The sequence below is a fragment of the Mesoplodon bidens genome, assembly GCF_964165515.1.
Source record: "Mesoplodon bidens genome assembly, chromosome: 2".
Lineage (NCBI taxonomy): Eukaryota > Metazoa > Chordata > Mammalia > Artiodactyla > Ziphiidae > Mesoplodon > Mesoplodon bidens.
Window position 1 is genome coordinate 123873515 of NC_138177.1, and position 1153433 is coordinate 125026947.

At 35.5% G+C, this 1153433-nt stretch overlaps 1 protein-coding gene across 1 annotated transcript; it reads left to right on the top strand.

The window, feature by feature from the left end:
- Positions 1-15738: 15738 nt before the first annotated feature.
- Positions 15739-933156, top strand: NEGR1 (neuronal growth regulator 1). Its single transcript, XM_081225773.1, has 7 exons — positions 15739-16343; positions 397689-397921; positions 546279-546404; positions 628886-629017; positions 737261-737381; positions 754150-754301; positions 932896-933156. The coding sequence occupies exons 1-7, from the start codon at positions 16168-16170 to the stop codon at positions 933018-933020; spliced, it is 1065 nt and encodes a 354-aa protein (XP_081081899.1). The 5' UTR covers positions 15739-16167; the 3' UTR covers positions 933021-933156.
- Positions 933157-1153433: the final 220277 nt, after the last annotated feature.

A 1153433-nucleotide genomic window follows, 5' to 3' on the forward strand; every position in this document is an offset into this window, starting at 1 on the left:
CAAGATTTTTTTTTAATTGAAGTATAGTTGATTTAAAATGTGTTAATTTCTGCTGTACAGCAAAGTGATTCAGTTATATACATATATATATATATATATATATATATATATATATATATATATATATGTATTCTTTTTGTTATGAAAAGTATATTAGTAGTACAAATTCATCAAAATACAAAAATACAAATTCCAGTAAAGATGGCTTCATAGACCCAGGAGGAAGATGGCGGAAGAGTAAGACGCGGAGATCACCTTCCTCCCCACAGATACATCAGAAATTCATCTACACGTGGAACAACTCCTACAGAACACCTACTGAACTCTGACAGAAGACATCAGACCCCCCAAAAGGCAAGAAACTCCCCACATACCTGGGTAGGGCAAAAGAAAAAAGAATAAACAGAGACAAAAGGATAGGGACGGGACCTGCACCAGTGGAAGGGAGCCGTGAAGGAGGAAAGGTTTCCACACACTAGGAGCCCCTTCGCGGGCGGAGACTGCAGGTGGCGGAGGGGGAAAGCTTCGGAGTAGCGGAGGAGAGCACAGCAACAGGGGTGTGGAGGGCAAAGTGGAGAGATTCCGGCACAGAGGATCGGTGCCCTCAGGCACACACCAGCCCGAGAGGCTTGTCTGCTCGGCCGCGGGGCGGGCGGGGCTGGGAGCTGAGGCTCGGGTATCGGGTTTCAGTTGGAGCGCAGGGAGAGGACTGGGGCTGGCGGCAGGAAGAGAGCCTGAAGGGGTTAGTGCACCACGGCTAGCCCGGAGGGAGTCCGGGGAAAGGGTCTGGAGCTGCCGAAGAGGCAAGAGACTTTTTTCCCTTTTGTTTCCTGGTGCGAGAGGAGAGGGCATTAAGAGGGCTGCTTTGGGAAGCGCCGGAGACAGGCGCGAGCCGTGGCTAAAGGAACGGACCCCGGAGACGGGCGTGGGACGCTGGGGCGGCTGCTGCCACTGCCCCGCGGGGCCTGTGTGCGAGCGCGGGTCACTGTCCGCCCCGCCTTCCGGGGGGCCTGTGCACCCCGCGACTGCCAGGGTCCCGGGACCCGGGGACGGCTATGCCGGGAAAGCGCACGGAGCGCCTCGGGCTGCTGCAACGTCACGCCGGCCTCTGCCGCCGCAGGCCCGCCCCACACTGCGCGCCCCTCCCTCCCCTCTGCCTGAGTGAGCCAGAGCCCCCGAATCAGTGGCTCCTTTAAACCCGTCCTGTCTGAGCGAAGAACGGACGCCCTCCGGCGACCTACGCGCAGAGGCGGGGCCAGGTCCAAGGCTGAGACCCGGGAGCTGTGAGAGCAGAGAAGAGACAGGGAAATCTCTCTGTGCAGCCTCGGAGGCAGCGGATTAAAGCTCCACGGTCCACTTGATGTGCCCTGCGTCTGTGGAGTGCATGAATGGACAGCGAATCATCCCAAATTGAGGAAGTGGACTTTGAGGACAAGATTTAAGACTTTCCCCCCTTTTCCTCTTTTTACAACGAATTATCCCAAATTAAGGAGGTGGACTTAGCAAGATTTCAGACTTCTCGCCCTTTTCCTCTTTTTTACAACGAATTATCCCAAATTGAGGAGGTGGACTTGGAGAGCAAGATTTTTGATTTTTCCCCCTGCTCTCTTTTTGTGAATGTGTATGTGTAATCTTCTGTGTAAGATTCTCTCTGTATAGCTTTGCTTCCACCATATGTCCCAGGGTTCTATCTGTCAGTTTTTTTTTCAATAATTACTTTTTAATTTTAATAACGCTACTATATTTCATACTTTATTCTATTTTACTTTACCTGCTCTTTCTTTTTTTCCTATCTTCCCTTCCTCCCTCCACTCCACCTTTCCTTCTTTCTCTCTTTCTTTCCTTCCTCCCTCCCTCCCACCCTTCTTCCTGTCACTCTTTCTTTTTCTTTCCTTCCTCCTTCCCTCCCTCCTGTCTTTCTTTCTTTCTTTCCTTCCTTCCTCCCTCTCTCGCTCCCTTCTTCCATTCACTCTTCCTTTTTCTTTCATTCCTCCCTCCCTGCCTCCTTTCTTTCTTTCCATCCTTCCTCCCTCCCTCCCTCCTTTCTTTCTTTCTTCCTTCCTTCCTTTCTTCCCTTCTTCCTTTCTTTCTTCTACTAATTCTTTCTACTTTTTCTCCCTTTTATTCTGAGCCGGGTAGATGAAAGGCTCTTGGTGCTACAGCCAGGAGTCAGTGCTGTGCCTCTGAAATGGGAGAGCCAACTTCAGGACATGGGTCCACAAGAGACCTCCCAGCTCCACATAATATCAAGCAGTGAAAATCTCCCAGAGATCTCCATCTCAACACCAGCACCCAGCTTCAGTCAACGACCAGCAAGCTACAGTGCTGGTCAGCCTATGCCAAGCAACTAGCAAGGCAGGAACATAACCCCACCCATTAGCAGAGAGGCTGCCTAAAAACATAATAAGGCCACAGGCACCCGAAAACACACCACCATACGTGGACCTGTCCACCAGAAAGACAAGATCGAGCCTCAACCACCAGAACACAGGCATTAGTCCCCCCCACCAGGAAGCCTACACAACCTACTGAAACAACATTAGCCACTGGGGACAGACACCAAAAACAACGGGAACTACGAATCTGCAGCCTGCAAAAAGGAGACCCCAAACACAGTAACATAAGCAAAATGAGAAGACAGAAAAACACACAGCAGGTGAAGGAGAAAGATAAAAACCTACCAGACCTAACAAATGAAGAGGTAATAGGCAGTCTACCTGAAAAAGAATTCAGAATAATGATAGTAAAGATGATCCAAGATTCTATTTCCAAGATCCAAAATCTTGGAAACAGAATAGACAAAATGCAAGAAACAGTTAACAAGGACCTAGAAGAACTAAAGATGAATCAAGCATTAGATAAAAACACAATATATGAAATGAAAAATACTCTAGATGGGATCAATAGCAGAATAATTGAGGCAGAAGAACGGATAAGTGAGGTGGAAGATAAACTAGTGGAAATAACTGATGCAGAGCAAAATAAAGAAAAAAGAATGAAAAGAACAGAGGACAGTCTCAGAGACCTCTGAGACAACATTAAATGCACCAACATTCGAATTATAGGAGTTCCAGAAGAAGAAGAGAAAAAGAAAGGGACTGAGAAAATATTTGAAGAGATTATAGTTGAAAACTTCCCTAATATGGGAAAGGAAATAGTTAGTCAAGTCCAGGAGGCACAGAGAGTCCCATACAGAAGATATCCAAGGAGAAATACGCCAAGACACATATTAATCAAACTGTCAAAAATTAAACACAAAGAAAGCATATTAAAAGCAGCAAGGCAAAAACAACAAATAACACACAAGGGAATCCCCATCAGGTTAACAGCTGATTTCTCAGCAGGAACTCTACAAGCCAGAAGGGAGTGCCAGGACATAATTAAAGTGATGAAGGAGAGAAACCTGCAACCAAGATTACTCTACCCAGCAAGGATCTCATTCAGATTTGATGGAGAAATTAAAACCTTTACAGACAAGCAAAAGCTGAGAAAGTTCAGCACCACCAAACCAGCTTTACAACAAATGCTAAAGGAACTTCTCTAAGCAAGAAACACAACAGAAGGAATATACCTACAATAACGAACCCAAAGCAATTAAGGAAATGGGAATAGGAACATACATATCAATAATTACCTTAAATGTAAATGGACTAAATGCTCCCACCAAAAGACACAGATTGGCTGAATGGATACAAAAACAAGACCCATATATATGCTGTCTACAAGAGACCCACTTCAGACCTAGAGACACATACAGATTGAAGGTAAGGGGATGGAAAAATATATTCCATGCAAATGGAAATCAAAAGAAAGCTGGAGTAGCAATTCTCATATCAGACAAAATAGACTTTAAAATAAAGACTATTAGAAGAGACAAAGAAGGACACTACATAATGATAAAGGGATCGATCCAAGAAAATATAACAATTGTAAATATTTATGCACCTAACATAGGAGCATCTCAATACAAAAGGCAAATACTAACAGCCATAAAAGGGGAAATCGACAGTAACACAATCATAGTAGGGAACTTTAACACCCCACTTTCACCAATGGACAGATCATCCAAAATGAAAATAAATAAGGAAACACAAGCTTTAAATGATACATTAAACAAGATGGACTTAATTGATATTTATAGAACATTCCATCCAAAAACAACAGAATACACATTTTTCTCATGTGCTCATGGAACATTCTCCAGGATAGATCATATCTTGGGTCACAAATCAAGCCTTGGTAAATTTAAGAAAATTGAAATTGTATCAAGTATCTTTTCCGACCACAATGCTATGAGACTAGACATCAATTACAGGAAAAGATCTGTAAAAAATACAAACACATGGAGGCTAAACTATACAGTACTCAATAACGAAGTGATCACTGAAGAAATCAAAGAGGAAATAAAAAAATACCTAGAAACAAATGACAATGGAGACACGATGACCCAAAACTTATGGGATGCAGCAAAAGCAGTTCTAAGGGGGAAGTTTATAGCAATACAATCCCACCTTAAGAAACAGGAAACATCTCGAGTAAACAACCTGACCCTGCACCTAAAGCAATTAGAGAAAGAAGAACAAAATACCCCAAAGTTAGCAGAAGGAAAGAAATCATAAAGATCAGATCAGAAATAAATGAAAAAGAAATGAAGGAAATGATAGCAAAGATCAAACTAAAAGCTGGTTCTTTGAGAAGATAAAAAAAATTGACAAACCATTAGCCAGACTCATCAAGAAAAAAAGGGAGAAGACTCAAATCAATAGAATTAGAAATGAAAAAGTAGAAGTAACAACTGACACTGCAGAAATACAAAAGATCATGAGATTTTACTACAAGCAACTCTATGCCAGTAAAATGGACAACCTGGAAGAAATGGACAAATTCTTAGAAATGCACAACCTGAAAAGACTGAATCAGGAAGAAATAGAAAATATGAATAGACCAATCACAAGCAATCAGATTGAAACTGTGATTAAAAATCTTCCAACAAACAAAAGCCCAGGACCAGATGGCTTCACAGGCAAATTCTATCAAACATTTAGAGAAGAGCTAACACCCATCCTTCTCAAACTCTTCCAAACAATTTCAGAGGAAGGAACACTCCCAAACTCATTCTACGAGGCCACCATCACCTTGATACCAAAACCAGTTAAGGATGTCACAAAGAAAGAAAACTACAGGCCAATATCACTGATGAACATAGATGCAAAAATCCTTAACAAAATACTAGCAAACAGAATCCAACAGCACATTAAAAGGATCATACACCATGATCAAGTGGGGTTTATTCCAGGAATGCAAGGATTCTTCAATATACGCAAATCAATCAATGTGATACACCATATTAACAAGTTGAAGGAGAAAAACATATGATCATCTCAATAGATGCAGAGAAAGCTTTCGACAAAATTCAACACCCATTTATGATAAAAACCCTGCAGAAAGTAGGCATAGAGGGAACTTTCCTCAACATAATAAAGGCCATATATGATAAACCCACAGCCAACATGGTCCTCAATGGTGAAAAACTGAAACCATTTCCACTAAGATCAGGAACAAGACAAGGCTGCCCACTCTCACCACTCCTATTCAACCTAGTTTTGGAAGTTTTAGCCACAGCAATCAGAGAAGAAAAGGAAATAAAAGGAATCCAAATTGGAAAAGAAGAATTAAAGCTGTCACTGTTTTTAGATGACATGATACTATACATAGAGAATCCTAAAGATGCTACCAGAAAACTACTAGAGCTAATCAATGAATTTGGTAAAGTAGCAGGATACAAAATTAATTCACAGAAATCTCTGGCATTCCTGTACACTAATGATGAAAAATCTGAAAATGAAATCAAGAAAACACTCCCATTTACCACTGAAACAAAAAGAATAAAATATCTAGGAATAAACCTACCTAAGGAGACAAAAGACCTGTATGCAGAAAATTATAAGACACTGATGAAAGAAATTAAAGATGATACAAATAGATGGAGAGATATACCATGTTCCTGGTTTGGAAGAATCAATATTGTGAAAATGACTCTACTACCCAAAGCAATCTACAGATTCAATGCAATCCCTATCAAACTGCCACTGGCATTTTTCACAGAACTAGAACAAATAATTTCAAAATTTGTTTGGAAAAACAGAAGACCCAACATAGCCAAAGCAATCTTGAGAATGAAAAACGGAGCTGGAGGAATCAGGCTCCCTGACTTCAGACTATACTACAAAGCTACAGTAATCAAGACAGTGTGGTACTGGCACAGAAACAGAAAGATAGATCAATGGAACAGGATAGAAAGCCCAGAGATAAACCCACGGACATATGGTCACCTTATCTTTGATAAAGGAGGCAGGAACGTACAGTGGAGAAAGGACACCCTCTTCAATAAGTGGTGCTGGGAAAACTGGACAGGGACATGTAAAAGTATGAGATTAGATCACTCCCTAACACCATACACAAAAGTAAGCTCAAAATGGATTAAAGACCTAAATGTAAGGCCAGAAACTATCAAACTCTTAGAGGAAAACATAGGCAGAACACTCTATGACATAAATCACAGCAAGATCCTTTTGGACTCACCTCCTAGAGAAATGGAAATAAAAACAAAGATAAACAAATGGGACCTAATTAAACTTCAAAGCTTTTGCACAGCAAAGGAAACCATAAAGAAGACCAAAAGACAACCCTCAGAATGGGAGAAACTATTTGCAAATGAAGCAAGTCACAAAGGATTAATCTCCAAAATTTATAAACAGCTCATGCAGCTCAATAGCAAAAAAACAAACAACCCAATCCAAAAATGGGCAGAAGACTTAAATAGGCATTTCTCCAGAGAAGATATACAGACTGCAAACAAACACATGAAAGAATGCTCAACATCATTAATCATTAGAGAAATGCAAATCAAAACTACAATGAGATATCATCTCACACCAGTCAGAATGGCCATCATCAAGAAATCTAGAAACAATAAATGCTGGAGAGGGTGTGGAGAAAAGGGAACACTCTTGCACTGCTGGTGGGAATGTGAATTGGTACAGCCACTATGGAGAACAGTATGGAGGTTCCTTAAAAAACTACAAATAGAACTACCATATGACCCAGCAATCCCACTACTAGGCATATACCCTGAGAAAACCATAATTCAAAAAGAGACATGTACCAAAATATTCATTGCAGCTCTATTCACAATAGCCCGGAGCTGGAAACAACCTAAGTGTCCATCATTGGATGAATGGATAAAGAAGATATGGCACATATATACAATGGAATATTACTCAGCAATAAAAAGAAACAAAACTGAGCTATTTGTAATGAGGTGGATAGACCTAGAGTCTGTCATACAGAGTGAAGTAAGTCAGAAAGAGAAAGACAAATACCCTATGCTAACACATATATATGGAATTTAAAAAAAAATGTCATGAAGAAACTAGGGGTAAAACGGGAATAAAGACACAGACCTGCTAGAGAATGGACTTGAGGATATGGGGAGGGGGAAGGGTAAGCTGTGACAAAGCGAAAGAGAGGCATAGACATATATACACTACCAAACGTAAGGTAGATAGATAGTGAGAAGCAGCCACAGAGCACAGGGAGATCAGCTCGGTGCTTTGTGACCGCCTGGAGGGGTGGGATGGGTAGGGTGGAAGGGAGGGAGATGCATGAGGGAAGGGATGTGAGAACAGATGTATATGTATGACTGATTCACTTTGTTATAAAGCAGAAACTAATAAAAAAATAAAAATAAATAAAAAATAAAGATGGCTTCATAAATTAATACAATGAGGTACCTCCCCTGCTATTTTTATATTATAGGACAGATAATATCTACACATTATCAATTCTAGGAAAATATGGTAAAAGGGTAAATTTCACAAGTCTTATAGAGTTTCAAAACACATCAGATAACTATACATTTTACAACCATTAACTCAAAAAAAGGTCATAGACCCAAGTGCTACACTATAAAACTCCTCAAAGATAACACAGGAGAAAACCTAGATGAACTTGGGTATTATGATGTCTTTTTAGACACAACACAAAAGACAATCCATGAAAGAAATAATTGATAAGCTGTACTTAATTAAAATTAAAAACTTCAACTCTGCAAAAGACAATGTCAAGACAATGAGAAGACAAGCCACAAACTGGGATAAAATATTTTCAAAAGACACACCTGATAGGGCTTCCCTGGTTGCGCAGTGGTTAAGAGTCCGCCGGCCAATGCAGGGGACACGGGTTTGTGCCCTGGTCCAGGAAGAACCCTCATGCTGCTGAGCGGCTAGGCCCGTGAGGCATGGCCGCTGAGCCTGCGCGTCCGGAGCCTGTGCTCCTCAACGGGAGAGGCCACAACAGTGAGAGGCCCGCGTACCATATATAAAAAAAAAAAAAAAAAGACACACCTGATAAAGCACCATTACCCAAAACATACAAAGAACTCAACAATAAAAAAGAAAACTGATTAAAAATGATCGAAAGACCTTAACAGACACTTCATCAAAGAAGAAATACAGATGGCAAATAAGCATATGAAAAGATACAGCACATCATATAACATCAGGGAAATGCAAATTAAAGCAGTAATGAGACACTATCACACACATACAAGAGTGGCCAAAATCTGGAACTCTGCAATACCAAATGCTTGTGAGGTTATGTGGCAACAAGACCTCTTGTTCATTTACTGGTGGGAATGTATACACAATGGTACAGTCACTTTGGAGGAAATATGGGGGTTTTCTTACAAACCAAACATACTCTTACCATATGGTGCAGCAAGCATGCTCCTTGGTATTCACCGAAAGAGCTGAAAACTTATGTCCACACAAAAACCTGCATATGGATATTTATAGCAGCTTTATTTATAATGCCAAAACTTGGAAACAACCAAGATGTCCCCCAGTTGGGAGAATAAATAGACTGTGTATATCCAAACAATGGAATATTATTCAGCACTGAAAAGAAATGAGCAATCAAGTCATGACAAGGCATGAAGGAATCTTAAATGTGTTACTAGGTTAAAAAAACCAATCTGAAAAAAGGCTACATTCTGTATTATTCCAAGCATATGACATTCTGGGAAATGCAAAACTACGGAGACAATAAAAAAAAAATTAGAGTTTGCTAGGGGAGAACTGAATAGTCAGAGCACAGAGGATTTTTACCATACGATAAAATGATAGCTACATGTCATTATATATTTGTCTAAACTCATAAAATGTACAACACCAAGAGTGAGCCATAAGGAAAACTATGGACTTGGGGTGATTATGATGTGCCAATGTAGGTTTATCCTTGCTGGAAAAAAAAATGTGTCATTCTGGTTAGTGATGTAGTTACTGGGGGAGGCTATACATGTTAGGACAGGGTATATACGGGAAATCTTTATACCCTCATCTAAATTTTGTTGTAATCCTACAACTGCTCTAAAAAAAGTAAAGTCTTTAAAAATATATACAGTTTGCCCTTGAATAATGTGGTGGGTAAAGGGCACTGACCCCTGCGTTGTGGAAAATCCATTTACAGCTTTATAGTCAGTCCTCTGTTTCTGAGGTTCCATATCCAGGAACTCAGCCACTACACTATAGTGTGGTACTATAGCAGTTATTGAAAAAAATCTGCATACATGTGGATCCACATGTTCCAACCCGTGTTGTTGAAGGGTCAAATGTATACAAGGTAAAAATCTCTGCAATCAGAATCAGAAACTTTTAGGAAATAAAATGAAATAACATAAAAAATAAAAAATGAATACTAGTTTCAGAGTGTAATATTTTACATTTCTGATAGTCAAATAGAAAATATTAAATTTGACATTTACTTTTACATACATGCACTTGAGGTTCCTAAAGTCCTTTTGGAAGTAAAACTCTTTAAATAAATCTTAAATGAATAAGGATAGAGGTATTTATTAGTTTCCCCAGAACCCATGCAAATATATAAGGGTATGTAGTTGATATGTACTCACTACCTTACAAGTGAAAAGAAAAAAAAAACACTCAGTACTCTAAAAATAATTTCCATCCACACTTATCCTAAGACTTCTCATTCTGGTTTAAGCACTTAGGTGAAATTTTCACGGCCAGACTATGGGAATAGTTTGAAGAGCTTTGAAAGTATCCTTGAAACATCCCTCCAGCCCACAGTTCTTACCTCTTTACTTATCATCAAGGCTGGTATTCTAATAGATAAGATAATAAAAATAGTAAATGGGTGAATATATGATTTTTGCATAGAGTTATTCAAAAGGGAAATTACTTTGTTTTTCCTCTCCTTTATTCAATAGTCATTTCCTGACTACATACCCTGTAGCTGTCACTATGTAAAGAATACAAAGATTTAAGTTAGCTCTTGCCCAAAAGAAGCTCACCATTGACTCATACTCTTATTTAAACCACCACAAAATGACAATTTCTTTTAAAAATTAGAAATATACATTCAGCTCTGACTTAAATAAAAGAGCTCCAATGGGAACATCATGAAAAGATATTTATGTTCAGCCATTCAATTAATTACACCCCCACTAAGCTGGGCTACTCAATCACATAGTAGGTAAATGCAGATACCGAAAAGATGAGGAGGAGGAGCTACTTTGCAGCTATAGAATTTAAATAAAATACTTTTGTTTTGACCACAATCTGCTTTATTATTTTGTTTGAAAAGCACAAGATGGTAGATATTTTAAAAAATTTAACCTATAATGGAGGGTTTCTCAACCTAGGGTAATTTTTGCCACCCCTCTACACTGGTCCACACAGCATTTAGCAATGTCTGAAGAAATTTTGGTTATCACAGCTACTAGCATCTACTGGTGCTACTGGCATCTAGTAACTAGAGACCTGGGATACTGCTAAACATTTTCCTATGCACAGGGCAGTCTCCACAACAAAGAATTACCTGGCCCAAATTATTAAAAATGCCTAGGTTAAAGAAGACATACAGATGACCAAGAGGCACATGAAAAGCTGCTCAATGTCACTAATTATTAGACAAATGCAAATCAAAACTACAATGAGGTATCACCTCACTCTGGTTAGAATGGGCATCATCAGAAAATCTACCAACAGCAAATGCTGGAGAGGGTATAGAGAAAAGGGAACCCTCTTGCACTGTTGGTGGGAATGTAAATTGATACAGCCACAATGGAGAACAGTATGGATGTTCCTTAAAAAACTAAAAGTAGAACTACCGTATGATCCAGCAATCCCACCACTGGGCATATACCCTGGGAAAACCATGATTCAAAAAGACACACGCACCCCCAATGTTCACTGCAGCACTATTTACAATAGCCAGGTCATGGAAGCAACCTAAATACCCATCAAGAGATGAATGGGTAAAGAAGATGTGGTACATATATACAATGGAATATTACTCAGCCATAAAGATGAATGAAATTGGGTAATTTATAGAGAAGTGGATGGATCTAGGGACTGTCATACAGAGTGAAGTAAGTCAGAAAGAGAAAAACAAATATTATATATTAATGCATATATGTGGAATCTAGAAAAATGGTATATGTGAACCGGTTTGCAAGGCAGAAATAGAGACACAGATGTAGAGAACAAATGTATGGACACCAAGGGAGGAAAGTGTGTGGGGGGGTGAACTGGGAGATTGGGATTGACATGTATACACTAATATGTATAAAATAGGCAACTAATAAGAACCTGCTGTATAATAACTAACTAACTAACTAACTAACTAAATAAATAAATAAATAAAATTTAGGAAGTAAAAAAAAACTAACCACCCTGTACCCTGGGGTCTCCTGACTTCTGAGATGGCCCACACTCTGCCTGTGGAATGTGTTCTAGGCCCACACTCTGCCTGTGGAATGTGTTCTAGGTGGTTGAATATGTATGTGTATATATATATATGTATATATATATATATATATATATATATATACACACATATATATATATCTGAATCACTTTGTTGCACACCTGATATTTAATACAATAATGTAAATCAACTATAATTCCATAAAAAAGTGCCTAGGTTGAGAAACCTTTCTATAAATATCCCCCCCCAACAAATATCCCAAGCTTTGTAGTTCTCATACCAACCTGCAAATTACCACTATAGGCCAGTTTAAGTTGGCAAGGTTCTCCAAGCCTAAACCAGCTTAATTCAAATAGAGACTCAATTATGGCCCAAGTTAAAGAGCTATTATTCATATGTTCTGTTTAAAAGGGCTTCCTGACGGACTCTTTCAGGGATTACAAAGTACTCTCATTAGCTCTGATTAGGTCCTGGGACCTGTCTTGCCTAAAATTTCTCATGCCTACACAGTAATAGAATGAAAGATATATCTGGGTTTACTTGCTATCAGAAAATAAACGTGAATTTATATTCAATTTTTTTTCCAAAATAACAATCTCATTTACACTGTCAATTAAAAATCAAGTTTATTAAACAAAAGAAGCATAAGCATCTTCCTTAAACATTACACTTCCAACCCCCCTGAGGTCAGAGGACATGAAAAACAGGGGTGTAAACTAGTCTAGTTAAAGGCATAATCAATTATTAAAGTCAGGCTCCACCTTTCTCCTTCAATATTGGTCACCACATTTCTTCAAATATTTGAAGTTGAGCTTTGAAAACAAAGTAAGAGCACATGATTCAAGAGGAAGTAGTAGTTGTAGTAATTCATTCCAATATCAATTCCTAAAAACTCTGACCAAGAGAGTATCATACTACAACCACTCCAACCCTCATTATCTAAAATGTTCCAACAATGCTGTTGCCTATTCTCAATACTTATTAAAAAACAGACAAACAAACAAAAATTCTACTAAGGAACAATGTGCTATCTGAGCTGGGAGGTGTTCTTTCTTTCATTTCATTGTTCTTTGTTTTTGTTCTGGTTTTCTCTCAGGAGCCAAGACTTATAGGATTTGTCTCTGCTTGAAAGAAATCTAGGACCTCAAAAGCAAATACTAGAAATCCTGTAAAATCCTCTCAGATATATGTCCATAGAAAGGTTGAGGAGAAAAGAAAGTAATAAAAGCTTTGAAAATCATTTCCCTTCCCAGTCAGAAGGACAGTGAAAGTACATGCAGTAATAAGGCTACCCCACTCAGCATTCTTGCACTCACTTTAAATAATAGTGATGCACATGTAAATAAGCTTTCCAATTGTCCATGCATCTATAAACTAGGTTCAATTATTGCTTCCTCTGGATGGGTTTTGTGAGATTTAAGTGTTTTGTGATCAGTGAATGGAAGTTGAGATAAAAACTAGAAATAAAGAAAATAAACTCTTTGCCTTTAAAGAGAAGTGGTCCCAGTTTCCTTTCACAAGCCTGAAGGGTTGTTGTACCTATTAAAACTACTGCAGAGCTCCAGCCCTGGTCACAGATTCCCCCATCCTCCCCACCCCCCTACTGAAGATGTCAGATCTCTGAGAAACAGCGGTTACAAAAGGATGCTTTTCACAGCTTGTACTAGAAAATGCTGGCACCCCATCCCTGCATAAAATAGCACTAAACTGAGTCACAATGCTGGAAGCTGTGCCTTCTGCTTCTCTTCAATGTAATCTAGATAATTTCTAGTGAAAATACTGAATAATACTGCGAAGTTTTGCCTATGTATACGACATGTCGATTCTTCTAATCCCCCGTTTGCCCTAGATAATTTTAAGCTTTATCCATTAGTGTACCACGCAAGAGAGAAAAACGCAGTTAACAAGACAACAGTGTTACCTAGGTATCTGGCTTCAGTATTAGCAAGAGTCTGTCATTTGACAATTATTTCCCTAGCATACCAGACGGTAAAGAAAATGTTTTCATTCATCCGCAAATGACTAACATTTTATTGATGTTTCAAAACGCGGTTGAATACTGTTGCACTCTCAATTTCCGAGCCGGATTTGAGAGTTAAGCTTGAATACTAGTAACATCAGTAACTCCTGCTGCAAACGGCTCGGGCCTTGGAGTGTCACTTGTCACTTCATCAGGGAGGTGATGCTAGTTAGGGGCTCTTCGATCAGTCAGTCTGGGTGGTCACAGGTGATAGGAACCTTTCCCTTTCCCCATATATCCTCATGCACTGCGATAAAAATCACTCTGAGCACCGCTACCGCCAAGCAAAACGACTCCCTGCCTGCCTCGTAAAGAGCTCAGTCTGGGGAGGCAGCCGGATGCTGACCCCTGCAGAGATTATTGCTTCTGTGCGCTTTGCCAAAGGACCCTGCTAGCATTATGGAAAACAAGTTAGGGATGTGCGAGGTTTTGCTGTATTTATTTCCTCCAAGGGATGAAGGACTGGGGTCAGCCGAAGAAAATCTTCCAAGACTGCTTAAGGGGGATAGGGTTGGAGGAAGGGGAGGGGTGAGCATATTTTTTAATTACTTGTTTCTCTCCTTCACCTCCCCGCTCTGCTTCCCAAACTCCTCACTAAACAAGATTGATCGGCGTAACTGCTATCGACTCTAGCCTCGGTTCTCGCATTGATCTGCGAATGGACCGGAATAGCTAAAGGATCCTGAATCTGGAAAAGAGTTCAAGAAGGGAAGAAGTAAAAAAGGGTAGGCGGCGGCCCCATGCCCAGCACCTCACTCTGCCTTGGGCCAGGACAGCCGCTTGCAGCGGCGGGGCGAGCTGCTACGTGGATGCGGCGGCGTAAGAAGAGAGGGTAGCCGCTCTGCGCCGCGGAGTGGGAAGCTTATCCAAACGGGTTTGGAGGCTGTTAAAAAATATAAACCTGTGACTCGTTAAACACGGTAACTTTGCCCTGCCTAGATTCGAACGCGCTGATCATTCCGCCTGATAGGCTCAAACGGGTTAAACTGCCTCTTACATAACAGGACTGCCTGGCTGCACACAATTAAAACGCTTGATTGCAGTCTCTTCCCGACTCCATCCCTTCACGACCCGCCCTGCCCCTCCCAGCGCGCCTGCGTGCCGCGCGCGTACAGGCCCCGCGAGCTCGACTCGCGCGCATACACGGGCGCGCGCTTACTACACACTCACACACACGTCCACGCGCTCTCCACTTTGACTATACTTCTCTCTCACACACACACAATTTAGTGTCAACATGCACGAGGTGCGGGGTGTAGGGGGACCGCCGTCCAATCCTTAGCGACTGACCCATTAGACGCGCCAGCTGCTCTACCGCCAGGCCTTGCAAGCACCCCCCTCTTGTCCCCTCAAAAAGCAGCCCCTCCCCCCCGTCACCGTCCCTACCTATATCCGAAAAGAGGTAAAGTGTGAACTAGTTGGTCGCTTGTCAACTGTAGCGCGGCCGCCCGGGCGAGATTGGAAAGAAAAGAAACAACACCTCACAGTCCCCGGCGTCATGATGGCGCCCACCACAACTTGGAGGACTTAAAAGTTACGGTGCCTCAAGAGGTAAAATGCACCGAAGAGGGAAAGCAAAGAGCCCCTCTGCTCTGTTCACCTCAGCCCCGACAAGGAGACTTTTCTAGCAAAGCATCACTCTAGTGCGTATGACAGGAAGGGAAGCATTCTGTCTCCGATGCATCTCTTTTTTCCTCTCAGTTTGCATAATTGTGATATACCTCTTCCTGATATTTTTTTCGTTTTCTTTCTTTTCTTCCCGCACCCCCCCCCGCCCCAATTCGTTTTCCCCCTCCCTGCTGCATCCCCAGTCCCCGGGCGGGGTTGCTAAGGAAACGGCCGCTTGGCAACGCGCGCGAGCCCGGGGCCGCCGGCCGCCGCTGCGCCCCGCGCTGCTTCTGCTGAGGGTGCAGCCGCGATTACAGCCGCCGCCGCTGCCGCCGCCGCTCGCCCAGCCTCCGCCGCCGCCGCTCCTCCTCCCTCACTCGCCGGCGCGCTCGCCTTCTCGCTAGATAGTGCGCGAGCTGCCCGAGATTTAGCCACACTCCGGACTCGGCCAAAAGCAACCGAGAGGAGGTGTAGTGTGGTGCCAGGGGGTGGGAGGGGAGGGAGGGAGGGAAAGCAAAGACGAGGAGGAGGGGAGGCAAAAAAGAGAGAAACAACACCCAACAACTAGAGGGGGGTGGGGGGGAAGAAAGAAAAGAAACCCACCCATCCACCAAATTAAAAAAAAAAAAAAATAGAAAGAAAAAAAAAATCCTGTGGCGCGCTGCCTGGTTCCCGGGAAGACTAGCCAGCACCAGGGGGTGGGGGAGTGCGAGCTGAAAGCTGCTGGAGAGTGAGCAGCCCTAGCAGGGATGGACATGATGCTGTTGGTGCAGGGTGCTTGTTGCTCGAACCAGTGGCTGGCGGCGGTGCTCCTCAGCTTGTGCTGCCTGCTACCCTCCTGCCTCCCGGCTGGACAGAGTGTGGACTTCCCCTGGGCTGCTGTGGACAACATGATGGTCAGAAAGGGGGACACGGCGGTGCTTAGGTAGGAAGAACGTCGTGCTTTTTCGTACTTGTCTCAGTCTGTCTTTCTGTCTTTCCACCTTTCTTGCCTTCTTTTTAAACCAAGTAATGATGCTGGTGGTGATCATTATCAAAAGACTACATCTCAGGAAATTCAGTTTCTGATTCTGCCTGGAGCCATGGCCCCTTTACCCCGGGGCAGGTAGCAAGCCGACTGGTGATTCTAAAGCACTTTGCCGGAACGACAGGTAGCCCGGGGATGAGTGAAGTGTGAGGTTTAAGAGGGGCAGGTGCCACTTGGAAACTAAATTCACAAGGTCTGTGTTTTATTGTCATGGGGTACTCTTGGAGAGTCTGACAAGTTTATCAGGTTGTTTCTATTTTACTGCAGCCTAAGCGACTTTTTCAAACTGATGGCTGGCTCCCTGCTCCTATATATTTTCCCTCTCACTTGGACACTTAGGCTCAATTTTCTCCCTTTTCAGTTTTCTTTCTTTTCTCTTACCGCTTTCTCCCTTTTCTTTTCCTCCCTTCCTTTTCTTTTCTTTTTTCCATTTCCCCCCTTCTTCCTTTGCCTCTTTTCATTTCTTTTGTATTTTTCCTCCCTTTTTTTCTCCTCATATTTTCTTTTTTATCTCCACCACTCTAATTTCTCACCTCTTATTTAACCCACTTTTCTCCACTCTTTACCTTTCTCCATTCCTCATTTTTCTTCATTAATATCCCTGTTCTGTGATCCCTCTCTCTCTCTCTTTCTCTCTCTCTCTCTCTTTGACTCACATTCCCATCTCTTTCCCCATATCGGTTCCCATCCCTGTCAGACACACGTATGTTCCCTCTAACCCCTTCCAGTACCATTTTCTCGCCCTCACAAATCTCTCTTTCTTAACCACACTCCCTCACATACTCTGCTTCACATTCTCACACATTCTGGCACTTCCATACTCTCCCTAACAACCACTTTCACATTCAGATTCTCTTCTACTGTCTAAAAGGCACACGCTACTTCACTGTTCCACACACTGTCACTCACACATGTATACACACAGTCTCTCTCTTTCCTCTCTCTATCCCCTCATCTTTCCCTTTTCCTCCCTTTTCCCATTTTAAGTTTTGCTTTTGCTCACTCTCCCTTCTTCCCTTCTTTTCCCCAAGCTTGAGCATCGAAATGTTTTGTCATTAATGAACATCCATAGACTAATTTTATCTCTAAACAACACTGCAGATAAGCTTCTAGAAACATTTTTTCTCCTGTGAAAATATAAATTGATAATCAGCGGTGCTTAGATCTAAACAAGGCTAAATGCCCTTATTCCTTCATTTCCCATCGCCCTCCCCATGACACCTCCACCTGACATATATCTCAAATCTCCCTGAAAGATCTTCTTTCTCTCCACTGTGTGGTAGTTGGCTTGTAAGTTCAGATTGCACAAAATCAGTATATGTGGCATGTCTAAGGTGAAACAGAGTGGGCTATGTTTTATTTGAGTCATGCAGTATATTTTAAATTTAATGATCTGGGATCTGGGTGTGGTAAATGATTTACACCTTCTAAAACATGCTTATGAGTCCAAATTCATCTGGAATACTCTTGTAGTTTCTAATATACATTAATAACGTGCTTTTATAATATAAATAATGCTATCTCTACTGTAAACGCAAAATGCAACTGGATGTATACAAAAGTAACAAATGTTTTGTTATAACTTAGTAAAATACCTTTCATTGTTGGCAAAAGAGATGAACTTTTGGTCACACACAGGATATAAATTAAACCTTTGTTTATGTTCTTTATATTAAGTTTGTTTTGGAAGTTTAAACAACAGTAAGGTTGAAGTGCTATCTTTAGAGGTTACAAACACTTATCATTGGAGCGACAATCTATACGTTTGTAGTAGCATATTGCCTATTTATAATGAGCATTAACACTTTCAATCTAAAGGATTTGATAGACTGCTTGTCTTTTAATGGTATATCTTAGGTGTTTTGTTTCTATTAAAATAACTGAACCCATGTTCTGCCTCTAGGAGCACTCATTGCTTCCAATAGTGAAGCTTCTCTGACTAGTGACACCAATATCCTTCCTGGTTTGTTGGTTTGGTGCAGTCCTTGTTTACTTGTGTGCACTGTACCTCATCCATTTATATACCATATCCTGAGTTTTGTCATATCTTAGTTTAGGGAACTTTTGACTTTTAAACTTTTAAAAGAGAATACAACCTCTGTCTCTCCTGAATAATGTTTCTAACCAATTACAATGTTTTTTAAAAATAAACAGAATCTTTTTTTTTTTTTGTCATATGAAACAAATCCAATCTGCATTACTTTTTACTCAGAGTAATTTGCTTACAGTAATTCTAGAATTCTCTAGGGAGTATCCTATTTTTTATCTTTTTATATTGCCCACAGGTTTTAAACATTTTTAACATGTATATTTATAAGAAATCCTATTTCTCTTAAAAAAATGTTAAATTGTGTCAGTTATTTTTCTTGACTCATCTGCAACTGGTATTTACTCTGTTCATAGACCAGTACAGAAGAGCTTAAGGACTAATTGAGTGTAAGTCAGGTGACATACTTTTCATCAAAAGTAATGACACAGAGTTATAGTTTATGTTTTCACTTTGGATACTTGGAATTGTCTTTGATCTAATTATCTAATTCATTAGAAAACAAAACAAACAAAACAAAATCTTCCCTAATACATACACACCCTCACGTCAAAGCACAGAAAGCTAGTACTCAAGAGAACACTTTACTGAATCACATGAGATCATTTATTAAGCTTTACACAATATACTCTATTTTTAATGTAACACATTCCTCAAAGTATCTCTAATAAAAAGCAAATAGTGGCATAAAAGTTATCAAATAACTAAGTGCTAAAGGCCTGAAAGTGCAAACGTGTCAGTCAGTGACTCTGTTGCTTGTGGTTACGTTAATGAAACAGAAGTTTAAAGGTCAAATCATACATTTTTATCTCCTAAATGCCAGTATGTCTGTTTTAGAGAAAAGAATCAAGAAAAGCAAAACTTCCCTTAAGTGGTGTTATCATACAAAAGGGAATTCATTCTGTGATCCACAAACTGTATCTATCTATCATTTTGTAAATCACCTTCTCTATTTGGCTTAAATAGAGAACTTATAATGAAGTTCCATTTATTTCCATTCCATATAATGAAGTTCCATTTATTTCAACATTCTTATCATTTTAACTTTGCCTCTTAAGGTTAGTGAAGCAATATATTAAATGTCAAAATATCCATTATTTCTAATAATGATATTCACTTATAAATCTCTGAAGGATTCACTTAAGGTATTTGGACATTCTTGATAAAGTATTAATGATGCATCTATTCAATACAATAACTTTGGTACTTCCCTTACCTAAACTTTAAATGAATGCATGGATGTCTAGAGTACATTGTAATTTGCTACCAATACAAATTAATATTTTCATTAACTTAATGAGATACTAGATATTAGATTGCTACCACATTTAATACTTATTGCTATTTTATGCTCAACAGAACTTGTTAATTTGTGTATGGAGAAATTAACTTCTTCTCTAGTCTTCAAATTGCATTTTAAAGTACATGGAAGATCTGAGTTAATGCTTCATGCGGTGACATAGCAAAGAACAGAAGATATACTAGAACCACATTGGTCATGCTTCAGGACACAATGTTTCTAGACCTAGAAAATCAAGGGGAAGATAATTCTGCTCTGGCTCAATACATTAATTTTGGATGCCTTTTTTTTTTTTTGTAGTTTTGCATCTACTGTAATGTGAATCAGCCACTTTATTCTTACCTTATTAACAAATACAGTTATGTTAACATGTCCAAAAACGTTTAATATTCTTTGGAAATAATACAAGGAATAGCCTCATTTATATCATCCCAGTTTTTAAAAAGACGTCATTTTAAAGCTAGTTCTTTCATCTGTTTCTACTTCAACTCATCTACGAATTTTGTACATTTTAAGCTGCCATCCTGATATGAATTCAAAATATCCTATTCTCTGTTTGTCATGCTTTAATCAAAGGAAGGAAGGAGGGTTCTTTTCTTAAATGTGATATCTTCTTTAGCAAGGTTGAACACAACTTTGTCATTTTAATGCAATAGATTTGAATAGAAGTTATATGAGGTCCTAATAATAATATTGTAATAAGACCGAAGACTTTTGCTTCAAGCATAGAGCATAGAGCACATTTATGCAGAAGATATTTCCATTGGAAATCACAAAACTTTTACAAGTGGATTTATAAATGGATATGACAAGCATTTATTACTTCTCAGCCTATTTGTCCAATACATTTGCCTTTTGATTATGTTAATTAGTTTTGGTTTTAAATGTATGCTATTGGATACAAGAAAGTAAATGATTTATGTATGAGAATGCAGAATTACCAATAACAATAGAGTCGATTATACTGAACTTTTGGAATATCATTGAAGAGTCTCTTCAGTGAGTCTCTTCAAACTCACCTGTTAAGTCATCCCTACACATTGATGCATCACATATTCCAAATGTACTGTTCAACTATATAGACATTTTCAGGTTAAAACATTAAGGCACTATTTAAATATCTACATCCTTATTAAATAGTGTCATTGAACAAATATTTTTAAAATTCTGAGTTTTTTTTTTTCTTCTTTAAAGGAGAAGTGGTAATAGATGGTCATGCTGAGTCATTTTGGAAAAATGCACTCAAAAATATTGAATAAAATGCTACAGTGTTACCTGTAGTGATTTGCAGAGCTCTTCTATTAGCATGACGCATTACATGATACATTAATACACAATCATTCATTATATTAAAGAACAACATAGTATTTTTAAATTTTCTAGATAAATTTATTTTTGTCCAATTTTTTAGTTTAGAAGATCTGATAAGCCCATGTGGTTGTATGTCTTTGAGCACAAGCATGTTTTTGCGTTGCGCGGGCCTCTCACTGTTGTGGCCTCTCCCGTTGCGGAGCACAGGCTCCGGACGTGCAGGCTCAGCGGCCATGGCTCACGGGCCCAGCCGCTCCGCGGCATGTGGGATCCTCCCAGACCGGGGCACGAACCCGCGTCCCCTGCATCGGCAGGCGGACTCTCAACCACTGCGCCACCAGGGAGGCCCTGAGCACAAGCATGTTAATGAGCTACTTATTTTAAATAGATTGGATTTATAATTAAATGGCTCCATGAGATAAGTTAATTCTGAAATACCTGACTTTTGGAATGTTTGGAGAAATGTTCACATCCTGTATGTGACAGTTCTGGGCCTGATTAACCAGATCCAACCTTCATCCTTCTCCTATGCTGTGCTATTGGAGATAGATGATGAAGCTAATTCCCAGGCTGCATTTCCCAGTTGTCCACATCAGCTGTCTTCAGGCTGTGGTTGTCCAATGGAAGGTAGTTTTAGGAGAAGGGAGGATATGATGAGTGAGAGGCCAAGGTGTTTCTCCCCTCCTTCATTGCTTTGGGCAGTGTTCAGCAGTGTCTTCATCTCCCACTGGATAAGCGGCTCTTGGGCTTGTGTATACTGCCTCACCCATTTGTTCTTCCATCCTAAGAGTAGCAGTGGCTTCCTGCTGTTCTAACTTTCGGGCTGTCTTATCATCATGTGTTCTTCTTCTCAACTTTTCCATCCTCTCTGCAATCAATTCCCTGCATTAAATTCTCTCTGTTTTAAATATTCCAAATTGTTTACATTTTGCTGGTAGAACCCTGATTGATACATGGTGAAAAGTAATAGTTTCAGTGATTTTAAATATATTGGGTTGAATTATTGTTTTGCTCATGGTAACATAAATGTTGCTCCCTAGAACTGGATATAGTAGTTGTTTAAGGAGGTAGGCATAGAACCATAACAACACTGGGGCATATTACAAAGAAGAAAAATGGATATTTGGGGTATTGTCCACACCCAGATTATGGTAAGCACAATAAACCAATTGTATAAATATTTAATTAAATATATGATTGAATAATTAATTTCAGAAGAAAAAATATAAAGATGCTATGCATGGGAAAATAAAGTAGTTGAAGAATATAATGTGGCAAGAATCAATAATACCGTTTTTTTTTTTTTTTTTTTTTCTCCCCCACTGAGCAAAAGAGAACCAGGGCTAAACTCTGTTTGTGGATATGTGGTCAAAATGCTGAACTAATTCCTACAGTGTTGACTATTGAAATCAATAGGAATTAAAGGCCTTTCTTTTATGTAGCTTAATACCTGAAGAGCAAATCAAAGTTTCCGGTTTCTTATGAAGTATATGATCATAATAGTATACATAACCACTGTAGAAATTAGTCTCTCAAGCCATTTGAAACTTTTTATTAGAAATCAGATCACTTTTCTACCATATCCTATTCAAAATGTCATACACTAAGACATTATAGGGCTTCCCTGGTGGCGCAGTGGTTGAGAGTCCGCCTGCCGATGCAGGGGACGCGGGTATGTGCCCTGGTCCGGGAAGATCCCACGTGCCACGGAGCGGCTGGGCCCGTGAGCCATGGCCGCTGGGCCTGCGTGTCTGGAGCCTGTGCTCTGCAACGGGAGAGGCCACAATGGTGAGAGGCCCGCGTACCGCAAAAAAAAAAAAAAAAAAGACATTATAGACATCACATCACTAACATGGAAGAGCTAAGGGAAGCTTTATTAGTCGGTATTGTTTGTTTTTACTCTCCCGCTTAATTGAGTATTAGATGATGTGGTGACCTTCCCCTTACATTCTTCAAAATACTTTCTAAAAGATATTTTGTAGATGTCTGGCTCCAATATAAACAAACAGTCACCATAAAGTCCTATTTTTGGTGACTTTCTCCACATTTTTGCAGGAAAGATGATAATTTAAAACCATAATTAATGCAATGACCATCTCTAAAGAATGCTCAAGAGAGGATTCCTGAGTTGGGAAGGAAGTCATACTTAACTGATTCTTCTCAAGTTTTGCTGATCCATTATAGATTATCATGGACATTTTCTGTGTATAAGAGAAAATAAAATGTATTGCTCCGTTTTTCCTTGGAACATCATATTACCTGCCTTCTGGCTTTTGTAGAGGAAACTTTAAATTGGACCACAGGCTATTTTGTCAGGCATTTTACGCGTTGCAAGTTCACCAATGGAAACAAACTTCCCAAACTACTAGAGAGTAAAATCTACGATTTTTCTACGCGGGCATAATCATTATCAAATTGGATTTTAATTAGTCCACTGTATCTAAAAGTATGACGATTTACAGATGTTGGAGAAATTTAATAGTAGTAAGAAGTTTTTTGACGTTTTGTTAAAGTACTTTCTGTTAAAGTTCTGTGACTGTTGTTCATCTATTTCTAGGGCTTTAATGTTGAACCTTGCATATATCAGGTCAACATCCACTATATTTTAAATTAATGAATTTTTTGGAAGGATAAGCAAAGGATTAAATGTATTTGTTCCTTGGTTTATTAATTGTTTCAAATTTAATAATATTGTAATATCTTTAATACTATGATAGATCTGTGTTTTTATAGTGATTAAGTATTTTTTATCGAATCCATTTATCAGTGGTCTCTGCCTTAAGTAATTCCTGCAGAAGTCCTACTGGGTTGAGACACACACATTGGAATCATTCAGTGTCTTTAAATTCAGGACACAATCTACTAGTGGGTCTTGAAGAAAATGTACTGGATACTAAAGCTATTTTTTTAAAAACAAAATATACTAAAATAGGGTAGAAAACATTTTACATAATAAAGGTAAGTATCATTTAATTAAACTTTTATTTTGTGTGTTTCTGTGTGTGTACTGTGTCAAGATTTTAGATGTATATATATATATATATATATATTACTGTGGGTTTCAGCAGAAAATATTTGGAATGCAATGATACAGTTGTAAGATTATTGAGATGTACTTATAGTTTTAAGAAGATCTAAGATTTTAAATTATATAGGTAGGCTTTTGCTCTTTGCAATTATAATCGACAGATAACAGGAATAGTTCGAAATTGCAAAAATGTCTGTTGTAACCTTCTGATATTTTTTCTGTTTCTACCTCAACTCATGGAGCCTCCTCTTCCTTTCTTCTAAGGCTTCAATTAAATAAAATCAATAAAGATACAGAGGTAGAGAGAATTGGCTATTTGCTTTGAATGAATAACTCTCAATTGTGAAAAGTAGTTACACTCCCCAAGCTAGAGCATACCTTTTGTATCATTCTGTCTCTCAGAGGTAGGTCAACATTACTTTATAAACCACAGGGTATTGATGCTAGCTGATAGAATTTTAATGTGGTCATGTGGCTTTGATTTATAATGTTGAGGAGGTTATCTATTAGCATTGCAGTTTCTAAGCCATATCAAGTTCTGAATCCTGACAGAGGACCTTTGATGCTCTTAAGCACCCAGCTGGCATGGAATTTGGTCCTTTAATCACTTTCTTTAGGAAAAGGGGAATATAGGAAAAGAGGAATTCGGCAGTGTTGCCAGCATTAAGTGTTGCTCTTTTGAACAGAAGCCAATACATTATACTTTCCAGATAGCTGGTAATTTGTTCAATTTAAGGAAGATGTTTATAACGCTTTTTGGTCCAGAAGTAAATTGCTCTTCACTGAATTTCACTAAGTTGTTTGGACACAGGTCCAGTACCCGTGCTGAAGCTATAAGATAGGGCTGATTTAAAACTATAACTACTGCCATAAAGTATTGAAAGATTTTGGACGATTTAAAGGGCAATGGGAAAAAATGTGTTCTGCTGTCTTCGGAAACCACTTTACTCTCATGCAACTAAAGTAAATTTAGAGATATTAAAAGGATTTAAGAGATATTATGAACATAAGAGCTATAATCAGAAGGCAGAGAGTATTGTTTGTATATTCTCTCCAATAACATCACATACTCTTGTATCAGAATATTAAATGAATAAATCAAAGGGATCATAAAGTTTCCCTAATGTTATAGATATAATATTTCTTATAGAAGATCATACTTAGATATATCTGCTTTGTAAATAACCTATTTTCAAATTAATGTCTTGGTACTTGATCAGCTAAATATGGTATCTCTACTACTTAACATATTGCTGGCACATTGTTAGTGCTCAAAATCTGTTTTTATTCCTGTCCTACCCCTAGGGGATATATGTATATGTATAGCTGATTCACTTTGTTATAAAGCAGAAACTAACGCACCATTGTAAAGCATTTATACTCCAATAAAACTGTTAAAAAAATCTGAATGTTGAATGAAGGAATTGAAGGAAAGAGAGAGGAAAGGAGAGAGGAAGAAAGGGCGGGAAGAAAGTATGTTGCAATATGTGAGTGACTTCTAATCAAAATCTAAAACTTTGGATCACTGGGATACATAAAATTCAGCCCATATTGTACTACATGGAATAATTATAATAAAAAGGAATAAATCTTATTTCATATAATTCATTAAATAATTGGAATAATCTTAAGCCTACATCCTTCCCACGAGGAAGTGATATACATCGTACACACTGAAGTTCTGAAAATGTATTTTACACTCAAGTATATGTCTTCCTTCCATGTTACTAGTCCATTTGTGTTTATTTTAAAAGATAGAAAGTAGCATTTTACCTTGCCCTGTAGTTGGATCAGGGGCGAATTTGGGGGAATATGTTCACAAAAAGAAATTATATATAAGTCTTTGTGTAACTGCTCCCCTGTCTTCTTGAGCATATATTATTGATCATTTTTCTGCTCACACACCACTTATATGAAATAATAGGTATAAAGAGTTACTTTTACTTACGCACAGAGTTTATCTTCTATTGTAATTGTTTAGTTGCACTGAAACCTGTGATGCTTTGAGGTGGCTAGGATGGGAGTGAAGAGAGTTTGAATATCTACTGCTCTACTTACTGGCTATGTGTCCTTGAACGAATGCCTTACCTTCTTCACTTCGTACCTCCCTGGCAGAATGACATGGATTATGTGAGATAATGCATGTAAAGTGCTAACATATCATCTGCCATTTAGTAAGCACTACATTTATAGTAGCTAATAATTTTATCTGCTTTTCTTCTGCTAGTCTCAGTCTGAAATTCATTACTTACTGATATGGATATATTTCTCCCCATGTAAATCATTTTACCAATCATTTGTGAAACCACTGTATAATATTCATTGAACATATATTTTTGTTGTGATGTTGTTAAAATAACACTAAGTAAAACCTTGTGATATCAAATGGTGAGCTGAGCCTTGGTTCAACAGAAGACTGCAGGGAAAATTGAGTTTCTCACAGGGCTTAGAGGAAGTACACGGCATACCTCCAGGGGCTGCACGGAGAGGTCAAGGCAGGATGCCTGCAGAGAGAGTGGCAGGACCTGGGGCACATGACTTTATTAGGGTTCCTGGGTGGGGTGCTTTTGGGTGCCCTGACTAAGGTCAGACTGGCCCATTCAAACCAAAAAGTGTCGGGATCTAAGGGATGCACAAGGGGAAGGCACACGTGGTAGACAGAGGAGAATGTTCCTCACAGGGGCTGCTGGGGAAATGATGTTGGGAGCTTACATTTGCTTGTTAGTCTTCTCACCTTATCTAGGACATGCACTGATCGGAGGGACTAGTGTCAGTTCAAGGTCCCTTTGGCCCACTTGGTGCCCACTTGGTCACACAAAGTGGATGCCCAGGAAGGAATAGAACAGAGTAGTTTAGCTAAATTTTGACATTTTATATTTTATATTTTAAAGATTCTATTTAATGGGCATACTTGTATTTGTTGTTGTTGTTGTTGAGCCCAACAAGCAAGTGAGAGGACTCCAAATCTGGAAGTAGAAACACACCAAAAGGGGTTTTATCTAATAGGGTGCAGACCCAGAGAACTCAGTAGCAGTGAAACCTCAAATTTTATTCTTAACAAACTGATGGTGATTTGATTCACTTACCAGAAGTAAGAGATCATTGTAATTGGATGTTCACATGAAACATCAAAGACAGAAGAAAAAAAATGAAAAGAGACAGAAGAGAAGAAATAAGAGAGATTAGAAAGTACAATGAGATGGCAGTGGAGGAGTTAGATTAACATTTGTGACAGAGTTTAGAATGGCAGAGGTGATAACTGGTGACGACATTGGACTTGTCGATAAGAGGGTTAAAATTTTAAAAAACGGCTATATATTCTGGATAAGGTAGCAAATAATTATTCAGGGTTAGAGATGCCCTTATGGTTTCTTAAGGCATCTATATGTTATGCTGAAGGTAGTGCAGTTCAGAAGTTGTCTGTATGGGCAAGAACTTTCTGTCTATATTGCTATTTTTATCTACAGACAATATATTCAATAGAAGATCAGAAAATATGAATGCTTGCTCTAATACTGAACATTTGCCAAATGCACAGCAGAATGATTTAAGTTTATAATCATGACAGAGCCATCAACATCATGATTCAGATTCAACTAACACATATTAAGTACCAACTATATATGACATACTTTCACAACAATATGCAATGAGGTATTGCTTTTCCAGTTTTATAGTCAAGTAAATTCAAGCTTGAAAAAGTAATGTAACTTGCCCCATGTGGAATAGGTAGTGGCTGAGCTAGAATTCAAATCTAGGTACTTTTACTCCAAGCTCTGTGACTTTATTATCTTGCATTTCTCCCTAAGAAAAGATCAAAATAATTGATAAATTTATTGCTTACTACACTATTAAACATTATTAAGCACAAGCTGCATTTTAGTTACTAAGTTGATAATGATTAAAAAAGTCAAGAAGATATGTCATGGAGTTGATGAAAAATGTGAAATTATTTTAAATGAGAGTAAGTACTTAGAATACATTACATAGTCATAAGTATTTACTAGTTGTAAAATAATGAATTCTTAAAACTATAAATATTCTAGAAAAAAAAGAAACCCTCTCATCTCAAAATGATTTTATCCCTAATGATTACAAGCTACTGATAATACGAGAAAAGAAAATGAACAGCTTTTGAATGTCCTTTATAGTTAGGCATTATACATTGGTTACTTCCTCAAAACCTTGAAACAGCCTACAGTTTTTCTCCTTTGTAAGCGGAGAAACAAACTCAGAGAAGATGAAGATGAATATCTTTCTGAGCCTTAATACAGCTTGTTAATGGCATAACCAGGGGTTGATTCTAGGCCTATGAGTCTCCAAAGCCCTTGCTCATTTTTTTTTAAGCCATAATATTTCTTGGAGCTTTTTGTATACTGTAGTCCTTAACAGAAAGGAAAAGAAGCCATTACTTGCTATTGTATTCCAAGTCCCCAAGTTAATCTTTTGAATGCTAATTCTGGTGTAACTGAACAGCTGAATCAAGTTGAATTAGAACCACCCTTTGAAAAGGGTTAGGCAACCTAGAGTGTTGAACACTGTTATTTCCCAAAATATATGGGAAGATCAAAAAAAAAAATCAGGGACCTATAAAAGATGCTTTTATTCCAATTTCATTAAACATGTCAGTAATATGTTGAGTCTTATGTTTAATTTCATTTAATCAATAAAATGAAACATTAGAATTAGACAGTTTTCCTTTTTCTGATAGCTGGTAGCAGTATGCAGATTTTAGAGCATAATTGAACAAAAACTTGTTTTTATCTGATCCTGTATAATTTAAGAATTTTCTTAAATGCGTTACATATCCACTTTCTGTAGATTTTATGTGTGCACCCAAGAGGAGAGTATACTTCATGACGACTTGTCATTTGGTTACCCAAGGCTTTCCCAATATAAAGTCCTGTTTTTGTCTCATATCATTCAAGAACATTTTCAGCCCTCTATAACCCAATTCTAACTCTTCCCTCTCTGAATTCCTACACCTTTCCATTTTATTTTGTTTATTTTATCAATTTCACATTACAGTATATTGTTATCTATTTTGACTTTGCAAAAGACTGTAACAGCCATTGTCTTATATAATAGTCACTCACTATTGTTGCAAATTCTTCAAGAACTTTGTATTTTGCTATTTGTATAGAATATGTTTACTAAATTGTGAGATACTTGAATTGATTTTTTATTTTCCTTTCGTCTTTCAGGAATTTGTTTTGTATTTTACCTATTCATTTTGTAGTTTTTTTTCTGTAGAAACATGTTCTTCCAGGCATTCATTCACCAATTTTTCAACATGTACTTATTTATTTATTTAAAAATTTATTTAATTTTATTTATTTTTGGCTGCATTGGGTCTTCGTTGCTGCACGCAGGCTTTTCTCTAGCTGTGGCTTTTCTCTAGAGTGGAGGCTATTCTTCGTTATGGTGCATGGGCTTATTGCTGTGGCTTTTGTTGCAGAGCATGGGCTCTAGGCACACAGGGTTCAGTAATTGTGGCTCGTGGGCTCTAGAGCACGGGCTCAGTAGTTGTGTTGCACAGGCTTAGTTGCTCAGCAGCACGTGGGATCTCCCCAGACCAGGGCTCAAACCCGTGTCCCCTGTGTTAGCAGGCAGATTCTTAACCACTGAGCCACCAGGGAAGCCCAACATATGTTTATTCAGTGCCTGTCATATACTAGACACTTTCTATGAGTTTGAGATACAGTGATATAAGAGATAAGGTCTCATCTATTGAATTTATGTTCTAGTTCAACCTGTGTCTTTAAACAGTGTTGTGTAGAAAACTTATATTTGACTTTTTATTTCACCAGCTATTAGCTCTGTGGTCACAGGCAAGTTATGTGGGTTTTATGAGACTCAGTTTTCTTGTCTGTAAAATAGAAATACTTATAGCTATTCCTATACTTTTCTAAATCCTACTAATAATGCATGTGAATGTATTCACAGTATTCAGTATTTCAGCACATAGTTCGTGCTCAATGTCAGTGTCTTTTCTTTCTCTCTTTCCCACCCTTGCTTTAATATTATAGATGTAATTTACAGCCAGGACTATGTAGTTAAAGGAATTGTTACATGTTATATTGTGCTTCCTGTGTTTCTGTTTGTTACCTAATATCATCTAAGGCTCACCTACTTTTAGTTCAAGGCAGCTCTGTGGTACCTTGAAAAAGTAGAGTTAATCTGAACATATGATGACATCATTCATCTTATTTCTATTTCTTGGAATCATTTTTTTCTTCATCTGAGTTGCTTTGCCTTTGTACTGTCCTCTCTTTTCTACTTTTGTACATGGATTTTCCCCTAAATTTATTGTTAGTTTTTGATGTATTCTGAATTTCCATGAAGAATGTATTTTCTTCCTGATAGTTGCTTCTGTTTGCATCTAAACCTTCTTGTCATCATTATATGTTTCTTCTAAAATCCCACACTTTTCTCAATGTACTTACATTATCATTTTTCTTGGTTGGAAGGGTAATTTATAAGGAACAGTTTGTAATTATCACCTGTTCCTCTATTTGATCAACAGAGCAAACAATATTTGAAATTATTCTGCCAATAATTCTTCATTGAAATAGTACTTCCATGCTTTAGTCACTTCATTTTATGAATTAATTTGACCTTCTACTCCCAATAGAAAGTATAACACTTCTCTCTAATTTCAATAATTGATGAGCTGATTTTCTGACTTCCTGGGCATTCTAAAAAAATCTCATCATATTTGACATGTATAATCCTTGATTTCTGGCAGACAATATTTAAACTTTTCTATATCACCTAGCTTCAAGTAGCATACAATTTGCATGGTTTTATATGGGGAAATCACTGAAATGTAAATTATTGTTAATTTTCTTCATTTACATTAAAATCTCTATTCACCTCTCTTCTCCTATACAAGAATACTGTGCTTTTTCAAATTCCTTCTAAATCTTTCAATATCTTCATCATTTTTCTACTTCCAGCTACCTATACATAGGCTTTTAGGTTGGGCTCTTTTTAAGAAAGCATCATATTTCTTTGAATCATTAAAAAAACTTGGATCAGAAAACTGATTAAGATTAGTTACCTCTCTATAAAGTGGGTTAATGATAGTATCCAACCTATAGGTTATGAGAATTAAATGAGATAAGGTTTGCATATGGTATAAAATAAACAATAAATTTTAGCTATAATGATTTTTATAAATATCATTAACAGTAGACCGTCATTAATAATTTAGGGGATTAGCTGACAGCAGCCAAAATCAAGATCCTCCGGTAATATGTTTACTTCTATACACTGTAGGATAATTTAGCGACTTATTTCATTAATTATTCTTTATTTCAGATAGGTCTTCTTGATATTGCCCCATCTTTTGTGGGACTTTCTTCTACTCAACAGGTGATTTTCCAAAATGGCTTTTCAGTAATTTCCAAGTTCTATTCATTTTCTAAATGTAGCTCAATGATAATTTTTTTCATGGACTCTTTATTAATTGCTCAGAATTTAAGAGGTAAACAAAAAATTTAAACACATGGGGGTATATATATCCCCAAATTTATATACACAAATATATAAATACATGTACATATTTAAAAATTTATTTATTTCACACTTCTGTAAACCCAAATAATTACCTTGCATTATTGCTGGACTGAACAAAATATGTTTGGTAAACATAAGCAGCTCCTTCCTTGTAGTTTAGTTATTTATATACATGTTTTATAAGATACCTCTACCCGACTCTAGGCTTTGAGAAGGAAGAATTGTTACCTTAATTGCCCTTATATCGCCTGGGACCTTTAACGTCTTGGTGATTAGAAAAATATTTGTGGAAATAAGTAAGTGAATCTACAAAAGACTAGTTTCTCACAATAGAGTCTTTTGCATTGTGAAGTATCTATTTATGAGATACAGATATATTTTTAATTTGTGAATTTATTATAGTTTGCTGTTAATTAACATTTTATACACAAGTCCCTCTTGGAGTAGAGGTTGAGGTGAATATGTATCCACATCTCTATTCCTTAGTGTTCATTTTAGTGTTATACAGATCACTTGCCAGAAATTTTATGAGACAGGGGGGCATGTTTGCCTTGTAAATATTACTGTCATACTCCCGAAAATATTAATATCAATAACATTATAATGATACATTAACATGGATGGAAAATAGTCACACCAAAGATCATTTCAGGAATTAATCAGTGTGTTGTTATTATTTTTATAAGTAACACTACTTAAAAATAAGAATTTTTGGTATTTGGTTAAACAGGATCACTTGAATTTTAGAGTGAATGGTGCTGTAGTGTTTTTCCCCCTAATTTTTTGAGTAGAGGATGATAAATAGGATATCACAAGTTAGGAGGAAGAATTAAGTTACAACTTAAAGGTGCCAGTCAAATACATTTCAGAGTGGTAGCAATGTGATGAATATTGTGTTATGATAATGAAGATAATATCTATGATTTCTGTAGCCTAATAAGAAAATAATTTTTAAATTCATAAAATTAGTCAGGCAGCTCATTGGAGGCTTTTCAAATGTCTAATAAGTTCCTAATAGGTATACTTAATATTTCATTCCTTAGGGATTTAAGAAATAGAGCCCTTAGGGGTTTTTTTTTCTTTTTAATCTTTATTGGAGTATAATTGCTTCACAGTACCACATTAGTTTCTGTTGTACATCAAAGTGAATCAGCCATATGCATACATAAGTCCCCATATCCCCTCCCTCTTGAGCCTCCCTCCCATCCTCCCTCTTCCACCCCTCTAGGTCATCCCAAAGTGCCAAGCAGATCTCCCTGTGCTATGCTGCTGCTTCCCACTAGCTAAATATTTTACATTCGGTGGAATATAAATGTTGATGCTACTCTTACAGTGCCCCAGTTTCTCCCTCCCACCCCATGTCCTCAGGTCCATTCTCTATGTCTACATCTTTATTACTGCCCTGCAACTGGGTTCATCAGTACAATTTTTTTTTATTCCATGTATATGTGTTAGCACATGGTATTTGTTTTTCTCTTTCTGACTTACTTCACTCTGTACGACAGACTCTAGGTCCATCCACCTCAATACAAATAACTCAATTTTGTTTCCTTTTATGGCTGAGTAATATTCCATTGTACATATGTGCCACATCTTCTTTATCCATTCATCTGTTGATTGACATTTAGGTTGGTTCCATGTCCTGGCAATTGTAAATAGTGCTGCAGTGAACATTGTGGTACATGTCTGTTTTTGAATTATGGTTTTCTCAGGGTATATGCCCAGTATTGGGATTGCTGGGTCATATGGTAGTTCTATTTTAGTTTTTTAAGGAGCCTCCATACTGTTTTCCATAGTGGTTGTATCAGTTTACATTCCCACCAACAGTGTAGGAGGGTTCCCTTTTCACCACACCCTTTCCAGCATTTGCTCTTTCTAGATTTTTTGAGGATGGCCATTCTGACCTGTGTGAGGTGATACCTCATTGTAGTTTTGACTTGCATTTCTCTAATAATTAATGATGTTGAGCATCTTTTCATGTGCCTCTTGGCCATCTATATAGTTTCCTTGGTGAAATGTCTATTTAGGTCTTCTGCCCATTTTTTAACTGGATTGTTTTTTTTGTTTTTTGTTTTTTTTTTTTGATATTGAGTTCCATTAGCTGTTTGTATATTTTGGAGATTAATCATTTGTCTGTTGTTTCATTTGCAAATATTTTATCCCATTCTGAGGGTTGTCTTTTTGTCTTGTTTATGTTTTCCTTTGCTGTGTTAAAGGTTTTAAGTTTAATTGGGTCCCATTTGTTTATTTTTTTTATTATTTTCATTACCCTAAGAAACAGGTCAACAAAGATCTTTGTGTGATTTATGTCCAAGAGTGTTATGCCTAATTTTTCCTCTAAGAGTTTTATAGTGTCTGGCCTTACATTTAGGTCTTTAATCCATTTTGAGTTTATTTTTGTATATGGTGTTAGGGAGTGTTCTAATTTTATTCTTTCACATGTAGCTGTCCAGTTTTTCCAGCACCACTTATTGAAGAGGCTGTCTTTTCTCCATTGTATGTTCTTGCCTCCTTTGTTGTAAATTAGGGGACCATAGGTGCTTAGGTTTATCTCTGGGCATTCTATCCTGTACCATTGATCTATATTTCTGTTTTTGTGCCACTACCATACTGCCTTGATTACTGTAGGTTTGTGGGATAGTTTAAAGTCAGGAAGCCTGATTCTTCCAACTCCATTTTTCTTTCTCAAGATTGCTTTGGCTATTCGGGGTCTTTTGTGTTTCCATACGAACTGTAAATATTTTTCTTCTAATTCTGTGAAGAATGCCATAGTTTGAAAGGGATTGCATTGAATCTGTAGATTGCTTTGGGTAGTATAGTCATTTTCACAATATTGATTCTTTCAATCCAATAACATGGTATATTTCTCCATCTGTTTATGTCATCTTTGATTTCTTTCATCAGTATTTTATAGTTTTCTGAGTACAAGTCTTTTGCTTCCTTAGGCAGGTTTATTCCTAGGTATTTTATTCTTTTTTTTGCGATGGTAAATGGGATTGTTTCCTTAATTTCTCTTTCTGATTTTTCGTTGTTGATGTATAGGATTGTCAGACATTTCTATGCATTAATTTTGTATCCTGCAACCTCACCAAATTCATTGATTTGTTCTAGTGGTTTTCAGATGGCATCTTTAGGACTTTCTATGTATAGTATCATGTCATCTGCAAACAGTGACAGCTTTACTTCTTCTTTTCCAATTTGTATTCCTTTTATTTATTTTTCTTCTCTGATTGCCATGGCTAAGAATTTGTTTATTTCTACGTGGTTGTCCATTTTACTGGCATATAGTTGTTTGTAGTAGTCTCTTATAATCCTTTGTATTTCTGTGGTGTCAGTTGTGGTTTCTCCTTTTTCATTTCTAACTTTATTGATTTATGTCCTCTCCCCCCCCTTTTTTTGATGAGTCTAGCTAAGCATTTATCAATTGTGTTTATCTTCTCAAAGAACCAGCAGTTAGTTTTATTGATCTTTGCTGTTGTTTTCTTCATTTCTATTTCATTTATTTCTGCTCTGATTTTTATGATTTCTTTCCTTCTACTGACTTTGGGTATTCTTTATTCTTCTTTCTCTAGTTGTTTTAAGTGTAGGGTTAGATTATTTATTTGAGATTTTTCTTGTTTCTTCAGGTGAGATTGAATTGCTATAAAATTCCCTCTTAGAACTGCTTTTGCTGTGTCCCATAGGTTTTCAGTCGTCCTGTTTTTGTTGTCATTTGTTTCTATGTATTTTTTGATTTCTTCAATGATCTCTTGGTTATTTAGTAGTGCACTGTTTAGCCTCCATGTATTTGTGTTTTTTACAGTTTTTTCCCCATAATTGCTTTCCAATCTTATAGCATTGTGGTCAGAAAAGATACTTGATATGATTTCAATTTTCTTAAATTTTCCAAGGCTTGATTTGTGACCCATGATGTTATCTCTTCTGGAGAATGTTCCATGTACACTTGAGAAGAAAGTGTATTCTGCCACTTCTGAGTGGAATGTTCTATAAATATCAATTAAATCTATCTGGTTTATTGTGTTGTTTAAAGCTTGTGTTTCCTTATTTATTTTCCATTTGGATGATCTATCCTTTGGTGTAAGTGGGGTGTTAAAGTCCTCTACTTTTATTGTGTTACTATCAATTTCTTCTTTCATGGTTGTTAGCATTTGCCTTATGTATTGAGGTGCTCCTATGTTGAGTGTGTGAACAATTATAATTGTTATATCTTTTTCTTGGATTGATACCTTGAACATTATGTAATGTCCTTCCTTATCTCTTATAACAGTGTTTATTTTAAAGTCTATTTTATCTGATACAAGTATTGCCACTGCAGCTTTCTTTTAATTTCCATTTGCATGGAATATCTTTTTCCACCCCTTCATTTTCAGTCTGTATGTGTCCTTAGGTCTGAAGTAGGTCTCTTATAGACAGCATATAAGTGAGTATTGTTTTTGTATCCATTCAGCCAGTCTGTGCCTTTTGGTTGGAGCATTTAATCCATTTACATTCAAGGTTATTATCTATATGTATGTTCTATTACCATTTTCTTTACTGTTTTGGGTTTGTTTTTGTGGGTCTTTTTCTTCTCTTGTGTCTCCCACCTTGAGAAGTTTCTTTAGCATTTGTTGTAAAGCTGATTTGGTGGTGCTGAATTCTCTTAGCTTTTGCTTGTCTCTAAAGGTTTTAATTTTTCGGTCGAATCTGAATGAGATTCTTGCTGGGCAGAGTAATCTTGGTTGTAGGTTTTTCCCTTTCATCACTTTAGATATATCTTGCCACTCTCTTCTGGCCTGAAGAGTTTCTGCTGAAAAATCAGCTGATAACCTTATGGGGATTCCTTTGTATGTTTTTTTTTTTTTTCTCTCTTTCTGCTTTTAATATTTTTTCTTTGGATTTAATTTTTGTTAGTTTGATTAATGTTTGTCTTGGTGTGTTTTTCCTAGGGTTTATCTGGTGTGGGACTCTCTGTGCTTCCAGGACTTGGATGACTATTTCCTTTCCCATGTTAGGGAAGTTTTTGACTATAATCTCTTCAAATATTTTCTCAGACCCTTTCTTTTTCTCTTCTTCTTCTGGGACCCCTATAATTCGAATGTTGGTGCATTTAATGTTGTCCCAGAGGTCACTGAAATTGTCTTCAATTCTTTTCATTCTTTTTTTCTTTATTCTGCTCCTCAGCAGTTATTTCCACCATTTTTTTCTTCCAGCTTACTTATCCGTTCTTCTGCCTCAGTTATTCTGTTATTGATTTCTTCTAGTGTATTTTTCATTTCAGTTATTGTGTTGTTCATCTCTGTTTGTTTGTTCTTTAGTTCTCCTAGATCTTTGTTAAACATTTCTTATATCTTCTTAATCCATGCCTGTTTTCTTTTTCTGAGATTTTGGATCATCTTTACTATCATTACTCTGAATTCTTTTTCAGGTAGTTTGCCTATTTCCTGTTCATTTATATTGTCTTGTAGGTTTTTACCTTGCTCCTTCATCTGTGACATATATTTTTGCACTCTCTTTTTTTTTTTTTTTCTTTTAAATGAGTGGGATTGTGTTCCTGTCTTACTGGTTGTTTGGCCTGAAGCTTCCAACACTGGAGTTTGTAGGCTGTTGGGTAGAGCTGGGTATTGGTGCTGAGATGAGTACCTCTCTGAGACCTCACTCAGATGAATATTCTTTGGGGTCTGATGTTCTTTGTTAGTCCAGTGGTTTGGACTCAGAGCTCCCACCACAGGAGCTTTGACACAACCCCAGGCTTGTGAACCAGGATCCCACAAGCCATGTGGAGTGGCAAAAAAGAAAAGGGGAGAACAATAACAAAGTAAAAAATAAAATTAGACTAGGAAAATAATAGATATGTTAGAAAGAATATAAAAATTAAAATATAGATGAATCAACAACCACTGGAAGGTACAACGGTACCATGATAGTAAAAAAGAGGAGGAAGGAAAAGAAAAAAAAAAAAGAAAAGAAAATAAAAAAAGGGGGGGAAGGTCTTAGCTGTGGAGGGCAAGGCCTAAGCAAGCACGAGGTTTGAGTGGTGAGTGAGGCCTATGCTTAGGACCCAGACAGCTGGAAAAGGTCCTGGGGGCTGTGTGGGGTGGGGCTTAGGCTCAATGGAACAGAAGGGGCCCTGGCATGCCCCCTACCCCTGGTCTCAGAGGACGGGAGACCTCACCTGGTAGCCCAGCAGGCTTCCTGGGCTCAAATGGGCAGAGCAAACACCCTCCTCTCCTCTCCTGCTCCTCTGGTTCTGGGGAGCCCCTCCTGCCTGTCTCTCCTGATCTTACTGGCCTCTGGGGTGCTGATCCTGTCTGGCCTCCACTTCTACTCCCACCCTCAGTCCCCCCACGTCCTACTGGTTCACTTGGGGGTTCCTCCTGTCTCTTTGGGCATCAGGGTTCCCCACCAGCTGCCAACAGGTGCCCTAGTTGTGGGGAGACACTAACTCGCTGTTGTCCCACACTGCCATCTTGACTTCACCCCCAATCCCTTAGTTTGGTTTTAAAGGTAAAGAACTTTTGGTTTTTGATGCCTTTTTCATTTAGTAATTAAGTGTTACCAAACACTTAGTGAAACATTCAATAAATAGTTTATCAATTGAGTGTTTTACATTTCTTTGAACTACTCTTAAACACTGACTGTTATTCCTAGTAAATTAGGAATACTTTAATTTAAAAATTAATTCTTAATAGTTTAATTAAATTGTGGCATTTTCATCTCAGTTATTTTTCTTAGAGAAAATTCAAAAGAGGAGGTTTGATATACTCTAAGATTAAATGGAAATATTGAAATTGATTGACTTTAGAACCACAAAGCTAATAAAATTAAAGACTAACAAAAACTATCTTCTCAGTAGAAGTCAATTTATTATCTATTTTAAATTATTTTCATTTAGTGTTAGCAGATAGGTTGGTAGTCAGAAAGGCAGACAGTTGTCATTAGTCATGCATAATTAAAGCAAAATTTTGTCCAGGAGTTTAGAGTTAATGTAGCGTAGAGAAAAAAAATCTGACATATAATGTATACATAAATTAGTACTAATGGCATAGTTATACAAATTTGATTAAAAATAGAATAGTATATTATGTAGAGTTATTGAACTCTTCTATGAAGAAATGAAAATTGAATACTTAAAATTTACTTGGCATAGTAGTTTTTATAATGAACTATAAATGTATTAATTTAATGTAAACATTCTTAAAAGAAATATATAAAATAAATTCTTGCTAATGTTTTACATATATAGAAAAAACTAGACCTTGGTACAGTTTTTCAATTTTTTTTTATGTTCAAGAAGAGAGTTTTCTAAGAAGAAATAAAATAGTGGCATTTTGAATGATGAATTTTTCCAATAACAAAAATCTATATATTATTAAACATTTTATGGGTCTCAGTAGGGGCTATATTTTCTTTTATTAAAAATAATTTCTCAATTTAAATATAAAATATAATTTATATTATAAAAAACTTAAAGTTTGAGGAATTTTAAATATTACTATAAAATTATTTAGTATCTGTATATTATTTAATTTGAATAATAAACAGTAAAAGAAAAGACATTCTAAGATAATGGATTTCTAAAAACAAAAATGTCATTATTGTTAAAATGTATTTAATTATTCTTAGTATTAGTTTCTCTACATTCAAAAGCCTTCAATTTAGAGTCTCTAGTTATTTAGAAATAAACTAAATAATTCCATTAAAGTAGAAATCAAATATGATTATAAATATATATTATAAATTTTGAATTAAGATTTAAACGTATTTATTTCATACTTGCAAAATAATAATTGTGTATTAAAATGTTGCTTATATGTTTTCTTATTTAAATATCATAACATACTTATGAGGGAAGCAGGACAAGTTTTAAAATTTCAATTTTACAAATGAATAAACTCAGGCTTAGATGCTTAAAGACTTCTTATTGGTTATGAATAATAATTATGTCTTGATAATATTAAAGCTTGGACAGGAACTCAGTCTGAATTCTTGTTTAATATACTTTCTTCATATTACTGATTATATAGACAGTCTATTCAGTGGTATAGAGTTTAATTTAAAGGGACTCTAGAACATTTCATTTTGGCCTCCATATTGAATATACCTGTCATAACTAAGTGATACCTCTAACTTCCAGGGACCACTTTTTCCTATTTTGATCTATTCTCCATCACATTTTACCCAATCCCACTGAAAAAATACATATTGAGTAAATAATGGAAACTTCTAAGAAGAAATTAAATCACATGAAGAAAAGAAAATTAGGGGAAAATAATGAAGTGAACATGACAATCTTTTCCTCCTATTACACTATTGCCATTTTCTTTTGTCATTGTCATTTTTTTTTCTTTTTTGATGCCTTCTTCCCTTCACTCTGCACCCCAAAAGAAGAAAGTACCTGGAGATGATGAATAATTCTAAATGCTGGTTCTTTAGCCAGTTGCACAATGGAGAAATAATCTTAACCACCTCACTTAATTTGGGGTTCGGAGGTCAGAGGGAGAAAATTCTTTACAGAAAGTAGTGCCTACATAGCAGTAGTTTGAGAGAGAGAGAACAGACTATTCAAGCAAAGAGAACTTTAAATTCTACAGGATCTGTTTTTCGTCTTCTTATTTTGTTTTGTTTTGACTAGATATTTTACATTCATCACAAGTTTAAAAATATATATTATTTAAGGTGGTTTTTATTAAGCATATATTTAACTTTAACAACAGATTTTCCTTACCTTATTAGTTAAAAAATCAAAAACAAGCTACTTAAACATTTTTAAAAAATGAAACATTCCTTTTGGAGAAATAAAACATCCAATTTGTATAGGTAATTTCCAATAATAAAATAAAGAACTTTGATTACTCTTTATCAGCACTTCCTCCAATGATGTTATGGGGAAAGCTAATCTATACAATATTACTACAAAATAAGCTTTTTCAGGTGACCTGAAATCAACACTATTTCTTCTAACTGGTGCCCTCAGCAGGCAGTAAACTTTAATATGTACATGGAAGTTTCTTCTTGTGAGTTGAATTCTGAGGTTAGCAGAGTCAGTTAAAATATGAAATATATTTTGACAGTACTTGATAAAGAGTATTGTTAAAAATAATTATGTTTGAATAGATGTAGGTGGAGTAACTAACATATTTGTAGTAAAATAATTAAAATCTAGATGCATTCTGCATTTAGAATGCTTCACAAATGTCTTTAAATTTTCATTCCACTTTGAAGAACAAGAAACTGAAAGTCTGATCATCTTAATTTGAGCACTGTGGGGTACAAGAAAGACAGTGTGGAACTTTAATTAGAAGTGATATTTGCTGTTTTGTTGACAGAAAAATTAATTTTTAGGAGATTTTTTTAAATTGCAGGACTTCTCAATATTTAACATGATGATGTTAAATATTCATTTTACCATATATGTAGCTTTATAAAAACCATTTTTTCTTGGATTCCTTTTTTCTAAGAAGTACCTTCAAATCAGTGTTTTGTGTAACTTACACATACATTAGAAGGTTTGCCTATTAAATTTTATTATAAAAAGTGATCAGACTTAGAATATCTTTAACACATCATGTTAGGTGCCCAAATCACAAAACTAGTCTCCACACTGGTTATGAACTGACAACAAATTGTAAAATGGTAGTAAAAATGTTACATGTTTCCATAGCCATTTATTTACGTCCTAGTTGTGGTGTATTCAGGCAGTTCACTTAACATTTCAAAGCCATGTTATCTATAAAGTGGGGATTAATCTATATTTCACAGAATTTCTATGAGGATAAAAGAGGGAATTTACATAAAGCACTTCATGGCAGTGAAGGATAGTAAGCCATTGATAAGTTTTTGTTACTATTGCTATTATTATTATTGTTTTAACTTTACAGTTAGCTAATTATTTCAGAAAATAGTCTTAAATGAAAACTGAAACAAATCTAAAAACACAAAAGACACAAGGTAAAAATCCAAAGAATTACTATGAAGAACTGAAGAGTAAGAGCAGTGAAAGAGATGAGCTCTGAGAAAACATAAACGTTACCTGCTTTGCAATTTTGCCTAGGGTGGAACTACATTCAAGAATAATTTTATTTGTATCTTATTATTGTCAGTGAACATTTATTAGGCTTACCTATGTTCATGCTCTTGTAAGGGTTCATTAAATAGACACAATACTTACCCTTTAGAAGAATGTAATGAGATATATTCTTTCTATGTATAACCTTCCTTTCTATACTAAGTTTGTATGTTGGAAAACTGTTCTGTGTTGCTGTGGAATATTATAAAATAGTAAAAATTTCAACTCTCATTACAGATGAGATAAAACTCTCCCTCTGGTTTTGAGAAATAGCCTTTAAGTGCTAGAATCCTCTACCATGATTTAGTTGATTCCTTGTTGAGCCATAAAGCATATCTTCAGTTACACAAGCAGTCACAATTTGACTCAGTGTGTAAAGGGAAAAATGGATTTGAGGAACTAATAATAAATATATGTCAATGTACAAAAAAAAAAAAGAGGAGAGAAAATAGTAGTATGGAGAGAACTCTTAGGTGCTATCTAAACGCATACCTACTTTATTCTCAGCTGTTAACGATCTCTTCAGGAAGCTGGCTGTTTCCCTACTGTATTCTCAGCACCTAGCACAATGCCTTAGTTAAGTTTACCGCATTGAATTAAATTGAATTGAACTGATTACTATCCATTGCTTTTTGTCTTTAATATAATTTTCCAATGCTGATCTTACGTACTTGGTAAATGTTGACATATCCTACACTGCAAACTTTGGCTTGCTTAGGCCTAGTTATAAACCATTTACATATGTGGTCTTGTCATGGTTTGGATCACATGATTTAAAACAGGGAAACACAAACAATTTTAAAAAGTATGACAGTAAAGAGCTTGGAAATCAGCAGAAAAACATTTTCATATTTTATATTGAGATACACTTTTTAAAGAACTTGCTTAATTTATTCTTTCTTGTGATCTTCATAAAGGCTGTATGTGGGGAGAATTGTAAAATAAATAAAATAACCAAGGTCATGTAGCTATAAAGTAAACAACCTATAATGGAGATATCCTGTCTCCTAATCTATTGTTTTTATTAAACTAAAAAAGTGAAGGGTTTATTTTAATGCACAAAAATATGTTGGTACTTTTAGAATTTAATATGTTAGATTATTTTCCAGTTATAGGCTATTTTCTCAGTACTCATCATTCTCTATTTTTTTCCTTAAGGTAGAGTTCCAAAATAACTAAGTACTTACATTCTATATATTTGTATCACATTCATTACAAACTTATAGTACATATACTAATTTTGTCATAATACCTTGTGGGCTTCAGGGTAATAACTAATTTTATTTCATAAATGCCTACATCTTATTTATGTATAATTATCTCTTTTTTCTTTTGGGACTATACTTCTTCCTGATAATCTTCATGAAAACAAAGGTCCTGGGGTGGGGGTCAGCAAATGTTCAAACATACCCACATGGCCATCATATACCTCTGAAAGCCCACTTGAATTGTGCAGTCTTAGCACTGTTGATGTTTTGGGCTGGTTAATTCTTTGTAGTGGGAGCTGTACTGCATGTTGAAGATGTTTAGCAGTATCCTAGACCTCTATCCACTTGATACCAGTAGCACCCAACCCCCTGAGTTATAACAACCAAAAAGGTCCCCACATACTGTCAAATGTCCCTGGTGAGAAAAATAACTCTAGAATGTATTTAGTTAACTGCTTCATCACATAGATTTTTTATGCATGTTCCAGTTTTGTTTAATTTATCCTTTAATATAGATTCAAATTTCATAGTTAAGCTGTATTATTTCTCTAATCAAATAAATAAAATTTGATTAAAACAGTAAATAAAACTAAAACTTTTGTTTACACACAGAATATATATTCTAGTTTTTACATGCATTTTAGCTCACTGAATTTCTTTTCTTTCTGTGAACTGAAATAATGAAATGGATGTTAGGAAACAAATTATGTTTGATATGTATGAAGTATTGAAGTTACATCATTAGAGAAATTATAATTCATAATTCAGTTTTAGCTTTAAATGTGCACTTTCTATCTCCTCATCCATTTAAACTAGACACATTACATAAATAAACAAAAGGCACATTCTTGTTCTCCACTGTAGAGGGTGGGGTAAAGGAAAAGTGTCTGGCCAGCTGGTGCAGAGTTAAAATTTACAGTAAACGGCAGTAAAAACAGATGTGTTTGGAATCTTCAGCTCGATGAGCATTGTGTCAACACTTTTCTGATATTTCTTGATGATATCATGTTAGTCTGAAGAGCCCTTAGCAGGTACTAATTATCATCTGGTGAACACTCTTCAGTGGGAAAGGTGAAAATCTATACAGTATGTGCAATGCATGCTCAATTGTTAACCTAAACTACAAGCTACTAAGCCTTACTGTTTTGGTGATAGTTTAGGTGTAAACAAGACAGATGCTGTACATTGTTTTATAAAATTTATGTTTCCCAGTGATAGCATTCCAATTTCTATTATTTGTTTAAGAGTGGGTCAAATAGTTTAACTGTTTATTGCAGTTTATGTTATTGTGCAATTACCATATAAAATTCAACATACAGAGTTCCAGATTGCTCTCCATATAATTTTAAGCTATTATTTAATTTTCAAAAAAAAATAATAGTCACTAGATTTCCATGAAAGTTTAATGTTTTAAAATTAATGTGTATTTTTGATAGAGTAGACATTCTTAAATGAGCAAATTTTAAGCACCTTATGTGAAATAGTGTACACTAATACCCAGAGTAAGCTAAGTTAGTGTCCTGATTTTTTAATTGTATTCTGGACATCTGTTCATTTATTTATTCATTCAATAAATAAATGTTTCTTCAACATCTAATATATGCCAGCTGTTTATCATTTTATTTTGCTGCAAATGAATAAAATAATTGGTTTTCATTTATTTGATCTGAATTACACTCATGCTATCTATTATTTTATTCAAATCATGTAAGTGATTTACTTACTTACTTACTCCAAGAGTAAATGAAATTATATTAATAATGGTGTGCATGTTAAACTTGTACACAAGGGGAGTATTTAACTTATCTAGTAAAAAAATGGACCTGATCATAGGTTTATTTTTCATAAGTCTTCAGCTTCATTTCAGGGCATACTAACTGTGATGAACTGTAAGTAGAATTGACAGACTGCCATAATGAAAGTTTGCCTGAGCATTTGAGAAAACCAAAAACCTAAAGTAGATAATGAGGGGAAAAAACGTGAAAGACATAAAAATATATTAAAATGTAAATAAGAAGAAATATATGCATTTGAACTACACTTACAGACTTAGATATATAAGTCTTCTAAGGGATTACCTGAAAAAATAGGAATGGCTATGAAGTTTCTGGGAAAATTCACTAGAAGTAAAATGAGAGAGTTAAGTTTTTAAAGAAAGAGAAAATATAGTTTAATATAAAGAAAAAGATAAAGTATATAATACGTATCAGCATTTTACTGGCTATTGTAACATGTTTAACCGTATGTTGCATAAAATGCTGTTTCTTGGTGTATACCTGAGTGGAGGCCGAAGTATCATTTTTTTTCGAAATATCATTTTTGAAAACACAGAAGCTGTCAGGACTTTAACTTGATGGCTTGAAAGGCAGCAGTGTTCCTCCTTCGTTCATTTCATCCAGGCTGCAAGCATTCTTTGAGTGCCTCCTAAATACATACAATTCTACTAGGTATTGAGCGAAAGTTGTAAAGATGTTGTCCAGTAGAATAGTATCTGATTTGTAGCAGTAAGAAATACACCCATAGAAGAGTTATCAGTGCAGTACATATCAAGTGCATAATAAAGACAATACAGATACTTACATTGAGAGGAGAGGGAGTACATGTGATATAGAAACTTAGAAGCAAAGTAAAATTTGAGGTGGATCCTGGGGTATGTGTAGAATTTGGGTAAGGACAGAATATAGATTAGTCTTGGTTCTGTTAGATAATGTTATCTAACTTTGCCTTGGGAAATTCATTTCTTTGGCCTAGGGAAAAGCATTTATAATGACTTCAGGTTTCAATTTTTCATCTTTAAAATGATGGAATTTAAAAAATTCTATGTTTCAAGGTTTTCATGTTGAATTAATCTTACATTTCAGCTTCAGCTAAGTTTCTCTTTGCTGATTACTGTTTCTTCCAACCACATATTCAAGACAAGTCCTAATTTTGTGAAATTTCCATTTCAATATCATGGACTTGGTACACATTCATTATGCTTTTTTAGGGATTATTATTGACTCTGTTGACAATATCCTGATATCCAAATAATATTTCTATAGATTTCAATTAAAGACATATGTATTGGCTTAAACTTTTCCTGTACCTTTTCCTTATCTCTATTTAATTGGGAATGACTTTGAAATCTGTTATGGTTCCTCATTTTCATTACTGGCAACACAGTGTTCTAGTATTTATCTCCTCCTATATGAACACTTACTTATTCCTGTATGAGCACTTCCTATATACACCTATTCTTGGCATTTTTCTATATCTCCATGCTCTCTTCTTAGTTGAAGAGAAAAGTAGTTGATTGGAAATGATTCATACTTGGCTGTGTCCCAAGATATGGCAGAAAGAATTATGTATGGAAGTGAAGATGAGTGTTGATTTATTATTTAATCCCTCTTCAGGCTTATTGTCAGTCCATAAAAGTATTCTGATTCTGTGACTTGATCTGAAATTCATTGTATTACTTCATGCTTAAACTTCTGGGCACCTAGCCTAATGAGATGGAAGCACTTCCTAGAGAGTACCCTAAGCATCCTAACATGAACTTTTCAATTCTTCAAGAATTTTCAAAAGAGAGAGAATGACATGTTACTATTAGAGATGCTTTGTCAACAATAAGAGATGATGGATGAATTATAGCCCCATATCATAAACAAAAAACACTGTCCAATGAATTCAGGCAACTACATCATCAGATAATTTGAAAAATCTTCACATCTTTGGACCTATATGAACCAATGCACCCAACTACATAAAACCTCTATAGTAAATATTTATACTTGTCAAACTATTGCTTGAGGTAAAAAGTGTTCTTTAATTAAAACAAACAAACACAACAATGACAATAAAACAACCTGCAAATGTGTATCCCTTTTCAGTAGGCATCACCAATTCATTGTCCCTTAGCAGTTTAATTACATTCTAATCTTAGAAAATGCCACCTTGCCTTAAATATGACCATTTATAATCAGTGGTCTGAACTGGATGGTGTGAGGTTATAGCATATACTGTTAGATCTATAAATCTGTATACTGTATAGTATAGATCATATACTACTTTTAGGGAGCTGTATCTGTAGACCCTCAAATGAGCACTCATCCTGATTAATTTGGAGCACCTAAAGAAACACTGTATTAATACTGTCCCCTCTCTCTCTGTCTCTCTCTCTGTCTCTCTGTCTCTCTCTCTCTCTCTGTCTCTCTCTCTCTCACACACACACACACACAAACATGCCTCCTCTCTGAAAAAAAATTTTACAGATAAATTAATGTATAAACTATAGAGTCCACTCTACACTCTACCACTCTACATAGGAATTGTAAAGTAACAGAACTTAGTTATGGAAGAAAAGAAATCAACAAATGTGTTACAGACATAAGCATTCTAGAATTGCTAAGTGAGAGAGGAGTTTATCAAATCCAAGTCATGGTGGTAGGGCTTGGTACACTAATGTTGGAAGTGGTGTTTGAGCCCTGAGACGACTTTGACATAAGACCACAGTGGTAACAGAATTTTTTAATAAATTCACTGGCAAACCCCTAAGAGGTTAGATTGTATGCATTTTTATGTAAAAATTCAGAAATGGACGCTATGGGAAGATTCAAATAAAATATGGCTAATGTGAGAATGTGCTTTTATATAGTCAAATGTTTGTAGCCAAAATATCATGATATCTGCAAAAATACAAAATAATGTGTAAAATTTTTCTAAACAAAACTCTCTTTTCTGATCAATCATCTTTTTGATGAAGAAATTTACTAAGTTTGCCTGGACTGTATCCTTTAGCACAAAGGAAAATTGTTTTGAAGAAATATTATTAGAAAAATATTTCATTGTAAGACTATAATTAAATCACTCAAACAAAATAGTGTGTGTTTTTGTTTGTCTTTAATTTTGTGTTGTTTTTGAAAATATATTTTTGTAAAGTAAGTATTTTGCAATTATTATCTATTAACAGATTGCTAATCTAATTTCTATGACATGTAATTCATAGGAAGAATAAAATCTGAATAATGCATAAAGTCTCTTTTGTTTAAGATAATCCCTTGCTTAAAAAATCAATATGAAACCGATAAACAAAAGATATAGTGGTCAGCAATACATAATATGCCCCTTTTAAGATACAGTATGACCTTGCAAGGTATAATATAGTCCTAGGCTACTCTTTCTTGTATACATTCACAAGAGAATTTCTAGTAAATAGGAGTCAACTTTAATGTCTCATTACTCTTTCCACACTTTTTGTGTTTTGCTAAAGGTTCTTCACATAGGCATAAGAAATTCTCTGGTGAATTCTGCTGGGGTTCCCTACAAGAAAATAATTCATGAATTCATCAGTCTTTCAGTCCCTTAAATTTATCTGGAGAGTTATGGATAGCATGCTGGGTAGCAGTACATGGAACAGATCATCTTGAAAAATAATGCCATCTCCATAATGGGGAGGTTGCTATTTCCCAGTGGGAGTGACCAGTTTAGTCTGTATAGATACGGCCCTATTTGGGATTGCTGCTGACAGAGAAAAATCACATTCTTCTTGTTTTCCATATTACCTTAAATGCATTTCAGTGGCTGAGACTTTAATTATGTCAAAAAGAGTACATATAATCACTATAAAAGTTCTAATAAAAATGGACAAAAGAAAGGAATTTCACAGTTAAATGTATCACTCTCTTATTAAAGCTCTCTAATGTATGAAGGTATTACAGGTTTCCAAGATTATTAAATAATATTTTATGCTGTATATGCTGTGTCTTTAGGCATAATGGCAAATAAGAAAGTAGATAGTCTTCATTGGCTTGTTTTGCATATTATTTATTACCTGAAAGTAGGGATTTGTATTTCATTGTCCCAAATTAAACAAAATAACAGTTAAATTACCAAACAATTATTTATTTTAACAACTATCATTTCTCTTTTTCTGAATGTCAAAATATGCATGTATATGTTAAGGCTTAAAATCATTTTCTTCTTACTAATTAGAGAGAAAAGTAATTAGTTACAATTCAAGGATAGTGTATTAGTCTGAGTTCTCTGGAGAAATGGAATCAATGGGATATATGTATATATCCTGTATATGTGTGTATATTCTGTGTGAATGTATCTTTCTATTTATCTATTGATCTATCTACCCACCAATGTTGCAGTCTTGAAGGAGAATTCTTTATTTGGGAAACCTCAGACTTTGTTCTGAATGCTTTCAACTGATTGGATGAGGCCCACCCACTTTATAGAGGGTAATCTGCTTTACTCAGTCTACTCTTTTAAGTGTTAATTACACTTGAAAAGTACTTTCGCAGCAAAATCTAGACTGGCTTTGACCAAACAACTGGGTGCCATAGCCCAGCCAAGTTGACACATAAGATTAACAGACTCAAGTAGTAAAAAGCAAGTTTTGTCATCTCTTATATCAATACACATCTCCCAAGTATTGAATGGAATATTTGGGACATTCGTAAGAAAAAGAATCAGATATCAAAAGGAATCTAACTTCTTTCTAGGAAACATGATGTATTATTTCTTTCTTTTTCTTTTTTTTCCCTTCTTTTTTTTTAACCTATGCTTCTTTTCCTGACTTACATTTCTCCTCTATCTTTTTCCCTATTTAAACTCAATCCAATTTAAACTTCAGTATAAATATTAAGTATTATTTACTATTCCATGCTCACATTCATCTCTCAATAATGTTCAAAGGTAACTATTTAGTAATCTATAAAATAAATATGTTAACACAAAAATGCATTAAATATATACTAAATAGAAATTACATTGTGGTTCTTTTTGTCCTAATATTATTTATTTGTTAAGACAAAAATTAGCATATTCTTGGGGCTTCCCTGGTGGTGCACTGGTTGAGAATCTGCCTGCTAATGCAGGGGACATGGGTTCGAGCCCTGGTCTGGGAGGATCCCACATGCTGCGGAGCAACTAAGCCCGTGAGCCACAACTACTGAGCCTGCGCATCTGGAGCCTGTGCTCCACAGCAAGAGAGGCCGCGATAGTGAGAGGCCCGTGCACTGCAATGAAGAGTGGACCCCGCTTGCCACAACTAGAGAAAGCCCTCACACAGAAACGAAGACCCAACACAGCCAAAATAAATAAATAAATCAAATACTTTGCAACAACTTTCAGATTGTTACCTTATTAAAAAAAAACAACATATTCTTTAAAGAGAAAAATAAGAATTCCTTCCTGTGAGATTATTTGCCATGTTCATACATTTATCCCTTCAATAAATGGCCAAAAGAATAAAATTACAACACATTAAGGGAGTTGTTATATGTTTGGTAAGTATATGTGTTTAAAATATGATTCTATTCTATCAAATTCACTAATCTATGAATTTTTATTACCCTATGAGTTTAAATACTAGACCAATCATTAATTTATGTAACAGATATTTATTTTTTGTCCTTAGAAGTTTTAACAGAAATTATCAGGAATATTTTTAGAAAAGCTCATTAAATGTTTTATGAATGCATAGATACCTTAAAAATTATTTAAAGTCACTAAATTTTCATATTGCTATATAAACAAACGTATGTTTTCCTTGGGGAGATGAACATTTCTGAGATACTTATCAGGAACTTTTATTTATTCAGTTTGTGTGTGTGTGTGTTAGAACAGTTTCAGAATGATAGAACATCTCCAGTTATAGCAAGCTCTTTGATCTTCTTTGATCATTATTTAAAATACTTCATTCCATCCATGAAACACTAAAGTTATAGACTAGTACTCTGTAAAGTATTCCGTGTGTGTTACTTATATTATCATTAATTGTATTTCCTTGTTTTCTTCTCACAAGACATTCTGTGTGTTTTCAATTATATTTATGAAATTTTAAATTATACAGTTATTTGTGTGAATATTTATCTAATGCCAGTGTCACTCATTAGACTTCTACAGAACAAGGGCCAGAGTTTACCCATATCCACTCAACACCTATCACAGGGCCTAGCACATAATAAGCTTTCAATTAAATTTATTTTAATTAAATTTAAGAATGGATTATACATGTTTTATAGTTTTAGAGAGCAAAGACAAGAGGAGTACATTAATTTATTGACATCATAGAACTAGGAATTGGAAGAGATTGGTTTTCTGCATGTTTGACTGCAGAGTTTATAATTTTTTGCACCATGTGTTGCTGACTCTCTTTTTGTCAGTCCATAGCCAAATATTTTATTAATAAATAAATACATGGGATGGAAAGTTTTATCCTTTATCATAGGACAAAGTATTCTGAATATATACCTTATTTGGAAGAGCAACAAAAGACTTATGCTTGTTAATTAAATAGAACAAGAGAAAAGCATTTATTGCTATTTTTGTGTAGAATGTATGTGACAAAAGCTTTCAGCAGTTGTCTACATTTGCCTAAAACCTGAAATATCTGCTACCTAACTGCTCTCCCTGGTAAGCTCTTCTACCCGGACCCTCCAACAATCATTTCTCAACACGGTAGCAAAATGTTGAACAATCCTTTCTTAATGCGTAAGTCAGAAAATGTCAATCCTCTGCTCAGACTCTTCTAATTACTTTCCCTCTCATCAGATGTAAGATCCAAAGACCTTAAAATGCCTAAGAAGGCCCTGTATAATCTTCTGGCAATTTATTTGATTTCATCTCCTACTGCACTGCCTCTGATTTTTGCCATCCTAGCTAACCATGCTCTTGCCTCAAGACCTTTTCACATGTTACTCTTGAAACATTGTTTCCCTAATCATCTCCATGGCTTGCTTCCTTCCTTCTGGTTTCTAATCAAGGGTCACTTTGTCAAATTACACTTTTCTGACCAGTGCTTATCACCACTTGACATATTATATTTGTATATATTTATTTGTTTACTTTTGGATGTAGTATATAACCTCATAAGGGGAGGGATTTTGTTTGATTTGTTTGCTGCTGTATCCCTGGCAGTTAAAAAAGCATCTGATACGAAGTGTGCAGTAAACATTTGTTGAATGAACGAATGGATATTTGAGAGAAGGTTTAATAGATGTGCTCTCTATTCATAGCTCTAGATACGTTAAACTTATTCCTCACAGTAAGTTATATCATCAGAACTAAAGAATTTGGGTAATTTTAGCTTAATTACCTACAGAAATAAAAATACTTACTGAAACTCAGTTTAATGTGTAAATTTTATACTCAATAAGTCATCATGTCTTGGAAGCATCTAAATTTCCACCCTGGCAAAATCGTTTACTGTTTAACAATGAGCAAATTACCTAAATTTGCTCTCTTTTCTCAAAAATAAAATACTAAAACTATGTTAAAACCCTCTCTTTTATTCATTTAGTCAACAAATAGTATTGATTAAAATAATACTACGTGTCTGTGTACTAAAATACTGTTTTACAGAATTGTTTTATAGAATAATATGTAAAGTATTTGGTTCAGAATAAGATCTCAATAATCAAAAATTATTTGTATTTGCAATGATTCAAAGAAATTGTAGACTGTAATTTAATGGCCAAGTCTAACTGTCCTTTTATAGCAAGGGTCTAGTGACATCTACTGCATCTTTCTTTCACCTGAACCAGAGAGAGTATCAGGTAGTGATTAAGAGCATGAGCTCTGGAGTGGAAGTACTGAATTTGATTCTGGCTGTTGCACACACTGGCTGTGTAATTTGGGGCAAGTGTTTTGTTTTATTTATTTTTAACTTATCTGTCTTCATTTTAATTTGTCTGTAGTGAGGATAGAGAAACTAGCACCTATATAACTTCGTGTCATGAAGATTAAATGAATCAATATAACTAAAGTACTTAGAAGAGTGCCCAGCTGATAAAAGCATTCTTTGTTAGCTGTTATGTGCCCTATATTTTCTTGCTTTTAATTTCTACTCTTACACAATACTTCAAGGATTTTGAAAGTAGATGGTATTTAAATCTGAGACAAAAATAAAGCTAGTCTTTTAGTGATATTTATGAACTTCCCATCAAGTGCTTAATATTTTTAATCCTTTTAATGTGGCTTTTGCTAATATGTATAATGAAAATATTTCCCAATATTCTGTTATTACTGATGAATATTGAGTGGAGAATTATCACACTACTGTTGTGTTTTGTATTAAAACAAATTGACAGTGAATGTGGAGTGGACAAAGGGTCTTTTTAATTTCATTTTGTCATTCAGTACACATTTATTGATCACCTACATTGTGATGAACACTGTGCTAATGTTTGGGTTACAAAATAAATAACACAAAATAAAGAATATTAATAAATAATGACACTCTAAGGCTTTTGGAAGCTTACTCCTATTTGATAAAGGCAACAAAAAATGGATATAAAAAGTTCTAAAGTGAAAAATGATCAACCTGTTTCTCAAAGCAAACAGGCAAAGCTTCATGGAGAAGGCAATGATGGAGCTGATTTTTAAATAAGTAAGAGTTCTTTACGCAGGCAAAAGGGAAAGAGATTCTAAGATAGAGATGTAAGGAATGGAGATACAAAACAATAGCATGATTTGGGGTCGAAGTTATTATATTAATATTAAGGTGTAATGTGTGGAGGAGGCATGGCAAGAAGTGAGGCTTGAAAACTACACAAGGACACTATCATAGAGGGATCTTTAAGACTGGTGATTATTTGGGTTTTAATTTGCTATCTGTGAATTGTTCCAAGCATCAGAATGATCTGGTTAGGATTATATTTTAGAAGAGTAACTGATGGAAAGAAACAGCAAAAGACTGGAAGTTGGATTGTTAGTTTAAGTTATTGCAAACAGTCAATGGGCAGACAAAATCAATTTTTTTTTGTTGAATGGGGTAAAATGCTTTCTATGATAACTGTAATTCATCTCATTGTAAAAATGGAATTTAAATATGTTATGGACACAAGCACTTTATGACAAATACTGAGAAGAATTTTAGTAGGGTAGAAAATAATCAATGTTTTGATTTCTTACTTTAAAACTTATATTTCATTTGCATAACCTATTAATTTACTTTTATTTGTGATTTTGTTTTTTATAATGTATAGTTTTTTGTCAATAACTTGTTGAAACATAGTTTAGAGAATGTTGGGTTATAAAACTTAGTCTAGAAACATATTAGAAGTCTAGAATTTAGAGTTTCTTTTGATTAATGGAATATTTACTTAGAAATTTTGTTAAAATGAAATGTTACTATCATATTTCATCACTGGATATGAAGAAAATTGTTGGCCAAAATAAAATATTTCTCTCATCTAAATATATTTCTCCTATATTTAAAATTAATGTTTGGATCTTCTAAATGAATAGCAATTGTATTTTCTTATAGCCAATAGAATTCTTCTACATTACTTTGAAATAATATGATTTAGTTGTTGATGCATATTTGAATACTGTATTTGCACAATCTAATTTATTAAAACATAAATTGATGCCACATTGCATTAAAATGTGCTGCCATCTTTTAGGAATTATTAGTGGTGGCCTGACCATACCATTAACTCAGAAGCTTAGTAGAACTTGTGATGTGGAAGAATCTTCTTTTATGCAGTAGCTCATACTGTTCCAGTAGAAATAGCATCATAAGCCTTTTACTCCTATACTTTTCTTTAACAAATTTTAGGTCATTTACTAAATACATTATTTAAAATCTAATCACTTCTCAACCAATTAGAAAGCTTTATTGGGCTGAATGACCAGCATGGAAATTCAGACAATATACAGTTGATCCTTATTATTTTATCTACAAATAGTATCCCATATTTGAAAATTCTCTTTATTTGTACCCCCCAAATCAATACTCAGGGCACTTAAAAGTCATTTGTAGACAAATGTAGAGCAGTGAAACTTTGAGTCAGTCAATGTGCATGTTCCTAGGTGAGGTCAAACAAGGTGATTCTCTGTCTTATTTCAGCTCTCATACTGTAAACAAGTGTCCTTTTTGCAGTCTGTTTACAGTCTCATTTTTTTCATCATTTTTGTTCATGATCTCACTGTTTAAAATGCCCCCAAGCATAGTGCTGAAGTGCTGTAAAGAGTTCCTCAGTGCAAAACGCTGTGATGTATCTTATGCTGAAAATACATGTCTTAGGTAAGTTTCATTCAGGCACGAATTATAGTGCTGTTCACCGTGAGATCAATGAGTTAATGAGGCCTCAACTCATGTTAAGGCTGTGAGTTTTAATGCCTTAAAATCTTAAGGGTTCTTTAGACAAAAACTGACACACAAACATTATATGTTGATCAGGTGGTGAAAATATTGGGACCAGAGGACCCCAGGACCCTAACTTTTTATTTCCCCCTCGAGCAGTGGTTCACTATTTGCTAACTCATTGGTTGCAGCAACTTAATAAAACATAAACCACCATGAATAATGATAATTAACTGTATTTACAATTTCCAGCTAGTAACTTTGGCTGTGTGAGGTAGAAGACACATAAGAGATGTTTTGCTTTCACACATAATATATTAAGCAAAGTTGAAAATGTGTATGAATTCATACTGTGGGGTAGAAAATTCCTGAATAATATATAGTATATCATCCTATGTAAAGTAGAAAAAACAGGTTCACAAAACCTAACAGATCTAAAATTTCTTACTCTCTTATCTTAAAGTAAGATAGATGATGTCAGAGATTGAAAGTTATAAAAAAAGTTTTTTCTACCACGTTTGTTACCAAAACAAAACAAAACAAGAATACTGAATAAAATAAATTATTAATGAGACACAGAGATTTAACTTGGGATCAGGGACTAAATGTGGTGTACTGCTAAATCAGATTAAGATGCTATACTTAGGTAAGTCTGAAAGGATAAATCTAGCTTTCCCTATAAATCTCCTATTAGCCAAAAACAAAGATAATTTAATGTCCAATTCAAATTTAAATTAAAAACCTCGATCAAGTATATACTAATAACAAAACTGTATTTTAACCAGGTATCACATAATACAAAAATTAACATACTTCGCTTTTAGAAATAATGTGAAGTGGCATAAAGTAGTACTATAAGTGACGTAATATTTGAGATTTTTAATACATATAATTAGATAAGGAGAATTAATAATTATAGTAGGTATAGAGAGGACCTTCAAGATGGTGGAGGAGTAAGATGTGGAGATCACCTTCCTCCCCAAAAATACATCAAAAAAACATCTACATGTGGAACAACTCCAACAGAACACCTATTGAACACTGGCAGAAGACCTCAGACTTTCCAAAAGGGTCTTGGTGCTCCGGTCTGGTGTCAGGCCTGAGCCTCTGAGGTGGGAGAGCCGAGTTCAGGACACTGGACCAGCAGAGACCTCCTAATTCCATGTAATATCAATCAGCAAGAGCTCTCCCAGAGGTCTCCATCTCAACACTGAGACCCAGCTCCACTCAATGACCAGCAAGCTCCAGTGCTAGATACCCCATGCCAAACAACTAACAAGACAGGAACACAACCACACCTATTAGCAGATAGGCTGCTAAAATCATAATAACTTCACAGAAACCACAAAACATACCACTGGACATGGTCCTTCCCACCAGAAAGACAAGATCCAGGCTCATCCACCAGAACACAGGCACCAGTCCCTTCCACCAGGAAGCCTACACAGCCCACTGAACTAACCTTGCCCACTGGGAGCAGACACCAAAAACAACCGGAACTATGAACATGCAGCCTGCAAAATGGAGACCCCAAACACAGTAAGTTAAGCAAAATGAGAAGACAGAGAAATACACAGCAGATGAAGGAGAAAAGGAAAAACCCACCAGACCAAACAAATGAAGAGGAAATAGGCAGTCTACCAGAAAAAATAATTCAGAGAAATGACAATAAAGTTGATCCAAAATCTTGGAAATAGATTGGCAAAAATAAAAAAAAAAAACACGTTTAACAAGGACCTAGAAGAACTAAAGAGCAAACGAACAATGATGAACAACATAATAAATGAAATTAAAATTCTCTAGAGGGAATCATCAGCAGAATAACTGAGGCAGAAGAATGGATAAGTGACCTGGAAGATAAAATAGTGGAAATAACTACCATAGAGCAGAATAATGAAAAAAAACGAATGAAAAGAAGTGAGGACAGTCTCAGAGACCTCTGGGACAACATTAAACGCACCAACATTGGAATTATAGGGGTCCCAGAAGAAGAAGAGAAAAAGAAAGGGACTGAGAAAATATTTAAAGAGATTACAGTTGAAAACTTCCCTAATATGGGAAAGGAAAAAAGTCCAGGAAGTGCAGAGAGTCCCATACAGGATAAATCCAAGAAGAAACACACCAAGACACATATTAATAAAACTGTCAAAAATTAAATACAAAGAAAAAATATTGAAAGCAGCAAGGGAAAAGCAACAAATAACATACAAGGGAATCCCCATAAGGTTAACAGCTGATCTTTCAGCAGAACCTCTGCAAGCCAGAAGGGAGTGGAAGGACATATTTAAAGTGATGAAAGAGAGAAACCTACAATTAAGATTACTCTACCCAGCAAGGATCTCATTCAGATTCAACAGAGAAGTTAAAACATTTACAGATAAGCAAAAGGTAAGAGAATTCAGCACCACCAAACCAGCTTTACAACAAATGCTAAAGGAACTTCTCTAGGCAGGAATCACAAGAGAACGAAAAGACCTACAATAACAAACCCAAAACAATTAAGAAAATGGTAATAGGAACATACATATTGATAACTACCTTAAATGTAAATGGATTAAATGCTCCAACCAAAAGACATAGACTGGCTGAATGGATACAAAAACAAGACCTGTATATATGCTGTCTACAAGAGACCCACTTCAGACCTAGGAACACGTACAGACTGAAAGTGAGGAGATGGAGAAAGATAATGCATGCAAATGGAAATCAAAAGAAAGCTGGAGTACCAATTCTCATATCAGACAAAATATACGTTAAAATAAAGACTATTACAAGAGACAAAGAAGGACACTACATAATGATCAAGGACTTAATCCAAGAAGAAGACATAACAGTTGTAAATATTTATGCACCCAACATAGGAGCACCTCAATACATAAAGAAAATGCTAACAGTCATATAAGGGGAAATCGACAGTAACACAGTAATAGTAGGCGACTTTAACACCAGACTATCACCAATAGACAGATCATCCAAAATGAAAATAAATAAGGAAACACAAGCTTTAAATGACACATTCAATGAGATGGACTTAATTGATATTTATGGAACAAAAACAACAGAATACACTTTCTTCTCAAGTGCTCATATGGAATATTGTCCAGTATAGATCATATCTTGGATCACAAATCAAGCCTTGGTTAATTTAAGAAAATTGAAATCGTATCAGGTATCTTTTCCAACCACAGTGCTATGAGACTAGACATCAGTTACAGGAACAAAACTGTAAAAAATACAAACACATTGGGGCTAAACTTTATGCTAGTAAAAAACCAGGAGAACACTGAAGTAGTCAAAGAGGAAATCAAAAAATACCTAGAAACAAATGACAATGAAAACACGAGGACCCAAAACCTATGGGAGGCACCAAAAGCAGTGCTAAGAGGGAAGTTTACAGCAATAACATCCTACCTCAAGAAACAAAAAACATCTCAGATAAACAACCTAGCCTTACACCTAAAGCAATTGGAGTAAGAAGGACAAAAAGACCCAAAGTTAGCAGAAGGAAAGAAATCATAAAGATCAGATCAGAAATAAATGAAAAAGAAATGAAAGAAATAATAGCAAAGATCAATGAAACTAAAAGCTAGTTCTTTGAGAAGATAAAAAAAAATGATAAACCATTAGCAAGACTCATCAAGAAAAAAAGGGAGAAGAATCAAATAAACAGAATTAGAAATGAAAAAGGTGAAGTAACAACTGACACTTCAGAAGTACAAAGGAACATTAGAGGTTACTACAAGCAACAGTATGCCAATAAAATGGACAACCTGAAAGAAATGGACAAATTCTTAGAAAAGCACAACCTTCCAAGACTGAACCAGGAAGAAGTAGAAAATATAAATAGACCAATCACAAGCACTGAAATTGAAACTGTGATTAAAATCTTCCAAGAAACAAAAACCCAGGACCAGGTGGCTTCACAGGCGAATTCTATCAAACATTTAGAGAAGAGCTAACACCTATCCTTCTCAAACTCTTCCAAAATATAGCAGAGGGAGGTACACTCCCAAACTCTTTCTACGAGGCCACCATCACCCTGATACCAAAACCAGACAAAGCTGTCACAAAAAAAGAAAACTACAGGCCAATATCAGTGATGAACATAGATGCAAAAATCCTCAACAAAATCCTAGCAGACAGAGTCCGACAGCACATTAAAAGGATCATACACCATGATCAAGTGGGGTTTATCCCAAGAATGCAAGGATTCCTTAATATATGCAAATCAATCAATGTGATACACCATATTAACAAATTGAAGGATAAAAACCATATTATTATTTTTTTAACATCTTTACTGGAGTACAGCTGCTTTACAATGGTGCATTAGTTTCTGCTTTACATCAAAGTGAATCAGTTATACATATACATATGTTCCCATAACTCATCCCTCTTACATCTCCTTCCCTCCCACCCTCACTATCACACCCCTCTAAGTGGTCTCAAACCACCTAGCTGATCACCCTGTACCATGCAGATGCTTCCCACCAGCTATCCACTCTATGTTTGGTAGTGTATATATGTCCAAAAAAAACATATGATTATCTCAATAGATGCAGAAAAACCTTTTGACAAAATTCAACACCCATTTATGATAAAAACTCTCCAGAAAGTAGGCCTAGAGGGAAATTATCTCAACATAATAAAGGCCATATATGACAAACCCACAGCCAACATCCTTCTCAATGGTGAAAAACTGAAACCATTTCCACTCAGAACAGGAACAAGACAAGGTTGCTGACTCTCACCACTGTTATTCAACATGGGTTTGGAAGTTTTAGCCACAGAAATCAGAGACAAAAAATAAATAAAAGGAATCCAAATCAGAAAAGAACAAGTAAAACTCTCACTGTTTGCAGATGACATGATACTATACACAGAGAATCCTAAAGATGCTACCAGAAAACTACTAGAGTTAATCAATGAATTTGGTTAAGTAGCAGGATACAAAATAAATGCACAGAAATCTCTTGCATTCCTATATTACTAATGATGAAAAATCTGAAAGAGAAATTAAGGAAACACTCCCATTTACCATTGCAACAAAAAGAATACAATACTTAGTAATAAACCTACCTAAGAAGACAAAAGACCTGTATGCAGAAAATTATAAGACACTGATGAAAGAAATTAAAGATGATACAAACAGATGGAGAGATATACTATGTTCTTGGATTGGAAGAATCAACATTGTGAAAATAACTATACTACCCAATGCAATCTACAGATTCAGTGCAATCCCTCTCAAACTACCACTGGCATTTTCCACAGAACTAGAACAAAAATTTTCACAATTTGTATGGAAACACAAAAGACCCCGAATAGCCAAAGCAATCTTGAGAAAAAAAATGGAGCTGGAGGAATCAGGCTCCCTGACTTCAGACTTAACTGCAAAGCTACAGTAATCAAGACAGTATGGTGCTTACACAAAAACAGAAATATAGATCAATGGAACAGTGTAGAAACCCCAGAGATATATCCACACACATATGGTCACCTTATCTTTGATAAAGGAGGCAAGAATATACAATGGAGAGCTTCCCTGGTGGCACAGTGGTTGAGAGTCCGCCTGCCGATGCAGGGGACATGGGTTCCTGCCCCAGTCTGGGAAGATCACACATGCCATGGAGTGGCTGGGCCCGTGAGCCATGGCCACTGAGCCTGCGCTTCCAGAGCCTGTGCTCCGCAAAAAAAAAAAAAAAAAAAAAGAATATACAATGGAGAAAAGATGGCCTCTTCTATAAATGGTGTTGGGAAAACTGGACAGCTATATGTGATGGAATGAAATTAGAACACTCCCTAACACCATACACAAAAGTAAACTCAAAATGGATTAAAGACCTAAATGTAAGGCCAGACACTCTAAAACTCTTAGTGGAAAACATAGGCAGAAGAACACTCTATGACATAAATCACAGCAAGATCCTTTTTGACCCACGTCCTAGAGAAATGGAAATAAAACCAAAAATGAACAAATGGGACCTAATGAAACTTAAAAGCTTTCACATAGAAAAGGAAACCATAAACAAGACGAAAAGACAGCTCTCAGAGTTACAGAAAATATTTGCAAATGATGCAACTGACAAAGGATTAATCTCCAAAATATAGAAGCAGCTCATGCAGCTCAATATCAAAAAAACAAACAACCCAATCCAAAACTGGGCAAAGAACTAAATAGATATTTCTCCAAAGAAGATATACAGGTTGCCAACAAACACATGAAAAGATGCTCAACACCACTAATCATTAGAGAAAAGCAAATCAAAATTACAGTGTGATATCACCTCACACTGATCAGAATGGCCATCATCAAAAAATCTACAAACAATAAATGCTGGAGAGGGTGTGGAGAAAAGGGAACCCTCTTGCACTGTTGGTGGTAATGTAAATTGATACAGTCACTATGGAGAACAGTATAGATGTTCCTTAAAAAACTAAAACTAGAATTACTGTATGACTCAGTAGTCCCAGTACTGGGCATATACCCTGAGAAAACCATAATTCAAAAAAGAGTCATATACCACAATGTTCATTGCAGCACTATTTACAACAGCCAGGACATGGAAGCAACCTAAGTGTCCATTGTCAGATGAATGGATAAAGAAGATGTGGCACATATATGCACTGAAATATTAGCCATAAAAAGAAAGGAAATTGAGTTATTTGTAGTGAGGTGGATGAACCTAGAGTCTGTCATACAGAGTGAAGTAAGTCAGAAAGAGAAAAACAAATACCGTATGCTAACACATATATATGGAATCTTAAAAAAAAATTGTTCTCAAGAATCTAGGGGCTGGACAGGAATAAAGATGCAGACATAGAGAATGGACTTGAGGACACGGGGAGGGGGAAGGGTAAGCTGGGACGAAGTGAGAGAGTGGCATTGACATGTATACACTACCAAATGTAAAATAGATAGCAACCGGGAAGCAGCCACATAGCACAGGGAGATCAGCTAGGTGCTTTTTGACCACCTAGAGGGGTGGGATAGGGAGGTTGAGAGGGAGATGCAATAGGGAGGGGATATGGGGATATATGTATATGTATAGCTGATTCACTTTGTTATACAGCAGAAACTAACACACCATTGTAAAGCAATTATACTCCAATAAAGATGTTAAAAAATTATATTAGGTATAATCCAGTAAATTTATACACATAACAGATTCCATTTTTCTACACGGTTATAATTGTTGTTATGCTTTTTTTTGGTATTATTTATTGGAAAAATAAATTAGTAGTAGCATTGGGTTTCCCTGGTGGGGCAGTGGTTGAGAGTCCGCTTGCCGATGAAGGTGACACGGGTTCGTACCCCGGTCCGGGAGGATCCCACGTGCCGTGGAGTGGCTGGGCCCATGAGCCATGGCCTCTGGGCCTGCGCATCCGGAGCCTGTGCTCCACAACGGGAGAGGCTGCAGCAGTGAGAGGCCCGCATACCACCAAAAAAATAAATAAATAAATAAATAAATAAATTTAGTAATATCACCAAAAGTGCTTGGATAGTAAGACAGAAATGTGACTATGACAGACTGTCCCAAAGTCTGATAGTGAAAACAGACACATAAACCATTCTTAAAATTCCAGATTATTTCATATTTAACCCTCAAAATAACAATATGAGATAAATACTATTTTTCCCCCAGTAAATTAAAACTATTCATCCACTTATCTCAGACTTATTCCTTTAAAGAATCGTAGTAACCCTTGTAAGTTTAGTGTTTGTAAGGACATGTTCAGTAGATTTAATTGAGGCAAGAATTATACCTTTATGTTGTGCAAATAATTTGATACAATTTATATGACCTATCTTCATTAAAGCAACTAAATAACTCTATGTCATTCTAAATATTATGAGTCATACTTAAAGAGATATAGCACATGTTATTGAAAATTACTTTAAGATACATAAGTAATGAAAAAATAAGGGCACATTTTATTTATTATTCATTTTTAATCTTAGTTTATAGTTCAATACATTTATCTGTTATAATAGCATGATGAATATGAGTATAATTAACATTAGTTTCACTAAGCATATTACATTATGGTTTTCAAATACCATATTAATACAAAGCAACTTTTTGTCTTTCTATAAATATATTATCTTACTTTTTAGAAGCATAACTTTATACCCTGGGGACTTAATAACAATATGCTATAGGAATATTTACAGTTAAAGATTTTGATTTGCCTCCAAGCAGAGCTAGTGCCCTCTTTCTCTGTAGCTCTAACTCTTTGCAGTTGTGTAAGGCAGACCCGGAATGGTAGTTTGAATCTTAGTTGTATAGTAACTTTGGGCAATACAATTAACTTATTTGTGCTTTGATTTTTCTCATCAGACAAATGGAAATAAAGTATTTCATAGCTTTGTGGTAGGGATTAAATTAAAGAATATGTTTGATCTAGTAAAACAGTCCAGCATATATGTTCCTGGTAAGTGTTAGCAATTATTATTACCATAAGCATATTTTATATAAAATATCATGAGTAAATTACTAGCTCAAGGTATTAGAGATTAGTGAACCCATCAGAGATCCAATAAAGAGCTACTGAATGAATGAATGAAAGCTCTTACTAATCATACGGACCTAAAATAAGTTGAGAGATATTTATTGAATAACTGTGTGCCACTGAGCCCTGGAGATAACATAAAGAACAAGACAGATCTGATCTTTGACATCATGGTATTTAAAATCTAATAGTGAAAATAAAATGAAATATATGCGTATGTGTATATATTTATATATAATATATTACATTTTTGGTGTATGACTATTTACCAGTGCTTTGCAGCTTAATATTTTTCCACCACAAATTATATTTTTAGCACCTTAATTCATTTTATTGCAACTAGAAATGTAGAAATTGCTTATTTTTAAATAAATGATATCAAGAGGATAATTATTCAATTTGTATTTTACTTTGAATAATAAATGTGTGACATATCAAGAATAATAACTTATATAGAATCAAGTATATTCCACAATGATGACAACATGATAAGTTGACCATTATTTTATTTCTCGTATACATTATAAACATTATACATTGTATACATTATAAACCACATCATTATCCCTCCCATCCACCTTTAACTTTTTGAAGGAAGTAAAAAATAAAAATAATAAAAATAAAAAGAAGCCAAGAGCTCACTGCAGACAAAAATGTTTTCTTCTTTAAGTAATAATTAATGTATCAACACTAATGCTTAGTATATCCTGAGTGTTGTTTTTAGGGTTTTCCAGATATCATATCATCTTAAATCCTCACAATAACTCTCTTAAGTAGGTATTATAATCACACACATTAATGGATAAAGAAATGGAAATAAAACAAAGCTAAGTAATGTGTCCTCATTCACAATCTGGTGATAGAGGTAGAACTCAAATCTAGCTCCAGAATTTGTATTGTTACCACCTCTATGCCACACTGTCTCTATAATGGAGTTGTTTTATTTTGGTTAATCTGAATGTAGAGGATATTAGGATTCACTAAGTTTGGATTTAACTCTCCTTTGTTATCTTTTTAATTATTTTATTTAAAGGCCTAAAAATATGTAGAAGAGTAACATGTAATTAACATGTAATGACAACATATTTCCAACTGTAAATATGGTAAAGACCCATTTAAAATATGTTTAATAATATGCATTAGATGGATTTATCTTGCAAGTTTAAGGCTTATTATACTTATTAGTCATTAGTTGTTCAATAGCTCTATACAAGTATTAAAGTAAAATCTATAGTAAAATTAGATCTGTGCTGTCATTTTATAAATTTCATTTTATGATGAAGGCGATTTTTAGTTTGAATGGTTTCTGGGTAAAGTAACAGCTCAAGAAAAAAATAGTTCAAGATTTAAACTATCTAGAACACATAATATCACTCTAATGCATGTGATTGTGCAGATACTGCCTACTGATTATAACTAAGGCACAACTTCAGACTCTTAACGCATCTTGGCAGCCTCTAAACACTGGTCAGAGTTAGTGTGCAAGAGGAAAAGCATTTGTGGGCTCTGTTTCATGAATTTTGTAGAAGACGAGAAGTTGTTCCACATTCTCAGGGTTGGAAAGAAAAAAAACTATATTCATTCTAAAGTTCTCACATAGAATTAATTAATTAATGCTGAATTAGCCTACTCATAACTGTGGTGGAGAGGGAAAATGGGTATCTGGTGACCTGGGTTCTGGGCCTATTTGTTACTTGAATTTAAGTAATTCACTTAATCTCTAGGACTCAGTATTTTCTTCTGTTAAAACAAACAAGGGAAGTCCTCATTTCTAGAGTTATATGATGATATGTTCATCATGATATGATGATATAGTTCATGATGATTCTACAAGTATAGCAACAAATACTATTTAATTTCCAAATCAAAATACCATGTTTTAGAATTTTTCTTGTACTAAAAAAGCAAATGTTTTTTTATAAAATTACCATGGTTCTGTTTCCATTTCCATTCTTTCCATTGAGGCATTTATGTAGATTATGGAGGGAAGGAGTCAGACTTTTCTTATTAGATTTTTTTTTTTTTTTTTACTGAATACAGTAAGAAAAAGTCAGTCAGTTTAAAGTCAGTTCTAACTATTTTTTTATTATTATTGTTTAGATAATCCCTTCTTGCACAAAATGATGGAAGACTGTAGGAGTATTTTTAGGTACATTCTATTCCTAATTTTAATATTTCCTCCTTTAATATATTTTTGTTATTATATTTGAGGAACTTTGCAGTTCTGTTGGATGAAATTTTATAGCTTCAGTTCAGATTGCCTTTTCAGATTTTAACTTCAGAATAGTATTTGGCTGCTCAAAACAATAGAAATATATGTGAACAACAAAATTAAGTAGCATAAAAAGAAAATAATCAATAAATCACTGTGTTGAAATACTTAAAAGGTTTATCTCTAAAGCTTTTTCTAAATTCAAACAAAAAAACCAAAAGTACAAACAAAATAAACACATAAAAATATTCTGTCTTATTTTCCTGAATGCAGAGAGTTGACTGCTTTCATTTGCAGTTTGATATATTTTGGGATAAAACTTTTTTTGATCCTGGCAATGGAACAAAGACTAGGAGTATATTCTCCTTATGTCAGAATTAAGTTTCCATACCGAAGAATGCTTGGCTGACGTTGCCATCTTTCAATTTGTTCTTTGCCTTTTTTCTTAGTTGAGAAAATAAGATTTCTCCTAGTGGTTTGGAAGACTTTATAATGTGGAGGTGAGGCTCATGAACAATATTTGGAAGGAGAATGCAGTGCAAACCTTTTAGGAAAAGTATCTTACTGCGAAGTGTCTTTTTTTTCTATAACTCAATGTGAAGTGCTTACTAGGCTCTGTGATATGAAGTACACTGAATAGTTCTTCTGCTCCACAGGTTTTATTCTGTCCAATTTCAGTACTTTATATTCCTCTTATTCACTCTTTACATTTTGCGTAAGTTTGGGGAAGACAGGTACCTTGCTGGTTTGTACCAGCATGAGGCTCTTTATGAAGAGGGGAAGGAAGGAACACTGAAGCCCATGAATGATTATTACAGATGAAATGCAGTAGGATTGCATCATCAAAGAAGTGAGGACTGTAGGATACAAAAGTCTCTATCCTAAATCACACTGCTACATCTCCAGTGACAGATGGAAGGTGACATCAGTGTCTCAGGATCACTGTACTGACATAACTGAGTCATGTACTTCTCGACTTTCATTATGGTCCCTGAAGCTTCATGTCCTTGTAGAGACTGTATTTTTTTATTTTCTTTTTTTTTAAATTTCATCAGCCTAGCACATAGCAAGGTAATAAGTAAATATTTGATTTATCAATTTGATATGGATATTTTACATGGCTTATAGAGTACACTGTAAAACTGAGGGATGGTTTAAACTTTGCGTGTATTTAAATGATCATTTATTCAATTATATTTTAATTGTTTGTTTGCATGTCTGTCTCTTTTACTAGAGGCTGAGGTTCTTAAGGGCAGGGACCATATGCTATCCTTCTTAGTGTTGTTAACATTTACCACAGTGCCAAGGAAATGGCTGTTGTATGATGAAGGAGGAAAGAGGAAGTTATGAGGGATTCCTTATAGGGCCCTTACTGAATGGGTTGTATAAAAGTGATAATCTGACATCTGTGAGAGCAATTGATGGAAATTAACCAGCTGTAGAGTTTTAGACATTTAAATCACAAATAATAACTAATTTTAGGTGGGAAACAAAAATGAAATATGGTCTTCAAGGTGGGAAAGAGAAGGAAATAAGGAAAACAATTATTGAGCACCTACTGTGTACTGGAACTTTATCTCATTTAATGCTTACAGCAACCCCACATAAGGAAGTTATTAACTCCTCTGCACATATGTATTATTTGTATGCAACTTGACTACGGGCATGTGACTAGTATACATCAAAACCAAAAAGAGAACACACATCTCTAGGCCTTCCAAATTTCTCTACACCACGAGTTTCCCTAATAAAGTACTCTGGAAAGAAGGGGTTTAGTATAAGAAAGTTGCAGACATTTCTCTTTCACACTTTTAATAATTGGAAACTGAGTAACAATGCCTCTCATTTTATAATATTCTGAATATGTACAAATCAAAAATTTTAGTCTGATTTATATCTAATTGGCATTGATTTTAAATTCTCTGGTTTAAGAATCCTCATCAGGTCACTGCTAACCTGTAAACAAATCTTCTCATGTAATAGAGTAGCTCCCTATTTAGAGGAAGCTTGAATCCCATAGTAAACTATAGAATCACGCTTGCTTTTAACGATTTGTAATTCTGGAATTTACTTTGCTTTTTCATATGCAAGTCTTAATCTTTGGAAAATTAAGATGTATGTTATAACTTTTTAAAAACATTCACGTATGTCTCACATTCAAAAATACTTAACGCTACTAGTGTGGCGTAGGACTCAGAAAGATCTATATGTTGATATGACCATTGCCAATATTAACCTTCATAATTTGTGAAAACACTTAGAAAAATTCATGTAAGGTGATACATTAAATAAGAAATAAAATGTGAAGAGTAAAGGTTGGAATTTTACATTTTTTTTTTTTTTTTTTTTTTTTTTTTTTTTTTTTTTTCTTTTTGCGGTATGCGGGCCTCTCACTGTTGTGGCCTCTCCCGTTGCGGAGCACAGGCTCCGGACGCGCAGGCCCAGAGGCCATGGCTCACGGGCCCAGCCGCTCCGCGGCATATGGGATCCTCCCAGACCGGGGCACGAACCCGTATCCCCTGCATCGGCAGGCGGACTCTCAACCACTGCGCCACCAGGGAGGCCCTACATTTTTTAATTGAAGCCAGAAATGTATGTTTTATTAGGAAAATCGGTATAGTATAGAAAACATTTTTTTACTGTACTGAGCAAACAGAAACTAGAATTAGAACAATAGAATTTAACCTTAGGTTAGAATCCTCAGCTGCATAGCACACACTATCACTTGAATCTTAATAGCTCTTTTTTCATAACAGAAATCTCTGTAGATTATTTTGTACATCTAAACAAAAATTGTACTCTGAAATATTAGAAAATTGAATCTTATCACATTAGAAAGGGCTTAGGCAAACAGAAAGTGACTTGTTCAGACTTTCAAGGATCTCAGTGGAAAGAGAACCCAAAGATAAACTTGTTAATACCCTTTTTTCTTCTCATTCCTCTGTTATAGCATAGAGAGCACTTTTTCATAGAGAAATGGCCCATAATCAAAGTTAATATTGAAATGATAAAATCATAATTTATATGTATGACCCAATACACAAAAGAGAACCAATTATTGATTATTTCCAGTTTGGGACTAGATATTAGCATAGGTATGTTAAAATTGTGTTTGTTCAAAGCCTTCACATTTGGTTTTTAAATCTCTATGATCTCACTTTAAAAGGTTCACCTTCATAAATATGTTTTGCTTAAGATTATTCCCGGTTCTTAGTTGTCTCAACACACAATTAATCATGTAACTTTGTGCACAGGACCTAGAGTGGCTTCCTCTTACCAATGAAATTAGTAGGGGACTCCTCAGAACTCACCTTATTCACCTCTCTCATTATTGTTTATTTTCTATGCTCAATAAGTAATTCTCTTTACTATTTAAGGTACCATACTTCCTGCCTCCAGGCCTTACTCATTTTCTGTTCCTTCTTCCTGAAAAATAATAATTCTATTTTACTCATGTTTTCTATTACATAATTTTAAAAACTGCTTTTACAAATATGATTGTATTTTTGTATCTTCTTGCTACCCTCCCATTCTTTCTTTCAAGATAGACCAGCTTTCACAGACACTCATATTCTACCACACTATATGTTGATATACTCCAAGAACGGTTATGCTTTCCCATTTCTGTGCCTTAGCTCACAGTTTTCTGCTGAAATGTACAATGATATCTTTCTCCTTTTATCTTCTCCCTATTCTCTTCATATTCAGTGCATTTTCTAGGCCAGAAAGAAACACAACTTCCTGTGTTTTAATTCACTTTCATTTTCCTGCCTTTCAGATGTCTCATGTCTGTCTGTTGTTTTCGTTAGAGGACAGAAAAAAGAGGCGCTGAACAGGTTAGGTAACTTCATACTTGTGTGGTAACAGGATGAAATTAGTGGAAATATAAGCATGAGTAATCCTCTATAGTGTTTTAGTCATCAATTTTTCCCTTGCTTCTGTCCTGTCCAGCTCTACAGAGTGGAGTGTATATTATTTATCCTTAGAGATATACACAAAAAATTTGATACAAGTTAAAACACCACCACCAAAAAAGAGAAAAGGGAAAAACAGGGCCTTATGACACAATTGAAACTATTTGCTATTATGCTAAGGGAAAGTATAACTTAAAAGTATATCCCAGTGCACGGTTTTATAGACATTGTTTTTCAAGGCCAGGCTATAACACAGTTATGACCATGGTAATGGTTGGTAACACAGCTCATTCAGTTACCTAAGAAGATTTTTCTGTCTCACCTTCTCTCAAAGGAAGCTGAATGTCCTTACCTGAATGGATTAAAATGTAGCATAGGTATGGTTTATGAGCTTGACTGTGCATTAGAATTACCTTGAAAGCTTGTTAAAATATAGACTCTAAGGCCACTCTAAGAGAGCCTGTGAGCATGTCCTGTTTGTAGTTTTTAAAATACCCATCTGCCATATGATCCAGATGCAGGCAATTTATGAACCAGCGTTAAGTACTAGATTCCTTCTGAATCTGTATGAGGGAGATTGTGTATTAGTGAATCATCTGAGGACCTTGCCAAATTTATGCTACAAAGCAAGACCAAAACATTACTTCCTTCACAAAGCTCTATTTATTCCTTCATTCCTTTTATTTCCCATTCTTCCTAAAAGTAAATTTAATTAAATAAGGACCATCTATGTTCAGAAGATCATGTGATTAATGTAACATGGCTCCTGCTGTCTAGTTGTTCACAGTATACAGGAACCATACAAATTAAAAAATCAAAATTATTACAAAGTCATATGTTCTGGAATAGATAGGTACAAAGTCATTTGGAAGAAACATGATAAAGTAATAAATTCATGGTGAAAAAGCTCTCACATAACATCAATATTATAAAAAGAATAATAATAGCAAACACTCAAGTAGTACTATAGTTGTAAGTTCTTTTTATATAATAACTCATTTAATCTTCAGAACAATCCTGAGATAGGTACTACCATTATCCCCATGTTAAATGTGAGGAATGAGATGCAAAATGAGGTCATTTACTTGTTGCAGATCTCAGTCTTGAATGGGGGAGCAAGGACCCTTATCCAATCAATCTTGATTCAGAACTTGTTCTCTTAATCAAAAAGTATTTACAAAGGAGGCACTATTTTAGCAGATAGTAAAGGGAAGGAAAAATCATTTCACAAAAAGAAAAGAAAGAAAGGGAAATGTGAAAAGAAGCTATGGAAATTGTTGGCAGGGCAGTCTTTAAGAATTTGTCTGAAGGAATGGATATAAATACAGTGACAGTCTATCTCTTTTGTCCCTGCTCTCCTTTCTTGGTTCTCTAACCAACAAGATGCATGCATTTGTTCGTCATGAGCTCACTTCGGGTTTTTTGTGTTTGTTTTTTAAATTTATTTATTTTAATTAATTTATTATTTTTAGTTGTGTTGGGTCTTCATTGTGGTGCACGGGCTTCTCATTCTGGTGGCTTCTCTTGCTGTGGAGCACGGGCTCTAGAGCACCGATGCTTCAGTGATGGTGGCGCATGGGCTCAGTAGTTGTGGCTTGTGGGCTCTAGAGCACAGGGTCAGTAACTGTGGCACACGGGCTTAGTTGCTCCGCGGCATGTGGGATCTTCTTGGACCAGGGCTTGAACCCTTGTCCCCTCCATTGGCAGGCGGATTCTTAACCACTGCATCACCAGGGAAGCCCGAACTCACTTTGTTATTCTGAACAAGGTATGAATCACTGATGTAGACCCTCCTGGACACCTTTGGAATTCTACCATGAATGTTAGAGATTACAACAAAAACTTTTAGAAATACTAATGATTAGCAAAGTGAACATCTTATTAGGATAGTTTAATAATGTATATTTGTGAACAACTTAATGTTGGCCCAAAAGGCTATATTGAATCTTAGATGGCAGGATGTAGTTCCAGGATCAGTATTATTTCATAAAATTCACTATTTGGGAGGCTAAAACAAGAGTCTGCTTATTACGTTTTGGATGACAGGAAGTTGAATACAGTTGACGGAATCTTGGATACCATGAGATTAGAATTCAAATGATTTTGACAAGTTAAAGAAATAATGAATAGGACCAATTCAGTAGTTTGGATTTATAAAATAAATAAAAATATGGAGAGTAACTAGTTAAGAGAAATATTTTAGAAAGAAATCTGAGATTCAAGGACTAGCTAAAGGCCATTTTTGCTTTGTTTATATTAATTCAACAGGTTTATATTTTTGTTTGTAATGAAGAATACCATAATTTGATTATCTATTTGATGACTTGTGAAATACATTTGAAATGTGTCTGGGATTACCTTATATCAGCAAGTCAGTTTCTAGAAATAAAGTTATACAGATAACTTCATAAGTGCCATTTGTAGCAATGAACACTACATTTTTTTTCTTAATGTTAGGTATTAGGTATAAATAATTTTTGAAATCAATTATATCATTATGCTAAAGAGAATTTGTGAGAGATATAGGTAATTCCATTCTTAAAGAGCAGATTTTAACTTATTTTGAACTTTGGACTTCTTGCTTTGCTAGAATTAGTTTGCTTCATATGCTATCAAATGATTCATGTGATATTTCCAGCAGTGAAATCTGCAACATATCCTACCCAATGTGGTTACTTAAATAGTTAAGTCCTCTGCAATCAAAGAACTCCCACTGAACTAGTGATTATCAGTACGATATATTCTAATGTACTGAGCAAATGTGTAAAGATCATGTGGATTGATTGTTCATTTTACTTACTTCTTAAAGGGAATGAGTAGAAAAATTACATAGTGTACAATTCATTGTATAAAATCTGCTTTTTGATAAAAACAGAATGTCTTAGAAGATTGTGGAATTTAGAAATGTAATTTGGATTACATTTTGGAACAGATTTTCTTATTTGGGAAAACATCTTTGAAATCAGAGGCTGAATCTAATTCTCTAAACAAATTTTCATTTACAGGCATTTTAGAATACATTAAAAACTGTGATCATTACGTCTCTTTAAAAATCAACTGAAAAGAAAGGAATAAAACAGTATATTGATTAACATGAATGTAACGCTAAATGACTTAACAGTTAGTTTAAGTATATCTTCCAGATCGTAATTTTACTTGTCTCAGACTTGAGCACTGCTTTTGTAATAAAGATTACAAACTCTCAATAGATAAATGTTACCTTTGTGGAAATTTAGATCATTTATTTTGGAAAAATATGAAATTTATTAAATAATTCTGGCCTATTTAAAAATATTAGGTGATAGAGTTGACTCATGATAACTAAACTGTCATTTACAATCAAGATATTGATTCATATATGTTCATATCTCTCTGTGTAGTTATCGGACTATAAAAATATCAATGAGAGCTAATACTATAGATTTCAGGATCACCTTGCTTAAACATTACTGTAGCATGGGTGATACTGTTCATGTCAAGACTCTATGGGGTTTTCTACTAGTGGAGTTGAGAAAACAATTTTGGTAATGGTTTTAAAAAATATAAAATTGATGATTTAATGACCTTCATATATGGAAGTGTAAACCTCAACATTTATTCTTTGAGAAGAGAGAGGTGGAACAGGATAGATTAAAGCTGAATACTACTCAGATCCTTCTTTGATTTTTTTTTTGGAATAGACATTTAAACAATATGGTGACAACAGTATAGTCAGCAATGTGAATTTTGGTGAAAATTCCCTTTTTCTGTTTTCTGTCCCCCTAATTATAACCTCCATCTTAAGAAGCTAAATAGTAAGAAGCAAAACTTTATTGAAATGCCACAGGATTAGACTATTTGAGTTTCATTTTCTTCAAAGAAATACAGCTAAATGAAGACATGGGAACTTTACTATTCAAATGTCTCTGAACACCTTCGGTGTTCAGTCTCAAGACTTCCTTTTTGAGACCTTTAAGATTTTTATGCCACTCACTATATTTTACATCACAATAATACCTACTGATAGAAGGTCAGCTGGATTTTTCCCAATAATAGCAGTAAGTCTATATTTAAAGTTCTTTGTATGTGTCAGGCATTGTTTTAAAAACATTACATATATTAACTCTTGTAACGCCTACATTATTATCAGTCAGGTACTGTTAGAATTACAATGAAGAAAATGAGACACAGAGAGATTAAGTAACTTGCCCGAGGACATACAGTAATAGGAGAAGCCAGTATTCTAAGTCGGAAAGTATGACTCCTTTGTCTGGAATCTTACTCACTGTGCTCTCTGGCCAAAATTATGGGTACACATCCTATGAAACCAGAGCTTTCTCCAATACTTCGTGAATTCACAGTAATTATTTTTAATGCTCACTTCTGCTTATTTGCAAATATGCAATTGCTTATCCATACCACATCAACCAGTGTCTCTTACTTGATTTCCATAAGGGAAAAGACCCTGTTTATAACAAAATATTTGTTATGGTAAAGGAAGAGTCTAAACTTAACAAAGCCAAACACTACAAATGTAACATAAACATTCACATTCTCAGAATTTTTTTTTTTAGCTCCTTCACTCCAAGACAATGTCCAGTGCCTGTTTCCTTCTACAGTCTCCAGCTTTGTATTATCAATCTTCGTTTTCTTGATCCTTCCCTCTTGGTAGCAAAATGATCCTTCTTGTCTCATGCAAATCACTCTCTTCCCAAGCTTTTTCCTTCATAGACTCTGTTGTTGCCTCACCATCAGATGGCATCTTCTACCTCAACCTATCTAACTTGTTGGTATTTTCCCAGCAAGCACTTCACACCTTTAGAGAACTCTGGGAATAGCAATCAGGATGATTCAGTTTAAACAACTTTCTCTACCACTTATTAGGGGCTCATTATTTATGAGGCACTGTGTTTTATAATATTGCTTCTCACTCTCCTATTTTTCCCACGAGGTAGGCTTTTATCATTCTTATTTTAGAGATGGAAATTAAGTTCCAAGAAGATTAATTCACTTTTCCAAGGTTTCAAAGAAATCAAGTGCAATAGTTCATGTCCCAGCTCTGATTCCAAAGTTCAGACACTTTCCAACGGTGTCTTCTCATTTAGGTCATGATTATTTTTTTAATTTGTTATTCAACCATAGTATTTTGTAATCAAATGTTTTGCATGCATACAGGTCCTCTTTTTTTTCTGAGGGAGACCAACTTGGTAGCTGTTCTTTGAAAATGGAATGGATGGCCAATTTGCCTGCTAAATTATAATTATAATTGAGCCCTTATAGTACTTAGTACCATTTTTAAAGTTATAGAAGTGTAACAGAAAGGATGTTTTGTTTTGTTTTGTTAGAAATATAGAGCTCAGAAATATAAAAATAAATATAAATGAAAAAGATAATTTAGTTTCTGAATCACTTCCTTTTCTGAATTTCAAAAGACATTATGAATGGGAATATCATCATTTTACTAAGAAATAAACATTGGAACAATATATTGTGAACATAAATATTTATTTTTAATAGCTATATGTAAGTGATAAATATAGTTGGTTGTGACCAAAGGTCAAATCAATCTAATGTAACTGGAGAATTTCTGAATATATGAACTTATGGTTGGAGTCAAATGTAAACTCTCCCTAGATAATTAGGAATTGAAGGTTGTAATATTTGCCATTGAGAAAATCATTATTATCTAGATAGTCAATAAAGTCTGTGCCTGTGATACTGATGATTCAGAAGCCAGGTATATGTCCACTGTGAAGTATTGATTTTGAACACAAAGAGGGCACATGTGTCATTTGTAAAATGTAATTTTTCGATACTTACATTTTGCTTGATCTCTCATTTTTATAGGCATTTATTCCTGATGTTCTTATTTTTTAAAAAAGAGTCATGATAGTAAAATAACGTTTGTAATATGTCTATAATTTTCTATATAACAATAAGGCTCCCTTTTGAATAATTAAAAAATCCATAATTTGTAGTTATATTTTAGTGATACATTAACAGAGATACCCATTTCCATAAAAGTTTAGATCCTGTTTAAGCCAGTAGATATTCTAAATATTTGTTATTCTTGTCTTCCACTCTAACAATATTTATGGCTATTTAATTTACAGTACCTTTAATCCATAAATTATTTTTTATTCCTAGACTTTGTCTTCCTAGGTCTTTTATTCTACAATATATTTTCCTTGCTAAGTCAGTTCCTTTCTAATTGAGTTCATCTTAATGTAATTCTATAAATCCTCAAAAACATACTCTCTTTCAAAATTATCAAACACCAATCATTTTAAGTCAAAATTGGGAGTTATCTGGGTTAAATTTGATACTAACTATTGGGAAGAGTAACTGTCCTGCCCAAGATCTGATTTTCTTCTGTCTTACAATAAATAACTACATGAAATGACCCGTTCTAAAGAAATAAAAATTACTAATCAAGATAGACTATTAAAATTTAGATAGAGCCCCTTAGTAAAAAAAAAAGAAAAAAGAAAATACTAGATGCCTATTAATGATATTGAACATATACCTAATATGTAAATTTATAAATGGCAAATATTTAGGAATAGTCTTAATTTCTTAACTATATATTTTCCTTATTTTTTAGCCTTCTGTTTCTGTTCAGAGAAATAATCTGCAAAGCACAGGATATGATGCTAGGGGAATTTTGGTGAATGATTTCTTTTATAAAGTCAATATTTCATAGGATGAGAAGTAATTTTAAATATATTCAAATTGATTTTTATTTTTTAAAATATAAATACTAACAAGATACTCCAAATATAGTACTAGTGAAAAACTCATATTTAAATAAAATAGTTTGATTTACATTTTAGATGTGACATCATAAGCTAACTTTATTATGAAAAATACACTATGAAATTATTTAATCCAGCTCTGATGAGACATGGACAATGTGATGTGAATTACGATTTACAGTCACTTGCATCAGGCATTCCTGAATTCACATAAGGTTCTGTCATTTACTCTTGAGGAGATCTTTACTAAGTTACTTCTCTGTTCCTCAGTTCACTTATCTGTAAATAATAATAGATATTTCCACAAGGCCATTGTGGGAATTATATGAGGAAGTATATACATGGCACATGGCAATTATAATAATACTGAATCTGTAATTTTAACATAATTTTTAAAGATATTTTAAGATTGTCTTAATCAAAGCCCAGATATTTTCTTTTTAAATCGTTTTTATGAATACTTTCTAACATGTATTACCAATTTGTTTACTTGGTAAGCAAAATATGTTAAAATGTTAAAACTTTTTCTTGACAGAATCATTACCAAGAATATTGATTCTTATTTTTTGTGCTCATATGCAGTAACAGAATAGAGAATTCTTAAAAAGAATGGATAATGCCCTTTTTGTTTAAATTATAAGCAGTGCTTTTTTTTTTTTTTTTTGACTATATGATATAGATTCTAGTCTGAAAGCCTCAGCTAATACACTCAGCATGTGTTTAAAAGCATGGACATTCACTTACTCAATGCACATTTTTTAGATTTCTGCTGTCTGTTGGAGAAACACAGGGTGATAAGATTCAGCTTTGTAATCAGGTCTTTCCTTGATGTTCAGATGTCTTCATTCACTCCCTTATAGAAAACTATTAGGAAAACTACTGGAAAACATTCCAAAATAAATTGAAATGCATAGTTTTTAAAGCCATTGGGAAAATTATAGTCTGTAATATAAATCATGGTGTTAATTATAATTAATAGTTATAATAATCATTAATGCCTTTGCATAATGTTGTTTACTTAACTCATCTTGGATATATTATGTTAAACCTAGAAATAAACTGTCTTTAGATGAAAGTTAATTAACGAGTATAGTTCAGATGTACTCTAGTTTTTATCTCTCTCTCTCTGTATTTCTCTGTATCTCTGTCTCTGTCTCTTTCTCTGCCTCTTTCAAGTATTAGAGGAAGCATCATTTTGCAGTTGATAGAATGAGCTCTGTAAAAAGAAACACCTTTTACTTAAGATTGTAATACACTATATAACCTCAGTGAGGTTGCAAGTTATTTAGTTGTGTAAGCTTGGATTAATTCATACAGGAATAAGAATACTCTTAATAGGACCTACCTCGTGGGGAAGTTATGAGAATTATATAAAATATTACATCTAAAGAGCACATAATTCAATGTATTTGTTTTTCTGTATCCCCTGCATGGAACTCTTCTTGCAGATACTCAAGGCACTTTATCAGAGAGAATTTTCTTAACCCCGTTTTAAATAGCATCCTCCACTTTCCAGCCTACCTTCATTACCTCTCAAATAACCTGGCTATACATTAGGAAAAGAGGTCAATGAATTTGACATCTTTCCTAACCAATTTTCTTTACAAGGTCATTCCTACTGACATAGTTCTCAAGATAAATGTTATTAAAGAGGAACCTCCTTTTCAAAACTTAGACAGAAATGTTGAATGCATACATCAGTGAAACCCTCAGTTCCTGGGAACAGAAACTTCAGTAGTCAATTTGGTATACTTAAGCATGCAATAGTCCTCTAATCTTTGTAAAAAATATTTTTAATTAAAGCAATTGTCATGCCATAATATTGTCATTTATCAGCATAATGAATTTAAACTGAAAGCCACTCTTACTGTGAGAATGAACTGATTAACTAGAGGGTCTGCACTGATAATAATTAGTCAGAAAAGTGCAGAAGTGCAAATCAATATCTTGTTGCTGAGCCATTCCTTGGGGAATTTAAACCATAACAAGGCTGTCAAGCTGCTGATAGATGGGGATGTTTGCTGATTTGTGTTGCTAATTTACTCTCTGGTACTTTTAACTAATATACTGAATATATAAGAAATGAAAAAAGATATTTCACTTACTAAACTGTATTGAAGCCTTAATTGGTAAACTAATCACAACATTATTTGAGGAGTGGTAGAGGAGTGTCAGAATTATTGTAATTTTTTTGTTGTTAATGTTTAACAAATAAGCATCCCTTGCTACTTAGTGTTATAATTTCTTTGGAAGTAGTTTTATTTCAATTATTTGCATTTTAAGGGAAGATAATATTATAAAATAGGCAGGACATGTGTTTGACTAACAGAATTATAGTCATTCATATGGACACTCATACACCATGTTTCAGGAATAAATTATGTAGAAGAGAACTATCACTTATTGTAATCCTTCCAAGTTTGATAACTTATTATTAAAAGAGTCCATTGCTGGTAGAATTTTCAGAACTCTCTTTCCTGAATTATATTCTAAGTTTTTCAGGAAACCAGTCACAGAACTTTGTGCAAAGCACAATTTTTGGACCTCAGTTTGTTTATCTGTAATACTTAAGAGGTTTCAGTTATCTATTGCTCATGACAAATTACTCCAAACCTTGTGGAGAGGATAGAAATGCTTATAGGATATGTAGGTCATGAGTTTGGAAAAGATAAAGCAGGATGACTTGTCTTTGCTCCATGATCTCTGGGGAGTCAGAAGAGGGTGATTGCAAATGGCTGGGGGCTAGAATTATCTGCTCACTGTCCAATAGAGTAGCCACTATTTGTATTTAAATTTACATTAACTAAGTATAATTAATAATTTAGTGCTTCAGTCACACTAGCCATATTTCAAATGTTCAATAGCCACATGTGGCTAGTGATGACCCTGTTGGCCAGTGCATACATATAAAACATTTCCATCATCACAGAATGTTCTCTTGTACAGGACTAATGTAGAAGCATCTTCACTCATATGTCTAACATGTAGCCTGGGATGACTCAAAGGTTGGGAACAACTGAGATTATTGACCAAAGTGTAGAGATGCAAATTTTCTATTTAGGGTTCTTAGAGCATGGAAGCTGAGATCTGAGAGGGAGCATCTCAAGTGCATGCATTTGTGCCAGACTGAAGCTGCATGGCCTTTTGGGACTTAACATCATAAGTCACATAGGTCATCATGCCTTACTTTACTGGACAAATAATAAGCCCACCAGTAACAAGCCACTAGACTCAAGGTATGGGAAGTCTTCTAAAAGGGAGATGTGTCAGATACTCTGAGGTCATGGTTTAGAACCACCACAGACTAAATCTTTGAATCACAAATGGTGCTTTGGAAAACTAGATATTTATAGACATGATGGGAAAGGTCTCAGTGATCAAATAAAGAAGACTTCATTTAAACAAAATTCAACACTTAGGATTTTTATGGTATTTAGTGTGCTAGTGTTCAAGGTTAATTTCTAAGATGGCATTGTATACTGTGGTTACCAGCTGTATTTTATCAAGGCATATATTTTTTAATATAAATTTATTTTATTTTTGGCTGCGTTGGGTCTTCATTGCTTCACTCAAGCTTTCTCTAGTTGTGAGTTGTGACGAGCAGGGGCTACTCTTCATTGCGGTGCACAGGCTTCTCATTGCGGTGGCCTCTCGTTGTGGAGCAAGAGCTCTAGGTGTGCAGGCTTCAGTAGTTGCGGCTTGTGGGCTCTAGGGTGCGGGCTCAGTAGTTGTGGCACACAGTCTTAGTTGCTCCACGGGGATGTGAGATCTTCCCAGACTAGGGCTCAAACCTGTGTCCCCTGCATTGGCAGACGGATTCTAAACCACTGCACCACCAGGGAAGCTCAAAGCGTATTTTAGTAAATCAGTATTTATTCACATCTGGTGACAAAGTTCTACAAAGGAAAATCTGTAAAATGCTGGGCTGAGTTTTCTTCAATTTTTTAAATCCTGTGATTTTATTATATTACCCTTATTTCCTGAAAAAGCTTATCTTGTGCATAAACTTTTGTTATTTGAATCCTATTTTATTAGACTGGATAGAGTAGTGAATTTCTTCTTTTCTTAAGAAAATTATTTTTGCCAAAAGTAAAATTATTTTATTCATTTTTTTTCTGAGATCTAATAGGGAATTACAAGTAACTATTGAGAGCTGTTACATGTTTTAAAACTGTGAGTTTATTAGTAAAATCACACTGTAGACAGTTAAAATGACAATATTAACATGGGAACTGTACTAAATATAAAGCTATGTAGACAGAATGGCTTCAGTAAGAATATAGTCAAAGGAATTTTAGGCTTAAAGCAATAGGTAAGTAGATATTGCATGAAGAAATCATAAAAGCAGTTTGTCTTTAGAGCAAGGGAATGTAGGTAACTATCATCAATGTCATTTCTATTTGTACAACCAAAAGAAATAATTTGTTACAAATTAAAGACACGATAGACTGATGATGAACTCTTCACTATCACAAAAATTATTGTTCCGCTAGTTTTTAAACTTTAAAATTGAAGATCATTTGTTAGGTTCATGCACTATTTGTCAGCATTACTATAATTATAACAAAGTCAAGTTTGGGGTTGATAGTATCATAGCCATATGCAAGATCCTTTTCATATAAACATGTCTATTCTTATATAACTATGTTGTCCAGAGGTAAGAGTGACATGTAATAAGTCATGTATTAGATATAAACAGATAACTCTCTTTTTTTTTCACACACACACACACATTGTATTTTATATTTACAAGAGATAAACTGACACCAAGCATTGTAAATGGATGACCACAACAAAAGCAAGAATGATTGCAATTACCAAACACAAAACACACTCATACTATGTCATAATATTGACATTCAGTCCAGTAATCCTCCACTGTAACAGCTCCTTTACCTTGCAGTGAAAATTGATTTGTATATCTTTTGCCTCTGAGTCCTTCCGGGATTTTTTTTTTTATTTAAACAGAAAGTCACAAAAATTATAATCATCCTCATCAGTTCACTCAGTCCCATCTAATTTTTTTATCTTGATCTTTTATTAGCACTTTTATGAATTCATCAGTTTTCCATTAGAGTTCTGAAAATGCTTATTCATTCAGTTCAGCAGTATAGTCAGTTACCAGAAACCTGTACTTGTCAGAGTCTTTTCCATGAAATCCTTGAAGATGAAACCTTTTATAGGAACATTTTTGCAAAAGCATCAAACTACATCCAGAACTGTCTGTAAATGACAGACTTAAAAATGACCATGGTTAAACATTTGATGAAAGTTCATAATAATGCAATTGACAGGGAAATTTAGTTATTTCTGAGATATGCATTATAAAGTAATAATTAGAACTATGACTTATAACATTATAAAAGAACATATAAGAGTTTTAGAAATTTCATGTAATGTCTGAAGCATTTATTTTAACATATTTCCATACAAATAACCCAAAGAAAGTATAGTATTGGTTGTTTTTTGTTGATTGTTTGTTTGTTTATACTACATTTTCTTATTAGTCATAAATTTTATACTCATCAGTGTATACATGTCAATCCCAATCACCCAATTCAGCACACCACCACCCCACCACCCCGCAGCTTTCCCCCCTTGGTGTCCATATGTTTGTTCTCTACATCTGTGTCTCAATTTCTGCCCTGCAAACCGGTTCATCTGTACCATTTTGCTACGTTCCACATACATGCATTAATATACGATATTGGTTTTTCTCTTTCTGACATACTTCATTCTGTATGACAGTCTTTAGATCCATCCACGTCTCAACAAATGACTCAATTTCATTCCTCTTTATGGCGGAGTAATATACCATTGTATATATGTGCCACATCTTCTTTATCCATTCATCTGTTTATGGACACTTAGGTTGCTTCCATGTCCTGGCTATTGTAAATAGAGCTGCAATGGACATTTTGGTAAATGACTCTTTTTGAATTATGGTTTTCTCTGGGAATATGCCCAGCAGTGGGATTGCTGGATCATATGGTAATTCTATTTCTAGTTTCTTAAGGAACGTCCATACTGTTCTCCATAGTGGCTATATCAATTTACATCCCCACCAACAGTGCAAGAGGGTGCCCTTTTCTCCACACCCTCTCCAGCATTTCTGGTTTGTAGATTTTCTGATGATTCCCATTCTAACTGGAGTAAGGTGATACCTCATTGTAGAATTGGTTTGCATTTCTCTAATAGTTAGTGATGTTGAGCATTCTTTCATGCGTTTGTTGGCAATCTGTATATCTTCTTTGGAGAAATGTCTATTTAGGTCTTCTGCCCATTTTTGGATAGGGTTGTTTGTTTTTTTGATATTGAGCTGCATGAGCCGCTTGTAAATTTTGGAGATTAATCCTTTGTCTGTTGCTTCATTTGCAAATATTTTCTCCCATTCTGAGGGTCGTCTTTTGGTCTTTTTTATGGTTTCCTTTGCTATGCAAAAGCTTTTAAGTTTCAGTAGGTCCCATTTGTTTTCTGTTTGCTTGTTTGTTTTTATTTTCATTTCCCTAGGAGGTGGGTCAAAAAGGATCTTGCTGTGAATTATGTCATAGAGTGTTCTGCCTATGTTTTCCTCTAAGACTTTGATAGTGTCTGGCCTTACATTTAGGTCTTTAATCCATTTTGAGTTTATTTTTGTGTATGTTGTTACGGAGTGTTCTAATTTCATACTTTTAAATGTACCTGCCCAGTTTTCTCAGCACCACTTATTGAAGAGTCTGTCTTTTCTCCACTGTATATTCTTGCCTCCTTTATCAAAGATAAGGTGACCTTATGTGTGTGGGTTTATCTCTGGGCTTTCTATCCTGTTCCATTGATCTATATTTCTGTTTCTGTGCCAGTACCATACTGTCTTGATTATTGTAGCTTTGTAGTATAGACTGAAGTCAAGGAGCCTGAGTCCTCCAGCTCCATTTTTCGTTCTCAAGACTGCTTTGGCTATTCAAGGTCTTTTGTGTTTCCATACAGACTGTGAAATTTTTGGTTCTAGTTCTGTGAAAAATGCCATGGGTACTTTGATAAGGATTGCACTGAATCTGTAGATTGCTTTGGGTAGTAGAGTCATTTTCACAGTTTTGATTCTTCCAGTCCAAGAAAATAGTATATCTCTCCATCTATTTGTATCATCTTTAATTTCTTTCAACAGTGTCTTATAGTTTTCTGAGTACAGGTCTTTAGACACCTTAGGTAGGTTTATTCCTAGATATTTTATTCTTTTTTGTTGCAATTGTAAATGGGAGTGTTTTTTTAAATTTCACTTTCAGATTTTTCATCATTAGTGAATAAGAATGCCAGATATTTCTGTGCATTAATTTTGTATCCTGCTACTTTACCAAATTCATTGCTTAGCTCTAGTAGTTTTCTGGTAACATCATTAGGATTCTCTGTGTATAATATCATGTCATCTGCAATGTCTTGTTGGATTCTGTTTGCTAGTATTTTGCTGAGGATTTTTGCATCTATATTCATCAGTGATATTGGTCTGTAATTTTCTTTTTTTGTAGTACCTTTGTCTGGTTTTGGTATCAGCATGATGATGAACTCGTAGAATGAATTTGGGAGTGTTCCTTCCTCTGCAATTTTTTGGAAGAGTTTGAGAAGGATGGGTGTTAGCTCTTCTCTAAATGTTTGATAGAATTCACCTGTGAAACCATCTGGTCCTGGACTTTTGTTTGTTGGAAGATTTTTAATCACAGTTGCAATTTCATTACCTGTGATTGGTCTGTTCATATTTTCTGTTTCTTCCTGGTTCAGTCTTGGAAGCCTATACCTTTATAAGAATTTGTCCATTTCTTCCAGGTTGTCCATTTTATTGACATAGAGTTGCTTGGAGTAGTCTCTTAGGATACTTTGTATTTCTGCAGTGTCTGCTGTAACTTCTCCTTTTTCATTTCTAGTTTTATTGATTTGAGTCCTCTCCCTCTTTTCTTGATGAGTCTGGCTAATGGTTTATCAATTTTGTTTATCTTCTCAAAGAACCAGCTTTTAATTTATTGATCTCTGCTATTGTTTTCTTTGTTTCTATTTCATTTATTTCTGCTCTTATCTTTATGGTTTCTTTCCTTCTGCTAACTTTGGGTTTTGTTTGTTCTTCTTTCTCTAGTTCCTTTAGGTGTAAAGTTAGATTGTTTATTTGAGATTTTTCTTGTTTCTTGAGGTAGGCTTCTATAGCTATAAACTTCCCTCTCAGAACTGCTTTTGCTGCATCCCATAGGTTTTGGATCGTCGTGTTTTCATTGTCATTTGTCTCTAGGTATTTTTTGATTTCCTCTTTGATCTCTTCAGTGATCTCTTGGTTATTTAGTAACATATTGTTTAACCTCCATGTGTTTGTGTTTTTTACATTTTTTTCCCTGTAATTCATTTCTAATCTCATAGTGTTGTGGTCAGAAAAGATGTTTGATATGATTTCAATTTTCTTAAATTTACTGAGGCTTGATTTGTGACCCAAGATATGATCTATCCTGGAGAATGTTCCTTGGGTGCTTGAGAAGAAAATGTAATCTGCTGTTTTGAGATGGAATGTCCTATAAATATCAATTAAATCTATCTGGTCTGTTGTGTCACTTAAAGCTTCTGTTTCCTTATTTATTTTCATCTTGGATTATCTGTCCATTGGTGTAAGTGAGGTGTTAAAGTCACCCGCTGTTATTGTGTTATTGTTGATTTCATCTTTTATAGCTGTTAGCAGTTGCCTTATGTATTGAGGTGCTCCTATGTTGGGTTCATATATAATTATAATTGTTATATCTTCTTCTTGGATTGATCCCTTGACCATTATGTAGTGTCCTTCCTTGTCTCTTGTAACATTCTTTATTTTAAAGTTTATTTTATCTCATATGAGTATAGCTACTCCAGCTTTCTTTTGATTTCCATTTGCATGGAATATCTCTTTCCATCCCCTAACTTTCCATCTGTATGTGTCCCTAGGTCTTAAGTGGGTCTCTTTTAGACAGCATATATATTTGTCTTGTTTTTTTTAATCCATTCAGCAAGTCTGTGTCTTTTGGTTGGAGCATTTAATCCATTCACGTTTAAGGTAATTTTTGATATGTATGTTGCTGTGACCATTTTATTAATTGTTTTGTGTTTGTTTTTGTAGGTCCTTTTCTTCTCTTGTGTTTCCCACTTAGAGAAGTTCCTTTAGCATTTGTTGTAGAGCTGGTTTGGTGGTGCTCAATTTTCTTAGCTTTTGCTTGTCTGTAAACCTTTTGATTTCTCCATCAAATCTGAATGAGATCCTTGCCAGTAGAGTAGTCTTGGTTGTAGGTTCTTCCCTTTCATCACTTTAAGTATATCATGCCACTCCCTTCTAGCTTGTAGAGTGTCTGCTGAGAAATCAGCTGTTTACCTTATGGGAGTTCCCTTGTATGTTATTTGTCATTTTTCCCTTGCTGTTTTCAATAATTTTTCTTTGTCTTTAATTTTTGCCAATTTGATTTCTATTTGTCACTGCATGTTCCTCCTTGGGTTTATCCTGTATGGGACTTGCTGCACTTCTTGGAGTTAGGTTGCTATTTTCTTTCCCATGTTAGGGAGGTTTTCAACTATAATCTCTTCAAATATTTTCTCTGGTCCTTTCTCTCTCTCTTCTCCTTCTGGAACCCCTATAATGCGTATGTTGTTGCCTTTAATGTTGCCCCAGAGGTCTCTTAGGCTGTCTTCATTTCTTTTCATTCTTTTTTCTTTATTCTGTTCCACAGCAGTGAATTCCACCATATTGTCTTCCAGGTCACTTATCTGTTCTTCTGCTATTGATTCCTTCTAATGTAGTTTTCATTTCAGTTATTGTATTGTTCATTTCTGTTAGTTTTTCTTTAAGTTTTCTAGGTCTTTGTTAAACATTTCTTACATCTTCTTGATCTTTGCCTCCATTCTTTTACCTGGTCCCAGATCATCTTCACTATCATTATTCTGAATTCTTTTTCTGGAAGGTTGCCTATCTCCACTTCATTTAGTTGTTTTTCTGGAGTTTTGTCTTGTTCCTTCATCTGGTACATAGCCCTCTGCCTTTCCATCTTGTCTGTCTTTCTGTGAATGTGGATTTTGTCCCACAGGCTGCAGGACTGTAGTTCTTTTTGCTTCTGCTCATAAGTTTCTAAATAGTTAAATTTACCTGAATATAAAGTATCAACTAGTATTTTCTTCCCAGAGAATCCATATATAACTCAGAATAGGATTGCTTAAATTAATTTCAATTTATAAAAAAAAGTATTTACAAAATGCCAAGATTGTCTTGGTACTATAAGTAAATTCAGTATATAACACTATTGTTATCAATGAGAAATTAGATATAAAACATTGTATAATGTGGCAATTATAATTAATATCTATTTTTAAGAGCATAGAAAATATTAAAAACATGCCCATATGTTTATTATCTATGTCAAGAAGTCCAAGCTGTACAAATTCGGTTTGCTTGGAGATGTTTTGTAATTATTTTATGGCCCTGGCAACAGTGTTTACTCATCCATTCAATGAAAAGTTGTTGAAAACCTACTGTCAAGTGCAGATCTGAATGCCATCCTCATAGTATGATAAAATACATAGTTGGGCAACTTTGATCCAGTGTGATGAGTGCTGTATTAGAGGTAAGCAGGAGTGCTGTGTAAGTATGAGGAAGGAGGACCTCATGTGTGGAGAAGACAAGGCCTTGCTGAAGAGAGAGTGTCATCTCCAGTCCTGAGATTTGTGTTTATGTGCATTTGTGAATTCAGGTGGTCATTATGACTGGATTCCTTCTCTGTAATGACAGGCATAGTTTCTTTATGTGGTAGATTTGTGGAACTAAAAGTTATTTGCAATTATGTATTATTAGCAAATAATTATCTATTGAAAAGATTCATAATATAAGATTAAAACATATTTTAAAAAATGTCACCAAATTATGCCATTATATGAGCAACATACTTAATTTCCGAATTAACCACATTTATTGGTGTTTGGAATATTTCATTTTCAATCTACCCTTGCTCCCTGTAATATAATATACCTGGATTCTTTCTCATAGGAAAGTGATTTAATAGTTCATACTAACTAGAGATGTGATTATGAGTAGAAGTATTATTTTGTGAATTAAGTCCATGAGCGTCTTCATAATTCCTAACATAAAACTTTTTGTTAAAGACTTTTGTACACTGCCTAATTTATCACCATGTTGCATTCATGTGTATTTTTTGTTGGAAGAACAAAAACAACAACAAAATGATCTAATCATATGGAAAGAATGAGTCAGTTTTGCAAACGTTTTATAAAAATCAACAGGACAAAAATATATCTGGCTCCATAAATACTGAATTTGTCTTCATTCATTCTTGTGAATTATACCTTGGTTCTACAATATGCACACCCTGTCTTCTGCTCCCCAATTAAATTACCAGAAAAGAATCTGAACATCTGACTGCAATTAATAGCTTTAGAATCTTTATACATCATTGACTTTTTCCAGTGTGATCAGAAAGATGCAAGGTTTATTCCTCTCCATCAGAATTATTCTTATTTCCATGCCTTAGGCTATGCCTATTCACCAGGAATTCCCTCCCACCCTTCCTTCTACCCACCACTCCACTGCCTTCCTGATTGACTACCTCAATTAGCTTGTCTTATATAGTCTTCTCTGTCTGTTCCATGATAGTACTTAGTCTCTATCATACACTTGACATACAGCATGGCCTCTCTTTTAAAGGCTCTTTCCTTTGTACTTTTTTTTTTTAATGGTGACTTCATAAGTGTTATATTAAAATGTTTTAAGTTTCAGGGAGTGGGGATATTTTATGTTTCTTTTTATTTAAGTCATGGCCAGTCATCTTTCTCTATCTTATATTCATTGATTTGTTGTGTGAATGGAAAGATTTTAAAATTCTTATTTGATCTTGCCTAATTTTATATTTATCACTTTCCATACAGTTTTCATGTGAACACTGACTATTTTGATTATCACCTTCTTTTTTTTTCTATTTGCTTAGATAGAAAAGTTTATGAACAATTAAATGCTCATACTTTAAGTGATAATGAAAGCTGAATGCTAAGTAGTGATCTGGATTATAAGAATCTCTTCAGAAATTGAACATTTGTATCTTTAGAGCTTAATCTTGGCTTCAACTGTTGTTAGATTTTTGATAAATTTGGTGTCCAGCTACCCACCACTAAGCTTGGCTTCCTGAGATAAGTTCCAGCCAAATGTGTTAATTTGGTCTTGTCCGTTTTAGGCACCTAACCTATGAGCCATCTGCCACCCTGGGTATAAGTACTGAGAAGATTATTTCAAAGCACAACATGGCAAAAGGCGAATATGGCTTAGGAATTATTTGGGCAAAAAAAATGTTAATTTAATAAAGTTAAAAATATTTTTTGAAAAAAAAAATACTCTGTGACCCTGCTGCAAAAGTCAAACATGAAGTTATTGTTTGTCATATACAGTTTTTTCAGAAAATTAACTGTTTATTATAAAAGCTAGTTTTGGAGTTTTCATTATAACATGACTTTTATTAAATCTAAGATAAAATGAAATCACTTTCATAAAAAAGTACTTAGGACACCAAAGATATTATGTTTATTTGGGCTATGTCTGTTTAAGTTTATCATATTAGCAATTAAAATTGATACATTTAAAAATATTATCATGAATTAATTTATAAATGAAAGCCAAACCCACTACATATTAATACTGTATAAAAGCATATTATTATAATGTTATATATATATATATACATATATATTGTTTTAATGAGATGAGTGGCTCTTTCTTACACTTTTAATGCTTTTAATAACTCTTTAATGTCTGCCTTAGTAGAAGACAGCTGGATTCTCATTTTGATTCTGCATTTAGTCTGTAACAATATTATATTTGGTTGAATATAGAAAGAAAATCTTGCCTGATCAAATATGAGTTAAAAAAGAATGAGTACATTAATAGTGTTTTCAGAAAATTTTGATATTCTTCTTTTATATTCCATCAAAACTCAACAAGTGGTATTTTTGAAATGATTAATTACAATATGAAATCTCAAACCATATCAATGAACTTTTTCTGCTCTATTACATGAAAATTAATTGGTTTATCCTGCACTTTGAATATATCTTTACCCTTGCTTGAATTTGTAAGGTCATGTATTGGTCAATTAGAAAATATTGGTTCACTGAGTTATGCACTTATTCCACAATTACATTAGAAAATATCAGAAAAAGAATTATATTTGTGACTATTGCCACTAATATCATCTGAACACTACTATATGAACTAGAAAGCTCTCAAGATTATGATAGCAGAATCAAGATGTCAGATATTTTAATTTTTGCTGGTTTTCACCTTTATAACAAAAACTGTTGTAAAAGACAGTGCTTTATCTCCAACCGAATGCCTGCCAAAAACCTAACTCTGTATAACCATGATTTGTCCATCAGTTATTCCTTTAAGTAAAAATGATGCTTCGTGAAAAATGTGACTAATTCAGCTTGATTCTCAAACAATCACCCAAGTACTTATTTTTGAGACAATCAATGTAATTTGAAATTCAACAAAAGTATAATATTTTATGCATACCTCCCATTTCATCTTCTAGAATATTAAAAACGTTTACTTAAGGTTTTAATATACTTTTCAACCCAGTGGCACATACCATGCCTCTGAGTTGATTATTAAAAAAATTGCAGGGTTTTTACCCACTATTGCTTTTGCAAGATATTTGCAAATGTCAACATAGTGAAAAAGGCAAACGATGTCTCATTATTATTATGAAACTACTTTTTACTGATGGAATAATTGAGACTTGGGGGCTCCCAGGCGTCTGTAGACTACAGTCTGAGAACTGCTGTACTAAAGAATAAAAATTAAACTTTTCTCTTACTGTTGGAATGTATTCCACAGTCTAGTTCATTCCTTCATCACCTAAACTTTATTATATAAAAGTGAACCATGGGCCTAAGAGATCAAATGCAATTCAGTGAGTATTATATTTCCATGGTTTGATTAGTACAAGGAAATGTGCTAACATAATAATTTTTATTATTATATTCATAACTACCATTTACTGAGTACACAGTATGTGTCTGACACATAGATCTTGGTACTATAAAGTACATTGATTCCTAACAATAATCTATCAAGTCAGTACTACCATTGTCCTTCTTTTATAGATAAGGAAACTGAGACAAAAGATTAAGACTTTGCCTTTAACTTCAATCTATACTTTCAATATTTACTTAGAAAAGTGATAGGAAAAAAGGAGTCAAATAAGAAGAAAAAGATTCCTAAATCTCTGTTGGTATTGAAGAGGTATATCTCTTCAAACTAGCCAGAAAATAAAAATGCCCAGTTACTCTGGAATAAAAGGATCTTTTTTTTTCCCCATTTGATTTTATATCTTCACAAAATAAATGGAAAGGTAAAGTTTTCAAAAACTTTAGAAATGACTGTATCAATAACTGTGTTGTGGAGGAAGAGGTGATAAGCACTTAACTATTTTTTGGGGGGGGGTTCTTTTTGCTAATGGATATTTTTAACTGGTGAATTACCCATTGTTTTTAAAATTCTGGCAATATACTTTATCAAAGTAAGACAGAACTTGACTGCTTAATTTTGTGTCTTGTAATCATACATATCAAATTATTTTCTAGTGGCATTGAATATAAAATAGCTAGCACTTTGTTAGAATAGAACATATAAACATTTAAAATAGCCTAACTAAAGAAACACTTTAAATCATTCCATAATTGACAAAAGAAAATAATGATACATTTCTCTTTGAAACTAGGTTGCCTGAGGAGACTGGTATAGACTGTAATGAAAAAAAGTTTTCTCATTACTTAATTAAGCCATGCTTTTATAGGTGATGCTCTTTAACTAATTATAATCTACTTTATTGTAATATTCCTATCATTGAAAAGATACCAATAGTATCTTTCTAAAAGAGCCTTATTAGGAATTCTGTTCTAGATATTCAAGTCCTTCTACATAAAAATTATATAGGATGAAAAAAATATTTGCAGATTTCTATGGAGAGCTGAAAACATGTAACTCTAGTTCATTATTTGAGTGAATAAATTTAATGTTAAATAAAACAAAATTCCATTTGTATTCAGAGTTAATAACAAAATCTTATCACAACGTAACAGAAATATGTTGACATAAAACTAAAGGTAGGGACTTCCCTGGTGGCGCAGTGATTAAGAATCTGCCTGCCAATGCAGGAGACAATAGTTTGAGCTCTGGTCTGGGAAGATCCCACATGCCTCAGAGCAGCTAAGCCCCTGTGCCACAACAACTGAGCCTGTGCTGTAGAGTCTGTGAGCCACAACTACTGAGCCCGCACGCCTAGAGCCCATGCTCTGCAACAAGAGAAGCCACTGCAATGAGAAGCGGTGGTAGAATAGCCCCCGCAACTAAAGAAAGCCTGCGCGCAGCAACGGAGACACAAGGCATCCAAAAATAAACAAAACAAAACAAAAACCCTAAAGGTATACTTGTTCTGGTTTATCTGTATTTTTACATCTAAAATTACATGAACTAATATTTGACATTTATATCAGTATTTCATAGTTTGCCAAGTTCTCTGTGTATATAATTATCTCCATTCCATTCTACTACTGCTAAATATGCTACATTCTTTAGTGTAGAATATATTCCCAGGTGACAGGATCTCTACTTTACAGATGAAAAACAGTAGAGATATAAACTTTTCCCCAGATCATGCAAAATTAGTCTTACAATCAAATGGAATTATGTCCAGTTCCTTATAGTTCTCTTTTTTGACTGTATTGAATATCCACATTTATTCAACAGTATCAATAAAATTATTGAAAAGTATTTTTATAAGGGTGATTGTTCAATTTGCTCCCTTAAGTATATTAAATCATTAGGATAAATATTTTTCTGAAATATATGCATATGTAAATTATTGGTTAAAAAGTTATTAGCTATGTTTTCCAATAAATTGTTTTTTTAATCCAAGAGATTTAATTGACAGTCATTCAATAAATATTTTTTAAGAGATACCCATAGACAGACACTGAGCAGGACAGAATATCCAATCCATTATATATCAACATTTTCTGAACAATCAACTTTCCCAAAGTATAAAATTAATATTTTGTTGAACTTGGACTCCAAATATTTGGAAAATATTGTTAAAGTGTTATACATAATATATCAGTTTAATATAAATGGATTCTTAATAAGCATAGTTTACCAATAATTTGGTTTTATGAAAATGTGTTTACTGTTTCTGATTGTTTTATCCACAAAAGTTCTTCTAAATCTTAAATCACTAGCTTATCTGTTTTCAATATTTTCTGTCTCACAAAATGACTTCAGGGCTTCCCTGGTGGCGCAGTGGGTGAGAATTCGCCTGCCGATTCAGGGGACACGGTTCGTGCCCCGGTCTGGGAAGATCCCACATGCCACGGAGTATCTGGGCCCGTGAGCCATGGCTGCTGAGCCTACGCGTCCGGAGCCTGTGCTCCGCAACGGGAGAGGCCACAACAGTGAGAGGCCTGCGTACTGCAAAAAAAAAAAAAAAAGACTTCAATTTTTGTTTTAATTAGAAGATCAAAGACTCCCTGTGACAGCACGTACAATACCCTCAGCCTCTTTACTATATGTTCTATCTCTGTCCTAGCCCCCACTTTTTTTGAATGATCTCATTCCAAATAGTTCATAGGCACAGTATACGTCCATTTTTCCACCTATCCAATTCGTATCTCCTTAAGTACTTTGAAATGGCTGAGAGCATCATACATGATCAGGAAAAAGGGCTAATAAGATACATCTTTTTGAGATCTTGAAGCAATTAAATGCAGACAAACTCAGAACCATTTTTTAAAATTCTTTGCACTGACAACAAAATAAAGATAAGTTAAAGATAATTTAAAGATAAGTCACTTTAAAACACCAGCTATAGTATTATGCCCTCGTGAATGAAAATGAAAATGAGATATAATGTTATAAAATGTAACATGAATGATTCTCCTCTTCTTTTTAATGATAGTCTCAACTGCGAGGATCCAGCCTCTTTGGTCTCTAACTCATTGCTCATATCCGTTTACTAAAAAAAAAAAAAAAAAAAAAAAAAATCAGCTTGTAGAGTGAGAACAAAATAAAATGTTAAGGTTAGTTCATTGGAAGACATGGTCATTAAATAAGGTCAAGATTGTAAATGTAGAAAGATAGCAAGTCATATAAATAGCAGCATCAAATTATGAGGCACTTTAACACCCCATACAAAATTAGTATCATGGGATACTTGTGTGCAATGAAGTTTAGGACACTACTATTTCTTGAATAGTCAGTGTTCCTATTGGTTCAAATAGAAACCAACATTTCATAAATGTTGAAATTATTTGTGTTTTCTTCTTACATTATGCCACATTTTTCAGAAATAGGTTTGTGCCAAAACTCAAGTATAATCATCTGGTAACAATGTGTATCTGATGTTTTTAAAAATAGCATTTCCCATACACACTCACAAAATTGCCTGACCTTCCTCCTCCACAGAATTAATCATGCCATCTGTGCTCACATTGTATTTAATCATACTTCTGGTCTAACATTTCTCACATCACATTGCATTAGAGTTAGCTGTATGTCTCTTTGTTTTTCCCATTAAACCATGTGCCCATGAGAATAGAGATATCTCATTTGTCTCTGTATCTCCACCAGCTCTGGCATCATGTCTAGCACATAGTAGACATTCAGTAGGATAATACCTGCATTTTTTTTGAAAAGCAATCCAGTAAATGAATGGAACTATTTTTTTTTTAATTAACAAAATTCACCTGTTGCATATCACTCCTGAGGATGAAATTTTGTTTAAAAAATAACAAAGGATTGTAAGTGTACAGAAGATTAGAAGATTAACAAAATTCAAGTTCTGATTTCAGTTTAATAGAAATATAACTAGGCTTGAACCTGCACTTCTAATATTTGTCCAGTGTTATCTTCAAGGCAACCTTTAAGTAGATGAAGGTCAGAAAGTCAGTCCCTCATGCTTCTGGCTCTTAGAGTCTTGCTGTGTCAACCCAATCGGGTTTTCTGATACCTGGAAATTCAAGTATGTAGTGACTTAGAGCGAGGAGACCTTCCAATATCAATATGTGCATTGGGAGAGAATGAAGAAGACATGGAAAATTAGAAGAACCTGGTCACTGCAAATTGAGCCTCAGTATTTTAATGAAAAATCACTTTCAAATTACATATTAGCAGTGAAATTTTGTGACTTTGTTTTCCTAAAGAAAATTGTTTATGTTTGTTGTCTTTCCAATTCTGATCCTGTGTCAGAAAAATTCTGCATTTGCAATATAATAAAGTAATTCATACTTCAAGCACTTAACTTTGATTGTCATCAATACAGTTTCATATTTGCTTATTGTTTTATATTGTATTCTACGAGGGCATATAATTTTATTTTTAAACATTGTTATATGTCCCAGCAGTTCTGACAACTTGATTTAAATCTGCCATGACAGGTTGTAAAAGGGAGACTGAAAATATTTTGAGTGTTTCTCATAAATCAGAGTTGATGGCTATAACCTAGTAACATCTTTAGTTCCATAACATTTTATTCTCATTTTTAAAGTAAATGTAAGACTCTTAATTGTTATGTATAATAGCTTTGGAGTAGAGTGAGAATCAATGTGTATATATATGTACATCATATAGCTCATTTACACTACTTTGATTATTTTTACACAGATTTTTTTTTTTTGTCTTTTTAACACAAACTGGAACAATACTGGAAAGAAGTCAGCATGTAATTAGTCTGGATATATGAAAAACAGATTGTACTGTTTCACATGCTGTGAACTGTGAGTGAGCCACAGTGCTGTAAAAGATAGCAAGAATCAACAGTTTTTTCCCCTTAAAATCTCAACATTCTTGACTTTTCACACATCACTGCTTAAGGAACTGAAAAACGCAAAGGTTCTACTGATATGATGACTATTGACTGAAATGGCTGGATTGGTTAGCATTTATTGGCTTATGGTTTATCTCTCTAAAGATTCTTTTATTCTTAAAATCAATTTTCATATTTGGAGCTGTGTACTGAAGACGAAAAAAAAAAAGAAAATGGTGAGGAAGGAGGAAATGATGAATTTTTTCCTCATTAAATGGAGAGTTTAGAAAATCTAAAGACCTTTACAAGGAACCTACTGAATGATCTTTGTGATTATAGTCGAGAAAAACATTTTGCAGTCATTTACATAATTCAAGTTGTCATAAAGTCATCACCGTATAACTTTGTTATATGCAGTTTTAGCCTTCTAGCATTTTATTCTTATCCTGACATTTTACTGTGTGGCTCTTTGGTAAAATTAAGCCAGTCATATTAAGGTTGGGGGATTTGGTGAACATGACCATTCCAGTTTTAATTTCTCATTCATACTTTTCTATTAAAATTTGATGTTTCATTAAGGTGAATTTACTCAACTTTTAAGCACAAAATAACTACTTAGAAAATACATACACTGCATTTAACTGATTTTTAGATACTCCCCCCACCCATCCCACATTTTAACATCTTTAAAATAATGATATGTCTTAAGATCCATGAATCTTATGCTTGTGGTCAGTCAGGCAGTAGTCCTTGCATGTGCATGTACAAACTTCATCCAAGCTATGCTTATTTTTGTCACTTCATTCGAGTTATGTTCATTGTTAAGAGTACAAGCGTGAAGTTTAGTTACCATTTAAAATGTTTTCAAATATTGCACTAATGATGTTAAAGTAAACTTATGAGTATTCTGTTCCCAGAAGACATTTAAAAAGAACAAAAAGGTATAAATTTGATATTAGTGGAAGAAATATTCAATATTAGAGAAATTAATATACTTTTAAAGCTATAAGCAAGTACTTTATAAGATCTAACAAAGGAAGATACAATTAATTGAAGATGTGTCATTGTTACTGAAATATTTGTAATATAATTGTATGACATTTCCACACAAATTAATGAAGGCAGTAGACATTGGCAGATCCTTTGGACTAAATGAAAAAAATTCAGTTTATAGAGCTGATATTAACTATTCGTATATCAAGTATAACTTGTTAAGTCATTTTATAATAGCATATAGGGAGAATTTTCATCACTGGTAGTACATAAAGGCAGGGTCCATGCTGCAATTACAGGAAACTAAGAATTACTGGAATAGGTAAAGGCTAAAATAAAATACACTCTATCTAAATGAATTCTTTATTGAAAAATTAAGTTGAAAGATTATAACTCAAAATAATCTATCTTACATTATAGTAAAAATCCTCAGTTGCCTTAATTTCCAAATATTTGGGGTGCTTTTTAATTTTGTATATATTGTATTCCTATTTAAGTATAAGGTAACAATGTCATTCATCACCTTTTCTACATTTGCTGGCCAGCAATTTCTCCAAATTTATCAAATTGTTTTCTAAGCTGGTATGATCTACTTAAACTTTTCTAATTGTTCTTCTAGTCAAAGACAGCATAAAGTAGAAAAAAATAAAAGAAAATGATAAACCAGAAAACAATATTTTTAAGAAAAAACATATTGAGTATTCACTTCTATATCAGGAGTAGATTTGGCTACAAGTGATAGAAAACATTAAATGACAGTTGTTAAAACAAGATAGAAACTGATTTCTGTCACATATTAATTTTCAGAGGTAGGTGGTTCAGGGCTAGTGTGGTATTCCTGACTGTCACAGAACCAGGCTCCTTCCACGTTGTTGTTAGGGTTTACATCTTCTTTATCCCCAAAGTGACCTCATGGCTTTCAGTCTCTCCAGTGCCAATATCACAGTATCATTACAACCACCAGGAAAGAGGACAGGAAAGGAGAAAGCCGTACATTCTCCCATTTTGCCAGACAAATTGTGTTTTCCCTTTCCTCCACCTCCAATGCTTAGGCCAGAACTTATTCACATGTGTGCCCCTGCCTGTGCAGAAGGCTGAGAAATGTGATCTTTATTATGGGTAGCCAACTAAAAAGTAGAGGTGCTTTTTCAGCTTAAGAAGTAGAGAACTGATTGGGAAGGCCTCTAGCTCATCTTCCCGCCAATCATAGGAGATCTTTTGGCAACCAAGAGAGCAATGCAACATTATGGTTTCCATCGAGAGCAGAATTTTTGTCTTATTTTGCTTAAAATGTTTGAGATAAATATAATATTAATTTGCCATCAGGGCTTATGTTATTCCTTAAGTGTCTTAATGCTCATTTCATTTAATAAATATTTATTCATTAATAATTCTGTGCTTGGTACTTAAGTTACCACTTTTTTGAATAGTTCCAGGATTACCATTCAAATTGAATATCATATGAATGGTCCTCACGGAGCTGTGCAATACGGTGGTCCTGACACTTTAAAACAAAAATTGCAAATCTAAATACTGAGCTGAATTTTAACTAGTTTCATCAAAATCTGCTTTGGATATGAATCATCTAAATTGACCCTTAATCTGTAGCAATGGAAAAGTCTTATTTTGTTTTTAGATCATAAACTCTTACCAAATGTAGAAGTGTCTTTTTCCACTGTTAAGCAAAACATTTTAATTTACTCCTTTGCTGTGGTCTTGTATTCTTAGATCTGTAAGTTGGGAATTTAAATGCTTTTCCTTGTTGGAATATCATGTAGAAGATGATTTTTCTTATAGATGAAAGTAGAAAAAGTTTCAGCATTTAGAAGCTTACGTTGCCAAGTGTTGGGGTGTGGGCTGACACTGTGCTAGTGAATTAAGTGGCAGATTTATAACTATATATTGTTAATCAGTATATGAATAATTGTTTTTAAAAAGCTCATTTTAAAATATATAATCTTCAGTCTATAAGAATCTACTTCTTTTGTCAAAGAGATGGCTGAGTTAAGTGATTGATTAAAATAGTTATTTTTGTAAAGTTCAATATGTAAAATATACTGTTTGGAAGCCTAAAAGTAAAATGGTGAAAGTAGAACTTCTGTTGATTAAGGTTTTATTTTCAACCATGCCACTATGCAAAACAAGACTGTATAAATTAAGGTGTTTTATACAATCTTCTGCTCTTGTTTTTTTTAATACTAAAAAATAAGATTTTCTAATCTTTGGCTAATATTTTTAGTACTATAATGACTAAAATTAATTTGAGCACTTATTGCCTTTTATCTTGCCACCATATTTTGAGAGAAGGAGCAATAAAATATTGACTGTTGGTAGAACATAAAAGACCTGTATTATACAGCTTTTTGCACTTCCCTCAAATTCTGTGACCCAGGTAATATCATTAAGATATTAAGATACTTTTAACTACATAGTCTAAGAAATGTCTTGTAATATTCTACTGAGATTGAAGTTTGATGCTATATTCTCTAATTAATTATCCCAAATTACACATTAAGTTGTCTCAAATCTACTTACCACTGTTACATGGAACACAGGGAAAGGAGAAAAAGTTATTAAATTTTAAATTTTAATCTCAATTATTAAAATGACTTCTTGTGAGACTATATCTTATTATCTCAATTTGCTAGAAATCCTTTTATTATAGTTAAATGTATGTCATTTTCTCTCCTTCAGTGATTATTTTGCAAGTATAAAATTGTATCTTCCCTGTAATTTTCACATAGGTGCATATTGTAGTTAGTATTTCAGCATGTATTAAGGCAAAAATAAATAAATGTGAAAATAAAGTTCAAATTGAAACAAATAAAACATTATTAAGAATTTCCTGTGGTACTATTAACCCCTTCCCCAAATGCTTCCTTCACTGGCATGACACAAATTTTTTAGATTGTATATTGCTCCTAGTAATACCTGTCTTAACTCATTTGGAGGGAGGAGAATGCAGGGAGTGGGTGAACCTGAGGGAGGAAGAAGACACTAATTTCCTGAAAGCTGATACTGGAAATACCTTTGGGTTATGTCGGCATAACTGCTCTCGGTTTTCCTCCAACCTGAATTGCCACCATCACAACAACAATAAGAAAAATTACCCTTGGTTTTGATTTTTAGGACACAGTGCATACCACCTTATAATTATTACCCACATAAGATATGCATTGTTTCTCAATCTGTAGATGAAAGGCTTTAGTCATTCCTAATTCTCTTTGTATTTCTAGGAATTTCACATTGGATATGATCCCTGAGTATCATGATACAGTGTGAAAAAGCCTCGCCCCACCAAAAAAAAACAAAAAAAAATGTATACTGACTATATCTTGTAGGGCTTTTCAGAAATATACAATGAAATATTTGGATTTATTTTCATGTTTTTATAAAAATACCTCATTTTTATCTCCAAGATTTAAATCTTGCTTTTTTTTTTGGGGGGGGGGGTCAGGTTGCTAGTTTTAAAATTAACATATTTCATTGCATAACAAAAAAAATCTAAGTTATTACATTTTAGAAGAATAATTTTGGTTAAAATTAACATAGGTGTTTAAAAGAATTTATGCTTGGCAACTATAAATGTAGAAGCAGTTTAGATCTACCACCCTCTAGGAAAATAATTTATCTGAACTCTGTACTGGAAATTAGGAATGGGTCACTAGAATTACAGTAGTAAAATTTTTAGTTATTAGGAAATATTGAGTAAACACCAGGAGCCGTAACTCTTCACCCTCAAAACGATGTACTCACTTTTCTAAAGTACTTTGGTGGTGTTTCTGTAATTATGTCATGATCATGAGACTCCTTCAATTAGGCCGTTAGCTTATTGCAGTGGGTAAGTGTGGGTATTGAATAAAGTGCTACGTGACTATCCTTGATATATCTCTGTGTCTCATTGTCATGATGGGACTGTGATATGATTGATGGAAAGATGCCAACAGACATGTGTATGAGAGAGGTGTCCTTCTAATTTTCAAGATACAATGTACTGTGTGTGCATAGTGTGCCTATGGAAATCAAGCCATATAGCAGATCATGTAGCAAGCATTTTCCTTATTTGGGACCCATCTGCCTGGTCTTCCAGGACATGGGAAGGAGCTGGGACCAATTACAACATCTGTAAAACATGAAGATCAAATTAGAAACTTTGAGAACCTCTTTTTTGACATTCATATGACATGTAGTCACAATACCAGGATCTTCAGAAAAACAGGGAGAAACAAGAGAAATTTAAAAATTCCCTGTATGAAAGACACAGTGAGCTTCCCCAAATCCTGACCAGATCTTCATGTTTATCGGAAGCTTTCATGATACCAGAACCCTCCTGTGTGCAGAAGAAAACAGTCTTTACTGTGAGGTGGTGGAGATTCATGGTTAATTTCCCTGTTTACTATCCCTTTGGAAAGCCAAATGTATAAGTCTGCTTGCAGACTAGTTCAAAGTCATATAATTGATTTTCATGTTTTTGAGAGAATCAGCTTGGGAATCTTGGCAACTTCCCAGAACATGTTTGCTCTGTACTTTGACTCTAACAGGGATTACTTCCTGATAAAAATTTCCTTACTTTTGAGTCTCAAACTTAGATGTCACATAAGATATTTATTTATAACAGCATGCTACCACAAAGAATAAAAACTTCTCATTTGTTTCATCCTGTAGTTTAGTACTTTATACAAAATAAACGTATGAAAATATTAGCTCTCTTCCCTTTATCATTCTGATTTATGTATATATAAAGGAGAGCAAGACATTGTGGCCCTGTAACATTTATCTTCTAGGAAAGCAATAGGCCCCAGTTTTCATACATACAGGAAAGTTGTGAGAGAGATAAACATTTGGACAGATATCAATGCCATTTATTGTGTTCAAATATTTTCTTCTGTAATTTCAAGTGATGGATTGAATTTCCTGGTGATTTTAATGGATTTTCCAGTCTTATACTCTTTTCAAATTTTCATAGTAGTATTAAATTATTTACTTTGTGTATTATTTTCTTTATGTTGCTTCTCACTGAATTAAAGTAATGAAATAATACCTTTGATCAATATCATCAGTACATTTTATATCATCCCTAGATTTTGTATTCCCTAAGAAGGACTTTATATTATGATGGTAAACCCTTGGAGTTGATGTATAGAACTTAGTCCCAAAGAATTAAAATGGTATATTGTAGATATGTTTTCAGGGTTATAATTTGACATGAGATACATCTATAGGTGATTAAAAATGAACTGTTTTAACAAAATATGCATATAAGTTCCTATAATAAAGAATATCATACAATCTAGTAATAAAGGAATATATTACATGAAAAATGCATGTCCCTGATACTGTTAGAAAGATAATTAAATGACATCTCTGGCCTTAAAATATATTTTTACTTTTTAAGGATTCTGTGTGTGCAATTCTTTCATGCCAATAATCTCAGCAATATGAGTGTTTAGAAGGAGTAACAAGATAATGTAGTTCCTAGATTTTCCATTTTGAGTAACAAAGATACCAACACTAAAATGATATTAAAGAGTGTATACCTGTTTGACTGATATTTTCTATTACATTATGTTTGGATTGATTATCAGATTTTTTTTATGTACTGGAACTTTCTTGATTATTCTGTATGAAATTATTACAAAGGTAGACAAAATGCCTTCTGTTTTTTAATTATAAAGCATCCTATTACTAGTGTTACCTTGGTGACACAGACAAAACAAAAACTATACGTATTCAATTACTGAAAAATCAGGCAAAAATGAAAGTTCTGTTGTCTGATGGAGGTATTCGCTCCTTTTATTTTAGGCACAGAGAGGTTAAATATATACTTAGTGAGTGGTTCCATCACATACTAGTTCTATTACTTTAGAAAAAGTATTTGTCTCCTTCTTCATCGAGTTTAAAAACCATAGCCTTGAAATTAATGTTTTTTTACTTTAAAAATGTGTTAAATATTACTCATGTACTGTAAAAGAAATAATAAACAAGAGAGACATAATCAAGTCATCAATAACCTTATACATGGAAAAAAAATAAATATCAGGAATTTAAACTGAGTGGAAACTATCCTACCATCCAATGATGGAATCCCCAACATTTATAATAAATATGGTTGTGATAAACCCTATAATTCATAAACTATAACCTGGTGAGTCAAAGTAATAGCTAAAAAAATCCCCACCATTCTAATATGGCATTGTCTAATTTGATTTAATAGTGGTAATACATAGACTATTTGAAACTTAATTAGTATTTTAGTTGCATAAGTGAAATATTATTCTTCTTACTGAATCATTGCTAAGAATGTCTCATAAAGACATATGCATATGCCCTCCTAGACTGTAATTTACATATTTAACATTTATAATTTGCAATTAACACTATCATTTTCTTTTATTTAGGAAAGTATACTGAATCAGTGCTCTTAAAATTTTAAGAAAAAATCCATATTTTCTAATGTTCTTCCTAGAGTATATTATACTGTGATGCATTTTACTATCTGCCAAAACTGTTCTCTTTTACAGCAGAAGAAAAATTGTTCTTTATCTCTGAGCAGTGCCTTTTTACCGTAGCCAGTGGGATTCAATACCACTGATTCTTTTTACAATCTTGGTTTAGAAAATTAAAGAAACTCAAGTAGCACTGCTGCAATCCATTTATGGCTAATACATCTTGTCTCACATGAGTGAGGACAAGTGCCCTCTAGATTAAATTTTGCTGCTCAGCACCCTGCATTTTCATAAAATATAGTCCTTACATAGCTCCATGAATATCCCAAGCATGTGGTTTAATTTAAACCAACATGCTTGAGTCACCCATTTAAATAAAATATTTGTAATGTTCCAAAACTATTTTATAAATGAATCTTCTTAAAATAAAATAAGCAAACACTATAATTTCAAATGAGGTAAAACAATAACTATATTCAGTGATAAACAGAAAGATCTCCAGGGAGGATTACCTGTGTTACTTAAGGGACTAGGCATTTGTTTCTGAATATTGATTTGTGGAAGAGGAAAGTGGCACTGCCAGCTGGTGCTGCAAGTCATTGTAAGTGCTGGACTGGCCCACTCTGCTTCCCTATGCCCCATGGTCAAAGCAATGGAAATACAGTTGAGATGAATGGCCTAGAAAAAGTTATCCTTTCCTGCAGTCCTCTACTTAGGCTACATGCTGCCGCATTTTCAATCATATTTTAAAGGTGGTCTTTGATATGTACTTTGAATAAAATGATAATATGTGTGTGAGTTTGGTAAGGGTAAATAAGAGAAAAAGGGATTCAAGAATGTGTAAAAACTTATTGTGATGTGCACATATGCTAAATGGATGGTTTTTGCTGTAAGAAATATATGTCCTGAAGGCTAAGCATGCATGTTAGATTTTTATGTGCTTATTCAAAGAAACCAATTGAAATAAGCCTTGATGCTACAAGTTTTTCTTCTGTGTGTATGTATGTGTGTGTGTGTATTTCTGGTTTTATGTTAACATAATCAATCAGATAATGCCTCATAATCATAAAAATTAACTTCACTTTAGAAATTATTCATGGGACTTTTGACCATATAGAAACAATGACAGGATCAAAATGAAGCTATCATTTTAAAGAGAGAGGATCAGTTCACACTCTCATCATCATATGTGTACACATGTACCAATGTTCTGTAAATCAGTTGGAGGGACAGATTATTATTATTAGGAGAATGTTAGTAGAAAATTATGGATATAGAACCCTGTGTGTATGTTTGAAGTTTTAGGGAATTGATAAATTATCAATTCACTGAAACAGATCAAATGATCTGTTTGTATAGGGATTGATAGTTACCGAGTCATCATGTAAAATTTTACTCTAAATAAACCTTTTACTAACATGGAAAAATATAAAATTAATTGAGCCACTATTTATACATAGTTGACAGTATCAAAATTCAGCAAAAAGACAACAAGATAGGTAGCAGAATCTGCATAACAAAAACTAAATGGTAAATGCAGACTAATTTAATGGAGGAATGCTTTAATCATTGTCTATCATATGTAGTATCATATATCAATATTTTAAATGAATTCTTATAAAATTTTAAAAATGATTAAGTAGTTATATTCCATCTAATGGGATTGCAGGTAATTTATTTCCAAAGAACCATTTAGTGACTCTGTTTTTATCATGCATCATTATTAATTATTCAGTTATATTAGCAGATGTATACTTTCTTGCTTTGATGAAAAGTTTAACCAAAATGTTAATTTTATAGAGGTAACACTTGATTTTTGTTATATTGACATAATAGAACACAATCTGAAATTAATGTTTAGGAACACCATTTTTTGTTGGTAAGAAGTCAAAATATGTGATTATATCTCTGAGTTATGGATTAAAAATCTATTTTTACAATTTCAATGGAAAAAATAATATTTGAATAAATATTCAAAGCCATATTTCTATTTATGTCTCTCAGATTAGTAATTACCAGCAAGCATTTTTCATATCTTTAGCGTGTATCAAGTCATTTCATGTAAATTGTATCCTATACTTTCACAAAACCTGTATAAAGTTGTTACATTAACTATTTTCTTTAGAAATACACACACACACACACACACACACACATAGCTGAGGATTAGAGGGTTTAAGTTAATATTCCCAAGAAAATATACGTGGTATTTCGTGTAGTTACAACATGTATCCATTTATTCCGACTCTACTTCTCATTAATAATATTTAATATAGCTGTAATTGACCAATGGGATTCAAAATTTCCATTCATGTGTAATTTATATTGGCTAGAGTACTAATATTTCTCTTTATTAATAATATATTTAAACATTTTATTATACTATACTGAGACAAAAATTCTAAGGCAGTGACTTCTTAATGCTATGTATTAAAGAAATAAATAAATGAGGATTGGGGAAAGAAGAGAGGAAAAGGAGAGAAGAAATGAACAGACATGCATTTTACACTTCACCATCTCACACAAAAGACCAAGATAAGATGGTTAGATCAGATAGTCCTGCCTTTGAACCCTTTCTCTACCTCTTAAAACTTATGTTCTTCAGCAAATGACGTGAGGAATACAAACTTGTATCATGAGCAACATAATGTCAATTGTTCTTATTATATGAGTCCCATTACTATATTTATCTTCTTTGTAAAAAGAAAATGTGTAAAACATGGAAATACATATCTTTCAAACAGTGTAACCTTTACCTTCTTAGGCAGGTTATAATTTATGTCTTCACTAATCCAATCATTGAACAAACACCATTTCATCAGAGCTTTGGACCTCCATAATACTAGTTGCTCTGGATATAGAGTTGAATAAAATGCATTCAAGCACTTAAGAGCTCATTGCAAGAGTGAAAGACGTATATAGAGTGAGGGGAAATATAAAACGACATAATTCTGAGAGCCCAGAACAGAGGTACATACCATAGCATGAGGAACTTAAGAAGACTTTAAAAAATCATATCCTTGAGCTGAATTTTAAAAGATAAATTGAAATTTTCTGGATGCTGGGGGAAGGAGTATAAGATTAGTATGAGTAAACCTGAGGAGGTGAGAAATAGTCTGAAATTTCAAGCACATCAGTTGTACTTTATAGAAAATGAAGTGTAAGAGAAAGATAAGGGGAATTGCTACATTCTACTGCTTTTGGGGGAGAACTTTCTGAGAATTAGTACATAGCTCAAAAACATAATTATATGTTTAAAGAGAAGATACAGTAATAGATTTTTATAATGTGACAAAAAGTACAATTTATCATTTGAATAAAGACACTGTTTACCTGGAGCTAAAAAAAAAAAAAAAAAAAAAAAATGAGATAGTGTGCCTCAAGCTGGCTGTTGGCAAACTATTGAAAATGAACTCGAAAGTGTGTTATATTTATATTATATTTATAAAATATCATGTTTTCATGTTCGAGTTTGAGGAAAAGACTCAATGGCTAATGAACATATATTTATGGATCTAGGAACAGATATATATACATATATATATATATATATATATATATTTTTTTTTTTTTTTTTTTGCGGTACACGGGCCTCTCCCTGCTGTGGCCTCTCCCATGGTGGAGCACAGGCTCCAGATGCGCAGGCTCAGCTGCCATGGCTCATGGGCCCAGCCACTCCGCGGCATGTGGGATCTTCGCGGACCGGGGCACGAACCCATATCCCCTGCATCGGCAAGCGGACTCTCAACAACTGCACCACCAGGGAAGCCCTAGGAACAGATATTGAAGACAGAATATATGTTAAGAATAAACTCGTTTATTGTTTTGCTTTTAACTGCTGTCCAGAGCTGGCACTAAACCATTCAAAAATTAAATGCCAATTCCGACTTGATGGCCTGACTATTGTTTAAGTAAAATCAAAATAATCATTTAATTCTTATTAGAATAGTAGAAATGTAGAGCTCAGAAAATATCCAAATTTAATATCACTCTGAATCAGAAGGGTGATAGCTAAGTTTCATATGAAAACAATTCTTTGAGATTTTTGTGAATCATGCAAATAATGTAAATTTTGCAAACATTTCCCATGAGAAGTAGTAATAACATATAGGACACAGAAGGCTATGGACAGTATCTCAGATATTCAGGAGAAATAGGCACCATTGACTTTAAATAAAAGTCACTAAAGAAACTCAGTTTTTAGAAGTATAGGCACTAAAAGGAAGAATATGATTCATTTTCCTCCAATTAACAAACTTGCCAAGAATTAAACAATGTCAATTCTATAGGAGGTGTAACCTGCAGGCTGCTAAAGTATTAAATATAGAGCATGTGAAGATTTAAAAGGAGATGTGACATTGGTGGTCACACTGAAAGATAAGTTTATGCCCATAGTTATTGAGAAAAATCCCAACCTTCCTGATCTCTATAAGTTCATAATTTACTGATAAAACTGAACCTTTTGAAAGGTTCATCTTTCTGAAATCGCTTGGCTTTGAAACTTAATTATGCCATTTTCAAGCAAAGACACAGCTAGAGAATGTCATAGGTAGCTAGTGTGAGTCTCTTCATATTCATCTCATGAGAGTAAAGAGATAAGTATTTAACTTCAATTTAACATTTTTTTGGCTCAAGGAACCAAAACTGTCCTAAGTCTTAGAATGATTTAAATATTCTTGATAGTATTAAACTCTCCCTTATGCATTGATTAAATTGACCAGAGTGGAGTGGTCAGAAGGAACATTGCATGAAGCATTTATGTAAGTAAGGAAGTGTATCATAGTAATTAAGACTTTTTTACTACAGCCATATATGCTTAAATTTGAATAGTGGCTCTACCGCCACTCAATTTCTTTAAGTCTCAGTTACCTGTTCTTTACAGTAGGAGTAGAGTGGTCAGAAGGAACATTGCATGAAGCATTTATGTAAGGAAGTGTATTATAGTAATTCACACTTTTTTACTACAGCCATACATGCCTGAATTTGAATAGTGGCTCTACTACCACTCAATTTCTTTGTCTCAGTTACCTATTCTTCAAAATAGGAGTTAAAAAAGTACCTAACCCAACAGGATTTTGGTGAAGATTAAATAAGATTATGCATGTGGAAAGCTCTTACCACTCTACCTGGCCTGTGGTTCAGTAAATATTTGTTGCCATTATTACACTCCTTTAAAATATACTAACTTTGATTGGGTCTTACATAGCATGTTTATAAATTTGTAATTTTTTTCTCCTGGGCATTTAATACGAATAAAAAGTAAAAGAAGCTCAAAATGTTACAGCCTGAACCCAGGAAAACATAGCAAAACCCAGACTAGGTTGTATTATCAGTTGTAAGCTGTTGTGTGCAGCATTTAAGAAATTCCTAAAGCTAACTCTTTCATTTAACTGATCAAATCAAATAAGTTGAGAATTAAGATTCAGCAAATGATCATTGCATACTTGACAGGATTGAATACTGTTTTAGGATCTCATCTATGTTATTTCAATAAGTATTTTCTAGAAAAATTGTCTAATACAAATTAAACATATATGTGTCCCTCAGGTGACAAAAAATGGTAGAGCTTGCTGATAAACTTTTGAAGGTTAAGAAATGTTATTATTAAAAGCTGAGTTCTATAGAACTCTCAACTGGCAAATTGCGATGGGTGAGGATAAACCTCAAATAAAGAAATCCCTACCTAGCTAAAAAGAATGACAATGGGAACAAGAATACCATCTCTCTAGTAAAAGCAGAAAATATATTTTCAGTGCATTGAAATTGGCCACCTAAAATGACAGCATCCTAAGCCCAGAGCATTAGACCACAACAGTGGTTAACTTTGAAGCAGCAAAAGAAGAGAAAATTGACCCAGATTTTTTTTCCTGTTTACGAGGAAAATTGGCAAGCATTTTACTTGAGAGAGAGAAAGAAAGAAACAACAAAAACAATAACAACAATAACTGATATGGGTATCACTTCCCTCTAGTGGCGAGTGAAGATCCCATAAAGTACACCAAGGAGTAGGCTATCAGAAGACTGATGACAGTCTTTTGCAGAACATTTATTTTATAAACATTTTCAAAGGTTTTCTAAATGTTTTATCTCATTGAGTTCTCAAAAGATCCTATGAGGTTTTATCTCTAAAGATGAGGAAGCAGGTTCTTAAGACAGAATAGAGTGCAATTCTAAGAGTAATATATGGAGAGTTGGGAAGCCTCAAATTAAGACCATTTTGTTCACATTAATTGGCTTTTTGAGTTTCTTGAGCTTATATAAATGAAGTGGAATAGCCTCAGTAGTACCTTAAAGCCCATTATAATGATAACATTATCTCAGCTTGTGTCAGTTCTGTCTAATAAGTAGCGAAACTGAGACTTCAGCATTGGAAGAGTATCATCTGGCCCAGTCCCTTTTTATCGTGTTGCTGTCTCTCTGGAATGGTTTAGGATATATGTTACCTTAGTCAGGAATTAATGTGATATCCAAGATGAACCATTCTTGTGTGTGTGTGTGTGTGTGTGTGTTTTATTAATTTATATTTATTTATTTATTTATTGGAGTATAGTTGCTTTAAAATGTTGTGTTAGTTTCTACTGTACAGAAAAGTGAATCAGCTATGTGTATACGTATATCCCCTCTTTTTTGGATTTCCTTCCCATTTAGGTCACCACAGAGCACTGAGTAGAGTTCCCTGTGCTATATGGTAGGTTCTCATTAGTTATCTATTTTATACATAGTATCAGTAGTGTATATATGTCAATCCCAATCTCCCAGTTCATCCCACAACTCCCTTTCCCCTTGGTATCCATGTTTGTTCTCTGTGTTGACATCTCTATTTCTGCTTTGCAAATAAGATCATAAGATGAACCATTCTTAATGATACAAACTGCCCAATAAAAGCTACTTAGCTTGAGTAAGGAGGAGAACAGAATGAGTGGAAAACAGATGATGGATATTCAGGAATTACATGTTTTTGTGAGAAGCACCTAACACACACATTTCTATGAATAGGGAAAAATTTGTGATAGAACTTGATTTTAGTTAACTTTTTGAAAATCATGTAGGAAGATGGCAAAATGGCATGTTGAACTTTAGCTTGCTTGGGGCAACTCAAAGGTAGCAGAATGATCTAAACTGTTAGATGAGGTGCTCCAAGTTAGAAGTGGAAAGAGCAGCTCCTACCAGAGATATGTTTTTTCACTGGGTGGATATAGATCTGTTCTGTCTCCTAAGACAGATTTCTGGGTTGACAAGTTACAGAATGGGTAATAATTAATCACTTCTGATGATCCTGAAGGTTGCAACTAATGTTTAGTAAACTTTTAAATCTAAAGCCTCACTCTATATGATCTTTTGTATTTCACATTACATCAGATCTAAAGAATGAAAACATAACAGTGCCAATATAGAGCATTTATTTTTCCCCTATTTGGGTGAATATAGTTCATGTGTGTGTAGCATTTAAGTTAACCAGTGATAGAAGGGTTTTATGAATCATCTCCATTGCTTTGGGTGCAGGAGGATTTATTATAAATATGGGTCTTTAGCACGTCTGCATTTATTAAACAGCTGAGTGCAATATATTAAGAAACATCCAAATAGTAATATAAGAATAATTCCCACCAGATACTGCTTTTCATTTCAGGTTTGACCTAATAAAATATTAGGTAAGATTTTAATATTTTTTTCATCTAGTCTCCCCTCCTGTTGGTGACCTCATGTAGGAAACACCATGGTAATGTTGGAAAGCCCTCTTTAACACATAGAAACATCTCAATGAATTTCATTTCCATTTGCGTAGTCTTTCTCCTACTTATCTCTCAGCCATCCTACAGCTCTCCTGGGAAGAGGCAGCTCTTATTGTTTCTAAGTTCTCAGACCCTGCTCAAGAAATTGCTAAGTTTATTAGTCAGTCACAAAAGGTATATTCATATTTGATTGATTACTTTGGAAAGTTCAGCTCTTGGCTTATACCATATTTTGTTGAACTATTATTCAGTCTTCCTGTGCTCATAGTTCTTTAAGACAAAGGGAAATACAACTGCAAAACTGCATGATGTAATTGTTTTTATTCTGAACATTCAAATTATCATTTCCTTTAATAATTGGATAGGTATCCAGGTTTATCTAATCAGTGGCAAAATAAGAACGAAAATATTAGTGATAGTTGAGGGAGAGAATGAAGATTAAAAGAGAAGCAAAAGGAGGCAAGAGAAGTATGAATTAAAAGCCTGCCATGTGCCAGGAACCATGGGAATTGCTTTGTACTTGTTGTCTTTAATCCTTACAACATTAAAAACTGGTGTTGTTATCCTCACTTTAAAAATAAGGTATTTGAGGTTCAGAAAGGTTAAGTGACTTGTCAAAGGCAATTAAACTAGTAATAAAAGCTTTTGTTGAGAATATCCTATATATTATGACTGAGCTAAGCCCTTTTTCATGTGTTACCTCATTTAATTCTCAGAATAGCCCTGTGAAGTAAGTATTGTTTTTTATCCACTTGTACAGGTGAAGAAACTAGAGAAGTCAAATAATTGACTGAATTGACAAACTAAGTAGAATTGCTTAGCAGGGATTCAGAGCATAGTAACTAGTACAAGGACCACGTGGTTCAGAAAGATTAATCAGACATTGAGGATCCTTGCTGGAGTTTGTTCGATACAAGTTTATAAAAGTAAGATATAATTAATATGAGTGAATTTTGTACAGCTAATATGAGGATTTAGCTTAAATCACATGAAGAGAAAATCAAAACTCTTAGCCAGGAAATACAGTGCTGCTGGTCCAAGCCTGTTATCTGGTATCTCTAATGTTCTTTCCATCTTCTCCTTCTGTCATTTTTAGTGCATTGCATGAGGATCACTTACTCCTCAATTATTCAGGACCCAACCATTGTTCTTTCTCTCATGTGTGATTTCCTTTCCAAAGCTTTGATTTGCCATGCTCTCTCTTTCAGTTCATAAAATTTATCCTTTCTTTAAATCTTTTTTCCTGTACTCTTTCCTCAGTTCTCTTGAACATTGTCTCTTTGATTGGGCCAGCTTTCTCTCCAGCTCTCTTACTTGGTATGTCCTTTGCTAAATGTCTTTTTGCTGACTTCTTGCAGATATCTTCTGTGTCCTGCAGTCTAAACAGCCTGTCTGTTGTCAGTGGTGTTGCTGCTACTGACCCAACTGAGCACAGAGATAAATCTTCATACTGAATGCACTCTCTTATAGCTTCTTTCATTCTTGCTCACAGCATGTGAAACTCTGACTTTCCCTCAAAGCTCCTTCCAATATTGGCACAAAAACTGCCCTCTGCATAAAGCCTGAAGTTCTTTTCTGAAGTTCTTTTCTTAACCAGTTCGATAGAGAGAAGGAACATTTGTCTGCTAAGACAACTAAGAAAAAAAGTTAAAAGAAAGTAAATCAATAAAAATTTGCCCTTGGAAACACCTTATACATGGTTTTTCATTATAGCTAAACTAAAAGTTAAAGTTGTTGGATATCCCTTTAAACATGTCATGTACTTTCACATGGCTTTATCTATATTCATGCTTCTCTTGCTACTTGGAATACCATCTTCCAACTTCTTTCCCCATCACTATTTTCCATTTAAGAAATAATATTATTCATACTTGAAGGTCAGTCTCAAATGTCAGCTCATTTGTGAAATCTTTTATATCTTCTCTTCTGGCAGAAGAAATAACATCTCCTCAAGTTTTTATGCATTTTGTAGACCTTTGGGTTACAGGATTTAGCAAATTGTACTGAAGGTGATACAAATAACTGCCACTGATACTAAACTTTAAGACCCGTAAGTTAAGACAGTTTTTCTTACTTATTGACCTGATATTCAGCATCTGGTATTAGACAGACAGAGTTGGTGATCAGCAGGTGTTTGATTTCTTTATTTATAGTGTATCACTTTAGGTCCTCTGAGAAGCAGTCATCAACCCAGGATTGGATGTGCAGTACCTATAAGAGGGAACACTTGAGAAGGGTAAAGGGGATGAGGTAGAAGTAGATAGAAGGAGCCTTCTGACACTGACACGGGCCTGACACCTGTGGAAGGGGAGATGGATGGAAGAAGGACTGAGGAAGTAGAGTCTTAGAATGCAGTGCGGTTCTGAGAGTTCTTGGCCTTACTGGTGTTAAGTCCCTAAGCAAAGGTCAGAGGAGACCCCCAACAGTGAGAAATGACTTAGTTCTAGTATCCCTGTGATTTGTCATTAACTGGAAGAAGCTCAGAAAGCTTGGCCTTGGCATAAATACCATGGTGGATGTGAAGGTGCATAGCTGGGAATTGTCAATCAAGCATACTCTCTGAAGCGGAATCTCTTAAAGGAAGTTTTGAGGTGCCCATCTCTCCACCACCATGCAGTATTAATATAATATTCCTCTTTGCATTCTCACTAACTTAATGTATTGGTGGAGGGAGCAGTTACCTTTAAAATCATTATGCCAGTAATACCAAATTAGGAGGAGGAGACCTAGATTTTGATCTTGTTTTTAATACGTAGTAGTATGAATTCTGCATGTCACTATCCTTTGTGTGCTTGAGTTTTCTTCTATATAATATTATTTAAAATGCTTTGCTTCCATTTTAAGGGAAATATAAAGTGCCACAAGCAGGACTATTCTTCCAGGCTGCAAAACAAGCCTTCCTGTTGGCCCTTTCCCTTTTTTAACTGTATATGGTTAATTAACTATATATATATATATATATATATATATATTCATAATAATGTACAATTTGTATTTTCAAAATCATTCCAGTTCAGACCTCACGGAACCAGATTTTAGTTTTAAGGAATGTTTGTGCATTTGCACAGTTGGGTATATATTCTTCCTTGGCAAGTTGCTTCATTAGGGGTGCATTCTTCATTAGAAGATTCAAAATGGAAATAGAAATTACATCCTTACCTTTGACTGGAAAATAGAATAAAGTATCTAGCCCTTTATGCTAAACTAATTTTCAGAATTTTTTTATCAATTTACTTTTATAAAATTTATTGCAGTTTCCTTGTAAACACTGTTCTTGGTATTCTGGAAAAACCAATACAAATAGCTAAATAATGCTTTAATAGCTATTGAGCACATAATAGCACTGTTCTGAGCATTTCACTTCTAACTATCCTGTATTGGTTAGTTATTGTCATAAAAAAATACAGTGTAGAAAATAAATACAGGAACTCAGTCGTATTCAAGAATAAGTATATATTGAGGTTACAAATCTACAGAACAGTTTTTAATTTGTGACCGAGGAGTTCATTGATCTATTCAGAACCTTTGTTCTAGTTTGTTTGGCTCTTTCACAGAATTGTGGTTTTCTATGTGATGCCTCTGATTCACGTTCCTCTCACCTTACTTCTGGGACCAGGAGAGTAGCCCAGACGTGATCTCTTTTTTTTGTTGTTGTTATGTCAAAAGTGCTAATGAGTAAATAAAAACACTGAAGACATTTTGAAGTCTAGAACTAGCCCACTGTCAACCTCATTTTATTGGTTAACACAAGCCCAAGTAGTCAAGACACAAAGAAGTAAGGCATGTCCACAGTAGAAATGTCCTACAAAGTTCCATGGCAAAGTGTATGACTGTAGGGAGAGATGAGTTATTGAGACCAATAATGCAATATAACACACACACTAAAAGGCAAGTAATTTTTTCTCATTCTCATTTTATAGATGAGGAACATAAGGCATCCAAAAAAAGTTAAAAACCTTCCCCAACTTTCAGGAAGCTTATGTCTTGTTGAAAATATGACAAAGATATAACTTTAACATAAACAGAGCATGCAAGTAGTGTATGATTTAGGAAAATAATAGAATTTTCAATAATTGCTATGGAAGCATAGAAAAATAGTCAATATTGTAGGATGGGGAACTTGAAGTAGACTGTGAAATATGGCTAGAATTTAAATAATCAGATAGAAGGAAAAATAGCATTTTACATAAGAAAATAAAGGAATACAATCAGATATGGACATATGTTTGGGGGACAATGGGTAAACCAGAACCGACGTAATGTTCAAAAAAAGACAGGGTATCTGGATGTAGAAACTGGGATTAGTGATAAGTCTGACCACTTGGAGATAATTGACTGTTGTGGGCTGTACGTAATGTTGAGAAACCAGCTGGATGATTATTGTTTTGCATTGATATAATATTAAAAAGCCCAACTTAGGTGGTATAAATAACGAAACAACTGTTGTAGGGACACATTGGGAATGAAAAATAGACTTGTTGACATATCCCATACTGGAGAAAATTCCTGGTAATAAATGAATTTAACCACGGGTTAACCAAGGGTTTGAGCTTGCGCATAAGAAAACTATGTGTTGAAACAGGAATACTAAGAAATGGGTCTGGGTTCCTAGGATAAAGATGCTGATTTTGGTTTTGGATATATTGAGTTTTAGTTAATAATAGAGTTATATCAGAGAATTAGAAATTAGGAGCTAGAGTTCATAAAGAGAGAAGGATGGAAGGTTTAAGCATCATTTACTGTGGGGTTTGAGTTAAAGCTATGAGATAAATATTGGAGGATTGATATGTAGGAAAGAGCTGAGGATCAGGAATGAAACAAATCCTGCATTTGGAGAATGAGAACAATGAAAGGGGTGATCCTAAAATGAGTGGAAATGTCATTATCAGGACAGCAGAAGCAGGATGTATAGGGAGCAGACACTAAGAGAAGGTAAAATATTAAAATGTGTAATTGCCTCCAATACTACAAACACATCTACAAAAAATTATTGGGTTTGATTTTTTAAGGGTATTTTTGACCTAAAAGGGTGCTGTTTCCAATAAATTCTAGATGTTTGACTTGAAAGAAAAGAATGAGTAGCTGGAGAGGATAGAAATGGAAATAAAATAGATCATTGAAAAGTTTAGAAGTGAATAAAGGTAGCACAGTGGTTACCAGCATGGAGAATAGGGTCAGCAAGCAGTTGATAATGATAATAATAATAATACAATGCTAGAGCATTCCAGTCTATATCTAATGCATTTTGACAACATTCTTTGGTCTATTTCATCAGGTGGCTGAGTAAATTCTATGCAGAATCTCAATATATCATGTACCTGGCAGGATGATAAAAAAATGTAACTAACACATCTAATGAGGGGATAATTGTTAGAGCTAGGGATTCTAACACATGGGAGAAAAAGAAGTGTTACAACATTGCTAGACACAGTGTAAGGAAGAAGAGCTGTATGGGACCTCAAGCCTCTGTGAGTCATCGGTGTCCTGATTTAGCCTACTTGTTCATGCCAGCTGTCAAGCAAAATCAGTAGAGGGCAAGGGAAGTGCTGTGACTAGGTGCCACTGAGAAGAGAACTAATTGAGATTCTCCAAGCCAATGGATATGTGAGGTTCAGAGGAGTGGAAGAGAAAATGGAATACACTGTCTTTAGGGACTGACCATAAAATCCATGAAATACAATTGGCTATTGATCACACATTCAACATTCTGTGATTTTTTAATAAAACTAATGACAGAGGATAAAAGAGTAGAGAAAAAAGTGGTCATTATTTTGATTAAACTTGACAAATTGTTTCCTTGAGTCTAAACCCCTCCCACTAAAAAATGAACAAAAGCAAAATAGAAAAAAGAAAATATTTGTGCAATATACTTGACTTCCAGTTGCACTGTATTAAATAAATTCTGTGTATGTCTTTGAAAAAACTCTCCTTTTATAGACTTCTGAGAAATTGGTTAATACTGCTCTTTTTAATTTTTAAGATCCTGAACTTCTAGAAAAGTGTGCCTTTTTCAAAGGCCATAGTTAGAATCTAAAAAGCAGCAAGCTAAACTTCTTCTCATTGTCATCATGCACTTCTCAACAATAGACCTTACTGGCCCTCCTTGCACTGTATATGTTGTAGGTGTCCTCTAGTGATTGTAAAAATAATCTGTGAATGTACTGACATTTTTAGGAGGCTTGGAGAAATAAAAGAAAAATAAGGCTGTTTTCCACATTTAAATAGTGTTGTTGTTGTGTTGGGAAGAGGGGTTGTTTTTTATCCAGAATGTCAGACTATTAATGCTTTAGGAAGAAAAAAATATCCAATATGAGTAAGCTTTTTGAAGAAATTATTACTTTCATAAGCTGTTGGTATAAAGATTAAAAATACAAGCATTGATTTCTATAAGAAGAAAATAATTCAAAACATAGAATTATATATGTATACTGTTATCCAATGCAATATTACTTATAATAAAATATTGGAAATAAATAAATGCCCAATAATAGAAAAATGGTTAAACTGTGATATACACTAAAATGAGTTTCTCTCATTATCTCTTAACCTCAGTTGGAGGCACTGCATTCTAGTAAATTTAACTAGAAACTAGGCATTATCCTTGACCTGTTTTCTTACTCATCACATCACATCACATGTGCCTGGTTTTGAATCTTGACTCTGCCAATTGCTAACCATGCACCATAAGTAAAGAGCCATACCTTCTCCATGACTGTTTCTTCATTTGTGAAATAAGAATAACAGTAGTACCCAACTCATTAGGTTAAACAAGATCTTATAGCTACAGCACTTCAGTCAGTGTCTGACAGATGATAGTTTCTCAATGAAATATTACTTTTCACTATTATGAAGATGATGGTGTAATCATTTCTATAGTCATTCCACTTTATATGCAGAAAGTTCATTGAATTCATCTTGAAACTGACTTTTGACTGTTTCCAGACTTTGACTTTTTGTCCACTTAAATCTAGCTCCTATTTTGTAGCCAGTATATGAACTATATAGGTTTGACCATTTTATTTTCCTGCTTTAAACTTCTTGGCAATACTCCCTGACTTACATGTAAGGACATGTAGTCTTCCCACGATTGTCCCTGCTTACAACCTTAAGCCATTTCTCACCACTCTGTATCCTATTTCATGCTCGAGCCATCCGAAAGTGTTTATCCTTTCTTTCATGGAATACCAGGCTGTTTTCTTTAAGCCAAATGTATTTATCTATGTCTCCTTTGCCTGGGAATACTCATCCACACTTAACATTGACTGATTAACTTCTACTCACCCACCAACAGTTAGCTCTATGAGTTTGACATCCTCCTGGAGCTTGGCTTAGTTAGGTGTCCCTTCTCTGGATTCTCATGATTCTGTGTAGCACTATCATCACATCTACTACATTGTATTTTAATTATCTGGTGTCCTTCTTCCCAGTAGAGTTTGAGTACAGTGATATTAAATTCTTAGGATTATGTGTCCCTTGTGCCTGGCACAGTGCTTAGAGCATAGTAGCTTTTCTAGAAATGCTTTGAACAAATGAATGTTGTTTGGATATAATTGTTATGAATATTGTAAAGATAGTTATGAAAAGTTATATAGTTGTAGGAAATGTTTGTGACGTCTTATGAGGAGAAAGAAAGCAAGGAATGAAATTCTATGTAGCATTCTACGTTCCATTGTTAGAACTGTGTAAAAAATCAGAGGTGAAAAATTGTTGATTTATGAATATCTTTATAATAATTTTCCAATTAATTTCTAAGACAAATTATTTAATATATTTCAGTACCAATGCAATGTATGTATCTTTCTTAGAAAATCTTCAAAAAGATTTAGTCATGTCCTGATTTCTAACTATCTTCTAAAGGCCTACAAAATATCTTACAGTGTTCATAAATCTTCTCTTCTTTGCTGTTATATGCATAAGGGCTACGTAGATACATTCAAAGCAATGGCATACAATAGTTGTATTCACAGTACAGTGCCTCAATGCAAGGTTAGTGTAAGATGTGAAGTGTATGGAATCTCAATTTAAAAAGAATAAAAAATACATTTTGGAGAAAAATAGCTATAATCTCAAATTTGATTCTGTAATATTTCTATAATATTTGCTTCTGTAATATTTCTAAAAATTGTAATCAATAATTTTCTTATAAATAGAGAATATCAGCACTTGTATTCACATATGACTCTTAAGTTTACCCCCAGTTTAAACACTTATTTGAAACTAACTCATAGTTTTAATCTCCAATATATTTTATCTCAGCACTTTTGAGTAATGGACTATTTCCTAGAGAACTCCAATCAATCACGATGCTATCACATTAGTAGCAATTTTAGACAGTTACAAAGAGGGAAAGTGAACATTTTGCCTTTTAGGTGGCTTTTAGAAACCACATCTGAAAGCTCAATTAGACTATTAAACTTATTGTCATAAATAGAGGAAAGAGCAGGATGGGACAGAACATTGATTGGAATCAGGAGACCAGTGGTATCTTCTAGATACTATTTCTCTTTTCTATTGGTTAATTTTGGACAGTGACTAGCTTCTGATCATTTTTTTGTGATCATTGAACTTATAAGCATTGCCTGAATCAACTCAGACTGTATTCATTCTTTATTGATGGGTAGTTGCATAAGCACATCTAATAATTATAGTGATCCATTATACTTAAAAGAACTTTGTAATTTACAACGTGATTTCAGATGTACCACGTCTAGACCTAATCTACACAGTACTTAGTGATAGAAATATTTTCCACACATTGCAGATCAAGTCTCAGAAAGTTGGAAGAATCTGCAAAAGCTTAGTGAACTCTTGCCTTCTAATTCTGTGCTTTTTTCCCCAATACCCCACACTGCATTCCTTGCATCATAGTAGTGCAATAAAATAGAGGGTTAAAGTTGTGTAAAGATTTTTCTTTTCATTTTTTTTAAGTTTTACGTAAAATAACATCCTGGCCTTTTGATACATAAATATTTGGATGCAAACTTATAACATTATATGGAAAGAGTAACGTGGTTTAAAATAAAGGCATTGGGCTTCCCTGGTGGCGGAGTGGTTGAGAATCCACCTGCCGATGCAGGGGTCACGGGTTCGTGCCCCGGTCCAGGAAGATCCCACCTGCCGTGGAGCAGCTAGGCCCATGAGCCATGGCCGCTGAGCCTGAATGTCCGGAGCGCTCCGCAATGGGAGAGGTCACAACAGTGAGAGGCCCGCATACCACAAAAATAATAATAACAATAAATAAATAAATAAATAAATAAATAAATAAATAAATAAAAATAAAGGCACTTAAATTAGTAGGATCAAAATATCTTTGTATTAATTGAGATCCAGACACTTGACTAGCTAGGTGGCTTGAGGAATAGCAGTGAACCTCTCAGGTCTCAGTAACTCACCTGTAATGTAGGATTCTAAAAAAAGCCTAGTGTAGCAAAACTATGGAGACAGTAAAAAGATCAGAGGGTGTCAGGGGTAAGCAGAGATGGAGGGATGAATAGGCAGAGCACAGAGGGTTTTTAGAGCAGTGAAACTACTCTGTATAATACTATAACAGTCGTTGTAGGCCATTATACATTTGTCAAAACTCATAGAATGTACAACTTCTAGATTGAACCCTAATGTAAATTATATACTTTGGGTGATAATGATGGGTCAGTATAGGCTCATCAGTTTCATCAAAGATACCACCTAAATCATTGACTTTCTGTAATCCTGGTGACTTCTCCATTCTGCCATCCAGTACCAATGAGCATTTCACAATATCAAAATTCTTTGTTTCAGTCCACCAGTTTTTCCCTTCAGTTTCCTGTTAAGACAACTTTACTTTAAAATTAATGACTTGACAACTTGGTCTCCAGTCATCTTTCTAGGACATTTTGACATTACAAAAGTTTAACTATAAAAAATACTGGGTTTACAAGCAGATCAACTCTGAATGACTGATATTTAGTTGTTGAAAGAAAAGTTTGATATTTTAATATGCATTTCACATATTTTTTGATATTTTCCTATAAAACTTCAGAAAACATATTAATATTCCTATAACAGTTCTTGGAAATTTATTGATTTGTCTCTTTTTTAATTTGGAGTTCTGAAGTTGATTCTAAATAAAAGTTTGCCCACAGGGCTTCCCTGGTGGCACAGTGGTTAAGAATCTACCTGCCAATGCAGGGACGGTGGTTCAAGCCCTGGTCCAGGAAGATCCCACATGTCGCAGAGCCACTAGGCCCACACACCACAACTACTGAAGCCGGCACGCCTAGAGCCCACGTTCCGCAACAAGAGAAGCCGCTGCAATGAGAAGCCCGTGCACTGCAACAAAGAGTAGCCCTGCTAGCCGCAACTAGAGAAAGCCCATGTGCAGCAGCAAAGACACAACGCAGCCAAAAATAAAATAAATTAAAAAAAAAATAAATTTAAAAAGCACAACAGTTTGCCAACATTCAAGTATCGATGTTTTCATAAATAACTTACTTTTATCCTGTATAAGTAGGATATCAGTAGTACTTGTCAAGAGTAAATTACAACAATATCTATGGCAAAAAACCCCAAAAACAAAAAACAGTCCTTGGAGAGGAATCAGAAATTATTTAAAATAACAGCAGATAAAGAATTGGCAGCAAAAACTGACTTCATTAAACTTCAGAAACTTAAGTTTAAGAATCACAGTCTGTTTCTCGTAGGTAAACATTTAACTAACAATGCTAATTTTACTTGTCAGCAGCTTCTGAACTTGACCTTATTCAGTGTTTCTTTGATAGAATCTCCAATAGATACCAGTAAGGACAAAGGGATACTTTTGTGTGTTCTTGTACCCATGAACCACATGAGGATTTTTAATCCTCAGTATATACACCCAGATTTAGAGAAATAGAGCATACTAATATCTTTATACTGAAATTCTTGTAAACAAAGTAATATATGTAAAAACTATTAGATTCTATCTCTTGAATGGGCACTTTTTCTTTAATTTATTTTTCTACATTAAATTAGTTTGGAGAAATATCCCCTCCTGCTTCTCACAGGAAGAGGGGGAAAGAAGCCATTTTTGAGACTCTGTTCTCCTTAACAAGGCCTTCCCTCAATGGAAAGTATTTTACCAGAGGCTACCTAACTTGGAGAAATGGAAATACCCAACTCTGGTCCCCTGTAGTCTTCCTATTTCATGTAAGGGTGGGTTGGGGGAACAGGGGAATTAGAAGTACTTGTTTAGGTCACAGCCAAGGGGCACAGTCTCATTAAAAGACTGAGACTTAATGACAGGAATACAAAATGCTTCCTTACCCACCACAACTCACCACCACATCAATAGGGTTCCTGTACAATATATAACAGATGAATAGAACTGAAAGAACTGTGTACCTCAGATTTTATTCAATAAGAAGTCTCAGTGGAAACTCAAAGACCACAGGGGGTACATAAACCAAGACACAGAGGAAATGTTAGCTTCTGATACCTACAACTATGTCAAGCAGTAAATATGGCAAATTAGCAAACTTGGGTACTTAGATGTAAAATTGTAAACAAATGCATTTTTTCCATTGCTCATTGAAAATAAACATTAGGCTTGTAAAGATGCATATTTAAAAAATTAAGTATTTTCCTGGCTCTGCAACCCCTAAAAGTTTTTGAGTTTTAAGAGTGATAAAATTTGCATTTATCTGTTCATTCCACATTTCATTTTGAACACCTACCATGGGCTAGGCACTCGTGTTACTGTAGAGATCACAACAGCCCAATACCTTGTCCTCATGGAGCTTATATTCTAGCTGTGGGGAGACAGACAGTGGAGAAATAAATGAGTTAAAACATATAGTGTTTTAGAATGTAATAAGTTCTATGAAATAAATCGGGGTAAAAATGAGTTTGAAATTTCAAATAGCACGGTCAAGAAAAATCTTGAAAAGGTTATATTTAAGGACAGGTCTGGAGTATAGATTCATGTCATTTAAAAAGTAGCAAAGACGTAGATGAAACATTCATTCCTTAATTCCAAAAAATATTTGAGTGCTAGGAAGTGTGAGACTCTGAATGCTTTGGAGTAGCACAGAACTACCTAAGGCAGCAGAAAGATTTCTAATCCCTGGAGGGCTTATATCCTATCAGGACATAGAATTTCACAAAAGAAGTTTTAAAAGAGGTACAAATGAGGGAATTTTGTATGTGTCTAAATAAAACAATTTACATTATAGAAAATATAAGGAAATGTAGATTGGAATTCTCTGATTAATTATAAACTCCTGAAACCAGTATTAATGATCCTACACTTTTTTTTATTTTCTAATATAGTGGTCTCAAGAGATACCTCTTATTCCTCTTCTATTGAACATTTTTGTGTTAAATATTTCATTTGTCTTTCTATTCACCTCTAATTTGTCAGTGAACCTTTAACTGACATTTATTAAAGTTCACTAAATTTGGAAAAGATTCTCAAGGATTAAGAAGTGTCAGAAATAATTCTGTGTTAAAAACAAAGGGTCAGAAGTAAAACCTCATTGGTATAGATCCATTTAATGGAGAGCTTGGCATAAATTTTGCATCACATAAAAAAACTTGCATAAATAAAGAACTATTTGCATAAAGATAACCATTGGAAGTTTATACTTCATTAACCTGTTGAATCTTGTAAAAGGTCAGAAGCAGAAATAATATTTAAAACCATAAAGAAGAACTCAGTAGAGGTAATATACTTAATTCCTAAGTTATAAGATTACACACTCAGTTCAGGCCTGAGGCAAAATGCCTTAGAATAGATTATTTAGTTAAAAATAGGAATTAATCTGCTATACAGCAATATATCTATTATGAAATTAATATATAAAATAATAAATTGTTTATCAAGGACAGTTGAAGTCATTTTAAAGTCCAGTAGGACAATATTTAATAGAATGTCCTGAAAGTTGCACCTTGCTGATGTTCAGGGAAAAAGTTGTTTAAAGCTGATTCAAAAATATGAGTATTATTTTTAAAGGTCTAATTTACATTTAACACTTTCCTAATATAGGCATTATAAGAATTTTGTTCAACAACACTTAATAAATTTTCTTCATAATAACTGCTGAATATGTATAAATATCTGACTCCTTTAAACTTCCTACTAATTACCCTGATATATTATTGTGGAAAATAAGTTTAATGTATTTTTCTTACCCCAGATTTTTTAAAAATTCAAAAACCATTGTTATATCCTCTTCTTTCTCTTTTGCATCTCCCATTATTCTCAGTTTCACCCTAATTATCTCAGCTACTATGCATTAGATAAAGTTTCCAAACCCACCAAATATGTAGTCACTTTCCCTACCTCACAGTTTCTGAAGACTGAGGTCACCCCCATGGCTACTCCCTAGTAGAGCAGGATGCTTTCCTGAAAAGAGAATCCCACTAATTCTACATAAATCCGTGTTACTTTCTTTTTCCCAGCCACGCTATTCAGGGTCAAAAGAAAATATTTTCATTTTCTTCTCTTCAAAATAGTTCATGTTTGTATACTTGTGTGTGTATTTAGACAGAGAGAAAAGGAAAAGAGAAAGCGGGCAAGAAAGAAAAGAAGAGACTGATTTTTCTTTCACTTCATCAATTCTCTCCAAGATTTAACGTAAATACCTTCTAAATAATGGCCATGATTTTCTCTTCCTGGAATACGAGTTACTGCAAAATTTGTGAAAAGCCTCAGTTGTAAATTTGGAATAATTAATGCGATGAATTTATATAAACCAATCAATACAGAGTGTTGCATTCGTTTGAAGGAAAGCACTTGATTCTAAAGTGAGAATACTATGTAATTCTTAAAATTTCATAGAAGGATATTAAGTGAAACTCTTTCAAGGTTAATTTAAATTTCACTTTATAGACAGAGCTCAATTAAAATAAACTGTCTTGAGCAAACAAAAGATTTTGTTGAAAAGATGTAAGAAACCTGAAATTAGAGGGTAGTTTTACGGTGCCAATAAGAAGCACTAGAAAGAGAAATATCATTTACATTTTCCCCTTTTGCTTTAGATATATTGATTTGATCATTTTAATTTGTACAAATTCTCATATTGTATACCACTCTATGTTGCATTTAACAATTATTTATTTTATTTGGTTTACTAAAAATTATTATTTACTTTGAAAATACTGTAATATTTTGTGAAATTATTCAATTCTCAAGTACTTATTTACCCACAATTCAATAAATTAAAAATTATATTTCCTGATTTTTTTCTTTAACTTCTCTGTATTTTAATATAGCTGTGATTTTTTAAAAATTTCTCTTTATTTTATGATATTTTCATATCACTTTATACTTTAAAGCGTGAAGCCTAAGGGAAACGTAGTCAAAGAAAAGACTAGGAGGCTTTGTTTGTGATACAGCTAATGTGGTAGGACATTGTAGTTTGGCCAGACAGAACTCCTTTCTCATTGCTGGGATAGCATCTCCTTGTTTTGAGGAATTGCTTCCCACCTCAAACTAGCAATATTGTCTGAGTGGTAATGGCCATGAGTTCATAAATCTGATCCCTGTACCCCCAGGAGGTTTCTAAGACATTAGTGTCTAAGCTAAGGTTGGTCAATCATAGCACTTGATCATTTTTGACTATGAAAATTAATTCAGGAGACAGTCATTTGAACAAAACTTTTTTTTTAATCTGGGATTTTATCTTTTCAACCTGATTCTTGGCAGTAAAAATCCCTTTACTTTTTAGTGATAAAATGAAAGATGAGAGCCCAAAGCTTCACTGGCTCCAAATTTGAAGAAATATCACTATTTTGAGCTTTCTTGTTGAAGAGAACAAGGCATACAATGAAAAGGAGAGAAGGTAGAGAGAAAGCACCTGGTCTCTAATTTAGTCAACTGTGTACCATTTCCTTTCCTAATTATAACAACTCTTTCTTTCTAAAGTAGTTCAATTTGTATTCCTGATACTGGAAATTGAAAATGTTCTTAATAAGACAGTTAGCCAAGCAAAAATATCACTTATTCATTCATATCTAATCAAAAGCTGATGTGCTAGTTGATATCAGTGAGACACACATTTAGAAATTATCCATAGTCTTCCTTTCCCTCTTGCTACCTATCTCCCAAGGTAGCAGCACCTAAAGACTGCAAATAGTGGGGAGGATACTTCCAAAATCAAGGGATATATTTTATTCAACAAACATAGTACTATTGCCAATTTTATAAATATTTAGATGCTGAAGATGGACATCATGCCTTGCTACAAAATCTATTTCAAGTTTTCAAGAAGTCAGACTTGGTAAAGAGGAGGCAATTGCTTAAAAAATATGAAAGAGGTAGAAGGAAGGAGAGTTGCCTGGAGAAGAGTATGGCAGTGAAAGAAGACAGAGTAGGAAGCTCTTTTTGTCCTGTTGCAGGTACACGAAAGATGGCACCTAAAGGAAATTTGCAATGCTCCATCCTCTCCAGAATTCCCTGGGTGTGCTGTTGGATTAATAACCTGGGAAACCTGGTATTGTAGCTACAGTAGGATCATTGGTTCTAAAAATGCTGATGGAAATCTGTATATACAGATATTCTCACTTTCTCACTTGTTTTCATGAATTCATATTTTATTAATTAATATATTTAATATTTTGTTTGACCCACTGTTTTCCTCTATGTAAACAATATATCTTCTGTATATCAAAATATGCTTCACCACAAAACTCTTTTCTCTACAAGAGCAACCTTGCTAATTAAAATTTCTAATGCTACATTCCATGTAACAGTCGGAGACAACTGTTGTTGATGTTTTGCTATTCCTTTTTTCAGTACTTTTAGTTGTTAATGGTAATTTCCCAGCAGGTATTGTTCTTATAAATCATAATTGTTTAATATAATACCAATAATGATAAATCTAATATCATGAACTATGTCAAAACTCATGCCAACTGCTCTAACAATTCCACAAAAGAGCAAATGGTTATATTAATTAACATGAGAAAAAATTAGAATGTCAGATTTTAAAGGGTGTTTGTAAAAATAGAGAAGAAAAACATTTTATTTACCTTTTTGGAGTTATTTACAGTAATCCGTACTCTAAGCAAATGATATTTTAATTTAAAAAGCTTCCTCTTGTCTATCAGATCTTCAGTGTTATACCTATTAGTCTAACTATTGCATTAGTTTAAAAATTCCAAATAGGTGCACTTAATTTGGTTCCTCCTACCTTGATTATCTTTCTGTTATGGTAAAAGAAGTGAGAAAAAATGGGGGAGTTAGCAAAACAAGAATAGAGGGCTGTAAATGTAAATATTCGAGACCCTGATGATCTAGACAATTATAAGCATTAGGTACTCTACAGAAAAAGTGTAAATTCTAAAAGCAAGGAAAATATTTAAATAGCACAGATATTTCATGAGATTTTCAGTTGGATCTTAAAGTATTTGTATGAGTAAAATGATAAACATTTGGAAGCTGAAAAAGGATTGGATGTCATTTGAAGTGGGCTCACAAAGTACTAAGTGGAATATTGGGGAAATATCAGAGCTGGTTTCAGATGCTTGTGAGACAGCCCTTGAGAAAGTTGGTCTTTAGAGTGAAGACAGCAGGTAGAGGCAATGAGTAGGGATGCTAAATGGCAACCATACCTGGGCTTAGACCACTCAAGGATATTCCTGCTTTTGTCACACACGCAAAAAGAAAACAGTTTTCAAGTCAACGAGTTACATTCTGAATGTAAGCTACTTTCTTTTAGAAATGCATTAGGTCCTCTAAAGGGTCATTTAGGCTGTCAGGGCAGCAGTTCAACACAAGATAAGCTGTAGCTTAAAGGAAATAATAGGCTCCATGCCAGGCTCAAGGGACACTTACTTCAGTGGCCTGAACACTTGCTGAACTTGATGGAAGTCTAGCTTCACATTCACCCTATGATATTTAAAAATTTTAAATGTTATTATCTTTACTTAAAACTAAATATATATATATATATATATATATATATATATATATATATATATATATATGCTTGTCTGAAGATTTATGTAAGTTATAATTGTTTTATAGTCCTTGTATCCTGGGGGTATTTATTCCTGTGGTATCTCTGAATGCCATACATGAACCTGTACTTACAAGAAAATGCTCACTGTCTATGATGCTGCTCTTATTCTGTTTTTGCAATTGTTCATTTTCCATTTCCTAGTCGAAAACATGACCCATGATGCAATAATCAAATAACACACTTTATTTCTACTTTCTTATGTTAAAAATTGAAAAAAAAGAAAGGAAAAAAAAAAGTATATGTGCATATATGGTCCAAGGAGAATAGTGTATCATTTGCCTTGACATTGTTTCAGAGAAGGACAAAATTCATGTTTCAAAGCTTCGAATTGGCTTTTGTAAAGTGACACCTTCAGATAGCTTAATAAATCAGATAAGTGGCTCAACTCTACTCCAAGCCTAGCTTAGCAACTAAATTGTTCTAATACAACATTCTCATAAAACTCCATTTGGTTTATATGTTGTTCAAATTCCCAGCTTGACTATTTTCAGTAGCTAATGCTTTCTAATCACATTTGTGTGTTTATGGTCTAGGGCATGGTAGAAAGAAAGCAAATAAAAGAAAAGTAAGCATAAAACAATAGCAAGAATGCTTTTAAAACATATGGTTATTAACCAAAGGCTTTACTGCAAATGCTTAACTTCCTGTCACAGGTTAGCAGCATAGGCTCTGGAGGCAAGGTTAGGATCTGGGCCTCATTGCTTAACAAAAAGATGACCTTAGGGAGGTCATATATGCTGTTTCCTTATATAGAAAGCAGGAACAATGTTGGTATCTGTTACAAGGATTAACTGACAATTTAATGATTGCTCAATATGTGTAATCATCTTCATATACTTACTGTAAAATAAATATAATCCAGAAAAGTAGTAACATGCTTAAATTTGGGATGACACCATTTTAGAATGCTGATGAATTAGTGCATTACAACATTTTTGGTGACTCACAATATTTTGCTAATCTTTTTCTCAAGAAAACTGGCTTTTATAAAATTCTGTTGTATGGTTTTATTTCAGGAATGCAAAATAAATGAGAGATAATATAAATCTGTATTTTCTAAACAACAGCAATCTGTAACATTACTGGAAAAATTGTCTAAGACATAGCATTCCTTTCTTATCAGAAAACTGTATCTTTCTCAAAAATGTGAAATTATCACTAATGATATTTTAATTAATTATGATATGCTTAGGTGTACATTATTGCAATTGCTTTTTAATGTTGCCATTAAGGGAGCAGTCGTTTTTCTTTTTTACACTGTATTCCTAGGGCTCAGGCAGTGTTTATTATATTATAGATGTAGATTTTTAAGAATTTGTTTTTGAATGAAGTATCACTTAAATCGTTCTAGCTTTTGCTGCCTATATGAGGTCACATAATGAGATCATGGTGACTCTTAATGCCCAAATTATTAGTATTTAGGCTCTTGTTTCAACCTGCCTCCTGGTGATTTCTGGCGTGTCCTGGAGATGTGCTTCTAAGAACAAATCTTATGTTCTACTCTGGCCTCCCATTGTCTTGAATATACTGCTATGTTTGCTTCCCATGTTACATAAGATGTCGTTGCTGGGCACAGTAGTTTTCATTGATGGTGGTCACTCTTGACTAGGGGCAGTGGGGCAATGTCTTTCCTTTGTTTTTCTGTCTTTTCCTTGTATACTCAATGAATATATAGTTTAATTTAACTGAATTAAATAATCTAAAGCTGACTGTGGCTATTACCTTTTCCATAATTCCTGACAGCACAACTAAGCCTGAACTGTAACTTTAACACTAGTTGAATGAATAATTAAGGACATACAGGAAAAGTATAAAACACAGAGAAACATCGTTCTTGGCCTTCCTGTAGGTCTGGGTTTCACAACAGCTGTAATATGGACATTTTTTACTAGATATTATTTTAATAGGTAGCTGCCCTATGCCTTTTAGGACATTTGGTAGCTTCCATCACCTAGATGCCAGTAGCATCCTTCCCCGCCATAGCAATCACAAATGTCTCCAGACATTGCTAAATGCCTCTGGGGAGCAAAACTCTTGATTGACATCCATTAATTTGGGGATAAGGACAAGCTTACTTCTATCCCTAGAAATACTTCAAGCCATCACATACCTAAGAATTCACACCCAAACTTCCACAATGGTTGTTAGAGGTTCTTTCTCAAACCAGTCTAAGGGCCACCACCTGGTATCTTCTTTGCTGCCCCAGAAATGGCCTCTTCCCAAAGCATGGATCCTTCTGCCCTGCAAGTCCATCTCTTTTCAAAATCTGTCCCAGATTATGGAGAAAAAATTCTCAGGGCTTCACATCCCTTTAGCAGTAAATTCTTTTCATCCAAACTCTGGAGTTCCTGAAACAACTGCACAAAGTAGCAGCTTATGACTCAGTAAGTACATAATAAAAAGTATCCACATAACTGAACAGAGCTAAGCACAGCAATTCTCTGCTTAATTCACAGAATTCAATCTGCCATGAAACATGGATAGATTCTTGCTGTGGAGATACTTAAATAATAGTTTCAGTGTGGTGTTTTTATCTGTATTTCCCTAAGTACAAAAGGACTGACAACAAATATAAAAATCCAACTCTTAGCCTTACTTCACATTTTTATATAGCATTGTTCTACCTTCAGAGAGTCTTAAATTCTAGCCTCAAAAAGAATGTTTTGTTAATAAAATGGCACTTTTTTAATAATCTGAGAATGCTCCATTTATATAAAAGGCTTTCTAATGACCTTTCTGGAAAAACAACACAAGGGAAACCTCTTTTGTTAGTATTTTCAGTGGCATGACACTGTCATGATAGAATCTATGTATATATTATTGGAAACTGAGTTTATTTTAAAGTTCCAAATTTGTATTTTAATGTTTGGACTATTTGACTTATTTCAGCTGCTTCTCTGGTATCTCTACTATTGAAATATACTTTTTTTACTTAAAAATATCTCCATATAGAGTCATATAAACTATAAAATTCCTGAAATATAATTTCCTTTTTAAAGTTATAATTTGTATAAGTACATATTGGATTGGTAAGGAGAACTAATTAAACTATTGAGATATTTTTAGACTACTTAAAGTTTAATTTGCCTTTTCACCTGGGCACTTGGGGGAATTTAAAAGTATTTTGATATAATATTCCAGTGAGAAAAGTCATCACCAAATGATCTGTTCTTTTTAGTGCTAATATTGTTCACGTATCAACACCTGCTTCTTCCAAGATGGTAGCAGCTGTTTGAGTTGGAAAAAGGAATGAAACCTTGATACTTTCACACTCAGTACTGCTGTATAATGAGCTCAGCCAGCTTCTGTAAATCCAACTTATCTTTTGAAAGAAAGTGAGACATTGCTTGCAGAAACTTTGGTTATTCATTCAAAAATGAATAGTTATAAACATATGAAGATACACTTTCCAAAATATATATGTAATGAACAAATTGTATAAAATCTATTCAATTTAACCGAGATTACACATTATCATAGTGTCAAAGAGGCAGGGAATGCTTTTGGAAGTTACAATACGTCTTAATTTTAGGTTCATTTATAATATGCATAGTTTGTGAATTTATGTTTTTATTCAAAAGCTAAATTAATTTAAATATATAAAATGTAAAGCCTAAAATATTCTTCTATCCATAAGATTTGTGCATGTGCCCATTAGTGTCTTTCTGACAGTCTTTCTAACAGTATCCATTTAAATATGAATCATAATGTCTCCTCAAAATATTCAAAAGTGCTTAGAAAATAATCATAACATCTAGTAACATATTATTATATTCAAGTAAAATGTGTGGCATCAGACACAAGGAATACTGAAATGCATAATGCCTAAGCAAAACTCTGCATTCCTTTGTGTTCTTTAAATTCATTGAGACTGAAGAATTTCATTTGTGGAGAGTGAGTATGTGACACTGCCTGCAGTATTTAATGTTTGAAGTTAGCCAGTGATTGTCCTCCTTACTGAAGTCCTGTAATACTTTAAACTTGGAGCTGTCCTTGAAGACCATGGGGAGGTTTTGTGTTGTGCAGAATTCAGTGACCCATTTACTTTACGAATGTGAACCCAATATCGCACCTGTGCTCTGCAGTGCCTGTTTTACCTCTGAGTGATATTCAAGGTGTTGTGTTTAATCAACCAAGACCTATATGTTTTGGCCTATCGTTTTCTTAGAGAAAAGAGTTTCTTCTCTCACTTATGAAGGATAGAGGTTACAGAAAAGTGCGATTATTGGAAAGACTCCTCCTAATCTTAAATACTCTGATTCTCTGCTGGAAATAAAAGTTTACAGCTGAGAATATAACCTAAGTGGATTTTGAAACCAAAGTATAAAAATTGGAATGGCAATAGACATCTACAAGCACAGAGGAAAATGCTCATGTCTAAGCTTTAGAAGATCTTTAGGATCTACTATACTAATTTCACACTATCTAGCCAAAGTACTCACCACCTGCAACCTCAGCAGATGTATTATTCAGCCACATAAGGACCTTACACCTGTGTTTGATTTCATTTCAGGTTCGGTTTAACATGTCAAATTAGATGCCCTTAGCTATCCTCATTATGAACTGAATCCTTAGACAGTTCATGCCACAGCGTATTTATGATAAAAACACACACACAAACACACACACACACAGAGCAATATCTTCATTTCAATTCTGGTCATTATATTTTTAAGCTCAACCAAAGTAATGATTATGGGAAACTTGATCAACTACTATATACTGTAGATTACAGTTTTTATTATTCATTTTCATATGATAGCTCAGTTTACTGCACAAATGGCCTTCCAATCTGGAATGTGGTGACCTAGAAAAAAGTCTTCATTTTTATTTCCATAGAGACAGCTCTATTTCAGTTCTATCTGATTTAAAATTGAATCCAAAATTTTAGAAGTGAATGCATCATGCAGGGGCAAAGAGAGAAAGGGGGAAGAGAAGAAGCGAGGATCGTTGAGTGTGCTATACAGAAGCTGGTGAGGGAGTGGAGCCACCGTGCTGTATAAAAGGTAGTAAAGTATCCTCAGGCACTAGCCCTTTCTACACCAGTAGGAAAGTGGGCCTGCTACCTGGCCTGCCCATAGAGCAGCTGGGCAAGTACTACACCAGCACTTGAGAGCTCCACTAAAGGGTACAATTTCCACAGAATATCCTGTTTCCTGTAGTACATCATCTAAGACACTTTACATCCTGCCAATACTACAGAATATTATATTCATAGAATATTTCCTCAGGATGTCTTTTGACCTTGAGCCAACACTTCAGAGACTTTAAGTGCCCATATTTCACAGATGACAGTATACACTCTCTCAGGTGGCAAAGAATGCATGGCTTTAGCGTAGAGCTTTTCATATGTGCTACCAAATGGCCATTCCGAATTTCTAATCCCTTCCATGGCTAATCTCCACATGCTTTTTTCTGTATAGGCCTATACTCTGGTTTGGGGGGTCTTTACTTTATTTTCCAGGACTTCCATGGATCATATAGTGAAAACGCAGGAGATTTGCTCAAGCAAATAATGCCAGATGTTCATTCTGACAACAGCTATTTTCTGTACTCTTGGACAGGGTATTGTGTGTAGCTCTGTTCTTAAGTAGGTATGCAGCACTGATCACTTTGTCTATCAGGTTGGCTTCTGTTCTTGGTCTGTATGGGGAATGGAAAAGTCTTCAAAGGGCATCAAATAGCATGTGCGTCAGTATTGATGAATGGCCGTCTTCGTACTTAGTCCCACATGATGAGGTGGTGTGGCCTTGGATTCATAGCAAGCAGTGGCTATGATAGGACCCCACTAAGTTCGTTTTGTCAGTGTCTTCATTATGGTAGCTCAGCTGACATTTCACATTACATAGAACGTTTAACCTAGCCTTTCTCAAATTTAACAAATACCATCTTCATAATAAGCACACTGCTTTTACAGTTGTGCATCCAGCTGTAAGTGTAAACAGCTCCCCAGTTAAACTTACATATGTATCTGTGTATAAGAAATATACTAAGGGTCACAACATGCAGAATCTCTACCTCACTGTTATAAAAGTAAGTGTTCAAAATGCTGAAATTAAGGATTGAATTTATATTAAATATCTTTATCATAATGTTTATCACTGATGTATCAATGAAAATGTCTTTATATTTTGGAAGTGTGAAGCATTTTTCCTAATCACCAATATAACATTAAAAAAAAGAAAGAAACAATGTGAGCTCTGTATTATTTGGAGTAGAACAAGTGATCTGAAAGAGTAGGAAATTTTACATCAAATATAGTACAGGTAATTTCTTTGTTATCAAAAAATTGAAAAAGCAGACAATATAAAAAAAATTTTATGTTCACAATAAGAAAAAGAAAATATTTGTCATTGTTTATTTGTGTTTATTCATTTGTGTGAAACTTTATTCTCTTCCATTTGTTCTAGTCTAGTAATGCTGCTAACTGGTTTATACTGGACAGAATTTATGAAATGGAAGGAGGACCATCCCAGAAACACTGTAGTGCCTTGGTTAAAATAAATAAATAAATAAAAGACTACAGTAATAGCAGCGCTGACAAAAAAACAACAAGAAAAATTTAACTTTGGGGCTTCCCTGGTGGTGCAGTGGTTGAGAGTCGGCCTGCCGATGCAGTGGACACGGGTTCGTGCCCTGGTCCGGGAAGATCCCACATGCCGCGGAGCGGCTGGGCCCATGAGCCATGGCCACTGAGCCTGTGCGTCTGGAGCCTGTGCTCCGCAATGGGAGAGGCCACAGCAGTGAGAGGCCCGCGTACCGCAAAAAAAAAAAAAAAAAAAAAAAAAATTAACATTTTCATTGATTAAAGAAATAGTCCCTGTGTGTGGAATCTGCCATAGACACGCTACAATGTTATCAAAAAAAGTCAATTTCTCACTTTGAAAAGCAAGAATATTTTGCTTATTAGCAAAGTACATTTAAAAGATAAAACAATTTATTTACAATAGATGGTGATTTTTTCTACTGCTTTCAAAAATATGGTTTTACTTTTTGTTCAAGACCTATGTTGAGTAATTCCTTTAAAACCTTAAGAAAAAGGTACTAGATACCCTTCTTGACTCTTAAACCCCAAAATAGTGTTAAGTGCTAAAGAGTGATTTTTATATAAATAGAAGATTTGCAAAAGGATCTGATATTATATTGTTATATAATAAATATTATTATATTATATAATATTGTATTATTATATTATTCTGATATTATATTATCAGAATGTAATGTATAAAGCATAATAAAATATGATTGAAACAAGTGGACTTGGAATACATCTGTGAAAGTTTCTAAAATCTTTACTCCTATATTAATACATCCGTTTATTATAGAATATCCTCCTCCCAGGAGATTCATGTTAACTTCTTAAAGGGGTAGCAGTTATTTTCAGGTGTTATAGTTCAGATAATTTTCTTATATGTGAAACTCCTTTATAAACAGGACCACCCTTATGCCTAGACCTAGAGAGCATCCTGCAAAGGCCTTTTGTTTGTTTATTTTGCTTTACTTTGATTTGCTTAGTTTGGCTTGGCTTGATTTGGTTATCTTGGTTTATTTATGGGAGGATGCAAAAATGACCTTGCAGGAATAAAATATAACAAAAGTTATAAGATCCATAGAGGAAAGGACTGTGTATGTGTCAATGACAATTAGCACTGCAGGCTTGGCACGAAGCAGGTATTTGCAATATATTTGTAAATGAGTGTTAATGCCTGTATCCCCATTCAATTTTGTTTTGTTTTTTTTTTTTGTCCCTATGAACACTTTTTAGTTAAGTGTCCTAGGTATGTCAGAATGACCAGGCATAGCTAGGAGACCCGAAATGTGAAATGGAGAAGTATCAAAAGCGTATTTCCTAATTTTGCTGCAGGCCTCCCTCTTTCTTGGATAAATCAAATGTGACACTTCATTCATATCTGCTTCCTCACTTTTTCTACATCTTGTCTGTCAATTTAATGTTTGATGTTTCCTGTTAAGAGCTTATTCACTATTGAACATTTTCTGTGTATCAGGCACCAATGTTACATTACTTTAGTGATCTCATATAGTGTCTATGAAGTACTTGTTAATATTCCCATTTTGCAGATGAGAAACCTGAGGCTTAGATTAAATAAAGAGTCTGTCCAAGTTCTGTACTCTTACTTCAACACATCATGATGCCTGTAAAGAGCCTGAAAGCCTAAACTGGCTCTACAAATAGTAGAATAGATTATTCCTGGCTTAGCAAATATATTCAAAAGTATTTTATATAAAAGGACAATGAAGACAAATATTTTATTTTCAATTTATAATCTTAGTAGGTAAAAATATCCAAATATTTTATGAATCACAATGGGGTTAATATGTGATTTTTGAAAAATTTGAATTATGATAAAATGGCAAGCTATAAAGAGATACTATCCTACATAAAATGTTAAATATTTCAAAATGGAAATCTAATTGTTCTTAGCATAATTGACTACGTCACTAGGTTACGTGATTTGTCCGTTCATGACATTTCTTCCCTTAAATTGTGATTTGGAAATATTATGAAGGATGGGCTTCTTTCATGGAAGTTGATAGTTAATTTGTCAGTGTCCCTTAACTGCTAACATTTGAAGTGAACATTTTTATTACTAAAGAGAGATGCTCTGGGAACCATTATTGGGATAAGAGTCATAGTGGTTTTAGCAGTGATGAAAAGGTTAGAACAATTAGAAAGTACTCATGGCATAAATGAAATGTATGAATTTCTGGTACATTATGAAACAGTTTTAAATGACTGGAGAAAAAGTAGAATTAAAATAATAAAAGAACAGGGCCTCCCTGGTGGCGCAGTGGTTGAGAGTCCGCCTGCCGATGCCGGGGATACGGGTTCGTGCCCCGGTCTGGGAGGATCCCATATGCCGCGGAGCGGCTGGGCCCGTGAGCCATGGCCGCTGGGCCTGCGCATCCGGAGCCTGTGCTCTGCAACGGGAGAGGCCACAACAGTGAGAGGCCCGCATACCGCAAAAAGAAAAAAAAAAAAAAAAAAAAAAAAAAAAAAAAAATAATAAAAGAACAAATTAAGTTAAATCACAAACTTCATTTAAGTATTGTTTTTTCTATCATGTATTTTTTTCCCCCTAGGGGACACATTTGCAGAATTATTCTCTAATATTTACCATTGTATATATTATGTTTCATTTATTATTATATCCAAACAATAGAGTTATTTATAACCATTCCTTTAATAATAGTCCCATCTTTCATCTATGCTGTTAAAATATGGCATGCTGACATCCATTCTGAAGGATAATTTATTAATGTATTAATGTACTCAGTGACCTGTAGACATATAATAACTGCTAAAACAGTAGGGCTCAGATTTGCCCTGTGAGTCATATGGAAAAAATATTAACCTAAAGTTATGTACCACTTAGGATGTGACTCTAAAATGTCATTATGGCACACTCATATTCTGAGTGAAGTAAACTTTTTCATGATGTTCACAATCTCTAACATTTTGTTGATGTTTGAAGCAACTCAAAAATTTTCAGATTTTGTGAGTGTTTACTTCATTTGGACCTTCCTGGGATCTTTCCCAGTAGGAGGGTATTTGTTATGCTTCTGCTCTTAAAATTTAAGTAATCCCATCGTGACCTTAAGGAAACAGAGCTTTCTGAGTTACCTTGATGACAGAAATGAATTCTGTAAGAGGTCTGGAAGGACTGGCTTTAACAACAATGAGCCAATCGTGGACTCGAGGTCAGGAAAAATTATTTGGGTCCTGATTTGAGTGTCAGTGAATTTGGTTGAAACAAATTCCTGGATTCCCAGGGACTACACCTCATCCCTTAAAATGTTCACTCCTGTGTCTTAAACCTTCCCCTTTTTATTGCTTCATACTTGTTGGTGTATATACATGCTCACCTCTTGTCAAAATTTGAAAACAACCAAATTTACACACCAATCTTCCCTCATCCCAAATCTATCCCAGGTGCTACATTACCTCTTTCCACACATCTGGGAAGCTATTTACACTTTTCCAGATCATCCTGTGGCATCATTGATCTGCTCTATTGTGTATTTGTTCCCAATTTCATTATTTTTTGCTTCTCAGCTTCACTTTGCCCATCCTTCTATTTTCCCTATGTAGACAATTCTGTTTTCTCACTTATTAAGTTGGATACTAGCTTATTTATGTCTGCCTTTCTTCTTTTCTATTTATTTAAACCTGTGAACGTCCCTTTAGGTACATTTTTCACTGCATTCCTCAACAATTGAGATGTAGTATTTTTGTTATCATTTGATTCTAAGTCTTTGAAAAATTCCATTATGATTTATGCTTTGATAATACATTGTTTATGTGTATTTTAATTAATGTATAATTTTAATATTTTTTGTTATTTATTTTTAAAAAGTTAACTGGATTGTGGTCACAGAACATAATTCTTTGCCATTTCTTTAGATCAGTTCTATACTTAAGTACTAGTATGTGGACATTTTTGTAATTGCCTTATATAAGCTTGAGAAGGATGAGTATTCTTTATATACCCCATATATGTCCGTTAAATATATGTTATTGATTGTGTTCTTTAAATATTTTATATCTATACTATATATTTTTCCAACACAACATATCAATATTGATTGAAACACATTGATATCTCCTGCTTTGATAATTACTATATAAATTTTCTTCTGGTACTATCAATTCTTGTGTATAAAATTTTTGCTTTTTTCTTTTATTAGGTATATGCACTGTGGGAATTATTATATCTTCTGAATGGATTGACCTTTTTATCATTATATAATGGCACTCTTGTGCAGTAGTAATATTCATAAAATTATGATTTGCCTGATTTTTTAAATCAACTCTTTCTCTGAGGTCATAGAAATATTTTCTATATTGTCTGAGATGTTGGCAACACTGTTAATTTTTAAAATAATTATTATATCTTCCCTTTGTTTCTCTTGTCTTATGGTATTGACTGTGATTTAAGTACACTGTGCATAGTAATAATGATAGTAAGTGTCCTCACTCTTTTAAGGTGTTTAACTCTATGGAATGTTTTTCATATTTTACCTTCAAGGATTATGCATATGTGAGTATGTATGTATGTGTATGAGTACATATAATTTTATATACTATTGTATTGTCATTTCCTATTTATCTGTCCAGCAACCTTTTGAGCTGTAAATTCCTTCATGGGAATATCCTTTTTTTAAACCATTATAAATTCACTGGCTAGCATAATACCTAATATATGATACATATTAATTGAGTATTCATTAAATAAATGAGTAAATGAAGAAATATATACCATCAGAAGCAAGTATTTATGCACTAAATAAAAGATAATGGGAGAATCATTGTACAAACCTTTGATCATTATTTTGGGAGTTGTTTTTGTTTTCATTTCAACAAATTATTTCTCTGAATTTGTTAAAATAGTATTTTCTGAAAGAGGAGTTTGTTTAGTTGGATGGTTTTTGTTGTTTTTGTTTTTGTTTTATTTTTCTCTTTTTAAAATAATCCTTGCCAGAGAGTCATAAGTGTTATTGATGGACCAAGATATAAACCAAGTAACAAAAAAGCAAGTGAGTCAGAAAGATGGTGATTATGTAAGCTTTGTGTTATTATTATGTTTTTGTTGTTCAAGTTGCAGAGTGGCATTGTGAAAATTATGTGAAAATAATTAAAATTACCATTTTGGGTTTGTACAACTTTTAGAGTCTCATTTTATAGTGTAAGCATTAATGTTAATGTGCATATTTTAAAAACCTAAAAATCATCAAAAAATCTTAACTTGTTACAGTTTCTGGCCAGTTAGGGCTGCAGAAGTCCAGGCTTTTCCACAAACTCTAATCAGCCATGTTATAAAACCATTCATTTTACAAAGTGACTGCTAGCCAAATACCACAAAAATACCTCAGTTCCAAAATTTAAGATTTGAAATAGACATAATAAATTTTGATATATTGTCTTTGACATTTGCTAAGGTGCTAGGTAAACTCATTTAGTTTTGTTTGGAAATCATCAAATAGTTATTAGAAATATTAACCTTTTCAAATGTATTTCAGTTCATTTTTGTAATAGTTACATTTACTCATTGTAGAAGCAAAAATTCCTATCACAGTCTCCTAAACTTCACACTCTTAAGAGGAAATTAAGCCAGTTTGTCTCCTTTATTATACATTCTTTTTTAAAAGAAGCAATGAGTGGCTTTTTTTTCTCAAATCAATGTGTGTCAGTTACAAATTCATAGTACCTTTGTAGCTTGAAAGACGTGTGCATCATGACAGCTGTCAAGACTGGTGATGATTCAAATTAATAATAAAGAATAATAAATGAGAGGTAGAAAAATTCTGCAGAATCTTCTCTAAGACACTCAGTTTGGGGATTTTAATGTCCATAAAAATGAATTGCTACTAGTCAAATTATGAGAGGATCCAGAGTAGTGATACATGAAGAGAACAACACAAAGATATGTGTGACAGGCTTTTTGGATGCAAGTCTGATATTCAAGTTATAAGCTGATCTTATAGGTATTATATAAGGATATTAGTAATTGGTAGCTTTAAAATACTAACTTTTTAGGTAAGGTTAATTGGTACGTGTTTCACTTTTTCTGAACAAGGTTATATGTTAAGGCATATTATTTCTCAATGTTTATTTTAAATTTAATATATAAATAGCATATGGTATAGAACTCCTGAAGATTTTAGGAATTTTCTGTATTTGTTTTAGAAAATTTCTTAAATAATTTAGGAAATATTATATCAATGAAGATTCTTTTTCATGCACTTTTATATTTCTAACTATGCAATTTTAAAATAAAATAAAATTGTGCATTATGCATACAAAAACAAACATATACATAAAATACACACACACACACATTGTGCTGTTCCTAATAGTAAGTAAGATTAGATAAGCCAGCCATAACCAAAATGAATTAATTAGATGTATAGGTCAATGAAGAGAGTATAATGAGTCCCTGTGGATTTGATAGAAATTACACACCATCATATAGTAGAAAATCCCTCTTTCCCCAAATCCGCAATATAGTCTACTTATAAATGCAGTCTCTGAATTCTGTGAATGAACACAAATGACATCTGCTATGTTCACTTATGCTACCTACCCACTAGTGTTAAAATGGCAAATTAAAACAGCTTTACAGTATAACATTGTTATTGACACAGTGCAAGAATTTGCTCTGCCATGAATTAAAATGTAGTTTTGTAAAGACATCTCTCCCCACTTCCTACCACCACAGTAAACAGAAAAAAGAAATGATAAAATCACACAGCATCTAGAAAAAAATAGAAAATCTGAGAATTCTGAATAATGCACTTCAATTTTCAAAGAAAGATGAAAGTAATTCCATTCCAGAATGATAATACAAGCCATAGCAGATAAAACTCTTCATATATGAGTAGAAAATAAAATTAGGTATGAAAAGTGGGTGGAATTAGTAAAAAGAAGGCCCAATCGGAGTGACAATTACCAAGGAAAAACTACTTTAAGAGAAGAAACAGAGTGGTATTTAGGAGTGTTGTTTTATGATAATATTGAATAAGGGAAAAAACGGAAAATAATGAAGGGGAGGATAAATATCAGAAGGGGATCACACAGGAAAACACAAAGTTAAAACAAAATTATTCTAGGATATTGATGTCTTGTGAGATGGGCCTTGTACCACCACCAAATGCCCACTTAACTATGGAGTGGGAAAAAAGCAATTTTTATCAGCCTAGCCCAGCAAAACTTAATACCAAAATGCCCTACTTCATAGAGCACACCAACACAACATATATTTTAGAAAAGCATGATGTATGTATGCTCACCTGTGAACTTCAGGTTTGCATATAGCTGCTTCAGTGACCAGAAAAAAAACTTTTTTTTTTCTCTGTTTCACAGCACCTTGAAAATTCTATCTTCTAATATTATGTTTAGTGTTCACAGCTAACAAAAATGCTGTTCAACAACTCGATTCACTTTAAATGAACTCTCAATGATTACTGTACCTGGAATAAAAATAAAACTACATAGGGGTACCTTAATGAAGTCAGAGGAACACACACAATATAAATTTTAAGAAGTTGACTCTGAGGATGCCTTTTTTTAAGTATGTCTTTCTACTTACTCTTCAGAACACTTGAGAAATATTCGTATTATCTTATCCCACATAAACAGACATTTTTTACTCTTTATAAAACTCCAGATTCACTATTGTGAATTACAATGTCTTCCATATAGTTTTTTTGGTAAAACTGACAACTGCATGACTCTGACATGCTTTTATCGAGTTCATTTTAAAAGCATATAAATAATATATACAAATTATACTAGGACAGTCAAAGCAAGGGTGTTGAGCTGCATATCTAGATTTGAATGAAGGACCAGGATTAAGTCTTGCCTTGGAATTTTCTAAGGTAATGAAAATTATAAAGAAATCAGATGGTATTGGTTCTGAGGGGTATAGGGGAGAAGTCAGAGAAACAGAAGATATTTCAAAAAAAGGCAGATGCATCCTTTCTAAAGTGTAGAGATCAGCAAACCCCTCTTCAATGATCTCCTCAACTCTGAAATGTGTATATTATCAGATTTGAGAAACTGTCTGTGGAAAGGTGTTCAAGTTTATGCAGTTCGTTTATAAATAGTGTACTATTAAGTAGTACCAACTTTGTTTAGACTCTAAAATGTTTTTGCTTTGCTTCTTTCACATGTGAAATATGTGGATATCTGATTATAAAAGTGTATGCTCAGGCTTCCCTGGTGGCGCAGTGTTTGGGAGTCTGCCTGTCGATGCAGGGGACACGGGTTCATGCCCCGGTCCAGGAGGATCCCAAGTGCCGTGGAGCGGCTGGGCCCGTGGGCCATGGCCGCTGAGCCTGCGCGTCCGGAGCCTGTGCTCCACGACGGGAGAGGCCACAGCAGTGAGAGGCTCGCATACCACAAAAAAAATAAAAAATAAAAAATAAAATAAAAAAAAAGGTGTATGCTCCATGTACATATAAATTATGTGTGCTGAATTTCCAATTCCTATACCATAGTAATGATAGTTCATATGCATATATATGATTCATTACTCACCTATTTTTAAAAACTTTCTTATAGTTTTGTGATTATATTCTCTCTACATTAGTACTAAATATGTCAAATGCAAATAATATTAAAAATATAAGATAATATTAACTAATTATGTCCTTTCACTCACCATTGTATCCCCATATGGAGCCCCATAGTCTAGCACATTACTAGCTATTCAATCATATATATTTTATGAAAAATGAATGAATGAGATAGAATTTGGATTGCATGCAAGTCATATAAGGTTTGCATAATTTAGAGTGAGTAGGAAGTTCATGTATGTTTGGAACATTCAACTCAGGATTGATTATGCGTTTATATTTTCTGAATCCTATTCACTTTAAGCAGTGATTTTCCTTTAAAAAAAATTATATGCCAAAACCTGAGGGATACAACACTTCTCCATCAAAAGAGAAAATGGCATCGAGAAAGTCCCAAGTCATTCTGACAGGTCCTTCCCCAATGAAAAGTACTAAATTAATGAATATGTACATTTAAAACCATTTCTTTGTTGTCAGTACATTTTCTTGAAATAAAACCAAAGTGACTTCAATTCACAATATAATTGGATACTAAAACACTGTCAATATTAAATAAAATGTATACCTAGAACAAGATTTTTCTATTGCTTTTCATAATTATTTTAAATATTTTCACTATTGGGTAGAAAAATGACTGCCTTAAAGGATATTCTTTTGTAAATCAGAAAAAATAGCTATTTAATCATGAGATGGAAATCCTATAAAAAGTTAATCAGAAAAACAATAAACTAGAGTTGCCCCTTAAACTACACAGGTTTGAACTGTGCAGATTCACCTATATGTGGATTTTTTTCCATAGTAATACCACCATGCTATACATTAGCAGTTGGTTGAATCCACTGCTGATGGCCATTCTGACTGGTGTGAGGTGATACCTCAATTTTATTTCAATTTGCATTTCTCTAACAATTAAAGATGCAGAGCATCTTTTCTTGTACCTGTTGGCCATCTGTATGGCTTCTTGGAAAAATGTCTATTTAGATCTGCCTATTTCTCGATTAGATTGTTTGTTTTTTTGGTATTGAGTTGTATGAGCTCTTTGTATGTTTTGCTAGTATTTTGCTGAGGATTTTTACATTTATGTTCATCAGAGATTTGGGCCTGTAGATTTCTTCTTTTGTGGTGTCCTTGTTGTCTTTGTCTGGCTTTGGTGTCAGGGTAATTCTGGCTTTGTAAAATGAGTCATGAAGTGTTCCCTACTTTTCCATTTTGGAGGGAGATTTTGAGTATTAGTGTTAATTCTTTATGTGTTTGATATAGTTCACCAGTTATACCATCTGATTTTGGACTTCCTTCTTGGGAAGTAGGTGTTAATATTAAAAAAAAAAAAAAACAGAGAGAAGGAAGCTTTTATTTCAGTATTTTAATCAGAACATTTTTGCCCCCAATATTTAGAAGATTGACTTTGATGGGATTTGTACAGCTTTTCACATTTCCATCAAACTTTTATAAAAGTTCCTTCTTTGGTTTCAAGGGGAAAAAATGTATATATATTCCATCTAGATTTCTGAATGCTCACCACTAGATTAGTATAGTTAAATGTAGTTTACCTTTATTTACTTCTTGATTTTACACATCACCAAGCCACTACCCCTTTATTATAAAGAGTAATGGTATGACAACATATATTCTCATTGTATTATTGTCTAGCAGAGCTGATAGAAAGTCTTGCAAAGAATATTCAACAAATCCTCAACGAATGTTTTCTGTATTACAGGCATATGATAAGCTTTCTATACATATCTACTGAATTAATGAATGAGTAAACTTAAACACATTTTTAAAACTATGAAGTTTTATGGACATTTACATATGAGATGAAGATAATTCATTTCATTAATAAACCTAAGAGTAAAGACAATAGAAGCTGCTGTAGCTGTTTTTTTTTTCTTTTTTTCATTTTCACTTTTGTTTCAAAATTATTAAATACTATGTTATCTTCTATCTTGATGTTTGTGTTTTACTGATTTTGAGCATGGGAAATATCCAGGGTGTCTATTGGGAAGTGCGTGAGGGCATGTGGCCTCCAGGAAACTTGGCCATGGTTTCCACTGGGCTTAAGAGAGGAACACCTTGGGGAAAACACCGTACCCATGAAATAAGGAAAACAGCAAGTGCACAGGAGGAACGGTGAGGACCTCTGGCTAACAGCTCCTGCTGGTTCAGATCAGAGAAAACCCCAAAAATGAAGAGAGCTGGAAAGGGACTGGAGGAAAAGTCCTGTCCAAACATTCTCTTGGGAAAGGAATGAGCTGAATTTGAGTGTGGGGACTGTTTAGGCTAAAATCTACATGTCACTAAAAATTTCCAAAAATCAGAAGAATGTAGTAAGATTCACAGCAATGTTGATCCATAATGAGCTTTATATTTTTTGTTAATTAATTTCAATTGTTTAAAGCTTATTGCTTGCCACTTGAAGATTAATAGCTTCACAAGTGGAACTCCGTATACTTTGAACTTTTTGGATATATGTTACCTTATCTTTTATGTAGTGTGACTAAGCATTTATTTATTTCGTTGAACATAAATTCTGCATAATAATAATTTAATCCTCACTATATCCTATAAGATCAACACTATTATAATCTCATTGTACACTAGAGAAAGGTAGGCACATAGAAATTAATAAATTTTCACACATTACCCAACAAGTTTTGGAGCTGGGTTATGAATCCACACAATGTGGCTCTGGAGTCTGTGATCTTAACCAATTGGAATACTGCCTCTCTGAAAAGACTTTTATAAATAAATGGTCATGATCATGGGTGAATGATGACTTCCATCATTTTACTTCTAAATTTGTGGTTCTCTCTGCCATTACCTAATAGATGATGAGGAACTATTTATTTCCAAATAATGAGAGGTATTTTAATATTTCCTCATGCATGTTATTCAGATTGTGTTTTTTCATGTACTTTTTACTATCTCATTCACTAACTCCTCCTATGTGTTAGTTTCCTGAGTTTGATTACCTGAAGAGTGAGGAAGAGCTAAGGTACATAAAGAGAATTAGTTACTTATTTACTATTAAAGGCTAAACAAAATCAAAACAAAACACAGTGTCATATGTGAAGCCTCATTCCATATGGTGCAGGAAGAGCAAAATTTGTGAAATTTGTTTAATGTGGTGACCTTCATTATGATTATCTATCAATCATGAAACATATTTATAAAGCACTCACTCTCCAGTCACTGTACCAGATGCAGAAATAAAGCAACACAACAAATGACAAACATAATCCCTGTCTCCACTGAGCCTAACCCCACCAGCCATCTCCATCCCTTGTCAGCCATTCATTCTCCACTTGCCAGTGCTCTCTGACATCCCTCAGTTACTATTTCTGCTTGCTTGCAACACAGACACAGTTGCCACACACACACTCACACATGCACACACATTCAAAGATTATGAATCACTCATCAGATAATGCAATTAATTGAAATGTGCTAGTGAGAAATGTTCTAAAAGGAGATCTTGGATCTTCTCCTTCTTTCTACGTATCATGCATTTTAGCTAAAGTGATATGGTTTCACATAAAGATGATTGGACCAGGAACTAAAAAAAATAAAAACACATTTAAGCCAGATTTAGTATTTGAATCACTCTCACAGTTAGAATTAAATGAGACTGTGTATTTAAGGTTCCCTGGAAAATAATAGATATTCAACAAATTGATTTGTGTGTGTGTGTGTGTGTGTGTGTGTGTGTGTGTGTGTGTGGTACACAGGCCTCTCACTGTTGTGGCCTCTCCCGTTGCGGAGCATAGGCTCCGGACACTCAGGCTCAGTGGCCATGGCTCACGGGCCCAACCGCTCCGTGGCATGTGGGATCATCCCGGACTGGGGCACGAATCCGTGTCCCCTGCATCTGCAGGCAGACTCTCAACCACTGTGCCACCAAGGAAGCCCTGATTATTTTTTTAAATGAGACAAAATATATGAAAGTATTTTAAAACCATACTGTGATATATACTCTCTCCATTTCTCTCTCTCTCTCTCTCTCTAGCTCCCCAATCTATCTCTATCAATCAATTAATCAGATTATTGTGATTAGTAATTGTCCTATCTTATTGCCCGACTAAAGTGGCTCTGGTAGTGGGAAACTCTGTCTTTTATGTTGAATCATCCACATCATAGCATACTGTGGGACAAATGTTTGGTAGCATGAACTTCATTGTGTCCTAAAATTATATTCAATAGATGAAAATTGGGTTACTTATGTTGAAGATCAGTCTTACATTTTTCATATCCATGAATATCTATTTCCACACGTCTCTGATAATGATTCAGAATTACCTTTTGCTTAGTAGGAAATTGTTTTTAAAAATCACACTTTGACAGAGGGGAACCTCCCTAACAAAGCATTAAATTATAAAATCTAAGTATCAATTACCACCGTGGTCAGGAGGGCATGGAGTTGGAGTTTGGTGAAGTAGAATGAATGATGAACTATGGTTCCTTTGCGGTTTCTGCTGTTTGATTCTCTGATACAGAGTTGCTTTGTTAAAGGGATGGTTACACTATCAATTTAATTATGATGATTGCATGGGTACAGTGTTCATGCAGTTACTTCATTCCTTTTCTTTATTAGCTTCTGACTTTTTTATTATCAAGCTTTTTCTTTTTGCTATAAATTGTTAATTGTTACCTTGATAGCACTGAGTAAAACTTCTATTAAGTGTCATTATTTGACTAGCTGTTATGGAGATTTACTTTTGCTAAACCCGTACCATGCTAGACAGCCTTAAACCAAGGGACACAGTGCATTTAAGAAAAGCCCTTCTTTTGTGGCAATTCAGCCCAAGGAATTGTGTGTATTTCCAGGTTTATTTTTAAAAAAACTGTTTATTGAGAGCCTGTAGATTTTGTCAAAGAGGTGTAGTTACCATCATTTAAACAGAGTTCCACTAATCAAATGCTAGAAAAATATCTTGTTTTAATTAAGCTGTCACCCTTTGCCCAATATTGTCATTGATTTGTTAAAATAAAGTTTAATAAAGGCTCCCAATAAATTTAGTAGCAATTTCATTGATTGAAAAGTATTTTAATAATAATAAATTATTCAAATTTTAGTAACCAACTTCCAAATAAGTTCAAGAAAATACATACAGTAAGGATGAATGGATAATTCTATTTATTGAATGTATGATATTTTTTATATCTTTTAATCTAGAGCCCTGGTGTAAATTCATGTCATGTCAATACAAGAAAATCTGGATAAAATGTATCATTTATATTTTTATAATTCCTTGGAAATGTCATTTACAGAAACTTGTTTATTTCCTAAATAAGCCATCTCCTTGGATTGGTCCATGTGTTTCCAGTTCTATCTTTGGTACTCATGTCATGTGTTTCTATGCTACTGAACTAGTTTCCTGAATCCGCCATATGCATCACATATGAATTACACACGAGTTTTTTTCCTTCAAGTGTCTCTCTCCTTATGCTTCCTAACATACTATTCTTTTTATTTTAAAGTAGACTTTATTTATTTTTTTTTAATTTTTATTTATTTATTTATTTATTCATTCATTCATTTATTTATGGCTGTTGGCTCTTCGTTTCTGTGTGAGGGCTTTCTCTAGTTGCGGCAAGTGGGGGCCACTCCTCATCACGGTGCGCGGGCCTCTCACTATTGCGGCCTCTCGTTGCGGAGCACAAGCTCCAGACGCGCAGGCTCAGTATTTGTGGCTCACGGGGCTAGTTGCTCCGCGGCATGTGGGATCTTCCCAGACCAGGGCTCGAACCCGTGTCCCCTGCATTGGCAGGCAGATTCTCAACCACTGCGCCACCAGGGAAGCCCCCTAACATACTATTCTTAACTTAATATGCTCCCAAGCACTTTGTGCATATTTCTGTTAGGACTTATTACATTACATTGCATTCATATAATTTTGCTGTATATAATTGTTGGGTCTACATCTTTAATCTTTATATCCATATTAAACAGAAAATTATCTGGCACATGTTAGGTGTTCAAGATAACTTTACTGAAAAAAATTAACAATTGTAACTCCCATTCAAATATAAATATATCTCCCTTATAAAATTATACTGAAAGAATGACAAGGTGAAAATTGTCTTCCTATTCTAACTATATTAGTTATTAATAATGTGTCATGTCTAATTGAAGATGCCCCAGAATTAATTGGTTATTATATTGTATCTATTGCATTGCATACAGAGAACTGACTGCATTATTTCTTTACAAAAATTTAACAGAATTAATTTTAGTTTACATGAAAGAAAATTTATAATTTATATGGAAAACAACTGTCTAAGGAAAAGCAGTTTTTATATTGTTCATATTACTTGGTATAAAACTAAATTCCCTGTAGTAAATATACATGTATTATAGACTGTCTCTAAAAATAAATTACTAAAAATATAAATGTCTTTTTGGAAGCAAGGTAGAGCTTTGCCTCAAAACGTAAGTCTTTGCCCAATTCCAACTCATTTCTAGTATTATCTTACTATTGAACACATTCTTTTTACTAGATTAGATGTGAATTTCATGAAAACAAAATTAACAATTCCAACCATCTATCACTTAAACAAGAGGAAATTTATTCTTTTCTTAGTAAAAATATACTTTTAAAATAAAATATGGGGGGGACTTCCCTGGTGGTCCAGTGGCTAAGACTCTGTGCTCCCAGTGCAGGGAGCCCAGGTTCAATCCCTGGTCAGGAAACTAGATCTCACATGCCACAACTAAGAGTTCACACGTGGCAACAAAAGATCCCACATGCCACAACTAAGGCCCAGCACGCCAAATAAGTAAATATATTTAAATAAATAAATAAATAAATAAAATACGGGAAAATTTTCAGTAAATGAAAAATTTTTAGTATCTCAATAAAGACAATAAATGTGTTTCTCAATGATTCGCTCTTTTTTTTTTCTATAAATATTCAGTTGTCTTAAGTCATTTGAAGCTCAGAGTACAGCCAAAAGAAGAAACCGAGGCTGGAGAATTGATAGGATGACATGGATTCAGAAATCAAATCCTTCCTTCATAACCAGTTTCTCTATGTGGTTCAGTTTTTCACAACTAGATGTCTCTATCAAAATTATTTGACCATTTAATCTTTGATTATTGGATACAGTTTAATAATGTGATGCTTCTAGAGAAAAGCAAGCAACAATGAGGTGGTAAACTTAGCTATTGGCTGCACTCCAAGAACAAAGGAAAATGTAAGATTAGCTGTAGTTACCAGCACTAAACATCCAAAAGAGGTTAGTGAAAATTTTATTCCAAACCTAGTTATTGTCAAAAGAGTTATGGGAAACAGAGAAGAAATAATTTAATTGAAATTACTTGCAATATATAACAGAGATATGGTCTAAGGAAATAAATACTCCTGTTTTATAACTTCTTCTATGATTACTTTTGAAACTTTTGTAACCTTTAAGCTCTACTGCCTCAGATTAAAATATTTTTATGATTAAAAATTAATGAAGAATAAAGAAAAGTATAAAGAATAATGTAACACTGTACCCACCAAATAGATTTAACAACTGCTGACACTTTGCAATACTTATTTTGTATCCTTTGTTTTTATAGGAATAACATATTATTACAGCAAGAAAATTATAAAGAATAAAATATTATAAATAAAACTAGGAATTTTTCCCTCCATCCTTTTCTCCTAACCTTGAGTTATTTCATAAGCAACCTGAAGTTGGCATGCATCTGTTCCTCCTATGTTTTTATATTATATATAATAATAACTGTTTAATGTACTTTTAAAAAATACATAAATTGTACCATACACTAGCTGTATTTTGGCCATTTGCTTTTTTTCCACTAACATGCCGTTTTGGTGACTTATTCATGTTTAAAATAATGCTCTAGTTCTTTCATGTTATCTGCTCTATAGTATTGTATGAATATATTTTCCAGGATATTTTTCATTATTCCTTCCTTTCTCCCTCCCTTCATTTCTTCCTTCCTTTTTTAGAATTTTGTTGTTGTTATGCCTTCGGTCTAATGATGTCTTTTCCCATGATACCACTTTTATATTGTGCATATTTCTGGTCTTATTTTAACAAATATTTTCAACTTGACAATACACAAAAGTTTTTAGTAGCTTTACCCTCCACCTAAACATAGCAGAATTCAGAATGCTTGAATACTGATTTGCCTCACATGAAACCTTTGATGTTATTCTACTTTGTCTTAATTCTATGTAGTTTTAATCCACTATGGAAATTATTGCTGTGCATATTGAGATTTACCAAGAACGTATTAATTTCTATGCTTACTGTTGTTTTTTTCACACTACTACCTTCTCCTGAATTATGTTTATTCCTTCCTTTTCCATCCTTTGTACATTCAGCAAGACTATACAAAGAACATTCTATTTTATCAGAAAACATTTTCATTTTGCCTTGACTCTTCAGGGATAGTTCAGATGGGTCTAGAATTCAAAGGTCATAGATATTTTCCTTAAGCAACTTGCAAATTGAATCATATTATATTGTTTATTAATGTTGTTGGTTAAAAGTCACCTGCTAATCTAATTGTTGTTCCTCTGTACGTATTCTGATTTTTCTCTGTCTTTGGTATTCTGCTATTTTTGGAGTAGATACTGTATAGGAATGGATTTTTTAAAACTAGTTTTTATCGGAGTATAGTTGCTTTACAATGTTGTATTTCTACTGTACAGCAAAATGAATCACCTATACATATACATATATCCCCTCTTTTTTGGATTTCCTTCCCATTTAGGCCACCACAGTACATTAAGTAGAGGTCCTTGTGCTATACAGTATGTTCTCATTAGTTGTCTATTTTATACATAGTATCAACGTGTATATGGTCAATCCCAAGCTCCCAATTCCACCCACCCCTCCTTTCCTCCTTGGTATCTGTACATTTGTTCTCTATTTCTGTGTCTCTATTTCTGCTTTACAAATAATATCATATTTACCATTTTTCTAGATTCTACGTATATGTGTTAGTGCAGGATGTTTGTTTTTCTCTTTCTGACTTACTTCACTTTGTATGACATTTCTAGGTCCACACATCTCTACAAATGACCCAGATTCATTCCTTTTAATGGCTGAGTAATATTCCATTGTATATCTGTACCAAATCTTCTTTATCCATTCATCTGTTGATGGACATTTAGGTTGCATCCATGTCCTCAGTATTTTAAAGAGCACTGCAATGAACATCATGGTACATGACTCTTTTTTAATTATGGTTTTCTCAGGGTACATACCCAGTAGTGGGATTGCTGGATCATATGGTAGTTCTATTTTTAGATTTTTAAGGCACCTATATACTGTTCTTCATAGTGACTGTATCAATTTACATTCCCACCAGCAGTGCAAGAGGGCTCCATTTTCTCCACACCATCTCCAGCATTTATTGTTTGTAGATTTTTTGAAGATGGCCATTCTGACTGGTGTGAGGTGATACCTCATTGTAGTTTTGATTTGCATTTCTCTAATGATTAGTGATGGTGAGCATCCCTTCATGTGTTTGTTAGCAATCTGTATATCTTCTTCGGAGAAATATCTATTTAATTCGTCAACCCATTTTTGGAGAGGACTGTTTGTTTTTTAGATATTGAGCTGCATGAGCTGCTTGTATATTTTGGATATTAATCCTTTGTAAATTGCTTCATTTGCACATATTTTCTCCCATTCTGGGGGTTGTCTTTTCATCTTGTTTATAGTTTCCTTTGCTGTGCAAAAACTTTTTAATTTAATTAGGTCCCATTTTTCTATTTTTGTTTTTATTTTCATTACTCTAGGAGGTGGGTCAAAAAAGATCTTGCTGTGATTTATGTCAAAGAGTGTTCTGCCTATGTTTTCATCTAAGAGTTTTATAGTATTTGGCCTTACATTTAGGTCTTTAATCCATTTTGAGTTTATTTTTGTGTAGGGTGTTAGGGAGTGTTCTAATTCCATTCTTTTACATGTAGCAGTACAGTTTTCACAGCACCACTTGTTGAGGAGGCTGTCTTTTCTCCATTGCATATCCTTGCCTCCTTCATCATAGATTAGGTGACCATAGGTGTGTGGGTTTATCTCTGGGCTTTCTATCCTGTTCCACTGACCTATATTTTTATTTTTGTACCAGTACCATACTGTCTTGATTACTGTAGCTTTGTAGTACAGTCTGAAGTCAGGGAACCTGATTCCTTGAGCTCCGTTTTTCTTATTCAAGATTGCTTTGGCTATTTGGGGTCTTCTGTGTTTCCATACAAATTATAAATTTTTTTGTTCTAGTTCCATGAAAAATGCCCTTGGTAATTTGATAGGGATTGCATTGAATCTGTGGATTGCTTTGGGTAGTGTAATCATTTTCACAGTATTGATCCTTCCAATCCAAGAACATGGTATATCTCTCCATCTGTTTGTGTCATCTTTGATTTCTTTCATCAGTATCTTATAGTTTTCTGCATACAGATCTTTGCTTCCTTAGGTAGGTTTATTCTTAGGTATTTTATTCTTTTTGTTGCAATGTTAAATGGGATTGTTTCTTTAATTTCTCTTTCTGATCTCTGATTGTTAATATATCGGAGTGCAAGAGATTTCTGCATATTACTTTTGTATCCTGCAACTTTACTAAATTCATTGATTAACTCTAGTAATTTTCTGGTAGCATCTTTAGGATTTCCTATGTATAATATCATGTCATCTGCAAGCAGTGACAGCTTTACTTCTTCTTTTCCAATTTGGATTCCTTTTATTACTTTTTCTTCTCTGATTGCCATGGCTAGGACTTCCAAAACCATGTTGAATAATAGTAGCAGAGTGGACAGCCTTGTTTTGTTCCTGATCTTAGAAGAACTGCTTTCAGTTTTTCACCATTGAGAATAATCTTTCCTGTGGGTTTGTCATATATTTCCTTTATTACGTTGAGGTAGCTTCCCTCTATGCACATTTTCTAAGAGTTATTAATCACAAATAGGTGTTGAATTTTGTCATAAGCATTTTCTGTATCTATTGAGATGACCATATGTTTTTTCTCCTTCTATTTTTTAATATGGTGTATCACAGTGATTGATTAGCATATATTGAAAAATCCTTGCATACCTGGGATAAATCCCACTTGGTCATAGTGTATGATCATTTTAATATGTTGTTGGATTCGGTTTGCTAGTATTTTGTTGAGGGAACACAACAACCCAAAACCTATGGGATGCAGCAAAAGCAGTTCTAAGAGGGAAGTTCATAGCAATACAATCCTACCTCAAGAAACAAGAAAAATCTCAAATAAACAACCTAACCTTACACCTATAGTAACTAGAGAAAGAAGAACAAACAAAACCCAAAGTTAGTAGAAGGAAAGAAATATCAGAGCAGAAATGAAAGAAATAGAAACAAAGAAAACTGAAAGCTAGGTCTTTGAGAAGATAAATAAAATTGGTAAACCTTTAGCCAGAGTCATCAAGAAAAAAAGGGAGAGGACTGAAATCTATAAAATTAGAAATAAAAAAATGAGAATGTACAACTGACACCACAGAAATACAAAGAATCAAAAGAGACTACTACAAGCAACTATATGCCAATAAAATGGACAACCTGGAAGAAATTGACAAATTCTTAGAAAAGTACAACTTTCCAAGACTGAACCAGGAGGAAATAGAAAGCATGAACCAACCAATCATAAGTAATGAAACTGAAACTGTGATTAACAGTCTTCTAACAAACAAAAGTCCAGGACCAGATGGCTTCACAGGTGAATTCTATCAAGCATTTAGAGAAGAGCTAACACCTATCCTTCTCAAACTCTTCCAAAAATTGCAGAGGGTGTAACACTTGCAAACTCATTCTACGAAGCCACAATCACCCTGATATCAAAACCAGACAAAGATATCACATACAAAAAAACATTTACAGACCAATATTATTGGAGAACTTAGAGGCAAAAATCCTCAACAAAATACTGGCATGTATATTTTTTTTTTTTTTTTTTTTTTTTTTTTTTTTTTTTTTTTTTTTTTTTTTTTTTATTTATTTATTTTTCTTTTTTTTTTTTTTAATTAGTTTCTGCTTTATAACAAAGTGAATCAGTCATACATATACATCTGTTCCCACATCCCTTCCCTCATGCATCTCCCTCCCTCCCACCCTCCCCATCCCACCCCTCCAGGCGGTCACAAAGCACCGAGCTGATCTCCCTGTGCTCTGCGGCTGCTTCCCACTATCTATCTACCTTACGTTTGGTAGTGTATATATGTCCATGCCTCTCTTTCGCTTTGTCACAGCTTACCCTTCCCCCTCCCCATATCCTCAAGTCCATTCTCAAGTAGGTCTGTGTCTTTATTCTCGTTTTGCCCCTAGGTTCTTCATGACATTTTTTTTTAAATTCCGTATATATGTGTTAGCATACGGTATTTGTCTTTCTCTTTCTGACTAACTTCACTCTGTATGACAGACTCTAGGTCTATCCACCTCATTACAAATAGCTCAGTTTCGTTTCTTTTTATGGCTGAGTAATATTCCATTGTATATATGTGCCACATCTTCTTTATCCATTCATCCGATGATGGACACTTAGGTTGTTTCCAGCTCCGGGCTATTGTGAATAGAGCTGCAATGAACATTTTGGTACATGTCTCTTTTTGAATTATGGTTTTCTCAGGGTATATGCCCAGTAGTGGGATTGCTGGGTCATATGGTAGTTCTATTTGTAGTTTTTTAAGGAACCTCCATACCGTTCTCCATAGTGGCTGTACCAATTCACATTCCCACCAGCAGTGCAAGAGTGTTCCCTTTTCTCCACACCCTCTCCAGCATTTATTGTTTCTAGATTCCTTGATGATGGCCATTCTGACTGGTGTGAGATGATATCTCATTGTAGTTTTGATTTGCATTTCTCTAATGATTAATGATGTTGAGCATTCTTTCATGTGTTTGTTGGCAGTCTGTATATCTTCTTTGGAGAAATGCCTATTTAAGTCTTCTGCCCATTTTTGGATTGGGTTGTCTGTTTTTTTGCTATTGAGCTGCATGAGCTGTTTATAAATTTTGGAGATTAATCCTTTGTCAGTTGCTTCATTTGCAAATATTTTCTCCCATTCTGAGGGTTGTCTTTTGGTCTTCTTTATGGTTTCCTTTGCTGTGCAAAAGCTTTGAAGTTTCATTAGGTCCCATTTGTTTATCTTTGTTTTTATTTCCATTTCTCTAGGAGGTGGGTCCAAAAGGATCTTGCTGTGATTTATGTCATAGAGTGTTCTACCTATGTTTTCCTCTAAGAGTTTGATAGTTTCTGGCCTTACATTTAAGTCTTTAATCCATTTTGAGCTTATTTTTGTGTATGGTGCTAGGGAATGATCTAATCTCAAACTTTTACATGTCCCTGTCCAGTTTTCCCAGCACCACTTATTGAAGAGGCTGTCCTTTCTCCACTGTACATTCCTGCCTCCTTTATCAAAGATAAGTTGGCCATATGTGCGTGGGTTTATCTCTGGGCTTTCTATCCTGATCCACTGATCTATCTTTCTGTTTTTATGCCAGTACCAGACTGTCTTAATTACTGTAGCTTTGTAGTATAGTCTGAAGTCAGGGAGCCTGATTCCTCCAGCTCCGTTTTTCGTTCTCAAGATTGCTTTAGCTATTCGGGGCCTTTTGTTTTTCCAAACAAATTTTGAAATTTTTTGTTCTAGTTCTGTGAAAAATGCCATTGGTAGTTTGATAGGGATTGCATTGAATCTGTAGATTGCTTTCGGTAGTAGAGTCATTTTCACAATATTGATTCTTCCAATCCAGGAGCATGGTATATCTCTCCATCTATTTGTATCATCTTTAATTTCTTTCATCAGTGTCTTATAGTTTTCTGCATACAGGTCTTTTGTCTCCTTAGGTAGGTTTATTCCTAGATATTTTATTCTTTTTGTTGCGATGGTAAATGGGAGTGTTTTCTTGATTTCATTTTCAGATTTTTCATCATTAGTGTATAGGAATGCCAGAGATTTCTGTACATTAATTTTATATCCTGCTACTTTACCAAATTCATTGATTAGCTCTAGTAGTTTTTCGGTAGCATCTTTAGGATTCTCTATGTATAGTATCATGTCATCTGCAAACAGTGACAGCTTTACTTCTTCTTTTCCAATTTGGATTCCTTTTATTTCCTTTTCTTCTCTGATTGCTGTGGCTAAAACTTCCAAAACTATGTTGAATAAGAGTGGTGAGAGTGGGCAGCCTTGTCTTGTTCCTGATCTTAGTGGAAATGGTTTCAGTTTTTCACCATTGAGGACAATGTTGGCTGTGGGTTTGTCATATATGGCCTTTATTATGTTGAGGAAAGATCCCTCTATACCTACTTTCTGCAGGGTTTTTATCATAAATGGGTGTTGAATTTTGTCGAAAGCTTTCTCTGCATCTATTGAGATGATCATATGGTTTTTCTCCTTCAACTTGTTAATATGGTGTATTACATTGATTGATTTGCGTATATTGAAGAATCCTTGCATTCCTGGGATAAACCCCACTTGATCATGGTGTATGATCCTTTTAATGTGCTGTTGGATTCTGTTTGCTAGTATTTTGTTGAGGATTTTTGCATCTATGTTCATCAGTGATATTGGCCTGTAGTTTTCTTTCTTTGTGACATCCTTGCCTGGTTTTGGTATCAAGGTGATGTCGGCCTCGTAGAATGAGTTTGGGAGTGTTCCTCCCTCTGCTATATTTTGGAAGAGTTTGAGAAGGATAGGTGTTAGCTCTTCTCTAAATGTTTGATAGAATTCACCTGTGAAGCCATCTGGTCCTGGGCTTTTGTTTGATGGAAGATTTTTAATCACAGTTTCAATTTCAGTGCTTGTGATTGGTCTATTCATATTTTCTATTTCTTCCTGAGTCAGTCTTGGCAGGTTGTGCATTTCTAAGAATGTGTCCATTTCTTCCAGGTTGTCCATTTTATTGGAATAGAGTTGCTTATAGTAATCTCTCATAATCTTTTGTATTTCTGCAGTGTCAGTTGTTACTTCTCCTTTTTCATTTCTAATTCTATTGATTTGAGTCTTCTCCCTTTTTTTCTTGATGAGTCTGGCTAATGGTTTGTCAATTTTGTTTATCTTCTCAAAGAACCAGCTTTTAGTTTGGTTGATCTTTGCTATCGTTTCCTTCATTTCTTTTTCATTTATTTCTGATCTGATCTTTATGATTTCTTTCCTTCTGCTAGCTTTGGGGTATTTTTGTTCTTCTTTCTCTAATTGCTTTAGGTGCAGGGTCAGGTTGTTTACTCGAAATGCTTCCTGTTTCTTAAGGTGGGATTGTATTGCTATAAACTTCCCCCTTAGAACTGCTTTTGCTGCGTCCCATAGGTTTTGGGTCGTCGTGTCTCCATTGTCATTTGTTTCTAGGTATTTTTTAATTTCCTCTTTGATTTCTTCAGTGATCACTTCGTTATTGAGTAGTGTATTGTTTAGCCTCCATGTGTTTGTATTTTTTACACATCTTTTCCTGTAATTGATGTCTAGTCTCATAGCATTGTGGTCGGAGAAGATACTTGATACAATTTCAATTTTCTTAAAATTACCGAGGCTTGATTTGTGACCCAAGATATGATCTATCCTGGAGAATGTTCCATGAGCACTTGAGAAAAATGTGTATTCTGTTGTTTTTGGATGGAATGTCCTATAAATATCAACTAAGTCCATCTCGTTTAATGTATCATTTAAAGCTTGTGTTTCCTTATTTATTTTCATTTTGGATGATCTGTCCATTGGTGAAAGTGGGGTGTTAAAGTCCCCTACTATGAGTGTGTTACTGTCGATTTCCCCTTTTATGGCTGTTAGTATTTGCCTTATGTATTGAGGTGCTCCTATGTTGGGTGCATAAATATTTACAATTGTTATATCTTCTTCTTGGATCGATCCCTTTATCGTTATGTAGTGTCCTTCCTTGTCTCTTCTAATAGTCTTTATTTTAAAGTCTATTTTGTCTGATATAAGAATTGCTACTCCAGCTTTCTTTTGATTTCCATTTGCATGGAATATCTTTTTCCATCCCTTTACTTTCAATCTGTATGTGTCTCTAGGTCTGAAGTGGGTCTCTTGTAGACAGCATATATATGGGTCTTGTTTTTGTATCCATTCAGCCACTCTGTGTCTTTTGGTGGGAGCATTTAGTCCATTTACATTTAAGGTAATTATTGATATGTATGTTCCTATTCCCATTTCCTTAATTGCTTTGGGTTCGTTATTGTAGGTATATTCCTTCTGTTGTGTTTCTTGCCTAGAGAAGTTCCTTTAGCATTTGTTGTAAAGCTGGTTTGGTGGTGCTGAACTCTCTCAGCTTTTGCTTGTCTGTAAAGGTTTTAATTTCTCCATCAAATCTGAATGAGATCCTTGCTGGGTAGAGTAATCTAGGTTGCAGGTTTCTCTCCTTCATCACTTTAATTATGTCCTGCCACTCCCTTCTGGCTTGTAGGGTTTCTGCTGAGAGATCAGCTGTTAACCTTATGGGGATTCCCTTGTGTGTTATTTGTTGTTTTTGCCTTGCTGCTTTTAATATGATTTCTTTGTGTTTAATTTTTGACAGTTTGATTAATATGTGTCTTGGTGTATTTCTCCTTGGATTTATTCTGTATGGGACTCTCTGTGCCTCCTGGACTTGATTAACTATTTCCTTTCCCAAATTAGGGAAGTTTTCAACTATAATCTCTTCAAATATTTTCTCAGTCCCTTTCTTTTTCTCTTCTTCTTCTGGAACCCCTATAATTCGAATGTTGGTGCGTTTAATGTTGTCCCAGAGATCTCTGAGACTCTCCTCTGTTCTTTTCATTCTTTTTTCTTTATTTTGCTCTGCATCAGTTATTTCCACTATTTTATCTTCCACCTCACTTATCCGTTCTTCTGCCTCAGTTATTCTGCTATTGATCCCATCTAGAGTATTTTTCATTTCATTTATTGTGTTTTTAATCGATGCTTGATTCATCTTTAGTTCTTCTAGGTCCTTGTTAACTGTTTCTTGCATGTTGTCTATTCTATTTCCAAGATTATGGATCATGGAAATAGAATCTTGGATCAGCTTTACTATCATTATTCTGAATTCTTTTTCAGGTAGACTGCCTATTACCTCTTCATTTGTTAGGTCTGGTAGGTGTTTATCTTGCTCCTTCACCTGCTGTGTGTTTTTCTGCCTTCTCATTTTGCTTATGTTACTGTGTTTGGGGTCTCCTTTTTGCCGGCTGCAGATTCGTAGTTCCCGTTGTTTTTGGTGTCTGACCCCAGTGGCTAAGGTTGTTTCAGTAGGTTGTGTAGGCTTCCTGGTGGGGGGGACTAATTCCTGTGCTCTGGTGGTTGAGGCTCGATCTTGTCTTTCTGGTGGACAGGTCCACGTCTGGTGGTGTGTTTTGGGGTGCCTATGGCCTTATTATGTTTTTAGGTAGCCTCTCTGCTAATGGGTGGGGTTGTGTTCCTGCCTTGCTAGTTGCTTGGCATAGGGTGACCTGCACTGTAGCTTGCTGGTCGTTGACTGAAGCTGGGTGCTGGTGTTGGGATGGAGATCTCTGGGAGATTTTTGCTGCTTGATATTATGTGGAGCTGGGAGGTCTGTTGTGGACCCGTGTCCTGAAGTTGGCTCTCCCACTTCAGAGGCACAGCACTGGCTCCTGGCTGCAGCACCAAGAGCCTTTCATCCACCCGGCTCAGAGTAACAGGGAGAAAAAGTAGAAAGAAATAATTAGTAGAAGAAAGAAAGAGAGAGGGAAAGAAAGGAAGAAGGGAAGAAAGGAAGGGAGAAAGGAAGGAAGAAAGAAAGGAGGGAGGGAGGGAGGGAGGAAGGATGGAAAGAAAGAAGGAAAGAAAGGAGGGAGGGAGGGAGAAAGGAAAGGAAGAAAGACAGGAGGGAGGGAGGAAGGAAAGAAAAAGAAAGTGGAAAGAAGAAGGGTGGGAGGGAGGAAAGAAAAAGAAAGAAGGAAAGGAGGAGCGGAGGGACGGAGGGAGGAAGGGAGAGTAGGAAAAAAAGAAAGAGCAGGTAAAGTAAAATAGAATAAAGTATGAAATATAGTAGCGTTATTAAAATTAGAAAGTAATTATTGAAAAAAAAAAAAAAAAACGGACCGATAGAACCCTGAGACATATGGTGGAAGCAAAGCTATACAGAGAGAATCTTACACAGAAGATTACACATACACATTCACAAAAAGAGAGCAGGGGGAAAAATCAAAAATCTTGCTCTCCAAGTCCACCTCCTCAATTTGGCATAATTCGTTGTAAAAAGAGGAAAAGGGCGAGAAGTCTGAAATCTTGCTCTCTAAGTCCACCTCCTTAATTTGGAATAATTCGTTGTAAAAAGAGGAAAAGGGGGGAAAGTCTTAAATCTTGTCCTCAAAGTCCACTTCCTCAATTTGGGATGATTCGCTGTCCATTCATGCACTCCACAGACGCAGGGCACATCAAATGGACCGTGGAGCTTTAATCCGCTGCCTCCGAGGCTGCACAGAGAGATTTCCCTGCCTCTGCTCTCACAGCTCCCGGGTCTCAGCCTTGGACCTGGCCCCGCCTCTGCGCGTAGGTCGCCGGAGGGCGTCCGTTCTTCGCTCAGACAGGACGGGTTTAAAGGAGCCGCTGATTCGGGGGCTCTGGCTCACTCAGGCAGAGGGGAGGGAGGGGCGCGCAGTGTGGGGCGGGCCTGCGGCGGCAGAGGCCGGCGTGACGTTGCAGCAGCCCGTGGCGCTCCGTGCGCTTTCCCGGGAAAGCCGTCCCCGGGTCTCGGGGACCCCAGCAGTGGCGGGGTGCACAGGCCCCCCGGAAGGCGGGGCGGACAGTGACCCGCGCTCGCACACAGGCCCCGCGGCGGCGGCGGCGGCGGCGGCGGCGGCGGGCCGCGGCGGGCGGGCGGCGGCGGCGGCGGCGGCGGCGGCCCACGCCCGTCTCCGAGGTCCGTGCCTTACCCGCGGCTCGTGCCTGTCACCGGCGCTTCCCCAAGCAGCCCTCTTAATGCCCTCTCCTCGCGCACCAGGAAACAAAAGGGAAAAAAGTCTCTTGCCTCTTCAGCAGCTCCAGACCCTTTCCCCGGACTCCCTCCGGGCTAGCCGTGGTGCACTAACTCCTTCAGGCTCTCTTCCTGCCGCCAGCCCCAGTCCTCTGGCATGTATATTTTTTAAATATAGATTTTGATTGGCTATACTTCTTCAATCTGAAGGTTTAATTATTAATTTTAGATGATTCACATCCATTAGCATTTCAATATTACCTTCCCTTATTCTATCCTCACATTCTGGAATATGTAATATACATGAATTGAGACATCTTGTCCTATCCTTTATGTTTCTTAACTTTCCCTTTATTTTTCACTGTTTCTTTATATCTATTTGCTTTATGTAACATGGGTGATCTCAGATAATTTCCATTTACTCATCTTCTAGATTACTAACATTGGTCTACTCTTCAGTCTTTTCATTCACTTTTTTTGGGAATTTTTGAGTCTTATTTTATTTATTTTTTATATAACACATTCTTATTAGTTATCTATTTTATACATATTAGTGTATATATGTCAATCCCAATCTCCCAATTCATCCCACCCCCACCCATATCCCCACCACATTCCCCCCTTGGTGTCCATACATTTGTTCTCTACATCTGTGTCTCTATTTATGCTCTGCAAACAGGTTCATCTGTACCATTTTCCTAGGTTCCATATATATGTGTTAATGTACAATATTTGTTTTTCTCTTTCTGACTTAACTTCACTCTGTATGACAGTCTCTAAGTCCATTCACATCTCTACAAATTACCCAATTCTGTTCCTTTTTATGGCTGAGTAATATTCCATTGTATATACGTACCACATCTTCTTTATCCATTCATCTGTTGATGGGCATTTAGGTTGCTACCATGACCTGGCTATGGTAAATAGTGCTGCAGTAAACATTGGGGTGCATGCGTGTTTTTGAATTATGGTTTTCTCTGAGTATATGCCCAGTAGCGGGATTGCTGGGTCATATGGTAATTCTATTCTATTCCATTCAGTTTTACTGTAGTGAATACATTTTTCCTTTCTATGTTTTTCTTTTCAATGCTTTCTGTTATTTTATTATTTATTTATTTTTTTGCGGTATGCAAGCCTCTCACTGTTGTGGCCTCTCCCGTTAAGGAGCACAGGCTCTGGATGTGCAGGCTCAGCGGCCATGGCTCACAGGCCTAGACACTCTGTGGCATGTGGGATCTCCCCAGACTGGGCACAAACCCTTGTCCCGTGCATCAGCAGGCAGACTCTCAACCACTGCACCACCAGGGAAGCCTGCTTTCTGTTATTTTGACAGATTTTGTGGTTTTGGTTTATTACTAGGTTGATGTCTTCATTATCTACTTAATTATTTTAAACATGATTCCTATCAGATTGATCTTTGTTTTAGACTCAAGGTGCAAATTATTATATTTGCTGTATCTGTTGTCTCTTCCTTGTGCTAATTCATTGCCTCACCTGATTTGTAATTTTACATTGTACGTGAATATCCACCAGTGCTTTTTTTGTTTGTTTGTTTCCATTAGCTTATTTGTTTCTTTGTGAGGACCATACATCATGGACTTTTGACATATATTTCAGAGAAGTTTACAGTGAAATCTTCTTCACACAGAGCCTAAGTGGTAAGAAACTCATAGACCTTCTGTGGATAGGTGGAAAGAGCTTCCCTTGTTGCTTTTCTTCAATAAAGGAATCATATCTTAGGGTGTCTCCATTCTAGCCTCACATCCTCTGTCAACTGAAGTCCTTTCTTCCATCCCAATATAGTAGTTACAACTCCAGTGGTCCATCCTTAGAGTCTATACAGGGGTCCAATACTCCTTCAACCTCTGAAGTTAAGCATTATTTAAAAAATTTGACTCTAGGGAGATACATCAAGATGGAGAGTAGGGGAACGTGAAACTCACCTCCCACCATGAACATATCAAAAATACATGTACGTGTGGAACAGTTCTCACTGAAAACTAAATGGAAACTGGCAGAAAGGCTGTACAAATGCTGTAAGCAAGACCCACACAGAATCTGGTAGGAAGGGTTGAGAAGAGATCAGGTTAGGACGTGTGCCTGGGAGGGGACCTGGAGAAAAAAGGAGATTACACAGGCAGAGATTTACCCTAAGGTGTGAGCAGTTCAAGCCACATAGTGAGTGCCCCAGTCCTGGGGTCTGACACAGGGAAGACGAACCCCCTTTGGCTGGCTGGAGGGCTGCTGGGACTAACAGGAGGGCAGTGGTAAGCCTGGACTCTGCTTGTGAGGAGTCCATGTGCACTGGCTTCCTCCTGATGCAGGGAAGAGAGAGCAGATTAAGAACTACTCCAGTGGATACCCAGTTTGCTCTGACCACCACAGCACACATCCCAGCCTGAGCCAAGTGAACATTTCATCCCTGCTTATTTCACATCACAGGTCTGCACAGGAATGCAGGGTGCTGTGAGTGGAAAGAGAACTTGGCTGTGGGATAGAGAGGTGACTTGGTGCCAGGGTAACATCTGAGCCAGGTGGGAGCAGCTACTGCTGGTGCTGGTGCTTACCAAGGCAGCACATCACGGGTGGTCCCAATCTCTGACAGAGGCCTGACTGCCACAGCCCACACCCAATACAAGCCAAGAGCCCAAATGGGCCCCACTTGCCCTTCTGTGCTCCTCCACAACAGGGTGGGGACAGCAGAGACTGCAGGTCAGTGGTGATCAGCTCCAAGGGACAAAGGGGACTCAGACCTAGAGCTGTGTCTATACAGGGTGAAGGCAGCTATTGCTGGTTGCATAGGAGACACACTGGAGTCAGCCCAGACCTCTGTCTTTGGCAGACCCACTATAGCCTGTGCCTGGTCACAAACCAAGAGCCTGCACAGGCTCCTCTTGCTGTGGCACTACTCCCCTGTGGGACAGAGGTGCTGGTGATGGGAGAGGGTAAAGGGAACAAAACTAACTCAGAACCAACCTTCAGGGCTTCTGCTCCAGCATCCTGGGATCTACACCTTCCCTCCCTTAATAGGGTGGTAAAGGACACTGAACAGAGGGGAGGCCCCACCTCACACCTGGCTCCTGCCCTAGCTCCTCCATCTCCAGCCCCACCTCCCACCATAGTGATAGCTGCCATCACACCATGAAGAAAGACCTGACTTGTGTTCACATCAAATCCAACTCTCCCACCAAAAGCACAGGGCACATGCAGACTGCATAGGGACACTCCCACATAAGGATATCACTTCAAGACTGCAATAGGTAACTGTTTCACCTATATTCATAGAGACAGAGGAAGTTAAGCAAAATGAGAAGGTGGAGAAACTGGTCTCAGTTGAAAGAGAAAGAGAGAACCTCTGAAAAAAAAAAAGGAAACAGAGATAAACAATTTACCAGATAAATAATTCAAAACAGTAATAAGAATGATAACTGAATTTGGGAAGAGAATAAATGAATGTAGTGATAATTTTATCAAGGAATTAGAAAATACAAAAAAGAATAAGTCAACTGAAGAATATAATAATTGAAATTAAAAACACACTAGAAGGAACTAATAGCAGACTAAGTGATATGGAAGAATTCATAAGTGATTTGGAAGATAGAATAATGGAAATCACCCAATCAGAACAGCAAAAAGAAAAAAAAAATTTTTAAATGGGCACAGTTTAGGAGAGCTCAGGGATAACATCAAGCATACCAACATTTGCATTATAAGGGGTCCCCAGAAAGAGAAGAGAGAGAGAAGAGAGTCAAAACATGTATTTAATTAAATTATGTGAAAAGTTGTCAAAACAGAAGAAGGAAACAGATATACATGTACAGGAAGCACAGTGGGTCCCAAACAAGATGAATCCAAACAGACCCACACCAAGACATATCATAATTAAAATGTCAAAACTTAAAGACAAATAGAGAATTCTAAAGGTAGCAGGAGGAAAACAAAGAATCATATACAAGGGAATCCCCATAAGGCTATCAGCTGATTTTTTCTGAAGAAACTGCAGGCTAGAAGAGAGTGACATGGATATATTCAAAGTGCTGAAAGGGAAAAACCTGAAACCTTGGATACTGTGCCCAGCAAGATTATCATTCAAAATTGAAGGAGAGATAAAGCACTTCTAAGATAAGCAATAACTAAAAGAGTTTAAAATTACTAAACCTACTGTAAAAGAGATGTTAGAAGAGTCTTCTCTAAGTGAAAAAGAAAAGGCTACAAGAAGAAGTAAGAATCTGTAGGAAAGGAAAGATCCCATTAGGAAAGGCGAAAATATTATATATAGTAAGGGATGAGGATCAATCACTTAAATAATCTAGTACAAAGATTAAAAGACAACTATTGTAGTTATAGTTGAAAGAGAAATTATAACTACAATAACCAGTGATAGGATAACGTGAAGATGTAAAATATGACATCAAAAATACAAAATATGGGGGAGGGGAATAAAAATGTAGATTTTTTAGAATGTGTTTGAACTTAAAAGACTACCAATTTTGAGGGGCTTCCCTGGTGGCGCAGTGGTTGAGAGTCTGCCTGTCAATGCAGGGGACACGGGTTCGTGCCCTGCTCTGGGAAGATCCCACATGCCGTGGAGTGGCTGGGCCCATGAGCCATGGCCACTGAGCCTGTGAGTCCGGAGCCTGTGCTCTGCAACGGGAGAGGCCACAACAGTGAGAAGCCCGCATACCACACACACACCCAAAAAAATATACTACCAATTTTAAGCAAGTAGATATAGTTATAGGTCAACATATATGAACCTTATGGTAACTACAAATCAAAAACCTACAGATACAAAAAAATAAGAAAGAAAGGAACAGAAGCATACCACTAAAGAAAACCATCAAACCAGAAGGGAAGAAACAAAAAGAAGAAGAAATGATCAGAGAAGAACTACAAAAATAACTGGAAAACAAGTACTAAAATGGCAATAAGTACATACCTATCAGTAGGGTCAGTGTACTAAATGCTCCAGTCAAAAGTCAGAGGGTGACCGATTGGATAAAACAAACAAAAAAATAAGACCCATCTATATGCTGCTTACAAGTGACTTACTTCAAAACTAAAGACACATAAACTGAAAGTGAGGGGTTGGAAAAAGATATTTCATGCAAATGGAAACAACAAGATGGGGTTAGCAATACCCATATCAGACAAAATAGACTTTAAAACAAAGGCTATAAAAAAAGACACACAAAAAAGAGCATCATATAATGACAAAGGGATCAATACAAGAAGAGGATATTACTCTCATTACATATATGCACCCAATAAAGGAGCACCTAAATATATAAAGCAAATTTATAGCAAATTTATAAAGCAAATATATAAAGACATAAAGGGAGAAATTGACAATAATATAGTAATAGTAGGGGATTCTAACACCCCACTTACATAAATGGACAGATCATCCAGACAGAAAATCAGTAAGGCAACAGTGGTCTTAAATGACACAGTAGGCCATTTGGATTTAATAGATATCTACAGGACATTTCATACAAAAACAACAGAGTACACATTCTTTGCAGGTGCACATGGAGCAGTCTCCAGGACAGATTACATGCTTGACCCCCAAACAAGTCTCAACAAATTTAAGGTGACAGAACTTATTTCGAGCATTTTTTTCCAACCACAGCTGTATGAAACTAGAAATCAGTTTCAGAAATAAAAATGGAAAAGGTACAAACACGTGAAAACTAAAAAAAAAAAAAAAAAAAACTAATAAAAAGCCAATGGGGCAATGAAGAAATCAAAGGGGAATCAGAAAATACCTCAAGACAAATGAAAATGGAAAACACAACTTAACAAAATCTATGGGATACAGGAAAAGCAGGTCTATGAGGGAAGTTTATAGTGATACAGGCTTTCCTCAAGAAAGAAAAATCTCAAAAAAATCTAACCTGTCTAGAGCAGTGGTCCCCAACCTTTTTGGCAACAGGGACCGGTTTCATGGAAGACAGTTTTTCCATGGATTGGGGGTGGGGGTGGGATGGTTCAGGCGGTAATGCAAGCAATGGGGAGCGGCAGATGAAGCTTCACTCACTTGCCTGTTGTTCACTTCCTGTTGTGTGGCCTGATTCCTAACAGGCTGCAGACTGGGGGTTGGGGACCCCTTGTCCAGAGGAATTAGAGACAGAACAAACAAAGTCCAAATCAGCAGAAGAACAGAAATAATAAACATCAGAGAGGAAATTTTAAAAATAGAGACCCAATAAACAATAGAAAATATCAATAAAACCAAGAGATGTTATTTTGAAAAGATAAACAAAATTACCCAGCCCCACCACGAAGAAAAGAGAGGACCCAAATAAACAAAATAAGAAATGAACAGGGAGAAATAACAACTAATAGAACAGAAATACAAAAAAAATATTACTACAGTTATATGCTAACAAATTGGACAACCTAGAAGAAATGGACAAATTTCTAGAAATATACAACCTGCTAAGACTGAATCAGGAAGTAAAAGACAATCTGAACAGACTGATCACTAGTAGTGAAATTGAATTTGTAATTGAAAAGAAAAGAAAAAAAAAGAAAGAAAAGAAAAGAAAACTCCCAGCAAAGGAAAATCTAGAACCAAAGAAATTCACAGGGGAATTCTACCAAACATAAAGCAGAGCTAACACCTATCATTCTCAAACTATTTCAAAAAAATTGAGGAGGACAGAACACTCCTAAATTCATTTTATGAGGCCATCATTACCCTGTTACCAAAACCAGACAAAAACACCACAAAAAAAGAAAATTACAAGCCAATATCTTTGATGAATATAGATGCAAAAATCCTACACAAAATATTAATAAACTGAATCCAACAATATAGAGAAAGGATCACACACCATGATCAAAGTTGGTTCAATATTCACAGATCAGTCAGTGTGATACACCACATTCACAAAATGAGGGATAAAAATCATATGATTAGAAAATATCCATTGACAGATGAATGGATAAAGAAGATGTGGTATATTTATACAATGGAATATTACTCAGCCATAAAAAAGAATGAAATAATGTCATTTGCAGCAACATGGATTGACCTAGAGATGATCATACTAAGTGAAGTAAGCCAAAGACAAATATATGATATCACTTGTATGTGGAATTAAAAAAAAAGATACAAATGAACTTATATATAAAACAGAAATGGACCCACAGACATAGAAAACAAACTTATGGGTACGAAATGGGAAAGTTGGGGAAGGATAAATTAGGAGTTTGATATTAACATATACATACTACTATACATAAAATAGATAACCAACAAGGACCTACTATATAGCACAGGGAACTATACTCAATATTTTGTAATAACCGATAAGGGAAAAAAATCTGAAAAAAATAGATATACATGTATGTATAACTGAATCACTTTTATGTACACCTGAAACTAACACAATATTGTAAATCAACTGTACTTCAGTAAAAAAAATCAATCAAGCAATCACATGAATATCTCAAAAGATGCAGAAAAAACATTTGACAAAATTCAACATCCAACTTGTGATTAAAATAACTCTCCTAAAAGTGGGTGTAGAGGGAACATATCTCAACATAATAAATGCCATTTATGGCAAACCCACAGCTAACATGATACTCAGTGGTGACAAGCTAAAACCCTTTCCTCTAAAATCAGGAACAAGGCAAGCATGCTCAATCTCACAAGGTAGCAGTGTGGGAATGAGAGATACAAATTACTATGTATAAAATATATAAGTAACAGGATATATTATACAGCACAGGGAAGTATAGATATTATTTTGTAATAACTTTAAATGAAGTATAATCTATAAAAATATTGAATCATATGATGTATCCTGAAAACTGGACTTCAGTTTAAAAAATATAGCTCTAATTCTGTTTCTGGCATCAGAAAATTTTCTCATTTGTGTCTAATTTTTGGAATTTCAAAAACATGAACATTTCGAAGTTGCTTTATAAAATATATAATTTAGTATTTTATATTTTTGTAATATGAAATAACTCCACATCAGTAAGTCTGCTTTGTTGTCAGATGTGCTTCACCACATACTTAAGCCTTAGAATTATGTTCACATCACTAACTAAAATGCTTGTTACTATGGTAAGGGACATGGTCTGTGTGCCATCTGAAGCCTTAAGAATTGTTTATGTCAAAATTTATGTATGCATGGATGTTTGTTTGTGTGTGTGTGTGTGGTGTGTATGTTTATAGGATGATAAGTTTTGAGTATTCTTTTTTGCCCATACATATTTAAACAAATTTTAAATTTAGGTCACTTGTTAAATAATCAACATCAAAACTTTATGACCAGAAATAAGCTGTTTAAAAAATTCCCCAAATACTCAATTACAATGAAATAAGAATTTGAAAAATAAAGACAGGGGAGCATACTTCTATTTTCTTTAATGTTGTGTTTTATTACATATTAAGAATAATCTGAATTACCTTGCATAATATTTACAGTAAAAGGTTATGTCTTATTTTCTCTTCTTTTTAAGTTTCTTAAGGGGAAGGCTGAAGTCACTGGATTGAGACCTGTTTTACTTCTAATGTAGGCCTGTAGTGCTATAAAATTCCCCTAAATACTGCTCAAAAACATGCCATAAATTTATTTTCCTTTTTTGTTGTTGTTTTTGTTTTTACTCATGAGTTATTTAGAGATATGTAATCTAGTTTCCAATTTGGGGTAATTTCCAGATAACTTTATTTTTCTGAATTATAATTTAATTTCACTGTGGAAAGAGAAAATGCTTTCTATGACTTGAATTTTAAAAAATCTACTGAGACATTTTTATGACCCAGAATATGGCCTATCTTCATAAATGTTTCATGTGCACTTGAAAAGAATGTATATTGTGCTGCTGTCTGGTAGAGTAGTCTATAAATGTAAAATTACGTCAAGTTCATTGATAGTGTTAAAGTGTTTCATATCCTTGATGATATTTTTTCTACTTATTCTATTATTATTGAGAAATAGGTATTTAAATCTCTAAATATAATTGTGGATTTGTCATTCATTCTTTCAGTTTTAGCAGTGTGGCTCCATGTATTTTGAACCTGTGTTATTAGGTTAAAATAATTTAGGGTTATGTTCTCTTGATTTATTTACCTCATAATTATAAAATCACCTTCTTTATCTGTGGTACATTCTTTGCTCTGAAGTAATTTTTTTTTCTGTTATTAATCATTCCAACTTTCTTTTGATTAGTGTTGTATAGAGTATGTTTGCCCATCCTTTGACTTTTAACCTATTTATGTCTTTGTATTTATGGTGTATTTCTTCCTGGCAATATAGAATAGTTCCTTGCTTTTTATCCAGTTTGACAATCTCTGCCTTTTAACTGGGATGTAGAGAACACTTTCTATTTAGTGTGATTATTGATATAGTTACATTTAGGTCTGTCATCTTGCTTTGTTTTTCATTTGTGTTATTTGTTCCTTATTCCCCTTTTACTCATTTTTTTTTTCCTTTTGGCATCTTAAATGTTCTCACCACAAAAACAAAAATGGTAGATATAAGATGTGGTAGAGATAGAGGTGTTAGCTAACACTATGGTGCTGATCATTTTGATTTATATAACTGTATCAAATCAACACAGAGTACCCCTTAAACTTACACACGTGTTATGTGACAATTATATCTCAATAAAGCTGGAAAAAATAGTATTTTACTATGCAGTACAAAAAATTTTTACATTGTTTTCTCTCATTAGCTTACCTCTGTGAAAGAAGAATTTTTATATAAAACAAACATTTCCCATTGCATTATTATTCTCACTGTTAAATGTACAATTTAACATCAAAAAGTACATTTTTTCAGATATGAAAGGAATTTTGTATTTATCAATTCATATCAAAAGATTTTACTTTGAATCAGTCATTTAGGCTGTAGGAACATATATTTAAAGCTAAACAAATTTATGGTGGATTTTTTTCCTACATATCTACCTAAGTGGCAAACCAGATAATTTAAAGGTATGGATTGATTAGTAACTCTGGTTATGAGTCTTTATTCATAAATGAATATAGTCATGACAAGCTAATTTTTGAATTTTAAAGGAATGGTGTGTACATATTGTTACAGCCATTAAAAAGTCTTGTAATTTTTCAAGAAAAGAAATCTGAGAAATTAACTGAACAGATATCTTTTCTTCTAATAAATAAAATCTCAAAAACAACTTGAAGAATCCTTCATGACTGTTTGGTAAGAAAAGAAAAATGATTTTCTCTGCTCCACTCTTTGCTAGTTTTTACTTCACTAATAGATCTTTGTAATACTCGGGCCCTTGCACTATACACTTTAGATTCTATTTTAAATCTTAAAGTAATCATCTTTTAATTTTACAGTATAAGTTACTTATATAGAAGGTGGCAACTATCTTTTGGAACATAAAATGTATGTTATTTTTGTTCTTTATTATAAAATCAGTTGAGAGTAGGTGATTTCTCGTCTGTTCACTTACTGGAGTTAAAAGTTGCCATATGTTAATAGTAAAGTGCATGAATAGTGGTATCATATTAATTAAAGAAGTGTCATTTCAAAAGTGGACTGCATATCTTCACCTCCCAATTCTCTGTCCAAAGCATTGTTATTCTCCAAGCGGTTTGTAGGCTTAGTTGGAAGAACTCCATAAAGATCCTATTCTTAATCGTCTTAGCTTACGAGCTTTTCCCCCGCAAGGCTCAGGCTCCTGTCATGTTATAGAATATCCTTGTCTCCTCTCTATTTTTAAGTCCTCAGGTTTGCTCTCTTCTTTACTGGGCTACCTCATGACATTCCAGGCAAAGTAATCTATGAGATCAAATTCACTTCTCTATAAAGAGAGTAAATAAATATGAATTTCTACCTCCATAATTACATAAGTAGTGAAGAGATCTCATTAGTTCACCATTCCATTTGTGTCTAATTTGTGTTCATGGACACTGGGAGTCAAATGGCTCTAAAGGTCACTTAGTCTATTATACAGTGGGTTCACTAATGTAGATGTAAGCAGTGTAAGGCATGTGTCATATATTCCTAAGTTTATCACTTAAAGGCATTAATAATATAATAGATTGGAGATATATATATATATATATATATATATATATATATATATATATATATATATATATATATGGGATATGATGTAATACTGTAATGTTAAAGATTGTCTTAAATATCAATCTATTAGATGTGTTTTTCTCTTTGATTTAAACAGTTGTATCTGGGAAAAATAGGCTACTAAAAATTCCCATGATACCTCTTTCTGACTTTATAAAAATGAAGTTGTGCTATTTCTATAATTATTCTTAGCTTTCAACTTACCCCCAAATATATAAGTACTCTATTTGAGAATAAAATATTTATGCTAATATTAAACCCTGGGCCATCTTTGCTTAGAAACCTTAGTCCCACTCAGTTGGAATTTATTTCTTCTGTATCTTAATTTTTATGCTTTATCTTGTATTCTGCCTTCATGCATGTGTGCATGTCTTGCTCCTCAATTATACTAGAAGATCCCAGGGATAGTATTTTTTGTTTCTTCTTGATTTATTTCTATTAACATCAGAGTGCCTGACACAACATAATAAATATATAATGCATATTTGTTGAATGTGTATTATCAGATATATTAAAAGATAAGTGTACACAGCAGGTGATTTCTAGATGTTAAAGTATACAAAGTTAATCTTATCAAGGATCTTGATCAAATTAGGGGAGATATTTTAAAAAGTTAATTAAGAAACTCAGGAGACAGACTTTACAATGTAAAAGTGTTTGCCAGTTAGATGTATATAAAAATGACCTAACATGGTGTAGCAGAAAATTCGTTTTATAAAAAATTGATCCTTACAGATAGATGTTTCTCTATGGAGCAATTTCCCTACCTATTTCTCTGTCTTTCTTTCCTTTCTTTTATTCCCCATTCATCCATCCATCCATTCATCTAGCCTGCCAGCCAACAAATATATATTAAGAATGTACTTGTTAGGAAGTATTATATGTGCTAGAGTTGGAGCTTAGATAAGTATTCTTGCCCTAATGGAGCTTCTGTTCTGTTGGGGTGTGAAGAAGGGTTTAGGGGTTATTTAGCCACCACTGTGGAGGTCAGAATGGCTGAGTTAAGCAAGAAGTTAATAGGAGTTGAGACCTCAGAGGCAATGGGAATGGGGGAGCACAGGTTATATGTCCCCCCATTGTAAGGATGTGGCTTTGAATCAAAATGAGTTGGGAAGCATTGGAGAGTTTGAGTGGAGAACTTTCAATAGCGGAGCTACATTGTTAACAAGACCATTCTGGAAACAGGATTAAGAAGAGACTCTAGGGGTGAAACTATCAAAGCAAGGTACCAAATTTCAGACTAGTGTTGTAATCCAGGCAAGAGGTAATGGTGAATTGGTCCAGGGAACTAACAGCTCACATGGTGAAAGGGGTTATATTCTAAATATATTTTGAAGGCAGAGTTAGCAGTATTTTCTGATAAATTTTATATGAAGTATGAGAGCAAAAGGAGCAATGAAAGATGACTCTAAGCTATTTCTTTTGAACAATTATAAGTGGAATAGACGTCATTAACTGAGAGAGTAGACAACACTATTTACTTCCATTCATTTCATTCATTCTCTTAAACTTTGCAATTTGGTTCTCCTCCAAACACTGAAAATAAATTGGAACTCCAGATGTCTTCCTGCTTGCCTACCCTGCAGCATTTCATTACTTTGATCTCTTAGGAAACTCTTTTCCCCATTAACTTCCAGATCACTTATTATTTTTGCTCGGCCAAAAGTCTTTGCTCTGCATTTCTTTCTCAGTCACTATTTGTGATTCACTTTCACTGATTTTGGTATACAAAAAGTAATTAACAAAGCTATGTACCTATTAATAAGCAAGGATATTATAACTTAGATATTAACTGAATGTGATTTATTCTTTTTTGTTCTAGGATGTATTGCCGTTAGCATGATTAAATATAGAAAAGCAAATACATTTTGGTCAAAAGACTAAATTACATATCGATCAAACAATATAAATATGCCTTCAGAAATTCTTAGCCTTATTCAAGAAATTTAACAATATCATTTAAAAGGATTGAGCATACTGAAATCAGCAAATTAATAGAAAATATTTATCACATTTTGTAAAATAATTTTATTTAAAAATATGTAGAATTTCCAAAACTATTTCAGATTTAGTGTGAATGGTCACTTTTAAGTGACTGCCATATGTATTCATATCTCTCAAAATCTTGTTTCACACAATTTATGAATTTTTTTATAATTGTTTCAACTTCAAATCATTACTATTAGTTATGTGTATTTTGTGGCACCTCTGTTTTTATACTTCACACTCAAGGAAGCAATTCATTTTTTAGATACACAAATTTCATGATTTATTGGTGCACTTTAATATTTTCTGTCTTGATTGCCCAAATGTTCCACACCTGTTCTTGTGAATACGTGTTACTCTTAAAGGGATTTAACACCATTGCAAACCCTTAATCTAATGCTTTATCATGATCCAATGTGATTATATTGTTTAATGCAATCTTAGCTTATGTTTTTACACTCTTTGAACTTTTAACAATCTATATCCTGTAGCTAATGAGAAATACTTCATGCTTTACTTAGTGTGGCCATCAAAGGAACATAAGATTTTTATCCAGATAATTTAAAGTTTAGATTTAATAGTTCTTTAAGATTCTCTAAGCCTGTGTAAGGTCACTATTTTTAAAGGAAGTTATTGATATTCATTTGACTGATAGAAATATATGTTCTCATACCATTTACTTTCTTCTTAAAATACTTTTCTAATTATTGTTTATCAGTGATTTTGTTTTTGTTTTGTTTTCCTTTAACCAGTTAGAGACAATATTGTTTACTTCCATTTTCTCATTTAGACTTTGGAAAGGATGGTATAGTATTGTAAATATTTGTCTGTATTTCAAGTTATTTAGCTTTACTTTTAGAAGTAGAAACACTGTGAGTCAGTTATTCCTTGATTGTGATGAACTATGTGTCTTCCAGAGGCTGTTTTATCAGTGACTTAAGGACACTAAAGGCAGTTGGTTGCTACATTGTTAACCTATTTTTTTGCATATAAAATACATATGTGTAAAGTGTCAGGCTTTATTGAGAATTACTTAACACATTAGACTATTATGCCAACTTAAGAAGCTTTTAATTGTCAGCATTTCATTATACAAAAACTAATGTTTTTTTAGAAAATTTCTGGTGGTGATAACTAATATCATATAACAAATTTCAATTTTTATATTTTTAAGGGCCATTATTCACATATATTCTTTCTCCAAGATGGTGTTATTACCTGTTGGGAGCCAATTCTCCATGGTGTTTCTACACATCTTGTGACAACTTTTGTCCTTGACTATCTTTTCAAGGATATTTCTGAAACAGACTAGGAAGAAAGAGATAGTATCTCCCTCCAGGGCAAAAGGCAGATTTATTTGAGTCCACTATAATCAAGATAGATCTCCCCCTGGGGCAAATGTTGAATAGGCTTGTTGAAGCCCTCTTATAGAATTGTGGTGTTTTTAAATTCAGGAATCCTCCACTGTGACATAAGCCTACTTTGTAGCATCCACCTTGGTCATTCAGCATCCCTTCCTTGGTTCTTGGGGTGGAAGGGAATTGATGACAATCTGAAGCTTATGAAATGAGTAATAAAGTTATTTGTCTTTGATCCAAGAGTCTCATGTCTACTGTCAGTCTTAAGTGTGGAAGGCTGACATATTAACTTTCAAGTAGGATAAAATCTCTGACCTTTGACAGTTCTTGACATTACCATCATTTTGTAGAAGAAATAACAGGCTCAGGCAAGGTAAAAAACTAGCCCTAGTCCCTGGAAGTCATTAATGGCAGACGACAAAAGTAGAACCTGATCTCTAGTTCTAGACTTATGCCATTACATGATGTTGCTTTTAGAGGGGTGGGCTTTTAGCCCACAATGTTAAATTTAGATATCATGGAAAGTGACTGAAACTAAACAGTCAGGACTCTTTCTGGCAGTTAATTTTAGTAGTGAAGACTTAATCAGTCATTAATAAAACAATATGTATTCATTAAGATTCAGTTATATCTTCAATAGAGCTAACATAGAAGGAACATTTTAAAAATATTGTAATTATTGTTTTGGATTTTTGTAGCTTTAGTTTTAAAATTATAGTTTGCTTTTAAAAATTATGTTCCTAGAATTTATAAAGATCAAGAAATAAATAATATGGAGAGTGTAACACAAAACTCTCAGTTCCACCAGTACCTTTTCTCTCCCCAAATTCTCTCTCTCTCTCTCTCTCTCTCACTCTCTCTCTCTCTCTTTCTCTAATAAATACACACACAAATGCATTTTCTGATGACTTTCAGGAGGAAATCACATCAGCTAGTAGACTATCACTAATAGTTCTACTAGTTTTTGTTAAGGATTTAGTATTCTTACTATCATAAGCCAAAATTATTTCAGTGTTGAGAAAGCTGTCTGTGAGGAACACCAAAATGTAATAAAAATTCCAAATCAATAGTGAACACCATACTCTACTCTCACCTGTGTCACTAGCTGTATAACCATTGTCATATCACTTAACTTTGCTGCTTCTTACATTTTTGTGCTGGGGGAAAAAACATATTGATTACTTTCAGTAATTTTAAAGGATCCATCCAGTTCTAGCAGTTGAAGTTTGTTGATTTGGGGTGAGAAATATAAAACTTTCAAAAGTAACATAGGTCTCATTATTGCAGTACCTTACTTCATACATACTTTGAATACAGTAAGCATTAGCTGCCATATTTGGTCTATTTAATACACTATCTGTGCTCTACTTATATCCATAATAGCAATAATATTTTTTTGCTATTTTCATAAAATAAATGAATTTTTAATTTTAAAACTGAAATTTCATAATTATCTGATTTACAAATAACATAGATAGTAGGTATATGTAATTCATATACCTATAATATGTAGTTTGTGTACTGAATTTAAATTTGTTAATTACATATAAAATAAAGGACATTTTATATTGTTCTCTATAGCTTAGTGTATCTCTTGGCAACCTATAGTAATGACAGTGCTATGAAAATTGTGTTATTCTTACTATTATTGCTATTTTAGAGGCCATGAACAAACTTTAAAATAAAATAAAAATTAACCTTAAAAAAAGTGAAGGTAATTAAAATACACATGCCCCTGCTTATGGGCTCATGTAGACTTTTATTTGGGGCATTCAGTTGTTCATTATAAGAATGAAGGCTTTTTACATAGCTTGCACAACAATATTTCTCTGTGTTTTTGTTAGGTCAATATAACAGGAAATTTGAATGAGATACTATCACAGGAGTATATTTAGCAATAGCAGTTTTATACAGATGTCACTTCTTTCATCCTAACAGTTTGTTTACTAAGGTTGTTACTGAGTAACATGTTATTGAGTGAAATATAAGAACTAATCAGTAAGTTAGAGTAACTTCTGACTCTTCTTTTTCCCACTTCCTATTTATTTCCTTTGTTGCATGAATAGAAGAAAAACTGGACTTGTGATATTAGGAACCAGGATTATTTAAAAATTAGTTGCTTACATTTACCATCTATATTTTTGTCATGTATACTACTATAGAGCAATGATTTATTTTAATTTTACTGTTAATTATTCCAATAAAGATGTTTAAGAAACACGAAATGTGTAGTACATGTGAGCTCAATGTAGAAGATACAATAGGTTTTCAAGTTCCTTTTGGCAAGTCTCAGTTACATAGAGGTATATATTTTTCTTTTTTTTAACATCTTTATTGGAGTATAATTGCTTTACAATGCTGTGTTAGTTTCTGCTGTACAACAAAGTGAATCAGCTATATGTATACATATATACCAATATCCCCACCCTCTAGTATCTCCCTCCCACCCTCCCTATCCCACCCCTCTAGGTGGTTACAAAGCACCTAGCTGATCTCCCTGTGCTATGCAGCTGCTTCCCACTAGCTATCTATTTTACATCTGGTAGTGTATATATGTGCACACCACTCTCTCACTTTGTCCCAGCTTACCCTTCCCCCTCCCTGTGTCCTCAAGTACATTCTCTACGTCTGCATCTTTATTTGGGTCCTGCCCATAAGTTTCTTCAGAAACAGGGGTTTTTTTTAGATTCCATACATATGTGTTAGCATATGGTATTTGTTTTTCTCTTTCTGACTTACTTCACTCTGTATGACAGACTCCAGGTAAATCAACCTCACTACAGATAACTCAATTTCGTTTCTTTTTATGGGTGGGTAATATTCCATTGTATATATGTGGTACATTTTTATCCATTCATCTGTCAATGGACACTTAGATTGCTTCCATGTCCTAGCTATTGTAAATAGAGCTGCAGTGAACATCGTGGTACATAACTCTTTTTGAATTATGATTTTCTCAGGGTACATACCCAGTGGTGGGATTGCTAGGTCATATGATAGCTCTATTTTTAGTTTTTTAAGGAACCTCCATACTGTTCTCCATAGTGGCTGTATCAATTTACATTCCCACCAACAGTGCAAGAAGGTTCCCTTTTCTCCACACCCTCTTTAGCATTTATTGTTTGCAGAGTTTTTGGTGATGCCCACTCTGACTGGTGTGAGGTGATACCTCACTGTAGTTTTGATTTGCATTTCTCTAATGATTAGTGATGTTGAGCATCCTTTCATTTGTTTGTTGGCAATCTGTATATCTTCTTTGGAGAAATGTCTATTTAGGTCTTCTGCCCATTTGTGGATAGGGTTATTTATTTTTTGATATTGAGCTGCATGAGCTTCTTGTAAATATTGGAGATTAATCCTTTATCAGTTGCTTCATTTGCAAATGTTTTCTCCCATTCTGAGGGTTGTCTTTTCGTCTTGTTTATGGTTTCCTTTGATGTGCAAAAGCTTTTAAGTTTCAGTAGGTCTCACTTGTTTATCTTTGTTTTTATTTCCATTTCTCTAGGAGGTGGGTCCAAAAGGATCTTGCTGTGATTTATGTCATAGAGTGTTCTGCCTATGTTTTCCTCTAAGAGTTTGATAGTATCTGGCCTTACATTTAGGTCTTTAATCCATTTTGAGTTTATTTTTGTGTATGGTGTTAGGCAGTGTTCTAATTTCACTCTTTTACATGTAGCTGTCCAGTTTTCACAGCACCACATATTGAAGAGGCTGTCTTTTCTCCATTGTATATTCTTGCCTCCTTTATCAGACATAAGGTGACAATATGTGCATGGGTTTGTCTCTGGGCTTCCTATCCTGTTCCACCGATCTATATTTCTGTTTTTGTGGTGGTACCATACTGTCTTGATTACTGTAGCTTTGTAGTATAGTCTTAAGTCTGGGAGCCTGATACCTCCAGCTCCATTTTTCTTTCTCAAGATTGTTTTGGTTATTTGGGGTATTTTGTGTTTCCATACAAATTGTGAAAATTTTTATTCTTTTTCTGTGAAAAATGCCGTTGGTAGTTTGATAGGGATTGCATTGAATCTGTAGGTTGCTTTGGGTAGTATAGTCATTTTCACAATGTGGATTCTTCCAGTTCAAGAACATAGTATATCTCTCCTTCTGTTTATATCATCTGTAATTTCTTTCATCAGTGTCTTGTAGTTTTTTGCATACAGGTCTTTTGTCTCCTTAGGTAGGTTTATTCCTAGGTATTTTATTCTTTTTGTTTCAGTGGTAGGTAAATCGGAGTGTTTCCTTAATTTTTCTTTCAGATTTTTCATCATTAGTATATAGGAATTAGTGTATAGGAATAATGCAAGAGATTTCTGTGCATTAATTTGTATCCTGTTACTTTACCAAATTCTTTGATTAGCTCTAGTAGTTTTCTGGTGGTATCATAAGGATTCTCTATGTATAATATCATGTGATCTGCAAACAGTGACAGCTTTACTTCTTTTCTGATTTGGACTCATTTTATTTCTTTTTCTTCTCTAATTGCTGTGGCTAAAACTTTCAAAACTATGTTGAATGATAGTGGTGAGAGTGGGCATCCTTGTTTTCTTCCTGATCTTAGTGGAAATGGTTTCAGTTTTTCACCATTGACAACAGTGTTGGCTGTGGGTTTGTCACATATGGCCTTTATTATGTTGAGGTAAGTTCCCTCTATTCCCACTTTCTGGAGAGTTTTTATCATAAATGGGTGTTGAATTTTGTTGAAAACTTTTTCTGCATCTATTGAGATGAGCATATGGCTTTTCTCATTCAATTTTTTAATATGGTGTATCACATTGATTGATTTGTGTATATTAAATAATCCTTGCATTCCTGGGATAAGCCCCACTTGATCATGGTGTATGATCCTTTTAATGAGCTGTTGGATTCTGTTTCCTAGTATTTTGTAGAGGATATATTGCATCTATGTTAATCAGTGATATTGGCCTGTAGTTTTCTTTTTCTGTGACAGTTTTGTCTGGTTTTGTTATCAAGGTGATAGTGGCCTCGTAGATGAGTTTGGGAGTGTTCCTCCCTCCGCTCTATTTTGGAATAGTTTGAGAAGGATGGGTGTTAGCTCTTCTCTAAATGCTTGATAGAATTAGTCTGTGAAGCCATCGGGTCATGGGCTTTTGTTTGTTGGAAGATTTTTAATCACAGTTTCAATTTCAGTGCTTGTGGTTGGTCTGTTTATATTTTCTGTTTCTTCCTGATTCAGTCTCAGAAGATTGTGCTTTTCTAAGAATTTGTTCATTTCTTTCAGGTTGTCCATTTTATTGACATTTAGCTGCTTGTAGTAATCACTCATGATCCTTTGTATTTCTGCAGTGTCAGTTGTTACTTCTTCTTCATTTCTAATTCTATTGATTTGAGTCTTCTCCATTTTTTTCTTGATGAGTCTGGATAATGGTTTATCAATTTGTTTATCTCTCAAAGAACCAGCTTTTAGTTTTATTGATCTTTGCCATCATTTCCTTCATTTCTTTTTCATTTATTTGTTTCTGATCTGATCTTTATGATTTCCTTCCTTCTGCTAACTTTGGGGTTTTTTTGTTCTTCTTTCTCTAATTGCTTTAGCTGTAAGTTTTGGCTGTTTATCTGAGATGTTTCTTATTTCTTGAGTTAGGATTGTATTGCTATAAACTTCCCTCTTAGAACTGCTTTTGCTGCATTCCTTTGGTTTTGGGTCACCATGTTTTCATTGTCATTTGTTTCTAGGCATTTTTTGATTTCCTCTTTGATTTCTTCAGTGATCTTTTGGTTATTTATTAGTGTATTGTTTAACCTCCAAGTGTTTGTGTTTTTTACAGTTTTTTTCCTGTAATTTGTATGTAGTCTTTTAGCGTTGTGTTCAGAAAAGATACTTGATACGATTTCAATTTCCTTTAATTTACCAAGGCTTGGTTTGTGACCCTAAATATGATGTATCCTGGAGAATGCTCCATGAGAACTTGACAAGTGTATTCTGTTGTTTTTGGATGGAATATCCTATAAATATCAATTAAATTCACCATTTTTAATGTTTGTTTTAAAACTTTTGTTTCCTTTTTTATTTTCATTTTGGATGATCTGTCCATTGGTGAAAGTGGGGTGTTAAAGTCGCCTGCTATGATTGTGTTACTGTTGATTTCCCCTTTTATGGCTGTTAGTATTTGCCTTATGTATTGAGGTGCTCCTATGTTGGGTGCATAAATATTTACAATTGTTATATCTTCTTCTTGGATTGATCCCTTGATTTTTATGTCATGTCCTTCTTCATCTCTTGTAATAGTCTTTATTTTAAGCTCTATTTATCCTGATATGAGAATTACTACTCCAGCTTTCTTTTGATTTCCATTTGCATGGAATATCTTTTTCCATCCCCTCACTTTCAGTCTGTATGTGTCCCTAGGTCTGCAATGGGTCTCTTGTAGACAGCATATATATGGGTCTTATTATTATATCCACTCAGCCAGTCTGTGTCTTCTGGTTGGAGCATTTAATCCATTTACATTTAAGGTTGTTATTGATATGTATGTTCCTATGACCATTTTCTTAACTGTTTTGGGTTTGTTATTGTAGGTCTTTTCCTTGCCTTGTGTTTCCTGCCTAGAGAATTTCCTTTCACATTTGTTGTAAAGCTGGTTTGGTAGTGTTGAATTCGCTTAGTTTGTGCTTGTCTGTAAAGGTTTTAATTTATCTGTCAAATCTGAATGAGATCCTTGCTTGGTAGAGTCATTTTGGTTGTAGGATTTTCCCTTTCATCACTTAAATATGTCCTACCACAGCCATCTGGCTTGCAGAGTTTCTGCTGAAAGATCAGCTGTTAAACTTATGGGGATTCCTTTGTATGTTACTTGTTGCTTTTCCCTTGCTGCTTTTAATATTTTTCTTTGTATTTAATTTTTAATAGTTTTATTAACATGTGTCTTGGTGTGTTTCTCCTTGGATTTATCCTATATGGGACTCTCTGCACTTCTTGGACTTGATTGACTATTTCCTTTCCCATATTTGGGAAGTTTTCAACTATAATCTCTTCAAATATTTTCTCAGTCCCTTTCTTTTTCTCTTCTTCTTCTGGGACCCCTATAATTCCAATGTTGGTGTGTTTAATGTTGTCCTAGAGGTCTCTGAGACTGTCTTCAATTCTTTTCTTTCTCTTTTCTTTATTCTGCTCTGTGGTAGTTATTGCCACTATTTTATCTTCCAGGTCACCTATCTGTACTTCTGCCTCAGTTATTCTGCTATTGATTCCTTCTAGAGAATTTTTAATTTATTTTATTGTGTTGTTCATTATTGTTTGTTTGCTCCTTAGTTCTTCTGTGTCCTTGTTAAACATATCTTGTATTTTCTCCATTCTATTTCCAAGATTTGGATCATCATTTCTATCCTTAGTCTGAATTATTTTTCCAGTAGACTGCCTATTTCCTCTTCATTTGTTTGGTCTGGTGGGTTTTTAACTTCCTCCGTCATCTGCTTGTGTCTTCTCATTTTGCTTAACTTACTGTGTTTGGGCTCTTCTTTTCACAGGCTGCAGGTTCATAGTTCCAGTTGTTTTTGGGGTCTGACCTCAGTGGGTAAGGTTGGTTCAATGGGTTATGTAGGCTTCGTTTTGGAGGGGACAGGTGCCTGTGTTCTGGTGAATGAGGCTGGATGTTGTCTTTCTAGTGGGCAAGACCACGTCTGGTGGTGTGTTTTGCGGTGTCTGTCAACCTATTATAATATTAGGCACCCTGTGTGCTAGTGGGTGGCATTGTGTTCCTTCCTTGCTAGTTGTTTGGCATGTGGTGTCCAGCATTGGAGCTTGCTGGTCATTGAGTGGAGCTGGGTCTTAGTATTGTGCCGGAGATCTCTGGGTGAGCTCTCACCAATTGATATTACATGGGGCTGGGAAGTCCTTGGCCAACCACTGTCCTGAATTTGGCTCTCCCACCTCAGAGGCTCAGGCCTTACAATGGCCGGAGCACTAAGACCTTGTCAGCCACACAGCTCAGAAGAAAAGGAAGAAATAAAAGAAAGAAAAAAAATAAATGAATAAATAAAATTATTAAAATAAAACATAAAAGAATTATTATTAAAATAAAATTTATAATTAAAAAAAAGAAGAAAGCAACCAAAACAATAAAGAAGTCCTCCAATATTAACAAGCACTAAATACTATGCTAAAAAAACGGACAGATAGAACCCTAGGACAAATGATAAAAGGAAACCTATACAGAAAAAAATCACACAAAGAAGCATACACAGACACACTGACAAAAAGAGAAAATGGAAAAGAAAAATAATATACGTCTATTAAAATAAAAGAAGAGAGCCACCAAATCAATAAAGAAATCTCCCAATGATAATAAGCTCTAAATACTAAGCTAAGGTAAACATAAAACTAGAAATAAATTAGATGCAGAAAGCAAACCTCAAGTCTACATTTGCTCCCAACGTCCACTGCCTCAATTTTGGGATGATTCGTTTTCTATTCAGGTATTCCACACATGCAGGGTACATCGAGGTGTTTGTGGAGATTTAATCTGCTGCTCCTGAGGCTTCACAGAGAGATTTCCCTTTCTCTTCTTTGTTCGCACAGATCCTGGGGTTCAGCTTTAGATTTGGCCCCACCTCTGCATGTAGGTCACACTCTGACATCCCGCCCAGACAGGAGGGTGTAAAGGAGAGGCTGATTAGGGGGTCTGGCTCATTCAGGCCAAGGGGTGGGAGGGGTATGGAATGTGGGGTGAGCCTGTGGCGACCGAGGCTGGTGTGACATTGCAATGACCTGAGGCGCGCCATGTGTTCTCCCAGGGAAGTTTTCCCTGGATCACAGGGCCATGGCAGTGGTGGGCTGCACAGCTTCCCGGGAGGGGAGGTGTGGATAGTGACCTGTGGTCGTACCCAGGATTCTTGGTGGCAGCGGCAGCAACGTTAGCGTTTCATGCCCGTCTCTGGTGTCCACGCTGATAGCCATGTCTCACCCCTGTCTCTGGAGCTCGTTTAGGCGATGCTCTGAATCCCCTCTCCTTGTGCACCCTGAAACAATGGCCTCTTGCCTCTTATGCAGGTCGACTTTTTCCCGGACTCACTCCCAGCTAGCTGTGGCCCACTAGCACCCTTCAGACTGTGTTCATGCAGCCAACCCCAGTTCTCTCCCTGGGATCTGATCTCTGAAGCCAGCGTCTCTGCTCCCAGCCCCCACCCGCCTTGGTGGGTGAGCAAACAAGCCTCTCAGGCTGGTGAGTGCTGGTCGGCACCAATCCTCTGTGCGGGAATCTCTCCGCATTGCCCTTTGCACCCCTGTTGCTGTGCTCTCCTCTGTGGCTCCAAAGCTTCACCCCCACCCATCCCCTGTCTCCACCAGTTAAGGGGCTTCCTTCTGTGTTGAAACTTTTCCTCCTTCACAGCTCCCTTCCAGAGGTGCAGGTCCCATCCATATTCTTTTGTCTCTGTTTTTCCTTTTTTTCTTTTGCCCTACCCAGGTACAGGTATTTGGGGAGTTTCTTGCCTTTTGGGAAGTCTGAGGTCTTCTGCCAGCGTTCACTAGGTGTCCTATAGGAGTTGTTCCACATGTGGATGTATTTTTGATGTATTTGTGGGGAGGAAGGTTACCTCCATGTTTTACTCCTCTGCCACCTTGAAGGTCCTCTTCCCATTTTTTCATAACTTCTGACTTTATTATAAATCTTAAACATTTTATCATCATTGGTAAATATTTTTGTTAAATGAAAAATTAGTACTTATTCTAAAATGTGACTTACATGTGATATAATAAGGAAATTTTAATTCCTTAATCCGGTGATTTTGTACTTCCCAATCAAATTATTTGTACCATTTTTTTTTTTTTGGGGGGGGGTATGTGGGCCTCCCACTGTTGTGGCCTCTCCCTTTGCGGAGCACAGGCTCTGGACGTGCAGGCTCAGTGGCCATGGCTCATGGGCCCAGCCGCTCCATGGCATGTGGGATCTTCCCAGACCAGGGCATGAACCCGTGTCCCCTGCATCGGCAGGTGGACTCTCAACCACTGCGCCACCAGGGAAGCCCTGTACCAATATTTTGATCAGTGAAAATGTTAGCTCGAAATTAATTCCGCATCATACCTTATGTATTTATCAGTGATTCTGTTGTGAAGTCCAATCTAATTCTACAAGTGAAAAGTATTCAGTGTGAAGAATGAGCTAAGACCTATCATTACTATCACAGGCTTCCACAGAGGCAGTTATTAATATAACATAGTAGAGACAATAGAATTAGGTTTCTTGTAAGCTTTTATGTCCCTACAGGCAATCAAATTCATTTTAGTTAAATTAATCCCAAATCTGTGAGCCATTTGCTCTTTACTTTCTGCTTAAATGTATTACTGGGTTTCTGGTTAATTTATCTGCCATATTGCTCAAAGTTTTGTTGTTGTTTTGCTATTTTGTTTTGTTTGTCTGTTTTTTTTTTTTTTTTTTTTTTTGCGTTACGCGGGCCTCTCACTGCTGTGGCCTCCCCCGCTGCAGAGCACAGGCTCCGGACGCGCAGGCCCAGCGGCCATGGCTCACGGGCCCAGCAGCTCCGCGGCATGTGGGATCCTCCCAGACCGGGGCACGAACCCGTATCCCCTGCATCGGCAGGCGGACTCTCAACCACTGCGCCACCAGGGAGGCCCTGTTTGTCTGTTTTTTATACCCCAATCCTAAAGGCATAGATTTTCCTCTGAGCTACCTTTTTTTTTTTTTTTTAGTTCTCTTTAACTGGACTCCCCAGAGTTCTCTGGGGAGCAAGCAGGGAAATTAGAATGGCCATAACAAAAAGAGACAACTAGAGAACTTGAACTTGCAGTTAGCATGGAAGGAACACTGTTTTTACTTAATTTTACTTAAAATAAATTTTACTTAATTTATTTATTTAGGACTGAAGAGGGTCACAGAGATTATAGGAGAGCAAAAAAAACCTCCTTGATTATGGCTCGGAAATTCTCTATTTTCTTACTTTTTTACTGTTAATCATCAACAAACTTCAAGGCAAGAGATTTGCAAGCCAGCAGCCTCTGCAGTTGAAGGAAGAAATATGTTTTTATTCCTTTTCCAATTCCTCAAACATTACATCTCAGATTATATAAACTATATAAATGATAAATTTCTAGTTTCAAAAAAAGATGATTTATACATAACTTTAAAAGAACATCTATTTCTTACAGTGGCTGAAATAGTACTACTACTAACTGATGCTAAATCATGCCCCTGGGCCAATGGTTGTCTTTAACCTCTGTAATTTTACATGTGTGGATAATACCAAATAAATCCATCTTCCCCTTCTGCTCTTATTGGTGTTCAAATGCTCACAACCCTAAATCTCGTCATTATAATAAGGAATTTTAAAACTTCTATCTTTTAAATCAATCACATGAAAGAATATGTTACCTCCTCCTTTTAGGTAATGATTTTTTCACATTTAAGACTAATTTATTAGGCTGAGAATAAAAAAAGGGATACAGTTGCCTACATCATGTCCCTCTGAAGGATTTCTATTGCTTGAAAACTGTGAGAAGCTCTTTGTATTTTCTAAATTTTACCTTTTTTCATAAACTTTTAGAAATTTAATGTATTGTCTACTGCTGAATTCTTCATCCATGCCCAGAGCATTTGCCTTTATCTCCACATGAATGACCACCTATAGGTAGAATTTATGATTGCTGTGATCCTAGAGCATTTTTAAAGCACTTTACATTATGTGATATTAAGCAAAAGATATTTCTGGACCTGCTCACATGCTTCTAGGGGAGTTTTATCTTTCTACTTGTTATATATACCTACATGAGTTATACTAACATCATCTCAGGATTATATAATATAAACTTAAAATGCTATCAGAATGATTTTGTTCATGAGTTTTTTCCTTATGTGACCAAATGTTTTGCTTATATGACCAAAATTGACTTTTAAAATAAAACATTATTTTATTATAGCTGAAGGAAATTAATAGTAAAATGATTACAATTAAAGAGATGCATATCAGTTTAAGAAACTTTGCAAGGAGGTTGAATAGTGCTCCCAAATAAACTTCTGCCGTGAAACATTTCATATCATGTACAACAATTAACAAATCTTTAGGAGAGTATTCTAGGAGGTATTACATGTTCTCAAAGTTTGTCTCACATTATTTAGACATACTCAGAATATGTCTACAAACTACTAGTTTTCATTATGAAATATAGAATTGTTTTATTTTGTATTTTGGAAATAATATGTTTTAGTCTAATCACAGTTTAACTGCTACTGGACCTCACTGCTTTCTCTTAAGGTGGTTATAGAATTGCAGAGGACTGCACTCCAACATGTTAAGGGCTAGTGACATTTGCTACTGTAAATACTTTCTGATGTTCATAAGGATTTTTAAATATAATGTCACCTAAAAATTGCTTCAGTGGTGGTGCCACCCTATCCAGTATAGTTTCATTCCATTTCATGTCATGCTCATATTTTGTGTAATTAAAGAGCTCATTGCACAAGCCCTAAGAACTGCTGTTAAACCATATATATGATACATATGTACATAGAGTATGTATGCATACATAATGATATATAATTATATATAATCATATATACACAATCATATATATACATAATCTGATCTATGTGTACATATATATGTCACCATACATATATATATGTATATATATATGGTCTTCATAAACATGCCCAAAGTCACAAGTTTGTGTACATTTTTGTATGTGAAAAAGCATAAAGTTACTAAATGGATTGGGAATAAAATTCACAAGTTTTCTGCCAAGTATGACACTGCACGTTTGCGCATGTTGTTACAAAGGGCATTTCTTTACAAACAGTGTCCTGGGGGATTGTTAACTCTAGATGCAGCTTCCTGTTTATTCACCCACTCTGGGATTTCCCATTTGCCAGCACTACAAATGCATTGTATTATAAATGAGAACAGCTTGTTGAGGGCTGTGTTTTAATGTTTTCTGGAAATAGATGAAGAGAACATGTTCTGATGTATTTGTAGCAAATCCAATTAGGAGCTTATTGAGGGAGGTTTTTTGGCTTTGGGGTTATTTTTAAACAAGCATAGGAAATATGTTTGTGGTGGTATCGTTGATAATTACAAATTCTTCCTAAAGAAAAAATTATGCATGCTTTAAAGTAAACCTCCTTTTAGGAAAACAATTGGTATTCAGTTTTTTGTCTAGGTAAACAATATTTACAGAAAAGTACTAGAAAGTTATTTTTCATATAAACCTTAAAAATCCTCTGCATTGCCCCACAAAAGGAGGTTAAAGTAGTAGTAAATTTTTGCTCATTAGTAGTATAGTAATGATTTTTTTTATGATCATAGATCAATTGGTAAACTCTCCTTATTCCTACTTATTTATTTTAGTGGACTTGGAACAGATATCTGGATAATAATTATTTTTCTGGAAAAAAAAAGAGGGAGGATAAAATAATGTCTACTTTACTTCACCTGCCAACATATTTTGCTTTCTTACCCTTACATTTTTGCCTATTTCATAATCCTAATGTATACTTTCACTTCTTAAGAATTCTACGCAATTAATTTTTGAAAAATTTCAGCAATTTTTAAAAATAGTAGAGGAAGTTTTGTTATTTGATAAAGTTGACCTTTGCTTTTTGATGTGTATGGGTGTAGGTGTGGGTGTGTTGTGGGTAAGTGTGTGTATGTGTGTTTAAAAATATCAATGTAAAAGATGTATCATGATGTAATAGTAGAATTTTGGATATATCAACAAGCCTAAATTTTTGCCGTTTTAAGTGGGACAAAGAGTTGACATCATAAATTGTAGCAGCTTATAATGAAAGTTGTTTATGTTAAAAGTACATAACAGAAATGTAAGAAAATGGCTAAGTGAAATATGAAAGAAAAATTACTTGTTTGAATATCCCCAAATTTAAAGTTTACATATAATCATGCTATATACAGATATGCAAAAATTTGTTCTATTCTTCCCCAGTGATTTATGCTTCATCAAGTGTAGTTATATTCATCACTGATCATTTTTTAAAACAAGATTTTATATGACAACATTGTGCATTAAAGTGAACTGCAAAAATATTTTAAATTATACAGCTTCAGAATGATACATGGTTCACTGCAAATTGCAAAGGGTAAGGAAAAAATAGAATGAATTTCTAGTAGACTTTAATTTCATCTTTAAAAAATAGCTTTTGTTAAATGAGCATCTTAAGAAGTGTTAAATTATGCACATATATATAAAACATTAATAGGATATTTGTACTGGCTAGCCAATTTTGTCCTTAATCACTGAGTTTATTTACAGGATACATGGTATCATTCTAGCTTCCTATCTTTTCAGTTATACTCTTGAGTTACTTACACATCTTTCCTAAAAGATTCAACTTCATCAGCAAATCACTCTTTCTGTTCATAAAATATATTTTGCAGATTGACCTTTTCCTTTTTGCAGTGCAGTCAAAATACTTTTTGGATATAAAGAAAACATGTTTAACCCTCCTTTCAAATATTCTTTTTACAACAGTATATTTATGCACATTATTTTCTTTTTTTAAGGTTTAGCATCTTTTAAATTTTGTCCAAAATAGGTATGATGAGATAGGAAAGTGTACAAATCTGAAGGGTACACCTCAATGATTTTTCACATATGAATACCTTTGAGTAACCACGATCTTGATCAAGATATAAAACATTTCCATTACCTCAGAAAGTTCTTTCTTGCTACTTCAGCCACCCACCAGGGGTAATCACTCTTCTGACTCCTATCAACACCAGTTCATTTTGCTTGGAACATAATATCTGTGGGATTCATCCTGTTGTTGTGTTTATCAGTTGTTCATTGTTTTTAAATTGTTTTGTTTTCCGTTATAGGAATACACAATAGATTAGTACTCCATTCTCCTGATGATGGCCATTTGAGTTGCTTCTGGTTTTCTACTATAATGAATAAATTTGGTATGAATATTCTTGTTTATGTGCTTCGTTTGGCATATATACTCATCTCTTTTGGCCATATACCTGCAGTACAATTGCTGAATCATAGCGTAGGTATATGTTTAGCTTTAACGGCTACAGTTTTAATAGTTTTCCAAAGTCATACTTCCAACAGTAATCATAGGAGAGTTCCAGTTATTCCACATCCTTCCCAATGCTTGGTATTTTCAGTCTTTTAAATTTTAGACTTTCTGGTAAATGTGTAATAGTATATTGTGATTTTAAGTTGCATTTCCTTAATGAATAATTATTTTGACCATCTTTTCGATGCTTATTGGCCATCTGGTCATTCTCTTTGATGTACTACTTGTTCAAGCCTTTTGACTATGCTTTACTTATTTATTTTTGGTCTTATTTGATTTGTGTGAGTTCTTTATACATCCTAGATATAACCCCTTAGATAGATAGATAGATAGATAATGAAAATATTATCCTATTGCCTGTTCACTCTCCTACTGATATTTTTAATAAAGAAAAGTTCTTAATCTCAATGAAGTCCAATTATGTTTTTATTTTGTTATGGTTTTTGTCTTTTGTACCCTGTTTAGGAAACCTTTGCTTACTTCAAGTTCATGAAGACATGTTGTATTCTATGTTGTATTCTAGAAGCTTGATTATCTTAATTTGACACTAATGAGTCATCTTTCATTAATTTTTATATATGGTGTAAGGTAGGAGTCAAGTTTGTGGGGTTCCCCCCCCATATAGATATACAAAATTTCTAGCCTCATTTGTTGAAAATAAACCATAGTTTCTTCCACAGCTTTGCACTGGTACCTCACAGGGAGAGTAGTCAATATTTCACTATTAAATATCTCAGCTGTAGCTTTTTGGGTTTTGTTTTTGTCAATAGCTTTATTGAGATATGGCTGATATATGGCAATATATTAGTTTAAGGTGTACAACATAATAATTTTATTTATATATATGTATTACAAAATGATTGCCACAATAAGTTTAGTTAACATCCATCAGCTCACAGTTACAATGATTTTTTTTTCCGGCATTGATAACTTTTAAGATTTTCTTTATTAGTAACTTTCATATATATAATACATTCACAATATTTTCAAAGTTTCATATTTTCAAAGAAGTTGCCAAATTAGACTCTGTGTGTTTGTCATTAGCACTATGCTGGAAGTAGGTTAACTATGAGATAAGCTAAAGGTCTATTTGATTAAAACTACATATATCCCAAAAGTTTCTAATTTTTTCAGGTTATGGCTCAAGATTTCATATTCATTTGTCATTCTTCTTTATACATGATATCATTTATACATGATACATTTAGAATAGTCATTTTTACATGATTATTTTATATATACAAAATCATACATACATAATAATCATTTATATTAATAATCATTTATACATGATTATTTATATATACAAAATCATATACATTATATATGATTGAGATTATATATGATGAGTGTATATGCCAATCATATATACATTATATATACAAAATCATATATCATGATTATTTTATAAATAATCATTTATACATGATTATTTTAAATTCACCATGAGACCCAAATAAGTTAGCTATTCCCCTCCAGTGTATCCAACCATTTTAGATGATGACCAACTGAGATTGTGGTCTGCAAATTCACTATGAAAAGCCCTGTTTGAAGATATCTCAATGTTTCTCAAATTTGGCCCTATTAACATTTTGGACTGGATACCAAAAATGCCAGTTTTGTTGTGGGGGACTGTCCTGGGCATTGTAGGATATTTAGAAGTACCCAAGTCCTGTACCCATTACATACCAAGACCAATTCCCTGTTGTGACAATCCAGAATATCTCCAGACATTTCCAAATGTCCTTTATGAGGGGTTGGGGGTGGTAGGGAGGATAAAATAATCTCTCATTGAAAATCACTGAGATATTTTGATATTCACAATACAAATACACAATACAAATACTACTCAAATACTACTTTTGACCTATTTATCCCAATATGATAACCCAAGCAGTTTTTGTATCACACAAGTAACATGGTTTTCTTCTACCTTAGATTGCTTTTTATCCTCATAACCATAAACACTCCACCCTGTTTTTTTTTAAACCAAGGTATTCAAGTCTTATTGATCTTTCCATATATATATTTGATCTTTCCATATATGTTGATCTTTCCATATATTACGTTTTGGGGGTAAAGGTATGACTTCATCATTTCTTAAAAGACAATCTTAATCTAAATACTTTTACTAATAAGCCTTTGTCATTTTTCACCTATTTAACAAATTGAGACCAGTTTTATCCTTACCAAAACAAAAAAAAATAATGATTATTATAGTTTTATTTCAGGGTACCTAAGACTTACTGAGAGCATTATATTTATTTTATATTTATCTGTTTCCATTTATTTTGTCTTCATTGTATAGTGAAGTTATAGTTACAATGTCATTCGCTTTAATTGACATTTATACTCATGACTTCTTTCTTCATGTGTTAAACTCCTATTCATCCTTCAAGACCCAATTTTTACTCATTCTGATGAAGGCTTCCACAACCCATTTAATGGGAAAAAAAATCCTCCTCACCTATGCTCCTAGAACAATTTGTTCAAACATTTATAATTGCATTTACTACATCACATTGTAATTTATTGCTTACTATTAGCTTACTGTAACATATATTCTAGAATGAAGTAAATCCTAATCAACTTATTAATTATATTTCTGTTAATATAAATTAATATTTACTTTCCCAACTGAGGATTAAATATTGTCAAACTACGAATATCTAGCTTGATACTCAACGCAGCAGTCCTGTAAGAAATTTCAGTGTCATAGTTGAAGTATGAAACCTGATGGAAAGGATCATTAGATGAAAATAAAATAAACTTTAATTTCTTTTTTTTTACTTTAAGATTGGTTGAAAATCTAAATAGATGAAATATAATAATTTAAAAGGTCCTAGGATATAATCTCTGAACTAAACATTTTCACCAAGATCCAGAAAAATTCAAGATTTTTATATATATTACATAGGCTTGAATTTTATGAAAGTTGCTTAAGAAATAAAATGTTTAATAATCACAACTATGTTTATTTAAAATTTGCTTAGAATAGCTCTCAAAATAGAAATATAGATGTATAAACATTTATGTGTGTATATATATACAATATGTACAACATGTAATATATTATATGTTATTTATGCAAATTATGATTTAAATATATGTTAATAAAGATATATATATATATATTTCTGTCAGGGTTTAGCTAAGGTAACAGAAACCACTGTAGTCATTTTTAAACAAAAAGAGATTTAATTTAGGAAACTGGGAGCTTAAAATTGCCAGAAAGTCTGGAGAATCAAGCTCTAGGTTATGCTTCCAGTGATGACTGCTAGAGAAACATTGCAGGACTGCTGTTTTACCACAATTAGGAAGTAGGGAACTCCAGGAACACACTACTCTAGCTACTACCAGAATTGTTGTCACTTGAGCCACAAAATACCTGCTGGATCCTTACTATCAAAATGAACACAGTATGACCCACCACCTCCCTTTCCACTTCCTAATTCTGAGTGACAGAACCTAAGTCCCTGTTGGAGTCTCAGCTGCAAGGAAGTATAGGAAATGTTTTGAACTCTACCTTCTTTGCCCTACAAAATGGTACAAAAAGATTAGAAGAAAGACTGAAGAAACCAACTGTATTCATTACAGGTTATAAGTGGTAGAGTCAGGATTTGTCCACAAATAGAGTGATTCCAAGGCTAGAGTTTTATAGCTCAACTTACAAAGTGGGTTTACAAGACTCTGCTATATTCTCCTTAATGAAGTCCATACGCTTTTCAGCACAAGGCACTGAGCTTAGTGCTGTAGGGACACAAGTCTTGGGGCACAGAGACCAATAAGTCTGTGCCCTCAAAAATTGTATCTAGTTTGAGAATTAGAAGGGGGAAAGTGGTTTGTTGCCTGAAGAGAATTCTCAGCCATGCTCCATGTCTTCCTTTCCTTCCATCTCCAGCGAAGTGATGCAGGTGAATGTCTAGAATTAGTAGTTTCAGTGTTTAGATAGTCCTGTATCGTCACAGGATATCTTTGCCATACTTTATGCCACTTCTCTTAGATAACACTTGGCTGCAGTTTCTACAGCAGGTGGCACTTGAAAATCAAAAATACCTTGAGGCAAGTGAACAGCCCTCTGCTTACAATCTGGCCTATATAAAGAATGTTAAACTAGCAGGTGTCCACCCCCCGAAGCAGTCTGCCCACAAACCAAAAAGAGATATTTATTTTCCACTGGGGAATATATTTCAGTCTTTGAGGGATTGAGGAACAGAGAAATGTTCCTGAAATATTAGCACTGTAAGCAACATAGCATGTGCAAGTGGAGAGGCTGTCCCAAATTCCACTGTCATACTGCAGAGATGGGATCTGTCCAGGCACCAGGGTATTTTCTTTTTTTTTTTCTGCTTACAGAGGACATGGTTAGACAGATCTTTGTAAATGTTTTCTTTGTACCTAGAATTCTGGCAGATTAAAGCACAGAAATCAATGTCAGTCTTGCTAAATCCTTGTTTATGTTAAAACTGTGTTCTCACACTGCTAATATGAATAATAGAGTGACAAAAATAAACCCTAGCCTTTTTCTTTTGGAGATCATTGAGGACAAAAAAGTAGCCAGGCATAAATATCTCTAGATCTAATAAAAATAACTGATCTAATTAGACATAACTTTAAAAACCATAAGTAAAATGTTCCAGGAAAGTACAAAGAATGGGAATTCATTGTTCCACTGTATTTTTAATATCTGTTAGTAAAACTCATCAAGTAGAGATAAAGTTAAGAAGATAGAGGGAAGAAATAAATTAAATTCAGCATGGTTTAAAATACCATCACTTGTGTTTTGAGTCAAAGTATACAGAAAACTACATAAGCATTCACTTGAGTTTTCAAGAAAGTGGTAATAATCTCAGGTAAAATGCATTCTCAGAGGTATATGGCACTAACATGTGTATATCTGTATTTAAATAGATATATGGCTCTGAGTGAACTATTTTACTATGCCACTTATTAAAACATTTCAATTAATATTTTTATTATCAAGATCAGTGGAAAAGCTTTATTAAAATTTCCTATAGTTGTGGATATTGTAGGATATTTTAGTGTTAGCTGATTGTTCCTAAAGAAATAAGTGGAAATAAATAACTAAAATAAACATTTTCACAAACTAATCATGTCAAGATTTAAATGTTAATCTCTTTCCATTTATATAATTTAAATGTGTTTTTAAGTGTTAAGCTGTTATTTGAAAGTCAGAATCAATACTCTACTTAAAGCAAACTAATTAAAATAACATCTTATGGTTAATGCACTTCATTACTAAATAAGTGTATTTGTGGGTATGTCTGTGTGTGTCTGTTCATGTATGGTGCAAGGGTAGAATCATGTTGGGATATATATTTTCATGAGGTAGGGATTAAATTAACTGTAATTAAAGTTACTTCTGGCTATTTTTATTCAACAAATATCTATTGATTATCTTCTATATGTACAACAATGTGCTAACGATTATCTAGCTAAATCATTTAGGCTGCATATAACTTTAAGAAATTCCAAATTGCTAAATCTGAAATTGTAAATTGGATGTTATCATTCACAATTCAAAGGGATCTATGTTTTGCAAAGCAATTCTTTTAAAATGCCATGACTAATTCATCTGCTGCTTTACAGATCATAGTTACTTTTCAAAGAGATTTGATGGATAGATAGATACATTTTAACTCAAAGTTGATGGCTTTACTTTCCTTCTAAATAATGTTTAATGTGCACAAAGTGAAAAAAGATTTTAAAGTGCAGAATGTTATATAAAAAATAAAATTCTAACACCAGCACCCCCTTCCATTGCACTCCCCAGAATGGGCCTTTCATTACTGTATCTGTTTTGAGATTAGAAATATCTATTATCCCTCTACTGAATCTTCAAACTGAGAACCGTATTATAATACTAACCAGGATTGTTTCCTTGCTGAGTTAATAGGCTCCTTCTGTATTTAAGAAGCTGATCAAATTTTGCTTAATCTTAAATTTAGGCTATATATTAAAATAAAATATTTTTAGCATAACAAATATCTAAAGTTTAAATGTAATCCAGATTTTCTTAAGTGAAGTTCTATTACTAGTTGAAACCTACTTGCTCTCTTGATTTCATGGCTCTACATTTGTGTTATCAGAACTTCCTTAGCACCCATCTCACCATTAGAATGGCATGGCAGAAGAGGCAAGAGGTAAGACCTGCACTCTCAACACTCATAATCCATACTTGAAGTTTCCTTCCCTTTAGTGGGTACCCCATACTTGATTTTGGGTTAGTCAATGTATTGTCACCTGGACTACTTCAGGTATATGGCAAGAATGATACCATCCCTAACACACCCATTAAATGCCTCCAGCCTTCTCAGCTAAGTTAGTCAAAACTACCACCCTTCCCTACCCCCCACATGTATACTTTTCAGGTATTGCTCCCATTTGAGACCCAGGTACTTAACTTCCTTTGTCAGACTGCAATCTGATCATGTCTGCTCTGTCCAGAAGCCATTGCTAGTACTAGATTTTGTGACACAAATAATATCCCCTGTGTTCCATGTGCTACTGTCCCACTGTCCTTAACAAGATTAGAGACCCACATTGTTGAGGCCAGGCTGAAACTTTGAACAAAACTTTCCATACAAGTGGAGGAATAGAAGAGAGCTATAATATGAATAAATTTAAAACTTGCTATTAGATATCACTATGAAACCTAATAACAGCCACATTTTCTTGGGTCCATTCAGGATATCTCCATGTCTAACTTTTGATCTGTGAATTATGGTGGGAATTCTTATTCTTTTCAGGGAGATATTCATCTCAGCCCAGGGCTGTGTGACATTATTCTATATGCTTAATGGAGAAATCACATAAAAATATAAAATACTAAAATCAATGCATTGATCACAGCTTCTCAAGGACTTACATTCCTGAGGATGTCCTTTTGCTTTTCACTGATATAACTAAAAAATTCATTCCAGAAAGTTTAACAAAGCAAAAATCTGAACCAAAAGTATGTTCAGGTCTCTATCTTTCACAAAACAAAAAGAGCTTCCTGGTCTGGAAAACCAGCTTTTTCAAGATTCTACTGATCCAATTTTGGCATCAAAAATGATAGTGACATATATGATACTACATCTTCTTACAAGGCTCAACTTGGTAAAGAACTGAAACTTTTCATGAGTACATTAACTTCTTTTTACAAATAAAATGCACGTTCAGTGAACTAAAAGTGTGACTCTTCTGTGTGATCAGTGTGCTCCAAAGGAATATATGCTTCTGTACCTGAGGATGGTGGGAAATAGAATAAATAGAATAAAGGATGTTTTCAAGATTTTCTTGTTTTCTATCTTTAAAATCAAAAGAACAGTGTTTTCTAGAATGTTTTCTTGCAATCTCAAATGTTACAAGGAAGTGAAATACTTCCTTCCAAAGAAAAATCTATTTTTGTTTATTTAATCATTTCTTTTTTAAATTGAAATATAGTTAATTTACAATGTTGCATTAAATTTCAGTGTACAGAAAAGTAATTCAGTTTTGTATGTATATATATATATATATATAATATATATATATATATTCATTCTTCAGAGTCTTTGCAATGTTCAGTGTATTAGTCAGGGTTATCAAAGTAAATAAAACTAATAGGAAGCATAGCTATAGGTATATAGATATAGATATAGATATATAGATAGATATAAATATGGATATGGATATATAAATATATCTTCTGGCCTGATTGGAGGTATAGAGGGTAGAACATTGCAGTTAAGCTTGAAGGACTGTGGGGTAAGGGGAAGCATGCTGAAGTCTAGGGTTGACTTCATCCTGGGTTTGCCTGTTTAGGTGTTCAGTTTGGCTATGGGCATGGGTCTCTGAGGGAGAATGGCTTGATGTACTGAGAGGCATAGAGCTCTGATATGGACTACATTTCTCTTTTCTACTCCTATACTGTTTGAAGTAATGGGAACTGTGCCATGTTGCAAATAAAAAGGCCTGACAAGTCCCAGATCCATAGGATATACCCAGGGAAGAGTTGCAGTTTGAATTCAGAGGCAGTTTGCTGGTAGCATTCTTCTTGTTCTTTGTCCTATTAAGGCCTTCAGGTGGTTGGATGAAGCCCACCCACACTAGGGAGGGTAATCTGCTTTACTCAATGTATATTGATTTAGATGTTAATCTTATCTAAAAAAAATTCTTCACAGAAAATTCTAGAATATTATTTGACCAAATATATGGGCCCTGTGGCCCAGCCAAATTGATACCTAAAATTAACCATCACCTTCAATAAGTTAATTCTGAAATTTTCTGCATAAAATTACAACTTACATTGTTTTATGATTAGTAGATGATAATATGATATTACATAAATGTTTGTACATTAAAAAAATAGTGGGAATAGCTCACAGGGCTATATGGTAAATGTATATGCACAATACAATAGCAGTAGTGCCCTGACTGATAAGTCAGATTGTGTGGTGCTATCATATATAAGAGTTAACTTCAGTTTTAAGTATTGTGTGAGGTTGTCTTGGCTCAGAAACTGACAGCCTGACAATATTTGAAGAAAATGAAAGCCACCTAACTTTGAGAGGACAAATTCTACCTACTTGTCTATTTACTTACTTTCTATTTTCTTCTTCTCCGACATTGCTTCTCATACTCTTCCTTTTCTAAATACACACACACACACACACACATATTTTTCCTATAAAAGCCTTTGCCATTCATAACTCCACTCACCAGGGATAGAAGCTATAAATCTTACTCCACCAACTCAGCTGTGCAACAAATAAACTTTGTTTACTTTCTCCACTTTATTTGAATTTCTGACTTTGACATACCACTCAATTGTGTTTGCTATAAACCCAGTTTTTCTTCTGTCTTTCCTCAATTCCAAAGCTGAGTCACAGTTTCAGAGTCTCATGTAGCACCATGACTTAGGCCATTAGTCCACACTGTTTGCTAGTAATAATAAATCCTTAACCTGGTCATTATGAAACTCTTGAGTCTAGCTGCTCTCTGTACCTCTCTATGCCAGGTTGACTTTGCCTTCCTGGGGTACAGTTTTCCTAGATGCCTCATGTGGCAAGGCTGAGTATGCAATACTGACTTTCCAGGTTCCAAAACACTAATGAAGTAGTTCAGAGACTAATTTTGAGTCAGATATTGCCTCAGATAGCTTCGTGCCAAAATGAAGGAAGGACTAAATAAAATTTTGGTAGGTGGCCACGGAGTTGATGCTAAAAGAAGGAACTTGAAGAGAAGGAAAACTAAAAAGGCAACATCAGAAAAAGTAGGGAGAGAGAAATTTTGGAGAAACTCCAAATTCCTCATCAGAAACCTGTTTAAGAGGTGAACCAAGAAGATGACAAACTATAACTTTGCCAAAGGTGGTGGTGAGTGGTGGTGGTGGGGTGATAAAAGGATTTTCAGTGGGGTCCACATTAAAGGCTTAAAAAGAGAAACCAAGAGTATAACTATATTACCTATATCCACTAGAAGTACTCCCAAAAGCTGAGATCCAAAACCTTTACATCATTTCCAATAACCACCCCTAGTTGAAGGGCTTTTTCAGGTAGAGAACAGAAAAAACAGGGGAGTGGAGGATGAAAGGAAGGCTGTGTAATCAGCAGCAAATGGAGAGTGAGATATATTCTTTCACGTTTGGGACATTGCACACTGCCATTTTTTGCTCCTGGGAGGAGGGAGTAGATCCATTTTCTTTAGTAATCTAAACACTACTCTCTCTTTATCTTCTCTCCACCCACCTCCAGTCTAGGGAAATTCTTTTTGGTTTTTTTTTCTTGTGTTTTTCATCAACTCAACATGTCACTTTATCTATGTCACTTCATGTATGGGGGTCATTCTTACTGAATTACTAACTAAGCAGTCCTCAAAAATCACCTCTGTCTATATATAGATTAGACTTTACAAAACCAGTGTTTTCTGGATGCTATTCTCTCTTCAACACCCTTTGCTCACTTAAATGACAAGATTAGACATTGCTTATAAGAAGGACAATATTTGATTCCCACCAGTATAACCAAGGTGGTAGAGCCCTTGTTATTCGATATTCACGTACAGATATGTTGTTACTGTCTTTTATATCTACACGATTGTTTTTCCATCTCCTTTGCCATCACCCTAGTTCACGTTTTAAATTACTTAATGCAATAGTGTCTTTTTTTTAATAGATTAAAACAGTGTCTTTTTCTTCAGGTTTATTGAGATATTATTTACATATAACGTATGTAAGTTTTAGGTGTATAATGCAATGACTTGATATGTATATATATTGTTAAATGATTACCACATTAAGGTTAGTAAAATTTCCATCCCCTCACATAATTACTTTTTTTTTGGGGGGTGGTGATAACATTTAAGATCTCTCTTGACAACTTTCAAATATATAATACGATATTGTTAATTATAGTCACTATGCTGTATATTAAAGCCCCAGAATTTATTAATCGTACAGCTGGAAATTTGGGGTAAATTATTTTCCAGTAAGGAAAAATTATCTCTCTTAATGTTTATGACCAAGACCCATGTTCCTTTGACTCAATAGGCATAGACTTATCTATTTGCCTTAATACAGGGGGAAAGAAACCAAATAGTTATTAATGTGTCATATTAGCCAAGCCATGCAAATAATATGTCAACTCAGAATCAGTTGATGATTAGAAAACTTGGTAGGAATTTGGAAGAAAAAAAATAGGGTATTAGAAAATAAAACATGAAAGCAGTGAATATATTATGGAAAAATATTGGTGAATTATGGAAAATATATTGAAAATAAAAGCTATTATGAAGATATACTGAAGATAGGACTCTGATTAGCACTTTGAATTTTCAGATAATTATATGAGAAAAATAAGCTAAAGAGGTAGATAAGAAAAAGATAATATGACTCATATCCAGCAATATTCCAAACATAAATAAAACGTGAAAAATTAGTTCTATTTCGCAAATGCTCAAGTTGGAAAATGAAAATGGAGAAATGAAATAAACTGCCATGTGTTATGGATATACCATGGAATTTACAATAAACCAGAAGTGAATTAAAAATCTCACACTGCTACTTAGCCATTCTGTGGCCTTCATCATATTAACAACTCTGAATCCCATTTCGTTGTCTGTAAAATAATTTCTCTTTGCAGAATTACTGTGACTTGATCATCACCAAAGTGAAAACAACCTAGCACATGGTAGGTGCTCAGGAAAAATAAATTACGTTCTTATTACTTATCTCTTTTAGGAAACACAAGGATGTATGTATGTGCATATTCCTGACACAAACGTTTCAGGATATTGGACAATAATCCTTATCATTCTCTGCAATTCTTTTTTGCATGACTCTAAGTTCCCTTGTAAAATCATTAATTCTCTTACTCATATCAATAAGGGGTTTTTATGAAACACAAAGTTTTCATGACTTCAAGTTATAAAAACTTCCACAATTTGGATTACAGAAGAAAACGAGTTTTTTTTTTTATATTTATCATTATTCATTTGTTATGTCCTTTATCTGTTTGTTCTTCACCTGTCAGTTACCGTTAGACTCCAGTGTCTTTGTATACCCATGTTATATATATCTTATTCATCTTTTCGTACTATACTATGTCTGAGGCTGTGCCTAATACTCACTAAATTTGACACATTGACAATAATGATACTTTATGCATGTTGGTTTAATTATATAAATGAATCATTTTTCTTATGATACTAAATTTATATTCTGTGTTTTAAGAAAACAGAAAAGAAATGAAGCCAAATAGTTTTTATAAAACCTTGTATGAGAAGCCAAAATTAACCTAATGATTATAATTATAACAGCTAATATTCTTTAGTTCCAGCTACATGCTAGACACTGTGCTATCTGTTTTTTCAAGGGTTACCTGACTTAATCCTCACAACTCAGTGATATAGACATTATTGTTACCCTCATTGTACAGATGAGAAAACTAAAGCTTAGAAAAGTAAAATAAGAGCCCAGGATCATGCAACTCATGTTCAGTATACATTGGAGCCTGAGAAATCCACATATTGCTCTATAAAATTATCAGATTTGTGTCACTACCATTGGCTCCTATTCAATTAGTAAAAACGAAATCCAGAGAACCCAATTATGTATACAATAGGATAGAATAGTTAATTCATATATTCTGTTTCTATTTATTTTCCAAAGATAATACCTGTTATTACTAACTGTATATTGATTATAAAAATAGCTTTTTATCTATAAATAATAAATTATTGGAATTAACATACGTATTGAAAAATCATGGAAATAATATTTGCAATATAAAGTGAAAACAGGGCGGGAAGTTGTGAAAACCAGGTATTCAGAGATCTTTACATTTTGTAAGCACATCCTATTTCTAAGTATGTTTATTATAGGTTTAACAGTACCCTTAAGTTTTGAAATTAATAGAATTTTCTTTGAAGTAATTAAATGTTGATTATCTAGCTTTTGATTGGACAAAAAAGTTGTTTTTGGCTCACAGTATTTTTAAATTGTGCATAAACTGAATTTTAAAAATAGTTCAGCATCAAAAAGTAGCTAATGCTGGAAAATCACTTCCTCCCATAGAGATCAGTTAATTACCATGGGTACTATAATAAATAAAGGATAAACAATTTTGAGAAAGATTTATTTCTTACTTTTTCATCCCTTTATTATTTTGTTTGTACTTTAGACCTGTCAGTTTATCAAGCTCATTCATTTTTGTGACTCTACATCTGTAATTAAAATAATCATTCCTCTGAACAATTAACCTCAATCTTCACTGGAATAAAAGGAAAGATTGAGATAAAACACAGTGACATAATAGCATAGATTGTGAGTTATTTTCTTTATCTTCTTGGAATTGTTTTTTAATATTTAAAACAATTTCAAATATTTCATATCATTACTGCTTTTCTATAAGCTTGTTATTCTAAGCTTGCTGCTGTGATATTAAGAATTTTTTCCAATCAGGTTATTAAATTATTTTGTACTTTGTTGAATATGTGCTTATGTGCTTATGTGAAGATGAGACTAAAGAAATAGAATGCCACCTGTTTTCTAGACATGATAACCTTGTCTAATAATGTCAGTTGCTTACCTGAGAAGGTAAGCTTACCTGGTTCTCTGCAACCAGGAGAAGAAACCTGTGCTTTTAGAATCTGTTAAGTAGAGTTGTGTTTTTGAGTGGGAGGGGAAAAACAAGGCCTAAAAAAAGGTAGAAATGGCTGCTTAACTATTGCATGCATCAGATTGAAGTAAATACTTAACATACTTAACCACCCGAAGGTGGTTTAGGAAAGAGCAGTTCACTAAGAATTAGGAGACTGAGTTTATCGTGTCAGTTTTAGTACTACCTTTAGGGCTTTGGACATCTCTCTGAATTCCTAAGGAGGTTGAAATATTCTAAAGATTATTCTAGCTCTAATTCGTCATAATTATGCTTTCCTTGGCAAATAACTCTTCATATATTCTTGAATCATGTAAAACATTTTCTCTAAATTATCATGTATTTCTTTTTATAAACTAGCCTCATCATTGAAAGGGTATGAAATATTCCTTTTGCAAAACTTTTATACATAGAAATGAATCATATTAAGTTGTTTTGATATATCCTCAGATTCTAACCTTATGTTCTAAAATACAAATAGTGTATTATTTATCTAGTCCCAGAATGATTAATCATATTGCATATATGTTGTATTTGTCAGTGTAATGGTATACTTCCGAAAGTACTCAATCGACTCTATGATAAAATGTGAAAAATAACAAAAAGGGGGAAGATCTCACTGAGGCGGCCTCTAATGAACTTAGGAGAGAATGTTAACAGTTCAAGGTATTGAAATGTTCACTTAAAGAATGAACACAATGATTAATTGTAAAATTGAGAAAAATCTTTCTGAATTTTTGTCACAAGTATCTGATTTTATGGTTGCATGAGTGCATGAGCAGGAAATGCAAGATCACTTTAAAGAATATTCAGTTATTTTGCTTACTCATTAAGAAGTCTTAAAAATTCTTTGACTGTAAATTGTATATTATTCCTCAAAATCTTGACCTTTACTGGAAATTGTCATTTTTTCTAGAAATCTCTGCTGTATACTAAAAAATTTTTAGACTTTAATATTAGACATGTTTAGCAGACTGAACCATATATGTCATAAAAGAAGTGAAATAGGAAAAGGGCTCAGCCCAATGTAGTCTAGATTTAAAGAAAAATGGCACATGTAGAATGAAATAGACTTATTAGATGTACCAAAATGAAAAAAAAAAAATATATATATATATATATATATGTGCGTGTGTCTGTGTGTGAGTGATTGAAGATTTTATTGATACAATTATGTGTTTAAATAAATAAAGCAAAATAGCTTTAGAGAATAAAGACTAATTTTAGTGATGCTAGGAATAAGAAGACATTTTTTAAGTCCAAAGCACAATGAATATGATATCTTTTTGCCTAAAAACTGCTAAATTTAGCTTTTCTTTGAAATGAGACTAGAAACCCAGCCAAAGGAAGCATGAAACTTGGGTTTAAGTAGGTAAAAGTGTTTAGCATATTTTAAAATTTAATGTAAATATTTTCTGAAAAATTACGTCTATGCATCTATCATACTTTTCCCAGACTATATTTTTTTCACATTGTTCAATACATTTTTTCCCCCAAGTACGGCCTTGTTCTTTAGCAGTTAGATATGCTGAAATATATGTAGGACTTATGAATTTTCTGGAATAGATTATTATATTTATAAGTATGGTTTTACAAAATCTTTAGTGTAGTAATTTCACATAACAAAATTAATAATATTCTTAATGTAAGTTAATTTTCTTCCTATATTATTATTGCAAAGCAGTTCTGTAATCAGGTGATTCATTGTAACCTATTTATAAGAAGTGTGATTATTTCCCACGTTAATGATATTTCATTCAAATCATTGTTTATAGACTTAATAAGAAGAGAAATTTTCTTATCTGAATAAATGGTTTCTTGAAGAAGCTGTAAAAATCAACCTTGAACCTTTTGTAATTTGAATTTTCTTGGATTGTTACAAAGCAGCTGAATATCTCTTACTGATGCTATGACAGGAAAGAGGAAAATTTCATATATCTAAATCTGTATTTATCTATACTTTAATGACACTTTTGATTTTGATAGAGAGGGAACACTGAACATACTGAATCCTAATGATACTTCATTCACAATTGTGTCTAAAGATTTATCCAGAATTTAGAATCTCAAAGTAGTAAATTAATCTCTAAACTACTATTGCTCTGGGTCATTCAATTCTTCTTTGTCAAAAAGTTTGATGAGTTTCTTATTCTAAATGCATTGCTGTCTTCCTTAGTCATATTTTTATTTTAGTTTTCCACTCAAGGCAATGGGAATAAATTTATAACCTCTCATTTTAGAGGCTAAATCCAGTCATCCTAGAAATCAAAACCTTATTATTCAAGTCCATTTATTTTCCTCTCCTAGCCTCCCCGTTTCGTTGTCAGGATTGAGAACAGATATCTGAAATTTAATATAAGTAACTTAAACTAACATAGTTAGCAATATCAACTGAACTTTTCCAACGTAATGAGGCATGCCTGTGAACAAAGAACTTTGGGGAAGTCGACGGTGAAATTTTCACATTTTATGTTCCTGGGTCACTGCTTCCTCAAATTGAATTTGAGTGTTCAAGGCATCTCAGATTTCCATGTTACAGAATAGAATAGCAGGAAAAGTTAACTGTTAAATTTCAAATCTACCGCGGAGATCAAACTTGTTCCTTTGTTTAGTAACTTTGATATTGTTTACAAACAGTAACAATAACATTGACTCTATGCTATTGTTACCTTTCTTAAATGTTCTTTAACTTTCCCACTGCTGTTTTCTTATAGCTTAAAGTCAATGTATCAGCTAGTATTTATCTTTACTGTTCTTTACATTTTCTTCAACTGAATGCAGTAACTTTAGAAATGTTATGATCTAGTATTTTTTTCCTGCTCAAAAGATTAAATTTAGATCTTACTTTTTTGAGGGTAAATTCATATTTATCTTGGTTTTATCTAGGTTTTCACTGTCATCTGGTATCTCATAAATCTTCCATTTTGTTTTCTATTAAACGTTTCCAAAAATCTTCTGCTCTTAGTAAACTTAACACTGTCCTTTCTTCTCATTTATGAAAGTAACTTTTTCTACTAAGGTAGTTAAAGATTTTTAATATGAACTTGCTCAACTGTTTCCCTTTCTTGGCTGTGAAACATGTACCTCCATCTTCCATCCTTCTTTTTCCTATCCATACCCTTTATCCATCCCCTAGTCCTCTTCTGCTATCATTATCTGTGCAATTATATATCCATTTCTCTGTGCTTAAAAATACTTCAAGTTTTCCCCATCCTAGGGAAGATTTTAGGAAACCTTGCTGATCCCTAAGTTTTAATTATTAATTTTTAGTTTTCTGTTGATTTTTCCTTCACTTCAAAACATTCTTGATAAAATAATCTATATATTCTGCTAAAGTTTTCTCATCACTCATTCCTTGTAGTCAGATTCCTGTCTTTTTAAAATTGTTCTCTTAAGTATCAATGGTGACTTCAGAATCACCACATATGTTGTCTTCTTCCAAACCATCATCTCCAAAATATTCAACACTGACTATCACTTTCTCCTGTTAAAAACTGTCTTCATCATTTACTTCTGTGACTCTTTTAATACCACACACTTTAGGACAAGCTAGATACAGTAATAGATACCACAAAATCCCATTAGTTTGACAAAATAAATGTTTATTTTTTTATTCACTCTATACTCAGATTGGCAAGACTCTGCTATCCACGCTATCCACAGTCACTAAGCTATCCAGGCTGATGGAAACTTCATAATTATATAGCTATTCCACCGGGAACACAAGACAGTCTCAGTTTTTAGTTCAGGGGAAGAGACACTTCACTGGACACTGAAGAGATGCTTCAGGGGAAAAGACTACTAGATTCTTAATGCTACAAACCAAGAAAATTACCTATCACTTCTTCCACAGCCCATTGACGAGAACTAGTCATGTGACCCTGTCTATCTACAGGAGACTGAGAAGTCTGGGGAGACAGATGGAATATTAGGAGAGTTCCCCTGTCTCTGCTGCACCAGTCATGCTCAGTATCTTGCAGTGTGGTTACTCTTCCTTAACTACTCCTTAAATGTAGGCGTTCTCCAAGGTTATCCCACTGACTCTTATTCATATCTTTATATCCAACTTTACCTCTCTCTCCAATATTGTTTTCAACTTTATCATTTATCAGCTGGATGTTTATAACTGTCCTCATCATCAGTAAATTGTGATTAATGGAACCACTATTATCCTAGACACCATTATTTAAATACAAAGGGATACTTGAATTTCACTTTTTTCTTGTTTTTTTAAAATATTTTTCTTCAATAAATGTCTAATTTACTCTTTTTTTCTTTTCTTTTCTTTTTCTTTTTTTTGCATTTCTACTGCTCCCAGCATAATTCAAGACCTCATTACTACTCTGCTGAACTACTGAAATAACCCCAAATCTGCAATCATTACTTAAAAATCTCTCCTGACACCTTTTTGTCCTACAAAATATTGCCATTGCAATTGTTTTGAATTACATATAGAGTTCTGAGTTGCCTGGCTTTGAATGGGAAAGCTCAATTTTAAGCTATCTGTAAAAAGTTAAGTTTTGGCATTTTTATGTTATAAAGTGACATGAGTGAATATTCTGCTCATCCTCTACACCTAGGGTATATATTTTTAAGTTAATTGCTTGACTGACTATGAGGGAACATAAAACGTTTTGTTTTTTTTTTTTTTGTATCAATCCATTCAATCCTTAGTAGAGTTCCTTGGTTATACATCAACCATAAATCAAACAAAGAAACCAGCAAACAAAAAGTAAAACAAAACAAACACTAAGAAAGGCATAGCTGACAATATTAACTCATAAGACTATAATGGGAATTCAAATTGATAAAAAATATTTCAGGGTTCCAAAGTTAAATTTGCATTGTGGAAGAACTATTTACTAGTTCACATAGTCAATATATTTATCTCAGGAACAGGGAATGTACACATAAGAGCTCTCAAATATCAGGATAGATCTTTTTTGTTTTAGTCTTTACTTTTTAACAATTCAGTACATTATGTCCTAAGTGCTTTGAGTTTGGCTAATTATGCCATAAGGTGAAGTAAATCACCTCTGGACAGAAAGAGTTCTCCATCAGTTTTCCTTATGAGATTGGGAATGTCTTGGCTATGGTATTTGTCTCCCTTGAGTGCACAACATATTTTGAAAAGTAAATATCTTTTAGGCAAATAAACTACTACACCTAATTTTGAAAACTTGTTCAGTAGTCTGTATTAACTTCTGTGTAACTACAGATATATAATAAACATGCTTTTTATGGGTAATAAAATAAATAAATACTGATTCAGGGATAAATAAATGTTATAAGTTTAAAAAATATATTTTCCTGGACTTCTCTGGTGGCTCAGTGGTTAAGAATCCACCTGCCAATGCAGGGAACATGGGTTCGAGTCCTGGTCCGGGTAGATGCCACATGCCGTGGAGGAACTAAGCCCGTGTGCCACAACTACTGAACCTGTATTCTAGAGCCCATAAGCCACAACTACTGAGCCTGTGTGCCACAACTACAGAAGCCCATGTGCCTAGAGCCCATGCTCCGCAACAAGAGAAGCCATCACAATGAGAAGCCAGCACACTGCAACGAAGAGTAGCCCCACTCTCCACAACGAGAGAAAGCCTGCGTGCAGCAACCAAGACCCAATGCAGCCAATAAATAAATAAATAAATAAATTTATTTAAAAAAATAATTTTTCCTTGTCTGGAAACAAGAGGTAAAATGATTAAAATCAAATATACTACTATATATATAAGCAGCTGTAATGTTGATTTTCATCAATAAACCTGCCTACCATGTATATTTATTACTTACAGGTTAACATATTTTAATGAAATTTGTTAAATATTTCGGTTAGACCCCTCTAACATATTTACATTCATGTATTTCTTGAAGAATATTGAGTGGTAGACACTTGGATAGGCCTGAGGAAAAATGTGAACAAAATGTAATTTCGAACCTCAAGAATTCACTGTCCCCTTGAACATGGGGGAGAAGTTCAGGGATACTGTGAAGTTAATGATGGGTAGAGGATGAGTATAAGTCTTACACTTGGTAACAGTTCTGATTCAACACACAAGACTCGGCTCAAGTGTCTGCTCCTCCAAGATCTCCTTCCCTTGTGCAAGGGACACCTGTGGCAAAACAGAATGAGCACTGAAGGTACACAGAGAACACAGGGGCTGAATGCTGCCATATATATATATATATATATATATATATATATATATATATACATATATATATATATATATGTATATGTGTATATATATATATATACATATACATATATATATATGTATATGTATATATATAGAGAGAGAGAGAGGGAGAGAGATACAATTTTGTCCCTTATTATTATTCATTTATACTAAAAAGTCTTATAAAAAAACTCCATTTAAACTATTCTTTGTACAAATGGGAGCCTGTCTTCATTTCTTTTTAAAAAAACATACTGAGTTCAATGCTGAAAAAAACCCCAGGCTAATAGGCTACTTTCTGTAATAAGTCTAGAATTTTTTTCTTTCCACTTATTGAGTTATATACTTACAAAGAGTTGTGTTTTTTTACCAATGACAATTTGTTTTTGTAATTAGAAAATTTAATACTCTGTTAAACAATTTAGATACAAGGGCAAAAAAGAAAAAGTGTTTTCATTTTTATAAAATTAAATGGAATGATTTAAGAAACAGAAATTCAAGGCTCCTAAAAGATTATATCAAGTGAGTTGCATATGCGAAAATTGCACAAAGAGATTGGAAGAAAGAGATTATTAATATCCTTCTGGGGCTTCCCTGGTGGCGCAGTGGTTGGGAGTCCGCCTGCCGATACAGGGGATATGGGTTTATGCCCCGGTCCGGGAGGATCCCGCGTGCCGTGGGGCAGCTGGGCCCGTGGGCCATGGCTGCTGGGCCTGCGAGTCCGGAGCCTGTGCTCCGCGGCGGGAGGTGCTGCAGCGGTGGGAGGCCCATGTACTGCAAAAAAAAAAAAAAAAAAAAAAAAAAAAAAATATATATATATATATATATATATATATATATATATATCCTTCTATTGCTGTACCATATTACCACAAAAGTAGTAGCTTGAAACAACACGAATTTATTATTTTACAGTTTTAGGAGTCAGAAGTCCATAATAAGTCTCAGGGAGCTAAAATGAAGTTGTCTGCAAGGCTGTGTTCCTTCAGGAGGCTCAAAGGTAGGGTCTACTAGCATTTGCCTTTTCCACCTTCTACTGTTTACCCTTACACCTTGGGTTGTGGTCCTCTTCCATCTTCAAAGCCAGTAGTGGTATCACTCTGGCCTCTGCTTCCATGGTTACATCTCCTTCTTTGACTCTGACCTTCCTGCCTCCTTCTTATAAGGACCCTTTTAATTGCATTGGGACCAGTCATATAATACAAGAAAATCTCCCGATCCCAAGATTCTTAACTTAATCAAACCTGCAAAGTCACCTTTGCCACGTGAGGTAACATATTCTCGCGTTCTGGAGTTTAGGACACAGACATCTTTGAGGGAGCCATTATTCAGCCTACCATGGGAATAAAAACAAAATTTATAATGACTCTGTATTCAGAAGTGTATGTTCTCCCTGGAAAGAACCAAATCCAGAAAACCCAAAAGAGAGGCATATGGATGTGGTTTATAGAAAGGAAGGAAAGAAGAAAGGAAGCAAGGGAGAAGGGTGGGACCCAAATGCCAATTCTTGGAACACAGTTAGGAGTCTCAAAGTCCTTAGCCCTCTATGAAAACACACATATGTTTGTAACCTAAAATCAAATGTATCTAACTAATAAAAACCTGCTGTATAAAAAAATAAAATAAAATTCAAATATTAAAAAAAGGAAAAGAAAACCCAAATGTATCACTTTTTAAAGATTCCTGATCTAACTTTTAACAAAGTTAACTTACAATTTCATCTTTATAGCACCATTCCCTGTTGACTTGTAATCATCTGCTAGATCTAGAGAGGGTAAACGAACTAAAAATATTCTCCTTCAAGTTTTCCTGTTTCATTATCACTCCTTTCCACACCCTGCTTCCCTACGAGGGCTGGGTCAGACAAAGGTTCTCAAGGGGTGGCAGGGAGAGCAGAGGAAGACTATAAACCTGAAAAATAGGGAGAAACTAACCACTCTCTCCTGTGTCACTGCAGAAATTCCAGCTCGAAGCAAGTCTGAGTCAAGGGAAGCGGTGACTTAACACTAAATCAAGTTGAGAGTCTTGAGTAATATTTTGGACTTGACATTCTTAGCAAATTGAGATGGTGACCCAATGACTGCCTGTTATCTATGAATGAGCAGGAAAGTCATGAAGCATGCTGATATATCATCCATGAGCAGGGCAAGATTTCACCATAAAGAAAGCATAAGGGAAATAATATAAAACTGTATATTAATTAACTAATGATTTTTTTAAGTAATTAAATATGCTCTGTCAACATACTGTAATAGGAAAGGAGGGTTGGGCCCGAGGAGAAATGAAGGCTATATATTTCTAATTTTCTTCATTCATGTCTTTACTCAGATAGATTCAATGGGGCATAGTGCAGAATGCGAAACATGCTCATGGAGTTTTAACACTTTAATGGCCAAGTGTCCATGATCAACAGTGCTATTTTAGACAACTTCATTTCACTTTGTAGCAAATAAAAAAGACAATGTGTGATGTTGTACATTTAAAGAAAAGCACTTTTAATAGGAAGACAAAATAGTATATATTAAAATAAAAACATAGTTGCAGGTAGTGGTGTACATTGCACAATAAGAACAAGAAAGAGTTAAAGGGTTGTTGCTTATGTTATGCACTTTTTCCCCCTTATCTATTCACTTTGTTTTGATTGAAAGCAATTGCCATTTAACAAACATAGAAAAAAATTCTTTTAAAAATGATTTCATATAGTAAGTCTGCTGCTGAAGTGGCTTGCCTCTTAAATATATCTGGTATTTATTGAGATGTGAATTCACTCGACTTTCTGTGTTATTCCTTCAACAATAAAATGAGCAATAATTAGGTAAAATTACTATGTAAGTAAACATAAATATATTAATACTATTAAAAATTTAGATGTAAAATATGTGTACATATATATATATATGTATGTATGTTCGTACATAATATTTTATTTCTTTGTTCTATAATGAGATATGACACTTCAGTTTGCTTCAGTAAGTATTAAGCTAGCAAAAGCCTCACTTTAAAAGCTTTTCAGTTATAACCTCATTAGCAGAGAGTTATATAGCTACCATGTTTACAGACCTAGGCTGTTTTTAGTATCTTCCAAATGTGGAGTAGTTCATTGAACTTAAATGCTCTTTTCTCCCATTTACTGAGTGCAAAGTCACAGTTATAGCATAGGATATTGACTATAGCTGAGTTGCTTGTAAAATAGCAAGGCTGCAATATTTATGCAAATTGACACTTTTTTCAATTTAACATTTTAATTTTGAAGGTCACACTCATAAAGACCATGGAGACCTCTTACCATAAGCCTTCTGAATTTTTTAGAGCATAATTGAATTGTCTGGATAAGAGACAGATTGAAATACCAGCTATGTCATTTAACTCATCATATTACTTAACACACATATTTTTCATCATACTAATAAAACTTTTTATAAGTATGCTTCTTTCCTAAATCGGCTATTTGGTTCTTTGTAAGGAGCACTTCACTGAGAGTTGTTGAGAAACCTAAGTGTGTCTTTAGTTTTCTCTAGCGTAACACATTTCTCCTGACTGCTGTCATCTAATGATCAAATTCTGCCATTAGAGACACAAAGTCAGAACAGCAATTTAGGATTAGATAAGAGATTAAGGAATGGATGGATAGATGGATAGATGGATATTGAAACATATGTGAAGATGTAACATATTTAAAATATCAACATTATGTTAAACCTCAATAAGTCAATTAATGCAAAAACAGAATGAAAACCAACCATAAAAATTGTAGCCATTTCTAATTTGACTTTAGGCATTTATTTTAATGTGTCTATATTAGGAATGCCTTCAAACTCCTTACTTAAAAGTGCCGTAGTCAGCAGTGCCAGTTCTTTGATGTGTTTGAGGGAACATTTTTGCTGTTTCTGGAAGAATCTTAAACAAAGCTCTCAATGTGGTTCATCACTCTGGATTAAGCATCTCACTTTCTCTTTGAACTTTAAAAGAAAAATTCTATATTTTCCTTTTCTAATTAGTTCCTGAAAATGAAAAATTCTCAAAACTGTCCTGAAATCTTGGCGAATTCAATCTCCCTAAGTTTATTTTATTTAGTTCAAATCTTCACCCTAATGTAGGAGTAGAGAATTAGTAATTTAGATTTTTAAAGAGCTAAACTTAATTTGATACAGTTATTACATTCAAAATTTATCTCTCAGCAATTAGTTAAAAAGTGTTTGTTTTCTTCTTGTTAAGTTTTTATGGTAAATGTTGAGAGAACTTTTACAGTTGGATAAATTTTTTCCTGATGAGGAATTCTTCAGTATATATTTTATTATGCAATAAGTTTTCATTTTTATGAATCTTGGGTTTTTATTTTGCTTACTGTTTTTGTTGAAGCTCAACTACATAGATGCCTTCTACTGATTGTTATTCTTTAGGATGTTTTATAAGAGAGAAGAGAGAAAGGCAGATTCAACTGCATAAGTTGTGCTTGAGCATTGTGATGGAATGTACTGTGTCCAGCCCAGATCCGTATGTTGAGATGAGAACTTTGAGAGACAGTTAGGATTGGATGAGATTATGAGATCTTGTGAGATCTTCTGAGAGTGGAGCCCTGGTCTGATGATGTTGTTGTCCTTATTGAAAAGTGAGAGATGCCAGAGCTCTCTCTGCAGGTACATAAAGGAAAGGACATATGAGGGTACCTCAAGAAGGTGGCCAAGAAGAGAGTTCTCATCAGAAACTGAATTTGCTGGCACCTTGATCATGGACACTAGAACTGTGAGAAAATAAAATTCTGTTGTTGGAGCCACCTACTCTGTTGTTATGGCAGCCTGAGCTGACTAATAAAAGCATACAGTATGAATATAACTGCAGATATTTGTCCTTTAAGTCTTACCTCATTTTGTCCTCAGTAGATGAAGTTTCATATCATGAAAGACTCACAAAATAATTTCTAAATAATAAATAATTTAGAACTCTTTATATGGGTATATGATGGAAACCAGGGCATACTCCCACAACTGGAACATATCAATAAATTGCACTTAAAATGAATGTGGTTACAGTCAAGTTTAAATATATACAAAGAAAGAGCCAAAACTTTGAACTCTGCAGTATACTGAATGAATACATGGTTAACTGTATCTTGTGCTGCTCCTTTTTATGAGCAGATATATAATGAGTTAATGGTTTGGGATGATTATGATAATATACAATAAAACAAGGACATCCATGTATGTGGTTTTCTCTGCAGGGACTAGTATGGGATATTTATGTTATATTTCTAAAATTTCCTGTGACTGTTTTAAAATTAAGTATTGCTTTGGATTCTAGTTACACTCTCGGGCTCTTGGTGACAACCACACTTCCAAGGTTTTCTCTTTATTCCACAGAAATAGAGAATCAATCAGAAAGAACATATAAGTACATTTTAAAGAGTTATTTTAGTCCTTAGAAGACGGAAATTTAAATACTATAATGCCAAAAACAAAATAATTTGATTTTCTTCTGTGATAGCAATGCCAAGAACACTACTGCTTCTTTATCCATATTTCAGTGGTCATACAGTATTAAATGTAATAGCATTTGCCACTTCAGATCTAATTCTATAAAGTGTTATACCTAGAGAAAGATATTTGAATTTTCACTTAAAGTTTATCAGTTGAAAATATTTTATATTCTTTTTGTACAAGACAAAAATAAATTTGTATGTATAATATTTAAAAGTAACATCTAAGTTTTATTCTATCAGATATAAAATAGTTTAGATGCTAATAGCTACATTAGCAAGAATTAAACTGGTGAGAAAATCAAAGTTACAATGTGTATGAAGGGTCAAATAAATCACTGTGCAAAATAAGTAATATATTAGACCTGTGAGGAGAAACGTTTTCATGAAGTTTACTTACAAGTCCCAGTGTGAATGAGTAAGTCATTTACTGTGTATTGCTAAAAAAGAAAATTCATGAGTGTAAAAGAGTTTTATTTATTTTATGATGTTTTTATATCATCCGGCTAGGAATTCAGCAGGCCTAAGGATACTATCTGTTTACAAATATGATTATTTATTTCCTTGAAACAATTTCCATTTTCTATTTAAGAAGAAAAAATTAGTCACAAAAATTTTTACAATTCTTAATTAGTGAACAGGACATATTCTTTTCAACATCTCACCCATATTTAAGTAATAAAATACAATAAAGTATACAACTAATTTGTATAAGGTTAGGAAAAAAAATTTTTTGACACAAAATCATCTTCATTTACCAAGGAATTTTAATATCTGTCAGAGTGAGAAATGATAAGGAACAGAAAAATAGTATTACATTCATTATTCAAAATTGCCCCAAATTCCCAAAAATTATCCTATAAACTTTACTGAAATGACTAACAAGTATTTGAAAGAACTGAGAATAATTATAAGGTTTAAAATTCAAAATCTGGGCTTCCCTGGTGGCGCAGTGGTTGAGAATCTGCCTGCCAGTGCAAGGGACACAGTTTCCAGCCCTCGTCTGGGAAAATCCCACCTGCCATGGAGCAACTAAGCCCGTGCACCACAACTACTGAACCTGTGCTCTACAGCCTGTGAGCCACAAGTACTGAGCCCATGTGCTGCAACTACTGATGCCCACGTGCCTAGAGCCTGTGCTCCACAGCAAGAGAAGCCACAGCAATGAGAAGCCTGAGCACCACAACAAAGAGTAGCCCCTGCTCTCCACAACTAGAGAAAGCCCACATGCAGCAATGAAGACACAACACAGCCAAAAATAAATAAATTTAAAATTCCAAATTTTACATTACTGCTAATTTCAAAATGAAATATTAGTAAGTTTCATCAAATTTAAAAGTTTTTATTTTACTTAGTTTTATTTATTTTTTTTAATTTTGTTTAGTTGCATACTTTTAAGGGAAAAGGCCATTTCACCCACAGAAGCTGAATTTTAACACAAATGTAAAGTTCTGTAACAAATTTGTAGCCCTAAGCTTCCCTGGTGGTGCAGTAGTTGAGAATCTGCCTGCCAATGCAGGGACACGGGTTCGTGCCCTGGTCTGTGAAGATCTCACATACCGCGGAACAACTAAGCCCGTGAGTCACAACTGCTGAGCCTGCGTGTCTGGAGCTTGTGCTCAGCAACAAGAGGGGCCGCGACAGTGAGAGTCCCTTGCACCGCAATGAAGAGTGGCCCCCGCTCACCACAACTGGAGAAAGCCCTCGCACAGAAACGAAGACCCAACACAGCCAAAAATAAATAAATAAATAAATAAAAATGTAAAAAGCTAAAAAAAAAAAAAAAAAAAAAATTTGTAGCCCTAAAAGAAGGTTACATGTTAGATTGGCAGAGAAAAGATAACTAAATTATCCTGTGACTTGAAATATTTTTTGTCATAATGAGCCACATTCTGAATAGTACTTATGATGTAACTCTGTTTACTTGCAATTTACCTGGTATTATTGGATATTATTTATTGTAGATTTCCCAAAAGCTACTAGAAAGACTTGCTGATCAAGCGAAGTTAAGGTCATTAGGTTTAGTTTAGTAAGTAGATTCTTAGTAGATACCCCAAATAGGAAAATCAGAAAGGGTATTTAAAGGTTTTAGGCTTGGTGATTTTAATACAGGTCTTGCAAAGTGAATAATTGATTGGAATTGGGTAGAACTGCATCATTAGTAGCTTTGGATTGGTGGACACAGAATTGTAAGGGTCTTGAAGTAATCCTTTGTGCACAAACTGTTTCATATCCAAGGAATAGGTATTTCTAGAGCCAGCACTTTTATATTTTTTTAAAACTGGTCACAGTATTTAGCAGAGGGACAGAAAAGTGGGCCTGGTTCCTGTATTGTTTAACATCAGGACAGGAGAGGATGGCTGGTTCTAGTAGTGTTTCCTACAGGCACAGGGAGTTGTGTTGTTTCAGTTCTCTGTCCCTCATTTTGGTCATTCTTCAGCCTAAACTGGAAGATGAACCATTATGGTCTGGAGACATGAGCAGTCCAGGTCTACACAGTTGTTTGATTTGTCATGGTCATAGGTTTTCTGAGGGTAGATGTTCTCCATTCCTCTTCTTGTTAAAAGATCAATTATTCTACCATTTTGCAGGATGGTGGGTATGCAGCAGCATTTAAAACTTGGGAGGTCACATTTGACCCTGCAATACAGACAAAAACCAAGAGAAGGACTATAGTTAGAGTTTTTAATCCAGGAGCCAAATTTTACTCCAAATGAAACTAAGAGAACAGATCACATTTCTAACACCAAGAGCACACAGAAAGAGATATGGGGGTATTAAGCAAATTACTTACATTCTTAATTCCTTTGATCATTTTCAAGATCATCTTAATGATCTCAGAGATCTCTCTGCAAGCATGGGAGTATGATATTCATCCCCTAAGAATAAGTCAGCTCATTAAGCCAATATTATATGCAAAGTAGCTTGTTCAATTTCATAAACCTTTCAGGCAAGGCATTCTTGGATCTTTGTGAAATTGTCTGATTCTCCTGGTATTCTCTGAACTGAAGCATGTAAGATTCTTCCCACTTTCTAGGCCTTTTGTAAAGCATGACATGGGAAGGCTCGGGGTCCAAAGAAAACTTCAAAATTTCCCTTCAGTGGTAAAAATTTTGAACTCAAATCAAGGCCCAGTTGACTTTCTTTTTCTGTTAAACCGTTTAAGATCTTTTTGTCTAAAAGGGGAAACTGATGAGTGAAACTGGACTCTGGAAGCCCCAGAGACCTGTGCCATCGAAGAAGATAAAGAATCAGGGTAGAAAAAGCCTGGTGATTTTTCCTTTAACAATCTACATTATCAAGTAATCTGGACAGTCTGATAATGATAATTAACACATATTTTGTGTGGGCATCAGACATATAAACTGTTTCTTATATATTACTCAGTTAATCTTCACAATAACCCTAAAAGATAGGAACTGTTGTAATACCCACCTCACTGAGACAGAGTGAGGTTAAATTACTTCCAAATATCTCTTAGCTAGTAGGTGGCAGTGGTGGTGATGATTTCAAAGCCAGCCTTTGAAGTCCACTTTTAACCATTATAAAACACCACTTCTCAGGTAATGGATGCTTTAATTAACTCACTTGTAGGATTCCTTTCACAATGTATACATATTTCAAACCATCACATTGTACACTTTAAATTTATTACAATTTTATATGTCAATTATACCTCAATAAAGGTAGAATAAAATAGAATAAAATAACCACCTGTCAAAAGTCAGTAGGACTTTAAAAGGAAATAAAAATTAAAACCAGACAATCTTTGCAAGACTTTATAAAATTTTATTTTTCCTGAAAATTTAAAATAAAAACGTCCTTAAAATATTTACTCAGTGTTATGGACTTCTTGGTGATATACTTAAAACAAAATCTGAATTTTCTTTTTACACATGAATGTATTATTTTTCTAAATGAATTAAACTGTGAAAATATCAGAAAAAGTAATTAATAGGCTTTTCAGTGACTGTGTTTATGAGTTTCTGATCTATACAAAAAACTGTGTTTTAATATGGAATTTTATATCAGGATACATTTGTTTTGACTTCATTTAATATGAAAATAGCATTTGGACAAAGCTTGACAGCCAACTTTTAAATGAGTCTAATCAAATTTCACTGAATTGTCCAGTTAATCAACCAGTTATTCATATAGCAAAATTCTATGTTGAGGTGTTTTATACAATGAAAATAAGTATTTGCTTTATTATCTTTGCTTTATTATCTTATCTGCTCACATGTCTGTTTTCTCAAGGTCTGGGGTCTTCATAAAACAAAAAAAAAAAATGCAATAATTGAAGCATTTGTCTTTTTAGGAACATTTAAAATAAAATGAAGTTCAGGTTCACCTTGAAAAATCAAACATAATTTCTAATTATTTGGTGTTTTTTCAACCTTAATTGGAAAACTGATCATTTAAAACTTGTATTTGATGTGTAAAGAAATGTGATTTACAGAGAAAAGAAAAGTCCTACAAACTGGGTTTGAAGACTTGTGAAAGTCTTAGTAAGATGCTTAGTCATACTTTAAGAATTATGTACTTTGGATCAAAGCTTAAAGAAAAAGACATTTCTAATCTATTATTTTGGTTATTAAAATTAAATGTGGGAGTGGAAGAGGCAGAGATAAGAGGTAGAAGGGAGAATTGAAAAGACATACTTTCATGCCTAGCTTGGAAAGAAAAAAGAGCAGTCTGTTTTCCTTACAAATAAACCTTAATAGGCATTCATAGCCTGAAATTGGCTGGGGTTATGGCTTGCTACCAAAATGGCAGCAGTTCTGGAGTTTGTGGATTCCAAAGTTTTACAAACTATTAAATACTTTTTTTAAGAAAAATTGAAATATTAATTGCATAAAATATCTAAGTTTCTTTGTAAGTTCTAATAAAAAACAAAAACATAATGTAAGACACACTGGGAAGGAGAGATGTCCTGACTTTGAGAAACGTAATCAGTATGCTAAACTGGCATTCACAAAAGAACAGAACTTGATCTAAACAGGGATTTTTATTACAAGGGGTAAGTAGGGGACAAGAGATTCATTAGTTAATATAAACACGAATCAATTAGCAGAAGTGTTCCTAAATCTTCACTTGATTCCTACAGTAAAAGATATACAATCTTGCAAGTTGTATAATTTTGCTCAAAAAAAATACCAAGCAGGAAATCAGTGATAAAGTAAGAAAAATATGACTTTATTCTCTTAGGAGTGGATAAAAGTTTTTCTTTTAGATTTTCAAAATAATATTCGTGTTTGAGTGCAAAATAAACATGTTAATTATTATTGAAGTATTTGATTTTTTTTTTTTTTTTTTTTTTTTTGGTGGTATGTGGGTCTCTCACTGTTGTGGCCTCTCCCTTGCGGAGTACAGGCTCCGGACGTGCAGGCTCAGTGGCCATGGCTCACGGGCCCAGCCGCTCCGCAGCACATGGAATCTTCCTGGACCGGGACATGAACCCGCGTCCCCTGCATTGGCAGGCGGACTCTCAACCACTGCGCCACCAGGGAAGCCCTGAAATGTAGTATTTTAATCCAAGTCCCCATTAATCTATGTATGTATCCTAAAATGTGAATTTCAATGGAGATTTATACAGATAATATAAAAAGGCAAGCTAGAAAAATTAGATGTGTTATTTCATGTTCATGTTTGGATAACACAACTTTATTATTTTTAATTTGTACATTTTAGTTTTCAGACGTCACCACAGGTAGAATAATCTTTTCTTTTTTGTATATTCTGGTGATTTGGGGAATATTGCAACTTGCTATATTAAAAAGGGAACTCACCAGATGAAGCTATATGACATTCATACATAACATTTGGAGAGTTATGATGCACTAGCTGTTTACGTTTGTGAATTATGATATTTTAAGACATATAAATCCAATATTTTGCTGGTTTTATCAAGTCACTCATTTTTTTGTCCACTCTATGTGATTATAAACATTTATATTTTCTGCTAACATTAATATCTTTCCTAACATTAGCTTTCTTAAAACATTGGTACCTTTCAAAGTTACTTTTGATGAGATAGGGATTTTTATGAAGACGTTATTATTGAATAATTGGGCTTTATGATTTGTTTGGTTCCATTAATTTTTAATTGTTAAGGCATACTCAGAAAAGAAGAGAAATTCCAAATTCTTTTTAGTAGCCCATTGTAGTTTGTAAAAATGTAAAATTCCTGAGAACCTGAATAAAGCGAATTTGAATGACTGTTGAGCCATTCAAGGAAACAGATTTGTGGTGAAAGTGGGGGAAAATTCTGTGAGTATTAAGAAGAATAGTTCCCAGAGTTAATTATTTAGTGCAATAGCTTAAACTCAACTAGTAGATATGTGTGTTATATGTGTATGAAGGTGAGGGAAAACCTTTTTTGGTTTTGTTAAGAGAAGAAGAAAAAGAGGGAAAGAGAGGTGCAGATAGCCATCCAAGAAACAGATGCTAAAATTAGCAAATGATTAAGTGTCTGGAGTGCATGCTAGGCACTTAACTAAAACCAGACAATCAAATGCTCATAGCATAGATAGATATTTTACAAGAAAGGTGAGGATACAGCTAGGAGGAAACATTGAGGTTGTTTTGGGAGGAGTCTTGTTTTCTATACTAGACTGCTGAGTTACCTGTGTCAGACGGAGTAGCTCCACTATTGAGTGTCAAAACTAAATAAATATATTTGTATTTAAAAAAAGAAAACTTGGGTTATTAAAAATTATTCTACACAGCAATGTTTTAATGGGGGAAATGGAATTAGAAAACAGCTAATGACTTTCAGAGTTTGAATGGCAAACTATTTTTTCTGGAGGAATCTCTGAAATAAAGGTATTCCATAGCTAGACAATTTAATTATCACTGAGAGAGTCCAAACTTTGATTATATTTGGCTTTTGGTCAAGTATCATGGCCTTTCTCTCCTTCTCACCACCGAAGCAGCATCATATCAACCCCTCTTTTCTTAAAATTCATATTACCGATAAACAAACAACAAATCAACTACTCAGACAAAATAATTGTGATGCCAGCCTAATAAATTTTGTCTGGGGCTTTCAGTTGTTGTAGGTGAGGGTCACAATGTATTTTCATAATGAAAATCAAGCTCCATAATTAATCAGTCCAGTCACTGCCAATTCACATTATGAAAGCTATATAAAGCCTCTGTGCTCATTGAATATTTCACTGAGGTAGAAAGAGCAGGAACCTCATTTCTGACTTAGCTTGGGGCCTTTGCACAAGCTATTCCCTCTGCCTGGCATACTCTTCTTCACTCTTTCTCTGATTAATGCCTGTTAGTCACTGGAATCTTAGACTTTTTCTGCACAATCTCCTACCAAACATAAATTAGTTTTCTGTCATTATTTTCTCTTATAATTCTCTGATACGTTCCTTCATAACCCTTTCCATAATTTGTAATGGATTCATTTTTGAGATTTTTTAAGTCAGTTTTTCCTTTGTTTAAGTAGCAGCATATCAGATATACTATTTTAAATTATATGAGACTGTGCTCTCTTATTTGAGCGATAAGTGACACAATTAATCATTAAATTGTAAGAAAAAGGGAAGAAATAAGTAAAAACTTTTATACATTGATACTTTGTTAGTGACTTATAAGCAACAAAATTCTACAAAATTTGTTAAATTGTTCAATTCTTTATGAGATGAATTAATCACTTCTATGATTTCATTTCTGTTTTGAAGCTAGATGTTCATCTTCACAGAAAAGTTAAAATGTATGCTGGTTGAACACCAGCATGTTAATTGTCTAACCTTTTCTATTGCAAAGAGCTCATTAGGAAATCAGAACACCAAACTGAGAATATTTACTGACAAGATTTATAAATTTGATCTAACCAAGCTGTGGTTTTAGTAAAATGCTAATTTATAAGTAATGGCCTTTAATGAGCCTCACTATTTTACAAACATCTTTTTAGGTAGAAAAGCACATTACCGAATAGTGCAGTGTTAGAATGTTCTCATATCTCATTAGGTTTTGATATGTAAATATAGTTTGCATTTGGAAAAATAAATCCCTGACATCACAAATACATAATGGCCACAGAAAAACTTGTCTTTACACACTTGTAAGCAACTGGTGAGTGTTAATATGACTTGCACATACTTTCTTCCCCAAATCTCTAAAGCATCAGAAGCCAGTTGCAAAAGTTTACTAAGGGAAGAAAATATATAATGTGAAATTTTTACACTCATATTCCTAAAATGTTTTACTTTTTGATTTAACATTTGAGCCTCTCATTTTTAAGGAACTTTTGTAGTAGGTACAAGGTTTTCAAAATATGCAAAGAAAAATTAAAGGTTCACCAGTAATAAGAATTTGTGGAAACTGTATATTGTATAGTACAACACAGAGGAAGAGCTCATCTCTAATGTGTTCATTATGGATTGGGAATGAGAAAAAGCATAACTGCATTTCACTTGTTGATTGTGTCCTTTGTATTAACTAAAACTCTTCTATGTAAATTAAAGTTATATGACAACATAGATTTAGGCATGTTTCTTTCAGAAAAAAACCCTCAATATACAATAAATAGATATATTTCTGGTTCAGCTAAAAATCTTCCCCATTTGAATCTGCACCTCACAGTGTGTTGTTAACAAGAAGTGGAGCACAAGTCAGAAATCTTTTTGCTGAATGATAGAGAGAGAATATGGACAAGCTGAAATTTGCTTGTAGCCATCCAAGGATCATAAAAGCTGTTTCACGCTTCACCTATGTTCAGGATGCCCTCTAACCTGCTGAGGAGGGTATTTCAGGCTAGTCTCGACCCTTCCTGTCTTTTTTGTGACACTTCCAGACCTGTACCCTAGTTGTAGTGAACTGTTTGTATTGCCTGGGACATAGAACCCTCAACCTCCATCACTCACTTAGAATGATACAAAATTCACCTTCTTCATTGGTGTTACGGATTGAATGTGTATGGCCTCCAAAAATGCATATGTTGAGGCCATAATCTCCAATGTGACTATATTTGAATATGGGGCCTATAAGGAGGTAATTAAGGTTAAATGAGGTCATAAAGGTGGGGCCCTGATCCAGTAGGATTAGTATCCTTATAATAAGAGACAGGAGAGAACCCCCCCACCTCTGCCTCCCTCTCTCTCCCCTGGCACACAAAAGGTCACGGGAGCACAGGACAAGAGCAGCCACTTAGAAGCCAAGAGAAGAGGCCTCAGCATAAAACCTACCTTGACAGCACAGTGATCTTGGATGTCCCAACCTCTAGAACTGTGAGAAATTAAATTACTGCTGTTTAGTCTATCCAGTCTCTGGTATTTTGTTATGGCAGCCCCAGCCAACTAATATAATCAGTCTGCTTTTTCTTTAGAACTAAGATAGTTAAACTGTGATAAAGCCTCTGGAGTCCTCCCTACATTCTACCCAAGCAAAATCCATTACTCCCTACTTTGTACTCCCATGAGACTTGCATACAACTGTAATATCCAAATGTATTGTCCATTACTATAATTATTTATTAATTTCTATTTTTCCTGTGGGGTTGTATGTCCTTGAAGGTATCAAATTCAGAGTCTTGCACGAAGGAAGGAAGGAAGGAAGGAAGGAAGGAAGGAAGGAAGGAAGGAAGGAAGGAAGAAAGAGGGAGAAAAGAGAGGGAGGGAGGAAAGGACAGATGAGGAAGGAAAAAGGAAACCAGAACCTGGTAAGTAGGAAATCTGTGGTATCATAATTATCCTCACCATCATCATAGGTGTGTTATATGCATGACAATAGATGCCTTAGTATATCTGAGAGAATATAATTTTAAACATACAAGTATGGCATATTCTCTTACTGAGGCAGTCTGTATGTAGCTTTGTTCCTGTCCCTAAGTGAAAGTTCTCTAGATTTCTAGAAGGAAAAAATTGTTTGAAACCATTTTTATAATTTTTGGGGAAGAAGGATTGTCCAATAAATATTAAATATTTTCATGTAACACAGGCAGGTGATGATATATGTTTTTCCAGAAAGCTTCACAGTTGGGAATTGTATCTTTTTGGACACTGAAAGCTATTAAAATTATCTGCAAGAGAATCCCTAAAATGTTTTCAAGGATACTATAGCATTTCATGGAATATGATCTTGATGTACCTTAGAGATTAGCTCAGTACCTTATTTTTTAGATGAGAAAACTAGGGTCGGGGTCTCAGATGACTTACCCAAAGTCCCACAGCTCTCTGGCTTACCCAGGGAGAAGGCAAGCAAGTGAGTGGACCTATTGCCCGCTGAGAATGTGCTCATTTAATTTTCATGAATCTAAAGTTGTCATTAGGCAAGCTTAGCAAATGTGTTCAGTGAGCAAACTTCTTCCTGTTAAAAAAAAATTATCCACATTATCAGGTAGATGATTCTGGAGGTATTTTAATTAAAGGCAATGGAGAAAAAAATTAGGCACTTAGGTTTTTTGGACTCATAAAATTAGAGTTTCTTCTGTCAATATGTAGGTTAGAGGTAATTCCTGTAAATGTGAATGTAAATTAACTGTGTAAATTCCCATGCATATTAATTACAAAATAAACCCTTACTATGTTATCCTTTATATCTATGGCAGAAGCTCTTATTTTTTAAAAGGAAAAAAAAAAAAACTTCTCTGAAGTTGGAATATTTTAGATCTCTTCCTCTTTTGATCCTCTCTGGCTCCAGACACCCAGGTATATAATTACTCTTTGATAAACTTTTTGCCTTAAGTCATTCCATTTATATAATGGTGATTACATACCTAAGGGACTCTAAATGGCAACATCCTGAGGGAGTGAGTAAATCTGTAGGGATTCCTGATTGTACATATATTTAAAGAAAGAAATACACTTCTATTCTCTTAATATGAAAATGTGAGTTAGTTATTTGGAATAGTCAGGAATGATTTTAGAGTTTTATCCAATTTTTGATAGAGGTTAAAAATCTAATGGTAAACTGTTGGTTATCTGGCAAATCCCTAACTTCTGACTTTAATTTCCAGTTTGACCACTTACATGGTTAAAAGGCTTATAAAATATATTAGTAACCATTTTCTATTTAAGAAATTAGGAGACTCTTCAACCACAAATCCCTGAAGTTAGGTATTAGGATTTCTTACCTCAACTAAATTTGAAATTAATCACTGGACTAATTAGATACATATATTTAATAGTCCATAATTTAATCTTCTGTCTTCAGGGCAAGAAATTATTTAAAGTGCCCCAAGTGGACATAGGCTATAACTAATGAGATGGAATTAAAGAAAAGAAAGAAAAGACTATCGGTGGGGGGGGGAAGGCTTATGTAGAAGTTATTGAGATATCATTGATGGAGATGGATACAAGAACTAAAAATATGTAATTTGAGCTAAGGACTCAAAACAGTATTTCATAAGGAATAAAACTTTATTATTCTACAAGCTTAATAATTAGTCATTCTTTTTTCTGTTGGATTTGCTGCTTCAAATGCAATATTTATATATTACTTATGTGAATTAATCACATGAAGTCATACTTGAAAATGACGTACATTTTGTAGTGACAGGTAACGTCTTGATCTAAATATTAAAAGCTAAAAATTATTATTAGCTTATTGTGTCAGACTAAGTATTTTATATATATTAAAAGATAAACATCATTTTACTTAAAAGATAGGGGATATTCCTATCTGCATTTTATAGATGGGGCCCAGAAATTTTTTCTAACTTGCTTAAACCACATTTTTATAAATGGCAGCTGGTAGTTCCAATCTGACTCCAGAGTAGGCCATCTGCATTTCCATACGCTTCCTACACAAGCACAGGCATCCTCTAGGAACTTGTTAGAAATGCAGAGTCTAGGCCTCACCCCAGGCCTAATGATTCAACATTTACATTTTAAAAGGTTTTCAGGGGATTCATTAAAGTTTGACAAGCATGACTGTAAATACTTCCATTTCATAAAACACTTTTAGAGCTACATTATATATTGTTTTATATTCTTAAATGATAATTGTATGTTTCAGTTTTTTTAAGAAGGAACTTTAAATTTCCTTGAGGTCAGCATATTTAAAACTGGAGTTAAACTCTAAGCTAAGATTTAGGGTGTTGAACCAACAATGTATTATTCTAATATTCTTGTTCTTATTTTTTAATGGGTGGAATGGCAGTAACACAACTGAACTCCTGTTTAAGGCAGATCTGGATTCACGTGGTTCACTTCTTGCCTGCTAATTGACCATAAATTACCTAAACTTTGTTTTCCAATCTATAAAATTGAGATTAATCAGGTCCAATGTACCTGAAATACACCATCTAAGTAGCTGCCTTCTTCATCATTCATAATGTTAGCTCACTGGTAGCCTAAACCAGTAATTCTTAAAGTTTAGCATGTATTAGGATCACTGTAGGTCTTGGTGATTGTCACTTCACTCCCCCAGAGTTTCTGATTTCAGTAGGTCTGGGGTAAGATCTGAGAATTTGTGCTTCTAACAAGTTCACAGGTGATGTTCTTGCTGATGGTCTATGGACCACACTAACAAGTCATTTTCCTGCTCCCTGATTTCATCTATGTTGATTACCAACTCTATTTCCCAAATTAATTTAATTAGCCATTTAGGAAGGTTTCAGGCTACACTAATCTCATTCTACAGGAGAAAGCTGAGTCTACAAAGTCAGTGAAATGATTTTTCCAAACTGGTTGGACTTATAACCCACTTGACACAAACTTCTTAGGAACTTGAGGGACACCTAGTATTTTGAATATAGATATTCACTATTTCTCTTCAGTCAGTCATTTTGTTTATTCTTCCATAGCAGACCTCACTTCCATATTAACCAAAAATGCTCTTGCAGGTTTGTAATGGTTGTTTCTGAAAATGTGGTTCTGATGGATTAACAACATTCTAGTGTCATTTCTTAACAACATTCTAATTCTTATTAAATTTTTTGAATATAACACCTGTACTGGGCATATGACTTTTGATATACTAAGGTGAAGACAAAATATTTTATCTGTAGAGTCACAGTATTTTGAGACACTTAGCATCTATCCTGGCCATTCATTTCACAGATGAATGCAATCTAGTGAGTCTTATAAACAACCACAGAGCTAGTCATATAATTGAAATATAATGAAACAATTACAACCCATATTTTCTAAATCCTAACCATGTGTTTTTTATCACACTGTAATTTACTGTACTAAATGACATCTTGTTTGTGTTGTCACAAAATTTTTTAAACTATCTTTAAAAGGTGTTAAACATGCATCAGAGTAAATGTTACAATGTTATTTTAGGTTGGCTTGAAACAGAGTAGGACCCTGTGGGGCCCTCCTCTGTACAAAAGCCTTTTTATGTCCCCAGTTTCTTGTTTGTAGGAAAAAGGCTTCAAGCCTTCTAGACCTTCTCCGAGTTCCAAAGGGCAGATTCAAACACTTTCTAATTAGGGAAGTAAGGGAATGCAGAAACAAAAAGGAGCAGTCAAGAAACAATAGTGCAGCAATGGGGCAGGGTCCTGGTTCCTGCTAAAGGAATATACATAACAATGTGTCTTTGAGTTTTTCTACAGCAACTAAGGCCCCCACCCAGATGGAAGATGGTAACTTCAGGCTGAACACAAGATTCCTGGAACAGACTTACCTCATCACCAACCAGTCAGAAGAAAGTCACACACATTCAGCCCTCACCCCAAATTTTGCCTGTAAAAACTTCCCCCCCAAAACATTGGAGATCTCGGGATTTTTGTGCACAAGACATGCATTCTCCGTAGTGCATGAACTTGTGTTCTGTAATAATTTTGGCAAGCCAGCCAGACAACAGGATGACTGATAAAGATTAGAAAAAAGAAATTTAAAAAAATAAAAATGTGTTCATAATAAATATAATATCAAGCAACCTAAGTGTCCATTGACCGATAAATGGGTAAAGAAGATGTGGCACATATATACAATGGAATATTAGCCATTAAAAGAAATGAAATTGAGTTATTTGTAGTGAGGTGGATGGACCTAGAGTCTGTCATACAGAGTGAAGTAAGTCAGAAAGAGAAAAACAAATACCGTATGCTAATACATATATTGAAGCTAAAAAAAAAAAATGGTCATGAAGAACCTAGGGGCAGGATGGGAATAAAGACAGACCTACTAGAGAATGGACTTGAGGACACGGGGAGGGGGAAGGGTAAGCTGGGACGAAGTGAGAGAGTGGTATGGACATATATACACTACCAAATGTAAAACCGATAACTAGTGGGAAGCAGCCACATAGCACAGGGAGATCAGCTCAGTGCTTTGTGACCACCTGGAGTGGTAGGATAGGGAGTGTGGGAGGGAGGGAGATGCAGGAGGGAAGAGATATTGGATATATGTATATGTATAGCTGATTCACTTTGTTATAAAGCAAAAACTAACACACCATTGTGAAACAATTATACTCTAATGAAGATGTTAAAAAAATTAACTCAAAATGGATCATATACCTAAAAAAAAAATAAATAAATAAATGTAATATCTTATACCAAAAATGGCTCACATAACTTGAAATAGGCCTGTCAACAAATTCAACATTCAAGAAATTATCAAATTGGCCTGAACAACACTAATTATAAAGGAAACCAATTAGTCTGAAGTTACAGTACTACCTGCTCAGTAAAACATTTTTGCAGCACAAGGAGTGATAGCAGCAAGTCTGACAGGTTATTTGAGTTCAGGTGGTAAACAAAATGTTTGTTCAAGTTGTGAATAAAGTCGGATGTTCAGTGTTCTACACAACAAGTATAATCTAGGAAAGAATTGCAGGCTCTTTTTCTCTCTCATTTTTAGTCTTGTAAAGTACCTTAAGGATACTTAATAGAAATCTTCAGAAAACAAAACGATAGCTAAACAACAAATATTGTAAAAAGCAAATGGAATGCCATTTATGCCCTTATAAATCCAGGAGAGGCTAGTCTAGTATAGGCTGTCTTGTATTCATCCAAAGAAATCATATCATCTACCTCTTGGAGAGAGCATGTTAATAGGTAGTGTTGGCAATACTTGTGTATGATTCAGTGACATAACTCGTAACTGGTCACTCAACTATTTTTATTTTAATATTAAAATGACCATAAATGTCATATAGATGAGAATTGCACACTATTTTACTAGGTGGTTTATGAGAAATGACTGCTGTTACTCTTGTAAGCATTCAGTGTTGGAGGTGCAGGGCCCTGGTCTGAATTCTTATTTGTAGGAATCTAATTTGTTGGGAAATATAAAATTTGAAGGAGAAATATTAGTATTTGTAGTTTCTTTTAGTTCCTGATTGTATTATTTGTAAAGCATTCAGTAGTGTTAGATAATAGGAAATACAAAAGAAAGCAAAAGGTGGTATAGCTCAGAAAGTAATTGGTTAAGAGATCAAAGAAATGTGCAGCATAATACCTGGTCTGACAACAGCAACTGAGGGTAATAAAAGAAAATTATTTAAAACTTTTTCAAAACTGAAACTACAAAGTAAGCAGTATTTTAATAACTGGTTATGATAAGAAATATTCTAGCACATACCTAGACCAAAGTTAATACTCAGGAAAATTGCTTAAAAGACTCTCAGGGCTGAAACTACAAATAATGCAGACTTTTTATGTAAGATTAAACCTTCCCTGAAAATATTATAACAAATGCTAATCATTTTAATTGTCTACTGTCTATATATAAAGATATATGCAGATATTTATAATTATGCATCAAATTCATTTTATTTAATGAAATGTATCATCTTTATTAAAGCAGTCTTGCTAATATAAAATAATCTAACATAATCTCTTGTTCTTTTTACCTCTTGGGACAACCATCTTCTTAAACCCAGTTTTATCTATGAAAACTTGAACTCTGAAAATCTGCTCAACCCACAGGTGTCTTACTTTTTTTTGGAGGGGAGAGATTGGTATTAATTTTAATGTCACTGACTATTTAATTAATTAATTAATTAATTATTTAGTACTATTTTTTACTGGAGTATGGTTGCTTTACAATGTTGTGTTAGCCTCCACTGCACAACAAAATGAATCAGCCATACACATAGAGATATCCCCTCCTTTTTGGACTTCCCTCTAATTTAGGTTACCACAGTGCACTAAGTAGAGCTCCCTATGCTATACGATATGTTCCCATCTGCTGTCTATTTTATACATACTATCAATAATGTATATATGTCAATCCCAGTCTCCAAACTCCTCCCACCCCACCCCTTTCCCCCTTGGTATCCATACATTTGTTCTCTACATCTGTGTCTCTACTTCTGCTTTGCAAATAAGATAATCTATACTGTTTTTCTAGATTCCACATATATACATTAGTATACAATATTTGTTTTCCTCTTTCTGACTTCACTCTGTATGACACTGTCTAGGTCCATCCACGTTTCTACAAATGACCCAATTTCATTCCTTTTTAAGGCTGAGTAATATTCCGTTGTATATATGTACCACATTTTCTTTATCCATTCTTGTGTGGTGGACATTTAGGTTGCTTGCGTGTCCTGGCTACTGTAAATAGTGCTGCTATGAACATTGGGGTGCATGTGTTGTTTTGAATTATGGTTTTCTCTGGGTATATTCCCAATAGTGAGATTGCTAGGTCATATGGTAGTTCTAGTTTTAGTTTTATAAGGAATCTCCATACTGTTTTCCATAGTGGCTGTATCAATTTACATCCCACCGATAGTGCATGAAGGTTCCCTTTTCTCCACACCCTCTCCAGTGTTTATTGTTCCTAGATTTTTTGATAATGGCCATTCTGATCAGTGTGAGGTGATACCTCATTGTAGTTGTGATTTGCATTTCTCTAATAATTAGTGATGTTGAGTATCTTTTCATGTGTTTGTTGGCCATCTGAATGTCTTCTTTGGAGAAATGTCTGTTTAGGTCTTCTGCCCATTTTTGGATTGGGTTCTTTGTTTTTTTGATATTGAGCTGTATGTGCTGCTTGCATTTTTGGAGATTAATCCTTTGTCAGTTGCTTCATTTGCAGATATTTTCTCCCATTCTGGGAGTTGTCTTTTCATCTTGTTTATGGTTTCCTTTGCTGTGCAAAAGCTTTTAAGTTTAGGGCTTCCCTGGTGGCACAGTGGTTGGGAGTCCGCCTGCCGATGCAGGGGACATGGGTTCATGCCCTGGTCCAGGAAGATCCCACATGCCATGGAGCAGCTGGGCCTGTGGGCCATGGCTGCTGAGCCTGTGCGTCCAGAGCCTGTGCCCCACAATGGGAGAGGCCACAACAGTGGGAAGCCCACGTACCACCAAAAAAAAAAAAAAAGAAAGAAAAAAAAGCTTTTAAGTTTAATTAGGTCCCATTTATTTATGTTTCTTCTAATTTTCATTACTATAGGAGGTGGGTCAAAAAAGATGTTGCTATGATTTATGTCAGAGAGTGCTCTGCCTATGTTTTCCTCTGAGTTTTATAGTGTCCAGTCTTACATTTAGCTCTTTAATCCATTTTGAGTTTATTATTTTGTATGGTGTTAAGGAGTGTTCTAATTCCATTCTTTTACATGTAGTGGTCCAGTTTTTCCCAACACCACTTCTTAAAGAGGCTATCTTTTCTCCATTGTATATTTTTTGCCTCCTTTTTCATAGATTAGGTGACCATAGGTGCGTGGGTTTATCTCTGGGCTTTCTATCCTGTTCCATTGATCTATATTTTTGTTTTTCTGCCAGTACCATACAATCTTGATTAATGTAGCTTTGTAGTATAGTCTGAAGTCAGGGAGCCTGATTCCTCCAGCTCCGTTTTTCTTTCTCAAGATTGCTTTGGCTATTTGGGGTCTTTTGTGTTTCCATACAAATGGCAAAATTTTTTCTACTTCTGTGAAAAATGCCATTGGTAATTTGATAGGGATTGCATTGAATCTGTAGATTGCTTTGGGTAGTATTTACTTTTTCATTTTGCCTGTAAATCTGTCTGAAAGCTCCACCAAAGGTCTTCACCCTAAACCATTTGTGTTGCTTTCACTAAATTTAATGCTTACTTTTATAATTGTTTCCCATCATTCTATTTTTTTAATACATATTTATTGTGGTATAGTTGCTTTACAATGTTGTATTAGTTTCTGCTGTACAATAAAGTGATTCAGTTATATGTATACATATATCCTCATATCCTTTCCTTCTTGAGCCTCCCTCCCACCCTCCCTATCCCACCCCTCTAGGTCATCACAAAGCACCGAGCTGATCTCCTTGTGCTATGCAACAGTTTCCCACTAGCTATCTATTTTACATTTGGTAGTATGTATATGTCAACAGTACTCTCTCACTTCATCCTAGTATAACATTTTATTTTTTATTTATTTATTTATATTTATTTATTTATTTTTGAGGTACATGGGCCTCTTACTGTTGTGGCCTCTCCCATTGTGGAGCACAGGCTCTGGATGCACAGGCTCTGCAGCCATGGCTCACAGGCCTAGCCCTTCCACGGCATTTGGGATCTTCCCGGACCATGGCATGAATCCATGTCACCTGCATCGGCAGGTGGACTCTCAACCACTGTGCCACCAGGGAAGCCCTATTTATTTATTTTTTAACATCTTTATTGGAGTATAAGTGCTTTACAATGGTGTGTTAGTTTCTGCTTTATAACAAAGTGATTCACCTATACATATATCCCCATCCCATCATTCTTAACGTGGCTGTATTTTCACTTTATGATCCTAGCAATATGTGAAGTTTTAACAGATATTTTAGCTAACACATGATCAGTTTTTTTTCTTTTCCTATTCAAACAATTCAATATAAATTTCTTTCAAGATATGCATAATTAATTGGTCATTAATTTAGAACATGTTTTTAGATTGTGTGATGCCTTCGAAAGTATTATATTTGCTTTAAACTTTTTTTGTAAATATTTTATTCCTTTAATGAATACATCATTATTAAGCAAAATATTCCAGGCAATAATATTGGATATAGGTATGACTAAACTAGACAAAAATCTTAGCCCTCATAGTACTTACTTTCTAGTATAGGAAAATAGACAAATACTTAATATACATGTAAGACATATATTATTTTAATTCATGATAATTACAATGGAAAATGCTTTAAAAAAAGAGCCAAAGGGTTATGAAGAGTGGTTTTTACAGTTTTAGATGGAATGTCCAGAGAGAGTCTCAATAATAAGATAAGATTTAAGTGAAGCCCTGAGGAGGGAGCCATGTTGATAAGTAGAAATGTGAATACCTGTGAATCTGTGGCTGGCGCATGTGATAGACTCAGTTGGCTTAAAACCTCAGGAGCCATCTTTTGGGCTGAAGGTAGAAGTCATTCCTTTCTACACCCCAAGCTGAAAACTAGGATGTGTGAATTTCTGAATGGACAGTTAAAATAATGCTGAAAAGTCTACATAGTTTATGATTCCAGCTATATTACATTCCGGAAAAGGCAAAACTATGGAGATGGTAAAAAGATCAGTGGTTTCCAGGGATTGGGAGGAGAGAGGGATGAATAGACAGAACACAGAGCATTTTTAGGGAAACTATTCTGCATGATACTAAAATGGTAGATACATGTCTTTATACATGTGTCAAGACCTTTAAAATGTATAACCACAAGTGAACCTCAATGTAAATTATGGACTTTGGGCTATGCATGTGTAGGGACAGACTGTTAGGGAACTCCATATTTTCCACTCAATTTTTCTGTGAACCTAAAACTGCTCTAGAAAATAAAGTCTACTTAAAAAATATGTAAACCATTAAAAGATTCCCCCCACCTTAACTATAATGCTAATGAGAAGGGAGGGAACATTTGCTGGCAGACAAATAACAAATGCCCATTGTTACTAAAATAAAATCAGAGAATATTTTTCTTTACCTAATCTGATTCTGATAGTTCCTTTGGATATCTAATTTTTTTTTTTTTTTTTTTTTTGGCTGCAAAGAGTGGCACATTGGATCTTAGTTCCCCGACCAGGGATTGAATCCATGCCCCTTGCATTGGAAGCATAGAGTCTTAACCACTGGACCACCAGGGAAGTCCTGGATATCTAATTTTTTTAATTTAGTTTTTAAAGACAAGCATAGACTCTATCACTTTATAAACTTTTCTCCCTTTATTATAAATTCATACTAAATATTTTAATTATAAGTAGATATCATTAGGAGAATTAACATATTCAACTTGTCTCTATAATACAGAAATATTGATTTAAGATTTTAAAGTCATGGCCTACTGATAATTTAATTGATTTTAATTCACTTGTTAAAAAGAAATTCAGAGTATTCCTTTGTGTTTTGGAAAAATCAATTGCTATAATGAAGCAAATGACCATTTATACACAAATAGTTATACATACAGTCCATAATTCCATATTCTAATATTGAGATGTACAGTTAAATCTTTAGATTATAGATTGATTTTTGGATACCATTTCTATTGGCTTTGAATGAAGGAAATTACCCTTGAAATGGATGCAAAAATTGGTTAAGAAAATATTTAATTAAGAGATATTTTATATGACAATGTAACAAGAAGGATCTAAAGAAGATTAAAATACTCTGATATGATCCATTAGTTTTTCATTTTGTTTCTGTTGTTGTTTTGTAAGCATAAAATCTTGTTATGTACATTATTACTGTTCTTTTCTTTCAGTGAATAACCCAGGAAGAAGTATTTTTGAGAAAACAAAATACCTGCTTCTGTGTTGTGTTAGAAACACTAGGATAACAAACTGAAGATTTTCTTTTTTGACATTTTTTTATTTTTGTGTGTCCTCAGATAATGCAGTGGTTTCTGTGTGCAAGACGGAATTGTGGTTGAAGAGAATAACAAATATCTTTAGATGGAACGTGGGTTCTTCTGTGGGCACAGAAATCATATGTAACTTCTTGTTAACATAATAAGTTAACATATTCATAAAACTGATCTTTGAGTTACAGTAACATTATTATCCCTTCTCATTTTAATATCATTCTTTATTGTCATCTTCTTAAGAATCATCAAATAGTTACTGAACACTGTTCATGGCAATAGCTGTCAGTTTCCAGGGGGAAGGATTTCTTTCCCTTCCCTTTTCCTGCTCCCCCCTCTTCATTTCTATTCTAGTCCTTGTTGCTTAAAAACTCTTGCCCTGGAAGAATGGAGAACGCATGTGGAATCTCATTCTTTAACATTTAGTTGGAAAATGGTCTCACATATTTTATTTCCATCATAACAAGGTGATAGCCTGAATGTAGTTCTAAGCAAAATTGTAAGATGGACCAAACTGGTGTTTAATACTGTTTTTCACAATTTACACTACTATACCCTTTACTAAAATCTCCAAATTCTAAACTTCTCTGAGTCTGTTTAAAAACAGACAAAACAGGTTGATACACTCATTCACTTTAAGGTTTCAGAGGCATGTAATATGGTCTCTTGAGGAAGTACTTGTCATTGCTAAAGACGTGTCAGGGATAGGATATGATTAACTGGTGGCAATGTACTGAGAGTAGGAGAAAGCAGGAGAATAAGAGAGCTGCTTCTAGATCCAAATTCTGTCTGTGTTAACTAGGGCAAAGTACCAAAACTCCCTTGGGCTCAGTTTTCTGACTTGAAATACACTCATTCATTTATTCAATCATTCATTTAGTATCCACCTCCCGTGTGCCTTGCACTGTATTTGTTTCTTGGGAAACAATGGTGAGAAAAAAAGAATGCAATACTTACTCTCATGATGCTCATATTCTAGTAGGGAGAGGCAGATTAATCAGGTAATTATACAAATACATAACTTTAAAATGGGGTAAGTGCAATGAAGAGAAGTTACAGAGAGCTGTAACAAAGTTTTGTGTGGTTCGGGACTATATAACTTCTAAAGCACCTTTCAGGTTTAAAATTTTATAGAGTAATAATAGAATCTTGGATTCAATGGATGAGAAACTTGAATGTTGTGTAGAGGTGGGAAACCTCATCAAGTTCCTCTTATTCTATTATAAAGACAACCTTATTTTCTGCCTTCAGGAAGGGCAAGGCTTGAGGAAGGCATGTTACAGTATTGTTTTATTTGTTTTTTTCTAGCATGTCCTGAATTTAAGACTCTGCTCTCTTTTTATGACTTTTAGGAGAGACCTCCAGGTCACTTCTAAACTGAGCCCAAGGATTGTTTTTCTGAACAGTACTACTGGAAGTATTTGAATAGCTAGAACATATTCACAGTGCATTGCATCTTTTCATTTATATGATATCATTGCCTCATGAAACTACTAACTGTTTCTTTGAACCTGCTCTTTTATATTTCTGTCCTTCTTGATTTAACTAGTCCCTTAGTTAAAATACTGAAATACTACCTCTCTCAGAGATTCATTCATTCATTCATTCATTCATTCATTCATTTCAGGCATAGTGCTCAGTTCTAGAGCCCAGATTAGTTACTAAAACTTCCAGGAAACTTTCCTTGATTCTTCTAGGGAAATTTGATTATAAGATAATAAATATCATGTATTGAGTGCTTTCTTGTATGAGCTGGGCTAAGCATTCTTCATTCTTTCATTTCACTGAAACCTTGCAATAATCTAAAACATGCAACAACACTATGAGATGGTTTCTCTTATTGGTATTCTCATTTCGCAAATGAGGAAATTGCAACCCATAACTGGTACGTGGTCAGATCAGAAAATAACTCTTAGGGGTACAACTCTCGAATCTCAACTCTTAACCATCACATGGTCCTTCTTCATTTTCATAACACTTGATTTATTATCTCAGAGTAGTGCTTAACGCTTAATTCATTGTACTTTAAAAACATTTAAATATGTAGCCTTCATATTTAAAAATGAAATTGTTGTCAGCAGGCCACATATTAAGTTTTTTTTAATTATCCACAGTACCTAGAACAGTATGTTTTATAAATGCATAAATTCATGAATCCTGTGTGGTATCTAAGAGTCTGAAAAAATGTTTATTCAATGCAATAACTTCTGAAGGCATACTTCTAGAATGAGTATCTCAATAAGAAACTCTCTAGATGTTTGTACATAAATGGTTAATACATTCAAAATACTAAAATGTTATAGAAATAGGTTACTTTCAGTGTATCATGATATTAAATATTTTATTTAAATTAAAAAATACACCTAATGTAAACTCTAGAAGGGTATCAAAGGGATGTGTTTATAACATCGAATCTCAGTTACACAAGACCAGTAATAACAGCACCAACATATGAATGTTATAGATTGTATACATTATCAGAAAAGAAGCACTCTTAATAATAGACTGCTAAATAAATGGTTGGAGGGTTATTGACTCAAGTGAACTAATTTCTCTATTTGGAGAAAGAAGCCATAGTAATTGTTGGGAGATATTTCTTCAAATAGGCAAATACAATCTTGTATAGTATTAAGACAACTAAGATGTGAAATTGAATTCAAAAACCTAAGTTTCTCATTGAATAATCTCCAATTATTTATTAGCTCAAAGATTTAGATAGGTAGATGGATACAGATATATGAATAGATATAGAAAGGGATATAATTAAAATGAATAAAACAACTTCATTTTGAAACATCATAGATCACTTTTTAATACATGGATATTCAAAACAGAGTTTGTGATTCTCTTTTATATAGATGGAAGATTGTAGAGGTTTATTTAGATCTTTATTTTGTTCCTTAATTGCTCTAAATTCAAAAGTAAATTAATTGGCCCGAATTTTGATTATTTTGAAATAATTCAAACATTGCCCATCTTACCTATATTTGTGTTGACTGAATACTGAATATGAAATGTGTGAAAACACATATGTAATATAATGGCTGGCATTATTTTAGTTATACAATTCTTAAGAAAAAATACAGACTTCTCTGTAGTTAATACTTTCTTTGCTCTTGTACTAAGGTTTATAAGTAGGACTGATTTATCCCTAAATCTGATACTGCTTTTTATTTTTAAAATGCAAGAAAAAAATGATTACCAATTAGGGTAATATTTTCCTAGGCTTTTGATAACTGGGACAATGACTTAATAGGTATATTTCTTTTCCTACTGGTGTACTAATTAGGTGAGATATACTATAAATTTGAATTGATGTGATGTTGTAGAGTTGCTTATGAAAGTAAAAAAAGTAAAATCTGATTATCAAGCAACTACATCACTCAAAAATCACTTAGGAGATACATTCTTAAATTAACTTAATGAGTATTAGGAATGCTGATATTACTTGTCATTTTTAACTTGAATTTATATTGTTTTAGTCATAGACATGTGAATATTACATATGACACTAATTTAATTTGGGGATATATATATATATATATGGTTAAAGGGAACCTTTGACATATATCTATTAAATATGCTCATATGTTTGTGATCAAAATAATTAGTATCATTTACTTATTCTAATTTTTTATGCATTACCATAGCCTTATTTATGGTTTGAATTAATGGTTTATTCAAAAACAAGAGTTCTGTCTTGAAACGGAAATAAAATAAAATTAGTATTATTAGATAAGTACTTGAGTACATGTGATAATAAATTATATAGATAACTATATACTTTTTATTTCAATTTATAGTGACAGTTGGTGAATTTTCACAACTAAAATAAGTACATATTCTTTCAACTGATATCAGTGGAACTTGTGAACACATATCCAAAGGCAAAATAGATCAGTAGAATATCTAGTTTTCAAGGTTATGTTTTTATATGTGTGTGCGTGTGTATTTTTGTGTGCATGTGCTTTCTAAAGAACCATGTATAAATTTTAATGGGACTTTTAGCTCAAAGGTAAAAGGTTGAAAGAAATCAGTGATGTTCAGGTTACTTTCAGTCATTTTGTGGCCTTATGGCAAAGTGAACTCACTGAGATGTTGCAATGCTACAGATACCTTTTCTGGTTTTGATGTTTGCAAACCAATAAACTACCTTCAACATCTCTGCTGCATCTGACTTTTGCTGTGACTTGGATAACTCTTTGGGTTAAATTAAGGAGTAATAAATTAGTACTCATAGTTGATCATGGATGAAAAGACAGGCTGTCTAATGGACAGGGATGTCAGAATTATACTCTTTTGAACCAAGACATTGTTAGTTCCAAGCTAATAAAGAAGGAATATGCATCTTTTCAGCAGAGTAGTCATTAGTTGTTCCACATATCCACTGATTATTTCTAATTATTTACTACACTGTAATACAGAAAGTCGGCAGAAACAGACTTAAATCAATAGATGATTTATTCTAATTTCTAGGGACCCTCCATTGTTCGTTTCTAGTAATTTTATTTCCACTTCTTTGTGCTTGATTTGAAAAAGAACAGTTCTAAAAATAATTATTCAGTAAGGGAGATTTACCCTGAAGTGACAAGGCTTTGAATATTTTTTTCTAACATTTTTAGTAGAGGTTTTATTTGGAGAAAAGGAGAGTTTAAGTGTTGTGCTTTAAGTAACATTAGGTTTGGCTGCAAGTGATAAAACTTGCTCCCCCGCCCCTGCCACCCCCCCAAACAGTGGCTCATTCTATGTTGGTCCACCTTCCTCAACACACTACTAGTATCCCATTGTCGATGTGGCTGCTCCAATTGCAGACATCATATTGATGTTTCCGTAATAGAAAGGTGAAAAAGGTATTAAAAAAGCACACACTTCCCTTTATTCATAGTTTTTGGAAGTTTCTGAAAGTTGAATACCAGTTCTGCTTACTTACCATTGGACATACTTTGTTATGACTACCTTAAGAGATTGCAAGGGATCCTAGGAAATGTAGATTATATTTCAAAGTTAAGAATTCAAAGTTCTTTATAGAAAAGGAGGAGCCTGAACACTGTGGGGGAACAAGCAGTTTCTTCCACAGGGTCAAATAAAAATCAAATTGAGACTTAGGCAAGGAGAGACTTTACTCAGGACTATTGCAAGAAGAGTGAAAGGCATTATTGCAATAGGGGGATGGGGACTTTTTTATACGCTCCAACCATGAGCTCTGCAAGCATCTCAAAAATTAATCACAAAAGAGCTTTTCTTTATTAGGGAGGAATCAACAAAGCTAGAAAGAAGCAGGTGTAGGGAAGTGGGATGGAGGAGAATGGTGTGACTGGACAGCAGGTCAGTGAATGTTTTACCCTGGGGTCAGCCTGTTCTCTGGAGTTTTATGCTGATTAGGGTTGAGGGCAGGCCAAAGTCCAACAGTCTGGGGGAGAGTTTGGTTTTCAAGAATTTTATTCTGATTGATCAGTGGAGACAAAACAGTTCAGCTCATCATTTATGAGACAAAGAATGAGAGTTTGAGGTCTGTCTGGCCTTGCCATAGGTAACAAGGGACCAGCCATGAGCCTTATCTAAGCCATGTAGGGAAGGATGTTTCTTTATGTAAGCCCTTTTCCAAAACACAAAAGGGTGGAGGGATTCCTCTCTCCTTCCCTGTTTACCAGGATTATAGGCTTGGGTAAAATCCACATTGTCACTGGAATGAGAGTAAAGGTAGCTCTAAATTCTAAGTTTATTGACTTAGAATAGGTTGGATAGTCACAATGACAATGTACAGTAACTGTGAATATGTTAGTTAAACCCATCCTACTGAAGACACTGTTTCAGTCAGTGCTTACCGGGTACACTGGTATGGATTGTACCCTGAAGGGGGATGAATTTTTACTCATGAAGATGAGAGGCTGAAACTCAGATAAACTAGATTTTCAAAGGCAGAACTCGGGAATAAGTGGAAACTGCTTTCTCTCTTTTGACCCACTCTTTTGAGTCTGGACATTCAGTTAAGACTTTAACCTTCAGTAAAATTTAAAGATAGTTTCTGACTATGAAGACAGGTGGGGATTTAGGCCAAGTGTGCTTGAATGAGCTTATTTTGAAACTGAATCATCCAGTGACATATTGCCTTCTCCATGTATATACATACATATATATATATATATATATATTTTTTTTTTTTTTGGTTACTTCCAAACCTGGTAAAGCTTTTAAAATATATAAATCATTTTTCACATTTATGCTTTCACTGGTGTAATAGAGGCTACCATGGTGGCAATTGTAATAGTTTGGAAAGAATTTAGGCCATGATGTGAAGCTTCTCTTCTGAACTGAAAGATACTTCTGCTTTGTCTTTATTGTTCATGTGATGGGTTACGGGTGAAGAGTCAGCTGCCTTTCTTGAGAATGATATTTTTTTATTCATGGAGTCTTAGCAAAAACATACTGAGTAGTATATGCCTGGGCCCAATAAATATGTTTTTAACCAAATGAAAAATGAAACAAAGAAACAAGGTAAATGGAGTTCAAAATTACTAACATGATCTAGATTGAAAGACATAATTTAGCGTGAGGCAAATTAGGTTTGTTAATTCCTTACATGTTTGGAACATTATTCAGGGATTTGGATGGAAGAAGAGTAAGAAATGAAGCCAGCTGTTCTCAGAAGCTTTAATAAATAAGATACACATAATTAAAAAAAAATGTGTACCAATGGCTGTTGTTCACCATCTAACTTACTCTTGTATATAATATAACTAGAAGGGTCCTGCCTTTGTATCACATGGTCCCTATACTCTGTTTTAGTTACCCTGCTTTCTCATACAAAGTGACATTGTAGGATTACCTTGTACATTTTTTGACCTAGACCTCGGAATAAGCCATTCATCCCAGGAATCTTAGTTCTTTCTAGAAGGAAATTAACTTTAGAGACTACAACTGTATACTAGTGGTAGGCTTCATCTTATGACTTACTTTCTCCTAGTTCATATTAAGTATTCATGAATGAATGATTCTTATGGCTATTCTTATATTTTTCTTATACAGATTGATTTTCTTTTAAATTACATAACCATTTGAACAAACAAAATAGTTGTCATAATATGCCAGACACGTAGTCCAAGATTTAACAAATGTTAGTATTTGTCTTATTTGCTTTATATCCTATAGATAAAGATAAATACAAAAGTAACTATCTAGAAGTTGATGTGAATCATATATAAAACAGTATGTGTGGATGTGTTTGATATTTAAAATGTAGAGAAACAGCATGATGAGGTATGCATATTTTCTCAACTTACTTTTTTAGTCAACTTGCTATTTTTGAGATTTGCCCATGTTAATATGAAAATGTATTTTGCTGTACAGTGTTACATTGAATGAATAAACAACAGGTTAACTGTCTATTCTCTGACTGAAAGAATATTAGGGTTGTAGCATTTTACTCTTATTTACAATACTGCAATAAGACATTCTGGCTCATGTCCCCTTGTACTCATGTGCAAGAATTTCCTCTAGGGAAGTTATCTACAAGTAAAATTGCTGCCTTGGATAATATGTACATGTTTCATGTTACTAAGTATTAATGGAATTTCTTCTCCAAATTGGTTGCACAAACTTACACTCTTACCATTTTCAGTGTTTCCATCACCTCAAGTCCTTATTATTATTTGAAATTATAAGATATTAATACCTGTGGAGTAATAACTTTTTAATTTGTATTTTCCTGATTACCACTAAAATTCTGTAGTTTTTCTGAAGTCGGTTTGGGTTTCTTCATCATATTTATATTATTTGACAGTTATAGGGCTAGTCAAGTTTTCTTTTTCATAAGTCAATTTTGATAACTTATTTTGTCTAGAATGTTGTCTAATTAATCTAAATTTTTATATTTATTTGCATAAGTTAGTTCCAACAGTTGTTTATTATTTTAAGTACAGTTTATTTTATGCATTTATATTCTTCCTTTCACTGGACATTTATTTGGCCTTCTCTATTTTCTCTTTTCCTCCAGCTTTATTGAGGTACAAGTAACATATGATTTTATGTAAGTTTAAAGTATACAAAGTGATGATTTGATACACACACATACACACACACATATATTGTAAAATGATTACCACAATTATGTTCATTAGCACATCCATCACTTCACATAATTACATTTTTTTTTTTTTTCTTTTTGCGGTATGCGGGCCTCTCACTGTTGTGGCCTCTCCCGTTGCGGAGCACAGGCTCCGGATGCGCAGGCCCAGCGGCCATGGCTCACGGGCCCAGCCGCTCCGCGGCATATGGGATCCTCCCAGACCGGGGCACGAACCCGTATCCCCTGTATCAGCAGGCGGACTCTCAACCACTGCGCCACCAGGGAGGCACTATAATTACATTTTTTTTTTCTTTATTTTGGTGAGAATATTTAAGCTCTAATCTCTTAGTAACTTTCAGGTATATAATACAGTTGACCCTTCAACAACACAGGTTTGAACTGTGCAAGTCCACGCATATATGGATTATTTTTCAATAAATATGTACTAGTACTACACGGTCCCCAGTTAGTTGAATCAAAGATGCAGAACCTCAGACATGGAGGACCTACTATAAAGAGCTAATCAGATATTCTACTGAGTGGGGAGTTGGTGTCCCTAACCCCTGAGTTGTTCAAGGGTCAACTGTAAAGTATTGTCAACTATAGTTGCCACGCTGAGTACTAGATCCTCAGAACATATTAATCTTCTAACTGGAAGTTTGTACCCTTGAACAATATCTCTGAATTTCCTCCACCCCCAGACCCTGGCAACTGCAATTCTACTCTGTTTCTATGAGTTTGGCTTTTTTTCCGTTCCACGTGTGAGTGAGATCATACAGATAGTCTTTCTTTAATTTATTTCACTTAGCATAATGGCCTTAGTTCCCATCCATATTGTTGCAAACAGCAGGATTTCCTTCCTTTTATGGCTGAATAATATTCCCTTGTGTGTGTGTGTCCATGTGTATGTATGCTACATTTTACTAATTTATTCATCCATCAGTGGATACTTAAGTTGTTTCCATGTCTTGGCTATTGTAAGGAATGTTGCAGTGAACATGGGGGTAAATATATCTCTTTGAGAGAGTAATTTAATTTCCTTTAGATATATACCCAGAAGTAAGATTGTTGGATCATGTGGTATTTCTATTTTTAACTTCTCAAGGAACCTCCATATTGTTTTCCGTAGTGGCTGTACCAACAGTGCACAAGGACTCCCTTTTCTCCACATTCTCTCCAACACATGTTATCTCTTGTCTTTATGATATTAGCCATTCTAACAGCTGTGAGGGGATACCTCAGTTTGGTTTGGATTTACATTTTCCAGAAGGTTAGCGAAGCTGAGCATCTTTTTATGTACCTGTTGGCCATCTCTATGTCTTCTTTGGAATCATGTCTATTCAGGTCCTCTGCCTGTTCTGTTTTGTTTTGTTTTGTTTGCTATTGAGTTGTTTGAGTTCTTTATATATTTTGGATATTAACCCCTTATCTGATTTACAGTTTGTAAGTATTTTCTCCTGTTCTGTAGGTTGCCACTTCATTTTGCCGATCCTTTCTTTCTATTGTAGTTTTTCCTGTGATGTAATTTCACTTGTTGATTTTTGCTGTTGTTGCTTGTGCTTTTGTGTCATATCAAAAAAAAAAAACAACAAACTTTGCCAAAACCAATGTCAAGGACCTTTTCTCCTATGTTTTCTTCTAAGACTATGGTTTCAGGTCAGCCCTCTCTGTTTCCCTGATCAGTCTTACAAATATTTTTCGTTGTTATTAGTCTTTTATAAAGAAACAACTTTTGCTTTGTTTTCCTTATGTTCTTTGATTCAGTTTTTATAACAATTTGGTAACTATGTGTTAGTGTCTCTATGAAAGATGAACACCCTGGAGATCAAAGAGTTAGAGTTTACAGACACTCACACACACACACACACACACAAACAAAAAACAGGAAAAGTGTTAAATCCTGACTCAAACCCAAGTACTATACTCAGACTCCAATCAGATTTTTAACCTCATTACCAGTAATCAGGAACTGACAATCTTGTTTATAAAGTTTATAGAAACATAAGTTAATATGTAGAAGAGAAATTCTGTACAGAACATACCCAGGTACATTTCCATTTTCCAGTATGTTGAAAAATAGGCTTCCTAAGGATCAATCAAAATATATTTTTCCATAGCAGTAGGCATAACTTTAGCTTCTGTTGAAAGGACCTGGACAGTCATCTGTAGCATTCATTCATCCAGATGGTCAGCACCATAAAAATTTGGGTGAAGATTAGGATATGCAGATGAGCTGTAGATGCTTCACAGCTTGACACTGCTGAAATGATTTTTTTTTTTACAGTGGTTGAAAACTCAGAGTCTTTCTTATTTTGAAACAAAGAGAGAAGCCACTGTTTACATATTAATTGTTTTAATTCCAGTATATAATCTTCTGTAATCCTAATCATCACATTGTGTAATGTTTAGAGGACAATTGTCTGAAGCTTTTTTTTGTAAATTGGAATATAGAGTAAAAGTAGTCTCTCTCATCAAACTGGCCTGTGTATTTTCTGTAACACTATAGGTAATCATGCTTTTCGATATAAAACAGAAAAAGCAAACTTCCTTGAAAAATTCATCAAAGCTATACCACTATTTTGCTATCTAATTTTTCAATTTTAATTATAATATGATGGGATTCTAATTTGTATGAATAAAATATTTGCTAAGCTTCTCTCTATATATACTTGGTAGCTTGAAATATTATAATGTTTCAAAAATATCTAAAATTGTTTACAAGTAATTTACAGAGAAAAATGTTAACTCATTTCATTCCATGGTTCAAATGTCACATTTGTTTTGAATAAAATTAATTAAAGCTGCAATATTTTAAGTTCAATTATTGTCCATATTTATGTTCTTAAATTTGAATTTAGAAATGTCAGGTAAAGGCTTCCCTGGTGGCACAGTGGTTAAGAATCTGCCTGCCAATGCAGGGGACATGGGTTCGTGCCCTGGTCTGGGAAGATCCAACATCTGCGGGGCAAATAAGCCTGTGTGCCACAGCTACTGAGCCTGCAAGCCACAACTACTGAGCCCACGTGCTGCAACTACTGAAGCCCACGTGCCTAAAGCCAGTGCTCTGCAACAAGAGAAGCCACCACAATGAGAAGCCCGTGCACTGCAATGGAGAGTAGCCCCCACTCACCGCAACTAGAGAAAGCCTGCGTGCAGCGATGAAGACACAACACAGCCAAAAGTAAATAAATAAAATAAATTTATTAAAAAAACATGTCAGGTAAAATATGTACTATATGTGTCTGATTCTGAAAATAATCCCCACCTATTTAAATTAGAAACATTAAGAAGAAAAAAAAAAGAATGTAAAATAATAAAATTAGAACATTCTCTAAGACCATATACAAAAATAAATTAAAAATGGATTAAAGACCTAAATGTAAGGTCAGATACTATAAAACTCCTAGAAGAAAACATAGGCAGAACACTCTTCAACATAAATTGCAGCAACATTTTTTTGGATCTTTCTCCTAAAGTAAAGAAATAAAAGCAAAAATAAACAAATGAGACCTGATTAAACTTAAAAGCTTTTGCACAGCAAAGGAAACCATTGACAAAATGAAAAGACAGCTCACTGAATGGGAGAAAGTATTTGCAAACGATATGACTGATGGATTAATATCCAACATATTTAAACAGCTTTTACAACTCAACATCAAAAAGACAAACAACCTGATTTAAAAATGGGCAGAAGAACTGCATAAACATTTTTCCAAAGAGGAAATGCAGATGGTCAACAGACATGTGAAAAGATGCTCAAAATTGCTAATCATCAGGAAAATGGAAATCAAAACCACAATGAGATATCACCTCACACCTGTCAGAATGGCTATCATCAAAAAGAACACAAATAACAAATGTTGGCAAGGATGTGAAGAAAAGGGAACCCTCTTGCACTGTTGGTGAGAATGTAAATTGGTGCAGCCATTGTGGAAAACAGTATGGAGGTTTCTCAAAAAACTAAAAGTAGAACTACCATATGACCCAGCAATTCCACTCCTGGGTATATATATCCAAAAACAAAAACACTAATTGGAAAAGATACATGCACCCCAGTGTTCATAGCAGCATCATTTACAGTTGTCAGCATATGGAAGCAACCTAAGTGTCCATCAATAGATGAATGGATAAAGAAGCTGTGGAATACATCATCAGTCATAAAACAAGAGCAAAATTTTGCATTTGCAGAAACATAGATGGACTTGGAGGGCATTATGCTAAGTGAAATAAGTCAGAGAAAGACAAATACTGTAAGATATCACTTTTATGTGGAATCTAAAATATACAAAAAACTAGTGAATATAACAAAAAAGAAGCAGACTCACAGATATAGAGAACAAACTAGTGGTTACCAGTGTGGGTGGGGAGGGGTAATATAGGGGTGTGGGAGTGAGAATTTAGGGAAAAAAAGCAGATGAAAAAAGACTTGTTTGAAGTCATAAAATCAATTCTTAATAAAATATAGAAAGGCCAGAAATGGAGAATGCATTATTTTTTGAGTTGTACAATATAAGAATGATAATGTATCTTTTGTAAATACCATGCAATAACAAAGACTTGTTTGAAAATATAGAATTAAATAAAAATATATAACATCTATTCTTATTCACAATTTTGAATAGGTATTATTGGAGTTCACCATATCATTCTCAAAAAATAAAAGCTGTTGCTCTTTCAGTACCATGGGGGTAAGAGAGTAGGAGACATTCCTTTTCACTGTCAAGACCCAGTGGGAAGAATGACAGAGAATGCCTTCTAGAACTGGAGCAGTAGTGGGTGGAGATATACTTTTTTCCTTTCCTGACAATATATGTGATACATTTGCACATAAAAATGATGGTAAATAATAATATTAATAGTAGTATAGTTAAACTATGTAAATTTATCTAAGGCATCCTGAAAACCTAACAATTATTTCATAGCAATTCTTAGATGGTAAACTATACCCTGAGTTACAATCAGCTAACTAACAAATAAACTTTAGGGATGTAAAGCATAGTCATTCATAAATTTATCAGACCTATTCAGTCTATTATTTTCACCTTTATCAATTTTGGAACTCATACCATATTTCATCAAATCTAAGATGTTCTCTATTATAAGACATATTATTTTATGTTTCCCTATGAAAAAAAAATCCAATTAAATGACCCTCTGTTAATTCTAAACTCAATCCTGATTTCAGGGGTAATAAAATGTGAAAAAGCACATCTTAGAATTGAAGAAATGTGACATTTTCTTAATATGCTTCCTCTTGTGTCTAATCTTCCACATTTCAGCCTCATCATTTTAAAGTTCTATATTCCATTATCAAATTTGTCATTTTGTTGTGATATTAGTTTGTCTCTTTTGTGGTTCAGTATCATATAAAATCTACAGATAGCCTATGGTGTTCCATTTTGCTTTTTCATGTCACTTCTTATTTTGTAAAATGAAAAAGAAAATATTTTATTTTATTGCAGTGGCCCTTTAATGAAAAGTAAGGACATCTCTTTCTGAGTTATTACATAGAAAAACTTCAGTTTTTTTCACCCATTTTTTAAAAAACTTTGGCTATGAACCAATTTATTTTGTAGTAGTTTAAGGATGAAGTTATGTATGTGGCATTGGACATGATATGAGTGTGCTGTTTGGTTAAAGATTTAAATATTATTTTAAATTAATGTATCACATTGTATCTCCCTTGATATAATTATAATTACAAAGTCCTTGTAATATTGCTAATTTTTTAGCCTTAGACTTTTTCTTATCTCACCTTAATACGTTAAGATAGATACATAGATCATGGAAAAAGAGGTACAGAATGAAAACAAATAAATATTTAGTAACTGTGGTTGATGTACCACCCAGATCATTTTCAGGAATGAAAGTTACTCCTCTAACTCCTGGAAATTCTGTGAAAAGAAAAACAAAACAAAATAAAACAACAACAACAACAACAAAAAACCCTCCCTTGCTCAAGGTCATATATCTTTCTAAGGAAGTCTGCATCCAGTGACTGATCATCACAGAGCATATAAAGATCTGGTGCCCTTGACCCAAATGGGAATAACTATGAAGGCCTGTCATATCTTCAGAGTACCCCATAGAGTTGGTTGAAGTCTTTCTTTGGACTGTATCACTGCTCAGATTCTCCCTCTGCTCAGTCCTGCCTCCTACCCCTAGGTGTTTAATTCTAGAATCATCCCCTAATAAATGTCCTGCTTTCAAGTCTCCATCTAGAAGTCTGGTCCTTGGGAAACCTAGCCTGGACAGCAAGCTGACCAAAATTTACAAATGAAGTACATAAATGTTTTCTCTTCACCAAGGGCTACAAAATACAAGGTGGACATATTTTGATTATTGTCTGTATGTGGAGGAAGAATATAGGCATATTCTTCCACTAATTATTTAACGACATTTGAATGAGAGTGCACTGGCGAGTCATGCTGTTAGCAATAACAATATTGCTATTAATTAGCAATGATGAAAGGGAATTATCTTTTCCATAAACTAGGGGACAGATCCATGCATTTGAGAACAAGATGGATAAAGTAGTGTGAAATGGAAAACACCAAGTGAAGACTCTCGGACCCAGAGGGCCCAAATCCAGGGCCTTTAGAGACTAGATTAAACCCATTATTTTTTCTTAGTTTTTATTCTGTGTGAAGGATTGTATGCAAAATAAATTTGGTTTTATTTCTCTAGCATTTTGTTTGTGAAATTGTTTTCCCAAGTGATTGATGCTGGTCTGTATGCAAATAAACTTTATTTGTAAATTGCATATTGTATCATTTTTAAACACTATTTTATTAACGTAAATATTTTAAGAGCTGTATGCTGGCATGAGAAACTGTTTCTTATTTAATCTTCCATGTTTTCGTCACTCTTCTAAGTATTGGAGATTAAATATGATTAAGACTGCTCTGGTTCCCAAATATCCTGGTGTGGAGACAATTTATTCTACTTACAATGCAATATGTTAAAGGTATATTTGAGGGATATAAAAAAAATACAGTGTGATTCCAAAAGATATAATAAACTCAGACTGGCATGTTGGGGTGTCTTACAATATAAGGGGATTGTATTAGAGCTGGATTCTAGGAAAGAAATAGAAATTTGCTGTATAAGGAAGAAGGAAGTCTATTTCAATGCTAAGTAACTGAGGTTAATGAAAGCAGAATATATTCATATAAAGGGGTTTTCTCTAAATGTTCTTGGAAGGAACTGGCAAGAATATAAGACAGGCTGAGGAGTTTGGACTTTATTCTAAACTACACAAGAGCCATCAAAAGTTTTGTAAACAAGAAAGCATGATGTTTAAATTTATTTCAGAATAGCACAGAGGAGGATTAGGAGAGTAACTTAAGGAGTGAAGACATTGATGTCAAGGGGAACCTTTTTTTTTTTTTTTTTTTTTTTTTTGTGGTACACGAGCCTCTCTCTGCTGCGGCCTCTCCCGCTGCAGAGCACAGGCTCAGCGGCCATGGCTCATGGGTCCAGCCGCCCTGCAGCATATGGGATCCCCCCGGACCAGGGCACGAACCCACGTCCCCTGCATCAGCAGGCAGACTCCCAACCACTGCGCCACCAGGGAAGCCCAAGGAGAACGTTTAAAACACTGGCTGTAGAGAGAAGATTATAGTTTCTAACTAGGGAAGTGATTGTGAAAATAGGAAAAAAACTTTTGGAAAGATATTTCAGTGGTAGATTCAAAAGGAATAGGAGACTAATCAGACATAGTACAAAAGTGGTATGAGAGAGAGAGGAGAATCAAGAGGGCAGTAAGGTTTTGTCTTGAGTTGAGGAAGAAGAAGAATACTTTATCAGGAATCAGGAAGCATGCGTGTACAACGTTCTTTAACGGAGATGTGGAGAAGTAAGCCAAAACAACAGCTAATGCAGTTATTTTATTTTTTTATTTTTTTTTTGGCCTGGACTACATTCATTTATAGTCTTAGATTATTGACAGCTAAAATAAGATTGCTGAAAGGAAAGTATATTATGCACTGAGTTAATTTGGACTAGTTGTTTCCAGTGGTATTGACATTAAAACTACTATGTTGTTGGATTGGAATACATATACGAGGACAGGTGTATCTATTTTTGATAGAAACTTTAGAAGAAAAGTTGTAGCATCGTAAGGGAGTACTCTTTCTCTGTTATTCAAAGAACTTTAAAGTTCTGGGTCTCTCTAGTTGTTAACAAAAACAATGTTCTACTTACTGTTGTGAGGTTACATAAATGAAATGTAAAACAGTAATTAATTGGGTTTTGAGGTTCTGGTTCTTAGAAGTTGCCTGGGTGTACAAGTTTATATAAAATGAAAGGAAGCAAGTTGGAGGTGTCATAAACTTTTACACTGTAGATCTTCATTGTAAGGAAATATAACTTGTTTTATGAGAGATCTTAATTTTTAAGATTGCTAATATCCTTAGTACATAGCAAATAATAAAGTTAAGAAATTAAAAGTTTAGTTGGGTGGATCCTTGATTTTATAGTGAGGTCAGGGGTTACTAATACAAGTGTTCACATACATAACATTAGTCTGAGCTTTTATGTTGTACTGCTGTAGAACTTAATATAAAATACTCATATTTTATTATTTTTCTCTAAATATTTAGATGTTTTTATTACTTCATAAATGCAACTCTCTTTTTTTATTATGTCCAAAACTTCTAATAAATAAAGCAATAAAATTGAAACATAGGAAATTACAATATTAAACATGAAAACTTTCTTGAACAAGTTACCACTGATATCTAATATTGACATAACTTCAAATGAGAATCTTATGTCTTTTTTGGGAAAAGAGAGAACAAATAATAGAAACAGCCATTAGGAGAGAAATTTCAATTTTGCAAGTGCAAGAAAGAAGCATTAAGCTGTAATTTAAAAAGTTATTGGTGACCTCTGGAAAGCTTGAAGAAAATTTAATTAATGCAACCTATCTACTTTTCTTTGTACACTATAAAAAAAGTTAGTAATCTGAGAATCAGCTTTTCAAAGTTTATGGAATTTTGCAACATATAGTTTAAAAGCTAAATAAATTTTAATATTCCATGGAATTAAAATAATCTTAAAATTATCCTGGGCTATAGATTATGATATAAATAAATCATTACAATACTAACAAGAGTCATATGTAGTCATGTGAAAAATCAATACAATCTATTTTAATAGAACAAAAAAATAAAGATATATTTGATATTATCTTCTGAGTTTTGATATGCCATAAAGAAAGAGAATTACATTGAGAGACTGCCAAGTAATATATCATGCAGTTCTGAAAGGACTATCTCATTGGTGTGCCAAGGTATTCTAGTAAGTAGGATCAGTGGAGTATTCAAATGTCCTTTCTAGAGCAGTTTCAGTGTTCACACAGTAGAACTCAATTATAGATACAAAACAAATTCATTTAAAGGGATACCATTCTTTTTGTACTAAAGAGTGTTATCTCACTAGGAGGTACTTGGAAGGAGTATTGAATAAAGAGAGAAAGGAAAAGAAGACAGAAAGATAGTGTGTGTGGTGGGGTAGAGGTGGAGAGAGGAGAGTATTCATCTGGCAGGTAATAGAAGTAGACTTCTGACATGGATACACAATATGTTATAAATTATCTTAAGATACTTTCTTATAACAAACATGAATAGTTTAGACATTTACATTGATTCAAAAGATATATAAAAAAGGAAATTATTTTAGCATATTTATTTAGTTGTTAAAATCCAAAGATCCCTCTATTAAACAAGATATTAAATATAAATATATTAAAATAGCTTCTGATTATATAAAGTGGTATTTACATCAGGAAGTTGTGGTGTCTTATGCAACCTTTTTAAAGCATTAAAGTAGAAGTGCACATGCTAAAATTCATGAACTATCCATTTCTTCATTCTCTTACCCATCCATGTATCCATCGACATGATACAGTGTACTGAACAATAGTCAATGAAGGACTAATTGTATTTTGTGAGATTATTAAAAAGAGATGATGCTCTCTTGTAGTAGTTTTACTGTTCAGTATGGTGCTAAAGAAAAACTTGTCCATAAACATTTCACAGCTTAATGCTAAAGCCTACGCATAAGATATAAAGGAACAATACTTTGTTACCTTGCAGCTGGAAAGTGTCCATCAGATATTTTATAATGAATACAATCTTCAATAACAATGGACATTATACCCAGTTCAACCAAATTTAAAAATAGATATCAGCCATTTATTCCTATGTGTTAAGTAGGATAAATCTGTTAGACACCTTAATTCAAATACTGTATTCTAAGATCAGTTGGGTTTTTTCTTTCCCAGAATGTCATGTCTATTCAAATCCACAAAACTGATATTATTATGCATCACTGACTGTGTTTCTTGTTGGAGTGGGCAATGAAATTGACAAACTAGAGCATAGATTAGGAAAATCACTCAGTGTAAAACTACAGTTCAAGCAGGATTTGGAGCAAGTAAATTGTCTGTAAATTATAGTACCTTATCTTCAAAATTTTATAAATTGAATAAGTTGTACTTCTTAAAATTAGAGTAGACATTTAGTCAGTTTTTTCCTCTAGTAAGAAATGGTTATGGTGTTAAAATATTCATTTTATCTTCGGTTTGGAGCTTGAGGTATGATGATGAATCTCATCTTTACATAAAATCAAAGTGCATTTCACACAGTGAACTTTTTACAAACCAGTTTGCACAGAACAGTCATTAAGAGTAATGGAAATTGAACATATACAGACACTGTTACAGCACAACAAATTTAAACCTCTAATGTACAGGATATTACCAAGCATGAAAGATTCATGAGTTAAGTTGGGATCTTAAAATTAAAAGGTATATAATTTGGTTTACAAATCAAGTTGATCTTTCCCATGTTTGCAGAACTTGCTAATTTGTCACCAAATGTTGCTACAACTAGAAAGATAGTTCTTCACTGCTTTAACCAGGTGCAGTACATCTAGCATGAAATAAATGTAGGGTAAATGAATGCATGTGTGATCATATAGGGACTTTATGGAAAAATTTTCTATGGGTGTCGAGGGCCTAAAATGTATTCTCTCCTGCTCTGGAAATGTTTCACTAGCATTCTATCTTGATTTAAAATTCTTTTTCAGACCTTCTCTCCCACACTGTTCTTTAGTTACCAAATTTTTACTAGAGTTTGGTGAATGTCTTAGTCAGCTAGGGCTCCCATAACAAAGACTGGGTATTTAAATGATGGAAACATATTTTCTCCCAGTTCTGGGGACTGGAAGTCCAAGATCAAGGTGCCGGCAGGAATCGTTTCTCCTGAGGCCTCTTCTCAGCTTACAAAGAGACATCATCTCACTGTGTCCTCATGTGCCTTTCTTTTGTGTGTGCACATCCCTGATGTCTCTCTCTCTCTCTCTCTCTTCTTATAAGGCCACCAGTCCTATTGGATTAGGGTCCCCACTTATATAATCTCATTTAACCTTAATTACCTACTTAAAGGCCCTGTCTCCAAATATGGTCACATTGGGGATTAGGATTTCAACATACGAATTCTGAAGTGAGAAAATTTGATCCATACATTCAATCATTATTTGTTCTTTCTCTTGTTACACTAAAACTTAAGATTTGATCTCATTTGCAAGCCTCTATGGGTATTGGACTAATTCCGTATATTTAGACCTCATTTTCCACAATTATTTTGCTGGTGGAAAATGTTTAAATTGAAATGAATGTTAATGAGAAGCAGTTTAGTAATTGAGTTTAGTAGTTAATCCCTTGGATCTAGGCCAGGCTGCCTGGATTTGGATCCCATCCCTACCACTCATGGTCTGAGAGGCCTTGAGAAATGTTACTCCCTGTACCTAAGTCTTCTTATTTGTGAAGTTGGTATAAGTAATGCTTTGAAAGCAATTCACAAAGTATTATAAAACTTGTGGCAAATACTAAATGCTTTATAAACATTAGCTATGTTTATTATTAAGGATATTTTTCTACATATTCTAACACTTAAAGGAATACTTTTATTTTAAGTGAAGAAGAGTTTTTTTTAAAAAATGTTTTCAATTGCAAGTTAGTGAAATGTATGGATTCTGGTGTCAGGCTGCCTTGGTTTGTATCCTGGTTCTACCACTTTTCAGCTTGGTGTCATTTGGGAAGTCGCTTAACCTCTCTAAGCCTAATTTTGCTTATGGGCAAAATGACAGAAATAGCACTTCATGGGGGTGCTGTGAATATTACATGCAGTAATTTAGATAAAACAGAGCATTGCCAGGCACAAAATGAGAATTATTTCTCATGATTTTTCACTTATATAAATATTAAGATGAACATCCCTTGATTTAACTGTTTACTAAAAGTGTGCTTCATGCTCTGTTTTACTTTTATTTTTTATTATTTATTTATTTATTTATTTGCCGTATGCGGGCCTCTCACTGTTGTGGCCTTTCCAGTTGTGGAGCACAGGCTCCCGACGCACAGGCTCAGCGGCCATGGCTCACGGGCCTAGCCGCTCCGCGGTATATGGGGTCTTCCTGGACCGGGGCACGAACCCGTGTCCCCTGAATTGGCAGGCGGACTCTCAACCATTGCGCCACCAGGAAATCCCTCTGTTTTATTTTTTAATTCAGCCAATCCTGAACCGTAATCAGATTCTTCCTAACTGCCATTACTGCAATTCAAGGTTTTTCTTCTACTTTTGGGGACAGTTCTGAGCAGGAAAATGGAGAAGACTCCCGAAGCAGCCTCTGCAGATTGATTTTGTTTGTCTGAAGTTTGGGTACATGATGAGCAGTGCCAGTGTGTCATGTCAAAATCTGTGGGAAAGAAATGGTTAGGTAAGCCACCTTATTCTGATGAAACAAATCCAAGTCACCCGATTTATGGCCACTCACTAAATTATGGGTGCGGTAGAGGAATGATCTCCAAAAAAATATAAAATTTTAAGGAGGAACTGGGTGATTTAACTGGGTCGACAGGCTTAGTAGAGTCCTTACAACTTTGCCCTCTCTTTGACCCAGAAGTTACACATCTTATAATTTATCTTTAGAAAGTAATAGGACAAGTGCACAAAATGTAAGTATGAAGTCCCGTAAAATAAGTGAAAAAATAGTTGGCAGCCTTGTATGATTATACTTATTTATATGCTTGTTTTCACTGTGAGGATGTGAAAAAATGTATAATACATATGTATATATGTACACCTATATCTTAGGATGCTTAGAGTTTCTTTTCCTCAGGATGTTTGATATTTGATCTACAGTTATATGCACAGTCTAATAATAATAACCATAATAATGATAAATAGGACCTGAAGTTAACGATAATGTAAAATTCAGATGATGCAAGTAAATGTCATGACCCTAGACTGAGTGATGTGCACTTTCTGTTTCTTAGTTTGCTCATTTATTGAAAGGAAACAAGAAAACAGACCTTCTCTATCTTGTAAGATTATTGTAGGAATAATACAGGATGAAAATATAAAAATACCTTGTAGGGTCAAAAGAACAATTAGGGTTAGTGACAATAATAAAAGTAATAATGATGATTCTCATCCCAGATGATTAAGGAATACAGTGTACATTTTGCTTTTTTTTGTAAAGCATATTCTTTAGAAACACAGTTCCCATTAAAATCCCATTCTAGGCAGAAATTTAAATTAAATGCATCATAAATTGACAGGAATGACTGTATTTGGGCACTGCTAATGAAAGAATGAGGCCAGCATAATGGAAACCATGGTGCTCAGGGACACTGTGCTCTGGTTTGATCCCAGCTGGCTGAGCCACAGGAGCTTTTGCACAGGCACTATCAACATATTGCTTGTTCAGTCAGAGTTTATCTTGCTTCAGTTATTGGGGCACTAACAAAGCTGCAGAGGTAAAGAAGCCTCAGCTCCTCTACGTGACTGGAGGGAGGATTAGAGGGTTTCTTTTCTTTAGGTAACTGTGTCTGGTTTCTGTATTTGGAGGGCTTATTTTTAATAACTGAAGAGAAAAAGGCAAAGTGAAAATGTTCTTTCTGAGAGACTGGAAAGGCAATACAAGTTGTGATAAAGGCCTCTTCTTTCTTCAAAATAAATGACACAGACTTAATTACCCATCATTTCTCTGTGGCCGATTTAAAGCCTTGTCCTCCTGGATAGCACAATTTTGAGTGAAACAAATGCAAGAAAGAAGGATTTTTTTTCTTTTTACTTTTAGATACGTCTTTTTGCTCCAATATAGGAAAATTTATAAATGCACCTTTTGAATTGTTCTTTAAGCTGAAATTCAGGCTGTAAAGTCATCTTATCACTGGTCATTATTTTACATGATTGTAGCTGTCAAAAACTACATTAAACCTAACACATGGCAGAATGAATCTTGGAGGGAGATTCTGTGGTTATAAGTCTTAGGAGAAGCACGTGGCCAAGTGTAATCAACACTGAAATCTTGGCTTTGTAACTGGTTACTGCACTGAGGGCTCACAGTCACATTTCAGATGTGCACATATGTACATGGTGGGCTACCCCCTGGATGCTAATTTTAGGATGGCATGTCATATGGTTTTATGAGCTGCTGAAATATTTCATCTGTATTTTTAAGTCTACATAGTTACATTTATAATAGAAACCACACCCTAGATTCATAGTCTTCTATAAATAAAAGTAGTTTTAGAATATGTGAGACTCAGGTTTGGATTCAGTCTCTGTCATTTACCAAATATGACCTAAGACAAGTCAATATATATATATATGAAACACAGTGCCTGTGAGCCAAGGAAATAACAGATTACTCAGGGAGAATATTTAGCTTCAAAACTTATAAATTTATCATATAAAATGTTTTTTAATGATTCAGATTAATGAATAATTTGGAACTCAGTAGAGCTTATTTGTTTCAGAATAAATACTGCATCCTGATCTACTAAAGATTTCCAAAATAAATGTATCTTTAAAACTGCAGCATATAGGAAGAGCTTCATTCTATGCCTTTCTTCTCACTTTTTAGTGCCATTGATGGATATTGTTTCACTCAGCTTATGTACTAATGTCTGTCCTTCTGAATAAAGAAAGAATAGAGTTGGAGATAAATTCTCTCTGAAAATGGCCACCCTTTTAAAATTGGTTAATAAGACTGCTGGGCAGACCCTGGTTTCCTCTTCAATGCCAGCTATCTTGGGAAAACATACCCACTTGAGGTTTGACAGGCAGAGACCGCCACAGTCAGCTCAGTTGACAAATTGGCTCCTGCCCCAGGTATTTAGAGGAGCACTTAGTCCTCATTTACTCTACATAAGAAAGCTATTTGCCACAATGAAAAAAAATTAAATGATAGCTCAGGCTTCTGAACTTAAATACAAAAAATACAAAATAAAATCTAGGACACCAGGTGTGATTTTAGGGAACCAACTCTACCGTAGGGATTGGCTCCAGTCAGGGGGTCAGGGCACACCCCCGAGGGCAGAGCCAACAAGGCATTACGGCAGAGACACCACAGGCCTCCCCCAAACCCAGAGGCTTGGTGTAGACACCAGGCACTGTGCAAGGCTGAGGGTACAGGACTACATAGTCCCAGCGCCATGGGACTCACCTGTTGCTGGACTCAAGTCCTTTCAGGAGCTTTCTCTGTCTTTCTATGTTTTTAAGGCAACATCGCTGTCACTTTGTTTTGTCTACAAATAGATTGAAAATCTGTCAAGAATACAATTTTGTTATTACCCTTTGTGAATTTTCTTGTCTATGTTGCTGGCTTGTTCTTTCAGATAAAATGATAAGTAAAATAACAATTATGGTAATAAAACGGTTTTTTGAAAAAACAGAACAAAACAAAACAAAAAGAAAGCTATTTGTCAGCACTGAGACATGTGCAGAGCTCTCCTTCTCTGACAATGACAACGAAAGACTATAAGACGCTGCACATGTCTGCAGAGTGTTCATCAGTCTAGTCACTGGGCAAAATGTGTGTGTCCCCAAAGTCCTTTGTAACCACTTTATTTCATGCTCTGTTTATATTTATTGAACTATTCTTCATCTTCACACTATTCTAGAAGCTAGGCATTTAAAGATGAATGAGGAGAGTTTTTTTCCTATCAGAAGAGGGAGAAACATAAATGCATGTAGGACAAGTTAAAGCACCTAATAAATACTAATATTGAACGTGGTCAGTGCCGTCACAGAAATGCATATTAAATAGTATGGTATCACAGAATAGGGAGTGATTAATTCTCCCTGAAGGATTCTGGAAGTCTTCAAATAATGGGTAATATTGGAGCTTGGCTTGACAATTGAATACAGCAAATTGGAAATTGAGAAATATTTTGTAGGCAGAGGAAACAAAATAAACTAAGGCTGAGAGAAAGGTAAATTTGTAATTCTTAAGAATACGCTTATATGCAAACAGTAAGTATATTTGGTTTAGAGTTGTGGTTCAAGAAGTTAAAGTTGGGACCCACTCAGGAAAGATCTTGAATGACATGCTGTGTAGCTCAGACTTTATTCCTGAAGCAATGGTATGCTAGCTGTTTGAAAACTGTCATTAGGGAAAGGCAAGGATGAAATCTTGTTGGAGCAAATTAGCTCCAGTAGCAATGTGGAAAATAGCCTGAGGTTAGGGATTGAGCTAAGAGTAGACTGCAGGCAAGGGATCCATTGTAAGAATAGTGAAATAATCTGAGAAAGGAACACAATAGGATAGGCATTGTCACAATTCAGTGGCAGAGTCATGTAGCTCTTCCTTATAGAATGTGATTTTATTGACTGTAGAACATTAAGAATCTCCATGAGGTAAGAAAATTTAGACCAATAATAGAAATAATTTTAAATAAGTTACTTGGATGAGGCTGAAATTTCTCTGAACTTTTTATGAAAACTATGTTTGTAAGAGTTATTCTTCCATCTTGTTCTAAGCATATATTAGTGAGTGAGTAAAAGTCTGCTCATCAATCATGTATTCAGTCTTCATTCAATAAATCTTTATGGATTGTCTTCATTTTCATGTGTTAGATACCATGCTAAGTGTAGGGTACTGAATTAGCCACAACCTCTGTCTATGGGCATCTCCCTGTGAAGTAACTGAAAAAAAAATGATGCTATTTGTCAGAAGATATTATAATTATTCTACATTTCAAAATTCTATGTGTGGTATTTCTGGAAAAATTTGCATTAAATATACAAAATAAATCCATTGTAAATGTAATTTCAGGGCACAATTTCTCCATTATATTTTGAGGAAGTAATTGCACACTGCTGGTAATGAAACAGGTGACATTGTGCTAGACCAACAATACAGTGAGAGATTAATCAGGTTACTGTATTTGTATATTTTAGATAATTGTGGACCACAGAAAACAACTTTTACCTCTTTAGTTCAGTGTGGAAATGGAGGATGTTGATTTTCTTTTCCTTTTCTTTCTTTCTTCTTTTTTATCTGGCATAAATACTTCTGACAAGATAAAACTAGAATGCTCACAATAGTTATCAAACATTTCATTGGAGGTATGGAGTAGCTATGTCATAGATTCTAGCCCAGAGTGAGGAAATCCACAAGTGACCATTTATTTCCCTTTTGAGGCAGGGTAAATTTACCCAACCAAAACTTTTGCTCGGCAGAAAATATAGTTTGGGAGTAGGTGAGCACTTGAGAATGTGCTACAGAAAATGTTAGGGTAAGTTGCAACAGTTTTGTTGCTGAAAAGAAAAAAAAATCACCTTTAAAGGACTATTTATCCATAAAGTAAATCAATTTTTCAAATTCAGTCTTGTCAAAATGGCCCTGCTTAATGGCCAGGAGTCTGGAGTTTACAGAATGGAACCTAATGGATGACACTAATGTATCCATCTTAGTTAATTACATGAAAACTTTTGGAACTTGTATTATGTTTATTGTTGATGTCCATCTCCTGCTGAGTGCTGCTCCAATTGAGCCGTTGCAGAATTTTATTTATCCTCAATTTTAAAAGAGTGTTCTGCAATCTGGGAGTTTATTGTATTAACTTCTCTTCTAAACAAGGGCAGAGATGCAAATAAAGAGGTTATTAAAATCGGCTGTAAAAGACATAGATCTTTCATTAAAAGTTTCTAGACAAGCAGAAACACATAAGCTTAACTCAAGGAGATTAACATGGTTAGGTTAGAGGCTAATTGTGTTTTGCATCTGAAATATAATAAACGTTTGTACCCTTCGGGGGGAAATACAGATAAGGTTCATCAATTTTTACCATCTTTAATTCTGCAAACCCTAGAAAACTATTTCAGAGCAATAGTACAGCTAGTTAAAATGGTAAATCTCTAATTAAACAAGGAGCTATCTTCTTAAATGAATAATCTGTGTCTAGATCTCAGTGTGTCTCCGCATATTTGTCTGTGTGGAGGAGAAAAATCAAAGTAGATTCATAATTTTCAAGGTAGAGAGCTTGAGTTATTTTGGAAATGCTATTGACATGAGTGTAAATTATTAATATTGTAATTTCCTAAAAGCAATTTTTGTCCCTTCATGAATATGAACTTTATGAAAATTTTATTATAATTTTTCCAACAAATTACTTTGTCAGAGGACTGCAAGATGGATTATTTAAAGCTTGAGTTTCTGTCTAAATCACGTTGAAGCCTGAAATGCTTCAGGCCCTGTCATGGAAGGGACACTGGGGTTATGTGTGAAACAAAGATTGAAAGTCAAGCAGGAATGTTTTCTTTGTTTTCTAGATGTGATTTTTGCTATTTGTTTTATGTTTGTAAAATATCCATTAGTAAAAATATGATTAAGATTTAAGATGCATGCATACAAATTTATTGGAAGTACTTGATTTCATAATTATTAAAACACGTTTGTTGAATGAATATTCATGGATAGTTCAATCTGCAATAGACTAAAGCTGGAAATTTAAAAGGGAGTAAATTACTCTGTTCCACTTTGTTGTTTGTATATATTATTACTCAAACTATATATTAAAAATTGTGTATGACTATCAGAAAAAATTTTGGCAAAATTGTCCATGTGCTTTTAATTATATATTGGATAAAGTCAACAATACTAAAAAAGGAATAATTTTAAACTTAAAACAGCTATTATTTCTAAAGTGGAATGAGTAAATCAGATTTCATTTGAAAGAGTGTCTGGATCTGATAAGCAACAACTGGGCCAGTTGAGGCCAAAAAAATTTTACCCCCTTGCCTCCCAAAGAATGAATGGCCTGTGAGTCTACAGGAGAAGGGGTCTAAAAAAAGATGGAGGGTCTTCAGTGTTAGTGGTGATTAGACCATTTTTTGTGGACTTACATTATAGATAGAATTTAGTGATTTTAGATGAACAGAATCCTTACCCCCAGGCTTAAAACTAGAAAATCAAGGACTCTAATAAAGCAGCCTCAAGTTGTATCTAGATGCTAGCCTCTCCGCAGTTGTTTTGTTGACACCTTGTCACATTAAATTCACTAGAAGTTTGAAGTGAGAGAAAAGCAACAAGAAAAAATGGGGGAAAAAAATCAATGTGTTCAGTAGGTCTGGGGACCAATCTGAAAGACAAGCTTCTAGTTGTATTTCCAACGTGCCTTTTTCATTTTGTGATGTTGTAAAAGTAAGGTGTTCATTAGATACCTGTGATGTTTACAATCCCCACAACAGAAGTAAAAAGGAAATGAGATGTTCCATTTTTAATATTCCACATACAATCATTTTAGAGCATGCAGGTTAATTCCCCCCACAAAAGTGCATTAAAGGAATTAAAGGAAACAATTTGAACATTTTAATTCTTTTCATGCATTTCAAGGAGAGGAATTAGGCACCAAAACACAAAACAGTTATATGTGTAATTTAAAATACATATAGACTTTTTCCAGGGCAATAGATAGACAATGGCACTACAGTGTAAAGCTTACCTTGCATAAGTGAAATATTTGCCTACCTAACAACACAAAACTTAAGAGGACAGCTGCAGGGCTTCCCTGGTGGCGCAGTGGTTGAGAGTCCGCCTGCCAATTCAGGGGACATGGGTTCATGCCCCGGTCTGGGAAGGTCCCACATGCCGCGGAGCAGCTGGGCCCGTGAGCCATGGCTGCTGGGCCTGTGCGTCCAGAGCCTGTGCTCCGCAACGGGAGAGGCCACAACAGTGAGAGGCCCGTGTACCGCAAAAAAAAAAAAAAAAAAAAAAAAAAATGGACAGCTGTAGCAGATGCCTAGCTCACCAAGATAATATTGTAATAATAACATGAAGCATAGTATTTGTTATTTAAAAGCAACACATGGAACAAACTAGACATCCACAAAACTACTATTTAAATTATCCTTCTACACATCCACAAAACTACTATTTAAATTTTCCTTCTAACTCCTTACTATATTACAAACTTTACTGCTATGCTTATTTAGAGACCACTTGAATTCCCAGAAACCTTTGACAGAATCAGCAGCCCAGAACACTTCAACTTGCTGATAACCAGATAGCATGCCAGACATCATAGAATCTAATCGAAGCATGTTTTGAGTTCTAATGTTAGAGATTATAAAGGAAGTCTTTCCCATGGTAGTCTTTGCCAAGTTCTTCTTCTTTTGAAACTCACAAACTTTTGCCTTTATGATGGTTCTGTCATTTCTTTGCAAATTACCAGACTGAGTCATATTACATGCAAAGATTCATCTTATATCGGGGATGGCGAAATGGCGTGTGAAGGGAATGCCCAGATCTGGAACCCCAAAGGTGAATGTATCCTGTGAAACTTAAATGTGTGTCTTGTTAGGTACATTGTGTTTAGGTGTTTCCAATTAAGTCAAGAAATATCAGAAAAAGAAACGTAGGAGAAAATCAAAGTGTGTGTGTGTGTGTGTGTGTGTGTGTGTGTGTGTGTTATGACTGAACCGTGTCCCCCAAATTTTATGTTGAAGCCCCAAACCCCAACCCCCAACCCAAAGATCCCCAGTGTGACTGCATTTGGATGATTGGACCTTTAGGAGATAATTGAGGTTAAATGAGGTCGTAAGAGAGAGGCCCTAATTCGATAGGACTGGTGCCCTTATAAGAAGAGGAAGATACTAGAGCTCTCTCTTTGTCTCTGCCGTGTGAGGACACTGTAACAAAGCAACTGTCTGTGACCCAAGGAGAGAGCCCTTACTAGATGCTGACCCAACTGGCACCTTGATCTTGGACTTCCAGTCTCCAGAACTGTGAGGAGATAAATTTCTGTTGTTCAAACCACCTAGTTTATTTTTTGGTATTGTTACCGGCACACCAAGCTGACTGATACAGTGAATGTTTGGAGTGTTTGGGCAGTGTTTGGAGGGTGTCTTCTCTTGAGCTGTGCAGAGCTGAGGAAGATAGCTCATGTTTCTTAGGTCCAGCAGGCTTTCAATCATACCTAGTGGCTAGGGAGTGAAGAATGGAAAAATCTTTCTTTTATCTTCGGCCAGATTCTAAGCTAAGTGAATTGTGAAGCTGTTACTTGAAACTATGCCCTGAGGAAAGTGTGAAACTATGATAGATATGAGCATTTGAATGTTTCTGTAGAATCCAGTTACCTGGACTAGTACAGAGTGCTATCCATGCCAGTCTAAGGTGTAGAAAACATTTATTTAAAATGCTTAAAAAAATTAAAGTTGTATTTAGTTGTATCCCAATAAGGCACAATCTGAATTTTATAGCCATGAATTTAACAAGGAATTCCTTTTTGCTAAAATTTAGACTATGGTAAGCAACTTTTGCAATTCATTATATTATCCATCTATTCATCCTTCATCTCCGAAATAATTTTATGTACCAGCAATAATACTAGATACTTAGAATACTAATAAGGCAGTGACGCCCCTTTCAGGAACTTTCAGCAGTGGAGGTGTGTGTGGGAGGTTGGTGACTTTAAAGAGGGTGAATACTGCTGAGGTAGAAACAGTGTATCAAGAGCTATGTGAGCAGGAAGCAGAGAGGACTGGCTCTGTCTCAAGAACAGGGAGTCTTGACAAAGTATGTAACTGAATGGACATGGGAGGACTCGTGTAATTTACCTGTGTGGAATCAGAACAACAGTTCAGAAGCAGAATAAATAGATATTGGTGACTAATTCAACATATTAGCGAGCAAGTAGAGAAAATAGGGTTCAAAGAGACTTCAAAAGTTAACTTTTACATCCTATTAATTCTTATTTAAAGCACTGTTATGTGTAATGAAAAGGAACTAATTCAATAAAAATGAATTAGTAGATACTGTTCTACATTTTAAATGTAATCAAAGAGCATAGATCAGTGAAAATAATATTATTTGTTTCTTAATAACAGTGAGAAGCTAATGATATTCTTATCACTTTGATAAACTTCTAAAGTTATATTTCCAGCAAGGACTCTAATTCCAGTGAGGACTTCACTTACTAGATTATTCTAATTTCAATTTCCACCACAGAATCTGGAAAAACACTGACAATGCTAACACCAAGAGCTTTTGAAGAAAAAAACTGTTCTCATATTCTTATCCAGACCCAGCCAAGAATCTCCCTTTGATCTTCTTTGTGGTCATTAACAAAGTAACGCTCCTTGAACTGCCAGAAAAAAAAATCCAATAAATAAATAAATGAATAGTAAATAAATTTCTCATTCTGTCTCGGGTATGTGCAAAATTAAGACCTCTCTCTCTTCACTCAGCCTCTACCCTGAACCAAGCAAGACCCTCACAAAGAAAAAAAAGAAAGGTTTGATTAACTCCTTAAGAAGAGTAGATCATTAGCTAAAATCAGAACATCAAGAAGTATTATTGACCCATTATACATAATTTCTCCTTTTGGAAGTCAAATCCCACATAATACATACTCATATCGCTCAAAGAGCTTACTGACTTACCAATGTGGTAAGAATAATAAATAGGAAATAAATTGAGAAGAAAAAAATACACATTCAAATCATAAAATCATGGGATTAACTCCAGAATTTTAGTAATGATGAAACTGGAAACCAGGAAAATTAATTTAATCATGATAACACAGCTAGTTATTTTCAGAACTGGTATTAGAAGCCATATTTCTAGTTATGGAACTTTTTGTTTCTTATGCTTTCCAAAGGGTTAAATAATTGGGTTGTACATATAGCATGTATAATATGTATTTTATTTTACAAAAAAATTTTGAACAAATGATATTTTATATTTTCCCAAATCATCCTTATTGATTTTTTAAAACTGTTAACATTATTTGCTATAAGTATTTACTATACTTGGGAATAGAATAGCACACTTTTTTCACATAAAATTGTCAACAAATAGCGTTTGATATTTCTAAATGTTGAAATCAAGACATAATCTGTGTATCTGAATATTCAGGCATATTTCATTTTCCACTATTTTGTTAGTAAAGTTTTAAAAAATTACATTTTTATCTCCAAAGAATCAAGGGAAAGACATTTAAACAGCAGAGAATTTAAACAGGGTCAACTGAGAATCACAGTGGAGAAGACAGAGATGCCAGTACAGGGTAAAGATTTAGCTGTGTTAATTGAAACTAACTGTAAATGCCTTGTTCAAAGGGCCTGTACATCATTAAGGACAAAGATAACGTAAACTTCATCTTTAACCTTCATTTACTATTCTTGTATTAGTGAACTTGAGCAGATATTTACAATGACTAGTAGAGATACAAAGTCGTGGTATTATGTATCTGCAATGAATATGTACACAGTTTACCACAAACACATCATATTTTTCTTAAAAAAGAAAAAAAGTATGTGGTTCACATGTCACCTATTCAATGTGTAATCTCGCTAATTACTTAATATTCAGAAAAAGACTTTGAAGATGAGAAAACCGTATGTGTTAATATTATTACTGGAGTACTATAGCCTTCATAAATTGAATGTATTTGAAAATGAAGTACCATTTCTTTGATATCTAGGAGTAATTAGTGGTTTCTGCCCTCTTCTAACATTGAAAATCATAACTTCTCAAAGCTTACATTAGAATTCCAACCTACTAATGCAGAGAAAGAACTCTTTTTTTAAATATGGATATTAAGAAGAAAGTTTTTATTTGATGTACAAATAAGGAAAGATGATGTATTCAAAGGTGGTATTTTAATTGTATAGGTGGCATAGATGGAAAGTCAAACTTTGGGTAAAACCCACAGCAAATTAACAATGAAATATTGTGTGTTTATGGTGAATACTAGCTTGACATGGCAAATACTAGAAGACTAACTTTACAAAATAAATCTATTATCAAAACAGTTAAATAGGTATTTACTGCTAAATAGGGTACCATGATATTTGTAGATATAAATTAGATGTGTTTGGAGTAATTTTCAAAAATAAAATTCATTTTCAAAAATTAGTTGCTTTACAGCAGAAACTAACACAACACTGTAAAGCAATTGTACTCCAATAAAGATGTTAAAAAAAAAATAGTTGCTTGAAATCATTCACCTTAGCTTGTAGAACTGAGCCAGGCTAGTTGAATAATAAACTGTTCCAAAGAATCTGTGGCCTAAGACTGAAAGTTCAGAAAAGGTTCAAAAAAGCCAAAATAAAAGAAAGAAAGAAAACACAAACAGATGGAAAATGCCATGAAATAGCTATAGATGTGAATATTCAGAGTCAAATGCATCATTCATTTGCTCAGCTGCAGAGAACTTCCTAAATAGCTTCCCTGCACACTGGAGATTTTCTAGTTTAATATGAAAAAACTCTGATGACTTACTTTGCACTAGGTTAGAAAATACATTTTCTTTACAATTTTATTTTTGCCACATGTCCTATTTTTTATGCAGGAGATATTTTGCTGTAATGTTCTTTAGCTAATGTTCCTATTATTTAAAAAATTATTCCCCAGAGCTAATTAACTTCAGCAGGTTTAGATCTTATCATCTTACCTTATGGCTTTTATACTCTTCTAATTGCTTGAACAATGCTTTCTGTCAGAAGAGATGGTTTCATTCTGAATATTTGGAGTATTAAATTAGGTTCAACAAACATTTAGTTGAGGTTCTAATATGCATACCGTATAAGAAACCTTAAATAAAACTAAAATAGAGAAAAGTTCATGTTAAATTTTAGAGATAATTGAAATCTTCTGATACTGAAGTTCTATTGTAAATATAATAATGAAACTAGTATGTTATTAGATATGTATGATGTCTCTAAAGGGCAAAAAGAGATTAGAAACAAGTGCAGTAATCTAAATAATTCAACATTTCTCATTTTTCTTTAAGTTGTATAATTTAGCTAATTAGAGAGAGAATTTGGCTGGTGATATGTGGCCTTTGAGTTTAATGTTAATTACCTTACTATGGTTCCTGACAATTACGCTTAAAGAAGGGATCAGGTGAATTATATCTAGAACCAAGCACAATTTATGTGATACGAAAAATTGAAAGGTGAAATTTTTAAATCTCCATGCTATATAGGTTTTTAATTTAATTGAAATGAGCTTACTATGTTTTCCTATGTATAAGCTATTGATTCTTATTTTAATATACTGTAAAGTATATATTTTTATAATTAACAGTTGACAGCTTACTTGGTATTAGGGAAAAAATCCTAAACTATCACATCTAATTTGTTCATGTATGATTGGCCTTCACCAGTTAAAGGTCAATTCCCTTTACTAACTATGAAGAAGAAGGACCTATTTGCCTACATATAACCATTCATCCTATAAACACAGTCTCCCGGGGGGGGGGGGGCGGAAATCAAATAAATAAAAGAAAAGAAAGAGTGTTTATTTGCATTTATTCACTCATGAAACATTTTGTCAGCACCTATCATTTGTAAGGCCATACTAATTAATGTGTGTACTGAATATATAATTCCTGTCCTGAATAATATCACAATCCAGTGAAATGAAATAAAACAAAAACTACAATAAAACATGATCAGCACAAAGTAGGAACAGAGTGTAGTGGGAATACAGAGGGTGGCAATGTTGACTCAGTCTAGGAAAGTCAAAGCAAGGTCTGCCTAAGAGGTGAAATGCATGGTTCTTAATTAGTGCGGTTACCAAATCCACTGAGAATCTGATGAAATCTATGGAGGCCCCATACTGGAAAAATGCAGATATAACATAAATGCAAAATTGTTCATAAAATTTATGTTGTGCATTAGCATGTATCTTATTCATATACCAAGTTAAGCTATTCACAAAATGTGTTATTATTTTTATGCAAAAGTTAATGGGTCAGTTCTATAAATAAGAAAGAACAAGAAATAGAACTCATGCAAATTAAATAAACTTTTAACTCTGTTCAAAATCAGTTTTCTTGATAAGACAGCCGCTTGAATAAGAATTTGACTTTGTAAATTTTGTGTGTGTGTATGAAACACAGTTATGTACACATTATCTTTGACATTAATTGAGGTTGTCCTCCTTTTGTTTGGAAATGTTGCAAATCTCGCCAATGATACCAAAAAGAAACAGGGTCCCCGTATTCAGCTCCGTTCATGAGGGGTTAGCTATTTTCTATAACACCAGAGTTTTCCAAAATCCTTCATTTGAATTCATATGCACAAGTTTTGGGGGTCAGATTTGACCAGGACTGCTTCTTTTTTTTTCTTTTTCGGTACGCAGGCCTCTCACTGTTGTGGCCTCTCCCGTTGCAGAGCACAGGCTCCGGACGCGCAGGCTCAGCGGCCATGGCTCACGGGCCTAGCCGCTCCGTGGCATGTGGGATCTTCCTGGACCAGGGCTCGAACCCGTGTCCCCTGCATCAGCAGGCAGACTCTCAACCACTGCGCCACCAGGGAAGCCCCAGGACTGCTTCTTTAATGTTTTTTAAGTCAATATCAGAATTAATTCAATCTGTGCTTAATTTTAAAACCATTTCAGCAGAACTGATAAGAGTTCTGTTGTGATTCCAGGGGTCTAAAGATATTTTCCTGGAAGAATTTGGCAACGTTTTGTCACTATCAACCCTGAAGAAATGCTTTTTATAGCATTTGGTTCATGTAGCTGTCAACCTCCAAATTTCTCTCCAAATTAGGAAGTTGAACAAAATAATTTGTAGTTTATCATTACTATCAAGAATGGCATCACAGGCCCATACAGGAAAAAGTTTATTCATTCTTACAACCAGAAATACCTGCCAAGTAAGTCAAGCCACAAAGAAGCTCTATAAAATTGTTCTGAGGGCGAGCTTGCTTTCTCTTGAACTTTTTACTCAAAGTTCAAACAAGGGCTTTGGAACACGTGTTCTGAAAAGTTGGCAAATTTCAATATAGTGGAAATGAACTTTGTATTCTCTTTTCATCTTCTTGGCAGATTTCTTAAAAAGGCAGTGATTCAAGACCCTGGCTCTGATAAAGTTGACAACTTTTAGGACAGTAGATAAAAATCCTCTCAGGCTTGCTGGCAGTATTTTTACTGTCAGTATATGCCAACTTCGAAAGCAGTGAGCCCCACTGTGGTGTGGGGCTCCTTTCTTCACCAAAGCAGCAAAACCATGGATATTGCCAAGCCTCACAGGTGTTCCTTCTGTGATCTGAATTACGAAGACTTTTCTTCCAAGCTAAGTTTTCTTTGGAAAGAAACTTTTCACATTTCAAGCATGTCACTGGCCCTTGTTATTTTCAAAGGGGACCTAGAAAATAGGCAGTGTACTTCAGTGCTATAAAAAATAATGCATCATGATAGAAATGTCAATAATTTTGTGGATACAGTCACTGACAATATTTTATTTTGTTCCAAACCACAAATGAGCTAGATTGTTTCCAGGGTTCATAGCATCATCATGTTCAGTCCAAAAGAAGTATTTCTTACTTTGCTTGAAATGTAATGCTTAAAACAAAAGTTTTTATATTGGAAAAATCTAGATTAAGTACAAATGCATCCCTTTCATATCAAGTTGTCCTCTCATGACAGGAATTTTGATTGTACTGTGTATTTTCATGATGGACAAATGTAAGATGCTTCATCAAAATTTGTGACATCAGACTTCTTTTCACTATTCTTGCTATACATTAAACGCTAATTATGTGTTCTATAAAATTCAATGATGAATGAGTCACCATTAGCCATTCAGATAAGGGTTGGACTTAAAATGCATAGGGGGGCTTCCCTGGTGGCACAATGGTTAAGAATCTGTCTGCCAATGCAGGAGACGTGGGTTCGAGCCCTGGTCTGCGAAGATCCCACATGCCACAGAGCAACTAAGCCTGTGCGCCACAACTACTGAGCCTGCACTGTGCCTGTGTGCTACAGCTACTGAAGCCTATGCTCGGCAACAAGAGAAGCCACCGCAATGAGAAGCCTGCACACCGCAATGAAGAGTAGCCCCCGCTTGCCACAACTAGAGAAAGCCTGTGCACAGCAGAAAAGACCCAACACAGCTAAAAATAAAAATAAATTAATAATTTAAAAAGAAATGCATAGGGAATGTCACACACAAAGGCAAAATGTGGAAAGTGCCTGTGAGATTTTAAGGACAGTGGATAGTTTAATAGGGTAGAAGCTTAACCTATTCAGGGATTAGGGAGAGACCAACTCCAAAACATGAGATGAGAATCAGTGAGCAAGCTCCTCAGGTCTATGAGCCAACTATCAAAAAAGAAAAGTAGATTTTTTCTATTTCCTTTTTTAACTAGGAAAAATAGTTTCACGTCAAATGAAGACAGTCTGTTGTTTAAATTTGAACAAATTTTAAATATCATAGGTTATAATTATTTAAAGTGAGATCTGAAGGCTTGATTTGACTGAAGGATCTGATTCCAAGATGGCTTACTTAGATGGGTCGTGAACTGGTAGAGACTTCTCTTCTTCACTATATGAGTCTCTTCATACTGCTCCTGGAGTGCCCTCATTACATTAGCTTCCCCCAGAGTAAAGAATTCTGGAGAACATAATATAGAAGCCAGAATGTCTTTTGTGACCCAGCCACCAAAGTTACATGTAGTTCTTTCTCTAATAGACAGTTGGTAACACAGCTTTATTCAGTGAGGGTAGGAGCTCTACAAGGACATGAATACCAAGATGCAGATTATTGAGAGTTCTTTTAGAGGCAGAATACCTCGTCTGATAATACACAATTGCTGTCATCGCACAAGTGGAATATCTGGAATAGTTACCCATGGATAAAAATTAAAAATTATTTTTTTTTCCAAGTCACTTAGAACTGAAGTGGACAAAACATTTTAGAGAGTAAGCTAGTTCTTTAAGGGATTGGAGTAAGTCAGCTAATAGATCCAGCAACTTACTTTCAGTGAAATTTTCAGTCAGACCAAAAATAATATTCACACCTTTATTTGAAATGGTATGGGCCACACAATTTTGTGACAATTATTGTTCCCAACTTGAGATTTAAAAGCAATTTAATTTAAGCTTATTATTGATTTTTACTGTAGAAATACCTTTCAATATCAATGAGTGCGTTATTCATATCAACTAATTCACTTATAAAGCATTTAGTTTACTAAAGATTTAAATTTATTTTCCCAATATAATTTTAACATTATTATAACTAAATTTAACTTTACATAATATGTTAATTAATTTGGGAAACATTTATGATTTTCTTAAATTTTTTGACCTTTCCCTTTTTAAAATAGAAAAATACTACTTTGTCCTAAAAAGAAGTGTCCTAAAAACAGAATCAAATATTATAATGTAAATGAAATTTATTTTTATCATAGATTGGCAGCCATTTTTTTCTACAGCAATGCAAAAATGCTCAACTATCTGTAAATCAACAAAAAGTCTTTCTACCAAATATAGAAGCAAAAAATGTAAGCACTTTCCTCCACATTAGCCAAAGGCTGATATATATATATTGCTTTAGCAATTCAGACTTGCTCTTACGAAAGGTTCAACCATTCTGGACTTTAGCTTAATTTATAGAGTGCAATAAGGTATAATGCAACAACATTTCAGTTTTTATTAATGCCCTGCAATATGCTAAGAATTGGAATACAGAGATGATTAAGAGATGGTTCTTACACCAAAAAGTTCCTCTTTTAGTAGGGAACTGACAAGTCCCTGTTTATCCTGCTCCCTGGTTAAGGTGATACATGTTAGCCATGTGCACAATGACCGTGGGAACAGAGAGGAATGAGCTTGAGGCTACCTGCTCTGTGCTGTGGTGCCCCACATCCAGATCAAAACTGTATGCAGACAACTTTCTATTCTACAACTTTACGTAGTTGGTTCATTTCATTTTAAACCATGGAAAAATTCAGTTTCTGATCAATAATCTATGCTACCACCTGTGGTCATGTAAAAATAGTTTTGCATTTACTATGGATTGGCCAAAAAGTTTGTTCAGATCTTTCCATAACACCTTACAGAAACACCCGAACAAACTTTTTGGCCAAGCCATATTTCCTCAGCCTTGAATAAACGTCTTCACGTGCATCCTGAGTCTGGTCCACTTTCATATCCCATTCTCAGTTGAAATGTCAGATAAATCTTAACCACTCTATTTAAAGTGGGCCCCAAAATTATTTTCTATATCATCATCCTATATATTTCATCAATAAAATTGCACAACCTACCATTTTCTTGCTTATTTCTAAATACTTTTCTGGCTACATTATTATAATGAAAAAGCAGCCTATATGATTTTGGGCAGGTGATATAAGGATTATACTGGGAGAATGGTTATTCTGATGTTCTTTTTTATATATTTAAGGTTGTTTAGTTGTTTGATTTAATTTTTTAGAATGGTTCAAGAATATGGTAAAGGCAAAAGAACTAACCTTCTGAATATACTTTTACTTTGAAGATGTAGGATTACCACTGCAGTTGGGGAAAAGCCTAAAAGCTTTTTTTTTTTTTTTTTGACCTTTAGTGTATTACTGATGATTTATGAAATTTATATTTACTGGTATCTGTATTGTGCAGGATATCAAGCTATCATTGTTTTATATTAAAATGTGTATATTTCTTTAATTATTTATCTATATGCTATTTTAAAATCATGGATTAGGTACAATTTTAGCAAATAGGATCACTTAGCATAATTACTTATTAGAACTGAATGACCTTTCCTTAGATTTTGACTCTATTTCTGCTCCTCTTTTTGATTTAGTTACAAGAGATACTTAGAGATAAATATTGAAATTGTTTTCTAGGGATTTAACTTTGGGTATCTCATTAATATTAAATCTTATTCTTCCTCTGTATGTTTGAAATGCTTGCTAAAATGATTGGTAGGTAGTTGAAAGGCAAAGAACAGAGTACTGGTATGGAAAAAAAAAAAATAGAAAACAACCAAACTATATTTTTAAATGAACTTGGGCAGAGGCCAGGAATACAAGAATGGTCAGATTAAAGTAATCTGAGCTTTTTTGTTGGTAAGTGTGGGAGAGCATTTAATCTTTTTATACAATCTGTGTACCATTCTGCCTATTTAAAAATGATAGATATCAGAAGGGGTTAGATGTTTATAGGTTATAGACCACATCCCAGCTAGTCTGTAACATAGCATTCCAATATTTTTGCCTGCAATATTTTTCTTTGTTTCTCATTGTACACCTTCTGAGCGTTTCATTAGGATTCATTTTTTATACCTCACGTTTCTTTCTGGGAAATTTCCTTATTTTGAATTATGTCCTTTTTCTAATGTCTATTATATTTAACTATGTTTATGCTGGTGAAATAAAGCATAATATACATAGAACTCCATAAAATTTGTATAAAAGTACTTTTATTTAGCATTGGAAAAAGGATTATATCTTATTCTCCTTTGATTTTTTTTCCCTTAATGCTCAAGTTTTAAACAACTAAAGATTATTTCATTTACTGATAACTAAATTGAATCATTTACCTGATTTAATCTATTCTAAAGTAGATTCCTGCTGCTTCAGGTTATTTATATGGCTATAATCTAGAACCTATAATTTATTTATTATTTTGAAGGATTGCAGTGACCTAAATTCAATGTCTATGAATTGAAGAATTATTTCTTTCTAAAGTCAGTTTCTTGTTCCTTATATATTTTTCCTTAAGAAAACTATCTTAAAATTATAAACTTATACACTTACTTTTCTCAGTTCTTTCTTTGTTCTCTTGGCTTTATTCTTCTTGATGCATCTTCAAAATATTTAATTTTCATTATTTTATTCTTTAAGTGTCAAATTACTTTTCCTACAGTTTCAATATTTACTCACTCTCAAACTTTACCCTTTGTTCATTATAGGACATTTATATGCCTTAGGTCTAGGTCTAGTAATTACATATGTGGGAATGAACTTTCTGGTGGATGACTTGTTTGACAATCAGAAACACAGGTTTTTTTTTCATTAATCTTCCTCTTTTAAGACGCTTTGAATCTCTTTGCCCTATTAGATTATTATATTTTCCATTGATGCTTTTCTTTCTTCTCATGCATCTTCTTTTAGATTTGAACAAGTTTCATTCATTTACCAAAGGAACTCACAACATCTGATAAAGTCATATTTCCTCTTACGCCTTCAAAATACACCTGGACTCATGTAGTCATTATAAGATACTGTGTCATATAGTTATGTATATAAAAATTACATATATTTCCTTCTAATCTCTCCTACACTATTATCTTCAAGATCTCCCATACTGGATATTGAATTTGACCTGTCATTGGTAAGAGAGAAACTTACAAAATGTGGTGTATTTGGATGCCCTCCAAGTAAATATGAAGATAGACACTGACTTATCAAACTTGTTTGTTTTCTAGTTTTAAATAGATTATTTGATGTAATGTTAAAGATTTTCTCATATAATATTTTCATCTTTCTGCTACTATGATGTACATTCAAGTGGTCATTAATATATCTTACTTTAGACCCCTTGAGACTTGGAAGAATTTTTTTGCATCAATTATGAAAAGAGTAGGAGATTTTAAAGTTGCAGAAGTCTAATGCAAGTTATCTTTTGCTGAATGAGGTCAGAATAACATTGAAAAGGTGAAAATCCTCAAGTATCAGGTAATTGCAAATACCTAACAGTATGGTTCTTAGCAGTGTCAACACAATTATGCTAACTTTTTGCTATAGAATACAAATTTATTTGGGGAAATTCTGTGTTCAACTTGACTTTTACCTTTTTTTACATGAGTTAAATTGATCTTTGACATTAATTCTGGTCATTTAAAATTATTTATGAATACTATATAAGAACACTTTGTACTTTTATTTCAACTTTATCCTCCAACATTTATATTTATATTAATATATTCAAATATGATATGTAAGCCAGAGTTGGTGAGTATATCAGTCAGGGCCCAGTCAGGGAAGCTTAAAGCAATGCTAGTTATTTCAAACAGAGAAGATTTGATAAAAGAAATGATATACAAATGTATTGGAAAGGCCAGAAGAAGAAAAAGGGGAATATGAGATAATCCAGAGATTACTAATTACAGAAAAAAAGAGTTGTAAAGAGAGTTCAGGAGTGAATTCGGGGCAGCTGTGCTCACCTGCAGACTGCAGACTAGGAGCCTTTGCGGGCTAAATAACATTAGGTAACAGAGTGGACTAGACAGTTGATACTTGTCGTAAGGGATGTATGGTCTGGTAGATTTCCCAAAAGAGAAACAAGTGCAGATCCATGTGTACATGACTGGGTATGCTTTGAAAATTGAAACTCTGCAGAGCAGCTTTTAAATTTATTTTATTTATTTATTTTTGGCTGCTTTGGGTCTTTGTTCTGCACCGGGCTTTCTCTAGCTGCAGAGAGCAGGGGCCACTCTTTGTTGCTGTGCGTGAGCTTCCCACTGTGGTGGTCTCTCTTGTTGTGGAGCATGGGCTCTAGGTGCCTGGGCCTCAGTAATTGTGGCACATGGGCCCAGCTGCTCTGCAGCATGTGGGATCCTCCCAGACCAGGGCTCGAATCCATGTCCCCTGCATTGGCAGGTGGACTCTCAACCACTGTGCCACCAGGGAAGCCCCGAGTGCAGCTTTTAAAAGCAGTTTTATCTCCATCTGTGTTTCTCATGTTTGAATCTACTATACGGAGCAGGCATGTTGGGTGATACTTAGGCTAGATCCTTTGAATTCCCAAGATGATTTAAAGAAAAAAGTGTCCTGGTCACAGTTAATCGGAAGTCATATGTATGTTAGGAGTTCATGTGTCTACTACTTCTAGGCAAGTGTAATAGACAAAATTCCAAATCTTATTCCCTCTGCTTTGGCATGTCTTAAACTTATAGTCTGTTGTAGGAAGGAGAGTGTGAAGATTGTCAGGTGACTTTGATTTCACTATTTCCTAATCTTGTGCTTATGTGGTTTCTGAACATTCTGGAGTTGATGAGGGCAAGGATGGGCTGAGAAGAGATATGAAGCAAAGAAATTGCTTTTTGATTTGTGCTATTGTGTTCTGATATCAGTGTTTTCTGTGCTTGGCAGATGTCCAAAACTAATACTTTCCTGAATATTTTCCTTGGACATATCTGCACTGAGATTATCCAGGTACACTCACTTTTATGCAGGATGTGCAATCTCTGGCTGAATTCTTTTGACTTTACCCCTCATTCTATAGTTGCTATTGGTTCACAATGACCCCAGAAACAGTTTCTTGAGGTAGAATGCCTCTAAGTCATCCCAGGCTGGCTTTCTCTCCATCATGATCTAGTAATGGTCTAAGTGAAATACTCATGCCCCTTTGCTCTGACAACCTCAGGAAGTGTTAGAAATACCTTACCTGGGTAACTCACCACCTCCTGCTGTTTGAGGAACATGGTAGATGTAATATCTTTCCTCAAAGACCCCATGCACTATGAGTGTTGAAGGTCCTTTTACCTGACATGAGGTGAAAAGGTGTACCCCATAGACCTGAGAGCATTTCTCAAAAAAAAAAAAAAAAAATCCCCTCTCCCAGTCTCTTTAACATCAACCATTATTTGATTATTCTCTTGGAAGCGACAGCACATAGGTGATTTAGCATCTCAATTTGGAACATCAGGGTGCCTTGCTCTCCATGTTTTCATCCTTAGTCTTTGAAAATGCAAATAATTAAAAAAGAAAAACATCCTGTTTTAATAGAATGTACAACTTTGTAAGACAAAAAGAGAACTGCAGAAGAAATAGAAGACATGGGTTAGAAATCACATAAAAGGAAGAAAGCATAAAATCGTCAATATTTGTAATTGACAACAAAATGCAACAGGTACATATTAACTGAGTATTAAACACATGAAGAAGCAATCTAAATGCCTGCAAAACATGCTGGAAGAGTATCTAAAGGGATATAAAAAGTAAATAAAGGACAAATGATTGTGATTATAGGATTGGAATTCAACATATTACAAGCAAGTGGTAGAAGTTCTTGCTTGCCAGTCTATTACAAACAAGTAGAAAAAAGAATTGATGGCCAAAACTAAACTGATATACATATAGTTTATTTTCAATTATTTTATGCTTAATTTAACTTTTTGATTAAAAGAGTAGCTACTTTTTCTGTAAGGAAATTGGTATTCTCAGGCAAATGCCCCTTTTGAAACAGATTTCAGTTAGAACTCTGAAGTGCCATTGACTGCTTGAAACACATTGACATGTGGAAGAACCTAAACAGAAACCAGATTATTAAGCTGGTAACCAGAAAGGGGATAAGACTGCTTTGATTGGGTTTACCTTAAGGAATGTTGAAGATTCTGAAAATGATGTCCTGGAAATAGTTACAAGATGTTATTTGAGTTGGATTCAGTTTTTAACCAAATTTAAAGTGCTGTTTTCATAACTTCAATTGTAGTTTTCTTTTATATTCATCATAATCTTCATGTACTTAGTCACATACTTCATTACAAGAGTCTTGTAATAGTCATTAGTCTTCTTTCTTGCATGCGTATGAATGCACACACACTCTCTCTCTCTCTCTCTCTCTCTCTCACACACACACACAATTTCTTCCCTTTTAAGAAGGCTCAGAGTTGATGGACTTGTTCTCTGATTTTTTTGTCAGTGCTCTTACTGCACTTACCAGTTTAACTGCAGAGGGTTAGCAGGCTAACAGATTCATCATAATCATCATCTATTCCAGTTCCATTTTATACTCAAGGTCTATTGTTGCCAATTCATTCAAGAAGGTGTTTTTATGTAAGTGATGCTTAAGTGCTGGCTCTGTGCTCTGTGAATGCAGTCCTCCTAAGGAATGATTCTGTAGAATGGTTCATTCTATGTGATTCTAGGCTACTGTAATGTTCTTGTATATTGCAGATTCACCTGAGAATTTTCTTCTCTCTAATGCACAAAGTGTTTATCTGGCTTGCATTATTATCCTGTAGCACTTTATGAGCCACTATGCAGGATTCAGGGGAAGACTTGACAAAGCCTTTGCCATCAAGGAGTTCCAAATATATTTTGGGATTGACAGTTATAACATGTAATAGAGAATCTACAGATAAATTGTTAAGTGTAAAGGAAAGTGTAAAAGTGTAAAGTGTAAAGGAAATGAAATTATTGAAGATTGTGTATACATCTTAATATCTTATTCCTTAGCTGCTTATATGTCTAGCAATTACGTTTCACAGCTCTGTGTATTTTATACTTTTTTTTTTTACCTCAGGATATATAGGAAATATGTTTCTGAGTTAAATGCTTACAACCAGCATTTTATTTCATCAGATTCTCTTCTTAAATATTTTGCCAGAATTACCAACAATTATTAGTATAAGTAAAAACTGAATAAGTCTTTAGATTCCTCTGATCGTAAAAGAATTCCATATTTCTGTGAATCTGAAGATCTCCTCTCCACATTCTTGACATGCTCTTGGTATTTTGTACTTAATAGAGAAAGATAGTACTTGAGTATTTATTCCTTGATATCATATTCATTCCTTTTATCAAGTTGCTGAGAGTTTCTCTATTATGCTTTATATCCTTCAGGGATTCTGCATAGTAGAAAATCCAAAATCCTCTTTGTCCTCTTGATCACAATATTGAGCTGGTATCCAGGAAGACAAAGGATTCTTCTTTTTTTTTTTCCCTCAACATTCACGGGGTTCTTTCTGTTAAATGAAAAATAGATTAATGTTGGAAAATTAGATGCCTGAAGAAATATGATTCTTCATTTTAGAGTTTTATAAATCTCTTAGTTTATCTTGCTTATTTTCCCATTATTGCTAGCATGAAGTTGTGTCTGGATATCTACAATAGCCATTCCACATCCATTAATCCATCCTTTATCTTGCTTACATGTTGTTCTCTCTGAAATGAAGAAGGTCCATGTCCCTTCCCTGATCAGAAGCCTGAATGACTTCTCCATATTTACAGGAAAGAAGTTATCCTCCTTAGCATAATATTCACGTTCCTTCAACATCAATCACTGTTATCATCTACATATACTAGACGTATCTTAGTTTAGTACCTTAATACAGACTAAACTATAATCACATTGCATAATTTGATGTTTTCTGAACTTTTCACAATCTATTCCACCTTCATGCCTTGACTCATTATGTTCTGTTTGCCTGGGATGGCCATTCCCTACATTGTTACCTGATAAGATCCTAATAATTTTTCAAAGTCTAGGTCAGATTCTACTGCCTTCATTCTTAGGGAAAATTTCCCTTTCATGTACTCCCGATTTATTTTGTTTATAGTCATATTAAAGAATGTGTCATATTCTGAGTCACATGATAGTTAGATGTGAGTGTTCTCCTTATCCTCCACTCAAGGACCTGAATGTTGCATCCCTCAAGAATCTAGCAGTGTCTGGTATTCAGTGCCTTCTGTTTGGTGTTACATTGGAATCTCTTTATTTTATTAAAATATGTTGACTCATGGAATATCTATAATAACATCTTTCCTGTAGTTTTCTAATGTTTCCTGGAACACAAAGATATTTGTAAGCTTTACTTTAATTATCATCAGTGCTCACTAATGAAGTGATTATTTTATAAGATTACAAGCTTTTGAATACAGAGATGATCTCTTTAATCTTCGTACCCCAATGTGTTTTGAGCAGAAACCATTTTCAGATGGAGATATTATATGAGAGATTTTTAAAAAAATGACTGAGCTTGTCCATTCACTGGCAGAAGGCAGAACACAATGCCATAGCTGAGTCTCCTAACATACTGAATAGTTAGTTCCCTTGACCTTGAAAACTACTTTTTGTTGAAGCATCATGGTTTAGTGGAAGGTATATGAACTTCCCATGGGAATAGACCAGCTCCAATCTCAGCTTAAGCATATTAATCTATAATTTGCTCTTTAAATAAATATAATCATATTATTTATGTATATAATGTTTTGCAAACTGCTTTTTTTAAATCTTAATGCTGCATCATGGTTATTGATCCTTGTGTGTGTAGAACTAGCTTATCCTTATTTGCCACCACAGGACGTTTGATGGTATGGATGTAACAGACTCAATTAAAGGTTTTTCTAAGAGGGAAGCCACTGTGATTTACAGCTTCAGTTAGATTCATACTTTAAACCTTTTAAACCTTGATATACTACTTACCAGTTATGTGGCACCTTTGCTAAGGTCTGATGTGGGAAAACCTAGTATTTAGAAAATGACAAAGAATTACTATGCTAGAAAATATGCTTAGCAAAAGACACCTTAGCTCTTTTATAATAATGGAATACCACCAGCACGTGGCAACAACTTTGAGTGGTAATCAAACACCAAAACCATCGCTTTGTTAATTATAGATGGTTCAGGGAGCAAATGAAAATAAGTGACCTGGTAAATATTACAAACTGGAATTACACTTTGTGTTACATCATTACATATTGCATAGTATTATATAAAAATTAAGTAATATGTGTGCCACACATGATGAAAATACGTTCAGGTGGTCTTAAACTATATTTTGAATTTCTATTAAATATCTATCCCTATATTTCATTCAAATCGTTTGTACTCGAGTCAGTCTCATTGTTTGTTTCCTGGATTTTATGCTTATCAGAGGTGATTAAAAAAATCTATAGATTCGGGGCTTCCCTGGTGGTGCAGTGGTTAAGAATCCGCCTGCCAATGCAGGGGACAAGGGTTCAAGCCCTGGTCCGGGAAGTTCCCACATGCCACGGAGCAACAAAGCCCGTGCGCCACAACTACTGAGCCTGTGCTCTAGAGCCCGTGAGCCACAACTACGGAAGCCCATGTGCCTAGGGCCCGTGCTCCGCAACAAAAGAAGCCAACACAATGAGAAACCCGCACACCGCAAGGAAGAGTAGCCCCCGCTCACCGCAACTACACAAAGCACGCAAGCAGCAAGGAAGACCCAACACAGCTCAAACTAAATAAATAAAATAAATTTAAAAAAATCTATAGATTTAAAATAAATATCCAGATACAAATTCATGTTGGAGTGGCAAGACACTGTCATAGGCAAGAACACAAAGTCCAAGGGTCACCATCAGCTTTGTTCCATTAAGTGGATCTGATGTGTGTCTGAAAAAGTAGTGATTTCCCTGGTAAGTAAAAAAATACAAAGTTTACGTCATCCATTTTAAAAAGCTCTGGTTTTACTGTGTTTTCCTCTACTTTGGTGTTATAAGCTTTAAATTAATATGTACTTTGTGATACTCTGCCTTTTTTTGTTTGTTTCTTTGTGGTATGCTGGCTTTGTACTCACTGTTGTGGCCTCTCCTGTTGTGGAGCACAGGCTCCAGACACGCAGGCTCAGCGGCCATGGATCACGGGCCTAGCCGCTCTGTGGCATGTGGGATCTTCCCGGACCGGGACACGAACCCGTGTCCCCTGCATGGGGAGGCGGACTCTCAACCACTGCGCCACCAGGGAAGCCCAACTCTGACTTTTTAATAAGCAGAAAAGAGAATTACTGTGTTGGCTATTTGCAATTATTTGGCCTTATTTACAATATCCTTAATTTTTATCTTCTTATAACTAGTTTTAAAGCTGAGAGAAAGAGTTTAGAAATATATATATGTATTTTGTTTGTTTTGAACATCCTAATATAATAGCATAATAGGACACAATTTTTAAATAAATGTATATATTTAATTTTCCATCTGTAAAATTTAATATAGTCTTTAATTGTGACTCAGTAGATGTGCATAATTTTTGCTACCATAGTCTTGGAGGACACAGAGCTATATGAATATTTGTGACATTCAGAAATGTTAAATGCTTACTGGGATGCTTCATACTTTTTTGTAGAGGTTTTGCATTTTAAGACAAAATTCATTTCTATATAAATAAATAATTTATATGGAATATCTAAGTAGTCAGACTAGGAAGACAAATTGCTGTAAACATTTCTCTTTTAACAGTATTCCATCAGGGCTCACTAAGTCAGTACAAGTACATTTTAGAATGGGGGAGGGGGACAGTTTTAGAAATTGTGAATTGTTTTCATGGTATTTGAAAGAATCAAACATTTATAGTATCTGAGAGAACAACTTTTGAATCATTTACCTTAAAAATTTTCAACTATGATGCAGTTCCTTATATATAAAGTTACTCCTAAATCTATCTGTGATTTGTGAAACTATTGTAAAAAAGTGAATGGGGCCATAAGAAGAACTCTCCTGAGAGACAGGAGAAAGGTAAAACTATCCTAATTCTACCAAGCAAGGGCCACATGAGCTTTCACAAATTATTTTAACTTTCTGGTCTCTGTTTCCTCATAAGTAAATAAGAGGTTGTAAAAAGACCTAAGCTTATATGGACTTTTTGTGAAGATTAATGAAATAATAACATGTCAAGCACAGGATCTGGTTCATAGACCTTCTCAATTATGGCAGTGATTTTCATTTTTATAGAATATGTCGACCTTTTAAATATTTTCTTTCTGAGTACCCATTCCCAATGGTGCCACTGGCTTCTTTAGCCCACCCCCAGCCATTCTCACTTCTAAGTCATGGTGTTCAGAAATAACTCTAGACATAAGTTCTAAAAAATAGGCTTTTGTGTCTGTACTCCATGATGTATTAGATGCACAGTCAAGCTTCTTGAGCCTTCTCTCTATCTATGAACAAGGGGAATTGCTGCTTAATCCAGTGAGCTCACAGGGAAGATGTAATTCTCAGTCCTGGTAATGTGAAGATCATTTACAGACTATCATCAATTCTCTATGATTTCTTACTGTCATTCCCAGTATGGTCCAGAAAAAGCCTATTAATAGGCCTTGGACTCAGGGAGGTAGCAGCAATTGTCCACTAATATTCCAGTTCTTTATGGACAAGAAACACTTCTTACCTCCTTTATTTGATTCTGTTCAATAACATATCACAAAGTAAGGTTTTGTGGATGAGAAGGAAATGGAATATGTTTACCAGAAGAGAGAAACAGAGATATGTAGAGGTTTTGATTTTCCCAAAATGGACCACTGTGTTAATTAGTGACAAGCCAGGAAGTAAATACTCAAAAACACTCTTCCCTTTCCTTTCCTGCTCATCTAAAAGGAGATACAATTTATACTCCACAGTAGGTGATCAAACCTACATGCACAATAGAACCCCTTCTGGTGTTTTCCAAGGGCCAAAAAAATAAAACAGTAATACAAGGAAGTAATGCACCTGAGTGCTTTTGTCTAGGACTACCATATATTGTAACTGGCTAAATGTTTGCAAATAAGAGCATTCTGAAGCTAATTGTATATAAAAACCAAAAACAATTTTTTTTAAAAACTGTTATTTCACTCTGTCTGTATTCAAGGCTACCTCTGTTGCATGGCTGCTGTGCTATTTTCATTATATGAAAGGAAGAAAGAAAATAATATTTTTCAGTTTTTTTCCCACCTTCCTGAAACACATGCAGTAATTGGGATTTGCATTCTTGAACAAAAGGAGATTGTTTTGTTGCTTATCTTGTTTAAAGTAAAACTATGAAAATTAAGCAATAGATCATGGCAGACCAGTGTTACTGTGTGATTGTAGCACACCTTAGGAGGTATTTTAAAGTCTGAGTCCAAGTGGTTTTATCCTCTTCAGGGACATGTAATAATCCCTCTGAAAAGCACTGCCTGGGGTATTATATTAATATTATGAAATATAATTTATTTATTTAAAAAGGAAATCGTGTAAATCTGTGCTTTTACTAGGCGATATACACATGGCAAAAGATGAGTAGAGTATAAAAAGGAAGGCAAAAACAGTCTTGTTCATAAACCCAGTTGGATGTCTTATAATGTTGATGTCTCAAAAATTTGATGAATTTCCTAAAATCAATTAAATGATTAAAACTAGACAAATGAGCATAAGATGATTGTCTCTGTTAATGTGTTTAAAATTCAAGGTGTATGAATTTACTTGAAAGTGCAATAGTGTGAAAGTTGATGATTAACGTTTCATACTTTAAGAAATGGCATCATTTATGGTAATACATAGTATCAGAATAAAATTCTAACCTGCAAAAGTCTCCCTTTTGACAGTGCTTTAAAAAATATTTCCTTTATTGTAGGGTAATAGCTTAACTGTAATGTCTGCTGTTAAAGGAGCAAGTGCCTGTACAAATATTAATCTTACATTATTACTGCTAAATATTCAACTGATTTGAATATTAAAATAGCCCAAAGGCTCTTCAATAAAATATGTGATTACTGAAATAGTGCAGTCCCTTTTATTATGTCAGGCATATTCCATACATATATTAACAGATATCATAGTCTCTTAAGTTAAGTAAATATATTAATTGATAATAATGGCAAAGCCTGAAGTTTAATTTTGGGCTTTTAGAAATGTTCTTCCCATTATTATTTGAACTTATCTAGTGCATTGCAAAAGAAATGTGATTCTGTGGGTAAAAATTTAACTGTTGAAACTTTATATTATATTTTTAGTTCTGGAAACTCAAATATATCTTAAGAATATCTTTTTAAATAATAATAATTATAGCTAACATTTATATAGTAATTTCTATATCAGGCTCTGTTCTAAATACTTTTAAGTTATTAACGCTATTAATACTTGTAACAAACCTATAAGGAAGGTTCTATTACTAGTCCCATTTTATAAATGATAAAATTGAGTCTGAGATTGTTTAGGTGCACTATTCAAGGCCACACAGTTGGGAAATGTTTAAGCCAAGAACCTAGTCCATGTGGCCAGATTTCATAGTTTCTGCTTTTGCTAAAATTTATTTAATGAAGATGAATATGAAATAATCAATATGTTTTTTAAAAGAAAATATACAGATGTTAAATATTACTATGTGAATAATGACATTTTGTGAAAACATTTTATGTGTGTGAAATGGCCTCTCCATTCTAAGTGTGAATGAAACTGAAGAAAACTGATGAAAGTCAACTATGAACTTGAGTCCTGGTGTCCTATTTTACAACATTTACCTTATAGTCTAGAAATGACTCATTAATGCTAAGGGGAGTACAGAAAAGCTGAAGAATTACCTGAAGTGCTTTATTGCTAGCTTTCTCTCTGCCATTGCAAGGTCAGAGAAACTATAAACAAGGACAGATCAAGTATAATTTCAAAATTGGCAGAGTTTTCCCACTTTTTCCACCTTTCAGTTTCCCACTCTAGTCTGTGCACTAAGTTCTCTGTGGTTCCTGCTCTCTCTGTTCCTAAGCTTCTAGTCTTCTTCATTTGCATCTCAGTTATTTAGAATTCTTATGCCGGCTTGCCCCAGATTAGCCCATACCCACAGAATCTAGATGTTAGCGGTTTTCGAGTTATCAAACCCAACTATCTTAAAATAATTGAATCAGTTATAAAAACATATTTAAGTAATAATAGTCTTTTGCTCGCAGGACACTTCTTGTTAATTTAGACACACAAGTGTTTTGTAGTCAGACAAACCTGAGTTTATTTTCCAGCTTTGCTATGGTTTTAGCTCTGTGAGTTTGGGTAAGTTACTTTATCAATTTGTCTGTTTTCTTATATGTAAAATTGGAGAAAATAGTATCTTCCTCATTGAGCAAGGGGGTTGATTTTTTTTTTCTTTTTTAAGTGCATGTAAAGTGCTTACCTCATGGTAGAGACTTCATGAACAATGTTTCCCTTTCTCTAATTGAACATTCCAGTGGTGGAAAACATATGACATTATGAGGCAGTTCATTCCATTGAATGTCCTTGTATTAGGCTCAGCCCTTCTATATTCAGATCTTGTCTGCCCTTTCCTGGTTAATTCCATATCCTGCAGGATCTCTGACTCATGTAACTTGGTATAAATCCCAGAACCTCTCTTGACCTCAGTGTTTCTCACCTGAATGAAAGGATTTCATAGGAGACATTTTTCAGCCCTTTCTATCTATAAAATTCGGCAATACTTTGTGACACTCTCATATTTAAGTCTTTCCCAGTTTTCTGCTCAGTAACTGTGAAGCTAGCGACAATGTGAATATATTTTCCTGCCCCCTAACTTGTCATTTTTGGGGGGGGTCAATTTTAAGGAGGTAATTCTGATGACAATGTTTAAGGCAGAAATACGTTTCATTTTTAAGCAAAATCTTAAGCTGAGTTTCAATATCCATTACAATTACAAGTGGAATAGCTCCTGAATAAAGTAGGGTTAAATACAGAGGACACCTCTCTGCTTGGCCTTCTTGCTTTCTCGGTCTCAGATTTATCCTACTGCCACATCTTCCCTATAACCAGTGGCTCTTAAAGTAACTCCACTGAGAGTTTGAATTTTATGAAACATAATTTAAAAACCACTGCTTTAAGTCGAGGGACGGTTCTCATGGTGGGTCTTTCAATAACTATGGTAAACTAAAGTAAGCTACCTGTTCTGCTCAGGGGCTTAAAGCCCAGGAAAGGTCTAATTTCAAAGCAGCCTCAGGCTACTATTTTTCTCTCTCCTACTTCTCAAAGAACTGATTATCCTAGTCATTAATAGGAAAACCTTTTAGGGTGGTAAAAGCTCCATGTAAATAACAGAGAAAACAAACATGCGAAAGAAAAATTTAAGGCAATTTTAAGAGACAATGTACAAAATATGGTTGTTTTAAGAGCACTATGTGAAGAGCCTTTCCTTCTGTTGGTTTTCTTCCTGTGTCTGAGGTCAATGTCGTCTTTCCCAGGAAAGTGTGTAGAATTTTCAATCATTTTTGTATGATTCTTTTGAACATTAAAATATTTGTCATCCTTTCCTAGGGTATGGGTGTTAACCCCAATGACTTGACAATTTCAATGACTCTAACTACATTTGCTTTAGTTAGTGTTCTCATGTGGTTTCAGTTTTCTTCTTTGAACAAAATTTATCTTTAGTTTTTGTCAGTACAATATAATGATTACATTTAGGAAGAGCCCTGGTTGTTTTATCTTACTTATATAATTGATAGGATTACTCTGTTACTCTATGAGTAAATATAACCACACATCATATACTATTATGATTTTTAAATTATAAAAGTATGTTTCTTCTAATGAGACTCATATATCAAGTATTAGGGTATGGTATTCTGTTTAAAAATGTCTCCCCATAGACTTGTCTATGTTTCTTAAACCTTAAACAGATGATAGTAGTTCAGTAGTATCCCTAGTAGTGACCTTACATGTGCGAATTTTAAAATCCAGATTTTCACTTGTGCCAAGTGAACAATAGAGAATGCTGAGTTGACATATTTTGCAGCTATATCTGGACTGGTTTCATATTTTTTTACCACCTGTTTGCAAAATCATCATAAGCATTTCTCTGCATTTCATCTCCTTTTTAACATTTCTTAACATTTAGAAATTTTAGAAGGGAGAAGGAAATCAGTAACAATTTTTATAGCTGGTTTATATTTTGTAATATGATTATAATTATATTTTATTCACATACTTTTTATTCATAAACGTACTTCAATTTCCAAATTACACAGGGCATAAAGACTGAATAGGGTTACTATATTTTGACCTTCTGACTTATTTCTCCTTAAGATATTATTCCCTTAATTAGATCATCCATAAGCATAAGTTTCTGCACATTATGGAGGATTTCTTGGAATATGCTTTGAGCCTTAGAATTATTCCATACTATTCAAATACTTCTTTCTCTTCCATTTGGTGGCGTATAACTTTTGAAGCACAGAGTATAAAATGTGATTTTCTTTTTAACTTGGCACATTGTTTTCTATTTAAAAACCCATATTTTCCAGTGAAATATGCTTATGTTCTATAAGAGATAGAATTACTTGTCAAAAAATTCATCACAATGACTCTGTTATAGACACACAATACTTGATAGAGTGTTAATGATCCATTCTATGAGTGCCACAGATATAATGATCCAGAGCTTCCTACTCACACAGCCATTCCAGTTGCTAACTAGCCATGCCCCTTGCTTGCTTTTTCTTATATCTTGATCAGCATACAAAGCAGTACTGAAGTTGCTTCTGTTCCTTTCCCTTTTCTTCTTTCCACCTCTAAATAGATGTCTTTCTCATTTTGTTCCCTTTCTCCTTCACACTAGTCTATTCTGTATTTTCACATTGTGTTTGTGGACTTTAAGATTCAATCTTTGCATATCAAAATAATTGATATGCATATCTAAATAATTGATCTGATATCTTCTTTAACCAGTCATTTGATTCAATTTTCTTTGCCCCTGAACATTTTAGAGGTGTTTATACTATTTAATATTCTAAACTTTTTATTTTTATGATTGCTCAATTCTTTTGCACCTTTCATGTTATTTAGTTCATTTATTAAACATTTTGTTGAGCATCAGGCTGTAAGTTAGGGATATAAGACATGGTTCTTGCCTTCAAAGAGTTCATGGTTTAATAAGAGAAATAAACTTTGAAACTCTTGCAGTTTTCAAAGTGCTATAATAAAGAGAAGAGTAACATACAGTATAAAAAGCAGAAAGTGATAAAGTTTATCTGGAGAAGGTCAAATAATTGGCAACGGCAGAAATATTTGAGCAGACTCTTGAAGATTGAGTAGCATATTTCCAATTTAAAAGGGTGGGAGAAGGCATTCTAGTAAAGTATCAGTGTTTACAATGACTTAATGCTTCAGACTCAGGAAACTGTGATTTGTGGGTGAAGTGGTTGGAGAGATAGGTACATACCAGGAGACAGAGGGTTGTTTGATTTTTATCTGATGGGCAGAGAGAAATAAGTGCATAAATTGATTTAAATTCATTTATCAGATCTCCTGCTCAATAGTATATATTTTCACGGGGATTTTATTTATTCCTATGTGAAAATAGATATTTTTTGTTTGAAAGACTTTAATTAAGGGAGTGTAAATAAGATTTATGCTTTTGAAAAACAATTTCAATATAATGTGAAAGATATTAGAACAAGGATGACGGAATCAACTTGAAAGCTGGTGAGATAGCCAAGTTAAGAGATGATGAAGGCTGGAGGCTGGATTACTGCTATGCTGTGGTAAAGAGAGGAAGAAAGATTTTGAGGACTATTTAAGCTGTTGATTAAATAGGATTAAATGATTGGATGTGTAGGGTGAGGAAGTCACTGAGATAACTGGTTTGGATAGCTGAGGGGATTGGTGGAGCCAATTATTAGGATAGAAATTTCAGGAGAAAGAGTTAGTTGGAGATAGGGCAGGGAGGGGACGTGAAATATATTGGAGGTAGTGTTTTATGAATGTGCAGTGTTGATGGAAAATGCAGGTGGTAAAATCTAGTATAAAGCTTCTCAAAGTTTAATGTACATATAGATGAGCAGGGAGTCCTCTTCACATGCAGTTTCTGCATCAGTAAGTCTGGGTTGGGGCCTGAGATTCTACAGTCTGACAAGTACTTGGGAGATGGCCATGCTGTCTGTGCATGGACCATACTTTGCATAGCAAGGATCTAAGAGATAGTTGGATTTAATACTCAACAAAGAGATATAAGCTGGACATGTAAATTCACAGGTTCTCAGCATATTGGTGCAGCTGAAACCAGGTTAGTGATTATTGATGCAGACTAACAATTTAAAAAATCTTTAATGTAAAGCCAAAATTTGAGAGATTAATAAAAATTGCCAATTATGCTATTCTTTTTTTTACAGTTGTGATTAGTGTTATTTTATTTTATTTTATTATTTTTAATATTCTCAATTTCCTTTCTTTATTACTCAAAAAGCATACTTTTCACATGGTTCCATATCATGCATTTTTCACTTAACAGCATTTTTAAAATATCTTTATTGGAGTATAATTGCTTTACAATGTTGTTTTAGAATCTGCTGTACAACAAAGTGAATCAGCTATACATATACATATATCCCCATATCCCCTCCCTCTTGACACTCCCTCACACCTCCCTATCCAACTCCTCTAGGTCTTCACAGAACATCAATCTGATCTCCCCGTGCTATGCAGCAGCTTCCCACTAGCCATCCATTTTACATTTGGTAGTGTATATATGTCAATGCCACTCTCTCACTTCATCCCAGCTTCCCCTTCACCCCCCCCCACCGTGTCCTGTAGTCCGTTCTCTATGTCTGCATCTTTATTCCTGCCCTGCCACTAGGTTCATCAGTACAATTTTGTTTTAGATTCCATATATGTGTGTTAGCATATGGTATTTGTATTTCTCTGTCTGACTTCACTCTTTTTTAATTTTTTTTAAACTTTTTATTTTATATTGCAGTATCACCAATTAACAATGTTGTGGTAGTTTCAGGTGCACAACAGAGTGACTCAGCCATATGTATACGTGTATCCATTCTACCCCAAACTCCCCTCCCATCCAGGCTGCCATATAACACTGAGCAGAGTTCCCTGTACTATACAATAGGTCCTTGTTGGTTATCCACTTTAAATAGGGAGTTTGGGATTGACATGTACACATTGCTATATTTAAAATGCATAACCAAAAAATAAAATAAAACAAAAATAAAATGGATAACCAAATTATGCTATTTTTGACAGACTTAAGATTTTGTTTAAAGTGTATTTTTTTATTCAGTTCTGCCTTTTGTTCATTTAACCTATCAACCAGAGAAGCTCATATTTGCAGTTTATTTAGGAAGAAACTTATATAAACATATTTTACATGGACTCTGATGAACTAATGGATTGATAATATGGCACCAGTAAAGGCCAACCTCTTCTTCAATGAGAAAGATCTCATTCTTAAACCAATCAGTGAAACTTTTCTTAAAATATGATAAAAACAACAGGGTCCTACTGTATAGCACAGGGAACTATATTCAATATCCTGTAATAAACCATAATGGAAAAGATAGGAAAAATAATATATATGTATATATATATTATATATATATATATATGTGTGTGTGTGTGTGTGTATATATATAGCTGTACAGCAGAAATTAACACAGCATTGTAAATCAACTATACTTCAATAAAATAATTTTAAAAATATGATAAAAACAAATTGGCAATTGAGGGAACTCGAACATTCAGACCTATAGTACTTTAATCAAGGAAGGGTATAAACAATGAGAAGAAAAATAAGGCTGCTCCCTGTGGAGCAAACCTGTTTGAAAGGTGAGTAGAGAGGGAAAAGCCAGCTAAGCAAATGGAGAACAAATAAAGGCAGGAATTCATCAAGTTATTGCAAGCAAAAGAAAAGAGGGCTTCTGGGAGGAAGTGGTCAAAAATATTGTAACTCGCAGTCAATGGCAGTAAGAATGGTAGCAGACAATAATCATTGTCCTAAGAATTTTTGCACTTATGCAGTTGGTGGCTATTTCCAGTCAATTTCAGCAGAGGAGGAAGGTCAGAAGAAGCCAGAGATCTGTGACCTGAAGATTGAATTGGGAGGTGAGAAATTAGAAGGAATGAAGGGAAAACAGTGCTTTGATGGTTTAAGGAATTTCACTGTGAACAGTATAAAAGAGAGAGGAATAGTTCATAAAAATCTCATTTTTAAAGTTGCATTTTCATTTCAGTATGGCAGACAACTACTTTTTACTCCTTCTTGGTGTGGGAGACTCCAATCAATACCTTAGGATTTCAATAGATTGGAAGTAGAAACAAAGGTTTTAACTTCAGTCTGCCGTTAATAATCCATTTACTAGAACTGGAATATAACTGCTAAAAGCAACCAGACCAAATGCTGTATTCCCATTTCTTTCCCATCTTTTAATTCTTAATAGTAAATCAGTTGAAATGAGAATGACTTCACTGGTGGAACAGGGATAATACTTTATTTGATCCAGTGAACCCTCTGCATTAATTATATCACTTCTGGAAAGTGAGGCTACCTTCTCCAGAATTTAGATTTGGGCAGAAAGTACAAAGAAAGATAAAAATTACCCTGCTTTGCATCAGTAATATTATTAAATGCTGCTAAGTGAAAATCATAATTCAGTACATGATTCCAGGTGTATCACAGACATTAAAACTTTGATTTATTTACTGAATTTAACTCTAGGTTTGTTCCTTCCTTGGTTATTTTTTCTGTCTTTGTGCTACTGACTGGTTTGAGATTGATTGTGAACTCAGAGTTTGGATAATATCTTGTTAACTTTGGATTTCCAGGGATTAGCATAATGTCTGGAAACTTGGAAGATGTTCTCTAGACATTTACTGACTCAACCAATAAATTAACATATTCCTCAATAAGGGCTTTAAAAACCATGATACAGTAGTATTAAGCTAGTTAAAAACCATTTTGTGAATAAGTTTTGTGAGGCCAATTGGGCATTTTGGAAATACCTGGTCTCCAATATGGTAAGAATATTCTGAAATAATTTGGGTTCAGTGAGAAGTTCAGTAACTATATAGACCTCTCTATTTTTAAAATGTTGTAAATACCTGGAATTTAAGCAGTGTCTGGCTTTTTTTTGGTGGGGTCAATGTGAAGGTTATACTATATGAGACATAAAAACTTAGCAATATGTTTTATGAGTTATATTTTGGTGTCTAGACTGAAGTGTTAAGAGTTTAATAGACTTTCTTGATTTTTCCATCATAAATCATTTGTAGAAAAGTTAAATTGGATTGTTTCACTATAACTCCCAAGTGCCAAATTATTTCAAGAGCTCTATGAATAGGTGCATTTGCACAATCTGATTGGCTACCCTAAAGGCAAAACCAATTATATTATGCTAATGTGCATATTTTGCTCAGAAATCGGAATTTACCATTCGAATACATCAATGTATTGTCTTTTTCAAGAGGTGAGCTTATAGATGTCAAGTGTTGTGTAAAGAAAGGTTTTAAAGATGAGCTATTGTCAAGTTTAGGGAGCTTGAAGCATACTTGTCTTTCATGATAATGACTGAATCTTTCCTTTGACAGTAAATACAGACTGAATGTAGAGATAACCTTGATTAAGTATAACATGGCTGTGGAAACATTCTGGGAAAGGCTTTTTGCATCTTTATGTAAAGTTCATAACAATCTGAGGAAAATTATTTGGGAATTTGCTCATTAAGAGCCTTGAAGAAAAGCATTTTGTTTGCATTGCCTAATAAAATGGACCAGTGGATACATAATTTTTCCTGGAGCATGTAATTTATGCTCAAAAATGTTGCAGTGCATTTGTGACACCATTTACCAAGGATTTTTATTTAGTTACTTTATAGCTCATCATAAGTTTTAACAGGAAGAATTTCCTTTAAAATTGAGTAAACAAAAGTAAAGCCTGCATCTCTTCCTTCAACTGGAACAGAAGCATGAGAAAATATATACTATACACTACAGACTTTTCACTTTTTGTTTTAAATGGAGATAAAAGTGAATGATGTGATGGTTAAAATCTTTAGTACGTGGATTTTTTCTCAAATAATTTCTAGTATGATCTTCAGTAATAAGTCATGTAGCCAGATGGCTATATATGAGAAATTGCCTGTGCAAGTCAAACACTTTATTCTAAATTTTAGCAGGGCTGATTCCATGACTTAAGAGAGAATTAATAACTTTTATATAAGAGCTGGGTTATAAAAGGTGATTTTCTTTGGAAATATGACAGTTTATATGGTGCTTTTAAAGGTTTGTTTTTTTTTTATATGATGAAGTAAGTGATATGTACCCTAGTTGCAAGCAACTGGTTGAGTTCACTGCCATTGTCTATGACTATGATTACCCTTTTGTTTAAACAGTACAGTGTATCAAGACAGCAGTGTGACATAATTTGATAGAATGTAATAAAATATAATGACATTTACTAGTCCCTAATACCCCCACGATGTTATTTTGTTAGTTCATTAAAGGGTTTTCTCTTTCACTATAATTTTTATTGATCCCCAGAGAATATGAAAGCCTTTATGTAGCTCACCTCTTTAATTTGTTATTTTAGTAATTATTATTCCTTTGTTTTTTGTTAAGATTTTTTTTCACTAAAATGTTTTAAGCATGGAATGTAATCTAGCAGGGAAGCATTATATTAATTTTAAAAATCCCTTGCATTAATTTATAAGATATTTTTTAATCTCATTATTGGGGATTTAGCAGCATAACTCTCATATTTACACAGAAACAGGCCTATTGACCTCTCTATGTGAGGGAATTTGCATCTGCATTTTAAAGCACTAAGCCTTTTTAATATCCCCTTGATAAATTAGCTTTCAGGATTCATCCAGCAAATAGGTGTGGGGAGAAACTGTAAACACTTAGCTAAGTGGTTACCGATACATAAGCAATTAAAATGAGGTAATTTTATTTGCGTAAAGGGTTTGGGTTTAATTTGAATCAGAAAAGTGTCAAGGGCTCTGCTCAGTTTCCAATGCCACCACTGCCACTGCCACCACACTACAATAAAAACCCAATAACCTCCTCATGGACAAAGGCAGAGAAGGAGTTAGGAGTTATGTTAGATTCTCTCCAAAAATTTTTGTCACAAAAATGACAATGAATATGATGCTGAAATGCAATGAATTGAGGGAATGAAACACTCTTCAATTAAAAGGAGTTGGATATGTACATATTTTATTCTTACTTCTTCTGATATTTGTATTAATTGAGGGCATTTCATTGAAATGAAATGCAATGACTTATGGAAATAAAATAACATTTAAGAAAGGAGTAGGGAGCCTCCCTGGTGGCGCAGTGGTTGAGAGTCCGCCTGCCGATGCAGGGGATACGGGTTCGTGCCCCGGTCTGGGAGGATCCCATATGCCGCGGAGCGGCTGGGCCCGTGAGCCGTGGCCGCTGGGCCTGCGCGTCCGGAGCCTGTGCTCCGCAACGGGAGAGGCCACAACAGTGAGAGGCCCGCATACCACAAAAAGAAAAAAAAAAAAAAAAAAAAAAAAAAAAAGAAAGGAGTAGGATATGTAAAGATTGTATTCTTAATGCTTCCTGTTTCCACTCTTTTATATCACAAGTCCTTTAAAAAAATACAATAAAATTAAAAGACCTTAAAATTGTCATTTCTTCTTAAGAACATTTCAAATTCAATGAACTTCTTATCTTTGCTTTATTCAAAATATTTGAAAATTAACTTTCTTTATACCTTTATTGGAGAATAATTGCTTTATATTGTTGTGTTAGTTTCTGCTTTATAACAAAGTGAATCAGCTATACATATACAAATATCCTCATATCTCCTCCCTCTTGCATCTTCCTCCCAACCTCCCTATCCCACCCTTCTAGGTGTTCAAAAGCACCTAGCTGATCTCCCTGTGCTATGCGGCTGCTTCGCACTAGCTATTTTATATTTGGTAGTGTATATATGTCAATGCCACTCTCTCACTTCCTCCTATCTTACCCTACCCCCTCCCGATGTCCTCAAGTCCATTCTCTACGTCTGTGCCTTTATTCCTATCCTGCTCTAGGTTTCTCAAAACCTTTTTTTTTTTTTTTAGATTCCATATATATGTGTTAGCATACGGTATTTATTTACTTCACTATGTATGACAGTCTCTAGGTCCATCCACCTCACTACAAATAACTCAGTTTTGTTCCTTTTTATGGCTGAGTAATATTCCAATATATATATTATGTGCCATATCTTCTTTATCTATTCATCTGTCAATGGACACTTAGGTTACTTCCATATCCTGGCTATTGTACATAGAGCTGCAATGAACATTTTGGTACATGACTCTTTTTGAATTATGGTTTTCTCAGGGTACATACCCAGTAGTGGGATTGCTGGGTCATATGGTAGTTCTATATTTACTTCTTTTAAGCAACCTCCATACTGTTCTCCAGAGTGGCTGTATCAATTTACATTCCGACAAACAGTGCAAGAAGGTTCCCTTTTCTTCACACCCTCTCCAGCATTTATTGCTTGTAGAATTTTTGATGATGACCATTCTGACTGGTGTGAGGTGATACCTCATTGTAGTTTTGATTTGCATTTCTCTAGTGATTAGTCATGTTAAGCATTCTTTCATGTGTTTGTTGGCAATCTGTATATCTTTGGAGAAATGTCTATTTAGGTCTTCTGCCCATTTTTGGAATGGGTTGTTTGTTTTTCTCATATTGAGCTGCATGAGTTGCTTGTAAATTTTGGAGATTAATCCTTTGTCAGTTGCTTCATTTGCAAATATTTTCTCCCATTCTAAGGATTGTCTTTTGGTCTTGTTTATGGTTTCCTTTGCTGTTCAAAAGCTTTGAAGTTTCATTAGGTCCCATTTGTTTATTTTTGTTTTTATTTCCATTTCTCTAGGAGGTGGGTCAAAAAGGTTCTTGTTATGATTTATGTCATAGAGTGGTCTGCCTATGTTTTTCTCTAAGAGTTTGATAGTGTCTAGCTTTACATTTAGGTATTTAATCCATTTTGAGTTTATTTTTGTGTGTGGTGTTAGGGAGTGTCTAATTTCATTCTTTTACTTGTAGCTGTCCAGTTTTCCCAGCACCACTTATTGAAGAGGCTGTCTGTTCTCCATTGTATATTCTTGCCTCCTTTACCAAAAATAATGTGACCATATGTGCATGAGTTTATCTCTGGTCTTTCTATCCTGTTCCATTGATCTATATTTCTGTTTTTGTGCCAGTACAATACTGTCTTCATTACTGTAGCTTTGTAATATAGTCTGAAGTCAGGGAGCCTGATTCCTCCAGCTCCATTTTTCTTTCTCAAGATTGCTTTGGCTATTCGGGGTCTTTTGTGTTTCCATGCAAATTGTGAAATTTATTGTTCTAGTTCTGTGAAAAATGTCAGTGGTAGTTTGATAGGGATTGCATTGAATCTGTAGATTGCTTTGGGTTGTATAGTCATTTACACAATGTGGATTCTTCCAATCCAAAAACATGGTCTCTCGCTCTCCATCTGTTTGTATCATCTTTAATTTCTTTCATCAGTGTCTTATAGTTTTCTGCATACAAGTCTTTCATCTCCTTAGGTAGCGTTATTCCTAGGTATCTTATACTTTTGTTGCAATGGTAAATGGGGGTGTTTCCTTAATTTCTCCTTCAGATTTTTTATCATTAGTGTATAGGAATGCAAGAGATTTCTGTGCAGTAATTTTGTATCCTGCTACTTTACCAGTTCATTGCTTAGGTCTAGTAGTTTTCTGGTAGCATCTATAGGATTCTCTATGTATAGTATCATCTCACCTGAAAACAGTGACAGCTTTACTTCTTTTCCGATTTGGATTATTTTATTTCTTTTTCTTCTCTGATGTCTATGGCTTAAACTTCCAAAACTATGTTGAGTAATAGTCATAAGAGTGGACAACTGTGTCTTGTTCCTGGTCTTAGAGGAAATGGTTTCAGTTTTTCACCATTGGGAATGATGTTGGATGTAGGTTTGTCATATATGACCTTTATTATGTTGAGGCACATTTCCTCTATGCCTACCTTCTGGAGGGTTTTTATCATAACTGGGTGTTGAAGTTTGTCAAAAGTTTTCTGTGCATCTATTGAGAAAATCATGTTTTTTCTCCTTCAGTTTGTTAGTATGGTGTATCACATTAATTGATTTGCATATATTGAAGTATCTTTGCATTCCTTGGATAAACCCCACTTGATAATGGTGTATGATCCTTTTAAAGTGCTGCTGGATTCTGTTTGCTAGTATTTTGTTGAGGGTTTTTGCATCTATGTTCTTCAGAGTTATTGGCCTGTAGTTTTCTTTCTTTGTGACGTCCTTGTCTGGTTTTGGTATCAGGGTGATGGTGGCCTTGTAGAATGTGTTTGTGAGTGTTCCTCCCTCTGCTCTATTTTGGAAGAGTTTGTGAAGGATACGTGATAGCTCTTTTCTAAATGCTTGATAGAATTCACCTGTGAAGCCATCTGGTCCTGGGCTTTTGTTTGTTGGAAGATTTTTAATCACAGTTTCAATTTCAGTGCTTGTGATTTGTCTGTTTATATTTTCTATTTCTTCCTGGTTCAGTCTTGGAAGGTTGTGCTTTTCTAAGGATTTGTCCATTTCCTCCAGGTTGTCCATTTTTATTGGCATAGAGTTGCTTGTAGTAATCTCTCATGATCATTTGTATTTCTGCACTGTCAGTTGTTACTTCTCCTTTTCATTTCTAATTCTTTTGATTTGAGTCTTCTCCCTTTTTTCCTTGATGGGTGTGGCTAATTGTTTATCCATTTTGTTTATCTTCTCAAAGAACCAGCTTTTAGTTTTATTGATCTTTGATATTGTTTCCTTCATTTCTTTTTCATTTATTTCTGATCTGATCTTTATGATTTCTTGCCTTCTGCTAACTTTGGGGTTTTTTGGTTCTTCTTTCTCTAATTGATTTAAGTGTAAGTTTAGGTTGTTTATTTGAGATGTTTCTTGTTTCTTGAGGTAGGATTGTATTGCTATAAAATTCCCTCTTAGAACTGCTTTTGCTGCATCACATAGGTTTTGGGTCATTGTGTTTTCATTGTCATTTGTTTCTAGGTATTTTTTGATTTACTTTTGATTTCTTCAGTGACTTCTTGGTTATTAAGTAGTGTATGGTTTAGCCTCCATGTGTTCATATATTTTACAGATTTTTTTCTGTTGTTGATGTCTAGTATCATAATGTTGTGGTCAGAAAAGATACTTGATATGATTTCAATTTTCTTAAATTTACCAAGGCTGAATTTGTGACCCAAGATAGGATCTATCCTGGAGAATGCTCCATGAGCACTTTAGAAAAATGTGTATTCTATTTTTTTTGGATGGAATGCCCTATAAATGTTGATTAAGTTAACCTTGTTTAATGTATCATTTAAAGCTTGTGTTTCCTTATTTATTTTCATTTTGGTTGACCTGTCCATGGTGAAAGTGGGGTGTTAAATTCCCCTACTATGATTGTGTTACTGTTGATTTCCCCTTTTATGGCTGTTAACATTTGCCTTATGTATTGAGGTCCTCCTAAGTTAGTGCATAAATATTTACAATTGTTATATCTGCTTTTTGGATTGATTCCTTGATCATTATGTAGTGTCCTTCTTTGTCTCTTTTAGTAGTCTTTATTTTAAAGTCTAATTTGTTTGTTATTAGAATTGCTACTCCAGTTTTCTTTGATTTCCATTTGCATGGAATATATTTTTCCATCCCCTCACTTTCAGTCTATATGTGTCCCAAGGTCTGATGTGGGTCTCTTTTGGACAGCATATATACAGGTCTTGTTTTTCTATCCATTCAGCCAGTTTGTGTCTTTTGGTGTGAGCATTTAATCCATTTACATTTAAGGTAATTATCGATATGTATGTTCCCATTACCATTTTCTTAATTGTTTGGGGTTTGTTATTGTAGGTCTTTTCCTTCTCTTGTTAACACATTAACTTTTAAATGTTGTCTTGCCTAATTTATTCTTAGATACCCTGCAATTTTGTTTTTGTGTATCTTTTTAAAATTAAATAATTCAAAAATTACTACTAGTGTGTAAAAATGCAATTTTTTTCTGTTATGTTGATTTTACAAACAGCAACTTTGCCAAATAATTATTGAATATAATTATGAATTTTAAAATTCTTTTGGTGCCTCCATGTAGATAATCATATTATCTGAATAATGACCATTTGGATACTTCTTTAACAAGCTATAGCTCTTATTTCTTTGTCATGTCACATTGTACTGGCTCAAATTTTTGTTAGATTTTAAAAAGAAGTGATGGTAGCAAATACTGTGTCAAGTTCTAAAGGAAATAATTTACTTTTGCATTACTGACAGTACTATTAGTCTCTGGTATATGTCCTTTTTGCAAAAATAGATATAAATTTTATTGAATGTTTGGTTAGCATCCATTGGGATAATCCTATACTTAAAAAAAATCATTATTAAAGTAAATAGATCCTTAAATAAGAAAACACAACATGGTCAAGTGGCATTATTCTTTTTATAAACTCCTAGATTCAGTTTGTTTTAGAATATTTACATTTGTATTTATGAATGAAATTTGGTTATAATTTCCCAGTCTCATAATTTCATTGTCTGGTTTGGTATCCAATGTGTAATTATCTCAACAAATGAGTATACAGTCTTTCCCTCATTTCTATTCTTTGAAAGAGTAAAACTTTGGATTATCAGTTCTTCAAATAAACGAAAGAATTTTTCAGTAAAAACTGAGCTTGATGGTCTTTAGGGCACAGTTTATTCCTTTAATAACTAGATGAATATTATAAAAGTTCTTTTAATTTTTGAGCTTTTAAGAAAATTTTTCCAGGACTGTTAGCATTTTGCCTATGTTCTTAAATGTATTGGCATAACTTTTTCAAAATATTATTTTATTGTTGGTCAGTTTCTATCACACTTATAATTATGTTCCTTTTTTCATTTGTAACATGGTTTTTATGAGTTCTCTTTTTTTCTGTATTAAATTTGTTAGATATTTTTTTATTTTTATTAATGTTCTTGAATTATCATTTAATTCTTTGGAATATTATGATCCTCTCTGTTGTATTTGATTTTCTATTATGTTACTTCTGCTCTTTTTAAAATTAATTTATTATTTTTTTACTTTCTTTGAATTTGTTCCCCTTTTCTTTTTCTGACATAAATTTAAATGCTTAGTGTGTTGATTTTCAGTCTTCTGTCAAAATATAATAATTTGAGTCTATAGTTTTTTCTCTATGTGCTGTGTATGTAGTATATATTCCTCAAGTTTTGATAACATAGTATATTTAGTTGTTGGTATTGTTCTTTTTTTTTAACCAGTCATTATTATTTTTCTTTGACTCATAAGTTACTTAGAAGTGTGTTATTAAATTTCCAACAAATGAGGTTTTTAAAAATGAAATTTTCCATTTTTCATTTCAAAATTTCATTGTAATCAGAGTACAGTCATTATAAAATTTGATGGGGCTTTTTAGTATGCATTTAATATTTGTAAACATTTCAAGAGTTCTTGGAAATCTGTGTTCTTGGGGGCACAGTTCATTTATGACTGTCATGTCAGTCTCATTACTTAATTTGTTCACATCTTCTGTGTACTTTCCTATTTTTTTCTTTAAGACTGCATCATCTAACAATTACCAGAAGAGTTGTTAAACATCTTCCACTATAATGATATATTTGTCATTTTATTCTAGTAACTGTGTAAATTTTTTGTTTAAATATTTTGTAGCTGTTTCACCAGTCCATCTAAAATTAAGCAGTCTTTATCTTTGTGCTGAATTGAACCTTAAATCAATTTATACTGACTCTTATTATCTCTAGTGTTTTTTTTCTTGTTATTTGTTTTACTATTTTGTCTCATGATTTACTTTGATATTTATATAACTATTTCAGATTTCTTTTGTTTGTTTAGAATTTGCCTGACATATCTTTTTCTGTCCTTCACCTTTTAACATCCAGTGTACTTATTTATGTTTTAGGTATTTTCTTGTAAATGGCATAAAGCTGGGCTGTGTTTACATTTATCTAGTCTAACAGTCTTTGTTTGGTCTACTTATAAGGCCCAGTTTAGCAAGTATGCCTACTACATTTTTTTTCTGGGAGTGTTTTTCCTGTCTTACTTACCAAGAGTATTGCTTTTCAGAAGTCTGGTATTATGGGAACTAATTCTCTCAACCTGCTACCTTTTCTGGGTTCCAGGTTTTGTCTGTTACCTTTGAGAGTGGCTTGAGATATCCAAACTATGCTACTTAAAAGAAATTTTTTAGGATTTACTTCTTTTTCTTCAGGCGTTCTTATAATTTTGGCCCCTGAAGATTTTCTTTCCCTGAATTTTCTGCCATCTCAACCACACATATATTATTTTTAGGTGATCTATATCAGGACAAGTTTTCTCAAAATCTGTTACGCTTTATTGCCAGAAACAAAAGGGTTACTTTAAAAAAAAGTATATATATATATGGACTCAAAATCTTAGACTCCAAAGGAAACTTTTGAAGTGTCCTAGTCAATTTTTTAATTTATTTAGGCCCTTAGTTTCTTCATCTAAATAATAGGAATTTTCATACCTGTTTTGCAACATTAGTTCTTTTTATTATAATTAGAATATGTGAAACCCTTGGCTCATCAATAGCCACATATAAATAAATGGTAATTAATATTATTAGTAGTCATGAATACTATTATGTTAAAAAGAATATTTAAGTGAGGAATGCCTTTAAAGGAGAACTAGATGTGATGAAATATAAACGGCTAATGACACTATGAATGATTTTAGGTTAAAATGTATAGCTTCAAAGTTACAGTGATACATGAAACAAAATAAGGAAATGTGATATTGTATGGCAAATTAGGCACAGTAATGGAGCTCAACCATTATTCAGCTTTTATCAAAAAAGAAGTGGCAACTTCAAAATTTATACACAGCCAATTTAAACATCCCTTTACTGTCTCAAAGCTTCTATTGGGTTGAAATTTATTCATTGATCTTATCAAGAATTCATGTCCATCTTTGATACTTTCATTTTATTTGTTCTTCCTAGCTTTTATTACTCTGAAAGAATTTTCAGATTCATACTGATGGAACCAGGATATGGTAAAACTGCATTATAACACAATACTGTCTTCTACCTTTTTTTTTTTTTTTCTGTCACTATTTTCTAGTGTTGAACAAGAAAAAGCTCTTTAGACTTAGAGTGTTTTACAGCTGTGTATTACTTAATGCAAATATTCTTGTATGCTGTGTCCATATGATTAGGACTATATATACATGTGAAAGAGAATCTTGAATAGATTGTTTTACCATCCTGCTTTAAGACACTAAGACCCATCTTTATTTCTTCAGTTAGATGGAAATATATGAGTGAACTCTAAGAGTTATGAACACAATACTGCCAGCCACTTCATTGTTTGAGCTAAAAAACCTGGAATCATATTTGAATACTCTCCTTTTCCCTTACACCACATCCATGGAGATATACTCTCATTTCTAACATCAAAATACATATTTAATCATATTTCATTATTTCTAGTGCCACCATCCTCCCCAAAGCCACCGTCATCTCTTGCATTTCCTCCCTTGTCTTGCTGTTTCTACTCTTGCTCTTCTATAGCATATTCTCTGCAGAGCACTCTGACAGATGTCTTTGAAATCTATGTTAGATAATGTTATTTTTCACTAAGGTTCTTCCAGTGTCCTCCCATTACACCTAAATGAAAGTACAAAATCCTTGTAGTGGTCCCTGACTATTCCTTTGAAAAAAAAAATGCACCATACTTCTTTCTGCTTCATTCCAGCTTTACTCGCCTTCTTGTGTTCCTGAAATTTTCTCCTCTGATAAGCTGAGGGCTCTCTAGCAGCCCTGGCCAGTTTCTTTTCCCTTAGCCTGTGTTATTTTGCTTCACAACACTTATTAACTGACATTATATTTTCTGTTTATTGATTGTAGATGTTCTTTACCCTAGCTGCCCATCAAAATTACCTGAGAACTTATCAAAAATCAAGACTTATCACATATACCAGAATTACCTGAGACATTTTATATATATGAATCTTTTCGTGGGGTAGGGGAAGGGAGACAGCTTAGGCATTGGTAATTTAAAAACTCTGTAGCCAGAGTTGAGAACCAGTGTATATTTATTTTTGTTTTTTTTTCCTCCTCTCAATAGACTAGAAGTTCAATAAAACCAAACATTATCTATTTTGTTCACTGCTCTATTCCTAGTTCTCAGAATAGTACCTGGTACATAGCAAACTTTTCATAAATATTTGTTCATAATATAAAAAAAATAGTTATTTTCATCTAGAATATATAAACAAATATGCATCATTGGCTCCATATAATTCAACAAGCTCTACACCTCTCATTCCTTCATTCAGTTTTTTCACTCATTTAAGAAATATTTATTTAGTGCAGTTAAGGAATCAGATAATATTATAGGCTCTCAGAAATCAAGAGTAAAATAAATAAATATCTTTGCCCTTGCAGAACTTACATTCTTATCTTGGTGGTACATTTTGTAGATAATTGTAGTTTTAGGAATAAGAAAACTTAAGTTGTTTTAAATAATTTTTCATTATCCGGTGTGTTACGTTGAAAAGCCATTTAACCTCTTTGGGACTAGTCCTAAAACTATTTTAAAGAATCTTTCTCCTTTAATTCAATGTAATTGGAACTGTTATTTTCATGCTGCTGTTTAAAAAAAAAAAAACTTTCCAAAGTAATTTCAGAAGATTCTTTCTTTCTTAAACTATGACTAATTAAGAAAACCAATTTTATGAAAAAGAAAATAATTAGATCATAACAGATTTATAAGATCCACTACATCTGTGTTAAGAAAAGCTCATAGTCTGCAGAATAAAGACAGCTGGAATGATAGCTCTGGGATATCCCAATGGCAAAAGTGTTGGAATCATTTAAAAGTGCATTTGAGTTTTGCACAAACTGATCATTCATTTATTTTTTTTCATCCATTTATTCAACAAACATCCCCAGGTGGTAAACATTTCTAGGCTTTTTGTCAGGTCAGAGGGTTATATTATAATATGTGTTCTCTGCTCTTAAAAAGCTCATTTTATCATATTAATTTTGTAAAGAAATAATAGCAAATATCATGTCAAAGATAAAATAAATATTGCACATTGCAAAGAAGCATATAGAACTGAACTTAGCCCTTGCCCTTAACAAGCTCACAAAAATCTCTCCCTCTTTTGATGTTTTATAACATTCAGCTTGTTTTGTGTCAACTGACATAGTCTACTTTTATTATAGTTGTTTATCTACTCATATTACTATCCTTTAACTCTTTTTAGCTTATGCATATGTGTATTACATTTATATTATACTTATATATAAACATATTTATATTTCATTGTATTCCATATTCACTCAATACACATATTTTATCAAATTATATAGAATAAATTTAAATGACTATGAGTTATAATTATAAAAATCTAGAATAAAGTTCAGTAAATCCAAATGCATATCATCCTGAAAGGCTTCCAAAGAAACTAAATATATGCAAATAAATAACTGTGCTCAGGTATAAGACAAAAAGAACCTTAGGTTGTAATTAACTGGGTACAAAGCCAGAATCTCCGAAGAGATTAAAATCTTTGCAGCTTTATATTAAACATAGTTTGGTAAACTATGTGCCTCACCTCTAAGATAAGGACAGAGTGAATCTAAGCAACAGAGCTCTTGGAAAGTGGGCTTTTATAAATTGCTGTATACCTTCCTCCAGGCTTACCAGTTAGTATTTTCCCTGTGCATGAAAGCAAAATCTCAACATTGAAAGAGGAAAGTATTTTGGGCTCAGTCCTTCTACCTTCATCATGGAAGTATTTGGGGGAAGTTCCAGGAACTTTATAAGTTTCCCAACTTACTGCCTGTCCTATCAAATCTTGGATGGTTTTCTCATCCTTTTCATTTGGGGAAGCAGAGGAGTGTAGAAGATGGAGCATCGGCTCCAGAGGCACACAGGCCTGAATTTCCAATCTGGTTCTGTCATTCATGATTTTTCCACCTTGGAAGAATGAACTTCTCTAAATCTCAGTTTCTCTGTTTGTAAAATAGGAACACAATCTTTATATCACAGGTTTTTCCAAATGATTGCATTATTCATTTTTTATAAAGGATGGTAGATAACAAATGTTAATTTCTTCTTACACCTTATTATTATTATTATTATTTTGCATATTACATCAGTTACTTTGAGTTTAATCTCCTGTTCTCATTTGGGATAGTCTGGGTTATTGTTCCTCAAAGATTGGATTCATACTTATCAGTGACACAACAAGAACTTTATTTAATAAATAAAGGGCACTGAAACACAAAAATATAAGATGACATGCACTCAGAATGAAGGACAATATCTTAAATTGAGAAAATTTAGCTTTATATAAAAGTCACTGCACTATTCTTGTTCTCATTTCTCTTTGGACCAAAGAAAATGTCAGCCTAGTACCTTATTCATGTTTAGAACTAACTAGATAACTTTGGAGGCCTGTTTTCACTCTGATATTCTTTGAGATTGTTTTGGTCATGGACACTGGAGTTACGAGCAAATTAGCTAAAAAAAATATTAATGGTCATTTTTTCCATGGTAAAAAATCTAAAGGAGAAGGTTGTAAATGACTTACAGGATTTAGATACATAACAGCTTTAGTAGAATAGTGTAGATATATACACAAGACCATGAGACAATAAAATGTGCATTTTTTGTGACTGTAGAATTTTATTATATCAATGTATTTGTTTTAGAGAAGAAAAAATGTCACAGTAAATACTTCAGATTAAAAAAATATATACAAGGCAAGACCAAGTAACGAATTTCATTTACGCTTTTAAAAGCATCACAACAGTGATGTCCTTTCATTCAGTATGTTTCTTCTAAATATGTTTATATGACAAATTCAATGAGTTTTTAAAGTATTGAATTTCCTTTCTTAAATTCTATTTTATAGTTTAACTTATATTAGTGTGTCTTTCTAAAATATGTTTCCTGCATGTTGACAATAATTGGAACAAATAAGGTGTTAACTATGGTATTATATGGAATACAGTCTTATTTACTTGAGTTTCTTAAAATAGATCCTTAGAAAATAACAGTGTGAAAAATACCCTGTAATACACTTTTAATGACAACCAAGTGCCTGAACTTTTGGTGCATTACTTTATGAAAGAATATCTTCATTTGGCATATTTCAGAGGCCTCTTAACTGTTGCATTTCTGCTCACTCCAACAGCTGTGAATAATTGTTAAGAAATCTGTTGCAAAGAATATATAAGTAAGTATTAATGGCTTGATGGATGCATCATAATTAAGTGAAGAACTACATTTAAAAGCCCAATATCCACACTGGTTTAATGAGAATGTAATATGTTGATATTGCATTTATACGCTGAAAATAATTATTTGAATATATTGTTAAACTAAACCTTGGTATATAAATATTTTTAATATATCTAATGAAAGTTCACTCTTTTAAAGTTTTCATAAATATTTAAATAACATATATATTATGCTATGTACAGGAATATATGTTGACTAATATAACTTAGAAAAGCATTAAATCATCTGAATTTTAAAGTGAGGTTAGTAGTAAAATAATAATAATAATGTAACTGGGAAATGTTACATAAGCTATCTCAGAAAGCATTTTTCAAGTGAGTTAAGGAACAAAACTTCTTTGTAAGTAAAGTAGTATTACATGCTTAAGTATATAGTTCATGGAACTCAACAGTCCTAGGTTTAATCCCTGTCCTCCCAGTTACCACCTGTGGGACTTCAAGACAGTTCCTTGTATGAGCCTTGGGTTCCTCATTTGAGCAGATGTATAATAACCCATAAATAACAAGACTTTTAACCAAGATAATGTTCGTACTGCAAAATTCTTAGCAAAAAGGGAGCAGTCGGGCTTCCCTGGTGGCGCAGTGGTTGAGAGTCCGCCTGCCGATGCAGGGGACACGGGTTCGTGCCCCGGTCCGGGAGGATCCCACGTGCTGCGGAGCGGCTGGGCCAGTGAGCCGTGGCCGCTGGGCCTGAGCGTCCGGAGCCTGTGCTCCGCAAGGGGAGAGGCCATAACAGTGAGAGGCCCGCATACCACAAAAATAAATAAATAAATAAATAAATAAAATAAAGTATATGGCTAAAGAAATTTTGGAAACACTGCATGCAAAAAAGACGAACAGCTTTTTTTCCCTTTGGTGTTCCTCAGAGCTTTTAAGATGCTAATATACATTGTGAATCCCTTAAAATTCTACAGTTCCCAAGTTTAATTAACTTTGGAGCTGCTTTTTCTTTACTTTTTTTTTTTTTAACAGAGCTTCTCTTGGGACTAGTATTCTTCCCACACACTTTCTTAAATGACTTCTTAGGTAAAAACCTACCTATTAATCATAATTCATGTAAAATTAATGCTGCTTAGGTTTTCAATGGCTTGAATTTTTTAAAAATTAAATACTAAATGTCATATGTCAGAATAGTGAATGTTTAAAAACTTTTTCATGAACATGACAGTCTGATAACCAGATTTTTAGAAATGAAGTTTTCAGTGGTACCAAAATTAGTCTTTCCATTCTAGAAGTGCCCATAATCACCAGAGCATAATAGTCCATCAATGCTTTCTATTATTAATAATTATTTATTAATAAACTATTTATTTATAGTTACTTTATGTTAGCAAAAGTATTACATTATAGTGCTTGAGATTATTTACTGTGTACAATTATATTTATATTCCAACAGTTTACATTTTTGTAGAGAAATAATTATAAAAACTAAGAAATAGTCAGATGAGTATTATCTTTCCCTCCAAAAAATTCATGGATTATTAATATAGTCAATAATAAAACCAGGCTGTTCAAAAGGTTTATTAGTTGTATACAAACTTGAAATTTAAGTTTTAGAATCTCAAATACTGTATTCACTTTGTATTATATTTATTGTAATTGGTCTGCCTGTCTACAGTTTGGAAAATACACTGTCCACATTGCACCAGAAGGATGCACTTTAACAAAGAGTTGACTATTTTTTGCTTTCAAGGTAACTCCTAGCTCTTTGACACAGCACAAGATTCTCCACAGCCTTGCACCTGCCCACTCTCCATCCCCATCACCACAAGTCCTGTTATGTACTTCAGCACTTTATGCTCTCTCACCGCTTAGATTTTTATAGGTCCCTGCATACTTTATGTATTTTTTTGTTTGTTTGCCTCTGTGCCTTTGTGCATATTGTTCTTATTGGCAGGTAACTCATTGTTTAAAATTCCACTAAGATACCACCAGTTCTGGAAGCCTTCTCTAACCCCTGAGTCAAAAACTGGATTTAACACCATTCAATTATGTTCCCATTTCACACTACTATTTCTATTATTTGCAGTGACCATGCTGTATTTTAATAAATTGTTTGAGTGCCTTTTTGTTCCTAAGAATATCAGTTTTTTGAGGGCAAATATTGTGGCCTATTAATTCCTAGCATCTCATTGGTACCTTGCTCAGTCTACAGTTGTTAGTTGTGATCTACCTCACTGTGTATTAGGAAATATTTCCATTAAGCATGTTAACTTTAAAAATGTGTGAACCCTCCAAATTTTCCATCTAGTATCTGGCAAGTGTTTGATCTACTAAGTCATTATTCCTATGTACATGCTATTGTATAACATTGAAAGATTGTCCTTTCAAACCCTAAACTTCCCTTTCCCAAAGATATCGGCTCACCCACTGATTTTCTGAATTATTCTAATATCAACTGCATCTTATTCAGGCACTTGCTGGTAATGAACTTAGACGTGGTGAGCCCAGTAATATCCTTTAAATTCTTATGTTCTCCCTCAGCCCTCTTTCTGGGTAGAGTCTCAGAGTGTTCATCCACCCCCATGGTGCCCAAGTTGGTCTTCATCGACATGACCAAAATCATGCACAGGGTACTATATTAGATAATTAAAAAGCAAGAATTTGAAAGGAATATTAGTTTTAAATAAATACTTAATTTTTCTCATCTTCCTTTATTCTTTAGCTTAAATCAGTCATTCTCATGGTATCACTTTTCTATTTTCCATTGTCAGTTGCACTGAAGTGCTATGTCTAAGGCCTCTTTTAGAACAAGATATCACAGGATGAAGATACTGATGAAGGCCAGAGCACATATTATCATGAGTTGCCATGTGTAACTATTTGAAATTACCTTTAAAATCTAACTTCATCATGACAAATTATGAGCTTCTATGCCCCCCAAACCACTCCCATCCACCCAGTTCTCTCCCAGATTTCCAGCAGCTAGTAAATGCTCATGTCCACCTACACTTGTGCCGACATGACCCCTCAGAGTTGTAGCCAAAGTCAAGATTCCTTTGAGTTCCACACATTTCTGCTTACAGAGAATAAATCCTTTATTTTTACTGTGTTGGTGTGGGTGGGAGGGTGGGAAAATGAAGGGAAAAAAAAAGAAATATAAATAACCAGGATAGAATATTGTAATGCTTTAGTTGAGCCTGGCAGGTATATAGAGTTGTATACTGAACATAAGCCAAGACTTTTATTTTATCCATTTTCTCACATCTTCTTTAGTGAACAGAAGGAGGAAATAGAAAGAGTATGACTTTTGTACTAATTAGAATACAAAGATGAAAATGGACATTTTGAAATTGGACATTTTATGGGCACCATTTGTTTTTTCTTTTTATTCTGTTTTTATCCAGCACCACTTTTCTTCTGACTTGCTTCACCTACCTGTATCCTCACCTCATTTTATCAGGTGTCTTTAACTGCTTCTGACCCATGTCACAAGCATGGGATGTGGCAACCACAGGTGTCTTCAGCTTTTCACAGCTGGCAGAGCGTGCTTTCACTTGATTTTCTCCCATTAAAAAGAGGAAAAAACAAACACCTGTTTTGACTCATCTCCCTTTTCTTCAATTGCAAATTAAACTGACAAGCTGGATGGACAGTGGCAGAGGCGACTTACTTTTCAGTCAAATTATTTTTGTGTCTTTTTTGCCAATGTATTCTCTACCTGTCATTTCCTCCATGTATGCTTTTGACAGCTGGAATTGTTTTTATTGTACATGCCAATCTGTGCTTTTAATAGCTAAGATTTTTTTTTTCAATTCCCAGATTCAACTAGCCTAAAATAACTGTCTGACCTCCATATTGAGCTATGTCCCCAAAGTTACAAATATCTACCCTGGATTTTATTCATTCTTTGACAATGTAAGTGTCTATAATATGTCACTGCTACCGGGTGTTGGGACCAAATGGTATGAATAACACATGGTTCCTGTTACTGAATAGCTCAGACTGTAATGGCCAGTTAGATACAACACAGGTGAATATGTAGTGTGTAGCGATGTGTGGAGACAAACCTGGAAGTCCTGAATGGATAACCCCTTAGGTTACATGGAAACTATCATGAAATAGTCCCTGCCCTAAGCATTAGGATGCTACTTGTATGTTTGTAGATTGTAGTAGGGTCTTTGAGGGCTACTTTGTCCAAAGGAATATTTTTATCACGAGATTGTGCTTTTTATCAACAAACAAAAAACCCTGTATTTTAAAAAGAGAATGATTAAAAAAAAGAAGAAAGAAAAAATATGTTGGGGAAAACTATGTTAATTTTGGATTTAAATGAAATTAAAATTAGAACATTATTATATAAGGATCCATATGCTAACCTTCACAAAATTTGGGAGAACTTAGAAGAGGAACTGTCCCTGAAATGTAGAGGGTAATTGGATAGTTTTGGGGATTTCCAGGCTGGATTCTGTAGTTGACAATAAAGGAATCTCCTTATGTTTGAATTTTGATTACTTCTGTTATAGAAGATAAAGAGAAGGTTTTAGGAAAGATTAGACTTGTTTGTCATCTGTTACCTAATGATATCATCAAACAAAATATGTGATCCATATTAATCATTTAATCCATATTACAGTTCTGTGAGGTTGATATTATTATTATTATTATTATTTTTATATTGTATTCTTATTATGTAACTGCTACACTTCCACTTTTTATTTATTTATTTATTTATTTATGGCTGTGTTGGGTCTTCGTTTCTGTGCCAGGGCTTTCTCCAGTTGTGGTGAGCAGGGGCCACTCTTCATCGCGGTGCGCGGGCCTCTTACTGTCGCGGCCTCTCCCGTACCGGAGCACAGGCTTCAGACGCGCGGGCTCAGTAGTTGTGGCTCACGGGCTTAGTTGCTCCACGGCATGTGGGATCTTCCCAGACCAGGGCTCAAACCCGTGTTCGCTGCATTGGCAGGCAGATTCTTAACCACTGCGCCACCCAGGGAAGCCCGATATTATTTATACTACCCTCTTTGGGTTTGGATTTTTGTTTGTTTGTTTGTTTCAGATGAGAGATGGTTCAAATAGGCTTAATGGTTCTTAATGCTGGTATATGCTAGGACTGGATTTTAATGCAGATATGTTTGACTTCAATCGTTTCACTAGAGTAATATCCAAAGAGGTTTTCTAAAACATCAGTGGTATAACCCAGGATTGTGCATTTAACAGATAGTATAGGTAAGTCTAATGAAGATGATATCAGGGTGAAACACTGCACTTATGTGTTTTGATTTATCTTTTGTAGTATCATCACCTACCATTCTGTACAAGGTATATTAAAGCACTGCCTTAATCATGAGACTGTACAAAGTGTTGTACAAAGAGAATTATATAGGCCAAGGCTTGACTTTCTGTGAGTTTACTATCAGAGATGGTTATGGAAATTCAGAGTAATAATATTTAAAATATATGAGCATTTACTGTGTGTCAGACCCTATAGTAAGTAGTGCTTTATATAGACTATCTCTTAATTCTTGAAACATCCCAGTGAAGTAGGTACTATTTCTATTCCCATTTGCAGATGAGAAGTATGAGCTTGGTACAGTGAAGCAATTTGCCCTGTATTCTAGACTTATATATGGGAAACTCTAAATGTAGACTAGAAAAATGTAATGATGCATACTAGTAGATCACAAAGTGCATACATTTTATTAGAGTTAAAAAATGTCTCTTTATAACAACTAAAAGAGGCCCTATAGGAGTAGATGTCTAGATCTACTCCTGGAAGGAAATTTTTAACCCTGCTTTGATTAATTTATCAACTATGTGACCTTGGGCACATCATTAATAAACTCAATTTCCTATTCTATGAAAATGTGGATAATAATGATTGACGCTGATACTATAAAAACCACCAATGAACTTCTATATCCATACCATCAATATTTCTTCATCTTTACAAAAGTGATGTTTGTGTTTTTTAAGTAATATTGTAGAGGAAAAAAAATCCCTCAGTATTCATTCAAGCAACAGGTAATACTGACACATAGACTTACCTTTTAAAAATTAAAAAATTCATTTTATCTCTTCTAATTCTTCTTCAAAGTCCAAAACCAGTCCCTCTGTCCTCCTGTGACTCATTATTACCCAAATATTAGATTAAGATGGCTCACTTGACATGTTTTCTTTGAGAAACAAAGAAAATGTAAGAGTCAGGTCTTCAGCAAAATATTAATATACTTAATGAAATAGTTAAAATTAGTAAATGATAGAAGATCACCTTTATCCTCACAGTGTATTTTGAAAAGTGAAATTAGGTTTTCTTTAAGTTTCCAAACTTAAAACATGTAGATTTTGAACAGAAGAAAATGAAAATAAATGTTGTTTTTAACTTGTTCAGTTTTATATAGGAAGCTATACTTTTGGTTCTCTACTTTTCTTTTTGTACTGTCTGTAGTACTTGAGTTCTTATATCCATTTATTCAAATCTTGGCCATAGGACAATGGATAAAAGCATAACAGTGGCAGAAAAAATGTCAGAGCTGGTGGAGAGAAATGACCTTCTTCAGTAGCACCCTGGCTTCCACTTCTGCCAATCAACTCAGTTCCCAGTGAGCCTGACCCAGAAAATTGGTTAGGTTAGATAGGAAAGAAGAAAATTTCTTCTTCTTCTTCTTCTTTTTTTCTTTTTTTTTTACCCTTTTTACTTAGAGAAAAAGTTTTAGAAGGATTTAATGCCTGAATTCACTCTGGGATACTAATTAAAACAAAACAAAACTCTAAACTGTGAGAAATGTATGAGAAGTTATGATAGAAATAGTGAATCTTAAAAATGAGCCCAGAGCTTCCCTGGTGGCGCAGTGGTTGGGAGTCTGCCTGCCGATGCAGGGGGCGCGGGTTCGTGCCCGGTCCGGGAGGATCCCACGTGGTGCGTAGCGACTGGGCCCGTGGGCCATGGCCGCTGAGCCTGCGCGTCTGGAGCCTGTGCTCCGCAACGGCAGAGGCCACAACAGTAAGAGGCCCGCGTACGACAAAAAACAAAACAAAACAAAAAAAAAACAGCCCAAAGACATTTATGATCGCAAGTGAATTTCCTTTTAGCTAGGATAAACCCAGGTATTTAAATGATACACTCTCTGCTTTTTCTTTTAATTGCCCCAGTGTTACTGTTTACTCTCCTTTCTCGTGAAAAGGAAGCAATTATTTTAGATGGAGATTTTGGGCCTTTAAAAGGAAAAAAAATTAGACCTCACTAACATAAAGACATATGCGGAGAAATATGGGCTTATTAAAACATACAAAAACAAACCAAAAAAGATTTGCACCATTAACTTTGACCTTGGTCTCTCATTTTACACTTTCATCAAAAAACAGTTAACAATGTACCTATCTCCACTGTGCTCTGTAAGGAATGTAAGGATGCTGCAGAGATAATTTGACACTGGGTCAAAGAATCCTGTTAAAGGCCGTCTAAACTTGCCTTTAAAAACCACTTTATTTTTGCATAGTTTTTACCATGGTAAGTCATGACAATACTTTAGAAATGGATTTACCTCCACGTTAGTTTAGTTGCTAATGTTATTATTTTTAGTGGATCTTTTTGGAAACACTTTTCTTCTGTATTAATTCTCCCTCAGCACATTGTACACTTAGGTACTTGGCTAATCACTGGGTGCTTATTGTCCAAACACATAATATACCTGAATGGAGCCCTCTTGCCAGCATTAGGCTGTGTACTGACCAGGAGAGAATGTGAACAAGACAGTAGGTTTAGTGCCACGGATATTTATAGGGGGAAATAATTATTCTGATAGAACATATATTACATTTTGTGTTGGAGAATTATGATTATAGGCATTTAAAATGCATGGACTGTTTCCTCTTTACCTACGTGGTCTGAAAGGCCTTTTTTTTACATAAGGCTTATTTACTCTCAGAACCCTAAATTTACCATGTCATTTTAACACATTCTTGGGGGCTGACAGAGCCGGAATACTTTCATAGACTAATGTAAGTGGACACACACAAGTGCCAAAGTGCATTAGGAAAATGGAAATCTATTCTGCTTCACGGTTGAATTTACCCTCTCCAGAGACTGAATTTATTTACATATTTTATTTCAAATATATGTGAGTTACACTGAAGAAGCTTTGAAATTAAATAAACACCACAATTAAATGACAGACATAGCAATGGCATACCTCATAGCCTATTATAAATTTTTCTTTTCATAGGAATTTAAATCCTTGTTACTTTTTTGGTAAAAAAGGTATCTGTCCTGTAATAGTAAGTGAAATGTTATTGGAAAAGGTTGGCCACTGAAAGGTATATTTGAGAATTACTATGTGTATTACTAATACTTTTGGAGAATTAAAATATAAATTGAATGAAAATATAGATAAAATTATACAGTTGGTTTTCCTCAGGAGTTCCTTTTTCTAAATAAATATTTTTTCCTGAATCTCTCCATGATAGTCTGCTGCTGAATGTTTTCAAATATTGAAGTTACTGGAAACCTTTTACAGATGATAAACTTACTACTTAAATAAAATAAATATGGAAGCAGTATTTATAAAAATAACAAACATATTATTATACCATGTATTTATTATAACTCAAATAAACTCTTTAAAGCAATTTGGATCCAAGTTTTAAGAATAAGTTTTTTATAAATTTCAAATACATACAAATCTAGATATGTTTAATTATAAAACATGAATGCTTACTTTAAAAAAATCATTAACACTTTTTTTTTTTTAAAGAAGATGTTGGGGGTAGGAGTTTATTAATTAATTTTTATTTATTTTTGCTGTGTTGTGTCTTCGTTTCTGTGCGAGGGCTTTCTCCAGTTGTGGCAAGCGGGGGCCACTCTTCATCACGGTGCACAGGCCTCTGACTATGGCGGCCTCTCTTGTTGCAGAGCACAGGCTCCAGACGCGCAGGCTCAGCAGTTGTGGCTCACGGGCCTAGTTGCTCCGTGGCATGTGGGATCCCCCCAGACCAGGGCTCGAACCCGTGTCCCCTGCATTAGCAGGCAGATTCTCAACCACTGCGCCACCAGGGAAGCCCCCCATTAACACTTTTGATGCTTTACTGTATCCTTTAATAATTATAATTATAAGAGATTATATAGGTGAAAGTTGCTTCTAATATCAAATAAGTATCTCATAAATTAGGATTTGTATTTGGCTTAGAAGCATGTATATATCTTAGTAATTGAATTCTTGATTTTGTTATATACATGCATAGTAAATTGGGCGAAGGGAAAAGAAAAGGAACTAATCAAATTGTGGCTTAAACCGGTTGTTGGTTAAGGGAAGTTCATGTACCTCTGTTGCTATGGACTGAATGTTTGGGTCTCCCCAAAATTCATATGTTGAAACACTAAAACACTAATCCCTAGTATGATGGTATGTGAAAATGGGACCATTGGGAGATAATTAAGTTGTGGAAGTGGAGCCATTATGATGAGATTAGTGTCTTTATAAGAAGAGCAGGAGAGAGCATGCTTCCTTTTTCTCTCCACCATGTGAGAACACAGCAAAACTGCTGTCTGCAAACCAGGAAGAGAGCTCTCATCAGAACCCGACTATGTTGGCATCCTGATCTCAGGCTTTCTAACCTCCAAAATTATGAGAAATAAATTTCTATTGTTTAAGCCACCCCATCTATGGCATTTGTTTTAGCAAGAGCACTAAGTCATCTATTTTCTCTAAACTTTTTTTCCTCCTCAACTAACAAGAGATGCTGCTCATACAAAATAAAAGACTTGGGAGGAAATTGTACCTTTAGTTTTCTACCCATTAATTTCTCAATCATTTATCTATTAATTTCTCCCTTACTACATGAGAAATGGCTCCTGTAAATGAACTATGTCTGTTTACTAAGTTGAGTAAACAGTACTATAACAAAGGTAAATTATAAACTTTATAGTATTATGAAGTGGAATAAAACAGTTTAGTTATGTTCATTCCAATCTTCAAGGTTTTGCCTATATTGAGTTAGTTCTGGAAAAAATAATGCAGTGTATATTCCTTCAATTTGATGTTCCTATGTAAGATTTTATATCATTTTTTGTATCATGCTTGTTTACATAAACCCAACACAATAAGGAACGTCTACTAGTGTAACCAAGTTCAGTTAATATGATCTAAAAACAAAATTTAATCCTATAGTCCAATAACTTCTTGCCTTCCTTCTTGGCTTTTTTTTTGTTTTCAAGTTCCCAATTTTCCTACCTGCTTAAAGGTACCCAAATATTAACTTTTTTATTTTTTTTAATGTCTTTAGTTTTGCACTGCCATCCTTCTCTTCTTTCTTGTGTTATCCTCCCACCAGTATTTCCTCTTTGCTTATTTAACTTTCTCATTAAATTCTGCCAAGATCCCTTTAGAGTAACACTGAATGTTTGCTGGCAGGCTGCATTTTGCTGTGCTGCTTTAGTTTGAGTTTAGGTACAAAATGTTGATATTCACAGAGCATCCTATACAAGTCAGTATTGTACCAGGAAGGGCAAAATAGCAGCAGGGTTGTAAAGACTAACTTGCAGGTTCAACATTTCAGGTAGGTTTAAAGACATCGAGGCTAAAAGGATACCTTAATCATTTGAATAAGTATTTTAGGTTATTCCTGAATCAGGAAGTTTCTAAAAAGAGCAGCTATCTAAGCACAGAATTGAATTTCTTTCGAGCTTTTCTGTAAATCTCTGTTTTTCTGTTGTGATTTGCTAACCTTGAAAGTGTCCATCTGAATGTTACTTAGTTTTACGTGCTACTTTCAAGTAACTTTACAGGTTAATAACAGGTGTTACCTCTCAAAATGTTTTTATTCATATGCTATTTAAATTGTAGCCCATTAACAGCAATTATTTTTAGTAAGCTTAGGAGTATGGAGCATTTTACATTTGATGTGTCCTTTACATTGATTTAAGGAAACTGTGAAAGTTCTGTGGTCAACTCTTTGGTGCAATTTGTAAAGAATAATTAATGAATTGCTGAATTGCATTTTTGAAAGTTAGTATTGATTTACATTTAAGAGTGGACAATGCAAATGACATTATTGATTATCAATATGAATACTAAATTTTGAAATATAATTTCCTCATGTAATATGGTTTCATTATTCTAACACTCTTCCACCAAATTCTTTAAACTTTTATGGAACATTTAGTCTATAGGCTATATAATAAAATTCTATCAAACAACTGTATGCTTTCCTTTCTTGCTCTCTAATGATCACATCTATCACTTCACTGGACCATGGGCTCCTTGAGATTCTATCACATTGCTATCCTGGCCCAGGTGTTGAGCAGCTCTTATTAATAAGTTGACATTAGAATCATCTTTTTATTTTCCCAGGTAGCACTGTCGAGTTGGGCTTTACTCATTCTCTATAGTCAGGGGACTATTAGGAATTCAATGGGGGGAACTAAAAAGTATGCATTGGAAAAAGGTCAATAGTTATCATCTTGCTGTACTTTTAAATTTTCTATTTTATATTTTTTCTGATTTTATAACAAATTTCCTACACCTTTATATGAAACATTATTAAAACAAGAATAATAATAAAAAATAAGTGACTACATTACCAGACTCCCAACTTGTTTTCCCCTTGTACTGCATCATAGCACAATTTAAAGGAAGGAAATAAATGAGTGTAAGTCCAGGGTGAAACTAATTTTCTTACAAAGCAGTTAAGAAATTTCACATATGATCAAAGAAGTGCTTACATTAAACTTTGAGAAGCAGTGTCAAAAAAAAAAACAGCAGTAAACTAGAATTTGATTCATACCCCACTTTAAAAAATGTATATACACATATATAGTAACAAATTATATATATATATATTTGATTTTAAAAACTGAAAATTTATGCCACCCCCTGGGAAAAATCTAAAATGAATTATCAAGTAATTCGAATCCCATATTCTATTTAGCACAAGGGGATAGTTTCCTTGGAATATGACTTGTAAGTGAATCAAGAGTATATTCATTTTAAGGTAGCTTCTATGGAGATGCATTCCTGGTATTTTTTTATTGTTGTTGTTGTTGAAGTGTAGTTGCTTTACACTTCTATGTCAGTTTCTGCTGTATAGCAAAGTGAATCAGCCATACGTATACATATATCCCCTCTTTCTTGGATTTCCTTCCCATTTAGGTCACCACAGAGCACTGAATAGAGTTCCCTGTGCTATACAGTAGGTTCTCATTAGTTACCTATTTTATACATAGTAGTGTATATATGTCAATCTCACTCTCCTAATTCATCCCATCCCTCTTTCCCCCTTGGTATCCATATATTTGTTCTCTATGTCTGTCTCTACTTCTGCTTTGCAAATAAGATCATCTATACCATTTTTCTAGATTCCACATATATGCGTTAATATACGATACTTGTTTTTCACTTTCTGATTTACTTCACTCTGTATGACAGTCTCTAGGCCCATCCATGTCTCTGCAAATGACATAATTTCATTCCTTTTTATGACTGAGTAACATTCCATTGTATATATGTGCCACATCTTCTTTATCCATTCATCTGTCAATGGACACTTAGATTGCTTCAATGTCCTGGCTATTGTAAATAGTGCTGCAATTAACATTGGGGTATATGTATCTTTTTGAATTATGGTTTTCTATGGGTATATGCCCAGTAGTGGGATTGCTGGGTCATATGGTAGTTCTATTTTAGTTTTTTTTAAGGAAACTCCGTACTGTTCTCCATAGTGGCTGTATCAACTTACATTCCCACCACAGTATAAGAGGCTTCCCTTTTCTCTACACCCTCGTCAGCATTTACTCTTTGTAGATTTTTTATCATGGCCATTCTGACTGGTGTGTGGTGATACCTCATTGTAGTTTTGACTCACCCTTCTCTAATAGTTAGTGATGTTGAGCCTCTTTTCATGTGTTTGTTGGCCATCTGTATATCTTCTTTGGAGAAATGTCTATTTAGGTCTTCTGTTCATTTTTGGATTGGGTTGTTGTTTTTTTTTTTTTTTTGATATTGAGCTGCATGAGCTGCTTGAAAATTTTGGAGATTAACCCTTTGTCAGTTGCTTTGTTTGCAAATATTTTCTCCCATTCTGAGGGTTGTCTTTTTGTCTTGTTTATGATGTCCTTTGCTGTGCAAAAGCTTTTAAATTTCATTAGGTCCCATTTGTCTATTTTTGTTTTTATTTTTATTACTCTAGGAGGTGGGTCAAAAAAGATCTTGCTGTGATTTATGTCAAATAGTGTTTTGCCTATGTTTTCCTCTAAGAGTTTTATAGTGTCAGGCTTTACATTTAGGTCTTTAAGCCATTTTGAGTTTATTTTTTTGTATGGTGTTAGGGATTGTTCAAATTCCATTCTTTTACATGTAGGTGTCCAGTTTTTCCAGCACCACTTATTGAAGAGGCTGTCTTTTCTCCATTATATATTCTTGCTGCCTTTATCAAAGATAAGGTGACCATATGTGTGTGGGTTTATCTATAGACTTTCTATCCTGCTCCACTGATCTATAGTTCTGTTTTATTGCCAGTACCATACTGCCTTGATGACTGTAGCTTTGTGGTATAGTCTGAAGTCAGGGAGCCTGATTCCTCCAGCTCCATTTTTCTTTCTCAAGATTGCTTTCGCTATTTGGGATCTTTTGTGTTTCCATACAAATTGTAAAACATTTTTTGTTGGTATTCTGTGAATAATGCTATTGGTAATTTCATAGGGATTTCATTGAATCTATAGATTGCTTTGTGTAGTATAGTACTTTTCATAAGTGCTGATTATTCCAGTCAATCCAAGAGCATGGTATATTTCTCCATCTGTGTCATCTTTGATTTCTTTCATCAGTGTCTTATAGTTTTCTGCTTACAAGTCTCTTGCTTCCTTAGGTAGGTTTATTCCTAGGTATTTTACTCTTTTTGTTGCTGTAGCAAATGGGATTGTTTCCTTAATTTCTCTTCCTCATCATTTGTTGTTAGTGTATTGGAATGCAAGAGATTTCTGTGTATTAATTTTGTATCCTGCAATTTTACTAAATTCATTGATTAGTAGTTTTCTGGTGGCATTTTTAGGATTTTCTATGTATAGTATCATGTCATCTGCAAACGGTGACAGTTTTACTTCTTTTCTAATCTGTATTCCTTTTATTTCTTTTTCCTCTCTGATTGTTGTGGCTAGGACTTCCAGAGCTATGTTGAATAATAGTGGTAACAGTGGATACCCTTGTCTTGTTCCTGATCTTGGAGGAAATGCTTTCAATTTTTCACCATTGAGAATGATATTTGCTATGGCTTGTCATATATGACCTTTATTATATTGAGGTAGGTTCCCTCTATGCCCACTTTCCCTGGTATGTTTTTTTGCCAGTTATTCTTTCATTCTCTTCAACCCTCTGAAGTTCTAACCCACCACTGGGCTAGTTTGTTGTAACTACTATGCATAGGATTGCCAGCAATATTTATAGTGCCCTCTTAATTTCAAAGGACTTGACTAATCCCTAGTTGCCTACCTATCATTCATTTTGTTTCCTTCTGCCCTTTTTGGATAGCGTCTGATGTTAACGTTTATATTTTAACATTCAGCACGTTTTTTTCTCTGTGGCAAGTCCAGTACATTAACTTGCCATGCTCTTGTAATTATAGATCAAATTTGATGCCTAAATGGGTGCTTCTCAATATTAATATGTATACTAATCACCTGCTGAACTTGCTAAAATACAGATTCTGGTTTGATGAGTCTAGTGTAAAGCCTGAGATTCTGCATTTCAATAAGGTCCCAGGTGATGTAAATTTTGAGTAGTTAGGCTCTAAAAATAGAGAATAAATGGTAGAAATGATACAATAAAATAAACAACAGGTGCTACAAAGCACCCTCACCTTAGGATAGCTTGGGAAATTGTTCATTGGCTCATTGTTAGATACTATTTCAAAGAAAGAGGATCTGTGACATAAGATTGTAGAAAAAAATTAATAAGCTGTTTTTCAGAACATGACACATTACACCTGAAACTATCACAAATTTGTTAATTGGCTATACTTCAATATAAAATAAAAGGTTAAGAAAAAAAACAAAAAAACATGACACATGATGAAAAGAATATAAGATGATAAATATTGACTAAAACAAATAACAATTAATGTATTATTATTAAATTTATAAAACTAAGTATTTAAAAGAAATTTTAAAAAAACTTTCAAATTATGTTTTTTGTAAAGGGTGTAGTATTTATAATCCCAAAGTTATTAAAGCTTAGACTAAACCAGGTTTTTTTGGACATTTCCCTCCAACTCTATTTTCTCATCTGTAAAATGGAGACAGTATTATTGTTAGCATAAAATGTGATTATATGACTAATATGCTTAGCACATAGTGTGTATTCAATAAATAGTATTCATTTTAATTATAAGCATAGTTATTACCTCTCTCCAGTGTTCAAAATTAAAAAGAAATAAGAAAACATGAAATATCATCATAAATGATGACTTTTCTAGAACAGTCATCACCATGATATTCCAGTTTTCAGAATAAGGTAGGGATTTTAAAATGTAGGCTTTGAAGTCAGATTTGAGTGTACACCTAGAACCTTGATTATGTTGCTTAGCTTTCAGGAGCCTTGGTTTTAGCATCAATCTTAGTATTATTTTAAGAACTAAACAAGATGATGTATGTTTAGCTCACAATACGGTGACCAAAACAATTTAGAAGCTTGATTATGGATACTATCTTTGTATTCCAAGTCTCTTGAGAGAAAAAAAGGACAACTTGAACACAGGGAAAATTAAAGCAGATTAATTGGCGACAAAATAATCAAAATACTACACCTATCTAGGGGTAAGTCTTAAGAGTGATGCCTTCAAAGGTCAATAAGCATCATTAGTATTCTGTAAATGAAGTGAAAGTTCTACATATATTCAGTGATTAAAAGTGAGTGAGGGAAAGCCAAGGCCGAGAGATTGAAGGGAAAAGAAAGTTGTGTTGGCTAAAATGCAAATACACTGGAAACTTGGGAATGAGAAAGAGTGTATCTTTGAATATTTCAAAAGAAAAAAATCAATAAACCTGAATGAAAATAGATGCTTGTAAATAGATGAGGAGCTTCAGTTCTGAAGCCAAGACCCATCTGTCATAGTCCTTGCATATTCTGATACATTTAACTTTCTTAAAATCTTCTGGTGTTATGTCATCTTCCCAGAGAGGGGAAAAAAGGAGGAAAATACCCCCAATAATTCTTCCATTACCTTGAAAAATAATCTCAAGACTGTTTGCAGGAACTAATAGTTGACATTATTAAACATGAAAGCATTGAGTGAAAGGAGCAAGTTATAAAATCCTATTCAAAGTTGAGCTATTTTAAAATAGAAGATGTTTTCCTAAGTAATGATGGCCTCACTGAATTCTGGGGTGGGCATTGTTGTTCTCCTTTTCAGTCCTCTAATTTTGTAATGTGGAAATAATGAGACTCAGAAAGTACATCTTAAAAATTGATATATATCAGTGAGACAATACTGAGAATCACTAAAGCCTGGCATTTGTGTGTGTCATAGATGATAAAATAGAAGGTAACTAATTCAATCACATGTTCACAAATTTAAGAAAACTGTATTGATCATTTAATATGTTCCAGGTTCTGTGCTAAGATATATATCTCACATAGCTTATGACCTAATGGAATAGAAAGTTATGTACCTGAATTATTATAATGCTAGTGTGTGTGCTATATAAAAATTTATTTATATATAATATATATATATACACACTTGAGATTATAATATATATAAACTTATTTGTAAATATATACATTATTGTATATGTATATTTAAAACATATTATAAAGACATAATATATAATATGTATGAGCAAGAATCTATATAGGGAAAGGAGTAGGAGCCAGGGAGGGCATTGTAGGGAAAAGAAAAAAACATGAGTCTTATCTTAAAAGTGCAGAAGAAAAAAAAAACAACTTTTATTTGGTTTTAGTGTGCTGTGTGTGAGATAAACAATAACATTATAAGGCTGGAATGGTAGATTAAAATTCTATTATGGGAGGTATTGAATTCTATTCCATTGATTTTGGATTTTATTTTGTGAGCAGTAGGTGGCTATGTGAATTTCCTGAGCAGTAGAGTCGTGATCAAGAATTTGTGTTTTAAAGATAAATATGACAACAATGGGAAAAGGTAGGAGTGAAGTATTTAGAAAGTTTTCTCAACAGTCCAGGTTGGAGATAGGAGTCTGTACTAGGGGAGTGGCAATAGGAATTGGAAACTGAGAACTCAGTCACTGAAGATCTCATAAATTTTCATAGAGATCTCTTCCTTTTTAAAAACGGACCTTTGTTAATTATAAGAATTCAGAAAGTTACAGGAGACCTAGCAGTTACTCTGATAGCTTTAGCTTATTTTACTTCTTATATACTATTAATATAATGTTGCACTATATAAATGGGGGCTTTACTTAAATGACAAAGACAGAAGAAATTGCTAAGAAAAAATTTCAGGGTATTCTTTGAATTTTAATTTTTATGACCTGGCCTATTATACAGGTATATGATAAAATTATTTTCATTGAAACAGCCTCCTGTCTAGAAGATGGGGAGTAAGATAAAATTAATGAATAAAGATACACATCAATTATTGAATTGCATGTCAAGAATCATGGAAACACTTTATATGCATTATTTGGTTTAACCTTCAAAAAACCTTTGAGATAGTAGTAATATTAGCCCCATCTAACAGATAAGTACAGAGAAATTTAGGGAATTTAAGTAAATTGCAAACACAGGTTGTTGATTTAAAAGTCCTAGTATTTATCCCTTATGTCAAGCCTCTTAGCCTAACCATTCACAATTACAACTCCTGGAAAGTTTCTTCTTGGTTAGGGAAAATTAAGAACTCATTTCAAAATTATGAATTTTTATGAACAAAAGATAAATCTATTAATGTTAAGAAATGTTAATGCAAAATCTTAAAAAAGTTAATTCTACCTGGTATGACTACAGGTAGGGGGTGGTACAGTGTCAAACCTTATGTAAATCTTGAAACTTATTACTGGAAAAATGTTAGAGATTATTGAGACAAAATACCTAATTTAATAGATAGGAAGAAATTATTGAATGCTACCAAATAGATAACTTATACATGTAAAAAGAAAATGTAAGAGACATAAATATAGATTATTAATATGTGAATTCTGGTGCCATGCTATTTTTATGAAATACATTAAGTGAACATTTGTTGGATCTTAATGTATGCAAGGTACTAACTATAATAGATTCTCAGGGAGAAACAAAAATCATGTGGTTTCTGTCCTCAGGAAGTTCACAGGAGACAAGAACATTGGACCTATTCCAAAGATCTATACTATAGGGTATAAAATTATAAGCACTACTGAAGAATTTAAAGCAGTATTACAGTAGATATATTATACTTCATGGGGAAAGGACATGAGTTTAAATGATGGATAAGATTTGTTCTTGGACAGTTGGGGGAAGGGCATTACACTGTGATTGGAGGCATGACTTTGACCAAAATGTTTACAGTTTGGAAAGCAGAAAGTGGTCGATTGTGGTCTACAGTTTAGGAAGAATAATGAGGAGGTATTATGGGATTTAGACTTGGAAAGGCAAATTGAAATTTGATCACGCAGAGCCTGAAATAACCTCCTAAGGAGTTTGGATTTTATTCCATTAAATATTTTGCCTCCATGGATCTGTAGAAGGTCTTTGAACTTGGAGTCACCTGATAGATGGCTTATGACTATTAATCTGTCAGTAGGTAGAGGATTCATAATATGAGAGAAGATATTAGAGGTAAAAAAAAAAAAAAGGAAGAATTTTCCATTAAGCTAGGCATGAAGTGATGAGATCCTGAAGTACAAGAGATAAATGGGAGAATAAAACAATGAAATGTGTTATCTAACTGGTTTGTGGGAAGGAATCAGGATGACTTCGGAGTTTGGAGGCTGGGTGAGTAGGATAATTTTTTTCTTTTCTTTTTTTTTTTTTTTTTTACATTTAGAGACATAGAACTATAGAGGAGGAAATATAATTTCCCTTCTACCCTTCCAGGTTCTTGGCTGAGACCTCCCTGTAGTTAGGTTAAAAGATAGGTTAATGGGAGAAAGACAAACAGGAATTTAACAGCATGTGTGTCTCCTGTATTCATGGGAAGTACCCAGGAATACTCAGTAATTCTCCAAAATGGACCCAAACACCACCTTAAATACCATCTTTAGCTAAAGGCAAAAGATATTGAGGAAAGGGAGCCAGTTTGGGGTAACTATGGGGAAAAACACAGTGAACAAGTGTAAGGTTGTTATGCAGATTTAGGTAGGAACCTTATCCATTGATAAAGTTCTAGAAATTTAGTCATTCTTTCTGTTAAAGAGGGGAAGACACCCTTACAAATGGAGATTTGTAAAAGGGAAGTAAACCTTTGGTGTTTTTCCACAGATGTTCAAGTTTCTCTGTAAACTTGAAATAAACAGACAGCAAAATGGTGCAAAAACAAAGCAAAACAGACAAGAAACTAAAAATACATGGAAAGCACTGATTGTAAATGTTGCTTACAAAAGGGTAACCTCTACTAGGTTTATGGAGCTTCTCCTTTGTCTGGTGTTTCTTAAAAATAATCAGCCTAAAATAATCCTCATGTGTATTTTGGGTTGACAAATTCTGCTCCCCTTCAGAAACAAATAATTTTAGGGGTAAAATGAGAACATCAATTTTAGCCATGTCAAATTATAGATAATGGCAGGTTATTCAACAGGTAGTTTGTGTTACAAAACTGAAGCTGAGGCTAGAGATGAGGGCTGGATATTTAGTGTTAAGAGATATCAAATACAAGTGACATTAATATGATGCAGTTGTATTGTCTAGAAACAGATTGGAAAAAAAAAAAAGAAATGGAGCACACTTCCCTTTGGTGGACTGTAGTAAGCAGATGGAGGTTAGAAAGAAAAGGAATTTTTGAAAATACAGTTTTATAGAAATAAAAGAAGCAACATGCTTAAAAGAAGATCAAGGACAAACAAACAAAACCTGGGAAGAAGTCATTTCAGAGATCTTTAGTATGTTTAGAAAACATTTTATTCAGAGTATAAGGGTCAAAAGTAAGAGGTGCTTATGACAATGCAAGCGAGCTCTTTGAAAGCAAAGATCATCTTATTTATTGTTATGTCTTTTGACCCTTTCATAGTTCCTGGAACTTGGTAAGAATGAAAGATTAAAGATTCCTCAGAGGTGAGGATTGATGAAAGAAGGGGAGAAGGGATGAAATCAAGATCATATGTTGAGAAAGTAGCCTTTAAGGATAGTTTCCCTGAAAGAAAAATTGAGCAAAAAAATCAGAAATATTTTTGAGGTGGTTAGAAAGACGAATTGTAAAAGTGTCCACCTCAGTGACTTTGATTTATTTTCCATGGTGTAGAAAGAGTAGTCATCAATTGAAAATGATGGAATTGATTAGATTTGGGGGTTTAGAAAAGAGTTGAAAATAACTGAGGAAATAATAGATAGGCACAGATGAATAAGCAGGAAAAATAGTGACAGTCTATTTTAGTAGGATAGCATGATCCTAACCTGTTTCAATGAAGATAATTTTGTGACTTCTTACAGTTATATTTGGCAGCAAGTGGGCTGTATATGTATATATATAACATAAGTAAATTATATTTTGTTTTATAAAATGTGAGCATGTTGGCTTGATTTTTAAATACACCCATAGTTTTATAATGTTGTCATTGTCACTCCATTTTTATTATACACCCAAAGGTAGAAAATATCTACAAGGGCCTATATAGAAAATAGCTTTCTCCAGGAAATTTCCAATGTATTATTTTTTTTCCATCAAGTTAATTGCTATCCCTAACTCTTCTTGCAATTGCAGAGTTAACAGATGTACATACATAGATATCCCTAATTCTGAGGAAATTTATTCTCTAAAATAATGTCAAATCATTTAACATCTTTAACAAAGCCAGCTACTAGAAAAAGCAAAGGAGATTTTTTTAGAATTTCATGAGTGCTATTAAAAACAAAAGTTCAATTAATTTTATATGGAAAATTGTTCTAGAATATCACATCTGAGTTACAATCAGTGACTGATGAAGTGATCAAAGAAATAAAATGTCGATTGCCTGTAGCATTAAAAAATGAGTTTAGGTTTTTACCATAATTATGCATACATAGAAAGCATAGGTAGTATCTTTTCAGCATTTCCTTGAAAATGTTTCAGGCCTGAATGATAAAGTAGGACAAAGGAAAGGAATCAAAATGCATTTAAGGTCTATAGTGATACACTCTAAATAAACTAATTCCAGTTGGTCCTTAAGTACAGTGAAAATGTAATGGGAAAAGATTAAACATGTGAGAATTTCCACTATTCTTCAGATCCATGTTTATTTAGCCTGTTACTATTTCTCTAATATATTTGCCTATATCCTGAATTTTTCCAAAAGGTTTTTCTCTGACCATGGCTCCCTAGGCATGTGTAAAATAACAGTGTTATTCATTGTTTAATCAAAAGGCATGGGATTGTGTTTCCAGGTATCCTTCATAGGCTCTTCCTTAAGGGCACTGTACAAAGGATTTAAGACATCAGTTTCTCCACTAATCTCCACTAAATAGATTTGAACTGTACCACCAGTTGAAGCTTCTGACATCTACGCTTACCCTTTCCAACCACAAACGAATGCCAGTTTTTAAATCTGATGTGACTCAGTTACTACCTTTGAAGGTTTTCTCTGCAGGTAAAGGCATTCCTGGGATCTGTTTCTTATACATTGAGCTCATGAATTAGATTTGACTTTAGGTAGTCTTCTTTTAGAAAATGATAGCTATTTTTGGAGGATTCCTTAAGTAGGAAAGCTGTTTCTTCTTATAATTTGGGGGATTTAGGAACTCCCTAAATCCTATATTCTTCTGCTGTAACTCCTGGCATAGTGATGTCTGTCAGTAAGGGTTAAGTGTTAGCTGCTGATGCTGCTATAGAATTCAAGGTAAGGGTGAAAGAAATGAATCATGATACCTTCTGCTTCTGAGGGACCTTGACACTGTCATAAAAGGAAATTCACAGAGCAATACCATGATTCTAGGTATAAACATTGAAATAAGCACTCAGCTAAGTTTGTGTCATGTGGGGAATTTATTGTCTTCTTTCTTCCCTCCAAGTGTTCTAGGTGGAAGCCAATAAACAGTGACCCCCAAAGTTCTATAATAATATTAATAATCTTTTGCTGCTCAACTTCTTGGCTCTGAACAAGTGAAAAAATGGTAGATTTTAACAAATAAGACATGTAGACATTTGAGTTTTTTAATGAGTTTTATACATCATATTTAATGTCTTATGGCATTTAGGCACATGACTCTAAAAGAAATGGGTACTGTCTCATTTATTTGATATTTCTACAATAGCAAACTGAAGGTTGCCATTTTTGGAGTTAATTGATGATACTCTCAATGGGGGCCTCATTCATTAATTTGTTCATACATTCTTTTAATTACAGAATCATGCTGAACGTTCTGTTAGCTATTGAGGATATAAAGGCAAGCTCTCTACTACTTACAGATTTTTTCACATTTTAGGTGGTAGAAATTTTAGAATGGAGAAATTATAATAGCTAGTCTTAGTGGCTAAATTGGACATGCCCAGATAGAAAAGAAGAACCACTAAGAAATGTAGATTTGGAAAATGCTCTAAGTCTCTATGGGAGACTTTCTTAGATAGTATCTATGATTAAGATCATGACATTGGAGTTAGTTAAATACTGGATCTGCCACTTGATAACTGCATGACATGGAGGAAATGCTCCCTTATCTTAGTTTATTTATCTGTATAATGAAAATAATAATAATTCCTGCTTTATAGTGTAGCTCTGAAGATTAAGTCAGATAATGCATTTAACACATTTTGTGAAAGAAAACACGACACATGGCTGTTATCATTATCACTATTATTGTTATTATTTCTTAAATGTTATCCAGCTTCCATTTTCTTATAAGCAGAGCTAATATCCATACTTATCTTGGTAAAATAATCTAGTTTTATTTTTTTATCTATAAAATCTAATTTGATATAACATTTGGCTTTTCAGAGATTTGAGTCTTACAGATTATATTATTTTTACAAGTAAATTTTTGTCAAGTAAATAAATGAAGCATTCTCTTCCCAAGTTTAGTCATGTTTAGAGTGAGGTGCAGAGAAGGTAAATTGCTGACCTACACTGCCAGTCAATTGTCCACTCCAGCCAGAAATTGGCCCTCTTAACTCCCCTCTCTGTTCTGTGTCCATTATATCATGCACACTGGCTTAGAAGAATTATTTTGCTAACTGCAAAGTCCTTTTAGACATTCTAAGAAAGTTGTTAAGGAAATACATAATATACTAATAATATGGAAGTTACTTAGGTCCATGACTAAGGAGCATGTGGAGACCGAGTTCCTGATTGAGAAGAGTATGAACTACCAAAGTAAGCCACACCAAGTTGGGCCTTGAAGTAACATGCTGAGCAGTTTTCTTCATAGAATAAACCACGTACTATATTAAAAACTGCCTCAGGAAATCTCTAGTAGAGAAAGCTGGTCCGTCTTAATTTGCCTTCAAATCTGCAATCAGTATGCTTTGTTTCTTCGGTGTAACTTATGATAATGTGACAGGGAAACCCCATCTATGACGTTGTGAGGCATTATTTTCTATGGAAGATATCCCTCCAGGTTAATTCTTTTAAAATAACTTTAACTTTACTTTGGTCATAGTTATTACTCAAAAAAACAAACAAACAAAAATGAAATTCCTAACTGTAATTCAGATTTCACTAAGAGCTGTAGTTTAACTGATTTGTCATGGAGTGGATTTTAACCTAACAGTCTTGGTGAATATCCCAATATAGTAGCCACTAGCAACATGTGGTCACTAAACATTAAAGTGTAGCTCTTCTGAATTTAAGTGTGCTGTGGCTGTAAAACTCACACCAGAATTTGAAGAGTTAATATAAAAAATGTTTGTATAATATCTCACTCATGATTTTACATTGATTACATGCTGAAATGATAATATTTTTGATATATTGAACTAAATAAAACATATTAAAATTAATTTCACCTTTTTAAACTTTTTAAAAAGTGGCTGCTAGATAATTTTAGATTACATATGTGGTTCACATTATATTTCTATTGGGCATTGCTCTTTTAGGCATGCAATTATGGATAACTTAAGGAATAGCATGCATTCGTGATTCTTTCAGATATTTAAGAAATTTTTATTGGTGCAAGATTTGGAGTCATAGTAATTTTTATTTCAAGTCTAATAAATTATTTTTATATTTATTTTTATATATTCCTAAAATATTTCCAGTAATTCAATTTCTATAGCAAAAATAATATATATAAACTATAAATAATATTGATCATGATATTATCTTTCTTCAAAAAATGACACTTATGCCATCTATATAGGTAATAGATAGATCATAATGTTATATATTTAATAGTGCCATATACTCATTTGTTCATTCACTGACATTCTAACAAGGCTTATAATATGTTACATTTGGGATATAAAGTTAGGTAATACTTAGTTCTTCTCAAATACCTCACAATATAGTAGATGAAATAGACAGGTAAATATTAATAAGACTGTAAAGAAATGCATTTTGATAGAAGTAAACATAAGTTGTCATGAGAGTGCAGAGATGAATTCTCAGATGAATTGAAGCTAAGTTGTAGAAGCTCTGTGGGCCAATTAAAGTTCATCAGGTGAGAAAAGGTAAGAGTCCAGGTACAGCATTAGCCAAGGCACTGAGGCATGAAATGTGACCTATTTAGGAAATAAATGTATTCTCTATGGCTTACACAAAGGGAGAATTTGTTACTGGTGAGAGGGAATAGGGGCTGAAAGGGAAGGAAATAGTGGCAAGAGCTGAGATTGTGACAGATGATGCTAAAATATGTGACTCTAAAAGTAGAAGATCTATTATATAATATAAGGAGTATTACGGAAGGGAAATTTGCTCCTTGTGAGCTAACTGTGATGGAAGACTTGAAGGTAGATTTCAAGGGGAGAAGAGGGAGTCAGTTAGGAGGTTATTGCAGTAGTCTAGGCAAGAGTCTATGACCACCTCAGCTAATGAATTTGCATTCCATAAGAGACAGGGCAGGGAATAAATAAAATATAGACATCTAGGATAGCACTTAGATTTCTGTCTTGGATTACAAGATATCATTTTCAAAGATAGAGAATACAAGGAAACAAGCAGAATTGGTACAGGGAAAATTATTCATTTTGAACACATTGAATTTGAGGTTTCTGTGACCATCTAGTCATTAATTATATATATGGGCCTGGAGATACAGACTGGAAGAGTCACTATTTAAAAAATAGTTCCATTAATGTGTTTGTGGGTTGAGCTCTCTCAGAAACAAAATGCAGAGTGACAAGAACAGAGGCCCAGGGACTAGTTAAGTCTTTTGTTGAAAATTAGGAGATATTAGAGATGTATCCAGAGAGAATTCATATTATGCATTTTTCAAAATTACTAATCTGTGGCTTTGGTAGCCCAGGACTGTTCTAAAAGAGAGATGTTTTGTAATTTCACTAAATTATCATCATGATACCAGTGATAAATGATGGGAGCCCATACTATTATTCAAAATTATGTAAATCAAATATAAAAATATATTTATGGGCATGTATTTTATGACTATGACCCACAATTTCCCCAGCAAATCATAACTGATATTAACATCAGGTATTAAGATGTCCCTTAAAGCTGACTGAGAAGACAGATTGGAATCATGGAAAGGGTATCAAAATATATAATTCTCAATTCTAACTATCATTTGCAAAAATCTGAATAAAAACAGTATATATACCATAGAGAGTAGTGTTTTTGTTTACCAATATTAAATAATGATGTTATTGAAGAATCCCAAACTACTGAGATGATTCAACACAGTTGAAGCATTCTGGGGAATCAGCTGAGATAGATGGAATTCAACTTCTCTATGTAAGATCAACATATTTTATAAATCCAACCTGTTCTTTATAGATAAAACTATTGAAACTTTTCTATTTCAACAATTTGGATTCTGTGAGGAAAGCAGCACTTAAATCCTGAAGACGATTCCCTGCTGTACTTCAATAGTGTTAACAAAATTGCTTTGTGCACAAAGAAAAGGAAAATCTTTAATAGTAAAATAACATAATGACTCCATATCAAATGATGCATCCTTATTGTACATGGTCCAAGTTAGATTATTTCATTTTAAGATATATATCAGAGATCAAAAAGGTTCAGAGAAAACAGCCAAGATAGAACTACATTAGGATTTACATCTGATCTACTGGAAAACAACATTTGCAAAGGTATATAAATGAGAAAATCTTAGACAAGGAGTTTTGATTGAGCAAGTCACAAATGTGAAAGCTATTATAGGAAATGAATCCAAAGTGTCCATTATTCCTATAAAAGTTATATATTAAAAAGAAAAGTGGAGCCTTTTGGTTGTTAACTTTGTTAGAAATATACTGACCAACACGATTTGATAGAAATAATTAGTTGTGATTTCAATAATGTACTTAATGGTGCAGTTTATGGTCAGCTATGGGCTTTAGCTTCCCAAAATGTACAGAACAAGCATGGTGGCAGTTTTTTTTTTTTTTTAATAGACTTGGGTCATTTTTAAAGATGGATTAAAATCATTAACAACATTTGCAGTTATGTAAGCACATGCCATAAAATGTCATTACTCATTTGTTCTACTTAGGCAACACAAAATGCAGTTGCTGGATTGATCAGATCTGCAGCTGGATCACTTACTGGCTCATTAATTTTTATCATATATTGAGTCTTCTGACCTGGTACGTCAGCTTTTGAAATAGCCACTTGTCTTCTTTCCCTGGGCACATAGGTACTGGATGCATTTCTAAAATGTTGATCTAATTAATTTTGTTCTCATTGAACATCTGTGGGAGAGGAAAGCTAGTAAACATGTGTTTACATTTACATGTACTTTGGGACTCATAGCACCTCTGTGTACATTCCTGCAGAATCGTCTTAGGCAAATTTGTTTAGATGGCAAAACAGCTCTTCAGCATTTTACATGTTTGCATTCCACTTCTCCCTTCTCTTTCAACACCTACACCCAAGCATTTAGTTTTTTTCTGTTCCTGCCACTTGGTATTCCCAGAGAAACAAAGTAATTTGAATGCTTGAGATGAAAAAACTTTGTAATAATACTCTTTTCCCTTCTTAGTCTTGTTTTTCTCCCCAATCTTTTTGTCAGTGCACAAAAAAGCCTTTTCCCACCCACCATGATAAAGCTCAATGCCTTGACATCATGAACTTGCATTCCACGTGTTCAGTTCCTCCCCCATCAGAGTCACAGGGCACAGGATGACAGTTCTGTGCATTTTAGGGACTTCACTTCCCTTACACAGTGTTTCCCTCTGCTATGCCAGTCAACTCTATCCCATTTCCCTTCCAATCCCCAATATTCTGTTTCAATCTCCCAAATTAATTTACACCAGGCTTAGTTCCTTGATATATGTTACAAGACTCTGAGACAATCAAACCAAGACCTCCGAAGAGGGCAGGCAGGGCTTAACACAAAGAAATGACTGATGTCATTTCAGAGATCATTGGTAATAAGGGATTAAGACATGGATATGTGGATTTTCTTGCATTCCAAATCATGTATGTTAAGCTACATTATCAGAGCCATTTTATTATCTGTGATTTCTCTGGCCATGTGATTCTTTATAATAGACTTTCCTTTTATGTGGGCAGTTGTAAAATCCATACACATATTCAACTCAGTACTTTGCTCCCCTTTTCATTTTAGCCTCCTCACTTTTTATACTTCCTTCCGTCTTATATTTTCCTCAACTGAAATATTTATAATTCTATTTTCCCTCTTATTTTCTCCCCTCTTCCTGTTCAGATCATCCACAGGACACTGTATTTTTTTCTTCCTCCTTTATTCTATGTCTCTGGCCTCTATCCTTTTTGTGTGTGTTTGTGTATTCGAAGGGGATGACTCATCTCCCTTAGGGAATTCAAAAAGAATTCAAAGTAGCCAAAAAGACAACTGGCACGTGCATGACAACTGACACGTGCCACGGTGTGTCAGCAGCATGGAGAACTCCTCTTGGTGTGAATAGGGCAGTAACCACAAGAGTCTTAGGCCTCTTTCCTGCATGTTCATCTGTAGCCTTGGAGTGGTCTTGGACACAAGACACAGTATCTCTCTTCATGAGACATTCAGAGCTGGAGAAGAATCTCCAAATGATGTTTAAAACAGTCCCCAAAGCATCCTTTATGAAAGGCTACTCTTTCAATTTCCACGTGGTAAAACTGATTATTTTACACACATCCGCATCCTTTCAATGAGTTAATTGTATAGACAAGGAACTAAGAAGAAACACAGAAAATAAACAGCTTTGAAAGAGCAGATTTTATAAAAATCCCCTGATTTCTTCAATTCATCATACTCTTCCAGAGATTTTCCCCTGGCCATGAACGGATGTAATTGTCCTATTGTATCACAAATGGGTTTTTTATTTTCCTACTGCTAATGGTAGCTGAAATGCTGTGGTGGATGTGCTTTCATGGTATCTTCTCCAATGTGCTCTATACCTGTGCAGTCAAATAAATTGGACCATTGAACACCACTAGGTGCATTCATGTTCCAGTAGTAGTGAGTGAGAGGGTCAATGCCCTGCATTCTGTTTCTGCCCCTTTCTTTCTTTGCTCAGCAGTATACTATTTGGTTGACATTATTTAGTATTATTTCTGTACTGTCTCCCCCTTTGCCTACCCTTTCCATAGATCACTACCATGTGAGTGGTTTGTATTTCTCCCTGGTAGCTGTTGCTTTTCACTCTTTCTCCTGCCTATCTCTTTATCTCTTTTTTGTTTGCCAGACAAGAAGCTGACACCAGGCCTTCACTGAAACCCTCGAGTAGTTCTTTTACCACTTGCTATTCCTACATCTTGTTTCTTTTATCTAGATTCAGTAAGTGAAGGTTATAGAACATACAGGATTAAGTAGGTCTGGGAGACAACTGGACATTAACTGTTTAGGAATTCTAGTGTGGCTGACTAGCCCATCTTGTTGAAAAAGCAAGGTAGTTACTTTTCAAGCAGCTTGATTCTAGAGACAGCAAGGAAATGCTGCTTCCTGGAAATCTCTTGCTCACAAAACACTCAAAATCCTGCCTTTAAAGCACTGAAGCCTTGAATTAAATGTTTCTGCCTCAGAATATCAGTATCAAGGTAGACATTGCAAATTTTTACTTTTATAGGTCATTATAATGATCTCTAGTTTCTGCAATTCCCTGCTGCAAATTTATCATTCCCTTTTTGCTGTCAGGAACTTTGCACTAAGGCAGAGTCAAAGTACAGAAGGACTCTGAGAAATCTCTGGCAGGGGAATTACTAGAAAGCAGCACTTCAGAGACACTGTGCGAGTGGACTCTGAAAATCAACAGGTCTGATACAGTCCAATGAAGCAATGTATGGTAGGTCAGGATGTCAAGGGAAGGTCTGTCATATTACAGATGTCACAGGGAGACCAGGCACTTAGAAATTAGTTTGAAACAGCAGTCTTCTACCTATACTACCTTTATACCATGGATCAACTCATGAGCCTCTCTGCATGTATCTGGACTTTGCAATCCCTTCATGGCATGTATTCTTGGAGGAGAACATTGAAGGTGTGTGGAGGGGTATGAGCAGGACCAGGTAGGTCAGCAGGAAAGTGCAAAAGGGTATAGGGAAGAAGGCTGGTCCATAGGGCCAGGCCAGATGTGGCAGGACATCTTAGAGTTACCGAGGTGTAGGGCCCAAAATACTGGAGAAGAAAACTTTGAAACATTTGCTCAGCCAAGACAAACGTTTCTTTTAAAGTCTCATAATGCACTATTGTGTGAAATGTATCTGGTAGATTAATGACCAGCTGTGGTGAAGGCCTGGAGCCCAGTTTTAAGCTAGTGATAAATATCTTGGATTTAGAGGTTTAAATGTTTTTAGTAGCTAAGATATATTTTATGAAATGATAAAAACAATTACTCTACCACACATAGAATTCTCACACTGAAACCAAATTTAATTAGCTATGTCTTTCTAGATGAGATTGGAGAACAAATAAATATAAATATATTTTTCAGTTTCATGTGTACTAAAGATTTTGCCCTTCCCTTTTACAGTATTTCCTTATATAATTTCTCTGCTAACATATTTCGAATGGTCTATTTTCCAATCTCTTTGTCACGAGCAAAGTTATCCTCATTTCAAACATGAGAAACCCTGGTGGTTGAAGAAAATTATTTCATCAAGTATAATGCACTTCCAAGTATGGTGGAGCAATGTGAGTTGTCTACCAATTAGAGAGTGAATAAACAAGTCTACCAAATACCCTAATATCCTAGATAGTCTGGGGAGCCACTGATGTGAAATAAATGGAATTCTTAATGGATTCAAAGAGATAAAGTACTTTTGCTTCTTTTCTATGCATTACTATATGGTTACTATTTCTAGAAACCATAAAACTGTATATTTGTGTAATTTAATATATTTATCCATACATTTTCAAAGCTATTACATGAAAAACCTAGGACATGAATATACTCTCCCCATTTCCTATAGAAACTGTGTAAAACACAACATACAGCTATGTGGACTCCAGTGTTTGCCTGCCCACCTCCAAATCTCAATTCTGAGATTTACCTATGGTTGAATCTTGGGCAAATAATTTAACCTCTCTCTACACTCCAGTTTCTTCATATACAACAACCCTATGCAGACTAAATGAACTTTAACACACAAAGTGTTTACCACAGTGCTTTGAATATTTTTATTATATAGAATTGCAGGGTAATATTTTCACAACTTGAAAGGTATGATAAAGGGAGAATTCAAGGGAAATGCAGCAGATCTTCATATGTTTTCAGTATTACAAACACTTTAATGTATGTGATACTTAACATGTTATCATGATTTATGCTGCTTTATATTTATGATTATGATTTCTCCTGTGAGGGAGAGATTATTATTCTTATCATATAAAGAAGGATCTGAAGCTCACAGACATTAATACAATGTGATGCTGAGGTTCAGAACCCAGATCCTGGAGACAGACTGCCTGGTTCAAATTCTGGCATTTCATTGCCATTTACAAGCTAGCTGATATTGAGTGATTAACCTCTCTGTGCCTCAGGTTCCTCATCTGTAAAATGGGGATAATAATAGTACTTATCACCTATGGTTGTTATAAGAATTAATTTAGTTATAATATATGTAAAGGGCTTACAAAAATGCTTGGCTCGTAGTAAATACTCTTTGTGGGTTAACTGTCATTTTTGTATCATTAATGCTATTAAAAACATGCTTAAGTTTACACAGTTGGAAAGCAGTAAACAGACCTAGAATTCTGGCCTTGTGATTAAAAATATTTAAGTTGCTATCAGAATATCAGAGTTTCTCTGAAAAATATTAATAGGACATTTACTGGGCTCTTACTATATGCCAGGAATTCTTATATGCACTTTACATGGATTCTTTCAATTATTCCTACCACAACTGTATGAGATAAGCCTTATGCCACTTTAATAGATGATCTAACTGAGACTGAGAGGTTATATTATTTGACCAAGGCCACCAGAATTCCTACAAAAGTAGCCTAATTCCAGAGCCTGCATAACATTATGCAAATTTAAATATTATAATTTTTCTGTAGTTTCCAAATTTCTCATAATGGACATATGTTAGTTTTAAAAGTGGTAAAATTGACATTAAAAGTTATTTCAACAGAATAACTATTTAGTCAAATAATAGAACTTGAGAGAATTGTTTGTGATGACTAAGTTGCAGAACGGGCAAAAGTTAGGTTCAGGTGGCTATGGGTGGGCAGGAGGCATTAAAGAGGAAGAAAGGAGAGAGGAGGAAGAGAACCAAAAGGCACAAGAAGATAACTGAAGTGGCAAACTAACTTCTCAGAGCTTTTATTACACAGGGCTAGATTTATGTCCATATCATAGAATGTAATGCACAGAATGTTTCAAAGAGACACATTTTATCATCCTTGGAATAATGAAAGCATTGCCATTCCTTTGATGTTGTGATTCTATGACTTATAGAAGACTTTCACAAATGTTTTAAATCACAATCATTTGAAAAAGGAGAGCTGATAAAAAATGTGCTGAGTATGTTTTTAAGTTATGGATAGAAAAATTAAACTGATCAGTTATAATGAAAGTGGAGTTTACTCCAGTGTGCCTCACCTGTAGTCATACTTACTATTCGGCTCAATTGATTCCATGTTTGTGAACACATGTGCACCACTTGCACGCATACGTATCCCTTTGTCCAGGCTCCAGTTGTGAGATTCACAGTCAGTTATTCTTTGTACATCTTTTCTTTCTGAGGCTTTACTTGACCTCGAAGCTGTCTGAACTTTTGGCAAGAACAGTTGGAGAGAGTAAAGTGTATCCAATTTGATTCTATTTGCTGAAAGTAAAACTAACTCAAGTCCAGCTCCTGTGCAGGGTACAAAAATTTTTGGAAGGTGGTGAATTACACTCTGCTCTACAAATGCAAAACCTCCAATACATGGTCCAAAGGAGTAAAGTGTGTCAGTTAAAAATCCCATTTTATTTGTCTCTGCCACTAGATTAAAAAAAATAACTTCTTAATCTGATTTTTCCCTTGGGGAAATAAATGTGTTCTATTATTTCATTTTCCAGATATCACTGTGTACAAATATTTATATCTTTATCAGTGTATGTAAGTGAAATTGCTATGTTTAACTTATTTATTGTTTTATAATGATTAATAGTTTTAATTATTTGAAGTTTAACTTTGAATCAGTATTTTTTCTAAGGTGTTACACATATTGCCTACAAGAGGTGAAATAATTTCAATTACAAAGTGATCTTAAAGATTAACAAATGATTATGATTCATGTTGTTTTCTCTATGGCTAAACTATTAACATAATTTTAAAAGTATATTATTATTTTAAAATTATCAAATCCATCTAGCATATTTAGGGGTTTTGTGTTATGTATAGGATTACTAAGAACTACAATGATGCAAAGTCACATAAACACCAAAGAGAGTTACTGGAAGAGAAATATTCCCAGTGAATTGTGCATATGTGAAGTCTAATGCACTTATCTTTCCATCTGTGCTGTTATAAGGAAGCTCAGCATTTTCTTAATCTTGGATGTTTAGCCCTTCAAGGATTTCTCCCCTTAGGAATAGATTTTTGTGAATTATACTTCATTTGTACTTGTTCATATCCTACTTAATTAATCTTGGTGGCAGGCAATCTCTAATTGAACCAAATTCAGTTAAATAATTTTGCTTTGTTTGTCCCTCTGTCTGGGTGTCTGAATCCACTTGGAGTTTTAAATGTATCTGAACACTGTGCAGCCTATTTCAAGTTAATCAGTTAACATTTATTGAACCCCTGCTGTATGCAGTGGAATGCAATAAGTATTGTGGAATTGTTTGAAGGAAATAATCGGTATAGTTGCTAACTTTATGCAACTGGGAAAACAACTAGAAAACAGGAAACAGAAATTTCGAAATGAATAAATTTGTCATTTCTTTTGTGAAGAGAGGAATGAACTAAAATTAAAGAAGTTAGGATTCTAGGCTAGCAGTACTGAGCCATCAGGGTGCTGTGTTTTCTGTGCTGTGGCAGATAACAGTTAGGGAAAAGGAATCTGACCCTTTTGAGCCAGGAATTGGTGGGGATTAATGAGAGATTCTTTGTGATGTGCTGAAAGTTGCTTTGAAGACAAAGAATCATGTAAATGCACAGGGGGTTAAAATTGAACTCGGATGTTTACAGGTTCAAACAAGCCCATATTTATAGCTGGGACTTAGTTTGAATTTTGTAAGGCCTAAAGAAATTTAATTTTTTTTTAATTGTGTTGGGTGTGATAATGGTATTGTGGTATGTAGGAGAATGACTTTCTTTCTTTTTTTTTAAATTAATTAATTAATTAATTAATTAATTTTGGCTGTGTTGCGTCTTCGTTTCTGTGCGAGGGCTTTCTCTAGTTGCAGTAAGCGGGGAGTCACTCTTCATCACGGTGCACGGGCCTCTCACTATCGTGGCCTCTCTTGTTGTGGAGCACAGGCTCCATAGTTGTGGCTCACGGGCCTAGTTGCTCCGCGGCATGTGAGATCTTCCCAGACCAGGGCTCGAACCCGTGTCCCCTACATTGGCAGGCAGATTCTCAACCACTGCGCCACCAGGTAAGCCTGAAAGATTTATTTTTTAACAATCAGATTTTAATTTCCCATCATATTTTTTAAATCATATATCTTGAAACTCTTATTTCTTCTATAAATCGAAAGAATCAGATAGTTGCAATGTTACAAATTACTTGTCTATGGGATATTGCTCATTAAATGCATAAAACCAAAGGTCATTAAATATTATTGGTATCTCTACAATGTATACAGTGCTGATGTATATGATTCATTATTCCCAATGAGAGTGGAGTGGTTCTAGTCTAGGTGTGTAGCTGAAGTCCTTAAATAGTTCACATCATAAATATAAACTGCAGAGCAAGTTTCTTTTTTTTTTTTCCTGTGATCCATGAAGGCTCTAACCTCTGTAAGCCTCCCCACATCTCAGTGGATGATCTCACTTTCTACTGACTGGTAATGTTGGGGAAACCAGACATAAGCCCTATACTCTTTATAGTCCTGTATTCTCCAGAAACTGAGATTCAAAATCTTGGATCCATAGTGACATCTCCATCTTACTCACGTTATAGTTCCCACTAAACCTTGTAGAGCCTATCACCTAATAGGTATTCCATAGTCCTTCTTTGTTCCTCTTTGCTTGTATGTCATGATACTTTCACAAATACTTTTTTCAACAGTTTCATTTCCACCAGTAACTCCATTTCCATCAACTACGCACATGTCAAACACTTCTTCAAATACCAAGTCCTGTTCCTCTAAACTCTGGAAGTAAACCTTCTACCCGGCACATGTATGAAAGTAAACTGTTCTTCCTTGGAAGGAGACTGATGTTTTCTGCTGTCATTGCTTAAGACCTTCTTGTATCCTTCACTGGACATTTCATCCTCTGTTTTGATTATGTTATCAGCCTAACCAAGCTTTCCTCATGCAACAAACCCTCTGAGATATCTTCTTCCTCCAAACCCTCAAAAATGTTACCTATTTCTCATAGAATCTCTCAAAGTCTGTCCAGAATTATAGCTTTCCGTGTAATTTTTCTGTCTCTACTGTTAGATTCTAAGTTGTTTATGGTAGAGAGCATTGTCATTTTTTCCCAGTAGCTCTCAAGGTACAATGATGAATATGACAAAGTCTCTCACAAACTATTAGGCATCTGATGTGTAAGAGGTGAGATAGATGAGGATACTGTTGTTATAGAAGTATGGGAGAGGGACAGGTAACTCAGCCTTAAAGTTTGGGAAAACTTCTAGGAGGGGATCACACATAGATAGACTGGATTATATATAAAGAATGAAAAAGGAGAAGCCAAATAAAGTAGGGTGGAGAACATTTTAGGCAGAGGGATAATGAGAGAACACAGGAGCCTTGAGTCATGATGTCCTAGTAAAGACTGATTGACAGAGCTGAGTACATAGGGAAGGAAGTGGCAAACAACTTAGAGAGTTTGAGCCTTGAGTTGATTTATTATCACAATGCTATGTGTTTGTGATATTGGAATTGAGCTTTGGATATTAATATATATATATGCTAAAGAGCTTGGACTTGAACATTTTGAAAATGAAAAGAAGCCACCGAAAGGTTTAAGGTGCAGATTGGTTATAACATAGGGGCTTTGAAAGCAGACATGTGCTGTCTATATTGCAGCTTTGCCACATGCTGAGTGCTAGTATGTATGTATATGTGTGGAGGGAGGGTTCTTCATCTTTAAAATGTGCGGATTATTATTTGGCTTATTGTTAAAAGAGTTAAATGAGATAACGTAGGTATAACATCCTGTGGAATAGTACTTAGATATTGTTATTTTCCCCTATTGGCTGGAATAAATCCTAGCACATGAAAAATTTACAATAATCCTTGTTGAATGAACAACAATGCTGTGCCTGAGAGAAAGAGTCCTTTGTTGATACTGTGTCATCATTTAGTAAAGGTTTACATTTGAATTTTTCTTGTGTTTTTTAATTGAATTTTTTTAAATCAAAATACTATGTATTCATAGTTTAAAAGTCAAAGACTAATACAGGGCTTCCCACTACTACATCTGTCTCCTCAGAAGCAACCTCTTACAACTCTTGCAGCTGTTGCTTCCAGCATGTATTTCCATTTTTTCTGAATAATATGTATATTCTGTTATTTGAGGATTTTTCAATTTGAGGCATTTCTAATGTGTTATAAATTTGGAAGGTGAAAACTTAGCTGAATTGCCCCCTCCCCACTTGTATGTGTTTTCCCACTCCTTTCCCTATCTCCCTCTTATAACTGTTTCACATTTTGAAATTAAATGAATAATCATTAACCAGAATATCATTACTATGCTGATTATTTACACCTGAACTACATACTATACCATAATTACATTTTCTTTCATTTACAGCTTTTTAAAAACACTATGTTTAATAAATGTCCTTATTTTTTACAAGCATAATATTTTATAACTATATTTAAGTTTTCTGAAGGTTTTCTAACAACATTTTAGATGTTCTGCTTATTTTTCTTGTGTACTTGTATTGTTTTTATCCAGTAGCTCTTTCTTATCTTTTGTTTTCCATGGCTGCAGTATCTTCTTTCACTTCTCTGAAGCCATTAGCGATACATGCTTTTTTTTTTTTTTTCCTTTTTTTTGTTTCCTAAATGATGTTCTGCTTCTTTGCATCTACATCTTTTCTGGGTGTTTATTTTGTTAGGTTCATTTGCTTTCTCAAAGGCTTGAGGACCCTTTCTGCTTAATTATATTAAGAAAAAGACTCTAGGTAAATGACTGGTAGAGCAGTGTGTAGGACTATTTGGCTTCACTGTTGAAGAATTCAGTGTATATAATCAAATTGTTTCTCTGGGAACCCCCAAATATCAGTATCTCCTAGTCATGTCTTTGGGCTATGACCCAAAATTTTCTTCAAAGAAAAAGTGTCCTATCTTCTCCCTGGGTGGGTGGGGGGGGCGGGTTGAGAGCCTGTCTGTCAGCTTTCTGGTAGATGCACAGTTGAAGGAGCTGTGCATTTCATTGTTTAAAAAGCAAACTTCCAGATTTTATCTCTGTGTTCACTATGAAGTCTTATCCACTGTTGGACTAGGTGTCACTGAATTTAGAGTCTCTGGTATAATTTCCCTGACAGCATAAGGTGGAAAAGTGTCTAAGTTATATCAAATTTAAACCAAGTATTCAGCTCCACCTCTCACTCACACTTTGTAAATGAGCTGGTGCCTCTGATTTTCTAGCCCTTCTAAGGTTCTGTGGCTCAGATTGGCTTGCTTCTTTTTGGTCATAACCTCAGAAGGAACTTAGGTTTCAACCTTCTCTACTAAGTTCATGACCAGTCATCCATAAGCTTTCCATCATCTAAAAAGTTTCTTCTCATCTATTGTCATATCTATTCTTATTCTCATTGTCCTCGTGGGTTATTCTTGATTGATGTTTTACTGTGATTGTGGGAGTAATTGTAGATATAAATGCTTTCAATCTAGAATCTTAACCACTCATTTGAAAATTTCAAGATGCTTTTAGTTTGATCATCTGATTTGACATCTGGAATGCTTTACAGTTGGTGTAGGTATTATCTCTGTTTTATAATTTGTGGAAACAGCTTCTTGAGTTGGGTTTGGTAGTTGTTATGTGGCAATTTTAGATCCATAGTCTGGTTTTATCTTTAGTGTTCCTTATAGGAAATCAACAGAAAACATGTCACGTTATTAGAACCTCAGAAATAAATATAGGAAATGGGGAAATAAACTTTAGCATTGTGACACAAATAAATGGTCTTTTACATATCAGGAGAACAGTCCACATTACTGAATTTTTACATACAACTCTTGCTTACTCAAAGAGGACAGAACACTCTTCATATTTAAACTAAGTGATGGTTGTTGCTGAATCTCACATGTTTTTCAGGAAGCACTTGTGTGACAGGGTTTAGTATAACCTGCATCTCTCTCACCATTATGTAGAAACCTTTGATTATGAAACAAAGGCTCCTATTTTCTTAAATGGTAGAGCTCATATAAAAGGCTCTAAGAAGATCTCATCCTGTGTTAAACACACCTTTGAAAATGTTGGATTAGCAATTTCAGAGATGCTCACCACCAATAAGATTAGCATAGGCAGCTTGCCTGCACTGTGCTATTGGTAACTCATCCCTCATACCTGTCCCATCTTACCTAAAAACAACAGCAGCAGCAACTGAGGAAACACTACTTGCAAAGTTTATTCTGGTTGATAGTGAAATTAGATATTGAATTTTACCTTTTAAAGGTGCTATTGTCTTCTTTCTTCTGTTTTTTGTTTTGTTTTTCTCTTTGTTCTGTTCCTTGAGATTCCTCTTTTGAGTTCTATCTGGTCACTATTTTCCCTAGTACTTTGTCCATTATGATTTTTAGAAAGGAAAATATTCTTGTGAAATTTTCAGTAGTGACAATACAGTAAAAGCATGAAATTTAATATGTGCCCTGCATTATATATGTTAAATTAAATAGAGGTAGCTTTAAAAATGAGAGTTGTCTAGATTCAGGTCTTATGGAGTCTTTAAAATGGTCAGCTAGAAAAATAAATTTTGAGATATACTCTTTGACCATTTTGAAGGTCCCTAGATTTCCTTCAGTCAGTGAATGCATCTCAACAATAACAAATAACATCTTTTATGTTTTACAATCTTTGAAATCCAGGAACAAACAAGGTTTTTCTAGTTTTATACTCTATACTGCATAGCATTCTATAACCATTATATAAATTTTCCAGATTTAAATTGCCTTTAAAAAATATCTCCAGTGGGTGAGTAAATAGACAATGAGGCACAAAACTTTCTAAATTTAAAGTTGCCTCTGTTTTTAAATGGTTTATGTGAGCAAGGTCTGCAATTAAATCCATTGAAGGATATACTGAAAATATATTTTCTTTCCTGCTGACATTTCATTCAAAACATATTTGTTACTTTTAGAGGCAGCAAGATAAAGTATTTGGAAAGAAAGATTTCTACTCAAAACGTCCTACGGCAAAGACAAAAACAAGTTGTAAAAGTAAATTTGCACAGTAAAATATCTGTTTGTTTTACTTACAAACTCTGAAAGCATTTTGTTTTAAATGTAACTTTTTAAAAAACTATACCAAGTGGTCCCACCCCCTGTGCCCAGAATGGAGACCGTGTTTCCACAGAGCAGGAACTCCTGGCTCAGGGTCTCTTTCCTCCACCATCACTGAACTGACCTGGACCCCAAGGGGAGGGAGGCCTCACTGAGGCTGCTGGCTCTGGAGGGGCCCCAGCAGCCGAAGCCGTGACAGTCCTGGGGACCGTGGGCCAGATCACTCATCCTGGGGTAAGCCAGCTGCCATGTCATGAGGACACTCAGTAGCCCTAAGGAGGGATCCATGTGGCAAGGAACTGAGGCCTCCTACCTACAGCCACATAATTCTAAATATTTTCAAAACATTTGTATGAATTTACATCCTCAGCAGCAGTGAATGAGATTCAAGGATTATACACATTCTTGTCAAACTTGATAATACCTGTCATTTTTGTTTGAACTTTCTGGTTGTGTTGGTGATGATGGGGTGCTGTGAGAGATATGACTTCATTAAGCAGAATAGAGTGGGCCCCAACAAGTGTCCCTCTGCCCAGCATCATTGGAGCCAACAGCATGAGACTGAGTTTGGTTCAGAAGCAAAGGAAAACTTTATATTTTGATCAGAGAATGGAGAGGGCATGGAAAAATGCTCAACATCAGGAATTAATAAAGACATGCGAATTCAATCTACAAAAAACGTTCACCTGGCAACAGTGAGAATGATCATCAGCTAAAAATCTACAAACAGTAAACTCTGAAGGGTTTTAGAGAACTGTGTACCCTCTAGCTGCTGCTGGGATGTAAACTGGAAACAGCCACTAGTGAGAACAGAATGGAGGAGTGTTTAAAGGTAAAAATTGAGCTACCATATGATCTGGTAGGCCCACTGCTGGGCCTATCACCTGAGAAGACCAGAATCAAAAAGACCCAGTCTGGCAATCCTGCACTGCAGCAATATTTACCATAGCCAAGACTTGGAAGCAACCAAAATGTCCATCAACAGATGAATACAGAAAGAAGTGGTTCATGTACACAGTGGAATATTAGTCAAGGAAAAGAATGAAACAGTGTTGTTTGCACCACCATAGAAGGGCCTAGAGATAATCACACAACTTGAAGTAAGAAAGAAACCAAAAGACAGATATCCTATGATATCATATATAGGTGTTACCTAAAAACTGATACCCATGAACTTATTTCCAAGAGAAGGACACTCATGGATTAAGAAAACAAAATTATATTTAACCAAATGGAAAGGCATGATGAATGGATAAATAAGGACATGGGGTTGACAGACATAGACTAATATATATGAAATATATGGTCACCAAAGACCTATGGAATACCAAGAGAGGTCTACCCACCTCCTAGAGAAATGGAAATAAAAACAAAAATAAACAAATGGGACCTAATGAAACTTAAAAGCTTCTGCACAGCAAAGGAAACCATAAACAAGATGAAAAGACAACCTACAGATTGGGAGAATATATTTGCAAGTGATGCAACTGACAATGGATTAATCTCCAAAATATACTAATGGCTCATGCAGCTCAATATCAAAAAACAAACAACCCAATCAAAAAATGGACAGAAGACCTAAATAGACATTTCTCCAAAGAAGATATACAGATGGCCAACAAACACATGAAAAGATGCTCAACATCACTAATTATTAGAGAAATGCAAATCAAAAGTACAATGAGGTATCACCTCACACCAGAGGTCAGAAAGGTCATCATCAAAAAATCTACAAACAATAAATGCTGGAGAGGGTGTGGAGGAAAGGGAAGCTTCTTATACTGTTGGTGGGAATGTAAATTGGTACAGCAACTATGAAGAACAGTATGGAGGTTCCTTAAAAAACTACACATAGAACTACCATACAACCCAGCAATCCCACTACTGGGCATATACCCTCAGAAAACCATAATTCAAAAAGAGTCATGTACCAAAATGTTAATTGCAGCTCTATTTACAATAGCCAGGACATGGAAGCAACCTAAGTGTCCATCAACAGATGAAAGGATAAAGAATATGTGGCACATATATACAATGGAATATTACTCAGCCATAAAAAGAAACAAAATTGAGTTATTTGTAGTGAGGTGGATGGACCTACAGTCTGTCATGCAGAGTGAAGTTAAGTCAGAAAGAGAAAAACAAATACCATATGTTAACACATATATATGGAATCTAAAAAAAAAAAAGTCATGAAGAACCTAGGCAAGATGGGAATAAATACAAAGATCTACTAGAGAATGGACTTGAGGATATGAGGAGGGAGAAGGGTAAGCTGTGACAAAGTGAGAGAGTGGCATGGACATATATATACTACCAAACGTAAAATAGATAACTAGTGGGAAGCAGCCACATAGCAGAGGGAGATCAGCTCGTTGCTTTGTGACCACCTAGAGGGGTGGGATAGGGAGGGTGGGAGGGAGGGAGACGCAAGAGGGAAGAGATACGGGGACATATGTATATGTATAACTGATTCACTTTGTTATAAAGCAGAAACTAACACCCCATTGTAAAGCAATTATACTCCAATAAAGATGTTAAAAAAACAAACAAACAAAAAAACCTATACCAAATTCCAGATCCTTAAATATAGATAATTGTCTATAGCTGAGATCACTCAAAAAAATTGTTCCGGCTCTTATAGCCACCACCCAGTCTCCCTCAACCAGATTCACTTATCAGGTGTTAAAAATAAATGGAATGGAATCTCTCTGGCTGGATCCGATGTATTCCAAGTATACATATACACAGGAACTCTTTCAGTAAATCATAAAATAAAATAATAGCACTGAAATTTCAGAGTATTGTCAAAGGCACCCACCTCATTGCTCTTCTATCTCTTGGTTCATGTACATATTACATAAGCTGATGGGATCTACATTGCATTGATGACCTACATTTGGGTGGAATCTCACAACAGTGGTTTCAAGGTTACTGATGTAGGGATGTGAGTTCTTGAAGTGAAGAAGAAACAAAAACAGAAAACCCCATGGAAACATAAACTTCCCTTTTGGGAGTTTTAGATTAATTCATTCTAGTTTGTATGTCTATGCATTAGTCATATATCTAAGCTGTTCCATTTTCAAAATGAAGAAATGTGATTATAGAGCCCAATACTGGAACATTAATGGGGACTCAATTTGTTAAGAACGTATCTACTGAGGACCTATTGCATGCCAAGCATTGTGCTGGATGATGACCACACAGGAGAGTCAAAGGCTCTGCCCTTGGGAAACACTGGAAATCCGTAGTTTTCTCTTTCCAAATATTGAGTGATTAAATTTATTGATACTATCTTCCCAAAATGATAGGTGAATTTGCATGGTAAAACAAATCTAATAATTAAAAGTTTTGAACTGGAGGGAGTCTTGGAGGTGATCTATTCTAACTAAAACCTTTGTTTTATAGAAAAGAAACTAAGCCAGAGAACTGAAGGGACTTGCCTTCACTCACACGGCTGATAGGAACCTGCGATTAGGACTCTGTCCAGTACAGTGAAAAATATAACAGGTTCAGAGGTCAGGCCCATTTTCTTCTGCACAGGATGAGTTTTAAGGAAGATTATGGACACTTATCTAACATTAGGTTGTGCCTGTGTTGATTCGATTGTGAAGATCTAGGAGCTCCTGCAAATGGTGTCAGACCTCACTTTAAAAATGTGGCTGATTTCCAAATTTTGCATGCGAAATGGGACAAAAGAGTAGTTGATAGAAGTGACAGAGATTCAGGTTGATTCCATAATACTGCTTCTATTCCACAGTATCACATCCTTCTCATTCTATTTATCTGTACCTCTTTAAGTTGCAGTATTTTTAAGGTCTTAAGATAGCCTCCGTATATTAGACACACTTTCAGAGGACTGTAAACAATGCAAAAATAAATATAAGAAGACAAAAGAAATGAGAAGAAAAGGCCAGAAAGAACATAGACACTATCAAGTCCCCCGTACCTCCAGAAAAATACTTACATTGCTTTTCTGCTTCTGAAATGATGCTGTGTTCTGCCTTGCCATAGGAATACGTTTGGAATACTTCTTAGGAAAAGTCTGAATTCCTCTCTGACATTTGTAAAGTTTGTTCAGTCAGTGATTTGGCATGTATATAGTAGAGGTAACTCTTTCTGGAAGTGAGAACAGTGACTGAAGAAGATAGTTGATATGTCTTCTCCCAAGGTTAAGTTTTTCCACTACACTCCTATTAGCATGAAGTCTTTTCTGTGAGCACCAAACTGAATATTTAAGTATATTAGTGAAGGAAACATTGACATAAAGAGGAAAACATTCATTCTCAGTCTTGTGTTATTCTTGAGCTACTTAAAGCTTCCATTAATTTCAGTGGGAATTTGAATAAAAAAAGGTGAGACATCATGATGAAGATATACATCTTTTAATAGATCACCTGTATTATTCTGTCATATTTATGGAAAAAGCAAGAGATGCTCATCTCTGATGTTGATTAAATTAATTTATATGTGGGCATTTGCAAAAATAATTAATACATCATTGGATATAAAACACTCTAATTTTAAAATGAAAATAATTGTTAATTATATAAAGTTCAGAAATATCTCGCCTTTAAATAATTTTTAAATATTGCTAGCAGATTGGACATATGACTGTTACTTTCATTAAATTTTAATGGTTATTTCATTAGTGCTCTATGCAAAACTAATAAGTGATGTGTTTAATTAAAATTTTATACATGATCAATTTGTGGAATAATTTTATCTTGAGCAAGTCTATTAAAATAGTTTAATTTAATGTTCTATAAAAAGCTCAAAGGAAGAAAACCTGTTTGACAATACAGCTTAAAAAATGTATAGAAATTCATTTAATATCCTCAAAGTATAGAAGTATGATTTTTATTTTATTCATTTTATTTACTCAGACAAGAAAAAATGTTATTAATCAGGGCCTAATTTGGCTGAACTATTATTAATATAGGAAAACCTCAGACCTCCTTTATGTCAAAACAGATAGTGAGCTGTTTTATAGAGAAAAATCGGTATTTCAGAATCAATAGTTGTGAATATCCTGAGGTAATGTGGTTAATGTTCATGGGCCATATTCTTTAGATTGGATTACTGAGGCAATGGTGTGAGTACCTGCAGTGAGAAGATAAAGACCTCTAGGTGAGTAGAGATGATGGCTTTGCTAAGTATTCTGCTTCCTTGACTGAATTCTGTAAAAGACTAAATTCCTGTGGTAAAATTTCTTTTGCGTGATGAATGAATCAATTGGAAATACAACATGAAAGTGAGAATGGGCTCCCAGGCTGCTCAAAAAAAGTTAAGCAAGAAATAAAGAAGGAAAAAAGGAAGAGAGAGAGGGAGGGAGGAAAGAAAAGGAAAGGAAGAAAGGAGAGAAAAGAAAATCATCCTGTTAACAGTGCAGGCACAGAGTCCATGCAGTCTCTTCGTGGCGTCCTTTTAGTTTTCTAATGCCCTATTCTTATGTTCTGTGCATATTCTTCCAAATAAAAATTTAAATTGTTTTTTCATTCATATTTTGGCACATTTGGCATTTGTTTTTATCGTCTCCTGTGACATTAATTTTGCTAGTAATGGGGGAAAATATAATGATCACTCGCTTTATTTTCACAAGTAATTTTCAAACATTGCTTAAAAATGTTTTAAAATAAATCTTTGTCCTTTCTGTTTTGCATGGTAGATTAAAAATCCCAGTGTTTTCTGAATTAAAATTAAAATCTGTATTAGTTTCCAAACTTGGTGTCTTAAAACAACACAAATTTATTCTCTTGCAGCCTGGAAGCCAAAAGTCCAAAATCAATGTAAGTAGGGCTGTGCTTCCTCCCAAGGCTCAAAGAGAGATTCTTCTGTCCCTTGCCTCTTCCAGCTCTTGGGTGTTCCAGGAATTCCCTGGTTTATGGAAACATCACTTTAATCTCTACCTCCACTGTCATCTTGCCTCCTCCTCTTCTGTATGTCAAATACCTCGTGTGTGTCTCTCATCCTAACACTCATCATTGGATTTAGGGCCCACCTGGATAACCCAGAATGATCTCTATACCTCAAAGTCTCTAACCTAACTATATCTGCAAAGAACTTTTTTTTTTCCAAATAAGGTAACATTACCAGATTCCAGGAATTAGGATACACACACATCTTTTGGGGGCCAGATTTTGTTTTGGTCATTTAAAAATATTTCCTTCTGTATGCAGTCCAATGAGAAGTATTCACTATAACTGTAGCAAGCAGTAGAACAAAAGTACTAAAAAGATCAGTTTCAGAGTCATATGGGCCTAGGTTTGAATTACAGAATCCATCACTCAATCGCTATGTGGCATTAGGTAAATAATTTCAATAATAGAAAAAGATATAAAATATAGTATTCCAGGCACCATGACAATAATCCAAAGGCTCCATATATGGTACAAATACCATTAAGGTCCATTGTAATGTTCTAAGGACTATGTAGGCACTTAGCAATTTCTTGGTCTTAAATTTTCATATGTATTCTTTCCTAGAAGTCATCTACCTGAGAATGGATCTGTGGCTAGCCTGGTTCCAGTTCCTATCTCATGTAATTATGGTGAAAATTAAATAAGATAATATAAAGCTCTTGGATCTATGTCTAGACACTAAAATTGGTCAGTAAAATATCATTTTTCAAGACTGTCTTTCCTCCATTGTATTGACTTTGCTCCTTTGTCAAAGATCAATGAACTGTATTTATGTGTCCATTTCTGTGCAATATTTCATTGATCTATTATTTTTCTATTATTTCACCAGTACCACATTGTCCTGATTACCATAGCTTTACAGTAAGTCCTGAAGTCAGGTAATGTCAGCCCTTCAATTTTGGGCTTCTTCAATATTGTGTTGACTATTCTGGGTCTTTTGCCTCTCTATATAAACTATGGAATTAATTTTTTCTGATATACACTATATAATTTGCTGAAATTTTGATTGAGATTACGTTGAATCTATAGATCAAGTTTCGAAGAACTGACATCTTGATCATGTTAAGTTTCCCTATCCATGAAAATGAAACATATTTCCATTAGTTTAATTCTTATTTGATTTCTTTCATAAGAGTTTTATAGTTTTCCTCATAGAACTTATACATACTATATTAGACTTACATCTAGGTATTTCATTTTTTGAGACATTAATATAATTGGTATTATGATTTTAATTTCAAATTCCACTTGTTCATTGCTGGTATATAGGAAAATAAATGACTTTTTATATTAACCTTGTATCCTGAAAACTTGCTATAATCATTTATTAGTTCCAGGAGTTCCTTTATCAGTTCTTCCGATTTTCTACTTAGATGATCATGTCATCTACAAACAAAGGCAACTTTATTTATTCTTTCCCAATCTATATATCTTATATTTCATTTTCTTGTCTTATTGCATTAGTTATGACTTTCAGTACAATGTTGAAAAAGCAGTGGTGAGAGGGAACAGCCTTGTCTTGTTCCTGATTTTGTAGTGGGAAATGTTTGAGTTTCTCACATTTAATGTGATGTTGTCCAGAGTGTTTTTTGTAGTTATGCTTTAGTTGAGGACATTCTCCTCTATTCCTATTTTACTAAGAGTTTTTATCATGAATGTGTGTGGGATTTTGTCCAATGTCTTTTCTACATCTATTGATATGATCATATGACTTTTCTTTGTTAGCCTATTGATGTGGTGGATTATATTAATTGATCACTGACTGTTAACCAGCCTTTCATACTGAGGATAAACCCCACTTGGTCATGGTTTAATAGTTCTTTTTATACATTGCTGGATTCAATTTGCTAACATTTTTTTTTTGAGGATTTTTGCATCTATGTTCATGAGAGATACTGTTGGGTGACTCTCTTTTCTTTCAGTGTCTTTGTCTGGTTTTGGTATCAGTGTAATGCTGGTACTAGGATAACTCATAGAATGAATTAGGAAGTATTGTCTCTACTCCTATCTTCTGAAAGAGATTGTAGAAAATTGCTATAACTTATTCATTAAAGGTTTCATAGAATTTATCAGTGATTCCATCTGGGCCAGATGCTTTTGGTTTTGGAAGATTTTAATTATTGATTCATCTTCTTTAATAGATACAAGTCTGTTCAAGTACAGATACATACAGGACTTGTCTGTTTCTTCCTTTGGACATTTCTGTAGATTGTGTCTTTTGAGCAATTGGTCCATTTTCTCTATGTTATCAAATTTGTGAGCATAGCATTTTTCAATTCCATGCAATATAATTCCTTTATTATCCTATTATGTTGATGAGACCTTTAGGGATAGACCTCTTTTATTTCTCATATTAGTAATTTGGTTTCTCTCTCTCTTTTTTTATTAGTTAGCTTAGATAAAGGCTTATGAAATTTATAGGTCTTTTCAAAGAAACAGCTTTTGGTTTTATTGATTTTCCCTATCAATTTCCTATTTTTGACTTTCATTTATTTTTTCTCTAATTTGTATTATTTCATTTATTCTGCTTGCTTTGGGTTTAATTTGCTCTTCTTTTTCTAGTTTCCTAAGGTGCAAATGTAATTACTGATTTTAGATCTTTCTTTTTTTTCTAATATATGCACTCAATTATATAAATTTCCCTGTAAGTATACTACTTTTACTGCATCCCGTAGATTTTGATAAGTTGTGTTTTCATTTTCATTTAGTTCAAAATATTTTTAGAATTCTCTTGAGATTTCTTCTTTGACTCATGTTATTTAAAAGTGCTTTTTAAAATTTCCATATATTTGGGGATTTTCCAGTTATCTTTCTGTTATTAATGTCTAGTTTAATGCCATTTTGCTCTGTATGATTTCCATTCTTTTAAATGTGTTAAGGTGTATTTTATGGTCCAGAATGTGGTGTATCTTGGTAAGTGTTCCATGTGAGCTTGCGAAGAATGTGCATTCACTCTTGTTGGAGAAGTAGTCTATAGATGTAAATTATATCCAGTTGATTTATGGTACTGCTGATTTCAACTATGTCCTTAATGATTTTCTGCCTTCTGTATCTTTCCATTTCTGAGAGAGGGTGTTGAAGTCTACAGCTACAATAGTGGATCCATCTATTTCTCCTTGAAGTTCTATCAGTTTTTGCTTTGTGTAGTTTGTCACTCTGTTATTAGGCCCATACACATTAAGAATTATGTCTTTTTGGACAGTTGACCCCTTTATCATTATGTGATGCCCCTCTTTAGCCCTGATAATTTTCTTCAGTTTAAAGTTTGCTTTCCCCACCCCCACAGGCTTCTTTCAGGATTTTTCCTTAACCTTTGATTTTCTATAGTTTTAAAATGATATGCCAAGGTGTTGTTTTTGGCATTATCCTGCCTGGTGTTCTCTGAACTTCCTAGATCTGTGGTTTAGTGTCTTACATTAATTTGGAGAAATTCTCAGTCATTATTGTTTCAGATAGTTTCTTTCTCTCTTTTTCTCCTTTTGGTATTCTCATTATAAATATGTTAAACCTTTGTGGTTGTCCCACAGCAACTTATTCTGTTCTGGTTTTATCAGTTTTTATTCTTTTTGCTTTTCAGTTTGGGGTGTTTCTATTGATATATCTTGAAGCCCAGACGTTCTTTCCTTCACCATTCCAATCTACTAATCTACTAATGAGTCCATCAAAGCATTCTTTATTTCTGTCACAGTGGTGTTTTTTGTTGCTGTTGTTGTTTTGGGGTTGTTTTTCTGGCATTTCTTTTTGGTTTTTTCTTAGCATTTCCATCTCTTCACTAATGTTGCACGTCTGTTATTGCATGTTGTCTACTTTATCCATTAAAGCCCTGAGCATATTAATCATTATTGTTTTAAATTCCCTGTCTGATAATTTCAGCATCCCTGCCAATATATGAGTCTGAAGCTTGCTTTGTGTTTTCAAATTGAATCCAACATAAATTGTGTTTGTGTAGGTTTTTTTTTTTTTTGCCTTTTATCATTTCTTATCATTTTTTCTTGGCAGCCAGACATGATGTAAAGGAAATGCTCTAAATTGGCTTTTAGTAATGTAGTGGTGAGGTATGTGTGTATGTGTGTGTGTTTGTGTGGGTGGCAGGGACGTGTTTTTTAGTCCAACAATTAATATCAGTCTTTTAGAGAGCCTATGACTCTGGACTTTGAACTTCACCAGTGCTTCTCAGTGTCCCCCTTCCCCACCTCCACCTCTCCAATTATGTAGGACAGAATATCTAGAGTAGCAAGAGTTGAATATTTACCCTCTCCAACATAGAAGGCTAGAGTGGGCTGGAACTGGGTATTTCCCTTCTCTTTTGAGAAAGCTTAAGGGTCATAGAATTTGGTGTTTTGTTTTGTTGAAACAGTTTTGTTTCTTTTCTCCAATATTATGAGAATCTGGCCAGGCTCCTGCAGATAAAACTCACAAAAGCATGGGGGCCTTTCTCTGACTGGGTACTCATGAAATTTTTAACCTCAGTCTTTTCTGCACTAAGCCTATAACAAATCATCAATTATAGTTCAGGTTTTCAAACCATGGCAGTAGTTTCCACTTGTGAGTATCAGCTTTGGTAAGCTGGGACTCCCAATATTTGCTCATCTGTCTCTCTAATCTTGGGGGTAGCAGTTTGCTCTGTATCCTTAACCTTTATTCCAATCCAGGAAGAATAGTTGATTTTTCAGTCTTTTCAGCTTGTTACTCATTGTTTTGATGGAGTGGTGACTTCCCAGCTCCTTACGTGTAGGACTGGAGACCTGAAGTTCTATTATAATTTTTTAAATATTTTTTGAGCAGGGAAATATTTACACCAAAAAAGAATACACTTGAATTTTATTTTGATTAAAAATAAGGATTGCATGGGCTTCCCTGGTGGCGCAGTGTTTGAGAGTCCACCTGCCAATGCAGGGGACACGGGTTCATGCCCCGGTCCGGGAAGATCCCACTTGCCATGGAGCGGCTAGGCCTATGAGCCATGGCCGCTGAGCCTGCGCGTCCAGAGCCTGTGCTCTGCAATGGGAGAGGCCACAACAGTGAGAGGCCTGCATAATGCAAAAAAAAAAAAAAAAAGTAAGGATTGCAAACACACATTTGGGAAAAATCTTTAAAATATGATAGCTTTTGTGTGAACAATTGATTTCTTGAATAGAAGTTTTAAAGTTAAGTTTCAGAAATAAAAGCTTTCCCAGCAAAAACCAAATTTTCACTTTGCCACATGGCTATTTATTTTTGTCCAAATAATAACCAAACCTACTCAGAGAAATCTAATAGTAAAGCAGTTTATGAGAAACAATGTAAGGACTATAGCACAAAATCAGGCAAGAATAATTGTAAGAATAATTAAAATTTTAACTTTGTGTGTGTTCTCATGTTATTATAATTTGAGGGAAAATTACATAATTTATATTTTAAAACCTTATCCTTTCCTATACTGTTCAATATGTATTTATCTCTTCACTCACTTCTGCAAATGAATCTTATCATAACTCTTAATATGAAACTTAGAGGGAAACAGTACTATTTAGTCTTACAATTTAAAAATATGTTTACTGTATTTCCATTTTCCAACCAAAAAGCAACAATAAACTAAAGTGTACAGTATATCTTAAAGTGAAGAGTCAATTTGGGAAGGATTATTACTACTGAAATCATATGTATTCAGTCTTACCTCATAAATTAACTTTGATTTCTCCTATATCAAAATAAATAGAAATTTCATAGCATCCCATGTATAATATAAATAGGGACTGGTTGAATATATGCTATCTATGGGGCAGGGAATACAATTGTAGCTGTTTTTTAAGATTTTGAAATCTTCTCTTAGAGAGACTAATACTACCAGCCAATCAGAGTGACCTTTTACACACATCAGAAAAGCAACACAAATAACATATAAATTGTAAAAGGAGAGAAAAATATAGCTGAAGTTAGGTATGCCCAAGTTCTTCCTAAAGTAGTAGAGAATGACTTTAATGTGATAGAAAGGGCGTATAAGTAGAGGATTTTTTTCTTCTTAATTCCTTCTGCCTTTCACTCATCTCTTTCTTTCCTTTTATGTCTATATCTTACTTTATAGATATAAAATTCCAGCATGGTGTCTAGGTGTCTATTTATATACCTGCCATTTATAACCTGAAAAGCTTTGTAATACACTCATAATAAATGCATTCATAACCACATCTTCTCTAATCACTACAGTGCCTGCACTGCTATTTGGCACTCATTAGCTGAAACTGCCATTCACCTATAATTTATGACTAGCATACAATTATGTGTTATCACTATTCCAAGTAATTACTACACTGAATGTTTTCCAGATAGTGGTATGCAACACTCCATGACAAATTGTACTGTAGTGGATAGTTCATTTCTGTCATTTACTCTATTTTCCTTAAAACAGTCTCAAGAGATTTATATTGAAATGGGAGCACCTTCTTAAAGGAAGATTATTGGGTCAATGTTGTTCCTACATGAAGAGGGGGAAACTGCATTCAGAGAAAGAAGCAGACGTAGTATTAACAAATGTATTTGAAAATATTCTGATAAAAATGAAAGAGCAACTTTAAGGACAGAGTTTGAATATTTCTTTAGTATGAGTACATCTTGATTAAAGACTGACAGATTTATTTAGTAACTTGACAGTAAAAGTAAATATTTTAATATTAGAGATCATGGAGTATGATATGGATACTGAGAAAAAATTTAAAAAGTAATTAGCAATTTGGATATGGTCTTTCACGAATCAAAATGTTTTGAATCTTTTTAACAATATCTACCTAGTAATATTTTCACAGTAGTTATAAGAACTAACATTAATTATTTACTCTGTGTCTAACAAAGTTCTGCTCTAAATATTTCACAGGTGTAATTTCATTTAATTCACATAGCAACCCTGTGAGTTAGGTATTAATATCTCAGTTGTACAAAGAAGGAAATGAGACACAGAAAAGTTGCATAGCTTACCCAAGAGCACACCAAGATTGCATGGTTGTATTCATTTCCTAGGGCTGTCATAACAAAATATCACAAACTGAGTTTCTTGAGAAAAGCAGAAATTTATTATTCTATCAGAGTTCTGGAGGTTAGAAGTACAAAATCTAAGTGCTGACGGTGCCAATCTACCTCTGAAGGCTCGAGGAAAGAATCCTTTCTTGCCTCTTCCAGGTTTGGTGTCCCCAGGCATTCCTCGGCTTGTGGCAGCACAGCTCCAATCTCTGCCCCGTCCTTCATAGGTCCTTCCCTGTGTGTCTTTCTGTGTTCTCTCCTCTCCTTATAAGAACACCAGTTATTGGATTTAGGTGCCCACCTCTCCTCCACCAAGTCCTGGAGGATTCATCTCAAGATCCTTAACTAATTACATCTGCAAAGACTCTATTTCCAAATAAGATCACAGTCTGAGGTTCTGAATGAAATTGAATTTTGGGGGAATGCTCTTCATCCAGCTATAATGATGGAGCTGGAGGCTCTATTCAAATGCAAACATACTCTAGAGTCTGTTCCCTTAAATATGTATGTTTGTGCCACAGACTGTGCTCAGAACATATTTCATTTAATATCCATTCTAATCCTCTGGGTACATGTTTTCTCTCTTTTACATGTTAGAATGCCCAGGGTCATGTGTCACAGATCAGCATCATTTCAATTTGGAGCAATTTCTCTAAAACCTAAAAGATGCCATTATCCTGCTTAAAAGTTTTTTTTTTTTTTTTTTAATATACATTCCTACTCTCTTTAGAATAAAAATCAAATTCCTTGAGGTAATTTTTAGGGTCCACCAGCATCTGGTCTCTGCCTTCTTCTTCAACTCATGTCTTCCTCTCCCCTCCCACTACTCTCTATGTCCTACCCACCCTGGCCTCTAAGTTTTCTCTCATATTATTCCCTCTGCCTACAGCACTTCCTGACAACATTTTTCTTCTGCCTACTCTGCCCATCTCACTTTGCCACTTCTGCTGTGTTGTCTCTTCTGACAACCTAAAGTAGGCTCCATGAATCTGCTGTGGGCTCCCATAGCAATCTAAGCTGCACCTACCTTAACCCATTGTGCCTTGCTATGATTGCTTATTTGATGGTCTGTCAGTTTGTGAGAGCAAGCACCACAACTGTATATTCTCTGCTGCGTTTTCAGTACCTAAGTAGAGTGACTGACACTCAAACGTATGTGGAAAGAATAAATGAATGCAGAGAATTAAAAATGGAAGGCATGATATCTTTATGCATGGGATAAAGCGGAGGTAGAAAACTGCCTACCAATTCACAACACAGTATCTTCATCTTGTTTCAAAGAAGCTTATTCTGACTTTTTGGTGCCTTGCTCCTCAAGAAGGAAACGCATCTGGGCTTCCAGGAAGCAGGTGACTTATCAATGTATCCTTAGTGTCATTTACTCCTGCTCTTTCTTCATGTGTCTAGAACTTCCTAATCATCCTTTAAGAATTCACATGGAATAGTCACATTTCTTACTCCATTTGTCCCCACTTCATTAGTAAGTGTTGAAATACAGTGAGAAAAGTATGACAACAAGGAATAATTTGCATGATAGGACAGTCATGACTGAGAAGGTGATTGAGTTTGTTGCTTGGTCATGGCGCTGCCTGCATTCTGGGGTTTCACAAAACCCAAACTCAACCATATGCTTCCTTCAGAGATCACCAAATCACATAATGAATAGGAAGGGAAGCACTATATGATGATGAGGCAGAGAAGTGCTATTTGACAGTTTCAACTGAGGAATCTCAATTGTTAGAACATGATGATGTACATATACTACCTGCAGTATTCTATGTGTGACATGTGACCTCCACTCACCCAGCATGGTAGCACTCATTTAGAATCCATGCAAAACATTTTTACCAGGAAGCAACCTTCCCCTATGGTAGAGTATACCATTTTGAAACAACATGATATATGTAGTTCAGAAAGCAGTTTTCCCTGAGAAAAACATTACCACCTACAAACAGGGCCTCTGATCAATTTATTTCTTGCCCCCCACCCAGCCAAAAACAGTTTGTCATTGTGTAGACTGTCTCTAGATCTAATGTACATAATGCAACCTAATTGTTTCCAATTAGAAAATAACAGATCACATTTATAGAGGGGTAACCTACTTTGCTGGAAAAAAGAATACCTTTAGAACATTCAGTCTTTATTTAGCAGTATACTTTGTAAAAGTTTTTCTATGCAAAGTTTGGTAAATCTCTCTTCCTAATAGCATTGTTAAGTTCATTAAGGATTATTCCCCCTCTAATGAAAATTGGGAATTTGTGAATTGATTGTTCCAGAAGATTTGTAGGTGTTCTCTTCACTGATCTACCCCCTCATGTCTAAAACCAGTCATAGTAGATACTCAATAAATATTTTAAAAATACACATATATAAAAGAAATGTGCTTTGGCTTTAACTCATGCACTGACCACAGCAGGGAAGTTTTTTAAATTCTTCATTTTTCATGTCACCTTCAAAATCTATTTTTTACCATTTAAACCCATCATTAGGTATATCATTGGGGTATTGTGTCTCACATCGATGGAGGAAGTGAGTCCCTTCAGAAGTTTTTGCTACAGTGAAGGATTGGAATGGAAATCTAAGGGACACTTTCCTGTTTCCTCTTCCCAGTGCAACTTGTACATTGTCTTATAATTATGCAAATATGATTTCTAAAGGAAAAGTTGTTAAAGTTTCAGAGTTGTTACAGAGAGCAGATAGTTGAAGTGATATGATAGCAGGCTGAAGAGGGAAAGTGATATCCTTTAAGGCATATTTGTTTAAAACATGACAATCTGAGAAAATTGCTTGGCTTCCTCAATGCCATTCTCCATAGTTACAACGATGTGGTCTGGTTATTTTCCAAGTGTTCTATGTGACTAATCACCATACGTTATTACAAAATGGTTTCCCATTTCAGAACATGAAAACAAAGTTATGATGTAATTTAGAGAACATTGACTATAAGCATTTGCCATAAGCCTTTGCAACCACTTCTCCAGTCATATGGTTTTTAAGAAAAGTATATAATGTACCACCAGGTATTTTCTTCATCCACTTTATGAAGAAATGTAGTACTAATAGATTATTTGCATTTGAAGTAAAACATGTAAATGAAGGAGAAATAATGGCTAGTACTATCCCCTAGATACATTGTTTTATTTTATTTTATTTTATATTTTATTTTATTTTATTTTATTTTATTTATTTCATTTTATTTTATCTCTTTTGGAATTTACCAAACCAGAGTTGTTGATAGTATGGAAATGCTTTTTATTTATTATATGTATAATTATAATAGCAGATGAATTTTCTTTGATTGTTTTATAATTTATAATTGATTTATAAATTTAAAAATTATAATAATGTGTGATTTCTAGTTATTCAACTTGTCCATATATTGTTAAAAGATTTCCAGGTAAGATAGGATCATATTTCTTTAAAAATTCAAGCTTACAGTTTTTCCTTCCCCACAAACGCCTATGGTGACATAAAATTTATATTCACCATTGTCTAGGAGCACCATAGAAGAAAACTATTGGTGCCTTCGGATAATGGTTGGTTAAATTGCTCTATTTTCTTTCCCTGCCTGCTTACTCTGAGTAGGAACACCCAGCATGGACTTTTCCCACCATCATAATCCATTTATTTCAGAGTTGTAACATTTATTTGAATTTTCCAAGTATAATATCAGTTCTCCATTCATTATTTTTTCATAAGTGCATCTTACTGTAATAATCCTCTGTTCTCTGTTCTCATGTTTTTGTCAGGACCTATTACATCAGTGAGGAAATCTTTGTTTCTTTCTAGGCCTTGAACATACTCAGAGCTCATTTAGGTTTTCTAAAACTGAAACAAATGCAGCTAATTATTCCTTGACCTGTATTAACAACCCAGCTGGTGGAGCCCAGATTTAGCCTACTGAATATAAAATTATAATAAAATAGACTTGCACCCTTCTTACAAGTTGTGAGCATGTTAAATATTATGAAGAATTTTAAAAGTTGCTTATTTTTTTATTTTTATATTTATTAAAAGCTGCTTATTGTCTTTTAGGCACGATCAACCACTTTTCTATGGTCTCAAACCGTATGTTGCTTTTTAACTCCTTTAATATCTGTTCCTATGCCACAGAGCAAGAAATCAGAGGGGAGAAGTTACCATCTGCATTGGCTGTCATCAGCTGCAGGAATTTTTGACTTGCCTGCTGATGTGATTGAGGCATGGTTGATTTTCAGCACACTACAAATAATGCTTTTGTTTCTCTGAGAACTCAGTATGTGAGTTCTTGTGTGCACTTTAACTCTTTAAAAGGCCATTTGATTATTTTTTATGAGTTAGTAATAAATTAGAAGTTTATCACTTGCAAAAACACTTGGAAACCCAAGTATAAGACATATTTTAAAACCTGCTTTTGAGGAATTTAGCAGACAGCAACTATCAGTAGATATATGAAAGGGAGAATATAGCTCAAATATATATGGGAGGCATAAACAGCTGTTTACTCAGTTCAGTTGAAGGAACACTAGGTCATATTCTATTTTTGTCATAGTATGTGAAATTTCAACACTTAATACCTTGTTTTGATCCTTGCACATATTAAAAGAAAATTGCTGAGTTGGACAAAGGACCTGTGTTAATTAGTTAATAGTTAAAACCTTAAACTGAATAAAGTTTGTCAGATTAACTAGTTGTCATTTGAAGAGGTAGCTGTGCTATAATGAAATAAGAGGTATCTAAATTTGATGAAGTGCTAAGAATCATGAAGTGTAGTTATTTTTAAACTTAAGAAAAAAGAACCCCAGAGATATATTTTTAAATTTTAAGCCTATAAATTATTTCAGGATTCTACAAATAGCAAATATTAGTTGAATGAATGAGGGGAATTATTGAATATTTGATGGCATAAATATTAGCATTCTACATCAATATTTTGCACATGGTTACTGAATTAATGAATGAATCAAGAGATGTAATTATTCCTAGATTGGCCATTTTTATCACATGGCATACTACACAAGCCCAGAAAAACATTGATTCATTTATAACCTCTTACTCTCTAAATGTGCTAGATGAATATTTACTTTAATTATTATTATTATTGTTATTGTTATTATTATTATTATTATTATTACCAGGATCAAATGAACCTGTTGTTTAAGGAAGGGAGAAAGAGTAACCTCTCAAACATTTTCCAGGTGATTGAGATCTGAGTTCAATATTCAGTTCCCAAATGTAACTTTCTAAATGCTAATTTATTATATTGGGTTCTATTGGGAAGGTTAAAATTTTCTTAATAAAAAATGAACCGTTACATTCTAACATAGGAAATGGTATGTAAAATGCCAAATTATAAGAAAGGATGGCTAGACAGACAACCTAGGTTTTCCTTAGCCCTTTTCAGTGAATAAATAAAGCACATCACCCTGATCCTCACAAACTTCCATTCAAAGCAGAGATCCTAGGTCCAGGATGTGTAATCAGTCAGGAAAAGCTTAAGGAAAATCACACCCTTTAGAAGTTAAGAAAGAGACTCCAAAGCACTTTCCCAAAAGATATCTTTCAGAGAAAAATGTCTCTCCAAAGAAAAATGTTGGGGGTTGAGGCAGTTCTACAATTAAATTAGTTTTTGACACCCACATGGAAGATTTAGAATGCATATTGACAAAGACACTGCTTCACACAAATCCAGTATATTGTTCACATCACAGATTATGAAGAATTGCCTAAGTAGCCATCTGTGGAGGGTAACTTTGTCTAAACCCAGTATTGCATTTATAATACATTCAACTGCAGGCAACAAAACCTCACTAAATCTAATTGAATCATACAGGCATACATTATCTTGCTTAAGATGGGCGATAGAGAAGTTCCTTGGTATCCGCAGGGGATTTGTTCCCAGACTTCCCTGGGATAACAAAACCTGCTGGCCGTCAAGTTCCTTTAAAATGACATAGTAAAGTTGACCCTCTGTCTGTGGGATCCAGAGATAGGGAGGGCTGACTGTACATGATTTTAGGTTTTGTTTAGTGGATCAGTACTATCATACATTTGATTTGGTTCAGAATTTCTATAGTTCCCTTTGCCCTGGCTTTATAGTCACGAGATGGCCACTCCTGCTTCTAGCATTAAATCTCAAGTCTTCCTATGGCAAATTTTAAAAACACAAAGGCAGTGATGGCCAGAACATTGGGAAATAATTCTGTGTGAGACCTTTGATAATTTTCTCAGGGAAGGAAATCATTTGTCTGAATAATTTCTCCACTGGGTCTGAATCTGGTTTTATTGGCCAGAACTTGGATTCAAGTTAAAGGGTACAAGCCCACTGCTAAACCAACAACTAGCAAAAGGAATAGAATCACCATGTTTGATTAAGACCAATTGTTGATCATCATGTAGGGCTAATGGATAGACAACTAATAGTGTCCACTGCATCCAGTATTTCCTCAGGGTGAACATGGGACCCTCTTTTACAAACTCTCAATCACGAAACACACTTTGGAGAATATTTTCTTTTGTTTTCATGTGATTATATGTAAAAGAAATAAGTAAATATTCTTTTTTTTTTTTACTTTCTTCATATATAAAACAGTCTTTCAGTGATGTAGCTATCCATTACTGCATAACAAACACCCCAAACATAATGATATAAAATAGTAACCATTTATTTTGCCCATAGTTTCTGTGGATCATGAATTCATGCAGGGAACAATGGGGTTGGCTTGTGTCTTCTCAGAAATGGCTGAGACCTCAGCTGGGAAGAATTGTATATCTGGGGGTGATTTGAATGACTGGAAACTGGAATTATCTGGAGGCCTCTTCATTCATATGTCTGGCACCTCTGTTGGTAGGGGTCAAAGGCTGGCCTCAGCTAGGACTGTTGAGCAGGTCATCTATACGTGGCCTTTTCCCAGTAACTGAATTGTGAGGGAAAAAAAAAAAAACCCAAAAAACAAAAAACATTCTAAGAAGAATAATCTGGAGAGTGAGCATTACAAAAAAAAGTTGAGTCCATATGGCTTTCTCTGACCTAGGCTTAGGTTTCTGGTTTCATCATTTCTACCACATTCTATTGGAAAGAATCTAATCACTAAGGCTAACCAAGATTTAAAGAGAAGGGAACTTTTAACTGCACAGTTTGATCAGGGAATGGCAAGGTCTTAATGCAGAAGAGCATAGGGCGTACAAGATATTGTTTCTGCCATCTTTAGAAAATACCATCAGCCACAAGTATAAGATGAAGGTGATGGGAATTGAGATGGAACTGGTAATGGCACTATGAATGATCTTAAAAATTTTCAGGTACAATCTTTGTATAACTTGAACTTTCAACTCAAGATATATTTTGAGGAGAGAAGGGAGCACTACTCCTCATAATGTTGATTTTCAATATTCTTCATGTAGAATAGAGTCAGATGTAATGTAGAACCATAATTCCCGAACAACATGGCTGTCTAAATCACCAGAGAGATTCACAATATATTGTTTTTGGATCTCAATTCATATTTACTGCATCACAAATTCTGGTTATAAATTTCCACAAGTAATGTTTGTAACAAATCTATTATGGTTCAAAAGAAGAAGTGATTCTAAATATGTTTAATCAATAGGGTTATCTTTGGTAGCTTTTAAAAAATGAATATATATTCAATATAAACAATCATAAAATATATATAAAATATTCCCACCAACATAGGGATTGTGGGAGTATTAACTAACACAACATTTGAGAAGGTGATGTGGCAAAATGAAGGTGCACATAACCTTTGACCCAGCAATTCCACTTCTATGAATTTATGCTTTAGCTATATTTACATTCTTAGCACAACCATTTTTCATTGCAGCACTGGATTAGCAAAACATCTATTTACTGGGAGATAAGTAACCAACTTCCACCTAAAAGACATGAAGGTTAACAGTGCTCTGCATTCCCTCTGTAAAACAGATTGAGTGCTTACGACGACTTCTCAGAGCAAGTAGGCTGCTTTCTCTTTAATACACCCCTCATTTTTGTTGATGAATAATCTAGGGCTTTTCCCGTAAATAGTTCCTGGATGACTCTTCAAGCACTTAAAAGAAGGAGGATATATCTACATGCATGCATTATGGAAAGATATCTTAGGTATATTGTAAAGGTAAGCAAGCAATTTATAGTATATTATGTATAGGATGATCTTATTTATGTTAACAAAAAATCTTAAATAAATATAAGTATAAAATATTCTTGTTTCTATACTTTCTGAAAAGAAATGTAAGAAATAGTTAACAATTTCTTGGAGGCGTGAAACTGGAGCTTTTAGAGCAGGAGTGACTATTTCTGTATGGTTTTTTTTTTTTTTTTAATCATGGGCATTCATTTAAAAATATTTTTTTTATTTTTTATTTTTTTAAATTACTAGTATATTTTTTGTTGGTGGTGTTTAAAATGCTACAAAAGTGATTCTGATGCCCATCCAGGCTTGAGAACAACCGTCATTAATGTAATTCATTTTTTTTAGGTGAGAGTAAGAAAAATGAAAAATGTACTTAAAGAAAAATACTTGAAAAATTTAGAAGGAGCAGAGTAAAAGTCCAAGATTTTTTAACAGTGTATTCTTTGAGGAAAATCAATGGGAGACATTTTTTATTCTTCTAAATTAGCATTTGTAAATGCAATAATGAGATATGCTTTAACATATAATTAACTAAGAGATAGGTGCATCTTAATTTCTAAAGGATTTTTAAGTATATTGAATAGAGCCAACTAGGGCAGATTTTCATTACAAAGTGATATCATTATACCAATGATTGCAGGCTAATTCCCCACTTATACAGTCTGACCACTGACCACGCTAGATCAAGAGAGTTTAATTTCCTTTGTAAATGTTCATTCCTGTTCATCTTACATGACAGCAAGAAAAACGGTAGTTTAATAAGGAAAGAAATCATTTTTAAAGGGAGAATATGTAAAAGCCAATGCTGTGGAATTTTGTCACAATAATTATACACTTCCCTTTACCATCATCCCCTGACATATCTGTGTAAAATCAAAAAGAAATCATGTTTTCTGATTTGCTTCCTATAACCTCTTAAGTGATGCCCACAATTTATTGACCTTTAGTGTTGACAAGTGAACACTGGACTTGTCTTCAGGAAATAGGTTGTAATAATAGATCCTTTTCCATCTGTCTTCTCTGACATTTTGGCATTCATCGAGTTTTAAGATTATATTGGATTTTTTTTCATAAAAGCCTTACTTTATACTTGCCAATAGTTGAGTTTGTCTGTCATTTTCCTCCATTCCCAAGAAATTCTTAAGATGAGTAAGAATATTAATAAAAAATAGCATGTTTAGATATTGCCCCCAAATTTAAGGTTATTTTATTAATTCTTATAAAAACTGCTGTCAGATTTATTAACCCAGTTTTACAAGTGAAAAAAATTGGAGCTCAGAGACATTAAGTGATTTTTTTTTCCCAACTCACAGAACTAGTAAGTGGCAAAATGGGATTCAAGCCTAAATCTGTTTGACTCCAGATCTCTGCTCTTATACACCTTTTACTTATAAGGATATTATCTTTGCAAAGTTCTTTATAGTTTATCAAACAGTTTTATAAACATCTCATTCAGTCATACAACATGTCCAATAGGTTAAGTGACTAGAAATTATAAGTGGCAGTGCCAGGGGCTGGATCTCATATCTACTGACTCCAAAATCACTTCTCACAAGAATGCCTCTTATTTAAATCCTCTTGACATTTTACCCAGTGGACAAAATTAATGTTGTCTAAAAATGTAGAATTTCACTTTGGAACTCTGCTTTCAAGACAAGCACAAATAGTGTTCAATAAAACATGTATCAGAGTTGATTCAAGCCTTCTACCTCAAGAGATAGGAAGAGGAAATTCTTGATTTAGAATCAGACACAAACTTTGGAGATGAAAGTGCAAAATAATAAGCACTTACTGGATTTGAGCATAATCTTCTGCTCACTCATAACTAAAGTTCAGTTCAAATTGATGGACTTCATGAGGATCTTAGTCTGTTTGGACTGCTATAACAAAAATACCATAGATTGGGTTGTTTACAAAAATCAAAAATTCATTACTCACAGTGGTGGAGATTGGGAAATCCAAGATCAAGGTGCTGCCAGATTTGGTGTCAGATGAGGTTCTGCTTGCTGGTTCCTAGACAGCCATCTTTTTGTTGTGTCCTCCCAAGGCAGAAGGGGTGAGTCAGCTCTCTGGGACCTCTTTTATCAGGACTCTAATCCCACCTCCCAAAGCCCCTACCTTCTAATACTTTCACATCGGGATGAGATTTCAACATATGAATTTGGGGAAAACATAAACTTTCAGTGTATAGCAATAAGTGAATGGTGCTTCTCAGTGAGCCTAAAATATTGCCAAGAAATTGCTTAGGCACTGTGAGAATATGATGAAATCCTCCTCTGTGCATGTTTGATAAAAGTATGATATATGAGCATTATCATAATTTGTTTATGCAAAAGTTGAGTCATCAAATTATACAAGCCATGGAGTTAATATTATGCTAAATGATACCTGAAGAAAATGAGCATGATTTTATTTTGTATTCTGGCATTCAAGGAATCTTGTCTTAATGTTTTTTTGTTTTTTTTTTTTGCATTTCTACAAAATATATAGTACATTTTAATAAAAGGTAATTTTCTAAGAACTGTTTCCAGACTGAGTTGAATTTACTACTATGACCTCGGCAATAAAATTAACCAAAGTTAGATTCCTGTGTATTTCTAAGTCTGGAAGAAGTAAGCCTTAATGATAGAACAAATGTTTAGCCCAGCAAATTAACTCTGGGCCTCCTAATGAGCCAGTAATATTCATGGGAATGCTGGACAAAATTTAGGTTGGAGACAAGAAATACAAACCTAATAACAGTAAAATAATTAATTTGAGAATCTGTTCTAGCCATTAAAAATTCAACTTTAATAAGAAATAAAGGAAACTTACATTTCCATTTTATGCTATGATAATTTTCTAGACAGTGTAAAACCCTTGTAAAATTATATGTAGCTGCTTTTTATCCAATACGAATTTGTGTGGCAATAAACATTTAAGGATGATCAACTTTATTAACAAATGTCTTCTTGTAACTTTGATCATAGAATATAAAACAAAGCACAAAGAAACTAGTAACTTTTTTTATAGTAGGACAATTAGAAGAACGTTTTTATTCAAGAACCAACTACAAAAGTAGTTTCATAGGCAAGCCCCAGTGTCTTTTACAAAGGAGGTAAGCAGTAAATGTCACTGAATTAATTTGATTGAAAGAGATGTGTGAGATTTCAACATTTATATAAACCTAGAAAATACTCTATAGATTATTTTTTAATATTTTAAGTCAATCTTGTTTACCTCAAAGGGTACCAAACACTAATGCTAATGCCATCTGTTGGTGCCTTTCAGAATGAGTACATATTTACCTTAGAGCCTACCTATGAAAGCTCTTAATTTGAGATTTGGGGCATCAAGGAATGTTTATGTGAATGTACCTTGATGTCATTTCTATGATGTGTGATTTTTGACATAGCTGGTAAAGAAAATATATAGTGTAATCTGAAATGAATTTTCATCTCTTGATAATACCTTGTTTGGGGTTCTTATTTGTTTATGCAAATTGTCAGTGGAACCTACTGGAAAAAAAAATGTTTTCCTATGTGTAAAGGTTTTCATTTCACAAAGTATCTGTCAAAAGTAATGTCTTAGATAACTTAATGAGCTCTTGCCATGAAAAGAATTAAAATAAGAATTAGAAAGAAAACATTAGATATGAAGAAATAGGTATGAATTTTAGAAACTTTGTGCCAACCTGAAAAATAAATCATTGGCAATTAAACCATTAAGAAGTATGTATGTTAGGAAGAGGATGACAAAATTAAATATTCAATTAAGTTTGTTTAGACCAAAAATAGATTAGTCTCCAGAGACACAGAAAACTGTATCTAGCATGCCCATATGTAACATTGTATTTAAAATACTTTGCCATACATGTTTATAAAATAACTTACCTAACACATATCTTTAAACATTAAGGGACATTGTGGGAAAAAGATATGTTGGGAAGGGAGATGTTTTGAAAGTTTAGATTGATCGAAGTTTGAAATTTATTTTGGTGTGGACCAGGAAAAAAAAAAAAAAAGTATTGTTCAACGTGGTGAATAGTGGTACCAGTTTGCAAAATAGTGAAAATAAGAAGAGATATAGGATTTGGAATAATGATTAGTTCAGTTTTTTAAAATATTCTGTTGGAGATGTGGATGCTTGGCTCCAAAGTTCTGGAATTCAAGGGAGAGATGTTGACTACATGTATAGATTTGGGAATCATCATGTTATAAAACTGAATACAGAAGAATGCAAGTGCATTAGATCACTCAGAGGAGGAAAATCAGTGGTCGTTTGTCCTTTGCATTAACATAATGAATGAGATTTTAATGATATAAACATAAAACATACTGAAGTAGTATCAATAAAGGATTAATTTAATCTGTCTGGGAGGAGTTAAGGAAAATTTCATATAGATGGTAACATTATGACCAAAAGGCTTGGTCCTAAAAGATTAATTACATCTTGTAGTGCTAGCATAGGACTAAAGGGAGATAAATATTATGTGCGTTGATGCCCCTGAAATTTCTGAGACTAAGTACTCTACTCATCAAAATTTTGAAAATGATAAATCGGTGTTATATTCAGAGTCAGTCTTGGGAGCAATGTAATTCCCTGGTCTGTGAGAAAGTCTCCTTTTAGTTGTTCCTTTATCTCCATTATTTCATAGCTTTTTTTCTGGATTTGTTTATGGAGAGACAAAAGTTTCTTCATTTTCCAGTTAAAAGTTATATGTGAAAATGTCTGATTAAGTTAATATACAGATGTGAATAAATATACATTTTGAAATCCATTCTCTTCCACTTTGGGGAAAGAGGTTAGAAAATTAGAATGTAGGTGCTAAGGGAAGGGATGTCCCTAAGTAGGAAAATAGTAGAAAGAGAAAGCTAGAGGCATCAAATTTCATCTCACATTTTTGTCATGAAAATGCTACATTTATACTCAGAAGATGTGGGCAAATAGAAAATGTTAAAAAGGTCCTTCATGACCTATACTAATTGCATGCAGTTTAGTAAAAACCTTATTCATTTGGGATGATAAGAAAGGAGAACATGAAAGAGGGAATTTATAATGGACATTAAAGGACGGATGAAGTTCTAAAATGTGGTAATAAAATGAGGATATTTTAGACAAATTTATCATTAACAGCTCAGTTTAATAAAATTATTTGTGAAAAGGGAAAAAAAAACAAGTTGCCTGTTACAGAGCAGTCATATTGGAATGTTATAGATGAAATGTCTGGAAAGTAGATAGAGGTCACGTTATAAAATATCTTTAATTCCATAATAATGCTTTTGGACTTGATTCTAAGGACAATGAAGAGTTATTTGATGATATTAAGCATAAAATTACATAATCAAAATAGAATTCGAGAATAATTAATCAAATAAAAGTTCCTAGAATGGTGGTAAGGTAGTAAGGTTACTCTGTAAGTTCTCTGATGGCAAGGGGCCTTATTGATTTGCCAGCAATAAGTTTTTATTCATATGGACATTTGGTCTATGTTAAACAATTTTACGGTACCAGTGAGGTGGGTAGATGTGTTGAATTGGTTCCAAAACCCAACTGACACTTAAATATAGTTACTGTTTGATTATTGAGAAATATTTTGGTCACATAAAAGACACTGTTTTACAAAAAGCTTAATTAGAATATGCTTTATTCCTCCAACTGAAAAAAATATAAGCATTCTCCTGCTATACATCTTCAACAGTTTTATTTTCACTGATCATGAATCACTGTATTGATTGGTATTTATTGACAAAAATACCAATTTTATATCTATTTGTTTCAGTTCATTTTTATATAGTGTGAAATTCTCCACCCAGAATTGGTTTCATGTAATTTTAGTGCTTATAAAACTAGATTTTAGAGACTTGGAGTACCCAAGTAGAGCAAATACCTGATGGTATCATGCTTACCCTTGAATTTAATACTAGTGCTATGGCTACTGGCATTTAGTTTTCTGCACTTTGGACTAAGCCTCTAAATGAGCCAGAGTGGACAAAGCAAAACTCACTGAAGTATGCACTAGGATATGGGCATGGCTTTCAGTTTGGCCTCCTTTGTGCCCTCTGTGGAACATTAATTCTGTAAGATTAATTTTGAACACCATATTCAGAGATGAATCATTTTGGGAATACCTATGTATTACCTCTATGGCAGAGTTCTCATGGACATTAATATACTAAATGCTCTGAGAGTTTCTGCAGTAAGGAAACCTGATTATTTTAATTAATTTTTATGCTCACAGAACTACATTTTGAATAGATTTTTTTTTAAACATCCCAAGGAAATAGCTCCATGCAACCCATTTTGGAAAATGCTGATTTTACTTCATAGATAAGGCAAACTAGATATTCAGAGACTAAATCCTGATTAACAGTTAGTTGGTAGCAAAATGAAAACTACAGTCCAGTTCTTCAGATTTTATTTTCAAGCCCTTTTTACTAGGCTATGTTACTACGAATCTCTGCAGTTAGAATTTAGACCCAGTGAACTTACATGACCATTAAGATGAACAGAAGGTAACATAGGAATATTTCCTACTGATGTGACTGATGTGTATTGACAGAGAATTTCACAAACATTTTATGGCTTTTAAAGTATCAGCATTAAAAACATTGTTATTTGTTTCTCACATTGACTTTAGTAATAAATTTTTACTAATCAAGTTACTTATTTCTTATTATTGTTATGATATATAGAAAGAGTTCTTCACCTACCCCAGAGTACCTGCAGCTTTATCAATAAGTATACTTAAAGGAGGAAATTGAAAGGTGAGAATTTAATTTTGTAAGAGGATGCTACTTCACCATTATTTCTTTAGGTTTATTTTTTTGTTGTTGTTTTTTTGCGATACACGGGCCTCTCACTGTTGTGGCCTCTCCCGTTGCGGGGCACAGGCTCCGGATGCGCAGGCCCAGTGGCCATGGCTCACGGGCCCAGCCGTTCTGTGGCATGTGGGATCTTCCCGGACCGGGGCACGAACCCGTGTCCCCTGAATCGGCAGGCGGACTCTCAACCACTGCGCCACCAGGGAAGCCCGATGATGTGTTTTTAATACACTTTAATAAACTTTGATGTGATATATAAGTAATACATGTCATTAATAATCATGCTGAAAGAAGACTTATTCAATTAGTAATCTGCCCAATAATTGTTGAGCACTTGGTAGATGTCAGACACTGTGCTAGGCTCTATTAATATATTGACAGCAAGAAAACTCTTGTCCTCAAGGAGTTGGCAATCAAGTTTACATGTTGAAGCTGTATTTAGTATTGAAATAAATCAGAAAAAAAATTCAACTTGTTGACATATCATTTGGTAACCCAAACTACTCCATATTAGCTCTGCCTTCTTAAAATATTTACCTATATTCTTAAGATATAGTTGGTTTACTGGTAAACTCAAGTGAAAAGAAATTGAGTTTATCCACTTTAATGCTGTCTTCAGCACATCTTCATTATTAAAACAGAGCAAATATCCTTATAGACAGATGTGAACATAAGCCTCCACACAGAACTATGATTTGTTTATAAGCCCTTTCTTTCCTTGGCAACAGCATAGTTAACTGAACTGAAGCTGAAATTTCTGCAGAAGTTTCAAGCTCTCAACCACAGAAAAACAAAAGGGACTCACATGAAAGATGTGTATCATGATCTGTGCCATTGCTGACCTACAGCTCAGGTTTGGATAGTTTAACAAACATTACTCTCATAACTTCCAGTTCTAAACTGTTTTGGGAAAAGTCAATGCAGATGTATAAATCAGGAAACTAATAAACTTTCTTCATTTAATGCTGAAGCAGAAAACTGATCTGGAGCAACTCACAAATGGCTGATACTGCTTCTTTTGGGAGAGTAAAGACTTGGTCTCTATTCATGGTCCCTGGTGTAACAACAAGTGAACAAACAAGCAATTTGGAAGGTTATGTAAGATTCAGGTGTATAAGTGAATACAGCCTTTCGCAGTTTCTTTTTTTGTTCTATAGGGAGGCCTGCTTAACCTTTGGTGGTCAAGGCTGCCTTCAGGGAATTTGCAATCTGTTGTGTCAGATGATTCCAGAGCCCTGAGTTCACTGCCATTTATATCTGTAGGCTAGGAAAGGAACAATATTAATATTCAAGAATTTATCCACTACTATATAAGGGAATTACTTTCAGTACAATATATTTTTCCCTCCTGTTCTGTTACTGTGCTCTTGGGCCCAGGCAAGATCTGACCATAGCCTAACAAAAAAAAATTTTTTTTTAATTTCCTGCTCTCATTTAGACATTTTTCTGTAACATACTAGGATAAGAAAGGGTGCTCAGTGACATATGGGTAAATTGAGAGATACTTTAGAAAATTAGAGTTTTGTAATAGTCTGGAGAGTATGGTAGAAAGGGCAAGGAATTTGGATTCAGTTGGACCTTCAATTCAAATCCCTGCTGTTACTATTTCTAGTTTGTAACTTAAGACTATTAATTTCCTTAAGACTCATCTTATTCTTCTGTAAAATATAGCAACAGCAGCAACTTTATAAAGTACTTTTGAATGTATGATTAGTGTTTAGAATATCACAAATGATGAAAAGATTGTAATCTTTATTTGATCATTTACTATCTATGATTGACAACTACAAGATTGCAATACTTTTTATTAGGATCGTATTATTGCACTGTGTATTTTCAGCAATGTTCTTATATGGATTTTTGTTTTTAATATCTTTGTTCTTCCAATTTCCTTTTTGGAAGTAAGAAAAGCATAGGTCGTTGAAAATGATGACTATTCCAGCACTTTCCTCATCTTCAATTTAGTGTTCATTAATTTTGAGGTTATTATCTATGTGAATTATCCCAGTAATTGCTTAGGTCAGTGAGATTTTTAAAGTCTTCCATTTTATTTAGGCTTATATCCAACCAACTTTAAAATAACCTCATTCAATTTTTCAAAGCCTAAATTTATGAACTGTAGTTCATGGTGTCTCAGGAAGATAGAGAATTTTGATTCATGATAATAAGTATACAGCAAATCAATTTATGTGAAAGCCCTTTTTCTTAAAGAAAGTAATTTCTTCTTTCCTTTGTTTGTCTTTGTTCTCCAAATATACCCAGTACAGCTGGCTATAAAATAACCATTTTTGATTTCAACAAGCAAGAAGCAGGGAGGAATATAAAAGTTTAAGGGTTAAAAATACCCCTCCACAATACTAATTGAAAATGTAATTATGAGGAGGAAATAAGCAATCTAAGTATTTTTACCTTAAAAGGTGCTGAATGAGTAAGAAACAGTGTCGTAATTTGGTCCTACACCCATACATCTAAAATTATCCAAATAAGTTAAATAAGATGGAAATAAAGGATCCAGTAATTATATTACTTTAAGGAGAGACATATTGATTAGATGCTAAAGAAACTTGAATGTAAAAATGTTAGTTGACTGAAGGCAGACTTTGAATAAAATTTTTAAAATAAAATTGTTGGCAATTAAATGATGCTTGCTAGCTCAACAATGACCAAATAGGGAGTTTGTGTTTTATAATTTCAAAGGCTTGAGGATGCATAAGATCAACTATTTGGTCAGTTTTATCTCTAATTAAAGCCTACTGTATATAAGTAGTAAAGGATGAATATTTAGAGACATTAAAATGCAGTGAGGTTGAAAAGGAGGAAGATTCGGAAAGCTATTAGAAGTTCCCATTTTACATAAATCTAGTTCTTATAAAAAGAATATGATTGAACACTGCTGAAACTATAGATTATTGTTTATCCTCCTCTCCAATAAAACCTCTTAAAAGACTTACATCCTTACATCATCACTACTCTACTGAAACTGCTCTCAGTAATGTCACTGAGAAATGATCTTCAAGGTAATGATGTATTTATCAATTCCTCTTTGACTTCATAGTGTTAGAAAATAAAGAACTTTCATGTTCAAATATGTTTTTTCCTACTATTCTCAATACCGAAATATGCAAGATCTCTTAAGTTTCTGTCCTTTAATCTCCTCTTTATTCATATAAGTCCCATAGCATTATCAAACCCACATAAATTATTTAAAAATTCCAAATATGTCTTTTTCCTAATGACTGCATTTATAATCATTTATTGACCATCTCCTCTTGGCAATTCCATCAGTGCCTCAAATGCAATATGTTAAAAGAAAGTAATTATTATCTCTGCCCTTAAGCCAAGTCATTTTTCTAATTTCCCTAGACTTAAATAGTACTTGTATTTTTTGAGATATCTAAGTGCAAACAATTAGAAACAATGTCATCTGTTTGGTCTTGCTTTTTTACTAGATCCCTCATCTCTTTCAAGACTAAAAATTCCACCTTGACTATGACTCTCCCAACTATTTTTTCCTTTAAGTTTTCTTTGTTGACAAGCCAATCAAGTCAAGGCTAAGATCATAGCTTCTAACTAAATATTCTGCCTGTTTTAAGAATCCTCATTTCAATTCAGACTACACAAGGAGGATTTATGCTTTCCTTCTTTTATCCTCTATTTGGACTTTTACCTATGTGCATTATGCTACCTATCACAGTATATCATTTTGTTCTATTTACCCCTGTGTCTCCTTACTATTCTGAGAATTTCTGGAATTTCTGGGACCATATATTTCCAACTCAGTATCCCTAGCCAATAGGGCAGTGCTGAAAACAAGTAGGGAGCTTAATAGCTTCTTGTGGAAAATAATGCCTGGATGAATGAAAGGAACTTTTAAAGTACTGTTGTTTTCTGATTCTACTGCCTTGGGGAAATTATTAATACCTCTGGAGCCTCTTTTTTCAGTATATAAAAGGAATAATAACACATATTTCAGACAGTTATTATGAAAATTATATTACACAGTATATATGAAATCACTTAGCTTACTATCCAGTTCATAGGGTATGCTAAAAAAAAAAAAAAAAAGCCCTCCTCCCTAACTCCTTCAAAAATATCTCTTATCTACTCTAAAACGTCTTTATTGCCTACTGAAATTGTTCCAAAATTCACAGGTCAGCATCTGAAATCATTTATCTTTCACCTCCAGATGAATTTTGGAACCGTATTCCCCACTTCTCTCCTACACTCCTATTTAATCATATCAGATTGCATGCTACACTACAACATCATTCCATATTCTGTACCTCTTTACCTGTGCTTCTCTTCTTCTCTCTTGCTGTGAACTGTTCTGTTGACAGCTCTTATTCATCCCCCTATCTAACTCTCTAAATAATTCCTGTCTATAAAGAGCCGTCTCACATCTCTGTTTCTCTAGGTAGTTTTCCTAATTCTTCTACTGTGGTGAGTTATGATTGCTACTTTCTTGAAGTTCTATAAACCATTAAGTAGCTTATAACACTTCTATCACATCTGTCATGGTGTAAATATTTTGCATATCCTCCATTGTTGATTGTAAGCGTATCTAAAACAAGGAAATAGTTTTTGTCTTTTAATTTATTGAGGGAATTGAAATGGGAATTGACTCAGACTCTATCTCAAAATAAAAATCTTGAATTCATTTTGAAGTTTGGTTATTTCTCAGTAAGATTAGACAGGTATGTCTCAGTTTCACCTTGTTTTTTGTTTAAATACAAAGTGGAATTTAATTAGTTTTAATATTAGTGATTTGCCTGCTATAGCTGCCTGCCCATTAATAGCTGATTTGAATGACAAACTTATTTCACAAGGGTCACTGAGCATCTGTTAGATAATGATGACTTTCAGCCATTGCTAAAGATGAAAGACAAATGTTCCTCATTATTTATAAGACAATTTGGAGTTTGGCAAAAATAAAACATATACTTTGCCAGAAATGGTTTCCTTTAATTATTGCACTGGTGTGTGCTTCAAAGGAAATTTAATCCATTCACTTGCTTGTAACTCGGTAAAATGTCACTTTAAAATCTATTAGCTCTCCATAAAGTCCTATATTTATTTTATAACCCATCTTTTTTTCTTTTGTACTAAGTACATAAAAAATAACGTGAGCCATTAAAGAATTGTGCAGTGTTGACTTGAAATCCCGGAAACATACACATGATAAACTAGTACTTTAGAGAAAACAAAAAGAAAGATATGATAGCTTCTTTCAAAGGCTAATAATTAGAAAGTCCGATTAGAGAGAGAGAGAAAAAAGATGCATGTGTGTATATAGTATGACATCCATGAAGTCCTTTTGAATAAGAACTGAGTCATGAGCTAAGGAGCTCAGTAGACAAGCAAGCCAGGAAACAACAGTCGTGTGTGTTCAGTATTGATTGCAAAGACAACTGTGAAATGTTAGTAACAGAAGAAAAGCTGAAGAAAGTGTGGCTATATTTCTAACATGATTTTTACAAGGCAGTTTGTGCTTAACTAACTTGCTGGGATGCTTGAAAATAATGCATTGTGAAAGATAAGAAAAGTGGATATTGTACACTTCGATTTTCATAAAAGATTTTGACAGCTTTATGTGGGAGATTAATGGCTAAGGTAGAGAACTGTAGAGTAAATGCTAAGGAGTTTCTTACATAGGAAACCATTTCAAGAATAAAACAGGGTCTTCGAGGGTGAAAATATTTCAAGTAAAAAACGAATTTCAAATGTAGCAACACTGGGACTTCCCTGGTGGTCCAGTGGTTAAGAATCCACCTTCCAATGCAGGGGACGTGGGTTCGATCCCTGGTCAGAGAACTAAGATCCCACATGCCAGGGCAACTAACCCTATGCACTCTAGAGCCCATGCACCACAACTAGAGAGCCCGGGCACTGCAACTACTGAGCCCGCCTACCACAATGAAAGATCCCGCATACCACAACTAAGACCTGACACAGCCAAATAAATAAATACATATTTTTTAAAAATATAGCAATCCTTAAAATTACTGGGAGCACTGCACTTTAAATTTCTAATTTAAAAAGCACTTAATTTCCATTCTTCTTTTCTGTCTCTAATTAATTATGACCACATGTTTATCATGTTTAATTACATTCCACAAATATGTAATATGCTAACTAGAAGCTATACTAAAAGCAATTGCTAGTGTGTTCAGCAAGAAAATGCAGATACATTTAAGGACAGTGGGTGAAAATTTTATCTTTTGCTGAGAAATGAAAGAATTACTGTAGGAGGAACCTAAAGTTGGAAGTCCAAAGTAAATGACATAAACAATGATAATATTTAGCCAAGAACATGTTTGTAGATCATCAAATAAAAATTTAAAAACCTATCTTTGTATGTGTAAGGATAACAATTAAAAATATTATATTGCTCCAATCAAATTAAGACCAAATAAGTAAGTTTCTCATGTTTAACAAAATATTTGTTCATTTATTGAGTTTTCTTTATGCCTCCTCCTTACTCACTATTTATCTACTTAACCCAGCCCTTGAGCATTTTTCACATGTTCCAGAAATTTAGGAAAGAAAATACCATGATGTGAGTGGTTTCCATTTGTTTTTTCTGAGATAAATAGGAGTTTGTTCTACTTTCAGTGCATCAGACCTAGAATTTGGCCTATGTAATTTTTATAGTTAAATGAACAGCAGGTAAAAACAAACTCTGTAGATGGTGGGCATTCCTGTTTGTTCTAAATGATATATTCCATTTTGGAACCATAGAGGAAATCCAGAGATTCATGTGTATGTTTTAATTTAGAATAATGAGGAACAAAAGCTCTAAAATACAGTGGGAGTAGGGTGAATGCCAGTGTTACCTCTTCTACTAAACCTGCTCTGACTTAGTCCCACCCTTTTCTGTGTCCAGAAGGATTCGATTTCTTCCCTTTTATAAAACATTTGTACAGTATCTTATTTCAAGTCCCCATATTATTCAAAATACATTTTTTTTAAAGCACCAACTATGTAACAGACATTGTGCTCATTACTGGTCATCATAGTGAATAAGTCAACCAGGGTCCTTTACAGTTTAGCAGGGGTGATACCATTAAGCAAGGAATTTTGCAGTGCAGGGTAATAAAGCAATGTAGTTAACATGCTGGGGGGAAAATGCAAGCTTTAGGAAAGGTACATTAAAGTTGTCTAGGGGCTTGGAGCAGAGATGTCACAGAGGGCTTTCCAAATAAATGACACCTAAGGTGAGGTATTTAGGTCTTGTCACCTGGAACATTTAGTTAATCTTCACAAAATAGCTTCTTCAAGTACATATTACTATCCTCATTTTAAAGAATCAAATGTGAAGGCTTAGAAAAATTAAGTAGTGCCCAAATTCCTAGGGCTAGTTAGTGTCAGTAAGAATTGTGATTCAACTCCATGTTGTTCTGAATTCAAGGTAAAACTATCTTGGAGAAACTATATCAGTATGTTTCCCAGATTTCAATTCATCTGTTTTTAGAGAACATTATAGTGATGGTTTTCTTTTTTACTCTTCAGGTTTGCTTTTTATAGTGACTCAAGGAAGTAGTGACAAATATCACAGAATTCTGACCTTGGGAGATGATTCAGTCACGGAGATAGGAAAATATGCAGCAGTCTAGTAAGGAGAGATCCAGTCAGAAAGTCATGGCTGAAATTTCAGCTTTTCCTAAATCACAGTGGAATTTTATGTCCTTTGGAGGCATTTGCTTTCCTGAGTCAGCCAGGCACTGAGATATGACAGGTCCAGCTGTCCACTAGATGCTACTACTGGATGGATCCTCTAGCAAGAGAAGCATTAATATTTAGAGAGATTCTAGTACTTTCTGTAAGAAAGAGCTCAGATGAAATTAATATAAATTATATGTTGGTTACATATTCAGATTTTGCCATTGTTTGCTATTCTTGTAATTATAAGTATTCATTTTTACTTCTTGTGCATTTTTACACTGAATGTGTCTCTCCTCCCTTCTTGCACAACACACACACACAACTCTTGAAGCACACACATACCTCTTGAAGCAACAAAGGTTTAACAATAATGAATGAATTGATCACAAAGAAAAGTATATTTTAGATTTCTGAAAAAGAAAAGAAACCCAAAAGACTACCAACACATATATTTAAAATACACAGGTATTAGCTAAAATTTTTCAAGTGTATTTTAATACTGAGAAAACAAAAAAAGAATAATTAAGCTCTGGACTTTTAGCAAAATTAAGATATTATTATCAGCAGTTTTAAAAGACTAGCTAAATATTTTTAATTTACTGATGAATAGATGATTATCATGCAGCCTGGCTCAGATTTCCAGCAACATTAACATACACTTTAAACATACACTTGAAATAGAAGGAATTCAGACTTTTTAAGCAATTATTCAACAAGCCCATGTTGTTCATGAAGAATGTCTTTGGGGCAGTACAGGCAATCTGAAAACTAATATTCTAATAATTCTCACATAGATTCAGTTGTCTATATTCCCTACCCCTAGGTAGATAGAAGCTGAAGGTTGAAAAGGAGAAAAAATAGAGGTGAATAATGCTGATAGCTTTAAATAAGGAGTTAAATAGCTTAATAGTAGAAAAAGATACAAAATACTGCATTTCAGGTATCAAAAATTTTCCAAATGTGGTATAAATACCCTAAAGGTATATGATGACTTTCAAAGGTCTGTGCAGGAACAGATAATTTTTTTAAAATTTCTTGACTTAAATTTTCATATGTTTTATTTCCTAAAATTGACCTGCCTGAGAGTGTAGGTCTGTGGTTGAATTGCTTCCAGTTCTTACCTCTTACTTTTGCACTCATCTTTCACTAAATCTCTCAAACATACAGAATCATATAATGGAGCATAGTCCAAAGTGTAAAACCCGCAGGAAATGAAACAAAGAGAGTATATAAAATGTTGGTGTTCTCTAGGCCCATCCAAGTTGCTGCAAATGGCATTATTTCATTCTTTTTATGGCTGAGTAATATTCCATTGTATATATGCATGTACCACTTCTCTACCCATTCCACTGTCAATGGACATTTAGGTTGCTTCCATGTCTTGGTAAATAATCGTAAATAATGCTGAAGTGAACATTGGGGTGCATGTATCTTTTCAAATTAGAGTTTTCACCAGATATATGCCCAGGAGAGGGATTGCTGGATGATTAGGTAACTCTGTTTTGTGTTTTACGAGGAACCTCCATACTGTTCTCCATAGTGGATGCACCAACTTACATTCCCACAGTGTAGGAGGGTTCCACATGGATATTAATTGTAAGGCCACCCCTAACCCAGAAATATCCTAGCTCTAGGAACCATTCACTCTCTCCTTGGCCATAAGATATCTCATTGTCCTTGGAACAAAATGCAAATTCTTTTTTTTTTTTCTTTTGCGGTACGCAGGCCTCTCACTTCTGTGGCCTCTCCCGCTGCGGAGCACAGGCTCCAGACGCGCAGGCTCAGCGGCCATGGCTCATGCGCCCAGCCGCTCTGTGGCATGTAGGATCTTCCCGGACTGGGGCACGAACCCGTGTCCCCTGCATCGGCAGGTGGACTCTCAACCACTGCGCCACCAGGGAAGCCCGCAAATTCTTATATAATGGTCCATAAAGCCTTACATGATCTGATCCCTGAATTTTTTTTTTATCTTGAGAGAGAAGAATAGAGCTAGAAGAATCAGACTCCCTGACTTCAGACATCACTACAAAACTAAAGTAATCAAAACAGTATGGTACTGGCACAAAGCCAGACTTATATATTAATGGAGTAGGATAGAAAGTACAGAGATAAACTCACACACTTATGGTCAATTAATCTACAACAAAGGAGGCAAGAATATACAATAGAGGAAAGACAGTCTCTTCAATAAGTGGTGCTGGGAAAACTGGAAAGCTATGTGTGAAAGAATGAAATTAGAAGTTTCTCTAACACCATACACAAAAAATAAAATTGAAATATATTAAAGACCTAAATGTAAGACTGGATACTATAAAACTCTTAGAGGAAAACATAGGCAGAACACTCTTTGACATAAATCTTAGCAATATCTTTTTGGATACTCCTCCTAGAGTAATGAAAATAAAAACAAAAATAAACAAATGGGACCTAATGAAACTTAAAAGCTTCTGCACAGCAAAGGAAACCATAAACAAAATGAAAAGACAACCTACAGATTGGGAGAATATATTTGCAAGTGATGCAACTGACAATGGATTAATCTCCAAAATATACAAATGGCTCATGCAGCTCAATATCAAAAAACAACCCAAACAAAAAATGGGCAGAAAACCTAAATAGACATTTCTCCAAAGAAGACATACAGATGGCCAACAAACACATGAAAAGATGCTCAACATCACTAATTATTAGAGAAATGGAAGTCAAAGTACAATGAGGTATCACCTCACACCAGAGGTCAGAAAGGCCATCATCAAAAAATCTACAAACAATAAATGCTGGAGAGCGTGTGGAGGAAAGGGAAGCTTCTTACACTGTTGATGGGAATGTAAATTGGTACAGCAACTATGAAGAACAGTATGGAGGTTCCTTAAAAAAATAAAACTAGAGTTACCATATGATCCAGCAATTCCACTCCTGAGCATATATCTGGATAAAACCATAATTCAAAAAGATACATACACCCCAATGCTCATTGCAGCAGTATTTACAATAACTAAGATATGGAAGCAAGCTAAATGTCCATCCACAGTAGAATGGATAAAGAAGATGTGGTACATATATACGATGGAATATTACTCTTTGGCCATAAAAAAAAGAATGGAATAATGCCATTTACAGCAATATGGATAGACCTAGAGATTGTCATACTAAGTGAATTAAGTCAGACAGAGAAAGACAAATATTGTATGATATCACTTATATGTGGAATCTAAAAAGATGATACTGATGAACATGTTTACAAAGCAGAAACAGACTCAGACTTTGAAAACAAACTTATGGTTACCAAAGTGAGAAGGTGTGTGTGCGGGGAATGAATTAGGAGTTTGGGACTGACATATACACACTACTATATATGGGATATATGGTCAACAAGGACCTACTGTATAGCCCAGGGAACTCTACTCAATGTTCTGTAATATCATATATGGGAAGAGAATCTAAAAAAGAATGGATATATGTGTAACTGAATCACTTTGCTGTACACCTGAAACTAACAAAACATTGTAAATCAACTATACTCCAATATAAAATAAAGATTAACTTAAAAAAATAAAATAAAATATTGGTGTTGATTTAATATAACGAATAATTCTAGAGTCTGCTAAATTCTATTGCAATTTAGGCAGTTTCAAATTTTCTTTCAACACATCTACATGAACATCTACATGAAGATATAATAGAGTTATAAAAGATATTGGGAATGTTTTTGATGATAGATTACTGTAATCATATCATTCTGATGGAGTTAAAAAATTGAGTGGTGCTGCTAAAACAGGATTCTTTCTATCATAGTTTGATTTAAGAAAACAAGGTTCCATAGAATTGATTCTAAACTCTATTTCACATGAGCCAATAGCATCCTTATTTGCACAAGAAGGTTTTTGCATGTGTCTAAAGCCACCTCATTAAGACATCCATTATTATCTATGTAAAGCAATAAAAACGTTCAACATTTATTAAAATGTATGATATATATGATTTAATCAATTGTATACTATTAATGATTGTAAAAATAAATTCCTCCATAATATTTTTTATACTTAGATCCTTCCAGTCATAAGAATTTTTATACTCAATTTACAGATTTAATTTTACTCCAGAGAAGATAAGGTATCAAAAGATTTTAATTTTTTAAAATTTAGATTATTATCAAATTATATAGCGCAAGTGGAATGAAAATATGAGTTTGAGGAGAAAGAGCAACAATGTAGCATTTTTTAAAAAACAGATCTTGTTCGTCTTTTAAAAAAAATGACTGATAGTGAATATCAAATCACTATGTTATTTAGATTTTCTTGGATGCATTTAAAAGTGAGAATTAACACATTTAAAAGTGAGGATTAACAGGGTTTTTTTTTAAATATCCATGTTTATAGTAATCAGAAATTATAATTTTTGCAAAGACCTTAGCTTACAATAAAAATTTTAGGTGACAATTTAAAAACATGCAATAGTTTACATAGAACCTATTAGTTTCTACATAGTTTATATAGAAAATCATTTTATGGACCATAAAAGCAAAAAGAAAACAATTGCTCACCTTTACTTAATCTCGCTGAGTTTGGGAAGATCACTGTGCTCATGCAATCTGCAAATAGAGATTCATAACCATGTCCTAGAGTTATGAGGAAAATTGATTCATAAAACCTTAAAATAATTACAAAGTATTTTCATGTATATTTTCCTTATAACTTTATAAATCTATCTGCCATGCAGAGTCTCATTTAATCTTATACCAAAATAGGAATTAGTACAAGTGGTGCTATCTCCATTTTGCAAATACGTGAGTAAGGCTTTAATAGAGTTACTTTAATTGAGTCCAGTTACTTGCCCAAAACAATTGCTAGTAAACCAGTGACTTGGTATCTAAACATAAGTTTTGAGTGTCAATATAACTTAAGAAAAGGACAGTAACACTGAAACTCTTTTTCTTAACATGCTCTGCCTATAAGAGGAGGAAGTACAATAAAAAAAAAAAAAGCTTTTCTGGAAGTTCAAGGAAGGTAAAATAGGAGAAGTACTTTAAGGTATGACATTCATTTACCTGCAAAATTATTTCTTGTGAACAAGTCCTGGTCTATGGCAATGTAAATAATAACACTTTGCTCTATCAAGCCAGGCTCTATGAATGACTTTTTTTTCCGTCCTTCAAATTATATTTTATAGCACAAAGGGATTTTGGTCATTGATGATGGTGGTAGTTTGTTTTGTTTTAAACATCAAGTTAACCATAGGAAGGTGGATTGAAAATAATTATCCTTAATTACGTACTTACCGTGTATCTGGCTCCATCCTGAACACATTTAACAAACAAATCCTCATTACAATCTTATCAAATAAATAATATTACTAAACCCATTTTACAGGTGAGAAAACTAAGGTAAATTAATTTGCTCTAGGTTCCACTGCTAGTACACAAGAAAGGTAATATTTGAACTCCAATATTAACTATAATTGATCATTACATTATGCTGCTTCTCGAGGACAAATAATTTGTCCCTGTGATCTAACAAAAACTTAAATATGATACTATTTTTAACTTTTAGCATATTTTGAGAAAATATAATCAGTTTAAATTTGTTTTCAGGAAGCAGATGAAGAAAAAAAACTACATTTTTTTTCCCTCTGGGATACGTTCCCTAATATGTATTTTAAGGCATATCTCATATTGAAATATGGCTTAGTTTTCTCAAGAGAGGAGAGGTAAATATGGATTAATGGCTACTTTAGTTAATGATCACAAGGCTGGTTTTAATTAATTGTGTTATGTCACCATTCTTTATTCATAAAGTAAAATTTGTGCTCAGAATACCTTTTATTAGAAAAAAGGCAAGAAGAAAAATCCATCGGTGACCAGTAGAAAGTTTAAAGGTCAACATTAAGCAGAGAGAGAAAGAGGAAATAATTATTTTTGTTTTTTTAAATATCTGTATTTACTGATGCTGTAAAGTGGCATATACTTAATTTGACAAAACAGTTGAGTTTAGAACATTTCTATATATCCATTTGCTGTCTCTTATTTTATCATCTGTATTTATATGCAAATAGAATACTTTCCAAATGATTAAAACACAAAGATGTTTACTGGAAGGAAGTAGGTGTTTGATGGAAGGGAGTAGAATTGCTGATATTGTTTTTGGTACAGAATTCCATGTGTTTTTTTCCCTTGTTTTAAGAGTGAGGTGTCTGTATCCAGCTCCATCCCTAAGAAGATGGGATAGAGAGGCTTGCCTGGAGCCTAGAGCATTATCTCTTCACTTCTCTGGACCTGGCTGCATTCTCCTTCTCTGATATTGTTATTTTAAACACCTCCTGCATGCATTCTGAATGTAGTGTCCATTCCCTTTATAGCTCCTGAGGTGAAAGTCCAACTTCTCCAGGAAGCATCTGCCAGGGAGACAGCACTGCAGACAGAATTCTCCCCACAGCAGTTCAGAGGCCCTGCCAGTTAACAAAAGTCTTGAAGCCCTTCCAGATCCAAATATCTCACATTTAAGTCCATGTGGGAGAAAGCAAGTGGTTTAGTTCAATTTAAAAAGTAGAAATGACAAAGAAATTTCCAGTTTGATTCCTGAGTAAAGCCATTTGAACAGAGCTAGTCTTAAACTCACTTTTCAAATATGTAACTCCTCTTCCTTTTTACATTCTCTGCCTCATTTATCCATCCTGAATTCATACATGCACCATTTTTAATGTAGAGATAATAAGACCTATCTACCTCTCAAAATGCTTTTGTGAGTGTTAAATGAGATCATATATGAACGTATTTTCCATACCACTTAACCCATAGTCAGCATTCAGCAAATGGAATTTCTTATTATTATCAAGACAAGACAATCATAATTAGACTTTAGTAATAGGCCAAAAATGTCAGTACGTTGCACAAAGACTTTCCTACTTTCTTTAGTCAATATATAGGCTTTCTTTCACTCTATCTATGCTTATTTTACTTAATAAATGTTAATTCATATGTTGAGTGATTTACAAATAATGTATTGAAACACCCTAAAAGTAAAAATTCCTTGGCATTGCCTCTTGTAAACATGGTCAGACAGGCTAAAATGGAAGCTTGACTTAAATGAGACAATGAAAAGAAAAAGATAAAGCAATTTGTAGTATTATAGAAAAGCATGATTTGATTATCAGTTAAAATGAGTGATTTCAATGTCTGGAATTTAGAGATTAATTCTAAACCAAATTTTGATTATTTCTTAGGCATTTAAAATGTTGGGTTTTATATACATATATATACACATACATGTATATATGTATATATATACATATTGTATATATATGTTTTAAAAAATACAGACTTACTATAAACTTTGCATTAAAATAAGACATAAAGGTATGAATTAATACCATTGCCTGATCACATTAAAGTTCACTTCTTTTATTAATTAGGTGTAGAATGTATGAAAAAGCTATAAAATATTTTTAAAAAGCTTTATTATTTTCATTGTTCTTTTCTCTGATTTACAATATCAAAAGTACATATGTTTGAGAATTTGCTGTTATAATTACATAGTAGCTCGTAACTTTCAATCTCTTGTCCAACTTTGTTTTTTTGTTTGTCTTTTTGTTGTTTTTTTGTTTTGTTTTTTGTGGCCTCTCCCATTGCGGAGCACAGGCTCCAGATGCACAGGCTCAGCGGCCATGGCTCATGGGCCCAGCCGCTCTGCAGCATGTGGTATCTTCCCTGATTGGGGCACGAACCTGAGTCCCCTGCATCGGCAGGTGGATTCGCAACCACTGTGCCACCAGGGAAGCCCTCCAAGACATTTTTAATATAGCTTTATTATTACAAAGATGTACTAGAGTAAATGTATAGGAAGTCAATTTCTTTCTCTTACAAAATAAGAAATCAATGTTATTTGGTATGTTTTTTGTGTGTGTATGTATGTGTGCTACCATGTAAAAAGTAAAATGCACCCAACATGGCATATTTCCCATTCTAAAAATAAATGTACATGTGTCATTAATATTACTTACATACTTATTCCTGGAGGTTTAATGAAATTATGTCATAATAAAGTTATTATGATGCATTACAAATTTCAATAAGCAAGTCATAAGTTACATAACCTCTCTGTACCTCACTTCCTTTGCTGTAAAATGGGCAAAATGATAACTTAACGGTACCTATCACAAAGGGTTGTTGTGAAGATTGAATGAGAAATAGATATCATGTGCTTAGAACAGTATCTGGCAGATAATAATGTTAGTATATATATATTATTATCTACACAACAGTGTTGAACTGTTACCTGCAGAAGTGCATTTCTCACTTAGAAATCTCTTTAAATATATTTTAAAATATAATTTTCACCATCTATAAGGGTGAGTGCTTCATTAAAGAAGTTCATTAGACAAATTGATGATTCTTTGAAAATCCACAATTTGAAATTCAAATTATGGATTTCCCTTGACAAAGTCATGCACTCCCTACACTTGCCAAAATAGAAAGATAATAGGGAACATTTCACCCATAATATTATATATAAAGATATTATTGTCTAGTAATTATTACATGTTATGTAATATCACTTATATATACATGTATACATGTATGTGTATAATTATCTGTATCCATTTCCATATTCATATCTATACCCATAACAATATCTATTATATTACCCAAGGAATAACTGGGATGAAAGACATTAAGAAGAGAACACCTTAAAAACAAAAGCAAGTGGGTGAGGAGATAGAGTTTGTTCTGTTCTATTTAATCTCTACTTTACTTTTCTTACCTCATATTGGCCTTGAAACCAGGATATCAAAGCTCTCTTTGTATGCAGAATTAGCATGGAGGTTGTATGATGTTCTGAATTTTTTAATTTTTTCTGTGTGCTTTTGAAAGTTCTTCTGTCAAATTTAGAACTTTGTGATACAGTGAAAAGACAGCTGTGAAGGTAGCTGGCCAACCCCTTCATAGGTAGATCATTTTCACATGGTTTAGCTTTGAATCCAAGAGAAATTGTACTTTTCTTCTCTTATTAATTAGTACCTTTAATAGGGGCTTTCATTAATCAAGCTGGTCTTTTTCCATCGAGTGAAATAAATCCTGCTGTGTGGGGTAATGGTAAAGGTGCTAAGGCTTATGTTTTTGGAATATGTTACAGGGAATTTAGAGATATGAAAGGAAAAAATCATTCTTCAGCAGCCACAGACTTAATTTCTTAATCGAGTTTAAAAAATAATAAATAACCAAATATGCTAATTTCCACTAAGCTCTCTGATGTCCACCTTTCAGATTTAATCACCACAGGAGATAGTGTCACAGACAGAGTCTGTTAGAATTGCTCCAACATCATTTTGTTCAACTAGCACCTCACCAAGTGGGACTTTATACCCTCAAAATAAGGACCTGCCTGATATGTACAAATGTCATTTATAAAGGAGCTCCTTAAAAGATTTCAGAAACAGCAGTGCCAGTCTTATTAGAAGAGCATTAACTATCTTAATCTGGGTTTAAATAAATAACAATCTTGAATAAAGTGAACTATTAAAAGCTATTTTCTATACATTTTCCAACAACCAGATGTTTGGAACTATGTTACACAACATCCAGATGATTGAAAATTTAAGTGTTTGTCATGATATTTGTCTTGGTGTTAGCACACCTTATGTTGAGGAGTGTATTTTTGGAACTGCTTCAGTCATCTCCCTATAAAGTAGGTAGTGTAGAAGATTTTTTTTAAGTGTGGGGGGGAAACTCCTTTCAAAAAATGCTGTTCCATACTCAATTAAAGGATATAGTCATTATTAAACATTTTATTCAGATTATTTCATTATCTAGACTTCAAAGGGATCCTAAGATAACTAGCTGTTAAAATGTTCTATTTGAAAGTCCAGAGATGAAAAATGATCCAAGTTTTTGACCCAAGAACTATTGCTTCATCCTACCCTCATCAGTGATCTGATCATCTTTGCTTTACCAACCTCTCTCTCACATATTAATTTCTCCATCCTAAACAGGATAACCCCTCACCTTTGCTTCTGTGTAACTTTGCTACTGTGTAATACATTATGCAGACCTCTGGGGGAGGAGAGTTCCAGGCAGAAGAAGCAGTAAGAAATGCCAACTTCCTGGGGCAAGAGCAAGTGTGATTTGTTGGAAGCAAAGCTGGAGGCCCAGAGTCTAGAGCAGAGTAAATGGGAAAGAGTGGGAACTGACAAGGTCAGAGAAGCATCGAAGGGCCAGATTACATAGGACGATTGGTCACTATAGGGATTAAGAGTTTTTCTTATGAGTGAAATAGGAAGGTTTAGAGTTGTCGATGATCTGATTTAAACTCTAAAGTTCATTCTGTTTATTATGGGAAGAACGGGGTCAAGGGCAGAAGCTAGAGACCCTCAGACAATTATAATAATCCATTATAACAATTTAATTACTATATTTTCACTTCCTGTTCTTTATGCTGGCTAGTCATGAATATAATTTATCATATTTGCTAAATTATAAATTCTGTGTGGGCAAGGATTCCAACAGATTATATGTTTACACATTAGTGTTCTTCAACTAAAAAAAAAAGTTTTTGATGCCCAAAGAGTACAAGATGAAATTCTCACCACTTCTGTCCTTTTTCCACCCTCCCGCTCCCTTCTATCATACCCTAAATACTTTCCTTCTTTCCAGAATTTCTTCTTAATACAGCATACACATATCTAGCAGTATCTCTTTGTGTACATGAAAAAAACAAAAACAAAAACAAACTAGGGGGGAAGTGGAGAACAAAGAGGAGGTAGATAGATAGGAGACATAGTCCTTATTCTCAAGGAATCGTATGTGTATATACCTATTTCATATATTTTACATAATCATCTTATAGTTGAGCTTAAAACTACATATAGTATGTATAAGTATCTTATGTTTTTATCAAAATAGAAAGGCATCCCTAGGCCTTGCTATTCCCAATTTGTAAAATTCCATATATGGTAATTTGAGTTATTTAGGTTCTACTTAAGTAGTGTAATCTGAGAATTGCTCTACAGAAGTCCAAGGAAATAATACCCCAATTTTCTTTTTTTCCCTGAGTCTCATTCAAGGGTCTTCCTAATGTATGTCTTGAAAAGCATTGGGTTGGGACCAATAATAATTATGGAAGATAGTTATCCAAGATGAGGAGATACAAAGAGCCACCCACCCCTTTTTTTTTCATTTTTCTTAGTAAAGAAGTTAGAATCTCTTCTTCTGTGAAGGTCCCTGACATGCCAGAACAGAGGAATAATGCTTATGCTAAGATTACGAGTTAGAACCCAGATCAGGTCTATGAAAGCTCTAGTATCTAAATACTAGTTACTCTCTGTGGTCTTCCTGATGCCCCTCAAATAAAGATAAAGCTGCTGCTGTCTCTAGGGAAAGGGAAATGTCAGGCAGAGTGTTCTAAATCAGACTTTCATGGTAAAATATCCATTAATGATTAATTTTCTGCTTCCTTTAGAATAGGACAGGTTAAGCAATTGGTCACATTCAGTAAATAAGAAATTACTTGCAGTAATGTCTGCAACATTCTAATCATCTTCCCAATTCTGAAAACTATTTTAAAAGTCTTTGAGGGCTTCCCTGGTGGCGCAGTGGTTGAGAGTCCGCCTGCCGATGCAGGGAACACGGGTTCGTGCCCCCGTCTGGGAAGATTCCACATGCCGCGGAGCAGCTGGGCCCATGAGCCATGGCCGTTGAGCCTGCGCATCTGGAGCCTGTGCTACGCAACGGGAGAGGCCACAACAGTGAGAGGCCCACATACAGCAAAAAAAAAAAAGTTTTTGATCTGCATTATGGTGAAAAGGACACTGAATGTGAAAGTAAAAGGCTTGATTATGAATTCAACTTTGCCACCCACTAACAGTGTGGCTTGGGCAAGTCATTTAACCACAAAATTCCATTTATAGTCTAATGATGAATTGAGCATAGCAATCTATACCTCACAAGGCTGTTATGAGCACCAGATAGGATAAAGTGTGAAGGCCACAAATGCAGAGGTCACACAATAAACATTTGATGAACCCAGATTTTAAATACAGACAGCGGAATTATCATAATCCTAGTAGTGGTACTTCAGTGTTCTATGCTATACCAGTACACATGTGATCTTGTGAAATGGGAACTATGTCCTCTGTATCTTCTTTCTGCATGTTATTAAGAATGACAATATACTATAATTGTTTAATTATGTCATTAAAGTGGGTTTTATTTTCTTCATTAAATACATCAGGAAAAGCTTTTCAATTAACAATGACCTTTATGACTTCTACTAGTTTGTATTCTGTAGATGCTGAAGCTGACTGCAAATTAGATTCTGCAATGTACCTTGTTCCTTATTTTTTTACCCACTGATTAGTTTGATACAGTTGGCAGCAGCCTACCCTGTTGCTTTCAGCTTGCAATTTTGTAGCAATCTCAAAACACTGTGTTCAGTCCCCCAAGGTGTTCTGTAGAAATGTTGTCAAACTATTTCGATGTATGTGTATTTTCATTCTGTATCTGTGCTTTGTACTCATTTAAGAGAACCAGTCTTTAATTTGTATCAGAACATTTTCAAGTTGAAACTTAGAATTCCAGTCCTCAGCAAAATCACTGATATATGACCACAGCCTTCTGTTCTAAATCTTGACGTGACTGACTCCTATTAGATACAAAGCTATATTTTTAAATTTTGTTATAGAATACAACTCTGAATAAATGGCTTCAAATTTGGACTTAAAATCTAATAGTAGTCATCATGCTTGCTATTATCATCTAGCTCTAGTTTACCTTTCCAATTTTGTCTCTCATCCCTCCTACCTTATATCCCATGTTTCTCTGTACTTCCTTAAAATGTCTGGTTGTTTTCTCTCACCTCTCCCGGGAGTTATCCACATATAGCACCTTTGTCTAGAACACCACATCTTCCACTCCTCATCTCTTTATCTCAGGCATTTTTCTATTCTAGAAAGTCTTTTTCTGTACTCACAACAACGTTTCTAAGTCAAGTAACCCTCGTTTTTCTCTCATGTACCTTGTGCCTGATTTCATAAAAATATTCTTCTTTCTGTATAGTATTAATTGGCTGACTTAATTAGATTGTCCTCCTTAGTAGATTAGAAGTTTTGCAGAGGGGCTTCCCTGGTGCCGCAGTAGTTGAGAGTCCGCCTGCCGATGCAGGGGACACGGGTCCGTGCCCCGGTCTGGGAAGATCCCACATGCCGCGGAGTGGCTGGGCCCGTGAGCCATGGCCGCTGATCCTGCACTTCCGGAGCCTGTGCTCCGCAACGGGAGAGGCCACAACAGTGAGAGACCTGCGTACCGCAAAAAAAAGAAAAAAAAAAAAGTTTTGGAGAGAAAAGGCAATATCCTTTGAATCCATGAATAGTAGATGCTCCATACGTGTTTTTGTTGGATAAATGAATGCTTTCTGGAAAAACTATTGGTCAGTTTATTGAAAAGACAGCAAGAATTTGCTACTAAAAGTATTATATTAGCCTCGCTACATTTAATTACAACAGCAATATTAACAGTGAAATGCAGTTCATAGTTTCAGTGTACAGGTCTACCGCTCTGCAAATGCAGGTAATTTTAAGAATAAACATGTATATGGTGCCATTCTGTGCTTTATGTATCTGGCACATTATATTCAGAATTGGATTAGGTTAAACCAGGCTAGCTCATGAACATATTCTACTTCTTATAATTTCAAAGAAAGAGATGTGTTTTAATGTTGAAATTGTTATTTGAACTAATCTAAATTTATTTAAATTTACTTGTCATCCAGACAGAATAAAAAAGGATTTTGACTGGCTTTGAATTAAAATACACATACACACACACACACACACTTAAAATACAAAACTAAACCAAACTGTAGGAAGGTATTGTTTCATATTTGCTTTGGGAATGAAAAATGTACCAGTGTGTTCATGTCTCCTGTGTTTATAGCTGATGTTTGCATTTGAGGCAGTGCCGTAATTCAGCATATGGAAATACACTCAGAACAAAGATAATATTGTTTCTCATTTTCATTTTGATTAATAATGTTCTGTCTCTGGTAATTTGTAGGTGTTATTTGGAAGATGGAGCTTCAAAGGGTGCCTGGCTGAACCGGTCAAGTATTATTTTTGCGGGAGGTGATAAGTGGTCAGTGGATCCTCGAGTTTCAATTTCAACATTGAATAAAAGGGACTACAGCCTCCAGATACAGAATGTAGATGTGACAGATGATGGCCCATACACATGTTCTGTTCAGACTCAACATACACCGAGAACAATGCAGGTGCATCTAACTGTGCAAGGTATGCATTTCCATGTCTACTATGCTTAGAAATGTTCAATATTTAGATATCAAAATGACTGAGAGGTAGCTGACAATGTTGAAAGATATGTTGTCATTGTCTTCAGGGATTTATGTTTCTAGATTCCATTAAGTATAATGGCTTTTATAGGCATACAAATCCACACTTACTGAGATCAAAAATTATCCATTAACATCACATTATGATTATTTTTTATATCATTCATTTTGTATCTTCCTACGAGTCACCACTTCAATAAATCTTTGAGAACCCATGATTGGTACATTAAACTAAATTTTTGATAGCCTATGATGGCTACATTAAAATATTAGTACTTTTTGAAATATGATTAATAACTCTTTAAAAGTAATGCTCAAGCTTTCCAACACTCCGTCTCAATTCAGCTTCTATTTACTTTGATTCAAGTCACAATGAAAAGAAGCAGCCTTCTAGAATTACTTTATTTAAATATAGAATAATTGAAAAAATATGGTTCACAATGTTTTATACTTTGATTTACTTTCAGTAGATCATAAATCATGCTAGCTAACTTATAATCTCCAAATATAAACAGAATCATACAATTATTTTACTTTTCTTGCATACTAAAATGTAAGAGCATATTTATCCTTAACACAAATTCTTTTCAAGGAAAATATAATTATAATGCTAGTAGAACAGAAAACGTGTATTTTTGCCCTTTTGCATTATATCCTCATGCTTTAGAGATAAATCATGTGTTGGTTGCATAGAAATAGTATACTGTGGAACTCAAAATGACATTGCAGCATTTCTAAGTAAAACTAATAACAAATTATATGATAATGTAGTGCCAGTGAATGCATGTTTTATTCCTATCAGTAAAGCTGAATTTGCAAGTTAGTTGTATTATTTCTGAGTTTACCCTTCAAAAATCAACAGTAAATATGAATTTAGGTACATGGCTTACATTCAGAAAAGATTGTTATTCTACTTTATTAATTGAGCTTTATTTCCTCATATAAAGGTAAAATTGAATTCAAACAAATCTTCAATTATTAGTAAACATTTTAACTTTGTGATAATGATTAAACTTATTAAACAATTAACTTTAAGAAGGAAGGTATAAATTGAAGAGTAAGGCAGTGAATTTCCTCAGTGGTTTTCCTAATTACAAATCATTGAAGACTTTAGTGATTTTCCTTATATAAAAGCATATAAGAAAATAATAAAGTTTTCATCAAAGTCCATCTTCATTCAAAGATTATCTAGAGGTTCCAGAGGGCAGTTTATCCAGCTTCAAAAAATGACATGAGATTACAAGACACAAACACATTTCTTCAGTTATCCAAGCCTAATTCTGTTCTCTTGTTTCGTTCAATGCCTTTTGACTTGAGTTTCTATTTCAAACACTACAAAAAATTTTATTACATGAGGAAAAGTACACTTTGATGGTAATATATTTGAGTCACTTGAGATAAAGACATTTTGCTTCTTATATGTTTATGCAATATACTTCTGAACACTAAAAATATCCCTCTTTCCTTTTTTCCATTCTCTCTTATTCCCTGTTAGGCCCATATTTTTTAACCAGACCCCAAAGACATATATATATATATATATATATATATGCCCTGCTAATGAAAATGTTAATTTCCATAGAATTTCTTCATAACTTTATATTACATAGGTTGTTTAATACTGTACACAGTTTTAAAACTGTTACATGGCACTCTTTTTTGCTGGCCAGTATAAACGTTTGGGCACCATTTTAGGAAGTACATTTTACAAATGCACTTATTGAAATTTTTATCAGTATAATAATTTGTTCCTCTAGAAAAATATAATTTGTGTTACTGTTTTGATGTGTGTGGTTGGGTCAAATTAAATCTAATAATTTTACAGTACTTATTAACATAATTACTTATTAGAAGTTGATTGACATGTGGACATTTTTCCAATTACATTAATAAAGTTCAGGGAACAAATTAATAGGCTTGTCAGTCAATTCAAGAACTAAATAAATGTCTTAAAAAGTCAAACCCTACTTAAGCTACATTTCCTCTCAATGAACAAAAATAAACTGATGTGCACGTTTCTTCTGCCTCTAAATTTGTTAGGTTGTCTGATACTCAGGAGTATATGGATAGTTTTGAAGTATATGTTCGTTGCCTAATAATTTGTCAAGCCTTGATTCAACAAGATAAAGAAATTTAGCAAGTGAGAGAAAGCTATTTATTACTCACTAATGTCAAACACACATTGGCTGGTAAAAACAAAGCTCATATTTAATTGTTGAAACTATGTACCCAAGGGAGCTATTTTTAAAAAGTCATTTTAGAAAGGAGATAATCAAAAGGATATCTTGCCCACACAGACTTTGTGCATGGGAAATTTATTTATGTTATTGATTTCTCAGAGCTGTTAATATCAATAAATGGAATAATGGGGGAGAAAAGTAGGAGTAGGAGTTGGAAAACCTGGATTCCAATCCTGAATTTTCCCTCACGAAATGGGTAATTCTCAAGCCTCTCTAAACTTTAGTTTTCTCATTTGAAGGAAGAGGATTCAGATCAGAAAATCTTAAGGTCTGTTCTAGTCAAAAGCAAAAAGACAAATGACAGGGAAAAAAAATCCACTGTGACTGTTTGCTTTTGATTTGAAAGGGAAAAAGTTTTTTAAGTTAAAAAATGAAAAGAAATTTCATAACACTTGTATAACACTTGTATTGAGAACCATGCAAACTAATTTTTACACAGTAGCACCTTCTAGTAATTATTCTGCAAGTGCACTTTATTTATCTCCATGTTTTTCTTTCACCAACTGAGCTGAACAATGTAGGTACTCACAAATTTGAAGAATGTGGTGAACTGGAGTTTTGGTTCAAGGGGGTGGAAACTGGCTGATAGATTTAGTAAGAAAATAAATTTTTCATCACCTGTATATAATGCTGTTAAATCAAGTTACCTAATTTTCCAGTGTTTCAAATCATGTGGTGTAGCATTTACTAAGAGTATCTTTCTTGCTCATAAGTATAAAAATGTATGCAGCTTGAATACTTGTTATGAAGGGAGATCCCTATTACAATACTGTTTTGAAACGAAACATAAAATGTAAATGCTTTCCATTCAAAAATATAACACAACGGTTTCTACTTTAAGTCCATGTCTAGAGTCTAAGTTGTATACAGCACAAAATAGACACCCCAAAATATTGTATAATAACTGAATATACATACAACAGCCCCAGCCAACACCTCAACTGCAGCCTCGTGAGACTATGAGTAGTTAAGATGTGCCAGGACAGAAACTGAAATAATAAATGTATATTGTTTTAAGATACACACACACACACACACACACACACATACACAAACAAATTCACACACACATAATATATGGAACGTTTATCATTCAACTCGTGCCCTTCCAGGGAGACATACTCTAGGTTTTCTCTAGACGGGATAGAAGGAGGTATGACTAGCACATAAGCCTATGAGCAAAATAATTTCTCAAGGATGTTTAACTTGCTGAGTGTGTTCTAATTTCCTCAGGGTATTTTACTTACCTAAAATATTTGTGATAGACGGGGTGCTATGCTTCCTTTTTCAAGGATGGGTTTGTTTTCCTAGCTGCTGGGAGTGACATCAGCAAACAGCATATAGTGGTCAGTCCTTTCAAAGTTAGCCTCAGCTGTAGAGAGGCAAAGCCTAGTTCTGCCTAGAGCAACAATGTCTGATGACTGATTAAAGCCATGAGTATAAAAGCCTCTCCCTTCCAGCCCGAGGAGGATAACTCTGATGGGTTATTTCGGCTTGAGAGCAGCTGAAGCTATTGAACAGCATCCACTACAGCTCAACTTCTTGCTCTGTTCAATCCTACCTTCTTCTTTTTCCTTCTCCAACTATTTATCACAAGACTATTCCCTAATAAATATCCTAATTTTAAATTCCATCTCCTTTCAACTCAAAGATCCCTAACTATGACCATGTTAGATCCTTGCCTCTAGCTTAGTCATTGTTTAGAGAAAATCTTCGTAAAGTGGAAAGACAACACATTCAAATACCGTTCATTATTAACATTGTTTTACATTGGTTGGGAATTTAAAGTGGCTTATACCAAAGTATTTAGTACACCAAGGCAGTTAGGAGAAATCAGAAGCAAAAGATAAGGTAAGAAGAATAGGATGCAGTCAGATGTAATAGATTATAAAATTGTTGCCATGATTTCTATATATTTTTAGAGCTTGGTAAAAATTTTAGTTCTAAGATTTCTAGCATCCAACACAGAAAGAGAAACAAAATCAGTTATTCATTCCATGGCCCTGAAGGTTAAAACTTCTGTTTCTTAATGCTCTGGTCCTGTTACTTAGGGAAATAATTTGACTGTGAGTCATCTCAGAATATCATTGTGAACTGTAAGGAATATTTCAACAGTAACTGTATGGCATGCACAGAACTCATTCATAGGATTGTTCTTTATAACAACTCTCAACATAACCCAACGTGTAGGGAAGTATAAAAAAAAAATTTAATCTAAAAATAAATTTAACAAGATGCTAATTCAATAACAGTGAGATTGCTTTTTGATTATTGCTTAATCTATGAGTAAATTTTAGAGCTTATCCTTCCTGAGTCAAACCTTCACAAATATTATTTCTCTCAGTGGGTCTTTGAATAGGAATTCAGGTACAGATAGTTCAAAATTATACTTACCAATGAGTATCTGGAGAGCAATTATTCTATGTGGCCACAAGTTTAGAGCCATATTCTTTAAAGACCAGCATATCTTAATCAAATGTTAACATCCTTTTTATGAATATTAAAACCCACACAAGGAGCACACTGGCAGAGAAAGACACCACTCTTCCGCTTCAAGTTGAGCTGGCTGGCAATAACGCAGCATCACAGGACATGGGCCCGCCTTCCTCAAAAGACCCAAAGGGGAGAAAAGCTATAATGGTCAAAAAAGTATGGTAAAATACCACATCCATTAGAAAACTCAAGTCATTGTTCTGCAACAGTAAATACTTCAAACTTTTCAAAAAGCTACAAAAGGAAACCAAAGAAAAATATTAACACTAAGAAAAGTTTAACAGAGCCCATAGATGTCAAAATAGGCAATGTCTGAATGCAATAATGGTTTAGGACAAAGCCCTCAGACTGGCTTCCACTCTGTTTTATTCAAGCTCTATTTATACCTGTTGGGGAGATTAAGATTTTATATAGGAACCCCAATTTTGGACCTACTTTAAAACACAAAGAAGTGATAAAGACCCAAAGCATATATTCTTAATATTTTTAGTTGGGAAACAAATAATAAACCACTCAAAATAAACATGGTTCCTTAACATAATTATGTTTCATTATCCCAGCCAAAGAACCTTTAGCTTTAAGGGTTGTAAATTCATAGTATAATTATCAATAGTTGTAAAACATATTACATTAAAAATTATTATTTTAATTGACATATAATTGACATATAACATTATATTAGTTTCAGGAATGCAACATAATGATTCCATATTTGTATATATTGTAAATGATCACCACAGTAACCTAGTTAGCATCAGTCGCCATACATAGTTACAAATTTTCTTTTTCCTTGTGAGAAGAACTTTAAGATCTACTCTCTTAGCAACTTTCAAATATGCAATCCAGTATTATTAACTGTAATCACTGTTGATTTGCAACCTTGGGAGTTCCTCTGGTGAAATCCCAAACTGTGTCACCATACACAGAGGGCGAGGAGAGACCTAAGAAGGAGGCAGACCATTTCAGATTGGTAGGTGGCAGCTTTAAGAAACAAGGAAGCTTATATATTAGGCTTGTCTTGAGTGATCGCAAAAAGAGTAGACCTCCAAACTGACCTGCCAGAATCTTAAAAGTTTATATAGAGGCCTTAACAGGGTTCAGTCATGTATTCAGTTCAGGTGGTCCTAACAACACATTGCTCTCTCAAGGCTGCATCGTTGAAACGGCTCCTAGAGTGGAAACTGTGGGCAGACCATACAGGACGGGGGGATGGGGAGAGGAGCCTCAGATTGCCTGAGTCCAGCCGAAGGGTCAACCTGCTGTCATGTCCTTTCCATGACCTTCTCCAGCAGTCACCATGTGGTACATTATATCCTCATGACTTATTTCTTTTAAGCTGGAAGTTTATACATTTTTTTGTTGTTGTTGTTTGGTGGTACGTCGTTCTCTCACTGTTGTGGCCTCTCCCATTGCGGAGCACAGGCTCCGGATGCGCAGGCTCAGTGGCCATGGCTCACGGGCCCAGCTGCTCTGTGGCATGTGGGATCTTCCCGGACCAGGGCACGAACCGGCGTCCCCTGCATCGGCAGGCGGACTCTCAACCACTGCGCCACCAGGGAAGCCCAGAAGTTTATACTTTTTAATCCCCTTCACCTATTTTACCTTTCTTCTCCCCCAGCCACCAATCTGTTCTCTGAATTTATGAGCTCACTTTTGTTGTTGTTTTTAGGGGAAAAATATCACCAAAAATGAACTTAGTTTTTGTACAGGATCCATCTGTCTATTTCATTAACTTGATAACAGAGATAAATTTCTAAGATCACCTTATATATGATGATTAAATATATATTATCTGCTTATAAGAAAATATTAATCCTTTACTCTCTACAAGTAGGTAACAAGTGATATCAAATCATTGAGATCAAAGTTACATGGGTAGGGGTGTACATACTCTTTGTCATTCCCTCTTCAGGGAATTCCTACCTATTCTATCATAAATCATTTTTTGCTTACCCCAATTCACATTATGGAAAAGGTCCTGTGGATGGCAACATTCACTGAGTCTGTGCAGACTAATCAGTACCTGAATATACCAATCACTGGTTCAAAGACCAGTTAAGTAGGAGAAATGATATAAATAAGGTTGTATTCGTTCTTGCAGATTCTTCCCACAGTGATGTACTAGTAAGAGTGGAACCTTACCTAACCCTCCCTGCCATTTTTCTATTTATGTTGGTCTGAAATATACAGACTTGTACATTTGTAATTTTGGAAGAAAATAATTTATAAGCTTTTTGGAGCATATCCCTCATTAGTTAATAGGACTGTCATTGTATTCCCCAGATAGTTTATCCAATGGAAACATTTAATCTGTTAATATATATGAGGTAATAGTATTTATGTCCAGAAAGATAATGGTTTGGTATCTAAACAGTTTAGAAAAATTATGCCTAATTTTTGAAATTTGGAAAAAATAAATCCTTCAGGTGTCATTTGTGATCTAGACTTCAGCAAAATTATTCACTCAAACATACCTTCACAGAAAAACTCAGGTCCACTCATCTGAACTTAATATGAGTTAAGCCTTTTTAGGCAGTAAAATAATGCCTAAACCTTTAAAATTAATGTATTTTTCAGGTGGACTATTTCATTTTTCATTTCAGACATTCCAGTCTGACTAGAATGTTATAGTTACATGGCACTGCATATCAGGCCAGCTTCTTGGAAAGCATTACCTCACTTTTATTTGTGCCTATATTGACATTGATTAGGTTATTGGTGTAGCTATTAGGGTTCATAAGAAATAAAGTTAATTGAACTAACTTTTAGTGAACTTCTCTTTTGAATATTGGTACTTCTTACAGAATGAACATTTTCTTCTCTTCTAAATATTCTTTTTTTTTTCTTTTATAGTCTTTAGAAAAGATTATTGGCCATTACTTTTGTGTAGTTGAGATAAAAGCATTAGCAGAAAGAGAAGGTAGATTTCATTAAATAGTATTCCTCTTTGAAAAAGATTTTCTCTGTTAAGTGTAGTGATCATATATTCCTAACCAAAACTTAGTATATGAAGTTATATATATATATTGTTTAATACAAGAGATGTATTAGAACAGTATTGTAGATCAAAACTGTTCAAAATCCAAAATACTGCTTACTGTACACAGAGGGGATTAATAAGTTGGTGATATTTTCTTATAAACTTTCAATATGCTGCCCTTTGTGAATGAGAGAGAGATGGGGGAGTGCAAGAAAAAATAATATTTATAGATATTGCATACTCTTGAATTCCATCTGAACCACCCATTTTTCCTATAGAAGGAATTTTGTGAAAACTACTGCTGAACTTTGTGAATTGGTAACAACAAGAGAAACCGTGTTAAAATTTAAATAAGTATTTTTTTTACTAGTGAATTGTGCCAGCAAGGAAGGTTGTACTTCAGTACATCTGTTCTACACATGACTTGAATCATTTTTTGAGGGGTGGCAGAAGAGGGACAAGGAAATCTCAAAAAGTTTTACAGTTTGTGGTCAGTGTTGCTGAGGAGCAATTCTGCTTTCCTTTGTCCTTCTCATAAAGGTTTAAGTTTTGAATCATGTTGGCAAGTATTAAGTAAAAGGATACCTGAGAAAGGGGTGTATAAGAAAGGAACAATATTTATTGCTCATTTTGAAACTGAGTAAATCAATATTTCTGGTTTGGGTAACATAGAGTTAAAAACGCAATTTGAAAGTATTTTAAAATATTTAACCCTTTAAGCAAGATTTGCTGCCCTTTAAAAGTCCTTTCAATGATTGATGTGTATTCATTCTGGTTCTTGAAGCACATAGTTTGATAAGTATCTCAAGGCTCAGACTGATCATATTTTTATTTTCTTGGTAATTCTGTTTTGGATTTGTGTGTTGTATTTCAGAACAGTTACATTTGTTGCCTATCTTAGAGTATCTTTATTTTTTCTTAAAAAATAACCAAAGAAAACAACTGTGTAAGTAATACCTGTCAAATCCCAGTGCAATGTACACCATCAGTATGAAAATCTCTCTATAAATAAAAGATTACCAAGCTTTAGCTGGTCCACTTATTTTGAGAAACCCTGCAAAGAAAATCAAAGTCTGGTGAAATAATTTGTCTTCTCCTAGGAAGTCATTACAATAGGATTTGATCTATGAAATAATTTTGTTTTCTTCTCCAAATTATGTGTACAATTACTACCAAGACAATTAGGATTTTGCCATTTTCATTAACTAAATTCTGAATGACATACCCCTTGTAACCTTTATGTAGGATAAAGATAAAATTTAGCAGAAGAGAAAATCTGAATCTGCTAATGATATTGTTTATCTTATGATTTGTAGCAGAACAATAAGAATTAATTATGTTTAGTGCCAAGAGGAAAATTGGCACAATTAAGACTGGTGACAAAGTTCAGTTTGCAGAATCAGAGCCACTTTATGTCCAGACACCTCTGTGCCCCATACCACTTCCCTCCCATTCCTTCAGCATTCCTTTAGTGATCTAGTAAGAGCAGTAGAGAGACACAGGAAAGGTGGATCGTGCACCTGCACTAAGCTGTCAGAGCTTGCTAACCCACATTAGTAGGTTTGAATCTAGACCAATGGTTCTTAAATATTTTGTGTTCATTAACCTATTTGAAAATCTGATGAAACCTGCAGATCTGGTCTATAGAAAGTATACATACCCTCTACATTTTACAAACTTCTTTATGTGAGCAGAATGCTCATGGACCCCTTAAATTTATCCATGGACTCTAATTAGAACCTCAGTTTACTCCTTGAGGGTGAGGACTGGGTCTTAATCCCTTTTGACTCCCAAACATCTAAGACAGTGACTGACAAATATTAAGGACTCAGTAGAGGCTTATTGGTTGTACATGTGTATGTACTTCTTTCTCCCTGGCTTCATGCCAATCACTTTGCTTAAGCTGTGACTTAATGTACTGATGCTATCTTTAGGGCATAACACCAAGAATGCTGACATAACAGGAAAAATTTTAAATTAAAAGGATTAGTTAGGCATTCATAGCTTAAGTTGCTTATTTTTATTGCAGGTCATAGCACCTTTATCCTCTGCTAATCCCCATGTTTTCACAAATGCAGAATAGTGATTGAATGTTGTAGTGAAAAAATAATAAATGGGATACCAGCATTTTACAAAATATATATATGTATTTTCGCCTAGCAATGTTATTTTGAGAATAAAAATATACTTTATATGGGACAGAGTTACTACAAAGATTATAGGCAAGTGTTCCTAATGCCAAACCCAGGTAAGAGGCTAACATTTTAAAAGGGCCAAGAATAACATAATTAGAATTTCCTCTCAGTTATTCCACTTATTCTTTCAGATACTGATTTGAGCAAGTGGGTGTGAGGATGTGTTTTAAAATGGTATGTTGAAGACTTGAGGAAGGAGAGATTTCAGAGCTATTTGTCTGTGCAAAGTTAACACGTGTATATTGTTTTCATCTACTTAGGACCCTACCTTGTAAAAGGTAGTCTGTTTTAAAAAGACATCTAGGATTAACTCAGTTTAATTTTTTAAAAATGCTTGTGTAGTCCCACTTTAATTCAATACCCCACTTTAATTTAATACCTACTATGTACAAATAACTTTGCTAAAATTTGCACATGTATTCTTCCTTGTGGTAAGCAAAATAATGGTCCCCAAAGATGACCATGTCTCAAAGGGGAATTAAGATTGCAAATCAGCTGACCTTAAAATAAGGACATTATTTTGGATTAACCAGATGGGTCCAATGAAATCATGAAAGTGCTTAAAAGTGAAAGAGTGAGGCAGGAGAAAAGAATCAAAGGGAGACATGACTGTGGAAGTGGATCACAGTGATGGAATGTGAGAAGTACTCAAGCCACCACCACTGGCTTTAAAGATAGAGGAAGGGGATCATGAGCAAGGGAATATGGGGACCCTCTAGAAGCTGGAAAAGTTAAGGAAGTGGATTATCCACTAGAGACTCCAGAAGAAAACACAGCTCTGCCAACACCTCAATTTTCACTAAGAGACACTTATTTTGAACATCTAACCTATAGAATTATAAGATAAATTTGTGTTGTTTTAAGCCACTCTTTGTGGTAATTTATTATGGCAGCAAATAGGAAACTAATACACACACACACACACACACACTCTCTCTCTCTCTCTCTCTCTCTCAAAAATATAAAATACTTTCATACCTATCTAGAACAGGGTTTCCCAACCTTGGCACTATTGACATTTTGGATCATATGAGTGTGTGTGTGTGTGTATGTATGTGGTTGATGGAAAGAAAATTTCTGTACCTTGTGAAATATTTAAGAGCATCCCCAGCTACTATATTTTGAATATTTGTGACCCCACCAAAATTCATATATTGAAACCTAATGCCCAAAGTTATGATATTAGGACATGGGGCCTTGGGGAAGTGCTTAGGTTACAAGGATGGAGCCCTCAAAAAGGGAATTAGTGTTCATATAAGAGAGATCCCAAAGAGATTCCTCCCCCTTTCTACCACGTGAGGTTACAGTGAAGAGACAGCCATCTAAGAAGTGAGCTCTCACCAGACACTAAATCTGCCAGTGTCATGATTTTGGACTTCCCAGCCTACAGAACTGTGAGAAATGAATATTTGCTGTTTGTAAGCAACCCAGTTTATGATATTTTCTGATGGCAGCCCAAACAGACTTACTACACTGGCCTCAGCACCTAAGACAAGAGTAGAATTCTCTGGTTGTGACCCTCCAAAGTATCTCTAGATATTAACAAACATCTGCTGGGGTAAAAATCACCCCAGGTTGAGAACCACTGGACTAGTAGAAAAGATAGACACAAGCTTTAATTCTCCACTGTGTGGCAGGTTGTAACAAGTTCCATGAAAGTACGGATCTTATCTCTGAAAGCCCTACCCTTAGTGAATACAATAGGGGCTGTCATGTAATTGGGGCTAAAATAAATATTTAATCAATGATAGAATGAATGAGTGAAGCCCTTTAAGAATACAAGCCAGCCAATAACCAGACAAAATTCTTCTGAAATTTTTTTCTTATTCCATAATTATTTGGGTTATATCTCCCTTCGAAACTAGTTAAAACCAATATTCTCCTAAGTAGTCTAGTGTGGCATAGGCGTTGGATTGACCTCAGGTGATATCCAGCTCTTATATTTATAAAATATATGAAGTTCGTTCTAAGAGACACCATCTCTTTAAGACTCAATTTCATTTACTGAGAAGTGAAAAATAATACCCAAATTTCTGGATGACTATGAAAATTTAAAAAAAAATAATAGATATAAAAGACATTTCTCAAAGTGTCTGATTCAGAGTAGGTATTCAAAAGATTTTACCTTCTTTTTTCAGTGAACTAATAATGTACAGATAGATTCTTTCCTCTTTTTTCCTTTGAATAGGGATGTAATTGAGATTGTTCTCATTGATTTCAAGTGATTTTTATTTAAGAATTAGACAATGAAGTTGATCTGTAAAATATTGGTAAAATTAATTACTCTTCTTTCCTGTGGAGAAAATCCATGTGAAAAGATATAATAAATTTATACCAATGTCAGGGTTTTGAGCTACAGTAATTGGAAAAATATTCTACATTATGGAAAAAAAAGAACTACTACCTAATATGAAAGAAAAGATATGGTGGCAGTCATTTTGCCTATTTGATCTCAGAGCCATTCTTTGCAACTCTTTTGCTATGTTTTGTATCATGGGGTTGGCTGAACCCCACGGTTCAGGCTTCTGTGTTTTCTAGCAGCATTCACCCAGTGACAGACACTGGCAAGAGCTGGGACCAAAGGGAGAAGTCAGGCTATTTTGCTCTCTCATTGCCCCAGGCCTTTCTCCTCCTTGGCTCCAGCTTCCCTTGGACAGCCCATCCTCCCACTGGCACAGCTCATACCAATGAGTCCCCTTCTGTAGATCTAGCTCCTGATGAGCAGTCCCCACCTCTGGTATCTGGTAATGATACCTGCCTGTAGGAGTATTAGTGGCTTCTTGTTACAGATCTCTGAATTGCCTCATCTTCATATCCTTTGTTGTCTTAGCCCTTCATTACCTGTGTAAACAGTTCCCTGTATTAAACCCCCTTTATTTGAAATATTTAGATTTGTTCCTGTTTTCCTGACTGGATCCTGACTGATACAGATTTTTTCCAGTAATGTCAAGTGTTTCCTACTTGTAAGTACTCTTAAGAAGTATGCTTTATGCTCTACCATCTATATAGGTAACCATTTTATATAATGATAATTACCTCTTTACATTCTGGAAAAATATATATCTATATATAATTCCTGAGTATAAAAAGCAAATTTAAAAACAAATTGTAAAATTAATTACACATATATTGGGATCTCATATTTACTAAACTAATTATCAAAAGTAAGATAAATTAGAGAGAAAAGATAAAAGTATGCATAATTATTAAATGCTGGCATTTATGTGAGCTTTGGGCTTCTCTTTATTAGCTTTTTGGGTGCAATTATCATTAACATTTCAGTTACATCATTAATGAATATTAGAACTACAAATACAGAGTGACACGAGTGGTAACTGGCAGTCTTTTATTATCCACACAGACTGCAACTTTAAGAAAAGTAACTTAAGGAGAGGCTGTAGAGCTGTGGTTGTATATTTACCCTGAGAGCTATGAGCTGTCCAGCAATATTCCGGGGCTTGATCTTTACAGCTGCATCTGTGCCTTGTGGGAAAACTAATGAAAAGCAATTTGGGAGTCTTTCCCAGTAAACCAGTTACCTGACTTTGGACACTAAGTCTAATGCAACCAAGGCATATTCTTTAAGTTTTTGCCTTTGGCCAAGCATTGTTCTAGGAGTTAGGAAAATAAAACAAAGTTCTACAAATAAGAATTAGCTTTTCCCTTCAAGGAACTTACAAACCAGTGGGGTGATACTGACATGAGGTAAATGAGTGCCCTAAAGTTAGATAGGAGGTGGAACAGATGTATACGTAGGGTACATATGAAAGAAGTAGTCCTCTTTTTGTGGAGGGGCACAGCTAACTTTTGAAGTGAAACGGTTGGTGGGGAGAGGGGCTTGAGGTTTGATTACAAGGCAGGAAATAATGGTTAGCTATAGGAAACTACTTGGAAGTTACTCTTAGTATGCATAATAAATCATTCAGAGCTAAATGAGATGCTACTTCAAGATCCAAGAAGTGCTGAAGAAACAGTTAGAAGTAGGATGCCACGTTGTCTTGTTCCATAAAGTGAAGTGAGGGTTGGGGGAATAGGTGGTTTGAAAACAAGACCAGCTCTTCAGATTAGGAGAATGGCTCCATTAGAGCATTGCCATAAGACATTCTTTAGAAGTGCTGCTGATAAAGTAATGCTCAAATGTGCAGCTCCCGAGAGATCAAGATACTGCTGGAGGTTGTTTGAGCATGTGAGAAGCAACGGGACTCTTGGGGAGCAGCTGTAGGAGGCTGTAATTGCTGGGCTTAACTGCTGACTAGAGCTATTCATTGCCAAGAGGAGCAGCTGTCACGAATTTCAGCAGGGAGCCCTGGGGAGCCACGGCTGGGAACTTCCTCAGATTAAGAAGCTGCCACAGGAAGCAGCAGTTATGAGTGTCATCATAGGGAACTTTAGGGTTATCCATCCAGCTCCACCATCTTGGCAGTTGGCAATGGTGGAAACACAGTCTTACATATATAAAGAAATGATGAAAGATTGACAAGACTGACAAAATAGTTTTGAGATTTTTAAATAACAAGTTTCTTCAAACTCTGCCACAGGCTTCCTTGGCTGACATGGTAGGAGTTTTTGTTTTCGTTTGTTTGTTTATTGAGGAACATTTTTACCTTAGAGAGTAGCTATTATACTGACCAAAACAAGGTGATACAATTGTAAATTGAGGGATTCTTTAGCCTTAGGACCCCTAATACTATGTGTGAAATTTGGTATTTTTTGATATTTTTCCCCTGGGAAGAGTGACTATCATTTTTATCCTGTTCTCAAAGTTTCTGACACTAAAATAGGTTAAGATTTTTTTTTTTTTTTTTTTTTTTGCATTAAGAAGACAGAAAAGGTCTGCCAATGGGGAACTTGGTAACATCTGTCAACAACTTAACCACAAAAGACACTATTGTTTAGCTGATGAATTTATGCAATCATCATGTTGAACAGTATCTAGCATTACTATGAGAATTCCCTCTTGAAATGTGTGGGATAATATACCACATTAGGTGCATTAGTGATTGAATTTCATCTTTTTGGCTTAGTATATAGGCTGAGCCAAAAAGGCTCAGTAAAATGGGGGAAATAGGGGCAGAATAAAAGATTTTAAATTTTTTATTTGGATGGAACAAAATTCTGGTATAAGGACCTGAGAAAGAGAATCCAGTTGGAAAACTATTATGATGGTCCACACCTGAATGAGCTTCTGAGAACTAGTGTGGATACCATGGAAATGGAAGAAGGGTATGGAGGCAGAGATATTTACCTTGTAAGTGTGACCACTTTGATTTCTAAATTTTAATATATCTAATAATATTTTTGTTTTGTTACAATCTTATAGTGCTGTTGATTTCTGTCAAAATCACTCCATTTAGAAAAATTCCATGTGGATTGAGCCACATGGTAGTCAGTTACCCTGGCTTTAATAGATACTTCATTGCTGTGGGTTTTAATCGATAAACTTGACCTTCAATCTTTGCCTGTTATACAATCTGTTCTGAACAAACAGTGAAATAAAGTGAAGTGAGTCAGGCTTTGAGTGTATTAGTGAATTGGGGTTTGAGTGACCAAGAATGAAATGTCAGAATAACAACACAAAGGAGAAAATGCAATTTTTTAGGTCCAGCATACTATACTCTCTTTTATAAAAAGAGCATTTTAACAGAACAGCTATGTGTAGTTTTCAAAGTAACATAAATCTACCCTTGAAGTGCCTGACCTCCTAAAGAGTCCTGGAAATAGTTACTCTAAGTCTGCTCTGGACGAATAAAAATTGTCCTCAAAGGTATTTATTTAGCTGATGAAGACACCTTGCAGAGAATTTGAACAATTATTTGAAGGCAGAAAACATTCCACAGCTCATCCGTCTCTCGTGGAGAGTTGTCAGCTTTGCATACCTTGGAGTGTTTTTCCCATCTCCAAAGGAGACACTGCCCCACTTTCTGAGACTTGGCATGTGGTTGGGATTACTGCGAGGCTTTTGAGCTTGCAGTTCACACAGCCCACTTGTCTTTGACAGTATGATATGTTCCTCTTTTAACTCCACACTACACAGCAGTGAGGTCTCTCTTAAAGGCAACCTAACTGAATCTGTGCTTCCTGAAGTGTGGTTTGTTATCCATGTTGGCTGCTGCCAAAATATGATATGACTTACTTTTTGCATTTGCATGTAGTTGAAAAATTGGTGTGGCCTTATCAAGATTAAAAGGAGGGAATGCATGAATCCCTGGACCTTTGAATTCACAGAAAGTTTTTGGAACGTACTTAAGGCTTAAAATATGGAGTTAATCAAATGGGAAGACCTATATATTTCAGAAGCAAAATTATCTCTTATTTTGTCCCTTCAAGATAAGTGAAGGGGTTAGGCTTCTGGTCCATCACCTTCTGAAAGAACAAAAGTTATTTGTGATACTTATTATTAAAATGTTATATTACCATTCAAAGAAAACTATACCAGTTTGATTTAATGTGCTTCATAATTTTTCAGTTCTGTCCTTGTCTGACTGCAGTACTTAATATTCCATATCATCACCATAAAGTGATATTTACGAGTAGCCATAGGGCCCAGGTGCTGTGCACTTTGCCAAGAGTGGCCACGGTCCTCTCTGGCTACTACATAAAACCAACAACATTGGCACAGCAAGAGCTATAGCGGGCATATGCATATACATGAAACACTGAGAAGAAAATGTTACACCGACCTCCAACTTTCTCTGTTTCCTGGACTGCTATTGTCAATCAAATAATCAAAAAATTGCCCATCACATACATCCTTTTTGCCTGAGCCCAGTGAAAACATTACATGTGACTGAATAAAACCCTAGGCCTATCATTTAGAAGAGTCTGTCTAATGAAAAGAACTGTGTATTGGGAATTGAAGCATTTCCAGGTTTTGGTATTTTGACCTGATGATTCTACACGTAGTCTTCACATTTTCAGTGTTTCATGATGAATGAGTACTTTTTAAGGATCTCCATACCACCTTGAAATTTGCCACCAAATTGGTTGTTGCTTATTATCCTGATGGTTAGTAAGAAGAATATAAAACACTTTGTTTCTAATAAGACTCATTATGCTTTTCACCTTATACTTTATTTGATTTTACAAATTACAAAATTAACAAGGACTTATGAGAACATCAAATAGTATAAAAAAGCTTTTAAATAAATGACTGGAGTTTGAAGCTCTCTCTCTAAGAAGCAGTATGGCCAGAATGGCAAGCAAACCCCTCACTGCCTGCTTCCACCAATGCAACAGTCCCTTCTGTCCCCTTCTCATCTTTGTCCACTCTTACCCTATGGGAGTACTGACTATCTTGCTGTGCCCTTAAAGAACCTTGGTGTTTTACACCTTTGCATTTTTGTTCTCTCTTGAGCCCTCTAAGCAGAATTAATCACCCCTTCTCTGAGTCCTCTTTGACCCTTTCCACTCTTCTGTCATAGCCCATTATTGGTAAATATATCTGTGTTTCTGGCTAAAATGTAAACCACATGAGGATAGGCAATGTGTTTTATTTATAGTTCTCAATGAATATGTTCATAATGAATTAATGTATGCTGTCAAGATATTCCTGGTGAACTTAAGGTTCTTGCATCTTTGCAGAAAGAATTCGGAGACAAGACAGGGAGGTTAAGAAAATAAAGTGAGAAGTTATTTAAGCAAGAATATGTTCTCAGAGGGAGAGTGGGCAGACAGGCGAGTAGCTGCTGCTCTGGGTTTCTTTGGCAAGCGTGTTATGAGGGGCACGCAAATGAAGGGGCCGAATATTCACTGGGGAAGGAGAAGTTTGGGGATCGTATTCCCTGATTTTCCCAGCTCCATCCTCCAGAGGGGAGGAGGGATTTTTGTTCTTATTGAGCTTAGATCCCAAGTGTCATGGTGTCCTTGCATAATGGGTACTTCTTATCTGCAAGGCTAATTTTATTATAATGAGAGCATAATGAGCAATAGGTTACATTCTGATGCAGGAGATTCTCACCTTTCCTCACCTTTCTTTGTCTGCCTCTCACTTATCACCCAAAATGTGTGGTTTCCTGTCAGTCTGGAGGTTCCTGCTTTTCTTTGCCCATGGACGCTGCTGTTCACAGGATGCGTGATTACCTGTCACCTGGCCCCTGCCCCCATTGCTCTGCCCATACCTAGCTACATGCCTGCCTTAACAATAACTGATATGAATCAGCTAATAGAACCATGCATTGTAGAGAAAATGGCTTCTCCAGCATTTTGGTGCCGTTCCATGCGCATACACAGTGGAAAGGGGTAAAATGTTAGACAGGTGGACCTGAACCTGGGTCTTGGCTCTGCATCTTAGTATCTGTGTGAACTCAGGACTGAGATACTTAATCCCTAGATTTACTTTAAGAATTAAAAGGTGAAATGTGTTGTATACTGGACACAGAGGCAGCACTCAATAAACTGTTATAAATCACTATTATTACTACTTGTAATGAAATTCTATTAAAATATTTATATGTGCATTTATAGTCAGTTGAAAAGATCAGTGATTCATTTAAACTCCTCAGTTTCTCCTCGTTTTTGTCCCCTAACTTCTTATTTAACAGATGTATTGAAATTCATTATAATAGTCATTAGCTTCCTGTTCCTCTAATTTATTGTTTTTCTATTTCTTTTATGTTGGAGGGGGATGAGAGCACAACACAGAAAATTGCATACACCAAGCCAGCCATTTTTCAAATTTGTAATGACAAAAAGGCTTCTTGTCAGACCTAAATGTGTTAAAATGACACCCAGCCATGTTGCTTATTAGAACTAATGAGATACTTGCCAACCTTTTTATTTTAGACCAGTCATCTCCCAGCCTGACAAACAAAACAATTAGAAAAATATAGTTCATTGTTTGGCCTCTAACTTTCATAACGACAGACTAATTGTAGACCATGTTGTTGGAAAAATTTTGTTGTCAACTAAAGGAAACAAAAGAAGACTTGAGAGCCGCCAAAAAGTCTTTTATATACAAAATGGTAAACATTACCAATAACTAAAATAAGAACACAAGAGCAAATAAATCCATCAATTAAAATAGGTGATAATAGGCACTGATTTCCTAGTAAAATTATGTCAGCATGTGTTTCTATGTGGAACTACTCAAAAGGGAGGCACAATTATTTCACAGTTATTTCTTCCTCATAACATAAGTAAGAAACAAAGAGAAAGAGAGACAGTGATAGTGAAAGGGAAAGAGATAGAGACTACATTGACTGTGGTAGTTCCCAACTCCTACCCTCCATCAGGAGGTCATGCGAAGGAAGCACTCTATCTTTCCATAGGACCAAATATGGTAGTGCTGTGGTGCTTGGATGCTTGTATAAAATCATGGGAAGAATAAATTAACACCCATAAGTTTCCATAGGAAAGACAGAGAGGCTTACATTAATGATAAATGAGAGTAAAAGTACCAAGTGACAGCACCAAACTTAAAATCATATGAAAAGTGGGATGATCAGATGAATGGCAGTAATTTAGAGCATCTGGTTTTCATTGCCTATACCTACACCATCTCATCAGCAGATGTCCCAGACTCTTGAGAAGTTATAGGTGAAAAGGGGATAAAAAACATAGTATAGTGTATTACAAGCACATGTTTACTTAATATATAAAGATCCTGAACCTCTATAGATTCATTTTTTTCATGAATTTCCAAAAGTTCTGATTAATGGGGAGAAACTATGTACCTGTTTCTATTTGCTTGGTTTAGTTTCCTTTTTTGTTAAGTCATCAAATTTCCGTATGAATATTATTTTTATATACTCATGTCTCCTGAGAGACAGCCTACGGAGATGTTATGACTTTGTTGGCATACTTTGGAAATTCAGGAGCAAGTGGTATTTACAGTTAATTTATCCATTCACAGCAACAAGGTTATGCCTCACTTACCTCTTCTGTGAAATACAGGTGGGAGAAAAAATGGGGGAAAGAAAAACAAAAAGGATTAAGTTGATCGTGCATTAATGTAAAAATCACCTAAATTTTGATTGTTTAAGTAAAGGATGGATGAAGTATATCTATGGTGAGACTGGCCCCAGGGTCCTGTCTTTTTTTTCTTTTTTTTTGAAGTGTAGTTGATTTACAATGTTGTGTTAGTTTCAGGGTCCTGTCTTCATGGGTGCTCTGCCAGTATGTTCTGATAAGATACAGATAGTAATGTGAGCTGGATCTGAAAGAGTTAATTCTCACTCAGGTTTGGTATCTCAGAATCATATCCTAGTTTGATCATAAACTCTGGTCTCAAAAGCCAGAAATATCTCACTATCTTCTCATATTGTTGAAATTAGAATGTCTTTGTTTTAAATTTAGCATTTGTTATGTTAATGGAGAGGATGTTGGTATTGTGATCAACTCTTCAAAGAGAAAGTTCTACCACTGAGGGATTAGAGACATGTTGGGAAAAATATCCTTTGTATTGCATACACCAAGGGGTATACTTATTTCTCAGTGTTTTTTTTTTTTTCTTATTTTCTTCAGAAAAAATACTTTGTGTTACTAGGGTTTGCAACCATGTGTTAATGACTGTAAAATAATGAAATTCAGGAATGGCAGCTCTATTTTTTTCTTTTGTGTGTATGTGTCATCCATTCCTTTGTTATAAAAGATTAGAAAGTGCTGGACAACTAGAAAGAAAATAATTGGAAATGAAATCAAGATAAAATGAATAGAAAAAAATTCTTATCAGTTGATGAAGGCATGTCATTTGGCATTGGAACTTCTTTCAGTTTTAACATATTGTCTCATTCCTTTAAAATCTAACCTCTAAGATTGAGAAATCCAAAAATAAGAACAAAACGGGCATATCATGCAAAAAAATATGGGTTTAGAAATGATATCATGCAGACCTCTCTTCTTGTCCATTGTAAACAAGAGTAGAAAATGTAATGTAGAAAAGGATTGCTTCTATATTTTACTAAATATAAGAGAGGCTAGAAATATTTGAATTTAGAGTATACAGTATACCTTTAATATTATTCAAACTTATATGAGGATTCCCTCCAGAGACTTGTACTGAATCACATGTATCAAACAATTATAATTAGTGCTCAAGATACATCAGAGAAAGAGAAAATTATTTTAAAGAATAAAAGTGGAAATTATTACAATATATATGAAAATATTCAATCTAATAGTAACTAAATGTCTATAAATATACCTGCATATATGTATGTATAACGAATATATTGGAGGGAATATGGTAGACCAGATCATTTCCTAAAATGTATTATTTGGAGCAATGGTTCTAAACCTTTTTCCATAGTAAAAGGGATTTGAGTAAGTTTAAATACTGTACTCCCCTCTAAAACATACTCATAGTAAAAAGTACATAGAATTCTCTAAGAGCAATTTTTTTTTTTTTTTTTTTTTTTACTTATTTATTTTTGGCTGTGTTGGGTCTTCGTTTCTGTGCATGGGCTTTCTTCTAGTTGCAGCAAGCGGGGTCCACTCTTCATCACGGTGCACGGACCTCTCACTGTCACGGCCTCTCTTGTTGTTTATCACAAGCTCCAGACATGCAGGCTCAGTAGTTGTGGCTCACGGGCCTAGTTGCTCCACGGCATGTGGGATCTTCCCAGACCAGGGCTCGAACCCGTGTCCCCTGCATTGGCAGGCAGATTCTCAACCACTGTGCCACCAGGGAATCCCAGAGCAAGTTTTTTTTATTGTAGCATCTGTGGTAGTTAAAATAATGGCATCCAAAGTTGTCTATGTCTTAATCCCTGGAACCTGTGAATATGTTACCTTTCATGGGAAAGGAGAGTTAAGGTTGTGGACAGAATTAAAGTTATTATCACCTGAATTTAAAATAGAGAGATTACTCTAGGGATTATCTGGGTAAATTCAGTGTAACCACAAGGACCCATAAAACTGGAAGAGAAAAATAGAAAATGAGGTCAGAAAGACTTCATGTGAGAAAGACTGACCTGGCTTTGAATTTAAAGGAAGAAGCCATGAGACAACGAATAGGAGGAGATTCTAGAAGTTTCCAAAAACAAGAAAATGCATTCACTGCTAGTGCTAGAATGCAACCATGCCTACACTTTGATTTTAGCCCCTAAGCCCACTGTTAGACTTCTGACCTACAAAAATGTAAGATAATAAATTTGTGTTGTTTCAAGCCATAATGTTTCTGGTAACTTGTTTCAGTAGCCATAGGCAACTAAAATACTAGCTATGGCTGTTTGAGTGATTACTATATGCCAGACACCATGCTAAATGCTTAATATCCATTATATTATATTTAATCAATCCAAAAGGCAATAAAATGTTACAATTATCCCTATTTTATGAACAAGGAAATTGGGGAGGAACTAATGTAGGTTGGGCAAATTATGCAAAATAACACAAATAGGAATTATAAGAGCTGAGGCTCAAATTAAAGACTGACTACAAAATTTATGCTTTAAAGTTATTATTATTCAATTCAGTTTTTACCAAACTTGCTTGACCCTAAACCTTTTCATTTCTCTCCAAATGTAGCTTTTTATTTTCGGAAACCCTAGTACAGTAGAAAGAGAGGACCCTTAAGACTAAAAGATCCTAATTCCAGCTTTGCTACTAAATACCCATATAAACTTGGCTAAGTAATCTTGGATTTCTTGGCCTCAATTCCTTCAGGTATTCATGTCCCCAGAACAGTGCCTGCTGTCCTGGGGTTTTGAATCCATTATTTAGCTTTATTCATGCCTATAGTTAAAAGTGTTTTGCGTCCATCATCTTACTGCATTACTTACAACAATTCCCTGAGGATCAATAAATAGGTATCATTATTCCCGTTTTACACATATAAAAACATTGCAATTCAAAATTCTTACAAAATGTTTTATTTTCTATACCAATCTAAGCACTGATAAAAGTAATATATTGCCAGTCATCAGTGTATACTCTAATCAAAAACTTTAAAGAAATGTAATTGACTAACGTACTTTCTTAGTTTTCTTTTGTAACATGTTTGATGTGCTTACATCTGGAGAAGGAGTTCAATAAAAGATTACCAACATAATGATATTTCTTTTACTAGGGTGATGCTAAACTTGGATTTTTTTTTTTTTTTTTATAAAGCACTACAGGAAATTCTGGCTAAAAGTCAAGGCTCTAGAATAGCCTTAGATATGGTCACTTAACCTCCTCTAGAAGCATATGATTTTGTCAGATAAATTGAAAGTAGCTTTGAATGTAATTGTATTTATTAATTGACTAGAATAGTAGGCAGAGCTGTAAAACAGAAATAGAATGGATTTCCAAGTCAAATTACCTGGACTTCAATTTCCACTCTACCCTGATTAGCATTGTAACTTTTAGTAGACAATTTCAAGTTATATAATCAATCAGGGTCAGTTTAATCATCTGTAAAATGAGTATAATCAGTGTTCTTTGAGCATTCTCAGCACCTAATAGGTATCTAAGCATTTCATCTCATTACCCATATATCTCTAAAACAGGTTTGGACTAGGAGCCTTTCCAAAGTTTTCTAGTATTTAAATGTTCATACTTCAATTTTAGCTGTTTGCCTATTTATCCACTGGATTCTAAGTGTCTTAAAAGTTGAGATGATGTCTTATTTAAAGTTTATCATCAGCATCTAGCATGTGGTCTGTCCTCCAATAGGCGCTTGTTAAATATTTATTGAATACATGAGAATCTTCACTGAATATTACTTGGCTGACTTATAATGTCTACTTTTGTGTAGTTACTTTTAAAAATCAGTGATGAGAAGAGAAACTTTTTGAAAGATACAAGATGCACTGTCCTATTCCATCTGTTGATTTTTGTTTTAGTTTTTTCCTTCTTTTTCTGTAAGCAACTAATCATGAATTGAATCTAACATTTAAGTAAATATCTATATTTTTATAGAGTCTATGCATAACCACAATGATGACTTTGATTAAACATGCTTAATATTTCTGATGTAATATTTACTGTCTTTTTGTGGTAAATAAATCTTTCAAACACCTCCTCAATATTAATATATCGATTCAGTATTCATAGTGTTTGTGAAGCCTAATTTATTTTCCCAATCTGGCTTAGAGAGACTTAACATTTGGAACTAACAAGATAAATCTTATACAGATTTGTGTAAAGTGGGACAAAATAAATATTCAAAAGACTTCTAAAATCACATAAAAACCCCTTTTCACTTAAAACTGACAATTCATTACTCTTACATTGTGGATACTTGAGTGGGATGTCAGTTTCAGTTATAAAATTAACTCACTAGTGCCAACCACTGTTATCATCTTGTCCTAGCTCAGAACAAAGAAAGCAAGATGGAAGAAATTTCTCTTGAATTTAGAAGTGGTTTGGTGAGATTAAGCAAACAATAACAAAGCAATAAGAGTCAACAAACACAAGGAACATTAAAAAGCCATGTTTTATTCCAGGGTATATCTTTGAAGAAATGTATAATGTATAATTGAATTTTCAGAATCATGCCCATTTTCTCCACACTCTTTTATTTCCAGTCCTATTTTGTCTGATTTGTGCAATACTTTATGAAAGAAAAACCACCAGCCATTTCAAATAGACTCCTGCAGATATGCCCTGCTATATGGCAGCATGAAGCAATGCCGTCTCTAAAGTGTACTCTCTGTAAATTGATCAGTGCATCTTTCATCTTTAGGATTGTGCCCAAAGAGCACTGTTGCAAAGACTTAATTGTTTTGAAAGCTTCACAAGCAATCCAAAGGGAATTCTCCAAGTACCTCAGCAGCAAGAGTCCTTAAACTTCAATTAATACTATTGGGAGTTCCATGTTTAAAAACCTGAGTGCTTTCAAACGATTTGCCCTTTGTCAACATTGTTAAACTTTACACTATTTTAAGAACATATGTGTATTTAAGAAATAAGGGAGGATAAGTCAGCTTATTTCCTTAGAGTTAAGAAAAGAAAAGAAATAGAAATAGTCCCAAAATTCTTTAGGGTCTACTTTGGTAACAATGAATAACACATGCATTAGTTTGGAATCAAGAGAAGTAATGATTTAGACGCTGCTCTGAGGGATTAATAACTGTGACAATTGATTACACAGATTTAAAAGAATAGATTTTGTACATGGAAGAGGTTTTAGAAATCAACTGTCTCAATTTACAGATAAGGGCACTGAGACCCACTGGAGTTGAATGGTTTCAGAAGCTCATAGAGATAGTAACGGAGGGAGTCACGTAGACATGTGTTTAAAATCTGTTTCTTTCCTAGTTGGAGGACTTCTCAGAGCCTCCTTTCTTCAGCCTTTTGAGGTGAGTTGTCTACCTTCTGATGTTCAGCCCTTAAGACATTTAAGCATCAGGCTGGGTTCCTGTCAAAGGTGAAGTGTTCATCTCATTAATTCCTTTCCGTTTCTGCTTTACTTTTTGTCTGGAGTTCCTTCAACTATAACACATTTGCTAGAATCGGTTCAGTGTTTCAATTAAATATTGTCAAAATTCAGGCTTATAATTGTGGTTAAACTTTTGGAAATGTTTGCTTTAAATTAGGATGAAAGCTATGCTGGCAGAGATTCTTAGTCATGTTGTATAGAAGAGACCCAGTGACTGTTTCATAAGAACTTAAACTGATGTGTTTTTCAGATTCTCGCTCTGATAATTTTCCATCTGTTACAAATCAATTATTTGATGTTTCTAACAACAGTTACAGTCAATGTTTTGGCCAATTATATTAACACTTTAAATTGGTGTCAATAAGTGCCATGTAGTTTCTAGACAATTACTATGTAGGTGTAATAATGCAAACAGAGACCAGACCTAGAAATTACTTTTAAATCTTTATGAAAGTGCTCTCTTTTGACCATTTGCTTAATCTGCACTATATTAGAAATAGTAAATTCTGTTGTAAATATCAATCATCCCTTTCAGTTTAAACTTTTTTTAAATAAAGTTAAGTACAGATAGTTAAAGGACTGACTGTGACAGAGCAAAGACAAAATAATTGATCTGTAATGTTTTTTCCTAGAGCCAAATGGAGTTGACTAGTGGGCTGAGGGCAGTAACAATTAAAGCAAGAAATTCTTAGAGGTGAAAATAAAGCGAGAGTCTTCCCGATTTCCAACTGACTTCCTGAAGACTCTTTACTAATTTCTTCTCAAGGCTAGATAAGAGTTAGGTATAGCTAAGAGATAGGGGCTAAGTTTAGCACCAGAAACACCTGAAATCCAAGTTAACAGGATCCAAAGAATATGCTTCACCTTATACTGTATTTTGTTGTTTTGTTGTTTCTTTTTATTTTGGCAGAGTGAAAAATTTAATAGGCCATATATTTCTAGTGAGCCTCCAAAATGTTATTTTATTAAATTGTAAGTGTATTTTGCTGTACAACTAAAACTAACACAAAATTGTAAATCAATTATACTTTAATTTTTAAAAGTGTATTTTAATGTTCCTGTCCTATGAAGATCATGTGTTAAACCTCTTATCATATGTGGCTTCATTTCTGTGGAAAGCAATTATCAGTGGATCCTGTTTTAAACATATTCTCTTTTTGTTAGCTTTCTTACCCTTTCTTGGTCAGAGTGACTATCCCAAGCTATTATTAAATTCGGAAGCTAAATTTTACTTTGTTTGCCCCATCCCAAGACTGAAGGACTAATTAGTAGGTTTCATACTGTTTAACTATTTATTAACTTTAATAAATAATCTCCATGATTTTGAGTTTTATTGATTACATTTACATTGATCCAAGGATTAGATTATGGTAAGAGGAAAATTCCAAATACAGAGTGAATTTCCTTGGTATGGATAATATACAAATGTAAATAAAAGCATTTATCTTAAAATGTATGAAGATAATTTATATTTAATTCATTCAAAAGTTGTTAATCAAAATATTATGATTTTAAAATAAATGAACCATATCTAAACATAACTTTTTAAAATAAATTTATTTTATTTTATTTATTTATTTATTGGCTGCATTGAGCCTTCGTTGCTACGTGTGGGCTTTCTCTAGTTGCAGTGAGCAGGGGCTACTCTTCGTTGTGGTATGAGTGCTTCTCATTGCAGGGGCTTCTCTTATTGTGGAGCACAGGCTCTATGTGCATGGGCTTCAGTAGTTGTAGCTTGCGGGCTCTAGAGCGCAGGCTCCTTAGTTGCAGTGCATGGGCTTAATTGCTCCGTGGCACGTGGGATCTTCCCAGACCAGGGATCGAACCTGTGTGCCCTGAATTGGCAGGCAGATTCTTAACCACTGTGCAACCAGGGAAGTCCGCAAACATAACTTTTAAAGAAAGAAAGTGTTAACTTTTTTGTGTTTGCATACAAGTAAGCATTAAAAACTGAATTGAGAAACAGAATCAAAGAATAATATAATTGATACTTTGAGTCTTTTCCAAATATCTCAACCAAAATATTTGATCAAATATCTTTCTTCTTAAGACAGAGTTACAAAGTGAGAAAAAAAAATTCGATTATACAAAAATGCCCTGATTAAAGAAGAAAAACTCTTCACAATCCTTTAAGGGCATTCTAATTATGCAAATAATTAAGATGGCTGCTTTAGCATTCTCTCAAAGGCTGTATTAGAGAGATTGACTTATGATATCTGTATCAGGAACTTTGTATGTAACAAGGATTCCCATGCAAGCTGCCAACTTGGGTATGATATATAATAGAATCCACACTGCTGACTGTGGGATCACACAACCTTGTTCTTCTGTATAAATGTTTTTATCAATAGTAAAATTGCCAGATGCCACTGTCATCTGGATTGTGAATTCTTTCGGGACACCAGATTGAGTGGGTAGATACTGAGTGAGTAGAAACTCTAATAATTGTGACCATTCCTTAGTGAGTTTGCTTGAAGAAGCAGGCACTTGTATAAGGATAGGCTTATAAAAACTCTAAATTTGTTCCCAGCCACCTTTATGGAGACAGACATTACTTATTTTCTAAAGAGACTGCTAGTCTTGCCAAGTCCTATATTGGAAGAGACATAGAGATAAATCCTGAATGACAGTGTTCAAAAGTTTAAGGAATATTGCTACTACATTAAGTTTATATTACTTTATCAGACTTTGTGTCTCTACCATGGCAATTGTATTATCTTTCATTTAAGAATGAGAGTGTTGTGTAGTGCCATAAAGCAAATTTGATTATTTTTTGGCTATCATACCACAAATATCAAACAATTCTGTCCAGTTATGTAGAATTAGAATGTAAAAGTTACTAATCATCCTATTTGATAATGTACAATACATTTCTTTGTCAGTAATATAAATTAATTTTATTTAGTAGTGTCTATTTGAAATCACGTTATTAATAAACATGCCCAAGCCGCCTCTTTTTCCCTTCGTGTATTGCTGATAAATACAGTTGCTCTCCTTAGCAATGGCATCACAATTGCTTTTGTTCCCTGAGGCACTGCTTCATACTGGATTTCATTTTGGTTAGATAAAAGATAGACTAAAGGATTTTAATATAATACATAACAGAGTGATAACATGGAGTCATCACTATAAGTTCTTGTACCATATAAATAGGGGAACAAAGTAATAAATCAATTGTTATTAAATGAAAGAATAAGACATACAAATTATAAGTCCAGAAATCCATTTCTGCACACTAACATTAAAATAAATAAATATTAACATGCATATATCAGCCTAGTTAATGAAAAGGAAAATAATTATAATTATTATAAACATATATATGTTTATATATAAAAATATTTATTATAAACATATATATAGTATCCTTTAAAGAAAGAGAAAAAGCATATAATGTAAATGTATTTAGATATATACCAAAATCCATAGATGATTATTCTTGTCACATGGTTAAATACATCACCTTAGTCATGGAACTTCCGGGACATCTTTAAATGAAAGATTGAGGTCACAATGGTGCTCTGGACTGATTTAAAACTAATAATATCTGACATATTAAATATCTTAGCTGAAATGCTACCATCATATAAAAATCTTTTGTCAAGTTTTGTTAATATTTTATAGAGTGAAGTGCATAGAAAATAGTTTTGAAAATAAAATGTATGCTTTCATTTTTTCTGGAGAACAGAACAACTTTAAGCTAAATGACATGTATTTCTTATTTTAGTAAACATACTAAGGATATAAGCATACTTTTAGAAAATGGTCATATACCATCACAGTGGCATCAAAAGTCAAAGATTCTTGTGCTGGTGTTCAAAGGCAAATGTGGGCTTGAATAGTAGTAATGTGAAGACTTAACTTAGTTTTCTGATCTTTTAACTGGGTTACTGGAGGCTTACATATTTTAGATCAAGTTTCTTCATTTTTATTTGATTAAAAAAGAATCCCTATGCTTAATGGAACTAAATTTCATAGATAGATAAGTCTAAAAATGAAAAATTAATAAAAGAGGATTAATCATAGCATTTCAATAATTCATTGGTATATCTTAGCCTCGAATAGTTTTTCCTGTTCCAATACATTGTTAATAAGTTATTATCACAAGCGCACATAAAAATATAATCTATAAATAATGCTCACCTAGAAAAAGTAATAACTTTTTTACAATTTAATATATATTTGAAAATGTATTTTAGAATTAGCAATAACTTCTTATGCCCATATTGTACTTATATACCAAAGAAGTTTGTTAAAATAATTTATAAATTGTATGTTTTCTAGTAGAATAGTTAGCAATGAATATTTTTAAAAATTATTACAATTGTGGTCATGACCTTACAAACATTGGGTTAAAGCATGAAAAGGAAAAATGTGTTAAGTTCTGATGTGATGGATTTCTCCTTGAGGTAAAATAACAGTTTATAAGGTGTTTAGTTCAAATGTGAATTCAAAAACTGGGTGGATCCTAAATGACACTGCATTTCCAAGTAGAAAAAATTGACAGTATCTGACCAAGCAAATCATCACATAGAGTGCAGATGCTAAAATTACAGTAGCTATAATAGATTTTGGTTTCTTGTAAGAATGAATGATTCTGAATATTTTGTGAATTAAAATGTACTTCAACTATATTTAAGAAGTAATTCTTATGGGAAAAGATGAATAAATGCATGTCTTGAATTCTTCAGAATTTGTTAAATTTAAAATCACACTGATCACATACTGCACCATATTTTATCATCTGGAAATAAGTGCTGGGACAGTGGGCTCTGGAATGATGATGTCCAGTCTTGTCATTACTGTTGGATCCTTAAACTTGTGTGTGTCTCTATGCTTGCCTCTTTTAAATCTAAGTCTGTGAAATAGGAGTAAGAAGACGTTTTCGTCCTTAATTTCCCTTGGCATGCAATTAACAATATAAATATTTATAATTTTTAAAGAAAAATAAACACTATAATTCTATTTTCCCATTTTTGTTATGTTATAGTTAAAAATCAAATATAAGAAGTTTATATCTCATTTTTAGGAAAAAGGTCTTTGAAAAGACACTCATTGAGTACTACAATGTCTGTTGTGGCTAGGAGGCAACTTTAACCCCAGGATCCCATCATGATAGTCATTTCATCTTCTATAACCAATTGCCTATACTAGAAATCAATGAAATTAATTGTTCATTCAATAATAGTGTTTTCAGCACTTAGTTTGTACCATATATAGTATAAGAGCTAGGGATTCAGCATTATAGAGATAGCCTCAGGAGGCTGCTCTCGCAGAGCTTACATTCTAGTGAAATGAGATGCATAATAAGTAAAAATAATAAGAAGAAGAATAGTGTCAATCTGTCTTAAGTAATTAATAAATAGTACATGCTATTATCAGCAGGAAGAGGAGAAGGCAGAGGACGAGGAATGGTGATAGGCTCTTAAGGAAATAAATATCAAGGATATTCCTTATTTTTGGATCATTTTGTTTCCACTTATTGCATGAAATTCAAACTTCATTTTCAAACTTTAATTGTGCATTGATAATATGCTTTGGATAATTCCATATGGCTGCTTCATTGATACCTCAACAAATACACAGATGTGATCATCAGATGATTTTACTGTAGAAAACATGAGCTTTAAGGTCAGATGGTGCTGTGTTAAAATCATTTACTTATATATTATATGAAGATTAAATAGCAAACATTTTAAAACACTTTAACACTACTTAGCTATAATAATGATGATGGTGATGGTGATTATATATTTTCTTTCACTGTTCTCTCTTTTATACCTTAATATACAACTACAGCCTACTAATAGATCTTGTTTCTCAGTTTGAATATTTTCCCTTCAATGTATCTTTTCCAGAACAAATTAATATTAATTAAATAAAACACCTACATTTTGTGTGTAATAATTCTGTTTATATTGAGAGATGAGTTAAGCAAATAAATGTGCTTTCCATCTCTAGCTTCTATAATTGTTGTTACAGCTTAGATCTTATGTTTCTTCTTAAAAGTTATTAAAACATGCAAACATTCTTTTCCCACATTAATTGGAGCCCTGCCCTCATTTCCCAGTACATACTTGGCAACCCTGCAAGTTAAATAACTCTAGTTATTAAGATTCAAAACATTACATGTATCAGTGAAGGCAATTAAGATAATTTGAATATTATTAAATGAAAATGAACTATTTCTGTTTCAAAAAACTAAATAAATATGCTTAGGGATGTTTACATTGTTAAATTGCCTCAAAAATAATTGGACAATTCAATATAATAAAGTGAATGCAATAAATAATTTTACTTCATAACAATAAGCAATGTGCTTATTTGCATGATTGGGATAAAGGATGCATTGTATGAATACTAAACAGAGACTAATAGGGGAAAACATAGATTATTATACTTCTAAACTTCTAGTTCATAGGTTATGACACTTTACTGTGATTAAACTCTACTGTAGCATCCCGTATAAGAGTTCTTAATCCCCTCCTATTTACTGTGTGAGGAAATTCCCATATATCACATCAGAGAAAGCATAGGATTTCCACAGGATTTCACTCAGTGGCATACTGTATAGTTCGTTTGGAAGTAGAGAAATGGAAAACTAATTAAGCAGTCAGTGCATCAGCAAGGTTTTTTATTGGTTGTATATAGCTCAAATGTTTTCCTTCACTAGCCATGTTTTCTCTGTAGCCCTTTGGAAGGACCTCAAGTACTCCAATGGCTATCCTATTGGAAGGACATAGGGAGAGCTGAAGGGCCAGAGAAGAATTAGCACCAGTGACAGTGGGCCATTGAACAATGACACTGACCTTCTGGACACTTGATGAAGAAAATGATAGTTCATGTTTGATGAGGTCTGGATGAGACTAAAAGGCAAATATGGAAAATTTCCTAGAAACTCGCTATTAGAAGAAATAAAATGGCAGCTGATCAGAATAAAGTAGTTCCTACTATGAATAACATGGCCTTGCATTAAAGACATTCCAACACTAATCAAAAATATTTCTACAAATGAAATTATATTATATTTAATTAGAATAATAAATATTAGTGTTTTTAAAATTTTAATTTAATTTATTTTTTTTATACAGCAGGCTCTTATTAGTCATCCATTTTATACACATCAGTGTATACATGTTAATCCCAGTCTCCCAGTTCATCACACCACCACCCCCAGCCCCCGCTGCTTTCCCCCCTTAGAAATATTAGTTTTAATTTCAGTAAATGGGGCTATATGCAGATACTATAAAAACTGAAATACAGATGTGTAATGTTTAACCATCTCAAGAAGTTAGAACTTTTAGTATATTTGTTCTCTCAATAGTTTCTTCCTCAGTATTTCTTCCTTTACATTGTTACCATACCCCAGCTCAAGGAATCTCGCAGGTTCAAATCCCTATCTTCTTTTCCCCACCTCCTTGCCCTGGTCTGGTATCCAAGAACATCTGTCTACTATTTATTGATCCCACCTTTAGGCCAGCCCATATAGTCTGCCTTGCTTGCCCCGTATTCCTTTTCACTCTTTCTTGGATCATCCTCCTTACTCTGAAATTCAAAGATCAGTAATGTCCTAACTCTGAGCCCACCCCTTTCCAAGTTTTCAGTCTAAGGTCTACATTCTGAATTTTTGTATATCTATGTAGGTAGTTCAGAAACCAATGACAAATACCTTTGTTCAACTGTGTAGCAGGCATCAGTGTAGGAGACAAAGATTTGATTTCTCAGTTTTCTGAAATTGATAGCAAAATGGACTTCTTCCCTGTGGAATTTTACCTTTGCAGACATCTTTTCCATGGTATTCCTAGACATATATGTAAAAGCTTGCTCTATTTTTGGCCCAAGCAGAATCTAAATTTTAGATCTCAATTATTGCAAGATATGTTTTAAACTTCCAAAAGTTTATTTAAATTTTAAATGGAAAAAATACACATAAACTGCATGGCAGTTTTCTCATTAAAAAAAAAACCTATTATTTTGATGTCTGTAAACAATTTATAGGATAAATCCTTTGCAGATAGAGAGCATAGAAATATATTAAGGAGAGAAAATAAAAAGTCATAGCTATACCACTGAGAAAGGCCATATTAGCTTCCCTAAAGACTGATATTATAAACAACAATCAGACTGACTTCAAAATGTCATTGAGCACCTTTAGCCAAATTTGAGAAGAAAAATAAATTAGGTACTATTTACAGACTCATATTCATTACTAGTTAATGAGTCTTCATTATTAGCCATGACACACTAGTAACTGTGACATATGAGACTTAAAATGTATCAGTTCCTTCAAAAAAATACTATGCCTAAGCCAAACCCTCTATTGACTTTCTAAAGGAGTAAAAATGATTATCTTAAAATTTCTAAATTAGAAATATTTTTCTTCTCTGAGTTCATGAATATGCTATGTCTCATCTTTCTTTAAAATTCAGTTTTTGGACTTCCCTGGTGGCACAGTGGTTGAGAGTCCGCCTGCCGATGCAGGGGACACGGGTTCGTGCCCCAGTCCGCAAAGATCCCACATGCTGCAAAGCGGCTAGGCCCGTGAGCCATGGCCGCTGAGCCTGCATGTCTGGAGCCTGTGCTCCGCAACGTGAAGGGCCACAGCAGTGAGAGGCCTGCGTACAGCAAAAACAAAAAACAAAACAAAAAAAAAAACTGTTTTAATCAAAACTACTAGATGTACAAATAGTTAAACCTATTAGTGTAGATTAAAATTCTTCAATTTTTTTAAGGGATCTAATACCAAAGAGTTTGATCAAATTTGGGGTAGAAAGCATTTTAAACCCTAAAGTTTTTATATACTTTTTATATTTGTATTGTAGAATTACTTTTTTTTATATATCACTAGCAAGCTTTCACACTAGGCAATAAATCTACTCTCTCTATATTTTTTTCACTCTGTATTTTAAGCGCAGCGGTCCCCTGCCTTTTTAGCACCAGGGACTGGTTTCGTGGAAGACAGTTTCTCCACGCATGGGGGTGGGGTGGGGGGAAGGTTCAGGCGGTAATGCAAGCAATGCGGAAAGACAGAAAGCAGCAGATGAAGCTTCCCTCGCTTCACCTCCGCCATCTCCTGCAGTGCGGCCCAGTTCCTAACAGGCCGTGGACCGGTTGCGGTCTGCGGCCCCGGGGTTGGGGACTCCTGTTTTAAAGTATGAGTTAATACCTTTAAGATTGTAGGATTCATATGTGTTTCTCTTCCTTTTGTATGAATATCAAATATAAAGTTACAGGCCTCATTTGTTACCAGTTCTAAAAAACACCTCTCAAACTAGGGTTATAAATATAGAAGAGCTGAGATATTTTAGACTAGTATTTAAGACTTTGCCTTTTGCAGGTGGAAAAGGTTACGACAAAGCAGTTGAGGGATTTATCAAGGGATGAGTAACTAACTAGCTGCACAGCTGGGATCTGAGAGCTATTCTTGTGATTTTTTGTTTGTTTGTTTGTTTGTTTGTTTTGCGGTACGCAGGCCTCTCACTATTGTGGCCTCTCCAGTTGTGGAGCACAGGCTCCGGACGTGCAGGCTCAGCGGCCATGGCTCACGGGCCTAGCCGCTCTGCGGCATGTGGGATCTTCGCGGACCGGGGCACGAACCCGTGTCCCCTGCATCGGCAGGCGGACTCTCAACCACTGCACCACCAGGGAAGCCCTATTCTTGTGATTTTAAATCCAGTGTAGAACATTACCTTCTTGCCGTGGCTTATTTGACCTTTGTGTTATATTGGGTTTAATCCTTACTAGGTATTCATGTCAGGCAGGTGGGGGGAAATCTGATGTTTTTCCATTTACAAATGTTTGCAAAATGGAAAACACGTTGAGTTATAAAATATAGAAAGATTTCTATGCTTGAAATATAAACAGAGATTAACTCAGTAATTATTTTATCAACTATGAGGTTAAAAAAGAGAATCAGTCCAGTAGGGGATCAGTGCAGACAATACCTGTAAAATGGCATCAGAATCAGTGCTTAAGGACACAGTTTTTGGAGTCATAGCATTCAAAGTCAACTAACTTTGAATCCCAGCTTACTAAATTCTTAACTTTGACTAGTTACTCAATCTTTATGTGCCTTATTTTTTTCATTTCTAAAATGGAGATAATAATCTGATACTACAGAAATAAACCCTTATACTATGGTCAATTGATTTTGAGAAGGATGACAATACAATTCAATAGGGAAACAGTAGCCTTTCCAACAAATGGTACTGGAACAACTGGATATCCACATGTAAAAGAATGAAGTGGGACGCCTACCACAGATTATATCAAAAAAATTTACTCAAAATAGATTAAAAACATGAAGGTAAGAGCTACAACTATAAAACTCCAACAAGAAAACATAGTAGTAACTCTTCAGGACGGTAGGTTAGGTAATGGTTTCTAAGGTGTGGCACCAAGGGCACAAGCATCAAAGGAAAAAAATAGATAAATTATACTTAATCAAAATAAAAAAAATGTTTACGCTTCAAAGGATCCTATCAATAAAGTGAAACAACCACAGAAAGGGAGAAAATATTTGCAAATCATGTATCAGATAGGTATCCAAAATATATAAAGAAATCTTACAACTCAACAATGATATGTAAACCTGATTAGAAAATGGTCAAAGAATTTGACTAGATAGTTCTCCAGAGAAAATATTCAAATGGCCAATAAGCACATACACATTTTTTAGTATCATTAATCAATAAGTAAATGCAAATCAAAACCGCAAGATGCCACGTAACACAGACTAAGATGGCTGTAACAAAAATGATGAACAATAAAAATACTGGCAAGGAAGGATGTAGAGAAACTGGAACTCTCATACATTGCTAGTGAGAATGTAAAATGGTGTATCTGTTGTGAAATATAGGGTGGTGACCATTCCTCAAATACTTAAACAGAGTTACCACATGACCTAGAAATTCTACTCCTAGTTCTTATATCCAATAGAACTAAAACCATAGGTTTACATAAAAATGTGTACGTGAATGTTCTTAGCAGCATCATTGATAATAGCCAAAATGTGAAAACAACCCAAAGGTCCATTAATTGATAAAGAGATAAACAAATGTGATACATGCACAGAATGGAACATTGTTTGGCCAAAGCAAGGAAAAATAGACTGATATGCTACAATATGGTTGAATCTTGAAGCACTGTGTAAGAAGCCAGACACCAAAACAACATAATTCAGGATTTCATTTATATAAAATGTTTAGAATATGCAAATCCCTAAAGTTGGCAAATAGATTAGTAGTTGCCAGAGTGAGGGGAAATAGGGAGTTAATGCTAAGGGGTAATGTGTTTCTTTTTGTAATTATGAAACTATGGTGATGATTACAAAATTCTGTGAATACTCTCAAAAACCATTCAATTGTACACATAGAAGGTTGACTTTTATGGTATTTAAATTATATCTCAATAAAAATGAAAAATGATCTACTTAAAAGGGTTGTGAGAATAAAATGAGATGATATATGAAAAGGGAAGTATGAAGCACTGTACCTACTAAGTAGTAAGCACTCATTAATGTTGATGACAATAATGGCAAAAACTTGGACCAACTGAGGCACATAAATAGGAAACACATTAGGATCTAAACTAAAACATAAATCTACCTATTACCTTAGTCACTCCTATCCAAGGGCTTCCAAAATGTCCTATTGAGGACCCAGTGATAGTTAATACCAGAATCAGGCCATCTGTATGCCTGGAGAAGACTGTTTATAGATATTCCTTATACGTTTCAGTAAACCGTGTATGGTCTGTTTCCTGGTATAGGTCCTTCCTTCCTTCCTTAATTCTTTCCTTCTTTCCTTCTTTCTTTCTTTCTTTCTTTCTTTCTTTCTTTCTTTCTTTCTTTCTTTCTTTCTCTTTCCTTTCTTTCTCTCTTCCTTTCTTTCTTTCTTTCTTTCATTAAAATTCATTAAAGGACTTCATGTTTTATCAAGGAAAGATATTTGTCCTTAAAAAGTTAGCTAACTTTGGTAATCAGGATCCTTGACCCCTGGCAGTGTCAAACAGTGTCCCAATATTTACTTAACTTCTTTGGTCTTATGTTCCGTATCTGTAAACTGAGGATAATAATCCATACGACTCACTGTTGTTTTAAGGGGAAGTGATATCATGCATTCAAAGCATTAGTGTAGTGCTTGTTGCATGGTAACTGCTCAATAAATGGAAATATTGTCATTATTAATTGTTATTAATTCTAGAAGAAGTATTTTTCAAAGGGACCCTATTCCTGTTTGGATGTAGGTTCTCTTACTCTTGAACTATTAAGGATGTTTTGTTTTGGAACTAATTGTAGAACTTCTTAATACCAAAAGGTCTTGTGTACTGGACTTTCTGTATTCCAATTTAGTTCCTTTTCTCTTCAGAGATCATTAAGAATTAAAAATGATAGAGCACTGGAGAGGGTGTGGAGAAAAGGGAACACTCTTGCACTGCTGGTGGGAATGTGAATTGGTACAGCCACTATGGAGAACAGTATGGAGGTTCCTTAAAAAACTAAAAATAGAACTACCATATGACTCAGCAATCCCACTACTAGGCATATACCCTGAGAAAACCATAATTCCAAAAGAGACATGTACCAAAATGTTCATTGCAGCTCTATTCACAATAGCCCGGAGCTGGAAACAACCTAAGTGTCCATCATCGGATGAATGGATAAAGAAGATGTGGCACATATATACAATGGAATATTACTCAGCCATAAAAAGAAACGAAACTGAGCTATTTGTAATGAGGTGGATGGAACTGGAGTCTGTCATACAGAGTGAAGTTAGTCAGAAAGAGAAAGACAAATAACGTATGCTAACACATATATACGGAATTAAAAAAAAATGTCATGAAGAACCTAGGGGCAAGACGGGAATAAAGACACAGACCTACTTGAGAATGGACTTGAGGATATGGGGAGGGGGAAGGGTAAGCTGTGACAAAGCGAAAGAGAGGCATGGACATATATACACTACCAAACGTAAGGTAGATAGATAGTGGGAAGCAGCCGCATAGCACAAGGAGATCAGCTCGGTGCTTTGTGACCGCCTGGAGGGGTGGGATGGGGAGGGTGGGAGGGAGGGAGATGCATGAGGGAAGGGATGTGGGAACAGATGTATATGTATGACTGATTCACTTTGTTATAAAGCAGAAACTAATAAAAAAATAAATAAATAAATAAATAAATAAAAATTAAAAAAAAATAAAAATGATAGAGCAAGTTGGCTAACTTCTACTCTGGGAGAGTGGCAAAATGAAGACTAGAACTACCTGGCCATTCAGACGTGTGCTTGTCATTCTGAAGACATGTAAACATGTGGCCTTTCAAAAGTTTGAGCCCCCCTGGCTTGCTTTAGTACTGTCCATTGCACCAAGATTGCAGCAACACGTGCAATCTTGGTGCAATGGACCATTGGACATGTGAACGGGACACCCAGCGGGGTGGGAGCAGTTAGACTGTAGAAATTCCATATTAGAAGGTTTATTTCCACCTGACTTTCCAAGAGAATATATATCTCTTATTCTTAGGTAACAAAGAGAAGATGTAGAACACAGTATTGGGGAGCAAGAAACAAAGTAGTTAAAAAAAAAGCCATTTAAAAAAATTCGTAGTACAAGAAATAGGACTAGATATATGCTTCTATCTCAACTTGGATTTTTAAAAATATATTAAGTTTTTAGATAACTAAGTCAATATTTTGGACCTCAAATGGAATCTTACTCTTAGCACTAGTCCATACAAAATAACCAAGTGACAAGAGGAGTAGACACAGCCTCTACTCACTGCTCCCAACCTCATTTGTTTGCATCTCTCTCTTCCCTATTTCAGAATCCTATTAAGTATAGTGAGTGTACAAATATAAATGTAATAAATACCTCTCAAATAGTTTATTTGATTTATCATCATTGAAGCTATTTCTCTCTGTTAAGGCATGTTTGGAAGTGGGTGTGTGGTGTTGAATGTATAGTGTGCCTTGTACCACCTCTGGTGTCATTTCAGAAGCTGACTGATGTTAAAGAGTGAGGGTGAGTCTGTAAATTACTCACCTGGTTAGATGTGAAGAACTTAGAACTAATTTACCTGTCTTACACTCAATTCCTGCTTCCATCCCTCTCTTCCTTCTGTCATTTTTTCCATAAGCCTTGACTAAGTACATACTGTATACAGGCTATTGCAGTATAATCTCAGGCTCAAAGACAGCCAATATATACATAGTAACATTCTCACAGAATACCCCAGTTAATTCCATGGAAGAAAAATGCAATATAAACTCTAAGTCTTGTGTTCTTAGATTATTACTGTTAAAGTAAACACTAACATTTTCATTTACTTCTTATTAGGTATAAACAATAATCATAATTCTCAAAGGAGAACATGTTTGCTTGGTTTTAGCTTCAGAAATCTTCCCTGGACTAGTCTAAGCCTTTTTGTTAAAGTTTTCAACCCCTTTTGTTCCTTTGTGTATAATTAGCAATGACTTTGAAAGCTTGCAAACATTAGAGTTCAGGCTTGTCATTAATGGTTGATAGTCATTTCTCAGAAGTGCATAAGTGAAAAAGCTGTCGTCTTTTGATATAGAAACTTCATCACAAGATTTAATTAGCATTTTAAGCATAAATCTTTTCAAATAAGTCTTCTACTTGCTTATTAAAAGCATTCCTATATCTTATTTTATAGTATAAAGATATTTCTATGAAAAACATATTTTACATGTTTTCATGCTGAATGTAAATACCCATATAGTTTGTTATGAAAAATATCCAGGTAAAATAAACCTAGATCAAAGTTTAAAGATAAGCATATAATATTTTACCAGATATTTGGATAAATCATAATAATGTGTATAATCAAGGAAAAATAATTCCCTACAATATTGAGTACTTCCCTATTCTCTAGTGTTTCTGTGCATATTAAAAAATAACGTTCAGTGTGATTAATTAATGGCTTGTGAACAATTTTCTAGAAAGTTTGTAGATTTTATTGCATATTTCAGCTTATATGTATAAACTTCATGTCTTTTTATTCATCCAGATCTTCTTACTTATAGTTGCATTGCTAATTCTGTGTTTTACTACAGAAGTTTAAAGTGCTAATGTGAACATTTTTCCTTATAATAAAAAAAAATCTTTAAAAAATCAAAGCAAGTAGAAATCTGCAAAAACATTGTTGTGTGAGTCAGGTGTTCTGGAAGGATTGAAAGTTGGCATTCTGCCCACTTATGCAGGGTTTCTTAATTTCTTCTACTATAAAAATAATGTGAGTATTCTCCCTAGCCATAACTACCTCACTGGTTTCAAATGCAGGAAGTGTAATTAGACTTGAAACTGAAAAGGAAGGTACCTTGGAGAGTCCTGGCTCTTATTAGCTTTAGAGTTAGAGACAAACAGATGCCACAGACTATTTGAGGGACGTTTCTTGGATGCTGCTAATTGTTTACTGTGCTCATTATTCTGTGACATCTTAGAATCACCCAGGTGGGGAGATGTGAGACTAAAATTGCCAGTATCTGTGCTAAGACTAAAATTGCCAGTATCTGTGCTAAGACAAACTCACCCTTCCACAGTTTAACTACATTTTGGCCTAGGCAGAGGGATTCAAAAGCCATTCTGAATTTTGTGAACAACATTAAGGAAGCACTTGACACTGGTCTTAGCTTAAAAATGGGACCTTCAGTAAATTATTTCAGATTCTTTTGCATCTCTAGCTCAAATACATAGAAAAATGTCTGTAAGAAGAAATAAGATCAAGGACAAGCCCAGCCCTTCCCCATGTGAATTTAAATCAATAACCAGAAAACTGCTTTGATTCATTGGATATGATTGCTTATCAATAGGTCTTCCAGTCTCATTATGAACAATAATTACTTTTTTTTCAAGTTTGGATATCTTTTTTTTAAATACTTTTCTAAATGTAACTTTTCCTTGGTGTACTTGTTTCATGAAAGTGGTAAGTGTGTCATCTAGTTCTCAATTCCTCACTTGCCAAGTACTGGTTTTTGCATACCATAGATATAGAATAAGAAATTCAGTCCTCTTATTGGGGAAGGAGGCATGAAATTTGAGTTTGAGCTAGATGAATTTTTATACATCTTTCAGTTTTCAATTCTGTGATGTTAATAATTTGATTTGGTTTTGTTGATTCACTTATCAATAATCCAGTTTTCAAATCGAAAATAAGTGTTTTATAAACTAATTGATCAAATGCATTAATATTTGTTCTATTCACATGTGCAGTGATCAATTAGTGTATGGATTTAGACTGTGGGTGAGTCCATATGTGTGGGTGTAGGGGTAGTCCAATTATGATGAATAAAAGATAACTTGCAGAGCAATAGGAATCCTTTGAACAATTTTCATACTCCTGTCACCCAAGAAATGAAGCAAAATATAACTCTTGAAACAAAGGAACCAACAGAGTGAAAAGGAAGGTATTAGCTGCTCATAAGCCAAGGTGGAGGAAACAATAGCCAATTAAAGACAGTGTTAGGATAGATATACAGTAAGGAGGTAATGAATGGAATTACTTTCAGTAGCCTTTAAGGGGCCCCATGGAGAAACTGAGCCATTTGATTTCACTGATTTGACTAAAGCATAAAGACAGAATGGTTTTATGGTTAAGGACACAAAAGAGTAACAATATCCAGGAGAGTAAAGAAAATCACTTTAATTAAGCTGTTGTTAACCCTTCTGTTTATTCATTTCAAAACTTTATCTTATTTGAATATTTGTTGTTGTTTCTAACAATAATAGCAAACAGTTTGTGTTCTGTGTGGTTATCAAGTTGAGTCAATTTTTACTTCAGGGGAAATATCTCCTTTGTTTCACTGAAAATTATATTTTAATGAAATAACCTGTAATTATCACTATGCTAGACAAATGATATATTCTGGGGAGTTTATCAAATGGTGATTCTGTTTTGAATTATCTATCTGTGATACAACTGCTAGTTGAACAAAAAGATCAGCCCTTTTACTTTTCTATTTATTTAACAAAAATTCCAAAATTAGCCAATGTGACAGCTTATCAAACAACAGTAGAAGTTTAATGTTTGTAACAATTAAATAGTAAATCAGGTATTTCAATCTAGACAAAGTTATGGAAATCATTTTATTATTGCATCTAACATATAACATAAAGTCAAGGTGGCAGTTTTATGTTCTGAATGGAATGTAATTGAGGAAAAACATTTTTGTAATGAATAAATCCTACCGTAGTGGTATTGATGATATGAATTAATGTGTGTGGTTTACATTTGTTGAAGTAATGCTTTATACATAGAAGAAACTGAGGCCCAGAAAGATGGACGTTCCAAGACCAAGCAACAACAAAGCTGAAATTATAATTTTTAAGTTCACATATATTGAATTGAGTTAAACAGGAGTAAATATTGTGGCATTTAACAAATGGTTACAAAGCCTCTATTTAAGTATCTACCATATGCTAGGTATTGTACATAAATTTTCTCCAATCTTTATAACCTGGCGAAGTAGGTAATATGGCTTTCAGATGAAGTAACAGAGCTTCTGAAGGCAAAGGAAATATCCATAATCACATAGTAAATGTTAGCAAAAATTATTCCTGGGTCTTCCTTTAGATCTAGATTGAGAACCACTGAAACTGACTCCTTGGGAGGAGCTCAACATGTTTTGTTTTGTTTTGTTTTTCTGAAGAAGTTATTTTTGGTATGTGGAGTAGATAACCTGTTATCTTGGGGAGGGTGGTGAGAAAACAGGGGTACTAAAAATAGTCCCTTCTAAGCCTTATGAAATTTCACAGTGTCTGTTTAATTTTTAAGGAACTAAAAATTTTACACATTGAGTTTGCAAGAAAAGTCAGCCATGAAAGATTCAGTGTTCTTATGGGAAACATTCTCTTCCCTAAATGAAAAAATAAATTCTCTGTTAACCCTCTTGAAAGGTCTTCTAATTGAGGAAGTGCATTCTTCCCTCAAAGCATGTGGGCAGTTCCCATTAATAATAAAGCCCTTAGGGGAAAAATAATTCCCTAAAATGCTATAAAATGCCCAAATAGGATGAAATATTCTGCCAAGATTTGTACTGACTCTGAGTTTTGATATAAGCAACTCACTGTGCCTTCCATAGGACTTAGGAAAATTTTATCAGCAGTTACTCAAATAACTGAATTAAATGGAAAAGAGCAAATGTGAAAGTCAACAGATTTAAATTGCACCCTCTAACTACAAAGCAAGGTTTACATCTGTTTATTTAGATGACAGTCCATCTTGGTGCCATGCTTTAGGATCCAAGAGCTTAGGAAGTGAGATAACAGCACTCTTGAATTCCACAGGAAGGCAAAATGTTTGGAAGAGAATATTCCCAAGCTGTGCTAATATGAAAACATCTGTAGGTTACAAATTAATTTTCTTCACTGATTTTCTACCTTTGGAAACAGCTGCAGCTGAAATGTATTTCTCTAAAATGTAGATTACAGAGGTCAACTAGTTTATCAGCCATTCTAAGAAGCTGCTTTCTACAGTACACAGATATAGCTGAAATAGCAAGATTAAGTGAAAACCCTCAAAACCACAAGCAAAAAGCAGTTGGGTGAAGGGGGAAGATTTTCAAAAAGAATATATTAGTACTAAAATAATTCAGTAGGGAACTTACTTGCGATCTGCCACATTATTTCAATAGAGGAAAGTCACATGATACTCGTTATATTCAAGAAATGTTTACAGCAATTTTCTTTCCCACATACATTTTTATAGCAAAAACGTACCTCTTCAAATTTAAGTCAATAATCAAATAAATTGAGCAAGCAAATGCACCTTGCAAAATCTTTGTTTAAAATGATTTATTTGGGGTTTATACTTAAAGATTCCATGTTTTCAAATACACAGGCATAATAACAAATTAGGGAAATGTAAATGTAGAAATCTGTGCAAAGGCCTAATTAAGGTGAAGCTTACCGAACAATTAGCAATTACAATTTATTTTAGCATAAGATTTAAGATTCTGTAGGGAACTTGCATGCAAAAGTCTGAATTTTTGGTGATATCATCAACATATAATTATAGAAGAAACTATCTATAGTTCTTATTATTCTAGTATTCTTATTAAAAGCTAAATTTGCTGTGAAGCAGATAGTTTCCTCTTCTAATTATCCTCCTTCTTGTCCATCCTTCTAATCATTCTCTCTCTTTTTTTTTTCTGATTCCTTTCTGCATCCAACCCTTATCGTCACAAACAAAAGCCTCTCATAAAATATCTGCAAATTTGGGGATCCTGTTATCTATATACTTTTTAGAAGAAACATTTTCTTAAAGCTTGAATCATGTTACACTGTAAGAAGGATTCTAATTGAAGAGAACTCTTTTGAGGATCCTTTATAGGTAAAAAGTGTGTGATACAAAGGCAAGATGAGTCCATAAAATAAATTTCTTATAAGATTACCACCCGTCTTTTGCCATTATGAGTATTTTCTGTTGTTATTATATTTACTGTATGTCTATCATTCTCATGAAACTCCAGAAGTTTAATTTCAGGCTGGAAATCTAATCTAATAATTGCCCCGCACCCACTATTTATTCTTTATTGTGGCAAGAAGATGTGAGGTCTTAAGGAAAATGCTAGCAGCCATAAGCATAGAGCCTTTGTCCAAAACTCTTACCCTTTTTCGAGATGATGCAGTTATGAGTAGGAAAAAGAAAAATATTTATGCATACAGCCAGAATTGAAGGCAGTAGGTTATCTTGGTAGAACGCTGCAAAATAATATTTTACTAGATGGTAAAGAGTACTTTGAAAATCTTCATTGAAACTATGAGGTTTTTTATCTCTATCAAAGTGCTTGAAGCTCATTTCAAAGGAGTTTAAAAATAAATAAACAAATAAATAAATATTTGCAAAAAAATTTCCCTAGAACCAAAGGGTGTCAAATTTGAACAGAGAACAACAAAAGAAAAAAATCAGCAAAGAATATTTGTTCTTCCAATACTAGCTTGTGTATATTGTTAAAGGATTCATTTGGGTAATTGGGAACATTATCATTTTTATCTCTAGACATATACTTTTAAATGGATTAAAGTGATAATTTTGTTAACCCTATGAGGATGGTATAAAATGTACTTCAAAATGAAGTCATTCTTTTTTGAAATATGAACAAAAGTACATTTTATTAAGAAAGCTATCAATTAAAAGATGAAAGATTATAAGATCTTTGTATATAAAAGTTGTTATTTTTTATTATGAAAACATATCCTCAAAGCTTTCCACCTTGATATCTGGGGAGGGTTTTGAAATATGACCTTAAATATGCCTCTATTATGAAATCCTAAAGTTTAAAAGTATTACCTACTTCTAAACTGTAATAACTGGAAAGGAAATTGATTTTATATTATTAGCTACCTTGATAATCTTGAAATATTTCAAGACAAGACATAGTAAAATTAACATATTTGGCTGTTATGAAAAGGTTTATCTTCATATAGAACTCATATGAAAGCTTCAATTTCTGAAGCAAGTTTTAGAAATAACTTCATATTGAGATTTACATTAGTCTATTTAATGTTTCTAAATTGGGTCATCTGAAAATAAAAGAGAATTTGAGTCTTCTTACACTTTGTCTTTAAAAAGATGATTTTCAGTGGAAAAAAATCTGAAGTTTAATTCAGTATTCCATCTGAAGATAGAGGAAAAAATATATATATAGCCCAAAGAAATGTTGTGAATGCCATGTTAAAAACTTGATATGTCTAAGATTTTTGTGGAATGTTTTGGGAAAGAACAAGAAAATTATGTTAAGATATTGGGTTGGCAAAAAAATTTGTTCGTGTTTTTCCATAAGATGTTACAGAAAAACCCAAGCGAACTTTTTGGCCAACCCAATATTTGTCATAGAGAAAAAAGAAATTCTTTATAACTTTTGATAAACTAGAACCTTTTTCATGTTTAGGGATCTTAAACTCTTGAACAAGGGGGTTTGTTGTATAATTATCATGATGCATTTAATTATCTCTCCACCTATAGTGTCAGTGTAAGGGTCATCAGGAAAGTCCCCATTTCTGAAAATGTCTCATCTGGTTGCTTGGCCTCACTAAAAATAGCTGGGCTTGAGCTGACCTGCCGGTAGGTCTTGTCTTATTGAAGACACCCTAAGTCTTTAAAAACAATTCTCTTTTCTTAGATACCAAACTCCTTAAGGGCTGTCAAACTATTTCCTTTCAGTCTTCTTTTTATATTAAAGAATGGGGGTGGGGAGACCATCTTTTATCCTCACTTTGGTCCTTAGTCTTTATCCCAGGGTAACTAGAAAAAGAGATAACTCTCAGCACTCATCATTCTTTACACATTTTTATAATTTATTTGATGGCTAATAGGATGTGCATATGTTATACTTGTTGCTGTTTTCAAACCTTCAGGATTGTGTTGTAAATCTCATACATTGCTATCTGGTGATAGAGCCATTTATTTCATTGACTCAGGCATATCTCTTTTTAGAGAAACTTGCTGATAGATATGATATTGATCCTATACTCCTTTTTATTGTCCTCACACTATTGTGGCTAAGACGAAGGTGACATATGGTCAAGCAATAAATATTTTAAATATACACTGACTTCTTAGAGTTATTAATCCCTTGAATTGGTTTTTGGTTCTAACTTCAATTAATTTTATATCTTCTAAGATGTCATGCATTTCATGATTATTTCCAACAATTTCTCATCATTCACAATGATAACTTTGATGAGTTTATTTAATTAAAATGACATGTTTTCATAATGGAAAATACTTTTTTAAAGTAAAATGAGATAATTTGATTTTACGGTTACAAACATTACCATAGAACAAAGATTTTCACAGAGTAGTCCCTGGACCAGCAGTATCAATATAACTGAAAACTTGTTAAAAATGAAAATTTTCAGGCTTGACCCCAGACTATGAATAAGAAACTCAGGGTGTGGCCCAGCAGCCTGTGATATAACAAGCTCTCCATGTGATTTCTAATTTATGCCAAAGTGTAAGAACCACTGCTGGGAAGGATAATTGAAAGCAGTTTATCCGGAGATGAATAATCTTTGTTAAACAACTTTATGAGGGAAACATATTTAAACTTATATGTCCTAATAGTTTTTTTTAAGTTAAAGATACATTAACTACTGATATTGTTAGAAGTGATTTGAAATCATTTATTGATTTAAAAATTACTCGATGATTTCTTTACCTTCCACCCACCAAATGAAAATATAATAGTGAGGCCAGACTTTTTCGAATGTTTGAAATTATCTGGAGAGGATGATTTTGAAGTTATTTATAATTTGAGTTAAGAAGACCAAAAGCAGTAAATTATTGCCCTGAGATCACTACATAAAGTTTAAATGAAATTCAGTCCATGACAGACCATGGTATATTTTCCTATAAATATAAGACTTATAAAGCCACTTCTGTCAAGGCTCAACAGAATGTTTACATTGGATATGGACTGTCTGCTGTGGCAAAATAATCCCCAAATAATTTTTTATTGTTCTTGTTTTGTAAAAGTAATGTGTATTATTGTAAAATGTATAAATATTAAACTAAAACCACAGATAATTCTACTCTATTGTCTCTTGTACTTTCTTGGTCATTAACGGTGAATTCCCTGCCCCAAAATAATTTATATGTTGAAGTCCCAATCACAGTACTTCAGAATGTGACTGTGTTTGGAGATAGGTCTTTAAAGAGGTGATTAAGCTTAAGTGAAATTTTGAGGGCAGAATCTAATCCCATATGACTGATATCTTTATAAGATAAGATGATTAGGACAGGCACAAGCACAGGGGAAAGACCATGTGAAGACAGAGATAGAAGACAGGCATCTGCAGGCCAAGGAGGGAGCCCTCAGAAAAAATCAAACCTTCTGACAACTTGATCTCTGAATTCTACCCTCCAGAACTGAGAGAAAGTTACTTTCTGTTGTTTTAGCCACCCAGATTGTGGTTCTTGGTTATGACAACCCTATTAAACTAATACAGTGACTAGTGATTATTGTAGTTACTCCTTCTTCTTCTAAGGCCATAAATGGCTACTTCTGGTTCCCTGCTGGAGTTTTCTCCAGATGGAGCTGCTGCTACTGCTATTGCTTACTCTCATGAACTTTATTTTTTTTTTCCTTTGGCTCTTTCTGTTATGCTGCCATGGCTTTGAAAGTGTTTTGATTCTTTTATCATTCACCACCCTCACACTGTACCCCTTAACCACATAGTCATTGTTGCTAGAGTTTCATATGTTACTTTCATCTTTCATCCTCACTGGGTTGGTGTTTTTGTTTGTTTGTTTTTTGTTTTGTTTTTGTTTGTTGTTTTGTTTTGGGGGGTTTTATTGGGGGGGGAGGGAGCAGGGGCTGCACCACATGGCTTGCAGATTCATAGTTCCCTGACCAGGGTTTGAACCCAGGCCATGACAGTGAAAGTCCAGAATCCTAACCACTATGCCAGCAGGGAGCTCCCTTCGTCCTCATTATTACTGCCATAGATCATCATCCCCTTTCTGAACTATTGTAAGAATCTTTCTATAAGGTACACTTTCTCTAGGTCTCTTCTTACTCCAGCCTAGCCCCAGATATGTGGGTAGCATGAGTGTTCTAAAGCAGAGGTCTGATTTATCTCATTAAATCACTCACCCTCCTATTTTAGAGTGTGTTCAGTTTAAAAGCCATGATTTATTCCTTATTGATTACATGATGAACCCCAAATGCCCTAATATTGGAACCATGACCTGTAGAAAACAACTTCACTTTCTTTCATTCCCCCACATACTACTTATGCTCAGGCAATCCAAAGAGCTTTCCCTTCCTACCCGAATACACTTCTGACTCCTATTGTCTTCCCAAGTAATTATCAGACACATCTAGGATCCTCAGGTTGCTAGCTATGAGTGAATGAATTGTTATCTCTACAGAGAATAGAAGATAAAACTACACAGAAATCCCCTTCGAGGTCTAATTCAAACCCCACTTTCTCCTAAGAACTTCCTTAACAATTGTTGCACATGCTCCATCTTCTGAAATAATGTTAACTTTATCATTCATATAACAGTGTATAATGAACTGATTTGTTTCTCATATTGTTAGCTTAGAGTCACAGAATTATCATAGTATAGAACAGTATTAGACTAGAAAGAAAAACTCTATTATATTCAAGAACTGCATATATTTTAGGGCCAGTATGTTTTTTAAAATGCTTATGGATGCCCCTCCACCAAAGAAGCCAGAATTTCTTGTAATCTTCATTAGCTTAAAAAATTGAGAACATAGTACCAACTTCAAGGGAGAAGCAGAATATAGAAGCCAAGTAGAGGAAAGATTAAGACTAAATAAGGAAATAGCCTATCTGACAGTATAACTTTCTTTACTTGGTAGGCACTACTTCTGGGTCAAGACAAGTTCATGAGGTTGATACAGAATGGTCTAATTTCACTGAATCTTTCCATCTTTGTGTTGTGGCTTGGAATAAGAAGAGATCTAGGGACAATATATAGAGAAAGTTATTTTCTGGAGGAGGGTCCTATTTAGTGCAGGTATTTGGGTAGGTTCTTCATTATACCTTGGTACTTACTGTGTCTAGTAGTTAAACTGTGTGCTCTGATATACAGATGTTTCCAAGTCTCTAGGATCTAAACCAGGACTGCAACATGGAACTGTTCAGATTGTTCAACTGTTCAATATGCAACTGCTTATAGATTCCTGGCTGAAACAGCTAGGTAGGGACTTCATTCAGCCCATATCTCACCAAACCATAATCCCTAACATTGGGCTGCACCTTTTCAGTTTTATATGGAACTCCTTACTGATTTGCCTCCCTGTTGAAATCAATTGGCATAATCAACTGCTACTGCTGCTATTGATAGCATGAACTGGTTAAATTCCAAAGACACAGAATAACCAAGAATCTGCTTTTCAAGAGAGAAGCAGGATTATTCTGCAACTAAGTTATGAGTTTTAGTTTAAGAAGTTTTTTTTTTGTTAATCATAGACCTGCCTTAGTACAATTAAAACAAATAAACAATAAAGAGGATGACAATTGGGTGGGGCTAGGATTTATTTTTCTCAAAACTCATTATAAAATGGTGTCTACTAGATTGCCCTTGTAAAAGCATATCAATTTATTCATATTTGTTTTTATGATTTAGTGAAAACATATTTTATATGGAAAAGAAAAATTTGCTGTGGACACCAAATGTTTCCCTGGCAATCAGTATCTTCAGGACATTTCCTTGGCATATTGCTATGATACTGCTTTGCTGCTGAATGAAAACGCACATTTTCTAGTGTTGACCATTTTTTAATTGAAGACACTTGGACCTCTAGGAAGCTAACACACATAAGAAGCAGACCTGGCAGCTTCAACCCAATTTATTGAAATCAAATACGCATCCTTTCAATACTTTTCAGAACAGGCTAATTATAATATTAGGTTAGCATATTAAAAGGCAGGAATTAATAATGGAGAAGACGTACCATAAGGTAGAAGAATCAGACAATGTTGGCTTGTAAGTATGAGGCTGGCCACCAGGAATGCCATTAAAGAGATGGAGACCCACAAACCTAGCTAGACAGGGAGAGAAAATGAGAAATTGGTGGTTGTAGAGCATAAAGTTAACGAGCACCATAACTATTTTACACGCAAACATAAGGATTTTTTTTTAAATTTTACATTCTACTTTGCACATCATTCCTGAATACAGTATTGAATTTTTCCATTTTCCTCCATTAAATAATGTACTTTCATAGAGTGCTTTGAGATCCTTAGGTGAATGGTACTAAGTGCAAATTAACGTCATCTAAAAGCTGTCTTAATGACTTCCTAAGCAATATTGGAATGGTTTCCAATTTAGTTCTAAATAGGTGTAAATCATTCACGTGAAGAACCAAGTGAATTAACTGAAGAAGAATAGTTCAGCATGCACCAAATCTATTAAGATACTTGAACACAGCTGAAACTCAGAGGATAAACTAGATTAGAATACTGTTTGCAGAAAATAGCAAATCGAAGCACTCTTTAAGGCAATTAACAAAATCAGAGCATCCTTTCAAGCAAATAAGCATGAAAAATGCCTTTCTTACTCTGATTTTTCCAATTGCCTAATTTTGCTACTGTCTTGAGTGTCTTGGATTATGTTCAAAGCCCAACACTACAGAGTTTCTGTCATACAGATGAGATTTTGTTTTGATGTGAACTATTCAACCACAACTAAATGCACATTTTCAACCAAAGCAATGATGAATATGAATTGTTACAGAAACACCCACTGTAGTTTGACTCACTAGTGGCATTACCCATCCTATTCTATTTGTATTTTTCCATTGGTTGGGCTCAGGGGTATGAGAAGATTGAGGGGGAAACTATAAAATGTTATTAACAAAACAACAATAAAGTATGGTAATATTTTCATGTGTATAGGTAGATTATTTGGAATATACACAGTGTCTTTATGTACGTTATCTTAATTGAATATAACTACTCTGAATTAGTAAAGGTAGATGTCATTATTCTGAAGGAAAATAGAGGAATATAATAAACCATATATACGAATTAACTGGTGAAGGGTCATATAGTGAGACAGCTGCACATCAGGGACTTAACCTAATTTTTTTATACCAAAACCTTTCTACTAACCCTCGATAAAATAAAATTTCTCCTTTTAAAAATTCTAGAAATTTTAGAATTCTAAATTCTAAAATTCTAAAAATTTTAGAAATTTAAAATTTTTAAAGTTTAAAAATTTCTAAAAAAGAATTATTTTTTTCTTTTCAACAGATATTTTAGCTACACACTGCAAAGCAAACATTAAAGGTAATATATTGCCATGGGCTTTATATATTTAATATATTTATTTTTTATTTTTTTTCAAATCTGAGACTTAAATTACTTTACAAACATAAATGTTATTCTTTAAAAGTAGGTAAATTGACTCTTGCACTAAAACAAACCAAATAAAACCCTCAAAACACCTTACTTGAACTCTGTGTGTTCACCCCAGAAGTTTACAATTTTAAAAGATTAAACATAAGTAATTAAAATAATTCATGCATAATTATATTAGGGGACTATGTAATTAATAGCTAAAGGACATTCAATAGTTTCTTCTTTGAACTGTGGTGAAGGAGCAGATATTTATTAGTCTAAAAAAATTGCTAATGATCAGAGAAAAACATCTTAAAATTCAGAAATAGGTTAAAGATTTTAAAAAATGGCCTAAATTAAATTCATATTCTATTTACATTATGATTAAAGCTTTATCAGGGGAGGGAATAATTAAATATAGCTGTCTCATATTTTTAATTCCTGAATTTGATACTGTACCATCTTAAGGATGAGGTAATAATTTTACTATTCATTCTGTTCCACTGTGTGAAATTATGATGACCTAGAGCTAGGTTGAAAAGTCACAAACCTATGAATGTGACGATTATCTGGGTCTGTAAGTGCCTTTTTATTCATTCAAATCTGTGTGCTCAAATTTGAGTTCATATCACACTCATGAGATATTTTTTAACGATTGTGCTAACCTGAAAGGGTGAATGTTCAAAACAATGCAGAAGCAACATGCACACAAAATGCAATATACTAACACATTTTGTATGTGCCTCACCTAAGCAGGGTTTTGAAAATTCACGCTGAAGTCTAGAATATATTGTTTGTAAGAATCTCAGCTTTCATAAAAACACCTGGGGATAAGAGAGCTGTGAGAAGCAAGTCTAACAGAAGTTAAACTCTATTGCGAGATAGCATTAAGTAGAAGAGATGTACAAAAGTTCTCCTCCGTCTTAGAGCTTCTTCTCCAAACTGTGTCAAGAATAACAAGTACTGAATGAGAGAAAAAGGCAGAGTAGAAGGACGTGCTCTTACTCTCTCTTGTGAGAGCACCGGAATCACAACTAGCTACTGAACAATCATCGACAGGAAGACACTGGAACTCACCAAAAAAGATACCCCATATCCAAAGAAAAAGGAGAAGCCACAGTGAGACAGTACGAGGGGCACAATCACAATAAAATCAAATCCCATAATTGCTGGTTGGGTGACTCATAAACTGGAGAACACTAATACCACAGAAGTCCACCCACTGGAGTGCAGGTTCTAAGCCCAACGTCAGGCTTCCTAACCTGGGAGTCTGGCGATGGGAGGAGGAATTAATAGAGAATCAGACTTTGAAGGCTAGAGGGATTTGATTGCAGGACTTCAACAGGACTAAGGGAAACAGAGACTCCACTCTTGGAGGACACACACAAAGTAGTGTGCAAACTGGGACCCAGGGGAAGGAGCAGTGAACCCATAGGAGACTGAACCAGACATATCAGTGTTGGAGGGTCTCCTGCAGAGGCGGGGCGTGGCTGTGTCTCACTGTGAGGACAAGGACACTGGCAGAAGAAGTTCTGAGAAGTACTCCTTGGTGTGAGCCCTCCCAAAGACCAGCATTAACCCCACCAAAGAGCCTGGGTAGGCTCCAGTGTTGGGTCGCCTCAGGCCAAACAACCAAAAGGGAGGGAACCCAGCCTCACCCATCAGCAGACAAGCAGATTAAAGTTTTACTGAGCTCTGCCCACCAGAGCAACAGCCAGCTTTACCCACTGCCAGTCCCTCCCATGAGGAAACTGGCACAAGCCTCTTACATAGCCTAATCCACCAGAGGGCAGACAGTAGAAGCAAGAAGAACTACAATCCTGCAGCCTGTGGAACAAAAACCACATTCACAGAAATATAGACAAGACGAAAAGGCAGAGGGCTATGTACCAGATGAAGGAACAAGATAAAAACCCAGAAAAACAACTAAATGAAGTAAAGATAGGCAACCTTCCAGAAAAAGAATTCAAAATAATGATAGTGAAGATGATCCAGGACCTCGGCAAAAGAATGGAGGCAAAGATTGAGAAGATGCAAGAAATGTTTAACAAACACCTAGAAGAATTAAAGAACAAAAAAACAGAGATGAACAATACAATAACTGAAATGAAAAATACACTAGAAGGAATCAATAGCAGAATAACTGAGGCAGAAGAATGGATAAGTGACATGGAAGACAGAATGGTGGAATTCACTGCTGTGCAACAGAATAAAGAAAAAAGAATGAAAACAAATTAAGACAGCCTAAGAGACCTCAGGGACAACATTAAATGCAGCAACATTCACATTATATGGGTTCCAGAAGGAGAAGAGAGAGAGAAAGGACCTGAGAAAATATTTAAAGAGATTATAGTCTAACACTTCCCTAACATCGGAAAGGAAATAGCCACCCAAGTCCAGGAAGCACAGAGAGTCCCATACAGGATAAACCCAAGGAGAAACACTCCAAGACACATAGTAATCAAACTCGCAAAAATTAAAGACAAACAAAAATTATTGAAAGCAGCAAGGGAAAAATGACAAATAACATACAAGGGAACTTCCATAAGGTTAACAGCTGATTTCTCAGCAGAAACTACAAGCCAGAAGGGAGTGGCATGACATATTTAAAGCGATGAAAGGGAATTACCCACAACCAAGATTACGCTACCCACAAGGATCACATTCAGTTCAACAGAGAAATCAAAACCTTTACAGACAAGCAAAACCCAAGAGAAATCAGCACCATGAAACCAGCTCTACAACAAATGCTAAAGGAGCTTCTCTAAGTGGGAAACACTAGAGAAGAAAAGGACCTACAAAAACAAACCCAAAACAATTAAGGAAATGGTAATAGGTGCATACATATCAGTAATTACCTTAAACGTGAATGGATTAAATGCTCCAACCAAAAGACACAGGCTCACTGAATGGATACAAAAACAAGACCCATATATATGCTGTCTACAAGAGACCCATTTCAGACCTAAGGATGCATACAGACTGAAAGTGATTGGATGGAAAAAGATATTCCATGCAAATGGAAATCAAAAGAAAACTGGAGTAGCAATACTCATATCAGATAAATTAGACTTTAAAATAAATAATGTAACAAGAGACAAGGAATTACACTACATAATGATCAAGGGATCAATCCAAGAAGAAGATATAACAACTATAAATATATATGCACCCAACCTAGGAGCACCTCAATGCATAAGGCAACTGCTAATAGCTATAAAAGAGAAAATTGACAGTAACAAAATAATAGTGGGGGACTTTAACACCTCACTTAAACCAAAGGGCAGATCATACAAACAAAAAATTAATAAGGAAATACAAGCTTTAAATGACACAACAGACCAGATAGATTTCATTGATATTTATAGGACATTCCATCCAAAAACTGTAGATTACACTTTCTTCTCAAGTGCGCACGGAGCATTCTCCAGGATAGATCATATCTTGGGTCACAAATCAAGCCTCAGTAAATTTAAGAAAATTGAAATCATATCAAGCATCTTTTCTGACCACAACACTATGAGATTAGAAATCAATTACAGGGAAAATAAATGTAAAAAAACACAAACACATGGAGGCTAAACAATACACTACTAAATAACCAAGAGATCACTAAAGGAATCAAAGAGGAAATCAAAAAATACCTAGAGACAAATGACAATGAACATGATGATCCAAAACCTATGGGATGCAGCAAAAGCAGTTCTAAGAGGGCAGTTTATAGCAATACAATCCTACCTCAAAAAACAACAAACATCTCAAATAAACAACCTACTTTACACCTAAAGGAACTAGAGAAAGAAGAACAACCAAAACCCAAAGTTAGTAGAAGGAAAGAAATTATAAAGATCAGAGCAGAAATAAATGAAATAGAAACAAAGAAGACAATAGCAAAGATCAATAAAACTAAAAGCTGGTTCTTTGAGAAGATAAACAAAATTGATATACCATTAGCCAGACTCATCAAGAAAAAGAGGTAGAGGACTTAAATGAATAAAATTAGATATGAAAGAGGAGAAGTTAGAACAGACACTGCAGAAATACAAATCATCCTAAGAGACTACTACAAGCAACTCTATGCCAATAAAATGGACAACTTGGAAGAAATGGACAAGTTCTTAGAAAGGTATAACCTTCCAAGACTGAACCAGGAAGAAATAGAAAATATGAACAGACCAATCACAAGTAATGTAATTGAAACTGTGATTAAAAATCTTCCAAACAAACCAAAGTCCAGGACCAGATAGCTTCACAGGTGAATTCTATAAAACATTTAGAGAAGACCTAACATCCATCCTTCTCAAACTCTTCCAAAATATTACAGGGGAAGGAATACTCCCAAACTCATTCTATGAGGCCACCATCAACCTGATATCAAAACCAGAAAAAGATACTACAAAAAAAAAGAAAAATACAGACCAATTTCACTGATGAGTATAGATGCAAAAATCCTCAACAAATACTAGCAAACAAAATCCAACAGCACATTAAAAGGATCATACACCATGATCTACTGGGGTTTATCCCAGGGATGCAAGGATTTTTCAATATATGCAAGTAAATCAATGTGATACACCATATTGACAAACTGAAGAAGAAAAACCATATGATCATCTCAATAGATGCAGAAAAAGTTTGTGACAAAATTTAACACCAATTTATGATAAAAAACTCTCCCGAAAGTAGGCACAGAGGGAACCTACCTCAACATAATAAAGGTCATATATGACAAACCCACAGCAAATATCATTCTCAATGGTGAAATACTGAAAGCATTTCCTCTAAGATCAGGAACAAGACAAGGATGTCCACTCTCACCACTATTATTCAACACAGTTTTGGAAGTCCTATCCATGGCAATCAGAGAAGAAAAAGAAATAAAAGGAATACAAATTAGACAAGAAGAAGTAAAACTCTCACTGTTTGCAGATGACATGATACTATACACAGAGAATCCTAAAGATGCCACCACAAAAATACTAGAGCTAATCAATGAATTTGGTAAAGTTGCAGGATACAAAATTAATGCACAGAAATCTCTTGCATTCCTATACACTAATGATGAAAAATCTGAAAGAGAAATTAAGAAAACACTCTCATTTACCACTGCAGCAAAAAGAATAGAATACCTAGGAATAAACCTACCTAGGGAGACAAAAGACCTGTATGCAGAAAAGTATAAGACACTGCTGAAAGAAATTAAAGGTGATACCAACAGATGGAGAGATATACCATGTTCTTGGATTGGAAAAATCAATATTGTGAAAATGACTATACCACCCAAAGCAATCTACATATTAATGCAATCCCTATCAAATTACCAATGGCATTTTTACAGAACTAGAATAAAAATCTTAAAATTTGTATGGAGACAAAAAAGACCCTGAATAGCCAAAGCAGTCTTGAGGGAAAAAATGGAGCTGGAGGAATCAGACTCCCTGACTTCAGACTGTACTACAAAGCTACAGTAATCAAGACAATATGGTACTGGCACAAAAACAGAAATATAGATCAATGGAACAGGGTAGAAATCTCAGAGATAAACCCATGCACCTATGGTCAACTAATCTATGACAAAGGAGGCAAGGATATACAGTGGAGAAAAGACAGTCTCTTCAATAAATGGTGCTAGGAAAACTGGACAGCTACATGTAAAAGAATGAAATTAGAACACTCCTTAGCACCATACACAAAAATAAACTCAAAATGGATTAGAGACCTAAATGTAAGACTGGATACTATAAAACTCTTAGAGGAAAACATAGGAAGCACACTCTTTGACATAAATCACAGCAAGATCTTTTTTGATCCACCTCCTAGAGTAATGGAAATAGAAACAAAAATAAACAAATGGGACCTAATGAAACTTAAAAGCTTTTGCAAAGCAAACTACAAACAAGAGAAAAAGACAACCCTCAGAATGGGAGAAAATATTTGCAAATGAATCAATGGACAAAGGATTAATCTCCAAAATATATAAACAGCTCATCAGCTCAGTATTAAAGCAAACAAACAACCCAATCAATAAATGGGCAGAAGACCTAAATAGACATTTCTCCAAAGAAGACATACAGATGGCCAAGGAACACATGAAAAGCTGCTCAACATCACTAATTATTAGAGAAATGCAAATCAAAACTACAATGAGGTATCACCTCACACCAGTTAGAATGGGCATCATCAGAAAATCTACAAACAACAAATGCTGGAGAGGGTATGGAGAAAAGGGAACCCTTTTGCACGGTTGGTGGAAATGTAAATTGATACAGCTACTAATGGAGAACAGTATGGAGGTTCCTTTAAAAACTAAAAATAGAATTACCATATGACCCAGCAATCCTGCTACTGGGCATATACCCAGAGAAAACCATAATTCAAAAAGACACATGCACCCCAGTATTCGTTGCAGCACAATTTACAATAGCCAGAACATGGAAGCAAACTAAATTCCCATCAACAAACGAATGGATAAAGAAGTTGTGGTACATATATATAATAGAATATTACTCAGCCATTAAAAGGAACAAAATTGAGTCTTTTGTAGAGACATGGATGGATCTAGAGACTGTCATACAGAGTGAAGTAAGTCAGAAAGAGAAAAACAAATATTGTATATTAATGCATATATGTGGAACCTAGAAAAATGGTACAGGTGAACCAGTTTGCAGGGCAGAAATTGAGACACAGATGTACAGAACGAATGTATGGACACCAAGCAGGGAAAGTGATGGGGGTGGTGGGGGTGGTGGCATGAACTAGGAGATTGGGATTGACATATATACACTAATATGTATAAAATGGATAACTAATAAGAACCTGGTGTATAAAAAAATAAAATAAATTTAGAAAAACAAAAGAAAATTATAAAAAATTAAGAAAAGAATAACAAGCACTCTACTATTTATCTTCAATTTTTCAGTGACTGGGAGCGCAGAGTATATCTTATAAAGTGCTACTTAAGTAGGTTTACAAATTTAGGTGACCTGCTAAGCTGAGACATGAAAAGATGTAGCCCTAGGAATGGTCTCAGAAGTGTGACATAGTCATTTTGGAAGGGCTTATCTAAATCTTAGGTCTCTAAAATTCCAGTAGTGTTTTACACTGTAGCTTGATAAAACGGTATTTCAGGTAGAGTTTGTGTGTGGAGTACCATGCTTTGGGATAATTTTGCCTTGTCAGGGCACTTATGATGACCCCATTTTAAGTGCCATAAGAAAAGTCAAAATGTGAGTGGATTGACTTAGGACCACACACTTTTTCACGTGGTGTGTTGGTTATTGTGGTTGCTTAATGTTCATTCCAAGCCCAAAATACATATTAAGCAACCCTGTCAGTTGTACATTTGTTACCAGTCATGAAACAACATGTTTTATATTGGCATGCCAAAGCATGATGAGTTAAACTCTAGATAAATAAGAACCTAACAGACTTTGAAACCTTGAGAGTAGTAATGAAGGCTTTAAGTCTCATTACCTTATTTACTGCCAACAAAATAGTTTTTATTCATATTCAGATGTATGTTTCATTTATTTGTTTTATAATAAACTTATTTTCTCTGCTACAGAGGGTTCTTGTTTCTATTAGGTTTCATTCATGAATTGTTTTACATTAAGTTGAGCTCAAATGACCTATTTCTATTTGAGAATAAAAGAAATATCAATTTATTCTTTCTGAAAAGAATTGTGTGAAGTGTTAGTCACAACATACTCTCTTAACATTGCTTACATAGGATCATACACTTTCCACAGCACAAACCTTGGACTTTTAGTCTATGTGGTCTATAAATTTCAGCACTCTGGTCTACCAAATAATTTAGTGGAAATAAAAATATATGGTGGAAATCATAGGAGATGTCATAAAACTAGTGACACACTATAGTATATTCAACTGTTAAAGAAGTTCTGAATTAATCTTATGCTAATTATATTATTAAATATTGCCTAAAACTTGCTTTGAAGAGGTGTGATATGCAGAAGGACAATGATGTTTCGCTCTAGGTGCACTTAAGTGGTAGATTTTCTGAGATGATTTTGATACAGTACATTCTGTTGAATTAACTACTTGTCTTTTTAAACCTATTGAATGTCCTTTAACTATTAATTACATAATCCCCTAATATAATTATGCATGAATTATTTAATGACATGTTTAATCTTTTAAATTTGTAAACTTTTGGGGTGAACACATGGAGATATGGGGAGAATGGCATGCCTATAAAGTGCATGGAAGCTCTGACCCCTTTCCACATACCTTGCCCTCTGCATCTCTTCCATCTGGCTTTTCCTGAGTTGAGCATACCAAAATCGCAACTATCTGCAGAACAACCATCCATGAAAAAGACTGGAACCTACCAGAAAACATCTTCTACAGCTAAAGATATAAAGAAAGAATCACTGTGAGGCAGGTAGGAGGGCAGACTCTCAATATAATCAAATCCCATACCCCTTGGAAGAATAATTACATTGCAGAGGTTCTTACACAGGAGTGAGAGTTTTGAACGCCACAACAGACTTCCCAGCTCAGAGGTCTGGCACTGGGAAGATGAGCCCCCAGAGTATTTGGCATTGAAGGCTAGCAGGTCTTAATTGTAGGAGCCTTACTGGGGGAAATAGGGACTTCACTCTTTAATAGCACACACAAGACCTCATGAACACTGGTACACAGGGTAAAAGAAGTAATTTGATTGGAGCCTGGGCCAGACCTACCTGCTAGTCTTGGAGAATCTCCTGGAGTTGCCAGGGGTTGGCTGCAGCTCACCCTGGGGAGATAGACACTAATGGCAGACATACTAGGGAACATTCGCCAACATGAACACCATTGATATTGGTGTCTGACATATTGGTTCACTGGCACCAAAACCTGCCCCACACAACAGCCTGCAGGCAACAGCCTGCAGGCTGGGAAGCCTCTGGCCAAACAACTAACTGGGTAGGGACACAGCCCCACCCACCAGCAGACAGGCTGGCTAAAGAGCACATAGTCACCTCTGGGCTTGCCCCTAGACATGGCCCAGCCTACCAGGGGGCTGAGACCATGCACCAGTGGCGAGGCACAGACCACTCCCACCAAGAAGCCTGACCAAGCCTCTAGACCAGCCACATCCACCAGGGGGCAGACACCCGAAGCGAGAAAACTACAATCCCACAACACAGGTCAGATCCTACCATGGGATCAGCTGGGCCCTGGCCTGGCCCACTAGCAGGCAAACACAACCTTCAGGACATCCCAAACCCCATACACAACTGTGTCAGAAACCACCTGTCCTTCCACACCAATGATCTGACATGAGCTCTGGGATCCCTAGGCCTTGCAGACAGACTTCAGGAACCCCCTCTGCCTGCCAGTAAAACTGCACTAACTCCAGAATCTGGCTTCACCTGCCACTGGATGGGCAACAGTCCCAGAGACTTTGGGACCCTGACTCTGCCCACCAGTGAGCCAGCGTTATCCCTGGGACACCCTAGGATTCTACAGCCAGGCATGCCTTGACCAGGCCCTGCTAAACAATAGCTAGCAGCATACACACAAGGCCTGGGAGACCACCCACAAAATTAGCCTGCCACAACAGAAGGACCAACTCAGCCCTCTTAGGGTGAACCCCTAGAGCATATTGCTTGGGTGACAAGAGGGGAGTGTACTGCTGCTATGCATAGGACACCTCCTACAGAGGGCCACTTATCCAAAGTCGAAAAACTTAACTAACTTACCACATACATAAAAATACAAATAACAACTTAGACAAAATGAGGCAGCAGAGAAATATGTTCCAGGCAAAGGAACAAGATAAAACCCCAGGAAAATAATTAAATGAAGTGGTGATAAGCAAGAAAGAGTTCAGAGTAATGGTCATAAAGATGATCAAAGTACTCAGGAGGAGAATGGATGCACAGAGTGAAAAGTTAGAAGTTTTTAACAAAGAGATAGAAAATATAAAGAACAAGCAAATAGAGATGAAGAATATAATAACCAAAATGAAAAATACACTAGAAGGAATCAGTAGGAGACTAAATAATTAAGAACAGATCAGTGAGCTGGAAGACAGGGTAATGAAACTCACTGCCACTGAACAGAATTTAAAAAAAAAAAAGAAAAGAAAAGAAATGAGGACAGTTTAAGAGACCTCTGGGACAGCATCCACCGCACTAATTGCACTATAGGGATCCCAGAAGAAGAGATAGAGAAAGGGCACAATAAAATATTTGATAATAGCTGTTATTTGAAAACCTCCTTAACTTGGGAAAGGAAATAGTCACCCAAGTCCAGGAAGCACAGAGAGTCCCATACAAGATTAACTCAAAGAGGAATACACCCAGACACATTATAATCAAAATGACAAAAATTAAAGGTAGAGAATACTAAAAGCAGCAAGGGAAAAGCAACAAATAACATACAAGAGAACTTCCATAAGCTTACCAGCTGATTTCTCAGCAGAAATTCTGCAGGCCAGAAGGGAGTGACAAGATATATTTAAAGTGATGAATGGGAAAAAACCTTCGCCCAAGAATACTCTACCCAGCAAGGCCCTCATTCAGATTTGTTGGAGAAATCAGAGGCTTTACAGACAATCAAAAACTAAAAGATGGCAACACCACCAAACCAGCTTTACAACAAATGTTAAAGGAAATTCTCTAGGTGAAAAAGAAAAGGCCACAACTAGAAACAAGAAAATTATGGAATGAAAAATCTAACTGGTAAAGGCAAACATACAGTAAAGGTAGGATATCATCCACACACAAAGCTAGTAGGGAAGTTAAAAGAAAAAAGCAGTTAAGGGATACACAAAACAATCACATGTAAAATATATCAGTAACAGTAATCATTAGGTGAGGAGAGTACAAATGCTGGGTATTTAAAATATGTTTGAAATTAAGAGATCAGCAACTTAAAACAATCATATATATATATGTATATTTAGACTGCTATACAAAAAACTCAAAGTAACTGCAAACCAAAAATTTATAATAGATACACACACACAAAAAGAAAAAGGAATCCAAACATAACATTAAATATAGTCATCAAATCACAAGAGAAGAGAACAAAAGAAGAAAGGAGGAAAAAAGACCTACAAACTCAAATCCCAAACAATTAACAAAATGGCAGTAAGAACATGCATATTGATAGTTACCTTAAATGTAAATGGACTAAATGGACTAAACACTCCAACCAAAAGACACAGACTGGCTGGATGGTTACAGAAACAAGACCAATCTCTAAAAGAGACTCACTTCAGATCTAGATACATATATAGACTGAAAGTGAGGAGATGGAAAAAGGTATTCCACACAAATGGAAATCAAAGGAAAGCCAAAGTAGCAATATTTACATCAGATAATATAGACTTTAAAAAAAGTACCCCTACAAGAGACAAAGTGGGCCACTACATAATGATCAAGGGATCAAGCCAAGAAGATATAACAATTGTAAATATATATGGAAAGGAGCACTTCAATATATAAAGCAAATATTAACAGACATAAAAGGAGAAATTGACAGAAACATAATAGTAGGGAACTTCAACACCCCACTTACATCAATGGGCAGATTATCCAGATAGAAATAAATAAGGAAACACAGGCCTTAAATAACACATTAGACCAAATGGACTTAATTGATATTTATAGAGCATTCCACTCAAAAGAAGCAGAATACACATTCTTTTCAAGTGCTCACTGAACATTCTCCAGGATAGATCACATACTAGGCCACAAAACAAGCTTCAGTAAATTAAGAAAATTGAAATCATATCAAACATCTTTTCCAACCACAACGCTATGAGACTAGAAATGAACTAAGAGAAAAAACTGCAACAAACACAAACATGTGGAGGCTAAACAATATGCTATTAAACAACCAATGGATCACTGAAGAAGTCAAAGAGGAAATAAAAAAAAAAATACTTGGAGACAAATGAAAATGAAAAACTACAATCCTAAACCTATGGAATGCAGCAAGAGCAGTTCTAAAGAGGGAATTGTATACATATATATATATATATATATATGTATATATATATATATATGTATATATATATATATATATATATATCTCACTTGTCTGTATACCTGAAATATTGTAAATCAACTATACTTCAATACAAATTTTAAATTAAAAAAAAAGAAGTGGTTAGAGTAGACATCCTTCTTTTGTTCCCAATGTTTGAGATAAATTATAATATTTAACATTTAGTATAATTTTATCCATGGATGTTCTTTATCTGATTGAGAAGTTATCTTTCCTGGCTACTTTCTTAATCAATTACTTTTATGTGTATATTGTTCTTAGGGGCCATTTCTGGAGACCTGGATTAAGATAGGTGGACAATTAGGTGTTAGAAAATTGTTTTAAGTCTGATGTGTCCAACATTGTTATGTAAAAATAATAAAGAACACTTCTTTAGAGTTAAAGAATGAAAGAAAATTTTAAACTTTTGTACCAGGTCTTTGTCAATATTGCATTCCTGTGACTGAAAATGTTTAAAGCAGGTGGTATGTTTTGCAGTGCCAATGCATTCAGAATGTTCAATTTCTAACAAATACTTCCCAAAAACTATCCAAACAAGTTTGGGAAATCTATTAATATATTAAGACTACTGTTACATATCACAGATTGTCAGAAAAATGATAATATTTCCTTCATTATTAAGTGAAAAGAGGGAAAAATAAATCAAAATAATTATTCTTTACAGCAATTATTTTCTTATAACCTGAATATATATTCCATATGTTTTTCTATCATATTTTAATCTTTATCTACACAAATATATCATCTGGGCAAATTTCCAACGACTACCTGAAAAATATTGGATTGGCCAAAAAGTCCATTGGAGTTTTTCCATGATACATTAAAAGCTTTATATAGCACTGTCAGTGTTACCTAGCAATCAGTATCCATCACATCAAATAAATGTGAGACTAACTGCCTTTCCCTTATGGACTATCTGTCTGTCTTCCAGAATTTTAGTAAGGTAATCACTTTTGTCTGTTACATTTTCCACTAAGATTTATTTTAATCCATGGGGCTATATTCTAGGACTTTTCCCCTCTATTTTACAATTATTCATTTATTTTACCCATATTAGTATAGATTTAATTTATGGGCTCACTATACATACCTATATTTATCAGTTTCTCTATATATATAATTAAGATTTTGAGGACCTGTATCAATTGACTTAAATAACTAGTTTACCTAATTTCTCCTAGAATCCTTCCTCTTATATATTTACTCATTCAGCAGGTATTTACATAATAAGTATTTTAATCCAGGAACTCTACTTGATACTGAATAGTATTAATCTATGAACAGGGCATGGAAGGATCCTACTTTCATAGAAACTGGTGAAGGATGCAGAGTACTCAGGAGGTTCCTAACTAGGATTTTGGAGATGAGGGATATTCCTAAGAGAAATTGATGTCTATGCTAAAACATTAAGGCTAAGGAGGAGTGAACTAGATAAAAAGGCCTCCATCCTGTGTATGTGTGAATGAGAGAAACAGAGAGACACTATGTATGTTTATGTTAGGGTAGGGAAGAGGGTAGGAGGAGTGCCAAGTAAGGGCAGGGATGGGAAGAAGGAATAAAGTGCATTTCAGAAATAGGATGTTGGGCTTCCCTGGTGGCGCAGTGATTGAGAGTCCGCCTGCCGATGCAGGGGACACGGGTTCGTGCCCCGGTCCGGGAAGATCCCACATGCCGCAGAGCGGCTGGGCCTGTGAGCCATGGCCGCTGAGCCTGCACTCTGCAACGGGAGAGGCCACAACAGTGAGAGGCCCACGTACTGCAAAAAAAAAAAAAAAAAAGGAATAGGATGTTGCTCCCAGTGGACTAGGAACAGTTTGATACTGCTAAGATCATAATAGAAAGTACCTAAAACATTGCTTGGCAACAAAAGTGGATTTTCTGTGAAGCTAATGAAAGTTAAGGTTTAGAGGCCCTCTTTTGTACCAGTGGTTTCCATGGCCCTGGGAGGGACTATAGCAATGTATTTATATATCTACAACTTAACTTATGAAGGTAAGGTATTTTACCTCAATTGATTAAAATCACTGTGTCTTTCTACACTTTCCTTTGTGTCAGAAGACATTGGAGTGGTCACCTAAATGGAAAGTGAGTTGAGGATTCACTTGATTGAAGTATTATGGGATATTTTTATGTGGTTCACAATTACTTTTGTGTTTAGTAGTTATTTACATGAAAACATCTTCCAAAAATACTCCTACTAAGTAATGAGGAGGACTGGACTTTAAAAGTTCATTAGAAATAGATTTAAATTTCTTGCTGATTAGACATGAAATAATGACATTGACAAAGATAATGTAAAACTCACATGTACAACTAGAAAGAAGACATAGATCACAAATTGTTTAACGATGTCCTCAATTCAAAGAGTAAAGAGTTGATATCAAGCAGACTGTATCTGATAGAAAATTGATATAGCTTTTTCCAAATTTGATAATAATCCTAAACTATTTTCAGTAAAAAAACCCAATACTGAGTTTGTTTGCTGACAGATATTATCCTAAATTAATAATAATAAAATAAAATCTGAAGAATGTTGCTTAGGGAAAATTGGGAATAATCTTCTCTTCTCTCTCTAGGAAATGATATTACAAAGTAACTGTCATGTAAGAGGTAAAACATATCTATTTAACTGTGTAGAAGAAAAATATTATGGAGGTGAATCAGTTAACTAATAAAAATATTATAATTCTTCTGGATTTGGGATATTTCTGATTTTGTTCAAGTTTTATAAATGTTTAATTTGTTTGAATTTTGTTCTTCTAATTGTATGTCCTTTTTCTTACATAAGGGCCCCAAAATTGCATAAAGCCCCTCAAAAGATTGGATCTTCCCCTGCCTGGCACACAGTTGTGCTCAGAAGTTAGTAGCTCTTATTTAAAGACCTGGTTAGTTCATCAAACCCATTAATTCTTCCCTGGTGTCTCAGCCTCATTGTTCTCTCCTTACTGAATGTCTATGGTATTAGTCCTTAGTGCTACTAATTTGAGCACTTACCTCTACAGTTTCTCATTATAGGATTATGGTGGCATGCATGTACTTTGATAAATTATTTATTGACAATGATAAACTCATGAACACAAGTTTGGATTCTCCAAATCAAGAAAAATTCTTTCTATAGCTCAAAAATTTGCTTTCCTCACCACTGCTTCTTAAACTTACTTTCTCTTTGCTTAAAATTCTATTTCAGATTGAACTTCATCATCATTTCTTTTCAAAGGAAGTTAAGCATTTTATTTATTTTTACATTCTCTTCTCATCCTTTCCACATACTTCTAAATTATTTTTTAATAATATTTCTCAGTATTTTTATAGTTGTATCTTTGTCCTTGATTCTCAGGATCAAATAGAAATCATCTTTCTATAAGAAATCTTATCATCACTTCCTTTCATTATCCAATAGGCCATCCCTAATTGATTCTGAATTTTACTAATCCTTTACTAATGATTTGGATTTTTAAAACCATATCTTCTTAGAAAGGGGTAGAGGGTTTGGTTTATTTGTTTGGTTGTTTTAATGTTTAAAGAAAAATGGAACCTCCCTAAATAAGCTTTCTTCAAATCAATCTATGTGCTCTCCTTTATTTGCTTGAATGTAAAATGACTAATTGACATTGAAATGTAGAGACCTATTGTGAAAAAATGAACAAATATTGATATTTTGATATTGTTTGTCCGTATTTGAAGAGATCATGCACTTTTAAAGTTGGAAGAGGACTTATATGTCCATATCCAATAAGACAGTCCTTTCTGATTTTAGCATGCATGGCAGTTTTCAATTCACTGCTAGACTGTTTTCATGGATAGAAAGTTATTCTATTTTACAGTATGGCCATTCTGATCATGAGAGTCTTTAACACATCAGTCCTCTCAACACCAAAGGAGAGGGCTACTCCTATTCCTATTTGACCAACTTTCAAATATTTTAAAATAGCATAAAGTACCTCTATATTGTTTCTCTAATTTAAACAACCCCAATTCCTTCCCCATTTTTTACATGACATAATAGTTTACAATTTTTGGTTAATTTTATCTGTTCCAGTAGATTTAAATCTCCTTTGGGGTAAGGATAATGTACCTCTCTTTCAGTATTTCCCCTTTCTAAAGCACAATAATACTGACATTTGTCATTTGTATGACCTTTATGCCTCACAAATAACTTTCATTTACTCTGTCTCATTTAATGATAACAATAAAAAGGGAGTATATTCCCATTTTTCAGAGGTGGAAACTACAGTTCAGAAAGGTTAAATGATTTACCAAATTCATAATTGTAGGTATAGAACCTTGACTTATCTTCTGACATTGAATCCAGAGAGCATCCCATTATCCTATCACTCTTCAACACATTTATTTATAAAATATATAACAGTTATTAAAAATACTAGATTTTCTCTTATAAGTATTATTTACTGACCATAAAATCAGCCACAAGCTAAACATAAAAGTAATCTTGTCCTCTCAGGATGAATCTACAAACTGTCAGCAACATTGGTGAGCTACTACATAGTACAGAATATTTAAAGGAGGAATATTGGAGGAAATATTGGAGGAAATTTATTAAGAAACAATTTAATATCTCCATCATTTTAATTAAAATGTATGAAACTCAGTAGGGTCAGTTATTTGTGTCATTATTTAAAGTACAGCTTACATTATTCACAATAGATATGGCCTTTTATCACTTTTTGACTACTGAAATATTAAAAGAATTAAATGGTTGGGAAAGTGTCTGCTCTTCATTATTATTTGATTAGCCTATTCTTCCTGACATTATAATGGATGTATATGATATGCTGTGGAAGATCATGTCAAAAACAATTCCAACTCTGCCTCTGAAGCCAAAATTCTTTTTCTAATAATTGCTAATGGAGTTAGGGGATATTTTACTATTCTTCTCATATTTTTTAAAGTATTCAATTAGAGATTTTTAAATTATTCATATATATATATTTTTGACCCAAAAGAGACTACTATTGGCATTTAACTTGCCTCTTTTGCCTCCTCCTCATCCTTTCCTTTAAGGGGAAAGGCTTCTTTTTTGCAGCCTTTTTTGTGAATTCTCATATGCAAGAAAACAAAGTTATGTCAAACCCGGGTTAGAAAAATTGTGGTATATTTTAAATGTTGACATTTTAAAAATAACACTTTCAACACAGAAGAAGAACAATAGAGTATAATAGTATTATTCATAAGACATGTTTTAAGATGTATATGTCTTTTCACCAGAAACAGAAACCACTAAAGATATTTTAAACCCAAAGGAATACAGGGGATTAGATGCTTACAGACTTGTTGGAGAAGCTCTATTAAGCCTACAGGCATGGCTAGAAAAATATTTCAGAACTGACCTACTGGGGAACTGATGCTGAAAATAAGGAAGATGGGGAATCAAGAAACTACCACTGGAAAGTTCTGATTATTTTATCCCTCCTGCTGTTTTTCATCTTTTATTCACCTTGTTATTAGTTGTTAAAGTAATGCAAACATCCAAATCAGATCTGACTTTGAACTTCTCTTCATTGAAAAATTTATTAGAAACTGTCCTCTCTAAAAAGTGACTCACTGAACTGTTTTCAGTACATTGCTTTTCTTCGTATGAAATAGTCTATACAGTCCTCCTGTTCTCAATGTGTCCCTAAATCAGAAGCCCTACAAGACACTGTTTTTTGTTGCTTGTATGATATTCAACCTGGTATATAAACTGTGTGCACCTAGAGCACTATATAAATAATAAATAATAGTATTTATGTCCTTCAGGGGAAAACTGAAAACTTTTCTACTTTAATTGAGTTCTTCTGTTTGTGCTTTTGATGTTTTATTTATTGTGTGCTTTGTTGGAAGGATTTTTCTGTTTATTATTGTGGTTCCTGTTCTATTTTAGCACTGGAAATAGCTCCTGTCTTGTGTTGCCCTTTTCTTTGAAATTTTGTTTAATTTCTGTCAGATGAAGGTGCTTTGGAGGCTGGAGGGCACTTGTGTCAATAAATTAAGGATATAAAAAAAAGGCATCTGCCACTTTTTTACCTACTATACAACATTCATCAATGTATCAGGAAAAATTACTTTAGTCACAATTCCCTCACAGGCAAATTTATTTTCTTGTTTTCCCCTGATGACCTTCTAATTTTTAGATGTAATCAAATTGTAGTGAAAGCCAGTAAATTATACACATTATTCTTAAGTTTAAACTCTAGCCAATGCTAGAGGCTTTAGGCCCTGGGGATAAAGCAGGAAACAGAACAAAACCTCCCTTTCAGGGTACATCTGTGACCAAGAACTGCATGCCTATGGCCTACAAGGGGAATAAGCTGCACAGTCTTAATAACTGCAACTCACTTGGCCTGAATAATGTCAATAGGAGATACCATGGAACTGTGGACCAAGGTAGCCTTTTGCTACTATAGCATTCTGGCAACCATGTGGTCATTCTGTCAGTGCCTGATGCCCACCATAACTGAGGGAGAAAGCAGGGACGGAATATAATTTAGTGTCATATGAACACAGTTTCTTGTCAGAGAGATGTGAGGTAGTATCTGAGCTCTGCTGTGTGACTTTGGGCAATTTATTTACATGACTGACTCAGTTTTCTCATCTATAGAAACATGAAAAAAAAATACCACCTTAAAATATTGTGGGGAGGATTGAATAAGGTAACATATGTAAAGTAATTAGCATATAATAAATGTTAAGAATTGGTATTTTAATGCCCTATTAATAATGGACAATATCCCTGTTCATTACATATAATCATCACTTTGGGTGGCTGCCAGACTAGTCAAAGTTATCCTACCTTAGGGAGTATTCCTGATTGAGGAGGACCCACCTGCTCTGGGAACTTAATAATCATGTGTAGGAACTCTAATTGAAAAGAAAGAGGCATACTCTTTCACTCACTTATGTATTCAAATACATTTTTTGAGGGTATATTATGGGTTCAGCATCGTGCTAGCTGTTGATGTTTCTCTGAAGATGAATAAAGTTACGCCCCTCCTTTGAGAAGCACACAGATATGTCAACTGATTGATTTCAGTGCAATATAATCTAAAATGTAAGGCAAATTACACAGAATAGAGGAATAGAGTGGAAAGCCACCAACCCTTAATAGAAGTCCAGAGTAGAGGAACTACAAGCAGTGTCAAGATCTAACACAGGAAGCAGGCTGAGATGTGTTTGTACAATCACTAGGCCAGAACAGTTTTGGATAAGAGGCATCTAGGAAAAGAGAGTGAGGGAAAGTGAGAGGTTATCTCATGTTAATTTTTTAAAGTGGGTGAATAATAGCATATTAGAAACAAGAATGGAAGGGGAACTTAAGCATAGCTTTGTAATATAAAGAATTAGGAGTGTGAGGTATAAAGTCAACACATCTAGGTTTGAGTCCCTCTTTTGCCCTTTTCTTGATGTATCCTTAGTCTCTTTTTGTTCAAGTTTCCTTACCTAGTAAATTTGGAGGGGACAATGTAAAGGTTTAAGAAAGTGATTTTTGAAATAATTACAGAAGCACTTGCATATAATAAACATTCAAAAAATCTGATGGTTATTCATATTGAGAAAATTAAGCCAATATTATGAATTACACATAATTCGGGAACACACACACAAATTAAAATATTAAGATATATTCTGTCTTTTGTCTTAAATAACTAAATTATTTCTTCAGATTATCGCCTCTGTGTGTGTAAAATTGACATAATGTCCTATAATTGCTGGTATGATTTTTATAAATGATCTCCTGGTAGAGTCTACTTTATATAAATACATGGTTTCTCCTTTTTTTTTTTTTTCTTTGCGGTATGCGGGCCTCTCACTGTTGTGGCCTCTCCTGTTGCGGAGCACGGGCTCCGGACGCGCAGGCTCAGCGGCCATGGCTAACGGGCCCAGCCGCTCCGCGGCATGTGGGATCTTCGCTGACCGGGGCACGAACCCATGTCCCATGCATCGGCAGGCAGACTCTCAACCACTGTGCCACCAGGGAAGCCCGCGGTTTCTCCTTTCATGTCATGAAATCTGGTTCATTCAGTTCAACTCTATTGAGTCAGACCTCTTAAATGGTTAAAAAGAAAAATGGAAGCAGTGATAGTTACTCACTAACTTGAATTAATGTGAGTGCATTTTGCCCTGATAACTGCAGTTTACTCATGTCTCCCCTGTAATAATGCAAAATTAATTTAATTTTATGCTTGCAAATAATGTTTATTTATAAAGTTTAGCCATCTTTCTTAGGAAAGTTATTCCTTTCTCATTACTTACTGGATTGTGCTAATGTTTAAAGATGAAGACAGATCTATTTCTTCTGCTCTCATTGGTGTTGAAGGAGAACATGGGACGAGAGTAAGTCTTTGGACAACTGGATTTGGGGCCTGGAAATCTGATTCCAGTCTCAGTTGTTTGCAATGCACGTAGGCACTTCAGTGTCTTCCAGCACCTCCAATGGAGGGGGCCAAAAAGTGCCCCCACCATGGCAAAACTTTGTAAGCAATCCAAACCCTGCCAATGAGCTGTTCAGACCACCCCCTTAGATTGTAATAATAGTGTATAAAGCTTATTGTATGCCAGGGACTCATCTAAGCATTTTACATTTAATTCTCACAATGACTCTAGGAAGTAGATGCTACTATTATCCTCATTTTATAGGTGGAGAAACTGAGTCACAAAAAGACTAGGGAACTTGCTCTAGATCATACAGCTATTTTGTGTTGAAGCTGTGCTTCAAAGTCAAGGCTGCTGGCTCCAGAATCTGTGATCTACAACATTAAGCTATGTTTTTTCTCAATATGCAGATTCCGCAAAACATTTTACAATTCACATGTAATCATCCATTTTCCTGGTGTAAGATGAAAATAAACCATAGTCGAAAGAATGTAACTTCTTAGATTTTACTAGTTAACAAACTAGTAATGGTCCTCTCTATGGCCTCTTTCCACTTTTGGTTTCATTGGATGCCCAATTATACTATTTTAATTTGATTATATAGATATGCTATTCTATAAAAATAGTCAATTTTTTCATGCCTGTATGTTCCCCACTCCCAAAAGTGATGTTCCGTGACTTGGGAGATTGTTTATCTTGGGATAAACTTGGGACATAGTTTCTTAATCTGTATGTAAACAACAGAGGTATAATTTAAATCTCTAAAGACTTTCAACTCTAACATGTTACCCCTCTGTAGTTTCATGAGTGGAATTGAAACTTCATATAGCTTTGCTTTTTGTACTTACTCATCCTAGAAATCTAGTTCTTTGCTTTGCACATAGTAAATTCCAAGTCTTACTGTCTCTCATTGTATTCTGTAATAATCTAAATTGTAGTATAGTGATTTTAAAAAGTATTTTAATTAGACACTGGGGTTAAAGAGTTACTGTAATATAGCCACATAGTAAACTTGAATCATACGTTCCTGAAACATAAAGTGCTCTAAAAATGACCTGCCACCATGCTTGGACAGTATCAGCTGGTCCACAAGATCTACTGGGCAAAGACTGTGAATAGGCCCCTGAAGAAAGCACTATACAGAGACAGTCATGTAAAGAATGGTTGTGTTGTGCAATGATCGCTCCTAACTCTTAAGAGATTTGTGAAGTCACATTCTCAGAAGTAAGTGCAAGAGGGAAAGAAAGCAAGAGTATGTTGCCCTTCACAAACTCCCCCTTCCTGGATAGTTCATGAGTATTTCTATCACTCCCCCACAGCCACACAAGAGTACATGTACCATAGTGCTATGAACTTCTTGGTGCACCCAGAAGGATAACAGGGTCATATATGCCCTGGATGGGCAGAATTGGGAAGGGAATGCTCAGGCATATTTCAAGAATTTGCAGAGCAGTAGGAATCTGGAAACAGACTGTTGGCATCTCAGTCTCCCTTATTAATCATTGTGAGTATGGCAGATGGTCCTTAGGTTATTTTCCGAGAGAAGTGGGAACAGGGGTGTGGAGAGAGGTCTTCCTCTTCTACTGTCCTCATTCGAGAAAGTGAGCCATTACCTTGATATTTAGATGGATAAATAAAAAGTTTTATTGGACAATTAACTTACTGTCACCTAGTTTCTACTACTATTGTAGTCTGTGGTGATAGAGCAGGGAGGCAAACCTTTGCCCTCATGGAGTTTCCATCCAAAATGTGGCAAGAAACAGATGATAGGTAAAACAAATAAAATACAAATTGTGTTAGATGGAGGGTCAGCAAATTGGGGCCTGTGAGCCAAAAGTGCTCTACGTTCTGTTTTTGTAAGTAAAGTTTTATCAGAACATAGTCATGCTCTTCCATTCCCCTATTGTCTATGGCTGCTTTTGTGTCACAATGCCAGTGCAGAGTGTTTGCAACAAAGACTCTATGGCCTGCATCTGTACTTTTACAGAAATGTCTGTTGACCTCTGGATTAGTTGCTAGGAAGTAGTATGAATAAAAATAAATCCATGGGGATATATGTATACATATAGCTGATTCACTTTGTTACACAGCAGAAACTAACACACTATTGTAAAGCAATTATACTCCAATAAAGATGTTAAAAAAAAAAAAAGAAATGCACAGTCATGCTGGTGCATTCATGTCCCAGACCACCCAGATAAGCCACATGTGTAGAAATCAGAGATTCACATTCTGTGAGAGCAGGACAAAAACAGATGCATCTCTGTAAATGCATAACTAGGGAGGGTTTCAGTAAAGTCCTTCTATTCAAAAAAAAAAAAAAAAGAAAGAAAGAAAGAAAGGAAAGGAAGGAAGGAAAGAAAGAAGGAAAATTAAATCCAGGAAGGGAAAGTAGAACGGTATTTTTTAGATAGAGTGATCAGAGGACAAGTCACTAAGAAGGTAATATTTGTGTAAAGCACTAAGGAGATGAGAGAGCAAGTCATGCAGCTTTTAAGGAAAGAGCATACTAGACAGAGAGGACAGAACGTTCATAGGCTTTGAGATAGGAGGATGCTTGGAATGTTCTAACAGCAGCAGAGAGGCCAATGTGCTAGAGCAGAATGAGTAAGGGAGAAAGAGGTAGGAGATCAACTAATGGGCAGAAGGTATCAAGTAATCATGTAGGGCCTTTTAAGCCCTCATAAGTCCTTTGGCTTGTATTCTGAGTGAGTTGGGAAGATTTTGGAGGGTTTTGACCAAGTGATTAAAATTTTAAAAGGGTTTTCTCTGGTTGCTTAGTTGAGAGCACACTGGTGGGGAACAAGGCCAGAGGTGGGAGAGCTCCTAGTAAATGTTATCAGGAACCAAGCATGAGAAGAGGCGGCTAGAAAGATGAGTGCAGGTGGTAAAAAAATAACAATGATAACAATAGAGACCTGATTTCCAATTAAATACCACTTTCATTTAATTCAGGGCAATAAAATTATATCACTTAAAAATAAAATATTATTTCTTATATTTATGCAAGTATATTTGTGTTACATAACTTTTGCTTCATAAACATCTGCCAGGCTAGTCATAAGGTATTTACTAATTAGGATTTAAAAGTGTTTTTCTTAGTTCATTTGTTTTCCATAAGGTGGCTGTGATTTGAATGTCCCATTGTGAACATGCAGGCATGTTCCCCCCTGAAAAAGGGGGGAAATAATGGTTAAATTCCTTTACATTCTCTTTCCTTTACTTTTCTTCAATTATCACTGAGAAGTTCAGCAATTTAAAATAGGAATCTCCATCACTAGCATAAATTAGCAAGGTTCCACTGTAATAATTTCCCATTAAAATCCATGAAGTACAGGTTTTACAAGATGAGTTCAGAGATGGCTACACAAATACATTGCTCTGCAGGCAGTCTGTTTAATCTAATGTAAAAGCCATCATGCCTTTTAAAACTTACCTGCAAGAATAGAGGGAAACTGCAGTCTGAGCAATAGAGTTCTGAGCTTTAGAAAGGAATATTAAAAGGGAAGAATAAAAATAAGAAGAGCATATTCCATTGTGAGCTTTGGATAAGTGTGTGAGAAGGACATCTCAATAGTACTTCTCTAGGCTATTGATCTGAAGGATCAACTAGTCAAATATGTGTTTGTGCTGCTGCAGAGGGTGACCATTGATGACCGCCACTTCAGCCGAACACTAGGGAAAATATGTTTAGAAAAATGGAAATTAGGATAGAAGAGAGTGAAAGCCAAATTATAACACATGGTGTTAAAGAGTTGAAGGGAAAAACGAAGGCTGCCAAATCCAACGCCCTAGAGAACATTCTGAGGGAAAAGAAGTCTTGCAAGATTCTTTAGCTTTTCAAGAAGGAAATAAGAAAGACTTTCTACGGCAAGCCTTTCTGAAAGATCATCTCATGAATTAGATTCTCTAGAAATTATAGGGCAGCATAGAATTTATAGAATATTTGATATAGAGGGAAAATGTAAATTTTGTTGAAACCAAGCTGAATAGAATTAATTTATCATCGCCAAGAGATAAATAACAGTACCATATATTTCTACAGAATTTATAATTTATAAATCATTTTTATATATGCTGTCTCGCAAAACCAAGGGTCAAACTAAGGGTCAGAATAGTTTTCCGGTAAGAAAACTGGTTCAGGAAAATTAAGTGAAGTTTTGGAACCAGGATCACAACCCAATTCCTTTGAACTCGAACATAGAACATTTTTCAATATCTGTGTTCTTTTTTACATCACTGGATTCTATATAGTATTCAAATGCAATACTGGACTTTTACACTCAAAAGTTAGAGGGAGGGCTTCCCTGCTGGCGCAGTGGTTGAGTCCGCCTGCCGATGCAGGGGACACAGGTTCGTGCCCCCGGTCCGGGAGGATCCCACATGCCGTGGAGCAGCTGGGCCCGTGGGCCATGGCTGCTGAGCCTGCGCGTCTGGAGCCTGTGCTCCACAACGGGAGAGGCCACAACAGTGAGAGGCCCACAGACTGCAAAAAAAAAAAAAAAAGTTAGAGGGAAAGAATCACTAACCACCTCCATTTTTACTATACTTCCTTGCTTACAAGTCATCACTGTACTGTCTCCTTTGTTCTTTCCATTTTCCAGATGAGGAAACTGTCTGAGATAGCTGCCTAAGCTCAGTACGGGGGTGGGAGTGGGGTAGGGGGGGGGTGGAAATCCAGCACTTCTGACTCCAAAACTCCTGCTTCTTCCATTACACCATAAAAAACTGTGCACTAATTATTCTACCTTAAGAAACTCATGATGATGTGAACCATATGCCAGCAGATCCCAGTGACACCAATGCTGATAAAAATAAAGTAATTTACACTGCACTAAGGGTTTCCCCTAGATTCTGAATTTCTCATAGAGGAGCTAACATTTGAGCTAGGACTTAGGGACGTGTAGAGTATTTTTAAAAAACAATTAAATGGACAAAAGAGTAAATGGATGGATAGATGGATGATATTTGTAACAAGTCTGGAATTCTGTTTATCTCATTACTGCTTCACTTCCTCTTTGAAACCTTTCTTTATATTCCCCTTTCTAAGCCCAGAACTGTTAACAGCACATCCTCTCTGCTTCCGTAATGTGAGGCATATTATACTGAGTTCCTTTGGACAAGGATCAAAATCTTACTAATCACCATATCTGGCATATTTTAGAGGATATATGTTTGTTAAATGAATGAATAAATAGATGAAATGGATGAATTAAAAGGATAAAGAAATAAATGGTGCAACAGTTCTATCTGGGATCACATGCTTCCTCATAGGAGAACTCCTCTTTCACGAAGTTTTCCCTCGTGTCACCTCCCCAAGCAGAGTTTTTCCCTTGTGATCCCACAGTACTGTATGGATGAATCTTTATGAACTTGTGTCTTTTAGATATATATACTTCCTGGTAGAGCACTCAATTGGGTAGATAACTTTTCACTAGACCAAGCACTCCTTGAAAATAGCACTATTTTTTACTCATTATTTTGACTTCAGTATTTTGAACATAGACACTGTGTAAATATCTGTCTTTTTCTACCCTGTCTCTACTGTTAGCTAGAAGGACTTATAAAGGTGGGAGTAAGAAGTAAACATGTGTAGCAAATGCAGCTTGCCAAGACACAGAATTGTAAAAAGACATCTTTGGGGTTAGGTGGAGGGGTCATGTGGTATGACTGGAGACTAGAACACAATGATATATGCTTGTTGGAATCATGGTCCATAATTATATCTTTAAGCATAACATTTCCAAAATGAGTGGAATGTATTTCTGTAAATTCATTTACATTCATTTCTGTACATACTTGGAATGTATTTCTGTAAATTCAACTATTTTCTAAAGGAATTAGTTTCACTTTGTAACCATCCCTAATCGTCTACTAAAACAGTGATTTTTTTCATGATAGCTTACATATTATATTTGTCCTCTAAAATGCTTTGAGTACCTTAAAGAAAAATGTAATGCAAATTTAAGAGAACATTATTAATTTTAAGACTGTTAAAAATACATAATTCAAAGCTATGGTTTCTGTGCCATAAGATAATTAAACATAATCAAAACAATAAGCTTATTGTTCTTAGTACATTCTAGGTCTCAATATTAAACATTTTTTCAATTAATTTTTCAACATCATCCAAATATCAATGCCCATATCTTATAAAGAACTTAAAATTTTTTTCTTCTAGGGGTTAAAATGGCCATGGCAACTTCCTCCAGACTTGGGTTGGCTATTTCCACTTAATAAATCAACTGCTTTTCTCCTAGGACTGAGGGAGCCTCAGATTCATTTATTCCATTTTGAAAGAAAAAAAAATATTATTAAGGGTCTTCCAGATAACCCCACCAGTAGGAAAAAAAAAAATGTTTCTTCAAGGTCCATCAGGAAAACCCAGAGATTATACAAACGTGATTTGTCAGCAAATATATATAGATTGAATAAAAGTTGTTTTGCCTTCTAATTGCCGTGTTTCCCTACAAGGAAGTTAGCAGGTCAGGGATTTGACTTTATCAAAAGAAAATGAAACTGGTTGCAGTTTGACCTGACAGACTGCATAGGGGGAAATACACGACTGAGTTACATTTTTCAAAAGGGACTTTGGGCAATGAAAGTGATTTATAGAACCTCCACATGCCTAAACTTGATACTCACTGGGGAGTATTTAACAATAAGAAGTGTGGAAGAGCTTAAATGTTAGCATTAAAACTCATAGGTCAAGGAAAGGGTAAACACAAAGACTTATAGCTGACCTTGTGCTTATATCCCACAAGTGCTTGGGTCTTGGTTCCAAGATACCTTGGCTGTTACAACGCGTTTTGATACTTTAGATTATAGTTCTCATTATTTCCTGAATGACCAATTGATTTATGCTATTGGGGTGAATCTATTTTTATTAAATCTCTTCTATCAGGCACTATATTAGATGTTGGGGGTATAGAAAATACACTTTTATTCATTCACTCATTTATTTAGCATACATTTATTGAGAACCTACTGTATTCTAGACCCTGTACTAGAGTCTGGGAATACAGAGATTAATATAGTTTGGGCCTGAACTATGAGAGCTCATGGTTAGAGGAAGTAATTCTAGAGCTCACAGAGGAAGTAATATCTGGTCAGAATGCTAAATGTGGAAATAGAAGTATATGAAAGGTACCAAATTAATTTTGAAGGAAGGAATTAAGGAAAGTTTCAAAGAGGATGTAGGGTCTGAGATGGGTTTTAATGAGTGAATAGGAGTTTTTCCAGGTTGACAAAATATAGGGTAAAGCAGAATGAACAGAATATATAAAGGTGAAGAGATATAATATTAGATTAAGTTTTCAGAGAAAGCATTTTCAGTAAAAATCAAATTCCTAACAGACCCACATACAGAATCAATAGCATCAGCTGGAGATCATTCTGCCCTTTGCACTGAGGGCTAAAAACCACCAGTCTTATCACAAGTCTAGTAATTAATTTTTGCACATCTCATGATTATTCCATTTTGCTGTGAACTAAACACATTCATACTGAAACAGACACCCAGAAACACTAACAACCAAAGTGGGTACAATGTCATAAATGTAATCCTCTCCCAATGACAGAACAGACAATTTTTCATACTTATTATAGAGAAATTTTGGTTTGTGATAACAGGAAGCTCCTTTCTTCCTTTGTCTCCTTTCTTCCTGTTTCTTGACCCTTTTCTGGATCTGGCTGTTGTGAACAGAAAGCCTGTAAATTCAGAGGCACAGAGGAATGAACCAAAGAGAATTAAGATATGTCCTGTTATCCCTCAATTTTCTCTAGTGAGAGTTCCTCATTTCTGCCTCTTTTCAGCTACTCTGAATGAATTAAATCCCTAGTGTACTACGTAGCTCATGAAACTCTCAAGACAAAGACACAGTTTGCTGGAATTCTCCATTTTAAACAAAAAAAAATTGTCTCTGTGAAAATTTTAACACCAACGTGCGTCTTTTTATTTATTTATTTTTTTTACGGTACACGGGCCTCTCACCGTTGTGGCCTCTCCCATTGTGGAGCACAGGCTCCGGACGCGCAGGATCAGCGGCCATGGCTCACGGGCTCAGCCGCTCCGCGGCATATGGGATCTTCCTGGACCGGGGCACGAACCCATGTCCCCTGTATTGGCAGGCGGACTCTCAACCACTGCGTCACCAGGGAAGCCCCAACGTATGTCTTTTAATGGACTTCTAAACATAGAAGTCCATTAAAATACATAAGAATTCCAATTCTTATAATTATCACTCAGCAAAGTCACATTAAATTCCTATTTGCCATCACTTCACATGAAATAATTAACAAGTATACATGTGTATCTGAAAAGTCACTATGCTATAGATTTGAAAATGGCAAATTATTATCTTTTAACTGTAGAAAAATTGTGAGCAGGATCTGTGAAAATATGCCACCGTTCTAAAGATTGATAAAAACTTATTCATATTCCCTATAATTTAATTCAATAAACATTTACTGAGGGCATACTCTTTGCCAAGCTCTGGGATTTCGTGAATAGGTACAGTTCCACCCTTGGCCTTAAGGTTCACGGTTTATTGTCATTGATTAAGGATCTGCAAACATTTCTGAGGGTCAGCATAGATTTTTACTATGACTCATGATAATTAAAATTTTCCTTAAATTTAAATATCTAAATTCAGCAGTATGCCCAAAAATGAAATCTCTGTCATCTCTAGTCATAGTCTGGCTCATTCCATTTCTATTAAATACACCAGCTATCATATAGTAACACTAGTCTTTTGTTGTCCTTTGATAATCAGTTATCAAAGTCCTCTTGATTATATTTTTGGAAAAACTTTCACAGCAGCTCATTTCTGGACATTTCTGCATTAACTTGACACCTATTTGCTTCTCATCTATACCACTGAAACCCTTCTGTTTACTTACCTCCAGTCTTCTCTTTCCCCAAATCAAATGTGTAAATTGCAGAGATATAATAATCCTGAAAATATCTGTACAAACCACCCTCAGTTAAAATACAATCAGTAGTGGCCCATTGTGCAGAAAAGTCCCAAACTGAAATGCCTAAAAGGGCAGGCAGGTAGGTAACAAAATGAGTGAAGTGGGGAGAATTAAGACATTAGGGAGTAGTAGAGACCCTGGCATTCCTAGGCCCCAGATAAGACACAGACAGAACTTAGCTCCAGCTGATTGTTTTTCTGTTGGAATTCAGGGTTATTTTTGAAAAATTTTCCAGAAAAAAATTATATTAAATTTTCTATTTTTTTTTAAGTTTGAGGTATAGTTGTTTTACAATGTTGTGTTAGCTTCTACTGTACAGCGAAGTGGAGTTCCCTGTGCTATACTGCAGGTTCTCATTAGTTATCTATTTTATACATATTAGTATATATATGTCAATCCCAGTCTCCCAATTCATCCCACCACCCCTTTTCCCCCCTTGGTGTCCACAAGTTTGTTCTCTACATCTGTGTCTCTATTTCTGCCTTGCAAATCGGTTCATCTGTACCATTTTTCTAGATTCCACATATATGCGTTAATATACGATATTTGTTTTTCTCCTTCTGACTTACTTCACTCTGTACAACAGTCTCTGGGTCAATCCATGTCTCTACAAATGACCCAGTTTCATTCTTTTTTATGGCTAATATTCTATTGTATATATTTACCACATCTTCTTTATCCATTCATCTGTTGATGGACATTTAGGTTGCTTCCATGGCCTGGCTATTGTAAATAGTGCTGCAATTAATATTGGGGTGCATGTATTTTTTTGAATTATGGTTTTCTCTGAGCATATGCCCAGTAGTGGGATTGCTGGGTCATATGTTAATTCTATTTTTAGGTTTTTGAGGAACCTCCATCCTGTTCTCCATAGTGGCTATATCAATTTATGTTCCCACCAACAGTGCAAGAGGGTCCTCTTTTCTCCACACCCTCTCCAGCAGTTACTGTTTGTAGATTTTCTGATGATGCCCATTCTAACTGGTGTGAGGTGATACCTCTTTGGAGTTTTGATTTGCATTTCTCTAATTAGTGATGTTGAGCAGCTTTTCATGTGCTTCTTGGCTATCTATATGTCTTCTTTGGAGAAATGTTTATTTAGGCCTTCCACCCATTTTTCGACTGGGTTGTTTGTTTTATTTGATAAAATGTTCTAATTTTTAAGACATTGTGTGTACGAAAAAAAATATATATATATGTGTGTGTGTGTGTGTGTGTGTGTGTGTGTGTGCCTGTAGCTCTAATACACACCTCTTGCTAGATATGGAAGGCAGACTGATGGTTGTGAATTCTGGTCTATAACGTTAGACCAGGTAATGTTGCCTGGATTCTGAGGCCCTGCAAAATCTAGCCCCACTGTCTCTTTTCAATGTCATCTCTTGTTGTTATTACTATCTAACATTGATACTGTGCCTATGTTTTATGGAAACTATACCTGGTACTTGCTCTCTACAACAATTAATGAAGTAGGATTATTATATCCATTTAAAAGATGAAAAATTTATGTTACAGAGAGGTTGAAAAGTTTAGTAATAGTGGTTGGTAGTTGATTCAAATACAGCATTGTCTAATTCCAAAGCCTATGCACCTTACACTTTGCTGTTTTTCAGATACATGCCTACTAATAATACGTATTCTTCCAGAAACCTGTTGGAAAGGAACTAATTTTATCCTCATTTTACAAGTAAGGGAAGTCTATTATATGAATTGACTAAAGTCACAAAACTGTTAAGTGGTAGGGCCATAAAATGAATCTACACAGCTTAAATCTAGAGTCTCCTTTCTTGTTAAACTTTATACCATACTAAATAAATAGAAAAATGAATAAACAAATAAGTAAAGAAAGCTTCTTTTTAAAGCCAGCTCAAACGCCACTTTTCCTATAATGGTTTCCTTGTTCCTCTTCACTGGAAGTAATCTCTTTTTCCACTGAGCTACCATATTACTTTACTTATATTTCTCTCATCTACCTTGTGTTTAAATGTGCCTACATTTATCCTCTTTTACTAAACAAGATCAACATGCTGTGATTATGCACAGCCCCTTGCTCATAGTTGGAGCTTGACAAAATTGTGCTGATTTAACTTAGAAATATACAAATTAAGGGGTTTTAGCTATTTTCTGATACAAGAAGCATGTCTGTCTAAATGTAATACAATAATAATTAAAAATAAAGTGATCTTTTAAAAACATCTGTATTTCTCAGCATACCTCTTGCTGGCAATGCTTAAAAACCTTGGTTCCGTATAAGCCATGAAAACTGTTTATTAGATTGTTTAGAAAATAGACATACTATGTATTTGTAAGACAATAAGAAGAAAAAACTCATTTGGTCAAGAAATAAATTGGGGCTTATATGTGGGCAGTAGTGTCAACATGCAAATCAATTCCCCTGTAAGACATTGCATAAAAACATTTTGTTCAAACCAGGGTATCCTGCTGTCTTATGTAGCTTCCTGCCAAAATGTTCCTTTTCTCTCATGTAGATATCCAAAGCTATCTGTTAGGAAAAATTCCCTCTCTGCTCAAACAGCCCAAGTCAGCACTTTCAAATGCCCACAAGAAACAGACATTCATCTTGAAACCATCAGGGATGGTCAGGTGAAGTATAGGTAGCCTGATGTCATACAGTCCAAGAGACTACCCTCTCTTAAACTCTGAATCAGAAGTGACTTTGTATCCTTAGCAGTCAGAGAAATCTCAGGCTTGAATGCTCTAGGATTGGGGTTATTTTTTAGTGTACTCTACTGAGGAAATTTTATAAGAAAAAGGTTGGAATCTTTATAGACAACTATAGAACTCCAGGATAGTAAACTAGATTACATTCTGTATATGTCCTACACTTTACTTAGAGCATTTGAATGAATGACATCATGCCCAATTTTTCCCACTTCAGTGCTCTCTTTGCTATGTTAACATGAAAAAAAGCATTATAGAATCAAAAGCATAAGCATTAGAAATAATTCCCCATCATTCTACCCCAAAATAAATAAGATAAATAAATGACATATAGACTCTAATATATACAGATTCACTTAGCAGGAATTCTGATTTGTATGGCAGAGGATGTTCCTAATAGGGCTGTGTAGGACTTTGTTTTGCACTATAATTAGCAAATTCTCAGTAACAGTCCAAACAGTCAATCTCAACACCAAAGGAGACATAATGAGGCCTTATTTCCCACTGTAGTAAAATGTTCTTAACCTTGGTGTTACTTATTTGGAAGTCCACACTGAGGGATGAGAGGTTTTGCTTGGCCAAACTGGTGAAGAGGAATAGTAATATGCAAAAAGGAAGAGGAGTTCGTTTTCGAAAGGAAGGTACAGTCTAAAAATAAAACAATGGATAAGAAGTTTGAATGTAGGTGGTGGTAAAGAAAGAGTGGACTGCTAGAAAGCAATATGTTTAGAATTGTGCCATAGTGTTATGGGGTGCAATGACACCCAAAGATAAGAGAGACATAAAAGAAAGTATAAAGTGGACAATGACTAACTTTAATCTTTGCTTATTTTTCTTGTCCAGAAAACATACTCCAGAAAAACATGTCAGCAATCTTTTAACTTCCATAACTGTGTGTGTGTGTGTGTGTGTGTGTGTGTGTTTGAAGTTCTGAGGACCAACAGAGATAATCATGTACAGGCAGTTAAGAGCTCTTATTCTTTTAGGTAGATGTGACTAACAGTACTCTATGGTACTTGTTAGAAAAGCAATCTGATTTAAACACTTCACTATGAGAAGAATTTTGATTAGCTGAGAGTGGACACTTGCCTTTCATTCACCCAACTTCTAAGGACATCCCTAGAGCAGAGAAGAGGGAAACAACATTTCTGGCTCCCAGATCCGTGGCAGAGAGAATAAGATCACAGGCCCAGGGTCAGTCTACGTGGTTTGAATCTGGCTCTACTGTTTTCTTTTTTTTTTTTTTTTACTGTGTGAATTGGGTTAACAATCTCTTTCTGCCTCAGTTTTCTCCTTTGTTTAAAAATGGGGATAGGGCCTCCCTGGTGGCGCAGTGGTTAAGAGTCCGCCTGCCGATGCAGGGAACACGGGTTCGTGCCGCGGTCCGGGAAGATCCTACATGCCGCGGAGCGGCTGGGCCCATGAGCCATGGCCGCTGAGCCTGCGCGTCCGGAGCCTGTGCTCCCCAACGGGAGAGGCCACAACAGTGAGAGACCCGCGTACCGCAAAAAAAAAAAAAAAAAAAAAAAAACGGGGATAATAATATTATCTATTTATAGGATTGTTGTGAAAATTGCATTGAGTAAGTTTTTAGAATGGGGTATGACATGGAGTAGGTGCTCAATAGATAGTATTTTTCATTAATACTTAGTTTAGTATTATTACTTAGTTTTAGTGTACCTGTGAAAAAAATGAGGTCTTTGTTTTCCCTAAGTTAGAGAACAGTCTTCATGGAGTCCATTAATTGGGACTTTATCTTTTCTCTCACTTTCCCCTACCCTTCATTCTGCTTCTCTAAATATAATGAGAAGTTTTCATTTTAACTATTTACTAAACTGATTATTATTTCTGCCTATTTATTTTGTACAATGTGATTTTCTATACCATGCAATCTGATTTTTCCAGACATAAAAATCTATAATTAATCATCAAAAAATTGACACCTATTAAGCTACTTTCTCTGACCATATAGTTATGTAGAAATTAACACAGGAAATATGTTATAACTTCATACTCTGCAATTAAAATGATGTAAATCGTTATTTATAAAGATTAATTTCTACAAAAATTGAGTGATTTCACTGATTAGTTTGAAAAAAAGAACCATCGTGTATTATTCCTAACTTTAATAGAAACCTCTATTTAGCTTGTCCTCAGATTGACATGAGATAACTTTAGTTTAAGTAAAGGTTTAAGTTTAAATAAACATTTTTAATAGGCATTTCCAAAACCTCAAAAACTGAAAAATCATTTCTGTCTGCAAATGTGAACTTTTTCAGAAATGCCATTTCTTGGGTATATCATGGGTCTTCTCCTCTGCATGTTCAAGGATGTTCATCAGGGCATCCAGATGGTCAAAGGAGTCTTTGTCCATGGCTTGGCCAAGGTCAATTACTGTCTGTTAATGTTCTGACTTTCATCCTTTCTCTTGTCTCCCAACTCTGCTATTTTCTTCCATTAGGCTCACCATAAACTGTTGGAAATGTCTGATGAGGAATTTCTTATTTCTTTTGAGTGCTGAAAGCATAACATCCTGATTTGCATACCATTTCTTCGGTCTAGACTTAGCATTAGGGAAGAATTATTCAGAGTGGTTTAGAGATGGGCAAAAAGATCAAGAACAGCCCCCATGTTAACACTAATTACAAGATCCTATTTTCCTAAAAATACTTCCTCTGTCCTTAGCAGCTTCTTCAAAACTTGAATGATCACTAGTAAGGTTTAGATCATTAAGGCTAGTTTTATGTAATACCTTATTGTTGCAAAGCAAGTGCGATTCTTTTTTCTTCACCATAAATAATACATTTTGATTCAGTAATACTATATTCTTCTTTAGCTGTTATAAGGATCAGGAGGCCCTGATTTGCACATGTGGTGTGACTCAAACCCAAGTGTTCATGAGGAAAGGCCTACTTCATAAAAGTCTGCCATTCTACTCCTTTCCCACTGAGGCATTATATCTTTGTTAAGGGTTGGTTACATCCATCATTCTCATTAGTTTGATTAATGATCTCCCTCTAATAGAGGCCACCACCTGACATTTGGGGAAAAAATACATGGCAGGTAATTTTTTAAAATACAGAACCTGTCCCCTTAACCTAGTTTCATTCCTTTTGGTAAGGGTGGCAATTGGATGTGACACTCATCAGTGGGAGTGGGCTGACATCCGTTCTTTCCCTCCCTGTCTCGTTCAGTTAAAAGAATGATAGCCGTGCTTTCTGGGGAAACTGAAGCGAAGGTAGGGAGAGAGCTGTTAAATATCCCAACACAGTAAATGCAGGCTATCTCACCCACAAATTTTAAACTTTACATTTCCTGTCAATTAGAAGTGTTCAGGTTTCACTAGAATATTTAATTAATGGAGTGATTCTGTTCTGAATAGATAATGCATCTCATGTGCCTTGCTTGTCTTTTCAATTAGAAAAACGATGAGGTGTAAAAATAGGCCAATTTCAAATTTTTCAAATGCTGAACTAAAACTTATGTTCAAAAGTCTTTGTTTCAGAGTTGGCTTTGGGTCTCACTAACGAGACTACTCTCTTCTCTTTTGGTCTTTAGGATTATTACAATTGTTTTTCTAGCCCTGATGGTTATTGACTGTCTGTTACAATAACAGGATGTGACTTTAGTTTCAGAATATATTTGTTCTGAGATAAAGCCCTTCTAACACTAGGAACAGAAAAAGGATATATAACTGGCTTTTGACAAACCCTTGCCTAGTAGGCTTGTCTGAGTCAGTATGTAACTACTAAAATCACCGTGTTTGCTTCCATTTCTGTGCACAGGAGTCAGTACTTCCAATTTCTGTCCTCTCATGGCCTAATGGGAAATGGAATTATTTTAAATTTCCCCAAACAAATTGCAAGTTCTTTTGTTGTTTTTATTGGTTTGCTTTTCCATTTAATGCTCTATTTCCATATCTATTTCCCTCCAAAGATTAGAGAACCCATGTTTCTAAGCAATAATACAAGCCCTTCCCTGTCCCTTGCCACAAACAGAGGTTGCTTCAGCAGCTGTCCTTGGGCATGGATGTCCTCTTTAATCAAAGTGAGTTCCCTAACAGGCACTATAATGACAATCATTTGCCATTTGGATGTACCTGATGTGACACTTCAGACAATGCCATGATTACTTTCCCTTAAAAATGTAGAATAATTTTACAAAATCAAAAAGGCATAAATATTGCCTAAAGAAGTTCAGTTTAAAAAATAGCAGTATTATCATGGTTTTGGGGAAGTGCTGTAATCATCTATCTCACAAATTATGATAGTGTGATTTTATATTTAACTTGGTAAATCCTGTATTTGAAAATAACAGATCTATTGGTTACAAAAAAACTAGTCTATAGGCTATAACAGAGTCTCCTGAGTTAAGATACAGGATGATACTTATTTAATGATAACATTGTTGGGCACATCTTAATAATCAAATGCTTTACTCTCTTGAATTTGAAATATTTTTGATAATGGAGGAAATCGCTCTACACTACAACTAATATTTAGAACCGGATTAATATTTTCAAGGTTTCTTTTACATAAAATCTTCAATACTACTATAACTTAAAATGCATGCAGGAAAGTGTTCCGTGAAAAGTTGAAAGAAACGTTTAACAGTATAGATGGGAACATCTCTCCAGAATATAACAATATAATATTCATTAGCTATAATGGAAAGCATTTTCAAAAATTTTAGAGAAATTTCTTAATAGTTTCTTATTTTGTTAAGATCACAGTCCTGGGGGTCTGGAAGAATCCTTAGAACATACACTGTTTATCTTCAGCCTCCTGGAAAGATAGATGCTGTCTATGATGAGTTTGTATCTTGTCCAAGCATGATAAATCTAAAACTTAAGCTCAGTAGATAGTGTATTTTCCCTTCAAAATAATCACCAGGGAACACACTTTTATAACCTTCCCTTTTACTCTGTTGTACTGTCTAACAAGCCATAACAGCCAGACTTCCAGCTTCCAAAGTGTGACAGAGCCAGATCATCAAGCAGCATAAAAAGGAAATAAAAGGGAAGAATATTATGATCAATGGCAACTTCCCATGTGATTTTTAAATTAACAGATGCCTGTTACCAATCATCTAATACATAGTGGCAGTAAGTTGCAATACAAAGTGAGCACAGCTTTGAGTTAGACCTGAGTTAAATGCTGAGTCTACTGTTAAGTAGCTCTGTATGATCTTCAAAGCTACTGCTCTCGGAGTCTCAATTTCCCCATCCAAAAATGGGGATAATAGCACCTGCTTTGAAGGAATTTTGTGAGACTTCTAAAAAAATCATTCTGATATATCATAAGCACACATAATTGGTAGCAATTATCTTTAGTTGTTGACTAATTGACCAGATGAAAAGCACTGAGTTGGGTGATCTGTGCAGTGGTTAGGAATGTATATCAGACACCATTCTTGGCCTGTAAGGAGGCCAAAAGCAAAACATGCTCTATGTTAAGAGTATTATTTACATTATCCTCATACTGGCCCTGTGGAGTAGGTACTGTTGAACCTAAAGTTTTGAGAGTTTACCTAACCTTAAAACATTGTGGCCTTACAACAGAATGGATATTCCTAACCACCACATTATACTGAGTGGCATGATAATTTACTGTCACCAAGGGCAAAGATATGTACAAACATGTCTATAAAAGTAACTGAGGGAATCATTGTTGCTAGACACAGATAAGTGCTTCTCTGTCTCAGTCTTTCAAATTTGGGATTTGACACCATGGTGTGTAATGAACTAGTAAACTCAATCTAATTTTTGGTTATACTCTTTAATGAGTCAGTTCTTGGACACTGAAATTATAGAAAATAGTCACCTCCTTTTCCCATAGGAAATCCCATTTCTTTTGAAAATAAATTTATAAAATAAATTTATATTTGAAGTTTATATTTTTATACAGAAATGGAGGAGACATTTATATTTTATGCAATCCCCTTTGCCAAAAATTTCTCTGTATCCCTTTGTTCCTTCTACTGAGTGGGTACCTGATGGTCATACATGTTGTCTTACTCAGGGTTCTCCAGAGAAACAGAACTAATAGGATGTATATATACAAAGAGATTTCTTTTAAGGAACTAGCTCATATGATTATGGAGCTTGGCAAACTCCAAATGTGTAGGGTAAGCCATCAAACTGGAGATCCAAGGAAAAGTTTCTGTTGAAGTTCAGATTTATAAGCCATCTGCTTGTAGAATTCCCTCTTGCTGAGGGAGGTCAGTGTTTTGTTCTATCCAGGCCTTCAACTGATTGAACGAGGCCCACCCACATTATGGAGAGCAATCTGTTTTAGTCAAAGTCTACCAATTTAAGTGCTAAATTTTGTTGTGGCACACACCTATCAATAGTATTCCAAATGTCCCAATGTGGTTATTCAGCCACTGGAATTTTATAGGTTATGATTGCTGTGACTATCAGAATCTTTATTTAATAGAGTGATGTCTACATTTTTAAAATAAAAATTAAACTAGGCATGCAAGATCATTTATTTTTCAATATAAAAATGGAGAAAGAAAATAAAGTTTTTGTTTTCATATCTGAAATGCCACAGACATATATTAATGTCATTTAAAAGGGACTCAGTCTCTTGAATGGATCCCAATAGCAGAGTGAATCTAGTTATTAGAAATCTTTTTACTATTTTTTTTTTTTTTTAGAATTCTGGAGATCAGATAAAGAATTATTTTGGAATATATGCAAAATACTGGTTTTTAACATAATCTAATGACATGGTGATTATGAACATTTTAGAGTATGTATGGTAGCAAAACTCCAAACATGTTTGCAGCAGTTGAACTATATTTTACTCACTATGCATAATCTTTCAGATGTTGATGTATAATATTTCCTGATTCACTTAAATCAGGTATGAAGGAGAAACTCAAACTGAGCCCACTTCTATGGTCCTTCCATAAAGCAAGCTCTTCCAAGAATTATATTTACAGAAAAAGAGAAATCTGCTCTGGAGATAATGCATATAATCATATTTGCTAAAAATGGAAAAGCATTATTATATTCTTGTTTGGTATCTATTTTACATCATCACCTGCAGCTATGTTCTGTCACCATTATTCTAATACTAGTAAGAAAAAAATCACCACTAAGAACCTCAAAATAGAGGACATATTTTGTTAAGCTGTAATTATGTAACTCGAGTTTCAGTATCTTTTTCAAGGCATAACAGTATGAAGGCTCTGAGACTATTGCAAAAGAAGCACTTTGAAGAATCCTTTGTGAATATGTTTTCTCCAAAAACATACTTGAATCTTTGCAGAAACAAGGGTGAAAGTTCTATCACAGAGAAGAGTGTAAATGCCCTGGTTAAAATCAAATCCTCTGGAATATTTGCAAATGATATGACCAGTTCTGCTAATGAGGAAGCAGCCTATTTGTCAGAATCAAGACTGTTATCTCACTAAAAGCCATACCTTTTTGTCTATTTTGATTCTGTTTTCCATGATTTAAATTTTTATCACTTGTTTAGAAAAGTTTGGTTATTTTGTAGAGTTTGTAGAAAATTGTCACAACAAATCCGGTGTCTTTTCATCCATCTATATACTTCTCTCTCAATCTACTTCACCATGGATTCTTCGTGGGACCTCTTATTCTTTCTGTTGGATAGGTGTCAGGTGGTCATAAAGGTTCTGTTACAGCACAAATTGTCCACAACATTTCAGTTTTCTCAGTGTGATCAGACAGCCACTGGAATTTTCTAGGTGATGATTACTATGAAAATTTCATATTCATTTCTATTTTTAAAACAGCTTGCATTTTCTCAAAGCCCATTACAGAATATCAAATCAACTTTATATTAACTATTGGAAATATCTCTTTATTGAAACTGATTTTTAATTTTACTTTAACTTTTATTGGATCTATTTTTTAATCAAATACTGGCCTTTGCAATTCAAGATTAAATCTCATTTGATTAATTTCAGGCCATTTTTTTCTAGGCTTTTTGTACTATTGTATGATGTCTCATTGCTTGATATCCTCTCTCATCTGAGAATTTAATTAATGTCATTACCAACCAACTGAAGATCATTTATGAAGATGTTTAACAGAGTAGAGTTCAAGACTACTCTGAATGAAACAAAACACTTCACACTCACTGCCAAAGCCTCACAATATGCCTTTATATTTGCCGTTTAGCTCATCAGTAAGCTAGATATAACCTTCTATTATGACCTAAATACTTCCCAATGGGATTCTCAGGCTCCTAACATATCAATGATTTTACCTTCATCAAAACTGGGAGCTCTTTATTTGACATGAATAATGATGTTCCCCTAATGGTTTTGTATATATGCATAAATGCATTTTTTTATAGAAAGGGTTCATTCATAGTGTTACAACTTATTCTCAAAAGCATACATAACTCCCAAAATATATAAAATCATGTGCTTTCTTATAAGGTTATATTTAGAAAATAATTTATGTTGCATTTTACTTACATGGTAGAACATTACTATTTTCCCCTTAGTGTCTAACCTCTGGGTTATTTATATTACCCAAATTCATTTTCTTTTAAAGCAAGTGTTTTTCCCAAAAGCATATACTTATGATTTTTGTAAAGGTAACTTTTTAAAAATACATATATTAAATATATACTATTTTGGATGAAAAAAGAAAGACTAGGTCATAGAAACTGGAAAAATAAGATCATATTTTCTCACAAATGCATATCAAATAATGTGAATGAAGGGGATACTATCCAGGGATTATAAAACTTTTAGAAAAATAAATCTTGTCAGTCTTAGTTAATGGCCTTTTCTGACATTAATATGTTTAGAACATCAAGGAGAATCCAAACTCATCTTACTTTTAAAATGTTCTTCTTATTGATTTATCCAGAAAAGAAATGAGAGAACTAGATTATATATTTCAGTATTTTTCTAATTAGATGAGCATCCAATTGTGAGTGATTAACAATAACTCAATATCTATTCCACGGACCTTGCTTTATTGTTTTAAATGGATGTTAATTAGGGTTGTGCCAGTGGCGGGAGCGGGGAGGGCATTGCAATTGTATATTCAGGAATCTTAAAAGAACATTTCATGAAGGAAACATAAGGCTATCTACTCTTTACTTAATATAGGATTAGTAGAGTGTTGTGTTTAATCAGGGGCCTCTTATTAAACAGAGGTACAGAAACTGTGAGAGTGTTAACAAGAGGAAAACAAACATAAGTGAATGTTCTGAAAAAGATAAAAATGAATGTATTTCAAGCAAAAAGGAGGCTGAAGAGAAATATAATGTCAGTTTTCAAGAATTTTTATAATAAGAGCATAAGGTCTGGACTGAAAGAAACCTGTATTTGAATCTAGGTCCTACTCTTACCACCTGGCCAACCGTGACTCTTTCCTATATGTAATATTGGAATAATATATACTTTACTAGACTACTGTTAAGAACAAGGATAATATAAGTAACATACCTAGAGTAGTGGTGTCAGACATATATAGAAGTCCTTTTATAAATGAAGTTAATATTATTTCTACTATTTTTTATCAGATACTCATCATAGCAATTCCAAAGCAGGCTTATAGAGGCCCCTTGGAATTGCTAATCATAGAGTTGCCTGTGAGTAGGTTAGTATTGGTGGAGGATAGAAATCTAGAGGATGGGGCTGCTTAACCACAGAAGACACTAGATCAGGCAGCTCTTTATTCAGTATACTCACACATGGATGAGTTTGGTAGAATTCATATTTTGCTGAATACAGTGAGGTACAACATTTATTTCTGTTTTTCTCCCTCCTTCTTTTCCTCCCTTTCTTCCTTTCCTTCTTAGAAATGTTGCTAAATACAGCTGTGTTCCTCTGCAGGGAATTTAATCATCATGTCTGATTTTGTGATAATCTTTTTCTCAGATTACCCTCTCAGTGGAGGGTAATAATGCATGACACAGAGGGAGTCAGGCATTGGTTAGATTGTGTTTCTTGCTCTTGGTTTGACAACAGCAAGGAGTACTATATATTAAAATGTTGTATATTAATGTATATTAAACTGTTGGCAAAAATATAAGTGTAATATTGTTTAGATTAGAGTAATAAGCTTTTTCAAGTAGGAATTTTCTTTTCTTTCTTTTTTAAAAATTTGATCTCTGTAGTCCTAATTTTTTCTTAGGTAGTCTTGATATACACTAGAAGAAATAATGTTTCATCAGCTTGCACTGTTTTCCCAAACTGTGCCTATGCTGAGTATTGACTTAAAATAATTTTGGTTAATGTTGTATTTCACTACTCTTGAGGAAGAATAATTTCTCAAAGTTCCTTGTGTTATCAGGGCAGATACACACACACACACACACACATATATGTATAAAACAGCTATCTAATTGTACAGTTAATCCTTTTCTATGACCTCACTAGAGTAAAGGGATTTATAAGACAGTGAAAATAGAAAATAGGACTTTGTGAATGATAAAACCTAATAAAATAGCATAGTACAAGATGAAGAAAAATAAAACTCTCATTACCTGCTTAGAAGTCCCTCAAGATAGCATATGTAGATTTAACATTCACAGATTTTTGTCTAATTGAGTTTAACTCAAAATTCAATAACATGGTATATAGTCAGAAACCAGGAGGTAGAGATAGTGTGAGAAAATAGGACTAGAACTTCTAGTCCTAGGACTTCTATGGTGGTGCAGTGGTTAAGAATCGACCTGCCAATACAGGGGACATGGGTTCGTGCCCTGGTCTGGGAAGATCCCACATGCCACGGGGCAACTAAGCCCGTGCCCCACAACTACTGAGCCTGCACTCTAGAGCCCACGGGCCACAACCCCTGAGCCCACATGCCATAACTACTGAAGCCCGCATCCCTAGAACCCATGCTCCATAACAAGAGAAGCCACCACAAAGAGAAGCCTGTGCACCGCAACGAAGAGTAGCCTCTGCTCTCCACAACTAGAGAAAGCCCGCACACAGCAATGAAGACCCAACAAAGCCATAAATAAATAAATAAATGTAAAGGAAAAAAAGAAAAAAGAAAATAAGTGAGCCTAGTCAGCCACCCAACACAAACTTTGCCTTGTTGTCTGCTAATTATCTGAGAGGCCTAACTCATAATTTTATTCCTCACTGAAATAAATAATTAAATGTAACACACACAGACACACACACACACACGCACACACACACACACACACACCAGGCTCACTATGTATCAGGCACAGATATATGTATAAAATCTCATTTAAACTTCTCACTAACTCAGTAACTCCATTTCAGAGTTAAGCAAACTTAAATACAAAGTGATAAACTAACTAGCTCAAGGTCACATCACTGTAAATTGGCAGTCATGATTCAAACCAAAGTCGTCTAAATCTAGAGGCTATTGTTTAACCATTATACCATTATGCCTCCCTTGGCTTCAACAGTGAATTGGAAGATTCAGAAACTGAAGGATTAAAGAAAGTTACAGGAGTCATCTCTTGTGGGTATAGGTTGTCTTGTAATTGCTCTTTGAAGTGATGAGTTTGGGGGTACAACAGAGGGCCTAACCAGAGTGGTTTTCTTTTTTTTTTTTTAATTTTTGTCTGTGTTGGGTCTTTATTGCTGCACACGGGCTTTCTCTAGTTGAGGAGAGTGGGGGCTACTCTTCGTTGCAGTGCACAGACTTCTCATTGTGGTGGCTTCTCTTGTTGTGGAGCATGGACTCTAGGCACGTAGACTTCAGTAGTTGTGGCACGTGGGGTCAGTAATGGTGGCTTGCCGGCTCTAGAGCACAGGCTCAGTAGTTGTGGCGCATGGGCTTAGTTGCTCTGTGGCATGTGGGATCTTCCCAGACCAGGGCTCAAACCTGTGTCCCCTGCATTGGCAGACAGATTCTTAACAACTGAACCATCAGGGAAGTCCCCAGAGTGGTTTTCTTAATCAACTGACCTCTTTTGTTACAATCATGGAATTGAATGCATAAAAGGATGAGGTGAGAGTGAAAGAAAAAGGCTAACAAGGAAGCATAGGTTGTAGGTTAATAATAGCAATAAATGTCATTTATTAAACACACATATACAGATCCTATGGTAACAATTATTTATGTTGTGGTAGATTGCAAAAATGGCCACAGGTCTCTACTGTCCTTACCCCTTTGCAGTGTGATTTTGTAGTTTTTTGCATGAAGAGATAGAATCTATTTTCCCAATCCTTGCATCTTCGCTACCCTTCTTACTTGCCTTGACCAATAGAATGTGGCAGAAGCAACATTATGCTATTTCTGAGTTTTGATTTCAAGAGGACCCAGGGCATTTATTTGTTCTCTGTCTCAAAACCTCTGCCTCACCATGAGAAAAGGTTGATGGAAATGCATAGCCCCATTACCCTCATTACCCTCCCTGGCAGCTAGCCAACTGCCAAGCAAAGACCCTGAGAAAGCCTTGTTGAAACCAGCCAAGCCTGGCCTTGATCAGCAGAACTGCCCAGATGTTTCATAAACTTGTGAGCAAAAATAAATAAGCTGCTAAGTTTTGAGTGTATTTTATGCAGCAATAGATGTGTTCCCTATGTGTTATCTCCTAAAATCTTAATGCTGTTTGGTAGGTATTATTAACATTTCAGAGATAACAAAGCTCTTTTTTAGCAACACAGTGATAGTGAGAGCTAGTATTTACTCTGCAGCTTTGACTTTATGACCAGGTCTTGCTCCTCTAAGAAGGGAACAAGTTAAGCAATTGTCAGTTAATGAAGATCTAGAAAAAAAATTTCTCCTTATTTTCAATAAGGAGAATCTTTAAATCATGAATGAGGGCAAGTTTTATGAACTTGCCTTGATTCAACAGCCGTGGAGGTGGCTTCACATTCCAACACAAGCCAGTTTATTTGGTCAACATTATAAAAAGATAGGCCAAAATCCAAGACTGAAGCAAAACTAATTTATTTATTCAACAAACATTTATTAAGTGCCTGCCATATGCTAGGCCATGTGCTTGGCACTGTTATGCAATTACTTTAAAAAGAATCTAAGATTTCAGAAACAACTCTAAGCTGAACAATTTAGGCAGAATAAGGCAAGTTATTCATAAGGATGCAGACTAATTACAAATGTCCTAGTTTAAATGCTACACTTACACTGCAGTGAGAATGCAATGGATCTGAAGGGAAATGCACATAAAGTTCTAAAACAATTTGTCAAAATAATTAAGCATACTAAGAGTGGCACTTGGAACCAAATTTTTTCAACCCACTCTGTAGAGAAGGCAGTAGAAATTTGTTGCAACTGTTTTATAACACCAGGTATAGTACAGCGGTAAGCCCAAGTCAAACACTGAAAGATCGACCTAGCTTTATATATCACCATAGGCAGAACCGGGAATCACACCAAGTACCAGCAGGCTAGAGCCACCAGCTCAAAACGGCATTTGCCGTTTGTTTGGTATGCAGCTCTGCTTTCTTGCTCATGAAAACACTAGCTTCTTCTAGAAAGATTCTCTCTGTAGAGAATTCTAGGCTTGACCAAACATGGAGAAATAAATTTTCTTTTCTCTCACAGTGTATAATTTTCTCTTTCTAACTCCTGAGAAGGAACCATTGATAGGAGTTAATGGTATTTGTCCTCAGAAAACAAAAGTGTCTGACTCAGAATTTTACAAGATCTAATTTATTTTCCTATTACAAAGAAAAGTCCCAACATCTTGTCACTGCCAGGCACAAGGAGTACTTTTCTCAGGTAAAAAAAAAAAAAAAGTTTCTACAGTATCTGACTTATATTACTGTGAATAAATGCAGAGTGAACAATAAGAATTCTATTTGCTGATGATCTCAAGAATAGTAGCCTATGTCAAGGAAAACAAAAAAAATTCTCTTTACTGGTTGAAGAGAAAATGAAGTCCCTCTGTATCATGTCTCAGATCTGTTTTACATGATGCTTTTATCCCCATGTATCAGCGTGACCTCAGAGCCCAAGGAATAACTGGTTCTTTCCACTTTGAGTTCACAAATACATAGATGCCCAGTTATATAATAACACTACATGTTCTTAATGTGCTGTTTGTAGTCAAGACCACTTACTCAAATCCAACTGTGTAAATAGAGTAAAAATAGGAAACAAATTCCAGATGTGATGGGCTTTCCTGATTGAAATTCTCCATGGAGTCATTACAATGCACTTAACACCTGAGTTTCAGAAGATGCCATCCCGTTTTGCCCAAGTGGGAATTGGGCTTGTGATTTATTAAAGCTGTTCTTTCTCCACTCTGCTCTCACGGTGTGCAGTGTTAAAGAGTTAGACCTCATCCCCACTGACTTGTTGTTAACCCCCTTATCCTCAGTCCAGTTCAACAAATCTTTATTAAAGGCCTACCAAGCATTGTTATTTGATGTTTTATTATGGTTTATAGGTGACCTGTATGAAACTTCACAAGGAGAATGTGATGTCTATTTGTAGTTCTAAATTGTATAGACATCAGAGCTGACCCTCACTCTGTGGGTCTTTAATTTGGTTTGACACACGAGGTCACATCAGCTAGTGCCTTAGAGGACTTCTTTTTGTAAAGTTAGTAATTTACCCATAGACTCCTGAGCAAGAAAAATCTAGAGACAACTTTCCTTTCAGCTTTGTGTCTCTGATGAAGAGCTTTCAGACATATGGCACAAGTGGTATTGTCACTTTGATTGTCTGGTTTTCAGTTCGCAGTGCTATGTTGATTCTGTCACTGGTATCACCATTTTTCCAGACTATCTTTTACTCTTCCCTCTCATTTGAACCTAGTGTTCCATCTGTCATTGCATCCTGTCATTTCTTCCTTTGAATCGTCTTTCAGCTTCTTCCTTCTCTCCTTTCCCATTACTACCACACCAATCCAGGCTAGTGATAATTGCAAGGGTGCTCAGTTGATTCTTCTCACACTAGTCTCTACCATCTCTAATCCATCTTGCATATTTATTCCAGTCCAGTTTCCTAAAGCCCTACGTTCCTTCTGTTATTTCTTGTTCAATAACATAGAGTTGTTCCCTCTTAACCATCTTATAAAACATCTTCTAACTGGCATGTCTTACTCCCTTCAAACCAGGACTCCCACTCTTCCCAGAGAACTCCGTGGATGCCACACTTATAAATAGTATGTTCATTCCTGTCTAATTGCCTTTTTTTATGCTTTTCTTCCAACTCCAAATTTCCTTGGTAATCCCTCTCTTGTAGAACTCCTAGTAAGGTAGGGACCAACACAAGTTCCATTTCTCTGGTCTTCTCTAACCGGAGTGGTTAGAAAAGTGGTTTCAGCCCCCACTCACATCCTCTGTGCTCCTGTAGCACCCATTAGTACTCTGTCACAGTACCTATCACAGTGTGCTATAACTATCTACTCACATGATTGTGTCTCACACTCAATCATGAGCCTTCTGATGACAGAAAACAATCTTTCTTGTGCAACCTTGTAGCCCCACATGCCCAAAAGAATTTGACTCTTAGTAAGTTCTCAGTGAAAACTTGTTAACATATTTAATAAATCTCTCCCTTCTCTAAATGCTTAACTCTAAACCGGAAGAGAAGTTTAGCAATAGGCCAGGTATCTGAAGATGCACAAGACAACGACTAGCATGCAAGGCCCCAGCATAAAAGAATATTCATGAACAATGTTTTATTTTTAACTGTTCCCCCCTACCCACCCACCAAAGCTCCTTAGAGGCAGAAATCATACCTTACTAGCCCTTTGATCCTTTGATAGTGTCTTTGATCCCATGACAGGGCTGGTAACTGAGTAACTGGGAATCTGGTGATTTGAATGTTTAGGCTTCTAGAACACATGATTCCAGTGTCTTATCACAGCAACTATTGGCTGAGCTAAAACACTGTCCTAAAAGATAGAATACAGTTTCTCTCTTTATTTCTTTATATATGGGCCTAGCAAATCAAATAAGACTACTGTATGTTTTATTTTCATTGGTGCATGTAATGGGCTCATGGTTAAAGCTGCTTTGAAAAGTGTGGAGTCAGTCTTCAGAAACGTTTCCTAACTTAACAAGTTAAAATATCTCCAGAACACTTAGATTCAAATGATGCTAATGGTACACAGTCTTTACCTGCAACTATGGTGTGATCCTTTTAAAGCCAGAAATTTGACTTATACACTCGTTTTGCCATAACACGTGGTAATTCTACACATTGTGCAGAGTCAATGACCAAATTATAACGACTAAGAGCTAACTTAGTAGTGGTGTAGAGGGCAATATCAGTGTAGAATGAAGTAGAGAAGTATCCTAATGGAATGACATTTCAAACCTTCCCATATAAACATTACCTAAACCCCTTTATGTTCTTTTGAACATAGCTACTGCCATTAGTTTATGTATTGTCTATGGCTGTTCTTGTGCTACAATAAGCAAAATGGAATAGTTGCAACATACTTTATGGCCCACAAAGCCAAAAATATTTACTATCAAGCCTTTTACAGAAAAAAATTTTTTCAACTCTTAGTCTAGAGCAATACCTGACACCCAATAGATATGCAATAAATGTCTTTTGTATGAATGAATGAAATAATAAATAAATGAGTCAGAGATAAAACTTAGTTAGATAATACTCCACCATGCCTTCAAGGGTCCCTTGTGTGTCTTGAAATGTTCGGAGACACTGGCATAGATATCCAGTCATATTCTTTGATCTATAGGGGGTCCATGTTACTGTAGAAGGGAATTTGAATTTAGCCCACAGTTGAGGTTGATTTGTATAAACATTTTTTTGTTGGTCTAATGTCTTTAAAGAAGATTAGACTAGAGGAAAATATAATTAAGTTCCCTGAAAGAAAAGTCCCCTAAAGCTGAGCAGGCTATAAGTGGAACTATTAGGGAAAGTAGAGATCTGGATAATAGAGGGCTGTGACTGACATTTCTTTGATCCCACTGCCTTGGGAAGGATTTTGCTGCAATATCAAGAATGGAACTGTGCATTTCACTGTGGACCCTAAAATTAGACTGTGAAAATCCACTTCTTGGAAAGAGCATGTTAAAGGAAGCAGAGATTTTCCCCTGCTGGCTATGTTTCTTAGCTTAGGCTGCTATAATAAAATACCATAGACTAAGTGGTTTATAAACTATAGAAATTTATTTCTAATAGTTCTGGGGGCTGGAAATCTGAGATCATGGTGCCAACACAGGTTCTAGTGAGAGCTCTCTTCCTGGTTTGTAGATGGCCGTCTTTCTTGCTGTATCCTGCCATAAACAAAGCAGAGAGAGAGAGAAGAAGCAAACTTTCTCCTGTCTCTTGCTGTAAGGGCACTAATTCCACTCATGAGTGATCCATTTTTATGACCTAATTATCTGTAGAGGCAGCAACTCCTAATACCATCACACTGGAGGTTAGGATTCCAATATATGAATTTTGGGGGAACACAAACATTTGAGCCATAACACTTTGGTTGTTAGTATTTTGATGGAAATGCACACCTAATTATGGTGCAAACCAGAGGTCAAGAGAACAAAAGGTTGTTTTGAAATTCAGAATCTAGAGTTGAGGTATTGCAGAGCTATAGGCAGTTTCTCTGATTATATATCAGAACCCCTTGCCAGAAATAATTGAAGTGTGGTATTTCTGAAAAAGAGTAGCTGTCTGCCTCATCAAATTGATAGGAGCTTATTGCATTGAGATTTGGAGTATTGCTGGAAATGTAACAGAGTCTTACTTACTCCTTGGTGATGCCAGAGATATGCTGGATCTAGTATTTGTTCAACCTCAGAAGAAATGAAGATTTCAGTTTAATTTTTCATTGAAAAGAAACTAAAAGGAACTTATGGTATGACAAAACACCTCTGGGGATTTAATTCTAATTGATTTCAGTTTAATTTTACATAACAGCCAGATCTAGACAAACTTCTATATCCTCCAAACTCAGGAATCATTTTTTTTTTCAATCACAAAGTACGTTGAAGTCTTCTTTCCAAGTTAATTTGGATTCAGACTACAGAAAATAGCAATAGACTGTGAGATGAGAAAGGAGGGCTAAACTACACTATGTTATACAATTTCCAAATGTGTTCATGTTTCCCTCCTCCCTCTCTGTGAGTGGAACCTGCCCTGAAACACACAGGCCCTTGCCTTTCGGACCTCAGCCACATCTCATTACTCAGCCATCGGTAGTATTCATCATGCATTGACTGGGAGGAAAACATAGGCCAAACCTTTTTTCCTTGAAGGAGCACAGCTCACACTGAAGGCAATAAATAATGACACAGAATCAGAACAAACAGCAGCTCCTGTGGAGTGCAGGACAGCAGGTGTACTTTGCTAGAAAGTTAGAATCTCAAGAATTTGGTCTCTGATGGTAATAGACACAGGGTACTGGGAAATATGAAGCAATGTGGACTTGTATCCCACAGCCATGACCAACATACTAATTAGAAGAGTGAAAAGACAGAGTGGAATTGTGGGGAGCTGTGTGGACTGTATAGGTGAACATTTGAAAAAATAAAAGAAATAAAGGAGAGGAAAGGAAAGAAAAACTATCTTTTGTAGTACGAGAAAAAGAAAAGGTCAAGAGCCTATGTAACAACAACAGGGTGTCTTTCTCCATTGTTCTCTTGGAGCCCCAAAATACAACTGTTCTTTTCTCTTTATTATGTCCTTTTTCTTTGTCTTCTATTCCTACCCTTTCCTTCCATATAAAGGAGTGAAAAATAGAACTAATTTAGTACTAAATTTTTTAAAGCATTTATTGAGTACTAACAATAAGTGGAAAAGTGAATTAAACACATTAATGCATACACAAACACACACACAGTCTTGCTCTGAAATTTACAGAGTTGGAGAGTAAGAGAGGTAAATAATTATAATACAGAGTAATAATGACCAATTATTTATTCCATTCCAATTATCCCAAAATATTTAGTTCATATCTTTATGATAGTACTTATTACATGGTATTATAATTGTATAACTGCATAATTTGAATATCCCTCTAGCTTTAAAAGTAATTTTGTCCTTTATTGGATTCTGAGATTTTATATGTGTTAGAAAGGAATTGTTAAATTCTTCCAGAAACTGTCAGAAATGGAGTATTTATTTGCTGAAGTTTTGACTTGATTTTACTTTTGGTTTCACACTTTTTCTTTTTTACATATTTATAGTTGACATGGAATTTGTATTTTTATCTGAATCAGTTTAGATAAAGAGAAAATCTTGAAGATCTTATGCTGTTTTTGTTTGTTTGTTTGTTGGTTTAATGCGTGCTGATCTCTTGGCACACTTACCAATTCTGATCCAAGGAAGATCAGCTTTGAAGATCCTTCCAAGACATAGCTTTGAAAAAACAAAAAAGTGAAAATTCTGTGTTGCTCGTTTTTGTCTTTGGATAGTTTAACTCTGGAGACAGATTTTTTAGAGAAGAGTTCTGTGTTGTCATGTGTTTGTTCTTAACTTCTGTGTTTTCTGGGTGATAAATTGAGAAAAAGAACAAAAAATATATATGAGACTGATGAAGATGATTCGGCAAGTATTGGTGCTAGTCATCTTTCTCTCTGTTGGCATTTACCAGGAAAACACTGAGTCACAAACTGTAGGGAAAAATCTGTGGCATCAGAAATTGAAGAATGATTATCCACAGAGTCTTTCAGCCTTTTCATTGATTGAACAGAGTTGCATGACAAAATAACTGTTGGTAAGGGATGTAGACCCTTTAATTTACTTGGAAAATGGAAAGCTAGTCATTTTTGTGAGGATTTTCAGCAGCCTGTGAAACTTTACCCATCACAGGTAGAGTTGGGATTGTTTCTATCTTTTAGTACTAAAAAGCTTTATGTATTTCTCAAGGAAAATCATTTCATTTTCTTCTCTGCTCCATTTCTTGAATACATAAAATAGAAAACAAAAATAAAAGCTTCCTTACTCTTCTAATAATTATGGGATATGTACTGAGCAGTAATACCCAACTGGATTTCACCATGAGTGTCCTGTATGTCAAAGGAGTAAAGGAGAAAAGGAGAAAAACTAATAGTGGAAACTGATCTGAACAAAAGTATAAGCTTAAAAGCAGTAGCTTGCTAAAGGCCCTATTAATAAAAGTTAGTTATTTTCATCTTTCTTCACTAAATGGACGTTGACTGATATTATTAATAAAATGTTATTAATAGACAAATCTACATTTACTTTAATGTAGACTTCTTTTTACCTCTGTCAATATTCTTAGGTCTGCATTCAAAAGCATTCCATTAAGAGAGCCATTCTATCTTGATATTTTAGAACTACAGTTATGTAGGTAAGTAGCTAAATCTGCCCTCCTCATAAGCAAAAATTTTAATAATTCAAAAATATTTTTTGTGGGGCTGTGTACTTTTAATACGAATAAATAACAGACAACTCTATTGTGAGGTTGAAACCAAGACATTGTTAGCACACTCCTCTTTACAGGGAAAAGGGGAAAATCTTTCTTCTTTTCTTTTACATTGGCTCACATATAATCTTAAGGAAATGAAAATCTTCTTATACTTCATTTTAGAGAGTGTATGTCATGTTGATTACTAATTGCTCAGATAAAGTAAGAAAGACCCATTTAAGTAGGAAACTACTACTGATTTGCAAAACCAAAGAAAACAAAGCAAAACAAACAAAAAACCAGAAGCAGAATCTGAATTGTGTAAAACAGATGTTTTCATTAAAAAGGAGAGAATAGATTTAGTGAATGCAGTGATTAGTAGGTAGAACCATGGTTGTTGTGGTAAGTAAGAAAGGTAAACTTTATGCTGATAATTAAAAATATCATCATGGGAGTGCTAATGGAGTGACGATATATAGATATCTAGATGGAAAAAATAGAGAAAGAAAGAAGGAGGGAGCACGCTTGATTGTATATTTTCATTTAACGTATGAAGGGAAAGGAAAACAGAGATGAGAATCCAGAAATAAGGACCAGCCAATTTTAGACTGGAGCGTTAGACAGGAACAGGGAACTGAGGAGGAAACCAGCGGTCATGAACTTGCAATGGGGTAAGGTGAACAGCTTGGCAGAAACACACCTACTACACCATCACACACCAGGTTCATGAAAATGGGGAATGCCAACACCTGGTGCAACGTTTCAATCCACAAAAATTCCATAGGTGAAAGGAAGGTGAAACAAGTAAGAAAACTTTTTGGAAGATTATCTGAAGTAAATGATTAGGTTAAAGAGTATTAGTAAAGGAGATAGTATCCAGATACTCACATTAGGTGTTCAGATTTCTTTAACTTCTTCTTCACAATGTTCTCACATTTTTCTCCTTCCTTCTAATGAGGATTGAGTGTTTATTATGAGTTTGGCACAATGGTAACCATTTTACATTTGTTATCACATTTGATCCTCTTCACAACCCTATGGGTTAAACTTGTAATTACCTTCAATTTATAGATGAAGAAACTGAGATTTAGAGTGGTTATGTAATTTGACCAAAATCCATAGACAGTAAGTGGGAACTAGGATCCAATATCTAGTCTTCTTTATTCTAACGTCTATGCTCTTAACTATCATTCTATATTGCCTTTTTTATGATCTAATAAATAGATTAGTAGTATTAAAAAAAACTATATACACCTGGAGCATAATCCAGTGGTTCATTTGTGAATCAGAATCATATTCCTAGGCCTTATGCCAGATCTTCTGAATTAAAATGTTTGCAAGTAGGACTAAAGCATGTGCAGTTTTTAAAAGTTACATAGGCGAGTTATAAAATACCATGGGAAAACAAGGAAGAGATTATAAATTAGACTGTTTTCTGAAGGAGATTTAAGCCATGTCTAAGTTCTATGTGGTTTACAGTGAAAAGAAGCTCAGCCTCATCTGTCATCTAGAAAATGCAAATCAAAGCAATAATGAGATACAATTTCATACCCCCTAGAATGACTAAAAAAGATTCATAATACCAAGTGTAGGTTTCGATGTAGAGTCAGTAGAACTGCTGCTGAGAGTATAAAATGGTAACACCATTTTGGAGAACTGTTTTGGTAGTTTCTTATCAAGTTAAACACACGTAAATCTCATTTTGCAGAAATTCCACACCTAGACATGTACTCAGGAGAAATGAAAATGTATGTTCACAAAAGACTTATACATGAATGTTCATAACAACCTATCTCGTAAAAGTCAAAAATTGAAAATAACCCAAATATCCATAAACAAGAGAATGGATAAACAAGTTGTTGTATATTCATGATTGGAATACTACTCAGCAATAGTAAAGAACAAATGAATGATGCATGCAGCATGGACAAATTTTACAGGCACTATGCTGAGCAAAAGAAACTAAATGATTCTATTTATATGAAGTAAAAGAATATGCAAAACTGATCTACGATAACAGAAATCATAAAGTGATTGCTTCTTATGTGTGTGGACAGGGCCAGGGGTATATTAGAAAGGGGTATGATTAAATTTTCTGGGGTGATGGAAATGTTCTATATCTTGTTTTGGATGATGGTTACACAGAATTGTACACATGCCAAAATTCACTGTGTTTAACACTTGAGATCAGTGCAGGAAAATTATATTTAAATTTAAAAAAAATATGTACTTTCTATTATCACCGCCTTCCTACATTTACAAAAGAGAAAACTGAGGCTCAGGGCGGTTAGGTGAGACTATAATACTCTCAGGTTATAGAACATACATTAGAAGTAAGTTCTAATGGTCTCCTTATTTTGAGTCATTTTTTTTCATTCTCCAATAGCTCTCATATAATCATGTCTCTCCTTTACAATGTGTCTATGAAATTAACAAAAACAAACAAACAAAAAACCCACAAAAACCAAAACACCAGATTGCAACATTTTTCCAATGATAGAAGTGTTAAAAGAGAAAAGTGCAAAGGCTAATGCATCAAAATTAACAGATACCTACCAGCAACTCTGAAATTCTCTTTGTACAGGTGACACTAGCCTCAATGTCCAAGAGTAGCCAACTGTTTTTTTTTCTAAATACCAAAATCCATACCTCTGGAAACAACCAGGGAAGATGACTTGGTACCTTTCTCAGATTACATTTTATGTTAAAGGAATCCCTCCTGCGCTGGTAAATGTAATAAGTAAAATGCATTCCATTTCATCAAATCGCTTCTGTAGACATTCACAAAAGATCAGCTTCTGTGCACTTCAGTCAGATGTGCAGTTATGAAAGTGCCATAAAACCTGTGTGATCACCACCTGCATGTGAAAACTGCCAGCAATAAATTACCAAAATATTTCCAGTGAAAATATGACTTTGACCCAGATGGCAAAATAGGCTCCATTGGCCATAAATCTGCAGGCAGTAAATAGGCAAGTGGTAAATCTGCTATCGTTGCTACTGTTTTCTCAACACTTTATGTGTACCGGTTTTTCCTAAGAAAATAAAAATTCTGGAAATATGGAAGAAGAAACCAAACACTGACTAGAAACTCTGACTCAAGGCTGTTACGTTTCTTAAGATTTAGGAAACCTGTCCTTACTATAGCTTATAAGTTCAGGCCTGAGATACTGGGAAGTAAAAAAATAAAAATAAAAGTGTACAGAAAATGATGAATTTTAAAATATATAAAAGGCCTCAAGTTCATTTCCTGTAAGTTTTGGCAGCAAGGATCACCCTGAAAATGCAAAGTTTGTTTTCTTCTTTACATAGAAAAATAAACATTCCCCAAACATTTAAAGTTTCTCTACCTCTCAACTTCTATTTCCTATCACAATTGCTTCTAACCAGAATGAGAGAAAGAATATAGCAAGGCTACTATGAATATGGAGGATAAAACCATCCTCGATTAAGGAACAGTTTTGTAATTATCTTGTTTAGATTTGAAGCACAACTGTACCCTGTTTAGTGGGGATTTGGTTTACTTCAGAAGAGAATGGGTGTACTCACTATCCATCATCCTGTAAAGAAGTGTTTAATCCTGGAGAAAGCAATGACTCAGAAGTACAGACTCTGTTGGCAAGCATCTCCATTACTTGTTAAACCTGGGATATTTGAGCCTGAATCTGAGGCATGTGTTTCAGTGCTCAAGGGGAGTTGTCATGCCTACACAGAGTTAGAGTAGGATCAAGTTATTCCACTCCTTGATTTCTGGACCTGTGTATTCTTGCATTCAGTGACAGAGCACAATTATAAAGGGCTTTGATTCAATGCATGTTCTGGCTCCTAGAGGATGGTACTCACTCCTCTCAGAATAGTGCCTGCAACTTGGCCCTTTAGCTGTGCCTTCAGAAGGCTATTCTAATACATCATAAGATCAGCAGTCTGGGTGAATTATGGGATTCAACCAGTGGATACAGTGCATCAGTCTAGTCATGTACCTTCTTTACTGTAAAAGGGTACCCCTGCTCAGTGGGATTCCATGTCAGTGGCTCAAACATACTATGAGCCTTTGAATAATGGGGCTGGCTAAGGCCCTAAGAGCAGAAAAGGCAAACCTATATGGAGAATGGATGCCTATTGCCATGGTAACAAACCACTAGTCTTTCCAGGATGCAAGGGAAAAAACACAGTCAACTTGCCATTAAGTGGCAAGTCCCCTCAAGAAATGGTGCCAGTCCAGGGCTTAACATTGGTCTCCATTGTGGGCAGTTGGACACATCAGCAATAGTAGCTAGATCAGCTTTGATAAATGAGAGCTGATGCTCTTGGACCCAGGTGTAATATTCATATTTGCCATCAGGGCCACTTTATGTGCCCATTGTGCCAGCTCATGTGTGGCCAATGGCACATGGTTCATTTAATCTGCTTAGCCAGATCATTTTATCTAGTTGGTTGTTTAGTGTCTCTTCCATTGTAAATGTTCTCTACTGGATATTAACATGTGATACAAAGATCTCACTTTGTGCCCATTCCCATACGTCTGTCTATGTGCCTCTGCCTCATCCCTCCTTGTCTATAATATTCCAGTCCTTTATTTCCAGTCCATTTGCGTAGGCCACCTCTTAACCCCTTTTTGGGCCACTTCTCTTTCCACACAAAGTAGATGACCCATAGCACTACGTGAAACCTCCACTAATTGAGAGAATTTTCCCTCAGACTGTCTTTTAAGGGCACCCTGAGTATCCTAAGTCTATAGTGTAGTCACTTTGTTTTTGACTCATATACAAAGACAACCTTTCTATATTCCAAACTGGGACTACTTCCCCCTCTGTCAAGTGGTCACACCCCATCTCCTTGTGGCCTAGATGAGGTCTGAGGAAGGGGTGCTCTTATAACAGTGCTGGGTACCATGGGGTTCTGAACTATCTGCTCCTGCATATTGTTCGTGTCTTCTTGTCCGGCTGAAGCTCCATCCTAAGTGTACCACTTCCATCTTGTGATGGTTGAAGGGAGAGGTCCAGCAACAATCCTTAGGACTTGGTGGATCTGAAAGAACCAAGCTCATGATCATGTAATTTCTGATAGTGACCACATGGCATCCCATGATCAGGTACTCTGTTTCTCTTAGGACCCAGTAACACACCAGAAGATGTTTTCAAAAGGTATATAATTTTGCCACTACAAATGGCATGACATTCCTTCAGCACCCTAGGAGCCTATATTGTGATTCTCCCACTGGGCAAAATCAAAACACAGGCCCCTAGGGCGTGGGGCCTTTGTGGTATCAAAGGATATCAAATTCCATGCGCTATCCTGTCCCGCCACTGATAGCTCCAACATTATAGGGTCTACCAGATTCTATAGCCCAAATGGTAGAGCTGTTGTACCTTATCCTGGACCTGACACTGAGCCCTTTTCTGTTCTGGGCTTCACTCAGATTTGTGTCAACCAATACATTTCTAGGTATGGAATGAATATTTTATGAATATGTTCCATTTTAGAACTTTAAAAGACCCACTAGGACATTGAACTTCCTTCTTTGTGTTATAAGGTGCAAGATGCAATAATGTATCCTTTACTTAGGATCCTTCAGATTGTTTTGGACATGGCAGACCCCTTTATCTTCACACGTTCTATCTTCCACTCTCTGGAATGCATGTGTCCTACCAAGGCCTCGAGAATGCCAATTACCTCTTGCTCATCTGGCATATCAATATAATATCACCAGTGAAATGGATTAATATGAAGTACTATGGGTTATCTAGATGGTCAAGTTCTCTTCAGACTATATTATGAGAGAAAGTGGAAGAGTGAATATAGGTCTGGGGCAAAACCGTAAATTAATACTGTTGGTCAATTCATGTGAATGTGAACTGTTTCTGATGGTCTTTCTGATTGATATAGAAAAGAACGTGTGTTCCAGGATAATGGCTTCATACAAAGTTCTGGAGGCCATATTAATCTGCTCTAGCAAATATACCACATATGGTATGGCAGCTGCAAAAGGCCTATCACTGGGTTAGTTTTGCAGTTATCTTCCAGGATTCATCTTGATTCTCTAGGGTTCAGACAGGTGAATTAAATAGTGATGTTATGAGAACAAATAACCCTGTATCCTTTAAATCCATAAAGGTGGCACAAATCTCCCACCCCTTATCCCCCTCTCAGGATTTAATCATGTTTTTGACTTCCTATTGATTGGAGGTGGAGAGAACAGAGCCAGGGTCTTTCATTTGGCCTTACCCAGTATTATAGCTGTTACCCAGTGACCAAAGATCCAATAGAAGTGTTTTGCCAATTTCTAAGTGTCATTACTGATTATATATTCAAGGATAAGAGAAATGACCATTAGTGGATATACCATAGGGTAGACATTGACCAAGACTCCACTTATTCATTTATCATCTGACCCTTATTTGTCCTCACTCTAACAGAGAGACCATGATGATGGTCTCTGGATATCAATGTTAACTTAAGCCCTATGTCCAACAGCCATCAAAATATCTCGGTATTTGCTTTCCCCAAGTAAATGGCCACCATCCCTTTGGGAAAGAACTGGAGGCATCAGTACCATGTACACTTACCATACAATTTTGAAGTCCTTCCACTTGGAGACCTTACCACATCCTTAGTGAATGGGTCCTCTGTCTGAAAACTATCTCAGGTCTGCAAATTGGTCAAGGGATCATGATTTTTTATTGGTGTGGCTGCCCTAAGCCTCCTGGCCATCTAACCTTGAGTTTTCTTGCTGGTACAAGCTGAGTAGTACTCTTGTTGGCAGCCTGTCTATCATGCCCCTAAAGTTGCTGTGTTCTATTAACAACAGCTCTGTAACCTCTGTGGGTCAGGTTTCCTTGGCTTCCACTCTGCTATTGCATATATTACCCCCAAAATGTAACCCCCCTTGGATTCTGTTGGTTAAACACTGCCACTTAGTCTCTATTGTTTTAGGGTCCTATCATCCATACTAATATCAGTGGGCAAAGATCTGTAGTAGTCCCTCCTCCTTCCAGTCCTGTCCAGAGAGCCACCACTGAACCTTTCCTGATACTGGTACCATGCCTTTAGCACATTCTTCATGGTCTTAGTAAATGGTATGTGCCTCCAGCCTTCATGTGGAGCATGATTTTCTAGGTCTTCCAGCTGTACACTGAACATCCATTCCAGCATTTCCCTAAGCCTTCTCCCCACTTCCTTCAGAGTTTGCTGTGAAAATTCTGGCATTTCAACTTTGTTCAGTATGTGCCACCACTTTTTCCATGTTTCTGGGAGTCATCCTTATAGGGAGCTCACAAGATTTTCTGAGGAGGATCCTTGCTAGTTAAATCCTGTATCTTTAGAGGACACACCCAAGTCAATAAACCTTTTTCTATTGAAGTTTATAAACTAGCCCCCTTGAATAACCACCCTCGAAATCCAGTCCCACATGCACTCACCCCAACACAGTTAATACAGGTTAACTGCATCTGGCAGCTCCTTTGGGGCACAGACAACCTCATTTCACTTGAGCTATGCTATGGCTTTATCACAGATTCAGGACCAGTACCAGGAGGGGAGGGGAGGGCAGGTCCTGAGGTGGGTACTTATTGTCTTGGGTGGAAGAAGATTTAGCACTCTCTTCCAGCAGGGCTGGCAGCAGGTACAACCTCTCAATAGGGTGGGTAGGCCATATCACAGGCTCCAAAAACTCAAAGAGCCTAGGCAGTCACAATTTTTAAGGGCATGTACCCAGGTGTCTCCGTCCTGGCTTTGGCATTAGTTGGTGTTTAAACTTTTTTCATGTTCGTACATTCTAACTATTAAATCCAGAACTGGGCCCTCAGCTTTCTCCAGCCTTCCACTAGAGCAGATACTAGCTTCTTTGTATAAAACCAAAGAGGGCCACTGGCTTCACATCTAGCTTTCAACTCAATCTAAACTTTTTTTTTTTCTATAGAACAGTATTGTACAATAGAAATATAATGTGAGCCACATAAAAATTTTCAAATATTTTTAGTAGTCACATTTGAAAAAGTAAAACAAAAAGATGAAATTAATTTACAATAAATCCAAAATATTATAATTTCAACATGTAATCAGCATAAAAAATTAATGAGATATTTTACATTTTCTTTGTAGTGAGTTTTTATAATCTGATGTGGTTGTTATACATATATATAGCACATCTCAGTTTGGTCCAGCCAAATTTCAAGTTCACAATAACTATACATGATGGTGGCTTATTGTATTGGGCAGCATGGCTATAGAGCAACTGTGACACTTAGCAATAGCCATCAAACCCTGTTATTTTTGCATCTATTATTTTTCCCATACATTTCAACAACAGTAGCAACATCAGCTTTCTAGTGTATGCCCTTCTATCCATATATCCTCATGCTTCACCAAATTACCAGAGGTGAAAGTTTCAATTGGATGGCCACTTCGTCCCAGGTGCCATCTGTGTGTCCCTTGTACTAGTGATGCCAGGTGGCATGTCATCCAGTTCCAAACACCAAACCCCACCTTCCAGCCTGCCATCTCCAATTATGCTCATGGTAGTGACTGTCACAAGTTCAATTCTCTGGAAGCAGATGCTGGCTTTGGAATGTAAGATGTTTATTAGAGAAAAACACCTGTGAAAGGAAAGATCAAGGAAGCAGGACTTGACAGAGGAATATGTCAAACTGCGATGACTGCTAAAAGCTTTGGCTAACCTGGTGGGGAAATTCGAGAGCTAAAATAGCCACCAGAATTATCCCATGTCAGTGAAATGGCTGGGACATTATACTCCTACCTTGCTCAGGCATTGAGTCTCAGCTGTTTGGAACAGGCATGTCTCTGCAGCTGATGCCAGCTATGAAGAAGCTGACAGCTGGATGCCGTCTGCTCACCATCCGCACCCCCCCACACACACCGGCAGCTGCACAGCAAATCCTTTCTTGAAGAGGAATAGGGGAAGCACACTAAACAGAGGCCACTGGTCATCTTCGGATGTAGAGTCTCTGCTAACTTGGTGGAAGCAAAAACCTAATTGGAGTGGGTTAAGGAGTGAATGCAACTATAAAAAACTTGGCAAGATGATTTACTCTGAGGTCAAACAAGGGAATGGGGGAGAGATGGAGGGGTCAAGATGGATTTTATCTTTAAAAAAAAAATAAGAGGGCCTCCCTGGTGGCGCAGTGGTTGAGAGTCCGCCTGCCGATGCAGGGGATACGGGTTCGTGTCCCGGTCTGGGAGGATCCCATATGCCGCGGAGCGGCTGGGCCCGTGAGCCATGGCCGCTGGGCCTGCGCATCCGGAGCCTGTGCTCTGCAACGGGAGAGGCCACAACAGTGAGAGGCCCGCATACCGCAAAAAGAAAAAAAAAAAAAAAAAAAAATTAAGAGAAACCAAATGATGATCCTCTAGAAATTAGGAAATGTTACTATTAATAAAAAATAAGATAATTTGAAGAAAAAAGTTCTGTGAAGCCATAAAGGATGTAATAGAGGCACAATTTGCAGGGCTGGGCTTTGACAGAATCAGGGATATTTTGTCCATGGTAATAGTCAAGAAGGCATATTGTGTGAGTGTAGATGCAGATTAATTGATAGAGTTGGGAGTGAGAAAAGGAGAGATTTCCTACTTAAGTATATGAAACAAGTTTTCCACTAAAGTGGTGAAAGTTGGGTGGTCGGAGGAGAGGTGGAAAGGAAAAAGAATAATGCAGGAATTTTGTGGAAATAGAAGGTGAGAAACTGTTGAACATAGGAAAGCCATCATGTTAAGGAAGTGAAGTAGAATGACACATATTTTTTAATTCTCATTTGAGTTTTGTGGAAATGAATCTGAATTCAGACCAGACGACAAGTAGCTGGCAAATATTTGGATCTTACTGGGTGTTATGTGTTTCCTAGATGAATGTGATAAAAGATAATCAGGGTGAGGGCATTAAGAATGTTTGAAAGGAATTGATCTCACTGATGTACTTTGAAATCCAATTTGAGTAAAAAGCAAATTAAAGACATAAGGGGGATGTTGATTGATAGTGGAAAAGTTGCAAAATTCAGGAAAGAATATAGTAAACCTTTTTCAACCTCTAAGTATGATTCAGTTTATCAGCAATCACTGGCTGACTTAAATGTAAAGAGAAATTGATAGGTAGAAAAAGAGGGGAAGGGAGAGCACTGATGACTGATTTTACCAATACCACATTAGACTGGAGAATTGTTTCCAATGTACATACAAGGAACAGAGACACTGATTGGAATCTTCAAATTAAGTATCTGTAGGCAGTGTGATATAGTGACAGGAATGTTGGATATTGAATCAAAAGACCTGGATTTGCATCCTGACTCTATCATTTTCATTCATTCATTCATACATGCACACATTTATTCAACAGATATTAGTGACTACTAAGTACTAGACACTTTTTAAAAGGCTGCAAAAACAACAATAAATACATCGAGTTCTCTTTTCACAGGATTATATTCTAGTGACAGGGTGGAGAAGGGAGAAAGATCGTACAATGAGGGAAGGAACGGAGGAAGGAAGGGAGGGAGGGAAGAAAAAAGAAAGGTAAAGAATAAATGATGGGGGCTTCCCTGGTGACGAAGTGGTTGAGAATCTGCCTGCCAATGCAGGGGACACGGATTCGAGCCCTGGTCTGGGAGGATCCCACATGCCACGGAGTGGCTAGGCCCATGAGCCACAACTAATGAGCCTGTGCATCTGGAGCCTGTGCTCCGCAAAAAGAGAGGCCACGATAGTGAGAGGCCAGTGCACCGCGACGAAGAGTGACCCCCGCTTGCCACAACTAGAGGAAGCCCTCACACAGAAATGAAGACCCAACACAGCAAAAATTAATTAATTAATTAATTAACTCCTACCCCCAACATCTTCTTTTAAAAAAAAAAAATTAATGATGTAATTTCAAATTAATTTCAAATTATAATGATGTAATTTCAAATGAAGTAATGAGAGAGCCCCTGACTTGGGCTGAGACTGTGCACCTACTCTTTAATAATGTGGTCAAGGAAGTCCTCTCCAAGGAGGTGATATTAGTGCTTGGATCTAAATGACAAGAAGGAACCACCTATACAAAAGAAATATTTCAGTCAGAGGGGAAAGCAGCTAGCTTTGTCACTGGAGATAAGGAACTGAATTTTCTGACCTTTAATTCCTTCATTAATTAATGGTGATAATAATCCCTTAGAGGTTGCTTTCAACATATAGCACTGTGCCTAGGAGATAGTAAGTAATCATTAAAATGGTAGTTGCGGGGCTTCCCTGGTGGCGCAGTGGTTGAGAGTCTGCCTGCCGATGCAGGGGACACGGGTTCGTGCCCCGGTCTGGGAGGATCCCACGTGCCGCGGAGCAACTGGGCCCGTGAGCCAAAATTACTGAGCCTGCGCGTCTGGAGCCTGTGTTCCGCAACAAGAGAGGCCGCGATAGTGAGAGGCACGTGCACCGCGATGAAGAGTGGCCCCCGCTCTCCACAACTAGAGAGAGCCCTCGCACAGAAACGAAGACCCAACACAGCCAAAAATAAATAAATAAATAAAGCAAACTGTCAACAAGTAAAAATAAACACTATTATAAAAAAAAAAAAAAAAAAAAGGTAGTTGCCTTTAGTATTTCTTCACAGAGATGATACAGTTCTCTGAAAGATTTAAGGGATAAATATGATCTACCCTTTGTACTGACTCTTTCAGTTCATTCCCAGAGTTCCTAGTAAGGTGTTTCAAAGAGCCTACAGCAGACATTTTTGCTAATGTACCTGTTGTTAAAAAACAACCAGAATACCATTGGAAGTTGTTGTTGATATCTTGGCCTAGGAATGTCTCTTTTATAGAAAAGTAAATTTGACAAATACATACCTTAAAAAACAAGGGTTAACAAATTTGATGTCTTGTATAATATTGCTTGTAGAATAATTTCAGTAACCTCATTAAAAAGCTTTCAATGCATTTCAATACTGTATTTTTGATATGGATTTAATACTGTTTCAGTTCTATCCATGGTGGTGATTAGATTACCTGACTGGAAAATTGCAAAATTAACTGTAAGGTGAGCGGCTTAAATGTAGACTAGAGGTCATGGAGGGGAGGCATACCATGCTGTTAATTCCATTCTCTGTGTAGAGCAAAAACTATGATTTAAAAATATCATTACAGTATCACTGGATATGATTTTTTTTTAATTTAAAATTAGTAGAAAAGCTGCCATTAGGTCCTAAAACACGAAGGAGCTCAACTTCAGGGCCGGAGCCCTCTTTTTCCCCCCAAACTGTTCCTCTGTCTGCCATTACCAATTAAGACAGAGTTTTAATAACTGTCAATAGTGCAGATTCTTAGGTTGAATAAATGAAAATGTATTATTTCCTCTAACATAAAGCAGCTCGTGGCTCATAATCAACTTCATTTGGATAAACCATCACAGTTCACTGGCAATAAAACCCTTTGGAAATTCTTTTTATAGACAATTACAATTTGTCGGAGATAGTTTTAGTTTTCTTCCGTACAAAGCAATACTTTTCTTCTTTATTTTATATTTTCCCTTGACTTGCTTAAAGCAATTTTCCCCAAATTACAAACTACTGTTTACTCTCTTGTTTTAGGATCACAAGAGAGTAAACAACTTTAAGAAGGCATATGTTATGCTTTTGTATCTGTAACCCAAGCCACACTGAAGTCCTTTAGAGTGTTGAGCATCTATATATACACACACACACACATGCACACACACATACACACTTCTCAATACCTAAATGGACATGCCAGCTTCCTTTTAGCAGAAAGTTATATGTCATCTATAACAATGATGTCACTAGAAACTCAAGGAATAGTTAATAGAGAAATTTTTATTTATCTGTATTCATACCTTGGATAAAGAGAATAATTTTTAGATTTTAGACATTTAATTAGTATTTTTTAATCATCTAGATTCATTACATTGCAAGGACTTGGGGGGCATAATTCATTTATCTTCATAGCATTAATGCCTAGGACAGAGCCTGAGAAATAGTTGATGCACAAGAAATATTTGTGAATGAATGAATGAATGATTATGGCAACTTAGTTTACTGTTGTTGCACCATGTGGGTGGCACTTAAATCACTCTTTGAAAAAGTAAGATAAATGAGATAGCTAGTTGAATTTCCATGACAGTAAATTTCTAACGATGAGAGCAAGGCCTATTATATCTGTTTACTTAACTGCCTTGTGTAATGATGATGGGAGAAGTATGATGATACAGGTTAATCAAAACCTCAGAACAGCACGACTTTCCATGAGGGCCCACAGGCTTCTGCAACACCAATAAATTGGAAATAAACAACGAATGGAGGCATAGCCATTTTTCTTTACTGTGGAGCCATTACTTATCTTGTCAGTCCCCCTGCTGATGTTGCTTTCACACACATGGAGATGTATATTTAATAAACAATAGGTGGAGATCTTTAAAGGGATGCTCTTCAATCACAATGCTGTTAAGGATCTAATCATGTAAATGGCAAAAAATATATCTAATGCTCTCTTGTTAGGTTTTGCTAACCAGTGACGAATTGCCATATATAGAAAACAAGCTACAGAGAGACAGGTATTGTTGTTGTCTTTGTTATTTTCTTTGAGCCAATTTAATATGCATTGATTTAAAAGTTTTAAATAATTTACCCTTGGGGGAAAAAAATCACACATCCTTTATAGGTGTCTACCGCTCTGTGAAAAATCTCTCATTTTCCCCTATTGTTCTCTTTTTCTGAAACAACAATATGTAACAAGGAGTTGGGGGAAGTAATTATGCAAAAGATCCTATTCATTTTCACTTTAATGCTTTTAGAAGTGAAGAACTGGTATTACATTGGATTCAGAGCAGACTAAAGTACATTCTCTTGTTCGTAGGAAAATCATGCAGCTATAATAGAAAGCATGATAGAGTCTTGATGCATATGTGTAGAATATACCTGCAGGCCTGAGCCAGTTGTGACCGTCAGCCTTCCTAACTGTTCTTCTCGGGCTTAGTTTCTTCCCCTATAAAATAGGGAAAGTATTTACCTGGCACAATGATTATGGGAAGTAAAATGATATATTTAAATCACCTAATTGGCGCTCTTATAAAAAATATTTGTTTTCATCTCCATCATACCTAACTGATGATAGGAGGGCTAGAACAGTCTTCAAAATGAAACCAGAAAAATCTACAGTAGATAACAAAGAATTTAAAGTAACAAAGTTTATAGTTTGAAAAATCTTGGCACATGTATTTCTTCTCCTTTGATTGGCTTTAAGTCCTCATTTTAGATTATTTCAGAGTGTTTTTCCCTTTTCCAAGTTTTAACTTTTTGTTGTTTGGTGATGGTGTTTATGAGGGAGGGGTTGGTGTGTTTTACTCTTCCTGGTAAAAAGTTATATGATGTCATTTGCAATTTTGTACATTAAACTCCAAAATCTTTTCTTATAGTCATCTACCTCATATATTTTCTGTTTAGTACAGATAAATGATGTTTTTAAAAATATTTTAAAGAATAATATATATGTGTGAAACTGAGTGTAAGATATTTTGGAGTAGAGCATAACAAATTATTATATATGACCAATCTCATCTCTAAAAACAAAGACCTCCTCAGAAATCTCAGGGGTCCCTGATAGCACCCACTGATTTTCTCTTAGTTGCAGACGAGGTTCTATAGTGTGAAAGTTGCTCAGGTGGGAAGTAGGAATAGGCCTTATTAAGAGAAACTGCTTACCTGATTACCCCCTCTAATTTCAAATTGTATATACAGTGCTCAGTTGAGTGTCCTCAGTTGAAATATTGATTTTAAAAGTTTTGAAATAGTTTGTTATCTCAGACTTTGTAAATGTAAGGAAAAAAAAAAAAACTTGAATTAAATCTGTACCATAGATTAAGAATCACATGAAGCATTGTATGCAGTTAAACATGAAAGATTTCTATTAACTTTGGTTCCTCTTCATAAGGAATTAATTAAATCATTAGCTATGTAATGTAATATCATCTTATTATTTCTATTTTCATGCATTGTTACTTCTACTTATATCTACTACTAGACAGTCTTTTTTCTAGACATTTTGTTGTTATTGTCATTTGTTCAATTGAGTTATATTTTCTTACCTAATACAGAAAATGTTTAGTCTCTGTGTCCATAAATGTTCAAAGTTTTCATTTTACATCAAAGGCCTTTATTAGCCATATTTTGGTGCAAAATTACACAAAATTTAGTGTTATATGCTTTCTAGTAATTCTTCAAAACATTTCATAGAGTATTGTTTTCAAAAACAGATAGATATATCTGTGTGGTACTTAAATTTGCATGGTACACTAGCATTAAAAAAAGGTGATTATGAACAAGGATTTTAGTGCCAAAAGACATCTAAATCTGAGCCCAGCTCTGACATTTACTTGTCTTATAACTTTGGCAGATTACTCAACTACTCATTTTTTTTTTTAATCTATTAAGTAGGGATAATAAGAATATCAACTTATGGGACCATGGTGAAGACTGAATGAGATAACGTATACAAATCCCTTACCACAGTTCTGGGAAAAAAAAATAAATTCTTCATCAATATGAATTATTGTTTATGTTACAGCAGTTTATATTACAGCCGGTTTCTGGTTCTGACACGAGGAAGCTATGGCTGCTGTGAGAAAAATATCTGCTGGATTTTGTGTGTGTGTGTGTGGGGGGGGGGAATCAGGGGAAGAGTATTCCCAATAGGATTTTGAGTTGTAATTATTTCTTACATTGCATGGATCAGCACATTCATTTGATACTTCTTATATTACAGTGTTAAAAATCTTTATTTCCATAGAGCTCTACTCTTTGACCATTTTAAGCTCTGAATCATGGAGATTCCAAATTTAGTATGAAACAGAAATTTAAGATTTTTTTAATTCAAATGGTACTTGGCTTCAGAGTTAAATTTGTGAATATTTTATAATGTATTTTCTTAAAAATCTCAATATCATCTTTGCTGTGTCTCCTTGGCCAGATTGAAAGAGCAACTGATTAAAAAGCTTAGGCCAGGAACTAACACTCTTTGAATGGGGATAGCAAAGACCTTGTTTAAGTGATGTGAATTTTCATGACATATCCTTATTTATTGTCCATCCCCAAATTTAGATTATTAAATTGGATATTTCTTAATTTTAGAAATAATAATGTGAATTTCTGAGTAAATGGGTGGTAGATATTTTACATACAAAGTTACTGCAAAAAAAAAAGGTAATTGATTGAAACCCTTATATTGTTTTGAGATTATTTTCAATATTTTTTCTGTTGATAATGAGAGGTTTGCAAAATCAAATTTTCTATAGTCATTATATTTTCATTAACCACTTAATTTCTGTTTGCTTTCGATGTTTATTACTGAGAACATGAATAAAAATGTATCATTTAAATAAACCAGGTGCACATGGATTTCAATTCTCTTCTTATTATGTATTACAGCAGACAAGTATTTAAGCATTTTACAAAAGGAAACATGAGAAATTGTAAATATTGTTTGCAAACTATGATGAGCTTGCAATGAAATCTCTAGCAAGCATAACATTCCAATTATCTCTAAAACTGTGCTAGTGTGTTATTATCATTGAAAGTGATTATCATTGAAAGTAATAAAGCCATCTCTATGATTCACATATGAACCTAAATTTGTTGGTGTCTACAGATGAATATGTACTTTTTCACACTGTGCTATGAGTCCATAGCACTGGACCATACCAGCAGGTCTCTTAGAAATACATTACACATGTTCTTATTAATTAATTCACCTTGCAACATTCACAATGGTTGGGAAGATTGGCAATAAGGCATGTAATTGCTGTTTGGTATCATGTTTATAACACATGAATAAATAAACAGTGTAAAATAAGTGTCATATTCTTAGTAATCATTTTCAAATATTATATAGAGATGTTTATATAAATATCAGAATTGATGGAAATGGCAGGAATATGATTTTAGATTCCTGTTTCCTTTGCCTAAACTCATCAAGCATTTACTCTTTTATTTAAGACTGATGCTTGGTTTATTACTTTATTTTAATTTTATTTTATATTTAATAAAATATAAAATTTAATAATTTATATTCACCCTATAGGCATTAGGAATAAAGATGAAGGCAATTATTCTCTATCAGAGAAGGAAATTTAAATACATTTCAATTAATTTAAGAATTGTTTATTGAGCATCTACTATGTGGCAGAATCTGAGGATTGAACAGAGAAAAAGATTGATAAAAATCTCTGTTAACATGGAACTTTTGTTTTAGTGGCAGAAGACAACAAACAAAATGCGTAAGTAATTCATATAGTATGTTAGAACGTATAAGTTCTACGGAGGAACTTTTATCAGGAAAGGTAAAAAGCTTAAACTTGTGAATAGAATGATCAGGGAAAAAAAATATTACACAGTGACATTTGACCAAAGATTTAAGAGGCACAAGAGAAAATTATGCATATATCTGAAGGAAGACTCCAGATATATGGAACGGCAAGTTATAGCCCCTGAGGCAGGTGAATGCCTTAAAGCAAGGAGCTAGTGGGGCTGGAGCAGGCTGGAAAAAGAGTAATATATGATATTAGAAAAGTAATAGGATGAGGAGGGAAGACCATTGTTGGCCATTGAAAGGACTTTAACTTTTTCTCTGAGTGTGATGGTTTGTTAGGGTTACCATAGTGAGATACCACAGATTGAATGATTTAAAATAAAACGTACACTGGTTTTCTCACACTTCTGGAGAGTGGAAGTCCAAGATCAAGGTGTCATTAGGGTCAGTTTCTGGTGAGAGCCCTTTTCCTGACTTGCAGACACCTGCCTTCTTGCTGCATCCTCACACGGCCTTTCCTCTGTGCACATGTACTTCTGTACCTCTTTCTAGAGGGAGCTCCAGTGCCTTTTCCTCCTCTTATAAGGACACAGGTTCTGTCAGATTATAGCCCCACCCTTATGACCTCATATAACCTTATCTCCTTATCTCCAAATATAGTTACATTGGGGGTTAGGGCTTCAATATATGAATTTTATGGGGACAGAATTCAGTGCATTACATCCTGCCCTTCATTCCTCCCCCAAATTCAAATCCATCTTACATGTGAAATACATTCATCCTATCCCAACTGCCCAAATGTCTTAACCCATTTTAGCATCAATTCTAAGTCCAAAGTCTCATCTAAATATTATCTAAATCAGGTATAGATGAGACTCTAGATATGGTTCATCCTGAACCAAAATTCCTCTCCGTCTGTGAACTTGTGAAATCAGATAAGTAGTGTGTGCTCAAAGTACCGTGGTGAGACAGGCATAGGTACTCCCCTTCCAAAAGGAAGAAATCAGACAGAAGAAAGGGGTGACAGGTCCCAAGCATATGTAAAATTTAGCTAGGGCAAATTCTATTATATTTTAAGCCTTGAGAATAATCCTCTGTATCCTCTGCCCTCTGGTCCCACTGCCACCCCAGTGGCACACCCAAGCCCTAGGCTTCTGCCTTATCCTCTTGGTTCTTTGAGATGACCCAGTGACCTGGCTGACCCTGTGAAGATGTGGCCTCATGCTCTGAAAAAAAATGAAGAGCCTTGCCCTCTGGGCCTGTATGCTCTGGGCGACATCCTTGGTGTTCCTTCCAGAACAGATATTCTCAGTTTTTTCAAGATAGATAGGCTGAAAGTTTTCCACATCTTTAATTTCTGGTTTCTTTTTGTTGAGGAGTTCCTTTGTAGTTCCTTTCTCACTTCTCGCATTTTACTATAAGCACTACGGAGAACCTAACTGCACCCTCAACACTTTGCTTAGAAACCTCCTCTGCTAAATATCCAATTAATAGCTTACATATCCTACCTTCCACAAAGCAATAGATGACAATTCAGCCATGTTCTTTGCCACTGTATGACAAGGATAGCCTCTCCTCCAGTTTCCAATAACATGTTCTTCATTTCCATCTGAACCCTTACCAGAAGCAACCTTACTGTTCACATTTCTGGTAGCATCCTGTTCATGATGACCAACGTATTCTCTGAGATGGTAGAAGCTTTCTGTATAGCTCCCCTCTTTTCTTTCTGATCTCTCATCAGAATCACCTTTAGCATCCATACTTCGACCACTAACACAATTCAGTCCACAACAGATAGAAAAACCCTGGAATGTTTTGAGCAGAAAGCAATGCAATCTGATTTATTTTATTAGGATTACTGTGGCGTCTACATTGAGAATTGATTGCAGGAGACAAGAATGGCAACAGGAAGGGCAGTCAGAAAGCTCCTAAGGCAAAATCAGAGATTTACTGATACTGGATGTGGAGTGTGAGAGAAAGAGAACCTAAGGTGACTTCAAGGATTTTGGTTTGAGCAAATTGGAAGCACCAGTTATCATTAATTGAGATAAGGAAGGCTGATAGCATGGAATGCATGAGTGAGGATAACAAGAGTTCTCATTAGACACTTTAAGGATGAGAGTACATTACCCACCCCGTGGAGATGATGAGCAGGCAGTTATGTCTGTGCCTACAACTCAGCTCTGGGAGAGATCTGTGTCCATAATTTAGGGAAGGGTGTCTGCTTTTTCTGGGGTAACTAAAACCATGAAATTTCATGGGATCACTAAAGAAGTAATGTAGGTAAAGAAGAGATTCCAGGATCCATCCCTGAGGTGCTCTAACATGAGGAGGCCAGTAAGGTAGGAAGGACCAGCAGAGCTGAATGGGAGAGAGGCCAGTGAGGGAGAAAACCAAGAGAACATGATATGCTGGAAGCAAAGTGAAGAAAGTGTTTCAAGAGGAGGAAAATGAGTGACTATGTCAAAGGTTGGATAATAGATCAAGTAAAATGAAGACTGAGAACTGACCACAGGATTAAGCAACATATGGGTAGTTGTGGAGTAATGAGAGAGAAGGTAATGCAGAGGAGTGGTGGTGCTGGAAGTCTAATTAGAGTGAAATCAAGAGAGAAGGATATTAGGACAACTGAGACCATGAGTATAGACACAATTTTGAGGAGGTTTACTGTAGAAATGATGCCTATTTGGAGGAGAAAGAGGGCTCAAGAGGTTTTTTGTTGTTCTTCTAGTTTTTATTTTTTTAATTGCATAAATCTCAACACATGTTATGGAAATGATCCAATAAAGGTGAGATACAAGGCGATGTAGGAGAGGACAGGAGAATTAATGTAATGAATCCCTTGAGTAGGTGAGAAGAATGGGCTTAGTGCTCAGTGGAGGGCTGGGCCTACACAGGAACAGAGGGACACCTCTGATAACAAGGAAGAAGGCAGAAGCATAAGGGCACAGAGAATTAAATGTGGGAAGAAAGCAAATAATTTTTTTTTTTTTTTTTTTGGCAGTACACGGGCTTCTCACTGTTGTGGCCTCTCCTGTTGCGGAGCACAGGCTCCGGACACGCAGGCTCAGCAGCCATGGCTCACGGGCCCAGCCGCTCCGCGGCATGTGGGATCTTCCCGGACCGGGGCACGAACCCGTGTCGCCTGCATCGGCAGTCAGACTCTCAACCACTGCGCCACCAGGGAAGCCCGAAAGCAAATAATTTTGACTATAAGTGTAATATGAGAATATGAATGGTGTGTTATGGGGATAAAGAAACGGGGTGGGGAGAGGAGTAAACTAGGATTTTTGAGCACCTACAAAATATCACACGGGCTTCCCTGGTGGCGCAGTGGTTGAGAGTCCGCCTGCCGATGCAGGGGACACGGGTTTGTGCCCCGGTCCGGGAAGATCCCACATGCCGTGGAGCGGCTGGGCCCATGGGCCATGGCCGTTGAGCCTGCGAGTCCGGAGCCTGGGCTCCGCAACGGGAGAGGCCACAACAGTGAGAGGCCCATGTACAGAAAAAAAATATATATATATATATCACACATTTTGCCTATGATTAAGAACACAGATCAATGCAAGACCTTTCTCTCTACCCTCAAAAGGCACACAGTCTATACGTGAGGCTATAGATTTAATAATGCATAGTGGTAAATGTAAATGTCTGCATATAGTAGCTGCAGCTGTGCCTATATCCCTGTCATGAATGCATTCATGGCTATACTCATAAAATAGGTTGGAAAGGATTATAAGGACAGGGTACCTAGACTTTTCCATTGCTCTGTAAGCTGCTGAGGTTTCTCTATGCATTATGCTTCTCTTCTCTTCAGGGTTTGTTTTATAAATCTCTTTTGTTTCCTTTTTCTGCCTGTATAGCCTTGGAGACAGCAATTGTGTTTGAGTCAGATCAGCTCAGTTTGAATCCTAGATTCCCAGGTAACTGCTAAGTGATCTGAGCAAGTTAATGAACTTGCCTCGTCTCCCCATCAGCAAAATGAAAATAATAATGTCTCATAAATATTGAGAGAGTGAAATTCTTTAATATGTAGAAATGTTTAGAAGAGTGTCTGGCACATAGAGAATATGCAATCAATATTAGTTACCATATATCCTATTCTTTTATTACATGTTATTTTATTTTGTATTTTCCACTCAGTGTCTTAGCTTTCTTTATGATCTTTTTTTTTTTTTTTTTTTTTTTTTTTTTGCGGTACACAGGCCTCTCACTGTTGTGGCCTCTCCCGTTGCAGAGCACAGGCTCCGGACGCGCGGGCTCAGTGGCCATGGCTCACGAGCCCAGCCACTCCGCGGCACATGGGATACCCCCTGGACCAGTGCACGAACCCGTGTCCCCTGCATCGGCAGGTGGACTCTCAACCCCTGCGCCACCAGGGAAGCCCTATAATCTTTCTTTTTTATAATCTTTTTTTTCTTACTCTTTAGTAAGAATTCTTTTTTTGTAAATTTAATTCTTTTGCATCTTTTATTTCTTATTTAAGATGATTCCTCACCATGAATTTTCTCTTTAACAATAACTATCTTTGTATTTTTTTTTCAATTTCTGTTTATCTTTGGGCTGTGTGCACTCTCTGCTTCTCCAAGTCTGATTCTACCCTCTAAATGGGCTGGAGTAAGGGGCAATATCCAAAAGCCTGTCATAGCTTCAGGGGGCTGGCTTCTCTACAGCTCTCACTCCCACCCAGCTGTGCTTTATATGGAGAGAGAGCTCCTGTGTCTGGAAAGTGAGAATGTTTGGCTCTTTGTGTCCTTTAACATTGGCCATCAATTGACCAATATTAAAGACACATTTCCTTTTAATGACAATGATATGTAATGAAAGAAAGCATACAGATTTTATATATGAACACATTCTATAACAAGATACTACAGAAATTCAGGTCAAACAAAATAAACCCTGTTATTTTTTCTAAAGATACTCCATAAAGATGATCAACACAAATAGAAAATGTATGACAAAATTTATGGTGCAGGCTATCTAATCATAGATGAGGAGTTAGTGGCCAGAGAGTGTTATTAGAAGGAAATAAAAGCAAATACATTGAGAGAAATGTAAACATTATTCAGAATCATTTTGAAATTAAAAAAAATTAACCAGAACATGACTCATGAAGCTATCCAATGCAAGAATTTAAGTTCTACAGAGCCAACATTTATCAAATATATAATTTATGCCAGGGAATGTTCTGATTCTGTACATATATTATCTCATGTATTCTTACACACAAAAAAACACATTATTATGTAGTTTCTATAATTATTCTGATTTTACAAGAAGAAACCAAGGGTCTTAGAATTTATATTGTTGGTGCAATGTCAAACAGATAGTGAGCAACAGAGTTTCAAGGCAGCCTAACTCTAGAGTCCATGACCTTAAACTACATATGGGACATTTTAAATTTGAATCTTATTAGCATGACTCACTGGCTTCAATCCTTATGTAGCAGGCAGCATGTTTTGGTATATCAAACAGTAAAGGAGATGCAGTCTTGTCGCTTTATTATATGTGTGTTCTGAGATTTATAATTAATAATTATTCTCAGATTTTAATAATTAATAATTATGTTAATAATTCCTAATCCATAACATGACTGTAAGAAATAAATGAGGTACTGAATAAGAAGTACCTAGCACAATGTTTCACTCATTAAATATTCAAGAAATATTTCCTTCTCTCCTTTAGTATTCCCATAAGTCTTTCTGCAAACAATGCTGGCTTGTCTGAAGTCCCTTCTCGTTAGTGATACAAAGCCTTTCTTCCACCATGTGGAAAATATTTAATGAATTCCAATGATATAAGTGCCTATTGTAAAAATTACTAGCCCATGGTCTCTACCCTTTGGCCCCTAATAATCTATATCAGGCCCCTATATAAAACCTATGACCTTTAAAAAGTCTTCCCTAGCAACCTAAGCAAAGTGTTCCTCAACTCTTCCAGACCTTAACTGGTATCTTATCATTTAGTATGGAGCAATTTATTTCCTCCCTTTGTGATGTCTTTTTGTACTTGCATGGCCCCTGGCTCACTGGGAGGTGATAGGGGAGTGTGACATCTGCCTTGTTTAAAAGAGTACAGTACCTTGTACGTGATCGATATTTACCAACTTTCCGATGGATAAAATCAACCAAGTATTTTTTACCCTGGAATTCATTTTGAAAAATTCTTCCGACTAATCTTCATTGTGTTAAAACAAACAACTTGATTACCCCAGGTTATGCTGCATCCAGGTTGCTCAGACCTCTCTTCTGGCCTTTAATCTCACTCCACTTTCTAGATTACTTAAACATGATGAAAAATACAAAATCAAAATTGTTTTTGGATGGGTTGAAAAAGAGCAGTAACTTTATCATTACCTCCAAAGTTAAGGAGTAAAATAAAGATGGTTGATGAGAATGCTGTACATTGACAAAGCACCTTCTCCAAAGTACCCTCCACACCTCCCAAGGAGAGGTGTAAATAATAGAACTCATTCAGCACCAGCTGAAACACAGCCCAGGCTCCGTAATGCCTCCTGAGACAGGGGTGGGTAGCTCACAGAAGACATCTATTTACATGGCTAGAAAATTGTATGAGAGTGTGTGGTGGCGGGGGCTCAGGAGAATGGATGGGAATTCAGGCTGGCTGAATGCAGCTAGAATTAAGAACTGTATTAATATGCAGTCAGGAGAGCAAGGTTAGCATCAGCATTACTGCAAAGGCTAGATTTTCATGATCAAAAGTTGGCTTGGGCTTCCCTGGTGGCGCAGTGGTTGGGAGTCCGCCTGCCGATGCAGGGGACACGGGTTCATGCCCCGGTCTGGGAAGATCCCACATGCCGTAGAGCGGCTGGGCCCGTGAGCCATGGCCACTGAGCCTGCGCGTCCGTAGCCTGTGCTCCGCAACGGGAGAGGCCACAACAGTGAGAGGCCCGCGTACCAAAAAAAAAAAAAAAAAAAAAAGTTGGTTTATCCAAGGCCTATGTGTACCTATAGAAATGCACCAGTTCTCTGGGACTGAGACTTTTGAAATGATTCCCAAAGGTGGTCTGGTTTAAATTATAGCTGTTCTTTCACAGTACACCATTAAATGGAACACTGCTTCCTTCCTGAAATATGTGGACTTCCAGTTTCCCAATAGTTTGGGGAAATTATATCTTTTTTTTAATTCTCCTTCTACTTCAATCCATTGGCCTGATGTTTGGTCACACACACCATAGAATTTACTGGAAATGCAGCCAAAAAAATTAATTAATGTTTTTTCATTGATGTTATTTGTGTTTATGTATATAGATAGATAGATAGATAGATATATTATGTGTATAATATACATATTTGTTTATATTAATTGTTTGGTTTAAAAATTTTCAATTTTATCATAACTAGTGATTCCATTGGGTCAAATACATTTAATGTTTGATATCTAGAAATTACTTATTAAAACTATATGATAGGGCTTCCCTGGTGGTGCAGTGGTTGAGAATCCACCTGCCAATGCAGGAGACGTGGATTCAAGCCCTGGTCCAGGAAGATCCCACATGCTGCGGAACACCTGGGCCTGTGTGCCACAGCTGCTGAGCCTTCTCTCTGGAACCTGTAAGCCACAGCTACTGAGCCCGCATGCTGCAACTACTGAAGCCCATGCACCTAGAGCCCGTGCTCTGCAACAAGAGAAGCCACTGCAATGAGAAGCCTGTGCACCACAACCAAGAATAGCCCCCGCTCGCCGCCACTAGAGAAAGCCCGCCTGTAGCAACAAAAACTCGATGCAGCCAAAAATAAATAAATAAATAAATAAAATTTATAAAAAGAAAACTATATGATAATTTTCTTGTGTAATTACTGCATGTCACAGTCATAATTAGTTGAGAAAAAGGAAAAATGTAAAAGGAAAGAGAAATCGGAAATGAATAAATCATATGGAAAAGTAATAAGCAAGAAATTATAAAAGAAAGAAAACAAAAAGCAGAAAGGAAGGGTAAAGTAAGGAAAGGAAGGAAGATTAGGTTGAACATGTACAGAAAAATGGAAAAGCATAAAGGAAAAAGGAACCATTGAGAGAAGACTGTGTTTGAGGCTGGAAAATGATGAATGCTTTTGGTTCATTTTATGTGGATTTCATTTTTATTAGTAACAGCAGTTAATAATTGTGATTTTTGTTTCATTTGTCATTAGAACATTTATTAGTAATGACAGCTAATACCTATGTAGCACTCACTTTCCAAAGCGATTATTTCATTCAAGCATCAGATCTCATTTACAGGTGCACAACAACCTCAGGAAATGAGAACACTTTTAATCTATATTTGCTTAAAATGTTTATTTTTTGTGTGTGATTTGAAAAATACAGATAGCTTAAAATATATCAGCATCAATATACCAATACACTAATTTAACCATTTGATAATATTGATTCACTTCATTTATAAAATGGAAATAATATATAAAACTAAATATTTACTCCTATTTCCCTTCCAGAATTCCTATTTGTATCTACTCTTAGTGTGTATCCTTCCTACATGTGTTTTTCACATTTTTATTGTATATACTTAACCATAATAATTTACAGAATATGTGTGAGATCAATACATATAATTTTTATATTAAGGCTTTGTTTCTTAGAGCAGTTTTAGAGTCACAGTGAAATTGAAAGGAAGGTAGAGAGATTTCCCATATATCTGCCTCTACATATGTGCAGCCTCCTGCATTATCAACATCCCCCAACAGAGCGGTACATTTGTTACAATTGATGACCTACATTCACACATCATAATCACTCAAAGTCCATGTACATTATGGTTCACTCTTAGTGCTGTTTGGTCTGTGAGTTTTGAAAAATGTATAATGATCTATACCCATCATTATAATGTTATACAAAGTATTGTCACTGGCCCCAAATCCTATATTCTCTGTCTAGTCAGCCCTTCTCTCACCCTCTTAACCCCTGGCAACCTTTTATCTCTTTAATGTCCCTTTATTTCTGACTTTTCTAGAGTAGCATTTTGGTGAACTCACACAGTATGTAGCCTTTTCAGATTTGCTCCTTTCACTTGGTAATATGCATTTAAGTTCCCTACAAGTCTTTTCATGGCTTGATAGCTCATTTCTTTTAAGCACTAAATAATATTCCCTTATCTGGAAGTACCATAGTTTATTCATCCATTCACCTACTAAAGAACATTTTGATCATTTCCAGGTTTTGGTGATTATGAATAAAGCTACTATAAACATTCAGGTGCAGGTTTTTTTGTGGACATATTCTTCCACTCCTTTGGGTAAATCAAGGAGCATGACTGATGAATCATATGGTAAGAGTATGTTTAGATTGGTAAAAAATCTACCAACTGCCTTCCAAAGTGGCTGTACCATTTTACATTCCCACCAGCAGTGTATGAGAGTTCCTATTGCTCCGTATCCCCTCCAGTATTTGATGTTGTCAGTGTTCCCGATTTTGACCATTCTAATAGGTGTGTAATATTTAGTATTTTATTGTTGTTTTAATTTACATTTCCCTCATGACATATAATGTGGAGCATCTTTTCTTATGCTTATTTGCCATTGATAAATATTCTTCGGTGAGGTGTCTGTTAAAGTCTTTAGTCCATTTTTTTTAATTGGCTTGTTTACTTTATTGTTGTTTTAAGAATTCTTTGTACATTTTGGATAACAGGCTTTTATCAGATGTGTCTTTTGCAAATATTTTCTTCCAGTCTGAGGCATGTGTTCTGATTCTCCTGACATTGTCTTCTGCAGAGCAGAAGCTTGTAATTTTAATGAAATCCAGCTTACCAATTGTTTCTTTCTTGGATTGTGCCTTTGGTGTTGTATCTAAAGAGTCATTACTATACCCAAGGTCATCTAGGTCTTCTCATATGTTATCTTCTAGGAGTTTTATAGTTTTGCATTTAGGTTCATAAACACTTTGAGTTAATTTTTGTGAAAGGCATAAGGTCTTTTTTAGATTCTTTTTTTTTTTTTTTGCATGTTGTTGTCCAGGTATTCCAGCATGATTTTTTGAAAAGACTGTCTTTGCTCCATTAACACAAAGAAGCCTTTGCTTGTTTGTCAAAGATCAGTTGACTATATTTATGTGGGTCTATTTCTGAGCTCTTTATTCTGTTCAGTTAATCTATTTGCCTGTTCTTTCTCCACCAATTGTCTTTTTGTCCTCAACATATTATTTTTTAGAGTAGTTAATATTGATACATGTAAGATCCCATTAAAACATTTTGTCTACAGTTGAGGATACTGTTGTATAACCTAACAGTTGATAAATCCATGGAATTACCCAGGTTTTTGCATTTTCAAACTATATAATCTTTGATAAACTTCCCTGGGCATATGTGAGATTTTCTTTAACACACAGGTTCTCAACCTTGGATACACAATGAAATCATCTGGGAAGCTTTTGAATATATTTAGTTTTCTGCAGTAGGGTCCATGCATTGGAATATTTTAAGAACATCCCAGGTGATCCTAATATGCATCCAATTTTGAGAACCAGTACTCTTGTCTGGGGCAGTACTTCTCAAATTTTAATATACATATAAATTACCTGGAGATCTCATTAAATTGCAGCTTTTGATTAGTTGATGTGGATGCACCTGAGATTTTGCATTTGTAGCAAGCTCCCAGGTGATGGAGGACCACACTTTACAGAAACTAGGCTCTAGGTATATAAATACTTAGAAATGAAATTGTAGAGATATATGTGCATCTTTAGTTTTATTAGCTGTTTTCAAATTATTTGTAGATTTATAGTGATTTCATCATTGTATGATATTTAATTTTCTGGCATCCTCATCACCTTGGTATTTTCTAACTTTTAAAGCTTTACCAATATTATGGATTTGAATGTGTGTTGTTTTAATTTAAATTTTCCTAACTATTAATGAATTTCTACTTCTTGTCAAATAATTGAACATTCAAGTTTACTCTTTTATGAATTTCCTATTTATATCCTGTATCCATTTTTATTAACCTGTTCTTTGTTTTTATTTCTTTTTTACTTATTGAACTGTTGAACATTTTTATATATTCAGGATACCAATATTTTTTGCTTGTTTACATTCATTATAAATACCTCCTACAGATCTGTGGCTTCTTTTAAAATTTTTATGGTGTCTCACATATGCATAAATATATATGTTTTTATGTCTTACTCATTTCCAACTTCAATATCTATATTTTTAAACATTTAAATATTTATATTTTAATATTTAGGCTTTTAATATATGTCCATCTTACTTCTGTGCATAATGTGAGGTCAAAATCTATGTTATCTTTTTTCGAATGTAGCCATTGTCCTAGCACCATTGATTGTATGGTATGTTATTTTCCCCTGATTTGTAATATTCCATCATCATATCCCAAACTTCTGTGTGTGTTCTGTGCATGTTGTGTGTTTTGTTTCTATTAGTTTCATTCTGGTTGGTATCTTTCTGCCAGAGTTTTATAATTTGTCTTGAGAGTATGATAGAATAAGTTTCTTTCTTTATTTTTCTTAATCAAGGTTGCCTTGGCTACTTTTTGTCCTTTACCCTTCAATATTAATACTAGATTAATCTTATTGAATTCTGTGAATAAAAGTAGAAGTTCTCATATAATTGTATCAAATTTGTAGATTTATTGTAGGAAGAATTAACATCTTTTTTTGTAATCTAGCTGAATTCTTATCAATTTCATCAATTTAAATAGTATGTAACTTCTTTTGAATATTCTACAAAGACAATTACGTTATGTATGGTCATGACTCTTTTGGACCTTTGTTTCCAATACCTACACTTCTAACTTAATTCCTAATCTTACTGAACTGGGTAGGAACTCCAGTGTAATGTAAATTAGAAGCAGTAAAATTGGGCTTCTTTACCATATTTCAGTTTTAATGAAACATGTCTATAACACTTCACAATTAAAGATAATGATAATTGTGAATTTTTGGTAGATCCTTTTAGTCGCATTGTACAAGAAAGTTTCTATTCCTAGTTTGTAACTTTTTTTGTTATAAATTATAGTTTTTTTCTTATATAATTTGTTCTCTATCCCAATTGACATAATCATATATATTTCTCTTTCAGTCTGTCTCTGTGGAGTATTAAATTAATAAATTTTTGAACAGTATCCTCAGTCTTGGAATAAGGCATGCTTTTTTTATATATACATTTCTGGATTTGCTTGGTGGATTCATTATTATAATTTAAAATATTCTGGGTTCATAAGTGAAATTACATTTCTTGTATAGTTTGTGTCCATATTTAATATCACATTATATCAGTTTCATAAAATAAATTGGTGGTGTTTTCTTCCTTTTATTTTCAGGAATAGGCTTATAAGAAAACAATTATTTCCATACATTTTGTTTCTTTAATCTTCTTTTGAGTATGTTATAAAACATAGAGATTAGAGTTCCTTAGATATTGGTCAATCTCTTCTATAAAACTGTCTGGGCATATTTTTTATCTGTTACTAATATGACCACCAAATAAATTGTTCCTTATAGGCAGACTACATTCTCTAAAGACTCATTCTCCTCTATACTGTATTTCTGTCATCTTCAGTATGTGATTTCCAATTTCCAAGGCTACGTGCATCAAGCTGTGTAGGGGGAAATTACATGGAGGATAACCCATGGGAATTTTGGGGGGGCCAAGCCTAGAAATAGCACACATGATGGCTGCTCACATTCCACTGCTTAAAATTTAGTTATAAGCAACTACAGAGGATTCTGGGAAACAGAATGTAGTCGTGTGCCAAGAAGTCGTGTGCCAATGTTTGTTGATCAAGTAGCAACCTTTCTAGCCCCAGAAAGGAACAGATTATATATCTTAACTACAAAAGTTTGCTTTTTCTCTTATAAATTTTGTTTAATCATCCTTTTTGAAAAAGTACTGTTCAGTAGTAAGCACACAGCTCGGTTCCTTAAGGTACCATTTGAATGTTACAGCTCTCAGCCTGATAGAAACAGTTTGGTATTACAGTCATAACACAATTCTGCTGACTTCTATCAAAAGCACAATGTTATACACATAATAAATCTTCTCATCATCTGGTGACTCTGCTGTCATTTGATACATGTTTTCTTCTATAAAATAACTGACTAGCAAAAATCAACCATAATCACTGCTGTTTTTGTAGTATGTTTGAAAGGCAGGTGGTCATCCCATTTCTGGAAATTAAAAACAATTCAGAGATAAATATGGAAAAAAAGAGAAACCAGGGCAGAAAGTGTGTGGGTTCAGGTGTTTGGTGAAACAGGATGAGAAGGGCTCTTACGTTACTCATCAACTGAAAAACATATTTCCATCTGTTTATACTAACACACTGATCTGGATGCATACACTGTGACTGCTATAATGCGCACAAACTCACAAAAAATTTGCTTAGGTAAAAACCACGTGATGTTCTATTCATATTATGGTGGAAAGACAAATATAAAATTGGCCAACAGAGTTTTCAGATATCAGAGAATAGTCTCTTTTTTTCCTACAAAGATATTATTCAACTATTCTTTGCATTCCTAGAATTCAGCAAGAACTTATTTTGTCTTATTATGTTTTAAGCACTCAGAGGAAACATAAATAACCATTTTCCCAGGGACTTTAATATATTCATGGTATTTTACTTGGATTTGTGACAAAGAGTCAAAGAACATAACAGTTGAAAATCCCTATGAGCGTATTTGACCCAAGCACTCACCCAAATATATCGATAGTAATCTCTTTTCTAATCCTACTGGTCTTCCATATTTCCCTGAGAATCTTTTGATGACAGGGAGTTTATATTCTCATAAATAATCTATTTCATTGTAAGGACATTCTTGTTTAGGATATTTCACTATAATGACCTGAAATCTACCATTATTCTGTCCACAAGAACAAATTAGAATAAATCCACAAGTCTATTCAAAAATCTTCCTTCTTTCCATTCCTTACCTTTATGTAAACATACCTAGTTCCTTCAGCTGTGTCTTTACATGTTATTGTGTCTGGACACTTTACTATTCTGACTGACCTCTCATTGTAAAATAACATAACAGTGTATCACTCTTAAATTGTAGTGACTGTAACTGAAAACATGACCCCTGATATGGTTTTATCAATAAGCATGTCTCCAAGAGCTTCATCCAAGACATTTAAAATTGAGGAAAGGACAGAACCAGACCCAGCTCCTCATGGCATTCCTCTAATATTCTCCCTTCATACTTACATGAATCTACCCACCAACACTGGTTACAGGGGCAAACAGTATTCTTCCTGCTGCATGGGCTCCTTGTCCACATTTCTCCATTCTATTGCTTAAACTATCATTAACAACTGTCAAATGACTCTTGAGATCTATGTACACTCAATATGTTCATAGAATTCCCTTTATCAATTAAGCTAGTTAACATACCAGAAAGGTTAATGTGGTCATTTTGATATGGCTAAACCTTGCCCTTCATTTATCTCAATCCTCAAGCCAAAAATTTAGATATGCTTTCTGCCCTTCCATTATAGTAGTAGCTGTGAAAAAATAATAAATAGTTATGAAAGGTATAGGCAAAAATATAGAATAATAGAGCTAATGCTTAGTGGGTAGATTGAGTTTTCCAACTAGCAGAAAAACGAGAGGATTTGGCTTATTTTTTGCCAAGTGATGAGACTGGAGTGTTCAAAACAAGAAAGACTAACAGATAGGAGAGGTAGTTACAGAACACGCATGCCCAGGATAATACACTTTTCAGTCTTAGCCACATTTTCAAGTTCTTAACAATATAATATGATATTATCTAGAAAATAAAAATAAAAATACACAATACCTTCAACTGCGATATGCAGATATGTTGCACAGCTAATACCTTGGAGAAACTAAAATAAATCAACATTTCTTACTTAATACTCCAGGGAGTTGTTTACCCATAATGTTTTTTAATTCAAAAGGGGAAAGTAGTTAAATATCTTTGTTCCTCAGAATGTTGTAATTTATATGAGGGAGAATGACTTTTTAATGAGGGTGTTAAAAACAACTCTTCAAATAAGGAACATTTAGAACTGATAAAAAACATCCTTATTCAACACCTTCTGAGCACTTACTATGTACTAAGTATGATCTTGTAAAATACTCAGAGATCTATATAAAATAGTTCATTGATTCATATGAGTTCTCCAGAAATGTGCAGGAAAAATATACATAGATTGGATATGTGTGCATATGTTTGTGTATGTGTATTTTGTAACATAATTAAGTGTCTTATAATTACATTTGCCCCATTACTACCATATTCTATTATTAGCAGTGACACATAATTATGTTACAAAATACACACAATCTAATATAATATATATCAACTATATGACAAATATACATACATGTATATACTCATGTATGTACACATACATGTAATTTATATATGTGCATATGTATATATAACATATATAACTCACTGGTTATACAGTTTCTATATTCTATTCAAAAATACTGATGTAAGTCATCAAATTTCAGTACTTTTATATGGATTTTTGAAATTATTTTTTCATGACTTACAAGGAATTACCTATGAAGACTTTGCCTACTAATGAAAATGATCATTAGAATAGCACCTAGATACAAGACAATTTATAATATTTAATCCACTTGATGGAAATGAACAAGTTAAATGAACAAATTATTCAAAGCCAAGAGAATTATGAGTATCTGAAATTTCCAGAGTTCTTGTGATTCATATTTAAATGTAAGTCCCAAAAGCTAGCCCCAGTATAAAACAATTTCTGGCAAGAGACTGACATTTTTCCAATGAATAATTTAAAATGGAACTTTTTCCATGTGAACCATCTTATATCTTGGCAGTAGGCATAGTATTTCAATAATTTATACAATTTTGAATATAATATAGTTAATGCCATAAAAGCAATTTCTTTGATATTGAATTATAAGAGAATGCATTTTGGCCACTATGACTAATGATCTAGGGGCCGGCAAATGGCAAATTACCTTTTAACCCAATTTTAGAGAGAATCTATGCATGTAACCATAGGACTGCACTGAGATATCTGGGCATATAATTGCACAATAATATTTGATTGTTACATTTTAAGCATAAATAAAGCATTCTCTTTGAGAAAAGCAGGTAAAGAAACACAACGATTTAAAAATGTAGAATTTGTGGGGGAGCAAAATATTAATGTGAATCATAATATTATTATTTAAATTTCTGAATAAGACCTGTTCTCAGAATATTTCCTAAGGCAGAACTCTGATCCCTCTGGAGATGTCATCATGGTTATTCCATGACAGGTGAGCAACCACACATTAGTGTGATAATGCACAGCTTTTATGAGAAACCAAGCAATGTAATGTAAAAATGGGTCTTTCAAGGCAAATGAACAGGCTGAGGTCTTGCCATAGTGCAGGGCATAGATAGCAAGTTGTGACTCCATGATTGCATTCAGACTACAAAGGGCTTGCAGTGGATGGTGAGGATTTTGCACACACATAAACCTACAGGCACTGTTTATTTTCATAGACCATGTAGATTTCTACATTATGACAATTTTCCAGCTATGATGATCCAGTGTCTTCAGTACGCTGCAATTTTTTCTAAATCCCAGAATGGTGCAATTTGAGTTGGTGCTAAGTTAAATCCACAGATATTTTGATGAATTTGCATGGTACAAAATGATAGAATATCTAAAAATCTGGCAAACCTGAACTTTCATTTCTAAATGGAAATTGTCACTCTTTAGACTGGTGCTCTCCAGTGTACACATGCACATTTGTTTTGACCTACCAAAAGGAGACTTTAGGTATTTCAACCTAATGGGTCATTTGGGGTTTGTCTTCCTCATTCTTTATATATTTTCCACATTCTTTGAAATACATGTGTACTGCCTTTATAATTAGGAAAATACATATTATGTACAAATAACAAAGAAACCAGAGTACTTCAGAGAAACCATTATTTTTTTATTGCACTGACATGACACATCTTCTCTGCAAATGCAGAAAGCAGCATATCAGGCTTTAGATATAAAAATGTACTAAAACACATTTATGGAAACCTGAGCCTCACAAAGAGAACTCCTACTGAACCGGAAGAGGCTTACCTCAAGAAAGCTGGGGCTTCCCTGGTGGTGCAGTGGTTGAGAATCTGCCTGCCAGTGCAGGGGACATGGGTTCGAGCCCTTGTCTGGGAGGATCCCACGTGCTGCTGAGCAACTGGGCCCAGGCGCCACAACTACTGAGCCTGCGCTCTAGAGCCCGTGAGCCACAACTACTGAAGCCTGTGCACGTAGAGCCCATGGGAAAAAAAAAAAGAAAGAAAGAAATCTGGAGCCAGTTGTTTCAATATAACTCTATGAGTCCAAAGGTAGACATTGGACTCTCTTGTGTTTCAAAAAATGCTAAAGCAAGCTTTTAGCTCTGGGGAATATTTGCAAAGAAGGCAGCCGGGTTCTAGCATGACACAGCTGGGCTGTTTCCTCTGATTTATGTAGAGAATAGTTCACTGCCAAAGATGAGGCAAGAAAAGTTCACCCGAGCCATTCCAGAGGGCATTTGCTGGCACATTTTCAAACAGAACAGTGGAGCTGGCCACCAGGTTTGTGGGAATAGTGACTATACTGGAAGGAGGTACCTGCTTTCCTTAAGATAAATTCCTGGAAGGGAAATCATTGGCTCACTGGGTTGGATTTTTTTAAAGTTCTTAAAGTATACTGCTGAATTGTTTCCAGGAAAAAGCTCATTATTAATTCCTAATAAAATGTTATCATCATTGAAGGTTTTAAAGATAATAGAGTTGGTTTCTTAAGAAATCTGCCTCACTAGGTATGGATACCTAGATTTGTGTGCTCTAAGGCATTTCAGTTGTGGTGTTCTTCCTATGTATTTTGCAACTGTTTTCTGCTGGGGAGAAGGATGATTTACAGAGGCATTGTAGATTCCCTGTGATATACAACACTGCTGTAGGTGTGTTCTAGCCTTCCTGCTGCTGCTGCTGCCTGAGGGGTAACTGTTATTATGGTCCTGATTTTAAGCAGTATTTTATATCTTTGAACCATCCAAGTAAGTGAAACTGAAGCTAGCCTGAGGTACAGCAGGGTTTTGAACTCTGGTGTGTAAACATTCATGTGTAGAGGCCAGCTCTTGATCCTCCAGCAAAAATGAAGCAAAAATAAAACTCTTTACAGTCTAAAATATTGAAACTCTTGTATAACAATGCTGTATTTCTGCTTTAAAAATGTTTATTCAGCAGGTGAGGAACTTGCCTTCAACCAAAAATTTTTAAATAATTAAATAAATATTAAGCCTCCAAAATGTATCCTTTCTAAACCAGTGACCTTCCTTTATTCTTTTGTTACATTTAATTATCATGTATGGTAAGCCTTCTTAATATAACATATGTACATACATGTGTATTTACATATGTGTGTGTGTATATATATATTTATATATATTTGACACTGAAAATCTACCTAGTGAACACCTAGGCCTTTCCTCAGTAAGAAAATCTGTCTTAAAATGTAGGGATTACTTGCTTTCTTTCATCCTATTTGATGTATAATCCATGTATTAGGCAGTCAAGCAAAGATGGAGAGAAAGGAAAGAGAGAAGGAAGTCATTTCCAACTTTTATTTTTTCCATAACTCTGTATCCTGTGGGGTTTATCACTCTCAGATGCTCACTTTCTTCTCTCCATTACTGATTGTCTTGACCCCTGCTACATGAACCAATTCTAGATTTTCCCAAGGGAAAATAACACAGTGGGGAAAAGTTGCTCATAGCACCTTTCTACTGAGTGCAAGCTATTAAGGTGTCATCTCTTCTAGGGATAGTTATACTTTAATATTAGGGCCTTGTCAGCAAATAACTGCTCTGAGGCTTTGAAAGAGGGCTCTCTATCTAGAGTGGAGTTTTTAAGTAAATAGGAGAGGGAAGTTTATGGAGAAGTCTTTCTGGTGTCCTGTAAATGTTACCAAAATCTGTAGATTTTGGAGCTCACTCCAAACTTATTGGTCTAGGATCCTCTAAGTTGTGCCCTCTCTACCCCAGGATTCTAAAGAAACTTACCAGATCATCCTGATGATTATCTGGGTATAGGAAACTACTGTTGTTAACCATCAAATTCTACTCAAATGTCATCTGTTTCATAAAGCCTTATCTAAGATCAGTATCCTCCCAATTCTGACCCCATAGGCAGAGTTAGATTTATTATTCTGTATTCCCAAAACACCTTGCTGTACAGAATCTACTTTGTAGGATTTATTACTCCATATCATAATTAATAGTGTTAGGTTTTTCTAACTCTTTAGACATGGACTCCTTAAGGTTGGTCTCCCTAAATCAAGTTGCTCTCTCAGTAAATATTTGTTGAATGAATGAATGGATGGATGGATGGATGGATGGAAGGATGGATGGATTAAAATAGGTCACTGTTTGTTCTACTAGTGTATATAGCTGACCCCCAAAGGACATAGTAGACTGCTAACAATTTATACATAGGTCTTATAAAAAAGGAAAAACACTAAGTTAAGCAACATAATTCAAAGTTTGAACTTAAGTCTGAAAGATACTTTTTTTTTCAAACACTTTCTCTGCCCCCCAAAGCAGTTCTGACATAGTCCATCAGTAAGTAATTCACAGATCTGGCAAGTTTGCATTTACAAGTCACACTTAGCTATTTTTTCCTCCTATCAGTGATGGGATGAGGGGAAAAACCATAGAAATCTCTGAAATGTCATAACTATAAAAAGTCAGTTTATAGTCTCTGAGCCGGAGAAAACAATGTTGTTAGTTAGATGCAGGCCAGGAAGCTATCAAGCACCCACCAGCAAGCCAGTTTAGGAAAAAAACTCATGAAACAATTTCTTCTCTCAGTTTGAGAACAGCACCTTTTCCAGGAGATTTGTTATGTAACGAAGATTTGCTTTCACTTTCTGGGGGCTGGCCAAGACTGAAAAGGGAAGTGCCAGCCTAAGGAAAGACTGTTCTTTTGATATTGCCAGCCATTACAAGATATGGGAGTTCAAAAAAAGCCAATTCTCCTAAGATTTATAGTTATGTTTAGCTTGTTGACTCAAGCAGTTTGGAAAATCTTCAGAGATATAGGCTATTCGAACTAACCCAGACTCCAAGTCTATGGAGAGGGAGAAAAAAAAGCAGAAATAATATGTACACACTATTCGAGTCAAATAATTTTGACCCTTAATTTACATAGCTTCTCAAGTAAAAAAAAAAAAAAAACAACAGCAACAACAAAAAAAACTCTAACCAAAATACACAGTCCTGCCTAGGATGTGACAGCTCATTCTGTTGAAAATAAATTTATGATTATTGTTCAATTATTTATCTGGGTTTGCATGGCAAAAACTATAGTAGGCAATACAGTATGGAAATGTCATGCTTTTAAATAAGTTAAGAGAAATAGTGAATCCCCAATCTTGGAGAATCCTTGAAAAAGTCACATAGGACACTTGACACTATAACTACATTTTCACTATATTCTCAGAATTTATGTTATATCATCCTTGCGGTGGTATGAAATTCTATGGGAAATCATCATTATGAAGCCAAAGAAATATTAGCTCAGCACATAAAAAAACAATAAAACAAATATTGTTGAATATCATATATGTGTCAGGTTCTTTTCTAGGTACTTATAATAGGCTGTTGAATAAGGTAAACAAGTTTCCGACCCAAGACCTTTACTTATGTTGCATGAAGAGAAGACAGGCAATAAACAATTAAAGAAATAAATACAAATGACTGATTGCAAAGAATACTATAAAGAAGAAACTATCGATACCAGAGGAGGGGGAGTGAGAAGGAACAGCGTGTTGTGGGCTGTGAATGGTTATTTCAACAAGACACACACCCAGAAAAATCTATCTTGCTTGAAGATGTTCAAAGTCATCAGTGACACAATGCTTTCAGATGAAATTTAACCCTTTAACATTCCCTCAGAAATTCACATTTCAATGTTCCTTCTTTGTGGTAAGCTTTTGAGGTGGAGAAAGTCACTATGGGAGAGGTGAGTCAAGCAGGACACAAAGAGATGGAATCGCTTTTATTTTTATTTTTTGTTTCACCCAGTGAATTATGCATATGACCCAGTGTATGCATAATTCAATTACATATATTAAAACCTTTAAAGGTTTTTAGTAATGAGCCTATGGCTTCAGAGACTGAATGGGGAGACACGTAGTACACCTGCTTGTAAATCACTGCTGTGATTTTTATACCCTGGCTATGGAAGCAGGTGATTTTTGTGCCCAGAATATTGTGGTTATAATAAGTACTCAACTGATGTTTTTTAACAATCTGTGAGTATTTGTGGACCAGCTTAAATACATAATCCATCCACCTTTTAGCTCTTGCAGCCTAAAGAAGCCCTCCAAATGGATTTGTATGTACTGTGGTCTTTCACAGACCCTTACAACTTAAGAACTTGATGGGGCATTTAATTGATTCTAGTAAACCAATGAAACTGCCCAGATCCAAATAGTCCATGTCTTGCATCTATTTACAGTTAAGACAGCCATCAAATATATCCTCTAAAGATTTCCATTGTCACGTGTGGCACCACTCACGTCTCATGCAACTTCATATATGTGTGAAGTCTATTTTATTTATTATCATCTACAGAGACTTTTTTTTTTTTTTTTTTTTTGCTGTACACGGGCCTCTCACTGCCGTGGCCTCTCCCGTTGTGAAGCACAGCCTCCGGACAGGCAGACCCAGGGGCCATGGCTCACGGGCCCAGCCGCTCTGTGGCATGTGGGATCCTCCTGGACCGGGGCACGAACCCGTGTCCCCTGCATCGGCAGGCGGACTCTCAACCACCGCGCCACAAGGGAAGCCCCCTACACAGACTTTTTTTAAAAATATTTTCCACCAGCTGCCACCCCGCTATGAATCCAAGGACGTCAGGCTCCTTGTCTCTGACTTCCTCACACCAGCATCCTGGCCACAGTCCCTGAACAGACTTTTCATATAAAATAAAAGGGTGTGCTCATATGTTTCCTGTGTTGTACATATTTGTCACCCTTATGTTGACTTCTCAAATTTTTTATGGTCATGTTCCACACTACAGGATGAGTTGTTGGAAGAAATTTAAGTTAAATCTGTGAAGGCTGCTCATTAAACAAACAAAATCTTATTTTATTTATACAGTTCAGAAATTATGTACAAGTAAAAAAAAAAAAAAAAAAAGAGTAACCATGAGGACACTCACATACTCAACTGCCCATCATAGTGCAAATGGTAGGGAATAATCCCAAATGGCTGGTTGTGTGGAAATCATTAGTATTTGGTTTGGATATGTATTCTAAGATTTTTCTTACTAAGAATGCTCCATCCTGCCTGAAGACACTGTGATAGATGGTTCCAAAAAGAGAAGGCAGTTGGGGCATGTCAGATTGCATAATTTTTGATGAAAGTGAAACCAGCAAGAGATTTGAATTACCTTAAATGAATCTAAATCTATAAATGCATCTAAATATGCATCATTTCCTGCCCCCCACCATGGCATCAACTGAATAGGAGTTGAGAACAGGGTGGTAAACAGTAGTTGAAATTGAGTCCTGTGAATAGTTGATTAAAGGCACAGTAGGTTATGAATTTGAAGGTACAAGAGTGATTCCTTTAAATGTATGTGGGAATTAAAAAAAAAATTTCCCTCCAACACAAACTTTAAATCCACTCCCAACCCTATTGCTTAGAAAGTTTCCAATGTTCTTCAATGTCTCTAACTTGTGATAAGCAACAGTTCATTATTAACACAGATGTAAAGTTGTGTATCCCCAATTAGGGTTCTATTAGGAAAAAGATATTCTGTGATTTAGTGAGAAATCTGGAACTTCTACCTTTCAGTGTTTTTATTTATGGTGTCATGATGATGATGACAATTTTAATGTTATAATAGTTATTTCCTGCAAATTAAACAAGTGTATATTTAGGTAATAACCTATTCCTTTATTACTCTGCTCTAGGTCATAAATACTTAAATAATATGCACAGCAACCTAAAATACTCGTTAAAATATAGAGTTATTTAGTGACTTAAAAATTATTGAATTGGGGCTTCCCTGGTGGCACAGTGGTTGAGAGTCCGCCTGCCGATGCAGAGGACACTGGTTCGTGCCCAGGTCAGGGAGGATCCCACATGCCGTGGAGTGGCTGGGCCCGTGAGCCATGGCCGCTGGGCTTGTGCGTCCGGAGCCTGTGCTCCACAACGGGAGAGGCCACAGCAGTGAGAGGCCCGCGTACCACCAAAAAAAAAATATTGAATTGATTGAACATACTTGTTTTTAAACAATTGATTTTTAAGTTAAATTTATAAATAAAAAGGTTGAAGGAGTTTGATATAAGGTATATAGAAAAGAAACAAATGTCTAGAATAGTAAGTTATTTTAACTCTCCTCATTTTTCTTTTTTTCTGTGCAAGTGCATAGAATATTGGACATACCATAAGAAATGCTTTGTCATTTAGAAAGTTCAGTGGCATTCTTCCCATCTGTGCACATGCACCATTTATCCACAAACTGTAATCCAGAACGGGAGGGTCTTAAGACACTCGAGACATTACCATTCTCCAAGCTCCTGCCACCCACGGTAGAAGTATCACTTTTCTTTTCCTTTATATCTTAGCCTAATGTTCCCCAGATTCATCCCAAACCCTTCCTCAGAACCATACCTTATTCTGGAGGCAGAGCTAACAATATCTCCATTTCTGTTTTCTTACATCAAGGTTACTGATAGTTCTTCTCTATTATAAATAGCACCACAATGAATAACTTTATGGATAAACTATCCTTCATGGTTTGCTCTAAAAGAAACAAACACAAAATTAATCTCTGATGATTTGAACCCAGAAGGCATACCTAGTAGATATGTGTTACTCATGTAAAATGAGAAAGGGAAGTGTGGAAAATATTTGTCTTCTCTTACTTACTTACCAATCTGCCTCCCTCTTTTAATTTTAAGTTCCTTGAGGTCAAGGATTATGTTTTGAAATTTTTGCATTTCCTGTGAGTCCAGAATTATTCCCTCCATAATAATCAGTAAAACTTTGAAGTCTTGAACTGGATATGCAATTCAGCAAAGCAACACCTGTTTTTGCCTCCACAAGCTACATACATTGCATGTGAAGGACTTCATTGGTCCTCTCTACACACAACATCTGTTGCCAACAGGTGATGCATTCTGGGGAGAAGTACCTTGCCAGAGGGATTTCCCTTGCTAACATCCTCTTTCCAGATGTTTCTTCCCTGTAGCAGATCGTGAATTATGAGGCCCTGGGAGGTGGTTGCAATCACTGAACTGACATGTCACACCTGGAATTCAACAGTCTTCCCCCACCACAGGATTTCCCATAGTTAAATGTTAAATCTGTTTATTGCTAAGGGACTTGGCTATTTCTCTGTGAAATCAAATATTGTGCTTAATATTAGTTTACCACTTTAAATATAAGTATATGTGTAAAGATGAAACTAAACTATTTTAAAGTCAGATAAAATTGACAAAATAATTTAATTTAGAGGCTAGAATGCATGGTCTTATGGCACTCCATCATTTCTCTTAAATATATACACCTCTGCCCAAAGTTGAATCAGTTGTATGTTTAAAATGAAACTAACCAGACTAGACTGATCTCTGTGTACTATCTTCTACATAAAGAAGGAAAGTAACATATAACTTTTTTTTTAATAGTAGACATTGGTATATATGTATCTGTATATTTATATATATATATACACACACTCATAAATATACACACATGTGTTTGTATATACACATGTATTTCATGGTTTACTATATCAAACCAATACCTACATTCATATATCCAAAGGATATATGTTTTTTTAATGTTATAAGTTTATCTTTATTAAATCTTCAATTTACCAGTAAGTCTTGCACATTTTTCTCTACTTTCTTCCTAGGGTATTTTAAAGTTTTTATTTCTGTTCTGTTTCAGTTAAGCTAAAAAGAGTCTTCTATTTGGAATAGTTTTAATTTTTTTATTAATTGCCTGAGAAGAGCTCAATGAAGAGTTTAATGATAATATGTCTTAAATGTCAATTAATGTATATCATTTAGAAACAGATACAATAGTATATCACTTAGGAATAAGCCTTTTCCTCAATCATATCACCAGTTATTTATAATCAAATACTTTATATCTGTAATCAAATCATCCCAGATTTTCTTGTAGCAGAGTTTTGGTTCCATTAAAAAATCAAAGATGATATTCAGAGTATGAGTAATTTAATTTATCCTTATGACAGATTTTAGTTAGTGGTTTTTAAAATAACTGTGAAAACATATCTCTTGCTGAAAGAAACCTCAAGAATGGAACAATGAGAAAAAGTCCACTTAAAAAGCATGTTTTTATAATAGTTATAATGTATCTAATTGCTATTTATTTAGCTTTGACCTGAAACTTCAACATACTATAATTTTTATATAGGAAACCAAAACTTATGGCACAGGCCCATCGTGTATACTATCAAAGTGGTGAACTTCTGAGAGCAATTTTAAGGCATGGGAAAAGAGCAGTAGTGAAATTAAAGTCAAACACCAAATATGTGTTTTAAGGCATCTAATAATAATATAGATAGCTAACAATGATGCCAGGAACTTTTCTAAACCCTTTAACATATGTTGACTTATTGATCTTCACAGTAGCTATATGGGGTTTGTACTATTATTATCTCCAGCTTGCAGATGAAGACCTGAGGCTGAGGTAACACAGCAAGCCTGTAGAGGACACAGGACTTATATCCATGCTGCATAAGGATTAAATGAGATCATTTGGTATTTGAGAGAATACAGACATTTTTATCCTGGAAGTTAATTTAGGTATTTTCTTATTCAACATTCCCAAAGTTTATTCCAGGCTCACTACTTCCATCAAATGCTCTGTTATAAAAGTTTCCATATCTAATACATCAGAAAAAAAATACACATCACAATATTTCCCCTTTCACTCTTGTAAATTTACAGAGCAAAGTTCATAACAAAGGTTCTAAGAAATCTCAAAATAAAGAGACCTGTTTCACAAATTTCCATCCATTACTGACAAGAAAACTCATGTTGAACATATCTTTCACAGCCCTTAGAATCTGTGTTCCTTAGAACATAAATGCTCAGAAATTCCAGCCCTACTATTTGGCAGATTAGAAAATTGAGACCTAAATTGGCTTTGTGACCCTGAAATCTTACATCCCAATTCTGTACATGTTTTACCTCACTTAGCTCTTAAATCACCATGTAGGCATAACTGTTTGGCTAGTTTAAGTTTCTTCCAGATTTCCATTTTTCTTTGATCATTTCACCAGGAAAACCATCATTATAGTGAAGATACATGGATGGAACAGACAGATGGCTATATTCTAGTTTACATAATACAAAGTATTCACAACAATATTTATTGATCATTTAAGCACTATTTAAGCTTTTTGTTATTAAATATTTAATTTGTCTTAAATTTTTCATACCCACATATTAGAGAAAATTAAAACCAATCAAAAAACAAAAAAACTCTAGGGTAATGCTGAGGATCTAGAGAATCTATCTTTTAGGTGATGACCATGGGCCATAAGTACATTTCACCAGCATAGTTTGATTGCATGATATCATGGAGTTAATCATATATAGTTCAACAGACTTTTATACATTTTAATCTGACCACTGCATGTTTTACCATTTCAGTTCCTCCGAAGATATATGACATCTCAAGTGATATGACCATCAATGAAGGAACCAATGTCACCCTGACTTGTTTGGCCACTGGGAAACCAGAGCCTTCCATTTCCTGGAGGCACATCTCCCCATCAGGTAAAGCAGAAAAGTATCAGTGTTGCTCGTGCTGTTCAATATCCTCCTGTAACCTCACTTGTTCAGAATGTAAGAGTCAAATAATTTTTTATATCCTTTTCATGAGGTAGTCAGGATGCATATTTTTATACTTATTCTTTATACCTAAATACATGTAGTTCACAAAAGTTAATTGAACATTTTCTGTCAGAGCCCAGAGTAGAACTTAGGTCTCTTGATTCCTAGGAAAGGTTATTTTCCCTGTAGTATACTGGATAATCACAAATCAATAGACAAAAGGCTCAAATGGAAATATCACAAGAGAAATATCTTCATTTAAATGTGTAAGGCTTTTATTCCATAGGCATTCACATGTTAATAGGCCAGTATGAACTGCTGATGTAATCAGGGGAGAATAAAATTATACAAATTATGAGTTTGCTGGGTCTAATTTCAAACTGCAGTTCAGAATCAAGGATTTGGCAGTTAGAATTAAATTTTAACTGATGAGGGATCTAAAAACCCAAGAGTTTAAGTAACTTCTACAAGATCACATAGCTAGGTGAAATTAAGGGATATAACACGTTTATGGGTGTCTGGTGCTTCTGGTACAGGGCACATCCTCCTAAAGAGACTGTCAACTTTAGGAAGCTGGGGATAATCATCATCAAGACAGGTCTATTTTCACAGCCACAACTCTAACCAAGTCATCAATTTGTGTAAAATCTAAATATTTGAACTACATAGCTTTAAATGTACCATGAAGTAAGAGTGGTACTCTTAATGAATAAGACCCCACCACATTTCAGATAAACAATATTTGGTTTATATTTTGGGTAGAAATAACTTGAACAAGGCTAGGGTGAGGAAATCTCTTTTAAAGGAATCAAAAAGGCATATTTTGTATTGGCGTAGAAAGATTACAATTAGAACATCTATTTTATCTGCTAATTCTTTCTTTAACATCACTTATCCTTAAGTGCCTTTTGGTTTCCTCATTTATGCAGTAGGTCTAATGAGACTTCCTCACATCGTACTCTTAGTATTACTATTAATGTGAGAAAAAAATCAATAGAACAGCAATACACCCTTACATAATATGCATTATGGTCCCTGTAATATTTCTGAACCATGAGTGTGCTTTTGACTGCCAACATTTCACTCTCTAGAGTGGCTACAGAATCATAAAACTTATATGTGAGCACTGAATTAGTGGCAAGACTCTCCATGGGGTGTAAGTGAGGCAAACCGAGGACTAGCAGTTAGAATACATGTGCTGCAATCTCAACTTCCTTATTCATCAGTTCAGCAAATCCTAGTGCAAATCTTTTAGCCTCAGTTACCCTCAGCTAGTTTCCTACTTTCCAAAAATCGAATGATAAAAATCCCTGGCTATTGTGAGACTCAAAAAAGATAATAAGCATAAATGTGCATTAAAAAGTATAAGGTGATATGCAAATGTAGGGTTGATTCTTAATCATCTTTCCGGGGATTTAAATCTGATATGAAAATATAATTTTTGTAAGAATGAAGCACATAATCTCCATCTTCATACAATTTAAGATTAATATTTTGGATTTAACTCTCCTTCTTTGCAGTGCTTGTTATTATGCATATTCTTTTTGTAAGTGCTTGGATACATTTTAGTTTAATTAAATACCATGAATGTTGGTCAGTGAAGTTATTAGAATGACGATAATGGATAGCATCATGAAGCTGAAAGAAGAAGGATTGGATTTATAAGTTAAACTGTGCATAGATTTGTTTTGCTGATCCTACCATACAGAGCAAATGAGTAAAATTAGCATAAATATTAACTATTATCTAATGAATAGCTAGACATAGCTGATATTTTTATAAATGGCTCGTCACAGGAAGGTAGCTCCACAGAGCTTCTCCCTTATCTACGGAAAAGTTAGGTTGTGAGTTCAACCATATCACAGACATTGCCTGAACCAACTGAAGTTGCCATTCCACTTGTTAGTTCAAACAACTTAGCATACTTTCCCAAAAATATCTTTCTTGAGAAGTTTCTGAATATATGAGTTTCCTTAGAATTACTTATAGTGATGATTTCTTCCTTTCTATATTTTCTATTCTATATGTAGAAATTATTTCAAATTTATATTTAAAAAGTTTGGGGGCTTCCCTGGTGGTGCAGTGGTTGAGACTCCGCCTGCCGATGCAGGGGACACAGGTTCGTTTCCCGGTCCAGAAATATCCCACATGCTGTGGAGCGGGTGGGCCCGTGAGCCATGGCCGCTGAGCCTGCGTGTCCAGAGTCTGTGCTCCACAACAAGAGAGGCCACAGCAGTGAGGGGCCCGTGTACCGCAAAAAAAAAAAAAAAAAAAAAAAGTTTGGGATTAGCAGATGTAAACTATTATATATAGGATGGATGAACAACAAGGTCCTACTGTATACCACAGAGAACTATATTCAATATCCTGTAATAAACCATAATGGAAAAGAACATGAAAAAGAATATATATATATATGTATATATGTGTGTGTGTGTGTGTGTGTGTGTGTGTGTGTGTGTGTGTGTATAACTGACATTTTGCTGTACAGCAGAAATTAAACACAACATTGTAAATCAACTATACATCAATAAAATTAAAAAAATAATAAAAATACTCCCAGTAAGAAAAAAAAGTGTTACAGAAATAATGCAAAGTACACCCTATGTCCTTTACTCAGTTTCATCCATCATTTTTCCCATTTGCTTCAACATTTTCTGTGTGTAGAGTATGCAGAAATTTTTTTTCATTGAATTATTTGAGAACAGCTTGCATACAGCCAGCCCTTTTCTCCCTAGTTATTTTCACTGTGCATTTCTGAAGAAGGATATTCTCTTCTGTAATCACAGTGCAGTTTTTTACTTTTGTACATTTAACATTGGCATTATACTTTTATCCCATTACTATCCATGTTCCAATTTTGTCAACTGATTGAATAGTGTCCTTTAGAGAATTCTTTTCCCTTTAGTATTGTACTTAGTTGTCATATCACTTTAGTCCTCTTTAGTCTGGAGACTATTCCTTAGTCTTTCTTAGTCTTCCTTGACATTTTTCTACTTTTTTAAAAAATAGAATATTTCTCATTCTGAGTTTGACTCATGTTTCCTCATGATTAGAGTCTAGTTATGCCCATTTGGGATTAAATAAGTGAAGCTGTAACTTCTCAGGGAATGATATCCAGAGGCACAGGATATCCAACCCTGTTTCTGAAATTGAGGGACCTATTTACATCTCTTGAATGCAATTCACATAGCTGCTCTCAAATGCTGTGATATCATGAAGCTAAAACTCACTTAAAACGTCTGGAGAACATTGACAAGTTTACACCAGGCATTTGATTTTGAATAGAAAGACAAAATAAAATTCTTAATCATACATCATTTATTAATAAATCTAGATCCAGTCAGAAAAAATAGGAAAACTTAAAAAGGTAAATTTTAAAATCATAGATTATATATGACAAATATGGAGGCATTTTGAAAGTCTCTGTCAAATTTCTACTTATTATTCATTGCTGTTTATCTTAATCTCTGTTTCCTAGTTCATTCCTATTCTTTGATATCTGGAATCTCCAGAGATGTTCTTACTTTACCCTGCTGGTGTTTATAAGATAGCAAAGATATTCTTTTGGCTCCAAAGCCAAAATTTGAGCATGAACACTGGGCTGTGTATCTCAAACTCTTTTTCCTCTAATCTCTATATGCTTAGTGCCTTTTGAAAGGATAGTCTCATTCTAATTATCCACAGGAGTTAAAATTATTGCCTAAATCAAGATAAAGAATGTTCCTTTAAGTTCCCTTTATCCTGTTATGTTCCATCCATTCTTTCCTGTTTGTCAGGTCCTTATTCCATTAAACATCCTCTTTCTCCCTACATCTTTAAGCTTTTCCCCTCTATTAACTTTATCCTGTCCACATTTAAACAGGCTCAAGTTGCTCTTTTCTGAAATCAATCTCTTGACACATCACTTTTGTTTAGTCAACAATTATTGAGCACTTATAAAGGAAACCACAAACAAGTGGTCAGAGATGTAGGAATAGAATCAGAAAGCCATGATTACAAGAAGCCAAAGAGGAAAAAATTCCCGGAGCAGTGAGTGGTTAAAAATGTCAATCAAGTTAAATAAGATCAGACCAGTTACCTTTGGGTTAGATAGTGTGGTGATCATTGCAGCAATTCAGTGACATAATGGACCAGAAACTCAGCTGTGGAGGAATAAAAAGCAAATAAGAAGTGAAGAATTTAGATGTGGAGGCAAACTATGAATCCAGTTAGTCAAGGTGAACATTTTGTTTTTCTACTTTTACATATATTATTTTTTGTGTGAGGAATATCTTTTGTCCCTCTCTACAATTGTCAAACTTACTCCTTTTTCAACTTTTAATGAAGCTATTCCTGAGCATCCCAAGAAAAATCAGGTGCTTCTTTCTCCGTAGTTACATAGTACCTTGTGCCACTATTCCTGTGGGACTAATTCTCTGAATTGTAGTCTTTGGTTTTGTTTGTCCATGGTCTTACGGGACAGGGGACTCCTTCTGTCCAGAAACAGTGTTTATTGACCTTTGTACCCCATGGCTTAGCACAAGACCTGGCACAAGATAGGGGCTCCATAAGTACTGCAGAGTTAATGGATGCTGCTCTCTGTCTTTGCTTCCCACATGACTTCTTAGAACTAGAAATTAAAATTTGAAGAGATAACATGGTAGTGTCACAAGCAAGTATTTCCTATCTGATATCTCCCCACTATCTTTATCCCCCTAATATAAATACACAAACATACTCCTAAATATGAATCACCCCTTAATTTCCCTTATGCCTTCAATATGGTTTTACTTCTGTGGTACTGTGATTTATAAGAAATATATATATATATTTGACCTTCATGCCATTTCTGGCACAGAGCTCCTAAAAACCCTGGAATTTCACATCAGGGCAGTGAGCTATAAAGGTGTTTTTATTATGTTAATGAGGTGACTTTGGGACCACACCTAAGGTTGGTTGCCAGAAGAATCAACTATGTGATTAGAGGATCGGAATTTTCAGTCCCACTGGACTGACTTCTGGGGAGGGGGGAGGGGTTGGAAGTTGAATCAGTTCTCAATGGCCGATGATTTAATCAATCATGCCAATGTAATGAAGCTTCCATAAAAAAATGCTAAAGGACAGAGTTTAGAGAACTCTTAGATCAGTATACATGTGGAAATTCAGGAAGAGTGGTATGCTCAGAGAGCCTGGAATCTTCTCCCCTCATCTTTTCCTCATACTTTGCTCTATGCATCCCGTTCATCTGGGGATTTCCAAGTTATATCCTTTTATAATAAACCAGTGATCTAGTAAATCAAATGTTTCTCTGAGATTTGTGAGCTGCTCTAGCAAATTAGTCACACCCAAAAACAGGGTCTTTGAAATCTCTAATCTATAGCTCATTGGTTGAAGCATGTTACTGAACTGACACCAGGTGTGGTGAAGGAAAGTATAGTGTTTATTGAAGGTGCCAAGCAAGGAGAATGGGCAGCTCATGCTTAAAAGATCCCAGACTCCTCAATGGCTTCCAGGGAAGGGATTTTAAAGACAACATTGGGTGAAGGCTGCAGGGTATATGACTTTCTTCTGATTGGTTGATGGTGAGGTAACAAGGTGGTGTTTCAGGAAATGTAATCATCAGTCTTCTGGTTCCAGCCAGTCTGGGGTCTATGTGCTTATGGTAACCATGTAGTCATCCTCTTCCTCCTGGGCATGGTGGATCTTAGTTTCTGCATAACAACTCAAAGATATACTTAGATTGTTATGTATGTTTGTTGAAGAGGAACTAGGATTTTGTTTTATCACCCGACTATTGTTTCTTGACTGCTTTTCCTTGGTTTCTGCATTCCCTCACTAACCTAATTAGTAACTGTATGAATCTGCTCTTTGGAACTCAGAGAAGGCCTAGGAGACCAAAGCCTTTTTCTACAAATAAGAAGTACAGTACACAGAGGGGCTTTTGTACCAGTGAGGGCCCCACAGGATCCTTTCAGCTTCAAGCACAGGTGATAACAAGGAATTGCTACTGACGTTTGTTGGGGGGGGGGGGGAGCAGGGCAGTCTTGTAGTACTGAGCCCTTATTCCGTGGAATCTCATGCTCTCTCTGGGTAGTGTCAGAATTGAGTTGAATTGTAGAACACCCAGCTTGTATTGCATAATTGCTTGGTGGTGTGGGAAACCCCCCATCAACATGTTGGAATTAAGTTCAGCACTTTAACTCCATTAATGTAAAGAGCAGCTTGCACCAAAGAAATTTTAGTTAATATGGTTCAACTAACATGTATTCATTACTTTATGTAGTCTAGGAAATTTGGGAGGTACTTGTGTGTACTTGTCTCATATAAGCCTCAAAACTGAACTGTCAGAGGGTATTGTCATCCTCATTGTACAGATGAACATGGCACACAGATTGTTTAAATAAATTGCCCCAAATGAATATGAGGTTCTTTTTTTCCATCTTTTACTTTGAAATAATTATAGGCTCACAGGAAGTTGTGAAGTTAGTGCAGAGAACTTCCACATACCCTTCACGCAGTTTCTCCCATGTTACATTAGATGTAACTGTAGTATGACACCAAACCTTGGAATGGATATTAGTGCAATGTGTGCATGTAGTTCTACATCATTCTACCATATGAGCTGATTTGTGGAGCCATCATCACAATCAAGATACAGAGCTATTCCCTCAGCACAATGATTTACTTTATGCTATCCTTTTAGCATCACATCTACTCCTTCACCATCCATCATCTCTAGTCCCAACAAACACTAATCTGTTTCCCATCTCTTTAATTTATCATTTATAGAATGTTATGTAAATGAAATAATTCAGTGTGTGACCTTTTGAAATTGGCCCTTTCACTCTGGAGATTTATTATCTAAGTTGTATCATACACCTCAATAGTTTGTTCCTTTTTATTGCTGAGTAATAGTTTGTGATATTAATGTACCACAATTTGTTTAGCCATAAATGTGTTACAGAATATTTTGGCTGTTTCCAATTTTTGGCTATAACAAATAAAGCTGCTTTGAAAAATCTTGATTTTTTTTCCAACCCACATATGTTATTATATTTTAAATAAGTCTTTTGTAGATAGCATATTGATGAGTTATGTTTTTTATCCACTCTGACAATCTCCATATTTTTGATTGGTTTATTTAGACCAATTAAAATTAATTTAATTATTGATTCATTAAGGCTTATGTCTGACATCTTTTTCTTTTGTTTTCTGTTTGTTCTCCCCCCTTTTTTTTTGTTTCTATTTTCCTTATCATGCCTTTCTGTGTGTTACTTGTGCACTTTTTAGAATTCCACATTGTTTTATCCACCGTGTTTTAGCGCATGCCTCTTGGTATAGATTTTTTAGTACTTTCTCTATGAATTATATCATATATACATAAATTATCATAGTCTGAGGGTATTCATATCTTACTACTTCCAGTGAAGTATAGAAACCTTACCTCCATTTACTCTCCCACTTTTCTAATGTACTTCTCTTAAATATTTTCTCTACACCATGAGAACTGTATCAGACAGTGGTACAGTTTTTGTTTCACTTGTCAAATATGTATTAGGAAACTCAAGAGAAGAAAAGTGTTTTGCATTTATCTATCTTTTTACTTTTACCATTGTTCTTCCTTCCTTCCTGATGTTCTGTTTCCTTCATTTCTATCTAGAAAACTTCCTTTAAACATTTTTTTTGTGTGTGTGTGTGTGGTAGGTCCACTGGAGACAAATTCTCTTAGTAGTCTTCATCTGAGAATGCCTTGGTTTTGTCTTCATTCTGGAAGGATATTTTTGCTTGGAATAGAATATTGTGTTTAATAAAGCGGGTCAGGCATTATTTAACATTCGAGTAGCCTTAAAATGCCCATAAGGCAATATTTGGAAATCACATGTATCAAAGTACAGAAACTTTTAAATAAAAAGTAAATAGTATTTTCCATGCTTTCCATAAATATTGCTATGAGTTTACCTCAGCTATAAGTTAAATAATATAAACTGTTAATCAAGAATAAAACACACTTTTCCAAACTAAGAGATTTTAAGAACTTTAAGGTTTTTAAATGACAGCAGTTTCAGGATAAACAGAGTAAATAGTCAAGGATTCATTAGACCATTTTTCAACAACCTAAGACCTGTGAACCAAACTGGCCTACTGTCTATTTTTGTAAATGAAGTGTTTGTTGTCATTGTTGGAACACAGCCACACTCACAACCTTACACATTCTCCACCGCTACTTTCTTACTGCTATGGTAGAGCTGAGTAGTTGCAATAGAAATCACATGGCCCACGAAACCTAAACCATTTACTCTCTGGTCCTTTAAGAAAAGAATTGCTGGGCCTCCCTGGTGGCGCAGTGGTTGAGAGTCCGCCTGCCGATGCAGGGGATACGGGTTCGTGCCCCGGTCTGGGAGGATCCCATATGCCGCGGAGCGGCTGGGCCCGTGAGCCATGGCCGCTGGGCCTGCGCGTCCGGAGCCTGTGCTCCGCAACGGGAGAGGCCACAGCAGTGAGAGGCCCACATACCGCAAAAAAAAAAAAAAAAAAAGAAAAGAATTGCTGACCCTTGCATTAGATGTTTTAAAACAGGTTCCCAGCTGCATAATATACAGGTTTATTAGCACATTAAACCTCTCATAATCTTTAAAGATAATTAAATATAACCATAAGATAGAAAATCCTAATTACTAATTATCAGAAAAAATAGACTAAAAAAAAGAAAATGATTATCTAAAAACCATGAACACTACTGAAATCTATTGTTTAAAATAATTCTAAAAATAGTTTAAGTCATCACAGGTACTAACTAGAAAATATTACTTTCTATTAATGCTCTTGATTCCATTATCATTCCCCTTTCATGAAAGAAAGTGTTCTTTGAAATGCTTGAGTGCTGGGCCAATACCAAGGGTGATAGGATGAAGAGGCTGTGTGTGCGCTCCTTGCAAGCTGGCAACCTGTCCCCCAAACACTATAGTTCTTTAGGAGTCTTTTTTCAGGTTTACAATCCTGACACTGCACTTTGCTCTTTAATGTTAGGAAGAAAAAATTCAGTAAAACCAGCAATTTATGCTGATGACATTTCAACAATACCAGACCTTCAGATTACAAACTATGGTTCTACCTTCCTTGTATAGTTGAGTTGCACTCTTTGTGGAGCTTTTGTGAATTTCCATAATGGCTTTGCATAATGGATAATTATATAGTGAATGAATCTACATAATGATGGCAAGTTAAACTTTTACCACAAGATTGTACACCAATAATTTATATATACAGTTAAAATTGCCTCTTTGTTCTGAGAGTTTTCTTTATAATTTTAACTTTCATTTGTCTGTATCCAAAGCCCCTCTACTTCTACCCAGTTATTAGTGGGTTATTCGGAATTGTTTGTATTCAGAACTGTTAATGCCTGATCTTTGAATATAGAAAGCAAGAAAAGTTTCAGTATTTTAAGACAAATATAGGCTAAAAAATGAGCCTGATGATATGATGAACCAATATAAAAAATAATCCATTATTCTCAGAGGAAAGTGCTTACCCATATAAAACAGAAAACAGGAACCTACCAAGCATTTCAAAGCATTTCATAAAAGATCTTTTATCTTTTTAAATGAAACTTGATTTTCTGAGAGAGCAGGAGCATTAGAAAAAAATAAATAATAATACCACATTAGATTATGTCTCCCCTTAGTGGACTGAATTTAGGGATAATTGTTGGCATTAGACAGTTTATATTTTGGGAATTAGATTTTCTAGTCTTTTCCCCAAGTGATTTCAATGTCACGTTACATGTGTTACAGGAAGGTATTACAAGAATGGTTATGTCTAAGCAAGTTAGGGCTCCTTTGAAGGTTATCATCTCAGAAAATGAAGCTTTTACTTTGGGTGTGAGTTTCATGCTATTTCATTCAGAAGTGGGACTCCATGGGCAAAAAATTGCATTAATAATACTGAAGTAGATCCTATAAAGATTCAGAAAGAGCATAGTAGGTACTGTGAAATTATAAAATGAGCCTAACTAATATTTATTTATTGAGCACTTAGTATGTCCCAGGCACTGTTCTAACATAGGTTAACATATGTTAACTGGTTTAATGTGAAATAGTATTACAGGTCTTCCCTGGTGGTACAGTGGTTAAGAATCAGCCTGCCAATGCAGGGGACACAGGTTAATGCCCTGGTCTGGGAAGATCCCACATACCGTGGAGTAACTAAGCCCCTGAGCCACAACTACTGAAGCCCGTGCACCTAGAGCCTGACCTCCACAACAAGAGAAGCCACCGCAATAAGAAACGTGCGCATCAAACAAAGAGGAGCCCCTGCTCGCTGCAACTAGAGAAAGCCCTTGCACAACAATGAAGACCCAACACAGCCAAAAATAAATAAATAAAAATTTTAAAAAATAATAAATAAATAAATAATAAATTTAAAAAATAATATTATAACTTCATGTTCCACATTCATGAGGAAAGGAGCATAATTTTCATTTGAACCCAGGTTTTAATGATCATTTGAACCCTGGCAGTCAGTGAGGATACAACTTGGTTTTACTCCCTCATAAATGTAAGATCATATTCTCAAGACTACATTTTTATACAAAGAAGGCCTACTAGAATTTTAGTGCTGTTCCTAGATTACTATTAAAATATATATAAGGAAAATATGTTAATAATGATTTTTTTTAAATCAAGTCCTAATGTGTCCTTGACTATTATAGATGAGCATACTGTTGGCTTGAAATAAATTATTATAAAGGAGGGGCTTCCCTGGTGGCTCAGTGGTTGAGAGTCCACCTGCCGATGCAGGGGACATGGGTTCGTACCCCGGTTCGGGAAGATCCCACATGCCGCGGAGCAGCTGGGCCCGTGAGCCATGGCTGCTGAGCCTGCACGTCCGGAGCCTGTGCTCCACAACAGGAGAGGCCACAACAGTGAGAGGCCTGCGTACCACAAAAAAAAAAAAAAAAAAAAAAATATATATATATATATATATATATATATATATATATATATATATATATATTATAAAGGAGTAATGACCTCTAGTGTAAAATAACATTATATCCATTTTTCTTAACTCAAAATTAATATATCACTATTGAATTTTAATTAAACTCCAGCTTGTTTTAAAATTATATTATTTAGGGCTTCCCTGGTGGCGCAGTGGTTGAGAGTCCGCCTGCCGATGCAGGGAACACTGGTTCGTGCCCCGGTCTGGGAAGATCCCACATGCTGTGGAGCGGCTGGGCCCGTGAGCCATGGCCACTGGGCCTGCGCATCCGGAACCTGTGCTCCGCAATGGGAGAGGCCACAACAGTGACAGGCCCACATAACGCAAAAATAAAATAAAATAAAATAAAATTATAACATTTAATTAGTTTGACCATAATTGGGAGTAATCATCATTAGTGGAAAATTAGAATCATCTTAGTAATCTTGGATAATAGATCAATAAAACTATGGTAAACACTTTTTATTCCTTTCACTTTTTGTGCACTCTCTCTTTAAGATCCGTGATTCAGGCAAATATGGCTACATAGGAGGCCCTCAATAAATATCTGTTAATGACATAATATTTTAGAATACTATAAAGTCTTTTAATGATTAATAAACATATTAACTGATTAATGTTTTAAAATTAATTTGACTAATAATTTTTTTCATTTATAATCTTTGTGAATAGATCATTCCTCAAAGAGGTTATAGAAAAAGCTAATAGCTTTTTTATAATTATCAAACTCCTATTAAACAAGGCAATATAGAAGAGTGCTTAAAAGGACATGGTTAGTACTTGGACTACTTGGTTTCAAGTCCCTATTTACTCTGCCACCCACTGTGTGTGTTATAACCTGGGCAAATTTTTTAAGCTCCCTGTCTCTCAGTTTCTTCATCTGCAAAACAGAGATGATGGTGATGATGATGATGTTGATAATAATACCACAGGACTCTTACATAAAAGAGATATTACAGATAAAGAGTTTAAGAGAATACTCAGACAAAATTAAGAGCTCCAAATTCTTAGCTATTACTATTAAAATTTATTTTACCATTCATCTTTACATAAAAGTTGCTTGAGGACAGTTAATAAAAGATGGAAATGATAAATACTGTGATAAAAATCAGATAAATGCATTGTAATGATTGCATACCTAAACTAGTGAGACGTTATTTTGTATTTAGTTTTTTCTACATAGAAAGTAGAAGAGGGATTGTTTACTGAGAAACTACCAGAATGACTTTGAGAAACAGAAGTTTGAATTATTCAGATTCTAATAAATAGTGCATGACAAGAGAGGAAGACAAGAAACACAGTGTATTGGAGGAGGGGTATATTTGTTTTCTTGAGTTGCATTCTGTGCTGTAGAAAAAAAATCTATAAAAATAAAGAACAAAAGTAAAGAGTCATTCACATGGCTGTAGATTCCTAAGGGGTTGCCTTCACAGTAAAAGAGCAAGTCTTTCTGAGACTTCTGTGTGATTACTGACCTACCAAAGCCAAGGTAAAGGAGGTAAAGGGTACTTTGACCAGGAGACCATGAATAATGGTGCCCTGTATTTCTGTTTTTATTATTATTATTATTATTATCATCATCATCATCTATAAATTCTCTAATTCTAGTTTACTCTACAACCCAATTTCAGCCTATTGATGTTTCCAAAACTTTATGGAATATTTTCTATCAGAAGCAGTACGTTCACCCTATATGAAAATGTTACAAAGGGAATTTTGTCCTAAGGGAAGATGTTCAGTATTCCTGAAATGTCTCCTAGTGTAACGCATAATGTAAATGTCTCATGAAATGTTGAGGAACTAATTTTCCAGACTTACAAAAAAGGCAAAATGCAACACTTACTGCATATAAACTTTGTAAACTTTGCCTGAGAATCTGAGACTTAAAAAACTAGATTTATTGTATATTTTTTATCTGAGGCTATGTTTCATTATAATACTAAGACATTTATAGAGCATACTCTTGCATAAATTTACAAATTAATAATAGGCTGTACTAAAATCTTGAAAACTTTCCGTCAAAATATACAGAAGTATGGAATTCATTAAAATAACTTTTTATTTAGGGTTTTTCTTTTTCCACCTTCCTTGTTAGCCAGTTTTTGTTTTTTTTTTTATGTTTCCTTTTACATTAGGTTTGAATTTAATCCAGCTGTATTGTTTCTGGACAGTGCTGAAGCTCTGAAGATGTATTATACCCATGCATCACCATAGCATTGTCATTCTGACGATATATTAGTGTAATACATCTTCAAAGCCCTCAAATGAGAAGCTGTCTAGAAGGAATGGGGCGAGAAGAAAATTCAATTCAATTACAGGACAAAAGAAGCAGCTAAAAAGAAGGAGAGAACTCTCAAAGCAAGACTCTCAGTAGAGTTGATTATAACCTAGTATTTCATGGAAGTATATTCTATTTTTCCTTTTGTGAGATGACAAGGGATAATTACAGATTTTGAACACACATCTGTAAAGAGAAAATGGCTTCTCAACCCTGTGTTTGATCCAGTAGAAGCTGGATGTTTTTTTGGAAACATTTAATTGATTTTGTGGAAAGTCATATAAGTATTGCTATTTGTTTAATATATAAACCTAAAGTATACAGTAAATCTACAGATTGATTTCTTAAAATGTGATAAGTATAAAGGAATGTTTACCTTTCAAATAAAGTCTCAGTTGGCACTTTTAAATTTTTCAAACATATATAAACACAGACAGTAGCTGACTGAAAAGTGATTAACAGGTAACAAATGAGAAAACTAACAGCTCTTCTTAGCCAGCTCCTGACTATTTCCGCTAGATTGGGCTGTCTGTAGTGATCAATAAGTCTTATTACTAGGGCAAATTTTTCTTGGATATCTCTCATGTGTTAAAAAAAAAAAAGAGAGACTCTTAATTTCATCATAGTACAAATACATTGACAGTCAGAAGCATTTGGTCTGTTGTACATGTTTTGCAAAACTAGACTTCTAAAGTAAAAAATCCCTAACTCCTTATTTAAAGGTTATGTTATAAATAATTATTTTACATCTATTTTCTTCAAAAATCACCTGTTGAGCACTTATGTGTCAGACAGTTTGCTGAACGTTGAATATAAAGTTGAAAGAGAAAAAATACAGCTACTACCTTCAAGGAGTTTACAGTCTTGGAATAGATATAGGTGAAGAGGGAAACAATTATTCATTAACTAAAATACTACGAATACAATAATAAGGCATCTTTGAGAAGTTATCTTTTAAACCAAGCCTTGAAGTTAAAGGAAGGGAGGCTGCTGTGTGAAGCAGTGTTGTGCATTCTAAGTGGAGACAACAGCATTTGTAAAGGCTTGGAGGCAGGAAAGAATTGGGTGTGTTGTAAAACTGAAATTTGTGGGCCTGGAACAAGCTGAGAAAAGGGGAAGAGAAAGAGGGCTTAATGTGAGGTTGGAGAAGATTAGCTGAGTCAGGTGATCAGATCAACTAGGGATTGTAGACCATGGTGAGATTAGACTTTTTTTTCCCCTGAATGAAAAAGAAACCCATGAGAATTTTTTGATCACAAGAGTGACACGATTTGATTTTAATGTTTAGAAGATGCTTTTGGTTCTGTTTAGAGAATGAGTTGCTTGGAGTCTGAAGCATAGCATAGCAGGGAGACAATTTAGGAAACCACCCTTGTATATGAGATGAGAGACCATGCTGACTTTAACAAGGGTGATGGCCATGGAGAAGAAGAGAAGTAGGTGAATCCCAGATTATACAGGTAAAACCTACAGACTGAGAGATGGGAGATGGGGAATGCCTTTAGTCTTCTGACTTCATCAACTTCAAGAATGGGTTTGTTGTTGACTGAAATGAGACAAACTGTTACAGGAGAAGGAAAAGTCACATCCTGGGACCTGCATAAGTCCCTGGGTGGGCCACCAAGTGAGGGTCTTTGGCTTCTTGCAGGAAAGAATTCAAGAGCGAGCCAAAGAAAAGAGAAAGTGAGTTCATTCAGAGAGATACAGACTCCATAGGCAGAATGTGGACCTTCTCAGAAAGTGAGAGGGGTCCCAGGGCATGGGGTTGTTGGTTTTTATGGGCTGAGTAGTTTCATATGCTAACGAGTGGGAAGAATATTTTTGCTATTATGGGGAAGTTTGGAGATTTCCAGGGAATAGGCCACTGCCCTCTTTTTGGCCTTTTATGATCCTCTTTGGAACTGACATGACGTAAGGGGCAATGATTTTTAGTACTGTAATGAAGGTATAATGAGCTCAAGGTCAGTGACCGGATCATTCAAAAAACCACCTTGGTTTCAGCCGGTTCTAGCCAGTTTTTATCACATCCTAACAGCTGCACCCCTTCTTTGTTTATCTAGCAATTGCTTCATGCTCCTTTCCCTCTTGTCTCAAAACCAGGAGACAAATATATCAATATTTGGAGAAAAATCAAGATTTCTATTTTGGCCATGTTAAATTATAAGACATATTAGACATTCAAATGGAAATGTCAGTGAATTATTGGATAGATGAGGCCTGATCTCAAGGACGAGGCCAGGACAAGAATGAGACTTGAAGTCATGAGTATAAGTTTATCCTAAGGAGGCAAAGTAGACAGACAAAAGAAGGTCCATGAGCAATGTCTGAGGATTTGGACAACAAGAGAGCAAAAGAAACTTAGAAAGAGTTGCTAGCGTGAGAGATGAAGACCTAGGAGAATAAAACTCAGAGAGGAAATTGTTTTAGTAATTAGAAAGAGATTTAATGAATTGAAATGTAGCAAGAGGTAGAAAAGTAGCTATTGTGTTGGTAATATGGAGATCATGTTTGACTGTGATAAAAGCCATTTCAGTGACATTGTGGGAACAGGAGCCAGACGGGGTGGGTTAAACAGGGAATGCAGGTGGGTGTTGGTGAAAAAGTGGAGAAAGCTTGTCTCTTGCAAGGAATTTTGTGGTGATCAGGAGAAGAGAAATGGGATATTTGCTAGACTGTTGTGTAAGGTTCAGCGTAGGGATTTTTTTTTTTTTTTTTTTTAAAGAGGATAGTATAACAAACCCAAAGAACCTATCCTATATATCATATGGCTTCAGCAATTATCAGTGCATGGCTGATTTTGTTCATTTGAGCTGTCTCCTCCAGCTTACAGGAGGATTTTTCTTTTTTAACAAAAATATTCATTTTAAAGGTACCATAAGCAGTAGTAATTGCAGAACATTTAAGCCCCAATGAATCATAAAACAAAGAATACCAGCTATAAAAGTGATATCCTCTTCTCTTTTATGTTTTGTTCTTAAACCCATGATATAGAGACTTCTAATGGACCAGTGCAGAGTGCATAAGGAGCTGAAAACTCTCAGGTGTGCATTGTATGCTGTTCCCAAGCTCTCTCTCCTCGGCTCTCTCACTGGAACATTCCTGTCACTTACAAGGAACACAAAGCTCCTCAGTTCCAGCTCTTTCAGGAAAGCTTCTATTCTACTCTTTTTATAGCATGCTATGTCTCTTAGTTCTGTTCCATTGCTTTGCCCTGAAATTGTGTGTGCTTTATGCTCAATTCATCACCCAGACGTCTGCTGCTCTGACTGGCATCAGCCTGGAAATATCACCTGGAAGTTTATTGCTCAAAGGAATCACCATGCTTATTTTTTCCCTTTTGGTCTGTAACAGGAGGTGCAGTCTTCGAAAAAGTCAGCCTTTCTCTTCCCAGGTGTTCTCTTGCTCTGCAGCCATCACATATTGCCAACTGCTCCTATCAAAATTCTGAAATGTTGCAGAGCATATGTTGGATCCACAGAGTTCAATCAAGAAGAAGGAAGAAAGTGATTTGATGTAGTTTCCAGATAGAAAAAAAGTGCTTTTGTCTACATACTTGTTGAATCTGAGTTGTATAGTAATAGGTATACTAGCTCACTCTGAATAAGACAAATACTCAAATAATGTGAGCCTATAATACAAAAATGAAACTTTTATTTGATACGTTTTGTGCAACTGTTAAATTTGTGTTGAATCTCTCAAATGCTGCTTCTGTGGTACATAGAGTCCATGCATATTCTAAGACTGTAATGTAAAAGGGTTGAGGTGGAATTAAAATTCCAATTCAGGTAGTTTGGTAATGGAATTGGATGTCAACCTTTACTTGCCTTCAATATGCAAGTGTATCCTCTCTAGGATTTCTGCCTAAAGATTGTGAGATGATGGGGTAATCAAATGTAAGGGGGTTGAACAGAATGTGATTTCTCCAAACCCCACCAAAGAGAAGAAGGACACATGTTAAGCTCATTAAGGCCCTGACATAATCATCTTTAATCATGATGTCTAGACTAAACATCAAACATGCCTAGATTAAGATATGTGATTCAGATTGTCTTTCAACATCAGTATTCTTATACACTGCCTTTCAATTTCATTATTTTAATATTATTCATTCATTTATATCTCTCAAACATTCACAAATTTGAAGTCTGCTCAGGAAAGGTGATATTGACCTACTAAAGATATAGGAGCAGCCCATCCTCAGAATACAAGTAAGTGTATCCATACAATCACTAGAGAATCAGAGGAGAAATCTTGTGAACAATCCACAGGCTGAAGACAGTATTGGAATCAGTGATTCCCAATTGTGAATGTTGAAAGGACTATATGTAGCTCTGTGATTGCTGATAGGGATGTGTATTATCATTTTGGAAGGATTCAGACATGGGCAAAAGACATGTTCATTCAGACATACTCCTCCTGAGATGAGCAAACCCACTGACTTGGCCCACTTTTGAAGATTCATGTTCATACAAACAACACCATCTTTTATCTCTGCTAGGGTATAATAAAATCCACAAGAGCTGAATCCACTTCTATCTGATTTTTCATTGTGCTTGACGTATGGTAGGTGCCTAAACATATTTTTGAATGAATGATAAAACCTGAAACATACTTCTGATGACTTCAGATAATGATTGGATTTCTTCTTTTACCACTGGCAAAAATAATGATACCAAAAATGTCCTTTGTGAACACTTATTATCTACCAGGCAATTTATATTCATTTACTTAATTAAACCACAAAAAGAGTCCCTATATTGTAGGTGGTGTGATTTGTATTTTTTGTGCTAGAGAAACTGGAACTCAACATTCAGTAATTTTCCCAAGAACACAGCTATTATGTTTCAGTTAGAATTCACACTAAATTTTGATAGACTTTAAAGCCCAAGCTATTAACCATCACTAAAAGGAGGGTATAGGATGTGAAGTACTGGCTACATGGAGGTGCTAATAGTAGAATTAGAATTTCTGGCTATTGGGCTTCTTATTTTAGAAAGATGTTCATCTCAAAATGGCCAAGGTTTTCTGGAACAATTTCCACCAATGAGAGCTATCGTAAAATTGAAGTGAAATACTATTAGGTAGTAAGCTCCCTATTACTGGAATAGTACTAAAGACTGCATAATTTCTTATCAGGAATGCTGCCTAAGTGAACTCTGGCATTTATGAAAGTGAAAGGATTCACTAACAATTGTTATCATAGTATTTTATTTAAAGAGCAGTGTATTAGTCAGGGTTCTCCAGAGAAACAGAACTAATAGAATATATATATATTCACATATATATATACACACACATTTTTTTAACTATCTACTTTTACATAGCACTTTTTCTTTTATTCTAAATGTATGTCCTGCTTATTTTTATGTAATAAAAGTGAGACCAAATGGCATGTTTGTTTAATATGTGTGTGTATATATACACACACATATATAAATTATATATCTTATATATATTAAAATAAAATTTTGCTTAATATATATATAAACACACATTTTTAATGAAGTAATGGTGATTCTAAGTGATAAAATGTATTTAATGTTTGTATATGATATATTTGATATATATAATGTATACATATATGATATATACACACATTTGATGTCACCATTATTTCATTAAAAAATGAGATGTTAATGTTGATAAAGAAGACAAGACAAACTGTTAGTATAAAAGACTGCCTTGTGTAAAAATGGATAGTTGATAATCTCACATTAGATACTCTTCTTTATCTGTTTGTCTATCTATCATGTCAACAAACCTAAAATATATTTTCTGTAGATTAAGAGTCAACACACTACAGCCTGTGGGGCAAATTTCTTCTGCTGCCTGTTTCTGCAAATGAAGGTTTATTGAAACATAGACATATCATCTATGGCTTCTTTCATGTTGTAACAGCAGAGCTGAGTTGTTGCAACAGAGACCCTTAGGTCGGCATCTGAAAATATTTACTATCTGACCATTTACAGGAAAAGTTTACTGACCCCTGCTGTAGATTATAAAAGGATTCCATCTCCTATTTTTAGTACAGGTTTTCTTCTCAATATTACACTGAATATAGACAGCTGCTGCTGCATCTTTAGAAGGCCAATATTTGATTTCACGGTTAGTGTTTCCTAGGTATTATATAATTCCAATAGAATTCTATTTCTCCATTTCTTCTTCAACTAATTCTTCAAATGTATGCATTTTTTCTTTTACTTTGCCAAGTTTCAATCAACCAGTGAACCAGTTGACCACTAAATTCCCTTCAAATTTTTGAGTTCAAAATTTCACATTATCATGTTCTTATATGTTACTTTCAGACAATTTCCTCCACATCTATGCCAAGATCATTTTTATTACAGAATTTGAAAGGACTATATCTCTGACTGCATTGTTCTATTAATAGGAAAAAAATTGCATCTCTGGACTTTTATCCAGGAAGAATGCAGTTCTGAGCCAATGTATGTGGCCACTTTTGAGTGAGTCTAGATTTTTTTCTTGGAAAGAGAGTTGGGAGCTGCCACATTTGCCCAGGAGGCCTGTGGGACTTCACTGAATAACAGCCATAGAAGCATCTCTAGGCTGAATAGCTCCCTCATAGTAAGATAAAAGTTGCTGTTTGATCAACATCCAATGGGTAGAGAAAGCACAAGAAATAAACAGTAAGGGAAAAAGTTGTCAAGTAAAATCAGTAAGGCCTGTCTGGGATTTGGGAAGCCAAACAATGGGAAAATGTGTGATTTAAGAGTATTGATCTTCAGAGACATCCTCAGCAGAGGCTCTTCTGCCCTAAATGGGGATTTGTTGTGTTAAATGTTGATCAGTCACTGTTCCAGGAGTCAAATACATTTCTTGATGTGTTCAAAGTATACTGCAATCTAAGCTATAATAAGTAATATTTCTATCCTTTAGAGGTGAAATAAATAAACTGTGTAAATAAATTTGAAATGGCAGATTAAAATAACAGATCTTGGGATGCTCGTTACTGACCTTTGCTAAGAGTTCATCTCTTACTGAAGTGGAGATAAAACCTGAGCTCACTGAATTTCTCAATCACATTGGATATTACTCTGTGTTGTGGGATGTGTCTAAATGAGAAAATGAAAACAACAAAGAATGGCAGATTTACACTAAACATTGTACAATATTCTGATTTGATAGAATATCTTTTTTAGAGCAAGATAGTATGGTTAATGAAAAAAAGAAAAAGTCATAAATTTAAGCCCTGTCACCTTACTATGGGATCTTGGGCAAGCCCCTTAACTTCTAAAGAACACAACTTTCTCATCCCTAAAATGGAGGTAATAGATACTCTCTAAGGTATTTCCTGCTCCAAACTCCTTTAATTCTGTGAATCTAGTTACAAGCTAAGTTCCATAGATAGGGCATACAAATTCTGTCTCGTTACATTGTCCTAAAATACAGATATGTGAAATTCACATACATGTGCATACAAGTACACAGAATCATGATCTGACTAAAGAAAACTTTGAGGTACAGTCAAACCAAAGCATCTTAACAAAATATGAAAGAAAGAAATCAAGTAATAGATATGCTTTCTGAGAAGACAAATATCAGCTTGGTAAAAAACTAAAATCTGAGCTTATTAGCACACAGGGCAAAGAGAGTAACACAATGGCTCATACAAAGCTTGTTGTCCAAAAGATGGGAGCAAAACATTTTGTCAGATGAGATTGATTTTTTTGTGAGGTTTGAGAGTAACTTTTACATGTGTCAGTATTGTCTGTCAATATAGGACACTAAACAATCAACAGGGCTCTAATGATGGTTTCTATATTAATGTTTGGTGAATGTTAAAGGTGAGCAACCATTTGGGAAAGAGAGTCATATAGTGTGTTACTTTACAGTGGTCTAACTTAATAAAGAGACACGGCATTTAAATGCTGGAGGAGAAAATTTGCCAACACAACCAGTTGTCTTTTCTAAATTTTGAAGAGGATTTGCTCTTCAGAAACTTTAAAAGTGAGGTTGGAATTATCTGATCAGATTCTATGAAGTGGAGACAGATCTGAGGCAGAAAGTTTCTTCCCAAGAAAGAACAGAGTAACCGCATCAAGATGTAGATGCCGGCCTCATCTAAGATCAGGAAATATGAAAGAAAGTTTAAGGCCCCAGGTAACAAAGATAAGGTGTTAGAGACAAGAGCTTGAAAGTATAAATAGCTACTCTTCCCTTCTTTCATCTATTTATTCCTTGTATATACATCATGACTGATACTTTGCTAAATGCTTTAGGCATGCTATATTATATGTTCTTGTAACAGCACAAAAAAAGCTGTGTTATCATGTCTATATTACTCATAGACAAACTGAGGTTTAGAAAAGTTAAATGAAATACTAAGTTGAGGCATCATTGCTATATAATTTGCCATATAAATTATGAGTATTTTTCCTTGAGATAATATCATATTCAATATTTTGTTCAAAGTGAAATTAGCCAAATGGGATTCAGTGAATAATTGTGATATCATCATAACAGTGATTAGCAAGAGAACTATTTTCTTAATTAAAATGCCCATCCAAACTGCATCAGAGTACTTCATTCCAGATGTTATTATAAACAAGGTTTTTGGTTACTTATTGGTCATATAAGAGTATTTTGATAGCACATAGTAAAAGCATCCTTTTAAGTTAAAATGTTATTGGTTTTCAGAAAAACAATAGTAGTATGAGCTTATTATAATATTTCTGGTGAACCTTCTTTCTAGTTTGGCTCTGTTCTCCTTGTGCAATATTTTGGTTCTATTTTTCTTCAAATAATTTTCTTTGATCAGTCTCTACATTTTTTTCCTCCTCTTTTGTGAATCATAAGAAGCATATTATAGTCCTTTATAGAACTCAGTCCCTCCATGTGTTAGAGCTTCAGAGACACTGTCCATTTTTCATACCAGAGTGAAATTGTATTTTTTCATTTCATTTGGTTTAAATTATACCATCATGTAAGAACCAAATAGTCCCTGGTTATTATTTTCTGAAAATGATAATAAAATTTTATAAAAGCAGGAAAGTCATTTAATTGGGATTAGTCAACTAAAAACTAATAAATCCATTCAAATAAATAAACACACAAAATCAAAGGGCATAGCCTTTGAACTTTCCATCTCTTTTTTCCAGGATACAGGTATCATACATCATTGATAAGGTCTCAGTATATCACATTTCTCCCTTTATATGGAGACTGACAGTTTTTTTAAAATATACCAAAAGGTAGCAGTCTAACTTTTAATTAAAAGAGTAAGAGTAGGGCTTCCCTGGTGGCGCAGTGGTTGAGAGTCCGCCTGCCGATGCAGGGTACACAGGTTCGTGCCCCGGTCCGGGAAGATCCCACACGCCGCGGAGGGCCTAGGATCCGTGAGCCATGGCCACTGAGCCTGCGCGTCTGGAGCCTGTGCTCCGCAATGGGAGAGTCCACAACAGTGAGAGGCCTGTGTACCGCAAAAAAAAAAAAAAAAAAAAAAAAAAAGAATAATGATACATATATTTCCTCAATGATTTAGTGCTGACCTACTTGCATTTTTCATCAAGAATGAGCTTCACATTTACCCATAGGGAACTATATTGTAAACCAACATAAACAATTATCAAGAAACTTTAACACTAACATTGGAGAGAAGCACTCTCCTTAAAAAGTTAATTATATACTGTCAGAAATTCTGTAAGGTGAGGTAAGAAAAACAGAAAGAGCACTGGACTGGGAGTCAAAAGAATTGTTTTCTTTCAAAGCTCTGCTATTGTGCCTTGCTCATTGAGTAAGCTGCTTAACCTCTTTAGAATTTAATCTTCTTATATCAGAATAGGAAAGTTAAATTTGCCCAACTGGATTTTTTCAATGACAAGATGAAATAATCAACATGAAAGCATTTCTAAAATCAAAAGTCTTAAATGGATATAAGTAAGATATTGGCAGACTTATTGATTCCCATAAAATTGTATTTGAAAGTACTTGAATGCTAGGAATTAGTTTTAATTTCCCCAACTCTCTCTATTTTTTCCCTAAAACTTTGTAACCTAGATTTTCTTAATAACACTTTAATGTAAAAATTCAGGGTGAAGGGTGGATGTGAATTGAAAAGAATTAAAAATAACATTGTAAAAGTGAGAAATCAATTCATCCCACCTCTTGTATTAAATGGTTTCAATTATTACATAAAGACAATGAAAGAAATTTTCCCCGGGCCTCTGTTTTCACTCAGTAATGACACTAAGTGATTTCAACACATATTCATATGTGTTTTTTGTTTGTTTGTTTGCGGTACGCGGGCCTCTCACTGTTGTGGCCTCTCTCGTTGCGGAGCACAGGCTCCGGACGCGCAGGCTCAGCGGCCATGGCCCATGGGCCCAGCTGCTCCGAGGCACGTGGGACCCTAGCGGACCGGGGCACGAACCCACATCCCCTGCATCGGCAGGCGGACTCTCAACCACTGTGCCACCAGGGAAGCCCTATATGTGTTTTAATATTGATTTTATGCACTATACTGAGCTGGATTTAATGGAAGAAGATTGACTGACTGATCTGCCTATCTAAGATGTCTGAACCCTTCTGGTAAATATCTATAGAGAAAATACTTCACTTTTTTTTTTTTTTTTTTTTTTTTTATAAATGAGGTTTATATGCCTGACATCAGAATAGCTCTCTTCAAGTGTGTCTATTTGTCACTAAGTCAGTTGCCCCTTTATATGGTAAAAAGCTGATGTATTTTACTACTCACTAGAGGAAATAGTCTTAAGGAAGATGGCCTCCCTCCTACACTCAATTTAATTGTCATTTGAAAGCCAGTAATGCAGCCAAATCATTTACACTAGCTATATCCTTTATTTCAGAAGAGGGTTGGAAACTTTATTGACCCTTAGAATCAGATAAGTTTTTACATAATCAAGCCAACCAATATTCCATTTTTAATGGCTAATGCCCAGGCAGATTCAAAGACATTTTAGAGAGGGAATCTGCCATACAATTAAAAGGGGAATGGAACTGCAGAAAATATCCATGTATTTCATTTTGGAAATTTAAGAAATACACAAATACATAAGTATATGTAAATATATAGAGAGATAGATATTTACATTTCAGGTAAAGTGATATTGTGTGCATGTTGTGACAGAATTGGTAGAACAGAGAAAATTGATTTATCTGTGAATTTGGAAGTTAACTTCCCAGGAGAATTAACAGGAATTTTTTTTTCTCATATGGTCATCATTTCAGGATTTAGATAATGAGCAGTTAAAGATAATCGGCACTTATTTGCATAAAAAATATAAATTATAAGATATTTAATATATCTTAATAGCTTTCAGGTATAACCAGATAATCTTGGACAAAAGAGTATTTCAGATTTACTGAAGCAGTCTGCTCAGGTTTGCTATCTTCTGTTAGAAATTTCACTACTTCCTCCAGGTAAGCTTTAACTCTTTACTCCTGTAGTCCTAAACAATGAATTTAATTACTTTCTGTATTCATTAACTAAATATTTTTGTAAAGCCTGCCACAAAGGTACTATGCTAAATTTCAGGCAAATACATGACTAACAGCAATCATGGTACAACTGTTTCCTTGTTGTGTTCCTGTTTTCCTCGGTTTGAACTTAAACTCTGTAAGCCAAGGTAAAACTATTTTTAGTGCACTGTTTCTTGCCTCATAGGCATCATTTTTTCTTAATTATTATAAATCTTGAATCCTAGAAGCCAGCCTCCTTGTTCATTTTATTGCCTCTTTTATTCAACTCAAATATTTTCATATCCTCCCCATGCCCAGCTTCTTCATTAATTCTCTGTTCCATCCCCTCCCTGGTCTCTAAAATCATTCACTGCTTGAAATTAAGGATTCATCTGAGTTTGGATGTACCACAATATCTCTTGTAAGTACTCTATTAGCAATATTTACTTTCAAATGACTAGGTTTGGGCTCACAGGTGACTGAGTCAATTCAGAAACTAAAATATATTTAAAGTAGAGTTCTTTTTTTCTCAAGCTACTCGATATTAGGTTTTAATGGAATACATTTGTCCTATAAAATGTTTTTCTAGAATTCAAAATAAATCTGTTTCTTACTGGTTAAGAATAATTCAGACTTATTTTCATGTAAATTGTTGGCACATGCTTTCTTTTTAAAAACTTAATTTCCCATTTTATAATTGAATATTCTTGGAATATTTAAAGTTTAATTTAAATATACTTTAATTCCATTCTGCTATTTAATTATTTAATTTTTAAAACCCTAGTACACAACACTGAGATAATATTGTTCTTCAGTTCACAGCATACTGTCATTGGTCCACACGAAGCCTCCTTTATTTTACTTTTATTTTGTAGCCTTTATTCTCATTCCCTTTCCCTCTCCTGCCTTATCCTACTCATTCTAATATGTTTACTATAGATTCATGAATGTGAATATATCCTTATAAAGTGTATAGAATTATTTGGGGGTTTTAAATTTATATAAATGTCAATGCTTAAAAATATCCATTCCCAAACATCCTTGCCAAAACTTCACGTTAAACAACTTTGTGATTTTTGCCAGTTTCACAGATATAAGATGGTATCTCCTTTATTTTATTTGAATTTATCTAGTTATGGGTGAATTTTAGCATCTATTTATACATAACATTAATTATTCAGATTTCCTATTTTGAGGATTTTCTTTTGATACATTTGACTATTTCTCTCTTTTAAATTTTAGTGATTTTAATTGATGAGTTAATAATATTCTTTGTATATTATTGATATTGATTCCTTTTATTGTCTTAGACATTTTAAATATTTTTTCCCAGTCTCGATTAATTTTGCTTAAACTTTCTTTTGTTGAAAATTCCTTGTTTATCATAGACATTTTAAATAATCCTCCCAGTCTGTCATGTGTATCTTAATTTTGCTTAAATTTCCTTTTGTTGAACAGAAGTCCTTAATTTTGATATGGCTAAACTATTAATTTCTTACCTTATAGTTTTTGTTGTTACTGTTGTTCTTAGGTCGTAAATATACTTATCTATACCTTTTAAGCATCACATTTTTATATGTCATATTAAGGCATTTAATCCATTACAACGTTTGTACATAGCATAACGTGAGGTACCCAACAATAATTTTCTCTATATGGTGAGATAGCTTCCCTGGCATCAAGTAACAATTTATTCTTTCTCTATTGATCTCTGGGGTGATACTTTATTCTGAGAAGATGATGCACTTTCAGAAAAGTATAATTGTCTGTCCTTGTACTTTAGCCATACTTTTTATCAAAATGGCGTTATAGCACTCCTGACTATAGTATGACAATTACCCCCTGTATTTTTTTCAAGATGACTTATTTCCTTTTTGACTTTTATTTGTTCATGTAAGTATATGTGAACGTTTTGAAAAGTTCTTCAAACAAAAACAACAGCAACGAAACCACAGGAATTTGTGGATTAAATAGAGAGAATTGGCATGTTTTCAAGATTAACTCATCTATCCATGAACATTATATATTTCTTCTTTAATAGCAATCTTAATTTATCATCTTTAATGAAATGTTAAAATTTTCAGTGTAATGATTATAGAGATACAGATGCTGATAAGTATGTATATGTTATGATCAGAGCCTGTGATATTTCTTTTATGATTCCTTGTATTTTATCAATAAAATTACAAAGGAAAATCATCAGCTAAGAGTGAGGATAAGAAATATGTGTTGGAGAATGAAAGAAAAAAAGGAACTGGGAACAAATTTATCTTAGTAAGTGGAAGGCAGGGTTTTTTTTTTTTTCTCTATTTTGTGGATAAGAGCAGTTTTCAAATATCAAAAGGATATTTTATAGATAAGACTTTCATTTGATTATGTGTGATCCTGGAGGGTGGACAAAAGGCCGTCTATATTCTAGAAGTTATTTTTATGTAAAAGAGAGTGTTCTCTATTAATAGCTGGAAAAATAAACCAAGCCTTCGTTGAGGTAGTGAGATTAGAAGTGTTCAAAGAGGACATCTCACTTATTTGGAATATATGAGGTATGCTAGAGTGGCAATCCATACATAGGTTAAGGGTTGTACTGAAAATCCTTAAATTTCCTAGAAAATTTAGTAATGTAATTCTACAATCTAATAATGAAGTGTTTTTTTCCTTTAGAAATTAAAATAATTGTGCACTACTTTTGTTGTCCATGCAACTTCTGTTGTTTGGCCAACAGTGGTGGTGTTGGTAGATAGAGTCATCTTTTTATGTTATTAAACAAATTTATTTAAAAATAACTTACATCATCTATTACCATCAATTCCTCAGTTAAATGTTTTAATGCAAAAAAGGACAGTCAGAATAAATTAAATCTGTTTAACTTAATCCTATCTTTTGAAAAAGTATATTATATGTTCTCATTTCTCTAATAAAACTTTATCATGGACAAGCATTTGTCATTTTACTAGTTGGATCTAGGAACATTATTTTGGAGATATGTGGATTGGAGACTTTTTTGAAAATCTTCCAATGATTTAGAAGAGGGTCAGTGTCTTAGTCCACCCCATTTGCTGTAATAAAAATACCATAGACTGGGTCCTTACTTCTTATAGTTTGGGAGGGTAGGGAGTCCCAGATCAAGGCACAGACAGATTCTGTATCTAGTTGAGAGCCAGTGGTTCATGACTGTTGTCTTTTTGCTATGTCCCTACATGGCAGGAAAGAGAGTGAAAGAGCTCTCTGGGGGTCTCTTTTTTTAAGAATTATTTTTTTAAAGCAGTATTAGTTTCACAGCCAAACTGAGAGGAAGATACAGAGATTTACCCATATACCTCATCATCCGCCAGAGTGGTACATTTGTTACCAAGGGTAAACCTACATTGACATCATAACCACGCAAACTCCATAGTTTACCTTAGGGTTCAGTCTTGGTGTTGTACATTCTATGGAATTAGACAAATGCATAATGATATATAGTTATCAATGTAATACCAATGTATTTCACTGCTCTGAAAATTCTCTGTGTTCTCTGAATTCATTCATCCACCCTCCCTCCATCCCTGGCAATCACTGTCTCCATAGTTTTGCCTTTTCCAGCATTTCTTGTAGTTGAAATCATACTATGTAGCCTTTCCAGATTGGCTTCTTCACATAGCAATATGTATTTAAGATTCCTCCATGTCTTTTCATGACTTGATAGCTCATTTCTTTTTAGCACTGAATAATATTTCATTGTTTGGTATATCACAGTTTATTTATTTATTCTCCTAGCGAGGAACATCTTGGTTGCTTCTAAGTTTTGGCAATTATGAATAAAGCTGCTATAAACATCCATATGCAGGTTTTTCTGTAGACATAAGTTTTCATCTCCTTTGGGTAAATGCCAAGGGGCACAATTGCTGGATCATATGGTAAGAGCAGTTTTAGTTTTGTAAGAAAGTGCCAAACTGTTTTCCAATGTGGTTGTACAGTTTTGCATTTCCATCAATAATGTATGAGAGTTCCTGTTGCTCTAATTCCAGCATTTGGTGGTGTCAATATTCCAGATATTGGACATTCTAATAGGTGTATAGTGGTATTTCATTGCTGTTTTAACTTGTATTTTCTTTATAGTATATGTGGGACATCTTTTCCTATGCTTATTTGCCATCTGTATATCTTCTTTGGTGAAATGTCTGTGCAGGTGTTTGGCCTATTTTTTAGTTGGGTTGTTTGTTTTCTTTTTATTATTGAATTTTAAGAGTTCTTTATATATTTTCAAAAACAGTCCTTTATTAGGTTTTTCTTTTGCAAATATTTTCTCCCAACTTGTGACTTGTGTTCTGATTCTCATGACATTGTCTTTTGTAAAGCAGACCTTTTTAATTTATTTTTTTAATTAATTAATTAATTTATTTATTTATTTATTTTGGGCTGTGTTGTGTCTTCATTTCTGTGCGACGGCTTTCTCTAGTTGTGGCGAGCAGGAGCCACTCTTCATCGTAGTGCAAGGGCCTCTCACTGTCGCAGCCTCTCTTGTTGCGGAGCACAAGCTCCAGACGCGCAGGCTCAGTAGTTGTGGCTCACGAGCCTAGTTGCTCCATGGCATGTGGGATCCTCCCAGACCAGGGCTCGAACTCGTGTCCCCTGCAACAGCAGGCAGATTCTCAACCACTGCGCCACCAGGGAAGCCCGACACTTTTTATTTTATTATTTATTTTATTTTATTTTTTTGGCGGTACGCGGGCCTCTCACTGTTGTCGCCTCTCCCATTGCGGAGTACAGGCTCCGGACATGCAGGCTCAGAGGTCATGCCTAACGGGCCTAGCTGCTCCACGGCACCGACATTTTTAATTTTAATGAAGTCTAGCTTATCAGTTATTTGTATCATAGGTTGTGTTTTTGGTTTTGTATGGTATCTCTTTTGTGAAGGCAGTAATCCCATTTATGAGAGCTCCACTTTCATCACCCAAAGGCCGTACTTGCAAATACCATCACATTGGGGATTAAGCTTTAACATTTGAATTTCTGTGGGATACAAACATTCAGTCATAGTGATCCACAAATTGCATACAGCTTAGCTTGTTGGCTAGATCCAACATACTGACTCTTTTTGTAAATAAAGTTTCATTGGGACATAGTGTTTATGACTATAACAACACAATTGATTGACTATAATAACACAACAGAGACAGTATGTCCCATGAAATGTAAAATAATTACTCTATGGTTCTTTATAGAAAAAGTTTTCTGATTCCTGTTTATAAAAATGGAGGTGAAAGATGAGCAGATATTGCACTAACTAAAACTGTATGTCATGGATAGGAATATACGGTGTTGAAGTTGACTTATATGTTTTAAACCTACATGGCCCATTATTGCTAATATTTATGGAGCACTTACTATATAGTACACTTGCCAAACACTTTATATCCTTATCTCATTTAACTATCATAAACATTCTATCATCATCCCTAATTTATAAAGGGTAAATCAAGTCTGAAGAACAGAGTTAGGACTTGGAACCTAAGGTTTATAACTATACAATCCATGCTCTTATTCTTTATGTTAATATCTGAGGCTTAAACTAATAATAATAACATCCAAATGTCATCTGCCCAGGCTTGGTTGACAACTTTGTCTCCCCAGATATAGAACTACATCAGCATCACTTTTTTGATAATTAACTTTAAAGTCATCTAAGCCACCAGTGGAAAAAGATAGCAGAATTAACCAGAGGGGAGGGCTAAATAATTGCAAGGCAGATCATATTTCCAATTCTTGACAGAAAAGATAGAGTTATTTTATAAGCAATTTTCAGTGTAGAGATGATGCTTGAGTGAAGAAGAGCTGTGTGGAGCCTACTGCTTCAATTATGTGACTGAGGGAGGACAATTCAATTCATAAGACCTAAGTGCCAATTAGCTAAATGAGAAACTCAAGCATTATACCCAGCATTAGGGAAGAAAGATGCTCAGAAAAGCAACAGAGCTCCGCAGCTGCAGGCTGATCTGCAAGGACACCCACACCTGGGGAAGATCTGACCCATTGAAGATGATACTGCAGGTCGTTAGGGCCTGAATAGAGTGCCTGAGAGAATAGTAGAGTACCGTTTAAAGGAAGTCTATAAATAAGGTTTCAGTTTGAAAATAGGTGACATTATTTTTAATAATTAATAATACTATACTGAAAGACATTTTCATATTCAACATATTAAGCATTAGGTAAAATTGAGATTCTTTGTTAACTAAACGGCTGATCTGGTTATGAAAATTTTAGTTGAAATTGTTCTCAAGCCTAAGAAATCAATGAAAGCTGAATTAAAAACTATCCAAATCAAAATCTTAGTGATTAAAGCAGGTAACTGCAATTGCCCAATTTACATGTATTATCTGAATCTCTGTAAAAGTTATTTTGTAAGTACATTCAACTACATCTTACTCTCCTGAAGAAATATAATTCTGCATTACATATTTTTGATCCTCCATAGTTCCTAACTTAAGAAACAATGTATATGGTAGGTATTAGGCAAATACTTATAGGAAGAATGAATCAATATTTGGAGAGAGGAAGGAGTTTTCCCAGGAAGATAAACCTGGAAGAACTAAAGCCCAGGTTATTTACTTTTGAAATAGGAAGGAATGGGAGAGTTTGGGTGATATGAAGAAGTAACTGTCACATGACTTAAAAACAGACTGATGAGTAGTAGCAAAAGATGGTGAACACAAATGTGATGATATTCACTGTCATTGTTATTATTTTTGCAATGTTTATAGATGCACAGAGCACCATATTGTTAGAAAGGTTTTAAATTTTTTTTGAGCCCTCATGTCAGTGTAATTTTGTACCATGTTCTGCAACTATAATTGCTGAACCTCCAGCCCAAAAGGGACCCACATGGAGAACTAACAGATCAACCCAAGATTTCTGGCGTCTTCTCCTTAGAGAAGTAATGAATATACTGACATTTAGTAAAAAATGAAATCATGTGGTTCAATGCCTAATTGAGACATAGTAAATCAGTACACTGAGTCATGTTGAAGTAAAACAGTCATCTTACAAAATAATTCCTGAAAATAAAATTTCATTTGTCAGCTCTGAAATGTCCGATAGCTTAACTTGACTGCAGACTTATTATTTAAAATATACCCATCACTTTTTATGAAGGTAATGAAGGATAATAATAAAATGTACCTGTCTCCTGGTTCCAAAAGAAACCAAAGATGTGGTCCCCTGAGATTTGCTGGGGATAATGTTGAATGATATATCTTATAAATTAAATCTTTACTAAATCTTAAGTGTCAGACTCTCAAGCATTTATTTTATTTTCCTCTGTACAGCAGACAAGCTCTCCATTATGGTCCCAGAAAACATCTTTGTTGCATGAATAAGCTCATTTTGTTTCCTTAGGTCCCAACCTTGTTCCTGGGATGTGGGTTATTCACAAAGGAATTTAGGTTTCACATTTTTTATGTGGACTAGTTTTGTAATTCCATTACTTTTATATATTATTCTCTTAAATCATACTTACATTAATCTCTATATCTAAAATCCATATATAACATAGAGAAGCAAATCTAAAGAATAATACACATATTACATAGCAAAGATGGAGTAAGTCATTCACAATTTATTAAGAACTATATTTCATGCTCTATTAGAGGCCCAAATGCAAAGAATGGTTGGAAAAACTGAACAAACTATATTGACTGTCTTTGAAAGTTTATGTATTAGGAAGATAAGGATATAAATAGCTATATTATAGAAATGAATGATGTAAATTCCCTAAGAGAAATAATGAATCAAATTCAAGGGAAATCATAGATGAAATAAACCATATCTAGAAGGGACAAATTTAATCTGGCATCATGAAGTATCTGAAGTTGGTAATAGTCTCCCCATAGTAGAGATCATGGGAGAGGAGGAAATGTCTGGAGTGGAATGTCATGAAATGGTAATACAAAAGGATTGTTTGGAGAACAGCATGAGGATACTTGCGGCAAATGGTAGGGATCTTAGACTTCATTTTTTATTTGGTAAAAATTGAAAGCCATTAAATATTTTTGAACAATGAAACAACATAAGTTGACTTGTGCTCTATGATGATGTAGTCTATAGGGATATGGAAGCAGAAAGACAAAAATCTGTGGACTATATGAAGGCAATGGTCTTTATCCTTTTGGTTCACTATTATACTTCTGTCACCTAGGTCTTAATATGTGCCTAGTAAATTTTTTATTGAATGAATGAATCAATTTCCTGATTTTGTGAAGGTTATGAAAGAAAAGTAAACTTTTATTTAAGATACTCCTACAATTCATTGGAACAAAAGTGCAATTGCACAAAGGTAGAATATGAGGGAAGTAGCCAGCTATTTGAAAAGAGTGAGAATGATTTAAGAGGGTTTTGTTTTTGTTTTTATTTTTGCTTTTGTACTATTGTTTTTTTAAGTTGTCTCCGGGCTTTCTTTAGTCCCTAATAATAAATAGAGAGGTAATAATTTAAATTAAATAAAGAAAGCAGGGAGCTCATTTCATGTAATTCTGTGTAATCTCAGTAACTGAAAAAAAAAAAACCCAAAACCCTGAGATTCATAAAAGGCTTTGCATAGAGGACAAGTGAAGTCAGCAGGTGTTTTAGAGGTCCACATCAGGGACAAAGAGATGAGATAATAGTAACCAAGAAAGGAACGGGAAGGTGGATGATAAAACTTTATTATTCCAGCATGGCCTGCTCCCTCCGTAGCTATTCAGATGGATGTAAGTAGCAAGCGCTGACTCTGGGCAGGGTATGGTTGCCTAAAGGAACTATAAACCTTGCCAGCCATGTAGCCTGTAAACCTGAGTCAGAGAGATCCCATAAAGAAAGAAGGAGAGGGTATTGCTTATGGAGGAAGAGTCAGCTACCGAATCTAACTTTTACCTTCTTAATAAATAGCACTTAAAAAATTAGCTCCCTTTTTTGCCTTTCTTTGTCTGAAGGAAGAAATAGTGAAAAAGTATATGTTTTACTCTCCATTTTGTTTGTCATGTTTATACTGAAAAATCTTAAAACCAATGGCAAGATAAATGACCAACTTGCATAGTGTGAGGGTTCCCCTATCTACTTCATTACTTTCTTCCTTTCTTTATTTGTTGCTGTAACAATAATATTTCTACACCTTTATCAACATCTTAAGGGATGGAACAAACTGAGGTCTAGGCCTTTAGCCAGCACTAGCATGCCTCTCCAAAAACAAAGATTATTCTCTTATCTACATCCCAGAAGTGTTTGAATATGAAATATATAGAAAAATCAAGACCAGAATTTGTAATTCTAGAAGTATTGAAAAACTAGTTGAGTAAAAGGTCACATTTTAACAGACATTTTGGGATATACTATGGTTGAGCCTGTTTCATTTCCTTTTTCATAAGTTGAAAAATCAAAAGGATTTATTTTAAATTCAGGTTACATTTCTACTTTTGCTTGGAGTTTATTATAGCTGAAAGATTGGGTTTTTCACTTTTTTTTTTTTGCTTGAAACATGCATGAATAGTTTCTGATTTCTTCTCATCCAGATATTAGAGAACAATTTTAGGAAGCATCCAACTTTGCTGCATTGTATCCTCGTTTTCCTCTCTGACTTCTCTTACAGAGCCCATCCAAAATGTGCATTCATAATGTTAAATACCGCTTGGCAGTTTTAGTTTGGTTGGGATAGAATTGCAGAATTGTGCATTTCTTAATTGTGAAAGAGACATGTAGATATCCACATTTTTTTCTCCTTCTGCATGTCTAAAAATGCATTAGATTCTTCAGCAAATATTTAGTTCTCCTCTTATTCCAGATACTAGAAGGCATTAACCCAAAGGACTGATTACAATGGAGATTGCTTGTTGTAAATTAATCTCCTGTGGAAACTATAGTCTAGGAGGACTTTCCTGATTCCGTTCAAACTATGTCCTAGAGGCAACCGTAGATGACTTCACAACTTGAACAATTCTGAGAGGCTCAGGCAGGAAGTGTACCTTTTCTAGAAACTGTACTCTGTTCCAATTACAAAACCATTTGCCAATTACTGATTATTGAAGACATTAAGATTTTCTCCAATGTTGCTGCTGAATGTGAGAAAGAAAAAGTGCATTTTGAATGGTAATTTAATGTGAATCGATATTTAAAGCCAAATTGATTGCTTACATCTTCATAATCTCTGAATTAAATTATACAAAAGAAGAAAAATGATTTTTCTAAATATATATTATATACACATAGTTTGACAAGGTCTTAAAATCTCAAAACCCAGATCCTGTTTTGGACTTAAAATTCATCAAAATGTTTTCAACAAATATATAAAAAGTAGAAAAAATCTAATATTATAATACATAATATTATATGTAATAATAGAAAATAGCTAATAAGAATTTTTTAATATAATTTCAAACAGAAGGTAGTTTTTTTTTAATGAGATATTTAATCTAATTGGCTTTGGTAAATGTACCTGATAATTCTGATCTTTTACATTGAGAATGATGAAAATATTGAAACAATATTAATGTAGGAGATCATGAAGCACGTGGTCAGGAATTCTATGGATATTCTCTTTCTCTGAATATTAATTGATCATTTCAATAGAATGTAAAAACTTTAAACCCTGAGGCAGGGGTATAAAGTAGATGACTTTCTAAGTCCTTCCTAGCCCTTTGATTCATATGCAACAATTTAAAGATAATTTTTCTCAAATGCCCTTGAGTGCATAATATTTTTCTAGGGTGAATCATTTTCAGTTGTTGCCCTCTAATACTATCATCACAAAAATAGCACATGTAATGGCATATCTGAAATACCAAGCAAAAATATATTTTATATATTATACATTTTAAATTATGTATTTACATAATTAATCTTGTGGGTTAACATTTTATATATTTAATTATATGTATATACATTATATATTAAAATATATATATATAAATATTCATTTTGTCTGTTATCATAGTCATTAGAATCTTGTTTTTTACTCCAATGTCTGTAATTGTACAATGTTCCTATATGTTTTTGTACCAATCATGTAATCACTCCATCTCATTTCCCATTTTAAGAGGTAATGATTCCCTTTACATTAACCATCCAATTTAGCAACCGTTCATTAGATATCAGACTTTTTGTTCACCCTGTCATTTTTTAAGTACTTTGAAAATTATAGTGATATTTTTGAGCCTTCAACAGCTTACAGTTAGTAGTGGGTTAAAAATAAAGGTAAAATAACCACAAATAAGAATGAGACACAAATGAAGAGTTGAGTACTGATAAAATTTAACTGGAGCACTTAGAAGGCTTTGTAAATGAGGTTCTAATTGAAGTCTGTATTGGAAGAAATACTAAATCTGGCATCATTGTAATGGATGAATCAGAGAATCAAGAAATGGGAAAATTCATGCTCAGTTAGAGATGCTGATGTGGCATCCACCTGAAACTGTCAAGGTAACTGGTAACTGAAAATCAAGAAATAGGCCACATATAGTGAAGCAAATTTGGGAGTTAGCAAGATATAACTAAAGGAGTAAAAAAGATTCTCACGTAGGAAGAATATAGATTGAACTTAAAGATGCTGAGGATAGAGGTTTGGGAAAATGACTATAATTCCCAAATGGAGGGAAGAACCACTTTAGGTGACCAAAGAGGTTTCCATGAAGAGGAGGTATTTAAACTTATCAAAGATAATGATGGCAAGAGAGCAGGAGAAAAGTTGCTTATAAAAGCAAAATAATGATAATTATTTATTGAGCTATTGCTGTATGCTAGGCAGTATTTCCAACATTTTATGTAAAATAAGTTAGAATATTCTAATTCTGTGAGGTAGATGATATTATTTATATCCTTTTTACAGATAAGGACATTGAAGTTTGGTTAAGTGGTTAAATATAACTTGCCCAAAGTCACCCTGCTAGGAAAAGATAGAGAAACACCTGGAATGGAGGTCATCTGGAATCAGAGCTCCAATTCTATAAATAAACCATTTTGTGTCTCTTACTTTTTTAGCTACTAATTGTCAGTTGTGTTCTGTTTTGTTTTGTTTTTAACAAAATTTTGAACTTGAAAAGAAAATCAAATGCTTCCCCCTGTTTATTCTGTACTCTGTCCCATCCTTAGTGTCCTAAATAATGTTTGGAATTCATCGCTGTCCTCTTCCCAGACTGCAGTAGTGAATTGATTGCCTCAATAATGTGAGAAAGCCTAGGATCATTTATGAGAATCTCATAAAAATATGGAAAGCATTAAAATTAACCAGATTGTCTGGATATTAGTAATGTTGAGAGATTTAATATTTTCTAATTTGGGGAGTTTCAACACAGTGGTTGGAAACGAATAAATAAGTTGTCCATGATGGGGGCTGTTGAGGGTAGGGAGGAGATGACACCTCAAGTTTCTTGTTTGTAAGAGGCTGCATTGACATGTCCTCTTCTTTTGAAATAGATACTACACATACAATTAGAAAAGATATCTAGGGCTTCCCTGGTGGCGCAGTTGTTGAGAGTCCGCCTGCCGATGCAGGGGACATGGGTTCGTGCCCCGGTCCGGGAAGATCCCACATGCCGCAGAGTGGCTGGGCCCGTGAGCCATGGCCGCTGAGCCTGCGCATCCGGAGAAAAAAAGAAGACATCTAATTCTATGCCACTTTATTTTGGTATGTTATTACATTACTATTGTTTTCATACTCTACCATTTTAATAAATGAGCTCTGAATAATTTGTCAGTATTTAACTTTTCCTAGGTCCCTTATTTGTACTCTCTTTATCCTAAATTCTCCACTCTCATGCTAACTTCTTTTATTTTTGCTTTATTGAAAAGTTCTTAGAGCCTTGAGTTCTTCAGCCAAAAGGGTGATGTGAAGCTGGAATATAAATAATACATCACATCTACTTTACTAACTTCCACTCAATCTGGGCAAGTGACATTTACAATTTTAACAAACTGGAGGCATTGTGGTGAATGAGAGAATATTTGTAACAGGGTAAACTGCAGTTAGAAAATAGACCAAAATTCCTAAGGAAGTGTTCCTTTTCATTTGGTTAATATATATAATTCAAGTTTACTGGAGGAACATTTCCTCTCAGATGCTAAAATGCATATCTGCAAACTGTTCCTGCAAATACAACCTGAGCAACACCATCCTCAGAACACTCACTGATTCTTATCATTTTCTACAGAGACAGTGTTTTTCCTTCCAAACAGCAGCCGATATATCAGAAGTTTGAGTATTAAAATGAAGATACACTTGCCCTTTAAATCTCAGTCTAATCACTGAAGCTAATCAGCACACTGTGCAGCTTTCCCAAAGTGTTTTCTTTGGAAGAATAATTCCAGTAGATGATCTGTAGGGGGAAAAAAAAAAACGCTGTCCTGTGACCAAATTGACTTGAGAAAAGCTGAGCCCACCTGTCTTCACAATACATGTTAGCATATAAAAGGCTCTAAGAAATCCAGGAATATAGAAATATGTTCCTTCTGTTTAATCCAGTATTTTCTAAGCTTATCAAAAAATGAAAAATATTTTTTATATAGTCCTATTAAGAAAATTTCTTATAAGATGAATTTTCATTGATGGCAGTTGTTTTGTGATCTCCTACCCACCCCACCCAAAACACATTTTGTGCAATGCTGCAGTCTCTGATTTGCCCTGTGTTTTCTGGTACAATAGGGATAAAGAGAAAATTCATCATTCTTGAGTGTTTATGTATTCATCATATAAATTCATATTTTAGTAATAGAAAATTGACAGATCTTTCCAAAGCGTCAGAAAAGTAAACGATTTCTTCTAAAGGTACAGTGTCTTCATAGAGCTTTGAAGCAAACTAGCAGCAGACACTGCGTTTTACCAGTGCCAATGACAGTACCTTTAATATGAACTATGAAATGCAGTCTTATGCAATTGATACTTACATTTTTACTTTTTGATGGAAGAATGTTGCATTAAATGTCCCCTTCTCATGCCTCTCCAAAATTAACAAGTATTAGGCTAAAAACAAAACAATATATGCATTTATAGAAAAACAACAGCATATTAATTAGGTAAGCAGTTTTATTATGCTTTATATTTCCAGTGTATAACATGGAAGCTGGCAAAAAAAAAAAAAAAAAAAAAGGCACTCAGTAATTTGGCACTAATGAATTAAAGGCAGTAATTGATGAGTATAAAATTAAACACATTGGCAGAGCCTAGGTCCCTGATATAAAATCCAGATATCTTTAATCCATACATGCTTGTGAAATGTGAATACTTTATCATTGGTGATAAATTCTCATGAAAACTGGAGGCTTCAATTTAAATCAATTAATATCTTCCCAATAAAAGTGTAAATAAAATTCTAATGAGTGATCAAGCTTATTGATTCACCCCTTTTCCCTTTGTTCATCTGTGAATGGGAACAGTTTTCACAGAAGTACTGCTCCAAAACTTTAAACCACCTTAAAGTTAAATCCCAACAGTTTTACACCAGTTTTGTGTAATGGTTATGTGCTAGTAAATCACTGGTCTTCAGGAGATGCCATAGATGAAAATAATATGTCAGTCTTGTATCTTTTCCTGCAGCAGAATGTAAAGGTACCCATTATTTTAGGCAAGTCTAATTTTGCCTGCTCCACTGGTAGGGAGCCAAGAGAGAAACGATACGCTTTTTCAATGAAATTTGTACGAAGAAAAAGGGAACTCTTGTTTCTATAATCCATACTGAAGAAATTGTCCCTTTCCGCTTGCATTGCTTTTACCAAAAGAATTACCTCTAGTTAGCGATACTTCTATTAACTTTCTTTTAAAATACGTCTCAGTACATTCTCTCTGTTTTTTTTTTTTAAAAAAGGGATCCCACATGGGTTGGGAAAGTGTGATTTGAGATATCAGAGTGAGTGCTCCTCACCCTAAGTGCTAATCAGGAGAGCCAGATTCCACCATCACATAATCATGCAGTGATAACCAGTTGGCAAAAGTACCACTCTTGAGTAGAGGGAGCTCCTTGAAGGGCAGTGCTCAGAGTTGAGTTCTCTGTATTTTATTCTACAAAATATGTCATAATGTTGCTTTAAAAAATGAGGAGAGAGGCTGTAGGATACATACCACAGAAAATTCATCATGTAAAATTGACCTTCCTGACTTATATTGTCTTGTTAATAAGAATGTTTTCCTGGGGCTTATCTTCATTAAATTGCTGAAGTCACTAATCCATGTGAGAACAAAATCCCACAACTTTCTTTTCTTGATTTCTGAGCCTCAATACTTATTAGAAGGAAAAAAAGTAAAAAGCCTAATAATGACAAAATTAAACCACCTCTTACTTGCTCTTGATCTTTAATTTATTTTCCATGCTCATTTCTTTATAAAAGCAAACACACACACACACACACACACACACACACACACACATCCCTATATTGGGAGGAATGGATTAAGACTCATATTTAAATACCAAACAACTTGGCTACTAAAGCTAAATCAAAACAGATGTTTGTGAATATTGGAAAGAATTCTTATTTACATTTTGTGGCTTTTCATAATAATTATAGCTGTTAATGATCTATTTGATAATGTTTTGGAAAATGTGGCAGTGAATTTAAAATGCTTTTCAAAAATGTGTTTGCAGAGTTTGGAAAGTCAGATTAACTTTCCAGATAAGATTTATATATATATATAAATTGTATATATATAATTTATACATATGACTTGAAAACTTGTCTTTCACAAAACTTAGTTCAAACAAGAAGGCCTATAAGTTTTACCATAACCGTTTTGTGGGGGGGGGCGGGTGTGTGTTTTATCACCGTCATCACTACTCTCATCTCAGCATGAATTGCAGGTTAGACATGTAGACCTATTTGTAGATTTTCTGAATTTTATCTCTTTTTTCCAAATCGTATCCTGATTCTGCACTATTGTTATCAACTCTTTCTTTGATCAGAGTCAAAAATAAGCACTTCAGCCCCTCCCTCTGATGTTCTGATTGTCACCATCCCCTTACTGGATGAAATAATATTTATTCCTAGTATCCTGTACACCTGCTAGTTATTTTTATAATCAATTACTTTGGATTGTTTGTGTCTCCTTATTGTAAACAACATTTTTTAGAGGCCTCCAGTGTCCCTTTGTATTAAGAATTTGTATCTGTCACCAAATTCATCTTCCTGTTCCCCATTTTAATTCAAAGATTTAGCAGAGATTTTCTCATTTGAAATTACTTTAATTGACTTTTATCTGATTTCATTTCAAAGTTACTTTTGGACTCTCTCATAAGTATTGTCTTCCAATCAAAAAACTTGAGGACAAGGGAGGGGGAAGGGTAAGCTGGGATGAAGTGAGAGAGTAGCATTGACATATATACACTACCAAGTGTAAAATAGCTAGCTAGTGGGAAGCAGCTGCGTGGCACAGGGAGATCAGCTCTGTGCTTTGTGACCACCTAGAGGGGTGGTAGGGAGGGTGGGAGGGAGAAGCAAGAGAGAGGGGATATGGGGATATACGTATGCATATAGCTGATTCACTTTGTTTTACAGCAGAAACTAACACAACACTGTAAAGCAGTTACACTCCAATAAAGATGTTAAAAAAAACTGTAATTATTTTCTCATTAAAACTATTCAGCCAGATCTCTTAATAAGTTCTATTAAGTTACTAATGTAAATCTCTCATATTTATCTTAAAAAATACCTTTATTAATTCAACAAGAGAGCTTAACATGTGCCACAACTTGGAATAGAGTATTGAACAAAACAGACAAAAACTTCTGTTTTTGTAGAGCTTTCATTTCAGTAAGGAAGATGGACCATAAATAATAAATAATAAATCACATAGTATGTTAGAAGATGATTAGATTAGATGGGGAAAAAAATAAAGCCCAGTAGAGTGGATTGGGAATGCTGAAACAGGAAGGATGATTTTGCAAATTAAATATGGGTGTCAGGGTAGCCTCACTGAGAAGGTGACATTTGAACAAAGATGTAAAGATGGACAGGACCTTATCCTCAAAGACATAGGTAGAAGAGCATGCTCAGCAGGGGCAGCAGCCAGTGCAACGTCCCTGATGCAGAAGAGCCTCATGTTTAGGGAGAGGTGAGGAGGCCACTGTGACTGGAGGAGAGGGAACAAAGGAGGGAAGTGAGGAAATCAAATCTGAGAGAACACAGAGCAGGCCAGATCACTAGAAGATTTTGGGCCATGGTGAAGATTTTTCATTTCTTCTTTTACCCCATTCTCCTGGCAGAGTTGGACAGTGGTTCTCCACTGACTATTACATCAGTGTCACAGAAAATCCCTGGTTCCCAGCTCCATGATTCTTCTTCTCCTTGCAGATTTTTCTCAGGATAAGATATCACTATGAAAAGAATAACTTGATTTTTCAGCTCATTGCTTTCCTTAGCAACTACATCTTTCAGTTCATGGAGTGAAAAAAAAGAAAAAAGAAAAAGAAAGGAACTAGTGAAGAACTGAAGAAAACTTGCATGAAAGAGCAAGTGCTTTGTGAAACTTTGTGTTGTTTACTAGGATATATTTTATATCATTTAATCTTCAAAACATTAAAAAGCAAACATGATTGTTTTCATTTTAACAGAAGAGTAGAATAAAGTACTCTGAACCTCTCTGAAGAGGTTAAGTTGCCTAAAATCACACAGCCAGTAAAGCCTACTTTAAAATCAAGAGGATAAAGAAGCAGTGTTAATTCTGGTGAAAGATTTTTTTTACAAGAGTATTAATAAAAGATATGTTAAGAGTATGTAAGAAAAATAGAAAATCAGAATATAAAACTGTCTAATGTGTTAGGTCTGAGGTCTCCATCTTATTCACATCCAAGATTCAGTTCTAGTCTTAAGAGGGGAATAAATAAGACACATCAGCTCAGCAGTAGTTTTCTCAGCAGCAAAGCCAGTCCTGCTTTTTGTTTCCTCATCTTCTGACTCATTCTACCAGGACCCCAACCTGTTGTTTTATCCCTCTACGTCTCCAGATCTTTTCACAAGTCTCTTACTTCCAGAATCTGGTTATATATTTGCTGAATTGAATTGAAATGAACCAACATTCCACCCTTCACTTGCTCCTTGGATCTTTGCCTACATAAGCAGCCCACTTCAGTCAGTGCCCTCCTTTCTCACTAGACACTTCAAGTCATGGTCTTCCTGCTAAGACAAGAACATTTCCTATGCTCTTTGAGATTCAAACATGAGCCTAAGTGCTGACTTGATGCATGGTTTTCAAACACAGCTCATCATACTGAATTGTTCAGGGTCATGGCTTTCCACTTAGCTGTACTGTGACCAACTTTGGTGCCTCTTTTTTTAAATTTTTATTTCACATTGCAATATAGTCGATTAACAATGTTGTGTTACTTTCAAGTGTACAGCAAAGTGATTCAGTTATTCATATACATATATCTATTCTTTTTAAAATTCTTTCCCCATTTAGGTTATTACAGAGTATTGAGCAGAGTTCCCTGTGCTATGCAGTAGGTCCTTATTGGTTACCTATTTTAAGCACAGCAGTGTGCCTCTTTCTAACTTTAATCATGGCTTGTACAGTTTCTTCCTAACTTTTCATACTGATAAATCTTCATACTCCACCAGCAGCTCTCAGAGTTTGCATCTGCTAATCCCAAACTCCCACTCTTTCCTTCCCCCATCCTCCCCCCCTGGCAACCACAAGTCTGTTCTCTATGTCTGTGAGCCTGTTTCTGTTTTGTAGATAGATTTATTTGTGCCATATTTTAGATTCCACATATAAGTGATATTATATAGTATTTTCTTTCTCTGTCTGACTTACTTCACTTAGTGTGATAATCTCTAGCTGCATCCATGTCGCTGCAAATGGCATTATGTCATTTTTGTTTTATGTCTGAGTAGTGTTCCATTGTATATATGTACCACATCTTTTTTATCCATTCATCTGTCGATGGACATTTAGGTTGTTTCCATGTTTTGGTTATTGTGAATAGGGCTACTATGAATATAGGGGTGCATGTATCTTTTTGAATGATAGTTTTGTCTGGGTATATTCCCAGGAGTGGGATTGCTGGATCATATGGTAACCCTATTTTTAGTTTTCTCTACACTTTTCCATAGTGGCTGCACCAATTTACATTCCCACCAGCAGTGTAGAAAGGTTCCATTTTCTCCACACCCGCTCCAGCATTTGTTATTTGTAGACTTTGTAATGATGGCCATTCTGACCAGTGTGTGGTGGTACCTCATTGTAGTTTTGATTTGCATTTCTCTAATAATATTTGATGTTGAGCATCTTTTCATGTGCTTCTTGGCCATCTGTATGTCTTTTTTTTTTTTTTTGAGAAATGTCTATTAAGGTCTTCTGCCCATTATTTTTTTTGATTGGGTTGTTTGTTTTTTGTTGTTGTTGAGTTGTATGAGCTGTTTGTATATTTTGGAGATTAAGCCCTGGTGTGTCGCATTATTTGCAAATATTTTCTCCTATTACATAGGTTGTCTTTTCTTTTTCTTATGGTTTCCTTTGCTGTAAAAAAGCTTGTAAGTTTGATTAGGTCCCATTTGTTTATTTTTGTTTTTATTTCTATTGCCTTGGGAGACTGACCTAAGAAAACATTGGTATGATTTATGTCAGAGAATGTTTGCCTATGCTCTCTTCTAGGAGTTTTATAGTGTCATATCTTATGTAGATATTTGCTACATTTTTATGCCCAGCATTTCTGCTTTCTCCTTTGGTAATAGAAGTCAACTCTTGGGAGGAACTCTCTTAGGTGGCCATAATATGCTGACTTCACTATGTCTTGTACAGAATGAACATGGGATGGAAGCTTCAATGATCCTATTACCTCGTTCCCTTTGCTTCACTGATTGCTCTAGAGATGGATATATGATGCCATCAGAGCTTATCAACGCTTTTGGGGACAAATTGATTGGATACTGGAAATAAAGGGTCTCAAACTTCTGAGATTCAGGGCATTAAAGACAATATAAACTTGGGGATATGGGGACTATCTTTACTACCACATAGAAAAACCTGCCTGAAAGTAAAAGCAACATAAAAGAAAGCATTATGAAGAAATGTAGACCTTGTGACTTCTGATGTCAAATGTCTGAGTTCTTGCTACTAACCTTTAACTTTGGACTTTTCAATTACCTAAAACAGTGAAATTTTCTTTTTTGTTTTGTTTTGTTTTTGTTTAACTACTTTAAACTGAATATCTGTCTCTTTGAAAGAAAAAATCATGGCTAATACAATTTTACACATGGTACCCTACAGAACAAAAATTCATTGTATTAGTGGGGTGAACAGAGCAAGATCAGAAGAATCTCTAATTCCTTTCTCCCACTCATGCCAGAACTGTATAGGGAAAAAAATCCATACTTTATGATTACTTGCAAAAGGTATATATATATATAAAAAAACACTCAGAGTCTGGATTTCACAGACAAAAAGATTATAGCTAATACTTGACAGTAAAAGCTATACTTCAATAAAAATCATGTAAGTAGTCTCAAAGTTTTCTAAATACTGACTCCAGTAACTCAACAGCTGTAATTTGTCATTCGACGTCCTTTCCAAACATCAGTACTGAGAAACTATGTTTGATCAATTCTTCTGCACATGTCCACTTGCTGAAGAGAGCATTTTTGTTAATTTCTTTTTCAACCAGACTGCTGACAGACACAAGAACAAATTATGTGTGTGTGTGTGTATATATACAGGGAGAGAGAGAGGAGGAAGACAGAGACAGAGAGAAGAGACCGAGACAGAGAGACAGAGACAGGGAGACAGAGAGATGCTGAGCAGATAAAGTCAATTCATTTGTCACTGAAGAGCAGCAGCGATACTGACCTCATTTGGCATAGCATATTATCCTATTCAAGCTTCAAAATAAATACTAGAAACTGTGCCATAATCAAGATGGATTAAGAAGTATATCGAGAAAAAGAAGAAAAGGATGGCAAGTTTAGATTCCTCAGAGTATTCTCAAAAATAATAATAATGATAACAACAAAAGCCCAGTCTACAGAGATTTCCTAATAGTGGACTCTGGTAATGAATTCTCCAGAGATCCTGAGAAAACTAATATTGTGTTTTGAACAGTCTGTTTGTTTGTTTGTTTTTAATTTGAAGGTATAGTTACTTAAAAGAGAAAATGATTAATATTAAAATTCAGTGTATTTCTTTCACTCGTGATGCAACTACATGCTCGTAAACAAAGATTAAGTAAAAAACTAAAAGAGACTTAGAATTAACTAATGATTAATGTTGCAGTTAACCTATTCCTTTAACCTTCATCAGTTTGGATGGAATTTAAATCCCCAAGTTATACTCAAAGAGATATCAAAGGGAGGAGTCTGTAACCATAAAACTTCCCATAAAATAGAAATGGATGATATTAGTAGGGGGGAGAGGGTCATCCCAAGAAAATACCATGTACATAAAGGACCTAGTATAGGTACTTGTATACCTGGAAGACCAAGTATAAAAGTCTGACACATATTAACAAATAATAATAATTTAGCTATTATTATTTGTTAGTATCTTCTGTGGGCCATTTGAGGATGTTTTGAAAACATTGTGACTTCCCTTTCTAGCCAAGGGTAATAGAGACCAGATTTCCTTTCCTGATGACACACCACAAAAAAATTGACAAAATATATGAAACAAAGGTTTGGAAGACATTGGACATTAGGCAATGAAGAACAATGACCTCTCAGAGGGAAAATACAGAAGGAAGGCCCTAGAGTTGCCCAGCTAGTTACTGCTTTGAGAGAGGAACTAGGCTGTGGCGCTGAAGCAGGAGATAGATGGGCTCCAGGATAAGCATTTACAACTGGCCTCCTGTTCACATTTCCTGAAGAAAGAGGCAGGTGGGCTCTAGGCTAGTTATTTACAACCAGCCTCCTGTTTGCACTTTGAGATGGAAATAACAACAAGAACAGGGTAAATAGCAGGACTGTGCCTCTGTGGACACTTTAAGATAACAGTTATGGCAGGGAGAGAGCAGCTAAACCCTGTTTTAATAAAAGGTCAAGAGGTCACATAGTTCCTATCCTTGGGTCAAGGGAGATACTGCACATGCACAGAAAGGCTCTTTGGGGGTCAAAAAGGAGGGAGCAACACCCCATAATATGTGATGCCGAGGCCCCCCATAGGCCTCTGGGCTGGAATCCATCTTAGAAAAAAGTTGCACATGCATGTTGGGGAGGGTCCTAGGGCAGGTCAGGTGTGGAAAAAGAAACCAGATAATTGGCCAAAGGTAGACAAAGACCTGGAAGAACTACCCTATATAAATGACTTAACCTCCTCTTTATTGCACTCCTCCTCATTAGGGAGCATGCCCACACCCATTCTCTCTAGGTGTGTATCTCTGCCTTGCTTCTATCTTAACTGAACAAACGTTTCTCTGTGTGCTCTCCCACTTGTTGTGCTGTGTCTCTAATAATAAATTTTGGACTCGTTTTTATAGTTTTTATCTCCTTGAGACATGCATTTTTCAATGAGGGCAAGGGCCAGGGGAATTTTGCTTCTAGCTTCTAGCCCCTGCTAGACTAGCGGGTAGGATTCCTGGCTTTCCTCCAGGCTACCCAGGTCCAATTCCTGGGCAGGGAACTAAGATCTCACTTCAAACCACCACTTATTGCTGCTGACTCTCCAAGATCAGTTCAGGGAAGTGAAACCCAAGCAGAGCCTGGATGACTCACTGAGGGGCAAAATTGAAGCTGAGAGTCCAGGGAGAGCAAGGTGGTTGACTCCACAGGACAGATCACCACAGAGAGCTGGAAAGGGAGGGGGAGGGAGAAAGAGAGGGAAAGAAAGGAAGAACACGTTGGAGACCTTCAGAGGATCTTTCTTCAGTATTAGCACATTTAGCACACATATAGGAGGAAAACTACCTGAGACTGGAAAGAATCACCAAAAAGGATGAAAGGCAACTATATCTTGGTGAAGTGGGGAATAATTAGCCCCAGACCAAGCACTGTGCTGGCCCCATCTACAAGATCATAAAAGCAAGACTCAAAAAAAAAAATCAAAATGTTTTCAAGCAGCTTAAATACATCCAAGTTCAGGGCTCAAGAATATTTATAGGAATGCAAAAGTATCCACCCATCAGTCAAGTAAAATTAACAATGAATGCTATCCAATAATAAAATTGCCAGGAATGCAAAAAAGCAGAAAAATATGACCCATAATAAGGAGATAAATCAATTAATTAAAATTGATCCAGAATTGACATATATGTACCAGTTAAAGCATTCAACAGTTTTTACACCTGTATTCCGTATGTATGAAAAGATAAGTAGAGACATGGAATATATTGCTATCCCTATGTATGTATGTATCTATATTTTTTAAAGACCATTAATGAACTTTTAAAGGTGAAAACTACAATGTATAGTGTGAAAAATGTACTGGATGCAATTAAAGGTAAATTAGATTCCACAAGAAAATATTAATAGACTTTATTATAGAGCCATACATACTATCTGAAATGAAACAAAGGATTTTTTTTAAAAACATCTCTATCAGAGTGTAATTGCGTTACAATGGTGTGCCAGTTTCTGCTTTATAACAAGTGAATCAGCTATACATATACATATATCCCCATATCTCCTCCCTCTGGCATCTCCCTCCCACCCACCCTAACCCACCCCTCTAGGTGCTTACAAAGCACCCAGCTGATCTCCCTGTGCTATGTGGCTGCTTACCACTAGCTATCTATTTTACATTTGGTAGTGTATATAAGTCCATGCCATTCCCTCACTTCGTCCCAACTTACCCTTCCCCCTCCTCAAGTCCTCAAGTCCATTCTCTAGTAGATCTATGTCTTTATTCCTGTCCGACACCTAGGTTCTTCAGAACCACTTTTTTTTTCTTAGATTCCATATATATGTGTTAGCATACGGTATTTGTTTTTCTCTTTCTGTACTTCACTCTGTATGACAGACTCTGGGTCCATCCACCTCACTACAAATAATTTAATTTCGTTTCTTTTTATGGCTGAGTAATATTCCATTGTATATATGTGTCACACCTTCTTTATCCATTCATCTCTCAATGGACACTTAAGTTGTTTCCATGTCCTGGCTATTGTAAATAGAGCTGCAATGAACATTGTGGTACATGTCTCTTTTTGAATTGTGGTTTTCTCAGGGTATATGTCCAGTAGTGGGATTACTGGGTCATATGGTAGCTCTATTTTTAGTTTTTTAAGGAACCTCTATACTGTTCTCCAAAGTGGCTGTATCAATTTACATTCCCACCAACAGTGCAAGAGGGTCCTCTTTTCTCCACACCCACTCCAGTATTTATTGTTTGTAGATTTTTTGATGATGGCCATTCTGACTGCTTTGAGGTGATACTTAAATGTAGTTTTGATTTACATTGCTCTAATGATTAGTGATGTTGAGCATTCTTTCATGTTTGTTGGCAATCTGTATATCTTCTTTGGACAAATGTCTACTTAGGTCTTCTGCCCATTTTTGGATTGGGCTGTTTGTTTTATTGATATTGAGCTGCATGAGCTGCTTGTAAATTTTGGAGATTAAAATTTACAGCTTTTTGTCAGTTGATTCATTTGAAAATATTTTCTCCCATTCTGAGGGTTGTCTTTTCCTCTTGTTTATGGTTTCCTTTGCTCTGCAAAAGCTTTTAAGTTTCATTAGGTCCCATGTGTTTATTTTTGTTTTTATTTCCATTTCTCTAGGAGGTGGGTCTAAAAGGATCTTGCTGTGATTTATGTCATAGAGTGTTCTGCCTATATTTTCCTCTAAAACTTTTATTGTGTCTGGCCTTATATTTAGGTCTTTAATCCATTTTGAGCTTATTTTTGTGTATGGTGCTAGGGAGTATTCTAATTTCATTCTTTTACATGTAGCTGTCTTGTTTTCCCAGCACCACTTTTTAAACAGGCTGTCTTTTATCCATTGTATATTCTTGCTTCCTTTATCAAAAATAAGGTGACCACATATGCGTGGGTTTATCTCTGGTCTTTCTATCCTGTTCCATTGATCTATATTTCTGATTTGTGCCAGTACCATACTGTCTTGATTACTGTAGCTTTGTAGTATAGTTTGAAGTCACAGAGTCTGATTCCTCCAGATCCATTTCTCTTTCTCAAGATTGCTTTGCTATTCAGGGTCTTTTTTTGTTTCCATACAAATTGTGAAATTTTTTGTTCTACTTCTGTGGAAAATGCCATTGGTAGTTTGATATGGATTTCATTGAATCTGTAGATTGCTTTGGGTAATATAGTCATTTTCACAATATTGATTCTCCCAATCCAAAAACATGGTATATCACTCCATCTGTTTGTATCCTCTTTAATTTCTTTCATCAGTGTCTTATAGTTTGTTGCATACAAGTCTTTTGTCTCCTTAGGTAGGTTTATTCCTAGGTATTTCATTCTTTTTGTTGCAATGGTAAGTGGGAGTGTTTCCTTAATTTCATTTTAAGATTTTTCATCATCAGTGTGTATAGGAATGCCAGAGATTTCTGTGCATTAATTTTGTATCCTGCTACTTTACCAAATTCACTGATTAGCTCTAGTAGTTTTCTGGTAACGACTTTAGGATTCTCTATGTATAGTATCATGTCATCTGAAAACAGTGACAGATTTAGTTCTTCTTTTCCAATTTGGATTCCTTTTATTTCTTTTTTTTCTCTGATTGCTGTGGCTAAAACTTCTAAAACTATATTGAACAGTGGTGGTGAGATTGGGCAACTTTGCCTTGTTCCTGATCTTAGTGAACATGGTTTCACTTTTTCACCATTGAGAACAATGTTGGCTCTGTGGGTTTGTCATATATGGCCTTTATTATGTTGAGGTAAGTTCCCTCTCTGCCTACTTTCTGGAGGGTTTTTATCATAAATCAGTGTTGAATTTTGTCGAAAGCTTTTTCTGCATCTATTGAGATAATCATATGGTTTTTCTCCTTCAATTTGTTAATATGGTGTATCACATTGATTGATTTCCATATATTGAAGAATCCTTGCATGCCTGGTATAAACCTCATTTTATCATGGTGTATGATCCTTTTAATGTGCTGTTGGATTCTGTTTGCTAGTATTTTGTTAAGGATTTTTGAATCTGTGTTCATCAGTGTTATTGGCCAGTAGTTTTCTTTCTTTGTGACATCTTTGTCTGGTTTTGGTATCAGGGTGATGGTGGTCTCAAAGAATGAGTTTGGGAGTGTTCATCCCTCTGCTCTATGTTGGAAGAGTTTGAGAAGGATAGGTGTTAGCTCTTCTCTAAATGTTAGATAGAATTCACCTGTGAAGCCATCTGGTCCTGGGCTTTTGTTTGTTGGAAGATTTTTAATCACAGTCTCAATTTCAGTGCTTGTGATTGTTCTGTTTATATTTTCTACTTCTTCCTGGTTCAGTCTTGGAAGATTTTGCTTTTCTAAGAATTTGTCTATTTATTCCACATTATCCATTTTATTGGCATATAATTGCTTGTAGTGATCTCTCATGATCCTTTGTATTTCTGCAGTGTCAGTTGTTACTTCTCCTTTTTCTTTTCTAATTCTATTGATTTGAGTCTTCTCCCTTTTTTTCTTGATGAGGCTGGCTAATATTTTATCAAATTTTTTTATCTTTTCCAAAACCAGCTTTTAGTTTTACTGACCTTTGCTGTTGTTTCCTTCCTATCTTTTTCATTTATTTCTGATCTTTATGATTTCTTTCCTTCTGCTAACTTTAGGGTTTTTTGTTCTTCTTTCTCTAATTGCTTTAGGTGTAAGTTTTGGTTTTTTATTTGAGATGTTTCTTGTTTCTTGAGGTAACATTGTATTGCTGTAAACTTCTCCCTTAGAACTGCTTTTGCTGCATCCCATAGGTTTTGGGTCATTGTGTTTTCATTGTCATTTATTTCTATGTATTTTTTGATTTCCTCTTCTTTTCTTCAGTGATCTCTTGGTTATCCAATAATGTATTGTTTAGCCTCCAGGTGCTTGTATTTTTTTACAGATTTTTTCCTGTAATTGATATCTAGTCTCATAGCATTGTGGTCGGAAAAGATACTTGATATGATTTCAATTTTCTTAAATTCCCCAAGGCTTGATTTGTGACCCAAGATATGATCTATGCTGCAGAGTGTTCCATGAACACTTGAGAAGAAATTGTATTTTGTTGGTTTTGGATGGAATGTCCTTTAAATATCAGTGAAGTCCATCTTGTTTAATGTATCATTTAAAGCTTATGTTTCCTTTTTTATTTTCATTTTGGATGATCTGTCCACTGGTGAAAGTGGGGTGTTAAAGTCCCCTACTATGAATGTGTTACTGTCGATTTCCCCTTTTATGGCTGTTAGTATTTGCCTTATGTATTGAGGTGCTCCTATGTTGGGTGCATAAATATTTACAATTGTTATATCTTCTTCTCTTCTTGGATTGATCCTTTGATCATTATGCAGTGTTCTTCTTTGTCTCTTGTAATAGTCTTTATTTTAAAGTCTATTTTGTCTGATATGAGAATTGTTACTCCACCTTTCTTTTGATTTCCATTTGCATGGAATATCTTTTTCCATCCCCTCACTTTCAGTGAACAACAGTGGTGAGAGTGTATGTGTCCCTAGGTCTGAAGTGGGTCTCTTGTAGACAGCATATATATGGGTCTTGTTTTTATATCCATTCATCCAGTCTTTGTCTTTTGGTTGGAGCATTTAATCCATTCACGTTTAAGGTAATTATCGATATGTATGGTCATATTACCATTTTCTTAATTGTTTGGGGATTGTTACAGACAGGATGTGGTTAAAGGAGCAGCTGATTGGGGGACTCTGGGTCATTTACACCAGGGGCAGGGAGGGGTACACAAGGTGGAGCAACGTTGCAACAGCAGAGGCTGGCATGATGTTGCAGCATCCTGAGGTGTGCCGTGTGTTCTCCCGGGGAAGTTTTCACTGGATCATGGGACCCTGGCAGTGGCAGGCTGCACAGGCTCCCCAGAGGGGAGGTATGGATAGTGACCTGTGCATGCACACAGGCTTCTTGGTGGCTGCAGCAGCAGCCTTAGTGTCTCATGCCCGTCTCTGGGCTCTCCCTGATAGCCACCGCTTGCACCCATCTCTGGATCTCGTTTAGATGGTACTCTGAATCCCCTCACCTCACGCACCCGAAAACAATCATCTCTTCCCTCTTAGTCAGGTCCAGACTTTTTCCTGGACTCCCTCCCGGCTAGCTGTGCCACACTGACCACCTACAGGCTATGTTTACACTGCCAATTTTAGTCCTCTCCCTGGGTTCTGACCTCCGAAGCTCGAGCCTCAGCTCTCAGCCCACACCTGTCCTGGTGGGTGAGCAGACAAGCCTCTCAGGCTGGTGAGTGCTGGTCGGCACCAATCCTCTGTGCAGAAATATCTCCACTTTGCCCTCTGCACCCCTGTTGCTGTGCTCTCCTCCATGGCTCCAAAGTTGCCTCGACCATCTCCGCCAGTGAAGGGACTTCCTAGTGTGTGGAAACTTTTCCTCCTTCACAGCTCCCTCTGTGAGGGGCAAGTCCCATTCCTATTCTTTTGTCTCTGTTTTTAATTTTTTTCTTTTGCCCTACCCAGGTATGTGGGGAGTTTCTTTCCTTTTGGGAAGTCTGAGGTCTTTTGCCATCATTCAGTAGGTGTTCTGTAGGAGTTGTTCCACATATAGTTGTATTTCTGATGTATTTGTGGGGAGGAAGGTGATCTCCACGTCTTACTCCTCCACCATCTTGAAGGTCCCCTCAAACAAAGGATTTTATAAATGTACATAGGATCAGTAAGCTACAGAACAACTGCAAACAGTCTAATCTTTATGTAACTGGAGTCCCCAAAGGAAAGGAGAGAAGGATGAGTGTTAAGAAAGAGGGATAAGTGTTAAGAAACTGAGGACTTTATGATGGAAAATTTTCCAAACTTGGTGAAAACTATAAACCCAGTGAATTTTTTTTTTTCTTTTTCCTCCTGACACCAAATAAGTGTGGTCTTTTCCAACACCACATATTCTCTGACAGTAACCGTTAGCAATCAATCCTGAGGCTACCTACCTGAAGTTAGCATCAGATTCCACAAGTTAAGAGCTCAGTCCCACAAGATTTCCCTCCACTTCAGACACCAATCACAAGTCCCAGGTAACCAGTGCTTCTGAATGACTGGCTATAAACTGGGGCTTCCTACAACCCCTCCTCCTCAGAACCAATAATTTGCTAGAACAGCTTACAAAACTCAGAAGGGAATTTTACTTATGCTTACAGTTTATTATAGAAGATACAAATGAACAGCCAAATGAAGAGGTATCCAGAAGGGTGCTGAGCACAGGAGCATTTGACCCCATGGAGTTGAGGTATACCATCCTTCTGGCACATGGATGTGTTCACCAACATGGAAACTGTCTGAACCCCATCATTTAGGATATTTCATGGAAGTTTCCTTAAGTAGGTGTGACTGATTAAATCATTGGCAATTGTTGATTAGTTCAATCTCCAGCCCCTATTCCCTTTCTGGGGGTTGATGGATGAGGCTGAAAGTTCCAATCTTCTAACTATTGTTTGGTCTTTCTGGTGATGAGGTCCCATCCTGAAGAAACCTAAGGGGTCTACCAAGAGTCACTTCATTAGAACCAAGACATTCTTATCACCTCTATCAATCAGGAAATTCCAAGGGTTTGGGGAGCTCTTTTCCAGGAACTGGGGATGAAGACCAGATATCCTTCTATTATACCACACTCAGAGACCAAAAGTGTTCTGTGAAATTCAAACCCAAAGAAGGTGGAAAAAAACAAACAAACAAACAAACCTACAACAATGTACATAATAAACAAATTGCTAAAAACAGTGAAAGACAGAAAAATCTTAATAGCATTCAGGGAAATGGACAGTAAAATAAAGAAACAAAGATAAGAAAGACCGCATTTTTTTTTAAGAACTATGCAGGAAAGAGTATGATTCTATTTATATAAAATACTAGGAAGTATAAGCTAGTGTACAGGAGAAGCAGTGTTGCTGGGAAGTGGGCATACATGGGGGAGCAGGAGGGAGGTATTACAAAGATATATGAGGCAACTTTCGAAGGTGATGGATATACTCATTATCATGATTGTGGTGATGGTTTAATGGGTATATTCATATCTTAAAATTTATAAAATTATATCTCAGTGAGTGCAGTTTATTGTATGACTGTTATATCTGAATAAAGCAGTTAAAAATAAAAAATGCATTACATGGCCATTTTTTCTTCTATTTCATACAACATGAGGCAAAATATAAATTTCCAGTATTTTATAGATAATTTAACAAATCAAGCAATGTTAAAAAGACTTGCCCATGGCTAGCTTAAAAATCCCCACATCTATCTACTTTAATGATCATTTATTCCATTATTCTTTTCTGTCATGCAGACAATATGAGCAGATTCTAAAAGATCTTTCTGATTGTAGGAAACAAAAATTATGGACATAATGTGTTGTCATGTGAAACATTATACTCTGTGAAAACTTAAATAATGACAGGGATAATACTGCATTTCTTAAATCCCTTAATGCAGCTCAATTTTATTCAATAAATAAGTGAATTAACTTTAAAAGTTGTATAAATCAATGAATAGAGGAAACAAATTAATGGTTTATTATATTTATGACAATAGGAAAAATTATTGTAGTTCTGAGGATAGGAAAGAGAAGAGTGGCCTATGTACAAGAGAAGGATATGGGAAGAAAACAAATACATCAAATGTGTAAATACTGATCATGCTTGCTGAGGGAGAATTTATATTTGCAGATAATTGAGACCATCATCATCTCACTCTTTCTACAGTTATTGCCTCCTAATTACTCTTCCATCTTCTACTCATGTCTCCTCAATTCATTCTCTAGACAGAAGCTCGAGTGATTGTTTTAAAACATAAGCCAGGTAATATAACTTCTTTGGTGAAAAATTCCTCCAATGGCATATCATTATACTTAGACTAAAATAAAAAAAAAAAACTCCTTATCTGGCAAAAAAAACATATGTGAACTGACTTCTATTCTCTGCTCTCATCTCATGCTTCTGTACCTTTTACTGGCCTTCTTTCTGTCCCTCAAATCTGCCATTCTTGTTCCTGCCTGGGAGCCATTGCACTAATTACTCCCTTTGCCTCAGTCATTCTCCCTCACATCTTTACATGGGTGACTCCTCCATGACAGCCCTTAAATGGCCTTTTGCGACCATCAAATGCTATTCATTCAGTGACGAAGCAATCACTCTCCATCATATTACTTTATTTCACTGATTCTCAACTGGGGAAAAAATATATCTCCTCAAGGGACATTAGGAAATGGGTGGGGAAGTTTTTTAAGATAGGTATGTAACTGTACTGGAATCTAGTAAGTAGAGGCCAAGGATGTTCTAAACATCCCACAGTGTAAAGGACAGCAGCCTCCCACACAAAGAATTACATAGGCCAAAATATCAGTAGCGTCAAATTTCAGAAAACTTGCTCTATTTTAGTTCCCTGCCCATCATGTATAATTATCTGATATTTTCTTCTGCATTTACTTTTTTCTTTCATTTTTCCTACCTTGGTAGACTAAAACTCCAATGGGAACAGGAAAGTTAGCTCTGTTGTTTCCTCTTGTATTCCCAGCTCTTAAAGTAATGACTGGCACAGAATGTTTTGTTGATAAGTGTTAACTGAATAACTGAATGCCACTCACATTTTCCTTTTAAAACATTATATAGGACTAGTTGAGTATTTCTGCAAATGACCTCCATCATCAGCTGAAGACATGTTTTCCCCAGAGCACTATTTTAGACTAAAGGAGAGGAGAGTCAACTTTTTGTGAGTTTTAAAAAAGAAAAATGGCATGAATACTAGAAATCTTCAGGGAAGGAAAATTGCCAAGCACACATGATTTTTGAGTAAAATGTTTTTCATAACTTGTGAAGTAAATCTGCTTTCCCAGATCTCTGGCAGGGTCAATGATTTGTGCTTAAATGTGCAAACTTGTTGCACCTCTGATTTTTCCCTCTGCCATGCTATAAATAAATTAACATTTTATCTAATCTGACTTGTTTCCACCTGTTATATATGAAAGGATAATGCAATGCTAGCTGATGTTTTCCCTGGAGGAATGACTACTGACCTTATTATTTCAAGTAAAAGTAATACCTTTAACAGTTGATTTTCTGCAGGGAAAAAAATCCAGAGGAAACAAGGATTGTGAATAATGGTGCTCACATTAGGCAGATTATGACGAAAGTGGAAATTTGGGAGTTAACAAAGCATCTGTCGACAGGCACCCATGAAAAAACCTGGTTCTACTTTATTTTGTCCATTATTTTCTTCTCTCCTGAATAGTTACTTTGGTATAACATACTTATCAAAGACAAAAATCATGGCTGTTGAAATGAGGTCAAGTAATTTGCTTAGGCTCACAGAGTGGTGGAGCCAAGACTTGACTTTAGGTCTGTTAAAGAAACAGGTACCAATAGGTTTATATATGTTACTTCTTAGTTAATGCGTTTACATTTTAAACAAGTGTTTCTAGGGAAAAAAATGACTTCAATTAAAAGAATAATTAATAATGGCAGGAATTTGGGGCACAAGGAAAACCAGCAGTGGCTATATTTGATAGTTGGCAAAGCTTTTGATGCCCGTTATATCATATCACCCATGCGTATGTATGAATTATTTGTACACTGCTCTCTGAGTTAGCTTAGCTAGATACAGGCACTTAAGGATTCAAAGGAGTTTCTTTTTCTTCCCGTTGCATAGAGGTGGCATTCATAGTATCAGTAGATTGTATCATTTTTATTGAACCAGTATATTTCATCATCTATTTTTTAATTTATTTATTTATTTATTTATTTATTTATTTATTTATTTATTGTGGTATGCAGGCCTCTCACTGTTGTGGCCTCTCCCGTTGTGGAGCACAGGCTCCGGACGCGCAGGCTCAGAGACCATAGCTCACGGGCCTAGCTGCTCTGTGACATGTGGGATCTTCCCGGACTGGGACACAAACCCGTGTCCCCTGCATCGGCAGGCGCACTCTCAACCACTGCACCACCAGGGGAGCCCCCTATTTTATATCACAATATATTTCTCCATACACTGTCACAGTATTGTACAATAGAAACAGTTGAATTATTTGTTTAAAAACTTTTTTATTGAATATCATTTCTGCATTCTATTTTCTTATTCAATATAGTTGTCATTTTCTTCTTATTTCCTTTTCTAATCATATAGTAATATCAAATAATCAAAATGATTATATTCCACTATATACCTTCATTGCAACTGCCTTTTCAGTTGAGCTTTCTTTTTTCTTAGTGAATGGACGCTGTGTGAGATTTAGCCATCATGTTGAGCACATGCTCCTTTATGGGTTTATGAAATTATATTTTATAGAACTAGAATATTTTTTAATTCTGAGTACTCTCAGTTATCTTCCTTTATCACTTTGGTCTTGACTTTTCAGAAATAGTGGGGGCTTATCTAATCTGTCCAGAAACATTTGAAAGATATGGGAATGCAATGGTGATGGAAGGTTTCTCCATCACTGCTAGCATGAGGTCACCAGAAGATGACGGTAACAATTGTTTTGCCTTCATTTTTAGATGTTAATTTCAGATCCTCCAAGAAGAGGGTATAATATATTGGATATATGGTAGGGGGGAAATTGTATTGGTGGTCAAACTCTAGAAAGGCCAGGCAGTTCATTACTTCATACTTTTATTCTTGCTTCATTCTATTTCTCTTTCAATCAATTACCTTTCATTCTTTAACGTAACAAATGTAATGAATGTTTTATATGTATTCATAAGCCAGAACTTTTGAGTTACCGAAGTTTCTAAGTTACTGGCTGTAGAGAGAGTAGGGAGTTAAGAATAGAACTTTTTCATTAAGCCTCATATATCATCATGTTGGTTCATGTTCAAAAAGGACTAACCCAAAGGCTTTTGCAGAAACCAAAGGCTTAATGTGTTAGGGGCAAAAACATGAAGGATTTTTTAAAAAATTATTTCCCCAGAGAGTGGCACAATTTTGTTTCCTCAGACTCTTTTCATAACACCTTATAACTTAAACTCTTAGTTTATCCCTTTTCATAGCACTAGCTTCAACTATGAGGGAAGCAGTAATTTTTACAGAAAACCTTGTGGATTTTTTTCTTTCAATTTGGCTGAAGTTCTGTAAGAGGGATCAAGGGATTGGTACACATAGGCAGACTCTTAAGCATACAGAAAGGGATACCTCATTTACTGGGAAGAAAATTGAGTATAAGAATAGAGTCAGAGGAAAATATAAAGGAGACAGAAAAGTAGTAATGAAAAGATCACTGCTTTGATTTCTTTTACATGTTGCAAATGTTGTGTAAACAGAAAAACTGAATGCATTACAAAAAATGACTGGCTTTTATATATATCTTGTGATACCTTACATGCTGTTTGGGGATAAATACTAGAAAAAATATTTGGAATTTGATAAAAAATTAAAATAGAATAAAAGGCAATATGTCAAATTTCTAACATTTTAAATATGAGTAATGTATTCTAAGAGACAAGATATGACATTTACTACTTCATATATGGCATCTTTATTAATTTACTAAAGCTGCCATAACAAAATACCAGACTGGGTGGCTTAACAGAAATTTATATTCTCACAGTTCTAGAAGGTAAAAATTCAAGATCAGGGTGTCGGCGAGGTTGATTCCTTCTGAGGGCCATGAGGAAGGTCTGTTTCAAGCCTCTCACCTTGGCTTAAAGATAGTCATCTTTTCTATATGTCTTCTAATTATCCCTCTGCACATGTCTGTGTTCAAATGTCCTCTCCTCTTTTTATAAAGACACCAGTCATATTGGTTTAAGGTCCACCCTAATGACCTCATTTTAACTTAATTGAAGACTTTCTTTTAAAACCCAGTCTAAAAATATGGTCCCATTCTGAAGCACTGGGCGGGGGATGGGGTTAGTCCTTCAATATATGAATTTTGGGGGTTACACAGTTCAGCCCATAGCATTCAGCAATGTTAGTCAAAAAGCATCTATTGAAGTATTAGATTTCTTTCTGGAACCAAAACACTTTAGATATTAAGTGCAGCTTAAAAAATTACTGGTAGATTAAGTCTTTGACCTTGATGAAAATTATGAAAAAAATATACAGACACAGAGGAGAGATATGGCACAAAATTAGGATTAGCTCTGCAGATCTATATAGGCACTGGGCTGTTTTACATGACAGAGAAGATAAGACTGGGGTTTATTCAGCAAAAGTAATACTAGGAACAAAGCAATTCCTATCTTGCAGATGCAGAAATAAGGAACAAATATGCTAAGAGACACATAAAGCCACTGAGTGAGTTATAGGCATAGTGGAAGTGTAAACAACATTTTCCGATACCCAGTTGAACCTTCTATAACTTCGACTATTGTTACTTGGAGAAGACAGTTTTATTAGGCTACAGCATATGTAGACTAGTGCATTCAGGTAAGCTATAATACTTTCAAATGGAACATAATAGAGACTTCACATGATACAGACCAATAACATATGGCTCCATTCAAAAAGACAGTAAATAATGCATTGCTAGTAATAGATTCAACCTGGTCAGAACAGAACCTAGCTGCAAACCACCACATAAACAGTAACAGCCGGTTCCTTTTCAGGTACTTTCTTTCCATAATTTATCCCTCTTGAAGAAGGTATGTGTGTTAGAGGCAGGGAGGGCAGGGGAGGAGGACGGGCAATTCTTCCCCAGAATGATGTACAATATGTTATTTCACTTCTCTTTTTGCAATTTAAAATTTGAAAGGAAAAACAATGACTAAAGTTGCCATTTCAATCGAATCTCTTACTTTCTGGGGAAAATGAGTCTCAGGCCACCAAATGTAGAGAGGCCAGAAAAATAGTCACAAAATCCAAATGTAAGGTGGCAGTTAGAAAGGCTATGGCTCTGCTAAGGCTTTATTGAATGAATTTGATCCCTACATGACAGGAATAGGCATAAGTGTTTTTTCTTCCACTTTAAACTACTTTTTTGGCTCTGTAGGCTTTGGGTAAAATCAAAATTAAATTAAGTAATGAGATCACACAACACAATTGTTACCTCTTAAATACAAACACTATAGGCACTAAACAACATGTCATAATTTCAATTTCATTAATATTGATACTTTTATCAATAAAAATTTTCATTTTAATTTTATTGGAATTCTACACAGGACTTTATACATATTCTCACATCTAATGCTTATAATGGTTCTATGAGGTAGGTATTGTTTTCTTTGTTCATATGAAGAAAGTGACCCCAAGAGAGGTTAAAAATATTACCCCAGATCACACGAAACCCAGTGCATCTACTCTGAAGTCCACATTCTCAATTACTTTTTTAATCTATTATTATTACAAAATCTCTTTTTTTTCCTGACAAAGGCATCCATATGAACATATTTATTTATTTTTTCCTGTTATTATTATCTAAGTATAGTTTATTTACAGTGTTGTGTTAGTTTCTGGTGTACAGCAAAATGATTCAGTTATACATATATTTTACATATTCTTTTTCATATTCTTTTCCATTGTGGTTTGTTACAGGATATTGAATATAGTTCCTTGTGCTGTATATTGGTACCTTGTTTATCTATTTTATATATAGTAGTGTGTATCTGCTAATCCCAAACTCCTATTTTGTCCCTTCCACACCTCCTTTCCATTTTGGTAACCATAAGTTTGTTTTCTATATCTGTGAGTCTGTTTCTGTTTCATAAATAAGTTAATTTGTGTCATATTTTAGATTCCACATAGAAGTGATATCATATAATATTTGTATTTGTCTGACCTACTTCACTTTGTATGATCATCTCTAGCTCCATCTATCTTGCTGCACATGGCATTATTTCATTCTTTTTTATGGCTGAGTAGTATTCCATTATGCATATGTACAACACCTTCTTTATCCATTCATCAATGGACATTTAGATTGCTTCCATGTCTTGGCTATTGTAAGTAGTGCTGCTACGAACATTGGGGTACATATGTCTTTTCAAATTAGAGTTTTCTCTGTATATATGCCCAGGAGTGGGATTGCTGGATCATATGACAACTCTATTTTTAGCTTTTTGAGGAACCTCCATACTGTTTTCCACAGTGGCTGCACCAACTTACATTCCCACCAACAGAATAGGAGGGTTCCCTTTTCTCCACATCCTCTCCAGCATTTGTTACTTGTAGACATTTTAATGATGGCCATTCTGGACCTGTGCAAGGTAGTACCTCATTGTAGTTTTGATTAGCATTTCTCTAATAATTAGAGATGTTGAGCATCTTTTCATGTGCCTATTGGCCATCAGTGTTTCTTCTTTGAAGAAAGGTCTATTTAGGTCTTCTGCCCATTTTTCAATCAGGTTGTTTGTTTTTTGTTGTTGTTGAGTTGTATGAGTTGTTTGTATATTTTGGAAATCAAGCCCTTGTTGCTTGCTTCATTTGCAAATATTTTCTCCCATTCTGTAAGTTGTCTTTTTATTTTGTTTATGGTTTCCTTTGCTGTACAAAAGCTTATAAGTTTGATTAGGTCCCTTTTGTTTATTTATTTGTTTGTTTGTTTGTTTGTTTTATTTATTTTTTGTGGTACGTGGGCCTCTCACTGTTGTGGCCTCTCCCGTTGTAGAGCACAGGCTCTGGACACACAGTCTCAGCGGCCATGACTCACGGGCCCAGCCGCTACACAGTACGTGGGATCCTCCCAGACCAGGGCACGAACCCACGTCCCCTGCATCGGCAGGTGGACTCTCAACCACTGCGCCATCAGGGAAGCCCCCTTTTGTTTATTTTTGCTTTAATTTCTGTTCTTCTAACCGAAGAAAACATTGGTACAATTTATTTCAGAGAATGTTTTGCCTATGTTCTCTTCTAGGAGTTTTATGGTGTCGTGTCTTATATTTAAGTCTTTAAGCCCTTTGGAGTTAATTTATATTTGTATATGGTGTGAGGGTGTGTTCTAGCTTGATTGATTTACATGTGGATGTCCAGCTTTCCTAACACCACTTGCTGAAGAGGCTGTCTTTTCTCCATTGTATATTCATGCCTCCTTTGTCAAAGATTAATTGACCATAGATATGTGGGTTTATTTCTGGCTCTCTATTCTGTTCCATTGATTCATATGTCTGTTTTTGTGCCAATACCACATAGTTTTGATTACTGTAGCTTTGTAGTATTGATGTGAACACATTTAGAGTTAACTGTTGGTACGTGTCTATTTCCTCAAGATGCTAAATGACTTTTAGAGGCCTCAACATAATTAGTTGAATGTTATTTGATGATCTCAAGGTAGTGTCATAATTATTGTAACATTCCTATTAGGCACCATGCTGCTTTGCTTTCTGTATGCTCAGCAAATATTTCTGCTTGTAAACAAGGTAGATTCAGGGGACTTTCTTGGTGGTACAGTGGATAAGACTCTGCACTCCCAATGCAGGGGGCCTGCATTCGATCCCTGGTCGGGGAACTAGACCCCACGTGCATGCCACAACTAAGAGTTCATATGCCACATCTAAGGAGCCCACGTGCTACAACTAAGGAGGCTGCGAACCACAACTAAGGAACCCACGTGCCACACTAAGGAGCTGGTGGGCCCCAACTAAGGAGCCCTGGAGGTGCAACTAAGGAGTGCTGCAACTAAGGAGCCCACCTGCCACAACTAAGGAGCTTACATGCTGCAACTAAGGAGCCCGCCTGCCACAACTAAGACCCCATGCAACCAAATCAATCAATAAATAAATATTTTAAAAAACAAAGTATATTCAAAGGCTCTATGGTAATAGCCAATAGAAAATTACCTAATCTACTTATTTTAACACAGTTCTGCTCCATTATATGTAATATAACCATTTTCCAAATATCTTTTGCTTTATATTCTTTCTTATCATGTCCACATATTACTTAATGATACTCAAAATATATTAGATATAGAGATATCAAAAATATATTTTCCTGTATCTTGGCCTAGATAAAAGAACAAAGGGGGTAACAAACAGTTTATAAAATCATGTATCATAATATCAAAACAAATTAGGATGTCAGAAGTAGAGCTTTTCCTGGTACTAAGATGCACAATTAATTTCTCCCATGGGTCTGCAGTAAGTGGACACATTGATTTTAGCAGTAAGGCCTCAGTAACTTTTCCAATAAAAATGCAATGGGAAATTTCATATGGACATTCTTATAATGTCCCGCAATGATGACTGGTATGATAACACTAAAGCAAAGTTTGGTAAAGGAAATTGTAATAGGAACCATAATAAAGTAATGAAAGGGGACAGTCTTCTAATATACTAGCTTATTCTGAAAAGAAAAAAAACTTAAATAACTGAAGAAATGAATGAATTTCCTTCATGTAATCCCTTAGGAATGCTATTTCTCTATGTGAACTTGTGATAATAGAAATCAAAGTTCTCTTCTCTGGTCAGACCCTGGAATACAGAGTGTATTATTCACAGAGGGCCTTGGGTCACAAAGCTAATATAATAGTATGTTAAAATGGAACCTTCAGCTGAAATCCTAAGGCAACAGATAGCAGAGTGAGTTGTAATTCACATTACCTCTGCAGAACTTCTAAAATATGATTCACCATCAGCCAACTAGAATACTCCTAAAACTATCTCCTTCCCTGTAGGACTGAAAGGATTGGGAAAGAAGGATTTTCAGGTTTGTTCTTAGGAGAGAGCTGTGTTATATGCTCCACTTCCTCATCAACATTTGGTATTGTCTTTTTAATTTTGGTCATTTTATTGAGTATGTAGTGGTATGCTACATATCAATATGCTTTGTCTTTAAATTTACATAAAGTAAATAACCACTCTTTGTAGCAAAAAATTCTATGGGTTTTAACAAACACATCCACATGTATTCACCACCACAATCAAGATACAAAACAGTTTAAGCATTTGAAGAAACTCCTTCATGATGCCCTTCTGTAGTCAACCAGCCTTCCCTTCCCCAACCCTGGCAAAAACTGATCTATTCTTCACATCTATAGTTTCACTATTTCTAGAATGTTATATAAATTAACTCATACATGTAGCCTTTTGGGTCTAGTTTCTTTCATTTAGTAAAATGTATTTGAGATTCATCTATGTTATATAATATGAATAATTTTATTGCCAAATGGTATTGCATTGTATGGATGTACCACAATTTGTTTATTCATTCACTATTTAAAGGACATCTGGATTGTTTCATTTTTAGTAATTGCCAATAAAGCCAATATAAACGTTGTATTCAGGTTTTCATGCAAATGCAGATTTCTATTTTTCTGGGAGTAAAATTGTTTGGTAACATGGTAAATGCATGTTTAACTTTATGTGAAACTGACAAACTGTTTTTCAAAGGGACAGTGCCATTTCACATTCCACCAGCAATATAGGAGAACTCCAGGTGTTCTGCTTTCTACCAGCACTAATCAGTGGTTTTTTCGTGTATGTGTTTTATGTGTGAGTTTTTTGTTTGTTTGTTTGCCTTTCTAATACATGTACAGTGGAATCTCATTTTGGTTTTGCTTTTCCTAACTTTCTTTTTTTTTTTTTTTTTTTTTTGCTGTACGTGGGCCTCTCACTGCCGTGGCCTCTCCCGTTGCGGAGCACAGGCTCCGGACACACAGGCTCCGCGGCCATGGCTCGCGGGCCCAGCCGCTGCGCGGCATGTGGGATCTTCCGGGACAGGGGCACGAACCCGTGTCCCCTGCATCGGCAGGCGGACTCCCAACCACTGCGCCACCAGGGAAGCCCCCTAACTTTCTTAATGACTAATTATGTCTATCACCTTTTGACATATCTGTTTACTACTTGAGTATTTTCGTTCAAAAACATCTATTTAAATATTTTGTTCATTTCTTTATTTGATTGTATGTTTTTATTGAGTTTTGAGAGTTCCTTATATATGCTTGATACAGAACCTTTGTCCAATTTGATTTAGAAAGTTTTCTCCCATTATATGGCTTGCCTTTCCATTTTATTAATAGTGTCTTTTGTAAGACAAAGTTTTGTTTAATTTTGATGAAATCCAGTTTATCCATATCTTCTTGTATGTCTTATGCTTTTAGTATCATATCTAAGAACTCTTAGCCCAAAACCAAGATTTTTTTCCCTTGTTTTCTTCTAGAATATTTATAGTTTTATGATTCACATTTAGGTCAATTATGATTATTGAGTTAATTTATGTATAAGAAGTGAGATATGGGTCAGAGTAGACAACATTGCCTTGACCCTCATCTTAGGGGGAAAGGATTTACTCTTAAATCATTAAGTATGAGGTTAGGTGTACGGTTTTTGTAAAAGTTTTTGTCAAGTTGAGAAAGTTCCCTTCAATTCTCAGTTTTCTGAAACATATTATCTTGAATGAATATTGAATGATTTACCTGCATCTAGGGATACTTGTAGATTATGGTTGTTTTTAATATAGTGAATTATATTGTTTGATTTTTCAGTTGTATCACCAGTCTTTCAATTCTGGGATAAACCACACTTGGCCATGGTGTATTATCATTTCTATATATTACTGGATTTGTTTACTAAAATTTTGTTAAAAGATTTTTGTGTCTATGTTCATGATTTTTTTTCTTTTGTTGTTGTTAGTTTTGATAATGAGGTAATGTTAGCCTCATAAAATGCTTTGGGGAATTTTCCTTCTCCATTTTCAGAAAGACTTTGTATAAGTCTGGCATTATTTCTTCCTTAAAATCTTAATAAACATGATCCTGCAGTTTTCCATGTGGGAAATTTTAAGTTATAAATTTAATTCCTTATAATTGAAAATATAATGAATATTCAGATTTTCTATTTCTTCTAGGTTGGTTTTGAGATTTGTGTGTTTCAATGAATTTGCCCATTTAATCTAAATACTTGAGTTAAATGTTAGAGAGTTTTTCTTAGTATTTGTTTAGTAGCTATTCAATTTTTCTTATGACTATAGTTATTATAACCTCTATTTCACCTCTGATATTGGTAATTTGCGTTATCTTTCTATTTTTTATCAGCCTGGCTAAGCTTCATCCATTTCAGTGACCTTTTAAAAGACTAGCTTTGGTTGCATTGATTTTCTCTATTGATTGTCCATTTATAATTTTACTGATTTCTGCTTATAATTACTTTCATAATTCTTTTTTATTTAGGTTTCATTTGTTCTTCATTTCCTAGCTTCTTAAGGTTGAAGTTCACAGGATTGAGTTTAGACCTTTAGTTTTTTTGGTGGTGTTCTACTGTCTTCTGGCTTATGTAGTTTCAGACAAGAAGTCTGGAAAATATTTGTTTCTGTTTCTTGGCATGTAATGTTTGTTTTGTCTTTGGATGCTATTTAAATTTTCTCTTTCTGGTTTTCAGCAACTTGATTATAATGTGCTTTTGAGTGATTTTTATTTGTGTTTACCCTGATTAGAGATTATCAACTTATTATATTTGACATTTTATTGTATGCATCAAATTTGGAAAAAATCCTCCTTTCTTTCTTCAAATATTTTTTCTATCCCCTTTAGGGAACTCCAATATCCATATATGAGAGAAATTTATATTTTCCATATATCACTGAGGCTCTGTTTGTTTAATTACTTGTTTGGTTATTTGTATTCTTTTCTCCTGCTTCAGTTTAGATAAATACTAAAATGCTTGAATAAATACTTCCAAGTTTAATAAAGTTTGTCTTCAGTATCTAGTCTGCCAATTAATTACAGCCAATTAATATTTCATTTGAGATATTTTGTGTTCCTATGTCAAGAATTTTGGTAATTTTTTCTATTTTCCATTCCTCTCATAATTATATTCACTATTTTTTCCTTAAATACTTAAATATAGTTATAATAGCTGGCTATTTTAAAATATTTGCCTGATGGATCTATCATCTCTCTCATTTGTAGATCTATTTCTGTTGACTCATTTTTCTCTTAGTTACTGTTCACAGCTTCCTGCTTCTATGAATATATAGTGATTTTTTTCATGGGAAACTGGACATTTTGTTTGTTACATTGTTGAATGTCTAGATTTCATTTTGTTCCCTTAAAAACTGTAGGGCTTTTTTCTGACAGGAAGCTATATTACTTATAGATAATTTTGGTCCTAGAATCCTACTTTTAAGCTTTAAAGGAACAGATCTAGAAGAATCTCTATTCCAGCTTATCTTTAACCTTTCTATGAAGACATAAGCCTCTTAAGTCTGCACTAACTTCTCTGATAATTACAGAGGCCTTTTCTTTTTTTTTTTTTTTTTTTTTTAGTTTCTGCTTTATAAAAAAGTGAATCAGTCATACATATACATCTGTTCCCACATCCCTTCCCTCTTGCATCTCCCTCCCTCCCACCCTCCCTATCCCACCCCTCCAGGCGGTCACAAAGCACCAAGCTGATCTCCTTGTGCTATGCGGCTGCTTCCCACTATCTATCTACCTTACGTTTGGTAGTGTATATATGTCCATGCCTCTCTTTCGCTTTGTCACTGCTTCCCCTTCCCCCTTCCCATATCCTCAAGTCCATTCTTAAGTAGATCTGTGTCTTTATTCCTGTTTTACCCCTAGGTTATTCATGACATTTTTTTTTCTTAAATTCCATATATATGTGTCAGCATACGGTATTTGTCTTTCTCTTTCTGACTTACTTCACTCTGTATGACAGACTCTAGGTCTATCCACCTCATTACAAATAGCTCAGTTTCGTTTCCTTTTATGGCTGAGTAATATTCCATTGTATATATGTGCCACATCTTCTTTATCCATTCATCCGATGATGGACACTTAGGTTGTTTCCATCTCCGGGCTATTGTGAATAGAGCTGCAATGAACATTTTGGTACATGTCTCTTTTCGAATTATGGTTTTCTCAGGGTATATGCCTAGTAGTGGGATTGCTGGGCCATATGGTAGTTCTATTTTTAGTTTTTTAAGGAACCTCCATACTGTTCTCCATAGTGGCTGTACCAATTCACATTGCCACCAGCAGTGCAAGAGTGTTCCCTTTTCTCCACACCCTCTCCAGCATTTATTGTTTCTAGATTTCTTGATGCTGGCCATTCTGACTGGTGTGAGATGATATCTCATTGTAGTTTTGATTTGCATTTCTCTAATGATTAGTGATGTTGAGCATTCTTTCATTTGTTTGTTGGCAGCCTGTATATCTTCTTTGGAGAAATGCCTATTTAAGTCTTCTGCCCATTTTTGGATTGGGTTGTTTGTTTTTTTGCTATTGAGCTGTATGAGCTGTTTATAAATTTTGGAAATTAATCCTTTGTCAGTTGCTTCATTTGCAAATATTTTCTCCCATTTTGAGGGTTGTCTTTTGGTCTTGTTTATGGTTTCCTTTGCTGTGCAAAAGCTTTGAAGTTTCATTAGGTCCCATTTTTTTATCTTTGTTTTTATTTCCATTTCTCTAGGAGGTGGGTCCAAAAGGATCTTGCTGTGATTTATGTCATAGAGTGTTCTGCCTATGTTTTCCTCTAAGAGTTTGATAGTTTCTGGCCTTACATTTAGGTCTTTAATCCATTTTGAGCTTATTTTTGTGTATGGTGTTAGGGAATGATCTAATCTCATACTTTTACATGTCCCTGTCCAGTTTTCCTAGCACCACTTATTGAAGGGACTGTCCTTTCACCACTGTACATTCCTCCCTCTTTTATCAAAGATAAGTTGACCATATGTGCGTGGGTTTACCTCCGGGTTTTCTATCCTGTTCCATTGATCTATCTTTCTGTTTTTGTGCCAGTACCACACTGTCTTGATTACTGTAGCTTTGTAGTATAGTCTGAAGTCAGGGAGCCTGATCCCTCCAGCTCCATTTTTCGTTCTCAAGATTGCTTTGGCTATTCGGGGTCTTTTGTTTTTCCAAACAAATCTTGAAATTTTTTGTTCGAGTTCTGTGCAAAATGCCAGTGGTAGTTTGATAGGGATTGCATTGAATCTGTAGATTGCTTTGGGTAGTAGAGTCATTTTCACAATATTGATTCTTCCAATCCAGGAGCATGGTATATCTCTCCATCTTTTTGTATCATCTTTAATTTCTTTCATCAGTGTCTTATAATTTTCTTCATAGAGGTCTTTTGTCTCCTTAGGTAGGTTTATTCATAGATATTTTATTCTTTTTGCTGCAGTGGTAAATGGGAGTGGTTTCTTGATTTCATTTTCAGATTTTTCATCATTGGTGTACAGGAATGCCAGAGATTTCTGTGCATTAATTTTCTATCCTGCTACTTTACCAAATTCATTGATTAGCTCTAGTAGTTTTCTGGTAGCATCTTTAGGATTCTCTATGTATAGTATCATGTCATCTGCAAACAGTGACAGCTTTACTTCTTCTTTTCCGATTTGGATTCCTTTTATTTCCTTTTCTTCTCTGATTGCTGTGGCTAAAACTTCCAAAACTATGTTGAATAAGAGTGGTGAAAGTGGGCAGCCTTGTCTTGTTCCTGATCTTAGTGGAAATGGTTTCAGTTTTTCACCATTGAGGACTATGTTGGCTGTGGGTTTGTCATATATGGCCTTTGTTATGTTGAGGAAAGTTCCCTCTATGCCTACTTTCTGCAGGGTTTTTATCATAAATGGGTGTTGAATTTTGTCAAAAGCTTTCATTCTTGATGGTCAGAGATCAAGTGACTCCTCACATTGTTTGAGCTCTAGGAATTGTTCAGCTTACAAACTCCTAAGTTGTTCTTTCTGCAACTTTTTGAGATTTCTTGCTATGTGTGTACAGCCTAGTCCTCGGTAAAGACAAGGAAACACATGTAAGATTTCTGTGTGAAATAGTACCTCACACCTGCCAGAAATGCTATTATCAAAAAGAGAAGAAACAACAAGGTTGGTGAAGATGAAGAGAAAAGGGAAGCCTCGTGCACTGTGGTGGGAATGTAAATTGGTACAGCCACTATGAAAAACAGCACAGAGTTTCCTCAAAAAATTAAAACTAGAACTACCATATCATCCAGCAGTTCCACTTCTGGATATTAATATGAGGAAAACAAAAACTTTAATTCAAAAAGATACTTACATTCTAATGTCCATTGCAGCATTATTTACCAATAATAAAGGTTTAGAAGCAACCTACGTCTCCATTAATAGAGGAATGTTTGACAAATGAATGGATAAAGAAGATATGGTTTATATACAGTGAAATATTACTATCTATAAAAAAGAGTGAAATCTTTCCATTCATGACAACATGGATAAATCTAGAGGGTATTACGGTAAGTGAAATAAGTCAGGCAGAGAAAGACAAGTATATTATTTTACTTATTTGTGGAATCTAAAAATCAAAAATGAACAAACAAAACAAAACAGAAACAGGCTTATAGATACAAAGAAAATACTGGTGTTCAGCAGAGGTGATAATCAGAGCACTCAGTGAGATTGGAACTCGGCAGGAGTTTCTGGTATAGTGGGAAAAGTAAGTTTGGTTTGGTGTTTTGATTCTGAGATGCCTGTGAGACATCCAAGTGGAGATGTTCAGCTAAATAAATGTCTCCAAGATGCAGGATATAGATACAGGATAAATAGATCAATCAGATGCTTATCAATATATAGATAATAGTGAAATGAAAATGAATGAACAATTCCCTCGAATCATGAAAAGTGAACTGAATGAGGAAAAAACAAGTCATAGGACAGAAGCAATACTTGGGAGATGTGAAGGGTTTTGAAAAAGTGAAAAAAAAAAAAAAATAGCCAGAGACATGAGAGGAAAATTAGGGAAGGATAGTGTACTAGAAATTAAGGGAAGAGAGCTTTATTTTGTCAAAAGTTTTCCTCAAACATATTAGCACTTTGTAGAAATATAGTGTTGTACTAAAATTTTCACATGATTTATGAAACCATAAAGCTAAATCTAGATATTATTTAGTGGCCAATACAGAACTCTTTCCTGCCAGATTCTTATCAGAAATCAGTATAAGAGAGATATTATAAAGCATAGCTGTATCCTGTTTTTCAGCCTTTCTTTTGAAGATGTTGATAACAGTGGCATCATTGAAAGCCTTTGGAATTTCTCCAGTTCTCCATTTTTTTTTTTTTACATCTTTATTGGAGTATAAATGCTTTACAATGGTGTGTTAGTTTCTGCTTTATAACAAAGTGAATCTGTTATACACATACATATGTTCCCATATTTCTTCCCTCTTATGTCTCCCTCCTTCCCACCCTCCCCATCCCACCCCTCTAGGTGGTCAAAAAGCACCGAGCTAATCTCCCTTTGCTATGCGGCTGTTCCCACTAGCTATCTACCTTACGTTTGGTAGTGTATATATGTCCATGCCTCTCTCTCACTTTGTCACAGCTTACCCTTCCCCCTCCCCTTATGCTTAAATCTATTCTCAACTAGTTCTGTGTCTTTATTCCTGTCTTACCCCTAGGTTCTTCATGACACATTTTTTCTTAATTTCCATATATATGTGTTAGCGTACGGTATTTGTCTTTCTCTTTATGACTTACTTCACTCTGTATGACAGACTCTAGGTCCATCGATATCATTACAAATAGCTCAATTCCGTTTTGTTTTATGGCTGAGTAATATTCCATTGTATATATGTGCCACATCTTCTTTATCCATTCATCCAATGATGGACACATAGGTTGTTTCCATCTCCTGGCTATTGTAAATAGAGCTGCAATGAATATTTTGGTACATGACTCTTTGAATTATGGTTTTCTTAGGGTATATGCCCAGTAGTGGGATTGCTGGATCATATTGTAGTTCTATTTTTAGTTTTTTAAGGAATCTCCATACTGTTCTTCAAAGTGGCTGTACCAATTCACATTCCCACCAGCAGTGCAAGAGTGTTCCCTTTTCTCCACACCCTCTCCAGCATTTATTGTTTCTAGATTTCTTGATGATGGCCATTCTGACTGGTGTGAGATGATAACTCATTGTAGTTTTGATTTGCATATCTTTAATGATTAATGATGTTGAGAATTCTTTCATGTGTTTGTTGGCAGTCCGTATATCTTCTTTGGAGAAATGTCTATTTAGGTCTTCTGCCCATTTTTGGATTGGGTTGTTTGTTTTTTTGTTATTGAGCTGCATGAGGTGCTTGTAAATTTTGGAGATTAATCCTTTGTCAGTTGCTTCACTTGTAAATATTTTCTCCCATTCTCAGGGTTATCTGTTGGTCTTGTTTATGGTTTCCTTTGTTGTACAAAAGCTTTGAAGTTTCATTAGGTCCCATTTGTTTACTTTTATTTTTATTTCCTTTCCTCTAGGAGGTGGGTCAAAAAGGATCTTGCTGTGATTTATGTCATAGAGTGTTCTGCCTATGTTTTCCTCTAAGAATTTGATACTTTCTGGCCTTACACTTAGTTCTTTAATCTATTTTGATCTTATTTTTGTGTACAGTGTTAGGGAGTGATCTAATCTCATACTTTTACATGTCCCTGTCCAGTTTTCCCAGCACCACTTATTGAAGAGGCTGTTCTTTCTCCACTGTACATTCCTGCCTCCTTTATCAAAGATAAGGTGACCATATGTGTGTGGGTTTCTCTCTGGGCTTTCTATCCTGTTCCACTGATCTATATTTCTGTTTTTGTGCCAGTACCATACTGTCTTGATTACTGTAGCTTTGTAGTATAGTCTGAAATCAGGGAGCCTGATTCCTCCAGCTCCATTTTTTGTTCTCAAGATTGCTTTGGATATTCGTGGTCTTTTGTGTTTCCATACAAATTGTGAAAATTTTTGTTCTAGTTCTGTGAAAAATGCCAGTGGTATTTTGATAGGGATTGCATTGAATCTGTTGATTGCTTTGGGTACAAGAGTCATTTTCACAATGTTGATTCTTCCAACCGAAGAACATGGTATATCTCTCGATCTATTTGTATCATCTTTAATTTCTTTCATCAGTGTCTTATAATTTTCTTCATAGAGGTCTTTTGTCTCCTTAGGTAGGTTTATTCCTAGATATTTTATTCTTTTTGTTGCAATGGTAAATGGGAGTGTTTTCTTGATTTCACTTTCAGATTTTTCATCATTAGTATATAGGAATGCAAGAGATTTCTGTGCATTAATTTTGTATCCTGCAACTTTACCAAATTCATTGATTAGCTCTAGTGGTTTTCTGATAGCATCTTTAGGATTCTCTATGTATAGTACCATGGCATCGGCAAACAGTGACAGCTTTACTTCTTCTTTTCCGATTTGGATCCCTTTTGTTTCCTTTCCTTCTCTGATTGCCGTGGCTAAAACTTCCAAAACTATGTTGAATAAGAGTGGTGAAAGTGGGCAACCTTGTCTTGTTCCTGATCTTAGTGGAAATGGTTTCAGTTTTTCACCATTGAGGATGATGTTGGCTGTGGGTTTGTAATATATTGCCTGTATTATGTTGAAGAAAGTTCCCTCTATGCCTACTTTCTGCAGGGTTTTTATCATAAATGGGTGTTGAATTTTCTTGAAAGCTTTCTCTGTGTCTATTGAGTTGACCATATGGTTTTTCTCCTTCAATTTGTTAATATGGTGTATCACATTGATTGATTTGCATATATTGAAGAATCCTTGCATTCCTTGAATAAACCCCACTTGATCATGGTGTATGATCATTTTAATGGGCTGTTGGATTCTGTTTGCTAGTATTTTGTTGAGGATTTTTGCATCTATGTTCATCAGTGATATTGGCCTGTAGTTTTCTTTCTTTGTGACATCCTTGTCTGGTTTTGGTATCGGGGTGATGGTGGACTTGTAGACTGAGTTTGGGGGTGTTCCTCCCTCTGCTATATTTTGAAGAATTTGAGAAGGATAGGTGTTAGCTCTTCTCTAAATGTTTGATAGAATTCGCCAGTGAAGCCTTCTGGTCCTGGGCTTTTGTTTATTGGAAGATTTTTAATCACAGTTTCAATTTCAGCACTTGTGATTGGTCTATTCATATTTTCTATTTCTTCCTGATTCAGTCTTGGCAGGTTGTACATTTCTAAGAATTTGTCCATTTCTTCCAGGTTGTCCATTTTATTGGCATAGAGTTGCTTGTAGTAATCTCTCATGATCTTTTGTATTTCTGCAGTGTCAGTTGTTACATCTCCTTTCTCATTTCTAATTGTATTGATTTGAGTCTTCTCCCTTTTTTCTTGATGTGTCTGGCTAATGGTTTATCAATTTTGCTTATCTTCTTAAAGAACCAGCTTTTAATCTTATTGATCTTTGCTATCATTTCCTTCATTTCTTTTTCATTTATTTTTGATCTGATCTTTAGGATTTCTTTCTTTCTGTTAACTTTGGGTATTTTTTGTTCTTCTTTCTCTAATTGCTTTAGGTGCAAGGTTAGGTTGTTTATTTGAGATGTTTCCTCTTTCTTAAGGTAGGATTGTATTCCTATAAACTACCCTCTTAGAACTGCTTTTGCTGCATCCCATAGGATTTGGGTCATCGTGTCTCCACTGTGATTTGTTTCTAGGTATTTTTGATTTCCTCTTTGATTTCTTCAGTGATCACTTCGTTATTAAGTAGTGTATTGTTTAGCCACCATGTGTTTGCATTTTTTACAAATCTTTTCCTGTAATTGATATCTAGTCTCAAAGCGTTGTGGTCAGAAAAGATACTTGGTACAATTTCAATTTTCTTAAATTTACCCAGGCTTGATTTGTGACCCAAGATATGATCTATCCTGGAGAATGTTCCATGAGCACTTGAGAAAAATGTGTATTCTGTTGTTTTTGGATGGAATGTCCTATAAATATCAATTAAGTCCATATTTTTTTTTTTTTTTTTTTGCTGTACGCGGGCCTCACACTGTTGTGGCCTCTCCCGTTGCGGAGCAGAGGCTCCGGACGAGCAGGCTCAGAGGCCATGGCTCACGGGCCCAGCCGCTCCACGGCATGTGGGATCCTCCCTGACCGGGGCATGAACCCGTGTCCCCTGCACCGGCAGGCGGACTCTCAACCACTGCGCCACCAGGGAAACCCTAAGTCCATCTTTTGTAATGTATCATTTAAAGCTTGTGTTCCCTTATTTATTTTCATTTGGGATGATTGGTGAAAGTGGGCTGTTAAAGTCCCCTACTATGAATGTGTTACTGTCAATTTTCCCTTTTATGGCTGTTAGTATTTGCCTTATGTATTGAGGTGCTCCTATGTTGGGTGCATAAATATTTACAATTGTTATATCTTCTTCTTGGATCAATCCCTTTATTATTATGTAGTGTCCTTCTTTGTCTCTTCTAATAGTCTTTATTTTAAAGTCTATTTTATCTGATATGAGAATTGCTACTCCAGCTTTTTTTGTTTTGTTTTCCATTTTCATGGAATATCTTTTTCCATCCCCTCACTTTCAGTCGGTATGTGTCTCTAGGTCTGAAGTGGGTCTCTTGTAGACAGCATATATATGGGTCTTGTTTTTGTATCCATTCAGCCAGTCTGTGTCTTTTGGTGGGAGCATTCAATCCATTTACATTTAAGGTACTTATCGATATGTATGTTCCTATTCCCATTTTCTTAATTGTTTTGGGTTATTGTAGGTCTTTTCCTTCTCTTGTGTTTCTTGCCTAGAGAAGATCCTTTAGCATTTATTGTAAAGCTGGTTTGGTGGTGCTGTACTTTCTCAGCTTTGGCTTGTCTGTAAAGGTTTTAATTTCTCCATCAAATCTGAATGAGTTTCTTGCTGAGCAGATTCTTGGTTGTAGGTTTGTCTCCTTCATCACTTGAAATATGTCCTGCCAGTCCCTCTGGCTTGCAGAGTTTCTTCTGAAAGATCAGCTGTTAACCTTATGGGGATTCCCTTGTGTGTTATTTGTTGTTTCTCCCTTGCTGCTTTTTTTTTTTTTTTTTTTTTTTTTTTTTTCTTTTTTTTTCTTTTTGCGGTATGCGGGCCTCTCACTGTTGTGGCCTCTCCCGTTGCGGAGCACAGGCTCCGGATGCGCAGGCCCAGCGGCCATGGCTCACGGGCCCAGCCGCTCCGCGGCATATGGGACCCTCCCAGACCGGGGCACGAACCCGTATCCCCTGCATCGGCAGGCGGACTCTCAACCACTGCGCCACCAGGGAGGCCCATCTTGCTGCTTTTTTAATATGTTTTCTTTGTATTTAATTTTTGACAGTTTGATTAATATGTGTCTTGGTGTGTTTCTCCTTGGATTTATCCTTTATGGGACTCTCTGTGTTTTCTGGACTTGATTAACTATTTCCTTTCCCATATTAGGGAAGTTTTCATCTACAATCTCTTCAAATTTTTTCTCTTCTTCTTCTGGAACCCCTATAATTTGAATGTTGGTGCGCTTAATGTTTTCCCAGAGGTCTCTGTGACTGTACTCAGTTCTTTTCATTCTTTTTTATTTATTCTGTTCTGCATAGTTATTTCCACTATTTTATTTTCCAGGTCACATATCCATTCTTCTGCCTCAGTTATTCTGCTATTGATCCCTTCTAGAGTGTTTTTAATTTCATTTATTGTGTTGTTCATCATTGCTTGTTTCATCTTTAGTTCTTTAGGTCCTTGTTAAATGTTTCTTGCATTTTCTCTATTCTATTTCCTAGATGTTGGATCATTTTCACTATCATTATTCTGAATTATTTTTCAGGTAGACTTCCTACTTCCTCTTCATTTGTTAGGTGTGGTGGGTTTTTATCTTCGTCTCTTTCATCTGCTGTGTGTTTTTCTGTCTTCTCATTTTGCTTAACTTACTGTGTTTGGGGTCTCCTTTTTGCAGGCTGCAGGTTCATAGTTCCTGTTGTTTTTAGTGTCTGTCCCCAGTGGCTAAAGTTTGTTCAGTGGGTTGTGTAGGCTTCCTGGTGGAGGGGACTAGTGCCTGTGTTCTGGTTCATGAGGCTGGATCTTGACTTTCTGGTGGGCAGGTCCATGTCTGGTGGTGTGTTTTAGGGTGTCCGTGGCCTTATTATTATTTTAGGCAGCCTCTCTGCTAATGGGTGGGGCTGTGTTCCTGTCTTGCTAGTTGTTTGGCATATGGTGTCCAGCACTGTAGCTTGCTGGTCGTTGAGTGAAGCTGGGTGCTGGTGTTGAGATGGAGATCTCTGTGAGATTTTCCCCGTTTGATATTACGTTGAGCTGGGAGGTCTCTTTTGGACCAGTGTCCTGAAGTTGGCCCTCCCACCTCAGAGGCACAGCACTGACTCCTGGCTGCAGCACCAAGAGCCTTTCATCCACAGGGCTCAGAATAAAAGGGAGAAAAAGTAGAAAGAAAGAAAGAAAGAGGATAAAATAAAATAAAATAAAGTAATGTAAAATTATAAAAGGTTATTAAAATAAAAAAAATATTAAAAAAATTGTTTTAAGTTAAACAACAACAACAACAACAAAAAAGAAAACGGACGAATAGAACCCTAGGACAAATGGTGAAAGCAAAGCTATGCAGACAAAATTTCACACAGAAGCATACACACTCACAAAAAGAGGGAAAGGGGAAAAATCATAAATCTTGCTCTCAAAGTCCACCTCCTCAATTTGGGATGATTTGTTCTCTATTCAGGTATTCCACAGATGCAGGGTACATCAAGTTGTTTGTGGAGGTTTAATCCGCTGCTCCTGTGGCTGCTGGGAGAGATTTCCCTTTCTCTTCTTTGTTCGCACAGCTCCCGGGTTTCAGCTTTGGATGTGGCCCCGCCTCTGCATGTAGGTCGCCGGAGGGCATCTGTTTTTCGCTCAGACAGGACAGGGTTAAAGGAGCCGCTGATTCGGAGGCTCTGGCTCACTCAGGCCCGGGGGGAGGGAGGGGCATGGAGTGCGGGACGAGCTTGCGGTGGCGGAGGCCGGCGTGACGTTGCACCAGCTTGAGGCACGCAGTGCGTTCTCCCGGGGAAGTTGTTCCTGGATCCCGGGACCGTGGCAGTGGCAGGCTGCACAGGCACCCTGCAAGGGAGGTGTGGACAATGACCTGTGCTCGCACACAGGCCTCTTGGCGGCAGCAGCAGCAGCCCCAGCGTCCCACGCCCGTCTTTGGGGTCCGCGCTTTTAGCTGCGGCTCGCGCCCGTCTCTGGAGCTCCTTTAAGCAGCGCTCTGAATCCCCTCTCCTCGCGCACCAGGAAACAAAGAGGGAAGAAAAAGTCTCTTGTCTCTTCGGCAGGTCCAGACTTTTTCCTGGACTCCCTCCCGGTTAGCAGTTGTGCACTAACCCCGTTCAGGCTGTGTTCATGCTGCCAGTCCTCTCCCTGCGCTCCGACCGAAGCCCAAGCCTCAGCTCCCAGCCCCGCCCGCCCCGGCGGGTGAGCAGACAAGCCTCTCGAGCTGGTGAGTGCTGGTCGGCACTGATCCTTTGTTCGGGAATCTCTCCGCTTTGCCCTCCTGTCGCTGCGCTCTCCTCCGCGGCTCCGAAGCTCCCCGCCTCCACCACCCACAGTCTCCGCCCCCAAAGGGGCTTCTAGTGTGTGGAAAACTTTCCTCCTTCATGGCTCCCTCCCACTGCAGGTCCCATCCCTATTCTTTTGTCTCTGTTTATTCTTTTTTTTTTTTTTGCCCTACCCAGGTATGTGGGAAGTTTCTTGCCTTTTGGGGGGTCTGAGGTCTTCTGTCAGCGTTCAGTAGGTGTTCTGTAGGAGTTGTTCCACGTGTAGATGTATTTCTGATGTATCTGTGGGGAGGAAGGTGATCTTTGCATCTTACTCTTCTGCCATCTTCCCCCCTCCCCTGGTTCTGCCCTCTCCATTTTTTTTTGAGACGAGTCTATCCATGTCTGGAAGAGCCTAAGCACAAAAGAAAACTCTTGTTTAGATTACAGGAAGTACTTATCGCTTTTTCTTCAAAATTGTATTTGAAGTTTTTGTTAGTCTTTATAATCATAAAGAGGATCTGTGATAGCTGTACCAGAGTCTGTTCTAACCACTGCCATCACTTATCACTACAAGATGTCAGCAAGGATGACAATTCTTTAAAGTTCTTTCCCTTCCTCTCGACTCTGAAAGAGAAGTGGCAACTTCTACAAATATAAGTGTTTAGATTCTTCGTGCACTATCCTAACGGGACTTTATTAATTCCTTAATCAATGTATTTTTTATTTATTCAATAATATTTACCAAGTATATACTGTTTCAAGTACTGTGGTAGAACTAGGGATGCAGATAAATGAAACAGAAATTGTTGTTGTGCACATGGAGAATGGTAAAACCTGTGACCAGAAGAAGGTTGCCAAGTCACAATGGTTTTGTTTCACCAACATTTATAATTGGTACCTTACGAAATAGTACACAATTTTTATACATCTTCTAGATTTATAAGGAGTACCCTAGGATAGTACATAACCCTCATAAACACTGTGAAGTCTTGGCAGTGGTGATGATGCCAAGTCACTAGCTCCCTATATCCCTTTAGCCTTGGTCTTTCCCTCTGGCTTCTGGGGGTAAGTTGAGTTAGATTGCATGAACTAAAATGTTACCCTTTGCATTTCAATGTACTATGCGCAAATCCTCTTCCCTTACTAGGGGAGTGATGGAAATGGAGAGAGACCCTGACAAGTGTCCAAGGACAAGATTGGCTTCCTTGAGTCTAAAACTAAGATAAATAATTACTACTCAGAAAAACTGAGGATAACAAAAGCCAAAGAGGCAACCAAGCAAATCATAGACAGCCAGGACACTCCAGGGTATAAATTCTAGGCAGAGCAACTCCAAGTTTCAAATCTGAAATTCAAGCATGGTAAGATTAGACTGAGAAAAGAGCAAGGTGCATTCAGGATGGAAACAGAACTGCAGTTGTGTGAAAACAAGAGAATACTTAGAGCACACCTTTGGGAAGAGCTGATACATGGTGAATGGAATTAAGGGAATGGCTTAAAGTATCAGGAATCCAGTGGGGAATATTAAGATGTTGACCATGCATTTATGCTTCTTTATATTAGTGTCTTATTATCAATAGCTAGTGTTGGCAATATCACCCATTTATTCACTGGCTCTATAGGTATTGATTTGTGCAATGCATAGACATCTATTGATAATTCTGGTATGCAAATAAAGACATTGTTCTCTGGTGGGGTTGGAGAAGGATCCCTGAATCTGGGTGCATAGATTGTGCGGTGAACTCTAGGAACAAACATTCAATAGATGTAAGTGGTGCTCTCGAGTTGAATGAGGTAGTGGTTTGATATTTGTGATGTTTTGTCACACAGCTTCTTGTAGTTGTTGTCAGTCTTACAAAGTCTGCCATTTAACCATTTAAGGGAGAAAACATGCTTGCTTCTTTTTATATTTCTGAAATCTATTATTTCAAATCTAATGTTTCTTTCTTTAAACAATGACATACACTAATACACACCATATTTAATGATTTATTTACCAAAAACATGTGTTTTGGGGGTAGCACTTCTTAAAATTATGTCATTTCACAAAAATGGGAATTTACATGTAATATTTTAATATTGAAAATAAGTTAAACCCTTATAAATTTTGTTTTTACAAATTTTTACAATATTATACCTTTTCACTTGTGATTGGCTTCATTTTATACTGCCCAATGAGATTATTTAATTCTGATATAGTAGATCAATTTTCCCCATACTTTAATTTCTGTTTAATATCCCCCTTTATAATTCAAGTTATATTTTAAAAATTTTTAGATATGAATAAAGATTTTGTCCTCCCTATATTTCAGTAGTTTTTTATGGACACATTTAGGCCTAGATTATCTTCATTGTAAGAATGAAAACTAAGAGAAATAGAAGGGAACATTGAAATGTAATATTATATTAGTGTTTGGAGTCAGATAAAGACACCAAGTTGAGCAAAGAAAATGATTATAAAATCAGATTTTAAGAACATGAATTTGGAGACAACTGCTGCTTTTGTGAGCTTACCTCTGTATACCTACAATAACATATCAGCCAACTATCATCTCAGAAGTATAACTCTCCTCTATCTACAAATTGTGATCAGCCAGAGAAAAGACTTAATCATCTATATTCTAAACACTGCAGATTTCAGTTAGCAAAGTCATAGTTACCTGGAGGGCAACAATGCAGCAACTGATATACCCAGACAAGGGAACCCAAAGGATAAAAAAATTTTAACATAGATATTATATATGAAATCCCTCCTCCTAAAATTCACATAGGCCCATTCTTCCTCTGCAGTATCTCTAATAATTAGGAACCTCCTGCCCAATGATTCTCTACTTTCAAATAAGTAAAAATTCTGTTATTTCAGAAAGCAGTCTTCTTTTCAAATCCCATTCACTTGGGAATATTCTTTTATCCATGATTATGTCCCTGTATTTTTAATCTGTCACTTTTAGTCAAATAGAATATTTTCTCTAGAATATTAAAAAATAAAAGTAATTTAGTTTGTTTTTACAGCCACTTAACTCTTAGTTTGAGAATCATAAAGTTTTTTCCTGAGGTTTACTAGGTGTGTTATGTATAGTGTATATAGTATACCTCCCTTGGAAACCTTAATAAGTATGGAAACTGAAATATAGCAATGGTTTAATATATCTCCATATTTTTATCAAGCCATCTAGCTTGAAACTTTGAGAATGAGTGTGAGATTTCCCCAAAAGAAAAGTAGCATTTAGTTAAGTGTCAAGTTGCTAGCTTACACTGTATAAAAATCAATATGTAACAAGTCATATTAGTGAATTTCATCTACACTGCTAGCAGGTTGTTGAACTCAATTACAAAAATGTGCAGAGCTTGATTTGATGTGTGAGGAGGTTAGGAGACCACAATCAATTAAAAAGAACACATGTATATCCTGTTCTGGGGAAACAGCTGTTATAGTATCCCTTGTTCAGTTTCTGCTTTTTTCTCTGACTTTTCCTCTGAATATAAGAGAACAAAAGGTTTAATAATTCCCCAGTTACATTTGGAATTATTTTGTCAGCAATATCTAATAGGAAGACACACCATCGCTGTTTTACTTGAATGAAGCCTCAAGCAGCTACAATTAAACATGCTGTACCTTTTTTTTCACGTAGCAAAACCATTTGAAAATGGACAATATTTGGACATTTATGGAATTACACGGGACCAGGCTGGAGAATATGAATGCAGTGCAGAAAATGATGTGTCATTTCCAGATGTGAGAAAAGTGAAAATTGTCGTAAACTGTAAGTCCCATAATCTTTTATCAATATAATTTCAAAGAAAAGATAAAATACCTGAAAAATACTGTCTGAAACATATGTTGCTATTTTTAAAGAGGTGGTCTATTGATAAACACTGCCTATTGGCAGTGAAAATGTATACATGTTAGAATATTGATCAAATTGTTTTATGTAACATCAATTGCCCCAAGTAATTCCACAATAATTCAGTTTAATGTTTAGATGGCAGTGTTCCCATTATCATCCTAGTCCCTGGCATTCTAAACTGTGGTATCCTTATCTCTAAAGCATCCTATACTCATGGTGTTATCTTCATTCTCATGGGTTTCACCTGGAGTGTATTCTGACTACATTTAAGTGTGGAATTTCCAATCAAATTTGATGGACATGAAGTGTGCTATTCTGTACTTAAAGAGAAAAGCTGTTACTGTGATACTCCTATTATGTGGGTATTTAATTCTATTTAGTTTGGACAACATTGAGAAAACGAAGAAGTAATTTTCCCATGAACGTCATTAGTAGGAAATTAGAATATTAGGAGGTACCTGCAGAACCATCAGTGTCATTATGTTATACATTTTCTCTAAATATATTTCAAAACAGTGATGAAAGTCATTTTTTCATTTATCTTATTTCATATCTTATGATCTCAACAGCAATGACTGTGATAGTCTTTACTTTTTAAAAAATATTTATTTATTATTTATTTTTGGTTGCATTGGGTCTTGTGCTGAGTGTGGGCTTTCTCCAGTTGTGGCGAGCGGGGGCTACTCTGCGTTTCGGTGTGTGGGTTTCTCATTGCGGTGGCCTCTCCTGCTGTGGAGCACGGGCTCTAGGTGCTCAGGCTTCAGCAGCTGTGGCACATGGGCTCAGTAGTTTTGGCTTGTTGGCTTTAGAGCACAGGCTCAGAAGCTGTGGCGCACGGGCTTAGTTGCTCTGCGGCATGTGGGATCCTCCCAGACAAGGGCTGGAACCCGTGTGCCCTGCATTGGCAGGCAGATTCCTAATCACTGCACCACCAGGGAAGCCCATAGTCTTTACTTTTCAAAAACAATCCCCTTTAGTCTTTCTCTCAAAAATTTTCACATTGTTTAACTTACTCAAATAGAATATTTTGAGGATAATAGTATTTTACCAAAAGTGTTTTCAAACTATAGCTTCCAATGTGTTTTCCTCCCACTTATACATCTTTCTATATATGGCCATTGCTAATAATGAGTACATTGTATTGTACCATAGATCAGAAGGAAAATCTTCCAAATATATCCCCAAATGCTAAAACTAAACAGTTTTTTCATATTAATATGAATCTCAGTTTCATGGGTCAAAAAATGACTATCAAAACACTCTAGGCAGTTGAGTGTCTGCCAGGGCAAATCATTGCAACCAACTAACATTTGTCAGTGACTAAGCTTTACATTTGGGGTTGACTCTGAGCAAATGTGCATAATGCCAGAAGGAGGCAGTTTCTGGAGCAGAGTTTCTCATATAATATTCTGAGACAAACTTCCACAGAGCACCCAAGAAGCTTACTAGAAATGGAAATTTTCTGTGCCCCACCAGCCCTACTGAATCAAAATCCTTGAGGTATATGGCCTGGAATTATGAATTTATGATAAGTTCCCATTGAATCTTAAGACTCCTTTTGCAGAGGGTTACTGCTCTTCCCTCTGGAACTCTCTGAAATTAGAGTTAATAAGCAAATAAAAATACCTGATTATTTTATAACTAACCATGCTTATCTGAATATAAGTCTACAGATTTTATTGTTGGAGGGTTGGGAAAAGAGGTGAAAAATAGGAGTACAAGAGAAATAATGTTTTTAGCAGTGAGCACTAAGAAAAGAAAAGGTAAAGTCAATCTGTCAAACAAGCAAGGCACCCACCCTGGAAATGCAGCCTACTTTCAAGCCCCTAGAAACAACATATTTCTAAATTCATGTCTCCAATTGGGATACAATTGAACACAAGCTGCCATATGGATTTTCATGGGCCTATCCTCCATGTATAATCCACACTTTTTTTATGCATTCACACTTTCTTTTCTATCCTTTTTATCTCTCTGACTTTAGTTCATTGTCACTTATTATGTAATCTGATTCTCTTTTTTTTTTCCTGGACAAGTGGGTACTTTAGACTGATAAAGGTCAAGTAAGGATGCAGAAATTTGGAGAGAAATCACCAACGAATGAGTCATCATCTAAAGGATTTGTGTGGAGAAAAGAATCCATATATAAAGCAGAAGGAAAGAAGTTAAGGAAACAGATGTCGAGAACTATGAAGGATCTGCCACAATTTCATGGTTGCTGGCAGAAGACAGAGACAAGGGGCAGTTTATTACTCATAGCAATAGCAGTAGCCAGAGTATTGTCTTACATCTGTTCCCCAAGCCCTAATTACTACAGGGTGGTATGATGAGGGCTAGGTGACGCCTATACACACAGTGGGTTTGTGTCATAGCTGAGGCTCCCTGAGCTTAGAAACTCGAATTTTTTTTTGTATAATGGCAGCAAGCAAACCTGACCTTTGCCACAGAGGGAGAAATTATCTTTATTATACTGGACTGTAAACAAACCTGCCCTTTGCTCCACGGAGAGAACTACCTCTTCTATCTTCCAAGACTGTTCTCTATACAAACTTCCTTGAAAAGATTGTCAGGAACAAAAGCTGTCAGTGCCTCTGCTCACAAGATGTGCAGAAACACAAGAGACCCATGGAGAATTGTCTTCCAACACAAAATGGAAGCAGGAAAGTTTGAAGCAGAGCCTAGAAACATTCCATCAGTTGAAAAGGGTGCTTCAGTGGCTTTTGCAGGGTTTTAGACACCTAAAAATCAGTAGAAAAGAAAACATTGTTAACCAACTTTAACTTAAGAAGGAAAACCAGAAGGAAAAAGGGGAAAGTAAAAAAAAAAAAAAAGGTTAAGAATGTGTTTATTATAGTCATAATACAGACTATGTTTTTCAAGAACTAATTTCAGTTAAAGTACAGTCATAAGTGGAAATATTGGTGACAACACAGTATTAAAAATATTAAGAAAATGGACTCAACAGGATTTTTAAAATGGTTTTAAACATTCAATGTTGTTTCCTGCTGTTTCTCAAATTATACCTTTGATAGCTCACATTTTCTTAAATGTGCCATGAAGAATTGTATTGAATAATTATTGATCAATTAAATTTACATCTCTTGAATCAATATTTTATGTAAGTTTGTTTAGACTTCTGGTCAAGACCTAAAATTTGCCTTAGTTTGGAATAATTTTATCACACATATACCAGTGATAGCTAAGTAGCGTAGGTGTGTGAGTGTAAGTGTGTATGTTCCTGGTTATGAGGAAATTTGGAAAGTATTAATTTTGTGAATTTACCCCTTTAGAAGCACTATCCATGGATTTTACTGAACTGATTTCCCAAAGGAAATTAGCCAAAACCTACTGAACAAACTTTAGTTTGTCAAAGCCCAAATTTGAGCACAGTGCTCTATAACAAACACGGAACTTCATGTCCCATGGTAACCTGAAGATTCCCTGAAGATAAAATTATGTCAGTTCAAGACAGCCCTTCTTTTCATGGTTATTAATCAATATTGATGGTGCATGTAAAATTGCAGTAGCTTTGTGAGTTATAATTTGAAGAGAAACTTTGTCCCTGTTCCCAAATGGGGTTCAAGATGAAACGTAATAAATTTTCATAAGCTCTGGTTGACTCAGTTATTTGGTAAGTCAATTTGAGGAAGAGATTTAGGTTCCCCGCAAGTTAGAAATGTTTAATGTTTTAGTATTCATCTAATACCTTTGCCACATTCACTATATATATATATATATATATATATATATATATATATATATAGACACATGTATATATCTCATACATATAATAAATATCATATTTTGCCACACACTTTGTACTTATAGCACTTTCATGTGGATTTCTATTTAATTTAATTAAACAGCACTTTAGTGAAATGATTGGCATATTTGACTTATTTTGTATAGATTGGACTAGGTTGATTGAATAAATAAGTTCATTTTGAGTTATTTACAGAAAGCCTTACTATAGATAGTAAGATTTTATACAAAAGCTTGTTTCTGAGTAGGGAGATTTTGTAGGTGATTATTCCCCTTGTTTTTCTCTGTATTTTCTCTTATTCATTTGTATATGAATATAATATATTCATGAATTTATGATATAATATAGTTATAATAAACATGAATATGTACATTTCTTTATATATTTGCATATATATGTATAGACACACACCTACACACAATTGGACAAGAAATATATTACATACTTACATATATATTACACATTTTTACATATGTATGTATATATATACTTACATATATATTACATATGTAAGTATGCATATATATTTCTTATCAAATTGAAAAACAAACTAAAAAATGAAAAGGAATCATGACAGTTATCATAAACAGACCTTGAGGAATTAATACACATACACACACATAACACGAGAGAAAAAACTTTGAACCAGTTGGTTAGCTAAGCAAGAGAGAGCTAGTGGATTGGAGTTGGATAGATTCTCTGTCTTATTTGCATTTGTATTCCATCCCTGGAAGCAGCCTAGAGGATATTAGTCCCATAATTTTTATTGTTAATTAAAAAGTGGAAAAATGAATGTCCAGAAAGTCCATGGGTTCAATTAAACTGGGAAAAATAGGAAAAGAGAGACCAGGGTCTAAAAAATCAGTAAAGTTGATTCATGGAAACCAAATCTAGAATCTGGAAAATGTAGGTGGTATCATAGACTAATCAAATAACAAAGATCTCTATAGGGAAGCAGAATTCCAGATTTAGAAATCAGGAAAGCCTGAAAGACCTCACCCTTCAAAATGAATGTTGCTGGTAAAAGGGGCAGGATTCTCTGATCTTGTGACAGGTTGTATTTTCTCCACTCTATTTATATGTACTTTTCCAGTTAAGAGTAACTCTTTTAGAAATGCGGGCCTTATAGTCAGGTGTAACTTATTTGAACTCTTGTTCTATAATTTACTGGACTTTGAGACCTTGGGAAACCACTTTACCTCTATGAGTCTCAATTTCCAATTCTGTAAATTTGGGGCAATAATAGATAATTTTCAGGGTTTGGGTAAGGATTAAATGAGATGATATACATATAGCACCTATCACAGTGACTGGCCCACCGTTGGCAATTGAAAAAATATACATCTCTCTCTGACATATTTACTCTAGAATGTAAGCTCTATGTCTTAAGGGGTTTTCCTTTCCTTTGTACAATGATGTGTTCCTGTCACACAGAGCAGGACCAGGTTTATAGGAGGAACTCAAAAAATATTTATCAGATGAATTATTTAAAACATTAGCATTCACCAAGTGCGTTACTCTACTAGGCAAAACAGGAAAGAGATAATTAGGTTTGTTCCACAATTATATATATTTTTCTCCAAGAACAATAAGTAAATGGTATGTTGACTAATTTATTTCTGATACCATTTTTTTAACCAAAATTTTCAGGTGGATTCAATAAAGATAACCTGCCATTTATATAGTGCTTTCACCCAGAAGGAGAAAGCATTAATTCCATTTTTTTTTTACAGATAAGAAAATTGAAGTTCAATGAGATTAAAATACTTCATAACGCCCCTGATTTTCAAGGGCGAAAAGACACGAATAAAGGAAAGTATTAATTAACCAGAAAAAATATAGAGTCAACTAGGTTAAGGTAAAAAGAGGTCTAGATATTATTTCAGTTTTTGCTCATGTCAGTAAGATCATTCATTGTATTTGGTATCAGAAATTATTTTGCACACACAGTTTCCAGTAAAATAGAATTGAGTACTTCTTCCTATGGTCAAACAGTAAAGATATTTTTGAGTGCACTGTGAGCTAAGATTTTATCCAGTAAATCACAAGCACATATTTGTACATTATTTTGTATCTGATACATATTCATTTATGCAAATGTGCACTTTATCTTCCAATATAACTAGCTCCAGACATGTGGAATAGAATGTACCAATTAGTATAACTTATTACAATTGTATCAAAGCCTGAAATGAGGGGCCAACAGGGAGAGGTAAGAGGAGGAAGAAGATTCTAGGGAAGGGACCAGTTTTCTTAGGCTATTCATAAAGTTTTCTCCAAAACGTTGGGCAAGTTAAGCAGACACATCAGACTTAAGACTAGAAGAAATTGCAGATGACAAATAAATATCACCTTAAATAAAGAGAAAAGCTCAGCATTCGGAATTGGAATTGGACAAAGATACTACCATAGGACCAGAAGAAAAATGAAAGTTATTTGAATTCACAATTATCACCTAAGTTTTCACTTCTGGTTCCATTTTGTGCCCCTACCTTTATTTTCCATTTTCCTCATCTTTTTATACTGCTTATAATATAAGCTACTCTCCTGTTTTTAAATTTCTTGATAAGCTAATTAACACTTACCTGGAACAACTCAGGACATTAAAAACCACATATTTTGTTTTCTTCTAAATGAAGTACTAGTTCATATGTAATAATGAAGATTTACTTCAGTAAATCTACATTTATATATGTATTTATTTACCTATTTACTTATTGCTTACTATGATACTATCAAGGTCTTAAGGCCAGGGATATCAGTCTTCAAGTAGTTCAACATCTAAGAGAAGAGAAAGACAAAAGAGGAAAACATAGGCAGAACACTCTATGACATAAATCACAGCAAGATCCTTTTAGACCCACCTCCTAGAGTAATGGAAATAAAAACAAAAATAAACAAATAGTACCTAATGAAACTTCAAAGCTTTTGCACAGCTAAGGAAACCATAAACAAGATGAAAAAACAACCCTCAGAATGGGAGAAAATATTTGCAAATGAATCAATGGACAAAGGATTAATCTCCAAAATATATAAACAGCTCATGAAGCTCAATATTAAAGAAACAAACAACCCAATCCAAAAATGGGCAGAAGATCTAAATGGACATTTCTCCAAAGAAGACATACAGATGGCCAAGAAGCACATGAAAAGCTGCTCAACATCACTAATTATTAGAGAAATGCAAATCGAAACTATAATGAGGTATCACCTCACACCAGTTAGAATAGACATCATCAGAAAATCTACAAACAACAAATGCTGTAGAGGGTGTGGAGAACCCTCTTGCACTGTTGGTGGGAATGTAAATTGATACAGCCACTATGGAGAACAGTATGGAAGTTCCTTAAAAAACTGAAAATAGAATTACCATATGATCCAGCAATCCCACTACTGGGCATATACCTAGAGGAAACCATAATTCAAAAAGACACATGCACCCCAATGTTCATTACAGTGCTATTTACAATAGCCAGGTCATGGAAGCAACCTAAATGCCCATCGAGAGATGAATGGATAAAGAAATGTAGTACATATATATAATGGAATATTACTCAGCCATAAAAAGGAACAAAATTGAGTCATTTGTTGAGACGTGGATGGATCTAGAGACTGTCATACAGAGTGAAGTAAGTCAGAAAGAGAAAAACAAATATCATATATTAACGCATGTATGTGGAACCTAGAAAAATGGTACAGATGAATCAGTTTACAGGGCTGAAGTTGAGACACAGATGTAGGAGAACAAACGTATAGACACCAAGGGGGGAAAGCTGTGGGGGGCTGGGGATGGTTGTGTGATGAATTGGGTGATTGGGATTGGCATGTGTACACTGATGTGTATAAAATTGATGACTGATAAGAACCTGCTGCATAAAAAAATAAATAAAATAAAATTCAAAAATTCAAAAAAAAAAAAAAAAGAACCATGAAGTTGTAGTAAAGTGTGGCAAGTAATTTGACAAACCAATAATAAGATGCTATGCAATGCTATCATAAAGACACCTTGGGGTATCAGTGAAAGCTTCCAAGAGGCCTTGGCCCTGATAGTGTCTGAAGGATAAAATTGAATTTGATAGATACTAAAAAAAAAATTTTTTAAAAAAAGGAAATAAAGGAGTGAGGCCTCCGTGGCAATAGCAACAGCATTTGCTTAACCCCATAGGAATTGGGGGACAAGGCACTGCTGGATCTGTCAGGCTGCGGTGAGCTGGAGGAGACCAAAAAGGGAAACAGAAAGGAGGATGGGTAGTGTAGAGGAAGGCAGGGCCAGAGTCAATGGGAGTTCATGAATTTTCATAGGGAGGCATAGATACAGTGCTTCACAATCAAAGAAAAATAACTTTGAGTTGATAAAACTATTCAGAGACACATCTGAATATTAAAGAAATGTAAATATTTTTCTTTCCTACATCCATGGATTGTACTTGGAAGCTTTCTGTTTTGTCATTGCAAGGGTAAAGGAAAAAATTAAAATGACACTATTGAAAACAACTACAGCTAAGAGAGACATGAGGAAATAAGAAATTTGAGGAAAAATCCTTATGGATATTGAGCACTGAATATTAGAAACGTATGGATAATCACCCAGAAAACATTTTTAAATAAAATATTTCTACTCAGTAGAACAACATAAATATCTACAAATTAAACCTTTTCTTTTCACCTTAGGACTTTCATGGTATAAAATGTTCAGATTTAATTCTATGGTTTATATAATTCCTTAGTTGAAGCTAAACTATGTTATTAAACATGCAGTTAAGGAATACATGATTTCTTCTATTGAGGGAAACATAATTGGTCCTTTGTTTTAAATCTAAGACTTACACTTCAGTTAATGACTAGGGGGCCAAAGCTATTTTTACTTAATGAGTCTGTTACCCAATTTAACTTAAATGTACTCTCTCATACTTTTATCAAGGTTTTGAGAGGAGTTTTAGTGTTAAGGGTCTATGAGTGATCTTTGACTCTTTTGTTCATAGAAAGTCAAAATGTATCTGCAGTAACCAAATGTGCATATTTTTATTATTCCTATTTTTTTCTAACAGTGAAAGATGAAACAATTTTCTTGTTTTAGTACATGAGCAAGACTTTTTGCTAGATGACAGTCTGTGTTTGTTTTGTTTGTCTTGTTCTTCCTAGGTTGGCACTTATTGCTTCAAAAAAAAAGATATTTGTCAAGTAATAGATATAACAGAGATTGACCATCAATTAGCATTAAGAAAGTGATTTCTAACAGAGTGAAAATGTTTTAGGTTGAAAATAAATCCACACCAAACTGAAGAAAAGTGGTAAAGTCAGGAAAGAAATAACAAATATATTTGTCACACACTTTTGTGTGTGCTTTTGCTTCTGTGATGGTGTTCTCATCTAGCTCCATGCTCTAGTAAGCTGCCCAAGGGTCAAACTCTGAAAACTTCAAGGTGCCTCCTTCTGAATATATTCTTCAAACTGATCTTGAAACAAACATACAGCTTATAAACCCGTATTTATTTAAGTCCAACTTTATTAGCAAATTTCCTCAGTGAACATGTATATCAAGCAAGATAATTTATAGAATTGAATTCTTTTTTTAATGGAACACTTGAGAGCAGCACAGAATTAATCTTCTTGGGTCTTTTCCACATCATCATGATTGAACTTCACAAGAATTGTCAAGTATTCTCATGTCTGCTCTTGCACATATGTGTGTGTTTTGTGTAAGTGTATGTGTGTGTTTGAAGGGAGTGAAGATTGGGGAAATATATGGTAGAAATAGTATAAATAAAGGCAATATGTAGAAGAGTTAGGGTAGGTACATTTGGAAAAAGGGGTCAAACTGTTGGGAAACTTCCTTTGTACTTTAGAGCTTGCTTCCTCCATCTCCCCTCTTTCCTTCCTTCATTTTTGTATGCATTTTCTCTTTCTTTCTCACCATCAGTAGCCCATTGCTGCATTTTTCTCATTATCTTTTTCTCTGTTTGTTTCTTCCCTTTCATTTCCTCTTATTTCTACCCAAATGTATAAAAATACTAAACCAAAATTTAAAAAAACATTTATATAATGGGAATTAGCAATGAATTTTCTTGCCATCTTGGAAATATTTAAAATATACAGATTCCTGAATAACCACACCCCAAATATACTGAATTATTCAGTCCTTATTATATTTACTTATAAATGAATAAATATTTGAAAATTTACTGGGTGATTATAGTAAACATGTATGTTTAGAGACTACAGCATAATGAGTGTAAGACAGAAAGGCTGAAGATCTGAATTTTATTATTTTTTAAAAATTTATTTTATTTATTTATTTTTGGCTGCGCTGGGTTTTCATTGCTGCACGTGAGCTTTCTCTAGTTGCATCAAATGGGGGCTACTCTTCGTTGCAGTGCACGGGCTTCTCATTGCGGTGGCTTCTCTTGTTGCAGAGTACAGGGTCTAGGCATGCGAGCTTTGGTAGTTGTGGCTCGCGGGCTCTAGAGTGCAGGCTCAGTAGTTGTGGTGCACGGGCTTAGTTGCTTTGTGGCATATGGGATCTTCCCGGACCAGGGCTTGAACCTGTGCCCCTCGCATGGTGGGCGGATTCTTAACCACTGCACCACCAGGGAAGCCCCTGAACTCTATTTTTAATTCAGTTACTTAACCTATTATACAATATTGGACAAAGAAGTTAAACTTCTTAGTATTAATTGCCTCATTTGTAAAATGAGGTAATCATGTCTATGGTATTCCCTCATTCTGAGAGTCTGATGTGTTCCTCTGATACAACTATCTAAGTTTTTTAGGGACAGTGTGGATTCAACTGCAGGCAGACAGGAAGCAGAGGTTTAAAGCAACTGTTCGGCTTTAGTGTCAAATGATTCTAAATAGTCTTATTCTTTTGGTTTGTGAATTCTTTGAGAAGTTATTAAGGATGGTAATTTTGTTCTCTCATGCACTGTTGGCAAATATGGGCAAACTATATTTTTAACTTTAAAATTGTAATTTCATGGAAAGAGTAAGTACAACAATGGAGAAATAAATTTCAGAGAATTTCAAAGAAAGGTTGCTGTTTATGCAGTGGAATGTGACAGAGGGTAACAGAAACAGGATTTGAAATCAGACAAACATGATTTCTAACCCCAGCTCAGTCACTTGTCAACTATGGAGTACTGGGAAAATTATTTAACCTCTCACAGGCTCAGTTTTCTTACATAAAAAAAAAAAAAAAAGAAGAACAGCAAAAACTGGAGATAATTATACCTACCTTGAAGATTTCTTCTGAGAATTGTGTCATAATATATGTAAAACAACAGTGCGACTAGCACAAAGCAAACAACCTACATTGTAAGTAATAGTATTGATATATAGCATGCATCACACTGCCCTTTTTGTTTACATGTCAACCTTCCTTTGTGGCCTGTGAGCTCTCTGGAGAAGGGGACAATTCTTATTCACTTTTGTGCTTGAGGCAGTATGCACATAGTTTTGAGGACAGGCTCTGCAGCTGGTCACCTTGGCTTTGAATTCTAGCTCTGCCATTTACTACTGTGCAAGCTTGCTCAAATTATTAAGCTTTGTGTGTGTCAGTTTCTTCAACTATTAGGTGGGGACTGAGCATTTAACTAAGTTAAGGCATAAAGAAGGTTTAGTGCATATTCGTATTATTATGTTTTTCTTTTTTTGGCTGTGTTGAGTCTTAGTTGTTGCGTGCAGGCTTTTCTCTGGTTGTGGCAAGTGGGGGCTACTCTTCATTGTGGCGTGCAGGTTTCTCATTGCGGTGGCTGTTTTACAGCACAGGCTCTAGGCGTGCGGGCTTCAGTAGTTGTGGCACACGGGCTCAGTAGTTGTAGCTTGCAGGCTCTAGAGAGCAGGTTCAGTAGTTGTGGCGCACGGGCTTAGCTGCTCCGTGGCATGTGGGATCTTCCCGGACCAGGGCTCGAACCCATGTCCCCTGCATTGGCAGGCTGTTTCTTAACCACTACGCCACCAGGGAAGCTCAGGACATTTTATTTTAATTTCAGTACCTAACATATTGCCTGGTGATACATGTCTATAGGTTGAATAAATAAATAAATATAATATAAGCACACATGGAATTTGAAAGTTGATAGTATTGTAAGATCACCCAAGTTCCTTCGTGTTATGGATGTATGCTTAGATAGCTTTTGAAATCAGATCACAGAGTTCACAGAAACACTCAAAATGGAATCCTGAAATCCTGATTCTAGGTCTGAGGCTATTTCATTATACCAGCCTGCCTCCATGTAAATCAAAATACGATTTAATTATTTTCAGTAAACTCTGTAAACTTCGGAGTCTTTGAGAAAGATAGCCTAGTCTGAAGAGTAAGGAGACAGTATCACTGTGGGTAATGAGGAAAAGGTTTGAATAATGAGAATATACACAGGTGCTACCTGTCAGAATGGCTGTCACTGAAATAAAGTGAAGAACCGAGAGAATTAGGATTCCAGTGAATAGATAAAACAATCACAGTAAATAATCCTTGGGAATGATGCTGCACTCAAAATAGGTTTATTCATACATTGTCTGAAATAAGAGATTTTGTTCAGTAGTGAATGTAATGAATTCTCAGCAACCTACCTGCTTGCTCTACACAGTAAAGGTAACAGCAATGTAAAAAAACCCCAAAATAAAAAACAACTCCCCCCAAAAATGCCCACTGTGCTGGGAGCATTAAACAGTTACAGTTTTCATAGGTAAAATGAAAGATGATAAAGTCCTATTTAGAGAACTCTCTGTATATTCCAGGCTTAATGAGGTCATACTTCATTCAGTTTATCAAAAACTTAAAAGTAGTTTGGTGGTAATTTTTATCTTATGCCCACTCCCCAGTTGTTTCAGAGTTAGAGTTAGGGATTCGCATAATATTTCTAGGTTTTTAAATAATATAGTGAGACATATTAGCTTAATTCATACTAATTTTTTTCTTCAATAAATCATACTTTGACCTAGTCCAAACATATCAGCATTCTGTAGCCTAGAACAGATGTTGAGAGTGTTTCCACATTTGTTTCAACCAACTAGTGTACATTGACATGTCAGGATGGAGGAGGTGTATCAGCAATTAGCTGAAGTTCACAAATGCTACATTTGTTAATGCTGTTTCACATTTGTGAGCATATTGGTTTTGCAGACCGTTCTGTTTTTCTCTGTGAGTGTCTAAAGGACTTTGAAGCTCAGTGAAACTCGCATGCAGATGCAGTCTTTGCCAAAGCGTGGCATGAGCTGTTCTGCACAACCCAACAGGAAAAAGATGAATCTGATAATCTATGGATTTTTAGGAGTCAAGTTGCATAACTCTAAGAATCTAGTGTCCTGATAGAATTTTCTAGATAATCCAATGTGGTAAAAATTTCAAGTTGTTTATCAAAACCTATTTTTATCTCCTTCTAGAACACTCCACCCCACTCCCAGCCCCCATCTCTCCCTACTTGGACTACAGTGACTAACCTGTTTAAGGGTTACTTTTGGCCCTGTGACTGAGTTCCAGTGAATGAAATGTGAGCAGAAATGACATGGGCCATTTCCAGGCTTGGCCTCTAAAGCTTCCCATGCTCAGTTCCATGCTTGTTACTCTTCCTGGCTAGTTGGAATAGTAACCCCCCATGGTGATCTGGAAAGCTACAGGTTGAAGAAAACAAAGCTATCATTATCTTGAGCCACTGAGCGATTTTATGCCAAAGAATACTCCTACCTCATTACCTCACTTCACTCCTAACTTTCATTGATCTGAAACATTATGAACTATTAGATGAATGAGAAATAACCTTCCTTTTCATCAACTCATTGCATATTTGGGTCTATTTGTTACCATAGCTGAGCTTCTTCTGACTAGTATAATCAAAGATATGGGCTCAAATCTTCTGTATAGATTAGACATTCTTGCCTCATATCTTTCTTATAAAATCTAGCCAGAAGCAATGATTAAAAGACTCCTGAGAAGAGTAAGGAGATAATGGATTTCTTCTTCCTCCAAGATGAAGCATAACCTACTGAATTTATATTTGCAAATTTTGTTAGTCATGGTAAAAAACAAAATCTATGAATATCATGCCTTTGAGGCTTCATATGATTTTGCTAAAAATGTACAACTGGATTCAAAATAGCATCTGGCCATCAACCTCTGATATGAACTTTCCTGACAAAATGTGACTTGGAGACATAGAAAATGGAACAACAGTTGGAAAATCTCCAAAACTTAATACTAACCCAAAGTCAGTATTCAGAAGGCATTTCTACAAAGTAAAAAGCTCATGTAGTTAGAACACAAAAAACAAACAAACAAAAAACAATGCTATACGTCGCTTAACCTCATGGAAGAAACAGCCCAGCCTTCCTGAAAGAAAACAGAGAACTTAATTTTTCTTCCTGAGCTTCTGTTTCCTGGCTTAGAAACTTCCAGACTTGTACCAAAGACAAAACTGGACAGCCTCTTCCCTGTATATGGTTGCAGTTATGAAGGCAGTCAGAATATTATTCCCTTGCTCTCATCCTACCTTCCTTTATCCACTGGTTCATTGCATTTTATGGGGTATGTTTTCAGAATTTAAAACTTTGTATGCAGGAAGAGAAAGGAGAGAAGAGTACTAAAACCAGACCATGTTGGGGATTGTAGCTTTCCATTGGTTCCAAGTATTATAATATCAGGAACAAGAGATAGGAGAGGAACTCAAGTTGATCCTGTAAATTGTATTTGATTCATCCTGCTAGACACAGGACGGGGGAGAATAGCTGTGACCATGGTCATGCTCTACACTTTGGCTTAAAAAATGAATCCAACCAGGGAGACAGTGAATAGGGTATTTACAAACTACATACCTGTGTGCTGGGAAGCATCAGTTCAAATCAGAACTCCACACAGTAAGAAATGCAGTGTGGTGGGGAACTTAAGTAAATATACAAATATGCACTGGAATAAGAAAAAAAAAGAGTACATTTTAAAAAGCTTGAAGATTAATATGTTATTAAATGATTGGCTATAGCAAAAGGGAGAAAATGTTCGAAAACTTATTAAGCATACTTTATATGAAACAAGAAGGCATTTCCTCCACAAAAATGATATCACAAAGCATAGGAAATAGGCTGAGATGAAAGGAGAAGGAAAAAACCAATAAGGTGCATTATAAAAATGACCAATTGTGATGCAGAGAAAGCTGGTGACCTGTTATTTCCTACCATCAACTATACTAGATGTGGAGAAAAACCCCTCCCAGTACTGAACATCTGAAATTGCTAGAAACTATATAGAACATGAAAATGTGTCTTTTTCAGCATGGCAAAACTTGTGTCAATATAAGAAACACAAATTGGAAGGCTGAAAATTATCACAAAATGCTATTCCATCAGGCAAGGAGCCCTGACCAGCTGTTCCCTGCAAGTGTGGAATCTGGTTTTAACTTGCCAATCTTAAGAGACTTGACACAAAAGCTGGGTCTTTTTTGGCACAGAAACTCACATTAATGATGACCCCCCCTTCCATAAATGTGAGGCAATGAAAGGGTAACACACTCAAGGGTGAAACAGAACACAAACAAACAGAAAAGCTCACTGTGCTATGCCTGTGCCCATCTTGATACAGGGTATGGGGCAAGGGACAGGAGTTATAGGAAAGAAAATTATTCTCCGAGAATTCCCAATCACAATGTTCACTCATCTATTGATAGAGTTAAGACTGGATTCACGTTCCCTGTAAAGTCTAAGACATGCTAAGTAGAAATTTTAGTTTAAAGTGGTTCTAGGGTGACTGGCCCCTTAGGTGTCTGACAGAAGAGAAACTAATGTCCTCTGTAGAACACATTTTAAACACAGACCTCAAAAATTTTCCATAAGGAGTGTTTAAGTAAAATGAGTTCTCAATAAAAAATACAGTGCACAAATGAGAAAGCAAGCCACCAGCAGAAAAAAAAAAAAAAACTATAAGACGTAAGTAATACAAATATTAGAAATACCCCAAATAGAATATGAACAAAATATTAATATGCTTCAAATAAATAAAAAGAGAATTAAAGTATGATAAAAGAATGTGATGCTACCCAAATTGAATAATTAAAAAAAAAATAATCTCTTAGCAAACTAGAAATATATTTAGCTAACAAAAGACTTCAATAAAAAGCTACAGCAAGTATCATACACATGGAAGAAATGTAAATACATTCCCTTTAAAATCAACTAAGACAAGGATGACTCCTTTCATTACTTTTCCTAGCCAAGCCAGGACAACAAGATCAATAAAAAATTAGAGGTAAAATTATTTGAAAAAAAGAACTAAAACTGCCATTATTCCAAGATGATGTGATTGTCTGTGTACAAAACCCAGAAGAATTTACAGATAAATAGAATAAATAAGAGTTTATCATGATTAATAGATGTAAAATCAATATACCAAATTAAATTGTATTACTATAAATCAGCAAAAAAAGTAAATCCAATTAAGAAAAATAATGTTTAGAATATCAACAAAATATAAATGTATTGAGGATATAAATATATATACACAAACACATATATGTATATATATATATGTGTGTGTATATATATATATATATATATATATACAATGTATTATTTAAATTATTATTTAAATACATTAAAGAAGACCTAATTAAATGGAGAGGTATAGCATACCCAGGGATATTTAGAGATGTTGTTACTCTCAAAACAAAATACAGACTCATTAGAATTCAAATAAAAATTAAACTCATTGTTTTCATGAAATTTGACAAGCTATTTCTAAAATTTATATTGATACTATAAGAAAGATCTAAGGAAAAAAAAAATCAGATCGACAATATACCCTACCAGATGTCAAAAATGTATTATAACTATATGATAAGTTTAAATTGAGATATTAATGCCACAATAGATAAATATATAACTATGGCAGAACAGGGAGCCCCCAAACAGATCCATGAATATATAGGATTCTGATATATCAAAGAGAAGATATTGTAGATCAGTTGGGAAAAAATAAACCATTAATAAATGGTTTGGGAACAATTAGTTTTCATAAGTAAAAAACAAAAGGAAATGAAACTCTACCTCACAACATAAAATCAATTCCAGATAAATTGAGGATGTAATTGTGAAAGCTAAATCATTAAAAACCTCTAAAAGACAACATAAGAGACTATTTTTCTGACCCTTGGTAGGGATAGTGTCCTTAAACTAAGTAGGAAAAGGAAAACTATAAAGACAATGACATATATTATATCACATTAAAATTAACACTTTTTTAATGAAAGACAGCAAGAAGAAAGGCCACAAACTGAGGAAGGTTTTGAAATACATAAAGCCAACAAAGATTAAATATACAGAAAATATAAAGAACATCTATTTAAAAAGAACCAAAAAATCTCATAATATGAAAAGACACAATAGACATTTCACAGCAGAAGAAAGTCTAGTGGATCATAAAGACATAAAAAGATGTCCAAGCTCATTTTTGTTAAAATGGAAATAATACAAATTAAAATCATAATCAATTTATCATTTCACATAAACATATTAGCAGCAATGTAAATCTTAAAATATCATGTTTTGTGACAGTGTAGTGCTAAAAGAACTCTCAGGTATTCTTGAGGAAAATGTAAATTGAAATAATAATTTTGGGAAGCAATTTTATATCACCTGGTAATGTTGAGCACGTGGATACCCTGCAGCCTGGCAGTTTCTCTCTGAGGTATGTTCCCTGCATATGTGTACATATGAACTAGAAAATATGTACAAGAATGCTTGTAGAGGATTCTTTATAGTAACAACAAAACTGAAAACAACCCAAATGTTCATCAACACTAAATAGGGTATATAATAAACATCTATACAGAAGTAAAAATAAATATATTATATCTACAGGAATCAGTCTAAATGTATCTCAAAAATATAATATTAAGTTAAAAAATAGGCAGAAAATACATGTAACATGAGATTGTTGATATAAAGTTCAAAAATAATCTAAACAATATATTTTTTAGGAATGGCTGCATCAGTGGTAAACTAAAAAAGAATGTTTTCTGGAATACAGATGAAAATGACAAAGAATTGAAAACTATGAAAGGAAAGATGAATGATTTGGAGGACTCTGAACTTCTATTTAAGTTAACAATTATATGTGTTTCTAAGAAGAAACAAGAACATCTAAAGAAGCAATATTCAAAGAAATAATTGAGAAAAGTTTTAAGAAGCACTGAGAATACATATCTATATAGCCCACAAACCTAGATATATCCTGTTAAAAGTCTTTTTCAATCATATGAAATATAAAATAATTTGGTCTTAAAAAATTCTTCCTAAGAGAAGTTAAAAAAAAATTAAACTCTCCTCAGATTTCTCCTCTACAGTACTAAATAACAACTGGTAATAGAACAATGCTTATAGAATTTGGGGGGAGGTATGTTGTGATGTAAGAACCAATCATGAATGTCTGATAACAGCAGGAAGGGATTATTGCTATGCAAGAACTCAGCAAATATGCCCTCCACAGGCCTCTCTAGTTTACAATTGCCAGATTAACATTAATAGTTTAAATAATAGAAAAACAATAGAATCAAAGTACTGACAATAGTCTTTGAAACTAGCTAAATTCAGATGTAATTCCAAACAATTGGTATAAACAAGACTTCATAAATTCCTTCAAAAACGTTTTGCATTTAAATCTATATAATGTAAATAAATTGAATACAAAAGGTCGGGGTATGAAAGCTCAGATTATACTCTTTAAATGAAGCATTGACAGAGACATTGAGGTGAATGGAAGAATGGAGAGCAGAATGATTGGGGAGGCAGGAAGACACACAGAGAGAGCATTCTAAATGTTATCTTTCATATATCAAAGAAAATAAAATAATTTAATTATTGAATTTTGATAATCTAAGAAACATAAGTAATATAGTTAAAGATGAAAAGTAAACCCCAATAAAAATATATGCAGGAAGCATGAATGCAAATCTCTTCCATGTATAGTAAAATGAGAAGGGAAAGCCACGAAGTATGAACACTTGAACTCACATACAAAAAAGAGAAAACCAATTGAGAACATAAGTTAAAATAACTAATATGATTAATGGTGCTCTTAAAAGGAAAATAATAGTGAGTTTGTATTTTAAAACACTACTATTTATTATGTGCTAATATATTGGGTTGGCCAAAAGGTTCGTTCATTTTTTTCCATAAGATGGCTTCAGTAGCACTTAGTTGTCTTTAACTTCATTTGAAACAATTTTGTTAGATTGTATATGACAGCCATCATATCAGCATGCATATAAAAAAAGACATCAAAATTGGTGAATTTTTCTGTAGCCATTTTAATATTGAAGGTGGAAGAAAAAAAGCAAGATTTTTGGCATATTATGCTTTATTATTTCAAGAAAGGTAAAAACAGAACCAAAATGCAAAAAAAAAAAAAAAAATTTGTGCAGTGTATGAAGAAGGTGCTGTGACTGATCAAACGTGTCAAAAGTGGTTTGTGAACTTCCGTGATAGAGATTTCTCGCTGGATAGTGCTCCATGGCCGGGTAGACCAGTTGAAGTGGATAGCGATCAAATCGAGACATTAATTGAGAAAAGTGAATGTTATACCACACAGGAGATAGCTGACATACTCAAAATATCCAAATCAAGTGTTGAAAGTCATTTGCACCAGCTTGGTTATGTTAATCACTTTGACATTTGGGTTCCACATAAGTTAAGCGAAAAAAAACTTCTTGACTACATTTCTGCATGTGATTCTCTACTTTTTTTTTTTCCAGGTAAAGAGCACATTTTATTTAATTAACATCTGACACACCTTGAAGTACTTTCCCCGTTTTAGCCTACATACTATTTGATCACCTCTTTATATTACAATAATTTTTTATTAGTTTCTGCTTTATAACAAAGTGAATCATTTATACATATACATCTGTTCCCATAACCCTAACCTCTTGGTCTCCCTCCCTCCCACCCTCCCTATCCCACCCCTCCAGGCCGTCACAAAGCACCAAGCTGATCTCCCTGTGCTATGCGGCTGCTTCCCACTAGCCATCTACCTTACGTTTGGTAGTGTATATATGTCCATGCCTCTCTCTCGCTTTTTCACAGCTTACCCTTCCCCCTCCCCATATCCTCAAGTAGGTCTGTATCTTTATTCCTGTTTTATCGCTAGGTCCTTCATGATATTTTTTTTTCTTAAATTCCATATATATGTGTTAGCATATGGTATTTGTCTTTCTCTTTCTGACTTACTTCACTCTGTATGACAGATTCTATGTCTATCCACCTCATTACAAATAGCTCAATTTCATTTCTTTTTATGGCTGAGTAATATTCCATTGTATATATGTGCCACATCTTCTTTATCCATTCATCCAATGATGGACACTTAGGTTGTTTCCATTTCTGAGCTATTGTAAATAGAGCTGCAATGCACATTTTGGTACATGTCTCTTTTTGAATTATGGTTTTCTCAGGGTATGTGCCCAGTAGTGGGATTGCTGGGTCATATGGTAGTTCTATTTGTAGATTTTTAAGGAACCTCCATACTGTTCTCCATAGTGGCTGTACCAGTTCACATTCCCACCAGCAGTGCAAGAGTGTTCCCTTTTCTCCACACCCTCTCCAGCATTTATTGTTTCTAGATTTCTTGATGATGGCCATTCTGACTGGTGTGAGATGATATCTCATTGTAGTTTTGATATGCATTTCTCTAATGATTAATGATGTTGAGCATTTTTTCATGTGTTTGTTGGCAGTCTATATTTCTTCTTTGGAGAAATGTCTATTTAGGTCTTCTGCCCATTTTTGGATTGGGTTGTTTGTTTTTCTGCTATTGAGCTGCATGAGCTGCTTATAAATTTTGGAAATTAATCCTTTGTCAGTTGCTTCATTTGTAAATATTTTCTCCCATTCTGAGGGTTGTCTTTTGGTCTTGTTTATGGTTTCCTTTGCTGTGCAAAAGCTTTGAAGTTTCATTAGGTCCCATTTGTTTATTTTTGTTTTTATTTCCATTTCTCTAGGAGGTGGGTCAAAAAGGATTTTGCTGTGATTTATGTCATAGAGTGTTCTGCCTATGTTTTCCTCTAAGAATTTGATACTTTCTGGCCTTACACTTAGTTCTTTAATCTATTTTGATCTTATTTTTGTGTACAGTGTTAGGGAGTGATCTAATCTCATACTTTTACATGTCCCTGTCCTGTTTTCCCAGCACCACTTATTGAAGAGGCTGTCCTTTCCCCACTGTACATTCCTGCCTCCTTTATCAAAGATAAGGTGACCATATGTGCTTGGGTTTATCTCTGGACTTTCTATCCTGTTTCATTGATCTATCTTTCTGTTTGTGTGCTAGTACCATACTGTCTTGATTACTGTAGCTTTGTAGTATTGTCTGAAGTCAGGGAGCCTGATTCTCCAGCTCTGTTTTTCATTCTCAAGATTGCTTTGGCTATTCTGGGTCTTTTGTTTTTCCAAACAAATTTTGAAATTTTTTGTTCTAGTTCTGTGAAAAATGCCAGTGGTAGTTTGATAGGGATTGCATTGAATCTGTAGATTGCTTTGGGTACAAGAATCATTTTCACAATATTGATTCTTCCAATCCAGTAACATGTTATATCTCTCCATCTATTTGTATCATCTTTAATTTCTTTCATCAGTGTCTTATAGTTTTCTGCATACAGGTCTTTTGTCTCCTTAGGTAGGTTTATTCCTAGATATTTTATTCTTTTTGTTGCAATGGTAAATGGGAGTGTTTTCTTGATTTCACTTTCATATTTTTCATCATTGGTGTACAGGAATGTCAGAGATTTATGTGCATTAATTTTGTATCCTGCTACTTTACCAAATTCATTGATTAGCTCTAGTAGTTTTCTGATAGCATCTATAGGATTCTCTATGTATAGTCGAATCTCTACTTAAACGTAACATTTTTAAAACAAATTGTGATGGGCAATGAAAAGTGGACTCTGTACAATAATGTGGAACAGAAGAGATCATGGGGCAAGCAAAATGAAACACCACCAACCACACCAAAGGCCAGTCTTCATCCAAAGAAGGTGATGTGTATTTGGTGGGAATGGAAAGGAGTCTTCTATTATGAACTCCTTCCGGAAAACCAAACGATTAATTCTGACAAGTACTGCTCCCAGTTAAACCAACTGAAAGCAACACTCGACAAAAAGCGTCCAGAATTAGTCAACAGAAAGCACATAGTCTTCCATCAGGATAATGCAAGACCGCATATTTATTTGATGATCAGACAAAAACTGTTACAGCTTCGCTGGGAAGTTCTGATTCATCCTCTGTATTCACCAGACATTGCACCTTCGGATTTCCATTTATTTCCATCTTTGCAAAATTCTCTTAATGGAAAAAATTTCGATTCCCTGGAAGACTGTAAAATGCACCTGGAACAGTTCTTTGCTCAAAAAGATAAAAATTTTGGGAAAATGGGATTATGAAGTTGCCTGAAAAATGGCAGAAGGTAGTAGAACAAAAGGGTGAATACCTTGTTCAATAAAGTTCTTGGTGAAAATGTAAAATGTCTTTTATTTTTACTTAAAAACCAAAGGCACTTTTTGGTCATTCCAATAATAATCAATGGTATATTGCTATATAAGACAAATCTAAAGCAAAGTAATATAAAAAATTTAACCTAAAGAATGGATAAATATTTGTTAAAACAATTCAAGGAAAATTAAAAGAGGAGTAAAAATAATTTTAAAATATTCATTTCAAGGGAGCACACTAATAGTCTAATTAATATTTCCCTCATGAGTTTGGAACCAAATGAGAGAGAGATTCCGGATCTTGACAAAATGGAAAGCCTGCTTCTGTTACTAGAACATGGACAAGAATCAAAGCATGAGTTCTTTAGGAAGGATGGTTCTAAACATGGAAGGTGCCAAAAAGAACATGAATAATTCCTTCTTCCAATTCAACATTCAGTTAACTTCCTCCCATGGGAATGGTGAGACAGGCCAGAAGTATTACTCTGGGGAAAAACGCTCCACATAGAATTATGAGGTCAGGAAAATGGAAGTGCCTTCCCTAATAATCCATACCAATAAAGAACCTTATTAGTCAAGTAATATAAAATACATATATTAATATATGTGTGGATGTATGTATATAAATATATATGTATGCATGTGTACATATGTGTATATATATGTGTGTATATATATGGATACAGATATATATTTATATATATATATATCAAGTCTTTTTAGGAAGAAATATAGGAAATATTTACAAATTCACAAGTGGTTGGAGAAAGTTTTACTTAAAAGTCCTCATCTTTTGCTGGATCAAGTAGAAATAAATAAGAAGATAAAGAATTTTAATAATAATATTAGTGATGTTAAATTAATATGCACATTGGATTTTGCACCCTCAAAGTATTAACTATGTTTAATGGCAGCCACAGAATTTTTATAAATAGTGTTTATCTACCAAGACACAAAATAAAAAAAATCTCAATAGATCTCACAAAGCAGAAATTGGATGAGTCATATTTTCTGATCCAACTTTAATAATAAATGTTTAAATCCCCAAACTACAATGACAAGATCCCAAACTTCTGAAAATAAAAAATTAACTTCTTAAATATCTTTTTTTGGTGCCCATTTAAGAAACAGCAGGAGCAAGTATACCATATAGCAAAAAAGACCTGATTCAAGGAAAACTATATTCAGGAGTAACTTTATAATTTTAATAGCTTTTTATTAGGATTAGGAGATTAAGTTCAATACTCACTAAAGGTAAGACCCCCGGAAGGTTAGATCTATAATACTATAAGGATGAATGAGAAATACACTCCTTGTCTCAAAAGGAGATTCAAGGAATTTTTCCTATCACAAACCTTGTCCTAATTTCATGGAAGAAAATTATCCTCTGAGAATCTATAACCTCAACTTATTTGCAACCACATAGTCAGTTTTATTTTAAAAATGTAAAGGTGTTAATTGAATTTACGCTTGTCCAAAATAGGTGAAGTCCACAGGAAACTCTCAAAAAACAAAAAATGGAAAAGTAAAACTAAAACTAAACACAAAAACAAAAATCTTCTCAGAAGTGTGACTTCATTCTACTCCTTAAAAATTTCTCTAGGCAATGTGCCAAGTAAAATGAAAATCTCAGAGCCAAAAATCATGTAACTTACAATGAAATAATGAGACATGAATGAAAATCAGCAAGAGCAATAGACAAGAAAAGTAAACCTAAAAACTTCAGATTCTGAATTTCAGAAATATAAATTTACATAAGAATGAAGTTTGAATATCTGTAAAGAATAAGCAATTGTGAATGAAAATCTTACAGAACTTACAGATATGAAAATTAGAATAAATGAAATGAAGAACATCACAACCAGAAAAATGGGTTAGCTATAGCTAAAAAGAGAATTAGTGAATTCAAAAAATGATCTGGAGAAATTATATGGAATATTATTCAGAGATACCAAAAGATAGAATTTAAGAAAGTGATATGAAGAATATTGTATAAATGTCTAAAAGACATAAAATATAATTCCATAAGGACATGTTACACAGAATTGGGGAAGTGAGCAAAAGACAATACAGACAAAAATGGCTCAGAATATTTTCAGTATTATTGAAATATATGGTAAAATCATAAGGTAATTTAGTATATTCAAGGAAAAAATTATAAAATTCAACATATATTTACTATACAAACTCTTAGTAAACTATGAAGAGAAGGGAACTTTGCCTGATGAAAGGCATGTACAAAATTTCTACATCAAGCACCTTACTTAATATTGAAAAATTATACACTTTCCATTTCAGATCAGGAAAAAGATGACAATTAACACCCCTATTCAACATTTTAGTACAGGTTCTTACACTTGCAGTACAAAAAGACAAAGAAATAAAAGATGTAAAAATTTAAAAGGAAAAAAAAAACCCTTATCAAATTATTTTTATTTGTGGATGATAGCATGTTTTATATTGTAAGTCAAAGTAATCTATATTAAAATTATTAAAATTAATGAGATTTTAGCAGTGATGCTGTATAATTCATAAACAATCAGAAACTGTAGTTATTTTTTAAAAATTAATTTACAATTGTAAATATATATAAATATATATTAGAGAAAATATGTAAACCCTTTATGGAAAAAAAATTACACACTTTATTAAAATGAATTTAAGAGATTTGAAATGAATAGAGAAATATGTTATATTTTTGGATCTGAAAACTCAATATTGTAAATGTAGTGAACATGTTGTTTCCAGATTGATCTATAAATTAATTACAATTCTAATCATGATCACAATAGATACTTTTGTCAAACTTGAAAAACTGATTGTAGAATTGACATGGAGGAGCAAGAAATCAAGAAGACTTAAGACAGTCCTAAAGAATAAAAAATTGGGGGGTATAACATCATTATAATTTAGACACTGTTGTATGGATGGAAGGAAAGATAAATAGAGCACTAAATAGAATAGAGAGACCAGAAACAAAGTAATAGGCAAACATTACAGTTGAAATTCAAATCCATGTCTATTTGATTTTCAAGCTCCTCCATGTAACTTCCAGAGTACTCTACAAAATACAAATCAGATACTGTCACTGTCCTCTTTAAAATCTTCTGTGGCTTCCCTTTCTGTGTCAATCTCTTGATGTGCCATGCCATTCTCTTCTTGATCTGTTCTCTGCCTGTTTACTCAGTGTCCTTTCAGACTCCCTGTTCCTTATTCTTCTTTGTATGATGTCCCACCCATTCAGAGGTACTTAAAGTTTCCTGAATTCCCAATGGTTTCCTGGCTCTGAGTGTTTGAACATACCATCTTGAAGACTTCCTTTTCTGCCCTCCTACTAAAAAGCCTGTTCACAATGGAAGGAAATTTCCACACATGGGTCTTATATGCATATGCAATTGGATTCTTTGTTGTGGCCATTATACTAAACTTGCTCTGGGCGGACCTGACAAGCAGTTTGTAAGGAGATATTACTAAATTTGTCAATGAGCAGTCACTCAGAATCTGTTCAGAGTTAAGCATTTTAGATAAATTTTGAATAAACACTTCATTAGTTCCTGCATTATACCAATTTTGTTATGAATTAAATCATATTCTTACCACACCATGTAACTGACTGATGAAATAGATGCTAAGCTTCAATGTAATATAGTAAAGAGAAAAGCTTTTAATATGAATATTCATTTTACCATATATCATATCTGCTCACTGTTCCAAATACACATAAGAAAAGTATGTGGTTTAAATTATCTTTATCCCCTTTTGATTACCTCTAAATAGACATAAACGACCAGTTCCTTATCTTTCCTCATAGTATAAATTTAATAATGCATACATTTTGTATTACTTGTTTGCATAAATTGTTTGAGAGGTGTGTGCATTCTTTTCTTTTTATTACTGTATTTTATAAATCTATCACTGTGTTTCTGTATGTGCTTCATGAAAAAATAATGTAATAGAATCTGAGGCTCAGTCTATATCAGGACACAAATTTTGAGGCCAACTTTCAAATTGACTTAAAATAGATGTTATAATCCAATTTCTTGTTACCTATAAATCTTATTAGCATTTTTTGATTACATTTTATATGGCAAATGCTGGTTTATGCTTGAAAATTTTGATTCTTCCTTCACAGATTAACAAGATTTTAATGTCATAGGAAGCTATGCTGCAAGTTATATATTCATTATTCCAGCCCCACTAACTTCCTCATTTGTAAATTATGTTTAAGGACATTACTAAACATGAGAATCAGTGTGGTCATGCTGAGATAGTGAAGAATGAGACACATGCTCCGTGAAACAGGCTTTTATTTTAACTTATATTAAATTGTCAAATCCTAAATTAATGAATAGCAAATGTGTACCTCTAAATGGGCTTATGTGGAAATATTTCTATTTGTGGTTATTGTTTTAAATTAAAGAATTTGCTCTTTTGTGGCTGTAAAATAAATATGATAACTTCACACCAGAACCCAATGTTCACTCAATGAGAGTACAGTAGACATCAAATAAAAGCAGCCATGCAACTAAAATTAAAGTTCAATATCATTAATTTAATCATAGTGCATAATCATTTGACAGTGCTATAGACTGGATTTAAAGGATGATATTGTAATTGATTGTTAATCATTAAAAAGTGTGCAGTAAAGACAATGATGCCTGGATGGTGGTAAGTGGTGATTTTATCCTATCCAGGGACCAGATTGTGGGAACAAATGGCTCCTGTCACCATCAATGCATCATGGAGGATGGAAATTGAAACAGAGGGTTGCCCTGCGAACATGTGGGGCAGAATAATGACTGCCATTATAGAGGACTAACAATGTACCAGCCCCGAGCTAAACACTTACTTACATTATCTCACATAATCTTTACAACAATCCAAGGGAGTCTATTATTATCTCCATTTTACAGATGAAGGAAATGATGTTCTAAGAGTTTAAGACCCACACATGGTCATACACTGCATAATGGGGAGTGTGATCTTTCGGATTGGAAAGTCCAAGCTTTGTATTGCTATTTACACTCTCTCCAGTGAAAATCTGCAAAGTAAGCTATGCAGTCTTAATGTGCTTGGTGCTTGCCAGCCATGACATTTATAATTTACTTTCTAACAGCTGTTTTTTAGGAATATCCTCTTTCCCTCAGAATTCTTTTGTCTCTCTTCTCCCTTTCTTCCTTTCATGATTTACAAGGGAGACTTAGCGAGTAGAATTATTTTACTTTTTCATCTATTTCATCAGATATCTGTATCTTACAAGAAAAGAACAATAATAAAGGTCCTGCGATGTACCCTTTGGGTTACATTAAAACAAAATTGTGGTTAGCAGGGCAGAGGAGACCACTGGCTGGGAGATTTGTACCAAGCAAGGCACCCAATGAGGATTGAAGAAAGTGCTGATAGAAAAGAAATATCCTACTTCATGGGGGTCACTTTCCCTTCCTTGTTTTTGTTTTCCCTTGCCTTACAGCAATCATTTCATTGTGCAGCCACTATATTTGCATTGATTGTAGCTCATTGGAGCTTGGGGCTTAGAGAAAATGTCATAAGGGGGGTCTCGTGATATTTTTTTCTTACCAGCTGCTAATAATATTTAGTTGAGAGATAAAATTTAGAAGACAGTGACTCCCTTATTTTCGTTATTAAACCACAAAACCTTGGAGTCACAGCAGAAGAAAATCATTCTCGACAGTAACTTTTAGAATAATGATAGTTCCAATTTACAATATGCTCACCCAGAAATGTCTTTAGTTCCTTGGAACACTTTTCTCAAACAAGAAAATACGATTTTTTAAAATTTAGACTTTATAAAACACTTTCATATACATTATCTCATTTTAACTCTCACAACCATTCTATGTTGTTTCCTAGCTTGCAGATTGAATAACTGATTTCTATAAAAATGCAGTAACATGCTGAAAGTGAAACCACTGTTTACTATCAGTATTGAGACTGAAATGTATTTTTGTACAAGATCTAGTTAGCTCCTTCTACTATACACCATATATATGTTTGGTTCCCAGCTGGGCCACAGAACCTAATTAATTGCATCTAAACTCTATTCCTAGTATTAAATAGTAATTTCTCGGTATTCGTTTAGAAGCTCCAACCTAAGTTCAAGCTCGTAACCCAGATGCCTAGAACAGTTCTTTCTGCACCCCCTAAAATAAAATACCTTTCTCTCTCTCCTTGCTGGCCTAGTGGTGAATGGGAAATTCTTTTCTCTTTACTGTTCCCACAGAATAGCTCAGGATGTCATGGATTTTTCTGTGCAAGGACTCCTGGGTACCTGTGGAATCCAGAAGACTCATATGCAGAGTAGGTGTTAGGTCTGGTGTCACTCCAGACTTGAGTTAAAAGATACCTAACTCTGTACCTAAAGAGTTACTTAACTGAGTTCAACTTTCCTATTTGTTAACTGGGCATACTTTGAATATTGCTTCTCAGAATTCTGTATAATATATATAAAATATCTGGCACATATTCAGTTTTTCAACTGGGACTTAGTGTTAGAATGTTACAAGTACTGCTGGTGTCACTAAGGATACAAAACAGATAAGTTTTAAGGTCCTTACATTCTGTTAAATGAAAACATGCAATGAACAAATATATAATATGGCAGATCATGATTAGTGCTATGAAGGAACAAAAGGTAAAAATTAGATAGAAAGTGACAGAGAAATTCTAAGTAGCATGATCAGAGAAGGCCTTCTGGTAAGTTTACATTTGAATTCCATCGAGGCATGTAATGGAAAGAACCATGTGTATATCCAGTTCATTTAAGGCAATCTTATATATACAGTGTTAGTTTTCAGTGCATGGTTATTATAATTCCTACTCTTGAACTCATTGATAAGGCTAGCCTGACATTACACATTTTAAATTACAGCATCGAGTGTGCGTGTGTGTGTGTACATGCGCCCTCCCTATAAAAACTTACAGAATCTGTGGATCAACTGGGCCAATGGGATTATGGAAAGATTCACAGCATAGAAGCTTTAGACATGCAACGCAATGTAAAATATACACAGTATAGGCAGAAAACTACTTAACCATCTTTTATAAATAAAGAAGGGTTGAGTGGAGTAGCTGGAAAAATACCTTCAACTGAATTCAATAATAAATGCATAGGAAGTGCTGACATATCCTACTTTGGGATTATACCATGCATCTGATTTAGTGATCTAAAGTTCATGTTGTAGTTTTCAAGATCTTTCTGAAAGTGAAAAATTAGAGAATGTGGTAACTTCATTATTTTGACCTATTTAAAATAGTAGTGTAGATTTTATATTGATGCTTCCAAAAGGTGAAAAGAAGTTAGACTTCTAGATAATTCCTGGAAACATTCTTTATTAATAACATGAGAAGGCTGAGTATGTCTAGATCTCTATTTGCTCTTAAAATAGAAGAAACAAATGATGCTATTCCTTATAGGCAAATGCTTTTTGAGAAATAAATACATTTTCCAAAGATTCTTTTTTTGGTGTTAAGAAAGAAAATATTGAGAGATCATTTTTCCACATTAAGTACCAACAAAGGCATTCTTGGACTAATATAACATTAATACTAATATTTAATTGTATGAATTTTAAAAAGTAACGTACAAAAAGTGTGTTCCTAACACTTAGTGTCCTCCCTAAATTTCTCTGTTAATTATTTGCATGACTATGTTCTCCATAAAGACTAAACTTCATAGAACTGTATTTAGAGAATAGTAGTTTCTTGACAAATATTTATTGAATGGGAAAAAAAGATTATTGTTATGGAAATATATGTATGTGGATATCGGCTTTGTAGGATTATGATCAGCACTGATTTGGCTGTTTCACATATTGTCAGAAGTCAAGTGAAACCTGTTTTATACTTTATAAAACAGACTCTTTGTGTCTAAAATGCACTGAGGCTTTCCACTTTTTTCATATAGCTCACCTTCAATGTTTACAGGAAATAATGTTCTCTCTTAAGGAAAATAACGTATCTAATTTTTAGAGGACTGATATGCATGAACAAACCATCCTAGACCTTATAATACTTTATTGGAGTATTTGTTTTTATAGCTGTCTTCCATAATAGATCATAAGCTCCATAAAGGCAGGAACCAAGTTGTATTTGTGTCCTCAGTACCTGACACGATGAAGGCACTAAGCATATTGAATGTTCAAAGGTGAATGAAGGATTATATATTTGGGCTGTCTTGTCTACATCTCAATGCCTGGTTGACTTTTTACAAAGTTACTCATTAGTGTGCTAATAAGTTGATGTCCTAGACATAGCATATGGATACAGTTACTAAGTGACATTTGTTGGGTTCAACCCCCACAGTGTCCTGCCATACAGTTAATTGTGGTGTGATGAGCAATAAAAATTCCTATTTAATATCCCCTATTCTAGCTCATGAATGACCTATAGTTTTATTATTTCATATTAATTGATTGATACCAACATTTTTTTCTGGTGTCAATTGAGCATTGTCTCGAGGAATAAGCCTGTGTTAAAAATAAAAATGATAATAATAAGCCTCTGTGAAAGTACTTACCACAGCATGCTATTTTGAAAGCTACGTTTGGGAAACATTGAATATTCTATCCCTATATTAGGTAATCACAGAGAACTTTCCAATGAAAGGCTCTGAAAGATTGTGAAAAATAGAACACTGATTGGCATTATTGACATCAGTATTTCTCTTGCATTTATTTATGGATATGACAAATATTTTTAAGCACCTATACTACCACTATGAAAAGATCTGGATACATAGTGGTGAACAATATTGACATGCTCTCTACCTTAATAGAATTTACAATACAGCAAGGAAAAAATATCCTTTGAAATACATTTTTTTTAAAGTGTTACTACAGGGTATCTTTTATCTTTATCTAAAAGTTACAAAGATGTGACTTGGTTAATTTTTTAATGAATATAATAATTTTCATTAATTTTATTTTGGCTCCACCTGAAGCATTCTTTTTTTTTTTTTTTTTTCCTTGCTGTACGCGGGCCTCTCACTGTTGTGGCCTCTCCCGTCGCGGAGCACAGGCTCCGGACGCGCAGGCTCAGTGGCCATGGCTCACAGGCCCAGCCGCTCCGCGGCATGTGGGATCTTCCCGGACCAGGGCATGAACCTGTGTCCCCTGCATTGGCAGGCGGACTCTCAACCACTGCGCCACCAGGGAAGCCCCTGAAGCATTCTTAATTTAAACAAATGATAATATTATGACTGTGGTTTATTAACCCAGATTTTCCCAGCAGCAAGGTTACTAACTTTAGAAACCAGTATTAAAGAATTAAGCCTGACACACAGCCAATTACCCTCAAAATACATACCAGTTCTTAAGGTGAACAGGACAGAAATTTAAGAAACTAAACAGGAAGGCTCAAAAAAATAAATAAATAAAATAATAAATTAATTAATTAATTTTAAAAAAGACAGTGGAATTTTCACAATTCTTTCTATACTAAGGAGAAAAGATTTGGTATTCCAGAACTACCAAGAAGAAGGACCCTGGTAAGCACCCAAGCTTTTATTTTGTACTCACAGAAGGCTATGCCCGTGAATGAGGGCCAGCCAGAGATATATGGAGACTCTAAAGAAACCTCAATCCAGACCTAATTGAGATCAGAACATTTGATTAAAACAACCAGTTCCCCATCCTATTTTTTCTAGAAGAAAGGTGATTTTTTTTTTTTGGAGGAAGATAACATGATCTAAAGTCTCTATAATTTTTAATATGCAAATATTCAAGTAAAAAATAGCATACCAAAGACAGGTACAAATGGCAAAACCCAAGAGATTAAAAACAGATAATAGATATAGACCCACATATAACCCAGAAGCTGAAGTAACAGACAATGACTATAAGGTAATTATGATGGATAGTTTCAAAGCAATAGATCTGAGAAATGGAATATTTCCTGCCATACCAATAAACAGAAGATATCACAGTCATCAACGATTGCAGTCTTCCAACGTGAGCCAGTGAGCCAGGAAACTCAGGGCTGAAAATAATACCTGCCATCTAGCAGCCATCAGACTGCAGCCACTCCCTGTGGTGAGCCCTGAGGAAACCCAGGATGTGTCAGGATACTGGCTTCAGATAGCTGAGGTGCATATCAAAGGAATGATTTCAATGACCCCAGACTTTTGCATCTGCCCATACATAGAAAAACGCGAAATTCCTTAACTTGAGATGTCTGTTTTTCTTTAATTAACAATAACCTTTGATGTTCCTGACTACCTGTCCTTTGTTGCAAAACTCCTGTATATCCTGGCTTCTCCCCTCACCTCCTCAGAGCAGTTTCTCAGAGCTATCTGAAATGCTGTCTCCCGGGCTGCAGTCCTCATCTTGCCCCAAACAAAACTTAACTCGCAGCTCTCTCGCTGTGGATATATTGTTTAAGTCAACAGATGAAATGGTGGAGAATTTTATCAGCTTATTGATATCAGTGGAAAAGAATCAAGTGGAAATTCTAAAAAATAAAAATAAGACAACTGAAATTAAGAAATCAACAGATGGGTTAAATAACATGCCAAACATAGCAGAAGAGAATATTAATGAATTGGAAGATAAGTCAATAGCAAATATCCAAAGTAAACCCAGAGAGAAAAACAAGACAGAAAGTATAGAAAAGAATATGAGTCATAGTAGACACAGCACTAATTATATATGGATAATTGGAATTTCAAGAGAAGAGAGAAGTAACGGACCAGAAGAAATATTTGAAAAAATAGTGGCTACGATTTTTCCAAAACTGATGAAAAACGTGAAATCACAATTCAAAAAATGTATAAACCACATGGAGGAAAATACAAAGAGATCTATGCTAAGTACATCATAGGCCAACTTCTGAAAACCGAAACCAGTGAGGAATATCTTAAAAGCAGCTAGAAAAAAATAGTTAATAATTTCAAAAGGGTATCAATAAGACTAACATAATTTTTCAATAAAAAAAAATGAGAACTAAAAGATCATGGGCAAATAACTGTAAATGCTGAACAAAAATAACACCAAACTAGAAATGTATACCAAAAAAATACTATTCAGAAATAAAGGTAAATAAAAATGCTTTCAGATAAACCAAAGCTAAGAGAATTCATCACTGGCAAATGAGCATTAAAAAAAAAAAAAAAAAAACTAAAAAAAACAGTTCTTCAGGCAGAAGAAAAGTGATTACAGAGGGTAATACAAAAATATAGGAAGAGATGAAAAGCAATAGAAAGTAAATATACAGTACATAGAGATGAATATTGATGGTGCAAAACATTAATAATGTCTTAGAATATTAAAATCGTACCTAAAATTAAAACATATTATGGCAACAACACTAAAGGTGAGAGGAGATTAATAAAACTAAAGTGTTTAAGGTCCTAGTTTTATAGGTAAAATGGTAAAAATAATTAAATTAGACTGCAGTAAATCAAGGCTGCATGCTTTAATATCTAGAAAAACTACCAAAGGATAGTAAAATATCCTAAACTAAAAAAGTGATAGAAGAAAAGTAAAACAATAAGAATACTTAAGTATTCTAAGGGAAGTAAGAAAGAAGATTAGATGGAACTTAAAATAAGTAGGTTAAAGAAAACAAATAATAAGATGGTAGATATATACTCAAATATTTCCTTAAATATATTAAATGTAAATGGAATGTATGCTCTGATTAAAAGACTAAAGTTGTGGGATTCCCTGGTGGTGCAGTGGTTGAGAGTCTGCCTGCCGATGCTGGGGAAGCGGGTTCGTGCCCCGGTCTGGGAAGATCCCACATGACGCGGAGCGGCTAGGCCCATGAGCCATGGCCGCTGGGCCTGCGCATCTGGAGCCTGTGCTCCGCAATGGGAGAGGCCACAGCAGTGAGAGGCCCGCGTACCACACACACACAAAAAAGACTACGGTTGTTTAGACTTACCTTAAATATAAGGATTTTAGCACTGAATACAAAAAGATAGAAAGGTAAACCAAGAAACATGAACTAAAACAAGAGTTTGTGTAACTTTACTGCTATAAAACAAATTAGATTTTAAAATAAGAAGCTTTATTATGGAAAAAGAATATTTCATAATGGTAAAGAGATTTACTACTAGAACTACATCAAAATTTTATAACTGCATGTACTCAATAACACAGCATCAAAATATATAAAGAAAAAAATTAATGCAATTCAAAAGAGATATAGGCAAATCCACAATTATATGGGGGACTTCAACTTCTCTCAATAAATAACTGGTAGAACAAGCAAATCCAAAATCAGTAACCCTGTATTAGGTGATAACAACACAGACAACATATGTGACACAAAGCAGGCTGCTCTCAGAAACATTCCCTTCATTCCTGGCTTGGCTCTCCATCTGCATATTCACACCTATAATCACAGGAATCCCTCTCTGGAACTCCCCCCCACCCACCCCCACCGCCTTCCTTGAGAAAACACCAACTATTTTAAACAAGGCAGTCTCATTTTTGGTCCTTTCCTAAGTCTCCAGGAAATTCCAGGTGTCTTCCAGATGACTCTGATTTTTCCAGGATCTAGGTAAAGGATGGATCCTAGGCCCCAAGAAAAAAATGAATATAAGACCTCTCAGTCAAGTTCTGTTCTTCATTAGTGAGAATGTGGAACTATTTCCAGTGCTAGTGAACTCTTTAATGACATTTAACTCTCAAAGACAAACATTCTATCAATTGAAGAAAGAATAGTTATCCAAGAATGAGCCCTAACTCTAGCTTTTAGTAATCCTATACCCTTTTCATTGTGCTAAAAAGCACTGAGCTCTTTCCTTCTCTGTTAGCTGAGAGTCACAAAAAATGACATGCTAGTTCTCAATGGCTGCTTCCACTGCTACTCTGGGAATGGCACAGGCTTTAATTACCCAGGTCTTTCTCTAATAAAAGGAGAGTAAAAGAGTTTCAGTTTTTTCTGATCAAATGAGGATGCATTCTTCTCCCATGAGAAAGAGGAGCAAGAGTAATGGGCAATTCACCAGCTGAAGGAAATTCTCTGATAGCTGTTCAAACATGTCCAGATGAAACACAAAAAAATGATTTTCTTGAGGGAAGGGGGGGAGGGGCAGTACAGGTGTAGGGGTTTAAGAGGTCCAATCTATTATGTATAAAATAAGTTACAAGGATATATTGTATAACACAGTGAATATAGCCAATGTTTTATTATAACTATAAATAGAGTATAACCTTCAAAAATTATAAATCAGTACTTTGTACACTTGTAACATATAATATTATACATCGACTATACTTCAATTTAAAAGAAAAAAGATTTTCTTATTAGGAAGAAATAGTTGGCTAAAACCAACTAAAATAATGATTTTTAACTGTTAATTCCTAGCATGTATTAAAAATAAATAAATAAAAGGAAAAATGTTGGGTACTTCAGCAAAAAAGGAAAACAAGGAGTAAACTGATGGATTACATAAAATCTATTGGTACCTTCCTATAGATTAATGATATCTGTAATGATAATAAAATAATAGCTAAAACTTATATAGTGCCTAAACCAGGTCAAACATTGTTCTAAGCACTGAACAATTATTAATTCTTTGCAACCTACTATGATGCTTATTTTATAGGTGTGAAAATTAATTATAGGAGAGATTAAGTAGCTTGCCCAGAGTCACAAAGTTAGTGACTATAAAGAGGTATTTGAACCCAGATAGTTTGGTTTGGGAAGCTGTCCCTTTAATCATTTTGCTATAACAGATTCAAAGGTAAAGGACGAGTTTTAGTAAAACTTCCATCTAGCAATATACTGTTGAGACACCTTATTCTGGCTTCCTCTCAAAATTATGAAATAACAGGGCTTCCCAGGTGGCGCAGTGGTTGAGAGTCCGCCTGCCGATGCAGGGGATGCAGGTTCGTGCCCCAGTCCGGGAAGTTCCCATATGCCACGGAGCGGCTAGGCCCATGAGCCATGGCCGCTGAGCCTGCGCGTCCGGAGCCTGTGTTCCGCAACGGGAGAGGCCACAGCAGTGAGAGGCCTGCGTACCGCAAAAAAAAAAAAAAAAAAAAAAAATGAAATAACAGATTTTCTTTAGGATCATTCCAGTAATTCTTCTGTACTACATTTCTCCCATTTTGACAGCTCTCTCCACCAAACACCAAGGCATAGAATTAGAGCTAGAATCCAGATCTCCTGACCCCATCAGGCCTCTGTCCACCATGTCACCAGATTGCAACACTGATTTCTCTATCTGGCACCATATTTCTGCAATTATTATTCACATTCTCACTTATGTGTATTTTGCAGACTTCGGTTTTATTGCATAGTTACACATAAGAGCTTAATTCATTATCACGTTTTGGAAACCAGCTTTTACTGTCACTGTGACAGTTTGCATTGGCTCACTCAAAACATTCTGAATTTACTTTTCAACTGACTTAACAACAGTCACATTGAAAACTAAACCTTTGTAATTCTAGCCTTAAACCTACCAAGGAATAAATTATTTAATTTTGGCATTTGGTAAGATTCTGTTTCCTCAGTATATGTTTTTCATCTTTTCTGTTAGGGAACACTTAATATTGCTGAAGCACACTGCCTTCTCTGTACAGCATGCTCTGGTTTCTTTTGACTTATAGACTTCAATTTATGACCAGACATAATAATTAATATTTCTCTATAGAAAGGTATGCTATAATAATATTCAAAATGTTGATACCTTACCAAATATTTGTCAAAGACTATCAACAGGTACCTTCGGAATACTAGAAATTGGTTTGTTAAATATGAGGTCATGAGACAATTTTCTGTAGGCTCTTATAGTTGGGAAATAATAGAATGGCTTCAGTAGCAAAATAAATCTTGGATTGGAATGTGGTTTACAATGCAACTTAAAAATGATTCAAAATTACACTTTAAAGGATGATGGAATGCAGAGTTATTCAGCCCTGTCTGCAGAGCTTCTTCTGGTATGTTCAACCTCTGAAGTAATAACAAGAACTATACTTTGGCATACATTTACAGAACAAAAGGAGAGTGAGCTTTTACTGCTGAGTAGGTATATTGCTAGATGGGGGATTTGTAGTAAATCCCAACATATTTGCAGTTTGGGCTTGAAATATTTCACAATGGGAGCAGTCCTTATGCCTGTGAAAGGCTTGAATGGCATTTCCAAAGATAAACACTGCCTATTCTGTGCCCCAATCAAAATAAAAGATCTGCAGTAACAGATCCATAGTGGATGTTCGTAAGTTTCATTTTTTTTAACGCTGATTGCCTGCCTATGCTTTGGCTTCTAAAAGAACTAACTCTTCTATTTCCATGGTGGGTTTTCTTTTCCACACTTTGCAATCAAAAGTAGACAAACAAAACCCCCTTCGAGGGCTTTCTTAGTGTGTGACTACCATAAGGAAACCATGGGTTTGAGAGCCATGCTCTGAAGCCTTTAGATTTATCTGTGCATTGACATTGAGAAGCAGTGTTAGTGTTTAATGTGAACAAAGAGTAGATGAAATGAAACTGATGACTGAACTGGTAACTTCCTGAAGGCAGGGGCTATCTGTAGTTTACCACTGTATTCGAAATGTACAGCACAGAATCTGACAAATAACATTTAATATTTTAAGGCATGAATGAGCCCTGTATTAGAATATGGACTCTATCTTGTAGGCATCAGATAGCCCATAGAGCTTCAAAAGAAAATAAAATGCATACCTTAGAGGAAGATAACTAGGGTGTTATGAGGTCTGGAACACATGATCTATAAGCTACAATTGAAATAACTGGGAATATTCTGTTCAAAAAAACAAAGATTTAGGAAGTTATAATTAGTCTCCAAATGTATGAAGTTCTACACAGTGAAAAGAGGAATAAACATCTGTGTAGTTCCAAGAAAAAGAATCAGAACCAGTGGATAAGAATTTAATGAAAAACAATGGAGCTCAATTGAAAGGAAAACATTTTTTTTTTTTTAATTCAGAGCTGTGCAACATTGGAACAAACTGAGTACTGTGAGTGGATGCTACATCACTGCAAGTGTTTAAGCAAAGTTTGGTATGAGTCCCTGAAAGCCAAAACTCTTGTTGTATCCCTTGTATCTATAAGCATGTTTATCACATGGAAATATTCAACACATGTTTATGGAATGAATATAGCACAGACTCAGTAGAAATCTTTCAGGCATGTAGCCTTGCTCACTTCTCCCTGTTTAACCTATACATCTGTTTTGTTTGCAGAAGCCCCACTAGTTCCCTATAACTTAAAGTCAGTAAGTACATTGAACTTAAGAATTGAACTAAAGTCATATGTATTTTTGTCCCCAGACAACCAAGATGAATGAAAAGTGTTTATAAAGGAAACTATAGTTTTAGAAAAATTAGTTTTATTATTACAGAAGATGGTACTCTTTCTTCTTAAGTATCCCTCATTTGTCACATGAAAGCTAGCCTATTTTAAAGTGTTTAATATATTTTCATGAATGATTTAACTTTGCAAATAGCTTTGGTAAATATTTGATATGTTGTTATTAAATTTTCTTTTGCTGACCTAACCTTTTGACAGTTATTTTACTTTGGCCTGATCTTATTGGATTTAAGTCATTTCCACATTTGGATAGTCATTCCAAAGAAAGATTTATAGAATATGTGTGTTTATGCCTTCTTATGAAAGGTTATCTATCCTAGAAACTTACCTTTTTCTACATAAAGTAAGTCCAAATGGCAGGCTACTGCTCTGTTGCTATTCTGCTGCAATAATAGGATCAACTTAAACATGTGAAGGTAAAAAGAGTGTCAGAAACACAAAGAAATACTTTGTACAATATACCCTAACCTTGCCAGGGAGATATGATCTTTTTTTTTTCCCCCTAAGAGGCCAAATAACACAAGGCAAGGTTTGGATTGATAGTGAGAAAAAGAAAGTTGATGAATTCTCATACAATTTCATTGTAAATTATGTTCAATAAATAGCAAATTTAATTGATTTAATATTATTTCTTTTAGCAAAAATTAATAAACTTGACACACAACTATCTCCTCCTCTAAACTCCCCATATATAATATATATATATATATATATATATATATATATATATATATATATATATATATATATATATATATATATATATATATATATATATGAAGAACTTGAGAAAATCATAGTAGTCTTGGTGAGAAAAGGGAAGCAGTAGCAAACTGGAAATTATGAGGAAAACTTAGAAGATAAAATATTAAACAAAATAAGATTGAAATAGAAAACAATGAAATAGAAAATACAAGGATAGGAGCTGTCTTTTCCAAGTTCAGAAACATTATATGCCAATTTCAGAAGTGAGTTTTCTGGCAGTTAGGGAGATAATTAATGAAAGAACTACTTCTAGAACAGCTAGGATAGCAGGACTCCATTTTTTCATCCCACTTGCTTTCACTCAACGTACAGATAATATCCAAGTACTGTATTCTAGGAAGACAATTTTCTGCATAGAATAAACTTATGACATGGATGGGGGATCTAAGAAAGAGAAGGATGCTAAATGTTAACAGGAGACATGGAGAACACAAGTTAAAAAAATTAAAAAGTGGTCAACTGTACTTGGAAATGCACTGGAGTTCTCCATTGCTGAATTAAAATGGACTCTTATTTTGACAATAAAAGGTCTCAGCATGTGTGACAGCTTTACTTTCGGGCATTATGAAATGGAAGTGGCCAGTCAGTATACAGTCAGTATATCCACTTTTATAGACCCCATAATTATCTCTCAAAAGAGGTCGTTAATTTTTCAACAGAGAGGTCTAATAGAGAAATAGACAACTTACACACCTTCAGAGAAAACCCATGACTGCTAACCAGGCATGTAAACATAGCCCTTTAATAATGTGTATATACAACAGAGAAGCAATACTATGGGTCCTAGAATTCCATACAAGCCAAATTATCAATCGTGTGTAAAGGCAAAATAGAGACATTTTCAAATAGGCAAAGACACAGAGTTTAGCTCAATTTCTCAATAAGGTACTCCAGTAAAATTTTAAAAGGCTGTAAGAAAGAAGATGACATGAGCTAAATTAAAAAGTGACAACTAAGTGAACTGGCAGAAGCAAAGAATATGCAAAAATAATAAATGGAATTCCAGTCGACTTTAGCACTTGGCACTGTTTTAATTACATTTGATTATTTGATTCTTTCTCAATCACAATGAGATAGGTACTGATATTAGTCCCATTTACTGATGAGAAAAACTGAGGCTTAGAGTTTTAAGCCTTAAATAACTTGTTCAGGTTCTGGCACCTAGTCAATGGTAGGATTTATATTTAAACTACAAATTCTTTCAGACTCCAAAATTTGATCACTTAAGCACTAGACTACACTGCTTCCCATAAAAAATTTAGTGACCACTCATGATGTGCCAAGAATGGTGCTAACGACTCTACATATATTATTTCATTTAATTTTTACAACAACTCTAAGATGTAGGTACTACCATTACCCTTGTTCTACAAAGAAAGGTTAAAATTTTTTCCAGTGTCCCACAGTTCTGTGCCATTTAGTTGCCAGTTGGATTTTCAATCCAGGTCTTTGATTCCTGAGCCTAAAATCTTAGACTCCATGCTACATTTCTTCTAAGCCATTAGCCTAAAGCCATACAGCTAGTAATAAACAGAATAGAAAACTATTTTAACTCTATTAATATAGGTAAGATGTTAGGATGGAAAGAAAGGACATAGAATTTAACATCAGATAGATGTGTTCTAATTCTCAATTTGTCACATACTGGCCGTCTGACTTTGAACATTTCTTTCTTTCTTCTGAGTTCAGTTCTCTTCTGAAATGGGCATAATACTAATTATATATCAGAACTGTCATGAGGATTAGAGACTATATACATAATATATGTGATGTGGTAGATGGCCAATAAATGGTAACAATTTCTATTATATTTTCACTTATCCATCTTTTGGATAAATATCTCTACTAGAAATCATTCAGTGATTTACAGAATGAAAAAAAGTTTGCACTAGCCATAAAATACTAAACTTTATTTACATTATATGATATAAATTTAAAGCATAATTACTTGGTCTATGATTTTGTGATCTGGTTGCCGTAACATGCATTATAAAAGACCACATAAAAAGACAAAAAATGTTTAAAATTAATAATATTTTCTATATGTGTAGAATTCAATAGCTATGGTTTTTGTTTTTTTATAACCTGGGTTTCAGCTAGCCTATATGGCAACTTTGAGTGAACTATAAAAAAGCACCTTCTCTGGGCAGATGAAGTCCTGAGGGTATAAGGTTGGGTATGCAGAAGGAAACTTTGGAAAGAAAAATACCCTCTCTTCTCCTGACAGATGAAGCCCACTCCAGGACTCATGATTTGGTTGTTGAAAAACAGACTGGATCTTGAGCCCATTCGTTCACTTGTTTGGGTGCCTTTGCACCACCTGTTTATGGTTTCCCCACTCAAGTAACACTGAGGATTAAAACTTTTCTTTGACTGTTTTAAATGGCACTCAGAGAAGTCAAGAACTTGAATAGGGTCAAATGGTTAATAATAGCCATGGCCTACTGGGACCTAAGGACTGATATGTTAACCCCTGTGACATCACCCTGTTACCTAACCATCAGCCAATCAGAGATTTGTGCACAAGCTAATCATACCCCACGAGCCCCCTCCCTTACCTGGCTTTTAAAAATGCTTTACCAAAACCCTTTGGGGAGCTCAGGGGTTTTTTAGAGCATGAGCCACCCGTCTCCTTGCATTGCCCTGCAATAAACATTTCTCTGTGCCAAACTCTGACGTTATGGTTGGTTTGGCCTCACTGTGTGTCAGGCACATGAACCTATGCTAACATAAGTAAGAAAGTTGAACATCAGTAAAGGCCCTCCAACGCCAAGTCCAATGATCTTTCCATGAAGTCACTACCTTCTATTCATCAGGTTGGGTCAAGCCTGCTATAGAAAATGGAAGATTTACAGCCTGTGCAGTTATGATACAAAAAATAATCAGCTAACCTTTTAGATGTAGACCTCTTAACATTTTGGTTTTGCTGAACAATTCGTTTGAATAACAATTTTGTGGTCTACAATACTTTCACAATAACTGACAAGTATAAAACTTACCAAAGTAGAATATATCCAGAAGCCTGTAGTTCTCTAAAGATTTTAGCTTTCCAGAGTTCTTTTAAAATGGGTAAAATAAATGTATATTCTTGTAGAAACGTTTGTTAATTTTCTATTTTCAAATTGCATATTATTAGTATTTTACTTAATTATTAAATAGACCTACATATAAGTAGAGTCCTCACCTTAAAACTGTTCTTACCAGAAGAAAAAGCAATTACATGTATGAGATAGAGGTGCAGTAGCCACCATTTGCCATAATAAACAATTCAGCAGCTCTTTCACCTGGCCTGCATTAGGTGACTGAGAAGTCTGGCACATTTACAAAGGCATTTGACAGAGACTTGAAAATGCAGGTTTCTGAATTCTTTGGTGCAGAAAAAAAAAAAAAATGTAGCTTATTCCTGCCCACATAAGATAATTAATGAATAAATCATAAAACAAGTAGGCATCAAAAGGTAGCTCATTTAATTAAGAATTTAATCACATATTCATGTTTCCCTTAAAAAAGGAAACCCTTAATGTAGGGTAATATTTATGCATCAAGCACTATGCTGAATATTGTGGATCTGATGATAAATGAACACTTCCTGCCCCCAAGGAGCTGGCCCTCTAATATAAAGTAAAACATGGAAAGAGAACTTGCAGTACAAAAGGACTGTGTATCTGATGTTATGGATGCAGAAAGCAAGAAGCAATTATGCTTTGGACAGGGCCATGCAGGGGCCATGGAAGGAAATGACATTTGAATTGTGACTGAAAAGATTAGACATTTAATAGAGAAAGAATGCCTAGCTCTGGGATGCTGGACAGGTGACTGAACCTGTTTCTGGATTAATGTTACTACACAAGTGAGTATAAGGTTTTCAGCTGTGCTGTTGTAGTTATTAATTCAGTTCTAAATCTAGCTATGGATTTTGAAAACAATAATCCTTTTCTCTATTGTGAAAGCACTTGTTAAGCATTCCAAATAGTTTGTTGTAACAAACTTCCTCCTTATTATCTATTGCCAAAGGAGGCAAGCCACAGGGGACATCACACCATCAAAGCTGGCATGTATAAAGTTCACACCCAGTGTCCCCAGCCTGCTCTTTGTAAGCTTGTGTTCGTACTTGTTGGCATCTGCTCCCTTCTCTTGCCAGACCCTAATGCTACCTTCCCTTTTTATCTTTGCCATTATTAAAATCCTCTTTCCTGAAAGATCTTTTTGTTTCTAAATTTGTTTCTTCATGTTAGGCATTTCTCATGAGAACAAAATTGAGTGTTTCTTTCTAAATATAGTAACAAAACTTCAGGCATCTTTTGTGACTCGTGTTTTGGCTTTATAGTAATTTAAAACAATAAATAAATCAGTGTACATGTTAATGTTTCTTATTAGTGTAATGTTTTCAGCTAATGTGTGTACTTGATTCGCCAAAGGACAGATGTTTGGCAGAGAATTGTATTTTATTCTTGATCGTTAGACTTTTTTCCAACACTTATTACAGTGTTTGTGAAGGTCGAGATAATATCCCTTTGAACCATTGTTAGAGCTCATTCCCAGAGATGGTTCCTGTGAAGAAACATGAGGTTTTGTTTGCCTTTTAAAGAATTCACTAGTTCTTTATACTATTGTGCTTCACTGTCTGAGTGTAAAGCTATTTCAAGATATTCTTTGTGGACTGCTGTTTCAGATCTCCTTTATCAAACTGCAGTGACCCATGGGGTTCCTTGCTCAATACTCTTGCATCTTTCTGTATTCTGTGTGACAAATCCTAGCTATTATTTTTGAAGTGAACAATATTATTAGATGTCCATGTTGCAATATCATGACCTTGGGGCCAATTTGGGGACACCCATTTCATGTGTTAATAAATGAGTTAGAGAGACATGTTGCAGTTATTTGGAAAATCCGGGTCAAAACCTTCCCAAAGAACATAACCAGATACATCCAGATAATTGAGTTTCAGAAGGTTTTACTTAAATTATCAATAGAGATAAATCACCAAATTCTCTCCTTTATGAGGAGCATTCCCCTTATGTCAGGTCTGTAGAAGCTAATTAATAAAAGCTTTCATAATTCAATGATAGAAAAAGCCTAAGAAATAACTGGCCTAATCTCTCATTTTGTAGATAAACCAAGGTTCAGAAAGGTTAAGAGATTCTTTCCTACAGAAGATGGGACAGAGGGGCCAGCAAAACTGCTCTGCCTTCTACTGGGAAATTCTACCTTTTCACTACACCATTAGGGTGTAATAATAATGAATCCATTTTTATGCCAATGCAGTAGATGTTTAAAACAGTCAATGCACCAGATTGGGGGTGTGAAGTACCGGAATTGACTTTGGGACCAATCAGGCCTAAGTGAGAACTCAGTTCTGGTTCTTAAATACTCTGAATTTGGGTAAGCTTTATTCACTTTCTTCACTTCTAAACAGGAGGAAATTCCATGGTGTTGTGTGCAAGGTTAAGTGATATATACAGTGCTTTTAGCTTAACATTTGGCAGGGTATGTAATACCTCAAAAGAGTAATAATGTTAATGTGTGCAGTAATAATTGTACTTAATGTTACTAAGCTGAAGTTGTTAGGGTCACTGTCCAGGAGACCTTGGGGTAAAAATTAAGTCATAGTGCTTTGTAATAGACCATTATGGCAGTTGTTACTATTTCTTTGTGGTATATTTCAAAAATTTAATTAAACAGTCATTTATGTCATAATTTTCTCAGTTCCTTCTATACCTGTAGAAGGACAAGGATAGGTCTGTCTTGCTTGCCATTCTACTCCTCAAGTAACTAGCAAAGTGCATGGAAAACAGACAATACATATTACTATTCTGTTTATTTTTTTTAATTTTTAATTTATTTCTTATTGAAGTATACTTGATTTATAATGTGTTAGTTTCTCATATACAGCAAAGTGATCAGTTATACATTACATATATATTCTTTTTCATATTCTTTTCCCTTATGGTTTATTACAGGATATTGAATATAATTCTGTGTGCTATCCTGTAGGACCTTTTTTATCCATCCTATATATAATAGTTTGCATCTGCTAATCCCAAACTTCTAAACTATCCTGTTTTTCAAACTCTAAAATAGTAGAGGAAGAGTGGAGTGGAGGAGGATGATGGAGAGAAGTGGGTCTTCAGAAGTCTGTGCCATGGGTCATAACTGCAAAGCTATGTCCTCCCAAGGCAAATAGAAGAGATAAATTTGAATCAGTTTAGTGTGGGACCTTCCCAAGCACCTTGAAAAGCAAAAATCCACACTTTACCAGATACTCCTGTCCTTTAGGGTGGCAAGGCTGCTTTGTGATACAGCTATTCTGCTTTTTACCTGTGCAAAATTTATGTTTTATGTTTGTATACATAAATGCTAGGAGATTACCAATACTAAAGAATCATTCACTGTAGGAAAAGGGGAATCCTGAATTCTCTAAATTTGGATGCAAACATATTTGTGTAATGTTTCTATACAATTTTCATTCAAGTAATCTATTCTTTTTAGTCTATCTTAAGGCTTTAGGCTATAGATGGTGTTATTTTCATAGGAATCCCTGCCTGTTTCGTACATTTGGTCTGATCACTTCTCTACATCAGATATGTCAATACACAGGGCCATAACACTATCATTTCCTTTGCTTGAGATAGCTCTTCAACTTTTTGTAAGTCTCTTAATGGATTAGAACATCACTATAATTTCTTTTTAACCTTCCACTTCAGCAATTAGTTCTGGACTCTGCTGAAATGAAGATACTTAATAAATGCTTCTTGTATAAATGAATACAAGCACAATAAATCCTCCTCTGAATGGAATTAAAGGTATGTAGTTTTGACTCCATAGGAGGAGTTTCAGTTGAACATAGCCAAAAACAGAACTAAAAATTCAATTTGACAAACATGCAAATTCAAATGTATACAGACCGGCTGTGATGGGCAGTTTTCCTGTAACTTCAACACTGAATCTTACAGTAAGTATAAAATGTGCTGTATTTCTCCATCACCATTTATCTACTGATTTTTTTTTTTTTTTTTTTTTTTTGTCAGTGGGAAAAATACTTAGTATTCCATCATCGGACTCATGGGTTAGAAAGTCCCCTCCCAAATTTATGTATTCATTGAAAACCAGCACCCCATGATGTCAAAACTTTATTTATGCTTAGAATGTATCTACTTGTGTTAAAAGTATCACTAGTCATTTCTTTCAGAATGAGTTCAGAAATTATCTATCATTTGACTTATTTGATATTAACCTACAGTAAATCTTGCATCCTATCTCATAGCTGGCACTGACTTTCCACACCCCACTGAATACGTTCAGGGTACAGAATATGCACTTTCAAAATCAGATAATGAGCAGAGGAATGGAGTTAATTGTGAGTGAAGTCATAACCATATTTATTATTTATTTATTTTATTCTTAGTAGACTATTTTTCCAAGGACTTTATATTTTAGAGAAGTTTTAGGTTTACAACAAAATTGAGAAGAAGGTACAGAGATTTCTCATATACTCCTGCCCCAAACACATGCATATCTTCCCCATTATCGACATCACTCACCAGAAGAGTACATTTTTTACCAAGGATGAACCTTAACGTTGACACATCATAATCACCCATACTCCATAATTTACCTTAGGGTTCACTCTTGGTGCTGTACATTCTATGGGTTTGGACAAAAGTTTAATGACACATCCATCATTATAATATCATACAAAGTATTTTCACTGTCCTAAAAATCCTCTGTGTTATGCATGTTCATTTCTGTTTACACCCCTGGAAATCACTGATCTTTTTTATTGTCTCCACAGTTTTTCCTTTTCTAGAATGACATATTGTCGGACTCATACAGTATGAAGCCTTTTCGGATTGGCTTCTTTAACTTAGCAATATGCATTTAAAGTTCCCCCATATCTTTGCATGGCTTGTTAACTCATTTCTTTTTAGCACTAAATTATATTCTATTGTCTGAATGTACCACAGCTTATTTATTCATTCACCTACTGAAGGATATCTTCATTGCCTTCAAGTTTTGGCAATTATGAATAAAGATGTTATAAACATCTGCCTGCAGGATTTTGTGTGGACATAAGTTTTCAGTTCCTTTGGGAAGTACCAAGGTGCATGATTGCTGGATCTTTTGGTGAAAGTAAGTTTAGTTTTGTAAGAAACCTTCCAAAGTGGCTGTACAATTATGCATTCACACCAGCAATGTATAAGAGTTCCTGTTGCTCCACATCTTCACCAGCATTTGGTGTGGTCAGTGTTCTGGATTTTAGCCATTCTAATAGGAGTATAATGATATCTTATCGTTGTTTTAATTTACATTCCCATGATGTCGTATAATGTGGAACATCTTTTCATATGCTTTTTTGCCATCTGTGTACCTTCTTTGGTGTGGTGTCTGTTAAGATCTTTGGCCCATTTTTTAAGGGGGTTGTTTGTCTTCTTAGTATTGAATTTTAAAGGTTTTTGTTTTTTGTGTTTTGGGCTTTTTTGGCATTTGGATAACAGTCCTTTCCAGACATAACTTTTGCAAAATATTTTCTCCCAGTCTATAGTTGGTCTTTTTTCTGTTGACATTGTCTTTCACAGAGCCATTTTTTAAAAAACTTTAATCAAGGTCAGCTTATCAATTTTTTCTTGCATTGATTGTGTTTTTGTTATTATATCTAAAAAGACATCACCATATACAAGTTCTTCAAGATTTTCTACTATATTATTTTCTAAGAGTTTTATAGTTTTATGTTTTACATTTAGGTCATGGATTCATTTTGAGTTAATTTTTGATGAGTGTAAGGTCTATGTCATTTTTCTACATTTTGATGTCTAGTTCTAGCACTATTTTGTTGAAAAGACAACCTTTGTTTCATTGTTTTGCTTTTGATCTTTTGTCAAAAATCAGTTGACTATATTTATGGGGTCTAATTATTGGCTCTCTATCTGTTCCATTGATCTATTTGTTTATTATTTTGCTAATACCATACTATCTTGACTACTGTCATCTTATGTCTTGAAGTCAATAGTATCAGTCCTCCAACTTTGTTCTTGTCCTTCAATATTGCACTGGCTTTTCTGAGTCTTTTGCCTATCCATATAAATTTTAGAATTCTGTTGTTGATATCCATAAAATAACATGTTAGGCTTTTGATTGTATTGCATTGAACCCATAGATAAAGTTGGGAAAACCTGACATCTTTTTACTATTGAGTGCTTCTACCCCTGAATATGTAATAGCTCTCCATTTAGTTAGTTCTTTGAGTTTATTCATCAGATTTTTGTAGTTTTCCTCATATAGATCTGTACATATTTTATTAGATTTATATCTAAGTATTTCATTTTGGGAGGTGCTAATGTAAATGATATTGTATTTGTAATTTCAAATTCTATTTGTTCATTGTTGGTATATAGGCAAATAATTGACTTTTCTATATTTACCTTGTATCCAGCAACCTTGCTGTAATCAATTATTAGTTTCAGGAGTCTTTTTTGAATTTATTCTTTTGATTTTATACATAGATAATCATCATCTGTGAATAAAGACAAGTTTATATCTTTCTCCCCAATCTGTGTACATTTATTTCCTTAACTTGCATTATTGCATTGGGAAGGACTTCTAGTATGATGTTGAAAGGAGTGTTGTGAGAGAACATTCTTGCCTTGGACCTGATCTTAGAGTAAAAGCTGCAGGTTCCTCACCATTAAGTATGATGTTGGCTCCGGGTAAGATGGCGGAAGAGTAAGACGCGGAGATCACCTTCCTCCCCACGGATACACCAGAAATACAGCTACACGTGGAACAACTCCTACAGAACACCTACTGAATGCTGGCAGAAGACCCCAGACCTCCCAAAAGCAAGAAACTCCCCACATACCTGGGTAGGGCAAAGCGGAGAGATTCCCGCACAGAGGATCGGCGCCAAGCGGCACTCACCAGCCCGAGAGGCTTGTCTGCTCGCCCGCCACGGCGGGCGGCGCTGGAAGCTGAGGATCGGGCTTCGGTCAGAGCGCAGGAAGAGGACTGGGGCTGGCGGCGAGAACTCAGCCTGAAGGGGGCTAATGTGCCACAGCTAGCCGGCAGGGAGTCCGGGAAAACTCTGGAGCTGCCGAAGAGGCCAGAGACTTTTTCTTCCCTCTTGGTTTCCTGGTGCGCGAGGAGAGGGGATTAAGAGCGCTGCTTAAAGGGGCTCCACAGACGGGCGCGAGTCACGACTGAAAGCGCGGAGCCCAGTGACGGGCGTGGGACGCTGGGGCTGCTGCTGCCACCGCCAAGAAGCCTGTGTGGGAGCGCAGGTCACTGTCCACACCGCCCTTCCGGGAGCCTGTGCAGCCCGCCACTGCCGGGGTCCTGGGATCCAGGGGCGGCTTCCCTGGGAGAACGCACAGCGCGCCTCGGGCTGGTACAACGTCACGCCGAACTCTGCCGCTGCAGGCTCGCCCCGCACTCCGTGCCCCTCCCTCCCACCCGGCCTGAGTGAGCCAGAGCCCCCGAAGAGGCTGCTCCTTTAACCCTGTCCTGTCTGAGCGAAGAACAGACGCCCTCCGGCGACCTACACGCAAAGGTGGGGCCAAATCCAAAGCTGAGACCCAGGAGCTGTGAGAACAAAGAAGAGAAAGGGAAACCTCTCCCAGCAGCCTCAGAAGCAGCGGATTAAAGCTCCACAATCAACTTGATGTACCCTGCATCTGTGGAATACATGAATAGACAACAAATCATCCCAAATTGAGGAGCCAGGAGTCAGTGCTGTGCCTCTGAGGTGGGAGAGCCAACTTCAGGACACTGGTCCACAAGAGACCTCCCAGCTCCACATAATATCAAACGGCGAAAATCTTCCAGAGATCTCCATCTCAACACCAGCACCCAGCTTCACTCAACGACCAGCAAGCTACAGTGCTGGACACCCTATGCCAAACAACTAGCAAGACAGGAACACAACGCCACCCATTAGCACAGAGGTGGCCTAAAATCATAAAAAGTCCGCAGACACCCCAAAACACGCCACCAGACGTGGACCTGCCCACCAGAAAGACAAGATCCAGCCTCATCCACCAGAACATAGGCACTAGTGCCCTCCATCAGGAAGCCTACACAGCTCACTAAACCAACCTTAGCCACTGGGGACAGACACCAAAAACAACGGGAACCACGAACCTGCAGCCTGCAAAAAGAAGACCCCAAACACAGTAACATAAGCAAAATGAGAAGACACAAAACCACACAGCAGGAGAAGGAGCAAGATAAAAACCCACCAGACCTAACAAATGAAGAGGTAATAGGCAGTCTACCTGAAAAAGAATTCAGAATAATGATGGTAAAGATGATCCAAGATTCTATTTCCCAGATCCAAAATCTTGGAAATAGAATAGACAAAATGCAAGAAACATTAAACAAGGACCTAGAAGAACTAAAGATGAATCAAGCACCGATTAAAAACACAATAAATGAAATAAAAAATACTCTAGATGGGATCAATAGCAGAATAACTGAGGCAGAAGAACAGATAAGTGAGGTGGAAGATAAAATAGTGGAAATAACTGCTGCAGAGCAAAATAAAGAAAAAAGAATGAAAAGAACAGAGGACAGTCTCAGAGACCTCTGGGACAACATTAAACGCACCAACATTCGAATTATAGGGGTTCCAGAAGAAGAAGAGCAAAAGAAAGGGACTGAGAAAATATTTGAAGAGATTATAGTTGAAAACTTCCCTAATATGGGAAAGGAAATAGTTAATCAATTCGAGGTGGCACAGAGAGCCCCATACAGAATAAATCCAAGGAGAAATACGCCAAGACACATATTAATCAAACTGTCAAAAAATAAACACAAAGAAATCATATTAAAAGCAGCAAAGCAGGGCCTCCCTGGTGGCGCAGTGGTTGAGAGTCCGCCTGCCGATGCAGGGGATATGGGTTCGTGCCCCGGTCTGGGAGGATCCCATATGCCGCGGAGTGGCTGGGCCCGTGAGCCATGGCCGCTGGGCCTGCGCATCCGGAGCCTGTGCTCCGCAACGGGAGAGGCCACAACAGTGAGAGGCCCGCATACCGCAAAAAAATAAAAATAAAATAAAATAAAAGCAGCAAGGCAAAAATAACAAATAACACACAAGGGAATCCCCATCAGGATAACAGCTGATCTCTCAGCAGAAACTCTACAAGCCAGAAGGGAGTGGCAGGACATAATTAAAGTGATGAAAGAGAAAAACCTGCAACCAAGATTACTCTACCCAGCAAGGATCTCATTCAGATTTGATGGAGAAATTAAAAGGTTTACAGACAAGCAAAAGCTGAGAGAGTTCAGCACCACCAAACCAGCTTTACAACAAATGCTAAAGGAACTTCTCTAGGCAAGAAACACCACAGAAGGAAAAGATCTACAATAACGAACCCAAAACAATTAAGAAAATAGGAATAGGAACATACATATCTATAATTGCCTTAAATGTAAATGGACTAAATGCTCCTACCAAAAGACACAGATTGGCTGAATGGATACAAAAACAACACCCATATATATGCTGTCTACAAGAGACCCACTTCAGACCTAGAGACACATACAGACTGAAAGTAAAGGGATGGAAAAAGATATTCCATGCAAATGGAAACCAAAAGAAAGCTGGAGTAGCAATTCTCATATCAGACAAAATAGACTTTAAAATAAAGACTACTAGAAGAGACAAAGAAGGACACTACATAATGACCAAGGGATCGATCCAAGAAGAAGATATAACAATTGTAAATATTTATGCACCCAACATAGGAGCACCTCAATACATAAGGCAAATACTAACAGCCATAAAAGGGGAAATCGACAGTAACACAATCATAGTAGGGGACTTTAACACCCCACTTTCACCAATGGACAGATCATCCAAAATGAAAATAAATAAGGAAACACAAGCTTTAAATGATACATTAAACAAGATGGACTTAATTGATATTTATAGGACATTCCATCCAAAAACAACAGAATACATATTTTTCTCAAGTGCTCATGGAACATTCTCTAGGATAGATCATATCTTGTGTCACAAATCAAGCCTTGGTAAATTTAAGAAAATTGAAATTGTATCAAGTATCTTTTCTGACCACAATGCTATGAGACTAGATATCAATTACAGGAAAAGAGCTGTAAAAAATACAAACACATGGAGGCTAAACAATACACTACTTAATAACGAAGTGATCACTGAAGAAATCAAAGAGGAAATTAAAAAATACCTAGAAACAAATGACAATGGAGACACGACGACCCAAAACCTATGGGATGCAGCAAAAGCAGTTCTAAGAGGGAAGTTTATAGCAATACAATCCCACCTTAAGAAACATGAAACATCTCGAATAAACAACCTAACCTTGCACCTAAAGCAATTAGAGAAAGAAGAATAAAACATCCCTAAGTTAGCAGAAGGAAAGAAATCATAAAAATCAGATCAGAAATAAATGAAAAAGAAATGAAGGAAACGATAGCTAAGATGAATAAAACTAAAAGCTGGTTCTTTGAGAAGAAAATCAAAATTGATAAACCATTAGCCAGACTCATCAAGAAAAAAAGGGAGAAGACTCAAATCAATAGAATTAGAAATGAAAAAGGAGAAGTAACAACTGACACTGCAGAAATACAAAAGATCATGAGAGATTACTACGAGCAACTCTATGCCAATAAAATGGACAACCTGGAAGAAATGGACAAATTCTTAGAAATGCACAGCCTGCCAAGACTGAATCAGAAAGAACTAGAAAATATGAACAGACCAATCACAAGCACTGAAATTGAAACTGTGATTAAAAATCTTCCAACAAACAAAAGCCCAGGACCAGATGGCTTCACAGGCGAATTCTATCAAGCATTTAGAGAAGAGCTAACACCTATCCTTCTCAAACTCTTCCAAAATATAGCAGAGGGGGGAACACTCCCAAACTCATTCTACGAGACCACCATCACCTTGATACCAAAACCAGACAAGGATGTCACAAAGAAAGAAAACTACAGGCCAATATCACTGATGAACATAGATGCAAAAATCCTCAACAAAATACTAGCAAACAGAATCCAACAGCACATTAAAAGGATCATACACCATGATCAAGTGGGGTTTATTCCAGGAATGCAAGGATTCTTCAATATACGCAAATCAATCAACGTGATACACCGTATTAACAAATTGAAGGAGAAAAACCATATGATCATCTCAATAGATGCAGAGAAAGCTTTCGACAAAATTCAACACCCATTTATGATAATAACCCTGCAGAAAGTAGGCATAGAGGGAACTTTCCTCAACATAATAAAGGCCATATATGACAAACCCACAGCCAGCATCGTCTTCAATGGTGAAAAACTGAAAGCATTTCCACTAAGATCAGGAAGAAGACAAGGTTGCCCACTCTCACCACTCTTATTCAACATAGTTTTGGAAGTTTTAGCCACAGCAATCAGAGAAGAAAAGGAAATAAAAGGAATCCAAATCGGAAAAGAAGAAGTAAAGCTGTCACTGTTTGCAGATGACATGATACTATACATAGAGAATCCTAAAGATGCTACCAGAAAACTACTAGGGCTAATCAATGAATTTGGTAAAGTTGCAGGATACAAAATTAATGCACAGAAATCTCTGGCATTCCTATATACTAATGATGAAATATCTGAAAGTGAAATCAAGGAAACACTCCCATTTACCATTGCAACCAAAAGAATAAAATATCTAGGAATAAACCTACCTAAGGAGACAAAAGACCTGTATGCAGAAAATTATAAGACACTGATGAAAGAAATTAAAGATGATACAAATAGGTGGAGAGATGTACCATGCTCTTGGATTGGAAGAATCAACATTGTGAAAATGACTCTACTACCCAAAGTAATCTACAGATTCAATGCAATCCCTATCAAACTACCACTGGCATTTTTCACAGAACTAGAGCAAAAAAATTCACAATTTGTATGGAAACACAAAAGACCCCGAATAGCCAAAGCAATCTTGAGAACGAAAAATGGAGCTGGAGGAATCAGGCTCCCTGACTTCAGACTATACTACAAAGCTACAGTAATCAAGACATTATGGTACTGGCACAAAAACAGAAAGATAGATCAATGGAACAGGATAGAAAGCCCAGAGATAAACCCACGGACATATGGTCATCTTATCTTTGATAAAGGAGGCAGGAATGTACAGTGGAGAAAGGACAGTCTCTTCAATAAGTGGTGCTGGGAAAACTGGATAGGGACATGTAAAAGTATGAGATTAGATCACTCCCTAACACCATACACAAAAATAAGCTCAAAATGAATTAAAGACCTAAATGTAAGGCCAGACACTATCAAACTCTTAGAGGAAAACATAGGCAGAACACTCTATGACATAAATCACAGCAAGATCCTTTTGGACCCACCTCCTAGAGAAATGGAAATAAAGACAAAAATAAACACATGGGACCTAATGAAACTTAAAAGCTTTTGCACAACAAAGGAAACCATAAACAAGACCAAAAGACAACCCTCAGAATGGGCGAAAATATTTGCAAATGAAGCAACTGACAAAGGATTAATCTCCAAAATTTATAAGCAGCTCAGGCAGCTCAATAACAAAAAAACAAACAACCCAATCCAAAAATGGGCAGAGGACCTAAATAGACATTTCTCCACAGAAGATATACAGACTGCCAACAAACACATGAAAGGATGCTCAACATCTTTACTCATCAGAGAAATGCAAATCAAAACTACAATGAGATATCATCTCACACCAGTCAGAATGACCATCATCAAAAAATCTAGAAACAATAAATGCTGGAGAGGGTGTGGAGAATAGGGTACACTCTTGCACTGCTGGTGGGAATGTGAATTGGTACAGCCACTATGGAGAACGTTAGGAGGTTCCTTAAAAATCTACAAATAGAACTACCATATGACCCAGCAATCCCACTACTGGGCATATACCCTGAGAAAACCATAATTCAAAAAGAGACATGTACCAAAATGTTCATAGCAGCCCTATTTACAATAGCCCAGAGATGGAAACAACCTAAGTGTCCATCATCGGATGAATGGGTAAAGAAGATGTGGCACATATATACAATGGAATATTACTCAGCCATAAAAAGAAATGAAATTGAGCTATTTGTAATGAGGTGGATGGACCTAGAGTCTGTCATACAGAGTGAAGTAAGTCAGAAAGAGAAAGACAAATACTGTATGCTGACACATATATATGGAATTTAAGAAAAAAAAATGTCCTGAAGAACATAGGGCTAAGACAGGAATAAAGACACAGACCTACTAGAGAATGGACTTGAGGATATGGGGAGGGGGAAGGGTAAGCTGTGACAAAGTGAAAGAGCGGCATGGACATATATACACTACCAAACGTAAGGTAGATAGCTAGTGGGAAGCAGCCGCATAGCACAGGGAGATCAGCTCGGTGCTTTGTGACCGCCTGGAGGGGTGGGATAGGGAGGGTGGGAGGGAGACGCAAAAGGGAGGGGATATGGGAACATATGTATATGTATAACAGATTTAATTTGTTATAAAGCAAAAAATTTAAAAAAAAAGTATGATGTTGGCTGTAGGATTTTTATTGATAGTATTTATCAAGTTGAAGAAGTTCCCTTGTATTCCTAGTTTACTGACAGTTTTTATCATGAATTAGTTTCACATTTTGTCAAATGATTTTTTTTTGTATCATTGATACCATCGTATTATTTTTCTTTTTTAGTCTGTTGATGTCATGGACTACATTAATTGATTTTTGAATGTTGAACCTGCCTTGCCTACCTAGGATAAAACCAACTTGATTGTGGTGTATAATTCTTTGTGTACATTTTTGAACTGAAATTGCTAATTTTTTTGAGGATTTTTCCACCAACATTCATGAGAGTTATTAGTCTGTAAAGTTTTTATTGAAACGTTTTCATCTGGTTTGGGTATTAGGGCCACAAAAAATAAATTAGGAAGTATTATTTTTGCTTCTATCCTTTGAAAGAGATTGTAGAGAATTGGTATAATTTATTCCTTAAATGTTTGATAGAATTCACCAGTAAACCCATTTGGGCCTGTTGCTTTCTCTTTTGGAATGTAATTAATTATAGATTCAATTGATTTAATAAATATAGGCCTATTCAGATTGTCTACTTCTTTTTGTGTGAGTTTTCTCAGATTTTGCCTGTCAAGGAATTGGTCTATTTCTTCTAGGTTATCAAATTTATAGGCATAGAGTTGTTTATCATATTCCTTTGTTATTCTTTTAATTTCTATGGGGAAAGAGTGATATTCCCTCTTTCATTTCTGATATTAGTAATTTATGTGTTCTCTCTTTTTTCTTAGACTGGCTAGAGGCTTATCAGTTTTATTGATCTCTTCAAAGACCCAGCTTTTGGTTTCATTAATTTGTCTCTACTGATTTCCTATCTGTAATTTCATTGATTTCTGCTAAAATTCTTTTTCTTTCTTTATTCTGATAACTATAGATTCAATTTGCTCTTCTTTTTCTAGTTTCCTAGTATGGACACTAGGCTATTGGTTTTAAATCTTTGTTTCTAATAGATGCATTCAATGCTGTAAATTTCCCTTTAAGCACTGATTTTGCTGCATCCCACAGATTTTGATAAGTTGTGTTTTTTTTTTTTTTCACTTCAAATTATTTTAAAATTTCTCTTGAAATTTTTTAGACACATGTTATTTAGAAGTGTGTTGTTTAATCTTCTGCTATTGATTTCTAAGAGTAGACATTATATAATTTCTATTATCTTGAATTTGTTAGGGTGTATTTTATGGCTCAGAATGCATTATATCCTGGTGAATGTTCCATGTGAATTTGAGGAAAATGTGAATTCTGCTGTCGTTGGATGAAGTATTCTATAGATGTCAGTTATATGAAGTTGATTGATGGTATTGTTGAGTTCAACCATGGCATTGATGGTTTTTGTCTACTGGATCTGTCCAGTTCTGAGAGAGAAGTATTGAAGTCTTCAACTACACTAGTGGATTCATCTATTTCTCCTTACAATTCTGTCTTTGCCTCATGTAATGCTCTGTTTTTAGACACATACACATAAAGGTTAATGTCTTCTTGGGTAATCGACTCCTTTATCATTGTGTAATGTCCTTCTTTATCCCTGATAAATTTCCTTACTTCAGAGTTGGCCCTAAATTAATATACCTACTTCTGCTTTCTTTTGATTAGTGTTGCCATGATATATTTGTCTACCTTCATTTACTTTTAATTTATATGTGCCTTTATATTTAATGTGGGTTTCTCATAGTAGAGAGTCATGTTTTGTGATCCACTTTGATGATATCTGTCTTTTAATTGGTGCATTCAGACCACTGACATTCAAAGTGATTATTGATATAGTTGGATTAATAGCGATCATTTGCATTACTGTTTTCTATTTATTGCCCTTGTTTGTTGTTCCTTTTTTTTCAGTTTTTAATTAAGACTTTTTTTTTAGAGCAGTTTAAGGTTCACAGCAAAATTGAGGGGAAGGCACAGAGATTTGCATATACCCTCTGCCCATACACATGCATGTCCTCCCCCATTATCAACATTTCCCACCAGAGGATACATATGTTACAACTGATGAACCTACACTGACACATCATAATCACCCAAAGTCCATAGCTCATATTATGGTTCACTCTTGGTGTTATACATTCCATGGCTTTGGACGAATGTATAATGACATATATTCATTTTTTTGGTACCATACAGAGTATTTTCACTGCTCTAAAAATCCTCTGTTCTCTGCCTGTTCATCCCTGCCCCCCAACCCCTGCCAACTACTGATCTTTTTATTGTTTCCACAGTTTTGCCTTTTCAAAAATGTCATATCGTTGGAATCATACAGTATGTAGCCTTTTCAGATTGACCTCTTTCACTTAGTAACATGCATTTAAAGTTCCTCCATGTCTTTTCATGGCTTGATAACCCACTTCCTTTCGTGTTGAATAAAGACATACCACATTTTATTGATCCATTCACCTATTGAAGGACATCTTGGTTGCTTCCAAGTTTTGACAATTATGAAAAAACCTGCTATAAGTATCCATGTGCAGGGTTTTGTGTGAACATAAGATTTCAACTTATTTGGGTGAATACCAAAGAGTACAATAGCTAAATCATATGTGATAAGAGCATGTTTAGCTTTGTAAGGAACTGCCAAACTGTCTTCCAAAGTGGCTGCACCATTTTGTATTCCCACCAGAAGTGAATGAGAGTTCCTGTTGCTCCACGTACTCATCAGCATTTTGGGTTGTCAGTGTTTGGGATTTTGGCCATTCATGTCGGTGGGTAGTGTTGTCTCATTGTTTTAATTTACATTTCCCTGGTAACATATGATGTGGAGGGTATGGAACATCTTTTCATATGCTTATTTGCCATTTCTGTATCCTCTTTGGTGAGGTGTGTGTTAAGGTCTGTGGCCAACTTTTTTAAACAGGTTGTTTGTTTTCTTATTCAGTTTTGAGAGTTCTTCATATAATTTGGATGACAGTCTTTTATTAGCTGTGTCTTTTGCAAGTCTTTTCTCCCAGTCTGTGGCTTGTTTTCTCTCTCTTGACATTGTCTTTCACAGTGCAGAAGATTTTTATTTTAATGAAAGTTCCGTTTATCAGTTATTTATTTCATGGATTATGTGCCTTTGGTGTCGTATCTAAAAAAGTAATTGGGCTTCCCTGGTGGTGCAGTGGTTGAGAGTTCACCTGCCAATGCAGGGGACACGGGTTCGTGCCCTGGTCCGGGAAGATCCCACATGCCGCGGAGCGGCTGGGCCCGTGAACCATGGCAGCTGAGCCTGCGCGTCCGGAGCCTGTGCTCTGCAACGGGAGAGGCCACAGCAGTGAGAGGCCCGCGTACCGCAAAAAAAAATAAAAAATAAAAATAAAATAAAATAAATAAATAAATAAATAATAAAAAAAATAAAAAATAAAAAAGTAATCGCCGGGGTTTCCCTGTTGTTGCAGTGGTTGGGAGTCTGCCTGCTGCTGCGGGGGATGCGGGTTCATGCCCCGGTCTGGGGGGATCCCATGTGCCGCGGAGCAGCTGGGCCCGTGAGCCATGGCCTCTGGGCCTGCGCATCCAGAGCCTGTGCTCCGCGGTGGGGAGGCCACAGCAGTGAGAGGCCCGTGTACTGCAAAAAAAAAAAAAAAAAAAAAAGGTCATCGCCAAGCTTCCAGGTTGGTGAACACATAGAGATTCTAGGACAGTATTGCACCTGGAGAGGGTATAGAAGCTCTTCATCGCTTCCCACATAGCTTGCCCTATGCATCTCTTCCAACTGGCTGTTCCCGAGTTATGTCCTTGCTTAATAAAGTGGTAACCTAGAGTCCCCCGGGCACGGTGGGAAGATATGAGCTCTGAGACCAGACAGTCTTGGGCTTCAGTCCTATCTCCCCTCTCCACAGCACTGAGGCTTTGGATGTTCACTTACTCTAAGTCTCACTTTCCTACATTATAGGATCCTTGGATGATCTGTCTGGTATATAGAAAATAATCAATAGATCAAACACTCTAGATTGGCTGACCCAACCTCAAAAAACAAAAAACAAAAAAGGTCATTGCCATACCCAAGGTCATGTAGATATTCTCCTATATTACCTTCTATGAGTTTTATAGCTTTGCATTTTATGTTTAAGCCTGTGATCCATTTTCAGTGAGTTTTTGTGAAGGATATATTGTCTGAGTCTAGATTCATTTTTTTGCATGTGGACATCAGTTGTCCCAGTACCATTGTTGAAAAGAATGTCTTTGCTCCATTGTTCTTCTTTGCTCCTTTGTCAAAGATCACTTGACTATATTTATGTGGGTGTATTTCTGGGCTCTCTGTTCTGTTCTGTTGATCTCTTTGTCTCTTCTTCTGTCAATACTATACTGTCTGGGTTACAGAGTCCTTTTTTTTTTTTTTGTATGGACATATGTTTTTATTTCTTTTTAAAAAATATTTTTAATTTAATTTAAATTTTTTATACAGCAGGTTCTTATTAGTTATCAATTTTATACACATCAGTGTATAAATGTCAAACCCAATCGCCCAATTCATCACACACACACACATACACCCCGCTGCTTTCCCCTCTTGGTGTCCATATGTTTGTCCTCTAAATCTCTGTCTCAATTTCTGCCTTGCAAAATGGTTCATCCATACCATTTTTCTAGGTTCCACATATACGCATTAATATCTGATTATTTTTTCTCTTACTGACTTACTTCACTCTGTATGACAGGCTCCAGATCCATCCCCATCTCAACAAAAGACCCAGATTCGTTCCTTTATATGGCTACTATTCCACTGTATGTATGTACCACATATTCTTTATCCATTCATCTGTCAATGGATATTTAGGTTGCTTCCATGACCTGCCTATAGTAAATAGCTGCTGCAATGAACATTGAGGTGCATGTGTCTTTCTGAATTATGGTTTTCTCTGCGTATGTGCCCAGTAGTGGTATTGCTGGATCATATAGTAATTGTATTTTTAGTTTTTTAAGGAACCTCGATACCATTCTCCATAGTGGCTGTATCAATTTACGTTCCCACCAACAGTGCAAGAGGGTTCCCTTTTCTCCTCACCCTCTCCAGCATTTGTTGTTTGTAGGTTTTCTGATGAAGCCCATTCTAACTGGTGTGAGGTGGTACCTCATTATAGTTTTGATTTGCATTTCTCTAATAATTAGTGATGTTGAGCAGCTTTCCATGTGCTTCTTGGTCATCGCTATGTCTTCTTTGGAGAAATGTCTATTTAGGTCTTCTGGCCATTTATTGATTGGGTTGTTTGTTTTTTTAATATTGAGTTGAATGAGCTGTTTATATATTTTGGAGATTAATCCTTTGTCCATTGATTTGTTTGCAAATATTTTCTCCCATTCTGAGGTTTGTCTTTTCGTCTTGTTTATGGTTTCCTTTGCTGTGCAAAAGCTTTTAAGTTTCATTAAGTTCCATTTGTTTAATTTTGTTTTTATATCCATTACTCTAAGAGGTGGATCAAAAAAGATCTTGCTGTGATTTATGTCAAAGAGTGTTCTTCCTATGTTTTCCTCTAAGAGTTTTATAGTGTCCAGTCTTACATTTAGGTCTCTAATCCATTTTGAGTTTATTTTTGTGTATGGTGTTAGGGAGTGTTCTAATTTCATTCTTTTACATGTAGCTGTACAGTTTTCCCAGCACAACTTATTGAAGAGACTGTTTTTTCTCCATTGTATATCCTTGCCTCCTTTGTCATAGATTAGTTGACCATAGGTGTGTGGGTTTATCTCTGGGCTTTCTATCTTGTTCCACTGATCTATGTTTCTGTTTTTGTGCCAGTACCATATTGTCTTGATTCCTGCAGCTTTGTAGTATAGTCTGAAGTCAGGGAGTCTGATTCCTCCAGCTCCATGTTTTTTTCCTTCAAGACTGCTTTGGCTATTGGGTCTTTTGTGTCTCCATACAAATTTTAAATTTTTTTGTTCTAGTTCCTTAGAAAATGCCATTGGTAATTTGATAAGGATTGCATTGAATATGCAGATTGCTTTGAGTAATATAGTCATTTTCACAATATTGATTTTTCCAATCAAAGAACATGGTATATCTCTCCATCTGTTGGTATCATATTTAATTTCTTTCATCAGTGTCTTATAGTTTTATGTATATAGGTCTTTTGTCTCCCTAGGTAGGTTTATTCCTAGATATTTTATTTTTTTTGTTGTTGCAGTGGTAAATGGGAGGATTTCCTTAATTTCTCTTTCAGATTTTTCATCATTAGTGTATAGGAATGCAAGAGATTTCTGTGCATTAATTTTGTATCCTGAAACTTTACCAAATTCATTGATTAGCCCTAGTATTTTTCTGGTGGCGTTTTAGGATTCTCTTTGTATATTATCATGTCATCTGCAAACAGTGACAGTTTTACTTCTTCTTTTCCTATTTGTATTCCTTTTATTTCTTTTTCTTCTCTGATTGCTATTGCTAAGACTTCCAAAACTATATTGAATAATAGCAGTGAGAGTGCACACCCTTGTCCTCTTCCTGATCTTAGAGGAAATGCTTTCAGTTTTTCACCATTAAGAATGATGTTTGGGCTTCCCTGGTGGCGCAGTTGTTGAGTCTGCCTGCCAATGCAGGGGATGCAGGTTCGTGCCCCGGTCCGGGAGGATCCCGCATGCCATGGAGCGGCTGGGCCCGTGAGCCATGGCTGCGGGGCCTGTGTGTCTGGAACCTGTTCTCCACAGTGGGAGAGGCCACAGCAGTGAGAGGCCTGTGTACCAAAAAAAAAAAAAAAGAATGATGTTTGTTGAGGGTTTGTCAATGTGGCCTTAATTATGTTGAGCTGGTTCCCTCTATGAACATTTTCTGGAGAGTTTTTATCATAAATGGGTGTGAATTTTGTCAAAAGCTTTTTCTGCATCTATTGAGATGATCATATTGTTTTTCTTCTTCAATTTGTTAATATTGTGTATCACATTGATTGATTTGCATATATTGAAGAATTCTTGCATCCCAGGGATAAATCCCACTTGATCATGGTGTATGATCCTTTTAATGTGTTGTTGGACTCTATTTGCTAGTATTTTGTTGAGGATTTTTTCATCTATATTCATCAGTGATATTGGTCTGTAATTTTCTTTTTTTTTTGTATTATCTTTTTCTGGTTTTGGTATCAGGTTGATGGTGGCCTCATCAAATGAGTTTGGGAGTGTTCCTTCCTCTGCAATTTTTTGGAAGAGTTTGAGAAGGATGGATGTTAGCTCTTCTCTGAATGTTTGGTAGAATTCAACTATGAAGCCACCTGGTCCTGGACTTTTGTTTGTTGGAAGATTTTTAATCACAATTTCAATTTCATTACTTGTGATTGGTCTGTTCATGTTTTCTATTTCTTCCTGGTTCAGTCTTGGAAGGTTATACCTTTCTAAGAATTTGTCCATTTCATCCAGGTTGTCCATTTTATTGGCATAGAGTTGCTTGTAGTAGTCTATTAGGATGCTTTGTATTTCTGCAGTATCTGTTTTAACTTCTCCTTTTTCATTTCTAATTTTATTCATTTGAGTCTTCTCCCTCTTTTTCTTGATGAGTCTGGCTAATGATTTATCAATTTTGTTTACCATCTCAAAGAACCAGTTTTTAGTTTTATTGATCTTTGCTATTTTTTTCTTTCTTTCTGTTTCATTTATTTCTGCTCTGATCTTTATGATTTCTCTCCTTCTGCTAACTTTGGGTTTTGTTTGTTCTTCTTTCTCTAGTTTCTTCAGGTGTAAGGTTAGATTGTTTATTTGAGATTTTTCTTGTTTCTTGAGGTAGGCTTCTATAGCTATAAACTTCCCTCTTAGAACTGCTTTTTCTGCATCCCATAGGTTTTGGATCATCGTGTTTTCATTGTCATTTGTCTTTAGGTATTTTTTGATTTCCTCTTTGATTTCTTCAGTGATCTCTTGGTTATTTAGTAATGTATTGTTTAACCTCCATGTGTTTGTTTTTTTTATGTTTTTTTTCCCTGTAATTGATTTCTTATCTCACAGCATTGTGGTCAGAAAAGATGCTTGATAGTTCAATTTTCTTATGTTTACAGAGGTTTGATTTGTGACCCAAGATGTGATCTATCCTGGAGAATGTTCCATGTGCACTTGAGAAGAAAGTGTAATCTGCCATTTTTGGATGGAATGTCCTATAAATATCAATTAAATCTCTCTGGTTTATTGTGTCATTTAAAGCTTCTGTTTCCTTATTTATTTTCATTTTGGATGATCTGTCCATTGGTGTAAGTGAGGTGTTAAAGTTCCCCACTATTATTCTATGACTGTGGATTCCCTCTTTTATAGCTGTTAGCAGTTGCCTTATATAGGAGCACACAGGTGCTCCTTTGTTGGGTGCATATATATTTATAATTATTGTATCTTCTCCTTGGATTGATCCCTTGATCATTATGTAGTGTCCTTCCTTGTCTCTTGTAACATTCTTTATTTTAAAGTCTATTTTATCTGATATGAGTATTGTTACTCCAGCTTTCTTTTGATTTCTATTTGCATGGAATATCTTTTTCCATCCCCTCACTTTCAGTCTGTATGTGTCCCTAGATCTGAAGTGGGTCTCTTGTACACAGCATATATATATATATATATATGGGTCTTATTTTTGTATCCATTCAGCAAGCCTGTGTCTTTTGGTTGGAGCATTTAATCCATTCACGTTTAAGGTAATTATCGATATGTATGTTCCTATGACCATTTTCTTAATTGTTTTCAGTTCATTTTTGTAGCTCCTTTTCTTCTCTTGCATTTCCCACTTAGAGAAGTTCCTTTAGCATTTGTTGTAGAGATGGTTTGGTGGTGCTGAATTCTCTTAGCTTTTGCTTATCTGTAAAGCTTTTGATTTCTCCATCGAATCTGAATGAGATCCTTGCCAGGTAGAGTAATCTTGGTTGTAGGTTCTTCCCTTTCATCACTTTAAGTATATCATGCCACTTGCTTATGGCTTGTAGAGTTTCTGCTGAGAAATCAGCTGTTAAACTTATGTGAGTTCCTTTGTATATTATTTGTCACTTTTTGCTTGCTGCTTTCAATAATTCTTCTATGTCTTTAATTTTTGCCAATTTGATTATTATGTGTCTTGGTGTGTTCCTCCTTGGGTTTATCCTGTATCAGACTCCCTGTGCTTCCTGGACTTGGGTGGCTATTTCCTTTCCCATGTTAGGGAAGTTTTCACCTATAATCTCTTCAAATATTTTCTCTGGTCCTTTCTCTCTCTCTTCTCCTTCTGGGACCCCTATAATGTGAATGTTGTTGTTTTTAAAGTTGTTCCAGAGGTCTCTTAGGCTGTCTTCATTTCTTTTCATTCTTTTTTTCTTTATTCTGTTGCACAGCAGTGAGTTCCACCATTCTGTCTTCTAGGTCACTTATCCATTCTTCTGCCTCAGTTATTTTGCTATTGATTCCTTCTAGTGTATTTTTCATTTCAGTTATTGTATTGTTCATCTCTGTTTGTTTGTTCTTTAATTCTTCTAGGCCTTTGTTAAACATTTCTTGCATCTTCTCCATCTTTGCCTCCATTCTTTTGCCGAGGTCCTGGATCATCTTCCCTATCATTATTCTGAATTCTTTTTCTGGAAAGCTGCCTATCTTCACTTCATTTAATTGTTTTTCTGGGGTTTTATCTTGTTCCTTCATCTGGTACATAGCCCTCTGCCTTTTAATCTTGTCTATATTGCTGTGAAGGTGGTTTTTGTTCCACAGGCTGCAGGATTGTAGTTCTTCTGGTTTCTGCTGTCTGCCCTCTGTTGGATGTGGCTATCTAAGAGGCTTGTGCACACTTCCTGATGGGAGGGACTGGTGGTGGTTAGAGCTGACTGTTGCTCTGGTGGGCAGAGCTCAGTAAAACTTTATTCCACTTGACTGCTCATGGATGGGGCTGGGTTCCTTCCCTGTTGGTTGTTTTGCCCGAGGCAACCCAACACTGGAGCCTGTCTGGGCTCTTTCGTGGGGCTAATGGCGGACTCTGAGAGGGTTCATGCCAAGGAGTACTTCCCGGAACTTCTGCTGCCAGTGTCCTTGTCCTCACAGTGAGACACAGCCACCCCCCACTTCTGCAGGAGACCCTCCAACACGGGCAGGTAGGTATAGTTCAGTCTCCCCTGGGGTCACTGCTCCTTCCCCTGGGTCCCGATGCACACACTACTTTGTGTGTGCCCTCTAAGAGTGGAGTTTCTGTTTCCCCCTGTCCTATCAAAGTCCTGCAATCAAATCCCACTAACCTTCAAAGTCTGATTCTCTAGGAATTCCCCCTCCCATTACTGGACCCCCAGGTTGGGAAACCTGACATGCTGCTCAGAACCTTCACTCCAGTGGGTGGACTTCTGTGGTATAATTGTTCTCCAGTCTGTGAATCACTCACCCAGCAGTTATGGGATTTGATTTTACTGTGATTGCGTCCCTCCTACCATCTCATTGTGGCTTCTTCTTTGTGTTTGGATGTGGGGTATCTTTTTTGGTGAGTTCCAGTGTCCTCCTGTCCATGATTGTCCAGCAGCTAGTTGTGATTCTGATATTATCGCAACAGGGAGTGAGAGCACATTCTTTTACTCTGCCATCTTTTTCCCAGACTGTTGTTCCTATTTTTGTCTTCTACTCTTCTTCTGCTCTTTATGGTTTTAATTGAGCATTTCATGTGATTCCATTTTTATTTTCTTTCTTAGCATCTCAGTTATACTTTTTTTTAAATGGTTGTCTTATAGTTTACAACATACATTTTCAGCTAATTCAAGTCCATTTTCAAAGAACATCATATCACCTCACAGGTAGTATGAGTGCCTTATAATAACAAAGTAATTCTAATTCCTTTTTCCTATCCATTGTATCATCACTGTCATTTACTTTGTTTATATATAAAGCACACACACACATACACACATATATATGCATATATATATATAATACATAAGCTTAAATAATTAAGTACATTGTTGCTATTATTTTGAACAAACTGTTATCTCTTAGCTCACTTATGAATAAGAAAAATAAAAGTTTTTATTTTACTTTCACTTTTTTATTCTTTGGTGCTCTTCCTTTCTTTATGTAGATCTGAGTTTCTGACCTGTGTTAATTTCCTTTTCTCTGAAGAACTTCTTTTAACAGTTCTTGCAAGGCAGGTCTACTGGCAACAAATTCCCTCAATTTTTGTTTGTCTGAGAAAGTCTTTATTTCTCCTTTACTTTTGAAGGATAATTTTACAGAGTACAGAATTTTAGTTTTTTTGGGGTTTTTTTTCCCCTCTTAACAGTTTAAATATTTCACTCTGCTCTCTTCCTGCTTACGTGGTTTCTTAGGAGAAGTCAGATGTAATTCTTGTTTTTGTTCCTCTGTAGGTAAGGTGTTATTTTCCCCCTGGATTCTTTCAGGATTTTTTACTTATGTTTGATTTTCTGTAATTTGAAAATTATATGCTTATATGGGTTTTTGTTTTGTTTTGTTTTTGTATTTATCATACTTGGTGTTCTCTGAGCTCCCTGGATCTGTGGTTTGCTGCCTGACATTAATCTGAGAAAATTCGGTTATTACTGTTTCAAATATTTCCTCTGTTCCTTTCTTTCTTTCTTTCTTCTCCTTCTGATATTCCCTTTATGCATATGTTACTCCTTTATAGTTGTTCCACAGTCCTTGAATGCTCTGTTCTGTTTTGTTCAGTCTTTTTTCTCTTTACTTTTCAGATTTCAAAGATTCTATTGGTATATTATCTAGTTCAAAATGGCTCATCTTCCCCTTCCCCTGCTGGAAGCCTGAGGGGATTTTTCTCAAATATTTACTGTGGGAATCTGGTTAACCTCCTAGAGGTAAATCTTATAATACTATGGAGGCCCCTTTAAGTCCTCCCAGAATTTTTAACCCTCAGAGCTTTCCCCACTAAGTTTCCAGAAATTCACCAGTTACAACACTGTATCTTTGATCAGTTTCTGCTCATGTAAGCCATGATTCCCTGTATTCACCTGTCTCTCCAATCTTGGGTGCAGTGGTTTGCACTGTGTCCTCCCCTTTCTTAAGATACAAGAATAGGTTTTGGTTTTTCATTTTGTTCAGCTTTTTACTCACTTTTAGGACGGACTAGAGACTTCCAAGCTCCTTATATGCAGAGCTGGAGACTGGGAGTCCTAGAATTTATTTTTTAGAACCTGTGTTACATTTGAGAAAAGCAGAAAGTATAGAGAGTTCCCTATATCACCTCTACCTCTCCCACCACCAGTTTGCTCTATTATTAACATCTTGCATTAGTGTGGTATGTTTGTTACAATTGATGAACCAATATTGATATGTTAATATTTACTAAGTCTATAGTTTACATTAGGGTCTATAGTTTGATATTGTACATACTGTGGTTTTGACAAATATATAATGTCAGTATCTACTGTTACAGTATAACACAGCGTAGTTTCATTGCCTTAAAAATGCCCTATGTTCTATTTATTCATCCCTTTTCCCCTTCCCTTGAACCCTTGGAAACTACTGATCTTTTTTCTGTCTCCATAATTTTGCTTTTTCCAGAATGTCTTATAGTCAAAATCATACCATATATAGTCTTTGCAGACTGGCTTAACTTAGCAGTATGTGTCTAAGTTTGCTCCATGTCTTTTCAAGTCTTGATAGCTCATCTCATTTAAGTGCTAAATAATACATAGCCATATTTATATAATGGCTGTTTTCCAGGAACAAATGGTGTTATTTGAAGTGTCATGTAGTGGAAAAAGTAAGACTTTGGAGCCTTTAGCCATGGGTTTTAAAAGTAGCTTTGCCATGTTTTAACTGTGAGCTTGGACAGTTTACAAATATCTCAGAGCTGCAGCTTGCCATCTTTCAAATTAAAATATTAATATCTACCTTGAAATTGTCATGATAATAAGTAACATGTAAAGTCATAGCATAGCACTTGGTCATGCCAGCAACAACAGACACAGCAGCTGTGATCATCACTTATTTTATAAACACAGATAGATTAGTACAATAATGAATAACAATCAGATAAGGCTATACAGTCAAATGAAAAAGTATATATATAATAAATGACAAACAAAGGGCTTCAATCTAATACAAAATAATATGCATACAGAGTAAAGGGTGTGAAGTGGGAAAAGAGTTCCTATTTAATACCTCTAATTGGATAGGAATTTCTGAAATGGAAAGCTTTTAATGTGTCAATGTAGTTGTTTAGTTTCAGGAAAGAAAATTTATTGTATATGAATATTAGTCTATTCTGAAATATTTTAAAGTTACTTCATATTTACTAAGTATATGTATATAATGTGTCTTCATAAATACTCCAAAGAAATGTTATAGTTGAATCAAAGACTATAGATTAAAAGGAGAAGAGTTGCAGATTCATAGACTGTCTATGCTTATGGGCAGCCACCTTTGTCACTCTTTATTCTTCAGCCTTTTATTAAGATTATAATAATTTATTAGCCTAAAAATATTTGATATTTTAAAAACAGAAAAATTGAAAAATAAAATTATTTTTAGCATTGTTATTGGTTATACACTGTATTTGAAGTACCTGAGACAGAACTTTGAATTCCAAAACCTCTCCTCAAGACCTGGAATCTATTCTGAAGTGGTGGGGAGTGAGTCATGAGTCAATGAACTTTTACTTCTGCCAAGATGGTTTAAAATACTGAGTTCAAAGAGAAGGAGTTAATTTACTAAATATAAGACCACAAGATGGAACCCATGTTTATTTAAGACAGGGACTGGCAAACTTTTTCTACAAAGGGCCAAATAGTAAATATTTTAGGCTTTGTGTGTCCTATGGTCTCTATTGCAGCTACTCAACTCTGATATTATAATGCACAAGTAGCCACAGATAATATGTAAACAGATGGGTATGCTATGTTTCAATAAAACTTTATTTATGAATATAATCAGATGGCTGGATTTGACCACAGTTTGCTGACTTCTGGGTTAGAAAATGAGAAAAATGTTCAATTAACCTGAAAACATTTTATTCAGATTACAAACTAAGATAAATAACCAAACTGTTTTTAGCCAAATATTCCCACATTGGATAAAGATACAGTTTCATAATACAACATAGTGCAAATAATGAAAGATCACATGTGTGAGAAAAAATACAGTTTTTTAAAAGAAGTATTTATTGAGCATTTGGTAGAAAGAAGACACTGCTATATGTTAGGCAAAAGAAAAATGGCGGTTTTAGAATTGAAATTGGACATAATTTTTAATCGTAACTGTTAGTTTATGGGTCATATGATCTTGGGAATGTTACTTAACTTTTTTGAGCCTTAATTGTCCTATTTGTAAAATATGGATAAATCCTACATCATAAAATAGCTATATTCTTTAAGCAAAAGATCTTGTGTAAAGCACTTGATATAATTCCTGGAATGCAGTAGGTGCACTCAGGGAATTTACACACAATTCTTTACTTGTTGGGTAACTTAAACTTCAACACAGAAAGTTGAAATAAAGGTAATAATAGTACTTTATGTAAGATTGTGAAGATTAAATGGAAGTAATATATTAAAAAAAACACTTAAACACTCAGCACAGTGCTTGGCACCTAGTAAATGTTCAATTGATATTAGCTGCTGCTGTTATTGTTGTTGTTATTATTATTAAACAGAGTAATGCACAAGTTATATACATTCATCCATGAGTTTAAAATGTGCAGGAGAGAATGTGACAAATAATGCGACAAAGATACAGAAGTCACATCTGATTGGGGGAATCAGAAAAGGATTCATAGAGAAATGACATTTGAGCTGTCTAGGTAGAATGAATTGTATTTCAGTTAGAGTAGCTGAAATGTGTTAAAGATAAAACAAAGGATAACAGCAAAGAAAGGAAGCAGGGATTTGATAGGTATGTACAGTGAGTAGTAACTAATATGATACTGTTTATTGAATCTACTCATTTCTTATTCAGACCTCAAAGTAACCTGTGTGCTGGATATTATTATACATACTTTGTAGAAAAGCAATCTGGATTCAAAAGATTTGATGACTTTCCCAAGGTCATACAAGTAAATTGCTCATCCTGGAATTGAACTCAGATCATTTTCCAAAGTCAGTGTTATTACCGCTCCATTATACAAACTCTCTGAAAGCAGGTGGAGCTTAGTAGAAGCTTAACAACCACATGTAGGTCAGCTTTTACTTTTTGATGCAGTAAATATTTTTATATCTCACATTTCATTCATTAATCAAAGATAATTATATATTTGAGTTTAATTTCCTTATTCATGCACAGAATATTTTTGAATTCCTACCATGTGCAATGAATATTCTAGGGGGTGGCATACATCAGTAAAGAAAACAGATAAATATTTTTGCCACACAGTTATGAGCTTTGGTTTATTTGTTTTTTACTCTTTATTTTTTTTTTTTAAGATTCAGGTAAGCATGTATTATTAAAACACTGTTACTGTTTCTCTCAGAGAAAAATACAAAGTCATTTGTTATCTAATTATCAATCTATTCTCCAAAATAAAGATATTAAAAAACTGATGTCTCAAAGTTATTAGAAAACAAGATGAAATCTCCATATGGTTGGTATTAGCTGATATTTACTTTTAAATTTGATTTTTCTTTTTACACTAAAAATCACAGCTCTGTTTTAGTGAATGTGGTAATTACATTATATTTATTTTAATCAAAACTTAGAAAAATACATCTAAAAAAATAAAGCTTCATTGGTAGAAAGTTTTCTTGAAATATTCAAGGCCGAAAAGAAAAGTAGCACATACTCTCATAAGCAAACAGTAGGCAGAAAGATAATGACCTTTTCTCAGTACCAGCAGTAAAAACAGAGAACCTGTTTATAAGACAGACATAATCAAGATTTCAAAATTTGTTATTTCTGCATTTATATCTTCACAGGTTCAAAATGCTCTTTAAAATGTGAAACTTGTGCTTACTAGTTTTAAGGCCTAGAGATAAAGATTCCGTTTCCATGGAACAGCTGGATCTAATTAGAACCCAAAGTTCTAATTCCACTTGATCTGATTTCCCCATCTGTATGGCGTCATTACACCATAAATAGTGTGAGTTGTAACTTCCAGTTCAAACCAGAAAGGAACTGGCAATCAGGGCTCCTGTTCTGCAAGGGTCACTGGAAGTTCTGTTTAACATCACAACATTCCCATATGGGCTGATTTAATTGTTTAGAACTTTTCTACTAATAAATGAATCAGGAAGAAATAAGGTTTTTTTCTGCTATCCATCCATTCATTTATTTTTATTTGGAATATTTAAAAATCTGAAGTGTCAGATTTAAGAATAAAATATTCTCTATTATCACCAACCCCTCATTGTATCTTTTCATGTGTACTCATTTTTGTTTCATGATTTGTTTACAAGAGTATAACACTCCTTTTCTCTTTCATAAATTGAGTATTTAATGGATTTACAGAATAAATAGATATTGGGAATATAAAAAATATTGCCCTTTCCCAATCACATCATTTCAGAAATGTGGAGACTGAAGGTCAGGAAGGTTGTCTGACCTGCCTTCAGCTCACTCATAGGAGACATAAGAGAGAAGCCATAGACCTCTGAGTTCCCAACTAGTGTTCACCTCTGTGTTCAAACTGACTAGGCTTGGAAACCCTGCCAGAGAAAACATAGCATATCTGACTTCTCATTATTATGTAATACAGGTTCATCAAAGATTTTACAAATCAGAGAATAAAGAGAAGATTATTCATCCAAAAGCAATCACTGTTAAAATTTTAGATTTTGTTTTCATACAATTTGTACATACAGTTTTGTGTCCTTCCCATTTTATCCTTTTCCTAATCTGTCTTTATGAACATGCTTTTTAATGGTGGAATGGTATCTTATATAGATGTACCACAACTTAAAGCAGTGTTTTATTGTTTGATAGGTTGTTTCTAAGTTGCTTATTTAATAATACTATGATGTACACTGCTCTTTTGTACATTTTTGTTTATGTCTTTAAGATAAATTCTTTTAATTGGATTTCTTGGGTCATGAGATACTCATTTTAGCCTTCTGATATGTGTTGCCAAATATCCTTCTGAAAAGGCCATACCAGTTTACAATTATACTCTCAGAATATGAAAATTTTGTTTTCCTGCACATACAGCTAACATTGAATATTATCGTTTCCTAATAATTTCATGTTTGATAGGTAAAATGTAGCATCCAATTTTAATTTTCATTGATTAAAAGTAAAATTGAAGACTTTTCACATGCTTCTTGGACATTTCTACATATATCTAAATAACTAAATAGAAAGTGGTAAAATTAAGAAACTGTGGACAAGGAAAAGAATAAACAATTTCCACTGAGATGATCAGAAAACACATATAGTGTTTAGAAAAGACAAGTAAAATTTTCTGCTCCCAGTCCTGTGAGTAATTGACAGGAAGAGTTGTGGTCAGGATACTCTTAAAGGCTCATGGCAAAACAAACTAAAAGAAAGAGAAACAATCTAGCAATTTCTGTGATTGAATCATGACTCTTCAGAGTTGGAAGGGACTTCTGGAGATGTTCTAGTTCAACTGTGCAGTTTCCACATGAGGGAACTGAGCAGTTAAGTGCTTTGCCTAGGGTGTCATCTTGTTTAAAGAGCCAGAAATATAATTCAGTCCTCCTCATTCTTAGCTGAATGGTTTCTGAGCAATTTTACAGGACTAAAACATCTTCAACAAAGAGAGTTGTAATGTTATGTTTGTCCCTTGAGTGAATTATTTAACTTCTCTGAAACTCAGTTTCCTCATCTTTAAAATGAGAAGACAGGACCAAATGAACATGAATGCTCTTAGCTTTTGTCAAAATTATTGAATTTTACCTGCTTATATCTGACACTCAAGTTCTTTGTTTTCTGGGCCATGCTAATCTTAAAAAAAAAAAAAAAGTTTTTCCCTGCATATACACTTTTAGATAGTTGAACTGCTTTCTTCTTCCCTGTGGTCAGGTAATTCAGAAACTGCTCTGTTTTTTGTTTTAAATTGAATTTTCTGAACAAAATTGTTTCTTGGCCAAGATGATTTATGAGATATTTTAGCCCTCAAAGCATTATTTTAAGAAAGTTATAAACAACTGTGAATGGGGACAGTGCTAGTTGACTACATATTTTTCTGGCTCATGAAAAACTAGTAGGATATATTAAATATTATTTTTCATTATAATTGAAGGTGTCCTGCCTTGCTTTCCCCCATATACATTTTTACCTATTTTTCTTGCTCCTTATGCTTTTATGGATGGTATTTGAAGTAGCCATGACATAATTTGATTTTCATGGAAGCATGCTCATGTGCATAGTGTGTTAATTGCAGACACTATCAGAAGCTACCTGTTTGGCCTTTGTTGGTTGGAAGTGACAGCCATAGATCAGTGTATGGTGCTAACAAGGCTAAGATCATACATTCATTTCATATTCTTTGGTTCTCCTTCTCCCATAGCTGCATGTAGTAACTTAGTTGTAAATGTGAATAAAGAAGAAGGTGTAGAGGATGTAGTATAAATCTATCACTACTGGAGGGAAACTAACAAATGAACAAAAGCTCATACATGAATCATTGAATGGTCATTGCAGCTTGTTAGGAGGGAGGAGGAAGTAAAAAGAAACATGGCTTAAAGGTAGTTCATCTACTAGCACAGAACCAAAGTACTTATATGTGTTCTCAAATGTTTATTGTGAGTAAATGCCTATCGCTTCACCAGTAGTGATGTAGTTAAGAATATTGGGAAAATGTATGGCTCTCCTTCCATACTAGGGATGAGGTCAATGGAAAATATGTAGATGCAGTGAAATTTTTACTGATCAAATTTCTGAAAGTTCAGGGCTTGCCTGGTGGCACAGTGGTTGAGAGTCCACCTGCTGATGAAGGGGACATGGATTCGTGCCCCGGTCCAGGAAGATTCCACATGCCACGGAGTGGCTGGGCCCGTGAGCCATGGCCACTGAGGCTGCGCATCTGGAGCCTTTGCTCCGCAATGGGAGAAGCCATAACAGTGAGAGGTCCGCGTACCACAAAAAAAAAAAAAAAAAAATCTGAAAGTTTCTTGTAAGGCTGGGTTAATGGATCCCTGGGATAGAAAGGAATGATTACTGTAGGCAAGCATTTAGAAACCCCACCAAATGACTCAGGGGACCCAGTTGGTTCCCAAAGACAGAAAATGGTGGGAAAAGAAACTTTCCTGTGACTTAGACTTGGGACTGGATATAGCATATGCAGAATGACTGAGCTTGAATCAAAAGAGTCCTGAACACATTTGGTACAATATAGAGAACTGTTGGTTTTGCTTCTACTGGAGAAAGAAGCTTATTCCTTTGGTATATCTTTTTAAATAAAGTAATATGACATAACTAGAGTCAACACATTCTAAACATGAAGACTATTTTTCCTTAAAGTGAAATACTGTATCCATAGCTAACAGTTTCTTAACATATTCACTCATGGTTTGTATACATAATAATAATTAGTAGAAAAATTAATATATGGAGGGACAATATTTTAAGTTAGAAACATTAATTCAGTAGTATACAAGTTGTTCTCTTTTGGTTTCATTCACACCCTTTCAATATTTCTGTTGGAAAGTCCCAGAAGATCCCTCTCAGAAATGCTGCAAGACACAGATTGGTTTTCTCTCTGAGACTTAGATGTTACCTCTGGTCAAAGAGAAACGGATTTAGTTATGCCTTACTTTGAAATAATATATTTATTTCTAAACATTCAGAGAGAAGCCATTTTTCAAATGTGTAGTGCTCATTAACTATACTCTCGTATACAAACAGATTGCTTTGCTCTCTGGTACACGTTCTAACTTGGGAAAGCCAGGATGAACCCAATGTTTTAGGTCTGACATAAGATTAATCTTCTCGTAATTGTCATGTTCTATAGTTCTCAGGAAAAAAAATTCAGTTAATTTCTGGGTATTTCTGGCAGATTTTCCTAAGTAATGAGAGTTCAGGTGAGTTATATTAGAGTTAAATTCCTAGGATATGCTCCTTTTCCAGAAGAGATATTATGCTAGTTCAGGGTGATCCACCAATTTGGATCCACTAAACCCTTAGGAGACCACAGAAAAGAAAATGAAATGCCACTTAAAAATTAGTTTATATCATTCATGTGTGTGTGTGTGTGTATACACACATATACATATACATATGTATACTTTTGAACACTATATATATGGTATTCAAAGACCAAGATACTATATTCGTAAATTTTACATTTTGAGGCAAAGTGCCAATACTATTTACACTTCTCTAAGGTAAGAGGATCAGTAGTAGAGGAATAGAATAACCTTCTGAGAAGCAATTTTTTTCCAAAGAATGTTATAATCCAAAAATACCTGCCAAGGGTGCATGACTTATGCAGGGCAAAGCAGCCAGCCAATCATTAAATATGGAACTTCCCAATCATTACTCAACTTCTCACCAGCCCAAGGTGTGTCTGCTGATTAACCCTGATTGAAATTTAATACCCATTTTTCCTGTTCTATCTAATCTGACAAAGAGCTACAGACAATGTGGAGATGAATGTTAGCCTCTTACTTCCGGTCTATTCTTCAAACATCCAGACACTTCAGGCTTAGTCATTTCCTCTAAAAGAAATTAAATCTTAACATGGGCTTCAAAAATGGTTGTACTGAATATTTAAAAAGCATAAAAAGTCCTAAGGTAAAGATTTATTTCACTCATTTGTCACTTAACTATAAAAATAATTATTAAGGGACTACTATTATTTGCTGCTTTGGGAATGAGAAAAAAACACCTATTTCAGAAATATGTTATATTCCTAAAACTAAGTTATATCAATAAAACTCAGTATGTGATAAGTAACACTATTATTAAATGCTTATATATTTTCTGCATTCAAGGATTAAAGTTTTTGAGGAAATACCACTGTCTTGGATATTTAGAATATTGAGCTGTTATGCTCAAAATATACAACAGAGTTTGATTTACCTAATGTTCAACAAATGTGTATTCCATGCATACTGTGTGCAAAGCACTCTAAAAGTGCTTGCATTTTTCAAAAGTCAGAAAATGTGTGGTTTCTCTAAAAATAATCCAAACGGGAACATAATCTAAGATTTCTGCTAGAATTGAAAAAAACAAAGCTGAAAGGGCATGATGCAAACCTGACTTACTTCATGGGTTGGTTGGAACCCTAATTTGTGTTCGAGTAGTGGGGTGCATAAGAAAATGTCTTAATATAACTTGTCAAGGTAGCAAAATTGCATGATAAAGAGTTGTACAAATGTATAAATGGTATGAGAGCAGCTGGTTGGAAAAGCCAGTAAGAAAATGACTAAAGAAGGAAGTTGCATACAGGGGAAAAATTAGTTCTTTCTAGCAGACTGCAAAATCCTTCTTTTACAATATCTGAACAGACACCAGAATGGAAAAGTTGTCAGAATAAGTCCCTGGAATAAGATCACTCAGTACTGGAAATAACACAAGAGGATGTTGAAGCTACTTTTAATGTTAATAATAAGGATGTTACATTTTACACATGTTCTACCAAGCTTGATGATTAGCACTTTGATACCTCTCGAATGTAATCCTCACCACAATAGACAGTATTTCCATTTAAAAGATGTAGAAATTGAGGCATATATTTCAAGTACCTTTCTCAAGAACTCACACCTATTATATTCATTCAACAACTATTTATCGAGTACTTATTACATGTCAGACACCATCTTAGAGTCTTGGGATACAAGAATAGATAAAATAGAACCTGGTTTCATGAAACCTCCACTTTAGCAAAAGACAGACAACAAGCAATTGACATTAAAAACAGAACAACAAAAGTAAATTATATATTAGAAAATAATAGCACAATGAAAAATAATTTTAAAGTAGAAAAGGTAAAGAGATATTGGAGGTTGGGAATTATGTTTTTGATGGAGCTTTCCACGTAGGTCTCCTTGAGAAGGTGACATTTGAGCAGGGACTTGAAGGAAGTGGGCCAGGTGGCTATGGAGAGAAGAGCATTCCAGCCCCAGGGAAAATCTAGAGGGCTGGAGGTGAGGCCACTGCATCTGGAGAGGAATGAAATCAGTCAAAGAATAGAAGATGCAGTCGGAGTCACAAGGGTGAATGTATGTGATGGTGAGGGACATTGCAGTGGTTTTGGCTTTTGATCCCAGTGGTAAATTGGAGCTCACTCAGGCTGCTAGGATCTCTGCTATTGTCAGCCTAAACCGGGCAATAGAAGAATGCTTCATTACTTTGTGTTCGCTTCCCTGAGGCAGATGAATAGCTTTTCCACAGGAAACGTATCATATTTTCTGTAAGTAATAAAAACTGCCATCAATTGTTTATTGTTCATTTAAATTTGATTCAGTTTTTGCAAAATCCGTGAAGAAAGCTAATTAATGATTTCTATTGACTGTTTATGATTCCAAATCATATCAAATACCAGTCCTGAAGGCATTCTATTTACCACTAAATGAGTCTGGATTGGATTTAGGAAAATTACAATATTTCTGAGCCAGAATTTGAAGAAGCTTGGAGTTTACACATTGCAGCAACCACCCACATGCATGTACATTTGTGCTTGGATCATGATTGGAATAGTGACAGTTTCAGAATAACAGTATTCTCTCTTCTCTTTTTGAAATGCTGATTTTCTTCTCTACCTCTCCTCCTTCCTAAGAGCAGGGTCTTAAGAACTTAGAGACAACATAACAGGATGAGGTATTTTTTTCAGGAAGGTTTAGCCCCGTACAATTGAAAAGTCAATGAAATATGTATCCGGAGTAACTTTTGCTGCTTGTCGTTGCAATAGAGTCCCAAATTTAACCACCAGTTTTCCAATGGTCCATTTTTTTCTGGCCTAAGATGCTCCTCCAATCACTATATCACCAACACCAACACCCTCACTCAAAAGACATGTTACCCGAAACATAAGCTCTCTTCTGTCCCCAAAGTTTCATTAATGTACTTTAGTGATTGTATTCTATAGACTTGTTGAAAATTCTAACATGGAGAGAAATAGGGAAACTTCAGTTCAGGTTGGGGGAAGGCAAAGGCAAATATTTGGAAGTATTTGTGGTTTCATATCACCTTATCTTACACTAAAGAAGAGGCCCTGTTCTTTATTCGGCTGACCTCGTTGCCCAAATCAGAATAGCAACTATTTCCATTTGAAGAGAGTTGCAATACCAAGTTAATAGTTTTACTCCTTTATCTGGTCTCTTTTACTTTCCCTCTTTATTTTTAACTTTCCTTATTCATTTCTGAATATATTTAGCCCTGCCTTAAAATCCCAGTGATACTCACAAGCTCAATCCTAGATAAAACAGTGACTATCTATCTGCCTAGGACTCTTGCTGCCACAGGCTCTCGGAAAAAGAAATATCAAGAGATGAAGGAGAAACAGTCATCTTTTATAGAACAGATATTTATAAATTGCCTACTTTAGGCTATAATAAACATTTATAGATTTCCTACTACATACTACATACTGAAGCAAGAACAGTGTACTTTATTAGCTCTAATGAATCTGGGGAATGAACAAATGAATAAACAAATTAAACAAAACAACAAAAAAACCCTGATTCCCTAATTGATTTCTGACTCATTACCATTTAAAAAGTATTTTATTTATACACAGATGATCTCTTTTGTTTTTATTTTGTCTTTCTCTCTGTTTTTTCTCCCACTTTCTCTTTCTCCCTCTTTCTTTCTCACATTCACCAAATTACACCTCACTATACTTTTTTTAACACGATCAGTTTTATAATTTATCTTTATTCCACAGTTTAAACATTTCACCATTGGTTCAAGCACTTGTTTTTCAGCCATGTTTGCACTCTTTATTAGCAACACCTGCACCAAGAATAGTTGGCTTTGCCAGTAGTGAGAGACGCAGCCCTGCCAGCCTACCCCAATCAATGTCTGAGTGTAGCTACTCTGCCTCCCTGACCTGCAGGCATGTTGGTTATCCTGATCCTGTCTCTCATTTGTATAGAGACCAGAAACTGCCAAATTATGTGATGATGACAAATAGGAGCTTGGACAAAGCTCTAAGGTAAATGCATTAACTCACCATACTTCCTAAGGCCCTAAGCATATGGATCATTCTCAGGAAGACCTTGGGGAATATAAATTAGTGAACCTTGCAGAAAAGTCCAAATGAGTGAATCTGGTGCTTCCTGTTGCAGGAAGATGTCATTCTTGTCACTTTTCAGGTAACTCCAGAATATCTGAACTATTCTTATCCCCACATCTCTACTCATGCAGAGGCTCTGCGCTGCTGAAACAGAAACTTCTCAGCACTGAAGTACATTGTCAAGTCTGTGCCAGGTAGCATATACCACACTTGCCTGCATTATACATGACTGGGTCTGCTTACTGATGTGTCATCTTCACTCTGCTCATGGTTCTTCTACCCTAGGTTCAAGTCTGAGAAGGGACCTCCCCCAACCCCGACATTCGTTCTATGACAGTCATGAGACTTAAGAAGTGGAATGAGTGTATGTCTCCCAAAGGTTCTGTTTTCACATTGGCCTCATTTGGTTGCAAATAAAATTTCTATGACAGGAAGACTAATTTAAATAATGCACTGGAAACCTTCTGCTGGGTCACCTGTCATGCTTTCACATGCACTTTTGTTGGTGTGTGCTTTTCTGTAAGCAAAATGGTTTTATACACTAATAGACCTGCTTTATAAGAAATTCATTACTTTTTAATGTAGTTCATAGAGCTGTAGCTTCTCAACCTTTCATGGGTATTCAGGAACTGTCTCATTTTTCATGAGATACATATGTATATCAGCTATAACACACTGTCAGTGAACAGTGGTTTTCAATCAAACAGGCTGTCAGTAAAGCTGATTCACTAACAAGAAAGCTGTCAAGCTGTGACAGCTGCTGTCTTTGCTACCCAAACAATCTGTTCTGTGCTAATGGTGACTTGTGCACTCCCATTTATTATACAGTCATAATGAGCGGTGTCTTCAGAAACACAATCTGAGTTAGTGGATTTACATACTTTGTTGTATGGGTTCTGCAAAATCAACACCAGCAGAATTAGCAGCTGGTTTTCTACAAAGATTTTGGAGGAGTTTCTTTGTTTCAGAAGTTTTGATTAATTGTCCAGTGGTGAGGAGTCACCCACCATCCATCCCATAAGTATCCATTCAGTTTTTAACTATGTGTCCAGCACTCAAGTATTGGGAATATGAAAAGAAATAAGAATAATGTCTGTTTTCACCCACTTGTTCCAATCTATTAATAAAGCAGATGTCTGCTCACTCCAAGCTAGAGTGTCTAGACATTGTGCTGTAGTCAGAAGCTCTCTCAATTTTTTTGTAAATAATAAATGACTTCTTAATTTTCCAATCTGAGGTTGAATATTTCATCTCTTATGTAGTCAGTTCTGGAAATAATTCCCTCTAGTCGATACTGAATTCTTAATCAAGAAGTTTATTTTTCAAGTGACTGTCTCCTTGGGAGAAATGTAGATTGGTGTGAATATTCAATTCCAAAGCCTGAAAATTTAGTAACTACTTATAATGCTCCATCACTTTTGTTAAGAAAAGAACTTCCTGCCAATAACAGGAGCCAGGATACTCCATTTCTGTTGTTTCCCTGGCTTGAATCACTAGAGGAGACTGGGGAGGGGTGTAAAGGGGAGTAATTCACTTTGACAATCTAGAGACATCTTCTCCTCTGCAATGTGTCTTTTGAAACCAAGAGCATTATTTCAGTTTCAAGGGAGCTCCATGTTCCAGGAAGCTAAGTCGCTACAGAGCCAAGTTTTGCATACCACACAACTCTCTCTGTAGCCACGGTTTTCACTCTCATTGTGACAGCAGTGTGGCCACAAGTCAGCCAAGAGAGAATCTCACACTGAACTGCATTTAACACATGATCTGTTCCTGCACTGGAAACTTTTGACTGAACAGAATTTCATTCCTGTTACAAACGTTACTTGCTCTTAGGGAATAATATTAGAGACCACACAGTAGGCCCATAATTGTGGTAACTGAAAGTATGACTTGTGAGGGAAGGTAGTATATGTCTGGAATTGACTATTCCAGAAAAGAAGCAGAGCAGTTCTGCCTTGATCCATGGATGTTTGTTTGTAAAAAGAGTAGCGAATTTAGGACTGAGGTGAGGAAATGTATATTAAGATGAGTGAACTGGGCTTCCCTGGTGGCATAGTGGTTGAGGGTCCGCCTGCCGATCCAGGGGACGCGGGTTCGTGCCCCGGTCCGGGAAGATCCCACATGCCGCAGAGCGGCTGGGCCCGTGAGCCATGGCCGCTGAGCCTGTGTGTCCGGAGCCTGTGCTCCGCAACGGGAGAGGCCACAGCAGTGAGAGACCCGCGTACCACAAAAAAAAAAAACAGATAAGTGACCTGATTTTTCTCCCTGGAAAGTCTTGATTGGTTTTGTGTTCTTCCATCCCATTCCTCCACTGGTCGACTAATACATCATGAAGACACTGCAGTTGAAATGTATGTTTGCATCCATGCTGCCTCTGGTACTCAGGTGTGTTAATGACGCATACTTGTTGGGCCCACATGACATTACTTGGCAGATCACAAATGCCTGCAGCAAGTGAGTAATGGTTGGTGACTCTGATTTCCCCCTTCACCAGCAGTGCAGTGTTTGCTCTGAGAAAAGCTTTTAATACAGTAATGTCCAAGGACAATGTCCCACCATCCAACTTCCTACTCACACACACACACACACACACACACACATATTCTTCTACCACACTGCCAGACTATCATACACACTTACCCACATACCACCAGAAACATAGAAACTGAGCAGATATTGACAAAATGTCTTCAGCAAGAGCAACAACAAAAGAAATGGCATGAACCTTTGCTATGAAAAGGAGCTTTGCTGAGCCAGTTCTTTGTAGCTGAACCTTGAAGAATTATGAAAATACTCAGTAATTGCAACTTTTTTTTGCTGATGAAAATCATAAAGCATAAACTCACCTAGTTGACAAAGCCTGTTATTGGGCATAGGGAATGTGCTTTGTACCCTCTTTTCCCCTGCACATATATTCATTGTCAAATACACAGAAGCATTCCCTGCAAAGATAGTCTATTTGTCTGTTTACTCCCATAGTACTCTGAGCAGTGGCACATGTGGCAGAGAAAATGAATGTGCATTTTCTTTGACACTTTGGTGCCTGCCCACAAGAGGCTTCAGCATTTGTGTGAGGGTGTGAATTTGGGGTATAGGTTTATTCTCACTCATTGTGTCTTTATTTCATTCCTCCCCTTGTACCAGATGAAATGAATATGAGTATAGCTATTAAAAGCTAAGTCAATTTTCCCTCAGTATTTAGACACTTTGGTATCATTCAGTGAAAAATTCTGAATGTGGGGAACAAAGGGATTCTTAAAGGATCCAGAAAATATTAATGGCTAGTATTACATCCACATGTGAAACATGGGAAATGCCACAGTATACTAATAATGGCTCTCTCTGAGAATATGAAGGGTTATTAAATACAAAGGTTTATGATCCATGACAATAGTGCTTAAGTATTTGATCCCAGATACCTATACATGCTTTGCCTCAGTTGTGAAATGTAAATCATAACAATACTTACAGAATCTTTGTGAAAGTTAAATAAGTTAGCACATGAAAAGTGCTTAAAATTGTTCCTGGCATAGAATAAATGTTCAGTCTATGATAGCTTTTGTCACGTACCCTGTCTTCATTGGGACAGGATATAATTGGCCAAATTTTAATTTTCTGTACTTATATGTACTGAGTTCTCTGGTTAATTTTGAGGATATAAAGAATGACTGTGTTCTTATCACTGTGTAGCTCATGTCCTACTTGGAGAATCAAGCATCAAAAGGAAATTCTTGTTTTTGAGCTCCTATTTTGAACCAGACACTTGCTAAATGCTTTATCTTCATGTTCCGATTTTTACAACATTCTACAAGGAAGGTGTCATTCCCATTTAACTAATGAGTAAACAGTATTATGGAAGTTAGAGAACATGCTCAAAGACTCATACAAAATTTAAATCCATTTCAGATCTGTACTGTGCTGCCATGCTAACAGGTCCCAAGTGATCCATTAGAGGAGAACACACTGGAGGGAGGGAGGATGTCTTTCTGGAAGGATTTAGTTGGGCTGCAAAGAAGAGGTGGTATGTTAATTGAGAATGAAAAGAATATTCTCTCATGATGAAATTAATTGAACAGGCCAAACTGCTTGTGGAATAACCTATCTCTATAATGAGAATTTCTAAGTGAGACAGATCTGGACTTGAATCTTATTTGTCAGCTAAGTGAACTTGGGAAGGTAACTTCCTCTCTACTTCAGCCTTTTCATCTTTAAGATAAAAATAAAATAGCACCAGACACATGTGGTTCTTAAATAAGAGAGTGTCTTTAAGGAATTTTGTTGTTTCTGACATATAATATACGCTTAGTTTATATTAATTATCATGATTACTATTTGGCTAGGGATGCTGTGAATGAGGAGAGATTGGGTTTATGATGCCTTGAGACAGTAACATGGGTTAAGTGACCACTGTAAATCTCTACCAACCCTATTACTCAGATGATTTTCTTTTTCTTCCTCTTTCCCATCATCCTTTTCGCCTTCTTCCCTTTCTTCTCCTTTTATTCTCCTAGTCCTCCTAGAGAAAGATATACTTAGTAAATTTTGATTAACTATAGTAATATCAATGGGACTACTTTCCTATTCTACCTTCACTGTGATTATAATTACATAGGATCTAAAAAGTTTTATATAGGTTTTTATATAATTTCTATAAGCAGTGAACATTTAGACTTCTACTGTTACTACCTCGCTATCTATAGAAATCGGATTTCTTAATACCAAGTTATATACCTAAAGATAATAATCACTATAAAGCTCCTCTCAGTTAAACTAAGCACTCCTTTAATTTTATATTAGGATATTTTACTTTTGTGTGATCATATATAATTGAGTAAATATTCAAACAATAATATGGGGAACGTGTAAATCTTTGAAATGAGAGGAATTTTTTTATTCATATGTAAATGCCCTGAAGTTCTAGGACATATAAGTTACTTAATGAATATTTGTTTCTAAAAAAAACTCAGAGCTTGACAATATATAATAACACCCTGGCATATTTGGTTTGTTTATACATATGCATATGAAGGGAGGCTTATCAAAGCCGTTCACATCAACAGGACGTGTAGAGAATCATACATTATATTACTAGAACCTCATGACTGTGGGAAACATTGTTAAAGCTGATTTTTTCATCTCTGATTGAAAAGGGAGACATAGAACAAATCTGTTGGTACTCTTCACACTATACATTTTATACATTTTTCCTTATTCACCCTACTCCTATTTCCCACATAAGTACTTGTAAGAATCTGCATTTACTCCAGTCCTTTCCCTGACTTCAAAGAATTGGGCTACTCTTATAGAAATAGGACCTCGGGCTGATGGGGAAAGATTTCTCTAAAGAGCTCCAAGCACATTTACAAATATCATCTGCTTTTGCTAAATGGAATGCACATATTTTATGGTTGTTACTAAAGTCTCCACTGGATAACATTCAGTTATGTAAAGCGTTTCACAATTTTTTTTAAATGCCAAACAATATAGTAGTCAAGTCAAAATAGTAAGCCATTCTGTAAAATTAAATACAAATATACCATGTATATCTGGAAAATATTGTTTGAAAATGTCTCTTAGAAAGCATTAGAATCTGATAGAATCTTATGAAATCTTCTCTCAGTATGAAGAAGCTTGCCTTTCGATGGTAATGATTCAGTGCTAATTCTTCTCAATCTACCATTCCATGATATATCTTGCCCTGATAGTAATTCTAATCTTTTACAGTTTGTTTTACTCATCACATGGATGTCTATTTACCTTTGCCTTTCAAAAAATATTTCTACAATTTTGATTAAAAAAAGCTAAAAGACATAAAAATGAAATGATTTAATGAAGACTAGGAAGGTATGAAATGTATGTAGAAAATTTTCAGATGATTAATTTCCCCAAAACCAATTAGAAATATAAATTATTTTTTCACATCTCTTGAAATTTTTATTCCATTATTTACTTTACCTTTTGACAAGGCCAACACTGTTCTTTCTCAGAACTTACTGTAATATATTTTTAAACAAAATATTTAGTTATTTCTAGGTCTCCCCTCACACTACCACTCTAAGGATTTCTATTCAGAAAATATTTAAAGGGTGTGAAAAATTCATCTATATTTGTGTAATACAGATCATTGCATGTACCTGAGAAAGATTAAGAGCACTTCTGAGATACCAGTTACTTCTATCTTTGAATTAGTTTGTCTTTGAGTGTTTGCTTGTTTTTTTGTTTGTTTGTTTGTTTGTTTGTTTTTAAGATTCTCTGCTTTTGTACAATGTTATTCCTTCCAGGGCAAGAACTTAATATATTTATTGGTAATCAAGATATCATATGAGTAACATGACTTAGACAATGTGAAGGAATCTTACAGTGCATAGTAACAAAATAGGAGACACCATATTTTAAAATCTCTCTCTCAGTCCTTCAGTCTTTTGCCTACTTATGACAGCAATTAATAGATTTGCACAGATGACTCATTCATAACCTGGGCCAGTTTCTCCTCTGGACTCGAGACATTTCTATCCATCTCTTCATTTGATATTGACTCTTGGCTGTCTTAAGAGTATCTCAAACTCAGTATATTCCCAGATTGAATTTAGGATTTGCGGGCACCTTCTATCATCAACTACTTACATTATTTTCCACTGTCATGATCATCCATCCAGTTGTGCTAGCCAAAACCTGGGAGTAATTTTTAACATTCCCATCTTCCTCTCTCCTCATATCCAATCTATAACCAGTCCTATCCATTTTGCCTCTTACATAATTCTCCCAAATCTTTCCTTATCTTCTGTCTTTACCACTGTAACTCAGCTTCTGTACCTCAACATTATTAATTGCTGCAATGTGTTCCTGACTCTTCTCTCTCAACCCCTCTGTCTCTCCTCCAATATTAGATTCACCCTGTAGCCAGTGATAGCTTGTTTTATTCTCGTTTTGTTTTTTTTGTTTGTTTGTTTGTTTTTTGATGGGGAATGGGGTTGCTTGTTTTGTTTTGAGCTAGTAAATAACTAGCATATGTCCCTTTCCTGATACCCTGATGGAGAGCAATTGAAACTGAGTATTCCTTTTTCTTATATATCACCATCTTCAGGTTTTTCATATGTCATGTTCTCCTTCATATCTATCTGGACTGGCTTCTAAGATTTCAACTGTTTGCTGATACCTTCTCCTCCTTATACCATTTAATTAGTCTGGATTCCTTTTTGCGGTTTTGAATTATCCACTGCTCCTCAGTTATGACTGAAACAAATGTTTTGTATCTTTCCATTTCTTCCTTAACTTTCTGAACAAACCCGATTACTTATTTCTGCCCAGGCGGTTTAAAAACTACCTCTTTTATTGCTTGAATCGGCAGCAATAGTATTGAATTGTTTCTCTACCTCCATCCAAGAAGATGGAATATTCTCCTTATAATAAGCATCCTTAATCCTTTTTATTTATTAATAAAATCTAAGGCTCTTCTGTGAATAAAGCCACAGTTTGTATCTCAGCAATCAGAAGCTGTTTCCTGAGTCTGTGTCATTAATAAGTCCAGACTCAACTTGGCCTCACAGTAGTGGGAAATGACTCTTCAGAGCTGTGGACAAGCCTCATGTTTCCAAGGTTAGTCCCTTCAGAATCTTCTCTTTGAGTCCTGATACAAACTCAAATCATAAAAGAAAAACCAAACTGCAGCTGAACTAGCAGTTTCTACCTATTTGGGAACTCAGGATCATTGCTATTAAAAGGTTCTGGGCTTTCATCCTACAGACCTGACTAAAAAATATAATAGAAATGTGGAAGATTCCCACCGTATCTACATTACCAGGCTACATGTGCCAGGAGAGTTCCAAGTTAAGCTTCAGCAGCCTACACATTAAAGCCAGCTTGGCTGGGGCCTGTCAAGGCCTTCTTGTGCTGCTTGTCTTTGCCATAGTTGGCCTGGCTTATTGTTCTAGTGTTTTGCTAGGGCCACCCACTGGGCCCACCTGTTCTTTGCTTAAGGTCAGGCGTGGCCTTCCTGCTTGCTTCAGGCCACTCCAGTTAAAAATGGCTCTGTTTCTATACAGTTTTTCTGCTCACTTATATCATAAAAGTCATTCTCCCAGGACAAAGATCCAGGACAAAGACCCACAAGCTAGTGTGAAAATCCCATATACCTCACACCTAAGACTTAAAGCTGCATTCTGGTCAGAGCAGTTCAAAGAAATCCACAGGGCTATGAAAATTACCCACAGAGTGCCTGTAACTCCAAGTCCAAAACAACCTGGGCCCTCTAAAAACCTCTACCTCTGAATGCTTATTTTGCTCCTTAAACCCCTCTCCTTGCCTATTCCCTGAGGATTCTTGTCCAGTGCACCAGGTGATAATACTCATGAGAAGTGAACTTATCTTCCAATTACAGACAAAATAGCAAACCACAAGCTGCCAACGTGGGCTGCCTGCTTTTGTAAAACTCCTCCATGGAGTCACTGAGCAGAATGTTTATGTCCTGCTGAGAGCTGGTGACCACAGACCAAAAAGAGAGAGGTGGTCGATCTATACACAGCTATTCCTTGCCTACACTTGCAAACATCAGTCATTCCTTCTTTGGCTGGGGGTGAACAAAGGGATAGAGAGAAGCAAAATATATTAAATTAAAATCCCTCCTATATCCTCGACTCTCCGTGAAGATGAACACTTCTGCCCAGCTCCCACCTTCAGTTAATTTCTTCCCCCAGGACTGTCCATTCTTGTTGAAACTTCCATAGTTCAGCCCTTGACTGCTGAAGTGAGCTGAGCCAATTTCACATTTTTAGATTCAACCCTCTCCAGTCCACCCTCCCCATAATATAATCACACAAGATTCAATTTCGCACCACAGAAAAATGACCAACAGTACAAGTCACGGGCCTTCGAAATAACTCAGTGAAAGTTAAGAAGTGTAAACATTAGATCTGTGACTGCCAAGAGACTGTAATAGCTAATTACTGAAGAGATGACAAAGAATTTCTGGGCATCTGCTGGTAGCAGGGAGCTCCAAGTATGGAAAAAGTACAGACTGTTCAGTTATGAGAGTAGTAAGATTGGGCATGTTGGATCAAATGCATGGATGACAAAGAAATGGGTAAACAAACAAAAAACATTTTAATTTACTCTTGTATTTCTGTGCATAGATTACCACAAACAATATACAATTTGGCACAGTGGTAATTTCAAAGTAAATTTTTAGAATTTAATCTTGTTAGAAATACTTTAAAAGACTTATGCGGGGCTTCCCTGGTGGCGCAGTGGTTGAGAGTCCGCCTGCCGATGCAGGGGACGCAGGTTCGTGCCCTGGTCTGGGAAGATCCCATATGCCGCAGAGCGGCTGGGCCGGTGAGCCATGGCCGCTGAGCCTGCGCGTCCGGAGCCTGTGCTCTGCAACGGGAGAGGCCACAACAGTGAGAGGCCTGCATACAGCAAAAAAAAAAAAAAAAAAGAAAAGACTTATGCAGTTATGATACATAATATAGCATTATTAGATAATAGAATTACTATTGATAGTGATGCTATAAAAATAATATGCTATATTACTATACAACTATATGTATTTTCTATACATAATTATATAATATAATTTGCACATAGTAATATAATAGTTATATATAATGGCTTTACTATTAAAGTTATGATACTGATATAGAAATTCAACAGTATCATTTAATAGCATACATAAATATGTATCATAAAAATATGTATCATAAAAATATGATACATAAATATGTATCATCTATAGATGATGGTTTTCAGAAGAGTAATGCAAAAGTTGAACTAGGAATTCAAGTACATGGTAAACAATGGAACGGTATATGAGATTTTATATCTATATCCTAAGTGGTCAAGTAAAGGCAAGTTAGTGGTTTTTAATAAAACATTTATGCAAATATATACATATATATTATGTACCTATAACCTACAAATGAATATGTAATACATATATGCATACGTAATTATATGTGTACATATACACATACCACATTCATCAATGGATAGATCATACTGGAGGATTTGAGGAAGATGAATGTTAGCTGCCTACATTGCTCTGAAAAATAATCACTTTGAATCATGGTGGCAATAGTGTTTGTGTGAAAGCACCTCACATTTTCAAATGTTCATTATATGCCAGGCTTTCCTTATACTCGTTCTTTTTTTTTTTTTTTTTACATCTTTATTGGGGTATAATTGCTTTACAATGTTGTGTTAGTTTCCACTGCACAACAAAGTGAATCAGCTATATATATACATATAACCTCATATCCCCTCCTTCTTGAGCCTCCCTCCAACCTTCCCTATCCCACCCCTCTAGGTTGTCACAAAGCACCGAGCTGATCTCCCTGTGCTGTGTAGCAGCTTCCCACTACCTATCTATTTTACATTTGATAGTGTAGATATGTCAATGCTACTCTCTCACTTTGTCCCAGCCTCCCCTTCCCCCGTGTCCTCAACTCCATTCTCTACGTCTGCATCTCTATTCCTGCCCTGCCACTAGATTCATCAGTACCATTTTTCTAGATTCCATATATATGTGTTAGCATATGGTACTTGTCTTTCTCTTTCTGACTTACTTCACTCTATGACAGACTCTAGGTCCATCTACCTCACTACAAATGACTCAATTTCATTCTTTTTTTTTTAAACTTTTTGCTTTATAACAAATTTAATCAGTTATACATATACATGTTTCCATATCCCCTCCCTTTTGCGTCTTCCTCCCACCCTCCCTATCCCACCCCTCCAGGCGGTCACAAAGCACCGAGCTGATCTCCCTGTGCTATGCGGCTGCTTCCCACTAGCTATCTACCTTACGTTTGGTAGTGTATATATGTCCATGCCGCTCTTTCACTTTGTCACAGCTTACCCTTCCCCCTCCCCATATCCTCAAGTCCATTCTCTAGTAGGTCTGTGTCTTTATTCCTGTCTTACCCTTATGTTCTTCATGACATTTTTTTTCTTAAATTCCATATATATGTGTTAGCATATAGTATTTGTCTTTCTCTTTCTGACTTACTTCACTCTGTATGACAGACTCTAAGTCTATCCACCTCATTACAAATAGCTCAATTTCATTCCTTTTTATGGCTGAATAATATGCCATTGTATATATGTGCCACATCTTCTTTATCCATTCATCTGTCGATGGACATTTAGGTTGCTTCCATGTCCTGGCTATTGTAAATAATGCTGCAATGAACATTGTGGTACATGATTCTTTTTGAATTATGGTTTTCTCAGGGTATATGCCCAGTAGTGGGATTGCTGGATCATATGGTAGTTCTATTTTTAGTTTTTTAAGGAACCTCCATATTGTTCTCCATAGTGGCTGTATCAATTTACATTCCCACCAACAGTGTAGGAGGTTTCCCTTTTCTCCACACCCTCTCCAGCATTTATTGTTTGTAGATTTTTTGATGATGGCCATTCTGACTGGTGTAAGGTGATACCTAATGGTGGTTTTGATTTGCATTTCTCTAATGATTACTGATGCTGAGCATCTTTTCATCTGTTTATTGGCAATATTGTGAAAATGACCATACTACCCAAAGCAATCTACAGATTCAATGCAATCCCTATCAAATTACCAATGGCATTCTTCACAGAATTAGAACAAAAAATTTTACAATTTGTATGGAAACACAAAAGACCCTGAATAGGCAAAACAATCTTGAGAAAGATAAACAGAGCTGGAGGAATCAGGCTCCCTGACTTCAGACTATACTACAAAGCTACAGTCATCAAGACAGTATGGCACTAGCACAAAAACAGAAATATAGCTCAATAGTACAGGATAGAAAGCCCAGAGATAAACCCACGCACATATGGTCACCTAATTTATGACAAAGGAGGCAAGAGCCTACAATGGAGAAAAGGGAGCCTCTTCAATAAGTGGTGCTTGTAAAACTGGACAACTACATGTAAAAGAATGAAATTTGAACACTTCCTAACACCATACACAAAAATAAACTCAAAATGGATTAAAGACCTAAGTGTAAGGCCAGGCACTATAAAACTCTTAGAGTAAAACATAGGCAGAACACTCTATGACATGAATCACAGCAAGATCCTTTTTGACCCACCTGCCAGAATAATAGAAATAGAAACAAAAATAAACAAGTTGGACCTAATGAAACTTAAAAGCTTTTGCACAGCAAAGGAAACAATAAACAAGACAAAAAGAAAACCCTCAGAATGGGAGAAAACATTTGCAAATGAAGCAGCTGACAAAGGATTAATTTCCAAAATATACAAGCAGCTCATACAGCTCAATATCAAAGAAACAACCCATTCCAAAAATGGGCTGAAGACCTAAATAGACATTTCTCCAAAGAAGACATACTCATTCTTTATATACAACATCTCATTGAATTGCCACAAAAATGACTTGTTGAGGTAGATTGTATCATCCCTGTATTACATAGGCAGGAATTAAAATTTTAAATGTTACCATATTTGCCTTCCATCCCATAACTACTAACTATCTATAAGCTAAGATCTGAATTGAATCCTTATTGCTATACTATATAGATGTTTATATTAGGAAATTCTCAGATAAAAACCTCCTTGCTAAATCTTATATAATCTTTGTCTTTTATAGCCTCCTTTTTTTCACTGAAGATAAATATTACCTGGGTCAGAAATAACCCTATCTGGAGTGAAAAAATATAGACCTCATCTGACAAAGTTATTGTTTATTTCACATTCAAGTTCTGGTTACTCTTTTTCCTCCATAAATGAATGTGAATTTTACAAGAAAAAAATTTTATCATTCTAATTGTCAATTATTTGGCAAAAACTTAACATTTAAGATTTGTGGAAATGCACTGTGCCAAATGGGAAGAGAAATTCTTGTTGATAGAAGCCAAATTCTTAATGTTAATAAGATATGAGAAATTTTTTAAATTTCATACCTTTGTATTTAGGATATAAATTAGCTGATATCTTGGAAAACCATTTAGCTTTACCTACTCTAGCAGAAAACTTCTAGTCATCTGACATTGGGCTCCCTGTTGAAATGTGTTAACAAGTTTACAGTCTTTTAAATAATTAAGAAAATTAATAATACTTTAATATTTTGAAATGAGCTTGTCTAGTAATTAAATAAGCTAAGGAAACTAAAAATAAAATTTGATGAAAATTGGCAAAAAACAAAAAAGTTGACACTGGTTTTGACATTTACAATTAATTCCACACAAATATTTGTTTAATCAGACAATGTGGTTAATCACCAAGGTGAAACTGAAAGTTACTAACACAGAATCCTGGTATAAAAGTTAATAAATTCAGTTCATAATCATTATTCACATGCTAGTTATAATAATTTACTGTCCATACCAAACCTTTATAAGCATTGTAATTAAATATAAAATGCACATTAGAATTATAATGAGTAATTAGGGCAACATAACTAATATGCATGAAAATCCCAAAGCTCATTAAAATGTAAAACACAAAACCTGTTCTACCTAGTGTTTTGCATATTTTCTATAGCTAAATGAATGCCAGTAGAGTCTGTACATTGTTTTACCATTTTTGGTTTTTATGAATTATGCATTTAAAATGCCCTGGAAACATTTGGTTTAGTTACCAAATACAGGCTTATTTCCATTTGGAAGGAACAGAGCTAATACACACATGCACACACATGCACAAAACCACATTGAAATAGTTATTTGATGCTATTAGACCACCTCATAGGATTACTTCAGTAAGAGGAACATAAAACCATAATGGACCATTATGTCATGGGGCACACAATGGAACACACTGGAAAGAGCCTGAAGATAATAGACCCAACAGGGAGCATTGTCTTGACCAGTCTTTACACTTTTTACATTATGTTCATACTCACCTTCTACTATGAATTTCCACTTTAAAAAAAAATGGTGAAATCAGATTCAGGCAGAAATCCTAAACTGAGCATTTAACCAAAATGATAACAGAAGCAGGACACATTGCTTCTAACATTGTTCTGGAACCATTCACCCTCCTTCTTTTATACACAAACAGATAAACTGCTTCTAATATGCCCAGCATATACAGATCACCTTTCTAGTTTATAATCATATCCTGCAATTCATACACAAAGTAAATAAATTGTTTGGACTCATAATTATATTTCAGATCAACTAACAGCAAGGATAAATACTCATTTCCTTAGCAAGCAAATCCATTTATTTGACCAACATACAGCCCTTTGTTTCTAGAACGTATAACTTTTTCAAAGAAATTTTTAGCTTTAGATTACATTTTAGGTGAAATATGCCCCAAATTTTGTTATTTCCATATGCTGCTCAATAAAATTTCTTTATTAAAAATTCTTTAAGAAATATACATTACTTACAAATGGCAATGATGTCAATATTTACCAATACAATACAGATGTACTTAAGTATCAATTATATATTACATGAACATAATAAACACAATATTGAACTAACTCATTAGAATTAACTGTATTGAGCTGAAAAACCTGGAGGATTAATTATAGCAAGTCATAGAATTATAATATTTTATAGAAATTATCACATTCATTTATTCAATGAACATTTGTTAAGTGTTCCCTATGTCCCTCATACTGGGGTAGGTGTTAGAGAAACACAGAAGATTATGACACATCATTGGCCAGTTTTTAATTCCACTAGAGCCCTGAGCTTCTCTAAGGCAAGAGTTGTTTTAATCTATTCTTGACCAATAGCACTGAGTAAATAAATGATTAAGAGAACAGATAATAACTCAAGAAAAAATGTCAGTAGATGATACAGGAACATGGAAAAACCTCCCAATTTTCAAATGCATTTCATTTGTAGTGGCTGAAGAAGCGGGGAGTCTTCCTAAGGTGAGTCCTCATCAGCCTTTCTGGGGTGCTCTAACAACATCTTCCTGACATGCTAGCTTTCCACAGTACTTGGTTTGCATAGCACTTGCTATTATTTTGGTTTCCATGGCAGCTCTGTTCTCTATGGTATATCTTCAGTCAGATATTCCTCACATTAGCTTACTCTGAAATCCATAATTCATTTCAGGTACTCCATTTCCTTAGCAGAAGATAAAAAACTTTCCTTTTCAAGGCAGACATATAAAACTCTATTTGGCTTAAGTATGGAAGAGACTTTGAGCCCGAATGGCTTTGGAAAACTCTTGGGGATTCCCTGGCAGTCCAGTGGTTAAGACTTCATGCTTTCACTGCTGAGGGCCTAGGTTTGATCCCTGGTTGGGGAACTAAGATGCCACATGGCTTGTGGCATGGCCAAAAAAGAAAAGAAAAGAAAAGAGAATTCTACTTACAAGTAAGAGTCTAGATTGTTCCCTGACAACGTTGACTCCCAACCCCCTCTAAATGTAGATGGAATACTGTTTTCTAGCCCCATTGGTGATGGGCTTGACCATGTGACTGCTTTGACTAATGGGTGTTAAGACAGAGTAGACAGCTAAGTGAGAAATAGATGTTGTTTGTTATATGTCACCAAAATGAGGTGGTGATTTGTTAACACAGTATTATTGTGGCAATAGCTGACTGAAACATGGCATAAGCCTAAAGGTTATCTGTGATTGCTTTCTGAGGCACCATATATTGGTGGAAGCCATAGACAAATGTTGCTTGCATTTTTTCTAGAACTCTGCTTCCCAGGTACATAGTATTTTAATGCTGAGTTATATAGTACTACATGTGATATTACATAATACATACAAATGAAATGCTAAAGTTAACTATTTAATTTCAGATGCTTTGTTCCAAACCATGTCTAAATAAGGAATATATTCAATTTAATTACAGATATAAATAAATGTAATATATTTATATATAATAAATATATTCAACATGTATTTATTATTTATTATTAATATATATTATGCATTATCTATACATATATTCATCTAACTAAGTATAAAGGGATGAAAAAACATAAGCTATATTGAGAATGGCCTGTGAAAAGAGCAAGGGGGCCAGTTAGGAGACTTGCAATATTCTAAGCAAGAAGTAGTGTTATCTTGCACCAGCATGAGAGTTATGGGGTGGTGAGGAGTGATAAGATGCATTTTAAAGGTAGAACCTACAATATTATTGAGTCCCTCAAGACTTTGAAATATTTTGTAATGACACTGATAAACTGGTAATACCAAATGTTTATCAAATGCAGAGATAAGCTTTGCAGGATGAGAGCAGTAAATAGAGAGGAATCTAGTGATTTCGATTTAAAGGGCACTAAATAAAATTGAGATTATAAGGAGGGTATCAGCTGCATATATATATATATATATATATATATATATATATATATATATATATATATATATATATTTTATTTCTGAGCAGAAGAGGAAAGAGCCTAAACATTTTTGGTAATAATTTATTCATGTGCTGCTGTTGCTGAAATGGAATTTCTTATTTGTTAGTCAGACTTCTCCTTTCTTGACAAACCCATCAGTTGTCAAATTGCTTTTGCTGTTAGGCAGAGTTTTCTCAAACCACGTTTTATTTAATCATTTCAAGAAGGATGACATTTTTTTCCCTTGTAAAACGTTCTTAGTCCCAAATAAACCCATACTATTGTTTCTGAAAATTACATTTTTTCTACCACCCCTCCTTCCCACATCTTTAAATTTATTTAAGATACACTATTTGTAGGCAAAATGTCTCTCCCACTTTGTCTTCTTATTCTTTTGGTCTTAGTTACTACTTACTGTGTTTGCTCTGATTTAGCTTTCATTCTCCATAAATAGAAGCGTCCAAGACTGTGTTTTTCAAATAGGAAGAAAAACTACCTCTCAATTCTACAACTAGTATCACTTCCTGCTAGGTTGTTTTTCTCCTTGTTCATAAGTCCATGGAAAGTCTATGGATAAAGCACATCTGTTTCACAGTCATGACCTCTGTGGCTTTACTCTTTGAACCATGTAGAAGTAATATAACAGGAAAACCTCCAGGTTGCAGGTCTGAACACACAGCTGACTGACAACTCGAAATAAATGGAGAGGTAAAAGTGGTTCAGTTTATTGTTCATCTTCTTACTAGAGAATCTGTGCCTATATTCTTGGAAAATGTCATTCACTTAACATATTTCCTATAGTCTTGCTAGATTTCCAACATTCTCCTTCATACATTTGAGGGCAGTGGGCAGGGAGAAATTAGATTTCTGTAATATAAATCTTATTTTTTCTTTAATTTCTGCCCTTTTTTTTTTTCCTAGCTACTCAAAGGCTTTCTTTTCTTTCCCTCCAAGACAGTGTGTTTGGAAAGTAATTCTTTAGAATATATTAGCAATATGAATTATTCATTTCTCAGAATTAAACAATTTTAATAACTGAATTTTAATCAACTTTTAAAATGTGCTATTTTAAGATTATTGAAGGCCACAGAAACAAGGAGAAATAATAAACCATTCAGTCAACTAAGAAATCTGATCCAGTGATTATTCTGCAGAGGTCAGAAGTTATACCATCCCAAGAGTCCTTGGTGCCTTCAGATTTACCAGTAGGTCCTTGGAGGAAGCTGGCCCTGAGACCAGAGGGAAACATGAACAGATTAAAAATTAGCCTAAGGAAAGATTCTACCATTGCTATCCCCATCTATTACAGATTAAATCTTTATTGCTATCATTTATTTTACAATGATTAACTGCAAAAATCTTAAATTTGTATATAAGTCTAGTTTATTCACATTCTGAGGGATCAATATTAAACTTTAAAAAGGTGCCATGACTTAAAGCATTACAATAAACATAACAGAGGCTTAAACAGCATATCTTAACTAATTAATACAACTAGAAAATTTTCCCCGTGAGAAAAATAGTCCCAAGGATATTTTCATTCTTCTAATGTGTGTTTTTTTTTGGGGGGGGAGGGTTCACTAAAAACTAATTTTTATATCAGGAAATTTATAACAGCTTCAATATGAGAAGAATGCATTCAAATATTTAAGAATTTGTAGGTTTGTACAATGGACAACTTTTGTTACAGGATCATATGTGCTGGGAAAAAAAAATGCCTTTGGAGAATCCCAACTTCACAGTTCTTGCAAACTTGTTCAGTGTATCCAAATCAATCACATACAGCTATAATTCAGCATGACTGACAACAGAGAAGAGAGCAAATCATGAATGAAGTCTAAAGAAAGAAAGTCTGGTGAACAGCTAGGAAAACAGTGAACCATTTAATTCCTATTGATACAGCTGGTGGCCCAATAAATCTCAGACATATTTTACAGTGGATGCATCACTGGAGTGAGCATTGCTGACTACAAGGGGACAGCTACTTCAGGCTGTGATTTCAGTAATGCCGACCGTTGCCAAAAGCATGATATGAATTAATTTTGCCTAATCACGAACAAACTTCTCATTATATAACCCTTGGGCTTCCCTGGTGGCACAGTGGTTGAGAGTCTGCCTGCTGATGCATGGGACATGGGTTCGTGCCCCGGTCCCGGAAGATCCCACATGCCACAGAGCGGCTGGGCCCGAGAGCCATGGCCGCTGAGGCTGTGCGTCCAGAGCCTGTGCTCTGCAACGGGAGAGGCCACAACAGTGAGAGGCCCGTGTACCGCAAAAAAAAAAAAAAAAAAAAAAAAAAAAAGAAATGCATTTCATTATATAACCGTTTCTCTCCTGTTCTTTTATCTACTTCTTCATGAGTCACAAATAACATAACTATCCATCCTTAAACGGCTTCTCACAGATGTACACTCATAACACAATATAAGATCATTCACACCACAATATTTTTGACTAATAAAAGCTTAGGTATATTCAACTCCCTTGAAAGGATTAAATATTATAATAGCATTAAACCATGAGTTTAGGAAAAGAATCCCTTATGTTGTAATATTAAACAATGCACAGATTTTTCTTTGAGGGTTTAGGGGACCAGTGCTAGGACTTTCACCAATGCCCCTAAAATTGGACTTACTATGCAGTTATAGATCTTAGCTCTAAATTTTTTTTTACAAAATATTTTACTTTTTACACACCTGTGTAAACATAAGGGAATTAGAGATCACAGTTTAGTACACTGTCATAATGAATATTGAATATTGAAGTTTAGTTTACATGCAAAATTCTTATCATTGTCATTCTTTTGAAAGAAAAAATGACCTCATCGTATGCTTAACTGAATTCGTACATTGATTTTGTATATGCCCTAACACATGACATACCTCCACAATTAGACATCTTTCTAGAAGGGACACCTATGTGTTCCATACACTTTTGATGTTCTATCACATTGTTGAACCCAAGCCTCTTACTTCTTGGTCAATGAGACATAAGACAAGGTCTGCCACAAATGCATTACAAAGTAAATTTTTCTTGGTTAACTACAGTAAAAAAGCAGGATAATGATGGAATTCTGGGAGAGTAAAAAGTAATATACTAGTCTAACTTTGAAGTAAATTAATCACGTGCTTACAGCACGAAGATAATGATTCAAAAAAACAAAACAAAACAAAACAAAAACCTTAGTTTCCTTTTCTATCTGTATCTTATCATGATTCTTTGCTCTTAAAGGGAACATAGCTATGATACCCTATTCACTTGTAATAATTCTGTTTAATAATAGCCAAAGATTTTATTGACTGCTCAGTGCAAAACACCAGGGTAAGCACTTTAAAAGAAGTGTTTTATGTTGTCTGTACAGCAATCTTATGAAGTAGGCACTATTTACTTTACAGACGCAAAAACTGGAGTTTAAAAGCATTAAGTAACTCAGATGATAAATGTTCAAACCACTTTTTCTTGACTGCAAAGCAGGGCCTTTTTACTACACTGTTTTGCCACTGTGTAAATGTTTAAGGTCTTGGGGAAGCAGGAAGTACCTTACAAGCTGGATTATTTTCACTCCCTGTGAAAGCTGACCAGAGGTGTAATCAATGTGAAAGTCCTTTATGTCATGAAGACTATGATTTAACTACACTACAGTAGTTTGATTAAAAAAAAAAAAAAAAACTAACTAGATAATTTTTAAAAAATTTTCTCTTAGCAAGAGTATGGAGTTCTTAGTTTTCTTTAAAATCACATTAGTCAGCAGAAACTAATAAAAAATAATAATATTAAAAAAAATCACATTAGTCCATACGATAAGGACATATGTGCTTCATAGAAAGGTTTTATTGACCGTGTGATCCATTTCTGTGAGATCTATGACAATCTTGGACAGATTTTCATATATTTCCCACCCTGAGTTGCAACCTATCTTCAAAGAAGAAATTTTTCAACTATCGTCATCCTCACCCATAACAGTAGTGTGTTGAGCAGGCACGTCTTACATGATGTGTTCTCTGGTAGGTACTGGAAACCTTAATTTTTTTTTTTCAAAAACTGCATTTGACCAAGGCTGCCTTAATGTAGCTCACAAGTTTCAGAATCTAGACCAAGGTCAACATGCTTATTTACCACAGTGTTCTCCTATGTAGCTTCTCTAAGATGGATTTCTTCATGATTCACTTCTCATTATTATTCCTCACTCTTCTTTATTGTTGTAATTATTTAACATGGCACCTTCATCATTGTCCATTATTTTGAGGTGGCAGGGTGGTGATCAAATTCTTTTGTCTTTGAAATTCTAAAGTTTCACCAAAGCTACTTCACTTCACTAAAGCTATTAAAACAATTATCCGATTCACTCATTTTTTTGATAATAAGACTTTGTACAAAACCAAAGCTCCCATTGAGGATGGCAAGAGAAGAAGGAGGTCTTTGTGGCTATTGTCATGTAACTAAGAAAATTGAATCTGGATTAGGCTTGTTGGGTGTCAAGTGCAGAGGTTCTGTTGCTTGCACCTGCAGAGCCTGGAGTTTTGAATGAAGAACCTTTAATTATCTTCATCCTGAAATGACTGGCTAAACAATAAAAGGAAATAATCCCACTGAGTAAAGGAAAAGGGAAGACACATTTTTTTATGAGCATTGAATCACACAGGTGTTAAATATCCTTTCTTGACCCTTTCACTGTTGACCTTCCCCAACATCTGTCCTTTGATGTTCCCCACATCTGTCCAATAACATTCATCTGAAATTGATTTTTTTTCACTGTGCAGTTGTTTCAGCTCACAACCATATACAATTTGACACAAGGGCGGGATGCCTAAATTTCAGCATTGCACATAAATCAGTCTATTCCAAAGGACACCTTTGTACTTATGAATTTGAAGGGCCCAAGTAATCACCTTCTTTGCTGCTTTGGTGTAATTAAAAGAAGTTATATATGAGTAGAACAAAAAAACTATCTCCATGGAAGGAAAAACAGTTCCAGAAATAAAAATGCCTATATATGCATATATTTACAATCCTACTCTCACTTCTGGGCCAGGACCAAAATTCACAGAGAAATGGAGGGTGATGGTGAAGGTGAAAGAAAGAAGCCCTGCGAGCAACCACTCAGGTTTTACCATTTGATTGTCTTTTCTAGGAAGGGCCCAATATGATTTCCTAAAACATGGAACATTCCAGTGGAAAATGAGTGTTTGGTACAACTTAACCAAGCATACATAAAATTCACTGTTACAGCTCTAGTTGGAGATTTAATTAGTCATAATTGTTATGAGGTATATATTTCTAGCAAACAAGTGACCCTATCCTTCTGATGCAAATAATTTCATCACGTAAAACTCATTAGTCGATTATAGCTCATAAGCACACAGAAGTCTGTTGAACCAGTGATGACTGTTGAGTCGAAAAGTCATGTATCACATAACATAAGATGTGGAATAGACATTAGACATCTACTTTTCCAACCGTCCAGCATATCCAGAATATGTCCCAAGAATTATTAGGCCCACAGGAACTCCAATATAAAATTTTCTGTAATTTTGTGGTCTCATAAATTTGGAAAAGCTCCATACTATATGAGATTCATAAGGAATATATGGACATCGCAGTCTCTAGGATGTGCTCTAGAAAAGAAACCTACTGGGTTTAATTAGACATTTCAGTGGCCATAGAACTCTTTTATTTATACAAAGTAATATGGTTCAGAATGGTGTAAACTTGGAATTTCACTAAAAATGTCTTCTCACTGCCAGTTAACTAAAATGAGTTGACTCAGGTCCAATGTGACCAATGATCTATTTAATTAAATTTTCTCTCAATTCCTGCCTTTTCTGTGGATTTGCCAATGCTTTTCTTATCATCCTAAAGATTACTACAACAGCTTCCTAGCTGTTCTGCCTGTTTCCTCTTCTGCCTCTATGCAGAAAATGTTCCACACATTGGCCAAGAAATCTGCATAAAATGTTAATCAAACCATGTCCCACCTCTGCTCAAAATCTCCAAAACCTCATCTTCCTACAATAAAATTCATAGGCTACCAGACCTTCTGAATCTGAGTTCCAGCTACCCATCCAACCTTCTCTTCTGGATTCTTCCTCTCACGTGCTCAAGTCATGTTGACCATTTTGCTGCTCCTCATACTTGTTGAGCATGTTTCTGTCCCAGTGGTCTCAACTCAGGGTCTTTGACTTTTCTGTTTCCTCTTATTTTAATAGTTTCCTACAAATAATCACATGATTCCTTTCCTCATATCATTTAATTCTCTGCTCAACTATTGCCTTATCAATAAGGAGCCCTGTAACTGCACCATATAAAATAACCCACTTTGCATTCCTTTTTCTTTTACCCTGCTCAGTTTCCATCTTAGTTCATATGGCTCTTGTACTGTGTATTTATGTATTTACTGTTTGCATATTCATGTACATGCACACACACATACAAAGTCAAGAATATTAGCCCTGTGAGGCCAGGAATGTTACTTTTTCATTAATGTAGTCCCCAGTAAAAATACTTGTTGAATTGATGAAGGAATGAAGAATAAATAAGTGGATGAATCCTCTTCCTCTTGAATAGTCACTTTCAAAAGAGGCAGAATAATAGCATAAGGGTTCATTCATGACCCCAAGAAAAATCAGTGCAGCTTTCAAGTTCAAGTTTATAATTTTAGCCTCAAAATGAAATCTACTTAAGACTCCCCTCTCCATATTTATTAGTTACACCCCATAGCCCTTTAATTCTCTATAACACATAAAATGCTCTTAGGCCTTTTTCTTATTCACAAGTGTTAATTCCTGTTTCATTCTTTATCTAGTCTTCCATATGTCATTTTAGTATCTCTCCACTTTCAGTGTCCTTCACAGCAGCCTGTGAAGCCCCGAGACAATATGATCATGCCCCTTTAACTTGTATGGTTACCTAGTGCTGAGCCATATGCACACTGTACTGCATAATAGCCTTTTAATGACAAATTAGAGTTTTATTTTGGTTCATTATGCCTGGGTTTTCAGGCAATGTTCTGGATTTCATGGTTTTGTTTGTAATGAGTCATGCCCCCCTTGACAAACAAGGAGTAATTAAACTAACCAGGTTATCAATAGAAGCTTGTGATGGATCTCTTATTGCATATGTTATTTCATCTTCAATAATAGTTGGAAATCATAAAAGATTATGGCCTCTTAGTGTGACAGACAGAGAGAAAGAGATGAAAGCCTGTAAGAACAAGAGTAAAAATACAATCTTACTTATACTTCTCACAAGCAAAACAGTATCATAGTAATTGACAATAAGTGGGTTTTCATTTATAAATATCTTTTGTAATTTTATTGCCTTATAAGGGGGGATGTGAATCTTTGCTTAACAAAGAAAGTTAAAATTTATCAAATGGTTCCTTATGTTGAGTTAGAGAATGTGCATGTGTTTGTATTTGTGTATTTATAAATGTGTGTATGTGTATTATCTCATAACATTTTCTTATTCAAACTTCTCTGGTAATCATTTTTTATTATTTTTCACCAAGTTATTAGCAAGTACTTTTATTTATTTTATTTTATTTTATTTTATTTTATTTATTTATTTTTTGTGGTACGCGGGGCTCTCACTGTTGTGGCCTCTCCCGTTGCGGAGCACAGGCTCCGGACGTGCAGGCTCAGCGGCCATGGCTCATGGGCCCAGCCGCTCCGCGGCATGTGGGATCTTCCGGGACTGGGGCACGAACCCGTGTCCCCTGAATTGGCAGGCGGACTCTCAACCACTGCGCCACCAGGGAAGCCCTAGCAAGCACTTTTATAAAAATATTTCTTTGCAAGTTTTTTTCCAATTGAACCTTTACTATTAAGAATAAAAATCTCACAGAGAAATAGAGGTGCTATAATTTCAAAGTGAAGTATAACCCTTAACAGAAAATGATTAGTCTGCTCAGGTATTTTTTAAATGAAAGGCAATATTCTGTTGTAAGAGTGTTTACAGTTTTCACTTTCACTGCATATTGAAAAATCAGTAAACTCTGTACTTTTTTATTGCTTTCTAAAGAAACTTAAAATAAATCCAAAGTGCACATTTACTCACATCTTTTGTCTGAATGAATTAGTATTTGCACCTTCTAGGTTCCTGTTGTATTGAACTGTTTCCCATAGTGTTATTTGAAATATGTACTATGTTAAATGTAAATTGGTAGGAAAGAAAATATTTACGGAAAATGATGTGCATATAAAACTAGAGATAGCATAGGAGAAAATCTAGATGACCTTGGGATTGGTGATGACTTTTTAGATACAATACCAAAGGCACAATTCATGGAAGAAATAGTTGATAAGTTGGACCCCGTTAAAATTAGTTTTGACTCTGTGAAACACAATATCAAGAAAATAAAAAGACAAGCCACAGACTGAGAGAAAATATTTGCAAAATACACATCTGATAAAGGACTGTTATCTAATAAATACAAAGAACCCTTAAAACACAATAAAAATAATACAAACAACCCAATTAAAAATGGACCAAAGACCTCACCAAAGATATATAGATGGTAAATAAGCATATGAAAAGACACTTCACATCATATCATCAGTGAAATGCAAATTAAAACAATGAGATACCACTACATACCTATTAGAATGACCAAAATCTGGGACACTGGCAACTCCAAATGCTAGTGAGGACATGGAGCAACAGGAACTCCCATACATTGCTGGCGGGAAGATAGTTTGTCAGTTTCTTACAAAACTAAACATACTCTTACCATACAATCCAGCAATTGCACCTCTTGGTATTTACCCAAAAGAGTTGAAAACTTAGTTCCACACAAAAAATAGATGTTTAGAGTGGCTTTACATAAGATTGCCAATGCTTGGAAGCAACCAAGAAGTTCTTCAGCAGGTGTATGGATAAACTGTGGTACATACAGACAATGGAATATTACTCAGTGCTAAAAAGAAACAAGCGATCAAGCCATGGAAAGACGTAGAGGAACCTTAAATGCATATTACTAAGTGAAGAAGCCAAGCTGAAAAGGCTACATGCTATATGACCCCAACTACTTAACATTCTGGAAAAAGCAAAACTATGGAGAAACTTAAAAAATCAGTGGTTGCTGAGGGTGGTGAGGTAGTAAAAAATGAATAGGCAGGTATAGGAAAATTTAGGAATAGGAGGATTTTAAGGGCAATGAAAATACTTCATACGCTAGCGTGATGATGGATACGTGTCATTATGCTTTTGTTCAAACCCATAGAATCTACAGTAGCAAGAGTGAACCCTAATGTAAACTATGACTTCAAGTCATAATAATGTGTCAGTGCAGGTTCACCACTTGTAACAAATGTACCACTCTGGTAGGAGATATTGACAATGGAGAGGCTATCCATGTGTTAGGGCAAGGAGTATATGGGAAATCTTTGCATCTTCCACTCAATTTTGTGTGAACTTAAAACTGCTTTAAAAATAGTCTATTAAAAAAAAATGACACATGCATACAACTCCTAATGTTTCCCTCCAAAACTCATCTACCTACAGTCTAACCCATCTCAGTCAACTGGTATTTCTAACTTTCTATTTAAGTCAAGTGAAATCACGCTCTTTTTTAAAAAAAAAAGTCTGTCCAGAAATCATATTGGCTCCAACTTCACAATAGACCCCAAAGCTGGTCACTTTCCACCGCCTCAGGTGCTACCACCCCGGTATGAGCTCCCAACATCACTTGTCTTCTTAGTGCAACAGCTTTCATCCTGGACTCGCAGTGGTCGTTTCTCAACATGGCAGCCTGAGTGATGTGATAGTTTTAAAACAAAAGTCTGATTATATCCCTCCTCTGCAGTGGTTCACCATTTCACTCAGAGTAGAAGCCAAGTCCTTAAAATGGCTCTCAAGGTCCTATCTGATCTTTCCTCCTTTGGCTCCATATATTATTCAGGGTTCTGCAGACAAACAAAACCCATAATATATGTGTGTATCTATATACACACACACCTATACACACATATACATACATACATATGTGATATATATATATATATGATGTATATATATAGAGAGAGACAAAGACAGAGAGAGACAGAGACAGAGAGAGAGATTATATTATGAGGAAATGGTTCACTTCTTAACTGGCTGAGAAGTCCCACAAACTACTGTCTGCAAGCTAGAGACCCAGGAAAGTCAGTGGTGTAGTTCCGTCCAAGTCCAAAGGACTGAGAACCAGGGGAGCCAGTTGTGTAAATCTCAGTTTGAGAGCAGAAGACTGATACCTTAGCTCAAGCAGTCAGGTAGAGAAGGGACAGTCTCCTTTCCTCTGCCTTTTCTATTCAGGCCTTCAATTGACTGTATCATGTGCACCCAACATGGGAAGGGCAATATGCTGCCGAATTCACTGATTCAAATTCTAATCACATTAGAAATACCCGCACAGTCACACCCAGACATAATGTTTAGCAAATATCTGGATGCTCTGTGACCCAGTCAAGTTGATGCAAAATGAACCATCACACTCCGTCTCCTGCTACTGCCCCTTCTTTCTCTTTGTTTCAGTCACACTGATCTCCTTGCTATTTCTCAACTGAACCAGGCTTGCTTCAGCCTCAGGGCCTTACTGCAAGCTGTTCCCTCTATCAGTAAGGCTCTTTCTCCAGATACTCACATAGCAGACTCACTCATCTACATCATCTTTGCTTAAATCTTTCCTTGTCAATGAGTCCTACTCAGATTAGCTTTTATAAAATTGCAACCCATTCCTTGCTCTAATTCCTCTTACCTTGCTCTAATGCTTTTTTTTTTTTTTTTTGCGGTACACGGGCCCCTCACTAATGTGGCCTCTCCCGTTGTGGAGCACAGGCTCCGGATGTGCAGGCCCAGCAGCAACGGCTCACTGGCCCAGCCACTCCACGGCATGTGGGATCCTTCCGGACCGGGGCACGAACCCGCGTTCCCTGCATAGGCAGGCGGACTCTCAACAACTGCGCCATGAGGGAAGCCCTCTAATGCTTTTTTTAATGATATTTCTTCTAATATTTTATTTAAATTACTTATTTATTTTATTTACTGCTGATAGTCTGTCCCCCCCCCCCATCTAGAATGTAAGCTTTATCATGTCAGGGAGTTTAACTGCTTGTGCCTTGAGAAAGACCTGGTATGTATCAATGGCTCAATAACTATTTGATGAATAAAAGAAATGGCTATGCTATAATGAAGCTTTTTAAGCATCATTTTGTGCCAGGCACTGTGCTTTGACCTCTGAATATGCAGAGATGAATCAGATATTTACCCTGCCTTTAGGCAGCGACAAAGACACCTGGCATACCCATAAATAATTATAATACAAGATAGAAAGTGTGTCATATGAGAGATTTAGATAAACTACTCAAAAGGGAAAGGTATTTCCAGCCAGAGCAACAGGGAAGAGTATAGAGATGGTGAACCCTAAATTTGGGTCTTGGATCTGTGGAAATGGTGAAGAATAGCATTCTAGGTAGAAGGAACCACATTTTAAAAATCGCTAATGTGCTAAAGCATAGGGAGTAGGGAAAAACACAGAATATGGAAAGAACTCAGACTTTGAGTCAACATGTCTGACGTCAAATCCAAACTCTGAAGCTAAGTAGCTGTGTGACCTTAGACAAATTATTTAACCTCTCTGAGTTTCAGTTCTCACATTTGTAAAATTGGGATAATGCCATCTCGCCTAGAGTATTCTGTGAGGAAATCATGAACATAAAGCACCAAACCCCGTGACTTGTTCCCAGCCATCACTCAGTGAATAAGAGCTATTATTGGAGTGTAGTTTGACTGAGGTACAGATGAAATGTTCCCCTCAACAATGCCATTTTCCAATAGGAAGCAAGGCCAAAATGTATTGCATTTACTCTGCACTCCCTGGGAACATTCATCTATTGTCCAACTTGAAAAATGAAGCTGAAAATGACTAGTTTCATAAGAGAAGCATAAAACACTGAAAATGTGATGCATTGGCCTATCAGGCATAAGATTACTTTGAATATAGAAGGAGTAAAAATATGTGTGCTCTATATTTCAGGTGAAGATTATTTTAACTTACCCGCAGTTTCTTTCTTTCTTTGTTTCTTTTTCAGTTGCTCCTACGATTCAGGAAATTAAATCTGGCACTGTGGCCCCGGGACGCAGCGGATTGATAAGATGCGAAGGTGCAGGTGTGCCGCCTCCGGCCTTTGAATGGTACAAAGGAGAGAAGAAGTAAGGACCTTGTGATTATTACTCTGTTTCAAGCACTTTGAGCTAATGTGTTTGTGTTTCAGATATTTACTTTAAGCAGTTTCTTTAACTGGCTTGAATGATTCTCAGCAGCCTTTTCTCGGGCAGGCAAACTGAAGAGGCCCACGTGGGAGGATGAGTAGCTAACAGCATCCAGAAGAAATGTCCACTTTGGTTTATATGATCTCAGAAATGCCTTCAAATCCCCCATCACTGGTGCATTTCATTTCTTTCCCGCCCTCTGAGCCAGCACACCATTGCTCTTGCTGGCAATCATGTTTACTTGGGAAATAAACCAGCTCTTAAAGGACTTGGGCACAGTTTCCATGAGAGCACTCCAAAAGCAATCGGAGCTGCGGACTCTGCCTGGCTTCCTTGATAATCCTCAACCCTTTCACCTGCTTCCCTCTCCCACAAGTCATTTTAACATTTTGTTTTATAGAATGTGGCATTTAAGTATTCTATCACTAAAGGGACTGTAGAGGGATAAAATACATGGTTGAAGGACTAACCAAGGGGATTTGAGGACTACTCTAACTTCAGAGGAGCTTTGGGAGCTTCAGAAAGCCTTAGCAAGAGCTGTTGAACAAGAGAAGACAGGACTTGATGACTTCCTCTTTACTTTCAACCAGTGGGCTCATTCAGATCTCTTTACCTGCTCTTATCAAGCCATCAAAGAAGAAGACCCCCCCGCCGGGTGAAATGACAGATGTAATGCAGAGGGGAGGGTATTATCTATAATATATATATTTTTTGCTTCAAAACTAGGGAAGGGATGTATTCAAGAAAATTTTAGCTTGGACCATATGAACTTTCCGTTTTTCAGTCAAAAAGGCTAAATGTTGGAATCTCATACTATTCAACATATACGTATGGGGTTTATTTATTAGTGTCATGGCTCATAACTAATTACGGCTAAACGTCTAAACAGAAAACAAGTGAAATCATATAAGAACTTAGATGTTGCCACAATGAATGAGCATGGGTGTGACATAAGCAGGTATTTTTTTCTTAAACTGTAATCAAAAGTGGATTTATGGAAGATATTCTCTTTCAACATCAGCCTTAACAATAAAAGATATCCCCATAGCTATCTCATTTGCTTTGGATAACTGACAGTGGTTTTACCTAAAATTTTTCACAGTTGTTTTTTATGCAACTTCTTCTACAATTTGGGCTGCTCAATTACTACTTCTTTTTAATAATTCATTAATGCTTTTGCTAATTCTAAATCTTTGTGTCTTCCTGGAAGCCCCTATACTTTTATATACCTAGAATTAGATAAACCGGTCTGTGGTCACCCTTGTCCCATGCTACAGGATTACATATCTGGCAATATAACCTTCCTCAGATTCTGATAATCCAGGCTGGGAAGTCTTCAGTTTGTGATGATCTTTAGAGATAAACATATGGGAGAGTGGTTCTCAGTCCTTTGAAAATTATGAAACCCTTTGTTCAAATGCAATCTTTTTTGGAAGCCCAATAAGTAATATCTGTGAAAGTAAGGGTGAATGGAGCCTCAGTTCCATCTGCTCAGAGCCCTCCCTTCCACTAGGATGTCCTTGCAGCCCCTCCTCCCCATCTCTGGTTCTCCACAAAGCACAGTTTTAAAAAATGACTTAAATTATTTTACATATCTTTCAAAGTCACTTTTGAAACTGTGTCATACCTTTCTTAAAGGCTACAAGCAGAATTATTGTTAGCAGCACAAGTGAGAACTCCTTTACTAAAGTCCATTTTGTTTCTAATAATTTTTTTTTGCTATATCTCTCTCTTCCCCTTTCCTAAATTCAGTGACCAATGTCAAAACAGGCTACAACAACCCTCAGCCCACTTTCTTGGCCTATAGCAAAGATAGCAAAGAGCCAATTGGTGTCCACAGTCATAGCTTCAGTGATTTTTTTTTTTTCCAAGTGGGGAGATGGACTATAGCTTTTATTAGATTTTCAAAGGAGTTTAGAACCACTGCTAAAAAAGGTAGATAGATTCCCCCCAATCAGTGCCCCTCCCCAATACACTCACACACGAGAAAATCTAGCCGCTATGAAAATCAAATGCACTTATCAAAGGCAAACATATTTTCACTTCAGAATGAAGTATACATTTATCATTTGTTAGAGTTATATTTGAGGGACTATTAAAATTCTCAAAGGATATATAAATTCCTCTTAATATTATAGAAAAGCAAATTGGAGTATATTCAGGGAGTAAGAGAGAGAAAAATTCTGCTTGCTGAATGATTGTTGTTACACTCACTAAGAGCATCTACCATGCTATCTTCAGGGCCCAGGCCATTTCAAATATTTATTGAATCAAAATGAAAAACTATGTGTGGTTGGGAGTCTGCCTGCCGATGCAGGGGATATGGGTTCGTGCTCCAGTCCGGGAGGATCCCACATGCCGTGGAGCGGCTGGGCCCGTGAGCCATGGCCACTGAGCCTGCGCATCAGGAACCTGTGCTCCACAACGGGAGAGGCCACAACAGTGAGAGGCCCGCGTACTGCAAAAAAAAAAAAAAAAGAAAAAAAAAAAAGAAAATCTATGTAATGAGCACCTGCTATTTAACATTAACTCATTTTATTTTCACAACAAACTTATAAGATAGATGCTACTCACCTTTTGCTGAAGAGAAACCAAAGCACAGTGTTTTTAACTAATTTTCACAAGTCTATAATTAGTGACAGAGCTGGGATTTGAGCCCAGGAAGTCTTGCAAATATTCATGCAGAGTCTGTGGATTTAACCCTTATACTATTGCACCCAGTATTGTTCATGGGACCTCAGAGTCTATCAAAAATAACTTGAAATATCAATGTTAAATGCCAGGGTAAAGGCATTGCAGGTAATTTACAAGATAGCAAAATAAAAGACTGCACGTAGGAACACTCACTTATACTTTCCCAATTGGTTTCATCAAAGACACAGAAATAATGGAGTCAAGGTAACCAGACAGAAAAGAAACAGATACAGCATGTTTTCAAGTTGTTTTCTTGACCTCAAGGTCATTACCAGGAGCATGAGGCTGACAGAGACTGTTGGAGCAGAGCATAGTTTTTACAAGATCTTGAGTTTTATTTCCTAGAGATCTTTTATACTTGAGGTTTACAAAAAATATTCAGAAATAACTTACTCTCTTCACTTATACTTAAGGGGATGTTTATAAAAACTCATCTCGCTTAAATCAAGATCTTCAAAGCCAGATCTTCATTCAAATAAATATAAACAAATACACACAAACAAATAAACAGGAGGAAGTGCCTGATCATCTCTAATCTTATCTCTGCCTATAGTTCTTCCACATACTGTAAATCCGTTTCTGTGTGCTGGGAATAAAATGATTGAAAGCCTTTTAAAAAACAAATCCTGCAAAATGAAGCACAATTTAAAGAAAAGAAAGAAACTTTATTAAGGATGAATCACTTTCCAGGACCTTTAAATTCTATCTCATTTATTCTTCCAGGACCTTTAAATTCGATCTCATTTATTCTTCAGACCTCTGTGAGGTATGATTTATTATCCTCAATTTACTGATGACAAAACTGAAACATAAGAGACTTAACCTGTCTAAGAGCACTCACTTAAAAGATGCTGTCGGGACACACTTTAGATTTGTCAACCTCTCAGCCCATGTTCTTTCCTTGTATACATTGTCATTATTAGTTATCTATTGTGAAGTATAAATCAACCCCAAATTTAGCAGCTTAAAACAGTAAGCTTTTGTTATTTCAGTGTCTGTGGGTCGGGAATCCAGGAGCAGTTAGTGGGATATGGCTAAGGGTCTTTGACTTAGGTCCTGTCAAATGTCACCTGGCGCTGATCCTCTGAAGGCTTGACTAGGGTGGGAGGATCAGCTTCTGAGGTAGCTCGCTCTCATGTCCTACATGTGGGTGCCTGTTTTTGATTGAAGGCCTGTGTTAATCACCATACAGACCTATAAATAGGGCTGCTAGACGTCTTCATGACAAGACAGCTGACTTTCCCCAGAACTAGTGATTCAAGAGAAACCATAGAAGCTGTTCATGATCTAGTCTCAGAAATCTCTATCTTTTCTGCAATATATTATTGGTTGTAAAAGGTGACCCTATTCAAAAAGGGAGAGGTAATAGGGGAACATAAATATCAAGAGGTGAGAATCATCAGATGCCATCTTCAAAGATGGCTGTCACATTGTCTCCCACATGGATGATGTAATTGTTTATATATTAGAAATATTAGCCATTTGACCTTTAGTCTATTGCACTGTTTGAGTAAGCATCATGAGAAAGGCTAAAGTTATATACTTGTTATTAAGATATTCCTTTGTATAAAATGGTCATTTTTTAACACTATAGTCTCTTTCAGCATACCTGGCAGGGACAATTCTAATAGGCTAAATTTTACTCTCTATATAAAAACATTTTAAGTATTGGGAAAACTAAAGTTCAGAGTTCAATTACACAGAGAACCAAAAATTTAAACTTTTTTTCCTAATAACAGAGAAGATTGATAAAAAGAAATACACTCCTTATATGCAGTGAAAGGACACTTCAGAATAGGCTAAGTAAATAATGTCTTTGATAACATGAGATAAGTTCATCTATAGCTTGAGAACAGTACATTCACTTAGGATTAAGACCAAAAACATAAACTTAATTTTAAAGGACTAACGTTTAAATTGGTATTGCAAAAACAGGTTTTGTATCACTTTGTGGAGATGGTATTACCATCTTGTCTTAGATCAGAATTTTATTATTTGCTTACTTAGTTGAATTCCCTCCTATTTTTTTTAGCTTTCCTCAAATCCAAGCCTGCAACCTAGAAAGACATGCCTTCTTATTTTTTATGATGAGTTTAACTGCTCCAGTCTTATAAAATACTACATACTTTATTCACTTTGCCTATTTTTAGGCAAATGGACAATTGTACCAATGTCTTTTTAGAATTCTTTAATCACAACAGGGTTTCTTTCTTAATTCTCTGTTATAATTTAAGATAGGGATACAAATGTTACAAATAGGTAAATACAAATTTCATCCATAAGTGAAAAACAAATATGTTGTAAAACATTAAAATGATCAATATATCAGTTAAAAAACAAACATGTATCTAAAAAGTGAATATTTTATATTTTATGATGGGAACTTAATATTTTGACTTTTTAAGCAATGAATTTCAAATTTAGTCTATGAATTTTTGTCATTCTTTACAACAAATAACATGTCAGCACACCTCTCACTTCAGAATCCTGTTAATGGTTCAGTCTACACCACTGCTTCAGAGGAAATATGATGAGCATTACCTTACTGCCTGTTGTAAAGGATTTATTATCTATGTGCATAAAACATGCATGCACATGTCACAAAATGTATACAGGCACCACCGAATGGACAGAAAAATGCCAAAATCAACCAGGTAGAGTATGCCAGGTTCACATTACACAGAAGTATAATGATCTTTTTCAATCAGGTTAGGTTTTCATTTTAGGGAATGATGATTTTTTACTGTTGGTTTTACAGAGGTAAGGTGAACTTGAGAAATCATAATGAAGTGGAGTGACCTTTCCGCTCCTTTTTCCTATTCTAGATTATTTACTACTGGATCATCTAGATGGGCCATAAATTTCATCTGAGTTATTCACTTTGATGAATGAATGTAAGAAGGAGGGTCTTCTTTCCTTCTTTTATTTTCAAGGGGACCAGAAAAATGAGTTAAAATATTTTTCTGTATCTTCAAAGATCCTTTTTCTTTGCTGTTTTTTCATTTAATTTATGTGTGTCAAAGTTATGAATACATCACATTTGTATAACCCGTTATGATTTTCTCTTTTTTCTTTTTTGTGGTACACGGACCTCTCACTGCTGTGGCCTCTCCCGTTGCGGAGCACAGGCTCCGGACGTGCAGGCTCAGCGGCCATGGCTCACGGGCCCAGCCCCTCCACGGCATGTGGGATCTTCCCGGACCAGGGCACAAACCCGTGTCCCCTGCATCGGCAGGCGGACTCTCAACCACTGCGCCACCAGGGAAGCCCCGGTTATGATTTTCAAAGCATTTTTATATATGGTAGTTTAACAAAATGTGTGCATTTTTACATTTCACTTACAGTAGAGTCAACTCTTCAAGCTTTAGGTGCTACAAAAGAGAGAAAAAGAGAAAGAGATAAATATATAATAGTAACAATTTAAATGACATGGACTTGCTACTCTAAAGATGTACAATAGGAGACATATTCCTTGCTACAACTTCAATCATGCTTCATTCCCATTTGCCTCTGATAGTGTATTTCTCCATTCTAAGTGAGATTCTCAGGTGGAAAATGGGTATCTAATATAACATGGTTCTAAAACAAAAAGCAACTATTTCATCCAGTGCCCAACCATGGAGAATGATGTAAAGCAGTGGTCCACAACATTTTTGGAACATATATCCCTATGAGTAAAATTTGAAACTTAGCAAAATTAGCAATATATGCACACTTATTTGTAAATTATGTATATGCATTTCTGAACTGGTATATTGCTTACATTAAATGACTGACAACAGATAAAATATAAAAGATGAGATTAAAATGCAACATAAATGGATATTTTATTATTTTTTTCTCATATTCTAACAGACCACTTTGTACCCACCTTGAAGTACTTGCCCTCCATTTTGGAGACTCTTGTAAAGTACGTTAGTTTAAAGTAAGGAAGTTTAGGGAATGGTCAAGGGCAGTTTTAATGACATGGAACTTTTACCCTATGTGCTGACTTTGCAGTCTTACAACACATATTATGTAACTTAATGTACTAATTTGCCCATTCCTTGCAAAATTCTAACTAGATTATGCCTGAGAAAAATGCTATCTCATAAAGGTAAAATAACTTGTTGAAGGGAAGTACAGAATGGGAAGTAAAATCTAATTTCAAGAAAAACTTGGGAGATGATGGATATGTTTATGGTCTTGATATTGATGGTTTCACAGTTGTATACTAATTCCCAAACTCACTGAGTTGTATATATAAAATATGTACAACTTCATATACATCAATTATACCTCAATAAAGTGATTTAAAAATAATAAAAACCCTAACATATGTACAAAATGGATAACTGTATAAAAAATAAATAAAATACAATACAAAAATTCAAATAATAATTTAAAAAAACCCTAATTTTCTGACTCATGTCAAGATATCCCTCTTCTAGACTTTATACCACAATTTTAATTATTAGGAAGAGACTAGAATTATAATTCTCTACACACACACACACACACACATGCACACACACATGCACACAACCCCTGCCTATCACCCCTTTTCATCCTCTCATTTGCAAGGCCGTTATTATAAAAGTAGCAGTTACATATTTTGATTTAGAATGGTACTAGAAATAACCTCATTGCCACCCCATGTTAAAAATGACCTTCCCTGATGACCTGAGATTTTACTTCTTCTCATTGGGCACTTATCTGTGAGATAATTTGCAAAATTTGAAAAGGAAATAAGTTCCTGTGTTGACAGAACTTGCATTTCTAATGTTATCTCATTATTATGTATTTGCTTGTTTGTTTATTAGTTTATCAATTTCATCCTGATGATATTTCACTCCTTTTTACAACCAAAGTCTTATCAATACAATTCCATCACCTCTGTGATGACTTGGTCATCCGAGGCCAAGATGATAAAGGGTAAATATCTGAAACAAATGGGAGCATCTCAATTACTGGGAACTAGAGAGCACATGTACATGTAAGACATAAATATCTATTATTATATTGAAAACTTTGGGCCAGTCAGACAAAGTTGAAAGTGGACCAATTCCAGTTTGCATCTCCTGACTTAGAATTTACAACTTACAAAAATCACCAAAATGAAATAAGTACTAAGAAAACCCTAAGGGAATCCTAAGTCCTTGAAAGTACACAGCCAGGGTTCATTCAACTCAAATCAGAGCATTAACAAATGCTTCAGGGAAAAGGTGGTTTTTGTGCTCGACACCAAAGAATGAATAGTATTTCCAAATATTGCAAAGGATGAAGAATAATCATTAGCAAGAAAAGAATGCGGTCAATTCATCTGAGCATTGTGTGGAGAGTTTTTTATACTCTGGGGTACAGGATGTGAAATATGGTGTAATAGAAGGTAGGTTTAGAAAGGTCTCTTAGGGCAAGACTTGAGGGATCTTAAATGTCATTATAAGACATTTGGGCTGGATTCCATAGACATTGGGAAGCCGTCAGAGGGCTTTACCAGAATAGTAAAATGATCTACTCCCCATTTTCACAAAATGTTTCTGGAAGCAGTTGGGAGGAATGGATGGGAAAGATATAAAATATGGCTTAAACTAGGGTATTGGTTGTGCAGTTTAAAAGCAAGAGAGAGAAAAGGTAGTATTTGTATGTTTCAGTGTCTGATTAAATACAAGGAAAGGACAATTTGAAGGTAATTCCAAGTTTTCTATCTCAATAACAAGGTTGAATAGTGAAGTTATTAGCTGAGGCTGGGAACACAGGAAAAGAGATTTGGAAGAGATCTGAGTGCTGAGTTTGGTTTGGAACATTCTGAAATCGGGTGTTAATACAGGATACACAGTCCACCAGCAAACAGGATTTTGGTTGTGTTCTTAAAATTCATAGCGATATTTCCAAAATAAATATTTGATCTTATCACTTGGTCCTTGAATCCTTCAGTGGTTTCTGATTGTCCCTAGAATCAAGTCCTAACAGCACAGCATGGCATAGGAGGCCTTTTTGTTCTAGCACCTGTTGACCTCTCTGGCTATGAATCTTGCCATTCTGCTGTCTCACAATAGGGGTTTAGCCATCCTGAAATATTTAATTCCCAAACTGTGACATGATCTCTGTCTTTCAAGCCTCTTCATATGTTGGCTGCTTTGTTTATAAGCCCCTTCCACATACCCGACCCTGGCTACCTTTGACTGGCTGCCTTCCACTAGGCCTTTAGTCTCAATTCAGATGTCACCTTCTCTCAGAAAATACCCTGAGCCTTTTCTCCTAGAAGAGGAAACTCTCCAGATGTACTCCTATTTGCTCACCTCTGTCAAAGCACAAAGATGCTGTGTTAACCCTCATGTTCACAGCGTCTAACATGGTGTTTGGAACACACTCTGTTGCAAGAAAATGTTGTGGCCTTTTCATATTGATAAAGCAGAGCCATTCTTATTTTGATACACTTTCAAATTGATAAGAGAATATTAGTAGAATTGCATCATCCCCTTAGACTGAGGAACACTGTAAACCCAATGTGTGATTACAGAAGAGAAGCTGGTATCTGTTGCTCAATTCTGACTTCCCAGGATTTCTTCTTTGTGAACGTGGTCTCTGCAAAGTGGTTGTGTTGGTATATTGTGGGATGAAATTTGACATTAAAATCATGGGCACATTGATATTAGAAAAGCAGTTCAAGCAGAGAGGAGGAATCTAGTCAAAGGCCAGGTTGTCAGGGATACAGGACTCACTGCAGTCAGGGAGATTGACACCTGCACTGTAGCCTTTGTTTATTTGATGTAGGGTTAAAAGGCAATATCCTCCCTGTGCAAATCAATCTGTCACAAGTAAGGCAGCCCAAAGGTCTCTAATCTAAAATTATTAATTTCATTAAAATTCATAAAATAAATAAGACATACATTTTAAATAGGCTAATAAAGTCTAAAATCATTAAAATGTCCTAACATATTATAATAACATTAATTTATTCAAATGTACAACTAAAGATAGATACTCCTTGGGGCTAAGACAGCGATGCGTGATATTCTTCAGTCTGTTCCTGGGAATAAATGATACATTGTTTTTGAGCCTTAAGTGCCAAGCAATACAGTAAACCAATAGGTTGCTATAGAAGCATGTTCACATAAATTTTCATTTCTCGCTGGTTTCTAGCAGTTCCTACTCCTCCCTCTTTTTACTTTTTTTTTTTTAAATTTACCTTGCACGTCTGTGAAAAGCCGAGATGAGGTTGATAATGTGCATGTAATTGATACTGAGTTTGGCACATCTTGAAATCATGATGCCATGATCCTTTCAGTCACTCTCCTAGATCTTTTCTTTAAAAATAATTTCCTGTGAGCTCAATATTTTAATATTTCCCTGCCCTCTGAGAGGGAATGTATCTGTTCTAAGAAACAGACCCTATCATTGAACAATAATAACACCTATCATATATCTAGTGCCTACTGCATTTGATTTATATGTGTGTATATATATATATATATAAATATATATGCTTAGATATTACATTTTATACATTTAACAAACATTTTTACATCAGCACTTTGAGTTTGGCTTCATTTTTCCTATTTCACAGATGAAAAAACTAAGCATTAAAAAAATGTAAAAACATAATTCATTCAGTAGAACACGCAATAATTACTTACTGTGTAACTATTAAGTGTCCAGTGCTCTACTACATATTTAGAGTACAATGAATAACAAAACCAACCAGGATCCTTGACTGAATGGAGTTACACTCTAATGGGGAATATAGAACATAATCAAAAGTCACACAAATATATGAAAACTTACAACTGAAATGGTGTTACAAAGAGACGTATTTGATGCTATAATGATGGTTTGACCAAGTCAGAGAGGACACAGTAACTCCATAGCATCACTAGAATTTGGACTTTAGAGACAATTCTGGACTTAAAAATGTTGCATTCTTGACACTCTTCTAGGTTTTATTTTTTTCTGTCATTCTCGATATAGCATGCATATACACTGTGGGGAGAGATTTACTACCACCAAATATTTAGTGAACTTAGGGGAAGAAAAACAAACAAGAATTGATGCTGAAGGGGTGTGTGTGTGTGTGTGTGTGTGTGTGTGTGTATGTGTGTGTGTCAAGGAAGGTAACTTGAGGAGGGAGGTGAAAGCCCACTTCATGCTTTTCATCTTGGGACTGTGAGTAGCCTGAAAGGCTGACTCCATCGGAGGCTAAAGACACCTGCTGTAAGATGCTGCACTGATGAGCAGAGTTAAGCCCATAATAGATAGTTAAAAGGCCTCGAGTCTAGGGAAATCTCCCGACAGCTGGCTGAACTGGACCCTACATTTTTGTTTGACTTTCTACCCCATTAGTTTCACATTAGGGATTGAACCTGGCTTTCCTGGCATGAATGCCACATAGCACTTGGTTATTTAGCTCCACTGGTTTTATTCCCTTGTTTAACTTGATTTCCTTCAACCACCCATGATTTCTGACTTGTCCCTCCAAACTCAAATACAATATCCTGGTTTCTACTTAGTGATCTGAATATATCAATTGCTACTTTAGGAGGATACCAATAGTCAGAAGACCTGGATTTGAATTTTAGTTCTATCACTTATCAGATGGTAGAAAATAAATTTACTTAATTTTTCTAAATTTCTTTTTTTTCTCATCTATAAAATGGGACTTACCTCATTGCTTATTAAGAATTACCTTAATAATGCTTACCTCTTAGGATTGCTATGAAGATTAGTTGATATACATTTGAAAATGCTTAAATGTCAGTTTCCCACACTCTTAACACTAAACTTCTTTTGTACAATGTTGAAATTTTTATGTTAGATTACTTCAGTCATAAATGTGTTGAGAATAGATAACATTTTCCACATACATAAAGCATTCCTGCTCACACTGAAAAGACTAGAAATACAGTCATGAATTCAAAGCCAAATATATACCTAAGCTGGAACTTTATCACTGAGAGAGGCATTGTAAGGTGTGTTGTGCAAGGACCTATATGCCACCTCAGTGTCATCTTCAGATTTTCAGGTATAGCTAAGGCCCTTTAGATAGTAACTGTGTCATATTTGTCTTTTTTTCCCTTGGTTCCTAATCAAGTATAAGAGGCATTTAATCATCATTTGATGACTAAATTAAAATTCATTTCCATTAAGACCATACTAGAGTTCTTACTATCACCCATGACTTTTTCTAAAGCTCTTTTTTTTGAGTTATATCTTTAGTTCATACTACTTCTTGGAACTCCCACAAGCCTGAAATCTATTGCTGGAAGTAACATTCCTTTTCTTTGTAAATATAACTCTTATGACTCCAGAACTACTTACCTTCCCCTACTGTCTTCTGTCTTTCCTATGCCACCACCCAAAGATCAATTAATAAGACTGTATTCATCTTATCCAGTTGTACAACATGATATATTATTATCATATTCTTTTGCAATTCTAATCTGCAATCCCACTCTGATTTCAAGTTATTTTAATATTTTAAGTGTTGTTGTCTGGCACACACATGTTTCCTATACCAACAATGAAGTTTTTTCTGTGACTATTTGCACGTGAAAGTTTGTTTATCTAGAAATATCTATTGTTACTCCTGATCTGGGAAAGCAGATAATAAACAATAGTCCCAAAATGTGTAGTGAGGCTGGATTTATATAGAAAATTAATGAGGTCAGGTTTAGCTGCTCCATTTATTTTTGCACCCTCAACAATCAGTGCCAATGGCTATGTGGTCAGTTTTGCTGTTGTTATGTTGTGGCCATCCTCGATAACTACTGCCTAAGAAAGGTTATGATTGTGAAGCTTGTTAACATTTCATGTGTCAGAAATAGAAGTACCGTCATTATTAGTATGTTTTCCATGTGGTGCTTCTGACTGACACTAAAAAATATAAAGAACTATTCTAATTCAGAACTAGTTCTTTGGTCAGGCTATGTCACTTATGAGTTGGCTGCGTCTGCTGGCAAAGCAAATAGCTTGCAGTGCACAGATTTATGAGACATTAGCAAAAGACAGAAGAAAGAACAGGGAGGGCAATGGTATTCATTATGTGTCCTAGTCCATTTGAGCTACTATAACAAAATACCACAGACTGAGTAGCTTATAAACAAAAGAAATTTATCTCAGTTCTGGAGGCTGAAAGTCCAAGATCAGGGTGCCAGCATGGTCCAGTGAGGGTCCTCTTTTTGGTCCCAGACTTTTCATTGTATCCTCATATGGTAGAAGAAGCTAGGGATCTCTCTGGAGCCCCTTTTATAAAGTTCTAATCTCAACCATGAAGGTTTCACCTTCATGACTTTTAAACACCTCACAAAGACCCCACCTACTAACTCCATTGTCTTTGGGACTTAGGATTTTAATGTATGAATTTTGGGAGGACACAGTCAGATCATAGTGGTTTGGAACAAACTCCTATTGGAGGCAGAGGGTAGAGGACAGCAGAATCCACAGTAATAGAAGAATCTTATATACATGGGGTCCACTGAATGGTAAAAATGCAAAAAATAAAAATGACCAGGCATTTCTAAGCAACCACTATATGTTGATGATCTCCTGCTCAGGAAAGGAATGCCATATTTCATTCCTAGCTTATTAGAATTTGTTTCTCTCTTTTTGAGGGTAGGGACTCTAAGAAAACATCTCTCATTCTATAATCTACGTCAGTATAAGAACCATTCTTTTATAACTTGAAAGAGTTAAGTATTTAGGAAAAGAGAGAATGAACTCCTAAAAAGGCAATATTCTGCATTTAGTTCCCTGGTTTCATTGCAAGGTTTGTTGTGAACTATTGCTTGAGCTGTCACTCTCAGATTTCACATCACTGATGCAAGGAGGTCTGGTTTCAAGCAAGTCTGGGATAAATATGAAAAATCCAGTGGGATGAGGGTCATCCTGTGAATAGGCTCATGTGCACATGCCTGAAACCTGTCAAGGATTTTCTTTAACACAGAATAACAATTCAATTTGTCAAATACATATTTGATAAAAAAAGAATGATTTTCTTTTCAGAAAATATAATTATATCCAAACATATTAGGATAAGTCTGCTTCATAAAAAAAGCATCATCAGTTAAAGAGCTCTTTTCTTATTTGTTTTTAGTCAAGGAATGAAATTACATTAGGGTCATACATGATGGGACTTCTAGGCATAGTTCAATTTTTTTGTATCTAATACCTAAGGGTAGACGTATTCATCTTAAAAGGGTCCCCACAGTGACTAAACTACTCACTGTTGTAAACACCTGTTTATATATCTGATTCTTCTTGAAAGATCTTCAAAGATTATGTGTTGTCCAACTTAACCCCTAATCACTTAGTATAGAACTCATCTTTGTAGTAAGTAATGACTATTTTCAGAATTGGTTTAAATAGCTGAGAAACCTTCCATCTACCACTACCTCCAGGATCCCTGTAGGAAAATCACAGAAATACACTCTCCGGAGATATACATCATCTCAGAAGTCTCTCTCCCTCAATGTCAGCTTTGGAAAGGCTTCCCCAGTCATCTACCAGGTGAAGACAGGTTCTTAAATGGTGCTTGATGAGTCAGTACTTCTAAAACTCCCAACTATGGAAGAAAGGAAGCTTTGGACTTTTCCAGTCATCTCAGAGAGATAACGTCCTCTAGAAGAAGAACATTCCCCCAGAGAAGATGCTTTCCTTTTTTTATTGACCATAATCACCTGCCAGGCTGATCACAGCAACAGGAGTTGCTGCTGCTAAAGTGTGACTGATGTGCCACTCTGGTAAGAATTCACATAACACTGCTGGACACGGACCAGGAATGGGCCTGCACGCACAGAACATGGATACACTGCATGATTTAGCACCATTTGGGGCTTGCCTTCAGACACGTTAAAGGGCAGAGAATTGGAACCCAACTCAGAACGACAGCCATAAGGAACATAAGCAAACAATGCCGTGAAGTAACTGATTATACTCCCTTGATATTTCCTCCCCAGAGTCTAGCCAAATGAAGACCCTAACTAATCTTTTCTCAATTCTTTAGTAGCAAAATGAATCTTGGTTTTGGGAGATGGGACACAAAAGGGATTTAATAGTCTAGGGTGTTGCTGAGTCCTCTGGAGAATGTAGTCATAGCAGAGACATGGGTAAATTGACTTAAGCCATAATGCTGAAGCTTGCAGGACAATGAAACTGTGAATTTTTATATGTAACATATACTAATTGGTTAAAAATAAATGTATTGATGTGATGCAGACAAATAGGCAATAACCATTATGGGATTTTAGCATAAATATTGATAGATTTGCAATATGAGACAGATGACTAAAATCTGTCATATCCTTGATATTTGATAACCTGTTTTCTTGTGTCAGAGTTGGAGGTCATTAGGTTTATTGCTCAAGTTAAAGTCTTTTAATATTTATTCAACTCAACATTTTATTAATCTGATTAAAGTTTGAGTTTTGGATAAGCCAAATTCAGCTATTACATGAAATATAAATAATTCCCAGATGATCAAGCATGGTTGCTTATTTTAATCTGCATTTAACTACAGTATATTTTATCTGAATTCAGATGCAAGTCATATAACATAATGCAAAGGAGTTCAACCTAAACTCTCAGGGGAACGCCATTTATTAGCATCTTCATGATTAAAGAAATATTTAGTACTAAGACTTGAACACATTAGAGAAGAAAAGCTAACTGCCATTTGAGCTATGAGCTTACATATCCCATATTGTGATCAGAACATTTCTTTCACAATAAACTTTGGGATTAGTTAGGGAGAAGTTATTATTTGGTTGGCATCTCATTATAGCAGAATTCATATTTAGAAGATAATTTTTTGACAGGGCCACTAAAGGGGACTTAACAATCCCTGTGTTGTGGGGATGTCACCCGAGCTCCATTGACCTATGAACTATGTATTATATACCCAAGATACCACTATTAAAGTGTTATGTAGAACTCAAGTATAAAATGAAGTATGTCCATATGGCCTTGCCTTTTGAGAAATTTAAAATGATTCAGTTTATTTAGGTAGTCTCATACATATGGAAGCTGCTAGAGAGAACAATGCAAGAATATGGTTTTGGTTTTATAAATTCTACAACAATTTGGAGAGCAACATGTAGAGCAAGAGGCAGAGACAGAGAGAGAGGAGAGTCATTTAAGGAGCAGTAGAGTAGGAGAGATAGGACATAGGTAAGACTTAAATGAGGAGGGAAGGATCTGGTTCTCAGAGATAAAAGGGAATGGTGGCCATTGGGGGAAGATTCAGGAAAAGTGTGAAGCAAAAGCGAGAATGTCAAGCATTGAAAACAGTAGAGCTATGCCAGCCTATCTGAGAGTAAGGGCCTCTGCTGGTAAGTCTGGAGAGAGAATGTTGTGTAGTCAGGGTGGAATCAGGTAAAACTGAATCCTATATGGAGGCCCAGAAAGGTTAAAGGACTTTCCAAAGGACATTAGTAAAGTGTGGCAAAGATAAGACTCAACTTTAAATACGATCCTCAGTATTATACTGCGGGCTTTTTCTAGGTTTAACAGCAAGTCATCTGTCTGGGTTATATCTACAAAGTAGTAGTAAGTGTTGACCCTGGACTCAGAACCATCCCACCACAGTTGTAGGATTAACTTTCATGAAAGTTACCTATTAATATCATCTGAAATGGCCTAGACATATTCTAGCCAACTTTTTAGAAATCATGATTTTGTGTTTTTAATGGAATCGTTATATTTAATTCCCTTTCTTTTCCTTGACTTTAACAGTTGAGATACCATTGCCATAGTGTGTTTAATTTTCTAAAATACAAGTCAATGTATGAATAGGACATGTGGCTATCTAAGTTTGGTTTGTTATATAGCACAAATAATCCCATGGGAACAGTCTACTGCTGTCATACAACCTCTCTTCCCCAATATCTACTACTGTAAGGAAATATAATTGCACTATTATCATGTTATATGCTAACAGCAGCATGGTCAAAACTGTCTATGTGTTGCCATGACAACCCCATCTAAGATAAAAATGGTATTCACAACACGTATTTACCTAGAGTTTATTTTTGTCCTTTAGGCTCTTCAGTGGCCAACAAGGAATTATTATTCAGAATTTTAGCACAAGATCCATTCTCACTGTTACCAATGTGACACAGGAGCACTTCGGCAACTATACTTGTGTGGCTGTCAACAAGCTAGGCACAACCAATGCGAGCCTGCCTCTCAACCGTAAGTAACACAGGGTTGCCAAAATGCTCCCAGGGCCTTTTGGCTCCTATTTATAGAGCTCAACCTGATGTGACATGTTCCTTATGCAATTTCCTTGCACAGGAAATTTGGCCCCAAAATAATCAGGGTATTGGAGAATTTTATAATCCCTATAGAATTCCATATGTGCTTAGAAAAATATCTTAGATCTAGAAAAAGGAAAAATTACATAAATAATAGGATCCACTAAAAATGTCTTCTGACTGAAGACAGTTGGTTTGGTGGAATTTATTTTTTGTTTTGTTTTGTTTTTAAAAATGTGTTATATTTCAGCATAGATTAATTTAGATTGAATTTACTCTTGGTTGGCTTTCTCTAGATATTTATATTGAGATAGTGAGAATTTCACATGCCATAAACAAACTAAAATAGTAAGTAAATGATCATGGACAAAATATTTTATCCATATAGTTAATGTTTTTACTCAAAAGTGTATTTTGAAATACAACTTAAGGTTTTACTAAAATAGGTACTTTATTTCTAATGCGTCTTAGTTCCGAAGGACTAGAAATGAAAAAAGAAGAGCAAACACAAGGATTAGTGGAAGGGAAAGAAATATATGTTAATGTTTTCTCCTACAATTAGTTTTAGTGCTTTTCAGAAGCTGAGTAACCAACAAATTGTTATAACCATTAAATATTCCTGATTTTGAAGTGGAGTGTTTCTCAAAATGTTCACAGAAAACTATAGAGAATACACTGTCTTTTCAGTTCCACAAAGTTATCTGAACCATATTGATCTTTGATAATTTATATTTTTATAGTAACCTGACATATGTATATTTATGTTATCATCCTGTGTTAGTAAGCTGTCTCTGAAAAATGCAAATACTGTGAGTTCATCAGAGACATGATCATTTCTATTCTGCAGAAATGGGGAATGGGATATGTAATATCCCTACTGTTTAAAAACATACTATAATAAGAAGTTCATGATTTATGAACTTTGAATTACCATGATTTAAGAAACTCTGTTATTAAATAAAATATATCAGTTGGTTGTTAATAGAAAATAATCATTTGAAAATGATTTGTGCTATATGTACTTTTAAAACATCACATCATTTATTATTCCAGCTTAATATTATGAAGTATTTCTTGGTATCCCTCACTCTGAAAGAAAAGCACTGCTTGCTGTGCAATAACCAAAGTATAATATACTTGCTTAAGTTTCTTCCATGAGGATTATTTATTTTGTGTAATTATGAATAATATCATTGAAAATATTATAGAGCAGTATGAATTCCAATTTAATGTAAATACTGATACTTCTTTTGGTATGTTATTAATATTTTAAATGTTTTAAATATTCAAGAACCTGAAGGAGTAAATTAATTAAACAAAATAAAGAAAAATTTAAGGCTTAATAACACATTAACTTTGGCTATTTAAATTTCTAAATCACACTCTGATTTTCAAAACCGAAGCATTAATGACTGTGACGAATTAGGAACAATTATCACTGATCTGTTTGCTTTACCCTGGCAACCTTAGTGCAGTCCTCTGGATATAATGCACTGCTGAAAAGGCTCCTAAATGTGGTATCTTCAGAATGGACTCTAATCGTCTTCCTTTGCCACTGGCTTTCTGTAGGTAGAAGTGCTAAGAATTACTAGCGCACTTTGATTAATTCATTAAGGAAGACATGCAAATCTTGTCTGTAATTTTGAACACAGCCCTGAACTTTGAAGAAATATCTGTATATTCAAAACTCTTGTATGACCTCACCTGAAACTCTTATTGCACTAAGCATTTCTATTTTTTACACTAATTACTTTTGTATAGTTTTTATCTCTCCACGAAATTATATTTGTTGAGAAGACAGTATCAATATCTGATTAATCATTTTATCTCCCATATCGCTATGCACAGTGTCTGCTATTTAACAGACAATTAGCAAATCTTTAGTGAATAAGTGAATTAGTTAAACATTGAATAAGTGATGGAATGTATCATGAATAAATGAATGAATGAACTGAGTTTTAGCTGTAGAATGTGTATTATAATCTCTAGCTATACAAGGCAATATCACAGTGATGACAACACTTATTGTGAGCTTACTATAGAATAGATCCTATTCTAATCTCTTCATATGGATTTGTTCCTTTAATACGCACACAATCCAAAAAGGTAAATTCTGTAATTCCCTTCTTACAGATGAGGAAAATAAGACGAAGAGAGTTAAAAGCTTGACCAAAGTCAAATGGTTAATAAGTGACAAAGCAAAAATCTGAATCCTGACAGTCTATGTTCAGAGCCTCAGCTTTTAATTTCTATGTTTCACTGTCTCTCACTATGATAAACATAAAACCATCAATGGAGATAAATTTTATCATTTGCAACATATTTTGGAAAGATATACCCCTACATGTAACATGTTTGCCCTTCTTAGGGTTTTTATGAACTTAAATAATTTAGGGTGCTATTCTTCAATAGATAAAAACTCTTTTTTAATAAATGCTTAGAAATAAACAACATACACCAGATATAAAATTTAAGTAATATGAAAGATGAATGGGATTAATGTTTGACTGAAAAATTATTAAAAATGAGACTCAGAGACATTTAAACACACATTTTTATGGGATTTTAAAACTCCTTGGAATGGTACAGTTATCCAACACAGACATTGTAAGTCTTCATTGAAATCTTCAGCTTTCTTAAAGTTCTTATGAAACTAGTTGGAGAGAGCAATGTGTCCCTTAATAAGAATTCCTGTCATATATTCACAAGGTCTGTGGATGGGAATGTCTTCAACCTCTAAACTGATCCAAAACTAGTGGCCAATCCTAAGCTGATCTAATATTAGCCAATGACCTGCTAAAGAATTTTTTTTAAATCTGTTATTGACTATCAGCCCTTCCTATAGTCAAGGGAGTGTGTAAAACTAACTCGCCCATCTTCTAATCTGGGAGAAAAGAGTTAGGCTCCAAAGAGTCTGCCACATGTGTCCATGATTATATGTGGAACATGCCATGAGTAAAAAAAAAAAAAAAAAATCATATTTTCATGATTTGTATCCATGAATAGTTAATATGCTCAAAGAGAAGGTAATCATAAATGTGAGTTTCCTAGTATAGTGCTTATACATAGCGAACACTCTATTGAGTGCTATCCACTGAGAATCAGGTCCCCATCCATAACTATTTAGGATAAATCCTGACTCTGTTACAATCTACTCCTGATTTGTAATAACCTACATTTTCCAGATCAACAAGAAAGTAAAAGGCAAGAAGTTGTAGTTTAGAGTCCTGCCATAACTAAGACCATCCAAAAAGGAATGTAGCACTTTTTGGTGTATAAATGTGTGTGTGTGTTTCACATAAAGGGAGACAAGCAGGTCATAATGTGAAACACAGTTCTACCACATATAGTTGTGAGATTTTGAGTAAGTTATCTAAATGCCAAAGCTTCAGTTACTTCACTTATAAAATCAGGGCAATAATAGCTCCCACCTACAGGATAAAAATTAAATGGAATGATGCATGTAAAGCACTTAACACTTAGCCTGGATCAAAGTAAGCATTGAATAAATGTTAGTCATTGTTATTATATCACATCCCCAAAGAACACTCAGTTCAGTTGTTTTCAAAAACTATATATAGATGGCTGAACTTATTTGATGACCGACTGTCCAATACTTTACTGAGGGTTTAGAAAGTAAGTTGTCATTGGCAAGCCAGGGAGAAGGCATGCAAATTTGATATAATGTCCCAACTCTAGCTCATAACTTAACCTCATCCCTTGCTCAGTGCATGAACCAGACTTTATGGCACTAATTCCAGGTTAAATATGATGTTCACAGCATAGAGGTTCAGACATCTAGGAGATTTAAAGAGTAAAGGCAGAAGTAAAATGACTGCACTATGAGGCTCTGATCATTTATTCAATAGCAATATTCATTCATCAAATATATATATTGACTGCCTACAATGTACAAAGCACTGTGCTAGATGTTGGAAAGAAAAGTATTCATAGAAAGGGAACTTCCTCAAAGAGTTCTCAAGTGAATGAGCTGAGATGTACAAGAAACAGATAACTGTAATGCAGTATAGTCAACAGTAGCATACAAGGGCAGAGAAGAGCCTCTTAATCCAGTTTGAGGGCCATGAAATGACTGTCATCTAGAGTAGGTATATCACCATATGAATTATAACTAAGCTACAACTCAAAATATTATTTTATCCATCATTGTCTTATTTTCAAAGGCAGAACTTTGCAGAGTACATTCAACAACAATCATGAGCACAATGTAGTGGCACAGATGAAAGAATGATATACTCAGTCTTAATGACTCAGGGCAAGCTATAGATGAGACCCTTGAAATAAGGATGTGATTGGGTTGAGCCTGGGTGTGGGAATGGGAGAGAGAAAAATACTCCTGTACGGAACAACTCATGTAAAGACATGGCAGTATGAAGCAATCTGATACATTTGAAGACATGGTAGTATTTTAATATGGTTAGAGTAAAATGTGGGAGAAGAGAATGTTAACAGATGAGGCTGGACAAGTTGGTGGACTTAAGACAGAAAGGACTGCAGATGAGTTTGGACTTTATCCTTCTGGTTTTGGAGAGCCACTGAAGCATTTTAATAAAGGAAGGACATAAACTGATTTAGTTTCTGAAACACTTTCTTAGGAAATGTGGAGGGCTAAACCAAGGTATTAGACTTATAAGAAGATAACTGCACAAAAAGAGTAACAGAGATGAGGGAGATAATTAGGACAGAGGAGTTAATGACCAAATCTGAAGAGAATGGGAAGGAAATTGTGGGAATTTAGATAACTCCAAAAGTTCAGTTTGGGTGACATTAACCAAGCTAGAACATAACAGGAGGATTAGCCATTTTATATTTGGGGAGAAGGTGGAGATTGAAAAAGAGAAATGTTTTTAACTTTAGACATACTCAGTTGGAGGCAATGTCCAATAGGTAGCTGTGCATTATAAAGTCCAGAATGGAGATATGATCTGGAAGCTCTCAGCATGGATGTGGTAGTTTCCACTCTGAGAGTAAATAAGATTTCTCATGAGGGCCACGTGGAGTGAAAAGATGAGCAAAGACTGAAATCCAAGTAAAATCAGCATTGAGAAGTGAGGAGAGAAAGAGAAGCATCCTGTAGAAGCATGTGGATTCGGGGTGGATGGAGATGCCAGAGGAGGATCAGTGCCATGGAAGCCATGGGAGTAGACCTGTCCGCAAGAGAGAGGGTCAGCAGTGTCCAATGCTACATCAGGCCAGAGAAAGTCTGAAAATCAGCCACTGTCTCTGACAATTGGCAGCTACTGGTGATCTTTGCCAAAGCAGTTTCTATAGAAAGCTGAGAGTAGAAGCCAGATTAAATTTAAATAAGTAGATTCAATTTAACAGGTTGATGAAGAAATAGAGACATGTGTACTAAATACTCTTTCTATAGGCTAGGCTCTGAAAGGAAGAACACAGACTCATGATCTGCCTTGATGCCTCATCAGCTGGCCTGATGTGGGCTTCTTTTTTGATGAATAGGCCTAATGGTCAGGTGCATATCAACAACTCCCTGACCTGCAAAGATGCAGCACCATAGTCTTTGGTGAACAATACTTCACATGCTTTTGCTTTTTTGCAAGCCTCCCTCATTCTAGTTTCTTAGCCTCCTTTCTCATGTCTTTCTCAGGTCCCAGAGAAGCAAGAAATAGCTTTGATTTAATATGAAGTCACCTTAAATTCTTTTGCCTTCTTTGGCCTATAGGCTTTAGACTGGAATTGTAAGAGGAGCTGTAATTCTAAGCAGAGATGTCAGTAATTTCATCAATAGAATTACTTCAGGTAGAGAGTATATACTTTTTCAAGTAAGGGGAAAGCAAAATTTATGGAAAAAAAAAAAAAACTATAGGAGAGCTAGTATACAATGAATCCCTCATCCTCTAGATTATGTGTCCAGAAATTTCTGAAGTATGTCTGCATTATAAAAAGTCTCTTTGTGAGAGAGAGGTAGAGACAGAGAGCGAGAGGGAGTGAGAAAGAGAAAATATTTTGCAGATCACTGTAGATCAGCCTCAGGGAACAATGCTTTAACAAACTTAATAATGGATGACAGCGTGTCAACTATTCATAGCAAAATTCCTTATTAAGTAAAAAATTTGGGATTCAGAATTATTGGGGATTTTATTATTATTTTTCAATCGTGTTTTTTGCTTCCTGAACATGAGCAACTGAAAGAGATGATTCCTCTAAGTCTTCTCCTTAAAGAATGTGAACTGAATAGTCCCATCCTGCCATCTATGGGTCCAGTTCATCAAATGTACATCATCATTTGATCAGTAATTTAGTAACCAGTAAAAGTCATTTTCATAAGTAAAACATGTATATGCTTTGTTTCCTACTTTCTCATTATAGGACACATATTATAAGGCTCAATCTAAAGGGAAATAAGGAAAGATCATTACTTCAGAAGAAAGAAATCTTAGAACTCTATATAAATAATATACTTAACATTTATATAGCTTTAATTTAATACAATCTTCTCAAAAGACCTAATATGAGAAAGTATTTGGAACAACTCAAGCTTTAATATTAACAAAATCCTTTCTTACAGTCTCAAATAGGTAACAATAATATTGCTACAACGAATGGTTGCCAAACCACTCTTTAATATGTTTCCTAAAGGTGGTGTCAAATATTTTGCTAGAACATAGGTCCTAATGATGCTACAGGGACTTCTTTTCTTGTGAGCGTGGGGTGTGTGTGTGCACACATATGCATGCATCTGCATTTATTCAAATAACAAAGTATTTATTTACCTCAGAAATATTACACATAAAATATTCAAAGGACTCACCAAAACTTTGTCTTTTCCCTCCGTTAGTAACGCTGTGGAGACAATAATGAAGTTCCACTTCTAAATGCTTTATACAATCAAGGGCTATTTAACTTTCTGGAAAATCTCCTCTCATTTTAGAGAATATTTCTTCCCAGTCTATTTAATTTGATGGACACCTCCTCTTTGAGATTAAAAAAAAAAAAAAAAAAAAGTCAGTAGCTCTTATCCAAAGGGAAAATGAGAAGGACTATCGGAGAAAGAATGTGTGTAGCATAACAGTTTTTCCCTGTTTAGATCTGACTGATGCAGGCAAACTTTATTTTTTGACTGATTTGTTGAATATGGAACCAGCTGTGCCCTTGCAAGTAATATTTCAGCTCTCTGCTTGCTTCAAATGTCCCCACATGCCACTAAGCAACTGCATGAGCTCTCTGTTACTTTTGCCTATTATAATGAACCCTGATTTCATGTGAAAGGTGATACCATGAATTTGAATGATTCATATTTTAGATTGAAATGGATCTCCCCTCCTGCAACTTAAAAGAGATAGGGTTTTCATTTTGGTTGAAAGAGGCAGCAATAAATTTAGACTCGATGATTATTAAAGACAGCATGCTTTGTGAGCCAACTTGCTTTATCCTCACAGCTTTATGATGTTAATGGAAACCCTCTCCTGGATGCTCTAACAGTAAATATTTGACAAAAATTAGGTTTACAGATACAGGTAGATTTTGATATAGCTAAATCGGCCTATCAGATGGCACTCTACTAAACTGAAATATACATGCACAGTCATAATCATCATACAAATAATGGATGTATACAAATTTGCTGAAATGAAGTTATGAGTACAGCCAGAGGAGATTTTTTACTCCCTGACCTCATACCTAGATCCTATGTGTATTCTCAAGAAGCTAGACACAAAATGGTCATTCATTGCCATACTTAAGAGATGATATCCAACAGTTTGAAGCCTTATAGGATATTTGGTCCTGTACAAAACATCCACAAAAAAATTGGTCTACACTAAAAGGTCCTTAAAATTTGGTCCTATTCAAAATGTCTATAAGTGTATTTGGTCCTTTCCAAATGTTATTGGATAGGACTAAATATCAAAGACCTTTTGGCATGTACCAATGTCTCATGGACATTTTGGACAAGATCAAAATCTGCTAAACAGTTGAAGCAGTTAGAATAACCTTTAAAACCTGTGGTATTCCAGTTCATCAAATGGCTGCTAGTGAGAACCAGAAACAGATGCTGACAGAGCTTTAGTTATCCGTGTCAAATGGCAAAACTCTGGAGCTAGAGTAGGTCTCAGGTATTACCTAGTCAAATGTTTTCAAACTTTTTAAAGCAATGCGTTCTTTTCTTTCCACAAATAAAACCTTATGCAAACCCTTAATATGCAACAAAGATAAAATCGGAGTTCATTTGGTTGATTTGGAGGTAAATCTGGAAAATCCAATCTTTTTCCTTTATATCACAATGCATAGTGATCTGGAGGCCTGTCCAGAAAATTAAGTTTGAAAACTTCCAGTCTAGATCAATCCTTTTACTTTGTAGATGAGGGGGACTGAGGCCCAAAGAAGGTGATTGAGAACCCAAAGTTGTACGTTACCACAGCAGATCTAGAGCTAGAACTTAGTTTTCCTGCTCTTATTCCAGTGTTCTTTCCACTCTCTAGGCCAACCACCAAAAGCTTTGGAATCAAACAGATCTGAGTTGAAACCACAATCCTGCATGCAAGATGTTAGACAGTTCTCTCAAACCCAATCTTAAAACCTCAGTTGTCTCACCTATAAAATAGGGAAAATAACTTATTCTTATAGGGTTGTTGTGATGATTAATTGGGATAGGATATGTAAAATGTTGTATAAAGCACCTAATCCAGAGAAAGTGCTCATTAAATGTTAGTTTGCTTTTCTGTCCTCTCTGTTACATGTAATCCAAATGTTGATGAGTAAACCAAAAGAGGATTGGAGCTATATAACCTCAATAACTCTGTAACTTGATCTCACTAGGTATCAGAGAACAGACTAGTTCTTGATTCCTTCATTAATGCACTTATGTATATTGCTGTGATATTGTCTTTTCTTATTAGAATTATTAATTGTCAGCCATGCACATAAGCATTCACTTGTAATGATGAAAAAAAAAGTAGTCAGGTTGATAGAGAGGGTTGTACAAAATTAATTACTCTACTGATGTGTTTCTCTCAGGTTAAGAGGCAATTTGACAGCTGCATCCTCAAGCTACTGAGATGGCATATACATTCATACAGCTGACAAGGGTCAGTAAATGCCAAAGGGAGAAGGGAGATTTGGTATTTGCTTTTGTCAGTGATCAGACTTGAAATGTATCAGGCTTGTGGAAATTTGGTACCAAAAAGATCAAAAGATGTTTCAAATTTAACCACAAAATTTTATTAGGAGCTCTAGCTTAAGAGTCAGACAATTTAGTTTCTAGCCCTTACTTGGAAGGGTTCTTAAGCAAAGCACTTAACTCACTGGACTCAGTTTCCTCATTTATAAAACTAGGAGAATAGAATATCTAATCTCCAAGTTTTCTTTCATCTGTAATGCTTTAAGATTCTAAGAAATCTATATATATATTTTAAAAGTAGTATTTATGTATGGATTGTTATTAAAAACAGTTACACATACTTCTTAACAAAGTAGAAATACTGACAATATTTTTCCCTTCTGTACATTTTTTGTCATTGAACTCGTAATTATTTTTTTATTGACAGAAAAAATTGTATTTTAATGTGTTTTTCTCTTTGGTGAGTTTCCACTGTTGACCTAATCATTTTGTCATCTCTACAAATAATTTTACTCTCCAGGGAAATTTCCTTTATGTTCACAGTTTCAATTCTGTTGGCCAATAACCTGTGAAAAGACACTAGAATAGACCTCCTTGTTTGCTATTTTATTTCACAAAGCTCTTAACACTATAACAACTTAGGCCAAAATGTGACGCTGTATATATGGGAGTTGTTGCTATTAAGACTTTGTAAAAATGAGAACATTCCAACATTTCCAGCCTAAAGAAAACATATTAGCAGCCTCTACCTTCTGCAGCTACTTCCCTAGTCTTTTCTCTGACAGAGCGTACTGGAGGTCCCGTGAGAGATTCCCCTCCTATTACTCCTAAGAAGTATCCTAGAGAATATTTACCCAGCATGCACTGTTTTCCCTGAAGCTGTGCCTAGATTTAAAGCCTGATCTAATGGTTTGAGCACATTACATGGTAGCTGTCTGAGCTGCTCTCCCACTTCCACTTCTGCACTGTGGTTTCTTTTTCTGAAAAATTTAAATGTGACCCCTAATATAAGATACAGGGTTATGTGTGAAGAAAATGATAATTATGAAGTGCCTAATGCTATTATTATTAAACTTACCATTTCTCCTCAGGCAATGTGAAGCATAATTAATAGAGTACATCACCAAAAAGAAAAGTGAAATTAGTTTTTTTTTTTTTTTTTTTTTTTTCTGTTTTGGTGTTCCAGATAACAGAAAAAAGGGGAAGAATTAATTGTGAAAGCAATGATATTTCAGTGGACCACCCTTTCTCTAAAGCACTGTAAATTCTGTTTTAATAGCCATAAAACTGCTTTGAAAGGGACTGAAAATCACATGTCCTCATTGAATGTGTCTATCCAGCATGGGCTAGATTTCCTTCCTTATAAATATAATTCAATTGGGATTTCTCTCCAGAGACAAAAATTAGGTGTCTGCCCAGTATATATTTAAGTAAGATTTGAATAAAGCAATCAAGACTTTCTGGTATGTAAATGTTATATCATCTATGGCATGGGCAGACATTTTCAATAGGTAGGATTTTTCCAACTTTATCCTTTAAAAAAAATAGAAAAGCTTTCTCTTTCGATAGTTTTAAGGCAAAGATGTAATTTGAGTTACCCAGCTCCAAAGTGTGGTACTAGATAATTGCATGCTCTTCAATTCCCTTTCTTTGATTTTTTTTAAATCAATCTAGTTAGTGCATATGTGGAGCAGCCTTATTAGTGAGGCAGATCATAATTCTTGTCAAAGAACTATTAGAGTCACCACTCAGTCCACTTAGAAGGAATCACAAGTTTTCTAAAATACTTCGTAAGCACGATGTAGCAACATATTTTCCTAAAACTGGCAGGATAATAGCCTATGTTTTAAGAATGAGCGGTCATACCTGCATACCTGCGGGGAAATTTATACTTTCTTAAAAAAAAATCATAACTTCTTGGGAGCACTGTAGTTTATGGTATAATAACATGCTTACCCAAACGTAGATAAGATCTATAATCAAACTATTTAACTGAGGAAACACATTTTTAGGAAGACTTGCATAAGCTGTGGATGCACAACAACTCTGCAGGCGTGACTCTACTGGAAAAAGATAAATTTGAAAGGGTTCATTTCTCTCACGCTAGCACATTGCCTGTTGGAGTCCATATTTGCCATCCTTTCTTACACCCATTTTGCTTCATACTTCAAACCACTGTATTTCCCCCACATGCCTCCTGCCAGCAGCACCTGAAAGAATGAATCTCATAAGCTGGAGTATTCTTAGACTGCCACCTATCATTATCATAATAATCTTCCATATATTATTTTTTCTTGTTAGCATGCTCCCTGATTCTTTCTCCCTCTTAGTCTTATATAAATTTTTAAAAAGATAAAATAAAATAAAATAAAATAATGACACATATTATTAGTGATAGGCCTCATCTGTTGTTTATTTTTTGCTTTCTGGATCATTCCCTCTTTTTTTGTTGTTGTTGTTTTGTTTTGCTTTTCTTTTTCTCTTTTTTTCTCTCATTGTTCCTCAACTCTGGGACTTAATCATCTCCAAAACAGATAGGTAGATAGATGCTTCTCCAACCAGGAATATAGGTTCGAGATAGAACCAAACAGCCTCTGAATAGACAAGCTCAAAATTGCTTTTGAAAGCTTCATCACTGAAAATGTAATCAAACTTAGCTTACCCCCAATTGATTTAAGTTGCAGCCTAAGGGTCAACCTTTGACCAGGGCAGCACTCACATTGCATCGATTTTGCCTGCAATCGAATTAGGCAATTCTCTACACTTTCAGCTCTAGCCCTGGAGTGCAAATGGCCAATTTGGGAGGCAACTTGGTTGTGCTTGAAATTTGCAGGAAGATTTTCTCATATGTTCCTGGGAAAAGGCAGGCGTACTTTAAAAAATATATTCTTAGTCACAGAATGGGCTGCCCAAAGGATATTTTATTTGTTTTTATGATGGTTTTGATTTGAGAAAACTTTGCTACTCCCAGAGAATCTCTACTAACTTTAAAAAGATGAGTTTGTGTACTAAACTCATCAGTATGTGTACTAAACTTTAAGGGAAATGAAAATTAATGAGGAAAAATAAGGCAATATAATATTCTGCTATTATGTTTTACAATTTTAGAAGTAAAAATTAAAAAACAAACATGTTTACTGTGATGGAAGCAAATGAACCTTCTTCATAAGATTGTATGCTGTGACAACACCTCCCCCTTTCCTTTCTGAAATATTTTATAAGATTGGAATTAAGAAACATTACAGATACTCTTCTAAGGCATAATGGACTTTTGTTATGCATTTTTATTTCTCATGTTTACCTCCTTGTACTGTACTGTATACTAATCATATATTATCTCCCCTATGCACAGAACTCATTTTAGTTTCACATAAACCTTACTGTCTTTATGTATTTATTTTACATATTTATAATTATGCAATAGATTCAATTTTTCACCTTGCAAAAACTTCCCCATATTTCTATTTAGGCTTATTAAATAATACTTTGGTGGCTTCACTATTTATGTATTTGGTGGTGTGTTGGTAACAGAAAAGAATATGTATCACAAAATTTACAAATAATAATAAAATATAGAATACACTTTATCATAAATTCCATATAACCAATTTCTTCTCATAGAATGCTGTCATTGATTTTTGCCAAAATCTTGTAACTGTAGCCGACCTATGGTTGCAATTTAACCATGATTTGACAAATGGAGTTGTATCCCTACTCTAAGTATTATTCTGACATGAGGATGGGTTGGTATTTATATTTATGATAAAGAGTAAGATGAAAGTAAATTTTTGCTGAAACAGATAATAGTTTTGGACTCGTGAAAGAAAATTCTCTTAATTTTTTGCACTATCCACAATGTAATGGCTAGACACAATATAATTTTATGTTTAATCTCCATTAACATTTCTCCATCATTTTCTTAAGTCTAGACAATCAAAAACAACAACAAAAAATAAATCAACCCCTAATTTGGAGCACTTGCCAATTTCCATGGTGTCAATATTCTCATTATGGAAGATTTTAAGCTACCAAGTGATGTTACTGAACAGAGAGTTGGGAAAATATGCACAGTATGACACCATTATATAATATTTTTACAATAGAGACATAATGGAAAAAAAAACTGAAGATCATAGATAATAATAAAAATGTAGTAACATACTTTTGAAATAATGAGTTTTGAGTAGTTATTACATCCGTTTTTAATATAATTTAATTTTAACAATGGCCATGTTTAAAAAACTGCTTGCAAAATTCCTTCAAATTTAACAATTGGCTCTCATGACCTGGTACAAGCCAGTTTCAGCATGCCACTATACCTGAGTAAATATAAAGGAAAATTTGGCTTCTTCATGTGCAAATGGCATGAGTCTAGGCAAATTACATAAGCTCGCTTATCTTCAATTTATCCTTGTAAAATGAAGTCAGTAATACCTTGCTCACGTGAAGGTGGAATTACTATCAGCCATCTATATCTATGGGTTCTATATCCACGGATTCAACCAACCATGAATCAAAAATTCATGTTGTTTTTTAAATTCCAGAAAGTTCCAAAAAAGCAAACCTTGAATTTGTCATGTGACCAGTAATAATTTACATAGCATTTACATTGTATTTGGTATTATAAGTAATCTAGAGATGATTTAAAGTATACATGTGTAGGTTATATGCAAGCACTGCACTATTTTATATAAGGGACTGGAGCATCTGTGGATTTTGGTATCGTGGGGAGTCCTGGATCCAATACCCCACAGATATCAAGGGACAACTGTATCTTATGTTAAACAAGATATATGTAAAGCACTTGGTCTATGGTAGGGATTCATACATTAGTTGTCTTTCCTTTCCCTCTTATATAACTTCAATCACCCTCATTATATCTATAATTTCCTTAACTTTATTGTCTCGTAGGGATGATTTGATTCGTATCTCCAAATCCATATAATGACCCTGATACAATGGGATTTTATTCTGTTTCTATGATAAGCTCATGTGTATCTGTATCCACACATGTAGCATTTCTCATTTACAATTGCTGAAACATAATGCATTTCCTCTTAAAACTGACTCTGTTACTATGCCTCATTCTCACCCCACACTAGTTTTTAAGCAACGTTTTAATCTAAAGTTGTGAGTTCTCGGGAAATGCTTATCTTGTAAACTTTTAATTGTCTGAAGCCAGAGAGAAAAATATAGTACCTAGTCATAAAAAGTTTTCAGTGTCTTGTATTAACATCACAGTAGGTTCCAGATCCAAAGTTCTCTCTCCTTATTTCTCCTCCAACCTGGCCAGAGTCAGGGGAGGAGGAATATATATTTTAAATTGCTTTGAAGTGGATGGAATCAGTTCCCTTCCATATCAGCACACCCCGCCCCCCAAAAGTCTTAAAATTGTTTTGTTTTCTCATTGTTACCTGTTTAAAGCAAGAAGACTGTAGTTTGTAGGCTGCTTACTTTGGGACATAAGATTAACCAGTAATGCCATAATTTTAAAACTTTAGTATTTATTCACTTATCAATCTATTGACCATCTAAATGCCTAGTCCCATGTTGTGTTGGGGATACAGAGGTGAGCTAATAAGACTCCTATTGATTTCTAACCTTTTGAAGACTGCTATTTTTGAAGGGGAAGCTGGGGACACAAGCAGCTACCACAGAATGCGGTCAATTTCTAGAGGTAAGTGAGAGAATGACAAAAATGAATGAATAAAAGAAATCCCATATGGCTGGAGCACAGAGGACAATTAAAGGAAAAGTAGACAGACATGAGGATGGAAAGAAAGGCAGATGCTAGCTTATGAATGGCCTTGTAAGCAAATGCTACCTTCTTTAGCATGTCATAGAAGTGTCATTGGCCAAAAACTTTTTTTCCATATACTACTGATAACCTTTAAAATGTGAGTGACAAAAAAGACAAATACTTATTACCGGATTATAGTGATATTTTGGTTCTTAAGATGTCTCACAATGTATGTGAAACAACCTCAGTTGCTAAGATAAAGACAACTTTTGGTCTGATCATTAATCCCTCTGCCACTATTGGCACTCTTCAGATACATACACTACTTATTTAGCACCTCCTCATATGTTTCTAGAAAATCATATATATTTGTGCCAATTTTACTTAAAGGAAGAGCAATTACTTCACTCCGTTGATCTATTATGCTGATCAAATAGTAAAATAATTAGTACTTAACCATTTAATGAGGTGTTTAAACTTCTTCTAATATATCCTTCCCTAACTTTTTTTTCTAGCACAGTTAATCTGTTCAATAATGCATACTATAATTGTTCAGTCTAATCTCTTTTTCCTTCCAATTATACAGGATGTTGCAAAAAAGCTCTCCAAAGATACTTTGGAGCAAAATCTTTATCACTGAATAATGCATTAAAGTTAAATACTCTCAGCCCTGAAGTAACCCACAGAGAACTTGCCTATATATGTTTATAACACCTTATCTTCTCATTATAGAATCACTTGACTAGTAATATCATGGTAACAGCTGATAGGTAAACACTAGAAGTTATTTTACAGCCCATAAAGATAGTTTTAGCAATTAAGTGACAGTCTGTTCTATCCAGTGAAATATCTGGCATAGTCTGTACTTTCCCCAGTCCCACAACAAAGAAGAGTTATGCTCTCTAGGAGAATCTGCCTTTGTTTTTTTATGTGTTTTGTTTGTTTTGCTTTAGTTTTTAATAAACTATATCTCTAGTCCCAGTTTACCATCTTGCAATTAGTTATGGTAGGAACCAGGTGAGAGTTGAGATAATTTAGCATAAATCCAGCCTCACTATTAATCAGCAAGTAAATATAAATGCCTATGTATACCACACTCTCTTAATGGCTGGAGGGTAAAGGTATGGAGAAAGAGAAGTGTTAGCACAGAAGTATAGCATTCTTCTGTTCAATGTGGCTGGTGTGAGATCAGACTTAGTATCTAGGCTCCCTTAGAGAATGAGGAAAGGCAAAATGTAATGCAGAGCTATATCTAGATAAGATAATCATGGCTTTGAGAGGGTGAGTATCAAAGCACTGGAAAAAAAAAAAAAAAAAAAAGCTCCAAGCAAGTATTCTGCTGATGGTGATTCAGAATCATTATCTTCAAATACAAAGGGCAACTTTATTATCTTTTGAGATTTACAATAGCTGAATTCAGTGTGAGATGGGCCCAACTTTTAACAATTTTAAAAGTGCTACATTATATTGTTGTTGTTACTGTTGTTATTGATAGACGAAAGTGCAGCAAAGTGAAAAGCTTAGACAGAGAACAATTTCAGGCTGGAAATTGGGCTAATTACCGCCTAGATGGAAAGCAAAAAATTTTTGGAACTTATTTAAATGTATGGAAATGATTCTTTTAACAATGCATGTGTGTTTGTGTGTGTGTATAAAGCTATACTAAAAATCACCTATTATTGATTTCATTTCTTCATGACCCGCAGTATGTGTATTGTTTATAACCTACCCATTCTAAAAGACCAACAGGCACACAGTCATTTAAGTACTTGTTTATGTTTGTCACTTCAAAGGAGCTTGGTTTTTCCTCCAGCATTGTTGATAGCTTAGCGATGGTTGCAGCCATGCCATAGGCTTCTTCATAGGTGATCCTTTAAAGCAATAAAATTCTGACACTTGTTATTTAAAATGGCCTTTGAAAATGAAATGTCTAAAACAAAGGTCTAGAAACAAAAGCAAATTATTTTATCTACATTCTACTTTACCCTAAAATTCTGTTGAACCAAAGTGCTTAGAGACCTTCCATCAGAAAGGCAGTATTTCAAAAACTAACTTATCATTTTTCATTCATTACTATTAAAATCCTGTGAGACTTGTAAAGAGCAAACACAAAATTTTTAAATCTGTAAGTAACTTGCTAGATAATTTTTCTAAAGCATCTGTGCTAGTTAAGATTAAGAACAGTTGTAAGTGATAAAATCCAAAATAATGACTTAAAACAAATGGTTTTCTTTCTCTTTCACATGCAAGCCTGTAATAGACAATCCAAGACTAGAATGGCATCATAATATCCAGGACATAGCCTCCTTGTGTGATTTTGTTCCACTTCATAGCACCCATGCCCAAGTTACTCGGTGGTCGGAGGTGTCCCCTCCAGTTCACAGCATCATGTCTGTACTTCAGGCTGTAGGAAAAATAAAGGAAAGGAGAAGGGCTCCCTCTTTTCTTTTACAAAACTTTCACAAATCTGTACACACTACTTACACTTTTTTTGCATGTAAAAGAGTTTATATTTTTACACTTTTAATAAAAAATATATATTTAAGGTATACAACATGATGATTTTGTATATATAGTGAAATGATTCCTACAGTCAATCTAATTATTATACCTTTTTCTCACATAGTTACCATTTGTTGGGTGTGGGAGGAGAGAACCTGAAATCTACTGTCATAGCAAATTTCCAGTATTCAAAATGAGATTATTAACTACAGTAATCATGCTGTACAGTAGATCTCTAGACATTCACCCTACATAGCTGCAACTTTGTACCCTTTGACCAGCATCTCCCTATTTCCCCCACCTCCCCACTCCTGGTAACCACCATTCTGATCTCTGCTTCTGTGTATTTGACTTTTTAGAATTCCACATATTGGTGAGATCATACATTTTTTTTTCTTTCTACCTGCTTATTTCACTTAGCATACTATTCTTGTTAGTGACAGCTGAATGCTCTGCCAAAAACTGTGGTTATTTTCTTATAGTTAAAGGATACCATGGATATTGAAGGACAACTAGCAGTCTTTACCACAATTGATCTCTTTGTGAACCAAATATCCAGGCAATCCCTTCTTCCTACATATAGAACATATCCACTCCTGTCAAAGGTAGAAGACCATAGTCTTCCATCATATGTTGACTCTAGCTGAGGTCCAGGGTATCTGGGTGATGCAGTCTCCTCTGTCAGCCTGAATGTGGTGTGGCCTGGTCAGCTCACCTTGAGATTAAAACAAATGTTTTCTGCTACACACAAGCCCAATATACTATGGTGGCATATAAACCAGAACTCTGTAATAGCACTCCCATTCTGAGATGGGGAGAAAGGGAAACCCACAGTAGCCACTTATCGATGGCAATGATAAGATCCTGCCAGTTTGAAGAACCCAGACTCCTTTTTCTAGCAGTATTATATGTTCCTCAGATAGATTACTGGGCAGCTACTCATTCTTGTTCTGGGAAGAACTCCCATGTCCCTTGTTCTCTGTGGCCCTTGTATCTTTCCTTTTGGAAATTCTTTCTTGGACACTAGGGTCCATGACTACACCTGAAGAAAGCATTAAGGGCTGAATAGCCTGTGTGGCCTACTTTGTGCTGATATAGATTGGGAATAGAGAAGTCTCTTTAATGGTTAACAACAACAATAGTAGACCAGGTTTGTGGTTTCTTTGACGAAACAATAAGCTCAAAAAATGAGTAGGCTTCCAGCCTAGTTAATTTTATCAGTTAGCAACCTTAGAAGAATGTTTCTCATAGAAAGAGTTTTGAATGCTGATGACTTCAATCTTTTACTTACTATGACCTTTGTTCTCTCTCAGTCTAACAGCAGATACATTAAGGAGATCTGAAATGGTGGGTTTGGTTGGAAAGGCAATACCCTTTGTCTTGTCTGTCTTCTCAAGGCTCACAGACTTCCCATGACAGAGCACTAGTCTTCTTTCATGTTAAGGCTGATGCTTTGCAGCTACTTCTTTACAGTTTTAATTGGAAATAGAAGCAATTGGCTTTTGCAGTGTTGCAAGATATAAGTTACCAGACTCTCCATCAATTTAGATTGTAGGGTACAGCTCGCTTCCCCCTTTAGCAGAGGTGCATTCCCCTCCAACTCTGTAGATCAGCTAGCACTATGCTGAATACAGGATTCTGAAAGTGGCATAATGCAGGCAACACACATTAGCCTTCTAAAGTCTCCTATTGCTGTCTATTCCTTGAAGATCACTATATCTGTGGGTTTAGTCTCAGAAGAATTTCATATTATATGTTGAACAAATAGTTGTTTTTCAAAAGAGGTCCTCATTCCAGAATACCTCCAAATGAATAGGGACCAGAAAATTATCAACATTCAGCTGAATCACAGATGATCAAAACAATTCATGTATTTTGAGTTCAATGAAAAATAATTACCTTCACCAAATAAGGCACCATGCATACATAGAACATAGGCACATACCTTAATGTAGAATTAGAGTGGGTAAGGAAAATAACTTAATAGGGTTTTCTAAGAAAAAGCCCTTTCTCAAGTCTTTGTGTCCAAAACAGAGCGTGCATTTATTGACATCACCACATTCAAAGAAATGGGCTGATTCTTACTAGGAAGATTGATCACGAAGAATTCTTATGACGTGGACCCTGTGCTGAGGAACTAATGATCTATAAACTCTCATTAACTACTTTATCCCTCTCCCCCCTCCCCTTATTTTATTCATGAAGAAATCATTCCAGAGAGGAGAGGTAATAGCTATTCAGTGGCATAACTAGTAACCGTAACTAGCTAATGGTAGAACTTGGATAAGAACTCAGTTCTCTTAGCACTTTGCTTTTGTAACAGTGCTAAAAAGGCCGAAGAAGTCTGTGTCAACAACTGTGAAGTGTCTGAGATTTTACTCTGCTTACAGGCTAATGTTAGCTTGCCCCAGTACCATGGATGCTGGCGGAAAACACAAGACTCCTGGGTCAGACAGTATTCCTTGCAGCAAAAACAATAGCCAGAGAGTCAGCATGTTTGCATTTGTTCCCTGAGCCTCAGATTCCCACAGGAGCAAAATGGATGACCTGCATGGATGCTAGCACATGCCGTAGTTCCTGTTAAAAGACAAGAATACTAAGCTCAGGAACCCAGTATTTTATGGCAACCAGTAAGCAAGCTTGCTAAGAATGAGGCATTACCTCATCCCACAAGAAGTGGCCTGAATAAAGAGCATTTACTCTTTATTCTTTACTGTGATCTCACAGTCTTGCCATTCTCAGCAAAACAAGTGGTAGTGGGAAATACACCTGAAGGAATGTCTCCCAATAACCTGTAGAGATAGAGAGACAAAAAGTTGGACTTATGGGCTTCCCTGGTGGCGCAGTGGTTGAGAGTCCGCCTGCCGATGCAGGGGTCACGGGTTCGTGTCCCGGTCCGGGAAGATCCCACATGCCGCGGAGCGGCTGGGCCCGTGAGCCACGGCCGCTGAGCCTGTGCATCCTGAGCCTGTGCTCCACAACAGGAGAGGCCACAACAGTGAGAGGCCCGCGTACCGCAAAAAAAAAAAAAGAAAAGATAAGGTGGACTTACCCTCAAAGCAGCACTTCTTAAATTGTATTATGCACACAGATATACTGAGGACCTTGGTAAAATGCAGACTGATTCAGTGATTCTGGAGAAGAGACTGAGGTTCTGAGTTTCTTCAAGTTCCCAGGGATGCTAATGCTGCGAGTCCGGGAACCACACATCATTAAATACCAAACTCCAGGGGACGTCTGGTTGGATCTGAGAATGGCTTATTTAGGCAGCCATAATCTAGATTCTGGACTTCTATTTTGAAGCCATAGAAAGTCTTTCTAGTCCACTGCCTAGGACTTAACAGACTGCGAGGGACTCGCTAAAAAATATAGGAGACCACAACATATATTCTGAGTAGACCCCTGGATACTGATTTATCAATTTACAAAAAGAGATTGACTTGGATTATAATGTTCACATTGGCATGAGCAGCTCATTTTGTTCCTAAAATGAAGTTACATTAGAAGCCACATCATAATCAGAAGTTATTTCATTAATTTTTCAAGAGAAATCACTGTCTAAGGACACAAAATACTTAAAGTCTGTAAGATCAGCAGACCTGCATAGGACACCAATCATCAGCAGCAGATTGTTTGGTGAACATAGAATCAGAACAAAGGGAGATAAATAAATCAAACAGTAAATGGCATTAATCTAAAATCAGCATTGCTTCATTCATCTCACAAAAAAATGGCAATTTTACCAGTGGGATAAAATATGCATTAAGTTCAATAATTCTGGCTCCCTTTTCTCTGAGTGGTACACACATCTCATCCATCTCCAAATCCTTCCCCTAACCCCCAATCTCAATTTACATCTGTGACTTTCCTTTGTCTGTGCATGCAGCTGACCAAATCCTAGGGTTCCTCTTCCTTCCCTTTAAAGTAATACATTCTTTGTTTAGATGTGTTAATATATTCAGGTTTCTTTCAAGTTCTGTTTACTGCAGAATCTTTTTTGTCTTTAAAGGGTAATTTTGCATATACCTATTTTGATCTGTTACTTTCATAATTTAACTCTCAGAGGGCCAGGTGATTTCCCTCATTTTCAATTCTGCAGGTGAGGTGGAGGCATAGCCCATCCAAAAGGCAATTCAGTCAAAGTCCAGCCAATTGTTTTTTTGCCTCAACAGATTATTTCCTCAACAGATTATTTCCTCAACAGATTATTTGGGGACACTGTAAGAATAAACAAATACTCGCAAATAAAAAAATGTAAATGAGCTTTTTGGAAAGCTGCCATTGAAGGCCACACACATGAGTTATCCTACCTCAGTTCAACCATATCAAATATTATTCAATATTCCTATAAAATTTCTATGACTAATCCATCCAGAACCTGTATGTACTTAGCAAATTTATCTAAAACCTAATACTATGAAAAGGCTTCAATCTTATACATATGTACATCATAAAAACTACAGCCAAACTATCTCTACACACAAATAAACCATGTTTCATTGGAAATTATTTTATTAGCCCACTATTTGAAAATTAGAATATCCTTTCTCTATAGAAACAATGTTCCCTCATGTATTTATTCATCTTTTCATTATTAAATATGAACTCTGTGCCAGATGTGCATTAATTGCTGTAATACAATGGCAGTAAGGCAGACACAGCCCCAATCTTCAAGAAATGTATCATCTGTGGTCGATATAAACATGTTATCAGACAAGTATGATACTTAAGGGTCAGCATGACTTTCTGAAGAAATTGATATGTAGTCTGAAGAATGAGGCAAAAAGGAGAGGCTAGAAGACTTCAGGTGAAACAGTATGTATAAATTCCCGAGGTAAGAAAGACTATTTCCCAGGCAGTTTCACGAAAGTCTAACCCATAATTTAAGTCTTTGTTTAGACTTACTTAAAGTGTAATCACAGATTGATTAAGACAAGGCAAAGGGAAAAGATTTAGTTGTTGAATCCTAGGTGTAAAGGCCATAAGAGTCCTAAAAAGGTCATCTTAACTAACTCCTAATATTTTGGTTGGGGAAATTGACACCCAGTAACTAGTCCAACATTTCCCTGAGAGTTAGTGGTAGAGCCCAGACCAGAAGCCACATCACCTGATTCTCCCTACAAACATTGCTTCAAGAATAGAAGCAATTATACAATGGAATATACCTACTCTGTTAGGCATAATTTGTAAAATAGTATTCAGAGTTCTGATTTAAGATAACATACATTTGTAATATTATGCATTAGACTCAGAGACTTTAATTAGCATGTTCTTATGTGAGCACATGTATGTTTATATACCTTTATAGATATCAATTAGGTATTAACTTCCATAGCAAGTAAAAGATGCCTGATAAATAGTGTCTTGGTTTTGTTTTCTTTGTGTTTGTTTTCCTTGTGTGACTGAAAGTCTAGAGATAAGTAAACTAGTCCATGATCTTAGCACCACAGTGTAAACAGGAACCAAACAATAATCCCTCCTACCTACCTAGCATATTCTTGTTGTCTCATTTGCACAAGAGGGCAGATGGCACTCCATAATCACAACCATGTTCCAGGTAAGAAGGGAAGGTAATAGGATCACTGAATCTACTATCTTTTGAGGCACTTTACCAGAAGCTCTACCCACTGACAAGTGTACATATCTGGTGCCTATATTGGAAATCACTGCTTAAGCAAGACTTTGCTGTGGTATAAAATGCACTGCAATTTGCAGCATCAGATGCTTTGCTTTTCTCAATAGTGAGAAAGGAGTTAATGTGCAGGGTACTGGTACTAAGCATAGTATCTCCTGTTCGGAATCCTGAAAAGAAGTATGTGTTATGAGCTTGTGCTCACCTCAGACAAAGAAGCCCTTTGAAAGAGAAATAATGATGAAGTGGTCTTGGTCTGAACAGAGCCTTGCATTGCCGTTGTTTACTTGTCCTCTTCCCTAGGAGCAATTAAAGTTTCCCAGAACCTCAACAGCCTGCTTTCTGCCTTTGTTTAGACTTGCTGTATGTCACACACCTTATGGGCACTTTCAGTAGTTGTGATTAAGAGTATGGAATGGAGATCAGTGAGGTCACAAATGCTTAGATGGCTTGTTAGAGCTGTAAACTCTAAAGATCAACTTGCAAGAGCTAAACAAAGCCTATATAAACCCAGAAACCATCAGTGTTCTAATATAGAGACAAAAGCTGATGCCCAGAGTTAATGTGAAAAATTAAAGCTCCAAAATATTGCCTAAACATGGTACGAATTTACAGTACAAAGAATTGTCTGTCATCCCTGCCCCACTCCAGACTTATACTGGCAATCAAATGAAAATTAGCTCTGATGTAGGCAAGGCATATTAGTCTGTAACAGTTTCACACCCTTGACTTCTGAAAAATGTATGTTCTGAAAAGTGTACTCTGAAGACATCAGCTTTGTGTATAAGCATCTTACATTTCAGACTTTAACATGTTTTTATTGTTTTTGTTTCTGTGAGTCTTGCTTGTTTCTGCCAATTATTGTGTTTGACCTGGATCATGACAAAATCAATTTGGTCAATCATATGGAAAACAGTTATTTATTTTTAAAAATGGTAAATTCATGATGCTGACTCAGACTATGATTAACAATAGATGTATTTGCACTTCAGGGAAAATTATGAGAATAGTCCTGTATTGATTAAATAATGTGATGGCAACTTTCCTAAATATGCTTTGTGAGGTAACTAAACACATGGCAGCTCCTCCATCTTGACTTTCAGAAAACTTTAGATAATAGTCTGCCCGAAATGTATTCATGACTAAGAAGGAAGTAATAGTAATATGCTATTTTTGGCTAAAATATGTCCCACTTTCTAATATGACTGTCACATGATATATAAGCTCTTCATCCAGTAATGTATTAGTTTGTTTAATTCAAGGTTCAAAATGAAAACTTCTTTTACTTCTTGACACATCATCAGTTTAACTTGGCAATTAGATAACATCCCTAGAATCAAAGATAGACATCAGGAAACTGTCTTTTTCCATGAATGTGAAACAGATAAACAAAAACCACACAAGCATAACAATCACCACCACAAAAATTACAAAAGCTTTGGACTAAGCCATCTGCTACAAAGGAAATGCTTTATTAACTCTAGCCTTTCAATGTGGTTAAAGTTTATGAACATGTTAGCTAGTTTTCCTCTGGGGACTATGATGATTTGTTCTATAAAATTTAATCACTATGCCTTTATGCATTAAACAGAAAGAGGTGTATGAAATACAGTCATATTTCAGAACATATTTCTTTAAAAATTAATAATAAATACCCAGTATAAACAAAGTTTATAAGTCCTATTAAGGAAAAGTTTTACTGTGCAGCATAAAATAATTTGACCACTGGAAGTATGCATGTACAAGTGAGAAAAGTATTTACAATACAAAGATCGCATATGGTATCTTTTACCTGAAAGGTACATGTAAATACAGGGCAGCAGTTATATGTCACTTTCCAATTGATAAATGTAGGTACTTTTATTACTTGTAAAGCCCTGCACACCCAGTATATTACTCAGGCTAATGTATCAGAACTAGTGGAAAAAAACGTATATTCAGACCCCCAATGAGCCATGTATATTCTTAGGTAGGGAGGACAAATATAAAGTTCTGTGAGAGTGTCAGTGGCATTGAGGTACAAATGTAGCTATGTGCCACTTGTCAAAGAAAAGACCATGCATAAAAAAAATCCAAGCCTATAATAATAACAAATTAAAAACATCTTCTTGGGCTTCCCTGGTGGCGCAGTGGTTGAGAGTCCGCCTGCCGATGCAGGGGACACGGGTTCGCGCCCCGATCCCGGAAGAACCCACATGCCGCGGAGCGGCTGGGCCCGCGAGCCATGGCCGCGGAGCCTGTGTGTCCGGAGCCTGTGCTCCGCAACGGGAGAGGCCACAACAGTGAGAGGCCCGCGTACAGCAAAAAAAAAAAAAAAACATCTTCTTATTTTAAAAGACATGAAAACTACTAAGCTGTTCTCTCCTAGAATCTCTTTAAAACATGGCTGCCGTTAGAAAACTGCTATGTGTGTCAACAGATTATGAAAAACAACAGTAGATAGCATTGTCCAAATTATAGTAAGTGCCTAAAAACACTCTAAAAACACTTTATCTGGTTCTCAAAATTATCTTGCATAGGTACTTCTTTTATCCAGTTTTTCAGAAAACTGAGGCATGAAGGGATTAAGTAAGTAGTCCAAAGTCACAGAAATAATTAGTGGCATTTATGAAGCCAGAACTTTGTTTTGTAAAAATTAGTACCTGTTACACTATAACCACCACCACTGGAAAAGAAATAGACAGTGTTTAAGCAGGAACGGGGAAGATGGAGTGACCCCATTGGCAAGCAACACGTGTGTCTGAACTGTTTTTAGGGTCACTTGAAATATGGTTGAAGTCACCAGTTTATAGCTCAACTGGGAAGAAAATCCCTCAGTGACTTCACATGGAAGGATGTGTTCTGTCTCCTTTCACCAAGGAGACACACTGCCACTCTCTCTCGAAGTAACCCAAATAAAGTCCAAGCACCAGATATTTATTATCTCAAGTCTACACTCAGTGAAGGCAAGAACCACGTGTAACCCCAATAAAACTGTGTTATGTTGTTTTAAAATTAAGTAAATAAGCAAATGTGACTTTAGAAAACTTGAAATGGTCATCTAGATCATTACTGAAAATCTTCTTAAGAATGTGGGAAAGTCACCAAATTATTCATTCCAACAGCAATAATAATAAACCTTTTTATTTCTCTCTGAAACGCACTAAACCTCATGTTAACTGCTCAAATATTGTTTTCTTCTGTCTCTTCCAAGCTGTGCTGGCTCACGTTCTTTCTCCCTCCTTCCCTTTTTGTCACCCCCTCCATTCATCACCAGATTATTAATTTCTTTCTCAGTTCCTTTCGTACGTGAAGTGATTCATTTATTTATCTAAAATTCTAAAGTTTATACAATACCTTTAACAAGAGATAACAAAGGAAACTTGCCCCTGAGAAACAGTATGTGTGTGTGTGTATATATATATACAAAATGCACATATATGTGCACAAACACATACATATACACATACGAATTATATATCATTCTTAAATATACTACGTGTACACAAATACAGATGCATGCACATATATAGACATGTAACACATAAAAATATATATATATACATATACTATATATATATATATAAAACAGATTTTTATACTTTTATTTTGGGGTGTTCATTCATATCCCCACTTATATGTTTTTAATTTACCATTGGAAAATGAATTCCCAGCACAGGACTCATCACACAGTAACTTCAATAAGTATTTGACTGACTAAAAATAAACAAATTACTTATTTTCTGAGTTTGCTCATCTGGAATGTATGAATGACCTCTAAGCTCCTCGGGGACTCCTGAAAACCTAGCCTTGTTCCTGTTCTCCCAGGTTTTCTCCTTGGATCTCTAGACAATCACTCGCGGGTAAAAGAATAGAATCAGTGGTGCAAAGGCTAAACGTTTAGCAGAAATGATTCTTCACTAGAGCTCATCATGCTGTGGAGGACTCAGCTGTAGAATGCATATTCACTGTCAAGGAAGTTTGAAGAGGCCTCTAATCTGCTCATTTCATAAACAGGTTAATAAAATGACTTCCCTAAAGCAATCAAGGAAATAGTACTCTAATTGACAATAAGCAAAAAGTGCCTTTTTTCTTGATACACAGTGTGATTGAATGGGTGGGATGGAAATGTTATCACTTTATGAATCTTTGAACTTACATACATTGCATATGCTGATATACTTTATTGTGAGTGAACAATGACAAAAATCAATTACAATATGAAACCTAGAATGGATAGCACATAAAACTGTGAATTTCTATATTTCTCCATTATGTGAAAATCAAATGATAGTGGAGTAATTGCACAGTTTACCTAAATTTTATTCTGAGTATCAAGAAAGCAGAAAAGTAGCTGTATATAAACAATCATTACTAGAAAATATAACTGTTCAAAAAAATTACAGATGATTAGATTAAAGTATAGGTAATAGCAACTGCTTATCAATTCCTGTATCATTTCTGTCTTTTCTGGGAAATATTATTTTTAGAACAATCTTCCCCCAAATCATTTTTCTAATACTCAGCTACTACATTCATAGCAGAATCTAAATAAGAAATATACTTTTGAAACTGCACCGAACTCTGCAATACCTAATACATTTTATCTCAAGGGGTTAGTTTGGAAATGTAATGGAAATAGGGACAAAAGGGGGGAAAAACACAACAAAAAACAAAGAAAATAATGTTGGTTGGTCTGCATTTCTCTAAACAAAAGTGAGACATTTTCCTTTCTTTATTTTAGTCTCAAATTGTCCTTTCAGAAATTAGAATTAGATATTAGTAATTAAAAATTAGGAATTAGAAAATTTTTCTAGACCCCTAGTGCTTAAGCCATTGATTGCATACTTTACTGTATTCTCTACTTCTGCATCAGTGTCCATTAAAAAGTTTTACATGATAGTAGATTGATTATTTTACATTTAAAATTGTAAATCTGATTTAAAAGAGAGAGATGAAGGCTAAGCCACAGCTTTAAGACATTAACAAGGGGGCATCACTAAACATTTCCTCAGCTCAGGGATATCATGAGGAATTCTACCCCCATAACATCAGATATAGGAGGCTGAGTCCATGGTCTCCTATGATCTTACCAGATGGCCTGTCAATATGGTGATGTGGTACCTACATGGGGTAAAGAGGGTCAAGAAGGAACATAGACATCTCTTGCTCCATCTGGGATCAGTCGTGTTGTACAGTCAACTGATGAGTGTTAGGAAAGACAATGTGGAGTTCCCTCCTGCAGGCAGAACTGGAGATCACCTGGCTTATGCCTGGGTTGCAGGTATTTTGAAGGCAAGGCTCTCCACTGGCAAGAAGACAGCTCCCGATTAGCTCCTGGTCCCTCTAATCTTGTCCTTACTGTTGTCTCTTGAGGGTCCACTCTCCTGACATTTCCTAAACCACTTTCTCTCCACCCCCATAACCATTCTTTGACAACACCCAAAGTGTTTCCAAGAACCCATCTTCTCCAGCTAATCTGCTCCCTCGCTAAACCCAATAGTAATATCTCTTTTTCAATATCTTCAACTTCCACTTCATCCATCATATTCATTTTCCATCATAAGCTTTCCTCAAGCTTACGTGCTGTTTCTTTTTTCTGTCTCTCTATGTACCTGGTGAAGAAACTGAACAGTCAGCTGGTGCTCTCGGCATGTTCCTGTCTGCATGCCAATACTTGTTGCTCTGTCCTATTTAGAGGGCCTGAGTTCTTGATGAGGAAATATGCTCTGCACAGAGACCAATACAATGTTGGCAATCATAGTGAGAAACACTTATTTTCCCTGCTAAGCAAATAGCTTATTACCAAAAACCGCTAAGAGCTGAGATGAAGTCTGTATATAGGAAATGACATGAATCATAAAAGTCTTAGTCAGGCTTAACCTATTGTGTATGTATACACAGAAGCATGCCTAAGCACACAAACTCCAGCTGTTTAATTTTTTTTTTTCCTTTTCTTTTGAATGTGCCTTCTCTAGCAACCCCAAGCCAAGGATTAAGTCAAGTAGTATCTCAGTGGGAATCTGATCCAGACCTATTTCTGGATAGAATTCATACAAAGGCTAAAAGCAGTGGAAGTATGGCTTCCTCCCAGGAACCATCAGGGAGTGTTTTCTTTACTACCATTTTATTCTACCTGATTACCTCTCAATAAATGGGCTATTGACTGGTATGAGGAGAGGATCTCAGCACTGGCTCTTCAACTGAAAATGCCATGCAAAATTTATATGATTCCCCAGTGACTTCTAATTGACAGGTGCTCTTAGCTTATCCTTAGAGGTAGTGTGAAATATAGTAGAAATGGATGAACCCCACAGTGAGAATCAGAAGACCTGGAGTCTAACCACAGCTCTGCATTAGGAGAGCTTGGAAGGTCACCTTAAAGTATCAAGGTGTGGGATAAGATTATCTCTAAATCCCATTCTAGCTCTGAGTCAATGACTATATGATCTGCAAGTTCCAGTTTTACCCTTGTGGGACAGTTTGAAACAGTCTATCATATGCATACATAGTTTGTTGCCTTGGCAGTTTTATGAAAATTATTGGTATTGATAAAACATAGTTATTCATAAAATTTTCCTTATTTCTTTAAATCACAAAAGAGAAATTTGATCAAATTTTGAGGGTTTTTTTTTCCTGTCTAGAGTACATCTGTGTACCTGTGAGCACTAAGGGAGGAGAGGAAGATAGATAAAATATGAGTAGAGGGGGCACTGGGTTTTGAATTGTAGAAAACTGAGGTGCTAAAGAAGCAGAGCTTTTATTTTTCTCTGTTTCTGGAGCAAAAAAAATAAAAAATAAAAGCAAAAGAAGATGACAGAGTGGGGGAAATAAAAACTAGGGGATTCATTAGTTATCATGTATATGATTTTGTAGAATTTATGAAAGCTGATATCAAGTTCACTAATTCTTAAATTTTGGAAACAAATGTTATGACTGTGTGGTGATGATTGTGTTAGGTGATGTACAGACGTTCCCGAGCAAGGAGCCATCATCCTAGAGCAGTGCTTCTTAAACTTTCAAGTTCATGCAGATCACCTGGGAATCTTGATAAAATGTAGATTCTGATTCAGTAGGTTTAAGCTGGGGCCTAAGAATCTGCATTTCAAAAAGCTCCCAGATAATACCAAAGCTCTGAGTAGCAGGGGTACAGATTTTTAATAAACACAGAGTGCCTTTGTCCTTCATCTTTTCCCCTTCAAAAATAAGTACTTATTTACTTGAAATGATAGATTGGAAGATTGGTTTTGGTTTTTTGGGGTTTGGGTTTTTTTCTGATCAGTATGCCTGCTTTGTATCAAAGTCATCTATCACCTGTAGTCAGGCAAAGGACACCAACAGTGTATCATTTTCAAGTCATCCTATGTCAACTTGCTGGGACAAGTTCCCCAAACTTTCACTCAGTTCTGTGATTCTTTCTTTCAGCCACTGCTGCCAGCTCTCAAATGCTAAAAAGTATTGATTAAAGTGATCACTCTCCTTTACACTAGAAAGACAAGTATTCTCAGTAAAATTCTTTGTCTTTGCTTGTCTTTGCTTTTCAAACTTCCTTCGTTAAGAAAATGTAACAACAACAAAAATCTCACGTTCTTCCAGGCTCATGGTTTTACCATTTTTATACTTTTCTATTTCTCCAAGTGATAGCAAAAGGCCTAGCAACCACTTACTTGTCTTTCTAGTTCTTACAGTAAATAATATAAGATAATTTACTCTCCCTCTGTATGACTGGAGCATATTTTAAATTATCCATTTAAGCTGGGTCTGTAATTAAAATACGTGGGCATTTAGGACATTATTCTGTGCTCTGTGGGTTTTCTCTGATCTAGCTCATAGAGTCCAGATGCAAAGCAGCATAAAAACACTGAGGGAAAAATCAACCATATCTTGGGTTCCTGCACTAGCCAATTTATGTACCAGCTCCTAGGCAAAAGCCATAGATATGTCTTTCCAGGAGACAGTGTCTCCCAGAGTCAGTAGGAAACTTGGAATCTTCTCTTCCTGCACTTAAATAGCAGGTAGTCCTATCTCTTCCTATCCCAATATGTTGATGGAGCAATAACTCTCTAAAAAACAAACAGCAAACAAAGAAATACATGCCTGTGGGAGATTCTATGATTTTTCACAAATATTCTCTTCCCTCCCTGCAAGAGGATTATACATCACTACCAATTTCTAAATGATGTGCAAGGCCTCCCTTCCATTGATATCAGTGATTATGTGACTTGCTTTGGCCAATGAAATAGCAGAATACATGTACCCCACATATGAACAGAAGCCCCAATACTATTAATTGTTCTGCCTCAGGCCCCCTCTGTCATGAGAAGGTCATGAGCCAGGTAAGAGATATTCCTTGAACCTGGCCCTAAAACAGAGAAGACACATGGAGAAGAAGCAGAGTTGCCACTGACTTACAGTCAACAAGCCGTGTGGGCAAGAAATAAATTTTGTTGTCAGAGTCACTGAGATTTTTTTTTTTTTAAGGGCTTCAAATGCTTGGCTTTTTATTTATTTATTTATTTATTTATTTATTTTTGGCTGTGTTGGGTCTTCATTTCTGTGTGAGGGCTTTCTCTAGTTGTGGCAAGCGGGGGTCACTCTTCATCACGGTGTGCGGGTCTTTCACTATTGCGGCCACTCTTGTTGCGGAGCACAAGCTCCAGACGTGCAGGCTCAGTAGTTGTGGCTCACGGGCCTAGTTGCTCCGCGGCATGCGGTATCTTCCCACACCAGGGCTCGAACCCATGTCTCCTGCATTAACAAGCAGATTCTCAACCACTGTGCCACCAGGGAAGCCCATCACTGAGATTTTAAGACCACAGCATAATCTAGAAAAAGATGGCCAGATCAATGCCATTACACCTATACAAGTGATTTAAAGGAAAGAAGAGTGAAACCCCTCAATTATAGAATAAAAAATGAGCTAAGTAGTCACATAATTGTCTACAGCAATTTTTAAAGGTTAGTGAGAACTCAAAGTTCACATCCTGCCTTGTGCCTTAGGAAATCTGTTCCTACAGAAGGTATACAGATTTCATCTGGGCTGTAGTGCTACCTACTTGGAAGTACCTGTCTTGAATGCTTGGGAGGAAAGTGACAGTGAGGTGTGTATGGGAAAAAAATAAATTAATATTCTCATGTATGTGATGGGAGTAATTGTAAGCACTGCAATACATTTGCTAACAAGGTAAACAAGATAAACCTGAAGATTTATATGCAGCATTTTAAAAGGAAATACAACTTCTCTGGATTCTAGGGAACATTTATGCTTTCTAATGGTTGTCAAGATAACAACAGAAAAGGTAACAAAGCAGAGTAAGATCTGATAAGAAAGTTTGTTATGATTATTACTTGTAATTATTTAAAAATTATTATATTTTATTAATATTATTTTCCCAGGTTATGTGATTTATTCATGATAATCTGAATCAAACCTTTGGCACCTACATTGTAACTAGAAAGCTTTTTAGCCACAGAGGAATTAAAAAGAGCTTTAATAATTCATCATTAGTGTATCTTTATGCCGTCATTTCACTTCAGCCCACAAGCCAGTAGTGGAACAGATTCAGAAAATGACCTCTAAATAAGGAACTGTAATTACTCAGAGTGAAAAGTATGGTTAATCATATGTTTTTTTAAACTCTAGCAAAAATGCAATTTATCAGTCTCCTACGTCTTAGTGATTCATGAATTCTATATTTATGCATATTCATGAAAGAAAGACATAACATAAAAAGAATACTTTGTCACTTCTTTCTTTTTTTGATGTAGGCAGAACAGATACTAAAATGACACCTAAGCCATATGTTCTTCTGAAAACTCTAGAACTCAATGTGATTGGCCACACAGGATTTTGATGTTCTGTGCTTTCAGGATTCATAGTTGTCTTTAGCTATTTGGACAACCAAAGTGTATGGAGAAATAATGATATCAAAACTTGGGACCCTAAACATTTCTTTATCAAATGACTGTTTATTTTTAATAGATGCTTTATTTTCAGTATAAAAAAATGTTTAGAGTTATCACTCAAATTTGGCTTAAGGTTGGAATTTTATCAATTCAAGCGAGCACATAATATTTTCCAGTTAAGAAAGTCCCTTCTGTTTATCCTTAGGAAGTAAAAGACATTGGAACTAGTGAGTACAGAATTAGGAACAAAAACAAACAAACAAACAAACAGAAAACCTTTTAAGTAGTGTGACCATATACTTTATCATCCAAATTGGGAAACTTTTGAGAGTAAAAGAAGGCTCTATTAAAAATTGTATAATGATTGTCCCAGGCAAACAAGGACATATAGTCACACTGGCTATGGGAACAACTGGAATATAAATGCTGACTCAAAATTAATAGGACCATTGATCTGTGTTAGAGTCTTGCTTTAATTATGTTCATGGGAAACTTCTTAAACTCACTCAGTCACTTTACTGGCTAAGAGGAAGTTGGGGCTGTGAAAATGGCTTAGTGAGATTAAACCCTGAGACCTGATGGCATTGATGACGGACAGGATGTGCTAAGGACTTTATGGACGGCGTGTTATTTATTCCTTACTACAGAATTATGGCATAGTTTCTTTATTTTACAAAACATAAAATTGAGTTTCAGAGATAGTAAATAACTTGTCCAACTCCATATAGCTAGTGCAAAGTGGAGCCTGATTCAAGCTCAGTTCTATCTAGCTAGCAAAAGCTGCGCTCTTTTTTAAAGCTATTGAGAATTTTTCCTTTAGGTCCAGGCTTCATCAGGCTAGGATGCAAAAGTCAGGAGACTTTTCTCCTACTTCAGAGAAGAGAATGGATATCTAGCTCACCCTTTTATATAGTATTAAATCTGTCCTCAGATAACAGCTATTAGAATCTTGGCTGGTCCTTCATGAGACACAAAATGTTGGGTTTGAGAGCTAAAGGTAATTCTAATCACCTCAACAAAAATCCAGTGTGATCTAGTGGAAGAAAGATGGAATTTGTGCTCAAACAACTTGTGATTGAAATCTGGTGGGTGATTTTGGGAAATTTCTTCTGCTTCTCAGAGTCCTAGTGTCCTCATCTGGTAGTATTTGCCTTACAGAATTGAAAGAATGACAGTAAATTGGATTAGATATATGATGGAAAATTATACAATGCCTGGGACATATTAAAATCATATGTAGGGGGCTTCCCTGGTGGCGCAGTGGTTGAGAGTCTGCCTGCCGATGCAAGGGACACGGGTCCTTATCCCAGTCCGGGAAGATGCCACATGCCACAGAATGGCTGGGCCCGTGAGCCTGCGTGTCTGGAGCCTGTGCTCCGCAACGGGAGAGGCCACGACAGTGAGAGGCCCGCGTACCGTAAGAAAAAAAAAAAAATCATATGTAGGGAATGTTTATTTTATTACTTCTCCTCCCTGATAACATTGAAGGGTTTCAACATAGATAATGGGAAGGGAAAGCAATTTGAAAAAGAAGATCTGGGTTTAAGTCCCAGCTCTGCTGTTTATCAGCTTTTTAGCCTAGAGATAATCTCTGAGACTCAATTTCCTCCCCTTTACGTGGATAGTGTAAAAATCGGTGCTCTTAATATTTCTCAGGATCACTGTAAGTTGCATATGAAAGTTATTTGTAAAAGTTCTTTATAAAAGTGTATGTAAAAGTTCTTTGCAAATACGCATATAAAAGTTCTTTATAAATAATGATTCCAAATATAGTTACTACCATTATCATCTCCATCATCACCACAGCTTCTTTGTGACTAGGACATTATCCATGTAGTTGTTAACCATAGACAATGGACTTCAAGTGAAAGTTATGCAGTTTGTCTTCAAACAACACTTTGAGAACCACTGAGTAGAATATAATAGGCAAAGGGGGAACGGTAGAATCTAAGGACCTGAAAAAGCAGGTCCAAACAGAACTTGGGAGTCTTTTGAAGACCAAAAAATATGCCTAGCATTTGAAATCCCTGATGATTTTTTGCCAGAATGGTAATCTGAACTATATTGGCATAAGAGATTTTAGCACATAAAAGAATATACATTTGACAGTGTTTTTCTGAGTAGTAGATTCCAAATAGTAGGATCCACCCAGAGCCAATAACAGTTAACCCTGGCAGGCACTTCAAATACATGTCTTAGGAATTTGATAAAATCTTGAAGTATTATTGTTTTGTTTGTTGGTTGGTTTCAAAATACTTTGCTAGGAACTTTTGTGATGATGGAACTATTCTGCATGGTACTGGGGTAGTGGATACCTTATGTCTTTGTCAAAGCCCATAAAAATATACACCATAAAAAGTGAACTTATTGTATGCAAATCTGAAAAATTAAATAGGATGTTGAGAAAACCCAAGATAGAATGCAGACTGTGACACATGAATCTAACTGTGTAACAAATGAATCACATACCCACAATGGAACAGGTGAGGAGGAAAAGAGCTGATCTGAGGAACTTTGTAAAATTGTCTTTTGATTTGATACTGTAAGGCTAAAGATAAAAATGAACTGTACTCAAACCAGTAAATTTATTTCTCATGAGATTATGGTTAGCAATTCTGAAACTAATCTTACATATATACTAGGGTTGAGCAAGTAAGTAAATGTATTAGATAATGAGAGTCAGCTTTCCCATTGTCTAAGAAAGGAATTTCAAATAAGCAAAGACAAAATTCCAGAATTAATCATGTGGCACTTTATTGGAGTTTGAGATATCAATATGGAATTTTATGTTGATTTTAATATATATGCAAATAAATACAGAAATAAATATAGATGTGTGTATACATGCATTAATACAAATCCATACATTCCCTGACACTGCCTGCTGAGAAGCCTACAAGCATGATACCCCATTAGCGATGAGCACATATAGCACCCAGATCTTGGTTCCTGATACCACTCTCCAATAAACAAAACCAGCCATCCTTGGATTAAAGGCTGATTCTAGGACTGGGCAGGTAAAATGCAAGGTGAGCCTAGAATATTTTGAGGTACCAAGATGTAAGGAAGTGATTTAAAAAAAAAAAAAAGATGAGGGACATGTCAAAAAAACACAGGGACTTCCCAAAAGAGCTTCAAATGACAAAAACTGGAACAATTTGACCTACAAAATAAATATTGATAGTACTGGATTATAACTCAAAGAATAAAATTAATATCCACGAGTCCATATTGATATAATAAATGATTTAATACATAGACAAAAGGGGGAGGAGCAATCCTTCCTTACAGAAGAATACCAATTAAAAATTTAAGAATGAGAAATTTAAAACCACTCTCAGGACACCATAGTATCAATAGTAATTGCTGCAGGTATGGTCTACTGATATATATTAAAATACGTGGAAATTTTTAAAATAGAAACAATTTATTTGAATATCCTTAAAATATCTCCCCCAAATATGTATACATTACTGTACTGATTCTAAAATTTGTCCACAAATTCTTGATACTCCATCCTCCAGAGGTGGAGTTTAATTCCTCTCCCCTTTGCTATGGACTGGACTTAGTGACTCACAGCTAATGAATGGAGTATAAAGAGGAAAAATAGTAACTTTACAGTGGAAAAACATCACAGAAAATATCACACTAAACAATTATAGTTAATATCACCAGTAATAAGACATATTGATATAATGTACCCCTGATATGATGAGAAGGGCATATCAGCTCTGTGGTATTCTTCCCGCAAATATATAAATCCAAATTGAAGAATATTCTGCAAAATACCAATCAGTAAGTTTCAGTGTCAAGGTGATGAAAGACACCAAATACCTATCACAGACTGGAGGAGACTAAAGAGACATGAGAACTAAATGCAACCTCCAGCCAGCACTTATCTGGAACAGAGTCAACTTCCCCATGCTTTACCATACTCAAATATCAGCAATTCCAAGCTCTCATATACCAACTCAGGATTTAAGACTCTGCTACTTTCCTATCTCTCCAGGATCTCTCCCAGTTATTTTGTGCAATTCTCAAGGAGGTTGTTTCTCAGATGTGCCCTTTGGAAAGGCATTTGCATTTTCCAAAAAGAAATGTGGGAGAGGAACTATACCTACCTTATGGAATTAATTCTTTAACTACAAGCTATCAGGCTTTACAGTATGTGGCTGTCTGCAGTAGGGAAGGTCTTTCCTGAATTCTTCAAATCAATCCATAGAATATTTCTAAAACCATTCCAACTCATAGCCTTCTTAATTAAAGGGCTTTTCATGCTTTGCCAAATGTGTTTTCCACATTCCTATTCATTTCATGCAAAATAAAAATTATACATCTGTTGAGGTGTTTTCAGTTTGCTATTTTACACATCTGTTGTTCTGTGACCCTTCTTATTAGAAAAATTTGTCACCATATGTAGTCATAAAAAAAAGACATGAGAAATAGGTTAATTGAACATTTATATGTACCTTCAGAACAGAATATATATTCCTCCCCTCCATGTTTGCACTTTGGGAATATAACTCTCCCTCTCTCTTCTTTTATGTTTCATTTTCCCTGAGTTTGGTTGTGTGAGTGTGTGTGTCCATTGGCTTGCGTGTGTAATTAGGAAATAGATCAAAATTCATTTCAAAACATTGTCAATGAGAGGACAGAACAGTGAATTGTGGCACATTGATGATTTTTCATAGAATTTTATGTATATCCAAGATAATGTGTGCATCAGGATTCATACATTATCTTAATAAATGTTTCTGGAATTGCTAAGAAAACCAAGACATTTAACTTGACATAATGGCCACATTGTATTAATTCTTCAGACAGTAAGGAAATTCTTTTCCATTCACTAATAGAGCTATGTGCACCTCTCTATTCAGCAAATACTTCCCACTTTCTGTCTGGCCTATCTCTTGACTGGATAATGAGCAGATCATCTTAGATATGTAAGGCAAAAGATTTTCAGACATATTACATGGAAATGTGAGTTCTGTGCTTCAAATGCTAAAATCCAGCAGGAAAACTCCAGGTTTCAGTGCATTGTAGAGACTGCTATTGTGCATTAAAGTTTGATGAATCTGGGCTCTTAGAATTCATCTAAAAACTATGTTATTTTCATCTAAAGAGAAGAGGTTTAGTAAATGATATAGTACATTAAATAATATTCTCTAAATAGCTATGTCAAGTTCAGTGCTTTGTACCATCTTTTATGATCTAGTTATGTCAAGTATGAGATGACCTATATTCATATTTTCTTAGATTACATAACATCATAGACAATACCATTTACTAAATGTACAGGCTGATATTTAAGAACATTATCAGATAGAAACCTAACAAAAACCTGAAAGAATTTCTCAAGGATCTTTTCCTCAAACTTATGTATTACTAATACCCCAGTGAGGGTGAAGGACACTTGAAGATACTCTCAATCCCTAGGGCTACAGAGGGCAACAAAGGAGCACCAGAAGTGATTCTCATTCATTCAAAGATAGAGTACAGTCTTACCAAAGAATATTTATTTTCTTTTAATGGATCTTTGCTGACTTCATTTTCTTAAATTACCTGTGAAAGGAATAGAATTTGGCAAAATTTTAAACTTTGAACATTGACTGGCTATTCCTATGTTCTGTATATACTTAGCTGGACTCATGAAATTTTCACTCCTGGTAACTATTTAGAGTAGAAGGTTCATTTTCTCCTTCCTTATGGGCAGAGGACACATATCTGTCATCTTTACCTATATATATTTTGCAAATAGTAAATATTCTAAAGATGTCCATCCTTATATAGGAGGTAATATTATGAACCAAGATTCAGAAAGGAAATTTTCTCTGTCTCTAAGGTGGGGAGGGTAACATGACACACAGACATCTTTCCTCTTCTCTCCCCTGGAAGACATTGCTAATCAGCCTTGGTCCTTTTTGCTACTTAGCAAATTGCAGCCTCCAGATAACCACTACCAATCAGTCATAGTAGGCATGTAAGAAATATCGATTTGCTTAGAGATATTTGAAAATGATCAACTGTTTAAACTGGGATATGATATAAAATATATGTGATCTGTAATGGGACTGAGTGGGGTACAGAGCAGCAATATCCAACTAGGGCTTCTCAATTCATTACTTACAAGGCTAGTAATGCTTTCTCAAATTGAATTCCAAGTGACTGCTCCCCATCTATTGGAGGAAAAATGGATTCCTTTGAAAGAGTTGCACTTTCAGGAGGGATCGAGAAAAGCAAAACTGTTGAGTACTTTTGGGGTACTTCTTGGTGTTTTTAATTGGAAATACTGAAAAGATCTTGAGTTTAAGGCTCTCGATTTCCTGGGACTTTAGAATCTCTGAAGCTTCCACTTTAAATGCTTGAACTGCTCTCATTTCAACCTTCTAGCAGGCTCTACATTCAGGGCATCTTTGGTTCTGGTAACCTAATTGATGAAATCCAGAGGAGAAAAAATCCAGGAGCTTGATGCTCCAAATGATTCTCTAATTAAGAGAAATAATCAATTAGGCCTCAAGTTTTTCTTCTAGGTTGTCCAAATCTTCTTACCAGGAAAAAGGAAGAAAGCAAGGCTCTGTGAAGAAGTCCTATCCCAGAATGGAGATTTAATACCCTATGTTGTACTTCTTGGAACTTGAGGACAATAATAGGATGCAGAGGGTGAGAAACCCCAATATAATGAATGATTTTCTGGCTGTGAACTCTTAACCTTTTGAACAATTAAGTGACTCATTCTTCCTAAATAAAGAAATTCTCTATCTTGGAAACTAAAGAACACCCTCTGATAATTAAGTTGCCTCTGCTAGCTGAAGTAGTAAGAGAATAATAAGATTGTTTGATTTTTATATTAGTATTCCATCCTTTAAAAATATGGTCTCTATTTAGAAACTTAATATTGTCTAATCAGCAAAATAATACAACATGCAGTTAGCACTTGACTGACACCTGTCTCATTTATACTTCATTAGTGCCCAGTTTTTCAGTAATAGAAAAACCAATATTCTAAAAATGAAATGTTTTTAGGGCTAAAAAGTTAAGATATTTATGTAATGATAAACCATTTTTATTTGCCTACTCTAGCATCTAATATGTCTGAAAGGCATAAAGATGAAAGCCAAACAAAAAAAATATTTTTATTAATTCTCTAAAGTATTAATTAAAGCAATGAATCTTCATTTAGGATGCTGATTTGGTTATTGCAATAAAAGTCCTTTCATGCAAGCAAAATTTACTATTAAATCCTACTTTTAAAATGTTCTATGATGAAGATTTTTGATACTAACAAAAGGAAATAAAAAAGGACAGGAATTTTGTACATAATTAAATGTAATTATTAGGAGTATGCTAATAATATAAAGACACTGGGCTGTATTTACACATTCAAATTTGAGTTCAATCATGTAACAAGATTTTTTGAAAGCCATCAGCTATTAAACTTTATTATTATTATTGTTTTTGCATATTGGGTTGTGTGTACAACCACAGTCTCAGGTAAAAACTTTAAAAACTATGCACAAACAGTTGTGAATCCTTGTCTGTATTCCTAGAAAAGGATAGAACCCATTATAGAAATATATTTCAGATGACTTATGACTCAGCTATGACTTAAAAATATCTCCATTGTACCATTCCTTTTAAACCTTTTCATCTGAAAGGCTTATCTATGAGTGAGATTTCTCTTATGACATATTCTGATAGTGTCTGGCCTACTTCAACAACTTGAAGTGGGTTCATTAAAATTAAGTACATTAAAATATAAGCCACAGATGGGGAAGATGAAATTGCCTTAAATAACTACCAAGGAAGTAGGTGTAAATGAAAACAGTTATAAGTTGAAAAATAATTCAGGCATTAATATTTTGATATCAGACAATTCCAGGCTAGGCAATTAATTACTCATTTTGAAATGCTGGAAATAGCCTCATTATTTATAGACATAGGTAAATTTACAGATAAGACTGGTCACTTAAAAAGAGGATAAGTATAAAATATAAGATACAATGGTATATGCTGTTAAGAAAGGTATCCTATGGGAAGGAATGTAGTTCAAACTGTAATATCATTTCTAGAAAGTATATACTCAGTAGAATTTTTAATAATGGGGAAAAAAGAAAAAAGCAGGAAATTACATCATCAGTACATGTAAATTTTACAAGGTTACTTTATTCTTTTGTGGAAGGATATGGACTGTAAATAAATAAAATCTATGTTATAAAAAGTTAAGAATAGAAATATAGTGTATGTCACTATGTTTAGGTCAAATGCAAAGAAACATCTTTTCCTGACAATGCCAGTTTTCTATGTTGTGGAGGAATTGGGGAGTTTCAATTATAAAATTCTCTGGAGAATATGGTGTAAAATAAAACCTATTTTGCCTATTTATAAACAATGTATTCTAAGAAGAAGGAGGAGGAAGAGGGGAAGAGGAGAAAAAGAAGGGAATGGAGAAGAAGAGGAAGAAATGAGAAAAAGGATGAGGAGGAAGAGATGGAAGAGAAGAAAGTATATCTGTGTAAAGGTATAGAAGTTTTCACACTTTTTTTGCTAATAGCACTTGTTTTGCTAATATTATTCATGTGAGTGTAAATGAGTTATTTTCAGGCTCCAAATCCTTTCAGTAGGAAAGAAAATATACTTCTAAAAATTAGCTACAAGAGGAAGCTTTGGGTCATCTGCCCCGGCTGACCAATGAACTTTCTATCAGGTGTAAAATCAAGTCAGCCAAAGGAGTAGCCTGGAGCCTAGTACTGGAAAGTGTTTTGAGACTGCCATCCTGGCCAGCGGAAATGAATGCCCTGATCACTAAGCAGTGACTACCATGTGTGGGAGAGAGGAAACTAACATATGTGTTCTTTGCCCTGATTTAAATTTTTCATTCTATAGCTCGCTAAACAAAGTAATTTGCCCAGGATCTTAAACATGAGTAAGTGCAGGAAAAGACAAGACCACAGGACTCTTGATTTGTAGTCCTTTTTTTTAATATTATACTGAATAATATATCTGAATTTATTCTTTGTGTACGTATTCATATGCTATAAACATCTATGTGCGTACATGTGCGTATAGTTGTCTGAATATGCCTTTGAAACACCCAGCTATACAAGTGGCCTATCAGGCAATGCATCTCTCAATTCCTCTTTCTCAGTTATTTGAAAATAGGAGAACAGACAATTAAAATTCCCTCAATTAAATAAAATTACGATTGATTTTTCCTTCATGCTTGTCTGTAATGGAATCTGATTTATTTTTGGATACTTTCAATGTTTACACTTGTTGAAGAAGTAAAGATCATTGTGAAAGTGTAATGTTTGCATATTGTTAAAGAGTAATGCTTACACTTTTGTGTTAAGGTAGGAGAAATTCCATTGGCAATCCTAATGGAGTTTGCAATATTATTTAGTTAAGTACTTATAAATAATTTCTATAAAAACTCTTCTTAAGGGCATAAAATATAGAGTTCCAATCCACACTATGGTATAGTAAATTTCTTTTATAATGCTGGTCTCCGCAACAGCATAATGCCCATGATGTAGGTGTTCTAAGTTATATTTAGAGAGATGTATTATACACTTAAAGTGGTGATTATGTAGGTAGGACTGACTTCATATTTTGCCTAGGTTGTATATTTCAGGGCCCCAGAAAGGGAACAGAATTCCTTAAATCCTATCCCACAAGCTGATTGTTGCTCTAAATAATTCAAGTAGATTTTCCTGTACCATGGAAAAGTATGGACCAATCTCTCCTACCCATTGATTTGGATAAGGAGCTGAAAGTAGATGGTAGGGAGTATCCCTCACACACTAGTCTAGGCCGTGGTCTTAGGAGCTAGAGCAACAGCTGACTATGGATACAGAACATTTTGCAGAAGGAAGTAAGAATTTGAGAACCATGCATCTCAGGTTTGGATGAGAGCATGAATGTTTCATATCTGTGATCACATGGTGCCTGCATGAAGGGATTCAAGAAAAGTCATGTCCACAGCAGTAGATAGAGACAAATTTGGTTAGAGACAAAAAATCAGCTTTAGGATCCTGTGGAGCAGGTCTGAGTTAGAACGTGGAAAGGTCTCTTGAAGCAATGGTGTTTCTAGGAAATGGCAACTCCAGAACCTAGTAGAGGAAGAAACTCTTAAGGACGTAGCACAGCAAGGTCCAGACAGTTTCAACTTTAAAATGTTATGCCATTTATAGATTAGCATGAGTGAGGAAAAAAAAATCTGTGAAGGGCTTGAAAGGTAATATGGCAATGAGAAGGAGAATGAAAATGATCATAAGTGGAGAAGATAATATGCGTTGAACTTGGGAGCTTCACACAACACATGGTTGGTGGTGAAGGATGGAGAAGTCAAAAAAAAAACTCAAAGACTAAATGGCCATTCGACCATTTGGCCTTTGACAGTAGAAGTGATTGTCCTACAATACTGCTACATATTTGGAGGAGTGGACAATTCATAATATACTTTAATTTTACTATATTACTATATAAATGAGGACAGAGGTATAGATCATTGGGAACTTTCTTATTATTCCTAAAGCAGCACCAAGTGTACTTACTGGACTCTGGTATATATAACACTGTGTAATTCGTGTCACAAATTTAGAATCCATTTGATAGATTTCAACCAAAATTTACTGAACACTTGCTATGTGCCTAACAGTACACTAGGAACTTGAGCTTTCAATGGTGGTCAAATGCTGACACGGTCCCTGCCCTCATTCATTCAGGGGATACAGAATAAATATTTGAAAAAATCCATGAAAGAATATTATGTAGGCAGAAGAGACACCTTATGACCGTACACCTCCCTTCAATTAGTGTTGCTATAGGCCAGGAATTCTCTCCTCCATAGGTAATGCTCAAGAGCACGAGCTTTGGGTTTTAACAGACCCAGGTTTAAATTTACCCAGTTCCACCACTTATGAGGTAAAAGGCCTTGAAAAATCACTTTACCTCTCTGTGTCCTTGTTTCTGCACATATAAAATGTCTGTTAAAAGAATGTATTTTAGAGACTTCTAGCAGAAGAAACTAGATCTGATTCTCTTTTCCTTCCAGGAATATGGCAACATTTTAGGCAAGATCATGTGACTTGTTTCAAACAATGAGATTTTGAGCAATCATATGTGAGGCTTCCATATCAAAGTGTAGAAGAACCAATGCATAGCATTCTCTTTCCCTCTCAAGTTGACAATATGGTACAATAACATGACAATTAACCTAATCTCTGAGGGATATATAAATATGCATGTAGCAAGGCAATAAATATTTGTTATTCTAATTCCTTGAGATTTTAAGATCGCTTATTACTGCAGCATTGCCTAATTTATTCTGGATTAAAAAAAAGTATTTAGTACAATGGTTTCTCTGAAAATGCTTAGTTTATTTTCCTGGTGTCCAGGAAGTTGAAGTTTTAGACGTTTCTCTCAGTATAAGAACTCTCTTATTCTCAGTACAAGGAAGCTATCAACTTCTCTCCGCACAGACTCATATGAAATGACTAGCTCCTTCTTTTATTTAAATCACTGTACGTTGACAATATTTGCTGTACCAAAGGGGCTCATGTTATTCAGCTCCACAAAGTCGCAAATAATATATATTTGAAAACAAGTGGTAGCTGATGTAAGCACCAGATGGCTCAAACATAAAATCAAGGGAGCTGCTTTTAGCTCTACCCCAGGGCTCTTAAAGCCGCCTTCTCAGTGCTCCTTTATATGTTGTAGTTTATTTCTGAAGTGACAATAAAATTGGGAACAGCAGAATGGAAAGGAGCACCACAGCCTCGGCATGTTTTAACAATCTGCTATGCATATGAGATGAAACTTTGCCATCACTAGAATCAACAACATCTTGACACATGATTCAAACGTCAAGAATATCCAAGAATGTAAGATGTCTTTGCAACAGCTACAAGAAGCTGAAGTCAAATCCAGATTGGAGCCCAATGCCTGAAAGAATTTTGTGTTCTTTTTTCTGAAAGCTGAGAAATGTGTAGGGCACAGTTTTGACCTTGGGGGCTGAACCCCTATGAAATCCATCTTGACAATCCCTTGCATTGGACGGCAGCATGGAGTGACCTCGTTTAGGGTAAAGCTATCTCAGAGAAGTGTTATACCCTAAGCAGCAGGAATGTTGCTGCTCAGAAAAGCACCAGCTATGGAAAGTCTCATCATGATGGCAGAACCATCCCCATGTCAAGACGAGAGGTGGTGGGACTGTTCTGGTGATATTTTGCTGCATAATAAACTACCTCAAGCTTATTGGCTTAAAACAACAAACATTTATTATCTCATGTCTCTGGGTCAGGATTCCAGGAGTGGTTAAACTAGGTGGTTCTAGCTTAGGGTCTCTCATGAAGCAACAATCGAGGTGACAGCTGAGGCTGTAGTCAGCTGAGGTTTGATGAGTCTAGAGCATTTGCTTACAAGGGCACTCAGAGTGTTGTTGGCAGGAGACCTCAGTCACTTCCACGTGGGTTTTTTTTTATAGAGCTGCTCATAGCATGCCTTTTCCCAAGCTACTTGTCAGAGGGGTGGGCAGTGGGTGAAGCCCTTAAGACAGAAGCTGTGTTGGCTTTTTTAATCTAGAGCAAAGTGACACACTGTCACTTCTGCCACAGCCTATTGGTCCAAACACAGCAGCTCTGGTACAATGATGTGAATACCAAGGTCAGGATCATTAGAAGCCAGCTTGAAGGCTGGCCACCATCAAGACCATGGCTGTAGCAGAACTGGCAAAGCAGTGCTCTTTGCTGCTCTTTTTTTCTTCTGCTGGGCCAGTTGTCTAAGATGTGCATACAGTCCACACTTCTGTTTGGATCACACTGATATGGAAGAATATCCTATTTATTAATCTCTTGTTTTTACTTTTAAAATTTTTGTACATCTCTAAGTATCTTTCACTTTATCTTCTCTTTCTGTGGTGGACCATTCTTGTTTTGATTCTTCTGCAAGACATATTAAAGCTGCAGAGCTAGGAGTCCAGTTTTTAAAAGCTGCAGAGCTAAGAGTCCAGTTTTTAGAATGCCTCTTCCCAAATAGGAAAGACACAAGAATAGACTATGAGTGGCAAAAACAGTCTATCCCTTTGCCACTCCAGTGATTTTGCTAAATTGCAAAATACATGTGCTCTCATTTCCAATTAATTATCCGCAAACAAATACTTCCCAGTCTCTTGTCTCTGTCTCTTGACAAATGAACAAATTAGATGGACAGTATCAGACAACAAGGAAATGGACTATTGCTTTGAATTGGCAGTGAAGTGAAGATTCAAACAAAGAAACTTAGAAGAATAGGAGAGCTATTCATAAAGGATTTTCCACCTCTTTAGCTATACGAAAACATCCAAAACATCAAAACATTCTGGAAGAAAAGAAAGTCGGAAGACACAGTTATTTGCCATAATAGAAAATTTGTTTTAAAAATAAAATACAAACAACTTCAATAGGGATTTGTGTGTCAAACCAATTTGCCAGCCTCCCTCTAGTTTTTCACTTCATTCTGATCCATCTAAATGTGTGGCCTTATTAGTTAGTAGCTGGAAATGATTAACATAAGAGGCACCAACCAATAGGGCACTTCTTTATATAGAAAACTGATAGTTGGTGATGCAGATCTTCACTCATATTACACGTGTTCCTTAAGTCCAGAGGAATACCACTTAATCAATAGCATCTATGAACTGTAATACCTACTAAGAGTTAATTGCGAAGTGCACAGGCTCTAGTGAGTCCAGACACTCTGGATTTGAATTCTGGCTAGGCCACTTACTTTCTGTGTCACGTTGGACAGGTGACTCAGTTTATTTATGCATAGTTCTTTCTTCTCTTTAGTAATGGGGATTATAATGGTAACCACTTCCCTGGATTGTTGTGATTAGTAGAAGGGTTAATGTGTTTAAAGCATTTAGAACGTTGCCTGGCAGGTACTCAATACATATATGCCACTAAAATCAACACCTTTAAAAACATATTTGCCGTCTTTATTTGGTAGCAGTTTATATTTTATGCTTATGTTATATCAATTTTTACTTTAATTATTTTTCCCCAATTGAAAGTGAGTGCTGTCTTATTTATCTTTGTACCCTCAGTGCGTAGTATAATACTTGGCGCATAGTAGGTACTTAGTCGACTTTTGAATAAATAGATGAATTAATTAACAAATAAATCAAGTGATTTTATTCTTCATTGTCAAATTATTTTACCCTCTATATAATGAATGAGCATTTCTGAAAAACTGTGTGTGCCACGGGCTTTCCTTATTTATTTGGATTGAAGAAAAGTCTGGTCAATTCATCTTTACACTAACTACAACCAAACCCCGGTTAAATAACTTGGTAGAGACACTAATGACCGAAGAAATAAAGGATTACTTTTGCTTTTGGTAGTGTATCTCATATGCTTATAAGACCAAGATTCCTCTTCACAGATAAAACAATTTGATCCATAAAATCATAATATATTTGAATTGGATTCTATCATGGATACCATATATTCAGATTGCTAATTTTACCGGGAGGAATGAAGCAAATGATGCCAAAATCACAGAGTTAATTAGGATCCAAAATATAGAAACATGTACATGAGAGAAGTTGTAGAGAGAGATTCCATCCTTGTCAACCCTCAAGTTATGCCTCACTTCTCTACACGTAGCCTGAGTTTCTCCCAACAAGTCTGATTCTTCCTATAGAGGCAGCTGCCAGGGCTGCCTGCTTCATGTTGCTCATCAAATCTATAGGAAATGGAAATTTTGGGAGATTTGTCACAAGATAAATCATGTCTATGAAAGTGCCACAGCCCACACACAGCTAAAAGACAAAAGCAAAAAAGTTAAGGCAAGAGTATGGAGAGAGAGAGAGACAGAGACAGAGAAACAGAAAGAGGGAAAGAAGATACAGGAGGCGGTGGACTATCCACCAACTTGGGATTTAGAAGGGATATATGAAACCCTGAAATCAGCAAAGGGCATTGGCTTTCAAAGCAGTATAATCACCTCCAAGCTGGTATAGTTCAGGAGAGATTTTCTTTTCCACAAAACCTTTTTGGCAGATGCCATGGAAGTCAGCAAAGCTCAAAGTGAAACTCCTGAAAGGTGAGGGAACACATGTAGTATGCTTCTTCCTGCTAAGTACAAAGTACACCTTGTTCCTTCTGTGGACAGGTCAAAGGCAGACAAGCAGATCCTGATTTGTGGTTTTGAGCTCAGCCCAAGTTCTCTAAATCCAGCATGGAACCCCACCCCCCAAACCTACTAGCCTGGGCTTTACCAGGGTGACATACTGTCTCTTGCTGCACACTGTTATATTTCTGGCATCTAACATTGCACTTGGCATATAATAATTAATCATCTTTGAACATGAATTAACAAGTGGAGCCAGCAGCCAATCAGCTGCTAAAGCAGGAGAGCTGACCTGGCAGTCAGAAAATCTGAATGCTGATCTCATTCTGATCCTAACCAGCGTTGTGACAACTGAAATTTTCCCCCCCTCTCTCTCTCTCCCTCTCCCTCTCTCTCTCTCGGCTGTCTGCTCCAATTTTTGGTTGAGGAAACAGTCCTAGAGAAGTTGGATAAGTTGCCCAGGGCTGAAGCGTTCATCACAGAACCAGGATACATTCCCAAATCTACCTTCTTTCCACTGTATTTTGCTGTGTTCCTATAAAATAACTTGAATCTCAATGGAATTATAAACTTACTTACTGATACCAGCCACAACTATTCAGACTGCTTCCTACCCACCTCCCCAACAATATTCCATCCTGGTCTGTCATTAGATAGAATATAATAATAATTATGAAACTTATTTACATTATGTTAATAATAATTACTAACTTTTTTCAGTGTCTATTATGTAGCAGGCACTATGCTAAAATCTTTACAGAAATTACTTAATTTTCACAATCATCTTATAAGGCAAGTGATTATTTTCCCCATTCTATAGCTGGGTAAACTGAGGCATAAAGAAGTTAATTAATTTATTCAGTGTTACCACTATGAGATACTTACCCCAATTTTCTAGGTGACAAAGTGAAACTCAAAGAATTTGACTTTTCCAAAATTACTGAACTAGTATAGGCCACTACCTGAACTCAAGTTTCCTGACTGCCAGCATAGATTATCTTTTCTTCTTATCCATTCCTCTGGGCACTTTTGATGCAAAACCAGTGTTTATTTGGCAAAAATACAGTACTATCCGAATAATTTAGATAAATGAACATGAGACAAATGGTCAGTTAAAAATATGCATCTTACTATACATGTACTATTTCAGCAAATAGTAGGAACATTTAGTGAGCAGGAAGGGAAAGAAGAGCCTACAAGTTCGAGGAAGGTTGAAAGGTTACTGAATTTGGTCAGGCAACGTATAGATAAGGTTGTTTTCTGAAAGTTGCTTCTATGACTGCATCTTCCTCAAGTACAGCTGTGGTGAGCAAAGGAAGTCAAACAAACAAAAAATGCTCAAACAACTGCTTTGACTTTATATAAGGCTGAAAACCTAATAAAACTTTAATAGCTAAATGCTCTATCCAACTTAACCAACTGGTACTCTACCCTGGATTCATTTCCCAAGGATTTAATTTTGTGTGCCTGAGAATAACTTGCTTCATTGAAATATGTAATTTGGGGTAAAAATCAGTCATTAATATTCTGCTCAAATTTTTAAACTTAAATTGTTTCTGAGTTTATAAAAGGTCTCAGTGTTAATAACATCTACGAGAAGATACAGACCAGGAAAAACATACATGCTCTGAACCTGAAGCCAGTTTGCTCTCTAAAACCAAACTTAACTGAAATTGTATGTCTTTTTTATGTACGTACAGTAGATTGTGCAATTAGGACACATTTATGTCCAACTAATTATGCCCTCCTACATTATATATCTTTTCTTTCTTTGTGATACTGAAACATCTTGTAATTAAATGACAGGAGAATAAAATATAGAAAAATTATCATATGGTCAGGGCAGCAAGTACCTTGGTCAGACTTTACTATTTCAAGTTGCATAATAGTAACTGCTTCAATTCTGCCTAATTAAAAAGAAAATCCATTTTCTGAAAAAGCTTTTATGTGCAAACAAAGCTGAAACTTCCATTTGGACTCAGTAATAGAAGTCCTCTCATTTTGGGAACCCATTTAAATTATAACCTTAAGATGGTTGGTTGGCGTCTGAGTCACTACTGTCCACTAATCCTCCTGTTCCAGCAGATTTTGTAGGATTATCACATGAGCATGACATGTATGTGTGTACAAATGTCCACATCAGAACATTCACACATGAGCAGATGCACCCTATACATATATGCAATTATACACATGTTCTTTCAATCACTTAGTAAATATTCTATTGTGTATCTACTATGTGCCAGGCAGTGTTCTAGGCATTGAGAATACAATAACAAGACAGGTAAAGTTCCTGCCTCTGTGATTCTTATTTTCCAGTGAGAAAGGCAAGAAATAAATATTTTAAAATGTTTATCAGGTCATATATATTCATATCATACAACATGCATACCTTTATGTGTACTTATATAATACATATGTGCATGTGTGTATACACACATGTGTATATACATGTGCTTGTGTGCATGTGCATATATGCACACATGCATGTATTCACGCACACATATGCCTGTGGGTGTACATGCATGTATGTGCATGTGTGTGTGAACATCATATATGTATTTATGTGTAAGTATGTGCAAGCGTGTATGTGTACTGTATATACATACATATATACACACACATATATCACCATATACTCTATTATATATACACATACAGACAGTCCCCAACTTACAATGGTTCAGCCTAATTTTTTGACTTTACCAACCTGCAAAAGTGAAACATATTTGGTAGAAACTGTACTTTGAATTTTAAATTTTGATCTTTTCCACTCTATAGTGACATGTGATAAATAGTGTCTTATAATGTTGGGCAGCGGCAATGAGCCAAAGCTCCCAGTCAGTCATATGACAACATGGGTAAACAACTGATACCCTTACACCAACTCTGTACCCATACAACCATCCGCTTTTCACTTTCAGTACAGTATTTGATAAATTACATACATATATTTTATGATAAAATAGGCTTTGTGTTAGATGATTTTGGCCAACTATAAGCTAATGTAAGTGTTCTGAGCACATTTAAGGTAGGCGAGGCTAAGCTTTGATGTTTTTCAGTAGGTTAAATGTAATTTTAAAAATGCATTTTTTATTTATGATATGTTAATCCTTATGAAGGATTTATTGGGACAAAACTCCATTATGAGTCGGAGAAGATCTGTACACAATTGCCCTTTTTCAAGTCAGTTTAAGACAAAAAGGAAAAGTTTTCCAAAGTTAAATGTGCTCCAGCATTGGTTAGGTCAGACTTTGACACCAAGTAAAATTCCTGCGGGGCCCTTGATCTTTAGTTGCGTACTCTCCTTGCCTTATGGAATTATCAGGACCAAATTTTATGACGTGAATGAAATTATGATACACCTACCCTGGCACATTACTAAAGAGACTTGGTTCCTTTTGATTCTTCATTTTTAGACTAATGTTGCTGAGTAGAGAACTGCAAGGTTTCTCTCTTCCTCATTATCACTGGATTGGGAGTAAAAAGACTGGGCCTCTAATTCCATCTCTGTGGTATACTGGATGTATGATTGGGCACATCACTATATCTGTCTGGGGCTCATTTTCCTCATCTATTAGATGAACAGGTGGGATCAGAATAGCCTCTAAAATGTCTTCAGGCCATAGCATCCTTTGCTTCTAACTGGGATCATTTACTCAGTACTTTGCTACTCAGAGAGCACAGCATGTCATGCCCTCTCAACATCTCATATTCTCAAGAGCATTGCCCAGTGCAGACTATGCTGTAGCTAAAATTGTTGTTAGCAGGCTCGCACCAGCAATCAACCCATGTGACATCCCCTTCTGTTGTCTGTCACCAGCCTGAACAAAGTACATAATTCAAATATGGACACTAAAGTTTAGTGTTTTGGACCTCAGAGAGGTTTTTCCCTAAGCAGGTATCATAGTTACATGATAGATTCCCCTGCTACATGCTCCTAAAGTACCCCATATTTATTTTCCATAGTTTTACCACAGTGTAAATTATGTGACTATTTTGTTGTTTTTATTTATTGCCAGTCTTACTTACAATATATTTTCCAGAGAAGGGAATTTCTCTTATTCACCACTGTATCAACACACCTAGCATAATGTCAGGAAAATATTCAATAGAATATTCTCAAAATTTGTGTTGAAAAGGAATTAATAACTTCATAATAACCTGATCTGTCAGTGTGGCAATATCAAGCAGCTCTTCTCTAGGAAAGCCTCTGTGGTTACTTCTCAAAGCTCTGCCTTTTGTGTTTTTTCCTTAGCTGAGCCAATAGCATAGCTGATCCTTGGCAGGCCTGTTTTTCTGCTAGCATTAGTATCCGAGAGAGCTGTACCATTGCCACATGGCTTCAAACAGAATGTTGGGAGGACCATAGTAACTTGTATTCTGCCAGCCTATTCTGTTCCTGCTGTTCCAGGTTAACCTATCCTTCAACTCACCTGGCTCACAGAAGCTGGATGTGAGTGCAACCCACTTTACTGCCTGAAAGAGATATCCCATAGTATCCTTCTTTGTCAGTTTGTCATTGTAGGCCATTTCACACTGGACAACAGGTGGACTCATTTAACATATTTTCAGTGGAGCCAATACTTGAAGGACATTTGTCACCATCCTCAAGCTGCCTTTTTATTACTACTTTTCAGTTTTTTTCTTTATTACTCACTTGTTCACAAACATATTGCCCAAATAGGGTCTAAGAATAGCTAGAGATTAAGATCTTACTTCTATGATATCAGAAATTTTTTATGTCAATCAGAGAGGAAGGATACAAAACTCGGTATCATCCTACTATATGTGAGTTACTATGTCTTATCTTGGTGATTCATCATGAAAAACTGATCTTGCCTATGATTGCTAACTTGTAAAAGATCTCATAGCAAGTATGTGGCAGTGATTTGAATCCATTTCTCTATGACTCCAACCATATGAAAGGCATACTTCACTTGGCTAAGTCTTAGTAATAGTGTTGATTCAAACCACCTTTTAGAGCCAAGATGTCAAACTGAGGAGTAGTGTGCTAATACAGTGAAATGGGCATCGGTCATTTGCCAACTCCTTGGGGAGCCCTATGCCAACAAAAATCCAAAGGTGGCCACTAAAAGCCATTCCTCTGCCCAGTCATACATGGGGAAGAACTGGAAAGAGCACACAGGTTGCAATTCAGCCCTTGAAGGTATTGATAATTTGGATTTTATAGGTTTAAGACAACAAACAGTCCAAGTTTTAATTACCAGGTGTCTAGGCCCTGCATTCCTTTGCACAACATCAATATAATGGATTTTTATAATATCAGTGGTTACTACTCCTCTTTTGCATCCTTGTTGTATCCTTAACTACATTCCCTTTACTTTCATTTTTATTCTGATTTGTGTTAGAGAGAAAACCAAGTGTGTTTGCTGAAAGTTGAGACTTTTATTCTTCTGTGATACTGAAAGGCATGTTTCAGAAATAACACCACACTCTCATCAGATTCTTTTTAAAGATTATCTGTATAATGATAAAAATTACACAGTCTTTGGCATTGGAGTGCCATATGAAATATTCACTAAAACCCAAAGTTCTTCAGTGGCCTTTTGAGTCAATGTTACAATTACCAAAAGCTGGTAGTTTATTAAAAGAAGTCTGGAACAAACATTTCATCACAGGAATTAAAAGCATGGGTCAAAATTTTTCCAAAATTGTCCTCTCAAAATCTCATCCGGTAGAGAAATATGTTGGAGCAACTGTGAACATGTCTAGAAAGTTATTATATTAATATTTTTAAGCATATGAATGTACCATTTTTTATTAATGCCCCTGTGTTACTACAGAAAACATTTTCCTCACTCAGAACTGGCTTTAGGTTGACTGAGAGGATATTTTTATATTCAGAGAAGTAGTTTTGACCAAGATTAAGTATAGCAACATTTCTGCTGCCTCAGGATATTTACCAGGATGATTAACAGACATGTTTTTTTTTTTTAGTTTTCACATAGGGCTTTGTTTTCAAATGGATCCTGGAGGTATACACACATACAGAGATACTTAATACAACCCCTTAATTCTTACACCTCTGTGAATCCTCTATTACCATGTCACATACACATACACACTCCAGCATTGGCAAACAATAGCTGCATGCAGCATATTCCTTTCACTAGGTGCAAAACTTCTTCTCAAAAAAAAAAAAAAAAAAAAAAAAAGCTGAATAATCTTGTGCATTTGTAAAGTTACAGTGAATTTTTGGTGGTTGAGTGCAGATAATGTTAACATGTAGACTTTCCCTGGTAAACATTTGGAAATATTTTTTATAGTTTTTTTCATTAATAGAAATGATTTTCTTGAGGGAAAAGATATTTACTTTTAAGGTTAAATTATATGATAGTTACTTATAATAACAAAGTGTTGATAATGCACTAATGGCTTTAAAGGTCATTTACCATAATTTCATTTAAAAAATAAGTTAATTTTATAGATCCATGATTAGTTGTTTTCCAGGCAGTCAGTGTGTGAAGTGATTTGTATACATTATCTCATTTACCCTCACTACAATACTGAATGGTAGACGTTATTGTTATCTCCATTTTATTAAATGTGCAAACTTACAGAGGGGGCATAGCCTCTAAGTATTGGACCCAAGATTTGGTCCTAAGTTGTTTTCCTCCAGAATCTCTGTTATCAACCACTGTGCTAAACCACCTTTTAAACAACAACCATGTGATGGGAACCAAAATAACCCAGGGAAGTATATGGACCAACTAATATAACTTCTTAATTATATATCAGAAAAGTAAAAAACAGACCTTGGGTTAGAATCATACACCTAAGGTTGGCAGATGGAATGGAACCTAAGTATTCTGACAACCAGGACAGTGCTGTCTATATTAGACAGTAATACCATGTGGTCTCTGATGTCAACTACAACTCATATATGCTCACAGATCATGCAGTTCTTTCCTGGAAGCAAAAGTGTAATGCCTAAATTGACTTATCTGCACAAAGTCTCTGGTATTCCAATGTCCTCAGAGGACTGGCATACCCTTTATGGGCCTCTCTGTAAAGGTAAAAAGGATGGGTCACCTTTTCTGCCTTTGGTGTCCAACTTTCTCACAGTCTGTCTTCTGTGGCTTCCATCAGCACTAACTTTGGTCCAGGGCAACATCCTCCTCATTCTACTGTGAAAATGACATTACCTCCACTCCACAATGATTAGGAGTCAGAGCTTTCTGATGAAACCATGGCAACCAAAAGGATTAATTTCTGCCTTGCCTTAACACACAATCATGTTATCTCTCAACAGTCTGAAAGATAATTCACACACGTCAGGGCTGTGTAATAGCAACCAGATAAAATAACAACCCAAAAACCAAATATGACCTTCCAAAATACATAGAAGTGAAGGGGCTTGATACTGGACAATTCTAATATGTTGTGCATGCAGAATTATAAAACAATAATTAATGAGGTCTATAGAAAGGGTCATTACAAATGGCTCCTTCGTATAACACCACTCTATGTCCTCAATACCTTGTTTGAATATAATAGCATTTCCTCTTGTCACGGCGAAAATCACATTTACTAACGAAGTAAAATCTTGTTTTACACGACACCTCATTTTTCCACGTAAGTGTTGAAAATGCCTGTCTTGGTGAACTTCTCTTCACCTCTGTTTTATGTACAATTAAAATCATCTCTTGGGGCTTCCCTGGTGGCGCAGTGGTTAAGAATCCGCCTGCCAATGCAGGGGACATGGGTTCGAGCCCTGGCCCGGGAAGATCCCACATGCCGCGGAGCAACTAAGCCCGTGTGCCACAACTGCTGAGCCTGTGCTCTAGAGCCCGTGAGCCACAACTACTGAGCCCATATGCCACAACTACTGAAGCCCGCACGCCTAGAGCCCGTGCTTCGCAACAGGGGAAGCCACTGCAATGAGAAGCCCTCGCACCACAACGAAGAGTGGCTCCCGCTCACCGCAACTAGAGAAAGCCCGCGCACAGCAACGAAGACGCAACGCAGCCAAAATAAATAAATAAATAACTTAAATAAATTTAAAAAAAAAAAAAATCATCTCTTTGCTGAGACCATTCCCTACAGTAAATGCAATTGCCCACGATGATATATTCTGCCATTAACCCTGGAGCACTCACTCTGATTCTCCACATAACGAGACACATAAGAAAGTCGCACTGAGAACCTTTACTGTTGTTCATCAGGAGAGCCCACTTGGTGCCTCCTGAAGAATATTTCACTGCTTACATTGATTATTAAGACGATGGAACAACAGCTCAAATCTGATCCTTGTAAAAACAACCAAAGTTCCTGAAAGCTAAGCAATCTCTGATCAAACTACTGTGCTGACAGAGTAGGAGTTTACAAGTTCAAGATTCTTATTTGATTGTGTAATCCAGTTATGATAACATCCTCTGAGCTATTTGGAGAATTGTCCTTCTACGGCAACAAGGCTTATACAGAAGCAAACAACTATATTTGGTGTGGGCTTGGAATATGAGAACAAGATTGGAAAATCATGTGTTATAAACCCTTTTCTCTATGCAGAGTCCTCTATTATAGAAGCCTCCAGAAATTGACATTAAATTTACCTCTCTTCTATTTTGGTGACAGAAGTCACTCATTTATTAGGTACCTAAAATAGAAAGACTATATTGTTGAGAAAGCTAGTATTAGTGAAAAGTTGTAAGATCCCTTGCATAGAATATCCCATTTGAGTAATTATATATATAATAAGACTGAGGACAGTATTTATTCTGGAAGGTGAGAAAATGAAATGTTAAGATAGCCTAGCACTGACTCTCCCCCATCACTACTCCTTATTGGCTGTGACTATGAGCAATATAGTTAACCTCTCTGTGCTCCATTATCTCATCTGCAAAAAAAGGGAATTAATAATAATATGTACCTCACAGAGTTGTTGGGAGAAGGAAATGAGTTCATATAGGTGACTGTGCCTGGCATATAATAAGAGTTCAATATACGTCATCAATTGTAATTAATATAATAATAATTTCTATTGTTATAAGAACTGTTAAAAAAAGTAGTTTATAAAAAATTGAATTAATATTTAGAGTATAAGATAATCTATAGCAGATTTCGATCTAGTCAGCTTCAAATATTACCCAGACTATATTTTCTAAATAATAAAATATTATCATTCTTATTTGTTTGGAGTTACAAGGGGGAAATTTTAAAATTTAAGTATGTCTGTTTATGTTAATAATATATGTCTACAATTTGGCACAAAAATCCCATTTAAAAATTGAAGCACATTTGTCTTTCACAAAAATTTAAGATCTTGATCTGTAAATTTCTACTCCTACCTAAATCAGAACTGTTAAAAATGCTTTGGATTCTATAGTTATTTTCCAAGAGTCTATGTGACTCCTAAATAATTACCCCAAAGCATAGTATATTAACCTTTTAATTGGAAAAATTAGTGCCCACATTCTTGGTGGAATGTTGTTATCTATATAGTTTCAGTTATTCATGATGCTCTCCCATCTTTGCTTCTTCTTGGTAAAGTTAAACTCTTCCCAAATCCCAACACTGTACATAATTTTCTCTTCGTTGATTTAGATATTAATTTTTCCATTCACTCCTATAAGTAATAAAGACTGCTACTGCTACTCACTCTCACGTGGTTGTTTATATAAAGTGTATTTAATCCTACCAGTATCCCTACAAAGTAGGAGCTAAGTTCAATAAATGAGGACACTGGGGGATTGGAGAGGTTCATTAACCTGCTCACCATCATGCAGCTGAAAAATAGCAGGTTTGAGTTCTGATCCCAGCTTTACCTGGTCCTTTTTAACTAACCAAACTGTATCAAGGTCAAGGATTCTAGCTGACTCTCATGCATTGTCCACAACCCTCAGCAACAGCTTTTCCCAGTCTGGGTGCTTTGACCTCACTCTGGTTTCTCTGCTTCATGTCCTGTGTGTGACCTCTAGCTTTTTATAATCTGAATCTCCAACTCAACCAACTTCTCTAGTCCCAATTCTTGTTTTATATAAAATTACCTTACTAGGGATTCTACTATATCCCGGCCTGTGTAGGGAAAATATAGCTTGCTTTGACTGTGAAACTAAAATTATGAAGTGGATCCTGAGTGCAACGTAAATTTCCATGCACTAAATTCCTATATTCTTTTAAAAGCCCCTTCTGGGAGCTTCCCTGGTGGCGCAGTGGTTGAGAGTCCGCCTGCCGATGCAGGGGACACGGGTTCGTGCACCGGTCTGGGAAGATCCCACATGCCGTGGAGCGGCTGGGCCCGTGGGCCATGGCCGTTGAGCCTGTGCATCTGGAGCCTGTGCTCCGCAACAGGAGAGGCCACAGCAGTGAGAGGCCCGCGTACCGCAAAAAAAAAAAAAAGCCCCTTCTGTGAGACCATGTGGTTTTACATAAGCAATTTTGCTCTACATAAGCAAGCACAATGAAGAGCTTGGTTCAATGGGATAGCTATTTTTTCTACCATCCTTGTATTGAGAGGAAGTTGTAGTTTTATGCCACACCATCTATTTCAATGAACTCTCAAATCAGCATTAGAAATTCAAAACAATGGAAGCCAAACAGTTGAAGAAATTGAAGTTCAAATGTCTAAATTACTGAACATAGAAAACGCTGTTCACTGTCCTACTGAATTTAGTTTTCCCGTGAATAAACATTCTGATTATGCTTTTACCTTTCAAGCCATTTGGTGCTTTCATTTCTCTTTTGATTATAAAATCCTTTCACTTACATACACAGCCTTAGTGTATATTAATGAGATTACTATACAGCATTAAACTAAGTTTACCATAAATTTTCATTATTTTTGAAAGAGCTTTTTTTTTTTAAATTTAGAAGTACAATAGCATAAAAATATTTGAGGGTTTATGTCAGCCTAACAAAAGAATAGTTTCTAAAAGAGAGCAACATTTCTCTATGATTTTGTATTTCAAATTTTAATTTTCTATAATTAATGGAATTTTGACATAAAGATTGAATAATTTAATATTTCAAAGCCCTGCATTATACAACCCATAGGCTCTATGAGACCAGGCAGTTTTAACTGTTTAATTAGCCACTGTAATACCAGCACCTAGAATATTGCTTAACACATAGAAGGAATTGGAATATTAATCGCTTTCCTTGAAAAAGGAAAGTAGAAAAACTTTTACATTTTTAAGCAAGCTAATGCAGAGCTGCCTTATTAAGTTTCCACTTCTCAGCAATGCCAAATCACACAGCCAGATGGATGGCTAGACTTTTGAATTTTTAATTGCAGCTTGTTATCTGACTAATTATTTAGCCACTTGAGAATGTCTCTTTCAGAGAATCAACCCTGTAGACTAGGACACAGACTTTAGTCCCCCAAATAATTGACACCCAAAAATGTTTTTGGAAGCTCATTTCATAATGCTTGCTAGAGTTTTATTATTCAAACCAGTAGCTGAACTAGACTAATAGATAAGAGGAGTGTGAGTTCACATTCTCCCATTACCAATGGAATTGGTAATTGCCATATCATTATCAGTGGACAAAGCAATGAAAGACAGCAAAAGCAAGCCCCAAAGACGTTGACAAATAAAAAAAACAAAACACTTTTTTTTTTTGGTTCTGCAGCATCTCTTATACCCAGAGACAAAATTTTGCATGAGGGTGTCTGCCTTTACCTCTTATAGCCATACTCATTGTGTTTGTTTCTAAGAATCCAGATTAGTTTTTCACTATCACAGAGCTTGCTAATTAACTAGGTGAAAGAGGAGTACATTACTTATGTGAAGTTAATACTGAAATAATTCTCTCAGGCTGCTACATTATTAGAGTTCCTCAAAAATGCCATGTTTTCCTAATATTTTCATTCTCCCTCATTAAAAATTGTTCATGTCCTTTACGATTGCCAGTTATGATGTGTAATTTTTAAACTACTGTATTTTTAATGATCACCATCATTTAACACTTGAAAAAGAATCCTATTAAAAGATAAGTTAAAATGGAAATCTTAAATAAAAATACATACCTGATTTAGGGAATTCCCTCATGGTCCAGTGGTTAGGAATCCGCACTCTCATTGCTGAGGGCCTGGGTTCAATCCCTAGTCAGGGAACTAAGATTCCACAAGCAGCGTCGTATGGCCAAAAAAATATAAATAAAAACATGATTTAAAAATATGCCATAAATATGTATTCCATGGTGTTTATTATTTGTTAGATACCTGCTGGAAAGTTATATTTATACACCAGTGACAAAGTTTCCCTTTAATTATGCCTAAATTATAGCCAGCAATGTCTTATAGACATGCAAATATATTTTAGGTCATTCAAAACATGTACATGTTTGTGTATATGTATGTGGTATGTGTGTATGTGTTTCCTTTTTTACACAGAGACATAAAGGCAGACATAACTCGTCTTCCAAGTGGCTAAATTCTATAGATATGCTCGTAAAATATGAGATTTACTTCACAAAGACATTTTGAGAACATCTGAATTTTACCCATAATTTAATTTTTAGTACATATTAAGAAGCAACACATGACTGAATGATTTATAGGAGCTGGCATCAGCTTTCTCAGAAGAAGGCATTCTCCTTGTATTTTTCTAGAAGGAAGGCTTGAAAACTGTTGCTTGAGAACTCTGAGGGCAGGCCCTTAACCTTAGCACAGCATAACTTGATGCTATAGACTAGAATGTGAAAATGACTCCTAAGTGTTTGCTCGGAATGAAAGATGACTCAATGTCAAAGACAGTGATTATGTGCTGTGTACCCCTCAGAGACTGGATTTTGTTCAGTGGTTTCCATGGTCAGGGAAGCCTTCAAGTAAAAGACCACCTGTGTATATGTTGCATGACTGTTGATTGTGTCATGAGTGTTTGTCTTCTTTGTAAATAACACACAAAATGTTTTTCTTTTCTTTCCTTTTCCCTTTTTGTAGAAATTATTGAGCCTACTACCTCTAGTCCTGTCACAAGTCCAGGTCAGTATCCACATACATTCACAAAGTATGTCTGGGTACTTTCTCCATTAAACAAGACCTCCGCATTGTCATAGAAATAAACCGAGTTGAATGTGGGCCGCATGCTTGCGGCACTGCTCTAATGTCTGTTACTTGTCCTCGTCTATTTGTGATTTGTCCTCCCTTTGGATTTTGTGATCTGACCCTGATTTGAGGCTAACATCTTTTACTTTATTCTTTAAGGCTTGTGCAGTAAATCTGTGTCACATTGTGGAATAGTTGCAAGGTGATTAACTTCTGCGATATCTTTGCAAACAGAGCTGTAGAGAGTTTACAAGGTTTTCTGAGTATCTATTAAAAAACTAATGGTTTGGTATTTCATTATTATAAAATCATTATGAAACAACAGTGTTTAGTGCTTCTGAAGGGAACAATAGCTGGGGAAAAACCTATACTTTCACTCTTGGAATATTATAGTGGAAGATTTGGTCTCTTGAAACTGTCAAGTCCATGGACTTATTTCAGTTATTGTCTTTTATTTTCAGATAGTTCCTAATTCAACCATAAATACTCAGTCTGAAAAGATAAGCCATTGCTATTAGTGTGTTTTTAAGCATTGTTTTCAACTGTGAACATTTCTGGGTGACATGAAATTGAGATAAAAGCTATTGGTATTAGAAACAAATCTAATCTTGTTATATAGGAATTTAGCAGTTCATTTTGAACGTGGGCTGCTGGCTGTTTAAAGAAGAAAGTGGAGTTGCTAAAGTTATTTAGCTTTGAAAAGTTCATAGGGATTTCTTATAACTGCTGAGTTAAAGGATTTGTTGATGCTGTCGATCCATAAGGAGGTATAAGTTGGTTAAATAGTTGTTTCCCTTCTTTTTCCAGAAATGGCTCAAATTTTAGTCTAAAACAGGATTTGCTGATCTGAGAAACTGAGTGTTTTAGAAATTAAAAAAAAAAATTCTATCTCAAATTGTAATCAATCAAAAAATGCTTAAAATTACTTTAGATGATTATGAATTACCCCCACCCCCCAAATGAAACAATTTTGAGCAAGTCGATGATTATGTATTTAAAGAATCTCATAATATAACACTTTATGGTCAAATTATAAAATATGTTTTTATAACCTCTCAAACTGAAGCATATTTGAGTAGTCTACTTTAAATTATTTTATAGTTGATACATACAAGGTTTAAGTAATAGGATTAATAGGAGTTTTCCACTTTACAGATAGGGTTAACAGCCTCCCAAGTTTGAGGGTCATGATAATATAATTAGAACGCTCAGTCATTTGAATATGATTTTTCTCTTAACTGATAAAAAAACTCATTAAGTCTGATTGCAATGAATACTTATGGTCTCCACAGAGTTATATATTCTCGGGTTTATATGAGAACTTAGAGTTATTAATCTTGTTCATAAACTTTTTGATCTCTTTTTCCCCATCAGTTTTAAAGAGGATATTAAATTATTTCCATATCACTGTGTCAACTAGATGACTGAAGTGAAGATTAGATAAGTACTTACTTTCCTTCCTAGGTATTGCCCGAATTATTGAATAAAGTCCTCATAAATTAAAAGGATAGATTACCTTTCTTATCTATTCAAATAAACAAGAGTGAAATGTAAAATAGTTTAAGAATTGGTGTCTGGTGGCAAACTTTGTGTTTTGGAGAAAGTTTTATTGAAGTATAAAAATACTCTTTTTTCAGTAGGCCATCTGTATCAAAAGTTCACTGTAAGTTCCTTTCAATGGTAGGAACTCTTACAAAAAATTCGCATGTCATAAAGCAAACAAAGAAGTTATTCTTACTTCTACAAAGATTCATATTTCTTCAAACAATGTGCAGCATAAGGGTTAAGAACAAGACTTTGGAACAAACTGCCTAGGTTTGAATCCTAGCTCAGCTACCTTTTAGCTGCGTAAATGAGAACCAAGTTACTTAACCTCTCTCTGCCTCAGATTCTTCATTTGTAAAATGGGGTGGGAGTAGGGTAATAATAGTACCCACTACATAGAGCTATTATGAAAATTGAGTAATTTTGAGGAAAATATTCATATATATATATATATATATATATATAGCATATGTGTATATAAAATATACATATATAACATATATACATATTGATATATTAGACTATATAGTCTCTCAAATACTCTGAGACCTTATACTTATTGCCACTGCCTATAGAATGCCTAAAGCAACAGCCATTCAAATGATCAAACAGCCATTGACCCCAAATTGGTCGATTCATTGCTAGGATTCAATGTTTCAAAACTACAGACACACGAAAAATAGTTTAAAATTGAATTCCTTAGCACTGCGACCTTTGAAGGAGATAATGTAAGCTTTTTTAAAAAAGGATTATTGTGGAAAGATTAATAAATATATGTTGAATTGAATTGAAGGGTAGAAGAACAAACACAGCTTTCAATGGAACTCATCATTAATTGTGAATTTGTTAAAGACCTCAGAGAACAGTTTGGTTAGTAAGGGATTTGGATGTGTGGTTATAGCAGGATTTAAAGAGTGGTATAAATTATAAACAAAAGCTTTTAAAAGTATGTGCAGTCTTCCATTCAAGATACAAAAAAAGAAAAATTTGGCAATATATAACTCTAAGCAAAAGATCATTAAGGGTAGATGGGAAAATAATTTACCCTATGAATAGTGCCAAACTGTTAAAAGTCCCAGTTTCTACATAAGTGGAAAAACAGAATATAAAATAACTCCAGGGCTTCCCTGGTGCCACAGTGGTTGGGAGTCTGCCTGCCGATGCAGGGGACACGGGTTCGTGCCCCGGTCCAGGAAGATCCCACGTGCCGTAGAGCATCAGGGTCCGTGAGCCATGGCCACTGAGCCTGCACGTCCTGAGCCTGTGCTCCGCAACAGGAGAGGCCACAACAGTGAGAGTCCCATGTACTGCAAAAAATAAATAAATAAATAAGTAACTCCAGACAGATTTCATATTTTGTAATATTACTGACAGAGCGTTAAAGCAAAGATAAAGTGGATATAGTTATGAAAATATTAGACACATTGAAAATATATTGAAAGTGGATTTATAGCATTTATATACATAAGTTCTAAAGAAATGAAGGTCTTGAAGTTATAACTTATATTTTTATATATTCTTGACAAGTCAGAATCTGTTTCAGTTGAAGGGAATGAAAATTTAATTATTAACATCATTATTCAAGAAAAGGCCATGAAATATAGTAAGTAATAAGAGCAAAAGAAAACCCTTCTTTGATCAGTCTCAGGGTCTCAAAGTTTGAAAGGTAAGGGACATTTTTCGTGATGAATGAGATATGCAGTGAATTTGAAAACTTAGACTACTTTTATTGTGATTGCCATGCTAGACCCTATGCTATTCTAGGTAATGGTCTTCAAGTTTAAAAATGCCTACCATTAGGCCAATAACAACTGAGTCCTATTAAAGCAACTTAACCATTTCCATGCAATTTTTTTTAATTACATTTTGTGATCACTTTTGAAGTATACTTTGATACTGATATTTGGCTTTTATTTCTTAAAGGATGGAAAGGAGATTAAGGTTGAAGTCTGTCTACTTTGAATAATATAAAATAATATACTTAAAACTTTCTATTGGTTTGCTAGTGCAGCCTGAGAGCATTACACAAGTATGCTCTACTGTAACCTTGAGTCCAACAAATCAAGGCTGAAATTCCTGGTCTAGAATCAAATTCACAGTTATGCTCTACTTCTGGTTTTATATTCTTAGGTTTTAACTATCTACAGAGCATCAAAGTGATTATTCAAAAAGTGAAAAGTCCAACCAAACCAGCATTCACTTGGCTTCATGTAGACACACACACACACACAAAGTTAATTCTGCCAACTTTTTTTAGTCTATCTGGGGTTTGTTAATGTATTACAAGATGTCCCACCTAACATTTACCCTTAATTTGTCCTAGGCATAATCTTTAGAAGCCATCAATTAAAATTATTTGTTAAATTAATTTTTAAGTTTATTCCATTGATATTCATAGCAAAAATCGCTTTATTTATAGATCTTTAGACAAATGGAAGTGCTTTAAAAATATGATTTTTCCATATCTAGAAACAAGCAAAAAAGTCAAGGCAGACACTTCAGTTGCCCTTGGAAAACTTCACTATTTAATAATGGCTATTGTGAAGCCCATTGTATTTATCAGTGTTTTAAGATCATTTTTAAGTCCATGCAACAAGCCTAGTTCCATTTTAGACACAAAATGATTGTTTTACCCAAGGTCACTCAGCAAGTACATGCCAAAACCAAAGTTAAAATGCCCAATACTTGATTATCAAGTATGTGTATCTCACTTTAAACAACAGAAATCATTTTTTAAAAAGCAGAATGTAGAGTTTGTAAACAGAATCAGTTAAATTCACCAGAAGATACCACATTATGTAAAGAAATTCCACTTTAAATTGAATAATTCCTGATTCTTCTACTTTGCAAATAATTTTTCACTTTATTGGATGACTGTTTTTTTTTTTTAAAGAAAAATGCTTTTTATTCAACTTACCCAAGGAAGCCTGTTTCCTGTCTTCCTCTGAAGGATACTGTTCATCATTTACCAAATATATATTGAGTAACAACTGTATCATACATTGAGTGCTAGGAGCATAAGGTTATTATCTTAAAGGGACTTGTAATCTATTAAAGAGACAGGCATATGTGTAACTAATCATTATCTTAAATAACATATTCCATAATTTCTGTCTAGAGAAGCAAGCAGACAATTTTGCCTGGACGAAGTCATCATATATATGAACAAGGTCTTCATAGATTAGGCATAGTTGGCAAAGAATAGGGGTACCATCACCAGCAAAGGAATTGCTAGAATAGTCAAAGAAGTAGAAAGTGTAGAAAACTGAGGGTAAAATCTCATTTGATTTCTGTATCTTTATCATCTACTACTGTGCCTGGTACTTAACAGGTTTTCCATGTATGCCAGATGGTTTCAATGAAAATACTGAACCAACCCACTTAACAAAACAGTTGAACCAAAAATTAAATACAAAAGTTAGGAGATTTTCTGACAACTAACTATATAACACCTTTTGGTTTACATTAAGTCATAAGTAACTTTTACCATTTTTTAACTCATCTAAAAAGTAGATAATAAAATAAAAACAAAAATTTTAATGCAGTTGATATTTACTACCCAAACTCACTCTCTTGCGTCAGTCTATAGATATTAAAGGTTCCTAAAAAAAATACTTTTTATGGTAGCACTTCCTATGGTAATTGAGAAACGATATTAAACCAGTTTTTTTAATTGTATCATCAAGTTCTACTCTAGAAAATAAAAATGTCCTCTTGTCAACGGCTTATCCTTCCTCAGGAAATGAATGAAGGAATGAATGTTAGAAATCTGTATGTAGCCCACATGATTACAGAATATCAGAAGTAATAGTAATGTGCTTCGGTAAAATTCATTCAGGAATAGAGAGGGGTGAAAATAATCAAAAATCAAGTAATTGTATGAGAGCAAGAAAAGGCTGGGTAATTTATCCATTTGTTTACTAAATAGAAAATTCAAAAATCTCAATGCCTAGATCAAAGGCATATACCTGACTACCCATGGATAGATGGATGGATAGCAAACTTACATAGGGCTTATATAAGTTTGTATAACAAACTTACATGGTCCATAGGGCTAGAGCATAAGAAAAGTGAGGATACTGGCAGAAGTTGAAAAAGTAAGTCGGCTTGCAAAGCTTCCGTCAATTTCCAAGAACTTCAGGATGCTTATAGAGCACCTGAATGTGTCAGACACTTTACTATGTATTAGAGATGCAAAAGGGATTGTCCCACTGCTTGTCTGTCAAGAATCTCACCTTCCAAATAATGAGACAGACATGGAAGCAGAAGAAATTAACATAATGCAATATGTACTGTAATAGAGATATGTGTAAAGGACTCTGGGAACTCTGGTCCCACCTGAGGAATGTCAGAAAAAAAGCTATCTGGTAGTTTAAACATAGAGGTAAAGTCAAAAACCATTGTAGACAGAGAGCTCAGCATGGGCAAAGGAACAGAGGCATAAAACAGCACATGTTTGAGAGAAATTCTAGGTAATTTCTGGAGTGCAGAATGAGCAGCAGAGCGTATAATGGGACTAGGGAGGTGGACAGGGCAAGACCTGAAGGGCGTTATACACATCGCTTGGAAGCTTGATCTATTTGACCTGAGATGTGGGGCTGATTATTAGACTTCCTATGTAACTCTGAGGGTCAGGTTGAAGGATTTATTGATATGAGCAAGACTGGCATCAGGAAAGGTATAATATCAGGGGAGAGATGATGAGAGCCTGATATAGGACAGTTGTTATAGCAGGGAGAGAATGCAATCTAGTCAAAAGTTACTTTGATGGAAAATTTATCAAGGTTTGGTTATTGTTTAGATTTGGAGGGCAAAGAGATTGTCAAGCAAGGATGGCTTCTACCTGTCTCTGTAGATGGTGGGGACACCAGCCAAGGTAGCAAAAATAATCCAAATATCATACCAAATGGTTTGGACTTTATCTTGTTGTTTGGAAAAGGATTCAATGTTTTAAACAGGGAAATACTATTACTGGATGTTTTGCAAATATAATTCTGTGAAAGTAGGAAAGGAAGAATGGAGGTAAGGAGGCATCAAGCAAAGTCTGTGAAAGCACAGTCCCTAGTTACAAGTTTGGTGCCATCTCTTAGGAAAATGGCCAAGTACAAACATCTCTCTACAAGCTGGTGATGAGTTCCTACAAAATAACTCTCAAACTTGTGCTATTATTTGAAAATTTATTTTAAGGTTTGTGGTTTCTCTAATTTGAAACAATCAAGCTTCCATTATTCTCTGATTGTTAGAGTGTAAGGTATTTAAGACAGCTCAGAATGAATTTCAAATTCTAATTAATATGCCTGAATATAATGAATTCAGATATTAATTATAATTATCCATAATTAGTTGATTAATTTCCAGATAAAACTGTAGCAGAAAATCTATGATGCAATTTAGAATATGATGCTCTTCTTTTTAAAGATGAAAAAAGTGGGGTGTTCTCCACTCTCTGCTCTCACTATTTATTCAACCCTTTCTTCCTTGATATATCTTCAGCTCTGTCTCCAAATATCATTTTAGGCTATTGGTCCTTTGACTTACTCTGGGCTCAGATTAAAGCACCACCAAATGTGCCAACCAATGCCTCAGAGTCAAACACCTCACGTACTAATAACAAGCTTTTAAATAAAAAAATGGATATGTAGCAGAAGTATTAAGATTACTAATAATGACCACTTATCCTACTTTATACACATAAAATAACATAACATAGACTTATGAATATGAGTTCCTAATAAGTATTTACCAAGTACATATTAGTACATTGTACTGTATAAGAAATTATAGGGTTATATCACAATCATAAAAGCACTTAATGACTTGCATTATATTTGTAGATATGTGTCTATCACACCTCTGGCTTACAAGATCCTTTACAGAAGGAAACCAGTTTGTTTGTCTTTTAATCTTTATATTGCAGTGTATGAGTGACTGGAACATTAAAACTTATTAAATGAATGCATACATCAATCAGTGAGTTACTGTAAGGAAGATTTTAGCAGGATGTAAAGTTAGAAGAATTGAAAGTCATATCTTTATATTTTATATTGCAAAAGGAATAAGCATGCATTTTACCAAGTCCAATGTAGAGCCCAGATTTTTTTTGGGGGGTGGGGTATGCGGGCCTCTCAGTGTTGTGGCCTCTCCCGTTGCGGAGCACAGGGTCAGCGGCCATGGCTCATGGGCCCAGCCGCTCTGCGGCACGTGGGATCCTCTCGGACAGGGGCATGAACCCACGTCCCCTGCATCGGCAGGCGGACTCTCAACGACTGTGCCACCAGAGAAGCCCTAGAGCCCAGATTTATATTAGGAGAGAGTTCCCATAATATATACTCAAAAATGGAGAGAACAAAACACTGATGGAAAGTAGAATTTCCTCCCAAAATCCCTATGAAAAAGGGAAGATCTGTTCCTCATTTAATCATTCCTTGCTTACCGGTGGAAAGAAAGAAAACAATTCAACAAAAGGCAGCACTACTAGCTGAACCCTAGTTACATGAATGTGTCAGTGTCTTACAATTAGGATTACAATTACAATTAGGATTATTGAATGGATGGATGAATGAATGATTTCCAAGGCATATTAGTTTCCTATTGCTGCTTTAACAAATTATGACAAACATAATGGTTTAAAACAACACAAATATATTATAATTCTGGAGGTCAGAAATTTGAAATAAAGCTCACTGGCTAAAATCAAGGTATCAGCCGGACTGTAGTCTTTTCTGGACGCTTTATGGGAGAATTGTTCTCTTGTCTTTTTCCAGCTTCTAGAGACCAAGTTCCATTATTTACGTCCTTCTATCTTCAAAGCCAGCAATGGACATTCAAGTATTTCTCATATTACATGACTGTGACACTGACTCTTCTGCCTCAGTCGTTGAGAGTTAAGGACCCCTGTGATTACATCAAACCCACCCAGATAATCCAGAATAATCTCCCTATTTTAAGGTCAGTTGATTAGCAACCATAATTCCATCTGCCATCTTAATTCCCCTTTGCCATGTAATGTAATAACTTTGTAGGTTCCAGGAATTAAGATGTAGTCATCATTGGGAGGTCATTATTCTGCCTGACACATCAGGTGATGAAATAACTCCTTTTCTCTGCATCTAATATTTTCCCTTAGAAACTACCAAGTCTCCTTGGATTTTTCCAATATTCAGGTAATGAGTTTTAGAGAATTTTTTGGAATATTGAATTTTTTTTTTTTTTTTTTTTTTTTTTGCAGTACGCGGGCCTCTCACTGCCATGGCCTATCCTGTTGCGGAGCACAGGCTCAGGATGCACAGGCTCAGCGGCCATGGCTCAGGGGTCTAGCCGCTCCATGGCATGTGGGATCTTCCTGGACCAGGGCACGAACACCTGTCCCCTCCATCAGCAGGCGGACTCTCAACCACTGCGCCACCAGGGAAACCCCTGGAATATTGAATTTTTTTAACAATTATTTGAACATTAATTTTATATTAAATGTTTGTAATAACCTATTTCTTTGTAGAGGAGGTAAAATATCTATTAAGAAGATTATATTTGTCAGGCTACATTATTGCCAACATCATTACAATATTTTATAAAACAAATGAGCTGATATTGCACATATGCACGCACCACATAAAAAGAAGACTGAAATATCTTAATGTGAGATAAATTCCAACTGGCTCTCTGGTCAGTTAGAGAAAGAATCTATATAGGAAAGAATCAGAAATACTAGTAAATCTTAAAACAATTGGATTTAATGACTTTTGGTGCAATAAGTGATTTGTCTCTCAGTAATACATGTAGGAAACAGTTCCTTTGTTCTTGGCCACAAAATTCTGTAAAAGCCAACAAGCGAATGTTTGTCTGTAGTTCTTCTAAGTAGGAATGTATATATTTTTAGTTGACTTTAATTCTAAAATACTAAAAACAAACTGAAAAGGAAAAAACATGTTTTAACGGAGATTTTGCATTTATGGGAATAGGGTAAAATTGCTTAGAAGATAAGCTCTCTAATTTCTGCTTTTCTTGACCACCTTTGGAGAAACAGTGTTCCCTTTACTGCCCCTTGCCTCCTCTAAAACGCCCATATCCTCAGTCGGGCCTTGCAGCCCAGAGTGTCTCACAGTACTGAGAATCCAGGACAATGCCTGTAGCCTGAAGTGAACAAATTTCAGCCAGTTATTATTAGTATATCTGTTATTAAACCAGTGCATGCAGGTGTGTCTGTCTTAATGAGAACCTCAGTATGCACCATCCTAGGGGTATCTGTGTTTTAAGAGGAGCTGCCTATTTAACCCTAAATAATTTATTTCTAATGATGCAAATGTCAAAGTTAACTGTGCACAGTGAAGGAATATTATTAGGCAGAAGAGCCTTGCTATTGGCACATAAATCAATAATCGAAGGATCCAGGTCCCAGGCCTCTGCCTGATCACCTGATCAGCTGTAGTATCTGATGTTGCACGTTTCCCATTATTTACCTTAAGTAGCCTAAATAAAGACTTTGCAAATAGACAAGGCTCTTTTGTGCTTGTTTGAAGATGGTGATAAACATTACTCATATTTCAAAGTGAATTACAGCTTTAAAACATATTTTCAACAAACATCTACTTCTCAAAATAATCTTGTGGTATATGAATTGTTTGTATCAACATTTTAAAGGTAAGGAGTTTGAAATTTAGGGAGGTTAAATAATTTACCCAAAGACCTACAAACTCAGCAAATATTTTTTTGTAAGGAGTTTTCCTGCGTAATGTTTAGGGTTTTACGTACCTTCTCATCCCATTGTCACAACAATCTAGCAACCCAGATACATTGGTTGATTGGCTCCTTGATAATGATCACAAATCTGAGCTGTTACAGATTGAGAAGCCCATTTGGGCATTTTTTTCTAATAATACACCAACGAGTTTTCTTCCTGAAGTTTGCCAACTATCTTTTGCTCATCTAAAGAAACAAACAGACAAACAAAATAAATGCCATTCTTTAATATCACATCTTGTGTCTTACCGGTTTGGAAGAGAGAAGATGTTAGTGGTTTTCAAAAATCCATTAATTGGTTCATGGGTCTGTCTGGACTGTCTATAGGACTGTCTGCCTCTGATCATGCAGCTAGGCATTCAAAATCTTTCCAATTCATGAACTGCCCATCACATTTACTTAGTGCTTTTTAATTGTATCAGAGTAGCACCAATCAATCCAGCAGGGCATTACAGTTGTTAGGCAACCACACATGTGAGCATAAGAGCCTGTGCCTTTACTAATGGCTTGACTTTAAAAAAGTTTGTGTGTGTGTGTGTGTGTGTGTGTAAGAGAGGGAGAGAAGAGACAGAGAAGAGACAGAGAGAGAGAGAGAGAGAGATGGGGGCATCTTTTATACCTGTTTTACAATGGTAACTTGACTAGGTCACACTATGAATAAGCATATTTTATTAGATGTTATTTCTGCTGCCAAGGAGAAAGAAATGGTGGTACATCTCACCAATCCTCATATTTCATTTATAGCCTTTTTTATGGCCTGTTTCTGATTTTACCTCTTCTTCTGCCACTCTCCTCAACTTGAATCACTAAAGTTCTTTGATTTCCAGATTTGTCTCAGATTTCAAAATGAGATTATACCCAGATACCTAGATGGCTGTCTTACTGCTGGTCATGTAGATAGTGAGGACAAATCTTGCCTGTACACTTTTCAAGGTAATGTCATCTCTATTGAAATTCCTTAAGTTCGAGATTCATGCAGTTATCCATTCATTAATGCATTCACTCGTTCAAAGTCCTTTATCAAGTATCTGCCATGTGCTACACACTGTGATAAATTAAAAAAAAATCTTAGGTGATAATACTAAAATATAATAGTGGAGACAGGAATGTCTTCTATCCTTTTCATTATATTATATGTTAGAAATTCTGTGTATGGGATTTATTTAGAAGTGAGGATATGTGCACCCATAAACATCTTACACTGTATTTTTTTTTTGCTTTTGTGGCTTTTAAAGGCTTGCAGAGCATTACTCTCTTTATCTTCTGAATTTGGCAGAGCAGAGCAAATTATGAATAGATGTTTTGTGCTATAATGCATTTAAAGATGACCTGAAATATATACAAATCTCATTCTCCATACTAACAAATGTGTGCCTTTTAGAGCCAGAAGAATGCAGTCACTAGGTGGCACCTCTGTGCTATATTCTCTACTGAAGACTCGCGGGTGTCCTTTCCATGTACTAATGATTTGTGTTGACATTTTGTGTTATTTTCTTCCCTCCTACAGTAATATTCTTCAGAGTGTGATATGCACTAACCCCTTGAACAAAGGTTGCTTCTATAGACTTAATAGCAACATATTGAAATTGTTGTCCATACCCACTGCCAATTGAAAAATGAAAAATACAGTCTTATTGCCTGGTTACTGAAGCACTGAAGCACGCTATGCCACACCATCTATTTGCATTTAATATTTCATTTGTTTGGCACTGAGTGAAATAGGATGATCTACTTAGGCAATATGGTACAGTGATTAGGACATTGTTAGTTATCCAAAAACACCTGAAATCAAGTTCTTTACTAGTTTAGGGTTTCAGGCATGTCTCAACTCATTCAAAATATTGATGAATAAGTTGTGGTTTCTGTCCTCAAGGAACTCCCATTCTCCTGGGAATATAGACTATAAAATGGAGTGATTGGGCCAGATGATCTTAAAGTTTGCTTCCAACTCTTAAATTCTATGACTTTCCAGTAAAAAGGGTATGAAAGGTTTATAGGTCTAAATCAGCTGTGAAATTGCCTTAGTGTTCCTTATGAGCTTAGTTAAATTGACTATTTCCCAGTCAGATGGGTACATAGCACTTTTCTGAATATAGTTTATTCTGAAATATCTGCACTGAATCCAGGAATTCAGAATGAGGAAGATTCAACTCAGACATAAATCTCTGGCCCAGGTCAGAGGCCCTGAAGCTAAGCTCAAGTGAGAGGAAACAATTCTACAAATTATCATACCATTAGGCTACTAATTAAAATCCCCAAGACTGGCAAGTCCATCTAACTTGTCCATCACTCTGGCAAATTGCAAAGACCATGGGTCTTATGCAAATGTAAAAATTTCCAGTGGGCTCATCTAACCACAGATCAATGACCCTTTCAAAGTCTGCTAGATTGGGATGGAGTGACAGAAAGCTCCTCTGGGCAAATAAAAGCAGGGTACATTTTACCTTCTTAAGGTGGACTTGACATCACTTTCTCATTTTCTCCTTCTGCTCTCCCCTCTTGCCTTTCCCTGTCTCAGTCATGCCTGTAACACCAGAGAGGGGCTATGGATTAGCTGATTTTACATATTTTTCACCCAGATGTTTTTCATAGTAAGTAGTGCACATGAGACAAAATTAAGTGCTACTTCAGGAACTTGGAAATATGTCCACCTTCCAAGAGTAAAGAGCTAAGGCTTAAATATTACCTTGACCAAACAAACAAAGAAGGGTTGTAAGCCTGTGACTGTCTTGTAAACAGTTTGTAGATTTTAAAATATCCAGTTAAAGAATGTAGGGTGTGAATTGGTAGCCTGCCAAGGGAATCATTGAGACAAAACCATTTATTGCCCCTCTAAGTCCTGTCCAGGAGAGTTTTTTCAGCAGACAATTGTACCTCGGATTGCATCGCAGAGAACAATGGACTCTTGGGGCTGAATCTGATTCCAGGCTTAACGAGTAGCATTATGATAACCAGCATGCCTTAGCGGACAGCACTGAGGTGAAAATCCAGATCACAGTCATTACCATTTATTAAGCAATTACACTGTGGCAGACACTGTATTAAATAATTTTAAACATATTATCTCAGTTAACCTTCATGACAACCCTAACAGTGGATATTTTCCTCCCAATTTACAGAAGAAACTGAAGCTGCAAGAGCTAATGAGTGAGCAAGCCATTGCGGTCAGGCTTTATCTGACTCAAAATCCTGTGATCTTAAAAATAAACCAGTTTCTCAGCTGAGATTCTCACCCATACTGTTAAGGGCTCACAAATTCTATGAGAAGTTTGAAATTTGTCTTTTCCTTTTTTAATGATAATCTTTAAAGTATAATTTTACCAGATACAAAAGAAAAAATATATATTCTCTTTACAGTCAATAATGAGCAAGTTTTAAAAATTCCAGGTCCATGCGTGTAGTCTCAGGTCTACAGGATCATATTATTGCTTTAAAAAGAATTCATACATATCTCAGGAAACACTGTATAAAAATAAGCTAAGACCTCAGTTTGAATTTGACTTTGTGATTTACTAGCTATGTGATCTTAAACAGGCTACTTAACTTCCCTGAGCCTCCGTTTCTTCTATAAAATTAAGGTAAAAATGTATACCTATTAGGGCTTTGAGATATCTTAATAAAATATATATAAACTCTAATGTACTTAATAAAGGTAAATATCAGTGTTAATGTTCATTTGTTTTCAGGAGAAAGATGCTGATCAACTACAGTTTTTAATATACATTTAGAAAATGGCATACCTTTTTTAGTGTCTTCTAAATTTATGTAGCAAAATTCCCTCACCCAATTCTGACAATTAAAGAATATAGAAAAAATAGGTTTCTGATCTCAAAATACTAAGACCCAGACCATAAGTAATGGCTGATTTGCCAAGATAAAAACCACTCAGGATGCTTTTCTTATAAACTCACTTTTTTGGGAAGTAGAGATGCGGACAGATTTCTGTATCAGTCAGGCAGAAAATAGGTAGGAAAATATATTTAACAAACTAGTGAACTAAATATGCCCAGCTTACACAAAAAAAAATCACAGACTTTAACTTTTTGAGTTATTATATAAAATCTACTTATAAGGTATTACAACTGACTACTACAAGATTCTTCTGAATTAAGTCTTTCAAAATCATATGTATAGTTGTATCTACAACTTTTCTATCAGGAGAAATTAATCTGTCATATTTATTAGTTTACTATGTATATGTGGTATTTCTTGTCCATGTTATATATACAACAAAACTGTTAGTTTTTTAATAACCTTAGTTCCTTTTGTGTTTTATTCCTATAACATATTTTACCTACACAATTTAAAAATGTTTGTTAGTATTTGTTTCCAAGTATTACTTAGCTTAAAAATGTTGTATATAGTTTTTCTCTGAACAGATAATATACAAATTTTGTGTCACTGATGTTCAGTCCTTGCATATACGGTACTCAAACTAAACACCACACCATTTAAAACAGTGGAAAAATAGACATTAAATAGTAGAGATTATTTTTCCTTAAATATAGTCCAGTTATCACAAATAATATGTTTTTACTTTTGTTTAATAAAGCATTATGTTAAATACTTTTCTATTGGTTTTCTTTTTTTTTTTTTTTTTTGCGGTACGCGGGCCTCTCACTGTTGTGGCCTCTCCCATTGTGGAGCACAGGCTCCGGACGCGCAGGCTCAGCGGCCATGGCTCACGGGCCCAACCGCTCCGCGGCATGTGGGATCTTCCCGGACCGGGGTACGAACCCGTGTCCCCTGCATCGGCAGGTGGACTCTCAACCACTGCGCCACCAGGGAAGCCCCAGGACATATCTCTCTTTGATTCAGCTTATCTCAACACAACCAGGGAAGCATTCCCTATCAGATGATTTATTTTACAACATCCTGGCAGACATCTACATAGATTCAATAAGTAAAAATAATGTTTTAACTCTGTGGAACTTCTGTGGAAGTCTCAGGGCTCTTGAAAACTAAATGCTTTCCACTTTGTTTAGTTGTGCCTGTGATGAACAATTAAATGTAATACATGCGATGTATAATAGTGAAAAGAAGGCTTTTGAAGATAGAGGGAAATTTATATACTTGACCACAAATACTAGTCTTCCAGCGTATTTTAAGACAAAATGTTTCTATTGGCCAAATAGATTTGGAGACTCTGAGTACTAGATCATTGTCTCAAAGATTCAAGTAATACATTAAACACACTAAAGAGGCTGAAAAAAATCCCGCAATAAACTAACCTGGTACACTGTTTAATTTAGCATTTCCTAACCTCACTTAAGCATGGAATGCTACTCTTCCTTTTGTATTAACCAACACCTAGCTTCACATAGCATATTAGGCTGAACGTGCTGTGGATTGCAGTTAAGGTGCCTAAAAAGCAGTCAAAATGCTTTGTCTTCATATTACTCCCTCTTCTCAAGTCATGCTCCAAAAGTTCTTTGTAGCCTGGATCTGCAAAGTCATCAAGCCAATCCCAGGAGTCAGCCCTAGACTTGGGGGGCATTTTAACATTGTTTCAGACCGCAAGAGTTTTACTGACTAAATTATGTCTTAGGAGACATGTCAAGGCCTGAAAGAATTATGTGTACACTCGATGTTACAACCTTCAGTTCGGGGCGTAGCTTTCTTTTCCAAAAGATTTGACTTCTGACCAAATAACCATAGGTCATATCTAACTATATATTCAAATTTACAAAAAAACCTGAAGTTTAAATAGAATCCCTTTTACTTCATTGTTGATTATTTCAATGTATTTTGCCTTATGGGACAAAGAAGTAAAGAGAACTTTGTACATGTGGCAAGATGCTGATCAATATTTAACTTTAGCATATAAATAAGTAATTAATATGTTTTATTCTAACAAAGGGTTTTTGTGTGATTTACAGTAGCCGTTATTAATTCTATTGAGAGCAGATATGTAAATGGTCCCTGTATTTTTTCCTCCTTCTCATCTGTACTTATGCTTCATGAAATTTTTTTCTATTTATATTTCTATGAATGTTGTTTTTTCACTCTCATGTTATATATTTTGGCATTCTTTGACATATTACCAAGGAGTAGACATATTTGTATTAACACAGAAGCATTGTTTTTTTTATTTGTAAAGGGCCCAGAGAGACCACCTAGTTTCTATTTTATAGATAGATAAACTAAGTTTTTTCAAGACTGAATAACTTGTCTGGAGTCATACAGATATTAGAAGCAGAGTCAGGTGATAAATTCTTGGTTTAATGTTTCTCTATTCAGGACAAATCTATTTGACCATCCAGAAAACTGATGGTTGAGACCTTCAACAATATTCCAGACAGTGGGGACATTTAGACCTCAAATTACATTATCTTGTTGAAAATATTTACTTCATAGTAAGTTAAAGTTTATTTTATTCATTGAGTTATCAAGGATAAATTAGGAGTTTGGGATTAACATATGCATACTACTATATATAAAATAGATAATCGCTAAGGACCTACTATATAGCACAGGGAACCCTACTCAATATTCTGTAATAACTTATATGGGAAAAGAATCTGAAAAAGAATGAATATATGTATATGTGTAACTGAACCACTTTGCTGTACACCTGAGACTAACACAACATTGTAAACCAACTATACCCCAATATTAAATAAATATTAAATTAAAAAAAACTAAGATGTCATTGACAATAATGTATATAATACAACTGTAGCCATATTAATCTATGACATGTTGAGTTAAAATTTAATCACAGAGCATTTTCCTGAAATATATTTGTATGTACAGAAGAAAATATACAACTGATTTTTTTGGTATTATGTTTGATTTTTTGGTTCATGAACATTTCTCTGTTATTTGTTAACAAATACACATTTTCAGTTATATTTGTAAAATTGAAGTTTAAGTCAATAAACAGAATCACATTATTTGGCGGTTCAATAATACTAAGTGTTGAGAAGAGGTTTTGGTTAAACAGTCAATGGTCCATACATTGATCTGGCATTTATTATGGCTTAAATATTTTGATTCGGGTATTTCAGTATAATGCAGTATGACCTTTGTTTTGTGGCTGAGCTTCTTCTCGATCACTGATAGACTGCTCTAGATCAGAGATGACTGATAGATCTCATTCTGCATGCACACGCTCTTTGATTGGTAGTGACTATCTGAAGCAGAGGTTGGGAAGGCTCTGTCAGGGCTCAAGAAGAAATGCTGCTGTGATAAGGGTACCAGTGTTTCTATCCCCACTAGAATGTAAGTACAATGAGGGCAGGAACATTGTCTTGTTTGTTTTCTGTTGCATCCTTAGTGCCTATCATAGTGCCATATATATATATATATATATTTAAAAAACATTAATAAAACATAATGTTTTATTATATAATAAAATAAATATATATATAATAAATATTATGCTTTGAGTAATATTTTTAATATGATATTTTTAATATGAGTAAAATATTACTCATATAATAAAACAGTACTCTTTTATTTTACCTGAGGTATTTTGTTTGATCTATTGTTCCTCTTTCCCTATGATGAATGTATTTACATCTGTATATTTTACAATTATGTATTTTTTCTTTATATATATATATATATATATATATATATATATATATGATGTGTGAAGAGAGAAAGGAGAATAGCAACACACATGGTACATCTTTGCCTTCTCTGCACTAAGTGGTTGTCTACTTCCAAGGTCTATAAGTCACAATCCCTGTGCATATGTTAAAATATGATGATCCAGTTCATTTTTTAAAAAGAATTTTATGAATACAAAAAAAATCAAATAGTGATTTATACATATGGAGAGGTATCACAAACCCAATAAATTCCAACAAAAGGTCTGAGTTTTAGAAGATCATTCTTTTAGACGCCTAAGGAAAGTTTATTTTGCTACACAGAAGAGAATGAACTCTTGCTGAAAACTAATATTAATATTTTTTTAAAAAAAGAGATAAAACAAAAGAGGCCTGAATCCTGAAGTGTCCTCAAGGTCTTTGTATTTATCCTGCTGCCTCAGAAGTCAGTAGTCAGCAGAGGGCTTCTCAGTGACAGCGAATGGATTTGCCTTTGAAGCGGCTTTGGATAGAACAGGCTGCATCCAAAAGATGAAAATAATGGAAGCCAAGAGACCCAGCAGGCAGCTGGGTAGTGGGCACCCCCCACAACTATCTCCACTGAATATACTCCCTGTGGTGGTGTAACCACCTGGAGGTCTTCTGTGATTAAGGCAAATAATCTTATGAGTGGTCATGAGTACACACATTGATTGGGTTTGGCAGACTGCATAATCAACTGCAAATTACCTTTTGGAAATGACTGGCTATACCCAGTGAGGAGAAGAAATGGAAGCAAGGGAATCTGGCAGACAGCAGGTACCCATAGCAGCTGTATGAGTTACATTCCCATAATTTACTGATGAAGAGAGCCAAACCTGGACCTTTCATAGCTGTGCTTTTCATTTCTGATATTTAGAGTGACTGCAGGAGGTTGCTGCACACTCGAGCAATTTACCTTCAGGATAGTAGCAAGGCAGAGTGTGAATGTCCTACTTATATTGGTACACCTCTTGAAGCATGATATACACATCCCTTTTCTTTATATCCAGCAGAAAAGCACAACATCTGCTCTACTGATAATTGGATACCAGCCTCGTCTGATGAAAGGATATTAATTTTCACTTCATAGATTAATAGACCTTGGGAAGTCAACTAGTCCATCACGCTGCCTTACTGCAGGATATTTCCTAACCCAGAAGGAAGGGTTTGAGAGAGATAAAGGCATGTGTTCAGTGTTGTGATTTTGAATGCAACAAACTTCATCATAACACATGCTGAGAATTGCCAAACCATTCCAAGAAAATGTGATATTAAATGACCACTACCTCTCAGCTGTGAGAGCAGTCCCTGTTTTTCTGTTTGTACATTTTATTAGACAGGCTTAAGCTCAGACTTCCAGAAACAATATTCGTTTCAATAATTATTAATAAACTCATGTGAGTTTTTAGTACTGTGTTAGGGACCATGGGGGTTATTAGCTCATAAGTTTAATTCAGCATACATGGGGGTTATTAGCTCATAAGTTTAATTCAGCATACATTTGTTACTGTAATGTAAAAAGATATGAATTCTCATCTCATTTAGCATCTTATTCTGAATGAAACATAAAAATTATATAATTTAACATTCTATTCTGAATGAAACAGATATTAACAAATGGAAAAGGAGATTTTATTCATAGAAAACATTACTCTTTTATTTTACCTGAGATATTTTGTTTGATCTATGTTCCTCTTTCCCTAAGATGAATGTATTTACATCTGTATATTTTACAATTATATATTTTTTCTTCATCTTTTCTATTTAGCTTCTTAAATAAGTAGTGATTATACATTTAAAACAAAACAAAATATGAGTTCTTAAACCACCAAAATTTAGAGAAACAACACATCAGTTCTACTCTGAGGAATCAGCTACATTGATTACTTGAAAGTAATTTCTTCATCTTATGTCATAAAAGAGATGAAAACCCCTCAGCTTCAAAAAGGTTCTCAAATTGTCTTAAGAAAAGCACATTTGGAAAAAAATTTTAAACTATGAAATAAACAAAATTTTCTGCTGAAAATAGAAATATGTATTTCAAACAATTTGTAGGGTTAGTCCTGATATTTCCACATATATTTAGAATAACATATGGTATTATTTCAGAAAACTTTTGAATATAGAATCTCATAAATATATATTTTGTTTGCTGAGTAAATGCATCTCTTTAAAACAGAAAGAATAGTTTCTCTTTACCCAAGAACAGCACCATCTGCCAGTTGATTGGTACTTATCAGCCCAGTATGTAAAGTACTAGCTATGACTTCAACTAAACATTCATTTCTTATAAGAAATTTCAACATTAATAAGCTTTTCTCCCAATTCTTTCTAGTATGTTGGAGTCAGATAACGTTATGAAACGGGACACACTACGTTCTCCTTATCTAATTCATAAAAGCTAATGCTTCAAACAGAAACAAGATTAAGCACATCAAAGTTGAATGCTTTATTTTGATTGATCAATTTTCCAGTATTGAGGGTGGATGTGAGTAAAGTTGCCGGTGGTTTAACTATCTATGAAGGGGTCTAGTAGAATGTGATGACTGCTTATAAAGTAGGGATTTACACATTTATTCCAATGATAGGTTATCATAGGACTCTAGCAGGTAAATAATGAATTCTTGCCTTATTACTGATCTACTGCACATCTCCCTTGCTCAGCCAGGATCTGGAGTGTTATTTGAGAGAACAGGCAGATAATGAAACATTCTGTTTTTACAAAATTGTCCCAATTTAGGGTCCTTCAGGACCCTCCAGGATGCCTATTTGAGATGTTTTTCTTTCTGAAATGCATTATCTTGGGATAAAAAAAAAAAGAATGTAGTTTGTCATAATCCCAGCCCAAGGAAATGTGAATCCTGATCCCCTTACAGTTCTCAGAGAAGTAAAAATAAAGCTAGGAAAGCAAGATGTAATATACAAGGAAAGGATATCAAACTTCTAGCCAATAAGGACCTCATTCTTTCCATCCCCTTTCACCACCTGCTGCTGTGCTCAAACCAGGAATCAGTTCATCACCATTTCTGATCTCAGGACTTTTCTAAGTGTCCATGGCTGTATTCCCCAAATTAGTTGCAGATGCCAATGGAGCCCACTTCTGGCCATTTAATTCCTCTATTCCTTCTGGTTTCTTGTGCCCTATTTCCAGTTTGCTCTACTTATGTGTTGCTCATGACTACTCTTTCTGTATATTTTGTAATATAATACATCACATAGAATTACCCCTTTCTGTTAAACTGGGCAGGAGCCCCACATTGACAATTGGCATCTTACATGGGAAAAGGAAATGAGAAAAATTCTAAGAAGTAAGCTACTAGTGAGAGAAAGGAATAATTTTCTGTCAAAAAACAAAATGTTGGAACAATTATCAGTTACCTTCATTAGGTATTCATCCTTGGAGAGTTGGTGGCACATTTTCGATGTCTACCATGTGCTCAATAAATGTTGGTAGAACTGTTGAACTATCTCTTTAATGCAGTGGTTCCTTAGGAAGATGCTAATATCATCTGGCCGGTATCACTGCCCTCTTCTTTTTCTGACACTTGTGTATAGCATTATACAGATAGTCATTTCTTCCCTTCTTTTACTTCCCCCTCATTTCAGAAGTTACCAGATTACTAAATTTCTTTGGTTACCAAAATCCAAACCTTTGCTAGAATGTCTGTTTATTACCTACCTGCAATGATATATGTTAGTGACAGATTTTGTGATACTAATATATATACTATAGTTAGTTAGAGGAAGGGGATATCAGTGAGGGAGACCGTACTTGAAGCATGCTTCGAGAAGGAAGTGGGTCTGTGCAATGTGTTTAACCAAGTGTACAGTTTGAAGAAACAGTCCCTATAAGACTGACCTTACTTCAGACATAAACCACAAGCTTGTGGGTCCCCAAGACCACCATCACTTCAAATCAGCTGGCTATGAATTCAAGGATCCCCATGATCATCCTTGAGTTTGATAATCCACTGCAGGGACTCAAGCACTCATTGAAAGCTATTATGCTCATGGTTCATACAAGATATAGAAAATCAGCCAAAGGAAGAAATGCATAGGGCAGATTCTGGGAGGGTCCCAATGCACAGCTTCTGGCCATCCTCTCCCTGTGGAATCACGGATGGTGTTACCTCCTCTGGCCACAATGTGTGAGGATACACACAGAATATTGCCAACCAGAGAAACTCATTTGAGCACTTGGTGTCCAGAGTTTTTATTAAGGTTTAATGACATCCTACCCATGTGACTACCTTTCAGTCTCCTGCCCCTCACAAAGGTCAGGCTACCTTTAGTCATCAGTTCTTCCAGAGGACAGAACTGATACATTGTGGTCTCAAAGCCACTGTCCTACATCACATTATTAGACTGTCTGGTGGTGGCCAAAGATCCCAGGCAAACAAAGACACTTCTATCAGGCAGGACATTCTGGAGGCCTAGAGATCTCCACCCAGGAACCAAGGGCAGAGTCCAAACCTCTCTTTGGCTGAGTTCAGATTCTATACTACACAGTCTGGAAATGAGTTTTAAAGGAAAGAGAAGATTAACATAGCTAGAGAGGAGGTAAGTCATTCCAAGCAAAAGGATAACTGTAAGGACAGGTTTGGAAGTGTAAGTGAAATAATGAAAGGGAATGCCAACATGAGAATCCCAGTTTAGCTAAAGAAGGAGATGCTTTATAGAAAACTGAAGATGAATGATTTGGGCTAGAACAAAGGACACAGATTCTGAATGGCCTTAAAAGTCAAGTAGAGCTGAGGAGTTGTGTTTTGAAGCAATAACAATTGGAAATATTTAACATTCTTGAATTTGTGGGATAAGTAGAATGATGAAAACTTTACATAAAGCAATTTCAGAGTATTCTCTTTATTTCTAGACCCCGCATTTTAAATAATGCTGGCAATTATAAAGTACGAACAGGAGAGCAATCAAAATGGTGAGGCCTAAAATTTATATCAGGCCCAATTATGGGAACAGTGTATATTTATAAATTTTTCAGAAACAGAACTTAAAGAGACAAAATAGCTTTCTTCAAAGGCCTGATGGAATTTCATATTTCAGATAAGCAAAATTAGGACTGAAGGGAGAAAAAATAAAGCAAAAAAGGTATAGACCTGGCAATATAAAGAACATTTTTCTGTCAATTAAAATAATGTATAAATTAAATGATAAATGTTTTGAGAAATTATTTTTCCATCAATAAGTATTCAGGTAGTGGATGGTTACTTACCTACATTTCCAAATTAATTTGTAGAGATTTTTACGTTGGAGGGCAATGTCTCTTCCTATTTTAGAATTCTTTGGTTCCTTGAAATAGACAGGATAATTTTGGAGAGGGAAGGCCTGGGTCCATAAACATCTGCTAGGAAACTGCAAGTATATAGGAATATATACTGCTAGGAATATAGGTATAAAGTGATCCAATTTTGGACTAGGGAGGTGGCAATGACCATACAACAGAAGGATAAAGGAGACATTTCAAAAGAGAAATGAACAGAGTGTGGTGAATGGCTAGATGGGGAGCATGAATCTGAGAAAAATGCAAAGAATACCAATCTTTCAAGCATGAGTGACGAGGCTAACTGTGGAACTGCTAATGGAAACAGTCGTCACAATGGAGAACAATTTTTGGAGGAAAGATAGTGAATTCTTCTTAAACATGGTGAGACATTTAACATTTAGACTCCAGTGGGAGGCCAGTGACTTCTATTTTCATTGCTTAAAGACTTTTTTTTTTTTTTTTTTTTTTTGTGGTACGCAGGACTCTCACTGTTGTGGGCCTCTCACTGTTGTGGTCTCTCCCATTGCGGAGCACAGGCTCCAGATGCGCAGGCTCAGCGACCATGGCTCACGGGCCCAGCCACTCTGCGGCATGTGGGATCTTCCCGGACCGGGGTATGAACCCGTGTCCCCTGTGTTGGCAGGCGGACTCTCAACCACTGTGCCACCAGGGAAGCCCACTTAAAGACTTTTGTTATGGCATTTATCATAATATGTCTTATATTAGAACTACTTAAGTATCTGTCTCCTAAACTTGGTTTTGAGAGTCTTAAGAATGAGGTCAAAGTTTCATATATTCTTTTATTTTACCAAACCAGTTTTGTGTGTAGCACATTTCCAGTAAATATTCTGGTAATAATTACTTAAATATAAAAAACTGTAAGTGCATATGGAGAAAAAAATAGCTAGAGAGGGCTGACTGCTTGGAGAAGAGAGGAGAAATTTTCTGAATTAGGAGTCTAGGAGTTGGAGAAACAGGAGAAAGATCAGGGTAGTGCATTGTTATAGATACTTGAAAGTGAGAGTTTCAAGACCAAAGGCCTGGCTGATTATGAGGTCTTGATAATGAGGATGGAGAAAAGGGTTTTGTGATTTTTCAGTAAAGGCTTAATGGATAATTTTCAAGAGATACTGACACTATTGTAAATGCTTTAGAAGTTTTCATTAGAAGGAAAATGTACAGTGTGCCTCAGGGACACTTAGAGGCAGATAGGTTCTCTCTTCAGTGCTGTCTGTACCTTCCTCCCTCATCTGAAACTCTTCTTTGCATTTCAGTTTGTATTTTCTCCATGCCCAACTAAATGAGCCTGCAAAAGACAAGTGTCTCTCTCCTAGAATGCTGATAGAAGGAAAAGCCAATAAGCACATTCTTCTGTTTTGTTTTTGTTTTGTTTATATTTTATGCATTTGGTGGTTGTCCTATTTTTCTATTTTGAAACTGTAGCCCTTTGGGAATGAGAGAAAGTTTTCTAGTATGGTGCTAGAAACATGGAGGGGCTGACCTTTGCTATGAAAGGATTGAATGCCATCCACACTAGGATGGAGGGTGAGAAAAACACTCTGCTGTAAATTCATGTTTTCACTTCAAGAAAAAAGGGTCAAGCCCTGAGGTGGTCACTAGAGGTTCTAAAATGTACCTTTTCCTGTCTTTTACCCCAATCATACCACTTAGTTTATATCCATTATTTCCTTGTAGTCACTCTCTATTATTATCATCCTTAGCCCAAATAAATATGGATTTCTTAATGTTTCCTCAATCTGTAAGTCCCAGATAATGTTAACTTCCTTGTATTCAATGTTTATTTAATCAATACTACTTGAACACTTGTTTTGAGCCAGTCAATGTCCTGAGATCTTCTGTGAAATACTTGCTCCATGTATAAGTTAGGGTGCTTTGGGCTGCATGTAAAAGAAAAATGCCAAGTCAAAGTTCCTTAAACAATAAGGAAACATTATTATTTCACATAACAAGAAAGCAGCTCCAGAGTTAGTTAATTCAATGACTCAAAGATTATGCTCTCTCCATTAATTCTGCTCTGTGTTGGGCTAACGGTCCTTATCATCACAGGTTGACTGCTGCAGTTCCTGGCTTTCCATGTAGACACATCCATGTCCAAAGGAAGAAAAGGAGCCATTTCTTCTCTGTGTTTCTTTTCATCTTGAGGAAACATTTCCCCAAATTCCATGGTTGCTTTCCTTTCACATGTCATTGCTAAGATATGACTCAGTCATTGCTAAGATTTGACTCATTCATTGCCAAAACTGTCACAAGTCCCTTTTTAAACCTATCACACACAAGTGGAACTACATTACCTAGACTGGTTGAGGCTAATGGGGGTTACATTATATATCTATAAATGTTATTCTAGAAGATAAAACAGTTCAATGAAAAGTTGGAGAAACAATGCTCATTTAGGTCACACTGTGCATCTCACATTTTTCTTGAAGAATGTCACTGGCCATGCACATTGTATCCTATTGTTATGAACATTATTTGAAGAGTAATTAAGGAACGTGTAATGAGTAATGCAATTTCAGTTTCAGTTAGGTTGGTAACAAATGTTCTAAATTTGTATTAAAAATCGAAACAAATATATAATGCTCATGGTCATCTTTGGCTGGATATCATACAATCGGTATAAAAAAAAGAACGCAGTCATACAAAAGAATCATTTAGAAAATAATATATCATTGTTTAAGAAAAATAAATTTATCAGTATCTGCAATAGACATCACCTTGACATTTCCAAGATTACTTTATAATATAAAGAACAATACATAGCATTCATCTGTTCAAACTCTGAGTCATACATTTAATTTTTAAGTGGGTTATATAGATTAGTACTTAAGTAATAATGTGATTCAGTTTAAATCATGGGTTAACATAAGGTTATTGCTTTATTTGAAGGTGAAGGGCTGTTTTTTCTCTCCAGAAAGTGCAATCATTTCAGCTTTATCCGATTTTGGTGCCAAGATATGATGAATTGAAAGCAATACAGGAAATCCTTCTCCTTTACAACTGTATGGGCTTGTGTTTTCTGCCCTTCCTATTTGAAAGTAGCTCAAATTGGCTTTAATGGGAGCATCCTGGGTATACCCCAGGGAAATAAAGCCAGTTAGACAAATTTTGGCTTAGTGAGACAGCTCTGTTTAAGCAGAAAAAACAGCTTTTACTAGGGTTTTGCATTCTGAAAGACCCAGTTTTAATCATGGCTTTACTACTTACTAGCTTTGTGACTTTGGAATAGTAACAATCTTTCTGTGGCTTAGTTTCATCTTTTATGGAATAGAAAAGTAGTACTCTATCAATCAGTATTCTTTATAGGAAACAACAGAAGCAAACTATGAAGAACTTAAATAAGAAGTAATTTATTGAAAAGATATTTTAGGAGCTAATGACATCAGTAAGAGACTGGGGAACCAGGCCTGAGAATAGAACAGGAGCAGGAAATGCCTGAGAGCCAAAAATTAGGAAACTGGAAACTCAGCATGAAACTGTCTGGGCAGTACTGCACTTATACTACCTTGGTCTCTTTAATGAATAACCTCCAATCACCCTGGGGTATTTCAAATCTCATGAAAGAGCTTCTGATTCATTGAACTTAGTCACTGGACACATTCCTTATGTAGCCTGAGACAGACAAAGGAAGTACTTACCTCCTTTGGCTTATATTGTAGAACATGTTTATCTTTAATACTTCTGTAAACAAAGCTACATACAAAGGAGAAGTATTCATTCTCCAATAGGAAAAACATGTGCTATGTTCATGTGCATGTATTTCTCATTTAATCATCACAAGGACTCTGTGAAGCATCTGAATTTCAGGAAATAGACTCAAAAATGTTAAATAGGAGATTGGTTCAAGATGGAGAAGTAGAAGGACATGTTCTCACTTCCTCTTGCGAGATCACTGGAATCACAACTAACTGCTGAACAATCATGGAAACGAAGACACTGGAACTCACAAAAAAGATAATCCAAAGACAAAGGAGAAACCACAATGAGACAGTAGGAGGGGCGTAATCACAATAAAATCAAATCCCATAACTGCTTGGTGGGTGACTCACAAACTGGAGAACACTTATACCACAGAAGTCCAGCCACTGGAGTGAAGGTTCTGAGCACATGTCAGGCTTCCTGACCTGGGGGTCTGGCAATGGGAGGAGGAATTCCTAGAGAATCAGACTTTGAAGGCTAGAGGGATTTGATTGCAGGACTTCGACAGGACTGGGAGAAATGGAGAATCCACTCTTGGAGGACACACACAAAGTAGTGTGTGCATAGGGACCCAGGGGAAGGAGCAGAGACCCCACAGGAGACTGAACCAAACCTACCTGCTAGTGTTGGAGGGTCTCCTGCAGAGGTGGGGGTGGCTGTGTCTCACTGTGAGGACAAGGACATTGGCAGCAGAAGTTCTGGGAAGTACTCCTAGGTGTGAGCCCTCCCAGAGTCTGCCATTAACCCCAACAAAGAGCCTGGGTAGGCTCCAGTGTTGGGTCACCTCAGTCCAAACAAACAACAGGAAGGGAACCCAGCCCCAGCCATCAGCAGAAAAGCAGATTAATGTTTTACTGAGTTCTGCCCACCAGAGCAATAGCCAGCTCTACCCACCACCAGTCCCTCCCATCAGGAAACTTGCAAAAGGCTCTTAGATAGCCTCATCCACCAGAGGGCAGACAGCAGAAGCAAGAATATCTACCATCCTGCAGCCAGTGGGAAAAAAACCACATTCACAGAAAGATAGACAAAATGAAAAGGCAGAGAGCTATGTACCAGATGAAGGAACAAGATAAAACACCAGAAAAACAACTAAATGAAGCGGAGCTAGGCAACCTTCCAGAAAAAGAATTCAGAATAATGATAGTGAAGATGATCCAGGACCTCGGAAAAAGAATGAAGGCAAAGATCGAAAAGATGCAAGAAATGTTTAACAAAGACCTAGAAGAATTAAAGAACAAACAGAGATGAACAATACAATAACTGAAATGAAAAATACACTAGAAGGAATCAATAGCAGAATAACTGAGGCAGAAGAACGGATAAGTGACCTGGAAGACAGAATGGTGGAATTCACTGCTACACAACAGAATAAAGAAAAAAGAATGAAAACAAATGAAGACAGCTTAAGAGACCTCTGGGACAACATTAAATACAACAACATTCATATTATAGGGGTCCCAGAAGGAGAAGAGAGAGAGGAAGGACCAGAGAAAATATTTGAAGAGATTATAGTCAAAAAATTCCCTAACATGGGAAAGAAAATCGCCACCCAAGTCCAGGAAGTGCAGCGAGTCCCATACAGGATAAACCCAAGGAGAAACATGCCAAGACACACAGTAATCAAATAGGCAAAAATTAAAGACAAAGAAGAATTATTGAAAGCAGCAAGGGAAAAATGACAAATAACATACAAGGGAACTCCCATAAGGTTAACAGCTGATTTTTCAGCAGAAACTCTACAAACCAGAAGGGAGTGGCATGACATATTGCACATAATGAAAGGGAAGAACCTAGAACCAAGATTACTCTACTTGGCAAGGATCTCATTCAGATTCGATGGAGAAATAAAAAGCTTTACAGACAAGCAAAAGGTAAAAGAATTCAGCACCACCAAACCAGCTCTACAACAAATGCTAAAGGAACTTCACTAGGTGGGAAACACAAGAGAAGAAAAGGACCTACAAAAACAAACCGAAAACAATTAAGAAAATGGTCATAGGAACATACATATCGATAATTACCTAAAACGTGAATGGATTAAATGCTCCAACCAAAAGACACAGGCTTGCTGAATGGATACAAAAACAAGACCCATATATATGCTGTCTACAAGAGACCCATTTCAGACCTAGGGACACATACAGACTGAAAGTGAGGGGATAGAAAAAGATAACCCATGCAAATGGAAATCATAAAAAACCTGGAGTAGCAATACTCATATCAGATAAAGTAGACTTTAAAATAAAGAATGTTACAAGAGACAAGGAAGGACACTACATAATGATCAAGGGATCAACCCAAGAAGAAGATACAACATTTATAAATATATATGCACTCAACATAGGAGCACCTCAATACATAAGGAAACTGCTAACAGCTATAAAAGAGGAAATCGACAGTAACACAATAATAGTGGGGGACTTTAACACCTCACTTACACCAATGGACAGATCATCCAAACAGAAAATTAATAAGGAAAAACAAGCTTTAAATGACACAATAGACTAGATAGATTTAATTGATATTTATAGAACATTCCACCCCAAAACAGCAGATTACACTTTCTTCTCAAGTGTGCATAGAACATTCTCCAGAATAGATCACATCTTGGGTCACAAATCAAGCCTCAGTAAATTTAAGAAAATTCAAATCATATCAAGCATCTTTTCTGACCACAATGCTATGAGATTAGAAATCAATTACAGGGGAAAAAACAAAAAAACACAAACACATGGAGGTTAAACACTATGTTAGTAAATAACCAAGAGATCACTGAAAAAATCAAAGAGGAAATCAAAAAAAAATCTAGAGACAAATGACAATGAAAACACAATGATCCAAAACCTATGGGATGCAGCAAAAGCAGTTCTAAGAGGGAATTTTATATCAAGACAATCCTACCTCAAGAAACAACAAATATCTCAAATAAACAATCTAACCTTACACCTAAAGGAACTAGAGAAAGAAGAACAAACAAAACCCAAAGTTAGTAGAAGGAAAGAAATCATAAAGATCAGAGCAGAAATAAAGGAAATAGAAACAAAGAAAACAATAACAAAGTTCAATAAAACTAACAGCTGGTTCTTTGAGAAGATAAACAAAATTGATAAACCATTAGCCAGACTCATCAAGAAAAAGAGGGAGAGGATTTAAGTCAATAAAATTAGAAATGAAAAAGGAAAAGTTACAACAGACACTGCAGAAATCCAAAGCATCCTAAGAGACTACTACAATTAACTCTATGCCAATAAAATGGACAACCTGGAAGAAATGGACAAATTCGTAGAAAGATATAACCTTCCAAAACTGAACAAGGAAGAAATAGAAAATATGAACAGACAAATCACGAGTAATGAAATTAAAACTGTGATTAAACATCTTCCAACAAACAAAAGTCCAGGACCAGATGGCTTTACAGGTGAATTCTATAAAACATTTAGAGAAGAGATAAAATCCATCTTTCTCAAACTCTTCCAAATAATTGCAGGGGAAAGAATACTCCCAAATTCAATCTATGAGGCCACCATCACCCTGACACCAAAACCAGACAAAGATACTACAAAAAAAGAAAATTACAGACCAATTCTACTGATGAATATAGATGAAAATATACTCAAGAGAATACTAGCAAACACAAACCAACAACATATTAAAAGGATCATACACATGATCAAGTAGGATTTATCCCAGGGATGCAAGGATTCTTCAATATATGCAAATCAGTCAATGTGATATGCCATATTGACAAATTGAAGAAGAAAAAACATATGATCATCTCAATAGATGCAGAAAAAGCTTTTGACAAAATTGAACACACATTTATGATAAAAACTCTCCAGAAAGTGGGCATAGAGAGAACCTACCTCAACATAATAAAGGCCATATAAGACAAACCCGGAGCAAACATCATTCTCAATGGTGAAAACCTGAAAGCATTTCCTCTAAGATCAGGAAAATACAAGGATATCCACTCTCACCAATATTATTCAACAGTTTTGGAAGTCCTAGCCATGGCAATCAGAGAAGAAAAAGAAATAAAAGGAATCCAAATTGTAAAAGAAGAAGTAAAACTGTCACTGTTTGCAGATGACATGATACTATACACAGAGAATCCTAAAGATGCCACCAGAAAATTACAAGAACTAATCAATGAATTTGGTAAAGTTGTGTGATACAAAATTAATGCACAGGAATCTCTTGCATTCCTATACACTAATGATGAAAAATCTGAAAGAGAATTTAAGGAAACACTCCCATTTACCATTGCAACAAAAAGAATAAAATACCTAGGAATAAACCTACCTAGGGAGACACAAGATCTATATGCAGAAAACTGTAAGACACTGATGAAAGAAATTAAAGATGTTACCAACAGATGGAGAGATATACCATGTTCTTGGATTGGAAGAATCAATATTGTGAAAATGACTATACCACCCAAAGCAATCTACAGATTCAATGTAATCCCTATCAAATTACCAATGGCATTTTTACAGAACTAGAACAAAAAATCTTAAAATTTGTTTGGAGACACAAAACAACCTGAATAGACAAAGTGGTCTTGAGGGGAAAAAAACGGAGTGGGAGGAATCTGACTCCCTGACTTCAGACTATACTACAAAGCTTCGGTAATCAAGACAATATGGTTCTGGCACAAAAACAGAAATATAGATAAATGGAACAGGATAGAAAGCCCAGGGATAAACCCACGCACCTATGGTCAACTAATCTATGACAAAGGAGGCAAGGATATACTATGGAGAAAAGACAGTCTCTTCAATAAGTGGTGCTGGGAAAACTGGACAGCTACATGTAAAAGAATGATATTAGAACACTCGCTAACACCATACACAAAAATTAACTCAAAATGGATTAGAGACCTAAATGTAAGACCAGACACTATAAAACTCTTTGAGGAAAACATAGGAAAAACACTCTTTGACATAAATCATGGCAAGATCTTTTTTGATCCACCTCCTAGAGTAATGGAAATAAAAACAAAAATAAACAAATGGGACTTAAGGAAACTTAAAATCTTTTGCACAGCAAAGGAAGCTACAAACAAGATGAAAAGACAACCCTCAGAACAGGAGAAAATATTTCCAAATGAATCAACAGACAATGGATTAATCTCCAAAATATATGAACAGTTCATGTAGCTTAATATTAGAAAAACAAACAATCCAATCCAAAAATGGGCAGAAGACTTAAATAGACATTTCTCCAAAGAAGACATAGAGATGGACATGAAGCACATGGAAAGCTGCTCAACATCACTAATTATCGGAGAAATGCAAATCAAAACTACAATGGGGTATCACCTCACACCAGTTAGAATGGGCATCATCAGAAAATCTACAAACAACAAATGCTGGAGACGGTGAGGAGAAAAGGGAATGCTCTTGCACTGTTGGTGGGAATGTAAATTGATGCAGCCACTATGGAGAACAGTATGGAGGTTCCTTAAAAAATGAAAAATAGAATTACCATATGACCCAGCAATCCCACTATTGGGCATATACCCAGAGAAAACCATAATTCAAAAAGACACATGTACCCCAGTGTTCATTGCAGCACTATTTCCAATAGCCAGGACATGGAAGCAACCTAAATGCCCATTGACATACGAATGGATAAAGAAGATGTGGTACATATACACAATGGAATATTACTCAGCCATAAATAGGAACAAAATTGGGTCACTTGTAGAGACGTGGATGGATCTAGAGACTGTCATACAGAGTGAAGTAAGTCAAAGAAAAACAAATATCATATATTAATGTATATATGTGGAACCTAGAAAAATGGTACAGATTAACTGGTTTGCAGGGCAGAAATTAGAGACACAGATGTAGAGAACAAATTTATGGACACCAACAGGGGAAAGTGGCGGGGATTGGGGTGTGGTGGTGGGATGAATTGGGAGATTGGGATTGACATGTATACACTAATATGTATAAAATGGATAACTAATAAGAACCTGCTGTATAAAAAAATAAATAAAATAAAATTCAAAGATTCAACAAAAAAGAAGATCTCTAGAGATACAAGTGATGCCACCCTGGTTGTGATGGATAACATATTTATAGCTACCCTGAAGGAAACTCTAACTCTTACAATTTTCCTTCCAGAATAGGTTATCTTCTTTCAGTACAGAATGCCTAAGCATTATTATTAGTACTACTAATGGCAGAATACAATATTCTAAGCACACTGAATATACTAAATCATTTGTCATAAACACCCTAAGGGGTAGGCACTATTCTTTAACTCCATCATATAAAGGAGGAAATTAAATTACAGAGAGATTGGTAACTAACTTGCTCTAGACCAACTATACAGATGTCAGATGTGAACCCAGGTATCTGGCCTCAGTGCCTGTGCTCTTAACCACTAATTAATTGTTTCTTGATGATTTAGGATGAGTTAATTCATGACATTATCTGGAAGTGCAATTGAGCAAATTCCATGGTTCTTTTAATCTTAATAGTCTTGTGAGCTGTCCAGTATGGTAGCTACAAGCCACATGTGGCTACTTAAATTTAAATTAATTAAAATCAAATACTGTTAAAAATTGACTTCTTCAGTCACACAGTTAGTGGTTACTGTATGGGACAGCACAACACTTCCATCACAGAGTTCCACTGGCTGGTACTGGTCTAAAGCAACAATAACATTCTCAATAATTGACCACCTACTTTGCTTTTAGGCACCTTTTCTTTTTGTAATGCACTCTTCAAATAAAAATGGTAGGTAGTAGTGGCAAGGTTTTTTTTTTTTAAGTTTTTAAAATTTATTTATTTTAATTTAATTATTTAAAAAAAGGTTAAATAATTATTCCAAAGTCGCACCAATAATAAGTAAAATGGTGGAGCCAGTTTTCACGTCTAGATCCATTTGTTTCCAAAGTTTACAGTCTTTTTATTATACAATATGATCTTTGTGAGGAAAAAAAAAACTCTCTAATTTTATTGAATTATCAGATATAATCTTTCTGGTTGCAGGCAACACTCAAAGATAGGAATCTGGGATACATTATCTGAATGGTTTATGTTTAAAGTCAGAGGAAATCTGTTCACAATAGAAGAAGGGATGCAAGTAGTTCATGGTACATAGTGGCAAAAAAATAAAAATATTTGGTTAACTTAGCCAATAATTGATGAAGAATCTGCTTCTGTGAGTTACTGAATGACAACGTAGATAAAAAGTTGTGGCAGTGTTTGGGGAAAGAGTGGATTCTGGAGGAATGAAATGGTAAATTTGGAGATGATTCAAGAACATTCAGTACTTCAAATCCCAATTTCAAGGCCTCAGACTTGAATCAGTGAGAGTTCTATTGAAAAAACTGCTCTAGACTCATAAGCAGAAAGTGACTTTTTACAGGGAATTAGGCTGAAAGATTGTTTGAAAAGACTACAGTAACAGGATATAGGCTGGCCTCCAGGATTGGCTGCCAGAACCCTGTATACCTTTCCACCAAGGAAACTGCTATACTAGCAAAGGTCAGGAAGCTGCAGAATTCAGGAAGTCCATCACAAAACTATTGCTTCTGGAAAAATCCTGCCTTAATTGGAATCTTGAGATCAGCTGGGAGTAGCTGACACTGTGAACTCCAGAACCACATCATTCCTACTGAGTTTCTTAGGAGAAAAAGGGATTCACATCCCACTTCCTCCCTATCTGTTAAATTAAGTTCTGAATTTCAGTCTTGAGCATATACATTTGATTTTTGGAATATAAATCATGTCTTGAAACCTAATTCCAAAGGAGTCAGAGAATGTCACTTTTAGCTTTCCAGCCTCTGCAGTACAAGAAAACACATCAGACAGTTGTTGGAAGAAAATGCCAAGTAAGCTAATCTGTTCTATTTACCACATCATTAGCATGTTTTAGAAAATGTGCATTTCAAATAGAATTTGGTTGCTGCAAATTTATTACATTGTAAAGAAAATTAATATGCAAATATGACTTCTTAAATTTCAAGGAAAAGTGCATTTGCTTACAAAAGGAAACTTTTGCCCACTTTTACCAAAATATTGTATTTTTATTTGCTTGCTTTACTGGATGCTAGAGTATGTAGGCATCAGAACAAGCTATTTACACCATAAGCAAAATTTTTGAGCAAAACTTTGTCATTTGTAAATCAGTATTATTTACTCCTCACCTAGCTCATTATTTTCATTTTGAACCATCCTGGGCAGCTTTTATATTCAATTTGGCTAGTGTTACAAAAGTGGGGGCAAATAGTGTGGAAAAGTGTGTGCAAACTCAAAAGAGTTTGAAAGACCTGGATTATGAGCAAATAAGTGACTTGTAGAATTTAGAATAACAATGTGGAAAAGGCATGAAACTCTGGGACCAAAAATAATCAGAAGGGCTACAACCTAAACGGTTTCAGAGAATAAAATATACACGAGGAGAGAGCTCTTGAGTAGTTACAGAAATTATACTAAAATCATCTACCTGGGAGACGGCAGTGAGGAAAAGAGAAAAGAAAGTAGTCCCTTAGTAGGTGAAGAGGAGTGTGAATTTTCAGATGTTATTGTGACATTAGACAAAGCAATACTATGTAGGACTATTTCATCAAGAACATTCCTGATATTGCTCTGCTAGGCTCTCAAAATGATTATTAGGGATCACTCCCTGGAAATGTGATGTGGTCTTATAAAGGAAAGTCTGGATGTTTTTAAGATATATCTTCTTTCATTTTTCAACCACTTAAGAGGTGCAAAAAATTTCTCTGTATTCTGTTTCCTTCTTCATTTTTCTGCTTCTATATGGAGTCGAAGTGGTCAACACCTTTCTAACTGCTAAATCACCTTGCTGTTTTGGAAAATCAAATCAAATCAGTCTTTTGTCTGACCAATATCTCGACTGTTGTATAGAGTGCATCATGGCGAAAATACATCTAAAGATGTTAGAGATGGTACGATTTTACATAATAAAAAGAGGAATAATAGCATTGTTAATTATAATTTAAAGTATTGTTAATATTATTATTATTAATGGCATTTATTGACTTGTTACTGTTACCAGGAACTGTGTTAAATATTTACAAATATCAGCATACATGTTTTTAGCTCTAGTTCTTACTTGGTTTGCATTTAGGAAAAAAAAAAGACCCCGAACCCTGAAATGTCTGTGTGGGACTCACATAACATACCCTCAGAAAGATATTCCATTAAAAGCCAACTTTCTAACAGTAGAAGCTGAATTAGCAATAGAACGGTTCCGGAGACTAAAAGGGCAAGACCTGTTTTGTGCTTAGTAGGCTATGTTTGAGTCTGAATATCACCTAGTTTGGGGATATGCTAAAGATAACTGAAGCATCAACTGGGTCATTAGGAAAGGTCTCCCCCAATCCTTTCATATTCATCTTAGGCTTAAAGAGATAGGTTCAATTTTGCCTTCTCTTTCACCATGAAAATCACAGGGTAACAGACATGGCCAGAATGGAGGAGGATAAGAGATGCAGTGAACTTGCCTTTCCTCCTTTCTCCATCTCCTCCCACACACACCTCCGGCTCTGCCTTTTCTCCTCTCTCCCCTCCATCTATTCCCACTGTTATCTACTAACTAAACAAAGACTAAAATTACCAAGGTCAGAATCCTGTCCCACATCTCACTGGAATAACCTTAATCTTGGAGAGTTATTTAATTAGTACTTTTCATGTCTGCTGTTAGAAAACACTGTAGAATCTTTCCATTAGTTGAAAAAGTAGTATAGTTCAGTTATCACTTCCAAATATTAAAAGTTTATTGTGTTATGTTTGATTTCTCATGAAAGCTGGAGAGAGTTTTATATAAGAAAAGTTTGGATCAGATAAGTGTAGTATCATGAAAAGAGTTCTTCATGAGTTAGGAGTAGTTTCCTGTCGTTGTTGTTCATTAACTGTGTCATTTTGGAGTATCAGTCATCTTCTCTGGGCCTCAATTTCCCCATCCTTATAAAGAGGATGGAGACTTCAATTTGTATAATGCTGTCCCATTTTCCAGGCTATGAAAAAATGAGAGATTATTAATACTATTGGATAGAGGCTGATAATATATTTTTAAAGAAAAACCTACATTGAGAATTCAGCAATAAATTGTTGTCTTAGAACATTTGAGTTGCACACACTTTCTGGTAATCTCCAATATATTAAAGGCCATTTCTAAGGTTTCCATATCTTGATTTATTTTAGTCTGGGATTGCTTTCTGAAGGGATAATCTCATTTATGATATTGGTTTTTTAAGATGTAGCAGCATTATACAGAAAGATAAATTTGCACTGCCTGCTAAATGCAAATGATTGCTATTTTGAAGAAATAATTTTGAAGCTTTATTTTATACAGATGTATATGGAGATTTTTATATATTTAAGGGTTATAGGCAGTAGCAATAAATAAAGTTAGCTGACCCTGAGGATGAAAAATATAACATTGTGTGAAAGGGAAAAGTATCCTAATACTAGAGGGCAACATCTAGTTGGTATTTTATCCATGTCCCCAAATGGAGTACTTTAAGATTACTCAAAATGCCATGATAATCGGTGAACATAAAGCCTACTTAAAAAGCTGAGACAGAATGGAGGGCTGATGTCAACAAAGCTAGTTCTCAGTCAAGGCTCAAAGTTCAAGTCCTATTAAGAAGAACATGAAAATAGTTGATCAGTTTATCTTAAAAACCCATATGGTTTTCAAGTTTACCCCAAGAGCATACCAGTTATTTTCCAGAGCATAGAAAACGACCTATACACTTTTGCTCTTTAGTCCTAAGGAATAGAAATCTAGGTGAAGGAAATTCATAGTGAAAGTGCCATTTTAAAAACCCTTTTGGATACTGCTATTGTGGAAATTACTGTTAAATGCTGAGCACTTTCATTTATTTTACATGTTTTAAGCCAAAAGAAAGAAAGTCTTGGCTATTTAAAATCTACTAATGACAGTTGCCTTTCAACAGAGGTGGAACATACCTGACATCATGTTGCCCTGCATCCTCTCACAATGGGACACTTTCCCTTTTAGCCTGAATATGGCCTTAGACTCTTTCTCATCACAGCACAGCTGGCAGCCACTACCAGTAGATGAGAGTTGGTGCTGATGATAAAGTCTATGAGCTATACCTGCCTTAAAGGTTTGATACATTCATATGCATAGATCTACGTATGTATATATACAAACAAACAGTTCATTAGAGTCCAATAATCTCTAGAGAATAAGATATAATAATGCTGATATCATGGATTACTTCAAAACCTCCTAAATGGGTCTCATGCGACTTCTGTCCCCCACCCCCGCCCAGTCTATTTGCAACTTTTAAAACATGTCATATCATCTCATTCCTTTCCTCAAAATTCTCCATAGGTGTCCCTTTCACTTAGAGTAAAAGCCCAAAACCTTATAACCCTACATGATCTGGCACTCTTCCATTACTCTGACTTCATTTCCTAACTCTTCCACCTTTGGTCAATGTGTTTCAACCAGACTGGCCTCTGTGCTAGTGCTAGAACATGCCATGCCAGACAGACTCTATCTCATGAGCTTTACACTGGCTATTCCTCTACATGGAATACACTTCTTCCAGATATCCACATGGCCTCTCATTGACTTCAAGTCTTTGCTCACCCTCTTGGTGTGCCCTACCTCTTTCTAATTGCATCCCACCCTACCACTCTTAATTTCCCTTCCCTGATTAATTTATTTCTTTATCTCACTTATACTAAATAATTTTTGCATTATGTAATTGTCTTCTCCCTCCTCAACTAGAATGTAAATTATAACACTGCAGTGCTTTTTTTCACAAGCTTATCCCCAGCATCTAGTGCAGATGATATATAGTTAGCTGTTAATTATCTGTTGAATTAATGATTACATGACTCAGTGAATTAATGTTATGCCCACAATGACTCAGGGAAATACAGATGTGAAATAGGTAGTGAGAAACTCTTGATAAGCACAGCTTCTACTTGTGCCCAGTTTGGAGACTTGTAATTTGTGGCTTAAAAATAATATCTATAAAAACATTTTTATTTCATGATGAGTATCTCAAAATCCTCTAACAGCACAAATTCCTATGAAAAACTAAAGAAATGAAAATTTTAAATGGAAAGACAGAACATAGAAATTTCTGTCATAACGTTTGATAGTGCAGTTTGTTTAAAATAGTAAGTACTTTCTTGACAAGTATAAAGATTTTTTAATCATAAGAGACTGTGAATTAGGTAAATATTTTTCTTCACTGTTTCCCACCACCTAACAGTTTGTTTCATTTTGTTTAGAAAAAATGAGTTCTCTCATATTAAAAAAAATTCTATGTATGTAAGATGTTTCTCAGCGACTCAGCCCAAAACACCTTTTTCCTACTGTTTCCTAAACTAGTTGTTTAATATTTATGTGTTTCCACTTTGGTAACAACAAAGCTGACAACTATTTGTGGTGTGGGTTTTGTTTCTGTCTTTTGGCTATTTAGTGTATAGAGGTATCTGTATGAAGAGTTAATGGCACTTTAGAAAATAAGCAGGGGGTTAGTCTTCATTGCTCTTGATCCAGTGTTTCATCAATATCAAAAGACCTCGTGCTGGAAATGAGATGGTACATTAGTTCTGATGCTCAGTGGTTTATAATTTGCTACAGAAATTAGGCTTCTGGTCTTCAGGATTAGGCAAGGGTCTAGAAAATAAGGGTACAAGAAGAGTGAGAAAAATAAAGCCCAGAAATAAAAAGGAGAGGAGCAAAAGGCAAATCAGTAAATTTTAAGTTTAAAATAAAAAACTTTTACCTACAAAACTTTTACCTACAAAATCACTAAAAACAATTCATCACCAGGCAAGCAAATGAAATAAAAGAGGCAAACAGTTTAAATAAAAAGTTATATTTATAAAAGCAGTCTCTCAAATAAATACTTGAAAGGAAAAAAATGAGGAGGGGAGGATCAAGCAAATCAGTGTCTAAGATTCTATATCATCTCTTGCCAATAAAGTTTACAAAGAGGTTTTATTTTAAAAGAACATACCATGAATATGTTCATTTGTATCATATTTTTAGATTCCACATATAAGTGATATCATATGATATTTGTCTTTTTCTGTCTGACCTACTTCACTTAGTCCAATCTCTAGGTCCATGCATGTTGCTGCAAATGGCATTATTTCATTCTTTTCATGGCTGAGTAATATTCCTTTGTATATATTTACCACACCTTCTTTATCCATTCATCTGTCATTGGACATTTAGGTTGCTTCCATGTCTTGGTTATTGTAAATAGTGCTGCTATGAACATTGAGGTGCATGTATCTTTTCAAATTATGGTTTTCTCCAGATATATGCCCAGTAGTGGGATTGCAGGATCATATGGTAGCTCTATTTTTAGTTTTTTAAGGAACCTCCATACTGTTCTCCATAGTGGTTGTACCAATTTACATTCCCACCAACAGTGTAGGAGGGTTCCCTTTTCTCCACACCCTCTCCAGCATTCATTATTTGTAGACTTTTTTGATGATGGCCATTCTGACTGGTGTGAGGTGATACCTCACTGTAGTTTTGATTTTCATTTCTCTAATAATTAGTAATGTTGAGTATCTTTTCATGTACCTTTTGGCTATCTGTATGTCTTCTTTGGAGAAATGTTTATTTAAATCTTCTGCCCATTTGTTGATTGGGTTGGGTTTTTTGTTTGTTTGTTTATATTGAGCTGTATGAGCTGTTTGTGTATTTTGGAGATTCATCCCTAGTTAGTTTCATCATTTCCAGATATTTTCTCCCATTCTGTAGGTTGTCTTTTCATTTTGTTTATGGTTTCCTTTGCTGTGCAAAAGCTTCTAAGTTTAATTAAGTCCCATTATCTATTTTTGTTTTTATTTCCATTACTCTAAGAGACAGATCCAAAAAGAACTTGCTTTGATACGTGTCAAAGAGTGTCCTGCCTATGTTTTCTTCTAAGAGTTTTATAGTATCCAGTCTTACATTTAGGTCTTTAGTCTATTTTGAGTTTATTTTTTTGATGGCTGTTAGAGAATGTTCTAATTTAGCTGTCCCATTTTCCCAGCACCACTTATTGAAGAGACTGTCTTTCCTTCATTGTATAGTCTTGCCTCTTTTGTCATGGATTAATTGACCACGGGTGTGTGGGTTTATTTCTGGGTTTTCTATTCTTTTCCATTGATCTATGTTTCTGTTTTGGTTTTGGGTGTTTTTTTTTTTTGCCATTACCATACTGTTTTGATTACTGTAGCTTTGTAGTACAGTCTGAAGTCAGATGCAGACTCACAGACATAGAAAACAAACTTATAGTTACCAAAGGGGAAAGGTGGTAGTTACTAGAATGTTCACTGGTAGAAATATCTAAATATCTAAAGACTATTCATATGAGACCATGCTCCAAAGAACACCAATCAACTCAAAAGGTTTGTTTTATTTTGATATTTGATAGATACAGTTCATTTTTACTTTTTTTTTTTGCCATTTTGGAAAGGGAAACCCGAGGAAGCAAAGTGACATCTACATGTACTGAATATACGTGGACAAAACCAAGAAAAAGAATTACAATTATCCAAAGGATTTAGGTCTCAAAAAGACATTGCATGAAGGATGGTTATAGTAAAGAGAAAGGATTACAGTTTTTAAAAGTAGTTGTCTATAGATGCTAAATTCATCACATATTTTGTCCCATGTTTTTCAAGTGGCTGAGCACTGACTGTGTACCCACTGTGCCAGGTTCTGGGAGCAACTTCTAGTGGAAAGAGAGGGTGGCCTGGGTTTTGGCTTTCTGAAATGCTTTTCTAACTCACCAGCTTGTGAACTCATGCAAGTGCTACATCCATTTCCTTACCTGATGAAGGTTTAATAATATAGTCTACCTCATGGAGTTATGAAATGAAATTTATTACATGAAATAAGCATGCAAAACAGTTGTAATAATGTTTATCTCTTAATAAGCATTAGTTATTGTTATTATATAAAATAAAGGAATTAGAGTTTAATAGAAGGAGCCTAAGATTTAGAACTGAAAAAAAGCAAATTAGACTCAGGCTCCAATCTTTATTAGTCATATTACTTTTAGGTAAGTTATTTGACTGCTCTGAGACCCTGTTTCATTAATTTTAAACTAAGAATAAATATTCTTACTTTTAAGGGTTCTTTGAGAGAATTAGAGATTAGAGTTGTAAGATGTTAAGTGTAGTTCCTGGTATAGTCTGGGGTACAGCAGTAAACAAACAGATTCCATGCCCTTATGGAGCTCCCCTTCTAGTAGAGGAAGAGAAAAAATAAACATAATAAATAAGTAAATTATATAGTATATTAGAAGGTGATAAGTGCTATTTAAGAAAGAGAGATAGAGAAGGAAAAAGGAAAAGAGAGAGGGGGGAAAAGGAGAGAGGAAGGGAGGAAGAGTAGTGAACAGTACAAAGTAAAAGGGATGAGGATTTTTAATTTTACTTGATAGTTACTTATTATCCTAAAACCTTATGCAAGTTACTTAACCTCTGTGGCCTCAGTTTCTTCATCTGCAAAATGGGACAGTAATATTGCCAAAATAGTATTGCCAATAATAAAATTGCTTTGATGCTTAAATGAATTATTCCCTGTATAGAACTTGGAACAATGCCTAGCTCATAGTAAACTCACAGTAAACTTAGTAGGTATTGGTTATTAATATTACTATTATTATTATTATTATTATTATTATTAGGAGTTAGGGAAATATGGCCACTGTAATTATATCGGCTGACTAAAATGTAGTCTACCAACTTCACTGATTTCAAGCTATTCTAATTATCTAATTTTCACTGTTTCAAAAGCCTGAAAATGTAAAGTGAGCTGTCCTTGAAAATTTCATAGACAAGTATAATTTAGATAAACCATGTAAAGGAAGCACAGATATTCAAAGCATCCTAAACAATTGTGTAGTTGTAGTTTATTTACATGGAAGCAATCACAGAGCTACTAGGAAACTTTAATAAGCAACAACACCACTGTAGATAACAAAATCAATGACAATATTAATTGCATATTGGCAGGGAAGAAAGATCCCCTACCAGTCAGAGTTTCTGATTATCTCATGACAAGAGCATTCAAGTAGTTTAAAATATATCTACTACCTATAACTAAAGATTTTAAACAATGGATATTTAAGCCATATATCATTTTGACTGGGATTGGTGTGAAAATGATTTCCCAGAAGCAAAGTTTTCTCCCTCAAGCAAATATTTACCTTAATTGCCCATCACAAGGTATGACTGGGTGTCAGAAGGACCTAATAACAGTGAATAAATAACACCTGGATTTCTATTAAATATTTAGCTTGTCTGGAAGAGAAAACAAGTGAGACATCCTTTTATAACGACTTTTTTCTACTGATTGATTCTAGTGTATAGTGAATTTATCTGGATTACATCCAACCAGCTAAAATGGGATGCTGGTTTTCTGATTGGTTTTTCTATCCCATGTCAGGGTATTACTGTAGTGTATAGGTAAGAGAGATGCAGCAGGTGAGAAGAAAAGCAGACAAAAATAAGATAGTAGGAAGCTAATCCAGGACAACTAATGAAGCACAATGAAAATCATTAGAGCAGATGCAACCACCAGCACAGCTAATCAGTCCCTAGGATAAGCAGTGTTAAGATTTGGAAACTCAAGAAGCTCAGTCAGGTTCCTTGATCTATATTATTTTATAATAGTTAAGTGAAATGATCATTTCTACCTAGTTTATATGGAAAAATATTTTATTAATAAAGAAATTTTTATAATTAGATTACACATTTTATATGTTTTAAGCATTGGTCTGTAGGACTGTATTGCTGTATTTTAAAATGTCAGACTACAACATAAAATGGCTTAATAAAAGGAATATATTGATTCATGTAACTGAAATGATAAATGAGACTGGCTTCAGATAAGGTTTGATCTATGGTGGTAATCATTTTACAACATATAAGTATATCAAATCAATGTGCTGTACACCTTAAACTCACACAACATTATATGTCAATTGTATCACAATAAAGCTGGAAAAAATGTAAGAGTATAGACTTCAGGTAAGATTTGATCTAGCTGCTCATTAAGTGTCACTGAGAAATTATTTTTCCCCTTTGTCTCTCTATCATGCATGGTATCAGCTTCATCCTCAGGCATCTCCACTAACATCCAACAACGTAATTCTCTCTCTGCAGTAGCAAAATGATATACAAGTTACAGACTTCTCATTCTCACATAATACCATCCAGGGGTGCAAAAAAGTGATTTCTTCTGGTTGTTCCTACATCATATATTCTGGGACCTGCTTTCACTCTGTGGCCCAAAGTGGTTCATTAACCATTTACTATGTCCAGAAAAATAGAATATGCTGATGTATTAAGTCAAGAGAAATTAATCCTACCCAAAATGAGATGAAGAAGAGTACCATTTGCAGATAAACATCTACTTACTCTGCACATAGGAGAAAGAGACAGACACTGGGAAGGCAATTAAATCCTTTTTAAGGGCTCAACCTATTTACCAATAAAAATGTTTTATATGAGAGTGAGCAGTGTCAGTGTATTCACAAATAATCTTTGTAACTGTGAACTATATTTCATGAGGCCAGTTCACGAAATACTTTAAATGCCATGCCAAGGAATTTGAGATTTTTTCCCTTGCTAATGGGGATTTTGAAGGACTTAAATCGGGAAAATAACATGTTCAGCCTTTACCTTCATTAGAAGGATCAGATATTTTTATACCACATACACTTGTGCACATGCCCACGAACACACACACACACACACACACACACACATCTTGAGTTTACTACAGTGAGTGTTTTTTAATAGCAAAAGAAATCAATAGTATGAGAGAGGTCAATTCCTAGAGAATAAAGTAGAGTGGGACAAAGAATAAAGGTATATGTTTGTCTTGTGAGGAACCTATGAAAAAACACCCCAAACACCCCAATTCAACAGAGGCGGTCCTCGGCTTATTTGAAAACACTGATAAAATGATACAAGAAAAGTACAACATCATTGTGATTTTTTAAAAAAAATTCTCATGGCTTCAAGGTTTTGATCTTTAACCTTGTATGTAAAAATTAAAATCACTTCCCAGCATGAAATACCGTTGTCTGACTTGGGGGATATCTCTTCAGTCTCTCTGTGAGACAAATGAGATCAAAACCCAAAATGTATACTGAAAATAAGTATAACGAAGCACCATAATCTCCTAAAGGAAACAAAATGCTTCAAGCAGTAAGGTCATGGAGTTTCAAGCAAGGGCTTCACCTTCTACTAACCCTGCTTCTCCCTAAAACCACTCCCCTGCCCGTAGAGCATTGACTGCAGCTAACTAGACTAAAGGAACTGCACACTTTCTCCCATAAATTCAGTAGAGAGGCAAAAGTAAAAGGTGAAAGAGGAAATCCCAGCAAAGCAGGGAGGGTGGCAGACAGCCATGCTGCAGGCATAAACAGTACTGTTAAAAGGCAAGAAGCGTGGCCTCAGAGGAGACAAGAGTCAGGAAACGTTAACTTGCCTTCAGCATTCTGGCAGCCTCAAGGGAGACAATTAACATAATGTCACCAAAAGCAAACCTCAGCCTTTGACCAATCCTTGTGAAAGGCAAAAATAGCTTTCCATTTACGGTTGTCAAGAAAACTGCTGAACAAAAGCATCTGCCAAATTTTCTGTCCTAAAGATTGGTTTCCAGTGAAAGTCAACAAAATTTGCTGCTAAAACAACACAACAGCAATCTTTGAAATATCTACCAGTAACCTCGTATTATCAATACTAAGCAAGGCAGGCTTTAAAAAAAAAAAAACTTTAAAACTGCACAGATTAAGCAATTTATTAATATAAGGAATGCTCACCAATAGCCTTTGTTAGTGTTAAAACTGATTCATAGAGGACAGTCTTCTCAGTGTACATATCAAGCTGATACTCAACAATACTTGCTCATTATTGACATACTATGGTGAAAGAAATAAACTTATAATTACATGCAAGAACATGCATTAATATTTTACCTATTACTAGTTCAGTGGATTCAACCCTTAGTTTTAATAATTCACCAGAAGGACTCACAAAACTCACTGAAAGCTGTTGTACTCATGATTACTGTTCATTACAGCTAACAGATACACAGGAAAATCAGCCAAGGGAAGAACATGGGGCAGAGTCCAAGAAAAGTTCCGAACATGGAGCTTCTATTGTCCTCCCCTCATAGAGTCAAGACCAAGTTACTTTCCTGGTGTTGATATGTGACAACATGCACTGTGTATTGCCAACCAGGGAAACTCACCCAGACCTTGGTGGCCAAAGCCTTTTATAGGACTCCATCATGTAGACACAAGTGACTTCCCACATGATGGATCTCGGTTTCCAGCCCTTCAGAAGATGGAGCTGATACCTTGTGAACCAAAGCTTCTGCCCTAAGTCACATTGTTGATGTGGTTCAAAGCCTTCATGCCACTCTGTTACTATCTGGCTGACACAAGACCCCCAGACAAACAAAGACCTTCCTATCAAGCATGGCATTCCAAGGACTTAGAGGTTCTTCTCAGAAGCCAGGAACAAAGGTCAGAGCTGTCACTGGGTTAAATTCCTTAGCCACACACCTAATAAAATATGAGTGATTATATATAATTTTTACATTTTGATTTGTCTTGTCATAAATGATAGTTCAATGCTAGAAAAGAGAGATATGAATCAAGGGTGGACTCCACAACCTATTAAAGCTATTAAAGATCAGTATGGTCTTTCTTTTTTTTTTTTTTTCCTGCCATTCAATTATAAACAAATCAAGTAATTTATATTTTCTCTAGGTAGACCAGGTTGATATAAGAAAAATTTTATAAGAGATTATATAAAACATGACTTATCAAAGATGTTTAGGGGCTTCCCTGGTGGCGCAGTGGTTGAGAGTCCGCCTGCCGATGCAGGGGACACGGGTTCGTGCCCCGATCCCGGAAGATCCCACATGCCGCGGAGCGGCTGGGCCCGCGAGCCATGGCCGCGGAGCCTGTGTGTCCGGAGCCTGTGCTCCGCAGCGGGAGGGGCCACAGCAGTGAGAGGCCCGCGTACAGCAAAAAAAAAAAAAAAAAAAAAAAAGATGTTTAAATATTCTTTAAAGAAAAATATATTTTAAAGAGGCCTGGAAAAAAATAGAAGATCCATCTTACTACAACCTCCAGGCAAAACTCTCAAAGGAGAAATCAGGTTTTATAAACACCAGATGAATATTACTATGAGACTTTAAATGAAGTCTCATAAATTAAAGCCTAAATACTTGAACAAGTGAACATGAATGAAATAAAGAATAATTGAAGATATTATAGTCTCTAGAGAAAAACAGTATGGGAATAAAATGTAACACTAAATTATTAGAATATAAACTGAGTAAATTAGATAATGTCAAATTTTTATCAGAAAGGAAGGGAGAATGTAAATGGTTAATTGAGCTTGGTGATAACATCTTGTGTTTTAAAATTTAGGCCAGGATTTATTTTTCAAACCCAATTAAGAATAATAATATTTTAAAAATAAGATGTTGTTAGGAATGTTTTACTCCTGCTTAAGCAAATAAATATGAAATCTCTTATGCTACTTCTAAATTTTAAAATTATACTCAGACATGCTAGAATAATGCTAGCTTTTGTTGTCATTGTTTTAACTTCTATAATTTTGAGCAATAGTGTACATGGGGAAATATCATTCAGAACATTTATTACATACCCCCAAAAAATTACACAAAATTACACATTGTTAGCATACAAATATGTCAAGTATATTCTATTCTTGTCACAAAAATCTGATTGATATAACCAATTCTCTGTATTTCCTTTCTATTTGGAAAAGCTTTGTTTGATAACATAAACTCAGAATATTTTTCAAACTTACTTGTAACTACTTTGAAGAATGGCCTATCTACTCCATGGGTTTCAAATCACATTTATGAAATACTTAATAGCCATCGTTGGAAAGTAATACTTTCATTCAATTATCCAGAAAAGTAGGGATTAATATAAAATCCATGTGCATACCAATCAGGCTTAACAAAAGCTAACGTTTACTATTATTTGCTTCAGATCTCTTTTTGTGGTAGAGTTGAAGTTCCCTTTGTCCTATTCTCCTGTACTCCCCCGATCCTGAGTTTGGGATGTATTTTTACCAACCGTATTTTTATGCACCCATAAAAAAATATATTTCTGGAAATTTTGTTTCTAAATTTTACATGTTCTTTCTTTCTCCTTACCCGACTCTGTTTTTTTTCTTACATTTTTTCTCTGTTGAGTTGAAAGTTATACATTTGTATTTCCATTTCCATTCTTTTAGTGGTTTCTCTTACATTTTAATATGCTGAGTTAACTACAGATTTTTCTAATTTGCTCAAATTTATTCAATAATCTTTTCCCAAGCAAGACAAGAAACAGTATGGTTTACTTTGTCACTGAACAGCCTCATCTCTCATCCCAGCATACACACACTATCTTCTTAGTGCTGTTTTCAATTTTTATTTTGCTATTTAATCACACAAACACACACACACAGACATGCTGGACACATACTAGTTTTATTATGTTTTCTTTTTCAACAGTTAATTAACTTTGCTAAAATATACCACTTTCTGTGTTCACCATTGTTTCTTTCACATCATCTGTCCCTCTCAGTTAACTTGTCTTTTCATTAAAGTACATTTTTTTTTTTGTTCTATCGGTGTGAGTCTGTGGGTGGCAAGCTTTCTTACCTTAGGTATGCTTGAAAATTTGTTCAGGATTTTTGAATGATAGCTGTGTTAACCCAAGGGTTGAATTGTCAAAGAACATTCGTGCACATTATAGATCTTACCCAGCACCATACTTTATTAATGATTCAAAGGATATGGGCAAGCAGTAGGCTCAGGCAAAACATTCATTTCCTACAAGAACTCAAAACCAACTTATTCAGCTTCCAAAAACGTCCCTTTCCCTACTTTAGGATGTGTTTTCATTTCAGATAAATAGAATAGTGATGAGCAATATATGCTAAATTGTTCTCAAAAGAAGCCTTGGGGGATTTGGAGCTCTTTGTTTTATACTCTGATAATTACAGAGATAGAGAGAATGCTTAGATGACTACTCCCATTCTCTAGCAAGCTATGCCCCATAAATCCATAAAACCCAGGTTCATTTAAAATAAGCAAGCTAGTTATACCAAGATCATCCTACAAAAAGCATTCTCTAAATAAAGACTCCCTATCTGTAGTAAACATCATTATCATCCTGCAAAGAGGTCTATTCAAGGTATTAGCATGTTCATAAGGAAGGAAGGAAGTTGAAGGTCATTCACTCCCAACCAGGTTTCCAGTAGAGCATGAGTGAGTTGCAGATTGGTGTTAACCCTTTTCCTCCCAGTTGTTTTATGGGATGTCTAATTCTGGGTTGACAGGTTTTTTGTGTTTAATTTTGTTTTTACCCTCAGTTCTTTGAAGCTGTCATTCATAATCTCCTGACGTCCACTAGTTGCTAATGAGAAATTTGCTGTCAGTCTAATTGTTGCTCCTTTGTAGGTAATCTGTCTTCTATTTCTGTTAGCTTTTAAGATAGTCTCCTTATTAGTGTCCTTTGCAGGTTCATTATAATGTTATACTGTGTCTGAGCATGTATTTAATTTCATTTATCTTAACTGGTGCTCAACGAGTACTTTCAGGCTTAGTACTCATATGTTTATTTAATTCTGGAAAAATCTCATCTTTTTTTTATCAAGTATTGCTTTCCTATTGTTCTCTGTTTTCTTCTGCAGAAATTCATTTCAGACAATTGTTGGAGCCCTTCAATCTACCTTCTGTTTTTCTTAACTACACAAATATTCACAAACACAGACATTTTCAAATCAGTTTATCACTCTGGCTATGAATTTCTCTTCTAGCTCACATTTTCTCTGTTCCCACTGTCCCAAAGTAAAGATCACCACATCTTTAGTCTTTGTTTTAATTCTTCACTTTCAGAACTTTAAAATATTTTCCATATTTATACTTTTATTTCATTTCTACCTTTTTTTTGTTTTATAATTTCTTCTTTTTTTGAATGGATGTTTAAGTGACCCCTGGGTCTGAATTCTCACTTAGAAAATATAAATTTACTCTTTTTCCAAGAATCAGAGTGGAACAAAAATTGCCATTTTCTACCACCAACTTCCATACAGTATAAGGAAAGGTTTCCAATGCCCTACACTTTCTAAATAAATAGAGACCAAGATCTAACGTCTACAGATCTGTCAACTAGGTTCTACAGCTTAGGGAGGTAATAGAGCTGCAGATAAATCCAGTTGCTTTCAATTTTCAAGTTCTGAAAAAATCCTGAAATACTAAGAAAGAATCAATACATCTTTATGAGGCACACATCTCACTTGGTCAGTTGGATTTCATCGTTCACACCACAATCGGGATCCTTGAGGATGAAGAATCAAAAAGTTTGTATACTGATATTTCACTAAGGCTATATTTAGGCAGACTTGCCAGCAAACAGTGGGAGAAGGTAAAGTGAAAGCTCAAGTTTGTAAATATCTTTAAATTAGGAAAAAAATAGTAAGTTGTTAGGTAATTTTTGTCATAGACATACTTATTATCATTAACCAAAGTCATTCCATTCTTATAGCCAATGCTCCTTCTATCTTTCACTCCTTATGTCACTGATGGTACAGACTCAAGGATAGATCTTAAAGTCAAAGAAATAAAAGCAAACATAGAGATCATCTAATCCTAATTGTTTAACTATATTATAAGTTTCCCACAAAAGTTCTAGTGAGAACTAACCTGAGGGAGGATTTTGGTATCAGGGAATAGCATCAGCTGATAAATTATTTTGCAATAGCAATTAGTAAATGTTCCTGAATATTTGAAATAAAATGAAGAGGGAGAAAAAAAGATATCAAAGAAGAAGAATAAACAGTTGGGTAGGTTGGTAGTAGTGGGATGAGGGAAGATTAAAGGATGTTAGGAAGAGAGAGAAATTCAAGATAGTGTTAAATTTTAAATCTGCATGACTATGAGATCACTAATTCTACTAACAGAAACAGACCTTTCTCACATCTTTTTATTTATGTTTTTTGTGTGTGGTACCCGGGCCTCTCACTGCTGTGGCCTCTTCCATTGCGGAGCACAGGCTCCAGACGCGCAGGCTCAGCGGCCATGTCTCACGGGCCCAGCCACTCCGCGGCATGTGGGATCTTCCTGGACCGGGGCACGAACCCATATCCCCTGCATCGGCAGGCTGACTCTCAACCACTGAGCCACCAGGGAAGCCCATTTCTCACATATTTTATGAGGATAGTCCCATTCATTACATATTACTTCAGCACTGCCTATATCAGCCCAGTGCTTCTTAACCCTGGCTACAAATTAGAATATAAAAATACCAATGTTGGGCCACCCTGGTGGCGCAGTGGTTGAGAGTCCGCCTGCCGATGCAGGGGATACGGGTTCGTGCCCCGGTCTGGGAGGATCCCATATGCCGCGGAGCGGCTGGGCCTGTGAGCCATGGCCTCTGGGCCTGCGCGTCTGGAGCCTGTGCTCCGCAACGGGAGAGGCCACAACAGTGAGAGGCCCGCATACCGCAAAAAGAAAAAAAAAAAAAAAAAAATACCAATGCTTTGGCCCGTACACTCCAGAACAAATGAAACTGCATTTATGGAAAATGCATTCATAGGATCTAGGCATCAGAATTTTTTAAAAGCTCCCAGATGATTTTGATACACTGTGAGCATATAGATCCTGACAGGGAATATTGACATCTAATGCTTGCTTGGTCTTTGACTTCAAGGAACTTAGACTTTAGTTGGAAAAAGATATTCCAGGTAAGGTCCATTTCCCTTTATTTCATACAAGCTTGTGATATTGTCATGCCCTTCAGGACTTTCTGAGAATCTTACAAGGTCTAAAAAGACTGGACTTTTCAGTTTCAAAATAAATTTATGTATGAACATACTTTGTAATTTTGACTGACACATCTGTTCCTCATTTGGTAATATTAACAACATATAGTCATCACTGTATCAGTGCAGAAAAGGACCAAGGGCACTGTAATATGCAGTGATTAGTGACTCTAGCCTGCTCAACTTGAGCACTCAAATATACACACACTAACTTTTTAATAACTTTTGGACACTAAATTAATATATTTTAATACTTTCCTTTCTACCAGATATAGCCCTCTTTAGCAAAATGTTTCAAGACCTCTGCTATTTCCTCAATAATTCCTCAGTTGTCCCTTTCACTCTGTCCCAGGCTGTCTCTGATCATATTATCCAAGCTTTAGACAAGGTCTCAGCTGGGTCTACAGTGATGTAAATGCTTCTGATGAAAGTGCTTTTCTCCCCAGATAATTCTAATCCAGCTTATTGCTTTTCATGTGCAGCCCATATTTTCCTGTGGCTACTAGATTAAACTGGAGGATTTTCTCTTCTCAGAAAGTTAAACATTGGCTGATGAAAAATGACCAGAAATAAAGTACTTATTAGAATTTAATTACAGAGGAAATTATGTTTTTTTAATAGCTTACAATGTGATCCTGCTTACTAAAAATGATGCAGTCTATTTTACAAATCTTCAACTTTATCCCTATGCAACAACCAAATTATCTTAATGGGTGCCCAAGTGACAAATTAGATGAATGTCTTCCCCCTGAGTCATTTTCTGATAAAGACACATCGTTTAGTTGCAACATGACAAACTATGTGTTCAAAGTGACAAATCATTTAATTAAAATTTACAAGTGGTTAAATACCGTTTGACCCAAATGGAGGCTGTTATCATGAATCAATTTCAGAGGAGGAACAGGTTTTTCAGAAAAATCGATCCCAAATAACTATAACACCTTGAACATATTATATAATCTCTTTATGGTGTTTTTGAACAGCTCTTCAGGTTAGTGGAAGTTTTTACCTGGCTCAAAAAGAATTTCAATCTAGTTGAAAAGAATTTGAGCTTTACTTAGTATTTAAACTGTATTCATTTCATGAATATTTAATATCACATTCAATGTTCAAGCAAAATGCTCTTCTATCTTAAGAGAAAATAGCTAAAATTTTGATGAGTTATGGTTTTTTATTTCATATACAGGCCAATGGAAATTGGAATCATCTTTTATGAAAAGGCTGGATAGTTTTTATTGTTTGAGAATAAGGGTGGCTATTGCATTTACTTACTAATACAGTAAATGTAAAATTGCTTAAGTAACATGCTTTATTATTTTTGCTGCCAACCACATAGTGTGAGGGTAGTTTCATAAAAAACATAAATTAGAGAAATTTCACATGCCAGCAGGCTGTAGATCTGTTTTATGGCTCTGACTTAGCAGGTGCCCTTCTATTTCAGTTGTGCCTCTTAATGAAGTACATATTTAAGCAGTATTGAAATGCAGATAAAAATATGATGCATATAAGTCAAGTCAATTCCTTTCTCCAGAGATGCTGTACTTTACAAGCTCCATCATTAGTAGTTAATGACTTGGTATACCTTTTATCAATTCAACTCAGCTTTTTGCTCATCTGTTCCATGCCAAGGTTGATAAGGAAGGTCTTAGGGAATGTGTTTGCTTAATTTTGATAGTAAGACTTTTAACGTTAATGGATTCATCAGATGTGTAAGACTTATCTATGGTTAAGGAAATGCATTAATAATAAGGGTTAGACATAGTCCATAGTCTAAGCTAACATAATAAATAGAAATAATCAATGAAACATCAAAATAATAATCATATATATATATATATATATATATATATATATATATATACACACACACACATACTATTTTCTTCCCCTAAATCATTTAATTTGATTATAAAGAAAAAGGCAAATGATACTGCTGGATAATCTTAAGTTATTAATGTTATATATGTATATATGGACTCTATTTTGTTTTCTTGTCTGTGGAACAAGAAACTTGAGTCTTTCACCCTTAGATATGCTAAGAGGAGTGATAATTAAATATGCCTAAAAGCACAGGATTTTCACTGAAAGGTAATGACAATTTATTATTTACAATGTGCTATATGACTCCATTTCAAATATACAAAGCCAGTGAAGTTTGATTTATGAGGACAATTATCAATGGTTACCAAATACTTAGATTTAAATATGCTATATGTAAGTCGAGAGCTTGTTTACAATGGCAGATATCAATTGGACAGATAACTATAATTATGACAAGCAATTTTTTTCAAGGAAATATTTTATAAAAGGTCAAAAGTAGAAAGTGTTTCATACTCTGTTGAAATTAATGGTTCAGCTAATGTCTATAATGCTGTTTACAGTATTCTGAAAAATATACAACCCCTAATTATCTATAGTCGTCATAAATAATTGTCAAAAGTGAAAATGAGAAAAATTCTATCAAATTAAAATAATTAGTTCACTAGTTAAAATTTCCTTTCATATTAAAAACCTCTTACTTTCTAAAATATGACAGTGAAAAATGAAGCAGTCCTTTAGCATACTATTACCGAAGCATTATTGAAATTTGACTCTAAAATATAAGCACAAATGACAAATAACAAGTGCAATGCAGATTATGCTCTGGGCATTCATTTATACCTTGTTTTCCATTTTTACACCATGATGCATACTTTAGCAAACTAACAGACCTCAGGTATACTTCTCTTAAATGCCAACACAGCCTCAGGATTCATTCATATAATTTTAGTTCTAAATTTAACTGACTGACTAACCTAATGAAACAATCCAGTCTCAAGCTTTGTGCCAAAATGTATGACCTGAGAAGACATAGGTCAATTTTACCTTATTTTCCTTTTATTTATTAATTTTATAAGTAATATTGTATGAATACATGTTTTGTAGCATTACCACATAAATGTTGACAATGGACAAGGACTAAATCTGGCTATGACCTATAAAATAAAAATCTGTTAAAGTTATAAGAAAGAGGTTTCCAGGTTTGTGCAAGAGCTGGCTCAAGGGCAACCCACAGTTTACTCTGCAGGCTGGACAATCTTGGGTGACAGGTTGTCTGAATCTTTACTCCACAGACTGGATTTAGACTCTCGTCTCCTCCAGCCTCAGTAAGCATTGGTGGAAACGTGTTCCCTGGGCTGCTGTGTGTTCCTACCACATGGTTATCTCCATAGCTGCTCTCTCACCCCATTCCCTTTGCTTGCTCTGCTCCATGTACATTGGCTTCCTTGCCGTCCTTGTTACACACCAGACAAGCTTATATTCCCTCTGCTTGCAACATTCTTCCCCCAGATGTCACATGACTGTCCCGCTTTCCCTTCAGATCTTTCTTTAATTATCACCGTCTCACTGAGGTCACCTCTGACCAAGCATGTAGACTGGCTACACTTTCCAGAACTCGCCATGTCACTTATCATGCTCTATATTTTTCATAGTACACATATCATATTCTATGTATAATTTAATTACGTGTACTACTTATGTTTTATAATCTATCTGCTCCCACTGGAATGTAAGCTCCGAGGGGAAAGGAATTTGGAGCTGTTTTGTTAACTAAATGCATCCCTAGGGCCCAGAGTGGGGGAGACCTGGCAGAAAGTCAGTGGTCAAGAAATATCTGTTGAATGAATGAACTGAAAACAGTAAATATATGCTTTAAGTCCTGAACATTGATTACATGCAGGGATAAGCATTTTAGTAGAACTATTCCTACAACTTCTACTTCTTTCACTAAGGCCTTTATACGATATGCCAGGCACCATTAACTGTTTCACGCAAATCATCATGTTTCTGTTCAGTGCCCCTGTTACTTACATATTATTATCATCATTTTACCATGAAGAGGTTGGGATTCAAAGAATTTAAGTGGTCACACAGCTAGGAAATGGAGGAGGTGGGAGTAGAACATGGGTCTGTCCATCTCCAGAGATTTTACTGTTAACCATTAGACAACACATAAAATGCTCATCTCTAACATCAATTTGATAAAAGTGGGTCATGATAATAGTTATTTTCTTAATATCCTTTATATATACACTTTTACTCAAGGACCTATTATTTGTCACTTGAACTAAGAATAATTTCCTTATATTCCTCTCTTTCTACTCCAATCCATTCTGTTCCCTGTGCTCGTTTAATTGGCCTAAATTACAGCTGTAATCATGCCATTAATCTGATCAGAGGCCTCCAATGTGTCTCCATTAAGCACATATTCTCTTTATTGTATGACCCCAGTTTACTTATCCACTGATGCAGCTTTCCCTCCCCAATTCCCACAGAGTCAGAAAGCTGGACTTGAAGAAACTAGAAATGAAATGAGTATGAGCAGTCTACACAGCTGAGTCCTGTATATAACTCAATGGCTTTATGAATATCAAGTTTTAAAAAGGTTGTAACCCTAGTACCATCACTGTTGTCAAAAAGATTATCTCTCCTTGTCTGTAAATCAACATGTGTACTTGTTGTTAGAATGAGTTGTAGAAGACCAGGGGTAGATACAGTACCAAGATCCTAACTGCTTCAATGTTGAGCAGAAAGACAGGGGACCAGTTTTCTGCTTCATTCTGCTCAGAAATAATTAGGTAGATAACTTTCAGATGGTGTTAGTAGCCAACCAGGAAGTCCCATGAAGTCAGAGACTGTCCTATTCATTGCTATTTCTTCAGTATCTATTGCAGTGACTAGCACAGAGTAAAAATCAATAAATACTTTATTGTTTTTATCGCTATTCTTCTCATCAAAACTTTAATTTTTAGCTCTTTTTTTTCATTATATGTACAACATTTACAGTAACATTGCAAGAGATGCAGGAATTTAAGACCTTTAATGAAATAAATGGTAAAAATTCTAAAGCCTGAAATGGCATACAAACTGTCTCAAAATGGTCCTTTCCAAATGAAAGAAGGATCTGAAGTGCTTTGTCTTGAATCCCTAATTGTCATCTGATGATAACTGACATGGATTTTCTTAAGAGTGAATAAATGACCAAGCTCCGTTCTCCCCTGCAGAACGGTATACCTCTGCCTTTGTTGGTGTTTCAACCATTAGAGACCAGGTTTTGGTTTGTTATTATATTAGACTCCATCGTGTAGACTTTCCTCAACACCAAGAACCTGCAGTTGGCAGTGTGAATTGCTCTGTCTAGTTAACAGTATACACAAGATTGAGGCAGCATGTTTTTATTTAATTATGATAAGCGTATTTTCCCAGATTAATCGGTTTACAGGTGCTCTTCATTTTCTGCACTCTACTGTGTAGAAAGCTCTTTTTTTTAAATTAATTTATTTATTTTTGGTTGCGTTGGGTCTTTATTGCTGCACGCAGGTGTTCTCTAGTTGTGGCGAGCAGGGGCTACTCTTCGTTGTGGTGCGTGGGGTTCTCATTGCAGTGGCTTCTTTTGTTGCAGAGTGCACACTCTAGAGTGCAGGCTCAGTAGTTGAGGCACATGGGCTTAGTTGCTCCACGGCATGTGGGATCTTTCCGGACCAGGGATCAAACCCGTGCCCCCTGCATTGGCAGGTGGATTCTTAACCACTGTATCACCAGGGAAGGCCGAGAAAGTTCTTTTATTTATATACATCTACATATGGACTTGAGGCTGCGACACAACTGCATCCTTAGGACGCTATTGTACTCTGTAATAAAACCTCTATTTTTCATTTTCTATTTCTGGCAGATTTTAAAAAATATTTTGGTTTAGTTAACTTGACAAAGTTAAATCAAAATAGGATGGCACTAATGAGGATAAAGCTATAATTTGATTAGGTATCATTCATTGCTCCTTATCTTTTTCTTAATCCTTTCCTTTGGTGCATGCTCTTTAGTTATCTTTATTTTTAGTTTATTTTGCTTCCCCTTTTAAACTTACCATGTTGCCAGTGACAACAAAAAGCCATTACAATCTTTCCTAATCCAACAGATTTGCCATACTTCTGAATCATTGTGAGGCATACTTAAACACAATCAGAATAATATGTGGTACTAGTCATATATAGCCTAGTAATAGTAATATATGGTAGTTTTGCAACCTGAGTTGATGATACAATACTGGGTCAAATTTGACCTGAGATTCTGTTTTAGTTTGTTTTGTTTTGTTTTATTTTTTTAATGCAGAGACTAGATAAGCAAGCTGTTTATAGGGGATGAAAACTTGACTCTGATCTACTTTTATTAACTACATAGAGCCTTTGCAGATGTCTCGAAATCCAACCAGGGTTTAAAAACAACAGCAGCCCAGGAAGGAAATGCGTCTAACTCTGACCTTCTCCATAAAGACATGCCCCACTTCTGAGTGATCAATTCTCCCTTGGATTCCTGGCTTTACAATTCGTCTAGTGTACCTCCATCTATTTATCTTCAGTATTCTTTTGGGTCTTTTCTCTCTAATTAGATTATAAATTCCTTCAGGGTTAAGGCAAGAGTCTAGCACAGAACCTTGTACAAAATATGTAGTTACATCATTTCATCCCAATGTAGAATTGTTTTTAATGAACTGTGAGTTTACTTTGCCACAATAAGAGGTGTAGATAAGAAACTCTCCTAGTGAATTTGTTAACTCTGTTTCCCAAATTCTTCCATAAGAGAATCTTTAGAAAAAGTTTCATACATTAGAGGTCTCATGCCCAGGAACAATTAGTCTACATTTTCTGAGCAATAATGTGAGCCATGTGACTGCTCTAAAACAGGGCGTGGCAAATACTTTCTGTAAAGGGCCCAGTAATGTTTAGGATTTTCAATCTCAACTCAACTACTCAACCCTATCACAACTACTCAACTCTGCTGTTGTAGCAGGAAAGCAGCCATAAACAATACATTAAAAGGGTGTGGCTACATTCCAATAAAATTTTATTTATCCGCACTAAAATTCAAATTCTATATATTTTTTATGGTTCACACAATAGGATGTATCTTTTGATTTTTTTAAACTACTTAATATGTCAAAATTACTCTTAACTCAAAGGTCCTACAAAACAGGTAGCAGATCAGATTTAGTCTGTAGTTTATGGACCCCTGCTAAACCCCATCTTTATTTTTTTTAACGTCTTTATTGGAGTATAATTGCTTTACAGTGGTGTGTTAGTTTCTGCTGTATAACAAAGTGAATCAGCTATATGTATACATATATCCCCATATCCTCTCCCTCTTGCATCTCCCTCCTACCCTCCCTTAACATTGCCTGCTGGTAGCCTGAGAACTTGGCAGCCTGGTTCTAGCAACTATTTAAAATGGACTCTGACCACCTATGCTTCTCACATGGGTAGGAATAGTGCCATAACAAATAACCATCAAGTCTGTCTGTTTGTTTCTTGCTCACATAGCATGACCATCAGCGTGAACAGAGGGCACTGCTTCCTGTCTTCTTACCCCTGGACTCAGGAACCTGTACCAACTAGTCAGTGATTGACAGAGTAGGAGGAAGAAAACCTGGAGAATCATGAACTTTTTAAAAAGATTTCTGTTCAAATATGGTGCACAATTTCTGTTCACATTTTATTGGACAAAGTGGGTGACATGATCAGTCAAAATTCAACAGGATGGGGAAGTGCAGTCCTATCATGTTCCTGGAAGGAGATGAACAGGATATAGTATATCTCCCTAAACACTAAAATAGAACTCTGTTTAAAATTGTATGTCCCTCTCCCAGCATTTCCCAGTCTCCTTTTCACTGCTTAATTTTGTTCCATGGCTTTTGACATCTTTTTGTGTACGATGTGTATAATTTGCAGAGGTATCCTGTTTATCCGTCCTTCCAACTCTCATCCAACCTGCCCTGTAATTTACATGAGGGTAGAAATTTTTATCTTCTTTGTTCACTGCAAATTTCCCAGTGACTAGAAGACTGTCAGGTACATAAGAGGCACTCAATAACTATGTATTAAGTAAAAGGATGAATGAACTACACAAATCCTCACAGCATGCATACACCCAGCTTCACCTTATTTTCTTAACATGGCTTTCCCCTCAGATTTCCTCATATACTACTTACATTTTATCTAATGTTACTGTAAACACACACACATATGTGTGCATACACACAACAGATACATGTACACATATCTTTGTAAATCTTCTCAATTTTGCCATCATGAATGAACTATTCTTTTTGAGACTCACAATGATAAATGAAATTGTGTACCAAAACTTTTGTTGATCAATTAATTGATTGTTTTTAAATAAGCTGCACCCAAAAGATGAAAAATGTTCCTCAAATTCTCTGATGAAAGAATTGTTGGGTTATTGCTTGCATCATGGCTGAATGTCTCCTCTAACTGTAATTCGAGTGTAATCTCTGGCTTTTGATACAAAAGCCTCTCTCACTACACTCCCACAGAAAATCATTTGAAGTTTCTTCTATGATTGGTCTGATGTTCCCAGTCACCAGACAGGTAGGGAGTCATCCTGCTGGGCAAGGTCCTGTTTTCTAAGGCCTGCTTTGCACTACAAAAGGGAACTATCTTAAGAGCACTGATTAGTGCTTGATTTTCCTCTGTGCATCTCCATTGCTCTCTAACTGTCACACTTACACTTCATGAAAGCCTCTTCTTCTGAAGGGTCTGTTGAATTTCCCAAATACCAGCTATTAAATCTTTACTTGATCTTAAAAGCGTTGTCCTATCCTGAAAGAAGGATAAAAGGAATTCCTAACAACAAATTTAGGCCATTCTTACCTAAGAAACAGTTAATGGGTTTCAGTCTAATACTTCTAAGTATCCCCCCCTACCCCAGTACATTAGCTTACATCATTGATTTTACTTATAAGTGGATTTTATTTAAAGGTTTTATATGCAGTTATCTACTACTCTAATAAGGCCAACTGTTTTACAACACCAGGGTTAAAAAAGATGCAGGTTAATAGTTTCTGTATGATTTGGTGCTTAAAATCATAAAGTCAGGAATGAGACAAATAAGGGTTCAAATCCCATTCTGCCATTTGTTCTGCCACTGTGGCAACTGAGGCTGTTATTTGACCTCTTTAAGATCTCATTTCTCTCAGGCTAAAGGGCCTATGAAGATTAAATGAGAAAAGTTACATATAGCCTTTATAACAATGCCTATCACAGGGCATTAGAGAGAAAATGGCATGGGCTCTACTTTCTCCACAGTATCTTTATGTCTTTCTGAATCCATAGCCTCCTTCAAAGCTCCCTTCGCACTTTTATGCTCTCCCACCCTCTGTACCCCAATAACCTGTTTCTTTCAAGCTAAAAATCCGTCTTCTCTAATCAGCCCTAAATGTAGATTGCCTCTTTCCTGAGCTATCTTATGGATATTTGACATTGGCTATGTGTCTGAGATTCATTTGTGACATTTATATAAGTCAGATAGGAAGATTAGACATAAGCAAACAGTGTGTCCCTCTGTCAACATTTGTTCAGCATTCTGTGGGAAATGCCAAGAGAACTTATTAGAGTAATTTGCAAAATTTTGTGGGCCAGTTTGCTTATTCAAATTAGAAACTGATTATGCATTCAAGTTTTATAAGGGAATAATTAATTCAAACTTCGTCAACAAAAATGGAAGACCTTCAAATTTGGTAGTCATGACCAAGTTTAGGATGTTAATTTAGCTTAGCTAATTATGCAAATCTTAAGGACAGTCATTTAGAAGTGCTCTCTATTACTTTTAAAAAGTATGCATTAAGCTAACATATGATTTTGGGGAAAAAAGAAAACTTTGTGACATGATAGTTTGGCAAAAAAAATGTATGATATTTTTGTTAATTTAGCCGAAGACTTGGAACAGCAATGAACAATTTTTATATTAAGATTTTTTTTTTTTTTTTTTTTACGGTACACAGGCCTCTCACTGTTGTGGCCTCTCCCGTTGTGGAGCACAGGCTCCGCACGCGCAGGGTCAGCGGCCATGGCTCACGAGTCCAGCCACTCCGCAGCATGTGGGATCCTCCCAGACTGGGACACGAACCTGTGTCCGCTGCATTGGCAGGCGGACTCTCAACCACTGCGCCACCAGGGAAGCCCTATATTAAGATGTTTTATCCTTTATATTGTAAATAGATAACATTGGGTAAACACCAATTGATTGAAAATAAAGCAGCAGTTTTTCTATCATAAAGACAAATGAGGCCTGAGTGGAAAGTTCATCATCCATGAGAAAGGCAAAATAGGTTTACTCCAGGTTCAGATACCAGTCAGCCTCAAAAAGATAAAAAATTATATGGCAATGATGTGGGATAAGTTTAGAAAAATTATACAACTGGCATTAAGCCAAAAACCAAAACACCAATACTTGTTTTTACTGTTAGTATAAATTGTTCAGGCCTAGGCAAATTGCACAGCAAGAAAATGAATCTGTTTCTGGCATTTTTCTACCCCTCTTTCTCTTATGCCTGGTGTCTATATATTTCTTCCAACTCTCTAAAGTGCTTTCTGACTTCTTCCTCCAGATAACTTCAACATTTTCCCTACTTTGTCATGCCATCTAAACCTACCCTAAGCCCTTTGCCTCAAGTCTACTAAAGGCTTGGCGTCAATGGGTAATAAAGCTAGTATCTACTGAGAAGCCCTATACACCAGGTACACTATCTTACTATCTCATATAATATTCAAAACAACCTTATAGGATAGATGCATTTTTTTAATCTTCATTTTATAATTGAGAAAACCAGGGCTGACAGAGGCTAAGGAAATTGCCCCTCAGGGCTAGGAGACTGGGCTAAAGGAAATAAGGCACCTAGGAAGCAAAATTTAGGGTCGTATTTACTCTCTGAGCTGTGAGTAAGAACCTACATAAATTCTGTGCTCTAACCCTGGGCTTACCTTAGCCTGGGCCTTGCAGCCCATGGTCACACAAATAGCATTTAAAAGCAGTCTAGCTCCAGAGCTTGTGCTTGGTCCATTCAATGACACTGCATAACTCCGAAATATTGTTGGTATTGCTCAATTGACAAATCACTTTAATATATTATTTTTTCTAGGAAACATCATCCTCAGCCTGAAATAAAAGATGTATCACTCATTCATTTATTCAACTAATGTTAATTAAATAACTGCTACAATCAAAATACTGTGCCTAGTTTGAAATATATAAATTGATGGGGCAAAAGAGACATGGTGACTTGCTTTTATGGTCTATAGGGAGAAACAGACGTTAATGAAATAATCATACAAATGAAAGTAAATTGTAACTGTGACAAGTGCCATGAACAAGTACACAGTGCTATGAATGACAATAATACTGATATTTGTCCTGTTCAGATTATTCTTAGTATTCTGAGCAAGTGATGATTAAAATATCCAAAGGATGAGGAACTTATTACATGAAGAGAACAGTATGGAAATACTAGGCATGGGAGCATGTAGGGAAAGACACATGCATAAGTAATTCATATATAATACAGAATGTGATAAATTGTGCAAAGGAATCAGTCTGAGTGCTCAGGTAGGGGTTCTAGCTGGAGGTAGTTAGGGTAAGCCCCATTGAAGGGTTGGCATTTAGCCTGTATGTTGTCGGATTGGCAGGATTCGGACATGCAGACATGGAGCAAGGGGAGAATTCCTGGGAGAAGGATTTATTAAGAGCAAAGAAACAGAGGTAAGAAAGCTGTGCCAGGATAGTGGCATGGCAGGTACGATATAGAGTAAATTAGGACTAGCCCATCAGGGGCTTTAAATGCCAGCCCAATCTGATGGGCAGCAGAAAGGTTTTGAAGGATATGGAGTGAGAAAGTGACATAATTAGAGCTATAAAATTTCATCGTGCAGCTTTATATTAGAGTAAAAAAGAAAACTGAGGTATGTGATCACTCTAATCTCAGTGAACCATTTGAGAAATTAACTTGTTATCTAAAGAGGGACTTCTTTTTCTTTTTTCTTAGAGGAGGGTCAGAAAAGACTTTATGGAAGAGAAAATCTCAGAGCTGATCTTTTAAAGTTAAGAATGGCTGTAATTCGAAGAAAAGGTGTCCCCAAGTTGGAATAGTATCCAAATATCAACTAAAAGATGGAAGGGGGTGAATTTAATTTTTACTTAAAGAAAGAAGATGATTAAAGCAATGAAAAGAGATAAACAAGACAAGAAAAAAATAGCCAGGACTGATAAAGAACTTGAAGCTTGCAGTACGTAACTTGGTTTTGTTTTGTGTGTCAGGGAAGAGCTTTGAGAAATGAGATGACATGATCAAAGAGGCAGAGGGGAGATAATTTTGTCAGAGACATATGAGACTGATGGAAACTGGGAGATACTGAGGCATGAGAACCTTTAAAGAAAAAGTTAAAGTAATTTAGGTAAAAAATGATGAAGTCCTGGATCCAATATAAGTCCATGTCAAAGTCATATTTGATTAACATTTGGAGAAGGACCTAGAAAATGTATCCCGTGTTACCATGGGGAAGTCAGAGCCACTAATTCAGTCATTCATCCATTTAAGGAATGTGTATTGTGTGTCAGGTGTGCCAGACCCCGTGATAGGCCACTGGGCTCACAAAAGTTAATATAGTCCCAACTTCCAAGATACTTACAGCTTACTGGTATGGTTAAAACCTTATCAAAATTGGGCAGCAAAGTGACAATCTCAGTGAAATTATGTGGAACAGAGCAATGCAATTTGACAATCAAAAATATATATTTAGGGCTTCCCTGGTGGTGCAGTGGTTGAGAGTCCGCCTGCCGATGCAGGGGACACGGGTTCGTGCCCCGGTCCGGGAAGATTCCACATGCCGCGGAGCGGCTGGGCCCGTGAGCCGTGGCCGCTGAGCCTGTGTGCCCAGAGCCTGTGCTCCACAATGGGAGAGGCCATAACAGTGAGAGGCCCACGTATCATCCAAAATATATATATATATATATTTAATAAGAACCTGCTATGACATATGAGCACTACTACGGTGGATATTACAGAGGCCATTGTAAAATAAACAACTCAATCCCAGTCTTCAAGAGCCCATAATCTGTCTGGGTTTGGGAGACACAAATACACAAGAGGTTAAAGCAAGACAATGTTTAATCTAATGACAAAGGACTGGTACAGATAATAAGAGTTTATGGGAGTTTAGAGACCATATGACTCTAAGGGAAGACATTATAGAGCAGCCAGATCTTAAGCTGCACCTTAATGGACCAATCGTATTTGCCAAGAGTCTCACGTCATTTAGGATTGAATAAATGAGCTCCTCAGAGTAGTGATTTGGTACAAGGAAAAAGACATGAGTGTGCAGGCAGAGATCTAAGATAAAACACATATGTATGTGTGTGATGTGTGATTTTCCGTAGCGATGTAGCTTCTTTAAGCCTTAGTTACCTTTCTTGTTAAATAGGAAAAATAATAAGAGGTCCTATTTCACATAGTTTTTATGAGAACTAAAGGAAACAATATATATAAAGTCAGGTCCAAGTATGCATGTATAAAATGCAAATTCCCTAAGTCTGCAATAAGAAAAACCTGCTAGACAACAATCTATGTAAGGACAGAATTCCTGTCTCTCTTGTTTCCTCTTTTCCCTAGTTTCTGGAGCTTATGAAACTATAATCACGTGATGAATAACTGAAAATATTAAAAATGGATTTGGGGGTCATGAGTGGACCTATTTCTGTGGCAAAGTTCACGTCAGAAAAAACTGAGACCAAATATTGGAAATTGAAATCTGAGGCTGCTCCTGTTCTTTGGTTCTTAGCTTTATCTTTTGGGCAGTGAAGCATCACTGAAAGCCCTTAAGCAAAGGAGTGATGTGATGGAGTGGTACATTACAAATATTGTTCTGGCAACCAGGTAGTGAGGAGAAGGGCGGAGGAATTGGATCAAGAGAGTGGAAGGAGGGGAAAATGTAGACGTGAGGCCTTGCGAATGAAGAATCCCAGGACCTAGTGACTAAATGAAGAGAGATAGAAGGAAGTAAAAGGTTCATGAACTCTTAGAAACCAGAGGAAGGTATTAGTGCTTCCAATAGAAACCAATCAGGGAAGCAAGATAGAGTGACCAAAGATCCTGGTTTACCTAGATAAGAGGAGCTTCCCAGAACAGAAGAGTTTCAGAGGCAAAGGAAACTCTCAAAATCCCACAGATTTCTTATATTGACACACAACTATAAGCAGCACCAGTGATCATGTCACCACCATTTTTACCTCTGTATAGATAAGTCTCATTCCTTTCAACTTTCCAGTTTTGTGCAATAGTGGCCTAGGAACCATCCTACAAATATGTAAGGAAGACTTGCCATGAGCCAGCCATTGTGGGGAAGAATAAATGATTAAGACACATTTACCACCTACCAAAATAGTCAAGGCCCTCATCATCTGAGCAGATCTGTGTGTGCCTCATTACATTGGACAACACACTCTCTACTTGCACTCTGAACAAAGAGGGACCCGGCAGTCAAACCTCCACTCTACTAAAATTACCCTTACTGAAACCTAGCCATGATTCCCTTTTGGGCTCAGATTTTTCAGTGCTTTTCTTAGAATCGCTCAAGATATATCTTTCTATGTGTACTTGAGCAAGTATTTAACTATATTTCTAAACCTTAAAGAGATCTTAGAAGTCTTCTAATTTGACTCCAGTTTTGAATTTTCGTGATATTGCTTTACATGATTATTTATTTATTTATTTATTTATTTATTTATTTATTTATTTTTTGCGGTACGCGGGCCTCTCACTGTTGTGGTCTCTCCCGTTGCGGAGCACAGGCTCCGGACGTGCAGGCTCACTCATGGCCATGGCTCACGGGCCCAGCCGCTCCGCAGCATGTGGGATCTTCCCGGACCGGGGCACAAACCCGTGTCCCCTGCATCAGCAGGGGGACTCTCAACCACTGTGCAACCAGGGAAGCCCTACATGATTATTTTTTAATCCATCTTCTGAGAATTACAAAGGTACATGTCTTTGTTGAAAAAGTGGTTGTTATAACTAAGGGAACTTTTTCCATACATTCAATTCTCAATTTATACAATGGTTGGATTTAATTTTTTTTGACTTTACAGTGGTGCAAAAGGGATACACACTCAGTAGAAACCATACTTCAAATTTTGAATTATGATTTTTTCCTGGGTACACACACTCTCATGATGTTGGGCAGCAGCACCAAAAGCCACAGCTCCCAGTCAGCCACACAATCACAAAGGTAAACCACCAATACACTTACAACCATTCTGTAGCCATACAACCATTCTGTTTTTCACTTTTGGTACTGTATTCAACAAACTACATGAGATATTCAACATTTCACTACAAAATGGGCTTTGTGTTAGATGATTCTGCCCAACTGTAGACTAATGTAAGTGTTCTGAGCATGTTTAAAATAGGTTAGGCTAAGCTATGATGTTCTCTGTAGGTTAGGTGTATTGGATGCATTTTCAATTTATAATGTTTTCAGATTATGATGGGTTTACCAGGACATAATCCCATTGTAAGCCGAGGAAAATCTGTATTTTGAAATTTTGAACCAACTGGAATTTCCGTGGAGCAACACAAAATACTTCATTATCTATCAGAGAAGCATACATATACTGTAACCTGGGGTTTGATGTCTTTGGGCTTATGAGCCACAGAAAATGGAAAGAAGATAAGAAAATAAATGTATGATTTGACAGTGATGAATTATAAGCTAGGAACTGTAATTTAGAGATGTGAAAAGGTAACCACAAAAGTGTAAATAAAAGCACCAGCCTGATAGAAGATCTTAACTCACGTACCATCTTTGCTAAAAGCTAACTGCATGAACTTGAAAAAACTGTCAATTACATTATATTTCTGTCTGATCACCTACATTCATTGATTCAGTCATTCAGTTGTTTAATTAATACTGAGAGAGTCAGGAGTGAAATAATGAATGTATTATGTATCAAGCACTATATACTAGGCTCTAGGGCAAGGTTTCTTAACCTCAGCACTGTTGATTCTTTGGGTTGAATACTGGGTTCCTCTTAGACTTGTCAGAAATATTGAAAAACTTGTCTTTGCAATAGGATGGAAATCAGTTCTGGGAATCTACATCATAGAAAATAATGGATAGCTTCTTCAGAATGCCATCATTAGGTTCACTTAATAAATCACTCCCAACTATTATTTGATATTTAAGTTTCTGGCAGACAGTCTTACTGCCTCACTTGAAGCTGTGCCTATCCCTAAAGCAATTGACAAAGATCTGACTGGCCAAACCTGGAAGCATGCCTCTCCCCAGTGTAGGGCTGAAGGAGGCTAGAGCCATCCCCACCCAAACCACAAGTTTCAAAAGGGAAGGGATGGTGTCCTAAGAAAGGATTCTGAGCAAGATGACACATCCAGTGTCCACTGCAATAATTTACAAAGCCTCTTTGCATTTGTTAACCACATTTGATCCCCCACTTCACTCTGTGGTATAGGAAGGGCAGATGGTATGAATACCTTCATTTTCTAGACAAGACAATAGAGAAGAGTGATTTATCCAAGCTTACACTGTAAGTGGCAGAGCCAAAACCTGAAGCTAGGTCTTCTGGTCACAAATGTTAATGCTCTTTTCTTCCCATGCTCCTCTTGAGTAATTTCTACCCAACTCAGAGTTTTAGGATCCATATTGTAGGAGTGGAAGGTAAATAAAAGAAACTTCACAGGGAAAGCTGGATATTTGGGTAAATGGTAAAGGACCCATGTCAAAAAAAAAATTAAAAATGTTTCAAAGAAGGGATGTGATTGAATGTCAGAAGATGAGAAAATGTCAGAGAGTAGAAATAATGCCTTGAAATTATTTATGTGGAAGATATTATAGATGTCAAAGACTTCCCATAAAATAATGGGACTCGAAGTTGAATCAAATAGAAAAAAAAAGTTCGATCCAGAATTAATGACAATAGCAGTAGCATCATAAGCTCTAAAGAAAAGGAAAGCAGGAAACCCTCTTTAGTAAGAATTTCTTAAACACAAAAATGCACAGGAATGCTTAAAGTTAGTGAAAATTATGTGTAATTTAAACTGTCATTTGATACTGATGGAGAAAGAGTTGCTTAAGAGTGGTCAAGAATAATTTAAGACTATAAATGTTCTTGAGAAATGGAGAAATCAAGTCTATGGAATAAGATTTAAGTTCAAAAATAAGAAAGCAAGCTCATGAATTAAGGCTTAAGAGAAGAAAAAAAAGTAAAATAGTGGGGCAGTCTTTGTGGATAAATGTGAAACTAACCAGTTTTTGTGGATAAATGTGAAACTAACATTTGCAGCATAATTGGGGCTTATTTTAGAGTAAAGGGAAAGGGCAGAGGTTATTTCTTTTGTGTACAATTCTGATTTCTAACCTTTCCACTGCTGAGTGTAGGGCTTTTTCCATTTAGTAATGCTCCCCATCAGTGAACAATCTGCTCAGAACCATTCCAGATTTCATGCTGATACTTATTAGCTCTTCATTTCCCTGGGAATTTCTCTCTGACGTGAACAATACTTTCCAGTTACAAACAGTTCTGCCGCACAAAATATCATGAAGGGCAATAGCACTTGTTTATATTACTTTTCCCCATGTATTATTGAAAAAGCTGCTGGTGTTATTTCAGATCTTTCTCCAACCTGGTAAAAGTTGTAATTCCACCACATGAAAAGTCAATTTGTCTCAAATTTTTCTGTTTCTTGACCATCTTGGCATAAAAACTTGGTCTAGTCACTACTGTCTTCCCATGAAATTAAATGTAAGTTTATTTATATCCTGGATATTAAATGGCATTTTACACTGAATATTCTATGCCAACTATCATGACTTACTCGTTACAGGGCCAGAGATTTAAGGAATTCAAATCTTATAACCAAAGCTATCTAATATTGCATTAGATGCAACCTGTCCCCACAACCCTGTCCCCACAACTCAGGGACAGTTTACTGTATGATTAAGGGAGCTATTGCACTAAAGCCCCACTGCATGTCCTTGATTGCAGCTCAGGTAAAACATAAAGATGACACAGAACTTGTAAACGATGAGTAGGAGAATATCCTGTTCCCTGAATCCGTAAAGCACCTCTCTGAATCCAAGCCTGTATCATCTGCCCTTAAATGTATACCAGCTTCTTCAGCTTCCAATTGTCACTGCATTTCTGTACTGTCAAAAAGCTATTGAGATAATTGATGTATGAAAGATGCCATATAAAACCAAATTTAATTCTGTACTATTCCAGTAATTTGTCTCATAAATGCTTCTTGAAGTGGTGAAATATTTTCGGTTATAGAAATAAAACTTATGTATTCATGACCTACGTATTATTTCATCTTCCTGGAAGTCAAAGGACTCTTCAGTGTTGATGCTAGTGAAATAAATCTACTATAGGTATTTTTATAAAGGTTGTTAGTACAAGTGACACTGTTGGAACTAGCACTATTATCTGTTGTATATTCCCTGCAATTACCTTTTATGCACTTTTCTTAGTTGTTTTAAATGATTGGATGCCAATTTTTCTCATTGATAACTACCTTCATTTCTCTGAAACTTCATAATTTGATAAATGGTAGGCAGGGTTAATGTGATCTGATGGCCAGGAAAACGGCATGGGGGCGTGTCAGTCAAAATGGGCCTCAGAATCACTACTGAAAGGAGAGTATGAACCCTATTTAACTTTGAGACAGGGGCATGGATTTAGTGCCTATTCTAGTCCATGTTTTCCCCAATGAATCATGTCTTCACGAAGTATTTTCTCCTACTCTGAGTATGTCTAGGGACAATTTTTTAATCTTGCCCCCGTGGAAACCTCTGCTGTATCTGGACCATTAAATGAGAAACTTCAACAGTTTAGTTATAAGACAAATTATTTTCAAATCTTGTAGCAATGTAGATGGCTACTTTAACCAAAAATCTTGTTAAAGTAAAAAAAAAGAAAAAAAGACATTTTGTAGAGTTTCATGTGTAGTGACATCATTAAGGATTATCTTTGCATCTCTGCACTAGGAAAATCTAACGGTGTATTAGCCATCCAAACAGATACTTAAAAGGATAAAAAAAAAGGTTCATGCTAATCGTGAGTCTATGTGTGTGAATGTGTGTGTGTGTATTGGGTTGGTCTATAAATTGGCACAATTTGTCAGGCATTAGAACTAGTATTTTTTCCCATAGTAAAATTACAACTATTTTCAGTGTATCATGGAAGACTCCCTTATGATGTTTGAATGCAATTTATTCATCCAATTCAGCTGATAATTTTGAGCCCCTACTGATGCTGAGGGATAGGATGTGGGTGTAAATGTATGTAAGATATGGACCCTGCCCTGAAAGAATTCACAGTCTAGTGAAGATTACATGTTCAAAAATAAAATCACACTTGGGACTCATTTTTTTTCAAGATTAAGTGCTAGAATATAGAATAAGATTGTTGAATTTTTTTAAAATTATTTATTTATTTTTGCTGTGTTGGGTCTTCATTTCTGTGTGAGGGCTTTCTCTAGTTGTGGCAAGCGGGGGCCACTCTTCATAGCAGTGCGTGGGCCTCTCACTGTTGCAGCCACTCCTATTGTGGAGCACAGGCTCCGGACGCACAGGCTCAGTGGCCATGGCTCATGGGCTTAGTTGCTCCGTGGCACGTGGGAACTTCCCAGACCAGGGCTCGAACCTATGTCCCCTGCATTGGCAGGCAGATTTCCAACCACTGCACCACCAGGGAAGCCCGAGATTGTTGAATATTTTTAATGGGCATAATCAGATTTAAAATATCCCTTTTCAAAGGAACTTTATATATTTGCTTTTATAAACCTATTAGCATAGTTTTCACACAGTCTTCTCAAGGACAACAACAGAACTCTGGCTATTCTATATGCATAGTATTGGCCTCAAGATCAGTAAGTAGTCAGGCTATAGAATGAGTAGTAGTCAGGCTATAGAATTTCACCTACTGTGAAATCTGTGGTACATACTGGGCACCTCTTGGATCTGCTGGTTCTCTCCAGGGATCATTTTTTCCCCTGTAGACTTGGCTAAAGAAAAGAAACTCAGACTTTTGTTAAAACAGTCCTAGAACAATTTAAGAACTTCTGCTATGAAAGGTCCTATCTTGAAGAAGCAGATCTAACCTACCTGAGGGAGCTCTGAAGTACTTGGGGTTGAAGGGGCATCTTCTAAGTGCCCAACTGGTGTAATTGACTAAGAAATGAAAGGTTAATTCCTGGTCTGGTGAAAAGAAGATAAGAATTGAACTTTTCTCTGAAGTCCAATACACTGGAGGTTAGATTTAAAACACATCAAAGACTGTGAAGAAGCCACACACTTTCTTTTAAAACATGTATTTTTTAGAAATACCATACGACCCAGCAATCCCACTACTGGGCATATACCCTGAAAAAACCATAATTCAAAAAGAGTCATGTGGGCTTCCCTGGTGGCGCAGTGGTTGAGAGTCCGCCTGCCGATGTAGGGGACACATGTTCGTGCCCCGGTCCGGGAAGATCCCACATGACACAGAGCAGCTGGGCCCGTGAGCCATGGCCACTGAGCCTGCACGTCCGGAGCCTGTGCTCCGCAATGGGAGAGGCCACAACAGTGAAAGACCCACATACCACAAAAAAAAAAAAAAAAAAAAGTCATGTACCACAATGTTCATTGCAGCTCTATTTACAATAGCCAGGACATGGAAGCAACCTAAGTGCCCATCAACAGATGAATGGATAAAGAAGATGTGGCACATATATACAATGGAATATTAGCCATAAACGGAAACGAAACTGAGTTATTTGTAGTGAGGTGGATGGACCCAGAGTCTGTCATACAGAGTGAAGTAAGTCAGAGAAAAACAAATGCCGTATGCTAACACATATATATGGAATCTAAAAAAAAAAGAAAAGAAAAGAAATTGTTCTGAAGAACCTAGGGGCAGGACAGGAATAAAGACGCAGATGTAGAGAATGGACTTGAGGACACAGGGAGGGGGAAGGATAAGCTGGGACGAAGTGAGAGAGTAGCATTGACATATATACACTACCAAATGTAAAATAGATAGCTAGTGGGAAGCAGCTGCATAGCATAGGGAGATCAGCTCAGTGCTTTGTGACCACCTAGAGGGGTGGGATAGGGAGGGTGGGAGGAAGACACAAGAGGGAGGGGATATGGGGATATATGTATACGTATAGCTGATTCACTTTGTTATACAGCAGAAACTAACACAACATTGTAAAGCAATTATACTCCAATAAAGATGTTATTAAAAACAAACCAAAAAAACATGTATTTTTCCAAGTTAAAGAGATTCAGATGTGGTTTCGACGCTCAGATTTGAACATCAGTCAGGTGACCTTTCTATCCAAATAACAGCCTTGAATGCAGTTTTGTTTTATTTTTCCATAATAATGATTGTTTAAAACTTTAAATGTAGTACCACTGAATATAGTTTTAGTCAATGTAAATAGTGTCAAACTAATTGACGTTAGCAACTCCTAATCAGGTTAGCTTATATTGTGAAACAATAAAATGTCCACATGGACAACTGAATTTTTGCATTAACTCTTTCTTATACCTCTCCCAGCCTTGATACTGCAATAGTGAATATGAATTCTGCTGTATCAGGTTAGAGTTTGTAGAGTTGAGAAGAGCTGCTGACTGTATGAAGTATCTAACAGCTATATCGCCTGGGTGTATGGATTATAACATGACACCTGCATGTGAATCATACACAGACTAAGTAGGAGAGCATTATACTTTCAGACTATCTCTGTGACAATCTAACATTAATCTTTCACAACTCAAATAAATTTGACAAAGACATACCATCAAACCATATTATAAGCCTCTTTAATGGAGAAAATAATGAGAAGAGATTTTTATCCTATGCCCTTGTATTGTGCAGTTGTCACTGTAAACAAAGATTCCAAGGGGGGCAAGCGGGTGCGGTGGTGATGGGATGAACTGTGAGATTGGGATTGACATATATACACTAATATGTATAAAATAGTTAACTAATAAGAACCTGCTGTGTAAAAAAATTAAATTCAATTCAATAAATAAATAAATAAATTCTCAAAAAAAAAAAAAAAAAAGTTTCCAGAAAGCTCTTCATGATGTAACAGAATGTTTACTATGGTACAGTTGGAGCCAATTGTATAAATAGCATCTAAGTTGGGGAGCACCATAACCTTCTTTGTGTTTTTGTCAGACTGTATTTGTTGTAAGCCTGCCCTGCATCCATTGGGAGACTTTGCCCTACCACATGCTTTCAGAGTTTTCTGCTTCTGGAATGTTACACCATCTTCTCTAATCTCTCTCAGCCACTTCTTACCAAGAACTTCCCTTATCTGACAGGGCACAAAGAATAATGGCTTTTTATTTTTTTTTTTTCTCAGCAGGCACTGCAAGCCATCTCTTTCTTCTAAGCTCTGTTAAGCCTCACTTTTATCCTTCCAGCACTTGTCTTTCAACACTGACCAAAGGCACTAAATACAAAAATTTCTAAATAACCTTTTGACAACCCATAAACAAGGCTTCTCTTGGCTAAGTGGATAAAAGGAAAAAGTTGTTTATACTGTTCTCTTCTTGGGTCATTTTGTTCTTTACCATAGGGTTATCGTTCAGCCTTGTGAAAGTATCAAAAACTGCAAGTTTATTCAGGAGTTTCTTCTTCCAGTCCCCATAACAAATATATACCTTTATTCTTTATCTTTTAATTATTACTTATCATGGGAGATATAATTTCTGTGATAAAATTTTATTGATATTCTTGAAGTATTTTGGAAAGAAAAAAACCTTACAGGAAAGAATGGTAAATTCATTTACTTGTTCAATAAACCTATACAGGACACTTTGTTAGGCCCATTCTAGGCATTGTGAACACAAAAATGAATAAGACATTTGTCTCTGCCTGAAGTGTGATAGTTTCTTAGAGAGAAAAACGTATAAGCAGGGAGATAAATATGGGTTATGTGAGAATATTTGAGGAGCACAGATAGTGGAATTCACTGTTTTTAGGAAGGTCAGGGAAGGCTTTTCAGATGTATAGGAACTGAGATTTAAAGGAGTCAAAGTCTGGTAGGCAGAAAAAATGGGGATAAAGTCATTCTAAATGCAGAAGGGTGCTACCTCCTGACTCTTCAAGGAACTGCAAATAAAGTCAGGTGACTGGAGAAGAGGCAACCATATTATTTACAGTCTCATGTGCTGGACCAAGGGGCTTGAATTTTATCCCAATGTTTTGACCCGAGAAATGTTTTATGTCAATGTACATTTATAAAGATATTTCTGATAACAGGGAAGAGGGTAGATTCCATAGAGGTGGAGCAGGCACTACAGGGATATTAGTCAGGAGGACAATGCAAAATATAACAGGCTCCAAGGAGTCACGTCACATATAGTAGATGAAGAAGTTTTGGCATAGAAATACTGGCATAGAAATACTGAGTATGAGACATCCGTAGTCAGAAAGCCAATAAAATGTCATAATTTTTATTTTCAATGATCTTCAAGTCTTTTGAGCATTTCTTTATATTTAAAATAGAAAAAGATCCTATTTTAAATATGAACTTTAGTATGAATTAATTTCAAAATAAAACACTAGGATGAAATGAATTTGATGATTATAAAGGTAAACACATATCATACAGCCTGCTTTTCTGAGCCATACCTTTGGGACAAAATTCCTAAATGGAATTTTGGAATATAGACCAAGTTTGAGGATGTTGATTAAACACATCTTCTTATTTGGGGCTTCATAAGACTTCATAAAACTCAGACAGTGTGTTTTACTGTAGTGAGGGAGTAAAAGAAAAATAATAACTGAAGATAACGTTAAAAAGTGACAATGTCTCTATTCAATAATATGACACAAGACAATCAGAAAAAGTAAAAAGGCAAACTACAGTTTTGTAGAATGCATTTGTAATACACATATCCAAGAAAGGACTTGTATCTTGAACATATCAAAAATTCCTATAAACAATAAGATTAAGGCAGACCATGCGATAGGAAAATGGGTAAAAAAATGTGAATAGGCACAAAAGAGCATATCCATATAGTCAATAAATGTATGAAAAGACACTCCATGGCATTAGTCATCAGGCAAATGCATATTAAAATCACAATTTGAAACCTCTCCAGACCCAACAAAATGGCAAAAGTGAAAAAGACAAAAAAGTACAATGGTTGGCTAGGATCAAATTGCATTTTCAGACACTTGGATGAGAATGTAATTTGGCACAGCCATTTGGGAAAACTGTTAGACAATATCAACCAAGCTGAACATATTCCTACCCTATGACCTAGCAATTCCACTTCTAGGGATATGTACAGAAATGAAGACTTATGTTCACCAAAAGTTATATACAAGAATGTGCAGAGTTGTGTTATTCATAATAGCCCAAATCTAGAAACAACACAAATGTCCATCAGAAGAATAGATAAACAAGTTGTGATATATTTATACAATGGAATCTTATACAGCAATGAGAATGAATGAACTACAGCTACACACAACATCATGAATGAATGTTACAAACATAATATTGGATAAAAATGTCAGACACAAAAGAGTATATATTGTTTGATTCCATTTATTTAAAGTTAAAACATTGCCACAGTTAGAAGTCAACATAGTGATTACTCTTAGGAATTTGCTTAGTTACTAGAAGGGGAAAAGGGTGGCTTTGGGAGTGCTTCTTGATCTGGATGCTGTTGTATGGCTATATTTCCTTTGTGAAAACTTATCATGCTATGTAGTTACAATTTATGCACATTTCTGATCTATTTCAATTATAAGTTTACATTAAGAGCATAAAGGAATACGAGTAACTAGATTCTATTATGAACATACAACAGCCTAATATTGTCATCTTTAATTAAAATCTAAGTATGCCAACTACAACTAAATTTGTAGTCACTTAAATTGGTCATAGCGACATAATCCATGTAAAACATGTCAGTTTTGAATTACTTCCCCTTCTCAATAATATTGTGTGCAATTCTTAAAAGTCAATTTTGTCAAAAATAATTCATCTTACTTTCGCAAAATAATGAGTACATTGTAGAGGCTTGTCTCCTGATTTTGTGAAACAGTTCACTATTTGATGACATTTAAGAAAATATAGCTTTTTCCTTCTAAAACAACACAAAACCTCCCCAGCTCCGTTTTCCTGGGATGGCTGTCTCAGAACAAACTAAATAGAAATCCATTTGATACACAACTGATTTGAAATGCCTCCTGTTTCCTCTTCCTCACAGTTTTCTGTAAAATGATTTCCAATGAGTTCATCTCAAATGATTCAGCATGGCTTCTAGTAAAGAGAAAAATATTTTCTAATGTGGTCATAGATGTGCTAAAGGCCACATGAAGTCTTCTATACTTATAACTCTTTATAGTAACATGATTCAAACTTTATATTCTGAGTTGTCTTAACTATTTTAAAACAACAGTAGTGTTTATGTTAGTGCTGTTTTGACGATTCTTTACAAAGGGTAATCTAATGAGTAATGTAAAAATATGATGGACAATTTGAAAATAAAGATACAATATAGTCTCTTTTCCTTTTTTAATTCCTTTTCAATTCTTATAACAGAAAGCTAGGAAATTCAGTGTCAGATTTTGCACCACAGAATCACATCGGATAAAGCTTTTGCTAAATGTCCTTGGGAATGTCCAGAAGGTCACATAACCATGACTGCAACGTTGGACTTGCCCATTGGACTTCTCTCACACGGGTTCCCATCAAGAAGTCAACTACTTGCTGAAACATAAGAATAAGCATATTGGAGTTTTCTATTTTTATTTAAAGCCATATAAATTTCCTAGGTCTTCTTTTCCCAGTATCATAAATTGAATTCCTCTCATATCTCCTCAGTTTAGATTGAAGTTTCCTGCTTTGAGAACTTTTCTAGAGTCAGAGCACTCAGGAGTCAGTGTGTCAGACTACAAGCAGATCACTTACCTTATGTCCAGTCATCATTTCTAACTCAGTTTTTTATAGTACATCAACCTCCTCCTTTCAGGACATAAATCCTCAACTAACTTCAGGTGCAACAATATTTAGAGAATTTTATTTCTAGGGTTCCATAAAGAATTCCAAATTTCTCTAATTATATCATCCCATAATCTACAATCTTTGCTTTAAGACAGTTTTGATAGCTTAAGCCAGTTTAAAAAAATTGCCTTAAGGCTGTGTCTTAAACTTAAGTTTGTATTTTCTCCTTGATTTATTGTGTTTCTGAGAAGACAAGGTTTAAGCTTGTCCTCATGATAAGTCATTAATCCCAATTAGAGTTTAAATGGGCAGGCTGGTAGCATCGATCCTGGATAACCCTAAAAGGGGATTGCTGGTACTCCTATCGTTTCCAAATTTTCTCAGAAGCCAGAAGTGTTTGTGGAAATCATTTTTGACTGTACATTACATTTATGCATTGTATGTGTACATGTTTATGTGTTATGTGGTTCTCATCCAAAAATGTAAATTCCATGAAGGCAGAGGTTCCGCCATTTACCTACCTGGGTTGTAGTACCTCTGATGCTTAGAATAGTGTTCAGCATGTAGTAGCTGCTCAAAACATATTATCTGAGTGAATAAATATTATTGTGTTAGGATGTTTGCTGCCTTTTGAGCAAAAACTGTGTTTTATATTGTACTTTATTTGTTGTATATGTACAGCATATCATTTGAATGCTCACTGCTTTTTGATGGAAATGTATGACTGTCTAAATGAGGAATTGACAAACTTTCTTTGGAGGGCCAGATAGTGAATAGTTTTGGCTTGTGGTTCTTATGGTCTCTCTTACAAGTACTTAATTCTGCTGCAGTAGCAGCACAAAAGTAGCCACAGACAACGTGTAAAGGAATAAACAGGCAGCCAGGCTACCCATGCCCTGTTTTTGCATGGCCCTTGAGCCAAAAATGGTTTTTAGATTTTTAAATGGTTTTTAAAAATCAAAAGTCCCATGACACTTGAAAGTTACATAAGTTAAAATTTCAGTACTAGGAAATAACGTTTTAGTGGAACATAGGCATGCCCAATGATTTTCATATTGTCTATGAATGCATTTGTGTTCTAGTGGCAAAGTTGAGTAGTTGCAACGATTAAATAAATTGTATAGCAGAATCTTTGAAAAATAAGGCTGGAAACGATAGGGAATTTGTCCTCACATTCTCTGATTACAGCAATCTCCATATCCTGAAAACATGTAAAAAGTTCAAAACTTTAGATTTTGGGAGCTGGGGTTCCTATAATTCAACATAGTAACGATACAAGAGAAAGAGTAAGATGGTATTCCAAAACTGCTGGTGAGAATCTGTAAATATAGTACACAATTCTCAAGTTACTGATAATTATTGATTCAAGAATCAAATGCATAAATGAAGTTCACAGGTGATGTTCAAGAGTCCCATAAATCAATAGGGCTAGGCTTCTCATCTATCAACTTTAAAACAACAATTCTTTTTTTAACATCTTTATTGGAGTATAATTGCTTTACAATGGTGTGTTACTTTCTGCTTTATAACAAAGTGAATCACTTATACATATACATATGTTCCCATATCTCTTCCCTCTTGCATCTCCCTCCCTCCCTCCCACCCTCCCTATCCCACCCATCTAGGTGGTCACAAACCACTGAGCTGATCTCCCTGTCCTATGTGGCTGCTTCCCACTAGCTATCTATTTTATGTTTGGTAGTGTATATATGTCCATGCCACTCTCACACTTTGTCACAGCTTACCCTTCCCCCTCCCCATATCCTCAAGTCCATGCTCTAGTAGGACTGTGTCTTTATTCCCGTCTTACCCCTAGGTACTTCATGACCTTTTTTTTTTCCCTTAGATTCCATATATATGTGTTAGCATATGGTATTTGTGTTTCTCTTTCTGATGTACTTCACTCTGTATGACAGACTGTAGGTCCAACCACCTCACTACAAATAACTCAATTTCATTTCTTTTTATGGCTGAGTAATATTCCATTGTATATATGTGCCACATCTTCTTTATCCAGTCATCTGTTGATGGACACTTAGGTTGCTTCCATGTCTTGGCTATTGTAAATAGAGCTGCAATGAACATATTGGTACATGACTCTTTTTGAATTATGGTTTTCTCAGGGTATATGCCCAGTAGTGGGATTGCTGGGTCATATGGTAGTTCTATTTGTAGTATTTTAAGGAACTTCCATCCTGTTCTCCATAGTGGCTGTATCAATTTACATTCCCACCGGCAGTGCAAGAGGGTTCCCTTTTCTCCACACCCTCTCCAGCATTTATCGTTTGTAGAGTTTTTGATGATGGCCATTCTGACCGGTGTGAGATGATAGCTCATTGTAGTTTTGATTTGCATTTCTCTACTGATAATGATGTTGAGCATTCTTTCATGTGCTTGTTCGCAATCTGTATATCTTCTTTGGAGAAATGTCTATTTAGGTCTTCTGCCCATTTTTGGATTGGGTTGTTTGTTTTTCTGTTATTGAGCTGCATGAGCTGCTTGTAAATTTTGGAGATTAATCCTTTGTCAGTTGCTTCATTTGCAAATAATTTCTCCCATTCTGAGGGTTGTCTTTTAGTCTTGTTTATGGTTTCCTTTGTTGTGCAAAAGCTTTGAACTTTCATTAGGTCTCATTTGTTTATTTTTATTTCCATTTCTCTAGGAGGTGGGTCAAAAGGGATCTTGCTGTGATTTATGTCATAGAGCGTTCTGCCTATGTTTTCCTCTAAGAGTTTTATAGTGTCTGGTCTTACATTTAGGTCTTTAATCCATTTTGATCTTATTTTTGTGTATGGTGTTAGGGAGTGTTCTAATTTCATACTTTTACATGTACCAGTTTTCCCAGCACCACTTATTGAAGAGGCTGTCTTTTCTCAACTGTATATTCTGGCCTCCTTTATCAAAGATAAGGTGACCATATGTTCGTGGGTTTATCTCTGGGCTTTCTATCCTGTTCCATTGATCTATATTTCTGTTTTTGTGCCAGTACCATACTGTCTTGATTACTGTAGCTTTGTAGTAAAGTCTAAAGTCAGGGAGCCTGATTCCTCCAGCTCCATTTTTCGTTCTCAAGATTGCTTTCGCTATTCGGGTCTTTTGTGTTTCCATACAAATTGTGACATTTTTTGTTCTAGTTCTGTGAAAAATGCCACTAGTGGTTTGATAGGGATTGCATTGAATCTTTAGATTACTTTGGGTAGTAGAGTCATTTTCACAATGTTGATTCTTCCAATCCAAGAACATGGTATATCTCTCCATCTATTTGTATCATCTTTAATTTCTTTCATCAGTGTCTTATAATTTTCTGCATACAGGTCTTTTGTCTCCATAGGTAGGTTTATTCCTAGCTATTTTATTATTATTATTATTATTTTTTTATTATTATTATTTTTTTGCCATATGTGGGCCTCTCACTGTTGTGGCCTCTCCTGTTGCGGAGCACAGGCTCCGGACGCGCAGGCTCAACGGCCATGGCTCAAGGGCCCAGCCGCTCTGCGGCATGTGGGATCTTCCCAGACCAGGGCATGAACCCGTGTCCCCTGCATTGGCAGGCAGACTCTCAACCACTGTGCCACCAGGGAAGCCCATATTTTATTATTTTTGTTGCAATGGTAAATGGGAGTGTTTTCTTAATTTCAGTTTCAGATTTTTCATCATCAGTGTATAAGAATGCCAGAGATTTCTGTGCATTAATTTTGTATCCTGCTACTTTACCAAATTCTTTGATTAGCTCTAGTAGTTTTCTGGTAGCATCTTTAGGATTCTCTATGTATAGTATCATGTCATCTGCAACCAGTGACAGCTTTACTTCTTCTTTTCCAAATTGGATTCATTTTATTTCTTATTCTTCTCTGATTACTGTGGTTAAAACTTCCAAAACTATGTTGAATAAGAGTGGTGAGAGTGGGCAACCTTGTCTTCTTCCTGATCTTAGTGGAAATTGTTTCATTTTTTCACCATGGATGACGATGTTGGCTGTGGGTTTGTCATATATGGCCTTTATTATGTTGAGGAAAGTTCCCTCTATGCCTACTTTCTTCAGTGTTTTTATCATAAATGGGTGTTGAATTTTGTCGAAAGCTGTCTCTGCATCTACTGAGATGATCATATGGTTTTTCTCCTTCAGTTTGTTAATATGGTGTATCACATTGATTGATTTGCATATATTGAAGAATCCTTGCATTCCTGGAATAAACCCCACTTGATCATGGTGTATGATCCTTTTAATGTGTTGTTGGATTCTGTTTGCTAGTATTTTGTTGAGGATTTTTGCATCTATGTTCATCACTGATATTGGCCTGTAGTTTTCTTTCTTTGTGACATCTTTGTCTGCTTTTGGTATCAGGGTGATGCTGGCTTCGTAGAATGAATTTGGGAGTGTTCCTCCCTCTGCTATATTTTGGAAGAGTTTGAGAAGGATAGGTGTTAGCTTTTCTCTCAATGTTTGATAGAATTCTCTTGTGAAGCTATCTGGTCCTGGGCTTTTGTTTGTTGGAAGATATTTAATCACAGTTTCAATTTCAGTGCTTGTAATTGGTCTGTTCCTATTTTCTATTTCTTCCTGGTTCAGTCTCGGCAGGTTGTGCATTTCTAAGAATTTGTCCATTTCTTCCAGGTTGTCCACTTTATTGGCATAGAGTTACTTGTAGTAATCTCTCATGATCCTTTGTATTTCTGCAGTGTCAGTTGTTACTTCTCCTTTTTTATTTCTAATTCTATTGATTTTAGTCTTCTCCCTTTTTTTCTTGATGAGTCTGGTTAATGGTTTATCTTTTTTTTTTTATCTTCTCAAAGAACCAGCTTTTAGTTTTATTGATCTTTGCTGTTGTTTCCTTCATTCCTTTTTCATTTATTTCTGATCTGATCTTTATGATTTCTTTCCTTCTGCTAACTTTGGGGTTTTTTTGTTCTTCTTTCTCTAATTGCTTTAGGTGCAAGGTTAGGTTTTTTATTTGAGAAGTTTCCTGTTTCTTAAGGTAGGATTGTATTTCTATAAAGTTCCCTCTTAGAACTGCTTTTGCTGCATCCCATAGGTTTTGGGTCATCGTGTCTCCATTGTCATTTGTTTCTAGGTATTTTTTATTTCCTCTTTGATTTCTTCAGTGATTAGTTTGTTATGAAGTAGTGTATTGTACAACAACAATTCTTTACAACAGAAATTGAAATTAACTACTCATTTTTATCCTCCAACACAGTTGAAGGTGCAAATGAAAAATCTAGAAACACTCTACATCAGTTAATCAACTGTTGGCCTTGGATTACCATCTTCTATAAACTGTAAACATCAAATGAATGTTACTAATTCCTTTAGAAAAAAAGTAAGCTAATGTATGTTTCTCACAAATTATTAAAAAAACTGTTTGAATTAGATGAAATATTGCCAAGTGATAGAAATACAAGGATGTGTGCTTTTTCCAATTATAATATGAGCTTCACAAGAACAAGCACTATATAATTTAATGAAAGAATTAATGAATGATCCTCACAAAGCCATTCATTCATTCATTCATGCAGTTGATCAACAAAAATGCTTTGATGGCTCTTTTGCACTAAGTGCTGTGGGCACACAAAGATAGATGAGAAACGGTCTCTGCCCCTCAGCAACATTTTAATTGGGGAGGTAATATATAATTAATAAAAGTAGATCTCATGAAAGGTATTAATATTAACTTAAAACAGAATGCATTCGAAGGCAATGCTTTTTTAAGTGTCAAATAAGTAATATAGGAAATAAAGGCTGGAACAGTTGTGGGGAGGAACGGATCATTGGGATCTAGAGTGGTCATTGCAGGCTTCCTGGTAGAGAAGAGGCTCACAAAGGAATTTCAGGGGTAAATAAACCTCCAGTAAATATTGGATGAATAAATAAATAACTAAGAATTTATATAGCTGAAAAGAAAGGACACATGTAGGTAAAATTGGCAGCTTAGATCCACCTGCCCCTAGATCCACCAGGAAGTTCAAGGACAACAAATATCCACTCAGTGGTGGGAGTCATCAGTTCTGCCCTCTTTCCACCCATCTTCCACTGAGGGCTGAGCCTTAGAGTGTAGAGATCACGGATTAACCTGAATGCAGTAGGGTCCTGAACAGAGGGAGAAAAGGAACATAGGATTTTTCCTGAAACCTCAGACTCTTTAACATGGAGGAAGATGACTGTTCAAAGTAACCCTCAACTGCTTCTGACAAAAGGTGGGAGTCAGCCATAACCTTCTACCAAAACAATGACCAGTAGAGGGATTCCTGGTGTTGTCTCCGAATGTCTCACCTTTTTGGCTTAAGCTTTTCTAACCATGACTAATTTCCATTACCCTGGCTTACTGCCACTGCAATTTTAAAAGGTTGCTAGGATGGTGCCATGTGAGGTTATAAGGTCTAATTACTTAATAACAGCAAATATTTTCTGTGTTGCTTATAGAAGATAAAAAAAGAAGCATATAATATCCAGTTTTTTTAAAAAGTTATTTTAAACATTTAAAGTATTTTCAAATGCTTCATATTGGGATGTTCATGTAACTAGTGGAATTACTATTTGCTAATGCATCTATGTAGAAGTGGGTTTTTTTCAAGGTAAGTCATGGAAATATGTTTTCTAACATGGTAAATGAACACCTATACTTTTAATGATTCAGTTTCTTTTTTTTTTTTTTTTTTTGCGGTACGCGGGCCTCTCACTGTTGTGACCTCTCCCATTGCGGAGCACAGGCTCCGGACGCGCAGGCTCAGTGGCCATGGCTCACGGGCCTAGTTGCTCCACGGCATGTGGGATCTTCCCAGACCGGGACACGAACCCGGGTCCCCTGCATCGGCAGGTGGACTCTCAGCCACTGCGCCACCAGGGAAGCCCCTCAGTTTCTTTTATAGGATGTAATAATCAGCAATTTAAAAAAACATTGACTTATAAATTACATGTACCCATTTTGGTTACCATCTGACATATTTACCAAATATCAACATTGTGCTAACTATGGAGAATATTCATTGTTGGGTAATTTAGATTCCCATCTTCGAGGATCAGAAAGTACAAAAGATATGGGCAGGATAAAATAGTCTTTTGTAATTTTGCAGGGTTTTGCCCCTCTGATTGGACTTTCTTTTTTTGTAAATGCTTGTCCATATTTATGTTCTTGATAGCATATTAACACATATAACCATTTCAGTTACCTCTTGGCATATTTACCAAATACCCACCATGGGCTTCCATGGAAGTATTCAATGATAGATAATATAGATTCCCATCTTCAAGGAGCTAAAAATCTAATATAGATGATAACATGCATTCAGACAGCTATGCTACTAGCAGAATGGGAATCCTTAAAAACCCATGATCACTAAAAGTAAAATCCAATTCTATTACTAATGCTCTGACCTCTGCTCATCTCCCCAGCCTCAGTTCATGCACTTGTGCTCATCATAGTTCACTAAGTTCTTTTGATGCCGAGGGTCAGAACTGACACATTGTCATTTCTATCTCATGTCACTGACTAAAGCAAGTCTCATAGCTGAACCAAAGTCATGAGGCAGGGAAGTACATGCTACCCACAGTGGGAGGCCCTGAAAATTACATGGCAAAGGGCACAGATACAGAGAGGACTAAAGCACTGGGGCTAAAAATACAATCTACCACACCAGGATATGTGCAAATTTATATGATTTTGTGTTCTTCTGATTCCTGACTCTTTTCTGTACTCTGCCACACTAATTTCAAAATAGTTGATATCCTCACTTTACTTCTGAGTAATTGTTAATCACACAGCACAGTGGTCATGTGGTTGACCACCGTCCCAGACAGGACCATACATTTTGCCTTGGAAAAGTATATTCTGGCCTCACTTGTATGATAATGATTTTGGACCTATGTGTCCTATATTCAACTGTAGTTACTTGGAAGCATGTCTTCCAAGAAACATATTCATTTGTGATGACCTGTAGACCCTCACCTAAATTTCTGCACACAGCGAGCACCCTATAAATGCTACCTTTTAACTGACTGCTTTATCCCATTTCAAAATATAGGTGACCAATATGCTTCCATGATTCTGATCATATGGAAGCATTAATATTCAAAACCTTACTAAGCCGCTCACCTGAATCAGCTAAGCTGATTGAGGTTATAGGGCCAATCAAATTCAGACACAACAAGATTTGATTCTTTCAGTTCTATAAATATGAAATTTCTAATTCCAATGACAAAAATAAAGACCTAAGGTAGTGCCTCTCAAACTTTAATGTGCTTTTGAATCACCCAGGAATCTTGTTAAAATGCACATTCTGATCCGGTAGTCTGGGGTGAGGCCTGATCTAGCTTTATAGCAAACTCCAGGTCATGTTGATTACTATTGGTACCCAAACCACACTGAAATGGCAAGAATCTAAAGGATTTATTAGTATCCTTTTCTGAATGAAATCTTTATCCATGAGTCTTCTAACAACTTCATTTTTAAAAAGTAATGAGAAGTGACCTCAACATGTAAATTATTATAGTTTTTTTTTCATATATCAGAGACCAGCTATACTTTTATGTGATGAAAATAAATAGAAATTACATTTTGGAGATAGATCTCTAACCAAAATAAAATCATATCATCAAATAGCAACTACTGCTTTATCACACGTTCTGGTTGTTAGCAATTAATGCAGAATTACACCTGGACAAGTAATGCTCCTGAGAATTTACTGATAATTCAGTATTTCTCACTTAATAATAAATTATCAGTTGTGTTTATTAACTAACAAAATGTACTAATTTACTTGTAGAATAATGTGCAATATATTTTGGCACTTATTTTAGTCACTCAAAAATATTTAATATAGGGCTTCCCTGGTGGCGCAGTGGTTGAGAGTCCGCCTGCCAATGCAGAGGACACGGGTTCGTGCCCCAGTCCAGGAAGATCCCACATGCCACGGAGCGGCTAGGCCCGTGAGCCATGGCTGCTGAGCCTGCGCGTCTGGAGCCTGTGCTCTGCAATGGGAGAGGCCACAACAGTGAGAGGCCCTCGTACTACAAAAAAAAAAAAAAAATTAGTACCTACTGGGACATGACATGGTGATAGGTATTGTAAGTGAAACAGTGGTAGATGACACATGACACTTATTCTCAATAAGCTTACAAACCAGGGAACAGAAATGGATACTAATAATAAAACAATGTAGGAAGCACTAATTTTCCTAAGAAATGAAGAGATGTGCTAAGGAAGACTATACAATAAAAAATAAGAATCTCTCAGCCAGCATCCTGTTTAGGACCTTTAATAAAGCATGGTAAGGGAAACATATGGCATCAATGTTAGGTGGAAGTATTTCAGTATATTTTAAAATTTATTGAGAGAAAAGGTAACATGGTGAAATTCCATTCAAGGCCTAGAAACTCAACCAATAAATTGTAGTCATACTTTACAATTTTGCTCCTTCCTCCAGAGTTACTTTTCCCACTCACCTTTGTCAATTTTTGCTTCCATAAAATGAGTTCATCTTCTAAAACACAGAGCCTTTCTCAGAATTGATTACAGCCCTATATAGTGCTTGAAAGACATCATTAATTGAAGTAGTTTGTGTATATGTATAGCTGATTCACTTTGTTATAAAGCATAAACTAATACACCATTGTAAAGCAATTATACTCCAATAAAGATGTTAAAAAATAAAAATAAAGAAAAATTTTTTAAAAATTGAAGTAGTTTGGAGAAGAATAAAAACAGTGACAGAAAATGAAATCAGGAGTAAAGATTCTGGAAAATGGAATTTGGGGATTTGTTCACTCAGAAAAGTCTGTAGGGGAACTTTAATTTTAGTGTGAATTTGAGGCTAAGGATAGTGAACAGTTAGCTATTTGCTGGTCAGGGCAGGACAAAAAGAAACATACTTTAGGCAGACACATAAGTAAGCACCTGTCCACATGTGTTCCTGCCTCTACCTGTGCACGTACCAAGAACAGGCCAGGTTTCCACTGCATCATCACTGGCCAGGGACATGTGCCCATCTTCCACATCAGGATATTCAGGTTCCAGCCATAATAGCATCCAGTGGGACTAGGTGTCCTCTCAAGAGTGCCTGGCCCCATTCCACTTGTGACAGTCTGTAGGAGATGTCTAGGCTTCACTGACAACCTCATTGAATTATGAGCTTGGATTGAGACCAGTTCATCACAGCACCCTAATCCAGGGCCTTTTTTTTTTTTGTCTGGTGCTCCAAACCAGTACAAAATACTATTGTGCCTGGGTACTCTTTCAACCTAAAACAAAACAAAACAACAACAACAAACCTTTAATTTATTTCCCTGAAAGTAGTTCTTATCCTTCTTATCAGTGGGATGAGAAAGGAATTATGTTTGTTTAGAGAGTTTATTATGCAGGGTAGTTTTTCAGCACCACAAAGAAAAAAGGTGCTAGGATTCATCACATTTGAAGTATCATTTTAATCTGATAGAAATGCTTCATGATAGGGAAATATTCTAGGAGTCTGGATGTAAGTACAGATGTACTTTTCATAAGAAGCAGTTCTAAGTACCTCTGCATAAGATCCATTAATTCTTGGTGCAAAATGTAAGCATAACCCCAGATATCAGAACACCTGTTATTTTGTCATTTGTACACCACCAAGCTCAGCAGTCTTTGACTAAGGGCTCATAAATAATATTTGTGCATCCTCAAATCTATCCAGACAACCTACATGGATGGATCTTATTACTATTAAAACTCTCAACAAATACTGTAATTTGGTAGGTAGCTGGTTTGAACCATGGATTGACAGCTATTGGTAATAGAATTAGGTATAAGAACCATGTCCATCAGAGCATGCAGCCTCTATGGGAAAGTATCTCCAGATAAAAGTTTATTACTAATAATGAGAATTCTTAAGAAGCCTCTGAAAGGCAGTGTTGCTTCAGAAAGTATGTGTTCATTATAGATCGCCTTTCTTAACTTAAAGAAAGTCATTCTTTCTCAATGCCTGTCTTGGAGAGCACTCTTTGCCAGAACTTTACCATGAGCCCTAAGGATACTTCAAATAACTCTTCTAGACATATCTAAGACAAACACAAACTCAGACACTTAATTTTCTTGGGGCATTTAATTAACTATAGATGATAGTCAACTAATGATTAGTGATACTTTTTTCTTTCCAAAGAATTCATGTTCAATCTGACCTCCGCTTCTCCCCAATTTTCCCAGAGATAATATAAAATACATAGATGAACATACCCATTTACAAATGCAAAGTGCACAGAAAGTTTGTAAACATTCTCAAGAAACTTAGCACAGAATCACTAATTTCTTGGCTCACTGATATGTTAGCTTTTCACAATTAACATGAATTATGTAAAACGTGAATTATGTGACCATTGCTTTATATAGGGGAGACTTCATCCATCAGTTTTATCACTATCTTTTGGGTAACAACTTTATTAACATATAATTCACACTATACAATTAACCTATTGAAAGTGTACCATTTTATTGTTTTTAATACAGTTGGCCCTTGAACAATGCAGGATTTAGGGTGGCCAACCCCCTGCCCAACTGAGAATTCGTATATAACTTTATAGTTGGCCCTTTGAATCCCTGGTTCCACATCCACAGATTCAACCAACTGCATATCATGTAGTGCTACAGTACTGACTGAAAAAAATCTGTGTATAGTGGACTCGTGCAATTCAAACCCGTGTTGGACAAGGATCAACTGTATATGTATTCACAGAGCTGTGCACCCATCACCACAATCAATTTTAGAACACTTTTAGCACTCATGAAAGAGAAATCCCGTAGCCTCTAGCTATCCTCCCCATACATACCTCCCATCCCTCTCGGCCCTAAGCAATCACTCATCTTTCTGTCTCTATATATTTGCCTACTCTAAGCATTTCATGGAAATGAAATGTTAGGATTTTATCATTATTTTTACTGATTAACTTTATACAAGTAAATATATTTCATATTCTTAAAAAATTATTTTATTTCTCCGAGTCATATATTTACAACATCATATACCTACAATGTTTGTAGGACTGCTATTACAGTTTGTGTTTAAAGCTTTATGAATGAACATATAGTTCAGAATATATATAAATACACTTTGACCAACCATTGAAACAGCACTTATTTCTAATTTATTGTCTCATTACTGATTCAACAACCTCAATATGACTTCAATTTTTAAAAAATATATTTCACTAAAAAATATTTTTTTTACTAAAATATATTTTCAATTATTTCCATCTGCTTATGAAGTTGTTTTGGAATATAGATACCTGCCATGCTTATTACCAGTAATAACAAACCTTTAAGCTTGCAGAGAAAGACAATCTCTCTGTCTCAGATGCACATTGGGCTTCAGGAGTCATACTTCTTTATTACACAGGGAAGTTTTAAGGCAATGTGAAGCACAGTGATTGGTGTCCACTTCGAAGATTTTTTAAAAGCAACTGCTAAAACATGTCTCACTTGGACTATTGCTATGGACTCCTAGTTCATCTGCCTACTTCCCACATTTCCTCATCTTAATCTACTCTCTACCACAAAGAGCCTGAGTGATATATGTAAAACTTGTCCTCCTCTGCTCAAAACCGTCCAATAGCTTCCTGTCTCACTAAAAATAAAATTCAGAGTTCCCACTGTGGCCTGTATAATATTGTCCCCAGTTCTATACCCTTATCTCTTACAAACGCTCTCTCACCGGCCTCTCCTATTATACTCCAGCCATTCTGATTTATTGCTGTTTTTTAAACATACCAAGCATGTTCCTGCCTTGGGGCATTAGTGCTAATTGGTCCCTCTGTTTAATACAGTTTTCCCTCAAATCTTTTTATGGCTCATGTTGTTACTTTATTCAAATTTCTAGTCAAAAATCTACAAATTCCTGATCATACAAAAAATAGCACCCTTCCCTCCCATTCACTTTCTATTCCCTTATCCTATTCTTAACACTCATCACCACCACTTGAAATTTGACTGTTCTCCCTTTCCCTGTCCACATGTAAGTTCCCTGTTAGCAAGAAACTTGTTTATTTACTGCTGTATCCCTAGTGCTTAAGTAGTACTGGAGTAATAGTAGGTATTTAATAAATGTTGAATGAATGGATGAATGAATGAATGAATGGAGTGATAAATTAGACAAATGGGTGAATGAATGAAAGAGAAGGAATATCGATCCTCTTCCCTTCAGATAAAATACCTCAAAAATAGAACTATGGAATTTATATAGGCTGTTTTATTATTTTTTTTGAGTACAATTCAAAATGATTAACTGTTTTTAGGGCTACAAATTAGCCTTTAGCTCTAAAATTATTTCTGATATGTTATAATATGAGTCCATTTAGGTAAAAAGAATGCTTGATTTGATTTCAACTTGAAGAAAACTTTGAAAGATTTAAAAGAGAGTTTTCTAATCAGACAAGCTAACTACAAGCCTGGTTTTAGAGCTGGCATTTTATAGTCAGTGGATGAAATATTGGAAGCAATGAGGAGGCTTGATCACCAGCGTTCTGTAGTAGGATCTTGGATAGTCATTTTTCATCTCCTCTTCTTCCATTAGTTCATGTTTCACTAGAAAAATTGGAAGCTTACAACCATTTTTTACTTTATTCAAACTGTATTTTTGTGTATTTTAATATTATATAAACTGGATTCATGATTTATAGCTGCATCATATTTTCAGACACATTTTTATTTGCTTTAAAATCAGTTTGGGGGGGTTTCGAGTACATCTAAACAATGCCAGGGAATATGTACCTATTGCCTGATTACAAAAAAATAATTGATCCTATTTTTATTCTTATATGAAGACACACAGCTGTAAAAAGCTATGACACACCACTTATGAAAATTTAGTTGAAATGTGTGAATTATATACTTTCTGTATTATCAAGCTAAAATTTGGATGTTTTATAAGCAACTCTGTGCTGTAAACTTTGGCACATATGGATAATCTAAAAGTTTTAGAGTGAAAATATGGTATGACTACTTTAAGTATAAGAAATTCCAATTCCATTGGAAAGAATCTAAAACATGAAATTTCATTTTAAATAAAAACAAGAAAAAAGGCACAATACATCTCCCAGTCACCCAGTTGAGCCCCAAAATAAAAGAGCAGAGAGCTGCAGAAGAAGTATACATTAGGGCAAACCCAAGAGAAGGAGCCAAGTCAGGAAAGGATCTGAGATCCAAATGAGACCAAAGAGTCAAAGCAGAGAGGAAAAGTGTCTTCAAACAGGAATCAGAAGCCACAGTGGCCAAAGACTGATAGAACAATTTCATTGTTCAGAAATGAGTTGCCCAAGTGGAACAGAAGGACATTGTCTCCTTTTGATACTGCAGTACTGGTCATGAATGGTGGCCCTGCAGTCTTAGGAGAGGTGGGACTTGGCACTTCTGTAACATTTACTTGTGCCTTTGCTTTACCTGTCCTTCCAGGAAATTAGTATTCCGAGAAGAGAGACCAAGACTGAGGCTGGCAAAGGGCCTTGAACCTTATAGGCCACAACACACTTTGTTGAATAATAAGTGTAAATTACCCTCCCAGTGAATCCTTCATAAATAAGTAAGGGTAACCCACAAGGATCTTTTCACTTTAAAACAAAACAGGTCTCTTAAATATTTCTCTTACAGATTCACTTTGAGCTGAAAGAAAACACAAGGTTTCCATGTGAAGAATATTTTTGGAAAATTTTAAGTGCTACAAAACAGTGGTTTTTTTTAAATGGAAGGGCCTTCTCAACCATGCCATAGTATGTAATCCCTACCAAGATGTTATAATTGCTGTCGTTTGTCTGACTGCAGGATAATGGGGTATGGATGGGTCTAGGAATGGCTAGAGAGCTCTCAGGGCAAGAGCAAAATGGTATGCACTGTACAGGGGACCTAACAGATGGAGAAAGTCTCTGATGGATGGCTTTCTAGACAGATTGCCTCAGAGGCCGTGGGCTCTAGGTGATTTGGCTCAAGCTACTAACAAGAAGAAATTTTACTCAGCCCATCTTTCACTGATAAGGATTTCATTGTGCAATCCACCGAGCATTTGAATTAAAAATGAAATGCAAGTTAGACTTTACATGTCTTTTAGCCCTTTTTTTGGTCTTAATTTTACCTTTAAAATAATAAAAACTGCTATGGTACATAGTGATGTATATTCCTGACTTGTAAAATAATTTATTTAAATATTAGGTGGTAGTTTTTTCCTTCTTCAGAAATAGATTGTTCACTGAATCTAAGTTCATTGACAATAACATGGCTATGTTTGCCGGTATCAGCAGTTCTAGTCAATGTGGTTTATGAAAAAAATTCTAAAATTACCCAGATGTTACCTCTGAATAATAGAACCAAAAAGTTATATGTTGATCATGCCAAGGTTTCTCCTTACTTCATACTGGTTTGTAAAAGAGAAGTCTTAAAAAGGCTTTATTACCTGTAGGTGATAACGATTCTTAAAGTATCCTTTTCTTTCTTAGAAAAACTCCAAAGGTTGTTTTGTTTGTTTGTTTTTAATGGCAGATCTTATTCTAAATTGTTTTAACCTTTATATTTTGTGCTTATATCTTTGAGGGGCAGCATAATAAAATGGTGAAGAGCAAAGATCTTAAAGTCACACAGACTAGGTTAAAACAGATTTTCAATGCTTATGTGTATCAGTCTTCCCTATATATAAAATGGGGACAGTAATATAGACTGTTGTGAGGATTAAATACTTTTATATATGTAAAGTTTTCAGAACAATATTTAAACACAGTAGGTCTACTTATTATTTTGCTCTGTCCCAGAGATACCCAAATATGCAAATTATTCCTTCTCTTTAGCTGTGTATTTCACTGACAGTGCACTGATATGTCCTCAACATTTGAAATTATTAGAGCTTGTACTCAGTGCCTTACCATTACAGCAGTTTTATGGATAAAGGTAAGTCTTATTTTTGTGAAGCTTTGGTTTGAACACTGTTACTGCATGTGTGCTATTTACGATGGGACTGAACACAGACTGCCTTTACAGCAGGTGTGAAAACCTTCAGCCCACAGGCTAAACATGCACCTAGCTTAATGTCATCTAGCCAGAAGGGCAAGCACCAAATGCTGATGTTGCTATTCATATCTTCAGCTGTGAAGATACAAGAGGGAACTTGCAATTTTTTTGGAGCATTATCCTATAAACAAATGCTGGGGCTGTCTCCCTCTCCACCCATAATAATATTTCTCAGTCTCCCTTTGCCCTTTCAGTAAGTGTCTATGTGTGTCTCTGAATCGTTGGTACGTATGAGGGGTTTGGGGGTGGAGTGGGGAGGTGTTGGCAGTTTCTCTATGTGTTATGTATGGCTGCATAATTTCCTTTAAGCACATCTCTCATTATTATTTCTCCTACTGTCTTTGTTGGCCATTCTCTTTGTATGGCTCATACCATATCTAAGTGCAGAACACTCTTTACTCTCTTTATGTCATTGAATCAATCTATCACTTAAAATTCTAGGATATTAGAGTTAGAATGGAGTATTAACTTATTACAGTTGACACGACTCATTAACACAGAACCAAAATTTATGTTTGTTTGCTTGCTGAATTTATTGCTTACTCATTTGCTTAACAAACATTTAACTACCTCCTGTATACCAGGAACTGGAAACGGAGTATGTTTTTTATTATTCTCATTTTTAAAAGGTGCATGAAATACTATACATTTGTATTAACTGAAACATAGCTAGTAGTAAGTTAAATATCTTTTAACCTATTGATTTATTGTCCTTGCTCAACTCTTCATAGAAAAAGTAAAGGATTTCCTTTCTTGCTCTAAATACAAAATAAATTATTGGTGAAAGAATACATAGCATTAGATGTATATATATATATAAAAAGATTAAGCTTTGTTAATGCAAACAAATGCAAATCCATAATAGAAATGAACTTAACCAATTAACCTTAATATCAAAGAATTTTCTTCTTCATATCAAAGGAAGAATGAGGATAGTCCACCCTTTTGGCATGGTTATTGACTCGAGATGTTTGTGCAATCTGGCTCACAGGCTTTGTCTTCTCTCACACAGGAGAGCAGATTGACCATGCAGGGGGCTTCTGTGTCTGTAAGGAAGACAATCTCTGAGTTTGGGCTCAGATAAATACCCAACTACTTGCATGTGCCTCTATGTCTTAGAAGTCTCAGACTTAGAAGTCCTGTCTCATACAGGTGCAGACATTTTTAAGTGAGCTAACAGAATAAACACCAGTTATTCAGGCAATGAGTCTAAATAGGCTTAAAGGAGATGGGTAAGAAGTGGAGCAAACTAAGGGGTAGATGAAGAACTTCAACATGGCTGCTGTGTGGGTTTCCTGCTCCTCACTGGCATCTCTTCGATATGTGATTTTCAAGGCAGGTGCTATTCTTATTGCAATCACATTGTCACAGTCCATTATGAGGAAGCAATTAAGCCCATAACAAGTTAAGAGGTGATGTTTTGTATTTTTTTTTTTAATCTCACACAACTGTTGATTTGTTAGCTTTTGAAAACAGATAGGAATTTTTCAATTACACCTTGCAAAATACCTTTTTTCATTCTGAGTGTTTGAAAAGCAAATGTATCCTGGATCCAGTGCTTTTGTGTTTACAAATCTGGATATGATTTAGTAAGCTTTAAAGAGATAGCAAATGCATAGTAAGGAAATCAGATTTACATAATTTTCTGCTTGCTTACAGAACACAGCAGTTGAGATTATCTTTTACATTTGGGAAGACTGTTTTAATATGATAAGATGAAATACCACCTCCAGTACACTTGATCTTGCTAGTTTGACTTCTTAAAATAAATTATGGGCTGATTTGTCATAGTGACTTTTAACATAAATTGCTATTATAATCTAAAGAAGCAATTCTAAAGGAGGCCACTTTTTCACTTCATCTACATAAAAAGGTTTAGGTTATTTCTACATTTATTCTTTCCTCTGTGCAATTTATTTGCTGTAACTTTACATGACAGGAACAACAAAAATCCATGCTTTGTTCATTCCATCCATTCTTCTATTCATGCATAAGTAGAAAATAGCAGTTTAAATAGAGAGATGGTACAAGAAAAAATGTACATTGGCTTTACTTTTTGTATGTTAAAAAAATGTTTTTTATGAGACTGTGTGTGTGCCTATTTCCCCACTGGAAACACAATTAGATTGCAACCTTGGGGAAGTAAGATGAACCCAGGGATTTACTCTTTATCTTCTACATATTTATTTACTGATTTATTGATGTATGTATGTATGTATGTATTCTAGCAGCATCAATAGCTACTGTAAATAGTGAGTGTTATAGTCCAAACATATTTTAGCTGTAGGAGTGTGATTGCTAGAAAAGGAGGAGGTCACACTAAGCCAAAGGTTTCTAGAGGCAGACTCTCTTATGAAATCATGAGCCTCTGAGCCTCTGGGGAATGTTTGATGGTTTTTGTCTTGATTTTTATTTTTTGTTTTGTGCCCATTATGATTGACTAAGCTTTCTGTCACTGCCTCTAAATTCTATTTGTCCAAATTTGCCATGGTGCCTATTTTCTGTATCATCTGTATTCATTATTTGACCACAAAGGAGTTAGAAAATGAGCGTGGCGATGTGCTTACTAGGATTAGTTATTCATTGATAAGTGTTCAGATTAAGGCATTTTATATTTAAAAAGTGTGGGGGAGTACATGCAGGGCTCCTGGTCAAGCTTTCTTGTACTCTGGATAGAGATTACATATATGCACATATTATCTCATTCAAGGCTCTGCATGGAATTGGAGTAATCTTGGATTTATAAGTGGCTTATGATTATTTCCTTTCAACTCAATGGAACAATAGTACTGACCCCTGGAGTCTCTGATTGGAGGCTTTGTTTTTATTGTTTACAAAGGTGAGGAAAGCTGTGTAAGAAACATGGAGAACAGACATAGCACAGGATTATAGAAAGTCATCTAAACAAAAACTTGAATTAAAGATAGACAAATAGGATCAAAGAGAGATTTATTTGAAACTATAAGAGAAATTCTGCCCTGCCAAACCTTCCCATGCTTTTTGTGCCCCCCTACTCCAAGAAGAACTCAAAACAGTCCAGCCCACTGTGAAACACCTTTTTGGAACTAAGAGCACTTATTATATGTGCTGCTTATTTAACGCTCAGTCATTTCACCTTGACATGTCTTTTGGTTTTCCATTTCTATCTTTTGCCTCTTGAACCCTTGCATTGTTTTCAGTAGTTTATGTGATGTGTCACAGTATGAAAGGAGATCAATGATTGCTTTCTTTTCCTGTTGCGATGAAACAATTTCCATGAACATAGTGGTTTTAAAAAAAAGCAACACAAATTTATTAGCTCACAGTTCTGTTCTGTACTCCTGAAGTGCAACATGGCTCAACTGGGTTCTCTATGTATGATCTCACCAGGCTGAAATCAAGGTGTCTATAAGCCTCCAGGGAAGAATTCACTTTCAGGTTTATTCAGGTTGTTGTCAGGATCCAGTTCCTTGTGATTATGGGACTGAGGTCTCATTTCCTTGTTGACGGTTGGACAAAGGCTACTCTCTGCTTCTAAAGATCACTTGTATTTCTAAACGCGTGGGCCCCTCCATCCTCAAGCCAGCAACATCAAGTCAAATCCCCCTCAAGGTTTTAGTCTCTGAATTCCTCTTCCACCACCAGTGCAGAAAGTTCCTATTTTTAATGAGACTCATGAGACTAGGTTAGGCCCATCCAGACCATCTCCATATTTTAAGGCCAACTAACTTGGGACTTTAATTACATCTGCAAAATCCTTTCACAGTAGTACCAAGATTAGTGTTGCTTGATCAACCAGGGAATAGAAATCTTGGGAGATGGGGAAGGGGGGTACTTGTGACACCCAGCCAATTCTGTGCCATGTGGATACTATATGGATCCATAAATGCCTGCATGAATGAATGATAAAAGACACTTTTAGAAGTCAGATATCTTACCAAGCCAATTACTAATAGATAAAACTGAGCCTCCAAGTGAATAGAGTTTTATTTTACCTGAATAAATTAGTTTGGGGCCATTACAGTTCACCTTACAGCCATGATTGAGGTGATTGGTCACCTGAAGACATACCATTCTTTGTCTAACAAATGACAACCAATTTAAGAGGGATTTTTTTTTCTTTAAAGATCCAATTATCAGAATCTGAGAATTATGCCCTGGAACAAAATTGCCTTTATAAACTGATTTATACACGACAAGTAGTTATCTCCTCTAACACTCATAATGACCCATGGGTATTAATAACCCCATCCTACAGACAGAAAATTGAGGTTCACAGTACTTCACAGTATTTTATTGAAGGTCTTAATTATTTATACTAAAAATTTTCTAAAAGCAATTTACTTTGCAAAAGAAAAGGAGGGGTAATAGTTATGTAATCACAGAACAAAATGAAGTGAAAAAATGTTTTTTAAAAAGAGAAAGAGGGCTTCCCTGGTGGCGCAGTGGTTGAGAGTCCGCCTGACGATGCAGGGGACGCGGGTTCGTGCCCCAGTCCGGGAAGATCCCACATGCCGCGGAGCGGCTGGGCCCGTGAGCCATGGCCGCTGAGCCTGCGTGTCCAGAGCCTGTGCTTCGCAACGGGAGAGGCCACAACAGTGAGAGGCCCGCGTAACGCAAAGAAAAAGAAAAAAGAAAGAAAAGAAAGAGTACTCTGGGCAGTCCTTTACTTGCCTTGTTCAAATGTTTGATAATTATAATGCAATTGTTATTCTGGTCTGATTTAACACTGGAAATACGTCACCTCAGGAATTAAAATAGTAAGTTATCTATGTCAAGTAGAAGAATCTAGTTTTCCCAGCATCATGTGTAACCAGCTGGAAAAGGACCAATGATCTCTACCTACCAGTGAAGTGATGAAGAGGTAATATCTTCAAACGAACAACATGAAATTAAGCATGTCTCTAATTAGCACCTAAGAAATAGTGAGGTTCAACTTTTTCTTCCAGGGTTTTATCATTTTCCCTTATTTTAAAATAGCTTTTTGCATCTATTTCTTTCATGATTCAGTGACCTGGAGATCAAACCATATTTACTGATTCAAGATTTCTTTTCTGTAACTTAAAAACAAAACCAAATGCAATTCAATGGTGTAAAATGTCTTTTAGGATGGATATTCAAAGGATAATTGGAAGTACTAGATTCATATAATTTAGTAAACATACCTAGGAAGAGAAAATGACTCAAAATGTCCAATGTGAAGACATGTATTTGCAGGGCTCCAAACTGAGTATGTTTGTGCTTCTGCTGATGTTTTCAATCGTGGGGTTTCCCTGGATGAATGACTCCTTCCCCCCAACATTGTTTAAGTTTCAGTATCTTTTCCAACACTCACCTTGCATCTTCTCAATCACTCCCTTTCACTTACAAAATCCTTTTTATAATATGTCTTTATTATATTTCATTTCATTGTCAGCAAACAATAAAATAAGGCTTTCCATGGGTTATTTTTCTATAGCTGCTAAGCCCAGATCTAGTCTGAGGTGGTTTTCATGGCCCTAAAAGTGACTTTGAGCTTGACCTAGGGCCCTGCCTTTCACACTAGACCGTGAGATTTCACAGGACTTGTCACCTTGTTCCCTATGAAATAAAAATGGCATTATGGTTGTCATAAATAAGGAAAACACTCACATAAAAACCACTATGACAAATTGAGAAATATTGAACTAGTCAATCTGTGTATTTCATTGAACATTCTGAACCATACAAATTTGAATGAAGCTTTCAATGCACAAATAAGCCAGTTCTGTAACAATAGACACTGCCATTGTATACCAGACATTATGCACAGTGTAGCCAGCTGCATCAAAGAGATGGGGGAATTGGGATTTGTTTTCAATGTTAAATTGAAATCCAAAAAATTTATTATTGTTGCTCTGTAATAAACAGGCATGCTGCTTAATGAAAAACTCTATTTGTATTATTGGTGAGTTTCTTGCTTCTGATTCACACATGTGGGAAAAAGCTGGTCTATTACTCTTCCTAAGCTGGTATCTGCCATAATGCTTAAACTTAGCAAAGGATCATCTTGGTCATATGCGAAGAATATCAGAAGAATAGTTTAAATAGGATAGAGAAGAATAGTTAAATATAGGAGGAGATTCTGGTACGATTACTAGGAACATGCACAGTGCTTATTGCATTCTTTTTATTTCCCTTTATCTTCAGGGAAAAAAAGTGTAACAATGAGATATTAACATTTAATATCTTTTCCCTTTTGGTGAAAGGAGAAAATAATCATCTGTCTTTTCTTATTTTAAGATTAATAAAAGTACACCCAAGTGCAATTATGTAGCCTAAACCTTATTATAATAAGACATGTTTCTAAGTATACACAGGAAAGGAAATGACATTGTGGTTGCTTTCCTTAAATCCTACACATAAACTTACATGGAAATTTAGAAATCATTTTGACCACCAGGATGATGTTAAATTTTCTTATTAATTGTGATCATAATTAAATTTAGTGTGAAATGGAAAATGTATATTAGAACACGTATTTTTAAAGTGGCTTTCTGATTTCTTTAGCAATTACTCTTAGCTATCGGTATACTAAGAAGGTGGAGAAATGTTATTGCAATAAAACCAAATGAACACATTAATTGTCTTTAAATTAAGCTTTGCTCTCTAATAATCTATGGTTCCTTTAACCCCTTCTCCATTTTTCAAGTTTTCATGTCCTGACCCCAAGCACGAATAAGAAACTGAAGCTTGTCCTTCACTTGAAGAAAAAAACCAAAACCTTGCATTTTATGCAGAGATGTTCTAAATAATTTTCTGATTTTATGTGTACCTTTGAGAATCTGATGAATCAAGACATAATCTAGCCATAACCCCACTCACTGTGTCTTCAGCCGTGTCTGACCAGAAGTGTTGATGAAAACACCTGAAAGCTGTGTGGACCAGCAGTGTTCAAGCCAAGAGAATGACAGGCAGAGCCTATAGTTTGCAGAGCAAAGCCAGTGGCCCTGTCCAGCCGGGGGACTTGGGGTGTGGGTCAGTTGAGCTAAGACAACAAAGAACTTACAGGTTTTTAGAACTGCTTTTCCTGCTGAGCCTTGGCAGGGCATCTAATTTATAACCCTGCTCATCACTGAAGACAGCTTTTAACCTGCCTTACCAGGGAAACTAAACAGAGCATACAGGAAGCTGCAGAGCCCATCCAGTAGTCCTATGCACAGTGGCACTTGAACAGAGAGCACAGCCCATGGCTTCCCCTATGTGTAGAGCAAAACAGGTGGTCTTATCTGCCCAGGGAATTCAGTGCATACTCAGGCCTGATTCAGGCCCCCAAACAACAAGTTGTATAGGCCAGGACAGGAAAGCTAATTCATCCCATCTATTACTAAATAGAGTACCCAGTCCTGACCATTTAGTAAGCTTGACCAGAGAATTCAGGCAACTTCAGAGCCCATTCTATAGTCTCTCTTGGGTAGGAGATCAAACCAGCAGTCCTATCCATTTGTTCTCAGCCACTGGCATGCTCCCCAATCCCAATCCTCAAAGCTCAAAGGGTGTCTCACCCAAAATAGACCCGAATAGCAGAACCCACCTGCTCAAAGACATTTACTAGCAAACACACCCATAAACCCAAACAGAGCTGACTCGTGAAAAACTGTCTCTGCCAAAGCAAACCTGTAAAGTATGAAGAGAAACCCCATTACTCAAATGCACAGATACTAATGTAAGGAATCAAGGATCATGGAAAATCTGGTAAGTATGACAACACCAAAGGAAGCTAATAAAGCTCCAATAACTTACCCTAGGTAAATGGAGATCTATGAACTGTCAAAGAATTCAGAATAATCCTCTTAAGGAAGTTTAGTGAACTATAAGAAAACACAGACAGAAAACAAAACAAAATTAGGAAAACAATACAGGAACAAAATGAGAAGTTTGACAAGGAAATAGCAGCCATCAAAACAAACAAACAAAAACAGGTATCTTAGAGTTGAAAAATACAATAGCTGAACTGAAGAATTCAATAGAGAGTTTCAAAAGTAGACACAACCATGCACAGGAAAGAATCAGCAATGGAGGACAGGACATTGGAAATTAACCAAAAGAGCAGAAAGAAAAAAGAATGAAAAAAAAAATAGTGAAGGAAGCCTACAGGAATTATGAGACACAATGAAAAAAAAAACAATATTCACATTATGGGAAATTGAAAAAGGGACAGAAAGTGTAAAGCAATAATGGCTGAAAACTTCCAAAATCTGGAAAGAGAAATGGACCCAGATCCATCAGGCTCTCCAGATCAGTGAGGCCCAAAAGATCCCAAATAGATTGAAGCCAAATAGAGCTACACTGAGATATATTATAATTAAATTTTCATAAGTCAAAGACAATGAAAGACTTTTAAGAGCAGTAAGAAAAAAGAGAGAAATTATATGCAAGGGAATCTCCATAAGATTATTGGCAGATATCTCAACAGAAACCTTTCAGACCAGGAGAGAATGGGATGACATATTCAAAATATTGAAAGAAAATAACTGTCAACCAAGAATTCTATACCTGGTGAAGCTGTCCTTCAGAAATGAAGGAGGGATAGAGACTTTTCCGAACAAACAAAAGCTGAGGGAGTTTATTACCCCTGGACCTGCTTTACAAGAAATGTTAAAGGGAGTTCCCTGAGTGGAAGTAAAAGAATGTTAATTAACACCATAAAAACACAAAAAGGTAGCATAAATCTCACTGGTAATGGTAAATATATAGTCATAGTTAGATTCTGCAATATGGTAAGAGTGGTACATACCTCACAACTCTAGTTTAAAAGTTATAAATAAATAAGTAACCCACTTTAAAAATGGACAAAGGACCTGAATAGACACTTCTCCAAAGAAGATATTTGAAAGGCCAAAAGATACATGAAAAAGATGCTCAACATCACCAGTCATTAGGGAAATGCAATTTTAAACCACAGTGATAATCACCTTACACCTGTTAGACCATCATCAAAAAGATAAGAGATAAATGCTGGCATGGATGTGGTGAAAAGGGAACCCTTGTACACTGTTAGTGGGATTGTAAATTGGTACAGTCACTATGGAAAATACTTTGGAGGATCCTCAAAATATTAAAAAAAAATGACCTTATGACCCACCAATTCCACTTCTGGGAATATATTCAAAGATAATGAGAACACTAACTCAGAAAGACATCTACATCCCCATGTTCACAGCAGCATCATTTACAATAGCCAAGACATGGAAACAACCTAAGTGTCCATCAATGGAGGAACAAATAAAGAAGTTGTGGTATATATACATACAATGGAGCTTATCCAAACTTTAAAACTGAGTAAATCTTGTCATTTGTGACAACATAGATGGACCTGGAAAGTGTTATGCTAAGTGAAATAAGTCAGAGGAAGACAAATACTGTATGATCTCACTTATATATGGAATCTACCAAAAAAAAAAAGAAGAAGAAAAGAAAAGGAAATAAAAAGAAAGAAAAAAACTAAACTCATAGAAAAAGAGATCAGACTCTTATGGTTATCAGAGGCAGAGGGTGGGTAGAAGAGGAACTGGAGAAAGGTAGTTATAAGATAAATAAGTACTAGGGATGTAATGTACAACATGATGACTATAGCTAACACTGCTGTATGATATATATGAAAGTTGCTGAAAGAGGCAATCCTAAGAATTCTCCTTACAAGGAGAAGGGTTTTTATTCTTTTCTTCCTGCTTTTCTTTTAATTGTATCTATATGAGAAGATGGATATTAGCTGAATCTATCGTGATAATAATTTTACAATATGTAAATCAAACCATCATGCTGTACACCTTAAACATATACAGTGATGTACATCAATTATTTCTCAATAAAACTGGGGTGGGGGGGAAGAAGATGCATGGAGCAACTATCTCTTTTGACTAATAACTGCTCACAGGAAGAGCAAGAATGTTTTGCATGTGACAAGTAGAGTGAACCAAATATTTGCTGACCATAAGGGTGCATTGTTGTAATCATTAGGACTATCAAACAAATATTTTGATTATCCTTCTTCTGAGAGCTTGGGAGGATTGCACTTCTCCACCCACTTTGAAGTTATGTGTGGTCAAGTGATTCGTTTTTGCCAATAAAATGTGTTAATTCAAGGCAAAAGAATAAAGAAAAGAAATATTATGTGGTTCATATGCTGGATGGAAGAAAAAAGTCCAAGTTGAGCACATAATGAGAGATGCAAATAAAACATACATTGACTACAGATCTTAGAAATTATTTCAAACATTTGATATTTCAAAATAATTGTATCACGGTTAGAGTGTATATAGAAAAAACTCATTCTGTATCTTACTGATTGACATGACTAAAGTGGTGTGTCACTGTTGTATAGTTTACTAGACTATCAAATTATTTTTATCACTTTCTATTTAGAAACATTTTAAGGTTGTATTTGATACATTCAATATTAATAAGCAAGTGAGAGCTATAAAAACCTGAAACAAGATACTAAATAAATTAATGTGGGCAGTGCAGTGTTCTGGAAAGGACACCAAACTCAAAGTCTAGAGACTTGCATTAATTCTCTATGTAGCTCTTTCCTCTCTAGGCCTCAGATTCTTCTGGCTTTAAAATGGCATAACCCTAAAATGTCTTTTTCTAACTAGATTTCTGATTTGATTATAGTTTGACAAAGGCTAATAGAGTCTCAAAGTTCCTTTAACCCTAGAATTCTAATAATATTTGATTTGGTGAAAATCATCCCTTTTCTTCTAGAGTAGAATGTTTTGTTTCTACTTGACTGTAAGTTCCTCAAAGCCCAGATTAGGTCCTGTTTATCCTTGTGTATTCAACCCTGAGCACAATGATTGTCACAAAGAAGGTGCTCAGTAGGCATTTGTTGAATAAATAATGTGATTACTGTTATAAAAGTCAGTTATTCCTAAGTTATTCATTTTCTGACTTATCTAAGATTAATTTTCCAGTTTGAGGTTCAAGTGCATATATTTAGGTTAAGGATAATTGAAAATACTGCTAAAGTAGAGGAATCTCAATAAAGTAAAGTCTTGTCTTAAGAAATGACAAGGCTTCTCTTAGTGTTTTGTGATCAAAGGAACTGTGGGTATAAACTTATCAGCTGATAGACTAACTTATCAATGTAGTCCCAGGAAGACTTATTTAAGTTTCAGTCAAAAACTCTTTCAAACAGTAATGTAAGTGGCCAAATTTGCAATATCTATAAAAGTGGGGTAGAGGTGAGGTGTTCTGATGTAATAGTTGAAAAAATTCCCACACTTCTTTTTTAAATATCTTGATTAGAGTCCAGAAAAGTTATAAGCAGCATATTGTCTTTATTTTCCATAAAGAAAATTACTAATCATACTTTAAAATAAACATGAATCCAGATTGCAGAATATGTTCATTGCTAGAATCACTATGCAAATGCAGTCATCTTTTTTCTCTTCATCCTTTGCTGGACTGTCCTTTGAACTAGAATTCCCTATCATGTGATTTTGGTGTGCATGTCCCCAGGTTCCTTTCATAGCAGTTGTATATACCATTTTCCCATATTAGAAGTTGGATCACTTTAGGTAGAAAATGTAAGGCAAGCTGGAGGCTCAAGAAAAGAGCATTTTGATGTTGTAGGGAGAGGAGTATTTTATAGCTGAAATCATAATAAAAATATAAGGACCATGAGTGCTTTAAAATATTTAAGAAATACAATAGGAGACAGAACTTTCATTAGGCAATGTTGTTGTAGCAGAAACCAAAATGATGGTAGCATAAAACAGTGGACAAAATCCTGGGATAAAATCTACGAGGAAAAAAATATCAGATTTAATTAAGATTTTAAGGCCCCTTTTTCATTATTAAGGGTATGTGGCTAATAAGATAATTAATGCCAACCTCAAAAAAGTGATGCAACTGAATTACCATGAGCCAAGAAAACTGGAAGCAAAGAGACAGGATAATTGTGGACTTTCAATTGACTTATTTATCCAAAATTAATGTATTGCACACCTATTATGTGCAAAGCACCATGCTCTGTGGGGGAATGTGAAATTGCACAGTATTAATAACCTGCTACTCTTCTCTTCTTCATAGAAGAGTGTTATCTTTGTCTGGGTCCTGCCAAAATGAGCAGCTCGCTTATAAGTGATTACTGTGGAAAGGAATTTCAAGAAAGAGTGGTGGGAGATTGGAAGAAGTTAAACAGGGAAGGAGGGAAAGCCAATCCAAGAATGTGTTACTGAGCTGGTCCCTGCTGTGGGTCACTGGGCTCCATCCCACTGGGGATCCTCTGAGGAGCCAGGTGGAACACGTCTCAGAATCGTTTGCCCTGCACACAGCTGGTGGTCATAGCACCAGCTAAAAAAAAAGGTAATGAGACGATGTAAGGCAAGACACAAAAGGTGAGTGAAACATACGTTGTGAATTTATCTCATGAAGATAAAAAGAACAGTTATTTATGAAGCCCTTATTAGGAGCAGTCACTGTGTTAGCCTCTGGGGAAGAGAAAAAGAGAAGCAAAGAAAGATGAACAAAACATGATCCCTGCCCTTTAGGAACTCAGTCTAGGTGAGGTGGCAAGTCTGTGAGCAAGGTCAGGAGAGAGGAGTTTGAAATGCAAAGGAGTCTCAAGGGAGGAAGAAGTAATGGTTAAAGGGTCAAGGAAGTTATCACAGAGGTAACCCTGGAACTAGGTTCTTAAGGAGAAGGAAAATTATTTCATACAGAGGCTGGAAAATTGGGAGGAAGTGGAAGAGGGTGGTGCCAAGTAGAAGAAACAAGGATTGCAGCCCAGGGGAGTAAAGGGTAGAGTTTGTTCAGAGTATTGTGATCTACTTAGAGGACTGTGAGGAATTATACCAATATACGAAGACTGTACCCCAGCACACAGAACAGTACAATGGGCATAGAAGTGCTCAATAAGTATTAATAGGTAATCAAGTATTATTTGTTTAATGAGTGAATTTTCTGATCTGTACCTTTAGAGCTGTGCTTTAAATGGAGCATATTGTTGGTGTGGTTGTTACTGTTTCAAATGTATAGGACTTTGAGGCACACAAGACTTTATTCCAACAACTTGGATATTTCTTCTTGGGCCAAGGTAGGGGCTTCCATTGGTATGTCTTGTATAAATACTAATGTATCTTAAAAGCTACCATTTAATGAACACTTAAATTAGCACTGTATTCAGCACTTTACCTAGTTGGCTCATTTACCTATCACAACAACACTATGAGGAAGATACTTTTATCCCCTTTGTTCAGCTGGAGAAAACTGTGGCACAGAGGGGCTAAGCTAGTACATGGTGTGCTTGATTGTTATAAATATAGTCTCCATCCATAACTAACAAATTCAAGTAGAAATCACAGACAAGAGGGATTCTTTAACAGTTCTCTTGGAGGGTGTGTGTGTGTGTGTGTGTGTTTAACTCTGTATGTTTATGGTACGATGTCTTCAAAGACATCAAAGAATACAAGTTTCTTTTTTTCTCTAAACTAAAACCGACCTTCCTTTGCAATGGTAGTCAATATTTCCAAATCCTGAATTATTGATTGATGATATTACCTTCCCTAGTGCTCCTTTCTTTTTCTTGAGATTTATAGTAAAACCTCATTAAACTGCAGAAGTTAAAATAATTCATTTATAGTTCTCTATAATAAATATTTTGACAGTGCCAATCACTTGGTTAAATCCTGTGAGTGATACAGAAGTAAATTAAATATTATCATTGTTTTCAAGAAACTTAGACTCTATTGAAGGAGATGAACACCAGAGTGATAAAGTATAAGTAAAAGTAAATGGCTATGGGACAAAAGAGAAACTGGCAGATGAATTACAACTAGAGTTAGGTGGTAATTCAGTAATTCAATAATACCACATAGGAGTAGAAGCATAGAGATTCGGCATACTTGAGTTCTAGTCTTACTTTTGCCTCTGACTTAAGCACATCATTCAATCTCTACCAGCCTCATCTCCTCATCTACAAAGTGAAGGTTTGCACTAAATGATCCCCAGTATTCCTTAGAGTTCTGACAGGTTCTAACTTTGTGAGCAGGTTGCATCTGAGATGAGCATTGAAAGATGGGTACTATTCCAACATGTAGTGATGCAGAAGCCCATCCCAGATGAAGGCAGAGTGTGAGCAAATCTGCAAATACAGCAAAGGCCTGGGTGTGCCCTGAGAATGGAGAGCCTTCCTGCCTAGTGTGCCTGCTGTGTCAGAGAGCAGCCAGCAATAGGACTGGAAAGGTAACTTTGGGAAAGTTTAAAGAGGGTTTTGAATTCCATACAAAGGCATCTGTATTTTATTAAGGTGTTTTAATGGCAATGATTAGAGAATCATTGAGAATAACTGAGAATGAATCTGGAACATAACAAGTGGAACAATTTAAGTAAATCAGAACTACAGAGCCAGGTAATCACTGGTCTTTATTGCATTTGAAAAGCTAAGAAAAAAATTGGAAGGTAAATGGAATATTCCAAAAAATGGAAAAAAATAATCTAACCCTATGAAATTCTTTATCCTTAATGCTGAGAGAACAATGTTACAGAATAATAGAAAAGAAGCTGGTTTGGGGTAACCTTCCTAAGGCAAAAGATAAAAAGAATAAAATTTAGTAAACAAGATAATTTGATCATTAAAGCTTCAAGTTTAAACACTTATATAAAAACTTAAATAATTTCACACCCACATAGCCACACACATATAATCTTACAAGCTCCTTCAACTTGCAAAACTGTTTACCAGTTTGCAATTTCACCCATTTTTACCACACTAGCAATGTCACAGTGTTGATACAGCTAATGGCAGTGACTATTAGTGACCTTAAGAACACAGCTGGGTTTCTATTTTTATTTCTGTAAAACCTTCTTTCTTCATCTAGACGATGCCTTAAAGGGCCAAACTAAAATCTATATAGTCAAGGCAATTTGTATTGTATGTTTGTGTATATATTTCACACAACAAAGGCAGCTTTTAAAACACATATACACACACATACACACAAAATATGTAATGACACTTATAAAGAACCCATTTGCAAACCAACCTGGAATGAAAAACTGGACTTTGCCCAAGTTCAAAGAACCATTTCGGGTTATACAAAATTGCCTCTGTTGCCAACACACTTCAAAACAGAGCTACTATAGATTCACGTACATCACTTCTGACTTGCAAAAAATAAAAATATCTAACACATTTAGAAGATACTGATGAATAATACAGACTGAAATTTTTTTTCAATGATTATGAAGGACAGAAAAAAAGGCAGCAGAATTTCTTTCCATTTGGGGGATTGTTTACTTATTCTCTTTCACTCAGATTAGAGGTAATAGTCTTGGAGAGTTTCATCTGGTTATTTGCAGAAAAAAGTATTTATCTACAAATAGGCAGATTTCTGAATATAGGTAATAATAGAGACAAACATATGTTTAAAATTCCTAATGTAGTTTATGCTGAGTAAATAGGATTGTATACTGTGAACTTTGGCAAAATGGCTATTTAGCAAGTAGAAAAGGATTCAAGGCTGGTAGTTTGCCAGAGAAATACCTTAATAGTTACTAAGAACAAGCTAGCAGGGAAATTCCATGAGTCAGAAAGAGAAAGGAATGGTGTGATTTCTGTAGCCATTCATTGTTTTTTTTTTTTTTTTTTTTTTTTTTGCGGTATGCGGGCCTCTCACTGTTGTGGCCTCTCCCGCTGCGGAGCACAGGCTCCGGACGCGCAGGCTCAGTGGCCATGGCTCACGGGCCCAGCCGCTCCGCGGCATATGGGATCCTCCCGGACCGGGGCACGAACCCGTATCCCCTGCATCGGCAGGCGGACTCTCAACCACTGCGCCACCAGGGAGGCCCCTGCTCATTGTTTATAACACAAAATGGAGGTGCTTTTTGTGAAAATTATTGTATATTTTTATGCTTGTGAAGGATCAGTTTGTAAAAAATGTCATAACTTTCTGAAGATCGGTATTCAGTTTCTGACCAAATGAAAATGTGAAAATCTAAAATGTTAGGATAAGTATCTAAATACAGATTTTCTATAAACTTAGGCCTCTAATTTGCAAAAAGTGCACAAATGTGCACTTCTTAGCCTGATTCCTTCTAAAGAAGATAAAAAAGAAGACTGACTGGCAGGAATTCGAAGCCAGCTATCCAAGTCTTTCCCTAAATACGAGTGGAGCTAGCTGTGGTAGAGGCTCACAAATTAAGCCTTACTCTGAAGGACTGAGAGCTGCTTGAAAAGTGGACTATACTATGTTTATTTCTCTGTATTTTAGGAAACAGTGTATGGCACAATAAAGGTGTATTGAGTAAAAACAACTGAAAATCTATACATTGGTAGCCCTACCACATGACAGCTATGCTACTCAGGCATTCCTCAATTCCAAGCCTAGGGGAGGAAGAAGATCTTGGGGGGTCTATAGTATAGGAACATGCAGTAATGACACAAACAAAACCCTCCCCCCAGAAATCACTGTTCCATAGGTGTGGGATGGTTCCTGAGAAGACATGGTTTGTGCTGTGTCTTTAATGCAGTACATCCCATCTTAGGGTGTGGACCATTTTATTGCACAAGAATTAGCGCAGAAAGGAACAATAAGATGATGTTGCCTGTGCTAAGGCTTGCATGATTCATCCAGACACCATAATCAAAAGTTGTACATGGAGTTGTAAAGCATATCCCATCCTGGTGTTCCTCTCCTCCCCTAATCTCCACCCAGTATTTAGGCAGAATTAAATGATGCAAAAAATCTGGGTGTGATCTGAGCCTCTGATGTGTTATCCCTGACACCAGCTGATGGTGTTAAGGGGTGGACATTGCTAAACAGAGGATTAAACTATCTTTCAAGCAAGCTCCTCCCACAGTATGTAATGAAACAGAGTTGCACTGTGTTTTGGATTGAATCCATGGTGCATAATTTCTCAGTAGACTAATATACACTCTATTTTGAAATCACGTTAATTACTTTCTTTTATTTGAAATCTAATTTAGGTGTAAATAGTTCACTTCCCATTAAGGTATAAGCTTCCTTTGTAAAATGTAAGTTGAGGACAGGTTTTTCTTATGGAAGCAAAGTTAATGTAGCTAAATACTACCTAAGTTTGCAACAAGAATCTTAAAAATATGACTCAAAGCTAGTTTAGTTAAAGCTTCAGTAATTTAAGGAAATTGCCTAGGCAAGTAATTGGTATTATACCAAACTAAATATTTCACAGTTACATTTGCTTTTGCCTAAAAATAAAAACTGGAGCAATACAAGGGAAAACTGCCAAGACTGAAAATAATATGCAGCAGCTGTAAGTAATTGGAAGTGATAATCATAATTAGACAAGATGTAAGATATGTATTAAAGCCCAGATTGGATCTTCCTGTTGGCAACGGGGAGAAATCCCAAAGGCCTGGACCCCACATAGCCCACACACTTCTGCTTCATGCCTGAGAGCCCCTCTGAAACCAAACTTGGCATTAGATCAGCCCTGAAACCACACCCAAGGCCATGCACCATACTGTTCCTCTTGGGAAGAGATAGAGGAAAATAAGAAACGGAAGAGGTCATACTCCCTGCTTTCAAGGAGCCTGCAAACCAGAAGAAACTGGCCAGTTATCTAGCAGTAATTGGCATTAAATTAAAGTCCTCTGAAAGAAGCCAAGGTAATGAAGATAATAAATATTTTTGTAAGATAAAATGGAGGACAGCTTTGTAAGACCAAAGAAACATTGATTTACCCAAGTATAGATCAAGAATGGAGTAAAATAGGTTTGTTCCATGGAAAACATCTCAAGCTAAAGAGAAAGCTCTATGGGGACAGGAGGCATTTCTATTTGGCTCAGTGACTCAGAGAATGCCTCCCACATAAAACACACTAAATTTGCTAAATAAATGAGCAAATGAATAGCATTTAGATAATACTTGAGGGAGTGTTTATCTTGTGTTAAATATTGTACTGGGGGCTTCCCTGGTGGCGCAGTGGTTGAGAGTCCGCCTGCCGATGCAGGGGACACGGGTTCGTGCCCCGGTTCGGGAAGATCCCACATGCTGTGGAGCAGCTGGGCCCGTGAGCCATGGCCGCTGAGCCTGGCGTCCGGAGCCTGTGCTCCACAAGGGGAGAGGCCACAACAGTGAGAGGCCCACATACAGCCAAAAAAAAAAAAAAAAAAAAAAAAAAAAAAAATATTGTACTGGGTACTTTAAATGTATCAGCACATTTAATCTTCATGATCACTTTTGAGATACTACCAACCCTCATTTGCAGATGAGGATGCTGAACTAAGCACAGCTAAGAAACGTGCCTAGGTTAGTCTATTTAGAAAGAAGTGGAGATGGACTTTGAACCAAATCTGGATCTACCGTCCATGTATTATGCACATCATATTTTAAAACTAGAGTGCCTTTAGCTTTACTAGGAAAGTGGGAAGAATAACAACCAGCCATTTCTGGTCTTTGTTTTAAATTCTGATCTGTAAACCACACCAAAGTAGCCTCCCTGACATGCCCCATTTCATTCCTTCTTTCTCTTTCTTTTTCTTAAATAAAATGGCAAACTTGAAAGCATCTAACACATTGCTCAAGGGCTGGGTGTTCTCATTCTCTCTCTCTTAGTTTTAAATCTTCACTCTTTTGTTTTCTTCCTCCTTTCCCTTCCCTTTTCTTTCCCCTTTGTTTCTCAATTTAAATTCTTCTCCCATTCTTCTCCTTTCTTCATTCTTCTCCTCGAAACCAAAGACAATTAAATAGGTAGTAAGAAAGAAACAGAAGTTTCCTCCTTCCACACTTTGCCTTAAGAGTAAGAAGTCATAGGAACAACTATTGAAATAGGGTATTTTATCAAAGTGGTCATGGATTACACAAATCATATTTAGGAATATTTTCCCACATTCAATTCAAAATACATCTGTTAAACACATTTGATATAAGATACAAATGCACATATGACAAGGAGGAATGTCCCATAATTTCAACATGCTTATAGTCCAGTGGAAGAGAAAGATATAAATATCTTTCTACGTATATATTATACATATATATAATTTATTATAAGTAAAAAAGGATATATTTATGAAATCGGGTATAAGCAGGAGACTAACAATTCTTATTAGAGAGATGGGGGAGCCTTATGGAGGAGGTGGTATTTTAGATCTTTAAGGAGAAATAGGACTTTGATAGGTGGAGAAGGAGAATAGGAAGTAACGTCTTTTAGGCTTAAGGAAATAGCATGTGCAAATGACAGGGAATAATGAAAACACTCTATGTGTTTAGAAAATGGCTCATGTGACTGGAGCTAACAGTGTGTATGAGTCTGGATAAGTTGACTAGAACCAGATAATAGATGTCCCTGAATGCTGAGCCACACAACTTTGGCTTCCCTCCACAGGCAATGGAAACCCCTGAAGGTTGGGGCTAATGTAGGCTTCTACTCTTACCTACACTAGTACAATCTACTGTCCAGAGTAGTCAAGAGTATATTTTAAAATGTCAGCTAGCCTCCTCTGCATGAAACTGTCTTGTGGCTTCTCATATCACTCAGAAGGAAACCAAACCTTCACTATAGCCCAACTACACCTGTGATCACATGCCCTTTCCCTTCTAATACTACTTAGAATGAGTAGCAGTATGATATTCATAGGCAACTAAAAACATGGCAGGGAACATACAACAGATCTGACCATCCCAGAGACATAGCTGGATGTCTCCAAATTCAGGACCATATATGGGGGCCCAGGTTCCTCTACACTCCCTGTCTTTTGCTGCAAGAGGATGATGCTACAAAGTTTGATAATGCTCTTCCCCTATAATCTGACTCATGATCTTTCTTCCTGGTCCTGCTGAAATGCTGAAGGAAGGTATTCTGACTCTGTACAGGTCTTAGAAGGTAAGAATGAGTCTAAAAGTAGAGAGAGAAGAAAGAATAAAATATGGGTCATGAAAGTATTCTTCTGAAAAAAAGAAGTCAAGATATTGTGTCCCCTTATGTGTTTATGGTGATAATATTGGAAATGGATGTGAACTTTATCATCATTCAACAAATACTTAATTGAACACTTACTAAGTACTAGACTCTGTGTTCTGTACCAGTGCTAAAATATACATATAATAAATCTTGTCTTGAAGACACTCTTGGTCTAATGGGGAAAGATAGATATGTAAATATGATATTAAATATAATGCCAAATTAATTTGTCATATGGTTTTATAAAGACATTTCACTTTTTAGAGATGATATTTGAATTGAGTCTTAAAGCTAATTTCTAATAGCTAACAGTTATTTTCTTTAATTTCTTAACATTTTCTATAATTTCTTAAATAGCTGATTGGGATTTAACATGCCAAGCAAATCTAAGTGGCCCAAATAGTACTAAGACCCCTAACTTTAGTACCATTAGCCTTATACCCTAAATCACTCAGTTTACAAGTCCTCCCAAAACACATAATAAATATCAGTCAATGAGATAAACATTACATAATAATGATACATAAGTCAATGGGCTACTATGCTGTAGTTTTTTAAAGTGAGATATATATATGTACTAACATGTGTATATCACTGCATTTTGTAAAAAAATAATTGTTACTCTGTCTGCTGCCTGGACTACTTACCTGCCATGAGTCCTTGGGGAGCCCTCCCATGTTCATTCATTATCCTTATAGTAATTATATAAATCCTAATGTTCAATATTTGCCTTTTTATTTATATCTCCAACTAGAATGAAACTTTCCTGAGAGGAGATTGAGTTTTATTTATCTTTGCTTGTGTTCAATTCCCAGGACCAAAAAACGATGCTCGATGTATACTTAAAGATGATACATGATATATGACTTGGCATTAGATATCTGACCTCACATTCCCTTAACTAACTTTGCTCTTTATTTTGGGGCCTACTAATTGTCAATAGCTACTTCACAGTACATTTTCGATAATATTCAATAATTGCCAGTAACAGTGATGCAAAAGGCTCCTACTTTATTTTAGGACTAATGGAAGTATTTCATTCACAAACAACTAAAAAATACATCCATTTGAGACATCCATGAAAAAAATATATACTGTTAATTACAAAGTAATATTTAATTTTTAAACATGATATAGATTTGTCATGTCTAAAACAATAGGAGCCTGAGTAGAAGACAAAGGTACATTGGAGGAAAAGGTGGCATTTAAGGTATATGATAAAAAGGAATATATATGGAGATATATGAAATTGAGTAACAAAAGGATCATGCCCACCTTATTATATATTGTATTTCTGGTACTTAGTACAGTCCCTGGTACTAGTTTAATAAATATTTGCTGAATGGATGAAAGAAAACATATGGTAGATTCTCTAGCTTATAGACAAGTGGCTTGCTTCAGAAGAGATTCTGTTTTGTAGGAGAGACATACTCCTTTTAACTCTGACCTATTTATTTATTTAATTGAATTGTTCATTCAACAGATATTTCTTGAATATCCACTGTGTACCAGAACTGGCCAGACATTGTGTCTGGAAACACTAAGATAAATAAAACATGACCTAGGAGAGTTTACAGTCTGGTGAGAGAAATAGATATGTACACAAATATTTGCAATGCAGTATGATAGTTGTATAAAAAGGAATATATATTGTGACCTAATATCACAATAGGGTAATCTGCTCAGCTTGTTGGAGAAAGAGAGGGGATTCAAGAAATATTGCCCCCAAAATGCATTTTAAAGGATGAGTAAGGAGTTTTGAGAGTCTTTTATACTCTATCCACTTAATGTACTGTTTAATTTGTCATGATATAAAAATGTTATCTTTGCTTTGTGTGCTTGGCTTTTAAGATCTATTTCTTATTTATGAAATCATTTTCTGTGCTTTGCTTATTATTAGTCCTGTATTATTATCCCAGTTTTATTGCACTCAAGATTCTTAAAAATACAGCAAAAATAACTCTGAAATAGCTGTCACTGAGAAGGTAACAGACCAATTAAATATTTGTTTATATTAAAAAATAAAACATCGTTTAAGTCTTGAACAAGAGAAAATAATTTAAGGAGATTTGTGGTTTTAAATTAGACTTCTTACATATCAAAACTTGAAAAGCTATCTGTTCAACAATAGACTTATGTTCTTCATCATCTTCTCCTTGTTTAAAATTCATTTGTGATGAAAATAAAAACATAAAATAGTTGATTTTGCTCCATGTTTACTAAAGAGTAGTAGTCTCAGCCCTTGAATCTCACTCACATAGAATCAACAATTATACTGTCAAGAAAACTCCCCACTGGCAGGAGCCAATGCATCTTTCATCTCCTTTAGTTTCTTAGAGTTATAAACAACACAATTTATTCTTCTTGTAACATGAAAATATAGTCATTGGTGAAAGTTCCATTAAAAACTAGCTGTTGGTAATTCAAACTTAGTGTGACTAAAACAGCTTCTGGATTTATGAATTTGGGGGTGAAACAGTATATTTTTAATTGCATTATTCATTTCCTAGTAGGAAACAGCACATGAAATCCAGGTTTCATTAAGAAGAGGTAGTTAAAAGTATGTTGGTGGAGTTTTTTATTATTACTATTCTTATTCTTATGGTAAATGAGAATCAGTCTCAAGCAAAGCTGAGCATGCCTGTGACAGTTTCTGTAACACAATATAATTCACATTCAAAGAGGCAACTGTCCTATGTGAAACGAAGTGGAATCCATTCAGTAGACTCCCACAGTATCCCAAGCTTGGTGAATCTCTAGGTGAAACCTCTCAGTGAAAATTCAACGTGACTGTTAGCCAAGTACCCACAGGAGCTTCTCTATGTATAAAACTGTGACCTTTCCAATGTATGAATGTAATCATACAATTCAACAGCTCCAAATTCTTCAAAATATCCTTCAGTCTAAAAAGCTAAACTTTTTTTCATTACAGTCAAGGTCATTCTCTCTGCCTATAGTTCCATTTAAATTCTCTCCACTCCAGGCCTCAAACTTCACAGTCCAGCAAGACTAACCTACTTTTAGATCCTAGAATACATGCCGTGCTCTCTCCTTTCCTCATGCCTTTGAATATATTGTTTTCCCTACCCAAATGATGGTCCCCTTTGGTAAGACTCTGTTAAAACATCCTTCCCTTGCCCAGGCAGATTTAAATACACAGTTTTCTGTGTCACTGCAGTTTGCACATGCAATTCTAATGTTCCTAGGATTGGAAAAGATATTAGAAGAGAAAGTCTCTTCGTTTTTCCAGCATTTTGTGTAGTATTTGGCCAATAAAAAAGATCCAAAAATATATGCATGTATATATGTATGATATTACATAAATGTGGAATCTAAAAAAAGTAGAACTTGTAAAAACAGAGAGTAGAATAGTGGTTAACACAGGCTGGGAGCTGGGGAAACTAGGGAGATTGTTGTTTAAGTGTACAAACTAACAATCAGTAGATAAATAAGTTCTGGAAAGCTAATGCACAGCATAGCGTTTATAGACAACAATACTGTATTATAACCTTCAAAGTTGCTAAAAGACTAGATCTTAATTGTTCCCACCCAGAAAAGAAATGATAATTATGTGACATGATAGAGGTATTAGCTACCGTTATGGTAGTAATCACATTGCAATATATAAATGTATCAAATCAACACTGTTGTACACCTTAGACTAAAACAATGTTATAAGTCAATTATATCTCAATAAAAATTTAAAATATATACTAAATGAATATTGTCCACTAATGCAAATATTTACAATGAATGTAAGAGGAATAATAATGTTAGCTGATATTTGTTGAATACTTAGTGTGCGTCCAGCCCAGTGCAATGTGCTACATGTGCTTCATCTCCAATTCTCACCGCAGCCATGCCAGGTGGATTATATTATTTCTATTTTGCCCTTGAGAAAAATGAAGCTCAAAGAGGTTAGTCGAATAGGCCACACACTGTCATACAGCAGAACCAGATGTGAACCTAAGTCTGTCTGACTCCAATGCCAGTGTTCTCCCCAGTACACCCGGCTGCCTTTTGATTATTGTTAAGATCTTAAAAGACACAAATTAGATTTTGATTTATTCTTTTCCATTTCTTTCCAGCTCCAAGTACAGCCCAGTATGGAATTACCGGGAGCGCTGACGTTCTTTTCTCCTGCTGGTACCTTGTGTTGACACTGTCCTCTTTCACCAGCATATTCTACCTGAAGAATGCCATTCTACAATAAATTTAAAGACCCATAAAAGGCTTTTAAGGATTCTCTGAAAGTGCTGATGGCTGGATCCAATCTGGTACAGTTTGTTAAAAGCAGCGTGGGATATAATCAGCAGTGCTTACATGGGGATGATCGCCTTCTGTAGAATTGCTCATTATGTAAATACTTTAATTCTACTCTTTTTTTGATTAGCTACATTACCTTGTGAAGCAGTACACATTGTCCTTTTTTTAAGATGTGAAAGCTCTGAAATTACTTTTAGAGGATATTAATTGTGATTTCATGTTTGTAATCTACAACTTTTCAAAAGCATTCAGTCATGGTCTGCTAGGTTGCAGGCTGTAGTTTACAAAAAAACGAATATTGCAGTGAATATGTGATTCTTTAAGGCTGCAATACAAGCATTCGTTTCCCTGTTTCAATAAGAGTCAATCCACATTTACAAAGATGCATTTTTTTTCTTTTTTGATAAAAAAGCAAATAATACTGCCTTCAGATCATTTCTTCAAAATATAACATATCTAGATTTTTCTGCTCGCATGATATTCAGGTTTCAGGAATGAGCCTTGTAATATAACTGGCTGTGCAGCTCTGCTTCTCTTTCCTGTAAGTTCAGCATGGGTGTGCCTTCATGAAATAATAATTTTCTCTTCATCTCCAACTAATAAAAGTGTTTTTGCCAAATTCTACAATTTGAAAGCAAAAGTAAACCACAATGATAAAGTTAAACTATATCCTGTCTCTAAAGAACAAAGTAGTTATCAAGCTGTAAAAATCTCTTCCCTCATTACCAGTAGCATTTTGAGAATTTTGCCCCACGATGACTCAGTTTTGTGATGAAAAACAATTTAACTAACATAGTACAGGTAAATCTACCATATGATTTCTTTAGTTGTAGCTAAATGTTAGATCCACTCTGGGATATAATTCCCTTTAAAGTGATAGTACAGTCCATCCAAAGGATTGCCTAGCAATACAGCATCTTTTCCTTTCACTGTTCCAGGCCAAAATTTTTAAGATGGTTTGTCAGAAAGGACACAAAGTCCAATTACCTAATATTACATGAGTTGGTAAGCACTCAAAATTTTTGGTTCTGTGGCAGGTAAGTTGGCATGCTAGATATAGTGTTCCTGTGGATAGGTGTATTTTGCCTATTTTCCATCTGAAAACATCACTCAGTTGATAGTTTGGTATGCATATTGTATTTAGAAAGCTCCAAAATATATTATAACAAATATTCCATGCTGGTATGCAGCAGATCAATCCCTGAAATAACAAATTCTGCAGTTAAATCTTTCTCTATAGCCAGTCAGCTCAAACAAACAAGGCCAGAAAGAAAAAAAGTATTACCATGCTTTATTTCTTCTTTTATGATATATGTAAGATGTGTTCAAATGGAGACCAGCCACCGGTGATGAAGAATATCTTAAAATCTACTAATTATTAACTTATCATGGATATTAAATTATTTCTCTCATAAAGTATGAAAACTACATTTTTGAAAGAAAATTCTGTTACTCTAAGAAGTATTATATTACAAGAATAGTTTGTTGGTGTTACTCTTTACTAAAGAAAGACCATAGCCTTGAAAGCCATTTTACAGGTTTAATAAAGTTACCAATTTCACTATACCTAGAGAAATTTCTGCAAATAGTTCCCTTTTGCAAGTCATAATAACTACAAAACACCTACTAATATAGTTAGAAACAAGATATTTCACAGGGGTTGTATACATTTAAGATATCTAGTATTTTGCCCTGAAAGAAATGTATATAAGTAAAATGTAAGTAAAATTTAGTCCCAAAGTACACCATAAATCTGTTTTAATTAGAAATGTGAATCCTAAATGAGGAGGCATAAATGTACAATATTTCCACAAAATGGCATAATGCTATTAAATTTACCCACTGTAATAATTTATTACATTATTTTGACTGATATAAGAGTTTTTCTTAAACACATATGGCATTTTAACTTTGATTATTATTGATTTGCTTTTTAAAAATATTCTTTGTGCAATTGGAGTAAACTACAAAATATTTTTTGTGTGTATTGCAGCTTTAAAGTGGCACACTCCATAATAATCTACTTACTAGAAATAGTGGTGCTACCACAAAAGTGTTAACCATCAGTACCATTGTTTAGGAGAAAGAAACAGATCAAGAATGCATATTATACAGTGATCGCTTTCCTAGAGTTAAAAATACCTCCTCTTTGTAAGGTTTGTAGGGTAAATGTGAGGTAAATTGAGGTATAAACTATGGATGAACCAAATAATTAGTTCAAAGTGTTGTCATGATTCCGAATTTGTGGAGTCTGGTGTTTTTCCCATAGGATGTGAAAGAAGTACAGTCATAGCTCAGTAGCTATATGTATTTGCCTTTATGTTAGAAGAGAATTTCTTGAGTGACTTTTTAAATAGAGGAGGTATTCACTATGTTTTTCTGTATCAAGCAGCATTCCTAGTTGTTAGGCCCCTGGACAGAGTGAAATCATGAGTATTTATGAGTTCAATATTGTTCAAATAAGGCTATAGTATTTGCTTTTTTGTGTGAATGTATTGCATATAATGTTCAAGTAGATGATTTTACATTTATGGACATATGAAACGTCTGATTACTCCATTTTATCAGTCCTGATTGTACAAGATTGTTGCAATTTCAAAATAGCAGTTTTATGAAACTGATTTATCTTTTGATCTATAACAATTTTTCTAGCTATTCATTTCAGCATTATATTTCCACTGGTTTCATTTGTGGGACTCTTTTTGTTGCCCCTGAATTTTTTTCACAGAACAAAAAAAGAAAAATAAAGAGCAGTTGAGAAAGGAGAGTAGAAAGAAAAGAAAAAGACTGAAAAGGGAAAGAGGTCAGGGGAGAAGCAAAAAACAAGAAAGAAGGAAGAAAGGAAAGGAGGGAGGGAGGAACCAGAATATTAGGGTAGCCGACTTAATACATTTACATTCTTTTAACTGCAACTGTTGTAATTATGTTTTACAATGATCCCATTTGAAACATAAGTCCTGTTACACCATTAAGTTCCTATTATGCAGGAATTATATAACAAAAAGTACTGTCCAAATTACAGTATTGTGTTATGGGGTGACACTAAAAGATTTGAAAGAGAGAATGTCAAACTTAAAGCCACTTTGGGGGAGTTTAGACTTTACTGAAAAATTAATGCTTCATCATAACATTTAAGCTATATCTAGAAAGTGGACTGGAGAACTGAGAAAATTACCAGATAATGCAGGAATATATATATATATATATATATATATATATATATATATATATATATATATATATATATACCCCAGTGTGTGAACTCAGAAAACTCTGAGAAATTTATCAAAGCCTATTATCTATATTGATCAAATTTACTGAATAATTGTTAATTTATCCATTGTGCTTAGCTTTGTGACACAGCCAAAAGTTATCTATTTAATCTTTTCAATAAAAATTGTTTTTTGAAACTCAGAAATGATTTAAAAAGAGGTCAGGTTTTTAACTATTTATTGAAGTATGTGGATGTACAGTATTTCAATAGATATGAATATGAATAAATGGTATGCCTTAAGATCCTTTGAATATGTATTTACTTTAAAGACTGGAACAAGCTCTTCCTGTCTTTTAGTAAAACATCCGTATTTCATAATCTGATGTAAAAATATGTTGTACTGTTTCCAATAGGTGAATATAAAGTCAGTTTATCAATTAAAATATGTATTTGACTCATTTGAAAACTCTATTAGTTTAAGGGAAAAATGAAGAAATAGTAAACATAGTTCTGCTATTCCCTTCTTCATTTTCTGCTGCATCCAATGTACCACATTCACATCTTTCAGATACTCCAATGCAATACCAGGTGAAAATGTTAGATGCTACAGTTTTAAAAGGATCCATTTTGTAGCCTTTCTCTCTATTGCTGATTCCCAAAGTTCAGTCTAACAAGCTGAACTACATCTAGCCTAAAGAAGAAATTTTCTGGAAAGATTTTATTATCAATTATTTAGAACTTTTACCTGCTGAAATGCATCAAAGTTAGTAACAGAGACTGATGATGAAATCCTTTTGGTTTTTCAGGCTAAACATCCAGGCAGATAGTACAATTTCATAAGACAGCTGGGTATAAAACAGGGAGTATATACTCCACTTCAAGGCATTCAGATAAAATTTCAGTAAAAAAAAAACACCTTGCTTTCCAAACAAAATGTGATTTGGCTGAAAGCCCATTTTTTGTGATGGTTATAATATGCAAATGAGAGCCACCCCAAATGAATGATTTAAGCCATCTTTTCCAAATCTGTCCATTTATGCTCATCAACCAAATAAAAGGTAACAATATGGTAGATAAACAAGACAATAGACTATCTGTACTTGGTATAACAGGCTATTTTGAAATATGAGTATCATTGATATTCTGGGAAAACCATATCTATTGAATCCCTACCCCCTCAAAAAATGAAAACACACACTAATAAACATCTGATTTTTCCCACTGGCTCATTATTTCTCCCTTTGTAAATTCTATTCTGCAAATAATCACATGGAAACAGAAGCATCAAGTCTCAGACCCTGAAAGCTAGTATATGAAGCAGAGCTATTGTCTCTCTGAACATAATAGGTCAAAATAGAGATACTTCAAAATGACATCTAGGTATTTGGAAAATAATTACTTGCTTTTGCCTGGCAGGCAGAAATTTAAGAATTTTAAGAGAAAATTTTCCAAGAATAATTCATTCAAGATAATGTAATTTGACCCAAACACCAGAGTGTCAGTGTACTCCCCCGAACTTTTGAATAAGCATATACCCTCACATTCATATAAGCTTTTGTCTAATAATCCCAAACTTACTGAAAATATTTAGGAATTGACATGTTTAGTAGAAAAAGAAAAACTTGGCAAATGAATCAAATAAATACTTTCCAATCTTCCTGGAGAAGAAGAAAGAAGGAATAGTTTTCAGTCGTCTCCCTAAAAGCTCCTCCCACAGTCCTCTTAAGACTACCATGACTCCCCTAAGGTCTTCAATCTAAGAAACGTGCTCCACCTCAGAGACAGATGTGGCAGTTAGAATTACTCCTGAAGGGTCACAGCTATCTCTTCCTTGAATTTTACGATGGCAAAGTACTTCAGCAGACATTACTACTATGACTTTAAATGTACTTTAAAATGTTATTATTGTCTCATTGATGATGAACATGATATTCAGAAATTTTAAGTCACTTGCTAAAGGTTATACTTCCACTAAGTGGCAGATTTGAGCCAAATGTGCAATGCAAAAATACTCCCAATTTGTTTCAGTTTCCATGAGCCTTCTTAGAAATAGAAAAAGGGTGTGATCACATTACTAGCTTCACAAACAACTATATGTACATTTATATTTATATATAAGTAACTGTTTATATGTAGATAATTTTTTTTTTCCTTTAATGCCATCCTTTTATTTTCCAATGCCTCCAGAGGGTATGTGGTTTAAAGACAAATCACCTTATACATCTCATCTAAAACTTTTGGGGTGCAACTGCCTTTGGACACACAGCCCTTGATAATATTAGGCCCATCACACCAAATGGAGGATTTTGTCAAAATCACATGTATTTTTTAATATAGCATTTTTCAAAAACCTGCTAAGTTTTGAATAATCCACTAAGACTATTTCCTAGGCATCTGCAATCAACAGAATTCTTAGGGAAATGGAGAGCAGAATATATACACATTTTTTTTTAAATTCACAATAGAATACTGATTTTAATCTTGAGCAATGTTGTTTGAGCCAATTTATATCAAAATACTAATTATATGCACATCTGTTTGTGCTGGGGCAGTAGAACAAGAGAAAGATTCTAATTTTAGAAATTAAACTATATACAACCTAAGGAATACATTTGTATTTTGTTGTCAAAATAGAAATATAACGTGAATCCTGTGAATATCACTCTAGTTTGAAAAAAAATGAAAAGTATAATTTTCACACACATGTAAAATGAACACATCAATTCATTAATGAAGGACTAAGATGTTACAACCAGATAAAAGGATAATCCAAAGAACAGGCACATTTATAGATCAAGAATATTGAAATTAATATGCTAATAGAGGTAAAACTGGCTTCTTCCAGAATAAAGAATTCAATTGAAACTTTAACCAACAGAATTTATTTATGTGTTGACTAACAAGAAATACTTTGCCTTGCTATCATTTATCTACAACTTGTAAAATAGTTCAAATCCAATGAAAGGTGAAGTCCCCATAGAATCAGAACCAGGTAACCTGGATGGGTGTGTGCTAAATAATGCATGGGTTTTTCATTGCAATCCAAAATTTCCCCTAAAATGATGAGATGCAAAAATCTTAAAAGCAGTTGAATTTAATGAATTGCCAATATTTTAAGGTTCGATAATACCTCTTGAAATGACTCAGAAAAAAAAAAAACCCAAGTTATCTATATATGTAATATTCTACATTCTCTATATTCTAGTTACATTTTCTTCCTTAATCCACAAACCATTACCCAATAGTTTGGAACATATAGAAGGAGAAATAAACAAAACATAACAAGGATGACCTTGCTTCAAGAATCTACCTTGGGGCTTCCCTGGTGGCACAGTGGTTGAGAGTCCGCCTGCCGATGCAGGCGACACGGGTTCGTGCTCCGGTCCGGGAGGATCCCACATGCCGCAGAGCGGCTACGCCCGTGAGCCATGGCCACTCAGCCTGCGCGTCCGGAGCCTGTGCTCCGCAACGGGAGAGGCCACAACAGTGAGAGGCCCGCGTAACGCAAAAAAAAAAGAATCTACCTTGTTGAAAAATGAATATATTTTGGACACTTGTTAAAAGAAAACGTTTTTTGTCATTTGGAGGGAGGGGCATTTAATTCAGGGGATAACAGGAATTTTATATGAACAGCAATAAGGAAAATGAAGTAGCAGTTGAGATGGCAATATCTCTTCAACCAAAATCAACGGTAATGGTGAAAACATTGTAAGACTACTGCTGAGCTGAATGGTCTGCTTCCACTTAATGCTAATGAGCCCAGTCCTTGCAAATTTTGGTTTGGTAAAACTACAGGAGGTAGCATGGTTCATTAGGCTTTCAAAGCTTCAAAATGTTAAAGAGGATGGTTTTCCTCCTTCATTTCAAGTGAATTGCTAAAATCATTGGGATGTTCCTCAGTGGAACTTTGAATTTGCTAGTTTCTTCATTAATTTTGACCTTTTTGCATTCAAAAATGTTAACTTTACACTAAATGCAGCAGACTTCTACCTCCTGCAGGTTTGAATTGTGCTTAAGCAAATACTCCAAGAACATGGAATTTCCTGAGAAAATTTGAGGACCTTATTTTAGAAAAAGAACTTATACAATATTCTTTGGAGACTATAATATGCTAATAAAAAAAACACAAAGTTTTCTTGGATATTCTAAAGCACCTAATAGAATCCACAGAACTCTTACATAGTTTTCTAAGTAGTTTCATAAATGTGGGTTGTGGTTGCCCTGAAACTTGATATCTCCCTACAGCACATTTGACAAGTGACCTGGCAAAAATGTGGTCAACAGCTCATTTATGACATACTCCTTAAGAAATTGTTGCCAGAGATTTGAAACTGCTTCAAGCTGATGTCTTTCAAAACAAAGCACATACTCACACATACAAACACAAAATCACATTGCTATCAGTGATCTGGAAAATAAGCTTCCAAGCCAGCCATGTGGTGTTCTGGAGAATTCAAAAAAAAAGCAGAAATGACAACAGTGCAGCCAGCAGTTTCTGTTTGTTTCATTTGCTAAGATTTTCACATAAGTAACATCTTGTGATTTAATTATTCAGAAGATGGCACCTGCTTTAAATGCTGACGTGGAGAAAAACAGATTTTTTTGGAATAAAATTTATTTCTGGAAATACATTTTTCCTGTTGATAGATATGTAACTAGTTTATGCTTTTGAAAGTCTTACTGTCTAATAATTTTAAATTATTTGACAAGGAGAAAGATTTTTTTTTTAATTTGGAATTTTTTTTTTTTTGCTGGAAATGTATATTTCCAATTTATAGATAGACAACTAGTATGTGTGTCCAGAAATTTCTATTCTCTCATAATTCAGTTGTAACAATATATTAACAAAACTTTCATAGCTTAATATAGGAGGAATGAATATCTTTTACAAAGTAACACAAGAAATTATACAATGAGCTTCATTTTTATGTTTGGGTACATCCTCAGGCTAGTATCATTTCAAGAAGAATCTGTCATCTGTTGATTTTGGATATGTTAAAAATAAACTTAGTTTAGAATAAAAAGACATTTACTTTAACTTTTATCAGATAACTCAAAATGTTCACATGACATCCATCCTTTCATGCACTTATCCTACAAGAAAGTGTGATTTGTAACTTTCGAAGAGAATTTTAAAAGGAATTATCTCATAGAGTTAATCTGGATGTTTAGAAGACAGTCACTAAACTGGAGCAAAAGTTCTCTGTTTCTCTAATCCTTTCTCTAGGAAGCCAACCTCACCTTAAATCTGAAAAGAGAAAGAAGGAGAAGGGAAAAAAGAGGGAAAAGGGGAGGAGGAGAGGGAGGGAGGGAGGGAGGAGAAAAGGAGGAGGGAGGGGGAGAGAGACAGAGAGAGAGAGAGAGACAGAAAGAGAAATTAACAATGTATTTTCTGTTCCGAAAAATAATAGGAAAATGTTGCCAAAGAAAGACTTCCTGTGTGTGTGTGTTGGTGTGTGTACTTACTGCTGCCCAGATCTATTATATAATGAACAAAAATGTCTTTTCTTCACAATATAACTTCAGTTTCCACATTTATAATCAGTAAATACAGTGAGGTGAATAAAGGTTGCTATTCTATATTTTCCAAGTTGTCATTCCTCTTGTTTCTTTAAAAGTTTAATTACTCTTCATCCTAAATTATATTTGGGTTAGCATATCATACTGTTTTCTCAAGAAAATATGACAATATTTCATCACATATTATAATGAAAGTGATAAAACATCTATTGCTCTGTGACTTGGACAGTTAATAGTGAATTCTCCTAAGAAATTGCTTAGTAAGAAAATAAAAGCTGAATTTGAATAGTTTACCACTTTATAAATAGGCACGGTAAAATAAAGAGTCAGATCTTCTATAACTGTCAGGAAGTTTTAGTGATGTTTGAAAAAAATCTCTTAAGTCCTGAGAATCTAACTCTTAATTTCAGGCTTTCAGAAAAACTGAAAAATATTTTTCAAAAGTAAATAAAGTAAAACTTTACTTTAAGGGGTCTCAATGTTTTATAAATCTGTGATACCAGTATATTCACATGTCATAGTCTATCAGTCTTGGTTGCAAACAACAGAAACAAACTGGCTAATTTGAGCAGAAAAGGAATTCATTGGAAGAATCTTGGTTAGCTCTCAGAATGATGGAAAATCTGGAGAACAGGATGACATCAAGACAGGAAATGCAACTAAAAGTGCAGCCAATAGGCAGCCAAGTACACAGCTAAAGTCATGCTACAGGTAAGGATACCACCTTCATGGACATCTGTCATCTCCATTGGAATCTCAGCTCTACTATTGCTACCCTGAGTAATATCTAACTGTTCCCATATCTGCTTTACTTCCCTAAGATCCAAAGTCCTGAGCAGTTGACCAAACCTACGTTTCTACACTCAAGAACTAAGCTGTCAGATGCAGGAAAAATCTACCTCACTTGAGTTTTAGAAGCAGGAGGTGGGGCTCTTTCTTTCACTAAGATCCATTCATAGGAGCTATTTCCAAAGTGATAGGGTGTTCAGATTCTATCTAGTCAAAATATGAAAATTGCCCATTGCACGTGCCTCTAAGCAGGTGAGTTTGTAAAAAGTTGTACATGGAAAGCCATTATACATTTGCTGTCAACCTAATTTAGTGGATATTCTCCATTTTAACTATTATCTGAGAAAATGGTTTAATTATGCCTGCATAGTTAGGGTTTTCTACACAAAGTTCTTTGGCTGCTCCTTGAAATAAATATATTGAACAATTTATCAGAATTTTATATTTTATTTGATGTAGTCTTGAAAAGTATAGTGGAGTTGATACAAATTCTAAAGTTAATATTTCATAAGTACTAAAAGTTCAATTTGGGGAGATATATTTAGATAGATTGATAGATACATAGATACATAGATAGATACAACTTCTCTCAACATGAATGTTTCCTAGTAGGGGAAAAATTTGAAAGCCATTTTTTTGCTTAAAGTTTCCTTTTTAAAAACAACAATCAAACCAAACAAAAAGTCTCCCTCACTCAAAATATCTGTCTAATATTTAGAGTAGAGTTAGCATATTATCCTGAATCTATATACTTCTTTCAGTGCATAGTTCAAGTAAGGGTTTTCTTAGGAGTAGTCTGGCTTCCATGTCAATTATTTGTTTTAAATGTAGACAAGTATAAAATATTTTATGTCACATTTAACATTTTAGTTTTTTTAAAAAATTTATATTATATTGGAGTCGATTAACAATGTTGTGTTAGTTTCAGATATATAGCAAAGTGATTCAGTTAAACATACACATATACCTATTCTTTTTCAAATTCTTTTTCCATTTAGGTTATTACAGAGTATTGAACAAGAGTTCCCTGTGCTGTACAGTAGGTCCTTGTTGGTTACCTATTTTAAATATAGCAATGTGTACATGTCAATCCCAAACTCCCAATCTCTCCATCCTCCCCACCCTTAATATTTTAGTTTAATAGGCATTTTCTTGTATTCTTAATTCAATGCATCAAACAGGATCATGTGCGTAAGCAGGTTGTAAAAGGATCATATTAAAAATTAATATTGAAACTAATCACCCTTGGGAAAGTAGCTTCACAGAACAGCCCAGTATTCCAAATCAGATCAACTGTCTCTCTTTTAAATTGAAATTATAGTAATGTTAGTTTAAGCACTGATAAGCTCTGATGATATGGAGATTTTCAAAAACTCTGTGAACTGAATTCCAGATTTCTGTCCTAGAGAAAATACTTTACCTAAATTCTGTTATCTATGAAGTTCCTAAATTAATAATTTGAATGATGTTATAATGAGAAAGAGTCAAAAAATTATTAATCTGAAAAAAACAACAAAAAAATAAAAGCATAAAATTCGTTGAATGGCACATTCATGGCTAATTATTTTATAGGTCCTTTATTTCATAATAAAAGGGACAATGAGTGGCTACGTTCAGAGAAATAAGTGCCATTATTTTCCTAAAGTAATGGGCTTTAAATCTTTGGAAAAGTCAATAAGGACCCTGTATCCAACTGTAATCCTTAATACTCAATAAATCTCCTTTTTGCATTGCCCTACATCATTTAGACTGACTTAAAATGTGATATTCATTTATTCACCACACATTTATTGAGTGCATACTTTTACCAAAACACTGAGTTGTTATACAAGGATGAGGCATCAAAATGTAATGGGAGAGACGGATACATAAATGATTAGAACACAAATTTTGCAATACAGCATTAAACACAAACACTGCAAATGTATTTATGAAGTGTTTGGGGAGCACAGGATACAGAGCAATTAACTGTATGAGGGAGGCAGAAAAGACTTCACAGAAAAGGAGACACTGAAGTTTGATCTTGCAATATGACAGTTTTGTGCTGACTGTAAACTGAAGTAAAATTTTGATAAATATGAGCTTAAGTCCTCATGTTAAAACAGTAAAACTCTTTTTAATTTATAGCCAAAACATTATCACTTACATACATCAAATGCAAAGTTGATACTCACTGCCTCCAACTATCTTTTCCTTCCCATCCCTGTTGAATTCACTGTAGTCATGTTTCTGTTCCCACATTTAGGTAAAACTCTGTCATAAATGACCTCCACGTTGCTAAATCCAAATGTAATTTCTCAGTCCTTGTCTTACTTGACTTGGTTAACGGATTGCTTTCTCCTTCTTAAAAAGTATTTTCAATACTTGGCTTCCATAAAACCACATTTGCATATTTTCTCCTTTCTGCCATTTCCCTTTCAGACTCTTTTGACGATTCCTCCTTTTCTTCCAAATACCTAAATGTGAGAGTGCATTCCCTTGCTTCTCTTTTCCTGCTATACTCAATCCCTAAGAAATATTATTCAATCTCTCAGCTTTAAGTGGCCTCTATATGCTGCTCCATATCTGTATCTCTAGCTGAAAAGTCAGCACCAAACTCAAGGCTGATGTACCCACCCACACTCTCAGTAACTCCACTTGTAATGTCAAGAAAACATCCCACACTGAAAGATGTTAAATCTGATCTCCACATATTTCCCTCTAAACTAGCTCCTCCTGCTGTCATCCCCATCTCAGGAAATGGAATTCCATCCGTTCAGTTGTTCAAGCCCTAAAATTTTGAGTCATCTTTGACTCATTTTTCTCTCAGACTCCACATTGGGTCCATCATTAAGTCCTGTCAACTCTAGTTTCAAAATACTTCTAGAACATGATGACTTCTCATTACCTTCACTGCCCTGGTCTGAGCCACATCATCTCTTGTCTGGATTTTCATAATAACCTTCTAACTGGTCACTGATTCTAGTCTAGGCTTCTACACTCTATTTCAACATTGGAGTCATAGCAATCCTGTCAAATCTGCTAAAAACTCTCTCATATTTCTCCATGTCACTGAGTTCAACCAAAATTTTTGCTATGAATCACAAAGTCCTACGTGATCCAATATCTCATTTTCTCTATGTCTCTATAATTCTCTATAATTATAATTCTATAATTCTCTATAATTCCCTATAACTCTTCCCCATATTCATTTGACTCCAGTCTCACTTACCTGCATATTGTTTCTCACACATGCCAAGCATGCTCCCACTTCAGGTATGCACACTTGCTCTTCCTTCCACCTGGAATGAACTTCCTTGCAGATCAACACGGATAGATCCATACCTTCCTTTAGTTCTTTCCTCAACTTCACCTTTTCAGTGAAATCTTACTCTTTCTAAGATTGTAATTTCCATCCCAATTATTTGTATCCCTCTTCTTTGTTTTATTTTTCTCTTTAGCACTTTAACTAAAACTATGTAGTTTAACCATTTATCTTTTTTATTCTCTGTCTTTCCCATCAGAGTATGCTTTATTATGGCAGAGACTTTTGTATGTTCTGTTCACTACTATATCTCTAATATTTAGAAGCAGTGCCTGACACATAATAGATGCCCAATAAATGTTTATTAAATAAATATGTGCTATACAATGTAGGGATTCAGGATTATAGAAATCAGTATCAGTACTGAGTATTTATTCCTCTGTGCTCTGAGGAAGTTACTAAAAAAGAAGTGTGAATATTTATATTCCTTGCCAAATCAGAGACCCTTTCAACTGGAAGAAGGAAGGGAGAATACATCAAGGCATGAATCCCTGTCCCAAAGTCTACACTGATTTCTTCCCAGGCCAGAATTCCAGCTGAAATTTGAGGTGGTGACAGTTCTGAAGCTGAACTTTAACAAATGTTGTCATTCTTTCCATGAAAGAATGTGTTTCCCAGTTTTTCTTCCACTTTCCCTAAAAGCTTACCCAGTTTTAACCCTGGCCAAAGACTCATTTTATTTGTTTTGATGTTTCTAATTGGGATTATTCACTCCACTGAAGGATTTGCTAAATATATATAGTCAACCTTGTCTGTAATATTGTGATTTTTGCCACCTCATGTTCTATTTCCTTTCAGAAATTCATACAAAATATTTCCATTGGAATATAAAAAATTAACTCTATTGACTTTCCATGACAATTACAGCAACGTTATTGGAAACAAAATAGTTGTTTAGTTGTTGAGATGATCATCCAAAATTTTACAATTTTAAACAATCTCAATTAAAATCAGTAATAAGCTATGCTAGATTTCTTAATCTTCAGAATTACTATTTTCAGTGGGATTCTTAAAAGCTATCTATTTTGAGTGGAATTTTTTTTACATGCCCTAACTTATATAACAGATAAAAGTTGAGATCTCTGTGGCTTATCTCAATTTAAGTTTATTTTTCATTTATGCCAAAGCCAAATACAGAGCTGAACGGTTGAGGTGAGGGGTACTTTCCTTCATGGAGGTATTCAAGGACCAGGCTGATGAAGCCTCTGCCATCTTCAAAACATGGCTTCCAGTCAACTCAAGCATTCAATATCCAACTGCCAGGAAAAGGAAGAGAAAGAGTAGAGGAGCATGCAGGAAATTTTTATGGGCTAGGCTTAGGCATGGCATAACTCATATCTACATTCTGTCAGCCAGCACTCAGACTTCCAGCTCCAAGCTATGACAAGAAAGTCTGGAAAATGTGTACCAAAGACAAAGAAGAAATAGATTTTTTTTTTAATTTAGCCAGTCTCTGCTGCAGTCTTCTTTTTTAGTCACTAAATATCCATTTTTCCTTTTGCTGCCACATACAGCACTAATTCTTCCACTCTCCTAAAGTCCTATCCAGTCATTGCATTCAGCGTTAAGTTTAGTATCTTCTAGTGATACAAAAACTCTCCATTAAGTTCAAATGTGGCTTTCATGAACATAAAACAACATATTTCCATCCTCTACTCCCGAACTACACACATACGTACTTTACGAAGGTAGTTTAAAAAATAAAGTAACCACCATAAAAGCTTCCATTCAGAAAGGGAAAAAGGGCCGTGGCAAGGATTTATGAAGCCCTGCAGAGCTGACCGTTTAAAGGGCCCCTACACACGAGGAGGCGCAAATTTCTGATTAGGCTCTGAGTTTAATTTCTGGGAACATCTCCTTTACCCATTTTTCTCCCTGGTCCCTTCCTCCATCCTTTGAAAACTTCTTCCTTGATCCTCATCACCACACCTGAAGTTGGCATGAGAGATCAGGCCTTCCTTTGGGGCTGTAGAGAATTTGGAAGTCTGATTCCTACTTTAGTTAGAAGGCCACATCCTTAATCTGATACTTGACGTAGGCCACTGGGCCCTCCAAAGCTATTTCAATTTTATTTCCTATTTTTAGAAGTGTAATGGCAGCCATTTTCCCATCCTTTTCTACTCCCAAATTTCTATACTTTCTTCATTTTCTTTGATTTCTTGATCCAGGCCTGGAAGTAGGATATTTCATTTCCATTCACAATCCATGGGCCAGTGAGCCAGACATCAGTCATGAGGCCCTACCCAACTTCAGGAAAGGCTTAGAAATGATGTCCAGTTGAGGACTTAACAGAAAGGAAAACCAGTCTGGTAAGCAGCCAGCCAATTTCAGCAATAACTATTCAGTTTAAAGGATTGTTACAATTTGGAGAGCAGATTTGTTTTGTTTTGTCTTAAGATTTCATGATATAAAAGACAATGATGACAAGAAAGTCTTAGAATTGTGTGAAATATATAATGCTCATGAGGATTTCATTTTCTGGGAACTCTTGCTCTAATAAGAATAGCTTGATTTCAAAAACTGAAAAAAGGGACACAAATAGCATAGTTTTGAAGAAATAAAAAACTCATTCTGCCTTATCTTTCTTTGGCTTGGTTTTAGAATCATGTGCTTTGAACACGCTTCTTGTCTGTCTTCCCCACTACACTCTTAGCTCGTGAAAGGCAGTTTTCATTGTTATATACCCATATCAATCTTGGGAAATGTTCAAGACTCAGGGGAGTGGAAGAGGATATGAATGCATTCTTATGATTTTTTAAGAAATCAACCAATAAATCCTAATATCACTGTGATCAACTATGTGTCCTTAATGAAATGTTTAAGCATTAGAAGAAACATGTTTGCTATGACAATATGAATTATTCTTTGGTGAAAGTACCAAAGCATCGAGTCAAATTATCTTTCTAATTTATGTATGAATGACTAGTGTGTGGAATTTTTTTTTCATGAAGAAATCCCAGGAGCAATCTTAGAGTGAGAACAGAGTCTTCAGGGTGTTGTTATCCACTGCATTAATTTCCAAGATAGGTTTTCCACTAAAGCACTCAGATTCCAGCTTCTAGTAGTAGTTCAACTGAAGGGATAATTCATGACAGGAATAAAAATGTGAGCTTACTGGGAGACTCCACATACAAGTAGTTCATTCCTTATGGCTAAAGGTAGAACCAGGAGAAGGAAGTAAAGTATGACCAGCCTAAATATCTCTAAAATTCCTTGATGGAGGTTTTCAGAACAAATCAACAAATGGTAAAATTTGTCTATGTCTCTTTAAAAGAATAACAAACAATTACCTCTAGTTTTCACCTCTATCATTTTAACTCCTTCATTATTAGTTTTAATCTCTGATAGATAACCTGTGCAAAGCTAAGGTATTAGTCTCATCGTGATTCAGCTTCAAGGTTATTAATGCCCTGTTATGGACTGAAAGTGTGTCTCCCCAAAATTCATGTGTTGAAATCGTAATCCTCAATATGATGGTATATGTGAGGCCTTTGAGAGGTGATTAGATCACGGGAGTGTAACCCTCATAAAGGAGATAAGTGCCCTACAAAAGAGACCACAGAGAACTCTCTTGCTCCTTCTGACAAGTGAGGAAATAGCAGGAAATCTACTGTCTATGAACCAGGAAGCAGCTCTCACTAGATACCAAATATGTCAGCACCTTGATATGAAACTTTTCAGTCTCCAGAACTGTGAGAAATAAATGATTTTTGTATAACACACCCAATATATTACTATAGACATCCATATGAGTGAGGCTTTTGTCTGTGGATGTCTTCTCAAAGTTTTCTTCTGGAATGCAAGGAAAACCACTTTGGTACTGATGTGAAGACACAGTACTTCTCATGCTTCTGCCCTCATGAAAAGCATATATTCTCTTTCTCAGTTACTCAGCAAACCATATTTTCTCTCTATTTTTCTCTGAATAGCAAAAGACTCACTATTCTTTAACATATATATTTATAATGTCTACTAGAACCACTTCTTCAACAAATTTCCATCACCACATTACAAATTGGGTAAAATTTTAAAGCATCTTAATTCAGTAATTTTTCTTGCCAAATGTAAAAAATAAGCAGAGTTTTATTTCCTTTGACTAGCATGGACTTAGGAACTGGAGACAGGATTTTTTTGTTGTTGTTGACTCATTAAAGCTTGAATTCTATCATCCATTTAATTTTATCCTCATTATACATTTTATTTTCACTAGTTACCACAGACTTAATGATTCTAAATATACAGTCTGTCAGCTCAGGACATCTGCAATAAGCATTTTTTCACCATGATTATGGCATATAAAACCTTTAGAGAATTACACAAAGCCTATACTATTCATTCCATTTTTAATTCATCCCTTCAAATTAATGTTTTCTATTAATTAGACAACAAAAACTGAAAAGGGAAAAAATTGAAGGTGCAGTGTATTTCATCTAAAGGTACACTGCTGTAAGAGATATTAAACAGTTGAGCCAGATTTTAATGAATTCTGAGATAAGTTTTAATTAGGGTTGACATATGAACTGAATAGTTCTACAGTACCCTATATATGAGGGGTTCTTTTTTAAAACTAAAACCTAGAATTATTATATGCAATTAGTGTTACAAATGAAAAGGTATGAATGGCACATTTTTGGTGCCAGGAGAATATTAATTCAGACCTCATTCCTAACAGGCTTCAAGCTCACACTGGCCGCCATTTGCTAATTGTTCCATATCTCATAAAAGTCAACATTTGGATATTTAATCCATAAATAAAAGGTACAAGGACAATATATCTGTTGTTACTGTTCTGGTAATTTAACTTATAATTAATTTACTTTCTAGATCTACATGATTTCTAAATTGTTCTTTAAAATATTCTACATGTACCTACTGGCAGATCCAATCTAATCTGAAACATGGTGAAGAGTCAATAACCACACCGTTCAGGTAAACTTAATAGACAGTAATGTTGCAAATGGGCCAATTGTACCAACTTCTATTAGAGCATATAGCTTGTTAGTTAGCCAACAAATAAATGACTCACTTTAAGGGAAAAATTTATCTGGTCCACTGGACAATGAGGTAGAATTCCTGTAACTCATTTGATTCAATACTAAAGAGACAGAATGAGGTTACTTTAAAACACTGCTCTACCCCCACACTTTTAAAAGCATTCAGACAAAAACCCCAAACTGTTTGAAGGTCACCTAATAATTTTATGTCACGGAAAATGGCAGCAATCTGGTTCTTGAAGAAAAAACTATATTTACTTCCTATCAAAAGTAACAACTTGAATAACTACATGCAAAAGTATATAGTTGAAGGTCTAAAAGATCTCCTGGAAGACTATGATGGAGCCAAAAATGTGACCTAGAAGAGTCTCTAGTCAATAGGAAGCTACAGAGTAGATAAAAACATCACCAGAAACACCATCATCAACATCAGTATTATAATACAGATGATAATACATATAAGTATTATTTGTAGATATACCATTTCATGGGCACTATAAGAAAATAAGGATTCTGTCCTATTGAAACAAATGGTCTAAATTGGGCTATGGTTAGTACTACTCTACATCAAGGGTCAGTATACTTTTTCTCTGAAGAATCAAACAGTAAATATTCTAGGCAATACAGTGGGTTGCAACTATTCAACTCTGCCATTGTAGCATGAAAGCAGCCATAGACCATAGATAAATTATTGGATGTGACCCTGTTTCAATAAAACTTTATTTATGTACACAAATTACTCTGTATAATTTCACTTCATAAGATATTATTCTCTTGATTTTTTCTAACCATTAAAAAATGTAAAAATCATTCTTAATTTGTGGGCTGTTCAAAAACAGGTGGCGGCCTGGATTTGGTCCATGGAACAAGATTTGGTCCATGGGACAACATAGTTTTCCCAGGACAGTCTCACTTTGCATCTATTGGTCTGACCTAATTATTAATTGGTTCCCCTTTCAACCTCAAAGTGTTCTGTTATGGACAATAAATTATATGGTCACCCTAGCTATGGTGAAAATGTATCCAAACAAAAAACCAACAAAGCATGCAAGATACCCAGCTTTACAGCAGAAATGCATTAAAAAATTTATCTATAAATATCAGTAAATTAGCATTATTGAAAATAAGTGTTATTTGTTATCTGACTCATATAGTGTACACTTGAAAGCATAACTGAGTAAATAAATGAAAGTATTCAGCAGCTAAAGAAAGGACCCACAGTTTGAGAATACTGCATACCACAGATAATAATTAGGTTTGTCTGAGATGAGCTGAAGGGATATTCAGAAGAACAAGGAGAAATGAAACATAAACTGAGCCAGCCTTTATTTTTATGTTGATAGAATATTATTTATGAAATACCATGTTCTGACACAGGTCAAGCAGTCCTGTTTAATATCTGAAAAGATCATTATAGATAAGGTAAATTTTAACATGGTAAGTTAAAAGGAAACCAAAATTTTGCCTAAAATTTTTTTTCATGAGTTAAAAACTGGAGTACTATATACATAACAGATAAGTAACAGAAAGCAAGACGTTTTGGAAGTCTCACACATCAAGAGTATTTTCATCTCAAGACTGCATAATTAATCCAACTTAGATTTTTACAATAATCAACATAATGTACAAGATATTTCTTCCAATCTCAGTATTCTGCAAACACATTTGCTGGTTAGACTCAAAGCACTCCTGAATTTTCCATAGAAAGGTTTTCATTTGTCACTCAAAATGGCCAAAAGTGACAACATAAACTTTAGGTTGACAGCCACAATTGCATCAGGAGGATGCACAATTCAAAGAACATATTTTCTCCTTCCAGCTCAAAGGTTAAAATATACCGTAGCAGGTAAAATTAACACTTTGTACCCCATGAAGACAAGAAATAATAGTCATGCTTTAAGGAAAAGCATGCTATGTGGTCTTGGAACATATAGTAAAAACTCATGGGCAACCCCATGAAGTATCATGATAACTCCATAATTTACCCTTCTTCTCTGGTGTTCAGACAAGTACAACTCTCTGTAAAGTGGTTTACTGTTAAAAAAAAAAATTCTGTCATAGCTTCACTTCCACATTCTTTTATTTTTTTCCTTCATTGAAACAACAGGCTTCATTGAAACAACATTGCTACATATCATGTCTGAGGAACCCAGTAAAATTCAAGGTTATCATATACCAAGAGGACTAAAAACCAGAGCTCCAGTACAAACTACATACCATTAGTTCTATGACTTTATCCTCTTCTGACTGCTAATTTACTCTATGTTTTAAGAAGATCATTATTAACAACAATGGAATTAATCATATTTGCCTTCATAGAATTATCATATTATGAAGAAAAAACTGATAAACACATAAACTGACAAAACAATAAAAGAAAATCAATATTCACAGTAAATGAGAGAGTGAGATTTATAGACTAACAAAAGACATGGAAAGGATGTGTAAGGCACAAAAATAATATCCAGGTAATTTATTCCTGAGTTACCTGGATAATAGCTAAGAATAATTCACACGAAAATGACCATCTCCCCCACATCAAATGGTCAGTACATTCTGCTGAAGTGCCCAGATATTGGTTTCTAATCCCTACCAACAAATGTTGCCCTTTCATTGACTTCCTAGTGTGATGAAGTGGCAAAGGACATGCACTTGAAAAAGTTTTCACACTAGAAGCTAGTCTCAGTGAACCTTACTTCCTACTTGAATGCAGTGTTAGGTGTTAAAAACATTTATACCTGGCATCAGGAGGAATATACTGACAGTACTACTTAAAGTCAATTTATATAAGCAAATATCTTTTTACAGTTTTTTCCATAAAAAATGAAGTTAAATTCTACATTAAAGTCAAAGTTTAATAAAATGAAAATTTCAAAGTTTATAATGCACATATTTTGTTAATAAAATTTTAGAACATCTTATGTCTGTTTTCTGACTTCTTTGAGTATTTTTACATAAGATTTCCAATTAACAAAATCATGACTATCTTTTTCTTGAAGCTTTAAGTCTAAAAGTCGATGTTGGCTTAACAAGGACATACAAATCTACTATCGTTTTTTAACTACAATAAAAATGTATGATTTTTTTCGAGCATGAATTTGATTATCATATAACTCTAGATGAAAACATCTACAATAAGTTCAACTTATATAGAGTAATAGTAGTTAATATTTTGGGACATTTATCAAGTGCAGATTATTTGCTACATATTGCACACTTAATTCTCATATATTCCTCACAGTAACCCTGTGGCATATTAAGGACTATTATTTTGCCCATTTTGCAGAAGGAGAATCTGAGACACAAACAGGTGAAATAACTTATCCATGAGTGATGGGTTGAACTACGTTTAAAACAAGGTGATCTGATTCCAGAGTCAGTTCTTATAACCATCACTCTATACTACCATTCTGCATTTTATTTTTAAAATGACATGTTTACAAATCTTAAAAATTCTAGGACATAGTGACTGATACGCTTCGCTAAAATATCAGAACATGAACCATCTGTGTCAAATCTATGTAAGAATTGTCACTTACACATAATTCCTTATATTTATTAATACCATATTTGACAGACAACAATTAATTTCATTTAGGTATTGAGTTTGTGGACTTCCTATTATTGAGAGTTATCAGACAAATTGTAAATATCTGCTGCTTCTATCACACCATTTCTCTTGAGGAATGCATTCATTACTTTCACACTCTATTGAGGTCATAGGATTTTAGGAAAGTCACTTGTTCTATCTGTTGAATCTATTGCTGATATCAGGAAACTATGGCTGAAACTTTATAAAAATGATAGGGTTACTACTTCAGCAATGCTCTCATTATGTGTGACTTTTCAGGTCAACATCTACAGAGAATACAAGCAACAAGGAACTTTCACAAGATTTCAGGTTGCAGGAAGAATATGATTTAGTAGGGTCATTGAGTTTCTGTTCTAGTATTAATAACTTGAGATGGGATAACTTGTATTTTAAGCTTCTATTGAGGGATCAAATCTAAAAAGATTCTAAATTTGAAACTATGGTACAAATGTCCAACCTCTGAATCTCATAAACTCTTGTCTAATCATGACTTTTGGTAAAAGTATAATTTTAAGGCAAGATGTTGCATTAAAATATCATTCAAGTGGTTCATTCCTTTTTGTAGTCTCATTTTAGTGCTTTTTAAAAAGTCAAGAAAATGGCTTTTCCCCTAGAGCCACCAGAAAGGAAGGCAGCCCTGCCAATACCTTGATTTTAGCCCAGTGAGACCTATTTTGGACTTTTGACACCCAGAACTGTAAAAAAACAAATTTGCATTGTTTTATGCGATTATAACTGTGGTAATTTGATTACATCCACAATAGGAAACTAATACAACATCCAGTGTCATTCCCTTTCTGCTGTCTTCCTGCTTATATACCTACATATAAAGAGAAGAAAGAGAAAGAGAAGAGGAGAGAGAGAGAGAAACTGTGGAACTATGGGTTTTCGTAGTAGGCAATATGTTAATTCATGTCCTTATTAATTATATTTTAGGTTCCTACCTCAACTTCTTTTGCTTTTGTCTGCTAAATAATATGCAATCTTAAGAGGGGGCTTGAACAAATTAAAATTAAACAGGCTTTAGAAGTCCAAGTTAATAAAGGCTTCTTTTGGATTAATTAACTATACAAATAGAGAGCAAAGTGCAAATCAGTTTGGTCCTCCTGCAGGATGCTATTAGAGAAAAAATGTTCCTGTCATTTTCACTAGAATGAGATATAATTCTGTTTCTGTCTGCTCACTCAGTTTGTAATACATAGGAACTCAGATACCATTGTGTTTCAGTAATAACTTAATGCTTTACCTAAAAATACAATAATGGGGAATTCTGATAAACTAAACCAATATCTATTAAAATTAGAGTTTAAGAAAAATGCTCCCATGTGATGATTATAAAATAAACTGTTGCTAGCAGTAAACTTTACCTGTTATATCATGAGGACAATTAATGGTCCTGTTAAAATAATTCTGTAGCTATAAAATGTAATTGCATTTTGTTTACCTAATACGAACCTTTTCCTCAAATGAAAAAATAAGTTCAAAATGCTAGTTTCCTTATTTTGCTTCTGGCCAAAGGACTTGCCAATTAATAAATATGTGTTGCCTAATTAATAAGCTTTCTTATTCTTTTATTCCTGAACTGAATTTCAATTTATATCAGGTACCTTAAAACAGTAATGATATTTTGATTCCACATGGTAAGTTTGTTTGTTTAATAAGAATATGAGGTATAAAATGACAATGTTAGTACAATTTGCATAGTTGTGTCTTCAGGTGTAGTGCTTTTGAAATAAGACCTATGGAAATTATATAGTAACTTTCATGCATGCCATATTCATAAGTAGTCCAGTTAGCTCATTACATTTGTGATCTTCTGCCCATTTTTTGATTGGGTTGTTTGATTTTTTTGATATTGAGCTGTATAAGCTGTTTATGTATTTTGCAGACTAATCCCTTGTCGGTTGCATTGTTTGCCAATATTTTCTCCCATTCTGTAGGTTGTCTTTTCATTTTGTTTATGGTTTCCTTTGCTGTGCAAAAGGGTTTAAGTTTAATTAGGTTCCATTTGTTTATTTTTGCTTTTATTTCCATTACTCTAGGAGATGGATCTAAAAAGATATTATTGCAATTTATGTCAAAGAGTGTTCTGCCAATGTTTTCCCCTAGGAGTTTTATAGCATCCAGTCTTAAATTTAGGTCTTTAATCCATTTTGAGTTTATTTTTGTGTATGGTGTTAGAGAATGTTCTAATTTCATTCTTTTAACATGTAGCTGTCTAGTTTTCCCAGCACCATTTTTTGAGAAGACTGTCTTTTCACCATTGTATGTTCTTGCCTCCTATGTCTTAGATTAATTGACCATAGTGCATGGGTCTGTTTCTGGACTGCCTAGCCTGTTCCATTGATCTATATTTCTGTTTTTGTGCCAGTACCATAGTGTTTTGATTACTGTAGCTTTGTAGTATATTCTGAAGTCAGGGAACCTGATTTCTCCAGCTACATTTTTCTTTCACAAGATTGCTTTGGCCATTTGGGGTCTTCTGTGTTTCCCTACAAATTTAAAAAGTTTTTGTTCTAGTTCTATGAAAAATGCACTTGTGAATTTCCATTGCTAAGTTATAATTTCAATAAGGTTTCAATCATCTTAAGAAAAACGTAACAAGCATCTCATATAGACTAGAAGTACTGCCATAAACTTTAGTCTTAATCTTCTATGGGTTTACTCTCTGAATAATTGTTGTCTATGTTGCGTTTTCTGGAAAATACATTTAGGTAACAAATGGTTACAACCAGATAAATGAAAGCCAAAAGTGCCTTTTTTTTTCTAGAATGGAACATTTGGAAAGGAGTTAGGTTGATAATAATGTCTTGAGAATTTTCAATCTCCTTTTCTTCTAGTAATTTTTCCAACCACTCTATAGTTAGAGCAATTTCCTTTAAAATAATTAAATCTTACAGTAATAAAAAAACTTTCTTTTCTAGATATGGGAATCTTTTGGCAGATACTCATTCTCTTACAGGAGCCTTAAATTTTGCAAAGATTAATAACCTTTAAAACTGCCTTAAGCATTAAAACAATGAGATACCTCTACGTGACTTTTAGAATGGCCAAAATCCAAAACACTGACAACACCAAATACTGGCAAGAATGTGGAAAAACAGAAACTCTCACTCACCCACTTTGGAAGACTATTTGGCAGTTTCATACAAAATTAAACATATTTTTAACATACCATCCAGCACTGTGCTCCTTGGTGTTTACTCAAAGGAATTGAAAACTTATGTTCATATAAAACCCTGCACATAGATGTTATAGCAACTTTATTCATCATTGCCAAAACTTGGAAGCAACCAAGATGTTCCTCAGTAGGTGAATGGATAAATAAACTGTGGTACATCCAAACGGTGGAATATTATTCATCATTGAAAAGTAATAAGCTATCATACCATGAAAAGATATGGAGGAAACTTAAATGCATATTACTAAGTGAAAGAAGCCAAGCTGAAAAGGCTACATACTATGATTCCAACTATATGACATTCTGGAAAAGGCAACTCTATAAAGACAGTAAGAGGATCAGTGGTTGCCAAGGGTTAGGGGAGAGAGATAGACGAATTGTCAGAGCACAGAGAATCTTTAAGGCAGTGAAACTATCCTATATGATACTACATGGTGGATAAATGTCATTATATATTTGTCCAAGTCCATAGAATGTCCAACACAAAAAGTGAACCTGAATGTAACCTATGGACATTGGCTGATAATGATGTGTCAATGTCGGTTCATTTACTGTAATAAATGTACCACTGTGGTGCAAAATGTCAATAATAAGAGCAGTTGTAGGGGGTCGGGGAAGATGGGGTTTATAGCAACTCTCTACTTTCTGATCAGTTTTGCTGTGAATCTAAAACTACTCTGAAAAATAACATTTATTAATTTAAAAAATGCCTTAAGCAGTGATATGACCGTCCAGGTCAAAAATGGCAGCAGCAGGCCTGAGTTTCTGGGCTAGCTTGGTCCCAGCCACCACTGAGCCAGTCTATGTTGATTGGTCCAGGATGAGGTGGATTCAGCTTGTAGGTGGGAGGTTCTCCCCTACTTGGTCAAGCTTCCCCTGGTGGGAGTGAGAATGCTAAACAAAGCAGCACCAAGCAGAGCATGAGAGATCCAAGCTCACTGCCTACTCCCATCTCCACATCAAGCCCGAGCCCTTTCCCTGGGGAGATGGTGTTCTTTCTATTCCATAACCCTCATGTGAATTAGCTTCGAACTGGCTATGAAGATGACTAAAGGAAACTGTACTATGACCAAGGCACCGCAGGCTATATATAGCACTGGTTTGGACCATTACTCTGCACATTGAACCAGAAAAGTGTACAGGACCTTAAGTGTCCTTTATTTTTATCCAATTATGACCATTCCTTTGCTTGTGGCAGGACATGGCTTAAATAAATAACATATTTTTAAAATACCTTACCAAATTAAACTAATTTGTATATTTATTCATTTTAATAATGGATGCAGGTCATTGACATTGCCCCTTGTTAAACACCCTTATTTCTTGGGGGATCCTACATAAACTTTGAGAGTGATCCTTTTACTTAATATATTAAACACTCCCACAGTGCATAAGTATTAGATGTATTCTATTTTAAAAAATAGTAATTTTGTCATTATTTAGCTGGTATTATTAATACCATAATGTCCCACTAAGGCACTTGTTTGATTATAGAGTAGTATCTTCAATGATGTGTCCTTTTATAACAAAGTTGGTTGCAATCTCTCAAATCAAATAGTATGAAAGCCAAAGCAACACAATGTATTACAACACAAGTAATTTCCTAACAGTCCTCTAAATGTAGGACACCAATGATTGGTTTGATTCATTTTCAGTCTGCCAGTGTTCTTTGAAGAAATATTTATCCAGTGCATTCCTAAGCCATTCAAACACTGTACTGTTAATTGTTTTGCTTCATAGCCATATAATCTGGTAGGATATCAAATACCTATAAACAAAGGCAAATTAAAAAAATAAAATCCATTCTCTAACTCTCAAAATAACTATCATTAAACGCTGTTAAGAAGTATGCAACTTAATTACATAACACACATGCACACATGCGTGCACACACACACACACACTCAGTAGATTAAAGGAAAACTAGTGTATATTATAGTGCTCAAACTAAAAGGAATGCAAGGAAAAGAAGCTGCAAATATGGCTACCTAGATTCCCAATGAGTCATTGAGGAATAAGTGTGGTACATTGCTGAGGGTATTAACACTTTTGTGGTCATTACCCACCGTAATGATAATTTCAGAAATCGTATCTTAGCAGCAGATAAAAAATGTTCTTCTCAAATGAGCCTAATTTATTCCTTAACTGGATCTAACAATGCAATCCTGTCACTAATGGCACCAGATATAAAAAACTTTTCTACATACAAGTAGAAAATTAAAGGAAATACTATACTTAATCTATAAACCAAACACAAACTACTTGTTCAAATCAGAGAGTCGGGGCACTGAGTTGAAGAGAGAGATGTAACAGAATAAGCTAAAAGCATTTTTACAGATTTTTACAGCTCAGTTACTGTTCAATCTCAAAACAACCCCCTTAACAGTAACACCAGATGATTGAGTTATAAATAGACATAAAACAGTAGGAAGTGGTTTACCACCATATGTGGCTTTTACAAATTGTACAGACTGACCTCATTATTAGCACACAGCTTGCCCTGTGATCATTATAAATCATTTCATTGATAGAGATAATAATAATGGCTTATGATATTATCCCCTTGTCCATTGTCACAGCTTTCCTATAGGGCTCAGCAGGTAGAGAAAAAAAAAAAAAACAACTAACTGATTTATATCTTTCCCTTGGTTTTATATTCAGAGCAGTCTGCACTCATAAAAAGTTTTATAAAAGCAAGAAACTATAGGACTTCCCCCAAAAGATGTTATAAAGAGATAAACATGCATTTGTAAAAATTGTTCATCAGGATTATTTGATGCAGTTTCAGTCATTCATTTAAAAAAATCTTAAGCTTTATATGTTGCATTCAGAGGAGAAAGGAAGGTAAAATGTCATCCTATATACTCTTGGTGAACACCTACTCTGTGTCAGGTACTCTGAATGACTTTCTTCCCTTGATCCTCACATCAACCCTGTAAGGGATAATATTAACATTACAGAGATAAGAAAACTGAGCCTAAGTAACAAGTGATGGTGACCAGATTGAACTTGTATCAATTTTGTTCCAAATTCCACTTGGCAATTTCCATCATCATCCCTAAATTAATCCACCTTAATTAAATTGGGAAGAAACCATGAATTTAAAGTTAATAACTAGCATTTTTACATAGTGCTGGCATTTGTGAAGCCAGGCATCCAGTAGTTCAGAGAAGGACAACCCTGACACTTCCAGGGTGGATTCTAAATAGAGGGTAACAAACTACTCAAGGCCCCAGGTGGTTAGATCAATGCTTGTCAAATTGTCTGTGGTGAAGAATATTTTGTTTTGCTTGTTTTAATTTTTAATCCATTGTACACCACTACTTTGTGAAATGCAATAAAAATAAATTACAAAAATTAAGTGAAAGTAGGAAGTAAGATACACAGAAAAGTTCAATTTATGATTAGATTTAACAAGTGAACCCACTGATTATATGCTTAGAAATAGCAGAAATGTCAATGTGTGTAAAACCTTCTAAACGCCCACACTTAACTTCTGTCCTACCTTATCGTGGACTGGTCCATAGACCACACAGTAGTAACACTGAACTGGAGAACTTGGTGGAAGCCCTATCATTTATTTGTTTCTCCTCACTCTAGAGGCAACCTCAGCCAGTGCCCAAAATTTCAGAGCTTCGTAAGTTCTGGGTCATTATGCTTGGAAACATACAAGAATATATCAATTTGCACAAACACTGCTGATTAAAAGCAAATGGAAACATTTTGAACTTTTTAGTCATTTCATAATAACACAGCCCAATGTGTTGGCATGGCCAACATACTCTGCTTTTTGCATCCCCCCTCCCCCGCCAGGAAGCCATTAAACTATTCTTCAGGAAATTTTTCTTTGATTGATTTGAGCAGTAGACAATCTACTCACTATGTTTCCAATTATAAATGAAACCGTTGAATAATATTTGTCTTAAAATTGATCTTTAGAAATTACAATTACAACATTACAATAGCCAAGACATGGAAACAACACAAGTGCCCATCAACAGACAACTGGTTTAAGAAAATGTGGTATATATATATATATATATACAATGGAATATTACTCAGCCATAAAAAGAATGAAATATTGTCATTTGCAGCAAACATGGATGGACCTAGAGAATATCATACTAAGTGAAGTAAGTCAGACAAAGACAAATATTATATGATATCACTTATATGTGGAATCTAAAAAATAATACAAAAGAATCTATATAGAAAACAGAAACAGACTCGCAGACATAGAAAACAATCTTATGGGACGCGGAGATCACCTTCCTCCCCACGGATACACCAGAAATACAGCTACACGTGGAACAACTCCTACAGAACACCTACTGAACGCTGGCAGAAGACCCCAGACCTCCCAAAAGGCAAGAAACTCCCCACATACCTGGGTAGGGCAAAGCGGAGAGATCCCCGCACAGAGGATCGGTGCCGAGCGGCACTCACCAGCCCGAGAGGCTTGTCTGCTCGCCCGCCGGGCGGGCGGCGCTGGAAGCTGAGGCTCGGGCTTCGGTCAGAGCGCAGAGAGAGGACTGGGGCTGGCGGCGAGAACTCAGCCTGAAGGGGGCTAATGTGCCACAGCTAGCCGGGAGGGAGTCCGGGAAAACTCTGGAGCTGCCGAAGAGGCAAGAGACTTTTTCTTCCCTCTTGGTTTCCTGGTGCGCGAGGAGAGGGGATTAAGAGCGCTGCTTAAAGGGGCTCCACAGATGGGCGCGAGTCGCGACTGAAAGCGCGGAGCCCAGTGACGGGCGTGGGACGCTGGGGCTGCGTCTGACGCCACCAAGAAGCCTGTGTGCGAGTGCAGGTCACGGTCCACACCGCCCTTCCGGGAGCCTGTGCAGCCCGCCACTGCCGGGGTCCCGGGATGCAGGGGCGGCTTCCCTGGGAGAACGCACGGCGCGCCTCGGGCTGGTGCAACGTCACGCCGACCTCTGCCACTGCAGGCTCGCCCCGCACTCCGTGCCCCTCCATCCCGCCCGACCTGAGTGAGCCAGAGTCCCCGAAGAGGCTGCTCCTTTAACCCTGTCCTGTCTGAGCGAAGAACAAACGCCCTCCGGCGACCTACATGCAGAGGCAGGGCCAAATCCAAAGCTGAGACCCAGGAGCTGTGAGAACAAAGAAGAGAAAGGGAAACCTCTCCCAGCAGCCTCAGAAGCAGCGGATTAAAGCTCCACAATCAACTTGATGTACCCTGCATCTGTGGAATACATGAATAGACAACAAATCATCCCAAATTGAGGAGCCAGGTGTCAGTGCTGTGCCTCTGAGGTGGGAGAGCCAACTTCAGGACACTGGTCCACAAGAGACCTCCCAGCTCCACATAATATCAAACGGCAAAAATCTTCCAGAGATCTCCATCTCAACACCAGCACCCAGCTTCACTCAACGACCAGCAAGCTACAGTGCAGGACACCCTATGCCAAACAACTAGCAAGACAGGAACACAACGCCACCCATTAGCAGAGAGGTGGCCTAAAATCATAAAAAGTCCGCAGACACCTCAAAACACACCACCAGACGTGGACCTGCCCACCAGAAAGACAAGATCCAGCCTCATTCACCAGAACACAGGCACGAGTACCCTCCACCAGGAAGCCTACACAACCCACTAAACCAACCGTAGCCACTGGGAACAGACACCAAAAACAACGGGAACTACAAACCTACAGCCTGCAAAATGGAGACCCCAAACACAGTAACATAAGCAAAATGAGAAGACAGAAAAACACACAGCAGGAGAAGGAGCAAGATAAAAACCCACCAGCCCTAACAAATGAAGAGGTAATAGGCAGTCTACCTGAAAAAGAATTCAGAATAATGATGGTAAAGATGATCCAAGATTCTATTTCCAAGATCCATAATCTTGGAACTAGAATAGACAAAATGCAAGAAACAGTTAACAAGGACCTAGAAGAACTAAAGATGAATTAAGCATCGATTAAAAACACAATAAATGAAATAAAAAATACTCTAGATGGGATCAATAGCAGAATAACTGAGGCAGAAGAACGGATAAGTGAGGTGGAAGATAAAATAGTGGAAATAACTGCTGCAGAGCAAAATAAAGAAAAAAGAATGAAAAGAACAGAGGACAGTCTCAGAGACCTCTGGGACAACATTAAACACACCAACATTCGAATTATAGGGTTTCCAGAAGAAGAAGAGAAAAAGAAAGGGACTGAGAAAATATTTGAAGAGATTATAGTTGAAAACTTCCCTAATATGGGAAAGGAAATAGTTAATCAAGTCCAGGAGGCACAGAGAGTCCCATTCAGAAAAAATCCAAGGAGAAATACGCCAAGACACATAGTAATCAAACTGTCAAAAATTAAACACAAAGAAATCATATTAAAAGCAGCAAGGCAAAAACAACAAATAACACACAAGGGAATCCCCATCAGGATAACAGCTGATCTCTCAGCAGAAACTCTACAAGCCAGAAGGGAGTGGCAGAACATAATTAAAGTGATGAAGGAGAAAAACCTGCAACCAAGATTACTCTACCCAGCAAGGATCTCATTCAGATTTGATGGAAAAATTAAAACGTTTACAGACAAGCAAAAGCTGAGAGAGTTCAGCACCACATAACCATCTTTACAACAAATGCTAAAGGAACTTCTCTAGGCAAGAAACACAACAAAAGGAAAAGACCACAATAACGAACCCAAAACAATTAAGAAAATGGGAATAGGAACATACATATCGATAATTACCTTAAATGTAAATGGACTAAATGCTCCCACCAAAAGACACAGATTGGCTGAATGGATACAAAAACAAGACCCATATATATGCTGTCTACAAGAGACCCACTTCAGACCTAGAGTCACATACAGACTGAAAGTAAGGGGATGGAAAAAGATATTCCATGCAAATGGAAACCAAAAGAAAGCTGGAGTAGCAATTCTCATATCAGACAAAATAGACTTTAAAATAAAGACTATTAGAAGAGACAAAGAAGGACACTACATAATGATCAAGGGATCGATCCAAGAAGAAGATATAACAATTGTAAATATTTATGCACCAAATATAGGAGCACCTCAGTACATAAGGCAAATACTAACAGCCATAAAAGGAGAAATCGACAGTAACACAATCATAGTAGGGGACTTTAACACCCCACTTTCACCAATGGACAGATCATCCAAATGAAAATAAATAAGGAAACACAAGCTTTAAATGATACATTAAACAAGATGGACTTAATTGATATTTATAGGACATTCCATCCAAAAACAACAGAATACACATTTTTCTCAAGTGCTCATGGAACATTCTCCAGGATAGACCATGTCTTGGGTCACAAATCAAGCCTTGGTAAATTTAAGAAAATTGAAATTGTATCAAGTATCTTTTCCGACCACAATGCTATGAGACTAGATATCAATTACAGGAAAAGAGCTGTAAAAAATACAAACACATGGAGGCTAAACAATACACTACTTAATAACGAAGTGATCACTGAAGAAATCAAAGAGGAAATTAAAAAATACCTAGAAACAAATGACAATGGATACACGACAACCCAAAACCTATGGGACGCAGCAAAAGCATTTCTAAGAGGGAAGTTTATAGCAATACAATCCCACCTTAAGAAACAGGAAACATCTCGAATAAACAACCTAACCTTGCACCTAAAGCAATTAGAGAAAGAACAAAAACATCCCAAAGTTAGCAGAAGGAAAGAAATCATAAAAATCAGATCAGAAATAAATGAAAAAGAAATGAAGGAAACGATAGCTAAGATCAATAAAACTAAAAGCTGGTTCTTTGAGAAGATAAACAAAATTGATAAACCATTAGCCAGACTCATCAAGAAAAAAAGGGAGAAGACTCAAATCAATAGAATTAGAAATGAAAAAGGAGAAGTAACAACAGACACTGCAGAAATACAAAAGATCATGAGAGATTACTATAAGCAACTCTATGCCAATAAAATGGACAACCTGGAAGAAATAGACAAATTCTTAGAAATGCACAATATGCCAAGACTGACTCAGGAAGAAATAGAAAATATGAATAGACCAATCACAAGCACTGAAATTGAAAGTGTGATTAAAAATCTTCAATCAAACAAAAGCCCAGGATCAGATGGCTTTACAGGCGAATTCTATCAAGCATTTAGAGAAGAGCTAACACCTATCCTTCTCAAACTCTTCCAAAATATAGCAGAGGGAGGAACACTCCCAAACTCATTCATTCTACGAGGCCACCATCACCTTGATACCAAAACCAGACAAGGATGTCACAAAGAAAGAAAACTACAGGCCAATATCACTGATGAACATAGATGCAAAAATCCTCAACAAAATACTAGCAAACAGAATCCAACAGCACATTAAAAGGATCATACACCATGATCAAGTGGGGTTTATTCCAGGAATGCAAGGATTCTTCAATATACACAAATCAATCAACGTGATACACCATATTAACAAATTGAAGGAGAAAAACCATATGATCATCTCAATAGATGCAGAGAAAGCTTTCGACAAAATTCAACACCCATTTATAATAAAAACCCTGCAGAAAGTAGGCATAGAGGGAACTTTCCTCAACATAATAAAGGCCATATATGACAAACCCACAGCCAACATAGTCCTCAATGGTGAAAAACTGAAACCATTTCCACTAAGATCAGGAACAAGACAAGGTTGCCCACTCTCACCACTCTTATTCAACATAGTTTTGGAAGTTTTAGCCACAGAAATCAGAGAAGAAAAGGATATAAAAGGAATCCAAATCGGAAAAGAAGAAGTAAAGCTGTCACTGTTTGCAGATGACATGATACTATACATAGAGAATCCTAAAGATGCTACCAGAAAACTACTAGAGCTAATCAATGAATTTGGTAAAGTTGCAGGATACAAAATTAATGCACAGAAATCTCTGGCATTCCTATATACTAATGATAAAAAATCTGAAAGTGAAATCAAGGAAACACTCCCATTTACCATTGCAACAAAAAGAATAAAATATCTAGGAATAAACCTACCTAAGGAGACAAAAGACCTCTATGCAGAAAATTATAAGACACTGATGAAAGAAATTAAAGATGATACAAATAGATGGAGAGATGTACCATGTTCTTGGATTGGAAGAATCAATATTGTGAAAATGACTCTACTACCCAAAGCAATCTACAGATTCAATGCAATGCCTATCAAACTACCACTGGCATTTTTCAAAGAACTAGAACAAAAAATTTCACAATTTGTATGGAAACACAAAAGACCCCGAATAGCCAAAGCAATCTTGAGAACGAAAAATGGAGCTGGAGGAATCAGGCTCCCTGACTTCAGACTATACTACAAAGCTACAGTAATCAAGACAGTATGGTACTGGCACAAAAACAGAAAGATAGATCAATGGAACAGGATAGAAAGCCCAGAGATAAACCCACAGACATATGGTCACCTTATCTTTGATAAAGGAGGTAGGAATGTACAGTGGAGAAAGGACAGTCTCTTCAATAAGTGGTGCTGGGAAAACTGGACAGGGACATGTAAAAGTATGAGATTAGATCATTCCCTAACACCATACACAAAAATAAGCTCAAAATGGATTAAAGACCTAAATGTAAGGCCAGACACTATCAAACTCTTAGAGGAAAACATAGGCAGAACACTCTATGACATAAATCATAACAAGATACTTTTTGACCCCCCTCCTAGAGAAATGGAAATAAAGACAAAAATAAACTCATGGGACCTAATGAAACTTAAAAGCTTTTGCACAGCAAAGGAAACCATAAACAAGATGAAAAGACAGCCCTCAGAATGGGAGAAAATATTTGCCAATGAAGCAACTGACAAAGGATTAATCTCCAAAATTTATAAGCAGCTCATGCAGCTCAATAACAAAAAAACAAACAACCCAATCCAAAAATGGGCAGAAGACCTAAATAGACATTTCTCCACAGAAGATATACAGACTGCCAACAAACATATGAAAGGATGCTCAACATCTTTACTCATTAGAGAAATGCAAATCAAAACTACAATGAGATATCATCTCACACCAGTCAGAATGGCCATCATCAAAAAATCTAGAAACAATAAATGCTGGAGAGGGTGTGGAAAAAAGGGAACACTCTTGCACTGCTGGTGGGAATGTGAATTGGTACAGCCACTATGGAGAATGGTATGGCGGTTCCTTAAAAAACTAAAAATAGAACTACCATATGACCCAGCAATCCCACTACTGGGCATATACCCTGAGAAAACCATAATTCAAAAAGAGACATGTACCAAAATGTTCATTGAAGCTCTATTCACAATAGCCCGGAGCTGGAAACAACCTAAGTGTCCATCATCGGATGAATGGGTAAAGAAGATGTGGCACATATATACAATGGAATATTACTCAGCCATAAAAAGAAATGAAATTGAGCTATTTGTAATGAGGTGGATGGACCTAGAGTCTGTCATACAGAGTGAAGTAAGTCAGAAAGAGAAAGACAAATACTGTATGCTGACACATATATATGGAATTTAAGAAAAAAAATGTCATGAAGAACATAGGGCTAAGACAGGAATAAAGACACAGACCTACTAGAGAATGGACTTGAGGACATGGGGAGGGGGAAGGGTAAGCTGTGGCAAAGTGAAAGAGCAGCGTGGACATATATACACTACCAAACGTAAGGTAGATAGCTAGTGGGAAGCAGCTGCATAGCACAGGGAGATCAGCTCAGTGCTTTGTGACCGCCTGGAGGGGTGGGATAGGGAGGGTGGGAGGGAGACGCAAAAGGGAGGGGATATGGGAACATATGTATATGTATAACTGATTAAATTTGTAAAAAAAAAATCTAAGAAAAAATAAATAAATAAAATTAAATAAAATAAAATAAAAAGAAAGAAAACAATCTTATAGTTACCAAATGAGAAAAGGAGGGGGTGACTGATAAATTAGGAGTATGGGATTAACAGATACAAACTACTGTACATAAAATAGATAAGCAACAATGATTTACTGTACTACACAGGGAACTATATTCAATATCTTGTAATAGCGTATAATGGAAAATCATCTGAAAAAATATATAAATATAACTTAATCACTTTGCTGTACACCTGAAACTAACACAATATTGTAAATCAACTATATTTCAATTTAAAAAAAAAGAAAAATAGGTCTTATATTCTTGGTACTTTGGAGTTGGCATTTGGCCTCATTATGCTTTTAACAGCTTCACTTTTAACTATCAATAAGGTACATGAACATATTTGGGTGAAAATACTGACAGTAAATGCTGTGTGGGAAGGTAATATATGCTTCACGTCTGCACACACGCAGACCCCATTCTGGTCGTATGCTAGCAAAGTGCACTTTGGAGAGCACCTTTCCGTTAGCACTCAAAAAAAAAACCCTAACATATGAATAAATACCACATCAATTATAACATTATATACATAATTTTAAGCCCACAGTCTTCTTTTATAAACTTGACATAAAATTTAGATCTGCATAAAAATTCCTTCATAATCATGGTATTATTTTCATGAAGAATGTAGAATGCTTAGAAAGATAAAAGTAAAATAGAAGTCAACTTTTATGTGACTTTTTCTTTTTGAGTGAATGTTGTTAGAGCTGGTGATTACGTTGCTTTCTGAGAAATGTACTTTTCTTTTCATTCTTGTTTCTAGATATGTAGGGAATATATCAACAAATGGAAGGAAAATTTAAATTTCAGAGCTTAAATAGAAGTTCAATCTTCCAATTTCATTATCAGGCATTTCATTATTCCAGATAATCAGATTTTCAACCTCCAAAGTTCCAATATCAAACATTAATGAACTTTAAGAGTAGATGGGAGAAGAGGAAGAATATGAAATAATATTATAATTTTACTTTTTTTAACTTGCAATAATATATCTGACCAAATATGTAGCAATAAAAATCTGAAATAAAACTGAACTTTGCAACATGATATAGAAACGTTAAGACTCTACCTTCTTTTTTCTTTCTTCTTTTCAATATACTTGTTACTTAAGAGTAATGAAAAATCTATTAGAAATTAGTACTGAAATTAGAAATTAGTACTGAAAAATCTATTAGAAATTAGTGTTGATGTCAACCATGCTTTGATCTTTAAATGTATATTATTTTTCTTTAATTCCGTCTTAAAATAAAAATTGTATTTACGATCTTAAACAAAGTGTTACCATATAGAAAATAAAAGGACTCACTTTTCAGAATTTCCACCAGCATCCAGGGGATAGTGATCTTAAATTACAAACATATTTTTTAAATGCAAAACAAAAACTGTTTGACATCTTAGCTAATGAGAAAATAACAACTATTATAGTAGTATTCCATCATTTGTAAAAAAAAAAAGTAACATTTGCACATTTCTTGCCATTAACAGAGTGATTTTTTAACAGATATTACAGTAGCTTATATCAAATAATCAGACTGAGATTCAGCCTATCCTGACAAATATAAAATTAAACAACATCTTTCTATCTTACATAAATATTTATTTCACTTCCTTACAGAGCTTAGAAAAAAAGGAGGCTTCCCTGGTGCCACAGTAGTTAAGAATCCGCCTGCCAATGCAGGGGCCATGAGTTCGATCCCTGGTCTGGGAAGATCCCACATGCTGCGGAGCACTTAAGCTCGTGCACCACAACTATGGAGCCCGTGCTCCGCAACAAGAGAAGCCACCACAATGAGAAGCCCATTCACCGCAACAAAGAGTAGCTCCCACTCGCCACAACTAGAGAAAGCCCGTGTGCAGCAATGAAGACCCAACGCAGCCAAAAAATAATAATAATAATATAATAATAATAATAAAAATCATTGTCCTTTAAAAAAAAAAGAAAAGCACTGCTTCTTCCCAATGATATGTCTATGTAACAATTATCTTTGTCATATTTTTGTGATCCACCCAACCTTTTTTCCTTGTTACATACAGAAAAATTAAATAGTTTAGATTTTAACTATTACATTACAAACTTTTATTTCTTCAAAGTTAAACATATTTACTTACAGAAAAAGACATGGAACTGCCATGCAAAAGTTTAAGAATAATGAAGAACAGGTAAATTTTATTTATTTATTTTTTAAATTGTTCAATTTTCTTTATTCTTATTTTTTTAACATCTTTATTGGAGTATAATTGCTTTACCAGGTAAATTTTAAAACAGATACAGTGTTAGACTAATGTGAAGAAAATCAATTGCAGACACACTACATGGCATAACAGCAGGTTATGTGAAAAAGATCTGGATATCTAGTAGACCGCACTGAAATAAGACAATGATTTGAAAAAGAGAGAGACTAATATCTAGGCTGAATTAGTAGAAGAGGCAGTCTTATGATCTTTGCACCATAACATGACTGGTTTCAACTCCATGAAGCTGAATTATAGTACCTCCTCCAAAGGAAGATGCCCAGGAGTCTGGATATCTGTCAGCTTTAGAAAGATTAAAACAGAATTCACAACGGGTAGTTGACAAGCAGAATCGAACCATTCAAATGTGTTTTATTTGGCTTGCACAGTGCTGAATTACACAGTGCTTTGAAGTTTAGAATACGTGCTAATATTTACAAAGCAAGAGATTTCTCATACAAACCAGATTTCTATTTTTTTCTTGAAAATTAAAAGATCTGGCAGCACAAGGCTCATATTTTCCCTTTGGTGACAACTGACTAAAGCAGGAGACCTGCTGCCTACACTTCTTAGATAAGGGATGAATTCTTCTTAGCCTAGCCAACTGCACACATCCATGCCAATAGCCTGGCCACTATAGTGGTGTGAGTTTGTGTCATGACATGTCCCTGGGTGAGTCTCTGGTTATAGTGATCAAAAAGATAGGAGGAGCTATGGCTTTTCAATGCTTTTCAATCATTTACAGATTGTCACAGAAAGTGTAAGTAGAACCTCAGTGTGGAGTTTAGAGGGAGACAAGTTTGAAGAAAACATAAGAACAAATTGTATCATTTGAACTAGAACTATTTGACAATAGAAATGTCTTTTTAAGAAAGAAATGTGCATGCTTTCATTGGAGATATTCAGGCAAAAGCTAGGGGACCAATAGCATTTGTCTCCTTAGTCCTGAAAATTTATGATTCTATTAAAAAACCATTGTATTATATCGATGTACATAAAAGTAGTACTTTAGTTGTTAAACAGCTGTTCAACTGAAAAATTCCTCTTGTCCTGCTCTTAGGGTCCTCTCCCTCTTTTGGGTGTCATGAGGACAGAAGAAATATGAGTTTTATAGGCCAAAAGTAGTTGTTGCGCAGAATGTCCTATTTTTGATCTTGAACTTGCAAACATAGTTGCATTTTCTGTCAATTCCTCTTTATTTTATGGTCATAGGCTCTGGTAAGATGCTTATGAGTAAGAAAATGTTGATTTAAAAACTTGTCCCATTCCTTACACAGTGAATTAAGCCTAAAAGTGATGACATTTTCTACACAAGCTGTGAACCCATAGTCACTGGATAGAATTGTGTTGTTTTTGGTCAGACCACTGCAAAATAAAACCAATTAAGATTCTTCCTTGAAGACATACATAGAAAGTTGTTAACATCACTTATGAAATACATGCCTTTAAAAATATGAAATGGAATTTAATCAAGTCACTAGACCTCAATACCAGTTTACAGTTTATCAGTTTATATGGGAAACAGAAGATCAAATTGAATATAACACAAGGAAATGATCACTTTACAGTGCAACTGACCCAATTTATCTAGCAAAGCAGTGAAGGACATGAAAAGAGAGTAAGTGTGAGGAAAGTGGGAAGTGGGGTTGTTAGAGAATAAAAGAAATTTAAGAGACATAAAAATGAATTAAAATATGTAAATCTTATCTGCATAATGATTCAAGCAAAACAACTCAACTATTTATGGGCAAATGAGAAGTTTTGAATAAAGATTGGGTATCAAATAATATAATAAATGATACCTATTATTGAGTGAAAATTTGTTGAGGAACAGGATATTCACAAATTCTTGAAGTTTCACTCCACATATTGCTTATTAATTGCAGTAGAGAAATCTGCTGGACACAACCTTAACCAAATGAGCAAATGTAACATCATCAATAGTGGAACAAATTTACATCATGTGTCTCTTGATGTGTTGCATCCATGTAATATTTCTGCTGAAAAAATTAGATACTAACTGAAATCTAACCATGGGGTAACACTTGGACAAATGCAAATTGAGGGCCATTTTGCAAAACAGTTGGCCTGAACTATTTTAAAACTTCTGGATCAAGAAAGACAAAAAAGGGGGGGGGGGTATGGGTGGGAAGCAGACTTGGGAAATGTTCTAGATTAAAAGAGGCTAAGTGCAAAGTATGAGCCTTGATTGGCTCTTAGATTGACAATAAAATAAACAGCTATAATGGAGAGTTTTTATACAATTGAGAGATACTGAGTATAAACTTTATATTAGCCAACTGTATTATATTAATGCTAACTTTTCTGCTTGTGGCCATTGCATTGTGGTTGTGTGGGAAAATACCTGGTTCTTAGGAGATACATGCTGAATTATTCAGAGATGAAGTATTGTGATGTCTGCAACTAATTCTCAAATGTTTTCAAAAGATAAAGTAAGCAAGTGAGAGAGAGTGTGCAAGCACTCTTGAGCAAGAGAGAAAAAGATGGCATGGACATATATACACTACCAAACGTAAAATAGATAGCTAGTGGGAAGCAGCCGCATAGCACAGGGAGATCAGCTCAGTGCTTTGTGACCACCTAGAGGGGTGGGATAGGGAGGGTGGGAGGGAGGGAGACACAAGAAGGAAGAGATATGGGAACATATGTATATGTATAACTGATTCACTTTGTTATAAAGCAGAAACTAACACACCATTGTAAAGCAATTATACTCCAATAAAGATGTAAAAAAAAAAAAAAAAAAAGAACAAATATGGCCACATTTTAACAACTGCTAAATCTTAGTGAAAGGAGGACATGCAGGTGTTCACTGCACTATTCTTACAATTTTTTATCAGAAGATTTGATATTTTTTCAGCTTCTAAACATTGGGAAAATAATTATTCTTTAATTGTGTAAAGCATGAAAATTGAAAGAGAGCTATGTTAAAAATTAAAATTCCTTATCAATTTAAGATGCATATTGAACTATTTACAGGTAAAGTAATGTCTTTTAAGATTTTCTTTAAAATATTTCAGTTTAAAAAGAAAGTGAGGGAATAAAACAAAAATTGGCAAAATTATTAGAGCTGCGTGATGAGTATGTGGAGGCTTATTCTATTTAAAAGCTAATTTTCTGAATGGCTCATGAAAATAATATTTCACCATGTTGGGGTTTTTTTATTTCATTTTAAACTATAGCTTCTAAAGCAGTTTTGGATACAATTTTTGGTATGTAAATAAAAATTTAGAGTCAAGTAATGGCAAGTACATAAAGTAACATTTTCTGGCATTATTCAGAAATTTGCTTAAAGGTAAAGGTAAAGCTGTCTTCCAGATTCACAAGAAGAATAAAAGATGTTGAAAGTCTTTAAGCTTAAGAGCATGCATTTTGAAAATGAGAAAGCCACACTTTGGTTATTGCGAATGGTACTGTCTTCTCATATAGGAAATATTCTAGTTCTACGGTAGCATTCTGTTGATGTTAGATGGTTGAAATAAAGACTATTATCAGAAGATGGACGTCATTATACTCACTTTTTTAAAATACATTTATTCATTTATTTATTTTTGCCTGTGTTGGGTCTTTGCTGCACACGGGCTTTCTCTAGTTGTGGCGAGCGGGGGCTACTCTCTTCGTTGTGATGCGTGGGCTTCTCCTGTTGCAGAGTACGGGCTCTTGACGCATGGGCTTCAATAGTTGTGGCATGTGGGCTCAGTATTTGTGGCTCACGGGCTCTAGAGCGCAGGCTCAGTAGTTGTGGCGCATGGGCCTAGTTGCTCCCCGGCATGTGGGATCTTCCTGGACCAGGGCTTGAACCCGTGTCCCCTGCATTGGTAGGCGGATTCTTAACTACTGTGCCACCAGGGAAGTCCCATACTCACTATTTTTATACTTCTCTAAATATACCCTTTCTGAAGTCAAATTTGGCATGTCCTATTATACTGCATTATCACGGCAAATTATCAAAGTAATTTTTTCTTTCTATAAAAATTAGTGTTCATAATATAACAAAGCTCTTTGTACTTAGCCAGATACAGAATGAAAATATCTGTTCCACAAAATTCCATAAAAAAATAAAATACAAAAGGTAAGAGTTTGTGTTTCATAAATACTTATTATTTCAATAATGCAGGAACTGGATATAACTCTTTTCCAATCAGGTGCTAAATTATAAAGCATTGGATAAAGAATTTTGAAAGAATTATATTTATGTACAGGTCTCGATTTCAATTTTATAGGAAATATAGCCCTTATATGACAAGATTTTCCGTCAACTCTTGGAGCACATCCTATACAATCTTCAGTTGATATTTTCATCTTTTCCTTCCCGTTCCTGACATATACTTAGAATGCTGACCTAGAGTGGAAAAGACATTCTTGTGCTCTCTGTACACCCAGCTTAGATACAAGAGACATTTAAAATATCTATCTATAAAAGCAAAACAAAAATCAATAACAAAAGCAAAGGCATTTAATGAGAAAGACTTACAATGTCAAAACATATAAATCAAGTTTTTGCAGATTATGTCTCTTCGCTTCCAACATTTCTAGGTAAATATTTCTAAAATTTAATTTTCTGTAAATTTTGTTCATATACTGGTGATCATTCAGATTTTTCCTGAGATACAGTCTATAGCAATTTTTTTTTGAAAGATTATAATGGAAATCAATATTCAAAAGTAAGTACTATGTCTATTCTAAGATCAAACATATTACAATTTTATAACTTCTCTTTTGTAACATCTCTGTCAAATTTTTCCTTCATTATTGCATAAAATAAAGGTCTTGTTAATATAAATTATTTGTGGGTTAAATCTAAAATACCTCCTTGTATTACCTATCACCCACAAATAATCCTATAAATATCATTTTAAATAATCATTTAGTAAATGACTATTTAGAAAAATAAAGTATTTTGTAGAATATTCTTATCATTAAATGTTAAAACTGGTGTTGGATTTTGACATAAAACATGCTACACTGAAAAATAAAAAGCCTTGGTTCCAAGCCATCTAATTCACAGTTCATAAATATATTTCCATTAGTAATCCTAATTGGGGGACACTGATGTCCAAGAAGATACATCAAAACAAGAATAATTCTAGTTTCACATTTCTTAGAATGACAAGAATAATGAGTGTATATACTATCCTAATATTGGTTTCATACAGTTTTTAAATAATATAGGTTTGAATTTTCTGAATAATGTTTAGCATCTGTCTGCATCCCCCTTGCTCGTATTGTAAACAAGCTATTGAATTTACGTTTGCAGCTCAAAAGAAAATTGTGTAGAGGGGATGAGTGTGTTAAGTAAGGTTCCAAATATCTCCAATCAAATAATGACCTTAATCTTATAGGAGGGAGATGTTGGGCTCCATGGAAGGGCTTGAGACTCTCTCCCTGAAGATTTTCCTCTCAACATGAACAAATATCTTTGCTGTCGGTTTTCTTTTCCTTTTTCCTTTCCTCTCCTAGCCCTCTATGGGTCAAGGCTGTAGAAGGTAGATTTTTTTCCCCCAACTATGAATATCGCAGAGGAATTAAAAAGGTGGTAAGAACACTTGTGTATTCTCATGTGTCCAAAAGTGTTGAACTCTGAGGCAGCTGCATCAAGCCTCTTCAATATGAAAAACCAAAACAAAACAAAAAACATTAACATCTATTCTGAATTCTCTCAGATTCTCCAGAAGAACCAAAATTTGACAGACTTTCAAGAATCAGGAAACAAAGTATCCATGATAATCCTATTTTATTCAGGACATCCACATTTAATCTGTCCATTTGACAAAAATTTTATTGAAATTTACTATGAGCCACAGACTCTACTAGACACTGAAATATGCATTGGTGCACAACACAGCGATGGTCTTGGTCCTTGGGAAGTTTAAAGTCTAGGAAGAGAGTTCACACTGAATGAATAAAGAGAGGTGAGATGCATATTATAAAGTGAGGGTGAAGGTTGCTAGGGAAGTGTACACATGGCAGATTGATGTAATCTGTAGCATAGAGGTGGGGGCTACCTGAAGTGAGGCTTCAGGGAAAAGGCTAGAAGATAAGTAGAACATTGTTGGGGGAAGAAGTGGAGAGCATAAATAAAAGCTGGAGATTATAATTAATAGTGGAGAAAATATGTCAGGAAACATGTTAAAATGATCTTCTGTCATTTACAAAACAAACAAAACCTCTTTTATTAGACTTTGTGCATAAAATCGTCCATTAAATCATATATTCAATGAAACATGACAACTTGAAAGATCAAGTACAACCATGTATTTCTAAGTCCTAACTCTAAGAGGAAAAATGCAGTGGACCAATGATAATGTGGTATTGATATATTTCTGTAACTAACAATCTCTTTTTTACTAATAATCTGAATAATGCCAGAATAATTACAATCATGACAATTTCAAGGATATTTAATTATCAATTTTGCTTTACTTAAAACTTAATTACTTAACTTTCTAGTTTTTTTTGTGTGTGTGTGTGTGTGTGTGGTACACGGGCCTCTCACTGTTGTGGCCTCTCCTGTTGCCGAGCAACAGGCTCCGGACGCGCAGGCTCAGCGTCCATGGCTCACGGGCCCAGCTGCTCTGCAGCATGTGGGATCTTCCCGGACCAGGGCATGAACCCGTATCCCCAGCATCGGCAGGCGGACTCTCAACCACTGCGCCACCAGGGAAGCCCTCTAGTATTTCTTAATCTGGATATTAACCACATGAAACCATTCTAAATGGAAAAATTGATATATCCTTTGAGTGGAAAAATAACTAAACTACATGTATAAGCATTAACGGAAAGTAAAAGTTGAATTTGTTTTGATCTTTTTAATTAGATATTTATTGAAATTGGGGAACTTTAATTTTTATTTGTGTTGAATTTAACTCTTTTAAAATTGTGTATTTACACAGCAGCTCCTTCTGTAATGAAAGTTAATGATATTTTCAAACTGCATTTTAAATTCTTATCAACATGAAATTTTTATTTATGGTATTTATTTTATTTTTAATATTAAAAAACATTTTTATGAATACAGAGATTTTTTAAAATAAGCAAATCATAAGCACGCAGCTCAAGAAATTGTTACAAAGTGTATATGCCCATAGAACCATGAGTCAGATCAAGAAATAGAAGGTACCAGAACCCCAGGAGTGCCACACAGATCACTCTCCACCTCTACCATGCCATCCTTCCCAAAGGTAAGCAATCATTCTGACTTCTATAACACCAATTACTCATGCCTGTTTTTGAACTTCATTTATACTGAAGCACACAGTATGATAACTGATAATAATAAAAATATGGAATATCAAAGCTTGTACTATGTAGCTTTTTTTTTTACTTTCAATGCTTTTATTCTGTTTATTATTTCAAAGTTTAATGTATTTGGCTTCTATTTCATTTGCATGACTAACAGGGCTGTGTAAGGAGCTTTGTATAGAGATTTTTATAGTATCTTTGTAAATATCAGCAGTACATTACACTTGTTGAATAGAGCTCTTAGCCAAAGAACATAATTTTCCTCTCTGGCATCGGTCAACTTCCTCCAACCAGTAAAGAGCAGCAAATGAAAGAGAAGGTCAGAAACCTGATATGCTGCTAATTTTCTATTGGCTGATATGAGTAAATTAAAGAAATTCCTTAAAGTTTTATTGAGATGAAAAGCTTACAGTTACTCAAGGGTTGATAGAAGGTAATGTTTTTCAAATATTTAACATTAAGATGTTTCAAGGCATTTAATATTGTTAGTCAGCAAATTCTTAAACATGCTTAACTGTAAATTTGTGGTGCTGACAGGTATGCTAATTTTGATATTCTATATATAAATTAACACAGAAGTGTGTATTCAAGAGTGTTCTTAAAATTAAGTTCTCTTAAAATAATATATGTGTTTTTCAGAGATACCGACTTTATTATTTTGTGTCAACTGTGTCTATATTGTTTGTAGACAAGAGAATGAGGCCTCTATCTGCTTCTTCCTGTCAAGCTATAGAGAACTTTGGTGGGGAAAACTCTGTCTTAGCTGACTTCACTCTTCATCTATTTTTGTAACATGTTCAGTGATTATGCAATGACAGAAACAGCTTTCTTATAGAAAAAGAGAGAATGGAATTTAAAAGAAAAATAACCTCTTTGCCCTGTGTAGTTCAACACAGAAAGCCAAATAGTTTCCTACATGTACACACACACGTCTATCATCTGCACAATACTTGAGACAATTTCTTTTACCATTAGTGGCTTCTTCACTTAAAAGGTAAAAGTCATTTTCCACAAAGAAACGTGGAAGAACAAAAAAATCATTTTATGCCATTGAAGTTTCAAGACTTATAAATATCTATTTGGATGTCCTAAAGTATTCTTTATTTTAATTCTCAGAGCTTTAGCCCCTGGGTAACATTTTCTTTCATGCTTTTATGTGTATATGAACTTATCCCAATTTATCCAAAAATTCTGTTTAATCCAGATCAATAATTTAATATACTTAATTACAATAGTAATAATGTTATAATTCAATAAAATGTACTGATAATAAAGCAATAGTAAAAGGAATTTTCAAGTTTAATTAAATAACATTTCAGTACACTAAAATTTTTCAATTTTTATAAATGATTAAAAATGTAATGCTTATAATTATTGCCTTATATACATAATTTTAAAACTTTTTTTAACACTCTGTTTTCATGGAAGTTTGGACCATATTTTAAGTTGTTTAATTATTTATTCTGGTTTTATTCTCCCCCAGAGTCTAAGTTCCTGAAGGCTTGGGCCCTGACTTGTTCCACTTTGTATGTTCAGTGCCTGGTTCATTGTAGACAATGATTTTTCACTAATTTGTTAAGTTCACAAATATTGACTGAATACTTACTATGTGATTGATGCTATTTCAGGCACTGGAGTGCAACTAAGAACAAGACAGAGAAGAGTCCTGATTGATTTTGTGAAATCAAAATTATAATATGTGTTCTTGAATTCAATTAAATACTCATCTCTACCAGTTGAGGGGGTTAACATTGTTAATTTTAGATCTTACTTGAGAAATAAGCATTAGAATTTAATAAAATATTTAATTCCAAAATAATTTTTTAATGAAATAACTGTATATAGTGAGAAATACAGAAAGGACTACATAAAAAGGAATGCATACTTGTTTGGAATAATAATTATCCCTCTATTGTTATAGATATTGATATATTCTAGGTTATCCAGTGGATTCATAAACTACCTGAAAAAGAGTGGGTTAACAAAAAATAACATCTCATATTACATACATGTTCACATAGTTTTCTAATCACATGTCCCAATCTCTTTACCTGAATGTTACTCATTTTCATCAAGTAAATGGTACTTGTGGACTCACTAAGATGACGAAATATGTTCAAAATTTGCAAACTACACCAAATTCTTAAATAACTTGAGCAAATTACTCTATATAGCAGTGAAAGAAATTGAAAACAAACAGAATATCACTTATTTTAATACATTTTTACTGATTATGCAAGTTGTATATATTTATTATACAAAATTTGGAAAAGCAGAAATATATATATTACTCATTATCCTATCACTCAAGATAATGGCATTGTTTCAGTCATCTTGTGTGTGTGTGTGTGTGTGTGTGTGTGTGTGTTTGTATAAAATACAACATTGGGTTGAATCTATGTGTTTTGTTTTGTTTTTTTTAACTGTAAAAAATATATTTATCGATGCTTGTGGGAATATAAATTAGTACAATCACTTTGTAGAATTACAGTTGAAGTTGTACACACTCTTTGAGCTTGTAATTCCACTCCAGCATAAACCCTAGAGAAATGCACTGAAATGTATACTAAGAGATATGTCTAAGGTTGTTCACAGCAGCAACTTTTGGTAAAGCAAAAATTGTAAACCAGCTAACTGTCCATCAACAGGAGACTAGAAATGGAAATTTTGGTGTATCCAAATAATGGAATATTACACAGTGCTGAAACTGACTAATATAAAGCATCACTCATTATGGATCAATTTCACAATCAAATTGTGGGGTGAAAAAAGGCAAATTGTAGAATACATACATTATGCTGCTATTTATGTGAAGGTTGAAAGCATGTGAAAATTATACATATTTTATTTAGGGGTGCAAACACATGTAAAAATGTATGAAAATTACGGGCAGTGATAACTCTGAAGCTCAGGTTATAGTGGTTACGTAGGGTGAGAGGGCAGGAGGGAGAGAAACACTGGTTGGTAATGTTTTATGTTTTTAAAGTGGAAGGTGAGTACATGCATATTTAAATCCCTTTTTGTATATATTACATATTACATCATAAAATTTTCCATAAAAGATAAAAATACATTTGGATAGATCACAACAAAGTCTTAAGAGCAAATAATAAAAGTGCTGCTTCTGCACAGGGTCCTCTGCTCCAAGCTGCTGATCATATTTTTCCTTTCCCCTGAAGACCATGCTCAGAGTTGTTCAATCAAACTTGTGACCCCCATTGCCTCAGTGCTGGCCACCTCCCTCCTGCCCTTGTGATGTAGTATGTAGCTTAAACTATTCTTACAGGAAAATTTGTAGTCTTAAAATTCAGTTTTAAAAGATGAAAATATCAATCAATGATCTAAGTCTAGCTCAAAAAGTTTAAAAACAAGAGCAAATTAAGCACAAAGATAATAGAAAAATAAAATATTAAAGATATCAGAAATTAATAGAATAGAATATTAATAGAAAATAGAAAAGATCAATAAAGGAAAATGTTGATTTGTTGAAAAGTCTAATAAAATTGATAAAACCTTAATGAAAATAATTAGAAATAAAAGGCATAAGTAACCAACTAAAGCAAAGAAAGACCATCACTACAAATCTTACAAACATAAAAAAAATAAAGAAATTTTTAAAAATTGAAGTATAATTGACCCACAGCACTATTTAGTTCCAGGTACACAACATGATTCAATATTTCTACACATTACAAAATGATCACCATGATAAGTCCAGTTATCATCTGTCACCATACAAAGTTATAACAGTATTATTTACTATATTCCCCATGCTGTACATTTCATCTTGCGGCCTGTTTATTTTTTAATTGGGTAATCTCCCTCACCTATTTCACTCATCCCTTTACCCCCTTCCTTCTGGCAACCACTTGTTTGTTGTTTGCATCTATGAATCTGCTTTTCTTTTGTTGTCTGTTCTTTTGTTTTGCTTTGTAGATTCCACATATAAATGAAGTCAACAGTACTGGTCCTTCTCTGTCTGACTTACTTCATTTAGCATAATACCCTTTATGTCCATCCATGTTGTCCCAAATATCAAGATTTCACATTTTATGGCTGAGTAATATTTCACTGTATGTATATGTATGTGTATATATATACATACATGTGTATACATATGTAAATAACATGTCTTCTTTATCTAGTCATCTACCAATGGACACTTAGATTGCTTTCATATCTTGGCTGTTATAAATAATGCTGCTATGAAGATAGGGGTGTGTGTATCTTTTCAAATTAGTGTTTTTGTTTCCTTGGGAAAAATACCCAGAAGAATCGCTGGACCATATGGTAGTTCTATTTTTAATTTTTGAGGAATCTCCATACTGTTTTACATGGTGGCTGCACTAATTTACATTCCTACCAACAGTGCACCAGGATTCCCTTTTCGCCACATCCTAGCCAACACTTGTTATTTGTTATCTTTTTGATAATAGCCATCCTGACAGGTGTGAGGTGATATGTCATTGTGGTTTTCATTTGCATTTCCCTGATAATTAGTAATATTGAGCATCTTTTCATGTGTCTGTTGGCCAGTGTATGTCTTCTTTGGAAAAATGCCTATTCAGGTCCTCTACCCATTTTTTAATCAGGGTGTTTGGGTTTTTTTCATATTGAGCTGTCTGAGTTCTTTGTACATTTTGAATATTAACCCCTTATCAAATATATTGTTTGCAAACACCTTCTCCCATTCAGTAGGTGGCCTTTTCATTTTTTGATAGCTTCCTTTGCTGTGCAAAACCTTTTTAGTTTGATGTAGCCCCATTTGTTTATTTTTGCTTTTGCTTTCTTTGCCTGAGGACACATATCCTGATAAATATTGCTAAGACCGATGTCAAAGGGTGTACATCCTATGTTTTCTTGTAGGATTCTTATGGTTTCAGGTCTTACATTTAAGTTTTTAATCCATTTTGAGTTTATTTTTGCATATGGTGTGAGAAAGTAGACTGGTTTGTTTCTTTTGCACATAGCTGTCCAGTTTTCCCAACACCATTTATTGAAGGGGCTATCTTTTTCCCATTGTATATGCTTGCTTCCTTTGTCACAGACGTCATAGACCATATAAGTATGGGTTCATTTCTGAGCTCTCTATTCTGTTCCATTGATCTATGTGTCTGTTTTTGTGCCAATGTCATACGGCTTTGATTACCAGAGCTTTGTAGTCTAGTTTGAAATACATAAAGAAATATTATGAACAACTTTGTGCAACTCTGTTTTTATCATTTACAAATTACAAAAACTAAAATTCTCTAAAATGAGAATAATCAAAATAGTTATTTTCAATTATTTGAAGGACTAGAATGTTATAATTTGATTTTTTCTCATTGACACTAAGGGCTAAAACTAGGAATGGTGAAATAAAACAATACAGAAATATATTTAAGCTTACTCTGAGAATTTAAAGAATCACATTTCTTCATCAGAGAAAGTACCCACATCTAGGTTGGAAAGCCTGAGAGGGATAATCAAGTTCATAACATTTTCGCAATTATGAAGCTCTGAGAATCTGATAAAAGCTTTGGACATTCTTCACAAATGAATACACATATGGATATATACATGTAATTTAACATCAGGAAGCCTCTTCATGGACTCATCAGTTAGAAAGACCTATGGTAGAATTATTTATCAATAATAGAATCAATTATCAGGTGAAGAAATGAAGCTTTAAGATACATATCTAAGGTAATTTTCACATTCTAAATAAATGGGTAAATAACCTCTAAATGCTTTTCTATATGGTTGAAAGGTAATATATGAATGATTTAATTATCTTATCATATTAGCACCTGCCCTATTTAAATACAATTCAGAATGTTCTCAAAGAATAACTGAAACATTTTTTTTACTAAGAATTATTTATATTAATATCCTGGTGGTCTATCAAATAATATCAATAGTACTATCCAAGATGGAATAAGCCTTGATTTCTCTTGAATCTCCATGGCAAAGGGTAAAATGGAATAAATATAGTTAGTATATGAAAACTTGTTCCCTTGAAGGTTAAAGAAACACTTTAAGAAATAATTTTAAAATTATCGTGTCCACTTAATAAAAAACTAAAATACAAAGAATAGGTCAGGTATAATCTTCCAAATTTCTGGTCATCAGAAAGAAAGTTGTAGTATATTTCTACTGTGAAAGTAAACACAAAGCAAAAGTCAAGATGTATTTACAGGAGAAATTGTTAAGAAGAAAAAAAGCAGCCAAGAACTAGACTGATCAGACTTATTCATAACTATGTTGCAAATATCTAACAGGAATGTGTGTTGTCAAATGTGTGTTGAGTATTCCAAGAAAATGGAGGCATAGTTTAGAAGAATTTCTGTAAGATTTTTTACAACAGGATGCTGCAAAACCTTATTTCAAAGGCTAGAAATTTCAATTGCAACATACATGATTTTTTCATTCCTTATACTGATTTCAGTGTGCAAAGAGTAGAACCTTAAATACACATAGCATTTGCTTTTGTACATTTAATATGTCTGACCTTTACACCACATGAGTTTACAATTTAATTATATGATGGTACTAGCAAGACTACAAAATAAAATCACTCAATAGTAAAACACACATACAATATAATGTTGCACACTGTGAAGTATAAGAAATATTACCCAGTATGACTCCTCAAGCATTTGAGAAACCATTCAACAGAATTACAGCTTTTGAGAGCAGAAAGATTTTTAAGAGCAAATAAGGTCAAAATTTCATTAAGAGGCATGAAACACTGCCTGGAATTATTAATCAATATAGACTATAAATCCTGTAACAGCAGCTCTTAGCAGTTAAAGCAAACATTTGCATAACATTTCACTTAAGATAGATCAAAATAATAATAGAATTATTTGAGTTCTGCCAAAGGATTTCATTCCAAATAAGATATTTTGGTGAAAGAGTGATGGCATGAAAAATGTCTCATATTTGTACTTTAGTAAAGATTTCAAAGTACTTTGGAAATGAAGACCATACTATAGAATGAAGGAAATGCATATTGATTTTGACTTTTAGTGTAATACTTTTACATGAGAAAGCAAAATTTCCCAGTATCCAGGTCTGAATTAACATCTTACATGTTGTTTCTTATCTATTGTTGCTGGAATAATAAACCATTTCAAAACTTAGTGGCTTAAAACAACAGGGATGTATTACTTTCATATTTCTAAAGTTGACTAGGCTCTTTTTCTGCTCCATATGGGTCCACTGGGGTCACTCTGAGGTTGTGTTCAACTACACAGACTGGGCTGGAAGGTCCAAGAATGTTTCTCTTATTATTTAATTTGTCCTTGGAGTTGACTGCTTCAGTCAACTCAGTTATTCTCATTGTTGTCAGCTCTTCATGTGATGTTGCATCCTCCAGGGGCTCTCCACAAGACCTCTCTCTAGCAGGAGAGCTAGGACTAACTTATAAAATGGCTCCTGAGTTCCAAGAGGGAGAATTCTGAGAGGGTAAGCCTCAATGTGGAAGTACATGTACACGTCAAATCTCTGCTTGCATCACTTTGGCAAATGTCTCATTGACCAAAACTTTGATATGACCAAGCCCAGAATCATTGTGTGAGGGCATTACAAAAGACATAAACGTGAGAGGGAGGAGGCATATTTATTGCTTTTTCTCAACATAATAGCCTCCATACATGAGATATCTTTTTACATGCACATAGTCTATGAGATTAAATTTCCATTTTACTGCATCACTCTGTGATAAGAAGAAAAAATCCTGTTATCCACTTACATATCAAAGAAAAACAATTCTGTAAATAAGAAATATTGCAGGTGAAGAGGACTTCATTTTTAAAAAACAATTGTCACTTTTTAATAAAATCCAGGAGAGTATGTCTAAAATCAACTGTTAAAGTGGATTTTAAAAAATAACAAAATCAGAGATGTCCCCTGTGGCCCAGTGGATAGGACTCTGTGCTCCCAATGCAGCAGGCCTGGGTTCAATCCCTGGTCGGGGAACTAGATCTTGCATGTATGCCACAACTAAGAGTTTGCATGCTGTGACTAAGAGTTCTCGTGCCGCAACTAAGAAGTCCGCATGCCACAACTACAAGATCCCGCACGCCACAACTAAGACCTGATGCAGCCTAAATAAATAAATAAATAAATAAATAAATTTAAAGATAAATAAAAAATAACAAAACCAATTACCACATGTGCATTTTGTAAGAATCATTTTCCCAAACACTTAGAACCATATATTTTCCCTCCTAAGAAATAGCTTCTAAACAAAAAGAAAGCCCAAATTAACAAAGCCAGGGTTTTAAAAACCTAATTCACTCAGAACGTCTTTTTGTTGTTTATGAGAACAGCAAATAATAATAATGCATACGAAAATGAAAAGTAAACTAAACATAGTGACTGATGATTCCACTGAAAACAACCAAATATCTTAAATTAGCCTAAATGCATTGGTAAGCTTAAATAAAATATTAAGTGCAATCAGACCAAAAATTAAATGAAGGAAGGAACTGCAAGCTAAAAATTGGCACTTGCCATCTGCCTCTACAAGGATTAAGTCACTAACCACTGCAGTGGTTAGTGGACTTTCAACACCCCCTGAAAGTAGTTCAGGGTGGATATTGGGAATGAGGCACTCTGTGCTCTGGGAAAATCTGGCAGAACAGAGCTTCAGAGAGTTAAATATTTTCAGGAGAAGATTTTATGAGCCCAAATTCTTGCATCTCCTCATATCTAGAAAAGCACTAAAATCATTGATGGTGTCATCTGCTCCTTGTGACTAGCAGCAAGTCTCTGGCAACATGTGCGCTTGACTGCATGTATGCCTCCTTCACTAATATCATATGTAACACTGACTTCTCCCCTACCTCTTTGGAGTCAGTACCTCAGAGGTATCTGAAATGCTGTTTCCTGGGCTATAGTCCTCATTTTGCCCCAAATAAGACTTAACTCACAACTCTCATGTTGTGCTTTTTTTTTTTTTAGTCAACCAAACCAAGATAAATTTCTGAGCACTTTATTTGACTTTTGTCTTGAGGTCACTTGATGAATGAGGTGAACTTAAACTTTGATCTTTAAGGCCACAGGGGGACTTGAGAACAGTAAACAAAGCCTGTGGGTCTGCAACCTCATTATAGGAGTGAATTCAAAATAAATCAAACCCTACTCAAGAATCCTATAAGGAAAGTTTCTTGTCTTGAATTTTGATACTAAATAGAGAGGGGAAAATCCTCAAGAATCCCTGACCCCAAAATATTTCCTCAAAGTGGATTTGGCATGAAAATGCACACTACATGGGTGATCCAAAAAACTTTATGTGAAGAATTTAATGTAACCCTAGTAACCCTAGATTAATGCCCTAGGTTCCTGGAAGAAGCAAATTCTAGTATACTCTAGAGGAACCCATCTTCTTCTTAGAACTCAAAGGATTTTCACAGATAAACTTCCAAAAAATATAACCTCACAGTCAAACGTGAAAGGAAAACAAAGTACTATGAGAGAGATAGAGATGGTAAAGTCACACAGCAAAATACCCAGAAAGAATTTTGGTACTATAATTATCAAAGTCTGAATAAATGAAAGGAATTGAAAGGCAATGATTGACAATGAAACTTTAAAATGGGACTAATTAAATTAAAAGTAATAATTAAAATTTCTACAAATGCTAACTATATTTGTTAAATTAAAGAAGTAATCAGTATATTAATAGGAAAGTAGATATACCTGAGTTCGAATAGTGATCATAAGATAGTATGGGCGATGGCATGGATAACATGATTAAAAATGTGAAAGAGAGGTTAGAAGACAGGAAGAGTCTAATGCGTGACAATTCTGAGTTTCAGAATAAGAGGAGAGAATGAGGCAGCAGCAAGTTTGGAAGAGATAATGGCTGAGATGTTCCTGAACTGCTGAAATATCAAACATACAGATCTGAGAAGCTCTATGAATCCCAAGCAAGAGAAATAACAAGCTCAAACCTGGAGAGAAAAAAAGCTAAAGAAGTAAGAATTAGATGGTTAAAACATCTGTAATAAAGAGTCTGACTCCCTCTTTGATGTTTATTGATGGCTTTCAAGTCCCACATCTGTACAAGCTGATAAGAAAGCCCAAGTGTTCTCTCCTTTGGCGTCAGGAAGAAGTTCAAACTATGCAGTTCCATCCTTTATTCATGATAAAAGCCTAGTCAGTCTTTTTCTCTGCTCTTTTAAGACATTTTTAGATCACCTTAGGAGCTTGCCCTGCTCTCTTCAGAAAGCTTCATTATGTGAGTAATAAACTTATTCACATCTTCTCAGGTCATGTGTGGCATCATCAGTCTCAACATCTGAACTAAATTTTGGGTGAGGGTTCATATTGCTTGTAAAGGATGCTGGCAAGCTTGTGCTTTAGGCTGTGCTGGTTTGTGCTACACTTATAAAATCCTACCAAGCTTCTGTTTAGATTTAACCAACTGTCTCAGATCAAGCTGCCATAACAAAATACCATAGACTTAAGCAACAGAAATTTAATTCTCACGGTTCTGGAGGCTGCAAAGTCCAAGATCAAGGTGCCAACCAATTTGGTTCCTGGTGAGAGCCCTCTTCTCGGACTGCAGATAGCTATCTTCTCACTGTGTGCTCACCTGGTGAAGAGAGAGGGAGAAAGTGAACTCTCTAATATCTCTTTTCATAAGGACACTAATCTTATTGGATCAGGTCTCCATTTTATTACCTCATTGAATCTTAATTAGCTCTTATAAATGTCCTATTTCCAAATACAGTCACAGATGAGAGTTGGGGCTTTAACACATGAATTTTGGGAAGACACAAATTTTAAGTTCACAATACCAACTTAAGTTGGAAGTTTTTGATAATGTTTAGAGACAGGATCATAGGATTGGGGCCCTCCTTAAAATGGCTTGGGTAGTGTATCTCAGCCTGGACCTGTGTGTTTCAGATTTAAGTATGTGTCTTATTCCAGTATAAGCCAAACTGACATCAGGGTCAGGGGAGCAACACTTTCTGTGACAACTGAGTGTGTGTCTCAACCAGGCATTAGTCCCATTCTACACAGTGTCAAGTGGAGAAAGACTGATACTCTGTGCAATGTATGAGCCCATTGGATGATAGCTTACATGGAGGAAGAGAAATTGCAAAGTAGCATGCTGAGGTTATACTACTAAAAGTAAATGGCTCACTAGGACCCTACAAAACGCCATTGTTGCTGCTGATAGATATGCTTCTGTCGCAACAAAGATCCTGATCCTCAGGGTTATAGGGAACACAGCCATGGCATCCCTGTGGAATAGCCACTGACATAACACTGGCAAAGTTTCCTAACCCTAACGATACTGATTTGAGGCTCTCTGGAAGGAGAAAAGCAAATATGAGCAGAGTAGAGGTGTGTGTGTGTGTGTGTATATATATATATATATATATATATATATATATATATATATATATATATATATATATATTAACCATCAAAAAAGACAAAATTAAAAAACCTGAATATAGGGTGAGGAAACAAAGACAAAAATGAAAACAGAGGAGGAGCTTCAAGATAGCGGAAGAGTAAGACGTGTAGATCAACTTCTTCCCCACAAATACATCAGAAATACATCTACATGTGGAACAACTCCTACAGAACACCTACTGAACGCTGGCAGAAGACCTCAGACGTCCCAAAAGGCAAGAAACTCCCCACGTACCTGGGTAGGGAAAAAGAAAAAAGAAAAAACAGAGACAAAAGAATACGGACAGGACCTACACCAGTGGGAGGGAGCTGTGAAGGAGGAAAGGTTTCCACACACTAGGAAGCCCCTTCGCTGGTGGAGACTGCAGTTGGCAGAGGGGGAAGCTTCGGAGCCATGGAGAAAAGCGCAGCAACAGGGGTGCGGAGGGTAAAGTGGAGAGATTCCCACACAGAGGATCGGTGCCTAGCAGCACTCACCAGCCCGAGAGGCTTGTCTGCTCACCCGCCGGTGCGGGTGGGGCTGGGAGCTGAGGCAAGGGCTTCAGTCGGAATGCAGGGAGAGGACTGGGGTTGGCTGGGTGAACACAGCCTGAAGGGGGCTAGTGCACCACAGCTAGCCGGGAGAGGGTCTGGGAAAAAGTCTGGAGCTGCGGAAGAGGCAAGAGACTTTTTCTTGCCTCTTTGTTTCCTGGTGTGTGAGGAGAGGGGATGAAGAGTGTTGCTTAAAGGAGCTCTAGAGGGCTTCCTTGGTGGCTCTGTGGTTGAGAGTCCGCCTGCCGATGCAGGGGACACTGGTTCGTGCCCCAGTCCGGGAAGATCCCACATGCTGCAGAGCGGCTAGGACCGTGAGCCATGGCCCCTGAACCTGCGCGTCCAGAGCCTGTGTTCCCCAATGGGAGAGGCCACAACAGTGAGAGGCCCGTATACCGCAAAAATAAATAAATAAATAAATAAATAAATAAATAAATAAAAAGGAGCTGCAGAGACAGGCACGAGCCGCGGCTATCAGTGCGGACCCCAGAGACCGGCATGGGACGCTAAGGCTGCTTCTGCCACCACCAAGAAGCCTGTGTGCAAGCACAGGTCACTCTCCACACCTCCTCTCCTGGGAGCCTGTGCAGCCCACCACTGCCAGGGTCCCGGGATCCAGGGACAGCTTCGACAGGAGAACACACGGCACGCCGCAGGCTGGTGCAATGTCACACAGGCCTCTGCTGCTGCAGGCCCGCCCCACATCCGTACCCCTCCCTCCCCCCGGCCTGAGTGAGCCAGAGCCCCCAAATCAGCTGCTCCTTTAACCCCGTCCTGTCTAAGCAAAGAAAAGACGCCCTGAGGGGACCTACACACAGAGGCGGGGCAATATCCAAATGAACCCCAGGAGCTGTGTGAACAAAGAAGAGAAAGGGAAATCCCTCCCAGCAGCCTCAGAAGCAGCGGATTAAATCTCCACACTCAACTTTATGTACCCTGCATCTGCAGAATACCTGAATTGACAATGAATCAGCGCAAATTTAGGAGGTGGACTTTGGGAGAAATGATATATGATATCATATATATATGATATATATATATATATATATATATATATATATATATATATATATATATATATTCCCTTTTTCTCTTTTTGTGAGTGTGTATGTTTATGCTGCTATATGTGATTGTGTCTGTATAGCTTTGCTTTTACCATTTGTCCTAGGGTTCTGTCTCTCCGTTTTTTAATTTTGTTTTGTTTAGTATAGATTTCAGCCCTTGTTATCATTGGTGGATTTCTTTTTTGGTTTGGTTGTTCTTTCTTTTTAATTATTAAAATTTTTTTATTAATTATTTTCTGTTTTTTAATTTAATAACATCTTAATTTTATTTTATTATATTTTATTTTATTTTACTTTATCTTTTTCTTTCTTTCTTTGTTTTTTTTATACCTTTTATTGTGAGCCATGTGGATGAGAGACTCTTGGTGCTCCAGCCAGGCGTCAAGGCTGTGCCTCTTCGGTGGGAGAGCCAAGTTCAGGACATTGGTCCACAAGAGACCTCCCACCTCCATGTAATATCAAATGGCAAAAAACTCCCAGCGATCTCCAACTCAATATCAAGACCCAGCTAAACTCATCGACCAGCAAGCTACAGTGTTGGACATCCTATGCTGAACAACTAGCAAGACAGGAAAACAACACCACCCATTAGCAGAGAGGGTGCCTAAAATCATAATAAGGTCACAGACACCCCAAAACACAGTACCAGGCATGGACCTACCCACCAGAAAGAAAAGATCCAGCCTCATCCACCAGAACACAGGCACGAGTCCCCTCCATCAGGAAGCCTACACAACCCACTGAACTAACCTTAGCCACTGGGGGAAGACACCAAAAACAATGGGAACTACGAACCTGCAACCTGCAAAAAGGAGAACCCAAACACAGTAAGTTAAGCAAAATGAGAAGACAGAGAAACACGGAGCAGATGAAGGAACAAGGTAAAAACCAACCAGACCAAACAAATGAAGAGGAAATAGGCAGTCTACCTGAAAAAGATTTCAGAATAATGATGGTAAACATGATCCAAAATCTTGGAAACAGAATGAAGAAAATAAAAGAAACGTTTAAGAAGGGCCTAGAAGAACTAAAGAGCAAACAAACAACTATGAACAACACAATAAATGAAATTAAAAGTTCTCTAGAAGGGATCAATAGTAGAATAACAAAGGCAGCAGAAGGGATAGGTGACCTGGAAGATAAAATAGTGGAAAGAACTACTGCAGAGCAGAATAAAGAAAAATGAATGAAAAGAATTGAGGACAGTTTCAGAGACCTCTGGGACAATATTAAATGCAGCAACATTCGAATTATAGGGGTCCCAGAAGAAGAAGAGAAAAAGAAAAGGACTGAGAAAATATTTGCAGGGATTATAGTTGAAAACTTCCCTAACATGGGAAAGGAAATAGTTAATCAAGTCCAGGAAGCACAGAGAGTCCCATACAGGATAAATCCAAGGAGAAACACACCAAGACACATATTAATCAAACTATCAAAAATTAAATACAGGGCTTCCCTGGTGGCGCAGCGGTTGAGAGTCCGCCTGCCAATGCAGGGGACATGGGTTCGTGTCCCGGTCTGGGAAGATCCCACATGCCGCGGAGCGGCTGGGCCCGTGAGCCATGGCCGCTGAGCCTGCGCGTCCGGAGCCTGTGCTCCGCAACGGGAGAGGCCACAACAGTGAGAGGCCCGCATACCGCAAAAAAAAAAAAAAAAAAAAAAATTAAATACAAAGAAAAAATATTAAAAGCTGCAAGGGAAAACAACAAATAAAATACAGGGAGTCCCCATAAGGTTAACAGCAGAAACTGATCTTTCAGCAGAAACTCTGCAAGCCAGAAGGGAGTGGCAGGACATATTTAAAGTGATGAAAGGGAAAAACCTACAACAAAGGTTACTCTACCCAGCATAGATCTCATTCAGATTTGACGGAGAAATTAAAAGCTTTACAGACAAGCAAAAGCTAAGAGAATTCAGCACCACCAGACCAGCTTTACAACAAATGCTAATGGAACTTCTCTAGGCAAGAAACAAAAGAAAATTAAAAGATCTACAATAACAAACCGAAAACAATTAAGAAAATGGTAATAGGAACATACATATCGAAAATTACCTTAAATGTAAATGGATTAAATGCTCCATCCAAAAGACACAGAAAAGCTGAATGGATATAAAAACAAGACCTGTATATATACTGTCTACAGGAGACCCACCTCAGACATAGGGACACATACAGACTGAAAGTGAGGGGATGGAAAAAGATATTCCATGCAAATGGTAGTCAAAAGAAAGCTGGAATAGCAATTCTCATATCAGACAAAATAGACCTTAAAACAAAGACTATTACAAGAGACAAAGAAGGACACTATATAATGATCAAGGGATCAATCCAAGAAGAAGATATAACAATGGCAAAATTTATGCACCCAACATAGGAGCACCTCAATATGTAATGCAAATACTAACAGCCATAAAGGGGAAATTGAAAGTAACATATTCATAGTAGGGGACTTTAACACCCCACTTTCACCAATGTACAGACCATCCAAAATGAAAATACAAGGAAACGCAAGCTTTAAACGATACATTAAACAAGATGGACTCAATTGATATTTATAGGACATTCCATCCAAAAACAACAGAATACACTTTCTTCTCAAGTGCTCATGGAAGATTCTCCAGGATAGATGATATCTTGTGTCACAAAGCAAGCCTTGGTAAATTTAAGAAAATTGAAATTGTATCAAGTATCTTTTCTGACCACAACGCTATGAAACTAGATATCAATTACAGGAAAAATATTTGTAAAAAATACAAACACATGGAAGCCAAACAATACACTACTTAATAACCAAGAGGTCACTGAAGACATCAAAGAGGAAATCAAAAAATACCTAGAAGCAAATGACAATGAAAACACGACAACCCAAAACCTATGGGATGCAGCAAAAGCAGTTTTAAGAGGGAAGTTTATAGCAATACAATCCTACCTTAAGAAACAAGAAATATCTCAAATAAACAAACTAACCTTACACCTAAAGCAATTAGAGAAAGAGGAACAAAAAACCCTGAAGTCAACAGAGGAAAGAAATCATAAAAAGCAGATCAGAAAATGAAAAAGAAATGAAGGAAACGATAGCAAAGATCAATAAAACTAAAAGCTGGTTCTTTGAGAAGATAAACAATATTGATAAACCATTAGCCAGACTCATCAAGAAAAAAAGGGAGACGACTCAAATCAATAGAATTAGAAATGAAAATGGAGAAGTAACAACTGACACTGCACAAATACAAAGGATCATAAGAGATTACTACAAGCAACTCTATGACAATAAAATGGACAACCTGGAAGAAATGGACAAATTCTTAGATATGCACAACCTTCTGAGACTGAACCAGGAAGAAATAGGAAATATGAACAAACCAATCACAAGCACTGAAATTGAAACTGAGAATTAAAATCTTCCACAAACAAAAGCCCAGGACCAGATGGCTTCACAGAGCCAGAGAAGAGCTAACACCTATCCTTCTCAAACTCTTCCAAAATACAGCAGAGGGAGGAACACTCCCAAACTCATTCTACGAGGCCACCATCACCCTGATACCAAAACCAGACAAAGATGTCACAAAAAAGGAAACTAAAGACCAATATCACTGATGGACATAGATACAAAAATCCTCAACAAAATACTAGCAAACAGAATCCAACAGCACATTAAAAGGATCATACACCATGATCAAGTGGGGTTTATCCCAGGAATGCGAGGATTCTTCAATATAGGCAAAGCAATCAATGTGATACACCATGTGAACAAACTGAAGGAAAAAAAACATATGATCATCTCAATAGATGCAGAAAAGCTTTTGACAAAATTCAACACCGTTTTATGATAAAAACCCTGAAGAAAGTAGGCATAGAGGGAACTTACCTCAACATAATAAAGGCCATATATGACAAACCCACAGCCAGCATCGTCCTCAATGGTGAAAAACTGAAACCATTGGCACTAAGATCAGGAACAAGACAAGGTTGCCCACTCTCACCACTATTATTCAATATAGTTTTGGAAGTTTTATCCACAGCAGTCAGAGAAGAAAAAGAAATAAAAGGAATCCAAATCAGAAAAGAAGAAGTAAAGCTGTCACTGTTTGCAGATGACATGATACCATACATAGAAAATCCTAAAGATGCTACCAGAAAACTACTAGAGCTAATCGATGAATTTGGTAAAATAGCAGAATACAAAATTAATGCACAGAGATCTCTGGCATTCCTATACACTAATAATGAAAAATATGAAAGTGAAATCAAGAAAACACTCCCATTTACCATTGCAACAAAAAGAATAAAATAATAGGAATAAAACTACCTAAGGAGATAAAAGACCAGTATGCAGAAAACTATAAGACACTGATGAAAGAAATTAAAGATGATACAAAAAGATGGAAAGATATACCATGTTCTTGGATTGGAATAATCAACATTGTGAAGATGACTATACTACCCAAAGCAATCTACAGATTAAATGCAATCCCTAACAAACTACCACTCACATTTTTCACAAAACTAGAACAAAAAATTTCACATTTTGTATGGAATCACAAAAGACCCTGAATAGCCAAAGCAATCTTGAGAAAGTAAAAGAGAGCTGTAGGAATCAGGCTCCCAGACTTCAGACTATACTACAAAGCTACAGTAATCAAGACAGTATGGTACTGGCACAAAAACAGAAATATAGATCAACGGAACAGGATAGAAACCCCAGAGATAAACCCATGCACATATGGTCACCTTATCTTTGATAAAGGAGGCAAGAATATCCAATGGAGAAAAGACAGCCTCTTCAATAAGTGGTGCTGGGAAAACTGGACAACTACATGTAAAAGAATGAAATTAGAACACTCTCTAATACCATATACAAAAATAAACTCAAAATGGATTAAAGACCTAAATGTAAGGCCAGACACTATAAAACTCTTAGAGGAAAACATAGGCAGAACATTCTATGACATAAATCTCAGCAAGATCCTTTTTGACCCACCTCCTAGAGAAATGGAAATAAAAATAAAAAGAAACAAATGGGACGTAATGAAACTTAAAAGCTTTTGCACAGCAATGGAAACCATAAACAATACGGAAAGACAACCCTCAGAATGGGAGAAAATATTTGCCAATGAAGCAACTGACAAAGGATTAATCTCCAAAAAATCCAAGCATCTCATGTAGCTCAGTATCAAAAAAACATACAACCCAATCCAAAAATGGGCAGAAGACCTAAACAGACATTTCTCCAAAGAAGATATACAGATTGCCAAGAAACACATGAAAGAATGCTCAACATCATTAATCATTAGAGAAATGCAAATCAAAACTACAATGAGATATCATCTCACACCAGTCAGAATGGCCATCATCAAAAAATCTACAAACAATAAATGCTGGAGAGGGTGTGGAGAAAAGGGAACCCTCTTGCACTGTTGGTGGGAATGTAAATTGATACAGCCACTATGGAGAACAGTATGGAGGTTCCTTAAAAAACTAAAAAATAACTAACATATTACCCAGCAATCCCACTACTGGGCATATACCCTGAGAAAACTATAATTCAAAAAGAGTCATGTATCACAATATTCATTGCAACTCTATTTACAATAGTCAGGACATGGAAGCAACCTAAGTGTCCATTGATAGACGAATGGATAAAGAAGATGTGGCACATATATACAATGGAATATTATTCGGCCATAAAAAGAAACAAAATTGAGTTATTTGTAGAGAGGTGGATGGAGCTAGAGTCTGTCATACAGACTGAAGTAAGTCAGAAAGATAAAAACAAATACCATATGCTAAAACATATATATAGAATCTAAAAAAAAAAAGTCATTAAAAACCTAGGGGCAAGACAGGAATAAAGACGCAGACCTACTAGAGAATGGACTGTAGACATGGGGAGGGGGAAGGGTAAGCTGGGACAAAGTGAGAGAGTGGTAGTGTATATATGGACATATATACACTACCAAATGTAAAATAGATAGCTAGTGGGAAGCAGTTGCATAGCACAGGGAGATCAGCTCGGTGCTTGTGACCAGCTAGAACAGTAGGATAGGGAGGTTGGGAGGGAGGGACACGCAAGAGGGGAGAGATTGGGGATATATGTATATGTATAACTGATTCACTTTGTTATAAAGCAGAAACTAACACACCATTGTAAAGCAATTATACTCCAATAAAAATGTTAAGAAAAAAGTAAAATAAAAAAAATAAATTACCAAAAAAAAAAAAAAAAGGAAAAAAAATGAAAACAGAGGTCCAAATTGGACCCAACTGAAAACCCAAAATTCACTATAAGGATTTATGCAGGAAAAAGATAAATGGGTGCTGAGTTTCATTTTGCCTCTATAACAGGTTCTAAATTAAATTTAACATCTACTGAAATTAACAAATAGGCAAATCTTTGTGGCCTTAATCATTATGGGGACAGAAATTACAGCTATTCCTGGAGATCACATGACACTTAAAAAACGTACCCCTATAATGTTGTGGAAATTACTGAACATAAAATAGAGGATAACAGGTATGCCTTACCTTAGCCATGGAACTATTGCCTTGCCTAAATTCCCTGTAGTCATAGTGCCCAATTTTCTAAAATATCCCATAGTGGTCATGGCTCTCTGACTCAATGAGCAATAAATTAAAATTAAATTAAGTCTTTGGCATTTACAATTGGCTTGATAAAATGAGACCCTATGGACATTTCCCCAAGATAAAACAGTTCATAGTGCCCAATGTAAATTAAAATAGGGCCTTCAAGGATCGAAACCCATTAAGTAAGACCTGTTTAGGGAAGGGGTGATTATTTCCACTGCTTCTCTAATTAACAGTCCTGCTTTTAAACCTGGAAAAAATGGAAGGCACCTCATAGTGGATTACTGTAATGTTAATCTGTAGTCACACCAGTTAAGGCCCCCATACCCAGTATTATCAAAATTACTGACACTATCCAACCAGCAACTGGCAAATACTTGGTAGTCATAGATTTGGTTAATATGTTCAGTGTCTACTTCAATAACCTCTTGGATGCAGTTTGCTTTCAACTTCTAAGGGACTCGATAGTGCAGCCTATCTGGTTAATCATGGGTTACCTCAACTTCCCTGTGATCATACATAATCTCTGCAGGTACCATCTTAAGTGCATCCAACTTTCTCCAGGAGCACAGGTATGCCAGCACACTGATGATATCCTTCTCCAAGGAAATTCATTTGATTAATTCAGAACTTACAAATACCAAGGGGTTCACAAAAATAACATGGGCCATTGTCCCACACATAGTACAAGTCCCCACCACTTCGGTTAAATTCCTGAAAATTATTTCATAAACTGAGAGCTGTTCCATCCCTAACACTGTCAAGAAATAGCTATGGACCCTCTCAGCAACCATGATGTTAAAACAAAGCCTAGATCTTTTAGGCTTTTTGTTCTGGAGACACCATATTCCTCATTTACAAATCATACTTACTGTTACACACAAATCAGTTCACTATAAATAGAATATCATACAACAAAAGGCTCTAGAATCTGTCCAAATTGTAATGTAACAGGCACTTCCATTACTATACCCCCCAAAGACTCCTTCATTCTAGGAGCTTTAGCAACCTCCTTTCATTCCCGTTAGAGTCCCTGGTCCACCCATGATGCTCATAAGTTGCCCACAGGCTTTTGTTACAAGAAATGGCCCTAACTGACACCACATCATATCCATTAAAGTAGCAGTTGTCTGTACACTGAGCTATCCTGAAAACAGAGGTTTTTCAGGACCTGAGTCTATGACCTTCACACCCAGCTGCCCATTATGCCCTGGGTCATGGAAGCAGCACCTCATGAGCTCAGCATAGCCACAGAAGTCTCCCTGCCATAAGATGGAGCCAAACCTGGGCCCTCTGGCTTACCCCACCTGTAAGCGTGGGGAATAGGGTGGGAGGAGAAGAGTAGTGTCCTGTCCTCATTCCCTTGACAATGATAAAGGAGGTGACCCCTCTTCTGTACCCTTTAGCCTCCCAAGGAGCCCCTTGATGTCAACTGAGTGTGCATCAAAGGGAGTTTATATAAGAAGGATGGAAGAGCCACCATTACATGAGACAGAGCTCATGGGAGAGATGCTGCTTTTCATCCTTTAACCGCATGTTCTAGATCAAGAATGGAACCCAGGAGTCAGCAAAATTGGCTGAATGTCAGTTAGCCATCTTAACGTAGGATACCCTGGCCAACAGTCAGCCTCAGTCTGTATATTTTTACCAATTTCTGGGTCTCATCCAGTCGATGACAGCAACAATTCTTTATCCATGATTTTGCCTTTGGAAGAAACAACTTTAGGTATCTCTTGTTTCACAGATATCCAAAGTGTAGATTAAGGTCATCATACATGTCCCTGCATGTGCTAAGACTAGAGTACAAGGCCTCACACTAAGTTCTCACTTATCCCCTCCAGAGTTCCAAACATAATTGATAGTGACCAGGGCACTAGTTTCACTTCTCAGAATATACAATGCTGGGCTCTTGAACAAAGTATTTGATAGAACTTTCAACACTGTTACCAGTTTCAGGCTACAGTCCTCATAAAGCATCATAATGTCTTACTTAATGTAGGTCAAATTCAATTAAATGAAACATGGCACATTTTAGTCATCAGTCAAATATCAGGAATAAATGTAACAAGGAGTCTGACTCCATTTTTGATGCTTGACCACTAACAACTTTCAAGCCCCACCAATCTCCTTTCCCCATCTGCCCCATATCTTGGCAAGCTGATGAGAAAACCCATTTGTTCCCTCCTTTGGCACTGGTAAGAAATATAAATCACACAAATGAAGGCCAGCACACAGGAACCTTTGCCCCTGTCTCAAACCTGAAATAAAAGTCCATCAAATCTCCCTTCTCTGAACCCTCAAAACATTTTGAAACCAGCTTGGGAACCTGCCGTATCTCCCCACAAAACTTCATTAAATATTCATAAACTTTTTCATACCCTCCTGGTGTGTGTGCAGTGTCATTAGTCTTAATATTCAGAACAAATTTGGGGTGGGAACATCTGTCCCATCTCTGTAGGTGACTACATCATCACCTATTTTTTTAATCAACTAAAAATTAATTAAAAAGTAAGTTAAATTTATAAAAATAAGTGTTCTGTGGAACTTATACTATTTGAAACCAGAATGAAAATATTTAGTATATTCCAATTTCCATAAGTTAATTCTACATGCTAAAAATTTCTAAACTAACTATGGAAAACCTGTATGTATAACTGAAAATCTAGTATACAAAAGAAACTGATAGGAGAAAAAAATCCATTAACTATAAGGCAAGAATGGAGGAGAAAACATATAGAAATAGAACAATGAAAAGTATAAAATAAGATATTAGAAATTAAAATCATGATTAATTAGCAAAAATGCAAATAGAATAAATGTTAACATAAAAAGATAAGAATGTTCAAGACATATTTTAAAATTCTCCTCTATGCTATCTCCAAGATGTACATGCCAAATATAAGAATATATACATGCTCAAAGAAAAAGGATAAAAAAATAACAAGCAAGCACCAATTTTAAAAAGCTGATGTAGTGGAGCTTCAAGATGGCGGAAGAGTAAGACGTGGAGATCACCTTCCTCCCCACAAATACATCAGAAATACATCTACATGTGGAACAACTCCTACAGAACACCTACTGAAAGCTGGCAAAAGACCTCAGACCTCCCAGAAGGCAAGAAACTATCCACATACCTGGGTAGGGCAAAAAAAAAAAAAAGAAAGAAAGAAAAGAAAAAACAGAGACAACAGAATAGGGACAGGACCTGCACCAGTGGGAGGGAGCTGTGAAGGAGGAAATGTTTCCACACACTGGGAAGCCCCTTCGCGGGTGGAGACTGCGGGTGGCGGAGGGGGAAAGCTTCAGAGCCACGAAGTAGAGCGCAGCAACAGGGGTGTGGAGGGCAAAGCGGAGAGATTCCCACATAGCGGACCAGTGCTGACCAGCACTCAGCAGCCCGAGAGGCTTGTCTGCTCACCCACTGGGACAGGCGGGGGCTGGGAGCTGAGGTTCAGGCTTCGGTCGGATCCTAGGGAGAGGACTGGGATTGGCGGCGTGAACACAGCCTGAAGGGGCTAGTGTGCCACAGCTAGCCGGGAGGGAGTCCGGAAAAAGTCTGGAGCTGCCAAAGAGGCAAGAGACTTTTTCTTGCCTCTTTACTTGCCTCTTTGTTTCCGGGTGCGCGAGACGGGATTAAGAGCACCACCTACACGAGCTCCAGGGATGGGCGCGAGTCTCGGATATCAGCGCGTACCCCAGAGACGGGCATAAGACGCTAAGGCTGCTGCTGCTGCGACCAAGAAGCCTGTGTGCAAGCACAGGTCACTTATCCACACCTCCCCTCCTGGGAGCCTGTGCAGCCCGCCACTGCCAGGGTCCCGTGATCCAGGGACAACTTCCCCGGGAGAGCGCACGGCACATCTCAGGCTGGTGCAACGTCACGCCGGCCTCTGCCGCCGCAGGCTCACCCCGCATCCATACCCCTCCCTCCCCCCAGCCTGAGTGAGCCGGAGCCCCCAAATCAGCTGCTCACTTGACCCCGTCCCGACGGAGAGAAGAACAGACGCCCTAAGGCGACCTACATGCAGAGGTGGGTCAAAATCCAAAGCTGAACCCCGGGAGCTGTGCGAACAAAGAAGAGAAAGGGAAATTTCTCCCAGCAGCCTCAGGAGCAGCGGATTAAATCTCCACAATCAATTTGAGGTACCCTGCATCTGTGGAATATCTGAATAGACAACGAATCATCCCAAATTGAGGAGGTGGACTTTGGGAGCAACGAGATATACTTTTTTCCCTAATTCTCTTTTTTTGAGTGTGTATGCATATGCTTCTGTATGTGATTTTGTCTATATAGCATTACTTTTACCATTTGTCCTAGGGTTCAGTCTGTCCGTTTTACATTATTTTTTTTATTACTTAAATTTTTTTTTCTTAATAATTATTATTTATTTATTTTAATAACTTTATTATATTTTATTTTCTTTCTTTCTTTCTTTCTGTCTTTCTTTCTTTCTGTCTGTCTGTCTTTTTTTTCTCCCTTTTATTCCGAGCCGTGTGGAGGACAGGCTCTTGGTGCTCCAGCCAGTCATCAGGGCTGTGTCACTGAGGCAGGAGAGCCAAGTTCAGGACACTGGTCCACAAGAGACCTCCAAGCTCCACGTAATATCAAATGGTGAAAATCTCCCAGAGATCTCCATCTCAATGCCAAGCCACAGCTCCACTCAACGACCAGCAAGCTACAGTGCTGCACACCCTATGCCAAACAACTTGCAAGCCAGGAACACAACCCCACCCATTAGGACAGAGGCTGCTTACAATCATAATAAGGCCACAGACACCCCAAAACACACCACCAGATGTGGACCTTCCCACCAGAAAGACAAGATTCAGCCTCATCCACCAGAACACAGGCACTAGTCCCCTCCACCAGGAATCCTACACAACCCACTGAACCAACTTTAGCCACTGGGGACACACCAAAAACAATGGAAACTATGAACCTGTGGCCTGAAAAAGGGAGACCCCAAACACAGTAAGTTAAGCAAAATGAGAAGACAGAGAAATACACAGCAGATGAAGGAGCAAGGCAAAAACCCACCAGACCTAACAAATAAAGAGGAAATAGGATTAGAGGGGAAGATGGTGGAAGAGTAAGACGTGGAGATCACCTTCCTTCCCACAGATACACCAGAAATACATCTACACGTGGAACTACTCCTCCAGAACACTTACTGAACGCTGGCAGAAGACCTCAGACCTCCCAAAAGGCAAGAAAGTCCCCCCATACCTGGGTAGGGCCAAAGAAAAAAGAATAAACAGAGACAAAAGGATAGGGATGGGACCTGCACCAGTGGGAGGGAGCTGTGAAGAAGGAAACGTTTCCACACACTAGGAAGCCCCTTTGCGGGAGGAGACTGCAGGTGGTGGAGGGGGAAAGCTTCGGAGCTGCAGAGGAGAGTGCAGCAACAGGGGTGCGAAGGGCAAAGTGGAGAGACTCCCACACAGAGGATCAGTGCCGACTGGCACTCACCAGCCCGAGAGGCTTGTCTGCTCACCCGCTGGGGCGGGCGGGGCTGGGAGCTGAGTCTCGGGCTTCGGTCGGAGCACAGGAGGAGGACTGGGGTTGACGGCATGAACACAGCCTGCAGGGTGTTAGTGCAACACGGCTAACTGGGAGAGAGTCTGGGGAAAAGTCTGGACCTGCCAAAGAAGCAAGAGACTTTTTCTTCCCTCTTTGTTTCCTGGTGCGCGAGGATAGGGGATTAAGAGTGCTGCTTAAAGGAGCTCCAGAGACGGGCTAGAGCTGCGGCTAACAGCACGGACCCCAGAGACCGGCATGAGACGCTAAGACTGCTTCTGCTGCCGCCAAGAAGCCTGTGTGTGAGCACAGGTCACTATCCACACCCCCCTTCTGGGGAGCCTGTGCATCCCACCACTACCAGGGTCCCGGGATCCAGGGACAACTTCCCCGGGAGAACGCATGGCGCATCTCACAGTGGTGCAACGTCACGTCGGCTTCTGCCGCCACAGGCTCACCACACACTCCGTACCCTTCCCTCCCCCGGCGTGAGTGAGCCGGAGTCCCCGGATCATCTGATCCCTTAACCCCGTCCTGTCTGAGCAAAGAATGGACACCCTCCGGTGACCTACACGCAGAGGCGGGGCCAAATCAAAAGCTGAGCCCTGGAAGCTGTGAGAACAAAGAAGAGAAAGGGAAATCTGTCCCAGTAACCTCAGAAGCAGGGGATTAAAGCTCCATAATCAACTTGAAGTACCCTGCATCTGTGGAATACATGAATAGACAATGAATCATCCCAAACTGAGGAGGTGGACTTTGAGAGCAAGATTAGTTTTTCCCCTTTTCCTCTTTTTGTGAGTGTGTATTTGTATGCTTCTGTGTGAGATTTTGTCTGTATAGCTTTGCTTCCACCATTTGTCTTAGAGTTCTGCGTCCTTTTTTTTTTTTTTCTTAAAAAATTTTTTTTCTTAATAATTATTTTTTATTTTAATAATTTCATTTTATTTTATCTTACTTTATTTTACCATCTTTATTTCTTTCTTTCCTTTCTTCCCTCTTTCCTCCCTCCCTCCTTCCTTTCTTTCTTTCTTTCTTTCTTCTTTCTTTCTCTTTCTTACTTCCTTTCTTCCATCCTTTCTTTCTTTAATTCTTTCGTTCATTCATTCTTTCTTTCATTTTTTCTTTCTTTCCTTCTTTGTGCTGCAGCCAGGAGTCGTGCTGTGCCTCTGCGGTGGGAGAGCCAACTTCAGGACACCGATCCACAAGAGACCTCCAAGCTCCACATAATATCAAAGGGCAAAAATCTCCCAGAGATCTCCATCTCAACATCAGCACCCAGCTTTACTCAACGACCAGCAACCTACAGTGCTGGACACCCTATGGCAAACAACTAGCAAGACAGGAAAACAACACCACCCACTAGCAGAGAGGCTAGCTAAAATCATAATAAGTCCACAGACACCTCAAAACACATCACCAGACATGGACCTGCCCACCAGAAAGACAAGATTCAGCCTCATCCACCAGAACACAGGCACTAGTCCCCTCCACCAGGAAGCCTACACAACCCACTAAACCAACTTTAGCCACTGGGGACAGACAACAAAAACAACAGGAACTACGAACCTGCAACCTGAAAAAAGGAGACCCCAAACACAGTAAGATAAGCAAAATGAGAAGACAGAAAAACACACAGCAGATGGAGCAAGGCAAAAACCCACCAGACCTAACAAATGAAGAGGAAATAGGCAGTCTACCTGAAAAAGAATTCAAAATAATGATAGTAAAGATGATCAAAACTCTTAGAAATAGAATAGAGAAAATGCAAGAAACATTTAACAAGGACCTAGAAGAATTAAAGATGAAATAAGCAACAATGAACAACAAAATAAATGAAATTAAAAATACTCTAGATGGGATCAATAGCAGAATAACTGAGGCAGAAGAATGGATAAGTGAGCTGGAAGATAAAATAGTGGAAATAATTACTGCAGAGCAGAATGAAGGAAAACAATGAAAAGAACTGAGGACAGTCTCAGAGACCTCTGGGACATTAAATGCACCAACATTAGAATTATAGGGGTTCCAGAAGAAGAAGAGAAAAAGAAAGGGACTGAGAAAATATTTGAAGAGATTATAGTTGAAAACTTCCATAATATGGGAAAGGAAATAGTAATCAAGTCCAGGAATCACAGAGAGTCCCATACAGGATCAATCCAAGGAGAAACACTCCAAGACACATATTAATCAAATTTTCAAAAAGTAAATACAAAGAAAACATATTAAAAGAAGCAAGGGAAAAACAACAAATAACACACAAGGGAATCCCCATAAGGTTAACAGCTGATCTTTCAGCAGAAACTCTGCAAGCCAGAAGGGACTGGCAGGACATATTTAAAGTGATGAAGGAGAAAAACCTACAACCAAGATTAATCTACCCAGCAAGGATCTCAATCAGATTTGATGGAGAAATTAAAACCTTCCCAGACAAGCAAAAGCTGAGAGAGTTCAGCACCACCAAACCAGCTTTACAACAAATGCTAAAGGACCTTCTCTAGGCAAGAAACACAAGAAAAGGAAAAGACCTACAATAATAAACCCAAAACAATTAAGAAAATGGGAATAGGAACATAGATATCGATAATTACCTTAAAGGTAAATGGACTAAATGATCCCACCAAAAGACACAGCTTGGCTGAAAGGATACAAAAACAAGACCCATATATATGCTGTCTACAAGAGACCCACTTCAGACCTAGAGACACATACAGACTGAAAGTAAGGGGATGGAAAAAGATATTCCATGCAAATGGAAACCAAAAGAAAGCTGGAGTAGCAATTCTCATATCAGACAAAATAGACTTTAAAATAAAGACTATTAGAAGAGACAAAGAAGGACACTACATAATAATCAAGGGATCGATCCAAGAAGAAGATAAAACAATTGTAAATATTTATGCACCCAACATAGGAGCACCTCAATACATAAGGCAAATACCAACAGCCATAAAAGGGGAAATCAACAGTAACATATTCAGAGTAGGGGACCTTAACACGCCACTTTCACCAATGGACAGATCATCCAAAATGAAAATAAATAAGGAAACACAAGCTTTAAATGATACATTAAACAAGATGGACTTAATTGATATTTATAGGATATTCCATCCAAAACCAACAGAATACACATTTTTCTCAAGTGCTCATGGAACATTCTCCAGGATAGATCATATCTTGGGTCACAAATCAAGCCTTGGTTAATTTAAGAAAATTGAAATTGTATCAAGTATCTTTTCCAACCACAACATTATTTGACTAGATATCAATTACAGGAATAGATCTTTAAAAAATACAAACACATGGAGGCTAAACAATACACTACTTAATAACAAAGTGATCACTGAAGAAATCAAAGAGGAAATAAAAAAATACCTAGAAACAAATGACAATGGAGACACGATGACCCAAAACCTATGGGATGCAGCAAAAGCAGTTCTAAGAGGGAAGTTTATAGCAATACAATCCTACCTTAAGAAACAAGAAACAACTCGAATGAAAAACCTAACATTGCACCTAAAGCAATTAGAGAAAGAAGAACAAAAATCCCCCAAAGTTAGCAGGAAGAAAGAAATCATAAAAATCAGACCAGAAATAAATGAAAAAGAAATGAAGGAAATGATGGCAAAGATCAATAAAACTAAAATATGGTTCTTTGAGAAGATAAACAAAATTGATAAACCATTAGCCAGACTCATCAAGAAAAAAAGGGAGAAGACTCAAATCAATAGAATTAGAAATGAAAAAAGAGAAGTAACAACTGACACTGTAGAAGTACAAAAGATCATGAAAGATTACTACAACAAATTATATGACAATAAAATGGACAACCTGGAAGAAATGGACAAACTCTTAGAAACGCACAACCTGCCAAGACTGAACCAGGAAGAAATAGAAAATATGAACAGACAAATCACAAGCACTGAAATTGAACCTGTGATTAAAAATCTTCCAACAAACAAAAGCCCAGGACCAGATAGCTTCACAGGTGAATTCTATCAAACATTAGGGAAGAGCTAACACCTATCTTTCTCAAATTCTTCCAAAATATAGCAGAGGGAGGAACACTCCCAAACTCATTCTACGAGGCCACCATCACCCTGATACCAAAACCAGACAAGGATGTCACAAAGAAAGAAAACTACTGGCCAATAACACTGATGAACATAGATGCAAAAATCCTCAACAAAATACTAGCAAACAGAATCCAACAGCACATTAAAAGGATCATACACCATGATCAAGTGGGGTTTATTCCAGGAATGCAAGGATTCTTCAATATATGCAAATCAATCAATGTGATACATCATATGAACAAACTGAAGGAGAAAAACCATATGATCATCTCAATAGATGCAGAGACAGCTTTCGACAAAATTCAACAGCTATTTATGATACAAACCCTGCAGAAAGTAGGCATAGAGGGAACTTTGTTAAACATAATAAAGGCCATATATGACAAACCCACAGCCAACATCGTCCTCAATGGTGAAAAAGTGAAAGCATTTCCACTAAGATCAGGAACAAGACAAGACTCCCCACTCTCACCACTCTTATTCAACATAGTTTTGGGATTTTTAGCCACAGCAATCAGAGAAGAAAAGGAATCCAAAATGGAAAAAAAGAAGTAAAGCTGTCACTGTTTGCAGATGACATGATACTATTCATAGAGAATCCTAAAGATGCTACCAGAAAACTACTAGAGCTAATCAATGAATTTGGTAAAGTAGCAGGATACAAAATTAATGCACAGAAATCTCTGGCATTCCTATACACTAATGATGAAAAATCTGAAGGTGAAATCAAGAAAACACTCCCATTTACCATTGCAACAAAAAGAATAAAATAGACTAGGAAAAAACCTACATAAGGAGACAAAAGACCTGTATGCAGAAAATTATAAGACACTGATGAAAGAAATTAAAGATGATACAAATAGATGGAGAGATACACCATGTTCTTGGATTGGAAGAATCAACTATGTGAAAATGTCTATACTACCCAGCCATCCCTATCAAACTAACACTGGCATTTTTCACAGAACTGGAACAAAAATTTCACAATTTGTATGGAAACACAAAAGACCCCAAATAGCCAGAGCAATATTGAGAAAGAAATACAGAGCTGGAGGAATCAGGCTCCCAGCTTTCAGACTATGCTACAAAGCTACAGTAATGAAGACAGTATGGTACTGTTAAAAAAACAGAAATATAGATTAATGGAACAGGATAGAGAGCCCAGAGATGAACCCATGCACATATGGTCACCTCATCTTTGATAAAGGAGGCAAGAATATACAGTGGAGAAAAGACAGCCTCTTCAATAAGTGGTGCTGGGAAAACTGGACAGCTACATGTAAAAAATGAAATTACAACACTCCCTAACACCATACCCAAAAATAAACTCAAAATGGATTAAACACCTAAATGTAAGGCCAGACACTATAAACCTCTTAGAGGAAAACATAGGCAGAACACTCTATGACATAAATCACAGCAAGATCTTTTTGACTCACCTCCTAAAGAAATGGAAATATAAACAAAAATAAACAAATGGGACCTAATGAAGCTTAAAAGCTTTTGCACAGCAAAGGAAACCATAAAGAAGACATAAAGACAACACTCAGAATGTGAAAAAACATTTGTAAATGAAGCAACTGTCAAAGGATTAATCTCCAGAACTTCCAAGCATCTCATGCAGCTCAATATCAAGAAAACAAACAACCCAATCCAAAAATGGGCAGAAGACCTAAATAGACATTTCTCCAAAGAAGATATACAGATAGCCAAGAAACACATGAAAGAATGCTCAACATCATTAATCATTAGAGAATTGCAAATCAAAACTACAATGTGATATTATCTCACACTTGTCAGAATGTCCATCATCAAAAAATCTACAAACAATAAATGCTGGAGAGGGTGTGGAGAAAAGGGAACACTCTTGCACTGTTGGTGGGAATGTAAATTGATACAGCCACTATGGAAAACAGTATGACAGTTCCTTAAAAAACGAAAAATAGAACTACCATATGACCCAGCAGTCCCACTACTGGGCATATACCCTGAGAAAACCATAATTCAAAAAGAGTCATGTACCAATATGTTCATTGTAGCTGTATTTACAATAGCCAGGACATGGAAGCAACTTAAGTGTCCACTGACAGATGAATGGATAAAGAAGATGTGCACATACATACAATGGAATATTACTCAGCCATAAAAAGGAACAAAACTGAGTTATTTGTAGTGAGGTGGATGGACCCAGAGTCTGTCATACAGAGTGAAGTAAGTCAGAAAGAGAAAAACAAATACTGTATGCTAACACATATATATGGAATCTAAAAAAGAAAAAAAAGAAAAAAAATGATCAGAAGAACCTAGGGGCAAGACGGAAATAATGATGCAGACCTACTAGAGAATGGACTTGAGTATACGGGGAGGAGGAAGGGTAAGCTGGGACAAAGTGAGAGAGTGGCATGGACATATATACACTACAAAACGTAAAATAGATAGGTAGTGGAAAGCAGCTGCATAGTACAGGGAGATCAGCTCGGTGCTTTGTGCCTGCCTAGAGGGGTGGGATAGGGAGGGTGGAAGGGAGGGAGATGCAAGAGGGAAGAGATATGGGGACATATGTATATGTATAACTGATTCACTTTGTTATAAAGCAGAAATGAACACAGCATTGTAAAGCAATTATACTCCAATAAAGATGTTAAAAAAAAGCTGATGTAGCAATTAATATCAGTAAGACAGAAATCTTTAGTAAAGAAATATATAACATTACATAACAAATTTAAATGTGTATGTATCCAATAACATAATATTACATGAAACAAAAAAAATAAATTTCTGAATAGAATGGTATAAATATGTTAATAGATTTAACATATTTTTAAAGGAATTGTTAGTTCAAGCAGCAAAGTCATGAATGTCCCAGATGCTCTAGTATCTTGCCAAGAATCAGCATGGTCAGTCTTCACATTAGCTATTTTAAAACATGTGTAGGAATATGACATCTGATTGTGATGTTCTCTTCTGTTTCTCATCTGTATATATTCTTTGGTAAAGTGTTCAAATCTTTTGCCCATATTTTTGGGGTTGTTTTTGGTTTGTTTTTGCTTTTTATTGGAGTATAGTTGATTTACAAAATTATATTAGTTTCAGGTGTAGAACACAGTGATTTAATACTTTATAGATTATACTCCATTTAAAGTTTTTACAAAATATTGGTTATATTCCTTTTGTTGTACAATATATCTTTATAGCTTATTTACTTTATACATTGCAGGTTGTACCCCTTAATTCCCTATCTTGCCTCTCCCCCTTTCCTCTCCCCACTCGTAACCACTAGTTTGTTCTCTATATCTGTGAGTCTGTCTCTATTTTGTTATATTCGTTTATTTTTTTTTTGATTCTACATATAAGTGATAACACAGTATTTGTTTTACTCTATCTGACTTATTTTACTAAGCATAATACCCTCCAGGTCCATCCATGTTGTTGTAGATGGCAAAATTTCATTCTTTTTTATGATTGATATTCCAATGTGTGTATGTATGTGTATATATATATATATATATATATATATATATATATATATATATATATATATATATATATATATATATATATATGCCACATCTTCTTTATCCATTCATCTGTTGATGGACACTTAGGTTGCTTCCATATATTGGCCACTATATGATGCTATAAACATTGGGGTGCATGTATCTTTTTGAATTAGTGTTTTCGTTTTCTTCAGATATATGCCCAGATTGAGAATTGCTGGTTCACATGGTAGTTCTATTTTTAGTTTTTTTGGGGAATCTCCATACTGTTTGGAGTTTTGAGAGATTCTCATACATTCTAGATACAGACCTTTATGAACTATATGATTTGCAAATATCTTCTCCCAGTCTATAGATTTTCTTTTCATCCTAAGCAGCGTCTTTCAAAGATCAGACTTTAATTTGAATAAAGCCCAACCTATTGATTTGTTCTTTTATAGATTATGTATCAAACTTTTGGTGTCATGGCTAAGAAATCTTTGCCTAAGCCAACCATACAAGTGTTTTCTGTTATGTTTTCTTCTAGAAGTTTTATAGCTTTAGGTTTAATGTTATAAATTTGCCCTTCAATACTGTTCAGTGAAATCTCAACCAATTCAGATATATTGTTTTCATTTTTATTCAGTTCAAAATAATTTCTAATTTCTATTTTGACCCAATGTATATGTGTTGCTCAATTTTCAAATATTGGGGAATTTCCCAGATATTTCTATTATTTATTTTAAATTTAATTTCATTGTAGTCAGAAAACATACTTTGAATGATTTGAATATTTTGAAAACTTATTGACATTTGTTTTATGGCCCAGAATATGATCTAAGTTGATAAATGTTTTCTGTGCAGTTGAAAAGAATCTCATGTTGGATGTAATTTTCTAAAGATGAAAATTATGTCACATTAGTTGACAGTTTTATTCAAATCTTCTCTATCCTTAATGACTTTCTGTAAATTTTCTGTATCTATTATTGAGAGAGGGGCATTGATATCTTCAACTATAACTGTGGACTTGCCTATTTCCCCATTCAGTTCTATCAATTTTTTGCTTCATGTATTTTGAAGTTCTATTATTTGCATAAACATTTAGGACTCTTATTCCTATACTGAAAAATATAAAATAAGATCTCTAAATGGTAAACTGCCATGTTCATAAATGGGTGACTCAATGTCACACAGATGTTAATTTTCTCCACATTAACCCAAGGAATCAATACTATTTAAATAAGAATCATAATATGCTTCCTTTATGGAATTTAACTAGTTATTTTATATTGTATATGAAGAATAAATAGCTAAGAGTTGTCCAGACACTCTGAAAATAAAGATAAGGGGGATGTTTGTCTTTCTGTATGTTAAGACTTACTATGAATTTGTAGTAATTAAAACACTGTAGTACTGCTCAGGAATACAAAATTCCTGACTGAACAAAATAAAGAACCAAGAAATCAACTCATAATTATATAAACCTGAGGATGATAGAGTTATCTCTGCAGATCAGTAGGAAAGAATGGATTATTCATTCAATAATGTTATGGCAAATCTCTGTACATGAAAAAAAACTAGCTTGCTCTCCTGTCCCACATCATAAACAAAAATAAATTTCACACAATTGAAGTCAAATATGAAAAGTAAAAGTAAAATTTGGGAAAACAATACGAAGAAAATCCCTTTGATTTCTGGGTAAAGATGGATTTCTTAAATAAAACATTAGTAGGCAAAGAATAAGTTAACTAAATTAAAATAAAAACTTCTGTTTAAGAAAATTACAATAAAGGGAATAAAAATTCAAATGATAAATAGATGATAATTAAAAACAAAAACCTGTATATAGAATATACTAATTTTAAATCATCGAGGAAAAGAAAAAGACAAGCATAAAGAGAAGGGACTTGAAGAGGCATGATACAGAAGAAGAAACCTTACTAGTCAATAAACATAAAACATCCTCAACCTTAAATCTCTAATGAGTCGACATTTCATACCCAACTGATTGGCAAAAGTTAAAAAGTACAACCACTTTGAAAAATAATATAGTATTATTTTATAAAGTTGATATTCTTATTCTCTGTAATGCAGCCATTTCACATACATGTATATTCTAAACAAACTTATGCACATGTGCCAAGGGAACTGTTCAAGAATGTACATAGCAACATTATTTGTAGAAGCAGAAAACTGTAAATAAACAAAATATCTATTGGGGGTAAAATAAGTTAATAAATTTTGATATATTCATATGTTAGAAGACTATACAGTGATGAAAATGAATAAATTATTGCTACATGCTAAAACATGAATAAATCTTAGAAACGTGAGGTTGAGCAGGGAAAAAAGCCAGTTGTAAACAAATTTACAAAGTACATTTATGTGATAATATGAAGGACATGCAAAAGTAAACATTATTGTAAATTCATTGTATAGATATACAAATATATAGTAAGACTAAAGGAAAGGAAGGGAATAACAAATACAAAATTCAGAACGTTGTTGAAAGAAAAGGATTAGGATTTGAGAGGCCGTACAAGAGATTGCCAAGTAAATGGCAATATTCTTTTCTTAAAACCATATGATGGATACATATACGTACTGTATGATACACATATATTTTATAAATATTACTTTATAGACTCAAACTTTAACTTAAATAATTAAAAACAGAGTTCTTGAAATTAAAAGTTATCATAAAAAGTTTTCTTTTTTTTACTTGAGGCTTTTAAAAAGAGCATGAAAATTGAAGAAAAGGATAAACAAACAGCAATTTCCTTTGTGAGACCGTGGAATACTGACCCCCCTACCTAGCCAATCACCAGGAGGTATTATTATTTCACATATATGTCTTTGGACAAAGCTGTTTTAATTAGCAGTCATTGTTTGAACCAAATGCATTGTCATTCTATAAGAATTTGATGGAACATCTTAGGTATAAACGCATGCAGTGAATGCATATATATCAGCTATTTTCCTCTGTATTTATATTCACATCTTCACAAAATTCAATATGCAGCATGTATTATGCCGTGTGTGTGTGTGTGTGTGTGTGTACTGTTCATTCTCAAGTAAATCAGGCTATTGAGTTATATTTTTAGTTAATTATTTTTAACTTTGATAGAAAAAAACAAATATAATTATATTTGTTTTACATCTATCTATGAAATTGTATAGCAGAGGAGTTTTGCAAGAAATGGTTTCTTATTTATTGGTATGACTAAAAATGAGAATGATGAAGGAAAGAAAGGTCTCCAAAAGTTTCTAAAGATGGAATATCTCTAGACGGATAATCACTGACATAACTGAACAATGCCTGTTATAGAAAAATAGAAAATTCATAATTCGTTATGAATATACAAACAGAAATATTAAGGGTAAAAATATAACAATAGGAGAACCAAATACAATTTAAAAAGTGAATGCATGACCTATGCACTATGGAAAAAATCAACTTAATTATGGTTTGTAACAATAGTTCTTTTTGAATGAAGTCCAGTTTTAATTAAAATCTTCTCTTTCAATCAGATGGAGTTTCAGATGAGATTACTTGAAACTATCTATTGTTCTTATTTTAATGTACTGCATTTCGGCAGTAAGGAGATATACGAAAGGAAGGCATTTCACTAGCTCTTCAATGGGGTCTGTTATGATTCTAAGTTTAATTAAATGAGATTTGTTGCATATCATTTTTATTACTAAATATCTCAAGCATTTTTTAAGGGATTTCCTTTTCCTCCTGTCCCATGTTTATCCTCACCCATCATGCCCAAATTCAAAATTACAAAAGCTATGTTGAACTCCTGTTTTTCCTTTTAGTGAACAACAGAATATTTCTTATAGTCTTACTTTCCTTTTATCTATCCATATGAAAGGAATATAATTAATAATATAAATATATATGACTCAATCAACAAATCACTTAATACCCATGTAAACGGAATAGACAATTCACCAGTTCGAAAAAAGTTCACTTGCAGTTATGAAATGCAGTTATGAATAATCCCTCTTTTCTTTATAGCTTCTGTGCTTAAAACACACACACATTATACTTTCCACATTTCTCTGACCTGCTTCCTATGAATACAGTTGGACAAAATATACCTAGAAATAATAGATCGAGAAATAATCCACTGTACACATATTTCTCTGACTAAAGTTAATCCAGCCCCCTCAGAGGCTATTTAAATATTATCTTTCAGCTCTAGGATGACACTGTCTCAGGGATTCAGTTTGGATCTCTATGTACATGTTGGCTGAAAAATGCAACAATGTCTATATATTTGATGTTGTTTTTAAGCTTCTAAATTATGGAGCAACTTGCTACATGGCACTAGATAACAAGTACTGATTTTGGTACTTGGGCAGAGAGCTGGGGAACTTTGAAGAGAGTATTAGTAAAAATATAAAGTGCCTCAAAGAGATCATTTGTATCAGATGTATAATGGCTTTCAGGAGGTTATAGTGGGAGCTTAGATGATAGTAAGAAAACTTTTATTGGAAATCAGAGGATAGGAATCCCCTGCATTAATAGTAGAAAGTTTACCAATGCTGTTGCTTATGCTAATGTAGAAAGTACAAAATGTATCTAGTTTACCAGGTGATCTAGCTAAAAAGATTTCAAGGGTAGAATGTTGAAGGTTCTACCTGGTTTCTTCAAGTTTTTTGCAGTAAAATGTGATTGGAAAGAGATAAGGATTATTAAACAAAACTGATCCAGGACTTAGTAGTTTTAAAATTTTACGGTGCCTTCAGATGGCAAACAATACTAAAGTAAAGAAAATAGCTTCTGAACAAAGATCAAATCCTGGGCACTCTTAGGAAAGAATAATTTAAAGAATGAACAGAGGGAATTACTGTTTTGGCAACGATGGATAAAACTGCTATAAACATCCATGTGTAAGTTTGTGTGGACATGTTTTCAACTCCTTTGGATAAATACTACATCCTCGTCAGCATTTGGTGTTGTCAGCATTTGGATTTTGGCCAGTCTGATTGACATGTAGTGGTATCTCGTTGTTTTGATTTGCATTTCTCGTGTTGATGAAAAAAATTAATCAATAGTCAATCTAAGCAAGAAATGGAAAATTTTATTGAAGTCAACTTGAGGATTATAACATGGGAGACAGTTTTTCAGAAAACTCTGAGGACTGTTCCACCCATCAGAGATCAAAGCACAGTTAATAAATGTTTACAAGACAAAATGTTATACATCAATTAACGACGTACTGACAGTTTACACAATCAAGATCGGCATGTACAAAGTGACCCCTGACAAGATTAAGAAGGAATTGTTACCTCCTAAGGATGTCGGGATAATGCAGATGCACGATAGACACTAAAGGGGAGGGAGGAAGCCAAAATGGACAGAGAAAAAGTTCACATTTAAATTTTTCTTCTCTTGCCATAAAATATGAATTTTATTTCATTACCCTAATGACATATGGTGTTGGGTATCTTTTCATACACTTATATGCCATTTGTATATCTTCTTTGGTGAAGTGGCTGTTCGGGTATATTGTCAATTTTTAATTAGGTTTTTCATTTTCTTATTGTTGAGTTCCTTATATGTTTTGTAAAAGGGTTCTTTACCAGATAAGTTTTTGCAACTATTTTCTTCTAGTCTGTGGCTTGTCTTCTCATTCTCCTGATGGTGTCTTTTGCAAAGCACATGCTTTTAATTTTAATGAAGTTCAGATTATCAAATATTATTTTTATGGATTATGCCTTTGCTGTTTTCTCTAAAATGTCATCACCACTCCCAAGGTCATCTGGATTTTCTCCTATATCATCTTCTGGGAATTTTATAGTTTTGTGCTTTACATTTAGGTCTATGATCAATTTTGAGTTAATTTTTGTGAAAGGTGTCTAGGTTCATTTTTTGTATGTGATGTCCAGTTTTTCCAGTACCATTTGTTGAACAGAATATCTTTTCTCCAATTGATTGTCTTTGTTTTGTCCCTTTGCCAAAACTCATTTGGTTATATTTATGTTGGTCTTCTTCTTGGTTCTTTTGTTGGTTCCACTGATTTGACTGTTCTTTCACCAATACCACACTGTATTAATTACTGTAGTTTTATAGTTAATCTTTATGACATTGTGATTTACAATTTAAAAATCGTATATTTGGTCTTCATCCTCATATCTGGCCTAGAACTCCTAAAATCCTTGAAATTTCCTAACTGATAAGAGCAATAAAGGGGAAAGGAGTGTGTTTTGTTATTCATAAGAAGTCCCTTTTAACCATACCTGAGTTTATGTCAATGAGATAACTTTTGGAAAGCCCCTAAGGAGGCTGGTTTCTAGGGGAACTACCATGTGATTACAGGATTGGAACTCTTAGCCCAAAGTAATCGATGTCCAGGGTTGGGGGCGAGGCTGGAGATTGAATTAATTATTTAATCAACCATGCCTATGTAATGAAGACTTCATAAAAATTCATAACGTACAGGATTCAGAGAGCTTCCAAGTTGGTGAACAAGTCGAAGTGCTGGAAGGGTAACATGCATGAAGAGGGTATGAAAGCTTCAGGCCCCTTCCCACATAACTTGCTCTATACATCTCTTCTATATGTCTGTTCCTGAACTGTATCCTTTCACAAGAAACCACTAATCTAATAAATAAACTGTCTTCCTGAGTTCTATGAGCCATTCTATCAAATTTTCAAACCTTGGGAAGGGGTCATGGGAACCTCTGATTTAGAGCTGGTCAGTCAGAAGCACCTGGGCTTGTGAACTGGCATCTGAGATTGGTGGGGAGACACAGTTTGCAGGACTGAGCTCTTAAACTGTGTAATATGATACTTATTCCAGGTAGTATCAGAATTGAATTGAATTGCAGGACACTCAGTTGGTGTCTACAAAGAATTGGAGAATTTCTTGGAAAATTCATGAATTTCCACACATGTGTTATCAGAAGTGTTGATGGGTAATGAATAAGGAGAAACAGAGTTTTTCCCTTACAGTCTTAAAGTTGGGTAGTGTCAGTTCTTCAATTTTGTTCTTCTTCTTCAACATTATGTTGGCTCTTCTGGGTATTTTGCCTCTCCATATAAATTTTAAAATCAGTTTATAGATATCCATAAAATATCCTGAAAGGATTTTGATTAGGTTGCATTGAATCTCTAGATCAAGTCAGGAAGAACTGATATCTTAACAATATTGAGCCTTCCTATCCATGAACATGAAATATGTCTACATTTCTTTAATTCTTTTCTTTGATTTCTTTTCTCAGAGTTTTATTGTTTTCTGCATATAAATCTTATACATTTTTGTTAGATTTATACCTGTTTCATTTTTGGGGGGCGCTAATGTATGTAACTGGTATTGTGGTTTTAATTGCAAATTCCACTTGTTCATTGCTGGTGTATAAGAAAATGATTAACTTTTGTAGGTCAACTTTGTATGCTTCCATCTTGCTTTAATCACTTATTAGTTCCAGGAATACTGTGAACCCCAAGTGAATTCCAAACATAATAAACACAGAAGGATCTAGACACACTATAGTCAAACTGCTCAAAAACAAGGACAAAGAAAACATCTTGAAAGCAGAAAGAGAAAAATAACTCATATACAGGGGAACAAGAACATGATTAAAGGCTATATTCTTCCTCAGAAAGAGTGGAAACTACAAAGAAGTGGAATGGTATCTTTAAATTACTTGGGGAAAAACCAGTCAATCAAGAATTCTAGATCTAGCATAACTATAGTTACAAAATGAAACTAAAATAATGATCATTCCCACAGAAACCAAGCTGAGAGAATTTGTTACTGGCAAACCTCATCTAAAAGAAAAACTAAAGGAAGTCTTTCAGGTTGAAAGGAAATTTCAGCAGTAACTCAAATCCAAAAGAAATAATAAAGACAGGGGAAATCTTAAGTATGTGAGTAAATATGAAAGGCAGAAAGGAGAGAAGGAGGGAGGCAGAGAGACAAAGGGAGAGACAATTAATTTCTCCTTGATCCCCTGTATTTCTCAAAGAAAGCACATTTTATTCTCTCTCTAGAATTTTAATCTTGTTCAAAGTGACATGAAAACTAAAAACATTTAACTTATTTTGACAGCAGTGTCTTTGGGAGACAGTCCCTTAGTTTTCACAGTCTAGACTCCTAAAGTGGCTCTGGTTGTTGCCTCTTTTGATTCTATGAGTTGCCCGATATACACCCAAGAAATTCCTTTTGTACCTATGTTAGCCCCAAATTCTGTGTTGTTGTAATTGAAGGCAGTTAGATAATATTTTATTTCTTAAGAAATAACGATGTTTATTTTTCATAATTTATTCATTAACTCATTATATTTATTAAGTAACCACTGAGCTAGTTTCTGGGATTACATTAGTGAAAAATGATAGATATATTTCTGCTCTCGTAAAGCTAAAAGTTATCCAGATGATTAGAAATTAAATAAAATATCATACTTCTTTACAATTATCAATAAAAACATATTAAATTCTAAAAAAGAAAAGATATTATGAGAATAAAAAATAGGGCACTTAATAGGGATGGTCAGAGGAAATTTCTTTCACTTTTAAATTGAGATTAGAGGATGTTTAAAATCAGAATCTTTTCCCGGGTTACAAATTATGGCATACTTAACTAAAGTGTCTTGTCTTTTAATTGATTATATCTATAAATCATTTCCAAACCCCAGAAACACTCCATGAAGAACCATAGTACATATTTTTCTTCATCTATTCTCTACTCATCTAACAAAAAACATGTTTATACAAAGCTGATCTCTCTCCAATCCCTAGAGATGGTTTTAGAGCATATTTACATTATTGGAACACTCAATGTTATTGATCTGTGGGTAGTAGCCTAGTTGGAATCTCTCTTCAGAAAAGTTTTCCCTTCTGTATCTTACTAATTGTCAGAGAAAAATATGACATGTCTGCAGATCTTTATTTAACATGCCATCCATTTAAAAAAAAACTGCAAGCCTGCAAGCCACAAAAGAAGGTCAAACGAACAGCCTCAATGTCATATTGCCAACACTCACTATTACTTGAATATTTAGGCTGTTATTTTTAATTGCATCTCTAGATACAAAGAGGGTCAGCATGCCACATTTTCAAAGCTATGTTTAATACTTAAAAGGAATAACTGTGTGAACCATGAACAATTTAACAAGTCCAAATTTCAAGCAACATATAGGTTTTTATAAAATATGCAGTATTTCTAGTAGCAAATAATGTAACATTTGCAAACTAGCAAAACATTACTGATTTCCATATCTATGTAATATTTTCAGTAGGTGTAGCAGAAATAAACTCTATTGTAAATTACTTGTATAATGTTTCTTATCTCAGAGACATATGTGATAAAAATCCATCAAAAATTATATTTATTATGAGAGAAAATATATTTTGTAAATGTAAAACTTTATAGCTGCAAAAAATGACAACCATTCAAAATATAAATATTTTTGATTTTAAAAACTGTCTTTCACAAGCAAAATATTGTAGTTGTATTGCATTAAGATATCAGTCTTTTTAAAAAATTAAGTAACTATGCAAATAGACTACTAATAGGATTTTTCAATGGTGACAATAGGCAAGTCTGGTATAAATAGAAAGCCAGTTCTTGTCAAACTTTGATGTAAACATCAAAAATCTTTTATTTAAAATTATGCCTGAAGTCTGGAGTATGTAAAACTATAAGAATAATATTCATTTATATTTGTATATTATATGTAACATATATAATATAAATATATTTATTCTAATTTATTTTTATTATAAGAATAATACTTTAAAGAAGAATAAAGACAGACTCTTTGGCAGACATATTAGTTGTATATATTGAAAACCCAAGAAAATCTATAGAATTAATAAAAAGTTCAGAAAAGTTTCTAGATGTGAGATTAATATACAAAAATCAATTATATTTCTACAGGTCATGAATAAATATTTTAAAAATATAATATTAAAGATACTATTTCAATAATGACAGCATTAAAAAGTATTTAGGAATAAATATATGCATGATCTTAAGAAATTATAAAACTTTACTGAAAGCATTAAAGAAAGACTAAATATTTTTAGAGCTACATCATGTTTATATATCAAATGGCTCAATATCCTGAAGATGTCAAATTAAAATATAAACTTAAAGCAATTGCAGTGAAAATGCCAAGTGATTCTAAAATTTCATATAAGGCAAAGAGTCAGATGAAGCAAAATATTCCTAATGAAAACGAAATAAGATTGTGGGACGTATTTTACCATTGATATAAAGGCTTATAATAAAGTCATACTAATTAAAACTGTAAGGCAGTAGCACAGAAATCAACAAATAGCAATGGAACAAAATAAATATTCCAAAACAAAATATATAATGAAATGTAAGGTGACACAAAAGTGGCATTGCAAATCAGAGGAGGATAGAATGGAGTATTCGATAAGTGGGGCTAGAATTATCCATATGGAACAAAATAGATTTTAATTACTACTCCATAGAATACACAAAATTAATTCTGTGTATGATTTTGTAAAGAGCCAACTTGGCTAAACTGAACTATGTTTCCTAGAATTCCTTTCTCTATAGGTCTTTGGTGGTTAAGTTTACCGACCGGAGAAATTTGCTTGAGATTTGAAAGGAGGAAGATAACAGAAGCCATGTTTACTCTCTGAAGGTTAATGTAGGTCAGGGTCTCTTGCAGCTCATGCACATTTTTGCAATCTGCTGGCTGAATTTGTTGGCATAGAAGAGTAGCTGAGTTTCATAATTCCTTGAGTTCCAATGTGATATCTTCCTTTACCTTTCCCACATCCTGGGTCAGGTGCCATTGTAGCTCCATGACAAGAGTGGCACTGGCACATCCTGCAGGTCATCCTCAGTTACAAGGTTGGTGGCTTGGAAAATGGGAGAGGCCAATGTTGCCCAGTGAGAAACAAAGGTGGGTTCCAGCTTGTTTCACACAGTTCCAGTTTTGTCTTCTCTCAGCATTTCACATCTATCATTCCTTCCTTACTGTCTGCCCTATGACTTTACACTCAGCACCAGATACAGAAGAAACAGCAGAAACAAGACTGTTTTACCAAATTCCACAGTGACAGAAGGTAAAGTCCCTAAAGAAATTCCTTATTCTATATCACTTGTAATAGTTCTGTTTCCCTGATTATACCAACTGATATACCACTTTAATGAGAGGCAAAAGTATAAAACTTATAATATAGGGGATATTTCTGTGACTTCGACAGAGAAACATTTTTAAAATAAGACATAAAACCATAAGAAAGATATTGGCAAATTCAATAACATTATAATTTTAAAATGAAAAGGCAAATCTCAGACTTGGAAAAAGATATTTGTAACACATTTAAATAAGAAAGGATTATTATCCAGAATAATAATAAAAAGAAAACTTTTACACATCAACCCAATAAAAAATGGGAAAATAATAAAAATGGGTAATTTACCAAGCATATCTCAAATGGCCAATAAGCCTATTAAAAGATGATTTATCTCAGTGATAGGAAAATGTCAATTATAAGTAAAATAAAATAGTTTTCACACCTATCATATTGGCAAAAATTAAGAACTCTGACAATGTTAAGTATTGACATAGGTGTGGATAAAAGCCAACACTTATACACTAGTGGTAGAAATGTAAATCCATACAACCATCTTGAAGAAAAAGTGACAGTAAAACTAATAAAGTTGAAGATGTAAACACCGTAACCTAGTAAGTCTATCCCTAGGTTTACACCCTAAATAAACTTGTGCTTGTGCACACAAGGGGACATAGATTATAGAATTTTTTTTAAAAAAGGTGAGTTCTTAACAGGATTATTTATAACAGCAAAAACTAATTTTTACATTAACAGAAGATAGATAAATATAATACTATGCAATAGTGAAAATGAATGAACCAAAGTTGCATGAATCAACATAGATGAATCTCATAAATATAATGTGAGGTGGTTAAAGCTACAGAGGAATACGTGAAGAATAATGTCATTCATTATAAGTAAATTCACATAAAACAATATTATATACGTACTATATATTTAAGGAGATAACACATAGGTTAAAATGTAAATGCATAGGAATAATAAACACCAAATTCAAGATAGTGATTATCTTGGTATGGGAAGAAGTGGGTTGTATATAAGATAGAAGAGATTCTGGTCAGGAAGGTCTGCCTAGCGAGCTTCAATTCTATAGGAATGTTTAGTTTCTTAAACAGAAAGTATTTCTTCAGAAGCTGAAAACAGAGCTCTTAGGCTGAGGATCCATAAAAGACTCTGAGGCATACACCACAGTACTAGCCAACTAATGGAGCTGCTACCTCTGCCACAATCAAGGGGCTACTGAATCAGAAAGCTGCCCCTGGGCTACCAGCTTCAGAACCACGCTACCAGAATCACACGTAAAAAACACTGACATGGGGCTTCCCTGGTGGCGCAGTGGTTGAGAGTCCGCCTGCCGATGCAGGGGGAACGGGTTTGTGCCCCGGTCTGGGAAGATCCCACATGCCGCGGAGTGGCTGGGCCCGTGAGCCATGGCCGCTGAGCCTGCACGTCCGGAGCCTGTGCTTCGCAGCGGGAGATGCCACAACAGTGAGAGGCCCCGTGTACTGAAAAAAAAAAAAAAAAAAAAAAAAAAACTGACATGTATTTGCAGCGCCAAAATCAGGGAGCACTGAATCAGGAAGTTGCCACCACAGCTATTGATTCCAGAATCAAGAAGCCTCTGGTCACAATCTGCTCCAGCTAAGGAGTGTCCCGAACCCTACCTATTTCCCCACATAACTCAGTTCCAAATCAAAGCGTCACACAGATGCTTTCAATTGGTGTAGCCTAATTCACATATCTGTACTCTGGTTGAAAGGAAAACTATAAAATATAGGTTTGTTATTTTCTTCTTTAAAAAAATGAGGATAATAATGAGGAGGGTATTCAAGAGAGGGTATTCAAAAAAGTTTAAGCAGACTACAATGACAGATTCCATTAAAGTGAGAGGGAAATTTCAACTTTGCATCTGTACCCTTCTATGCTGTTCATTTGTTTTGTTTTGTTTTTTTTTACCATGGGCATGTATGTTGTTTTTTTTTAACCATGTCACAGGAACTGCTACTTGCCTTTCCATATGTAGCTGAGCTTCTCCCTCATTAACAGATAGAGAACCCAGCCAATGAGATACACAGAAATCTGTGTGCAAATTCCAGTAAGTCTCCTTGAAGGAAAGAATGGGCCCTTCTTGGTTTTTTCTTCTTATTTGCTGGAGTGTAAATGTAATCACTGATTTGATCAGCCACTTTAAATCATAGTCAATAAGTTAAAAATGGTAAAACAGCAAGAGAGAAAGAACTTAGATCTCTTGAAAATGGAGGTAAGCTTTGGACTAACTGTAGATAAGTTTACATGAGAGAAAAATATATGTCTATCTTATTTAAGCCACTTTTGTCGCCAGTGTGGGTGGTAGGAGATCAGGTCTTGGTTACAGTCAGCCTAACCTGATCCTAACTGATGTAGAAAGTAGTATCATTATTTTAATATCTATGTAAAAATTAACACTAAGAACAACTAAATAGACCTTGGGATTAAGAGCCTTGCCCTCTTACAAATCCCTATAGCAAAATTCAGTGGGAAGTTGCTGAACTTTTTAGAGGAGTTGATCAGAAGTGAATACAAGCTTCACATCTCTCCAAATAGTTATGTTGTTTTCTTTCTAACCTATCAAGGTTCTCAATATTTTTCTTATAAATTGTATTCTAAAACTGAAGCCATAATTTAAAGACTGTCAAATGTTAACTATAGTACATAGGTTATTTTTCAGTTCTTAATTTTTCTTCCCTCTTAATACTATTATAAATTAATTTTAATATTATATTTTAGTTACTATTCTATTTATTAAATTAATTAGGTTATTAATACATAATTAATTTAAAAATTAATGTAAACCTGCCCTGTGCCAGGCACTTGGTTAGGTGCTGCAGATACAACAATGGATATTACAGTCCAATCCACAGGATGAGCTCACACTTTAATCCGGAAGATGGGCACATAAATCTTTACCATACATTGTGATAAATGCTATAATATGTTGTTATTAGGACACTAAAAGTACTAATTGGAGTATCACATCCTACTAATAGCTAATTAACGTTTAGTGCTCTCACTCTGATGTCCAGCTCTTTTAAAAAATTTCTTAAATGTTTGCCTATCTATTTCTCCCTATGTTTTAGCTATTTAGCCTGGTACTGATCCCTAGATATGCTACCATTTTAGATGAACAATTTATAGTCAAAGTTTTTATAATATCAAAGTTATAAATTCTATAGAACTTTTACCTAGATTTTTAATAATCTGAAAATGTATCTCTAATACCCAGCTAAAATAACATTTAAAAATATACCCTGATAAGTATCAAACATTACACATTTTCTACTCATTGCCTGAATTTAAAGCTAGTCCTCTAGGTTAGCTAAATATAATTGCTTTTTTCTCTTTATATTTGTCTTACAAATAATGAACCCACATTTTAGTAGAATGCTTTCTAAGCCATTAACTTTCAGTTTATGGATGAAAATATGAGACAGGCTCAAATCTTCCTAAAAATGAGATATTTTACATGTATCATTTTTGCTTTGCTTACAAGGATTATCACTTCATCACTGTACAAAATAACTTTGCATCTGAAAATTGATGGCCTCAGTAGTGTATCACAGTATTTTGGGGGGTATCAAAGTCTTTAGTCTTAGAACCAATATCAAGCGTAACTTATTTTTTAATGCAATGTAAGAAAAATAATCACATAATGACTAGGAAATTTGGCAGGCCATTATGAGAATTAACACAGTATTGAGGAAGCTGAAGTACTTTGGTAAGACTTGGTATGTAAGCACAGTCACTCCTGACTACAAGCAGAGCCATATATCTCTTATTCAATAAGCCAGCAAGATGCATTATTTTTTTAAAGGCCAGATGCTTGGGGGCAAAATAAATGGCTAGCATGAAAGAGCTAAGGCAGCAGATACAATCACATAATGAAAAAAGTTTAGGGAAAGAAGTGGAATGTGAATTGTGTGGCTATCAATAAAAGCAAAATATTGACACACTACTTCTTTGGGAGGCAGTGGGGAGATTTCAGGAGGAGTGGTAGGCTGAGAAAGCCTGGATCTCAGGAGATACAAAGCAGCTGCATGCTAAATGCCTCACAGTTGATGAAGTATACCCCCAGGTAACCTAGCAAATAATGAATTACAATCATCTAAGGGAGGCTAAAAATAAGGAATCAACTCAATTTCCCCTTCTTTCCCATTGAACCTAATGCTGGCAGCATTCTACAAAAAGAAAGACCTGCACTACTTAGAATATCTTTCAGTGCTCAAAAAAGTCTATTATAATAGGTCTTACATATTTGTGTGACTTTAAATATCATTAAAACAGTCATCAGATGTGTTAAGAGTTTTAAAACCAAGCAGTGTTATCCAACAATGTTGAAGAAAAATGTAAGATATTGTCAGTAATTCTCTTTCTGCTAAATTCACTTGGAAGGTTTGAGATAGAGTATTTCTATTATTAGTCAACACTGTTTATGAAAACAACATGATGATCATTCATTATATATACTATTTATGTAGTTGGGTTTGCTTACAACAAACATTCATTCAACATATATTCATTGAGTTCTTACGTCAAATACTATGCTATATTCTGTAGAGGAACCAAGTAGTGTGAGGCATGAGCCCAGTTAGGAGCTTATTGTATAATACAAGAGATTATATGACAAACAAGACTACAACTCTGAAAATGATAAACGCCATTAGAAAGGTACAGTAAAAGTTCAAGGGTGGTTCAGACGATGAGGAAAGGAAGAATAACATTTATTCATTCACTCAACATATATTTCAAGTTCTCTTCTAGGCATTGGGGATAGATTGGTTAACAAGACAGACAAGGACCAAGCCTTTCTTTGCTTTGACAAATGTTAACACACTTTATCTCCATGAGAACTTGGTAAGGCAAGTATTACTGTAAGAGGGTGATCGTTTTACTGTTTGGAATATAAATAATAGCCCCTAAGTAGTGTTGAAAGCACAGGGCTTATAATAGCAGGAAATTCAGTCTCCCTACTCCCATCCTCCCTAGACTATAACCCAAAAGTGCTAACATATCAAAGGACCAGTCCTCTTTGTTTTCATTTTTTTTTGACTGGGGAGAGAATTTAAAAATTCCTAAGTAAGGAGGGGGTTCTCTAGGCTAATATCAAGTACTATTGCACAGGACTATTTATTTCTTAACAATATAGCCTCAAGATGACTGAAGAAACTAGGAATGAGTTTAACAATGGTTTATTTTAAAAACAAAGAACGAAACAAAAAGTAGCAAAACAATCTCCCAGACAGATCCTGAGTGTCTGAATACTGCATCCTAGTCTTCTTCAATAAGCAATGCTTACATTGCTATCTAATGAAAATATTTTTGGTTCTGAATGGTAACACTGTGGAATTGGAATTATCAAAATTGATCCAGTTATGTGCACTATACTAGATTTTCTTGAGCATAATAGACTATTATGTTATAGGAAGATTTTCAGCAATGAGAATTAAATCAAAATTTATTTTCTGGTTAGTCCAGGGAAATAAGTTAATTAGAGTACCTAATTCCATAATCATTCTGGGTAAAATAGGAGCATTTTATAAATTTAAAATACTATTAATATTGATAATAATATTATTTTTCCAAATTCCTCAAATCCCTTCAGATTTAGAATATCTTCCTTACAACATCTCTTTAGGGATACAAATATTAATGATTAATATTTGGTATTATCTATGATTATCATAGTAACTCTTGAATGTTATTGTCATTTTAAAGATGAGGAAACTAAGGCTCTATAAGTAAGAATATATAAAACCATAATTCAAATGTAAGTTAATAAAATCATTTCATACCCTAATAGTTCTCAACTAAGCTATGCCTCAAAATCACCTTTGGACTTTCCAAAAATACAAATACCTGGTGCCGTGCTGAGAACTGTGACTCTGAGTTTTTATGATGGAGTCTGTTGTTATTTTTAAAAATCTTTACTGATAAATCTGATCTAGCTTAATGGAGCAAACCTGTCAAATAGCAAATTGGATAAAAGATGCTCCAGTATCTAAATTAAATAGAAGCTAAAAAATAATGGGAAGAGTTAAAGTGGAAGGATCATCTGTTTTTCTGAGTATAAAAGAAATAATGAGAGAAGTAGTGCTCATGGTTTACATAACTGGGCTTCAGATTGTCACCAACACAGGCTTTCTCTGATGCCAATTCTTCCAAGATGAATGTAGTAAGATTACTTGTCTCTTCTAATTAAGAGCAAGTGAACACAGAAGGAACTACCATCTCCTTAATTCCAACTTCTGATTTCTCCTCTTTACTAGATTAAGAGCCAAGGCCTGGGTCAATGCATCAGTAAGCACTCATGTTGCTGCTCCCTGCACCTATGCTCTGGCTAGACAGACATGGCAGACTGACTGGTGCAGCCAAGCTAATTACCCTAACAATTCTTTCTGAATCCTATGAATTAATCAGATTTGGCACAGAAGATGAAATTTATTTTGGCTGTCTAGATTATTCATTCATTCATTTACTCATTTACTAAACCAACACTGAATGCCCACTACTGTTTTAGAACTAGTGCTTGATATTGGGAATACAATGATAAATAAGTCATGCATCCTGCTAACAGTAAATGGCAGAAGAGCCCCTTCTACTTATGCCAGGCCTCCATTTCCAAAGCGCTTTTTACAGCACTCATGTGCCATGTATCATAGCTCTTCATTCAAAGATGTTTAAAACGTTTGTCTAAGTCTTATAACATGTTCAGTGCTACTTTTTATCATTTTAATTCTCAGAACTAACCTCTAAAGTAACTACTATTATTATTTGTATTTTACAGAGGAGGGGACCGAGATTTAGAGAGGATAAATTGCTAAAGGCCACACAGATAGCAAGTGATAGAATAAAGACTTGAACCTAGGTCCATCTGATTTCCATACTCATGCTTTTAACCACTAAACTCACCTCTCTGACATCTTTTAGGATAAGATTATTAATATCTGTCTAAGACCTGGAGAGAGCCTGACAGAGAGATTTGCATCTTCATAAAGTGGGAATAATATGGCTTTATTAGTAAATGAGAAGAAGGAAGAAGGAAACGGAGGGAGGATGGGAGGAAAATGGATATAAGGAAACTGAGATCAGGAATTCACTACAAAGTCCACTGGAAGTGCACACCCTCACACACCTCCATTCATATGAAATTTCAGCCTCACTCAGCTGCAAATGTATCAAGGAATTATCAACACTTACTACTGTTCTGCAAAATCTAATTATAAGAAGAGACTTGCTATCTTCTCCAACCCACTCCCTCTCAGGTCCCTCCCATTCATCACCTGTGATGCCATATTCTGTTGGGTTTCCAGGCTCCCTAAAATTGGTTGGTTAGTTTACTGGTTTGGTTGGTTGATTTGCCATCTAACTGTGATTAAATCTAGTTTTTCCCTCAGTTAAACAAAACTTAAATAATCATTTGGTGGTCTCCAGTGGCCCATAAAGGCCACGATTAAGGTGATCTCTGCCATGGCTATTGTCCATTTCTATTAAACAGACTAGAGAAATTAACATATGTAAAATGAATATACAGAAACCTCAACTAAATAGAGTTGGGAGACCAGAATGGGGAGCTCCTATACCCTGGGACAATAGCAGAGCCAAAAGGAAGAAGAAAGACTCCTCTTCTTTCCTGGCAAGGACTCAGACAATGAAAAGCCATGATCTCCTTGTTTACTACAGCTCTCCCAATTTATTTTCCCCTCTTTAAGAGTTCCCCTTCCTTTGCTCTAGAGGGGCTTGCAAGTGGGTCACCCCTGTTGCAGACTCTGAATTGCAGTTCTCTGCTGAGCCCAAATAAACCCATCTTTGCGGGAGAAATATCTGTCTATTCATTTTAGGTCAACACATATTTAACTAGACCCTGGGTCTATGTTTGCCAGTAAGGTCATTTGCTAGTATTTAGCCAGATAAGAGTTCTTAGCTAAGGGTTCTAGGAAGGAGAGCAATAGGAATAGTGTAAAGGACAGTGAGAAGAAAGGAAAATAAGTATATTCCCTTGTAGTGCTGAGCACCCTGCAAGGCAAAGCAAATGATAATCAAACTTAAGAACTTAAAAAGCTGCCTTTAGATTTGTCAGTGGTGAGAATTAAACTTATATTCTGTTGTCAAAAGTGAAAATATGTTTATGCCAAAAAAAATTTCAGCATGAAAAGAGATAAAAAGAAGTTATATTCTTGCATGATTATGAGAGGAAAAATGTTTTCACTCTCAACTCTTTGCATAAAGCAAAATTATAATGGTGGGGGGAGTTATTCAGAGTTCTGAACATAGTGCCTAGAACATTGTGGGTGCTCAGTAAATATTTGTAGAACAAATGAATGAATGAAAAGAAATATGAGGAAATCCTAAGTGTTGTGCCTTAAAATACCATAAGAAATTATATCAGAGAATTTCTAAGAATTCATTTCATTGTGCCTTCAATTAATGAGCTGAAAACAAAAAACGAGTGATCTTTGGGAAAGAAAACACTTACCTGAAACATGAAATCTTTGCAAATGGTAAGCTGAGTTCGTTTTTTAAATGAAACTAGTTTGTAACATGAGTCACTAGGATGATGAGATTTCCCCTACCTTGGATATAAATGAGAAAACTTCTTTACCTAATTCCATTTGTTTATTTCAGGAGGTCTTCTCCTTTACCTACTAAATAGTCACTTTTTTCAAAACATTATAGAGAAACACATTGAACCTTAATGAACTATTTAAAGAGTAGCTATTCTCTTCTATTCTGGCTTTGTAATTACCAATTACCTTATTCTTTGCCCAAGTAGAAGAAACACTTCTGGACTTATTTTGATTGATTTTCATCAGGCAGCTCTCTTGCATCCTTAAGTAGCATCTTTTATAAGAGTTTCAGTTCTGCTTAGTCTATGCTAATAATAACATTTACATTTTTAGTTATTAATAGATGCAAATGTCTCATTCGTGTTTCAAAACAAAGACATAATAAAAAAGGGAAATAAATTATAATTCTGCTTTTGTGCAGTTTGAAAACCAGATCTCAGCTAAACATCATTTGCAAGAAAAGTGAATATTATTCAGAGTCTACAAGAGCCAAAATTGCTTCTGCTGGTTTAACTTAGTTTTCCACATTGTAAATAACAAATATTTACCTGTTCTCTTTCAGTAAGCCTTGTTTTCCTCCTTCTCTGTGCATCATAAAACAAGAACAATGTGGCAGTAGTTTATTTCCTTAATTCTGAGCAAAAAATAATAAATCTACCCTTCTTTGGAGAGAGGCAGAATGTGATTCTTCAGTGCAATACCCAATTTTGGCATTTTTTTGTGAAGCAACTAAAGTTTCTGAAGCACACACAGAAAAGGAGTATTGGGGTAGGGTATAGGGTGTGGAGAGAGCACTAGCATGAGGTGAAACTTCTAAGTATTCCCCTAGAGCTTGGCATATCCAAGACAGGGTTTGGAAAGGGTGACAAAGGAGAGGTAGCTGATTCTTCTCTTCAACTAGAAATACATCTAAATCAAAGGACAATCCTGGAAAAGCAGCATGTTCCAACATACAGCCCCTTCTAAACAGTGCTGAGTAGTTGAGGAATTGATGACCATGTGAAAGCAGTTCTTGCTGAGGCACTACAATCCTCACTAAGTGGCCACTTGGGTTCCCCAACTGTTACAAAATTTCTTAAACCTGGTACTTTAGAAATGGTTGGATTGCAGATCCTGAATAGCAGGAGTTTCTCGACCATGAGGATGCGTGATAAAGTCTATAAAATGTTTTGTCAAACTACCCATACCTGCCCAGTGTCGCACGTGATACTCCTGGTGCCCTGGGGGAACTTCCCCAGCTGTGTGATCACAGGTCAACAGTGTCACAGGCCATGCCTTCTTTTTGTTTTACTGCATGACCACCTGATCTCACAGTGGTGACCTCACCCTTATCATTTGTTCTTTCCAGTATCTCCTGGCTAACTGTAATCTCCAAAACTTCCACAAAATAATTATTCCTGAATCTCCCCTTTTTTGCCTGTATATTTTTTGCCATGCATTCTCTACATGTCTCTGATTGTTCCTTAAATATGATATTACTCAGTCTTCTATTCTTTTTTTAATATATAAATTTATTTGTTTATTTATTTATTTTTGGCTGTGTTGGGTCTTCGTTGCTGCACGCAGGCTTTCTCTAGTTGCAGTGAGCGGGGTCTACTCTTTATTGCGGTGCACGTGCTTCTCATTGCAGTGGCTTCACTTGTTGCGGAGCATGGGCTCTAGGCGCGCAGGCTTCGGTAGCTGTGGCACGTGGGCTCAGTAGCTGTGGCTTGCGGGCTCTAGAGCACAGGCTCATTAGTTGTGGCGCATGGGCTTAGTTGCTCCATGGCATGTCGGATCTTCTCGGGTCAGGGCTTGAACCCATGTCCCCTGCACTGGCAGGCGGATTCTTAACCACTGCACCACCAGGGAAGCCCCAGTCTTCTACTCTTAACCATCTCCAATATTAATTCTTTATCTGCCACCTCTCTTAATAGTTCTTAATCCAAGTTACCTAACTGCTTGGTGTTTTTGCAACCCCAATACTATATCAGACAATCAAGCAACATGCTCCAACATATGAAAACTTTCCTTAAATCAAATACATCTTTTTCTCACTTTTCTTCCTCCAGTCCTTTTACCTGCATCCCTCACCAAAGTGTCATATCACGTTCTACCTAAATAGTCACAGAGGCATTGTTAGATCCTCTGCCTCACTCATTCTTCACATTTGATGTCACAGTGTACTATTAATGTTATCGCTCACTCTTCACTGTCAAGTCTCCATCATGGATTAAAACCTTATCTTCTCTCTGAGGACATTAGTGAGTTCCTTCACTCCCTGCCTCCCAGTCTCTGGACTACATTTGTCTCTCTAGCCGGGGATGATAGCTACTCCTTCTCTAGTCCAGTTCTTTTTGATGAAGTTTTGTGGCAGAATTACCTGTGCAGTAATCCTATCAATCTTACCTCTTAGCCCTTTCCTTCCAGGAGCATATGTTCCTCTAGGAATCAGTGCTGTGAGAAGAGTGTCAAGTACAACTTCCTGCTGTACCATAATGACTGCTCCTTTGTACATTTAGCCCCACTGCTGAGTCTACCCTTCACCTTACACTTAGAAGTTGTTTCTGCCAAGGATCCTGGTGATTCTCCTGCATTCATACTTCCTGAGAGTCTGCTCCATGAGCCATCCCCTGTCCTTCCCACTGTCCTGAACTCCCACCCACTCCCTGGGGCTATCAGCTGTATCTGTGATGAACTCTAATTGTGGATGAGTTTATGGATTTCTTATGGGGCTCCTGAGACCCAGACAAATCGGGAAAAGTGGCTGGACATCTGTTTTTGTCCCAGAGCATCTTATCACAGTTAAGGAGACAGCCTGCCCAGAGCAGCTGGAGGACTTGCAGCAGAGTGTTTCCTAATTCCACTTGCTGGCACACCAGGGAGAGACCTCTAGTCCAGCCCAGATACACACTGTTACACACAATTTCCTTAAAGCTCCCAGATAACAAAAAGGATGTTAATTCAGAAATATGACTCACGAGTCATATTTTGATGAGTCATACTCATCTTTAGTTTGTGGTCCCCTATCCTATTTCCTGACCTGCTTCTCCATGTCAGAGGCCCTCTTCTTGCTCTGCCTAATACCCCAGGATGCTGCAGTAGCTTTGAGCATATTAGAATTCAGGTCCAAGACTAAGAGAAGCCCAGAGAGAAACAGGAATTCCTTCTCCAGTTGTTCTGAGGAATGCCTTTCCTAAAGGAGGTACAGCTGAAATACCCTCTTTGGGGGATAAAGAGCCCCCAGAGCTGTAAACTAACCCAAAGGACAGCAATATCAGAATCCAGAATAGCACAAGAAAAGCTTAACATCTGTCCAAAACATTAACAAACACATAACAGAATCACAGTTTCCTTTCCAAAAGTGCCCACTGGCTGCTGGATAAAGCCCAAATTCCCAGGCAAGTCAAAAAAGACCCTCCCCAATGGTAATAACCACATGCTCTAGTCTTATATTCTGCCTCCCCACCTGATCTCCCTTCCAAGATTCACTCACCCTACACTTCATTATGCTAAACTACCTGCCATTCTCCAAGCACACACAATGTTTTCTGACTCACTGACTGTGTATATTCCACCTTCGACACCTGAGGAGCCCTATCCTCTCATGCTCTTTCTATGGTAGGAAAATAGGTGTCATTTCTTCTTTCCAACCTCTCTTGGCAAAGTTATCTCTTTGTTTTCTAGGTTTCCATAGCCCCTTTAAGGGGCTCCAGGCAGTATCTATCAAAATACATTTTTTATATGCACTATTGGATTCTACCTGGTATACAGCTAATATCAATAAATGCTTTATGAATAAATGATTGAATCTTTCTGGTGTCTTTTTTTTCCCAAAAGATTCCAATATTCCCTTTGACGTTACTCTCAGGCCCAGAAGGTTACTGATTCTTCTGCCTTAGTTGTCTGAGTCTTAAAGAACAGCTTTCTTCCTTTACAGCAATGGTAAAGGCCTGGAGAAAAGTGTGTTTACCCTTGCCATGGCAGACAGCACAAATCAATCACAAATTAATTTCCCTGAACCAAGGGTTGTAAGCTGAGCTCTCTGGAAGCAGACACCAAGAGATACAGAGTGTGGGTCCAGGGTATTTATTAGGGATCAACACCATGGAAGGTAGAGGAGAAAATGGGACCCTGATGCAGGCCTGACAAGCCTCAGACAACACCCATCAGAATTGTTCTGCTATGGGCCAAAATGTTGGACCTTCATATCCTCACCATGATTGATCACTGGAGGTAGGCTGCCTTGGGTAGGACATGGCCTTGGCTGAAATGATTCTTTGCCACTGAGGCAAACCCTGAAGCAGCTGAATGCTGGGAGCTCTCAGCTGACTGCTCACCCAGCACCTGGGGTAACAAATCCTGCCTGAAGAGTGACCTGGATGGTGCATCTCAAGTCCACCACATCTAGAAATGGCATTGGACTTTTTCTCTGCATACCAATGGGTGAGAGTTTGCAGGTAAGATTAATCATTATGCTACTCCTGCCCTCCAAGTTTTAGACCCCAATCTCTGAGGTATTTTCCTGTTTGAACTCTCAAATTGTATCTCTTTTCCAGAGTTTCTGAAGTAGGGACAAAATGGTTGTGCTTAAAATTCAGAAGTGCTGTTAACGTTGAAACAGTAATTTCAGCAGTTTAAAATTTTTTAATTAAGTCTTTTCTACCAGGCAGGAACTGACACAGCTCCTTCTTTCCTCTGTATCCAGGAGATTTCAGGGAAAATTAACCCTTATTCTCTAAGGTAAGTTCTACTCTCTTTTTCCTTGCTCCCTACCACTCCCTCCTCCCTGTTTGCCTTCTCCTTTTCCTCTGTCCTCTCTCTCTCTGGCTTTATCTCCTCTCTCCCCTCTTTTTCTCATTTCTCCTTTCCTTTTTTCTCTCTCCCTCTGAAGTTTTGTCAAAATTAATCAAACTTATCCATTGTAAGGTTGCTGTTCTGATCCATATCTTTGTCCTAGAAAATATTCTGCAAAAATAACTTCAGATTAAAATATTATGAAGTCAGGAGGAAAAGAAAATAATGAAAGGAACACTTGACTTTGTCTTTCTTCATTTTATTTGGATTTTAGACTAGAAAATACATTCCACAGTCTGAAATACCACTAGCACGTCATAGCTCTATATACCAAGGGATATGTTATAAACCGTCCTTGACAAGTGTTAACCAGTTCCGTCCTCGTCAGTGATGAGATCTGGTCAATGGGCTTCCTTATCCCTCTAAAGGAAATTAGGGAGTTTGGTGAGTACATTTATCTGAACAAGTGCAGATGGAGTAACTTAACAGTGCTTCCTATAGTTGTCACAGAAAACTCCAGTTTAAATATCAGTATCTACCGAAATGGAGTTGGAAATACTAGTAGTGCTGAATCACCTTAAAAAATTCTTGGTTTGTGGCTGCATTTAACTATGACTCATCAGTTAGCCCTTTCTATTTGCCTCCATGATAGGAGGGACTCAGTCCAGCCTTCTGTTTATTCTTATCTGTATGAAATGCTACTTTTAAAAAAGGTTTAGTTTTATCACACAATATTGTTTTTAATATACTTGGCCTTCCGAAAGAGGAGGTCTCAAGGAAAGCATCTGATTTTTGCTTATTAGAGATGAAGGATACAATGATGATGGAAGAAAAAATAAATGAATAAAGAGATTTACATAACAAATAACTTGGAGATACATTGATGGGAATTAAATGGTATAGGATCTGACAGAGAGAAAAAATAGAAAGGGAGGATGAAGTTTGAACACTTACCATAAGAAATGGACCTTTGGCAAGAGGGAAGTGTCTTATAAAGGATTTTTAGGAATATTTGTTGCAATCTGTTTTTGGCCCTGATGCCAAATCAACCTGCCACTTTTTTTTTTTTTTTTTTTACAGCCAGTGAGTTTAAAATGGTTTTTATATTTTTAAGTAATTGAAGAAAAAATCATAATAAGACTAATATCTTGTGCATATGAAAATTATATGAATTTCAAATTTTGGTGTCCATAAATGGTTTTACTGGAACACAGCCCCACTCATTTGTTATGAATTGTCTACGGTTGCTTTTGCACTATAGACAACCAGATCACGTGATCCACAAAACCTAAAATATTTACTGATTGGCCCTTTAGAGAAAAAGTTTGACACCACTGCCTTAAAACAACTGCTCATTCTTAAGCATCTGCAGACTGACTAAGACAGCTCTCTTGATCTAGGATGAGCTCAGCTGGGCAGCTCTGCTTCCTTCATGAAGGCCTGTTGGTTGTCTGGAATGGCTCTGCTGCTCTTGTGTTCATTCTAGGGTGCAGGTGGAAGGAGAAGAAGCCACCTGGGGGAAGTTCTTCTCATGGTGAAAGAGGAGATAAAAGAGGTCAGATGGGAATGTCACGTGGCCAAGCACAAAGTCTGAATAAGGAAACACACTGATGAGGCATGACAAGGCTGTGGATGCTACAGGAAATGAGGAATCAAGGCCAGTAATTCAAACTACCACAAGCACCCTTATCCAAGGACTCCAAAAACTCTAATCCAATCACGGCATCAGGCTCAAAGTTGAGGATCTTATGATCTACATCAGGTCCAAATGCAGTTTCTCTTAATCCAGAGAACTATGAATTTTAAAAACCCAAGTTATCCCTCCTCCTCCTCCCCCATTTCCCACCCAAGGCACCCAATATACAAATGTGGAACAAGGACAGGCTAATCGTACTGCAGCCATTGCTCATTTAGAAAATCCAACAGATCAAATGCTCCAAGTCACCCTACTTTGGGATGGGAAATATTTGTGTATTAGGTCCTAGTTCTGGTCCTTGGGAGTGTATTCCCAGTCCGTTGCTATCCACAGACTTTGGTTCCATCCTCTGTGAGCTATTTCCCTGTCCATAATTCTCATTTTCCACTTGTGATGAAGGCTTTGGAAAACATGCTTTTTTTTTTTTTTTTTTTTTGCAGTATGCGGGCCTCTCACTGTTGTGGCCTCTCCCATTGTGGAGCACAGGCTCCGGACGCGCAGGCTTAGCGGCCTTGGCTCACAGGTCCAGCCACTCTACGGCATGTGGGATCTTCCTGGACCAGGGCATGAACCCATGTCCCCTGCATCGGCAGGCGGACCCCCAACCACTGTGCCACCAGGGAAGCCTAACATGCTCTTTTCTGATTGCTGAGCGGTTTTCTCAGCTGCTTCCTGCTTGTAGACATTTGAGGGCCCAAAGTCCTTTCTAAATATCCAACAGGTTCAGTTTCTTTAAGCTCCAACTGGTTCTTTCTTCAAAACTTAATGGATTATCTATATATTTGATGCAAGTCAACGCCATTTGTCAAAAGCCACACTAAAAATTCCTTTTTAGACACACCTCTCTCTATATATTTAATCAGGTGCTTTGGGCCCCTCAGGCTCCCATGGGACTACAAGTTTTCTAGAAACCATTTCAGAGGTCTTAACAAAGGTTTTGACTCTACTTCCTTGGTTTGGCCTGGTTATACATCACCAGGTTATACATAATGCTCACACATTTGATCTAATCTTTGTCTTTGAACTCAATCTTAATTTGAGGATCTTTTACTGACTCCAGAAACTATGATAAGAATACAGTTTTAATTCTCCAACTCTGCAAGCTACATTCCCTCTAAATTCTCCTTGCAAGTTACCTAATACTTTTCTGAGCTTATCTCTTTCATTTAGGGAAATTATCAAATGCAATTAAAAACAACCAGCTTATACTCTGAACTTTCTGCTTGGAAACCATCTTGCCAAGTTTACAAGTTCATCAGGTACTTTATTTTTTAAGTTATAGGAGGTGATACAGTTACCCAATACTTTACCACTATTTTACACAAGTAGTATCAGTTAACTATTGACACATTAAAACTACATTAAAAAATAACTCAGTGCCTAAAATAACAGTGGTTAGTTTCTGTGGATCAGCAGGCCAGCTGGAGTGACTCTGCTATCTTGACTGCGCTGAGCTGGCCAACTCTTCCTAACTATTGTGTCTGTGGTAGCTCTGTTCCATGTATGTTCATTCTGGACCAAGCTAAATAGGCTCTTCTCATGGTGATTATAGAGTTCAAAAGGGCAAATGGAGACCCACAAGGCTTCTTAAGGCCTACAAATGTCATACTGTTACTCCCACTGATTTATCACTGAACAAAACAAGTCACATGACAAAGACCAAAGTCAATAGGTAATGAAACAATACTCCATCCACGATGAGACAGTGGCATGTGTATGGATCCAGGAAGAAATGAAAAACTGGGGATCAGTTAATTCACCATAAATACATCAATAGATGATATAAATATATTTGATAAAATCCAGAAATAATATCTAATAAAAAATGCTTGGTGAAATATTAACAGAAAAAAAATCAATAGCAATCTTTTCCTAAATAATAAAAGATCAAAGTTGTTCATCTTTTATTATTTAGGAAAAGACTGCTATTGGGTTTCCCCCATGAATTCTAGGAAATATAATAAGACCAAAAAATAAGAAGAAAAGAAATAGGACAGAAGAAGGAGGAGGAAAAGGAGGAGGAGGAGGAGGAGAACCTGAACTGTTTAACAAGATAGAAAACAAAAGATGTAGCTATTCTTTTTTTTCTATAACATAATCATCTACTTAGAAAACTTGACATATCACCGGGAGATCAGCTCGGTGCTTTGTGACCACCTAGAGGGGTGGGATAGGGAGGGTGGGAGAGAGGGAGACGCAAGAGGGAAGAGATATGGGAACATATGTATATGTATAACTGATTCACTTTGTTATAAAGCAGAAACTAACACACCATTGTAAAGCAATTATACTCCAATAAAGATGTAAAAAAAAAAATAAAAAAGAAGAAAGAAAACTTGAGAAATTAAATTAATAGAATTTGATAAAGTGAATTAATGTAAAATATATAGGTATAAATATACTTATATGTATATATAAATATATATTGTATAAAATATGTTTATTGATATACAATAACTATGTAAAAATTATTACCTTTTCTCTCTTCTAGCAATAAACACTGAGAAATGGAATTAGGAAAATTATCCCATTTACAATAATAGAAAGCTACACTAAAACACTTAGGAATAAATTTTACCAAGAGAAAACCATAAAATCTTATTGAAAGAGAGAAATTAAGATTTGAACAGATGGGAAAATATACAGTGTATTGACCGGGAAAATTTAATATCAAAAATATCAATCTAACAAAATTTATGTATAAACAGAAGTCAATTTAAAGTGAAAGTCCAACAAACCTTGGAATTGGATAAACTGATTTAAATTTTTATATAGAAGCATAAAATGGCCAAGGCACTCAAATTCATTATTATTTAGGGAAACGGGAAGTATAATAACTCTTTACATGCATCTGACTGCCAAATATTCAAAAGAGCAATGATACCTATTCTATTGCTGGGCATAACGAGAAGTGGAGGAAAAGGCACTGTTATGCATAGTTGGTAGAATAGGAGCTGTAACAGTTTTTCTGGAGAACAATTCAGCTACCATATGATCCAGAAATGCTACTTCAACTGGGTGGTAGGGGTAGTGGATCTTAGTACATATATATAAGTATGTTTGAGTCAGAATTATTTTCAGAGGTTAAACATTTTTAAATAAAGTGAATTCCTATCAACAATAGTTTAATATACTATATTAACACAAGGAACTATTATGTAAGCCATCAAAGAGAATGAATTAGCTCTATACCAACAAACTTGGAGAAATGTCCACAAAGGGACTGAGGAGTGAGAAGAGCCAGGCAAAAAAAGTATCCATATCATTATCTCACTGTTATTAAAAAATGAGATATTAAAAAACACCTGTGCATCAGCATATGATTCTATGAAAAATATTAAAGGCTGCATGGTAGCTTCAATAAAACAGAACTTAGAAACAGACTAGTATGTATGGGAAATCCTATGTTATATAAATATAAATAAGTTGGGAAAGAAAAGATAATTAAATAAGTGGTATGGAGACAATTGGCTATACATATGGAAGTTAGATCTCTATCTTATTTAAAAATAAATTTTATATTGATTTGAAAGCTAAATATAAACAAGCAAATCTTTAAAACATTTAGAAGAACATGTAGACAAATATGTTCATGATATCAGGGGAGGAAAGAATTTTTTAAACGAGACAAAAATGCATAAAGGATAAACAAAAATAAATTTAAGTACATTAAAATTAACTTCTGTATATCAAGGGAAAACAAATTAACTTCTGTATAAACAAAGAAAATACCAGCCACAACTGGAAGAATATGTTTGCAATGCAAATTACCATCAAAATTATTATCTAGAATATATAAAGAGCATATACCAATCAAAAGTAAAATAAAACTCAATAGAAAAGTGAGCAAGAGATAGAAATGGGGAGTTTATAGAAGAAGCCAGTTGAGTGACCAAAAGCATGAAAAGATCCTCGACATTATTATTAATCAAGAGAATGCAAATTAAAGCCATAGATATTCTTTCACAGTTATCAAATTGGCAAAAATTTTTAAAGTTGATAATCTCAAGAATTGGCAAGGATGTGAGACTTGCAAAACATTTATACAGTAACTGACGTTTAAGGTGCAGATCTATTCACTAAGACCCAACAGTTCAACTTGTAGGTATATGCCCTAGGTAGACCCCTCATAAGTGGGTGAGAGGAGACATGTATAAAATATTGTGGCACAGATTGACTAGCATTTCACCAAACCTACTTCCACCTTTTCCTGGGTATAAAATTAGACTAAATTTCCTCACCTCCTTGCCATTAGATGTGGCCCTGAAGCTGAATTCTAGCAAATAACAGGTGAGTGGAATAAATGAGCAGCACGTCTAAGCCTGCCTCATAGAAAAACAGCCACACATAATCCCCGTGGTCTTTTCTCTTCCACAGCTTGAAGCAAACAGAGACTTTGAGAAACGTGTGATGAAAATAGTGGAGTCTTAAGATGGAAGTACCTGGGCCTTCCTACTTGGAGGAAAGTCTCCACCAATCGAAAATATCCATTCTGGTCTTTAGGTGAGATAGGAATAAAGTTCTATCATGTTTGAGCCATGATATATTTGAGAATTTTTCATCAGAGTGGCTAATGTCACTTTAACTAATATAGATGCTTACTGCACCATTATTAGTAAACATGAGATAAGTTCATCAGTAGGGGATTCAGTAAATTGTGGGATGTTCAAGGGATGTAATACTATTCAAGAGTTAAAATTAATGTGCTTGATCTATGTGTATAAATATAGGTAGACCTCAAAATGTTAGAATTAATTTTAACATATACATATATAGTCTTAGATCATGTATGCATACTTATCAAAACATCAAATATGTTTGGGAAGTCATCTAATCTCTCAGTCTCAGTTTCCACATCTATGGTATTTTATCAAATCTGAGATAACATTGATTATAAGATGTATTATTTTAGGTACCAATAAGAGAGGGAAAAAAACACTAAAAAAAACTGTTAAACTATGAGAAAATGCTATACTTTTTCTCAATTTGAAATTCTATTTAATACTTATGGAAAGAGTTCTAAGACTTAATTATATATATTTTTTTTCATTTTTCATATACCTATATAAAAAGGAAACTTTAAGCAAACTAAACTGGTTAAAGTCCTTCTAAAAGATCTTTACTTTCAGACTCCATCTCTTCTGAATCACTTTTTGACTCAGAGTCATTTGATATCTACTTTTCCCTATATTATAACATCTCATGTGCCATCAAAATTATTGTTGTTGCAACAGAGAAAAAATGCTAAGAGAATGAAAGTCTTTAGTGCTAGTTTTTAAGCAGGATTTGCAATTAAGTCAAACTATCCTACTTTTGAAACTCAGTTCAGGAATCTTACTAAACATTTCTGATATATCCCCTCCTCTACCGTTTCCTCACAATAATTTACTTTAGAGTAACCATTAAAAGAGTTTTCTACAATTATCTCTGGAATTTTCTTCTAAGCTTCTGACACTCATCTGTAAATTTTGATGATGGTTTTATTTTGATGTTTACAAATCAGAGGCAACAACTGTGTGATCACTGCTGTCTGACTGAGAGTAGCATTTCCATGTGGAAATTCCTTAAGAAATTTATATATGTCTCTGAATCCAAAATCTTGTGAAAAATTGATAGAGAAAACAAGAAAAGTATTATAATTCTCCTATAAAAGTTAAAGCTTAACAATCAATAGAGAGACATTACTAAGCAATCATTCTTGCTTGTAGTTGTTGCCATATTATATGTGTTTGTGGCCCGTTTTGCAGGTAAATTCCTGCAATGAGCCATTCTTGTAAATAAAATAATTATTAAGTTTATAAGCATAGTGTACTCATATGAATTTTATGAATAGTATTTTAAGAATCAACAAATTTCTACTCCTTAAATCAGCAATTTCACCATGTGAATCTGTATAGGAGTGTTGATCTTGCTAGGAAATCCAAATGTTGTGCTACTCTAATACTACCCCATAATATTCACTGGCATTTTGTAATGCTTGGATACTTGCTATAGGTATACTTATCTGTAACTACTTTAACAAAAAGGAGGCAACAATTGCAAACATTGTTGTAGAACACTACAACATGAAATTGGAAACATCTAAAATATGAAATAGCAAAGGCAATATTGATCTCAATATCAAAATCAAGAAAAGCTGAAAACGTAGCTTTACTTTTTTTTTTTTTTAAAAGAGCTCATTTGAAGCAGCCTACGCCTTAACAACAAACTTGACAAAGTTGAGGTTTCTTTGGACATACTCAAATTCAATCAGATGAACATCAATGCAAAATAGAAAGATATTTTTACATCTAGAATATTTGTTACAAGACACAGATCAGGATTACCAGGTGGGCAAGTAATGCTCTGTGTTTTAAACTTTCATTTTAAGAATAATGACTTTTAAATATTAAATATTTAGTTTAATTTTTCATATTTTAGACAATTTTTATTTACTTTTATAAATGTGTTCTATTATGAAATGTCTATATCAAAGAGATTTGTGGGTTATTAAAATATATTCATTGATGGTGTGTCAATAAACCATGCTTTTTTTTTTTTTTTTTTTGCAGTATGTGGGCCTCTCACTGTTGTGGCCTCTCCCGTTGCAGAGCACAGGCTCCGGACGCTCAGGCTCAGCGGCCATGGCTCACGGGCCCAGCCGCTCCGTGGCATGTGGGACCTTCCCGGACTGGGGCACGAACCCGTGTCCCCTGCATCGGCAGGCAGACTCTCAACCACTGCGCCACCAGGGAAGCCCTTTCCTGTTGTTTTTAAATAAGAAAATCTCAGTACAATCCTATCATACAAAAAATGATTCACTGTTTATTATTATGGTCACTGATTATTATTTGAAACACATAAATAGTGTGTTATAGAAACGGCAGAATAACATAGTTAAGGGAATTCCTGAAAAGTCCCCCAAATTCTGATTTTTCACTTATGAATCCCAAAGATGAGTATCTATTGGAAATTTGGAAACATTGGCCAACAGCAAAAATAAGATAACTTTGATTGTAAGATGCATCCAATTTCAATGATGCTAAAACGGGGTGGGGGGGAATGTGGGTTTTAGGATCAAGGATATGCAGTATTAAATGAAGATATCATATTAAAAGATACTCTCCCTCACATTCCTTCTAGGTCTAAAATATTCAGTGAGCTTATGGTTTAGAATTTTCTAGGAAGTAGAGCACACTAATAATTGCCCAGAATGTTAGTCATATTGTTCTCTTTTTCTTCAGTCTTCTTCCTCCATTCTTATCCTAGTAGATAATTTTCTGTTTTTTTAAAAAATATTTCTATCTTCTCTACTTTAAGTAAATTGTAACCAAACCTTAATTTTTAGGTTTTTATACTGTTCAATGATATTAGTTTTAACTGTTTTATAAGTATATATTACTTTCATAATAAAAATATATTGATTTAATTTTTAACAAAATGTTTAATGCAGAATGTAAATATGTTCTGTAGAAGGTAAATAATTTGAAAAAATATACTTTCCTCATTTGATTTTTTTCTTAAAACAGCAGAACCATCCAAAAAGTACTTTTTTTTTTATCTGCTCACTTTAAAAATACTATGGTAATGTTACAGCTAAAAAAGGGTGAGGGATAACAGGGATAATGCTTAGTTTATTTGATAGCCACAAAATCTATATTGTTCTTCCTTGGAATGTCCTCAATAGAAGAGATTCTTTTCAAGTATTTTCTGATGGGTTGAGTAGTAGTGAGTTTTGGGTTCACTCTAGGTTGTAATGATATAAAAAAAAGCTTATTATAACTTTAGAGTTTTATTAATCACATTACTTTTTATTATAATCTGACTCTTAAGAATTAGAAAAACATAAACTTACATGGGAGAGACAAAGTATGAATATGCTTAACTAAGTAGTCTTTAATATCTTCATGTCTCTATACTTCGCTTCTCATCAGGAAACCAAAAATCCAAAAATGGCTTTGCTAATACTAGAGTGTTGATTTCAGTAATTGCTGGTCCCAGAATTTCAATCCCAGTCTTGTCCCTCACTCTCTTTTGCATTTATAGGACAAGTCGGTTTTCCCTTCTCTAAGAAGGGAGATAACTATATCTCAGAGGAGTCATGTGAGATTTCTTGGTTAATATTTGCAAAGTGCTTTGGTGATTAAATGGATTGTCAAATTGATAATTATTATTATAGAGGCTGGCACAGTAAAGGGGTCTACCTGGAAGATTGGCAGCCAGCAAAATTTTAAGTTGATTGCAAGAGTTCTCATTATCAGGGAATGGCTGCTTTCAGAAAATGTATATTTAAATATTAACAACATTTGAGGAGCAAATACTCCCAGAGATGAACATATGCTTTGAATCCACAATTACTTATGCATCTTCCCTGTGCCTCCTCTATGTCTGTATTTTAAAAATTCTGTAGGTGAACAACTGAGGTTCAGTCTCAAGGTCATTGAAGCGGCTGTGATTTTATTAGTATGATCATTGAATATTCTATAGAAATGTAATTGAAGGCATTAATATGTACAAACTAAATAAAACTATACAGGCGGTGGGAAAAGTTATTTATGGTGCTGGAACTTTACCATTTTGGAAAATAATATAATGTGTGTATCTCTGGAAACAATGTAAACTCAGCCTACTCAACAGAAGCAGTAAAAGAATCTAAGCAATTCTGTAATTCTATGAGGAGGGTAATTTCACTGATAACAGCTTTCCATAATTTTACTCTTTTAGATAGCAAATAATTTTCCTTATTCTTCATTTTATTGCTATTTTGAATTGCACTCTTTGTTGGAGTTTCATCTTTCACTAATAATTCTTTGGGAGATGTATTTTCACTGTTTTTCATATGGCAGTTACTGCTGGCAGTACCTAGTTGAAACCAACAGAATTACAACTCTCTTCAGTATCCCTACATGACATGGGTAATATTTCAGTTTAATCCAGGGGCATGAATTGAGTCAGGAACAACCATTTCAATTTCTACTGCAGTTTGTTTAGGCTTAACATAGACTAGCTACCATATCCTCTCTCGGTGAACCACATTAAATTGCTTACAGAGACCTGCTCAGAAAGCGAAATGTATGGCTTTGCTATTCTCATGACACGTTTTTGCCTAATAATCATGAAAGCTATAAAAAGAAATCCACCACAAATGCCCTTCAAAAGCTCCATACTACCGCCCAACGACCAGGTTCCCACAAGAGAAGTTAAAAGCTATTAAGATTACTTCACTTTTATATAACATTATGTTTACTACAAATTTTCTTAAAAAGCAAAGGATTTCATCTGTAATAATAGACCAGTCCTGTTTCCTTGTAGCCCTGTCCATAATAATATGACTCTGCTACATAGTTACCATGTAAGAGACCGAATGAATGTGAAATGATTAATCCATACTCTCAATAGTTCTAGAATTAAGGACATTAGTTTACAAATGATTGGCTGAGGTAAAGGAATTTTTTATAGCCATATAGAAGAAAATAGATTGGGTGCCAAATGAAAAGATCTTCAGTAAAACAGGGCCAAGTTCTTTACAAAGCCTATTTGTTTCCCCTTAAACTGTATGAATGCACTTGTTTGTTTCAAAAATCCATCATTGGGCTTCCCTGGTGGCGCAGTGGTTAAGAAGCCGCCTGCCAACACAGGGAACACCGGTTCGAGCCCTGGTCCGGGAAGATCTCACATGCTGCAGACCAACTAAACCCCGTGAGCCACAACTACTAAGCCCGCTGGCCTAGAGCCTGTGCTCCGCAATAGGAGAAGCCACAACAAGGAGAAGCCCGCGCAGCACAACAAAGAGTAGCCCTCGGTCTCTGCAACTAGAGAAAGCACGCACGCAGCAACGAAGACCCAACACAGTCAAAAATAAATTAATTAAATAAATAATTTTTTTCAAATCATTATTAAGGATATCATCAATGAACTTAAACAATAGATTTTGCTGAAACTAACACATAGTAGGAACATAGTAATAAATGTCGGTCCAGTGAGTGAATGAAGGCATATGGTTATGACTCATTCCTTCTAGCTGGAGATAAATGTATAACACTACACATAAAGATAATTGAAGAATTGTATAAATTGTCCTGATAAAATAAATTAAAGTTTGAAAGTGATTTTTTGGTAAATTATCAGAACAGTTGTTACATCTATTGCTCAATAACCTTGGCTTGTTTTTGGCAGTGTGGTGGGTAGAAAAAGCATGATAAGTGAACCAAAAAAGGAGGAGGCTGGACTTCTAGTCCTCATTTTTAGCTTTGGGCTAATTAGCTTTTGGCATTGGACAAAAGACTACAACAATCCATGTACTAGGCTCCCTTATGCATATTGAGAAACTATGAGTTATTTGATGTTATAACCTCTTCTAACATGCTGTGTATGTAGGGAGCATGATTTGCTAACTTCCACAATACAGAAAAAGATATTTTGATTAGTTCGTGTTATTTCTTTCATATCACCTTATAACTATCAATTAATACTAATCATCATTGACCTGATTTGAGGCATTAACCTATTATTTATTTATTGAGCAGATATTTATTGCAACATATAATGTGACAAAATACTGGACTGTTATTCCTTTTGCTTAATTTTTATAAATGCTAATTCCTGTATCTTCCTATATTTTCATTTTCCTCATCACATATCACTACTTGGTCTGGCATACAGTGGGCAGAAAGTGAAAATTTGCTTTATTTTGTCCCTGATGACATAGCCATGGAACAAATAAGATGAAGAAATCATTGGTTATCACTTGATAATGCTGTGCAACATTGATAAATCATACTATTTGTTATACTGAAATGTGTGTTGGTTTTAAGGAAGTCAAACTCTTCTGAAATTATTGAGGCCATCTCATCTTCACTCCTCTGAATATCCTATTCTGTGGCACAGATCAATGCACTGAAGCTTCATGATTCCCTGAAGGGCTTTTAGTACATTGGTAGTGCCACTTCTTTATACTCAAAACCTCTTGGGGAAAAACTGCTAGATGTATCATCTGCTTAGTTCTGCTCTCTTCCCTTCTTAAACTACTGATCTCTGCTCCCAATTCTGCTTCAGCAGGAATATCTCTTAAACAGATGTCTTCTTCATTTTCTGTTATTCTAATAATAATCAAAGACACTCCGTAGGTCTTTTGAACTCAACAGACTGACGAGTCTTTAAGCCTATATTAAATTTGCTCTAAAACCTTTGCTTATGAGTCTATGTAATCAGTTTTCAAGACATTTCCCTAATTTTAAGAAATATAAAAAACAAACAAAAAAACAAATCCCCAAATTACCTATGTAATATGAAAATGAAGTATGATTTTGCATTTACAATGTTTTGGTTTGGGTTTCAATTTGGCAGGAGGATGCATAATAATATTTCAACAGATTTAACTTTCTAATTATTTTGTAGAGATTAGTATTCACAGGCATACCTCATTTTATTGTGCTTTGCTTTATTGTGCTTTGCAGATATTGCATTTTTTACAAATTGAAGACTTGTGGCAATGCTATATTGTCAGATGATGGTTAGCATTTTTTAGCAATAAAGTATTTTAAAATTAAGTCATGTACATTGTTTTTTAGGCATAACACTAGTGCACAATTAATAGACTACAGTATAGTACAAACATAACTTTTATATGCACTGGGAAACCAAAACATTTGTGTGACTCGCTTTATTGCGATACTCACTTTATTGAGGTGATCTGGAACTGAACCTGTGATATCACCAAGGTAGGCCTATAAATAAGTTTATATTTCCCAACACTTATCAATTAAAAGTTACTGTGACTTGGGAATTCCATTTACATCAAAAGATTTTTTTTTTTTTTTTTTTTGCGGTAGGCGGGCCTCTCACTGTTGTGGCCTCTCCCCTTGCAGAGCACAGGCTCCGGATGCGCAGGCTCAGCACCCATGGCTCACGGGCCTAGCCGCTCTGCGGCATGTGGGATCTTCCCAGACCGGGGCACGAACCCGTGTCCCCTGCATCGGCAGGCGGACTCTCAACCACTGCGCCACCAGGGAAGCCCTACATCAAAAGATTTTATTGCACTCTTACTAGATGCAAAGTAGTAGGCACTCACGAAGAACTGACTAGAACCTTTTCTGCTTTCTAGATGCTTGTAGTCTAGTAAGAAAGATAAACCAAGTTTCTACACTACTTGACTAGAGTCAGGTAAGGACCAGAAGAGAAGTATAAATACTAAGTTCAAAGGAGAGACAGAACATCTAGACAAAAGCCTTAGGAAAGGTGGCTTTTGTGGAGGGCTTTGAAAAGCAAAGGATTTTAACAAGTGAGGATGAATCATTCTAAGAGGAGGAAATACACTAAACAAAAGTACAAAGGCTGAAATGTGTAGGCATGTTTGGAGGACAAAAGCTGATAATTTGGTTGGACTACAGGTAGGCTTTGTATATGCAAGTAATAAGAACTGAAACTGAAAGCTATATTGGGCCAAATATCTTTTATAATGATCTAAATGTTATTATATGATGTGATACTATTTTGTTATATGTTGACCCAGGTTTATACATAAAAATTTCACTGGATCCACAGTAACTAAAGCCAAGGTTAGATGTGATATTTATAATTTTCTGGATAATACCACTTCTTATGTAATTAATTTTATAAAAATAAGTGGATTGATCATTAAGAATAGAACTTCTACACAATTAATAATAAGGGACTCTCCAGGATTCAGGAAACAGAGTTAAGAACCTTAAAGTCGTATTACACAAAGCTAAAAGTAACATAACAGAATTTAAACATGAAACATTGAATATGCAGATTTATTTTCATCTATCTTCATGAAACCCTACAAAAAATTATTGCAAAGGCAGAAAAAAATTCATACAACCAAAATTATAAAGTAAATCAAAAAACAATGGCAAGTAAGACATGCCAACAATATTTCAGAAGACAAGAAGCAGCTAGATGGCTAGTTACTGAATATGATTTGAGTTTTCTATGATTTGGTAAGTGACTGGTAGAGGAAAGAAGTAGAAGTGGGTTATGGAAAATCAAAAGAAGAAAGCTGATTCATGCCATTAGCACCATAAGGCTTAGAAATTAGAGATTATAGGTATCTCTTAATGTGGGAGAGTAAGGAATAGGGTAAATAGGAGTACCCCAAACCTCTCCCTTAGTCCCACAGCCAGACCAGTGTCTCTCCCCAGCAGAATAAACTAGTGATATTCTACTTATCTATCTATCTTATCTATCTTTATCTATCTATCTATCTATCTATCTCTGTCACGAATTGAATTGTATCCCCTCAAAATTCACATGTTGAAGTCCTGACCCTTGGTACCTCAGAGTGTGACTGTATTTGGAGGCCTTTAAAAAGATAATTAACCCAAAATGAGGCTGTATGGGTGGATCAATCTGACTATTCCAATACAACTAGTATCCTTATAAGAAAGGAAATTAGAGTACTTCCCTGGTGGTCCAGTGGTTAAGACTCCACACTCCCAATGCAGGGGGCCCAGGTTCAATCCATGGTTGGGGAACTAGATCCTGCATGCCACAACTAAGAGCCCACATGCCACAACTAAAAGATCCTTCATGCCACAACGAAGATCCCGTGTGCCGCAACTAAGACCCTGCCCAGCCAAATAAATAAATAAATATGAAGAAAAAGAAGTTCACACCTATAAAGTTTTAAAGGAAAAAAAGAAAGAAAATGAGGACAAAGACACACAGAAACAAACAAACAAGCAAACAAACAAAAAACCACGTGGCCATAGCAAGAAGGCAGCCAACTACAGGCCAAGAAGAAACTGAACCTGCCAACACCTTGATCTTGGATTTCTAGTCCCCAGAACTGTGAGAAAATAAATTTCTGTTAAGCCACTCAGTCTGTGGTATGGCAGCACTAGAACACTAATACGTTATCTGTCTATCTGCCCATCCATCTGTCTATCTGCTTTATTATGACTCCTAAGAAGGAATATAGAGGAGGGTAATCAAGAATAACTGCTTTGCCATAGGAGTGTAAGAGAAGGCTCTTTTTATTAGGATTATAAGGGATAACTTCTCCTGGGAAATGACATTTAAGGTAAGATCTGAAAGGTGAGGAGAAGCCAGTCACACAAATATTTAGAGGCACACTTTTTAGGCAAAAGGAAGTTTAAGGGCAAGGATCCTCAGGTATAAAGGAGCATGGCAGGTTGGGAACTAATCAGCATGGATAGAGTATAGTAAGGAAGGCGGGTGATAGAATGAAGTGGGTTTGGAGATATAAGAAAGGCTACAATATTATTTTATCCTTATGATAAATTTTTCATTTCTGCCTTACTGGGTCTGAATCTTCGTCAGTAAACTATGAGAAATATCAAATTTTATTTATTTATCTAAGTCCACTTAAATCCATCTCCCAGCCCTTATCCTACCATACTGGCTGGGATTTTATCTCATTTGTTATTGCTCCCACTCTCACACCCACTCAAAGTATTATGTAAAGGTTCTAGGGTCTTGGGCAATGCCAATAGCTCAGGAAGTTTCCTTCAATAAGTGGTCATTTGGCAGCAGGGGTCGCTGCTGAGACACACACTAACTCAGTCCTCAGGGTCTCTTGGGATTTGGAGATGGAGCTGAGCTTAGTGTGTGTGAAACTTAAGTGAAGCAGGATTTTGTGCTCCAGCGGTGACCACAGTTACATCCCCTCTGAGGTTTTGCCCCTTTTGATGTCACTGTCATGAGCACTGAATAAGTCCCTACCACCAATAGAGCCCACAAAGGCTATCCTCCCACTGCACTGAGAGGAAAAAAGCTCTTGCTCTTGCCCTCACCCTTGCCCTTCCTAAACTCTCTTAAAGACATTACATTCCCTTTCCTCTCCTCCCTTACATAATCTCTTCAAAGAGTTTAGGCTTTCACAAATGATAGAGAGAGATGTTGCCTTCAAGCAGCTTCTAATTTAGGTCCTACAAATAACCCTGAAGATATGAAATATAGAGTTTGGCTATCCAGCAATATTTACAATAGACAAAGACATGGAAACAACCTAAGTGTTCATTGATGGATGAATGGATAAAAAGTACAAGGGAATACGGTTCAACCATAAAAAAATAAGGAAATTCTGCCATTTGTGAGAACATAAATGGACCTTGAAGGCATTATGCTAAGTGAAATAAGTCAGCAGAGAGAGACAAACACTGTATGATCTCACTTATATGTGGGGGAAAAAAAAACTCATAGAAAAAGAGAGCAGATTTGTAGCTACCAAAGGTGGGCGTGGGGGTGAGGGGAGATGAAATTGGAGGAAAGTGCTCAAAAGGTACCAACTTCCAGTTATAAGATAAATAAGTACAATAAATGTAATGTATAACATAATGACTACAGTTAACACAGATGTATGATATATATGAAAGTTGTTAAGAGAGTTAATCCTAAGAGTTCTCATTACAAGGAGAAAAATACTTTTTTCCACTTCTTTTTATTATATCTATATGAGATGATGGTTGTTAACTAAACTTATTGTGGTAAATATTTCACAACATATATAAGTCAAACCTTTATGTTGTACACTTTATACAGTGATGTGTAGCAATTATATCTCAATAAAACCAGGAAAAATAAAAGAGAGGGGGAAAGAACTGCATTTTAAAAAGGCCTGGTTATCTATTTGAAATAAAGAAAGAAGTTAAGGAAGAATAACCAAAAATTAATATCTCAATAAATTATTTTGTCTCACCAGCTTGAGTAATTTTTTTTTCTTTCAAACAACAATAATAACATTTACCTAATGGTAACATCAAGCAGTCTCCTGAAACCATATAGTATTTATATAGTTTACTACTTTGGCTTAGACTCCACAATCCCCTGTTTCTCGCCATTCCCTCTACTCTGACATGTGCTGGTTTTCTGGGTAATAGATTGTTTGGCCTGTCTAGATGTTTTACTATAGTACTCAGCTAATTTATTCGCCTATTTTTTCCTCTTGGAAATTGGTAGCTATTGGAGCTGACTAAGTCAAACTATTGCTGACTCTTCTTCCCAAATATTTTATACTTTGGCTAAGCATCTTTTCAAAAAATAGGAATACATGAGCCTTACAAAATCAAGAACGTTAAACCACTGAAGAGTTAACAAGATGGAACACTGTAAAAGAAAAGCTATTCTAACTTAGAAATATATCCCCAATGAAATATGCTGTATACTTCTTTCAGTAATCTTAAATCAGTCTTCATGCAGTGTTTACAGAAGACATATTCTCCAGACAGTCCTTGATGTGGGAAAAGCTTTTATTTTGAGGCTAAAAAAGATGGATTTTCTAAATTGTCATAGGCTGTGGTTTAGCAGCTGCATTCTGCATGGCCCCTACACAGCTTATTCTTCTAATTATGCTGTGACAGCTTCCCCAGTGGATTAAAATCCACACTCAGAGTTCTCTTGTCTTTAACCTTTCATCCCCATGACTCCCTACTCCACAGATGCCTCTCCTAATGTCTAGTTCTAAGTCTGGGGACTTCTTAGATAAAGTACTAAGAAGGTACTTTTAGTACTTGCACAATAAAAGAAAAAGGTGAGTGTAGTCTTTCTCTGATCTTTAGCATCTAAATTCTACATACATATTAAGCACTGAAAAATGAAAAAGTAATCTATTCTATAACACCAATGTTACCTGGACCTTCATTCCGCTTTTAGAAAGTGATAAGCCTTTGATGAGTCTATCCAGGGCAACTTATTTTTTTTTAAAAAGGAAAGAAAAAGCAGGCTTTGCTATACAGTAGTACCTCATTTAATGGCATAAAAGTGGCCTGGTATAGATAATTACTCACACAACTGAGGCTTACTTCTTAAAAAGTCAAATCTTTAACCATTGTTTTTTTTGGTTCAAAATCTTTTAGGAGGTGTATGGCCTCCTTAACCAGAATATGCTAGAAACAATTTAATATTACTTTATTCAAGATAATGATTCACAACATCTAGACCATCAAGGGAATGTAGTTTAGTTCATTTTGGCTCTCCATCTTCCTTGATGTTTCTCCACCAAATCCAGGCTTACCTGTAAGAATATGTGTATTTTTGTATTGTTCCCATTCCCTTCATCCCCTACAATGCTCTCAGTTTTGATGACCTACCAAGGGTAGGGAAATCAGATATACAAGCCAGGGGTCAAGAATAAAGTTTCTTGATTTTTCAGCAGCTATTTAAGAATTGGTCTTCTTTTAAACAGTCATAGGCATTGTTGTGAAGAGTTACATTCATCAAAGTTATGGTAGGGTTTTCTAGCACCTAATATGATGAAATAATTTGGATGTATGCTTTTAAAGTAAATCAATTTCCCTGGATTTAGGATGATGAATTGGGAATCTGGAAGGTTCCCCTGAGGAGAACAAGGTGAGAGGTCTTAAGAAAATTCTCACTCCCTGCATTCATCTAAAAGATAAATTATTTTCTCTCAGAAAAATTGAAGGAAAAGAGATGGATTCCAAGAAGGTCTAGTGTAGGAAGGGAGAAGCATTAGAGAGAATATAGTCCCCATGCTGAGGCTGAAGTTTCTTTTCTGACCTCTACCAGACTCTGAGGGACCTTTAAAAGGTCAGGATAGCAAGACTCCGGGACCCAAGGGAAAGAAAATACATGGATCCACTGACATCTCAGTGAAGTACCAATGTATCAGGCAACATGCCGTAGGTACCAGTCCTCAGCATAGAAGTGGAATTTGCTTCTTGCTGCTACTAATCCCAAGTTGCCTAACCATTACTTGTTTGGCTTTTCAGCTATTCCATTACATTTGTGACACATTCTCTGTATTTCAGTTCCCTGTATAATACATTTGTTGTGTTTATACACTAAATGGTAGTTGCGTTTTTACAGTCAGAGCTTAATGATACCAAAGGCATTTTAAATCTTATTTAATCCTTACACGTTCCCTGCAAGGTAGTAATCATTACTTCTATTTTACAGATGAGAAAAAGCAAAAGTCAGTGAATTTAAGATCTTTGCTCAAGGTCACAACACTAGTAAGTTGTCGAGCCATGATTCAAATCCAGTTCCAAAGTCACTCTTAAATTGCTCTTCCTGCTAAGGGAAATGGCAACAGCAGAAAAAAAAAAAAAAAAACCTAGGCCTGAAAACAGCCATTTAACTGCAGCATAGTAGTCCTAGGCCAGAGCAGTTAATTATAGGGAACTCCACCCATACTGAACACTGTGAGTGTGGGAGGAGAGGTATCCTTGCTTCAGAGCAAAGTGCCCAGCTCCAAAGAAGCAATGCCTTCTCCACCCTGGACCAAAGAAAGAGCCTGTTCCTTGCAAGGACAGCAGAATCAAGAGCTGGTATTAGACAAGGTATATGTCTAAGTTTAACTCTTCTGACAACCTAATTTTCACCTTTGCCATTTAAAAATAGTTTCTATATTTGTCATGCTGTTTCAGGCTTATAGATGTATTTATGAATGGGATATTGTATTGTTTTAATGGTAATGATTAACCCCTTGTATTCCCTCTTTCAACTGATTTATATTGCCTATAAAATATTACATCAAAGACAGTCCTGTTTAGTTACTGAATTCTAAGTGCTGATTTTTCACAAAATGACACGTTAGGACAGTAAAAGAGAGCTGAAAAATCCTTTAAGGGATACCTTAGTAAAACCTCTCACACCACTAGAGATAATCTGAGACCTCATTATATTACAGTATAGCATGAATAAAAGGAAGTTTGTTCACTGTGAAACAAACGGTTCCTCATAACAATTCAGACTGGTTGGTTTCCATTCTGTTATTAATCCTGGACTTTCCAAATGCCAATAAACTTTCTATCTAATAAACGCTCCATGTAGATTGTTATCATAAACTCAATTACAAGCATAAATGTATATGTATAGCCAACATATACATATACTGTATAGTAAGTATACAGACTAGAAGGGACACTAGTTCTTTCAAAACAAATAAATAAAACAAAATACCAGCACATATCCTTGGTCCAGCTTTCTACCCAATGCAACAAGAAAGATTACATGAAAAATATAAGGAACATTATTTTATGGATTTTAAAATCCTCCGGGGTGTTTTGTGTGTGTTCCACCCCCTACTCCCTGCCTCTCCCCGTCCTTATTTTTCCGCACAAAACAGCCTCTGTTGCTCTGCCAGTCCCTTCTTTTATGTGCTACAGAATACCTGGTGGCCAATTGCTAGGTGGAGGATAATTAGCCCCTCAGTTATCACCAGCTTATTTTCACCTGTTCCATTAGCATTTCCCTAGAATTTGAAGCTTGTCTAATTAGTCTTTTCTGACCCATTCCCCACCATCAGACTCAAGAAATAGCCCTTCCACTAAGTAATTAACCCATGGTAGGCCAATCCTCCAGCTTTTGTTTCAACTCCTGATGGAATCATTAGAATCAAATGAACAAAGAAACATCATGGGATAAGGTAATAAGAAACTAAAATGTTCTGTCTTCCTTCTCTCTTTCCCAGTCTCCAAATCCAAATTATAGAAACCTTAAGCACAATGACATTTAGTCAGACACATATGTGCTTGCTGTTGAATGTCTTGAAAGAGCAAAATAGCACTGCCAGAATTATCAAGTTCAGTTCTCTGAAATGCCATAGGAAATATGGTATTTATTTTACACCCAAAAGATGAAAGAGATCAAAAAGAATCCAAATTTTAAAATACAGGACAAAATCTCAACATGTAAAAACCTTTTCAGGATGCTGTAATTGAATCTAACAATTTCTTCTTTACATTATTTTGATAGTCTATGAATAATTTTTCTAAAATATTTTATGCACATGCATAGGAATTCTTATTTTGCTTTATCACACAAGTCCGTAGAGAAGTCCAGCAATGATTTCTATAAGGGTAAGGGATGGCTCATGTTTACTTGTTCATTCAACAAGTATTATTGAGTATCAACTTTATGTCAGGTACATCGTTAAGCCACAGGAACAAAAATAATGGATGATCCTTGCATTTATGAAGCTGAAAGTCTAACGTACCTTAAAATATAATCTATTTTTAAAGAATATTGAATCCATACGCTTGCTTTAAAATTGACAGAAAACATTCCTGAATATACTCGACATTTGTTATGTTTTCGCCTGCCATCTTCTATTCCTTCTTCCCAATAGTACTCCTTGAAGAACAACTCTTATGCCACACAGATTGGTTTAGAGCTGGACACATGATCCAGATTGAACCAGTGAGAGCCAGGCTTAAGACATTTGTTCCACTGCTAAAAATCAGAGGACATGAGATCTTGAGTCAATGCTGCCATCTTTCAACCATGTGAGAATAAAGCGAAAGCTAGAGTAAAGAACCAAGCTATAATAAAATAAGGGAAAGGAACCCCTGGTAACATCATTTAAACCCTGTTTAAGCCATTTCTTGATTCTGAACTATTTGGATCTGGGCTTAGCTCAACTGTATCCAAAGGTGTTCTAATTGATAGAGATGTATCTTTAATATCACAAACAATAGCTTAAGTTTCAAGGTAGTTATATTTTCTTTTAAGCAACTGAAGAGGACCTGCATCTTATCTATATATGAACTTTAAGCATTCAGATGGGAAGACATCTATGAACTATTCATAAGTGTTTTTATACTTGCTTTTCACCTGTAAACATACCAGTTTCTTTCTAGACTATAAATTTGCTTGTGTGAATCTGGCAAATCATATCATTCTATAAAGTGTGTTGCCAAAATGTTGTATCCTTTATTCTTATGCAACACTACATGCCCTTGTAAATGGTTGTGAACACAGCAGCCATTTTTCTGTCAAGTTGAATAATTTTAGATTTACCTCCGTGATTTCCATTCATTCCACAAATACTGAACAATAACCATGTAATGGTACTGGTGATCCAAAGATAAATAAGAAGTGTTGTTATTTTCAAGGAGCTTCCAGGCTCTTTAGGAGAGCATAACATGATATAAAGGGATGACTGAATACCATGTGACAATTGCTATGTAGGTTTAAGTCTCTCAAGTGCTAAGCCTAATAAGGTGCCACTCGTTCCATCACTTCTCACATCCAACCTATCAGCAAGTCCTTTCAGTACAGTCCCCCAAATCTCTCCCAGATCTGACAAGTCCTCACAGCTCCATTCTTTAAAACCCTAATCTAAGCCATCATTATTTCCTACCTCTACTACTGCAATAATCTCCCAACTAGTCTCCTTGTCTCAACTCTTGTAACCTCACAATTCCCGGTCTATTCTCCATACAACAACCCAAATGATCTTCTCAAAAGCATAAATCAGATCAATCTACTCTGCTGCTTAAAACACTTCAATGTCTTTTCATTGCCTATAGAAAAAAAATCTAAATACCACACCCGACCAGGCCCTGCATGACCTGACCTTTACCTACCTTTTCAACATCAGCTCCTACCTTGTTCCCCCTTATCCACCTCATCCCAGCCACACTAACCTTCACTTTGTGCCTCAGAAATGCCAAATCCATTCCCATCTCAGGGCCTTTTAACCTGCTGTTCTTCTACCTGTAATATTCTTCCTTTCTCATTAATTTGGTCTCATGTCTTCTGGTGTTTCCTGACCATCTTAGCTGATGTAATTGCCCTTGCACCACCACTCCACCAAGTCCCTGTCTAATTGCTACATTTTATTTTCTCCACAGTGCTCATCACTATTTCAAATCAGATTCTTTATTTAATTTCTTACACAATGATCATTGACCTTTCTCCACCCTCCATTAATATGTAACTTCCAAGAAGTCCGGGACTATGTTTTTATCCTTTGCTTTCTCCTCAGTCAGTGCCAAGAATGCATGACACATGGTAGGCATTCACTACAAATTTACTGAGTCAATACAAGACTACAGATGAGATACATCTAGTTCAAACTTGGAAATTTGGGAAATAGGGAAGAAAGGGAAGATAAATTTTTGGGTAAATGGATCTACAAAATGAATAAAATATAGAATATATGAGCTAATGGGAAATTTGAAGAAAGTATAGTAACTTGAGGAATTAGTTCAAATGTGTTTCCTACAATATCATTCTACAAAGCAAACTGACCACTAGACCACAGAGTAGAGCAATGATGAGTAGGAATAAATGAAACTGTAGGAATGGTCTAAGTACCATCTATAGGGTTGTTGTGAGGTTTGTGCTTATTTAACATTATTATTAATGAGCTGGAAAAGAAAATATGCCTCAGATTAATGGCACTGTAGATAACTCTAGATTGAGTTTTGCTGCAAATACCAGTAAGGACCCCATTATCAAGTAACACCAATTACCTCAAAAACCTAAGCTGACTAAAACTTGATAATTGATTTGAATTCTTTTTAAAATAAAATATTAGCATAAAATTCAGCTGAATTTAATCACTCATCAAACAAACAGGAGAAAGCTGAGGCACTAAAGGGACCAGTGGTAGATACTGGGCAGAAAATTAGATATCACTTGACAATTCAAAAGAATATATAACTTTTAAATTTTCGGAAAAGATGGGGCATTTATTGAGTGTCAACTATATGCAAGGAACTTTATGTATGTTTATCTTAAGTCTATCTCCTAAAGAGTTTATCATCTCCATTTCACATACAAGAAAATTGGTGGAAGTGAGAGTCAACACTTGATCTACCTATTCCCAAAGTTCTTTTTCATCATTAACATTTTCCTATTGTAAGCTCTGAGATATACAGCATTGCACAGGGATAATAAGAAAATACCATTCCACTTCACTTAAGACTTGGCAACACATTCAGTGAATGCTATTAGGAAATAAACAAAAGTAAGGAAATTTTAAAAAAGATTTTTGAATGAAAGATAAAACAAAACAAAAAAGAAATAAACATGTTTTTCTAGGTCATAGCTAAGAAGGTAATAGTATGAAAAAATCCAAAAATATTGACCTACAACAAGAAGAAAATATAAACTGAAATTAAGTGAAGATCAATTTATAACAAATAGCAAAGAAAAACACTACCTGCTAACAAACCTTTACAAGATAGCATTCATCCACTGTGTCATTTAGAAGCAGATTGTTGAATGACTGAATGAATGAATGAGTGCATGGATGAATGAATGAACAAAGATACGTTTGCTTATATTGTTGAGAATATTCTTGAATTGGCAGAATAAGGGCTAGAAGGAAAAACTCAGAGATGAATTTACAATCACTATTTTTTTCTTCCTGTGCCAAGAATCTTATGTTTCTCAAGTGATTCTGTGTTACTTTTTCAACAAAGTAAATGAAGTTTTAATTGGTTCCTTTCCTTGAACTAGAAGATAGGCCCAGATATCACTATCAGTGGGAAATTTTCACCAGTATTTTATGTGAACTTGGACATTATGTCTATAGTATTTTCAGCCTTCACATTTTTAATTTTTGTCAGGCAGTACTGTAACAAGATCCCCTAAGTCAATGTGCTACCTGAAGGAAAAAAAAAAAACTGAAATAAAAGAACCATCCATATAAAGTAAACAAATTAAATGGCTCATTTTTCATTTGTTAACTAGCCTCCACACGGCTGTTGGCTGTGACAACAAATGATTTAATGAATCCAATTTAAAATGGTCTTGTCTGTGTGAGATAGATGTCTTGAAAAATACTTTTTAAAATCTCACAGCTATAGCAAAGGCTACTTCGATATACCCTGAGAAAAATCTGCACAGCGGTTCCACTTTTTTTTCTAACTTTTATATAGGCCAGATATCAAACTAATAACAAGAAGCATAATATTGCCACTGTACCTGTGAACATTTCCTAATAGTAACTGTTACTATGATGTTTCAGGAATACCTGCTCAGGAAACCATAAAGATTTATCAACTGTGTGGAAAAGTGATTAGTCAACGAGAGCCTTTCTGAACTACCTGTTCATCTTCTCTTCAATCACTTAAACGGCCCATTAGAGTGATGCGTTGTTAGAAAAGGATGGTAATAAGCAGTGTGATGTGTATACTGGACAATGACAAGGAAAGGGACTCGTCTCCAGGGGTGGGTACTATCTAGGTTGTGGCATTTGATTTTAGAAAGCTTGTAAATGTATTTGATTGAAGAGATGAAACCTTCCAAAATCCATCTTCTGAGTTCACAAATACATGTCCTCTTCCTCATGTACATTTCTTAGGTAGATTTTAAGAAGATTTAGGAGCAGGTTAAAAGTGAATTCATGTGATATTTCCCTTCATATAAAAAATACTGCATCTTTGGCAACAGATAAAACACATTATACAGTGCCTGAGAGGGTCAGGTAAATCCAATTTTGTTGAATGACCTGCCTCAGCTCAAAACTAAGTATCTTGTTTTGTTCTTGGAACAGGAATAAGTCTAAATTTGATTAGTCTAAACATGTATCTTTATTTTTTGAATGTCTGGATGGGGTGATTAGAATTAACCATCAAAAATAATATAGACTAAAGTTACCTCCATAATAATATTCCAATTTACTTAAAATGTTTCAAGTCCAGAAATAAGAGACTTGAGCACAAATACTGAAGGATTTATACACTAAATAAAAGTCTAGAAACACAGAGAGCAGATGTGATTCAGAGCCAGCCTCACGATAAAATTATTCAAGAAGTAAAAGAAATAAGAAGCAGTGTCAAAATATTTTCACATTAAAAAAGTAATTAACATATACTGCATAAATTAAAGAAATATAGACAAACAGACCTAGCCATAATACAAATACCTTTTCAAGCCAAGTTTTAGTTTAAATAAATATAGTTTATGCAAGGAGAAAATTTTAAACCAACCATTTCCCAAAGCTATACATGTGTGTCTTCCCTGACTTCTGTAGCAATCTCTAGGAAACCAACAGGGAAGGGAGTAGGTGGAACAAATGCTACAGGGAAGACTGGGTAAATTGCCAACTGTCTAGTCTGTATAGGGCATTAACCTCACTGTGCTGAGCTTTTGTTTGTGGTCCAAATCTCAGACCAGCATTGTGGCAGGCTATTCTTAATTAATAACTGATACTTTCTAAGTTTTAGTCTAGCATCTTTGGTAGTTCCAAATGATACTATTTTGATCCTTACTTTGCCTCCTTTAGCATGCAGCCTCCATTCTACTCTCATTCTGCTCTTCTGTCATCTTCTCTTTCTTGTTTTAATTTAATTATACTATATTAAGTTGTCTCACAGCATGAATCTCTTGTGGAGAATCTCTTTCTGTTCCCTGGCTTTTTGTCTCACCAAAGTTGGGTTTTGTCTTATGCATTGTAAATTAAAAAAGAAAAAAAAAATAAGTTGCTTAGATAGCTGTGCCAAGTCATTTCTTTCATCTGTTCATCCTCGAGTGGTTTTATCCTGGTCCTCTAATTTTATCTTCCTCTTCTATAGTGTAAGCGAATTTCTGATTCCTTCCTTTAACATCAGAAACCAGTTTGTCTTCTCTTCCAAACTACCTATAGTTTGAGGTGTTATAGTGTTTTAGGTTCCATATGCATTTTCTGTAACCTGAGGACATGGCAGAAAGGATGAGGTGAAGAGATCAAAGTTGGCATGAACTAAGCTTCAGTCTCTTCTATAATCCCTTGGTTCTCCTCTTCGAGAATTTGTTAAATGTCCTATACTGCAGCTAAATTCCTCTAATTGTGGAAAACATGCCACTCCCCTAGAGAATAGTCTCAGACTTCAGGTTGGTCCTTAAAATCAGTACTAGAATTGCTTCTCTCCAATATCCATTCTCTTTTTCATAGTAATAAAACTCCTGATATTAAGGTGTGCTCTAAACTGATCAGAAGAAAAACTACATTTCTGTACCTACCTTTCAGATGAGTACACTTACTGATTTCTGGCTGGTGGGATGCAAGGAAACTAATGTGAAAGCTTTCACGAACTTTCCTTAAGAGACAGCTTGCTTGTTCTTTCCTCTATCCCACTGCTTGGAATGGGAATGTCATCTTCTTTTACATGAGGTCAAGACAACAGTGGTGCACCAAGGGAAAAGAAGCCTCGGGTCACCCATAACACACAACATCATAACCTAGCTCAGGGCCATCTACTGGGACGTTCAAGTGCAAAAGTAATACATGTATATCTTTTTTTTTTTTTTTTTTGGTACGCGGGCCTCTCACCGCTGCGGCCTCTCCCGCAGCAGAGAACAGGCCCCGGACGCGCAGGTCCAGCGGCCATGGCCCACGGGCCCACGGGCCCAGCTGCTCTGCAGCATGCAGGATCCCCCCGGACCGGGACACGAACCCACGTCTCCTGCATCGGCAGGCGGACCTCTCAACCACTGCGCCACCAGGGAAGCCCTACATGTATATCTTGATTAGCTACTATTTTCCATTTTCTGTCATTTATATCCTAATTTTGACCTTAATAATACAACTTATTTCAGAGAAAATCAGCACTTGTTCATTTCTATGGTTTCAGACAGTCAACCAACCAGTTTGAGAAAGGAAAACATAAATATATGCTACTAAATTTTATTTTCTTTAGATGTGGAAGAATTAATGAGAATTCTCAGGACTTTGTTAACATTCTCAAATGGATTCTCAGTCCTGGGGACAGTACTGTTCCACTCTAGAATCTTCTGTTCATTTCCATAGCAGCATTTTCTGAAATGTTTATTACTGGGCTGTTCCCATTTTCTTGATGGTAGTTGATGACTATATTTTTTGGCTGAGTTTTTGTTCATGTCTTTTTCTTCTTCTTCTTCTTCTATTTTTGGTTTGTAATATTAGAGATTCTGTGATATAGCTCCATTCTACATTTTCCCAAAGCTCAAGATTCCATTTTTGTAGCTTCTTGGGGACTTGTTTACCTTCTATCTGGCCCTAGAGCTATTTAGTAGGTAAACACATTTTTTGAGAATGGGAATCAGGGCATATGATCACTTGGATGGTTCACTCTATGTATCAACTTAACTGGGCCTTGGGGTGCCCAGATATTTGGTCAAACATTATTTCGGGTATGTCTGTGAGGGCACTTTTGAATGGGATAAACATTTGAATCTGTAGACTGAGACTGCCCTCACTAATGTGGGTGAGCTCCATCCAGTAAGTTGAAGGCCTGAATAAAATGAAAAGGCTTACCCTCCTTTGAGTGGGAGGGAACTTTTTCTAACTGACTGCCTTCAAGCTGGGATATCAGTTTTTTCCTGCATTCAGACTAAAACTGAAACATTTGCTCTTCCTGGGTCTTGAGTCTGCTGACATTTGGAACTATACCATTGGTTTCCCCTGGGTCTCCAGCTTGCTAACTGCAGATCTTAGGGCTTTTGGGGCTCTATATTGCATAAGCCAATTCCTTATAATACATTTATATATTTGGAACTATATATATATATATAGTTCCTATTGGTTCTGTTTCTCTGGAGAACACTGACTAATACAGTTCCCAATACTTCTCCCCACTTCCAAAAGAAAAGGATGATTCCAATGAATAAGTGAGTATAACCTCCAGGGAAACCCTGGCTATTGATAGACATATCTTGGGACCTAGGAACAGAACTATTATAGTATCTTACATGATGAGGTCACAGCTGGGCTAAGGCTCAGAGTCAGACTATCATATGGAGTTAGATGGCATCCTACACATTATTTGTATTCATGGATTTACATGGGTGTTGATTCAAAATATGATGAGAGAGATTCAGATTTATAGACAAAGACATTTTTCTTGGACTGGATTGGAAAAGGGAGAAAGTAAGGTTTCCAGATGGCACAGAAAGTTGGCAAAGACCTTGAGAAAGAATTCATATCAAGGGAAGAAAGAATCTGGAATGGCAATTTCACAACAGGGTTTGAGGATTAGATGACAGCAAAGATATAGTGAGGCAGCTGATAAAGAAATCTCATCCCAATCTGGCTACCCCAGTGGCAATATACACTCCACATAGACAAAGGATCAGGATCATGAGTGAGAACAGAAAGTAGCTCTCGCTAAATGGCTTAACATTTCAGGACCCAAACAACCCCCCAAACTATCCAACTGAGTATTACATATGTATTTTTTGCCCTCACAGGAGACTGCCAAATTTTAAAGCAACATGAAGATTCAGAGCCTCAGAACTGGGGTGAATCAGCAGGGTCCTGAGTGAATGCAGCAGAAGTGCAAATGAAATGACACGATAGAAGCTTATATTAACTCATGAACTTATATAAGAAACTCTTCAGGATTTCCAAAGATATTTGTAGAATGGTGGGACTTTGAAAGGTATTGGAACTCTTGCATGAGCTTAGAAGTGAAAAGCTCGGGTGCTGCAATAATTGACCTCATTCATACCCATAGATTAGTGAGATTCTGGAATGTTTGGGGGACCTATTATGCTTCTTCTGGATCTCCCATAGTGGTGTCTTAGACACAAAGCCTGTAAATAACATAGGTTTGTTGTTCCAATCTGTATTGTACAACTTTTTCTTTAGGAGAAGAGTATGGGGGACTAAGATTCAAAAGGAATTTATACTTCATGTCTTAGTCTAGTTGATTATACTCTTATGAATAAAATTGTTATTAAAACAGAAGACATTTTCAGGATTCAGGGAGGCTTTCCTCAAATTTAACCTCTGCCATGCATAGTTATATCCCAAGCCTTTTAAGAAACGCATGGGCGTTATAGGAAAGATTTTGAGAAAATTTTTCTCTCCTTTTTCTCATCTGAGTCTACCAACTTCTGCCTGCCATTGGCAATGTCCTTGTTGATCTTGCTTTCTTAAGTTATGGCACACAGTAGTGGATAATGAAGGAGATTTGAGTTTTTCAAAGGAAAGGTGCACAATGGTATTATACTCACTCTTTTCCTCCTTCAGCATTTAGGCCAAAAGTACCTAATTTGTCTCAGTTTTGTTTGTTGACACTGGTCAATTGATAAATATTTTTTGTACATCTATGTGCCTAGCACTGGGCTTCTAGGAACTTGGTGGTAAACTAGACAGACCCAGTCCCTCTTCTTATGGAGCTTGCAAACTGGGGAAGGATACACACACATAAGTACAGGTCCACAGAAAACTACAATACAATGTGCAAAAGAAGCAATATATTATATTATACAGTATAATACAGTGTATTATAGTATAGTATGATATAGTATAGTAGTTAAGAGCATGAGTCCTGGAGCCAGACTGCTTTTGTTTCAAACTTCAAATCTGCTATTTGCTTATTATCTTTTTAGTTTTTTGTGTGAATAAATAAAATAATAAGCATAAAAACGTTCATTAGGTGTTAACTAATTCTTAGCTACCATCATTAGCTCTTTACTTTCTCTGATATTGTCTGTTTTTATACTGCCATTATGTGTGTGTTGTCTGTCCCATGTATTATTGTTTATTTCAACAGTGACCACTACCACCTTGAAATCTCTTCTAGCAGCATGTATTCATTTTTCTGGGATTTTTCTTTTAAGCTTCTTTTTTAAAATTCTAGGGCAGAGAGACTCTCTGAAAATGTTCTTCACAGGAAATCTATTGCCTGATAATCTGAAGAGGCAAAGTGTTGTTGCTGATCTTTTTCCTTCTAAAAGTGAGTTAACTGCAATCATTATCCATTCACACAGGCACAGTGCCCCCTTTCCCTGTTTTCCCATCAGGGACCTGTTATGCCCTCAGAGAGACTCATGGCAGATTCTTTGCTACTTTTAACAAGTTCAGTGATAGTATTGCCAGAAGGGTAACTGTCATTAGTGCCTCATCAAACTCAATGGGCATTATTTGATATTTGAACTTGTGTGTATACAAAATCAACAAACTGAAAGTACTTAGAGATGACTCACCAGAGCCATCCCTAACAGTAATATATTTTCTGCATGACACTAAGATCTTGCTTTATGTATTTCCTTATTTTAAAATAAAATTAATGTTCTTATTTCAACCCCTGCTAGTGCATATCCTGATGTGGGAAATCAACCAACAAGAAAAAATGATCATGTTGTCTCTCTCTTACTGTTTGGCAGTTTTAATACCCCCAGACAGAAATCCTGGTGGGAAAAGAAACTGCCTCGCTGTATATATAATTTACCAACATGGAAACATTATGGTTCTAATCATAAAATTTGAGAGGTCTGTCTTATCTCTACAACTGCGCTCTGAAGATTTTCAAATAGAAGGAGATGTATTTCCTGAGAATAAAACTGTAATTACTGAAAGTTGGTGAGGGGAGAGGGGAGACAGTTATAGAACATTTTGTGAAGATATATGTGTAATCTGTAGAACTGGGGAGAGCAATTACAGGGCATCAGTGAAGGAAGGAGTAAAGAGGGGTGTGGCAGCCTCAAAATGTCTACATAGGAGAGAATTAGGAGCAGCAAACAGGTTAGAAGAGGAGGCTGGAGGACTGGTCCTGAAGCTACAGAGAGGCGCCTTCACTTAGGATGGATTTAATTTGGGGCAGTATTGGAGAGGCCTTGGAAAGGGCTACACCTCACAAATCCCTTTTTGATTTATGCACTAGGGAGGAGAGAAAAAGGTCGTGAAAGCATAAACATGATCTACACCAGGATATGTTATATATTTAGTAGCTATGATAGAGCAGACGATAAAGTTAACAAATGCACAACATAGCCCTTGCCTACACTGGAATACTCTGTCTTGGAAAGCAGATTGTTACCCCTAAAGGTAACAAAATGTTAAATCCAGCCTCCATTCTCATTCTGTGCTCATTCTTAGGCCATGCTTTTAAAGACCATTTAAATAAAAACAACAGTTCAGCAAATATTTCCTAAGCATATCTACATGTTCCCACATCACAAAAGCCCAATTCATGCAGCACGATTATTACGATTGGCTTGCTACACACCTGTATCTTCCTCTCTAGATTGCAAATTTTACAAAATCAGAGACTATTTTTGGTATCATTAGTAATGGTAATAATAGCTAACATTAACTCATCACTTATTTTCTGCCAGGCCCTCTGCATTTAACATTCTCAACAACCTATAAAGTATTTATTCTTTTACTTATGCATACAATTCTATTTTTGGAGCACCTAATTGGCTTGAGTACTGTGCCAGACACTGGAATTAGATTAGCAAACAACACACAAGCTGGCCCAGTCTTGATAACGCTTACTTTCTAGTAGGGGTAGGCTATCATTAAGAAACAATCAGACCAAAAAAATGTGAAAATGATAATAGCAAAGAATGTATCTGTTATGATAAATAAGGTCAGAGAGAGTGACTGGATGATGAGGGAGTTGGGGAGCAGAGGGCTACTTTAGATAAAACAGGTTAGAAGAGGAGGCTGGAGGACTGGTCAGTAAAGTCTTCTGTGAGGAAGTGATGTTGAGGTAAACATGGAAGTGAGACCATCCTGTGATAGTGTGAAGGACTAAAATGGAAATGTGTTCATCTTGCTTGAAAGGCAGAAAATAATCCCTTCGAAGTAAGCAAATGAGAGGTCAGAATGAGTCTGGATGGGTAGGGAGGTATCAGATCTTTTAGGTCTTAGTTTTAGGCCATTGTAAGTAATCTGAATTTTATTCTATGAGCAACAGGAAGCACTGGCATGTTTATCTCCATTAATCAATTACAGTTGAAGGAACTAAGGCTTCGTGATGCTGATTAACTTCTTTAGGGTCACCCAACTAATAAGCAATGGAGCTGGGATTTGAACCCTGGTAAGTCTGACGCCAAAGACATTAGTTCTTACCCACATTCCTGCTAGAGTGCCCAGTATACAGTACATTAGCCAACATCATCACCACCAACATAATCACCATTGTCACCATTATCTTACAGATGAGGAACTCAAGACCTTTATATTCTGAGGAACTTGCCCAGTGTCACAGCCAGTGAATAGAAGGGATAGCATTTGAAACCAGGATCTCTAATTCCAGAGCCAAGGTGCTTGACCTCAGCACCTATAGTTTCTAGCAGATAGTAGACATTTAACATTTAACAAGAAATGAATAGAATAATAAGCATACAACATTGTACTTGACTGAGAGGGAATTGAAAAATGAGTAAGATAGAGACCCTACTGTTACAATGCTTAAAATGGGGGAAAAGTAGGGGTTACAGATTAGTCAAATGTACAGACAACCATTCTGCAAGGCAGAATTTTTTTTCTTTTTTTTAGTAAGTACTTATTAGCTTCCTGATATCTCTGTCCCTATGCCAAACCCAAAACCAAGAGAACAGAATATTGTCAAAAGTAGTAACATAGTACCTTAAAAGTGGGATGCATCACACCATCACATATGTTTTTGTGAGTCAAAAAGCCTTCATGGAAGGGTCTTGAAAGAGGAAGACAATTTTTACACATGAAAATGTGGGGACAGGGTGGAGCATTCTAGACAATGATAACACAGTAAAGGAAGGCACAGAAGTGTAAGAATTTAAGAGCTATTCACACAGTAGACATGCCTCTTCTCCACAGTAGATTTCCAGATATACTTCAACTGAACTTCAAACAAGGAGTTAAAGAATAGAGAGTTCAGGTAACTGATAAGTTCTACTGATACATTTTTAAAAGGTTTGTCTTGGTACAAACCAAGGAAGAATATTAAGTGACCAATATCCATTTTTAATATCCCTTCTGCTGTTTATATTAGTTCCATGAGGGAAGTTGAGATACTGTCTGGTTCACTGAATGATAAGACAGCACCCAGGTACTCAGTAAGAATTTGTTGAATGAGTATGTGAATGAATAGTACAGTGTTTTGATGTATTTCTCCTATGAAACTTACATTTGTTTGTTAGGAATGATATTTTAAACCCTTCACCCAGTGACTTGCAATAGGGTAGTATCACCCATGAGAGGTATTTTGAAACTTGTGGAGGTGTTTCTGGTAATCATAATGAATAGGAGATACTAATGGTATTTAATATGTGGAGACCAAAAATGCATAAGACAATCTTACATAACATAGAATTGTTCATGTAAGTAAATATATATAATAATTATCTGAGTTTTATACCTAACCCCATTTTACACGTAATACAAGTAAGTTGTATACAGTTTTATTACAACCTAAGAGAGCTTGGAAATGGATACTTCTCCAGTTGAGCATCTGATAAGAACTTAGCCCTTGTTGAAACCTTGATTACAGCCTTATGAGACACCCTAACCAGAGGATCCAACTATGGCATGCCCAGACTCCTGACCCACACAAGCTAAGTGATAATAAATGTGTTGTTTGAAGCCACTAAGTTTGAGGTAATTTGTTATGCAGCAATAGAAAACTAACACAGATAGGTTAAGTTATTTGCCCTGATTTGTATAACTAGTAAGTGATGAATGTAAAAAAAATCAAACACAGTTCTGTGTCCAATGCCAGTGCTTTTTCAATTATCGGGAACTTTAAGATTGGGAAAAGGGAGGTTAAGATATTTCATGCCAAATAGTTTCAAGGTACTAATTAAAGTAAGAAGAGGCAATATGCCCAGAGTGGGATGGAACATACAGTTTGGATGCCCAGGAAAGCGGTCTAGACTGAAGATACAGATTTGGAAGTCATCACATTATAAATAGTATTTAGCCAAAAGCATGAATGAAAACACCCAGAGGGTAGTAACATTGTGAAGAAGAGTGAGGATGAATATTTAAGGGATGAACAGGAATGAAATCAGAGAAGGAAGAGGAATAGTCACAGAGTTGAGTGGGAAACTAGAAGAAATGATACTGTGGACGTTTAAGATAGATTTTTTTAAAATAGGTAGAAGTCAATGTCACATGCCACCAAGGCAGCAGGTAAAACAGGGTTGAAAAAGACTTGTTAGATTTAACTATTAGGAAGCACATGGGTCAACAAAGTTGGTCCTGGTAATCTTCACACATCTTTGATCAGCATACTGAACAGGACAGGGTTTAAAATGATGCAATGTACATTACTGTGGCACTCCGTACAGAAGAACATAGATCAATTCATTTCAATTTAGCTCCACAAACATTACTGAATATGGTTGGGCAGATTCATTAAACTACATGTCATCCCACTCACATTTTTCCAGGTTAGTGAAAACAATATGAAGGCACTTTATCAAATCTTTTGCTGAATTTAAGACAAGATATGTGTACATATTTACCCTGATCTATAGCTCTGCAGCCAGTCTCCCACGCGGATTCCAAGAGTCTGCAGAAGATTTCACATATGAAATCCTAATTACTTTTTATACCTGTGTACAGCCACAATACAAGGAATTTAGCAAGATTATCTCAATTGCAACATTATGTCCATTTTGTTAATTTCATGGTAGTCCCTATTTTTTCCTTCTCTGGGATATATGGTTTCTCAAAATCTGAAGGAAACTGTTCCTTAACAGCAATATGTTTTACAATTAACCATAACCATGTTATTTCTACTTATATATATATTTTCAACCTAATTAAGAAAACTGCAATTTTCCAGACGTCTCTGGTATGAGCCTGGAGCAATGTACAAACCAACAGGGTTTTTTTAAAGTTTTGCCTGAAGGTCGAGAGTCCACTAACCTGAAAGTGACGGTCACTGATAAGGAACAGAGCATTAGACAAAATATAACATCCAGAATCATTGCATGCTTCCAAGTAGCATTAATTGATGATTAAGTAGAACAAGTCTCTAGTGGTTCTGGAGCATGACATGTCTGTGTAACGTGGTTATGAAATCTAAGAATAATTTAAAGTACATCCATACCTAAAAACTGATCTCTTATACAGAGAAATTACTGATAATTATGACATTTATTCAGATTAGAAAAGTTTTGTTTAGAAGGCAATATTAGAATTAACATGAATGTATGGTTTAATATGAAGGTAGTAAAAGTGTGAATGTGGAGAGTTACAAATTTGGCAAAGATTTAAAAACAACAATAAATCCACAGAAATCAAACCTTAGAAAGCATCTAGCAACTGTACCCAAATCGAAATTCCACTTGCAATGTTTTGTTTTATTCACTGATGTGCTTTGAACACCTAGAACAACACCTGGCAAATAATAAAGGTTCACAAAATGGTGCTGGCAGAAGTGGGAGTTTTGAAGAGGAGCACACACTGCTGGGGAGAATATTCCAAGTGAACAACTCAGGAAGTCATCAAAATCTGCTTTCTCACTCCATGACAGAGGAGGCTGCCTTAAGAAAAGTAGGACACAGTATGTGTGGAATGACATGATGCATCAAATACAGTTAACCTTGGGATTGGCACATAATCATGTCTCAATCATATTGATTGTCATTTTTATTTTTATTATTGGTGGGAGTGTCTTGAAGACAGGTCATTTCTTGCAAGGGGCTGCTCTCCAAGCAAAAGGGCTACAAAAAGCTTAATATAGACCTTGGCCATGAAAGGGGCTGGTCTTAGTTCAAGCTGCTATAATATGATACTTTAGAGAGAGTGGCTTAAACAACATAAATTTATATCCCACAGTTCTGAGATTGAGAAGTCCAAGACCAAAGGGCCAATGAATCAGGTATCTGGTGAAAGCTGCTTCCTGGTTTGTAAAAGGCTACCTTCTCATTGTATCCTCACATAGCAAAGAGCAGACAAAGGAAGCAATCTCTCTCCTGTCTCTATTTATAAGGGAACAAATCCCATCGTGAGGGCTCCACCCTCATGACTTAATTATCTTCCAAAGGCCCCATCTCCAAAAAACTATTTGGGTTTCAATATATGAATTTGGGGGAATACAAACATTCAGTCCATAGCAGGGTAAGTCATATGCCCACCTAAATATGCTCCCAGTGCAGTGTGTTTTTGTCTTTTTTTTTTTTTTTTTTGCGTTATGCGGGCATCTCACTGTTGTGGCCTCTCCCGTTGCGGAGCACAGGCTCCGGACGTGCAGGCTCCGGACACACAGGCTCTGGACGCGCAGGCTCAGCAGCCATGGCTCACGGGCCCAGCCGCTCCGCGGCATGTGGGATCTTCCCGGACCGGGGCATGAACCCATGTCCCCCACATCAGCAGGCAGACTCGCAACCACTGCGCCACCAGGGAAGCCCTGCAGTGTGTTTTAAAGCAACTATATCCTACTTCCAAAAGGTCCCTGGGTAGGCTTTGGACAGCTGGCTTTCTCCCACCCCTGAGGGAATGCAGAGGAAGGGCTGCCTTTCCTCTTAGAATGAAGGAGGTTTATCACTGTGTAGTCATTCTGGCACCAAAAGACAGCATTCATATAAAGAAGAGAGCTATGTTGTGAAGAACTCAAGAATCAACAGACTTGCAGATTTATAAGTTATAATACTCAGCCCACCCCAGTCTTAGAAGCTTTGTCACACTAAGAGTGGTCAATAACTTTGAAATGAAGAAATCCATGAATATGGAATTCAGTTTAAGGACAATCTTCCTCCAAACTTTTCTCACTGCCTTCTGATAAGACTTTCTCTTTAGTTAATGTTCCTCCTTTAGTTCTACCTTCCTGAATGTTCACTATGTCCTGCATCCTGGTATTTGTATTTATTTGCCTTTTATTTATTTATTTGTTTGTTTATTTATTTATTTATTTATTTTTGAAATGAGGGAAATGAGGAGTTAGGGGCTCTGGTTTAATTCTGTTCTGCTCTGTTGTTCCCCCAACACCTGTATTTTATTAGGTATAGTTTGTTCTCTTGTATGCTTTTTTTTTTTATTAGATGTTGGGAATAGGAGTTTATTATTTTATTTATTTTTGCTGTGTTGGGTCTTCGTTTCTGTGCGAGGGCCTTCTCTAGTTGTGGCAAGCGGGGGCCACTCTTCATCACGGTGCTCAGGCCTCTCACTATCGCGGCCTCTCCCGTTGGGGAACACAGGCTCCAGACGCGCAGGCTCAGTAGTTGTGGCTCACGGGCCCAGTCGCTCCGCGGCATGTGAGATCCTCCCAGACCAGGGCTCGAACCCGTGTCCCCTGCACCATCAGGCAGACTTTCAACCACTGCGCCACCAGGGAAGCCCCTTGCCTTTTATTCATTAAATAAATATATATTGAGCTCCTCAGAGTATCTGACCCTCACAACAACTGCATGAAGTAGATATAGTACCATCCTCATTTGTAGAAGAAAATGAAAAAGCTAAATTGCTCAAATTTGCAGAGCCATTAAGTGGTAGAGCCACAAACCCAGGTGATCTGACTCCAGAAGCCAAGCTCTTAGCACAGAGTGTTGCTGCAAAGCATTACAAGGAATACCTGCATCAGCAGCTTAGGTAGGATGCCTCCCCTCTCTTTCAGCACCAGCAAAGAAGTGCCTGTGGAGCAGACCAGGCCCCCATCCCTGTTTCTTTGGTGTCCTCAGCATCACCATACAAGCAAGGTCAGAGACAGGTTTGTTGGGGGTCTAGGCTTGGACCTTATACAATTTGGGGAGCTCTCTTTAAGAAAAATAATACAAAATTACAGATACATTATTAGGTATGGAAGTTAATATGTAATTTTATTCTAAATAAGAAATCACAACAAATTAAAAATTTTAAAAGACTGGCAAATGCCATAAAGCCCATAAAAATTAGCATACATAATTGATTATCTGCCTGGCCTACCACTATAATAATGGATTTCACTTATTACATATTTTGGCTTCCACTTTTTTGATCACTTCTTCATATAATGCAAATTTTTAAATATTGTAGCCTCTAGAAATAATAGGGAGATAATTAGGTATTTCCTTTAGCATGAATGATTGCAGTGTTTTTGATATTAGAAAATTTTATTTCAGCTTTAATATAAGAAAACTTTTCTAAATTATCAATAAAATCATTCACGTTACATACGCTTTTAGGGTTACTGTAAAATTTGGGAATATTCTATTCAGTTCCTTTTCTATATGGGCTATAGGATTTCAAAGCATTTCCACTTTTCTTTGAATCAACAGTATTATTTCCCAGTTTGCTATCCATGAAATAGAGTTTTATGAGTGCTATGTTATCTTCATGTAGGGCAATATTTCATCCTAAATATCTTGCATACTATGTTCACATAATTCACTCTTCTTCATTAACTGGATTATCAAAGAACCTATTCAGTACTTTTAGTTGAACTTTATCTCCTCCTCTTAATGAATTTTGGTATCACCTGAAAATTTTTTTGTTACTCCTTGCTTCTCACCATCAGAATAATTTTTATTAATGTCATCACTCATCACTAAACTATCATTTTTGAGTCACATTCTATTAACTTTTGTCTGAATTTTCTCCCAATTCATAAAGAAAACTCAAAGATGATAAAATATGGTTCTTATATACTTCCAAATAAGAAGGCTGTAATTTCCCACTTGTTTTACTGAAGCATTCCAACATTTCTTCAGAAGAGCAGTTAAAATGGCACACTCAAGCTTCATCAACTATTTCAATAAACTTTTTACATATTACAACTCTCAAAAAAAATACAAGTTGCATCTGTGTTTAAAATATCCCATTGTTTAAAATACTCTATGAGATGAATCTGGAAAGAAAACATAACTGTTGCAAAATACTAAAGTAGTCAAAAATTTCATCTACTGTCACAGTAGCTTTTTCTCTGACAAGATTAAGGAAATGAGCTGGCATGGCACATATTCTGCTTGCTTATTAGAGTTTTTAAAGAGTGTTTGCAGCCCTTTGTCCTCCCTTGTCATAACAGCTGCATTGTCAGACAATTTATTGCTAACATTTTTCAGCAGTTGGTTACCATATTCCAGAACTTGTTTCATTTTTAAAAATTTAAAGTCACAGTATCAAGGTAGTTTCTAGTGGACAAAAAATTAAAAATTACTCATCGGGGTTTTTTTGTTGTTATTAATTACTAATTAATCAGTGTTCTGTATCCAGTTTAGAAGATTAAAAAAGCATTAATATTTGGTGTCTTTTCCAATTTTGTTTACATTCTCATTTTGTACACGTTTTCCCATTACTACAGCTAAGCCTCTTTAAACTGTTTCGGATGTCACATTTACTTTTTTCATTTTGACATTTCCCAACTGCTCATGTAAAAATGGTCAGGTTTAGCAATTTGAAGAAAGCCAGTCTTTATTGTGAATGCTGAAGGGCAAATGTCTTTCACTTAAAAATTTAATAATCCTAATTACTTTTGTTAAGCTCTTCAAAATAATACTGAATGTTCTTTCTTATCTTTTATTCAAGACATTAGTGTAGAGGCATTTGTAATTGATTTACTTTTTGTAATCCAAGTAAATATAGATTTCTTGCACTCTGTGGAGTCTTCGTGACTTTCAAGGGTTCTCATTATACATATCTGGTCTGGAAACTCATCTGTTGTAAGTAATGACTGTCATGTTAAAAACAGCTTAAACAAAACAATAGATACAAGCTTTTAGTATCAGCGTAGACAAGCCAGGATCTACAGTAGTTTGATCATATTATTTTCCAAATATTTCCTTGAGTTGCTTTTTTTCCTATTTTATGTTCTGTTTGATTCTCTGTAAAGTTTTTGGAAACAATTTCAAAAAAACAATTTTTTTATTAAACAATGTTGAGTGAAATTATTTCTTAATAAAGAAGACTACACTGTTTAAAGATCACAATACTTACTGAACTCAGTGACTTCCTCAGTATAAAACTGCTGCTGACCTTTGTGATCATAAAACTCAGTTCTTAGTCTTGTTCCCTACCCTCAGATTTATGCCTGTCTCCTAAATCACCCACTTCCTTTTCAAAGGTAACCTGTGTAAGTCTCCACCCATTTTTACCATTTTCCCACAGACTGTAAAGGAGGAACCAAGAAAGAGGCTTTGTCCTACACACCTCACAAAACACTCCAGGGCATGTGCCAACTCTCCAGGAAGTAGGATCTTCTTTGCAATCTTACCACTAAAGGCAGGAGGAATGCCTTTTGTAACCAAACTACTCACAACCCAAGGAAAAATATTCATTCGCCTTGACAGTAAAGTCTAAATTCTTAAAGAAGCCTGCCTATCTTCCCTTGAATTATGCAAATTACATCATTATGTGGACCTGAGCATACTCCTCTCAATGGCTTTCTCTCTTAGTTAAAAAAATGCTTTGTGATCACAGTTCTAATAAGGGCCTTATGAAATCTATAGCCATGGGGCCCTTACTCTCCAGAGGAGGGGGAAGTCCAATTTTATTTAATCCTCACAACAGCTAATCGAAGTAGATATAATTTTTACTCTTACCTTTCATTTGAGAAAACTAAGACTTAAAGAAGAAATATAAACTTCACTTGGACAGTTTGTAAGTGGCAGAGCAAGGAATCAATTTCAGAACTATCTAACTGTAAACCTCATACTCTTATCCAGTGTTGTATGGGAGACACCTTGTACTAGCTTACAAAAGCCAATTGTTAAATTTTTAGGACTTTTTTGAGTTGGTTGTTAAGCTATTAGTAAAAATCAAATTATACAAATTAATAAATTATTTAGAAACAAAGGTAATAAGTAGCTAAAACACATCACTTCCTCATTAATTAACTATACTATTATCACTGTTCTTGAGTTTATGTATTTTTTTTAATCATCTGCAGGGTGGAACCCCTATATAATGGTGGGCTACTGCACATCTTTTCCGAACTCCATGTTCAGTGAATTCAAGTTCGTAACTTGAAAGTGGCCAGGATGGAAGTATTTACATCATAGAAGTTAGCAGCACTCCCCTCCCCTATCAGGGCTGGTTGTTAAATATTTTTTATTACATTATTTCTCTTAACCATTACACTATCCAACCCTTGAACAGTGATTATTTCTCTCTGTGAAAATGTTTCACCACAGCCCATGTGTCAGAGAATTGATCTTGTCACTGCCATGTAATCCTGCACTCCATTGGTCTAAAGATTTCACATATTCTTAGGTATTTCACATATTGTGGACTAGGATATAGTTAACTACTATAAACATCCCACTTTTTATAGTAACAGAAAAGAACAAAATCCATTCTCCTCAGACTGACAGATGCCCAATATATTAAATGTATTACTTACATAACAAGTATCAGTGAAGTGCTAGATTGTTGTCCCTCTTAAAAGACCTTTTTGAGCAAGGGAGAAATTTAATATTTAGAAAATGAAATGAAAAATACAAAAGCTAGAACTTCTTGTTTAGACTACAGACAGCAAAAGAAACATACTGTGGATTTAAATCAACTCTCTGTGTGAAGAAAATTCAGATATTAAGTAAGAACTGGCAGAATTTGTGCCAAAGGAGTCTCTGATCCCATCACACACACACACATCCACTGATTATGTACCTTATTTCGAACCTAGTCACAAAAGTCAGAAGAGCCAAAATCTTTATCCTCAATTCCCACTTGAACTTAACAGAGTTTATTTTGCACAGTTAAGTCATATGCTGACATAGGCCCAGTGAAATCAAAATGAATCATCCTTCTCTCTTAATGCTGCACAGTACTGTTGTTCAAAGATATTTATGTTATATATTTTCAGAATGTGATATATATGAAGCACTGCAACAGCCAAGTATTTAGTAATATGTTCTAAATTTGCCTCTAAATAATATGTCCAGCAAACCATAGGTAAATATGAAAAGCAAAAGATAATATAAAATTAGAAAATTGCTTCATTAAGAATGAGTCTGTGACACAATTACTTACTCTCCAATAAAGAGCAGCTACAAAGGATAGAATAACAACTCTGAAGCTTAAAGTTTAGCTAAGGCTGTGTTTTAAATTGGCCTTATTAGATGACAGATCCAATTCTGAAAATTTCATAGACCCATAAAATTAGGAATACTGTCAGGAAAACTCATTTAATTTCCCTCATTAGGCAGGAATACATCTATACCAGTATTTCCCAAAGTTGCACAAGATGGTAATAGATATTACATGAGAAAAAGGATTAGTCAAATAAGCTTGAGAAAGGCTGGATTAAAAAAAAAATTTTTTTTTTTTTAACAATCCCTCGTCTCTAGGTTCTGGGAGCCACTCTGTCCCCTTGACCCTTCAGGCCCTAGGAAGGTAAAGCCCTACTGTAACCTGACATGAGGTATTGTACTACCTTTACTGGTGCTCTTAAACCTGTCTAAACCTTCATAAATGTAATTAAACTCTTCTCAAATTATCCAGTTAAGTGTCTCAACTATTTCCTGCCAGGCTCCTAACTAACAGACCCATCTCCACTTTTTCCTCACCAGGTGTATAGAATCACACTCTTCACTTTTTTGACTTAAAAATATGGTAGGCCATGAGGTGAGGCTATTCACACTGCCTGGGTCATTTAAAGTCTAAACAAAATCAAGGCTTCAGCCCTTCTGGAAGATAATTGCTTCTTTGATTCTCTTATTTTCATTATTCCAGGACTGATGCTAAAGCCTCCAAAATATAGGAGAAGAACTGCAATAAAACATGAAATGGAAGGAAACCTATCAGTATACCCCCAAATGTATTTTTTTGCCACCTAAATTTTGATAGGTTCTAGTTCAACATGACGGAGCCAGTACATATGTTTACTTCTCCTCTCCTTCCAAAAGTCCTCTTGAAATAATGCTATAAATCTATAAAAGGAATAAATTTATAAAGGCACTGAATGTTATAATGGCAAGTAAAGATTTTAACAGATACCTACAAAACCAAAGGCAGTAAAACTAAATCAACAAAGAAATAATAATTGAGGAGGCCAGAACTCAGGGTATGCATAGGAGAAAATTGCAATAGAGATAGGAACTCTGCATAACAAATCAAAAGCTTTCCCTGAATTTATAGGTAGAGAAACCAAGAGTAAGGGAAGAAAGGCTACCAGAAAAAATAGCAAACTGGCTGTTGAAGGAATATGCTTCAGGCGGTCCTGAAGCCTAAAACCTGCCAATGGGGTGGCAAGCCTAGAATTAAACTTTAATCTCTCCATTCTTACAATAGCACTGAGGGGTAGTTTGGGAGTGTTACCAATTACAGTATTTTCAAATGTTGGGCAGCCAAGCACATAGCACAAGTCTCTAGAGAGAGCAGTCATAAGGGACCAACTATGTATAAAACCACTATGAGGTTGTCAAGTCTAGTGTCCTGAAGAGTCATCACCCAGATTAAGTAGTAGTATTAGTAGGCAAGCAAGTTCATGGGCATTTGAGAGCAAGAGGGCCTTACTCATCCAACTGATAGCATTGCTGTGTATAGCCAATTTGTGTGCAGTAGCTTTGCCCTTTACATGCTTAAAGAAACTTGTATATTCTGTCTTTAAACAATTCTGTGTTTAAGCAATGTTCTGCCAATCACATAACCATGCTAGTTTGACTAATTGCAGATTGGTGTCAAGAGAAGGATTCACACACACACACACACACACACACACACACACAGAACCTAAAACAAACAAAAAAAGTCAGATCAGATTCTGAGGCAGTATAGTACAATGGTTATAAGTACTACCTCTAGTCCCCAACTGACTTAGTGTAAATCTTATCTCTGACACTGATAAGGTATGTAACATTAACCTTTCACAACTCAGTTTTCTTATCTCCAAAATGGGGATGATACTTCAACTCTCAATACATTTAACTTCCTCTGAGATTTCAATGAGCTAATACACACAAAATTTCATGTACCTGTCACATAAAAAATATTTTGGGGCTTCCCTGGTGGCGCAGTGGTGGAGAGTCCGCCTGCCTATGCAGGGGACACGGGTTCATGCCCCGGTCTGGGAAGATCCCACATGCCGCAGAGCGGCTGGGCCCTTGAGCCACAGTTACTGAGCCTGCGCATCCGGAGTCTGTGTTCTGCAACAGGGAGAAGTCACAACAGTGAGAGGCCCGCGTACCACACACACACACAAAAATTTTACATTATCATTTTATTACAGCTATTTTAAGGTCTATAGATTTTTCTATAACAGGCCAGAGAGTAAATATTTTAGGTCTTGCAAGCCAAATATGATCTCTGTTGCACATTCTTGTGTGTGTGTGTGTGTGTGTGTGTATGTGTGTTTACAACTTTAAAAATGTTAAAACCACATCTAACTCACAGGCCACACAAAAACAGGCCACAAGGAAAATTTGGCCTACTGTCTGCAATTTGCCAACCGCTGTGTTAAAACATTATTTCACTTTCTATTGTAGGGATAAATACCCACCCCTTTTCTATTAAGAAATGGCAACCTCACACTGAGATTCTAAATCACTTATTAAGAAAATGTATGAAAAGATAAAAGAAAATTATTTCCCCAAGATTTGTAGACTTAGAGAAAACAAGCACATTGCCAGTCTCCTCCTTATCTTAGTTGGCCCAGCCCAAGAGAGTCACCTCTTCTAAACGAAATTATGTCCATGAGAATAAATTAGTTATCCTCTTTAGATGAATTATTTTGACATTACAATTCAGTATTGTTCAGAAACATGTATCATCCTGGAAATGAACTTAGAGATGTCAATTTCTCAGACACGTCTATCTAAACATTTTCCTACTAAGACTGAATAGGAGGGGTTGTCAAATGGATAATATTTAGCAGAGGTAAAATATATTATACAAGGTAGTTAAAAGTGAATTAAAGTTAACAAAACATCAGGAATTCTAGCATCAGGAATGTAGGAGAGTAAGGAGCAGGGGTAACAGCTACGTGCTGAAAACTGATACAACAGAACATAGCAAGTTGCCCCAGAAGACTGAAAGTAAGGCCAGCAGTCTTTTGTGGACGTGACACGAATGAACTGGACATATGAATGTAGGACCTCACAAAGCCCTTAAATGGCAGCATCTCCCCTGAACAAGCTCTGATGCTAATTGGATGTGCAAAATGAGAGATTATAGTTTTACAAGGTCAACCTGAAAGCATTTAATTTCCTGGGAATCTCTTTGGTGGTGAAGCATTTAAAATACACCACAAAATCTTAAGAACAAATTTCTGATCATAGCCAAAAACAGGAAGCGCAACGCCTGGTCAGCCTGTCAAGATTTTGGCAAAACCATATTCTACATTTGTGGATCTTTTTGAGCTAAATTTACTAAATTACAAGAAAAAGGTAATTGGAGATTTATCTTCAGAGGATCATTCAATTAATACAAATTACCAATGTGGGAGTGCAGGCATACTATTTTGATATGTGATGTATATACACATAAATATTAATATATTCCTTTCATATATTCATATTCTGTATTTAAAGGAAAATATATTTGAATTGAAATTTCCTGTTGATAAAACTTGATGAATTTCTGGTTTTTATCTTATGTGAAAATGAAAAGTATTAGAAATGGACTAAAAATTTCTACAATTATTAGTAAAGGATTTACAGAATATTTAAATATAATTTTAAACATGACATTAAACATGAAATATCAATATGTTATAATGCAATGTGCTGTTGTCTATTTCAGTTGAATCTTGTGGAACCAGGAAATGTTACCTGCATAAATTTTTCCACCTGAACCTTCGGGGTTTGAAAACATTCTGATGATTCTTGGCATTTATTTAGATGCACTATCTGACATTCTCTAACTGAAAAATTAGACTGATACAATAACATTGAGCTAATAAATATTTGTATACATCCATTGTAATTCAATACCTAAACTATCTGACATAAAAGATATATATTGACTGAAGTGCCCATAGAAATAAAAAGTTAAAAGTTATTTTTAGGCAGTTGTTTACAATTCCACTTAAAATATTAGATGTCTTCTGCCTGAACCTTCTTTATAATTTCTTAGGAATAAGGGTAGAATTTTTTTACTTCTTGGACAATTTGTCCTCTAAAGTGCTGATAAGGGGAGTTATTTAGGTAGCAAATTCTAAGGTACTTGAGGAAGGGTATAAAAATAGAATAAGAAAAGAAAGGACTTGTAAATATAAGGACAAAATGTTGCTTGGCATGACAATAAATTACAACCAAACTGCTAGGGAAAGAAGAAATTAGATTAAAAATTCTCGTATTAGGGCTAACATAGAAACTTTGTTAAGTTAAAAATATCATAAAATTGTTATCTTTTCTTTAAAAAGAAAAAAGTTATATTTTCTGCTCTGTAAGTCAGGTGGCTTCATTGGCATGCTGCATCCCCAATTCTCATATAAAATACTAAAATTTCTATGTTGAGCCCCTGATTTGACATTTATTGCTATTTCTTAACAAAAAGAACTAGAGTCCTATGGTGAGTGTGGCATATTAAAAGTAGTGGAACCCAGAGTGAGACTGAAACAACTCGTTGAAGTTAGAAAACAAGGACTTTTATTTTTGTTTTGGTACCTTTCTCTACCATTTAGATGTTTATTACTGTGTCTGCATATGTATGTGTATAGGTATAAATAAGTAAATAAAATAGATTGTAGGTATTACTTAATATATTATATATATATTATAATCAAGCCCACATTATATAACAGTAGGGTGAAAGCACTGCTACTTTTATTTACCATGCCTTCTTACAGAACTGCAGTATGAAATTTATTTAACAGAAAACACCATGGAAAATACTACCAGTGGCTGACATATGGAGTGAAAATTCTCCTTCCCTAAATGACTATGACCCACTCATCTAATTGTCCTTTGGCTTATTCCTGATGATCAAAGAAGTGGAGGTTGGGTTATCTGGGCATCATCAGCATGCCCTCCTTCTCTATTCTTTTCAGCTCCACAAGTTTCTTGCTCCTCTGGTACCCCTAAATAGTTTTGCAGTCTCTGGTATATCCTCAACTATGGTATTGCCCTCCTTACATGCTCTTAAAACTCACACACAGAATATCCATAATTTTGCCCACTAGGAAGGTGAAAAACTCTTTTTGTTTGTTTGTTTGTTTGTATGTTTTAAGTCATGATTTGTAGCATTTACCCCTTCCTATGATGTAAATATTTCCACCATGGCTGATTTCAAGCTACCAACAGTTTAACATGTGCCTCAGAAAATTCCTAAATAATTGACAAGCATACTTCATAAATGTGAGAAAGCAACAACACACCACTGGCACTGCTTTCTTTAATTTGCCTTATCTCAGCCTTTTTCAGTGGCTTTTTACCTGCAAAAAAAGTCATGTCTGGTTGGTTGTCTTGGGAAACATTACTCCGTATAATTTCACACATCCCACTCTCTTTGCCACTCCCTGAATTCTACTGTTTGTGTGCATACCCAGTGTTGGTAGGAGAGGCTTAAGTTGTCAACCTGTTATTTCCTACTTGTTTATAAAACTTTTACACATTATATATGCAAGTACTGATAAAAAGGAAATGAAAGTAAAAGAAAGAGAAGAAAAAAGAGAAAGGAAAAAGAGGGAGGAAGAGAGAAAAGGAAGGGAGGAGTATCATTCTCCTCTGTCTTTTATAAACTTATTACTTGCCTTGTGTTATAATCATTTTTGCATATGCATTGTCACTTTCCCAAGCTAATTTCTGTGTCTCCCATAACTTATCCCACAATGAGCCTTCAATAAATATTGTTGAAAAAAATGGAACGAATGATAATTCACAAGTAAAAATTATTACACAGAGAAACCTTGTCTCAATATCAAGCCACAAAAATAAGTAGTCAACATTCTAATTTCCAAATTTCACTTTGTTTGCCATCAATTCTCCACCATTGTCAAGTTGGTATTGCCAGCCCAACATCAAAATGTTCTTACAGTACACCTATTGCCTTTGCATTTTCCTCCTAAAATGGGGAACACATACTGTATCTGCCTTATTCTGTTTAAGGTAATACTTTTGTGCTTCACTGAGATAATCACTCTTTGCTGATAATAGACCGACTTTTTGTTGGTGGTGCTCATGTGTTACTTTTTTTCTTCCAGATAAAGAAAGCAGCCCCCACAGACATGTCCAGCATGATGTAACTATCAGAATGGATTAGAATTGGGTTTTATTTCTTAGTCTTATCGTCAAGGTATCGTTAAGAGCTGTCTGCTGCTGCTGAGATCAGTTAGTGCAGTAGATAGTTCAATGCTGAACTCTTTGAAATACTATGTACATTTAACTCAGAAGTTTAAAAATTGTTAAATAAAAATGAACTATCCCCTCAAACTAGAAAGAGAAGACTAGCAGAGCTTTTTTGTTACTGTTCATTTGCTTAATGTAGGAGGTATGAATCTTAATCAGATAAATAAGCAAAATCACATTTCATTACTGTCCGTAAACCATCTAATTTCTATTCTGAGTACCCAGTCCCACTGAGTTGGTGAGAAATTCAATCTCAGTTATTTCCAGGCTTTCTCCTACCCTCAGGTTTGTGTTGAGGCTCCAAGGTTTTACTCTACGTCCAGGCACTAGAACATTGATCACTAGGTATCTGCTCACATTGGTAACAGTTGGATTTTGCTGCAGCCACATGAGCCCATCAAGTCCACCAGTGTGCCATTTCCATGCCATGCATAGAGTAGGGGCTCTTTAACAAAGCTAGGACTCTAAGCTTGGCATCTAACCCACCTGGTTTGTCACCTGGAGACTTCTCCTGAAACTCTACTACACCCTTGGGTGCTTCCAGGGTGGACGTGAACATCCCCTCTGTTCAAGAACCAGCAGACCTGTTTCCTCCCCCAGACCTGGAGAAAGCTCTTTTTACTTTGTCTAACCTTCTGTCTCTCTTGGTTTCTTCACATAGAGATACCAATTTCCTCTCTCTCCAAATTTTATAATCCTCAGTGGGCAAACAGAAGCCAGGAAACCCTGCCAAAGACTCTTCATGTGGCAAGGAATTATGAAATATGTTGTCTGCTTGAATGGAGGACAGAAAAGGGGGAAAATTCAAGGAGAAAAAATGAACATCTCAACTTTCAGTTAATATCCCAAAAAAAGAATCCATGTTAGCAAAATATCTATCAAACATCTTCTGCTTAGGAATATCTATACTTAGGGATTTCATTGCTTCAACATAGGTGACCTAGCTTTCCTACCCTCCATTCTCCTTCCTCAAAATGCTAGCTTAGGTACATTTCTGTCCTTTCTATCTACTTGTTCTTTGCCTAAAAAGACAACATTCTGTGGCCATCATCAAAAAATCTAGAAACAATAAATGCTGGAGAGGGTGTGGAGAAAAGGGAATACTCTTGCACTGCTGGTGGGAATGTGAATTGGTACAGCCACTATGGAGAACAGTATGGAGGTTCCTTAAAAAACTAAAAATAGAACTACCATATGACCCAGCAATCCCACTACTAGGCATATACCCTGAGAAAACCATAATTCAAAAAGAGACATGTACCAAAATGTTCATAGCAGCTCTATTCACAATAGCCCGGAGATGGAAACAACCTAAGTCTCCATCATCGGATGAATGGATAAAGAAGATGTGGCACATATATACAATGGAATATTACTCAGCCATAAAAAGAAACGAAACTGAGCTATTTGTAATGAGGTGGATAGACCTAGAGTCTGTCATACAGAGTGAAGTAAGTCAGAAAGAGAAAGACAAATACCATATGCTAACACATATATATGGAATTTAAGGGAAAAAAATGTCATGAAGAACCTAGGGGTAAAACAGAAATAAAGGCACAGACCTACTTGAGAATGGACTTGAGGATATGGGGAGGGGGAAGGGTAAGCTGTGACAAAGCGAGAGAGAGGCATGGACATATATACAGTACCAAACATAAGGTAGGTAGATAGTGGGAAGCAGCCGCATAGCACAGGGAGATCGGCTCGGTGCTTTGTGACCGCCTGGAGGGGTGGGATGGGGAGGGTGGGAGGGAGGGAGACGCAGGAGGGAAGGGATGTGGGAACAGATGTATATGTATGACTGATTCACTTTGTTATAAAGCAGAAACTAAAAAAAGAAAAAAAAGAAAACATTCTGCTATAAAGTAGGAAAATGTGTAAACAATATAATTTAAGGGATGCTAGGAAGGTCCATCCCTATTCAAAGATGCTTGTTTCACTGCTACTGATGACTTCAGCACCACCACTAAAAAAAACCAATGCTTTGAATTAAGGCATAGCTACAGGGTACTTAAAAATAATCCATGATTCAACTATTTATTCAATAAATATTTATTGATGACATATATGTCAGACACTGTGCTGGGCACAAGATGTACTACAATAAATAAGCAAGCATGGTTCCCCTCTCAATGAGTTTACAATCTACTTGTGAAGAGAGACATGATAAAACATTTCTAAAATGATTATCTGATTAGAATTATAAAAGCTATGAAAGGAAAATGGAGGTAGCTGTTAGAATATGTAATAGGGGACTTTCCTGATAAAGCAGCATTTAGGCCAGAACTTAAAAAGTAAGTGAGGAGGAGAGGAGGGTTCTAAAGCACTGCACATAGTAAGTCTGGAAACAGGCATCATGTTGTTTAGAATTAAAAAAAACTGAAAGAAGCCCCTGGTGGTTGAACCCTAAGGGTAGGAGAGAATGCCTCAAAGCAAGGCCAGAAGTTGAGCGGGGTTAGCAGTAGCAGGGCTGTGTAAACCATAACAAAGATTCTGGTATTTATCAAAAAAGACACTGAAGTTTTTTTTAAGGAAAGCAATGAATGACCAGGTTTCTCTTTAAGAACTCTGGTTGCTGTGCAGAAAATTAATTGGAAGGATGCAAAGACTGAATACGTAAAACATTATGCCATTATCAGCTATTAGCATCCTAGTCTCTCAAATTCTTTCCAAGTAGCTGTTGATACACAAGTGTGACAATTAAGGCCCTCAGACTGAGATTCCTCACAGATCCACATCCTCACTGAAATGCACCTTTCTCTGTACATCTCTCCTCTTCTTTTTCTCATGCCCTTTTTCTTATAATAAGGTCTCTTCTTGGTATGACAGTTCCATTGCCAGGATCCATGTCTTAATCAGGGAGGTTTATAAACCCTTGCCTATTAAGCCTCCCCTCACTCTTACCACTCATGGACCATGAACTGGAGTCCTGTCTCTGAACTCCAGTCTAGGGAATGGTGCTTTGTTATCTGCCAGCAGGTTCAGCTGATAATGCCACCTCTAATACTTCCAGTTACTCTGCTTCATGTATCAAGACGCCCTACACTCTACTGACTGACATCCTCCTAGCTAAATATACTAACGTTTCTCACCTCAATTATCCAAACATTCTACTGATGCATTTTCCTTTATTAGGCCTTGCTTACCTCCAATGCTTTGGCTCACACTGCCACAAGAAAGATCTCCCTAAACCAAAAATTTTGCTGTGTCATTTCCCTGCTTCAATGTTTCACATTTCTTATAGACAAATTGTAAACTCCTCACATGTCATACATGGCCCTTCATAACTGGACCCCACTTACCTTTTCAGCCTTGTCTCACACGCTCTCCTTTGCACTTTATGCTCGTCACCCTGAACTTATTTAAGAGTTTAAGTAGACGCTGAACCTGCTGGGGTGCTCACCTCACTGGAACACATTAGAAATACTGGGTTTGGGGCTTCCCTGGTGGCGGAGTGGTTGAGAGTCCGCCTGCTGATGCAGGGGACACGGGTTCGTGCCCCGGTCCGGGAAGATCCTACATGCCGCGGAGCGGCTGGACCCGTGAGTCATGGCCACTGAGCCTGCGCGTCCGGAGCCTGTGCTCCGCAATGGGAGAGGCCACAACAGTGAGAGGCCCGTGTACCACAAAAACAAACAAACAAAAAGAAACACTGGGCTTGCTAACTTGGGTCTTTAACTCCTTGTTTATGCTGGTGTTGCTCCTGAAAAGGAGTCAGCTCCCACAAATGTAAATAAAAATATTCTCCTTGTCCCCCAGACATATTAACTTAATAAGAATTTCTGCAAAACATATTTACAGTAACTGCTGAAAGTTGGCAGTTAGTTGAATTTCCAAAACCAAATAATATGTGGCATAGTGTTGTTTATCAGGGACGAGTAGTTTATTTTATCATCTAAATTTTGCATTTTTAACAAACCTCCCAAGAAGTTCTCTGATTCAAAACACACACAAACTGAAGGAAAAGAAGAAAATGGGGAACATTTCATTGAATTCCACAATATCGACCCTGCTTTGACCCTGCTGAAGTGAATTACTAAGAGAAGGTGTTTTGCATATAATTTTTCATAATAGAAAAATCAATTCCTCCTTGGCCCCAAGAAGTAAATATTGAATGGATAGTTTTTAAATATCCATTTTAAGGGGCGACAAAATGTTAGCCTGCCTAACAAGCCCTGATTCTCAGCACGCTTTTGCAAGCCCCTGTGCTTTTTCATAGGCTATTTTCCCTTGAAACGCATTTCATTCCCTCATGCTATTGCCTACTCAGCTTAAATAACAATCCCTTAAGGGGGCCTTCCATGACCCATAGGCTACAGTACGTCCCTCTCTATACTCTTCTATCTTCCCATATTTCTCTTATTTTATTGTGTATCCATTCTTCTAGACCTTAAGCAGGACATTCTTTGTTTTGTTGACATATATCCTAAGCACCTAGACCAGTGCCTAGAACATAGAAATTCCTCAATAATTACTGGATGAATAAATAAATACATGAATGAACAAATACATGAATATAATAATACTCCATGTTAGAACTCCCAGATTCTTTGCCTGAACTGCCCCTGTCATTTATCACCATGGCTTCCAGTTACCATCTTCTGCTTGAAGCTGTGTCTATGAACTGAATTAATGACAAATCTAGAATTAACTGCAGCTGCTGCTACACATACCCAGGCACGTGGAAGTTTTCAACCATGGACATAGAAAAAGTAAATGCAAAGACACTGAACGGCATTAATTGTCTCCTTCATAATCTTGTTTATGGCTACACCTCCTCACATTTCTCTCCGGTTTTCATAGGGAACTCCCCTCCAGGCATTGGGAAAACAGTCGAATTAATGAAGTCCCAGCCCTGCAACTCCCAATGAACTATAGCTAGGGTGGCTCCAGTGAGTTCAAAGCTACAGAGAATGGCAGGTCAAAATAGCTGCCTAGGAAATTATTGAACTATGGACTGTGAAATCAGCAAAGTTTTTTTCTAGCTGACACAATCACTCCACGGTTGCAGCAAGTGCTTACTATATTCTAGGGCATTGTGCTGTCTTTGACAAATATTATTCAATTTAAAAAACATGAAAACCTTACAAGGTAGGTTGAACCCATATTATACCCATTCTATATATGAGAAAACTGAGGCCCAGGAATGTTAAATAAATTGTCCAAGATCACCCAATTAGGGAATGGCAGAGCCAAAATTCCAAATGGATCTAACTGAATCCAGTATACAGACACCTTTAATATAGCTGACATCCTTCTGTCCCCACCCTCCAATCAACTTCTAGAGAAAATGAAAGCTAGTTTCAAGAACCAAAACAAATTGATAAGAAAGAAAGTTAATCTTTCTCTTTATAATGTTATAATTCTTCATTTTGGGTTCTTTTCAACCAGCTGTTGCACGCTCTACTTTTGTGGTAAATAACATTTCTTTAAACAGAAAAGGTTTCTCACTCTATCTACATCTAAAAGTAATGAAGAATGATTAGGAAGCATTCAGGGAAAACATCTAAGCAAATGACTTTGAATGCATTCTATAAAGTCCATGAAACAGAATCACTGAAAGATCTTGTCACTATTTAAAAAAGAAATATATTTAAAAATTGCTGAAATTATCATTCATAATAGGTTTATTATTAAATTTGTAACACCATTAAGCATAAACAACCCATGAATTGTGGAAGATTCCATGGAGAGAGAGGTCAGTGCATTGGTTAAAGGGGAAAATAAATTTAGAAGATGCTAAAAATAATACTGACTAGCAGAACGAAGTATTATGGTGGAGGGTGAGGGGGACAGAAAGAAGATGGTGACCCTGAAGACAGTGAATTAGGGCTGCCCTTCCTCCCTGAGACACAGAAGGATGTGGGGGCATTGTGTGTTTAGGGGGGACTAAGCATGAAACATATTCTATGTTGACATAAACTGAGTCATGAGAAACAAAGCCAGTGAAGGTGACAATGATAAAGCTAAAATTTATTGAGCATTTAATATATGCCAGGGTCTGTACACTAGGCTCTTCACATGGCTCTTTATACATTTTTTTTTTTTGGCCACACCACGTGGCTTGTGGGGTCCGGGATTGAACCCAGACCATGGCAGTGAAAACTCAGAATCCTAACCATTAGGCCACCAAGGAACTCCAGCTCTTTATAGATTTTTAACAAAGAGCTTTCAAAAAAAATGAAAGACACAGTTTTGGGAGATCAGAGATGCTTTCATTTGAATTAGAGATTTTAAAAAAAATTGTTAATCATTTAGACCCTGACCTAATGAAACTTAAAAGCTTTTGCACAGCAAAGGAAAGCATAAACAAGACAAAGAGACAACCTTCAGAATGGGAGAAAATATTTGCAAACGAAGCAACTGACAAAGGATTAATCTCCAAAATATACAGGCAGCTCATGCAGCTCAATATCAAAAAAACAAACAACCCAATCCAAAAATGGGCAGAAGCCCTAAATAGACATTTCTCCAAGAAGATATACAGATTGCCAACAAACACATGAAAGGATGCTCAACATCACTAATCATTAGAGAAATGCAAATCAAAACTACAATGAGGTATCACCTCACACCAGTCAGAATGGCCATCATCAAAAAATCTACAAAGAATAAATGCTGGAGAGGGTGTGGAGAAAAGGGAATCCTCCTACACTGTTAGTGGGAATGAAACTGATACAGCCACTATGGAGAACAGTATGGAGGTTTCTTAAAAAATTGAAAATAGAACTACCATATGACCCAGCAATCCCACTACTGGGCATGTACCCTAAGAAAACCATAATTCAAAAAGAGACATGTACCACAATGCTCATTGAAGCCCTATTTACGATAGCCAGGACATGGAAGCAACCTCAGGGTCCATCGACAGATGAATGGATAAAGAAGATGTGGTACATACACACAATGGAATATTACTCAGCCATAAAAGAAACAAAATTGAGTTATTTGTAGTGAGGTGGATGGACCTAGAGGCTGTTATACAGAGTGAAGTAAGTCAGAAAGAGAAAAACAAATACTGTATGCCAACACATATATATGGAATCTAAAAAAAAAAAAAATGGTTCTGAAGAACCTAGGGGCAGGACAGGAATAAAGACGCAGACATAGAGAATGGACTTGAGGACACAGGGAGGGGGAAGGGTAAGCTGGGAGGAAGTGAGAGAGTGGCATGGACATATATACACTACCAAACGTAAAACAGATAGCTAGTGGGAAGCAGCCACATAGCACAGGGAGATCAGCTTGGTGCTTTGTGTCCACCTAGAGGGGTGAGATAAGGAGGGTGGGACGGAGATGCAAGAGGGAGGAGATATGGGGATATATTTATAGGTACAGCTGATTTACTTTGTTATACAGCAGAAACTAACACACCATTTTAAAGCAATTATACTCCAATAAAGATGCTAAAAAAAAATCATTTAGACTCTGGCAACCAACAAATAAGAAATTTGTGTGAACTTACTATATTTCTAATACTTCATTAGAAATCAAGAGAATTTTTTTTTTTTTTTTTTTTTTTTTTTGCAGTACGCAGGCCTCCCACTGCTGTGGCCTCCCATTGTGGAGCACAGGCTCCGGACGTGCAGGCTCAGCGGCCATGGCTCACGGGCCCAGCCGCTCCGCGGCATGTGGGATCCTCCTGGACCAGGGCACGAACCCGCGTCCACTGCATCAGCAGGTGGACTCTCAACCACTGCGCCACCAGGGAAGCCCAAGAGAAGTTTTTTTTAAAAAAAGTATGCTCTGAAATCAGAGGGCCATATAATCTATGATGGAGTTAAATTTAACATATGAGGATAAAATATACTAATAGTTCAGAAAAAGGAAATTTATATGGCTTGTAGGGTAAAATGAGGCAGGAAGGACTGCATCTGTACCTTAAGAAAAGTACAGGAATTAGATGAATGGGGCCAAAGGAGAGAGATCTCTAGACCAAAGCCATCATGTGAGGAAAGCAACACAGATGAAATTCAAAGTAAAGGCTGTAAGATTTGACTAGTTGGAATTAAGGACAGGTTCTGGGGAGAAATGAGAAAGAGTTAGGCCTATATGTTGGAATGAGATTATGGCAAGCCTTAAAACACTTTAAATTAACTAAAATATAAAGTACTTGAACTCTAATTGGTCTTTGCAGCTTCTCCATCACTCCACCTATTTCACCGAAACCCAAGTGAGTAACTGCCTACCCAGACACTGACTGAATGGCTTTCTATCTACATTCACTCCTAGTTCAATAGTTTCATGTCCAATCGCTGTTTAATAACCCCAACTAGGATTTGAGACAGGTACAGGGACAGTACCATATCCCTTATGTGAAAATAAGAAATCGATGCCCTAAAGGAGATTTCTTTTCCTAATAACAGCATCCTCTGCATGGTATTAAGCCCCCCAGTGCACTGCAGCAGCTTCCCTGGCCTTCAGTGCCTGCCTCCTGGAGGAAAGCATGAGTTTCACTGTGTAGAGAGTCCAGACATGTTAACATGAACCATGGGATTCATCAGCTTAGGATGTAAGAGGTAAGCTGGTAAGCACAGCTCACCCATAAATCCATCCCATGGCTGTCATGATCTCCTCAGAGAGTCTCTGAAAATAGAATGCTCTGTACAGGCAAAGCAGTTTTCTTTCTCACATTTAGTGGGGAGTGGAAGACACGTTTTCCAAAGACAGAATAATGTGAATGTGAAAGCTGGACTCCTGTATAACTCAGCACCCTTTCTGTCATCGCAGCAAGCTGCCTCTGTCAAATGTGCTGAGTCTCACATCAACAGTAGTAATTATGTGGGAAAAGGTGCTCCTTGTAGCCACTGTGGGCTGTCATAGTGAAAGATACTGAAAACTTAGCACTGTTAGACCGTGAATTTGTCACTCTAAGTAGGACAATGCCTAATGGCGATAAAGAAAATGAAGCAACACCTGACATTAAATCTTTTTTATGGTATTTTCATAGAAATTGAAGAAACACTTACATAATCCCTAACCTCAGGAAGGAACATGAAAAGAAAAATACAGTCGTTAGTGACATGGACTTTCATAGCTGGATGGGATGTTCAGGATCATTAATAACAATTCCTTTTCCAGGTGAAGAAATTGAGACCTAGAAAAGGAAAGATATTCAACCCAAATCCATATAGCTTTTAGAGGAAGAGTACAACTATTTGGACGATGTCCCAAATGTCTTGCTTTTTCTGGTGATGCCATTCTAATAACAAACATTTGCAGTCCACAAAACGATAGGGCATATATTATTATACTTGACTTTTACTGCAACTCTCTGAGGGTTGCAGTAAAGACTCAGATCCAAAACCCAAGGCTCAGAAAGATCAACTGACATGTCCAAAGAGCTCATGGAAATGGTAGGGCTTACATCTGCCTCTTCTTCCCAACTTCCTGAGTCAGTTCCCAGTATCATGCCACCGGTCTTGCAGAGAACTCAATAGAAACCTCCTCTCCACTTCCCCAGGCACCTATACAGGAGAATGCAGCTATTAAAAGGAAACAATTGTTCAACAACCACTTCATTCAGCAAATAGGTACCGCATACCGGGCAATGATCTAGGTCATGGCGATATAGCAGTAAAAACAATAGACAAAGTCACTGCTCTCATGGAGACAGACAGTAAACAAAAACATAACATATAAGTACAAGTGGAAAAGAGTGTTATAAAAAATACATAGTAAGGTAAGAGTATAGAGAGTGTTGGGGATAGCAATTCCTACTCACAATGGCTCTGTCCCAACCTGAGCAAATCAGTATGCACAGATCTTATATACAACCTGTAAACAAAAATAACAAACCCAAGTTCATTGATCCTTAGGGGTCCACAAGCTATAGTCAGTGTTTCCAATAAATAAAAAATTGGGCAAACAAAGAATGAAAGCATAAGTTGAATATTTCCTAAGAGAAAACTCTACAGCTTATTTTTCTTTTAACTTTTAAGACAGATTATGTCAACTCTGTAAAAGCACAGACTATCTACACAATCATAAATCCTGATTGACAGATATCCATGTCTTAAAAATGGGACCACAATCATTACGTAATAAATGCAATTTGCTTGGAATCCTTCCAAAAATTAGAGATTCTACAAAGTAGTCCTTGGCTACAATAAGGTTGTAATTCACCATCTGTCCTAGGACAAAGTGGAAGGGATTCCTGCCCTGGTATCTCTTGCAGATGAACTTCACCCTTTCAGAGTCAGGCAGACTACTCTGAAAAGAACTTAGGCATGCTCTTATTGCAGCTGGCTATGCTGGCCCTGGGCAAACTTGAGTAATCAACAAAATAGATATCCTTTATCATCTTCTAGAGCCTTCCTCATTCACATGAGTACTTATTCTTCCCACACCAATATTTCCTCAGGAGCCAAAATACCTTGTGCGGTGTTGACTGCCCACAGCCTACAACTGTGGTACCATCTTAAGGCTGCTCTCTCCATCCTCGAGACCTTGCTGAGAGAAAAAAAAATTTACTAAGCACCACAGTAGGTGCTCTATACATGTTATATATTATTTATTCCTCAAAACAACCTGATGAAGTATGCATGCTATCTTCATTATGGAGATTAAGTATCATGCTTGTGGTCACATGTATAGTCTCTTTCTCCTTCCAATGTAGCATGCTAAATGATTAGCTAGTTAATTTACTAAATGAATTGGTAAGACCTACATCTTTACATAATATTTCAATATCTTGAAGACAATAGTAGAATTTATGTATAAGCACTACAAAGAATTTCATTGTTTACAAATTCCTCACACATTCAATATCACAGTGATGAGTCAACAAGGGAAAGAAAATATGAGTCTTCACCATCCTCAACAAATAAATTTAGGTTCCTGCATAACTGTATATTCTCTAAAAATTTAGAGTTTATATATATATATATATATATATATATATATATATATATATATTTTACTTTGATTAGTATGAAGAATAAAGGAAATAGCAGCTTGTGTATTTGGGATTCTTTTCCTGAGAGTGTTGTTAAGTTTATCCTTCCTCTATAATTAGAAGCACAGGCTATGATAGGCAGGTTTTTAGTTAAATAGTGAAAAAACAAAGTTTGTGTGTAGAATATACAACAGGTTAGAGATGACTGAAAGCTAGTTAAGATGATCTGGCTAGAGAAATGTTCTGATTTCTAGTATTGTCAAGTTTTATCTCCTTAAATAGGTTGACAATAGTTCAGCTAATGCAATTTTAGATCTCATTTAATCTTCACAACAACTACATGATGAGAATCATGATCCTCATTTTACAAATGAGGAAACTTGGACTCAGAGAAGTAAAGTAAATTCCCAACTGATAGAGTCATCATCTGAACTTGGGTATATCTCTCCCCAGGGTTTGTGCTCTTAAACACTCCAAGGTTTTTATGTGACTCACTCTTACTACCAAAGCCCAAGCCTTACACAGGATCTGACTTTATACATCTCCAAGCAGTGCCAGGGGGTTGTCCAAAGCCAGACACAGATTAGTGTTTATTACAGGTTAACAATAATATTGGAATTCCACAAAAGGCACTTTCAGAAGAGGTAAATACTTACACCATCACTCTGACAATCCAAAAACATTTTTAAGTGTTAAGTGCATTCTGCCGATCATAAAAATGAAGATGAATCATATTCTTGACTTCATATTAAAATTAAATATCCTTTTTTGCATGATTTTTCCTAAAATTAATAAGCTGATGATTCACAACCCCTTGTAATATCACCTTTGACCTACCATTTTTCATAACTGTATTACGATAAAAATTGTCTCTGAGTTAAAGCATGTTCGTCTGGAGGAATGTTATTATAGTCTGCATAAATAGCACTCAGTTGTTTTTGAAGAATTACTTTCTCCATCCATTCAAATCTACTCTATATTTGTTACCCTGAAACAGGTAACATTACCTTACCAGAATTCCCGGCTTTAAGGGACTTACTTAGCCCCCTCCCTGGCCCTTTATTAAATGATCTGAATCTGTTTTACTTCTTTAACAAGTTTTGCCTGAATGTTGTTTTAGTCATGTAAAAAATTATAAGCCAATAGTTTTTAAAATACTGTACAGATTGCACATGGGGAGGCTGGCAGTCTTTCACACAGTGTTCATTCTTGGCAGCACAAATCTTCACCACAATAGAGAGCCTAAAACAAAAGCCAAATGCTACATAAGGGGTTCTTTTCCTCCTGAAAAAATTCCAACATTGGGGAGCATACTTTCCTCTGGATGCACAAGTATAATTCCCATTATTGTTAATGGGAGCTATACATGCATAACACCCATTACTGTTAATGGGAGCTAAGTGCACACACAAGGGTAGAATACAGTGAAATCTGTCTTAGAAAATCACCCAAGAGAGTAGCAAAAATCAGTTGCCTGGTAGAGAATGGTTTTAAATTAAAAGCAGAACAGAACTGAACTTGAAACCACAGGGGAACTATTTAAACTGCAGGGAGCGGTGGGAATTGGCTTCTTTCTTGCTTTATTCCAGTATCTTGTTTTCCTTATCCATGTTCTTAATGAGAGTCAATGACCTTGTGATCTCCTAAAGAGATGATCTGGAAATGAATTTCACACCTCCATTGATTCAAATGGTCAGCTTGGGGATCCTTTGGTAGGGGAAGGAATACAGCTTCTGGATGATTACATCACAGCACATGCAAAATATGTCACATGGTATCTTTAATGACAGTTAATGAACCAGGATGAAAACAGTAAAGCAATGTTATTATGGCAATTTATATCAATCATTCACTAAACATCAAAAACATCTGTTCTATCATAATGTTATTGTAAAAGTCAATGAAAGATAAACCAGAAAGTGATTTCCATCTACCTAGTGGCCTACAGATTTTCCTTTGGCATCTCAGGGCTTTGGAAACACAGACTGTTCCTAAAATATCTTAAAATCATAGCATTTTATCCCAGTTCAGTCTCCTCATTTTGTAGATAAGGAAACAGTAGAGAAATCAAGTGTTTTTTTCCCCAAAGTAACAGAGCACTAAAGACAGATCTTGGACCCAGAATCCAGAATTTTCCTGACTGCAGATCCAGTGGTTTTAATGTTCAAAAGCCCAAAGACTTTCATCTTTTTTGGCTTTGATTGGTCTCTAAGGACCAAATGCACAGATGGGTGGTTGAATATAAGACTCCAAAAGGGACAAATCTGGAGCTCTAGAAAAATGGGGACTTACTGTTCTACATGTTACTCAAGTGATTGCATGCTCCAGTTATTTCCAAAAATAGTTTCAAATACAAATCTCAACAAGTACCTTATTTTAAAGAGACAGAAACAAAATAGGCAGGGGAAATGGAAAGTTCATTACCTCATGTTTAGAAATGAAGAATGGAAATGTTGTGCTTAGGATGACTTTTCTGTTCAATATCCTACTTCCTAAGAAATCCTTCTAAGACTGTGATTACAGCACACAAGCAATATTCTTGTTCATCTGTGTCACATATGTGACATTATTTTTCTTATGCTTCATATACAGATGTTCCTAGTTGGCCTTCTTTTGATCTGACTCTCCCAGAAATGGGGAGGAGCAGACAGAAAACAACATTGGGAACTGTTCTGCAAGAGCTGTCAGTTTACAAAAACCCATATTACTTCCTTCTTGCTCTTTTCCCATAGAAGGTGTCCTGGCTGCCTTTGATGCCAGCCCCCTGACCCTCACAGGCTAGCATATCAGGCCTAAGAGAGATCAACTGCTCAGTGGAAGAATTAGAAATGACTGAAGTTCCATTCCAACCCAGATATTCTACATATCCTGGGTTATGATTTTACAATAATGATAATCCTTCCTATATACTTATATGAAATCCATAGCCCTGCTGATGCAAATCACCAAAGTGGGGCAGTTTGATCAGGGAAGTCTTCCCTCAGCTAGCCAGTCAGTCTAGTTATAAATTTCAAGCAGAAGAATAAAAGGGAGGGCAGGAGTGGGAAGGAGAGGAATGAAAAGAAAGGGGAAAAAAATGAGAAATGAAGACTGCAGTAAGTAAAGAAAAGAAGGGGTAGGAAAAGAAAGGATAAAGAGAAGGTGAAGAGAGTAGAAAAAGTAAAGGAAAGCAGAGAACAGGGCACCATAATATTTGGGGTGGCACAGCATGAAGCAGGTGTGCTGGATTGCAAAGAACAAAGATTTTGGAGCCTGAATAACTGGGCTTACTCTCAGCTCGGCTTTTATTCTAATATGTGATGTTGAACAAATTAAAGAAATCTGCTGTCTCTCAGCTTCCCCATCTGTCAGAGAAGGATAAAAACTGCCCATCCTACATCATAGGGCTGTTGTTATGATGAGGTAATGCATTAAAATGCTTTATAAATTTTAAAGAGCTGTGATATAGGAATCCTATGATTCTGTGATTCTGACTGTTTAACAAAGCAGATGGTCAGAGGAAAAAAGCATGCTGACGGGATAATCATTGTCCAGGTATCAGAACACATCTTGATGGCCTCTGACCATCAGCCTAATTTTCTATGTGTACCTTTACCCATACTCTATCCTATGAGAAAAGCAACCCAATGGAGACCAAAAACTTGGTGCCAATCAATCAACCCACTCTACTGTGTCCATGCCATGGGGACAAGTCCCTGGACTAAGAGCAAGGGCCTTGGATTACAGTAGAAGTCATTTCTGCTGACTCTACAGAAAACCAACTCCAACTTCATGGAGACATGACTACAGGCAGGGAGATATCCAAAGGGCCATAGCTCAGCCCAGTGGTTGATCCAGAGAGCCAAAAAGCTGTTCTGAAGGTGCGTAAATCTCACTGACTCCCCTCAGATCTTTGCAAAAAAACAAGTAGGGTCCTAATTCATTCTCTAGAATCCTGAAGTAATGTGTTTTTGTTATTTTTGTGACCTATATCACAAACTAGCTTTTGTTGAACTTCTTTTATGCATTACACGATGTATTTTCATTGGGTATACATTTTTTTTCCTTCAACAAACTGAAATCACTTTGAGGGCAATATAACTGTGTCTTGCTATTGCTGTTAATCTCTAGGGCCTAGCACAGTACAAGACATATAGTAGGAGCTCAGTAAATATTTATTTGATTTATTTACATATGTATTTATTTACCTGTCTTCCAATAGATTAAAAGATCATGTAGACATAAGCCATTTTATATAGGCATAGACCAGCACATATTTATATATTAAGAGTTATATAATTGATCATTTGCATAATTAATTAACCCATCTGGATATAAACAAGGGTCCACAAAGCCAACTATAAAGAATAACTTGTTCCATAATAAGCATGAATTTCTGCCAAACAGTGCTAGAACATCTAATAATCATGCTCCTAAAACCCATCTTGTAGCTGTTAAAAAAGATAAAGGAACAGTGGTTTGATCTGCAAACACGTATTTGGGGACAAATATCTTCTATGAGGAAATACTGATATAATTGTTTTGTTTCTAAGCAACATTGTTTCTTGCAATTCTCTTTAACGGTTTATTTTCTTTGACTTGGAGTTGACATTTTTCCTTTCATTAAAATTAGCATTACATAAACTATGTGACGTTATTTATTCATCTGTTTTAGAAACATTAAAAACACTGCTAGGGAATTCCCTGGCAGTCCAGTGGTTAGGACTCTGTTCTTCCACAGCGGGGACCCCAGGTTGCACGGGTTTGATCCTTAGTTGGGGAACTAAGATCCCGCAAGCTGCATGGCATGGCCAAAAAAAATACAAACAAAACAAACAAACAAACAAAAACACTGCTGTATTTAAAATAGATAATCAACAAGGACCTACTACCATATAGCACAGGGAATGCTGCTAAATATTCTGTAATAACCTAAATGGGAAAAGAATTTGAAAAAGAATAGATACATGTACATGTACAGCTGAATCACTTTGTGTACACCTGAAACTAACACAACATTGTAAATCAACTATGCTGTAAAATAAAATAATTTTTTTAAATATTTTCTTTGTGTAGGGAGATAGCACTATTCCTTCACCCTTAGTTTAACATCATAGAGTAAAAGCAATACTAGTTAAAAATTATAATATGTGGGTTTGGATTCCAGATTTAATGTTTCATTAACAGGTGACTTGGCAAGCTGCTAATTTTGCTAATCTTGCTGACCCTCCACTTCTTATCTGTAATTTTTTTTTTCTTGCAAGAATTTCATGAGAGAATGTCGATGTGAATGTTGTCTATATACTACAAAGGACCATAAAAAGGTTCATTAGTAATAGTTTAGTAATAATTATAACAGAAGATACCTTTCGTTTAATATCTACTGGAAATTAGGAATTGAACATCCTATATTTCTAACCTTATAAAGCTTATGCAACATGAGTATTCTTATCCCCATTTAATAGATGAGGAAAATGAGGCTTAGGGAGTTTAATTAAGTAACATGCCCCGGATCAAGCAGTGATAAAAGGGAGGAGCTAGAATTTTAAACCCAAATTGGCTGATTCAAATACTGAAAGAAAAATGTTCCACTGGAATTGGGATGAGCTGTTCACAATTTGCAGCCAATTTGCTTGCACTGCGTTCCCCCTTTTTATTATTTTTTTTTCCTTTATCACTATGATTTCCAATATCCTTTATTTTTCTAACTTCCAAATGGCCATCTGGTGATAATCTGCAATACTTTTTGTCATCTTTTAAGGTTTACCTTTACTCTCCTTCCATATGATATATAGGATTTATGTAACGTTGATGTCCAATGTTGATGCTATGTAATGTTGATGTTCATGTAATATTGATGTTCTCCTTTAGTTTTAACTGTACATTGGGAAGACAACATACAGATGGAAGCAATATCTTAGGTGACAAGAGGTTAAGAATGGTCAAACCCATGAGGGAAATTTCCCAAGTACTTTTGGGTGGACACTGCATGTCATAAAATGACAAAAGGCCACAATAAGAAGATAAGATTACTGGATGGTACTTCTAAGGACAAATTTCTGAATGGAGAATGAATGTCAAATTTACAAGTTGATTTTTCCCAGATCTTTTGATAATGTCCCGATTGTTTGTCAAGGGATGTGGGTTAATATGGTTTCGGGAAATAAGCTGAAGTATAAAAGTTAAACAAATTATCTAGATGGAGAAGCTTCAAGATGGTGGAAGAGTAAGATGCGGAGATCACCTTCCTCCCAACAAATACATCAGAAATACGTCTACTATCGCTTCTTGGCCTTTTGGCTAAGATCAAGTGCAGAAATACATCTACATGTGGAACAACTCCTAAAGAACACCTACTGAACGCTGGCAGAAGACCTCAGACCTCCCAAAAGGCAAGAAACTCCCCACGTAACTGGGTAGGGCAAAAAAAAAAAGAAAAAACAGAGACAAAAGAATAGGGACGAGCCCTGCACCAGTGGGAGGGAGCTGTGAAGGAGGAAAGGTTTCCACACAATAGAAGCCCCTTCGAGGGCGGAGACTGAGGGTGGCAGAGGAGGGAAGCTTCGGTGCCGCGGAGGAGAGCGCAGCAACAGGAGTGAGGAGGGGAAAGCGGAGAGATTCCCGCACAGAGGATCAGTGCTGACCAGCACTCACCAGCCCGAGAGGCTTGTCTGCTCACCCGCCGGTATGGGCGGGAGCTGGGAGCTGAGGCTCGGGCTTCGGAGGTCGGATAGCAGGGAGAGGACTGGGGTTGGCGGCGTGAACACAGCCTGAAGGGGGCTAGTGTGCCACAGCTAGCCGGGAGGGAGTCCGGGAAAAGGTCTGGAGCTGCCGAAGAGTCAAGAGACTTTCTGTTGCATCTTTGTTTCCTGGTGCATGAAGAGAGGGGATTAAGAGCGCCGCTTAAGGAACTCGAGAGACTGGCGTGAGCCGCAGCTATCAGTGTGGACCCCAGAGACGGGCATGAGACGCTAAGGCTGCTGCTGCCGCCAACAAGAAGCCTGTGTGCAAGAACACACGGCGCGCCTCAGCCTGCTGCAACGTCAAGCTGGCCTCTGCCACCGCAGGCTCGCCCCGCACTCCGTACCCATCCTTCCCCCCAGCCTGAGTGAGCCAGAGCCCCCGAATCAGCGGCTCCTTTAACCCCGAAAAGTCTGAGCGAAGAACAGACACCCTCAGGCGACATACACACAGAGGCGGGGCCAAATCCAAAGCTGAACCCCAGGATCTGTGCGAACAAAGAAGAGAAAGGAAAATCTCTCCCAGCAGCCTCAGGAGCAGTGGATGAAATCTCCACAATCAATTTGAGGTACTCTGCATCTGTGGAATAACTGATTGACAACAAATCATCCCAAATTGAGGAGGTGGACTTAGGGAGCAACGATATATATATATATATGTTTTTTTTTTCCCTTTTTCTCTTTTTGTGAGTGTGTATGTGTATGCTTCTGTATGGGATTTTGTCTATATAGCTTTGCTTTTACCATTTGTCCTAGGGTTCTGTCTGTCCTTTTTTTTTTTAATTATTATTACTTAAAAATTTTTTTCTTAATAATTATTTTTTATTTTAATTACTTTATTTTATTTTACTTTATCTTCTTTTTTCTTTCTTTTTTTTCTCCCTTTTATTCTGAGCTGTGTGGAGGACAGTCTCTTGGGGATCCAGCTCGGAGTCAGGGCTGTGCCACTGATGTGGGAGAGCCAAGTTCAGCACACTGGTCCACAAGAGACCTCCCAGCTCCACGTAATATCAAATGGTGAAAATCTCCCAGAGATCTCCATCTCAACACCAAGACACAACTCCGCTCAACGACCAGCAAACTACAGTGCAGGACACCCTATGGCAAACAACTAGCAAGACACGAACACAACCCCATCCATTAGCAGAGAGGCTGCCTAAAATCATAATAAGGCCACAGACACCCTAAAACACACCAACAGAGTTCGACCTGTCCACCAGAAAGACAAGATCCAGCCTCATCCTCCAGAACACAGGCAGTAGTCCCCTCCACCAGGAAGTCTAAACAACCCACTGAAACAACCTTAGCCACTGGGGACAGACACCAAAAAAATGGAAAATACAAATCTGCAGCCTGTGAAAAGGAGACCCCAAACACAGTAAGTTAAGCAAAATGAGAAGACAGAAAAAAACACAGCAGATAAAGGAGCAAGGCAAAACCCCACCAGACCTAACAAATGAAGAGGAAATAGGCAGTCCACCTGAAAAAGAATTCAGAATAATGATAGTAAAGATGATCCAAAATCTTGGAAATAGAATGGAGAAGACACAAGAAACATGTAACAAGGACCTAGGAGAACTAAAGACCAAACAGTGATGAACAACACAATAAATGAAGTTGAAATTCTCTAAAAAGGATCAATAGCAGAATAACTGAGGCAGAAGAACGGATATGTGACCTGGAAGATAAAATAGTGGAAATAACTACTGCAGAGCAGAATAAAGAAAAAAGAATGAAAAGAATTGAGGACAGTCCCAAAGACCTCTGGGACAACATTAAAGGCACCAACATTCGAATTATAGGGGTCCCAGGAGAAGAAAAGAAAAAGAAATGGACTGAGAAAATATTTGAAGAGCTCATAGTTCAAAACTTCCCTAATATGGGAAAGGAAATAGATAATCAAGTCCAGGAAGCACAGAGAGTCCCATACAGGATAAATCTATGGAGAAACATGCAAAGACACATATTAATCAAACTATCAAATATTAACTACAAATAAAAAATACTAAAAGCAGCAAGGGAAAAACTACAAGTAACACATAAGGGAATCCACATAAGGTTAACAGCTGATTTTTCAGCAGGAACTCTGCAAGCCAGAAGGGAGTGCCAGGAAATATTTAAGGTGATAAAGAAGAAAAACCTACAACCAAGATTACTCTACCCAGCAAGGATCTCATTCAGGTTTTTTTTTTTTACATTTTTATAGTAATTTATTTATTTTTATTAGTTTCTGCTTTATAACAAAGTGAATCAGTCATACATATACATCTGTTCCCACATCCCTTCCCTCTTGTGTCTCCCTCCCTCCCACCCTCCCTATCCCACTCCTCCAGGTGGTCACAAAGCACCGAGCTGATCTCCCTATGCTATGCAGCTGCTTCCCACTATCTCTCATTCAGGTTTGATGGAGAAATTAAAAGCTTTACAGACAAGCAAAAGCTAAAAGAATTCAGCACCACCAAACCAGCATTAAAAAAAATGCTAAAGGAACTTCCCTAGGCAGGAAACACAACAGAAGGAAAAGACCTACAATAATAAACCCAAAACAATTAAGAAAATGGTAATAGGAACATACAGACCAATAATTACCTTAAATGTAAATGGATAAAATGCTCCAACTAAAAGACTTAGACTGGCTGAATGGAAACAAAAACAAGACCCGTATATATGCTGTCTACAAGAGACCCAGTTCAGACCTAGGGACACATACAGACTGAAAGTGAGGGGATGGAAAAAGATTTTCCATGCAAGTGGAAATCAAAAGAAAGCTGGAGTAGCAATTCTCATATCAGACAAAATAAACTTTAAAACAAAAACTATTACAAGAGACAAAGAAGGACACTACATAATGATCAAGGGATTGATCCAAGAAGAAGATATAACAATTGTAAATATTTATGAACCCAACATAGGAGCACCTCAATACATAAGGCAAATACTAACAGCCATAAAAGGGGAAATCAACAGTAACACATTCATAGTAGGGGACTTTAACACCCCACTTTCACCAATGGACAGATCATCCAAAATGAAAATAAATAAGGAAACACAAGCTTTAAATGATACATTAAACAAGATGGACTTAACTGATATTTATAGGGCATTCCATCCAAAAACAACAGAATACACATTTTTCTCAAGTGCTCATGGAACATTCTCCAGGATAGATCATATCTTGGGTCACAAATCAAGCCTTGATAAATTTAAGAAAATTGAAATCGTACCAAGTATCTTTTCCAACCACAATGCTATGAGACTAGATATCAATTACAGGAAAAAATCTGTACGAGGTACAAACACATGGAGGCTAAACAACACACTACTTAATAACCAAGAGTTCACTGAAGAAATCAAAGAGGAAATCAAAAAATACTTAGAAACAAATGACAATGTAAACACAATGACCCAAAACCTATGGGATGCAGCAAAAGCAGTTCTAAGATGGAAGTTTATAGCAATACAATCCTACCTTAGGAAACAAGAAACATTTCAAATAAACAATGTAACCTTACACCTTAAGCAATCAGAGAAAGAACAAAAAAACCCCAAAGTTAGCAGAAGGAAAGAAATCATAAAGATCAGATTAGAAATAAATGAAAAAGAAATGAAGGAAATGATAGCAAAGATCAATAAAACTAAAAGCTGGTTCTTTGAGAAGATAAGCAAAATTGATAAACTATTAGCCAGACTTATCAAGAAAAAAAAAGGGAGTAGACTCAAATCAATTGAATTAGAAATGGAAAAGGAGAAGTAACAACGGACACTGCAGAAATACAAAGGATCATGAGAGATTATTAAAAGAAACTATATGCCAATAAATGGACAACCTGGAAGAAATGGACAAATTCTTAGAAATACACAACCTTCCGAGACTGAACCAGGAAGAAATAGAAAATATGAACAGACCAATCACAATCACTGAAATTGAAACTGTGATTAAAAGTCTTCCAACAAACAAAAGTCCAGGACCAGATTGCTTCACAGGCGAATTCTATCAAACGTTTAGAGAAGAGATAACAGCTATCCTTCTTAAACTCTTCCAAAATATAGCAGAGGGAGGAACAATCCCAAGCCCATTCTACGAGGCCACCATCACTCTGATACCAAAACCAGAAAAAGATGTCACAAAGAAAGAAAACTACAGGCCAATATCACTGATGAACATAGATGCAAAAATCTTCAACAAAATACTAGCAAACAGAATCCAAGAGCACATTAAAAGGATCATACACTGATCAAGTGGGGATTATCGCACTTGTGCAAGGATTCTTCAATATACGCAAATGAATCAATGTGATACACCATATTAACAAACTGAAGGAGAAAAAACATATGATCATCTCAATGGATGCAGAGAAAGTTTTCGACAAAATTCAACACCCATTTATGATAAAAACCCTGCAGAAAATAGGCATAGAGGGAATTTTCCTCAACATAATAAAGACAATATATATCAAACCCACAGCCAACATCATCCTCTATGGTGAAACACTGAAACCATTTCCATTAAGATCAGGAACAAGAAAAGGTTGCCCACTCCCACCACTATTATTCAACATAGTTTTGGAAGTTTTAGCCACAGAAATTAGAGAAGAAAAAGAAATAAAAGGAATCCAAATTGGAAAAGAAGAAGTAATGCTGTCACTGTTTGCAGGTGACATGATACTATACATAGAGAATCCTAAAGATGCTACCAGAAAACTACTAGAGCTAATCAATGAATTTGTTAAACTACCAGGATACAAAATTAATGCACAGAAATCTCTTGCATCCCTATATAATAATGATGAAAAATCTGAAAGTGAAATTAAGAAAACACTCCCATTTACCATCACAACAAAAAGAATAAAATATCTAGGAATAAACCTACCTAAGGAGACAAAAGACCTGTATGCAGAAAATTATAAGCCCCTGATGAAAGAAATTAAACATGATACAAATAGGTGGAGAGATATACCATGTTCTTGGACTGGAAGAATCAACACTGTGAAAATGACTCTACTACCCAAAGCAACCTACAGATTCAGTGCAATCCCTATTAAACTACCAAAAGCATTTTTCACAAAACTAGAACAAAAAATTTCACATTTTGTATAGAAGCACAAAAGACCCCGAATAGCCAAAGCAATCTTGAGAAAGTAAAACAGAGCTGTAGGAATCAGGCTCCCAGACTTCAGACTATACTACAAAGCTACAGTAATCAAGACAGTATGGTACTGGCACAAAAACAGAAATATTGATCAATGGAACAGGATAGAAAGCCCAGAGATAAACCCACACACATATGGTCACCTTATCTTTGATAAAGGAGGCAGGAATATACAGTGGAGAAAAGACAGCCTCTTCAATAAGTGGTTCTGGAAAAACTGGATGGCTACATGTAAAAGAATGAAATTTGAACACTCCTTAACACCATACAGAAAAATAAACTCACATTGGATTAAAGACCTAAATGTAAGGCCAGACACCATCAAACTCTTAGAGGAAAACGTAAGCAGAACACTCTATGATATAAATCACAGCAAGATCCTTTTTGACCCCTCTCCTAGAGAAATGGAAATAAAAACAAAAATAAACAAATGGACCTAATGAAACTTCAAAGCTTTTGCACAGCAAAGGAAACCATAAACAACACGAAGAGACAACCCCCAGAATGGGAGAAAATATTGCAAATGAAGCAACTGACAAAGGGTTAATCTCCAAAACATACAAGAAAATCATGCAGCTCAATATCAAAAAAAACAAACAACCCAATCCAAAAATAGGCAGAAGACCTAAATAGACATTTCTCCAAAGAAGATATACAGATTGCCAACAAACACATGAAAGAATGCTCAACATCATTAATCATTAGAGAAATGCAAATCAAAACTACAATGAGATATCATCTCACACCGGTCAGAATGGCCATCATCAAAAAATCTACAAACAATAAATGCTGGAGAGGGTGTGGAGAAAGGGGAACCCTCTTGCACTGTTGGTGGGAATGTAAATTGATACAGCCACTATGGAGAACAGTATGGAGGTTCCTTGAAAAACTAAAACTAGAACTACCATATGACCCAGCAATCCCACTACTGGTCATATACCCTGAGAAAACCATAACTGAAAAAGAGTCATGTACTGCAATGTTCGTTGCAGCTGTATGTACAATAGCCAGGGCATGGAAGCAACCTAAGTGTCCATCAACAGATGAATGGATAAAGAAGATGTGGCACATTTATACAATGGAATATTACTCAGCCATAAAAAGGAATGAAATTGAGTTATTGGTAGTGAGATGGATGGACCTAAAGGCTGTCATACAGAGTGAAGTAAGTCAGAGAGAGAAAAACAAATACCATATGTTAACACATATATATGGAATCTAAAAAGAAAAAAAAAAAGAAACAGAAAAAAAGTGGTCAGAAAAACCTAGGGGCAAGATGGGAATAAAGATGCAGACCTACTAGAGAATGGACTTGAGGATACGGGGAGGGGGAAGGGTAAGGTGGGACAAAGTGAGAGAGTGGCATGGACATATATATACTACCAAACATAAAATAGATAAGTGGTGGGAAGCAGCCGCATAGCAGTGGGAGATCACCTCAGTGTTTTGTGACCACCTAGAGTGGTGGGATAGGGAGGGTGGGAGGGAGGGAGATGCAAGAGGGAAGAGATATGGGGACGTATGTATATATATAACTGATTCACTTTGTTATAAAGCCGAAAGTAACACACCATTGTAAAGCAATTATACTCTAATAAAGATGTTAAAAAATTATCTAGATGAGAAAAGAGTTTTAGTCTATATAATTCTTTATTAATATTAGCTTCTTCAAAAAGGACCTTTACAATGAAGAAATCTGGTGGACACTAACATCAACAATGGGACAAATTAACTTAATATAGCTCCTTATATAATATACCTTGAAGGATATTATATTATACCATCTATGTAATATTAACTAATTATGAAGAAACATTCAGGCAAATTTAAATCGAAGGTCACTCTACAGAACAACTGGCCTGAACTCTTCAAAAACAGTAATGTTATAAAATATCAAAGAAAAAAAGGCAGAGGAAAGAAAACTAAAGAGACATGCAACTAAATTTATTGCATAATTTCTGGTTGGATCCTGGATTAAAAAAAAGGATATTTTGAGACAATTAGGGAAATTTGAAGATGGATTATATATTAGAAATATTACAATGTTACATATTCGGAGTGTGGTATTATATTGTGCTTTGTTGTTATTAAGTGAAAATTCTTGTACTTAGGAAATATATCCTGAAGTATTTACTTGAGAACTATCTTGATGTCTGCAACCTGCTTTCAAATAACTGAGTTAAAAAAATTTGTATAAATTATATAACTATATATAACATATATATACAACAAAAGAGAGAGAAGGAGAGAAAATGTGGCACACTATTTATAATTAATCTGGATAAAGTATATTCTCACAACTCTTCTGAAGGGTTGAAATTTTTCAAATTAAAAAGTTTGGGGGGGGAATTAAAACTGCCTATGTATTGTGAAACTGTCTAGGTACTGACATGAAAGAAAAACTATGATTTAGTCAAAAAAAACATAAAAACAAATGAATATATATAAACAAATGGGTGTGTGTATATGTATGTATATACATACATGTACATATATCATTATCAAATTTTATAAAAATTATATACACATACATTTGTATACTAAAAAGAACAAATGATAGAAATTCTTGGAAACAGTGATGGGTCAAATGAATCAGGTTGTAAACTTAGTTGTCAGTATATATAAAGATATCTCATTCTTTTGCTTTTGAACATACTTTATGATGATTCTAAACAGATCAGTCATATGAAACTGGATCACAACCTGTTGCAGGTTAGGTTATTCAAGAAGCAGATTCTGAGATGGGGTACAGTGTGCAGGATGTTTATTAGGGCATGCCATGGGGTTAACACCTATAGAACAGAGAAGGAAGCAAGGCTGTGGGACCAATGAAAGCTCCAGCCAACCCCACAGGGAACTCTGGAGCTAAAATGGCCCATGAGATCTTTCGCTTGCTGTGTTGAAATAATCTCTAAATACTCCTACCTGGATCAGTCTTCAGATGCTCGCTGCCCTGGGAAAGGTGTCACCCTGGGCAAGGGGTTCGCTACAGCTGAAGCAGTACCTGCAGGGGTTGTGCACTGATGTAGGTCTGCAAACAGTACTCCCAGCAGCTCCACAACAACTTCCTTCCTTGAAGGAGGAACAGATGGTGAATCTCCATGTTCATCACACAATTTGTCTTCTTTTGTTTTAGGAGTTATATATTGCTTTTTGAAAATTTGGTTTAAAACAAATGGATACCAAGGGAGGAAAGCGGGGGAAGGTGGTGGTAGTGATGGGATGAATTGGGAGACTGGGATTGACATATATATACCAATATGTATGAAATTGATAAATAATAAGAACCTGCTGTATAAAAAAATAAAATAAAAGTCAAATATAAAAAAAAAAAATTAAAAAAATAAAGAAGGTGCTTCCCTCGTGGCAAGAGTCTGCCTGCCGATGCAGGGGACAAGGGTTCATGCCCCAGTCCGGGAAGATCTCACATGCCATGGAGCGGCTGGGCCTGTGAACCATGGCCACTGAGCCTGCGCGTCCAGAGCCTGTGCTCCGCAACGGGAGAGGCCACAACAGTGACAGGCCCGCATACCACAAAAAAAAAAAAAAAAAAAAAAAAAGAAGGAAAAGAAAGAAAATGTGGTTTAGTTGAATTTGGGATTTTAACAAAATCAGCAGGTTAATATAAGCTCCACCCTCTTCATTCATGGCCCTGTTACTGCATGTGGGCTGTACATTTGTTCTTAAATTCTAATAACCCCTTAGTCTTTCTTAGGGTCTGCTATAGACTGAATTTTGTCCCGCCTAAAACTCATATGTTAAAGCCCTAACCCTCAGTGTGACTGTAGTGACTATATTTGGAGATAGTGTCTTTAGGAGGTAATTAAGGTTAAATGAGGTCATAAGGATGAGACCCTAATCCAATAGGACTGGTGGCCTTACAAGAAGAGGAAAAGAGAGAAATCTCTCTCTCTCTTTCTCTTTTTTTTTTTTTTTAATTTATTATTTTTTTTTGCTGTACGTGGGCCTCTCACTGTTGTGACCTCTCCCATTGCGGAACTCAGGCTCCGGATGCACAGGCTCAGCGGCCATGGCTCACAGGCCCAGCCGCTCCGCGGCATGTGGGATCTTCCCAGACCAGGGCACAAACCCATGTCCCCTGCATCGGCAGGCGGACTCTCAACCACTGCGCCACCAGGGAAGCCCTCTCTCTTTCTCTTCGAATTCAAAGGAAGTCCATGTGAGGACAAAAGCAGCCATCTGCAAGCCAGGAAAAGAGCCTTCACCATAAACCAAACCCTTCCAGAAACTTGATCTTGGACCTTCCACCTTTCAGAACTATGAGAAAATAAATTTCTGTGGCTTAAGTTATGTAGTCTGTGGTATTCTTATGGCTGATACATGGCCAAAATGGAAGGTCAGACCCAAAACCTGCCAAATAATTAGACTAGGTAATTTACAGTTCTTAGAATGACATGCTTTCATGCATGGCATAATTGAATTCCAATAATAAGAGCCTGTGCTGTATAGAAGACATGTCATTGTTCAGCTTCCTTTCTCTCTCTGTGTCCCTAACTACTCCCATGATTGTTCAGTCTGAACTTTTATGCTTAGTTATCATTAATTTTGCACTTGTTTCTGTTTAAATAAATCATTGAAATATGCTATAACGTTTTTTTTTTTTTACTTAGAATTGAGCTTAGTTCGTTACATTGCTGGTTTTTATCATCCTTGTGTCATCAGGAAGACAATAAAGTTCTCTAGGATTCTATCAACCAGACTGATCCAATTTTCTTTACTTTACCCTGGGAAAGGTAAACCCTTAGAAAAGGAAACCAAAGTTACAAAGAAAGGTTTCCAGTAATGGTAATATTTCCCTCTTGGCCCGGTTACTTTGATTTTTCTTTTTAGAAGGAAAAAAGTCCTTGAAAAAAATCCATCCAAAATTCACTTTTGCTTTTTTTGACCACAACTGAAAAAGTGCAAGTCAAAGTATGGACACAGGTAAGGCTCCTCTTTCACATTCCATTCAGTGAATACCAACTGTCTTTTATGGGATCAAATTCATGGTTTGGGGTTTATTGTTACTGGGCCTTGAGGAGTAGAACTAGCTAGCCCAAGAGAATAAATTGGGAGATGTCATTAATTGAAGGGTATAAAGCAAAAGCATGTCCAAACGTAAGTTAATGTATTACAACCTTAGGCAGAAATCGAAATATGTGCTTTTTCAGATGTAACATTTTAATTGGCCTACCTGATGGAAGGTCAAATAAAATGTACCATAAACCTCATTACTACTCAATTGTCAAATACCCTGCCTGAAATATGACTAAAACTTGCAGTGAGTGGGTGCAACCCAGAATTATGAGAGACCTAAAAGTTATCTTCAGCAACACTATTTGCAACATAGAATTCTAAGTGGTCCCATTATACCGATACACTCTGCTATTTTATCCAAGAGTTTTAAGTACAGAGCTGGGTTTTGAAAATTCCTTTTCCATATAATAATCCATTTCAAATGCCCTCCTGGAAATTATCTGTGATACTACATTTCTAATAAAATGCCACTGTTGAATGAAGCCTCACCACCTGGCACAAAAACAAAATACTATATCTTAGCATGAGGTTTGAAGATTTTGGGGGCATGAAATGGTTCCAAAAATGAGAGATTATCTTTCCCTATCCATCCCCCACAACGTCCCCAAAAACCCCTGTAAAGGATCATCCTGTTCATAACAAAGATAGATGTATGAAGATGAATGTCATAGAATATCAGAAGCCATTGAAATTCCCCAAAATAAAGATGATATTCCAATGAAGATGAATTCAAAATTTGCCATGATTATGTTTTTTGGTTCTCTTCCATGCTACAGTGAATGAACTGCCCACACTTCCTCTTTATTTCTGCAAGTCAACTACGTGGTTACTGGTGGTTCTAATCATCCATGCCACTCTACAACCAGTAAAGAGAAATACCATAGCACATGCCATTATGCTACTGGAATTCCTGTCAACAAATGTTAATTGAGTCTCTACTTTGTGCTAAGACCATGGGGGATTAGCCTAGTGAAAAAGACAAACCCTGCCCTTCAGGAACTCATTGTCTAGTGTGGAAGAGCACAGAAAAAGAAACAATTGCAATATTCTATGATAAGGATTAAAAATGGTGAAAATATAACATGCAACAGAAAAACATAAGAGGGATATCTAACTCAGTCTTGAAGGAAGGGTCAAGTTAAAAATCCATAAAGGAAGTACTAAGTTGAAACCTGAAGTGGAGTAAAGAACAGGATTAAAGAAAGGTAAAACTATGGCAAGCGCAATGCCCATGAAGTAAGACCAGGAGTATCAAATTTTTAGAAATTCCATTGATTCACAGGTCGGTTTTCAAGGTGAGGTGGGAGGCATTGGTGAGACATAACACGAGAGGTACGTTTACAAGGTAATGGAAGACTTGCAAGCTGGCTTACAGACTTTGAACTTTATTTTAAAGGCATGTGGAGCACAGAAAGATTTTAACCTGGGACGTCACAGGATCATGTTGGCATTCGGAACATCATTCTGGCTGAGATACGAAGAACAGATTGGTTTGAGGTACAATGGGAGGCCAAATGGCTGGTTATAAAAAGGCTACTGCAGCAACCCAGTTGCAAAGGGATTAAGAAAAAGAGATGAATTTGAAAAATATTTAGGAGGTAGTTTTGACAGGTCTTAGTGATTATCCAATGTGGAAGATGAGGACCAAAGAACGGTCAAAGAATATAATCAAGTTTTTGGCATAAGAAATTGGATATGTTGGATAAGCAAACAAGGATGAGAAGGAAAGGGTGTGGAATCATGGAGGACTATTTTTATTGTTTATTTAATTTTTTTTTTTGAGTGTGCCCTGCCTTATAGATGCAGCCACCCAGGTAAAATTTACCTCCAGTAATAACTCTTTTTTTTGGAGCACTATGAGTTTTTGTTTTTTTTTTAATTTTTTTAAATTGTAGTATATAATTGCTTTACAATGCTGTGTTAGTTTCTGCTGTACAGTGAAGTGAATCAGCCGTATGTATACATATATCCCCTCTGTCTTGGACCCCACTCCCCCCATCCCACCCATCTAGGTCATCACAGAGCAATGACCTGAGCTCCCTGTGCTATACCGCAGGTTCCCAATAGCTATCTATTTTTACACATGGTAGTGTATTTATGTCAACCCTATTCTCCCAATTCATCCCATCCCCCCTTTTCCCCCTGTGTCCACATGTCCATTCTGGAAGACTATCTTTAAAACAAGATTTATAGTTAAAATTTCACTGAGAGATATGAAAACAAGGAGGAAATGGTTTAATGCAGTACGTTTGTAGGTGGGGTGGCAGAACTTTGAAGTAGTTTTAATCTGAGTTCTCTTTATGAAGTCAGAGGCAAAGTCATCTGCTGAGAGGGAGACAGGAAATATGGATGTTTAAAGAGAGTGGATAAAAAGTGATGTAGGATCCATTGAAGGAATTTTAGATGGGTTGATCCATTTGAGGTTAGAGATCATGAAGTTAACTGGCATAAATAGCAATGAAATGGCATTAATTTTCAAAGTTGTGTGATTTTTTTTTTAGTAAGGTTCAGCATTCTGGATAAAGAGAAGAAGCAATGAAAGAAAAAAATAGACTGATCTAAAGTTGGGGATTTTCTATGTGGTTGAGACTTAAGAAAACAGGACAAGAGAGAGATCTGAAAATAAGAGCAAAAAATTTTTGTTTGAAGTGACAGACAACAGGGTTTAGGCTCGGTAAGGAAGAGACAATGAGAGGGAGCTGACAGAGGAATAGTAAAGGATCATGGGATTAGAGGTTCTGAGACGCGAAGGACAAATCTAGTGACAATATCAGAGGAAGATGCTAAAATAGGGAAAGAAAAGATAGGAAGATGTGGTCTAAGATTAGAGTGTTTTAAATTAATATGTATGGAATTGAGGCAGTGGCAGAGGAAGACAAGCAGATGGTGACATGCTCTAGGGAGTGAGTTAACAAAGGTTAAGATCCCTGAAGTTAAGGAGGTGAAATCACAAAGAGACGGGAATTGATGTACTATCCTCATATTGAAGTTACTCAGGAGAGAAATAGGGTGAAGAAAAATATTATAAAGTCTGTGCCAAATTCTACAAGGAATGGGGGGACGTAACCAGTTAGTCAGGTGATAACGTTGACAATTTGGGGTGGAGGATGGAGTGAGCCTTAATGTATGGAAGAGATTTTGTATGGAAGTGAAAGGATAATGGTCTGGAATTAAAACTTAGGATGTTCAGCATTAAACTACCAATACACCACTAACTCTGAGGCATGCTGGGGACAGGATGTAGAGGGTAGTGGTCTTCTATGAAGACATCTTAATCCTCTTCTCAGCAATTCTGAAGAAGACTGCTCTCATGGGCTTATTCAAATTTAATCACCATTTTGAATTAGACTTACTGTATTTATATTCGTGGATAATAAATCCTTCTCTCTCTCTTTTCAAAACTAGCTGGATTTTCATGGCATGAATATCAGGGACCCTACACTACAGTGGCTGCACATCAATCTTGCATGAACCCTAACAAAAAAAGTGCATGTGCTAGCAGAAGGTAAGGACCACACTGGGTTTTCCCACCCAGGGACAGTCACCCTGATGTGTAATCAGTCAACAGGAAAGGTGTGCCTTTTGCAAAGAACCTCCGAGAGGTCACTTTCCTAGGTGTGATCAATCTCCCCCATGCTGATCATGTTACAGCGATTACCACTCTACTCTAACAGCTTCTTCTCCAGGGAGAAACAAAACTGTCTGTAAATGTTTAGTATGGTGTATCCTGTCAGGTTAAACTACCTTGAAACATAACTCACTGTAAATTCACCTCATAAGTACAAAGCAATTGGAGATTTTAAAACACCATCAAAAAGCATACTATTTGGGGGTGGAATTATGTTGTGCAATTACAAATGAACCATGCCAGTGACACTCATCTTCAGTAAGAGAGTCAGCATTTCTTTAGTTCAGCACGTAAGGAAAAAAAGAACACCTATGCTTTTTGGCTTGAAATGTTTTTGCTGGGCCAACAAAAATTTGTTCTTACGACCTTTGAAGAAGATAGAAAACTAACATTTAATGAGCATCTAATACATGTTAGGCTAATGCTTTACACGTATTCTCATATACAAGACTCATAAGTACCACCTCCTTTGGAAAGCTTTCCTTAACGACCTCCCAAATCAGGGTATGATAGTTAATTTCTATGGGTCAACTTGACTAGACTAAGGTACCCAGCTATTTGGTTAAGCATTATTCTAGGTGTGTCTGTGAAAGTGTTTCCAGATGAGATTAATTTTGAATCAGTAGACTGACTAAAGCAGATTTCCCACCCCCCACCAAGCAGATTGCCCACTCCCCAGTGTGCGTGGGCCTCATACAATCTGTTGAAGGCACAAATAGAACAAAAAGGCTGAGTAAGGGAGAACTCAGTCACTCTGCCTACCTTTGAACTGGAATATCAGTCTTCTCCTGTCTTCTGATTCAAGCTCAGAATAAGGCTTACACTATTTGCTATCCTGCTTCTCAGGCCTTCGGACTCACAATGGAACTAAATCACCAGTTCTCCTGAGTCCACAGCTTATTAACTGCAGATCTTGAACTTCTTTTTTTTTTTTTTTTGAGTTTTTTGTTTATTTGCTTGTTTTGTTTGTTTGGTTTTTGGCCACGCAGCATGTGGGATCTTAGTTCCCCGACCAGGGATCAAAACCATGCCCCTTGCAGCAGAAGCATGGAGTCTTAACCACTGGACCACCAGGGAAGTCTGAGATCTTGGACTTCTCAGCCTCCATAATCATGTAAGCCGGTTCCTTGTAGTACATCTTATAATAAATAGTACAATACATATCCTATTGGTTCTGTTTCTCTGGAGAACCCTAACATGCATGGTTAGTACCCCATTATCTGTACTCCGCATCTGCCCTGTGCCACACAGTTACATCTCCTTTATCTTGCTGTGTACTGCTTTTGCTTCTAGACTATAGCTATTTGAGTGAGTCTTACTCATTGCACTACTGTGAGTGCCTAGAACAGGATCTAGCACATGAGGGCTCACTGAATGGGATTAAGTAATGAATACTCATATTACAGCCAATAGCTATTACCATTCTTCTAAGGAAACTAAATTTCAGAGTCATCAGATAATTTACACAAAGCCACATAGTTAATAAGCAGTAGAGTTGAAAACTGAACCTGGGAACATCTGACCTCAAAATCCTTGCAGATTTTTCTATACCACACTGCCTTTCCGTGTCACTTGTCAAAACACAATTCCTAAATAATTGTTTACTTTGATAATTAATTCCATTAGAATATTAGTGAGATAGTGTATGGAATTAAAAAACTTTGGCTGTAGAGACAGGCTCCTGAATTAGAATCCTAGATCCTCTGCTTACTGAACAATTTTTAGCAAATTACCTAGCTTCTCTGTGCCTCAGGTTCTTTATCCATAAAATAGGAATAATAGACAATCTTACCTATGAATATCAGTAGCCTACTGCCATAATAATGCTGTCTAACAAACCACTCTTAAACTTACCAGCTTAAAGAATAATTATTATTGCAGATCCGCAAAAAGGCTGGGGGCCAGCTGATCTATACTGGGCTTGGCTTCATGTGGGAGTGGTTCTCGGCCTCTGGTGGCAACAGCTGGGGCAGCTTTACTTCTTACTGTAGGTCTGTGGGTCAACTGAGGCAACTCTGCATGGAGCATCCTTCCTCCTTGCCAGGAAGTTTTCTCTTATGGCAATAGCAGAGGTGCAGGAGGAAGAGTGAAAATACACAAGGCCCCTTAAAGCCTATGCTTGGGGCTGGCATGCTGGCCCACATGTAAGTGGGCAACATAGGTCAGATGGCTAAGTCAAGGGGTGGAGAAATATGCTCCTCCCACAATGAGGCCATGGCAAGGATGTATTGAAGAACCAGACAGGAAGGAATTAAGAATCAGGCCAAAATTAGCTTACCACCCTATCTCTGAGTCCTGTTGTAATGAGGTAATAATCAATACATGTATCACACATAGACCAGAGCCTGGCTCACATTAAGAGCTGAATAAATGTTCTGAGTGTCTGTCTGTATGTTCAAAATGAGGTGGTGTCATGGAATGGCCCTGGCTCTGTCACTAACTAGCTATAAGATTATGATAAATTACAGGGCTTCCCTGTTTCTTTTTTTTTCTTTTACCTACCACTTGAGTTTATAATAGCTGCCTCACTTTCTTCACTGTGTTGCTAAAAGGATCAAATAACATATGGTGGCTGATCATGTTTCAGAAAGAATAAAACATCCTAGAAATGCAAAGTATAGTAGATGGCTACTTCTAGGTAACCATTTGGTTAAGGTCAGTAAATCCCTCCAATTTTCAGTGATAGGAAGCCATAGTTCTTATTTTATAGATGTGGTAAATGCTTCAAGGAACTAAAGTACTTCTTTTCTGGCCATAAATCCAAGTTGGCTGAGAAGGGATGGAATTAATGTTTCCATGGCAGCTGGGTCAGAAACTGGACACTGATAGTAAGGTTTATCATTCTTCAGCATGAGGTGGTTCACATTCAAATTCCTGAGGTTCAAGGTAGCAAGGAAATCTCCAAGCAACTACATAGTCTCATCCAGGTATTCAGCTAACAAACCCCTAGGAGCCAGGAATACAAAGATGAAATGCCCACTGACTATCCTCAGGGACTTACAGCTGTGGAGAGACTGTGAGAGTCCCATGTACCTCTGAGAACAAACTAATTATTCTGGCTTCACTGGATTCTAGGTGCCCACGTGCCATCATCTATCTATTGCCTACCCCTGCTGATGAGACAGAAGAAGAGAAAAACAAGAATTATGAAAGTTATGTCCAGAGAGAATGGGGTGGGTTGAAAGTGGCAGGAACAGGAGTTTCTGAGCAAGGAATAAAGGCAAGTTCTGAGACCACATATACACTCTATTCACTAAACCCAGGGGCAAGGCTCTACAGTTTTGCGAGCACGCTCTCCTTCCTGCAAACTATTGTAATGCACAGCTAACTGATTGCTCAAGTACTTTCTAGGAAGTTCTGTTCAAATAAGCCTTGGAGACATAGCAGAATCTGCAGGAATGATGGAGACCACTGAGGTAGGGTTGAAAAAGCTCCCAACAACAGCCTAGAGGGCAAACAGGCACAAAGCACAGTGTTATAACACAAAGCAGTAAGTGCTAGGCAGTGTGAACATAGGAAGAAGAGTCCTCTAGTCAGAGTCTTTACAGAGGACACAGCATGTCTGCTGAGATGCTGAGATTTAAAGATGAGTAGAAGTTGGCCAAGCAGACTAGCAGATCTAAGGCATCTCAAGTAAAGATAGCAGGTGCAAAGGCATAGCACATGAGAAAACAGAATTCCTTTGAGAAAGGATTGTCATAGCATGTTCACAGGCAGTGTTTATATACAATCTAGAAAGCAGTGGAAGGCTCCTGTCACCTCTCTCCCTGAAGCCTAGGATCTGGAGCAGTTATCTTAAAGCCTAAACATAGGCCTACAAAAAATAATGACAATACAATGTGGTACATGTTAAAATGGAAATATATACAAAAGGTGGCAGCATAGAGAAAAGGTGTCTTGAAGTACGCTGGGGAATCAGGAATGCCTTTGAGTATTGTCTCATGCTCTTACAGAATTGCTGCTCTTCCCCTCACTCAACACTGTTAACTGAATCTGGCCCATCATGCCACCTTCCTTTTCACTCATGGAAACTCTTCTTTCCACCACCCTGAATCTAGCTTCCACTAGGCTCTCCCTCTTCCTGTAATCCTACCCTCTTCTCTGAACCCCATTTCCTACGCACAGATTTCAGTCTTTCCCATGCAGCTCCTAGAACTTGGACCTCAGGGAATTTGGCTAGGTACCAGGAAGGAAATCACCTTAACACATCCACCATTCATTCTTGCAATATCTGTTTATTAATCACATGCCGTGTGCCAGGCATTGTTCAGGGATCGAGGATGCAGCAGGAAGAATAACCAACTTCTCAGCTTCTGTGGAATATACATTCCAACGTCTCTGTGCCTCAGTTATATTCTTCTAATCCAACTAGAAGCTCAGATAAAAGTGGTATAATAGAAATCCAGAGTTAAGAACAGTGGGGTTACTAGGAGGTTAGGGGAGAAAAGTCTACCTCCTGGAGAAGCATCATTTAGAACATATTTCTAAAGAACAGTGCCAGTGAGGTGTTATCATGTGGGTCAGCATATTTGCATTTTTCTCTCCTCATTTTCTCTGTTCCAACCTTCAAACTCATGATTTGTTTTTCCCTGATCTCTGTTCAAAAAAGCAGGATTTGGATTGAGACTTGCAATTTCTTCTACATTTTACTGTAAAGCAACATTGTTCTCTCCTACTGCTTTATCTTGAAGAACAGTCTGCAGTTTACCTTTTGGCAGCTAATTCTTTATATCTGTTTAGTTCCTGAACTTATCATGTCACTCATTTTAAAAGCTTTAGTTGATTTTTAGGAAAGGTAGGTGTGATCCATTCCATTTTCCATGTCTACCACACACCTCAATTATACCCAAAGAGTGGACCCATTTATGATTCCATTAAGTCTGGTCTTTATATATAAATGGAGTCACATCATATGCATATTTAAGTTGCACTTAATTAACTTAAGTCCCAAGGACAGAGAGAGAGAGAAGTTAAACAGTGCAGGTAATTCCACTCACCATTCCTCTCAAGGAACACATGCTCTGAATTAATTGTGAACAAGTTGTTTTCCTCAGTATCAGGTCTCATGTGCCTCTCAAAAACTGAATTTGATTTTAATGTTTAAAGATAGCATTTATTTTAACAACATTGCCTCCAAATGCAAGTCAACCACTTCATCTGCTCAGCTGCAGAAACAATGCTCTGTTCCAATGCTTCCCATAAACCTGAAAGTTGTATCTATTGAGAAACTGTAGGCCAGTGTCCAAAATGATGTCTCCCTAGTGTATTTCCAAAGATAATTTTGCTTTTTGTAACATTTGTCTTATGTCTTAACCTCAGTCTAAAATAATACTTTATTCTACTGCTAAAGTGAGATTGACCTAAGATCTCTGAGCTTTGTATGTCTGACCTAGTGTAGCAGATGCTGTCTGTGTCTTCCCACACGTTCTCTGCATTCACCATTTCTGTACACACTTTCAAACGGCCACTGCCAGCATCTGCAACTACCTGAGGGCTTTCTCTGGACACCAAGGCCTGCTCTGTACATGCACGGAGAAGGCCAGGAGTGTAAGGAAATTAATGAACCCCAGAAGCAGCCCATACCAATGACTGACAAGAGATGGCAAGGAAGAGCTAACTCTGTGCGCATATTTCACAGTGTCCCCCAGAGACCCCCAAGTTGATTAAAGTAGAGTTGCTCAGAGTGGCAGCTTCTTAAAGGAGCCATTTATCTGGCTTTCTTTCCTTCCCTGTCCCTCTTCCCTACTCTCCTACAAGTATTTCCTAGAATCCCTGTTTAGAAACTAATTGCCCTTGAGTCCTTGTCTCCGGGTCTACTTCTGGAGGAACCCAAACCATGACATTGAAAATTCTTACCCGCAGCATCAGACTCTGAAAAATCATCAAAATGAACACTGGGTGAAGTGTGTCCAACCCCTGAAGACACACCTCATGCCATCTCACGCATGCAGCTTGAGCTGGGCTCTGTTCCACTGAATGCTGACTTACGTGGCTCCTGTGTGTGGATCTTACCTCTAAACGTCCCCAACCATCAACTCTTTGAGAATAAGACCCTGATTTTATATAATCTTTGTAATATTTCCCAACCCCTCTCCTAGAAAAATTCTAAACAAGGTAGTCGTAAAAAATTTGACATGAAGCAAATGAAACCAATTCTAATTTGTTACCTGATGCCATTTACCCATGAAAAGAAAAAAGTCTGGAGCTTATTTGGCTATGTTTTCTGTGGTTAGGGAGATATTTGGACTTTTCAGCTAGAGCATTGCTATCTATCCTGTCCCCTGTATCCAAAAGTTTAAAAGTTCACATTTCAAGTGTGTTGATCCCTGAGGACTGAGTTGAATAACTGTTGATAGAATTCACTACGTGAACTAAATTATTTTTAAGTTTTATACTTAGTACTTTCCTTGGGGTTAGGAACCTTTAAATGTGGTGCATATACTCACATAAACCAAGTTAGATAAATTAGTAAAACTCCATATTAAATGAGAAAAAAAATTCTGTTATTTCTAGATAGGAGAAATCCAGGATTCCATAAAACTTCACTCTCAAAAAGATAGGTATGTTCAGAGTTTCCTTCCTGGAATAAAGCTTGAGGCTAAAAGTTTGAAGCAGAAATACATAGGAAATACATTATATTTTTAGGGCAAACAAAAATATAATACTCTACTATAATGTTGTTAAATGTGTCTGAGAGACTGTGGATTTTTATTGTAAAGGAAAATAATTCAAATGTATTTCTCAATAGTGCCATGTTTCCTCTTAAACTGTATTTTGAGGCAAATTTTTCTGCGGAAGTTTAAGATTTTAAGATGTGTAGATTTTTACCTCAAAGGGTTATTATAGTGATTTGATGTGAAGTAGGATTAGTTGCTTCTCATTATGGTTCTTAACAAATATCTCATTAACTGGACACCCCAGTTATAGTCTCTAAAATATGTACATTATATTTTAAGCAGAGCCATCTCCTTTTGTTCCTGGTGGGTTGTGAGTGTTCTTTCCTTACCCCTCCTCTGTGCTGAACCATTCTGTATGCCAACTGACATGGAGTGTTCTTGGAAGCCTCAGGACCCCAAATGACTGATCTGGAATATATTGTATTTTTCCAGCAGTGACATTTGGGCCTCTAGCTTGTTCCCTGGCTAGGGTCTGAGAGCAATCCACACACAGGGCTGCCTTAGGCTTGGGGCAGAGTCAGCCTGTTGAGTTTCTGCCTCTAAATGTTATTTATCACTGATTCTCTTTGGATAACCAGCAATTGTTAATTTTCTATTTAAGAAATAAAACAAAATCTGTGTATTTCAGCAGAATAATAAAAACACAGAATCTGATCCTACTGATTTTATGTAGACTCTAAAACCTTTTTTCAGGGAATAATTATTTCATGTTCAGATTAATATAATGCAAAAAATAGTCAGCAATATTCATACTCAGTGGAGACATGATCTGTCTCACTCAAATTACAGAAAATAATTTCTAAATCACTGTAAATCATAAGAATATATGCATAGAAGACACTAAAAAGGCCTTTTTCTTTTTTCTAATGTTTCACCCATGCAGGATTATATCTCATTTCTTTGAGAACAGCCCTTTGGAGCTTATTACTGTGCTGTCTCTGAGAGCCAAATCGCCTGACTTCTGTTATAATGAGCCCTAAAGAGAGAGAGAAAGAGAGAGACACAAAGGATTTTAATGGGAGGATATCTTGTTGTTAGAACCAATAAAGCTAAAGCAGTCCTAGAATGATAAATTATTTTAAGTTTCATCATTTGCAGAACAACATTTGAAGAACATGCTAACATCTTAAAATGCTGATCTTCCTGCTTATAATCCCAAGCAGAAGTCTTCAGATATTGTGAAGGTGCATTAACATTTCATTACCACAGCAGAGGCAGCTGTATAGAAATCTATCAGTTGTTGATGTTTTTGAAGCACTGACGGGCAGTCTGCAGGGAAAATCAAGTAAAAAAGCTAACTCTGAATTAAAAGATATGAAGATCACTCTCATGTTTATGAAGAGTAAAATTCAAATGAAACTACACACACACGTTTCTTAGTTAATATTAGCAAAAGTACACTAAAATTCTCTGAGACTAGTTTGGTACACTGACAAAAATAAATAGACTGGCCCTAGAAATTACACAACAGCAGGATGGCACCAGGATATTTGTTTCTCTGAATGGCAAACTGTCAACTGAAACCTAAATCTGCGTTCACCTCATTAATTATAGTTCATTAAAACCAATCTTTTTTTTAAACCAATCATTTTTTTTTTTTTTTTTTTTTTTTTTTTTTTTTTTTTTTTTTGCTGTACGCGGGCCTCTCACTGCTGTGGCCTCTCCCGTTGCGGAGCACAGGCTCCGGACACACAGGCTCCGCGGCCATGGCTCGCGGGCCCAGCCGCTCCGCGGCACGTGGGATCTTCCGGGATCGGGGCGCGAACCCGTGTCCCCTGCATCGGCAGGCGGACTCTCAACCACTGCGCCACCAGGGAAGCCCTAAACCAATCATTTTAATCAACTTCATAATCAATATCCGTCAGTGAGATGGTATTTTGTACATTGATCAAAGTCTAGCCATTGAGATGATCATATGGTTTTTCTCCTTCAATTTGTTAATATGGTGTATCACATTGATTGATTTGCATATATTGAAGAATTCTTGCATTCATGGGATAAACCCCACTTGATCATGGTGTATGATTCTTTTAATATGCTGTTGGATACTGTTTACTGGTATTCTGTTGAGGATTTTTGCATCTATGTTCATCAGTGATACTGGCCTGTAGTTTTCTTTTTTTGTGGCATCTTTGTCTGGTTTTGGTGTCAGGGTGAGGGTGGCTTTGTAGAATGAGTTTGGGAGTGTTCCTCCCTCTGCTATATTTTGGAAGAGTTTGAGAAGGATAGGTGTTAGCTCTTCTCTAAATGTTTGATAGAATTCGCCTGTGAAGCCATCTGGTCCTGGGCTTTTGTTTGTTGGAAGACTTTTAATCACAGTTTCAATTTCAGTGCTTGTGATTGGTCTGTTCATATTTTCTATTTCTTCCTGGTTCAGTCTTGGAAGTTTGTGCTTTTCTAAGAATTTGTCCATTTCTTCCAGGTTGTCCATTTTATTGGCATAGAGTTGTTTGTAGCAATCTCTCATGATCCTTTCTATTTCTTCAGTGTCAGTTGTTACTTCTCATTTTTCATTTCTAATTCTATTTTTTTTGAAAAATATTGCCATTTTATTTTTTTAATTTTCTTTTCTTTAACATCTTTATTGGAGTAAAATTGTTTTACAGTGGTGTGTTAGTTTCTTCTTTATAACAAAGTGAATCAGCTATACATATATATATATATCTCCATATGTCCTCCCTCTTGCATCTCTCTCCCACCCTCCCTATCCCACCCTTCTAGGTGGTCACAAAGCACCAAGCTGATCTCCCTGTGTTATGCGGCTGCTTCCCACTAGCTATCTATTTTAAATTTGGTAGTGTATATATGTCCATGTCACTCTCTCACTTCGATGCAGCTTACCCTACCCACTTCCATGTCCTCAAGTCCATTCTCTACGTCTGTGTCTTTATTCCTGTCCTGCCCCTAAGTTTTTCAGAGCCATTTTTTTATTCCATATATATGTGTTAGCATTTAGTATTTATTTTTCTCTTTCTGACTTACTTCATTCTGTTTGACAGACTCTAGGTCCATCCACCTCACTATAAATAAGTCAACTTCATTCCTTTTCATGGCTGAGTAATATTTCATTGTATATATGTGCCACATCTTCTTTATCCATTCATGTGTTGAGGAACACTTAGGTTGCTTCCATGCCCTGGCTATTGTAAATAGAGCTGCAGTGAACATTGTGGTACATGACTCTTTTTGAATTATGGTTTTCTCAGGGTATATGACCAGTAGTGGGTTGCTGGGTCATATGGTAGTTCTAGTTTTAGATTTTTAAGGAACCTCCATACTGTTCTCCATAGTGGCTGTATCAATTTACATTCCCACCAACAGTGCAAGAGGGTTCCCTTTTCTCAACAACCTCTCCAGTATTTATTGTTTGTAGATTTTTTGATGATGGCCATTATGACTGGTGTGAGGTGATACCTCATTGTAGCTTTGATTTGCATTTCTCTAATGATTAGTGATGTTGAGCATCCTTTCATGTGTTTGTTGGCAATCTGTATATCTTCTTTGGAGAAATGTCTACTTAGGTCTTCTGCCCATTTTTGGATTGGGTTGTTTGTTTTTTTTCATATGGAGCTGCATGAGCTGCTTGTAAATTTTGGAGATGAATACTGTGTCAGTTTCTTCACTTGCAAATACTTTCTCCCATTCTGAGGGTTGTCTTTTCATCTTGTTTATGATTTCCTTTGCTATGCAAAAGCTTTCACGTTTCATTAGGTCCCATTTGTTTATTTTTGTTTATATTTCCATTTCTCTAGGAGGTGGGTCAAAAGGATCTTGTTGTGATTTATGTCATACAGTGTTCTGCCTATGTTTTCCTCTAAGACTTTTATAGTGTCTGGCCTTACATTTAGGTCTTTAATCCATTTTGAGTTTATTTTTGTGTATGGTGTGATGGAGTGTTCTAATTTCATTCTATTACATGTAGCTGTCCAGTTTTCCCAGTACCACTTATTGAACAGGTTGTCTTTTCTACATTGTATATTCTTGCCTCCCTTATCAAAAATAAGGTGACCATATGTGTGTGGATTTATCGCTGGGCTTTCTATCCTGTACCACTGATCTATACTTCTGTTTTTGTGCCAGTACCATATTGTCTTGATTACTGTAGCTTTGTAGTAGAGTCTGAAGTCAGAGAGCCTGATTCCTCCAGCTCTGTTTTTCCTTCTCAAGATTGCTTTGGCTATTCGAGGTCTTTTGTGTTTTCATATAAATTGTGAAATTTTTTGTTCTAGTTCTGTGAAAAATGTCATTGGTAGTTTTAAAGGGATTGCATTGAATCTGTAGATTGCTTTGAGTAGTATAGTCATTTTCACAATTTTGATTCTTCCAATCCAAGAACATGCTATATCTCTCCATCTATTTGTATCACCTTTACTTTCTTTCATCAGTGTCTTATAGTTTTCTGTGTACAGGTCTTTTGTCTCCTTAGGTAGGTTTATTCCCAGGTATTTTATTCTTTTTGTTGCAGTGGTAAAAGGGGGTGTTTCCTTAATTTCTCTTTCAGATGTTTCATCATTAGTGTATAGGAATGCAAGAGATTTCTGTGCATTAATTTTGTATCCTGCTACTTTACCAAATTCATTGATTAACTCTAGTAGTTTTCTGGTAGCATCTTTAGGATTCTCTCTTTATAGTATAATATCATCTGCAAACAGTGACAGCTTTACTTCTTTTCCAATTTGGATTCCTTTTCTTTCTTTTTCTTCTCTGATTGCTGTGGCTAAAATTTCCAAAACTATGTTGAATAAGAGTGGTGAGAGTGGACAACCTTGTTTTGTTCCTGATCTTAGAGGAAATAGTTTCAGTTTTTCATGACTGAGAACTATTTTGGCTGTGGATTTGTCATATATGAGGTTTATTATTCTAAGTTCCCTCTATGCCTACTTTCTGGAGAGTTTTTATCATAAATCGGGGTTGAATTTGGTCGAAAGCTTTTTCTGCATCTACTGAGATGATCATATGGTTTTTCTCCTTCAATCTGTTAATATGGTTTATCACATTGATTGATTTGCATTTATTGAAGAATCCTTGCATGCCTGCGATAACCCCCCCCTCTTGATCATGGTGTATGATCCTTTAATGTGCTGTTGGATTTTGTTTGCTACTATTTTGTTGAGGATTTTTGCATCTATGTTCATCAGTGATATTTGCCTGTAGTTTTCTTTCTTTATGACATCTTCTCTGATTTTGGTATCAGGGTGAGGGTGGCCTCATAGCATGAGTTTGGGAGTGTTCCTCCCTCTGCTATATTTTGGAAGAGATTGAGAAGGATAGGTGTTAGCTCTTCTCTAAATGTTTGATAGAATTCGCCTGTGAAGCCATCTGGTCCTGGGCTTTAGTTTGTTGGAAGATTTTTAATCACAGTTTCCATTTCAGTGCTTGTGATTGGTCTGTTTATATTTTTTAATTCTTGGTAGTTCAGTCTCGGAAGGTTGTGCTTTTCTAAGAATTTGTCCATATCTTCCAGGTTGTCCATTTTATTGGCATAGAGTTGCTTGCAGTAATCTCTCATGATCCTTTGTATTTCTGCAGTGTCAGTTGTTACTTCTCCTTTTTCATTTCTAATTCTATTGATTTGAGTCTTCTCCCTTTTTTGCTTGAAGAGTCTGGTTAATGGTTTATCAATTTTGTGTATCTCCTCAAAGAACCAGCTTTTAGTTTTATTGATCTTTGCTACTGTTTCCTTCATTTCTTTTTCATTTATTTTTGATCTGATCTTTATGATTTCTTTCCTTCTGCTAACTTTGGTGTTTTTTTTTTGTTCTTCTTTCTCTAATTGCTTTAGGTGTAAGGTTAGGTTGTTTATTTGAGATGTTTCTTATTTCTTGGGGTAGGATTGTATTGTTATCCACTTCCCTCTTAAACTGCTTTTGCTACATCCCATAGGTTTTGGGTTGTCATGCTTTCATTGTCATTTGTTTCTAGGTATATTTTGATTTCCTTGTTGATTTCTTCAGTGATCTCTTGCTTATTTAGTAGTGTATTGTTTAGCTTCCATGTGTTTGTATTTTTCACAGATATTTTTCCTGTAATTGATATCTAGTTTCACAGCATTGTGGTCAGAAAAGATAATTGATATGATTTCAATTTTCTTACATTTCCCAAGGTTTGATTTGTGACCCAAGATATGATCTCTCTTGGAGAATGTTCCATGAGTACTTGAGAAGAAAGTATATTTGGTTGTTTTTGGATGGAATGTCCTATAAATACCAATTAAGTCCACCTTGCTTAATGTATCATTTAAACTGTGTTTCCTTATCTATTTTCATTTTGGATGACCTGTCCATTGGTGAAAGAGGGGTGTTAAAGTCCCCTACTATGATTGTGTTACTGTTGATTTCCCCTTTTATGACTGTTAGCATTTGCCTTACGTATTGAGGTGCTCCTATGTTGGGTGAATAAATATTTACAATTATTATATCTTCTTGGATTGATCCCTTGATCACTATGTAGTGTCCTTCCTTGTATCTTGTAACATTCTTTATTTTAAAGTCTATTTTATCTGATGATTGTTGCTACTCCAGTTTTCCTTTGATTTCTATTTGCATGGAATATATTTTTCCATCCCCTCACTTTTAGTCTGTATGTATCCCTAGGTCCAAAGTGGGTCTCTTGTAGACAGCATATGTATGGGTCTTGTTTTTGTATCCATTCAGCCAGTCTATGTCTTTTGGTTGGAGCATTTAATCCATCTATACTTAAGGTAGTTATCAATATGTATGTTCCTACTACCATTTTCTTAATTATTTTGGGTTTGTTATTGTAGGTCTTTTCTTTCTCTTGTGTTTCCTCCCTAGAGAAGTTCCTTTAGCATTTGTTGTCAAGCTGGTTTGGTGGTGCTGAATTCTCTTAGCTTTTGCTTGTCTGTAAAGGTTTTAATTTCTCCTTTGAAGCTGAATGAGATCCTTGCTGGGTAGAGTAATCTTGGTTGCAGGTTTTTCCCTTTCATCACTTTAAATATGTCCGGCCACTCCCTTCTGGCTTGCAGAGTTTCTGCTCAACGATCAGCTGTTAACCTTATGGGGATTCCCTTGTATGTTATTTGTTGTTTTACCCTTGCTACTTTTAATAATTTTTCTTTTAATTTAATTTTTGATAGTTTGATTAATATTTGTCTTGGCATGTTTCTCCTTGGATTTATCCTGTATGGGACTCTCTGTACTTCTGAGACTTGATTGACTATTTCCTTTCCCATGCTAGAGAAGTTTTAAATATAATCTCTTCAAATATTTCCTCAATCCCTTTCTTTTTCTCTTCTTCTTCTGGGACCCCTATAATTCGAATGTTGGTGCATTTAATGTTGTCCCAGAGTTCTCTGAGACTGTCCTCAATTCTTTTCATTCTTTTTTCTTTATTCTGGTCTGCAGTAGTTATTTTCACTATTTTATCTTCCAGGTCACTTATCTTTTCTTCTGCCTCAGTTATTCTTCTATTGATCCCTTCTAGAGAATTTTTCATTTTATTTTTTGTGTTGTTCATCATTGTTTATTTGCTCTTTAGTTCTTCTAGGTCCTTGTTAAACATGTCTTGTATTTTCTCCATTCTATTTCCAAGATTTTGGTATCTTTACTATCATTACTCTGAATTCTTTTTCAGGTAGGCTGCCTATTTCCTTGTCATTTGTTTGGTCTGGTGTGTTCTTATCTTGCTCCTTCATATGCTGTGTGTTCTTCTGTCTTCTCATTTTGCTTAACTTACTGTGTTTGGGGTTTCCTTTTTGCGGGCTGAGGTTCATAGTTCCCATTGTTTTTGGTGTCTGCCCCCAGTGCGTAAGGTTGGTTCAGTGGATTGGGCAGGCTTCCTGGTGGAGGGGACTGGTACTTGTGTTCTGGTGGATGAGGCTCGATATTATCTTTCTGGTGGGCAGGACCACGTCTGGTGCTGTGTTTTGGGGTATCTTCAACCTTATTATGATCTTAGGCAGCCTCTCTGCTAATGGGTGGGGTTGTGTTCCTGTCTTGCTAGTTGTTTGGCATAGAGTGTACAGCACTGTAACTTGCTGGTCATTGAATGGAGCTGGGTCTTAGCATTGAGATGGAGATCTCTGGGAGAGCTTTTGCCATTTGTTATTACATGGAGCTGGGAGGTCTCTGGTGGAGCAATGTCCTGAACTCAGCTCTCCCACTTCAGAGGCACAGGTGTGACATGTGGCCAGAGCACCAAGACCCTGTCATCCATATGGCTCAGAATAAAATGGAGAAAAAAAGAAGGAAAGATAGAATAAAATAAAATAGTTATTAAATTAAAAAAAATTTTTAAAGTAAGAATAAAAGAAAGAAAAGAAAGAAGAGAGCAACCAAACCAAAAAAACAAATCCAGCAATGATAACAAGCACTAAAAACTATACTAAAAAATAAAAAAAAAAACAACACCAACAACAAAAAAAAAACAGACAGACAGAACCCTAGGACAAATGGTAAAAGCAAAGCTATACAGACAAAATCACCCAAGGAAGTATACACATATACACTCACAAAAAGAGAAAAATGAAAAAAAAAAATATATATATATATCTTTTGGGAAGTCTGAAGTCTTCAGCCAGTGCTCAGTAGGTGTTCTGTAGGAGCTGCTTCACATGTAGATGTATTTCTGATGTATTTGTGGGGAGGCAGGTGATCTCCATGTCTTACTCCTCTGCCATCTTGAAGGTCTCTCTCCATTTATAATTCTGTTGATTTGAGTCCTCTCTCTTTTTTTCTTGATGAGTCTGGCTAATGGTTTATCAATTTTGTTTATCTTCTCAAAGAACCAGCTTTTAGTTTTACTGATGTTTGCTATTGTTTCCTTCATTTCTTTTTCATTTATTTCTGATCTGATCTTTATGATTTCTTTCCTTCTGCTAACTTTGGGGGTTTGTTGTTCTTCTTTCTCTAATTTCTTTAGATGTAAGGTTAAGTTGTTTATTTGAGATGTTTCTTGTTTCTTGAGGTAGGATTGTATTGCTATAAACTTCCCTCTTAGAACTGAGAAAAATAAATACCATATGCTAACACATAAATATGGAATCTAAAAAAAAATGGTTCTGAAGAACCTAGGGGAAGGACAGGAATTTGGACGCAGACATAGAGAATGGACTTGAGGACATGGGGAGGGGGAAGGGTAAGCTGGGACAAAGTGAGAGAATGACATGGACATATATACACTGCCAGATGTAAAATAGCTAGTAGGAAGCAGGCACATAGCACAGTGAGATCAGCTTGGTGCTTTGTGTCCACCTAGAGGGGTGGGATAGGTAGGGTGGGAGGGAGATGCAAGAGGGAGGAGATATGGGGATGTATGTATGTGTATAGCTGATTCACTTTGTTATACAGCAGAAACTAACACACCATTGTAAATCAATTATACTCCAATAAAGATGTTTTTAAGAATTTAATATATATTAAAAAAAAAGGCTAGTCATTGAAACCAAAATACTTGGCCTCAAGTAAGAAAGATTAGATGTCCAGGATACTCATGGGAAAGAAACCAATACTCCTCCAATATCCCACCCCATTTCTTTAGTCTCCAACCCTAAAGAAAAGACAGACCCTTTCTGTGGTAGGTGGCAGAGAGGAATGTGGGCAAATGACAACTAAGTGATAAAACAAGCTAAAGTATCAATAGTAATGAAACAACATTTGTGAACATACTAAAATAATTCATCTTGGAAAGGGAAAATTGAAGGTCTTGATAAAGAAAACCTATAGTTTAAAGGTTTAAAAGTTATGAGTTCTATCTGAAAAAAATTAAATCTACGTAAGATACAAACTCGCAAACTGGACTTTTATCTCTAAAAACCATGATACAAACGAGGAGTAACAACTACTATGCCCAACCTCTGAAGAACTGCACCCTCATAACCATCTCCCCATTTCTCACCCCTCCATTCCCTGTTCTCCTCTGCACAGAGAAATAGGGACTATTGAATATATACCAAAAGTATTATTTATAATGTTTTTTCTTAATCCAAAGTAAAAGCTACTTGAGTATTGAGGCACATTTTCCCCCCACTGGTCTAATTTTAGCTCACAAAAATCCAGGGGAATGCACAATAATTTTTGTCATTGATCATGACACCAAGTAGTCTATGAACTGAGAAATTTGGTAGCTATATTCCCTGGAATATGTCCATATTCCTAGAGCTACACTTGTTACATAGAGAGGAGTATCACCCCAGTGATTTGGATTAAGTGTGTGATAGAATTTTGTATTCTGGTGCACAGAACTGAAATATGATCTTCAGTCTCACACACAGCAACTGCATATGGCAGATTAATGTCAAAGATGCTCTGAACCAGCTAAGTTCATCATCAGAATTTTTCTCCAGGACTGAGTTATGACCTAATATATTTCCCTGTAGTATCCCAAAGGGATGAGAAAAGATGGCTGGAAATATTATATAGTGCTCATAGAAGAGGTGTTCTTTCCCATCATTTAGAAAAAAGCAAGGAAAAGATTTGCTAAACCGTCATTTCCAGATAGTCTACTGTGTGACCAATGAAACTCACCTAACTTATTTTGAAGTAGATCATACTTTGAATGTTATTTTAACATATTGATATGATCAGATACGCACATTACCAAAGTCTTAAACCCCTCGCTCACTTTGGATATAGTCATCACACACAGCAACCTAAGAGTTTTGTGGGTGAGAACAGAGTATAAATGGGGCCACAGTTACGGTTTTGATTTCTATATGAACCATCTAACTTGGTTCTGTTATATGACCAAAAACTATATTCCTTATAGTGACAAAGATCATGCTGTTGGTCTCAAGCTGAACCAGTGTGGGTAGCTCAGTGTAAACTAGATCAGTGGTACCTTCATTTAGCTGTGCCTCAAAATTGTTATTTTTTTTTTGTTTTTCTGTTCTTTAAGTCACCCAATCTTCTGAATCCTAATCTCGGAGATGATTCTAATGCAGGCATTTGTTAGCACTTAGGAAATATTAGGCTAGACTGATACTTAATTGAGGGGGGAAAAAAAACCCAAACACCAAAAGGCAGTGGGTCAGTCAAACCATTTTCAGACACCATGTACTACCCCACCAAATAATGATGCTTTCTGTTCCTAGTTTAGTAACATAGACCTTGGAAGAGTTTTCAAGCAAGAAGTAGCTCATTATCTAGTAATCATGAAGACCCTCCCTAACTAAGCTAAGTGGCCCTCATCTGCACCTTGAGAGCATATCTGTCATTAAAGTTGCTAAAATGTATTTTGATGTTCTATTCACGTTTCTGATTTTTCAATTACCTTATCTTTTGAAGTCCTTGAGAGTAAGGACAATTTTTAATTCCTCTTGGGGTCTACTATAGAATTTTGCACATGTCCTCAATATATTTTTCGGTTCTGAAATGAACTAGACTACTGAAAGAAGACTCATGCTCACACACTATCTCTTACATCTCAAGTAAGACCTCTTTGGTCTTCAATTTCCTCATGAAGGTGCTATACTAAATGATTTCTCCAGCTTTCATCTCTCAGCTACTATATATTCACATATCATGAATTGACAAAGGCAAGATGAATAAGACTCCACTCTTAAGAAAAGAAGGATGTCTTCATTTCTTCCTAATCAATTTATGTTTGACACAAATCCTGATTATTTAACCCAGCCACAGAACTGAGAAATTTCTGAGGAAACTTGTGTTCTATATGCCAAGAATCGAAAATACTCATGTCAACTTTAGAATCTTGTGGAGACATGAATTGTACATATTATCTTCCACTTAATGTTGATCAACCACCCATTTGACTTTTGTGGGTACATATTACCAGAAATAGTTTGAATGTGCTCCAAAAGAGCTGGAATCTTAATACTGAGGAAAAAAGAGAGTAACTCAAAAACCACTTTGCCAAAAGCTTTATGGTTGAAATTATACTCTAAGGAGATTTTTAAAGACCCCTTCAGTGTCCCTTTCTGGTTTTAAGCAGATGCAACCTAAAATTACTCAAATGTTTACATTTATGTCAATGACTTTAATCCATTTTGTCACTCAATTGTATAAAGCTATCTTCTATGAAATAATATACTGGTACTTTGAAATAAATTGATTTTTTAAAATGGACATGGATAAAAAAGCTACAGATGGGGTTTTCATATACAGTTGTTTGTTCAGTAGATGGAATATTGAATCCTTCACCCATTAAATGTATCCTCACCACAGATTTGCTGCACCTGCTATTTTACATCTCAGTATATTTCATACTGAATATTTATGGTCCTTTCAAATTAATATGGGGACAGACTAAATGGTCAGAAACGGTCCAATGCTGACATCTACTGGATACACAAATGGATGCATTTGACTATCAAAAGAATCCCCATAGTCTAAAGTGTAAAGTAAAAGTATAAGAAACATAAAGCAAAGCTTACTTTGCTTTACTTAATAAATATATATGCTGGTTCTCTATAAATCCATGATCATCTCTAAACAAAGAATATCACTATATTTCAAAATGCATAATGTTGGGAGGTTAGACACTATTAGACTCAGAAACCTAAGAGTCAGGAGAAAGAAACTATGATGTTCTCAATGGGGATAAGCTCAGGAATAATGCACTTCAGCCACTGATAATCTCCTTCAGATACTAATCCAACCTCTTTAGTACATGGTGTTTTCCCTGTGTGTAAATAGGAAAGGCAGCTCCAACCCCATTCTCTTTTGGTCTTGGGAAATTATCTGAGTCCCTCTCTAACTGTTCTTTTCCACACCAACGTGGTTTCTTCAGCAGATTTTGGGGGGCTTCTATGAGCCCATTAAGAATTATATCTTTCTTTGGCCAAGCTATATTCAATTGCTAGATAAGTTGTTACAATCGAAAGTCAGACAGCCACAGGTTCAATTTCTGGCTCAGCCTCTTATATATGCATCTGAGTGAATTAGGGAAATTTTTAAATTAAAATGCAAATAAATTGAATTTTATTGCACTATTATCAAAAGAATTAATGACAATATGTGCAAAACACATAGTATTTTCTAAAAAGTAGGTGCTAACTAAATAGTGGTTATTGTTATCATTATCATTATCATCACCATCATTATTTTCGACTAACCCTACAGAATACCCAAAAGTCAGATTCCACTACCATGTGAAGTCCTCAAAGGCAGGGGCCGTGGCTTATTTGTGTTTGCATCCATTGCACCTGATATGGTACCAGACACAAATAGGTGTTCAATAAATGTCCATCTGAGCTCTATTTCTGCAGTGGGTAGTATCAGGAATTCACCTTGCCTTCTATAGAGACTACACAATGACAAAACATACGGCTATGTTCTCAGTTAAAAATATCACAAACAGGGTATAGTAATAAAAGGGGTAAGAAGATGACCGGCTTACTACTGCCAATTTTCAGAGCCAATACCGTGAAAATGCACTATGTTTATCATACCTCAGGAGGGCTTGAACTCATGGTATTCTGATGTATCATTCACCTGGCCAATTGCATGGCAGAAAAGCTGGTGCAGAGAAAGAAGATTCTACTGTTCTGGAACAGAGAAACTGACCCAGATACAGAACTGCTCCCTAGCTCACATAGCACATTTACAGTTCTATGATCTTTGCCCTGCATGAGTTCCTATTCAAGGTCGTTCCTGCCGCTAACCACAGACTCCCTCCCATTTCAGCCCTAATAAATGTTCAAGCTGGTAAGATTTGTAAACTTAACAACCGATAAAAAACTGTAAAACTGAGCTTTACAAATAAAGTTGAGAACCACAGAATCAAGGCTATTTCCCCATATCACATAATTAAAATGCACATATCAAGACTCAGGGATACACTGTGGAATTCGATGGAGGAGGGCTCTTCAAGAAGAGGCACTCTGTTACATGTCATGTATTACATGCTTTCTATTTAACTGTATTGTAGGGGCTAACAATTTAACATATTACAAACTCAGTTGCATGAAAAATATTGCCTTTTATTTTCTATGTCTGACATTATCATGCTCTCAAAGTTCCTATTTTACTGGGCAGTGGAAAATTTAAGGTGAGCAAGTCAAGTAACTCAGTCATGTTTACTTTAAACAATCATATTAACATAATCTCTGGTAGTACTTGCACAGCCTTTCAAGGTTTCTCCCATGTTCCCTTCTCTAAGCCAACATAGCCTCTGGATATAAATTTATCTTAAGTGTGTTAATGGCAGAGGGAAGAAGCATCCCTAAATCAAAGAGTTATCCCTTGTTCTTTCCTCCATAATCCTGTTGGCTTCCTTAAAAATGTTCTTTGTCCTTTATGATTATTCACTTCCCTCTGGTATATGCTACTGAAATTCATGGCTGGTGAAACTTGGTTATTTTCTTACCGTGACTGGTAATCTCCATTACCGCTCTGATGAGTTGGCTCATCCTGGCATCATTCGTACTACAAATTATTTAAAATCTCAGCTACATTCCCCATATGGCCCCTGCCCAAAGCAGACCTTCTGGCTTTCTACTCTTAGCTATCTGTGCGTCATCTCCTTTAATTATACAAGGACATTCTGCATCCTTTCTATAGTACACTGGAGCCAAAGAAGATGTCTGGTATCCAGACTTCTTTCTACATAAATGTCTCACTCCGTCATTCCCCTCAGCTCAGCACCCCATACACATACCAAAGGTGATGTTGGCAATACTATTAGGTAATATCTTCCCAGAAGCCCAAAGAAAAAATGGGACACAAGTTTTTCTTATTTTAACTTCCACCACAAATTCTGCATTTTGTATTTATATATTTTGCTCCCACCTTTCAAGGATGACCTGGGTAGGGCAGGGGGAGGGGGGCACATGGATGGAAATGACTAATATCTAATCTATTTCATCTCATCTTCCATCTACCCCTCTCCTTTCTGAGAACTGAAAGGCCTATCTTTTTTTCTTCCCATTACTGTTTGGCAAAGACTTCTTCTATATCATACTATTCATTTCTACTTTCTTTCAAAAGGGTCATAAACTAAAAGTCTATAGTCAAAGACTCATTGGACTGAGGAGGAAGAATACATAGGGAAGTGTTTTCAAATGATATGCCTATTACCTGAGAAAAACCTTTTCTCTCAGGGGCGATTGAGATGGTTACTTAGATTTTCGCTATTAAATACAACTTCTGTCTACATAGTACTAGAAAGAATGGTGTAATTTAAACTTAAACGTGACATAAGGATTGACTTAATTTCTTGAAAGTCTCACCTAACTTTTACCCCTATTCCAAAAAAAAAGAGCTAAGGAATGAATCTAGTAATTCTTCAGGAAATAGATGCCTTAATAAGATTCCTTCTTTGTGGAGAGCTTAAATTGACCACACCCATATTCAGACTTCTCTTTCCCAATACTCTAATTTGAAGTTGCTAGAGGCTCTAGATTTCAAACTCCTATACCTTCTCAAATCAAACCTCCCAGCTTGACTAAGATCATTAATGTTTGGATCCTCAGTCAGAATTGGATTGAAAATTCAGAAAGGATGATCTAAGAGTGAAGGGCAGACAAGTGAATGACATTAGGTAGGGAAGGGAGGAGCTTACGTTACTGTGAAAACATCTACAGGGATGAGCCAAAGAAGAAAGGACAGACCCCCTTCATGACCGTCAGCCGTTTCTCATTTGCTCCTCATCCTAATGGCCAGAACATGTCCATCACTTGGGGGCAACAGAGTCAATGCTGAGCCAAGAGAAGAAGGGGGAACTTCCACATGTCACAAAGGATGTGTCAGGTCAGTGTAACATTAACCTGTTATTTAGCAATAGGGACTCTCAGATGCTGAGTATTGTCAAGCCATGAAAGTACTGCCTCGTGTTAATGAACATCATGCACTAAATATTAGCATTCGCTCCAACCCTTTTCAAGAGATCTGAGAGACATTTCAGCCGACAAAGAGACAATATCTTTACTACACCAGCTTTTAAACAGGCATCTATGGGGCAAGCTATAAAATAGCATAAAGTAGAAAAAATTTTCCCAGAATATCATTCATATCCATCTATTATTCTGCCATTAGATTTTTATTCTTTCAAGGCTGAAAAGTTTGTTCAGAAGTTTAAGTGGCACTGTTAAAAGATCATGAGGAGAGAGTGCTGTCAGCAAGATAGCAGTATGGGAGTTTCCAATGGTCTTTCCCTCAGAGAAACATCAACTTGAACAACTATCTGTGAATGAAAAATACCTTCAAAAGAGCTAAGGATTCTAGGTAAGGGATTACAGCAGCTGAGTGGAACACAGAAATAAGAAAAGGCACACTGAAGAAGGAAGGAAAGACAGCTTTACATTATCTCTGTCACACGTCTCCCAAGCCTGGGCAGCCCAGTGCAGAGAGAGACACCTGTGGAAACTAATAAACTGTTAGAACTAATAAATTCAGCAAAGTTTCAGAATATAAAATCAACGTACAAAAATCAATTGCATTTCTATACATTAACAAAACAATCTTGTGCAAAAATAACAAAGTTGGAGGCATCACAGTATATGATTTCAAAGGACACTACAAAGCTATAGTAAGTAATCAAAACATTGCGGTAGTGGCATAAAAACAGACATACAGGCATAAAGTTCCCAGGAACAGAATAGAGTGGTGAGAAATAAATTCATGCATTTATGGTCAACTGATCTTCAACAAAGGTGCCAAGGACACACAATGGGGAAGGACAGTCTTTTCAATAAATGGTGTTAGGAAAACTAGTTTTCCACATGCAGAAGAATGAAATTGAATGCTTATCTCACTCCATACACAATCATCAACTCAAATGAATTAAAAGCTTACTAGTAAGACCTGAAACAATAAAACTATTAAAACACAGAAGAAAAGCTCTTTAACATTGGTCTGAGCAATGTGTTTTTTTAATATATATAACCCAAAAAGCATGGGCAACAAAAGTAAAAATAGACAAATTGCATTGCGTCAAACTAAAAAGCTTCTACACAGCAAAGGAAAGCATCAACAAAGTGAAGAGATAGCCTATGGAATGGGAGAAAATATTTGTAAACCATATATCTGATAAGGGGTTAATATCCAAAATATATAAGAAACTCAAACACCTCAATAGCAAGAAAACAAATAAACCAATTTAAAAATTGCAAAAGACTTGAATAGACATTTCTCAAAAGAAGACATACGAATGGCCAACAAATATATGAAAAGGTGCTCAACATCACTAACCATCAGGGAAATAAAAATCAAAACCACAATGAGATATCACCTCATATCTATTAGAATGGCTTTTATCAAAAAAACAAGAGAGAACAAGTGTTGGTGAGGATGTGGATAAAAGAGAATCCTTGTACAGTGTTGGTGGGAACGTAAATTTGTGCAGGCACTCTGAAACATGGTATGGAGGTTTCTCAAAAAACTAAAAATAGACCTACCATATGACCCAGCAATTCTACTCCTGGGTATATATCTGAAAAAAAAACCCTCCTAATTCAAAAAGATACATGCACCTCAATGTTCATAGCAGCGTTATTTACAATTGCCAAGATATAGAAGCAACCTAAATGTTCTTCAACAGATGAGTGGATAAAGAAGATGTGATGTATATATACATATATATATATATATATATATATATACATATATATATATATAGTAAAATACTACTCATCCATAAAAAAGAACAAAATTTTGCCATTTGCAGCAACATGGATGGACTTGGAGGGCATTATGCTAAGCGAAACAAGTGAGCAGAGAAAGACAAATACTGCATGCTATCACTTATATGTGGAATCTAACATCACTTATATGTGGAATCTAACAAATACAACAAACTAGTAAATATAACAAAAATGAAGCAGACTAACAGATATAGAGAATAAAGTAATGGTTACCAGTTGGGAGAGTGGGGAGGGGCAATATGGGGGTGAGAAGTGGGAAGTCCAAACTATTGGGTATAAGACAGGCTGCAAGGATGTATTATAGAACACAGGGAATATATCAATATTTTGCAATAACTGTAAATGAAGTGCAACCTTTAAAAACTGTATAAAAGATAAATTTTTTTAAAAAAAGACAAGAGATAACAAGTGTTGGCGAGAATGTAGAGAAAAGAGAATCCTTGTACACCATGGGTGGGAATGCAAATTGGTATGGACATTATGGAAAACAGTAGGGAGGTTCCTCAAAAAATTAAAAATAGAGATGATTCAGCAATCTCACTTCTGGATATATATCTAAATGAAATGAAATCACCAACTCGAAGAGATATCTGCACTTTTGTGTTCATTGCATTATTCACAACAGCCAAAAGATGGGAATAAAGTAACTGTATGTCATGGTGTATATATATATATATGTAGGTATATACACAATGGAATATTACTTAGCCATCAGAAAGAAGGAAATCCTGCCATTTGCAACAAGATGGATGCACCTTGAGGACATTATGCTAAGTGAAATAAGCCAGAGAGAGAAAAACAAATACTGTGTGATCTCACTTATATGTGGAATCTAAAATAAAGTCAAAGTCACAGAAGCAGAGTAGAACAGGTTCCCAGGAGCTGGAGAGGCAGTGGGGGAATACGGAGATATTGTTCAAAGAGTACAAAGTTGCAGTTGAATAGGTTGAATAAAATTAGAGATCTAAGTAAAAAACAGGTATGGTGACCAGACTTAATAATACTGTACTAACGCTGGAAATATGCTTAAAAAATAACTTTCAGAAGCATTCATCACACCAAAAAAAAAAAAAAAAAAGGTAGCTATGGGAAAGATAAGTTGATTAGCTTGACTATAATCGTCATTTTACTATGCATATCAAATCATCACATTGTACACCTTAAATACATTTCTATTAAATTATATAAATTTTTAAAAAATTATAAATTTTTAAAATATGTTTTTAAAAAGAGCATGAAGTGGAACGGATAAAAGAAGGATGGTATATTCATTCAATGGAACACTATAGAACAATACAAATAACAATTTAAAACCACATGAAATAATATGGAAGAACCTCATAAACAAAATGTTGAAGAAGCTAGACACCAAATAGCATATAATCTATGATTCAATTTGCAGAAAGAAAAAAAGCAGGCAAGGCTTTGTACTAGAAGAAGTTGGTGTCATCCTTGGTGGAGAGAGGGATAATCAACAAAAAGGAGACAAGGGGGTTTCTGAGGACTGAAAATTCATGTTTTGTGTTTGAGGTGGATCTGATTACACGGTGTATTTAGTTTGTGAAAATACAACAAGCTGTGTACTTATGTGCACTTTTTTGTATATATTGTATCTCAGTAAAAGTTTATAATAATTCTTCTATTCCTAGAAGGGTGACTTTAAGCAAGCTGCATTCCCTTTTTAAAAAATTTTCTCAATGCAAAAATAGGTATATTACTGTCTACACTCAAAATTTCTTGTGAGGATAAAATGAAATTAAATTATACAAATTGCCAAAGACCTACAGAGTGTACCACAGAACCCTCCCACTACTTTTTAAAGGTAAATATCCCTAGGAATGGTAATTCTTAAAGCTATTATCAGTAACCTGGGACATTAATTAACATCTTAATCCAAATAAATTGACAGTCATTCATTCAACACAGTGAGCACTGGTAAAAACCGAAAGCTATGAACAGATATGACTAAAATACAGTTCCTACATTCAAGAAACTTTCAGCATACATGTTACCTTAAATCTACTACATGGGAGAGGGACGTGAGTAAGAAAACAGGGTAGTAGAAAAGAAGAAAATGTCGTTTGGAAAGCTTTCAATCACAAATAGCTTAAAACAACTCAAAATAATAATAAATTATGTAATAAATCCCAGAGTGCTCATGTGTTAATTCAGCAGCTTAATGACTTCTTTGAGGACCCACCAAAGTCCTTTATAACTTTTAGTGTATAATTCTCAGTGTGTCTGCTTTGTCTTCAAGCCAGTTCTTTTCATGGTTATAAGAAAGCTGACATGGTTCCAGGCACTGCATCCAGGCATGGTGAAGTCCAAGATATCTTGCAACAAGGAATAAGAAGGAAATATGACTACTGGCTAGCAACCAATAGTCTTAGGTACAGGGTTCTATAATACTGAGGGCAAGGAGGAAAGCCACAATTCAAATTTAGCCCTTTTGATCATTGGAATTATTAGTAATGTTGTTCTTGTGAGGTACTTCTAGCTGTAGGCCATAGCAATAGGGTATAAATTATCCTGAAAAAAAATCTTCTTAATGTTAGCCTGTTACTGCCATCATTACCTATTGCTTAGAAAAGGTTGGGGGAGGCCTAACTCAAGTTTACCTACTGGTCAGTTTTGTCTTTATAGCCCTGGTCTATGAAGGTAGATATGATGGAGATGGTTGGTCACTTCTCTCAACCTGAGTCCATACACATAGTAATGAATAGCAAGAAACCATCTTTGCATATAGTCAAACAGAGTGATGAAATTTCAGCCAAATACAACACTGCCAAATGTGTCTGTGCTGCCTCAAGGCAAAGTTAAAGCAATGGGATTTCCTTATTGACATTAGGCCTACAAAGTGATTTATAAAAACTACTGAATCAGTTTAAGAACTAGGAGGCAGAAACAACATAGTTAAGTGGATGCCAAGTACACCTGAAATACTCATGCCAGTCAATAATTCCCACTTCCTGCCTCCTCCATCTCATCTTAGTTGCTGACATCTCCAACAGCCATATGATATACACCCAGTCAAACTGGATAACATGAAAGGATTCCTTTTTGTTAGTAGTTTTTGTTGTGTTCCCTGCCTCTCTCACTTAAACTTAGGGAGAAAAATCTAGAATCACCTGGTCTGAATTTCTTCACCTCCACAATTGAATTAACCATATGGATGTGAATTTCATTTACTTCCTTTTACCCAATCCACCTTCAGAGGGAGAAGAGAATGGGCGAGAAGTCACAACTCAGGAAAAGAAAACATAAATGTATAATAATGTATAAATTCTGCACTTAGTTGAAAATCTTATTCAAAATCAAGATAATGTCTTTAGTGAATAATAAAGGCAAATCCTGTAGGTTTCTTTCCCTCTTTCTGGAAAGAGTTAGAAAGGGGCAGAAAAAATAGAGGATGGGGAAAAGAAGAAGCTATATCCTATATGTATGAAAATTGGGAGACCTGGATCTAAAGCCATATTTCTATGTTGGTCACAATGGCCTTTGAATCAGTGTTTCCGTCTATTCTAACCAGCTCATCTGATAACCTATTTAATATTCTCTACCAAGCTCTAATATGACTGTGATAAATGTGGGGAGGACAATTTTTTCACTGTAAATATTAGGTTGTTGTAGAGGAGGAATATTCTAGATAGATCAGTCATTGCCTGCCAAATCCAAACCTCCCTCTAAGTAAAACTATTCCACAACTAGATCATACTGCTTAGACACTCATGTTTTGAACTACAGAACCTCCTTCCAGCTATGGATGACTGACTTATTGGTAGAAAAAATGACCCAAGGGTAGCCAGTATACAACCGGCCAGTGACATTTATGGCCTAACTGGAAAAGATGGACAAATCAGGCAAATTCTTTTTTCAGTAACCTGAACAGAGCAATGGAATTTGCTAGTTGAAACAAAGGAAAAAACATATAAGGTGTAACTACTCACAGTAATGTAAAAACACTAGAGTAAAACTACATGAGCTGTTCCTATTGAGGTCCTTAAAACCACTCAAATAGAGAATTCCCTCCTGCTCCATTCTCTATGTGGCATGACTTTAGTACCTAGTTCATTCATGCATGCAAAAAGCTTTTTTTTTTTTTTTTTTTTTTTTTGCGGTACATGGGCCTTTCACTGTTGTGGCCTCTCCCGTTGCAGAGCATAGGCTCCGGATGCACAGGCTCAGCAGCCATGGCTCACGGGCCCAGCCGCTCCGCGGCATGTGGAATCTTCCCGGACCAGGGCACAAACCCGTGTCCCCTGCATCGGCAGGCGGACTCTCAACCACTGCGCCACCAGGGAAGCCCCAAAAAGCATATTTTGACAACTGATATATACTAGGCATAACGGTAAGCTCTGAAGATTTGATACTGACCATGACAAATGTGATCACTGCTCTTACAGAGTTTGCAGTGCAGTGGTGAAAACACACACTGAATAGGGAAATGTACAGGAAGCTGTAATAGTATTAAACAGGGAAATGTAACCCAGTTTTTTTAAAGAGTGGGGGATCATCTATCTCCATGTATCAAAATTCTTCTCATCCTTCAAGCCTTCACTGGTAACCCCAGCTGGAAATAATCACACTCTCTTCTGAACCCATTGGTTACACTTATATCATAGCACTTGCTTCATTACATCCCAGCTTTTAATGTATTGCTTCCAGGTCTCATCCTTTGCTGATCTCTAAGCTCTTTGAGGAAAGTGACAATGTCTCATTCTCTGTATTCCTCCAGCACCCAGAACAGTACTTTACATGCAGCAGGTTCTCAGAAATGGAGTTCAGAAATCCCTCCAATGTAATGGTCTCTAAAGAAGTCACGGAACAAGGAAAATTTCTCTAATGATTTAATTTTTTTCATTTTTATAGTTCATCTTTCTGTGGGAGTCATTTCCAAATCCAAAGGCATTCAAGTTAAATACAAATTGTTTGCCTTGAGTCCCAAGAGATAAGCAGTGATGCTTGGTTTACACTATGGCTAATTGAAACAGTAAGGGAATGGTTGTATTTCTAAATATGTGAAGTCCTGAAGGAAAAGCTGATCCACAACAGAAGTCCCTGTGGTGGAGAAATATATTGATTAGGATTATTGTGGTTGCAAGTAACAGAAACCAACTAAAACTGATTTGGAAATTTATTGTAAGCCAACTTGGAAATTTTGTTGGAGCTCAGTTTGGGATCAAGGGAAACTGAAACCAGAAATTCAAATGCCATTAGGATTTACTCTCTGGCTTCTCTCAGCATAACAGTATCATTCTTTCTTGTGTACCTTCCTTTGATCCTCAGACCTTGTCTTAACTTGGTTACATCTGCAAAGACCCTATTTCCAAATAAGGTCACATTCCAAGGTTATCAGGGGTTAGAAAGGGGTTAGGACTTGAATATATATTTGAGGGGGACACAATTCAACCCACTACATGTACTCATGGAGATACTGGCTCATGTCTCAGTTCCAAGTCCAAATTCTATTGGAAGAAACTCACTGATTATGGTATAGATGCTACAGCTTGCTCAACCACATTTTAAGGGAATATGGCCACACTTTACCAACACAGTAATTCCTACTACATCCTTGTAGACAGTGGTTGCAGAAATCCCTAGAAATGGAAAAAGAGGTAGTAAATTCCATAGATATCCACTAGACAGAAGAAAGAAGAATCCAAGTACAAATCTACAAGTTAGGAAGTTTTATGGGAATAGGGACCCAACGTCTCAGCCAAAGACTCTCTCAAAATGTTTGCTGGACCAGTATCTTGTTTCTCATGAAAGTCTCACAAAATTAATCAGGTTCCTAACTATTTTTTTTTTAAATCTCTGGTGTCCTTGGTTAAAAAAAAAAATTAAGTGCTAAATTTCTGCATAAAGTCTTCCTCTCAGTTAAAGGACAGATGGCTGTTTACCCTGATTTGCATAAGTGTTTACTATGTACCTGGTATTAACATGTATTTGTCATCCAACAAGTATTTGTTGTGTACCTGGTATGTGCCATTTACTGTCGTAGTCACTGAGGATGAGTCAACAAAACAGATTGACATCCTAGCCATTGTGCCGGTTGCATTCTAGTAAAGAGAGATAGACAATAAGCAAAAAGTAAAATACAGTTTAAAATATCAAGAAGGGCTTCCCTGATGGTACAGTGGTTGGGAATATGCCTGCCAATGCAGAGGACACGGGTTTGAGCCCTGGTCCGGGAGGATCACGCATGCCATGGAGCAGTTGGGCCTGTGCACCACAACTACTGAGTCTGCGCTCTAGAGCCCACAAGCCACAACTACTGAGCCCACGTGCCACAGCTGCTGAAGCCTGTGCACCTGGAGCCTGTGCTCCACAACAGGAGAGGTCACCACAGTGAGAGGCCCATGCACCACGGCAGGGAGTGGCTCCCATTCACCGCAGCTGGAGGGGGCCCCCCACGCAGCAATGAAGACCCAACGCAGCCAGAAATAAATAAATAAATTTATTTTAAAAATATATATATATATCAAGCAAGGAAGGTGGGTAAGTTAATTAAAGTCAGGGAGGGCCTTACATACATAACATTTGAGCAGAGACCTCAAGGAAGTGAGAAAGTAAAACACTGGGGGCAGAATATTCCAAGCAGTAGAGATAACATGAGCAAAAACCCAGAAACAAGACTATTTTTGTTGTGTTAGAAGAATTGCAAGGAGTGCATGGAGCAGAAGCAAGGAGGAAATGAGGAAGTGTTTGAGGCTGGAGAGGAAGCAGAGTTCTAGACGCAAAAGTTGCTTTGTAGGTAATTTTAAGAACTTCGGGTTTTACTCTCAGAAGGGAAACCATCTTATTTAGAGTGGAGCAGTAATGTGATTTTTGACTTATGTTTCTAATGGGTCACTCTGGCTACGCTTTTGAGAACAGACAATGGAAGAAGGGAGGAAACAGAAACAAGGAAAATAGTTTATAAGTTATCGAAATAATCTAGGCAAGAAATAACCAGAGTGGTAATGGTAGAGTTGGTGAGAAGTTATCAAATTCTGTATATATTTTAAAAGCTGAGCTGACAAGATTTGCTAACGTGAAATGTGAGAGAAAGAAAAGAATCAAGGATGAGTCCAAGGTTTTTGACCTATACAACTGGAACTTTAGCACTGCCATTTACTGAGATGAATTAGATTATAGTTGAAAGTGATTTTGGAAACTGATTAGGGAGTGATGTTTTAGGCATGTTAGATTTGAGAAGCTAATCAGATATTCAAGTAAAAATATGCTTAAAGCAGTTAGTCACAGTTGGTCTGGGTTTGAGAAAGAGGACAAGTTAGAGATAATAATTGGAGAGTTATCAGCTTAGAGGCTATTTAAAGCCATGAGACCAGATGGGATCACAGAGTGATCGAAAATAAAGAACCAAGAAGTGAGCCCTCGAGCACTAACAACAGCCTTATTGATTATTATTCCCATTTTACTGATAAGGAAACAGAGGCTCAGACGTGGTAAATAACCCGATAACATCACACAGTTAGTAAGTTACAGAGCCAAATATCAAACAAGGACGGTCCAAAGCCATTATACCACACTATATATGGTGGCAAAACAGATCTAAAATCTGACAACGAAAGTAGTAACCCTAGCAGTACATTCCCAGTGATTCTCTAGGTCACTGCATCCCAATTGCCTTTCCACACACCAAATGCTTTCTGGGGAGTTTGTAAAAATAATAGTTTGAGGCCCCACTCCCTAAGTTTCTGATGTGGTAAACCTGGAAGGGAGTTCATGAAAGATTTTTTTTAGTGTTACCTAGAATGGTTTCATAGCCAGGTTTGGGACAGCTCATTTGAAAGACATCAGACAAATAAGTGTGACTCAAGGAGGAAAATGAAATCTGAACACCTTCCTGAAGCCTAGTGCAGAGACAACATCAACTCTTGGCTGAGCAAGTGGACAGAGCCGATGGGAAGGTAGGACTGCTCTGGACACCCCACCAGTCCAAGAGAAATGATGTAGTTTCTCAGTAGAGACACAGATGTAGAAAACAAACATATGGGAAAGAGTGTGGGATGAATTGGGAGACTAGGATTGACATACATACACTACTATGTACAAAACAGATAACTAAAGAGAACCTGCGGTATAGCACAGGGAACTCAACTTAGTGCTCTATGGTGACCTAAATGGGTAGGAAATCCAAAAAAGAGGGGGTATATGTATATATATAGCTGATTCACTTTGCTGTACAGCAGAAATTAACACAACATTGTAAAGCAACTATACTCCAAAAAAAAAATTTTTTTTAAAGAAATACTTAACTTATGGCTCATTCACACAGAGAATTAGTCTTCTGCTGATGCTACCTAAAACCAAATGACCTTTTTGATCGCCACACGTGCCTCCTATTGAGCCGATTGCCAGTAGTTCCCAGCCTGGGATACACCTAGGAATAATCAGAGTTCTTTTATAAGATACAGATTCCTAAGCTCCACCCAGAGCTAATGATTCAAAACCTCAAGGATCTAGGAATCTGTCTTTTGCAAGCTTCCTAGAGGATTCTTATGCACCCAGTCCAGTATCAGTTTATGAACCCATATATTAGAACAATTTTTATTGAGAATTAAAGCCCCTAGGTCTTTTTTGCATGTCCTTATATTAAGCTAGGAATCCCTCAATGACTGGTGCACATATGCTTTAAGTCTTTTTGAACATAAATGTAGACTAATCTTACATTGTTCAAGATGGTAGCCACTAGCCATGTGTGGCCACTAAGCACTTGAAATGTGGCTAGTCCAAATTGATATGTGCTATGTGACATGCACACTGAATTTCAAAGACTTAGTAAAAACAAAAAAAGAATGTGAAGTATCTCATTAATAACTTTATTATATGTTGAAATAATATTCTAGATATATTGGATTAAATAAAATATATTATTAGAGTTAATATCACTTGTTTCTTTTTACTCTTTTCAATGTACTTGCTAGAAAGCTGTAGTTATTTTAACTATGACTTGCATTATCTACTATTGGCCAGCACTGGCTAGCATGTACCCCTACTGATTTTCTCATTGTTAATCACAGTCCTATAATCTGAACTCCCACAGTCCACTGCTCATAACTCTATGAAAGACTTGTCATAAGATACTCTAATTACCTTTTTATACTTCAGTCTCCACCACTAGACTGTGAGTGGCTCGAGGACATGGCACCTGCCTTATTTACCTGTCTCCTTTGGACCTAGCGCAATGCATGGCACCTGACAGATGTTCATGAACAGCTAATTTCCTTGCCTTCCTTGCCCAGAGCCATGCAGATTGTTAACTGCAGGGTGCAGCCTCTAACTCAGGTTGCTTGATTTCTGCTCTAATATGCCATCTATGACATCCCACTGCCTTACACCCTTTCTCTAAAGATTTGCACAAGAAGCAAATTGAAGTAAAACTCAAATCAGTCCAATTTACTACTCATTAGCAGTTTTTATGAAGACTGGTTATAGAAGAGATTGAAACCCAAAGCTAATGTGACATTTTGAATTATCTCAAGTTGTCACTTTTCCATCCTGTGCTTCACTCTCATTAGGAAAAGTAATCAAGATCTGGGCCTGTTATTATACTGTGTCCCTCCCTGTTATTAAAGCTTAGCACTCGGAGGTATCTAATGCTCATGTTGATGCTACACTTTTCTTACTGGCACAAAACGTTGTCTATTTATTTTCCCCCTGATTAATGTTTTGGGGATTTTCCCCTTTTGCAGACTACTTCCTCAGCTTGCCAGTTAGAGACACATATTAATTTTCTCCAAAAGCACTTGCTTCATAACTTGATGGATACATTCAGGTTCTTTTTAGTGGAGACATAGTTAGGCAAGAGCTAACAAACAAGCATATATACACAGCACAATGTCAAGGGCTGGGGTTCAACTATCTGTAGCTGGAAACCTGAATTCATCTTGTGTCCTATGTAAGTGGGAATCATCCAAAATTTCATGTGAACCTGCAAAAGAAGTACCATGCTAGCCAGCAGGAACAATCATCTCACCATGCCACCCTGATGGCACTGCCAGCCCTGGCCAATCCCAATCCTGTGAGAGAGAAAAGTTTCAAGGGAAGCAGCTAAAAGATGAGGGTGTCCCTGAGGGACCTGGGTAGCACAGGCTACTACATACTGAATTCAGGAATAAAGGACTCTAAAATGTCCCTCGAGAGTAGACTAGAGAGGAAACAATATTCTTAAGGGAAACTATAACATGTTAGAGGGGAAAGGGTAATCCACAGCCCGTTCCAGGTGATGACACATTTGTAACTATGTCCTACTTACCACCCTGTGGGTACATTTTAGTTCATGTTTCTTTTAATATTCGGATAAACATAACTCTGAACCTCCAACTCTCCACCACAAGGATGTCCTAAAGTGCTCTCTGGATTACCCCTCCAGGGTTTACTCACGTGTTTCATGTTTGGTCCCTTTTGTTTTACCTGTGTAGTAAATACATTTGCACATCCACTTGAGTGTTGAAGCCTGGTTTGGAGATTTGAAATGTTTTTTCTCCTAAAGAGCACTTTAGGTTCTCATGAAATTTGTACACTCCTACTCCAATAACCTCCAGAGTTCTGAAGGTGGGGCTGTCCTTGTCAAATAAAAAATACATCTTATTTTACATTATATTCCATTATTATTCCATAAACTCAGCCTGATAAAAGTGTATTGTTGGGCAAGTATTAATGACACAAAATTGTAATGGTGTCAAAGTTTGTGTCACCTTTTTTTCTCTTCTAGGTGATATGATGTAGTACAAAAAACAATGGATTTTGAGCCTTTTAGAATAGGGTTCAAATCCTGCTTTCATGATGTATTAACTGTGAAACAGTAAATTATTTCATCTCTCAGGGCTTGGATTTTGTTTTCTGTAAAATAGGGTTAATAACATCTGCCTAGTAGCATAATTGTGAAGGTTAACTAGGATAATTCATGTGAAGTTCTTGGCAAATATAAGGCAAGCAGTATACACAAGTTAACTGCCCTCCTGCTTTCCTATGCCAGTGGCTTCTGGCCCCCTGATCCAAGCATAGTGTTCCTGATTCATGTGGTGTCTTGGCTCCAGACAAGTCCATGATCACATTTCCAACTTCATACTCCTCCCTTCCAAAGGAACTTATTGTATTTGACTCCAAAAGAATTCTCTGTTCATGGCAATGGTAGGAAAAAAAGTTTAATTCAGAGGTTAAACAGATTCTAACCAAGGCTGGGAGCAAGGTCTGACTTCACCACTGACAGGTGGAAAAGCAGGCATAAAAAAAAAGGCACCACACTCTACATTCACCACATCCTGCTTTTACACAGCTTCCTCTACTATCTTCACATCATAGTCATAAGTGTAAAGTCATCATTCTACCTCAAAAATGTTGTCAGCTTTTTCTGAAAGTTTACAGGGTAAAACCTTCCTTATCCTGCATAAAATCTTTGCTATACTTTAAAAATGTAGACTTTTATCTGCCAGTGTTGGCTAAATTTTGTTGCAGATTGACACTGTGCATATATAATCAAACATTTTGACCAGAACTAAGGCTTTGACAATATAGCTTAGTTCATGGAATTTCAAGATAAATGAACATGGCATTGGTAAAAAAAAAAAATCAATAAGATAAGAAACACAATGCTTAAATACAGAAATAACTTCAAAAAGAAAGTTAAGCTAAGGTTTTGCAATGTAATTCCTTCCTCTAAACTGGGTAAGTTTTTAATATATTAATTTGCTTGTCAGTGGTTAAACATCTGTGTGCGTGTGTGTGTGTGTGTGTGTGTGTGTGTGTGTGTGTGTGAAACCTTTCATTAAAAGCAGATTTTAGTCCATGTAAGAGTTCCAAACAAAATTAGTCAGCGTGGAAGATGATGAAACAAAGAATTTTAGGTTGCTTTCCAAAGGCATAAATTCTCCTTAATACCTTGCATTTCTCATTTCCATAGCATGTATTCATTCACTAATTCAATAAATATTGTGCACTTACTATATCAGACACAAACAGTTCTTGTGATGTTTACATGTTATGGGGAGGGAGAGATTTTTTTAAAAGATAGTTAATATGATAACAAGTAGTAAAAGTTTTATGAAGAAAAATAAAGCAGGTATGGTAAATGCATAAAGAGGGATGATGGAGGGTCTATTTTAGATAGGGTAAAAAGTGAAGATCTTCCTGAGGAGGTGGCATCTAAGCAGACTCGAAAGAAGTGAGAGAGTTAAAGTGGTTATTTAGAGGAAGCCATCATAGTGAGAGGTAACTGAAGTCCTGAAGCAGGATCATGGGGTGGAGGATCAATCAGGAGCTGTCATTGTTAGGGAGGAACCGGGGATATCCTTGCTATCAGCCCCTCCTGGACTCTAGCAGGAAGGAGTCCTCAGAAGGGGTCACCATGGCTTCTGGTGATGCAGAAAAGACCCATACTCCTGGAGGCACAGAAGAAGATATATACAAGACAGGGAAGGTAAAAAGTCATTCTGAGGACACTGGACACTAGAAGGAGGGGACATACACAGTAGGAAACTTTAGCTGAGGTCAAATTTCATTAGGCTTCAAATTTTCCTGGAAGGCAGTCCTGAATGTAGCAATTATTATTTAGCTTTTTAATATACTTCCTAATCTAGACATCTCTTCATTCCCAATATATCTCTAGGAATAAAAAGAAAGTCCCCAAATTACTATTCAGGGTTTTAAGTGAAAAGATTAAAATACCATAAATGTATAAGCTGGAGAGGGTATTATGCCAATTTTTGCATGGAATTTATTTGCAAAAAGTAAATGTCAACTTTAAGATCTCAAAATGGAATATAAGATGATACTACTGTATTTAATTTGTAATGGCATTCAAAAATGCTACAATGAGACACATTACCAAATTGCAAATAATTTCAGGTTCTGTACATACAGATGGATCTTGCCTAAGGTGTTTAAATGCTGAGAGTCAATAGGTTAAAACAAATATACTCTACATGACATTAATTCAAGTTAAAAGTTTTAAAATGGAAAGTGCTCTTCCACTAAATGGTAATGTTGTTCCCTTAACAAACTGCCAAATCATGCCCTTGTCAGGAGAAATAAGCAGAATAACAAAAGATGTGCCCCCAAGTACCTGAGAGGCAAAGTGTAGCATATTAACTAAATCGCATCTTTCAAACTGCACTGTTCCTCCCTCCTGCTAGGAAAAATATGTGAGCAGCATTGCTCCATGCAGCTTCTGTACTCTCACAGCTCAGCACAGGTATGTGTGATGCTACATGCTACAACAGGAGGTATGATGCTACAACAGGAGGGCCTAGAGGCCTGCACACATGCATAGCAACAAGAGGTCATGCCACCTCTGCTCCTATGAAGATATCAGAGATGCCATTTAAATCCTACAAGATACAACCTGATCTAAGGCCTT

Bases quoted from the DNA above. Each gene is read 5' to 3' on its own strand.
- NEGR1 (XM_081225773.1), top strand. From the start codon at position 16,168: ATGGACATGATGCTGTTGGTGCAGGGTGCTTGTTGCTCGAACCAGTGG. The intron at 16,344-397,688 runs GTAGGAAGAACG...GGTAATTTGTAG, and splicing joins GGGGACACGGCGGTGCTTAG to GTGTTATTTGGAAGATGGAG. The intron at 629,018-737,260 runs GTAAGTCCCATA...TTTCTTTTTCAG, and splicing joins AGTGAAAATTGTCGTAAACT to TTGCTCCTACGATTCAGGAA.